Source organism: Oryctolagus cuniculus, chromosome 1, assembly GCF_051225735.1.
Source record: "Oryctolagus cuniculus isolate XC-2025 breed Fujian yellow rabbit chromosome 1, ASM5122573v1, whole genome shotgun sequence".
NCBI classification, from domain to species: Eukaryota; Metazoa; Chordata; class Mammalia; order Lagomorpha; family Leporidae; genus Oryctolagus; species Oryctolagus cuniculus.
In genome coordinates, this window is record NC_142867.1 from 46311054 (window position 1) to 47421995 (window position 1110942).

Consider the following 1110942-nt stretch of genomic DNA (forward strand, 5'->3'; position numbering starts at 1 on the left):
CGCGGCTCAATAGGCTAATCCTCCACCTAGCGCCGCCAGCACACCGGGTTCTAGTCCCGGTTGGGGCACCAGATTCTGTCCCGGTTGCCCCTCTTCCAGGCCAGCTCTCTGCTGTGGCCAGGGAGTGCAGTGGAGGATGGCCCAAGTGCTTGGTCCCTGCACCCCATGGGAGACCAGGATAAGTACCTGGCTCCTGCCTTCGGATAGGTGAAGTGCGCCGGCCGCAGCATGCCAGCTGTGGCGGCCATTGGAGGGTGAACCAACGGCAAAGGAAGACCTTTCTCTCTGTCTCTCTCTCTCACTATCTACTCTGCCTGTTAAAAAAAAAAAAATGTATCTTAGTGGAGAATGGGATTGGGAATGGGAGAGGGAGGAAGAGGGGGTGTATGAGTGTGGGTAGAAGGGTGGGTGTGTGGGGAGAATCACTATATTCCTAAAGTTGTACTTATGAAATGCGTGAAGTTGTATTCCTTAAATAAAAGGTTTCTTTGGGAAAAACATGATTGTGTTGCTTTAACTGGAAGTATATTACCAACAACTGGTCTCACGTATGACAATACAATTAAATGATTAACAGCAATAAACCTGAGGGAAAAGATAATGTTCGACATGCTTTCTTTCTTATTTAGTTTCATCTAGGTGTTTATTGGTGTGTTTCTCACTCTGATGAGTAAGAGAACTATGATATATTACTGTCATCTTTTTAGCATCTTTAGAAATAGGCAGTACAGCTATCGATTGAGAAAGTGAGTCTTCCAGTCTCCTTTTAAAAGCCAACAATCTATCCTTAAATATAAGAAAAAATTTATTTTTTGGTTGAATCCTGAAGTGTACAACAGTCTCAAGGAATTTTTATAGTAGTGTTAAATGAAACAGCAGGGTGTACTCATTGTGTTTCTGCATAGACTCAAAGAAAACTTCGGAATTTTAAAATAACCACATCTTGGATCAGGGGCTTATGGATGTTATAGCAGGTGTAACAGACGAGAACATGGGAGAGCACTGCAGAATACTGAGAAAAACTGAGTTCACGTCTAAAAATGCACATGGAGCTAAAACTACTGCCTAGAAAATTATAGGAAAGAGAGCACACTACACACATCCCATTAGCCCTTGTCAGCAAGAGATAACCTCACACACCCAGCCTCTGGAAATGCCACTGTACAACTGTAGGTGGGTATTTGGGGGCCCCAGCATTCCCAATCTTTCCTCTCTGTTTCCTGATAGCCACTACCCTCTGTCTCCCAGTCTCCTGGAGATGTCTAAGCCTCATCCTTGGACTTCTCACCTGCTGCAGTTCCCTTTTTTTTTATTTTTTTATTTTTGACAGGCAGAGTGGACAGTGAGAGAGAGAGAGACAGAGAGAAAGGTCTTCCTTTGCCGTTGGTTCACCCTCCAATGGCCACTGTGGCCAGTGCATCGCGCTGATCCGAAGCCAGGAGCCAGGTGCTTTTCCTGGTCTCCCATGGGTTGCAGGGCCCAAGCACTTGGGCCGTCCTCTACTGTACTCCCGGGCCATAGCAGAGAGCTGGCCTGGAAGAGGGGCAACTGGGACAGAATCCGGTGCCCTGACCAGGACTAGAACCCGGTGTGCCAGCGCCGCAAGGCGGAGGATTAGCCTGTTGAGCCATGGTGCCGGCCTGCAGTTCCCTTAATGTTGGTGTCCCTCAGGGTTCTATCCCTGGTCCTCACCTCTTCTGTCTCTCTGAGCTACCTAGAAGATCTTCCCTTCTCCTCCCTGGTTTCAGTTAACATCTGTATGACCATGAACCCTAATCTGCCACGCAAAGGCCTCTCTTCTTGTCTCCAGACCCAGATCATCAACAGTCTGAACATCTGCTCTTGTGAAGTCCCCAAAACTTGCTAAATTCCAGTTGCCTAGGACCAAGTGCCATGTCCTCTAGTTGCAACAACCCATTCAAATAAAGCAAAAATGACTTGCCCTGAACTTCATGAACACCTTTGTCTCTCTCGCTACAAACTTGGAGACCAGAGTGCCATTCCTGACCTGCTCATCAAATGCTCATTAAAAAAAAAAAATCGATTTGGGGCTGATGTTGTGCAATAGCTGGTATAGCCACCACCTGCAGTGTCAGCATCCCATACGAGTGCTGGTTCGAGTCCTGGCTGCTCCACTTCCAACCCAGCTCTCTGCTATGGCCTGGGAAAGCAGCACCCATGTGGGAGAACCAGAAGAAGCTCCTGGCTCCTGGCTTTGGATCAGCACAGCTCCAGCCATTGTGGACACCTGGGGAATGAATCAATGGATGGAAGAGATCTCTCTCTCTCTCTCTCTCTCTCTCCCTCTGCCTCTCTGTAACTGCCTTTCAAATAAACAGATAAATTAAAAAAAAAAGGATTGCAAGGGCCAGTGCTGTGGCATAGTGGGTAAAGCCGCCACCTGCAGTGCCAGCATCCCATATGGGCGCCAGTTTGAATCATAGCTGCTCCACTTCCCATCTAGTTCTCTGTTATGACCTGGGAAAATAGTGGAAGATGACCCAGGTGCTTGGGCCCCTGCACCCACGTGGGAGACCCAGAGAAGCTCCTGGTTTGGGATTGGCACAGCTCTGGCCATTGCGGTCATCTGGGGAATGAATTAGCAGATTAAAGACCTCTCTCTCTCTCCTTCTCTGCCTCTCTGTAACTTTGACTTTCAAATAAATATAGAAATATTTTTTAAAAAAGATTTATTTATTTATTGTGGAAAGGCAAAATTAATCTGATTAATCATTAATGAACTATTGGATATAATAATAACCAAATCAATATCCATAAGTTATATATAGAAATAGTTTTCTCGCCAAAGACCCACAAAAGTCTGCAACTTTATACTCTCCAAAAAGAAAGATATGTCTTTAATTTAAAGCTGGTGGTTTTACTTAAAAAGAAAAAAAAATTACCTTCTTTTTTTTATTTTTTGACAGGCAGAGTGGACAGTAAGAGAGAGAGAGAGAGAGAGAGAGAGAGAAAAGTCTTCCTTTGCCATTGGTTCACCCTCCAATGGCCGCCGTGCTGAGGCCGGCGCACTGCGCTGATCCGATGGCAGGAGCCAGGTACTTATCCTGGTCTCCCATGGGGTGCAGGGCCCAAGGACTTGGGCCATCCTCCACTGCACTCCCTGGCCACAGCAGAGAGCTGGCCTGGAAGAGGGGCAACCGGGACAGAATTCGGCGCCCCGACCGGGACTAGAACCTGGTGTGCCAGTGCTGCTAGGTGGAGGATTAGCCTAGTGAGCCGCGGCGCCGGCCAAAACTTACCTTCTGATGCCAATGCAAACACAGCAACATGGATCCTCTCCAGGTCCCGGAAGAGAAGAAAGGGTATTAGGTAAAAACTAAGGCAATCATATCAAGTGTTGATGCCAGCCAATAAAAGTATTAAGATTGGGTCATTAATTGTGGCAAACACACCACAGTAATAGCAGATGTTAATGTGAGGGGAGTTGGGGGATGTGTAGGCCATGCTCTCTCACATCTTTGCAGCTCTTCTGGAAACCTGAAATCATTTTCAAATTAAAAGTTTATTTTAAATTCCCACATGTGTTTGCATAGGTGTTGCTAAGAGAAAACATGACTGTTTGCTTTACTGTTTACGTGGCAAAAAATAGTCTTAAAATAAGGTGCTTATTGAAAAGAAAAGTGAAGTTTCAATTCATCCTTCAATACTCCATAGCAACAAAAGTATACCCCGCCCCCAGTCCAGCCCAGCCCAGCTTGGTTCTATTATTTAACCAGTCCCTGCCCCCGCCCCCACCACACAGCACCCATACCACCCGGGTAAACCCTGCTGGAATTCCTTTTGGCACAAACGTCTTGTTTTAGGACTATGTTTAGATTACGATTAAAAGAGGATTATTTACACCACACAGTCAGCCCCGTGTGAAAGGCCACACCGCCCCCTACATTTTACTAAACTTTTCTGTCAATACCACCCAGCAGTCATTAACAAATACACCCCAGCAGTCATTAACAAATTAAGCAGAGCAGGTCACCAGGCAAGAGAGCTGAATTGTGATGGCTCTGAGCAAAAAGTGGCATTTCAACTCTTGCTGCACGGAACCCGGCCTGAGTTTGGAGATGTGAGTAGGGCTAGGATCTGTATCCCACCACAGCTCTCCTCTTAAAGCTGAGGTTACAGGATGAATAAGAATCAACAGTTACTACCAACAAGACCTTAGGCAGACTAGCTTATGGAGGCCCATTTTACTTATTAGAATTTAAGAAAGCAGGTCCCCCCACATCTGGGAGAGCTCACTTCTCATCTTCTCATTCATGCATTATCTTTCCTTTAATTTATATCTCACGTTCGTTCCGAGTTTTAAAGTTTTACTGTCTGTGTTCCGGTTTTTCTTCTTTCCCCACAGTTTCATGAGCTAATCAGAGCAGGTCTTGTTCCCGTTCCCATGCACTTTACAGCTCAGAAAGGCTGCCTGATTTCCCAGGGTGGCACAGCCTGTCAGCTGTGAAGACGGGACTAGAACCACGGGTTCTCAGCACTGAGTCAGGCTGTTCTGTTTAACACGAATTTATTGAGTGCCTTCTCTGTGTCTGGATGTCTCATTGCTCCTGTGGATAGTGTGTTACCCACAACAAACAGGGACATGGGTGGGCATCACAGCATAGCAGGTTAAGTCACCCCTCAGGCTACCTACATCCCACATAGGAGTGCTGGTTCAAGTCCTGGCCACTCCACTTCTGATCCAGTTTCCTGATAATGCAACTCAGGAGCAGTGGATGATGGCTTAAGTACTTGAGCTCCTGCCACCCACGTGGGAGGTCCAGGAGGAATTCCCAGATGCTGGCTTCAACCTGGACCAGCCCTGGCTTTTGTGGCCATTTGGGGAGTGAACCTGTGGGTGGAAGACCTAGCTCTCTTTCTGTGTGTCACTCTGCCTCTCAAATCTATCAATCAATAAATAAAATGGGTCCTTGCTCTCAGGGTACAATCCCATGGGAGAAGAAGGGAATGATCAAGTAAATGAACAGACACATACATAATTTCAAATTGTGAGACCACTGTAAGGGTAATAGGGCACAGAGGTCTCTTTAGGGGGGTGACATTTTAGCAGACAGGGAAGGTGGCACTGGGACTTGTATTGTGCAGAGTGTGTCCCCACTGCTTGTTACAGTCCACAAAGGGAACAAGGTAGAATTTGTGAACAGGGAACTAGAAACTCTGTGTGGTTAAAGAGAGGGAGAGCCTGGGCCACAGTGGGGGCCAAGATTGCATCTCTCAGAGCTTTGTAAGGTTGTGGGCTACGTAGGGTCTAAAGATCCCTACTCCAGGATCTTGCCTCTGACTCTCAGAAGCATTCTAAGTATAGGCAGAAATACAACATGAAAGTGGTAAGGTTTATTTAAAAGGTGAGGAAATCACACACATACACTATACACACACACACACAGGCATTGCTCAGGAACAGAGTGGGCTAGGAAGGGACAGATTGAGGGGAGAGCGAGATGCTTCAGTACCCTTCTTCCTTGGAGTCCAAAGTAAGAGAGAACCCCTCTCAGCTTGAAACTTCTCTCAGTTGAAAAGTGGAGTGGTTACATGGTACCGCCCCAGGTCCCAGCTGAGGGGAGGTATATCCTGGGGAAGGAGTCCTTTGCCTGACGGGTGAGTGGATAGGATTGCCTATGCCAAGAGAAGTATGGCTTCCAGCTCCTGGCCCTAAGACAGCTACCTGTCTTACCCCATATCAGTAAGATCACAAAGGACTTAAATTTCATTCTGAGTAGAATAGGAGAGTATTGAAGGGTTTCAAGCATGGGTTGACGGGACTTGATGTGTGTTTTTGAAGACTTACCCTGAACACTATGTGAAGGTTGAATTGAAGAATGAAGAATCAGTCGTCTCGGCAGGTAAGAGTGGAAGCAGAACGCACAGATGGCACCAGATAGAAACCGTGGCAGCTTGGATTAGGGGTGTGATGGCAAAAGTGAAGAGAGGTTGAGACTCTCCAAGTAGAAGAACAGAGACTGCCAGAATGAATTAAACACGGGAGATGGTCGAGATGGAGGAACATGTTGTTCAGTATAAAAAGCCACCTGCAGACTTCTACATGCATGTATTGATGGAAAGGAAAAGCACACTTGTGAACAAAGATCCTATAGGCTACATAGTCTAAGGTAGTGAGGCAAATTCTAGGTGCAGGTGAGGGAAAGTTGCAGGCAGCAAGAGTGTTACAATGTATGCACATTTCTCTCCTGTGTAGGAGGACAAGGTTGGGATGGCTCCAAGATCACCAGTGTCTCAGGCAGTCTCAATCTTCCTCCGCTTTCCTCAATGCACAGCTTTCTCCCACTCTGTGGTTCCAGTCGGCTGCTCTGGCATTACAAATGAACAAGTGCCAGTGTAGTTAGATATCTAGCGGGTTCTGATGAGCACTGGCTATGTACACTGGTGTGTGTGTGTGTGTGTGTGTGTGTGTGTGTGTGTGTTTGAGGACCACAGATAAAGGTCTGGGGTACTCCCATCCGCTACACCCCGTGCCATGGCTGACAGTCTGTGTACTGAGACAAGGCAGCCACACAGACGAGTCATCAGACAGGAAGACAGGACAAGGCTACAGCAGCACAGAATTTGGAGCTTAAGGAAAAGATGTGGGCTGGAGTGACCTGGGTGGGGAAGCTCTCTGAGACACAGACCTGAGGACAGACTCCAGGAAAAGCACTGAAGGGAAGCAAGGAGCAAGAAGGTACTTGAGGGACATGGAGAGAAAGAAAAAGTGGATCTTGGTAAAGACAGTTGGAGGAGGAGCCAGCCTTGGGATCTAGCAGGTGCAGCGGCTGCCTACGTTGCTGGCATCCCATATGGGCACTGGTTAAGCCCTGGCTTCTCCACTTCCAATCCAGCTCCCCGCTAATGGTTTCAGAAAGCAATGGAGGATGGCCCCACTGTTTGGGTCTCTGCCATCCACATGGGAGACCTGGATGAAACTCCCGGCCCCCGGCTTTGGTCTGGCCCAGCCCCGGCCGTTGTGGCCATCTGAGGAGTGAACTAGTATATGGAGATCCCTTTCTCTCCCTCTTTCTCTGCAACTCTGACTTTCAAATAAGTAAATAAATCTTTAAAAAAGCAGAGGCAAGATGGGCTCAAGGCTGTAGACTCCAGTCTGGAGGTGAGGGCTGAGATCTCTGGCTCAGGGCCAAGTTACAGGGAGACACAGTAACATCATTTAGGTAAAGCATCGTGTGTGCATACGGGGTATTAGTCTACAAGTAGTATGTTTACTTCCTAAGTTATTCCTCATAACTTCCCTATGAGATGGGCTCTAGCTAACATATTCACATCACACTTACACATGTGAGGGTTAGAGGAGATGACACATGTGCCTGGCTAACCCAGGCTGAGTATGACCAGTACCATGTGTGATGCGCTCCTGTGAGGGAGACATCAGGCTGCACCACTTAGGGTTTCCCCAAATATACAGAATGTCCGCTTCCACACCGAAGGACAAGGAGCCAGCTTGAAGAGGCTCCCACTGGCTAAATCTGAAATGATTGTGCATCAGGAGTAATGGGGGACAGGTTTGTGGCGTAGTGGGTTAAGCCTCTGCCTGTGATGCCTGGCACCCATAAGGGTGCTGTTTCAAGTCCCAGATCTCCACTTTTGCTTCAGCTCCCAGCTAATGCTCCTGGAAGGCAGCCAAAGATGGCCGCTAACACCCACGTGAGAAACCCGGAAGAAGTTCCTGGCTCTTGGCTTCAGTCTAGCCCAGCCCTGACCGTTGTGGTCATGTGGGGAATGAACCAGCAGGAGGAAAATCATGTTTTTCCCTCCTCTATAACTCTGCCTTTCAAATCAAATCAATCTTTTTTTAAAAGGCGTCATGGTGATGATGAATCATACACACACACACACACACACACACACACGGATCATACAGACAATCTCCACCTTTATGCACAGTGCAAGAGAATTTCTGTTCCCTCAGACAGTGTATTTGCTCTCACCTAATTATCCACAAAGTGGTATCAGAATTGCTACGTCAGTATCAGCACCACCCATTAGTCAGCTTCTCATTACTGCAGCTAACTCCCTGCGGCCAGCTGCTTATGAAGGAGAAGCTTGTTAAGCTCCCAGCTTTGGGGGTGTGAAGTTCAATCGGCCGGTGCTGTGGCTCACTAGGCTAATCCTCCGCCTAGCGGCGCCGGCACACCGGGTTCTAGTCCCGGTTGGGGCGCCGGGTTCTGTCCCGGTTGCCCCTCTTCCAGGCCAGCTCTCTGCTGTGGCCAGGGAGTGCAGTGGAGGATGGCCCAGGTGCTTGGGCCTTGCACCCCATGGGAGACCAGGAAAAGCACCTGGCTCCTGGCTCCTGCCATCGGATCAGCGCGGTGCGCCAGCCGCAGCGCGCTGGCCGCGGCGGCCATTGGAGGGTGAACCAACAGCAAAAGAAGACCTTTCTCTCTGTCTCTCTCTCTCACTGTCCACTCTGCCTGTCAAAAAAAAAAAAAAAAAGTTCAATCCCAAGTGCAAGCTCTGACTCCATAGAGAGCAGAATGCACGCAGAGGGAGGATCCTCCAGTCAGCCAGGAAACAGGGAGTGAGTGGGCCCCGACTCAGGCCCTTACAACAACCCATTTGCGAGAACTCAGGTGGTCCCTTGGCAACTTCTTTCCCAAGGCATGCCTCCCTTGACCTCTCACCAAGTCCCTCTTCCTGAAGGTTCTGCCAACAGTGCCACCCTGGGGACCATGCCTTTGACACCTGGCCCCTTGGGGGGGGGCACCTAACCCGATACACAATCATCAACACACCCACAAAGCAAAGTGCATGATACATGCAATAAATACATAAGATTGGATTATCGAGTTGCTATAGCAAGGTGTTTCCCTTGGTGTTACTTCTAAGCCATCTTTCATTCATGCTGATAGGACTCTATGTCAAGAACACCCTCCAGAGTTTACCTCTGAGCTGCCTGGAACCCGGCTTCCTCCCAGCTCGCCTCATCGACACTCCCTTTTCTGCCAGAGGCCAAGTCCTTTCAATGACTCAGCATCCTTCCATTTTTCTCTTTATTCTCTGTCCTTATTGCATTTATGATAGGATCCAGGTTCTGCTTGAGGCACCAGCACTGTACGGTGGAATTAGCCAGGCCTCCTGCTCACAGTCTGCGTGGATGAGACACGGGGACCCAGGCCACAGCAGAAGGGGATGGGGGAGCTCGGGATTGCTGAGAAATTCGGAGGATCTCCCCAGCCCTGGTGGGAATAAGGGGACACTACCTAGCGGGGTCTCATGCTACAGGATGAAGAAATGCTTGCCTGAGGTTTTCCTCTGTGGAGCGAGGGCAGTACTGTCGCAGGCTCACTGTGAGGGTTGGAGGAGGGGGCGCATGTGAGCTGGCTAACCCAGGCTGAGTATTACCAGTACTGGGTGCGATGCGCTCCTGTAAGGGAGACCTCGGGCTGCACACTTGGGGTTTCCCCAAATACATAGAATTTCCGCATCCATGGATGCTCAATTTTGCCTCTGTAGCAACACTTCTTTCCTTCTGGTGACAACTCTTCAATTTCCCTTTGCAATCAGCCAGCTTTCCCCTCGCATGGTCTCTGCGACCTGGGTGTGGCTGATTACCTACCACCCCACCCCGGCACCTAGCTCAATGAATGGGCACAAGACTCAGGTGTGTAAATCAAAACCGGGGTCCCCCACATATCCTGCAGGACCTGGTGAGGATGAAAATTAGAGACTCCTGCTGCAAAGAAATGATCATGAATTTCCACTGGAGAAGCAGAGCATGAAACAGGCTGCCCCTCACCCCAGACCCAAAACCTCGGCATCTCTCAGACTGGAGGAGAAGGCAGGCTGCCAACTGGGCGGCTTTGTGAGCAGAGCCAAGAAACCCAGAGGCAGCCACTGTAGCCAAAGACATCAGCCGAGCTGCTCCACCATCGTGGCACAAGGGCAGGCCCAGGGCTGTCATCAGGACACAGAGCAGACCCATTGAGGCAGCTGAGGGCATTCTCACGGGGCACGGCCTTTGACACCTTAGCATCCCAAGGCCAGAGATGGCAATGAAGCCCTAAATGTCATGTGGCAAACCCAGGCATCCCAGCGACGGCCCCACCACAATAACGGCACTGGTTTGCATCAGGCAAGTGGCCAGAAATAAGTTCCGATCGGGCACTGTTTGGGTACCTTTTTATAAACGGGATAACCGATGATCACAACTACTGCCTATCGGGAGCTGACACCGTGCCACGTGCTGTTCCCAGGGCCTCACGCATCTTCATGCATCCAGCCCTCGTGGTGCCTCTGTGAGACAGGCCCAATTATTGTCATCTTCATTTTAAAGACAGGGAGGCTGAGGGGCTGAAGTGTTCAATGCCACGGATCTAAGTGAGTGGTAGAGCTGGGGGTTAAACCCCAGGCAGGCTGGCTCTGGGGCGCAGGGCCTCAGCCAGCCCCCCAGACTGCTGCAACCCCCTGGTTGTGTGCTCTGTGGGGGCCACAGGAGACGGACAGAAGTTGCCTCTGGGATCCCACGCACCATGCGATCAGCGGATGGGTGGTGTCTTCCTTCTGTGGTGGAGCTGCCAGGCACGTGCCCGATGGCGAGACAGGCACTCAGCGCAGCTGACCCTGTGTCTCGTCTCCCCAACTGCAAGTCCGGAGGGGCAGTGGGCTCCCGCTTGGCACACGTCAGAGGCTCAGCACTACCAGCAAGGACCCCCATGGGAGCTGCTTCTCTCCACAGGATGACAACATGAGGTCCAGGGTCACTTTCAGATGTGACAATGTTCAGAGGCAGACGTCGGGACCTCTGTTAAGAGAGAAGAAACTTTCTAGAAGTGTCCCCAGAGACTCTCCCTTGAGTCACCCCAGAGGCCCGCTCACCACTCAACCCCTAGGAAACGGACTGTGTGGCTCAGGGAACCATCAGCGCCACCCTGGGTCTGGGGGCAGGGCTGTCCTTCTTGAGTCGCTTGACCCGTGGGGGAGGGACAGATACCTGCACGATCCTGCGGCTCAGTTAGGAAGGAAGAGCGGACAGGGGATGTGGACTAGGACGTCCACAGCACCGACTGCAGGAGATATGTTCATGCCCATTTCCTAGATGAGTGAGTTGAGGCTCAGAGAGAGGAAGGCTGCTTGGCCAGGGTCACAGAGTGCAAACAGCAGAGTCCTGACTTCACTGTGCAGCCTGTGCACCTACCTGCTTCCCCAGCTGCCTGGGAAAGCAAGCTGGGTTCCAGATTTTTTTTTAACCTTAATTTCTATTTCTTTATGCTCATTTTATCTGAGAGACAGATGAAGAGGCCCGCCATCCACTGGTTCACTCCCGAAATGACCTCAAAAGTCGGTGCTGGGGCAGACTGAAGCCAGGAGCCTGGAACTCCATTCAGGTCTTCCCATGTGGGTGGCAGGAGCCCAGATACTTCAGGCATCACCACTGTCTCCCAGGATGCCTATGACCAGGAAGCTGGGTCAGAAGTGTGGAGTAACCAGGACTTGAACCAGGCACTCTGATATGCGATGTGGACATCTCAAAAGGAGATCTAACTGCTGTACCCAACACCTGTCCCAGGAAGCTAACTTCTTGATCTGGCTGCGCCATGGGCTCAGGGGGCTCTGGGACAATTCCCTCCCCTGCTCAGAGCCTCACTTGCAGGGCCAAGGAGTTAGCAGAGAGGTCATGAAGTGCGCACTCAGGTGGCAGCTACTGGTGGAGGTGTGGTGCATGTAGGAGCAAGGCTCCAGGCTTTGGAGTCTCCCAGGCCCTGGGTTCCAATCCTCTGTCCCTGGAGTGAGTCCTTGCCCCAGGCCATCTGCCTGTTACTCTGTAGAAGAGGACAGTATCAGCCTCACATGTGTGTTACGCCGTCATGGGAACCCAAGAAAGCAAATCACTTGGTCTCAGAAGACACCTGATACTTGAATACTCGAACTCCTTTTCCTACTCCCTTTATAGGGAATGCAGCTGCATCCTTAAAGCAAGGGGTAGAGGGGAAAATACCGTGCCTTCTCGCACGAGGAGCATGTCTTAGTTTGTTTTTAATCCAGTCTACTGGGGAGAGGGGGGGAGACAGAGAGAGAGAGAGACAGAGACAGAGAGAGAGAGGAATGTACTGTCTCACGGTTGCTGCCTGATGAAGGATTGGCATTGCTTGGCCTTTGCTGCCCCCTGGTGGCCAATGGGAAGTAGAAAGGGCCGCCCCGATTGCAGCCTGGGATTCCTGGGCTCTTCAGCATTGATTCAGCAATGAGAAGGGAAGGCTAAGCATGATTTTCATTTTTTAAAAAATTTGTGGGCCAGCGCTGTGGTATAGCAGGTAAAGACACCACCTGCAGTGCCAGCATCCTGTATAGGCACCTGTTCAAGTCCCGGCTTCTGTACTTCTGATCCAGCTCTCTGCTATGGCCTGGGAAAGCAGTAGAAGATGGCCCAAGTCCTTGAGCCCCTGCACCGGCGTGGGAGACCTGGAGGAAGCTCTGGCTGTGGATCAGCTCAGCTCCTCCTGTTGCTGCCAACTGGGGAGTGAACCAGTGGATGGAAGACCTCCCTCCCTCTCTCTCTCTCTCTCTCTACCTCTCCTTTCTGTGTGTAACTCTTTCAAATAAATAAATAAATCTTAATTTTTTTTTTAATTATTTGGTGGCAGGGAGCGGAGAGTACTCCCATCTGACCTGTTGATGCCTGCACGCGAGGCTGCCCGCTGAGGCACCACACTGCTCTCTGAAGCTTGCCTGGCACCCTGCTTAGCTTTTCTCAGCGAGCGTCTCACACTGCTGGCAACTTTACTTTTCTGGGCGCTCCTCTGCAGCTCCGCTCACAGCTTCACTACACATTGCTCCAGGCAGGGGGCCCAACCCAGTGGCACAAGTTGCCCGACCTCCCCAGACTTCCTTGGAAATCCCAGTGGACAGTGTCTTGATGCCATAACATTGGCATTCGGCACACCTGCAAAAGTAGCATTACATGGCTGGCACGGAGATCTGCATCCAGCAGGGGCCATGGTCAGCCCCACTTGGGTCAGGACTGCAGTGGCCTCGGAGAACTTGGCCAGCAAACCAGGACCCAGAGCTGGAGTCCGGGCCTCTGGGATCAGGATGGCGAGGGCAGCCCCACAAACCTCTGAAATGCCTCTGGGGTCTTTCCTCTCCCTGGAGCTAATTTCTGAGCGAGCAGTTTCCCCACCTCACATTCCTGTCCTCACCAACCTTTCCCTCTGTCTTCCCCGGGCCAGGCTGCACATCTGCCAGCCCCATTTGGCTCCTCGTTCTCACCGTAGAGCTTGCTAAAGGCAGCAATGCCTCCCGCGCGGCAGCCTGAACACTTGGCTGCCCAGAAATCTCCCCAACACACCTGTCCTTCGCCTTTAAGCTCTGCCTCCCACAACGTGTCAGGAAACAGACACAAAAGATGCCTTTAGCGTGGCCTTTAGCCAAGGTTCCAGTACAACCCTGTTTTACTTTGGGATCTTCGTCAACATGGCCTGCACTACCCCCATTTCTTCTGCCATTCATGCCTTCGTAATTGTTCTCTGCCTCTATATCCCAGATCGCTCAGGTCTGCTTCTCCAAGTGCCCCCGCTCCTTTCCAGTAAAGATAACTCCCAAGGCCCCTCCACATCTTCAGCCGTGGTTAAGCATGACAACCCAGCTTCGGGTAGCAACATCCTGAGTTAGATTTGCGTTACTTCAACTAAAATTCCTGAGCGAAGCTACTCACGCACCATTGATGAAGGAAGGGGTGTGTTTGTGCTCACAGTTGGGAGGTTCACGTCCAAAGCTGAGAGTCCCCGTTAGTGGGGTGCCTGCCGGAGCTGGCGATGGCAGACAGTGTGCGGAAGAATCACGTGGCCAGCCAGCAGCAGAGCCACAGAGCGCGCACTCTTCATTTATTCTCTGTCTCCTCTTTGCTTATAAATTATAATTCCATGATGGAGCACACATCCAGGTCACCTAATCCAACCCCATCACTTCCCAAGGCCCACTTTCAAATGCCATAACCCGATCAAACCAACACCCTAATCCAGCATCCATTTTAACATTAATCCATTAACATAAAACCCCGGGGTTTAATGTCTGCATGAGCTTGAAGAATCAACTCCTGTTCAAACAATAGCACCCCCTTTTGGCTCTGTAAGTCCACAATGGGAAAACAGGTGAGAGAAGGAAATAAAGGATGCTCAAATTGGAAAGGAGTAAGTCAAATCGCCACTGCGGATGCTAAGGTCTCATATCGAGAAAACCCCAAAGACTCCACAAAGTTATTGGAATTAATAAATGAATTCAGCGAAGTCGCGGGATTCAAAGTCAATGTGCAAAAATCAGTAGAATTTTTTGTTTAAGATTTATTTATTTGATGGGGCCAGCGCTGTGGTGTAGTGGGTAAGACCACCACCTGCAGTGCTGGCATCCCATATGGGCACTGGTTCTAGTCTCGGCAGCTCCACTTCTTTTTTTTTTTTTTTTATTTAATGAGCATAAATTTCCAAAGTACAGCTTATGGACGACAATAGCCTCCTCGCCCCCCCACCCCGTGTCTTCCCTCCCATCCACAACGCTCCCCTCTCCCACTCCCTCTCCCCTTCCCCTTCACATCACGATTAATTTTCAATTATCTTTATATACAGAAGATCAATTTAGCATATGTTAAGTAAAGATTACCACATTTTGCTCCCACACAGAAACATAAAGTGTAAAATACTATTTGAGTACTAGTTATAGCATTGATTAAACACCTAAGAGTAATTGTGTATTAATTACAGAGCTCAACCAATAGTTTTAAGTAGAATATAAAATGCATCTTTTGTATTGTTGTGGCTTCCCCCCGACCTCCCTCCCTCCCGTGGCCCTCCCCTCACCCACTTCCTCTCCCATCCCGCCCTTCATCACGTTTCATTTTCGGTTACCTTCATATACCGAAGATCAATTTAGTATATACTAAGCAGGGATTTCAACAGGTTGCACTCACACAACCGAACCCGGTATAGGGTGTTACTAGTAGTGTTGTTTTTGAGTTTCATAGATAAACATATTAAGGACAGAGATCCTGCGTGGGGAGCATGAACCCAGTGACTCCCGTTGTTGATTTAACAATTGGCACTCTTATTTATGACGTCAGCAATCACCCGAGACTCTTGCTATGAGCTGTCTAGGCTATGGAAGCCCCTTGAGTTCACCAACTCTGAATTTGTTTAGTCAAGGCCATATCACAGTGGAGGTTCCTTCCTCCCTTCAGAGAAAGGCGCCTCTCTCCTTGATGGCCTGATCCTTCTGTTGGGGTGTTGTTCACCAGGATCCTTCATTTAGATTGTTTTTTGCCACCGTGTCATGGCTTTCCATGCCTGAGAGACTCTCATGGACCTTTTAGTCAGATCCGAATGTCCCAAGGGTTGATTCTGAGGCAGGAGTGCTGTTTTGGGCATTTGCCATTCTATGAGTCTGCTGTGTGACCTGCTTTCCCCGCAGGATCATTCTCAACCCTTTTGATTCTATCTTTCATTATTTGCTTACACTGGTCTTATTTGTGTACTCTCTTCGACACTTACCCTATCTTTTGGATCAGTTGTGTATTTATATTTGTCTCTTTACCAAGTGTGCTGGCATTGGTACCTGCCTCCTTGGTAAGATTGAGTTGAAATCCCCCGGCACATTTCCAGTTCCACCATTGGAGGTAGGTCTGAGTGAGTATGTGCCGTCCTATATATCTCCTCCCTCTCTTCTTCCCACTCCCATGTTCCACAGAGATCAATTTCCTATTAATTTTTAAACGCTTAAGAATGGTTGTGCATTGATTACAGAGTTCAACCAGTGGTCTTGTGTAGAGCATACCAAGCAACAACAACAACAAAAATACTAAAGGAACAAAATAGTAAGTTTTTCCTCAACAGTCTAGACAAGGGCTGCTCATGTCATTGTCTCTCATAGTGTCCATTTCACTTCAATGGGTATCATTTTAGGTGCTCGTTTAGTTGCCATCAATCAGGGAGAACATGTGATATTTATCCCTTTTGGACTGGCTTATTTCACTCAGCATGATGTTTTCCAGCTTCCTCCATTTTGTTGTGAATGCCCGGATTTCGTTGTTTTTTACTGCTGTATAGTGTTCCATAGAGTACATATCCCATAGTTTCTTTATCCAGTCATCCGTTGATGGACATTTAGGTTGATTCCATGTCTTAGCTATTGTGAATTGGGCAGCTCCACTTCCAATCCAGCTCTCTGCTATGGCCTGGGATAGCAGTAGAAGATGGCCTAAGTCCTTGGGCCCCTGCACCCACGTTGGGAAACCCCGGAAGAAGCTCCTGGTTTTGGATCGGCGCAATTCCAGCCATTGTGGCCATCGGGAGAGTGAGCCAGCAGATGGAAGACCTCTCTCTCTCTGCCTCTCCTATCTGTGTGTAACTCTTTCAAATAAATAAATAAATCTTAAAAATAAAGATTTACTTATTTGAAAGGTAGAGTCACAGACGGAGGCAGAGAGAGACAGACAGAGAGCTTCTTCCAGGTCTTCCATGTGGGTGTAGGGGCCCAAGGACTTGGCCCATCTTCCACTGCTTTCCCAGGCCACAGCAGAGAGCTGGATCAGAAGTGGAGCAGCTTGGACACACACTGGTGCCCTGTGGGGAGCAACTCGGACTAGACTAAGTTACTGGAATTAAGACTTATTCTATGCATCTGCTCTCCCACAATATGGCGCTGAGAAGGGAGAAACAGCTTCTACACAGCTGTCTCCAGTTCAACCAATAAACTGTAGGACCTGTTCCTGATTGGAGGAGAGCAGCGTACTCGGCGTGTGGGTAGCAGAGTTGGGATTGGTGGAGAGGACTATAAAGGAGGAGAGAGACAACATGCACCAGGAACATCTAAGGGGAACATCTATCTGAAGGAACACCTGTGCAGCCCCCGAGAGAGCCGGCCGGGGGTGTGCTGCTCCCCCGCGGAAGTGGGGAAGGTGGCAGGGGGAACCGCCCTTCCACGGAGGTGGAAGGGACGGTAGCCAACCCGGGAAGAACCAGCAGCAAACCCGGGGAGGGCCGAGCAGACAAAAGAACAGCGCAGGGTCCTGTGTCGTTCCTCCGCGAAGACGGGGAGCGACATAATGGTGCCGTGACTCGGATATGAAGCCTAGGCAGGGTTTAGTGTCGTTCCGCCACGAAGAGGGGGAGCGACAGTGCCCGTGTGGAATGCCAGCACTGCAGGCAGTGACTTAACCCGCTACGCCACAGCGCCAGCCCAATCAGTAGCGTATTATACACCAATAGTGATAAGAAAAAGAATCAGGGCCTGCACTGTGGCACAGCAGGTTAACACCCTGGCCTGAAGCACCGGCATCCCCTATGGATGCCGGTTCTAGTCCCGGCTGTTCCTCTTCCGATCCAGTTCTCTGATATGGGCTGGGATAGCAGTGGAAGATGGCCCAAGTCCTTGGGCCCCTGCACCCATGTGGGAGACCTGGAAGAAGCTCCTGGCTCCTGGCTTTGGATTGGCACAGCTCTGGCCATTGTGGCCAGTTGGGGAGTGAACCAGTGGATGAAAGACCTCTCTCTATCTCTCCTCTTTCTGTAACTCTTTCAAATAAATACAATATATCTTTAAAAAAATAAAAGAAAGGTATTGTTCCCTGGCCCACACCAAATTTTGAAGAAGTGCCTAGGCTGTGTGGAATGGAGAGAATTAAAAAAAGGAAAGAATCAAGAAACCAATGCCATTTCTAATGGCTGCCAAAAACATCTTGGAATAAACCTGAGCAAAGAGCGAAATCTTTCTAAAATGAAAACTGTATGACATTGATGATGGAAATTGAAGAAACACACACACCCATACACACACACATAAAATGAAATGACATTGCATGGTCATGGATTGAAAGAATCAATATTGTTAAAATATGCATAGTACCCACAGCAATTTATTGATTCCATGCAATCTTTACAAAAATTTCAAAGGCATTTTTTGTGGAACTAGGAAAAATACTACTAAAATGTGCACGGAACCACAAAAGACCCCAAATAGCCAAAGCAATCTTGAGTGAAAAGAACAAATCAGGAGGCATTGCACTACCTGAAAATATGTGACAAAGCTACAGTAATTAAAACAGCATAGTATTGGCAAACTAGACACATAGATCAATGGGGCAGAATAGAGGTTCCAGGAGTAAATTCACTTCTACAGCTAAGTGATGTCCACAAAGGTGCTGAGATGACATTTTGAAAAGAGAAAAGTCTTTTCTTTTTTTGACAGGCAGAGTTAGACAGTGAGAGTGAGAGTGAAAGTGAGTGAGAGAGAGTGAGAGTGAGAGTGAGAGTGAGAGTGAGAGTGAGAGAGGTGTCTTCCTTCCATTGGTTCACCCCCTAAATGGCCGCTACGGCAGGTGCGCTGCGCTGATCCGAAGCCAGGAGCCAAGTGTTTCCTCCTGGTCTCCCATGCGGGTGCAGGGCCCAAGCACTTGGGCCATCCTCTACTGCCTTCCCAGGCCACAGCAGAGAGCTGGGCTGGAAGAGGAGCAACTGGGACGGAATCCAGTGCCCCAACCAGGACTAGAACCCCGTGTGCCGGCGCCACAGGTGGAGCATTAGCCAAGTGAGCTGCGGCACCAGCCAGAGAAAAGTCTTTTCAATAAATCGTGCTTGGGGAATGGCCAGCATTGTGGCACAGCAGGTTAAGCTGCTCCTACAGCACCAGCTTCCTATATGACCGCCAGTTTGAGTCCTGGCTGTTCCACTTCTGATCCAGCTCCCTGCTAATGCACCCAGGAAAGCAGTGGAAGACGGCCAAAGTATCTGGGCCCCTGCTACCCATGTGGGAGACCTAGATGGATTTCCTGGTTCCTGGCTTCAGCCTTGCGCAGCCCTAATCATGCAGTCATTTGGGGAATGAATCAGCGAATGGAAGGTCTCTCTCTCTCTCTCTCTCTCTCTCTATATATATATATATATATATATACACACACACACACACACACGTGTGTGTGTGTGTGTAAATGGTACTGGGAAAACTTACAATCCACACGCAGGTGAATGAAACAATCCCCCTTCTCTCACCGTGCACAAAAATCAACTTAAAATGGAACGAGACCTAGAAGGAAGCGGAAGGGACATGCTGCTGGACCTTGGAACAGGCAAGGGTATTTTGGATCAGACCCAATAAGCACAGAAAGTAAAAGCGAAAATAGACAAACGGGAGTTCATCAAAGTAAAGAGCTTCTTTGCAGCAAAGAAATCAATCGACAGAGTAAAAAGACAATCTACAGAGTGGGAGAAAATGTTTCCAAGTTATATGTCTAACAAGGGGTTAATAACCAGACTATATGAGCACTCAAACCACTCAGTAATAAAACAAACAAAACCCTCCAAATCATCCAACTTTACAAAGGCAAGTAGATCCCCATGGACACTTCTCAAAGGAAGACACGCTCACGGCCAACCGGTACATGAAAACATGGTGCCCTCACTAATCCCTGGGAAATGCAAATAGTCAAAACCACAGGGAGACAGCTCCTCACTCTAGGCTGGCTATTAGCAAAAGGCGAAAGGTTACAAGTGCTGTGAGGGTGTGGTCGGAGGGAAGCCCCCATACACACTGCTGATGGGAATGTAAATTAGTGCAGCATTGTGGAAAACAGTATGGAGGTCTTAAAAAAAAATCCTGGGGCCGGTGCCGTGGCTCACTTGGCTAATCCTCCGCCTGCGGCACCAGAATCCCATATGGGCACCGAGTTCTAGTCCCGGCTGCTCTTCTTCCAGTCCAGCTCTCTGCTGTGGCCCGGGAGTGCAGTGGAGGATGGCCCAAGTGCTTGGGCCCTGCACCCGCATGGGAGACCAGGAGGAAGCATCTGGCTCCTGATTTCGGATCAGCGTAGCTCCGGCCATAGCGGCCATTTAGGGGGTGAACCAACGGAAGGAAGACCTTTCTCTCTGTCTCTCTCTCACTGTCTGTAACTCTACCTGTCAAATAAATAAATAATAATAATAATAAATCCTAAAGATAGAACTGCCATGTGGCCTAGTGATCCCACCACTGGGTACATATCCAAGGGAAATTCACCCGTTGAAGGGACATCTGCACTCCCTCGTTAAGTATAGCACTATTTACAACAGCCAAGAAAAGGAAACAACCTAAATGTCCATCAACTGGCATAAAGAAAACGTGGGTGCTGGTGCTGTGGTGTAGCAGGTAAAGCTGCTGCCTGCAGTGCCGCCATCCCATATTGGTGCCGGTTCAAGTCCCAGCTGCTCCACTTCCCATCCAGCTCTGGCCTGGGAAAGCGGTAGAAGATAGACCAAGTCCTTGAGCCCCCTGTACCTGCGTGGGAGACCTGGAGGAGGCTCCTGGCTTCAGCCCGGCCCAGCTCTGGCCATTGTGGCCATTTGGGGAGTAAACCAGCAGATGAAAGGTTCTCTCTCTCTCTCTCTCTGCCTTGTGAATAAATAAATCTTTAAAAAATTTTGAAAAAGAGAATATGGCACAAATGCACAACAGAATACTATTTGGCCCTAAAACGGGTGCAATCCTCCAGCCTCAGAATCAACCCTTGGGACATTTGGATCTGGCTAAAAGGCCCATGAGAGTCTCACAGGCATGGAAAGGCAAGACACTGTGGCAAAAACAACCTAAATGAAAGATCTTGGTGAACAAGACACCAGCAGAAAGAATGGGCCATCAAAGAAGGTGGCATGTTTCTCTGAAGGGAGGAAGGAACCTCCACTGTGATATGGCCTTGACTAAACAAGTTCAGAGTTGGTGAACTCAAGGGGCTTCCATAGCCTCAACAGCTCATGGCAAGAGCCTCGGGTGATTACTGACGTCATAAATAAGAGTGCCAATTGTTAAATCTACAGCGGGAGTCACTGTGCACCTGCTCCCCTCATGGGATCTCTGTCCTTAATGTGTTTTACTACGAGAGTTAACGATAACACTACTAGTTGAACAGTACTCTATATCTTCTGTGGTTGTGTGGGTGCAGTCTGTTGAAACCTTTGCTTAGTATATACTAAGTTGATCTTCTGCATATAAAGATAATTGAAAATGAAACTCGATGAAGAGTGGGATGAGAGGGGGAGTGGGAGATGGGAGGGCTGTGGGAGGGAGGTAGGTTTGTGGGGGGGAGCCACAATAATGCAAAAGTTGTACTTTGTAAATTCACATTTATTAAATAAAAAAAAAGAAAATTAAAAATAAATAAATAAAACGGGTGCAGTCAGCAGCAGTGTGAGTGGAAGTGGCCCAGGCAGGGTTAGCCTGGTGAGGGCTCCCTCTCTGCTTCACAGATGGTGCCCCTGGTTCTGTCCTCACATCGTGGAAAAGGCTAGCTAACTAACACAAATCCCACTCATGAGGGCGGAATCCCATAACCTACTCTCTTCTCAAGGTCCCTAGCTCCTAATAGTGCCATGTTAAGGATTAGGCTTCAGGTATGAATTTACATATAGGCCCCAGCACTCCCCAGGCTAAGAAAAGGGACATTTGCCAGCACCCACAGCCCCTTAAACTACCCCCACCAACTGCTGCCCCTCCCTCCCACTTTCCTTTGAGTTCTGTGACCTAAGCACTCGCCATTCCTAAAGGCAACTGTGAACTTCACATGCAGTGAGCCCCATGTTTAGCAAACTTTGGTGTCTGACTGCTTTCATTCACCTTCAACCCAACGTTCGAACAGCCCACATCAGGGCTGGACCCCGGTGCAGTGGGTTAAGTCCCTGAGATGCTGCCTGCCATGAGGAAGCCCTGGTTGGAGTCACAGCTGCTCTCCTTCTGACCCAGCTCCCTGCTAGTGTGCCTGGGAAGGCAGCAAATGATGGCTCAAGTGCCTGGGCTCCCACCCCCCTAGATGGGAGACTGGGATAAAATTCTTGGCTGCTGGCTTCAGCCTGGCTCAGCCTTGGCTGTAGAGGCTATTTGAGGAATGAGCCAGAGGGTGAACAATCGATCTCTCTCTCTCCATCCTCCTCTTCCCCATCGCTCTGCCTTCCAAATAAATCAGTCCCTAAAAACTTCATCCACGTTACCCGTATCACACTTTCAGTTCTCCTTCCCTGCAGGAGATGTGTGGGTTGTTTCCGGTTTCCATTGCTAAGAATAGTGCTGTTGGGAACACTTGAGTCTGCTTCCTGGTGCAGATAGCCCAGTAGACTCCTTTCTGGGAGAATTCTTCTAGGGGGTCTTGGCAGAGGCTTCACAGAGGCTGGTGAGAGCCAGGGCTGTCAACAGACCACAGCTCACTCCTGCCAGCGCCTCCCTCCACACGGAGACACTCTTCCCTTGCGTCTTCACATGTCTTCTTACACACTTGTCATACTGAAATAAGGGCCCACCCTATTCTAGTATGACCTCATCTCTTTTTTTCAAGGATTATTTTATTATTTGAAATGCAGGGTGACAGAGTGAGAGAGAGATATCTTCCATCCACTGCTTTACTCCCCAAATGGCCAGAATGGTAGGGGCTGGGTCAAGCCAAAGCCAGGAGCCAGGAGCTCCGTCTAAATCTAACACATGCATGGCAAGCACTTGGGCCATCTTCTGCTGCCTCCCCAAGCACATTAGCAGGGAGTTGGATTAGAAGTAGAGCGGCCGGGATTTGAACCAGTGCTCAGATGAGATGCCCCACAACCTCATCCTAATTAATTATAACTGCAACCTTCCTATTTCTGAATGAAGTCACATTCTGAGCTACTGGCATTTAGGACTTCAAAGTATCTTTTTGTAAGACACCATTCCACCCAAAATAACGACTAAGATATACGGTCATCAAGAGGGATTGCCTTAGCAGATCCGAGAAAGGCTGTGGGACGTTAGTTGGTGCAGCAGCGTCGGAGCACATGTGAGGGTGATGACGGCCTGAGTATTTTAACCTCTATTCCAGGCCCTGTGCCCACGGAGAGAAGAATTCAAAGTGCAGGCCCCCATATATATAGACACACACATAAGTGCGGACTGCCCACACGGAGACACTCACCACGAGAGGGCTGGGGGGTTCCCCACGAACACGAGAAAGAGTGGTCTCTGCAAGCATGGGCTGTGGAGAAGACCTCCCCCCTTCTCAGCCTCTTTGGTGCAGTAGGGGGTGGTACCCTTAATGGGATAAACAAATGGGGGTGGAGTCTTAGCAGGCATCCTGGGAAGGGGGGGTTGAGCCAGCCCACAATTAAACACATAAAGGTTTGCATTGCAGAATTCCAGCCCACCTGACTGGAGTGAGGAAGGGGCGGTATCTCTCTCGGGCGTGCCTCAGGTGCCTCATCTGCCTATCACTGCCCCAATTCATGAGATAAAAATGTGCCAAGGAAGGGCACAAGGTTTCCAGCTTCCTCCTGGGTAACTGGGGCTCCATATCCCAATGGAAGCCTGTGGGGTGCGCCTCACAGTGTCCCTCAGAAGGAAGGGGAAGCTGGGCTCAGGCTGGCCCTGGGGGCAACCCGTCCCCAGCCCCTGCCGGCTGCTCTGATCCTGGGCTGGGCAAGCTTCCGCAGCACTGCAGAGCAGAAGAGAACGAGCAGGTGCCTGAGGAGGGGCGGTGTCTGCCGGCGTGCCAGCTGTTGTCCGCGGTGGCTTCAGGTGGAATCTGGCTGAAGGGGCACGGATTGGGGGATCAACAGAGTCTGCTACAGCCCATCCCTGCCCTCACTCAGTTGTTTCGTTCCCCGTGGAGAGTTCACTCTGTAACTGGGCCTTCAAGGTCACAATCACTTAGAAAAGGTTCAGACTGCGAGAACTGGTGAAACAGGCTGCCGCCTCCACGCTACAGCTGAGCCCAAGGCTGGAAGCAATACTCATCGCTGCTTTCAAATCCTCGATTCTAAATATTCCCCCTCCTCAGCCAGCACGTCCACAGGGTTAGCCTGCCTGCTCAGAGGGGTGGCTCAGCCCTAGATTCCTGAAGCGCACCTTACCCTTGTTGGGTTGTGGAAGCCACAAATAACCATGAACTTAACACCTAGCGTGGACGTGCCAAGGCTTCGAGTGCTCCAAGTTCCAGGCATGCTCCCAGCACCGTGTGCACGTTAACGCTGCCCACAGGCAGAGTAGCCCCTTTCCTAGCCTGATGGGCCTCCAGGGCCAGCAGTTCCAAGCGATCAGGTAGCAGCTGCAGTTTTAAGTTCGCTGGTGGCAAAGCTTTCCCTCCTCCCGCCTCTCCTTCTCTGCCACACACACCCCAGGGACAAGCACCTCTTGCAGAGCCTGGGGCTGTAGGGAAGAGAAGCAAGGAAGTGCCCAGGTGTGCTGGCGAGGGGCCACTCCCACTCCTCAGTATTCCAGCTGTGGGGCACTGAGCAATCAATGGCCTGTTTCTGGGGAGCAGTGGTCCCACGCAGAAGATCTGTCCCAACCCAGTGCTTCAGCTGAGCCGCCAAGCGGATAATTCAACCTCCAGCTTTATAGAAGGAACCGGTAGATCCCATTATCCTGAGTCCTTTGTCAACTTCCCTTTGGTCTTCAGAATTCCATGGAGTAACGCAAGTACATTGGGTTTACCTGAAGACTATGCATTCTATTCACTTGACCTATTTGTCAATTCTTGCACTATCTCAATTCATGACTTAATAAAGATTCGTGCTTCTTGTTCTCCTTTATTGGCTATGCCCCACCCTTTCTATTCTATCAATTTTAGAATCATTCTTTCAATTCCATAGATGCTAAGTTGGGATTTTGAGTGGGACTGCAACAAATCTGGAGTCCATCCTGGAGGAACTGACTTTGTCACATCATTAAGTCTTTCCATGTATGTTCGTCCCCACCATTTATTTGTGTTTTAATTTCTTTCAACAATGTTTTAGATTTCTACTGAGTTCCTGCGGATCTTACGCTGATTTGATTCCTAGGTATTTGATAATTTTGTGCTTAAATTGGTATTCTACATTTTTGAAAAGGTTTGGCTATACATTTGAGAGGATTTTAAAAAACTCATGGAAAATGGAATTAAGAGTATGAGTTCATTTTGTTGCAAAATTTATTTTTTCACAATACATGGAAAATATGTATTATGAAAAAATGCATGGATTCCAATATCTTGTACCAAAATAATCTCTCATTAACTTTTAAAAAATGTTTCATCTATTTGAAAGAGAGAGCCTTGGAATTCAGGACACTGAGTTGCCAAATAATTGTCCTGCCTACTCTTTACTTTATGGACAGGCATTGAAAACCACCCATGCTACATGAACTTGGGTTCCGTCTCCCCCTGGTTAGGTCACTGTTACACATTACAATGAGCTGCAGTTTCCAGTCCAGTGCAGCAGGGGCAGCTGTGTGGGACGAATCTCACTGTGACCCCGCTAAGATGGGATGTCAGCTCCCATTGCCTTTCTCTGCTGTGGATGTCAGCTGCCATGAGGAAGGGGCGCCCTCCGATCAGGGGGTGCCCTGGCAAGCCAGGGTTTGGATCTGGAAGATGGAGCTGCAACTCCAACTTCTCACCTTCCTTGACGTCTTTCTCTGAGCTGTTTTTTTGTTCCCCCTTGTACAGTGAGAGTAAGAACACATCCCAAGAGCATCGTGCAGGTTATACTGTAGCACGTGGAGACGGACTTGGCCATAATTAGGTATTCAGAACATTACAACAGAATCTTTCTCATGCTAAGCGGTATTGGGCATGGAGGTTGCTTGCTCCTCAAAGTGTGGCTGGGGACCAGGGCACGGCATGGCCTAGGAGCTGCTCAGAAAGACGCTCACTCTCCAGGGCCAGCTGGGCCTCCGGAATCAGCGTCTGCTTTTCCAAAGTTTGGGAAGACTGGAATTGTGCTTGCAGAGGAGATGTGTTTCCTGCATCTGGAGCAGAGCGACCTCCCAGGGCTTTAGCACAGAGGAGGCCAACCACCAATCTGAATAAATAAGCATCGATTTTATTGAATCATGAATAATTTAAGATGGGTACAATCATCAGCTTTATTCTCTAGGACGTGGAGCCTGATCTCCAGCGGATCATTGGCAAATCCAAAAACCCTCATGACAAATGAAAATTAAATAGGGAGGGAGGGAGGCGGGGAATAAGGAAGGAAACAAGACCGTACACAAAATACTGGATTCCTAGTTTTCTCTTTAAAAATGGCTAGAAAAAATTCATCAAAATGCAGCACTTTAATTATTTACAATTTCTATGTTACAATGAAAAAATGTACATCTTATAGAACATATTTCATAAACTGCTCCACTGGGAACAACCAGGTCAAAACAGCAAACCTTCCACTCAGTATCCACAAAGTTGGATTATTTTTCCTTTTGAAGTAGATTCGCCACAGATTGAAATACACAGAATTCTGAAGTGTAAGCATCAAACAATACAATGTCCCCAAGGTACAACGAAAGTCGAGACAGGTCACGTTCCTTGTCCCACTCCCACCCCGCCCCCCCCACCTCCCCACCTTAATAAAAAGGCATTCCCATTTCAGTTATGGCCCATAGAAGTCTTGGCAGTTTGGGAAGAAAACTTTTGGCTTCCATTGGTAGCTCAACATAAATGTTGCATAGAATTTCAGACATTTCTAAATACGCCTCACTGCAGAACAAGGCAAAATGGAAGCATTTCAGACAGAGCCCTAAAGGAGTTCAAAGCCACTTTGTCAAAGGTGAGTGACAAACTGAACTAAAAAGATGACCCACGTGAGACATGTGCACGTTAGACAACCCTGCTTCCCGAGACTTTAGGAAGGACACTGAGTTGTGAATCGTACAAGGGCTACTTGGAATCGCTGTTCACCAACCAGGCAGCACCGGGTCCGCGGGTCTCGCTTCCGAGCTGGACCTGGTGAGAGGGATGAATGGAGGAGACGGGAGCAGAGAAAGAGAAGGCGTGGGAAGAAAACAACTTCAGACAACACTGGCAGGTGTCAAATCACACTGTGACAGGGACAACTGCCCACGGGGAGGAGGGGATTCTTCTTCCCTCCCAATTCACAGTACAAGAGCATAAGGTCATAGCTGGGAGACACGGGGTCAGAGACCCGCCACCCTTGGGTTTACCAGAAGGCTCAGGGTTTGTGCTCCCCTCTTCCACTCCCGTCACAGGCTAAACATAGGGTTTACATGTTTTGTTAAAAAATCAAACGAGAACAAGACCCGTTCACACCCAGAGCCGCAGGGAGCTGGGCGGAGTCTGAGCGTAGGGTGGGGTCTGTGTTGAAAGGCTTTCTCTCCACCCACTGGTGGTCGCGCTCTCCAGTGGGATGTGAAGAGTTTCAGGTCAAGGTCGTACAGTAGGAAAAGATGCCAAGAGACAAATCTTCAGGACCAGAAGCACGGACATGGAATAAAAACCCTGATCAGTGACGGAGACGCCCTCGTGGGAGCTGAGAGAGATTCTTTGCAAAACAGAAACAACTCACAGATCTACCACAGTGAGGATGAAGCCACGGCACGCGGGGTCTCCATTAGGCGGGGACAGCGATGATGTCATGGAGACCTGCGTGGGGCACACCACCGGCCAGCCAGGCTCTCAGCTGGAGACTGCTATGAACAGAAACATGGATCCTTATTTGTTGTTTTTTTTTTTTTCTTTTTTTCCCACAGTCATGCAGCCATACAAATGAGTCTTTTGGATGAGAAAAGTCACAGCAATTTGAGTTCTCCTAATGAATGGATGACTTTTTTTTTTTTTTTTTTTTTTAGCCCTGTTTGCTTTGATGGGGAAAACAAAACCAAACCAAAAAACCCCACGCAGGCACGACAACACTGACGTAAATGAACATGGTTAGTACAAAACCAGTAAGGCATCGCTTTGGGGAGGTCAGCACCGAAGACGTCGGGCAAGGCTCGTCTGGACTGGACGGAGGTGGGGGCTGGGGCGGAGGGGGCTGGGGCGGAGCTCCCTGGCTGAGCTGCCTCGGGTGGAGGGTCCCGCTGGGTCTGAGGAAAAGTGCAAGGTTTTTGCGAGGCAACCTCACCACCCCACCGGGAGCAGCTGGGGCTGGGACGCCTGAGGTGTCTACACGTATTCTGGGCCCTCGAGGCCCAGTAACGGGGGCGAGTGTGTGGAACCGTGAGGCTGGACAACTAAAAACCAAAACGGAGCAGGACCAAACCAAAACTCAACTCCTGTGGCTTCTACTTTCACCAAAGGATCGATTCTGACCAAGAGAGGAAGGAGAGAAGAAAAAAAAAAAGTCTGTAAAATCAACGAGTCAGAAACGGAGAGACTCAACCTCACTGTAAAGGGGTGATCGGTTCTCCGAAGTAGAACAGTTCTCACTATACACAGTGTTAGCAAAAACAAAACCTGATTCATCGCGACATGATAGGGAAACACACATGCGGGTCTGCGTGGGCGGCAGCACCTGCCGCCCACATTCTCACTCCTCCACTCACTCTCACGGGGTAATCGGAGGCTCAGGGGCCTGCAAAGGGCTGAACTGGAACAGGCAAAATACCTCTCGAGCAAGGAGAGCACCATTTAAAAAAAAGTGAAAAATAAAAACAAAACAAAACAAAGAACAAAAAGCACGATTTCTCTTCTCCTAAGGGTTTCCTGCATCGCAGCTCTGTAGTACACTGAGCGAGACCAAAGCAAGCGCCCGGGTTAGCACCAGATCTCTCTGAGGCCGGCTGGGTGCAGCGCCGGCAGCGAGACCCCAGGGTCTGAAGTGAGAGGAGCCGTGCCGCCTCCATTTCCAACTTTGCCCCAGCCTCTCCCATCTCTGGGCAGCTCACGGCAGGGTGCGGTTCGATTTCAGAGCTTCGGGCGGGTTCTTTCCAGCTCAGCGGGGACGGCCCCTTCCCGAGTAGCATCCCCCGTGTCTTAGGGCGCTCACAGCAACAAGGCAAAAATAATAACTGGAGGAGAACAGAAAGTAGTGCAGTCCTCGCTGTGGAAGCAAGCGGGCCCCAGGCGGCCGGCCCGCCCGGGACGCCTGCACGCGAGCGAGGCAGGAGGACGAGGGGTCCAGGGATCCTGCAGCTCCGAGGCTGCGGCTGGGGGGCTGGCTCAGGAAGTCATCTTCAGGATAACGTGGGGGATGCAGGTGGGGCAGGGCGAGGAGGAGAGGAGAGGAGACGGCAGGCTCCAGAGCCGAGCCCGTCACAGAGTGGACTCGAGGGACGAGTCCAGGATGTCGTCCTGATGGCTGTTGCTGTTGGAGTCGCTGTCGTAGCTCTGGGGGCTGGAGTAGTTGGCGGCCTCCTGCAGCCTCATCAGCATGTTCATCTGGGGGAAGAGCGGGGTAGCATGAGTGACCTTTGGCCCAATCACCCCCCACCCTGGCCTCCTGGGCGCTCACGCCACCTCCGGCACACTCACCCTGGGAGGCAGAGGGCAAGGGCACGGACACTGCGCCAAGCCGCCAGGGTTCAAAATCTCAGCTCCAACACTTAGCAGCTGCATGACTTTGGGCAAGCTGCTTAACCTCTTTGGACCTGTCCCGTTATGTTATGGTATGGATTGAGTCAAGACATCTAGAGCACTAAAAACTGAATCCAAAGACCTCTGAAATCGACTTTCTATCCTACCCAGGTGTGTGTACCCTGGGTAAAGACGCTGGTCCAGTGTCCCTGCACCTGTTACACGGGCATCAGTGTCACTGACAATGTCCCTGGTGAGCAGCCAGCCTCCCTGGGCACCTGGCTGTGGCCAGAAGTCAGTATGGAGGCAACCGGGTGCTCCAGCTCCTGGCAAAGCCTCCACAGGGAGGTCAGGTGGAGAAGCTGTCAGGGCTACAGAGAAGCCCGAAGGAGACTCAGCGATCTATTGGCACACGACTCCCGGATCTGAGCCACCAGTTCCTCACCTGCAGAATGGGAGAATGGGTGAAGTGGGGACGAAATGACACAGCACGTAGTAAACCCCCAGAAGCCTGGCTGGCCATCTGCTGGCGGAGCATCTAACTTGAAGGCATTAGAGACAGGGTTCTTCACTCTTCTCTGCTCATTTGTTTTGGCCTGGAAACTTAAAACTGCTTTTATTTTCTTTGTAACTATAAATTGTGTGCATCTGGCATTTCACATAGCAGGAAAGTTAGAACGTGGGATGACAAATTCTGCTGCCCTCGGGATGCTTTGTGGAGTCTGCCCAGGTGAGGCCGCAGTGGCCGGGTCTGCTGAAGTCCAACCCCACGACCACGCGCAGGTAAGTCGTGGCTTCGTTTTTCACTTAGCGAACAGTCCTGGCACACCGTGGAGGTGGTCCCCGAACCGAGGCAGGCTCCAGCCTCAGGGATTTCGCAGAAATACCAAACATGCGGCTGGGAAAGTGGGCGGAAACTGGACTGATACAGCTGCCTTTGGGGGGCCTGGGTTGCGAGGAGAGATCTGTGAACCCCAGCTCTTCCCTAAGCACCGTGGGAACTGAGTCAGTGAAGGAAATGTTCCCGGCTTGTGAAGGCTGTCCTGGTGGGCTAGCCGCTCTTTCCTCCAGTTATCCTGAACTCTATTCTCTGTAAATTAAGACCCCCCCCCCCATAGCCTGCCCATTACCAAAAATATCCCCAGAACCTTGGCCATGAGCAAGATTAACATTAGAAATGGCTTGTCGGCCAGCGCCGCGGCTCACTAGGCTAATCCTCCACCTGTGGTGCTGGCACCCCGGGTTCTAGTCCTGGTCTGGGTGCTGGATTCTGTCCCGATTGCTCCTCTTCCAGGCCAGCTCTCTGCTGTGGCCCGGGAGGGCAGTGGAGGATGGCCCAAGTGCTTGGGCCCTGCACCCCATGGAAGACCAGGAGGAAGCACCTGGCTCCTGGCTTAGGATTGGCGCAGTGCCCCGGCCACAGCAGCCATTTGGGGGGTGAACCAACAGAAGGAAGACCTTTCTCTCTGTCTCTCTCTCTCACTGTCTAACTCTGCCTCTCAAAAAAAGAAAGAAATGCCTCTGGAAAACCATGGTTGTAAACGCTGCAAACTGTTTTGCATGTAGCAGCACAAATAATGAATCCTGTTAGAACAGGGATGAGGAACATCCAGCCCGTGGGCTGTATGAGCCCTACAAAATAATTTGGGCAGGCCCTGTAGGCGGGATTTGAAATTCAATAAATTGGGGCTGGTGCTGTGGCATAGTGGATAAAGCTGTTGCCTGCAATGCTGGCACCCCTTATGGGCGCCAGTTCAAGTCCCGGCTGCTTCACTTCTGACCTAGCTCTCTGTTATGGCCTGGGAAAGCAGCAGAAGATAGCCCAAGTCCTTGGGTCCCTGCACCCACGTGGGAGACCTAGTAGAAGCTCCTGGCTTCTGGCTTCGGATCAGCACAGCTCCAGCCATTGCAGCCAGTTAGGGAGAGAACCAGTGGAGAGAAGACCTCTTTCTCTCTGCCTCTCCTCGTCTTGCTGTGTAACTCTGACTTTCAAATAAATAAGTCTAAAAAAAAGGCATATGAATTTTCACAGAGCAGAATTTGGAAATTTTAAAAAAATTCAATAAATCTACAGCAGGCTCATTTTTAAGTTGGTAATTTTGTACGGCCCCACAAATGACGCTATAAATATTGATGGTCCTTGGGAGAGAAGAGGAGAAAAGGCCCCCCCGCCCCGGTTTAGAGCATTGTTCCTGTTTAAATCTTCAGCAGGCCACACAGGCACCCACCAATCACCACAAAGGCAGAAACCTATTTTTTTTTTTTTTTTTTTTTTTTTTTTTTTTGACAGGCAGAGTGGACAGTGAGAGAGAGAGACAGAGAGAAAGGTCTTCCTTTGCCGTTGGTTCACCCTCCAATGGCCGCCGCTGCAGCCAGCGCACCGCGCTGATCCTGGCAGGAGCCAGGAGCCAGGTGCTTTTCCTGGTCTCCCATGGGGTGCAGGGCCCAAGCACCTGGGCCATCCTCCACTGCACTCCCTGGCCATAGCAGAGAGCTGGCCTGGAAGAGGGGCAACCGGGACAGAATCCGGCGCCCCAACCGGGACTAGAACCCGGTGTGCCGGCGCCGCAAGGTGGAGGATTAGCCTATTGAGCCACGGCGCCGGCTAAACCTATTATATTTTTATCAGGCAAATCAATGAGTCACTGGGAAGTTGTCTTTCACTCCCACTACATCTCTTACAAACATTTTCTTTCATTAGGTAATGCAAGTAACATTCCCTGTTGTGTTTTTCTTTATGCTACGGCTGCCAAGGAAGCTCGGGGCTAAATTTCAGGCATGAAAACAGTCACCGAATGCTGGGAGGTTTGGGTATATCTGCTTCCTCCTTCTTCGACAGGGCTTTTGCTTGGGTAGGAATTCAGCAGGATGACCATGCTGCTGATCAGAAGTGCTGTCAGTGGGGCCGGCATTGTGGTGCAGCAGGTTAGCCCCCGCCTGCGATGCTGGCATCCCCTGAGCGCCGGTTCAAGTCCTGGCTGTTCCACTTCTGATCCAGCTCCCTGCTCATGCACCTGGGAAGGCAGCGGCAGATGGTCCCAGGACTTTGGCTCCTGCATGAAGCTCCTGGCTCCTGGCTACAGCCTAGCCCAGCCTGGCTGTTGCAGCCATTTTGGGGAGTGAACCAGTAGATGGAAGGTCTTGATTTCTTGCTCTTTGTAACTCTGCCTTTCAAATAAAATGAATAAATTAAAAAAAAAAAAAAAGAAAAGGAGAAATGCCGTCATCACTGGCCCAAGTGTTCCTGAGAGGGCCTTTGCTGCTTTACCAATGGCAGAGAAAGATGCACGAGCAGCATCCAAGACTCCGCTCACTTCGCTGGCCGTGGGCCCTGGATTCAGGCCCCTGGGCCTCCGTGAGTTCCTCCTGCCCCCGAGCCTCTTCCTGCCTCTCTCCTGGGCTTCTGGACCTCGGTGACCTCTTCCTCCGCTCAGTTAGCAGTGCACGATATCAAAGGAACAGAACAGCACATGATACAGGATGCAGCCCAAATCAGAAGGCAAACGTGGTGAACAACGGGTACGGGAGCATTTTGGGGTGGGCAGAAGCAAGTTCCTCACTTCTTACCTTACGCCTTTAACTCAGATGAGTTAAAGGCTTTCAGCTACAGCTATGGAAGAACATGTTGGTGGATGGGGAGCTAATCTTGGGGAGGGCCCAGCCTTCCAAAGCAGACTTCGAGTTTCCAGAACACCCAGCGTCAGCCCGGGATCCAGGAAGTGCCCCGTGAACGCGGAGCTGAGGACTCACCAGCGGGTCTCCTTCGGCGTCGCTGGGGGGCACTTGTTTGCTTGCTGAGCCCTCCCGAGGCATGGAGTAGCCATCGAAGCCGACGTCCTCAGGCCGGAGCTGCAGCAGGGGAGGCCACTCGTGCTGCTGCGGGCTGGCAGCCCACGGGTACGTGTCCATCACCCACTTGGCGGGATCCTCCCAGGGAGTGCGCCTTCCATACAGCTGCGATCAGACAAAAGAAAAGGCACCGTGTGGAAATGAACAGAGCCCTCTCTTATGGCCCGATGCTGCAGCTTCCTGGAGCGGCCCCCACACCCAGCGCCATGCCTGCGCTTCCAGAACTCCTTCTAAGGAAGCCATCCTAGAGGCACGCAGCTCAAGCTGCTATGCACCTGTGGTTACAAGCTCAGGCTTTGGACTAAGGCCTACCTGGGCTCTCACCTGAGCCCTGCCACCCACTCACCTCTGAGCCTTGGTGGTCCAATTTGAAACACTGGCCCGGAGGGGGGAAAAACAACCAGCCAATTGGAGACATTTGCCAATTTCCATGGTGTAAACACTCCCACTGTAGCAGATTCCAAACTATAAATGTGCTGCCGCTGAATGAGGAGTTGGGAAAAGAGGCCAACTATTGGCTTCCAGTACCAGCTTCAGGGCCCCACGGGGTGCACCCACTGGAACAAACAGTGGGCTGGGCAGCAACACTGCTGGCAGAGGGCCCCAGCAGCCCTGCACAGGGCTCTCAGAGCCCCTTCGTGGGATCACTGGTCCCTTTCACACAGCAGATGGCTAAGGGAGGCTGCGTGTGGGCAGTGGAAGCACTTCTCCCCAGTGATGGACTTGACACTTGGCCATAACGACTAACTTGCTTTTGAAATATTAAGCTACATTGTCACTTCTAAAAATTTCATTCACTTTGATTTATGTGAAAGGCAAAGTGGGGAGGGGAGAGAGAAAGAGAGAGAGGAGAGAATATCTTCCATCTTTCCATCTGCTGGTTCACTCCCTTAAACGCTTGCAACAGCCAGGGCAGGGCCAGGCCAAAGTCAGGAGCCTGGAACTCCAGTTGGGTCCCCCATGTGGGTGGCAGCAACCCATGCACTCGAGCCATCATCTGCTGCCTCCCAGGGTGCATATCGGCTAGGACTTGAACACAGGCACTCCAACATGGAATGCAGGTATCCTAACTGCTGTACTCAAACGCCTGCCTCCACTATCACTGAGTTTTATAAGACCAACACCGTGCGGGACGGCGCTGTGGCACTGAGGCATCGGCATACCACATGGGCGCTGATTCTTGTCCCGGCTGCTCCACTTGCGATCCAGCTCTCTGCTATGGTCTGGGAAAGCAGTGGGAGGTAGCGCAAATGCTTGGGGCCCTGCACCTGCGTGGGAGATCTGGAAGAAGCTCCTGGCTTCAGATTGGCCCAGCTCCAGCTGTTGCAGCCATTTGGGGAACAAACCACTGGATGGAAGACCTCTCTCTCTGTAACTGTCTCAAATAAATAAACTAATCTTTAAAAAAAAAAAAAAAAAAAAAAAGAAGACCAACACCACAGCTCCAAGGCTCCAAGCTCCTGCTCTGGAGCCTAAGTAGCTAGTGAAAAAACGATTTTAGTGGGTTTAGTGGCAAATCCAAGAAATCACGTATGTTCTTTAAAGAACAAACCCAGGGCGGACCACTTCCCAAGGTGAAGCTGTGTGTTGGGTGGTGAGCTGTGGCCTTTGTAGCTTCCCTCTTGTCACAGCTGGCACGTCTTACAGCTCCCGGTGCAGCAGGCTCTGTGAGAAGCACCTGGCAGCCATCTCCAAGGGCAAGGGCTATTCCGCACATGTCGCCCATGCAGAGCCAGGCCCAGGGCAGGAAATCAAATCTGGGCAGCTCTGGGCGGACACAGAGGCCAGGCTGCATCCTCTGTGGCTTGGAGGAGCAGCCCCTCTGCGGGGCCCTCAGGGCACAGACTGATGCCTCCAGGAAGCACCGCCGTGGCAGCAGGGCTCCAGGAGGAAACAGGTGGACCATAGCCTGCCTGTCCACCATCTGTCAGTCTGTCTGCCCCTCTGCCCTCCCAGGAATCCTGCAGCTGAGTCAGGGGAGAGAGCAAGGTGCTGACAGCTGCACAGAGCTGGGCTGTGAGCCAATGAAGCTGCGTCTTTGGGAGAGCTGGTTGAAGGAGCTGGGGCCACCCTGTCCCACCCCTTATTCCCTATGTGAGGAAATCAAGGTGGAAAGACAGAGCCAGCAGTGAAAGGTACAAGAGCTGAGCTGGATGGAACAGAGACTCCCGCTTCCTCCTCTCCAGCCCTCCTGATCAACTCCACTTTGAACCACTCTGACTCTCCACAAGAGCCATGAGACCTCAGCCAGCCCTCGGCACCTCTGCTGAGCTCGCTGCCCCCTCTGTCGCGATCACCCGAGCCACTGAGGCACCCTTAGGTGTGCTTTGTCAGGGAAGCCACCCATGCCGCCCCCGTCCCAGACAGGTCCACCGCTCTGCCCAAGTGGCTGCCTCTGCCCCTACCCAGGACACCCAGGCTCCTGTAACCTCCCTCCTTTCCCAGACAGCTGCCAACCCCACCCCCATCTAGTGCCCTGGCCCGTGCCCCTTAGCTAAGCTTTCCATAACCTGGGCTATCTGCCCTGCGCATCCCGCCAGGCATTCTACAGACTGAGCCAAAAGGGAGCATGGGCAGGGGCTCGAGCGAGCTGCAGGCAAACGCAGACGCAGCTGCTCCAGATGACAGACACCCCCACCCATTTCAGGAGCCTCTCCCTGCAAGGGCTTTCCTTCTGCAACTGGTTGTCTCTCCCAAGCCAGACTGCACACGTGTGAGGCCGAACCCGGCCCGTCTCCAACAGCTCCTGCTTCCGTGTCCACGCCCTCGCCTGGATGAGGCGGCGTGCAGGGACGCTGAGCCACCAGGGCCGGGACCCTAGCAGCGCATCAGGTCCTCAGAGAGCGCCTGGCCCGGCAGTTTGCTGACGCCTGCCCCTTATTTCTGACCCCCCATGCCCGCCGCGTGGTGGGAGGACTCTTTGGGTTTCCCAGAAGGCAGCCTGAAACCACACTCTTCCAGCCCCAGCTGTTCAGTGTGCAGATGGGGCAATCTGACCAACGGGTCCATGCCCACACCTCCACGGCTCCCGTTCCCTGCAGCCCCCAGGCCTGCCCTGCTCACGGAGCTCTTCTGAGCGACTCTGTAGACTTCCAACACTTGGGCAAGCATTCCTGATGACAACTGCAGGGGAGAACAGGCCCGGGGACTGAGTCATAAGATAAATGCACATGAGACGCACGCTAACATCATCCGCAAGAACAGAATGTCTTTTTACAAGCCTCCCTTCTGGCCACTGGGCACGTTCAGGTCCAGGTGATGAATGGCTAGGCAAGCACCATGGCAAGCAAAGGAGACAGCACAGAGCTCCTTGGCCGCACTGCAGATCCCCGAGGGCAGGAGCAGAGACAGGCAGGCAGGCAGGCAGGCAAGCACACAGCACATTCACTTTCTCAGGGCAGGGGAGGAGCCTGGCATCCCTAGGGTCAGGAAGAAAGGACAACACGGAGCCAAGACACTGGAAGCCAAAATCCGGGTCTCAGGACTGGAGCCCCGCACACACGGAACCATCAACGCACACAGTCAGAAAGCACCTCCAAGCAGTACATACACTCATTCATTCATTCTCTGACTCATCCCACCAGGAAGACTCTGAAACCCAAACTGCAAAGCTACCTGATATCCACTAGGGGGCGATACCACATTGCCTCCAGGCAAGGATGTGCTGCTGGCACACAGGGGGCTGCCTGGAGGCTGAGGGTGAGGCCTGGTTCCAGCTGGGTCTCCCTCTGTCCCCATTTTGGTTCTACCACCATAAGCAGCTCCCCTTTCTGGTTCCCTGGCAGAACCACTCTAGGGACTCCATGAAAGGCTTGCTCGCTCTGAACTGTGGGATGCTCACCCCACAGCCACCTGCCTGAGGCAGGTGAGGAGCAAGTGAGCTGGTACAGTCCTGAGCACAGGGCAGGGCTCGTCACAGGGTGTGCAGAAATGGACTTCAAAGATAACGTTTATGTTGGTAGGAAAACAATTTGAAATCTATATATAATTTTTTTTGAATTTATTTGACAGGTAGAGTTATAGATAGTGAGAGAGAGACAGAGAGAAAGGTCTTCCTTCCATTGGTTCACCCCCCTCCAAATGGCCGCTAAGGCCAGAACCACGCCAATCCGCAGCCAGGAGCCAGGTGCTTCCTCCTGGTCTCCCACATGGGTGCAGGGCCCAAGGACCTGGGCCATCCTCCACTGCACTCCCAGGCCACAGCAGAGAGCTGGACTGGAAGAGGGGCAACCGGGACTAGAACCGGTGCCCATATGGGATGCTGGCGCCGCAGGCAGAGGATTAACCAAGTGAGCCACGGCACCGGCCACATAATTTTTTCGTAATACACACTTTCTGGGTGGAGTTACAGGGCCCTCTGGCAAGGCCTGGGCTACAGTGCTGACTCAATTGCCCCCTGCTCTATAAGATGCTCTATAAGATGCTCACTTGGGCCTAGTGCTGTGGCACAGTGGGCTAAACCTCTGCCTGCAGTGCCAGCATCCTATACGGGTGCCAGTTTGTGTCCCGGCTGTTCTACTTCTGATCTAGTTCTTTGCTCCTGGCTCCTCGCCTGGGGAAGCAGTGGAAGATGACTGAAGTTCTTGGGCCTCTGAACCCATGTGGGAGACCCAGAAGAAGCTCCTGGCTCCTGGCTCCTGGCTTCAGATTGGTACAGCTCCAGCCATTGTAGCTACTTGGGGAGTCAAACAGCGGATGGAAGACCTCTCTGTCTGTAACTCTGCCTCTCAAGTAAATAAGTAAAAGATGTTTACTGGGCTGCAGGAGCTATCCGTCAGGCCCCTGGACAGTGCCCGCCAAGCAGCAGACCCTCAGTAAACATCACCAGCTTTCCTTCTGCCACAAGATCGCAGCGAGAAAGGGCGGCTGGCTGCTGAGCCCCACAGTGGGGAGGGCTAACTCTGGCCACTGCCCTTTGCTGTGTCCGCACTCTTGAAAGATCGTCCTGCACGCCTCCTCACAACACAGGCAGCAAAGATTTCCCCGCCTCACGCGGGACTTGAGTCTCATTAAGACTGCAGCGCCCTCCGTCCCTGCCCAGCGGGCTGCTCCACAGCCCTGCCCACGTCCTTTCAACCTGTAGCCTCACTTGCTCTTGGTGGGAAGAGAGACCCAACCGATGCTCCTCTCTGGTAAATTCCATCAGCACCTCTCTCCTGGACGGGAAGGGAGCTGCTTGCAAGTTTACTGCAAGGGAGCAGGGCCTTGGCACTGCCAACCTCGGGTGAGCAACAAGAGCCTACAGGTGGGCAGCTCCAGGCTGGAGTCAGGGCAGCTCTTCCCTCCCAGTTAGGGCTGCCGTGGGCAGGAGAGGCCTTTAGTCAGCAGAGCTCATGCCTTCTCCCAAGGGACTCTAAGGCCAGTCCCCTTCTCCCACCAGAGAGGTGTAGAACAGAGGAAGCTAGGATAAGACAGACACAAGGTAGCCACAGGGGCCAAGGATGCCCCCTTGCACCTGCTCCAACCTCTGCTCCTCCTGAGCAGCTCACGTCTCACCAGGGTGTGGGGCAGATTGCCGGGGGCCACCAAGTGAGGGCAGAGGGCAGAGGATTTCAAATGAGGCATGGCAAGAAACCAGGAGCTAAGGTGTGCTCCCATTGGTCTAGGAATACAGGAATGGCTGCGTGGCTGCTGGGGTTTGTGGTACTAAAAACGCAGCTGACTAAATTATGGTTCATTTCCCTGGGCCAGTGACGTCATCTACCCAGGGAGATTCCGCCACAAAGATCTGAAGTCGTTCACACCCTCTGTGAATGTGGCATTTGACAAGAGCTTTGCTAACCCACGATTTGGTGCTGCCTTCTTTCTTCACTCGGCTCTCACAAGACATTCACCTACCACCCTGGCTTGAACATGCCCAGTTCCTTGACACACACAAAAGGCACACTACCTTCCTCTTCAAGGTCTTCTAAGGACAGTCTCTGAAGACCACCGCCATTGCTACAAGTTATGGATACCAGGCAGCTGAAGTCTTGCCAGGCTCAGCCAGATGTCCCGGAATGACAAGCAGCATGGTCACACACACGTGTGCAACAGTAACACTGCTCCTGAGGCCTCCAAGGTCCACAAATCAACAGCATCTGGGTCTCCCGCTCCCCAGTACTGAACAAACAAAGCACCCTGGGCAACTGTGCAGAAATGGTTCTGGGATCATTCAGCACCGTGCGCTGCCTGCTAATTGCTCTGTGTGCCTGTCGCAGGCACGTGGAACTTCTTAGGCTGTCTCCAGGCTCAACAGTAAAACTGTCCCAAGCTCCAGGTTAATACTAAGATGCTGTGGCATAGCAGGTAAAGCCGCCACCTGCAGTACTGGCTCCCACATGGGCATCGGTTCAAGTCCCGGCTGCTCCACTTCTGATCCAGCTCTCTGCTATGGCCTGGGAAAGCAGCAGAAGATGGCCCCAAGCCCTTGGGCCCCTGCACCCATGTGGGAGAGCAAGAAGAAGCTCCTGGCTCCTGGCTTTGGATCAGCACAGCTCCAGCTGTTGCAGCCATCTGGGGAGTGAACCAGCAGATGGAAGACCTCTCTCTCTGCCTTTGCCTCTCTGTAACTCTGCCTATCAAATAAATAAACCAATCTTTCAAAAAAAAAAAAAAATACTAAGATGTTAGTGAAACTCTGTGCTGAGTGAGAAGTGAAGAATCTGTGCATTCTAGCTTCTGTAGGGCAGGAGGAGCTTGTAGCTTTATGGCCCGAGTCACCTGTAGGGGTCCCGATGCGAGGGAACGAGGGCTACAAGGTGTGAAGGTTCAATACCGAGAGTGCCACCTGGAATGCATGGGTTCAAATTCCACATCCCTCAAGTTTCACTTTTCAGACCTTGGACAAGTCACTTAATTCTCTTTGAGTCATTGAAAAACAGAGACAAGAGGCAGGCATGAAGCCTACGAATGTGGATGCTGGTTACGATGCCCATGACCCATACTGGAGGGCTTGGGTTCAGTTCCTGGCACCGGCTCCTGTCTTCAGCTTGCTGCTAATGCAGACTCTGAGAGGAGGCAAAGTCACTGGGTTCCAGCCGAGCGGGGGACCTAAATGGAGCTCTTGGCTCCTGCCTTTGGACTGCCCCAGTCCCAGCCATTGCGGGCAACTGGGGAATGAATCAACAGCTGGAAGCAAGCTAGTGAGAGTTCGTAAGCTTAGGGCCAGCACCGTGGCACGCCGGTTAAGCTGCCAACTGGGACTCTCACATGTCATACTGAGCTGCCAATTCAACTCCTGGCTGCTCTGCTTCCAATCCATATTCTTGCTAATTAACGCTGGGTGGCAGCAGATGATGGCTCAATGTACGTGGGTCCCTGCCACCCATGTGGGAGGCCTGGATGGAGTTCCCGGCTTTTGCCTGTCCCAGCCCTGGTTGTTGCGGGCATTTGGGGAGTGAACCAGTGGATGGAAGAGCTCTCTCTATGTCTCTCTATCTCTCCCTCCCTCTCTGTCACTCTGCCTTTCAGATAAAAAAATAAACAAATCTTTTTTTTAAATAAAAGCTTATAAAAGAAAAATAGAGAACAAAAAAAATATTTCTGTCCAAGTCCCAGGACTACTGCAGGTTTTGAACCCAAGAGCAGATATGAAATGCCACACACACACACACACACACACACACACACACAGTTCCACCTCTGGTGCTTGTATACTGAGCACCGCACAGCCAGGATCTCATTTAATCCTGGCACCCTTGGGGGCAGAATCCCAGTATCACCCCTGCTACCAATGAGGGCACTAGGGCACACAGAGACAAAATGACTTGCCTGGGGCTACACAGCTAACAGTGGCCAAGCCCAGCTTTGCAACTGAGCACTCCTGCGCTGCACCAGGGACTGACGGCCTCACCAGGGAGACGCTGTTGCCCACTCGGCACAGAAGGGACCCTCGGCTTTGCAGAGACCAGCAAGGCTGTGTGGCTCACCTGGAGTCCCTCTCGCACGGCTTCCAGGAGGTAGGGGATGATGGAGTAGTTCCACAGGTCGGTGAACCACACCCGTGAGCCGTCCACGTCGATGGGGCACGACAGGAAGAGCCTGGGCCCTGGGGAGCACAGTGGGGACACATGAGAGTGGAGATGGGGGCCTTTCGGGGGGGGACCTCCGAACAGCCCAAACAGCCCCTCTTGGGACGGACGCCAGCAGCTGGCTGCTGGATGTGCAGGGAGATAGCCCAATTCCCTATTCCCTCTGGGTCCCTCTGTCCCTGGGGACATCAGCCCCAAGCCAGGAAACATGGCACACACGTGATGCTCCCAGGAATTTGGGCCTTTAAGAATGGAAGGTCTGAAGGAGCAGCCAAGGTTAAGCCCCTGGGGTACCACCCCCTCTGATATCCTGGGCGCCTTCCACAACAACTCTAAACACTCGAGAGACAGTGTGAAGTGAAAAGAAAGGAAAATGCTACGGGACTCCAGGAGGGAAGTGCACACAGCACACCAATGGGCACGGACAGAGAAAGCAAGTATGTCGGCCAGGTAGGGCGCCGGACGATCTTCGGAGTCCCTCACCTTGAGAAATGCTGTTACAGCCACCATTAGAGCCAAACCCGCCCCAAACCCTTGGGCAGGAGCTGTGCCCTGGGCGGGCAGTTCCTGCATCAGCCCAGGGCTGGGTGCTTCCCGCCCGTGCTGGTCACTGTGGCCGGCACCCTCTCGGTCTGTGGTTGTCCCTCTGCCCCCTGCTGTGACCCCGAGGACGGGTCCAGCATCGTACAAGCTGTGGTCCTGGCCAGGGCGCAGGGGAAGCCAGGGCTCTGGGAGCGTGCCCTTGGCCCCGCCTGCCGCGTCGCCCACCTACCGATGGTGACGTCGGAGGAGCTGTGAGCCTCCAGGAAGCGGTTGAGGTGATGCCAGACCTTGGGGATCCAGTCGATGATCCTGACCAGCTCCACGTTGCGCACCCGCCCGCTGATCTCCGTCTCCATGAGCTTCCTCCTCAGAAACCGGCCCAGGAAACCTTTCACGGGCTCCGTGTGGTTGGCACAGAGCACCCACCTGGGGGAAGTCAGATGCTTTTCAGGATGGCGACAGTGAGCAAACAATGGTGCACTGCAGGACCCAATGCAGAAAGGGCCTGTGCTCACGGTAAGATGCCAACCACCGACATGGAGCTCCCTGTATACCAGACACCGGGACACAGCCCCTGTGTCTCAACTCTCAAGGCCTCGCCGCAACCCCATGACCACCACCTCCATTCTACAGCTGGAGATGCTGTAGGCTGAGTGAGGATCAAACAGCTGATGGCCGAGCTAAGACTTGAACCAGTGCAGCTCCGGACTCTGAGCCCTACCTACTGAGGCAGACTCCTCTGGGGCTCCGTGTCAGGCTCTGGAGCTGTAACAATAGCTAAGACCAGTCTCCAGCCCCCAGAGACAGTCTGGGGGAGGCCACACACGACAGACCCTAAGGGAATCTGGGAAGGCTCCCTGGAGGAGGCGCTCTCTGGGCTGAGACCAGGGGGTGATGGAGCAGCACCAGGAAGCAGGGCAGGTGTGGAAGTTGGGTGGGGGTGGGGAGCATGCTGCAGTCTCTACAGAGACTTGGGGAACTGTGGGATGTCTGATGCAGCTGCCAGAGGTTCCAGGGTAGAACCCAAGTGTGGACGTGACCTACCAGCCCCAGCAGCCCAGCTTTCACGCTGGAGGTAACGGGGAGCTACTGCGGGACTTGTAAGCACGAGGGCTCTAGGCTCAGATCTGCCACAGATTCTAGAGTGTTCTCTCCGGACAGCCTGCAGGGGTACAGCATTGGAAGATGACTGCAACCATGCACTGGGTGATGACGCGGCAGTGACGGGGTGGGGGTGTGAGGGGGACTCGAAGGACATTTAGGAGAAATCAGCCAGCACTGGAGCAGCCTGGCGAGAGGGGGCCTGCAGGAGTTGACAATTCTAGGATAATGACAATACAGACCCCTTTAAACAGACCTCCCTCCAAGATGCCTGCAAAGTGGCTGGAGCAAGGAGCCGGGGGGCGGCCCAGCAGACGGCTCTTCACCCTCATCCAAGGCCCCGCATGAGAGAGGCGGAGCTAGCTGAGGCTCGGGCCAGGGCAAAGGGCATCTGCCAACGCCAAGGCCGGTGTGACACAACCTTGCAGGAGAGAGTGGAATGTGAGAGTCCTCGGGGTGGTGCCAGTGCTGGGACAGTGGGGCGGGAAAGAGAAGCCACAGGATTCATAGCAGCCGGACCTCAAAGGCCCACAGCCCCGCGACATGGGATGTTCACCAGGGAGATCTGTCGCTGCTCATGCTGACTCGGGACAGAGACACTCTGTCGGTAACGCACAGGGACAGCATGATGTCCGCAGCTCTCCTGTCCAGAGCCGCCTCCCTGACGCTGCCACAGCAGGACTTAGAGTCCAGCCTGGCTGGCTGTGTGACCTCACACAAGACACCGAATTCCCCAGCCTCAGTTTCCCCATCTGTAAGAATGACACATTTAGCTAACTGAGGCCAGAGTGAGAATAAACGGGTTAGGCTGGGCGAAGCTCTTCACACGAGGCCTGGGATGCAGTGTACACTCCCAAGAGGCTTTTCCACGCCTCCTTTCCTGCTTGCTTTCTTGGCGAGTCTATCGTCTAACAGGACGAGGGAAGAGACACCTTACCTGAAGTTATGATGAAGCTGTAGGTTGGGGGTAGAAGAGGTAGCCTGGTTCATTGTGCCAATGATGTAAGGGCTGCGGGGGAAAGCGGGAGAAGAAAGCTGTGGCTCACAGGCAGGTGCACAGGCAGCGGCCTCCGCCTCCCGCCGACGTCTCACCACCGCCGGCACGCAAGGCTGCCCGTCAGAGCATGGGGCTTCCCCAGGGCCCGCGAGGGGCCCGCGAGGCCTCGGCTTGGCCATTACCATTTGTGGTACTTGCAGTTGAGCAGCCCGTTGAAGATCTCGCCCAGAGAGCCGACGTGATGCAGGTTGTCCAGGATGATGACGAGCGGCATGTCCACGGCGTTGTTCTCGCTGTTGCACTGATCGGCCAGGTTGGACAGGTACTGGCGCAGCTCCTACAGGGGCCAGGCAGGCCAGGGAGGGCAGGTTGGCGAAGGCGAGAGGCTGGAAGGGGCCTGCACGAGGGCGCGCTGTGGACATGTTCTGAGTGCTCGCGTGGCAGGGAGGGCATGGGCTTGGTGGGCAGGGCGTGTGACAAGGCCACGGGAAGAGCAAGGCCTGGGTCCTGCCCTCTGCCATTTACCCAATAACTGATGCATACGCATCATTTCCAAAGCATTTCTTTATTTTCATTTTACTGGAAAAGGAGAGGGAGATGGTGGGAGAGACTGGGTTGATGGGAGAGAGGCATCAGATCTGCTGGTTCATTCCTCAAAGGCCCGCAACATAGCTAGGGGCTGGGCCCAGCTGAAGCCAAGAGTCAGGAACTCAGTCTAGGTCTCCCATATCTGAACTATCACTGCTGCCTCCCAGGGTGCACACTGGCAGGACGTGAGATGGGTAGCGGAGGTGGGACTTGAACCTGGCAACTCTGCTATGGGTTGGGGGTGGTCCAAGTAGATTGTTCACCACTGTCCCAAACACCCAGCCCCACAGGTAGGATTTTAACCCTTGCCCTCCTAGTTCTATAGAAATGCCACTCTTCTTGACATTTCTTAGTATGCCCACCTCACAGCAGGCTCCTGCAGGCAGGTGTCTCATGCATGCCTGTGCCCTCACAGCCCCTGCCTGACAGCCGTGCACACAGAAGCCCTCCCGCAAATCAGTGCAACAGAGCACAAAGACACAGGTGGGAGATGTGGCCTCCTGCACAGAGGGCCTGGGAATGGGTGGGCGCTGGTCAGCCCAGCATGCCTAGGGGGAGAGATGCATGGAAGAAAAGGAAGCGGACAGGCCGGTGTTGTGGCGCAGGGGGTTAGGCCGCCACCTTCAATGCCGTCGTCCCTACTACGGGTGTCAGTTTGAGTCTGGTTTAGGTCCCTGCACCTATATGGGAGATGCGGATGAAGCTCCTGGCTCCTAGCTCTTGGCCTGGGAGTGAAACAATGATGGAAGATCTCTGTCTCTCCTTCTCCCTCTCTGTAACTCTGCCTTTCAAATAAAAAAAATTGAAAAAAAAAAAAATGGAGAGGAATACAGGTGCAATGGGGGAAGAGGCAGAACAGTGAGTGAAGGACCAGCCAAGGAAGACAGAATGAGCGTGGCAGGGCTCTGAGGCCCTTACACACGTACTGAAGCTCAATAGCCCCAAGAGGCGCTCCATTTTATAGATGGAAAAGCTGAGGCACATCAAAGTCAGGAGATTGGCCTGAGACCACACCAGGATGGGTTCAGACTGGGGTCCCTGCTCCAGTGTGTCCCCCACACCAGCCTGTCCTGGACTGTGCCCAGGCTGGCCAACAGGTAACATTTCCTCTACCTCGCTCAAGCATCCTCCCACCACCAGGCCTCTGTTTTAATCCAAAATGTGGCTTACCAGCACTAGGGTAAGTCCAACTTTTTGGCTTAATAATTCTTTCAGAACCTTTTTTTTTCTTTTTAAAGATTTATTTATTTATCTGAAAGGCAGAGCAAGAGAGACACATGTCTGCTCTCCACTGGTTCACTCCCTAAACGGCCTCCATAGCCAGATCTTGGCTAGGCTGAAGCTAGGAGCCCAGGGCTCCATCTGGGTCTCCCACATGGGTGGCAGGGGCCCAAGCACTTAAGCCACCATCTGCTGCTTTGCAGGTGCGCGAGCAGGGAGCTGGATGGGAAGAAGCAGAGCGGCCAGGACTCAAATCTGTGCACTCTGATATGGGATGCAGGTGTTCCAAGTGGCAGCTTCATCCACTGAGCCACAACACCAGCCCTTTCGATCCCTCTCACTGTGGGGTCTTGCACTGACCAGGTGTCTTGTATCCTGGAGCTTGCCTTCCCCGTACTCCAGCCTGTGGCATATGGCTGGTGCGCTATGATTGGTAAGCAGATGCCTTGCCAAGGGGCATGTGTGGGGGCCTGGCCTCTGTCCTAGGAGAGAGGGTGCCTTCCTGAACTCACACAGGGCTCTCCCTACAGCCACTCTCTTGTCCTGCTCCTATATCGAGATCACGGAGGAGCTTGTCCCACATAACCGGCGGACACAGCTGATCCACGAGGAAGGTTTCAGAGCAGACCAGGCGCTCTGGAAGGCAGAGGAGCCATTTCCCATTCCCCTTTGATTCTCCTGGCCCTTTGCCCAGGGCTGGGGGAGTAAATGATCCATCAACTTTCACTGCACGGACGGCTGAACAGGTCTGAGAAAGCACCTCGCCTGGGGCTGGGTCTAACCTCATTCTAATGAGTTTCCATCATGCACTGTGGAGGGCAATGCAACCTATTTTCTGGCCATTGGGTTCTACCGTCAAAGACACATCAAATGTGAGTGCCAGCTCCACCACTGAGTACCACTTGAGCAACCTTGGGCACAGGGCCCATCTGCTGTAAGCTTCTGCTTCCTCCTCTGCAAAATGGGGGTAGTGAAACTTCCTCCCTTGAAGATACTGCTGGGAGGAAGTCAGTTTGCTGGTCACAAGCAAACCAGTGGGAGCTGCTGTTATGGTGGCTATTATTCTTAACTTTGCTATTGGTGTTCCACACGGGGTTTATTCTGGAAAAACAGTGACTCCGAGGAGGCACAGGAAAAACTCTCGGGAAAGTGAAACGGATGCATCTGGAGTGATCTGAAAGAACTGCAGGTCCCGAGCAGCCCCAGGAGCTAGAAGGACTTAACACAGACCGAACTGCCTGCCGGGAGGAGGGGAGCCTGCACCTCCTTTCGGCTCGGCCCAGCCTGACCTCCTTCTCCTGGCTTCCTGTAGCCACCAAGGCCGAGCTGAAAGGAAATGCTGCTCTCCTCCCATCAGGAAGGGGACCGGCCCAACTCGCAGCGGGCTCGGCATGGCCTCCTCACCTTGCTGGACTTGTGGTCCACGTTAAAGGTGGCGATGACCCCATCCGTCAGCTCCCGGCCCTCGCGCAGCACCATGTACTCGGACAGTCGGTTGGCCAGGTAGGTTTTCCCGGTGCCGCTGGGGCCGGAGAGGATGATCCGCCGGTGCTCCGTCAGCAGGGACACGTAGCGCTGCAGGATGGGCTTGGGGATCAAGGACTCGAACACCAGCGAGTCCAGGCTGTTCTCTGCCAGGCCTGCGTTAGAGGGACAGACAGGAAGTGTCTGAGGTCGGGTAGGAAGGGGAGCCCTCTGAGCTCACCTAGATGGGAATGTCAAGTCTTGAGGCTATCCCTTCTCTTGAGATAGCCTGAGACCCCTTTCCACCCAGGTACACGGGAGGCAGAGGAAACTGTCGCCTTCCTGCTCACTAGCACCACATGCAAGTCCTGGCCGACTCTCCCAGGTTCTGGGTCGCCTTTAACAGCTGCGCCCCAGTCTTTGTCCTCTGCAGCAGTCATGAGGCTCTGGGCCCCACTTGTCTGTCTGGGTTTATTATACCTACGGCGTGTGCCCAAAGCAAACCCGTGCCTGCCACTGCCTCTTCCCCTTGCTGCCCCCTCTCTGCCAGGGGACACTGCGACCCCCATGGAGATGGACCACGAAGGCGGCACCACTTTCATCTTTGAGATGAGAAAAACATGCAAGGCGAGGCTTGCAGCTGAGAGCACAGGCGGACCCAGGCTGAAGTGCTGCACGCCGAGGCCTTGGTCCTCAGCACATCAAGTGGAAACTTATCGCTCCCTTTCCCTGCCTGGGACGACTTCTTTAATTGGGGTGTTTGGCTTTTAAAGAGCTGCTTTCCTGAGACTTTGTCCAAGGGAAGATTCAGCCAAAGTTGGCTGTCCAGAACCTAAAGTAATTCCATTTAAAAACTCCTTTCCAGAAAACTAGTGTATGCAAAAAAAAAAAAAAAAAAAAAGCAAAATAGCATCTTCCTTCCACACAATTATTCACCGCAAGTAGATTCACCCTAATGCACTTACACACTTGCTTCTAATCCTACCCCCCAGCATGAGCCCTAAATGCAGTGACTGTTCCAGAATGACCACCATGAATGTCCCCAGATGCCTTATCTGCTGGGGACAGGCCCGCATTTTTCCTGGCACAGAGCTCACACAGCTCACACTGGATCAAACCTTGATGCAAAGTATAGAACCAGGGTTCCGACGCTTAATCACGATGACGTTAACCAACACTGTGGGAACTGCGCACTTTAGAAGGCTTTTCCCTGTTTAGCTATTGTTCGGTCTTGTGCTATGAAACTCCCAGGGAATAGCTAGCTGGAGGATGAACTCGCCTTCAGAATGTGGAATGTCACACCCTGTCCTGGAGCCAGCAGTGAATCGCTGGGGTTTGTAGTGTCCTGGTGGTGGGGCGGGGGGGATAAGTAGCACCTCAAGATACAGAAGAGATGGGCATCACTGAAAAATAACCCCCAGCTGATGCCTTTGGATGCTAAAACACGAGGATGTGCTGGCAGCAGTGGTGGATGGGGCTCTGCAGAGGCGACATCTCCACCGGAGGCAGGGGGTCCCGTCACCGTTCCTACAGAGCTCTGCTCTGCTCTCAGCACCAGGTCACCCCGCTTACCCTCGGTGCTAGTGCTGCGCACCTGTCACACGCGCAGGTGAACGAGGCACACGTGGCAGCCTGGAGGAAATGCAATTTGAGCCCAAGACACACACACTCTCTCTCTCTCTCTCCTTCAACAGCTCTTGTAGGGGGACAGCTGGCACTCCTTCCCTGCTTCTCCTTGTAGTGTAACTCTTCTGTCCTTTGGGGAGCTCATTCCAGGTAGATCACGTGGAACTGTCCCAGCCCCTTCGTCCACTCACAGGTGTGGCCTTGGTCAAAGCCTCTCTGGGCTGCCTCCGAGATTCAGTGATGGGCATCTGACTCACGGTGGGCCACAGCCAGCCCTGGGATTTTCTGTGACACTTTTCCAGAAAGACCTCTTCCTTCAGATTCCTAAGCTAGAAAGATGATGGAAGGCTCCCAAGGCCTATTTCATCCGCTATGCAGGGAGTTCAGAAAATGAGCAAAGCAGCCACGGGCGAAGCTGGGGGAGGCCAGGTCCCGAGGACACAGCTTGAACGTCCCGGTCTGGCTGCACCTGAAGTGTGTTCCCGGAGTGCTCTGCTACCTGAGCCTATCTATCCATGTTTCTTCTCTTCAGCTACACCTACTTTTGAGTGGGGATTTCTGCCACCTGGAGCCCAAGGGCACAGCTGTGTGAGGCCCCAGGGAAAAGGTAATGCTTGGCACCCACACAGCAAGACCTTGACGCTTGCTGACGGGGAATGCTGGGTGCTTCTGGAAAAACCTACCAACCAGGAGACAGAACTTGCATCAACCAACTCCAAACCTGCACTGTTACAAGACAGGATCAGTGCCTTTCAGGGAATTAAGACACTGGGCAACACCAAGGATGACCCTAGGACAGCATTTATCAAAGTCTCTTTCGCAGGTGGTGCATGAAAGACAGGAAGTGAAGGGGTTTGTGGTCAGATAAATTTGGGAGATGGGAGCGAGCAGCCTTAACCAGCAGAAGTGACCTCTAATGCACCAGTGCACCTGTGCTCCCCTGGCCCCTACACCCCGCATGGGGTAGGATGCAGTTTCCCGGACTTATTTGGCCACAGAGGAACCTGTGGGCCTGGATTCCATGAGCTCTCTGGGCAGTGAGGCAGTGGAAGCTCCTGCAGCACTCCGCGTGGGCAAGAGCTTCGGCAGCTGCACCGCGGTGCTCCGACGGCTGCTTGTAGCCTACAGCAAATCGTGGTTTCCCCATCTGTAGAATGGGACCACGTCCAAGGCTTGCTGGCAAGAGGCATTCATCAGTATGGGGAGAGCACTGTTTCCACAGGGTAATTAAGATTCTATCGCCCTGGAGTCATGAGGCTAATGGGATCTTTTGTTAAATAATTTCAGCAATGAACGACGATTTATTTCTGGCCGCGGCTGAAAAAGCTCCAGACTGTTTAACTCGCTTAGGTAAGAGAAACTGGTGGGAAGAAAATCAAAACAACCACCCACATATGTACGCCAAAGCAAAGCTGAGCTCACGATCCTCTGCCCGGTCCCAGTCCCAGCACGGCCATCCTGACAGCTGCGCCCTCCGCAGGCGGGCCCAGGTACCTTTGACAGTGACGGAGATGGTGGTGTTCTCGCCAACCAGATAGCCACAGGGGAGCAGCTCTGGCGTTTCCGAAGTGTTGCTGCGCTTGACTTCGCCAATGCTATAGCCCAGGACACTGTCTGAATTCAGCCCTAGCTGACTCACCGGGTCCACGTGAATGATGTACTCCTAGGGGGGAAAAATCAAATGAAGAACCCATTGAAGAAGAGGTTTAAATCGGCACATGACTCAGGTTTTCATTGGGTGATTCGCAAACAACTGCTCTTTGTTCTCTGACGTGTGACAATCCAGGTGTGAATGGCGTCTACGGGATCAAATCCCAGGAGTGCAGGCCTCTTAAAATACAGATTTATTTGGCTCGGGATTGGAAGGAAGGAAAACCCCCAAGGAACTCCTAACAGGATTCCAAGAATTTAGACTGTTTTTCCTAAGTTCCTAAGCTGGGCTGAAGCCTCAAAGACATCGAGACCTTGGAACGGAGCTGGAAAATTCACGAAAAAAGCCTTCCCGTACTGAGGAGGACACGGAGCCGCTCCAAATGAGCAGCTCGAGGGCTTCAGACAGAGAACTGTGTGTGGAATTCAGGAAGTGCTGTCTTTCAGGTAAGGGACCCAAGGCTGCAGGGCAGTGAACTTGAACCCAAGGTGCATGGGCTGTGTGGACTGGAGGAGTCGCCCAGTAACAGGCCTGTGTGTTCTCGGCTCCTCTGCTACTGTGATGTCCTAGAAGCTCTTTCCAGCCCATGACGCTGCCCATCGGAAATGCGTCCATCGCTCTTTCTGCCTGAGTAGCAGAATCAGCCCTAAGCCGCCTAGTTCTTATCTCTTTCCTTCTACTCTTCTGCACCGGCTGCCGAGATGGGCAACAATACTGTCAGAGAACGGAATTTCCTCTGCGTAGAGCCACCTGCCTCTGGATGCTTCCAGGGACAGTAGGGGACCAGTTAAGTCAGGTTTTAAACTCAGACCAGGAGCTGGTTCAAGTCCCAGCTGCTCCACTTTCCATCCATCTCCCTGCTAACCACCTGGGAAAGCAGCAGAAGACGGCCCAAGTCCTTGGGCCCCTGCACCCATGTGGGAAACCCAGAAGAAGCTCCTGGCTCCATTTGGAGAGTGAATCAGCGGATAGGAGACCTCTCTGTCTCTAAAAATTTTTAAACAATTTAACAAGGTCAGATCAAAAACTAGACCAGTGCAACGTCAGCCTCAGTTCCCTCCCATTTAAATGGGACAATAAAGGGCTTAGCATGGCCTCTGGCACAACAAACAAAAAAATACCCAAGGGTGACCACCACTACTCAGGATAGGACTAATAATGAACACTTAAGCTGCTGGTTGACTTTAGGACAACAGAAAAGCTGTACTGAGAGTCCTTCAAATGAGGTTGTGTTCTGTGGTTCACCTTGGTATTCATCAGTCATTTCCCTGGCAGACACTCAATCCAACGGTGTGATTAGAAAAAGAGCTGTGCCAACGCCCTTGACACTGGCCATGGATCAGATGCTACCCTCACCTGTAGCCTAAGTCAGACTCTAAGGCACAGGATGCTGGCACAGCACAGCAGATCCCCAAGGGAACGGCAGAAAGCTGACGGCTTAGCGCCAGCCACAGATCACTTACCCCCAAGCACACTGAACAGGACCCAGTGGTAAGGTAAAAAGCGAATGTGGACATTAGCAGTTCACTGTGAGAGGATCAAAGAACTGCTCAAATGACTCTTGGCTAGCTGGCCAACCACTGCCAAGGGCAGACAGAGTGAGTCTGTACTTACCATCCTCCTTCTGTTCCCTTGAGGGCCAGGGGCCAAGTCCCAGCCACAGAAGGATGGTGAGACGGGGGCAGGCCCAAGAGACAACCTGGTTCAGGATTCTCACTTCCTGTTCCCGCCTAAGCCCAGCCCCCCTACCCCCAGCAGGTGTGCCGCCACCACGGTCTTCTTGAGGACTTACTTTGAACAGGCGTCTAACCACCCCATCGAGCACATCCCACTTCGTCTTGCCACTGACTCCAATGCAGCCAATAAGAAAGAGGTGTGGTCTGGAGTCCTATGGGTAAGGAAATGTTTGCAGGTGAAAACGAGACGCCCAGCTGAGGACCTAGACTGCCTTAGAACTCCACCAGTGGTGTCAGAGGGGAGCGGAAGTCCTACTACGTCAGTACCAGGCACAGCTCAGCCTGAAATCTCTCCCTGCTCTCCGGCTATGACAGCAGTTCACGGGTCAGGAAGACAGACAGGCTCGCCTTCTGCTAAGTGTGACCTGCACCACTGCGTGGCTCTCACGCCCTTGGTCTGGAATATTCTCCGCCCCTGCGTCTGTCATCGCTCCCTTTTCAAAAATTGCTTATGAACTCACCTCCTCCAGGAAGCCTTCAGCAATTAACCCAACCAGGCACACAGCTTACACTGCTTCACGGGCTCTGAACACAGCTTACATAACGTATATTCTGCACTTGCTTATATTTCAGTTTTCATTCTTCTTGTCTTATTCTTATATCAAGTTCATCTCTGCTAGATCTTAAAAACTTCAGGACAGAGGGAATTTCTATTTTTTTTCTTCTTTTTTTTTAAAAAAAGTGTATTGCTTTTATTCTAAGTAAACATTAAAACATGTTCAATTCAGTGCAACTCCAGGAAGATGCTACACGAGAATATCTTTTTCTAATTCTCTGGTCTCTCTGCCCACAGGGCTCCACATAGTGGGGCTAACTGATCTCACTGATGAAAACTGACAGAACATTCCATCCTGTTGGGTTTTTAAATATCTGACGTGCTCAGAAGAATAAGGAGTTAGGAGGGGAGAGGGTGAGTGGAGGGGGCAGAGGCAAAAGGCAGTTAAGGAAAATCAGCAGAGCAAAGAGCACCAGTCTTCAGTGGGGTGACCTGACCCACTGCCGGCCTTGTGGCCTCCAGTTAAGTGATGCCTGGATCTGGGGTTTCTTAGTGGTGAAATGCAGGTGATAACCCCTGGTCAGCCAGCCTCATTTGGATGCTGCAGGGATCCAGAATGACAGGTTTTTTGACAGTGACCTGTGAACTTTTGTAGAACGTTCAAACTGAGGACCATTGGAATGAACCGGGTTCCCAAGTATTACCTGCACTTACTGCAACAATGAGTTTCCCCGCTCACAGACTGTTGCTCTACCAGCTAATTCTGAAAATGGAGTTATTTGTTGTGTCATCCTAGGCTGGGCTTGCCCCTTGCAGTGAGGCTAGCGCATCAGCCACAGAGTGGAACCTCCGAGACAGACAAGTCTGGCTGCACTGCTTTGCTTTGGTGGGTGCTGCGGGTACACCCAGCTAGTCTGCTAGCTAGGAATGCTAAGAAATTAACACACAAAAAACCCCACAGTTCTTGATGTGCCGACTCATGAGACCATCCTTATTTGAGAGACGGTCACTCAGAGCGTGACTGGCAATGCCTAGACCCTCCCAAGTAATCTCTGGTGGTCGTGCAGACTCTGGAAGTCTCTAGATTCTGCAAGAGAATGGAAACTGACTTCAGACATGCAGAGTCCCCAGCCCCAGTGAGTCAGGACACCCCATCAGCTCCACTCGCAGCCACCTGTGTGTCCCCTGGACTTGGGTGCCTGTCTTTCAGCGTGCATTGGCTGCCTCGGACGAGATCAGACTGGTGCTCTTGTTTAATTCAGCCAGCTTCCGTCTGTGCCTTTTAAGCCAAATGTGCTTAGCTGCCTCTGCGGGACTTTGGGAATCTATTAAGTTCAGAAAAGCCATTTCTGATGGATGTTAGCATTTAGTTAATTGCGGGAAAGTGCAATGGGGGACCACAGTTAGTCCTCTTTAGTAGACTTGCAAACACGAGAGAGGAAAGTACTGCTCACTCCCTTCGATTGCGTCAAAACGCCACCGGCATTACAGTTACAGTAGTTCCCCCTTATCTGCAGTCACCTGTGGGCAACCATAGCCCAAAAATAGTACAAGGAAAATTCCAGGAAAAATAATTCATAAGTTTTAAATAACTTGTTGTTATAACATATTTTTATGATTGTTCTGTTCTACTCTTAGTTACTGTTGTTAATCTCTTAATAGACCTAATGTGTAAATTAAGCTTTATCATAGGGATGCATGTATAGCAGAAAACGTAGTCTACTGCAGGGTTTGGCTCTGTCCACGGTTTTAGGCATCTACTTGGGGGGAGGGTCTGTGGATAAAGGGGGACTACTGTAATTAGGAAAAGTATTAGTAGCATTCCCGAATCATCCGAGGTTCCGAGGTGATGCAGTTCCAGGAGAAATCACTAAGCTAGGTGGATCTCCCTGGGTCAGGGACAGGCAGAGCAGGAAAGGGATCCAACTAACCTCCTTCCACTTCATTGCCTCCTGAAAGCTGACAACTATCTTAACATGCCTGCCTCCTTCCTTCCGAGCCGAGCATTCACCAGTGTCATCCAGCAACACGTCTGCGAATGGAAAACATCAACAGCCTTAGGCACACGGGGACAGCAAAGCCGGCCTGCCGACACCCCCGCTGCTTGTCGCACAGCAGCGGGCCAAACCAGGTGTCGCGGTGCAAGGGAAGTAGGGTAGGGTGGGTGGAAGGGCAGAATGGAAAATGCAACCACAGAAACCAACGGTGGACCAACCAAGGAACCAGCTGGCTGACGATGCACTTTGCTGGATGGAAGTGCGAAGGAGAGACTCAACCAAAATGATAGCAACAGCAGCGCCATGGATAAAAAATAAAAGCGTCAGCCTCGGTATGCTTATAAAGAAAACCTGGACCGTGTTCACTGATGACTGCGCCTGCCTGGAATCCAGGAAGGCAGGAAGACCATAGACCAAGCCATCGGCCCGAATGGGACCTGCTACCATGGGCTTTGTATGCAGCATACAGCTCGCAGGTCAGCCTCTTAAAATGGATCAAACAGAACTCAGCATGGTGAGCAAGGGGATCTGAGCTCAGGGCTTGGAGAATCTGGGCCGCTGGAGCAAAGCATGAGAGCAGTCTAACGGCTGGGCTCATGCTGGCAGCAGACACACACCCAGACACACACACGCCCCAAGTGCACACACGCCTGTGCCTCTCCGTTGGCTCTGCTGACCTGCATTATCTTGGGGCTCTCGCTTGGAGACCAGAGTGCCAGCTGCAAGGGCAGACCTGCCCCCCAAAAGCCCTGTGAGCCACTCACCCAGGCTGGTTGACTCAGTGAGGTTCAGGCTGTGTTGGGAGAGGCCCATGGACTGCCTCGGGGAGGCAGAGATGGACACCTGGGAGGGGGCCCGGCTGCAGCCACTGCCTTGAGACTCGGACTTCAGCCGGTCATTCTCAGCCTTCAGCTTCTCTATTTCACTCTGCAAAGAGTAAGGGGAGACATTCACTTACTAGGTTGGATGGAATGAGGAACGAACCCTTTCTGTAGACAGGATCCACATATTCCCAGCCAAGGCAAGAAACCCCGTCAGCGCGATACAGCAGCCTCTGCTGTGTGCACTGGCAGGCCTGGCTGCAGAGGCTCCATTCTCCCAGAGACTCGGCCTTTGCAAAGAAGCCGCAAACATGTCCAAGGCTCTGCTGAGTGAGCAGGTCTTAATCTCAGAGGTGTGCAGCACTCTGAGTTGGCAGGTTTCGGTACTCTAAGACCTCTCCGAGCCTTTAAGGGGCTGCTTCGTGTGTGAAGCTGTGCACGTCCTCGTGTGCAGGGCTTCCCCAATGCATGTGAGCAAGGAGCTCTCCTCTCACAGAGCCTCTCCGGGAAGGGCTGCTTCAGGGGTACTGCTTTGGGAAACAACTCTCTCCCGAGAGCTCCCCAGGAGTCTGACATTCTCCCATCATGGATGAAGAACTGACTATGTGCAAAGCACTGGTGCTGTGTCCACAGAACGGGGTGCAAAGCGCTGCACGGAAGACCCAAACATCTTCACTCCATGGAAGACGGGGCTTGGGAGGGCTGTAACAAGGAATCTATAGGAATACTCAGGGGAGGGCAGTGACTCTGGCAGCGGCAGGACCTGTTGAGGCTGTGCAGAGGAAAAGGCACCGGCTGCACCTGGAGAGGAGGGCCCAACTCAGATGTGCAGAAGGATCTTGCCATTGTGGGAAAGAATAAGACAGAGGACGTGCAGGACACGCAATGGGAGTCTGTGTGGCAAGTGGGCAGAGTCTGGAAAGTATAGCTGGGAAAGGTGGTGTGGACCAACAGTATAAAGGACCGTGGGAGACCTTCAAGGCCAGGTGAAGGGCATGGTTACGCTTATCTTTTCAAGAGATTGGGAAAGCAGGGGGCAGCCAGCAGCCTCCGGGCTTGGTGCTCAGCAGCTTCTTGGAAGCCATTCCCAGTAAGCCTTGGGCTTAGCCCATCCGCCTGGGCTCTCACCTGCATCCTGTTCATGGCCTCCCGGAGCTGGTCAAGCTGGTGGGCGGAGCTGAGGGCTTCTAGGCGGATGTCTGTCAGCTTCATCTCCTTGTCTCTCAGCTCATTCCGGAGCTGCATGACTGTCTCGGCCTCACTGTCCATGCACTCTGAAATTCTAGGGCGAGAGGAACGTCACTGACAATAGCGCCTCCGAGTTCATCTCCTTTCAGTCTCCCACGGTCTATTTGTCATCAGGTCTGGTCAGCAGTTATTAATCAAAGTCAGGGTCCTGGTGTCTCAAAGCACCTGAAATTCAGAGTTCACTACTTCTCTGTGTTCTTTCTCTGCAGAGCTCTGGCAATCAAAATGGTTTTTGGTGCAGAGTAATAACTTTTGACATCACCTGCCCTCCACCAAGTGCACACAGCTGGCTGCTCCAATGACACCACAACACCCTTGAGAAGCAAGGTCTATAGAAACTCCAGGTGAAACAGCTGGCCGAAAGGGGGAAGAAACCTAAAGAAAGGAGTTTGCCTATTTCTGACGACACTCTAAACACTGCTTCAACGTGTCCAGGGAGATCAGCCTTCGTGAGTCCCCATGCCCCATACTTGCTGCTACACCCACGGCAAGAAGAGGACCAGCTGCGGGGAGTCAGACACGTCGGGGCACCGTGGGACAGGGAAGCCAGAGTTTGATCTGGAAGCCGCAACAGCTCAGCCAGCACGGCCTTCCCTCCCCTTCTGCACATCAGAGCAAGATGGATGAAGGGCCCCAATGGGTCCATCTTGCCTAAGAAAAGGCTACTACTAGGATCCAGGGCTCCTTACTTGATGGGGTTTGCCCTTCAAACGCCTGGGAGGTCAGCACACGTGGAAGATCATAACCACATGATGGAGGGCAATGTTAAGAGAACAAAGTTGTCTTTTCAAAAAAAAAAAAAAAAAGGGCCGGCGCTGTGGCATAGCAGGTAAAGCCACCTCCTGCAGTGCCAGCAACCCTAATGGACACCGGTTCAAGTCCTGGCTGCTCCATGTATGATCTAGCTCTGTGCTGTGGTCTGGGATAGCAGTAGAAGATGGGCCAAGTCCTTGGGCACCTGCACCCATGTGGGAGACCTTGAAGAAGCTCCTGACTCCTGGCTTTGGATCGGCACAGTATTGGCTGTTGCAGCCACCTAGGGAATGAACCAGTGGATAGAAGACCCACTTTCTCTCTCTCTCTCTCTCTCTCTCTCTCTGCTTCTGTCTCTGCCTCTCTGTAACTCTGCCTTTCAAATAAAGAAATCTTTTTTGAAAAAAAAATTGTCCTGTGAATCTCAAAAATCATAGGATCTGGGGTACTTGGGTGAACCAGGAGAGAAAGTTTTGACATTTCTTGGAATGTAGACACAAACAACAACCCCAAACAAACCAAAAAAAGAAGAAAAAAAAAAACAGATTCAAGTTCATAAACTCACAAAGCTGAAACTGATTATGTCTGAAAGTCATGATGAGCACACGATCTGGCAGAAATGTCACACGAGCCTGCTCGCCTAGACCCAAGTGCTGGATCTGGGGCCAAAAACAACCTGACCCATGAGACTGGTTGGGGGTGAGGAAATTTTAACTGCCAAAGGAAATCCATTTACAAAATTGTTCAACAAGATGTACCTTTATTTCAAGGGCAGTAAGAAGTAGAAGAAAGCTTTAACTCTTCAGTAGTCAAATCTTCCTTGACCTGTGCCTGCACAGCCTGGATTCCAGATATAAAGAGTAAAACCGCCTCCCATTTTTATAAAGCTGTCAGCAAACAAGGAAGTTTCCATGGTTCAAAATCCAAGGAATTCTTGAACATATCCTAGTTATGCCCTGTCATACCTAGGAGAAAACGGGAGCCAACAGACTGGGGACTAAAAGGCCCAGAGAGACAAAATGCCTTTAGAATTCAGATCTTCCTGTCCCTGGCTCTTTGTGCTCTGAATAGCCTGTGGCTTGGGAGGTTTAATTATAAGCTGTGCTTTTTTTTTTTTTCTTTTTGGTCTGGGAGGCTTGCAGGAGGAGCCTGCAAAAAGCGGTTCTTTCTTGAGAGGACGCTGTTTTCCTGGTTTAAATCGAGTGTAAAGTCCCAACAAAACTCCATGGGACGCTCCTGAGTTGGCCACCACGGGCCCTCCTGGTGCCGACAATGGAGGCTGCAGTTCACTGCAGAGAACATGCCATTCTGGCTCGTGCCGTGTCCTGACAGTGTGCCCAGCCCTGCATGGTAAGGCATGGACTCAGGTCCCATCTGCGCGGTCTATACCTCTTCTCCAGGATGCTGTCAGCAAGAGACAACATGTCACTCAGCGGACTACACATTCTACCTTGCAGAGCTCGGCCCAACAACAAGTTTCCGAAGGGGCCACACCTGAGTGGTCTGGTGCCCATCCCTGCCCAACTCGTGTTGAAATGTTACTCCTACAGTCATCTGTGAACGATGCTCAATGAGGAAGTTGGGGGGGGGGGTCCCATCCCTGCAACAATGGCTGCAAAGAGAGACCCAAATAAGCATGCCTGCTCTCTCGCCATGCGGTTCCCTCCACCAGGCTGTAACCCAGCAGGAAGGCCTCGGCAGGTGCTGTACAGGTACCAGCACCAAGCTCAGAACCATAAGCTAAACCCGAATTCTTTAACACGACCCAGTTTGTGGTATTTAAGTATAGCAACAGAAAACAGCCCAAGACAAAAAGGCAGCAAACAAAAATAAAGCAAGTATAGAGTAGAGCTCCTCCAGGGTTCCTCTGAAATCAGCCAGCTCTCAGAATCCCAAGAGCAAGACCACAGGGAGGGATGTCCTGCCACACAGAAGGTGTTGAAAACAAGTTATTCTGTAGCAACCTCTGCCAAGTTTTTTCCCTCTGTGGAACCCAAGACACAGCCTTCTCCCTTGGTGCCTTCCCCGGCTGCACTAATGCTATGCCACTGACCAATAATTTCACTGCACTTGACCGGTTACCCCGTGCTGCTGGCCCTCCAGCACTGGCAGTATTCTGTGCATCATTCTAGCGTCTGATCAGACTGACGAGCAGCGAGTGCTCACACAATACACAAACAACTGGGCTAGGCATGTGAAGCAGCTGATTCCATTTACTTCCTTCTAGAATTATCTGCATTTCTAAAATAGGGAGTCTGAGGCACACAGAATAAGATGCCCAGGGTCACACTATGTAAGTATGTCAGAGGCAGCATTACACCTGGTAGGTCCATTTAATTACAGAACCCAGGGTGTAGTGGGTAAAGTGGTGTAGTGGGTAAAGCTGCCACCTGCAGCTTTAGCATCCCATATTGGTGCCAGTTCAAGTCCCAGCTGCTCCATTTCCAATCCAGCTCCCTGCTAATGCATCTGGGAAAGCAGCGGAAGATGGTCTAAGTCCTTGGGCCTGTGCACTCATGTGGGAGATCCTGACGAAGCTCCTGGCTTTGGACCAGCCCAGCTCTGGCTGTTGAAGCCATTTGGGGAGTGAACCAGAGAATAGTTCTCCTCTTTCTCTCTGTCTCTCCCCACCCCCTCTCTGTAACTCTGCCCTACAAGTAAATAAATAAATCTTTAAAACAACAACAAAAAAAAACCCAAGCTCCTGAACTATCCCCAGCAGTACTTAAGACATGCTTGTTCACTTCATGGACCACTCACTGAAGCAACCATACGCACATTTTTTTCCCTGCTCAGCCTCTAAACTCGTGATTTCAGCATATTCTAGCCACTTTGTCCAGAGGCAGGGCTGAAGGCATACCTAATTTTAAATGCCTTGAGTGTGGGAAACATTGCCTTCCCACAGCTACCATTCCTTTCGCCCACGGGGTCGGAATTTTCTAAGCACAACTCTTCTGCCTTTGGTTTCACCTTTGAACTCTCTCTCACATCTAGACTTGCACATTCTTACAAACCTTTCAAGGTTGGAAATCAGCATGTGCTCCCAGCCCACCCTTTGGAAAACCAGACCCAAAACAAACATCTCCAGTGTCCATGGTTGCTGTGGAATCTAAGAAGGAGGCCAGGGAGCCAAGAGCCTGCCCCGCCCAATCCCCATGGGGAAAGTGGTCTGGAAGGAGCCGCCTCGCTCGGGCTTCTGTGCGGCCAAGTGCATCCTCACCGCTCTCCTCGTCCCACTCGGCCGCCAGCACCACTTGGCCCAATTCCTGCTCCTCCCTCTCGGTACTGAGTTTCCCCCCACCTCACTGGCTGCACAACTCTCCCTCATGAACTTCAACATCAGAGCGTCCCAAGGCTCAGCCCTTGATATTCTCCGTTCTTCTTCATCTCCACTCCCTGGAAACTTCCTCCAGTTTTCCAGCTTGCAATACCACCTACGAGCTCATAGCTCCCAAATCTATACCTCCAGGGATTCCAGGTTGGCCAGCACCTCCACCAGGGTGCCTGCTGAGCATTTTAAACTTATTGTGGCCCAACCAGAGAGCCTGGTCCCGACCCCTCCCCAACCTGTCTCTCCCACTCATGCCTGGTGCTCAAATCTAGGAATATCCAAGGATGCTTCTTCTTTTGTTCTCCTACTCCACAGCTGGTCCATCACCACTTTTCTTCCAAACCTGAGTCCATCTAGACTCCTCACTAACCATCAATCACTCATTCATGCCACCAAATATGTGAGTGTCTGCAAAACCAATAGAGTGACTACCTCCACGGAGCTTATCGTGTAGAGCTGGGGTAGGTGTGGGGACACAGAACAAAGAACCAAGGGAAATCTACATGTCAGGTGGTAATATGTAAAACAGTGAACAATAAAAGCTGAGGAAAGGGGATGACAGGCATGCTGGCTGGTGGCGGAGGACTTCCTGATGCCAGGGGCATAGGCCAGGCCTGGCTGATCAGGTCACACTGAGCACAGACCAGAAGGGAGTGAATGGCTGGAGGAAGGGCAAGCAGGCAGAGGGCACAGCAAGGACAAGGACAAAGGCCTTGAAGTGGGGAGTGTGACCGGAGTATTCAAAGCAGTTGTCAGTGCCCAGAGAGGTGGAAGCCAGGGCAGTGCTGGCAGCCTTATGGGATTTTTGCTCCTCATCCACAGACAACGAATTCAGACGATCTCAACCCTCCTGTGTCTGCCCACTGTACCTGCAATCGGATGCAACTTCAGGTTGACGTCCCAGCTGTATGAGCGCAGTATGGCCTGGCTGTCTCAGTGCCTCTTTCCTACCACTCCATCCCTCGAGCACCCCTCCCTACCCCCAGCTCCTCAGCCTGTTTCCTCATTCTGTCCCCTGTGCTACAGACTTCTCGGGTCGGGCAGGACACCCTGCTCACTGTGAGGCTGACCCATGTTCACCCATTTCTTTGGACTTTTTCCTTTGTCATTGGGACGGCCCCGAGACCTGGGTAGTGGGAAGAGGAAGGCTGTACCCCTTACAGACCGTGTCCATAAAGCCCTCCCCTGGGATCCTCCCATTGCTCCCTTCTGCCCCTGCTGGCTGGATGCAGAGCCCCGAGCCAGGACTTGGGCAACAGATGGCAGGAGCCTTGGGCCTACCTCGCCCATAGGGCAGGCGGTGAACTGACTAGGAATGTCTGCCTGGGGCTTGCAGTGAGCCTGAAATAAACCATCTGAGTGTATTGTAGCAGCTAGAGCTACTGATCAGAACTAGCCCAGTGCTTCCTCCTGTTCCAAAGACCTCAGCTGAAAAGCTGCCTCCTCCAAAAGGCCTTCCCTGACAGCCCATCGAAAGCTTGCCAGGAGTATGGCAGTTAGGTTGTCACTCAGAACGCCTACAAACCCACATCAAAGCGCCAAGTTCAAGTCCTGGCTGCTCCGCTTCTCACGCAGCTTCCTGCTAATGCACACCCCAGGAGGCAGCAGATGTTGGCTCAATGTCTGGGTCCCTGCTACATGGGAGACCCAGAGAGTGGACTCCTGGCTTTGGCCTGGCCCAGCTCTGGCTGTTGTAGCCATGCGGGGAGTGAAGCAGCAAGTGGAAGATCTTTCTGTCTCTCTGTCTTCCAAATAAAATGAAAATAAATAAAAATGTAGGAAAAAAAAAACACTTAAAACAAAGCTGCTGTCAAGGTACTCTGCATCCAAGCACTATTGTAAGTCACAGCATTAGCCCTTGGTGCTGATTTTTCTGGTTTATTCAGGATTCATCTGCTATACAGGATCTGTCAGAGTAGGAGTTTGTCTGGTGCACTGCTTTAGCAGAGCTGAGCACAGTGGCACACAGTGGAGGATCAGGGGTGGAATGAAGGGTCTGAGCCATGGCCCCAGGAGCCCCTGTATCCCAGGGATGGTGGTCTGGTTACACCTAGAAGAGGGCTCTGCTCCCAGAAGCTGCTGCATACAAAGTTCCCACCAGTAAACACAGAACAGGATAAGTTCCTCCATCCTCTAGCCAGGATGCTGTGGGGTGAGGACAAAGTGAGGCCGTGTGCTGTTTATGTCTCTGGCAGCTTGCAGGTCACATGGGAAACACTCTTGCAACCTGTCACTCAGTCTTGTCACTCCAGGAAACACAGTGGTGGGGGCCAGTGCTGTGGTGCAGCCGCCTAAAGCTACCGCCTGTGACACTAGCATATGGGAGCCAGATAGAGTTCCCTGCTAATGTGCCTGGGAAAGCAGTGGAAGATGGCCCCAGTGCTTGGGCCCCTGCACCCACATGGGCGACCTGGAAGAAGCTCCTGGCCCCTGGCTTCAGCTTGGCCCAGCCTGGCCCAGCCCTGATTGCTGCAGAGCCACCTGGAGAGTGAACCAGTGGGTGGAAAATCTATACACATAAAATTCTGCCTTTCAAATAAATAAATCTTAATAATAGTAATAGTAACAATAATAATAAAAAGAAACACAGGGTGTTGAGCAGGTGCTGCGGGGATGGGTTGAAGTCCAGATCTTGAGCGATCCTCTTGCCCCCTCTGCTCAGATTTTTGCCCTCACCCATGATGGAAGTGCACACCCCTGCAGTGACCCTCTCACCAGGGTGGTCCCCAAGAGAAGAGAAGAGGAGCTGATAATCTAACGATGCACAATGGAGACCCTGGTAGGGCCACGGTCCACTAGTGGGAGGCGTCGCTTAAACTCCACGTCTCCCTTCCGGTTCATGTCTTCACACAGGTGAACAGGCCTCTGTATTCCCTGCTCGTGCCTCGAGAGCCTGGGCCTTGGACTGTCTTCCTGTCTCTCCATGGTGGAACAAACAGCCTGGGCTCCGTGGGAACCACGGGGGTCAGTGGTACCTTGTAGCCAAGGGGAACAGGACCTAAATAACTGAACCCCCAAGCAGCCGAGCCCCCGAGGAAAGGCGCACACACTGCTCTATAAAACATGAAATCCTTGGATGAAAACAACTGCTACTTGATTGTCCCACTGTCTTCAACTTCCATTTTCTGAGCTCTGACCTCAGAGAAAGAGCCGACACCAAATTCTGACCAAAGAAGAAAAGGCTCAACTAAGTCTTCTCACCTAAATGGACCAGAATTTCGGCAAAAATTCGCCAAGACTAATAACATCATCTCCCCCTCAGAGCAAAAATGTTTCTGGTTCTTTCACGTCCACAGACTTTGCTCAGTCCTTAGGCAAGGGTAAGCAGACAACAACCTCAATCCAAGATGGCATACAGAGAAATGGAAATAAAGCCAGGTTAAGGGGTTTGCTGAGGCCAGCCAGCTGACTATGGACACTGACACCATCAGAACTCAAACCCAAGTTGCCTTTCTCTTTCAGTGTCGCCAGCCCTAAAACATTGAAAGAACACGCATAGTTCTGTCAAGCAAAACATGAAAGGTTGCAAGGTGCAGATGCACCATCAATCACAGGACTTGCAGCCATGCCAATGCGAGAGGGCTCCTAGGGGACAAAGACGGCCCCCGAGCAGGCAGACTCACAGGGAGTTGGAGTGGGAGTTCCGCAGCAGCGGGGTGGAGCCCGTGGTGCCGTTGTGCGGCAGCTTCGGCGAGGAAGGCAGTGATGAGTCCGTCATCTCCTCTATGTCTGAATGCGAGGATGCCGACTTGGGGGACTTCTTCTTCCCGAAAGCTTGCTTGAAGGAGCTGCGTAACTGAATACAAGAGATCATCAGCCTGGCAGGGGCTGCCACCGGCGCTCAGACTTGGCTCAGCAGAGACATGCACACGAGAGAGCAGTTAATTCTCCCACATCTCCCCCGCCAAAGGACAAGGTTCCCCAGAGCTCTCTCGCATCAGTGCATTAAGGGAAGAGGAGTTATATGGTGTTGACAGCTCGGGAGACTGGACCTGTGGGTGACATTCCATGCCTACGCTTGGTTCAAGACTAATGCCAACTGCAAGACAGAGCCTGGCTCAGCAGATGGGTGTCGGGGAGATGAGGTTACACAGCAACGAAGCAGGATGCTCAGACACGGTGACGGATGCGCATGGGGTTAGTCATATCAATGGATGGGTTAGCTTGGTATCTGATATTAAAGTGGGTCTTGCTTACCTCATTGACCTGCCAGAGAAAACGCAAGCAAAAACAGGGAGGGGGGAGGAAAAAAGACAATTTTTAACAGAGAAAGCCAGTGACAGGGAAAGCTTCGGAGTTTTCAGACACAACACGGCTAATAATAAACACCACACACGGAGGAGGTTTCCAGTAGGAACACGAGTCTTTGAAATTACTGGGGGTATCTTCTTCCATGATGGAAGGAAAGGAGTAACGGGAGGGGGGCTTACAATCTGTGTCCTGCTGGCTTCTCCCTGTCAGGTGACATGGATGCTCCCACCCCCTTCCATGATGCTCACTCTCTTTTGCTTCCTACCAGTCATCTCTCTACGCCTTAGGTTTCTGGAGGCGGGGACACATGTCTTCTTTCCTTAGCAGGGCAAGGTCCCACACGGTTGGAGAGCTCTCAGAAACATGTACCTAGGAGTTCCTGCAGTCCTTCTACACGAGAAGGTAATCCAACAGGTAGGGAACTAGCTACTTATTACTCCAAAAATGGAGAGTTACTTTTAAGGGACTTATTAACCGGGTTGGGCCAAGGACTGGTATGTCACAATTTCCCCAAAGCATAAACAGACCTGAAAATTTGAACAATTAAATGCAATGTCTTCTTCTATGAAACCTATGATCAACATGTATTTTTCTAAGCCAAAATAATAATGAGAATGAGAATGGAAATAATTCATCTTGAAATTACTTTAAAAAGTAACTGCCTTAGCCCATGTCATGGTGCAGTGGGTGAAGCTACCATCTTGGATGCTTGCATCCCACACTGCAGTGCTGGTTCAAGTCCTGGCTGCTCTGCTTTGGATCCAGCTCCTTGCTAATGTGCTTAGGAAGGCAGTGGAATATGGCCAAATACTTGGGCCCCTACCACTCACATGGGAGACTTGGAGAGAGTTCCAGGCTCCTGGCATTGGCCTGGCCCAGCCCTGGCCATTTTTGCCCTTTGGGAAGGGAACAAAAAGATGGAAGATATCTCTCCCTCTCTCTCTCTCCCTTCCTCCCTCCCTCCCACTCTCTCTTTCTCTCTCTCTTTCCTTCTGTCACTGTGCCTTTCAAATACATAAATAAATCTTTGAAAAATAAGTGCCCTTTTTAAAAGTCTTTCTTGCTTCTGAAAATATATTCTAGGGGTCCCCTTAGCCACTGAGAAAATTCATAAAATGGGCCATTCTGAAAACAGGAGATTTTCCTCCATAACACGTCCAGCTCACAGCAAGTCTAGATCCCATTTCTCTCCCGTGTTCCACTTCCGACCATATTTCTAGAGAGCTGTCAGAGAAACAGGAGGGTGTGACATACAAGCCAACAGCCTCGATTCTTGCCTCTGTATCTGGTAAAACATCAGGTGGAAGGCGCAATTACAAAGATTAGGCAGAATTAAGCTTTGGGATTAGCTGAGGATGGCAGTTACCCATCTTTCCCGATTTCACTGACAACCAAGAGTTATCTTAAAGCAAGGTAAACAAGCTTTTCTTTTTCTTGAAGCAAACGGACAATTACTATTTTTATAGACAATAATTCTCATCACTTTGATAATCAAATCAGATCATATTTGTCATCTGCATATCAGAGATGGCAGCATGAGTTAATCCTATCTGTTTAGTCAGAGCAAATGAGTCGACTCAAAGCTATTAGAAATGTAAAGAACAAAAATAATTAGAATGATGGGAGGGTCACACTCTACTGGCCTCTCAGCGTGCCCCCAGTGCAAGACACATCAATAACCAAAACACCAAGTTCCCAACTCCTCCATCACTAGACCTCGCCACCCATCCAAGATGACACAAGATGAGCGACAGGTGAGGGACGAATGAGGACACTGGTGCTGCTATGAGAACACGATGTTGGCGCTGACAGATGGGACCCTGTGAGCACGGAGCACCTTCAGATCAACACGGGGGATCCCTGCACTGAAGCCAGAGCGCAGTGATGTCACACAGAGCTCTGCGGCCACAACAGCAGAGGGACCAAGTGGGCAGGAGAGTGGGAAAAGCCATTCAGGAAACCACTGTCCGGAAATGCAAGCAGCTCTTTGGGACTATGGACACGTGGAGAAATGCTACAACAGATACGGATCCCCATTTTGAGGTAGAATTCTCAGTTTAGAGCTGCTCAGTAATTCTTAATATCGACAGTATGAAACGGTCAGTTTTCCAAGAGAAGGTTGGTTTGATACGGTCCCACACAATTACAAAAATAAACAGATAAAGATTACGGTTAACAGTGAGGTCACTAATTTGTGATTTGTGCTAAAAAAATACTCTCAAACTAAGAAGTCACTTAATTGGTGACACTGCTCTAGTATCTGGAACTTTGTGGCCAACATCTAATGAGGAAGAAATGATACATGTATGGAATGGGGGATGAGTCCTTCACATAAAGTCTCATGCAAGAGAAAAACTATCAGGTGGAGGTGATTTTTCAAACCTTAGTGTTTTGCTGAGCACAACAATGATTTCCATGGAAACCTATGCACAAACTGCTCCTGGGGTCTACTCCCAAGGCTCTGTGTGCCGAAGTTAAGAGCTAACACACTTGGTTCTGTGACTGCATAGTGGTCCCTGGGATAGTCTTTGGCTACACACTCACCCAGTTCTTTCTCTTCTTTTTCTTGGAGTCACTCTCTATGTTGCTGCCCACGCTGGAGTGGCTGGTGGCGCTGTTGATGCTGGAGACGCTGTCGGAGGAGTGCTGCCTGCGAATGCGGAGGTCTGAAGCCTGGGAGGCGCCGTTTCCTGGAGACCAAGGCGGGGTAAGTCAGTAGCTGCTTGCTTGGGCCCAATCCTCTCTCCTAAGCCACAGCCCTCACAGCATAGAGATATCAGGTATTTTGCACTGAGACATCACCTGGGTTCCCCCTCCTGGATTTAAGGTCCTTGAGTAGGTACCCTTTAGTCCATTAAATGAGGTCTATCTCTTCCGCACTTGACAAATGAGAAGTCAAGGGAGGCACTGGGAGAACTTCTCCCATGCCAGCTCTGGTAAGCTGCAGATAGGCACAAAGGGTTTCCGAATGGCAGCCACAGCCACTGCTGTCGCCAGCCTCCAGCCTCCTCCTCTCTGTGCTCTCTCTGCTCCTGCAACACGTGGTCTTTTTCAGCCCCTTGTTGTGTGCCATGCCCGCCTTCTCTCAGGGCCCTCGCCAATGCTATGCCCTCTACCTGGAATTCTCTTCTCTTTTCACTCAGGCCAGCTCTTGCTAAGCCATGCCACCCATCATCACTTCTTCCAAAACAATGAAGATACTACACATAACAGTGCTATCTGAAATAAAGTTTGCCCACAGGTTTCCGCTGGATCCACAGTCCAGCCTGGAAGAGCACTGGTTTTAGAGCCAGACAGATTCAAGGCCTCGATCTGTTTCTGCTCCTTATACTCTCTGCCCATAGGAAGTGACTCAGTCTCTGAAACTGCTCTCATCAGTGCAATGAGGAAGACATCAGTGTCACAGGTGCAGAAATAAAATGAAATACATAAAACACTTTTACGTAGTCTTGAGAACCCAATAAGTGATCCACAAATGCTAGATATCAGTATTTTTTGCAGGAGGTCACTCACCTTCATGCCCACTTTTTAATTTTAGTCCCAATTCTGATACACAAAGATGAAGCAAATTACCCAGAAAAGTTTTTCTGGACAATAAGAGACAGCCCTTTTCAGCTGATTTCTTGCTGGCGTGTAAGCATCAAAGCGTTAGCGAAGTCAAGGGCTGTAAAACTCTCTGCCAACAGAAGTTTATTCCTTGCATTTGGGAGATACATCCAGAGAAGAGGATGAGCTGCAAGAGCCATCTTTATCAGGGCCAGCAGCAAACACAAGTTGCCTTCCAGGACCAGTCCTACTGACCCGGAAGTAGATCACACAGGGGTCCAGCCAGGGAGGTTGCATCAGTGCCGTCAGGGGAGGGCCCCAGGGCAGGCAGGCTGTTTGTCTAAGGGCTGCGTCTCTTACTTTACCTTTGCAGTTGAGCTCTGGTGTGTTAATTACTCCATTAATGGCAGCCTGGGCAGCTGCGTTCTGTTTCTTCAGCAGCTCGATAGTTTTCCTTAACTCATTCAGTTCTGAATCCTGGAGCACAGAGAGAGGCATGGATCACCTTCAAATCATGGCACACGAGTTCAACTGAAGTACGAGTTAGGTTCAACAGAGGGGGGCAGTGAATGAGATCAGGAAAACCTGCCTTCGGCATAAATTAACATAGAAGAAGAGTAAGACTATATGCGTAAAAGATCTGTCATTCATTTGACCGAAGTCACACTTTTCCCTAACAGACCTATTATTGACAATTAAGTTCTGGCAGGTTCAAGGACTAGACCAAACTCTGTATGATGATCTAAAGGAAAGACAGGAATATTTTTAGGTTTCTTGCTTATGTCCAAGCAGGGAGAAAACAGCCTTCCTCCTGCCTTACCTTCTGCTCGGCTGTCATGGTCAAACTCTGGAGCCTGATTGTCATGTTCCCCAGACTCTGTTCAAAAGCTGCCACCAGGTGGGCCTGGAGGAGGAAGACACCGCTCAGTTATGCTACGGTGCACGGCAAGAGTGCCGGAAGGCGCTGCGGCCTACAGGCAGGGCCCCTCATCAGGGCCACTTGATCTGGCCCGTCTACCCCTTCAGCTACTTCTTAAATCCTACTTCCCACTACTCTCTGGAATCAAGTTACTCTAATCCCCAACTCACTCAGACGCCCTGTGTTCCTTCCCACCCCAGGGCCCTGTGCATCCCTCTCCTGCAGTCTGGAAGGCTCTCCCCACCCTGCCTGACTCATGTTCACATGTCTGTCTCAAGAGCTCTCAGCTCATGCCTTCATCACACCTCCAGCCCAGGCTGGTTCCCTCCCATTCCATCTCACAGGCACAGCCTCCCTCTGATGCACACTCCGTGCTATCACAGTCAACAGTGAGTGCAGGTTTATGTCTGCTCTGCTCCACTGCAGGGTGCTCTTTTGCTCACCAAGTGCCAAGCTCACAGCAGAGGCTCATAATAACCATGTTTGTAGAACGAGGGAACAAAATAGCTGGCTTACTTGGCTTGTTATGATCCTGCCTAATAAAAAGCCACTGAAAGGCCCATCTGCTACCTCCTTGGAGAAACCTTTCCCAGTGCCCCAGGGACTCAATTTCCCCATAGGCTCTCATGCACATCTATATACTTCTGTTGGATGTGAGGTCAGATGCACCACTACTTTACCTATTATTAGGACATTTTTTAAAAATGTGGTAATTGTAATTAAAGTATGCATTCCAGTTTCAGAGATGCTAAAACATGAAAAAAAAAAAAACCCTATGTATCTTAGAATTGAGAAATGTATAATTTTCCTGCCTGCCCCTTCTCTATAACTATCTTCAAGGGCAACAGACAGCTTTGTGTCCCCATCCTAAGCCTTCTGCCTGGGACACAGAGGAGCAGGTGAAGTGTTGACTGACTGAACAAGGATCTTGGTAATGACAGAACCAGAGTAAAGAATGGATTTTTTTTTTTATTTATTTGAAGGGCAGAGAGAGAAAGAGAGAGGGAGAGAGAGAGATATCTTTCATCCAGTGTTTCACTCCCTAAATGGCCACAATGGCTGGGGTTGGGCCTGAACAAAACCAGGAGCTTCTTCTGGGTCTCCCACATGGGTACAGGGGCCTAGGCACTTGAGCCATGCTGTTTGTTCCCAGGTGCGTTTGCAGGGAGCTGGGTTGGAAGTGGAGTTGCCAAGACTCGAACTTGCACCATATGGGATGCCGACACTGCAGGCTAAAGCTCAACATTCTTCACCACAGTGCCAGCCCTTAGAATGGATGCTTTTTCTTTCTTTCTTTCTTTCTTTCTTTATTTTTTATTATTTTTTTGACAGGCAGGAGTGGACAGTGAGAGAGAGAAACAGAGAGAAAGGTCTTCCTTTTGCCTTTGGTTCACCCTCCAATGGCCGCCACGGCCGGCGCGCTGCAACCAGTGCACCACGCCGATACAATGGCAGGAGCCAGGTACTTATCAGGTCTCCCATGGGGTGCAGGGCCCAAGTCCTTGGGCCATCCTCCACTGCATTCCCTGGCCACAGCAGAGGGCCGGCCTGGAAGAGGGGCAACCGGGACAGGATCCGGTGCCCCGACCGGGACTAGAACCCGGTGTGCCGGCGCCACAAGGCGGAGGATTAGCCTAGTGAGCCGCGGCGCCAGCAGAATGGATGCTTTTTCAAACAGTCATGCTAAAGAATTCCTAGCCATTGATGAAGAACCCATGAGCATGCCAGGCCCTTCTAACGTCCAAAATCCACCTGCATCAATGGAACAAGAGCCTGTCCTTTAGTTAGAGATATTGGGCAGATGAGATGGGGGTCACTACGTCTACTTTGCTCACCCCTGCCTCTTCACTGCTGGTCCAAAGCAGCCAGATGTGTGCTGGATGAGCAAATATAAGGACCAAAGAGAAGAGCAGTTAGATGGAAGAGGCAGTGTGGCATAGGAGAAGCAAACAGAATGTAGTTAGAGGTATTCAGGGCTCATTCTAGTTCCTTCTGACTGCTCTTAACACTGAGCGAGTCATCTAATTTTAGGAGAACAGCACCTATCTTCCTCCCAGGGTTACTCTGAACACTAAATGAGATAAGACAGGTGAAAATGGTCTATAAACTTGTGAGGAATTGTAGAACACAAGGATGAACGGACACTGTGGTGAAAGAAAGGTTTGGGGATGAGAATGTGACAAAAAATATGAGATGAATATATGAGGGTTTTCCAAAAAGTTTATGGGAAACAGAATTAAAAGTAAACTTATTTTGGTGCAAAAAATTTTGAAAACCATGCAAATGAGTCTTCAAAAAGTTCCTGGAAAATGTGTATTATGAAAAAACTATACATGTATTTCAAAAAATCTTATACAAAAATCAACTTTATTCATTTATCCAGCTCTCTGCTATGGCCTTGGAAAGCAATAGAAGATGGTCCAAGTGTTTGGGCCCCTGCATCTGCATGGGAGACCAGGAGGAAGCTCCTGGCTCTGAATCGGTGTAGCTCTGGCCATTGTGGCCAACTGGGGAGTGAACCAGCAGATGAAAGACCTCTCTCTCTCTCTCTCTCTCTGCCTCTCCTTCTCCCTCTGTATAACTCTGACTTTCAAATAAATAAATCTTAAAAAAAAATATATATATATATATATATGCTTTAGTCTGTCCTGGTGAATGCAGCAAAGCCAAAGCCAATCAATGCAAGGCGGTTTCATGGTAGGTGAAGACAACGGAGCAACACACAGCCGTGCGGACAGATGCCTGCCATCCTCACCCTGCACAGCAATCACCAGGCTGCACTGACAGCATTCTGTCTCCACTTACTCCCATGCTGTGTCTGACTGCCACTCATGCTTCCCATTGTGGGCGCTCAGATTTTCTACGCAATTAGAAACCCAAGCTCAAACCTGACCCCGCGGAGACTGCTAGTGAGAAAGTGGTTCTGCAGGCTCACGGAGAAACGCATTTGCTCTGAGGTACCAGAGGATCCCATTTTGCTGGCACAACCAGGAACATATGGGCTGCACGGGCTGCGCTGAGCCGGGTTCAGAGCCACAGAACAGCCTTCGCACCAAGCACCATTCTCCCGTTCCCAAGGAAAACAAACACAAGTGGTAGGAAAACACCGGAGAAGGCAACTCGGAGGAGTTTGTGCTAGAAAAACAAACACAGCTCGGTCTGTGACAAAGACGGCAGACAATAAAGCAGGCTAGCACCGCTGGTTGTGTGCGGTAAGACTCAATATTGACTTAAACAGTACTGGATTCACTGGCATTTAAAGAGAGGGCAAAACACACTTTTGGACTAAGTTCTGGGACACGGGGCAGAGTTCAAATGGCCAGCACGAGGTCACTGGAGCAAGGAACCCGAGGGCACTGATGAGCAAATTAATGACTACGTGCTAATCAGTGAAGGGCAGCAAGGGACTCTGGGAGTCTAAACCAGGAGAGAACCTCAGAATATCTTGGGGGTGGGGGTGTTGCTGTCCAGCCTCACCTGTGGGAATTATCCCAGGAGACCCTGTTTCACTGGGAATCAATTTGGTTTTGGATCCAGAGGCACACACCTGGTTATCCAGTGATGCATCTGCCCTTACAGTGCCTTTGTCGATTTGTCTGAATAGAATCTAAGCTTTGGAATTCGGTTCTCCCATCTATATCTGATGCTGTTTTGAGAACATCACAGGCGGTTGAGAGGAAAATAAAGGACTACACAATGCGCAGCCGGCTAGTATGTTAGAGCTTCAGGAAAAAATTAGATTTGTTGAAATGGAAGAGGGATTAAGAGAACGAGTGAGAACGAGAGCAGCTATCAATTGTTGAGGTCAGGCACCGTGTGCAGTGCTTCATGCGCAGACTTCAGGAGAGACGGTTTTTTTGAATGGACTTGGGTGGGAATCGCCAGGGTTCAAATGCCAGGTCAATGATTACTTTGCCGTGTTGACTCAGTGCCCCGGTCAAAGGGGACACTCTTTTGAAGCTGCCTTCCAAGTCAATAGTGCGCTACAGCGTCACACAGGGTCACACAGGCCGGTTCCTGCCAGGCTTCAACACGGCCATCTGCGGTCTCGGGCTGGGTGGTGAATTCCTGAGCAGGGCACCCTGCCTGAGAGGCACCCTGGCACCTTCCATACTCTCCGAGATCTCAGGTTCCGTTGTGGCAAAGCCGCAGGATGGCAGATCCCCTGCCTCTCCTCCGCCTCCCTAACCCAACATCCACACCCCAGGCAGGACACTTTCTAAAGAGCAAAGTGGATCATCTCACTACTTGCTTATTAGAACTCACTGATGGGGCTCTCCTAACTTCAATAGAGCGCTCGGACCCTGCCTGACGGTTCAGACACAGCGACCTGACCCCGGCCGTTCCTCGAAGCTTTCTGCCTCCCCACCTGCCTCTGCTCTCCATCTCCCTCTCTCTCTCACTCTCACCCAAGCCATGGATTCTAACCATACCAAGCTACCTAGAGTTCCAAATGCACCAAGATCCTTCCCCCTTGGCCTTGGCCTAGACTATTCTCTTTGGTCACAATGCTGTCCTCCCTATGCATCTTCTCCTATACCACATCCATCAAATGCCACCTCCTCCAGGGAGTCCCTTGTGGGACCTCCTTGCTATCCCCACAGAGACTGATTTTGGTGTTCCTCTTGTGTACCCACAGCCTCCTCCCTTCATCTGCAGCAGTTACCGTGTCACGACAATGCGGTTTGTTTCGCGTCTCCGATGGTGCAGAGACTGAACACAAGGATGACAGTGGCTGTGCTTGCTTTGCTATTGAAGCCGCAGTGCCTGGGGCGTGGCTGGCACTCAGACAGTTGTTGAACTGAACGCTGGCTGGCAGTGCCTCCCAAACATGCCATTGTGCACATTATAATTACAAAGCAGATTGCTATTTACCACAAAGCCCTACGGTTTTTTTTTGTTTTTTTGTTTTTTTTTTTTTGCTCCCTTTCTTTTCTTTCTTCTTTCTTTTCCCTTAAGGGCAAACTTTGCAGGAAGAGGAGGAGAAATGAACAGCTTTTTTTTTTTTTTCCGGGGGGCGGGGGGGAGAGATCCCACCTGTTGGTTCCCTCCCCGTGTGCCTGCAATGGCTCCCTGGTTGGGAATAAAGCTGAGAATTCAATCCAGGTCTCCTACATGGGCAGCAGGGACCCAACTACTTGAGCCACTGTCTGCCACCTCTCAGGATCTGCATCAGCAGGAAGTTGCATTCAGGAGCTAGAGCCGGGAATGGAACCCGGGCACTCCAATGTGAGACGTGGGCATGCCAACCACAGTCTTAACCTCTAAGTCAAATACCCACTCTGCAATCAATATCTTAATGAACACTTAACATATTGCAAGTGTTTCCTGCTACTGCACCCTGGGAGCAGCAGGTGATGGTTCAAGTGCTTGGGTACCTGCAGCTCACATGGGAGACGAGGATGGAGCTCTGGACTCCAGGCTGAAGTCCTGGGTATAGAGGTGTGAGTATTTGGGGAGTGAACCAGCATATGCAAGACCTCTCCTTCAATCTCTCACTCTTTCAAGTGATGAAAATAAATATTAAAAATATACACACTGGAAGCCGTGATCACCAGACAACAGTGGAAGGTAAGCTCATCACCCCCATGGCACAGAGCACAGCGGGCTTGCAGGTTACAATCACAGGCAGAGTGGCGGCTGACATCCACAGCCAGGGGGCTGCAGCCTGTGTCCTCATTATCACACTGTGCTGCTTCTCGGGTGCTCGGAGCCCAGCAGGCGGGGGTGGCTGCGCTTAGCCCCGGCAGCTGCCGCCCCGCGTCTGTACTCACATTTGCCGTCAGCTGCGTCGTCAATGCTGACACCTTCTCTTGGGAGGCATCCAGCTCCCGCCGAAGTTTGCGAATCTGAAGATGACCAGGGAGAGCGTTACTCACTTCAGGAGTCTATTCCCAGCTGGAGCTTGGCAAAAACAACCGATAGCAGCAAGAGAGAAAATACCACCAGCAAATCATTGCTTACCTCCGACTGGCACTTTTCTTCCGGCTGTAAAGATAACAAAGAGGAAATCAGAGTGGTGGAGGAGCAACGCACAGCACAGGCCGGCCTGTGAGGAGGGCCTTACTTGGACACACGGAGCAGTCTGCAAGCTGCGTTTGTTCCTGGTATATTGCTTTAATTAAGCTGACCCATCAGTCACACACAAATGGCTTATCATTTTAAGGGATGAGAAAAACATTCCAAGTGTTCTGTTGTAAGGAGCCCCCGCCCCCATGTGGAGATGGAAGCTGGGCAGGTGCACAGGAGAGGGGCGTGAGCCAGACCCAGCAAAGATAATCACAGAACACCTAGTTGCATCTGAAACGCTTTTTAGTCTAAGTACATCCCAAGCCATACTGGGGACATACTTCTATGAGGAAATTGTTGCTAAGCTGAGTTTCAAATGTCGTTGGTTGTTCTGGGTTTACTTGGCTTTGTCATGCAAGGGGCAAGGAAGACTGCTCCTAGGGTCACTCTGCCCCATGTGCTCTTCCCCGTCCTGTCCCAGGACACTACAGCAGGAGCAGTGGCAGGGCAGAAAGGGGAAGCGGCTGGGAGCTCCTGGTCAGCCAGCCCAGGAATTCCAGAGGCTGTGAGCCTAACTGTGGCCTTCATCTTCCTGCTGTCCTACCTGGAATCCCCCACAATTCCCTGTGTGACCCTGGTGAGTGAGGGTGAACCCTGAGGCCTCTCTGACTGGCAGGGTCTTCCTTGCTGGCTCTGAGGCTCCGGGGACACAGGCACCGGGCAGTGAGAAATTCTAAAACGCTCTCTTCTCCAACAGGGGGAACCCACACAGGCTGGAGGAACCTGCTACAGGAGGAGCCTTGCTTTCCTTCTCCTCTGGTTCCCACAGGGGCCTACAGAGCACACATCCCTGGGGCAACCGCTGTGGTGCAGTGGGCTAAGCCACTGCCTGTGACACCAGCACTCCATATGCAAGTACCAGCCTGAGTCCCAGATGCTTTGCTTCCAATCCAGCTGTGTGTGTGTGTGTGTGTGTGTGTGTGTCCCTCTCTCTGTCTTTCAAATAAATAAATAGATAACCGGAAGGAGGAGGAGGAGAACATGACAGCAACAGCAACATATCCCTTCCCTCCAACTGCCACTCCAACTTCACATGGTGACGGGGTGACAGGGGAGCCGGGGGAGTGAGTGAGAACCCTGTTCCGTTCTTGGGTCCTTGCTGAGCATATCCTAATCTAACCTTACCTGCAATAAATCATTATTTTAAAAAGTCAGCATCTGGCTCTGGTGTTTCTTCCTATCAGTTCAAAAGATATGGCTCATTAGATGCCAGAGACCCCACATCCATCAGCGAGGTGGGGGGCTGCTTCTTGTCTGACCTTCCTTATCCTGGGTCCCCTACAGCCCTCTATCCAGGGCACACATTTTTAAGTACATGGGCCAAATCCGTTTAATCCTTGCAGTAACTCTGTAAAGTAGGTTTGTATTCTTTGAGATTCAGAGAGAGTACCTTGCCTAAAGTCACACGGCTGGACAACTTCTCTATCCAAGTAATGGTTTCTGGAGGAAGAAGTATGTACCTCGGGGCTAACTCTGTCTTCCCATCCCCCTTTGTCTGTCTATCCATCCGTCTGTCCCCAGTATCACCACCTCTCAAATGTTTATTGATTTCCTACTATGGACCAGGCACTGTTTGAAGAACTTAGGATACAGCTGTGAGCGAGACCAAGTCCCAGGTGTGGCCGACATTCTGGAGATAACTAAGATTTACTGAACACTTACCACGTGCCAGAGACTTCCTGAGCACTTTGCAATCGTTATTTCAGTTAATCTTTAGCCAGCCCTTGGAGCAAGTACTGATACCACTGACTTCTGGTTTACGTGTGAGGAAACTGAGGCACATAGAGGGTAAGTAATTGGCCATGGTCACAGCTGGCAGGTGGCAGGGTTGGGACTAAGTCTAAAGTGGTCCTGTTCTTCTTCTATAGCTCCATCTCACGGAGACTAGCCGGAACTCAGGGCCCAACTTCTGGGTCTGATGCAAAGGATTAAGGTAATGGTGAGAAGTCAACAGCTCTCTAACAACTGGAAGGCTCATGGAGGACTGTCAGCTCAATTATCCATTCAGGACCATCCCTACCTTTAAATACCTTTATCAATAGGCCCTAGGGACCAGTGCTGTGGCATAGTGGGTAAAGCCGCAGCCTGCAGTGCCAGCATCCCATATGGGTGCCGGTTGGAGTCCCAGCTACTCCACTTCCAATCTCTCTGCTGTGGCCTGGGAAAGCAGTAGAAGACGGCCCAAGTCCGTGGGCCCCTGCACGCATGTGGGACACCCAGAAGAAGATCCTTGTTCCTGGCTTCTGATTGGCCCAGCTCTAGCCATTTTGGCCATTTGGGGAGTGAACCAGCGGATGGAGGACCTCCCCCTCCCTCCCTCTTTCTCTGCCTTTCAAATAAATAAATAAATCTTTAAAAAAAAAGATAGGCCCTAACAGTCCTCCCCCTACCCTGTCCACTGTCCATCACTACACCCACCTCTCCCTGGGGTTGGGCCCCACGCTCAACAGCAGCCTGGAGAAATCATGTCTTCCCGTCTTGGCCCTGGCTGCCATTGCTCTTCAGTGAATCTGGGAGCCCCGTGTGAAGCTGCAGGCCTCCAGCCACTCAGCACTTCCCCTGGGAACCCAACCACTATACCCCATCAACCAAGAAAGCTAGTCTGACACAGATGTGTCCTTTTAGATTTTTCTCTGCTCAACACCGTGTTGCCTTTGCTTCAGTTTGGGACTAAGATTGCAGGCAAATTTCAGGTAGAACGAGCATTCTGGAATACTCAAGAATTAGAGATTTCCAGGGAAGAACCACTGGCTATCTATTCAGTGCCTTTAACATCCTCTGCTATCATGGAGGCTCTCTGAAGTGAATCTGGGCAACCTAAGAGACTTCCAAGATTTTGTTTTAGAAAACAAACAAGACCTCATTCACCTCACCACTCACAAACATACCTAAGTACTGGTTTCAGAATTTTATCATCACCCAGAAGCTAATAACAGAGTAAGTGCTCACACACCACAGCTGGGTGGTGGCAAGATTCTAGCAGACTTGACACACTACAGACTGGCTCTTGCACGAAAACATTCACATGTGAGGCTACTTTTCTTTAAAGTCTGTAAAAGCAACCTCTATTACAGAGAATATTACAGAGAACGGCCAGCAAGGATCATCTTTGGTACCCAGATCTCAAGAGTTTCATTCAAGAACAAAGAACCTAGTGTATCTACTGGCTGACAGGTAGAAGGCCAACACCATGCTTTCTTGGACTAGCCAACCCCTCTGGCAAGGTTACTCTACAGAAAACCTTGCAAAGGAGAATCAGGGCTTGGTGACGCAATTTCAGACACAACGACTGGCTGCGAAAAAAGGAACTGTGGAGTTGCATGCGTGAGATGCGTAGCTGCATAAGCGAGAGTTTCCAGGCCCTTCACATCAGACCAGTTCAGCAATCACAGAAACCTGTTTGCTCCCTCTAGTCCTAGAAAGAACACCTAGGCCCTGGTCTCTTCAACTTGACTGTGCCAGGGCCTCCTACTCTCTGCTCTATGCACAGAGCCCAGAAACCCAGCATTATCAAACTCTGAATTATCGAAACATTTGTTTCCACAGAATGAAGGGCTAAGGAATTTCCAATTCACAACCACACAGTGGCTTTTCTTCCTGTAGGAACTGCCAGATTATTATTATTATTTGGAGGGAAAACAGTGCAGTGCTATAAAAAGTAAGTACTATTGAACAAATCCAGCAGTACTAAAAATCCAAACGTATTTGATTACATTTGGCTTGGGCTCAATTAACTTCTCATCCATAATAGCTGGCACTTATGAGTGCTTACTTTGAGTTGTGCATGCTGTAGTCATTGCTTTACATGCACGTTCCGATTTCTTTCAAACCCTATGCTTTCAATATTATGTGCTAGGCTCTTCTAGGAACTAGATACACAGAAAAGCCTTTGTGCTCAAGGAATTCATACTTCAGTGATACATCATCTTTATAATGTTGCATCTTCATTACAACTCTGTAAGGTAGGAATGAGAGAAACTGAGGCTGACAGAGGATTAAGAAATTGCTCAAAGCCTTGGTTTTCCAAGGCTGCCAGCAGGTGGCCAGGGCTTCCCACACATAGCATAGTGTCCCTTTAACAAGGCTGTCAGTTCCTGATTGATTGGTTGGCACTTTATAATGAATAGCTGTTTGTGAATTTCAAATCTAGTCTCAACTTATTGATCATCACGTAATGGAAATGCTCTCTCTACAAGAAATGCTTATATTTAACTCTTGACACTTTTGATAAAGGACCCCAGCTCTCATGATCATACCCACACAGCATCGATTTATACTCACCGTAGAATAAATGGATGATGTGCTGGAAACCAAGGAGAGCGAGGATCCGTGAACTATTAAAAAAAAAAAAGAGAGAAAAAAAAAAAAAAACAAGAGAAAAGGTGAATTGTTCAGGTGCCTACTGTGCAACCAAAGAAAGGGGCAGCGGTGGGCAGTGGAGGAGCCGGGGGTAAGAAGTCAGCTGGACACCACAGTAATCAAAATGCCTTCATCTCACCTGGACCCAACTTTCTTGGCTTGGTTATAGCTCAGTCGCAAATAACAAATAATTCCCTAAGAAAGTCACCTTTTGCTAGGAAAGTCGCGTTTTTCTCTCCCTTATAAATTTTTTGTTTTGACTGTCAATATAATATAAAATTACTGGATAAGTCTTCAAATAGAGTGACATGTTAAAAAGCACAATCACTGTCCTAACCTGCAGTGACCTACAAGTTCACCACCCAAGGATCAGTCCGAGTGACCATTCCAACATCTGCCGCTTTTTTCTAACGTATTCCTCCAGGGTAGAGGTGGTGTTATATGTATGTTTCACACCCTGTGAACATCTGTCACTTGGATACGCAAAAAGATGAGCTGATTGCTTTGAACCTAAGTAGCCGTTGGCCATTTACTTCACTCTAGATGACCATGCAGCAGAATATCTGTTCAGAAAACATACCCTGGGGCCAGCATTGTGGTGTAGCAGGTTAAGCTGCTTCCTGGGACAACGGCAGCCCACATGAGTGCCTGTTGCTCCATTTAATATCCAGTTCTCGGCCGGCGCCGTGGCTCACTAGGCTAATCCTCCGCCTTGCGGCGCCGGCACACCGGGTTCTAGTCCCGGTCAGGGCACCGGATTCTGTCCCAGTTATCCCTCTTCCAGGCCAGCACTCTGCTGTGGCCAGGGAGTGCAGTGGAGGATGGCCCGAGTACTTGGGCCCTGCACCTCATGAGAGACCAGGATAAGTACCTGGCTTCTGCCATCGGATCAGCGCGGTGCGCCGGCCGCAGCGCGCCAGCCGCGGCGGCCATTGGAGGGTGAACCAACAGCAAAAGGAAGACCTTTCTCTCTGTCTCTCTCTCTCACTGTCCACTCTGCCTGTCAAAAAAAAAAAAAAAATCCAGTTCCCTGCTAATGCACCTGGGAAAGCAGTCGAAGATGGCCCAAGTGCTCTAGGCCCACCCACGTGGGAGACCAGGATGGAATTGCTGGGGAGTCAACTAGTGGATGGAAGCTCTCTCAAGATCGATCGATCAATCTCTCTCTCTGACTCTTCGTCTGACTTAAAATAAATAAATCTTTAAAAAAAAAAAAGGGGGGGAAGGAAAATGTACCCACAGAAACATACAGATTCTTCATCTGATCTCTAGCTTTTCTACAAAGTAAGAACCAACGGCCATCTGCCCTCTATTTCAAGCTGGTATCTTCTGATGTGGGACCACTGTTGTGTATACCCTTAGCACCCCTTCCTGGCCAGCGAGTGCCGACATCTTGTTATCTGTTCTAATTTCTAGGCAGTTTTTTCTAGGACTGGGTATTTGGCTGCCTTCTCCTTTTGGGAACCAGGTTTTGCGCTTTTCGGCAACCACGTGACACCCTGTTGAAAGAAAGAAACATTCCTGCGCTAAGACTCTAGAGGCCTTTCAGCTGGGAAGATTTCCTGATGTGAGTGCAAGGCCTCTACTCCCACACAGTGTTGGAACCCGCGGCCTGAAAGCGGGAGGCTGCAGAATAACCTCCCACGTGTCCTCAGTGGCATTCGCCTACCACCCAAGAAGTGAAATCAGCTTGGATTAGCAGTGGGCAGAAGCTACCTGCTAGCCAGGCACCACCCCATTGTCTTCCCACCTGCCCGCCCCGTCTTCCTTCATGTGCTCCTGATACACTGAGACCTGCACCTTTCTCCCAAGCATGCTCTAGGAGGTCCACCTGCAGTCTCTGCCCACATGGTTCTTTCTGCCTCGGACACGTTTACCCAGACACCACCTGCCCAAATCCGGCTCGGCACAAACGATGACGTTCCCACGGAGCCTTCCCTCATTTCCCTGACTACCACCTGCATGGGCCTCCTCCTCCTCCTCCCTCTCAGGGCTTCCTGCTTCCTTTAAGAGCCTCCCCACAAAGCTTCAGGACAGCTATTACAGCCTTCCTCTATTAGTTGCTGTCCACTGCTTTGAGGCTGTCCCCACTCAGTCACTCACATCCATTCTCGTTAGTAATGGCCTGAGTTCTAGTTCTCTTCTTCCTTTCACCCATGACCAATCTGACTCATGCTCCATGAAGCATCATTTTAAGGGGCTAGTGTTGTGCTGTAGCGGGTTAAGCCACCTGCAATGCTGGCATCCCATATTGGAGCTCCGGTTCAAGTTATGGCTGCTCAGCTTCCAATCCAGCCTCCTGCTAATGCACCTGGGAAGGCAGCGGGTGATGGTCCAAGTACTTAGGCCCCTGCCACCCACATGAGAGACCTGGCTGGAATTCCTGGCTCCTGGTATTGGCCTGGCTCAGACCTGGCTGTTGTGGCCATTTGGGGAGTAAATTAGCCAGATCTCCCTCTGTTTCCCTCCCCACTTCCCCTGTCACTCTACCTTTCAAATAAATAAATGAATAAATCTTTGAAAAACTTAGTGTAAGGTGCTGCTGGCCAATAATGACTTTCAGTGCCACTATGTCCACAATAGCAGCCTCACAGTCCAAAAAAACAAGCTGCTTTAGCGTCATGCTACAGGCAGTAGTGGGGAGATTATGTTGGAGGCCAAGTTGGGTGAAGAGATGTGGGTCATGTGTCAATCACACTTACACGTGGTTGCCGGGGGCTGGCTCCAGGAGGCCTGCACAGGGCTGCTGGCAAAAGGAGGATTTTTCCTGTTTCATTGCTACATCTCATACATATAAACTTCCTGACACAGCTTCAGTTATAACTCAGTGCAACCGTGGGACACAGGCAGAGAACAGCGCATCTGGCAGGCTTAAGGTAGAGGCAATTAATTTTCTCTGTAATTACTCCCCTCCTTTCATAAATAGCATAGAGCAAGGCTGTGGTCCAAAGAAAGAGATGACTTGATCTCCAGCATCAACCCCAAACTGCATGTGGCTCTCCTTCAAGTGACCTGAGCCAAGTCAGAGCCTGGGTTCTGCGGTGTGGATACTTCCAGACAACAAAATGCTCATGACAGTTGAACAGCTACAGCATATCATGCCATGTTCCTCCTTATATCTGTACCTCCAAAACCTTACAGCCACAAGAAACCAGAGGATATCCAAGTAGCTCGGCCACCTTCGCCATGGAGGAATCTGAAACCCAGAGAGGTTCAATGACCGGCTTACGGCCATACAATAGGATCTGCTGACCATACGTCTTGAGACCCTTGCGTGATCATGTTTATGGTTATTTTATTTTATTTACTTCTATTTTAAAAAGTCCGTTGGTGTCTTTTAGCATGATTTGCTAATTCCTCCCACCCCCTCACCCCTGCCCCCAGGTAATCATCACATAAGCATAAACTGGGACTGATGTTTGAGAAGAAAAATGCTTTAGGTAGGGGTGAAACTACGAGACAGAATGAAGCAACCAAGTGCTTCTGATGTTATATCAGGACATCCCCTAGAGACAGACAGACACATAGACACACAGACACACACACACCACGTATGGCTTCATATTAACTAACACATCTTTCAATTGTGCTACTGCTTGGAGTGATCATGATCATAGAAAATTTGCACATAACAGTACCAGACTCGGCAGGAGTTTCTACTCCAGGTTAACAATGAGTAACTGGCCGGCGCCGCGGCTCACTAGGCTAATCCTCCGCCTAGCGGCGCCGGCACACCGGGTTCTAGTCCCGGTTGGGGCGCCGGATTCTGTCCCGGTTGCCCCTCTTCCAGGCCAGCTCTCTGCTGTGGCCAGGGAGTGCAGTGGAGGATGGCCCAGGTGCTTGGGCCCTGCACCCCATGGGAGACCAGGAAAAGCACCTGGCTCCTGGCTCCTGCCATCGGCTCAGCGCGGTGCGCCGGCTGCAGCGCGCCGGCCGCAGCGGCCATTGGAGGGTGAACCAACGGCAAAGGAAGACCTTTCTCTCTGTCTCTCTCTCTCACTGTCCACTCTGCCTGTCAAAAAATAAAAAAAAAAAAAAAAAAAAAAAAAAAAATGAGTAACTGAGCATGGTTAAATGAGGGGTGGGTGCTCAGGGCAGTGTTAGGACACTGGTTGGGATGCCCACATCACATAGTAGAATGCCCAGGTTTGTGTCCTGCCTCAAGCCCCAACTTTGGCTTTCTGCTCATGTATACCCTGGGAGGCCCATGAGGATTCAAGTCCTAGGGCCCATGTGAGAGCCTTGCATTGAGTTCCTGGCTCCTAGGCATTTGGGGAGTGAACCAATAGATGGCATGGGATATCTCTTTCTTAAATAAATAAACAAACATTTTTTAAAAAAAAGGGTGGTTAAGTGATATGACCAAGCACACACAGCCAGGCAGGAGCAGAGAGAGTGTGAATCTCAGTGCGCTCTAGTTCCTGTAGCACAGCAGAATGCTATGGAAGGAGCTACAGAGGAGGTGATGCTGTTATTATTGCCAGCAGACCACCCTGCATCTCAACCAGACAAGGAAGCACAGCAAATGAGGGACCCGAGCTTGCCCCAGACAGCCCAAAGAAACAATCCAGCTGAGACAAAGCAGGACCGACAGAAGGCTGGGAAGCCAGAGCTGAGAACCCAGTTCTGGCTGCATGAAGGCTTTGACTCACTTCTCCCTCATTTTTGCCATTAAGCAAAATGGGGACGATAATGGCCCTTGGAAAGAAGGACGTGCTATAACATGACAGTTATACCGACAGCTACCACTGAGTGAGCACTTACAAGAAGGCCCTTTCAAAGCCATTTGCTACACGCTTTCCAGGATTCATCTGAGCTAATCTTCACATCAATCCTCTGAGGCAGGTGCAATCACTTCCCACATTTTAGTGAACAGGAAGCAGGCTGAGCAGGGTCAAGTCCCTCACCCAAAGTCACGTTGCCAACAGGGGAGGGGCTGGGATTTGACTCATGACTGTAACTCTGGTGCCAGAAACACAAGGGAGAAGCAATACAAGGTTTCCTGTTCTGCCCTGTGAATCCACATAAGCTGACAGGTGGGGGGATTGTCGAGGGGTGTTTTTCCTGAGTTGCAGACTGCACTAGCTCTTAGTCACGATTGGTTAAGTTACAGGGTAGTTTTCCTCCAAAGATATCCAGTTTCAAAATGCCTCAAGCATCTCCCTAAATGTGTGCTATTAAAGTTGACTTTAAGACAGCATAATGCATCTGATGCAAATTAATTTACCTGAAATAGCTCTGAATCTGTGCATCTGGGCTATGCCTCTACCTAATCTACATATTGATGATACCTGCTTCCCTCAAAATGGAAAGTGCTAATTAAATTGCACAAAAACCTCACACAAATCCTTGGGCTAATTTTTCCCAAATTTCTATCCTGCTTTATGGCCTACAATACACCTGACTATTTGGTTCTGTTTGGTCTAAATGTGAGATAATGCAACAATGGGAGTTTATAAACTCCACAGAAAACAAAATAAAGTCTTCATGCAAAGGAATTAGAAATATCAATCACACAAACCTTGTTTTTCTGATGGGATAGCATTAGAAGAAATAGAAGCAATCTGATGCCAAGTTCCCCAGCAGACAAAAATGCTACGTGTTCAGTGTGTTGACTGTGGCCCCTGTCCCTTCCCCCAAAGCCTCTGTGCTTCAGCTCCTTGTCACCGTGAGTCATTAGGTGGACAGAAGTCTAGACACCGCTTGTGGGCAAGCACTTTTTATCAATGTCATCGTGACAACCCAGATTGTCCACAGTTGGGCTTCCTGACAGCTTGATGCCAGACAGCATGAATAACAGCTCTCCGACGAAGGCACTGTAAAAGCCCCGGACCTCTGGGAGACGGTGTGTGCTTGTCTGGACAAGCTGCCGTCCTGAATGTGGCTCGCTCAGGGGTGCACATGACAGAGCAGACGAACACAGCGCAGGACATACTCTGAGTGCGAGTGATCACCAGGACATACTCTGTGAGTGATCACCAGGGAGCCTGAACCTCCTCTGCCACTTTCAGCTCAATACTTCCTCCACTGTCACTGCCTGGCGCGGTTAAACCATTGACTTCTTGCTTTTAAATCTAGCAAAACGTGCCCAAGAACGCAGGTTCTTCTCCGGCTTAGTCCCCTGTCCCAGCAGGTTCCATATATGGATTTACAGACATGCATCTGTTCCCTGGATCTCACTGAATGCAAAGAATCCATAAATCAGGGGGAGAGTATTAAGTAGTCAAGAATGGGGCAACTGCTCTGTAACTAAATTCTTTCAAACCTCTGTGAAAAACAACACTAGGCCAAAGCAGATGCATCTGTCTTAGACTTCTCTCCTTTAGGACTGGCGATTTCCTAAACAATCCTGAGTTCCTTTGTTCTTTCTAACCAACCAGGAGGGTACTGGGCCTGTTTCTCTCACTTCATACAGGAACTGGGAGCAGAGGAAAGTACCTATGATTTGCCTCCTGCCCCAACATTGTTTTATCACTGGTGGAAAAGGCATAGACAGATGGCCCGCATCCTGGGCTTCACTTGCCCCCAGAGTGCCCAGCCTCTGGCTGGGGACTTTGAACTGCCAGTGCCGAAGCTGTGTCTACAGGCTATGACGTCTGACAACACTACTGCATTAACATTTGCCTGGCAGGTTTTTCTCAGTTCTCACACTTTCAGGAGCTAACTACGACTATCATTCCTATTTAATCAGTGAAAAACAAGCAGAAGTCCAGAGAGGTGAAGCAACTTGTCCAAGATGACACGCCTAAGAAGTGGGGGGGGGGCGGGGGGGGGGGCGGTGGGCACTGTGGTGTAGTGGGCTAAGCCACTACTTGGGATACCTGCATCCCATATTGAGGTTCTGGGATCAACTCTCACCCCCAGCTTCCAATCTAGCTTCCTGTGGATGTGCCTTGCAGGTAGCAGATGATGGCTCAAGTACTTGTACCTCTGTTACCTACATGGGAGATCCAGATGGAATTCTGGGCTCTTGGCTCTGGCCTGGCTCAGCCTTGGTTGTTGTGGGCATTTGGGGGAGGGGCCCAGCAGATGGGAACTCTCTTTCAGTATTTCACACAAGTAAATAAAAATGATCAGCAAATAAACGTCAACCATTAAAGAAGTAGTGGGACTGGGCCCAAGTTCTGCTAATCTGGCCCATAATCTTGATCACTGGTCATTGAGAGTTGCCTCTAACACAAGGGAAGCAAAAATGACTCATGAAGATGCAGAGTGGCCACAGAAATTGTCCCCCACAATTCTGATGAAAATGAATGAAACAGAACCCAACCCAAAGTAATTGGCTAGCAATCAATGAAGGAAAAGTGCATCACTGAACGCAATAAACTTAAACTGGTGCTTGAGGGGTTGGCATTGTGGCACAGCAGGATAAGCTGCTGCTTTGGGCACCCGCATCACATAGTGGAGGGCTAGTTCCATTCAGCTTCCTGCCGATGCATCCTGGGAGGCGGCAGATGATCAAGTGCTTGGGCCCCCGCCATCCACATGGAAGACCTGGACAGAGTTTTGGGCTTCTGCCTTCTGGCTTTGGCCTGGCCCAGCCCTAGTTGCTGCTGGCATTTGGGGAGTGAACCAGTAAATGAAAGCTCTCTCTTTTCTCTGTGTGCCTTTCAAGTAGAAGAAAATAAATGATGAACATTCAAAAATGAAAAAAACAAATAGAACAAGTTTTAAAAAAAATAGCAGTGCTTGAGAAAACCAGTTTTGGAACAGAGCAGCAAGGCAGGGTTTCCCAGGCCTGCAAGCAATGAGGGTAAGTGTGGCAGCACAGGGAGATGAACCCCCTGTGACACACCCTGCCAAGATGGGGTGCTGCTGGCTGAGCCTGAACTCACAAGTACGTGCCAAGAAGCTGTGGCCTATGTCCAGGAGAGAGAAGCCTGGGGTGCAGCTCAGTCAGTGCTGAGGGTCATCATTGTTTTATCAGCAGCTCTTTCCTACAGTCCTGCTAGGTTAGTTAAGGGTCAGACCTTACTAATCCAAGTTCCTTCTCCCTAACCCCTGGAGGAGGCGGGGAAGCTGGAAGCACTATCAGGTAGATCCTCTGGTCAGCCAAGTGGACGGAGCATGGAAGACCACTCAGCAGGCAGGCTCACCTGGGAGCTGGTGAGTCTTCTTACCTTCTTCAAACCCATCTCGGAATGAGCCTGAACGGCTCATGGTTCTGCTCTTCTCGTCCAAGGACATGGAGCTGTTTCGGAAGCGGCTGTCGGTGTATGGGTCGTACTGCCCGTCAGCATTGGAGAGGCTGTGTGTCCTCAGCATGGTTGGGTTGGACAAGCTCATCTGGGTGACAGTGGTGGGGCTTGCTGGAATGACAGCCACGGAAGCAGAAGGTTAGAAATTCATAAACGTGCTCTCATCTCAAATGGGGACAGAGAGATTGCTTATTGTCAGTCGTACGTGTCCCCGCCAGCTTCTCTCGCTTGTCTATTTCCGCAAAGGTAGTCACATCAGCATTTGAGTTATACACTTAGCGTGAAAAACGAGGGAGGAAAGGCGGGTCAGTTCCAAAGCCAGGCTCTGGGCCTCCGCTTTCCAAGTTGGCGCGTTCAGGCAAGCCAGTGTCCCCCTTCCAGGCATGAGCTAATTACTCCCTGGGCTCATCTGGAACAAGTCTCTCGAAAGCCAAAAGCCCAAAATAGTCCAACGAGGCTTTTGATCAGATGGGAAGCATTTGTGCATGACAAGAATCTCCTGCCTCAAAGAGTTACGGCTGCAAAAGAACAATATGAACCCAGGTCTCCCTGCCTCGGCTGGCAGTGTCTCACAAAGGTGTACCAAGAGCTTCAGTGCAAAGGGGGTTTCCTATCAAAAATCCTGCTTCTTTGTAATACAATATAACATTTGCATTTACCCATTTAATTGACCAAAAAGGGAAGGTCAAACCTTTCCCAGTTGCAAGCCACACGTATCCTTAATGGCTGAGTTCATTATTTACAATATTAGCGAAGGGCCGCCTCCCTAAAGAGCCAAATAAGACTGGAAAAGATCTTCCCCATCCATTAGTCCTCCCAGGCTCAGCCCCCATCCTGCCACCTTCGTGTAATCTCTGCCAATCATTCCAGCCAGCACGCATCTTTCCTTCTTCTAACTGCATGCAATACTTGCTATATTCCATTTTTATGTCATTTTATATGAAGCTTGGATTGTTGTCTTTTACCCTATTTTATGAACTGGTGTGGGTGTGTTTCTCTCTCTGAAAAAGAATCCACTGACATGCCTGAAGAGACTGTCCCTCATTCTTCTCCTTTCCCCACTGTGCTGGTCAAAGCACTAGCCAGGGGCAAGCAGTCCCAAGAATATTTATTCAATCAAAACTGAACTTTTATTTCCAACTTAATAAAGCAATGAGGATGACCAAACATGGAAAATGCTGCAAAACCCACTTCTCAAGAGCGGACGGTTTGCTCTTTGCTGGAACTTTCCCTACATCAACCACGTAAAGAGAATGATTGATCGGCACATCACAAAGGTTGCTACTCTTTCTCCCGCTATCCATCTCGTAATCAAATGAGATTGTTGCAAGCTGATGAGGTTGGAGAAGGATGTGATCACATGTGTGTGAATAACTACGGATTGACCTTCAACACAAGATCACCTCTGTCTCACGGAGCTGTTCGGCGCAGCTGATGACTAGAGGGTACTCACCGAGCTGGGAAAAGTTGAATCTCGTTCCGGAGGGAGAAGTCACACTGGAGCCGGAGGAGAAAGGGGAATTGGCAGCAGTGTCCTGGAGGCCTCCAGCAGAGTGGGACCGTAACCATTCTTTTGCGTCTTCTTGTGTGCGAAGCTGGGAGGCGGGAGTATACCTGGACAGACAGAAATCAAGCCGGAATCAGCTATGAACAACATACTGAAATGAGTCCTGTGGAGCTGATGATACACATATAGAAAGAAAAATAGACGTCCAAAGATGATTTAAAAAAATAAAAACCACATCCATACACACCCCCAAACTCAGGAAGCGTCTCAAACCTTTCCTGTGACTTGGCTGTGTTTGGGGAAAATTACAATCCCTTTCAGTGTGGAGGGAATGCGTAAAGGGAGAAAGACTGCTAAATGCTCCAGAGAACCGTCACTGGGCGTAACTGTAACATGTTCGTTCATGACAGTGTCATGTCAAAGCCCCATCTCGACAGCACTGCAGCAACACAAAGAGCTGCTGTTGGAGCTCCGAGGCCGTGTTCACTAGGCTAACCCGTGGCCTCTGCATTCTGGAATGCCAGGAAGGGGCCGTGAGTCACTGAGTGTCAGAAAGCAAACACGCAGAGGGAAGTCCAAGGACATGGAGACTTAGAGCGGTTGCTGCTATCCGCAAGGCTTCAATAAAGCAGCCTGCACTCACTGGGCTTCCCGGGAGAGGGTCTTCGGAAGTCACGTGGTCTGTCTCCCCATTTATTCTAAAACATATCTCAAAGTGATTTATTTATTGCACAGCTACAATGTACCCGGAGCCCTTAGGAGCATTCTCTCTCTCTCTCTCTCTCGGAAGCCTCAGACTCACTCAGCAACACAGAGAAGGTCCCCATTTCACATTCAGGGAAGGTCCAGAGCCTGCCCTGGGTCACAGAGCTGAGATTTCCCTTCGGGATTGTCTGATTCCCAAGTCCGTGCCCTTTTCGTGAAGCCATTGGGCTGCATATGGAGTGTCTGAAATGCCTAGGTGGCCAGGATACCCTTTACTTGGGTATTTCAGAGGCTACTGGGTACTGAGTGGACAGACACTTTTGTCAGTGTGTGGCTACTGAATTCGGGTGTGCATGGATGGAGAGGGCTGGACAGGGGGCGTCTGAGTGAGAAGCAGCACAGATCAGCAAAATCAACCCTGGCAATCAGTGGGGTGAGAGAGCTCGCAGCCAGAGCGCCCTCCCATATAAGAGGCAGCATAGAAAGGTCTCTCACTGTGTGCTTGTACTGTACTTTGTGTTCCTGCAACTTTCCAGGACACGGTGGGGGCCTGAAAAGAGCCCCTCACACATCCTTATCCTGAATTTTTAAAAACCAGCTTTAAAAAAAGCCAGAGTGACAGAACTTTGATAAGCGAGATCTGCCACAGAAATAGACCCAGGATTTCAAAATGCTAACATCTGGCGGCAAACTCAAGCCCCAGGTCTGACTTACTCGAGGCCATGTCATTGTTTAAAAATCCAGCTTAGGGGATCAGCTCTGTGGCACTGTGGGTTGACGCCCTGGCCTGAAGTGCCGGCATCCCATACGGGCACTGGTTCAAGACTCGGCTGCTCCACTTCTGATCTAGCTCTCTGCTATGGCCTGGGAAAGCAATAGAAGAGGGCCCAAGTCCTTGGGTCCCTGTACCCCTGTGGAAGACCCAGAAGAAGCTCCTGGCTTTGGATCAGCGCAGCTCCAGCCATAGTGGTCAACTGGGGAGTGAACCTTGGATGGAAGACCTCTCTCTCTCTCTCTGCCTCTCCTGTGTAACTCTGACTTTCAAATAAATAAATAAATCTTTAAAAAAAAAAAAAATCCAGCGTGGGTGCTGACACGCCACCCTCGTAAGCACGAAGATGCTCTTAAGTACAAAAGGCCTTGCCAGCTCCCTGGATGTCTGCCGGGAGACGTCAACACTTTCCTTCTTGGATTCCTCGAGGTGGCTTTACTCAGAGCTCCCGCTGAACAGGAGCACTGATACCTACCTCACATTCCCACCCGGACTGCCCTTCACCTGATGAGCCACAGACACACAGGACAGCAATGAGACATTTCATTCCAAGTTCCATCTTCTGGGAAAGCACTTCACGCTGAGTGCACGGGGAAGCCGATGCTACAGAGCAGGGGTTGGGACAGCAGATGTGACAGCGGCAACCATGAGAAGGCAATCACGGGGAGGTGTTAGCAAATGGAAGTTCCTCTGGCCGCCCAAGTGACGTGGGTGGTGAGAGCAATGGTGACTTGTAGCATCTGCTTTTACCAGGATGAGTGCTGAAAACGAGCCTAAGCCATGACTTGCACGTGTGGGAGGTCACTGCTTCCTGGCAGTCTTTCCATGGTCAGCCAAAAGCAGCTGCACCTGTATCTTGGTGGGCATGGAGAGCCGACCCAATTTTCGATGAGGTTATTTAGACAGGTGCAAAGTACCTGTCCTCAGCAATTGTTTACAGACAAGAAAGATAAATATTTTCAATTTGGAGGAAATACTTCTCTCCTCGTTTGCTCTGGTCCTAGCTGACAAGGTAGCGTGCGTAAGTCATGGCCTTTCTCTTGGAAGACAGCCGTGTGGACAGGATGGCCGTGGTGAGGAGCTCAGTGATAAAACCCAGCGGCCCCAGAAGCAGCAAGGGGCTGCTCCTTGGGCTTGCCCAGGGATGGTTTTCACGAGATGGTTTTACCACGCTTAGCCTGAATAAGCACAGCCCCTGCTCAAGCAAACAAGCCAACAAATGGAGATGAGAACAAGAAGGTGCCAGGGAGCCATCATCCACAGGGTCCCACTGCAGTGACCAAAGCAGGGGCCCCAGCCCAGCCTGCACCCCCAACCAGCCACGACAGAGCCACACAGCCAAGCTCCGAAGCCAGAACAGACGCACGGAGGAAGCACAGATACCTGAGTCCTTTCTTAGGCAAAGTGTTCCTATCAAGGTGCGGGTCACTGTAGGAAAGTTAAAACAAAAATGAGAACTTGAGAGAAGCACAAGGGAGGCGAGGGGGAGAGGGCTGGAGCCTGGGGGGAGAGACTCACATGGTCGGGGAGAGTTCCCTTATCCAGCGAGGCATGCAAACAGCCACAGCCACAGCGAACAAGACACCCAGTCCTCAGCCCCAGCTGGCGCCGGGGCGGACGTTACCCCAAGCCCAAGCGGGAGCCCCAGCTTTCCAGGGACCCACAGGGCTCCTCCACCTCCGGCCCTTTCCCTAAATGCCACGGGCGGTGACTTCAAGTGGGAGAGAGGACTCGTTGGAGAGTTGAGAGGCCAGCAGTCTGCATATTTGGAATTCATCTGGAACGAAGTAAATTCCAGGTCCCTCTCGATTCCTGCAGCCTTCCCTGGGCGTTGCTGGGAGCTGAGCCCCAGGCCTGAGTCAGGCGTGTCACAACTTGCTGACTGATAAAGTCAAGGCATTTGGATTTCCAAAGAACAAGGGTTTAAAGGCTTGCTTTGCGAGTCTCACAAAAACAAGGTTTTTGCTGTTGATGGGGTGAGGAGGGTTTTTGTCTTTTTTTTTCCCTAGCATGAAACAACATCTGCTTGCTGTGTTTGGCCAAGCCGTCCCGCCCCCGCGAACTTAAGGTCAAGACCCCTCCCTGAGGCCCACCCACAGCTGGAGGCCAACACAGGCTGCTTCCTTCGTCAGGTCTCCCCCACTGCACACACTCTCTCTCATGATCATTAGAGGAACTGGGCACACAGAACACAACAGCCTGCAAGGCACACCGAGCCCACAGCAGCCAGGCCCTTGGAGAGGGACAAGAGCCAGCTGCACGGGGAGTGGGGCGGGGAGGCAGAGGTGAGGCCGGCTGAGAGCAGGTGGTGGATCAGTGCCGGGCTGTGGTGGGAAAAAGGAAGGAGAGGCAGGAAGCTGCAGGGCAGGGGGGTACGGACAGGAACATGCCACAGGGGGCCACAGGAGATGCCAGGGAGAGCTCCGGCCGCCCAAGGTCAAGTGCAGGGTTTGAGGCCCAAAGGGGCCGGCGCAGGCCCACCTCTCCTTGGGCTTTAGTGGGCAACGGAGCAGACATTCACTGGCATGTCGGGGTGCACAGACCACACTAGAGCCACAAACACAAGCAGAAGCCTCGGGCCAATAGCCTTGCAGAAAATCATCGGGCTCCACGAAGCGGGGGGGCCGAGGAGGCCTGGGGCTTGGTGGGTGCGCGGCCTACGGTGTCATTACCTGTCCTGTTTCCTGGGCAAGGTACTTCTGCAGAACTTAGGGCTAGCAGCAGGGGAAGAGAGAGGGCTAGAAGTCCAGGCAGGTAGAAAACAAGAGAGGGAACATTAGACTGGAAGCAAGGAAAGGCGTGGTTACATACAGTGATTCGAACATTCTTCTCATTCCCAGGGCTGACCCTGGCTTTCTTCCCTGTGTGCACACGCTCACTACTGCGGTGAAATCCGGAGCTCGGGGGATAATTTTAGGTTCTCGATTTCCCACCACGATGGCCAGCAGGCTTTTCAGGAAGGGGTGTGTCATGATAACCACGGACTCTACCAAGCATGCAATGACGTGGACACGCTCTGTGGTGGCCGGGGGCCACCAATTGGGCTCATACAAGCCAAGAGGAGGGGGAGAGAAGCAGTTGACAAACAGACGGAGCAGTGGAAGGATTTCAAAGGCCGAGGGCCACTTCAAACTGTGGCATAGACCCGCCCCGAAGGGACTCTGGGCAGCTGTAACCACCGAGGATAACCACAGAGGAAAAGACAGAGAACAGGAAGCAGAGCTTAATTCCATCCCAAACTGGCTTCCCCGTGAAAGACAGCAGTCATCGCAATGAGAGCAATGTCCCTGGCGGAGGTTAATTAGCCCTGGCGCTTGCAACCGGAACCTTTTTACGTCTGGGAGGGGGGCTTTCCCAGAGGGGGTGAGGGGTGGGTTCGGCACAACACCGACCTTTCTGACAGCGTGGTCTTCACACTGTTGGTTCTGACAAAGGGAGTCAAGGAGTCGTCCTTGGAGGAGCTGAGCAGGCCCGTGGAGGAGTTGTGGCTCAGGCCCCCTCCGCTGCCGAGGGAGATGTCAATGGACTCACAGCTGGTGTGGAGGCTGCTGACGGACTGGAAGCCCAGGCCGTCCTTGCTGACGGCCGAGGAGCTGCTGGCGCTGGTGCCCCACGTGAGGCTGTTGGAGGGGCCCGAGTGGGCGGAGCTGGGGCTGGAGGCTAGAGGAGACTGGTTGAGGTCCATGTTCTTGCTGTACAGAGGGCTGCTGCCGCCGCTGCTCAGGACGCCGCTGCCCGAGGGCGAGTCCAGGGAGCCGTGCTGGGTCATGGTGGCGTGAGGGTTCGAGATGACCACCGAGTTTTTCAGGTTTTCAGCCGTGGCGATGGGCCCTTGCTTGGTAGGCTTCCCACCGAAGAGTCTGTGGAGAGACAAAGGGCTGTGCGGGTCGGTCTCCCAGTGCAGAGGGGCGCCGAGAAGGGTGGAGGGTCCCCGGGCAGGGAGACAGGCATTGGCACCGGGGTGGCTAGCGGCCCTCCACGGGGACAGGGCAGCCGGAAAGCGGCCCCAATACGGCTGTGTTGCTAGGCGCCTTCTTCAAGTTCTAGACTGTGGCTGAGCCTTGGGCTCTATCCAGGCCAAAGGTGATGGGGGCTGATCATCTACAGGCCTGTATGCTCTAGCCCAAGATCTTATTCCCCCCCATCTTTTTTTTTTTTCCAAATGGCTATACAGAAAAGTGTCCTGGCCTGGGAAGACAGAGGGAAAAAGAGCTGTCTTCATGGTCTTCACCATCACAGAGCAGGACGCACCCCGGCCACGACAGACAGCTTAACTCCAAAGGATCTGGTGTCTGATCCCACAGTGTCAAGATCAAGGGTCTAGAGCTCACCCCCAGGGAGAAGCCCACCCAGCCAGGTGCGGCGATCAGAGTCGGACGGCTTGTACAGCCAGTGACAAAGCAATCTGGCTGGGCTCCCAAGACGGTAGACTGGACGCTGGGAGTGAACGGTGTCTCGATGACAGACACACAGACATGCCACCTAGTGTCACTTTGCCTGTGCTATCACACTGACCCTGAGACCACCTCTTCCACTGGCAGAGCCCCCTGGGGGAATGGTGAGACCCTCTGAAAGCCAGACCCAAGGGCTCGACTCCACCCACTAAACCCACGTGGGATAAGCAACTCCGGAAAGGGACAAAATTAGTGCGTATCAAGGCGGGCAGGGTGCCTTTCACCCAGCTGCTTTCCATGGTGTGGATCCCATCTCGGTCCTTTCCAAACAGCCCTACACACCTCAGTTATTGTAAAGACAAACACATCCTCTAACCACCCATCAATCCTCTCTGGTGGAGAAGAGAAACGTTTTTCTCCTGGTGACACAATGACAAAACTTGGCTGCAGAATGCTTACACACTCCCACTGACAGGGACCTCACGACTTCAAAGGGCAGTTCGCTCAATGCCGAGCTCTTCTGGTTGTTAGGAAACCAAAGTGGGACCCACGCTGCTCCTCACACCTGCTGTGTGTAACCACACAGAAGTCATCCCACCTTGTGTCAGTCCCCCACACCATTTGAAGGGAGTTGTCTATCGCCCTTCACCTAAGAGCTCTCTTTTCCACACCAGCGCACATGAAGAGGACTGAGAACATCTCAATGATTTCAGGGAAAATGTCATGCACCAGGAATGGACTGAAAGGTGCTCAATGCAGAACGGAAGGAGCCGCCTGCATTTTCAAGTGTCCTATTACATTAGCCCGAGGGTCTCATAAAATGCCTTTGTAGTTACTAAAAAGAAGTCCATAATACCAAAAGTGCATATTACCTATAATACTTAGGGCAAGAAGCACAGAAAATTTTAATTTACAAGGCAATCTGTTAGAACAACAAAGAGAAGCCCAACAGGACCTTCCCCCTGCAGAATAATCATTACTGAAATTCTAATGCTCAAGTCTAGACAAAGAACAGTGAACGAACGGCTTCCTCACACCCTGCCCATGGAGCGCCGCTTCTGAAGTCTCTTAAAGCAATCATGTGCATCCCCAGAATGTGCCCGTGCGTGTGACGCTTGCTGTTGTCACAGCGGAGTGTTCTATCCCGGAGTCTTACTCTTTTTTCTGGTAGGGAGTCTCCTGGGCAGACGGGACGAGCTCTAACCTAACTAGACGCGGTTTGAGGCTGCCCCAGTGGGGATTACAATGACACGCAATCAAAAGTCAAAAGTTGTGTTATCTCCAAAAGACACTGTTTAAAACAAAACAAAACCCAGCAAATAATATTTGCACACTCAAAACTTCTACCCGGTGTAGCAATGGGAGAAAATGAGATCCTAACTTGCAGTTACACATGCAGTATCAATAATGTGAGGACAATGAACTATTTTAGAAAAATTCTGGCATAGGTCTGTGCCACAGTATGGAAACTCAGTCACAGAATTACAAAGACACGAGAAAAAGTTATCTGTTTCCTGTGAGCTACTCAGCCAGGTCTAAGGTGCATCAGACCTTGTTTTGGATGGTAGCCAACTTCTACTGAATGCTTACTTACTGTGGCCAGACAGGGCTACAAAGATGAACTTCTATGAGACCCCGAGAAAAGCATCATTCCCATTTTACAGATGAGGAAACAGCCAAATTGTTAAAAGCATCTACGTGATAGGTAAAACGGACTCGGGATTTGAACCCGACATGACTGATTCCAGAAGCTTCTGCTTCTTAATCCCAACATGGGAAAATAATCTGTCAATTGAAAACCTGCTGGCAGGGCCTGATCAGACAGCCTCACGCAAGGACTGCAGTGGGGAAAGACAGAGGCTGCTTTAACTAAGAAACAGGAAACCTATTAATCCATGCTGTCAGCCCACCCACTCCGGTTCTGCTCAGCACCACGGACCCACTTACCTGCGGAGCGTGGGAGAGGCCACATCTGGGTATTTGGCCCCTGGCTGCAGAGTGGCCTGAGCTGAGCCGGACACGGGCTGGGCTGCTGGGTTCACTTTCACCGAGTTACAGGAGGCGACGCTCTCGTTGTCTGACGAGATGCCTTTCTCCTTGTCCGTCTGGTTGACGAGGCCGGGCAGAGAGCTGCCGAGGGCCGTCTTGGAGGGCTCCCTCAGCCTGGGCACGGGCAGGCCTGCCGACTTGCTGCTGATGTTGGAATCGATGCTGCTGGTACTAGATCGGTTCCCGGCCCCGTTGCGGCTGTTGGATTTACTGGGCCTGGGCAGGCTCCGGTACTGCAGGTTTGTCCGGGAGCTGAGGGACAGATACCCATCGTCCTGATTCGGGGCTCCATCCATGCTCGCCTTCCGGCCAGCAGATCGACCCACCAGCGCGGAAGACTTGGGGATTTTGCCCAGCGTGGCTGACCTGCTGGTGACAGTGGCCCCGCTGGCTGTGATCACGGCCAGCCCAGCGGCCGAGCCGCTCTGCTTCTTGAACCCAAAGCTGTTGGCGTTGGCGGTGGGCGTCCTGGAGCTGCTGGCAAGGGGCTTTTTGGATTCATCGCCGCTGCTGCGACCGGCGTCTGATGGGGAGCGCTTCACCTGCGAGGCTTTGGGCGAGAGTCTTCCTTTCTCAGACACCTTTGCGTCGTCCGTTTTCCCTACAAGGGAAGTCACCGAGGTCAGCCTGCAAACCAAGACCCCGCCTCCTCCAGCCTTCTGGGTAAGATGCTCCCCCCTTCTTTTGAAGACCTCACTTTCCCCTCCAGGAACGCGGTGCCTTTGCAAGGCAGAGGGAAGAGCTTTTAATAAAGATAATCTCATCTACTGCTGTCACGGTGAGCCTTTCGGGAGATGTCACTGATTTTATGCATTTGCAGAGCAGTCGAAATTTTCCAGGATAAGGCAAAGCCTGCAAGGTGGGGAGGACCCTGCCTTTTCCAGACCCTTCATGCACTGTCCATTAAAAGGCCACTTCTAGGGGGGACGCCTGCCTCGTGTGAACCCATTCCCCTCGATCGTGGGCACCGTGAGCTCAACACATCAACAGCTTATAAAGTAACACCATTGAATAGCTTGCGCCAAGTGCACTAGTTCCTAGCTAGCATAGACTTCAGCCAATTCAATATGCAGGGGTAGCTGAACTCTCTCTTAAGAGTGCGAGAGGCTCACACATGTCTGTACTTCCACTTAGGAAAAGGGAGGGAGGTGAAGCTGGATGCAAGTCCATGGTCGGCAGGGTACAGACCCTAGGAAGACACCTACGGCATCAAGCCCCTGCTAGGATGACCATGGCTCTGGGCGGCAGGTTGACAACTGCAGGTGCGAGGCGGCGCTGGCCTGTCACTCACCTGTGCCTGGGGTCTTCAGCGTGCCCGCTGGGGCAGCCGGCTTCGTCCTCGGCATGGTGATGCCCACCTGTGCGCTCATGCCCCTCCGCCACGAGCCCGTCTGCGAGATGACGGGATTCTTCTTGCCCGACGTGCTCTTGTCAGACTCGTCAGACACGTCGGAAGGATTGCGCCTCCACTTGGAAGCTGGCTCCATCTTTATGCCGCTGTCTGACCCTCCGTCTGATTTCTTGACGTCATCACCTGACCACAGCGAGTTCCTCTCCACCTGGGAGTGCTTCTCTGCATCCGTCTGCAAAGAAAGACGCCCGGAGTTAGTCCTGCCCAAACCCCAGCCTAAGAAGCCCCTCTTGCCGCAGGCACACAAGTCAATGCCCCAGAGCAGTTAAGGGGTAAAGAAAGACAACCACGTCAAAAATGTTGGGGCTCTCGTGCTCTGATTATCTTACTGGATAGCCTGGGCTTTTCTTGGCATGAAAAGTGAAGAAACATAAGTGTCGTCTTAGAAGGGAGTGAGGGAGGAGCAGAAAGGGTCCCAGGGAGAAAGAGGAGGCGCGGCAGGGCCGGTGGGGACGTGTGGGAGCGAGCCACCCATCCTCTGTCACTTGCAGCCAAGCCTCCTCCAACTCCAGCGGCCGATCTCCGACCCGCATCCAGCCTCCGCGCCTGTTTCTCTTTGTTCTGCCGTCTTCCTATCACTCTGCTGGCAGCACGGTCCTTGGATCCAGCTCAGCGCCACAGTCTAACACACCAAGGGAGCGAGGGAGCGAGGGGGGCCGCTAGTTCCACGTGAATCGGGAGAAGCGCGAGCTGGGAGGGAACGGGTCCTCCAGCCGCACTTCCCCTCCCCAGTACTAAAAGCCAGCGGAGCCTGCTCCCACCCCAGCCGGCTTCATTGATATGCCACTGCTTGGCTGTGATTCTGTTCAGACACGGACCTAATAAGCCAGCTTTCTTTAGAAGAGCCCTGACCCGCTAGCCACTGAACCCGGGAGGGGGCAGAAGTGTGACGTTAATGACAGGCTGCACTAAAAGGTGTAGAGAGCACTGGAGGCCTCCCCGGGGTCTGTGGTCGGTCCCTGCGTGCCAGAAGGGACAACAACAACACAGCCAGCAGGGAGGGAGGTCAGGGTGCTTACCCTGGGACACAAGTCCTGCAGCTACCAGGCCTGGCTGCCATGAGCAGACAACACCAGCAAGGAGGGGATTAAAATGAACACCTGGCTTGTCACCCAAGTAGCACAAGAGCCTGCGCCCACGAGATGCAGCGGCTGCACAGAGGCAGGCAGCCCGAGGGTAACGCCTTTCTCTGTCTTCCCAACCCTTCCTCCCTGGTGGATTCCACTCATCCATCGCAGCCACCTCCAGGTGCCCTCGTTTGGTCACTACTGGAGCACTCGTGCATCCCAGCCAGGGACACGAGGAGGACAAGACCAGGCTCCCTGATCACGGAGCTCCTTGTTCAGCTGTGGCCGGAGGAACCAGCGAGGGGAGTGCCCATGTGTCCGGACACAGAGCAGCAGCAGAATCAAGGCCCGTGAGCAAGTGAGTCAGCCATGAGCACAGCCGCTCAGGCTACAGGGCACTGAAGCGCTTGTCCTCATCTCTCAGGGAGGGTAAGGAAGACGGTCTCCTAAATCACACAGATGAGCAGCAACTGAAGCTACCCGCCCCCACCCTGTGCTTCCTTCCTCCGAACACCTGCAGTGTGGTCATTCAACCAGACCTCACTCAAGGCCCATGTTGGCCAGGCACCATGGAAGCCCTGGGGGACCTGTGGATAAGACAGATTCCCACCCCTCTTGGAGTTTACGATCCTGGGAAAAAGGCAGGGGTACATACACAAACACAAGTCAGTGTGCAACTGTGGGTGATGAATGTTATTATAAGGCAAGGGACAAGGAGTTTGAGAGAAATACAGACACAGACCTAACTTAGGTGGCTGGGGCAGGGATGGTGCTCAGGCAAGGCCCTTTGGATGAAGTGCTATAAAGACTGAGAACAAACTTATTAAGAGAAGAGTTTAAGGAACAACATGCCAGGCAGAGGAGCTCATGTGCAAAGGCCCTGAGGCAGGAGACAGCTTGGCATTGGAATCATTTACTCAACAAGTATTTAGTGGGTGTCCCCATGTGCCAGGCAAGCTCATTCACACTGGGGAAAACACAGGAGCAAGTACGAATCAGTGACCTTGTGGCACTTACGTACAAATGCATTCTAACATCTTCCTGGCCTTTTGGCTGAGATCAAGTGCACTAATATATTCTAATATGGCCCAAAGGGTACTGAAAAGTCAGTGCATCGGGGCCAGCGCCGTGGCGCAAGTAGGTTAATCCTCCAGCTGCAGCGCCAGCATCCCATCTGGGTGCCAGTTCTAGTCCTGGCTGCTCCACTTCCAATCCAGCTCTCTGCTATGGCCTGGGAAAGCAGTAGAAGATGGCCCAAGTCCTTGGGCCCCTGTACCCACATGGGAGACCTGGAGGAGGCTCCTGGCTCTGGCTTCAGATCGGCGAAGCTCCGGCCATTGTGGCCATCTGGGGAGTGAGCCAATGGAAGGAAGACCTTTCTCTCTGTCTCTCCCTCTCACTGTCTGTAACTCTAACTCTCAAGTAAAATAAATAAAATCTTAAAAAAAAAAAGTCAGTGCATGCCACATCCTAGGTTACTGTATGCTTGATTCTTTACAGTCCCCCCCGCCGACCCCCCGACACACACAAAAGCTGCACCAGTGCTGCTGGTGGTGGCAGCAGGAAGGACTAAAGTCTACTGGGCTCTTGCTATGCGCTAGGCACTAAGCCTCCCATGAGGCCTGTATTCTAATCCTCATGAAAACCAATGAGGAAGTCACGGTTAACATTCTCAACTATTGCAGGCAAAACCTGAGGCACAGAGTGGAAAAGGAGGCTGCCCAGGCTCACACAGCAAGGAAGCAGAGATGTGGGGACTCAGGGAGCGAAATCGTAGAGTCCACACTCGAACCACTACACCACCCACCTTGTCTCCCTTGATGGATACGCTCAAGGGTAGGAGACATTTCTACATATCCAGCAGTGCCTAAGACAACACCCACACCCACGAGATTCTCTTCTCAGACTGGCTGGCTGCTGCTCTCCAACCCTCCCCCTAGCTCCTGCCCAGTCTCGGAGAGGGAACCCTAGCATTCTGATTCTGTGGATGGCAGAGACAGTGCTCAAGTCCCAGGTCTGAGACCATGGCCTGACTCTCTTCCCCCTGGGACAAACGATTAACCAATCAGTCCAGGGCGCTATCTTCTCTGCTGGGCGTGTGTCCTGGGCCACCTGCCGGCTCGGAGTTCACATTCCCTGAGCAAAACCCTTGGAGCCCTGTGCCAGGTCGCGTGGTGACGCCCCTCGGGATTAAAAACCAGAGAACCCTAGCCTCTCCGGCAGGAGGGCCAGCGGGACATCCACATGGGGCGTTCCAAGGGCTCGACCCTCCTCCACCTCGGCCTCTCCATGCCTAGGCCAGCTGCTCCCCTCTCGACAGCCCCTCTGCTCTGAAGGATGTTCTCACTGCACCTGCCTGGACCTGGACAGGAAGGCGGAGAAATAAGCCGCACGTAAGGGCGCTCCGAGGGGAGGCGAGGAGTGGGAGACCTGCCTGACGCGGAAGAAGGCGACTCTGCACTGGGACAGGCAGGAGCTCAGAGCCTGGGCACTTCCACTTGTGTGCTGTGGGTGGCCCTGGATAAAGGTTCTTCACCTCCCTGAGAGTGTTACCTCGCAAATAAAACAGGAATGCTAACAACTGTCTCTCAGTGAGTGGCTGAGGATTCATTGAGTGGGCTACACGTGGAGAGACTCGGTCCAGAGCAGCCGCACTCATTACCAGCTGTCCCCCTTGGAGCGTCCCCAGCACTCTGATGTCCCTCTCGACTGCTGAGCCCACTTCTGCCCTGCCAGAGGGTGAACAGGGACTGCCCTTTCCTGCTACTGCATCACACACTTCTAGAAATCAGTGAGAGCTCCCCTTCGTGTCCATGTCTCCTGCAGATCTACAGTAGAACTGGGAGAAGTTTGCACCCGGGAAATAACAGAAGTAATTAACTGGCATCAATATCATCTCCTGCTGCTTCCCTGGACGGGCCCTGAGCCCTGCACTGCCTGTGTTCTTAGCTTGCCTTAGCCTCTGAGGCTCTGTTATTATTCACATCAGGAAAATGCAGGTTGAAAGAGGAAGACTAACTGCCCAACGCCAGCAGCAGCACCTCCTGGCGGCTCGGCAGAAGGGACCCCCTCCTTGTCCCTGGGCAAACTGCTCCCCGCAATCACACTACAATCCTAGACCTGAGGGACCTAGGCTCACTTGAGACCATGTTTTCCTTGAGTAGCAAATACTGAACAGACATGCAATTGTCATTTTTCCCTCGCGTGTGTCCATGTGTGCATGCCTGTGTTTAAACATCGCAGGCACACTGCAAACGAGAGACACGCTTCTTTGCACTTCAGCATCTTGAGTGGTGCCTTCCACAGAACCTAGGGGGACCACGGAAAGGTCAAGGACACAGATGACGTGGGGGACGGATGTGTGTTTGTTAGAGCCCTCTGCCGACAGCACACTGGCCCCAGGATAAAACACTGAGAAATACAAGATGAATTGCTTTGAAACTACAGAATCCAGGACAAAAGTAGTCAACTTGTAGTGACTGGCATGCTGGGGGGGAGGGGGCGAGGGGAGGCAGACAGGCAGGTGATCCGGAGGACAGGGGAGGGCAGAGGGAGGGAGGAGGTGGCCCCAGGGCAGACGTCGAGGCTGGGCGCTGTGAGTGGCACGTTCAGAGCAAGTGCCGCATGGCTCTCTCGCGATAACAATCCCCCTCACCCCGCCGCAAGGGCCTGGGTGCCATCATTAATGGATGAGGAGGCACAGAGACCCAAGAGGCTGATTAGCTGATCCAGCCACAGCAGAGTGAGGAGCTCCACTCAAGGCCAGCTGCCTCCTCCAACATCTACACCTGCCCCCGATGCCACCATCTGGAGCTGCCCCTCAGAATTCACCAGCTCCCCTGGAGCAGGTCGGTGCAGAGGCTGCGGGGCCTCGAGCTTGGGGACTCCCTGCCCAGCGCATGGGGGGACAGTGAGTGCAGAGGGCGGGTGCTGGGCAGCCAGCCACGTGTGCCCTGTCCAGGGTGCACTCAGTGCTCTCCATGCCCCTGAGGCAGCAGTGTCCCTCCTGGGCAAAGGGACCCTCCATCGCCAGCCAGAGCTCCTCCATCAACATCGTCCCCTCCTCTCTGAACTGGCAACTGTGCTGCTCCAGACAGTAACTCCTCTGTTTCGTACATGGAACACCCACGCGGGCCACCTGTCCTCAACTCACTTTCCTGACGGATGCACTGGACTGCTTCTTCCTGCCCCCACCCCCTGTGCCCACGTCTTGCGTGGCACAGGGGGAACCCGCCTGTGACAAGCATCTGAGCTACAGCACAGGAGGAGCGGCTCATGGGAAGGGGGCAACACACACCTCCCAGCAACCTGATGCTGCTCAGAGAGGAGTAACGGCCCTTAGCATTCCTTGGCCAGGGTGATACAGAGAAGAGGGCAGAGGCTACGAATTACACGGACTTAAATATTTTGAGATGGTCCCTGGATAGGAACAAAGGAACCGTCACCAAAAGTCCATTTAAAGAAACCACTGCATTAGGAACCTTGGTGACTACTGGTACAAGGGTGCATTTATCTTACTCAAAGACCTTTTTTGAATATTTTAAACTCAAGCAGTTATTTAGGAGAAAACTATCCAAGAACAGTGAACTCTCTCCATCCTTTGACATAACTTCTCGAGTAGAACATGCACTTGTGCAGTATCCTAGAACCTCTTCTGATGAGGACAGCCAAGGGATGCTTAGAGAAAGGGCACCTCGGCATCAACCAAATTCAACTTATAAGACAGGAAATCATTTGTAAATTGCAGTCAACTCCAGCTTTTGTGGAGAAGACAAAAGACAAGGTGCTGTTGTTTTAACCAGGCTAACCCGCACCTTTTAGGTAAGCCTACTCCTCCTACGCTCTGGGAAAACAAGGGAAACCTCCCCGATTCACTGCAGCACCTCTAACAGGCTCTCTCTGCAGCACCTCTAACAGGCTGTTGCCTGAATACCCTTGCTTCCCCACCTTTGGGTCTAAGAACTGTCTAGAAGCTTGGTCATTGTCCTTTCCCTGGATATAGAATGAAGGACTGTTGATACGGTGGCATTTGGCAGACGGTTGGGGCAGGGACATAGGCTAGTGTGGTCATTTTTAACTTGTGCCTAATCAGTGATTAAACCAAGGCCAATCTGGGGCAGTGTGGCTTAGGTTTTCTTTTTATTATTATTATTTTTATTAATTTATTTTATTTATTTGAGAGACACAGGGAGACAGACACAGAAAGCAATCTTCCATCAACTGGTTCTCTCTCCAAATGCCTACAAAAGCTGAGGCTGAGCCAGGCAGAAGCCAAGAGCCAGGAATTCAATCCAGGTGTCTCCCATGGGTGGCAAGGACCTAGGTACTTTGACGTGAGATGGCATGTTAACCACTATACCGAACATCCTTCTTGTTGAGTTAAATATTAACATACGTGGAGCTGGCGCTGTGGCACAGCGGGTGAAGTCGCCACCTGCAGTGCCAGCATCCCATGGTTCGAGTCCTGGATGCTCCACTTCTGATCCAGCTCTCTGCTATGGCCTGAGAAAGCAGTAGAAGATGGCCCAAGTCCTTGGGTCCCTGCACCTGAGTGGGAGACCTGGTTAACTCCTGACTGCTGGCTTCAGATCGGCCCAGCTCTGGCCGTTGCAGCCATTTGAGGAGTGAACCAGTGGATGGAAGACCTCTCTCTCTCTCTGTCTCTGCCTTTCTGTAACTCTTTTAAATAAATAAATAAATCTTTAAAAAAAATTTAACATACGTTACCTACAACTCAGATCAGAATAAAACATTGACAGCACATCCCAAAATCTTTGTGCCCCCTCCCAGTCACTTGGGTAAATTTTTCCTAAACCACCAGTACAACGTATCCTCACTGCTGAATGTAAATAGAAATTCAGCTAAAATGAGAATCCAAGAAGTAACAGACAATTCCAGGGGTAGCACCTGATACATTTAAGCGGCAGTCAACACGTACATTCCTGTGGGACAGCATTACTCTCACACTCTGACACATGCATTCTTTAGCCCCATCCTCAAAGAAGAGATATCTTTGCCAGCAGGGAGATTTCCAGAACAGCTCCTATCTGTACAGGGTGGAAACCAGCTGAGAAAGAAAGAGGAGACATAAGGAAGAAAAGAAGAGGGGGCAGTGTTGGTTCCGCCCTTTCCAGCGTCCCTTGGGGAGACTGTTGGGATCAGACTCAAGACAGGGGCTATCACTGGTGGGAGGGACCAGTCTTGGCTGACCAGTCCTTACAATTCGGGAGAAGCCATGAGCACCACACCTCACTAGTAAAACAGGCTTATAGGAATCACCCCTGCTGACCATGAAGGCACACTGAGGGCAAACCCAGGAACTCTGAGATGACAGGTGGGTGTCTCAAGTGCTATCTTTTTTTTTTTTTTTTTTTTTTTTTTTAGATGTATTTATTTAGTTGAAAGGCAGAGTGGTAGAGAGGCAAAGGCAGAGGCAGAGAGAGAGGTCTTCCATCTTCTGGTTGACTCCCCAAATGGTCACAATGGCCGGAGCTGCACTACTCTGAAGCTGGGAGCCAAGAGCTTCATCTGGATCTCCCACATCGGGGGCAGAGGCCCAAGCACTGGCCCATCTTCTACTGCTTTCCCAGGCCATCGCAGAGAGCTGGATCAGAAGTGGAGCAGCCAGGACTCAAACTGGCGCTCACTTGGGATGCCGGCACCGCAGGTGGGAGCTTTACCTGCTGCGCCACAGTGCCGGCCCCTCAAGTGGTATCTTAATCACTGCATTTTAAAGAGAGCAGCTGGGGCATATGGGACCATGAGTGATCTGTCTAAAGGGGATGGACATCTGCTAATTGTTGTCGGGCACAGCAATATGTTCTTATTTTCCAAGAGAAACTAGAAACACATTTTCATGTGAAATAAGACAGTTTTTCAAATTCAACTTGGGATCTGGTTTAGAAGAAGAGTAACACAGTGGGCTACATAATTCACATTGGCAGGGGGCAGGACCCACAGATGGACAGTTCCCAGCCTCAGGGCAGGACATGCTGGGTTTCTGTCTGAGATTATCAGTCTCTGTTCTGTGCAATCAGCATACACCCCTGGACAGTAGTGGCTCACTGCCAAGGGGACACACTTTCCAGGCTAAAAACCACATTCTTAGTACTCTTCTGTTTGCTTTTTAAATGACATATGGGAGCCAGCATTGTGGTGTAGTGGGTAAAACCACCGCCTGTGACACCAGCATCCCATATGGTGCTGGTTTGAGTCTCAGCTGCTCCACTTCCGGTCCAGCTCCCTGCTAATGCTCCTGGGAAAGCAGTGGGGGATGGCCCATCTGTCTTGGGCCCCTGCCATCCATGTGGGAGAACCCGAAGGTGCTCCTGGCTCTGGGCTTCAGATTGGCCCAGCTCTTGCTGTTGCAGCTATGTGGGAAGTGAACCAGTGGATGGAATCTCTCTCTCTGTGTAACTCTGCCTTTCAAATAAATAAACAAGTCTTTAAATGAGATATGAATTAGAGGTCCTGGGAAAAGATGTCACCTGCCACGGCCACAAGAGCGAGGCTCCCTATGCTGACTTCCTTTCCTTGCAGGTGGAGGCCAGAGTCAACGAGATGAGAGCACGGGCAGCCACAGGTTGAGCCTCATCTCCTCTCCCTGGGATTCTGCCCACTCCAAACAGTCCTCTCACCCTACAAGGCCAGCGCCCCCTGCTGGTGGAGGCCCCGTGTATCTTACCTGCACGTCCAGGTTTCTGCGAGAGGAGGCGGGCGTGTTGGCGTAGGAGCTGATGGAGGAGCTGGTGTTGATGTCATCGGTGCTGAGGTTGTCTATGGTGTCACTGATGCCGCTGCTCACGGAGCTGCTGTCATCCCAGCTGCCAAGACAAACACATCCTGAGTGTCAGCTCCTCAGCTCGCACTGACCACATGCACCATCCCAGAAGGACCCAGATGACAGCATAAAGCCCTAGACAACGCTTTTTGCCTCTTCAGTGGTTCATCTCCAAGAGCGACATCCATCTGTGCTGTCTTGAATGACTGCTACACACCTTCCCCCATAGTGCGGATGCTTCCACGGAGAAGGGTGGCTGCACACACCACACCCTATGCCAACTTCAGCTTCACCTGGGGAACTTTATAAAACCCAGTTGCTCCTCCCCAGGCCTAGTAGCAGGAGTTAGGGGACTGGAGTGGAAAGGGTACAGGCAAGGATTCAACATCAGCCCCTCCCTAGGGGTCGGAGTGGGCAGAAGAGCTGCTGGTTGAGTTCTCTGACTCGGGAGAAAGAGAACTCTGACTCCACGTGTAAAACCAAGCTTCACTGCCCTGCCCTCACACCAACTGAGCCCTTCCCCCTGCTGCTCAAACCAACTCTCCTAGCAACCCCCCTCCTTTCCAGCTCCTGAACTCCCAACACACCACTGCATTTAACTCAGCACCTGGTCCTATCACCTGTACAAGGACACTTCACAAAGTCTGTGGAAAATACTATTAAGAGAGACAGGGACAGTGGGCATTGTGGCGCAACAGGTTAATCAGTTGTGGCTTGGGACACCCACGTCCCATATCAGTGCCTGTTCAAGTCCTGGCTACTCTGCTGCTGATTCGGCTTCCTCTAATGTGCCTGGGAGGCAGTGGATCATGGACCAGGTACTTGGGTTCTTGCCACCCACAGAGGAGATCAGGCTTCAGCCTGTTCCAGCTTCAGCTGTCGTGGGCATTTGGGGAATCCACTTGCGAATGAAAGATCTGTCTTCCAAATAAATAAAATAATTAAATCTTTAAAAGGTTTATTTTGATGAAAAAGTTTGAAATCTACAAATAGCTTTTTTTTTCCCAGAACAAACATTTTCTGCACACATCTTGAAGAGCCTTCATACTTGCAAAATATATCCAGATGGGCACAGTCTGCTGTCCCACAGCTCAGGGTGTTGTCCTCTCTGGCTGGGTTACTGCAAATAGAGTAGAGCTCTCTGCATTCCACTCTGCTTCTGAACAATCCGTTCTCCCCACGGCAGCTGGAATGATCTTTCTGCAATGTGAATCATGTTCTCTCCTTCCACTGCTACAGACCCTCAGGTAACTTCTCAGCTACAAAAACCAGACTCCCTTCACTGGTCCCTGCTACCCTCTGATCTGGCCTCCTTCTCTGGTCCTGTCTTCTACCTGCCTCTCCATTATGGGCTGGGGCTTGGGTCCCATGGGCTTCTGTTCCTTCCAGGCCAAGACTGTTCCCATCTTCACGGCTTTGCATTGGATGTCCCTGTCCCTCGATACTTGTCCTGCTTCCTTGTCTTTTAGACCTCAGAAAGGCCACCCCTCATCACTACCCACCAACATGCATTACGCTCTATTACACCATGTGGTTGAAGGGTGACATGTACACACTTGCTGAATGAAACTCACAGGACTAAACAGTCTATAAAGTAAGCTTCTAAACATCACTGTGACAAGTGCAATGCAATCAATGCCACCATTTTTCTATTGCACAGGTGGAAAAATGGAAGCTAAGAAAGGTGAGATGCCTGGCACAAGGCCAGACAGCTCCTGAGAAGTGGAGTGGATGCAGATCCAGCCATTCTGACTCCAGGGTCATCATCTCTCTTTACTGTGATGCTACAGAGTTTTCCATTTTGTCGGTGTTCGGGACATATCAGATAGGACAAGGGCCACTTGCCCAGGAGAAAGTCAAGGCTGGGGAGGTGGCAGGCCCAGGTTCAATGTCACATAGCCAGGAGCAGCAGATCTGACACCAGAGCCCTGACTTAATCACATTACTCCACCAGCCTGCCTTCCACCCTGTGTCTTGCTGAAAGCCCTACAAAAAGACAGCGTGAAGCCTGAGAAACGCTGGGAGCCGAGATTTCAAAAGCCACGATAACTCCCCCTTCCCTGCACACACAAATAGCCCCAAAGAGGCTCCAGTGGTTGCAGCAGCTTGTAAGACACCTGTTGTACATGCTGAGCTCTGCTGATCAGGCAGGAAGACAAAGGGTTACCGAAAACCTGTTCTCATCACCTCTCCCTTCAGCACTCCCTTGTACCTTCCACAAGCCCACATGCAGATGTGAAGGCCGTCTCCAAATCCTTCAGCACCCTCAAACCATCCCCTACACTGATTCCTACACAGACCCACACATCTGCATTCACTTTTAGACACCTTTACAGCTTTCCAGTTATTCTCTGGGTGGAGGTCTGTCCAACCTTCCAAATATATGCAAGGGTCTGCCTATGGTCACAACTCAATGCTCACCATGGATCAGGCATGGGGCCACACACCATACACTTATTATTATGTATGTCTCCAACCCTCCTATCATACCTCGAAGTAGGCAATATCCTGTCCATCGGACCAACGGATCAAAAATAAGTTCCCCCACCCACGTGGTTCGGTCAGTTTTGGAACTGGCTGCACAATTTCAGAACACAGGCTGTTTTCTACTTCATACTAAGCTGCCTGTCAAAACCAGAGGCCGTTCCCTGAGCAACCATGCCACGTGCCAACTATTCAACAGTCATACGTTCTTTCACACTCACTCCCATGGGTGGCTGCTATCTGTGTTTCACAGTGTAGACGCTGGGCGATGCTTCTACAATGCCAGGCCTGTTGTGTGGGCCACGGCCCCTCCGTCTGAGACGCTGAGTGTGCTTACTAAACACTTCCATGTGTGGAGGACAGGGCAGCTTTCTGACACAAACTAGCCACCAGGAGTGCATCCTGAGCCCAGGTCCCCTGCCCTACCTATTCCCCGACAGGTCACAACGTCTGCGCCTCAGTTTCACCAAGGCCGTGAACCACACCTGGGGCTCTGCTGGAGAAGGCATAGATCATGGATGAAAAGGACTCAGATTTGCCGTCATGATCACAAGGAAATCCCAGGGCTCTTTTATTGCATGTACCCTTTGGGGTTAGCATTGCAGCCTATGAGAAATTTCTTATATTGTGATGAAGAAGAAAAGGATGGTGGGAGAGTAGCATGGCTGGTGGGGAGCAAGAAGGTGAGTGAATGACAGATGCCCATGAATCCAAGACCCAGATTTTGTGCTTTGAAATTGTACCCATTCTTTGCCTGTGGCCTTTCAGCACCAAGCTGAAAGGGGCACGTGGCCAGTCCACTGAGACATCAAATCACTTAGTTCCAACTTGTCCTCTTCCCAAAATCCAGGGTAAAGATGATCATGAGCTGCCAATCAGGGAGCCCCAAGATGGGTCCTAAGGAAAAGTAGCTCCCCATGATGCTCTGTGCTAACAGCGCTGGCAGACCAGGCCGTGTGGGATAAGCTGCCTCTCCTGGCCTCCGCTAGAAATCCACAGTGCACATCAGCACCTTAGCAATGCTGTAGCCCAGGAATGACCTCCTTAACTTTGCCTAAAATCACACTCCCCACACTCACATGACGACCCAGGAGATGCAGCAAAGAATGAAACACGCATGAAAAATGCAAGGGAAGCCTAAAGCTGGGAGTGACTACTCCATTCTCATCCAAGAAGGAAGCTCACCCAGAGGATGGAAGAGCCCTTGGGACATGGCTCCAGTTCCTGGACTCAGGCATTCCTTGATGCCAGCAGCAGCTGGGGGACACCCAGCCGGGAGAAGTAATACTTTCCCTTCTCTTTGCTCCCGTTTTGTTGTTTGGTGCACTGGTGCCCACCAAGGGGGAAGTGCCATTTGTCTGTAAAATGACTCCAGACACGCAGCTGCAGGTCAGACGGGAACTACGTGGGAAGCAGGCAGAACGCACTGGAGCAGCAAGGACATTAGGTGAAGCCCATCGAGTGGTAAAGGAAATGAGGTACAACCTGGGATGCGGTACAAAAGTCCATAGACCTGAGCCAGGTCATAAATGTCGAAAGAGGTTCCAATAGCTGATTAAGGTGGAAACTTGAAAGAAACCAGGAAAATTTATGTTTACTGTGGTGAAATGAAATTCCAGAGGAGGGGCTCAGGACCCCAGGGGCGCAGCAGAAGGAGCCTGCAGTGCAGTCATCGACTCTGGACCCATCATTAGGGAACACGCTTGGATGATCTCTGGGTGCTGATCTTGGATCTGACTCAGAAAAACTGCGCCTAGCCGAAATGATATGCCTGCTACCTTCAGTTGAGAGTAGCTAATTTTAAAATGTGAGAAAGGTTGAAAAAGGTGAGGGGCCGGTGCTGTGGCACAACAGGTTAACGCCCTGGCCTGAAGCGCCAGCATCTCTCATGGGCATCGGTTCGAGACCTGGCTGCTCCACTTCCCATCCAGCTCTCAGGTATAGCCTGGGAAAGCAGTAGAAGATGGCCCAAGTCCTTGGGCCCCTGCACCCGCATGGGAGACCCGGAAGAAGTTCCTGGCTTTGGATCAGTGCAGCTCCAGCTGTTGCAGCCAACTGGGGTGTGAAACATCGATGGAAGACCTCTCTCTGTCTCTTTTCTCTCTCTCTCTCTCTCTCTCTCTCTCTCTCTCTCTGTGTGTGTGTGTGTGTGTGTAACTCTTTCAAATAAATAAATCTTTAAAAAAAAAGATGAGCAATAATGAAGTGAATCATGACATAAATATTTGAGATTAAAGCTATGTGATACTATGGAGTAACACTCAAGTGAAAGAAAAAATGAAATCCTGTCCTTTGCAACAAAATAGATACAACTGGAAAGCATTATACTTACTGCAATAAGCCAGTACCAAAAAGACAAATACTATATGTTTTCCCTGATTTGGGGTAACTAATAGAATACCTAAAATGTAACATATTGGAGTGAAATGAACATTTTGAAATTCAATGATTGTTTACAGCCCTTGTTGCTACTGTTGAGGAACAGTGGTTTTTTCTTCATACTACTTGTTGAACTCTTAGTATTTGGTTAACCTTATGAGTACTCAGTGAACTGAAAATAACTCTTTGTAAAAATTAAGAGTAGGAATAGGAGAGGGAGGAGGAAGACGGTTTGGAGTGTGGGTGGGAAGTGTCACTGTGTGTTCCTAAATCTGTAGATATGAAACACATGAAACTTGTATAACTTAAATAACATTTTTTTTGATAGGCAGAGTGGACAGTGAGAGAGAGAGACAGAGAGAAAGGTCTTCCTTCCGTTGGTTCACCCCCCAAATGGCCACTACAGCCGGAGCTATGCCGATCCGAAGCCAGGAGCCAGGTGCTTCCTCCTGGTCTCCCATGCAGGTGCAGGGCCCAAGCACTTGGGCTATCCTCCACTGCCTTCCCGGGCCACAGCAGAGAGCTGGACTGGAAGAGGAGCAACCAGGACAGAATCCAATGCCCCAACCGGGACTAGAACCCAGGATGCCAGTGTCACAGGCGGAGGATTAGCCAAGTGAGCCGCGGCACTGGCCTGTTATTTCTTAATAAAAGTAAAAAATCTTAAGAAAAAAAAAAGCTGTGTGATAATTGGGTTAATCTCTGTGTATTTATAACTGAAACACACACTTGCGGGTGATGTCTGACAGTGGCTTGTCTGTTTGGGATGCTCTCATCCAGTATGGGAGCGCCTGGTTAGTCATGGCTACCCCACTTTTGACAGAGTTTCCTGCTGATGCACACTCTGGGGGACAGCAGATGATGGCCCAAGTACCTGAGTCCCTGCTGGAGACCCTGATGATGCAATTGCTGGTGTTGGCTTTGACCTGACCCAACCCTGATAGCTGCAGGGGAGTGAAACAGTGGATGGAAGATCTCTCTGTGCCTCTCTGCCTTTCAAATGAAAATAAACAGCTTTTTGAACAAGAACACATAGCACATCTAAGAATATCAGCAGTCTGGTGATTTCAATTTTAAATGAGTAGAGATTTTTGACTTGAAAGTATTAAGATGAAAGACTTAAAAACTGGCTGAAGATTGGATTGAGAATTGAAATGTTTAAGATCACTGATGACTTGTGTAATGTGTTAATAATGGTTAATTTGGTTTGTAAGTGTTCTTAGATGATGGGGAAAGCTCTTGCAGGTTCAGTTGCTAAGCCAGGCCCAGCGTGTGAACAGTTTGTGGAGCCCAGGTACGTTACATCTGTGAGGGCAGCACAGCGCTCCAAGTTTCTAAAGAGCACAGACTGTTCAGTAGCTCAGTCTGCTAAGCCTGCATTAAGAAACTACTGGTCAATAACAAGTGGAAATGATCTTAACTTACCCAAAACTTTTTCATTTCTAGGTGAGATTTATAAGAATCTAGGCTAAAAAATTAAAACTTCAGGGGCTGGCATTGTAGCACGGTGGGTTAAGCCTCTACCTACGATACTGGGATCTGATACAAGCACTGGTTCTAGTCCTGGCTGCTCCACTTCCAATCCAGCTCCCTGCCAATGGCCTGGGAAAGCAGCAGAACATGGTCCAAGTGCCTGGGCCCCTGACACCCATGTGGGAGACACAGGCGGGAGCTCCTGGTTCCTGGCTTCGGCTTGGCTCAGCCCTGGTCTTTGGGGAGTGAACCAATCCATGGAAGATCTATCTCTCTCTCTCTCTCTGTGTCTTTCTCTTTCCCTCTGTAAATGTGCCTTTCAAATAAATAAATGAACAAAAACAAAAACTTCGGGGGCCGGTGTTGTGACATGGGTTAAACCACCACCTGCCACACTGGTGTCTCATATGTGCTCCAGTTTGAGTTCCAGCTTTTCTACTTCCAATCCAGTCCCTTGTGAATGCACCTGAGAAAGCAGCAGATGATGATCCAGGTCTCTGGGCCCATGCACCCAGATGGGAGATCAGAATGCATTTCCAGGATCCTGACTTCGGCCTGGCCCAGCCCCGGTCAATGTGGCCATTTGGGAAGTGAACCAGTGGATAGATAATCCTTCTCTCACTCTCCTATCTCTGCAACTCTCTGTAACTTTCAAATAAGTACATGTTTAAAAAAAATAACATCAAAACTTTAATAAATCAAATATTAAAACATAACTAACATTAAGCAGTTATTTTTGGACACAAAAAGGCACTCCCCAGACATGACCAAATATTCAAGCAGATCTCACTTTCTGAAGGAATGAGTGATATCTATACGACTGATCTGAAGAGTAAGTAAACCCAAGACAGCACCCACGCTCTTCACCTGGTTTCTCTACTCCAGTGTACCTTCCCCCTGCATTGCAGACTGCTCCACAATTGCAAGAAAAACATTCGCAGAGACAGCTTGTGTTGGACTGCCTTGGAGAACCGGCACAACCACCCAGCAGGATCTCGACCTGGAAACTAAAAGGGGTGTGTGACTCACAGCTTCCCCGGCTTCCCCGGCCGCGACTTTTTAACTTTTTCTTTTAAATTCATGAGCATGTCAGGTGTGCCTGACAAAGTGTTAGGATGAGACCTCTAGAGAAATGGCAAGCAGAGGCTGGGTTTCGGCTGAGCGCTTAAACCTCCAACCAGAGGCCCCTGTCCTGAACCAGAGTGCCGGGCTGAGTCCCTGACACTCCACTTCTAATCCAGCTTCCTGCCAATGCCCATCCTGGGAGGCAGTAGAAGATGGCTCAAGTACTTGAATCCCTGCCATCCATGTGGGAGACTGAGATAGAGCTGTGGACTCCTGGGTTTGGCCTGGCCCAGCCCCGCTGTTGCAGGTATTTGGAGAATGAACCAAAGGATGAAACATCCCTCTCTGTCTTTCCACCTCTCAAATAAAATGAAAAACAAACCAGGAGAAGCTTCCACTGACCCATCAGAACGGTCAACACCAAAGCTACATTTCCTAACCAGATAACAACATGCCCTGTATTCTCCGTTCAGTGAAACGTCCTACCCTGGTCAAGTCAGAAGGCATCACGAGGTGGGAGGGATCAGATCTGAAAGTGCCCACGGGTCGGTGGAAGGAACTCCCACAAAACCTTTTCTATTTTTCTTCAAGACTCATAGACCCAACATTACTGGATGCTGGGCCAGGGGCCTTGATTTCATCTCATCTGGTCTGTCAGGGCCCTTCTAGCATGAAGCATTGTGGGGACCCAGTGAGGACCTGGAACTGTCCCAGCCAGGGACAGCACATCCAGCGGATGTGACAGACAAGGACCCAGCTCAGGCATAAATGGAAATGTAAAACAGGGAGGGGCCACAGCACCATGTGGCGACTGTACTGGCTCCAGACATCACTGCTACAGCCTCTAATAGCTCCTGCAGCCACCAGCCAAGTCACAACACAGGGAAACAGTGTGGTGTGTTCCAAAGCCCAGCCCCCCAGTGGCTCCCTGCTAGGGTGTTCTCTCCTTCAGGATCTGGAGAGCTGGGACCTGGCCCTGTGAGAGTTCAGACAAGTCACTTCCTCTCCAGGCCCCAGGGTCCTCCCCTGGATCATGAGGGTATGGGGCTCAGCCACTCCAAGGGTCCTCTCTTTTTTTCTTTAAGATTTATTTTATTTATCTGAAAGAGAGAGTTACAGAAAGAGAGAGAGTGAGGTCTCTTTGGAGCTGATTTGATCTGATCTGAAGCCAGGAGCTTCCTCTGGGTCTCCCACGTGGGTGCAGGGGCCCAAGGACTTGGGCCATTTTCTGCTGCTTTCCCAGGCCATAGCAGGGAACTGGATCAGAAGTAGAGCAGCCAGGACTCAAACTGGTGCCCATATGGGATGTGGTACTGCAGGTCAGGGCTTTAACCTGCTGGCCCCTCCAAGGGTCCATTCTAAGACCAGTGATGTCTAAGGTCAGAGCGAGGTTGGTACAAAGGCAAACAGGCAAGTTGAAGGTCCCCACGGAAGCATCTCCTACCACCCAGGGAAGGCTGCCAGCAGGAAGCGCCATCTCCCCTCTGGGCCGCTGCTTTGCTGATTTCATCACTCAATCCCACACGGAATTTTTTAAATATTTTAGGCAGGTACCAATATGTCCTATGTATGAGACAATGAGCTGGCCCTGAGTAGCAAGGACCCGTTTGGATAGAGGTGTGCCCTCCCATCTGACACAATCCCAAAGTGAGCTGTTTGATGCACTGGATACCATGGGCATGGCCCTGCCATTTGAGCCTGTAGACCCTGGTACAGACGCATTGCAGACCAACTCGTGACAGAGCCTGCATCAGATCACGCTATGTCTCCACCAACAAATAGGATGCAATCTTGCCTGTTACAGTGTTACCACCTGTGCCAGGCTCTGTTCTAGGCACATAACATCTATTACTCCACTCCCGTGTCCCCCAGGATGAAACAGAGGCTTAGGATCCAGAGCTCATCAGAAAAGACAGTACATGGAGTCGCATGTTACAGTATACGCAGACCAGCTGGGAAATCTGTCTGTTAACTAGGATAAGAACCAAACAGCCCTCATCCACAGTCTGCGAGCGTATCACGAAGAGACCCCGTCTTGGTTAACATTCACCGTGTCGACCAGAACCCAGGCTTTCCAAGCCACAACTGGCGCCCTGCTCTCTCTTGGAGACACACAGATGTGGAGGGGAAAGGGTCTACATAATCACCAGAAAATCCATTCAAAACTGGAAGGGCCCATAAAACCAGGAGATCCAGTTTCAGAGTCTCGAAAGAGCTGCTGACATCACTACACCAGGAATTCAAATGCCACTCGGAGGGCTTAAAGCCCCATTTTAACGGCCCAAATCTCAGCTATCTGCTACGAACAACGCAGGTGAAAGAATCATAAATTATCCCAGCTTCCCACACTTCCTGTTTTGCCCCTCTGTTGTGGGGAGCGAGCATTCCACAGAACTGAGCGGTAACCCTGACTACACCCGGACCCCTGAGAAAACTCATCTAGCGTGGCCACATTCTTAATTTTGAGCTCTTCTGGGGGTGGGGGGTGGAAATCTAAAAGGAGCAGGGCCCTGACATGGTCCTGAATTAATGCGATGCTACATTTACAACTGCATCACTCGCGGAGCAAAACAGCAAAGCAGAACGCAAGGCTCAAGGGTTGATTAAACAGATTTTTCCACTAGGATTTACATGCCCTGGCTCCCAGCTAAAGACCCGGAGAAGAGGAGTTATTGAAGGATCCAGAGGGAGGCTCATTACACTTTTCAAATGGACTCCCAGTGAGATAATGTTGTTTATTCAAGGGAAAGACATGGTAAATGATGTTGTAAAAAAATTAGATTGCGGACATGTATTCCTTCTTCTCTGCTCACTCATAAAACCCCAGCCAGGGAGGGTAGATAAAGCACTGTAACTGACGCTAAAAAGCAGTCTTTGCAAAGCAAGGATCCTAATCCCCGCCCCCAAACTCCAGTAAGGAGGCCCTTACTGTCCTCAGGAACAGACTGACTGGCCTCATTTTCTTTTCTGCTTCTCTCCAGGTCTCTAAACTCCCAGCACAGCCACCACCAGCAGTGCCAGGTCTTACCTGCTAGATTTTCCAGTTCTGCTCCAGAATCCCAGAATCCCAGCAGGCCCAGGTCCCCGTGCCCCTGCCAGACAGCTGCATTCAGTTGCAAAAAGCCCAGACTGGTGGAACTTGTTTTCTGGCTATTGTTCAAGGCAATTGTTCCCCTGAAACCCCAGGGCCTGGCGGAATGAGATCCTTTGGTGTGGATGAGTGAGCAAGCCTGACCGTAGGCTTAGCAATAACCCCTGGGGAAGGGAAAGGGTTTGGCTCCCTTCATTTCCCACCAAACAGGTATGTTAACTATTTCCCCGCCAGGAGGTTTTTCTCCTCTGAGCACCCCTGGGGCCCATTAAGGAAATCTGTCTTCAAAGACTGCAGCAGCACCCCTGCAGAGACCCACCTTCCCCAGTCTATCAGGGCAGGATAATAAAGTAATAGTCAACTTCAGCTGTGGCTTAATGTGGTTCCAGAACACTTTCACTACATGCATTATTTCATTTAATCCTGGCGGCTCCAGGGGAAAAATAGGAACTTGTATTAGCGACTTACTCTTGTGTTACCCAACATATCCTCGCCCAGGTCCCACGTGACGCGATACTAATACTATACTCATTTTAGAAATGAGGCAATTGAGGCTTGCAGAATATAGGATCAAGGGTCATGTAAGTAGGACATGCTGATGCTGGGATTTTAAACGTAGACCCAAAGTGTGCAATCACCTTGTTATGGATTCACTCTACCCACATTAAGGAACATTTATCACGTGGACTTCAAAGTTTTCCACACTCCAAAATCTAGTTACTTGAATTAAAAATCTAAGCAAGCTACCTCTCTTGGATTCTACCTCTGGGACCAGCCTACATGCTTTGCAGTTCTGGTACAAAATGGCTCAGAACCTGAGCTTGAATTAATGCAAGGGTAGATTTTAGAGACTAACGCCAGCAAAACCTAGGCTCACTGAGCCGTGGGCACCCACTGAGCCCAGGAGGTTCTGCACGGAGGCAGCACAGGCTCTGCAGAAAAAAAAAAACGAAGAGCTGTGTGTGAATCCTCACGCTGCCTGTCCACCTCACTGCCAGGAGGCCAGGACTGCCCTGTGCAGGACAGCGCTAAGAACACCCAGTTCCCATGGGTCAGACTGCGTGTGTGTAGCTTTCAGGGCATACTGGAGAGCACCAGATCCTGTCGAGGGCAGTCCAGGGTGCAGGGGACCTGCAAGGACAGCAGGAAGGAGATGCAGGCCCACATTATGAGTTAGATGATGATGTCCAGTGCAAGAATTTGCTTCCTGCTGCCGTACACGGTCAGTGTCCCAGGGAGAAGCAGCTTCTTACAGACGGTACCAGGTGCAAAGTCAGTCCCTTTAGGGTGGAGAGAGGGAACCGTGAAGCCCAGAAAGAAGGCTCCGCTGGGATTTGGCAGTGATCTGAATGCTCCGGGCTTGAGTTTCGCCCCCCCAGCACCTCTGTCCCACTTTGGTAACTCACTCCTTGGACAAGTAGGTGGTCCCCTGAGTAAGCCTGAAATTCCTGCCCCTGCCTGGCTTCAGGGGTTTGATCGGGTTAGGAACGCCAGAGCTTTGGTGTGGATGCCTTAGACCCTCATTGTTACAAGAGGCACCAGCCTGTCTGCTGACCTCAGCTACACAAAGCGCTCTCTCCTCCAAGGCTCCTCCAGAGAGGGCTGCTCAGGCTTGGGCCACTGCCGGCTGCCTTTTGGCAGGGATCTGAACAAATCCATCCAGGTTTCCCCTGAGCATGGACAGAACTCAGCCTACTGGAGTTGAATGAAAACACGAAAACAACGGCAAACACTCACACAAGGTGAAAAAGGTTGCATAATGGGTTCCAGGCACAATTATATTAATGTGCCCTCTCATAGATGTGGAAACTGAGGTTTGCAGAAGTTAGCTGGCCTGCCCAAGGTGCCAGAGCTAATAAATGGAGCTGGATTTGAACCCAGACCTGCCTGATTCCAAAATCCAAGTTCTTAGCCACACTGACTCAATGCAAAAAACAGAGGTGAGAATGCTTTTAAATATACAAGGTTCATGGAAGAACTGAGAACTTCCACCTGCTATCTGAGAACATGTACACAAGGCATTTTAAAAAAAACATCTCTAAGCAGTGAAAGGGAAGGGGGTGGTGGGACAAAAAGGGATGTGGAGTCTGCAGATCCCATAACCTCCCCTGATCCCACGTGCTTAGTTGCCACTACATCTAAGAGAGTTGGGAGTCTGAATTCACAAAACAGATCCAAAATTGCCCAGGACAGCAAAGGAGGCGGCTGTCCTCCCCACTCAAAGCTGGCCTCATTCTGCAGTTTGTCAGAACCTTGCTCTTAAGTACCTGCATCTTCCGGGTGAAAAGGGAAGGGAAGGGAATTCAGGTCAAGATACCACCACGGAAAATCAACCCTGCAACCCCAGTGTGGTTCAGCCCCGGCTAATTAGGCATCCCCAGCACACTCGTGGCAGCTAGAGCCAGGTGCTGGAGTCAACATTAACACACGGGGTACACATCTTCTCCCTCCAGGACTCCCAAAATTCAGCTTCTTGGGAGGCAGCCCAAGGCCAGCTCCAAGGCTTTCAGAATTCCCAGATGGGGCTCCCACTTGGGATCACCCTACCTCCGCCACCCACCACCCCCAACCCCCACCTTGGGGAACAAAGCACAACTCCAGCCAGATGTGTGCAGGGTCCAGGAGCTTCAGCAAGGTCCAGGGACTCCCAACTAGGTCCTGCTGCCCAAACAGGGCTGCCTCGTGACACACAGCCGTCTGCCTCCCAGAAACAAGCAGGGTCTGGGAAGCCCTCACAGGCTGTGCCTAACAGGTCCTCCATCCAGCAGCAGCCACATGTAAAAATGTACAGATAAAACCATGCCAAGCTGCCGCCACCCTTCCCCCCACCAAGGAAGGCAGACTAGCGGAGCAGCCCTGGGCACCATCCTATCTTTGCCTCCTAGTAGCTGTGTGACTTTCACCAAGTTACTTCACTTCTCTTAGGTCCCATGGCCTCATCTCAGAATTGTGGGTCATCATCCTGGCTTTGCAACAGAAATCAAATGAGACCATGTCTGCCAGGTGCCTGGAACACAGTAGGTGGTAAGGAACATTTTCTGACTTAGACAGAAAAGTACCCCTCTGGGCAGCTGCAAAGCCCTTCCTGCCATCTCTCCTGGAGCCCAGTTTCCAGAAGAAAACCCAGCCAGTAATTTGCAGTATTAGTAAACACAACCGCAAGTTCACCAGGCTCCTTCAGATTCCAAACAAAACCTGCAAGTCACTGTAACCAGGGCCCTTGGTACCCTGCTAGCCTGGGGCCGCACTGCCTCTCTCAATTTCACCTCTGCCCTCTAGGCTGAACAGTCTCTCCACACCCCCCACCACCAAAAAAAAAAAAAAAACCTGGAAGACGGACTAAGACATCTGGGTGATCAACACCCAGTTATTCAGGCTCAATAGACTAATTTGATAAAAGAATTATTGACATTGCTCAAATATCTAGGCAGAGCAAGGACATTTTGGGAAATGTCCTAGCTTCCTCTAAAACCATCAAGGTTAGAATGCAAAGGGGGTAGGGAAGGGTGGGAGGAGAGATGGTGCTAGATTACCCGAACCCCCACCGCGCGATGCTACACCTCTGGCTGCTCTGCCCGGCTTTTCAATACCAGCCAAGAAGGACAAGGCAGTGCGCGCGCTGCACCCTGCCCCTGGCCCCCAGACATTTTAGGAGATCGTCCCTACCTTGTAAGGTTCCTAGGCCAGAGCATTTCCCTACATTGCGGTCCTTGGAGAACAGCGGACAAAGAAGCTGAATGAATCTCACAGGATGGCAGCTCCCTCAGCCAGCCGAGCTGGCCCACGCTGGCCCAGGGAATCCCGGCACCCAGCAACTTAGCTACTGGAGGACTAGTGAGCAGGGATCACCCTTCCCCAGCCCAGGAGAGAAATCCGATCCCCCAACAAAATTAACCTCTAAAGTGCTGAAGGAGGGAGAGGTCAGGCCTGAGTGCTAGTATCAAGTCAGCTGTGAAAAGTTTCAGCAAAGCAAAAGCTAACACCAAACGCGGAAACGATTACCGTAAAACACCGAAAGGAAGGGCCCTCCCGCGATCCCTGGGGAATGTGTATTACAAGGTCAGGCTGAACAAACTCTAATAGTGAAAAGATGTTTCAAATCCCCATGGACTTTGTCGAAAACATTGAAGAACATCTTTTCAGTCCTGAGTGCTACTTTTGATGACACAAAAATCATGGCCCGTAACATTTCTGAGCTCATCCCTTCCACACCTGAATGCAAAAGCATTTGATTAACCTGAGGAGAGACCTGAACCCGACAGGGAACCCACACCTGTTTGAACACTTCCCAATGACACACGTCATTTCCAGTGCTGTCGATTTTGATACCGTGCCAACCAATTATCTGCAGCGGTTAATTCCTTATGCTTCTCCTTTTCAAAGAAAAACCACCTCATTCTGTGCATGGCTACGTTAAGCATTATGGTACCGAGGCTGGGAGAGGAGGTGGGGAGAGAGAAAGCCCCCGTTCTGGGACGGGAAGGGGTTGCACGGAGTAATCCCTATTAAAACCTGTAATCAAGGAGTTCAGAAGCAGCAGTGCAAACAGATGCAGTGAACAAAGTACAACTGTACTACCAGGGAGAAGTCAAAAGCAAAATTCTGTGATCGCCACAAAGTTTTGTTTCCAAAAGAAGGATTAAGATGCTCTCCCAAACCCCTTCTCCCTCTCCAAAACCCCTACCTGTTGGCTCCTGGCAGCTTTCAAAGATTTTCCCTGAGAAAGTCTCACCCCGCCTGGGCTGCCCCTCCAGTGGGATGGCAGGTGTGTGTGCTGGGGGGCGGGGGGGGGGGTGTAGTTAGTAAAGGAAGCAATAACCAGCTGTGTGGTCAGCGTTTGCTCAGCAAACAGAAGCTCTTCAGAGGGGAATGAAGAGTCCATTCTTCGCCGGGCCCCAGAGGGAGGGATGAAAGTTTGGCTCAAAGAGGAAAGGAGGTCTGGGAGTGTGTCCCAGGTGAAGGAAAAAGCAAACGTGTCTGGGAGCAGAGATGGTAATCTCCAAGGAGTACCAAATGAAGTTAATCATCCCCCAGGGCCGCCTCCACTTGAAAACCTGCTGTGAGCACACGCAGTGAGGGGTGGGAGGCGGAAGGCAGGGCTCAGGGAGGGGTGGAGTCCAGATTTATTAAGACAAAAAAGTTCTCTCCTGACCTTCCACCCTGTTCCTGGAATGAGTTCATCTTTACAACCCAACTTGAGAACCTGGCTGACCTCTGGGTTGGTTTGGGAATGGGATGGGGATTTGTGTATAGGGAGACACAGGTGCACAACTACACACAGGCATATAAACACATACTAAAAATTTTCCACTGTTTTCCTACAGTTGTTCCTTGCTTTAAGGGACCACGATAGGTAAAAATGCTGATTAACCATCACCATAAACTAAAGGATGTCTCTTAGTTGCATATCACTCATTCAACTTAGTTGAATGTCACTCATTCAACTAAGGGATACTTACAGAGCACCTGGTATGTGCTTTCCGTGCCAAGGGTGTGGCAGTTAGCAAAACAGACAAAAACTCCTTACTCAATGAAACTTACCTTTTGGTAGTAGGACTGTAACATAATGAGACAAAATGTTCATTTAATGGTATGTCAACAATAAATGCTAAAGAGAAAAAAATGATGTAAAGAAGATAGGATTTGTCAAGGTAGGCATCTGAATTTTGACACAGGGAGCTAGGGGAAGCCTGCTGAGGTGATGGATTATTATTATAAACCTGAAAAAGGTGTGGGAGCTGGAGAGGTGAGCATCTGGGAGCCTTCCCAGGGAGAACAGAGGGTCAACGCAAAGGCTCTGAGAGAGGATTCCACTCCCATATTCACTCCGTGAATGAATGGACTGAGCGGAGATGAACTGGGAACCACAAGGAGCCCCCAGGAGGAGGTCAGAGGTCAGGCAGAGGGTTATGGGGCACAGGGAGGGAGCACAGTGGCCCAGGAGAGCAGTGGAGTCACTGTGGCCATCTTGGCTTTTGCTATGAGTGACCGAGGATAAGCTGGAGGGTCAGTAAATGCCATCTCCCCTTTTTATATAAGCTCCTGTCAAGTGCCTACCTCAGGAAACAGCCCATTTGGAGTACGCACACTTTTACAAGGGGGATACAGGGCACGAGACAGGGACTCAGTCTTCTTTCTGTGGCTACAAGTAGCAATCACACAGCTAATAGGAAAGCTCTGAGTCCTTGTAGCTACAGGTTCAGATCTACACAGAGAATTTCCGTGTGGTGGCAGAGAATGATCAGTGTGGCCAGGGAGAAAGAAGGCCGCAGGTCAGCCAGCTGTACAACAGCAAGTGCCCTTTGCCTCTTGTCAAAGAGCCACGCTTCCCCTGTCCTTTCCGATCCTGGCTTCCACACAGGCCAAATTCCAAAGACCATGTGTAACTCAGACCATTCTCCTCCAAAGGATCAATGCTGTCAGTGGTGGTAAGGTTCCCCGGATAACTCACAGTGCCAGGTTTTTAAACCGAAAAGTGGTTAATAAACTCTATTCAGGTATCAGGAAGTAGAAACACATGTCCTGGGAACACAGAAAAGAATTAGAATGGAAAACTGTCGAAATGAATGTCAAAAAAAAGTCTTCACTTGTGCTCAGTGGGCACTTTACTAAGACAACGCCAGTGAAGGGGCTGGGCTCCTCCTCTGCTCCTTCTCTGGCTTCACCAGCGGCACCAGCTGGGTGGCATCCACACAGCACCCATCTCATCCAACAAAACGAAATCCCTGACCCATGCTGCCCTGCTGTCCTCCCCGCATCCCACCCAGGCTCACATCCATTATCACTTTCACTCCCCAGGCAGCCTTCTGTCTCCTCTCCTCCACAGAGCTCACTGTTCTCCCCAGGAACAGCCTGCTTCTTTCCTGCCAAAGCCAAGGGCCAGCTCTCCAACCCTGCACCACCTGCAAGCCCAGCAGCAGGTGGCGGCACCCAGGGCTCCTGGCTCCTTCCCTCTCAGGTTTCTGTGCCATCATTGGCACCTGGTTTCCTCCTCACTCTCAGTGCTCACCCTGCTTCTCTCCTGCCCTGACACTTCTGGTTTTGGTTTGGCTCAGCCCTGGCCACTGTGGCTATTTAGGGAGTGAACCAGCAGATAGAAGACTTTTCTCTCTCTCTGCCTCTCCCTCTCCCTCTCTGTAACTCTGCCTTCCAAATAAATAAATAAGTCTTTAAAAAAAAGAAAGAAAAAATATATAAAGAACATTTTACACACGTGTTCAGGGGACCCACTGATCTCCAAGGCTGCTGTTTCTGGGTTTCCCGGAACCAACTTTATACAAGGTCTGGTTCCACTTTGATATGATGACTCTTTATTACCTTACTGGGAGTCAGTCTTATCCCTCATTGTGATCACTGTCTTCTGGCTTGCTCGTAACAGAGCAAAGAGAGAAAGCAATGAGGGAGGCAAGCTCTCCTAGATGAATGGACAAGAATGGGAAGGTAATGGGTTGAATGGAGCTCTGCACCCGCGAGGCACATCAACTTGCCTGGAGTGGAATTTTACTGCTTGTGATTTGTAGTAGACAGCAGAAGGGGAAAAATACTCCAAGGATGTTCAGCAAAGTCTTCAAAGCACTAGAGGTTTTGTGATTCTTCAACAAAAACTGTACAGACACAGGCTGCTTTGAGATAGAAAATGAGCAATATTCTACAAATAGTCGCCAAGTGTCGGACCTGCCCTGGGCACCAGACTGGACACGGAGGATAGAAGGGCAAGACAATCAAGTGGCCTGGCTGTGCTGTAGCTATTGACACGGAGGAGACAGACATGCAAAGGCTGTGATGGACATCAGGTGCAACTGAGGAAGGAAATAAACAGGGAGTTGTCAAAGATTCACAGGAAGCACTGACTAAATAGCACAGCCAGCAAAGGCCATTCCCGGGGAGATGTGAGAGACGAGAGGGTGCCAGCCGCCATGAGAAGGAGGGGAGCCAGGTGTTCCAGGCAGAGGAGGCAGGGGGAGGCAAGAGCTAGTGCGCTGGATCGGTTGACAGGTGGCAGCAGCCTACTCAGCTGCTGGAGGGAGGTCAAAGGAAGACAAAGTCTACCAAGGGTGGAGGACGGCTGAGCCACGCACCAGCGGAATCACTGGGTCAGGCCCCGCCAAGGCAACTGCGGGGAGCACTCCAGATGCCAGAAGTCACAGCAGGCTAATTCTTAAAAGTTTAAATCTGATCATTTGTCCAGCCTGTGGGTGATGTTATAAAATCCATATGGTCCTTGGCTGAAAAGGGGGTCCTGGGTGGGAGCCTGGTGTGGAAAACCCTCAAATCCAGTAAGAGCCACCAAGCCTAATAAGGTATCAGTGAGCATCCTTGGAGGTGACAGTGAGATGCCGCATATCTCCTGCCTTCTTTTCTCCATTTCCTTTGTTCTTTTTAGGGGAATTAGAATCCACAAGAGAAGCAAGGCCTCCCTTTCTGTTAAGGTTCTTAAGCTTGGTCCTGGGCCACCTTACTTTTTCCATTTACACCAGCAGTGGACCCTGCCCTGGTTTTCCAGCAGGTTAGTGAAACTGTCCTCCAATTTTACTATATAAAAACAGTATGAGGGGTCTGCAATGAGGCACAGCAGGTAAAGCTGCCGCCGGCAGTGCCAGCATCCCATATGGGCGCCAGTTCGAGTCCTGGATGCTCCACTTCCGATCTAGCTCTCTGCTGTGGCCTGGGAGAGCAGTAGAAGATGGCCCAAGTCCTTGGGTCCCTGTACCCACGTGGGAGACATGGAAGAAACTCCTGGCTCCTGGCTTCAGATCAGTGCAGCTCTGGCAGTTGTGGCTAACAGCGGAGTGAACCAGCGGATGGAAGACCTCTCTCTCTTTCTGCTTCTCCTTCTCTGCGTAACTCTTTCAAATAAATAAATATTAAAAAACAAAAAAAAAAAATCAGCATGAGTGGCATGTCAGTTTCAAACACCTTAGCTTGTGGAGCTGCAGTTGGTGTTAGCTCTAGTTAGTTAATTTCTGAGATGGTCTGGAGCCCACATCACCTTTCCCAGGCTCAATGGGAAACCCGAGACTTGTTAACAAAACCTTGGACAGAGAAGACTGAAGAACATGCTAACATGGGCGCCGGCATCTTCAGCTGAAAAACCGTAAATCCAGACTTCCCCCTCCCAGTCCAGTGTCTGACATGACTGTCCTGACAGGCTGCCAACTGGCCTTATCAACTCCCAAATGGCCTTTCCAACAAAGGACATGTGAGTCCAAGCAACATCATTCTCAATCATAACAATAATTAAGATTTATAGGATTTACTGCCTACAAATCTCATCTCATTTAATTCTCAGAACTGTTCTAACATGCACTGTTACTCCTGTGTTCTAGGAACTGAAAATCTGGGGCTGAGAGAATGCAAATGATTGGCCCACGGTCCTACAGCAGACAAGCCAGATCCTGTTTGGTTTCCATGACAGCACACTACTCAGGATAGTGATGGCCTCTGGGTCACCATGGCAACAGATGACACTGAGACACTCAGTGGGCGAGGAGGACCTTTAACAAGTTATCCCCAAGACATCAAGCTGCTCCTCACAGTTCTGGCCTTGATCCAACGTGAATCCTCCCTTTTACCAAATCCCAGTCTACAATGGCTCCTCCTCTATTCCCAGGGACTGGTGAAATATCAACTGAGTATTGACTTGTATGTGCCAGGCACTGTGCTGGGGCAACAGTGGTAGCCAAACGAGAAAATGCCCACCTCTGTTCTCACGGAGCTTATTGTCCGGTAGGATATGCGGGTATCAGACCATGACAGGTGCCATCAAAGAAAGGGATCCTGAGCTGCAATCCGGAGCAAGAGAATCATCCAAACAGTCAGACACACCTGTGCTCAGGCTGCCGGACGATGCTCGAAGTTGACAATTTTGGTGAACACTTAAAAACTTCTCCCTACGGGTAGCTTTCCTAAGTAAGAGAATCTAGATTATCCCATAAAACTCCATCCCAAACAGCCCTGGCCAACAACAAGGGCTGCAACAATCCCCGTGTGGTAGGGTACGAGGAGTAGCTAAGTTCAGCAGGTATTTCAGGCAAACAGTTTGAAGCTAGGGCTTCTTACATACTGGGTCATGACAATAAACCTTGTTATTTACAGGACAACATTAAGAGACATAAAGAGGCCTAAATCTATGTGGCAAATTGGTCCTTTAGAATGCAAAAAAAATAATTAAAGGAGACTTACAAGAAAGTCAGAGGTTATAAGGATCTTTAAGTTTTTAAAAAGTTAGGAGAAGGAAGGAAGGAGGGTTAGAGGTGGAAGGGGAGACAGAGAAAGAGATCAATCTTATCCAGTGGTTCATCCTCCCAGTACCCAGAAACTCAACTGTGCTATCCCATATGGGCAGCAGTGACCTGATCACTTGAACCATTATGTGCTGCCTCTCAGGGTACACATTTGCAAGAAGCTGGAATTGGGAGCGGAGGCAGAACTTGAACCTAGTTAACTCTGATATGGCATGTGGCCATCCCAATGGTACCTTAACTGCTACGCCAAACTCTCACCCAGGATCTGGGTTCAGAATGGTGTTGTGGGTGCAGAGGGAGGATTCTGAGAGTTCGGGTATTTATTTTTGCAGCTGGACAATCACTCCATTAAGATGAATGGGTAAGAGATAAAATATTTCAAAGCTACTCTTTGGTCTTCGCTAATGTAGGTTCAGTTCCAAGGGCATCCTCGAGTGTGTCCTTGGCAAGAGAAGACAATGGGGGAGGGGTGGCAGGTGGGCTGGGGGTGAGGAAGGGACGTACAGCCAGGGAGAAGGAGACTGGAGAGGCAGCATGCAGGTGTGCATCACTGGCAGCTGCGGGCAGACTGGGAACTCTGCTCTTACTTCACTTCCTGCACCTGAAGCAGAGAGGTGCCCTACAGGGCAGAGCAGAGAAGACCAAAACGGGAGCTGGGGACCGAGCTCTGATTCTGTGTCTGCCATCATCACACCCACCCTGTCCTAATCACCTCCTCACTGTGGCTCCAAGGTCACCCGGCTGCTCCTGAATCCAGTGCCCCCTCAGAGGTCCTCTAAGACCCCTCCAAGCAGGAGTGTGGGGAGCAACTCGGACTAGACTAAGTTACTGGAATTAAGACTTATTCTATGCATCTGCTCTCCCACAATATGGCGCTGGGAGAGGAGCAAACAGCTTCTACACAGCTGCCTCCAGTTCAACCAATAAGCTGCAGGACCTGCTCCTGATTGGAGGAGAGCAGAGTACTCGGCGTGTGGGCAGCCGAGTTAGTATTGGCGGAGGAGGACTATAAAGGAGGAGAGAGACGGCATGCACCAGGAACATCTAAGGGGAACACCTGTGCAGCTCCCGAGAGAGCCGGCCGGCGGTATGCCACTCCCCTGCGGAAGTGGGGAAAGTGGCAGGGGGAACCGCCCTTCCACGGAGGTGGAAGGGACGGTAGCCAACCCGGGAAGAACCAGCAGCAAACCCGGGGAGGGCTGAGCAGACAAAAGAACAGCGCAGGGTCCTGTGTCGTTCCTCCACGAAGAGGGGGAGCGACATAATGGTGCCGTGACTCGGATATGAAGCCTAGGCAGGGCTTAGTGTCGTTCCTCCACGAAGAGGGGGAGCGACACAGGAGTGCTTTGATTTTTAAGTCGACACGCTTGGATCTCCTGCTGAAACCTCCAAAGTAAGCTCAGGTGCCTTGTAGTGTACTCACCGTCTACCTGCGCCCTGCTGGGGACACTCCTGGAGCTTTCTAGGTGCAGGTACTGTAAATACCTCACCCTAGCCCCCTTCCTATAACTCTATGAGGTCATTTCTCTTGTAAGAAAACCCGTTCTAGGGGCTGGCACTGTGGCATAGCTAGTGAAGCTGCTGTCTGCGGTGCCAGCGTCCCACATGGGCACCGGTTTGGGTCCCAGCTGCTCCATTTCTGATCCAGCTCCCTGCTATGGCCTGGGAAAGCAGTGGAAGATGGCCCAAGTCCTTAGGCCCCTGTATCCACATGGGAGAGCTGCAGGAGGCTCCTGGCTTTGGATAGGCCCAGCCCTAGACGTTGTGCCATTTGGGGAGTGAACTAGCGGATGGAAGACACCTCCTTCCCTCTCTGTAACTCTGCCTTTCAAATAAATATTTTTTTTTTAAAGAAGACCTGTTCTCTACCTTAGTGCTGGCTGTTTCACAGTTTCCCTTCTCAGTTTATAAGGTCTATAAAATAGTTTGCAAAAACTTCCATAGTCTCTAAACCACAATCTCATCTAAGTCAAAAGGGGAAAAAAAAAAACCCTCTGGCAAAAAGCCCAACTCATTCCAGGTATTTGTCTAGCCCGGAAGCTGACTGCAGAGTTACAGACTGGTTAAGAATTAACCCCTTCTGTTTGACCCTTCTTCTCCAAGAGAAGGACTTCTGAATGGGGCAAGAGAGGTGAACCAGGGTGACTGGCAGCGAGCGCTCGCAAACTCCAACCAAGTGTGTGCCTGGGCCCAAACTCGCAACACCCAGTGAGCCGATTTTATTATCCCTGACTTACAGTTGCCCTTCACCCGCCGCAGCTGCTCTTAGGTCCCCCAGCTCATAAGCTCTAAAGCCCAAACCAGCACACAGGTCTGCCTTATTCATAAACAGAACCGGAAAGCTCCCACTCCCTGAGTTCTTGCCCCGGCACCACCAGTCGGATTGAATTCTCTGACATTCCCCATGCAGCAGGAATGAGGATCCCCACTTGATAGAAGGAAACTGGGAGAGAAGTAGGTTCAGTCCCTTGTGCAGGGCCACACTGCTCGTCAGACCTGAGCTTTCTGATTTCAACACTCATGCTTGAAACCACTCTTCATCACCTGTGAGGCTTTGCCTTGAGCATGGGACTGGGCATGTTGGGGGTGCCTTTCTTGACCTCACTGATGGAGTACTAGAGTATGTTGACAGCAACCCTAAGCCAGGGCCCCCTTCCCCTCCGTTTTTCTCTTCTACTCTAAACAAGTGGGTGAACCCATGGGTAGGTAACAATAGGGTGGTTTCCAGTTCTGCATGTTCATTTAAGAGAAAAAGAAAAAAAAAAAAAAAACACCAAAACTCTCAATAGATTCGGAGCACAGTGGACACTGCTGTTAAACTCACAGGTCCCACTCGGGCAGCTGGACCTGCACAGCGGCTCCGTTCTCCAGCCACCTGTCTCCCGGGAACAATGGGTTCTGGACACAAGAAGTGTGTGAATCGTTCGGGGCAGCCCTGTCACCACTGGCTGGAACACACTCGTCACTGTGTTCCCCTAACAAGACAGCTTCTGCACACACAAGTGTCAGAATTGTAAGGAGAACACAGAAGGCGGGCGTCAGGGGCAGCCCACAGTACTGAGCACCCATTTTGCTGTAAGAACGGTCTTTGCATTGTCATCTCTAAGAACAAAAGGAGCTGAGCACCCTCAACACCCATAATAGGGAAAGTGTTGATCAAGTTCAAGTTCAGCTCCTCCAGAGAACGGAAGACCGTGTGATTACTAAAAATGATGTTGATGAGACCTGATAGAAAAAGAGGCTCAGGATACACTGTCAGACTGTAAACTTGGATTGCAAGACACTTTCCATTCTTAAGAGGCTGTAGAGTGTAGTAGTTAAAATTAAGGACCATGGAGCCATATTCTCTAGGTTCAAATCCTCTCTCTGCCCCTTTGAGCTGTCTGGCTTGGGTTCCTATAGCTTGAGTAACATGTGTCTCCATTTCATCATCTGTACAGTGGGTTCTTCCTGCTAGAGATGTTGCAAAAACCAAAAAACCAACACATGTAAAGAGGACAGAACATTACATGGCTCATAGTAAGTGCTTGGTTAAGGTCTGGTCTTTTTAAAAATCAAATGTATACGTGCTGGGGCCATCATTATGGTAGTACCATGGGTTAAGCAGTTGCCTGGAATAGTGGCATCACATGTGAGCACTGGCTTCAGTCCCAGCTGCTCTACTTCCTATCCAGCTCCATGCTAATGTGCCTTGGAAAGCAGAAGAAGGTAGGCCAAGTATTGGGCCCACGCCACCCAGGTGGGAGATGCGAATGGAGTTCCTGGCTTCAGCCTGACCCAGCTTTGGCCACTGTAGCCCTTTAGGGAGTGAACCAGCAGATGGAAGATCTCTTGCTCTCTCTCTCTCCCTCTCTGCCTTTCAAACAAATAAAATAAATTTTTAAAAAAATTTTGGAAAGCACAGAAGTATTAGCAGCTACACATAATATTATGCCCTTTTTCTATTACTCCTACTATTTGCTCATCTGTATTTTTCCATCTTTCCTAATACAATGTGTGTTGTTTATAATAGGTAAGAAAATAGTAATTTTTTAAAAATCCTAAACTTTGATCACAAGCAGAAACCTCACCCAAACTGTTTTTGTTATTGTTGTTTTTTTGGTGGTGGTGGTGGTGGTGGTGGTTGTTAAGAGTTGTAGGTCAGAGAGGGTAGTTAGGAAACCTGGAATCTGGAGAAAGTGCAGGGTGTTCCTGGTGCTTTCTAGTTCAGTAGCGTACAGCAACAAAGAATCTGCACCCCAGCACAGAGGCAAAGGCAGAGCTGGGGAGAGGAAGAGAGCAGAGAGATGGGAAAGCCCGATTTCATTCGGAGCAATCCACTTAGTTTAAAATGTCAGGAAGTTTAGCGGATTAAGGGTATTACAGTCGCTATTCATAAAGGTGTTTTGTTAGAACTTCCAAATAGCAATCTGGTGAAATAAGCCTTGCACCGCCTTAAATGAAAGCCTGTTACAGTACTTAAGATTTCCTAGAGTAGGAAAAAGACCCCCAGGTATTAATTTACCTAAAGAGCAGCTGCCTGGAAGATACTGTAATGTATCCTATGCAACCGATGCTATAAAACAGGCTACCAGTTGCAGAACTGGGAGGTTCAAGCTCAGATCGCCCGCCCGGTGCAAGAAGTGCAATTAGCAGTAATGAGAGGCCTGTCTGCATTCTGATAAGAGCCACAGCTGCACGCATATTACAGGCTGGGGTCCCTTTTCTACCAAATCCAAGGACATTTAAAGCTGCTGGAATCCAGGAGACAGAAGGCATGTTTCCATTTCAAAATTCACAAATTAAAATAACAAGGGGCTGCCACACTTATCTCACAAAGGCATGTGAGATGGGAAGGCTGTGGCCCAGTCCAGGCAGAAAAGGAAGAGACCCACTGGCTCCTTCCAGAGCCCTGATTTGCACGGCTCATGCTGCGCTGTTTAAGCCACTGGATCTAAGTGTTCAGTCTTGATCCATGGATGCTGACAGTCCTGTAAATGAGGCTGTAAATCAAAAGTCTGCAAAAACAAATTCCATTTTCCTTCACTGCTTCTTGTGGGCTCCCCAGGAGGTGTCACAAGAGAAAAGACGTCTCTGGCACTAGTGGAAGTGAGAAGTCTTCCAGCACGGAAAAGGGATGGGGTCTGTGGAGAAGCCACAAGCAGAGCTGCAGGGGCGGAGCTGGTCTACCTGTCTGAGCGCTCTCCTCGTTAGGCTCAGGGCACGAGGATACAACAGTGAATGAGCCAGGTCCCTGCCCTCCAGATGCTTAGAGTACACAGGAGGTCACAGATGTCGGGCAGTCATCAGACAACGTGTCTGGGCTCCGATGAACTCAGCTGCTATGGAAACAACTCAGAGGGATGCGTCGTCCAGTCTTTAGTGGACAGTGGTCGGGGAAGGCATCTTGGAGGAGGTGATAGTAAATGTGAGCCCTGAAGGGATGAGGAAAGGATGGACTGGACACCTCTACAAAGGCTAGGAAGCAAGAGAAAAGATGGTTTGCAAGGAATTGCAAGTAATTCAGTGTGGCCAGGGAGAGGGGAGAGGTATAAGAGAGTAAGGGGAGCCCCATCTCGTAGCAACGCCTCGTAACTAAGACTGGACTTTATCTCAGGGGAGCAGGGCGTATGGGAATTCACCTTCCCGGAAGAGCTATGGGCAGCAGGGATATAGACAGACTAAAGGGAAATCACTCCAGTTCTGTTACCCAATCCCGAAACCTCACTCTCTTCCTTGCATTTCCTTGTATACGGGCTGGTGATCTAGTAAGCTGAGGTCACTGTAGATGTCCATATCAGAACAGAAACTGTGGGGGCACTGGGTTCAATTCCCTGGGTGAGCTCAGGGAAAGGGGGTGGGGCGCAGGTCACACAGTAGAGCAGCAGATCCAAGGTTGGACCTCAGACCTCTACCTCGCCAGACATGTCTCTGCTTTTCTCTCCAGCTCTCCCCGTTACAGACTGGGAATCCCAAGGTCACAGAGGTCTCACAGACATGTGTGCAGCCACGTGGGTATGGGAAGCGTCACTTGCCAGTGAATACTCCTGGCACAGAAAAGATGGCTCAGTGGTGGGATGGGTGTGACAGGAAGTGCAGGCAGGCAGTGTGATTTTATCAACCAATCAACCAACAGCAGCAACACACAGCCTTTGAGAAAAAGGATCGATTCTATTTAAGCAAAATATTGCAAGGTGATGAAAAGCTCCCCACGTTATCTTATGCAGAACATTTATCAGATGCCAGCAAAATCAAGCATGCGCAGGCACACACAGCATTCTGCGCAAACGGGTTATCTAGTCAAATAACCAGGGGGAAGAAAGAGATCTGAGCAACTTCAATTTTCAACTGCCATGAGGATCAAAGGCAGCAGCAGCAGGGAAAGAAACGCACAGGTCTAAATTTAGTCCTCTCTCATACTGGGCAGCTCCCAAGTCTGTTGGCTGCTGCCCGGACTCAGCCGTGGTGGGAACGACTTTCCTTCGAGCCTCCATCTTCGCCGCAGCAGAGGCATAAGGGTCAAGCTGAAGATGCTGATGGCAAGCATGCTGGTGTCCCTGAAAACTCTGACAGCCATCATGGGAGTGGTGGGGTGGAGGGAGTGGGGTGGGGGGGAGCTCTCGGAATGACTTTGAATCTCAAGAAGCAGCTGAAGAGAGCAGAGATACAGGTGAGGGCAGACATTCATACACAGACACACACACCTGACTAAGCTTAAAGCACATAGAGAGTTTGGAAGCACTTGAGTTCCGCTCCCTTGTTTCCACAAAACAGGGCTCTCATAGTGACCACTCACTCTCACGTGTGCACAAGGGGTAAAAGTATAATGTTCTTCTTGTATGTTAGGGAAATAAATATCTTTAAAAATATTTATTATTTATTTGAAGGATAGAGTTACAGAGGCAGAGAAAGAGACAGAAAAGAGAGTTCTTCCATCCTTTGGTTCACTTCCCAAATGGTTGGATGGAAGCTGAGAGCCAGGTGCTTCTTCTGGGTCTCCCATGTGGGTACAGGGGCCCAGGGACTTGGGCCATCTTCTACTGCTTTCCCAGTTGCACTAGCAAGAGAGCCGGATTAGAAGAGGAGCAGCCTGGACTCGAACCAGTACCCAGATGGGATGCCAGCACTGCAGCTTGCAGTTTACCCTGGAAATATTTTTTACAAACCCCAACCAGCACTGTAAAGCAAAGGACCGAGCTGGGCTATGCTCCAGGGTCTCATCTTGGAAGCCACTGCATCAGAAGCCCCAGCTACATGGCAGCTGTGCCTGCAGCACCCACCACCCTGTACCGCCACTGCCACTGCCACTGCCACTGCTGATCAATGGGCTCACACACCAGGCTCCACGCCAGTTCATAATGAGCCTGACTTACCTTTCAAAGGGGGAGAGATTTCTTCGAGGGCTGGCTTTCATCCTCTAGCCAACCTGTCAAACCTATCTGCTCCTGGTGACCTGGCTGTGTGGCACTCCAAGACATTCTGCCGGCTAAATTTAGACATGGGGAGCTCTTTCTAACTTGTCACTTCACTCCACAGCAAAGACAGCTGCTGCTTCAGTGACAAAATCCTGCCGGCCCCACCCACGTGGGGAGATGGGGCCGGCCCTGGAGGGGCTGCAAAGGCTGCTCACCCTGGCCCTGTACCTGGAGGAAAAACTCCATCCACGCACCCCGAGCACACGGGCAGAGGCCACACAGCCAAAGCTTCTGGGGAAAGCAGTGCCACCCTTTCCCTTAACAACCCGTCTTTTGTTTCACAAAGCTCACACCTCCCAAGTCCCTACGAATGCTTTCTGGTAGAGAAGAAGAAAATAATCTTAGGAGACCAAGGGTCCAGTCTCGGCTCCACATGCAACGAGGTACCAATTACTCAGCCACTCTGTATCTTGGTCCCTCATCCTTAAAATGAGAATCTCATGAGTCAGAAGGATTCAATGACAAAATTGAGGGACTGTCCATGGTTCACAGTTGGTGCTACATAAATGCTACTACTGCTTTCAATCCTGCCTCTGCCACTACCTCTACTACTATCACTGGTGCTGTTACTATAACTACCACTGCCACCATGACAGCTATACTACCACAGCTGCTGCTGCTATTATCATTGTAACCAATGCTAGTACTTACACTGTTGCTGCTGTTACTGCCGCCATCACTAGCCCTGCTACTACCATTACTATCACTGTTGCTCCTGTTACTATTGCTTTACTGTCACTACTGCTACTGTTGCTATTACTCTCATTGCCACTGCCACTACTATCACCATTGCTGCTGTTACATCTAATGGTGTTACTACTACTATTGCTATTACTATTGCTACTTCTACTATCATTGCTGCTGATACTGCTGTTACTATCACAATTGCTGATGTCACTACTGCTGTTACTACTAATGGTATTGTTATCGCTGTTGCTGTTATTACTACTGCTACTATTGCTACCATTGCTGCCACTACGGATCCTACCTCTGGCACTGGCACTGATGTTACCAATACTACCATTACTAGCACTGCTACTGCATGAGTTCACCAGGACGAAAGGGATGGGACACAGGAAGTATTAGGCCCACCGCCTGGCATGCTGAAAGCTCAGATGTCGCTTGCCGTCCCTGTGCTTTTCTTACTGACAGTCTCTCATTCCACACAGGACTTATTTCCTCTTATTCTGCTCTTAAAGAATGATCAAAACTAAGCAGAACCACTTGGAACTGAAGTGGTTCACAGCAGTTACTGAATGAGCTTCTCTCGCAGGACAGGCACTTGCCAGGTCGTGGCTTCTACGGCGTTTAGACAGAGAGGGTCTCGACTGTCAGAGAGCTCACAGTCTGGAGAGGATGAACCAGGAGGCACTTCCGTCCCCACTCCGCCATGGAGTCGGAACTTCCTTCCAAGTAACAGCTCTCAGGAATGGGGCTTGCCACCAAGAAGGACCTCTCAGATCTGCATCAGTGTCCCCTAAGTCACCTGGTAAGCAAGCAGCTGAGCTGGGAGTGGAGTTGAGCCCTATTCTAGAACTCTCTTTTAAACCACTACCTTATACATCTTCACGCTCAAGGTCCTGCATCAAAAGCAATAGCATTAGGAAAAAAGAAAAGAAGGGCAGATGAGAAGCCCTAACTCCTCAGAGCGCATCTGCGGGTGTCTGGAACAAACGCCAGGGTCAGTGGAGTCCCTCATGGGGGCATGATGCTTGCAACTTGAAAAGCAACCCAGTGGGTTCAGACACTCTCTTCTTTCAGCACTGGCAGGCAGCAAGTGGTGTCTGTGAGAAGGGCAAGCCTGGCCTCTCCTGGAAGGAGATGCTGGAAGCATTAACTGTCACCTGATGAGAACATCGAAACTACCCCGCAGCAGATCCCATTTCTTCGAGTTCCATCAGCACCGGGTGGTCACTTCCTCAGGGCCAGCAGGGAGACCGTGAGCTGCTCTTCCTAGGGCGGGGTGAGTTCCACAGCTGTATCTGACTTACAGGAAGGGGCACTAGAGAGATCAGGGCTGTGCATGCCCATTCTGCAGAAGGGACACCCAAGTACAACACAGCCGTGGAATACACAAGGAACGTGGATTCTGAAGCTCCGAAGGTAGGCTCACCCTTCAGTGTCACAATTCTAACTGATGTGGTGAACACACAGAAGAAACAAAGGAAGCTGTTATGGGGCTGGTGCTGTGGTACACTGGGTAAAGCCGCCACCTTCAGTGCCAGCATCCCATATGAGCACCAGTTCGAGACCCAGATGCTTCACTTATAATCCAGCTCTCTGCTATGGCCTGGGAAAACTGTAGAAGATGACCCAAGCGCTTGGGATTCTGCACTGGCATGAGAAACCTGGAAGAAGCTTTGGGCTCCTGGCTTTGGACAGCCACAACTCTGTCTATGACAGCCATTTGGGGAGTGAACCAGCGGATGGAAGACCTCTCTCTTTCTGCCTCTGTCTTTTTGTAACTCCACCTTTCAAATAAAGAAATCTTAAAAAAAAAAAAAAAAAAAAAAAAAGATGAAACTGTTAGAGGTGACACAGAGAGGAGCGCAGGGCCAGTGTAGTAACTGCTGCTGGGAATCCCAGGTGACTTGTGGATGGGGTGGAGGGGTCCCCACTTCTGGAGCTTAAGGAGCCCTGCTGTTTGAGAACCAATTTTGGAAGCAAGGTTGGTGGCTACCAGAGACCTACATGCTCTCGAGTGCCAAACCAGAAGCTAGCAAACCCTAACACACGGAACATAATGGCTTTGCTTCTTACGGAAGAATGGGAGTAGTGGCTCCTAACCCTTCATGGCTGGCAACACAGAAGGCTTTGTCTTCCCACGGCTCTGGTCTGGCTCTTCCCAAAGGCGAGGAAGCGTGTCCAGCTACCTCCCTCCTGGAGAGGCCACTGGCGCGGCAGTGGTGAATTGTTTTACTTACTGGACTCCGGCAGAACTATTCTAGAGATGGAGGGAAGTGTGCATGCAGAGAACCCCAGAGCGGCAACCTCCTGTACCCGGCACTTTGAGTCACTGGACCCTGGAAACTGCTCTGGGCAGAGTGCAATCACTGGAGACAACAGACAACACCTGCATTGGAGGGTCCGAGGACCGGAGTTCTAGTCCTTTCTCTAGTATTTGCTTGCTGTGTGACTCTAGAAAAAAGACACACCCTTTCTGAGTCAGCTGCATCATTTAACTTGAGGCTGGAGGTGAGTACCTAGATGGATAGGTAGATAAGATGGCCCAACAATACAGCCCTCATTTGAGTCCTGCCTCAATTACCAGCTCTGTTTCCCAACCTGTAGCATCTAACTCCCCAGGCTGTATTGTAAATTAATCTGTGGCACATTTAGAGCACCCAGCAGTGGTGGGGGCAGGGGAGGGGGACACTACTTGCTAGTTTTCACTCTAGGTGATCTCAGAACCAGCTCTCCCTCCCTCCCTGGCTCCCCACTGGGGTTGCAGTAGAAGCCTGGGTCAGCTTTCCTGGCTGCCAGTACAGGGCTTGTTGCTTAGGACACAAAGCATTTGTCCAGCCTTGCTTCCTCCCAGTTGGTGGGATGGCCGCTGCCCCCTCTGGTTTACAGCCCACTTACTGAGGCACCCAGTCCCCCAGCTGTTTGCGTAGTGTTTAATCATTAGGAGGTAGCTGGGCCCCGGGGCCATTTGCCTCAGTCTCTCTGCGCCTGTTTTCCAAAGGCTTCTCTCCAAGGACACAGGGCTGACCTCTGACACTGCAGGTTGGGGGAGGGAGGGGGCAGTGGGTGGTTATTCCCAAGGGCACAGTGGGATGTAGCTTCTGGAGTGGAGGCTTTAAGGATCAGAGTGGTGGATCTGTGAGCCTGGAAAACAGGCTGTCAGCCTTCAAAGATGAGATTTCCTTTCCCAGGCTCTTCCTTCTCCGTCCCTCCCCCACCCTCCATCGTCCTCCCACCACGCCTGGATGGCTCCTTCCCTGTACCTCCTGTGATTCCCATTTGTTTTCCAAGGTCCAGCTTGAAACCGAACTCCTATATGTAAAATCAGGACCCAGTCTCTTGTTTGTCTCCCTTAGCCCAAGGTGTCCTTGCTGGTACTTTATCAAAAGGAATTCACTGACTTGAGGGAGTGATCCAGCTGGCCCTACAAGGTTCTAATCACCGGGCTCAAGGAGTTATTTGCTTCTCCAATAGAAGAGAACCTTGATGGCCAGTGTTGTCCTGGGGTGGTTTATGTAGGGGGATTCCAGGTCCAGGCAGAATGTAACTGCCACCTGCACATGACCCCTCCCCCTACCAACTGGAGCCCACCCAGCCATCATAAATTCCCTAAAGAACACAGCATCACTGACCAATCAAAGGAAGGTCATGAGCACCACTGACCAACCAGCAACTTGAACACAGCTGGACCTCTCAGCTCCCATTGCAATCTACAAGACCCTTCAGCCCTAAGCCCTAGGAAAGCCTAGGAATTAAGTAATAGCTGCCAAGCTCCCTGCTCTGCACTTTGCAATAAACACCTGCTGTCTTCCAACACCCCAGTGTCAGCGATTGGCTTTCTGTGTATCGGGTGAGCGGACCCAGCTTGGGGGTTCTACAGCAACACCTCCAACTGGTTTGGGCTGCTGGCCCTAGCTGAAGGCCCATCTCTTCCAGAAACCCTTCTGTCTACCTCATGGCACAGTGCTCCTGGACCTGCTCTCTGAATGGGCAACCTTTGGTATACCCCTACTTGCTGTCCCTCCCCTCGTTGGCTCACTACCTGATCCATGAGATAGGAGGAGAACCTTGGTGTCTTTGGAGAAGGCTCCACCACAGACCCATGTGCCCACAGTGCTGGCCCAACACAGCACCTCATACAGGGTCTCCAGGGAGTACTACATATGTATGTGTTGGGGTCATGGACTGAATGGTTGTATACCCCTCATCCCAACTGTCTACTGACATCCAACCGCCATGATGATGGTGTTGCAGGTGGGGCTTGTGGGAGCTCATTAGGTCACAAGAGCAGAGCCCTTATGATTGGGATGAATGTCCTTAGGAAAGAGACCCAGGAGACCTCATTGAACTCCTGCCATGCGAGGTTATGAGAAGCCAGTCGTCTCCACCTGGAGGAAGCCCCTCACCAGAACCAACCATGCTGGCACCCTGGTCTCCGATTCCACCCCCAGAGTCATGAGAAGGAAGGGTCTGCTGTTTATAACCCACTCGGATCCATGGTCCTGTGTGATGGTCACTCAAACTAAGGCAGCTTGGACTGTCACACCACAAAATCACCTTAGCCACGCTTGCACCTGATCCTTATCGGAGACCTAGTGTGTGCCACCCAGTATGTTAAGGATTGAGCCAGGGCTCAGAGTGAGAAAAACAACGTTCATACTGATCTCATACGGCTGCAGAGACAGGACTGCTCTGGCTACAACAGGAGCTCTGTTCAGTAAGTGCTGACAGAGCACCTACTAAGTGCCAGACCCTGCGTTAGGGGGTCCTGGAAGCTCAATGAAAAGTAAGATAATTCCTGACTTCATGTCTAGCATAGGGGAAACAGACACTGTCAAGACTTGTTTAGATGTTAAAACAAAGGGTTGGTTGGGGCCAGCGCCATGGTGCACTTGGTAAACCTTTGCCTTGCGGCGCCGCCATCCCATGTGGGCTCCGGTTCTACTCCTGGTTGCTCCTCTTCCAGTCCAGCTCTCTGCTGTGGCCCGGGAGTGCAGTGGAGGATGGCCCAAGTGCTTGGGCCCTGCACCCGCATGGGAGACCCGCAGGAAGCTTCTGGCTTCGATCGACGCAGTTCCAGCCATTGCGACCATTTGGGGAGTGAACCAACGGAAGGAAGACCTTTCTCTCTGTCTCTCTCTCTCACTGTCTGTAACTCTACCTGTCAAATAAATAAATTAAAAAAAAAAATTTTTTTTAAAAGGGTTAGACAGGGTCCTTTGGGTGGTCCTCAGGGGCTGAAAAAGGGGGATTTGACATGAATGCAAGGAGAGGGCAGGTCCTCTCGGCAAGGAAGCTCAGGATGGTGTTCAGATAGAGAGAAGGCCATGGGCAAAGGCACGAACACTGACAGCACCACGGACTGTGCTGGATGCTGCCGGGCGGTCGGGAAATGCGAAGTGAGGCTGATGGGGCAGCAGGGGCTGAGGTTGGGGTGGGGGGGCGGGCAGGGGCATTACTGCAGGGGTCTGCACTTCCTCCCGTCTGTGATGAGGAACCACAAAGGGTTTCAAGCGGGCCAGTGACGCTGTGGTCAGCTCCGCCCTTGAGCAGGATCCCTGCGGCTGTGCGGGGTGTGTGTGTGTGACACATTGAGGAACTGGGCTGGCGCAGCAGGATGGTACCACGGAGCAGAGTGCACGCCAGGAACCCCAGGCCGCTGCAGGGTGAGGCGGGAGAGAGGCACTGCTCCTCCACCCTCAGGCCTGGGTCATTAGCATGACAAGTGCCGCTAGTACACAAAGGCCTCCCGTGCAGACGTCCTGCAGGGGACAGTCAAGGTCCCAGGACCTGCCAGAGCTCCCCCAGCTGGCTGGCTCAGCTCAGTAGCCCGCTCTTCCACATCATTAAGAGCCTGGCCTTCGGGCGGCTTCCTTGGGGCCTTTGTTTGGAATGAGCAGCAAGGACATTTAATTGTCCCAGCTGGAGGCCCTGCTTCAGTCTCCCCACGGCCATCCCAGGGCCGCTTCATCCCCCAGCTAGTGCTTTGAAACATAATCAGTGTGTGTTCCAAGGCCCTCCTCAAATTATGGTTCTGATCTGCACTTCCAAAAGCGGAGCTGGAATTATAGCTTGGTTGGCTCCCGGAGTTCAAATTCACAAGGTCATAAACCCTTTCATGTTCGGTTTCAAGACCTCTGCTGGGGATTTTAACACGTTTGCACCTCTGATGTTGTTACAAGGTAGTAAGTCTGCTGGTTCCAAAGAGTGGGGCCCCCTGCCAGGACACAGTGTGTTGACTATTTTTGCTTTTGCCAGTTACCCCCTGAGGCCTCAGGCCTTAAATATCTTCTGCTTTCCTTAAAGCCAGTGTTGTGGTGTAGCAGGTTAAGCCACCACTTGTAACACAGGCATCCCCTATCAGAATGCTGGTTCAAGTCCTGGCTGCTCTGCTTCCAATCCAGCTCCCTGCTAATGCACCTGGCAAACAGTGGCCCAGGTGCTTGGGCCCCTGTCACTTATGTGGGAGACTGGAATGAAGTTCCTGGCTCCTGGCTTCAGCGTGGCCATTGCAGCCCTTTGGGGACTGAAACAGTACATGGAAGAACTCTCTCTCCCTCACTCTCTCTCATGGTGTCACTCTGCCTTTCAAATAAATAAATAGATCTTTTAAAAAGTATATGTTCTGCTTTTGGTCCCACCAGAGTTCCCAAAGGACAGAGCAGCAGGGAGACAGGACCTGAGTGAGATTTCCCAGAGCTGAATTGCAAAAAGAAGGGTACATGGTGGCATGGGGGTAACACAGGCCAGGGCCACAGCACTGGACCTGGGGCTGAAAGGACTCCCACTTATATTCTCGCCTCCTGTTGTAGGCATCTTAGCCTTTCTGTACCTCACTGTCCTCACCTGTGAAAACAGCATCCTAACCCACTATTAAATAAAGACTGCTGCTATGCACTGAGGGCACACACCAGGCCCAAGCACTGTGCCGTCCTCCTGTCAGCACAGCCTTATTTAATCTTCAGAGCAGCCCAGCGAATGGCGGAGATGGGGATACTGGGGCTCAGGATGGCTAACCAACTTCTATCACAGAGCTGGCACATGGCAACACTGCAGTCTGAACTTGTCAGGAGGTCACAGGTCAGAGGTATTTTTCCAGAAGTGGTACTGGGCTGGGTCAACCCTCAGTCTCCCACAGTAGAAACTCCTGGACACACACACACACATTTTTGGAAGGCAGGCTGGGGCCACAGATAGTTTGTTGCAAGGATTGGAAGCCACGGTTTACCCCAAGCTGAGGCACTAGGGTTGATTAGCACCAGCCATGATTGTGCTGTGCTTTGGACGTGGGTCCAAAGACCCGTGGGTTAAGGGCTTGGGTGGTGCTGTGGGAAGTGGTAGAAATTACTACAGGAGATGGAGCCTGGTGGGAGGTCCTTGGATCACGGGGGCATGCCCTCACAGGACGGCTGTCAGTCTTCCTCCTCCTGTCTTGTCACGTGGTCTTCTGCACACTCTCTGCCATCCATCGTGGAGCCTTCACCAGAGCCTGCGTGGTGTCATCTGACATGCAGCCTCCAGGGCAGTGAGCTAAGAGAACCGCTCGTCCCTTCCTAGGTAGCCGCTCCTGGTGCCTTGTAGCAGCAGTTGGCCTCTGGCTACTGCTCGGTTCTCATGGGTCTCAGCCCTCTGCTGCCTTGTTGGGGGGCTGTGCTGTTTCATTGTTGCCTGCATCACATTGTCAGCCCTGCAGCCCGGTGCCTAGCAGTCATTCATTCACTCCTGACCTATGTGATGAGCAGCCCCTGAGCCGGGCGCTGTGCAAGGAGTGGAAATTCCCCACAAACACAACTGGCCTGGTCTCTGTCTTCCTCAGACTTCCTGTCTCATGGCGGAGGTATTACAGAAAATAAACGAAATTGACACAGATAGTCCAACTGGATGTGAGATAGTTTCTAAAAAGAAATTAACCACTGGCATCTTCTTTAGGTAGAGCGGTCAGAAGAGCCTCCGAAAGGTGAGGTTTGATGGATCTGAGTCAGCCCTGGAAACAGAAAATGCTGGAAGCACATTCCAGGCGGAGGGAATAGCATGTGCAAAGGTTCTGCAGGGAGAGCAGGCATGAGTTCAGGAGAGGAAAGCAGGATGAGGTGATACCAAAGAGGAGGGCAGGGGCTAGCACACGCGCTGACTCGGAGGCCACGGTAAGGAGTCTGGATTTTATTCTGCATGCATTGGCGAGTCACTGAAGTCAACCCTGGGGCAGGAGGCAGGGTGCACCTCAAGTGGACGCTAAGAAGTTACAACGGCTGCAGGGCGGAGAATGCGCCGTGTGAGGGTCGCAGTGGGACAAGAGGAGACATTGAGCGATTACTTGGAGGAGGGACGCAGAGACCTGCCAGGGGAACGCGGAGAACAGGTTGCTATTCTGCTCGCTCCCTCCCTGTCTAGAGAGGGAGACCACACCCAGGAGCCTACAGTTCCAGAGGCACGCTACGTGCAAAGCCCAGGTCATGGGGAGACCCTGGCTGGATGAGAGACCCCAAAACCTCCTGCCTGGAGTGAGGATAGGAAGGGGGAAGGCGGAACCAGAGCCAGTTCTGGAGCGGGAGGCAGAGTTCCTCAAGTAAAGGAAGCACTTAGGTTGCTCCTGATTGCTCTGAGACAGGGGGAGCTGGATGCATGGACTACTCAGCATGGCCCACTCTCCCGTTTAGAGATGGGTGGTGTGGAGGCTCGGACACTACACTGGCTTTATTTTTTATTTTTTGGACAGGCAGAGTGGACAGTGAGAGAGAGAGACAGAGAGAAAGGTCTTCCTTTTGCCATTGGTTCACCCTCCAATGGCCACTGCGGCCGGCGCACTGTGCTGATCCGAAGCCAGGAGCCAGGTGCTTCTCCTGGTCTCCCATGGGGTGCAGGGCCCAAACACTTGGGCCATCCTCCACTGTACTCCCTGGCCACAGCAGAGAGCTGGCCTGGAAGAGGGGCAACTGGGACAGAATCCGGCACCCCGACCGGGACTAGAACCCAGTGTGCCGGCGCCGCAGGCAGAGGATAAGCCTAGTGAGCCGCGGCGCTGGCCTACACTGGCTTTAGACACAGGCAGACCTGGGCTGGTATTCAAGCCCTGCCCTCGCTGCCTATATAACCCTGAGCAAGTCGCTTGGGCACACTGACCTGGACCTCCTCGTCCGTGAAATGGGGGTAAGTCCTGTCTTGTTGGGGACTCCGGGAGGTTAAAGCTAAATGAAGCTCTTAGACGAATACCTGGAGCATGGTGGGTGTGGCTTCCAGCTTGCCAACAGTCCTCTGGGGAGGGCAAGCAGTCTAAGGAATCTGCTCAGAGCACCCAGAGCCTGCCTGAGCTGCTACCATGTGGACAATGGAGAGATGGGCCCCTTCTCTCCACGGGGGCTCTTCCAGGGCACCCTCAGCTCCCCACTCAGCGCTCAGCCTACTTCCTTTAGAATGGGGAGCACACTGGCTTTCTAGTCACCCCTGCACCCCATGAAAGGAGACCCAACAGACTCCTGACTGCTGCACGTCATCACTGGGGCTCAGCTCCTCTACCTACAAGCTGTGCCCAGACAAGTCCACCAGGCAGCCAGGGAGACTTTTGTGAAGCCTTATTCGGTGGCCAGGAGAACTGTAGAACACGAATCCCTCTCCCTAAATCTCAGGGGAAGGGGAAGGGAGGGTGACAACAGAAATCCTCAGGGTGGAGCTCTGAGCCGCTGAGCTGTGCAACCACCTCATTTCCCTGCACCCCTGTGTGATCTCCACAGTCTCGCAACATCCTTCAACATGTCACACTCTCTCTTCAGATCTCGTTTCAGGCAATCGTACAGTACTGAGCACCACGATTAATGAGGGAGATAAATCAGAGCGCCCGGCCGACAAGGGAAAACAAGGGGTCGCAGCTGGAGCGCACAAAGCCAGCCTCCTCGTCCTGCAGGACTGAGACACAAAGAAGCCACAGGAGTCCACGGCAGACGCCACTCCTGGGAAACAATGACCCTCACGGTCAACTGGAGCGATCGTGACAATGGCAACTCTGAAGTCTTTCCTGGAGGTTCTGGCAATAAAACAGCTAAACGTTCTCGGGAGAAAAACACATCCCCAGCTCCTGGCAACCCCGAGATCCTCTTAAGTAAAGGATGGAGCTCTGTGTGCAGCAGAACCGGCCTGAGCTGACCTCTCAGGCTAACATATTCCTCGAGTCTCCCCACAATACCCGGGGGAGGGGCCAGGGCATCCGGATGTGGGGACACCTGGGAGTGCCGTGGTGCACGCTGGACCCTAAGCAGATGCTCGCCAGGTACTCACGCAGCTCCAGATGAGGCTCAGTTTTTGGAGGGAGGGCAGTTGAGCCTGAGAACAAAGATGGAGGCAAATACGATGACTGACAGCCACAGTTTTATGGAAAGGAGACCCACATTCAAACCCTCACTTTGCTCCTGGTAGCATTGTGGCCTTGGTGAAGGAACGTCACCTTCCCAAGCCTCAGGTTCCTTATACATTAAACTTATTGTTTCCTTGTTTGACTTTCTCTAAAAAATTTTTAAAGATTCATTTATTGATTTTAAAGTCAGAATTGGGGATTCGGGGGTGGAGAGAGAGAGGGAGGAGGAGGAGGAGGAGAGAGAGAGAGAGATTGATCTTCCACTGCTGGTTTACTCCCCAGATGGCTGCAATAGCCAGTGCCCCGCCAGGTCAAAGCCAGGAGACAGGAGCTTCTTCAAGGTCTCCCTCGTGGGTGGGAGGGGCCAAAACACTTGGGTCATCTGCTGCTTTTCCCAAGCCTTTAGCAGGGAGCTAGACCAGAAGTGGAGCAGCCAGACATGAACTGGCACCAATATGGTATGCTGGTGTCTCACGGGGTGGCTTTACCCACTATGCCACAATGCCAGCCCTTCCTTGTATAACTTTCAAAGTGCTGTTTCGTCCTCTTGGACTATGGTACACCATGCACAGTCTATCCACTGCATGAAAAATCAGTGCAGGGAAATCCCTCCAACCCCCCAAACTGCTTGTTCTTGAGGTAGACCACCTGCTCTGCACTGCACAGGCTGCACCCGCTGTTGGTGCTGATTTAGGGAACAGTGTCCCTCCAAGTCTAATTAAAGCTCAAGTCAAAACACCCACCAAAATAAACACAAGTCACTGCTTATCAGTGACTTGGAATGTCACTATCGTGATGAAAACAAGACTACAATTCCATGAGCTTCATTTCTTAATATAATTTTGGTGACGGTCCAATGGGAACAAATCCATTGCAATGTATGATAGAGTTTCTCCAAAGTTCCAGCAGGTCTAAGGCCCACCACCCTCTCCTCCAGGCACTTCCTTCCCTGGGGGAAGATCTTACTCTGGTCCTACAGCCCCAGGCTCTCCTCTGCACCTGCCATCAGCAACCATGGCCACCCAGCTCTCTCAAACTCCTCTAAACGCAGGGTGACCTGGAGCAGGCTTAGCTGCAAAGCATTGTAAGGATGGACATCCCTCTGTAAGAGGTCAGCGGAGTGCAGGAGAGGAGGCCACTCAGCAAGGCAGCTGCACACGAGAAGCCCACTCCTGAATGTGATGCTGTCATGTGCTCCACGTGTTATTGTGGCTATCAGGGAAGAGGGATGTGTGGAGCCCCTGCCCTACCTGGATGAGCTATGCCTGTGAGTCACTCGGTTAACCCTGCCCTTCAAGTGAGAAACAAGAGCAGAGACTCACAGGAGTTTGGGGAGCTTGGGAGCCTTTACTCTCAGCCAGTTTGACCACGCAGTTGAAGGAATGGGGGTGCAGAGAGGGGAAAGCATCATGCTCAAGATACTCACATGAGGCAGAGCCAGGCCCAGGCCCAGTCTCTGGTTCCTAATGCAGCTTCAATCCCTTACGGCAAGGAATGCACTCATCGCCATGCAGGTAATGCATGTTTCCATCAGTCACTGGGAGCTCGTGCTTCCCGGGCCCACGAGGAGGGAGGGCACCTTGCTCCCTGCAAGGGCTTCCTTGTGCACCAGACATATCTCAATCAGCTCTTAGCATTCCCATAACAAATCATGGTGGGGCTGCCCTTTAATAGTGATGGAGGACGTCAGAGGAAATCCCAAGCGGATGAAGAGCTAAGTGGGCTGATCTGACGCTTGGATAGTTGCTAAAGGATCTTCCAAATCCCCACTGACAGGGAAGCATTCTCTGGCATTTTACTAGGGTCTCAGCAAGTTCCCCATGCAGGACCACAGTCGGCCCCTGGGGTGCTTCCTGTGCCCCCTCCCCGCCCCCCACAGCCCAGGGTAGAAGTCTACAGCACTTGCTCCATCATCACCTTTCTACTGCTTATGTAGGTTCCTCTCTTCCCCTATTTGACTGTAAGCCTCTTTTACAACAAATTATTTATTGGGGCTGCCACTGTGGCTTAGCAGGTAAAGCTGCCAGCATCCCAATATGGGTGCTGGTTCGAGATCTGGCTGCTCCACTTCTGATCCAGCTCCCTGCTATGGCCTGCGAAAGCAGTAGAAGACAGCCCAAGTCCTTGAGCCCCTGCACCTGTGTCGGAGATACAGAAAAAAGCTCCTGGCTCCTGGCATCGGATCAGCCTAGCTCCAGCCAGTGTGGCCATTTGGGGAGTGAACCAGTGGATGGAAGACCTCTCTCTCTCTCTGTCTCTGCCTCTCTGTAACTCCACCTTTTTCTTTCAAATAAATAAATAAATATTTACACGCTGGCTGCACCAAATGCTTGCTAGACTCTAAGCTTCCTGAGTGCAGTCCTATTCATCTTCAGGTCCCCAGGGCCTGGTATATAGTAGGTGCTCAGTTAATATTAAATCATCGGCAGCATTTTCTATAAGCTGTCACATATCAAAATGTAGTCCAAATACTTGGTTGAAATAAAACTGACCCACAGCATTGGGTAAAATTGCCTAACCCATTCAGTTGTCATGTTCTTCATTTACCTGCTCTCTCTCCCCTACACAGGAGTCCCCAGGGGCCATGTGATCAGAGTGAATGGGTGGCAGCATGCTGGCATCTGATAGGCATACAGTAAAAGGTGATGACTTGCATCATGCACAGTTGGGGTTAGCATGAAGCTCAGGCTGTCATTTGTACACAAAACGGTGACAGTCATTAGGAAGGCCACCGCATTGTCTTCCCCTTGCAGGCACATGGCAGACCTGCACTTCCTGTCACCTTTGAACTTCAGTGTAGCCATGTGACTTCCTTTGTCCAGTGACAGAGCAGAAGTTACATGGGCTGTTTCCAGGCAGAAGATTTAAGAGATAGTGTGTGGTTCCCTACTTTCTCTTTTTCCTGGTCATAGGGATTACCAGTGCTCTAAATGATGGTCCCTCTGTCCCCCTAGGTCTCAGAGACAGAATGACGGACAACACAGTCTCCACTGGCCTACAATGGAGGCAGAGTGGAGGGTGAGTGTGTTCAGTCACTTGTCTGGCAGCATAACCTGTCCTGTTTTGATTGAAACAAAGACTTTCCCAGGTGCATGCATTCAAACACACTGTGTTGTTTTCTGTTATAGGGCACAGGTGCAGTCAGACTGGGACTTGGGGTTGGGACCTATGCTTTGGGTTATGGGAGAGTAAGCACAGAGAAAGGTGGCCTCTCATGCTTGCTTTCACATTGCTGGACATCGGTTCATCCATACTTGGAACAACCATGAAGCCTATAAATCACCTTGCAACAACTGCTGAGGGGCAGCACTTTGGGGTGTGATAATGCCCCTCCCCCCCCAGGCAAGCCACGTTTCTGCTGTCCTGCCACCAAGTCAAGAGGCTGAGATTCTGAGTCACAGATTCTGAGATTCCTGGGGGGATCCTGTCCACCATGCCTTTTTTTTTTTTTTTCCATTTTAAAATAGCGCATGCCCAAGAAACAATGGCAGGCAGACTAGCCTTCCTCTGCTCTTTCCAAGCCCCTGGGAGAATTCCTCTGTGGTTGACAGTGCAGATGGTTTGCTTCCTGTCAGCACCACCCCCTGTCCGGCACAGGTGGCCCCTGCCTACCCATCCCACAGAGGCAGCTCTCGCTTGCCAAGGAAGCCAGTGGCACCAGCGGAAAAGCAGTCCCTGGGAAAGGCCCATGAGTAATTATTACCCTGTTACCATGGAGACAGATTTGCCTCCAAGGGCCCTTTTCTGAGCCCAGGGTTGAAAGTGACTTTCACTCTCTTCTAGTCCGTAGCTATACACCGGCTGGGGGGGGAGGGGAAAGGGAAGTGGGGAGCAGAGGAGGCGATAAGGCCACCTGAGGCTGGTGCTGTGCTGGAGGCATCTTCTCATCCCAGAAGAAAGGACATAGTTCTCCCCCCCCCCCCCCGCCCCGTGACCCTGGATTGCCTAGGTCACTGAAGGGAGGCATCAGCGCTGCCCGGGGACCTTGAGACTGTGGGCTCCTCTCGCTACTCACAGAGCACACTGCAGGAGGTCAGAATTCACCAACAGGTGAACCTACAAGCAGGCAGAAGAGCTAACCCATCCAGCTTTATGTACAAGAAGACTTGTCCCTCTGGGCCTGACGTCACTGCCAGGAAAAGAGGGTGGCACGCTCCACCCCCCACCGGCCCTGAAGCGTCCATGTGTAAGAAGTCTGGGATGGGGTGTTGCTCCTGAAGAACTGAATTTATGGAGCTGGCGTTGTAGCACAGCGGGTAAAGCTGCCAACTGTAACACCAGCATCCCAAACGGGCACCAGTTAGAGTCCAGGCTGCTCCACTTCCAATCCAGCTCCCTGCTGATGTGCCTGGGAAAGCAGTGGAAGCTGGCCCCAGTGCTTGGGCCCCTGCACCCATGTGGGAGACCTGGATGGAATTCCGGGCTCCTGGCTTCAGCCTGGCCCAGCCCTGGACATTGTGACCATTTGGAGAGTGAACCAGCAGATGGAAGATTTTCTCTCTCTCTGCCTTTTCAAAAAACAAAAGAACTGAATTTACTCTTCCAGCCATTTGGGCATGCTTGTGTTTTTAGTGACTGGGGGCTCATTTAACGAGAGGACATCAAGACTAGGGCTTCAGTTCAGAACTGGCAGACTCCAGAGGACAGCTCCCTTAAAGAGGCAGTAAGTAAGCTGGTTAGAGTACACAGCGGGTCACACAGGCCTTGGCTTGACCCGCAGCTTGGACTCCTGTTGGGGGTGTGAGTCAGGCAAGGTTACGGCCCCTCATGAGTACCACTGCTTCAAGTCCAGGACACCAGGGCCCTAGCTCCCCTTAAAGGGTCAAGTGTCAACGGGATGATGCTTACAAGGTGCGTGGCATACAGCAGTCCATCAGGTAATGGATCCTAGTATTGTTTAGTTTCTGATAAAAGCTGACAGTGGTTTTCTATTGCTGCCATATACATTACCATGAACTTTGTGCTTAAAAACAGCAAAAATGCATTATCATCATAAGTTCTGAGCGTTTTAGGTCTGACATGAGTTACACAAACAAAAAGGTGTAGTTACTGGCAGGGCGCCCTCATTTCTGGAGGCTTGGGGGGCAGGACTGCTGCCCCTTAGCCTTTCCCCACTGTGTCCTCTGGCAGTAGACTCCTTACTCTAACTTCAAAGCCAGCAATGGCAGGTTGCATCCTTCTCATGCTACAACACTTGGACCTCCTCTTCTGTCTCTCTCCTCTGCTCCTAAGAAGGTTGTCACAGGGACAGTGCTGTGGCATAGCAGGTTAAGCCGCCACCTGCAATGCCAGCATCCCATATCAGCGCAAGTTTGAGTCCCAGCTGCTCCACTTCCAATTCAGCTCCCTGCTTATGGCCTGAGAAAGCAGAAGATGGCCCCAAGTCCGTGGACCACTGTATGCATGTAGGAGACCCCGATGAAGCTCCTGGCTCCAGCACCAGCTGTTGTAGTCATTTGGAGAGTGAACCAGTAGATAGAAGATTCATTCTCTCTCTCTTTATCTCTTTCTCTTTCTCTCACTCACTCCCTCATCCTGCCTTTCAAATAAATAAATAAATCTTTTAAAGAAAGAGAATGTTGTCAGTTCCTTGGATCCAGCTGCAGAATGCAAGGCAATCTTCCTCTTTGATGCCAGCTGATAAGCAGCCTTAATTCACTCTTGCCATGCAGCATTACATAGCCACATATTCTGGATCTAAGAGGATGTGGAGGTCTCTTGCCCTATTTGTTCCTTCTCTTCTGTAGATCCCAGCGGGAACTATGCCTAAGGAATAACTGGCTTGGGGACCTACCCCTGAACAAGGGCTTGCTGCCAATTGCACCTGCCGGCTGGGGCCCTCTCGCCTGGATGTAACTCTTCCCTCCAGGTTGGGCCTGAACCCATGAATTCATTGTTTGGTGCCAGAAAGGCTGCTTTGTTCCACACGAATCACAAAACCAAGTGATGCCTGGGCTCTTGGAGCACTTATGACAATCTGGGCGAGGAAGGACCGTTTGGCTTGGCAGGCTGCTCGAATACCAGGCTGCATAGCTACATCCTCATGCCATGGGGCTTACCCGAGAGCAGCCTCTCAATTTAGGGCAAAACTGGGATGGCCGGAGGGCCAGGGCCCCAGACACAGTCTGAGATGTCTGTACAGCAACAGAAAGAGCCATTCCCACATCTCAAACATTCATAATTTGGAAAATAATGAACTGCTTATAACAAGAAGGAAAACAAAACAGGGCTCTCCTCTCTCCTTGGTTTCCTGGCAGTGTTGAAGGGACATTTTCAGTCTCAGGCTGATTTTTTTTTTTTAAACCATAGGGCATTTGTGTTTTTTGTCCTTGGAAAGTTTAAAGTAATGTGGCGTTATTGCCCAAATGAAAGCCACTGGCATTCAGTAAGTGCTCTGCTGGTTGAGGAGAGAGCTAACCCAAGGTCATCCTCTGCAGGGCCCTTCTTCTTCTTCTTTTTTTTTTTTTTTTTTTTTTTGACAGGCAGAGTGGACAGTGAGAGAGAGAGACAGAGAGAAAGGTCTTCCTTTGCCGTTGGTTCACCCTCCAATGGCTGCCGCAGCCGGCGCGCTGCGGCCGGCGCACCGCGCTGATCCGATGGCAGGAGCCAGGAGCCAGGTGCTTTTCCTGGTCTCCCATGGGGTGCAGGGCCCAAGCACCTGGGCCATCCTCCACTGCACTCCCTGGCCACAGCAGAGAGCTGGCCTGGAAGAGGGGCAACCGGGACAGAATCCGGCGCCCCGACCGGGACTAGAACCCGGTGTGCCGGCGCCGCTAGGCGGAGGATTAGCCTAGTGAGCCGCGGCGCTGGCCTGCAGGGGCCTTCTGCCTGCTGGCGCTCTCCGTGGCATTTACGTGGCCCTGGGATGCTGCAGTACAGCCCCAGCCTGAGGGGGGCTCAGGAGCACGGTGAAGCTCTGGGGTGACCAAGAAAGCTACAGTAAGGGGAGACTTTCCGTGAGCTGAACCCAGAGCTTCCGGAGCACTTAACTCCCTGGAGTTCAAGCACTCTGGATGGGTTCTGAGGGGACAGCTGGCAGAGGTGCAAAAACCATTTGACTTTCTGACAGGCTGACCTATTCGTCCACTTTCTGCTGCTATTAACTGAGTGTCACAGACTGGGGAACTTTATAAAGGGAGAGGTGTATTTTGGCTGGCACTCCTGGGGGAGGGGGTGGAGCAAGGTCAATGGCCTGCAGCTGGTGATAGGCTTCCTACTGGCAGAGTTCCATGGTGATGTAAGGAACTACACGGCAAGGAACAGCATGTACGTCTGTGTGTCTCTTCTGAGTTCCTCTCATCTTTTTTTTTTTTTTTTAAAAGATTTACTGATTTGAAAGAGTTACAGAGAGAGAGAGAGAGAGAGAGAGAGAGAGAGAGAGAGATTCCATCCACTGGTTCACTCCCCAATTGGCTGTAACAAACAGCCGGAGCTGAGCCAATTCAAAGCCAGGAGCTTCTTCTGGGTCTCCCACGTGGGTGCAGGGGCCCAAGGGCCTGGGCCATCTTCTACTGCTTTCCCAGGCACATTAGCAGGGAGTTGGATTGGAAGTGGAGCAGCCGGGACTCGAACCAGCATTCATATGGAATGTCGGTGCTGCAGGCTGGGACTTCAACCTGCTGTGCCACAGCTCTGGCCCTCCTTCCTTTGTCCTAAAAAGCAACCAGGATTCAACCATGAGGTTACACCCTGATGACCTTCCTTAATCCTAACTACCTTCCAACTCTAACCTCTAAATACCAGAGTGAAATTAGGTTTGTACACTCTTAATATACTTCACAGTGGGGACTGAATTTCATTCAGCACATGAAGCTTCGGGGATACACTCCAAACACATCCAGACCCTAGCGGCCGGGCCTCCAGGCCTTAGTCAGAGCCCTCCGTGCCAAAGCTCCCGTGGCTGTTATCTGGGGCCTACAACGTGCGTTAAGCCACCTCCGTCTGTCCCTTTTGATCCTCCCTTCTCAGCTGTCTGGCTCTGGCTTGCTGGACGGAGCCCCTGATGATTATCAGGAGAAACCTGGAGCCCAGGGGTGGCGACCCCGAGGCGTGACAGGAGATCAAGAGCAGACTGGGCGTTCTGAATTCACTATCTTCATTCACTGCTTCCCCAGAGCCGGCTGGTGACATGCAAGGCCCACAAAGTGACATGGCCTCTATCTCCCAGGCTCTGAAGGTACGCATTCCTATCAGTCACTTTTCATAACCCGAAGATACTCCAGCCATTTCCTGCTGCAAACGGCCAAGCTCTGCTGCGCAGGTCAACATCCTTTACTGGCAACAGCTGTTCGCCAGCGCAGCACGGAGGTGGTTAATAATCTGCTGCTTCTCACCACCAGCAGCCACGCGCATGCTTGTCTGCCCTTCGCCGAGGCCTGCCCTCTCAGCAGAACCTCTCCTATTTCCTCTGTAGGACCCATGCTCTATTGCCTACGTGTGAAGCCACAAGGACTGGGCTGTCTGCTTGTACAGAATTTCCAGGAAATATCTTAGCTCTAGAACCTTTGTTTTTGAGGTTCAAAGGGAGGAGTTCTGGCCACCTGTCTGATTGTTTAAAGAAGGTGTTCCCAATTGCAGAGCTGAGGATACTACTCAAACTGCAGCCACTTGCCTCCCCACCATCTGTGACCGTCTTCCTTTATATTTCACGTTAAATCGTCTCAAGCCAATACGCTCCTCACCGCAGGCAGTATCTGTGAAATCACAGCTTGGATATGTTCATTGCAAATTTGTAAAAATATCACAATTAAATGTAATTTAATGTAAATGTTGAGGTGATCTCCTGCACTACTAACGCCAGCCTCCCACTGTGGAAAACACTCATTTAGAATATAGTTTTTTGTAGGCAATTTACAGGAAGAGCTGTATAAAAACAAATCTGCTGCTTCCACTCAGCCAAAGATAAAGCATCACTGTGGTCTGTTCACAATAACTAGTGCTAGAACAGCACAAAACACCTCTTGCCTACATCTCAGAACTTACACAAACTAGGAAGAATGGGGCTGGCATCTGGCCCGAGGTTAAGCCACCAGCTGAGACACCCACTTTTAAGATATCCCCTATTGCAGTACCTGGGTTTGAGGAATGGCTCTGACTCCTAATTCCAGCTCTCTGCTAATGAAGACCTGAGAAGGCAGCGCTGATGGCTCAAGTAAACAGGTTCCTTGCACCCACTTGGGAGATCTTGGTTTGTGTTCCTGGCTCCCAGCGTTAGCTTGGCCCATTGCTGGCCACTGTGAGCACTGGGAAGTGAACCAGCAGAGGATGGCTTGCTCACTTGCTCGCTCTCTCAAATAAATACAAATAAATCTCACAACTACTGATTTAAAATAGATGAAGGAATTTATAATCACTATTGAATTCTATTTCTACAAAAGCCACCTGAGTCCTTTCTTTAATATTTGGTTATCCATTCGGTCTTAAATAAAATAAAAGATCACGCCTGAGCACTCGAGTGTGGGCTGGAATGGAAGACACAGTTGGCTACTTGGTGGAACCATTCATACCGAAGCAAAATAACAAACACCATCCATGTTTTCACTTCCACCCCCAAATCCTCCATCTCCAGATGCGGACAGAAGCTCAGCTGTGGTCTATAATAATGCCATTAACCCTGCAATGAAGCATTACATTAAATTGCTGAGCACAGATTCTGCTGCTGCTGCAAAGGGGAGCACACCTTGTAAGGGCAGCATTTGTGCTAATAGATTCACCAACCTGCTGCATGTTTACAGGAGACCATGCATGAGCAAAATAACTGGCAAATTGTGGACTCTCCCAAGAGGGTGCTGCAACAACTGCTTATTTTTCCCCCGATAATATTTACTATAAAGATTTTAGTGACAGAGAGTTTATGCCTTAGAAAGAGCAGTTTTTAAAAATTTTTTTTTTTAAAAAAAGAGAGTAGTGATTGGTGCCAGAATTGTGGCACAGTGAGTTAAGCTGCTGCTTGCAAAGCTGAAATCCCATGCTGGAGCACTGGTTCGAGTCCTGGCTGCTCTGCTTCTGATCCAGCTCCTTGCATATGTGCCTGGGAAAGCATCAGAAAGTACTTGGACCCCTGTCACCCACATAGGAGAGCTGGACAGAATTCCTGGTTCCTGGCTTCAGCCTGGCCCATCCTGGCTATTGTGGCCCTCTCGGGAGTGAACCAATGGATGGAAGATCTCTCTCCCCTCTTTCTGTCACTCTGCTTTCCAAATAAAAATTTTTTTAAAAAAGAAAAGAACAGTTGTCAAACTCTTATTAATTATAGAAAGGAAGCAGACTTGAGCTGGGGCTCCAGCGGGAAGCCTGTTGTCATCCCCGATATAAATCACCACCCTGGGCCATGGAGGGCTCTAAGGAGGGCACAGCCAAGTCAGCAGCAGGGACTGGGCCAGGTCCCAAGCTCCTGACAATGAACTCAGTGCTCTCGGATGCCTCTCAGAGAACAGGAAGCGTCCTCTTTAGCAAATGCCATTTCTGGGCATGATGTTAGTGCCTCTCCTGTGTGCTGCCACGTTCCTCTGAAGCCAGAGAACCAGAGACAGCACTGAGCTCTTGGTAAGAAGCCTGGCCTGTGAGATGCACAGTGGGAAGCCCGTACTTCTGCCGCTACTTGGCTTTCTGACACATGAGGGTTAGCACCCAAAAAAGCACACAGTCATTGCAAACCACTCGCAGTCGAATGCCATGTTCTGTCTCATCAACCCAGATGTGGAAAGAGGTCAAGTACGCCAGAAAAATCCTTGAACAGCCAGATCATCAAAGGGCATTGGGAAGCTGTACTGAGATCCAGAAAGACAGCACATTAGAGCTGGAAGGGACCTTGGCAATGGCACAGTCCACATCCCTTCGTCAGCGGCTTGCTCAAGGTCACAGAACCGGTCCATGTCAGAGTAAGGACGAGAGAAACTTGGAAACCAAACTGCCCTCTCTCTTTCCTGTTGCGTTGCCTGAAGTTCTGTTCTCTAGTGGCGGTGGTGGCAAGAAGCCTGATCAACCCCTTCACAATGACAACTACTCAGCAGGTGGTGTGCAACCACATCCACAAGCCTTGCCTCCTCGTGCTGGGCCACAGGAGACGTTAGGGAGACGTCCTCGTTCCCCAGGCGCCCAGGCCGGGAGCACTGCCTCAGTGCACAGCCCTCCCATGCCTCACGGCTGCAATCCCTGGAAAGCAGCCTCACGCGAGAGGAAGACAGGTCCCTAGAGCTGCAGGGATGCAATAGCAACAGTCAAAACAACCGCAACCACCAGCTGAGCCTGAGCTCCTCGTGTGCACTCTACACAGAAGCAAGACTCGAGACCCCTCAGCGGCCCTCGCCTACCTCCTGGGCCGGCTCCTGACCTCAGGCACCGCCACAGGGGCTCCCTACCTCTCCCTGGGTTGAAGCATCCCCCCATGCGCTTTCCCACGACTCTCGTTTCCCAGGCCACCCCGGCGTCATCCCTGCATCCCCCCAACCCCACGTGGAGCCAGCTTACCTGTCTGCATCTCCAAGGCCCAGGGAGGTGTTTCGTTGCAGTGTCTCCCGCACCACAGCCATCCCATCAGGCAGCCGGTTCAGGCGCCGTGTGTACAGGCCGAGCCCACCATCGGTCATGTACCTTTCAAAGGAGAAGAGGATGATGCAGGTGAATGGCCAAAAGCAAGTTGCACACAGGCTCACCTTTCACAAGCTCCTGCGCTACTGGGGAGGAGCCGAGGATTCCCTGAGGTCCTGCCCCTGATCAGAGCCCAAGGATAACTCAGCCACTGATTCGGCTCAGAGGATCACCGGCTTGCTAGCAAGCAAGCAAAAGACTTAATTAATCCCAACGCACAGGAATCTATCAAGCAGAAGGAAACCAGTGAATACAATGATCTGTCAGATGGACTCCTGACATTCTTTAATGTCAGCAATTAGACAAGCAGGTGTTTTACCTAAGGAATGTAAGTGGAACTGACAAGTTGTTAGCAAATCAGGCAAGAATGTTACAGAGCTGAGCAGAGGAGAAAGCAGGCAAGCTTTGAAGAGAGGAGGAAAAAAAGGATAGGAGATAGTAGAACCGCTTTCACCATCAAGGGCGAGTCCCTTTTCTGGGCCCGAGGTTTTTCATCTGAGACATATGGGACTATCACAAGGGTGACATGAGAACTCGTGAGACAAGGACGGCAGAAGTGCGCTGCAATTTGAAGAAGTCTATACACTTGGGTGATACTACTATGGCTGTCTTGATGGTAAAGGATCCACAATGGTGGATTCCATCTTGGAAACCGATGTCTTAAGGGGGTTGTTACAAAATTCTGTGAACACCACTGATGCTAATTTACTCTCTTCCAGATCTTCTGGTGAGGCTACAAAACTATCTTCTGATGAAATGAGCGCTGTTCAGGAAAGGCAAGACTCCTAGAACCTTCCGTTGAGCTGGCTGACACTGTACTAACAAGACAAGTTCTTAAGAGCTTCGGTACCTACAGGATGCAGTGCAGGTGTGCAGTAGATGCACCTTGCATTTCCCTTAGCTCCTTCACAAGACCCAGGAAAGGAGCCTTGTTGTGTCTTGACCCTCATGTTCTGAGAACAGAAGGTGTGAAGAAACTTGGGCAGAGCCACAAACCAAATTGGGATCCCTTTAATCCTTGTATGCACCCCAGCAGATCACCTGCAAGGTATCTGATGATGCAAATATTTCATCATTTCAGTCATTGTGTGTAATAAGAAGCCCAATGAGTCAATTTTCTCAACACAGAATCAGCTGAGTGAAGTCATGGAGATTTTATTGCACACACATGAGGCAGACCCTGAGGGTTCCTGGTCCTTGAATTTCTTCCATTTCCAGATATTCTTAAAAGAACAGAATTCTACAATACTGTGGAGGTTGTCCAGAACCAGTAGGTCCAAGCAAGGGGCAGGGGAGAGTTTTCAGGTGAGAAGCACAGCTTCTGGGAATGGAACAAAGGAACATTCCCTGAGGGCCGCCTCCCGGGGACCACGTGTCAACTCCTCACTTCCGGTGACTCCCCCAGGCTCCCTTCACCACATTAGTGACCAGCAGCAGAGCCCATGTGAAAGCAATGGAAAAGTTGCCGCAGCAGGGCAAGTCCGTGGTTGTGCTGAAGTTTTCGCTCAACTCAATCAGTTTACAAATAACCACTCTGTGAATATACTGAAAGCCACTGAATCAGGTGCTTTGCTTTTTTAAAAAAATTATTTATTTATTTGAAAAGCAGAGTGGCAGAGAGAGAGAGAGAGAGAGAGAGAGAGGGAATGATCTTCTCACTGGTTTCTAATCAAATGTGCGGCAACAGCCAGGGCTGGCCCAGGTTGAAGCCAGGAGTTAAGAACTTCCTCCAGGTCACCTGCGTGGGTTCCAGGGACCCAAGCATTTGAGCCATCATCTGCTGCCTTTCTAGATGCATCAGCAGAGAGCTAGATCAGAAGCAGAGATCCAGGACTCAAACGGGCACTCTGATATGGAATGCAGGTGTGCTAAGGTGCACAATGCCCACCCCAAGAGGCATATAACTTTAAAATGGCTAATTTTACATGTGAATTATATTGCAATAAAATATAGCCCATGATTAAAGCTAGAGTTGAATGGTTATTTGTACAATTGCTTTTTAATATTTATTCCCTATCCTAGACAGTAAGCTCCTTGAAGGCAAAGATGATTCTTATTATCCCATGGCCTAGCACATGCTCAGTGCTCATTAAATACGACCTCGGGAGCAGGGGTTGTGGTGTAGTAGTTAAACCTCCGCCTGCCTGCGATGCCGCATTCCAAATGGGCATGGATTTGAGGCCCAGCTGCCCCCCTCTGATCCAGGTCCCTGCTAATATGCCTGGGAAAGCAGTGGAAGATGGCCCAAGTAGTTGGGCCCCTGCACCCACGTAAGAGACTCAGATGAAGCTCCGGGCTCTTGGCTTCAGCCTGGCCCACTCCGGGGCCATTGTGGCCATTTGGGAAGTGAACCAGCAGATAGAAGATCTCTGTCTCTCCTCCTCTTTCTGTAACTCCGCCTTCAAAATAAATTCAAAAAATCTTTAAAAAATACTATTTTTGTTGAATGAATGAACACATGAATGAATGAAGCCTTAATACACATCTATAAGGTGAGGTTTAGCAACAAATGTTTTGCAAAGACACTGCTCAGAGCTTTTCTTTCTCCTTAAATGTTGGAAAACTTGATACCTAGGACATATGAGAAAGCAAATTAGCCCATTTATCTTCCAGTGGAACCATCCATTTACCTACTCCCACACCCAACAGATGTACAGACTCATGGTACACCAGTGAACCACACACATCCATCCGACAAACAACACAAGGGGAAAAAACCCCACCCATTAAAATGCAGTAACTGTCAGAAGCCGAACGTTCTAGAAGATCAAATGTCCTTTCAAGGAGAATCTGGTGGAAGCACTTCCACATACAGTCTCTCGCACCATTAAGCAAGGCAGTTACTTTTGATTTCAGCAAAGTCTTTTCTGCCAGTTAGATAAACAACTTTTTTAACTGGAGGAGATGTTGTCAAAGGACAAACAAACTAATTTTAGCACTCATTTCCCTGCTGGATTTTTATTGCTGGTGAAACAATATACACGGCTGGCAATTACACACCGCCAGAGATGTTGACAAGGCCACACACACACACACACACACACCCGGCTTTCTGCTAGGGCTGGAAAAAAGAGCCAGGTGAACAATGAAGAAATGGGGTGTGGCGGCAAGCTGCAGCCCAAGCCCAGTAATCACCCAAGTGCGAGATGCTGTTACAAAAAAAAAAAAAAATCAACCTGTGTGTGTATGTGGTAGGAGGAGCCTGGAGACTTGGGACTGAATTTAAAAACTTGGTTTGTCAACTGTTTCTGGGAGTTTTGACTTGGTTTAGGCAAAGGGGAGGGAAAAGTAAGGATAAATCAGGATTCTTTTCCTTCTCGTAGGTACTAAGAGCAGAAAGCCAGGGAGCTGAATGTAACTAGTCTGATGATAATGACTGCAAGTCTAATTCATTCATTGGGTGTGGGTGGGGGAGGGGAGGGTGGGGCAGCATGGGTAGGAAAATGGGAAATGTGACACTTTTCCCTCATACTTGTAAAAAGGAATTCAATCATTTTTAATTGAATCATCTTTAAAACAGATTCTGTTGAATCAGACACAACAGTGGAGACAGAATTGTCATTAGAACCAGCTTCACACTCAAGAATCTAATTTCAGTCACTTATAAATTCTTTTTTTAAAAAAATTTGTTTATCTTATTTGAGAGAAAGCAGAGAGAGGAAGGGAGAAGTGGAAAGAGAGAAGGAAAGAGAGGGAGAGGGAGGGAGAGTGAGAGAAAGAGAGGAAGGGGGGGGGGGGAGAGAAATTCCACTAGCTAGTTCACTCTCCAAATGCCCTAACCTAAGCTGGGCTCTGGGGAACGAAGTCTCCCATGTGGATGGCAGGGACCCAACTGCTTGAACCACCACACTGCCTTCCAGAACACCGAGTTAGCAGGAAGCTGGAGTTGGGAGTGGACCCCAGACTTGAGCCCATGCACACTGATATAGGATATAAAGGATATAAGTGGTATCTTAGCTGCTACACAAAACATCTGCCTTGTCCTTATCTCTAAAATACTCTATGTGGGGAGCAACTGGGAGCAACTCGGACTAGACTAAGTTACTGGAATTAAGACTTATTCTATGCATCTGCTTTCCCACAATATGGCGCTGAGAAGGGAAACAGCTTCTACACAGCTGCCTCCAGTTCAACCAATAAACTGTGGGACCTGCTCCTGATTGGAGGAGAGCAGCGTACTCGGCGTGTGGGTAGCAGAGTTGGGATTGGTGGAAGAGGACTACAAAGGAGGAGAGAGACGGCATGCACCAGGAACATCTAAGGGGGAACATCTATCTGAAGGAACACCTGTGCAGCCCCCAAGAGAGCCGGCTGGCGGTGTGCCGCTCCCCCGCGGAAGTGGGGAATGTGGCAGGGGGGACCCAGGGTCGGTAGCCAACCCGGGAAGAACCAGCAGCAAACCCGGGGAGGGCCGAGCAGACAAAAGAACAGCGCAGGGTCCTGTGTCGTTCCCCCACGAAGACGGGGAGCGACACTTTAAATTAGTATTTTTTAAGTAGATCCACTTTTTATTTATTTATTTCTTTTAAAGGCAGAGAGAAACAAAGGGAAAGAGACCTCACATCCACTGGCTCACTCCAAATGCCTACAACAGCTGGGCTCAGCCAGGCTGAAGCCAGGAGCCTGGATCTCAGTCCAGCTCTCCCACATGGGTGGCAGGGATCCAAGCACTTGAGCCATCACCCGCTGTTTCCCAGAGTGCACATTAGCAGGAAGCTGGAGCCAGAAGCAGAGCTGGGATTCAGACCCAGGCATCCTTTCATGGGGTTTGGGTGTCCTAAACAGCATCCTAACTGCTGCACTAAATGCCTGTCTCATCTCTAACTCACTAAAACCAGTTATGGGGCTGGCGCTGTGGCGTAGAGGGTAAGGCCTCTGTACAGTGCCGGCATCTCATATGGGCACTGATTCGAGTTCCAGCTGTTCCACTTCCGATCCAGCTCTCTGCTATGGCCTGGGAAAGCAGTAGAAGACAGCCCAAGTCCTTGGGCCCCTGCACCCACATGGGAAGACCCAGAAGAAGCTCCTGACTTCAGATCAGCCAAAGCTGATCTGAAAACTGGCCATTTTGGCCATTTAGGGAGTGAACCAGTAGATAGAAAACCTCTCTCTCTGCCTCTGCCTCTCTGTAACTCTGCCTTTCAAATAAATAAATAAATCTTTTTTAAAAAATAAAACCAGTTACAACAATCTGATTTAAAAAATCTCTGCATACATCTTTAAATAACTATCAACGAAAGTATATTTTTGGGGGTGACGCAAATTTGCATAGGAGTTGGCTACTGAATGGATTAATGAAGACTGCCTTGACCAAGTTAATCCCTTAAGAAAGCATAATTTGCAGATGATGCAATCACTGGTGTGCTCATCTGAGACACGGCCTTGGGCCAGCAGTGTTAATGAGCCTGGTGCTTGGGGAGGCCAGGAGAAGGCCTTGTTCCGTCTCTTGGAGTTTTGCAGCGAGGCTCACCCTGGGTGGAGATGAAATGACTTGCCTGAGGTCACAGGCACAGAACCAGCTGAGCCAGGGCTGTGTCTCAGAGCACCAGCGCCACACTTGCCTTCTCCATGGGGAAAGAAATAATTAGGGTTGGAGCCTAATGAGGTGCTGGTAACATCCTGATGTTTGCTGAGTGGGTGCCTGCCTAAGCAGCCACGCTACTGAACAATTCCCACATTATCCTCCCAAGCTGGAGGGCGACAGGTTGGGAGCTGTCTGCTTCCACCTTCCAGAGCCGCCCCAGAGACCCCTGGCTGTAGAGAGCAGGAGCCTTTGCTGAAGGGACAAGGTGTCTGTCTGAACCTGGGACTGCCTGACGTGGCCCACGAGCAGCAGAGTTAGGAAGATGGCTCTAGTGTTAGAGACAGGGCTCAAATACTCCCTGTGTGCCTTGCTTGCTGAGAAACCTACCACACAGTGTTACTAAGAACTAATGGTACATGCTCGCTGGGTGCTGTGCTAAGTGCCTCACAGAAATCACAGCATTGCGTCTTCAAAAGCATCTTATCAAGTATACTATCATCTCTACAGTTCAGGCGAGGAAAAGCAAACTGTGGTCAGGATCACAGGAGAGGTAGGTGGGTTCCCATCCCAAATTTGTCTCCTTTTGGTGTCATTTCTTTAAGCTTCAGTTTCCTTATCTGCAAGACAGGTGAAACCACAGATCGGGGCCAGCGCTGTGGCGTAGTGGGTAAAGCTACCACCTGCGGCACTGGCATCGCATATGGGGTCTGGTTCATGTCCCGGCTGCTCCACTTCTGATCCAGCTCCCTGCTGATGGCCTGGGAAAGCAGTAGAAGATGTTTCCAGTGCTTGGGCCCCTGCACCCATGTGGGAGACTTGGAGGAGTCTCCTGGCTTTGGATTGGCCCAGCTCTGGCCGTTGCGGCCATTTGGGGAGTGAAGCAGCAGACAGAAGATCTTCCTCACTTTTTCTCTCCCTCTCCCTGTAGCTCTGCCTCTCAAATTAATTAATTAATTAAAAAAGAAGCCACAAATTAACCTCTTAGGGTTGTGGTACATGGGCTGAGACGCGCATGTATGGAAAGCCTGGCACATCAGGAATACTTCATATTTACTAACTGCGGTGCCTGTCATCAGTGATTGTCCACATCATAGAACAGTGACTCTGCATGACCTCCTCCCCCTTTCAATGCCACAGGTACTGTGTACCAGGCGGGGTGCCCAGCTGGGGCCCCAGTGAAGTTCAAAGTCCACAGGGATTAAGACATGCAAACAACTCAGCTACTACATGAAGAGCGGCATAAGATGATGGGGCAGGGGTCACGGAGGAGTACCGCGTGAACTGGTCCTGAAAGGCGCCGAGGAATCTGTCAGCCACAGGAGCACCCATCTGGGCACACGGGAATCAGGAACAAAGGCAGAGAGAAATGCATGAGAAGGGTCTGCTAGGAGAAGGGTGAGCAGATCACTGTTGCTCTTTCATGGAGAACAAAGCCAGGCACTGGGCACCACAAGGTCTGGGGCACAGTGACAAAGAGCTGGGTTTCCAGGTGGGTTGGAAACCCAAGCCTAAAAGTCAGGAGAGACAGGAAGGCAGGATGCCAATGAGGAGTAACCGGTTCTGGCTTCTGCTTCAAAGACAACACTGGCTTTGGAATAGCTCCATCATTCCGCACTCCATTTTTGGCAAGCATTTTTTCATCGATATTTCCTTCTACAGGTTTTTCAGAATACACCACTTCTAATCCTGTGTGAGTCATGCCAGACCTTTGGAGAATGACCAGACTTGCCGGGTAGGCCTCGCCATCCCTCCAGCCAAGAGACTGAGAAGACAACACGCCTATTACAAGGAACAGTCTCAACAAAATACAGGTGAATGACACTGGTTATGAAAAAGCTTTGGAATCCAATAGGACCTGTTGGAACAAATACATGAGATTTCGAGTCCAAGCTTTAGTAAACAGATCTTGTCCCCTGGTCGAAACGTCATGATGGAAAGATGTGGAGCCAGGTGAAACTGACTTTGTGAGTCACCTTTGGAGGGAGGTGGCTTTGGACTCTCACAGTTCACAGTTCAACGTGGCCAGCCTAAGGAACACATGCTGACGGCCACAGATCTTTGAAGAAATCCCCTCTGTTCAAGAACTGGGGGAGAGGCAGAGGGATGGGAAGAGAAAGGAAAATGACCCAAGCTGCTCTAGTCAAGTGCACAAAGCAACAACAAATCTTCAGGTGCAAGAAATGAAAGTATAAGAGGGGAAAAAAGAAAATCTAACCAATCCCAGCTGATTCCCTTTCTTCAAAGGCATGTCAGCCTGTCTAATATTTTTTGGACACACATTCGGTTCACAGGCGAACACAGCACAGAAAAATGGAGCAAGATTATATATACAAAATATCCCTTGCCAACATCAATATAAACGTAGGAACATGGACATCAGCACATGCTATGTTGCACGAGGTTGAGAAGAATGATGTGGGCTGATAAAAAGCTCTTGCTCTCAAAATTTTCACCAGCATCCAAACCCCTGAACAACACAGTCTTTCACAGGGCTCCTCTACTCAGTGACAATACGGGCGGCGTGACATTTATTCTCTGAGTTTATTAGGATGTAAATGGAGTTGCTGGACAAACCTGTAAAAAGATCCCTTTGGTTTAGGGCCCCTTAGAAGTCAGATGAATAAATTCACTCTGGGTCAAAGAAGGACAAACCGACCAGCTAGTGTGACAAAGCCGCCTAAATCCTTTAGAAGAAAGCCGACCTTTACGAAAGAAAAGGAGCTGCTACATTTAACTTATGGGAAGAAGAGAGAGCATCTGAAATGCAAAAATATGACTGGAAAAAACTGGGTTCATTTTCAGGGCTAATGGTAAAACAGCAGCACTAAAATTCAGGCAAATAATTAAAACTCTGCTAAGGAAAGATCTGTAACCCACTTTGTCCTCAGAATTTTAGGTGTGACTGCTGAGCAAAAGTAATGTATTGCACTTATCAAACTCCCTCACCCCACATGACCAGCATGGAGACATTATCACAGTGATCCTGATATTCTACTCATAGTAAATTCTCCTAGATTTAAAAATCAAATAAATAATGGTAAGTTCCCAAGAAAGAGCATGGTGTTGCAAGTTCTTAAATACAGATCCTACCAGGCAGACACATGATGAAATGAATGCAACAGAAACCTTGGGAAAGAAAAGCCTGAGATTCGAATATCTTTCCCAGTGGGGTCTCCCTGGAATAACAGGACGTGGACTACACATAATCCATGCTGGACTGCAGGGACAATCCAGAGACATGGGCTGGGGTGCAGGGAGGATAAGCGAGGCATCAGTGTGCCCTAAGGGCAACTCTAACACAGATTCCCACTTGCTTGGTTTTCAGGCCTTTGGGAGAAGCCTTGCCACACTGTTGGCTGGGACTGAGGACCCTGTGGGTATACAGCACCCAGCCCCTTCCCTACCTTGCTGCTTGGCGTGGAGCTCCAACACCATTCGGCACCGTTTCCCACCCTCCTCAAGGACGTCCGACGTCAGCAAGCTCCTATCATCTTCCCCTTTTTAGCAGGCCATGGAGGTTCAATTCTCATCTCTACCAAAATCTTGCCTGGAGCAGCCTCCGGTGGCCACACTGCAAGCCGCCTCAGCTCAGAGCACCGGACACGACCACGGACAGCACCACTGAGAGGTTTCCTCAGTGGCCATCAGCGTGTTCCCCAGCTTGGCTGCATTTCTCCTCCATCTCGCTGAGTCCTGGCTGCAGACAGAGCCAGGTGACCGGGAGAACCCAGCTCAGTCTCCAGTTATAGTGCAGCAGGAAGTCAGGGCTGCTGCGGAGTGAACAGCTCAGGAGACTGGGAGTCGACTGTGGCCGGCCCCTGTCCCCAGAGCACGCCTCTCTGAGGAGCAAGCTAAAGATGTTGCTAAGAGAATCAGATAAGGGCTCGGCTCCATCAGGCTATGGGGACAGAAGCCGCAGTGAGAAAACGCAGGCCTGAGTTCAGGAGGAGTCAGAGGGCCCCACAGGCTCCCTTGCAGCGCACTGGGGGAAGCTGGTGCTGCAGACTTCAGCCATTCCTACTTCCTGGAGCGAGGTGCTCAAGGGTGGCGTGGGAGAGAACAGAAGGCGCTGTTCTCTGGTCGGGGGTCACTGTGACGAGACCAACATATGCCTCACCAAAGACCAGCTGCTCCCACCTCCCCTGGTGCCTGCTTAGAGAGACCTGGACTATCCCCCAGCTCCCGATCCAATTCTGCCTTTCAACAGGCTCCCTGCTGACTCTGATGCACACTGGAGACTGGGAAGCCCAGGACTGAGGCAGTGGCGTCTGTAGGTGGGGACACTTAACGCTTACTTATTATGTCCTCTTGGATGCCACTGTTCTATAATATATGCAATATTGCAAGAACATGACACATTTCTATTTATGTAAGACAGATACAATCAAAAGGTTTAGAGATCACAGTCTAAAGCAGACATTTCTATATTTTCTAAAGTCATAGGAGCTGTGAAAGCTATGGTCTCCAGCTCATACATGTGCAAAATTAGCATCCAGTTTGAGTCGGTTCCCAGCTTCCAAAGACTCCACATCAGCAATGTCTCCACCAAGGCAGAGCCAAAGTGGGTCCTGGATGAGGGGGGCCCTTAGCCTATTCTGCAGTGGCTTCCACACTGCAAGACCCATTTGTTTGCTATGAGCAGATCCAGCAGCAAGCAACACAGGGCATTGCTCTGATTTCAATGCCACTCCCACTTTTAGGACACAAACTCAGTCTCTCTACTGTGTGGGTCCTACTCTCACTAAGCTCCTAGCAGAGGAGTGATGGACCAAGTGGGAAAATTTCCAAGGTGTGTGTGTTGTGCAAGATGCTAAATTTAACAGAATTCCAGCTCACACTGATTTCCAGAGCATATTGGTTTAGCTTCCCTAAGGATCTTTACACAAAGGAGCTATAGAAGCACCATTTTAAAAATTTATTTTCATTTACCAGAGAGAGAGAAAGAAAGAGATATCTTGAGATCTCACCTCTGCCTACAACAGCCAGGGCTAGGCCAGGCCAGAGTCATCCATCTGGATTTCCCACAGGGGTGGTAGCACCCAAGCACTTGGGCCATCCTCCACTGCCCTGTCAGGCACATTAGCATGGGGCTGGACTGGAGGCAGGGCTGCTAGGATGCAAACCCATTACCATGCTACAGGACACACACATCACAAGTGGTAGCTTAACCTGCCGTGCCACAATGCCAGCATGTTGCTAAGCACTTTAAGTTAAAAAACAGTGTCATATAAATTTTTTTTTATTTTTTTAAAGATTTATTTTATTAAGCCGGCGCCGTGGCTCAATAGGCTAATCCTCCACCTTGCGGCGCCGGCACACCGGGTTCTAGTCCCGGTTGGGGCGCCGGATTCTGTCCCGGTTGCCCCTCTTCCAGGCCAGCTCTCTGCTATGGCCAGGGAGTGCAGTGGAGGATGGCCCAGGTGCTTGGGCCCTGCACCCCATGGGAGACCAGGAAAAGCACCTGGATCCTGGCTCCTGCCATCGGATCAGCGCGGTGCGCCGGCTGCAGCGGCGGCCATTGGAGGGTGAACCAACAGCAAAAGGAAGACCTTTCTCTCTCTGTCTCTCTCTCTCACTGTCCACTCTGCCTGTCAAAAAAAAAAAAAAAAAAGATTTATTTTATTTATTTGAAAGAGAGTTAGAGAGGTAGAGATAGAGAGAGAGGTCTCCCATCTTCTGGTTCCTCCCCAGAAGGCCAAAACAGCTGGAACTGCACCAATCAGAAGCCAGGAGCCTCTTCCAGGTCTCCCACGTGGGTGCAGGGACCCAAGGACTTGGGCCATCTTCTACTGCTTTCCCAGGCCATAGCAGAGAGCTGGGTTGGAAGAGGAGCAGCTGGGACTAGAACTGGAGCCCATATGGGATGCCAGCACTTCAGGCCAGGGCTTTAACCCACTGCACCACAGCGCCATCCCCCCAAAAAAGTGCCATGTAAGTTACATAAACACACAGAGAGCCCAGGAATATAATACCACTGTATTCCTCACCCTTATTTAAATAAATAGACACCTAAGACTTTCATCACAATTCTCAACTAAGCTGCTTCAGGATGGGAGCTGGCAGGGCATGCTTCCAAAGAAAGGCTTCTTGCTTTGGAAAATTGACAGTCCCCATGTCCAGAATTTTGGCCTTGCCAGGATTCTCTTTTTTGTGGTCCAACCATCAGTGTGGGCTGGCAGGAGATATTTCCAGCACCAGTAGGAAGCTTTGTGTCAACCTTCTGAAAGAAGAAACACAACCCAATAATACCCAGCAGACAGCTCTCCACACAAAGCCGATGTAAGCACTTTCTGGGAAGGAAGCGGACGGTGACGGGAGGTGGTCTGATATCCCCGAATGTGCAAACCTCAGAAGTCACCTGAGTTCTCTGGGGAACCAGAGAAACTTGCAGATGTATTCCAAGGTCTTGGCTTCTGGATGCAGGCAGTCTTCGGGGGGCGCAAACCCCACCATTTCAAAAAACAACTTTGTTTTTTAGAGCATTTTGAGGTTTGAAGAAAAACTGTACAGAAAGCAGAGTTCTCTTATACTCCCTAAAGTCTGCCTTATTATTAACAAGTTGCATTGGCATGATCTACTGTTACAACAGGGGACCCAATAGCGATACATTCATATTTACTAAATGTCACAGTTTATGTAAGGTTATTCCTTCTGTGTTGCACAGCTCTAAGGGTTTCTACAAATGCAGGACTTCATGTACTCACTTTATATAATCACAGAATATAATAACCTCACTGCTCTAAAAATGCCCTACAGGAGCCATCTAAAAATGCCCTCTCCCTCTCCTTCTCTATAAGTCTGCCTTTCAAGTTAATCAAATAAATCTATGGGTTGGTGTTGTGGTATGGCCAGTAGTGCTGTCACCTGCAATGCTAGCATCCCATATGGGCTCCTGTTTGTGTCCCAGCTGCTCCACTTCTCTTTTTTTTAGAAACACAGAGAGAGAGACAGAGAGAAAGGTCTTCCTTCCATTGGTTCACTCCCCAAATGGCCACCACAGCCGAAGCTATGCCAATCCAAAGCCAGGAGCCGGGTGCATCCTCCTGGTCTCCCGTGTGAGCACAGGGGCCCAAGCACTTGGGCCATCCTCCACTGCCCTCCCGGGCCACAGCAGAGAGCTGGACTGGAAGAGGAGCCACCAGGACTAGAACCTGGCGCCCATATGGGATGCTGGTGCCACAGGCGGAGGATTACCAAGTGAGCCACGGCGCCGGCCCTGCCATTTCTGATTCAGCTCCTTGCTCAGGGCCTGGGAAAAGCAGCAAAAGATGGCCCAAGTGTTTGTGTCCCTGCCACCCATGTAAGAGACCAGGATGAAGCTCCTGATGTCAGCATGGGCCAGTACTGACCATTGTGGCTATCTGGGGGGTGGACCAGCAGATGGAAGATTCTCTTACTCTCCACCTGTCTCTCTCTCTAACTCTGCCTTTCAAATGATTGAATAAATCTTAAAAAAAAAAAAAAAAGAAACCCTAAAATACTAATAACAATGCCCTATGTTCTGACTATCCCCTAGCCCTTCATTGTTAACAGACAAGTAAGTAATTATCTTATGTGGGTGGTGAACCTGAGTTAATTTGGCCTCAGTTTCCCTAGGAACAAGTCACCCTCAGGTGATGATGGAGCAACAGCATTTGAAATTTGAAATCTTCCCAGTAACTGGTGTTGGCCTGCTCTGTCGGTGAGTAACCTCTGTGTCCACAGAGCCCCAGTGGGAGCTGATCCCTGATGTGCCCCCTGTGGCACATTAGGGCATGAGAAGAGCCGATGGAACTCCTGGTCTTGACTTAGAAGCCTCGGGGCTCAGCAGTGCGCACGTGTGGACAGCCAGTGGCTGGCGAGCAGCCTGACTCAGCGGCATCAGGCGTGGTATGAGCAGAGCGCTGTGGACAGCACACGGGTGCCAGGCAGGAGACCCCCACACTGGCAAAGCCTTCAGGACGTCAAACACTCCTTCCTCCCAAGCACCGGCAGCCCACGGAGCTGCGCTTGCCAACCCTGTCCTTCCTGTGGTTTCTCACACAGCTCCCCGAGCCCCCAGGTGACACAAGTTCACTTTCCACACTAAGTCAGCAGAACTGACGCTGGCTTTGAGGACCGAGTGTTCCTGGTAAAAGATGACGAGGCCCCCTGGGGGTGGGAATCAGACATATGGTGCCTCTGTCTCTTCTGGCTTCATGCCCACCCCCACGCCCTGGGTAATAACCCCCGAACTGCGGAGAAACCAGGCACTCTGGTTCTTGCAAGTTTCACCTTGTCTGATTGAAGGAGACGGCAAGGTGTCCCAAGAACAGATGGAGTCAGTGGGTGACTAAGTCGTAACTGAGGCATCAGACCTGGGGAGCGTCACCCCACCTCAGGGTGCTGCAGGCTGCACTAGAGCCAGGAGTGGGTCTTGGCCCCAGAGGAGGCCCAGCGTCTTAAGGAAGTGACCTTTACTCCACAAACGTGTATGCAGTTACTGTGGTGAGGCTGGGGATGCAAGGACCAGATTCAGACCTTGACCTTGAAGGGGTTAGTGTTTACTTGGGACAGAGAGATGTGCAGAAGTCTGCTAGGAGTTCAGGAAGAAAAGACTCCTTGGAGAGAGGAAGGCTGAAGTGCCTGGTGAAGGCATTTGTCAGGCAGCCCTGGCCTGGGGCAAGGAATCAAGGAGCTCACAGACACGCAAATACAAAGGTAAAGTGAATTCAGTGTGTGTTTGTAGATAGTAAATGTCTACCAGGTGGCATTTTCAAAGACAGTGATTAGTCTGGGCACTCATTCTAAGTGGGATTCAACAACTATGCCAACAACAGGAGGACATATTCACAGGTATCTAAACCCCTGGCCACCCAGGGTATAGGAGTAAGCCAAAATTGAGTAGCTCAATGCTGAAATGACCTGGCACTAACTCCAGCCAGAACAGTAGACACAACAGCTGACCACACAGGACCCCTGACCGAGTTCTCTCTTCCTCCTGTTTCTGTGCATAGGGTCACCTCCGGAACAGCATGCAGGGCACTGGGACGGAGCTGGTAACGTCGCTGCCCATGCTGCTGGCATCACATACGGGTGCCGGTTCTCGTCCTCGGCTGCTCCACTTCCAATCCAGCTCCCTGCTAATGTGCCTAGAAAAAGTAGCGGAAGACGGCCCAAGTGTTTGGGCCCCTGCCACCCATGTGGGAAACCCAGATGAAGCTCCTGGCTTTGGCCTGGCCCAACCCTGGCTGTTGAGGCCATCTGTGGAATGAACCAGTAGATGGAAGATCTCTCTCTGTGTCTCGCTCGCTCTCTGTAACTCTGACTTTCAAATAAATAAATAAAAACAAACAAGAGGAAAAAGTACACAGGCAGTGAGGAGCCCCAGCTCTCTGGGGGAATGGGTTCATCTCTGGGGTTGGGCAGAGTTTGAAGAATCACATTCAATATCATATATTTATCAGTTTACTTTTTAAAAGATACTTATTTTTATCTATTGGAAAGGCATAGAAGCAGAGAGAGAGGAAGACACAGAGAAAGGAAGAGATCTTGCATTTACTGAATCACTCCCCCAAAATCCTGGGCTGAAGCTGGGAGCCAGGAACTCACTCACTCTAGGTGCCCCACACAGGTGTCAGGGACCTAAGCACTTGAGCCGTCTCCTGCTGCCTCCGAGGGTGCACATTAACAAGGAGGCAGAACTGGGACTCAAACCCGGCACTGTGGTGTGGGCTGTGGGTGACCCAAGTGGTGTCTTAACTGCTAGGCCGACCGCCCACTCCTCAAACACTACAACTAGGCCATGTTACCTAAGGGTCCAAGGAGACGGCCAGCAGGATGCGGGCCTTCCAGGCAGTTGAAGCCAGTTTGTGGGAAGTGCCACTAGGTCCCATTCAAGGGAGAGCATGGCTGCAGCAGAGACCACTGTGCTGGAAATTATGCTAGACCCACGCTCTGTGTGCCCCAGAACCTGAGCTGAAGGTGGCTTCACTGCCCCCAAACTAAATTCTTCATTGTTCATGATAATGGACAATGACAGCATGACGGTGCTGTGAGTGAACCTGTAAAAGGGGCGGGATGCAGAACAAACCACGCTGAAGAGAACATCTGTCCCCACAGTAGGGCGGCCGCAGGGATTCTGCAGGGAGAAGTCAATGTGTGAGCATCCAGGCTGCAGACAATGTACAGTGGGGGCAGGGCGGTGTGACCTGGGAGGGGCGGGACAACCTGGCAGAGAGGGCAGGGGGCCAGGGAACTGAAACACAGGCCAGTGACCTCCAGGGGAAGGCTCAAGCTAAGCTGGACGCCCACGGGCTACTCAGGTTACAGTCTACGAAGGCACCCGGGGCTGAGCCCTAACAGCTGTGTGATGCTGCACAGACAGGAGAATGGGGACCCCGACTTCATTCAAACGCTCATGCTTCTTACCAGGGCGGTAGACAGATAGGCTGAACTCATAACACAAACAGGGCAGGGGGCAAAGCCAAACTCCCAGACTCTGCAGTTTCAGGGAGCAAATTCACCATTCTAACATTTCACACTTCCAATTCCCGCATGTCCGGTCTATGATCTAGAGAGTGGCATCCATAAGGTCTCAGCTGGTGTGTACACGGGAAGTTTACAGGGGCTCCTCAGATCAGAACCCGGGGCAGGAAGGAAGGGGTACGACACTTGTGTTTATTATCACAGGCCTGGGTCAGACAACGTTCAGAGGAATCTACTTGGGTGGCCCCACTCTCACTCCCAGCCTAAGTGTGATCCGGGAACACCTGGCTTTCCAGAGACCCCTTTCATGTGAACACAACACCTGACTCTGCTCCGCCTGTAACTGGCCCACAGATTCCTATGGGGACCTGGACGCCCTGGATCTCACCAGTGGGAGACCCTTGAACATCATTGCTCTGTGCTCTCACCTCATGCAGGAATCCGGGAACACAGGTTTCCAGATTCTGCTTGAATACCCTAGGAAGAGGGAGTCCCAGGGCTTGCGTCCTTGCAAATCAGCCCAGCTCAGTTTGGACAGGTGCACTTCTCACCATGCTTTTTCTAATGTGGACTAGTGGTCACCTTGGTGTTTAGGACAGGAAAAGTGCAAGGCTAACTTCCACTGACAGTCCGGGTTTGGCCCTCTGCAACTTACTCCTATGTATTTTCCATGCCAAACACATTTAATTTCCACAAACACTTCTATCATGTTTTGGGTTTTGAACCCTGCATTTTCCTTAACATCCTTCCCTAAACAAACCTCTGCCTGATTCCAAATACTTAAAACCTGGCACTGAGAAAACATTCCTTGGATAAAAAAACCTAGAGAAAGTCTTTGGGTCTCACAGCCTAGAGACCCAGCAGGTAGCAACACCAAAGCAGAAGAGGCTTGGATCTCAACTGCTAGGCCCCCAAGCTTCCCAAAGTGAGCTGCACTCTTGAGCAGCACTGTGACCCTGGGCAGGTGACTGCGGTCAACCTCAGTTTCCACATCTGTAAGATGGGACCAACAACACGCTATAGGCCTCCCAGGATATCTGTAACCTTTCAGTGAGACAATATCTGGCAAGTGCCTGCCGCATATAAGGGGCTCGATAAACATGAGCTGCATTATCAGTAGCGGCAGCAGCTACTGCAGCTGCTATACACCAGCCACGCTCCTTCTCCCCGTCTTCATTCCACACACATCACCAAGCACACACAGAAGGTCTGGCAGAGGAAGCTGGAAATGCAGGAGTAGAAAGACCCAATCCCTCTGTTTCAGGATGTCCTGGCCTTGGGGACAGTTACACAAACAGAGCAGCCAAAAGGAAACGAGAGGAGCCATCTGGGAGATGCCGCCAGGTTCTTCGGAAGCAGAGGAGGCCTGATGACCGCCAAGGACGCTTCCAGTGCGGGGTGGACCTGTGAAGGCCGGGGCAGGTGGGTGGGCACTGAGCGGGGCACAGACAGAGCAGCCCCACACCAAGACCCAGAAGTATGAGAGTATGATGTCGACATCACAGGGAAGGTCTGAGGTCCAGGGTGGCAGGGCCAGAGTGGTGAGGCGGGGTGGCGGGCACGTGAGCAGTATGGGGATCAAGGAGATGGCAATAAATGAAGCCAGGCAAGTTGGTCATTGATGCAAAAGATGGGGGCCGCTGGGTATACTGGGGACTCACAGAGGGTAAGAAAGACAAGGTGTGTGTCTGCTTGGAGCTTATACTCCAACGTGGGGACCAGGGAGGGAAGGTGCTGCATGTTGTGCTGGCTGGCACAGTGGGGTGCAGGCAGTGGGCTGTGCTTTCCCAAGAGGACAACAGCAACACCTCCCATCCCACCTGCTGTCTCAAGGTGGCCTGGCCATCCTCCCCCAGAGAGGTGGGGCTTATGGTCCCTCCTCCTGCCAGTGGAGGGCTTGTGACTGCCCTGACCAATACAGGAAGATGGAAGTGACACTCTGACCTCCCTGGCTGCATCAAAAAGGCGATGCAGCTTCTGCCTTGCTCACTGTAACTGCCCTGGAGCCCTGAGGAGGCAGCCGGCTGCATGGAGAGGCCACTGCGGCTCTGACCTTCAGGTCATCCCAGCCCACGCTGCAGCCATGAATGAGTGAGCTTTGGAATGACACCTTCTAGCCCTGGAATCCTCCCAGCACAGGCTCGAGGCGGCGCGGGCCAGAGACAAGCCATCTCCACTTGTACCTTGTCTCAATTCCAGTGCCCTGGCTCCATGGACAGAATCAAACAGTGCTCCGAGCCGCTTTGGGTGGCATTAGTTGTTGCACAGCACTGTAACTAGAACAAGGTTGCCCAGCAGGCAAGGGGGAAGTGCTGGATACTCTCGCCATGTGCAGGGTGGCTTTGCTGGAGGGGCATGGGGATGAGGAGCAAGGAGGCCAACACAGGGATGGAGAGTCCTCCTGCAGGTGGGAAACAGAGCAGCGAGGCCATCAAACTCCGTGCCCAATGTCCTAGGACAAGGGAATGGCAGAGTCTGGGCAGTGGAAACACAGGAAGAATCAGGCTCTAGGAGGAGAGGATGGTGGGGAGAAGCGGAGCTAGATTTTACACAAGCACGTGCAGCCTCAGAGTGAGCCGCAAGGGAGTAGCTGAGCTCTTGTCCAAGACAGGTTGCCTGCGGCTGAGTCCTGACTCCCAAATACACTGACTCGGGGAGCCGAAGCACACGACAAGGAGCCCCCCACGGCCCCGTGTCCTCAGGAGAATGGGAAGAAGAGCACGAGAAAAGATAACGCACAGAAACACTGCTCACAGTGGCTGGCTGCCATTTAGAAGTGCTCAGTCAACTCTAAGCTGCCAATATTGATATTTTTATGATCACTAACATTAACTATTGGACATACACACAGAGGCTGGGCAGGTTCTTTGTACCCAGAGGGTCTGTCTGCAGGGCACTGGACAAAAGCCATTCTCAAGGTACCTCCCTGACATCTGCAGAGTCCCCAGCGCTGATGAAACAGCTCCAGCAGCCAGCAAAGGAGCGAGAAAACCCAGCCCTTAGCTGTCCGCACTCTCTGCCTCCCTCCCTTCCCAACTCCATGGCTGAGCAGTCGTAATTAAGAGTCAGGCAAAAGTCACTCGACTCTTACAGCTCCAGCTGACAGTGCATGGTTCTGGGGTCTCCAGGTGGTGCTGGGCTGGTCACTGGAGCTTTTGTTTGGGTTCACAGCAGGAGGGGGGCAAAGGGAATAGAGTTTCCCCAGAGAAACTCAGATGTCACATCCACAGAGGCTGGAAACCACAGGTGACTGCAGTGCCCACCATTGTGAGCTCTCACAACAGGAGGAGTGGCAGTAAATCACGCTGCACACTTGGCCCTGGATCTGAACTTTCCTGCCTCTGACCACCGCATCGCTTTTCACTTCCAACACACACACCGCCAGATCTGCCCCTGTTCGCTCTCACCACGAGCACCCGGGGAATGTTGACACAAGTGTTTCTAATGCTACCATCAAGACCTGTGACATTTAATGGAAATTATATGAGTAATGATGCTTTTGAGGCAAAGACAAATGTCTGCCTTTGCCCCAGTCCAGCTCCCCAGTCCTTGCACAAGTATATTCCAAGTAGTAGGTTTTTTTTTTTTTTGATAGTTATTTATTTATTTGAAAGCAGAGCAACAGAGAGAGAAAGAAAATCAGAGAGGGGGAGAGAGGGAGAGAGACAGAGACAGAGATCTTTCACCCTCTGCTTCACTCCCCAAATGGCCTCAAGAGCCGAGGCTGGGTCAGCCCAAAGCCAAAAGCCTGGAATTCCATCTAGGTCTCCCATGTTGGTGGAAAGGGCCCAGGCACCTGGGCCATCACGTACTGTTTTCCCAGGTGTATTAGCAGGGAGCTGGTTTGGAAGTAAAGCAGCCAGGACTCAAACTGGTGCTGATATCAGAGACCAGCATTGCAGGTGGTGGCTTAACCGGCTACACCCCAAGACCAGCCCCGTCCAGGAGTTCAGTTGCTATGCAATGGCTCTTACCCTTCTGAACACCACCTTCCCACTCTCTTTAGGGTTGACCAAGGCTTCCAATATCCAGAAGGTTCCCACTCTTCCTTCTCGATCTCTACATATTCAGAGAACGAGGTCCAGCATCAGGGAGAGCCATACGGCAGAGTGCTGGCGAGCACAGGTTTTGAATTCAGCCTCACTGAGCCTTTGGTTTTAGTGGTGAATACCTGTGTTACCTGACCATGGTAACTTAACATGTCTGAGCTTTGGTCTCCTTGGCTGTGAAAGAGACAAAACACCAGCCTCTATCTCAAAGCACTGACAGCCAGAGTGAGACGAGGTGCACGAAGAGCTCAGTCCAGGGCCTTGCATGCAGCCAAGACTCCCAAGCAGCGCAGCTGTTACAGACCACGGTGCCGCCTGCTAGCAGAGCTGTCACTCAGCTCCTCTGCAGCTTCTCCCTTCTCTGCAGCGCCAGCGCCACCTTTGCTCTGCCCCACGTTCCTAACAATCTGAGTTGACTCTACCCTCAAGGATGTGAGAGTTCTCATTTCAGAACCACTGTCGGGGAGATGACAAACACAAACACTGGGTACTGAGACGCTGGCTCCAGCGAGGCAGTGGGGTTCAGACTCCAAATCCCACTTTTTCCAAGTCCAGCCCTCTCCTGAGTCGCAGGATCTCCTAGCCCTTTTGGGTCTCAAAATCACCCTCTCTCCAGAGGTTTCCATGCTGATGCATCTGTCTCACTCTGCAGTGAACTCAGGACAAAGAGGAAAGGTCAAAAACCTCCACTTCTCAGGGAGATTTCTTAACAGGTCCTTGGGAACCAGGGAAGGGATGCAACGATCCTCCCAACGTATGCATGATTTGTGGTCACATCCCAGGCAGGAAGCATCAGCTCTGAGCCCACACAGATGGCTATCCAAGCTGGGGTGCTGCTTGCTTGCATTCTGGGATACAGGCACTCATTCCTGTGGTTCATACTGCAAGTCTCCTTGCAGACTGGAGGTGGCTAACTGTGTGTGTTGACTTGGTGAGGTCAGGATACTTGATATTTAATCAAACACTAGTCTGCATGCTACTATGAAGGTATCTCTTTTTTTTATAAATTTGGGGAAGGCTTTTTATGAAAGGGAGAGTTACAGAGAGGGAGAGACAGTCACACACACACACACACACACACACACACACACAGATCTTCTATCCACTTGTTCAATTCCCAAATGGCCACAATGGAACCTGGAACTCCATCTGGGTCTTCCATATATGGATGCAAGGGCCCAAGCACTTAGACTATCTTCTGCTGCTTTCCCAGGTGTATTAGCTGGGAGCTGGATCAGAAGTGGAGCAGTCAGGACTCCAACCAGCGCCCCTACGGGATGATGGTGCTGCAGACAGCTGCTTTACCCAGTGCACCACAACTCTGTCCCCTGAAGGTATCTCTTAGATGAGATTAGCAAGAAATCCATATATTTTGAGTAAAGCAGATTATTCCTCACAATGAGGAGGGTCTCACCAGTCCACTGGAGGCTTTAAGAGGGCAAGATGGCTGTCCCCTGAGGTTGAGAAAATTCTGCCCTCAGACAGCCTTTAGTCCTGAGCAACAACATCAACTTTCCCCAGGGTCTCCAGCCTCTTAGCTTGCCCTGCAAATTCTGAACTTGCTACTCTCCACAAGAACATGACCAAGTCCTTAAAATCAATCTCTGTCTCTGCGCACACACATGCACACACACATGCTCCTGTCGGTTCTGTTTCTCTAAAGATCCTCAACTAATACATGACCAACGCTTACTCAGCCAGGAGCTGTTTGGTCATCGTGGTCAAGAATAAGAAACAGCATGAAAACATCTTAGTAAGTGTCCTAGGCAGGAGAAATGCAAAGAGGTGCAGTAACTGCAGAGGCTAAAGCAGCCACCCTTCCACACACCAAACACTTAGCTATGCTGCTTCCTTTATTCACCATCAAACATCTAAGAGGTAGCTTACAACCCAACCTGTGGAAGACAGAGGTTTAGAAAGCCAAGTTGTTTCTTCAAGTTACTGGCAAGGAAGGAATGCAAAGTCAGGGCTACAGTTTCTTCCATCGTACCCACCCACGTCTCCAGAACAGCATGGTGGGAGGTTCCCAAGGTCCCAACGAAACTTCAGTCTCTTATCTTGATCTGTGTCCAGGCACACAGGGCCTTCTTTCTGAGTCTTTCAACAAGGGCTTACTGTCGCAGGGCCAAGACTCCCAACCTCATCCAAATGTTTCTTTTCCTATTAACCTCAATTCGAACTTGGTATTCTCCAACCTTGCTGTCATAAATCTGTTGAGCCACTCTCTTAATGCTGGCCCTTGGAAAATAACTGCAAAGGGTGTTTTCAACCTGTGTGACCTACATGCTTAAAATAAAAATAAGGGGGCCAGCATTGTGGTGTAATGGGTTAAGCTGCTGCCTGCAATGCCGGTATCTCATATGGGTGCCGGTTTGAGTCCCAGCTGCTCCACTTCCTATCCAACTCCCTGCTAATGTGCCTGGAAAAGCAGCAGATGACCCAAGTCCTTGGGTTGCTGCACCCATATGGGAGACCTGGAAAAAGCTCCAGGCTTCTGGCTTCAGATTGGCTCAACTCCGACCATTGTAGACATTTGGGGAGTGAATCAGTGGAACTCTCTCTCTGCCTCTGCTGCCACTCTTTAACTCTGCCTTTCAAAAAAAAAGGACTGGGCTCTCCAGATGAGAGCTAAGTCAAAGTTTCACAGCAAATCTGAGGAGCTCAGGGAGTATCAGGGACACCTCAGTTTTCTCTCTTCAAGGAATGCTTGCAAAGCAAAATGAGTAGAGAAAGAAGGTGCCTGCAGATTAGTGCTCTCTGGCAGAGACGGTGACCCAGAGGGTGGCAAGAGAATGTCCAACTGCAGCAATGGAACACATCACCCTGAAATTCCAGCAAGCAGCCAAGAAATGATCAAATGGGAGGCCATCTTTTATTTCTCTTCCATGAGCCTGAAACAACTAGGCAAAATTACCTCTTAAGGTCTTCTTTTTTCTTTATTAAGAAAAGGACCATATCGCATAAAGCCAGAGTGCAGGTGTTTGAAAGACCCTCACACAGAGAAGAGCTGCACTCACTCAGCATTCCTGCCCCCTCACAGCCATTCAGTGCTACAGGGGTAGGATCATTATTCCTGCCATGTGTAAGTCCCCAGGGGTAACTGTGAGTTCAGGGGTCCCAGTTTTATCTTGCTGAGGACCCTGGAAGAAAGCAGCTGGTACTAAATGAAAGGAGTCTCCAATGGCCTCACCCTGAGGTTACATCCCTGGCTGCCTCCTTGGTCTGTCACGCTCCAGGGCAAAGCCGGGGTGGCCTGGGACTCCGGAGTCACTTGTTACAGACTTGCCAACTTGAATCAACCAGAATGCAGTCTCTCCAGAGTGGATTCATGGACCCTCATGGGTGTTCCCTGGCTTAAACACGTGTAGCCCATCTGAGAAATGCTCCAATGATGACGTGGTTTTGTTGATGTCCCTTACCATTGAGTAGTCCCGTGAAGGTCAGGGAGTCTTTCCTGACAGGACAGCAGACGGCCCAGACAGCAGGAAGGAGAAGGAAGGAGAGCCTTGCTAAGGGTGATGAGCCACATCCGGGTTCTCTAACCCAGCACCGTGGCTGCGGGCTGCAGGACTGTGTTCACACCTCCCATGTGGTAAGTCACCTCCCAGTGACTCCCATGAGAAGTCTGGCTAGCTTCTTACTAACTGGAGTTTGGGAATAAGTCATGGTGGAAGAGAATGAGGTGCACAGTATTAGATACTTGCATCCCACATTGGGCACTGAGCGAGGTATTATACACATCATATCTCGTTGAGTCCTGGCAATTATCATTGCTATGAGGATAAACTGGAAGGATCTGCAATGGCCTCTGCACTATTTTCACGTCTACCTTAGAGCCTACTATGGTTTGAAAGTGTCCAGTAAAAACTCCTGTGCTCCTGGGGGCCGGAGCCATGGCTCACTTGGTTAATCCTCCACCTGCAGCGCCAGCATCCCTTATGGGCACTGGGTTCTAGTCCCGGTTGCTCCTCTTCCAGTCCAGCTCTCTGCTGTGGCCCGGGAGGACAGTGGAGGATAGCCCAAGTCCTTGAGCCCTGCACCTGCATGGGAGACCAGGAGGAGGCACCTGGCTCCTGGCTTCGGATCAGCACAGCGCCAGCCATGGCAGCCATTTGGGGAGTGAACCAATGAAAGGAAGACCTTTCTCTCTGTCTCTCTTTCTCACTGTCTGTAACTCTACCTGTCAAAAACAAAACAAAACGAAACAAAACAAAATAAATTCTCCTGTGCTCCTGTGTTGAAAATGTATATTATATTGGGGCCGGCGCTGTGGCTCACTTGGTTAATCCTCTGCCTGCAGCGCCAGCATCCCTTATGGGCGCCGGGTTCTAGTCCCGGTTGCTCCTCTTCCAGTCCAGCTCTCTGCTGTGGCCCGGGAAGGCAGTGGAGGATGGACCAAGTCCTTGGGCCCTGCACCTGCATGGGAGACCAGGAGAAGCACCTGGCTCCTGGCTTCGGATCGGAGCAGCTCCGGCCGCAGCGACCATTTGAGGGGTGAACCAACAGAAGGAAGACCTTTCTCTCTCTCTCTCTCTCTCTCTCTCTCTCTCTCTCTCTCTCTGTCTATAACTCTACCTGTCAAATAAAAAAAAATTAAAAAAAAAAGAAAATGTATATTATAACACAAACAGTGGTCAGGTAGGGACGAATGCATGGTGATGAGATCACGAGGTCTCTGTCCTCATGGACGGATCAATGTTGTTACTGCGAGTCTGTTGTAAGTACAGATTCAGTTCTCTCTTGCATTCTCTTGTCCTTCCACCTTACCTGGTGTGGTTGGCTGAGACCTCCCAGCCTGCAGGACCCTAAGCCGAGTATACTTCTGAATATCAAGTATCTTGTCTCAGGTTCTCTGATGCAGCAGAACAAAACGCACTGCTGCAGAGCTGCACGTCTCGCCTCCAAACGCTAACAAATTTCACCACCTGCCTTGTGTTAGAATCAACTGCTAGCCGACGCCACGGCTCACTAGGCTAATCCTCCGCCTTGTGGCGCCGGCACACCAGGTTCTAGTCCCGGTCGGGGCGCCGGATTCTGTCCCGGTTGCTCCTCTTCCAGGCCAGCTCTCTGCTGTGGCCCGGGAGTGCAGTGGAGGATGGCCCAAGTGCTTGGGTCCTGCACCCCATGGGAGACCAGGAGAAGTACCTGGCTCCTGCCATCAGATCAGCGCGGTGTGCTGGCCGTGGCGGCCATTGGAGGGTGAACCAACGGCAAAAAGGAAGACCTTTCTCTCTGTCTCTCTCTCTCACTGTCCACTCTGCCTGTCAAAAAAAAAAGAATCAACTGCTGACACAGGGTGGTCTCCCCCAGTGAGCCCTGAGCTTCTCCAGTGCAAGAACTGCAAGGCTGGGGGACTGAGGCTTTCCTGAAGCCCCCAGATGTATATCTCTTAGGCTGCCACTTCCTCTGCTTAGGCGTTAAGCCAGGCCTCGCCTCAGGGTGGCCTGAGATGATGTGGGAACACTGGGTCGTACTCAGCAAGAGCAAAAGCTGGAAAGGGACGGAGGGTGCTGAGGACAAAAGTCAATTATTTCCCAACCAGTGCCATGTGCTGCAGCCTGGCGGCTGGCCTTATTTCCTCCTTCAGGCTGAGCTTAATGTAAAATGTTTCCTTAACCTCACCTCGTGCCTGTTCCCCTGCCTTGCTCTTACCCAGAGCTATGCCCTTGCTCTTGGGGCTCTGTAACCCTATCTTCTTGAATCTCCAATCCATCCTAGACACCATTCTCACCAGAACATGCCCCACGCCCTTATGTCCTCGCCCTGCTGCTCTTGGTCTGCCCAGCACCGTGTTTATCCTTCCAGGTGCAGCTCACCCGGCCTGAAGATACTGCATCTGCTGCTGGTGAGGAGTGGGTTTGTTCCAGCGGTGAACATCTGCTCAGTGGTTGGTGCATACACACACATGGTTTCACAGAAACCCCACAACCACTCTGTGAAATTAAATAGCTGAGAGTCGGGGAACCAGCCTCAGAATTCAGGTCTGACTCCATTCTTTCCATTGCTGGTCCCAACAGAATGCACTGCTTCCTCACGGGCCCCCTGAGCTCACCCCTTACACAGACCTACACAGAGCCCTGTTCCAAGACCTTCCCTCCACAACACCGAAATCTTGGCCACCTGCTGCACCTTGTTCATGTCCCTTGGCCTCCGTGTCTGTAGCACAGTGTTGAGCATACAGCAAACTCAATAAACACTTTCTCAGTGGGGTTTCACTGCCTTTAGCCTGGAGCCTCCCCAGAAGGTAGGTCAAAGAAAGCACTTCCAGTTTCCCATCTAGGGAAAGCCTGTGCTTTGGAAAGTTATGGGCCATGGGGGCCATTGGGATATCACTCAGAGAGGGAGGGCGGGCAGGCGAGAGCCCTTCAGGGGTCTCTCAGCTCCCTTTTCCCAAAGCACCCACTTTTGCTCCCTTCTCCTCTTCCTTCTATACAGCTGTGAGGCTACAGGAAAAGACTCAAACTTCAAAGCAAGCTGGGAAATCCCCACAAGCCCAGTTTTAAAGCTAGACACCCTCATTTTTCTCCCTTCCTCATAAATCACTAAGCCACCATTTGCTATCGGACTTGAGTGGCAGTCTAGGCTGCCCAAGTCAAAGTTGTATCCCACTTAATTTCTCCGTGTGGGCTGTTCTCCAGTAAATCTTTTTCTTTTAATCCTGGTTTCTGCCTAGTAAATCTATCCAATACTAGATAGGGCTGGCTTGGGGATGACGGAGGATTTCTCATCTCCCAGTGGTTTGGTAGCTCAATTGTTCTTTCTCTTCTGACAATATTATCTATCCAGTTACCTTTCCCACACTCAGTAAATCAAGTGGGTCCACCGTGGATGGGAGAAGAGATGGACAGTTGATGGTTACCCGGCCCCTGGCCACCAAGGACAACTGACATTGGTAGCTAGAGCCATCAATCAGCCACACCACCCATGTCAGATGACATCACCCCACACAGGAAAAGCTGTGACGAGTTCTGCAACATTTGGGGCAATTAATCCTGCCTCTGCCTGACTCTGTACTTGCTAATTCTGCCCAGAGAGCTGCCTAGGAAAACAGGGGTCATTGTACTTACCTGGGATATTCAACACCAAGAAAAACATCAGACAGGGAAACGCACTTATAGTTTCTGTGAATTCATTTCCTATCAAGACCCAACAGCAAGGAGGGGGTGGGGGAGAGAGACGGGGAGAGAGAGAGAGAAGCAGAGAGGAATGAAAAGACCCCTGGGTTGGACTCAGCCCCATCAGAAATCCACTGGGCTACTCAAGGCCAACAAGCTTCATCTCAGAGCCTTGCTGCATTTTTTTTTAATGTCTGTGTGTATTAAGAGGAGGGCTGTGCATTGGGTAAGTGACTTGCGGTGACATAATAAGAAATATGTCTCTGGTCTCTGATGCTGGCTCCTAGCACAGTGCTCCTAAATCCTGAGACTCTCCCAAGTGACAAGGCTTAGAGGAGCGCCTTTGATATCTGTAACAAGTTCCCTTCCATCCTATTTGAGTTTCTGCTACCGACCTCTTAGGATGGAGGCTGCTTCCCAGAGGAAACAACTGGGTGATCAGAAGGTCAGAACTCCCCTGGGCTGGAGACGGACTTGATCCCAGTGCTCCACAAAGCTCTGAACCATGGGGTCCTGAGAGCTTTCGGGCTGGTGAGCAAACGCAGACGCCGGCAGGGTGGTATGTCCAGGGAGGGCACAGCAGCTCTGTGCCACGCCCCATGCCTGGCCCTAAGTACTTCTTCACCTGACTGTCTGTATTCTTTATAAAATGTCCTATAATTTTACAAACCAGTGCTAGTAAGCCAAGTGATTTCCTAAGTTTGGTGAGCCACTATTGAAGCAGAGGAGGGGGTCAGGGGAACCCCCATTGTGTGGCTGATTTGGACAGAAGTGTGGATAACCTGGGGACGCACTCCTTGCAACTGGCATCCGAAGCATGCAGAGAGCTGCAATCCTAAACTACACCAAATCCTCATCCTACACTAAACGCCAGGTAGACAGTGTCAGAACTGAATTGCACTGCAAGACGGCAGGTGCACAGGCTAGTGTGGCGGACAAACCCACACACGCTCAGTGCCAGGGGTGCTGCGGATAGAGAAACAGTTTCTATTCACTTGCCAAGGGCTCAAGGATGGGTCTGTCCACAGAGCTGAGTCCTCCCCTAATTATACCAAGACCAACCCAGTGGCCTGTTGACCACGTGAACTTCCCAAGTGTTCCAGGAGCCCTGTGAGCTCAGACCTCTACAGCAGGATCAGCCCGGAGAAACAAGAACCTACGCTTTCCTCTAGACGTCAGCCACACCCTGTTGCAGTCTGCCAGGAATCAGAGCCTCTCAGCACAGCGTCTCCTAAATTAATTCATCTTGGCTCCAGGGTGCCAGTTTGCCAGGAACAATAGCTTGTCAAGGTCACCCAAGGTCTTGTCTGGAAAAAGAAGGGGAAAGATACACAGATAAGAAATCGCCTCTTTGGGGGCTGGCGCTGTGGTGTAGCGGGTAAAAAAAGCGGCCACCTGCAGTGACAGCATCCCATATGGGTGCCAGTTCTAGTCCCAGCTGCTCCACTTCCAATCCAGCTCTTTGCATTGCCTGGGAAAACAGTAGAAGACACCCAAGTCCATGGGCCCCTGCTCCCATGTAGGAGACCTGGAAGAAACTCCTGGCTCCTGGCTTCGGGTGGGTGAAGCTCCGGCTGTCGCAGTCATCTGGGGAGTGAACCAGCAGATGAAAAACCTCTCTCTGCCTCTCCTTCTCTCTGTGCAACTCTGACTTTTAAAATAAATCTTTAAAAAAAGGAAAAGAAATCGCCCTTCATGCCATCAGTGCACCCTTCTGACTTGGGAGCTGCCTGCTATGTTTTCCGCCGACTTGGTGACTCCACACACATTTGTCCCACAGAAGAAAGAGAGAGGAACAGAAGCTCCTCTGCCTCCCATTGCTGGCCCACGACAAAGGGCCCCCAGCAGGCTGAGCTGTCCTCTTTTCCAGGACTGCCAATGCCAAGCCCACGGGGACAGAAGCAGCTCCCAGCCCTTGTCATCAGAGTACAAGACACAGACAGGGGGAGGGGAGAGCATGTGGCCAGGGCCTTGAGCTAAGGGGCACTTCAGTGTTAGCCACATGTTCACTTAGAGGAGTGTGGATGGTCTTGACACAGTTAAGGTCAGGTTTGGCATTCATTCAACAAGTATTTACTAATGACTTACTACGGATCAGTGCTATGGCAGCCAACGAAGATATAGAATTCAAGACAGATTTGACTGTAACCTTTAGAGCTTGCAACAGGCATAAGTTGTGTCCCTTCCTCAGTGCACACACACACACACACACACACAATTCCAACGTGGTGCTGCCAGTGCTATGAGGGATACATGAAGCATCAAGGAAAGACAGAGAAACCCCATCAGCTCTGCATGCATGGGCACAGAGAGGACTCCAGGCAGAGGGAAAGGCCCAGGCGTCAGACACACAAATGAGGCCCTCCCAGCACACTGAATTGTGTGCACATTTGTGGACCGAGGGACCCTGGCCACCAAAAGGCCACCACTGAAGGCCACACCGCTCAGGACCTACTTTCTCTCCCACCCTCGACTGCCACGTCTGCTAGCAGCTTCCACAACGCTGAACTCCACCCCGTGCTGGGAGTCCCAAAGCAACAGGTGCTTCTTGCAGCTGAAGACAGTGGGGGCCACGGCCTCACATCCTGAGCCGGTAACGAGCCACACTCTGTAGGCGAAGCTGGTTTTCTCCGAGTGTTCTGGAAAGACAACCACTGAGATCCACAGCTCATGATGGCAAGTTATATATAAAGCCCAAGGTCCAGCCATGGTGGGCATCACGACCTCACCATGCACAGGATATCAGATGCCTACTGTGTCCTACTCTCAAGGTTTAGAAAAATGATGAGCACTGCCCACCTTTGATGAGGTTCAACTTGGCGGAGACAAGTTACACACATACCTCCCAACCCCCCAGACACACACACACACACACACACACACACAGGGGAACATTTTAGAGCTTCCCAGTTTCTTTGCCAAGTTCTACCTCTAGTTTTTTCTTTCTTCTGCTTTAGAATTTTTATTTATCTAGAGAGAGACAAACACAGATGGCAGAAAGAGAGTTGCCATCCACCAGAGGGCATCCCACTAAATGCCCTCATCCGTAAAGGCTGTGCCAGACTCAAGCTAAGAGTCAGGAACTCAGTCTAAGTCTCCCATGTGGGTGGCAGGGACCCAACTACTTGAGCCATCACTGCTGCCTCCCAGGGTTGGCATGAACAGGAAGCAGGAGCCAGGAACTACACCCAGGTACTCCCGTGTGGGACACAGGTACCTTCATCGCTAGACTAATTTGCAAAGGTTAAGAACCTGTTCCAGTTCTTGGCAGAGCCAGGATTAAATCCAAAGTCTGTTTGCTTCTTATGACCATGCTCTCTCCTCACCATCATCGGGCCCATCTCCAACACTCTACACACAAAGCGAAGGTTTTCACAACAGCTTAGGCGAGCACCAAGGCACCGGAAACACAAACCACAGAGCTAACTGAGCAGGCGCGTCCCAGAGGAGGGGTCTTTGCAGGCTCTGGAGAGGAAAGGATTTCCCAGGAGAAGCCATGTGTCCCAAGGCTGAGGGCTCGGCCAGAGCAGGAACCAGGCTTCGGGGGAGGGTGGGCAGGCGGCTAGAACAGCCCAGGGCGTGCGAGGGGGCTATGGCCGGAGCTAAGTCAGGGAAGACACATGAAGCCATTAGGAGCTTTGTGCACTCAAGAGAACGTTCAGGCCTGTTCCCACAGGCAGCAACTTCCAATGTTGAATTGAAATGGTAATTTTTTTCTCATGGAGGGATGTATACTTTGCAAGATTACAGAACTCAGTGCCGCCTTTGAAATGAAAATTAAAAAAAAAAAAAACCTTTCCAACATATGGATGCTGAGTCTGCCCCTTTCATTTTATCACATACCACACGGCCTTCGAGTTCTAAAGTACCAGCAGAGGAGTGACTTCACGGAGCAAGAGTTAGGAAGAGACATCTTCGGGGGTCAGCTTAATTTCTTTTCCACTATAGCCAATGCCCAGCATGTTAATCTAATACAAGGAAGCGATGAGGTCAGATGACAGTGTGTGAAGTGCTTAGGTCTGCCTGGCATTCACCAAGTACAATGTAAGGATCTGATACATGGGCACGTCCACAGGTGTGTACACACACACACACACACACACGTGTGTGTGCGCACGTGCAAAGACAAAAGGCCTTTGCTAAACATCGCAGCAATAAGGTGACTTCAGTCCCACCTCATGGAGAATCCAAGGATCCACAGAGGTGCCTATGCGTACACCCAGAAAGACAACGAACCCAAGATACCCAAAACTAGCTGTAGTACTGGCCGAGGCGCGGTGCCATCTCAGAAACCAGGTCACAGGTCTTCAGAGACCGGGAATCTGCTCTCATATCAGAAACAAGTTTTACGGCCAAATCGACTTCCAAATAAACTTGCTGTAAACTTTTACGAGAAGGTTCCTCAAAGAGCCTCGCCGGTGATGGACACATTATTCATACATCAAGGCTATGTTTCCACTCAGCCAAACAAACATCTGGAGGAAAACTTGCACACTTTCACTGCTTCCCAGTGTGTGCACGGTTGAGGTCGAGTAGATCCTGGCTAAAATTTCATGTCTTTATATTTGCCATTAATCAACCTAATTGGAAACTCACACTGATTACAGTGCTTTAAGGCTTAGGGAAGTTACGCAACCTGCATTGTGTCCTAAGACAGGGCAGGGTGTAAGCCCAGGTCTGTCTGAGACATCGTCTCCTTCCTTCCATCACATCCACTCAACAGTGACTTTGCGACTGGTGTTGAGGCACAGCGGTTGCCACCTGCAAAGCCAGCATCCCATATCGGAGTGCCAGTTTGAGTCCTGGCTGCCCCCTGCTAATATGCCTGCAAGGGTAGCAGCCCAAGTACTTTGGTCTGTCTCACCCACGTGGGCGACCTGGAGGGCTCTCTTGTCTCTCCCTCTCTAATGCTCTGTCTTTTAAAGTAAACAATCTTTTAAAAAATGATGTAGCCGGCAGATCCTGAAGAATGAATGACCAGTCTTTCAATACTTCCCGCCCTGTCATGTTTACATGAAGAAGAAACAAGGAGAAAAAATACTGACAGACTTGCCCTGGACTCACACACGCAGGCAGACTGGTAATTGGGCTTCAGAGCGGAAACTGACGAGCACTTTGAGAAAGGAGGCCATGCTTACCAAGTCCTCCAGAGTGTTACAGCCAGAAGACTGCTAAGCGTCAATAGGGCTACCTCTCCTCATTCTGACAGTACATTTCTACATTAAAAGAATCGGGAGAAGGGAAAAACCAGACCCAAATTCTCCAGTTTCAGTAACTGGGTGGCTTGCTTACATTTCTGCATTTTATCTACACTTGTTCTCAATGCTATCTCACACATTAAAAATGTAAGCTCTACTAAGCAGGCACTCAGATGTAAACACTGAGGCTTTTTCACAGGGATAAAGGCTCTGGTTTGGGTAAAGCAACCAGGAGTTTCTCACTGACATACCAGGCTTTAGTTGCGAGTGTTTCAATGTCTCCACCTTGTGGAAACGGTCAACCCTACATCAAAATAAGATGTTTCAAAAAGTTCATGGAAAAGGGGAGTAAAAGTTAACTTGTGGGGATAAAGCCTCCACATGCAACACTGGTTCCAGTCCTGGCTGTCCTACTTCCAATCCAGCTCCCTAGTAATGTGCCTGGACCCCTGCTACTCACATGTGAGACCCAGTTGGAGCTCTACACTTCTGGATTTGGCGTGGTGAGCTCGGGCCATTGCGGCCATTTGGGAAGTGAACCAGGGGATGGAAGTTCTGTCTCTCGTTCCCTCACTGTAACTCTGCCCTCCAAACAATTAGATAAACACTTAAAAGAACACTTGTTTATTTTGGTACAAAATTTTGAAATATGTTTATACTTTTTTTTTCATAATATTCAGTTTCTTTTCTTTCTTTTTTTTTTTTTTTTGACAGGCAGAGTGGACAGAGAGAGAGAGAAAGAGAGAGAGAGAGAGAAAGGTCTTCCTTTACCGTTGGTTCACCCTCCAATGGCTGCTGCGGCCAGCGCACTGCGCTGATCCGAAGCCGGAAGCCAGGTGCTTCTCCTGATCTCCCAAGCGGGTGCAGGGCCCAAGCATTTGGGCCATCCTCCACTGCACTCCCGGGCCACAGCAGAGAGCTGGACTGGAAGAGGAGCAACTGGGACTAGAACCTGGTGTGCCGGCACCGCAAGGCGGAGGATTAGCCTATTGAGCCGTGGTGCCGGCAATATTCAGTTTCAACTAAAGTTTTGAAGCCTCTTCATGAGCACGGTTTCAATTGTTTGTGTGTGCCAAAATAAGGAGGAACCTCTTATTTAGGCTTCAAAGGTTGGTCCAACAATAAAATAAAGTCTTTATTAAGGACACAGAAAGCTCAAAATAACCAGGCTTTTTCAAAGTATACAAAATGGGAATTTGTAATGGTAAATTTGAGGGTCATACTGGATACCAAGTCTTCTAAACAATTATAAAAAGATTAAATTATGTGCAACTCAGTTTTAGTAAAAGTTATAAGTTGTCTTGACTCACATGTATGGAAATCTAGAAACAGAAAAAAAGGGGCCAGCATTGTGGCAGAGCAGTTAAGCTGCTGCCTGTGACGCCAGCATCCCATATGATCACTGGTTCGAGTCCAGGCTGCTCCACTTCTGATCCAGCTCCCTGCTAATGTGCCTAGGAAAGCAACAGATGATGGCCCAATTGTCACCCTTCTGGAAGATCCAGATTGGAGTTCCAGGCTCCAGGTTTCAGCTTGGACCAGCCCTGGCCCATGAAGTCATTTGGGGAATGAACTAGTGGATGGATGATATCTCTCTCTCTGTCACTGTGTCTTTCAAATAAGTAAAATAAATTCTATTGTAAAAAGAAAGAATTCCAATAAAAAAAAGTAAAAGAAATAGGCACAAAATCAAAGCAGCTCTATGGCTAAACCTTTAATTAAATAAAAGATTTCCAGTTAAATAGGTAGAACTAAGCAAAATTCAACTAATTTTGAAATAAGCTCTAGTAGTTGTGCTGTTTCCACGCAGCAGTAAAATGTGGGGCAAGATGGGACAGTATAGTGGTTTAGGACAACGGGCTTTGGCAACACCAGCCGTGGGCTCTGCCCTGAGCTACAGGGCTGTGCACGCGTTATGTAACATTCCCGGGCTTCAGGTTCCTCATCCACGCAACGGAGATTTCGATAACAACAAACTCAAAGGGTGCCATGAGGACACAACAGTATGTGTAAAGCACCCATCACAGCGCTTGGCACCTGGCAGAAGTCAGCGCTGTCAACTTATGGAGGCCGACACTGGCAGAGTGGGTAAAGCCGCAGCCCGTGATGCTGGCATCCCATACTGCGGTAATGGTTCAAGTCCTGGCCGTCTGCTTCTGAACTAGCTTCCTGCTAATGCACCTGGGAAGGCAGTAGAGGATGACCCAGATTCTTAAGCCCCTGTCACCCATGTGGGAGACCCATACGTAGTTCCAGGTTCCTGACTTTGGCCTGGCCTAGTCCTTGTTGCTATGGCCATTTATGGAGTGAACTAGAGGATGGAAGATCTGTCTTTCTCTGTCTCCTCCCACACCTTCCTTCCTCCTCTATGCTTTTCAAATAAGAAAAAAAAATTTTTTTTAAATGATGAAGGGGTTGGCATTGTGGCATAGTGGGTTAAGCTGCTGCCTGCAATGCTGGCACCCATATGAATACCGGTTTGAGTCTTGGTTATTCTACTTCTGATCCAGCTCCCTGCTAATACACCTGGGAAAGCGGCAGACAATGGCCCAAGTGCTTGGGCACCTGCAGTCCTTGCATCCATGTGGGACACCTGGTTGGAGTTCCAGGCTCCTGGCTTTGGCCTGGCCCAGGCCTTGCTGTTGTGGCCATCTGGGGAGTGAACCAGCAGAGTGAACCTCTTCCTCTCTTTCCCTCTCCCTTTTTTCCTTCTCTCTCTCTCTCTCTCTCTCTCTCTGTGCCTTTCAAATAAACAGATAAATAAATCTTTAAAAAATATTGAAAACACTGACTCCCCCTTGGGGTCTTGTTGACTATTGTTGTGGAAATGAATGCCTTGATTCCTTTATTTTATTTTATTTTATTTTTTTTTGTAAAGTAGTAAGGTTTTATTGGGGATAGGGTATCCATCAGAATGGAAGAGACAGAAAAGAGTGCCTGGTCACTTGGACTAGGGGAGAGCGAAGTTACATGGTTGAATAGAGAGAATACACCTGGGCAGGTCAGGCACGCGGCTCGGCAGAGAGCAGAGAGCTGAGCAGAGGCCCTGATTCTTGTTCTTGGTTATTCTTATCTGTAATGTTCACTGCTAGAACGTGAGAGATGGAAAAGGCCTCAGGGAGCTTCTGGGCAATGAACAGATGAAGGTGTTTCCAGCAGGGAAAGAGAGATCTTAAACCTCACCTTTACACAGAATCTCAATGTGGAACTACAAGTTGGAAGCCAGGCCTCCTGCTATGCACCATCTGGGATTTTCCATCTTAAAGGATCCCCAGGCATCACTGCCCTGAACTTCATTTACAGGAAAAGCTGAAAAAGGAGGCGGTAGGCTTGTTCACTCACCAATCCCATGTGCATTAACCCAGCAATGCTTACAAGTGCCTGTGATGGCCATTGTCAGAGGTGGACAAGCAAGACCACGCTTCCTGGTGCATATTGTTGCAAGCAGGTGGCGCTGCAGAGATCAACACACATCAACTGCAATAGTTGTGGCTGAGAGATCAGCTGCAGCGTCACCACTAACACAGGTGATGGAGGTGATGAGGGGACGAGCAGGACTCACAAGGCCTGCACACTGCAAGGTGGAAGAGGTGCTGGTGGGTAGCAAGAAGACCTGGGAACTAGAACCCAGGCCCAGAAGGAGAGGACAGGAGCCGTGAGGCTGCCGAGTGCGCCACGGACAAGACTGAACGACAAAAGGGACAGCAGCAGTGGGAGAGAGGGGATGGGGAGAACGATGTGGTCTAAAACGCAGGGAAGGGGCAGAGCCTTCCGGCCCAGGTAGGCTGCACCAAGAGGTCAGGAGTCCATGCTCACGGCCAGGTTTTCAGGTTTCTTTCCCAGTCTCACTCACGAGTTAGGGGCTGAGGCTGGACGATCTACGTCCTGGCCTCAGCCCAGCGGTATTCCCCTCCACGCCACACAGCAGAAACAGATGCGACTGATCCGATCCCTTCTGGGGAACTTAAACCAAGCCTGTGCAGGAAAATCCAGCTGCGCCCTGCTCTGCAGAGAGAGAGAAGCCCCGGGTACTCACCCGCTCGTAATGTCATCAGTCCGGATGTTCTTGCTCAGAACATCCCCGTCGCTCATATAGCCGGGGGCGTCCACGCTGATGCCTTCCAGGTCCATGTCCTCCCCCGCCTTGTCGGACACGTCCACGTGGCAGATGCTGCTGCCCCTGGACGCCAGCTGCCTTCTCAGTGGCGCAGAGTACGCGCAGCGGCCTGACTCGGTGTTGATGAACCGGCTGGCGTTGGCCCGAGGTGGGTACCCACTGCCCATCGAGGGGGCGTCTCCTGCTTGGAGCCGAGGGCTGGACTGGCCAAGTCTCCAGGACAGAGGAGTGGGCCTCCCCGTCAAGCTGAGGATGCTACGGCCGCTTATCTCCGTGGTCACGTTGGTGTCAAATGTGGTTTCCAATGTGCTAAAAACACAAAGCCAGCCTCGGTTAGGCCCGCACGTGCCTGGCATCCTATGCATACTGTATGTTCTGTAGGGTTTTAGAATCCTGAAAAATTTCTCATATGTGAAATAGGATAAGACAACAGGGATTGATTTCCTTTGCCAGGCATGAAAAAAGGAAGCTGCACATATAGGAAGCATTTCAAAACCCACAATGGAGACCTTTTCCCTTTAAAATATGGCACAAAGCCGGCACCGCGGCTCAACAGGCTAATCCTCCGCCTAGCGGCACCAGCACACCGGGTTCTAGTCCCTGTCGGGGCGCTGGATTCTGTCCCAGTTGCCCCTCTTCCAGGCCAGCTCTCTGCTGTGGCCAGGGAGTGCAGTGGAGGATGGCCCAAGTGCTTGGGCCCTGCACCCCATGGGAGACCAGGAGGAAGCACCTGGCTCCTGCCTTCGGATCAGCGCGGTGCGCCGGCCGCAGCGCGCCAGCCGCGGCGGCCATTGGAGGGTGAACCAACGGCAAAGGAAGACCTTTTTCTCTGTCTCTCTCTCTGTCTCTCACTGTCCACTCTGCCTGTCAAAAATAAATAAATAAATAAAATAAAATAAAATATGGCAGAAGACACTCACTACCAATTACTTTCAGTACATGATCTTGACCGTTGGAAATTGCTTTCCAACCCAGGAAATGCTGAAGTATGGTCGATACATTCTGGGATACTGCATAACAGCTCCTTCCTCATGTGCAGGACACATGTGCCCACCTCGGAATTCCTAACACCGCACTGGATACCCGCAGCTCCCTCCTGACTAAGCAGGTATGGAGCGTTCTGATTCTCTCAGGACCCTTAAAGTCCATTTGCCCTAGACCTTTTGCTTCTTCCATATTTGCCCAAAAATAGTAAAAAGAGGAGTAAATGCCCGGGCCTGAGTTCCCTAATAACTGGAGTTACATGGGTGGGAATCTTGCAGGAAGAGCAGCTCCCCCCAGGTGCTGGCGAGATGCTCAGGCAGCCGAGCACTGCCACAGCCCTGTAGGCGCCTGTGCCCCTCAGAACTGCACTAGGATTTCCTGACCGAGCAATGACAGTGAGTCTGTCCTGCAGAGGAAACCACGGAAGCTTCCCCTCCCGCCATATTACTATCAGAGCTCAAGCCAAGCCATCCGTCAAACGGTGGTACTATGCTAAGTCAGTTTCGGTGATTACTGTGGAAGGAGGCGTGTTCTATTCCTAATCACAGGAAGCTTCCCAATTCCCTCTCCTCTGGAAGAGCCAGTCTAGGGCTAACAGTTGTTCTTCTTTCCCTCTGATCTTGGAAGCGATCTTGCTTTGTGCATAGAGGACTCGGTTCTGGGCCCTGGTCCTACTGGATACAACACCCATAGCGGTTAACTCCAGTCAGCCACCTTTGTTAACAATGGGCAGCCTTGTGGTCTCCTTGCCTTGCTCATTTATCAAAGAAACGAACTGGAGATGCAAAGGAGACTGCTTGGGAGTGAAGCGGGGGTACCAGGCCTTGACTTTGATTTTCAAAGCCAAACAAACTGTAAACCTTCATTCTCCCAAGATCAGGAAGGATATCCCAGGGTTGCTTCCTCCTAAACTTCTCGCTCAACCTTGACAAACGTTTCCAAAGTAATCCTAGACTTCATCCAACTAAATCATAGTTTAAACACGATCCTAAGATTTTACAAGTATTTCCTTATGTGTTACATGCACATGCATGACTAATAATGTTACACAGTGTGGCACGGCGAGGAATTCAAGTTATTCAATTTATCAAGCAGGTCAAATGCAGTTCGCTTGCTCATTTCTTATTTTTCAAAACATTTTTAAAAAGTATTTGAGAGGCAGAGAGACAGAGACAGAGAGAAGGCTCTCTTCTGTTTGCTGGTTCACTCCCCAGATGTCTGCTACAACCTCGACTGGGTCAGGCTGAAGCTGGGAGCGAGGAACACCACCCAGGTCTCCCGGGTCGGTGGCAGAGACCAATCACTTAGGACATCTCCTGCTGCTTTCCAGGGCCTGCATTGTGGGGAGCAATCCGGACTGGACTAAGTTACTGAAATTAAGACTTATTCTATGCATCTGCTCTCCCACAACATGGCGTTGGGAGAGAAGTAAACAGCTTCTGCACAGCTGCCTCCAGTTCAACTAATAAACTGTAGGACTTGCTCCTGATTGGAGGAGAGCAGCGTACTCGGCGTGTGGGCAGCCGAGTTGGGATTGGCGGAGGAGGACTATAAAGGAGGAGAGAGACGGCATGCACCGGGAACATCTAAGGGGAACATCTGAAGGAACACCTGTGCAGCCCCCCAGAGAGCCGGCCGGCGGTGTGCCGCTCCCCTGCGGAAGTGGGGAATGTGGCCAGGGGGAACTGCCCTTCCACGGAGGTGGAAGGGATAGTAGCCAACCCGGGAAGAACCAGCAGCAAACCCGGGGAGGGCCGAGCAGACGAAAGAACAGCGCAGGGTCCTGTGTTGCTCCTCCACGAAGAGGGGGAGCGACACTGCATTATCAGAAAGCCGGAATCAGATGCCCAAGTCTGGAATTATATCCAAGTACTGCAATGTGAGACATCAGTGTCTTAACTACGAGTCTGCGTGTTTGCCCCCATCTGCTCGTTGCAACAGCAAAATATAGTTTGGGATAATGCAAGTACAGTTTAAATAGACCTGGTCGGGGCCGGCACTGTGGCACAGCAGGTTAACGCCCTGGCCTGAAGTGCTGGCATCCCATGGGGGCGCTGGTTCGAGACCCGGCTGCTCTACTTCCGATCCAGCTCTCTGCTATGGCCTGGGAAAGCAGTGGAAGATGGCCCAAGTCCTTGAGCCCTACATCCGCGTGGGAGATCTGGAAGAAGCTCCTGCCTCCTGGCTTCAGATCAGCGTAGCTCTGGCTGTTGAGGACCAATGGGGAGTGAACCATCTGATGGACGCTCGCTCACTCTCTCTCTCCTCTCTCTGTGTAACTCTGACTTTCAAATAAATAAATAAATCTTTAAAAATAAATAAATAAATAGAACTGGTCTATAATATCCTCCGTTGAATGCATTTAGCAATCTGCTGCTTTTGGGAGGAATCTGTCTATACTAATTTTTGTTCTCTGTACTTTTCTTCTCCCTGTTGTGTGGCATTCATTATGAATTTCAGCACTTTTGGGGAGCAAGGTTATCTATTTATCCCACTATTAACCAAATCAGTGGAGATCATGCGAGCACCCAGCTAGTCCAGTCACGGAATCCGTGCGGCAGGTACCTGTGTGTAACCTGAGTTCCCCGTAAACTGGACATGGTCTCCTCCAAATTCTGCCGCAGGTCAGCGATGTTCTTCACTGTCCGCAGCCGCCGAGCCTCGGGGTCTTCCCCTGGAGAGAGGAGGGTTAAGCCTCGATTAATCCTTGGACAGATCACAAGCTTCGTCAGAGTAGCAATCGTGCATTTGGAACCACGTTCCTGTTCAGTGCCTGGCTCACTGTGCATGCTGAAAACCGATATGAGAATAAAAGGATGCACGGGTGCCCAGAGGAAAGCGTTCAATCCAAGGAGGCGCTCCCTCCAGGGCCCTTCCAAAACAGGTGAGGTCTAGCCCATGGGAGAAGCAAAGCGCCCAGCGGGAGATGCAAACATATTTTCACACTGTCTTCAAAAAGAGACGCACAAGCTAGGTCCAATCGCTTCCCAGGAATCACCTCTTGCCCATGCAACTGTGAGAGGCACTCTGCTTTTTCACCTATAGGTGACACATAGGCAGCTGTGTAGAGGCCCCAGAGCTTGCAGTGGCTAAGAGCTTTGTACTTGTCCATCACGGATATTTCTACAGAAAGCGGTTTGCCTTCTTCCCTGTTGGCTGTATTATGGCATCATAAATTCTAGCTCCTCCACCTCCTGGCTGTGTGACTGTGGGCAAGGTGCTGGTCTTTTCTATCCCCGATTCCACATTCCTAAAACAGGTGTAGCAATAGCATTGCCCTTAAAGCACAGTTGTGGGGGACAGAATGGGCTAAAGCCTGGAGACCCCTTCTTAGCACGGTGCCCACCACAGGCCACTGAACCCAAGCCAGGGACCAAGGGCGTGGCTTCCGGGGTTGGGGGGCCTTGTCTTTCTTCTCGGCCAAGATTTTTCCATAGACACCTGGCCATGCACAGTTGGAACTGATGCTAACATGGCAACGAGAAACACACCACACCCCCAGCGGAGCCCACGTGGCTCTCAAGGCGGTCTTGCTCAAGCTCTCTGGCTGTTCTGTTTCATTTGGCCTTACGAGGGCAATAGGAGAGCAGCAGCCATAATAGCAATTACAGGAATCGAACACCCCCCACCCCCACCCAGAGTAATTTCAGGGAAGGCCGAGACGGAAGGAACCACACGCAAGGGTCTTTATTTAGAAGCCTGTGACTGTTTTCAAGTTTTGAGCAACACTTTTAAAGAAATCCGCACATAGACTACACATGGACCGACAATAAGTGTGACTTAGGTTAGGTACTAAGGAGAACTTCCAACGGCTGACATTAAAAGCACAACGGGCATCTAAGAAATGTCATGGAATTAAACTGCTCTTCTGAGATAGCCAACAGCTTCCCTAGGTTGTTCTGTATTTGGTGGTGCTGAGAGCCTGGGGGATGGATTAAATGACAGCTATGCGATTTTATGGGGGAAATTTACTGTGGCCCACTCTGTAATCTTGAAACTACAACTGTTTTCAATTTTCTTCCCCTTTGCAGTGCAGGGAAATTTGAAAGGCATTCTCCTCTTATCTGAAAAAGTGCTTAAACTTGCATTTCCCACCCAAGTCTTTAAATTACAGATATATACATAGGAAAGCAGTGATGAATGTCTATTCGACCTTCCCCTAATGGCCTGGGAGGAATGCAATTGCATCTACCTCCTGGGCCATCAATCAAACATCTTTTGCTGTCCCATTTTATCTAAGATGCCTAAAATGTACTGATCCCTCGGACAGCTGTAGGCCCTCGAGTACACATTTATGAGGAAATGAGGTCTAGACCCAGATTCTCAATTGACTTCCATCAATTAATGTAATCACACACAAAACGTATAAGTAGATGTATTTACCCATGTCTCTACCAATGACAGATTTGCCTGTTCCAACTCTCCCCTGGAAATTCAGAGATCTCTCAGATGGGGTAGTGTACAGTCTTTACTTTTGGTAACTCCCAGACAAATCTATAGGTACCTTTGAGAGAGTTACTGCCCATCAGGTGTTTGTTCCAGGCTGGGCTCACGGACTTTTTTTGTTTTTCTTATTTTTTGACAGGCAGAGTAGACAGTAAGAGAGAGACAGAGAGAAAGGTCTTCCTTTTACCATTGGTTCACCCTCCAATGGCCACTGCGGCCGGCACACTGCGCTGATCTGAAGCCAGGAGCCAGGTGCTTCTCCTGGTCTCCTATGGGGTACAGGGCCCGAGCACTTGGGCCATCCTCCACTGCACTCCCGGGCCACAGCAGAGAGCTGGGCTGGAAGAGGAGCAACCGGGACAGAATCCGGCGCCCTGACCGGGACTAGAACCCGGGGTGCTGGCGCCGCAGGTGGAGGATTAGCCTATTGAGCCACGGCGCAGCCTGGGTTCAAGGACTTTAAACATCCACAGATAAAGATTTGAATCCCAGCATTCCAATTTACTGGCCACTTGACCTTGGACAAGTCACTTACCCTCTCTCAGTCTCATTTGTAAAACAGGGCTAACAATCCTCCCCGGAAGAGTCCATGTGAGACCCGGATGAGGTGGCACAGAGGATGTACCCAGTACAAAATCAACAGGAGGTGTCCTGTTTTCCCTGTAAATGTCAGTGCCCTGCTGCCCTCTTTGGCACCCCATGGGGAAGTGTCTGCCCCCTCTCAGAACCACCCTACAACACACAAGGGCACATCCCCAGGCTGGTGCTGAACTCCACCTGCCACCTTTAGGCACCCACACTCTGAGGTGCCCACCTGGTCTCCTTGCACAATGGCCCAAATGTCAGACCTACCCATCAACTCATAGTCAGAACCAAGTCAGAACATAGCCAAGCACCTGTGGAGACAGCAAGGCCCTTCTGCTTGCAGGAGACATGTGAAACATCACGGAAGCTAGGCCATAGCCACCTGCAGCAGTCTTAGCTTGTCAAGAGCAGCTGTCAGCTCCGGACACTGGCTGTGAGTAGGAGACACCGTGTTCTGAGCAAACCTGACACAGTCTGCAGGATGCTGAGGTGTGTTACAAAAGGAACAGTGGGAGGAACCCGGGGCTTTTATTTGGAAGAAGGCTGAAGGCACGTGCTCCTACATGGACAAGAATGGGAGCTGTCCACAGGCAGTAAGAGGTCAAGTTGTATTCAGTGACTGGAAATACGAGAATAAAGAACTGTGTTATCTGTGGAAGCCAACAATGATAACACACGGACAGGCTGCCTGATGTAGAATCAACCTTCCAGTTTTAAGAAATATTCAAGCACAGACTAAAGACGACACATCCACAGGCTGCAGAAGGGCTGCATGGACTGAATGATAAACATGTGTGCGTGTGTGGTTTCTAATACCGCTATAATCTGGGAGGTAGTTCTCAACTGTGATGCCACGTGCACGGCAATGCATCACAGGAAAATCCACGTGTGTGCACAAGCACAAATCTAAGCAGTCGGTGAGACACTCACCATTCACCGGCATTTCATGGGTCCTTCAGGACATAAGTCAAGTTCAACCTCCTGACACTATTCTTTAAAAAAATAAATTCCCCATACAGTCACACATGTGAGTCCTCCTGCATGGACAGAGTCACCCTGGCTAAGGAATGTCCGTCAGCAACGAGCACCATGGAGCACCACTGAGGGCAAGATCAGGCCCCCGGGCCACACTGGTCTGTGGCCTGAACCAACCAGCAGCATCTCCAGCTGCAGTCCTGGGGCCCAGCAGTCATGGGAAGAGAAAGAGAACTTAGTGGCAGATCGCAGGCTGCAATCTGTCAGCGATGAAATGTAATTAATATCCAGGGTGTCCTCTGACAGTTTTGCTTTTCAAGTGTGGATTGTACCGAGACGCACTGTCTGCCGTGAATGCGCACTCCTCCACAGGACACACATCTCATCCGCGCTGCGCTCTTTGATGTGTGCACAGGAGAACACGATCCGGGGTGTATGTGGAGACCCGAGCAGTCATCTGAACCCCACACCCTTCTCCTCCTTTCTGGCCCCTTTCCTGTGCTATCTGTGGACTCAGCTATACAAGGCCCGCAGAGGAGGAGATACAAAATCAATTCCAAATGTGCGGCCCTGAACCATTCTTCTAAATGGATCACTTACGACTGGCTTGAAAAATCTCTGTGCCATCACGATGCCTAGCCAGCAAGGGAACCAGAAGGAAACCGTTAAATCACCCAGACCCTCTGAAATGAATACTCAGAGAACAGCGAGATAGGTAAGATTCAATGACACAGGCTGCAGACCAATTCCACAGCTGCAATGGTGCCCTTGCAATGGTGTGGGCATGGATCGTCAGTCTAATCAATGGATTTTAAACATGGACTCAATTTTTTTTTTTTTTTTTGACAGGCAGAGTGGACAGTGAGAGAGAGAGACAGAGAGAGAAAGGTCTTCCTTTGCCGTTGGTTCACCCTCCAATGGCCGCTGCTGCAGCCGGCGCACCGCGCTGATCCTGGCAGGAGCCAGGAGCCAGGTGCTTTTTCCTGGTCTCCCATGGGGTGCAGGGCCCAAGCACCTGGGCCATCCTCCACTGCACTCCCTGGCCATAGCAGAGAGCTGGCCTGGAAGAGGGGCAACCGGGACAGAATCCGGCGCCCCAACCGGGACTAGAACCCGGTGTGCCGGCGCCGCAAGGTGGAGGATTAGCCTATTGAGCCACGGCGCCGGCTCTGGACTCAATTTTTAAACCAGTTCTGGAAGTGATAAGATGGAAGAGTGACACAGCCTCTGCAAAAATGGGGTCCACTACTCTCTTCCCTGATTAAAGCTGCCGGAGCTCAGGGCAGAGAGTCTGGGATGGGCAAGACAGAGAGAGAAGGCAGCAGCCTGGGGCACACAGTGGCAGAAACTCTGACTCAGGTGTAACTTTTCTTCTTGAAAATACAAAACCTGACAGTAGACAGTATAACATCAATAGGTTGTTTTTTTGTAAAGATTTATTTTATTTATTTGAAAGACAGTTACAGATAAAGGTAGAGCCAGAGAACGAGAGAGAGAGAGAGAGAGACAGAGACAGAGACAGACAGAGACAGAGAGGTCTTCCCTCTGCTGGTTCACTCCCCAAATGACCACAACAGCCAGAGCTGGGCTGATCTGAACCCAGGAGCCAGGAGCTTCTTCTGGGTCTCCCACACAGGTGCAGGGGCCCAAGGACTTGGGCCATTTTTCTACTGCTTTCGCAGACCACAGCAGAGAGCTGGATCAGAAGAGGAGCAGCCAGGACTCAAATCGGTGCCCATATGGGATACCAATGCTGCAGGCCAGGGTGTTAACCTGCTGCACCACAGCACCGGCCCCTTAAGAGGTATTAACATGTGGAATTAACCACATGACAACTGCAAATTTTTTCTCTTTATATGCACGGTATCCATGTAATCATCATCGTTTAGGTGCTATTTAAATAAAATTTAGGTTTTTTTGGGGGGGACAAAAGAAGCAATGTTATAATCTTTCCAACTAGCAGAGGATTCTAAGAACACATTTTTCATCAGTGCTTCCATAGAGGAAAGAGCAAAAAAAAAAAAAAATCCAATATTCTTAAGTTCCAAATCTTGACGAAAAGGAACTTGATAAGAAAAATAAACAAGGAGATTCAAAGTGAAGGGTCCTGAAATAAATGAGGTTCAATGTATTTTTTTTTTTTTTTGACAGGCAGAGTTAGACAGTGAGAGAGAGAGAGAGACAGAGAGAAAGGTCTTCCTATTCCATTGGTTCAGCTGCGGCCAGCACACTATGGCCGGCGCACCGTGCTGATCTGAAGCCAGGAGCCAGGTGCTTCTCCTGGTCTCCCGTGCAGGTGGTGCAGGGCTCAAGCACTTGGGCAATCCTCCACTGCACTCCCGGGGCACAGCAGAGAACTGGCCTGGAAGAGGGACAACCGGGACAGAATCCGGCGCCCCGACCGGGACTAGTTGAGATGCCTGATGGGTTTGCGTCCAACTTCTGGCTCCCGTTGCCAGCTTCCTGCCAATGCAGACAACAGCAGGCAGCACTGATGGCTCAAGTCAATGGGTCCCTCCACCCACCTGGGACTCCTGGGCTGAGATCCCAGCTCCCAGCTTTGGCCCAAGACAGGGACTGTTGCAGGGATCGGGGAGTGAACCAGTCGATGGGGCTCTTTCTCTTTCTGTCTCTAGCTCACTCTGTCCCTCTGCCCCTCATCCACACCAACAAGTGCATTTTTCAAAAAGGTAACGAAGAAAATCAGCTTGTTTCGCTCAGCACTCAATGCAACAAGCGGGGATGGTGCTTATTCAGCAAGGGGTTGCATAGGAGGCCCGGAACCCCTGGGGCTCTGTACTCACCCGTGAGCTCTTCCAGGGCAGGCTGTCCACTCTTGGTGTAGTGGCTGGGCTCCAGGCTCACACCCGCTGAGCTGGACTCGGCAGTCACATTCCCTTCGGTGTCCGTCTGGGACCTTCACACACAAACCAAGGCAGACACATCGGTCACCAGGGGCAACGGGCACACTTGGACCACTGGGGTCTGACCACAGCACCCATCACCACCTCCTTCAGCCAGAAGCTTCAGGACAGAGCAGACCCGCCGACTGGCGCTCAGCAAGGCATCAGCCACAGGCGGAGCAACTCCGGAGAACAGAGAACCACCCAAGCGGGAGAGACGGAATATTCATCGCCCAAATGGAGGCCCTGTGACCCCTCAGTGGGGAACACGTCTCTGAACGCCCACTCGGTGAGCAAGGTCTAGCCAGACATGTGCAGGACGGTACAGGATGGCTGGATGACTCCACCTGTGCCAAAGAGCAACTTCTAAGCAACCAGCAAAGCCAGCCAGTCAAGCAGAAAGATAACTCCGCTGACAGCTTCCAGGCGCCCCTCCCCCACCCCCGCACCCTCCTGACGTGGCTCTCTCTGAAAAGGTGACGGTGAAACCGGCTGGGAGCGGGTGCCAAGCAGGTGTGCTTGCCTCCAGGTCTCTGATTCAGAGCTCAGATCTTTTGACATGAAAGGTCTCACGGATCATCACTCTTCTTCTGACATTGGACTTCCCCAACCCTTCTCCAGCCCTTATTTGTCAAGCAAATTGAGGCAACAGCTTCACGCAATATTTTTTTGCCACAGTTACCTTTGCTCTCTCAGGCATGGCATGCAAATGCATAATTACACTCAGACGCACAGCTCTGTGTGCAACATTAACTCATTAATTAGCATCCCGAGCTCATTCAACCAGATTTCACTACCTATGAAATCAGTGTCTGCCAAGAACGGGGCTAAGGGGGTAGACACTGATAAACCTCAAACCATGCACCTACTGGTCCGTCCTTTGTCCTCCCACAGAGGCTATCTGTTCCCAGTGCCTGCAACGTCTGCCTTCGATTTCCCAGTCCCAGGGTTACTCTCCAGCCCAAGGCCCACGTCCAGACCTCTCAGTCGCTCTGCCTCAGCCCCCTAAGTGCTTTGAAACAGCTCTGCCCTCTCTCCTCTGAAGGGTGCAAAGGGCAGCCAGGTGTAGGAACCAGCCCACAGATGTATTCCTATTGGTCACCAGGGGCAACAGGCACAGTTACTGAGCCACAGACCCTTGGCCTGCTTAGCATTTCCGCATTTTTGAATTAGTTCAGTATTTAAAAATTGGGAGATTGCTCAAGGAATATCTGGATTTCTGCCTTCTCCCAGGAAAAACAAACCATCCTGGAAAGTTGAGTGCTTGTCCCTGAAAGGTGCCACCTGCTGGTGCAAGGGGGTGCTGCACCCTCTAGAGCAGCCGTTAAGACACTTAACTCTCGGGTCCAAGCAGGCTTCTGAATCCAGGCTCTCCATTCCAGACTCTTCTTAAGTCCGGTCTGCTGTCACCCCCGATGTTGGTAATACTGCTGTGATAACATCACCCTGTGATTAAAGGCCACCAAACGTCTCCATCCACAGAACAAGGCGCAAACTCTCTCCTGTGGCAGGTGATGTCTTGGACTCTGGGATTCTTCCTGCCTTGATTTCCCGCCCGTCTCCTGCCATGCCTCACCCACAAGTAGCTTCTCTCCACTCCCAGATCACACCTCCACCTGAAGGCCCTTCTCTGTGTTCTTCCTCGGTTTGCTCGCCATCTGCTTCACGCCACAGGTGTGGCATCCGGGCTGGAAGCCTTCCCTGTCTCTGTCACCTCCACCTCTCAGAGCTGAGTTTCTACGGCAGCTCCAGATGCTCTGGTTGCCTATTTATCACCATGTGATCTAACTCACCCCAACCAGATCCCGGGCTGGCTGAGGTTAGTTCAGATTCACACATGGGGCAGGTAGGCACTCAAGTAGGGTGTGTGCATGGGGTAAATAAATAAGAGATGCTGCAAAGAATGTTAGACGTGGAGTCTGCATGTTCAGCTTCAGCTCGAGGGTCCGTGGCTCAGTAGCTGTACAAATCAAAGTCAGTTCACCTCTGTGAACCTCAGTGTTGTCATCTGTTCAATGGGAGTGCTGATTGCTGATTCTAACTCTAAAGACACTAGAAAAATCAAACGTGATGCGGCACAGAACACCTAGCACGCTGTGAAGTAACAGAGGTGCCAGCTGTTACTTCTGAACAGATCAACAGAATTCATTTCAGATGGTTTTTTAAAATGACCTCTCTCCCTCTTCTCCTTTGGTAGCATCTTTAGCACTGACAAATTCAAGATGGAACATTCCAAGTTACAGACAGGGAGCCATGAACTTGAGAGAGACAATTTCAGAGCAGGAAGGGAACATGAGCCTTTTTTTTAAGCTTCTAATGGAATTCAGTCTCTCTGCTTTACGGATGAAGACAATGAGGCTCAGCGAGACAAAGCCATTTAGAGATTTTTTTTTTTTAAACAGGCACAGTTAGACAGTGAGAGAGATAGAGAGAGACAGAGAGAAAGGTCTTCCTTTTTCCATTGGTTCACCCCCCAAGTGGCCGCTACGGCTGGTGCGTTGCGGCTGGTGCCCTGCACTGATCCGAAGCCAAGAGCCAGGTGCTTCCTCCTGGTCTCCCATGCGGGTGCAGGACCCAAGGACCTGTGCCATCCTCCACTGCACTCCTGGGCCACAGCAGAGAGCTGGACTGGAAGAGGAGCAACCGGGACAGAATCCGGCGCCCTGACCGGAACTAGAACCCGGGGTGCCGGCGCGCCGGCGCCGCAGGTGAAGGATTAGCCTAGTGAGCTGCGGCACTGGCCACTATTTAGAGATTTAAGACACTATGGGTGGGGCCGATGTTGTGGTGGAGCAGATAAAGCCATCACTTGTGATGCCAGCATCCCCTGTGTCTGTTTCCCCGCTGCCCCACTTCCGAACCATCTTCCTGCTAATGGCCTGGGAAAAGCAATGGAACGTGGCCCAATTACTTGGGAGAACTGGATGAAGCTCCTGGCTCTTGGCTTCAATTTTGCCCAGTTCTGGCCATTGTGGCCATCTGGGGAGTATACTAGCAGATGGAAGATAGATCTCTCTTTCTTTCTCTCTGTCTCTCCCTCTCTCTCCATAACTCTGACTTTCCAATAAATCTTTTTTTTTTCCCTTAAGAAGATAATATGGTGGCCAAGAGCCCAGTTCCTGCAAGACTCAGGCTGAGCTAGGAGATGCTGTGGCTGACAGCTCTGTGACACACAGCAAGTTGGTGAATGACTCTGCGCTTCAGTTTGCTCATTTGCAGAGTGGGGATCTAAAGCGTATCTAGCTCATGGAGCTATGCGATGCATGAAATGAGCTAAGACATGGAGGGCCCTTAGCACACACAAGGTGCACACTCCATAGCTGGTCCTGTGGTCAGTGCCCAGGACCACACAGGGCGTTGTGGGCTGACCAAGGCCCAGGCACGCCGGCTGTCCACCAGGTACTTTCCTTCCAGCCTCTCTTCCCCGGCTCACCCACCGAGGGAGGCCCCTCCGAGACATCACCCAGCATGAGCACAGACATGAACACGGAGCCTGACACATCCACATCGGGGATGGTTTCTCCCGACTCTTACTTGTCACAGATTTGCCCTTTATCATTTTCAGCTTTTCCTCTCATGGAAAAATCTTGAAATGAAAAAAAGGAGCATGAATGTTTTATAAACTTTCAAATGATTAGAGCTGAGAGAGAGAGAGAGAAAGGGGGGGGGGAGGAACAGGATGGCTGGTGATCAAAGACTGGCCTATATTTTAATTTGGAAAATGCAAATCAAGACTCAGTAAAGAGCAACTTGAATGTGTAATGCCTCCAGAGCACGAATGCTTTAGGCACTGTAAGAGTTTCATGGAGAGCAACTGTAAAAGCCACGCGTGTAGGAGCACTGGGTCATTCGCTGTGCCATGGCGCTCTTCTCACCACGGTTAGCTGAGCTGGTGACTTGGTTTCATAAAATGATGACCGTGTCCCAGTTAAACATGCGGATGTGACCCTCCCTAAAGCGGAGGGCAAGCAGGAGGAAAGGAAGGAGGGACTGGCTGGGGACTGCTGGCTTCGTTCTGAAAGTGCTCATGCCTTTCTCACCAGCCACTGGCAGGAAATGCCAGAGCCCCCTGGAGCACGTCTCAGGCAAGCAGAGGGGGAAGCCACACATATGCAGGAAGCTGAAAGGATGGGCGGGAGTCCAGGTACCTGAACAGGTAAAGATATGTGAGCATGCGTGCATCGCACGCTATAAGTGAATGCAGACGTGCATCCACACTTCCCTGTGACTGTGGGTGCATGTCCACACATGTAGCTGTGTCACTGTGTGCACAACTGCGCATGAGTGTGCACTTAGGGTAAGGGCTGTAAAATGAATATCTTGCATACAGCATTCAGTCCTCAGTGCCCTGGTGCTGTGTACAAGTATCAGTCCTTCACCTGGGCAGCGTGGAACGTGCACACACAATAAGATCTCCCAGAGTGCTGTGAGCCAGAGCTCTGGGCCAGAGCAGTGCTGGGGAGCCCCCATCTGCCTGGAGGGGGCTCATCCACAGGCACCTGCAGCCAAGGTGCCTCATTCTGCGGAGGGGTGTGGTGCAGGCTGAGCAAGCGGTGACCCTCACAGCCCAGGGCCACCAGGTCCCCAGCAGTCCTCAGGGTGTGCTAGGGGAGACTCGGGGGTAGAGGACACAAGAGGGCACAAGGCTCATCTCCTAGTTACAGCACAAGGGCTCCTTGCTCTGGAACTGGCCCCTCCCTTCCCACATTCATCCTCCTTGCCCTCCTGGGGGGCTTGGCAGCAGGGACTGTAGGAACCCGGAGGCTCAGGGCAAACACTACCTTGGAGCAAGGGGGATTCTGTGCTTCCCTTCAAGTACATCTAGGATGCACTCTGGGTGACACCTGCCTGGGGAGCTCCTACCGGTCCTGGGGTCAGGTCACCATCTACTCCCCTCTCCTCGGTGCTCACTGGCCCTCCACCAGCCATGGCCCGGGCACTGACCCCTTGAGCACACCGTGTGTGCAAGTGGTGCCTCAGCCCCGTGCTTGCAAGGTCCCACAGGGCAGTCCACATGCGTGTCCCCCTGGCCCCCAGAGCCAGCAGACGGGCGGCCTCTCCTACCTGTACAGGAAAGGCGCGACTGTGGCAGTGTTGGGGTGGCTGTATTGCTGCTGGGGCTGAGGTAGCTGAACACTGACAGTATTGCTTCCCGTGGTCTGGGTGGTCCCGACGGACCCGCTGACAGTCTGGCTGCTGATGCTGTGGTTCAGCGGGGTCCCTCCCGGGCCTTTGCCCTCCGAGGAGGCCAGGCTGGAGGAGGAGCTGGAGTGTCTGCCGTCCAGCTGGGGCTTGGGCGGCGGGAGCCCCGAGTTCGGCTTCCCGCTGCGGCTGCGCTCCCCTTCCTTGGACGGCGCAGGGGCACTTGGGGACTTGCCGGGTGTGCTCTTCATCCCCGGTTTTGGTATCCCACTGTGGGAAGAGGCCGTGGCCTCCTTCTTGGCACTGCTGAGCTTGCCCCCTTTGGGGATAAAGCTGGCGATCTTGGAGGACTTTTTCGGCATCTCGGTCACGACCGCACCGCTGGGCTCCTCCCTGGGCTCCTCCCGGAAGTCCGGCCTCTCGGTCACAGACGCCCTCTTGGTGAGGTCCCTGCCTTTCTCCTTCTCCTTCTCCTTCTCCCGCTGCTGCTTCTCTTTCTCTTTCTCATTGCCTTTCGGGGAACTCTTCTTGTTGGTCAGCGCCCGGCTGAAAGTCCTCTGGGCGATGCCCTTGAGAGCAATCTTGGGGCTGCTGGACGCGGGGCCCGCGGCCGAGAGCGCGCGGCCAGCAGCCTCCAGCTCTGCGCTCTCTTCAAAGCTGGGCAGGATCTCCAGGCGCTCACAGCTCGTGTCCCGGGAGCCCGGGCCCTCGCCTGCCTTGGAAGCCCCTTTACTGTTGAAAAGCTTTAGCTTTTCCAGCATGGATTTCTGATTGTTGGGGGCTGGCTTCACGGCCTCGGGCGTGGGCCTGGGGACCTCGGGCCCGGACGGCTTGACCGAGAGCATGGACGATGTGGCGCTGTGCTTCACGCTGAGGGACTTGCTGCGCCACGGCTTGGAGGCCACACCGGGCTGGGGGATGGCAGAGGAGGTACAGCTAGCGGGGCTGGGGCTGCCGCTGCTCTCCAAGGAAGCGGGTACATTTTCGCTCATCCCGGGCTGGGAAGAGATGGAGCTTGCCAATGGCTCTGCAGAGAGAGAAGAGAAGGAGACCTGAATCCCATCGGCTGACCTACATTGAAGATTGGGGTCTGGGCCACGGACACTTAGCCCATCACTCCCAACTCACACGTCCGTATCTGCCTTGTGGGTTACCTGTGGCCAAATTGTAAATCCCAGCTCAACTCCCTCCTTCCCTGTATCACATAGCATTCACACCTCTCCTAGACACAATTTGGTGCTATGCACTGTGCACAGGCACGCGTACCTTAAATCCGAATTAACATGCAAATCCACAGAAAAGCAAACCGACAAAAACGTACAGCCCTATGGCGGTGGAAGAAATGCATAGGAAATACTTTCCTTTCTGAATTACTCAACCCACAGCTGCACTTCCCAGTTACATGAAAGAATCAAGAATCTTCCAACGGGGCTGGGTGTTGTGGCGCAGTGGGTTAAGCCACAGCATGTGATGCCGGCATCCCACATGAACACCAGCTTGAGTCCCGGTTGCTCCGCTTCCGACCCAGCTCCCTGCTAATGTGCCTGGGAAAGCGGCAGCAGATGGCTTCAACGCTTAGGCCCTTGCCACCTATGTGGGAGATCCGGATGGAGTTCCAAGCTCCTGGCTTTGGCCTGGACCAGCCCCAGCCGCTGTGGTCATCTGGGGAATGAACCAGCAGATGGAAGATCTCTCTGTCTCTCCCCCTCTCTGTGTCACTCTGCCTTTCAAATACATAAATAAATCCTAAACAAACAAGGATTATCCAACTTTTAAGGAAATAATATAGCAGAAACATTCAAATAAAACAGATCCCTAAAAAGCAGACAAGGAGAAACCAAGTACAATCTCTAGAGAATATTCCATAGAAGTTACAAAGTCCTACCAAAGCATGGGAGTTTTCATTAGTACAAACTTGATTCGGGCAGCACTTTTTATAAAAAGAAAGGCTTTCCCTTTTCTTCTAAGAATACATGGTGTGCACACGACTTCCCCGCAGGCGAGAAAACACGCGAGTTACTGCAAAGACAAGGCTTCCCCCTGGCGCTCAGGGGGTGTTTTCCTGGTCAGGCTCTTTTCTCAGAAAAGCCTTGAGATATTTCCAAACCGGAGCCAGGAAGATTCCGGGCAGGGCGGGCACCAGATCGGGGTTCTGCTGGCACCGAGGTGCCCCAGTATCCCAGAAACGAAGCCTGCAGCACCGGGCTCCCAACACAGCTGCTGGAGAGGGTGTCAGGGAAAGGGGCTGCAGCTGAGCCCGGTGCCCACGTCCACCCACGCCCATGCGCTGTGAGTGCAGCACACGGGTTGCACCCCTCTGGCCCCCTGAAAGCACATCTGCAAAGTCGCAGGGACCGACTTACCGAGCAGCAGCCACTTTCTCCCTCGGTGATTCCCTAGGAACAAGCCTGCAGCCGGAGACGCTGCCCTTCCGATTGTCACAAGTGTTTTCGGTTAAACTGCTCATGTTTCTAATTAACTTTTGTCATCCACAACTACTCCAGTGCCCAGAAGCCTGGCGGGATTAACGGCTGCTGCTTCTCCTTTTTTTTTTTTTTTTTTTCTCCTTTTCCCCTAATACCTATGTTCCGCTGCCTTCCAGCAACAGAGTAAACTGTATATAGAGCGGCTTTTTATGATTTAAAAGTCAACGGCCGCTGCGGCCGAGTGAAGGCAGCCCCTGTGTGGGGCGCGAGCACCGAGCCGCCAGCTCCGTGTGGAGGAGCTGCCTCCTCTCTCCACGGCTGCTCGGGAAGCCTCAGCTCCAGGGTGATCCAAAGCAGACCTCCCAATGTTTTAAGACTCATACATCTTCCTGCCTTCCTGGGGATTGGGTTTGGAGATCCTCCCTGACAAAACGCACGGGGAGTTGCTGGAGTTTTTCCTGGGGAAGACTCACAGACTGACTTGCAAACAGGCTCACAGAAGCCATGCACGCTGCTGGCCGGCTGAGGGTCTCCAAGGCTTGACGCTGCCCACCCGAGGGTGAAGAGGGGCTCACTGTCCCTGTTTCAGCAGAGAGGAAGCTGAGACTCAGGGGGCGCTAATGTGGGACCCCACGTCACATGGCTGGAAGTGGACCCAGGTGGGATTTGAACCCAGGTCTCTGCCAGAGAGCGCTTTGGGACTACATCACAACTGATGAAGAGTCCGTATGCACAATAGTCCCTTAAACTATCAGGGCACTTTTCAGGCATTGCCTTTTTGAAAAAAGATTGATTTGATATGACAGGCAGAGTGACAGAAAAAGAGAAAGAAACACTTCCTATCAGCTAGCTCATTCCCTAAATGGCTACAATAGCCAAGGCTGGGCCTGGCTGAAGCCAGGAGCCTGGAGCTCCATCTGGGTCTCCCAGATGGGTGGCAAGGACCCAAGCCCAAGCACTTAGACCATCTTCTGCTGCCCTCCCAGTAGCATTAGCAGGGAGCTGGATTGGAAGTGGAGCAGCTGGGATTTGAAACGGCACTCCAAAATGGGATGCTGGGTTGCAGGTAGCAGCTTAACTCCAGGCACTGCCTTTTGCTACTAGCACAAGCATGACCTCTGTGGTGGTCACAAGCCAGCCCTGCCAATGGGAAGGAAGCAGAACCCATAACAGGGGGTGGCTCTCTGGCTGAAACACCAGTGACCAAGTGCCATCTCTAAGGATAACTGCCGTTCCCCTTACCTGGGCTCAGAGCTGGGACAGAAGTCAAGCACTCGCCCACTCAACACATTCAACATAGTCATCCATCCATATACTCAGTCATCCAGCACCTAATGTATGCCAGACACTGTTCTAGGTACCTGGGGCCCATTGGTGACAAAAAGAAATGCAGTCCTCTATTTTCAAGGGTTTTCCATCCCAGCAAGGAGGTACTGGAGGGAGTTCATTTCATAGATAAATTACTTGTTGGGAAATAAAGCTAAGGAAAAGTTAAGGGGACCTGGGAGCAGGTTGCAACATGGTCCTTGCAGGAATTGTAAGCTCACACCCAGAGGGACACCCTTGCTTCCCCAAAGAAGTCTGAGCATCGCCACCAAGTGTACGTGAATCAGTGTGACATCGCGTTTAAAACTCCTCTGAGGTTTTCAGAAACAGTTTTGGCAACATATGCCCCCACCTACCATTGCTGTGCATTTGAAACCCTCAGAACCACAGCTAGAAATGAAGCAACAACCAACTGGCTAACAACCAACCCAGTGAAAAAGACACCTGGCTTGTCTTGAGTGAAAGAGCCAGAGTCGCTGAAAAGTATGTCTCCTTCAGCGAAAGGTGACAGGTGCAGGGGAAAGGCTTATACAAACGTGGGTACAGCAGCTCCTCAGTCACTCCTAGGGCTGTGCCAGAATGGCTTCTGACTTTCAAATTCTGATTCAAAGACCTGCTCCTCTTTGCACCACCCCCTATCCTAGGGCCATCGGTGATTTGCACCACACACACGTTCCTCTGCTCTGGGCTTTGTCCATATCTTCATTATAAAAGCCTTTGGGAGGGCCACTGATTTTACACCATACTCCAAAATCAAAGAAATGAATAAGTGGGGCAGTGTTGTGGCATAGTGGGTGGGGCCGCAGCCTGCAGTGCGGGCATCTCATGTGGGCACTGGTTCAAGTCCTGGCTGCTCCACTTCCGATCCGGATCTCTTCTATGGCCTGGGAAGGCAGTAGAGGAAGGCCAGGTCCTTGGGCCCCTGCACCCACGTGGGAGACCCAGAGGAAGCTCCTGGCTCCTGGATTCGGATCAGCACAGCTCCGGCCATTGCGGCCAATTGGGGAGTAAACCAGTGGATGGAAGACCTCTCTCTCTCTGTAACTCTTTCAAATAAATAAGTTTTTTTTTTTGTTTTGTTTTGTTTTTTTTTTTAGAATAAAGATTTGAACAAGCACAGAACTTGCCCTCCAAAAATCCACTGCACAGGGGTGCAGCCAACCTCGAAACAAAAGAACAATGGAAAGAGCTCCATGGGGCTATAAAAGGTATTATGAGAACCAGAAGTGGGTGCTAATTCTCCTTGCAGTCTGGGAAGCCTTCCTGGAGGAGGTGATTCCTGAGCTATCAAATGGTGTTTTCTCTACATTGCTTTGTTATTCCATTTGTCCACAATCTCCTCCAGGGCACCCTTGTGTCCCCAAGCCTGCCACAGCACAGACATATTCAGCGTATGTCTTCTGAGTGGCTGGTTGGTAGTGTTGACAGTTCCAATCACACTGAAGGGAACAAGCTTTGTGCTAAGTCATCAACCTGGCATTGAGCCTGGGCTGCGCTCCTGCAAATCGAGGGGACAACTGAAGGCAGCTCATTAGAGGCAGGACACGCAGCACCTGGAGGCAGTTCAGGACTCGGTGTCTAGAGCAGAAGCCTTCCGAGGAAGGCGACAGGCAGCAGGGCTTCTGAGGACCACATCACCAATTTTGTGCTCCTGTCTCAGCCAGAGATCCCCTAACCAGTGAAGAGGGCTCAGGTTGTGCATGGCCTTGGGTCGGGGAACTTGACACATTTCGGTCATTCCCCGGCTATGGTGCCAACGATCTCAGATCCTGGCTGAGTGGCTGTTCGGGATCTGCTCTGTCTCTGGAAAGAAGCCACTTCCAATACTGGAGTCCTGTGGGCTCCAGGTGAGGTTCTCGTTACCAGGCTTCTAAGGCAGTGAGATAAATGCAGGAGAGCGGGGTGGGTAGGCCAGGGCCAAAGCTTTGTCACCAACAAAGGGTATGAAGCTGCATCTTTGACTTCAGTCACCCCACCTATTTCTCTGGAGTCCTTTCTGCTCTGTTTCTTCTTCTTCTTCTTCTTCTTCTTCTTTTTTTTTTTTTTTTTTTTTTTTTTTGACAGGCACAGTTAGACAGTGAGAGAGCGAGCCAGAGAGAAAGGTCTTCCTTCCATTGGTTCACCCCCCAAATGGCTGCTATGGCGTGCTGCGCTGATCCGAAGCCAGGAGCCAGGTGCTTCCTCCTGGTCTCCCATGCAGGTGCAGGACCCAAGCACTTGGGCCATCCTCCACTGCTCTCCTGGGCCACAGCAGAGAGCTGGACTGGAAGAGGAGCAACCGGGACAGAATCCGGCGCCCCAACCAGGACTAGAACCCGGGGTGCTGGCGCCACAGGCAGAGGATTAGCCTAGTGAGCCGTGGCGCTGGCCTCTGCTCTGTTTCTGTCCAGATCTCAGTGAGGCTCTGAGATGCCCTGGGAGGCTGGACCACGGCCACTACGTCCCCACAAGCACAGCCCTCACTAGCTCCATCATTCTGTGCTGTAACATACAGGGTGGTTCCCTCTCTTCAACTCTTGCCCTGCACAGCTCTCACAGGTAAGGTTCACTAACAGGTGGAGGAACTGTCTTGGTCCAGGCACAATCAGGCTTGAAGCAGTGTTGCCTGTGAGGTCAGACATGCAAGGTGAAAACGGACCTGGGGAAGGCAGGCAGGCACATTCTTCAAAATGAAGAGCACCTCCCTCCCTAATAAACAACAGCCCTCACTTCTTTCCTCGTGGATGCGAACCTCTGGGGGGGCAAAGGGCCCTAAGAGGCAGAAAGAAAAGCGTAAAAGAGTGATCTGACATCTGTATTCCCCGAACAATGCAGTGTGGGCCATGGAAACACGTGAGCCATTTTGGGTGCCACACGGGTGAGTATTTTTGTGTTTGAAAAGGTATACATTTACTTTATTGCATATTAGAAAGACAACTAGCCCATATGTAAATTAACAGATGCATGGACAGTAAATAGGGATTAAAATTTGACCTGATTTAAGGAAAATATAAAACAAATGAATGGCTCACAGACTTGGCAAAAATCACACAGGCTTGCTACTGGGGAAATACTGTTACATTATGCCAAGACTTTCTCTTTTATAGTAAATGTATTTTTCTGTCAAATATAATTGACCTAATAGAAATCTAACCACACAGCCCAAACAGGAAACTAGGATCAGAACACATCCAAAAATGGCCACTTTTATTTTTATTTTTCCTAAAAAATTTTTACTTGAAAGACAGAGTGACAGAGAGAGAGACGTAAAGAGTTCTCATTGCCTGTGCACTCCCAGTTGGCTACAATGGCCAGGACTGGGCCAGGCCAAAGCCAGAAGACTGGAACTCCAACTGAGCCTCCCAGGTGGGTGACAGGAGCCCAAGGACTTGGGCTATCGTGTGTTACCTTCCCAAGAACATCAGTAGGAAGCTGGATCACAAGCAGAGCATCCAGGACTCAAGCTGGCAATCTGACATGGGATGCCGGCATTGCCACTGGTAGCTTAACCCGCTGCGCCACAATTCTGGCCTCTGAAATGGTTACTCTTTAGCTTTATGTATTTATCTGCATTTGTTTATCATGTGCTATTTTGCTGAGAATGGACAGATTTAGTGACATGACTGGGCCTTGCTGAGCCAAAGAGAATTTAAAAATTACATCTCTAACAACTTGTCCACCACTCAAGATAGTAAGAACAATATATTGTATGAAAAATCCGAAAACATTCACTTAGATCCATGTGTGAAACTAAAAATATCAAGGCATACTATCATGTAGGATAAGGTCTGATTTATTCCACCCTGGTCTGTTCTAACAAATGCTAACCACATTGCCCATTAACATATTTTTCTATCCACTGGTGGGTCTTTCTTGGCTGTCTGAACACCTCAGTTCTAAGAAGACGAGCTTATGAAGTTCACCCACCACCAACTGACAAGCCACCACAAGAAGGAAAAGTCTCATTTGAAATACTGCAGACAGGATGCCTTTGAAGAACAGAGAAGACTTTTTTTTTTTTTTTTTTTTTTGAGTTTAGAGAGAGCGTTAATCCTCCAGTGCGGAGGGAAGACGTTTGGTTTTCCTGGCAACCAGCCTTAACCTTCCCTGACAGGACCCCAAAGCTTTCTAAATGAAAATACTGTCTACAGCAGATAAATAAGCATTTCTTCCTCTCTGCCTGTGCACGGGCGGGCACCGGCCCCAGGTCTGTCTCGTCCCCAGCTGCTGTGAGGGGAGGGAGACGTTGGTGGTCTCCTCCTGATGCCAACAGGCATGGAGGGAGAGCGTCCCAGGCCACCTGATCCCAGCTCCTGCTGCTGCTGCCACTGTGATTCTGGTCCTGCCCTGGGGAGGTTTCTGCCTCAGTCCTCTCCAAAAGCCTAGAGGGAAGAGGCCTGGTCATTGGGCCTGGGAAAATGTTTGCAATTTCCTACAATTTGTCAAGGTGTCAATCTTGAGCATTCAAATTTGTCAGGATAATTGAAACCAGTTTTTTCTTCCTTTCCTTTTTTTTTTTTTTTTTTCCTGGCAAAGTGTATGTTTTCAGAGTGGCCCAGGTCAGTTTCTTTACAACGCCGTTAGCCACTACTCTACAGAGAACATGAACTTCAGTTGGTCTACGTAATGGCTCTGCCAGTGGAGCCTTCTCAGCACCGCTGTGTCAATGTCTAATGTTAAGGCTTAATCATAGTCTGACTTTCACAACTCCTTCCTGGAGAGGATTTCTGGAGCTCTAGACAGAAGGAAAAGGAAAGTGGCAGAACATGGAGCCAGAGGGAGCCTGGCTTTGGACTCACATGCTCCAAGGATCTTAGGGTGTCTATCATGCCACAGGCTCCTAGGACATCCAGGCTAGAATAAAGATAATGACCGATATATAACCAAACGCGGCTTCAAATATGCTCTGTGAATCCAGACCCTATCAGAATCCCAATGGAATTTTCTTTGGTAGAAACAGAGCAATCCATCCAAAATTCAGATGAAATCCCGAGGGCCTGGAATAGTCAAAACCATCTTGAAAAAGAACAAAGCTGGAGTTGTCACACTTTCTAGTTTCAAAGCTTACTACAAAGCTGAAGTATTCAAAACAATGTGGTACTGGCCTAAAGAGAGACATATAGACCGATGGCTGGAGTCCAGAGACAAACATTTGTTCATGTGGCCACATGGTTTTCAACAAGAGTCCCACAACTATTCAGTGGGAAAAGGATGGTCTTTTTGACAAATGGGGGTGGGAAAATTGGATATTCAGATACAACACAACAAAAAAAGATAAAAAGAAGTAGGGCAGCAACCTTACATTGTTTATAAAAATTAAGTCAAAGTGAATCAGAGACCTCAATGTCTGACAATGGATCAAACACCTAAACATAAGAGGCAGAACTATAAAAGTCTCAGGGGAAGGTCTCATGATATTGGATTTGGCACTCAGTTTTTAGATGACACCAAAATCACAGGCAACAAAAGGAAAAAAAATAGACAAATTGGACTTTACCAAGATTAAAAACTTCTGAGCATCAAAGCACCCTGACAATCACCACAGTGAAAAGGTGATAGTTACAAATCACATGTCTTACAAGGGATTGATATCCGGAATGTATAAAGAATTCTTACAATCAACACCAAAAAATGGCTGGATTTTCAAATGGGCAAAGGACTTGAACAAGCATTTCTCAAAAGAAGATACACAAATGGCCAATAGGAATATGAAAGACATTCAGCATCACTCATCATTAGGGAATGCGAATCAGAACACAGCAGATACCACGTCACACTCACGGGGACAGCTATCACTTAAAAAATAGTGTCCCTGGCACATGCCGGCCTGTGCTGTGGTTCGCAGCTGCACTCAGCTAACTCACAAGAATGGCTGAGGCACTATTAGGTACCTAGAAGTGGTTGTTGGGGGAGAAAAAAAAAAAAAAACAGTAAATAAACAAAAGTGATTGCTCGAACCATACCACACCCCTCTGTATGGCTCAAAATTAAAATCAGGTATGCCGGACTTGTACCTGCTTGGCTAATCATGTCAGTTGTTCTCTCTAGAGCTAAGTGAACTCATATGACTGGAAGTCCTGAAGATGTTTTTAATGTCTTCTATTTATGGTGGGAATTTTGTTAGAATAGGTTGCTTAAAATGTACAAATACTCCAGCGTCTTATGATGATGTGCCAAAAAATAAAATAAAATAAAACACAGTACCCTAACAGCCTGAAGCCTTCTCTGTCCTGTAGGAGCCATGAACTTCACAGTTTGCCACCGACTTTTTCCCCGAGGGAAAATGGCGAGGCCCTCGAGAGCTGGCGAAATGACAGGCATGTTTCCCTTGAATATATAACAAGTTAAATCTTTGTCTTTGGTAGCTTGTTTTGGCTAAAACCAAGTGAAACCAGAGGTAAGGAGGGCATTAGTTTCTCTGCTGGTGACTAAAAAACAGTCTAAGAAGACAACACAGTGTCATTTTCCAAAGCAGTTTTCACTAGAATTTCTCCCAAGAATGTTACCAGGTGTGCTTTCAAGTCCTACAGAGTGTTGTACAGAACTTGTTAAGCTACAAAGGGGAGCTCACTGGCAATGTGCCTTATGCTTCACTTCTTGATGACACTTCCAAAAAGAACAAATTCTTTTTTTTTTTTTTTTTTGACAGGCAGAGTGGACAGTGAGAGAGAGAGAGAGAGACAGAGAGAAAGGTCTTCCTTTGCCGTTGGTTCACCCTCCAATGGCCGCCGCGGCCGGCGCACTGCGGCCAGTGCACCGTGCTGATCTGATGGCAGGAGCCAGGTACTTATCCTGGTCTCCCATGGGGTGCAGGGCCCAAGCACTTGGGCCATCCTCCACTGCACTCCCTGGCCACAGCAGAGAGCTGGCCTGGAAGAGGGGCAACCGGGACAGAATCCGGCGCCTCGACCGGGTGTGCTGGTGCCGCAAGGCGGAGGATTAGCCTAGTGAGCCACGGTGCCGGCAAAGAACAAATTCTTAGAATCCATCTCTCCTTTCCCTGCACTGTGTCTTCAGTAAAAGATGTCCTACACACATCTTAAAAATCCTCCTCCTCATCTGGGTAGGGAGACAAACTGCTAGCATTTGAATAAAGCGGTCTTTAAAAATAAAAGGTATTTCCATTCTTTATCTTTCATTTCCTAAAGCTGTACCACCCTCAGAACACATCCTCCCTCTCTCTTGAACTTATTTGTTCAAAATCCCTAGGAGAAAACCTTTGCTTTAATTGGTGAAGCCATTTCTCTATCTTGTACCATATATGGTTGTAAGAAAGGACAAAACTGGCTGGGGGAAACATCCTTGCTTTTTTTTAAGGGTGTAGGAAATGTCACAGAGATCAGAAACAATTCACGTGGGGCAAATCCCACTTTTCAGGAGGCCAGGGTCTACAACCAACAGCTTTCTGGCAGAGTGACACAGTTCTACTAGTGTACATATACCCCACTAAGGCAGAGCTAGTGAGGGTTTCTGCAAACCTCCTCCTCTCGGATGCCAATCCAACCTTCCTGCTTTCTCTAGAGGCAAAAGACGGGCATCCCCAAATAGAGATGTCCAAACCAGAGTTAAACCAGAATGCTTTGCACTGTACAACAGAGACGCACTAACAAAAAGGAGGGGCTCCACAGTATGCTGGTTTGGGAGATAGGGCTGAATAGTAAACAAACGGCTTTCTGGTCGACAGGACTTGTCAAGGCCTCGGAGAGTTTAACTGCAAGCCTCAAACTGGTAATAGGAAGGCTTGATCCTGAAGGTGATTTGCCACAAAGCCATCTTTCTGGGACAGCTTAAGAAAGAAGCCCACCATGGGACGCGTTTTGATAAACACTGACTTTGTGAAGAGGGCAGAAAAACAGCCCAAGTCAGAAAAGACAGCTGCCCGCCAGGTCACAGCCACTAACCAGGGGAGCAAGGGGAAGGAGGAAGACACAGCTCAGTCTCCCCCATGGAGTGATACTCTTCTCAAGTGACGCCTCCATCCCTGATACCCACTTGGAACCAGTACAAACCCTTATGGTGTTAAGTGCTCACTTTATGTAGAAAGGATTAGTTCATTGCTCTGCCCTAAAGCTCCAAGGCTAAATGAAAACAGACAGCAGGGGCTAAGACCAGGCAGCAGCATGCCTAAAAGGATGTCTACCAACAGTGAGGACCATGGGACACAGCCCCCATGAAAACTGATGGGATCTGGGGCTATGTTGACCTGGGAAAGACATTCAGAACAAGGGACCGGAGGATCCTTGCCCCACTCAGACCATACCACAGTCAGAAGAGTGAGATCTTAACATTCCGGGCCCAGGAGGTCCCTTAGAGATCAGAGACTTTAAGTCATTCTTTTCCCTCCCATGAGAACAGAGCCTGGGCGGGTAAGGACGCTTTCAAGGTCTTGCATTCAGTAAGTGACAAGGCTGTTAGTGAACTTGGGACTCTGGAGTTGATGCAAAGCAGCTTCCCTGGCTCCACCCCAGACTCTGAGGATGGACCCGGAATCTGGAGTCTTCACCAGCTCCCCAGGTGACTGCGTACACACTCAAGTTCAAACAGCAGGTGCTAGAGACATGAATTCTTAGAACGCCGTGCTGAGAAACTGTAGTTAGCTCAGATACAGAACAGAATGACGAGGGCTCTAAGTCGCTGTGAATGAGAAGTGGCCACAGTGACTGAGACACCCAGCTAAGGGAACAGTCACTCGGGAGAAGGCAAAAGAACTGTTATTAGCAAGGTGGCTTCTCTTTTTTTCCTTTTTCTATCCAGTGACCCTGGATGAAAAATAAATGTGAAGTAATGACTGTGAGAGCCAGGCCGGGACTCCAGAGGAATCTGAACCAGAGGAAGCAGCAGTGGGGCGAGGGCGGAGGGAGGCAGCCAGGGCTCCGCAGAGGGCCGAGAGTGGAGGATGCTTCCAGCAACTGTGGAAAGGGAAGTCCCGCCAACCTCTCCCGCTCGCTCTCTGCTCCACTTCTACCAGAGCAGCTCCTGTTACATCTCGGATTTTTATTTGGCAACAAGTTTCCATGGCAAAAAAAAAAAAAAAAAAAAGGATAACCATATTATTAACATGTATATACTAAGAAGAGTAACAGCCAACATTTCCATAGCATCTCTCCGTGCCAAGCACTTTTATAGTAGTGACTTTTTCAACCTGCAGGATAGGTCCAGTGAGTATACAGTAATCACCGGATGTCACCATGGAGGGCAAGGCATGGGGGCTGGTATGCCAGAGATCAGACACATTCAAGCCAGGCAACTCTATTTCAAAGGCCACACACCTAAGCTGTACTTCTGGTCTACCGCGACTTGAGAAAAGACTACAGTGCACTCTTGGCGTTCATGCTCTTCTCTCGACACAAGAGCAGAGCGTTCATCGAGTCTTCGGTCCACAGCTTTTAGAGACACTGATGTTTGAGGAGCTTACCTCCTTCCCCGAGGAAAAAGAATTTTTTTCCTTCCAGGAGGTTCTTCTTTAAAAAAAAAAAAAATTAATGGGAATATCCAACAGCTTAGCCAGCATTCAAATATGGTTTTTGTTCTTCAAGATTTAGGATGCGGGCAAAAATGTAATCTTTCTGCTGTTATTTTTTCTGTCAATCAAAACCAGAAGCCAACCAAAGAACTAGCTCATTGTGTTTCTCTAGGGGAATCCATGCAGAAACTGAGAGCTGAATTGGACTATTCTTCACTATCTGCGATTGTGTTAAGCCAAATGTGCAGGAACAGAGGGAAGAAAGCAGTCATTTATCCTGATTCTGCCAAGTATGCAGACACTCAGGATCGGATAGATCAAATGATTTCAGGGCTCCACGCATGTTACTGATCCTCACGGTCCTACCAGACTTCTTCAGAGCCTGTCTTCCTGATGGAAAAACAGAATTCTTCTGGGGAAAAAAAAAAAAAAAAAAAAGGAAACTCACCGAGGTAGAAAATGCCCCTAGAGGCTGCACACCAGCTTCACTCGCCCAAGTCAGGAAGCAATTTCCCCCAGGTGCCTGTTTTATTTTATGCAACAGGCCTGGCTGTGACAAGCGGGTGGTAGACTGTCTTTATAAATGGAGCGCTCACTTGGATGAAGCCTAGGGACTGTCACTTAGGCTAAGACATCTTTAAAAAATCAGGTCATAACGATCAGGTCGAAAGAATTCCAAGGAAATCATCTTATTGGGCTCCATGCTACTCAGGTCACTCTGAGAATTATGCAAATTATAAAATTTTATAGGTGGATTCAAGTCCAATTTAATATTCTGGTAATCTATTTTTTTAAAAAAAAGATTTATTTATTTGAAAGGCAGAGAGGGAGAGACAGAAAGAGAGAGAGACAGAGAGATAGAGGTACATCTTCCATCTGCTGGTTCACTCTTCAAATGGCCAGAACAGTCAGGGTTGGTCCCGGCTGAAGCCAGGAGCCAGCAATTCCATGCAGGTTTCCCATGTGGGCAACATCTTCTACTTGGGCCATCTTATGCTGCTTTTCTGTGTCTGTTACTAGTGAGCTGGCACGGAAGTGGAGCGGCCAGGACTTGAACAGGTGCTCTGATAGGGGGGCAGTCTACACAAGTGGCAGCTTAACCCAATGCACCACAGCCCTGGCCCCTATCTTCATAATCTTGAGCTAGTTACTTAGTGTAGTTAAGCTTCGGTTTATTCATAAACAAAACATTAATACCATTTATCGAGTACCAACCATGTGCCAGGTGCTGTGTTTTAAGTAATTTCACAAATTCCTTTAATTAATGATTTCATTAATTCACACAAGTATCTTTTTTTTTAAAGATTTATTTATTTATTTGAAAGTCAGAGTTACACAGAAAGAAGGAGAGGCAGAGAAAGAGAGAGAGGGGTCTTCTCTCCATTAGTTCACTCCCCCAGTTGGCTGCAACAGCCGGAGCTGCACCGATCCAAAGCCAGGAGCCAGGAGCTTCTTCCGGGTCTCCGATGCGGGTGCAGGGTCCAAGGACTTGGGCCTTCTTCTACTGCTTTCCCAGGCCATAGGAGAGAGCTGGATCTGAAGTGGAGCAGCCAAGAGTCGAACCAGTGCCCATATGGGATGCCAGCACTGCAGGCAGCAGCTTTACTGGCTACACCACAGTGCCAGCCAGCCCCAACACACAGGTATCTTAGGAAATAGACTGATCATAGGTTGGGTCTATTAGCAGTTTGCCCAAGGTAAGCAGTAAATTAGCAAATGACACAGTAAGAGTTTGAGCACGGAAGCCCAGGCTCTTTTCAACCACTAAATGGAGATGGTGACCAAACTTTCTTCCTTCCCTTTGAGAACCAACAGGGCAATGACATCACAGCGAGCTACAAACTGAAAAACACTCTCCCTTCAGATGAATTCTAATGTGTCCCATTAACTGGGTTTTCCTAAAGTGAAGCCTAGAGGTACAGAACTGCAGTGGCACTGCCGTCTTTCAGAAGTGCTCCAAAAGCCCTTGCCGACCCAATTCTACGTAGGAAGAGAAAATTGCCCTTCTGGCGCCAGTGTGCATTCAAAAGTATCCAGGTTTTATAAGCAGTTCCCATGGCCCCACCTAGGATAACTGTAGGTCTCTGGCAAGTTCCTCCTTGTTGCTGCTCTGAGCCAGGGCCCTGTGCAAGACAAGCTTTGGCCTCTGTGCCTCCTCCACCTCAGCAGGCTCACGGGCGGCAGCCCAGGAACACAGAGCGCTCAGTGTCTGCAGCGGTGACTCAGTCACTCCTGGCCACACCTGTGCTGCTTCTGTAAGACTCAGGGGGCTCTTCCCAGGAACCACGGTGAGCACGGAGACAAGGAACTTCTCACTCGCTGGCAGGCGTAGTGGATCTAATGTGGAAAGCAGGCTTGCTCACAAACTGGCTTGGAGGTTGCAATTCAAACTTACACACAGGCCCACGCATATTCAGTGTCGTTCCAGTGGACCTTTGTCATTCTGAATAATGATTTCTGCATGTGTGGAGCCCAGGGATATGGTTGGGATTCAACATTACCTGTCCGTGTTTCTCCTTGGAAACCTAAAACAACCACAACATCATATGTTTGTTCCTCCATCACTCTGCTCCATCCCATCCCTCTAGCTTTTTTTTTTTTTTTTTTTTTTTGACACTTCTTTTGTTCCAGATACTTTCCCAGGTGCTCAGGATACAGCAATGGATACCTGGTCTATGCCTTTAAAGGATTCCACACCTTGTGTATGGGACAAATCACAGCACAAAGGAACAACATGGTGTGAGGCTGTTGTGATAGGGAACGGGAAAGGTCAGTGGAGCTGTGGATCACCACAAGGGCTACCTGAGCGTGGGAGCAAGTGGGAGCCAGGAAGTAGCTCACACTGGTTCTGGGTCTTAACTGCCCTCACATGGAACTTTTAGAGCTGAATTCTTTACAAAGCAGTAAAAGAAAACAAAGTATCCGGGCACCCATGCCAAGTGATTAAAATCAAACTCAGGAGGACAAAATATATAATTCTGCACTTGATCAGGGTAAAAATCTGGTCAGCCAAATGCATTCATAGGACTAATCGCAAGCAGGATTCCAGGGTCATATTCATTCCACTCAAGCAGAAGGGAAAACGGGATACATTACTCCATTACTCAATTACTCAATTACTCAATTACTCAGACTCTTGTTCCCTGCTCAGCCAGCCTGCAGATCCTCTCTCCATTCAGTTGCATGTGCGCTGCATTTATTTCCAGAATGAAGAATCTTTACAAGTCACCTCCCAGTCCCAGCTGGAACAAAGCAGGCACGCAGACCTGACTCGTCCATTCTGTCCCAATTTTGGCGGGCAAACCAAACACAAAGCTGATGGCTTCAAATACTGTTAAACTGACTTCTGACCCAGCGACTTCCAGTTGTCAATCCAGACACCGCAACATTGAAACAAATGGCTAAACTTCCTCTAACAAGTGTCACATTTTGTGTTAAAAATGTGAGGGCCAGAGACCCCAAATGCAATTTTATCCTCCCAATTTCTGACTTCAAGGAAGACATGAAAGCAGGAAAAGACACAGGTAGTGGCCCCACACTGGCTAGAACAGGTTTTCTTTCCAGAAAGGGCACCATCCAGTCTGTTTTACAGAGCCGTGAATTCAGAGCCAGGGAGGGAGAGTCCCTGGCCTGGTACCACACAGCTGGAGAATGGGAAGGTGGGACTCGAGTCTGCAGCTGTCCAGAGGGCAGCTACAGCTTACTGCTCCAGCCTCATTCTCCTGCCTGAAAGCTAACAGAACCATGGAAGCAAAGCTATGCAGTCAGGGCGGGTGTGCGATGGAAAGGGGTTGCAGAAGATTTTTGTGAAGCCACCATGTTAGGGTAAGGGGATCAACAACACTTCAGTTAGGTGGGAAAGTTATCTCGGTAGGAAAACCCATGACAAGCTACGTGTGCCAGGAGCTGAGGCCCTTGGGAACATCACCTGTCTTGCTGAGGATGCGAGAAAGAACTGCTGGGGGCCGTGAGGGGTTTAGCATTTCCCTCCCCGTTATACTACCCTCTCCCCAATACACTGTCACGAAACTGGCTGGAGAATATGCAATGCTTGCTATCAGTGGCTGTCTCTTGGAAATCAGTGTGGAAGTCTGCTTCCGCGCTCAGGGTGCTGGGGTGGAACAGAGATGATGTTCACGGAAGCTGGGAAGAGCATGGGAACGTGCAGGAAGGCTGAGGTGGGTCCAGACTTCCAATCAGAGCTCTGGAGGGCAGGCAGGAACCCACAAGTACCCAGGCTGGTGAGGGCCAGTCTGGGTCACCTGCCTCTGCATCTCTTCTTCCTGGTCTGGGTTGTTCTCCCTCACCTCTTACAGCACCTATGCCTCCCTAACCCATGTCTCCCTGTGAGGATCAGGGCCCAGCGCATCCCTTCTCATCTCCCCATCCTCTGCCCTCATAGCACTCAGCCCTCTGGACTTCCTACCATTCCTGGCACAGATACAGCTCTCCCCACTAGAACAGAGGTCAGTCAGCTGGGACCTGAAGGCCAAATCCAGTCCAATGCCTGTCTGTAAATAAAGGTTTATTGGAACACAGTTATCAATGCTCATTCACTTACATATTGGCTACAGCTGCTTTCTCACTATGGTGGAGGCAGTGAGCAGCTGCAACAGAGTGTGTATGGCCCTGTAAGCCCAAGATATTGATTGGCCATTGAAAGGCCAAGTTTGCTAACCCTTACTCTAGAAAAATAATTCCTTGAGGCCAGGAGCCCTGGTCCATTTTTTTTTTTTTTTAATCTTCAATACCTGACATAGAATAAAGGTTGTTTAGAGAGATGTCACTACATCAGCCTACCACAGTGCAAACACACTCATTGGAAATGCTTTAGGGCCAGCGCTGTGGTGCAGCAGGTTAACACCCTGGCCTGAAGCGCCGGCATCCCATATGCACGCCAGTTCAAGACCCGGCCACTCCACTTGTGATCCAGCTCTCTGCTTTGGCCTGGGATAGCAGTAGAAGATGGCCCAAGTCCTTGGGCCCATGCACCTGTGTGGGAAACCTGGGGGAAGCTCCTGGCTCCTGGCTTTAGATCAGCTCCACCGTTGTGGCCAATTGGGGAATAAACCACTGGATGGAAGACCTCTCTCTCTCTCTCTGCTTCTCCTCTCTCTGTGTAACTCTAACTTTCAAATAAATAAATAATTTTTTTTTTTTAAAGAAATGCCTTAAACAACTGACAAGAGCTGTTCTAGTTAGCTGTATTTTCTATTTAAGCAGGCTAAGAGCAACAACATACACTGGTAGGTTTTAACGCACACTGATTTAGCATGTTATTTCATTACTCTTTCTTAGTAAACTTGGGTCTCACTAACAATTCTAGGTGATGTTTTAGGCTGCACTGCTGATCTTTAGTGCCTGAAATACAAAAATCACAGACACAGCCTTGGATGTTATTTAGAAATAATGAAATTTGTCCCCTGGTTAAATACTGGAACTTATTGTTGCTTTGGTACCTACACTGAAATACTACCTTCCTTCCCTATCATTTGCTGTTTATGATTTTAATCCTTAATAACAGCTCAATAACTTAAGCATATATTATATAAATGGCACTATGCTAAGTATTTTACTTATACTGCCTAATTTACTCTTCAGAAAAACCCTATGAAATGGACACTGCTACACTCCTGAAGTAGCTTGTCCAGTATCAGAAAACAGGTACATGTCTGACTTACTGTCCTGAACTCCCTAGGTCACTCCCTTATCCACTCCACCACCAAACAGTAAATGTTTATTAAAGTCTTTAGGAGACACTTCAGGGTTAGAGTCTTTGTTTATCAAGCTCTGGAATAGTTATGGAGAGAAAAGGGAATGTGACTTAGTTCTTGACCTCAAGGTGCTCACCTGCTCAGGAAAGACAGACAACTACAGAGTATCTGAGGACGACCAGGAAATAAACACGGGGCAATGTGGCACTCAGAGAAGGGATCTCATACTTAGTCCTTGGAGGAAAGGATTCCTGGAAACCAAACCTAACCTGAAACGTATCAAAGGATGAGTGGGGAATTGGTGGGAGAAGAACGAGGACAGAGAAGGCATTTGCAAGGCACAGCAGCACGGAGAAAGGCTGGGTAGGGGGGCGCGTAGAGCCCTTACACAAAACAGCTATTAGATACGCAGAAGCTTCAAATGAGAAGAGAGAACAGCCAGGAACGCGGCCAACACGCAGGAGTCCACGGAGGCCAGGGCGATGAGTCTCCGCCGGCCAACGAGAGAGGAAAAATGGTGATCAAGAATCCCAAGTTCCATGTTGGGGAGTTCTCCTGAATGTAATTCCCACCCCCCAACATTGTCTTCTATCCCTTTATGAACAATGGGCAGCTTCTCACAAGAGGCTTGCCTCCTCGGTGCCCTACTGGGAAGTAAGTCCCTGGTAGACTCCACGGTCCACTGAGCTCCTGGAAACCACGGTGGCTACCATGAAGTCTGCACTCGGTAAACATTCACTGAACAAATGCACTGGGTTAGTGCGATGAGGCCGTGCTCTCATTTTGGGGTAAAATGAATCTGTACCTGAAGGCAGTCAGCAACCAAGCCTTGGAGAAGGGGGTATGTTATGAAATATGAAATAATATGATGTTAACACTTGGCACCAGAGCTCCTTATAGAAGCATCTTTGGTTTAGGAAATATCTTCAGGCCACTCAAAGCATGGAAGATGCAGCTATAGGAGAATGGCCCAGAAGGAGATAAGGAAACAGAGAGATTACTCTGTGTAAGAAGGAAAGGGAGAAGGTAGCGGGATGGTTAAACAACACAGCAGGCGCCTAGAAGCTTAAAACCAAAACAGAGATGGCCATAGAGGATTCCAAATGGCAAGGGAGGTGAAGGGATTTTTAACAATGCGAACATCCATTACTAAAATCCAAGCTGTTTGTACTACAATAGTGAAACTGCTCCAAGGCCCTAAACTTTCAGAAATAGTTCGCAATGCTCAAAGCCTGTGTCAGTCTTTTGAGTAGAGAATGAGCTGGGGCAGAGCCAGGAGGTAAGAAGAGCGGGATATGGTGCAGAGGCTACAGAGACCAACTCAAGGATTTCAGCAACACAGAGTAACCATCAGTAATGTAACTCGTCCTCATCCCAGTGAAACGCAGTAAGCCACACAAAAGGCTTCCAGAAAGATCAAGAAGAACACTAGATCTTCTCCCACATGTGCACTGCAGGATCAACTTCACTTGACTCTCAAAGAATCAGGGCAGTGGTGCACTGGCCAACGTCCAACAACCGACTCTGAAGGGGAGATAAAAGTTCTGATTTATCGTGCTTGCTCATTTCTGCAGTGTTAATACTCCTACCACAGCACGTTGGAAGCTGCCAGCATGACAGACACAGGCTTGCAAAACTCCTGAAAATTTAAAAACCAGTTCTCATGAGCTGGTACAAGCTGGCTCCAGTATATCTCTGGCACAAGGAGCCCACAGTTCACGTTTAGGTTAAAAGCAGTTTCCATGGATTAAGTCGTGGCTTTGCCAAAGGAAAGGTTTTATGCACAGTTACAAGCAGCTTTTGGAGACGGCACTACTTCCAGGAGGGTGAGCAAGGCACAGCGAAAAGCAAAGCACAGAAATGGCCACCACCCATCAGGTGACCACTGGTAAGCACAGGACACAGAGGCCAAGGGGAACTCTGAGGGCAGCTGTGTGATGGTGGAGATGGCCCCTTAGAGCGTGGTGGCATCCCGAGGTGGCTCTTGGAATTGGTCACAGGCCTGGAACCAGAGCTGGGGCTGCCTCCCTCTCCTCTGTGTCTCCCAGCCTCATCCTCCAGAGAGGCGCAGTGCAAACTCGGCTTGTGACCGGGCAGCTTGGGCTACCGGTTCACAGTTTACCAGCTTCCAAGCTGTAGCATTTCTGACCATCTCTGTATGAAGGGATAGGGCTCTGCTGGGGACTGAGAGCTTCAGAAAGCCAGCCAGAAACCCAGCTGACCGGGTAAGACCCAGTTGGGGCGGCTGGCAGCACAGCACTGGGCAGACCGACTTCTAGCAAAGAACGTCCGAGGGTGTGGGTGGAGGCCGTGGGCTGTTGGGAGATTCCTGCTCGGGAAGGGATCCCCCCACTCCCATGTTCATCAGCAGGAAATAGGAGGGGCAGGCAGGGGAGGTCCTTTTATGTTCTTAATAAAGCTCCAAACACAAAAATACAAAATGTACCGAGCCATGCCTCCCTTTCACGAAAATAAGATCAAATTAGGCATCCTAAATGTTTTTCAAATGATTTCTGCCCTGGTTATGTTACACAAAACAGGGCAGAGTGATTCAAACCTGCTGTCAACACACAGAAAAGGGAATAAAAATGCCAGCTATTCCGCAGCTGTCCGGCCGGAATCCTGGAGGAGCGGCTTTTGCGAAAACGCTGATGCACAGAAACAAGCCGAGCTCGCCGAGGAGGAGCTCAAGCAAACAAACCCGAAGGGGCTCAGCGCAGGAGGGGAGTGTTAAAATAGCAGCTGGCAATGCAAGGGTGCCTTGAAGCACTCCGATTCCATTCCACGTCCTATCCCTGCTTCAGTACAGCTATGCACTCTGAGTGTCCATTTAATCTAGCTTCTCTCGGAGCTGCCAGTCCCTGGAAAACCAACTCACTGGGTCAGCACATGGTAGGAGGGCACGTTCCTTGGAGGCGCTGGCTGGGTACAGGGAGAAGGAGGATCTTAGTCCGCTGGACATTGACACCAGGGTGAGAAGAAACACTGCCCACAAGGGACAGGGTTCCCAGTAGAGCTCACAGCCAGACTTCATAATGGCCACTTGTGATGGACTCCGAGGGACATCTTCAGTCATTGAATGCCTGTCTGTCTAGCCTTGCCAGGGTACAGGGACATTAACACTGGCAGTAACAAGTCTCAAAGGCATGGGTCAGAGGAGTCAGGCATTCTAAAATATTACATTTAGACACATTTTCCATTGTATTTAAACATTGTAGTGGGGGCTGGTGTAGTAGCTCAGCGGGTTAAGCTGCCATTTGCAACACCGGCAGCCCACATTGAGTCCCGACTGCTGTTTCCAATCCAGCTCCCTCCTAATGCACCTGGGAAAGCAGCAGACGGTGGCACAGGTGCTTGTGCCCCATCCCCCATGGGGAAGACCAAGATGGAGCTCCAGGCTCCTGGCTTCAGCCTGGCTCGGCCGCTGTCATTGTGGCCATTTGGGGAGTGAACCAGCAGATGGAAGATCTCTGTCTCTCTGTCTCTCTATCTGCCTTTCAAATACGTAGATGGATAAGCCTTTCTTTAAAAAAAAAAAAAAAAGGTTAGTAACCAGCAGCACAGACGTTAAAGTCCAAATGTGTTTACGTGGAATGTAAACATTTGCTCAATGCTGAGGGTGTTGGAAAGCAGAGTGACCTTTCTCAAGATACAGAAACACACAAGGATCACTTTCTTGCACTTACTCTGTAAGAGGTAAAAACGTCCTAGAGTCCAGACATAAATTCCATTTCCTTTCTATTTCAAAAACATTAGCCTCAGTTCATCTTGCATTTGACAATTCACTAATCTTTATTTAATGGGACAACGATGAAGAACTATACCAAAAATAGACATTTTACTTAACAATGAACGTAAGCCCCAAAAGAAGCTACTCAGTCAAGATCTAACCTGGAAATTCAATGAACAAGTCCCTGCACCCCATCATTTCGTCCAATTCGGGTGGCCACAGAAGCAGCAGCAGAAGTTACCACCTGCACAATTTGCTAACTGACATTGAAACTTACTGGGGTTCAGCTGGCCCAGGACTTTACCTCCACAGAGCTCTGTCAGGTTCCTTGCATCCACAAATAAACCTGGAACAAGGCGTGCTGTCCCTTTTGTGGTAAGGCTACCAAGTCAGCAGAGCTCCATGGGCAGAAATTTGTGAGTTGGGTATTTCTGCCTCTGTTGGAGCTCTGCCCCTTGAGCTCTGAAAATCTCACAGCTCTCAAAACTGATTTCTGTCCTAGGTGGCCCATGAGGACACACTAGGTCACTCACTGTCCAAGGCTGATTTGGAACTGGTCCAGAGTTCTCACAATGAGTTGAGAGTAAAACATTAATTATTTATAAAACCTGGGTCCAGATCCCATTTCAGCCACTGGTGTCTCAGTTTTTTCAACAAGGATTTATTGTGCTTAACAGGCAATCTGCCTGTCCCATAGAACATAGCATTTGGCACCAATTTGCTGGGTAGAACTCACAGCCAGTTCATCTGCTTCATACAGACAGGCAAGGGCGTGTGCGTCTCTCTCTCTCTCTCTCTCTCACACACACACACACACACACACACACACACACACACACTGCACTTTCACTTCCTTGACCATCCTGTGTCCCCTCTCACCGCTTAGTTTTTGAACAGGAGGTCCACTCTGTCTAGCAAAGTCTTTCCTTCTTCTCCATAGTTCATTCACCTTTCAGTTTAGACCTCATTTCTTCCAGAAGCCTCCCTGATTCTTCCAATACTGGATGAGAGGCTTCTACCAGAGCACCCTAGACCCTTATCATAGTTGGTTACAAGTGTGTGTGCTCCCATTAGATGGTCCTGTCCCCTCTGCCGAACATAGTGTCTGCCACACATGGGGAGTTCCAGGGCCATCTAGCCTAGGAAGTAGATCAGAGTTCACTTCTGGCTCACAAATATTTGCTAGGTCCTGTCATTGCCCTGAAGGAAATCAAGATCAAAAATTAAATGTGTTAGCAAAGTGTTGAAACTGAGAAAACAAATGAGATGCAGAGTAAGCATTATCTTGCATAAGAAGACTATGGGGTGGGAGAGAGACAACTGTCAGTCACAAAAATTAATTACAATTATCAAGACTGTTTTACATCTAGCTGTTTTTTTTCTTAACAAGTTGATCTATCAGAAAACAAGCTCCCAAAGCCCCTCCAATCTAGGACCCTATAAAGCTGCAGGAAGTGTGCACTGTTCCTCTAAGCCCCGATTCTGCATGAACGCCACTCCTTTCCCCCCAGTCTCTAAGCTACCACGTTCTTCTCTGAAAGTCTAAAGCTCTGATTGCCTGGACAACTCATCTGGCACTCATCTGTTCACGGCTGCATCTCCAGCAACTTGCATCAAACCTAACACAGAAGAGGGGCTCAATGATCAGTGAAATGAGTCAAAAGTAGCTTTAATGATAGTATGATGGGTAACAGCAAAATAGAAGCACTGGAATCAGGCACACATTCTTATTCAAATCTCATCTGGCCCTTGACAGCAGTATGATGTAGACAAGTTACTTAACTCCTCCAAGACTTAGTTTCCTTATCTGTAAAGTGGAGATGATACCACTCACACTTCCTGCTGTGATGTGAGGGAGTGAACAAAACTATGTATACAAAGAACCTGAAGCATCTCAGGGCTTAAGTGTAAGAACAACTCAGTAACTGGACAAGGAGCAGTTGTGATTCTCATTATCCTTCATATGTTGCAATGACCACTTCTGTTCACAGCTCATCATTCAACGTGAAGTTATTTATAAGGCAGGCTTTATAATGACAATTAACTGTTAGTTCCTCCATGTCACTAAGGTACAACTCTTTAAGGTACAACTCTTTGGCAGGCCTTTGTTTTCAAAAAGACCATCGGAGAAATGGGAGAAGAAAAAAGATCAGCTTTCCCGAGAGATTCCACAGAGACCTGACCACAGACAAGGCAATCTCAGGAGGTATTTTACAGCTAGAATTTCCTCCTTCCCTCAATCTCTTCTCACCCTCAAGCCTGAATCTTTGCTCACCAAGGATACAGAAAGCTGTGCATTGAATCAATTGACGACTCAAAGTTACAATCTGTTTGTATCTGGATCAAAGGCTAAAAGATAAATGTCTCAGCTATTAAAATTCCCAAGCCAGCACAACAGCTCTGTAAGCTGTGGGTCCACAGGGGAAGAAAGTTTATCTGCCTCGATATTCTGTTTGTTGCCTGTGGAGCTCCTGGAATGGGTTAGTGTCTGGACCCAGGCTCCCAGAAGGGGAGGGGCATTTCCTATCTTGGGGACTATCCCAGCTGAACTAAAGTTAAAACAGATCCAGCGAAAGGAGAACCAGAAACTCTCTTCTTCTCCAAAGTCAGGATAAAAGCAATGCCCTCTTTCTATCAAGGAGAAACTGAGGACCAGGGGGAGGGAGGCACTTTAATAATACTGCTGAGTAAGAGGAGAGCTGAGGTCAAAACGGCTCCAGGCCGGCACCACGGCTCAATAGGCTAATCCTCCGCCTGCAGCGCAGACACACCGGGTTCTAGTCCCAGTTGGGGCACGGGTCCTGTCCTGGTTGCCCCTCTTCCAGTCCAGCTCTCTGCTGTGGCCCAGGAGTGCAGTGGAGGATGGCCCAGGTCCTTGGGCCCTGCACCTGCATGGGAGACCAGGAGGAAGCACCTGGCTCCTGGCTTCGGATCAGCACAGCACGCTGGCTGCAGCGGCCATTGGAGGGTGAACCAACGGTAAAGGAAGACCTTTCTCTCTCTCTCTCTCTCTCTCTCTCTCTCTCTCTCTCTCTCTCTCCACTCTGCCTGTCCAAAAAAAATAAATAAATAAAACACACGGCTCCAGTAGTTATATGCTGCAGGATGAGGTTTCGGGCAATGAGGGGCCACAGCCACAGCCACAGTGGTCTTGTAGGTTATGCAGGCTCAATGTCCCTGACCCCAAAGTTTGAAATCCACAACATTCTGAAATCTGAAATTTTTTCATGCTCACGAGGCTCTCAAAAAGTTTTGGATTTTGGAACATTTTGGGTTTTCAGGTTGTGGTGTTCAACTAGTGAAGTCTATGCAAATACTTCAAAACCCAAAAAACTCCCAAATCGGAGACATTTTGGGATACTCAATCTGTAATAAAGCTGAAAAATTCTTGTCACTCAGGGATCCTGCAGCTGCTGACCTGCCAGAGTGCAGGGCATCACCCATATATGTGTGAGGATGTGGGGGTCAACAAACCTACTGCCTGCCAGTCACACATCAGGACAGCACGTGCAGTTAGGCACGTTGCGTAATTCTTGGTAATGATGATAAACAAGTATTGGAGCACTTCCAAAACTTGATGGGGAAAATGGATGTGTAATGATGACTGCACTGGAGATCAGCTTAGGGAGCCATTTTTAAGCCACTTTATTGAGATACCATAAAACTCACTCATTTAAAGTGTATGATTGAATCATTGTTAATATATTCACGAGACTGTGCAAATATCACTCACCACAATCTAACTGTGGAACATATTCATCAAACCAAAAAGAAATGTTTAGCCATCAGCAGTCATTCTGCATTCCGACGCCAAGCCTAACAACCAGCGATCAACTTCCTGCCTCCTCAGATTTGCCTACCTTGGACATTTCATGCAAGTGGAATCATGCACTATTTGGTCCTTCATGACTTGAAAGTTATTTGCATTTCTTCTTTAATTCATTTACTTGAGACACACAGTGCGTCCATCAGCTGGTTCAATCCCCAGATGCTGGCAATAGCTTGAGTTTGAAGCCAGGAACTGGGAACTCAATCCAAGTCTCCCATGAGTGGCAGGAACTCAACTACTTGAGCCATCAGAGCTGTCTCCTTTGCATTAGCAGGAAGCTAGAATCAGGAGCCAGGGCCAGCAACAGAACTCAAACAGTCTCATGTGCAATGAAGGCATCCTAACTGGTATCTGAACAGTCAGGTCAAACATCCACCCAATCATTTTTCTAAAGACAAATTTTAGCTGTAGACTTTCTGGCTACTCACTGAACTATTACCCAGAGCTGCATTGTCAAACACTGGAGACATGGCCATTTAATTAAAATTTTGCACATAAAAAATTTGGATCTTCATTCACCCTAACACAGTACAAGTGCTTCATAGCCACACGTGGCTAGCGGCCATCATACTGGACAGCATACAGGGCACTGCCTTCATTGCAAACCATTCTGTTGGACAGTACTGATCCAGAGCATATGGAACATTAATTTATTGATTGAATACAGACCAGATCTCTGTGAGACATCTGCTCCTGGTGCTGGGAAGGTACCCGCGGCAGATGGAGAGTAAGAATGAGCACACGTCCAGGGGACAAGGAAGGAAGGAAGGAGTGGGTGGCAAGCCAAGAATAGCCAAGCCCCTCCTCCCAGCCCCACCTCAGTGTTACTGCCAGTGCCCAGAGAGCTCCCCCATCCCCGCCCCAGACCTCAAAAGCTCTCTGTTTAGTTAAGCTCATCCAAAGGGCAGATACGCCAAAGCCTTTGGAAAGACTTCAAGGGATCCAGCCTCTACCTTCGCCGTTTGATGATTTCTGAAGTGTCTCACGCCAGAAGGTGATCAGAAGGGCTCCTTAATGAGACTGAGCAGTTCTGGTCAGTTTCTGGCCAGAAGCAACCACTTCAGTTGCCAAGATATGACCACTAATACTGACCAACGCCCCAAGGCCAGAGCCATGGCACCGCGGCAGGCTCAGGCAGAACCGAGTTCAGACAACATCCTGCCCCTTTTCTTGAGCTGTTCCCTAGCTTCGCTACAACATCTTCCATCTGTGCCAAGACGCGAGTTCCTGGGAACAGGGAAGCAGGTTGTTTAAACTGTGGGTCTGGTTGCATTAAGATGATCAGAGAGCCTGGACCGAAGGAGGAAGACAACCAAAAGGAAACAAAAAAAATCACATTCAGACGAAGATCTTTTACTAATCAAAGAAGTCTTTGTTCTAAAACACTGTGGAAAAATCATCAATTATGACTTTTTAAAAGCTGTCTTAAAGAAGCATAATTAAATTGGTCTAATTTCCTTTTTTAAAAAAACTCTGCCAAAGTGGAAGATGGCCCAAGTACTTGGGCCCCTGCCACCCACATGAAAGACCAGGATAGAGTTCCAGGCTCCTGGCCCAGCTCCGCCTGTTGTGGCCACTTGGGAGTGAACCAGCTGATGGAAGATCTTTCTCTCTATCGCTCCGTCTTTCTCTGTAACTCTGCCTTTCAAATGAATGAAACAAACCTTTTCATAAAAAAATTTTTTTAAAAAACTGCTGAAAGATCTTCTTTCTTCTATAAAAAACAAGATGACAACCTAATAAATGTCTCTCCCAATGTTTGCTTGTCTCGATCAATACTTCTCTCTCAATCCCTGCTCCACCAATGAGTGGCAGTGAAGAGGATTTCAAGAATCAATAGGGTACATTTCTGAGATTCCAGGAGCAAAACTGGCCTGAATGTTTACAGAGCTGTGACAAATGTTCATTCACTAGAAATACCCTTTCTGTGAAGGCCACCCCTTCCTTCCCAGGCCCCTGATTTTTTTCTTCTTCTTCTTTTTTTTTTTTTTTTTTTTTTTTGACAGGCAGAGTGGACAGTGAGAGAGAGAGAGACAGAGAGAAAGGTCTTCCTTTGCCGTTGGTTCACCCTCCAATGGCCACCGTGGCCGGCGCGCTGCGGCCGGCACACCACGCTGATCCGATGGCAGGAGCTAGGTACTTCTCCTGGTCTCCCATGGGGTGCAGGGTCCAAGTACTTGGGCCATCCTCCACTGTACTCCCTGGCCACAGCAGAGAGCTGGCCTGGAAGAGGGGCAACCGGGACAGAATCCGGCGCCCTGACCGGGACTAGAACCCGGTGTGCCAGCGCCGCAAGGAGGAGGATTAGCCTAATGAGCCGCGGCAACAGCCGCCCTGATTTTCAAAATCATCCATCACCATGGTTTATCCGAGAGACAAGACAGAACAAGAGGTGGTTACCCGGGAGCTGCAGACTTTGGATCCAAGGCCACCGACCGGAGTGCAGAATGGGCCCTCCGCGGTTCTCGGTCCAGCGGCTGCAGCTCTTCTGTTCCTTGCAGTCATCGGCAACTTCTGGACACTTATGAATTCACTGATTCAACAATTTGGGATATTTCCATCTGCTTTCTGTCAGGTACTTTTTGTAACAATCTCATGTTGGTGCTATTCTCATTTCCTTTTCAGAGCTAAGGAATTTGAACTTGAGAAGTGTTAAGACCCATCAAAGTCATGTGACTAACAGCATATCTCAGTTCACCTCTTATGAGATCTTCTTCTCATGCAACTACAATGAAAACAGACTATTATGTTGACCAGTGACATCAACCCAGCAGTAGCTATTGACTCTGTTTCACTCATGTATTGTAGCCGAGTGACTAAAAATAGCCCCGGGTCTCCATCTCGCTCTGGATCATGTATTTATTTGCAGTGTGACTGCTGCTCTATTCTCAATATGAAGAATCACTCATGTGGTTCACTTTCTGCAACCCAATGAAGGAGAGAACGGACATCCTCTTTTAAAGCATAGACCTCAAAGGGCCTTGTACACTTCAGACCTCTGTCTTGGGACTTACGCACCACCATAACAACAGCCTAGACTAGGCGTAAGGTAATGGGGAACCATGCACAAAGAACTGGGCTGTCTCAGCTGGGGCTACTGCAGACCAGCCAGTGTCCAGTCAAGCTCCCAGATGACCTCAGATGCAGGACAAAGTCCAGCCAAGCCCACTGAAGCCTGCTGCACCTCAGCAGGACTGTCCTGTGGATCTCAGGGGCTGGGCAGTAGGGGTGAATCAGAACCTGCTGCGTCCAACTGGTCAAGGCCAGAGGACCCAGATGACAAGGTCAGTCCCCCCAGGGGTCAGTGCTAGGAATTTCCTATTGCCTAGGCAGTGCCAGGGTTGAAGGCGCGCTGGCAGAAGGAGACACAATTTCTGTCGGGAGCTTTGAGCCTGAAATGGCTCAGAGCTTGGCGAAAGTAGCAAAAGCCTGGAGTCAGGTGGTGAGGATCAGAATCCCATGTGAAAGTCATTCTCCCTCACAAGGACTCCCTGTTTTGACTCTGAGCCAGAAGAATTTAAGAGGCACAAGGATCTTGGCACCCTAAGTAGGTTTCTTACTGAAGGCCAGTCTCATTCACACAGAACCATGGGACAGACTGAATCTCCAGCATGGAAGTCTTTAAAAACATGGCCCACTTTCTTCTCCATAAGGTCTAGATGACTCCCGTCCTGTGGGCTCTAGCCCTGGCTTTTTTAAATGAATGTTGCCCCCTACAGCACGTCAGTGGAATAGATTTTTTAAAAATAATTCTGCAGGGACAGCTGCCTGAGGACATTTGTATCTGGCTCTGGTTGAGGGCAGGGAAATGAATCCAAGTGTTAAATGGCTGAAACCACCCATGGATAACTTTGGCTAAACAACCATGATTTTTTCTCAGTAGTATCCTGGTCCTGTGGCTGTGTTATGGTTTGAATGATAGTTTGGGTGTCCCCCAAACTCCTGCTCCTCAGGGTCTTAGGTTAGTGGATTGAAGATGGGAGCTTAATTGATTTATGGGATCTGAAGGTGGGGCTTTGCAGTTATGAGACTGGATTAGGTTAGTGGACACAGCCCCTGTGATCCAGTCATTGTGCTATAAAGAGGCACGACGTGGACGTGGAAGGTGAACAGGCTTCCTCTGTTTCTCTGCTCAACACAGGGACCTCGCTCTGCACAAGGCTCCTGGGACTGCCTGCCCAGTCCTGTACTCTGAACCACCTTCCTTCACTTGTAGCTTCTCTCAGGAACTGGACTGAGAGCAATGAGAAGCTGTCTAACAACACAGGCTGCTCTGATGGCATTGGAGCATGAACCTGGCAAGCTCAAGACCATATATCTGAAGTTAATAAAGAAGGGAGGGTGTTACTTATCCCCTGCTATACAGAGGGGTTTGGAACTATCTGCCTCTTAAAAACGGTGCCAAGTCTAGCATTGTCATCTTTTTAAGACCGATTTTAAAAATATAATTTATTTTTATTTTTTTGAAAGAGAGAGAGAGAGAATCCACCAGCCAGCTGTCCACTGAATGACAGGGTGGATAACCCTTAGCTCAGGCCTGCTGTCAGTTCTTCACGGCTCATGAGAAGGCATTTCTACCAGGCTACATGAACTTTCCTCCCAAGCTGGGAGGAAAAATGCAGGGAGACCCTGCTGGAAGAAAACATTCCTTCTGCAAGTCAGTACCTTCCCTGATAGATTGTCAGACCAGGAAACCAAGAGCCACTGGGAGAGGTCACATACAACTTGGACAGCAGGGGGCAGCAGAGACTGACGGTCCTGGGCTGTTCTGCAGCCAAAGGATGTTTAACCACCTCACTGTGCTTTCCCCAAGGTGCCATCACAGGGCACGGATTCCTTACTCCAATGCCCATTTCAGAGAAGTGCTGTGGTTGTCCCACTACAGCTAAGAGGAAGGACTCCAGCCAGAGGTGGAGGGGCCTTTGCTGTTGTTGTTGGCAGGGACATAGCCAGGCCCTGAACTCCATCAGCAGTTAAAAAATCTGTGCATTGTCTGGGCTGCAGTTGTGGCACAGTGGCTTAGGCAACCACCTGCATCTCATATGGACGCCATTTAAACCCCCGGCTGCACCTGGGGAAAAGCAGCAGAAGATGGCTTAGGCTCCTGCACCCACGTGGGAGACCTGGCTGAAGGTCCTGGCTCCTCCTGGCTTTGGCCTGGACCAGCCCTGGCCGTTGAGGCTATTTGGAGGAGTAAATCAGTGGATGGAAGAGCTCTCTCTCTCTGTAACCCTACCCTTCAAATAAATAAAAAAAGAAATTTAAAAATCTGTACATTGTCCACAACATTGGGAATCAGCTTAGCCGCAGCTAAGGAACCACCACAGGAACTCCTGGGACAGCATGGATGTGAACTGCATGCTCTGTGCCGTGGCATAAGCCGCCGTGCAGCCTGACCACTCATCCACCAGTCACGACACCTGCTAGAAGGCGTGTCCCTCAGTGCTGACTGCCATGTGGATACACTGTGACCACTATCTCGGAGACAAACATCTGTGTGACCTCCTGTGCGCCGCCAGCATCCAGAGGCTGGTCCCTGTCACACGGGCTGTCTGCTGGTGGCCTGATAAAATGTGCAGAGTGGCAGGACCCATGACGGCAAGCTGCAGCATTCTATCCATTAGGTCATTTAGGCCTGAGGATGCTGGGTCCTCGGCACAGAGAGGCAGCTAGGGGCGTGTTCACAGAGACCCCTGCCCAGTGGGTCCCAGCTCCAGAAGCTGGCCCCTGACCATTCAAGGCTCTTCCCTTATCGGACCAGCCCTGCACTCTTGCAGGGTATTACAGGCCATGCACACTTAGGGAAAAATTGATTTCATTGATCGCAAAGTGTACTGATTTTCTCACGCAATTGAAAACTGACAAATACCTAGCTTGGGGAATAAAAATATTTTAAGAAGAACATTGCTATTAATAACTAAAGTAAGCCCTGATGGCAGATGACACCTGCATAAATATGCCAACAAGAGCACCCAGCGATGAAAATACCTTCCCCTGCCAACGATCCTTGAAATTAAATTGAATTCACGTAAGTGTGACGCTGTCCACCTAACAGATGGAAGGGAGATTTTTCACCAACAGATCATCAATTTGTCATTTTCTATTCCTGACATGAAGCTAATCAAACAGATATTTCATCTTCCTAAATGATTTATTTCCTCTCCCTTTGTGTCTGATCATTCTCCCTGCTACAAAAAGTCAGGTTGATTGCATTTTCAAGAAAGGATAGATAGCAGAAAATCCCAACAACTCACACGTTGGTTTTGAAACACATTCCTATTTAGAGAAAAGCAAAATGGCTATAGCCTTCTAATTAATTTTTCTCTGTGCAAATGGATGGCTTTAGCATTCAAGGTTATTATTTTTACACATTAAAGCAATTTTTGCATCCACCGCTCTGAAGGTTCTTCGGAATTACATAGATCAAGCAGATGGCCCCCAAGGCGATGAGAGAGACTACACCAGATGTGGATGCTTCCTTCTTGGTGTTTGCTGTTGATTTAAGGCTGGAGATGAAGGACAAAAGCAAGAGTGGGGTAAGGGAGCAAGGCCCGTCACCTGGGCTCCTTCCCAGGAGGCTGTAATAGTGCTCGCCGTCTCTGACCAGGAGAGTGCTCTCCCAACACAGAGAGAATGAGCCAAAAGATGGTTCTGCACCTCAGGGCAACGGCGGGCCGACATCCCCCGTGGGCCACCCCTACCTCCTGTCTCCTCTGCTTCCAGATCTGCACCTCCTTTTTCCATCTCCAGCCTCAGTATGAGGGAAATTCAAAGAGTATGTGCAAAGATGGAATGAAAATATAGTGTATTTTGGTGCAAAAATTTTTGAAATCTCTGCAAATGTGGGGTTTTCAATGACTTCACGGGACATGTAATTTAAGAAAATGCAACTAAAAAAAAGGAAATGCTAAGCACAAATTTCCAAACAATCTTTTAATTTTGTTTTCCATGAACTTCTTGAAGGATTTTCATGGTTAGCCTTAGCTAATTCTGCCCCCTATTTTCTGTTAGCTCAGTTGAAACAAAATAGCAAGGAAATTTTAAGAAAATAATAAGAACTTCACTAAGGATTAGTAAAGCAGTGGTACAAAATCAAGAGAAGACATAAAAATCAATGCAGAGGGCCTCGTGTTGTGGTACAGGTTAGGCAGCTGTTTGCCGACACAGGCATTCCATATCTGGTTTGAGTCCCAGCTGCTCCGATTCTGATCCAGCTGCCTGCTAGTATGCCTGGGAAGGTAGCAGAAGATGGTCCATGTATTTGGGCCCCTGCCACTGAAATGGGAGACATGGATGGTGTACCTGGCTCCTGGCTTTGGCATGGCCCAGTTCTGGCCGTTGAGGCCATTTGGGGAGTGGACCAGTGAATGAATGAAGATCTTTTGTCTCTTCTTCCCTCCGTCACTCTGCCTTGCAAATAAACAAATAAATCCTAAAAAAATAATCCATGCAAGTAAGTCAGTCTACCCACTATAAGTTGGTGACTGATAGTAAAGGTGAACACGTGCATGACAAAATGTGCTGCACGTTTAAATGGTTCCCACCGACTGCACTCTTGCTGTAGGTCACGTCTCAGTCTGGAGGTGGCTATGTCATCTGCATGTTCCCTAACAACATACTACAGAGTAGTTGCTAGGGACTGAAGGGCTATTAGAAGGCAGTGCTCCCTTTCAAAGAGAACCAAGAAATCCTGCTAGGACAAGGGTTCTCAAATGGTAGTGCCCTAAGAATTACATGGCATGAAACACAGACTGCTGGCCCCTAACTCTGAAATCTGAATTAAAAAGACTAGGTTTGTACACCCTGGGGGTTTTAGTTCCTAGCAATGACCCCAAGGGGTGGTGGTTTAGCAGTTTCAGGAAGAATACATTAGAAACAACAGCCTAGAGTCTTGACTTTACCAGGGTTCCTTCACCATATCATGGGACTTGAGCTGTGAGCCTTAGACTATTGACAATCACCCGTGGGCACTTTGCATATAATGACAGAACAAGGCTTTATTTTGGAAAAAATTGCCATGTGTTTGGGGACTTCTCATCTATTCCATGAGACATTGTTAATAAGAGATTTTTAAGAACAAAAGGAATTTATGGTATGAAATGCAACCTATATGCTAACCATACAAATGAAACCCGTCCTTAGCGTTGGAGCTGTAACCACCACTGGCTCACTCGTGGAAGGATACCATTCTCAGGCAACAAACCAACTGAGTACACACTATTTCCAGTGTTCAGAGCTTAGCAATGTGCTCACACCTGGCAAATGACACCCATGGTGCCAATAACCCCTAGCTACAAGGAAGCATCTAAAAGTCAAACCCTTCATAGACATGTCTGCAGCCCATGGAGAGGTAAAGAAGACAGATCATTTGGGTTGGGTTATTCCAAAAACTAGAAAGAATGTGTTATAATTTTCTCCTGTCATTAAGACTAGAATAGCCTGTTGCCATGTCACAGATAAATAAACTGAAACTCTGAGTGGTGAGGTGTCTTACTGCTGGCAAAGGTTCAGCAAAATCTTTTCTTCTTCTGCAGTAGAATTTGACCTTGGGCTAACCTTCTAACTCTGTTGGTAAAGACAGAAAGTCATCTAGATCACCAACCAACATCACTCATGGTAAAAATGACCTTTGAGGGTGAAACCACCTCTGCATGGGAAGAATTGTAAGTGAAGTCTAAATGTGGCTTCAGGACCCAATCATTGTGGGCTTCTGTGAGTGCTGTTATCACCAGCTGGGCCATAGAAGTTATGCGGACAGAGCTGTTAGATGAGATATGGACTCCTGTGAGCTAAGTGGCTTTTAAGCTAGAGTGACTCATGCACCTGCCCGATTCAAATCCTGTTCCCTCCACCTGAGACGTTACCTGCTGGGGAGGAGGACAGCAGCTAGATGGCTGTAAAGACCACTCCCAGGGAAGACAAACACCAGCCCCTGCCAGCAAACTGTGATCTCTGTCCACATCCTTCTGAGTAGAACGGTACCGAGTAGGGTCCGTGATGATCTTTGGAGAGTGACCCTAGCGAGATACTCAGGTGACCACTGTCTCTGCTCAAAGTCCTACTTCTGGGAGGCAGCAGAGCCAGCATTCAGACCACTCAGACAACTGAGCAGTCGCCCTCAAGGGACTCACTTTCTCTTTAATTGCAAATAACTCTCCTGAGCTAACTGCTCTCTGGCCCAGGGACTGGAGCAGCTTCCTCACTTGTTGGCCATTTTTCTCTCCAGTACTCTGTGAAGTCCCCATATTTGGCAGCTTCCAAGCCACCCTGGCCTCCTGGTGTCAACATGTGGTCTAATGTTAACTGAATTCCACTTCCAGAGAATCCTTTAAATTCCACCAAGTCAACCTATTGTGTATCAATATGCCTCTTCCCTAAACCTTCTAACAACCAGGGGCTCTGGCCAGAAGGTCACGGCAACTTCACAGTTGATTCCCAAGCACAGATGATTGTATGTCACTGAGAACCACTGGCCCCTAACCTCTGCCCCACACGCCCTCTGCAGGCCTGCCAGAACACAAGTTTAACAAAGCTGTGATCGCAGACGTGGGCTCTCAGATTAACACGTGGACCAGAAGAGCGGGCTGACCCATTCCTTGTCCACCTTCCCTTCCTTCTCTAAGCGAAACTCTGGGGATAGAAATCAACGCCAACAGTCGCTCCTCTTGGAAGTCCTCTCTGCACCTTCCTACGACCAAGTTTCCACTCACAACTGTGGTCACTTCTCTATCACTGGGCATGGGAGCCCCTGGGAAGCAGAGTGTGTGTCATCACCTGCCTTGTCCCTACACTGGCCATCTGCTGGGCAGTTAGCAGGTGCTCTATAAAGGATGACAAAGTGAACAAATGAAACAGACCTCATGAAACAGAGCCCCCTAAATTCTTTCCTGCATGACATGGGATGCTAAATTAATTCCCTCTAGTCACACTGTACTATTACATCAGAATCCTAGTTAATGCCAGGACACAGACGTCTCCATGGCTACATCTTCCAGTCCCTAACTCAGATAAATAACCTGCTCCACCAACCACAACGTGACCATGCTTATATAGATTCCAAACCCACGGTCCCAGGGCTACTCACACGTGACCCAGTGCTGCCCCCAGCCATGCCTGGCTCTTCTCCTGCACCCAGGACACAAAGGACTGAACAAACAGCCAGGGAGGAACACGGAGAAGGAGAGCCAGAGGAGGGGGCCCACCAGGAAGCACAGGTGACACTCGTGCGAGACAAGCCCAACAGCAATGCCAGGGGAAGAACCCAGCCACACTTCCCAGAGGCTCAGTGATGGACGACTTTAGATTCACTCAGAGAGGGAAACTGAGGCTGGAGAAGTGAAGTATCTCGTGAGCACAGAGCTTTCTTTCAAGCCCAGGGGATCTGTGGACTCTGCTGACGCCATGGTCCTCACAGTGAGTGCCAGGGACCAAAGCCAGCTTCATCAAACGGTTTCTTAAAATAACTCTTGTTTTTGGTCCCACAGAGTGACAAAGCAGTATCAAGTGTGTAGAGAAACTAGCCCTCTCATACACTGTTCATGGCAATAAAATAGGTATAATTCTTGGAGAATATAACTTGAAAGTCTTAAGATAACTAAACTCTGTGTTTACTTTAATGCTGAGATTCTACTGATATGGTTGATTACAACTGTATACAATGTGAAAAGACAAACAAGGATGTTAATCTCAATACTATTTTTGTAATACCAAAAAATTAAAAGTCATGTCAATGGCGGTGATTAAGGAAAACCCATACAACAGAATACTGTGCAACTATTATGAAGAGAGAATGACCTATTAGTATGTGTATGTGTGTGTTTGTGTGTGTGTGTGTGTATATATATGTGCTGTCTATGACTGGTGATTTATATTTATTTACAATTTCATTCATTAGTCCATTCATTTATTAGGCAGGAGAGCCAGAAAGAGAATTCGCATCTACTTCCCAAGCAGCTGAAGCCAGAAGCTGAAGCCTGGAACTCCCATGTGGGTAGCAGGAACCCCATCACCTGAGCCATCACTGCTGCTCCTAGGGTCTACAATAGCAGGAAGTTGGACTCCGGAGCCAATCAGTGGGTATCAAAACCCAGGTACTCCAATATGGGACTCAGGCATCCTAACAGGCAACTTAACAGCAAGGTGAAACACTGACCCCTATTCATAATGTTCATAAAAGTCTTATCAATATGCAGGTGTGTTTGTATACATACAGAGCTCCTGAGGAATTAAACAAGTAATTTCTTACAAGACACTTTATCACAGTGTCTGGCAAGTAGCAAAACAACAGGGAAATTTTATATATCAAAGTGTGATAGTATACACATAAAAATAATATAAGCTAAGCAGTTAACAGCAGCTGTTTCTAGGATTAAATAGGGTTCTTTATCTTCTCAGAAATTTGGGTTAACATTTTACATGATTTTTTTTAAAATATAATAAAGCCATGGAGGCTTTCTATAAATGAAGAAAACTGCATTATTCAGGAGACAGCACCTTCCATATGCATTGAAGCCAGTCTAGGAATGCCAAATGTTTCAAATTCATATGATAATTTACAAATGTACTAGATTCCTGGCAGTGTTAACCTACTCAGAAGATGCAAGCCAGAGGGTGGAAGGAAGGGAAAACAGTGTCACAAATGTTTAGGATGACAGCTATGTCCTTGCTCTGAAAACCCAAGATTCTGGTCTGGGGCCCTAGGGCCACTCCTAATCAACAGAGCAAGTGAGCAACCCGCGGGCCTCCCAGCTGTCCCTGCGCACGGACTTCTCACAGCCAAAACCTGCTCTGCTCCCCCATCACCCAGGTCAGCCAAGGATGCCACAGGCAGCTAGCAGGGGCTCCTGCAGGCTGGCACGACTCCCTCCAGACCTCACAGGCCGATCGGAAGTCAGTCTCTGGGGAAACGGTACAGGAACACTTTTTGATTTCTAGATACACTTGGTCACCGTGTTACAGAACAAGCAAGGAATTCGGTGTGAGCCTCGGGGTTTCTTCCCCTGGGGTGGAAGTATTATCTCTCCCTTGTCTCCAGCTTCGCATCTCAACTGACTATTCTACATAACCAGAACCAAATTCAGTGAGGATGACAAGAGGCAGCATGGTTTTTAAGAGAAATCTTTGATTTCCCCAGAAAGTATAAAGTGCTTTATGGGTTTTAAAAAGTTGCCCCATTCTTGATCTTTCTTACTATTTTTTTAATATTGAGACTAAGTGTTGTAATAGCTTCGTCAATTACGAAGAGAATAATAAATGCTCATTTAACTTCTCGACGTGGTGGGATCATTCCTAGGACTGGAATTCCTGGGTCCATGGATCACACATTAATGTCGATGAGTCACATGTGACAACATGCATGAACTTCAAGGACCTTTCCCTAAGTGAACTAATGCAGTCACCAAAAGACAAATACTATAGGATTTCTCTTCCAGGAGCTCTCTAGAGCAGCTAAACTCATAGAATCAGAAGGTGGAATAGTGGTTGTGAGGGGCTGCTTGGGGGTTAAGGAGTGGAGAGTGATCGTTTAATGGGTACAGTGTTTCTGTCTGGCAAGATGGAAAAGTTCTCAGCATTGGTTGCCTTAGCAACGCGAGCAGAGTTAACATTACTAAGCTGCACACTAGAAGCCGGTGAAGACGGTTAATGTACTTTGTACTTTACCACAGTTCTTCAAAAGCCTACAGATGGGCTCGCCTGAGAGTGGAACGCCAGGCCAGAACCCAGTCAGGGCCTGACGCACTCAGCCCAAAGCTGCACTGACAACCAGGTCATGCTAAGGACCCGCCTCTTCTGCAAACAGCTCCCACCTCAAACACCCTCCAACCCCAGTGAACTGCAGTTTATCAGTTCACAAGTGGATCCCTACCCATGAAGGAGCTTCCCAAGGCAAGGGATGAGACCCTCTGTACCCAAGACACCTGCGGGGTCTGATGCATGGCCGGGCAGGTGAGTCATTTCCAGTTGCTCTCCACACACTGTATTTTGCATATACACTGGTTACCCCAGGAGCTGCAAATAAGAGGTCAAGTTCAAGACAGAAGGTAGAGGACCCGGAATAATGGAGGAGGAAACACTGCAGTCTCCAGCCCTCTACCACAGGCCTGCCAGGCACCTGTTCCATAACTCCTGCAGAGAAGCAGAGAAGGGTAGCAAGTGCACTCTCCCCCACACCAGGACCACAGCCAGCATTCTTATTGTTGTAAATTCACATGGGCGACCTCACTTGCTTCTCCTATCACACTTCCTAGGGGACAGGACAGAAGCAATCCTGGCGTTGAATATGGGTATGAATTCTAGTGCTTAATTACCAGTGAGAGCAAATGACTTCATCTCACTTAGCCTCACTTTCTCTCTCTGAAAACTGGGTTCACAGTCTCTACCTCACAGAATGTTTGCAAAGATCAGGTCAGATAATCCAAACAAGGTCTCTGGCAAGCAATATGTACTTAGTAAGAGAGAATGATTTGCACTTCTCTCTTCAGATAGTGAAGTCTTTTCCTGGAGCAGTGCCTCTTAGAATTCCCAATTACAGTGCTTTAAGTGGACCGTGGAGTGCGCACCTGGCTTAACACTTCAGATACTGGCTAAGACCCACACATCCCACACAGGAGTACCTAGGTCCAGTCCTGGCTCTGACTCCTGACTCCAGCTTTCTGCTAAGGTGGCAGTCACAGCTCAAGTACTTGGGTCTCTGCCATCCACATAGGGATTCCAGACAGAGCTTATAGCTCCCTGCTTTGGCTTGGCCCAGCTCCAGTCATGGCAAGCATTGGGGAGTGAACCAATGAATGGGAGCCTTCATGCTTCTTCACCTACTCACCTCTTATTCTCTTTGCCTCTCAAATAAACAAGAACTTTTAAGAAGACTTACTGCTCTTTGGCTCCCTGGCACACACAGGGGGATCCCTGCTGACTGTAGGGACAGACTAGTGGCTGTCCCAGCACTGGTTCGCAGCATTTGCCTGGGCTGCCCCACTGGCCCTGCGACTCTGGAATGCAGTATTCTCCCACGCCTATCTTCTCTTGCCTTTCACCTTCATTTTCTCAGTGTTTGGACTTTGGTCTCACATTCATCCTTTAGACATTTTTATGACAGCATTTTCCCAAATGGCCAAAGACTAAGAATGAACAGGCGCACCAAAGGACAGGAACTGCACAGGGCTGGCTTAGCACCTTCCCCCTGTCTCACCTCAGGTATGGACTGGCACATCCTTAGCCAGTCCTCAACATGCAAGGCTTCAGGTATCCATTTCCAATGTCCAAAGAAAGCACAGTATTGATCTTGGCTCCGAAACCAAAGCACTTGAATTCAAAGTCATGTCCTCTCATTATCTCTGGGATGCCCTCATCAATGACTTAACCTTTTTGGATTTAGTTTCATCCTTTGTAAAACAAGGCACACAGCAGGAACTCAAAAATTTTAACTTTTATGCATTGATGTAAGCAATAAAAATCTATCTATATAGATAGATATAGATAAATCTACACACACATACATAAATGCAGTGTGAAAGCACTAGAAAGACATGTGTAGGAGGTTCTATATTGGTATTTTTGAAGAAGCACATAAGAGAACTTTTATTTGAGAGTATATATATGTGTGTGTGTGTCTATATATACATAGATACCATTTTACAAGCACATGTTATTTTTTGTAATCTGAGCACACTTTTAAAAAGAATACGCTTGGGTATGGTAAAGAAAAGGGAAGAAGGGAATAGGAAAAAAAGAAAGAGCGGGAAGCAAAAATGGCTTGCATTAGGCAGAAACCAAAGGCTGGATCACAAACTCCTGCCCGGTTGAGGCGTCTTGTTGGGGCTTTAGTACTCGTCGTGGAATTCCCAGTGTCTTGGTGGGAATCCTTCTGCCAACCAACAGCTCTGCATAAGTTTCCTTCATGTGCTTACTGTTTAGGGGAGAAGCAATGTTTACCCAGTGATCCAGTGATTCTGGGTTGCAGGAGTGGGTGGACAGGTGCTGGGCTCCTTCGCGGCAGGAGGCTCCCCCATTCACTTTGGGAGGATTGGCTCCCCTGGGCCTCAGGGAAATGGAGGGACAGCTACAGGAATCCTCTGCACTACCAGGCAGGAGATGCTTCCAATAGACTGAAAACACCCTCCAAAGAAGGCTCGCCTACTCTGCCTGGCTGGGATGGAGGACGGCCCTGCCTCAGTTTCTCAAGAGACACAGGCCGAAGCAAGTCAGGGTGTTTTACTGCCTTCTGTGTAGGACCCTCCCACAGGGCTAGTCACCTTTTTCCCCATCCACAAAGCTCAGTACTATGAAGAGTGAAAAAATCACATCCTTTTAAGGCAAGACTCACATCATCACAACCCCAAAAGCAACGTTGTCCACTCCTTATATGTAACCAAGATCTCCACTTAGCCAACCCACATTCCTGATGTTTCAAAGGGTTGAAAATCTCTTTGGTCCTAGCTCCCCTCACATAATTTCTGATGAGCAAACAGCTTATCAGGTCACAAAATGCACTCTCCAGGAAGCTTGCATTTCTGGAAAGCCACCTACTACATGGAACATATTTCACAAAGATTTATTTTCAAAGGCCAAATGCTGCATTGCTTCTATCTGTAGTAGCCAGGTGTCTTAGGAGCTTCCATCCAAACACATAGTTATTCTTGCTGGAAACTATACAGACAGCACTATTTCCCCAGCTTTATTAAGGCCAAGTATGCCCTTGTCACCCATTCTCACCACTCTATTTGCAACCCTCCCCCCCAATCAAACTCACCCAAAGGAAATAGATCGATGAAGGTTGCCTCCACAGGGGACCCTTAAGAAGAGACTCACCTTTGTCGTGGCTGCTTGGTGGTGGTGGCGGGGGTGGGGAGGTGACTGGCTTGGACTTGTCATAGTTGTTAAAGCTCTGGCTGCGTCGGTTGTTAGCAGTGGCTGATCCTCCGCGTGTTTTGGCCTCACTGCCTGCAGCGGACACTCTCGCGGTAGGACCTGGAAGTCTAAAATGCAAATGCAACAGGGTAATGCATTGAGTCTGAGGAAAACAGCAGTGTCTCAGAAGGAAGGAATTGCAACCATGCAGGATATAAAAGAAACCATAGCAGACCCTGGGTCTGTGGAGTTTTGCCAGTTAAGGGAGCTGGGGGAACTACTACAACCAACCAGGCTAGTAATGACCCCAGCAAAATCCTACAGCAAATGTGAACTGCTTTCCTCTGAGCAAAGAAGTTCTGAAGAGAAAATGCACGGTTATGTCTGCTGATTACAAATACAAAGCTTATCTTTCTTCTTCCTCCAGGACGAGCATTCTTGCTTTGCAATTAGGGCTAAACCATGTCACCACTCATTCTACCAGGTCTGAAACATAAAAGGCCTCAGAAGGCCCTCACCTGCTTTCCCTCATGTGCATCTCTTCTGGTAGGTACAGTGTTTGCCACAATCCAGGGATGTCAGGATCAAAAAAAGGACTCAAGTTTGTAACGGTAAGAAAGTGCATTGCTACCACGCAGAAGCCAACACATCTGCAATGAAAACTTAAGGTCTAGTTGGAAACACTTGTCCAGACATATATTTCCCTTCAACACCTGACAACTTGTCTCTCTAGGCACTTCTCTGAGGCTGAAGCCAGCTTTTCTGCACAGTAGATGGATAAAATCATACATTCTTTCTGTAAAACCAGCAACAATCTGTTAGCCTAAGACACACACACACACACACACACACACACACATTTTCCCTTTAAATAAAACACCTCATTTTGGGTGGTTTGAGAAATCGAGCCACCAGACTTCTTTGTAATATGTCTAAAGACATCACAGCCCACTCCCCAAAGAGTTAAGCCTAAGACTTCTCCAAATCTGAATTTTGGTCCAGGGACTTACTAAGCAGGCTGTTTCCAATAATCAAAGTTGAAAGATGAAGAAATGATGAAACATTTCATTATATTTTTCAGCTAAAACCCACTTAGCTGTGTTTAAAAGCCACTGGAATCTCAGCCGACTAGCATTAGATCTGGTGATAAGTCTGAATTTTCAACCCATAAAGCTTTCAGCTTTCCCTTTCCATGCAACTCTGTAAGCACCAAAGAAGTCTTTGGTCTGGAAGCGTTTTAGATGGAAGCAGGCAATCACTTTCAACTTTTTCTTGTTGGCTGAGCAAGAAAGATGGTTGGAGAGTAAACAAAGAACATAAGCTGGTGTTAGAGGACTATAAAATTTATACAGTTAAAAAGCTGGCCCAGTTCCTTGACTGGGAGCTCTGAGAGATGGAGGGGGTTAGCTCTTCCCCCAACAAGTGGCAGTGAAACTTCAAGGCAGAGCTTCCTGCTGCACGGGGAGGGTCTGCCGCTCTGTTAATTTACCCTGCCTTATTTGGGGAAGATATTCACCCCACAGAGACAGGCACAGAACGGGGTGCAACCAATCGGCAGGGCCAGCGTCTATGCTTCGGGGCCAGAGGTAGCCAGCACAAGTGATCAAAGATAGCTAGCGAGGGGAGCCTGGTACCCCTCTGTTCTGCTTCCAGTGCAAACCATGTCCTCCAAGCCCTTCAGGTCAGGGATATGTGAGTTCTCACTTTCAACAGCAGAGTTTCTGCGGGGGCTGACAGGGGGCTCCTTGGGGCTGGACTTATTTAACACAACCAGAGCCTGCAGGAGTCTTTATGCCCACAGATAGGTCTGGAAAAGGATTACAGGCTTGCTCCAAGATGATGTCACAGCAATGGTATTAGTGGTGCAGGGTAAGGCAGGTCATAGCACTCGACTTCAGTGGGGAGGCTGCAAAGAGCTGGGAAGCACAAAGCAGTGAGGAAGGGAAAGGTGCTTTCTTTTCAAAGTTGAGAAGCCCCCAGTGTGCTGACCCAGCACTGGACCACATGGGATTTCTGGACAGCCCAGGGATGGGACAAGCACCACTTTAAATCAGGTAGGCAGTCTGGTCCCCAGTGAGGCAGCATGGTATGACAAATAGAGTATGGGCTTTTTCATACAGTAAACGTTGGGCAAGTGTGAGATTCACGTCCCACACTGAAGAGTGAGAATAATCATAACCTATACGATAGAATAGCTGTAAACTTGAAATCAGACTTAACATATGGCTTGTAAGTACTCAGTGTTAGATTTCCCTTCTCATCCTCTCTTTGGAGCACAGGCTCATAAGGAAATCAGACATTGTTCTAAAGGAAACACACTACAGTATACAAACAATCAGATAAATAAAAAAATAAAATAGATGGGTCTACATCTAACTATCAGGAAAAAGCTAGACAGAAATCAACATGGAAGACTCTGAAACCAACATTTTCAAAGAGGCAAGACAGGCTTTGGAAAGCAGAATTTGCCATCTCCCTAAGAACATTCCAGAAGAGAAACTACTGCATCCAATACTTGGGGCATCTCTGCATTAGTGGGGGCCGCATTCTCTAGAGTGAAATATTCCTGGTTTTGGTTAAGCTGATAAGACAGCTCTGGGTTTCCCAGGTATGTATCTGATCAGGTTCAGGTGCTTCTTTGATAGGATTGTACATCCTTCAAATGGTTTCTGGATATACAAGTTTTGTGCCAAGTTTTTCTTCTTTGAAAGGTATAGTAACAGAGAGTGAGAGAGCTCCCATCTGCTGGTTCACTGCCCAAATGCTTGCAACTCCCTGGGACTCAAGTTGGGAAGTGGGAACGCAATCTAGGTCCCCCATGGGGATGGCAGGAACCCAATTACTTGAGTCAACACTGTTGCCTTCCAGGGTCTGCATTAGCAGGAAACTGGCGTTGTAAGCCAGAGCTGGTACTCAAACCCAGGCACTGTGATGGGGACATGGGCATCTTTACAGGCTCTTGGGTACCTGCCCTGTGCCAAGTTCTCTGGGACATGGACAAGAAGTTCCTGAGAGGCTGGAACAGGGCTGACATGTCCAGTGGAGGATGCTTGGCACATGAGCATCCAACTGTACCACAAAGCTCATGCTGGCTCATGTCACTCTCCACCACCATCACCACTGCACCCTGGTCAGGACAGCCCTTTGGATTTGAGCAAATTGGAAAATCAGGTGGAAATTAAGTAATTTCAAGTTTCAGAGAGAAACTACGGTGAGTGACTCTTTAAACTCAGTTTCTGCTGTGAATGGGCTCAGACTGCTACTAGCTGCAAAGCTGGCCTCTCCATCTGCCTGAAAGCGTCAGCACAACCACCTCACCTATAAAAGCCTCACATACAACGAATGCATGGTGAGTGCGAAGCAAGAACTCATCCTCTAGGAAAACAAAATGCTGCTTGGGATGCTGAGTCAATTCACAAATGAAAGCATTCAGACGGAATTCTAAGTACAGGATTCCAAAGGCAGGGTTTCAGAGGCAGAGGCGACCACAAGAATCTAAGATTCCCAAGCCATCATGGGAGGCCACGGGCTTTTCCACAAACAGAAGTTGGGGTCAAGCTGGAACACTTAATCTTACTGAGATCTTATGGGGCTGGCTGACCTCGGCCGATATCGATGCTACTTTCATTGATAAAATACTTTCAGTTCAGAAGTAATTCAGAAAAGGAAAGTGATGATCTGGAGAGTCAGTGGGATGGTCTGCAAAGGGCCAGATAAGAGACCTTAGAGCAGGAACCAGCATAGTGAATGGCAACCGAGCAGAGAACTAGGAGATGCAAGTCCCGGGCAAAGGGAAAGCTTGTGAAAACTACAGAGGAAAAACAGGGCTGGCGTGTGCTAGGACTCGGGGGACCAAGCGAGCAGGAGGAAGTGAGACCGCAGAAGCAGGAAGAGTCAGAGCAAGACCTTGTAGGTCACATTTTGAAGACGCTGTCCTACCCTCCAGGGAAGAAGCATTAATTAAGGAGGCTGAGGGCAGAACATCTTCTAGTTTAGCAGTGACACAGACGCTGGGCCTCTGGCTAACATTTTGAAGTTCATTAATGTTAACATCCTCATGTACCATGGGAACTTCCATCAACTCCTAGCCAGGAAGCATCTGCTGCCTGCAGCCCTAGAATCCCAACTGCTGCAGAACTGGTCTTGCTCCTGCAGAACAGCTGTGGGTACCACAACAGATGCTGCCCACTGTGCCTGCCTTGCTGGAGAACAAGGGTGAGAGGGGGAGTGCGACAGGCTGTGTCACATACAGCACCAGGAGCTTCCAACAGCTCCTTGCCAAGATCCACGTCCACACACAGTTAGAGCATGACAGAGGGCACAGAGGGGTTCTCTGAAACACATATGTGTTGCTTTAAAAAAAAAAAAAGTTTAAGCAAAGTGGTATAAGAGAGGCAGGAGAAAAATTCTGCTGCTACCCGGCCACGGTCAACTTCTCCAATATGTGCGGAGGCGAGCCGGCAGGGCAGTAAAACTGTCATTCCTGCTGCGTCACCAGTGCATCCTCACTCCACGCACTGTACGTGCTAGTGGGGAGAAAAGCAGTGCTTCCCCCCAAAACCACTTCAAAGGCTGGGAGTAGAGGGTGACCCCTCCCGGGAAGGATGGTAGCTTGTGTGCACATGCTGGGGTGGGGGTGGGGGGTCGTAACTGGAGCTGCATTTTGCCAGACAAGATGATTAAATGCTAAATCTCTAACTCCCATGGCATCTGCTTTTCAGGAGCTAGGCAGAGAAGCCTGAACTCCAAGCCCGCCGATTCCATCCCACAAGAGGGTTACATTGAGACCCACTCTATGTGACCTGCTAGAAGTGGCCTGGTTGCCTTACCTGGCCCAGATCAACCTCAATCACCACAGTGGCTCTATTGCTTATTTCTAGTGCAGTGATTATACGCCAGGTACTAAGGCATTAACAATTTTATTAATCCTTACACTCATGACAAAATGCATTTTACCAGGAAGGAAATGCAGGCACGTAGGGATGAAATAGTTTGCCCAGGTAGCAGAGTAAGTGGTGAAGATGGGCTTCCAATCAGGTGTGACTGCATCTCTCAGCCATACACAGAATAAGACCAACACCTGGGTCTCACTAGGGGCTGCTTCCTGCTGTGCTCAGTATCGCTGGTGTCCATCAAGGTGAGGAGCTCTGGCAGGTGTTGAATCATCATTTTGTTTCCCAGCAAGAAACTTATTTCCAAAGTATGGGGTGGGGGGCTGCTCAATCTGAGGGGGTGAGGCTGTTTATTTTGGTCATCAAATTTACTGCTACAGTCTATAGTGCTTAATTAACTAAAATTCTTATCAAAAACATGCTCAAGGGTGCAGACAGGAAGTAGGATATAGGTAAGGCAAAAAGAAGTATTAGGCAAATAATGAAACACCACGCATTTATTGGCCTCAATAGAGAGAAAATGCACACAAAAGTAACTCTAGTCAGGGATGCAACCCTACAGGCAGCCTATGCCCTGGCTTCAAGCCTGGAAGCCCTGGAAGCCCAGCACAGGGCATGGACATACCCCGTCTTCTCCCTCTTCCTCTCTTCCCACTGCCTCCCAACCCCTGCCTTCTTCCATCATCTGGGACTGATAACGCATCTTGCACGGGACGGGCATGTGCTTCCCATTAGATATTTTCCCAGCTAGCTCCCGTTTCCTTTATCCTCCAGGACACAGCACATCGTGGGAACAGATGCAAGATTTCAGGTTTCCTGCGAGCTCAGCTTCCCTTTCCCTTACATGTACCGGGCCTTGGCATGAACTGGAACGCAGCAGTTTGCTAGAGCACTGGGCGGCAGCTCTGTTTTTCAAAGAAAACAGTCCCACTTTGGCTTGGCTACCAGAGGCACTGAGGAACGCAGGTCTCTCTGTCCCACTGCATCGAGGCTAACATGCCAACCTGTTCTCCAAAGGAGCACACGGCCAGGCGGCTCCTCCCTCGACAGCCAGGCAGATCCTGAGCTGGCCTCTGAGAAAAGTCAACTCTGGCTAGAAAAGATACCTAGAGCCCGGCCCAGTGGGCAGAAAGCAGGTGTTCAGTATGTATTGGAGACCTGAATGAAATGAGAAATGACACGTAGGTTGCTTCAAGTGAGATTTCAATGAAAAAGTACCTTATTAGTCATAATGAGGAGATTTTTTTCACCCAGCAGCAATTTCTATTAGTATGCTTCAAGGGCAATGCGAGAGGAAAAGCTGAAAGTAATGTTTGAAACATGAGATTGAAAAAACCCACATTAATACCAGATCTCCAGGAAGAGGAAGATAGCGTAGCACCACGGTTAAAGCAAGGGTTCTGGGGTTAGATCACCTCGGTTCAAATCCTCGTTCCCCCCCGCCCCTTTCTATGTGACCCTGGGTTTTAGTTTACTCATCTGAAAAATGGGAGACAATTGCAAGACCCCTCTCATGGAGACTGATGTGAGGTTTAAATAAGATAATGCAATTGGTGCATTCAATAAAGGTTAGTTGTTGACACCTTTAGAGTAGCAGCAGATACAACAATGGCTTTTCTCATCCCTAGAGTGCAGCATATAAGTCAAACTGAATTAAGAGACCAACTTAGTGTACAAGGCTATTTTTGTTCTGAGGATCTGGGGCAGTCTCTCCATGGTGTGCAAGAGGATATAGCTACATAGATGAGACAAATATGGGAACTTCAGAAAGTTCATGGAAAACAGAATTAAAAGATACACTTAATTTTGATATGAAAATTTTTAATTTGTGCATAATTTTGTGCATTCTCATGAATCTTTGGACCCTTTGTACTTGTCAATTTCAATATTTTTTCACTTTTTTTTTTTAATAAAAACTCACTTATTTACTTGAAAGGCAGAGTTACAGAGAGGGAGAGACAGAAAGAGAAAGAGCTTCCATCCACTGGTTTACTCCCCCAAAATGGCCACAACAGCCACGGCTGGGCCAGGCAAAAGCCAGGAGTCTGGAACTCCATCTAGGTCTCCCATATGAATGGAAGGGCCAAACACCTGGGACATCCTCTACTGCTTTTCCAGATGCATTAGCAGGAAGCTAGATGGGAGATGAAGCAGCCAAGACTTGAACCAATTCCCATATGGGACATTGGGGTTACAGGCAGCGGCTTAACCCACTATGCCACAATGGAGGCCCCCCCAACATATCTTTTAATTCCATTTTGCACAAACTTCTTGACATACCCTCATAGCTGCCTTGCTGTTTGGTCTCTTCTGACCAATTTGGATTCATGCTTCAGGTCTTTATAACTCAAGAGAAAAATCAATCCCATATTAGTAATTTTAACAACAAGAACAACTGCAAAAACACAACGCACATAAATGAGATGCAGGTGAGGTGGGATTAGAGCCAGGAGGAAGCAGGGAGCAAAGTCATCACAAAATCACCCCCAAGAACTACCTCGAAACTCACCTCTCCCTAAATCTGAATGGATTCTGATAAAGCAATCACAGTCAAAAATCAATTTAATGAGAAGTATCATGTGCACCTCAAAGTCATTTACAATCCCCCCACCCACCCACACACACACATTCTTTCAACAATCTCAGGGTCCCTTTCAAAACTCACTGCCAATCGGTCATTAGCCAGAGCATGTAAGATTTTCTGGAACTGCAAACATGACAGGGGAAACTCAGCCAGAGCAGAGGGAAGAGCGGAGCAACGGGTTGGGTTTCAACCATGCTTTGCGGGACACAGAGAAAGTCTAACCTAGAGATCTTTTTCTGACCCAGAGTGAAGCGGATGATTTTGCTTTGAGATGAGTCCTTGGGTGACGCACTGTGTGACAAGAAAGAAAAAAGTGGAAGAGATGAGTGAGGAGAGAGAAGAAACATTAGGCACACAGGTAAATAACAAGAGGCTGATAACGACCAGAATGCCCCTAGGGTTTCTGCCTCTGAGCAATTTTTCCCACAATATGCAGTTTTCTTTCTAGATCTGACTCAGCAGATACTATACTTCCAATAAGAAGAATCAAGATCAAGATCATCTAAGAACTTCTCTGTGTGTTTTCCTCCAATATGAAATTTCTTTGCTGCTTCCAGTCGGCTGTCACAGTAACACCTGACAGCGAGGGGTCTTAGATAAGCAAACTCGATCCCTTTCTTCAATGTGGAAATGCTCCATTCACAAGCTTGTTCTACTGGGTGCCTTTCAGACGAGCATCCCGCACATCCCATAAAGCCGACCCAAAGAAGGGCACCGATGTTTGCAAGTTTTGCTGGTTTAGGGAATTTTGCTTTTAATACGCAGAAATGACCATTTCAAGCTAAATTCTTTTTTTTTTTTTTACAGGCCATAAATTTGTACATATGAAGAATCTTGGTTGGGCCTAATAAATTCAAATGTTAAACATACAAAAAATATTTCCTCTCTTGCAGCCATATATCCTATATTATGTTCACTAAAGAATCTGAGGTGAGAAAAACAAGGTTGGTTTCACTAGCTTTCAGAAGTGAAGAGAATGGAATGTAGGGATGAAATAAACCAATTATCTGGGTTCTTCATGCAATGAATGGATAGTGAGCATATGCATGTCTAGTAAACACAGATGGGGAGGGGAGCGAGTCTTGGAGCCTATGCTCTGGGCCCCTAAACTGGAGAACAGCGTCACGGGGTGAAATGTGGCCACCAGGTAAACTGTGGGAAGAAATGAAGGGGTAAGTGGAGTCTCCCTACGGCTGTCACGGGGGAGTCGTTCTGATCCCTTCATGCCACTGTTTCAGATGTCCTCTGCCACCTCCTACAGCTCCTCTATTGCAAACTTCGGGAGAGTTACCATGTTTTCATGTTGGCTACCCAAGGAGGTACTGAACCTAGGCATGTTGGTTTCTGGCAGAGTACCCGCAAGGCCAAAACAAACCAGCTATTTGGGGCTTGCACCACATTAATGGTCAATGGTCCAAACCATCACCCTTGGGAGTTTAGTTATCAAAGATAGAATTAAGGGCTGAGCATATAAGAGAACTGAGCCCATGAAATAATTTTATTATTCTTAAATGTATAGTCAGAGTGTTAGCATGAGCTATCACATCCCTAAACCTTGAAACATGGTTCTCCTTTGGAAGTAAAATCACAAAGGACCAGTACACATGGGTAAAACCAGCCATCTGCAGAGGTAATGCAAGCTGGGCAAGATAAATGGTGATGAGGACACACAACAACTCTGATCCCAGGCCATGTCACCATTCTGCAGAATCCGGGGCCACGATGGAAGGAACTACTCTGCAGCTGGCACAGGAGAACGGACAATCATGCCATGGCTGTGACTCTTCTTCAGGTAAAACATTCAGGAATACTAAAATGTTTTTCTTCCTAGGAGATGGGTACTCTGACTGGAACATCTGGTTCTTTTAAGAAAACAAATGCTTATCATGAAAATGATTACCTCAGGCTACCATAGCCTGGTGACATAAGCCAGTGTTTCTCAATGCACATACCTTGGGACAGTCTGCAGAGAGGGACGCTTTGTGAAACACAATGAACACTGGCCAAGGTTGAGAACACTCCTTTCTCTGTCCCCATCTGAAGATCCACTCTCCAAGGCTTCCTCATCTGGGTAACAGCCACCACTTACCTAACTGCTCAGCCAGAAGCCAAGGCTTTTCCCCTCACCCCAGAGTGTACCTGTTTACAGATCCCTTGGCTCAGCCTCCCAACTGTCTTGACTGGGCTATCTGCATACTGCTGGCACCACCCGGCCCCGAGACACTGCCACTGCGAGAATTGCAGAAGCCTCTTTACTGAGGACGTTCCTTCCCTTCTTGCTCCTGCACAAGCTTCTTCTCCCCAGAGGAGGTGACTTTTTTGAGACTATACATCAGGTCAAGTGCTTCTCCTGCTGAAGGCCCATGGCTTTCCGCCATCTTTAGGAGGCAGTCCAACCTCTTCACCCCGTCTAATCGGCACTCTGGGGCCGGGCCTCAGTTCCACAGCAGTGCACAGCTCCAGGGGCCACCAGTCATACCCGCAGCAGCCCTCTGCTTCCAGGCTCCCTTACACCTCCCCACCCCTCCCCTCGCACCCACGCAGCTGTAGCCACACTAGCTCCTCCCACTCACCGAGCTCACTCTGACCTTAGGCCCTCTGCCCATCTACTTCACAACAGACTTTTCCTGTCACCCATCTCTTTTCATTGTGGGGCCCTCTCCTCAGAGAGACCTTCCTATCAGCCCAACCTTAAGGAGTGGCCCAGTCCCCCTGCCTCCCATCATCTTACTCACGCTCACCAGTGTCTGCACTTTTTCTTCCCTGTTTATTGCTAATTTGTTTGCTTCTTGCCGTAGCATGAAGAGAGCAGGAACCTTGGCTATCTCATTCCTCCTTAATGCTCAAGGGCCTAGAATATGTGTGCTGCATATTCACACTAAATAAATGAATGCACACTGGCAGGTTCAAGGATCTCTAGAGACCCGCAATCACAGTTATAATAACTAAGCCCAGATTACCTCGCAGTGTGTCCTCCACAGAAGCCCTCCCCTGCAGCAGAACCCAATGCGACATCTTAGGGCACGTGCACTCTGCAGAACGCAACCCGGGAAATGATGTCCCAGTCATTCAATCAACCAGGCCCAGCAGGGAAGCCCTGACCAGGGAATGACTCCCACACAGGCATCCTGCAGGGAAGGGCACAGTGACTCTCTGCTTAGCTGTTGCATTGCCGGGCCCTCTCTACTAGTCCAGGCATCTCTCTTCATCCACAAATCTCCAAAATGTGAACTGACAACAATTAGATAATTAACCAGGGGGTCTGGTTTACGTGACACCCATTCCTGCCGGTTTTAACTCCATCACCACTGGGAAATCACATTTCTTGTGGGGAAAGGAGCTGAAACTACCTCTAAGGCATCTGGTGTGTCTGAACAGCTTTCTGCTTTGCCCAACTACACTAGGCGACATAAGGTACCAGGGTGTGCAAGAAACTTGATTCTTAGTGCTGGTGCTCGGGGAGCCAGGAAAGAAGTGGCCATGACTGTTTAGCTCATAGTAGATGAAATCAAGCCATTCGTGTGATCAGTGATATTTAGGTGTTTTAAAGAGCGATCACTCAAAAAACATTATCATCAGCTTTTCTGTGGAATTTTACTATGAGTGATAAACTTCCTCATCCCTAATCTTCTCCTTGTTTCTGTCATTAAATGATAATGTTTTGAGCAAAGTTGCTTAGGAATGCAAATTCAGCTATCCCCACCCTAGCATTGCCTTGGCACTCAGCTTATACATCTGTTTATGGTGAGTCCAACTATTAAGCATCAGTTCCTCCTGGGAACACCAATAAAACCCAAAGGTCCTACTCCTGCACGGTGGGCTCTCTGTGACTCAGTTCAACATGGCAGCTCCCACTGTCTGAGTCCTACAAACTCCAGTCACATTCCAAGTGACAGCCCCCATCGGGGGACACTGCCCCTTCTCAGAGAAAGCGCTGCCCCCTCTGCCTCAATTGCCAGCTTTCTTAGGCACTTCTGGCATTTCTCTCCCAGCAAAGCAGAGACACCTCCTGGAATAAAACTACCACCTCTGCTAAGTAAAATGACTCACACGTGTAACCAAACATGGGCTTGCAGGCGTTCAGCACACAAAACGGGTTTGGTTTGGAGTCTATTTTAGGAGCGTGTGTGGATTGGGTCAGAGTTATGGTGGAAGCAGCTAACTGGCTTTGGCTGCTGGTGATTCTAACCTACAGAAGAAATCCATGCCTTGGCCAGGCACAGGAGGCGGCCTCGACTGTCTATTTCTAGGTCATGCAAATTTCCCACTGACCACTGGTAGCACTTGGCATTGAAGAAGCTTAAATGGAAAACACACACAATACGGGCTAGAAACTGGTGGAAGACGTTGCCAGAAAAACAGAATTGCCATTCAGAGAGGAGTCCCTACCTGGATTGCATTTCGGCTTGTGCTTTTGACTGCTGATGTGGCGCTGGCTGGTGAGGCTGGCACGGGGCTAGGGGAGTGGCTGGCACCTGTTGCTGAGGGGCGCCAGCCTGGCACTGGGAGGGAGCCCCGGTCGCCTGGGACACGGCAGGTGGCAGAGGCGAGGAGAGGTGTTGCTTCTGGGGTTGCTGCTGCTGTTGCTTGTAGCGGGAGAGGCTGAAGAAGAGGCCTAGAATGGCCTTGAGGTTTCCATTCCTGATTTCTGCAAGACAGGAAAGAGATCCCGGTGAGACAGGGAGCCTGTCTTCTTCCCATACGTTCAACGGGCTGCCACAGCCCTCGCAGGAGTTTAATTCCTGTAGGATATGAGACTTCCTGAAACACTTACAGAAGATCACAATTAAACCAGGCTGAAACCACAAAGAAATTAGCTTATTCTCCCCACTGGGATTACAGTGGCTACATCAGGCAAGTTGCAACTGGATGTCTGGCAAGGGCACGGAGGAAATTCTCAGAAAGGACAGCACCGAGATAGCAAGCAGCCCTGAGCAAGACTGCGCTTGTTCCATGGGCAAAGCCACCAGTCTGGGGACAGGGAAGCCATCCAGCGCTTGGGGAGGCTCCCCAGCTGCTCTGCCAAGTTCATGTTCAAGATGCACTGAGGGAGCCAAGTAGCTGATGTCCCACTTGCAAACCCCCTGCCCTGCTTGCTGTAGCCAGTTGTCCCCTTTCGTCTGCAGAAGAAATAACCCTAATTTGGGCTGGCTGTAGGGCTAGGCTATAAGGATTTGCTGCTACATAAAGGACTCATACAAAATATTTATTTTATCTTAAAAGGAACCAGAACAGAGTAGGAATAAGAATTCTTTCTATTCGGACAATTTCTCAGATGTTGAAGTGCATTTGCCTCGAGGCATGCACGGAGAGCTGCGGAGAGGAATAAAATATTTATTCACAGGCAGAGACCATGGTTCACAAGAGGATTCTCCTTGGACAAGCCCTCCTCTTATGCAGGCAACATCAGACGCCGATGGCAAGAGTCTAGACTGAGTCGGAGGGTGAAGGATGAGGGACACCCAGTACAAGGGGCAGAGGACGAGGAAGAAGCCTGAGGGACAGACACACTCGGGCCACTCTGCTTTGCTGCCACCTGGGCTGGATTTCCTTTTCTGAACTGGCAGGGGGGAACAGAGGGACACAGGGCCCAAGGGAGCTTGCAAGGCCTCATGAAGAGGGCTAGGGGAGGGAAGCTTGGGCCAGAGGGCAGCGCACATGTCAAGGTTAGCCCGGAATAGACTGTGGGCCTAGGAACAAGCATTTCTCCCAGGGACCTGCTGATGGGCACAAGTCCTTTGAGAAACGAGCCCCACTGCATGCAGAGGAGGAGGGGGAAGGAACCTCGCAGCTCCGTGGCCCAGGTGTGATCTGCTGATGCGGTCAGATCCAGTGACTTCCCAATGGTCTGAACACATGGACAAAGCAAACTTCCAGAAGCCTGCCTTCATGCTTTACCACAGGAGCCAGCAGCTTCTGATCATGGAACAAGACTGACAAGAGCACAGAGCTTGGAAAACCCAAGCCATGAATCTGAATCTGTACCTGAACACTCACCAGCTGTGCAACCCCGAGCACGTTCCCTTCACCTCTCTGGGCCTTAGGGAAATGGCAACCACGGCACTGCGTGCTCCATCACCCAAGGCTGTTGTGCAGATGAAATGAGAGCGCAAGGGTGAAAGCACACTATAAAGCTCACCCCTCACTGGTCTTGCCCTTGATACGAAGACCAGAGCCGCAGGACCCTCAGTAAGATGCCCAGACAGTTCTATCTTCAAAAGCATGGCTTTTCCTACACTGACCGTATCATTCCCTGGGGAAGCAACACCACTTTGGAGAGTTCTGACTCTCAATTAAGAGGGAGCTCTTCATTATGCCAGGATGACAGGTGTAAGCCAGGACAGAGCTCTTGCTTAGGCATCACCCGATGCAAGGCAGGCAGGTGGCAGAGAAAGCCCCAGAGAGGTGGGCACTGCCCCACCCACGTCTCTTAGGGTGGTTCAGCTTTGCTCCTTCTCCACCCTAAGGACACCAGAGGAGAAGCACACGCCTGCGGCATGCTCCACTTCCATTTCTAAATGTGTCGCTCCCCCTCTTTGCGGAGGAACGACACAGGACCCTGCGCTGTTCTTTTGTCTGCTCGGCCCTTCCCGGGTTTGCTGCTGGTTCTTCCTGGGTTGGCTACCGACCCTTCCACCTCCGTGGAAGGGTGGTTCCCCCTGCCACTTTCCCCACTTCCGCAGGGGAGCGGCACACCGCTGGCCGGCTCTCTCGGGGGCTGCTCAGGTGTTCCTTCAGATAGATGTTCCTGGTGCATGTTGTCTCTCTCCTCCTTTATAGTCCTCTTCCACCAATCCCAACTCTGCTACCCACATGCAGAGTACGCTGCTCTCCTCCAATCAGGAGCAGCTCCTGCAGCTTGTCAAGTTGGTGAGAGGCAGCTGGGTAGAAGCTGTTTACTCCTCTCCCAGCGCATATTGTGGGAGAGCAGATGCATAGAATAAGTCTTAATTCCAGTAACTTAGTCTAGTCTGAGTTGCTCCCCACATAAATGTTCTTACCACTACACGCAAATCAGAGTACAAGGCTCAGATGGGAAGACGGAGGTGTGTGAGATGAACCCCCACCCGTGGGAATCCTGGACAGTGACGAGAGTGAGGGACAGAGTGGAAATGAGCTGACCAAGTGCTGACATGTAGGAGAGCCTCTAGGAAGGAGCTCGGCTACTGAATTCCCTGGGAGAGAGAATCGAGCGCTAGGCAGGGGAAGAGACGAAATCCACCCAAGATTCCTTCTTGGTGTCTCTCACAGTGAGCAGGGGATGCCACATGGTTTATAACAAGAGCTGTGGCCTCCTGGTAGGTATCAGGTGAAGCTTTGTACACGCATGATCTCATTGACTCCTTACAACGTGAGAATATCACTGTCCCTCTGGGAAAACAGAAGGGCCAAAGGGTTTTATAGCTCTCCAAGGTAATCATGCTGGGGCTGGGATGTGAATGGAGGTTTTTCCCAGCTCGAAGTCCAGTTCGTTGACACTGTGTCACTTGGCTTACTTGTGTACCCATCATGGGTGGGGGATTTAAAAGCAAACCAGATACTATTTTTTTTCCTTAAGCTGGCTTGAGGGCATATACTCTATTCTTCTGGTGTGTCAAACATTCCATAATACTTCTATTTTAAAAACCACACAAGAAAAACAGAGCAAGGGAGAACTAACAATTCAGCACATCCCAGGGCTCCTAGGTTGCCCAATGCAAAAAACGCAGGCACACCCACACTGGCACCCTCTGCAGCCTACCAGCCCACCCCTACTGCACAAAACAGAGACAGCCTTGTCATGGTCTCCACCCCTGGGGTTAAGTCACTTACTGTTCATAACTGTTTAATGTTTCCTAAAACTTTTACTATTTGTCAAAGAGTATAATGTTCCACTGGTAAACACTTTTTTAAAATTTTACTTATTTTCAGTTTATTTGAAAGTCTGAGAGGCAGAGACAGACACAGAGGGATCTTCCAACCAATGGTTCACATCCCAAATGCTCACAACGGCCAGGGCTGGGCCAGGCCAAAGCCTGGAGCCCAGAACTCAATCTGTGCCTCCCATGTGGGTGGTAGGAATCCAACTCCTTGAGCCATTGCCTGCTGCCTCCCGGGATGTACATTAGCAGGAAGCTGGAACTGGCAGTGGACCTGGGACTGAAACTATGACACAGGATGCTGATGTCCCAACTACCTGCTCCCAAGTAAAAACTTTTTCTTAGCAGGCAGCATTTCGATTGTAAAGATGACTGATTTGAAGCCAGAAAAACCTGCCTGGGACTGAATCTCTTTAGTCCATCATTGATGGACTTGGAGAGTTTGCGAGATTCAATCCCTCATCCTTTAGAACAGGCGTGCCTCCTCCTGCACCTTTCCCATTTGCTTGTTTAAGATTAAGTGAGAGAACGATTGCAAAGCCCCGGATCCTCCCACCTGCAGCCTTCTCAGAACCCAATCCCGGGTTCTTCACACAGAGCAAGTCTAAGGAGTGGCTTATCCCCTGCTGGCCACAGTCCCTGGCGTCCTGAAGGACCTCGATCGTGAAATATCTCAATTGGTAAACATTCAATGATGATCTTCTTTCTGGTTTTAAAAAAAGCTTTATTGAGATATTATATAATTTGTACCCTTAAGCTTTAGTGGACAATTTCATGAGCTTTAGTAAGTTTAGCAAATCCTGGTTTTATAATATTTCCATCATTCCAGATTCCTCATTCGCAACTGCAATCAATTCCCAAACCCACTCCCAGGCAACCACGAATCCGCTTTCTGTTCCAACAGATTTGCCTTTCCAGAACATTTCATACAAATGAGATCTTGCACTAGGTACTCTTTTATAACTGCTTCTTCCACTTAACATAATGCCTTATCGGTTTGTTTGTATTGCTGGCTGGTATATCATTATATGGCTACCACATTTGATTGATCCATTCACCAGCTGATGGACATTTGGACCGTTTCATTTTCTTTTCGAATCACAAAAATGCAGGAGTGGTGAATGCTCAGAAAGCCACATAGTGAATGCCATGTGTGGTCTATAACAGAGAGGATCCAAAATAGCAAGGTCTGCTAAGCCAGCTCCACAGGAAGCCGAAAACAGACTCCAGGAGCCCACAAGAATGTTTTCCTCATGACATTTCCCAAGGCTTTGGAAGAGGAGCAGCGTTTTCTATCTGCTCAACTAACCTCACCTGACTGACGTCCAGAGAAGGACATCAATGCTGACCTAGAGAGAACAGGCCTGGCCATGGTGACTCTAGCTGGTGGCTCCCCCAGCCCTGGGACCCTGTCCTCCTTTCCTTCCTCTTCCTGTGGCCAGGTCCATGCAAACTGAACAACAAGCTGCAGAGGCCATATTCCAATTCCACTAGAATGCAGGATTGCCATGATCTTGGGTTCTATGGGTTCTGACCGTTGACAGTCCCATCTGCATAGATACTGTAGGTAGTGCCGAGCTCCATGGGCAAGATAAACAGAGAAGTTACTTTCTTTCAACAGTTTTTAAAAGTTGATTTCTCTTTATTTGAAAGGAAGAGTGACAGAGAGTGAAAGCATGAGAGATAAATATCTTCCATCATGCTTTGTTCACTCCCCAAATGCCCACAACAGCTGGGGCTAAGCCAGGAACTTTGAACCCCATCTCTCTTGCACTTGGGTGGCAGAGACTCAAATACTTGAGTCATCACCTGCTCCCAGAGCACACATGAGCAGGAAGCTGGGTCAGAAGCAAAGGCGGGACTCCCTCCTAGGCCCACTGATGCAGGGTGTGGGTGTCCCAAGCAGTGGCTTAATCCACTGCACACAATGGTTGCCTGTCCTTCAACACTTTAAAAGAGAATTCAGGCCTGGTTGACAGGAGCACAGCCATGGGAGCAATCTGACATGAAGAACTGTGTACATCCAAAGGAGCACTAGCATACACCACAGAGCCCCAGGACTCCTATTTAATTCCCTTAAGCCATGGTGGGGTAAGGCCTGCCCATCTGATGGGGGACTGCGGATTCTACAGCACTGTTCCTGCACACGGGCTGGGGACAAAATCAACATTCACTGCCTCACTTTCCAGTCCTCTCTTGCTGCCCCTGCATCACGCCTGCCAATGGCTCCACCCACAGAGGAAGCAGGATGGGAGGGTGGGAGCAGAGCCCCTTCTGCTGAGGGCCTGCAACAGCCCCACTCCACGTAAGAGGCAATGGAAACGTTCTACTTGCTGCTGTCACCGTAAGGTGCAGGACCTCCTGCTTTCTGGCCCAGGACCTAAGTCTCCGGTCATCAGGGCAGCAAACCCAGGACTGAGAATATCAAGCTTGCAACTAATTTCACTTCAAAAGTGCACACTCTCTCCTTCCAGGAGTCATCTGGAAGGCTCTCAACTCCTCCACTCTGCAAGGCTGATAAAGAGCTAGACCTTTGCCCCATCCTGTTGCCTACGCCCCGCCCCCTGTGTCACTTCCCTTCAGCTTCTTCTCTGATGATGGCATACTCTGCCTGTAAAACCTTGAGAACCACCACATCTCTGCAAGGCTCCCCAGGCTGCCCCAGGAAGAGCGCTTCTGTCTGATCTTCACAGGGTCCCGAACATGAATCACGAGCACAGTTCTCTTAATAACTGCATGACCGACATGATGATCTGTGTCCCCCAGTATCGAGCAGTGAGCACAGATCCCCCAGCACTTGTCTGCTGAATGCAGCAGAATGTACCTTCCCTGAGACCTCTGCTTCTCCATTACAGGGGGATGGGCCCAGAGGCAGGTAGCACAAATGAGAAAAAGCCCATCCTTCCTCCCGGGTGCAGGTTTCGGGATGGTTGTGACAGGTGGAGTGTGGGTTGCACAAGAGCTGGGGGGGGGGGTGCATCTCCAACATCACCCCCCAGGCAGCAGGAGACCCAAGCCCACAGGATTCTGGCAAGACTCCAAGAGCAAACAGAAGGGTTCAAAGTTCAGGAGCCCTGAAGGGGCAGGGAGGCCTCGTCTGGGGAAGTGCCCAAACCAGCAACATCGCCACAAGGTTGCCCGGGGCCTGCCGTCTCTGCCCCAGCACCTGCCGTCTGCGCCCTAGAACAAAGGCTCTCAAGCAGGCAGGTGGGGCAGGCCTGAGCAGCTGAAACGCATCAAGGACAGGTGCACACACCCTCCTGGCTCCAAAGCCAGCCAGAGTCACTGGGGAGGGGTGGAGAGGTATCTCTGGGGCTTTCCAACTGCCAGGGTTTATTTTTTTTTTTCATTGGAGGAGGAGCCTCGGGGCACTCAATCATCTTCAAAAGGAACACAAAAAGCATTAAAAGTACATTATTTTCAAAACATTATGACGCTTTTCCAGTAGTTCTGCAGGTGGCTAGAGACAGGAAGTAGGGAGAAGTAAACAATGCCAGGCCTGTGAACAGCTTAGCCACTGCCCACCTGTGGGCCTCCCTTCTCCCATGCACACCTTAATCTCTTCGGGCCTTGGTGTGTCCTCATCTGTATTACAGGGATAATACACTGACTTCGGGATTTAAATAAGATACAAATGTGCACAGCTCTTAGCTTGGTGCCTGACACAGAGAGTTTTCAACAAATGGCTTTTGTTCCAATAATGTAATGGGAAGTGAGATATTCCCTGTATTCTGAAATTATTGATAAGGCCTCAACTTGAGGATAAAAGTACCCTGGTATTAGGAGGTGACAGAATTCAGGGCCAGTCACTTTCCCGAAGCAGTGCAATGGTTCATAATCATCAGCCTTACTCCCAAACACCATCGTCACTGCTCCCAGAAACATCCGGCAAGAAGATCTAGATGGCAGAAAGTGGTTGATGATCATGGGGAGGTTTCTCTTTCCCCCACCAAGGAACACAAAGGGGGGTCTTTGTTCTCCTTGAAGTTAAAGGAGTGCCTAGAGAGTCACTGAAAGTGGGGGTGCTGGCTGGCGCCACGGCTCAATAGCCTAATCCTATATATATATGTATATATATACATGTATCTTTATATCCTGCGGTGCCGACACACTGGGTTCTAGTCTCGGTTGGGGCACCAGATTCTGTCCCGGTTGCCCCTCTTCCAGGCCAGCTCTCTGCTGTGGCCCAGGAGTGCAGTGGAGGATGGCCCAGCATGGGAGACCAGGAAAAGCACCTGGCTCCTGCCTTCGGATCAGCGCGATGCGCCGGCCGCAGTACACTGGCCGCGGCAGCCATTGGAGGGTGAACCAACAGCAAAAGGAAGACCTTTCTCTCTGTCTCTCTCTGTCCACTCTGTCAAAAAAAAAAAAAAAAAGAGAGAGAGAGAAAGAAAGAAAGTGGTGGTGCTGGCAAGAAGGGGGCCTGGCATTCCAGCCCCACACTGCTTCGCACTGACTCGGCTGACCTGCCTTTAGGCCACATGCTGGAGGGAGGACAGCAGCTGGCTGTGTGATGGGGGGCTACTGCCATGGGACAGGAAGTCCATCCCACCCACTGCAGTGGGAAACAGAGCCCAGACGTTCCTGCTGGATCCATGGCAGATTCTGGAGGAACCATGAGACCGAGCTCAAAGAGCCCACCAGATCTCACAAGAGACTCCAGTGCCCAGAGCAGCCCAGGAGTGGGCCTTGGCCAGCAGGGCATGCTCAGTGGACGACTGGGACAGGGGTAGTTATGGCCAGCCATGAGGGGCTGGTGACTTCACCTTCTCTATGGTGCCCCAGTCCTGGAGGCTCAGGCACAGGAAACAGGGAAGGGAAAGAGGAAGGCCAGGAAGTCCAGCCACCACACCCTTCACTTTTCTCTAGCCACTCCCACCGGGAAGCTGGGGAGGGGGGAGTGCTCTGAGTACAATTTGAAGTTTAAAGACGAACAAGATCAGAGCAGGTGTTGTGGCACAGGGGTTAAGCCATTGTTTGTGATCCAAGTATCCCTTATCAGAGTGCTGGCTCAAGTCCTAACTCCTCTGCTTCCTACTCAGCTTCCTGCTAATGAGCTTGAGAAGGCAGTAGATTATGGTTGAAGTCCTTGGGTCCCTGCTACCCACATGGGACAGCCAGACATAGTTCCTGGTTGCAGGCATTTTGGGGAAGTGAACAAGCATATAGAAGATGCCTCTGGCTTTCCCTGTCACTCTGCCTTTCTTTTCTTTTTTTTTATTTAGTAAATATAAATTTCCAAAGTACAGTTTATGGATTACAATGGCTTCCTCCCCCCCATAATTTCCCTCCCACTCACACCCCTCCCATCTCCCGCTCCCTCTCCCATTCCATTCACATCAAGATTCATTTTCAATTATCTTTATATACAGAAGATCAATTTAGTATATATTAAGTAAAGATTTCATCAGTTTGCACCCACACAGAAACATAAAGTGTAAAATACTGTTTCAGTACTAGTTATAGCATTACTTCACATTGGACAACACACTAACGACAGATCCCACATGAGAAGTAAGTACACAGTGACTCCTGTTGTTGACTTAACAATTTGACACTCTTGTTTATGGCGTCAGTAATCTCCCTAGGCTCTAGTCATGAGTTGCCAAGGCTATGGAAGCCTTTTGAGTTCGCCGACTTCGATCTTATTCCAACAGGGTCATAGTCAAAGTGGAAGTTCTCTCCTCCTTTCAGAGAAAGGTACCTCCTTCTTTGATGGCCCCGTTCTTTCCACTGGGATCTCACTCGCAGAGATCTTTCATTTAGGTCTTCCCCCCCCCCCCCAGTGTCTTGGCTTTCCATGCCTAAAATACTCTCATGGGCTCTTCAGCCAGATCCGAATGCCTTAAGGGCTGATTCTGAGGCCGGAGTGCTATTTAGGACATCTGCCATTCTATGAGTCTTCTGTGTAACCCACTTCCCATGATGGATCACTCTCTCCCTTTTTGATTCTATCAGTTAGTATTAGCAGACACTAGTCTAGTTTGTGTGATCCCCTTGACTCTTAGACCTATCAGTACGATCAATTGTGAACTGAAATTGATCACTTGGACTAGTGAGATGGCATTGGTACATGCCAACTTGATGAGATTGTATTGGAATCCCCTGGTACGTTTCTAACTCCACCATTTGGGGCAAGTCCGATTGAGCGTGTCCCAAATTGTACATCTCCTCCCTCTCTTATTCTCTTATTCCCACTCTTATATTTAACAGGGATCACTTTCAGTTAAAATTTAAACACCTAAGAATAATTGTGTGTTAATTACAGAGTTCAACCAATAGTACTAGAACAAAAAAAAATACTAAAATGGATAAAGTATTACATTGTACACTCTGCCTTTCAAATCAATAAATCCTTTTTAAAAGTCTATAAGAAAATGAACAAGGCTGAGTCACAGGCATGGATATTGTCGCTCCCCCTCTTCGTGGAGGAACGACACAGGACTCTGCGCTGTTCTTTCGTCTGCTCGGCCCTCCCTGGGTTTGCTGCTGGTTCTTCCCGGGTTGGCTGCCGTCCCTTCCACCTCCGTGGAAGGGCGGTTCCCCCTGGCCACTTTCCCCACTTCCGCAGGGGAGCGGCACACCGCCGGCCGGCTCTCTCGGGGGCTGCACAGGTGTTCCCCTTAGATGTTCCCCGTGCATGCCGTCTCTCTCCTCCTTTATAGTCCTCTTCCACCAATCCCAACTCTGCTACCCACACGCCAAGTACGCTGCTCTCCTCCAATCAGGAGCAGGTCCCACAGTTTATTGGTTGAACTGGAGGCAGCTGTGTAGAAGCTGTTTTCTTCTCTCCCAGCGCCATATTGTGGGAGGGCAGATGCATAGAATGAGTCTTAATTCCAGTAACTTAGTCTAGTCTGAGTTGCTCCCCACAGATATAGAGCTAATAACTGAACACTGAAGTGGGACTCGCCCCGCACGGAAGACGGGGTTTCACGCCACAGTGGAGGCAGCCCCTGAAATGCTGTAAAACCACTGCACAGTCACCTCTCAAGGAGCTCACGCCCCAGCACACCTGTCCCACAGGTGACAAGGGTCATCCCCACATGGAGAAGGGGCCGGGAGCCGAGTGTCTCTCCTCACAAGGTGTGCCTCTGTGGACCACGCATCATCTTCTCCACGTTCCAGGTGGCACAGAGTTCCATCTGATTCCTCTCACTCTACACAGCAGGCCCAGATGTTAGCCATCTGCTGTCATGAGCTCTGAAATCCCACAGACCTGGACTCCAATCCTGCAACCACCCCTGTCTAGGCAGGTGTCCCATGGTTGTCACTTATAACCTCTTTAGGCAAAGCTTCTCCCTTGTAAATGGAAGCTGTTAGAAATTCCAGCTTCAGGGGCCAGTGCTGTGGCTTAGTAGGCTAAGACTCTGCCTGGGGCACCAGCATCCCACATGGGCACTGGTTCCTGTTCCAGCTGCTCCTCTTCTGATCCAGCACCCTGCTTATGGCCTGGGAAAGCAGCAGAAGATGGCCCAAGTGCTTGGGCCCCTGCACCCATGTAGGAGACCCAGAAGAAGCTCCTGGCTCTGGATGGGCTCAGCTCCAGCCCTTGCAGCCATTTGGAGAGTGAACCAGTGGATGGAACATCTCTCTCTTTATCTCTCCCTCTTTTTGTCTCTAACTCTACCTCTCAAATAAATAAATAAAATCTTAAAAAACAATTCCAGCTTCAGTTGTGAGAACTGGAACTGATACAGATAGAATCCTTAAAAGCAGAGTTGGTGCTTACTCACAACAAACACTTACTGCATAGATTCTGAATGCTTTGGGTACCGAGAGGGCAGGACAGATGGAAGGACAAGTGAGGCAGAAGGCAGGACAGAGAAGCTGAGTGAGCAGGGGACAGAGCAGACTTGCAGTCTGTGTCACCTAGAAGTCTCGCTGCTGACTAGACTGTGTCAAAGCCCTTGCTGCTGGGGACAGGAGACTGGGGGTGGAGCGCATGCTTGCTCTCGGGTCCAATCACCCCCAGGAACTGGGAGGACCGTGCCCTGCCACCTACCGACAGCACAAGAACCCTCAAGCAGGACAAAACCACGTGTTCCCCTGAAGACCACCACCAACTCCAACAGCGTGTATTCCCTGAGCTCATTCCCACTCACGGGGCCCACACTCCAGAGCTGGGATCAGGGCTGACCACAACACACGCGCATCTGAGACTGCAGCAGTGCAGCCAGGCCTAGCACGCGCACTGGAGTTCCTGATTTGAGCATTCCAACAATTCCACTCAGGACACAGCACATTCAGGAGGGCCACACAGTGGCCATTTATACCACCCAGCCCCACTATCAGAAGAGACACCAGCTCAGACACACGGCCAGGAAAACCAGGGGTTCACCATGTAGCACAGTGAAGGCAAGGACCTGGCCCCCAAGGAGACCTCCTGTTTGCAAACTTACCTGCCCCCTTTGGTTGCTTCCTTCTTCACGGCTCCTCCTGACTTGACCTTGACCACTGAGGTCCAGGGTGACGTGCAGCTTTTCCTAAGGAACCTTGCTAGGGCACGATGGTACTATCTGAAGCCCAAACTGCTTTACCTGCTCTGGGAAAACCGGAGGCAGGTGCAGCCTAATGAGTTTGGGAGGCTGCCGGGGCCTATGGCAGCTGCTCATATTGACAAACAGGAGAGAGCGCGCAAGTTCCCAGGTTGAGCCGTTGCCTGACGAGGCTGGGCCTGCAGACCAGCCATCTCCGGACCAACACTCAATGGCAAAGCACAAGTAAACGCTAATGTGCTAAGCAGCCTCCAAGTCTAAGTTCATTAAAAACTACTCCAGCTGTAAAAATGAAGCATTGTATTACTAAATGCACCTGCTTTTCATTTGTTCTTTCTCGCCTTCTTCATTTTTTCATTAAAGCAAAGAAAAGTGCTGCTGCTTCTAATAAAAGTGAGAGACAAGGATTCAACATTTCTCCCTTGGAGCCGTACAGTTAGATACATTCCACGGCTTGGTGCGCTCTTTTCCACAGGTGAGGCCTGGCTGGACAATGAACTCCAGCAGCTGACAGGTAAATCAAATCAGCCTTGTTTCTGCAAGCCCTCCTCACACAGGGCCAGCTCCCGCTTGGCCACCCCGCCTGGTGTCTTGCCCATGTGGCTGGTAGGGCTGGATCTGCATTCTCACAGAGATTCTTGGGGTTGTCCTAAAGTTAGCATCCTCAAGTCTAGACAAGCACTGAGCTGCCTGAAGGGAAACAAAACCAGAAGAGCCCAGCAGTGCCCCCGGACTCCTCTGTGTTCAGGCCATCAACAGTCAGCAGGTGAGCCTTTCCAGTGACGAGAGGGCCGCTCCAGGCCGAGCATGTGACTCACCTTCTGCAGACAGCCCCTGGATGTTGATCCCCTTCGCTGCCAGGAAATTCAAGCAGGCATCTATGTTTTCAATCTAGAGGGGGAAAGAAAAACACAAGATGCACTTAATGAGCCTCCCGCCATCTCCACGGCCACCTCTTACCAGGAACAAAGGGCAACAGAATGTTGTGAAAATGGCCAATGGATGGATGCATGCAGGTTAGGTGTCCTCTTTGTCTGTACTTGCACGGGAAAAGGTTACCTAATATCTCGCCCGCACGGTGCCAAAAGTCAAGGCCTTGCATTGCTCACAGCTGCCAAAAAAAACCACGGTGGAACTGGTACTCTCATCTTGATCGCTGTCTGCAGCACAATCTTGAGAACTTGAACGGAGCCAACAAGTTGGAGGAGGGGATGAGGCTGGTGGACCCACCCATCTACCAACAGCTGGGAGAAATCTCCAGCTACCAACAAGGCAGGTGGTCAAATGCAGAAACAGTGAATGGGATTTTCAGCAGGAATCTGGGTAGTGTTTCCTCCCCAAATTCCCAGCATGGCAGGCCCCGCACATGGCCAGAGAGGGCTGTGGCATCCTGGACCCCTCTGTCCTTTGTGCTGTCCCTGATGAGAAGGGCCCCACCAGCCAGAGTCTGGGAGGCCTCTCACGCTTGCTAGGGCTGATGCTGCTGGCCAGGACAAGCTAAGGTCCAGCCTGCATAAAAGAATAATTAGGTCAGCTGGCACCGCAGCTCACTTGGCTAATCCTCCGCCTGCACCGCTGGCACCCCGGGTTCTACTCCCGGTTGGGGTGCCGAATTCTGTCCCAGTCACTCCTCTTCCAGTCCAGCTCTCTGCTGTAGCCTAGGAAGGCAGTAGAGGATGGCCCAAGTGCTTGGGCCCTGCACCCACATGGGAGACCAGAAGGAAGCACCTGGCTCCTGGCTTTGGATCGGCTCAGTGCGCCGGCTGTAGCGGCCATTTGGGGGGTGAACCAACAGAAGGAAGACCTTTCTCTCTTTCTCTCTCTCTCACTATCTAACTCTGCCTGTCAAAAAAAAAAAGAACAATTAGGTCATTTCCCAAAGGTCTGATTTGAAGTTGTCGAGGCTCATTACTTTTTGGTTTAAAGGAAAATGCTCTGGCCTGATCAATGTCTCTGGTGACTACAAATGAAAGACATCACTTTGGACTTGGCACAGGGATCTCTGAATTTTATATAATTTACATCTCACAGCAGGAACCCCATTCTTCTCCCCAACAAACCTACCTCACATTACTTCCCGGGCCCCATCATCATTCGTCCTCATGAACTCAAACCAGGAGTAACCACAGGGTTCCTGTTGAACTAGCAGACAGCTGTCTTTCACAGTGCACATGGGGCCACCCCCAAGCAGTTCTGGATGTCCCCTCACAGTCAGAGGGTGGGAAGCACCCACATTTTAAGAGCGCTAATCTGAGCAGAGCCTGACTCCAAGAAGTCTTCCTGAAGCTCATCCCCACTTTCCCACTGAGACCTAGCATTCTGCTTCTCTGTTCTCTTCACGTCTTCCAACGGTGTTCAGCTATGGGGCACAGGAGTAAAACTGCACCCATCTTCCAGGAATCCACTCAGCTTGAAGTTACCCCTTGCCTTTGGGACGGGTCCTCATCCAGACATTTTCTCATCTCTAATTTGCAGTTCCCTGCAAATTAAGTAAATGCCGATTCTCCAAGTGATGCCTACCACCACACAATCAGTCCTCACAGAGACGGAAGAAAAGTGAGATTGCTTTTAATCTCTCCTTTGCTTCAGACCAGCCTCAGGATAACAGGACCATGAGGTAACATCACCCTGGAGATAAGGGAGAAGTGGAGAAAAAAGAAGAGAATGTCTGGGAACACCTTATGGGTGTATTCTGGAGCAATCTGCCTGCATTTGTAAGTAATACAAAACTGTATCTCTGCCAGCGCCATGATTCACTTGGTTATCTTCCACCTGAGGTGCCAGCACCCTGGGTTCTAGTTCTGGTTGCCCCTCTTCCAGTCCAGCTCTCTGATGTGGCCTGTGAAGGCAGTGGAGGATGGCCCAGGTCTTTGGGCCCTGCACCCGCATGGGAGACCAGGAGGAAGCACCTGGATCCTGGCTTTGGATCGGCGCAGAGCACCAGCCGTAGCGGCCATTTCGGGGGTGAACCAACAGAAGGAAGACCTTTCTCTCTGTCTCTCTCTCTCATTGTCTAACTCTGCAGGTCAAAAAATAAATAAATAAATAAACAAAACTGTATCTCTAAATGCTCTTCTACCCTACTAGGAACCCTGCTTTTGATAGAAAATGTTACCTCTCAATCCTTATTTCTACTGTTGCCCATAGTGGTAATGTACAAAATCACTCAAAAGGAGTTTTTTCATCCATAAAAAGGCACTGACATTTAATTCATAATAAAATGCCCATGCCACTCCCTCTCTCTTCCTATGATCCTATTCTTTCTCTCTCTTTAAAATATTCATTATTTTATTTATTTGAGAGGCAGAGTTACAGAGAGAGGGAGAGAGACCCTCCATCCATTGCTTCACTCCCCAAATGGTTAGGTGGTTAGGTCTTCTTTTTTTTTTCCCCAGAGTGTCTTGGCTTTCCATGCCTGAAATACTCTCATGGGCTCTTCAGCCAGATCCGAATGCCTTAAGGGCTGATTCTGAGGCCAGAGTGCTATTTAGGACATCTGCCATTCTATGAGTCTACTGTGTATCCCGCTTCCCATATTGGATCGTTCTCTCCCTTTTTGATTCTATCATTTAGTATTAGCAGACACTAGTCTTGTTTGTGTGATCCCTTTGACTCTTAGACCTATCAATGATCAATTGTGAACTGAAATTGATCACTTGGAATAAATAAATCTTTAAATTTATACATATATATATATATAAAATCTTGCACATGGTTGATGAGATGTACTGGCAATTACTTCACCACGGATAATGAGAAAAAGTTGACCATTCCCCCAAATCTCTACTAACACATAATTAAAAATGCTACACTGGGGACATAGCAGTTAAAATGCCTTCATTCTCCTTTAGAGTGTCTGGGTTGAAGTACCAGTTCTACTCCACACTCCAGCTTCCTGTTAACGCAGGCCCTGGGAGGCAGTAGGTCATGGCTCAAATAATTAGGTTCCTACCACCCACGTGGGAGAGCTGAATGGAGTCCCCAGCTCCCAGCTTCAGCCTGGCCTAAGCCCAGACACTGAAGGCCTCTGCGGAATGAACCAGCAGAAGGCGAACTCTTTCTTTACCTGACTCTCTACCTCTCAAATAAATACAATAAATTTTTCAAAAGATATGTTGACATTTATCCTGGAAAGTGTCACGCACGTAGGGTGATGAGGGCAGCAGCAGTGTGCCCCCCTGAAAAAGAACAAAGAAAACAGACCCCAGCACGTTCTGGAACAGCACTGCTCCACTAAAAACATGGTTGCTGCAGAGTTTTCCTGCCAGGGAGCACAGAATACATTTACTTGTCATATTTATGGAGCCTCCAATGCATACAGCATCATTTAAAGCACATGGCAACGTCTTCCTGCATGACTAACCTTCATACATTTCAATTCAGCCATCTGCTGGGCTGTCTTTTACCACTGAATTCTATTAAAAGGGTAGAGAATTATAAATGGATTACCTGGGATACTTCTTCCTCCTTTGATGATTTTTTTTTTAAGTCTTATCATTCTTTTCTAGAAATTCATAATTTAGATCAGCAGTTCTCCATCGGACGGGGAGGAGGTTGGAGGAGGGGGAACAACCTGGCAATGTCAGCAACACTCTGGGCTGTCACCATGGTGCAGGGTGGGGGACAGGTGCTGCTGGCATCTCATGGATTGAAACCAGAGATAATGCTAAATACCCTGCAACACACGGGAAAGCGCCCGCAAGAAAGAATCATCCAATCTAGAGTGTCGATGGCCCGAGCTGAGAAACCCTAAGTCCTCTGTTAACACAATCGTGTGGACACCTGCTGTGTGCTAGGCTCTGGACTTGATTCTTTGGATGTTGTTGGTTTCCGCAACTATTACACGATGGACAGAGTGAGGTAAGGGAGGTGGGAACATCTGACCAAGTAAGGTTTTTACTGGCAGCGCTGGGGCTGGGCCCCAGGCGTGCTCCTCCTTGTCACAGGAGCCTGTGTTCACGGCACCTTCCTCCTTAGGGACCACAGAGACACTGGGCACAGGTACCCTGATGCCCGTCTGCTTGCAGAACTAAAGCAATCAACAGGGAAGCACGAGGAGGTTCCTTCACCAGGTGAACCAGGAGGTGCAGAGGCACCAAGACCCTCTTCTTCTACAAGGAGGTGCAGTACAGCCACATCCAGATGGCCGCACTGCCCTCCCAGGAAACGCTCACGCTGAAACTAAGAACCTGGTCATCATTTATAAGATCATTTACAAGCCCACAGACTGCCTCCGATACCTCCGCTCTCCTGTGAACTCTCCGTTCACGGAAGGAGCTCAGAGAACATTCCTCACGTCTCAAATCTCCTCTTTAATAATGTTCCATTAAGGTTAAAAATCACTCCTGACAAGGCAGCTGAGACCCACACTCTTTTCATCTGCACCCCGGGAAGAGAGTGAGGCTGGGAAGCAGAGAAGGGGTCAGATGTGGATTCCAACCTCCTGCCTCATTTGGAAGGAGATCAGAAGCAGAGACTGGTGCTTTGATCCAGGCCCTCATGTGATGAAAATCCACCTTCAGGTTCTCCTCCGAATCTAACACAGACAGGTACACGAGGCATCTTCCAACGCTGCTGACACTGCGAACTGTCGCCGAGACACGGGCCTGTCCCAGCAGCAGCACCCAGCACTTGTGACAGCACCAGGATGTCCTGGCGCCGACCACAGGGAGGCTCGTGGCTCATGTGTGATCCAGACACGCAGCGTGAGAGGAGGATCCAGTTAAAGTCGGGAGGCAGAGCCCAGCAAAGTATGTAAATATGATCAAAGTTGTTCATTAGCACATAGCAGCCAATATAAACTACTTTCCAAAATTAGCCAGAAAAAAAAAAATCTGTAGGAAGGCTGACATTCCAGTGGTGCTGAAGGAGGGAGGGGATTGGGTGAGAAGTTTATTACGGTTGCTACCATAGATAGGGGCCCAACAGCTGGAATTTGCAGCATTAGCTGGGCAGGAGGTGGGAAACCCCAAAGTGGGATCCCCATGTGCCTTGGGGGTCCCTGGGAGCAGAACAGTGCTACACAAGGAAGGGGAACAGAGAAAAGGGGCAGACCAAGGCCAGCATGCTCTTGTTTGAGCCAAATGTGGCCTCTCCCGCATGCAGCCCATGAATTTTTAAACAGAGAGGGGCTACAGGCAAGCCTTTCTCCCAGTCATGGCAGAGACCTCCAATTCAGGGTTGGAGAGATTCTGAATGGTGTCTGAACTTGAGGCTTGCAAGGCAACTTCCACAGCTATGCCTATGTTAGCGCTTTGGTCTTGGATACGCAAAGGACACCCCCACCCAGGGCTGCCTGAGAGCAAGGAGAATCAAAACAAATGCCCAACAACTGGAAGGAGAATCGGGGACAGGAAGCAAACGGAGAAGTTGGCATTTCAGTCATGGTTAAAGCGGCACTGGGCCTCAGGATAATGTAAAATATGCAAACCTCGGAAGGACTGCTGTCTATCTCCCTGGTAGCTTAGAGACTGATCAAATACCATCTGTTGTGGCAGTTGTCATGGCAGCATTTTTCTCTGAATGCCAGTGTAGCCCAGCGCACAGTACAGGAAAATGATGAATGCGAACGAAGACCATCTCTATGGCAGCTATCACAGCCCAGGGTTATGGTGCCCTGGGTATACCGAGTAAATAAATGGGTGCCAGTTTACATGCGTCCAGAGGTTCTCACCAGACCCTTGGAGACCCCCATCCTGGGAGGAGGGGCAAACTGCTGTTGCATTAAAGTCAGGCATGGTCACAGTCATTTTTTTTACAATTGTGAAATGTCTGCAGCTTAGGCAATGGGAGACCCAGATTCCAGATGAGGCTAAGTGAGGTCTTTCAAGTTCTGGTGACTTTATAAGTGTAGCATAGCCAGGGATTGGCATTGCGGTGCAGCAGGTTCAGATACTGCCTGTAACACCTGCTTCCCATATGGGAGATGGTTCATGTCCCGGCTGTTCCATTTCTGACCCAGTTCCCTGCTGGGAAACCAGCGTAAGATGGTCCAAGTACCTGGTCCCTGCACTAACATGGGAGACCAAGAAGAAGCTCCTAGCTCCTGGCTTCAGCCTGGCCCAGCCCAGGTCATTGCACTCATCTGGGGAGTGAACCAGCAGATAGAGGCTCACTCTCTGTCTCTCCTTCTCTCTTTCTAACTCTGCCTTTCAAGTAAATAAATAAATCTTAGAAAAAGAAGAAGCGTAGCATAGCTTCTTTGTGAAACTTATACATCTGCCCCACTTCCTTCCAGAAGTGCGTGTGATCTCCTTGCCTGATACTGCTTCTGGCCATCAAAAATCATCCTCATCAACCATTTAGTTATCTCTACCTTCACCCACACCTCCTGAGCACCTAAAAGGTGTCAGCCAATGTACTGGTGCTTGGAACACAAAAGTGAAAGAAACCTTCCAGAAACTACAAGTCTATGGTACATGAACAGACATTAAACAAGTAAAGCACAAATCAGTACATGACAAGTTGTCATGGTTCCTATAAAAAAAGACAGTGCTAGAAAATATATCTTGGAAGGTCTGATCTAGTCTTGGGCAGACAGGGAGAGAGAAGGGGTGGGATCAAGCAAGAATGTGTTAAGGAAGAGACAAAGAGGGTGCACACACAGGGCTGTTTGTCTATTTTGTTCTAGCATCAAAGACCCAGAATAGGGTACAGCACATAGCACATACTGGAAAACATTTCATTGACTGAAAAAATAAAGGGAAAGGAGTTAGCCAGCACCAAGAGTGGGAGAAAAAGAAGGTACCAAGCCAAGGGAACCTGAAGTGGAGGGCCTCGATGCGGGAGAACATAGCAACTCTGGGAACCCAAAGAAAGCCAGAATGGCTGCAGCACAGCGGGCGAGGGAGAAGAGTACTGACAGCTCACATGAGAGGGGCAGAGTGCTGGCCACAGAGCCAGGCAGGAAGCTCACATACAGGAGATTACAACAGGAAGATGAGAAGGGAGGAGTCTCTCCAGTTCTTGGGGAAGCCTGGTCAGTACTATACCCACCCCATTACCATGGCAACAGCAGCCAGCCTGCCAGATGGAGGAGGGGCTACTATCCTGTGTTAGGGTTGGCTCCAGCAGTGGCCTTGAGGGAGGCTCCAGCCAACGTCTTGGTTGAACTCAGAGAAGGCTGAGTAGGAGGGTGGATGGGAAGGACAACAGCTGTGATCACACGTACGAGGAAGGTCAGCTCCATATCTGATACCCACTTCTCCACCACTTTCAAACAAAATAGAGGAAATGCAAAAGAAACTTGACCACAGAACAAAACCAAGAAGCAAAATGCACCACGGTGAACCGTCCTGGCTGTCATCTCACCAGCGTTGTCATTCCTCAGGGCCATGACCTGATGTGGGATTTGTTATTTTTTTTTTTGTCCACCTGCATCAGTGTTGGGTCTTAGCATCATCACATGGCTCCTGGGCAACAGTGTGGCCCTGGAGAGGCAAAACCCCACAGGGTACAGCTTTCAGGGCCCTCCCATGACATCTTGATTTTAGAAGGGGACCCCAGAAATGAGGCAAATGTCCAGGGGTGCTTCAAATTCTCCTGGGTAGAGAAGTACTTGGGAACATCCGGGACCTCCCTCTGGAGGCCACGGGGGCTGCTGCTTGCTTGGCAGGTGCATAAAGTCAACTTTGTCCAGTAGTACCAGAGGCTCTGTGCCCCTTGTCCCAGCTTTGGTGAAAATGGAAACCTGAAGAACACGGGAGTCAGGGACTAGATGTTCCTTCTGAGTGGTACCAATGTGAGTCTGTTTTTCTTCCTGCTTTGTTGCCTTGCTCAGCTCAACCTTGCCAAATTAAAGGAGGATCTATCACACCGCTTGTAATATTTATGCCTTCAGCTTTCCAAGATGTTGTCAGAAATTCCTTTTTTAAAGAACTTCATAGGAGTCTCTCTGCTGTTACTACAAATGGGCAAATCCATATGGATACAAATAATTCCTTCTAGAGAAGAAAGAAGTGAAAAACAAGAATCTCAAGTTCCCCCAGTAACTATCATTTTCTGCTTTCTCCAACTTCCGAGAACATTTCATTTCCCTATCCTTGTCTGACTTTTCAATTTCTCCCTTAAAACAAAAGAGAGAAACTTGGGAGGGGAGTTGTAGTTAAAGTTCTATAAGAACACCTTGCACTGAGCTCTGTTCCCTCGTAGGTGTGGCAGCCATGTTGAGAGGATAACCTCCCACGCTGACTGCTGACCAGTGTTGTGGGAAAGGCCTGGCAGCTCCATTTGCATGCATTCAGTGGGTACACCATTGTGAGGAACCCTTCTGCTACAGTCTCCAAGTAACACTCTCTATTTCCTAAAGGCATCATTCCAACTGCAAGTTAGGAGCTAGCCACGAACGCAAAAGAAGAGTGTGATATTTTGAAGATGTCACACAGCCTATGGGTTCAGAAGAATTTGGATTCACATCTTGATTCCATCTTTACTCAATCAGACCTTCAGCAAGTTACATCAATTGCCCGATCTGTAAAATGGGTACCCTAACACCTACTACCCAGGGTGATGACTGTCATTAGACAAGAGGATGTATGTGCATCATTTAATAAGTGTAAAACAAACAGTAGTTTTTGCTACTATGTTGTAATTCAGGATGTCAAGGGTCACGGCATTCCCAAGCTAGGTCTGGGGCTGGCCCCCAGCAAAACAGATTTGGACAAGGTTACCTGCCTTCCATTCCCTCCTCCCAGGCTTTCCCTCAAGGCACCAGGAATCTGAACCATCTCCGTCACATCAGGTCACACCTGCTCTTCGGAAACCCCTCTTTTGAAAGATGCTGATAAACTAACTCACACCAAGGCAGCAGGGACTGAGTGGCTTCTCCCTGCTACCTCTTGCCCATAATTACTAGGGGGCAACATTTACTGAAAGAATATGAATTTGAACTTTTCCACACCTGGTCCTAGCCCCCTTAAAGACCACGCAGGAGACCCTGGAAAAATTATTAACTGCTTCAAGCCTTGGACTTGTCCTGCAACACAGGACTGCTGATACCGATCTCATAGCATTGCAAGAGGCTTAGTTGGGGAGCTACATGTCAGTGTTCTGGAACTTTCCGCAGTCAGAATTTTTAAAAGATCCATATAAGTCCATAAAGGCAGAATTCCAGAGAGCAGTGGCATTTCCTGAAAGTAAAAGATCACTTTGGAGTTCTGAGACTTACTGAATCACGTGACAGGAGTCAAGTCTTTGTACAAATAGGTGCTTTGTCCCTAGAATTCATTTCCACTCTATCAGAATCATTGCTGTCTATCTAAAAAGCATTCTGGTCAAAGTCTCCTCTTTTTATCATGGTACGTGCTAAACCTAAAGCTTTAAATGGTTTTGATTAAGAAGAATCAAAGAGCCCACTACGGAAAAAGGTATGGAAGTTCTTCAAAACATTAATAAACCTGGAACCACCTGTGACCCAGCAATCCCACTACTGGGCATAGATCCACAGGAAATGAAGTCAGTATCTCTGACAGATACCTGTGCCATGTTTATTGTAGCATTCTTCAAAATAGGCAATCATAGAAACACACCTAAGTGTCTACCAACAGATGAATGGATAAAGAAAACTTGGCACAATATTATTGAGCCACAGAAAGAAAGGAATCCCTACCATTTGAACGAACCCAGGGTACACGATCCTAAGTGAAATAAGCCAGGCAAAGAAAGACAAATAATGCATGATCTTACCAAAATGTGGAATCAAAATAAGATGAATTCATGGAAGAGTGTAACAATGGTTGCCACAGGCTGAGGGGTGAGGACCATGGAGAGATGTTGGTCCAAGGGTTCCAACTTTCGGGTACAAGATGAACAAGTTCTAGGAAGGTATGTCATAGCATAGGTGCTGAGGAATGGGCTCATTAATGCAACTGTGGTCAGCATTACACAATGTATACTTACACCTCAACTATTAAAAAAAGAAACTTCAAAAAAAATTTTTGTAGAAAATTTTTGGGTTTGTTCACGTAGAAAAAGGCAAAGGTAGGCTCACATTTTAACAAGAAAACCCCAACTTTTGGTCCCTTTTGAACCAATGAGGATGAGTGGGACTGTGGACACATGGAAAATTCCAGACAGGAACCAACTGGAACCCAGCAACTCCATTCATTCCCTGAAAAATACCGATCAGGCACCTGCTCTCTTGCTGGCACAGAAAACACGGTGGCAGACAAGGCAGTGTAGCGTGGTCCTTTCCTCAAGGAACAGCCAGCCGGGTAGGGCTGCCTGTAAGTAAACCATTACTCCACTAAACATACAAATGCAAGTGTGCTAACAACAGCCATCAGCTCCCCCACTCAAAGTTGACACTGATTCACTACACTCCCGGTGTAACCCTTGCCACATGTATACGGCCAAACCTGACCATCACCACAAAGTCTTCAAGAGGCAGTAGAACCACATAACATTAATTAAGACAGAGCTATGGTGTGCATACTGTCCCTGTAGTAGCAGAAATTCTCAGTTTGGGAAGGGTTATTAGAAGTTATAACTGCACCCATAAAACAAGCACACGCAAGGAATGACAGTAACATAGTAACTGGTAGAGGAAGGCCAAGATCTAGACTTACTCTCTAGATCGGTGACCAGTTCCCTTACATGAACCTGTACAACTCAGCTTTGTGGCTCAGCCAATTTGCCAATATCTGTGGCTCATGCTACAGATGGGTTGCTCGTGAACAGTCAATCCACAGATTTCAACTGTGCAATTCCAAGGATAGCATGCACATAGCGCAAACTTTGGCCTGACAGCAGCCCCAAGCAGGAAGCAAAGCCAGTGGACACGTCTGAATGCTTTAAATCTTTTTCTTTTTTAAAAGATTTATTTATTTGAAAGTCAGAGTTACACAGAGAGGAGAGGCAGAGAGAGAGAGAGAGAGAGAGAGAGAGAGAGAGAGAAAGAGGTCTTCCATCCACTGGTTCACTCCCTTAGTTGGCCACAACGGCCAGAGCTAAGCCAATCCAAAGCCAGAAGCCAGGAGCTTCTTCCAGGTCTCCCACATGGGTGCAGGGACCCAAGGACTTGGGCCATCTTCTACTGCTTTCTCAGGCCACAGCAGAGAGCGGGATCAGAAGTGAAGCAGCCAGGTCACAAACTGTCACCCATATGGGAGTCAGTACTGCAGGCGGCAGCTTTACCCGCTATGCCACAGCACTGGCCCCAATAAAGACTTTAATTCTCAATCCTGAATTGTGCAAGTCTTTGCTTACTCACTCTGTTAATGGCTGGCATAAAGGTTGTTCTGTTACTCTCTACTTGTGTGTATCACTTTATATTGTTAGTGTCTGGAAAATGTACTTCAAAAATTATCACAGATTCCACTCCCACTAACAAATTCTGCTAACAATTAGTGGGTGACTGTTATATGCCAGGCACAATAGTAGCAAGTTTCACACACATTACTTCCCATCTATTTTACTTCAAAAGTTGTTTGCAAGGGGCAGGCATTTAGCCTAGCAGCTAAGACACCCATGTCCCAGGCTGGAGTGCCCGGGTTCAATACTTGGCTCTGACTCCTGACTCTAGCTTCCTGCTAATGTGTACCCTGGTAGCAACAGTGATGGCTCAAGTAATAGAGTCCCTGCCACCCACACATGGGAGAGCTGGATTGACTGCCCAGCTCCTGGCTTTGCCCCAGTCCGGTACTGATAGCACGCAGGCAGTAAAACAAGACTGGGAAGACTCTCCCACTCTCTCTGTGTTTCTCTCAGCCTCTCAAATAAACTCATGAATTTAACAGTTTTTTTAAACTTTTAAAAAGCTCTTTGCAGGCATGGCCAAAGTGTTGTGCTCAAATTATAGATGACTGGCAATCTGTTAATATGTATCTTATTGGCCAAGAGTTTCAAATCCTCAAATCTGTAATCAAGGCAAAGAGCTACGTGCCAAACATTCAGGAATTAGGAGATTAAAAAAAATAAAGAATAACGGCATTAGCGAAAATAATTCTCAACTTTGCTTACTGCCAAAACCAAGAGTGTAAGTCGTGGTCCAAGGCCACTGGAAGAGAACAAAGCAGACCAGGAAGGTCTCTATAGCAGGTAAGCCTTGAGCTGGCCAAGGCTGCACAAAACCCAATGCACCAGTGAAGAAACAGTGGCAATTTTTAACTTGTCGTATAAAGCTAATCTCTGTTGCTATTTATGTTCTTGTCAAATATTTTGTTGACCTAGATAAAACTGCCATTTTTTGTAGGCCAAAAAAAAAGGTTAAATATTGGCCATTCTACATGGTCCTATCAATGCATCAGGAAGGCACTGACCCCCACCCACCCCCCACCCTTCTACCTCAAGGGTTAAAATTAAACTGCTGGGTTGGACCATAAAAACAGAGCACTTTACAGCCACTCAGGATGGAATCCCTGTGAGCTCCTCTCATTGGTGATTCACTAGACGAGCTATGCAATGCATGGAAAGGAAAAGACAAAGTCGGAAGAAAGACCCTGCCCCAAAGCCAAGCCCTGAAGACCCCCATGACCTAGTTCTGGTTTCTGCTGTGCAATTCCCTAAGAGAAACAGGATGAGCCGTGGGGAAGGCTTTAAGGCACACTGGCTTATCTCACAACCTGGCATCCAAGGAAAGCACCCAGTGCCTGCAGGGACACCCAGGACAGTGCCTTTCTTTTTGCCTTCAAAGTCCTTCCAGGGAGCGCATGCGCAGGATGAGATTTTGCTTAGGTTCTGTCAGTCCACCCAGCTCTCTGTAATGCTACCACATCCACAGCAAGGTGGGAAGCCCTCTTACCCGTGAAAGCGATTCCGCAGGTCAGCTCACAGGGTTGTCATTACTGGAGTGGTCTTCATTCAGTGGAGTTTTACAAAGAGGAGGTTTTATCAGCAGACATGGAAATAAATTATTTCAAATGACCAGAGGTGCAGTCTGGGGACCTGTGGACAGCTCAGTGTTTCTTGGCCATCTTTGAGCAAAGTACTGAATTTTCCCAAGACTCTGTTTTCCATTCAGTAAAATGGGTTATTTATTATTTCTTGAAAGCCTTCTAAGAAACTAATATTTGAGGCTGGCGTAATGGTGTAGTGACTTAAAATGCTGGCATCTCTTATGGGCAATTTCCATTCAGGTCCCTGCTAATGGCCTGGGAAAATCGGCAGAAGACAGCCCAAGTGTTTGGACCACCGAGGTGGGAAACCTGGACAAAGCTCTTGGCTCCTGGCTTCGGCCTGACCCAGCACTGGCTGTTGGGGAGTGAACCAGTAGATGGAAAATCTCCCTCCCTCTCTGGCTCTCTCTGTGACTCTGACTTTCAAAATAAATAAATAAATCTTTAAAAGAAAAAAACTAACATTTACACTGCTATGAAACAGGAAGCACCGGGTTGAATGATTTCAGTTCATTTTCATCACTAGATGAGGTAGCAGCTGTTGTTGCCACTTTCCAGATGGGGAAGTGGAGGCACGGAGTGTTAAGTGCTTTTCCACATCAATCATTCCAAGGAAGAGTTAGAACTTGAACACAATGCAAAGTGCTCTGTAAGTTGTGTGGCCCTGCACAAACATGGGGTAACATCAACGAAGCAACAGGGGTTTCAGCAAAGCAGAGAGGTGGACAAATAACCGCTCTGTCATCGCCCCTGCCCTCTGCCTCCAACAATGTGACAGGAAACTGACAATCACTGCACTCAAACCAAACCAATCTTTCCATCAAAAGGACAAACAATCCGGAAGAAGGAAGGACTTGTTTTTATCTGAATCACTATCAACATTTATTACTTACACACCAAAATGCTCCCCAAACAGGGATCTTTCAAACTATCATATTCCGGTGTTTAGTTAGGATTCTTAGTGTCCTAACACTACTAAGAATATAAGAGCTTGGGAGTCAAAGTATGTGAGGGAGTAGGCAGGTAACAGACAAGTGAAAAAGGCTGGATATAAGATAATAGAAAGCGGCCTGTGCTGTATAGTGGGTAAACTGGCATCCCATATGGGGGCCAGTTCGAGTCCCAGCTGGTCCACTTCTAATCAGCCTCCCTATTAGCGCACCTAGGAAAGCAGTGGAAGATGGCCTCAGTACCCCTGCACCCACATGGGAGACAAGGATGAAGCTCCTGGCTCCTAGTTCCTAGCTTCAGCCTGGCCCAGCCCTGGCTGTTGCAGCTGTCTGGGGAGTGAACCAGCAGATGGAAGAGCTCTCTCTCTCTCTCCCCCTCTGTAACTCCTTCAAATAAATAAATCTTAAAAAAAGAAAAAGACAATAGAGAATGGTGGGCACTGCAGCAAACACAGTTCACAGCTACCTAATGGGGATAGCTACTCCTCAGTTCAGCCAACTTTAGCCTGCAGAGTCAGTCCCACTGTTAGACCTAAGAAAAGGTGAAAGACAATTTTTGTGAAATACACTGATTTTCATCTACCTGTCGGCATCTGTTCTGTTTTTGTTTGCAAAGGTCTTTTGGGATCTGAACTTGGCCTGCTGGCCAGTATTCTCTACCCTCTGCTCAAGTGTGACCCTGGCATTCAACACCTGATGGGTGCCCAACATGCAGGTGTCACAAGGTAACCTCAACTGTGCCTCAGTTGTGCAAGCTGAAACAAAACAAAACCTTTGCTGCTAGGCTGAACTGTCAGCACTCCTTGAAGCAATACGCAGGAAGGTGGATCCCAGCAGGAGGCCCGGATGGCCTTTATACAAACCCTCAGCCACAAGGCTATAAATCAGCATCCAATTTCTCTTTCCATTAGGAATATCTACAGCTCTGTGCAGCCCTCCAGCACCTTCGTCACCCTCCCACTGGCTGAGTTCTTCCACCTTCTTTAGTACCACATGGCTACTTAGAGCGACTCAGTCCCAGCACAGGTGTGATGGGAATGTCTTCATCAAGTAGTCTCTGATTATGCAGCAGGTGCCAGGTAGAGTGGGCAGGTGGACAGAAGCAACCTCTGTCCTCAAAGCTAATGTCTAGTGGGGATACAGGTGGTTAAGCACAAAATACTAAAGGATTATCACCCTGACGTTTCAACGGATGAAGCCAAGAGTCTCAGATTAAATGAGCTGGGAAGGGTGGAGAAGACACTTGCAAACCCCCAATGGACCGTGGTCATGTACACGCTTCACAGTTTAGAACACACAATAATTCTCAGACAGAATACCTGAAGCATCCTAACCTTCCAAGAAAGCAAAAATTTTGTTAGCGGCAAGCATTTGGCTGAGCAGTTGCAGTACCCATGTTCCATATCAGGGTGCCTGAGTTTGATTCCTGGTACTGGCTCCTGATTCCAGCTTCCAGCCAATGCAGACCCTGGGAGACAGCAAGTGATGGCTCAAGTGGGAGACACAGATTGAGTTCCATCCCTACCTACATGAGAGGCTACGATTACCAGCGTCACTTCTATACCTCCGTGTCATAACCTTTCTGCTTCTTCAGTTGATTTCCTTAGATGTAGAATAGCATGACAATTAATAGAACAGATGCCGGAGTTGGGCTTCCAGTGTGCAAACTCCACCTTGCCATTTATAAGCTATATGGCCTTGGACCAGTTACTCCACTGCTCTGTGTCTGGATTTTCTCATCTGTAAAATGGGAATGATAATTTTCCTCTGTTCTCACTGGGTTTGATGAGGATAAAATAGTACAGGTAAAAATAACTCAAATAGTATACATCCAGTAGGTATTAGGCGTATACTCTAAGTGTGTGCTCTATATTCTATCAAAACACTGACTGAGAATCAGGGACAAAGGCCCTCCAGGGTGAGGAGGAAAGGGATGAGGCTCCCAATCATGACTCACAGCTGGCCCCTGGGCAGAGCATAGGGCGTCGTGTTTACATTCTCTACTCATTTGAACAGAATTAACAAAACATCTCCCTCATTGCGCTGGGATGGTTGGAGAAATGAGCTAAAGCATGCAAAGCACCAACAACAGCACCTTGTCATCATTTTTAGTATCAATGTTAATAATGTCTGGTGTTGCAGCTTCCCTAAAGACTCGAAAGAGCTCAATAAACTAAAAACAGACCACACTTCCTGAGAATTCTTTTTTGAGTCCTCTGAATAAAGCAAGGGGAAAAAGAATGAAGAGAAGGGAAGATATTTCTAGAATAGTGCTAAGAATCCATTTCTCAAAGTTCATGAAGAATTTCCAAGTTCACTGCCAGTGCGCAGACCACAGCTCAGCTGTGGGTGATGAGATTAAGAGGAATGGCACGGTACAGTCCTCCAGCCACACCAGCTCATTCAGGCCAGCTCCCCCCAGTGCATCTACCAAGTGCTTCAGAAGGGCTGTGGAGGGGGCGAGTGTGGTGGTGAGGGCAGGCGCAGTCAACGCATGGGACAGCTGATTGCAGACCTGACCAGAGTGCCTGGAATCCAGTTCCACCTCCACTCCCCACCCAGCTTCCAGGGAGGCAGCTGACAATGCATTCCTGCCACCTACATGGGAGACCTGGATGGAGTTCCCGGCTCCTGGCCCTGTCCTGGCTGTTCTTGACATCTGGGGCATGAACTAGAGGACAGAAGATATGTGTGTGTGTGTGTGCGTGCACACACAAAAGTGCGTGTCTCTTTCTCTGTCACTGTTTTTCAAATGAATCAATAAATAAAACTTATTTTTTTTTAATAGATGATTTTTTTTAAGTGATGATGAAATCAGATCAGACCTATTGTCATGTTTAATCCCAGTGAGAGTCAAGTTGGGAGTAATAAAACTTATTTTTAAAAGGGCCACAAAGGGGTTGGCACTGTGGCGGAGCAAGTAAAGCCGCCACCTGCAGTGCCAGCTCCCATATGGGTGCCAGTTCGAGTCCTGGCTGCTCCACTTCTGATCCAGCTCTCTGTCATGGCCTGGGAAAGCAATAGAAGATGGCCCAGGTCCTTGGGCCCAGGTCCTTGCACCCATGTGGGAGACCTGGTAGAAGCTCCTGACTCCTGGCTTTGGATCGGCGCAGCTCTGGCCATTGTGGCCAACTGGGTAGTGAACCAACAGATGGAAGACCTCTCTCTCTCTTTGCCTCTCCTCTGTGTAACTCTGACTTTCAAACAAATAAATAAATCTTGTTTAAAAAAAAGGTGATAAAAATAAGAATTAAAAGATGAATTTATTCTGGTACAAAAAAATTCTGGAATCTCTGCACAGCTTTTTAATGATATGCATTTTCTATAAAATTTTTGAAGACTCCCTCGATGCACGGTTTTCAAAATTTTTTGCACCAAACTTATCCTTTTTAAAAAAAAATTGTGAAAGAGAGCAAGAGAACTGCCATTTGCTTGTGGCTAGAGCTGGAGCCAGGTCTCCCACAAGGCTGGGAGAAACTCATTTATTTGAGCCATCATCACCACCTTCATATTTTGCACTGGCTGGAAGTTGAGTCAGGAGCTGGAACCAGGAATTAAACACAGGCTCTCAACATGGGACATGGGCATTTTAACCACGAAATTAAACACCCACTCAAAAACCTTATCTTTTAATTCCATGTCCATGAACTTTTTGAAGTCCCCGTGTACCCACCCCACATCTACTAAACACCTACTATATGCCAGTGATCTAAATGACAGGTGCTCGCAACACTCAGGTGACAACAAGGTTATCTCCTTCCTGAAGACAAGTAAACAGAGACAACCACGAGGATGTGTTACACTAAAGCAAAGGACAGCACACTTGGGGACACAAAATCAGGGGCACTTAATTATGCCAACTCCTCGAGCAAAAAATAAGCCTGAATGTTAGAGGTCGCACTGAGCAGGAAGGGTAAGCAGAAGGCCACTGCTGGCAGACTGGACAGCACGCTTCACGGTACAATGGTATGAGTGTCCACAAGCCTCCTGCTGCACCAGGGGCTGTCCACTATGACTGGGGTGCACAGTCCGAGTGGCTGCAGGGCAGGAGGGTGGGAACTACATCTTGAAAGGTTTTCTATTCTGTGCTCCAGAGCATGGAGTGGAAAAGGAGCTGGTGAGCAGTAAACCAGGGCTGTCGCTGAACAGGAGGAAGACATGGAGGTTGCTGCCCTCTTTGAAAGAGAATGATAGGGGCTGGCACTGTGGCACAGTAGGTAAAGCCACTGCCTATCGTGCCGGCATCTCATAAAGGTGACAGTTCGAGTCCTGGCTGCTCCACTTCCAATCCAGCTCTCTGCTATGGCCTGGGAAACCAGCACAGGATGGCCCATGTCCTTAGGCCGCTGCACCCCTGTGGGAGACCCGGAAGAAGCTCTTGGCTCCTGGCTTCAGATCGGCACAGCTCCGGCTGTTGTGGCCATGTGGGAAGTGAACCAATGGATGGAAGGCTTCTCTCTGCCTCTCTTTCTCTCTCTGCCTCTCTGTAATTCTGCCTTTCAAATAAATAAATAAGAAAAAAAGAGAGAAAGAGAGAGAGAAAGAGAGAAAGAAAAAGAGAGAGAGAAAAAGAAAAAGAGAGAAAAAGAGAGAGAAAGAGAGAAAGAGAGAGAGAAAGAAAGAGAGAAAGAGAGGAAGGAAGGAAGGAAGGAAGGAAGAAAGGAAGGAAGGAAGGAAGGAAGGAAGGAAGGAAGGAAGGAAGGAAGGAAGGAAGGAAGGAAGGAAGACAGCCAAAACAAACATTATGATAGGGGGTGGGCTGACCTGGGTGGGAAGCATCGGGGGGCTTCCTGCTGCTCTCGGCCACTTTGCTTTAAAGTCTAAGTGGCCCGTGACTTTCTCTTCACTCCTTCTAGGTGCTGTTACACGGATGTGCTCTTAGGGCTAGGTAAAAATAGGCCCATGGCTCAGGGAAGAGGCAAGTCAGCTGCCCAAGGATTCAGACCCCACCCAGGCGTGTGGTCGGCTCTCTGGCAGCTGCAGGGAGGGCTCCGGGTCACGGGGCCTGGAAACCTGATGCCGTCACAGACGGCCTTCTCCTGGCCCGGGAGGCTCTGTGGAGAATGTGGCCGGAGGAACCTGGCGCCACCGCTCCTGGATCCAGGCCATGTACACGGGCCGCCTTCACTGGGGCCACCTGCCCTTGTTGCAGCTCCTGAGCCCCAATCACCAGGTCAACTCAGGCCCTTTGCAGAAATAGTCCCTCCCCCACTGGCTACCTCTCAGCTAAACCTCACTGCTCCAGCAGTACCCACAGATGCAAAATAAGGAAAAGGATTGGCAAGGGGAGGGAGGGGGCCATTTTTATTATACTCCTTCTTGGACACAGTGGCAAGCACGATTGCCTCTGAAACTAGAATTTGGGGGTTGAGCCTCAACTCTGCTTCCTCCTAGGTGAATAATCTGGGGCCAAAAATCACCTTTTAAATCCTCTGCTCCAGTGCACAAAATATAGACAGCGAATGCATCTACAGCACAGGGCTATTTGAAGAGGAACTGTCCTTGTTAGCTAGGCTCTTAGCACAGCCTGGAACATGGCGAGCGCTCAGTGAACACAGTCCTCACCCAGAAACCCCGCCCCGGAGCTTGGAGGTGCTGTTCATTTCCCTGTTTCCTAGGAGATGAAATGAAGCTAGGCCTAGTGCATCATCCAGGGCCACAGTGCCAGGATGGGATGGAGCCAAGACTCACTGACCACACTGCTCTGTGACATCAGATGGTGGGGGACGGGAGCCTTTAAGCTCAATACTCTCATTCAGAGAGAGGTAGGTACACAAATACATTCAAGTCCCCTTATCCCAAAGACGGGGCTGGCCATGTCCCACACGTGTCTGTTGCTTTAAAACTGTACAAGTACCTTGAAAAATCATCATCAAATGAGCCAACGTCTGTCTGCCCATTGTTACCATGCACCCAAAAGTGGTAAGCACTTCACACAGATTATCTCACGGAAGCCCTCAACAATCCCCATGAGGCACGGGCGGGCACATCCTCGCTACCCACACTGGTCCCAGAGAGCCTCGGGGACACGCCTTGGGTCACAGGCGGGCGGCCTCGCAGCCTCCAATCCACCTACGTCTCATCCCAGAGAAGCGCCAGAGAAAGGAGCACTACAGCCAGAGCAGAGATGGGGTCGGGGTCAGCACTGCGATCTTCGTTCCCATGCACCATCACGCTGCGTCTCCCCGGGAGCTGGCCCTGTGCTGGGCCGCCCACTCCTCGTTACAGCAGCAACTCAGCTCTTAGCACTTCCACGCATGGGTTCCACGTCTGATTTTACTTGTGGGGGGAGGCCTTGGGGCACACCAGGTTAAGCCATCATTTGCAAAGCCGGCATCCCATATAAGAGTGACAGCTGAGTCCTGGTTGTACTGCTTCCTATCCAGCTTCTTGCTAATGCCACTCGGAGGGTGGCAAAGGATGCCCCAAGTGCTTGGGCCCCTGCCACCCACGTGGGGGGACCCGGATGGAGTTCCAGGTTCCTGGCTTCAGTCTAGCCCAGACCTGGCCATTGTAGTCATTTGGGGAGTGAATCAGTCAGTAGATGGAAGATTGTGTGTGTTTGTGTGTGTGCGCGTGCGTGCACAAGCACACGTGTGCACCTGTATGTGTATGTATCCTTCTCTCACTGCTGCTCTGTCCTTCAAATAAATAAATCTTTAAAAAAAAATGAGAAGAGATTTTATTTGGGGAAAAGGGAAGGGTTCTGCTGATGCAATAGGAGTCTGAAAGTAACTGCCCTCCTGTTCCCTGTGTGCAGCCTCCTGCTGTCCTGGGAGCGTGGGCACTGCTGCTTTCCCTTGGGCCCCTGAGGGGACAGGATGAGGGGCAGAGCTGGGCCCTGAGCAGCAGAGGCACTGAACATGGGAGTGGGGTGAGTGGCGGCGGGGAGGGCGGGGACACAGGAGTCAGACTCTGGGGTCCATGATCCACTCAGGGTGTGCAAAATCCTTGGGTTTGTGCAATTTGGAGAGGAGAAAGCTGGTATCTTTTTCCCGGATTTTCAAAGGGTTCCACATCACCCCAACACAAAGCAGTCAGATGAATCATCATTATCTTTGTAGGATGTTGCCATTTATGGAGCCCTGGTCTCACACCAGGAGGACAGGGACAATAAGAGCACCTGCCTGGGAGGATGGCCCGAGAGGAGACCGGTAAGGCACTTAGAGCACCACCTGGCACAGGGCAAACACTCCACGGCTGTAGTTTTATTTGATCATCTTAATTACCACTGCCAAACACTACGGTCTTCACTACCTCATTGGCCCTATGCCTGGGAAGGCAGCGGAAGACAGACAGCCCAAGTGCTTGGACTTGGACATCCATGTGGGAGACCAGGATGGAGTTCCTGACTCCTGCCTTCAGCCTCACCCAGACCCGATTGTTGTGGGCATGTGGGGAGTAAATCAGAGGATGGAAAGTGTGTCTGTCTGTCTATCTCTGTTGCCCTGCCTTTTAAATAAATCAATCTTCACCTTCTTAGTCCTCATGCATACATAGTGTATGAGCTATGCATTATCAATCCCACTTTATAGTACAGGGTATCCCAGGTTTCAGAGTGTCAATTAGCTCAGATCTGCAGAAGAGCAGGGAAGGGACCCAGACCTGACCAGGCTGGTTGTGGATCTAGACAAGAGGTGCTAAGGGAAGAAGGCAGAGAGAAGTCCCCTGGGAGCCCAGGAAGATGCCTGGGGGAGAGCAGGCCTAGGGCTTTTTGCTGAAAGGGCAAGCAGGTCTCCACAACTTTGCGCCTCCCTGAGTCAACAACAGAAAGCCAAGGCTCTTAAAATAACAATGATTAAAGAAGAAATCCACCCCCTGCCACTGGCTATTCCCAGGCTCCAAAGTGAGCCAATGCCTTGGAGGAGGAGGAGGAGGAGGAGGAGGCTGTCTTAGCACAGTGAGTTCAGGCAGCCAGGCAGCAGCTCCCCCAACACATGCTGGCCAAGCTCCAAGCAGTGCTTCCCTTCCAAACGCACAGAGAACTCTGCTGAGTGCACCACTTGAAAGCCAGAAAGATGCCCCTGGGTTGCCATGGCAATGTGAAACAGACAAAACATTTTGAACCAGCTCTGACGCACACATGAACTTATTTAAGGGCCAAGTGCACGCAGGCGGTGGGGGAGAGGGGACGGGGCGGGGCGTGTTTCTAGAGCTCCATCTCCAAGGATTTGGCCCCCAAAGCATCTAGGTCAGACTGAGATGAGGCAAAGCACTTGCTAAAAGCAAACCAAGGAAGGGGCGCTGCAGCCCAGCCTCTCTGACTTTTAGTGACAGTCACTGGAGGTCTCATCTTAGGAGAGCTGAAGGCTACAGGTGCTGGCAGACAGGCAGCAGGGCCTGAGTGCTGGGGACAGCACTCCACGACCTGGCAGCCTGCTTTCTCATGTGAGAGGTCAGGAGCAGAACACAGCCTGCAACAGAGCTGTGTGTGCAGAGGGCAAATGGGCTCGTGAGTATGACGGAGCCTGTGAACCGCAAGGCACGGTGCAGGTGCTTGTCCCCAGTGACATGACACACATTAACATCTCCTTGATCCTATGGTTGAGCTTCCACCTCCAGGAGCTGATGGCCTTGGGGTTCACCACGCAGAAAATGTGGCTCTGGGGTCTGCTGCGGGTTGCGCCCCAGATGCAGCAATCTGGGGGACAGCGAAGAATGCAGAGGCTTGTTCCACATCTGAAAAGGCCTCGTGCCTGTGACGTCTGTTGTGCCCCAGGCTCTTCCATGCCCACCACTCACCCTGGCACAAGAAGGCAGAGCTGAGAGGCCATGGGCGCCTCACCAGACACCACTCGTGGGAGTTTGTTGATCGACAACCCAATGCTCGCAAAACCTTCCTGTGCAGGATCCCTAATATCCTCTCCAGAAATAGGTCTTAAGCCTGCTGTCCCTGCTTCCAATCCTCTTCCACACCTCATTCGCGGAAGTTACCCTGGAACCTCCCTTTGCCTCGGGGGAGAAATGGGCTTCCCATTGGTGCCTTCAACAGACCGTCAGTGGCAGCAGCTGCAGTGCTGTATTGTTCTCACCACTCTCAGGCCTCTGGCTCTCGCCCACTCATTCTGAGTTCCCGGAGGGCAGAGCTCACAGCTGGTTCACCTGCGTCCTCACCTGGCCTGGCTCAGTGCCTGGCAGCAGTCGGGACCATGTGACTGACAGGCTGACAGTCTGCTATGCCACGCCCATCACGTCCACACACCACCACCCTTGCAGTTCCCTAGCCTCTGTTTCTCAAGGGTCTGCTGTCACTTCCCTGTCTTCCAGGAAGAGAGCAGGACTTGGAGTAGAACCTGGGTGCAGGGGTTAAGGGCAAAGAAGGGAGTTCCTGGACAGGCTGGTGGGCCAGGACTGAAGAGTGGAGGAAGAGCTGCCCTCTTCAGTGTCTGCTCCTTCAACAAAACACAGGAGCCTGTCACGGGTTAGCTGATGACACACATTGGCCTCTTGAAAACTGAACTACTACCCATTCCATGCCTACTCTGTGGTTAAAGGCCCTTGAAGATGTGCTGGGCAGTGACCACATTAAGTCCAGGCTGGCTGGGTTACTCTCCCCATAGGATGCACCCCCAAGTTCTTGTCTCATTGTGCGCCATCTTCCTTCAGTCAAACTGGGGCTCTCCATACACTTCCCTCAACAACAACAAATGTTTATCATTGGCCACCCTAAACAAAGCTGAATCAGGAGGTGAGTCACCCAGGAACTGGGGTCCATGCACTATGCTATTTCCAAATTACCCGTCCCGTGAGTAGAAGTGCTTTCTCGCCATATATGTGGGTGTGTACGGACACACGGGTATCCTAGGAGCCAGAACAATGCCCAGGTCTGTCTGTAAGAACTGCCCATGTGACCTGGCAAGCTCTGTGTGTGGATGTGTCACCAGCGGGGAAGGGACAAAGGCTCTGTTGTCCTATCACCATCTCTCTCATTTCCCGCCGAGTGCAGGGACTGTGGCGGAGATGCTCCCGTTCCCCTGGCTCACATCCTGTCTGCTAGGTTCACAAGACTGTGTCTGCTGCCCCACCCCTGAGCTGGAACTCATTATCACAGACAATCGTAAGATTTCTACCCTGTGGTCTAAAAAAACCTCAATCCATCAAAGGAAAAAAAAAAAAAAACACTTAGCAAAGCTGGAAGAGTTATGGAAAACCACAAAATTGCATTGGTGCAACAACAGTATTGATAAATTATGGCCGACACCATGGCTCACTTGGCTAATCCTCCACCTGTGGCGCCAGCACCCCGGGTTCTAGTCCCGGTCGGGGCACCGGGTACTAGTCCCAGTTGCTCCTCTTCCAGTCCAACTCTCTGCTGTGGCCTGGGAGGGCAGTGGAGGATGGCCCAAGTGCTTGGGCCCCTGCACCCGCATGGGAGACCAGGAGGAAGCACCCAGCTCCTGGCTTCGGATCAGCGCAGCGCCGGCCGTGGTGGCCATTAGGGGAATGAACCAATGGAAGGAAGACCTTTCTCTCTGTCTCTCTCTCACTGTCTATAACTCTCTCTGTGTGTGTCTCTCTCACTGTCTAACTCTGCCTGGAAAAAAAATTTAAAAAAAACCAAAAAGATAAATTACACATTTGCGTATAGAATTAAGTTTGCACAGAAGCCTGTGAGGTGATACTGTTTCATGAGCTTGAAAGTGGACTTTAACAACAAGCAAAACCTCCAATCAAAGGTGCAGAAAATACCAATGAGCCAGATAACATTAAGGTCTACGACTTCTAGGTTCCAGTTCTACCTCTGCGTTCTGTTGGGCTGGCACAAACACATTGAAATCTGTCCTGGAGGGAAGCAGTGCATCGCTTTCATGTGAAGATATGTCTGCATGTATAAAATGCTTGCACTAAAATTAAGTCTTCAATCGTCCATATTTTCTCAATTATTAATACACCAGACAGCTGCAGTAGCTCTAGCAAAAATAGCAGCCACACTTTTCCAAAAGTCAAGGCAGCCATGAGATGTCTGCCTGGGGACTTTCCTGAGTAGGAACAGGACAGTCTCTGGGTGGGACAAAAAGAACGCGAGCCTCCAGGGGAGCAACAAAGCAGAGAAACTGGTTTCAGTACGGAAACTGGAAAATGACACCCCCCCCCAACACACACACACACATGCACACACGCACACACGAACACCAGCCTCTCTGAAATAGAATCGTTTCTGTGCATGAAAAAAGTGGACTAAAAAGCCTGCCTTTCTGCCCAACTTAGGAGGATAACAAACAATTCAGAACATTAAACAGTAACCCAAGGAATGCCAATCACTTTGGCGTATTCTGAAATGCAACCTATCAAATTGTGCTGACCTACATGGGGTGGGGCAAGGTTAAACAAATCGTGCCTTTTTTAGACTCCTGGAACTAAATAAATGCCTAGCCAAAAAAAAAAAAAAAAAAAACTGTAAGTTACCAACTTTACATTTTAAACAGATTTTTGCATCCCCTTATGAGGGTCAGATCATACATATTCTTCATGTAAATATTCATACCTGAGAAGCGTTTTTGCAGCGCAAAACTAAGTAATCAGAGATTTGCAATTCAATGTTTTCTGACCTCAACAATGATCTTGAATCTTAACTCAAAATTACGCAGCAGGACATGAAATGAGAACAGAACAGATTTTGAAGGATAAGCTTTTGGGGTTTGCTAAGGCTGCTGAGCCAGTTCTCAAATGCTCTGCCGCCATCAAGGATGGGTGGAGAATGGTTCGGAGTGAACGTACCCTCCATATTGCCTGCCACAGTTCTGACTTCGCATCTCTCTCACCGTTACATCCTGATGAGTAAGGTACCAGTGCCTCATCTGCCCTACAAGTGCACGTCCTACACATGTGCACGTTTCCCACAGGGCTGCATATACAGTGCCTAAGACCAAGGACGGTACTTCATTTTGGCTGTCTCACAAGACGTGAAAATCAGCCATTTTTCAATAAATGCCAACACATGTCAGAGAAGCACAGCACGGCTACTTGGAAAAGGCTGTTCGTTTATTAATAAAATCTCCCTGGGGGAAAGCGTCTGGTGTGGAATGTTTCGGGATGGGCAATGTTATTCAGAGGCAGAGCTTGCTAACACAACACAAACAGCACCCAGGTACCACTTACCATTTGCGATCTGTTCTTCGGACAGCCATTGATGTCTTCAATCTTTTCATTTGCTGAGGAAGGAAACACAAGTCAGAGACTTAAATAAGCACCAGAGAGACACTTTCCATAGTGATGTTCTGGACACTCGAGGCTGAGCGAGTCCTAAGGCCCGGGCTGGGGTTTGTCCAATCAACGCAGGCATGTGAAATACTGAGACGCATCTAGCAAGCTTCAGGACTTACTCATCAAGCCGCCAGCCCCCAGGGACAGCTGGGGCAAGGTCGTCATCATTCAAACCACAGACAACTGCATGGGCGACAGTTCTGGAGTGATGGGGCACGGACTGGGAAAGAGAGTGAGCCGTGAGTGTGCTCTGAGCGCTTCGAATGGCAAGGACCCCCAAATCCTCCCTACAAAAGATGCAATTGCTCAGAGCACACCAGCCCAGCCCCAGCTCAGCTCCTAGGGACAAGGCCATGAAGGAAAGCATCTCATCTCATCCTTAGCCAGATGGCCTAGCACTGCTTTTGTTGGTCCTGGTTCTATTCCCCAAGTGGTGGCAGGCCAATGTGGGAAATGAGCAAGTGAGACTCCATGCAGCAAGTCTACGGCCACACATACGCTTGAGGCCATGAAAGAACCCAGCTACTTGGAGAAGTGATAGAGAAAGGTTGTGCTGAATTCACTAGAAATCAAGAGCTACTAAGAAGGAGCCACGGCCCAGCTGCTCGAGGTGAGCATGACTCGTCCTAAGCATGGATGAAAGCACACAGCCTGGAATAATCTACGAAGGAGTTGAGAGTGCAGCAGCACAAGGCAGTAAGCATTGTCGCCGGAGCACTGGCTGTGGGGGCAAAGTGTGTCAGTTTGAATCTCAGCTCCAAGGACCCTCAGCTGTGTGATCTTAGCTGGGTCCCTCCACCTCTCTGAGCCAGCTTTCTCATCCATAAAATGGAGCTAATACTACCCACTTCATAAGAGGAGAAGTAAGAATGATACACAGGATACCAACAAAAAGCCTGGCACAATGCCTAGCACACAGTAGACACTCCTTAGAATTAACATGGACCCATTAGTATAGACTCTTACCATTTACGTAAAATAAGTACAATAAAAGTTTTATCTTTGTTGTCTCTGAGTTAAGGACAGAAACTCAAGTCTCCATAGCAAAGAACTAGGAATTTACCTCCTCCGCCCCAGTCCCCTGGCCCCACATAAGCCTGGCCCCCAGAGATGGATGTGGCATGCTCAGGGCCTCTGTTCCCCCAGCATCCTGCATCTGCCTCTATTACGTGAGTCATCATCTAATATACAATCATCCTTTCCTTGTGTCCCTCAACTATACCGTGATGGCCTGGTAGACACACGGTATATTGTTCACATTTGCATCCTTAGATCTCAGTAACTGCTTGCAAAACCGAACTTTTTTTAAAAAAAGATTTATTGATTTGAAAGGCAGAGTGACAGAGAAAGAGAAGGAGAGAAGAAGCAGGTAGGGGGAGACAGAGGGAGAGAGAACATTCCACCCACCGTTTGTTCCCCCGATGTCTGCAAAGGCCAAGGCTAGGTGAAGCCAAAGGCAGGAGCCAGGAGCTCCATCCTGGTCTCCCACATGGCAGGCAGGAACCTAAGCACCTGGGCCATCATCTGCTACCTTCTCAGGCACATCAGCAGGAAACTGATCAGAAGCAAAACAGGGGCCGGCAACGTGGTACAGTGGTTAAAACCACCGCCTGCAGTGCTGGCATCCCATATGGGCCAGTTCAAGTCCCAGTTGCTCCACTTCCAATCCAGCTCTCTGCTGTGGCCTGGGAAAGCAGTAGAAGATGACTCAAGTCCTTGGGCCCCTGCATCCATGTGGGAGACCCAGAAGAAGCTCCTGGCTTTGGATTGGTACAGCTCCAGCTGTTGCAGCCATCTGGGGGAGTGAACCAGCAGACAGAAGATCTCTCTCTCTCTCTCTCTGTCTCTCTCTCTCTGCCTCTGCCTCTCTGTAACTCTGCCTTTCAAATAAATAAATAAATATTTTTTAAAAAGCAGCAAAACAGCCAGGACTTGAACACGAGATGAAGTTTCTCAAGCAGCAGCCTACTGTGCCACAAAACTGAATTTTTAAAAATTTCACATCAGATTTCAACAAAACAATGCCTAACACTTCCATAAAAATGCATTAAAAACTGTCTGAAAAGGGTAACAGAATCAAAGTGTCCCAAGTCTCCAAAATCATAGAGCACTTGAACCTAAATATAGCTCAGCATGATCACCAATGGGGCTTATTGTTTTTAGCTTAAGAGAGAGGTGACAAACAAGAAAGCAAGTGAGGGGCAGGAGACTAAAAATCTAATCACCATGAGACAGCCTGGATAGTCTACGTGCAGCCTAATCTATAACTTCCTTAGGACTCAGCAAAAGTGATTGATGTTGAAGTTCATGACCCATCTGAGGAAATTCCAACCTCTGCAGACTCTGTCTAGCTGTCTTAACTCTGCATGACCTAGGGACACTAGGATAAGAATCTTAGAAAGCTTTGCTCCCAAAGCAGGTGCCATGAAAGGCACGTCTAAGATACCCAATAAATGGGCTGACTCCTGGATATCTGCTCCTCATTTCAGCTAAATATACAGTTAGGCAGAACATGCTACCAGCATATACTACAACCCCAGAGCTTAGCACAGGAGCCTCTCAAATAGTGGTTGATCAGAACTACGGGGTATTGTGAACACTTCAATGAATCAAGGTTTTACTGCCTGTTCGCGGAGACAGCTGTCCTTTCATCTGTAAATACAGACATTCATACTAAAGGCGGGAGTGGGGGAGGATGCTAGACAAACAGCAGCGCTTCATACATAGAAATCGTGGCAGGCAAACACCATGACCTTGGATTATAATACTCATCACTGGTAAAAACAAATATATGGCTTTTGAGAGTCAAGGCCAATCAAGGTATTTTCCAATTGGATATTCATGATGGTCAAAGTCATAAATCATTAGCTTCTGATCAATACCCAGTTCAGCATTAGGTCATTAGTACTCATTACAGTGAAGGATGGTAACTATAACCCTAAGAAGTCACTCGGGATATTTTAAAGATTCTCTGTATACCATCTGTATCAATGAAACCAAAAGCCCTGGTCTAGCAGCTCCTCTAATTCTTGTTCACGATCTGTCACCTAAACCCAGAGAGGAGCTTTGAATTCAAATATCACAGCTCCTTTGGGCCTAATGCTGCTATTTGACAGCAATCAAAATAAACCTATGGGGTGGAGTCTATGTGTGAGCACTCAAAAGAGTACTTGGCAAGAGATCAATTTAAACAACTAATCCAAACTCCAAATAGGTGCTTAATAAAAATGCAAAACCAGTCTTTGGCCTTCAAGTCCCCAGTTTCATTCCATCTAGATACTGTTAGATTCCCAAGAATTTCTATGGCTGTCATAAATAGTTAAGGCACCCCTAGCAGCTCTGATTCTGTTGGAAAGAAGGAATAGTATGGTCTTCAGAATCACACTGATTGATTCATTCATTCATTCAGGGTAGGGGGGGTCCTTGGACGGAGCCCAAAAGCTGATAATCAAAACTGCAAAGGCATCTGTCCCTAAAGTCCTCATCTGAGATTTGAACTGGCACTAATTGACTTAGCCTAGCATGTGCAAAACATTCTTGCCCTAGCAGTGCAATGACATGCACACAAGGTGATGAGCACCAACGTATTCATTAATTAAGTGACTTTTCAAAAGACCTCCCCAGAAGGAATCAGGGAATTTTAACATCCTGGGCATCTATGCCCTTGCCAGCCCTGGCCATTGGCTGCCCTGCCAAATGGGAGGAGGGGGAGAGAAACTGGTCACCCAGAAAGACAAATGACTTACCCAAGGTCACACAACAGCAGGCCATGCATAGACAGAAGGCGGATTCCTACATGTTGTCTGAATTTCCTGTGCTTAAAGGATGCCCAAATGGTGACAGAAAATAAGCTGTTTCCAAGGCTAACTCTTTCCCCTTCTCTCTTCAGTCCCTCTTCTCTCCAATCCTCTTGTTCATCCTGTTTCCATCCCTCTCTTCTCTGTCCTCCTCCAACTCTCCCACTCTCTCCAACCCTGCTGGAATGCTTCCTGAGTGACAGTGCTGTGAGCAGAGGGAGGGAGGCCTCTCTCTCTCTCTCTCTGTTTATCCTGGCCTTGTAAACCTTTCTAATAACTCATGGAGATGGCATGGTGATGGGCTGGCAGGCAACTGCCGAGTTTGGGCAACTCACAATGCAAGAAGATAATCACACTAATAAGAGGCTGCACCAGGCACTCAGGCCTTACCCGCTGAAGGAAGGGCACACAAAGGCAGAAGGCAAAGATGGGAGTGCTGATGTGATGTGTGGATGTGTGGGAGAAGCAGAGGATGCACAAAGCTTCAAAGTCACACACCTAAGGTCCCTTCCCAGCGGGCCTTTGTCCTTAGCTAAAGCACAGCATGCCGCCCATTCGCCAGTCTGGCCACAGTCCCCTCCCCCAAGGAATGCCTCCCCTGACTGCTTCACCTTGCAAAAATACCGCTTTGGTTTGAGATCTTGGCCTATATGTGAATTCCTCAAGGAAGCTTTTCTTGATGCTTTCCACAGCCCCTGGTCCTTCACCCTTCTGCACTGTGCTCCTCCCAGGCCAGAAAGGGACGATCAGACTGACAGCCGGTTTTGATGGGACTTCATCCACTTTTTATTTTGAAATAACTTCAAACTTCCAGAAATCACAGGAACCCTCCAGGGGATGCCCATCTAACTTCGACCATTCTCATCATCTTGCTTTTCTGTCCTGAAACTTCAGAGCAAGGTACGCAGACTCTACCCTTTGACCATCACACTTACTGAGTGCTTCTAAAGGACAAGGGTGTTGTCTTCCATGGTACAATCAGCACAATTCAGAAAATTGAACATTGATCCAATTCCAATATTCCAATTTTGTGGATTAATACAAAAATGTCATCCTAAGCATTTCACTGCACTGCATAGGATGCAGTCCGGGATCCCACACTGCATTCACATCTCTTTAGTCTTCTTTATTTGCAGCTGTCTCAAAAACTGACATTTTGGGGACAGAATATTTTTTTCTCTGCTTTTTTTCTAGAATGTGCTACAATTTGTGTTTGTCTGAGACTCCCCATGATTAGTTTCAGGCTTTTTTCACCCCAGATTGGAACACGTCAGTGGTGCTCTGTTCTCCCCCAGAGTGGCACCTCAGGATGAACATGCTATCTGTCCGTCTCTCGCCAGAGACGTGATTTTGATTACCTGGTGTCAGGATGCAGACTGGAGACCTCCTTTAAGGGTTGCTACACCTCCCCTTGGAACTGGAAAGCAACGGTGGAGAGAAATGCAAACATCCCACCTCTGCTCAAGCTTCTTCCTCTGAATTTCAGCCTCCACTGAAGATTTCTGCCTTAATCCTCATCATGATGGATGGTTGCAACTCCCTCTATATTCACCATCATCTGTGTTCTCCTGTGTAGCTAGCCCCGTCTTCTCTACTGAAGCATCTATTTCTTGCTAATCAACTTCTTGCCAGGATGAATTGCAGATTTCCATTTTCTTCAGGGGTTGCAATCCAGATCACCCTCAGTTTATTTCGGTGCTCTTACTGTTCTAGATTACATTGCTCTTTGGAGTCCTGGAGGGCAGAACTGGTACTTATGGGGATTCTGACTCAATGGAAGAGCAGCTGTTAGGTCTAGATGCTTGTACCTTCCCCAAATTCATGAAGGACTCCTAACTTCAGTATGATGGCATTTGGTGGTGGGGCTTGTCAAAGGTGACCAAATACAGAAGGAAGCCTTTGTGAATGAGATTGGCCCTTTAGAGATCACTTGTCCCTTCTGCCAGGGGAGGGCACAGTGAGAAAACAGCCACTGGGGCTGGTGCCTTGGTGTCACGGGTAAAGCTTCCCTACCCACGACACCAACATCCCATATGGGCGCTGGTTCACGTCCCTGCTGCTCCACTTCTGATTCAGGTCCCTGATATGGCCTGGGAAAAGCAGCGGAAGATGGACCAAGTACTTGGGTCCCTGCACCAAGTGGGTAACCCAGAAGCAGCTCCTGGCTTCTGCCTGGCCCAGCCCCAGCCATTGCAGCCATTTGGGTAGTGAACCAGTGGATGGAAAATCTCTCTGTCTCTCTCTCTCTCTCTCTCTCTCTCTCTCTGTGTAACTCTGACTTTCAAATAAATAATTCTTTTAAAAAAAGAAAAGAGCTCTCTATGAACAAGGAAACAGATCCTCACTAGACAGTCAGTCTGCTGGCACCTTGATCTTGGACTTCCCAGCCTCTTGAACTATAAGAGATCAATTTCAATTGTTTATAAGCCACTTACTCTATGCTGTTTCACTACAGCATAACAGATGCAGACAGAGCTTTGAAGAATTCCAACTCTCCATCATTAGGATGAGATCTGGGGAGCTGTCCACCACAGGAAGTCATTAATAAAGGCCGCTCACTGCTTCTGATGGAAGTTCATGCACCAGGTTAAGGCTTTTAAAGGTCCTTTCTAATCCTGAAAATTGTGGGTTCCAGAAAGGGGAAAGCATAGAGGGTGCTGAAAACTGAGGACCCAGGTCCCTTCTTGGACACAACAGGGTGGAGATTCACTCATCCCTACTCCTCCTAACATCACTGCATGCCAGGCACCCTGCCAAATGCCATGAACTCAGAAAGGAAAACAACTTGGACCAGGTCTAGAGAAGACCCAGGCTTAAGATGGCAGCCAGCACAACGATGGCAGAGGGTCCCCCCAGCTCTGCCCAGGGGTCTAAGAGAGGAAAGTATGAGTAGGCGCTCACCAGTGTCTTTCTTTGGAAAGCCCAAGTGCTACCACTAGAATTCCATCCAGCACAGATGGACAGGGCAGTTATTCAGGGAAATTTGTGTGGACATACAGGCAGATATACAGACATGCAAACAAACTGATAAGAATTCTACTACTATAATTTTAATGATTCGTGACTACTTTAAAATTGACTTTCTATGAGTGAAGTTGAACATATGTTTATTTGATTATTGTGTATAGCCCTGGCCTGTTTTCCTATTAGACTATGATATTTTTACTTTTTATTTGTTTAACTCTATACAGCCAATTAGCCTTTTAGGATAATGTGAGTTAAAAATATGTTATCTCAAATGAAAAATTAAGATACAGACATACATATATCTGTAAATACATACATACGAGTATGTGTATATTCAATGCTTGAACATATCCAACACATATACAAGTATGTCTCCTTACATCTTCTTTTCAAGGGTCTATGTATGGGGGAAGGCAGGGATTTCTGAAGTAAACAATAGTCAAATAATCAATAGTTCAGCACCCCAGTCAGAAAATGCTGCCCCTCCTCCCTCACCAGCAGAGTTACATTTGCAGGATGTGCGAAGGTTAGGGGCTCTGAACTGGCTGAAAGAAGTCACCTAGGAGACTTTTGGTCTCTGTTCTGCACATCTAGAGCAGAGACTGAGAGTCCTGGCATGCCACAGACAGGGGTCACATGCTGATGTCTGGTCTCACTCCCGGGGTGCTGGTCTGCGGGATTCTCTCCTCGGTGCTGAGGGGAAGCCACTTGGTGGCCCACGGTGTGCCCTGCATTGCTGGAAGTAACTTGAGCCTGTTTGGGTCCTGTGTGGGGAGGCTGACCTCAGTCACGGAGATGCAGGGAAGCATCTTCCTGGGCAGGGATGCTAAGTGTGCTGGCTGACACTTGGAGCGCTGTGGTTAGTAAACTCACAACACACATGCTACCAGGCATATTCTGAGCCCAGGGCAGACATGACTAATCCACCATGGCATACTCTGATATTGACAGCAAGATCCCATCACCTTTCTGTGTGTGCCTCACCAGGCAGTTTCTATTAAATGCTATCCAGGAACACATCGTAGTCTGAGAACATATGTCATGACTGACACTTACCACTTTAATCTGCCTTAAGGTCAGACAAAACTACTATTGTTGCCCCATTTTAAAGGTGGGAAAACAGAGGCAATAGAGGTGAAGTGATTCTCAGGTCCCAAAATAGGGAGGAATGGAACTGGGATGAGATCAAGTTCTCACACTATGATCCATTTACTACTTTCTCTCTTGTTGTCTGTGCTGAAGGCTAGCAAGTTTCCCATCAGAAACACCCTGTACAGGGGCTGGCTCTGTGATGTGGTGTGTTAATCTGCTGTGTGCGGTGCCAGCATCCCATATGGGTGCCAGTTTGAGTCCCAGCTGCTCATTTCTGATTTAGCTCCCTGCTGATGTACCTGGGAAAGCAGTGGAAGATAACCACAGTGCTTGGGCCCCTGCACCCACATACAGGACCCAGAAGAAGCTTCTGGCTTCGACCTGACCCAGCCCTGGCTGTTGCAGCCATTTGGGGAGTGAACCAGCAGGTGGAAGATCTCTCTCTTCTCTTCTCTTTCTATAACTTTGACTTTCAAATAGACAAAATAAAAAAAGAAATACTCTGTATTGTCCCAAGACACAATTGATGTAGGCCACACACCCAATTTGACCCTGGGCCTCAAAACCCATGTACAAGTTGCATTTTCCAAGGAAACTGTCAAGAAAAGGTGAACTCCTCTTCCAAGGCTGGAGACTTGCACATTCATCTTTTTATTCCCATCAAGGGCACAATGCTGGCATACAGTTGGTGCTCAATAAATGGTCACTGAACTCGTGGGGAGGCAGAGTCATGCAGTAGGCCCAGCATCTCTGGATGGAGAAGTGAAATAAAGACACAAAGCAAAGAACTGAAGGCTTGGATGGAGCTTTCCCCAGGTCAGGCGTCTACAGACTTCATCTGCGGTACTGGCCTACCGAGCCTGACTGGCCTCCAACCTCTGCATCTGTGAGACAGAGGGACCATCACCTACTTCAGAAGGATGCTGAAGAAATCAAGGGACGAAAAACTCTAAAGAGTTTCAGTGTAGCTGTTTTGGCAGAGGTTAAGATAGCACTTGGGATACCTGTATCCCATATCAGAGCACGTGGGATCGAGTACTGCCTCTGCTTCCAATCCAGCTTCCTGCTAATGCACCTAGGAAGAAAGAGGTGATGGCTCCAGTACTTGGGTTCCTGCAGCCTGCATGGAAGACACAAGTTGAGTTCTGGGTGCCTGGTTGTTGCAGGCACTGAGGGAGAAAACTAATTGATGGAAAATCTCTCTGACTTCAAATAAAATTAAAATAAATAAAAAATGTAAAGAGCTTGGTACAAGGGATGACAATGACTGGGTAGGGCTAGAAGAGGAGAGTAGCAAACAGACTTCCAGGTGACTGCAGTGACGTCTACACCCCGGCATTCATGCCCATGGCCTGCTTCTAACCCACAGACTGTGGCCAAGGTGGCCACCTTGCTGGCAGACTTCCTCTAGGAGTATTCTCCCCTGCTGGGTGGCCACATTGAGAGAAGCACATGGCAAGGACCTGAAACAGCTTCAAGGAGGTGAGGGTGGTCTCCAGCTGACAGCCAGAGAGACACCAGCATCCACTGTTCCGTAATCGCAAGGAACAGATTCTGCCAACACCCGAGTGTAAAAGCAAATTTCTCGCCAGCCACGTCCTTAAATGAGAATGCAGCCCCGATTGGCACCTTGAGGGCAGAGCACCCTAGTACTTAGTCTTGGCTAGGCAATTGCCTAGACTCCCAGTGCACAGATATTGTGAGATGACAGACAGATGGTCTATAACTTACAATGGTGCAACTTTTTTATTTACTTAATAATGAGTTTATTGGGGAATTAAATACTTTTTTAAAAGATATTATTTATGTATTTGAAAGGCAGAGTGTCAGAGTGAGAGAGGGAGATATACAAAGAGAGATAGAGAGAAATATGCCATCTGCTGGCTCCCTCCCCAAATGGCTACAACAGCTGAGGCTGGGCCAGGCTGAAGCCAGGAGTCTGGACAGCCATCCAGGTATCCCAAGTGGGTGGCAGGGGCCCAGGTTCTTGGGCCATCATTGGCTGCCTTCCCCATCTGCATTAGCAGGGAGCTGGACTGGAAGCGGAGCAGCTGAGACTCGAATTGGCACTTTGGTACGGGATGCTGGTGCTGTGCAAAAGGTGGCTTAACCCACTGCATCACAAGGCTGGCTGCAAATGCATTTTTGACTCATGATATTTTTGGCTTAAAATAGTTAACCAGGATGTAACCTCATCATATACTGAAGAGCATGTGTATGTTGTTTTAAGCGGCTATGTCTGAAAATCCGTTATACGACCACAGAAAGCTGACGCAGCGAAGGGAGGGAGAAGGAGAGAAAGAGAAGAGGACTGATGGCGCCAGTGGCAAGAAATCTTTCTGAGTGGCTGTGGTGGCCCAAACGCTTCAGCCCAGGCCCACCTGCCTGCCCCTTCAGGTATGCTGCCCACGCTGTGAGCAGAGCTGCGGCCACAAAAGGCTGCCTCTCACTCCCAAGGACAGGCAGCTTGTCCACAGTAACACAGGCCTCCCCCTGCGCCTGCCCACTTGGCGTGAGCTGGCTGCCAAGGCTGCCAGCGACAACAATCAGCCTAATGCCGTCTAATTGACCTCCCGCCTCCTCCTCAGTTGGCTGGGAGCTCTCAGGCACCACCAGTGGGGCTGTTGCCCTCAGGCTCCAGGCAAAGCCCCAGCCAGCCTCCACCCGCCTGCCTCCACCGGAGCAACCCTCCCCACGCCGAACTCCACCGCTCCGGGTCCCTTCCCCTGGACTTCCAACCAGAACCAACCGACCCTCTCCAGAGGTTTAGCCTTTGATTTCTCAGACCCAGTTAGAGCGGGCAGGACTGAAACAGCTCTACGTTGCTTTCTAAAATATGTTTTGAAATAGATCCAGAGTAAAACCCAGAAAAAGTCCCATCGAGGGTGAGGAAGACAGGAGGAGGCAAAAAGGGGGCAGGGTGTCCCTCCTCAAACCAGTAGCACTTCCCTCTTGGGTGGGCACTCGTTTCTGCTAGGATGATAGAGATTGCTCTGTGCATGATCTCAATGGGAGAAGCAAGCTGGACCCCACACAAACCGCGGCAAAAGACGGAGTCCACTTGTCAACACAGGAGACAAAGCGCTGCCTTGCTCTCGGCGATTTCAGCATTCCACTGCCCTGGCCCCACTGTATCGTAACCCGCCCTCTGGCAAGAGCCCACTCTTACCTACAACCTGGATGATCTGGGCCAGGAGGACGCCATCCGTCACATCTTGCTGGAGATCCTTGATGAGACGCTTGTGGCCGGATTTGGCCAGATAATGATTGGCCCAGTCCGTGTAGATCTGCAAACAAGCAAACAGGCAACTTCAGGAACCGAGTCGGAGCGCATCTCAGCGTAGGAGGCAGCTGCTGCGGCGGCCGGGGCTTCGGTGCAGCAGCCACTGTGGTGCAGGAGAGCTTGGGGGCCAGCCGGCACCATTCAAATGCAGGGCACTGTGCCGATCCTGCATTCAGCTCACCATCGCCTGGCTTTCTGCTATTGAGAGTGCCGCCGTCCCGGCCCAGGGAAAAGCTAAAGAAAGCTTCAAAACACTCAGAAGCCTGAATGGGACAGGGGACACGGAACTAAACAGTCTGCTCCGGACGGCTCCAAACACATGCAAAGCTCCCCCCGCCCCTTCTCAACTTTTTCTCTTTATTGAGAAGACGTATGGGGAGGTTACCACCCGACAGGCGTGTTTTAATGGGCCATTTCAGGATAAGCAAGCCTACTGAGTTAACTCGGTTCTCAGGAGCCCGAGCCCCTTGTAAAGATGCCAAGTATGAAAATGTAGAGCCCCGGCCCCCCCCCCCACCATGACTCTTGTGCCGGTGGAGTTATTCACAGCCTCACCAGCATCTCAAATGTAATAGGTTTAATTTCAAAGCCAGGCATCACTGACACCATTGGGATGCTCTGTGAACAAGACCCAGGCAATTCTGGCATCATTCAATGACAACATGGGGATGTGTAGCACCCCACACGGCAAAGGCTGGGTGCCCCAGGGAAGGAGAAGAGGAGAGCCCCTCAGGGACCTCCTCCTCGGTCACAGAACCCCCAGAGCAAAAGTCTTCCCTTACAAAACAGGCAACAAGTGCCCGGAAACAACTCTCCCCAGCTGCCCGAGCCCAGAACAAACAAAACCAAGCAAAACACCTGCCCATGGACGTGGAGGGCTAAGTTCCAAGTGTGAATTTGTGAGTTGCCAGGAGGCTGTGTTTGTCAACACGTGGGCACTTGTGTGTCAGTGCCTCTTTTCTCTAGCGATATCAACAAATGACTGCTCAAAAAGGGAACTGTCCCCTCAACCGTTAGAGGCAAGAGGTTCATGTGTGAATCCACGCGAGGACGCCACCAAGCTGATGGAGGAAGCCACCCTACCTCCCGGAATACACGTGGCGTACACGGCAACAGACGCCCTCTCCTTCGTGTCCATGCTCAGCGTAAGCTCACACCATGAGGGGTGCCTGGAATGGGACAAGAGCAGCAAAGCCAGGGCCCCCACAGCAGCCCAGTTATGCTACTCCAAGTCCCAAGAAGACACAGGAAGAGCTGCACAGCACAGCTAATCAAGAGGTGGGAGGGACAGCTCCGTCCACTCCCTCGAGGTCTCTGTCTTCCACTACAGACACTCAAAGGCAAACCACCCACACTAGTGTTCTAGTTCACACCTCAGCTCCAAGTACCCAATTCTTCAACCCACTCCCAAGTAGTCAAAGACCAAATCTCTAGGAAAGCAAGAGCCCGTTCAATTTTCTAAGTGCAGAGAAAGCGCAGGAAGTGGAATGTCATCTTGACAATTCCCGTGGCTAACCCGAAATGTAAACGATCTTTAAATTGTGGAGAGACAGAGGAGGAGAAAGGAGAAGAAGCACTAAAAGGAATAGAGGCAAAGCTGGATTCAAATCCAGTTCTGCAGGCCCCACAAGGTAGGGGTTTGGGTCTGGTTCATTCAAAGTCATTTTCCAAAGTATCTACAACAGCAAAAGGCATATTAGAACTTCTCAATATACATCAGCGGCCGGCGCCCCGGCTCACTAGGCTAATCCTCCGCCTGCGGCATCGGCACCCCAGGTTCTAGTCCCGGTTGGGGCATTGGAGTCTATCCCAGTTGCTCCTCTTCCAGTCCAGCTCTCTGCTGTGGCCTGGGAAGGCAGTGGAGGATGGCCCAAGTGCTTGGGCCCTGCACCCACATGGGAGACCAGGAGGAAGCACCTGGCTCCTGGCTTCGGATTGGCGCTGTGTGCCGGCCGCAGCACACCGGCCGTAGCGGCCATTTGAGGGGTGAACCAACGGAAAAAGGAAGACCTTTCTCTCTGTCTCTCTCTTTCTCACTAACTCTGCCTGTCAAAAAATTTTTTTAAAAATATACATCAGTGGACAAATGGATAGATGACCTCAGGTGAGCTACTTACCCCTCCGAGGTGAAGGTTTTTGCAGTGAGGGCAGGCACAGCAGGATAGGTCACAGCTTGGAACACCTGTGTCCCTTACTGGGATGCCTGGTTCAAGACCTGGCTACCTTCCAATCCAGCTTCCTGCCACAGCAGCTGGGAGGCAGCAGGTGATGGCCCAAGTACTTGGATTCCAGCTGCCCTCATGGGAGACTGGGATGGAGTTTGTGGCTCCTGGCCCTGGGGCCCTGGCTGCTGTGGGCATTTGGGGAGTGAACCAGCGGATGCTTGATCTCTCTCCTCCCCTCCTGTCACTCTGGCTTTCAAATAAATCAATCTTTTTTTTAAAGCAAATAAACATTTTTAAAAATTTTAAATTGTGAATGTGCACAATCCAGCAGAAACCCAGGTTAAGCAAACTTGGAGCCATGATGAGGCCATGCAGGTAGCAGGTGCACCAGGGAGAACCTTCTAAGGCTCAGTGGTCAGACATGGCTGTGCCCAAGAAGGGCGCCTCTCTACTCCAAAGCAAAAACTCTTCTCTGCACATTAAACTACCTACTCACCACTGCCTAAGTCATCTTCTCTGAGCTCAGCTTTAACCTAACCGCCTGCCCGGAGCATCAGATACTTCCCCCTTCCCAGTGGATCGAAGGCGGAGCTTTCGCGCCTTGCCTACAGGCAGTCTGATCATCCGTGCACTCTTTGCAGAACAGATCCAATCTCTGCAGGGAGGCAGCATGAGTGCAAGCTAGGAACAGTCTTTGGAATCTGACCAAATCAAGTTGGCCCTTGGCAAGTTCATTTTTATTAATCTTTCTGTTCCTCGGTGTTATCCTCTATAAAAATGGGGATTATACCAAAAAGATTATAAGGCAGGGGCTGGCAAAGTTCCACTGACCACCTGTTTCAATAAACAAATTCCACTGGGATGCAGCCATATCCGCTCTCTCTCTGGCTGCTTTCACGCCACCAGATCAAAGTTCAGCAGTTGTGACAGAGACCTCTGGCCCACAAAACCTCAAATATTTACAATCCAGCACTTCACAGAAAAAGTCTGCCAATGTGCATTATAAAGACTAAATGAGGGGCCGGTGCCGCGGCTCACTAGGCTAATCCTCCGCCTAGCGGCGCCGGCACACCGGGTTCTAGTCCCGGTCGGGGCGCCGGATTCTGTCCCGGTTGCCCCTCTTCCAGGCCAGCCCTCTGCTGTGGCTAGGGAGTGCAGTGGAGGATGGCCCAGGTGCTTGGGCCCTGCACCCCATGGGAGACCAGGAAAAGCACCTGGCTCCTGGCTCCTGCCATCGGATCAGCGCGGTGCGCCGGCCGCAGCGCGCCGGCCGTGGCGGCCATTGGAGGGTGAACCAACGGCAAAGGAAGACCTTTCTCTCTGTCTCTCTCTCTCACTGTCCACTCTGCCTGTCAAAAATAAAAAAAAAATAAAAAAAAAAAAAAAAAAGACTAAATGAGGGGCCGGTGCCGCGGCTCACTAGGCTAATCCTCCACCTAGCGGTGCTGGCACACAGGGTTCTAGTCCCGGTCAGGGAGCCGGATTCTGTCCCGGTTGCCCCTCTTCCAGGCCAGCTCTCTGCTGTGGCCCGGGAGTGCAGTGGAGGATGGCCCAAGTGATTGGGCCCTGCACCCCAAGGGAGACCAGGAGAAGCACCTGGCTCCTGCCTTCGGGTCAGTGCGGTGCGCCAGCCGCGGTGGCCATTGGAGGGTGAACCAACGGCAAAGGAAGACCTTTCTCTCGGTCTCTCTCTCACTGTCCACTCTGCCTGTCAAAAAAAACCAAAAAACAAAACAAAACAACAAAAGACTAAATGAGAGGGGCCAGTATTGTGGTGCAGCGGGTTAAGCTGCCACTTGTAACACTGGCATACCGTATTGGAGTCCCGGTTACTACAGGCTTCTGATCCAGCTCCCTGCTGACATGCCTGGGAAGGCAGCAGAGGATTTCCCAAGTGCTCAGGCCCCTGCCACCCACGTGGGAGCCCAGGATGGAGTTCCAGGCTCCTGGCATCGGCTGGCCTAGCCCTGACTGTTGTGGCCATTTGAGGAGTGAACAAGTAGATGGAAGATCGATCTCTCTCTCTCTCTCTCTCTCTCTCTGTTTCTCCCTCTGTCTCTGATTCTCTGCCTCTCAAAAAAATAAATCTTAAAAAAAAAAAAACAACTAAATGAGGTAATATGCCTACACTTCCCCAGTGAGCAGCAGTAATGACAACCGTGCTCAGGAAAACTGGTCACACCTCGCACTTCTGAACTCACACCACTTCCTCTGCCTGAGTGCCCTACCCGGAGCCGCCCTGCCTGGCCCAGTTCCAGTGTACATCCCTCCACATGGTCCCTCTTGGTGTCCTAATCAGAATAGTAGCTGCACACAATGCAGGGGCACAAGCAAAACCCACATGGGGGCACCACCTTCTTACTCCCACCAGCAGGTTTTGGCGGCGAGCATGTGGTGCTCACCTCTGCCCGCCTGGCAGTGCCTCAGAGGGGAGCTGGGCCCCGGCGGGAGGCTGGTGATTGCTGGGTTAAGCTGAAGAGAGACAAGCAAGGGCGGATCTGGGGGGACTGACTGCACTTGAGACTTCCTTAAGGGGGCTCTCAGCAGATCCTCAGACCAGAATCTCTTTATTGATTGAAGGGAGGAGGGAGGAGGGAGCAGGGAAAATAAATCACTACATAGCTCAAGCTCGTTAATCAAGACCCGTTAACAAGGATCATTAATTATCTGGGGCTTCCCTGCCCCTCCCTCTCCCCAGCTCTGAACTTGTGGAAGAAGTGAAATCACAACCAAACACCAAGATTTATTATCTTCAGGACCAGTTTTCACTGGCCACATGAAGCATGGACACAAGTTCAAGTGCATGCTATGAAAACCATTCTTCTCACAGCGACCTTCACCATTGTCAGACTCCACCAGGCTCAGCAACTGCGTGTAAGTGGGGTCATGTGTCTGAAAGATTTTTTTTTTTTTTTTTTTATTTATTTATTTATTTATTTATTTTTTGGACAGGTAGAGTGGACAGTGAGAGAGAGAGACAGAGAGAAAGGTCTTCCTTTTTGCTGTTGGTTCACCCTCCAATGGCTGCCACAGCCAGTGCACTGCAGCCAGTGTACCGCGCTGATCCAAAGGCAGGAGCCAGGTGTTTATCCTGGTCTCCCATGGGGTGCAGGGCCCAAGCACTTGGGCCATCCTCCACTGCACTCCCGGGCCATAGCAGAGAGCTGACCTGGAAGGGGGCAACCAGGACAGAATCCAGTGCCCCAACCGGGACTAGAACCCGTTGTGCCAGCACCACAGGTGGAGGATTAGCCTATTGAGCCACGGTGCCGGCCTTAATTTATTTTTCATTTTTAAAATTTTTTTTTTGGACAGGCAGAGTTAGACAGTGAGGGAGAGAGACAGAGAGAAAGGTCTTCCTTCTGTTGGTTCACCCCCCAAATGGCTGCTACAGCCGGCGGGATGCGCCGATCCGAAGCCAGAAGCCAGGTGCTTCCTCCTGGTCTCCCATGCAGGTGCAGGGCCCAAGGACCTGGGCCATCCTCCACTGCCTTCCCGGGCCACAGCAGAGAGCTGGACTGGAAGAGGAGCAACCAGGACAGAATCCGGCGCCCCAACCGGGACTAGAACCCCGGGTGCCGGCGCTGCAGGCGGAGGATTAGCTTAGTGAGCCGTGGTGCCGGCCTGTCTGAAAGATTTTAAGCAAGGGCTAAAGCACATAGGATTTCCTTGTCCACGCCTCGGTCTCCACGGGCTCTCACTCCCCCAGATTATAGAGACTGGAGGCCCCTGGTTGCTTTTTCCCAGGGGGCTCACCAGTCTTTGGGCACTGTGGGTCCCAGGCCAGTACCTGGGTACTTTCTGCACAAACTGGCAAGACAAAGAAGCGACCCCACATCATGACATCACTCCCAGGAGAAAGCTGTAGGAACATCTCTCCCCCGTGCCTGAGATGGAGTCCGCTGATGCAGGCATCTTCCCTGCTCCAACCACTGCTTTAGGCTCAGGGCACCGCTCATCCCACCCCTTCCAACTGGGGCCTCTGTGTTCCGGAATCGCTCTGAGAGCAAGAAGGGGGCTGCTGTCAAAGACTTGAAAAGATAAAAGGGGGAAGGAAGGAAGGCAGAGACAGCTGAACAGCGAATGCATTTCCATTCGCTTTATTGCCCCTGACAGAATTTCAAGGAGTGTGTCATTTGTTTGCTTAAAACTCCACATCATTCTATATGAAACAGGCTGAAAGCCAAAAGGGACACTTTTGACAGATCAGGTGAAGTAAAGAGCCTGATTATTAGCTGTAATAACAGAAATGGATAATAACTGCACTGTGTTAAACCAACAGGGATCATCACGCTTGGACTACAATTAGCCCTCCCGTGGAAGGGGAGGGGAGGAGCACTCTCAGTAAGGAACCCAAGAAGAATTCCCAAAAACACTGCACCTGAAGTGCCTGGGGCAAGTGCACTGGAAAGCCCAGGCTGGTCAGCGAGGCAGTCTGAGCAATCCGGAAGGCAGACGGACGACGGCATCAGGAGGGCAGCTCCAGGAGCAAGAGAGCAAAATGCATCCCCCGGAAGGCAGCGCCAGCGTGGAAAGGAAAGATTCACCCAAACCCGGCAGTTAGTGCCCAAGGCTTCTGCTGCCGACTGACTGCAGAGGGAACGCCGCCTCGGGCCTCCCTCTAGACGCGGTCACATCATCGGGATGCTATCGTGTCCATGACCGGGCAGCATGTAGTTCAACTGTGGGGTTCCGATCGCTCTGAACTACACGGCGATACTGCAACCCCAGAAGAGAGAACGTTCACCCTGTCCTTGGGTGCCACAGAGAACGTCACTGCTGATTCGATGGCTCGCATTTTAAGATCAAAATGCACTATTTGTTGTCAAGGGTAAAGCTGGAGACGCATTTTGGTTCTGCCACCCCAGCTGCCAGCAAGCAGCATGGCGCCCACCCCGAGGGATCCGCACGTGTCCACGCGACCATCTAACCGCACGGGGCGAGGACGGGAGATGGACATCAGCTGGTGGCCTTTTCCCTACCTGGCCTCTCTCCTCCATCTGAACATTTGTCCCTCCTGTCCCCTGTTTTGGTATTGACAAACAGCGGATGAAATGGTATCCCCAGTCTTATACATTGGAGGAAGAGGTAGAACACAGAGAAGCAAATCTTTTGTTCAAAGTCACACAGCACAATTGGGGCTGAGCCTGAATCCTGGCTTCTCAGGAGAGGAATTCGGTTCTGCTCAGTGGCCTCTGAGCACCCACGTGCCCACGCTGGAGGCCAGTGGCCCTCATTCCATCCCTGTCTTTGACAGCTTCTGCATTACTTCGCATCTGTGGTCCTCTAACAACCCCAGTTACCAAATAGGCAGGTGCCCGCGGTCCCTCTCTCAGGCACTGGCGTGAACATGGGGTCGAGCTCTGGCTCTGCCCTCCCAGCTGGGTGACTCCTGGAGAGCCATGGCCGCTCTGATGGTCAGGGCCCCTTGCTTATGCAGCAGTGACACACAGCTATTTCGCGCAATGAGATCAGGCACGCAAGTGGTTAACACAGCATCTGGCACACAGTAAGTACCCAGCAGCTGTCACTAATATTCCAATTAATAAACCATTGGCAACCTACGGTTTGGGGAAGCAAGCCCTCCTAGACTGCCCGGAGTACACATTTCTGAGAGCCCCACACTTCCAACTATTCCACTAGGAAGCCTTTCCAACTGGATGATAACAAGCCCTGATTCTAATTAACACAATTTTGCTTTCTCTTGATGGCCCATGGACATCACTATAAACACAGCGTTGGGATATATGCGAGGATGCCCCCAGGGCCTGCTGAGTCCTTGAAACTTCCTTCAAAGACCCCAGACTCTTTATGAATTGTGTATAAAGTGAGAGCAAGTCCTGGTCAAGCAAGAACCTCCATAGGACTTTGCCCGCCAGGAAAATCAAGCACAAGGACTTTGTGGCGCCCACTGAGGTATCCCAGGGGTCAGCTGGCCTCTGGCCCAAGAGGGTGTGGTTGCAGGAGCAGAGAGAGGTGACTGGGTTCTGTGCCCCCAGCACAGGCACCTGAGCACATGAGAGAGTGTACTCCCAGCCCTTGCTCTTGACAAAGGCCCTGTGTGACACAGCTAACGTGACCCACAGGAAGGTAGCGGCCAGGGACGAACAGGCAGATCCTGGGTACCTCCCTTTTCATCTGCAGTAACGCGCCTGCACAACCACCACAGATACACCCTAACCCCGCCACCCACACGCATGCATGCACTTGTCTGAGAGGGGGACACCCACGTCCATCCACAGAGCAACTGGATAGAGAACGGCGGAGCTGATCGCTAACCTGGACTTCCATCTTTCTCCACATCCTGGCACCATCCTTACTCCTACTTTACCTCTGAACAGCGAGTTAAGATAAGCTGCTCTGAGCTGCAGCGTGCCCTGGTGCACCAAGCAAACACTGCCTGCGCATGTACCTGTGCTAGGCGCAGCTCTTGCTACAGTGTTGTGTCGGAGAGTAACTGCCATTTGCCTAATGTCCACGGTGAACCGATTAAGAGAATATCTTCCAGGATCAGACCCTTTCATTTCAAACATGCCACAACCACTTCCTGGCAGAGTGATCCTGCGCCTTAAACCACCTGAGCCTCAGTTTCCTCATCTGTGAAGTGGGTCAATTACCTATTCAGGTCACTGTGCAACTGAAACGAGATACGTTAACAATGCCCGTCACCAAGCTGGGGCTCCATGCACAGTGTGTGCACTCTGCAAACGATGGATCCCTTTCCTTCCCAGGTCACAGGCATTATTCTCCCATTTGACAGATTACAAACCTGAGGCCCTAAGAGGTAAAGTGACTTTCCCAATGTTACCTAACAAGCATGCAGGGTATGAAGGCAGTGATCAGGGCTCCTCATGATGCCGCACGGCCCCACCTGAGAGGCCCACACAGGAAACAGCAGCCCTGTGGCCGTGTGGGAAAGCAGCGAGAGGAAGGCTTATTGCTCAAGAGCCGTCACAGCATCACAGTGCCTCCTGCCTCCCGAACAGAGCTGCTCGCTTGTCACTCAGGACTAGGGGACCCGGGGGGGGGGGGACACTTTCCCATGTCACCAAGGCTCAAAGCAAACACAATTTCGCAAGCACGTCCGTAGAGTGCCGATAGAGCATGAGCCGCAGGGCTCCGTGCGAACGCGGAAACGCTCGGGGTAAAGTCCCCCAGTTCTGGCCCGGGACCCTGCGCGGTAACGAATGCCAGGGCCGTGCCTGGGAATGTCCCACAGCCACACAATGGTGCCATTGTCTGTCGGGAACACCAGCAGGCTGCAGGTGGCTGTGCCTTTAGGAAAATAAGCCAGGCAGGTGAATGAGCTGGGAGGGCCTGGCGGTATCTCCAGGATGAGGTTCAGGCACCCACTTCCTCCACACCGCGGGTTACCCTGCATCTTCCTCTCTCGCAGGGTTTTCCTAGACAGGCAGTGCTCCTGCACCACATGTCCCAGGAGACAAAGAGCTCTCCCACTCATTCCCTCACCTGATCTCTCCCGCCTGTGTGTTGCAGGGGGCTGTACTTCAGTCGAAGGCCTACTGTGTGCTCTCATCCACAATCTCTCCCTGCCCTGGAGTGGCAGCTCTGGGAGGGCAGGAATTCCCCTCTATTTACCTCACTGAATGGTTCTAATCCCCTAGAAGAGCACTTGGCACACAGTAAGTGCTCACTAAATAGTTGTTACATTAAACACAGGCTCATCCCCATTTTACATACTGGGAAACAGAGGCTCTAAAAGGTTAAGAGCCGAGAAGAAGGTGAACTTGCATTTGACTTAGGCAGTCTGGCCCTGTAACTACCACCTCCCTGCAGCAGGTGACTCCAGGTTTCCCCAGGGCCTCCCTAGAAAACCAAATAAGGACAATTAAAGAAGACAACTAACATTCTCCCTGCCCGCTTGGGTCCTTTTCCCACTCTCTCCAGCCTCTGAATCCAGACCTACATACCTCTCCACCACAGTGCCTGCCGGCTCCACGCCAGCCAGTGCTGGGGCTCCGCGTGGAACTTCCCGAGTTCTCTCTACTCTGTGCTCACTGGTTACTGAGCAGACTTCACATTCTCTGTCCTCGGCTCCTTTGGAAGCCAATGTCCACCAGTGCCACCTGGCAGGACAGCCCCACGCATGGGGCTGCCGAGTACCAGGGCCTTGACCACGCCAGGATTAGCTCCGTCCGGTCCTGCACACCTCTCCTGCAGACTGGGGGGGACGGATGCCTCTCCTCCCCCACACCCAGGTAGCAGCCCGGATGCTTCAGCTTAGCTTTCTTAGCACAGGCTTCCCTGGACGCTGAGACCCTGGCGTCCTGGGTGTGCTCAGACAGGTTGCTTGACATCTCTGAGTCTCAGATTGTTGAGTGGGAAGATAGAGATTACAGCTAAAGGATTCTACATCTGTTTTGACAGGGATTACTCAAGGCTTTGTGGCCTTGGCTGACTTCCATTCTCTGAGCCTCACCTTCTGTATCTGAAAAGTGGGCTAATTAATCACGATGAGGACTAAATGTTTAAATGCTTAGCCCAATGCCTGGCATGTAGGTGGCACCTTGAAATATTCATTTCCTTTTGCACTCAACCCCCAAGTCCCCTCACATCCTCCACAGCTCCCTGGTGCTTTACCCTCAGCCCCTGCTGGCAGGTTTTCCACTTTGGGTGCCCTCTCTTATCCCCACCATTTATCAGAATGCTCCCCTTTCCCAGACACCCATCCTGACTGCAGCCTCTCTCCCTTCTCCGAAATTCACAAATCAGAGTGCCCCAGCTCCCCAGCCTCAGGGCCTTTGCACATGCTCTCCTTGCTTCCTGTGCTGCCTTCTCTACTCCATCCCCCAGCAAAAGCCCACACAATGCTGCAAAACCCAGGCCAAGTGGCAACCCTGGAAAGCCACTCCCAACACAGAACAATCTGTTCCCCCTTATTTCCAAAAGCACTTTGCACAGGCCTTTGTCCAGGCTAGGGCACTACAGCTAACTATTCACATCTCTCCATTCAGAGTTTCTCCAGAGTAGAAAAACAAGTTTTACATATCCTGGCAACACCAGCACCACACCTGACTCACTACAGGGGCTCCATAAACAAAATGCTGGACTTCCAGGGGAGTGAGGAGGTGGGGAGGGGTGGACAGAAGGAAGGGAAGTGGATGGGGCCAGGGACAGATGGAGAAAGGGATAAAGACCAGGGTCAACACACCGGTGAGAACTCAGATGGATGGACCCATGGCTGAATGGGTAGGGAAAACACAAATGATGAACACCTGGAGGAATCAGTGAATGAGAGGATGAACGAGTGTGCTCCCCTTCACTGCCTACACCGCAAAGTCCACAAAATCCTTCCCAGGTCCTTCAGACCGGTCGCTGCAGCAGGCACAGAAGACCGTGGCTAAGTAACGCTGTGAGTAGTGTGCTAGGAGGACCTGGCCCAGGTGCTACTGAAAAAAAACCAGACACTGCTGGAGCAGCCCGCCCGAGCACGCTGGCCCTGGCTTAAGAGACGTCACTTCACTTGCAAAAAATGTCAGGGAATTTGGGCCCTTACTAATTATCACCACTCTATTACACTTCCCTTATGTAAACTTACATTCAAATGATATTTTTAAAGGCAGCCCTACATACTCAAAACTCCTTCGGGCCTCATTATTTTAGGCGATTTAACAATTGTTCGCTCTCGGGAGGTTACATACATGCACGCCATCTGTAGGAGGGAAACCCTGCCAGCTCCGAGACCAGAAGAGGCACCCGAGAGGTGGGCATCGGCTTGGAAGGAGGGGTGACACCACGGAGAGCGGCAGGCGCTCCTCCTCCGGCGTCTTCCAGGGAAGGCCGGAAGGCCGTGGTGCAGTACTGCTGCTGAGCACACACAGGTGAGCCGGAGAAAGCTGCTTACTATTTTCCCTCCCCAGCACCTCTTCCAAGGAGATTTGTTTTGTAAAATGATGAGTATGAGTATGCAAATCTTGCAGAGCTGGAGACTGAGCTAGGATGCTTTGCATGAGAAAAAGGGAATTCAAGAGAAGAGGCAGGGTCTGGACTGGAAGAGAGGGAAGCAGCAGAAAGGCTGCTTGGGTGGGAGGGCAGAGGCAGGGGACCAGATGGAGGGGCGCTTAGCGAAGTCACCTTCCAGTCTAACCCTCCCCTTGGAAATCGGCAGTAAAACCGATACTCTTGATACTCTTGCTGGGGCTTTCTAGGGCACTTGGAATCCTCCGGAAGCTTGGGAGGCGCCAAGTTCTGCGTCCCAGTGGGTGAAGGGACAGGAGAGTCGGAGCAGGATTTAGTTCCAGGCCAAGTGGGTGGATGGTGAGCTCACCGTATCCCTTTCCAGCACCTCGCAGGCAGCTTGTCACGGGGCACCTGCTCGGCGAGTGCTGGCACAGAGCCCCTCCGCGCTGCCTCACTCTCCTTTTGCACAAGTCTCTGGATCCCCTCTCCACCACGGAGGCGCCCTGGCTGGCCCTGGACCCGACCGTATCTCTCAGGCCAACCCGAGTGATCCAAACTCACCTGGGCCAGGTTCCATTCCATCAGGGTTGGCAAGGCCGCGGGAGGCAGGCAGCTGGGATGGGGAAAGTGAGCGCTGCTCCCTTGTGACATTTACACCTCCCATGGAGTCCTCCAGGGTCTAAGGCCAGGAGGTGGATGTGAGGAAATGCAATCACCCAGGCTAGCCTGGGAGACACGGCTGCTTTGTTTGTAAATTGTAAACGAGTTAGGGCCATTCAGATCACCGCAGGCGAGTGGCTATATAAGGTGTGCATTGCTTATTACAATTCCTACCCCCTTCGGCACACTGAGTACATTCCTGGTGATTCTCTGAAGGCGTCTTTGACCCCAGAAACCTGAGCAGCCAGCCTATGGTGGTTGAAGGATTTCCCCTGGAGCAGAGGGGTCAGGTTTCTTGAAAGATTTTTTTTTTTAAACTTTTATTTAATGCATATAAACTTCTAAAGTACGACTTATGGATTACAATGGCTTCCCCCCCCATACCGTCCCTCCCACCCACCACCCTCCCCTTTCCCACTCCCTCTCCCCTTCCATTCACATCAAGATTCATTTTCGATTATCTTAATATACAGAAGATCAGCTTAGTATACATCAAGTATGGATTTCAACAGTTTGCTCCCACACAGAAACACAAAGTGAAAAATAATAGATGATTTTTTTTAAATGATGATGAAATCAGAGCAGACCTATTGTCATGTTTAATCCCAGTGAGAGTCAAGTTGGGAATTGATAATTTCTTTTTTTTTTTTTTTTTTTTTTTTACAGAGGATCAGTTTAGTATGCATTAAGTAAGGATTTCAACAGTTTGCACCCCCATAGAAACACAAAGTGAAATATATTGTTTGAGTACTCGTTATAGCATTAAATCTCAATGTACAGCACACTAAGGATAGAGATCCCACATGAGGAGCAAGTGCACAGTGACTCCTGTTGTTGACCTTACCAATTGACACTCCTGTCCATGGCATCAGTAATCTCCCTATGCTCCAGTCATGAGTTTCCAAGGCTATGGAAGCCCTCTGAGTTCTCCGATTCTTATCTTGTTTAGACAAGGCCATAGTCAAAGTGGAGGTTCTCTCCTCCCTTCAGAGAAAGGTACCTCCCTCTTTGATGACCCATTCCTTCCACTGGGATCTCACTCGCAGAGATCTTTTGCCAGAGTGTCTTGGAAAGATTATTCAACAGCCTGAGTTATCTGGGAGAAGCAGATCCCCAGAGGACCTCAAGGAGAGTCCCCTTTTCGGGGTGAGGGGCAGAGATGGGGCATACAGCAAAAGCAAGGCAGTGCAGTCAGTCCTCTGTTCTGTTTTCACCCAAAGAGTGAGGTGGGGAGTAGCTTAGGGCCCCCAGGAAATGTATGCTTACGTATAAATATACATATGAATAAAAATGGACTTTTTAATATAAGGGATGTACCAACCAAAAATAAGAAACCACAAGCACTGACCGTGGAATGAGTGATTGGAAAATGTCTAACCCCCTCGCCCCACAAGCACACGCTTTGATGAACAGATATTCCTTGTTGAAAGTCTATAAACCCGAGGCCGGCACTGTGGCGTAGCAGGTAAAGCCACAGCCTGCAGTGTCATATGGGCTCCGGTTTGAGTCATAGTTCCAGTCCCCACTGCTCTACTTCCAATCCAGCTCTCTGCTATGGCCTGGGAAAGCAGTAGAAGATGGTCCATGACCTTGGGCCTATGCACCTGTGTGGAAGACCCAGAAGAAGCTCTTGCCTCCTGGCTTCACATAGGTGCAGCTCTGGCTATTGCGGCCAATTGGAGAGTGAATCAACGGATGGAAGACCTCTCTCCCTCTCTCCCTCTCTCTCTCTCCCTCTCCCTGTGTGTAACTCTTTCAAATAAATAAATAAATCTTAAGAAAAAAAAAAGAAATTTATAAACCAGGGCTGGTGTTGTCTTCAACAATGCCAACAGCCCATGTGAGCACCGGTTTGATTCCTGGCTGCTCCACTTCTGATCCAGGCCCTTGCTAACACACCTGGGAAAGCAGTGGAAGATGGCCCAAGTGCTTGGACACCTGCATCAAAGTGGCAGATGCAGAAGCAGCTCTTGGTTTCGGCCTGGCCCAGCCCTGGCCACTGGGGCCATTTGGGGTAATTAACTTGCAGGTGCAGGATCTTTCTCTCTTTCTCCCTCCCTCCCTCCCTCTGTAACTCTCACTTTCACATAAATAAGTAAATAATCTTTTTCAAAAATTATTCTATCAACCATAAACTTCCTGGATGTTATCTTAGTGACAAAGAGGAAATGTCACTCGGCCGTTACATATAAAATGTGAAGCCAGATCTGAGATGAAATTCTGCCATCACTTCTCAATGTATCCCAGTCCCAGCAAGTCCCTCAAACACTCCCATCGCAGTTTTTCATCGTGAAATGGGAACAGTAATGGCGGGTGGCGCACCAGTTAACCTGGAGGAGGCGGACCATGGGCAGCCCCTGTGAGCACAGGTGTCTGTATTCCCAAAGGGTAAGGGCGCTCATGAAGGCAGGCTCAGGAAGATCAGACATTCTCCTAAGTGGTCAGCGCGCTCTGTCCCATTGGGCAGAGAGGCCCTGGACCTGCCAAGGACGCTGATGTGCCATTTGTGGGAAAGTAGTGCGTTAAAGGCTTGAAGGGAAAAACAAAACAAAACAAAACAAAACAAAACAAAACAAAACAAAACCTGGCCAGCAGGCAGGCAATTCCCAGCAGTGGCCAGCAGGTCCCTGCCCTAGGAACGCACTCCCTGCTCCTCCCCCTTTTGGGAGCCTCTTTCCTTTCTCAGCCACTCCATGGCCCAGACTCGGTCACAGTGGGAGTGACCTCAGTGGCCCAAGTCCTTCTCCAGCCAGAGGTCAGCGCTCCGGGGCATGGCAGAATTGCTGTGTTTTCATGTTAGGCTTGGATAGGCAGCCGACCAGAAACCAAGCTCACACCCAGGAAAGAAGGGGCGTCTCCCTTACCCACGGACAACCTGGCCCAGAGCACAAAAGAACAACTGGCACAACGGGACGTTTTTATTGTCCACAGTCCTGGAAGCAAGCCCCGCTTAAATCAAGAAGAATAAAGTCCCAAGAACAGCAGCGTGGCTGTTTCTCCAAGACACACTGCCATCGGAACCTCCCCACCATCCTGGGAAGCGTGCACAGCCGGCTTTCTCCCTGGGTCACAGCGGAGGCTCGTGACCTTGGAGGGACAGAGCAGGCCATCCAGGCTGCGGTCATGGGGCAGTGACAACACTCAGGCCAGGTCACACACACGGCCAGAGTGCGGACCGAGTTCTAGGATGACAACCAGAGGGAATCCTCTGTTCCTAAAAAGGGAGCTCCGTGTCTACGCAGCCAGGTTCAACAGGGGATGGAAATCCCCATGCACATGCAAGATGAGCTCATCAAAGTTCAGAAAGACACACAGGGATTCCTCCTACCAAAAGTCGGCTTTGAACCCACATCCTGCTTCACCGGGGCGGTGAGCCTAGACCCCCAGACTTAGCAGACACCCACCCAAAGACAGCCCCATTCATCGTGGGCAAAAGAAACCCAGGTCCTGTACCCCAGCAGTCTCCCACCTTTAATGAGCCAACAAGAGACTATCAAAGATTCAGAGGACTCAGGAGGACAGCTCACGTGCAAAATGGCCTCAAAACTGTGTCAAAAAGTAGCTTCGTACAGGGATCCCCCCCCCCCCATCATTCATAGCACATCACTCATATCCTTGCTTATAAAGGGCCACACGGAGTACCTGCTCACTAAAGCAAATGCTGTGGAAGCTTAAACACTTCACCATCAATCATGCCAAGGTCCGTTATGCACGGTAATCATTAAGCAAAAAAGAGAAGCACACAGTTCCCAGGAAAATAAGCCCCTGACACATCATCCTAGAATTCGAATGCTGGGTTGGATATTGGGGGCGGGGGGCGGGCAAGGAGAGTGGGGGTACACTCTGGAAGGGGAAGGATGAACGGCATCATTTTTGCGCAAGGAAGCAACTGAGGAGGAGCCCCCCCTGTCGTAAAGCTGTGCCCCTCCCAGCCCACTCAGCCCACACCCATGACATCCTGACTGCCACCCGCCCGGGAGCTACATCAGTTACCTGAAGGTTAAGGAAGCATGAGGGAAGAGAGGCGCCTTTGCCTTTTAGCTCTGTGAACACAAGCTCCCAAACAGATTCTCCACAGCAAAGGAAAAGCCAGCGAGGCAGCTGTCTTCCGGCTTGAAAGATCCCATCGAGGCTGCCCTGGCCAGGGAGGGACAGGGAAGGGACGCCCTTCCTGTGCCACTCCAGGGTCTCACTAGACAGCAAATCACTTCCAGGGGCACCCAAGTTAGTCCTTGGTGACTGCAGAGCTCCCTGACAACTCTTCCTTCCAAGGCTTAACAAAAACCCATCTTTCTCCCAATTTGCACCTGCTGGGGCTCAATGGTTTAAAAAAACAGACTGAAACCAGCTGCACCTGTTGCTAACCGTGACCCCACCACACCCCTATCTGGCTTTTGGTTTATGCAATTGTGTTTTCTCAGGCCACCACCAAGTCTCAGACAAATCCCTCTCTACCTGCTCTAAAAATACACCACCCAGCCCTAAAGTTGGGAGGACAGATGAAGATATAAACAAAAGCCAAGGAAGAGGCGGCAGCGACATCAGCAAAATGTTCCGCAGAGGAAACACCCACCCGGAGGGCTCATAGTCCCACCCAGCATGGGAAAGAAAGGAGAATCACCTCTCACCACAAGCCCCAGTCAAAGAGACTTCTTGGTCTCCCCCAGAGACCCTGCCAGCGTCCCTTGTGGTCGCTTACCACTTTATAATGCTCGCAGGAATCCCGACTCTGACCCCGGGTGGGGACCCATAGGTTGATGCTTATGGGCATGGCTTGAGCCAGGGCAGCACGGTCCTCGGCAGTCAACAGCCTGGGCCCTCTCCGGGGGTGTCTGATTCAAAGCAGTGCGGAGGCGTGAGAAGCCTCGAAGGTTAATTTTAGCTGAAGTCATGTACCCGCTGCGGTCAGATTTTCTTACACAGGCCACCTCCTGAATAGCTGCAGCTTAGGTTACCCCAACCCACGGAGTGGACGCGGGGGCGGGGGCAGGGGCACGGGCGCTCTGGCCCCTGCTCTGAGTCCAGACTGCTGAAATTCTTCCATCTCTATCTCCCCTGCCAAATCCCCTCACCCTCCGAAATAATCTGGCTCTATGCTTACATTTGCATGACACACTTGGGGAAATAAATCAATCACAGTTTCTTCGGCAGCCCCAGGCAAACAAACCTGCCCCCCCACCCCCACTACGCTCTCGGCCCATTCTGGCACAGGCCGGGCAAGGATGCGCTATGCTGTGCACACTTCGCCCAGGCGGCGGCTGCTAAAGCCACACAAGAACTTTTGGTTCTGCAGGGCGGTTTGACAACCTTCCTTGGCACTTGAGTGGCAAGGTGCAGCCACTTGTCCCGAATTTGGCCTGACCCTCACTCTAAGTGGCTGCCCCCACTGCTCTCAAAGGCCCGGAGTCTGTGTGTTTCACCCACAGGTCTCACCCCTGGCAAGGAAGCCGGAAGCCATCACTCCGTGTTGCACAGGTTTGGAAAAGGCGACCCAGGCATTGGCAGGGCACCAGGTTCCAGGTTTCAAGCAGGGGACAGGGTCGACATCAGGAGGAAGAAAGGTCACAGAAGCAGCAGTCTCGTTCTGGCCTCTCCCCCGGCCAACCTCAGAGCCAGGGGGCCCATCAGCTTGGCTGCAAACCACGCCAGTTTGATGAGAGTTCCCTGCTGGACCCAATTCTCGGCTGGTCACGAGACTGCCTTTTTTCAAAGTGGACAGGATAACAGAAAGGCTATGAAAAATCTGAACAAATGCAGATTATCCAGGGTCAATCCTATGTCTGTGCTGGTGCAAACAAAATGCTGGTGTGCTGTGCCTAAAATAAACAGCAAGCCCAAGTCCAGGCAGGACTCCAAGTAGGATGCTATGCAGTCTTTGCTCCACCTGAGGTGTACCTGTTACACTCCCTCGACAACCCATACCTCTCCCATGTAAAACTCATTGCATGTGAAATTATTTCATTCATGAGGGTATTTATTGAGCATGCGTTCTACCACAAGCACTTTCCAAGCTTGAATAACTCAACAGTGAATAAATGATCTCTTGAGACTTTGGTCTATTGAGGGTAAGGGGTAGGAGAAAGAGACCAAACGGCAATAAACAAATATGCGAACCAAAACCAGAACCTAGTAAATGCTGTCACACTATGGCAAAGAGAGTGAATGGCGAGAAGTAGACACTGAGGGAGAAAAATCAAGAATGGCCTCTCTAGGAGGCAACATTTGATCCCAATGGGTTAAGAGGAGACCCAACGGATAAGAAGGGGACAGCCAGGCAAAGACTCAGGGCGGTGAGGGGTCCCACTGAGACCAGCAGCGCCAGCATCACCTGCCAACTTGTTAGAAATGCAGATTCTCAGGCCCTACCCCAGACCTGCACTCAGAAACCCCAGGGGTAGAGCCCAGCAGTCCGGGTTTGAACGAGTCCTCCACATGTGGCCCCTGCACACTACAGTTCAGGATCCTCTAAGCTACCAGAGGAGTGCTCGAGGTGGAAGATTCCAGTCTAGAAACAACAGGTGTCTATTTTGCTCAGTAGGAGAATCCCCAGCCATTATCTCAAGGCCTGCTCCACAGTTGGAATTCAATAAATCTTTTTTTGACTGCTTGACAAGCTTTAAGTACCAGCCCCTTTACAGCCCAGATAAAAAATTCACAAAAAGATTTCTCTTTTCATCACAAAAGGATTGTCCTTACAAAACTGCAACAAGAGCACCCAAAAGGAAGAGGAGGCAGCGTCTGAGAATTCCAGGTGGCCAGTGGAAAACTTTCCACGGGGACAGAAACTGCCAGCCACTGAGATCAACTCTCCCGAGCTAATGAAACTTGGCATCACAAAGTTGGCAATTAGATTTCCTGGAAAAGGCTAAATGCGGTAGCCTTCTGCTTCCTGATTCTGAAGCTCAGTAAGAAAGGCATTAGTGTGTGGCAGCTGGGATAATCATTTAATTGATCTTTTCCACCCACAGAAGCCTCCCTGCCCTGCTCCAGCCCACTGACTTGTAAATCAATGTCACCTTCATTGTGAGCATGAAAAGGCAGGGAAAAAAAATTCTCCCTTCCCAAACCAAATTGTAGCCAATTTCCTAATGGGGCCTGGGTGAGACTCTAAAATGGGTGCTCCCATTTCTCCCCTTCTGACTCCTGCCGGGCCACCCACACAGCTCCTTCCAGGCCAGTGGGCACTCCGGTGACAGGCACAGCGGGACAAGGATTCAAGGCCCCAAACTGGACAACATGTTGAAAACAACTAGAAAGGCCTTTGGCAGGTAGGAAGGGTTCGGTAAGTCATACACATTATTCTCCTCCTGCTCATGAGTGCTGTGTGTAATTCTACCCATTCAATCAACAGATACCCATTAATTAAGCACCCACCATGTGCCTTAATGGGGCCAGAAAGATGAGCAAAACTGACCTGGAGCTTATCATCTTGAGGGAGTGACAAACAGAAATCAAAGAAAGATACCGAGTAAGACATTATTAAAAGATGTCCAAGGGCACTGGTGACAAACGCTTCAAAGGTGAAATACATGACATCATGAGAGCCTGTGCTGCGAGAATTCCACCTGCCCAGAGCTTACTGAAATACAGATGCCCAGGTCCCAGGTAGGTACAGGGCCCAGACATGTGTGTTCCATAAACTTCAGAGGGGTTTCCTACTGTTGGACTGAAGGCTACAAACAGAACAGGAAAGCTAGAATGATCAAAATGGTAACAGATCAGAATCAGAGACTACAGAAACTAAAACTAATTTTCCTTTATAAACCAAACCGTCATATACTTTACAACTGACTTATCAGTATAAACTAATGTTTAACTTACTCTAAATATAATATTTATATATGTATATATGCAAAGGTTAGTATACACATAGATACTTCACATTGTAAAAAAAATATTTATTTGAAAGGCAGAGTTACACAGAGAGGGAGACACAGAGACAAAGAGAGAGAGAGAGAAAGATCTTCCATCAGCTAGTTCACCCCCAGATGGCCACAATGGCCAGGGCTGGGCCAGGCTGAAGCCAGGAGCCTGGAATTCCATCCGTGTCTCCCACATGGGTACAGGAGCCCAAGGACCTGGGCCATCCTCTGCTGCTTTCCCAGGCATATTAGCAGGGAGTTGTATTGGAAATGGAGCATCCAGAACTCGAACCAGTGTCCATATTGGTTGCTAGCGCTACAGGCAGCGGCCTGACCCTCTGTGTCACAATGCCGGCCCCTACACACATATATTTCTTTGTTCTCCAAGCTGAAGGGTCTAAAAGCAATGATACCCAGGTAGTAACAAGCACCTCTAGCACCCAGATCGTGGTTTCTAACACTATTCTCCAACCAATAAAGGACTCAGGGCTCCTTGGAGAAATAGCCGATTCTTAGGCCGGCGCCGTGGCTCAATAGGCTAATCCTCCACCTTGCGGCGCCGGCACACCGGGTTTTAGTCCCGGTCGGGGCGCCGGATTCTGTCCCAGTTGCCCCTCTTCCAGGCCAGCTCTCTGCTATGGCCAGGGAGTGCAGTGGAGGATGGCCCAGGTGCTAGGGCCCTGCACCCCATGGGAGACCAGGAAAAGCACCTGGATCCTGGCTCCTGCCATTGGATCAGTGCGGTGCGCCGGCTGCAGCGGCGGCCATTGGAGGGTGAACCAACGGCAAAGGAAGACCTTTCTCTCTCTGTCTCTCTCTCACTGTTGTGGGGAGCAAACCGGACTGGACTGTTACTGGAATTAAGACTTATTCTATGCATCTGCTCTCCCACAATATAGCGCTGGGAGAGAAGTAAACAGCTTCCGCACAGCTGCCTCCAGTTCAACCAATTAACTGTAGGACTTGCTCCTGATTGGAGAGCAGCGTACTCGGCGTGTGGGCAGCCGAGTTGGGATTGGCGGAGGAGGACTATAAAGGAGGAGAGAGACGGCATGCACGGGGAACATCTATGGGGAACATCTAAGGGAACCCGTGCAGCCCCCGAGAGAACCGGCCGGCGGTGTGCCGCTCCCCTGCGGAAGTGGGGAATGCGGCCAGGGGGAACTGCCCTTCCACGGAGGTGGAAGGGATAATAGCCAACCCGGGAAGAACCAGCAGCAAACCCGGGGTGGGCCGAGCAGACGAAAGAACAGCGCAGGGTTCAGTGTCGTTCCTCCACGAAGACGGGGAGCGACATAATGGTGCCGTGACTCGGATAGGAAACTTAGGACGGATAGCAAACCTAGGAGGGAAGAACTGGGAAAATATCGGAGAGAGAAACTAGCAAAGAGCCTAGGGAAATTATCGGAGAGAGAGACTAGCAAACAGCCTAGGGAAAAGCCGGACGAAAAGGGTGCCGGAAGAAGCTGTTGAAAGCCTAGGCATAGACTCGGATATGGACTACGGGGGGAAGCTGGGAGAAATCTTTAAGGTCGAAAGCGAAAGTGAAAGCTAGAACAAACAGACTCGGACGCGGACTGTGGGGAGAGGCCAGGAGAAATGAGGGAGGAATATCGTTGGAGGAAAGTTTGGGGAAACATACCGGGTAGAGAAAAATGTTAGGGAAATTGAAGCCGCGGGGGGCAGGCCGAGGCGGATACGAAAGCCACTTTGGGATTCTCAAGTTAGCCCGGGAATAGGGGGCGAAAAGTTGAAACTAGAAGCTGAAACGTGAGCCTGGTTGGGATCCGTCTGATTAGCCCGGGGAGCAAAGGACGGGAAGCCAAACCGTGGGGCGGAGACGTACGCTGGGTTGAATTTGCCAGGCTAGCCCGGGGAACTTGGATTGAATGCTAGTGGTGGAGGCGCAAGCTACGCTGTGTTACTCGCGGAAGCCGCCGCGTGCAGAGAGAGCACGGGGCGTGAATAGATAGGGAACGGGGCTGGCGTAGGCCGTGGTTCAGACGCGAAAGGGTTAAGCGTGGAGACCGCGGAGCGCGCGAAGCCGAGCCGCGCAAAGCCGAAGCCGAGCCGCGCAAAGCCGGGAAGCTGCGCAGATGAGAGAGGCGCGCGGGCTGAAGCGGCGAGGTGCCGGGAAGCTGCGGGGATAAGAGAAACAGAAGTTTGGAAGTGAAGTAAAAGAGAAATGGGAATGCTGGAAGATAGAAGTGAAATGGGAGAGGTAGGAATGCCCGGAGATAGAGAAATAGAGAAAAATAAGGCCTCCCCTCAACATGCCAATTAGAAGGCTTGGATTCGGTCTGCCCGATTAGTGAGGCGATGAGCACCTGGGCGGCTAGCCGCAGGTCACCGAAGACAGGCACGAATTAACATCAGTAAAGCTTCCCCACAATGCAACAATTAGGAGGCTTGGATTCGGTCTGCCTGATTTAAGGCGGTAAGCGCCAGCAAAGCTCGACCAGAGTATGAGCTGCAGGTCACCGAAGATAGGCACGAACCAACACTAATAAGTCTCCCCCACAATAAGGCAATGAGAAGGCTTGGATTCGGTTTGCCTGATAGGTCTTGTAAGTCCCCTGCAGGCAGAGCAGAGCATGCGCTGCAGGGCACCGAACACAGGCACACATCAGCGCCTAAAAACCTCCTCACAATGGCGAAGAGAGGACCCGGATTCGGTTTTCCTGATTGATAGGACTTGTAAGAGCCTGTGGCAACTCTAGCAAGTAGAGCAGAGTGTGTGCCGCAGGACACCGAAGACAGGCGCGTATCAACGCCAAAAAATAAAAAGAAAGGGGGATCTGTGGGGAGCAAACCGGACTGGACTGTTACTGGAATTAAGACTTATTCTATGCATCTGCTCTCCCACAATATGGCGCTGGGAGAGAAGTAAACAGCTTCCGCACAGCTGCCTCCAGTTCAACCAATTAACTGTAGGACTTGCTCCTGATTGGAGAGCAGCGTACTCGGCGTGTGGGCAGCCGAGTTGGGATTGGCGGAGGAGGACTATAAAGGAGGAGAGAGACGGCATGCACGGGGAACATCTATGGGGAACATCTAAGGGAACCCGTGCAGCCCCCGAGAGAACCGGCCGGCGGTGTGCCGCTCCCCTGCGGAAGTGGGGAATGCGGCCAGGGGGAACTGCCCTTCCACGGAGGTGGAAGGGATAATAGCCAACCCGGGAAGAACCAGCAGCAAACCCGGGGTGGGCCGAGCAGACGAAAGAACAGCGCAGGGTTCAGTGTCGTTCCTCCACGAAGACGGGGAGCGACAACTGTCCACTCTGCCTGTCAAAAATAAAAAAAAAATTAAAAAAAAAATAGCCGATTCTTGCACTGGTGCAGGAAATAATCAAGATAACTTGAAGCACATTATAGTGTCACAAAATAAGGATGGATCCCCACACCAAAACACAAAGGAACATAGGAGCCAACTGAGAGAGCTCCCAGCGGCCAAAGCTGGCCAGCCTCAAAACAATTGGCACAACAAAACAAAGTAGTATGGGATGGTAACTCGGAAATTGAAACACACAGCCCTGGATTCATTCTAAGGCTAAAAAAAAAAAAAAAAAAAAAAAAGCACCGTGGTGTAGTGGTGAAGGTGCCACTGGGACACCTACATCCCACACTGAAGTGCCTGTGCATGCTCCTGGCTCTCCTCCAGAATCCAGCTTCCTGCTAATGCGCATCCTTGGAAGCAGCAGGCCATGGCTCAAGCAGCTGGGCCCCTGCCGCCAACATGAGACTGGCATTGAGTTTCCGGTTCCTGGCTTCTCCTGGCCCAGGCCTGGTTGGTCTGGACATTTGGGGAGTGACCTAGAGAACAGAACATCTCTCTGTCTGTCTACCTGCCTCTCTCCCTGTTTCTGCCTTTCAAACAAACATAAAAGGCATAATTGAATAAATAAATGAGGAAAAGAGAAAACACTCCCATGCAAAAATAACACCAGATAACTTCGGTGGATATTCTGCTCTCAAGGGTCAGTGTGGGCTGCACAAACAGTATAGCAAGGAAAGGAGTGAGGGAGGAACTTCCCAGTGGAGAATCCTGACAAACACTGCCTTAGCCAGGACATCAGAACCAACACAAGCATTAGCAAGTCCTGCTGAGAGACACTAGGTGATGCCAACAGCAATTCCTCTCCAACACTCACAGCCCCAGTCTAACCACAAGAAAAGCATCACACCAATCACAACTGGGGAGCAAGGGGGGGGGGTCAATACAGTCTACAAAATGCCTGAGTAGCACACACCTCCAAATTGTCCAGGGCATCCCAAACAAGCCAAGCCTGAGAAACTGCCAGAGCCCAGAGAAGCCTAAGGAGACCGACCACTACTTCTAAGGGTACCCTGGATGGGGTCCTGGGACAGTGAGAGGACATTAGATAAAAACTATGGGTATCTGAACACAGGCTTGGGCTCTGGCTGCGGCTGTTTCAAGGACGGTCCCTTAGCTAGGGTATGTGTGCTAAGTTGTTAGCAGTGGGATGGGGTCTGTGGCAACTTTCCACACCACCTTCATGACTTCTCTGTGAAGATAAACCCATGCTTAAATGCAAAGCATATCTATAAAAGGACAAGTACAAAGCTCCCCAGTTGACAGTGCTGTGCAACAAAGGTTGACAACCCAATTCTTCATCCCGCCGGGGATAACAAGTGTATATAGCTGTCTCACCGGCTGAATGCTAACCTCACGTTTAAGACCACAGAAGTTCGGAAATTTTCACATGGGGGTGTATCCACACACACACTCACAGACAACATACATGGGAATACGTATATAAAGTTTATACCCTAGTTAGTTTGTACAAGAAACTCTTCCTGCACAGTGGATTTCCTAGAATGCTCATTAGTAACTATTAAGGATAAAAGGATTTAACAAACAAGAAGCCATTCAAACCTCCAGAATTTGCTTTGATCCATTCAAAAGGACCATGAAAGAACGGTTTGTGCCCAAAGAACAAGTGTTGGGAATCTCCCAGCTAACAATCCTGAGCCCTCACTCAAAAGATCCCATTTGTTCATTTGTTCTTACAGATTCTGCATTTGGTTCTTCCTCACCGTTGAAAAGAAGGAGCAAAACGCCTGAGGGTCCCTCAAGTTGACCAGGTGAAAACACGATGTGACACATTATAATTAGTCTTATCAATCAGAAAACACCTGATCCTAAGAACTTCAGTAGTCTTGGAAATGTCTCCAAAATGAATTACATACTCAGAGGCCCAGATATGAGGATCTTTAGGAGAAAAAAAGAATCCTACTTAGGACAGGAACTACAAGCCAGTTTTTACCAGCAATAGGTGGCAGCATTTCCGTTCTCTGGGCCACATTCCTCATAATCACACTATTAATAGACAATTAGAAGATGATTGTTTTTAAAGATCCCACCATATCTCTTGTTTCCATTAAAGGATAAACTCTGTCTACAAATCACTTTTGCCAGAGATAACAAAATCACATCTTTTTACATGTACAAAGAAAAAAATAATAAAGTGACAAATTAATTTCCCCAAATGTAATAAAGCTAACTTAATCATTCTCGTGCTGGCCATCTGCTTCGTAGATGCAAATATAACTGCATTTTCTGCTGCCTGATAACTTGCTTAATTCACTTAGCTCTTGTGACCCCTGCTTTTGTGCTCCGTTCTCAATGAGACTTTCCTTTGGTGGCTTCTAGACAAGAGCTGACTGCACCGGAGTAGTGTGTCCCCAAGGACTGTCCCCCCTCCATCTGGCTGTCCCCAGATGAATGCATTTGTAAGGATGGCTAGAGTTTTAGCTGAACTGAATCGGACAATGGGTACCACTGAACACTTCCTGTGTGTCAGGCCCTGAGTCCTCAATATGCATCTGTCACATTAAATCCCCTCAATCCTACAGTTAGTTTTTATGCCTGATCCCACTTCACTCATCAAGGCGCTGGGGTTCACAGAGGTGAAAACACTTGTGTAAGGAGTCATAGCCAGGTGCCAACACCAAGATCCTTTAACTTGACAAGCCATCAGCCAGTACAAAGTTAACTCAGCATGACAGAGGGGCTGCTTCTAAACCTTGGCTTAAGCAGAGACATCAATAACACGGATGTAGGTTATCGAAGTGAGTGTGTGGCAAATGAACAAAATGCAGCATTTCAAAGGGATATATCAGACAGATGGCCGGTTGGGATGCGTTTCTAAGCTATCACATGGGGGGCATAGAAAGTGAAAGTGTGCAGTGGACTTCTTTGAGTTTAGCACTGGAGAACACTGCGCTGTGACACATCCTCTTCCTCTCAAACCTAGGGGCAGTTGGCAGGGTCACTGGGGAGCTCACAATGAACACGTCTGTAGTTAGGGACCCTGCAGTCTGGGGTCTGACTCCTCCTCTGAAAGTAGAGAGAGAGGAGGGTATGGCTGATGGCTTTGCTGGTGGCACCGGGAAACACTTACTGGTTGGCATTGGCCTGCAGCCCCTATCATTGGGGCAGGGATCTGAGTGTCTCCTTGGAGACAGCACACACGGGGGTACATCCTGGGACTCACGAAGGGGTTTCAAAGCACGCACAAAACAAAGACCCAGCTTTCAGGAAAGCAGGAACAAGAAGGTACCATCCAAGTGAGTAGCTCCCAGCAGGTGTAGGAGGAAGGCTGACCGTTTCCCCTTTCCCTCCATAGGGTCCTGTGCCGAATTCCACTTCGGAGCTTTGATTCCTATGTAGGAAGGACAGTCTAGTTTCTTATTTGAGACTGTCTTTTGCAAATTACAGTGGTCAATTCTGCAGGCTACCAGGACTTTCATCCTCCGGCAGGAAACCTTTAAGGAGCTCTGTGCACTATGCACACATTGCACTTGCTCAACATTCTGGTGGTGCAAGTAGTCCCAGTTCCAGCTACGACCTACAGTCTTGCATCAGAGGCCCCGGGGCAGCCTACAAAACACACAGGTGTCTGGGCCCACCTTTAGAAGCGTATAAGCCAGTAGGTCTGAATGAGCCAGCCATCTGCATTTCCTTGCATTCAAAGTTCTCCAGAGGAGTCTGATGCCCAGCCAGGGTTAGCTGGCAGGTCACCTGGAGAGCTACCAGAAGTTATCTCTGAAGGGAGGAGAGAGGAATGCTTCACTGGTACTCAAGTTACTTCTTAATATTCAGAAAAATCTCTATTAAAAAGCAACCGTAGCAGCAGCCTCGAAGCGTGACCCACAAGGAAGAATCTCCAGCATTGCCTTCTCCTGTCTATCAGAGTATCAGCATATGGTAACAGCACGCAAAAACAATACCAGAATACTAAAATAAGTTCTCCATTTTAAAGAGAGCTGAGATTCAGAGATGTGACCTGGACTAAGGTCCAGCAGTTTACAAGAAGCAAGGCCGATATTCGACCAAGAGCTTCAGCTTTCAAAGCCCAGGTGCTCAATCATCATAGCTTCTTCCTTCTAGGAATTGCCATGAATGTGAGAGATCAAGGGGTTCAGCCTCCAGGGCCCCAGGCCCAATCATGCTCCAAACTGTAAGTCGAAGAAGTACAGGTACTTGAGATGAAACGGGTCTGATGACAGGAGAGGTGAGCGGTGCAGCACCATTTCCTACCCAGAACTTCAATGTCAAGGCCACTACGAAACAGTTATCACTTATAGGGCAACATCCCTTTGATGGAGAAACTAAAGTCAGGAAAGGAATATTTCCCAATGATAAGTTCACTGGAGAATTCAGTCATTTATAAAACCCGTTAGGTTAGAAAGCCAAAAGGAATCTTGTCTGGCATTTTAGGGGCCTTGCTTATTTTCATACAAGGGTATGGGAAAGAAATTCTATAAACACAGAACACAGTAGCTACTAAAGCAAATTCAGCATGAATGAGCTTTTAAAAACTGCACGTTCAATCCACTACATAACTCCAAGTGGCCGAACTATCAGGGGAAAGTCAATAAATAAAACCCTCTGTGGGGACATTCCAGGTTCAGAAATGAGACACGCACGGTTTCATGGAAATTATCTAGGCTTTGAGACCGGGCAAAAGTCAGGCTGAATTCTGGCTCTTTCACTTACAAAACTGAGCTGGTGACTCTGGCAAGCAGCTTCACCTTTTGACCCTCAGTGTTGCCTGCTGTGAAATGCAGATGTGAAGGCCCTGGTTTCGAGTGACCAGGCCTGGGAGGGCCAGTAGCCAGAACACAAGAGTTCCTCAAGATTTCGTGGCTCATCTCCTTGAAGAACCTTGATGAACACGGTTGGCCATTTCAGATAAATGGAAAGAAACAGCCTGATAAAGAAAGGCAGCTCACAGCTCATGAAATTTTCATGTCAGTGACAGTTCAGGTTTGGCCCCAGTCAATAGGACCCAGAAATAGCTGTCACCTAATGGCCATGTCCTCTTGAAAATGGGTTACTCGTCTGAGACCATCTCCCAGAGGACAGCTGCAAATACCATCAATACTGGCACCAAGCAACAGCCTTATTTATAGCCAAGGGACAGATTCCAAAGATAGAAGAGGCCAGAGAGGCGGAACGCCATCTCCAAACTCCCGTACTCCTAGGGGAACAAAGGTTGAGTGGGGCTGCTGCAGACTAGGTTTTACAGGAATGCCCGAGAGAGCAGAAAAACAAGAAAAGTGAGAAAATTTGAAAAGGAGAGGATTGAAAAGAAAAAAGCCATGAGGGGAGAAAATGTGGGTGGAACTACGAATGCCCAGCCTTGCTGAAGCAGCCACCACCTGCCACTGAGGCTGCCCCAGCTTTTCAGCTAACATCTACTCTTCCAAACAGGGAGACCTTTCATAGCATGGATACTGGCTCCAGTGAGGCCCCCCAAAGTATTCCCCAGACCACACCTCCCAAGCAAGCATTCCCAGCACCTACAGAGCCAAGTCCCAATTCCTGGACTTTCAAAAGACTGCTAATTGAGCAGGTGCCTCTGGTTTCTCACTTTTCTCCCTCCCATCCCCCAACCCCCAAACTCAGCCCAACACAACTATTGGTGATTCCTCATAGAGAACCACTTCTTCGCAGCCTCTGGGCCTTTACTCCTATAGTGGGAATGCACCTTCTTTGCAAACTGGGACCCTGTGGATTTCTCAGCAGACAGCACTGGGTTCAGATGCCACTCTTCCCCCCAAAACTGTTCCTTGGCCCTCTCATCCAGTTACTTAAGTGTCTTATCTCTTGTTTCACCTGTTAAGATCTTTGGGGCCAGTATTTATTATCATTATCTCCCCATTCTCTTATAAGCTTAGTGTCAACTCAAGTGCCAATAATTATCTATTAGATGGATGGATGGTCAATGAGAATGAAGGATGGCTGCATTTGATGAACTACAAAGAAAGCAATCACAGAACACATGATTCACTTTGTCATTTGTCATCCAACACAGCCAGGAAATACAATGTCCTGGTTATCACAATATTCTGAGTAACAGGGTCTTCCTTTCTAATACCATCTAGATTCAGCCACTGATAAACGACCTCAAGATGGAATAAAATCTACCTTGCATTTCAAATGGATGAAAGAAGACAATCCTTTGCTGAGGATTCACCAAGCACTTCCATATTACAAGATTCAGGACTCAGAACTTCAACGGCTGCTACACTATGGTCTGTGCAAGGGATAGCTCACAGAGATTAAAAGAATCCTAAGGGCTGGGGCTGGCAAAGCCACCACCTGGGATACTGGCATCCCATATGGATGCTAGATCGAGTCCCGGCTGCTCCACTTCTGATCCAGCTCTCTGCTAGTGCACCTGGGAAAGCAGCAGCAGATGGCCCAAGTGCTTGGGCCCCTGCCTCCCATGTGGGAGACTTGGATCCAGCTCCTGGATTTTGTCTGGCCAAGACAAGGCTGTTATGGCCATTTTGGGAGTGAACCAGTGGATGGATGGAAGATTCTCTCTCTCTCTCTGTCCTCCCCCCCCCACCTCTCTCTGTAACTGCCTTTCAAATAAATAAATCTTAAAAAAAAAAAAAAAAACAACAACAACAACAACAGAACCCAAGGGGGTAGAATTGCAGCACAGCAGGTTACACTGCTGCTTGTAAGGCCAGAATCTCATATCAAAATGCCAATTTGAGTCCTGGCTGCTCTGCTTCCAATCCAGCTCCCTGCTGATGCACCTGGGAATGCAGCAGAAGCCTGCCTAAGCGTTTGAGCCCCTGCCACCCTTATGGGAAATCTGGATGGAGTTCCTGGCTTTGACCTGGCCCAGACCTAGCTGTTGTGGTTATTTGGGGAGATTAAAAAAAATCCCACTCTATCTCCCCCTCTCTCTGTCACCCTGCCTTTCAAATAAATAAATCTTTTCTTTTTTCAAAAAGAATCCCAGCCAACTAGACATGTTTGGTAAAGCCATAACTGAAAATTATTTTGCATATTCCCTTCTTCAACTGAGTCTTATGAAACCAGTGTGAACACTGCACTTTCAGCCAGATGACCCTACAACTCAACAGAGATGAGAGAAACAACCAGGCCTAACTCTGTGCTGTCCAGCTCTTCCCACTCTGACCCAAGGAGCAGACTGGAATTCACAAAGTCGGCTGTAAATCTCATTCAGCAAACTGGCCACGGCTCACATTATACCATCCCGTTCTGCTGGTCTCACCCTCAATCTTCCCCGCCTCCCTCCATTCAAGCGCTCCTTTTCCCTTGCCAGATGTTTCTGGACAAGGCCAATGTGTGTTGACCATTTCCCAATTGTACAGATGGGGCGAGGCAGGGGAAACACACGTCAAGCGGGTCAGGTTGCTATTATTTTTAACTTGGCTCTTTCCGGCATTCAGGTGGAAGAACCAGTTCTGCTGTACACAGAGTTTTTCCACTTTAAAAGTAGGGAGGCGAGTGGGGGCCTTCCTTGGCCTGCATGTTATCCTAGCCACTGGGGGAACTCCCAGGTATTCACCCGACAGTTACCTGGGCCAGAGCACTCTGCTCTATCTCAACTTATGTACCAGGTACACCTCAATGTAGCCTCACAACAGCCCAGCAGGTGGGGATTACTACCCCTTATCACAGAGGAGGACACTGACATTCCGGAGAAGTAGGTGAATTTGCTGAAGCCATACACAGGATTTGAACCCACACCAGTCCTCAACACGTAGCTCTGCTCCTACCATTTCAGCAAATAACTTGAAAGGACAATGCTCTCTTGGTCTCTGCTTTTGTTCCAAACTGTGCAGCTACGGGAGCCCCTGCAGTGTAATGGGGTGCTCTCTGCCTCAGAGCACCACTATGGGGCATGAAGACTTAGTGCTCCACTGTGGGGAGCTAAGACTTGCCTGGGAAGCAGCCCCTAACCTGCCTGCCATCTTAAGGCAGGGCAGGGCTGACACACTCTCAGCCATCAGGGGCTCCATCTGAGTGAAGCAGATGTGCTGTTGATTCCGTTGTATAGATTTGATAGATGGCACTAGCACAATATGCCCACCTGGGAAGATGTGGGTGCCAATAGCAAACAGAAGGGAGTGCACTGCAGAAACATTAACCTTGGCAGTCTCCTGCCATGGTAAACCACTGGTTGAGCCTTAATGAAATCTTGCACAAGAGCAGAAACCTCTGTATCACTGGTAAAAATAAACCCCAGCCTGGAACACACAACTGTCTTTGCACAAGGCATGAGAAACCCGGGAAGGTATAGGAAAGAGCTCTTTTTCTGGGATCAAAATGGCTGTTTAGTAGAACTAGGGAAGAAGCAGCTGCTCGCCTGTTTTCTGGTTAGGGTCAATGGCTACTTTGGAAAACGTGTATTCTAAATGTGTGCACCTGAGGTTTTTCCTAGAAGGCTGATTCATGTGAAGGGCAAAGGTCCTGCATGTGCCCACTCAAAAACCAGTCTTGTGGATGAATAAATACTGATGTGATATTCTTAACCTACACCACCACAATGAGGCCTGATTGGTTTACTAAGTATCTGGAATTAGTCATTTACCCAAGCCAAAATTAAAAGCATGAACATGGTCTTATTTAAACCATGCATCAGCAAGAGGCAGTTACAGAACACAACAGGTTGGAGGAAATCCCCACGAGCACTGCACAGGTGTGAAACTTTTCCAGAAAAATGAATAGCACAGGGTCAGATGGATCAGATGGGTGCAAAAGGCCTCCAAGGCCTCCAGCCCAATCCATTCCTCTCTGGTGCAGGGATCCACTGTAGGAGCCCCATACCAAGTCCCCCCAAACTCCCAGGGATGGAGGCCTTCCTACCCACTAAGGTAGGTAGGAGCCCCTTCACATGACTCTTAGGAAGTTCTTCTTTCCACTGAATTAAGTTTCGGTCCTAGTCTGGTGCAGGGAACCCCAGAGATTGGCCCTTCTAGCCCTTCAGAGGCAGAAGGTGGCATAGTGTCTCTCCCATGGGTCTTTGTATCATGAAAGTATTTCAAATTTCTATAAAGACCATTCATAGAGCAAGGCTTTGGTCCTCCAGGCCCTGGCTTTTGTCCTCCGAATGATGATGGGTAAAAATGACAATGACAAGGATTAAAATGAAAGTAATGACCTTATCTCTTACCAATGAAGTGCACACCATGTGGCACACAACACATGTTTACATGCACTTCTTTTTAAGACTGATTTATTTGAAAGACAGAGTTAGAGAGAGAGGGAGAGACAGAGAGAGAGACAGACAGACATCTCCCACTCACTGGTTCACTTCCCAAATGGCCACTCTTGCCAGGGCTGGACCAGACCAAAGCCAGGATCCAGGAGCTTCATCCAGGTCTCCCATGTGGGTACAGGGGCCAAAGCACTTGAGCCACCTTCTGCTGCTTTCCCAGGCACATTAGCAAGGAGCGGGATTGGAAGTGGAACAGCTAAGACTCAAAGCGGCATCCACATAGAATTTGGGTGTCACAGGTGGCGGCTTAACCTACTACACCACAATGCCAGCCCCTACACACACTTCTAAAGCAATCCCACAACTACCCTGGAAGTGCAATCCTGTTACTGTTTTCATCTGCATTTTCAAGACAAAGTGGCTGAACGTCAGAGCTAGCAGGTGATGGTGTTGGGACCTGCAGGCAGTCTCAGTCCAGAGGCCACCCCTCTCTGTCGCCATGCCTACAGAGAACGGGCATATTCCAGGTCAGCCACATCCACCTACAGCAGTCCCCAATGTAACCAGCCTGGCTCATGGCACACAGTGCTACCAAGGCCCATACGCCTGACCCCAAACTTCCATTGGTGGAGCCCCAAACTGCCTTCCTCTTCTGAGAAGACCAAGATCCAGAACAGCCAAGGCAGTACTCTGCCCGGGAGAGGTAAGCCTCACAGAGAACAGAACAAGGCCCATGGAGGCCGTGAGGATGAGCTCTTGACCATTTAGCCATGCAGAGGAAATGTGGAGTCTAGAGCAGGCGCTGCGGAGGGAGAGGTGCCTGAGGCCCATCCCCTGGCAGAAGCGGGCTGGCAAAGGAAGCTGCCTTCTGGGGGCCCACTGGGTGCAGAGAGGAGAGCGGCCAATCTGGGGCCATAGCCAGAGGGGCAGGCCGCACTCTTATCGGTTGATTTTGCGTCCACCACTTGCCACTCTCCACACGGCATGGCCCCTCTGTTGCCAAACTGGTTGGACTAAGTCACAGACAGTAAAACCGACCTGTCTGGCTGCTGTGCCCCGGATCAAAGCTGACTCATTTCAAAGGCCAACTGTCAGCAACCTGGGAGACTGCAATCAGACAAGGAAAAATAAACCGTAAGGTCACTTCAGGGGTTAACAAACGAACCTCCCTGAATAAATAATGTTGCCTTTTGTGCTTCTGAAATCCTCCGTTCTAAGAACCCCAGCAGCAATCTAAGGAGACAGTAATTAAAGAATCCACCTGAGTCCTGGGGGAAGGCCCTCCTTGTGGTCGGCCTCTCACTTGGCCCAGGATCGGGTGAGCTTAAATAAATCACCCCAGGCTAGAGACCAGCCTGGGATGCCAGGTGCTGGGAGAACCCAGCTTTGCTTCCTCACACCCTCCAACGAAAGCACAAAGGGTTTCCAAAAGATACAAAGACACTCAGACAGCTCAACACACACACACACACACACACACACACACGTGCACATCCATCTTGCTTTCTTTTCCCTCTCTCTGTACAAAGACTCGCCAAGCCACCAAGCTAGACTCATACCAAGCTCATGTCTCAAGGTAGTTGAGTCCAACGTCAGTCCAGGGCCTGCATTTCCATAGTAAAACCATTTTGCCAAGACAACTATTTTCTGAGCAGGTCCCAGGGTGACCACTTAGAAACAGGAAGAAGAATTCATTCCCATTTGATATGTTGGAAAGAATCAAAGTTCTTGCTTCTCTAACTTCTGTGAAGCCTATGGATATGGCCAGGAGGGGGCAGGCTTGCCCGGACTCCTGGAAGCCACCCAGGGTCCTGCCTTGTGAGGCTGTGGGCTGTGCCCCAAGAGCTGGACAGTCCAGAGGACCCCAGAAAACCCAGGCTCCTCAGAAGCGGGCCCAGTCCCCCCGCCCCATACAGAGCTGCCAGCAAGGACAGCACATTGCATTCTGCAGGGAGAGCTTCAGTGTTGTGCCACAGGGGCAATGGACACGAGTCACGGAGGGGTGGGTGTGTGTGAGGCGGGAGCGGTGTGGACCCATCCCTAATGTCTCACCTGTATCAAAACAGCAGGTCCTTCCAGAAGACAGGGCTCGCTTGAGTTCGAGGAAGCTGCCAAGAGACAATCTCTTCCCCGACTCTGAGGCTCTGGGCTGGGCAGTTAAGACAATTTCTCCCTGGGATTACTCTTGTGCAAAGGGGTGTGTGCCAGCCCCTCCTGACTGCTGAATGTCACTGGAGGCCACACAAAGTACAGTCCGCCAGGGCTCTGGCGTCCCCTCCGGTGCATGTGGAATGAAGCAAGAGGAGACAAAGGAAGGGGCCCGAGAAGCCCCTGCACGCCTGTTCTCACTGCTGTCACTGCTTCCAGGACTCAGTCCTCTTCACCGCGGAAAAACAAGCCAGAGCTGGACTGTCCTGCCCGAGGCAGGCCGCAGTCTCCCTGAGGCTCAGGGTGATGCCTCAGCCACCCCCCGGTCCTGACACCAGCCTGCAGCCATGTATAGCAGTCTTGGGAGACCCCTGATGTATCACGTAGGGCATAGATTCCAATTCACGCTGTCTGCCCACACAAAGACCCACGGGGTAGTTCCTTCTGTTGACCTGGGCTTGTTGCTAATTAGCAGAGCTCTGGCCACAAGGACACAACCTACTGAGCGTCTGTAGCGATAATTTAGTGAAGGTCTAAAACCCGGAGTGTCCTCTTCACTCTTCCTTGTTGTCTAAATCCTACAGAAACATTCAGGGCTAGAAGTCCCCCACCTGTGAGCCTGGGATTGCTGAGGGCATCAATGATACACCGGGGCCTCTGAGACGTCACATGGCATGAGGATGCTTGCTACCCATCAACAGGAAAAGGAGGCTGACTGGCACAGTGGCCAGGGCCTTCAATGACTTTGAGAGTTGTTTTGTGTAACTCCCCTGTTAAAGCTTTCTATTTTGAAAAATTTTTATTTGAGAGATGAGAGGGAGGGGGGGAGGGGAGGGGGAAGAAAGGAGGAGGAGGAGAGGAAGGGGGGAAGAGGGGGAGAGGGGGAGAGGAGGGGAGAGAGGGAGAGGAGGAGAGGAAGTGGGGAAGAGGGGGAGAATGCTCCCATTTGCTATTTTACTCCCAAAATGCCCGCAACCACCAGGGCTCAGCTTGGCTGAAGCCTAGAACCAGAAACAATCCAGGTGTCCCACGCACACGGGTGCAGGAGAAGCAGACCCCCGAGTCATCCCTTCCACCTGCACGCGGTCCTCACTAGCAGAAAGCCAGATTCAGGAGCCAAAGGTGGGCCTCACGCCCAGGCCCCCTGGTGTGGAACTTGGGCATCCCAACAGCCGTCTTAACCACCAGGCCAAACACCTCAAACTTCCAACATTGTCCCATTACCTTCGACATGAAGCCCCCGTGGCCGGCCCAGCCTCTGCCCACCTCCCTGTCCTAACCCCCTCCTGCTCTCCCTCTGAGTGAGAGAAGGGAAGTGTGTGGAGGAGCTCAGAGAACACTGGCCAGCCCAGTCCCAGCATTGGAAAGCTACGGATTTAGGGATTTTTGCTTCTACAATCCATAGATCAATAGGACAGAGTCAAGCGTACTAGGAAAACTGCCGGCTTTGAAGTCAGTAAAACCTAGATTTAAAAATCCCCTCCGCCAGCCACTTGGTAACCCCAGGCAAGTTAACTGATGTATCCGAGCCTCAGTCTTTGTGAAGTACAGATCCTAGGAAGGGACCTATCAGATAACCTTGTAAGGCACTCCGCATATCACAGGGTTAGTTCTGGACCCCAAAACCCCAGCTGGGGCTTCCAACGCAGAGTTACAGTAAAGCAGTGTTTCACCCGCAGTCAGCAACAAGCAGGAGGAGCGCTCTGACAGCCTCCCTCCCAACAACCCTGCTCCTGCACCGACCGCCGCCTCCCCACATCTTTTTAAAGCCATTTTCCCCCAGCAGAAGAGACTGGCAGTGATGATTTCAAACCAGATTTATGCAAACCCATAACTAGCATATTAAAATTCCGAATGTCATCTGGGGAAGATGGGCCAGATGCTTGGAGAATTGCAAAAGCCTCTAGCTCCCTGTGCTGACAGAGAAGCTGGAGCAGCCAAGGAACTCACGTTCGAACCTTCCTCTCGCTGGAGAAGGAAGCACACTGCTGTCTCTTACAGGGCAGACGCTGATTGGCCTGAGTCGACGGGGACTCGGCCTCTGCTGGATGAGCCTTCAGCTGGTGCTCCGGGTGGGCTTTTAAACCCTAGGAAGCGACTGTGGTCTGGGTTGATGCTCTGGGCCCTCTGGGTGGGTCTGAATGTGTTTCCGTGCTGAGACCTTTGCCAGAGACCAGAGGGAGGGGATCCCACTAGGACCAGGACCAGAGAAAAGCCCTAGGGGCTAACTCCTTAGGACCAGGTGCACACTCACTGACTTCAGCTGGTCACAACCACCTCCCACTGAGCCAGAAAAGCTGAAAAGGGAAAGGTGTATCCAGCACTCCTCCTACGCCGCAGGCCCACACTGAGTCCTTCTGACAGCCTGATGAAGGCCATGGTTATTCCCACACAGGGGAGGAGACTAGCACTCAGAGAAGCAGCTGCCCCCACAGTGGCAGAATAGGTATTTGGAGCAGGTATTTCTGAATCCGCAAATCCACCCATTGTCCTAGAATTAGCTCCTTTCAACCAGAGCAGCCACTTTTCTTTGTCTGTCTCCACAGGGGCTGGCCCACTCCCACCTGCTACCATCACCAGAGTGGCTTGGGTAGGAAGAGAAATCAGATCACTCACATCATTGTCAAGGCATTAAAAATAGTACGGGAGAGAGAGAGTGAAAATGAATGGTGCTTGAAAGATGACCCTTGGCCATAGTCTACAATTGAAACTATTCGTGAACTGAGGAAAAATGCTATTGAGAAGGGACTTCACTGGTGGAAATGAAAGCTTGAAACCACTGAGATTTAGGCATTATTAGGGAAAGAGTTCATGCTCTTGGAAAAGCCAACAAAGAAGGGGAGAATGGCAAAAATCTCAACTACTGCTCTAGCTTCCTGGCTGCTCTCTGCCTCTGGCCTTTGGACGCATCACAGCCACATTCTCTGGCCAGGCCTAGCTGGACACCTTCATCACCACGCCACTGATCACAAATCCCCGTGCCCTCTCTCAACACTCAAGATCAAGTCCACAATCCCTTACCCTGGCATTCAGGCTCATCGTCACCTGGCCTCATCCTCACCTTGACCCTCTCTTCCCATCACAGATAGGCAGTGGGGCTTAGCAAGTGGACACACTGGCTTCAGGGTCAGCCTGACCTGGGTTAGCATCATGGTTCAACAGTGTGACCTTGGGTAGGTAGCCTACGCTCTCTGGGGCTGAAGTGGGGAAAAATATCCCAGCAAAAATAAGAAGCTCCTGTGTATACTACATTCTCAGGACAATGCATGGCATCTAGAAAGCACTGAGTAAAAAGGAATCGGGGATCGCAAGCCCTGGTGCCAGCAGACAGGTCGCTAGCATTGCACTGCTCCGTCTCTGATTTTCCCTGACGGAGAATCTCCCTGCCACAGATCCAGTGCTGTTCTCTCCTTCCTGTGACCTCACAGGAATGTACTGCTTATTGCCACTTACTCTGGTTCCTTGTCTGTCTAATCCCTCGGTGGTCACATTGTTTATAGACACTCAACACCCATTTCAGACCTCTCCTGTGTTATCCTCACCTCCTCCCACCCCCACACTGCACAGCCTGGAAGGCTAATGCATTTCCCAGACTCACCTGCAGTGGGGGTTCTGGGTGTGACTTAGGTTCTGCTAGTGAGCTGCACCATACGGGGTCTGGAAGGCAGGAGTGAGGAAGAGGAGGCTGGCAAGAAAACTCCCAAGAGATGAGAGTGTTTGTGGGAGCCAGACTCCAAGTTTCACCAGCTTCACAGGAGTAAGGGGGATGAGGTGGGGGCAGAGGGTAGCATAACAGCACCTCTGCTGGATTTCACCTAGGTTGATTTGGCTTCAAAACCAAGAATCCAACTGCACCTGCCTAACTTCTATTCTTCCACCAAGTCTGCCCCATTCCCTGCTTGAGCTGTCTAGAATGGTTCCTAATTCCCAGACTGACGTCTGCTAATTAATTCCTCAATTCGCTCTTCGGCTCCACGAGCCCAGTAACTATGTGCCGCATTATCTACATGCAGTTTAGTTTAGCACTTTAGCCCTGCTCTCACGAGCTGTTCTCAACACGAGTCCATAAGAGATACCAACAAATATTCATCCTTGGGGCCAGTGCAACCTGAGTGGGACCTTCTCACTACTGCCTATAGTACAGACAGAGGCCCAATGATGCCCTCGGCCAAGGAAACCTCAAAGCACCTTCCAAACCTTATGCTGGGGAAAGAAAAAACCATCAACATTCGCCCCACGGCTACTGGAAAGACAGAGTGGATATGTCACCAAGAGAAATTCCCATTCCCCCTTGCATTTAACACAGGTGTCAAGCTCTCAAAGTTTCTGACCACTCTGCGAGCATCAGTAGTTACTTCTCCTTCCCCCAGTCTGTCCTCCTTCCTCTCAGGCTAATAAGAGTTAGAATGACTTTAAAATCCATGTCTCAGCAAGTGTGGTAAATGTACAATAGCTGGTACACTTTATACAGGTAAACATCGCATTTTAAAAACAGTGCATATACATTTATAATTATCTAATTTGCCCCATAATGGGGCATTTTCTTTTGCATTTACAGTTGAAATAAATAGTTTCCTCTCTAAATAAATGTACTCAAATCATGTAGTCAGGTTGAAAAAAACTAGTATATAAATAAGCAGTACATGTGGTCGATGAATACGCCAAAGATTACAGATAGGCTGTAGGAAGAACTAAGCTTGGGTGACATTGGGTTACATCAATTCTCACAAATATATTAACTAGGGAATTTCAAATATCGAATCTCAGTTTATCAGGGCACTGTGAGATGACTCTGAGAATGTTCACAGCTCATTTTAAAGAACTGCCTGCTTCTCTGGCTCTGGAGAATAATTTGGTCTCACAGGAAAACTGCTGGGTGGAGTCAGGAGTTTCAATAGGCTGGCAGAGATGGTGGCGGGTTATCAATTCCTTCGCCTCCACTCCTGGGCCCAGAGAGGGAGGTCAGTAAACACACCTGCTCCACAGGAAGCCAAGTAGGAGAGAAAGATATAGCTACACTTTTAAATTAAATCATCAGATTTAATGAGTGTCTTTACTGAAATCGCTTTCTCTACATGAAGTCTTCCATATGCATAACCCTAGAGGCTGGGAGGCTGGCAATAAATTATTCAAATAAACGGATGTTAACTGGAGCTGTGAGTAACCCCAGAATTCAAGTTCACCATTAGATGAGGGAAGAAAGGAGGTTGGCAATTTCCCTCCACCCATCCCATAAACATGCTGCTGGCACTTAGGGCCCCTGCCCCTACAAACCCATCATCAAAGGGCATAAGAGGAGTGTGTTAAGTTGCTGCCAGCCACAACGGCAGCCCATATTGGAGCCCCAGTGTGAGCTCTGGTTGCTCCACTTCTGGTCCAGCCCCCTGCCAAGGCACCTGAGAAAGCAGCAGCAGATGGCTGCTTGGGATTCTGCCACCCACATGGGAGACCCAAATGGAGTTCCGGGGTCCTGGCTTCAGGCTGGCCCAAGATCTTACTGTTAGGGCCATTTGAGGAGTGAACCAGCAGATGGGAAACCTCTCCCTGTCTCTTCCTCTCTCTCTCTCTCTCTCTCTCCTCTCTCTCTGTTGCTCTACCTTTCAAATAAATACATAAATATTTAAAAAGACAGAGAGAGAAAATATTAGGAACAAAACCAAGGAAAAAACTCTCAGGCATTAGGTCAGGCTGAAGCCGTACCGTGGCCCTACTATGGTCATTTTCAGCAGAGATGTCACAAAGTATGTCCTAGAATATGTTTGGTAAGGGAAGAAGTTTTCTGAGGACTGTCAATAGCCTACTGGCTCAGGATGGTTTTTCAATGGCAGGCTCACACCTGCTTTGTCAGGCAAATACACTGTGTTTTTCTATAGCTGTGGGGACCTAAGAGCATGGAAGACTATCCACTAGCAAGGATCTGAGAGAGGATGTGAGGAAGGCACCAGCACGCCATGTAAGTCACAGAACAGCTCGCTTGGCATGGATCCTAGCAGCTGGTAGAGCATGAAGCCAAATGCCCTGCGGGTCTGTTATGGCCATGTTTAGCAGAGATGTCACGAAGTATTTCCTAGAACACGCTTGGTAAGGGACAAAGTCTCCTGGGGAAATACTTGCCATGTTCAAGGCAGAGGGAGGAGGGAGCCTCCTGTGCGCCAAGAACACAGACCTCCCCTTTCACAGGCCTCTGTTCAAGTACTTTGTCATTCTTGCATGTAGCAAATACCTCCGAGGCCTTACGATGAACCAGATACTGAAGGAGGTATCAGAAATTCAGTAGGGAACCACGCAAGCGTGGCCCTCAAGTCCGGGATCTTAGGCACAAGCTGGATGAGATACATGCTGGACGAGTGAGTACACTGATGAACAAGGCAGTTTCGGTGTGTGACGTGCCACTAGGGAAGGAAACAGTGTGTGCTTCTGTGAGGCACTGGCCCGTGAGGTGCTGTGTTGGGCAGTCAAGGACAGCGCTTGGAGAACAGAAGGAGAAGGAAGCATCAAGTGAGAGCCAGGGAAGAAGGTTCTGGACAAGGGGCATGGCCAAGACAAAAGCCCCACGGTGGGAAGGAGCCTTAACTTTGGGAGAATAGAAAGGAGTCCCAGGGACCAGCAGGTGATGCAGGGGCCACATGACGCAGGGCATTCCAGGCCTGCACAAGTGGGGTTGGATTCCATTCTGCATGCAAGGGGCAGCCAAAGAAAGGTGTAAACAGTGAGCAACACAATCTACGTTGTCAATGGGTCAGTGTGGTCACCTGTAGGAAGAACGCACTGAGGAGTGCGGTCAGGAATCCAGGCCACTGAAAGAGTCCAGGTGCAGGAGGCTGTGGCCGGGGCCTGGTGGTGGAGGCGGATGGAAGGGAAGAAAAGCAATGGTAAAAGAGTATCAGCACAGGGCAAGCCTCCACACTGTCTCAAAGCTTCCTGCGGGATGACCTCCTTTAACTAAACTGATCACATGCCACAGACACGGGTAGCAAAAGACATCCTCAAATGTAACAACAATCCACGGTCATGATCCCGTGTGGGCACTGAGCCGCTGCATCTCCGTCCTTCCTGAAGAGAAATGATGGGCAGGAGTCTGAAGCACAGCAATGAAAACACTGCTCAGGACGCCCACGTCCCATCACAGAGCGCCGAGGTTCAAGCACTGGCTCGGCTTCTGAGACAGCCTCCTGCTAACACACACTCTGGGAGGCAGCAGGCGATGGCCCAAGTGCTTGGGTCTCTGCTTCCCATATGGGCTACCTGGATGGAGTCTCTGGCTTTTGGCTTTGGCCTGACCCAATCCCACCTTTGCAGCCATTTGGGGAGTGTTTGGAAGATCTAACTGTCTCTGTGTCCTACCTTTCACATAAATTAAAAAAAAAAAATGATTCTGTTTGGAGCTTTCTAGATCCTCTCTTCCAGTTCTTCATAACAAAAAGTAATAAAGAAATGGAAATGCTAATTACCCTGATTAGATCAGCACACCCTGCATACATGTGTTGAAGTATCACAATGTACCCCATCAGTATGTGCAATTATTATGTGCTATTCAAAAAGAAAAGAGGAAATCAATCTTAGCCTGTCTAAAAGAAGGAAAATGACTCAATCAAAACTGAGCTGTCAGGTGCTCCCTGTCTTCCACTGCCTCCCCCACGCCTCCCAACCTGAGCCTATTCTTGCTCTGCAGTTTTCAAAACTCAGCACCCAACACCTCCCCAGAAGGTACTGTAACTTCTAAGGGAGAATGTGCTCTGGCACTATGCTTCAGTAAACCCAGAAGGCAAGCTGAGATAAGAGTATTAAGGGGGCCTATTAATGAAACTGGAAGTCTCAAATAAAGCAGAAGATGTGTCCCAAGGGGAGACATAAACCAGAACCTTCATCCCAGCAGGGGCTGAGTGAGTTCTACAATTGCTGGCAAGTTCTCAGAGAGGCCTCTGCTTCCCAGCGTGCTCAACGTGGTGCAGCAGAGCGGCGGTGTGGGGAGGAGCAGAGGTTTCCCTCTACGGCTCTGGAAGCCCGATGTCCAGGCCACACAGCGAGACCATGGGTTCCTGTGTACCCCTGCAGCAGGTCAGGGGTCAGCCTTGGCACTAGGAGCCCAGGGGGAGGGCGCCTTCCCTTTCCCTCCACTGCTTAAAACCAAGGACCCCTGGAACTTAGGTGGTGACAGGGATGCAGAGGGACCCATGATAGGAAGGAGTGTCACTGGCAGAGGACTCTCAAAGCCTGTGACACAGACCTAAGCATCCGGGTGCTGGGAAAACAGGCAGAACGGGAGGTTTGCCCTTCTGTCTCTGAATTTAGTTCTATCCCATGACCACTAAGGTCTGTAACTCTCCATGGATGGGCAGAACCATCTCCCCGGGTGCAGGGTGGTCCTCACCTGTAGGGATACTGGTGCAGAGGGGAATGTTTGCAGTATATCTCCTGAGGCAAGGTGCTCCATCAGCCCACCTTTGCTCACTTATGCTGACCACACAGCCCCATGGAAAGTCCTCTCTCGTGGGGAGGAATGACCAGCTCCACACTGAGGGGTGTCCAGGAGGCCCAGAGTCATGTAACCAGAGCAGAGCAAACCGAAAGTTGAGTGAATCAAGCCCAGGCCCCTGGCTTTTTCTGCACCTGCAGCCACCCTCGCCTCCTTCCAGGAGCCCTCTGGGGAGACCAAGGGCCAATTTCCAGACAGTTCCCACCTGGGCTCCCACCCAAGCGCTCAGCAGGCCCCCAGCTCTTACCTGGCGTAAGAAAGGTGAGCGGTATCAGATGTTCCGCTTTGAGAATGCTTTTGCGGGAGAGGCGAGGAGAACCCTACGGCACCCCCAACCTGCCAGAGTGTGTATTCACCATCGGCAACAGACCAGACTCTCTCATCTGCAGATCAAGAGGCTCCTCTGAACAGCTCTCAGGCTTCCTCCTACCAGGCCAGCGGGTACTGCGGGCAAGCTCCGCACCTGGGCCAGGAAAGGAACTTGGCAAGCTTGAGGGGGGGCGGGGCGGCCAGGGAGGAGGAGGCGTTCCAGGACGGAGTGCCACTGCCTTGCCCTCCTGTCATCTGGCAGCTGGTGAGGGAGGTGGTAATGGTTAACCAGGGGCCGGCACCGCGGCTCACTAGGCTGATCCTCCGCCTGCGGTGCCGGCACCGCGGGTTCTAGTCCTGGTTGGGGCGCGGATTCTGTACCAGTTGCTCCTCTTCCAGGCCAGCTCTCTGCTGTGGCCAGGGAGTGCAGTGGAGGATGGCCCAATTGCTTGGGCCTTGCACCCGCATGGGAGACCAGGAGAAGCACCTGGTTCCTGGCTTTGGATTGGCGCAGCCCACCGGCCACAACACACCAGCCATAGCAGCCACTTGGGAGGTGAACCAATGGAAAAAGGAAGACCTTTCTCTCTGTCTCTCTCACTGACTAACTGTGCCTGTCAAAAAAAAAAAAAAAAAAAGGGTTAACCAGGGAAGGTGTTCCCTCCTCTTGGGGAGTCCCCCCGCGGGAGTGATATCCACTCTGGGAAGGACCTGTCTGTAGGACCTGTCTACAACCTGGCACCGTACCTAGCAGTGAGTAGTGAAGAGTCTAGATTCTTCTAGGCAGACTGAGCTAGATCGAAGTTGTGGCTTTCGCTGTCACTAACCATGGAACCCTGGATACGCTATCTTCCGAGACTTGGTTTCTTTATGTAACCAACAACGGGGACAATAATAGCACTTACGTCACCAGGCTGCTGCCGCACAGATAGATGAGATAACGAGCGCAAAGGTGCAGAACAGTGTGTACCACCTGGCAAGGGCCCAGTTAGCATGAGCAGGTGAGAGTACAAGCAGCGAGCGTCCTTTTAGTGAGGAAGCCACTGGAGCTGCAGCTCCTCCCTGCAGGTGGCAGCAGCTCCAGCCCTAACAGCCCTCCTTTTCATGAACAGAGGGAGAAAGGGACAACTGTTGGGCATCGGCTTGTGGTGTCACCTCACAGACACAACATTCTCATGCCTCTCCCAAGGCAGCAAAGATGCAACGGTTCACTCCCCAGGCAGGTGCCTCCCGCTTCTGTCCCTTAATCTATTCCACATTCCCTGCTGAGCCAGGATTGCTACAAAGGCCCAATCTGAGGCTCAGAGACGTCAGATCCTCTGCCCACTGTCACACAGCCAGTGAGCAAGAGCTGGCATCCATACGACAATGAGAGCACCTTTGAGCCGGTTCTTGTGCTGTGACACGTTCTGTTCTGAGCCTTTGGCGTATACTAACTCCTGAAATTCTCTGCACACCCCAATTGGTGGGAGGGAAGGGACAACAAATAGCCTCACTTCACAGGTGCAAAATACAGAGGCCCAGACAGGTTCAGCAAGGTGACCCAGTGAACCACTGGGCAGGGACAGAACCCGGCATGTTGGCTACAGAGGACATGCTCTAACCATTGCCCTAACTACCTCTCAGTTTGAATAGCCTGTGCTGTGCTCACTGTACCACCCTCTCTCCAAGAATGAAAACTCAAGGGTGCTGAGGACACACTTCTAGGAAGAGACTACAGTGTCGGGATAAAAAATGTACTGGCTAGACGTCAGAGACTTTGGGCTGTGACCTTAAGCCAATCACTTTCTCCCTCTGGATGTCAGTTGGCCCAAGTATAAAAGAATTGGTTTGGACCAGAACACTGCCTCGAAAACTTGCTGCTCTGACAGCATATGGTTTTGTGCCGTGAGCCTTCCTCCTTGCTGAGGAAGGCTGCTGACAGGCCCTTCTCCATGCAGCCAGAGCCCGTCTAATGGAAGGAGACAGCCTGCGGCCAAGTGCATGAGGGCCGCCCACAAGTGAGCATCTGAGACTGGGAGATCCCGGGCAATCTACCAGGCCCTTGTTGTTCCCCCTTGGCAAAGACAGGGAAATAACTTGCTTTGAGGTCATAAAAACGGTCATAAAGCATTTTCCCAGATTCAAAAGTCCCGGTTTACAAAACGCTCTTGAACTCAGCCATGACAAGGGTAATCAGAGAAGAAGTCGGGACTTTGCAGGATTCCCAGAAAGCAGTCTGAGAATGTAAAGAATCTTCATTACTTCTCCATGCTTCTTACAGCCGAGAGTCTGGCCCAGCAAGGGGAGAAAAGCCCCAGTATTGACTCAAAGCAGCTCAAAACGGTACCACGCTGGTCAGCACGGCTGTATGCTAGATGTTCTCCAAGTCTCCATCTCTCCCACCGGACAGAAAGTCTCCGAGGATATGAGAGATTTGTCTCCGTCTAATCAAGGCCTGTTGACCAACTACGCATCTCCAAGATGAGACCTGAGTAAGTAGCCTTCTACACCAGCCTACCTCTCTTCTGTATTTAAGTGCCTCAATCCAATTCATACCAACAAATGTTTATTAAGTACCTCTGATGCGCTGGGCAGTGTGATATTTGCATATGCAGATGCACAATAAGCTCAATCATCATAATGGCTGGAAATAAAACAAAAATAAAATCTTTGACATGGGGGCTGTAAGGAGAGGGTCAAAGCTTCCCGCCATGGTTCTACTATGGCTTGCCCCCCAAGTCATGTGTTTTAGTCCTCAAAGCCTTATGTTAATGGTACTACAAAGCTGGAGACTTAATCCAGTTATGGTGTTTGGAGGAAGGACCTTTGGGAAGTGATTAGACTGCACTGGGTTGATACAGGGGAGCCCCATGATTGGATCTTGCTGGCTTTATTAGGACAGAAACACACACACACTCTCCCTGTCTCTGGCTATGTAATCCTCTGTGCTACCTCAGGACCCTGCCAGTAAGAACACTATCACCGGAGGCTGGACCAATGGGGGTCTACCCACTCTTGGCCAGTGAACCTCCAGAAGCATGAGCCAAAATAAACCACTTTTCTTTATAAAGTCAGCTTGCCTCAGGAGTCTCAGTATAGTAGCAGAAAGCTGATGAATACACTTCCCTTCTCAAAGCTGTGAGAAGGTCAAAGCTTTCAGATTTTAACTACTTGCGTAAAATCTGTTGATTTTCATCCTCTGGAATATTATTATGTACGCACGGGCAATTCGTCCATTCAACAGTTATTTCTTGGGCATTGACTCTCTAGTAGGCAGTGTGCTAACAATCCTGAGATGTTCACAGAAGAAAACTGACATGTCAGTGACTTGACTGGAAGGCTAATTGCAGATGTCTGCGGTCACCAATTGTAGACCAGAGCAAAAGCATCTGTCTACCTCATTTGTTCTGTCAACACTGACTGAGCACCTACCTCACGCTCGCCAGTGGGGACGCACTTAGAAGTCACCAAGCAGGGTTCTGTCCTCATGGAGAGCAGCAATCTGAGAAGCAGCCAGCTATCAACCAAGATGGGTGTGATGAACAGACAAGGGCCTGAGGTTGTGCCGGGCACACCTATGAGACACAGAGGATGGGGAAGGTCTCCACAAAGGAGCTCCAAGTAGGGGAAGTTGTAAGGCGTGAGAAAGAGTGGGTCCTGGAAACACTGGCGAGATGGCCATTCCAGGGCAAGGAAACACCACGGGCCAGCTCCTCTAAGTAGGGAAAGGGCACAGTGAGGCCAAGGAATGGGAGGAAGAATGTGCCATGGGGGCCTGGTGACAGCCTGGAGGTGAGAGAGCAGAGGGAACAGAGAAGATCCTGCTGGGTCTTCTGATCTATGGTAAAGAGTTTGGATCTTATATTTTGTGCAAGCGTTATTAAAGCAGGAATGCAACTTGGTGGCCTTTCTACTTTGACAGCACTCCAGTGCTGTATGGAGAGTGGCAGGGAAGCTGGCAATAATGAAACTATGGAGACCAGTTAGGAAACCACTGCAGTTCTCTGAGTGAAAGATGAAGATGCTCTCATCTACAAGATCATTAGTTGGATGTTTGATCTACTGGGGAGGTTCAAATGGAAGCACCTGTTATTACAATGGAGGATTATAAACCAGGAGAAATGCAGAATAGTTCAAATGGAAGCCTCAATGGGCAGCACCTGTGATTAGAATGCAGGCATGTAGAAATGTAGAGAAGTCAAGAACAGGCCTCAGGTTCTGCTAGCACAGCTGGTAAATTCAGAGACCATTTACTACAATGGTTCTCAATCAGCAGCACTTTGCCCTCTAAGGTATATCTGGAGATTTCTAGAGACATATTTGATTAGCAAAACTGGGGGTTGCCACTAAGCACTCTACAGTGGGTGGAGGCCACGGATGCCCGCAACAGCCTGCAATGCACAGGGCAGCCCTACACAGTAAATGATCTGGCCCTAAATATGAATAGTATAGAACTTGAGAAACTCTTGCCAAAGTGGGAAAAGTGAGGGTGGTGCCCCTTTGAGGGGTTACTTAGCACTATACCTGGGACATGTTAAATAGGAAATATTCAAGTTAAATTGTCCTTGGAACCATACTGCTTAGAATAGAGCAAATAAAAAGCAGGTCTGGCATCATGATTCTTCTGAAGAGAAGACAATGAGTGTCTCTCTCTCTCTCTCTCTCTCACACACACACACACACACACTCTCACATACACACACACACACACAAACACACACCAGGAAAAACTAGCAATTCCTGCTAGATAAGTTGTGAAAGAAATTTAATGAAAGCAAGACAATGTCTTTGTCCTTGTCCTTCACCCTATATGTAACTTTTCCTTTCTCCAGTTCTGTCTCTTCTTCCAGCCCAGCTCCAAGTGCTAGATTTGTGAGATTGCCTAAAGACACCCATCTTCGCTGGGTCAGAATTCAGAGGATCGGACTTTTCCAGTACCTCATTAGGCATCACACTACATATCTCTAAGATTTCTGACATCCCTTTGAAGAAAGGATTCTACCAATCTGCCAGACAGAGACACTGAGCTCAGACAAGTAACTTGCCCAAGGTCACAAGGATTTGGGCCAAGTTCTTTTTGCTTTCAGAAGCAAAGCATTACACGGGCAGCCTCCCTTTGATCCCCAGCAGCGCTTCCTGAACAGCCTTTGGATGATTTCTGCGTCTTGCCTTAGAATGCAGTCCTCTGGCTCACTGCTCTCCGGTGCACATGAGTGGCTGGCTCAGAGTCTCGCCCCGTAATTTGTAGAAATGTGTTCCCTTTGGGCGTGTCTGACCTCGTCAGGTAGTCTACTGAGAACTCAATGGCAGGAGACCATGCTGGGGGGGACAGAACTTCTTCCCTCTCCCTGTGTCTCAAGTTCACACTTGGATTCCCAGGAGAAGGACGCTCCATTAGTATTTCTGGCCTCCTTCTCCACACAGGAGAAACGATGTCTAATGCAACCTGGCCCAGACCAGCACAGTCAGCCGTGTGTTCCTGGGAATCTGCACTCATGGGTCAACCAATATTGCTGAACAATCACAGAAGTAATTTTTAATGACATAAGTAAGTAAAGCTGCAAATTAATGACATAAGTAATTGAACATGTAAAGACTTCTTCTTGTCATTATTCCCTAAACAACATAGTACAACTATTTACATAGCATTTACACTGTATTTGGTATTGTAAGTACTCTAGACGTGACAAAGCAAAAGGAAGGATGTACCTCGGTTATTTGCAAATACTACACTGCGTTATAAAAGGGACATGAGCCTCTTCAGATTTGGGTATTGGAGTGAGAGACAGAGTCCTGGAACCAACCACTCCTGGAAGATTCCAAGGGATGATTATACTCTCACCGGCCCCAGCTCCCTGGTACGTGGAGCAACTGTGTTTAAAGGAAAGCATCAGATGCTGCCCAGTCCTTTTAAATCCCACGACAGTCTCTCTGGCCCTCTCTCTGTTTAGCATATCCGTCTGGGAGTCTGGCAGTCAGACTTGTGAGACCCATCCAAGGGCCAACTCAAGGCAGAGAAGGTACACAGCCACCCCTCGCCCCAGGCCCCAGTCATGCTCCTCACCGCTCACAGATGTCCCAGGTTTGGGACATTACAAGGTATGCGTCCAGGTTAATAAAAGCCACTGATCTTAGTCCTTGGGATTGGAGGAAGGAGAAGGGCACAGTCTTCACTTACACTGGTTTTCATCATCCTTTGCATAGTTTAGGTCAAGTTCAACAAAATTTGAAAATGATATATATAAATAACCTTAACCTACTGCCAAAGCCAATCCATTATGTCCTGTTTCCCTCTTTCTCCTCCTGGAGCTCTGTCCTGACTTTCTGAGATCTCTCGGTGCTATGATTAGGGTCTACATTTCCCAGGCTACGGGTCTTGAGAATCCTCTAATTTTAATTTGTTTGAAAGGCAGATGGGGGTGGGGGAGAGACAAAAAGCAAGAGAGAGACAGGTATCTTCCTTCTGCTGGTTTCCTCCCCAAATACCTGCAACAGGTGAGGCAGAGCCAGGATGAAGACAGGAGCCCAGAACTCAATCTAGGTCTCCCATGTGGGTAGCAGGGACCTGATCCCTTGAGCCATCATCTGCTGTCTCCCAGGCTGCACATTAGCAGAAAGCTGGAATCAGGAACAGAGCCAGGACTCAACCCCAGGCACTCCAATTGTCCGAAGTGACATCTTAACCACTGCACCGAGCATTTATCTCTTGAGAATCCTTAAATTCCCCTTCATCCTGACTCACTACTGACCATCAGGTGGCAACCCTTTTCCATTCTGCCTCCACAACAGCACCCCTACCTAAAGAACACCTTTCCTATGTTGCTACCTTAGCTTTCGACTTACTCTATCTCAAGAAGCCCACCAAAGCACAAACACTGGGACATCTCCATCACCCCTGTCAGCAGAAGGGACTGATAAAACGCTCAAAACCTGGAACATCCATGAACATCATCGTGCCAGCTGATAGTTTACGCCACAGAAATCCACAAGGAACAGGCAGTATGGCTACAGCTTACTTACTTCCAAGAGGGATGTTAAGTATCAGAATTAAAGGTCCTCATCAGAATCCACAGCCCTTGGTTCCCAAAGCACAGCAGGACCTCGCATATAATAAAAAGTGAGTCAACTCTGTTTCCATTAAGCTGGGCCCCAGAAGCCATCCTCTTCCAGCCACTGCCAGTCTAGGACATACAGGGAAGCCTGAGGTAGAGCTGGATCTTACGATGAAACCTGAATTCTGATATAAAGGCCTGAGGAGCTGCTCCAGGGCTCCATCCAGGCCCCCTTCTCCCATGAAGGTGGGCGTGTGAGGAAGGAGGGCAGGCAGACAAGCACAGTGCACCTCTATGCTCCTTGCTTTCCCAAGGAGCCACCCAGGAACCACCCTATCAGAAAATTCCTGGAATAACTGCCAGGATCCAAGACATCCAAACAGCTACAGAGCCCCTCAAATACCCAACTGTTATTGAATTCAGAGTGGACCTCTGCTGGGCAGAAACCAAACTGCAGCCACGACCAAGAGATTTTGGACCTAAAACAAACCCAGGCATCCCAGCAAGCCTCTGCTTAGATTCACACCAATCATTTCATTCCCTTCACAATAAGTGACCCTGTGTCTTAGCTGATCCAACAACTCTGCATTCCATTGAAAAACTGCAATGATGACTTTGTAGTTACTCCAGTATCTAAACACACAGTGCCAGGTGCAAAGTGGATTGAGCCTCAGTGGCTGCCCACCCAAGGGCTTAAGCTTTACCAGCTGCCTGCAGAGAGTCCAGGAGAGCTAGAAGCAAGGTGGGGACATGGGAAAGGGGATTCCTTATCCATAACTGCTTCTGCTACTGTGGAAACATAACCAACAGAGCACAGCGATTGCAACTGCACCATATATGGCTTTGAAGCTCTAACTGTCCCCTTGGAGAAGTCCACTGAAATCACACACCAACCTCTTCATTCTTAAATCATACAACTCTTCTGGGAAATAAGTGAAAGGGACAACACAGAAAACTCTGCATTGCTAACACTGTTTTGTTTTCCTTTTCTGAACCAATGTGCTACCCCAGAAGGAGCAGGAACAGTCGTTTTTCCCTCCTTACCTGGTGTAAGGTGGGTGTGCAGTCATCCTTCACTGGGAGATAGCATCTGGAGAAGGAGAAAGGGCAGGGAGCACATAGCAGGAATTCAGGAAACTTAATGCAAAACAAACCAAATTGTTCTGCATTAGAAATCTATGTATTCAAACAAGGGCCCTCTCCAATGAAAATGCATTTCAACTTGGAATAGTACCTAACAAGAGAGGCAGTGAGAAAGCTTGTAGGACTGAAAACTACCATGTCTCCAGCACACATTCCTCCGCAGAGAGCAGCCAGACATTACTTTGTGGAGAGAGCATTTACTACTGCAGCCAGTGCTTAAAAATAAAGTCAACCGACGCAATAAACTCACTTCATTTAATTTCAAAACATGAACTCATTGCTATCTCAGGAAATATCACCTTACTCTTTAGATTAAATGTTATCCCACGTCTAGGAGGCATTCAACAGTGAGAAAGTAATATACTTTACTTGGCTTCTCCAGGCTCAAGTTTCACCAAAACAAGCTTCGAACAAAGATTAGCCAAGCCCTGGGTAATGGGATATGGCAGGGTTACGTCATCTGCGGCCCATTTCCAAAGATACATGGCTTTTCCAGGTGAAATTCTAAGTGCCCTCTCTTCTCACTCTTTATAATCTGTGTTACACCACTTTGCTGGATGGGCAATGGCAGGTGCACTGAACCAGGGTCCAGGCACGAGGCCTTGAGCAAGTCATTTCAGCTCTCCGGGTCCCTCTTTCCTCCATCATGACATGAATTGTTGGGGGACCTCTCGTCATGGGCCTCTTCCTGAACTAACATCCCAGGGGCTCAGTCCTGGATTCTGCTGTCTAACTATTCCTGTGGCTGCCCCAGCACAGTCCCCTACCTCATCTTCCAGTCCAGCATTCAAACCCTGTTTTAAGATTTCTGAGAATGGATGGAAGTTCACTGCTCAGCAACCCCTTCCCAGGCACCAGTAAGGAAGAGAAAAAGAAACAAGTCTTCCTTCTTGATGTGATGATGATGATGGCAGCAAATGATGACTTATAAGGTGTTGGGTCCTGTACTGAGTGTTTTACTTGTTCACTTAATTCTCATAAACCTCTACTAGGTATGCAAAAACAGATAAGGAAACAAATGGGCAAAGAGTCTGAAGAGGGCAGGACTCGGGATTTGAATCTAGGTCTGACACCATACTATTTCTTACACTTGGAGTATTACCACCAGTGCGCCTCGCTTTGCCCAAGACTGGCCTGATTCATAACTATCCCATTGCAATTATTAATCAGACCTCTTTCCCTCTCAAAAGTGTCCTGACTTGCATAATAAATTATACAGCCACCTACTTGCAATGCCTCTCTGGGGAATGATTATGGGAACTATTATGACACAAGAACCATGTCACTTTCACAGGGAAGCCCTCCTTAACCACGCGAGATTACAGAGTCCTCTCACCCCCTTGCTCTGCTGCATTTTTCTCCACAACTTTCATCACCATAAAAAGATTATATACATACATATATAAAGCATATATATATATATATATATATATATATGTTTTGCTATTTACTCTGCTAAAATGTCACAGCCTCTCCACTTCCCTGGATGCTACTCATAACATCAGAGCCAGCACACACCTGCAGCATCTGAGTCAAAAAGAACATGGGTGAGAGTTTAGCTCTGTGGTTAAGATGCCCGCATCCCAGATCAGAGCGCCTGGCTCCACTCCTAACTCCAGCTTTCTGCTAAAGTGAGGCCTTCAGAAGGAGAAGGCAGTTGGGTCCCTACTACCTAAGTGGGAAACCTGAACTGAGCTCCTGGCTCCTGGCTTTGGCTTGGCCTAACCCCACTGTTGCACCCATTGGGAGAATATCAGTAGATGGAAGGGCGCGCTCTCTCTCTGCATTTCAAATAAATGAAGTTATTTTTTAAATTAAAAACAAATAGAACAACCCTTGGGAATAGCCCCTGGGACATCCAGTCAAGCTCTTCTGCATGTCCTGGAGTGTCTGAAGAGACTCTGTATAAAAACCCAGTCACCTGCTTTCTGGGTGGCTGGCATGATGTGACAGAAGCCAGAAACACAACAAAACAAAACCGTGCTCCTTTTTTTCAATTCGTTTTTGCCAGCTCCACACAAAAACAAGTGCACATGGAATGCAAGCTCTCTGTTGCCAGAGGGACCAATTACAGATCTCCAGATCTCTATTAACATAAAAATAAAGGAAAATGTGTTACCTCAAAATGTCATCCAAAGGACATCACTTACTAGTTTCAGGATTTTTCTTCCTTCCTCTCTGATATCCATTCTTTATTTTCCCAGTTATTAACCAGTCAACCCCTTCTTTTGAGGCAATGGTTCCCATTCTGAGCAGTGTGTCAAGGCTAAGGGGGCTCACTGCTCATGACAGAAATAAACGCACATGGAAACGTTCCTGTGCATTGTAGCCTGGTTTCTCCAGGGAAGGATGGAATTTCTTGCCCCTTGAGATTTTGAGAACAGAAAGTGGCTATGATTTCAGTACCCATGAGATGGTAAAATATATGCCAGTTACAATTAGTGGAAAGCAGGAGAAAGTCTTAGAAGTTTCTGAGACAGCTGAGGTTTGCTTTGTGATGCAGTGTATGCACCATATCCCACACTAGAGTGCCAGTTCAAGTCCCAGCTACTCCACTCTGATCCAGCTTCCTGCTACTACATCCTGGGAGGCTGCATAAGATGGCTTAAGTTTTTGGGCTGCTGCTACCCACATGCAAGGCCCAAATTAAGTTGTGGGTTCCTGGCTTCAACCTGGCCTAGCCCTGGTTATTCTGGGTATTTGGGGAGCAAACCAGGAGAAGGAAGATCAACCAATCTTCCTCTAACACTTCACCTTTCAAGGACGTCAACATAAATAAATAAACATTGACAAAAAGAAGCTCCTGAGAGCAGAAATTACTGATCATGTTTAGCAGAAGGGGACAGCACCTCCAAGCAGGCATCAGTGGGCTTCATTCAGAAAGAAACCGGGAGTTGCTAAGATGCGCATCAGCCTGTGTACGTACAGGGAAAGACAAGCTGAGATGCACTGATGGCTGTGTGCAACAGCTTGATGGCAGTCCTCACTTCACAAGGTGTCCATATGTCACATCACCACTCTGTACACTTTCAATATATGTCATTTGTATTTGGCAAGGACAGCTTAATAAAGCAGGGGGGGGGGTGTTAAAGGAACATCAGGATTTCGAGGCACAGTTTGCAGGGGCCACAGCACCTTGCCTTGGGGAGGGGGCAACAGAACCGCAGAATGGCAGCCAGGGCCCTTTAACCCACTGACCTCCTTTAATCTGCTTGTTAGCCAGGCTTCGGGCAGGCCCAGGGGGTCTTTGACCAGCGCCTCTCTGAGTACAGGTCAAAGGTCAGAGGCACATTCCCACATCATCATTATTCTCAATTATTCTCCAGTCACGGCCACTTTCTCCTTCATTCTGAGGAAGGCCCCTCATACCACGTTAAGTGTTTTCCAGGACATCGAAAGGTGATGACCCACCCCACCCCCATCTTGGGCTCCTCCTGGCTCCCAACATCTCCCAGAGCCAAGAGGATCTTGGGGTGGCCCCTCCTGGAGAGGAACAGCTGGGGGAATACAGCCCTGCCCCGGAACATGAGCCCATGCGGACAGCCCTGGCTCAACCCGCCTGCTCCTCTCCAGGAGGCAACAGGAGAGAGGAATTCAAAGCACAGTCTTTGCCTTCAGACAAAGCAGGGCTTCCAGAGTTTCTCCCCCCAGAATCTGAGGCGACACTTAACTCCCCAAGCCTTCGCTTCCTCATCTGATTAATGAGAAATGATAAGATGCCGGGACTTCAAAAGGTCCATGGGAAACTAGGATTGAAAGTTTAGTGCAAAACAAATTTGAAATCCACGCACAGTTTGTTCATAACGTGCATTTTTTCCGTGAACTTTTTGAGGACTCCCTCATATGCCCGGATTTCAAAATTTTTTTGCATCATTTTATTTTGTATGAAGTTTTTAAGGGGCTCTCCTGGTTTCTGGTTCACAGGATTATAGTGCAGATGAAACAGAACAATGCATGTAACAGTCAATATATGTTCACTATCCGTACGATTATTCAGTAGGTTTTTTTTTTTAACAGATGGCCATTGTGCAAAGTCTGAAATATATGGAAAAAATACAGACAAAAAAAATTCCTGGTGATCTTCCCCCAGAGCTGTTAGCATTTGGGAGACTTTCTCTTGAGTCTTTTCTGGGCACACAGACACATGAGTAACACCCGCACCACCCTGTAATCATTAAGTAACCAGTCACTGTCCATCAACCAACTTCTGGACTCTCGGCTCAAAGCCTGATGTCCCTAACTTGCAGTCATTCTGTAAGGTGCTGTGGTCTCAACGTGCAGATGAGAAGAACAAGGCTGAAAGAGGCTCCGTAACAGCCCCACATAGCACGGACCCTGCATGGCTCCCGAGCGCAGCTCCAGCTGCCGGTCTCTGACAGGATGCCCAGGCTCTGTGCACTGGCACGGGCTGCCAGGGTGGCTTTTCAGTGCCTTTTCTCTCCCCATTCTCAGCTCTACCTGTTCTCAGAGAATACCAGCTGCTCCAGCAGTGGTCTCTTTGTTTCTCCTTGCCTTGCCTAAGCCCAGAGAGTCAAAAAAAGAAACTGGGGGCCGATAAGGATGTCAGAACACCCACGTCCTGCTCTGTGGCTGTGCCCTAAGCTTATTCCCTCCCAGCAGGTGCACCAGGCCCGAGCAGTGACCTCCTGTCACCTTCTTTCATCAAAACCCCGTGACCCTGTCGGATGGGATTTGAACAGAAGTAGGCTCTACCAGCTCCTGCCTTCTGTCCTGGGTGGGCAGGTGCATTTCTGACCTTCCCCTGCAGAGATAACACATAAAGATCCAAGTTCTGCCTCTAATTACTCTTGGCCTTATTCTTTTTTTTCTTATCCAATTAGCTTTAAAAAAGAACATGAAGCAAAAACCCTTACTACCATTATTCAACCACAACAGTGAACGTTCCAGCTGTGGGTTAACTGATTTCATGTTTATTGAACTGCATCAGTGATAAAAGTTCAGGCTCCCACCTCTGGCCCCAGGCTCCATTCTGGGGCAGCTATTCACAAACAATTGGCTTCCAAGATGTTCCCAAGGAGCTCCTTCCTGCTAAGGGCCACTAATGATTCAAAGGTAAGACAGGCTGCCCCTCCCTCACCCACCCCATCAGAACAAAACATTCACCCAATAGCACAAGGCACACTGGGGGAGGCATTGTGTCTCCTTAAGAATAGTATAGTAATAAAAAAAATAGTAATAATGGTTGCCCCCATTTAACAGACACCATGTCTTAGATTCTGTGCTAGGTCTTGCTCCTTTATTATCTCATTTTATCTTTCCACAACCTGGAGAAAGAAAGTTGTAAAACTATCCCTTCCGGAAGAGGGAAATTGATTCAGAGGTTAGTAGGTGGCAAGGCTGGAACTCAAATCAAGCATCATCTACAAGCAAACACGGCTTCTCCACCGAGGCTGTGAAAGCAGAGTAAGCATACAACAAATAACAAGGAAGTCAATCAATCAATAAATGAATGGACAAAAAGCTAAAGATGTGTCAACTACATGTGTGTATGTGTGTGTGTGTGCGTGCGCACATGCGCATGTGTGCATGTATCCATGGCAGAAAAGTGGAGACCCATCCCTGAGGATACATGAGGCTGTCTTAATGTTGAGCCTCATTCATGCCTTTTCCCGCCCAGCTCTGGGGGCGCTGGGTGCACAGGACAGTAACTCTGGCATCCCCCAGTGCTTCCAGGTTGTCCCGCCTCTCGAGCACCTGATGGGGAGGGGGTAATTTGGTGGACCACAATTACCTTGGGTGGTCCTCACGGTTCTTTTGAAAGGGGAGAGGTCTAAAAACCCAGACAGACCCAATAAAGGTTGACCTTTGACCAGCACTCCACAGGCTGAAGGGGCAGCAATACTGCAGCAGCCAGGACACTGCAGACCTTCCTAGAGTCACCTGCCATCAAGCTCCAGGAGCCATCGCCTAGGATATCCCACAGCTTCCTGCCTGGCAAGTAATTCCTCATCCTCTTTGTTTCTTGAAAGCATTTAGGCCTGGCAACCTGACACTGTCCAATCCGGAGCGTGACCCAATCTTCCTGCACCGCCTATCAGAGTGGCATCTCAGGTGGAGCTTGGATCGGAGAGAAACTGTGAAACTCCAGGCTCTCCCACAACCGTCTGGTTGGAGAAAGATTCCAGGAAAGGATTAGGGGCTGGAATCATGACATAGTGTGGCAAAGGTGCATACCGTCTGCTAACGTTACAGCACATTAAACGAAGTTGTAAAAGAGTGGCTTAAAGTTAGACATGCCAAACATAACACACAAAGTATGAAAAGCAAGGTGCCATTTTTCCAACAAATAAGTTCATTATGTGAAGAACCGGTTCAGGCTGATTTAGCTCCTGCCTATCTAATACAGCTGCTGTGAGGTGTGCTTTTTTTTTCTTTTTCTTTCTTTTTTTTTTTTTTTTTTGGTAGCATCTTTAAAGAGCTCATCCCCAAGAAGCATGAATTCCAGTTTATTAACATTATCGATTCGTTATTATGTGTGCCAGGCAACCTACAAATAGTATTTCTTATCCTGGCACCAGCTCTATCTAGGAGGTGGGAACTTGCCTAATTCTACTAAGAGGAAACCGACATCCGGGAAGGTTAACTGACTTGGTCTCAGTGCAGACTGCCTTAAAGGGGAACAACTGAAACCACCCCCCACCCACCCACCCAAATCACAAAGCAAAACCCAGAGAGAGCCAGAGCGGAGCGGGAGCCTTCTGATCACATTTCCTCCTTGAGATGGGGAAAACCACGCAGGCTTACTGCAGCAGCTCGGAAAACTCTCACCAGCTCCACCGGGAGCGATGGGCGGTTATTTTTGAAAACAGAGGAGGAGTAAAAGTACCTGCAGCCTGGATGGTTCTTGGAAGCCTGAGAGAGAAGCAAGCCATTGAGAGAGGACAGAGACGGGGACCCAGGGCACTTCCAAGAGGGGCTCCTGTTCCACCCCCTCCCCAAAAGAAGCCAAATGGCAAAACAGATCAACACTGGCATGCAACCCGAAGTCTCCAAACACAAAGCCGGGGCCGGGGCGAGGCAGACCACGCTGACCCTGGACGCGCTGTGAGACAATCCCGGCGCGCGCAACCCAGGGGATTCTGAGCGGATGGGCCACCCCACTCCAATAACACACACACACACACACACACACACACACACACACGGCCTGAAATCCATCTTCAAAACAATAAGGGAAATACCAAGTACGAGATGGCTCTCAGGGACTTTCCACCCCGGGAGACAGTTCCTGGAGCGGATGGGGAGAGGCGGGGTTTACAAAGTCGAGCAGCGCTCAGGGAGCGAGGTTTGCAATCCACCTTACCAGCTTCATGGTGGTGTTATTCTGTTCCCAGCGCCAAAGCATCACGCTCATCTTACTTCAGGGCGAGGAGGGCAGGGGGAGAAGGAAAAGCACCGGGGGGGGGGGGGGGCGGGAACAAAAAAAAAAAAAAAAAAAAGAGCGAAGCACCTGCCCGCGGGCGGAGCTGGTCGGGACGTCCCGTCCCGGGTGGTGCTCTCGGCCGCGGCCCCCGCAGCTGCGAGCATCCCCGGAGCCCGCTGCCGCCCAGCGCCCGCTCTTGGGCCAAGGCTGCGCGCGGGACCCCCGACCCAGGAGCCCGGTGCCCGCGCTACGCGGCTCTCGTGCCTCGCTCGCGCGCTCCCCGCCGGCCTCCCCGCCTCCGCCAAGTCAAACAACTCCCCCTGCGTCCCAGCGCCCGCTCCTCGCAGCGCGGAGGCCGCTGGGGCCGCGGCGGCTGCGGGGCGGGGTGGGGGGTCCGAGGCCGGCGGCTTCCCGTTCCCCTTGCTGGCCCGCGGGCCGCCCCGCGTGGCCCCCAGCGTTTCAATGGGGCCGTTCGCCACCGCTGCGGGTGGGAGGGAGCGGGAGCTAGGGTCGGAGGCGGGGGAGGTACTTAACTCTTTCGGGGGAGGGCTCGGGAGGCGGGAGCGCTTTTGGCAAAGGGCGGGGGTACGCTGGGGAGGAGGGGGCTGCGGCGGCGCAGGCTGTGGCCCGGGTCTTCGCGGGTCCTTACGGGTCCTGGGACCAGCCCGCGCCTGCCCCCACGCGTGCTCAGCTCCATCCACATTTTCTTTTCTGCTCCGTACTCAACCAAGTTGTCCGACAGGGGCCACTCCCGGGCCGCTGCCCCCGGAGCTGGGGAAACTGTGGCTGCAGGATGGGTGCCCCGACCCACCCAACTCACGCGCGCGCGCACACACACACACACACACCCTGTGCCTCAGCCAGCAACTTTTAGTTCCTGCCGCGTGAAGAATGGGCTTGGGTGTTTTCTCACACACCTGGCCCCTGCCTGCTGCTGAGAGGATGTCCGTGGCGCTGGCGAGAGGAGGAGGGGGCAGGCGACTGCAGGGCAAGCAGCCTTGTGGCCTTTGTTTCCGCCTCTGCCTCCTCCACCTGCTGCAGGCTCTCTGGTGCCTTCCTCGGAGACTTTGGGGAACTGGGCACCTCCCCACCTTCCTACCCATCCCTTGGCCTGGATCCAGCATCCTCTCATCTGACAGTTTAAATTCCAGTGTCCTGAAGAAGGCTCAGGAATCCTGCAGCTCCCCAGGGGTGGGCGGCACTGGCCCCCTGACCCAGGGGGCTGTGTAGGATTCGGGCAACAGTCACTTGTTAGCCTGGAATGGAGGTCCCGCCTCTCCCCCCTCGGATAGACAGCTGTAATGAGAGCTCACGGAAGGGCCTTGTTCCATATTCACTTCAGTAACCAACAGTGCTCAAAATAAGGCAAGGTGATAAAATGGGTCCTCCTCTTGGAAAAAAAAAGTATTGAAAAAGTCAATCAAAATATTGCCACACTACCTAAACTTCTCAGGATTGTATTTCCCCTGATAGTTAACAAATCTCATTTTTCAATGGGCCATAACCCAATCCCACCCCCACCCCTCACCCACCTTGCACTCTTGCCTTATCCCCATCATCTCCAGTCCTTCCCACCTTGGGAACTCTGCTCCTGACAGTCCCTGTCCCTGGAACACCATTCCCCCCAGACCTGCCTATGACCTCACTTCTAATGTCCCCCTCCCCGGAGGGACGTGTCCCCATACTCTTCTATCCCATTCCTATTGACTCTCCTTCATTGTGTGCTCTCAGTGTTAGCTGCTTGCATTCTTGTTTCTGCTCTGTCTTGTCCACAAAGATCACAAATTCCTACAAGCTTGTCTGTTTCTCCTCTACCATGTCCCCAAGTGCCCGGGACAGTATGTGGTCTTGTGGCTGGCCCAACAAACCTTTCCCAGACGATGGTCTACGCAGCTTCCTCTATAGCAAGGACTGAGCTGGACCCCGGAAGCACAGCCCACTCCCTGCCTGAGGCCCTGATGGGCTGAGTAACCTGGGATAGGCCCTTCTATGCACATCTCCACACATACCCCTGAGAGTGAAGCAAAGGCACCAATAATTGCTGCTTCCAGGGAAAGAGCACGTCCTAAGGGAACTACCATAAAGGGGCGAGCATGTGCCAATTGAAAAACCATATTTCATATTCAAATATATATTTGGAAAACACATCCTAAAATAACCTTTTTTCCCAAAAATAAAGTTTGACAAAATCTTATTGGCCAAGAGAGCAAAACACAGACACTCTACTGCAGCTTTTTAAAGACAGGGTCTTTGCAGCTGGGTGGGAGGATGTAGAGTCCAAAAATGTTCTGGTTGTGTAAAAATGCTGCAAGACTGGGCATTCGTGCATTTTCTGGGGAAACATGTGTAGGTTCGCTATACTTTCTAGGGGAGCCACACATGGAAAAACCACACATATTCATGACTGAACAAACACTTAGTTTCCAATCAAAATCTTTGCTGGCCCAAGATGGAAAATACCAGTCATGATGTGGAACAGGGAGGTGAGGGGAGATACAGCTTTAATGAAAGGGAATAGGCCTGTGACCTTGCCCTTCAGACGTCACACACTTCAGACCATCGGTGTGTGAGCTGGGTTGGCAAGCACTCCTTGAGCATCTACTATGATGCCTGTAACTGGCTCTATTGAATCAGGGAGGGTTCCCTCTCCGGTACATGGTCTCATTGGCAGATGGATACAACATACATACAACAAGTACTGCATAAAAAGAGCACCATGAAGTGTGCAGCTGGGCCACACAGGAAAAAAAAAATCCATGGCCAAGACTGAGGAGCCGAGAAGGGCTTCGCAGAAGTGACACTTGCCTGCACCTGGAAGGATGCAGTCAGGTTTGACAAGAGATGAGAACAACACAGAGCAGCACGCGCAGGGTGTTAAGGTATTGAGGAAGGACAAAGGTTCCACTGAGTCGGAATGCAGGCGGCAAGTGGCAGAAGATGGGGCTCTTTGGTGGGTAAGGCAAACTAGGTGACTGAGAGGAGATTCTCCTTTGGTTTTTAGCACCCAAGGAAGTGATTGGTCCAAGTTCCCAGTTTAAGAAATCTTAGCTAGTAACAGCAGGAAGATGGTTTTGAAAGGGTGGAGGCTGGAAGATGGGAAACCAGTTAGATGTTGAAGTCCTGCAAGATAGAGAATGAGGATCAGAACAAGGAGACATATATGGAAAAGCTGACTGACATCTCAAGAGTCTACCCATGCCATGCAGGGGGTGGGGGTAGGGGATCCATAAAGTCAAGGCTGTGCGTTTGCTCAAACAGGTGTCAGGACCCAGCTAATTTGCAGACACAACTGACTGTTTAAAACCTTCCATGCCTGGGAGAGCTACTCATTGTCTCTCCCAACACCTCCCTCTTCCTTCCCCCCAGCCCTGTAATCCTCCACTAGGGCTGGGTGGGGGGTGTGAATTAGGGGAAAGAGAGTTGCCTGTGATGATTACATGGGACCAAGCCAAGGGGAACACTTGTGAAGTTCTCTGGAGTGTGGCTCCTCCCAGTTGTCAGCCTCTTTTTCCTGCTCATGGGCTCCCCTACCCCCACCCCCTGCACCTGAGAACCCAGTGCTGCCCTTGATAGGCAGGGACACCTCCCACCCCTAGCTCAGCCCACCCCCTGAGTGTGACCTCTCTGGAATCCTCCTGGTAGCCACAAGGGGGACCCCAGGGTCCCGGGATTGTAGAGGCCCTCGTGGGGCTGACCTCCCAGAGGCTGAATCTGCCTTTCACGGACTGCCCTTTGCTCCAGACCTTTGCATCCCCAGGATCCGAGATAGCTGTCCCTTGTCGCTCAGCACCCACTTATTCCCACGTCTGTCTTCCCTCCCCTTCCCTTCCCTGAGTTGTCAGCACCTGCCCTGCTGTGGAAGGCACATGCTAACCATCTCCTGGAGGACAGTGGGAGAGTCGAGTGTCCATGCTGCTTCCCCAGGCAGAATGGAGAGGAATGGGACCAGAAGGCAGGGTTTGGGACCTGGCGCCCCAAAAGGTGCCACCAGCGTTTCCTGGGCAAGAGCTGCTCCGCCATGGAAAGTTCCTTCTCACTCCTCAGTTCTGCACGCCCAGCCCCTGTCTGATAAACTAATTTGTGTCCAGCTGTTAATGGCTTAATGTGTTTCCCAGAGAATGTATTTCAGTTTAGCAGGGGTCTTCCACTCTTTCAGCCAAAATGATGACTAATAGGGAAAAGTTCAGACATGACGGGGGCCAGCCGGGGGGATGCTGGGCTCTCTAGACTGCTCTGAACACACGATGTGGGCTGATAGGTCTCCACCCACGTGTGCGGCTCGCTGAGGGGGGACGTCAGCTTTTACAGGCCCTAGAAGGACAAAGGAACAATGAAATGCAAGGTGACCCCAGGGGGAACAGGCTGGGGAATAAGCTAAAGATTTTGACATAGGGAGTTCTTTCCTCCCAGATAATTGGGCTTGAATAGTAAAATATGAGCATACTTCAAAACGTCTGGAGGGAAATGGAACTAAATATCAGTTTACTTTGGTGCAAAAAAAAAAAAATGTGAAATCCAGGCATGCAAAGGGTGTTCAAAAAGGTCATGGAAAAATGCATATTAGGAAAGAACTATGCATAGATTTCAAAAATTTTTTCCACGGAAACATACTTATCTTTCCATTCTCTTTCTCCGTGAACTTCTGGAGTCCCCTTATACCACAGAAGACTTTCACATCACCTATCAAACGACACTCCCAGCCGTGTTTGTGGCAGCTTTTTTTTTTTTATTATTTTTTGACAGGCAAAGTGGACAGTGAGAGAGAGAGACAGAGAGAAAGGTCTTCCTTTGCTGTTGGTTCACCCTCCAATGGCCGCCGCGGCCGGCGCGCTGCGGCCGGCGCACCGCGCTGATCCGATGGCAGGAGCCAGGTACTTATCCTGGTCTCCCAAGGGGTGCAGGGCCCAAGCCTTTGGGCCATCCTCCACTGCACTACCGGGCCACAGCGGAGAGCTGGCCTGGAAGAGGGGCAACCAGGACAGAATCCGGCGCCCTGACCGGGACTAGAACCCGGTATGCCGGCGCCACTAGGTGGAGGATTAGCCTAGTGAGCCGCGGCACCAGCCAGCTGCTTATTAAGTATGGCACAGGGTACCTTTCACCTACTCATCACAGCAGTGCTAAGAAGGCTCATTTTTCCCAGTTGGCAGATAAAGGCCAAGAGATGGGAAGCGATTGGTCCTGTCTGACCGACTTGGAAGCCACCAAGGGGCAATCACACTGGGGCCTGCCTGCCTGCCTCCCCTTCTCTGCAGAGTGTGTGTGGCTCTCCTACTACACACAGGAAACAAAATCTCAGAGAGGCCATCCTTAGGATAATGAAGACAACTTGTGTGCAGACTTGCTGCAAGGAGCTAAAAGATTTCAAGTCTCCTTCCCATGCTGGGTGGGCCCAGAGATCTCAGAAATAAAGAAGGATGTCTAACAATTAAACGACTCCTGGAAGTCCACAGCTGGTAGGCTTTCAGGACTGCAGAGCCAACACTAAGAGAAGCACTAATCCTTCCCGGAGCAAAAAAGGACTGGTGTCTGTGAGCCCAGCGATAGGGAGGGCCTGAGCACAGGACATCCCAGCTCCTCTCTGCCAGCCTTGCAAGGTCAGTCCAGGAAAGTGGAGTCCGGAGGAGGTCGCAGGCCAGTGGAGGATTTTAAGTAAGATGTATGGCTTTCAGGGGGACAGACACAACAGCACAGCGACAAGCCCACAGATGAACGAATACACCCCTGGAAAGGGCCAGGCTGGCTTAACAAAGGAGCTTGCTCTCTGCTTCCTTCTCTCTTGAGATACAGGACCATATGAAGCATCTCCCCAGGGCACACACTAATGCACAGCCTGTAGTATGCTCCCTCAGTGGTTTAAATTGTTGCTCCCTGGCTCCCCTCCCAATCCTGACACTTCCTTCCTTCTGGTGGTGGGGGTGAGGTGGAGGCAGAGGATTTCTGGGTGGAATGGCGTCTCCCACCACCCCTCCCAGCGTCCCTGCGGGCTGCTTACTCTCCTGGTCTGGGTCCTGCATGGTCATTGGGTCTATGCTTTGCTCAGCTGTTCCTTCAGCCTGGAATGCTTGTCCTTCCATTCTCTGCCAAATAATACCATGTTGAGCACCTCCCAAACCTTGTTTCCGATCAGAACTATTCACACAACCCTCTGCGCCCCCAGTGCTTTGTTTCTATCTTCCCAATGGCCTCCTCTTGTACTTGAACGTAGAGGTTTTTGTTGTTATGGATATGAACACTGATGTCACTGCTGTTACCTCTGGAGAGCAAAAGTTGCTTAGGAACAAGTCTCCACCTTAACCACGTTTGTACACAGAAGTGTACTTGATTTACCTCTGACCCCCCTCTGAAGAGGCTACAATTTGCCAGTTCTCTGTTCGTCATCCTCCAAGGCATTGCACTTTCAGCTCTGACCCAGGGCAGGGTAAGGGGACCTGCGCACAGTTTTACAAGTGCCTTAAAGATTTATTTTACCATAATTAAACACAATTAATAAATTCATAATATCAGGGCTAAAGGGGGTTTAAAGGTCACACACTTCCATTCCTAACTATCTGGAAGAATCTGGGTCACCTGAGTAGAGCTTTTCACTATATGATGCAAAATGTATCGAAAATAAACTCAATTGAGTTGGGAGGCAACAAGTGCTGGGGATGATGGCATGCTGGGCAGATCCTCAAGAAGAAACTGGAAATCCAGAATGTTCTCACTGGGCTAACGTTTTACTTGTTCACTGGGAACCTAGATACTTGGCATCAAAATGTTATTCGAGGTGCTGTGGTGCAGGGGGTTAAGCAACCACTAGCAAATGCGGGCACCCCCCATCAGAGCACCAGTTCAAGTCCTGGCTGCTCTGCTTCCGATCCAACTCCCTGCTAATGCACCTGGGCGAGCAGCAGAATATGGCGTAAGTCTGTGGCGTCCCTGTCACCCACATAGAGTTTCTGGCTCCTAGCTTGGGGGAGTGAACCAGTGGATGGAAGATCTCTCTCTCTCTCTCTGTTACTCTGCCTTTCAAATAAATAAAATAAACCCTTTTAAAAATCTTACTTGAAGGAGATCTTTGGAGCATGAGGATTACGTCTTATTTTTCTCAATGGTCCTTAGTGCCAAACAAAGAAGTGGGGTTCAGAGCCAAAGCAAATTTCAGGATGAATGATTGAATAGTTGAAGATGAATCAGAAAACTCCAGGTAAATTGTTTTTGACTTAAAGCAAACAAACTGGTACCAAACAATCCAGGACATCTCCAAAGAGCACTCTGAGGGTTACCAGGTGCCCCTGGTATTTATTTGCTCTATTCAACATCTCGGGCCTGGGGGGCAGCTCCTCCAGCCCTCTCCTTCCACCATCTCAAGGAGGCAGATAAGGGTTGAAACTGCGCAATCTTTGGGTGACCTCTGACCCCCCTCCTTTGAAGGGGCTACAATTTGCCAGTTCTCTGTTCTTCATCCTCCAAGGCATTGCACCTCCAGCTCTGACCCAGGGCAGGGTAAGGGGACCTGCGCACAGTTTTACAAGTGCCTTAAAGATTTATTTTAGGCTTCCCTAGCCCACTCAGGCATGTTGGAGGTTCATGTAAGGTCAAACAGCATAAAGGAAAAAACTCTTAACAGAAAACCCTGCCGCGGAACCATGGGCACAGAAATATGGGTCACTACTGTTGAAGTTCACCCGTTTCTGACTTCCATCCTGTGTTCCGGTTTTGTATCTGAAAGATTCAGAGAGACGTCTGGCCGGGAGTTGCCCTCCGAGTCTCCTGGGCTGTACTGATTTGCTGGGTTTCATTTTGTTTTGCTTTCAGCGGCTGTGGTCTGTGAGGGAGCGGGTTGCTGTGGTTTTGTTTATTTTGTGTTCCCTGTGGGATCTGATCTTTCACTCTTGGCCAGTTCTGGCCACTGGGGATTCAGGTTAGCAATTTAAGAGGTAGCCTCCTTCCCGAGGGCCTGTGGTCTAGGCTTCCTGGGAACTGTGGAGGCGCGGAACTCCCTACCTTTTTCGGTAGGGAATGCGGTCGCTTTTTGCCAACAATTACGCGACTGAGCAATTAAAGGAACACAGGCATCTTCAGAGTGGATTAAGCAGTTAGGATGTGATAGAGGCCTGGGAAACCAGGCAGTAGGTCAACCTAATCCCCCCAGGACATGGCTGTACACACAGGTGCGTACATACACACGCGCACGCACACGCATGCACGCTTATGCAGCAGTGCACACAATCTACCTTCAGTGCCTCCTCCTGCACCCAGCCCAAGTCAGGTGCCTTGAGTGAACCACTGGGATGAGAGTGGGTGCTGGCACTGTGGATCTGGGCCTCAGGACATGCGAGAGAGCAAACGGAGGCAAAGAGATGTCTGAGATGCACCAGCCAGGCCAGTGTGTATACCCCATCGCTTTCTATTTGAAAGTCAACAGAGGACAACCCAGAAAAATCCCAGAATGAAGGTGCCATTGTTCAGCAAAGGACAACTCCGAGTGCTAAAGTCTCGCTTTTGGCATCTGTGCAAGTCCATTTAATGACGTTGGTCCTAGCAACTGTGGGGTGTGTGTGTGTGTGTGTGTGTGTGCTGGGTGTGGCCATTCTGCACACTCCTCAGCTCTCAGAGCAGCACTAGCAGAGGGGTTCTCCAGAGCCGGCCCCGTGCCTTCCTCCAGCCTGCTCCCTGCTCCTGCTTCCAGCAGATGTGACCATCAAGAGCTCCTCCTGGCCTGGTTTTACGTTGCTCAAAACAATTTCACCTCAGTCACCCTGGCGATTCTGAGAAACACTCTGGGAACTAAGCTGATGACCAACATGATCCCATTTTCCCAACCAGGCCACTGAACCACAGAGGGGTTAAGGGACCTCTCCAAAGCTGCACAGGAGGAGGATGCTTGGCACGCCAGCTAAGACGCCACATCCCATCTGGGCGCTCCTCTGCCTCCAGGCAGCTTCCTGCTCACGGGCACGCTGGGAGGCTAGTGCAGGTTACAGCTCAGGTACTGGGGTCCCTGTCACTCGGGTGGGAGACCTGGAGTAAGTTCCAGGCTCCTGGATTTGGCTTGGTCCAGCCCTGGATGTTGCAGGCATTTGGGGGAGTGAAACCGTAGATGGAGGATCTCTCTCTCTTTCTCTGTCTTTCAAATAAAACAAAAACAAAAATAAACGTTATACAGCTGCTAGGCTTTATATCTACTGGCTCCTATGCAAATCCACTCTCCCCAGGTTCTCAAGATGAGTGGACTTCACACAATATTATAATTATTTTTTGGGACCAGCACTGCAGCATAATGGGTTAAGCTGCTGCCTACAATGCCAGCATCCCATACAGGTGTCTGTTTAAGTCCTGGCTGCTCCACTTTTGATACAGCTCTCTGCTAATGCACCTGGGAAAGCAGCGGAAGATGGCCCAGGCCCCTGAGCTCACATGGGAGACTCAGAAGAAGCTCCTGAATCGGCTTCGGATCGGCCCAGCCCCAGCCATTGCAGCCATTTGGGGAGTGAACCAGTGGATGGAAGATTCTCTCTCTCTCCCTCCCTCTCTCTCTCTCTCTGTCTCTCTCTCTCTCTCTATCTCTGTCTCTCCCTGTCTCTGTAACTATATCTTTCAAATAAACAAAATGAATCTTTAAAAAACTTATCTTTAAAAAATATTATTTGCAAAAGCCAAGCAGTAAAGACAACTAACACTTCCATAAATCTTCTATGTGCCAGGCACCATTCTGAGATGTCTGGATGCAATACCTTCTAGAATCATCTCAGTGCCCTTACAACAAGCACAAAATGTGAAAAAATTGTTTGAGATCGTACAGCTGGTAACTGACACAGCTTGAATCGAAACCCTGCTTGGCTACAGAATTTACATTCTTAACCTGTGTTGCTGCATATGTGTCTGTGTGGCAACCTCATGGCCAGAACCTGAGATCAACAATGTAAATGGACTCAACTAGGCTTTTTTTCTGTTTAAACTTGTATTTATTTGTTCCAGAGGCAGAGAGACAGGGAGTTCCCAAGCACCTAGTTCACTCTCCAAAAGCCTGGGGGCTGTGAACTTCATCTAGATCTCTGGGCACCAAATGCCTGCCCCAAACAGTTAGACAAGTGATTGGTATTTAATGTGGAGTTTTCTAATTTTTGTTTAATGTTTCAATGATTGTAGGATTCCATTGAATGCACCAAATTCTTTCTCGGACTATACAATTGTAGATAGTGCTTTAAGTAATCTTGCAACCTGGGGCAGGTCACGAATCTCACGGCCTCTCAGCCTCCTTTTCTGTATAATGGGCATGATTAAACTTACCTCTTAGGGTTGTTTTGGAAATCAGGTGAGAACCTCCAAGGGAACTCACTTGGAAAACAAAAAATCTCTAAAAGCAGTTTCCCAGAGCTAACTGATAAGAAACAAAGTTCAGGAGGTGGAATAAGCTCACACGTGCGTCCTAACTGCACAACCCAGGGGAGGCTTGAACACACCAGTGAGCCTTCTGGAGTTCCCAGAAGGAAGGGACTGGAAAGCGAGGACCTCCCCAGTGGATCCACTCTGCAGCTCCTTGGGCAGGGCATTTCTCTGGGAAGCACTCTAAGGAGCCCACTTCAGGATGGTCTCCCACCAGGGAGCATCTGGTTTGTATTTTCCCAGCAAGTTCCTCACCTTGCAGCAGCCTTTGGAAGGCACCTGACGTCCACACAAGTGTTTCCCTCTGGGTTTTGAGATTACGGCTAGAGGCTTCAGCTTGCACTGCAACCACTGCAGCTACCTGTCCACGAGCTACAGGGCGTGTGCAGAAAGAAAGAGGCCTTGGGGCTTTCATGACCTCGTGTAGTTTGCCTTCCCCTGGTGCAGGCTCTCCCAGTCACCCAGAAAGTCAGTCTCTCAGAACGTGCAGCCGGCCCCGGATGCAAAGCCAGGGTGTGAAGTATGGCGCCCCTGATGATGAGCCCCCCCACCTCTCCAGGAAGGAGCAAAAGGAGCAAATGGGCAGGGAAAAACAGTAGGATTCGGGGCACAACTGTGGCCAGATCTGTGTCTTTCTCCATTCAGACACCACTATCGTATGGAGGTAGGCCTAGGGTATTCACAATCCCCACCAGTTTATTCTGATTACAGAAATCGCCAGCATTTATTGAGTATTTATATAAATGGCTCAGACACTAGCTAAGCCATTTAAATGAATCACCATCTTCAAGGCACAGCGGGTTAAGTCCTCCTGTGACACTGGCATCCCATACAGGTGCCAGTTCAAGTCCTGGCTGCTCTGCTATTGATCCAGCTCCCTGCTAATGTGCCTGGGAAAGCAGCAGAAGATGGCCCAAGTACTTGACCCCTGCCACCCATGTGGGAGCCCCAGATGGGGTTCCAGGCTCCTGGCTTTGGCCTGGCCTAACCTCAGCTGTTTTGGCCACTGGGGAGTGAACTAGCTGATGGAAGACCTCTTTGTTTCTCTCTCTCTCTCTCTGTCACTCTGACTTTCAAATAAATAAAAATAAGTATTTAAAAATAAATTAATCCGGTGCTGCGGCTCACTAGGCTAATCCTCCACCTGCGGCACCAGCACCCCGGGTTCTTGTCCCGGTTGCTCCTCTTCCAGTCCAGCTCTCTGCTGTGGCCCGGGAAGGCAGTGGAGGATGGTCCAAGTGCTTGGGCTCTACACCCGCATGGGAGACCAGGAGGAAGTACCCGGCTCCTGGCTTCGGATTGGCGCAGTGCGCCTGCCACAGTGCACCTGCCATAGCAGCCATTTGGGGGGTGAACCAATGGAAGGAAGACCTTTCTCTCTGTCTTTCTCTCTCTCTCACTAACTTTGCCTGTCAAAAAAAATTAATCACCATCTTCCATCCTCAAAATAAACCTTTGAAAGTGGCACCACAGGCATTTTTTTTAGTACAAGTGAAAGAATCACAGAAGAGCTAAGCAAACTGCCAGTTGTCACACAGCTCAGAAATGGCGTAGCTGGAATTCCAGCGGAGATTTGCCTGACCCGATAGAGGTTATTGGCCTTTGGGCACATCTCCTGAGATTGTTCCCTGAAATTCTTTCCTCCACCCCACAGAGATCACAGAACAGACCTGCCCTAGGACAGCCCTTGGGACGTGGGCATTTGAAGACAGCGCTCTCGCTCCCTGGATCTTGTCTTGTCCAGGACAAGCCCACATTTCTCTCAACAGGTCTGTCACCATCCCAGCCCATACGTGAACAGGCGTTCTATGGAAGGGATGCCGCTTTCTGTCGGCTGAACTTGCACACCCCACTTGCCGGAGTACGATCAGGTGAACGGAGCAAACAGCCCTGTGTTTGCAGCCATGCCCCCGGGGAAGAGGGTGCTCGGCCCCTTCCCACAGCAGGTACTGGGGAGGGCGTGCTGACTGCTTTCTCATCTCCTCCTCCCCATGAGAACACGGGAAACGGCGCCTTCCCTTCCGAGATTGCCTCCCCGCCTCTGCTTTCTCAAGGAAATGCTTTTCCAAGACCCACTCCATCCTGGAAGGGAAGGTTCCAGCCCCGCGCGGCTGCTCGCTGCCACCTGCAGGAGCCCCCATGCCCTGGCATCTCTCTCTGTTCCCCAGCATGGTGGAGACTCACTGGCCCAGCTGGAACCCTCAGCTCTTAGAGTTGGTAGGGATGGAGCCCGCCAGCAAGGGAGAGATAGAGATGGGTGTGTCTTCACTGCACAGACTCCAGGTTATCTACCCCGGGGAAGCCAGCAGGTGCTGGACTGGGAGCCCAGAGATCCATGCTGCCGGCCCTTGAGGTCCAGGTGCATCCTCCAGATACAAATTGCTCGAATGCAGGTTCTGGTCCTGCCTGGTCATCTGTGTGACCCAGGGCAAGTCACAAACTTCTTTGTGCCCTACTCTCCCATCTGCACACCAGATTGTAATGGTGCCTGGTTCTCAAGATCGCCCTGGGGACCACACGAGTACAGGCCTGAATGCAAGGCAGAGGGCCTGGCACAGGACCGGTGTTCATGGGTGCGTCTTGCCCCCATTGCTAGCACTGCTTTATACAACTCGATTAGGGATCGAGTTCACAAATGGAGAGAGCATTTTAAACTCAGAGAGGACTTTCGTTATTCTTTCCTTTGACCCTATAGTTCAGTGGGGTGAGAACATCAAGACTCACGGCTGCAGTTGTGTAGGTAGAAACACCAAAGCCCAGAGAGGTCAAGGGATGGGTCCAAAGTCACACAGTGGATGCACTATTAGATCTCAGACCACCTGACCTCCCACCTTGGGGATCCTGAGGCACGGTTATGCTGACGCTCGGCATGGACTATCATCAGATTCCCATGTTATCTATTTGACTTACTGACTAAAATCAACAGCTCGGGCTGGCGCCATGGCTCACTTGGCTAATCCTCCACCTGCGGTGCCGGCACCCCAGGTTCTAGTCCCGGTTGCTCCTCTTCCAGTCCAGCTCTCTGCTGTGGCCCGGGAAGGCAGTGGAGGATGGCCCAAGTGCTTGGGTCCCTGCACCCGCATGGGATACCAGGAGGAAGCACCCGGCTCCTGGCTTCAGATCGGCGCAGTGCTGGCCGTAGTGGTCATTAGCGGAGTGAACCAATGGAAGGAAGACCTTTCTCTCTGTCTCTCTCTCACTGTCTAACTCTACCTGTCAAATAAAAAAAATCAAGAGCTCGACTCATGATCCTGGACATAAGATTTGCAGGCTGGGACGGTCCACAGGCTCCCTCCCTCCATTTCCCGTGGGGTGTCCCAGGATGAGATTGCTTGTCTTTCCATTCCCTGGCGTGGCTCGTGCAGGGGTCCACAGCTGGTCCAATCCCTGCCTGGGGTGTGTCAGTTTATAGATGGACTCACTCCCCAGCCCATCATGCCCTGGGACATCAGGTACAGCTATGGCTCATCGGGTGATTCCAAGCTGGGACTTGAGTGGCGCCAAGTGTTCCAGGGGTCTTCCACAGGCCTACCCTCCACAGCCCTACCCTCCACAGCCCTCTAAGCTCCAGGAGGGGGCCCAGGCTCTCTTTTGCAATGACCCAAGCCTCCTGAGGGTTCTAGAAGACAGCAAGGCAGGATGGGAGTGGGAGGTGGGAGGAGAGGGTATCTGGCTGTTCCAGACACACCCTCCTAGTTTGCTACCCCAGAGGGCCTCTGAAAGGAGATTTGCGGGGATTCCTGCCTGGAGCTGGGAGACACCCTGTTCTATGAAGTGGCCTTAGAGTGCCTACTTTCCCACCATCACCCATCTGGGCCTGATAAATACCAGTCCTGCGCCTGTACTGACCTGCTTGCAGGCTGCCTGTGAGCCCCTGGGAAGCACAGTTGTTTATCTCGGGCCTCCTTTGGCCCCAGGAGCTGTTTCTCTGCCTCCTCAAGAGACGTCAGCCTGGGCTCCTCTCACCCCTTATCATCCAAGGATGTTCCAATGACATCAGCTTCCCGAGAGCTGGACAGTTCCCTTCACTTCAAAGCCTGCCTTTCTTTGCCCCCTCCCCCCATCCTCACTCCCATGTTCACTCTTGGATTCACCCTTTGAACCCCAACAGTGCACAAAACTGGGCTCTCCCAGGCCACAGGCCCCCCGAGCATGGTGTGGTGCCTTCGTCCCACAGAGCAGCAGACAGAGCCAATGGGGCTGAGGATTTTAAAAGAGGGTCTCTGGTTACAAATGAGAAACTCTGAAGGGGAAGAAAACTGTCTGGCTACATGACAGAATCACTCTTAAATGTATTATGGGGGGCTGGCACCATGGCATAGTGGGTAAAGCCTCACCTGCACTGCCGGCATCCCATATGGGCGCCGGTTCAAGTCCTGGTTGCTCCACTTCCCATCCAGCTCTCTACTATGGCCTGGGAAAGCTGTAGAAGATGGCTCAAGCCCTTGGGCCCCTGCAACCACATGGTAAACCTGGAAGAAGCTCCAGGCTCCTGGTTTCAGATCTGCACAGCTCCAGCCATTGCAGCCATCTGAGGAGTAAACCAGCAGATAGAAGAACTCTCTCTCTCTCTCTCTCTGTAACTCTGCCTTTCAAATAAATAAATAAACCTTTAAAAAATTTATTACGGGATCCAGCAATACATTCTTATTAAATTTTTCTTTTGAATGGCCACTAAGTACCAGGTTCTTTTTTTTTTTTAGAGACTTATTTATTTGAAAGACAGAGTGAGAGAGAGGGGAGAGGAGACAGGGGAAAGAGAGATATGTTTCATCAGCTGGTTCATCTCCCAGATGCCTGCAAAAGCCAAGGCTGAGCCAGGCCAAAGTCAGGAGCCAGGAACTCTATCCTGGTCTCTCACATGGGTGGCAGAGGCCAAGCACTTGGGCCATCTTCTGCTGCCTTCCCAGGTACATTAGCAGGGAGTTGGACCAGAAACAGAATAGCCAGGACTTGACCCGGATGCCTGCCTCCCAAGCCGCAGCTTAACCTGCTATGTAATAATGGGGACCCCAGTTCCAGGTTCTTATTCTGAGCGCAAGGGAAGGAGAATGAAGACTAAGACAGACAAAGCCAGCTGCTGCCTTCAAGGAGCTGACATCCCAGGGCAGTCTGAGTGACAAACACGCGCCAGGCAGAGAAGTACTCAGTGCTCCCGTGGGGTAAGGCTCAGGTGTGCCTGCAGAGGAGCGGGGAGAGCCAAGGAACGGGCTGCACATGGAGGTTTTGCCCCTATGCAGACTCGAAAAGTGAACTGCATGGAAGACCTGATCAAAGAGCTCTGGGCAGAGGGCACAGGGCTGAGCAGAGTGTGGCTGCTATGTTCAAGGTCACCAAGCCACTGGGGCTGCAGTAGAGGGAGCAAGGCAGAAGGTGAGAGGACGAGGCTGGAGAGAGGAAGGAGCCAGCTCGCACAGGGCAGGGGGTGGCCAAGGCAGCCTGGGTGCCAGAGTCAACCCAGACAACCATGTCATATGGGGTTCTGTGACAGCAGGAGGCAAGAACAGCTCCACTGGACTGGAGCTGAGGGCAATGGGACGGACTCCTCTGTGCCCCAACAGACCGAAATTATTGACTGTATCTGGCCTTACACAGAAAACATTTCTTATTCTCTACTGTTGAGATGTGAAGAACGGCATGGCACCGGGACTGCATTTCCAGTGTTATGGAAAGTTACTGGAGCATTCTGAGCAAGCAGTACAACCTCATGTACACATGTCCGCACGTACTCGGGCTATACTACGGAGGGCTGACAGCTGGGCCTGGGGAGGCTGCCAGTGGGGTGACAGGGAGCTGGGATAATGTCCCAGGAGAGGGTGGGGGCTTTGTAGAGGGTGGTGGCATTGGGTGTGCTGAAGTCAAATGCATCTGGGGACATGGGCAGAGTGGTCACACTGAATGGGTGTGAGACAGTAGAGGAGTGAAGGACGACCCTTAGGATCTGAGCTTGAACAACGGGGTGAATGCTGGTGCCACTTACTGACCTACAGAGGACCAAGGGGGCAGAGCCTGCAACACGGGCTTGAGGAGTCAGAAGCTCTGCTTTGGCTGTGATCCGTCTGAGATGAGGATTAGACGTTTATCTGCCCATTCACGCAAAGGGTACACTTCTAAAATATAAGGAATGATGGCGTTGGGGCCGGCGCTGTGGCATAGTAGGTAAAGCCACCGCCTGCAGTGCCAGCATCCCATATGGACACCGGTTTGAGTCCAGGCTGCTCCACTTCCTATCCAGCCTTTGCTACAGCCTGGGAAAGCAGCGGAATATAGCCCAAGTGCTTGAGCCCCTGCACCTGTGCGGGAGACCCTGAAGAAGCTCCTGGCTTCAGCCTGGCCCAGCCCTGGACGCTGCAGTCATTTGGGAAGTGAACTAGCAGTTGGAAGACTCTCTCTTCCCCCCTGCCCTGCCTCTCCCTCTTGTTCTTTGTGGCTCTTTCAAATGAATTAAACGGAAAAAAGAAACAAAGATTGATGATGTCATTGACGCTAATTTGAAAAAAGAGTGCATTGAGAACTTACTGTTGTATACGCAGTATTCAATATTTATTCTCACAACAGTCTATAAGGCAAAACTTCCCATTTGTCTCTCCCATTTTCCTGATTAGAAAGTCGAGGCTTAGAAAGGTTGAGCAGTTTCCCCAAAGTTACGTATGGAGTTTCACAGTGAAGCTGGGAGACAAAGCCGGGAGTCCAGACAGCACAGCGATTCCTACCCAGGAGTAGGCCTTTCTTTTCTTGCTGCTTCCTTTGGGGCATTATTGTTTGAGGATGTAATGGACAAATTGAGTTCTCCCAGGTTCCTGGAACTGTTTCTACATACCAGAGACAATAAGATACTGTTGTTTCTCATCTCAGAATTTAGTAAAGTTGAATAAACATGCTTCCATTATAACACTTTCCTTTATACTTTTGAAATTATGAAAGTAATCTATCCTTGTCAAAATTTTAAATATGTAAAAATAGAGAAAATTCATAATATTTCCAATCCTCAGGTATGAATATGGCTGAACACTGTGGGACTGTTTGAAGGCTACACTTGGCTGCTGTGTGGATAGCAACTGTTTGCTTCCCGTGTTCAGAGCTGTGGGCTCAGAAAGTAAAGAAGACCCCCCCAAAAGAACCAGCACCCTATATGGCAGAGGGGCCAGGTGATAACAAAAGGGGCTGACATTTATCAAAATAGCATACAGCTTTGTGTTGAGAATTGCGCCAAGTGCTTCAACTTCATGAGCTTATTTAATTCATGCACCCATTCTACAGTTGAGGAAACTGAGGCTTTCACTATTCCCAAGCAACAGAACTGAGATTTTAACCTAAGTGTATTGGACCTGAGAGCAGATGTCCTTGAACTAGGCATATTCCATGCTTTGAGAAAAATTGTAGCCCACTTAGAAGGCAAGGAAGGGGCCGGCGCTGCGGCTCACTAGGCTAATCCTCCGCCTAGTGGCGCCAGCACACCGGGTTCTAGTCCCGGTCGGGGCGCCGGATTCTGTCCCGGTTGCCCCTCTTCCAGGCCAGCCCTCTGCTGTGGCCAGGGAGTGCAGTGGAGGATAGCCCAGGTGCTTGGGCCCTGCACCCCATGGGAGACCAGGATAAGCACCTGGCTCCTGGCTCCTGCCATCGGATCAGCGCGATGCGCCGGCCACAGCGCACCAGCCGCGGCGGCCATTGGAGGGTGAACCAACGGCAAAGGAAGACCTTTCTCTCTGTCTCTCTCTCTCACTGTCCACTCTGCCTGTCAAAAAAAAAAAAAAAAAAAAAAGAAGGCAAGGAAGAGCTTAACAAGTATTTCTTGTACACTCAAATCAAAGTTAAGGAGTCTGATCATTCAGAACAAAATTAAGAAGGGACAGAGCAAACTGGTGCCATGCAGGAATGACTGACACATTCATCCATTCATTCATTCAACTTACATTTATTGACACCTGCCATGTGCCTGAGATACACACACTGGGGACCAGCAGTGAATGAGACAAATTAAAATCCTAACCTCATGGTACTGACATTTGCATGGGTGGATCACCACGCATGGCTGAGTCTGGCTCCTCCCCCAACCCTGCCCCAGCCCTGGAGGTCCGCCCCATTGCACTGTGTTGCACGCACTCATCTCATGACAATCCTCTTGTTCTCAACTGTGAAGGATTTCAGGAATCGGAAGGCTCATTACAGCACTTCTATTATACTCTTTAGACCTCACATAGTCTCTGATCAGCTTATTTCTGCTCAAATGCCAATCAGAGCCACGAAGTGGGGTTTCTAACCTGAAGTGGCAGCCTGGCGGGGGTCCCCGTGGATGAGAGCATTTTGTACACACAGACATTTTTTGGTGGTTGGATGGCAGTGGTGGGGAGCCCTTTCTCCAGTGGAGTGTGTAACCTCTGAAAAGGTAGAAACCCCCGGCTCTCATCTTTTTCCAGCTCGGCGCGATTTCCCATCATGTGTGCCTGTTGACTCCTCCTGTGCTAACAGTCTCACACAGAGCTGAGACTGAGCGGCATTCGGGCTCTGCTTTCAGAAACTCTGTGAGTGCAGCCTAGGTATTTTTCCAGGCACAGCATAAAACGGAACTTAATTCATTCACATCGACTCAAGGGGAATGTTCCAGGCCCTCAGCTGCTGAGAAAGGAAAGATCCCCTCACTAGGCTTCACACAACCCTCTTTCCCTTGGTTCTTATTTGAGTCTCACCCCTGGCCCCGACTCCACACCGTGGCGCTACACCATCTCCCTGAGTACACACACTCTTAGCCCGCTTTGAGCCAAAGATAATAAGACTGTTCTGATAGTTGAAGCAAGAACAGGCTTCCTAAGCAGGTTGTTCATCTGCCAGAATTCCTGCTTGTGGTGCTTATTCTTCGATTCCAATATCAATCACCATCTCTACAAGGCAGAGCAATGGAACAGAAAGTACAGACAGTCTCCTGGTATTGCATTTTGTTGAAAGCTGGTAGCCCACGCCGGTGGAACGTTTGCGGAGCAAGGTGTTTGTGAACACTCGTACCTTCATCGCTTCAATAAACACACAGCAAGTATCTGCCGTGCTCATCCACTTTCTTTCTTTCTTTCCTTTTTTTTTTTTTTTTTTTTTTTTTGACAGGCAGAGTGGACAGTGAGAGAGAGAGACAGAGAGAAAGGTCTTCCTTTGCCATTGGTTCACCCTCCAATGGCCGCCGCGGCTGGTGCGCTGCGGCCGGTGCACCGCGCTGATCCGATGGCAGGAGCCAGGAGCCAGGTGCTTTTCCTGGTCTCCCATGGGGTGCAGGGCCCAAGCACCTGGGCCATCCTCCACTGCACTCCCTGGCCACAGCAGAGAGCTGGCCTGGAAGAGGGGCAACCGGGACAGAATCCGGCGCCCCGACCGGGACTAGAACGCAGTGTGCCGGCGCCGCAAGGCGGAGGATTAGCCTAGTGAGCCGCTCATCCACTTTCTAACCACTGAGGACAAAGGACTGGATGAGACAGACGTGGGTCCTGTGCTGCTATGGCTCATGCAGGAAAGAGATGGCACGAGCAAAGACAAGTGGGGTAAAAGCTATGAAAAAACCACGAAGCACCATCTGGAACATGTCACCAAAAGACCTTATGCAGTTTCTTCTTGTTGAGCAACAAGGAAGATGTCCCTGCTGACTGATAGAACAGCTCTGTGGGGACCCAAGAAGAACTTGTTTAGGCCAAAGTGCATGGAGAACAGATAGGGAGCCCTCAAGGACTGTGCAAAGGCCCTGTGGCCCAAACTAGTCCATCATGTTGGAGGAACTGGAACAAAGTCTGTGTATGCAAAGTAGTAAAAGTGAAGCCACAGATGTCCAGAAACCAGGCTGGAGAAGACACTGGGACTCTGCAGAGAGAGAGCTTTGTAGGCATTTGGGGAATTAGGAGCAAGCTTCAGAGAGACGTGTGTTTCATGATCAGATGTGAGGTTTTTAAATGATCTCTCTGCCCACAGCATGGAGAATGGACTGGAGATGGACCCAGGCTGTACCGAGGAAACCAGTTCAGCGGTGTCTTTGGGAGCCTTGGGGAGAGACGCAGGAAGACACGGATTCACCTAGAAGAAAACAGGGAGCCTGACCCAACAGAATGCGCAGGTGAGTGAGGAAGAGGCTAGGGTTAGTCCTAAGCAAGCATTTCTCGTGGTCCTAAAAGCAGTCCTCATCCCCCCAACCCACCCCTCCCCTGGCAGACAGCTGTTTGCAGGATCACTTCAGTGGTGGTCACAAGAGGCCAGGTTTGAAGCTAATGTCTGGATCAGGCCCTCCTGGTCAAGACAAAGTTGGCTCTTTGGTTTTAATGCTGCCTCCTCAGAGTGGTCTTCCTTGAGCCCCTCGTCTGCATTGCTCCCCACAAGCCCAAAGCACATTACTCCATCTTCTTCATAGCACTTGCTACTCGCCGACATAAATGTATTTATGCATCTGTTTCATTGTGTTTTGTCCAGTATGGCCCACAAGAGTGTCAGCCCCGTACAACATAAAGCCTGCCATTCTTGGGTCACAGAGCCAGACACATAGCGGGTGCTCAGTGAGTTAAATGAATGAATGACTCCAGAAAGACCAGCGGCTGCCAGACCGCCCTCTCCTTGAAGAGCTTGGATGTCCATGTTAGCCTCAACTCCAGGCCTCAGTACGGGCTGGACAGCCCTTGTGGCCGAATTCCCCACCAGTCCCCTCTGGCCTCCATCTCGACACTGGGCTCAGGGCAGTCAGGGTTTTCTGGGAATCAGCACCGCCATGGGGGTGTCCTTTTCTGTACTCCCCCAAAAAGAAGAACCATAGCACTGGCATTTTTCCAAACTCCACACCTGGGGGCACAAAGTGAAGGTGATGGGATCCCAGGACAGAATTCCCGCCTCGTGCCCACGCCTGCAAGAGCTCATGAGCAAATATTGCTTGCGCTGCTGATTCATTGCTGCCCCCCCCCCCCAAGTTCTCCCTACAGATCTCAGGGCCAAAGTCAACTACACGTGTAATTCATAACTGGTTCTTTTTAACCCAGGATATTGGACAGGATTTGGTTCACTCAGCTAAATTCCTACTTGGAAAACACACAAGATTCTTCTCTTTCACACTTTTAAATTTGGTTTTGAAAAGAGGCTGTGCAGATAGGGATTGCATTCCGCAGAGGGGAAAGAAACAAGGTGTGCTGGGATCCAGCAGGGTCCTGGAGAGCCCACGGGTTGGGTCTCCAGGTCTCGCAGTGTTGAGTCAGTGGCTGCTCTGAGTGTGTCTTCTGGTTCCCTTCAAGGTGCCCGCCATCTCCCCGAAGCCGGGAGGAAAATGACTCATCACGGACATCCTCATCCAGTCATGATTTCAGCTGAAACCAAGATATGGTACTGGTGGGATAAGGTGAGCTGTCGGCTTACAGACCCAGTGCATTGTCCCAGAGCTGGTTGGGACAGGGGCAAAGAAGGGCTGGACTGGGCCAAACATTTCTTTCTTCACACTGGCAGATCGCTGAGGCTGCTCTTGGACTGCTCACTTCATCAGGATGATTCAGCTCCTGGAAATCGTCATTGGGGAAATAGAAGTGAACGCTTACATCACAGGGTCTATTTGGGAATTCATAAAAATCCACTCTGAGAGTTGTTACGGAGGGCTGAGCACATGAGAGCCACAGAGCCATCCCTGACACTGCCACGTGCACTACACCACTGCATCCCAGCGCAGGTGTGAGAGCACGGTGGTCTATTGCAGGGTCACCGTTCACTCCGTGACGGGCACTGGAGGCGGGTGTTACTGTCTGCGCACGGGGTCTTCAAAACATCTACCGAAGATGTGAATTGTGAAAAAGAACCATGCCTGGATTTCAACATTTTTTTTTTTGCCCCAAAATAAACCTTTAATCCCCTTCTCCATGAGCTTTTTGATTTCACGAATAAAGAGACCAAGGAATCAGAGACATTAAACGGTTTGCTCAGGATCTCAGAGGCACTAAGTTCCAGACGTGGAGCCCACCCGTGGCTGCTCCATGCTGTTGCCTGCCTGTCTCCAGCCAAAGACTCTACTTACCACAGGCAGGAAAAGAGAGTGGGTTTGGTGCTTGTCTGTTTCCCGAAAGTTTCCTCAACTACTTCTCACCATACTAAGTCAAAACAACACCTGAGCCTGAGAAGCTCCTCCAAGTGAGAGGGCTGAACAAGGTTATCACTTGAGCATCTCGCAGGCGCAAAGCCCTGGGATCCTATCCTGATTGATCGCACAAAAGCCCCTTCTTCCTCTTTTCAGGTTTGCAGAACATCCCGCAGCAATTTGGAGCCCATGGCAGGGTTTCTGTCAAATCCTCAGAGAGGGTAATTATCTCAGATCAGCAGCCGCCTGCGGAGGAGGGGAGAGTGGGTTGGGGCAGCTGCTCTGCTCCCCTGGTGAGCCATGGCTTCCTCTTTGGCAGCCTGCTGGGTCCTGCCTCCCAGCCTGAGCCCAGCGCAACTGCTCAGCCCACCACTGCCACAGAGGCTGCTCCTTGGGCCCAAACCCACTCTTCCCTCCTTCTAGCTCCTCTGCCCCCTCCCCAGTCCCCAGGGACCTCTGCTGTCCCCAGTGGAGAAAGAGCTTCCTCACTCATTTTCCCCAGCTGCTTCTTTTTTGACCATTCATGTCTCAGCCCAAGCAACCCCTCTTCCGAGAGGCCAGCCACTTGGTCACTTTGTTTCCAGCAGCCTTAACATTATTTGAAATTCTTTTGCTTCTGTATTTCATTGTCTGTTTCCCTCACATTAAATATTAAGTGATAGGAAGGCAGAACCCCTCCTGTCTGGTCCATTCTTGCCCAGGTGCCTCGACTGGAGTAGCAGGTGCTCTAGAACTGATGTGAACAAAATCCTTTATGCCCCCCACTTCCTTATCTGCAAAGTGGAAGCGATAATATTTCCATTGTGACATTTTTTTTAACTGAAAAAAATGTGCTTGTGAAAGACCAGGTTCCAATACGTGGAAGTTTATTGTTATTATTATTGCATTGAAAGAGGTACTGTAGACTGGGGTGGGAGGGGGGCACTACCGCAAGCTTTGTCTGTACGTGACCTTCACTCTGAACTGGGCGTTTGACCTTCAGCACACAGCTTAGCTTCTCTAAGGCACAGTTTGCTCATCTGTGACACAGAGATAATAATAGCACGGACTCCTGGAGCTATGTGCAGATTAAATAAGCCAATCCACAAGAAGGATTCAGAACGATTCTAGCACATTCTATGCCTTCAATCAATGTAAGCTCTTGGTGTGGGCCAGATATAGGACTTCACATTTTCCATTACACCTCCCAGCCGTGCTATTCAGCCTCCAAAGCACTTTGACACAAATCCTCTTAGTTCTTGCTTCTGAACCTTTATGAGGGACAGGAATTACCCACTCTATTTTATAGTTGCTAAAACCAGCAATGTTCAGAGAGGTCAAGCTACAAACCCAAGATCCCACAGCTAGCCAGAGGCAGAAGGGCACGAGCCTTTGATTCAGGAATTCAAATTCTTCTCATCACTACCCTATGCTTGCGGCCTTGCCCTGGCTACAGATCCAGAATCTGAAGCCATTGCATGGGCCAGCATGGCAGCTCCAGTCTTCCTGCTAAAAAGAAATGGAACTTCTAGGCCAACTGGGTCTGTCCCCAGTCCGCTCCCTGTGAGCCCAGTCGAGGGTTTGGCAAAGCCACAAAGGCAGATGGAGTCTGTGGCTTTCACCATGAGAGCCCATGGTGCTCACACGCTTTGAACTTCCCAACAACATCAAAACTGCCCCACACTTGCCATGGGTGGGTCAGAGCAGGGCGCTGGCGTGGTGCCCGAGGGCTTTCTCTACCGTCTCAGCTGGGGTGGGGCGCGCCCACGGCAGCAGGGTCCTCCCAGCGGATCAGCCTGGCCCAGCGGCCCCTCCCTGGGCCGGCCCCTGCCTCCCTGCAGCCTTGCGCCCCCTGTGGAATGGTTTCCAGGGTGGCCTGCCCGGGCCTTGGCAGTGCCTCCCGTGCCAGCGACAGTTCGGAGAGGCACTCTGTGCTGGAAGTCAGGAATCCAAGGGGGACTGGATGCAAATGAAGTGAGGGGGGAAAACAAACTGTGCTCACCCCAAAGGAACTGGCGCCCCATCAGTCTTTTCAACTCCCAGCGGGAGCAGATTTGTTGTGACTCATGCGTCAGACTTGAAATAGTTTCACGCGGCATACAGATTAGCCCAAGGCACAGCAGAGGCCAGTGCAGAGCTCCCAAGAGGAAGACAAGGCTGCCACTCTCAGAAAACACTCATGGGCTGTTGGAGGCCCGCCCTCTTCCACTCCTCCCTGGAGCAACAGGGCACCCGGCGGGTGGTGTGGCGAGAAGGAAGTGGTACGGGGCGCGGCAGGGGGAGGGGAGATTTGGCCATCCTCTTCCTCAGAACCCTTCATCACAGCCCCTGCCCACCACCTGCCCTTCCTAGCAGTACCTGCAAGGCTCCCCACAAACTGGCCCTGTACTGGGCTGGGTAACCTCTTCCCAAAAATCCATGTCCTAGCCCCTCAGCATGCGACCTAATTAGGAAAGAGAGTCTGCAGATGTCAGTAGTTAGATGAGTTCGCCCTGGTTTGGAGTTGGCCGTAAACCCCATGACTGGTGTCTTTATATCCAGGCCCCGTGGAAGGGAAGACAAAAAGACCGGGGTGATGCATCTACCAGCCGAGTGATGCCAAGAACGGCTGACAACCCGCTGGAGCTGGGAGAGGCATGGGGCAGGCTCTCCCCCAGAGCCCCCTGAAGGAAGGCCCCCTGCCTGCACCTAGATTTTGGGCTCCCAGCCCGCAGGGCTGAGAAAGAAATGTCTGTTGTAAGCCACCCAGTTCCTTGCTCATTGTTGTGGCAATCCTAGGAAATGGATCCAGGGCCCAACCTGCAGGTTAGCCTTTCTCCCATCAGCCACCCTCCTCACACTATGTATGGGAGGAAGCTGTTGCATATTAAAATATATATATAATGACAGAGTTCAGGTCTCATTTACACCATGTCGGCTGCTCTGTGACTTAGGGCAAACCAATTCACTTCTCTTATTTCTAGTTGTCTGATCTGTAAAATGAGGACAGTAGTAGGAATGATGTGGGGTTGGACTATGAACATAGGCAGGTAACAAGAGGGAGACCCTATCAGCTACCAGACTCTCCTTGAGGAAGGCATTGCATTTGTTCAGAAAATGCAAATAAACCTCTGGCAGGAGGATGTGTTCCAAGCAGTGAAATAAATCAACAGCCAGGCCGTGTTAATGGACAGGATGGATGTGCAGTGTGTGAGCTGGGCTGACCATGGCAAGAGCTGGCTAGTCCGGGTAAGGAATGTAAAGTCCATGGGAAGAATCCAAGACAGAAGAAGGGCCAGCCAGGAAGAGAGTGGCAGAAGGAAGGAGCAACACTCCTCACACCAATGTTGGGTCAATCGGGAGAGTCTGGGAAGAAAACAGAAACCTCTAGCTGTGGTATTTGCAGTTTTCTGTGACAAAGCACACAAGATCAGCTCATTCCTCTACTGCTACAAATTATCAAGTCAAATCTAACTTGGGTACCAATGTTTTTATAATCATGGAGTCTTTTGATTGGAACTTGGAGAGGTACTGAGTTTGGAGGCTGGGTTGTCACAGGAGTAAAACCAGAAAAGCCCATGTAGATCCATGAGCTGTAGAACCAGGAGGGGACATCTGGTCTACCTGCACATGCAAGCAGCCAGCACACCACAGGTGCTGCAGAGGCATCAGAACAGATGCTGACCTCCACCCCTGCCCTCGCCTTCCTGATCACACCTTGCTCCCACCTAAGCTTTGGGTGACTTCCCCTTCCTCCACCACTTCTTCAGCTAGGTGAACCCTACCCCTGCTTTAAGAATCAGCTTCCTTCCACAGGAAGCCTCACCCCACCTACCCAACCAGAAAGGCACACTCCTCCCTCCTCCTGCCTCTCACATGGTCCCATGTGATGTAACAGGTACCATATTCCCTTTGGAGTGAATCAGTAGAAAGCAAAGCAAAAAGGCATGCAGAGGCAGACAAAGGAAGATGAGCTCAGAACAAAGAGGAGGACCCAGGAGGGGGTGGGGAAAGGGGAGACATCAAGAGCAGGGGTCACGGAAAAGCTCAAATGGCCAACTTTGTCCACGGTCATTTGTAGCTGCGGCTGGGCCAGAGGGACAGAGGGGAAAGGCGATATCTTCAGTGGGCCCCTTTGCGATGCTGAAATTCAAGCTTTTCCCTGATTCCTGAGGGCCATTCCAAAGCCCCGTGACAACAACTGCTTCGTTGGCGGGTGTGGTTTCCTGGAGGCCCTCTCCAACCACGTGGGCACCAATTACCAAAACCTCCACCCTGTCTCTGAACAAATCAACATGCCCACCAGGGCCTGAAATGGGCACACAGCGCCAAGCTGGAGCAAGTAAGATGCTGTGATCCACAGAGGGTTCTGGAAGGAGCTCTCCAGGAGCCTGGAAGTGGGGAATGACCCCCTGTGCCCTTCTGATGGGGATGACAGGAGAAAACAAGGTAGAGATTCCACCTTCACCTCTCCTACCTTTAGCACCTGTCTGGGCTACTGGGAGCCCAAGATACAGGAACTCAGACACGTTTAGCTGTTCTCAGGGAAATCCTTGCACAGGTAGAGACAAACGAGGGCAAGACACTGCAATGCGGGTGGCAAGGGAGTGTGATGGCCCAGAGGAGAGAGCCTAACCCCAAGGAGGGGTTACGTAAGAAAATGTATGACTTGGAGGGAGAAAAGATTCTATGATAGTCAGGGAAGGAAGCTTGAGGGGCTGGGGTTGTGGCATAATGGGTTGTGCCACTACCTGCAGCGCCAGCATCCCATAAGGACACTGGTTTGAGTCCTGGCTGCTTCACTTCCAAGCCTGCTTTCTGCTAATGCACCTGGGAAAGCAGTGGAAGATAGCTCGAGTGTTTCAGATGCCACCATCCGCATGGGAGACCCAAATGAAGCTCCTGGCTCCTGGCTTTGGCCTGGCCCAACTGCTGCTCTTGCAACCATTTGGGGAATGAACCAGCAGATGGAAGATATCTCCTCCCACCCCCATGTGTGCATGCATGTGTGTGTGTGTGTGTGTGTGTGTTGCCCTCTCTCTGTAATCCTGCCTTTTAAATAAAATCAATGAATCTTTAAATATCAAACAACAACAAGTTTGATGCGGAGGGAATAGAATATTCAAAGGCCCCAGGCTAAACTCATGGCCATGACACAGGCACCATTCAGAAGGTACACATGGAGGCCTCAATGAGGCGGGACGTGTCTCAGTCAGCTCTGAGAGCTGTCACACAATACCATCAACTGAGTGACTTAGATAACGGACATTTATCTCACAGTTCCAGAGGCCGGACGTCTGAGGTCAGGTCCGGTTTCTGGTGATAGTGCTGCTCCTGGGTCATAGACAGATGTCTTCCTACTGTATCCTCACATGCTGGAGAGATTCATTTAGTTACTTAAAGACAGAGAGAGAGAGAGAGAGAGAGAGAGAGAGACATCATCCCTCTGCTAGTTCACTCCCCAATGACTGCAATGGCCAGAGCTGGGCCAGGCTAAAGCCAGGAATGTAGAACTCCATCTGGGTCTCCAACATAGGTGCAAGGCCCCAAGGACTGGGGCCATCTTCTTTTGCTTTCTCGGGCACATTAGCAGGGAACTGAACCGGAAGTGGATCAGCCAGAATGAAAGCTGGCGCCCATATGGAATGCCAGCATCACAGGCAGTGGCTTAACCCTCTGTGCCACAACCCAGCCCCTGTCACCACTTATAACCTAGTTTCTTGCTAGTGCTACCCTGGGAGGCAGCAGGTGATGGCTCAAGCACTTGTGCCCTGCCACCCAGGTGGCAGACCAGGATGGAGTCCCTGGCTCCTGGCTTTGGCCTGGCCCAGCCTGGGCTGTGATGGGCATTTGGAGAGTGAACCGGCAGACAGGAGATGTCTATCACTTTGCCTTTCAAGTAGATGAATATAAATAGACATTAGAATCAACAAAATACAGGTCACAAAAAATATAGATGCTAACCATTAGGAAAAAAGACTAAAAGGAAACTTATCAAAACACAGTTTCTAAGTTATGATTTTCCAACTTCACCATAGCGCAAGAGCGAGAAGCAATTGGTAAAACCTGGGCTAGCAGTGTGCCACGTGCTACCCTCTCATGACGGAGGATATGGGCAGCAAGTCACATCAGGGCAGGCCACTTTCCATTGCTAAGCTATGGTGCTTGCCAGGTTAGGTGTATCAGATGCACGGTATTGCCAACTCTGGACAAGTTGAGCAGTACGTCACACCATCGGAGTTCAAGAGGCATCGGTATTCACAATTGTTACTGCGGGGTGCCATCACATCTGGCTTTTAATTATCTTTCTCCCCTGTCCATATGGTCGAAATGGTCCACATGTAAGATTTTTGAAAGGAGCAAGATCTCTGTATATGTGGGGTGTGTGTGGTGGTGGTGAGTACGATTGTATGAGCATGTGTAGGTTGGTATGTGTGTGGTGTGTACAGGGTGAGTGGGGGTGAAAGTGTGGTTTGTGTAAATGAGTGGTGTACATGATTATCAGTGCATATGTGTTTATGTGTGGTATGTGTGTGGCATGTCTGTGTGTGAGGTGTGTGTGTGGTATATGAGTATGGGGTGTGGTGCACATGATTGTAAGTATATATGTGTATGTGTGGTATGTGTGTGGCATGTAAGTATGAGTGTGGTGTGTATGTATGTGGGGTGTGGGGAGTATGATTGTGAGTATATATGTGTGGGCATGGGATATGTGTTGTGTTTGGGTATATGGAGTGTGTGTGGTATGTATATGTGTGGTATGTGGTGTGTGCTTATGATAACATAGGAAAGATCAGTGTGGGCCTACAGGTGAGATTGAGTGCGCAGGTATCCCACCCACATTCCTCTTCCACTTCCTCTTCCAGCTTCCACTCGCTGGCTGTTGCCTGAGCTTCTCCAGAGGTCACAATCAATCAACACGGACCATCCTTTTAAATACTCAGTTTGAGAGACACGGGCACATTCACCTTCCAAGATGGGAATGTAATTAGTCCTTGGGGTCAAAGGTTCCTTTTTAAAATGTTTGATCAATTCTTTGTCAGCAAATCAGCATGGACAGATGTGACTGGTGGCCTGCTTTTAGAGGGATGGTGAGAAGCAGCTCCAAGGTAAAGAGAAGAGGGCTAAACTCTGGGGAACCCCTGAGGTCACAGTGCCAAGGAGCGAGCCCTTTCCTTCACAGGGGAACATCTGAGCCAGGGGTTGACTACGCAGGTCAAGTTCGAGAAAGGCGGCCCATGGAGTAGCAGGTTCATTCGGGGACCCATCTGATCCCTCGCTGGTCTGCTCTCTGAAGCGATAGCATATGGGCCCAGCTTTCATGGGGCCCACATTATACTGGGAGAGAAACAAGCAAATACAAGGGGACAGCCAAAAGTTCGTGGAAAACGGGGCTAAAAGATAAGCTTATTTTGGGGCCCAAAAATATTTGAACTCCTGGCAGAATTTTGTCACAATTTGCATTTTCCATGAATTTTCTGAAGACCCTTCAGACATGCTGTGAAGGCCGGCAGCGATAAGTGCCATAAAACCAATGAAGGGACATGAGTGGGGAATGCTAGGAAGCCAGCTGTTTTAGATGGATTGGGCAAGGGAGGGCACAGATGAGAGGTAAGGGAGCGAGCTCTGTGGTTAAAAAGCATTTAAGGCAACAACAGTAAAGCTTCGGATTGGGAGCATGCTTGGAAAACTGAAAAGACAGCAAGGAAGCTATGTCTCTGGATTGGAGTGACCTCTGGGAGAATTCCTGGGACAGCCCTTCCTGGCCAGCCAGCTGTCTGATACAGGTCGCCTTCCCCCGTGTCAGGTATCAGCAGCCCAAGGAAGCTGCTCTCTCCTCCTGCCAGCTGCAGTCCAAGAGAGAATGAGGCATGGAAAACCTAGCCTTGTTGACTCTTTGGGATGCAGGGCTGGTTAACAGCTCAGGCTTTGAAGTCAGACACGCTGGGTAAATGCCCCAGCTCTGTCAATTCCCTGCTGGGTGCCCTTGGGAAAGCTGCCTGGCTCATATGCAAGCCCAGTTCTATGCAGATAAATTGTTTCTTTGGGCAAGGTGATGGTGGTGGTGGTGGTGGGCAGGGGGGATGGGACGAGGGAGATGGAGAAAGACCTGATTGGCAGCATTCGCCAATTTCCATGTTGTAAATCCTCCCACAAGAGCCAAGTTCAGCCTGCATCGCCATATCACTAACATGGAACTGGGATAGAGTTGTACATAACTGGCTCTTGTGACCCAATACCTGCCCAGCCTCAGTTTCTTCATCTGCAAAATGGATTTCACCCCCTAGAGTCCTTGGTGAGAATGTGATGTGATACAAATAAAAAGCACTTTCCTTGTAGGTGAGTGCACGGTTAATGCTCCATACAGGAGAGCTGCAATGCTTGATAAGGGTGCTGCATTCTAGCCTGATATGTGTGTGCAGAGCTGAGTTCTCGCAGGGCTCAGAGGAGGGCTAGGGCTCTCTCTGCCCCCCTGTGGGAGTTCTGGGCTAATAGCTTTTCCTGCCTGGGCTTCAGCTTCCCTACCTGAACCAAGGGAGAGATCTTGGATTTAGAAGTTCCTTCCCTACTGGCCCTTGGGGCCAGTTCTGCCAGCAGCACCAGTAGAATGGCTGAGGACCCCCAGGGCAGCATGGGGGTAGCATGGAGTCCGCCACATCTCAACACACACTGAAAGCTGTGCGGTCTGGGACGGCAAGCCCGTAGGAGTTCGTTCCTGGCAAAGGCTGAGGAATTCTCTCTGATAGGTCAAGCACAAGGGGAGAGAAACGCTGGGGAGAGAAATGAGCCATATAAAGGGGTGAGGGCAGAAGTTTGCATAAGTGAGAAGGTGCAGGAATTGATGGTCTTGACATTGCACAGGGGAAGGCTTGGCCTCCCAGCCTTGCCTGGGAAGAGCAGAGGGATCAGGGACAGAAACTCCTGCTGATGCTCTGGGTGAGAGGAGCACTCCAGGAGCACACGGCCGGAGAAGTGATGAAGACCCCATAGGGAGACCTGGGAGGCAGAAAGACAAGGAGCTTCGGAGTAAACAAGTAAGGCCCAACTGTGTGCAATCGAAAACTCAGTCTTGCAAAGCTGAATTCTTGGTGCTCCCAATGTCCTCATTAGCATCACTTTGAAGTCCAGCAGACTATAATTTTCAAGAGTGGAGAACAAAGCTTCAGTTAGCCCTTGGCTCCCGTGGCCTGTCAGCAGGAACAGCGGCTCTGGCATGGCTCCCCCCAAGCCACAGACATGAGGCAGGCCTCCCCGCAGACGACAACCAGCCCCGAAAGATTTTGTGGACTCTGCACTTTTTTCTCATCGAAGTCCCCAGGGCGAGCCTGAAGTCCTTCTCTGGGAGACACAAGAATATTGAGTCTGAATGTTGTGATGCCCTAGTTTGCTTGTCTGAGCTATTATGGTTTGGAACTCGACTTTCCTCCCAAACAAGTAGTGTTCTCAAGCAGCCTGAGGATCCACAGCTCTCGGGAGTCAAGACAAGGAGTTAACTTTACCGAGTTTCCATCACGGCAATCCCCGTCCTAACATTTTTGGGTCAGATATTGTTCCAATAAGGAGCTTAATTCAGAAGCTCCTGACATGCAGGGAGACGAACAAGGAAGTTCAAGATCACGTTTCGTCTGCACTTGAGCTCAGCTCTGACAGGTGAGCTTAATTACTGGCTGCCTCCATCTCCTAATCACACAGCTTAGGATGGACAGATAAAGTCATCATCAGAAGCCACAACATCTCAGTGCCCCAGGGAGCTCTGTGGCAGCAGCCAGGGACCGAAGGGCCAGAGACCCATGGAGGCAGATGGGGGCAGACACACCCTGCCCACCTGTCATACCTGGTTTCCCCACCTCGGCGGTGCAGTGGGTTCCTGCATCATGCAGTGAGGAACTGTAAAGACTGTACTCTGTGGTTGCATCTATAAACAGTGTCAACCTTGGAGCCGATTAAGGAATAGACCCAGACAGGGATCCGCCTGTCACACGCTCAGCGTGATGCTGCCTCTGAAGATGAGAGGTGGTTGGAAATTCTACGAGCATCTTTCAGTGGGTGCTTAAACCATCCGGCGGTAAAACTTCAAAGAGTAGGGCAGATCTGTGAGTGGCCTAGAAACGGCACCGGCTAAGGCTTCGAGCAGGGCTGTTGCCAGTTACTGGCTCTGTGGCTTGGTCCAGCTCTGCCCCATCATCTTTGTCTGTCAGCGTCATTCTCCTCCAAGCCCATGCCTCCTTGCTCTACACCTCCCGAGGGAGCTGGTGCCCAGACTCCCCACCCCCAGCCCCACGGGCGGATAACGCCACCAGCCTCTGAGTGCGGCCCCTGAACTCCACAACGGAGCATGTTGCACACGCTTACCACTTAAGATTCACCATATCTCGTACTCCTTCATTCGACAGCTATGAATGCCAGAGCAGGCCTGGCCTTTTTCTCTGGTAGGGGTGTTGCACCCAATTCATAGATGAAGCAAAAAGGGTGAAAGAGTGGGAGGCAACAGAGGGAGGATTCAAAGCTTTCTGGGGCTCTGAGATCCTCAGCTGTCTGGGGACATTTCTTTGTCTTTCTCCCAGACTCCTTGAAGGTAGGATCCAGGTGGCTTATGCCTCAATAAAATATACACTCAATAAGTAAAACTGGCATAACTGGGGCCGGCACTGTGGCGTCGTGGGTAAAGCCGCTGCCTGCAGTGCCAGCATCCCATATGGGTACTGGTTCGAGTTCTGGCTGCTCCACTCCAATCCAGCCCACTGCTAATGGTCTGGAAAAGCATCAGAAGATGGCCCCAGTGCTTGGGCCCCTGCATTCACATGGGAGACCCAGATGGAGTTCCTGACTCCTGGCTTAAGTCTGGCCCAACCCAGATGGCTGTGGCCATTTGGAGAATGAACCAGCAGATGGAAGACTTCTCTTTGTGTGTCTCTCCCTCTCTCTGTCTGTAACTCTGCCTCTCAAATAAACAAATAAATCTTAAAAAAAAAAAAAAAAAAAAAAAACACAAACCTGCCATGTGTACTTTGCAGCCCTTGCTACTTAATCTGTAAACTGTGGATAAACAGGCTGGCCTCATGGTTCCCAGGGCTGATGTGAGAGCGCAGGGCACATGTGCGCATCTGTAAGGGAAGACATGGGGGAAGCAAACATGACAGGGAGGCGATTTGCTCTGAAGGAAATCTAATCCTCTGGCTTTTCCACTCCACAGGCCAGCACGGCCTGCAGCCCCAGAGCAGCCTCATCTCACATCAGAGCCTGGCCCGCAAGGCCTGGAGACGTCTTGGTGCATGACAGGGGATCCCACAAATGCCACACTCAACTGCCCACGTGCTCGAGTTTCCTGGGCAGCTCACCATCTCCCCACAGCCCGGGGCCCAGGGTCCTGGGGGCAGTGGGCTGGCAGTCAGGTCAAGACCTGCAGCACTTCCAGGTCTCTACCTGGGCATGGATGTCTTGGGTTCCAGACAGGAGCTTGATACTGGCTACTTCCTGGAAAGGAAATAACAGCCAAGGGGAAGCATTAAGTAAACAATCTAGTCCAGCTTGATTTTTAGTTGTGAAAAACCAAAACAACTTGAAACCAGAGCAAGACCACTGCCTGGAGACAGGGAGGAGCAGAGGAGGCCAGAAATGGGCCGAACACTGGAGGGCCTCCCCTCGGGGCAGCCTGGGCACTGCATGGGCTGGGCCTCCCCTGGGGACAGCCTGGGCACTGCATGGGCTGGGCCTCCCCTGGGGACAGCCTGGGCACTGCATGGGCTGGGCCTCCCCTGGGGACAGCCTGGGCACTGCATGGGCTGGGTGTCCAGGCTCCTCACTTGTTCCAGGTCCCGTCCACTCTTGGTTGCCTGATGAGCCTGCCTGCCTTCCTCAGCCCCGTCTCACTGTCATCCAGTGTGGGAAGGGCCCAGTCCATGCAGGCGGTGGATGACGGATGTGAGTTCTGTCCATGTACAATCTCAGCTTCCCTGAGCCTCAGAGTGCACATCTATATCCCAGGCAGAATCAATCCCACCCCAGAATATTATTGGGAGGGAAAGCAATATGGGAGGGAAAGCAATATGAGTGGTGAGAAAGTAACTGGGACATAGTAAGTGTTCAATAAAAGAGAGAAAGTGCTATTCATCAGGATGGGGTTTTCTTTTCTTTTTCTTTTCTTTTCTTTTCTTTTTTTTTTAAAAAAGAAGAGAGAAACAGGATGAGAGCTTAGCTTTTTAGCACTGAGCCTTGAGGCCCCTCACCAGCAGGAGCACTGCTTTGGGTGGGGACCTGGAGGTGGCTAAGAGTGATCAGCACTGTGTCACTATAGGGCAGCAGGGGCTAAGGGAGAGCAGGATCCCTAAACCACACAAGGAAGGGACACACGACAGAGGGACTAGAAGAGTTAGAATGTAGAAACCAATTCATAAGTAAGTGGAACAAAGCCATTTCTAATTTTGCTATCGGCATCTACTTATCAAATCCTTCTTTTTCTGTCTTAACTCTCCCTCCAAGCCTTTCCCACATTCTCCAAGAAGGCAAGAATAATAAGCACACTCCATAAATAATAAGCACAAGAGAGAGAATTACTGCTGAGCCATCTAATTCCGAATTTCTAACCATGCTCTACTTACATTGAAGTAAGATTCCAGGCATGTGTGACAATCAATTTTACTCTAGTTAAAAAACAATGCAAGGCAACAACAACAACAAAACAAGCACACACAAACCGTAGTCATTACTTGCAGGAGAAATTCAGGAACCACGCGCAATTGGCTTCCATATGTCATAGAAATCTGTTGTGTTCCACTTGTGTGCCTGTCAGGATGTGGCACTGTCACCACATTGTCTTCTATAAAGGCACGCAGAGGAGGGTGTGCAGAGAACAAAGACGCATCCCAGAATCAGCTGAACCCAGTGCAGCCCTGGGCGCACAGAGACCAGGAAAGGGTGCCGAGGCCACGTGTGACCCTGCAATTCCATTTCTCACTAAGTGTCTTTCTTGGACGAACCGTTTCCCTTTTTTCTGCCCCAGTGTCTCCATTTCCTAATCTGTAAAATGGGCACAATGCTTTAAGAAAATCGGGTTGGTGAAAACACTTAGGAAACTGCAGGAGTCGGTAGCTGTTTGTCACTGTTGCCAGCTCTGAACATGGCCAGTGCTTTTTGGGATGGCCAGTGATCCCCAATACGGCCTCATTGCCATGCCTTTCTAGGGTCCAAACCCAGGGGGAGGGAGCATGGCAGCAAGGTGGGGAGGCAGGGATGTGGAGGACTAAACCGGGGTCCGATTCCAGGGCCAGCTTACTCATTAGCCACAGCAGGCACCCTGGTTGGGACCCATGATGCTCCTGGGGTTCATGGAAATCTTTTCATTTTTTTTAAACAGAAGAATAAGCTAAATGCAACCCAGTCTGGCTGATAGCTGTCTTATCCCAATACGCCATACACATCTTTCATATACTACTTCTTTAATGAAGGAAGGGGTGCTGGTCGTGTCCATGAAAATCATAACACGAGTCTTTTGCTTTCATAATATGCATTTTCCCATGAATACTTCGAAGATCCTTTGCATGCATGGGTTCAAAGGTTTTTTGCACCAAAATAAACATCTTTTTTTTTTTTAAGTTTATTTATTTATTTGACAGGTAGAGTTACAGACAATGAGAGAGACAGAAAGAGAGAAAGGTCTTCCTTCCTCTGGTTCACTCCCCAAATGGCCACAATGAAGCCAGGAGCCAGGTGCTTCTTCCTGGTCTCCCATGTGGGTGCAGGGGCCCAAGCACTTGGGCCATCCTCCACTGCCCTCCTGGGCCACAGCAGAGAGCTGGACTGGAAGAGGAGCAACTGGGACTAGAACCCAGTGCCCATATGGGATGGCAGCACCACAGTTGGAGGATTAACCCAGTGCACCATGGCGCCGGCCCATAAACATTTCTTTTTTTTTTTTTTTGACAGGCAGAGTGGACAGTGAGAGAGAGCGGCAGAGAGAAAGGTCTTCCTTTTTGCCGTTGGTTCACCCTCCAATGGCCGCCTTGGCCGGCGCGCTGCGGCCGGCGCACCGCGCTGATCCGATGGCAGGAGCCAGGAGCCAGGTGCTTTTCCTGGTCTCCCACGGGGTGCAGTGCCCAAGCACCTGGGCCATCCTCCACTGCACTCCCTGGCCATAGCAGAGGGCTGGCCTGGAACAGGGGCAACCGGGACAGAATCCAGCACCCCAACCGGGACTAGAACCTGGTGTGCCGGCACCGCTAGGCGGAGGGTTAGCCTAGTGAGCCGCGGCGCCAGCCCAACATTTCTTTTTCTTTAAAAAACAGTCATAATGCCACCCTGGCCAGGTCTGTGCTCCTTGCTAATGAATGCAAACGGGCTTCCCTGGCCACTCTTCCAGAGCTCAGATCTGTGTCGTGCCCCCCCCCCCCACTTCCCGTGCGCGCACGGATGATTGTTCCCACTAGATATCCACTAGATATCACAGCCTTCTGCAGACAATGCTGGGTCAATGAATGGGAATTGTAGACTCCCAGGCCGGAGGAGAGCGGAGATTCCTGCGGGAGGTGGGGTCGCCAGGGTTGGTTGCACGGGGGCCTCTGGAATCCTGTCCCACCTGCCTACTGGGCTCATCTTCCCAGTGGAGACCACGTAGCCAGGCACAAGGCTTCCAGAGACCATTTGGCAGAATTTAGCAAAATTTAAAAAGCACACACTTTGCCCCAACCATTCAGGGATCCACTCATCTTACAACCCTTCGTGTGCAGCTGGGCAAGGATACAGGTATGAGCACGTTGTTCACACAAGCAAAAACCAGAGCAACGCACTGTGTCCACCAGGACGGCAACTGAACATGGAATGTGCACAGCCAAGAGCCATACAGCAGACGGCAAGGCAGCCGTCACGGGGAGCGCCCTAGGCCTCTAGGCCAGGAGGTGCCTACTAGATGGTGAAGGGTGAGCAAAGACCTCTGTCGGATGGTGAGATGGTGAAATTTCAACTCAGCGGGAAAAGATGGATGCATTTGAACACACTTGGTATGGTGCAAAAATTTCTAGAAGGATGCAGAAAGACTTGGTCACAGAGATGACTGTGGGGGCAGTGGGAATGTGGCTGATTAGGGAAAACAACGGATGCGTTCTATGCATGTTACACTCATGTTGTAAATCAGTTTTTAACATTCTAGCCACTTTAAAAAATATTGTAAATTTTAAAATTTAGTTGAAAGGCAGAAAGAGAAACAGAGAGACAGTATCTTCCATCTGCCAGTTCACTCCCCTAATGCCGGCCACAGCCAGGATTGGGCCAGGGGACTCCATCTGGGTCTATTCCATGGGTGGCAGGGACCCAAGTACCTGAACCACCAATGGTTGCTTCCCAGGATGTGCACTGGTGAGAAGCCAGATCAGACGTGGAGGCTCTGGGACTTGAAACAGACACTCTGATACAGGCTGTGGGCATCCCTAGCAGCGCGACTTCATTGCTGCACGAAACACCTGCTTCGTACACCTTTAAAAAAAAAAAAACCCACCCATGCCCTTGCACATTACCTTCTGAAGTAACAGTCCTGATCAAAACTGGAGGCAAGAGAATGAACCACGGCCTCAGGGAGAGCCATGCCCCTCCGCCCGCAGCCCTGGCCACCACCTCCCACGGGAGTGGTGCTGGGATCAGACTTCCTGTAAGGAAGTACCGCGCCCAGGGCCATGGGAGAAGTGAGAGCCAGCAGCTGGCACTGGGGCGCATCTCACCGGGTCTCTGGCAAAGTGTGCCACTCGCATCCTCCCCTGTGCCCGATGGGCCTGGGACCCACCCCTTGGATCAGCCGTCACTCCAGACCTCTTTCTGGCAAGACTTTCCCTGTTAACACTGGATGAAGACAAGCCCTGGAGGCAGAAGTCGACTTTAAGGTCACATCACCACCTCGCTGAGTGACTGCCCTTCCCTGGGCCCCTGCTTCTTCACTTGCAACACGAGAGCAATCCCACCACCCTTCCTGGGCCACTCCAGCGCCTTATCTGGCACACTCCAGGAGCACACACTAGCTGCTCAGTAAAACCAACCGCATCCGAAGACAGTGGAGACGGAGGGGACATTACCTCACTACCTCCTTGCACCTGTGAGATGGGCTCAGCACCAGGGTCTGAGGAGGGGGATTGCCCAGCCTCACCCCAACCCTCCCCTGCTGCTGGGCCAAGCAGAGTCTCCAGGCTCTCTGGGAAAGAAGCCACTGGGAGGACTGCCTGATGCTACACACTGGGCCCATTGTCCATCAGTGGGGGAGAGTAGCTAAGGCTTCACGTTCAGGTCCGGAGACCAACCCATTCCTGGGGCTGGAGAGGCCGCTCTGGCTGATTCCTGCCTTTCTGTGGGCCTCACCTTGGAGCAGCGCCTCCTGTCCCTTAGTCATACCCAGAGTTGTGTCCTCTGGAGAAACCCACAGAGCAGCTCCTTATCCCCAGAAGTGACAATTGCCGGCACTAGGCATTCCCTACTGGAAGCTACCTTTGGGTGAAAAGGTAGCAGGTGAGGGTCAGAAGGGAGAAAGCACCAAGGACTCACAGCAGGAGGTGAGGACCCAGTGCCTCACCCACCCTGAGGCTATCATGGGCCAGCAGAGAGGGATGTCCCCAGACCCATTCCTGCCCTGTCTCCTTGCTGGACCGTGGTGACGGGTGGTCCCTGCCAACAAGCTGGGTTGTAGATGCTACACCAGATCCCTGACTCTCAAGGTCAAAAGCACTGCCTCACTTTGCTGCTGCACCCACGGCAACCACCTCCTCTCACCCCTGCAGAGCCCAAGAGCCTCACATCTGTGTGAGCAGATGCAGAAGATTTCCATCACATTCTAGAAGAAAAGCAGGCTCACAGAAGTTCAGCCATTTGTCCGACATCCCAAACAGGGGATGAGAATTCAGACCAAGGCACATGAGTCCTCCCACAGTGCCCTGTCTCCTAAACCTCCCTGGTCTCTCGTTTGCTCTGTGTACTGCCAGGAGGTTGCAATGTACCTGGGATACTGCACAAGTCTCCATGCATGTATTCCCACAAAACGCCACTAGGTGGCGAAAGCAGCCACAGCTTCCAGGACAGCCGTCAAAGTGGGCAGGAATGGGGTCCTTGGTTCCTGGCTACCAGATTCAGCGCTTCCGAACTGCAGCTTCTAATCCATGAGCAAATTGTCCTGGGAAAGGGCAGGGCAGCCTCTTGATTCCCTGTCTTTAGGAGGCACCAGGACCAAAGGCTCCCACTCTCTAGACTGGCATCTGGGGCTGATGCCAGGCCAGGCCTTGGTGGAGGGCCCACCCACACAGGCACCAGCAGAGCAAGGAGGCCTGAACTTCTGGCCACCAGGAACCACCTGGAGCACCTCACATGGTGGTGGTGGTGGTGGGGTATTAGGTAGGCCAGGTGCCCTCATAGCAAACCTCACCCTTGCCAATCCAGACCTCAGCGATGACCATGTGGGAACACAAGTCCATGCTCACCACAGCCATTCAGTGGGCACAGACCTGTGCCAAGTGCCTAACGCTCACATCCTTTGATTCTCTCAACAAGTCAGTGAGGGATGCTGTTGTCATCACCCCATTTCAGACAAGGAAACTGAGCCTGCAGCTGGGGAGGGAGCCAGCGGGATGGAGGGTTGATCTACAATGTGATGCCCAAACTCACGCTCTTCTGCAAACGTTTGCCTGGGTTGGCATTTGAAGGGCCTGGAACTGGTAAGCGAGAGAGGATAGAGCAGTCAGAGGGTGCTCAGTCCTCCAGGAGGGGGCCTGTAGTGCCAGGAAAGGCACATCCCCATCTGTGAAGATGGCGCCACTGCAAGGACTAAACCGCTCTCCCTGGCTGCAATCTCACACCCTTCCCACCACGAAGTCACCCCGCCTGCTGGCTGCCACTGGGTGCAGCACAGAGGAGCAGTCGGGGGCCTGGGCTCTGGGGCCAAGCCGCCTGAGTCTCTGGCTGGGTGACCTAGCATGCCATGTGTCCACCTCTTTGGCACAAACGCTGAGGCCCACCACACATTAGTAGCACTTGCCAAGGGTTAGTTCTCTCTGCATGCCGTGCCCTGTCCTGAGATTCTCGCTGGTAGTCATCACCCCCACACCCCTATTGCTTCATACAGTTTTGTTCATAGCAGGTGCACCCAAATTGGGCACAGTGAACACTCTGCAGCAAGCTTGAATGGCTTCCCTCCAGGGGGCGCCACCTTGGTGCTTTCCTTGCTTTCAATGTCCTCTTCAGCTGCCCTCTGAGATTCAAGTTCATGGATGCTGAATTCCAAGCCCAAAACAAGTGCCAGGGTCCTCTTATTAGCTCTTCATTCCCACTTGGCTGCATCTGGAGCAGCCAGCCCCTCCCCCGCCCCCTTCAGAAGGCATTTTTCCTCCCTTGGGACACTGTCAGTCCCCTCTTGCTCAATCACTTCTGCTCAAGCAAAAGAAGTGTTTAGCTCAGGCTTATGAACTAACTGTAGGGGTCTACCAGCCGGCCAAGTGGGAGACTATTGAGAGTGGTAGGGAGTGTGGCAAGCAGAGTGCACTGTCTAAAGTCATTTAAAAAAACATTTAGAACACTCTGCTGGACCAACAGGTGCCTTTGTAATGCACACCTGATCCAGCTTGGAGGCCAGCAGCTTGCAACCTTGACCGGAAAACCTTGCCACGAGCACTCAGTATGGAGGGACGCATGGTCCATGGCATGGCTTTTGAAGAAGTAAGCCGGGGGCGGGACCTGAGTTTAGCCTCTGCTCTGCTGCTTCCAGGCTGTGCGACCTTGGGCGCCTTCTTCTCTCCTGATGCATTTTCACACCATTAAAACAGGACTAAAAAGAGACCCTGTCTTTTGTGGTGGCATGACGATGGAGAGTGGGACGGGGCTCCCAGGATGATCCGGGCTATGTAAATGTTCAATAAATGATTTGAGATTCTGCCGGCCAGAGAGGGAAAATTTGAAGGGAGGAGGGAAACGGTTGGATGTGTTTCTCATTACATTGTTTCTTTGGATACTAGCTTTGAGTCTTTGCCAGTGGCTGTCTCTTCTCCCAGTGGGCACTAATATGGGACCCAGGGGACAGAGCCTCATTTACCAGGCTCTGAGGGTGGTGCTGGGCTCCTGGGACACTCTTGTGTGTGATTGCGGGCAGCTGGGAAGCAGCAGGCAAGCATCAGAGCAGCAGAAGCCTTGCTTTAGCCTTTGCTGGGGTGAGAACACCTTCAAAGAGCCATCGCAGAAGCCCAAGCCCTGCCCTCTGTGTGGCGCCCTCTACAGGACACATCCCTCCTCACAGTGGCCAGGGACGGTCCTCCTTAGCCACGCTCTGCGCAGACCTGTGCAGTCTGGTGTCAGGACGCCAGGTTTAAGGGTCCGTGCTGGCTGCTCCCCTCCACAAAGCTCCCTCACACGTTCCCCACTGGGAAAAGCCACCATCACCCACCTCTGGCCTCCACATTTTCCCCAGAACCCAGCAGATGGAGTGGTCTTTCATCTCCTGGATGTGCCTCTCCCACATCTGTCACCCACAGTTAAGATCTGCATCTATAAAACTAGAACGCCAGGCCCGGGGCCAGGCTGGCAGGCTGCAGACGGGGCCAGTAGCTTGTGTCTGGAGATCCTTGCCCTGCCTGGCCTGCACCCCACGGCGTGGAGCACAACCTCCCTGGCACGGATGCGGCAGAGGGACCCAGTCTGGGGGCATCTCAGAGGGGCAGATGGGCCTGCCGGACCCAAGCTCTGCAGAAGCCCGAGGTGGCTCTTCTCACCAGCCCTGGTGGCAAGGAGGTTGCTTCAATCCACGAAGTTTCCAGAGAACTGAAGATTCTTGTTCCAGGCACCCAAACTTTTATTTTAGCCATTTTATCTGTCAGGTTCTATATTATGCATTCACACCTTTCTCCAAAACAAGTGGATGTGAAACAGAAATTCACACTGCTCATTGCCAAAGGACTGCTAAGATGGTGCATTTGTGGGTCCCCACCCACCGCTGTCAGAGTGTCAGGAATTTCCCCATCAGCTGTGTCTCGGGCTGCCACAGCACCTGCTGATAACTCAGCCCCCCTCCTCAGTGGTTCTGGACGTGCTGAGATCTGAGAAATCAGACCCTAACTAGCAATGGCCGCCACTCACGGCCATGACACCCACACACGGGACTTCCGGCTGAGTGTTCTCCATGCTGTAGTCCATGGGACCCTCCCCAGCACCCTGGGAGGTAGGACCCCTTGGCTCCATTTCTCGGATGAGGAAACAGGTCAGAGTAAGTGCCTTGCGTGGGAAGGAGCATGGATGGTTCTTGACTGTCATGTCTGTGATGGTGACCACCAGGTTGTCCAAACCTCTGCCACGTTACCCTGCCGTGACGCTGTCAGCTGCAGGTGCAGGCCTCTGTCCTCCCCTCTCTTTCTCTTCCCTCCCTCCTGAAATGCTGTGATCCGGCCTGATCTCCTCCCCAGGCTGGAAGAGCCCCAGAAAGCACGGGTGCCGACCCACGAAAGTAAGCTCTGCCCCTGTGGCCCTCTCCCTCCCCCACACCACCGTAGACCGCACACTGCACCTGGGCTACAGAAGCTATTTAATAAACGTAAGGCACACGCCCCTCTCCCCTTGTATGTCCTCGTTTCCATGCTGACTCTCATCCTTCAGACTAGGCTGCGGGTGGAGGACCCTGCTTGAAGTTTTCTGCGTCCGCCTCCAGCTGCAAGGGCTGCCCCTAGCTCTTACCCCAAACCGCGAGGGTCCCTGTCCTCAGTTCTCCTGTGAGGGCGCCCTCGGGACTTCTAGCCACCCCTGGCATAAGCCCAGAGGAGCTCCAGAAACACTCCAGTGGTGCTGTCTTGGGCTGCATGGCGAGGCCGCGATTGCAGGGAGCCAAGAAGAGCGCCCCTCCCGCATGGCACGCCGGCGCTTTTCACAGGACTGCGGGAGGCTGGTCTGTGCAAACCCCGCTGCACCCTGATGTCTGGCAGGGAGTGTGTGGGTAGCTAAGGGCCCCTCTGAAAACAGCTGCCAGGTGCCTTACCTACCCTGGGGACAGCTCTGCCTGTGCTCTCCCTAACAATGCCTGAAATAAACACCAAGGGGAGCTGCACCCAGCATCTGGAAGAGCAAAGCTCAGGGAGGGGGGTGGACGTCACAAGGGTTGGACTTCAGCGGGGGAAGAGCTGGGTTTGAATCCCGGCTCTACTTTTTCATAGGTGGGTAACCCTGACTTTGTTCTTTCCCTCCCCCTGTGGAGTGACATGAGCTCTGCAGGGCAAGAGTTTTGTGGTAGTTTTTTTTTTTTTTAAAGCCCCCAGATCTCTCCAAATAACTTGTATTTTGAGTTCTGACTCCAGATGGCTGGGGAAGGCAGGCTGGCAAAGCCATCATAAGTGTAGACAGCTGGCCCAAATCCCAGTCCTGCCACCAACTAGCTCTCTGATCCTTAGTAAGTCAATTACAGGGAGTCACCCTCAGTCATCCCTCCTGCAAAGTGGATATAATAGCAGACATTCCCTTATAAACTCATGAGGAGGCTGACACGAGAAATCTTCAGCCACCGAAATGCTAGCCGCGCCGTGGACAACCCACGAGGGATGATTGTTCAACTTGAAACTGGCACCCGCAGTCAGTCAGTATGCTTGCTTAGCACATCCCCAGCACAGACACCAGGAGCAACGGGAGTCCCAGGACTACAGAATGGCACACCTCAGAGGAACTAGAGCGTTTCCCTGGGTGGGTAATGCCCCAGCAGCTTCTTACGAAGGCCCAATAGGTCAAGGTCTATTAAACACACAAGTGGTGGCCTTGCTCATCTCTTCCTTCCGCTTCACAGAAACTCCAGGAGTTCGGACAAAGAGCTTCTCTCAACCCATGCCCTGTGCCCAGCCCGCCAGTCCTGGAACCCAACAAAAGGTGACCTAGGAGGCAGACTGACAGTAAGTCAAACAGCTCTAGTTGTCGCTAAAGGAAGCTATTTCAAATCCTAGCAGCAGTGGAAACTGCATGTGTTAACATAATGTCCACATCACCAACTACTTCCAGCTTTTGCTTTTATTTTAGTTTTAAAATCATGTCTCAGGATCAAAAGCTACGCCCGGTCTCTGTCTGGTGCTAGATGAAGCAGAGAGGCTGAGGTACACGGTCCCTGCTGCATCCTGTGAGTGGATGACACATTTCGGACATCACCGCACCCCAGGGGCCCCTCTGTCCCTGGAGCTTCCTTGAGCCAAAGGCCCCATTTCTGAAGGCCGATGCTGGCAGCCTGACAGGTGCTGGCAGGTTGGGTGGACGCTGGCCCCGTGCTGGGCAGGTGGCAGCACACGGTGCCCAGGTGGGCAGCCCTTGGCACTCAAGCTCCCTCCTCCCCTGGTTCGTCAGCTGCCATTTGTTCTTCCCATGCTTGCCTGCAGGTTATTTTTACCATGCGGGGAAAAAAAAGTGATGCTATTTCTCACATTTTACCCTGAAACTGTGACACAAGCTCCCTTTAAAAGCACCCAGCAGATGGCTCGTTCCTTGTGCTCACAGAAGCAGCAAACCTCCTGGGCTGCCAGCAGCCTATTCAGTATGCATCCCGCGGGAGGAATGGCATCAGACGCCTTTGTGCAGAGAAGCACAGAGGCTAGGAGTTCGAGTCCTGGCTCAGACTTGGTGACGTCCTTCTCAGCAAGTGAGTTAGCTGTGGTTTTCTTCATTTCCTCCCATGTAAGAGGGGGGTCATCAGGAGGCTTCCAGCATGGCCCTGCTGTGAGGATTAAGTCAATCAGTCCAGTGCCTGGCACAGAAAAGGTGCTCCGTAAGTATTAGCTGGAACCATTGTTACCTGCGATGCAGAAGCATTGAGGGGTGGAAAGGAATTCTACCAGGCTCTCTCTCGGATGCCAGGGGAAGACGGATGCCTTGGAGGCATGTAGAACCCAGTACCAGCCATGGAGCTGGCTGCAAGAATAAACAGAGTCCAGGCTAAGCTCAATGCCATCTTGCAACGAGCAACACAGAACTTCCAGGTCCCAACACCCATGGAGAAGCTCAGGGCTTCTGTAGTGGTTCTGAGCAGGGCTGGGGCAACAATTGCAGCTTATGTTTAGTGAGCACCCGCTATGTGCCAGGTCCTAGACTAAGCGTATTACGGACCTATTCTGCTTTACTCCTATCGACACCACCAGGAAGACGCGCCTCGATGATCCCCATTTTACAGACAAGAAAATTAAGGATCAGGGGATGGAATGGCTGGGTCCCAGGTCACACAGCAAATCGGAGCCTATGATCCTGTTCTGGTTCATGCTCCTAACAGCTACGGGGTGAGACTGGAGGGAGGCCGGAGGCTGCTCTCTGTACTGCCACGCTTCCAGCCTGAGAGGTCTCCTGGGCTTGTCACAGCTGGCAGAGACAGCATGTGGTTCATGACTGTTGGAGACCTGGGTCCAACACTCTGAGTTACAGCAACTGATGGTAGGAAGCACAGGAGGAGACCCAAGACCCCTCATCATATTTTTTTGTAGGGAGGATGTGGGAACCTCTCCTGTCACTGCCCCACCTCTTTGCATTACTCACTCGCCCTAGTCTGAAAGGCTCTTGGAAAACGCTACGTGTGCAAGCTGGAAGGAGGGAGTCCCTACCCCAGTGCTGGCCGTGAATGCTCACGCATGAATTAGCTTACATCAGATGGCGTGTGACCAGGGAAAGGGCCCGGGGGGCTACACTGCAGGACTGCAGCATGCATGCCTCTCAAGATTGATCAGCCCAGTGTCCCCTTCCCTCGGGCCATCGTCCCCACACTTCAGCTCATGAGCTCACTCGCACTGAGGTCTGGGGCTTGCACTGCTTTATCATATTCTTCCTTGAAAACACCGCATTTCCATTGTGTCAGCAGCATGTAATTGCAAGCTTGCCTTCGCCAGTCGGGTCATAACCTCACCAATCACTACGTCCAGGAAATTGGCTCCCATTAAAGGGCAATGGGCTCCCTTGCCTGCCTCCTCTTCTCAGCAGGCTCCCCACGTCTGCCTGCCCCTGTCCTGCCTTCGCTGGCTCTTGGCTTGCCACTTCCTCTCCAGTGTCCACGTCCACCTCTATGTCAGGCCCTTGCTGCCTCTCTGTGACTCTTTCCTCCTCTGTACAATGGGACTCATAATAGTTCCTGCCCGATAAGACCATTGCCATCATTACACTAGCTCATGCATGCAAAATTCCTGGACTGGTACCTAGGGCACGGTGAGCACTTGGCTGTCACTCCCATTGTCACCATGACTATCGCAACTGCTGCCCTCATCTTCCCATCAGCGTCATCAGGGGCAGGAGCAGGATCACCCACAGTACCCGGGCAGGCCTCCCAACTCCATCCTTTCCAGCCTCTAAGGATTTCTTACATGTTCTTTCCAACCTGTTCTCTCTTGTGGAACTGGATGGTAGCTCCCTGCTTGCTGGGATTGAAGCTAAACCTCCCTCCTTGGCCTCCAGGGCCCTTCCTTTCCAGCCCCAAACCTATCTTGCACCATCACTTTCTTCCAGGTGCTTGGTGAAAAGAGGTCTCCTGCCTTGCCAGCCTTCCCTGCAGAGCCCCATGCTCATTCCTGCCTCAGGACCTTTGCATCTCAAAGCCTCGACCCCTGCAAGGAAGTGAGGAGATCAGAAACCAGCTCCTACTCAGTGTCCCCCAGAAGCCTCAGTCCTGTGTTTGAAGACTGGCGCTAACAGCGCCAAGGTGGCTCAATGCCCACATGACCCAGAGGGAGCATCTCACAGCCTCGGCTGGAACCTGAAGGCCAGCGTATGCCTCCTCCGGTTTGGTCTCCTCCATAGCACACAGACCAGGCACATGGGTGACAATGACACATGGGCTCAGGACCCAAACAGACATGAGCCCAAAAACTGGAGCTGCCACGTGACCGAGGTCAAGCCTCTCCCCCCATCTACCCAGCCTCTCTCATTTAACTCACCTGAAAAATGGATTTGAGGCCTAACCCCCGAGGGCGATCGAGAGGACTGACCTTGGTGTTATGAAGGAAGCACCAGTACAATCCTGAGGGCTCAGCAAGGGCTTGGTTAAGGCCGATCCCTTTGCTGGCCTCCAACCATCAGCACCTGCTGATTGCTATTCTATAGGAAAGCAGAACACCGCTAACAGCAATGTAACCCACCTGCTCCCACAGGAGGGAAAGTGGTTGGCTAAAGTCTCCTTTCTCCAGTGAGAGGCCCGCTCCTATCCTCTCCCCCAGAAATGCTCTCTCCTTTCAAAGCTGCTTTGTGTTCAGGACAATAAAACTCCCATCCATACCAACAGCTCAAAGGCGTGGGCATCAGCTAACAAAAGGCTTGGGAAGGTAATGAAAATCTCAGACTTCAAACTCAGTGAAGGAAGAATGGGTGGTGTAAGGCTCATAAATCCTCAGAGGTCAACAGGATGCTCTTTGTCCCTGACCCCAAGGAGGCTGGGCAGGATGGACTTGGATAAACAGGCAGGCTAAGGTCTGCAGGAGGCACGCTGGGGTCTGGACCAGATGACCACTGGGCAAGGAGGGCCTGAGTCCCGCTGGTCCTCACAGACATGTGCAGCCGGAAGCTAGAAGCAGAGTCCTGGGAAGGCTAGGTGACCGCAGGCCTCCCAAGCACCCAGGGATGCACAGTCACTCCTTCTGCCTGGGCCTCTTTGGGCTGCACACCCAACCTCTCTGAACCTCATTCTTCACTGATAGTTATCACCTCACAAGGGGGTTATGGTACTCAAACAAGACCCTCTTCAAAGTTCCTCACCTCTTGGGCATTTGCTGTGAGCCAGACTCCACATGGTTTGTGTGAATAATGTCTTTGCAGGGCCCAGTGCTGTGGCATAGCAGGTAAGGCCGCTGTCCGCAGTGCCAGCATCCCATATGGATGCTGGTCAAGACCCGGCTGCTCCACTTCCAATCCAGCTCTCTGATATGGCCTGGGAAAGCAGCAGAGGATGGTCCAACTCCTTGGGCCCCTGCGCCCACGTGGGAGACCCGGAAGAAGCTCCTGGCTCCTGGCTTCAGATCAGTGCACTCCGGCCGTTGAAGCCATATGGGGAGTGAACCAGTAGATGGAAGACCTCTCTCTCTCTCTGCCTCTCTGTAACTCAGCCCTCCAAATACATAAATAAATCTTTTTTTTTAAAGTCTCTCTTTAAAAAAAAGATAGTATATGAAATGTGTCCTTTTTTAAAAAATAGTGTCTTCATCCTCTCAGCAGTACCTATGAACCTATGAGGTTCCATCTTACAGAGCAGGACACTAAGGTTCAGAGAAGTTTAGTACTTGCCCAAGGTCACAGAGCAGAGATGGATCTGGACCCCAGGCCTGTTTAAATTCCCTCTTCAGCATTATCCTTTGCCAACAATAAAACAGTACACAAATATCCGGGGTCACTGCTTTTCACCTGAGACAGGAGGAGGAGAATGCTATAAAAGACTGCCCGTGGAGGGGGCATCGTGGTGAAGGGGGCTGAGCTGCCCCTTGCAATGCTGACATATCATATAAGAGTGCTGCTTGAGGGCCAGCACCATGGCTCACTAGGCTAATCCTCCACCTTGCGGCGCCGGCACACACCAGGTTCTAGTCCCGGTCGGGGCGCCGGATTCTGTCCCGGTTGCTCCTCTTCCAGGCCAGCTCTCTGCTGTGGCCAGGGAGTGCAGTGGAGGATGGCCCAAGTGCTTGGGCCCTGCACCCCATGGGAGACCAGGATAAGCACCTGGCTCCTGCCATCGGATCAGCATGGTACGCTGGCCGCAGTGTGGCGGCCATTGGAGGGTGAACCAACGGCAAAGGAAGACCTTTCTCTCTGTCTCTCTCTCTCACTGTCCACTCTGCCTGTAAAAAAAAAAAAAAAAAAAAAAAAAAAAGAGTGCTGGTTGAATGTTGGCTGCTCTGCTTCCAATCCAGCTCCCTGCTAATGTACCTGGGAAAGCAGCACAAGACGGCCCAAGTGCTTGGGCCCCTGCCGCCCACATGGGTGACCCAGGTGGAGTTCTGGGCTCTTGGCTTCAGCTTGGCCCAGCCCTGGCTGTTTCAGCCATTTGTGGGGTGAACAGGTGGATGGAAGATCTCTCTCTCCCTCTTTTGCTATGCCTTTCAAACAAATAAATATAACCCCTCACCCCCCCCCCCAAAAAAAAAAAAAAAACAACCCCAGACAGTAATGGCCATTAATATCACTACAGGCAGAGAACTGGGGTCCCAGCATTCCTGGCCCCTCTGTGTCTCCCCTATACTCCCCGACCCTAGAGAGAGAAACATACACGCTTGTTCCATGCAGGGCTCTGCGACTGGCCATTCATGTTCATGTTTGCCATTGTACTTGGGATCTCATGTGGACCCCTGCAGGCAAGGAACACTGTCCCCACTTGATAGATGAGGATAACCAAGGCACGGAGAGACAGATTGATTTGTCCAAAGCTACGTTGCTAGTCATTATCTCGGTGACATGGCCCAGGATTTCCACCTGGGTTCCCTGTCCTCAAGCCCCCTTTTTCTGGTTCTACATAGGTGCACGAGATGCCTTCCTGGGACTCCCCTAAGAGACTGCCCCACTGCTACAGGGACCATGGCTTGCTGAACGGGCTTGCTGTCCCGTGCAACAGCATGTCTCCCTGAGCACCGTCCTTGGAGGATGGGGATCCCATCTGTCTCCCCCACCACTCAGTCCCCAGGGTGCAACCATGAGATCAGCAGGTGCTCAGCATACATCACCAGCTGAAACCACACCTCCAAGCTGCCCCGCCCGCCGGGGAAGCTGAGGGGAAAGAGGCGTGGTGTGGACCACGTGTGGCCCCTACTGAGGGTGGCACATGGCATTTCACATGTGGGAAGCCACAGGAATAAACAGGAGCCCATGAGGCCCCCCCCCCTTCTGTCCATCCCCTGTCTCGGTGACACACAGGAACCCAGCTAAGTCCCAAGGATCCCACTGGGGCATCCTTTGTGGATCCCTCAGGTAGGGTTGTCAGATTTGGCAAATAGAGCAGGCCCAGGTAAGTCTGAACCTCAGATCAATAACAAATACTTTGCAATTTCAGTGTGTTCTGTTAGTGACACCTCAAGAGCATGCCCCCCTACCCCCCGCTGTGTGGGTTTGGGCTTTGTCATATATCAATATTCCCTACATACTTAAACATAATTTTTAAAAAAATCACTTGAAATTCCAATTTACCTACATGCCTGGCGGTATCGTGAGCTATGGGACACGAGGTGTGATTCCTCCAAACAGGCTGAGAGATGCCCATGAGGACCAACAGAGACCCGGAAAGGGACAAGTGTGGCCCCCAGCACCTGCACACAGGCCTGGCCCAGGGAGAGGCTGAGAGCTGCCGTGGCCCAGGGAAGTGGGTTCAGGCAGCCTTCCTGGCCCCGGGGAGGAATGCAGAGCCCTCCCCAGCTGCTCTCCGTTAAGCAGAGCTGGCATTTCGCAGCGCGTCAGAGGCGCTGGCTCCCTGCCCTGGAAGTCAGCGTCTGGCCTCTGAGCCAGCACTGCCTGCCCAGCCCCAGCCCTCTCACCTCGGCAGACCAAGGGCCCCAACAGGCCCATTGTCGTCCCGTGCCGTGGCCTCAATGTGGCCATTGACAAGCCCGGCGACAAGCCCCCCCCCACGGAAGGCACTTCCTCCTCCCTGTCGAGGTGCCCTTGGCCGAAGCCTTCGCCTGTGTGGGTGGGGGGTCTGGCTGTGGCGAAAGCAGCCGGCAGCCAGAGCACAGCGCTGAAGGCGGGATTGTTGACAGAGGGCACAGATGTGGCCCGCGAGTCACGGGACCCCGGGGTGCTCGGCCCACGCCATGCAGCTGGCGGCCCAGGGGCCTGCACCTGAGGATGGGAGAGCCAGTCCCGGTCACATGCGCACTGTGGAACTGTGGGTGACTCAGTGCCGCCAGACACACGTGCACTTGAGCCCAACCACTGTCACGGCCTCGCTGCACCCAGTTAGGCAAACGGCTCCATCGCTCTGGCCTCTCTTCCTTCATCTGGGAGATCCATCATGCTAGTTGCCTCTCTGAAGACAGAGGCTGAACCAGATGGATCATGTGAGGCTGGTACACAGAAGGCGTTTAATAAATGTCCCCGTCTCCTCTTCCCCTTTCACTGAAGACTCCCAGAATCTTGTTCTCCCACAGGAGCAGATTGCAAAGGCTGCTGCTCCAGGGATGTCTCGGTCTAGGCTGCCCATGGGGCCACCAGGTCCCCCGCAGGGCAGCAGCTCCAGTCCAGACCCCTCTCAGTTCAAATGCAGAACTCCCCCCATCTGCAGCGCCCTTTTGGAAGCCTGCCCTGGGGCTCTGAGTGTCTCAGCCAGTTCTCTTGGGCACAGGTTTGCTCCTCCGCCCTGATTTCTGAATCAGCAAAGAGAGAGACAGATGCTCAGCTCCACGGGGATGTCAGGCAACATAACAGCAGCCAGTATGGGCCTGAACATAGGACAAAGAAAAACACGTGGGGCTCACTCTCCTTCACTGGGGACCCCTGCAGAATCCTTCTCGGTGGCTGAGACCCTATGTGATCCCCACCCTGCCCCCGCCAAGCTGGCACACACAGCCCCTGAAGCAGGGACAAGAGCTAGGGCTTCCTGGCCACCAAACCCTCCACTGTCTACTCACCAACCAAATCCAGAACACACTGCCCTCTTTTGCCTGATCATGCTTCCTTCCAAACCTCAGCTCCTCGTGCTTCCTCAAGGACCCCATGCCTGCCTGCCCCAACTCACTCAATTCTCTTCCCTCAGTCCCGCAACTGGACCTTCTACTCTGGACCAGGCCTTGTCAGTGGAGGGGCTGCAGACCACCTTCTGCTCATTCGCCTGGACACACCTGTCAAGAATATGAATGCTGGGGCTGGTGTTATCACGCAGCAGGTAAAGCCACCACCTGTGACACCAGCATCTCCTACAGGCACTGGTCATATCCCGGCTGCTTCACTTCTGACCCAGCTCCCTGCTAATGGCCAAGGGAAATCAGCCAAAGATGGTTCAGCCCCTGCCACCCATGAGGAAGACCCGGATGAAGCTCCACACTCCTGGCTTTGGCCTGGTCCAGAGCTGGCCACTGTGGCCATCTGGGGAGTGAACCAGCAGATGGACAATATCTGTTTCCCTCTCTCTCTCTCTCTCTCTCTGTGTGTGTCTCCCACTCTCTCTCTGCAACTCTGCCTTTCAGAATAAATAAAAAAAATTTTAAAAAGCCTATGAATGCTTGGTGCTCACCCCAAATCCGCAAAATCAGTCTGTGGTCAAGGATTTTGCAAATGTCACAGGCCCCCCAGTAACACTGAGCGTGCTGGAGTGCCAGCAGCTCTGTCGTGGAGGAGGAGGCGAACCGCTGGCCCCACAGGACCATTTTCTGCATGCTTCCCTGCCTGCTAATAACCAGCTGAAAGAATGAATTAATCGGTTTCCTTATTGCCAAATTACATGACTATAATTGAGCACTGCCATCTCATTTCTCAATTGTGTTCCATCTCGGACCCTTTTTTTTTTAAGTTTCCATCCATATATTACAGGTGAGCACCACACACACACACACACACACACACACGAGATCTACTTTTATGCAGCACATGTCACATGCCAGGCATTTGTTACCTGCTTCCTGCTCTCAACCTCACTGGATGCATGGAGCTGCCTGGGGAGGGGGCCGCCACCCAGCTGCAGAGCCACTGAGGTGCAGGGGCAGTGTGAGCCACTCCTCGGAGGTTCCACTGCTTTAAGTGGGCAGAGCTGGAATTGAACCCTGGTCTGCATGGCCTCTTCTACTTGCTCTTTCCCGCTTGGTTACCTGACTCATCTGAGGACAGCTGGTCTCCTGGTCAAGAGCTTTCACCCCAGAGTGTGCATCAAGATCTCCTGCAGAGCCCTAACAGAGACAGAGAGACAGATGCTGGGGCCCCGCTCTGGACCCAACTCTGTCCGGGCGACATCTGGGCAGGTGCAGTTTTGACAGCTCCACACGCTGCTGGTGAAGAACTGCTGGACATGGCCCAGGGTCAGGAAGCTGGTTAAGGTAGGCTCTAGAAAGAGAACCCAAGGCCCTTGACTCCAAGAGCAGTGCCCTTTCAGTCACACGTGCTGTGGTGCTGCCAGTCATCATATTTTGCACCCCTCAAGGAGCATCAGGACACACACACACACTCACGGACACCCGCGCATGCTCACAGGTGCACGCTTCCATTCACAAACACCCTCTTGGTGTCAAGTTCATGCTCTTTCAGTGCCCCTGTCCCCACTCAGAGCCAGGTCTGGATGAGAAAGTGGTTGGAGTGGTCCCCTTCTTCTAATAGGTAGATGGGGTTCAACAAGACAAAGATAGAGGGGCTGAGGGAGGGAACAAAAAGCACTCCCAATTTCTTCCACTACCTTGCTGCCATCAGCAGACTCTGGAGTGAGTTTGCTCTACCATCATCAAGTCCTCCACATGGGAGGACATGGGTGTGCACAAGGACAGGCAGAGTCCACGCACTGCTGATGCTGTGAGCAACTTTTACATATCCCTGACTTACAAAGACCAAGGCAACTGGACTCTGGCAGCAGCATGAGACAATAACTTCACCAAGCAGCCTGGTTCCAGAGCTTTGCTCTAATCAATAGGCTTCCCCCAAGTCGATACACAGCCGCAGCACAATTCAAAGAAACACTTATCAGGCATACAGATTACATTTGCACAGCACCTGCATGGTGAAAGGGCTTTTTTCTGCGTGTTAGATGTGGGGAGAGAGCCGGAGAGCTCCTCCCCTTGGTATCCTTGGATGCGTCCTATCTCCTTAACACCTACATGCTGGGTGTGATTTTGGGGACTCGAGGCAAATTGGAAAACAGCAAAGGACTATGGGAGTTGGGCTCTGTTCAAACCATGGGACTCGCTAGAGAGGAATTCATAGACATCTGTGAGAAGGGCTGGGATCGAACTGCCTCCAGCTCCTGAAAGCCGCACACTGGAGCTGCCTAGCACACTTTGCAGAGTGGGGAGCTGCAGGTCACCAATGCTGGGCTCCCAGGTTAAAAGTCCAGGTCTCTCTTACTTCTGTGGCCACCAGGTACATGAAAGCCTCTGGTCATGGTGGCAAAACACGAGCCTCAAAGTCCAGGGCACAGGTGACTAAACAGAACAGACAGAAATACACAAAAAGGAGTACCCTGGATTCTGGAAGTCTCTTTTAGGAGAGCTTCTTCCAAGGCTACCCTGCCCATCCTCCTTCATGCCCCCAGTCACAGAGTGGGGGAGTGGTGATTTGAGGGTCAGGCCTGTGCCATCAGACAGAGGTGGTGATACTGCTTTGTGGGAGGAGGTTTCTCTTGGTACATCTTTTGAGGGGTCAAGGACATAAATGCTCCTCTGCTTCTTAAACTTTCATTTGCATAAATATCTTCTGGGGTTCTAATAAACTATAAATTCTAATTCAGAAGACCTGGGATGAGGCTGGAGATATGGCACTTCTTCTTTTGTTTTTTGTTTTTTTTTTTTTTTAACGGATGTATTTATTTATTGAAAGTCAGAGTTAGAGAGAGAGAGAGAGAGAGAGAGAGAGAGAGAGAGCGAGAGCTTCCATCTGCTGATTCATTCCCCAGATGGCTGCAATGGCCAGGGCTGGACCAGAAGGAAGCCAGGAGCCAGGAACTTCATCCAGGTCTCCCACATGGGTTGCAGGTGTGGGGAGCAACTCAGACTAGACTGTTACTCGAATTAAGACTTATTCTATGCATCTGCTCTCCCACAATATGGCGCTGGGAGAGGAGGAAACAGCTTCTACACAGCTGCCTCCAGTTCAACCAATAAACAGCAGGGCCTGCTCCTGATTGGAGGAGAGCAGCGTACTCGGCGTGTGGGTAGCAGAGTTGGGATTGGCGGAAGAGGACTATAAAGGAGGAGAGAGACAACATGCACCAGGAACATCTAAGAGGAACATCTATCTGAAGGAACACCTGAGCAGCCCCCGAGAGAGCCGGCCGGCGGTGTGCCGCTCCCCCGCGGAAGTGGGGAAAGTGGCCAGGGGGAACCGCCCTTCCACGGAGGTGGAAGGACGGTAGCCAACCCGGGAAGAACCAGCAGCAAACCCGGGGAGGGCCGAGCAGACAAAAGAACAGCGCAGGGTCCTGTGTCGTTCCTCCACGAAGAGGGGGAGCGACATAATGGTGCCGTGACTCGGATACGAAGCCTAGGCAGGGTTTAGTGTCGTTCCTCCATGAAGAGGGGGAGTGACAGGCAGGGACCAAGTGTCTGGGCCATCTGCTGTTGCTTTTCCCAGGCCATTAGCAGGGAGCTGGATTGGAAATGGAGCAGCCAGGACACAAACCAGCACCCTTATGGGATTTCAGCATTGCAGGTGGCAGCTTTACCCACTATGCCACAACACCAGTTCGATACTGTACTTCTAACAGGCTCTCACTGCTGGTCCTCAGATCATACATTTTTTAAGCATAGACACAAAAAGTGGGTAGAAAAAAAAAAAGAGAGAAAGAGAAGCTGAAGACAAAGTGGAACCTATGCTTACTGCAAGCCTGATTCTCACTTCCACATTGTGTTGTGGGCATCTCAGAGCCAGCCCTAAACTGAGACAAAGGAAGCATCTGCTCATGGCTAAGAATCCCACAAGCTGGGCAAAGACAGGCCCTTTCTCTGCCAGCCTGACTCACCCACTCCTTTGTGTACCAGCGTCTAGTAATGCAGCAGAACCACCCAAAGGGCAACATTCTAAACCATTAGCAAGGGAAGCGAGGAGAGTGCTCAGTGCTCAGCAGATCTGCAGAAACAGTGCAAGTTAAGAAACTTGGACTGGCAGCCAGACCTGGATGCCAGCTCCAGCTGTGCCTGAACCCGTGCCACGCGTGCCTGTCATTCATCCAATGAGCAAGCACTTACTATGCACCAGGCTCTGCTCCAGAAGCCAGGGCTGCAGCTGTGACCCAGGCAGGCAAAGCCTTGCTCGCAAGGAGCTGACAGTCTGGTGGAAGCAGACCTAGGATAAACACACACGCAGTATGTCAGGAGAAAACTGCTCTGGCCCTGGAGAAAAATAAAGTGAGGTGAGGAGATATAAGGGATACACGGGCCTAGCTATTTTATACGGGGTGGGGTGATCAGAAATAGTATCGCTGAAAAGGTGACACCTGAGTGGACATCGAAGGTGAGGGCGCGAGCGCCGTCAATATCTAGGAAGATATTTTAAGCAGGAAGAACAGCAGGAGCAAAAGCCCCGGGACGTAGCTTCCGGCGAGGTAAGAGCACAGGGTGTCTGGGCGGTGGCTCTCAGGCCCCAGGGTCTGCAGGTCAGGGGCAGGGATTTGGAAGCCTGTTCTGTGTGAACAGGGGCAGAACAGAACGTCCAGGCCACCGTCACAGCCCCTTCCCTATTTTAACAGCCTTAGGTACCGCTCTTTCCAACTCTGCCTCGAGGAGAAAATTACCAGTTGTTTTTAAAGAAACAAAAATAATCTGTCCTGTTAAGGGAGTGATATTTTAAAACCTCTGAACGGATTTTTCCTTCCCTGGCCTTTTTATTGATATATCTCCTCTCCTTCCAGTTCTAAAATAAGCACTCTGTCTGCCCTTATGCTAATCCAAAGGCAACAGACTGCCGAGTGCCCTGGGCCTGGGGAGAGCCAGGCAGAGGTCGCCTGGAAGCCACTAGACAGGGAGAATGCGCTGAGGCTGCCCGGCCAGCCTGGCCTTGCCCGTGGCCTTCTGCCTCTGAGTTCAGGTGCCGAGACACTCGTTAAAAACAGCCATGGAATGTGGCAAGTGGTGGTATTTGCCAATGACAAATTTCTAACCAAGTTCCAGTTCTTTGGAATGGAAAACCAGCGGCTTCCTGTTACAAAATGTACCAACAGTTCATGCCTAATACTTGGGTGTGGCCAAGTCCTATACTTCAAATCCAAATTCGGCTACAAATATAACACAGCTGGCATATTTTTAGCCAGGTAAACATTTCTAGGGACTAGGCCAAGTTCCTACCGCTTTCTGCCCTGCAGCCCAGGGAAGGGATGACTCCAAAGAGGAGAAACAGGCATCAGAGAGCAAAATTACCGAGTGCTCCAGCAGTCAAGACTCCTGGGGACCATCTTCACTTTCGGTGATCTTCCTGGGATGAGCCAATTTTCCTTCCCCGCTGGGGAGACAGCATGTTTTAAGGAACAAAGCCCCAGGTAACTTGAGAAGGCAAGTCTTCACTGGGTATTACTGCTTCTCACTTGCTAGGAGACCGTACGTAAGTTCTTCCCAGCCCCCACCCCCAAGAAGAGCACCTGGCACATAGTACGTGCTCAGTTAGTAACAGTGATCTTGGGGCTGGCACAGTAATGTAGCAGGTAAAGCCACTGCCTGCAGCCCCAGCACCCCGTATGGACATCAGTTCAATTCCTGGCTGTTCCACTTCCAATCTGGCTCCTTGTTAACACACTTGGGAAAGCAATGGAAGACGGACCAAGTGCTTGGGCCTCCATACCCACGTGGGAGACCCAGAAAAAGCTTCTGGATCCTGGCTTTGAATTGGCCTAGCTCAGGCCATTGTGGCCATTTGGAGAGTGAACCAGCAAATGGAAGATGTCTCTCTCTCTCCATCTCACCCTTTCTCTCTCTCTGTAACTCTGTCTTTCAAATAATTAAAAATTTTTTTTCTTAAAAAAAAAAAAAAAGCAGTGATCTGATTGGTTGACCCACACCAGGTATTGTTATACATACTCACTGCTTTAACTTACACAGCGCAGTGAAATGCTACACTTTTCCTGGGGAAACTGAGGCCAAGCAGGGTTGACTGGTGCTAGCTGTAGTTCAACAAGTATTTAGTGAGTGCCTACCACATACCAGGCCCCAGTAGTTCTGAGGAAATTAAACACTAGGTAAATAAATGGGATGCTAGGATCATGGCTCAGGTCTCTCTGACTTCCAGCATGGGGCATGTGCAAGGCAGGGTAGAAAGAATTGAGGGTGCCGGCGCCGTGGCTCTCTAGGCTAATGCTCCGCCTTGAGGCACCGGCACACTGGGTTCTAGTCCCAGTTGGGGCACTGGATTCTGTCCTGGTTGCCCCTCTTCCAGGCCAGCTCTCTGCTGTGGCCAGGGAGTGCAGTGGAGGATGGCTCAAGTGCTTGGGCCCTGCACCCCATGGGAGACCAGGATAAGCACCTGGCTCCTGCCATTGGATCAGCGCGGTGCGCTGGCCGCAGCACGCCGGCCGCAGCGGCCATTGGAGGGTGAACCAATGGCAAAGGAAGACCTTTCTCTCTCTCTCTCTCTCACTGTCCACTCTGCCTGTCAAAAAAAAAAAAGAAAAAGAATTGAGGGTGGAAATCAGAGAGTTGCTCCATGCAGTCGACATACCCACCTCCTCTGGGCCTCCTACGTGAAATGGATTGAATGCCACCAGTCCTACCAAGTGGGTCAGGCTTAAAGGAGATGATGTATGCAGAGCATCTGGCTCATGGGAGGTGTTTGATGGTGCTTCTTGCCACAATTACACCACCCACCAGGTGGTCCTGGTTTTCGGATTCTGAACCACATGCACAATCTTTCTAACTACTGGGTAGAAGGAGGAGAAACCAATTCTTTACACCAGGAGCCCTTCAGAAGAAAACGTGTGATCACTGGACCAAGTAGGAAGAACACTGACCAGGGGTCACGAGGCCCCGGGTCTGGTTTGTGCTCTGCCCTCCTGGAGGGAGGGGCCCAGAGGAAAGCCACGCCCCTCAGTGGGGCATGGTCTCCCTGGCTGTTAGAAGAAGCTGCAGGAACAGATGGCCCCAAAGATAGCTCAGAGAGCCCCAGTCTCGAGTTCTTACAGGCATGGACCGCTAAGCTGACAAGCAGAGTGAGCCTGGTTATTCTAAATCCGGCTTTGTCACCTAAACGCTATTTTTTCCTCCAGGGCCCTGCCTTCCCCCCCGCTCCAGACCAGAGTTCACACACCGGAAGATCTGATGGCTCTGTGAAATTCGCAGCCCACACGTTTTGACGCAGACATGCGTCACTCCCAGGTCTGAAAGGAATCAAAGCGTGAAATGGGGACTGTCTGTAGCACAAAGCGGCGCAGTGTGGGGCAGGGGACAGGAATGAGCTCCCCCCAGCTGGAAGGCACCTGCACCCCACCAGGCCCAGCCAGCAGCCCAGGGCTGACCTGGGGGGCGGCAGCCGCAGCGGCATTAAAGGGAGCCCGGGCCCAGATTGCAGCAGGATGTGTGCAAAACCAGATGGGGCTCCTGGTCCTGTAACCGCAGGGCCTCGGGCCATGGGCTGGGACAGGCACAGGAGGCCCTGGCCAGAGGAAAAGAGCAGAGAGGGCCAAGGCCAGGAAAACAGGGAGCAGATCCAAGGAGAAGAGCGCCTGGAGGCTTGAGTGTGCAAAGCAGCACCTCGGTCTGGGATGCAGGCTTCTTCCAACCACCAGCAAAGAACGCACAGCGGTTAGGAGCGCAGACTGGGGATCAGAGACACACAAGCCCACACTTGCTGTGTAGCCAGACAGGCCTCAGGCCCTCTCAGGCTGGTCTTCTCACTGACTCCATTTTCTCTCCTGCCCCTCAGACAGGATCAATATCAGCTCAGAAAGTGTGAGGATTAAACAGGATTATGGATAAATGGTCGCTGAAATCCTTACTGCTGGAAGCTTTATCCCCTTCTAGGTTTTTCTAAACCTTCCCCTTTCCCTAACCAACTCACACCCTTCAGGTTCTCCTTCCATGGTGGGGAAATTTGCCAAAGCTTACCAAAACCCACGGTGCTCCCCCCTCAGTCTCCTGCACCCCCATCATCACATCCTCTTCCACTGGGCACAGCCACACCGTGGGGATGTCACAAACAGCCTCATGTGAAGGAATCTGCCTCCACACTCCACTCAGCCCGACAGGGCAACTGTCCCTGAGATGTGGTGTTGGGGAGCTTTGATAATGGCCTTGGCCAGCGTGCAGGTCACCCAAGGTCACGTGACCCTCTCCCTTCATACCCTAAGTGGGAATTTTGCACAATCCACATGGTGTAGCTGCAGCTTGATTTTTAAAAAAATATTTGTTTATTTATTTGAAAGAGTTACAGAGAGAGGGAGAGAGAGAGAGAGTTTTTCTATCCACTGGTTCACTCCCCAGATGGCTACAATAGCCAAGGCCGGGCTAGGCTGAAACCAGGAGCCAGGTCTCTGGTCTCCTTTGTGGGTAGAAGGGCCCAAGCACTTAGGCCATTCTCTGCTGCATTTCCCAGGCCATTAGCAGAGAGCTGGATTGGAAGAGGAGCAGCCAGCACTTGAACTGGCATCCATAGGAGATGCTGGCATCACAGGTGGTGGTTTTACCACAACACTGGGCACTCTGCAGCTTTATGAGCATAGATCGGGCACAGTATCCACTCACTGACTCTTGTCTTCTACTTCTTTCTTTTATCATCCCCCCACCCTGCTTTTCCTCGGCAGAGACTAGCTAAGAAACTACCACACAGTAACTCTGTACCAGCAGGAATCAACAGAGATACCTCCCTGATTGCATGAGAGTCATTGTCTAGTTACATAAACTGAGAGGCCACAGAGCAGGCTACAGGAGCCACGCGGGAGTCACTGTGGTCAGCTCGCAGTGCTGGCTGAAAGCTGCCTGGAGGTGGTACCACAGAGCCTGGATTTGAATGAGTAAAAGGTAGGCAGACGTAGCCAGGCAGCAGAGGCAGAGGTAACAGGCAGAGCTGGAGAGGGGAGGCAGAGAGAGGCACCTTCGTGTGTATTCCGTTCCTCCTCAACGCCCAGCCTGGTAGTACCCAACCTTGGGTTTGGGCCTTTTTTAATCTCTTCATTAAAAAAAAAATTCTTCTACATTTGTGATCTTGGAAACATCTTAGATTATTATTAGAGATTACTGAACAAAACTGGATCTTTTGATTTCTACAAAATGCCTGCAACCCTCTCATGAAAGAATAAGATATTAAGCCAAAGTGGTCACACTATACTGGGAAGGAGGTAAGGAGTTCAATCCTAAACCTGGGGAGCTGAACTTGGCCATGCTGTTGGGAGTTCTCTCTCTTTCTCTCTCTCTCTCTCTCTCTCTCTCTCTCTCTCTCTCACACACACACACACACACACACACACACCTGCACGCACCTATTTCATTTATGTTCTCATCGTTACGCCCCAGATACCGAGTGTTTAGGAACGTAAACTATTCAGCTAGGGCTTTCTTTTGTTTACCAACATCTCACCTTGGAAAATTTTCAATCTGTAGAAAAGCTGAAAGAATTGCACATATCTTCACCGAGATTCACCAGTTAACATTTTCTGATGTCTGCTTTCCCCTTTTGCAGACATACTTATTTTTCCAAACCATTTGCTATCAGACACCTCACCACCAAATATTCCAGCATATATCCCCCAAGAAAAAGAACATTTCCTCTCACAACCCCAATTCCTTTAACACTGACAGAACAATACAATTTAAAATGTGATCTACGTTCAAATATCTCCAACAGTCTCCAGAATAACTGTGATGCATTTATGGCTTTGCTCACTCAGGATCCAACCAAGAATCTCCCATTTGCTTTGATTTGATTTCGGTCTCTTTTCTTTTTTCTTTTTTTTTACAGGCAGAGTTAGACAGTGAGAGAGAGAGAAACAGAGAGAAAGGTCTTCCTTTTTACATTGGTTTACCCCTCAAGTGGCTGATACGCCGATCCAAAGTCAGGAGCCAGTGCTTCCTCCTGGTCTCCCATGCGGGTACAGGTCCCAAGCACTTGGGCCATCCTCCACTGTACTCCCAGGCCACAGCAGAGAGCTGGACTGGAAGAGGAGCAACTGGGACAGAATCCGGTGCCCCAACCGGGACTAGAACCCGGAGTGCCGGCGCCGCAGGTGAATGATTAGCCTAGTGAGCCGCAGCACCGGTCCAGTCTCTTTTCTACAAGAACCCATCACATGCCTTCTACATTTGTTGTCTTTCATAAATTGATAGCGTTACAGGTTCTAGGACTATGGTTTTAGAGACTGACTCCCAACATGCCCTTCCCTGTTGGCTTCCTCCTGCCAACAAGTGCTTTAGAATCGAATTCCCCATTTTCCCTTCCTGTTTCTATAATCAGCCCTGCAAGTTACTCTAAGTAATAACACTCAGTGGGCCTGGCAGCCTCAGAGGGCTGGGATTTTACACTTCCTAGAAGAATTTCAGTAATATTATTAAGCAACCGGTATTTATTTAGTATCGACGTAATATTTTCAGTATTTCCAAACTCTGGGGTTGGGAGGAGGAGTCACACAGAATATTTATTTCCCAAGCCAAAATAAAGCTTAAAGTAATGAACTTTGATTCAGTATTTTTTTTTTTTTTTGACAGGCAGAGTGGACAGTGAGAGAGAGAGAGACAGAGAGAAAGGTCTTCCTTTATCGTTGGTTCACCCCCCATGGCTATGGCAGCGGGTGCGCTGCGGTTCACGCACCGCGCTGATCCGAAGCAGGAGCCAGGTGCTTCTCCTGGTCTCCCATGTGGGTGCAGGGCCCAAGCACTTGGGCCATCCTCCACTGCACTCCCGGGCCACAGCAGAGAGCTGGGCTGGAAGAGGAGCAACTGGGACAGAATCCCGCGCCCCGACTGGGACTAGAACCCGGAGTACCGGAGCTGCAGATGGAGGATTAGCCTAGTGAGCCGCGGCGCCGGCCTTTGATTCAGTATTAACAATGCCTTTTTGAGTATTTTTTTAAAAGATTTATTTATTTATTTGAAAGGCAGAGTTACAGAGAGGCAGAGGCAGAGAGAGAGATCTTCCATCTGCTGGTTCACTTCCCAAATGGCCATAACAGCCACAGTTGAACTGATCCGAAGCCATGAGCCAGGAGCTTCTTCTAGGTCTCCCACATGAGTGCAGGGACCCAAACACCTAGGCCATCTTCTACTGCTTTCGCAGGCCATAGCAGAGAGCTGGATCAGAAGTGAGGCAGCCAGGACACAAACTGGTGCCCATATGGGATGCTGGCACCACTGGAGGAGGCTTTACCCACTATGCCCTGATGCCAGCTCTTGTGAGAATTTTTTTTAAAGTTTTCTCTTTATTTTTACCTACTTGAAAGGCATAGAGAGAGAGGCAGATGGATAGACAGATTGATTGATTGATTGATTTGCCATCCAATTGTTCACTCCTCAAATGCCCACAACAGGCAGGGCTGGGCCAGGCAGAAACCAGGAGCCTAGAACTCCACCATGTCTCCTATGTTGGTGACAGGGAACCAAGCACTGGAGCCATCATCTGCTGCTCTCAGGGTGCATTAGCAGGGAGCTGGAGCAGAAGCGGAGCAGCCAGGGCTCGAACCAGCCCCTCTGATATGGTATGTGGGCATCACAAGAATCAGCTTCACCCATTGCGCCACAACGCCCACCCCTGTTGTAAGGATTAAGTGAGATGGCAAACATCTGGCCCTATGCATCAGGCTGGGACTGATGCTGTGCTCAGTCGGAGGCAATGACTAACACTATCATTATTTATATTGTGCCACGCTTCCATGAGTAACTGATTTTGTTCAAAGGCCCCAAAAGAACCTTGGGAAGTAGGCTAATATTATCCTGACCGAGCCCCCCCATTTCTGCTGTATCTTCTCTCCCATCAAGATGGGACCAGGCGAGGATTAGAAAGATCCAAAATTCTCTAAAAGTATTAAGTTTTCACTTGGAAGGAGAGACAAAGTATTCCAAGGCTCTGGGCCTATTGTTTGCAAAATACAAGAGCAGCTCTGTTTTCCTTGGGAAAGGGGGCACTGAATCATGAGTCATTCTTTAGGTTCTGTGTGGGCGACTTGAGGTTCCTGTGAAAACTTTTGAGTCATTCACCATTGCCTCGTGTAGACTGAAGCAAAAAGCCTGAGCGAGTTGTGTTCCCAAAGTCACATGGTCCATTCTTCCGAAGACATTCTAGGAACACACTGTCCATCTCCTTGAACAATGTGGCCACAAGACAGAGTAGCCATTGAAACTGGCCCCATGGCTTTTAGTAAAACACCACTGGGCAGCTGGCCAGGCCTTGGGGCACCTTAATGGTCAAACTGATCACAAGGCCCAGCTCCCACTGCAAACATGCCAGATGTGAGGGAAAAGGGCTTTCCTTTTGCCCTCAGAACAAACAAGGAGCCAGTTAGAAGCCCAGTGCATGAGACTGCTCCATTCTTGGTCCTGTCTGGAGCAGTGCCATCAGACTGGCCAGCTGCATAGAACCACCTGTGCAGAGTCAGCTCACGCTGGGTACAGCAAGGAGGCTTCTCACAGGTCTGAATGTGTAGCATACACTCCAGTTTGGTTGGTGTTAAGAGACCGCGTGTCAGGGACCAAAATGTGGAGGCTTCAACAAACAACTTTGAGTATGATTTCTTGGGTGACATGGTTCTTCATTTGCTCTGGCTCCCCACACATCTAACCGGAGCCCTGCTAGGTTCTCTGCTTTCCTTAGGCAAGCCATCTACTCTTCCATGGACTCAGCCCTGCACATGAGAGGCATGGAGATCGGGTGGAAAAACATGGGCTTGGAACAAAGCTCATGGTTTCCAAATTTGGCTATGATCTGGGGTAATAAAAATAGGTACTGCCACATACTCCTTGCTTAGTATGTGATGGGAAACTGCTCAACAACCTACCTGTAATATCTACCTAATCCTCAAATTAGGCATCAGCATTTCTGCTTTACAAATGAAGACACAGAGTTTAGAGATGCTCAGTAATTTGCCTGTGTTACTCAACTTTTCATGACTATAGCTAAGACACTTGAGACAAACTACTTAGGAAGGAAGAAGGTTTATTTCGGCTCACAGTTTTGAAAGGTTGCAACCCAAGATCAGCTGGCTCCACTGATCTGGAATCTGGTGACAGTGGTGGCTGGCTGGCAAAGTACTTCAGGAGGGAGGGTGACATGGCCAGGCAGGACACAGACATGTCCATGTGCCTTCTTTTTATAAAGCCACCATGATTCCAACTTGGGGGATCCACCACAGCAACATAATCCTGTCTGAACACTTCCTAGAGGCCCAACTTCCGATGCCACAGATGGATCATCTCCACCTTTAATCCGCTGGCTACCAGCATTGATTCATTAATCGTTAACATAAGACTTTGAGGACCAAGCCCCTAACACATGGACCTTTGGGCGATATCCAAACATATACTCAAACCATAGTATTGTCCAAAGCCTGAAGCCAAACCCAGGTCTGTCTCCCAATGAAGCCTCATCTACCGTATGCAAAGGACTCCAAATGATCAGGTGCCTCATCCTCAGCTTGCTTACACAGAACACCCGGGCCCTGTTACACTTCACCCAGGCTCTTGAGTCCCCAATTAAACAATGTGCAGATAAAGAGCACCGCAGACTACCTGGCACCCAGCAGCTGCTCCATAAACACTCCCTTCCCTGCTGCCGAAGCTGATTCTAAGAAATAAGAATGCCTGACCTTAAGCCAAAAGCACGCTGGGTGGTTTGGCTTTTCTAGACTGGCTGCAGCAGCTTCCCTAAGGCCTAATTAAAACACCTCTATCAAGGCTCCATCCCTCATGTCTTAGAAGTAAATAGAATGGGACACACAGATCTGGAGCTTCAAATCCTGGTCCCAGAGGAAGACAGTGTGAGAAGTGGGAAGTAAACCTAACCATTATGAAAGCTGGAATTGGGGCCATAACTCCTCCAGTCTCGCCTTTGATGTGTGTGTATGCTCACACACGTTCAATACTTTAAGCTGTTCCATGTGTATATATTTGTGTATGCGCATGGATATATGTGTATACACACGTATCCAGAAGTAGACGTATTTATATACAGATATATACACACATAATGATACCCTAAATAAGCCACCAGTACGACCCTTCAAGTGTCTTTAGAAAATTAACCCATGGAATAAGCAACAATATGTGAACTATAAACATCCTCACATGTTGGCAGATAACCACGCTACACATTCCCCTCTAAGAACTGAGAAAGAGAAGAAAGGGAATAACACAATAGCAGAAAAATGCACTAATCAAATCCATAATCAACTTTGATGATGCGGCAAGGATTCTAATCAAAACACAATGGGGCAAAGTTGCAACAGGTTGAAAGCGAGGAGCTGTGCTCTCCTCCCAGGGGGCCTCTCCAGCACTTTCTAAACATCTAAAACACCCACAGAGCATTTCAATCACATCTAATTACTTTTGTAAAGAACTGAGTGTCAAGTTGAACACCAGCTCCTAAGAACAGGAAATATCAAAGTATTATTGGGCTGATGTCTCTCCCCAACCCGACACTGCAGCTGCTCCTTAGAAGTAGGCTAAGCTCTCCCCATACCTCTCAGGAGTGCTGCTTCTCTGCAGGTTGGCAGAGAGGGTTTCTGCACTAACCCAGAGCATGTCTCTAAAACAATTCTTTGCACATGGTCATAATTGATATGCCTGTTAACGGAGCAGAAGCTGTCCATGTCCATTCTTGGGGAAAGGCTCTGCTGTCTCATTACCAGGAAGGGAAATCAGGGGAGGTGGGCTGCTACTCGCGCAGTTTCTTCTGGCTGGGAGACGCTCTAGGCGAGGGGCTCAGATGGCTGAGCTGACAGTGAGGCTGCACCCCACAGCAGTTTGCTGGCTGAGCTCTTGGCATGTGTGACGGAGCTGCACAGCAGGCATGGGGGCGACTGGCATGTCACTGGCTGGAGAGTTACCGAATAGTAAGACACACTATGAGAGCTGCCTCTTTCCCCTGTAACTATCACGTGGAATATTCAGACTCGCAGTCTAAGAATCACCAGCATTCCCCAATGGCACATGATGAAGCAGGTCCCTAATGGGCACCATTTCTCCAGCCTTCTGTAACCATCCTGCACATTTAGAATGACCACCCACCTGGGGAGTCAGCAGGCAAGTCCAATCCTCACTTCCCTCTCTTCATCACCTTTCTGAAAGGATGATTCCAGATCGGGGGCAATTATTTGTTGCATGAGTGCCAGCGACTCTTGCTCTAGGCCACTGCACGGCCCTGCTTGCTGCCCTCCCCATCAAGCCACACCTGTCCACCTTTGCAGCCCAGCACTGCCGGACCCTGCACTGCTGCCTCTCTGCACCTCTCCAGCCACTGTAGCCCCTGCGTATCTTGGTTTGCCAGCCCCAGGCACACCTCTTATTCCTCCCTGGAATATATATATATATATATATATATATATATATATATATATCAGCTATGCCTCCCTCAGCTGTGCTATGAAGGCCCTAAGGTCTAGGGCCATAGACAGATGGTGATGGAGATGGGGAGATGGTAGCCTTGAAGTCAGACTGACCTGAGCACCATGCTGGGGGACATGGAGCAAGTTACTGTATCGTGGTGGGCAGCACTGGTCTTTTAACTCAGGGCCTGCAAGCTATCAGGCAGTCTCTGTGGTTATCACTGTATAGAATCACAGTCAAGGGCATGGAGTCCAAAGCCAGACTGTCCAATTCCTTTTTTTTTTTTTTTTTGCAATTGCATTATTTATGTATTTGAAAGGCAGAGTAACAGAGAGAGGGGGAGATGGAGTGAAAGATCTCCCATCTACTGGTTTACTCACAAATGCCTGCAATAGCCCAGGAACTAGGAACTCCATCCCTGGCTCCCATGTAGGTGGCAGGGACCCAAGCACTTGAGCCATCACTGACTGCCTCCCAGGTACATCAGCAGGAAGCCGGATTAGAAGCAGAAGCAGGACTCAAAGCCAGACACACTGATATAGGATGAAGGCGTCCAGAGCAGTGGCTTAATCTGCTGCACCACAGCGCCTGCTCCAGGTTGTCCAATTTCTCATCCTACCTCTGCTACTCACAAGGTAGCTAAAATGGCATTCGTCTCAATCTCCTCACGTGTGAAATAGGGATGACCAGACTTAGTGGAATAATATAAGAATAAAATGATTGGGGGCCACCAGGGTAAGCTGACACCTGCGATGCCAGCATCCCCTGTGAGCACAGGTCCCAGCTGCTCCACCTCTGATCCAGCTCCCTGCTAATGTGTTTGAGAAAGCCAGTGGAGCCTGGCCCCTCTACACACAAGGGAGCTCTTGCCTTTGGCTTGACTCAGCTCCAGCTGCTGCTGTGGCTGTTTGGGGAGTGAACCAGCAGATGGAAGATCTCTCTCTGTAACTCTGCCTTTCAAATAAATAAATCTTTTTTAAACAAAGGAGAATGAAATGAGTTATTTTATATAAACTACTTAGAACAATTCCTGGCATGCAGGAAGTGCTATGTAGGGACACAGCTATGTTTTTGTTATTCTCCCGTTGGTACTGTCACAGAAAATGAGGTGTCTTATCTTCTCTAAGTGCTCCTGTGAGGTCATGTGCAAACGGTCACACCCTTCCCTCATCTTTCCACTGCCTGGTACTGTACTGGGCATGTGACAGACACTCCATCAATCCTTGTAAACAGATTGTGACCTTCCCTAAGACGTGAGAGAGTAAGCCATGTCTTTTCTTATTTAGACACTACTAAATCTACGTTCAACATGCCCTATTTCTTGAGTCACCAACATAAACAGCAGATTGTATTAAGTGTTTCTTATTTGCCAGACACCGCACTAAACACTTCACATGTTTCTTCTCTTAATGCTCACAATGCTTGTAGCTGTCTATGCCCATTTTACAGATAGGAACACTGAGTCCTAGAGCACCTAATGGGCCAGGTCACCCAGATAATACACAGATACAGGACACCATCAATACCCTTCTGGCATCAAAACCTGTGCAATCAGCCACTGCACAGCTCAGCCTCCTGCAAAAGTTCCCCTGAAGAGAAAGGATGACAGAGGCCTCTAGACATCATTTGTCATTCAATTAATCATTTCCTGATTATTTTCAAATGATTAGTGTTTGGACCAGTCAAGCCTACTCCTCAAACCATAATTAAGACTTTTCTGGGGGAATGGATGGATGCCATGTCAGTCGGAGTGTGGGAGAATCCCCACCCTAAAAGGCAAAACCCTCTTTTGCCAAAGTCACCTTGATATGAGGGGGGATGGTGAGACAAGGCTCTGCCACCCATCACAGAAAACAGCCCCCAGGAGCCCGGATGCTAACAGCAGGGCAAACTGGTGAAAACCTGGTGAGCCCCCTGGAGAGGGGGGGTCCCCTTCACAGCCCACCCAGGCCATCCTCACAGTCAGTGCCCAGGCCCCCATGGAGGGTAGCCCAGGTGCTGGGGCCCGAGTGGCAAAGCCCAAGGGAGAAAGCATCCTCTTGAGGGGACAGGGCCAGGCCAGTGCCAGGGGAAGCTGGGGAGCACGTTTCCAGGGCAAAGGGTCCTGAGTTGCCTTCGCAGAGCCTGCTCGCTGGGGGTTCTCCGCCGCCCTTCGTTCAATGGGCAGAAAGCAGAGCGGCGCCCGGACAGGAACGCTGCCCGCATCTCACTCTGCCTCTCACCCTCGGGCCTCCTCCCCAGGCCCAAGGGTGTGTGTGGCACATCCCAAGTCCCCGCGCGGCCTCCCACGCGCTGCCCACTCCCGCCCATAAGCCTGTGTCCACGTTGGCAGGGGAATCTGTGCAGGAGTGCACCCTGGACTCATCCCGCGACTGACCGCACTCGCAAACCCTACAAGAGACAGGGCCCTGGGAGCACCGGAGGGAAACTCTGTCTTCCTCCCACACACCATCACTCAAGGCTGTCAGCTTCCAAAAATGTTTAGCAAGTGCGGCAGCAAGGGGCACGCTTATCAGCCTGCTGTGGGAGCTTAATCTGCTGTGAGGGCCTTCTCCAGCCCGGAGTTCCAAAAGTCTGCTTGCAATTAGCTCCCAGCTCCAGTTCCTCCATCCGAAAGGCTAGGAATGTGTTGAGCTCTAGCCTCTGATCAGAGAGAGCTCCAGGAGAAGGTGGAGACGGTGTCAGGAGAGACGCGCTTGCCAAAAAGGTCAGCTGGTCTGTTACCACTTCCCCAACACCCGCCCCCAAACCGCCGCCCGCTCTGGCTTTCCCGCCTCTCCTGACCGGGACAGTCACATCCGTCAGGTCAGCCTGTCCCCAAAAGTCCCTGCTGACTGACTGCCAAGGGAAAAAAAAAAAAAAAAAAAGCTTGCCCCTACTCCCTCCTACCAGATTGTGGGGGCGGGGCGGGGGGTACGCAGCGGGGAGGGCTGGAGGCCAAGAGAACCTGATTGGCCCCAGCTGATTTCCTTAAAAGAGGCTGCACTACCCGCGCGCGCGCGCGTCACCGGGCCCAGCTGGGTGATGCGGCTCTGTCTGGAAAGGTAGCCGTCACCACTTCTCATCAAGCCGTCTCCCACCGCCCCCCGCACTCACCAGGTCTACCCACGCCGGGATGGCCTCCCAGAAGGGAGGGGCTTAGCTTCGCGCCGCCATTCCGAGGCCGCCGCCGCCCCCGCCCCCAGCGCAACCGCCAGCCCTGGTGCGCTCGGGCTGCAGCCAGCAGCACCTTGCCCGGAATCCCGTCACCGCCCCTAAGGACAGGCCATGTTGAAGGCTGAGGATAGCAGGTTCACTGCACCCAGCTACCCTTCCCTGGATCTTGCAGCAAGGCCAGGGGGCGTCGAACCCGGTGGGGCTGCGGATCATTCCCTGGCAGCGACAGAACCTCTAGGGAACCGATAGACAGACACACAGCTGTCGCCGCATAGCCTGCCTGCTTAAAACCAAGCCCTCCACATGCAGGACCTGACAATTTCCAGGGCTGCACACGTTTTATGAGAACACCCTGGCCGTGTCCCCAGCCCTGGATGCCGCAGGCGCGCCGGCATCTCCGCAGAGCTCCTTAGGCCAACCTTGGGCGCCCGCGCCACACCCACCGGCCGGTCCACTCCCCTCTCGCGTGCTCCCCCCCCCAACCTGCGGATCGCAACCCAACGGGTCCCCTCCCCACGCACATGGTATCCCCTTCCCCCATCCGGGCCGTGCCAACTCCCCTCTCCCCCGCCCTGCCCCTCTCACCTGGGTATCGAACCCGTTTTCCACCGAGCCGCTCTTCCGCAGCGGGGGGCCCTGTCCCGCCGGCTCCTGCAGCCCCTGCGGTTTCAGGGAGGTCTGGCCAGGATAGGCCGTCTTGCTCACCTCCACCTTGCTTCCCAACTTGAGGTAGCAGGGCTGGGGGCCAGCGCGGGCCGGGGGCACGTGCAGGATGGGCGCGGCGCTGTGCACGGGTTTGGGCAGTCCCGACTTCATTTTGGAGGCGACCAGGATGGCCGGCATCTTCTCCCGGGGCTTCGGTTTGACCAGCACGTCCCTGGCAGCGGCGGCGGAGGCGACCGCTAAAGGCAGCGCGGGCAGCAGAGCAGGCGCCGGGCCTCGGCCCGCGAGGCGCCCACCACCAGCGGCGGAAAAAAAAAAAAAAGAAAGAAAAAAAGAAATCCCCGGGCTGGGGAGATGAGAACAGCCGGGCGAGCGCTCCTTCGCGGTGCCCGAATGGGGTGCGGGAGTGGTCGGTGCGCTGGGCGGGCCCCCACCTGGCCGGGTGCTGCGGCCGGGTCTCAGCCCTCCTCCGGGGCCGCCTGTTCAAGAGCTCCGGGCGCTCGGGGGCTGCTGCCTCTTGCAATTTTCCTCCTGGGAAACCGAGGCTTGGATGTCCATATTAACTTGTCATTGCATCTCCGAAGTCAGGAGCCCCCTTTGGAAGAGACAGCAGCGGCGGGCACGCACGCGTCCCGCTCCGGAGGCTGCGGGTGTGAGCGCGTGAGGGAAGCAGAGAGTCGCGGAGGAAGGCGAGAGGGAGGGCGCACCGAGCCCAAGACGTCTCCGCCGAGAGGCAGCTGCGGCCCTACTCGCGAACACCGCAGTGTCCCCCCTCCACGCTCGCGACGCGGCAGGGGCGCGGCGAGAGCCCCGGAAAGGTCTCTCTCGGCGTGACAGTCAGTCACCGCTGCCCACGAGCCTCTCGGACAGCAAGCACCTTCGCGCCCGCGGCGCTGCACATGCTCCGTGCGCTAATAGCGCAGCAAGGCCGTTGCGGCGGGCGCGGGCACCGGGACGCGGGCCGGCGGGCTGGGCAGGGCTGCGCTCGCGAGCGGTCGCCGCGGCTGCCCGGGAAGGCTGCGGCTGGCTGCGGGGCTCCGCGCAGGGGAGGACAGGCTGCGGCCGGCGCGGCTGCGGCGCGCGCTGACAGCCCGGGCCGCCCCGACGCGCCCATTGGTCCGCGGCGCGCCAATCGGCGGCCACGGCTCTCCCTGCAAAGGGGGCGTGGCCTCAACTCCGTGGCCGCCGCGGAAACTCTGGGCCGCTCTTGGCTGCGAGTACAAAGCCGGCTGGTGGCCGTTCTGCGGCACCTCGCGGGCCGCGCGCTGCCCGGCGGGCCGACGCCCCCGCGTCCCTCCCGAATTCTGCTTTTGAAAAATGCCCTTTCGGACGCAGACGCGCGCCTCGGAACCACCCCCCACCCCACCCCACCCCCGGCTCGGTGCAGGGGAAGTTCGTTTCCTTTTTCAAACGGCTCTGGTCACCTTAACGGTTTGAGCCTTCCGGAGGCACGGCCGCAGCCACGCTGACCCTGACTGGCAGGGGCAGGGCCGTTCGTGTATCCCGCGTGAAGCGCTCAGCCATTTCTCCCCCGCCTGCTCCTCCTGGCGGGCCGGGGGCCTCTCAGCGGCTTCCCCTTGCAGCTTTCAAAGGCTGCACGTTGCACTTAACTATTTGAAGTGTTTATAGGCGAATGCAACACGCCGGGAAGCTTCCCGCCCAGAGCCGGCTCCTCCTCGCCACCCGCCGCCTGCTCTGTAATTAGGGTGGCCCGGGAGAGACTGCTGACCCCAGGAGCCCCTCCCTGACGGCGCCACGGACGCACTGGCCCCACAGGTTCCTCGACTGAAACTCGCCGCAGGGGCCCTGTTGGTCGCCTTCTGGGTTCCTAGCTTACTCAAAGCCCATGTGCCTTGGAAGGCACTAGGGACGAAGCAGGCAGGCCAGAGCCCTGCAGGTTCAGGGACAGGAGCCACCGCCCCGGTAACTGCCTGGGTTTGAATTGGTCGCATTCTTCGACCTTACCTGGTGTTCACAGGTAGAAGGCTACCTGGCGGTTTGAGTGCATTAATCAAATGGCACTGTTTGGATTAAAGGAAACGGCATACGACAGTGATTTAGTGCCCTCCCTGGAAATGTTGAGGACTGATGAAAGTTGCATCTCTATTATTATATGACGGCTGCTCCCCTCTCTCTGCCCCTAACCACTCATATTCTCCATAAGCTGTTTGTCTCTCTGTAACTTTATGCCTACCATAGCTTGATTTATGGTGCTGACAGCATTGATTTGGAACAATCTAGATGCAACAGACTGAATTTTGTGGACCCATTCCCATCCACAAGTTAAATCCCTAATCCTCCATGTGAAAGTGCTTGGCAGTGGGCTTTGGGAGAGAATAAGATCATGAGAGCGGAGCCCTGGTGACGGGACTGGTGTCCTTAGGAAAGATGAGAGGCAGACGTGATGTCTCTGAGGATGCAGCTGGGAGGAAGCAGGAGGAGGGCCCTCACCAAGAACCTCAGCATGCTGGCATCCTGACCTCAGACTTCTGGCCTCCAGACCTACAAGAAATAAGCACCTACTGTTTGCACCACTCAGGTTATGGCATCAGTAGCTCAAGCTGGCGATGGGAGCAGACCAATGGAAAGTTTGTTTAACAACCTCTGCAGCATTAAGAAGTGACTAGGGGCCTTCCTATCACAGGCAGCCCTCCCTCCTATCTTACCTTCCACCTATCCTATGTAGCAACTTCTCACTCTAGTTGGCTGAAACATACACACCCGGTAAATAAGCCTGTTGCAATTATCTTTCCTCTCTGAAATTAAGTCCCACGTGGGCCCTGCCACTTAACACTCTGCCCTTGGCCATCTGATGCCACCGCCCGTACTGTCGCCTTGCTTTATTTAACTTGTTTTTTTTTTTTTTTCAATGTGTTTATTTTCTTCGTAGGGAACAATCCTCCTTAAGTTAGGAATTGTGTTTTCACTTTCATTAGATTGACTCAGTACTGAGCATAATGCTGTGTTAAACAGCAGGCTACTCAAATTGTTATTGAATGAATACATGATGTTAGCAGCAATTTTCCGGGAGGAGAGATTGCCTTTTAGATTGAGGACCAGAGTGACACAAAAATGATATGCTGTGTTAAGTCTTGAAACCCTCTTGCTCGAAATGATGGTTCTGAAAACCGTACAATGGCTTGTGGACAGACGTGTGATCTTCGAGTTCTAAAGATGATGGAAATATTCCCACATCTCTGATGCACTGGTTCTCCGAGTGTGGTCCCTGGTACAGGAGCAGCAGCATCCACTAGAAAGCTGTTTCTCAAAGCGTATTGGATGTAAAGCTCCAGAGGTGGGGCCCAGCCATCTGTGTTTTCACCCTGGGATTTGGATGCATGGTGATGGTCGAGAACTTCTAGCGAATAGACCATGTGTTCAGTGCATTTCCAGGGTTGATTTAACCGAAATGCACATAAGAAGCACAGACGATCTTGTTAAAATGCAGATTCCCTAGTTCTGGAATGGAGCGGAGATTCTGCTTCCGGAATCAGCTCCCAGGTGATGCTAGTGGCCTGTATGTCGGATGGTGAGGAGGAAGGTGAGCCCACAGGCAGCACAAGGGCTCCGCCTCGAAGCGGTGCGTAGTTACGTGACTTTCTGTTGTGCTGTGCAGGAAAGGATCCTGAGGGTGCATTGATCTAAAAGCAGCCTGATCCATTGATAATGTCAGTCACGGGTACAGAAATGAAGAGTGTCACGCATACTGTGTATCTGCCAACTTTGATTTCCTGTTTCAGTCAAACTGGCCGCCAAGATCACTCTCTTTTTATTCATTTGCTTGTTCCTGAGACCCTCAAATAGATACAAATATTGAAATCAGTGTATTCTTTTATTAAAAGTGCTTCTTGGGGCAGGGCTTGGTGCAGCAGTTAAGACGCTGCTTGGGGCACCCCTCCCCCTATCTGAGTGCCCAGGTCTGAATCTCAGCTCCGCTCCTAATTCCAGCTTCCTGCTGATGTGTACCCTAGGAAGCAACAAGCGATGGCTCCAGTACTTGGTTACAGGCTACCTCATAGGAGACCCAGATTGAATGCCCAGTTCCCAGCTTTGGACTAGACAAGTCTCAGCAGTTGCAGGCAGGCATTTGGGGCATGTGTATGTCTCTTTACCTTTCAAGAAAACAAAATAAATGAATAAAAATTCAAACAAAGACAAAAATAAAAACACATTTGGCAAGCCTTGGTAGCTGTATCAGTGAAGAGCGTCTTCTCTGGGGAGAATAAACTGTCTAGGTTTTCAAAAAACCTTTTCTTTCTTTTTAATTACGTGGGCTGCAGATAAGGATGACCACCAATTTAAAACCCAACGTTGACAACTCCAGTTTCTTTTTCTCCTGACTCTAAGGTTTCAGAATGACCCAGATATCTCTGACAGGCTGACCTGAAGTGTATCCTCAAAGCTCCCAGGGTCACTGACCCATCCTGAGTCTGGACAGTTCCCGGCTTGCGGGAGCTATCCCAGATCAGAAGGCACCAGCTGCACCCCTGTCTGATCCTCAGCCTAGGCCCCTCGTGATTAGCTGAGCATGAATTGAGCTTCAGAGCTGACCTGCAAGTGACCAGCCCTGTCAACCCATCCTTCTTCTGAATGAGAGACCCCTGTCTGCCTGACCTCCCAAGAAGACACTGCTGTGAAGAGCCTGGATATCCAAGCCCCTGTTGTCACAAAGCAGGCAGGGATCTGGGAGAAAATTCAATAGCCTCTTGGAGATCATCAGTTATAAATGACAAAGAGAAATGCTACAAGGCTGGGGAGTAATATAAAAAGCAAAATATTCATGAGTTTATTGGGGAGGCAAAAAATTACACTAGATTATTTTTAAAATGTGCTTTTTCTTAATGTTCTACAACACAGGTTGGCCAATCAAGACACCTGTCTCAGAGACAGCACAAATGCCCATCCTTTAGTCCTGGCTGAGTGGAGTCCTGCCCATCTTATACTGCAGAGAAGCTGAGAGAAGCACCTGAGGACATCTCTTTAGACAGCATGCTCCTCCACTCACCCTACCCCAAATTACTTCCAATCACAAACTTACTTGCAGATGCGTCTGTGTGCAAATCAGTGGGCACAGTGGTCATGTTTGTTTGTTGAGAGTTGCATACTGAGTCATTGCCTGCCCATGCCCCACAGCTACTGGAGTGGGAAAAGTGTGTATGATTATGTGTGTGTGTGTTTATAGGCACACGAGGCAAGGATCCTAAGTGTCAAACAAATCCATAGCAAAGTATTGATTAATCAACGACTCTCATTTATTCAATGAATACACTGCTGAGAGCCATCCACGTGCCAGGCTCTGGCTATGATGACAGGGACAACATAAGTTCCTGCTCCCTGCTCTCAAAGCACAAAGGATACAGCTGCTCTTCCTCCACCCAAGGAGCACCCTTTCGCACTACCAAAACACTGAGAACTCACTCTGCAGTAGAGGAAGCAAATAAATGAGTGAAGCAGTGATCCCCTCTTTGCCGTGGTTTTCCTGTTTGTGGTTTCAGTACCCACAGTTAACTGTGTACTGAAAATCTTCTTTGCTTTGACTGTTTTGAGAGAGACCACATTCACATCCATTTTTGGCAGTAGATTGTTATTCTTGTTCTATTTTATTATTGTTGTCAGTTTCTTGTGCCTAATTTATAAATTGAATAGGTATGTATGTACAGGAACAAAAATAGTATACAAGGGAATACAAGAGTTAGACATCTGCTGGGAGACTTGGAGGGTATTCCCTGCAGACAAGGGAGGACTACTATGGTATAACAAATACTGCAACAGAGGCAGTGCAAAATATGCAGTGATACACCAGGCACAGAGGAGGGTCAGCCATTCATGGAGTTGTCCAGTTTGTTGATTAACTTTCTGGCTCGCAAAACACTGAAGAGTGATAGAGAGAAATCTGCTGTTTGCACCCTTAGTGTTGAAAGTCTAAGAGATATGAGTTCCCTTTTTATGAGTCTAGGAAACATTCTTTTGTTTACATCTTGTTTTATTCCACAAAGGATTTGAGGACAGCCTATATTCAATAAAATCAATAGCTAAACAAATAAGAATAAATGTAAAACAGAAAACATTATTTTTATGTCTATTATTTTCATATACTTGAAAGGCACAGAGAGACAAGAGAGATTGAAAGATCTTTCATCCACTGGTGAAGTCCTCAAATGCCTGCAACAGCCAGGGCTGGGCCAAGCCAAAGCCAGAAGCCAGGAACTCCACCCAGGTGTCCCACATGCATGGCAGGAGCCCAAGCCCTTGAGCCATTACCTGCTGCCTCCAGGAAGCCTCAGTAGGAAGCTGCATCAGAAGCAGAGCTGCATCTGGTACAGCCATGGAAGCCAGGTGTCCCAAGCAGCAGCTTACCCTGCTGTACCACAGTGCCTGCCTCTCATGTTCTTATTTAAAATTAGACTATGACTACCTTTGCCTCCTGCAGCTGGGAGAAGGCTGTGCAAATACTCATAAATCAGATCAGTGGGGAAATAAATCACGTATCACTTCCTTCCATATTCATTTCAAATCCTGCCAGTTCTGGGCTGGATTCAAGAGAGTGTCTGAGCATGTGGATGGCCAAAGGCCAGCCCAGAGCTCAGGGGTCAAGCTATATTGTAGTCTATCAGTGAGAAAAAATTCCCTTTCATGCGGGAAGATTAGTTTGACGTGCTCCCAAAAATGGAGCAGCCGGAACGATGTGAAGAGACTCCTGAAGAGGATAGAAGAAGCAAAGCAAACTAGCAAAACCCTTTCATTTCCCCCCAAATAGCAATAAGCCTGCTGTGTTACTGAACACTTTGAGGAAGTAGAGCTTTGAACATTCTTAAAGGGACCAGAAGTAGATTGGCGGTGAGTGTTTGGCACAGTGGTTAAGAGGCTGCTTGGGATGCTTGTGTTCCAAGTCAGAGTGCCTGGGTTCAGGGCTGGCTGTGCTTCTGATCTAGCTTCCCGATCATGCACACTCGGGAGGCAGCAGGTGAAAGCCCAAGTGCTGAGGTGGGAGACCCAGATGGAGCTCTGGGATCCTAGCTTCAGCCTGGTCCAGCCCTGGGTGTTGTGGGCATTTGGGGAGTAGTGCATCTTCTTACTGAGACATCCAGCGGATGGAAGTTCTCTCCCTTTCTCTCTCTCTCTCTCTCTCTCTCTCTCTCTCTCTTGTTTGCCTTTCAAATACATGAACTTTTTTTTTTAAAGTTAAGTTTTGAATCTGGGTTTGTTTTGAAACAGAAGTAAGAGAATAAGGAAGAAAAGTATGAGTGAGATAATGAGTTTAATGGGAGAAGAAATTCAAAGCCAGGGATGCCCATGAGAATGACAACTGTCCCTCTCCCCACTGTCCTTGTCCCCTCAGCGATTTGCAGAATCCTAGACAGGGAGTTGGATTTCTCCTTTGACATTGGATAGGATTATTTCCAAATTTAATTAAGAATGCCTTCAAATAGGTGTGAGGACCAGGGAAAATTTAAATAAAAGATGATTATCAAGACTGTAAGTGTGGGGGCAGGCATTGTGGCACAGCAGATTAAAGCGAGCATTTTATACATGTTACCTGTGATTCACACAACAGACCCATGAGGTTACTGTCATTTTCATTTTACAGAAGACAAAGCTGAGACCTAGAGAGGGTTCTGTACCTTACAGCAGAACCCACCGCTAATGAAGTGGAAAAGCAGGATTTGAACCCTGGAGCCTGGATTCTGGACTCCACACAGTGCACTACCACAGGAATAGGCATCTTGATCCTGACAGCAGAAATGAGCACTCCCTGTTCCCTGCTGGCCTTCACTGGGAGGCAGACAACAGGTCCCAGTAGCCCTCCAACAGGAAGCCTACGACTCATCTAGGGTGCCTGTTGAAGCCCAGATTTCTGTACCCCACCCAACAGATCTGGAATTCTGAAACTGGGAGTCTGTAGTTTAGACAAGCCTGCTGGTGACCCAATCAGCTGTCCGTAACCTTTGCTTTGCAGCCTAGGCTGTCCATTCGAGTCACCTGGGGAGGGAAAAGGTAGAGCCTTGTCCAGGTCCCCCCAACTCCCACAAAATCAGATTCAGCCAGGGGCCCAGCTAAAGCTCCCCAAGTACAAGCAAGCAGAAAAGCACTGCTTTAACACTTTACGGTGCGGGGCTATTGAAGCAATAATTTGGGTAACTTAAATCCATGCTAACAGCCAATCTGCAAAATCCTAGGTCTTTCTAAGGCCCACTTTCTAAGTGAGATTCTCTTTTTTAATAGTGTAGCTGCACGTGCAGCCCAAATGCAGCCAGGTAATTGTCCACATGCTGCACATGGCATCAGGCAGTCTGACCGTTACTGGGTGCGGGGCCTCCAGGCACTGAGCCGCGATACTCCCCACGCTCCCTCGCCGCATTTCCTCTTTTGGTTACTGCTGTCATCCTGGAAGCCTTCATGCCTACCCTCTGACTCTGCCCCAGGCACGGAGCCTGCTGAGCATCCATGGGGAGAGGCGCTCCTGGCTGATGCCTGACACCCACCCCCCTCCCCGGGAGAGGAGAGGCAGGCGGTGCCAGTGCCCCGGCTCAGGACTCTCGGAGAAGGACTGGGAATAGGGTTAACTCTTGAAGGTCTGTGCTAATGAAAGGGTGTGCTGGTGTGAAAAGTGCCTGCCATGGATAACTTTAGAAATTTAGAACTTCAATATGCAATTGTGTGGGGTTTTTTTTATTTAAAATCTTGGAGGTATTTATCTTATTACTTATATATATCCATTGGTCTATTGTTAAAATCAGTTTGCTAGTATGTTTATGTATGTTACATATTACATGTTTAAATAGTATGCTTATAAACAGAAGAAAAAGAATCACATGGAGTTGTTAACAGTGGTTATACTTATTTTTAGTTTATATTTTTATTTGAAAGTCAGATTAAGAAAAATAGAAAGTGACCTTCTACCTGCTGTTTCACTCTCCAGATTCCCAAAACAGCCAGGGCAGCAAATAATTCCATCCAGGTCTCCTGTATGGGTGATCAGGGACCCAAGTACATGAGCCATCATCTGCTCCTCCCAGAGTGTGTATTTGCAGGAAGCTGAATTGGAAGTGGATATGGGACTTGAACTGAGGCACTCTGATATGGGATGTGGGCATCCCAAGTGGTGCCTCAATCCACTGAGCCAAAACTCCCAACTCAACAATGGCTACTTATGAATGCAAATTAGGGGACTCTCAATTTTCATCTTTATACCATTCTTTTAAAGGATTGGTATTATGGGTGATTTTAGCTTCCTTTTATACCATTCTTTTTGAAGGGTTGGAATTATGGGTAATTTCAACTTAGTTTGCCATGGGTTTTTCTGTATTTTTCCAAAGAAATATATTTATTTGTTTTAATCTTCCAGTTCTCCAAGGAACATCTATTAAGCCCTGTGCAAATGTTGATGATGACAGAAGCACAGAAAGCTTGCTTACAGCCTGTTCTCTGCCTTTTCATGCTGGAGAAGTGAGTCCCTCCTCCACACACACAAAGAAAAACAGCATTAACTGTCAAAGATTAAAATCCAGTTTTCATGAAAGGCAAGTTATCTATAAAGCAAAGTCACTGCCAAGTGCAGTTGTCTTCTTCCAAGATAACTAGACACCCTGGCCCAGTCTCTTCTTCCAGGGAAGTGGCTCCTAACAGAATCATTCTCAAGTGCTAAGACCTCTCTTGAGTAGAGGGGTTGGAGGTGAGCTGTTGGTTTCAGGACAGTCCCCTTCCTGCAGAGGGAGGACAGAATGCAAAGTGCAGAAGGAAATTCTAGTTAACACTACCCTTCGGCTGGTCTAGGAGCTGTCAACAAAACAGACACCCATGAGGATCTTTTGTGTCCTGAGATCACTTAGAGCTATATGAAGATTTGAGATCCCAAACAGCTGTGTTGACTGCCGCTCTCTCTTGAAACCCAAGGCAAATCAAACCTCAGAGTTCGATGGGCGAAGAACAAAATCAACCGAGATTGTCTTTTAGTTTTTGGCTGGGAAGATAGAGTTTTACAAACAGTAAGGCGAGACGTTGTTAAATCTTCTTCCAGAGAATTGCCTGGCAACCTTCTTGAAGCCCCACATTGCACCAGGATCTTGGACAGTCACAGATAAATGTTATCAGCACTCTCTCTTTGAGGCAGTCTGGAAGTGCCTCCAGTATGAAGTTAGGCTCCTTAGGCTGGGGTGAAGGCAAGCAAGCATCCTCACCCGGCTTCCACACAGACCGCCTTTTCAGGGACTACTGAACGAGCTCCCATTCAGGATCACTTGCCTGTTGGGGTTTTATCCTTCCTGACACGGGACCCCAGGGCACCGTGAAGGGCTGGGTCTGGGGACGCAGAGTCCACTTTGGAAAAGCCGCTGGCTGGCCAGGCTGACTTCCTGTTGAGTTTTCAAAGACAGGCTTTGAGAATCCTCTCCCATGACCATGTCAGCTCTTTCTTTGCCTTTGATCCTTTATGCTTGACTTTCTGTCCTGGCTGGGTCCCCACAGCCCCATTTTCTTCTGCTTTCCCTACAGCAGGATCTGGCAGAGCCTCCTGATCGCTCCTCTGTGCTTCCTGAGCGCAGTGCAAGCTGGAGTCAGGCAGATCTGGGTGTGAATCCTGACTGCACCTCCTACTAACAGTGCAAGGATCTCTTGCTCTGCTCCTCAGCTTTCTCAGCAGTAAAATGGGAATGATGATAATTATGTCAGTCGTGATAATTTGAAATAATGAAGTCAGAGGGCTATGTGTGAGACTCAAACCTTGTAGGTGCTATACTCATTCATTCGTTCAAATAATATTTTAGTGTTCCCCGATGAAAAGCAATGAACTAATCACTGGGAATACAATGTTGGCAAGAACCAGTGTTCTTTTCTTATAGAATCTGAGAAATGGACAGTAATTGCAAAATTACATTGGTGCCTGAATAACTAGTAAATGAGGCAGATACTATGTTAACAGTTAAGGAACCTAGACCCCTTTAGGCTGTCAAGGCAGCCAGGCATCTCTGGAAAAGTCATGTCTGGGGCAAGATCTGAAAGGTAAAGATGGTGACCAGGCAAAATGGGGCTTTCGTTCCTGCCTACAATGCACAAAGTGTGGAGGTTTGCAAACAGCCGGGTCCCCAGCTTCACACTGTCCTCCCTCTGAGTCCTGGGGAACAGACAATGTCAGGGTTTCAGTTGTTCTTCCCGTAGTGGCTTAGAGAGGTGGAAGGAGTCCTGTAGGTGTGCACAGATACCGAACTGCTAGTGTATAATGTTGGCCTAGCCACTTAACCACTCAGCCTCAGTTTCTCACCATTGTTGTTAATGAGCCTCACCTCCAGGGATGTGGTAGGAAGATTAAATGAGAGTCAGTAAGGGGGGAGGGTATGGCGGCTGGAAGCAGGTGCACTGGAGTTGGGCTGCAGAAGTGACCATATGGGTTTGAGCCCTGCCACCTGCTAGTCATGTGACCTTGCACAAGCAACTTAACCTCTCTGTGCTCTGGGGTTCCCATCCATGACATGAGGTTTGTAAAAGTCCCTCCCTCACCGGGTTGCTGGAAGGATGAAATGAATTCACACACACAAAGCACTAAATCAGTGACCAGCACATGGCTAGTGGGACCACTATAAGTATCACATATCCTGGCATCAGGTAAGTTTTCTGGCCATGGTGCCTTTTCCACCTGACCCAGCCTCACCGCACGACCTCCTGGCATGGACATGTCTGAGTGTGTGGGAACTTCCATTGCTAAGATCTGGACCAAACACTCAGAAGCTGAGGTCATGAGCCCAGTGCAGATCCCAGCCTTTTTGGGAGGAACTCATGGGTCCTGTCTGCCATCATGCAGAAGGGCCCTACCTGTATCCTCGAACTGAGCTGTCCATGATGGACCAGGCAGGAAAAAGAAGGTAGAGAGAAGGTGAGGAAAACTCTCTTTCAAGACTTCTGCAGGCCAGGAGGGGGGCAGAAAAGGTGCAACCTCTCTCACTGAAGCTCCAGACCACATCTGCTCACTCCTTACCTGTCTCCTGCCCAATCTGGTTTACAATTAGTTGCACAGTCAAGGCTAGAGTTGCAAGGTAAAGCCTATGGGTATGTCTGTTTCTCCCAAGACATCCATTCAAGGTGCTGCACCTACTCTCTGCTAGGGTGTCAATACAGGTATTCCTCCCACCACCACCAATGGCTGACTTTAGCCCAAATAATCATAGTGCCCAAGGCTATTATGTGAGAAATAGGCTTTGCTGTTAGCAACTGCCTCTTCAAGCTGATATCTTTATGATCCTTCCAACTCCACAATTGAATCCAACTTGCCAGGACCAGCCTGGGTGTCCTGGTATCCCAGGAGCTGGTGGCAAGGTATGGGGCAAGAACAAAAGTGCTACGGGCCAGAGTCTTCATCTCATTTAAATTTCTTCATACAATGCCTGGAAGCAATATTTTCTCCTGTTTCACAGATAGAGAAACTGAGGCACATAGCCCTCGCTGAAGGTCACACAACCAGGAAGCAGAACTGGGGTCCAAATCCTCCCTTGCCTGGTTCTAAATTCCATGCTTCCTCCATTTGCCATCACCAAGCAGGCCCTGAATCTCTGAACGTGCTTCTCATTTGCTAAAGATCTGTCAAATCATTGCCTCTCATCGGCACGGCCACTGATTCCCTGTGGGTCCCAGAAAGGGTGCCCTGGGCGGCTCTCTCCTTCCTTCAACAGGTGGCAGAAGACCTGGGGAGGAAGAGGTTGCTTCTGCCTTCACAGGACAGAGGTCTAAGCCATAAAGTATTGGAGTTCAGGTCTGGGAAAGCTCAGACTTCAGAAAATCTGCAGTGTGCTCTCCCCCCTCCTCCTTTTCCTCACCCCTACACACACATGCACACACACACACATTCACACACAAACTCACACACACACACACACACTCACACACACTGTCCTCGTGCAGCTTGCATCTGGTGGAAAGGCGTGCCAACTGAGGTGTTGAAATCCGTGGAGAGTCATGATTTGGCACCTGTGGAGTACTTTTCAGCACTTAGGAATGACAGCTTACTCATCCCCACGGCCCTTCCAGAAAGGTTGTGTTCGTGCCATCCCGGAGGGAAGAAATCCGAGGAAAGGCTCTGAGTGGTCAGGGCCAAGCTGGAGTTGAACTTCTCACCCCTGCTCCGTGGGGGGAGCCACAAGGCCTCTCGTAGTTTCCTCCTGCTGTTTGAATTCCGGATGACCTTGGGAAAGCCACTGACCCTCTGCAGGCCTCCTCGTCTGCAAAATAAGGAGGTTGTTCAGTGGCTCTCGAGGACTTGGCGAATCCACGGGGCACCTTGGGATACGGCAATGGCAGCTGGCGGGGCCCGATGACAGCTACCACTGATGGAAGGTCTTGGGCACACTTACTTGGTGCCTTATGATTAAAATTCGCACTTTTTAAAACAAACCTGCAAGGTCAGAATGTCCACCTCATTATAGAGATGAGAAAACTAAGCTTCACAGAGGTCACGGGATTTGCCCCAAACACAGAGTGATACTGCTGAACCCGGAGCCCACTCCCACGTGTACCGATGACACCCACTGCTTCCCAGGAGGCAGTCTGTCACCTGGGTCATGTCTGGAGCAGGGCCATGGCTTTCCCGTGCTTCTGCGACTGCCCCATTGGTGCTTAGCCCGGGGCTCTGTGATAAGCGGGTAGTGAAGGTGCTGGGGGGCTTGATGAGCAGCTTGGGCACAGGTGCTGGGTGGGCCAGGCAGCTTCCCAGGGAGGGAAGGCACAGAGCCAGCTGCTCTGGGGCTGACCCTGCAGTCACTGATAATGCGTCGAAGCAGGAGTGCAGTGGGGAAAAGGCGCAGGAGGCCCTTCCCACATTCCTCCCCACTCAGCACGGAGCTGCTGTCAGAGCCCATTGCCGTCACGGCACGTCTGCACCTTCCGCGTGCTCTTCCAAAGATGCTGACCTACTTTCTGTCGGGCGGCAGTGTGTCCCAGCAAACGCTTTCCCACTTGAGAGGCTACAGGTGGGTGCTGCGCCCATGATCTGCTGGATAAAACCCAGCCTTCAGGCCTGAGTCCCCAAGGCCCTTGCTGCCCTGCCCTTCCTTGCCTACCTCTCCAACTTCCTGTCCCTGGTTTTTCTTTGGTCACTTGCTGCCACCATTTGCAGATACACTACAGTCTCTCACACCTCCAGGCGGGACAGGTAGCACAGTTCTGAGGTTAACCCAGCTCTCAGAAGACGGACCTCCTGGGATCCTATTGTATTTCTACAGTGCTGTGTAATCTTGGTCAAGCAACTCAATGTCTTCATCATTTCCTCATCTTTGAAATGGGTGCAATAGCAGTATCTATGTTGTAGGAAACTTGTGACAGTTAAAGAAAAAATAGTATGTTTTCAGAGCACATTCCAGATGATTCTGCCATGCAGGCAGGTGTGGGGAGCAACTGGGAGCAACCCGGACTAGACTAAGTTACTGGAATTAAGACTTATTCTATGTATCTGCTCTCCCACAATATGGCGCTGGGAGAGGAGTAAAAACAGCTTCTACACAGCTGCCTCCAGTTCAACCAATAAACTGTAGGACCTACTCCTGATTGGAGGAGAGCAGCGTACTCGGCGTGTGGGTAGCAGAGTTGGGATTGGTGGAAGAGGACTATAAAGGAGGAGAGAGACAACATGCACCAGGAACATCTAAGAGGAACATCTATTCGAAGGAACACCTGAGCAGCCCCCGAGAGAGCTGGCCGGAGGTGTGCCGCTCCCCCGCGGAAGTGGGGAATGTGGCAGGGGGAACCGCCAACCCGGGAAGAACCAGCAGCAAACCCGGGGAGGGCCGAGCAGACAAAAGAACAGCGCAGGGTCCTGTGTCGTTCCTCCACGAAGACGGGGAGCGACATAATGGTGCCGTGACTCAGATATGAAGCCTAGGCAGGGTTTAGTGTTGTTCCTTCACGAAGAGGGGGAGCGACAGGCAGGGTTTGGAATGCCTGAGTCAAACCATAATCTCCAAGAGGGCGGAGCAGTTGTCTTATGTGTCTTCAAGTTCTTGGTACTTATCTGGCATACAAAGTTAGCATCCTGGGAATAGTTTTTGAAGGAATGAATGAGTCTATGTATTTGGAAGATTTAAATGTAAACAACCCTGCCCTCAAAACCAGACACCCAGCCACTATCGAGAACTAGTTTCCACCTAAATCGGCAACCCACGATCCTGGTCATCAAGAGGTGCCTTGGCTGAGAACTCCAGAAGAGAAGCTGAGTTGAACTGGGCCAGGAATGAACAAGTGGACATTTAATACCCATCCCCAGACAAGCTAGGAGCAACAGACGAACTGGGACTCGTGCAACAGAGAAGAGAAGGAGCCTTCCACCAGAGACAGAGTTTTGGGTAACTCACTATTTAGATGTTTACTCTGCATTTCTATTTTTTTTTTTTTTGGTCAGGCTTTTGTCCAAGTCTCACGGCCCATGCCAGGTTTAGACTTGAAATGAACAAATGCATTTCCTGAGTCCTCACACCTAATTCCAAATGGAAATGCTAGGAAGTGTTTCTGACCAGCTATACTGCTGGGACAAAAATTATTCTTAGCACAATAGTGTGGGTGGCAAGCCAGGTTTTCTTCCTTCCTATGTGATTGATGTTCAATTAGGCTGCTGAAAACTAGGACAGCGTTTCTATGTGTGGAGGAAAGGTTGGAGGGGGCACGATATAGCATCTCAGTGTCAGGTAACATTTTGCTTTTCCTTCTTGTGCTATGCTGTCTTGAAGGGCTTCATCCAAGGAACTGTTTGCATATGGAGTATAATGGAATTCAATGAAGAGGGCCACAGTGCTAGCTTTGCATTAGTCAAGATCAATGGGGAAGCAAGAAAGAAAAAAACCAGGCCATTCAGTGTTCTTTAGTAGCACTCAGGTGGTAACCCAGAAGAGTCAAAACTCTCACAATACATGGCAACAGAGGGCATATTTCTCCAGCTTGCACTATGCATTCAATCAAAACCAGGGCACCCAGGCTGCATTAAAATGTATGCAGAGGCCCAAAGGAAGCAAAGCTAGGAAAGTCAACATTTAGAGAAAAGGCTGGAAGCAAACATATTCCAAAGGACCACTCTGTGTTAGGTGCACTGTGGACAGCATGTCACCTTTGCGGAGTAGAGCATGGCCATTCCTTGTTTACAGATGACAAAACTGAGATGACAGGGAAGTTAGGTAATCACCTCCATAAGCAAGTGGCTGAACTGGGCTGTAAACGCAGAAGATGGATTCCTAAGTCTGCATCCTTTCCCACTGTGTCATGTCTTGGGCCAGAGAGCGCTGACTCAGGTCCTCAGGGAAGGCCACCTGGGGTTGCCAAATAAGGGGAGGTAATTGATTACACCTGGCTGGGGGAGTGAGTGAGGAGGCAGAGCTGGAGGGGATGGCCTCACCAGGTGTTCTGATGCCAGTGTGTTCCCTGGCTTGGGAAAGTAGGAGTGTGCCCCATTCAAGCCAAACAGCAACCGCTGTCCGGGCCATGGCATTGGCTGGCGCATTGCCGCTGGCTGCTGCTATAAAGGGCAGCAGGTCACACCTGGGAATACAGGCTCCAGAAACAGTGAGAGCTAGGCCCAGGAGCAGCCCCCTTTCTAAATCAGAGAGGTACAAGGGAGAGCTAAAATGACAAAGGACCCCCACTAGAGCTAAATAGATATAGGCAAGCTATGGCTGTTGGTTACTGAAGTAGCCCACTCTCCAAATCTATCTCCATGGGCCCAGGCGGCTCTCAAACAACATTCTATGGAAAGAAGGATCCAGATGCCACCAGCTTGACCCAGTGACGAAGGTACATTGAGGGTATGACATAGTGGCCGATTCAAGATAAAAGAACGCTGGCTGTACCTGTTTGGGATCGGAGATGAGTTACTCTTACCCTGAATCTCTGTTGCTTCATGTGTAAGATGGTGAAAAAAACTAACACTTAACTCCTCTGGACCCCAGAGTCCCGTGGGTCCCTCTTGTGTGTGCTCTGCCCTTAGCGGTCACCACCTGTGCTGGGCTGCCTTCGCTGGAGCCCTCTCACCCATGCAGGCAGAGTCCCCTGTGCTGGAGCTGCAGGCATATAGACAGCCCCGCTCACTCTTCTTGAGTTGGGATGAACTCTGAGGTGTCATTTAAGCTCCAGAACTCTCCCTCCCACCCCCAACCCCACCCCATCGGGCTGAGGCTGGGACCTTGCCTAAAAAATCACACCCTGGCTTGCCTTCTTCTTGGTCCCCATCCTACTTTCCCTTTTTGCTTTGTCCTGGGAGCAACTCTAAGAAATCTCAGATTCTCTTAGAGGTTGCTTCTGAGCAAGCCAACCTAAGATGCCACCTGGTTGGGTCATTGTAAAGATTAAGCGATTTCCTCCATGTAAAATGCCCAGCTCAACACCTGGCTAAGCAGTGACCTATAAATGGTCACTGTGCATGTTTAGATGGAACCTGATGAAGTTGCCAGTAATGGCTACTTTTGACTCAAAAGTGGCAATTCCATCTGGAATAACCTAACGTGCTTGTATGGCCCAGGCTCATGACAGTCTCCCACCAGCCATGGTGAAGACGAGACATGGCCTGGTCCATGGACCCCAGCCCAGTGTCCCTTCTCTCTGATCTATCCTTCCTAGAGCAGGGCTGGCCACAACTGTTCCCTTGGTCACTGGTGCTTGGGCTTGACCAGGCTGGGGCTGGGATGGATGCACTTGTTATTCCACCAGAAAACCACGTGAATCTGGGCTCCACCTGGCACAGGAGACAGGGCGGGGAAGCCATCTGTGTTTGTCATAAATAGGAAAAACGTTTTCAACTGTCCCAAGAGCAGTGTTTGGTACACATATTTTTTGTTTTATTTTCCTCAAAAGATGACTTTGGTGGCCTCTTCCCACCAGCTGTTGTGAGCCTACTCTTTGAAGGGCTGTGGTGTATGTCTGGGACATTTCGGCTTCCAAGGCTACACAAATGACTACCGGCTTCGTGTTTGCATGGCAGGCTCCCGGCTGACAGGGACAGAAAACGAGCATGGAAAATGGCTGTTTGTGTTTCCTCTGGCTGTCCCCCTCCAACCTCATGATAGTGCGGAAAGTTCATGTTACAAACAGTCCATCCCCTATCTCAGCCAAAACACAGCGTCCCCTCCCCTCCGTCACGAGAGGACCCTGTGTTGGGTGAGACTCTGTGCAGGGGTATGGCTTCCAATAGAGAAGCCAAGGCCCAGACTGGTGAGCAGTGAAAGAGAGAAAACCAAGGGTACCGAATGACCTGCTCAGATGACAAGGCCCAGTCCTCGCTGACTTGGGAGCTACAGAGCATGGAGAGAGGGTCTTGACCAGGTGCCCTGTGGAGCTTGGGTAGGCAGCAAAACCTGCCCAGTGAGGGCGGAGCCTTGGCTGTGCTGTGACCTCAGCTTTTACCCCATCGTGCAGAACTTTTACCATCTGGTAGAATTCATATGCTCTTTGCTCATTTATCGTCCATTCCTGTTCCTCCCCTCCCCTCAACACACACTTGGATGTATGCTCTATAAGAGTAAGGATTTTTTTTCCTGCTGCATTCCCAAAGCCCAGAACACAGGACAGGTGCTCGATATATATTTATTGATGGAAGGAATGAAATATAATTGCCTATATGGTCAATATTCAAAAGTGCAGAGGCAACTAATGACACTGAGGCATGATATAAGATTGGATTTTGCTCAATGTACTATACATTCAGCTAAGGCAGGAAACACTCAATCCAAGCGTAGAAGGGATTTGTGACAATAAGAAATGAAACAAGGAATGGTTTTGCTTTCCCAGAAAATACCATTCATGAGAACATGCCTATAGATGTGGCTGTTTTGTCTATAGACCACAGCCTTTTTAGATGTTTCTGGATATTCATATGTTTAGCATTAGGTAGCATCAAGCCATGAGTATTCTCAGACAAAAGCAAGCAAGAGAAACATTTGCTTGAGGAGCCAAATGGCCCAGCTTCTCAGACCTGGGTTTCCAGGGGGTACAGACAGATAGAAGTGCCCGTGAGTTCCACGCTAGTCACAAAACAGGGAGGCCACTGGTGGGCTCCATTCTGGTTCAGACAAGACCCAGTACCCCCACAGTGAGGCCCTCTGCCCATATGGGGATTTCTCCCGGAAAGTCTGTGTGATCTGCACGAGCTGTCATAGGGATCCCATTGATGTCTCTTTGGCAGGAAGAGAGCCGCCCCCAAAACACACAGAGGGCCCACAGATGTCACACTGGCGCCCTGCCAGGGAGTCCCAGGCTGAGTCTCTTGTGGTCATGACCAGCCCATGAAAAACCCTGCAAGCCACCAGGCCAGACAGTGGCAGGACCTGAGCCATGTGAAAAACATTCTCAGCCTCGTTCTAATTGAGGGCAGAACACAGGGACCTTGGAGCTTTTAGTTGTATGCAGGGTCTTCAAAAAGTTCATGGAAAATGTGTATTATCAAAAAATAAAAACATGCATGTTAAAAAAAAATCATTGCACCATAATAAAATTATCTTTTAGTTCCATTTCCACAAACTTTTAGAATATCCTAATTTATTCCAACATCATAGTGTCAGCCAGAGAGGAGTCTTGGGCTGGGATAGATCCAGTGTTAGCGAAATGCATGATGGAGGGTGGGTTTTAAAATTCCTCGTCTTTGTCCCTCTCTAAGAGTATCGTGTTCCCAGGAGTGGGGGTGCTGTTTCTGTGGTCTGGGGCTATTGCAGGCTTCAGCCATGGCACAGGAGCAGGAGGGGACTAGGTAGGTGTGCTAAGGTGGGTGAGGTGAGAGGCAGAACCAAGGAGGTTGTCCTGTCTGGCCGGGATCCACACAGATTGGCTAGAACTCCACTCTAGCCACCAGTAGCAGTCGAGGACTTGAAATGCAGCAAATCTGAACCAAGACAAACTCGGTGAACTACACACGGAACTGCAAAGATTTCATATGGGAAAAAAATGGTAAGACGTCTCTTTAATCATTTTTATATTGATTTTATGTTAAATGGGAATCTTTTGACTCTAGCAAGTGAAAACATTGCTAAATGAATGTGATCTGTTTCTTTTTATCATTTTGCCAACTAGAACATTTACAGTTACATACACAGCCTGTGCTCTGTTTCTGTAGGTGTGCTCCTCAGAGTGGCAGCATCCCTGGTAACGTCTCAGGCTGCGCCCCAGCCCCACTGAACCAGAGTCTGCATGCTTAACAAAATTCCCAGATGATTCTGGGACAGTACTGGCCGTCATCACTCCCCAGGATGCCTGCTTCACTGCGAGCCGCCAGGCCAGCTTTGAGGACGATGGCTGAACACAACCTGAGCAGAGATGAGCTCTGGTCTGTGCAAGGTTACAGCAGGTGTCCTAGTTGGGAAGTTGAGGATTTGAGTTCTATTTCTGGCTCTGTCTTGACATTGCTGTGTGACCTTGGTCAAGTCACAGCCCCTTTATGGGGCTGGTTTTCCACCTTGCAAATGAAAAACCTGGAGTAGAAGACATTCAGAATTCCTATAGATTTCCCTCGGACCAGCTGGTGTGACTGGAACCAATTCCTTTTGCCATGGCTCCCAGACAAATCCCAGGCAGGCGTTTGTTTTGTTTATACCCATTCAGAGTGGTCGCACACAGCGGAGAACAAATACAGACATCCCCTTTGTCCCTGCCTCCCTTTGGTTGTGTGACCCTCACGTTAGTCAATGAACATTTTGGTTACAGCGTATTGAGCACTCACTGTGCCCAAGGACGGGCTCTACATGTGTTACAAGGACTGCGCACGTTAACACACTGACCCTGAAAGCTAGGGCTCACTGTGACTATTCTAATTAAGCAACAGAGAGGTTAATTAAGTTGCCAAAGACCATAGAGTTAATAAGGGATCAACCTCAAGGCTCCCTAGACGTCGTGATGGGTGAGGAGCGTGGCCTGGAGGGACAGCCTGAGTCTGCGCAGTGGCAAACACAGGGGTGAAGAAAGGGAAATCCTAGGATAGATGTAAGTGCATCACGTTAGCACACAGGGCCAAACTCTAGGTTCCGTCGGCAGTGTTTGGTTCTCGTGTGATATTCAGTATCACGATCTGGCCACAATGCCAATCTCTCTTTCAACTCAGCACCCACATGATGAAAGTCTCATGGGAAACACATGTGCTACCGTCCCTCCAATACCTGCACACACACACACACACACACACACACACTGTGGCAAGGCTGATGCCCACAGATGGGGCAGGCTGATGAGCTGGATTTGTCGCTCAGTAAAATCATCTGAAAAGTGGTAATCCTAAAATAAGCCCTTTCTTTTTTGAGAACGCTCTCCTCTCTCATGAATAAAATTTTCTGTAAAAAAAAAAAAAAAAAAAAAAAAAAACCTGCTTATACAGTAATCACAGTGTTACCACCCAAGCCAGAAATCAAAGGCAATTTTAGTCCACTGATTGTGAAAACAGCCTGGGGAGGATTTGTCTTGCCTGTCTGAGCACCCATCCTCTCCCCAGCCCCACCAGCCAGGCTGTGTGCAATTTGGGGGCCAACTCTCAGCCCCTAGGGAGGCTCACCGCCTTTGTCCAGGGTCTGATTTCCACGCCCCAACCTTGCGCTCACTCCTCTTCCCAAGCTCTTGCTCCCATTCCTGGGTCTCAGCTCCCTTGTCTCATCCGCTGCTGACATCTTTACACTTAGCCCTTGGAACTGGTGAACTAGTTTGATCTTGGTATCCCAGCCTTCCTTGCTGGCCATGATTTGCATCGAACATACAGACAGACTGTCCACCTGCAGCTGCATCAGGAATTGGCTGAGCCTGGTTCAACTTGGCCTCCATGACTCTGTCTTGGCATTGCCACACAACTTGTCATCCAGAGAACATCTGCTTTGATCAGGGGGCCCAAGAATGGGGCCCTGAGCATGGTCACATCAAAATCCTCCCTCCTTATAGATGCCCAAGGTCTCTGGGAGCTGCCTGTAGCGATGTGCATGGCTGCGCCTCTGTGAATTAACTTCCAGCCAGGAGTATGCTCACAGACCCTCTTCCTAAAGTGTGATGAAAAAGATCTGGTTTCTAAATAGGTACTATGACCATAAGACTTTCTTTAACCCAAACTGAGCTCTTTGAGCAGGAGGAGGGGAAGCTAAGAGGTCTTGTGGGGTTTCCCAGGCTAACTGAGAGCCAACGATGCTCTCAGTGCTGATGCCTGGTAGGACCCAGGTGCTGGCACTGTGTCACACCTGCTCATTCCTCCTGTGTCCAGTATCACCCTGGATCATCCACAGAAGCAGCCCGGAGAGCACAGGAGAGGCGCATACCCCTGGGTGACAGGAAGCACTGTGCACAGTGCAAAGGGGTCGCCTGAGACCTCCTGACAGCACAACTTTCCTTTGAAATCCCTCTCTCTTATTTTTTAAGATTTACTTATTTATTTGAAGGGCAGTGGGGAGGGGAGGGACAGAGAGAGAGAGAGAGAGAGAGAGAATCTTCCATCCAATGGTTCATTCCCCAAATGGCTGTAATGGCTGGGGTTGCATCAGACCAAAGCCAGGAGCCAGGAGCTTCCTCCAGGTCTCCCACATGGATGGCAGAGGCCCAGAGACTTGGACCATCTTCCACGATCTTCCCAGGTGCATTAGCAGGGAGCTGGATGGGAAGTGGAGCAGCTGGGAAATGAACTGGTGTCCATATGGGATGCCAGCATGCAGGCGGTGGCTTAACCCTCTATGCCACAGCGCCACACACAGTGGGGAACAGACACAGACATGCCCATTGGCCCTGCCTCCCTTCGGTTGTGTGAACTTCACTTTAGTAAACAAACATTTTGGTTACAGTATACCGTATACTTACTATGCCCAAGGATGGTCTCTACATACATTACAACGACTACCTCATGTTAACACACTGACCTAAAAGCTAGGGCTCACTGTGACTATTTTCATTAAACAAAAAGGGGCCAGTGCTGTGATGTAGCAGGTAAAAAATGCCCCCTGCAGTGCCAGCATCCCACATGGGCGCCAGTTTGAAACCCGGCTGCTCCACTTCCCATTCAGCTCTCTGCTATGGCCTGGGAAAGCAGTAGAGGATGGCCCAAGTCCTTGGGCCCCTGCACCTGCGTGGGAGACCTGGAAGAGACTCCTGGCTTCATATCAGCACAGCTAGCCATTGCAGCCAGTTGGGGGGTGAACCAGCGGATGGAAGACCTCTCTCTCTTTCTCATCTCTCATCTCTCCTTCTCTCTCTGTGTAACTCTTTCAAATGAATAAATAAATCTTTAAAAAAAATTTAGCACAGAGGGGTTGATTAAGATGTCAAAGATCCTAGAGTTACTCCTTCGAAATCTTAAAAGAGCATCCGACTTCTGTTGTTCTGCTTCATCATCCTCCTTGTCCCACTTTAATTTTTTCAATGAATTACCTATTTTTTTCCTTAATCAACTGATGCTGAGAAAGACGCTTGCTGCAGGCTCACCCTGTGAATTTGTGTGCCTCCTCATACCACAGTGTGGTCTGAAAATCCTGACATTATGGCAGCTTCTCACCAGTGTCTGCTGGAACAGGTGAGTTTATACGGATCCAGGTCTAGCTCAGGGTCTGGGCTTGTCCAAGCATTTGACTTTCCCTCTATTGAGTTTTTCTTCCTTTATGTAACAAAACAAGCCAATAAGCCCCCACTCAGATGGGCTTATTTTCATGCATTTCAAGGCTCCTCATGTGGAGATTACTTTAAAAAAAATATTTATTTATTTGGAAGGCAGAGTAACAGAGAGAGGGGAAGAGACAGAGAGATTGTCCATCTGCTGGTTCACTCTCCAAATGGCCAAAGGGCTGGGCTAGACGAAGCCAACAGCTCAGGACTCCATCTAGGGTCTCCCACATGGGTGCAGGGGCCCAAGCGCTCGGGTCATCTGCTGCTGCCTTCCCAGGCCATCAGCAGGGAGCTGGGTTAGAAGTGGAGCAGTGGGGACTCCAACTGGCGCTCTGATAGGAATGAAAACATTTCAGGCAGTGGCTTCACCCACTGCAGCACAATGCTGGCCCCACACAGATTCCCAAGGCTGACACCGGGCCACTTCTGGGGGGAACTCTCCCCAGAAGCGGGGTGTCTGTTCATGTGGATCCCATTCCCCTCGTTGATCCCATTCTAGGACCTCTCTAGAAACTGGAAGGCTTTAGCAGGCACACTGCGGGGCTGAGCTCTGTACAACCTGCCCTGGAGGAAGGACAGGAGGCAGGGCTGGGGCACCGAGGAGGCTCTCCCTGAATTTCCTAGACTCTGCTAAGCATGAGTGAGGCCTGACCCAACCAGATGGAGGAGGCACTCTCCTGGGTCCTCATCTTCTGTGATCGGTGGTCTCCCAGGGCTTCCTGCAGCCTGGCAAAGCCCTCCAGCACCCACTCAGCACCCCCCCCCACACACAATGACAGTCTGGTCCAAGAACAGGTTTCTGTGCCCCCACCCTGCTCCCGCCCCCAGCCTGCAGCCATTTGCCTTGTCTGAGGGTTTAGCACACGGCTGTCTTGAATTCCTCCCCTCCTCCACCTCCCTCCTGCAGATTTAGAATTTCCCTGGAGATGAAAAGATAATTTGAAAATTAACTCCTCATTGCAGCCCTTCTCCATAGCTCCAGGGAATAGTCTGAGATCAAACCCCCAGAGGCTCTGGGAGATAATGGTGAGGAGGGGCTCACGGGGCCTCTGGGTTGCCTGCAGAGCTGTGTCTTGACCTGGCTGGGGGGACCAGGGATGTGTTGGCTTTGAGATAATCCCACGTATCAGGCGTGCCCTTTTCTGACTGTGTGTAATACTTCAATGAAATGCTAAATTGGAAAAACAAACACAGGACCCGAGAAGAAAGGCGGAAGCCTGGAGACGTGCTCCCTGGATGAGAAATATTTCTGGCTCTTGTCTCCATTAATTGTTCATGCAGCAGGGAGCTGCTGTGTGGTTACTGGGGCTGCCAGAGCTTCAGAGACGCTGGGCTGGAGGCCTGCCCCGTGTCCCTGCCTCTGCGGAGAAGGCTGTGTGGACAGCAGGTTAGTCTGGGTGGTCTCACACTCCTAGAACAACAGTCAGGTGGTCCCTGGAGGGAAGGTGAATGGGGGAAGGAGGTCAGTGTTGGCAGCATGACAGACCAACCCATGTCCAGTCCCTGGCTCTGCCTGTTTTTAGCCATGTGACCTTGGGAAAGTTACATAAACCTGCTAATCTTCAGTTTCCCCGTCTGTAAAATGGGACTAATAATAGTGCCTGCCCCATACGGTTGCTGTGGGAATTACTTGTGCTGCATAGAAAGGGGTCTGGCCCAGGGCTGAGCGAAACCTAAGTACTCATTAAAGACTCAAAGTTACGATCAAGTACAACCCTTTTCCTTTACGTGAAGAAACTAAGATGCAGAGAAGGGAGAATTCTGGGATCACAGAGTTAGACTGTGACAGGTCTTGTGGTGCCTCCGAATGATGGTGTTCTCCACGGTGACATGGCGGGACTGGCCGTCATGCTGACAAGGCGAATCCTCAGGGTGAGGATTGCTGGGAGAGTGACCACTAGGACCTGTGAGCCTTCCCCGAGGCCAAACCCCAAGAAGCTGAGGAGGAAAGCAAGACTCTGACTCCATCAACACGGCGCACCTGCTGGGGGCCAGGAGCTGGGGCCACACATCTGAGAGTTGTCACAGGGTGATTACGATAGGAGGTTATTCAGAGGTCAGCAAGGGAACCACATCACAGGGGACTGAAGCTGTCCGGGGAGTCAAGCAGGTGACCTGGACACAGCAGCACTGACACTGATGCTGAGGCTGGAGAGTTCACCACCACCGAGGGAGGAGGGCGAAGAAGAGGCTGTGTGAAGGCCCTGGGGCATGGCAGGGCCCGGACCTGGGGTCTGGGGAATAGGAGGAGGCTGGTTTCACTGGAGCACAGGCAGCCAGGAGGAGCCATGTGGGACAAGGGGAGTGGTGAGCACACAGGACCCGCTGAGCCATGCTGGTAATGCCGGACATAATCCTACAGGACCCGAGGAGCCTCCCTCGGCCTTTAAGTTGAGAAGTAACCAAAGAGGCTTTAGCTGTTAGAAAATCCCAGAGCCTGGGAGGGCTCCTTGCGACCTCACACACCTCCCGGGGCCAGAGCCGCCCTGGCTCTTACATCTTTGTTTGACGGATAGGGAGACAGGACCAGAGAGGGCGAGGGACTTTACCAACGTCTCTCAGCAACTTAGAGGCAGAGCCTGGCCTGGTTGCCAGGCAGAATCCCTGTGGCATTTGCCTCACCCCTGTCTTGTGTGGCTGTCTCACCAGCTTGTAAGAGCCGCTCAAGTGCTAGGCTCTCCATGGGCACGTCCATGTCTTGTGCCAGTAGGCACTAAATGCATCTTTGTGGAATGAAGACATGTAAGTGCATGGCTATTTATAGGAAGCCTGAATCTGCAGCCCCTTCCCTCTGTTCTTCCCTCCTCTTCCTTAACATGATCCTCTGGCCTGCAGGGCCCCGCTGCCTGGCCGGCCATACCTGCAGAGTGTTTGAGCTGAGGCTGGGAGGAGCTGCGGCCACAGAGTGATGCCAGGAGGAACTGTGAGAAAGCCTGATACCCCATCCCTACGCTGGGGTCAGGAAACCCCATCGGTTCCCTGCAACTGCTCCCCACGGAGGGATGACGTCATAGGCCCTTTGAAACGAGAGGAAGACTCCTGCTAGGCTGGAGATGAAGGTGATTTAAAGGCACCCGGTGGAGTTTCTGAAGTGAGAGGGCAGGAAGAGCCACCCAAACCCTCCAAGCAGTGAGGTCTGCTGGGCCTTCTGGGAGGAGGAGTTGCCAGAGCTGCTGGCAGAAGAACCCAGGGAGAGCATCATGGCCAGGACCATTCTGGGGGTCAGCACCAGGGTCAGCACGTGAGTCTTGCTCCCATTCCACCCCAAGCTTGCGTCAGCCACAGGGAGAATCTTTGGCGCTTCTTGAGAGCAGGATTTCTGGTCCTAGCTTTGCCTGGTTCACTGTGACCTGGGGGACGAAGAACTTAGACTGGAAATGAATGCTCAAACACCTGCACTGTGTCAGGAACCATGCTGGGGGACCGTGGGTTTTCATGGCCCCACCTTTGTCGGGGTGCCTTGCGGGAGCTCCTTGGGCAATAGGGGTGAGCCATCCCCGGACCCAGGATGGGGCACTCTGACCTTGAAGGGCATGAGTGTTCTCGCAGTCGCTCATGCCGGAAGAGCCTCAGGACTGGATGTGGGGACTGTGTTCCATCCCCTGGCATCTGGGGGAGTTGGGCTGGGCCTGCAGCATGGAGGTTCCCTGAGGAGTTGGGGCAGGGTAAGGGATGGCTGTGTGGAAGCTGCCACTGTTTACTGTGGTGGTTGCAGTGGCAGGTCAAGAAGAAACAAGTTGGTGACAGGCAGCTTTTAGACAGTACTTGGGCATTCCAGACTCAAGGGGGTGTGTCTGAGGACCCCCTCTCCCCTGCCCTTCTGCAAGGTGCAAACAACCAACCTGACTGTTGGATTGAGGCAAGCACTTCTTGTTCACCAACCAGGGGGCTCAGACACAGCTAGTGGTGGTGACAGCGTTGCCAGCAGAGCAGTGACACACACCAGGCACTGATTTGTGAGTCAGTACCCTGTGGAGCCCCTCAGAAATGACAGGGGGACCTTGTGACAGGGGCTAATGTCCAGTAAATCTCCTAGGTCATAATGGTTCGCATGGAAAGGAAGTATAACCTTGGCCTTCTGTATCCACAGCTCCCCCATCTGCAGATGCAACCAACATGGCTGGAAAATGGAAAAACATTTACATCTGTACTGTGCAACTATTTCCATAGCATTTCCATTGGGTAGGTATTACAAGTCGCCTAGAGACATGCACAGTACATGGGAGGATGTGCATGTGGTCTATGCAAATCCTGTACCATTGGATGTCAGGGATGTGAGCAACCACAGATTTAGTGCCCCTGGGAGTTCCTGCAACCAATTCACCATGGACACTGAAGGACAACTCTATCATTTTGTAACTTTTCAAGTTTATTTATTTATTTGAAAGGCAGAGAGGAGGGAGAGAGGGAGAAAGAAAGAGAGAGAGAGAGAGAGAGAGAGAGAGAGAGAGATTGATCTTCCATCTGCTTGTTCACTCCTTAAGTGTCTGTAACAGCTGGGATTGGCCTGGGTAAAAGCCAGAGCCATGGCTCACTTGGCTAATCCTCTGCCTGCGGCACTGGCACCCCAGGTTCTAGTCCCTGTTGCTCCTCTTCCAGTCCAGCTCTCTGCTGTGGCCAGGGAAGACAGTGGAGGATGGCCCAAGTGCCTGGGCCTCTGCACCCACATGGGAGACCAGGAGGAAGCACCTGGCTCCTGGCTTAGGATCAGCACAGTGCCAGCTGCAGCGTGCTGGCTGTAGCGGCCATTTAGGGGGTGAACCAATGGAAAAGGAAGACCTTTCTCTCTCTCTCTCACTGTCTAACTCTGCCTGTCAAAAAAAAATTAAAAAAAAAAAAAAAAGCTAAGAACTGGAGCTCCATCTGGGTTTCTCACCTGCGGGCAGGGACCTAAGTACTCAAGCCATCGCCTGCTGCCTCCCAGAGTGTACATTTGCAGGAAGCTGGAGAAGGAAGAGGTGAGACTCAAACCCAAGGCATCCCGGTATGGCAGGTGGGCAGCCCAAGTGCTGGCCTAACCTGCTGCACCACCATGTCTGCCACACGGGGGACGACTTTAATTCTATCTTCGAGTTCAGGGATACATGGATCATATATCACTTCTCTTTTCTATCACAATATCCTTCAAGGTGAATAGAGCTAATTATTATGCCCACTTCACAGGTGAAGAAACTTATGTCCAGAGAGGTTATGTCAGTGACTTCCAGTTTTAGGATCTCAGAGATGAGTGAGCTAAAACAAACAAACAAACAAACAAAAAAACTGGGAGGGAGCCGGTGTTGTGGCATAGTGGAATAAGTCTCCACTTGTGATGCCAGCATCCTGTATGGGTGCCGATTCATGTCCTGGCTGCTCCTCTTCTGATTCAGCTCTCTGCTCTGACCTGGGAAAGCAGTAGAAGATGGCCCAAGTCCCTGGGCCCCTGCACCTGCGTGAGAGATCCAGAAGAGGCTCCTGGCTCCTGATTGGCCCAGCTTTGGCCATTGTGGCCATTTGAGGAGTGGGTCAGTGGATGGAAGACTTTTCTTTCTTTCTCCCTCTCTCTGTAACTCTACCTCTCAAATAAATAAATGAATAATTTTTTTTTAAAAAAATTGGGAGAGTATACACGGGTTACTAACTTTAGTTTTCCTAAGTCAAGAAATTTTAAAATTTGTAAGTATATATATCTACATTCACCATCACTGTTTGGTAAAAGAAAAGATATTTTAGTGTCAAAAATGTAGCAGACATTAACCAGATTAAAGGCCAAACTATTAAACTTTATAAAGTGATATTGTTGTGGCCCAGTGGAAAGTCCTATACTTCTTACTTCCTGGGTGATTGGTCAGATGGTCTTTCAGTAGTGCTGACTCTTGGAGCAGAGGTTGGGGCCTCAGGTGCTGAATGACCTGTCCATGGCCATGATCACTCAGCCAGCAAGAGGCCCTGACTCCAAGCCCTGCCTTCTGGATGTCCCGCATGTGTCTGTTCCACCGAGGCCAAGGCACCGGGGGCCCCCAGAGCCATCCATGTGCTGTTATCCAGGGCCCTCCAGGTAAGCATCCAGGCCTTGTCCAACTGGGCTTGGTGATTGGCGGAAGGAGCTACTGGTGACACCAGCACAGAGGACCGGGGGGAGCTCAGTGCCATGCGTCTTTCTGTGCACCAAAATACAGCCCGAAGAACTGAGTGCTTGCTAGGACACAAGCAGCTGAAGAGGAAGGTGACCCCGCACAGCCTTGGAGCACCGTGCATCACCCACTCCGCCTTCCCAGGCCGCTGCTGTGGGACTTGGGGCTCCCCCCGCTGTCCTGCTTGCCTGAAGCACAGACCTCTTCACTCTCCCCAATGTACAGGCTCACACGAGTCCCAGAACAAGCCACTCATGGCTCCCCACGCTCAGAGAACCACACAGTACTCACCCTTTGAGGAATGCTCCCATTTTAAATACATAGGAAGCAAAGCAGCTCCTAGAACCCTGCTCTTCTCAACTCCAGCCCGAGCTGACAGTCTACAGATCCAGAGAACTTCGAGTCTAGTCCCTCCCGTCCTAGCTTGGGAGCCTCTTCACTTCTCTAAACCTCAGTCTTTTCATCTAAAAAATGGGCCAAACAAATCTGAGCCTGCTCGCAATCTCACAGGGACTAAGGAAGCTACGTCTATGTGGCACCTGGCACTGTGCTGGGCACGTTGCTTGTACCAGGCTCCGTATAGATTTCCTTCCTCGAGCAGTTTGCTTCCTCTCTAAGGCCCAGTGCCGTCTCTTTCCGGGGAGGGGGTATGGTTGGATGATACACGACAATGCACGTACATAAAAAGTTTAGCCCAGTACTTAGCACCCAGAAGCAACCACGATTAGCCTATTCTCATTATCAGCCTCTTCTTTCTATCTTCCCTTCTTCCCTGTAAAGACGGCCCCTCCTCCAGCTGGATAAGCGAATAGTGCCCTGGGTAGGGCATGCCATGGGGTGAGTATGTGGGCGAGGGGCTGGCAGGGACAGTGAGCCCATTGCTCTGGCCTGCGGCTGGGAGGTGGTCAGCAGCCTCAGAGCCCTGCAGCGTGAAGTCCACTCCATGGCCTGCCTGCCCCACCCTGAGCAACTTGATCAGGGTCACATTGGGAACACAAGCTGTCTCAACAACATGGACACCCATCTCTGCCCTTCTACATGGCTTCCTGGATTCTTGTTCTGGAGCACTGGTGAGGAGCTCTGGCCACTTAGACACGTGCCATGCAAAGGCCCCCTCACCCTGACTTCAGACGCTGGCCAGGTGATCTCAGAGCTGCAGGCCAGTGGCATGCAGCAGGGACAAGGGGGCTTTCCTACGGGGGGAATGTGTCACTGGATCCTTGGCTGCCTGTTTGGGAGGATTTAGGCCGACCCATGGGCCATGAATACCAAGCAAGCAAACTAATACGCTTCCCAAAGACACACTCAACCTGATGCCAACTCCACCATTTCACAGAGTGCTGCAACTGCTCCAGAGTTGGAGACAGCCCTGGATTCAAAAGGGGGCTCTGCGGCTCTCCCACTAACTGACTATGGGTGTTTGCTCGTCATTCAAAACCTCAACTTCCCGATGCATGGACTAAGTTGTCACTGTGGTGGAAACTAGACTGGAAATTGATGAAGGCTCATTGTCTATTTGACAATGACCCAGTCAGGGCAAAGCACATGAAGAAGGAGAGCCAGGCAGGGGACAGCGTCTCCTGATGCAAATCCTGGCTCAGTCTCTCATGAGTCAATTGGTTAACGTCTCCCTGCCTCAATTTCTCTCCCTGTAATCAGGGGTAGTGACAAAACCACTTCAAAGGGCTTTACGCTGTGTCATCATTTAGTGAAAAGTGCTTGGAACAACAGCGCCTACTAAGTGCTCACTGCATGTTGGCTATTAATAACAGCATCAAGTGATTTATCAGAAGTTCAGTGTCGCTCCCCCTCTTCGTGGAGGAACGACACTAAACCCTGCCTAGGCTTCATATCCGAGTCACGGCACCATTATGTCGCTCCCCGTCTTCGTGGAGGAGCAACACAGGACCCTGCGCTGTTCTTTCGTCTGCTCGGCCCTCCCCGGGTTTGCTGCTGGTTCTTCCCGGCTTGGCTACTGTCCTTCCACCTCCGTGGAAGGGCGGTTCCCCCTGGCCGCTTTCCCCACTTCCGCAGGGGAGCGGCACACCGCCGGCCGGCTCTCTCAGGGGCTGCACAGGCGTTCCCCTTAGATGTTCCCCTTAGATGTTCCTGGTGCATGCCGTCTCTCTCCTCCTTTATAGTCCTCCTCCGCCAATCCCAACTCGGCTGCCCACACGCCGAGTACGCTGCTCTCCAATCAGGAGCAAGTCCTACAGTTTATTGGTTGAACTGGAGGCAGCTGTGCGGAGGCTGTTTACTTCTCTCCCAGCGCCATATTGTGGGAGAGCAGATGCATAGAATAAGTCTTAATTCCAGTAACTCAGTCCAGTCCGGGCTGCTCCCCACAGTTCAGATCAGTTCCTTCAGTGCGGCCTCTGGGAGACCCGGTATCGCTCTGCCTTTCGCAAATGACAGATGGACAGAGGGCGCGAGACCTGAACCCTTTGCCTGCATGAGCTCATTCCTGAGCAGAGGAGCTGCGTTTTGTAAGAATCACCATTACTGGAACACGCTGGCCCTCTGCCAGTCACACTGTAGACTTTACCACTGATCCTCACAGCCACCCTCTGAAACAGGCGTTATATCCCCATTTCCCAGAGAAGGGAATGGAGGGTCAGAGAAGTGAAGTGGCCTGCCCAAAGGAGAACTGCAGGTAGGAGGGGGCGAGATGCTAACACTGGGAGCCGGTGTTGTGGTGCAAAGAAGGTAAGCCACCAACTCAACACCGGCATTTCATATCGGAGCGCCTGCGCCGGTCTCAGCTGCTCTGCTTTTAACCCAGCTCCATGCTAATGCGCCTGGGAAAGCGGAGGAAGGTGGCCCATGTCCTTGGGTCCTCGCCACCCATGTGGGAGACCTGGATGGAGTTCCAGGCGCCTGGCTTTGGCCTGGTCCAGCTCCAGCTGTTGTGGCCATTTGGGGAGTGAACCAGAGGATGGAAAGTCCCTGTCCCTCCCTCTCTCTCTCTCTCTCTCTCTGATGGTCTACATTTCAAATAAACAAAATAAGTCTGTAAAAATAAATAAGATTCTAACATGGGGTCTGGCTGGCTGTCCAGCCAAAGCCGCCTCACTTCCCTAAGTGGAGTAGGGGTCTGTGTTACTCTGTGTGTGAGTACAGGGAGTGTCCCTGAGACTCATTCAAGCTCCACTGGCCAGGCTTGGGCAGTGGATACCAAAAATAAAGCTGGAGGTTTGGGGGGGGGGGTAAAAAAAACCCCTAAAAACAATAAACAGTGATTCAGACTGAGTCGGCAGTCACCAGTTACGGGAAACGGGGCACAGCGACAGCCTTAGTCACGGAGGAATGGCCGAGGCCCTGACTCACGGGCAGCAGTGGGTCACGCAGCTCAGGACAGAAGCCAGCTCTGCTCTCGCTGCCAAGAAGGCCAGGGAAAGCTCGGCTGTGTGTGTGTGTGTGTGTGGGGGGGTAGATAGGGGAGGAAAGGGAGGCTGAACCACAGCCAGTGCCAGCGCCTGGGAGGGAGGAGTCTGAATAACCGTGGCTGCCAAGTGTGACGGCCCCGCCCCCTTTCTGAGCTCCCCTCTTTCCCAAGCTGACTTCGCTCTGTTCTCACTCAAACAGCACCCCTCCTCCCAGCCCAGCCCAAGGGGATGACCCGCTCTGCCCAGATGCCCAGGGATGTCTGTGCCCCTTAGAGCTCCCTCCCCACCCAACCCTTGCCCAGACTGGGTGGCTCTCCTCCGGGGGTCTTCCTTTGTACCTTCAACTCTAAATCCAGGATTTAGGGAGCACACGCTATGCGTGAAGCCCCATGGGGGAGGCTGGAACTGCACAGAAGGATGGGACTCAGCCCCTGTCTTCAAGGACGCCCACAGCCCACAGCCCACAGTCTGTTCCTATGGGAAATCAGGACACAGGCAAGGACAGGAAGTGCACAGGGGTGTGGGGGGCTAAGGGGCCCGAAGCACTCTGGGAACCCTGGGAGGCTCCCTGGAGAAGGTGGTGTTTGAGCTGAATCTCAAAGAGTAATTAGTCAAGGGGTAGTAGGGGTGGATTGGGGAAGAATAGAATAGTTTCTCAGGCCTGTGGTGTGGCACAGCAGGTTACGCTACCACTTGCATTGCCAGCATCCTATAAGGGTGTTGGCTGCTCCACTTCCCATCTAGTTCCCTACTAATGCACCAGGGACAATCGCAGAAGATGGTCCATTTGCTTGGACCGCTATACCCACATGGGAGACCTGAATGAGGTTCCTGGCTTCTGGCTGGCCCAGCCTGGCCATTACAGCCATCTGGGGAATGAACCAGTGAATGGATGATCTTACTCTCTCTGTCTCTGTCTCTGTCTCTCTATCTTTCTCTGTCTCTCTCTCTATATATAACCCTACCTTTCAAATAAATAAAATAAATCTTAAAAAAGAGCAATTTCTTTACTTAACTCTCAAAAACTTAGGTAATACAAGTTTGTTGTATAGACAAATGGAGAAAAATGAATTAAAAACAGAAAGGCAAAATAAGATCTCCAAAATCTTATTAAAGGTAATTCCTTCCAGCCCTTTCTCTAGTTCTATATATATACATGTGCATTAAAACTAAACCAAAACATGTTCATCTGTTTTGCAACCTACTTTTTTATCTGTCAATGTTTTGTGGGTTCTTTCCATGTCAATAACTATCAGTTGACTTGATATAGGGGTCCCGTCTAACCTGGCCCGAGAGAGGCTTAGTTTGGCTCGGGAAGGCAGCTGGGAAGTTCTGAACGCGCACATCAGGCACTGTGGAATGTGCCCCTCAGTCCATCATAGGCCCCACCCCTCCCTGTTGTCTCACACTGAGGACATCTGCCTCCCTGATGGCATCACCTACCTGACCTGTCCAGGCCTCAGTGTTTTGAGTCCCTGGGAATCAACATTTGAATGGCTACATGGTCTCCCAGAATCTGACCCACCTGGGTTGACCAGGCTTCTTACGCATCAAACTCTTAGGCACGGGGTCTAGTCTTGGCTGCTGCCTTCTCTCTGCATCTGTGGGTTCCTCAGATGTGGGATCTTCCTCTGATGTTCCTCTCCCTCCCCTTCTGCCACAGAGCCTGGCACAGTGCTCTCATGAGCTATGCGCAACAGTGGGGCCCTAAACAGCCAATGGACGTTGAAGAGGGACGTTGAAGTCAGGGTCAGGCCTTTACTCCTCCTAATGCAACTTCATCCGGGTCCTGTGGTGAGACCGAGGGCGTGGGCTCTGGAGCAAGCCTGCCTGGATGCAGATCCCAGTTCCAGCTCTTGGGGGGCTGGTGAGTTACTTGGGCTTCCCAGGCTTTGATTTCCTCTGTGCACACTGGGAACATGAACAGTTCTCACGTTTCCGGGGTGTAGTCAAAGGCCTTATCGCCACATAAATGGCTGCTTTTCTTCTGTCTGTCTTGTGCTCTCTGCAGGTGTGAGCTGTGGCTCTCAACTCCCGCTGAGGGAGGTCCCCCAAGCCACCTCCTCTCCCTCCTGTTCCTGGGGGAGAGTCTCTCCCTGCAGAGAGGGGTCTCCGCCTGGTCCCAACCTGACCATGGGGATGCAGGCTCTTCTCTTCGGGAGAGAAGGCTACTGCAAGTGTGATTATTGCTTTCTAGGCCTTGGGGAAAAACCACAGTGGGTTAAACCAGGGCTCAGCCAATCTTTCTATAAAGGGCCCAACAGGAAATCTTTCTGGCTTTGTCCATCAGAAGGTCTCTGTTGCCATCACTCAGTTCTGCCCTTGTAGCCTGAAGGCAGCCGCAAGCAATCTGTCAGTGGTCACAGCTATGTTCCGATAAAACTTTATTTACAAAAACCTACCAGCTAAGTTTGGCCCAGGAGCCATAGCTGGCTGGCTCCTGGGTGGCCGGACCACAGACACTTGCAGTCAGGGCCTGTGGCCTTCTGCTCCGCTGTGAGAGCGAGAACCTTCTTTCCTGCCTGCAGCTTCTGTTTTGCATTAATCAACTGAGGAGACTGACAGGTAATATTTGAGAGCCGTTCCATCTCGATCCTTCCAGGCCTGGTAGGTTGTGCGACCTTGGGCAAGGCCTGCTCCTCTCTCGGCCTGTCTCCTTCTTAGTAAAATGAAGAGGGTACATGGGTTACTGAGCCCTGATCACTTGCCTGGGAAGAGCTCTTGGGCTGGGAAGGCCCCTGAGTTGGCCACAAGGCCATCCCACTAGACAGCCTGACAGCATCTTTGTGGCCAGCAGCCTTTATTCTGCCCATCAGAAGCAATGCCCTGACCACACACACACACACACACACACACACATACACCCAGAGTCACAGGGCACTCTTGTGGCCTTTATGTTCTAGGAAATGTCTTAAAGATCTGAAGAGAGGCAGGAGTCAGGAAGCTCTCCAGGCCTAACCAGATGCTGCTTTTATCCTCATAAAAGGGGGGGCCAGCTGCTCTGGCCTCACCCACACCGAGGCAGCCCTTAGAAGATGAATCAAGTGGCCAGTGGGAACGACGGCAGCCTTGTGGCTGACCACCGATGGGCAGGACTGGGCCAGCCTCAGCGACGCCACCATCAGCCTGGGCAACTCCACTGGGCAGATGCCTCCACCCCACAGAGCACAGGACGTCCACGCCTTCCCCGGGGTATTGGAATAACAAAGGCTGTGTCCCAGCACCATTGTACAGTGGGGGGAAGGCCGGAAGCCAAGCTGCAGGAAACTGGTTGCTATGGTTTCCTTGAGCGTAATGCCACAGAAATTGCATTCTAAAAAAAAATATTTTAAAGGCCTCTGTTGTTTCTCTCTGGGAGAGGTAAGGAGAGATATATTTACTTCACTATTTACGATAAGCAAGGCATTGAGCTGGCTTCTAAATCCTCACAGCAAGCCACAAGCTTTGGTCCTGTGAGCACCATTTTGCAAATGAGTGTAGAAACAGAGGGGCTGAGACAGCTGCACACACACACACAGCTGGCAGGGGAAAGAGCCAGTTTTGAACACAAGGCTGTCACAGTCTCCTTTGCGAATACATGCACACACACACACACACACACACACACTGAGAGCCAGGAGATCTGCAACCCAGAATATTCGCCATAGGAGGCCAGGTTCCAGAAAAGGGAGTGAGACAGAAGAGCCAGGGGACAGGGAAGGAGCAAAAGGGAAGTTCAGACTGTCGAGCAATGAGGACTCAGCTGGCTTCTGCTGGACTAGACAAGGCTCTCAGTGCAGGGAAGAGGAATACAGGATTTAGAATCAAAGGGCCTGGGGTTCTACTTCCTCCACGCAAAGCCTCAGTTTCCACATCTGTAAAATGGGCGTGACAATCATATCTGTCTCATAGGGTTGTTATACAGATGAAGTGAAATAACACATCAATTAAACAGTACAGAGTCAGCCTTCAATATATGCTAGCATCCTTGCTATTGTTACCATCAATTACATGATTATGAAAACTCAATTATGAATTAAGAATTGCTGGGCAAATATCAGTTAATTTAAGGGAGACTTGGGCTTTTGGGGGGCTGATGGAGGGAGCAGAGAGAAACCCTCCAGGGCCCCAGGAATGGCTGCACAGGGAGGATACCCCACAACCTACACGGCTGCCCGTGGAGGCCCTGTTTACTCGGGGATGGGAGGATTGTCTATGGTTTCCCCGCATGTGCTATGTGCTGTTCCAGGAGGCATGTGATACACTTTCTGCTCTCCAGGAGCTCACGGACCATGAAGGAGATAAAGGCGCACAGAGACTCAAGGACAGTCATGCCACATGCAGCAAGGTGAGTGCCATATAGGAGCCTATACCTGTGTGTGTGTGTGTGTGTGTGTGTGATGTGGGGCAGGGAGGGCTTCTCACAGAAGGCAGCACTGAAATCAAACCTCAAAAAACAAAACTATTTTAGCAAATGAGAAGTGGGGAGGGCAGACTGGGGAGAAGGACCAAGGCCAAGTCCACAGGGCATTTCTGAGACGTGTGATGAGAGTTTCCGGTGCATAACCAGGGTGGAGAGTCGGGGAGAGCTGGAGGGGTGGGTGGATGGGTGGCAGGAGTGGCGGGTTGGAAGTGAGGGCTGGCGCCAAGTTGAATAGAGCCCTTTAACACCAGGATGAGACTCTGGAGGTGTCCTGGGTGGAGGCCGGAGGAGGAAGCTGCTGTGCGTGGTGGAGCATGTGACCAGGGTGTCTCCCGGGGCCTCATGGGGCTGAGTGAGAGGAGCTATGGTATTCACTAGGCTCTACCCCTCTGTGAGCCACCCCATGGAGCTCTCTGCACGGGATTCTCAGATTCTCGGCTTTAACCCTCACCCTCCACAAAGTGGTACAACAATCCCCCACGTTGCAGGTCAGGGAACTGAGGCCCAGACCTGAGCCCAGGCGGGCTGGTCTGGCCCCTTGCTGTAACTTCTGTGTCCTACTACTGTCAAGAGAGCCCAGGAAGGAGTTGTGATGTCTGAAGGAGGCTGAGGCTGTGGGTGGAGGCTGAGGTCTCCAGGCTGGGAAGTGAGGAAATGCCCAGGAAAACCTGCTCTCTGGGAGACCTCACTCCCTGCTGTCACCACGTGTTCACCGAGAGATACCTCTCTGGGCCTGTCCTGCTGCCTGAAGCCTGGTCCAGGAAAACACTCGAGAGCAAACTGCCTACTACAGACCTGGGAGAAGGAGGCAATGACATTCACCCTCTCTCTGGGAAACTTCACCATTGGACTTGGGTGCTTATAACCTTCCACCGAGAACATTGCTGTCTAGGAGCCGTGGCCATTCCTGCCTGTTGAGAGCCCACAGGGGCTTGTGTGCCTTCTGATGGCTCATGCTCACTGCCCTCTTGGGCGTAAAGCAGCTGGAGTGGGAATGAGAGTGGTGATGGGGCACAGGGGTCCGCAGGCCAAGTGCAGCAGGTGCACAGGCCGCTCAGGTGCTCATGACCCAGGGGTAAAGCGGTGGGCTGGGGCCAGCAGGAGAGGGCAGGGGCATAGCTCCTTCCACATCTCCAGGCTGGGGCACTTGGCTGCACTTCCCAGGCCTCACGACGACCCAAGCTGCTTTCCAAGTGCCCCTGAGTTGCTGTTCCTTAATAATCTCCATGGCTATAAAAGGCTGGTTCGGCTCGGAGGAGGCGCCTGGCCCCAGGAAGTATCACACTGAAGTGTCAGAAGAACACAGCCCAGAGAAGGGGCAGAGGACAGGGCAGGGTGGGACCTTCAAGCCAGCCTGGGGAGGTTGGCTCTGGGCAGCCTGGCCCACCCTGGCCTGATAGGACCCCAGGGTCCCGACCCTGAGCCCCGCTGGCCGATGTTCACGGCCATGCCCAGGGTTAACACACTGTGGAAGGAAGGTAGCAGGCCCCAGGAAGAGCAGGATGTAGGCCAAGGGTTGGGGTGCAGGTCTGTGTAAATACACCCAGAAGACAATGCACGAACAGTCTCTCCTCCTCCATTTCAAACCATGCCTGAGATGTAAAGTGGGCTATTGTGTCCCTCCGTAGTAGCTCCCACTCGTCCCGAGGGAGCGCATTGTTATAGGGGCAGTGCCCCAGAAACCCATTCTCAGAGCAGCTGGGTGCCCAGGGTGGGGAGAGGAGAGGGCTGGAATCCTGCTTCTCTGGGTTTGAACTTCAGCTTGGGAACTCACGCGCTGACTGAAGGAAATAACTTCTCTGCTCTTCCTTGGTTTCCTCATCCGCCAAACGAGGGTAATAACAGGATCTACTTCTCAGGATTCGTGGAAGAACTAAATCTCTGTGTAAGGCCCCCAGCCCAGAGCCTACCACATAGTAGGCACTCAGTGAACGCACCCATAAGCTGCAGAGCAACCTCTCCCGCCTTCTGGTTCTGCAGGCGGAGATGAGAGGCTTTCTCATCCCGGACTTGCCCTGTGGAAACTTCTCGCAGACGCTGGTGTGCAGCCCGAGCTCACTGTAAGTCCTTCCCTCTTTTCTTTCTGTCCCTTGCCCAGACTGCTCAGAGGGTCAGAGCCAAACTTGACGCTTATCCCAGCTCTTGGGCCACGGCTGTCTTTGACGTTCTGTTAGATCAACCGTGTTGTATGCGTGTAATTTGTTGCAACCTGTCTCAAATTCCTTTTGGAGAAAGGCCAGGGGCAAACAAACCATACTCACAAACCTATGGTCTCTGCCACAAAACTCTTTTCCTCTCGAAGGCCTAAATCCCCTGGCTTGCAAGGTACCCTGAGCTGCCAGCTGGGAGCTGTGTGGTCCCCTGGCCCCTGCTCCCCACTGTTCCTGAGACACAGGGCACTGTGCCTGCCACGGACGCTTTCCGAGCCTGAGCCAGTTGCTGAGTGAGATTCCAGCTCTTGGATTCTCTCAGGCGCCTTCCCCATGCCCTCCCTCTGCCACTGGGTTGGTGCCAACCGCCCTCAGCGTGCCCCTCCTGCCTCCCTCCCCTGGGCCAAGCACATGGGGAAGAAGTCTCAGTGGGCATCATTTGCAGGTCACCTGCCAGGGGCGGCTTCACTATTGCACACTCCCTTAAGAGGCAGGGCCTGTCATTATGCTCGCTTTATGGGTGGAAAATTAACACTAGGAAGTGGAATAACTTGCCCAACCAAGGTGAAGTTGGTGGCAGTGCTGGGAATAGAACCCAGGTGGACTCACTTGGACCAGCACTGATACCAGCTAGCCTTGGCCTCACTGCGACAGCTCTTCTGCTACTTCAGGCTCTGTGACTATCTAGAACAAAAGCCCTGCAGAGGAATTTAAACAAGCACACAGATCCAAAATATTTTTTGAGCATTGAACCAGAACTTGGCATTGGGCTGGGGACAGTGGCCAAGGCTGTTCGATGCCCAGTACTTTTATTGAGCACCTACTGTGTGCCAGGCAGCATGCTAAGCACCTTCTATTTGAAGCTCCCTGGACACATGGTGCTGGTTTCACCCCTCCATGCCCTTGCTTGCTGTTCCCTCTACCTGGATCTTGTTCGTCCTCTTTTTCATCTCACTCCTAGGAGTTCAGATTAAACTCAACAACTGCCCTAGGAAACCTGAATTCCCACAGTGCTTGGAGCATCCACGGCTGCTCAAAGGGCCTATTTTTGAAGGCCTTTTAGACAGAGCAGTCTCTTTGGACACAGATCATGCTTTATATAGGCTTGCACTTCCCGCAGGTGGAATAGCACCAAGCACATGGCAGTTTGTACATGTTTGTTTTACCTAAAGCAGGAGTGGGCAAACACCAGCCCATGGGTCACATCCAGTCTTTGGCCTGTTATTGTATAGCACCTGAGTTAAGAATGATTTTTGCATTTCCAAAGGGTTGTAAATAAATAAAACAAAAGCAAAAACAACTCGCAGGCATAGCACATGGTCCTGTAAAGCCTGGGATATTTACTATCTGGCCTTTTATGGAAAAAAATACATCAACTCCTGCTGTGGCATCCTGCTGAAACTAAGCCTGGGGTGGGAGGGGCAGTGGAGCCAGGGGCACATGTGAGGGCTGGGCTGATCCAGGGGGCTTCTCTCCCTGCTGGGGAAGGGCAGGCACCCCCAGGAACAGGAGCAGAGCAATGGATGCCCACAGGCAGCTGGGACAGAGGACAGCTGGAGAGAGACTTCGTGAAGGGAGCTGAATGTAAAGGGTGAGTCAGGGGCCCACCCCAGCCTGTGGCACGGCGGGCTGAATGCAGCTTGCAATAATCCTATATCGATAGCTGCTTTGAGTCCCTGCTCTTCTGCTTCCAATCCAGTGCTCTGCAAATGCTCTGGATAATGGCCCAAGTACTCAGGCCCCTGCCAATCAAGTGTGGAGACCCGGATGGAGTTCTAGGCTGTTGGCTTTGGCCTGGCTTAGGCCCAGCTGTGGCAGCCATTTGGGGAGTCAACCAGCAGATGAAAATATTTCTCTCTCTCCCTTACTCTGCCTTTCATATAAAGTAAATCTTTAAAAAAAAGGTGAGCATGGTTTCCAAAGTCATCATAAATAAGAGCTATTTCCCGCTGAAGAAATGAACCTAAAACCTGAATGAAATAGAAGGCTCTGTATAAAGAAGACTGTACCTGAGCAATTGGAGGAGCAATTATGGAGGGTTTGGAGAGGGCACGTCAAAAACCTTATGGAAATCGGAATGAAAAGATAAGATTATTTTGGTATAAAAATGCTAAAATCTATGGATACAAAGGGTCTTCAGAAAGACTGAGGGGCCGGCACTGTGGTGTATCGGGTAAAGTCTCCACCTGCAGTGCCTGTATCCCATATGGGACGCGCTGGTTTGAGTCCCGGCTGCTCTACTTCCGATCCAGCTCTCTGCTATGGCCTGGGAAAGCAGTAGAAGATGGCCCAAGTCCTTGGGCCCCTGCACCCACATGGGAGACCCAGAGGAAGCTCCTGGCTCCTGGCTTCGGATCAGTGCAGCTCCAGCCGTTGTGGCCAATTGGGGAGTAAACCAACAGATGGAAGACCTCTCTCTCTCTATCTCTCTCTCTACCTCTCCTTCTCTCTCTGTGTAACTCTTTCAAATAAATAAATCAACCTTAAAAAAAAAAAGGTTGAACAAAACATGAACAGTGAACAAGTATGTGAGCACCTGCTTAGGGAGGTGACACATAACGAGTTTCTCAAGTGCAAACATTGGTGGAGGCAAGAACAAGAGCAAACAGTCTCCTGCTAGGCCAATCGCAGGCACTAGATCAGAGACAGGTGGCCAACAGCCCCAGAGGGTCGTCACCACCAGCACAGGCTCCTATGGAACTGCAACGCATCTCTCCACCCGTGCTCCAGTCCCTGTCCCAGCTTGGTGCCACGTTGATGCTTCCTGGAGTCCCCAGATCCTTGGCACAGCAGGGACTTTGAAAGGGGAAACCCCCGAGGGCTGCTCTGGGGTGGGGAAGCGCCATAGCCGCACTGGCATTCCAAATTCCACTGTAGCTGGAAAGTGTTTAGGCCAGGCTGCTGGGGTAGACAGGCTGTCATTACTTCTCCACGGCTGTTAGCTCTTTATTAATAATTTCCTGTGGGCTCAGAGGTGCCCACAAAGCCACAGCCTCACCTCACTGGCTGCTCCTGCCTCCTCCGTGGCCCAGGCTTAGCTTCAAAGGCTGGCCCTTTCTTTGGGTGCGGAAGAACCAGGCAATTAGCACCCACCTCCTCCCTCCTCTGCCCAGCCAGTCAGAGTCGCTTGGTCAGCAGCCTCTCCTACGGGCCTGGCCTCTGAGAACTTCAGACACTCAGCAAAAGGCTGTGAGCCATGCCCAGAGAGGGCCTGCAGTGTGGCTGGCAGCTGCTGCTCTGCGTGTGACAAAAGAGAGCACACTGTCCCCTCCTGAGCTCTGTAGAGGCCTCAGCTGACCAGTTTCTGCTGAGTTCACACTGCCTGTCAACTCAGTGGAGGAGACTCTGGGGTTACAGCAGCAACGGGGAGAGGCCTGTTTCCCTTTTTGGCCACTCTGGGGGAATCCAACAAGGCTGCGACCATCCAGTGAGTTCAGGGTGAGGGGAAGAGGCAGCAAACCAGACTCCGGGGAGTTGAGCTAGTCTTGCTCAAGTTGCCAAGGCCTAGGCAGAAATCTGACCGATCTGTGGGAGATCAGACTGGAGGTGAGTGAGGAGAGGGGACGAGGAGGCAGGACACAGTGTAGGTGCCCTGGGGAGCTGAGGTCAGCAGGCTGGATCAGAGGTTGCAAGGTGAGTGATGAGGAGGCAGCAGAATCCATGGGCTGCTGGGGGCGGGAGCTAGGCCACAGGGGACTCTGTGGCCCGCTCAAAGCGTGAGGACTTTTCCCTGAGTGCATTGCTGGCTGGATACAAGGGAGCAGTGCCAAGGATTGTACCTGGATGCTTAAGTACAATTTCATGTCTGACCCATGGGGCATCACCCAGCACAAGGGAGGAAGGAGTCCCATCACACCCAGGCAGATCCCACCCATGAGCACCTTCCTTGAAACAGCATGGAGTGGCTTGGACTTCATAGAGAACCAGCTAGGGAAGGACCCACCAACCAAGCTCAAGCCACTCTGCCAGGCGCTGGTGGCTCAGAGCTCCTGCTCATGAGGACTGGGGTCTCACTGGTGGGGGAAAGCGAGGAGCTGTCAGGGGCTCGGCACTATGGCCTGGCCCTCAGCAGGTGATCTGTACAGCTAATACAGCCACAGCACACCAGGCACAAGATGCTGCTTTATGCCATTAGCTCATTTGCTCATCCCCAGTCTCCAGGAGACAGGTGCTATTATCGTCCACATTTATACTGATGCCACAATTAAGACACAGAGACTGCAAGCAATTTGCTCAAGGCTGTACAGCTGGCATGTGGTGGAGCCACTCTTCATGAATGAGTGAGGAAAAGAAGAAAGGAATGAGCAAGGTCATCTGGGACTTCGTAATAGGAAAGTGTTCAATGAGGTGAAACGGAGGTGATGAGAGCGAGGGAGTGAGAGTGAATGGGGAATAAACAGTGGCGCTCAGCTTGCAGAGGTGACCGTTGAGACAGAAAGACCCAGAGCAGCTCCTGGCACTGAGGAATAACGCCATACACCTCAAGGTACTAGCTGCACCTTTTCTTGGCAGCCGGTGCACCTGCTACAGCTAGCCAGCTCTCTAATTGCAATGCATGGTATTCACTTGTCCATCCACCCATCCATCTTCTTCCCTTTCATTTTACTGCAATCCCAAGAGCATGGACAAGAGACGAGAATCCAAGCTCCCCTGCTTGTCTCCCACAGGCCTACTGTGTAGAGAGAGGGAAACACCCAACAAGAATGACACCTGTTCTGCCGAGACAGCAGTCTGTGTCATTCGCTAGGGAAGGGAGCCAGCACTCTCCCCCTGACATAGCGAGAAGATGAGTGAATGGGAAAGAACCTGACCTTGGAGAAGCCACGGCTTGGGCATAGACGAAGTGGCTCAGCGTCCCTCTCTCCAGCTCAGCCCCAAAGCAAGGATGAGTCAATGGCATGAATGAGAAGGGACAGGAAGAGGGGGCTCCGCCCTGGATTGAGATGGTGCGAGGTCACCATCAAGTTACAAACAGACTTCAAATTGCCAGACTACAGGACCCACGCTGACTTTTTAAGGCAAGGGATGGGAACCTCGTTTCATAAGTGAAATGCAGGTTTTCTTCCTTCCTTCCTTCCTTCCTTCCTTCCTTCCTTCCTTCCTTCCTTCCTTCCTTCCTTCCTTCCTTCCTTTCTTTCTTTCTTTCTTTTTTTAACAGGTAGAGTGGACTGTGAGAGAGAGAGCCAGAGCAAAAGGTCTTCCTTTGCCGTTGGTTCACCCTCCAATGGCCGCCGCAGCCAGTGCGCTGCGGCCGGCGCACTGCGCTGATCCGATGGCAGGAGCCAGGTGCTTCTCCTGGTCTCCCATGGGGTGCAGGGCCCAAGCACTTGGGCCATCCTCCACTGCACCCCCGGGCCACAGCAGAGAGCTGGACTGGAAGAGGGGCAACCAGGACAGGATCCGGTGCCCCGACCGGGACTAGAACCCGGTGTGCTGGCACCGCAAGGCGGAGGATTAGCCTAGTGAGCCGTAGCGCCGGCAGATCTTATTTCTTTATGATGAGACAAAACCTGTTCTTTTTTGTATATTCCAGAACATTCCCCATCCTGCTCGGGCTGCCCACATCCCTTCTGCTTTGCCAGCATCATCCTCCTGCCCTGCCTGGGAGGCCGGGGGAGGGGCGTGCTGGCCCTAAGGGCCTGTGATGGGGGAACTCGGGAGGCCTGGGCTAAGATAGACTCTCCATGGCTTAGAAGGGAGCTCAAACACCTGGAGACGCATGACTGTGGATTTTAAGGCCCTTTCATGGCATTTGAGAAATACCAACAAAGGACTTGTGCTTTGTTGAAATCCCTTTTGTTTCTGGACTGTGTTCTTTTAACCGTGACACGGTTCCGGGTCACAGGCTGTGTGCTTTTAGCCGATTGCACTGGGAAGAAATCTATAAGGCACACACTGGTGCTTGCCCAGTGAGCTCACGGGCTCCTCAGAGACTAGGCATTGACCTGCCTCATCCCTCACTCACACAATCACTCATTCATTCATTCATTCATTCAACAGACTCTTCATGAGCAGCTTTATGTTCTAGGATCTCTGCTGGGCACAGGTCATTCCAGATGGTTCCTCCTCCAGCACCCACTCCCCCACCTGCCAGCTAGTGCCAGCCCCGGGCCCCACTGTCCTTATCTTCACTCTTCGTCCCCACTGCCTGGTGCCCCCACAGCACACCCACAGGCATTGGCTGTCCAGACTGGTGTTTCCAGGCCTAAAGAAGTTGCCCACAGTCAGATAACGCTTTGCTATTGCTTGGTCCTGCGTCTGTCTTCCCTGCCTGCCTCTAAACATCAGTCAAGGACAGATCACAGTGAGATTTCAGTCCCTGGAGGCTAACCCAGGGGTTAGCATGGTGCGGGCACCAGTGGATAATGGCTGAATTTCTGAAAACCTGTTTGGTCTCACTCTATCAATCAGCAAACACACCCAGGCACATCCTCTGTGCAAGGCACTGGCTCTGAGGACCCAGCAGGGGACAAAGTGCACACTGTCATTGTGCCCACAGAGCTAGCAGGTGTTTCTTTCCCCAACAATGGGACAGAGGGGGTGGAGTGTAGGTAGGGGTGTGGAGGAGCGGAAGTGGCATTGAAATCAAGTGGAATCAGCTAGAATCAGCTCTTTCTTATTTATCTTTTTAAAGATTTTTATTTGTTTATTTATTTGAAAGGTAGAGTTATAGACAGTGAGAGGGAGAGACATAGAGAAAGGCCTTCTTCCTCTTGGTTCACTCCCCAGATGGCCACCATGGCCAGAGATGCGCCGATCCGAAGCCAGGAGCCAGGTGTTTCTTCCCAGTCTCCATGTGAGTGCATAGGCCCAAGCACTGGCCATCTTCTACTGCTCTCCTGGGCCATAGCAGAGAGCTGGATTGGAAGAGGAGCAGCCGGGACTAGAACCGGCACCCATGTGGGATACCGGTGGAGGACTAACCTACTGTGCCATGGCGCTGGCCCCAAAATCAGCTCTTTTTGACACTAGCTGCTTGTAAAAATAACCTGGACAGCAGCACAAAAATGCTGGTGCCAGGGCCTCACCCAAGAAATTCTGATTCAGCGGGTCTGGGGTGAGCTTGAGCAGCAGCCTCTTTCTTTTTTTTTTTTTTTTTTTATTTTTTTATTTATTTTTTTTTTTATTTTTTGACAGGCAGAGTGGACAGTGAGAGAGAGAGACAGAGAGAAAGGTCTTCCTTTGCCGTTGGTTCACCCTCCAATGGCCGCCGCGGCCGGCGTGCTGCGGCCGTTGCACCGCGCTGATCCGATGGCAGGAGCCAGGAGCCAGGTGCTTTTCCTGGTCTCCCATGGGGTGCAGGGCCCAAGCACCTGGGCCATCCTCCACTGCACTCCCGGGCCACAGCAGAGAGCTGGCCTGGAAGAGGGGCAACCGGGACAGAATCTGGCGCCCCAACCGGGACTAGAACCCGGTGTGCCGGCGCCGCTAGGCGGAGGATTAGCCTAGTGAGCCGCGGCGCCGGCCTGCAGCAGCCTCTTTCATAGCTCCTCAATGCTTCTCCTGTGAGAGGCCAGGTGGGGTCTCACCAAGCTGGATAAAGGCGGTGGTGGAAAGAGGGTGGGGTGAGCTAGAGGAGCTTTCCAGGGTGCATATGTCAAGGTCCTGAGCATTGTCTGGGCACTGAAAGGATAGGGCAGTGCAGAGAAAGACAGGGAGGGAGGGCACCATCTCAGCCATGGATGTGGGTGCCCACTGAGCTGGCACCATGACGTCGCGAGCTCTGGGGCTACAGGGAGAAAGCAAACATTCAGGGCTCAGGTCACCCACACGTGAGGCCATCACCCCAGACGCCCCTCGATGACAGCCATCCTGAGTGGCAGTTATTCTCTGCTGCACGTGGGCTTCTGAAAGAGAAGCTGGGAAGAACGCCCAGGCAGGTGGGTGCGGAGATGGCACCGGGGTGGACTGGTGTCTGCAAAGGCTCAATGTGGTGTTTCTATGTCAACCCAGACCCTGCTGACTGTGCATGGCTTCTGCCCTGGGCCAACTGAATCAGAATCCTGGCTGCTGGGGATTTGGTGAATCTGAGCTGAAATGCTGGGAGCCTGCGGATAGAGCACTTGACTGTGAAATCAAAGAGAACCAGATTCAGGTTCTGCCTTGGTTATTTGAACTGGCACATTTGTTTAACCTCTCGTAATCTCAACCTCTGCTGATCAGCAGAAGTGGATTTTATAATATCTCGCTTGTGGGCACGTAGGGGGCTTGCCACTGACAACGTGAAGGACGTAACGGTCTGGGATGGCAGGTTGTTGTTGATGGTGGTGGGCTCAAGATGGTAAGAATAATGCTGAGATTTCCTTCTTTGAAATTATGCTGTGATTCACAGCCCTAGGGTGAAATAATCTCCAATTTCATTTGCAAATGAACATTAGTACCATATTCACTTCTTATATTTGGTTGATTAAAAATGCTCTTTATGGGGCTGGCATTGTGGCATAGCTGGTCAAGCCACCACCTGTGATACTGGCATCCCATATGGGAGCACTGGTTTGAGTCCGTTAGCTTCCTATCCAGCTCCCTGCTAGTGCACCTGGGAAACAGCAGAAGATGGACCAAGTACTTGGGTCCCTGCCACCATGTGAGAGACCCAGATGGAGGTCCAGGCTCCTGCTTTGACTTGCTCCTGCCCTGGCCATTGTAGCCAATTGGGAGGTGAACCCATGGATGTAAGATCTCTCTGTCTCTCTGTCATTGTGCCTTTCAAATAAAATAAACCTTTAAAAATTTTTTTTAAATGTTATTCATGAGAATATTGACAAGAACATTCTGCCAAATGTTTCTTTCTTTCTTTCTTTTTTTTTTTTTTTTTTTTTTTTTTTTTCCGACAGGCAGAGTGGACAGTGAGAGAGAGAGCCAGAGAGAAAGGTCTTCCTTTTGCCGTTGGTTCACCCTCCAATGGCCGCCATGGCCGGTGCACCGTGCTGATCCGATGGCAGGAGCCAGGTACTTCTCCTGGTCTCCCATGGGGTACAGGGCCCAAGCACTTGGGCCATCCTCCACTGCACTCCCTGGCCACAGTAGAGAGTTGGCCTGGAAGAGGGGCAACCGGGACTAGAACCCGGTGTGCTGGCGCCGCAAGGCGAAGGATTAGCCTAGTGAGCCACGGCGCTGGCCTCAAATGTTTCTTTTTTAAATGGATGCAACCCCGCTATTGTGTTCCTCAGGAGTAGATGGTGACAAGTTTGAGACACACTTCTGCTCATACATAAATCTAATAAAGCCAAAATCAGGGGTGATGGTACTATGCCTGACTGAACGTCCATGATCTCTCAGGGCTTTTACATACGTTAACGCTCACAATGACGCTTCCAGATCAATACTGACGGAACAAGGACAGGAGCCACCAGGCTGAGCTTCCCACAGGGAGGAGTCATGGGGAGGAAGGGGGCTCGGGAGCCGCCAGGAAGCTCAGTGGGGGTGTCAGGCCACCTCCCTGCAACCATGCCTCAGTGCCCCGGAGCAGCATCTGCCCTAGAGACCTGCAAGGAGCTGGGAAACAGAGAAAGAGGACCTTGGCCGGCCAGGGGCAGCCTGGCGACCCGCCGCGGCCCCAGGAGTGGATGCAGGCGTGCGTCCGTGTCCTCTGAGGGGAACGGGAGTTTTCGCTCTTGACTTGGCTCCGGGCTTCACAATGGCTTCCCTTTGCCCAGCCCTGCAGCTCAGCCCTAGGCCTGCAGCCACCCCTCCCTCCCCACCCTCACAGGAAATGTGACAGAGATGATAAGTCCCTCCGCCTTCCAGTCTCACAATTCCTAGGTCTGAATTCCAGTTCTTCCACTTACTCATTAGCTCTGTAACTTGGGCAACCTCCTTGACTTCTCTAAACTCTGGGTTTTTCTTTGTGGAGCAGAGAGTTAACTGTGTCTCACACAACCGCCCTGAGGATGCAATGTGAGAATGGATATAAATATGTCTGGCAGGCAGAATACAGTAGGTGCTCAATAAGTGCTCATCCATTCCCTCTCATCGTAGAAGCAGGTGGGACTCAACCTTCTCCTCCATGGCAAGGGTTTGCTGGCATCTCGAAGCCTCCAATATGTAGCTAATGGGTCAAACTGAGGTACACTGAGGCCCAGGAGTCAGGCGGTTTCTGACTTTTCGGCTTCTTGTGGGATTTGGAGCTCTATCAGCTACCCCTTTTTAAGGCTTGCTGGAAGCTCTAAGGATGGAAAACTCCACTCCTGTGCTGGTAGGCCCATGTTACCCTGTTACCACAATATTGGCTTGAAGGGTGCTTGTCCTATAAATGGCTGCAAATTAGGCTCAGCTTCATGACTTCCCCATTAGTGTGATACGGACCCATCATAGCCAGGGTGGGACAGGAGCCCAGACTGCTAAAGCTCAGGGACAACACCAGGGGAACACAGGCCATCCTAAGAAACTGGCCAGTCTGGTTTATCTTGAGTCTGGGGCCCCCAGGGTTTGTCTCCATGCCTAGCTGTGGGACCTGCATCCATGTAACAAAAAAGTCAACTTTCTTCTCTTACTCATAAGAGCCTTCAATCAAAAGATACTTGGCTGGCAAAGAGGGAGGCCCAGGAAAGGAATTATTCCAGTCTGAGGTCTCCTCCAATGACTGAGATAGGCTTTTGCCTTCCCCTTCATGGGTGGTTTGGTTCACTATCTGTGAAGTCAGGAGACCCCGTGCAAGCAAAGAGAGAAGGTATTGTTTGACAAATCGGGCCAGATCAATTGGCAGTGGCTCTCTGGTGCCCTGTGCTATGGATTCCAGAGCTGCGTCTGGGCTGGGCAGGAAGGAGTGCTGTCATTAATTAGTGATGTCTGCCATGGGTAGGGAGTGGCAGCCGCATGCCACACGGTTGTCATCCCTGCCCTGGAGCAGAAAGCATGTGTATTAGAAGGTGAGTCCACACGCCTAACATCAAGGTATACGGGTGTAGTTATAGTTGAGGTCCTTTGTTCTACTGAGAACTTTGATGGAAGCTGAGATGGCAGTGGTGGTTGGGAGCAGAGGGCTGAGGAGACCTTGAATTGTTCTGAAGAATGTTCTAGAAGGAAGGAGATGAGGCTAAGAAAGCAGAGTGGGAAGAAGAGAGAGCATGCTCCTGGGATGGAGTGAGGCTGGGGTGCCAAATGGTCATGCAGCAGACATGAAACATCCAACGCTGTGCCGGGTGACTTGGGGACCAGGAGCAGTGGGATTACAGGTTCAGGAGTCCTTAACATTGTCACTTCCCAGCTTGGAAACCTTGGGTCAGTTTCTGACCCTCTCTAAGCCTTGGTATATTTGTAAATTAGACCTAACCACAGGGCCTAATTCGTAGGGTGGTGGATCTAATCAAAGTAGATAATGAGCATAAAATGCTAGCATAATTCCTGCCATGGCAAAACAGTCTCTAAACACAAGCTCTTGTGATTTTTATTTGACACACCATATCTAATAGTCGGTATGAAATTACACGCATTTCTAAAATACATATCCCCTCTTTGTCTCTCCAGCGAATCTTTTAGTCCACCGTACACACACACACATTGCCTTCTGCCAGAGAGATTGCATTTCCGATTGAGTAAATGTCACCCAGAACACAGACGGCACTGGCAGTGTGGGAAAAGGGCCAAAAACGGCAGGGGAAGAGTGTGGGATGTTAGGGGGCTGGGCAGACAGCTTACCCTTACCACCAGCCGCCAACCAGGAGAGGCCTGAACCCGAGGAGGGCTGTGGAGCACCCCACGGCCTGCAATGTGGCATTGAAGCTGCTTGTCTGTGGTTCACTGAGTCAGGAGGCCCTGGGAGGGCATCTGGATCAGCCAGGGCAGGAGGAACATGGCAGAGAGAGAGAGAGAGAGAGCGAGCGAGCGAGCGCACAGTAGGCTGGGGAAGGTGGTCAGAAGGTACACCGTCCACCTGTCACTGGGGCTGGGACTGAGTGGCTCAGGGATGAGTGAGACAGGCAGGTGCTGCTGTAGAAGCCAGGTCCTACTGCAGGAATCCCTGAGCCACTGGGAGGAAGCAGCAGAAGGGGAGAAAGGCTCCAGGGCAGGTCTCTCTGGTGCCCTCGGGGTTCCAGGCCTCCAGGGCTGTGCACCTGTCACTCCAGCTGCCTGGCAGGAACCAGAGGCAGAGAGGCCACTGGGACTCTGAAAGGCCAGAAGGCAGGTAGAAGGTGCAAAGTCATCCTCTCCCTAAGGAGGCAGGGATCCAGCCTGCCATGCAATGTGCCTTTCTACCCAGAGTTCTCGCAGGTGTTCCCGCTGCTTGGCTCACCAAGCCATCCTTGCCGCTGTCCCACCCCGCTGGTGGGCAGTGAGGTCACCTTGGGGAGGCAGCTGCTTTCCTCTGAGATCCCGAGTGACTCTGACCATCGCACGCAGTCCTGGGTCAACTGCCAATCACAATATTGTCTTTAAGCACTTGGGACAACACCTTTTGATGTTTGATAGCAGGCAAGCTAGAAATTTAGCATTCATTAGATAATTTTCCCCCCTATTATCTTTGAAACAAACAGGTTTAAAAACACATGCAGAAGATGATCTTTGTCTTCAGGATTTTTTTTAAAGATTTATTTGTAAGTCAGAGCTACAGAGAGAGGGGGAGATAGAGAAAGAGAGACCGTCCATCTGCCAGTTCACTCCCCAGGTGGCTCCAACTCCTGGATCTCCCACTAGGGAGGAGGGGCCCAACACTTGGGCCATCTTCTGCTGCTTTTCCAAGGCCATTGGCAGGGAGTTGGGTTGGAACTGGAGCAGACAGGACTAGAACGGGTGCTCACATAGGATGTAGGTGTTACAGGCAATGACTTTACTCATTACCCCACAACTCCAGCCCCATAAATTAAAAAAAAAAGGTTTCAAAGGTGGTATAAATTATAAACTAGGCCAGTGGTAGCAGATATATGGATATTCCCATTCCTGCATTCATGCCAGACATTGCTAGTCAAACACAGAATGCTTTTCATCTACATTCCAGGCATCCAGTACAATTAATTGGGGTTCAGCATGTGACTTGTTCTGGGCCTGGTACTGTGGTGTAGGTTAAGCCTCTGCCTGCAACACTGGCATTCATATGGGAGCCAGTTTAAGTCCCAGCTGCTTCACTTCAGATCAGCTCCCTGCTAATGTGTCTGGGATAGCAGTGGAAGATAGCCCAGGTGCTTGGGCACCTGTCCCCATGTGGGAGACTTGGAATAAGCTCCTGGCTTCATCTTGGCTCAACCATGGCCATTGTAGCCATTTGGGGAGTAAACCAGCAGATGGAAGACCTCTCTCTCCCTCTCTCTCTCTGTAACTCTGTCTTATCAAATAAATAAATAAATCTTTAAGTGTGACTTGTTCCTTGATCATCCCTCCCTTCAGAGTTGGGAGACCTGACTTCTGCTGTTAATTCATTGAATGCCTGAGTCTCCTTATTCCTTACATGAGACAAATACCACACATTCCACTTAACCACGGATTCCGTTTGAGTTGGATGAATACAATGAAATCAACAATGAAATCCACTGAGCAGTAAGTGTCAGACTTTTTCACACCTGTTCTCTTACTTAATATTACAATAATTGTCTCTACTGGGCATAACACCCTCACGTCTTCACACACGAAGGCCTTCGAGGCACAGCACATATAAAGAACTCGTCCCAGAGCACATGGATAATAAAGGGGGAAAGGACAGGATTACAATCTGGTTCTGGTCTGGCCTCAAACTCCTGTTGTTACCCTTACTGCTTAGTTCCAGTCTCTGACAAGTCGAGACACTGTACAAACAGAAGATGTCCATGTCTCCTCATATTAGGTGCTTTGACTTTGAGTCTTCCCATCAAGAGATGCATACTGTTGTGGTGCACATCACAAATGGCACCACAGCAATTGCTGAAAAACAGAAGCAACCCAAGTGGTACCAACCCCAGGTCCTTTGCCTCCCTCATAATGGAAACTGACAAGAGGCTGATGTGCAGCCCAGATAAGGTTTACTGGGGGCTTATATTCAAACATAAGGGAGATTGCACATCTGGGAGAAGTGCTGCTGCTTGGGTCAGTGTGTGTGTGGCGGGGGGGTGGGGAGCTAGGCAGAGGATTTTCTCTGGGGAGGTGCACTGGTTCCCTCTTGGCACATGACACGGTAATCTGCACCAGGCCTGGAATTCTGGCTGCCTGCCTCGGGCACCTGACGTTTGGGTTTGCGGTTGACTCAGTTTCCTCTGCAGAGGCTGTTGCTGCTGTTTCGCTCACAACAGGCTCAGAATGGAGGTACAGCTCACTACCCCACCCCAGGAAAATCACACATCACATTGCAATGGGCTGCTCTGGCATGCATGCAGGTTTGGGAAGCTCCTAGTGGGGCACTGGTGGGTTTTTTCACTGTTAGGGTCTGGATGCTCACTTCATGTCAGCAGGGCCTTGATTTCATGAGTCCCGGTTTATCCTGTCTCACAAGCGCCCATTGCTGAATGCATGGGAGGCAGGGTGTGTCATGTCAGCACAATAGGACATCTTTCAGTCTTTAAAAGGAGGGCCATTCTGAGCCATCTCACAACATGGACGAGTCTTGAAGATACTGCACTAGGCGCAATAAGTCAGATGACAAAGGACGAACCCTGTGTTATTCTACCTACGTGAGGTGCCTAGAGTAGACACATTTATGGAGACACAAGCCCTAGTGGTAGTTATGGGGGTGGGGGGACTGGGCACCAGGGTGGGAGTGATGGTTTATGGGTAGAGAGTTTCAGTTTAGGTTGATGCAAAAGTTTCGGAGATGGATGGCCGTGATGGCCGAATGACCACACGAATAAAATTAATACCACTGAACTGCATGGTGAAACTGAATGGTGAAAATAGTAAATTTCATGTTATGTGTATTTGACCACAATTGAAAAAAAAAAAAAAGGAGTGACACTGCACACAGTTCCATTTGGCCTCAACTTTTTGAGCATTTCTACAGAGAAACACTCTACTTCTTCTTCCTACTACTATAATAAGAAGGGCGATTCTCCATTCTCTATTAGGGACATCTTATCTCCATGCCTATATCAGAATCTTAGAGTAACGGATACAGGGGGCTTAAAATTATATTCAAGACTACAATGTTGTATTTAGAGTTCCCTATGATTTTGTAACACTCCTTGTCCAAATTCTCTAGGCTGGCAGGAAGGATTGAAGAAGACTGAGACAAGAATCTCAAGCTAGAGCTGGCTGGGTCATCTGACTTCTCTTGGGATCTGCTGTCTCCTTCCCAGCCCCCAACAGACCTCCAGTTCGTGCTGACATCACCAAGAACTACTATCTGCTACTGCCCACTTGCTTTCTCTGGAATCCACCTCTTGTTGCCACCTGGGGGTCAAGTTCAGGAGCCCGTGAATCAGTATGTCCAAGCCAGGAAGTGGTGAGTGATAGCAGTGACTCATTCCAAGCCACACCAGAAAAGAGACCAGAAAACACAGGTGATGGAGGCCGCACCCGCCAGGGAAGGCAGCCCTGCTGGGGCGGCTGCTGGGACCCAGTGGCTTGGTGAGGTCAGCACAAACTAGCGTGTTCCCTCCGCTGCAGCCGTGGTGTTTGTCTGGCCTTCCCTGTGCTGCCTAACCTGAGATTTTCTGGGGCACTGAACCTGTGTTTACTTTGGGCAGCTTTGCCTGCCAGATTCACGCTGCGGAAGGGAAGGCAAACATGGTGAGAGAAGGATGCCTGGGGGACGGCTCTCAGGAACATTTTCTCTCCAAACAACACTTGTTTGCCTTGACAGGCTCAGTCTCTTAATGGTAGGCAGAGAAATGATCACCAGACCAATATTCATAAATAATAATAATAATAGATCTTTGTGTAGGATTCACTATGTCCAAGTATTTTTAAAAAACTGCTTATTTATTTTGAAAGTCAGAGTTACAGAGAGTGCGGGGAAAGAAAGAGAGAGAGAGAGAGAGAGAGAGAGAGAGAGAGAAACTTCCATCCTCTGGTTCACTCCCCAGATGGTCACAGTGGCTAGTGCTCTGAAACCAGGAGACAGGAGCCAGGAGCCTCATCTGGGTCTCCCACATGGGTGGCAGAGGCCCAAACACTTGGGTCATCTTCCGCTGCTTTTCCCAGGCCATAGCAGGGAGCTGGATCAGAAGCGGAGCAGCTGGGACGTGAATGGGAATGCTGGTGTCAGCTTTACCCACTATACCACAGTGCCAGCCCCTGTGTGCAGGGGTTCTACTAAGCATGACACACAGGTCCACTCACTGAAACCTCACAACAGCCCATCTTTTGCTCAGGAAGGGGTTTAAGATTGGGACGTCCAAATTCAAAGGTCTAGAGCAACTTGTTTTCCAACTCCACCTCCACCCAGGCAGCATGGATCTGGTGGCTAAAAGTTTGGCAGAGATTGGCCAGCATTTCAGCTCCTCTGTCTTCCAGCCACGTGACCTTGAACAAATGACATAGTTTCCTAAGGCTCACTTTCTTCATCTATGAAATATATAATATATAAATATATAAAATATAATAATCACATCTATGTTGATGTGATTGAATGAGTTTCTAGGTGCACAGTTCTCACCATAGAATGGTGGTTAGAAGACTAAACTCTGGAGTCAGATAGTCTGGGTTCAAATCCTGGCCGTGCCACTTATTAGCTTGTGAAAAATGAGTTCATTACAGAATACTACCTAGCACAGAGTAAAATCTGTTGCTGGGATTAGATGACTGGAGTACATGTGCAAGTTCTTAGCATAGTATCAGGCGCACAGTAAGTGCCTGAACAACAGTAGCTTTTATTATTAATGATAACTGATTTAGAAGCTATGTTTCCTCACCCAAGTCCCCACCTCTGCCCTAGATTTAATACCTGGGTTATCTATCACCCCCAAGCATTTGTCCCCGATCTGATGAAGTCTCCGGAAACTTGCTCCCCTCTGTCGCCCTGGCCTCCTGTTCCTGGTGAAGGTGCCTTGCTCGGACCTGTTGCTTGTGTCATCCTCTCAGGACACTGAGCCCTCCTTCGTGCCCCCTGTGGGGGCTCCGCAGCCCCAGGGCAGTGGAGAGTCCTTGCTTGGGAGGGGAAGGATGGGCTTGGTCTTTGTGTATCTGGTCTGGCCGCCTGCTGTCACTCACTGATGTGTCCCCGGCCCACAGGATACAGGGAAGGAGGGCCTTGAGGGCACCTGAGGGAGGGGACGGCATTAGGACGGGGCGGGGGGAACGTGGGCAGCTTGTCCCTAATAATCAGACGTGGAACCCATCAGAAGATCAGGCCACACATATAGCGCAGTCAAAGATCATAGGCACTGAAAATGGGCTTAGTTTAAATCGTCAAAAAGATACCTACCCTTTCTGTGCCAGAATTGTTTTTACATTAGATGCATAAATCGTACCTGTTCAATTGTGTTTGAGAAGCAGCAACAAGCAAACCACATGCATGTACCTGCCACAAAAGGCACGTTCAGGAAGGAGCAGCCTCTGCGACTCTCGATACTGGAGGGCAGGGGAGCCCTGGCCTGACTCCTCTCCCTTCTCTCTTCAGACTCCTGAAGAGTTCCCGTGGGTTTTAATACTCTTATGGGTACCCCAGTTGAGACCACTCCCTTTAACTTTGAATCTGCCATGCCTACTTCCTAAAAATGACATTTGAAGATTTACTTGAAAGGTGGAGTGACAAGGTGAAGGGGAGTGGGAGGGAGGCAGAGAGAGAGAGAGAGAGAGAGAGAGAGAAATATTTTCCACCTGCTGGTTCACTTCCCAAATGGCCACAGTGGCTGGGGCTGGGCCAGGAGGAAGCCAGGAGCCTGAACTTCTCCTGGGTCTCCCACATGGATGATGGGCCCAAGTACTTGGACCATTGTCTATTGCCTTATCAGTTCATTAGCAAATACTGTCCACTCTACCAGCAAGATCTGTCCTGAATCTGAATGCCTCTCAGCTCCTCTGAGTTACCACCTTAGTCCCTGTGGTCTCCCCTTCCTGCACAGAGTCCCCAGACAGCACCACAGTGGAGCAGCAGGCCTGGGCTGGATGCGTATTTCTAACACAATCCCTGTGACATGGATGTGCCAGGTCCCTGGGCTCAGCCTCTAACAAGACTCTCTGCCTCCACTCTCACCCTTTATTCACCCCCAGCCCCCAGCGAGACCAAACTGAAATGTCAACCAGACCAGATCACTCCCCTAACGTGAAACCTCAATGTCTCCCCTTCAGATTTCAGAGTGAAAGCCAAGGTTTTAACCTGGCCTTCAAGCCCCAGCACAGCCTGCCTCACTCCTCCCCAGTCTCATGTCTGTACATCTCCCCCTCGTCCATGGCACTTTGTCACAGGCCTCTTTTCTGGCCCTCAAACACACTGAGCTGCCTCCAACCTCAGGGCCTTGGCATCTCTGGCCCCTCTACTGAGCTGCAGAGTCCAGGAAAGCATGAAGCTACAAAGAAACAAGTTGAGGCAGAGTCCCTGATGATGAGGGGGGATTGACCCCAGCCTGCCTCCTGCAGCCATTCTCCCCAGAAACTGTGCATCCCCTACCAGATGCCAGATTCCTTGCAAGTCAAGAGATTAGTGGACAACCTGCCTTCTTCACCCAGGGCGCTCCAGGCTTCCGCTTTGCTCTCCGTAGTCAGCCCTGAAGCTCAGGCCTGTCTGGTCATGCTGGCGAGGGGCTGGGGAGGGCAGTGGCTCTGTCCAGGAGCTTGGGTGTCAGCCTGCACAGTCTCAAATCCCAGCTCTGCCAGCAAGTCAGATAGTGCTACTGTGGGAGAGTTACGGGAGCTCTCTCAGCCTTGGGTTCCTTGTCTGTAAAATGGGTGCTTTCCTCCTTCATCGGATAGCAAACACGTCTGTATATATGAAGAGCCTAATGTGGTTCCTGGGACACAGTAAGCACCCAATAATGGCAGCTATTACTTCACACCCCACCATCTCTGGTGTCTCCCAGCAACAGCCAGGAGTTGGATGGGGTGAAAACAGCATGAGATGCCATTGCAAGGCACATCCTGCTTCGGAGCCCAGCTCTGCCTGTCTTTGATTAAATTGTGTTGTCTCAGTTTTCTCGTCTGTAAAATGGGGCTGACAGTAGCAACCTCCTAGAGGGTGATCCGTGAGCTCATAGCTACACAATTCATGGCATTCAGTAGACTCGATCCATGCTGGTCCCCTGCCTCTTGTCCTTTCTCCCGCTCTGAGGGTGCCCCTGTGTTCACAGTGCTTCCCCGCCTTCTCTGTCATGCTGAATAAATGAATACATTAGGTTGGTGCAAACAGAAACTTTCAGGATCCAGGCTGGTACATTTCCCAGGTTTCACCGCCATCCATCATGAAACATTAACAAGAGCACTTAAAGAAACACAGCCACATCAGATAAGCCGAAGCCCCTCGTTTGCCTCGTGGTTCTTATGCCAACTTGTCACATGCTGTTAAGGCTGAGGGCAGGAGAGGCTGAGCTGATGGAGGAGCCCAAGACAGGACAGTGATGGAGGAACTGAATTGTGCATAGCTAGGGTTTGCTGCCTTTCCTGGGGCCTTGCAAATCAAAACCGATGCCTGTAGTGTCAGAAACAGTGGGAAAAAACCCAACACCCAGCAACAGGGAACCAGGGAAGGAAATCAGAATTCATGCAAACCGTGAACTGCTTTGCATCCGTTAAAGAGAAAGAAGCATATTTATAATTTATATACGCTGTCATGGGCAGCTGCCAAGTGAAAAGGCAATGTGGAGAACGCTGTATAGGGGAGGATCCCATTTATGCTTAAAAAAAAAAAAAAGGCCAGCAAGCTCTGGGGTCACATAGCGGTACCTGTGTGCATAAAAGCATCACTGTACCCCAAGCTGCTAACCGTGGGGCCCTCGAGCGGGGCAGAAGTGGGCTCAGGGCAGTGTGCAGATCACGGCCACACCTGTTCTTTATACCACGTACACTTCTATGCGAGTGACTGTTTTACACGCAGGTTACTTTAGAAGCTAAGAGAAGGAGGAAGGGAGGGAGGAAGGAAGAAACAGAAGGAGGGAGGAAGTAAAGAAGAGATAACCAGTAGTTCTCTGTCCGCAAACTTAGGGAAATCAAGGCTGCCGGGGTCTGCAGGAAGCCCCGACTCCTCCATGCATATCACGGCTTATTCAGAGAAACGTCCACACAGATGCTCTCACTGCGGCTGCTTGGCCTGCAGGGGGCTGGGCCCACCGCCCTCGCCAGAACCCATCCCGCAGCTCAACGACGTCTCAGGCCAGGGCGGCCCTGGCAGGACGCTGGTCCCAAGGATGCTGGTGATGAGCCAACATCCCTCCAAGCACCCCCTCTCAGAGCTCCCAACCCTGAGAAGGACTGAAGGAAGGTGTCCATTAGGCGGAGCTGGAGAGACCCACCCACGCAACCTCCATTTGGTCAGTTACTGTCTGGGACTCATCTTTTGCATAGGGATTATTATCTGATGTGGCCACTCCTTGCTCCAGAATGTGCTGTGGCCCACCATCACCTGCAGAATGCACAGGGACTGCCTTGCTCTGGCACGTAAGCCTCTCAAAGATCTGACCTAAGTGCTTGCCCTCCTAGGTGGCAAGAAGCGGCAGCACTCCCGGTTACGCTGTTCCTCCCACAGATAGTAGGATTTGGACTTGGCAATGAGGGCTAAGGTGGATGACAGGCTGGCCATCTCAGCTTCCGGTTTCCACCCAGAACCCCCACAGGCTCTGACGTGAAGCAGGATGGGTACTAATCCAAACTATAAAGAAATTGCCCATGCATTGGGCTTTTATCTTTTGTGACATGGTGCTAGGGACTTCTCATATATCAACATACCAACGGCTCACAGTGACGTTTCAAAGTGGGTAGCATGTGCTCTCTGCACAGACGAGGGAACAGAGGCCCAGCAAGCACACAGGGAGAGAGGGCAACCCTGCCTCCCAGAGGCGTGTTCTGGGCCACTCTCCTCTACAGGAGCCCAGCCACGTGGGCATCTCTGCAGCCAGGGTGGCCTTCTGTGGTGCAGGACGTTCCAATGATCTTGGCCTGTGGACAGGACGCAGAGTGTAGCCCACTGTGCACCAGGTCTGGAGTTTCCATCCCTCTGTTCTGCAGGGAAGGTCCTTCAGGCCCTACCTCCTCCCCAGCGGGGCCTGGCAGGCTGGAAATCGCTCGAGCTAGGCTCTTACTTAATCTCTGCTCTTACAGGACCCTTGAGAAAAGACATGGTCCTCAGAGACAGGCTGTGCAGACGCCTTCCAGGGAAGGGCTCTTCCGCATGTCAAGAGGGTCTGTAGTGTAGACCTAATGGATTTCTACAGCCAGCTTGGTGAGGCGGTCTTCCCTCCCAAGAACTGCCTCGAGTTAGCCTAGACGATGGGATGCAGGTTCTGCCCTGGCTACCCGAACTCCGGGACTGTAAGCACACAGCTTACAGGCTAGCATTACTGGGAAATCATTTACACAGAAGAAATACACCCATTTGAAGTATTCAGCCCAATGAGTTTTTACAAATGTGATACTTCTGTAACTGCCATCACAACCCAGAGGTAGGCACTTCCATTAGCCTAACTGTTCCACTTGGTGATTCCAGTTGCTAAAGATTGACAGCCTTTTCTAGGATTTCGTACAGAGGGGACCATTCCGTGTGAGGCTTGTCTCACTTGGCCTCAATGTTTTTGAGATTCATTCATGTTGGTGTGTGTGTGTGTGTGTGTGTGTATGTCAGTGGTTCATTCTTGTTGCTTGCTCCATTGTAGGCAGACCCCACAACTGGCGAACCCATTGGCTTGTTTCCACATGGGGCTGTTATGAATAAAGCTGCTAGGATCCTCTTGTGTGGCTCTGTGTTTTCCACCTAAGCATGGAGATACTGGGTTGTTTGGTGGGGACGTGAGCCTACTAGGGCGGCCCTAGAGAAATACCACAATGGAGAGGCTTCAAACACAGACATTTATGGTCTAAGGTTCTGCAGGTTGGGAGTCCCAAGTCAAGATGCTACAGGGCCGTGCTGTGCTGAGGCCTCCAGCAGAGGCTGCCTCCCTGCCTCCTCTGGCTTCCAGCAGCCCAGTCCCAGCCTGTGGCTGTGGCCGCATCCCTCTGCTGTCTGCCTCTGTCCTTGCGTGGTCCTCTGCCCTCTGTGTGTGTGCCTGCACGTGGTGCATTCCCCTCCATGGGTGCCCGGCTCCAAGTTTCCCTCTTATAAGGACAGCACTCATATTGGACGGGGGCCTAATCCAATGACCTCATCTTAACTTGATTACATCTGCAAAGACCCTATTTCCAAATAAGTCCACATTCGCAGGTAGCGGAGACGAGGACTTCAATATCACTTTTTTTGGGGGGGTGGGGGATACGATTCAACCCATAACATAGAGTAAACATACACTTAACTTTCTAAGAACTGCCAGCTACTTTCTAAAGTGCTAGCATCGTTTTACATCTCACCAGCAATTTAACAAAGCTGCAGTTGTTTCAAATCCTTGACAACACTTGGTATTTCTCCCACTTTTGTGTTTTACCAATCTAAAGAGTTTGTCCAGGGATCTCACTACAGTTTTATTTGGCATTTTCATGATTATCAGGGATACTGAGGGTCTTTTCATGTGCTTATTGCCATTCATAGATCTCCTGTGTCTGGTCAAATTTATTTTCTAAAGCTTATTGATTTATTTGAAAGGCAGAGTGCGGGAGGTGGGGGGAGGAAGGGAGGGAGGGAGGGACAGACAGAGAGATCTTCCATCCACCGCTGGTTCACTCGCCAAACGGACCACAATGGCTGGGGCCAGTCGAGGCTGAAGCCAGGAGCCAGGATCTCCATTTGGATGTCCCACATGGATGGCAGGGCCCCAAGTACCTGGGTTATCTCATGTTGCTTTCCCAGGCACATTAGCAGAGAGCTGGATCGGAAGTAGAGTGGCCAGGACTCGAACCAGCATTCTGAAATGGAAGGCTGGTATCACCAGTGGTGGCTTAGCCTGCTGGACAATGATGTTGGCCACTGTTCAAATATTTGATCCAATGTTTAATTGCATTGGTGGTCTTATCATTAAGCTGTAAGTGTTCACTGTAGACTGAATGTTTGCATCCCTGCAAATTCGTGTGTTGGAACCTAATCCCCAGTGTGATGGCAGCTGGAGGCAGGGACTTTGGGAGGTGATTAGGTCATGAGGGCAGTGCTCTCACAAATGGGATTAGTGGCCTTATAAAGAGGCCCCAGAGAGACGCCTTGTGCTTTCCATCATGTGGGAACACAGTGAGAAGACAGGAAGCAGGCCCTCACCAACACCAGGTTGCTGTCCCTTGGTCCCGGACCTCCTAACCTCCGGAATTGGGAAAAAACAAATGTTTGTTGTTTGTAAGCCACTCTATTTATGCCATGCTGTTACAGCAGCCTGAATGGACCAAGACAATTGCCTTAGAATACATCCTTCCAGGGCCATTTTAAAAACAGGAATAATCATTTTGTTTCTAAAAACCCCCACAGCTATTTAGTTCTATGTCAGATTAAACAGTGGAAGGGTGGCAATGTTAGCCCACTGAGCAGATGCAGCTATCACACCGCACTACATCCTCTTGAACATAGCAACCTTAAGCTGGAGAGTTCAGTGACAAGAGCACTCCTCATGGCACAGTTTATGCCAGAGAGAAGCTGGAATTAATCACAATGCCCCAAAGTAAGAATCGTAAGTCCACGTGCTAGAACACTAACTACACAGTCACCAAAACAGGCGCCATGCAAATGAACACAGGAAGATGTTTACAACTGAGCAGAAAAGCCAGCTACAAGACGTGAAGCATGGTAGTATCCCTCAGAAACGTTCATAATTGGTGCTGCAGTGGTGACGCAGCAGGTTAAGCTGCCGCCTGCAGTGCCAGCATCCCATTTGGGCGCTGGTTCGAGTCCCGGCTGCTCCGCTTCCAATCCAGCTCCCTGCTAATGCACCTGGGAAAGCAGTAAAAGATGACCCAAATGCTTGGGCTCCTGCATACATGTGGGAAACCCAGAGGGAACTCCAGGCTCCTAGCTTCAGGGTTGGCCCAGCTATGGGCATTGTGGCTATTTGGAGGAGTAAACCAGTGGATGGAAGATCTCTCTCCCTATGTCTCTCCCTCTCTCTCTGTAACTCTGTCTTTCAAATCAATAAATAAATCCTAAAAATAATGCTCATAACCAGCATAGAAATATATCAGGTAGGAACTACACCAAAATGTGAATAGAAATTGTTTCTAGGTGGTGGACATTTGGGTAATTTTTATTTTTATTTTATTTTATTTTATTTTTTTGGTGTACTTGTATTGCCTGATTTCTTTACACTTGGCTAATAGCAAGTGTACAAGAGCTGTCATGTTAAGGCCAGGGCAAGCAGTTGGAAACCCCTCTGTTATCCTGAAGGCCACACAGCCTATGACCACCCAGGGCCCGCCATCACTAGACCACAGCTCTGTCAGCAGCAGTGGTGGGATTGCTGCCTGTACCTAGCCGGCACCAGGACTGGGATACTCGGGAATGACCCAGGGCCCCTTGCTCCGCACTACTGGGCTCTTCCTGGAAGCCAGCAGTGTGCAGGCCGTGGTCTCACAGCCAGCTCTCCGGGAAACCAAAACCAGCCCAGACTTGGGGTGCTTGCCGATTTTGGTGGTGTGAACACCTCCACCATGGCTGATCTCAGGCTAACAGTGCGATATCACTGCACGGGGCTTGGATAAGAGGTGAGCAGAGCAACCCGTTATACAGCATCTTATACGGTTTTTCCACCACAGGGAACAGTAGATCTAAATAACTTCAAGAGCATCGAGAGTAATAAAGTAATTAAGAAGCAATGAGTTTTGAGTATTTATTATCTTCATTTTTAATATAAGGCATTTACTTGTCAGGTTAGGGAATTTAAGTTTTAATAACAACTGTCTTCAACAAGTAGCTCACAAGATCCCTGAGAAATTAGCAGGCGGCTCTTGTACACAGTCCCCGTGCCTTGTAGGCCCCTTGGCCTTGCAGGGTCCTGGCCCACACCTGCACAGGGAAGCCTCAGTGTGGTGATGGTTCTGTAATGAGACTAATCCTATCTAACTCACAGTCACGGGGGTTTTAATAGAGAAGCCCTAGCGCCATGTCTGGCACATGATAGGTGCTCAACTACCTAATTTCCAAACCTCTGTGAAGTAGCCACAGTCGGGGAAAAGGGAGTCTCCAGCCCCGTGCCCGAGTCCCACCTTTGGTCACAGAGCAGGGTGGGTCAGAAGGACAGGTGCGCCACAGAGCAAGTCCTAGCCCTGCTACATTCAAGCTGTGTGATTTCGTGCGAATTACTTAACCTCTCTCTGTCTCACGTTCTATGTCTGTAAACTGGGAAAACTAATAAGACCTATCTTGTTAAGATGAAAGATGTTATAGTGAAAGCACCCAGCAAAGAGTGCCTGGAACATGGCTGCTATTTGAACATTGTTATGTGACTCGCTCTCGTGGTAGCTGTCCCTGGCCAGCACCCTCACCATAAAAGATATTCCAACCTAATCCTGGCCTGGGAGGCTCCCCAGGCCCTGCACCCTAACTTTTCTGAGCACCACCCCCATCCTCTGATCTGCATCGTTTTGGTGCACCTGACACGTAGCACCACAGGGCCTGAGCTCAGGCTTGGTTATAAGTCCGCAGCCTTTCTGGCTGTGTGTGGCTGCCCACTGCCTGTCTGACAGAAGACACAAAGCAGGAGGAAGGCAGCTTGCTGGGCCTCCTTTGCCCTACTTCAAACAGGCCTGATGTGCTGATAAGAATATGCGTCTTAAAAGAGACAGTGCTTCCAGCGCATGCCACCATTTTTCTCTGTGGGCTTCACATGCAGCCCCGCCAGGTCAGGGACGAGAGACAATTGGAACGCAAACCACGTCGGTATAAAGTGACACTCAGAGATGCTGGCTGTGCGATTCCTGGCATTTGCTAGGAGCCCATTAGCATTTCTGCTGATGGGGCTGAAGCCCCCAGCCCTGGCCTCTCACTCAACCCCATTTGCAAAGCCAGGGGATAATCTGCAAGGTGGGCACAGGTCCAGAGAAAAACTCAGCGTCAGGCGCTGTCATCAGGCCAGTGTGGTCTCACTGTGCTGGCAGCCAATTTACCCCAAATGACATCTCGGTGGGCGGCAGGCTTTTGGCCCAGGGGTTAGGATGCTGTTTGGGATGCCTGCATCCCGTATCAGAGGGCATGAGTTTGAGGCCCAGCTCTGCTTTTGATTCCAGCTTCCTCCTTAAGTGTACCCCAGGAGGTAGCAGGTGATGGCTTAGGTAGTTGGATTCCCTGACATTCATTGGGAGACCTTGAGTGAGTTTCCAGCTCTTGGCTTTGGACTGGCCCAATCCTTACTGTTCCAGGCGTTTGGGAAATGAACCAGCAGATGGAAGATCTCTGTCTGTCTCTGTCTCTCTCTGCCTTTTAAATAAAAACATGACACTTAGAGGGAATAAATGACATTGTGGTGCATATTGGAGCTCCTCCTGTTCTCTGCTCCAGCCACAATGCAGGTTTAGAGTTAGACTTGTTCGTTACCATCTGGGTGACTTTGGATGTGTCACACACACCCTCTCTGGGCTTCAGTTGTCTCAGCTATAAAATACTGGTTACCTCTTCACCCAATCAGAGCTATGGTGGTGATTGAACGAGACACGCTTTTGAATCATATAGCAAGCACCAGGCTCATAAGAAATACATTTTAGCTCCTGTTCATTCTCATCGCTCTCCAGCCTGCTGTGTAGTTGGTTGCCAGGCTAGGGATGGTGAATATCTGGCATCTCTACCGCCCCAAACCCCTACCAGGGCCGTGGCACATTATGAATCTATCTGTACTGTGGTAGGCAGGATTACACCCTCCCCACTCCATTCCTACCAAAGAGGTCCACACCCTAATCCCTAATATGCTATCCGAATGGTACCTGCCATGGTAAAAGGGGCTTTGGAGATGAAATTACTTTAAGGGTTTTGAACAGATCATCCTGGGTGCTCCGAACGGACCCAGTTACTCATGAGGGTCCTTACAGGTGGAAGACAGAGGCAGGAGAGCTGGCCTGCACTGGCCTCTTCGAAGCCAAGAAGAGGAGCAGGCTCTAGAATCTGACAAGGACAAGGACACAGGGTCACAGGGTCTCCTCTAGAGTCCCCAGAAGAAACGCAGAACTCCTGCACTTGACTTGAGCCCCGTGAGCCCTCGGTTGCACTTCTGGCCTCCAGAATTGTAAGAGAGTACATGTGTACTGTTGTAAGCCAACCGATTTTTGACATTTGTTACAACAGTCACTGGAAATCCATAAGTGGAGACTTCAGCACATTTGTGGAAAAATGGAACTAAAAGATCAGTTCATTTTCATGCCAAAAAATGTCAAAATCCATCCATATGCAGGGTCTCCAAAAGTTTATGGAAATGTATAGCAAAAGCACACTTGGATTTCAATTTTTTTGCACCCAAAACTTATCTTTAAATTCCATTTTCCAGGAACTTTCTGAAGGACTCTCATACTACCTTCCTTCCCGGTGGGAATATATTTGGCCTGAGAATTCTTTTATTTTTTTTAAAGATTTATTTTTTTATTTGAAAGGCAGAGTTACAGAGAGGGGGAGGGAGAGGGAGAGGGAGAGAGAGAGAGTAAGAGAGTGAGTCTTCCATTGCTGGTTTACTCTCCAAATGACTGCAACAGTTAGAGCTGTGCCAGTGTGAAACCAGGAGCCATGAGCTTTCTCTGGGTCTCCCACATGGGTGCAGTAGCCTAAGGACTTGGGCCATCTTCCACTGCTTTCCCAGGCCATAGCTGAGAGCTGGATTGGAAGTGGAGCAGCAGGTACTTAAACCGTTGCCCACATGGGATGCCAGCACTACTGGCAGCGGCTCTACCCACTATGCCACAGCACCGGCCCCAAAATTCTTTTCAACACCGTGCTCCAGGCAGCTGCCCCCAATTCAATAGAGCAAGACACCAGATGCATCTTCCAGGCAGAGCCCCACCTGGACCACGGATAATGCCACAAACCAGTCCATGCTGCTGTGTTCTGATTCCTCTGCCCGGGGTTAGTGACCCTTCTGTCTTGATTTAGGACATTCTTCAAGTTCCACCTATGCCATCTATTTTCTGATTCTCTTGTAGCCCAATAAGCTGAGGTCCATCCCATGGCCATCTTCCAGTCTCTGCCTGTGAGCTCGATCTCGTCACAACCTCAGAAAGCCCATTATGTCTTTCCTAGGGCTTTTGTCTCCAAGTCCCCACAGGGCCCGGCTTCCACGGCGGCCCTGTGACCCACAGCTGGGGCCTCCTCAGAGCCGAGGACCCACGTGAATGCTGGATCAGAAGCAATGTTACACCACAACCTGCCTGCCAGCTCCCACTTCCTGCAGCTCCAGCAGAAAGGCCTTTGCCACTGGAGTTCTCAGTAGATGCATCTCTACTGGCCTGGGGCCACTCCAGGAACTAGCGCTTCTTGCTTCCAAGGAAACAAAGGGCCCTGAAGACAGACATTCTTCTCCTACTTGTGTGTGCAGAGGAACTACAGATAAGGACAAGCCTCCCAGGGGGCAGGCACCAAAGGGGAGAAAAAAATGACTTAGAGTTCCAAATGTCCGATATCAAACCCCTTCTCCCCAGCATCTCTTTCTGGAGTGCACCTTATGCAGATGGAACCACACGTGCGCCCTCCTGCTGTGTACGTCACACCTTTTCCCTCCAGGACAACCCAACCCACAGAAAGATTGTGGGTACACACACTACACCAGCATGCCAGTCCATTGGCACATAGGTGCATGTGCACACACACAGGCTGCCACATATGAGTGTATGTGTGCACACTCACCACCCCAGCACACTAATCCATGGTCACACATGCGCATGCACACACACACAAGCTGCCACATATGTATGTGCGCACACACACCACCCCAGCACACCAATCTATTGGCACATATGTGCATGTGCACACACAGACACACACACCCACACCACCCCAGCACGCCAATCCATTGGCACATATGTGCATACACACACACAGGCTGCCATGTATATGTGCACACACACACACACACCACCCCAGCACACCAATCCATTGGCACATATGTGCATGTGCACACACACAGGCTGCCATATACACATGTATGCGTGCACACACACCACCCCAGCACACCAATCCACTGGCACATATGTGCATGTGCACACACACAGGCTGCCATGTATATGTGTATGTGTGCACACACACCACCCCAGCACACCAATCCACTGGCACATATGTGCATATGCACACACACATAGTAATCCCTGCAAGGAGTGAGCACAGGTCGATGGATAACACACAAGCATACAGAAGTGCCTACTTACCAACCTGAGACACTTAGGCACTTAATCACATGGAGACGGCTGACCACTTGTTAGTGGGATGCATGGGCTATTTGGGATGCATGTGCCCAAATAGAGCACAGGGACCTACAGGCACTGAGGTTTCCATCCTGCGGCATATATACACTTGTGGGTGGGATCAAGCCCTCCACACCGTGCTGCATCCCCCACCTCACATGCTCCGTAGTCCTATACCAGATGGACAGTCACGCAGAAGGCATGCTGACACACAATCTCCGAGTATCTCAGTGAAAACAAGCAAAAGCCAAGGAAATAGAAGCAAAGGCCTTTGATGCTTTTGTTTCTCCAGAAAGCACCGCCACCTGATGCAAGGCCTGGCTGCCGCAGGCTGCCCACTCTCTCTCGGCAGGCAGCCACGGTGAGTGCAGGGTTGGTGCGTGCTGACAGCATGGTAATCATTTCCCAGGGGCCTCGTGTGCCCACGTTAACGTACACTCGTGCGCACACACCCCTGACTGTTTGCAGCTGCCTTGGCTTTTTAAATCTCTCACATAATACACTTTCAGTCCAGCCCCCCTCCTGCTCAGCTGGGCTCAACTATTTCGGGAATTGGCACAGACGCTGAGAGCAAAGATATTATTTCGAGATGCTCCACAGAGATCAAAGCTGCTTGATCAAAGCTGTTGACTCGTGCACAGTGCCTTAGCGCATCCAGAGAGTCCAGGTGGAGAGGCAGAAGTCAAAGTGGACAGCTTAGCAGACAGAGAGAATCCCGCGGTGGTATTCCAAGACTGACCAGGCTCGAGCAGACAGCATCAGGGAGGAACTCCTGAGGTCATCTGAGTGCCTGGCTGGTCTCCCCCCATGTCCAGGCAGAAGTCTGCACCACGCAGCCACAGAAACATAACAATTTCTTTACCTAGAAGCCTTCCAGGAGGGAAGATTTCCTAACATTTTGTTGAGTGATTTTCACACCTAAGAAATGGCTTTGTCTCCTGGTGCAGGCCTGATGGGGTGTTCCAGAACTTAATTGGAAGGAGGCCCCGGGAAGGACCGGCCAGGAGTTGAAGGGTAGGATCATCATGGATACAGCCCCACTCGGGGAATGTGGAGGCACAGGGATCTCCAGCAGGGCGCCCTTGGGGAAGAGTCTTCACCTACAGTTTTTAACTGAGCAAGCTGCTTCATCCCCCAACAGTCATAAAGCAGTCATTCGTTAATTCTGTCTGTATTTCTTTAGTATTACACGCCGAGCACTGTTCTAGGCACTGGGAATGCAGCGTGAATGAACCAAAATCCCCACCCCCAGGGAGCTCATATTTCTGATGGAAATGGGAAGGATGAGAGAGACGGATTGTAAATGAATGCACACTGCAAATAGCTGCAAATGCTAGGAAGGCAGTGACCCAAGAGGAGTGAGAGTCAGAAGGCGGAGGCTGCGGGCAGGGAAGGCTGCAGACAGGGTGGGCGCAGCCATCTCTCTGAGGGGTGAGGCTTGAGCCAAGGCCTGAAGAGTGGGAAGGAGCTGGCTGAGGGACCGACAGGAGGAACAGGCTCATGGGAACAGCAAGTGCAGAGGCCAGGGTGGCGAGAGCAGGCTGCGTTGGGAGGAGGCCAGTTTGCCTGCAGTGTGGTGAGCACAGGGAGCAGGACAGGAGGCGAGGCTGGCCAACCCACCCAGGCCAGATCCAGTGTTCTGGGAGATCATAGTGAGGAGTGCATCCTATTCCAATGGTTTTCAGTGACTGGGTTAAAGAGGGCAAGAGTAACTGCAGAGAAACCATCTTGGAGTCTCCTGCAGGGCTACAGGCAATGGATGGTGGACCCCAGGACCCTGGGCGGTGGCAGCAGAGGTGGAAAGCAATGGATGGATGTCAGATGCATTCTGTAGGTAGAAATACCTGCTTTGCTGATGGATTGAATGCACAGGAAAGGGAATTGGAGAACACTGCCATCAGTCAGCATCACAGTCAAAATGCTTGGAGTCAAAAATTCCAGGGCTGGAAGAGAGGCCTTTGAACTAATACTTAATCCAGGGTTTCAGCTTACCCTCTGCCCCCAGCAGGTGGGCACCGGCCCCTGTTGCCAGGAGAGGGTGAGCTAGCCAGCCTCTGGGGGCTGCCCAGAGTGTGGGGGCGGCGTGCACAGCCATGGTCCCAGCGCGCTCTCCTTTGAGTGGTGCTGAAATCTGCTTTTCCAGAACGTCCATCCTGAATGTTCCTCCCCAGAGGCGGCCAGGAGGCGAAGGCAAGCCTCCCTCTCTCGGTGGGGACTTGGGAGACCTGCTAACAGACCCCAGGCTGTGGGGAGCAACTCGGACTATACTGTTACTGGAATTAAGACTTATTCTATGCATCTGCTCTCCCACAATATGGCGCTGGGAGAGAAGAAAGAGGCTTCTACACAGCTGCCTCCAGTTCAGCCAATAAACTGCAGGACCTGCTCCTGATTGGAGGAGAGCAGCGTACTCGGTGTGTGGGTAGCAGAGTTGGGATTGGCAGAGGAGGACTATAAAGGAGGAGAGAGACGGCATGCATCAGGAACATCTAAGGGGAACATCTGAGGGAACACCTGTGCAGCCCCCGAGAAAGCCGGCCGGCGGTGTGCCGCTCCCCTGCGGAAGTGGGGAATGTGGCCAGGGGGAACTGCCCTTCCATGGAGGTGGAAGGGATAGTAGCCAACCCGGGAAGAACCAGCAGCAAACCCAGGGAGGGCCGAGCAGACGAAAGAACAGCGCAGGGTCCTGTGTTGCTCCTCCACGAAGACGGGGAGCGACACCAGGCCATCACCATTTTTTCCAGGGTCAACATCCCTGGTGCCTACAGTTGCTGGGGGGCTGTCTCTGACCTCACATCAGTGCCCCATGACCCTTCACAAATGGGGACCTGTGTGGGCCTTGGACTTCAACACACACAGGCTGGGAGAATCCCCAGAGTCAGAAAGCAGCTGTCTCCTCTCCTGAGCTCAGCACGTGCATCCCTTAGCTCCGAGCCCAGCCACGTGGCCCAGCAAACTGCCCTGTTAGCCTTACCCTCTGCTTCCCCAAACTACCTTTTGTCCTAAAATATTCTCTCAGGTCTAGGAGATGGGTAACACCATACAAAGCTGTCTTTCCAAAGTTGGCCCTGAAATGATGGCTCCATAAGACACTGCATGGGAAACAGGGCATGTAGGTAAGTTAATCTGGACAGTGCTATATGCTATTGCATATGGTATCATATATTGCATATACTTATCTATGTACATATATATATATGCAACTTATATATGTATATATAGTCAGTCCTCAATATCGGCAGATTTAAACAGTCATGGATCAAAAATATTTGAAAGAAAAATTGCAACTGGGTTGAACAAGTAGATTTTTTTGTTTACTCATATTCCCTAGACAACATAACAGCTATTTTTTTTGGACAGGCAGAGTGGACAGTGAGAGAGAGAGAGACAGAGAGAAAGGTCTTCCTTTGCCGTTGGTTCACCCTCCAATGGCCACCACAGCCGGCATGCTGCAGCCCGCGCACCGCGCTGATCCGAAGGCAGGAGCCAGGTGCTTATCCTGGTCTCCCGTGTGGGTGCAGGGCCCAAGGACTTGGGCCATCCTCCACTGCACTCCCGGGCCACAGCAGAGAGCTGGCCTGGAAGAGGGGCAACTGGGACAGAATCTGGTGCCCCGACCGGGACTAGAACCTCATGTGCCGGCACCGCAAGGTGGAGGATTAGCCTATTGAGCCGCAGCGCCGGCCAACATGACAGCTATTTACACAGAATGATGCTGTATTGGATATCTTAAGTAATCTAGATATGATTTTTAAATTTAGCTTTTTATTAAATTTTTGGTTAATGTGTATTAATTGTACCTTTTTAAAAAGACCTATTTATTTATTTGTTTGGAAGACAGAGTTATAAAGAGAGAGGTGGAAAGAGAGAGTGAGCTTCTGTCTGCTGGTTCACTTTGCAAATGGCTACAACAGCTGGGGCTGGGCCAGGCTGAAGCCAGGAGCCAGGAGCTCCATCCTGGTCTCCTACATTCACAGCAGGGACCCAACTACTTGGGCCATTTTCTGCAGCTTTCCCAGGCACAGAGGGAGCTGGATTGGAAGTGGAGAAACCAGGATTCAAACCAGTGCTCACATGAGATGCCAGTGTCACAGGCAGCAGCTTACCCTGTTGTGCTACAATGCAGGCTCCTATTTGCATCTTTCTGTAGGAGACCGTGCAATATTTCAACACATGTATGCAGCATAAACCGGTCAGATTAGGTGCTTAGCATTTCCATTTCCTTCTCTTGATGTTTGGAGCCCACTAGCTCCTCCCTTCCAGTCCTTTATATAGCAAATAATAGATTATTGTGAACCAAAGTTGTCCTACTGTGGGGAACATTGCAACCTATTATTTCTATCTGACTGTGTCTTGATATCCATTATCCCTCTCTCCCTTTCCTCCACCCCTCCCAATGTCTAGTAAGCACTATTCTAAGTTCAGATCGACTTTTAAAAATTTCACATGAGAGAGAACATGTGCTATTTGTCTTTCTGTGTCTGGATTATTTCTCTTAGCATAATGATCTCCAGTTCCATCCATTCTGTTTCAAATGTTGGGATTTTATTCTGTATGATGGTTGAATAACATTCCATTTGTGCAAATGCCACACTTTCTTCTTTAAGTGTTTACTTTATATCCATTTTTCTTTATCTGCTCATTGATTAATGAACACCTAGGTTGGGTCTGTATCTTGGCTATTGGGAGTCGTGTGGCAATGAACTTGAGAGTGCAGGCATTGCTTTGATACACTGATTTATTTCCTATACTCACACACTCAGGAGTGGGATAGCTGGTTCACACTGTTGATCTGCTCTTGGTCTTCTGAGGACCTTCCATGCTCTTCTCCATCATGCCTATACTAATCTGCATTCTCACCAATAGTGTGCCAGGGTTCCCTTTTCTCCACAGGCTGCCCAGCATTTGTTAATTTTTGTCTTTTGAATAATAGCCACTGTAACTGGAGTGAGGTGGTACCTCATTGTCCTTTTGATCTACATCTCCCTGGTGACTAGTAAGATGGAGCATTTCGTCCTATATTTTTTGGCCATTTGTGTTTCTTTGTGTTGTGCCTGTTCAGATCCTCAATTTCATACTCTATCGCATATTTTTGTGGTTGTTGAGGTTTTTTTTTTAGTTCCTTATATATCCTGGATAGTCATCCTTGTCATTTGAATAGTTTGCAAATATTTTCTTTAGTTCTGTTGGTTGTCTCTTCACAGGAGGATGTGCATAGGTTGTATGCAAACACGATGCCGTTTTCTATAAGGGATATGAGCCTCTACAGTCGGGGGCAGCCGTGGAGGTCCCTGGAACAGTCTCCCATGAACGTGAAGGGACGACTGTGTGTATAAAACAGTAGACTCTGCTAGGATCTTCCCAGGGAGTTCCACAGTGCACGTGAGCAGGCTGTGAGAAGTCTGGTAGGAACGAAATCCATCAACCAGATTGATTGCCCGGTACATTGCTGAGACGTATTGACCCCAGCAAGCTTTCTTCCAGGAACACCGATTATCAATAGCTCTGCTTTGAACATGCTGTCTCAGAGTTCCAGTTATGGAATGGAATTTGTCATCGGGATAACTTAAGTCTCCAGTCCCACTTCTCCCAGACCATAAAGTACAAATGGCTGGTTTTAATTCAATGATCTACTCAGTGGTTCCCTTCTTTCTTTATTGGTACTTACAGAGCTGGCTTCACTTATGTGCACAAATTGATTTTAGTAAGTGGGCAGGAGACCGAGTTTGTCACCTTCCCACCTTCCCTTCTACCTTGCCAAATTCACATGAGCCACCCTTTGGCTGTCAACCCAGCCCCGGAGGGAGTGGAGTGTTTGCACTCTGTTGTCTGTTCCTGGTGGGATTTCCAACAGTTAGGCTCTTCCTCCATGTTCTGTCTACTTCCCACTCCATCTCCCTGGTCACACCCACGGACAGCCAGTGGGAGAGTCACCAGCTCCAAGCGGGCAGGTGGAGAAGGCTGGTGGTGGGAGAACAGAGCACCTGTGAGCTGGCCCAGCCCTCACTCTGCAGTGGGCCACCTTGAGACGCCTGGGAAATCACTTTCCTCTGAGCCCCCATTTCCCCTCGTGTGGAAGGCAGTAGGTGGCCACTGAAAACCCGCTCAGCAGTGAGTTTGATTTTGCTCCTTCTGTGTCAGCAGCCCGTGTAGTCGGTTTTCAAGAGAATCAGCCTAAAAATACAGCCACGGCAAGTGTTCTCCCCGCCCTGCCACACAGCTTTATTAAAAACTGGAAAACCTCTTGAAATAAAAATATCATTTACTGCAAAATATATCCAGGAATATTTTGTGATCCTACATAGGGTGCCAGGTCTCCAAGACAATTGTTAGAAGGTTAAAAATAATAATGATTGGGACCAGCCTGGAGGCATAGCAGGTTAAGCCACCACTTGAGACACCAGCATTCCGTCTCAGAGCACTGGTTCCATTCCCAGCTGCTCCACTTCCGATCTAGCTTCCTGCTAATGTACCTGGAAATGCACCAGAAGATGGCCTGGGTGCCTGGGCTCCTGCCACTCATGTGGGACCCCAGGATGGAGTTCCAGGTCCTAGCTTCAATCTGGCCAAGCCCTGACTATTGAAATCTTTTTGGGGAGTGAACCAGTGGCTACTCCCTCTCCTCTCTCTCTCTCCTTCTGCCTCTGTCTCTTCCTCTCTCTCTGATGCTCTGCCTTTAAAATAAATAAATATAAAATAGTCATGGAAGGGTCTCAGGGAACTTGACGTGGGGCCTTGCAAGCTGTGCCCTCATCTGGGGCTGCTCACAAATTCTAAAAATAACCAAGCCCTCTTCCAAGCAGATAATCTGCTTTATCTTCCACATCAAACAGCAAACCTGAAGCTGTGCCAGGGGTCCTCAAGCTTAAGTCACATTGTCTGAACCAACTTTCTAAGCACAGTGAGCCATCCTCATCCTCACCTCCCAGGAGTCTAGTCTTAGATGCCAGCCAAGAGCCAGCCTTGTGAGCAGGAGTTTCTAAGAATATCAGTCTCCAGCCTGCTATGTTACCTCTTATCTGCACAGGAGCTGGCACCCTCTGTACTCCCAGATAAGGAAGTAAAACTTCAGGAGATGCATCCAACCACTGGTGTCTATTTGGGCTCCTAACTAATTTTACTAGATTTTAGTTTCTTCATGGGTGAGAAATAGGGATGAGAATAGAAACTGTCTTATGCCTTCCTTGCAATGATAAAATGATGAATGTATATATGTCCCTGTAAATAAACCATTCAGAACAGTATCAGGTACATGCTAAGGACTGGCTGTTGATAAGATAATATTTGTGCCATTGATTTAAATCATATGGCTAGCAATTGGCAAATTGAAGCTTCAAACTTTGGTCTGCTTTACGCCATCACATTATTGCTTCTAGAATGCTCTGTTTCCCCAAGTACAGGGCTTGCTGTTTTGGTTCATGTGGTGGGCAGTCTGTCTATGAAGGTCCCTGGTTTTTACATATTATTGCTGACTCTGTGAGTGAAACTGATTTCCTTTCAGCCCCAGGACCAAACTTCCTGGGGAAGGGAAAGATCAACCAACCTTTGCCAAGTGCTCACCCGAGATCAGGCATGTGGGCCCAGGGGTGATGTCACATAGAAATCTAGTAGCTTGTGCCAGTGCTGAGGCATAGTAGATGAAGCCTCTGCCTGTGTTGTCATTACATATAGGTACCAGCTTGAGTCCTGGCTGCTTCTCTTCTGATCCAGCTCTCTGCTTACGGCCTGGGAAAGCAGTAGAAGATGGCCCAAGTGCTTTGGCCCCTGCACCTATGTGGGAGACCCAGATGAAGCCCCTGGCTTCGTTCTGGCCCAGCTCTGGTTGATGCAGCCATTTGGAGAGTGAACCGGAAGAAGGAAGACTTATTTACTTTCTCTCTCTCTCTCTGCCTTTGAAATAAATAAATCTTTTTTTTTTTTAAAAAATAGAAATCTAGTAGCACCTGCTGAAACCATAGAGATTTATGAGAGAGTCCTAGAAAAGGGGGGTTCAAGGCAGAAAATCCTATTCCATGCCCATTATCAATGGGGAAACAACATATGCCCTCCAGGGTTATCCTGAGCGTTTAGTAGGAGAGCATATGTAGAGTGCTTGGTGCACAGTGCTCAATGATAGCGATGATTATTTAGTCTGAAGTCCGTATGGAAATGAAAGCAACTCATGGCTTATACCAAGAAGGCACCTAGAAAGTAAGAGAACAAAATGCCCAACCACTAATCTCAAACCACCTTGTGTGTGTCAGTACTGTCAGGATGAGCTGGGAGAGAGAAACATGTTTGGGGTTCATGGACACAGAGGTGAAGTGGGGCTGGAGAGAGAGGCGTGCAGAGAGTGAAGGTGGAGGCATACAGAGAGCAGGTAGGAATACAGAGAGCAGAGAGGCCAGGCCAGGCAAAGTTCTCAGGATCCCTTGTGGCCAGGAGGCCAGGTTCTGACTCAATGTACCAGGTGACTGGCACAGGTCACAGCCAGGGGCAAACACTCCTTAGCTCCTCCAGGAAGGAGTTGCAAGGTTGTCTGCTGGGTTGGAGCCAGGCCCAGATCCCAAGTTGTGACCAGCTTATGTTCTACAGATGGGAGATAGTCAGGCTCCGAAGGACCATGGCAAACTGATTTTTTTTTTTTTTTTGGATGAGGAAGAAAAGAAGGCCCAGAGGTACTTTTACTGGCTGCTTCCTAAACGGTTTACCTTGGAAGTGCTGGGACCAAATCCGACCAACTTGGATACTTTCAACTCCCAGCACTGGAGCTTCCTTCTTTTAACAAGAAACTCATCATCACATTTCAGAAATCTGGGTCTATACCACATGGACGCTGGATCAGTGAGGTCTTGCATGTCAACTTGACAGGTATGAGTGAGCCTAAAGTCCCAGCGTCCTCTGGAGTAAGTGAAAGAAGATCTAAGGATCGCAGTGAGCTAAGAGCTCGCTTAAGCAAAAGGATGCCTTGGTGGACTCGAATCCCTTTTCCCCGGCAGTAGGAAGCAAGTCAACAGCCTACTGGATGCAAGCCCCATGGGCCACAGAGCCCCTTTCTGAGTTACAGATGTGTCCTTCTAGAAGGAAGTGCACATAGTGAGCCACAGACCCCGGACCCCCTTTTAGGCAAAGGCAATCCCTCTCTTCCCACTGATGCCCAGGGCTAAGCCCTTGCTTCTCTAGGGGGAGATAAAGGCATAGAGAAACAGACATGGAGGACACAGAATAGAAAGACACAGATAGGAACAATGCAAATGTCTGATTTCTCCAAAAACGACCGAACACACACCAACCAAATCTATTGCTCTGCCCTGGTGAGACTCAGACCCGTGGAAATAGAACTCACAGATAAGCTTCTCTGTATTGATGGTCATGTCATGGGCATGGGCTTCAATCAGCCGTTGAACTTGACACGAACCCAAAATCCATTTGAGGCTTTGCTGCAATGCAAGCTCTAATCGACAACTGAGACTGCCTCTTAGGAGAAATCGCAGCCCCCTCCTCTCCCTCCTGGTAGCTGCTGCGCATAAGGTAAGAGGTCCTGGGTTAGTAGAACACTAATTCCTCTGACTCCAGTCTCTATGGTCTCTAGAGTAATCCATGTAGCAAGCAAATCTGATTATGTCACTGGTCTGTATGAGCATTTCTGATGACTGTTTGCTTCTTCCAGGATAAAATCCACACTCCATAGCTTGGTTTACATTGTCTGTATGCCCCAAGCTTGCCTACTGACGCAATCACATCGTCTATCACTCCTGACATTTAAATTCTCCTCCAATTTTCCCCGACTCCTACGAATTCTTCAGCTAGGTTAATAGAGACATTGCTAGGTACAAACTAAGAGACATTTCCACTTCCTCCTGGGGATATGGCTTGAAACGATTGATATCGAGGCCCTCAATAGTGGCAGAGACACAAGAGACAGCCATCTGGAGCCACCCCAATAGGATCACCAGTGCTGGAATATGGCACAAACAGGAAGCACATTTGATTATATGGAATCACTGGAACTTGGGGGACATTTGTTACACAGTTGAATTTTCCAACAAATACACACAGGCACGCTCTGGTAGCCCATAGGCCTTCTGCATGTACTTTCTCTCCTTACAATATCTATCCCTTTATTTTTTGCCTAGATAATTCCTAAGTTACCCTTGGATGTTTTGGTTTCACCTATCCTGGGAATCCTGCCTGTGCTACCCAGGCTGAGTTAGCAGCCTCATTTCTGAAGCACCCCAGAATTCCCTGCTTTTCTTCTGCCAATGCACCTAACCCAGGGAACTTTAACTGTGTCTTCCCTCACCCATCTCCTCCGGTTTCCAGGCTCTGGAGTGGGACTGTGTCCTGCTCATTTCTGTATTCCGGAACATGGAGCCGTTCCCAGAGTAGAAGGTCAGTAAATGTTTTCTGAATGAGTAACCAAATGGACAGATAAATGGACTGAGTGAACAGACAGCTGTGTGAATGAGCTGTCCCTTGATAAAAACGCATACACTTACACAAGGCCACCTCTCTCACAGGTGTGTGCTGAGGACAGCGTGGACAGCTAGAAGCCCGGCCCCAGCATAGGAAAACCATACAGCAAACCCGCTGCATGGTAGCAGTGCAGGAGCCAGGGCTCTGGGTTCTCCGAGTGTTGTGGACACAGGAACCCCGGCTTGATGGGAAAGAAGAAAGGGATACGCTTTGACTAAGGATCTACAATGCGTCGGCCGGCCTAAGCGTAATATGTCAGTCAGGCTCGCCTTGCGGCAACCCTGTTAAGTTCGCTGTGAGTAGCCGCATTTGGCAGACAAGGAAGCAGCTCAGAGACATGAAGTAACTTGCTCCGGGCCACACAGCTGGTAAGTGTCAGAGCTTGGAGTCCAAACTGGGCCTGTCAGTCCTGCGAGCAGGGACTCCTCCTCCAGACGCATTTCAGTTCGCGAAGGCCGCAGCCAGACCAGCCCCATTCCTCCATGACACCCAGTGCCTGGACCCTGCGCCGATGGGAGTCCCACTCATCAGGCCTGGCCTGAGCCCAGCGCTCAGAATCCTCACGCTGGCAGCAGTCCGGGGACTGCAGGGGAGAACAAGGGAACAGGCTGCTTTTCCCCGGGCAGGCCTGAGGACAAGGCTGCCCGAGACTCTGCAGAAACAAACACTGGGAGGTTGGGTGAGGTTCCCCTGACTTCTCAGAGGAGGGAGCCGGGCTGGAGCCAGCACATTTCCCAACCCCCAGGCAACCGCTGACCAGGCCTCCTGGGCTCTGTCTCCACGGGCAGCTGCAAACAGCACAGCTCCTGGCGGCCAAGCGCCCTTCGGCCCTCCTGGCAGGTAAGGGCCCAGGATCTGAGTGCCAGGGACCACCCCCTCTGTCTGGGGAGACAGAGCCAGGAGCTCGGCCAGGAGCCCCAGGACCCGGTCAAGACTTTGCTTGCCTCAACAACCTGGCAGCCGAGCAGAGGCCCCTGCGGGACTGGCGGGAGATCAGGCAGGCAAAAGTCCTTTTGGGATGTGGCTAAGAGGAGAGGTAGTAGGGAGAGACCGGGAAGAGTCGGGGGCCTAGAATGAGCCATCTCAGGGAGGCTCTTATCTTCGGAAAGGCCTCTGCCAGGCACCACAATAAAGAGACGGAGCGTCTGTCACCAAGGAGCTGAGTCTGGCACGGGACGTAAGGCAGCACCCTTCACGGACAAGTGACAGACTCTCTGGGCCTCAGTCTCCCTGTCTGTGAAATGGGACTCACTGTGCACCCGAGATGAGTTTGGATGAGAAGCATGTGGGTAAAAGCGGAGAGCAAAGTACCCTGCTCCTAAAATGGGCCTGCTGAGTGCTGGGTGGAGCTCGACTCTCTCAGTCTAATGGAGCATGCAGCAGTCAAGCCCCTGCACATACAGTCTTAGATTGTACACAGCGGTTTCTAAACCAGGGCTGAGCACTCAGTAGGAGAGCGTCATGGGGGACATCTTGATGGGATGGGACCAGCGGCCATCAGTAATAGTTTGAGGGTGGATGTCTCTCCTTACTGGGCTTGCTCCAGGAAATCCACCTCTCTGAACTGACCAAGTTGAAACCACAGTACAAGTGAGAAGACATTGGCTCGTGTCGTAAGCTCAAGTCTGGGTGGGCCACAGTTGATAACAAAAGAAGTCCCTTGACTCATCAAGGCAAGTCTTCAAATAGCTCCTACCAAGACAGCACTTGTGGTTCGCAGAGCTCGGCCAGGAGCACTATTTCATTTGGGAACCCAATAAACGTGTGTTGAAGGATAGAGCCTCACCATAGCCTCGTGCTATGGGTCCTGATCTAACTGATAAGGGCACCAAGGGATGAATTAAATTGCTGGATGATAAATTCTGCTTAATGCCAAATCCAATGTTCTTTGCCCCGCACCGAACCTTCCCTGTAACCAGATGATAATGGAGAGATAGCCAAGAAATCCAAGCAACAGAGCTGTCCTCGGTGCCCTGGTCTTGGAGGTGGGTCTTTGAAGCAAGATACGAAGGCTGTTTCCCACAGTCCCACCCCGCTGCCTGTGGCATGTTCCCTGGCGAGAAGGGGGCAGTTGGCACAGCTGGAATGCAAACAAACAATGGGTCTGGTGAGAGATTGGCTTGGGTCTCCTTTGCTGATGGAGGGTGTGCAAAGTATGGAAAAAAATTACACAACCCTGTCATCTCCCGGGAAGAGAATGGCTAATTAGATGTCTCACAGCACACAGGCTCCTTCCTAATCACTGAACAATCTTCACCCTCGGATTGCAAACCCCAGCCACGAGCCAGGCACTGTGCCCAGCGAGGCAGCAGCTCCTGGGACTCCGGCGGTTACTGGGGCCACTGCTCAGAGGGCATTTTCCAGGTGCCAGGCTCTGTGCTGGGGGTTTGTGTCCGTCAGCTCCCCACCCGACAGTGATGGTGCAATGAGCTGTTTGCTAGATGAGAAAGGAGAGATGAGGGGAGGTTATCTGAGCATGCTCCTTGGGGGAAGGTGAAAGGTGGTTGATGACTCTAGAAACAAAAAGAAAGCTCACCCTAAGTCCGTACAGAGAGAGTGCTTTTTGCTTTCTGTCTTTCCTGGGCATTTTGTGGGATGAAATAAATGCTATATCCTGGGTTGGCAAAGCTGAACCTGCCCTCAGAACACAGACCAATGTTTTGCCAACCTTTTACCCTCTGTTTTTTTCTAGCAATGGGACCCTTTGTTTAAGTGCGATCTTGTGTAGAAGCCTGGTAGATAAGACAAAAATGGGGAAGACACCCAGACAGAAGTGGGGCCTTGCATAGCAGCCTCTGCTTGCTCCCCTCTTGCCTTGCCCTCACCACCATCACATCTCCCCAGAGCCCAGGTGTTCCTTGGAATCCAGTTTGAAAATAATTTTTCTTTTTGAACTCCTCCGTCTTGCATGAGGGAGAACAGATTTGGAGAAGCTAACTGACCTGTCCTGTGGTAGAGGACAGACTCAGAAATCTGAGTCCCTGATGCCCAGGTTGAGTATCAGCAGCTGGGCGAGGCAGCCTTGTCTGCTCTAAACCACTACTGAGATAGAGATATTGACACAGAGGGGTGAAGACAACAATGTGGAATTTATTAAGCATTCTTCGTGCCAGGTTGTGTGGATGTAGTGGGGACCAGAGTTGGGGTGGCATGGATCTCATTCCTCAGGAGTTCACAGTAGACTTGGACTTACCAATGGAGGCCCCAGGGCTGCCCCATCACCCAGAGGGCAGACAGAGTTGCAGCAGAGGTACCTGTGACAGTTTATGAGGATTACAAGAGTGGGAGAGAGAGGTTCTGGACTGATGGGACAAGGGTTTAGGGAAGGGGTAGGAGGAAGTGGATAGGAGTCTTCCAGGAAGAGGGGCTGTGAGAGCAGACACCAAGAGGCAGCAAAATGCAGGTATGACTTGGTGAATGCACTGGGCCTTTACTTCTCAGACCTGTTCAGGTCCTTCCTTGTCCCTGTTCCCAACAGGCTTGTCCTCCCCACCCGACCCCCACGCCCATCTAGAACGCCTTGGAGAGCTCAGCCTCTTGGGTTCCAGCAACTGTCTTGAAGATAGGAGAGGGCAATGGGGGAGAGCAGGAAACAGGAAATGAATTCCCCTAGGCTGCATGCACGAGTGTAGCTCCACTGGGGAGCTACCGGTGACATGGAAAACTGTGAAACCGCGCTTGCAGGTTGGGAAGGGGGCACGTTCCACCTCCAGAGAGTCTTCTCACACAGCTGCTGTGGTATCGTTAGTATCACTCTCAGAAAAGGCCTCAATGAGCCTTCCTGGTTCCTGATCTGGAATAAGGAGGAGAAATAAGAGAAACCTAGATTGCTTGGCCTCAAGTGATGTTTGGGTCTTGGTGGATGAGGGGTTAATGGGTGGACTTCGTGGCAGGGGCTCAGAGACAGTGGGAAAGAGGGGTGGACAGAGAGATGACATGCCAAGGGTTGCACTTTACAGAGACAAGGAATCAAGGAATGGCCACTACATTTCTAAGAATACGCAGTTGTTTCCAGCCCTTTCCTATGTCTTGAGCAAAAGCCAAACAGCTTCAAGAACCTTGTGTCAATGGCCACTTTGGAATGAAGAGGGGCATGGGAGAGAGGGTTCTAGTTGCAGGTGCTTAGAGCAAAGCCAGGGAGATGCAGCAGGTAAGCCCCATGGGGGTAGGGATGGGGAGAAGATGCTTCTTGGAGGAGCTCAAGGCTAGCAGGCAAGGAGACTTTGGGTACATGGGTCTTTCTATGATTATGTGTGTGTGCATGCTTGTAGTATACATATGTATGTGTGCACTCATGGGTGTCACCACTTGAGCCACTGGGGAGCTACATGTGAACATGAATTGATGACTGAATTTCCTGTGTATCTGTGGGTGCACGGATCTGGGCCCAGACTTCAGGAGCTGTGGGCTACACGTGTGTACAAATGAATTCAGACAACAGCTTGGCATGCGAGTGTGGGGGAGAGCAGCGTACTTGGACATGTGTGCACAGAAGTGCCAGAGGCCCCCTACCGGTGTGTCTTCCTGGCTACAGGGCCTCTGGGCAGTGGGAAGGGGGCGTGGCTGTCCCCCCACCCCACCCTCGACCATGCTCGCCCCAGAGCCCAGCTCCTCTCCCAGAACATTGGCACTCTCCATTCCTGGGAAGGAACAGCATGTCCGCTGGCGCCTCTCCTGCCTGATGAGTCCAACTCCCCTGCCGCCGGGCTGCGAGGCACTTCCTGACCAGGACAGGGCCAATCCCAGTGGGCAGAGTGGGAGGGGGACACACGGGCTCCCAAAGTGCTCGGCCCTCGAGGATGAAAGCAGCCGTCTCACCAGGTGCCAGTCCAGCCCGGTGCAGAGCGCTCAGCACAGCTGCTGCTCCCTGCACCTGCCCCCACCCATACTGCTGCCTTACCCTAGTCCCTCTCTGGCACCCAAGGAAACTGCAGGTCCAGTTGAGCAGCTTGTCGGAGACGGCACAGGCAGTGGGTGGAAGGGGTGGGCTGGGTCCAGACTCCCCCTGCAGAGCCCATGCTCTCACCCTGTAGGCAGGGTCTGCCCCTTCAGAGGAGACGGGGGGCCCAGGATGGGACATACTCTCTGGCTTCCTTCGGCTCTGGGCAGGCCCTGGGCCTGGCAGGGGTGGGGGAGGGGCTACCACTGCAACAAGGGACTTAGGGGACAGTGACCAACTTTCCTACTTTGGAAAAATGCCTCGCTTAAAGGCACAGTGCACATTGACCTCTGAACAAACAGCTCCATCTGTGGGACTGCCGAGGTCAGAATTGCAGATGGCCGGTGATCATCTAATTTCACCGGTGGAGAACCTCACATCCATGGCCTGCGTGGTCCCAAAGTCCGCTGACTGCTTGGCCCAGTCCGAAAGGTATGTGGATCCCTGATCTCCGGCTGAACCTACATACCTCAGCCCGTCTCACCTTCTTCCCACACCCTGTTAGCACCTGAGGGCCTACTGTGTGCCAGGCCTTCTGCTAAACCCTTTCTCATTTAACCCCCATAATCATTATGATGAGGTTGGGATTATTCACATTTTACAATTAAGGAAACGAGGACCAGAGGCTATAAAGCACTTTCTCGGGGACACACAGCTGTCAACGTTGGCATCAGAATGTGAAGCCTCTCTTCTCAATAACTAACTGGTCACTGCTGAGTCCCATGAGAGTCCTGGGAGGTAGAGTGCATGGAACCCAGGACCAGAGACAGGGCACAGAGATGGTAGGTCATTTGCCTGACAGCACATACAAAGGGGCAGAGGCGGGATACGAACTCAGGTCCCTGGACCTGTCAATGAGCTTACTGGATGAACACCTGAGGTTGCATTATAAGTGTGTGTGCAGGGTGCATGTGCTTGTGGAGGGGTGGTTCTTCCTGCTCTTATCCTCAACCCCTCAGCTCCAGCCCAAGTCGGTCTCTTCCCTGCTGTCCCAGAGAAACCATGCTCTTCTTAGTCCTCATGTCTCTGTGCCTCTCTGACCCTCGAATCTCCCCTTGTCAGGTTTCCTGTGGTCCTCAGAGAATATCTGTGTACCTCCTCCCAGAGCCCCTAGTGCCCCCAACCCGACCCTGGAGTTTTCAGGGGGTTTCTCTTTGGCCCCATCTGCAGGTCCAATCTAGGGCTCCCCAAGACCACAGTGTAGCACAGGGCTGGGCCTATGCAAGAGATCAGCCCACACTTGTTCTTCTGATGATGAGGATGAGCCTTGAGGCAACAGGAACCTATGTATTCTTTCACCCATGAAGCCTTTCTTCCTTCCATCCATCCATCCTCCCATCCATCTATCCATTCATTTATCCATCCATGTATCCACAAACATGTATTCAGCACCTGTTATGTTTGTTTCAAGGCACTATTCTTTTTGTTTATGTTAAAGAATAAATGACACAAAAATACCTTTCCTTACAGGGCTTATAATCTAGGGAAGACAGAAAGACAATAAGCAATAAATAACTAAAGAATACTCAACAGAATGATGACTAACAAAAATTTAAAAAAAAGAGGGGCTTGGCACTGTGGCACAGTAGGCTGAGCCTCTGCCTACAGTGCCAGCATTCCATTTGGGTGCTGGTTTGTGTTCCGGCTGCTTCTCTTCTGATCCAGCTCTCTGCTTATGGCCTGGAAAAGCAGTGGAAAATGGCCCAAGTGCTTGGGCCCCTGCACCTGCATGGAAGACCTGGAAGAGGCTCCTGCCTCCTGGCTTCGGATCGGCACAGCTCTGACCATTGCAGCCTCCTGGGGAGTGAACCAGCGGATGCAAGACCTTTCTCTCTGTCTCTCCTCCTCTCTGTCTGCCTCTCAAATAAATATTTTAAAAGATCATAATAAGGGAAGGGAAACACAAGAGCCCATTTGAAAGGTGGCTGAAGGAGAATGACAGTCCTATGTGTATCTGTTGGAACAAGGCTTTGGGTGGAACAAAGGTCAAGAACAAGGGCCAGAGGTGGGTGTGTGCCAAGATAGCCGGAGTGCAGTGACCAGTGTAGGAGTCATAGGACAGAAAGTCAGATTGCACAGGGCCTTGACAAGCACCATCAGGACTGGCACTTGGAATGTGAGGGTGGGCATGGGAGGTGGTGGGGAGTTCCTCCCTCCCAGACCTTTGGGTGGCTTTTCTTCTCCTCTAGTTCTCAACCACCAGTGGTTCACCCCAGAGAGCTGGTTACTGGGTTACTGTCTCATGAACCTATTGAGGAGGCAGGGCATGCTTTCTTTGCAAGTCCACCCACCCTACTCCCGCTGCCCCCATCCTCCCCAAACACCCCCCAACACCCAGTGAAATAGGATATGAGATTGAAACTCAAGTTAGAGCAAAGCTGAAAAAAGCCATTTGCAAAGTTGAGCCTTCCCCCAGGCCCTGCTGCCCCAACTAGGTCCCCCAAATAACCAGCTTTTTTTTTTTTCTAGAAATCCATGGCTTTGCCCTGCTGGCCCAGTCAGAAGGCTGTGTTATCCAGAGAGAATCAGAGGGAAAAGGGGAAATCAGTGACAGAAACCCACCAGCTGCTTCCTTCATATAGGTTTTATCAGATAGACCCTCAAATGAACATGCGGCATTATGCCATTAGGCCCATTCTGTAGATGAGGAGACTGAGGCTCGGAAGTAACCACGCCTGTCTCCATCCTATATGAAAAGTACATGGGACAGCCACAGTTTAACCTTAGATCTGCCTGATGCCAAAGCCTCACGCTCTTCCCACTCTCTATTCAAATCCCTCAGCCTCAATTTAGCATAGAAACCTGTTCCTTGGCGGAGCACTGGAAGGAAACAAGAAATCAAAAAATAAGGACCCCACCTTGATAGGGCTGGGGTTGCCCGAGAGCCTTCTCAGCCTGTCTGCCCGAGGAGCCATCCCGGGTCCAGGGCTGCCAGGCAGGGGCATCCTGCACCTTGGACCCAGGGCGTGCAGGGACAGCACTGCCCTCCCCTTCTTCCAGGTCACTTGGAGCAGCCCTGGGGTCCAGCTCACTGCTGGGTGCTCCAAAGGGCGTCTCCAGCTGCCTGCCCGCCTGCCTTCCAGACTAAACATTCCCTCGCCAGCTCTCCCGCCAGGGCAAAGTGGCCTGGGAGAGGCCCCACAACAGAAGTGAAGGATGGTTTACGCGTGTCTGTGGACACCCTTGGGAGAGACGTGCCCAGGCGTACAAACACACAGGGAAGAGCAAGCTCATGGACACCGCTGGGAGAGGCAGATCAGCACGTAATACTATACACACACACACACATACACACAGGCAGACATCTCTGAACACTGATAAGGAGAGGTGGGCCCACGTTAAAACACAAACACAGAAATACCCAGACACCACGTGCCCCGGGTTTCTGGACCGCGACACAGATGGGAAGGCCCAAACGTGGACCCATGGGCCCCCGCTCTACATGGCTGTGTTTTGGAGGAAAACAGAGGGCTGGGGCACCTGCCAATGTTTTTACTGTGTGCTCCTTGTAAACAGCTTGTGCAGCCTGGAGAAATGGCCCTGAGCTGTGTGGGCTGCTAGATAAAGGAGGGATGATGAAACAAACAGCCCAGAGCGTGCAGTGTGGAGGAGGCAGCACTCTGCCCACCGGGTCAGGGGTGGGCGCTGGGGGCAGGGCGGGAGCCCCCAGCAGTGGGAGCAGAGGCAGCTGCAGCTCCCGGCCAATGGGCTCCCGGCTTGTTTCCTGAAATACAACACAAGCATACCCCAGGTGGTTGCTTAGCTAAGATCCAATGAAGAGAGGATTTGAAGCCCAGTGCTTTTCTGATGAAGCTCACAACAGCCTGGGTAATCAGGGGACGTGAGTCATTCCATTACCACCTTCCCTGCTGCCCCTTTTGAGACTTGAGTCATTACAGCTCAGAAATGATTTATGTAATATCACGTTTGCATTTATATATATATGTAGATCTCTGTGCATTTGAATACGACTTGCATCTGTAGTTAAGAATCATAAGAGCAGTAGCCGATCGTTATTGAACATTCTTCATTCAGTGCTAAACATTGCCTAAGCATTTTACAGAGAGTAAATTACTTTCACACTAGGAGGTGTTCTATGCAAGAATTATTAAATCCATTTTACAGAGGAGGAAATAGAAACTCAGAGGGGGAAGTAAGTTTCCTCAAGTCAAACAATTAGTAAATGGTGGAGTTTGATTTAAAAAAAAATTTTTTTTTGACAGGCAGAGTGGACAGTGAGAGAGAGAGCCAGAGAGAAAGGTCTTCCTTTGCCGTTGGTTCGCCCTCCAATGGCCGCCGCGGCGATGTGCTGCGACTGGCGCACCGCGCTGATCCAATGACAGGAGCCAGGTGCTCATCCTGGTCTCCCATGGGGTGCAGGGCCCAAGTACTTGGGCCATCCTCCACTGCACTCCCGGGCCACAGCAGAGAGCTGGCCTGGAAGAGGAGCAACCGGGACAGAATCCGGCGCCCGACCGGGACTAGAACCCGGTGTGCCAGCGCTGCAAGGCGGAGGATTAGCCTAGTGAGCCGCGGCGCCGGCCAAAAAAAAATTTTTTTTTATTACTTATTTGAAAGGCAGTGAGACAGAGAGATCTTCTAACCATTGGTTCACTCTCTCACTCTTTTGTCTGGAACAGACAAAAACCAGAAGCCAGAATTCAATCTGAGTCTCCCACATGTGTGACAGGGACCCAAGTACTTGAGCCACCACCTGCTGCCTCCATGGTAGTGTTAACAAGTAGCTGGGACCTGGGGCCGGCGCTGCTGCATAGCTGGTAAAGCCACTGCTTGCAGTGCCAGCATCCCTTATCGGTGCCATTTCAAGTCCCAGTTGCTCCACTTCCCATCCAGCTCTCTGCTATGGCCTGGGAAAGCAGAAGATGGCCCAAGTACTTGCGCCCCTGCACCCACGTGGGAGACCTGGAACAATCTCCTGACTCCTGGCTTTGGATGGACGCAGCTCTGACCATTGCAGCCAATTGGGGAGTGAACCAGCAGATGGAGGACCTCTCTCTCTCTTTTTCTGCCTCTCCTCTCTGTGTGTAACTCTGACTTTCAAATAAATAAAATCTTTAAAATAAAAAGAAGCTGGGGCCAGGAGAGGAGCCAGGACACAAACCGAGGCACTCCTATATAGGATGTGGATGTCCCAATGCCAGACACCGGCCCTGGAGTTTGCATATGAATACAAGTCCCTGTAAGTGCTGAAGAACTGTACCAACTGTATAAATATGTATGAAATTGGCACATGGTTAACACATATATTTATCCTTATATGTGACTTCTTCCTTTTTTGGTTGAGGGGAGTCGATGTGTGTTGCTGAGCTCAGACTCCCAGACCTGGAGCACAGAGCACCCACTGTGAGTTTTTTGCAGCTTTGGGGCATGCAGCCAGCTGTTGCCTCCATCAAGATTTATCCTTTGGACATAATTTTGTCCATGAAGGAATGGTGCTAGTAGCAGCACCAAAGTCACAAAGAAGAGGGGCATGCTGAATGTTAAAAATGACAGCTGACAGCGGCCAGCGAGGGCTTCAGGGGGACAGGTCCTGGCACCAGAGGGCACCCGGGAATGAGAGGAGGCCCTGATCAGAACCCTCCCTGTGGCTGGGCGTGACGGGCCACTGCATGGAAAGTTCTGCGGAGTTCCCCACGGCGGCTCAGAGGGGAACAGGAAAGCCCAACCTACGAGCACACACCCCACTCAGCACCACCCACGTCATCTGGCCTGCATCCAGACACACACCCAGGAAGCCAGCAGGATGTGTGCTGGAGAGAGAGCAGGAGCCAGAGTGAACCCTCAGTGTAAACCATGGGCTTGGGGTGATGATGATGTGTCATTGTCACAAATGTACCCTTCTGCGGCAGGGTGTGGAGCGTGGGGGAGGTTGTGCACGTGCAAGAAACAGCAGACGTAAGGGAACTCTGCATTTTCTGCTCCATTTTGCTGTGAACTTAAACATTCTGAAAAATAAAATTTATTAATTGAAGAGAGAGGGAGCATGTGGGGGCCCGTGTTGTGATGCAGCCAGTTAAGCTGTCACTGGGCCACCGGCATCCTATACTGGAGCACTGATTTGAGTCCTAGCTGCTCTGTTTCTCATCCAGCTCCTTGATAATGCATCTGGGAAAGCAGCAGAGGATGGCCCAAGTGTCTGGGCCCCTGCCATCCAGATGGGAGACTCAGATGGAATTCGGGGCTCCTGGCTTCCACCTAGCCCAAGCCTGGCCATTGTGACCATTATGAGACGTGAAAAAAGCAGATGGAAGAGCTCTGTCTCTCTCTCAGCCCCTTTGCCTTTCAAATTAATTAGTTAATTAATTTTTCTAAGAGAGAGAGAGACGTCTGGAATCAGGAGAGAGGCACTGGCCAGCACTAGGTCTGAGGTTTCAGCTGTGTTCGGGGCAGCCCAGGGGCCATGAGCCACTGTCTGTGAGCCGCTAGGGGCTGGGGCTGGAGCCAGAGACCCCTGCTGCACCCCCAACCCCACACACCAGAGCTGCCCTGATTTTACTGCCTGATCAGCTGCGGTTCTGCATAAGCCTCGATTGAAGAAGGCTGCTGTGCCTCAGGGCCTTCTGCTTGGAGGTCCAGCAGTGGGTGGGAGAACAACCCTGCTTGGTGCACAGCTCCCTGGCAAGCCCTTCCACAGAGGCGCCCCTGAAGGCAGGAGCTCACCGTTAGGTCCTAATTCCAGGATGGGCATGCAGAAACTGCTCAGTAATGGGCCTGTTGTGGTGGCGCAGTGAACGCAGCTGCTACCTACAACTCCAGCATCCCGTATTGGAGTGCCATGGTGAGTCTCCAGCTCCTCGCTAACGTGCTTGGGAAAGCAGCACAGAAGATGGCCCAAGTACCTGGGGCCCTGCCTCCCATGTGGGAGACCTGGCTTCAGCCTGGCCCAGCCCCAGCCATTGTGGCCATCTGGGGAGTGAACCAGTGGATGGAAGATCTCTCTCTCTCTCTCTTTCACTCTGCCTTTCAAATAAACAAATGGGCCAGGCATTGTGACATGCACTCACATGCATTAACTCATTTAGTCCTCATTATAAGCCTTTGAAGGAAGGGATGTTATTATTGATTAAACTGAAGGTCACATGGCTGGTAAGTGGCAGCTTTCCACTGGGGCAGCTCGGCTCTTATTCACATGAGAAGTTGTTTCAGACTCAGGGAAACCTGGGCTAGGAGGATTCTACTGACCCCTCTGAGTACCAGGGAGGGTAACTGGTGAGAAGAGGCCAGTTTCACATCCCAAGAACAGCTCAGATCTCTTCCCATATCACCAAGACATTGTTTCTACAGTGCAGGAGGGCATGAGGTAGCCAGCAAACAACAGGATCCTCCCAGCCTGGTAAGCCAAAGGCAGTTGCTCCCTGGAGACCTGTTCACCGATGGCCTGTGAGATGCAGAGGTGGGGGCAGGGAAAGTGAACACGAAGGCATCTTCAGAGTAATAAGAAGCCGCACGATTGAAACACATGTTTTTCCCTAAAGCTTCCCATCCCATTCACACTGGGACACTGGCAACTCCCACCCAGTTGTGAAACTTTGCCATCTGGGTCCCTGTGAACTTGGAATTGTCTGGCCTGAGCCTAGAGGAAGATAAGGAGATGCTAAGTGTCCAGGTTATCACCACTCCATCCATTCGTTCATCCTTCCACCTACCCACCTACCCACCCATCCACCCATCCACCCCATCCATTCATCCACCCGTACACCCACCCATCTACCCCACCATCCATTCGCCATCCACCCACTGACCCACCCATCCATCCTTCTGTCAATCTACCCATCTACTCCATCCATCCACCTACCCACCCATCCGCCCACCCATCTACTCTCTCCCTTTCTCCATCCATTGCTCCATCAGCTGGGAATACAAACAAGAGCTCACAATTTGCTGCTCTTAAACCGATTGACCTCTGGGCTTTCCCACAAGACTGACTGACAGGTGAGAATCGGATAAGGACAGGCTGTGACAAAGCTCTCCAAATCTTGAAGTGCTCTACCTATGAGAAGCTGTTACATTGCATTATAAAGCAATAAGAGATTTCTGAGACTTTAAAGGGAGTTTATGTTACCGAAAGATCAGAGCCACCGTTGTGGCTCACAACTTTGGAGCAAGGATGAGCCCATGGTATCCATTGCCTTCTCCCTTTCTTTATTTTTCTCCAAGTCTGACTTCCTCATCTATATATAGGCTACTGCCTCATATTAACAAATGTTAAGCCTCTCAAATCCTTTTTGGAATAAACTTGAAGCATACAGGAAAAGTTATCAGACTGAACTCATGCAGATGGAAGAAGGCAGGGATTTGGCTTAGGGACTGAGCTGAGACCCCGCACTGAGAGCTTAGCATTCCCTATCAACTTTTACCCACATCCCTGGGGACACAATTGCTATCTGCCTGAGGCAGGAAGACAGCCCTTCAAGAAGTGGCTCTCAGTGCTGGCTTTGGCCATCTGATGGAGCCCCCCCCCCCCCCGACTCAGTGTCCTCCTCACAAAATAGGGATTCTACTTGTTCCTGGTCTGCAGTGCTCGTGGGAGGATGCGATGATCTCTACAGGCTATCGGTGCTCAGGAAGCACTGGCTGGCATTGCTGGTGGATTTCGGTTACTGGTGCCTTACATGGAGTTGAAGCCTTTGCACTAGAGCCCACGTGGGCTGGCCGAGCAGCTCCTGCCTCCTTGCTTTCAGGCCACGAGGGTAGGTGGGAGTAGAATCTGAGAACACAAAGTCTCACACGGCCAAGAAGCAATCATTCAGTAGTCATAGACATTGAAAGGCAACAGCACCCCTGGTACAGCCTGGGTGACGCCTGCAGAGGTTAGACGGTCTGCCGAGTCCTTATGCGTGCATGGAAGGGAAGACCTGGTCCCTGCCCTCAAGGTGCTTGAGGGGACCCGCAACTCCAGCACCAGGATGAGTGCGCTGGTTCGGCTCCTTCTCCTCTATGCTGTCTTTCACCCAAAGCACCATCCTTCCCTCTGCCCTCCTGCTGCAGGTCTTCCTTAGCTCGCATTTCCACAGCCTTGACTCAGCCCTCGTGCATCCCTGTGCCTCCTCTGTCTCACACTGCTGCCTCCCACTGCACGTTATCCTTAGCTGTGTTTCCACACATTGGCCCTTGATGGACTTTGCTTTCTCATGTTCTCCCTCCTCTGCTTTCTTTCTTTCATTTTTTTTTGCCAATAATCATAGTTTATATTTATTATAAGATTTCCAGGTAAAACATCACTTACTATAATTTACAGATGAGAAAAACTGAAGCTCAGAATGATTAACACAGTTACTAAGTAGTAGAACGAATGTATTAATCACTGTAAATCCTGTTCCCTTTCTTCAGCCCTATGTGCCTTCAGATTCCCAATCTTCCAGGAGTTTCCAGGGATTATCATGTGTGACATTATTATATGCTCTGAGAGGCTAGGGGGAAATGCTGGATCCTAATAAATCTATAATTTGCACACAATTTAACCTTGGCTGTTAATGTAACACTAACGCCATTCGTAAGCCGAATTGAGGGGTTTAAAGATGACACTTCAACTCTCAACTGCAACTTTTGTTTCCATTTTTATATTTGGAATTGATTAACTGTCTTTTTCATAGTAAGATAAACGGCTAAACTATGCCTGCCTCTTATCTTTAATAAATAGATCTCATGGTGTTATCCGCTTTAAAAGGGTCCTATGATGGTGTGGCAGGCAGTGTAATGGCTCCCTGGAGATGTCTGTGCCTCAATCTTGGGGACCCATGAAAAGGTTACTTTGCATGCCAAAAGCCATTTTGCAGAGAAGGTTAAATTACAGATCTTAAGATAAATACGGAGATGATCCTGGATTGTTCAGGTGGGTCCAATGTATTCTTGAGGCCCCTCAAAGATGGAGGCAGTGGATGAGAGAGCTATGTGGCAGCGAAGCATAGATCATACCGCTGTAATTGATGAATGGATCGATTGACAGATCTCTGGCCAGGGTCCATGCAGCATGGAAAGTGAGGTGTCTGGAGAAACTGGAAAAGACAAAGAAATAGATTCTCCTTCGATGCCTCCGAAAGGAGTGCAATTTCCATTGTGCTGAGCCGGTTAGTGGATATTTGGTGCAGTAGCAAGAGGAAGCTGGTATGGCTGGCTTCAGAAGAAAGGAAAGGAAGCCGTGTTCCTTCGAGAAGAGTCTATGTTTCCTAGAGTGTGTGCAGCTGGGGTTTGCAGAAGTGTGTGCATGCGTGTGCACATGTGTGGGAGGAGCCTTGTCCATACAGTCTGTGGAAGACTTCGCGCCCCACCCACACCCCAGATTACAGGTGGCCCAGGACAAAATCAATGGACACTCCCATCCCAAGTGACCCTTCATGTGCAGATGAGCTCTCATGCTGAAGTGGACTTGGCCTGGGGCCCCTTCCTCTGAGAGGCACCATCGTGTCCGTGCACTAACAGGAGCGCAAGGCAGCTGGCTTTGCACGGCTTGAGCCTTCTTTGCACAGTGACACACCTGCCGGGCTTCGGCCGGCATCCTGGGCTCTGGGAGGGAGGCCACCTCGGTGAACGAGATGGGAAGATCCCAAGAGAGAAGCGATGGTGCAATGTATCTTATCACACACAAACACCTGAAAACCAATCGCGGGTCTGCTCGAAGGACGCCTTATCTTTCATTTGCTACACGGGGCTCTGGAAAGTCCCCACACAGCCCATTCGCTCTGCTGGAAAGCAGTAGAATGAGATGATGCAGAGGGAAGTGTGGGGTCTGAGCTGACTTTGAGAACGGCCTCCTGCCCGCTGAGTGACAGGGCTTCTCACTGTTCTTTTCCTCATCTGTGAAATGGGAGAACAAGGCGGTCCTGGGCGTACAACAAGACCACGCACAGCACAGGCCCCGGATCACAATGGGCGTCAGTAGCAGATGGTATCTCGGGGTTGCAGCCAGCTTCCTGGGCTAGCATTAACAATGAAGAAGAAAGAAGCAAGGCTAGGATGCTGTGCTCAGTTATCTTGTGTGAAGAATCTCTGCCGAAAGGTTTTCAGAAGGCATGACGTATTTTTTTCCCTCGGTTCCCCGTATGTGTGACGCTTCCCTTCCAAGCTAGGGTTAGGAAACCTATGATCTGAGTTCCTCCCTGGAGTCCTTCTCAATGGACCTGTTTTCCTTCCTCGCCCTCATCTGCATCCTCAGCCCAGCCCCACCCATTCATTAGAGGCCCCCGGGCTGATGTGTGAAAGAGATGAGCTGTGAGTGCAGAGATCTGCTAGCTAGACGTACCTGCTTCCTCCTCCCTTCAGGGCAAGGAGGACCAACCAGCTGATGGGGCAGGAAGCCCGAGGTATGGGGTCAAGTGCAGTGAGCGCTGTCTGAACAGAACTGGCCATCTTCCGGCTGCAACCTCAGGTGGCAGCTGCCCCAGCCCCACCTAGAAAGGCAGTGTGTCTGTGCTCACCAGGTGGGGTGGCCTTCCACAGAGCTCACGGTGGCCAAGAGGCCAGAACTGGTCCCCAAGCCTAGCTGAGCAGGGACGGCACAGCCATGAAACAATCATCCTGGCTTCCTTCTGGGTGGCGAGAGGTCTCAGTTCCCACGGCAGACAAGGGGGAGACCTGGGAAAGAAGTCAGGATGGGGGTCACAGCCACCACCCCTTTGGGGGCCTATCTGAGTAGGAGCTGAGGGACATTTGGGCAGTGTTGGGAGCCATCTCCATTGTGCCTCACCGGCTCCCAGGGGTGCAAACCACGAGGGTTTCACCGCATGGTTGGAACACGGGACACAGCACAGGTGTGGGCAGACCCCTCTCTTCCCTGGCTGAGGGCAGGGCACCGGGTGTGATGGGAGTGTGCCAGCTGCAACAGCAAGTCTCACACTCAAATGCACGTGCTATGAACCCCTCAAAGTCTTCTCAAAATATACGTGCTGAGACAATGGATCTGGAGGGGGCCCGGGGGCCTGCATGTCTAACAAGATCTCAGGTAAGGCCATGCTGCCTTCTCCCCTTTGGCAGTGCCTGCAACCTGATAGGCATAAAAATAAGGAGTAAGACCGAGGCAAGACCAGGGTCGGCCAGGAGGCTTTTCTCTCAGCGTGCACCGAGTGTAGGTGCCCTGTCCCCTGGTGGAGGCAGTGGCAGGGCTCTCACTTCCCCACGGCCTTTGGGGTTCCATCTGTGTGCACCTCCAAAAAACAAATGAGGTCAGGGCAGGGCTTGGAGATGTGGGTTAGACTGATAGTAAGTGCCTGCTTAGGGCAGCCTAGGTGCACAGCCGCAGGGCTGGGTCTGAGGAAGGTTAGGGGAAGCAGCTGGGAGTGGCAGGTGCAGGCAGGCTGATGAGAGAGGTGCTGCTAGCACCAGAGAGGAGCACTGGACACTGAGCCTGGGCTCCGGTCATCATCAGCTCTGACATGGGGGACAAGCTGGCCTCTTGGAGCCTCGGGTCTTCATCTACGGGTGAGCAGGGTCGTGTTTATTCCTCAGGATTAGGGTGAGAGGTAAATAAAGGCCCGGACCAAAAATAAATAAATAAATAACTAAAAAGGCCGGCGTCACGGCTCACTAGGCTAATCCTCCGCCTGCGGCGCCAGCACCCCGGGTTCTAGTCCCGGTTGGGGCGCCAGATTCTGTCCCGGTTGCTTCTCTTCCAGTCCAGCTCTCTGCTATGGCCCAGGAAGGCAGTGGAGGATGGCTCAAGTGCTTGGGCCCTGCACCCCATGGGAAACCAGGAGAAAGCACCTGGCTCCTGGCTTCAGATCTGCACAGCACGCTGGCTGTGGCGACCATTTGGGGAGTGAACCAATGGAAGGAAGACCTTTCTCTCTGTCTCTCTCTCTCACTGTCTAGGCCTGGACATAAAGCCTCCAGCAAATCATCTGGCACCCAAGAGTATCCAATGTCCCGTACATTTTGAAATTAAAAAATAAATAAATAAATAAGTAGGCTCAGCCCGTGCAGTCTTGATAGGCAAACCAAGGAGCTTGGCTTGTGGTGCCAAGAGGCCGCTCATAAACCATTCCTATCTCTGCAGCACAGCGGGCCCACCCCCTCGAGAGCTCTGTCAGAGTGATTCTGAGTGTTTACTAGAAAACACACTGAGAGAATGCGAGCCTTCAGAACCAGTGCTGGGTGCAGCCTTCTCACTAATTCTGATAAACTGTATGATTGCACAGGCCCCCTGGGCTTCCTGGGGGAAGCCACCAGCTCGCCCCTCCTATGGTCTGTCAGATGAGAGCAGGCTGTGTGCAGCTGCACATTCATTAATAGGGCAACCCCGAGCAGAAGCACAGCTCACACCCAATCCCACTCTGGCCTTGGATCCCCAAACCTTCCAAATCTGAACTGCGATGAAGAAAAGAAATTACTCCCTCAGCAGACTCTTTCTAGAAGCCTTTAGAAAGAGGCCGCTTTCCGGGCCAAGCAGTGCTGTGCTGGAGGCAGGGCCGCTGCCCGTCCAGGGAGGTTCTGCACTCTCTTCCTCCCCACACTCTCTCACCTGGCATGCTCCCTCGGACAGGCCCTCTACGCTAGGCACAGCTTAGGCCACAGTTCATGACTTTTTCTTATCATAAAATAAAATTTAGAAATGGTATGAGATCCAGACACTTAAACATTTCCATCAAATCATTTCTTTCTTCTTTGTGTATTTTTGTAAAGTAAATAAAAACAAAACCTGTTTTTCACCAACAGGCAGGAGGGCATGGAACTATAGCAGAGAGGAGTGCCCCATTCCTCGGGAGAGGATCTCAGACGGGGCCGGCCGGGCCGATGGCGTGCTTGCCCAAAGGCTGAGACCTTGGTGAGTGGCAGGGGCTGGGGGCGGCTGGCTGGAGACACATCAGCCCTTCCTGCTAGTAAGTTTTATTCCCAGATGTCACTCTCCCTGTCCCCTCCCTGGGATTGCTCAGAACTTGAGTGACAGTCCCGTGTGGTTAGTCAGAGGTGTGAGCCTGGACATGGGCCCGCTGGGCTCAATCCCAGCTCTTCCACAAAGTAACTCGGGTAAGTTGATGAACTGCTCAGAGCCTGTGTCTCCACCTGTGAGACAGGCGGTGGGGGAGCCCAGTGCCCAGAACGTGGGCTGTTTGTGAGTTTCGGAGGTGTTAAGAGCACTGCTGGGCATAGAGCAACGTGCAGCTTCTTCATACGTCCCCAATCACTGGTGCCCGATACAGCCTCAAACCATTGATCCATCCGCCCCCGGCCCAGCCTTCCTCAGTACCTGCCTCTGTGAAAGAGAACATCTCCTTCCAGTTGCTCAGGCCCCAAAACTTGGGGTCATATTTTAAAAATTCATTTATTTGAGGGGGTGGCATTGGGGTGCAGTGGGTTAAGCCACTGCTTACAACACCAGCATCCCATATCAGAGTGCTGGTTTGAGTTCCAGCTGCCCTGCTTCTGATCCAGCTCCCTGCTAATGCACCTAGGAAGGTTGCAGAAGATGGTCCAAATGCTCGCACCCCTGCCACCCATGTGGGAGACCAGGATGGAGTTCGTGGCTCCCTGGCTGCAGCCTGACCCAACCCCGACAGTTGCAACCATCTGGTAAATGATCCGGCACATGGGAGAACTCTCTCTCCCTTTCTATAGCTTTGCCTTTCAAATAAATATTGTAAAGATTTGTTTATTTTGGGGGAGAGGTGAGAGAGCAAGCTCTCCCATTTGCTGGTTCATTCCACAAATGCCCACAACAGCTGGGACTGAGCCTAGGGCTAGAACCAGCAGCCTGGACCACAACCCGTTTCTCCCACGTGGGTGACAGGAGCCCAGTGTTGAGCCATTACTGCTGCCTCTCAGGGTCTGCCTTAGCAGGAAGCTAGAGAAAGGATCTGGAGTTGAGGATCAAAGCCAGGCACTCTGGTGTAGGATGTGGGCATCTTAACCCACATCTCAACTGCTACACCCAACGCCTGGGCCTGGAGTCACTTTTGAATCCTCTTTCTCACTCTCCACATGCAATTCACTAACAAATCTCATCAACCTGAAATGCATTCCACGTGGGGCCACATCCATCCTCTATTACACCCCTGGTTCCCACTGTCCTCTTCCATCCTGACCACGGCCCCCTATTCTCCCTCCACCCCTGCTCTGGCCCCCGTCCCCTCTGCACACGGCCTCTGAAGCAGTCCTTTCCAAACCCTGAAGCCAGATGTGTCCTGCTGTGCAGGACCCCTGCCCCACCTCACTGAGGGCGAGAGCTGACATGGCGCTGGAACTGGAGAGTGCTATGTGATCCGGCCCTGCTGCCTCCCTGGAGCTATCGTCCGCCTCTTTACGCTCTCTCCCCAGACATACTCTGGAAGGCAACGTCTGCATTTATCAATGGATAAATAGAGGAACAAAGGGATGAGTGGCACTCAGCTCTGCCTGCAAGGAAGTTAAGGTCAGAGGAGGGAGCCCAGGGCCTGCACACACGCACATGCTGTGTGCACACATGCACGCCTGCACACACACACACACCCACATGCACCCACGGGAGCAACATGGAGGAGCAGCAGGAAGAGGGCAGCTGTGAGTCCCTTGGGGGTGAGGTCAGCAGGGCTGCTGGGGATGCAAAGGGACAGAGAAACCGTAGCAGGGGTGGGGTGGGGGATGAAAGGGGGAGCAGGGAGGAGGTCAGAGGAGGGCTTGTGGCGGCTCGGCGCCGACGGGGATAGGGCCTGCCTGGAGCAGAAGTTCCAAGGCTGGTGCGTGGGTGGGGCCGACCCCCGGCCCCCTGGTAACTCATCCGCTCAGCCAGTGGCCACTCCGGTGCGGTGCCCAGGGCCAGCTCTCAATCAGAGACGACAGATCACGGAAATCCAGGACCAGAGTGAAGGTCCTGAGATAAGAAGACTTGCCCTGCCCTTGCAAGGCCCAGGTGCTAGCACAGAACCAGAAGTTCTGTGAGAGTGCTTTCTTACAGATTCCCGCGACACAGGAGGAGACACGCGGCTGTTGCTGCCCGGCTGCCACCCTCCGCAGCTGTGACTGAGCAGCGGCTTCTTCAGTAACAATGGCTAGTGCTTATGAGTACCTGATGGGTGCCAGCTACTGCCACCAGCACTTCTATATGGATGGCAAGCAACCCTATAAAGTCGGCGCTGGTGTTAGCCCCATTTCGCAGATGTGGAAGTTGTGGCTTAAAGAGGCTAAGTAACTCGCCCAAGTCTCACCCTGCTCAGGGCAGAGGGAGACGTGAAGCCACTTATTCTGGCTCCAGGGTCCATGCTCTCAGTCTCAATGCCATTCTGCTGGTGATGACACTAAAGGTTTGGGGAAAATCAATGAGATCAATAAACATGGAACTGGTTAGAGGTTCTGCTGAACATTGACCATTGTTGCTATTTGATGTTACAGCAGTCGCCTTCTTGAGTGGGTGCTGTTGACACCTCCATGGGTGCCCTGGGTCTTGTCGGGCAGTTGCCCCCAGTGCTGTGTCCCCCTTCCCAGGAGCCTCCTGTCTCTGGGAGATGACTGTGCACCCAGCAGAGCAGGTCCAAAGTGCTGGGTGCTTTCTCGTGGGAGCAAACCTCTCCCCACAGGGCATGGCAGTAGGGGGTAAACACCCCAGCTTCCTTGCACCTCCCAAGCTCCCTCTGGGATGGAGCTACACCCATCCATGAACACATCTTTGGCTTCCTCCTGGCTGCGTTTCATGCCATGTTCCCTCCCAGGGCTTCCTGGAACTGCTTCCCATGCAACTTCTCTCATGGAAATGCAGGGTTTGTGTTGGAGGCCCTAGCTCAGACAGGGCTGCTATTCTGTTTGGAGAGGACGGAGAGGAAGAGGTATACTCTCTGGGGCTTGAGGCTTGTTTTGGACAGATCCTGCCAGGGGAAGAGCTGGAGAGAGGCAGAGCACACACCAGCCCTCAAACCGAAGGGCAAAATTCCCAGGAACTGAAAAAAATGGCCCAAGTCGTTCTCACTGCTGTCTCTCAATCAGGCCAGCCCCTTGGTACACACGCCACCTGACACTTCAAAGACAGGCTGGCAAAGGATTCTGGCAGGAGCCCTGCTACCTCTGGAGTGGATGGTGGGGCAGGCCTTCCACCTCCAGGAAGTGAGCCCAGTAGGAGCACAAATGAGCCCCTCTCGTCTAAGCCCACCGAGGCTCCGTCTTACAAGGCAGTTTGCTTTCCCTGCGCTCGCCTCCCATGCTCGTCTCCTCCAAGGCCACGCTTGTTTGCTCACTTACTTAATCCCCAGCGCTCTGCACCTTCCCCGGGCCCCTTTGTGTCTGGGCTGCGGTGCAGCGTCTCTGCCTTCTGGACACAATTTTCCAAATGAACTTCCAAACACTGAAGAGCCCAGATGATTAACAATAAGACAACATCGTGGTTTGGCCCGACAGATGAAAGGAACAGGAGGGAAGGGAGAACACACGAGAAGGAATGAATTTCATCAGCTTTCTCCAGCCAAGCGGTTTGCGATTTCATTGGAAAGGATTTGCAGAGGGAAGGAGACTAAGGAGCAAGGCAGGGGGTGGCTCGGCAGTGTGGTTTCTTCTCAAAACAAGCTGGCCACGAGGGCATAAAGACAGGCCATGCAAACTAGACTGAGAGCTGGCCCATGGGATGGCCAAGAGGGCTTTGTCACCTCCACGAGGGTGGCCTGAGTCGCAGCCACTGGCCCAGACCCAAAGCTTTTCCTGCCATTCCATTCATCTTAGAAGCTGTGGAAATGCCGAGAGGAGAGAGGGCAACTGGCTGGAGCCGCCCCCCCGGGATCCAAGTGGGGAGAAGCGGTCAATGTGAGACTTACAAAAGAAAAAACAAGACTCCCAACAAAAGCTGGCCAGGAGAGAACGTGTTCCCCAGAGCCAAGGAGAGAAAAACCAGGGGCAGGTGCTGTTGCACTGTGGGGTATCTCGCTTCCTGGGGGAAGCAGGTTGCTAACCTGGCGCCCAAGAGCTGGACTATGGGGCCAGACTGGCAGCGGATTCCCCGAGCTCTGCCACACGCAGGCTGGATGACTTGGGCAAATGACGTCATCTCTCTGTGTGCCTCATTTTGCTCACTGGCAACCTGGGACTGACCATAACCGCTGCACTTCACCTTACAGAGTTGTCTGCGAGAGCTATACGCGAGTCGACACTTGGGAATCCACTGTAGTCACCACCCGATGTGTTAGTACTCGTCGCTACACGACCTCAGCAGTGAAAACTCACCGGCAACACACCCGTCTCGCCAGTGCAAGAGGAGGAAAGGGAAAAAGGCAAAGCAGGATGAAAGCGGGGCAGATGCAGGGGCCCCCTGAAGCCAGGAGATTGTCACCCTTGGACAGTGCCACGCGACTCACCTGCGCACAGCTCCCTCGGAGCGCGGACGGCTCACAGGTGCAGTGTAAAGCCGGAGGGCTCCCTGGCATCTCCCAAGTCCTCCCAGCCCCAGCAGGACTGCAGACCAGAAGCAAGGCCGGGGCCGGGGCTATGCCTTGGCTAAGGGGAGGGCACACCCTGTCCCTACCCCCGAAAGCAGCTCTTCCATCTGGCTGGCCGGTCACTGCCTGCTTCTGCCCTGGCGGTGGCTGGGAACAGGCCTCCAGGACACAGAGGTGCATGTCACAGGCGTGGTTCATACGTGGAGGCCAGTAGCCCTGTGGCATGTCTGTGTGGCGGGCGGCATGTCCCCGACTCTCCTACTCTTGAGAACCAGACCCTGTCTTTGCCACCCCCCCCTCCCCCGAAGAGAGAGGCCCAGGCTTCTCTCTGTGAGAGGGACTTCCTGGATGACAGACAGCCGAGGCCACTCCTCCACTCGTCTCAGGCAGATGCCCGCAGCCCCGAGACCCGGAGCTGCCTGCAGGGAGTCCCCACGCGCCCCAGAACTTCTGCAGGAAATGCCTGCTCTCTCAGACTTGTGCAGCCTGGGATGAAGTAGGAATTAAATCAGAGACAAAGGGCCACTATCAGTAATTATTTCTGAAGTAACAAGCAACTAATTGGGACTTCCTGTTATTAAAAACCTATACAGTACTGCAGGCAGTAATTACGCGGCAGCTAATGAGAATTCCGGCACCAGCTGCCACACGGCTGGTGCCCTCGTCCTGGGCGGAGGGGTCCGGAGCTGGAGGAGAGAAAGGGCTTCTCCCAGCCTTCCCAGAGACAGGGGCCAGAGCGGAGGTTTCTGCTGGGAGAGCCAGTGGGACAGGGCTCCAGGGCAAGACCAGGCACAAGTGGGAGATGCCTCAGAGCCCAAGGGGGGGTCCCCAGATTGGCTGCTGTGCCCTGCAGAGTGGTGATGACATCACACTTGCAAGAATGGCTGCAGGATGCGGGTGAAAAGAGCTGAATCGACCATTTTATAAATAGATTTATCGAGCGCTTCGTAGGTGTCAGGAGCTCTGGGAGATGCGGTTATGCACGTCGTTTGATCTGCACTGCCTAACAGTCTTTTTTTTTTTTTTTTTTTTTTTTTGACAGGCAGAGTGGACAGTGAGAGAGAGAGACAGAGAGAAAGGTCTTCCTTTGCCGCTGGTTCACCCTCCAATGGCCGCCGCTGCAGCCGGCGCACCGCGCTGATCCTGGCAGGAGCCAGGAGCCAGGTGCTTTTCCTGGTCTCCCATGGGGTGCAGGGCCCAAGCACCTGGGCCATCCTCCACTGCACTCCCTGGCCATAGCAGAGAGCTGGCCTGGAAGAGGGGCAACCGGGACAGAATCCGGCGCCCCAACCGGGACTAGAACCCGGTGTGCCGGCGCCGCAAGGTGGAGGATTAGCCTATTGAGCCACGGCGCCGGCTACTGCCTAACAGTCTTAAAGGAGGTGCCACGAGCACCTGTTTTACAGATCAGGGAAGCCTGGCTCCGGGAGGCAGAGTCACTGGTGGGAACTGTGCTGGCCACCCAGGAGCAAGATGCCAGACTTGAAATACAGAAGGGAGGGAAGAGCTGGGGTCACGCCTCCGCAGGTGACAAAGGCAAAAGGCAAGTGCAGGCGGCCGTGGGGCCAGGTGGGCTGTGGCCACTTTCAAGCTGCCAGGGGAGCTTGCCGAGGTAGCTCTGCATTCTGCGCCTCGGCGTTTGCGTCCATGGAATGGGGATATTCACACCTGCCTGGTGGTTTCCCAGTACTGAGCACGCCCCCTGCGGCATGTAAAACATTCAGCTCTAGGCTTGGTGCATGGTAAGAGGTCTTCCAAGGCAGGCACATGTTCTCCATGTTGTTCGGATGCTCTTGGAGAGAGCACTGAGGCTCTGCTGAACCTCACTGAGCCGGGCAGAGTTTCCGCCATAAGGAAAGCTGTGAAAGTCTCAGCAAACAGTGTCTGTCGGCCTGGATCCCTGGAGAAGGGGCAAACAAACCCGGCGGCTGGCTCCACGCTGGGGCTGCTGCCCTGGTGTCCAGAGCGGTGGGAGGCTGGCCCAGCTCCCAGACAGCCTGTCTCGGGCCTGAGCACAGAGCCGTTGCCTCACCAGCTTGTAATGAGCTGCGTCTCCATCCTGATTAGGGGAACAATCCTCCACAGAGAGACTCAGGGGGAGGAAGTGACAGCATCGCGGGGACAGGGCATAACCTCGCCTCCCAAGGAGGGCTGGCTGCTGGGGCCGGAGACGGTGCCCATCCCCAGGGAGGCGGCTGAGCAAATCCCACTGGGGCAAATCTGGGTCACAGTGGGAAACACTCTGGGGCCGGCCCAGGCCTCCGTCTGCAAGCCCAGGAGGCAGCTGCTCGCTTTCCTGGGTACTGGCCCTGCAATGCCATCACCGGCATCCAAACCATCCTCAAAGGCACAGCTTATAGCACCGCATTTCCAAAACTGTGGATTGCTGCCCTTCACTGGGTTACGAATACAGTTTAGTGGGTGAGTAATAGTATTTTTTAAATAACAGGATTTTTTTCAAAGAATTTTAGAGTGCAACATACACGGTAAGGATGCACATTGTTTTGTGAGAGTTTCATTTCCTTAATGTGTACATATCTGGGAGCTGGGTTATGTTGGAAAATGTATCTTTTACTGACTAGTATGGAAGAGGCATTCTTGAAAGCCACTGGTTATGAACACAGGCTCTGAAATCAGACTGACTGTAGAACCTTGCCCCAGGTTTTTTTTTTTTTTTTTTTTTTTTGACAGGCAGAGTTAGACAGTGAGAGACAGAGAGAAAGGTCTTCCTTCTGTTGGTTCACCCCCTAAATGGCTGCAACGGCTGGCACGCTGCGCCAACCTGAAGCCAGGAGCCAGGTACTTATCCTGGTCTCCCATGCAGGTACAGGGCCCAAGCACTTGGGCCATCCTCTACTGCACTCCCTGGCCACAGCAGAGAGCTGGCCTGGAAGAGGGGCAACCGGGACAAAACCGGCACCCCAACCGGGACTAGAACCTGGGGTGCTGGCGCCGCAGGCGGAGGATTAGCCTAGTGAGCCGCGGCGCCGGCCCCCTTACTCCAGTTGTGAGACTTCTCCAAGGCTTGGTTTACTCATCTATAAAATGGGGATGATAGTGCAGCCGGTTTCTGAGAGTTCTTGCACGAAGCAAATGAGTGAAGACTACAGGGTGCTTACAACAGCATGGCAGGGCCTCGTGCTGTGGTGTAGCAGGCCAAGCTTCAACCTGTGGTACTGGCATCCATATAGGTGCTGGTTCAAGTCCTGGCTGCTCCTCTTCCAATTCAGCTCTCTGCTATGGAAAGCAGTAGAAGATGGCCCAAGTACTTGGGCCCCTGCACCCACGTAGGGGACCCATAAGAAGTTCCTGGCTCCTGGCTTCGGATTGGCCCAGCTCCGGCCATTGCAGCCATTTGGGGAATGGACTAGAGGATGGAAGACATTTTTCTCTGTCTCTCCCTCTCTGTAACTTTACCTCTCAAATAAATAAAATCTTAAAAAAAAAAAAAAAAAAAACATGGCAGATCCTGCCCCCAGGGCTCCCTGGTCCACCCCCTGCAGACAGTTCAGTTCTCCCCCACAAACCAACACCTTCCTGAGTCTCTCCTGAGGCTGCTGTCTGGCCACAGAAAGAATATGCTCAGGTGCCAGACAGTCCAGAGGTGCCCTGGCACAAATGCCATGGAAGCGACCCTCCGGTCAACCAGGCTGGGAGACTGTGGATGGACAGCACAGCCTCCTTGCTCCTCAGTGTGGATCCCAGTGTGTTCCCTGCAGTTTCTTAGAAGGTGCTTAGGGAACTAGCCCCAGCTGCCCAAGAAGCAACTCCTTCCTCACCTCTCCCTGCATGTCTCATGCTACTCCGTGGAGACCCTCCCCCGAAACCTCATGAACCTAAAGCCTAGTCTTGGCCTCTGATCTTTCTTATTTTGGTTGAGCTTAAGGCCAATGATTCTGGTGCAATAACTATGCATAGGGTTTATCCTGAGATGGGGTCCATGCAAGTGCTTCATATGTGTCTACTCGTATAATCCTCACTCCAAGTCATGAGCTTGGAACTGTACCTGTCCCCATTCTCCAGATAAAGAGATGGAGGCTTAGCAAAGATAAGCAGCTTGATTGAGGCTATGCAGCTCAAAAGGGAGGAACTCCAACCTGAATCCATGTGTACCATCAAACCTCTGCATCCCACTTAATCTACACCATCTACACCACCTCCTTCCCAGTCAGTCACAGTGGTCACTGCTGTTTTACAGATGCGGAGAGACAGACATTACTGGGAGGCAAAGCACCCAATTCTGACGCTCTTCACTGCCATGCTGGGTCCAGGGCCTGGCATTCCGACCATGGCCCCGGGCATCCTGGGACAACAGGCTGCCTCCCAATATCCTAGAACAGGAGGGCACATGGGAGATGCCCCTTCCCTTCAACAGACATAGGGCAGCTGCTCCTCCTGTCTGTGCCACACAGGAGAAAGTGACACTTTTAGCAGGCTTCCAGATTGATAGGAGTCAGTTTTAATGCTTGCACCTCACTTTGCCACCTGTTAAATGGGCTGGTGACCTGGAATCAAATCCCTCTGATCACTGTTGGCCTTAACTTTCCTCTCCCCATCCTTATCCATGTCCTCCAGAGTACCCTGAGTTATAAGTGCTTCCGACCTGAGCTCCATCCACATAAAGTGCACTGGCATTTTCCCCTGAACGCCCGCTGTGTGCCATGCTCAAAGCTAACTCTTCAGTGCCTCAATCTCCTCATCTATTGAGATAATCATAGTATCCTGTTTATGGACGGTGCAGAATCAGACGAGCCAGCGGTGCACGGCACCCCATAGGAGACAAAGGACTCCTATCTAGCATCTATAAATCACGTTCAAAACTCCATGTTAAAAAAAATACAAATAAACAACCCAGTCAGAAGACGGGCAAACGACACAGAGATACATTTTTCGTGTGGAGACAGCAAATAAGCATAAAGGCAGGTTCAACATCACCGGCTATTAGACACATGCAAAGCAAGACCACAGTGAGATGTCTTTACTTTTTATTTTATTTTATTATTATTTTTTTTTGACAGGGAGAGTGGACAGTGAGAGAGAGAGAGACAGAGAGAAAGGTCTTCCTTTGCAGTTGGTTCACCCTCCAATGGCCACCGCGGCTGGCGCACCGCGCTGATCCGATGGCAGGAGCCAGGTACTTCTCCTGGTCTCCCATGGGGTGCAGGGCCCAAGCACTTGGGCCATCCTCCACTGCACTCCCTGGCCACAGCAGAGAGCTGGCCTGGAAGAGGGGCAACCGGAACAGAATCCGGCGCCCCGACTGGGACTAGAACCCAGTGTGCCGGCGCCGCAAGGCGGAGGATTAGCCTAGTGAGCCGCGGCGCCAGCTGGAGATGTCTTTACCACTAGGACGGTTGAAGCACAAAACAGTGACAACACCAAACGCTGGTGACAACAGGAAGAAACTGAAGGACTCGCATTGTGGCTGCGAGTGTGAAAGGTACAACCATGCAGAGACAGCTTGACTCCATGTTAAAGGGGGGAACGCACACGTACTGTGTAACCAACAGTGACACTTCTGAGCGGTTACCCGCAGACAGGAAGACCTAAACCCCATGAAAACCTGTACACCAGCATTCAGAGCAGCTTTATAGGTAATGGGCCCAACCCAGACACCACTCAGATGTCGTTCACGGTTAAACCACCTCATCGTGGTGCTGTGTCCACGGAACAGGACTCGACAGTAACAGAGGAGTGAATTATTCATAGACAACTTGAATAGGTCTGAAGGAAGTGACACTGATTGGAAAAAACCAACCTTAAAAGATCACTTCCTGTGTCTCCCATGGGGGTGGCATGGACCCAATTACACCACCGCCTCTCTCTCTCTCTTTTTTTTTTTTTTAAAGATTGATTTATTCATTTGAAAGGCAGAGTTACCGAGAGGCAGGGGAGACAGAGAGAAAGGTTTTCCATCTGCTGGTTCACTCCCCAGATGGCTGCAAAAGCCGGAGCTGGACCGATCCAAAGCCAGGAGCCAGGAGCTTCTTCTGGGTCTCTAATGCGGATGCAGGGAGCTAGGAATTGGGCCGCCCTCCACTGCTTTCCCAGGCACATTAGCAGGGAGTAGATCAGAAACGGAGCAGCTGGAACTCGAACTGGCACCCATATGGGATTCTGGCACTGCAGGAGGTAGCCTTACCCACTACACCACAGCACTGGCCCCTGAATAAGTCAATCTTAAAAAATTTTTAAATGATTGAGACAGAAATGCTAACCACCCTGATTTGATCATGAGACACTGCATACTTGTATTGAAGTATCACAGTATACCCCACAAACATGTACAATTAAAACTTTTATAAAAGATTTATTTATTTATTTATTTATTTGAAGGTAATGAGAGAGAGAGAGAATCTTCTACCTATTGGTTCACTCCCCAAGTGTTCACAGTGGCCAGGGCTGGTCCAGGAGCCCACAGTTTCATCCTGGTCTCCCACATGGGTGGCAGGGTCCCAAGCACTAGAATCATCTTCCACTGGTTTCCCAGGTGCACTAGGACAGAGCTGGATTGGAAGCAGAGCAGCCTGGGCCTGAGCCAGTGCTCCAGTATGGCCATCGCAAGCTGTGGCTGAACCCGCTGCACCACAATACTGGCCCCCGATTAAAACTTTCTTAAAAGTTTGAGGGTGAGAAAAGTTATAGATAATCTAAACCCAAGTGTTTTGTCACACGTACTATGTAAGTTCTAGGACAGGGAAGGGAGGGCTAAAAATTCCAACTGAGGCAATCAGGGAAAGCTCCCTAGAGGAGGTGGCATTTAGGATTGATTTGTAGACTGAATAGGTGCTCAGGATGTAAAGGAGGAGGCAGTGGTGCAGGAGAGGACGATCCAGGCAGAGAGAAGCTGCTGAGCAGGGGTGGGAGGGCCTGCTGGAGTGGCTGTGAGCGAGCAGAGGCTGGCCAGAGCCGGGAAGAGCAGGGGGAGGTTGATGAAGGCAGGCTGCGAGCCATGGGATGGGGCTGGGCCGTACTACGGTCTGAAGGGGTTCCGGAGAGTCCATGTGCCGGAGGCTCTCTCCCAAGTGCACCAGAGCTGGTGCGTGGGGTCTGGTAAAGGAGCCTTGGTCACAAGGCCTTTGCCCCGGTGAAGGGGACCAAGGTCATGACCACAGGAGCGGGTTAATCACCCAGAGAATGGATTTGCCATGAAAGCAAGGTAGGCCCTCCCATGCTCTCTCACACTTGCCCTCTCCTGCCTTTCCGCCTTCTGCCATGGGATGGCGCAGCACACCAGCCCTCACTGCTTGCTAGCACCATGCCCTTGGGCTTCCCAGATTCCGGAACAGTGAGCTGAGTGATGCCAGGGACTCAGTTAGAGCAGCAGCAAACAGACTAAAGCAGGCTCACTCTCCTGGCTTTGGCTCACTGCAGCTCCAGAATTCTGTCTTAGAGGCTGAATGGTTGATGTCTCTAAGTGCACATGCAATCATGACAGTGTAGAGAGCAACAGCCAGCTTTCCATCGAAAACAAGCAGGGCAGAGCTCAGTGTTGTATCACATGTACTGTCATGTACTGTCACATGTACTGTGGGCCTAGAAGCAACAAGAGCTTCCATCTGAGGACCCTTAGACAAAGTTTCTCAGGGGCCCTGAAGGCCCAAACCCTAGCATATTCTGAAAGCAAGCTCCTATCTTATGGGAGTCCTAGAGTCCCACAGTAATTATCCTGACCTTTTTTGGATTTTTTTTAAAGATTTTATTCATTTATTTGGGAAGTAGAGTGATAGGCAGAGAGAAGGATCTACCACCTTCCATCTCCCCAGATGGCTGCAACGGCTGGAGCTAGGGTGATTTGAAACCAGGAGTCAGGAGCTTCTTCTGGGTCTCCCATAGGGGTGCAGGTGCAGGGGCCCAAGGACTTGGGCCATCTTACGCTGCTTCCTCAGGCCATAGCAGACAGCTGGATCAGAAGAGGAGCATCTAGGACATGAACTGGTGCCCAAAGAGAATGCTGATGCTGCAGGCTGAGGCTTAGTCTACTACGCCACAGCACTGGCCCCTGGAATTTTATCTTTTAGCAGTTAAGTCCTGAACCCTATCGTACATGTTCCTATGGCTCTTGCTTCCCAGACAATAACCATTGTGTGGTCAGCGTTTGCACCTGTTTGGATCATTGCTGGACCCAGCTTGCAGTTGGCCACATAGAGGTGTTCACATTCCATTCCGTTTGACTGGCTCAATATTGTGGTATGGAGTACCTGCTGAACTCAGACCCTGTGCAAGGAGTGGGATCTGAGAGAACAAGACACAGCTCCAACTAGAGAAGAAGAATCAACCAAGGGTGATGATGGTGCCCCATCTTCTAGAGATAAAGGAATGAAAAGATTCAGTAAGAAGGGACATCATGGGGCATGGCCCCCAGTCATGTTTAACGAGCTTCCATTGCAATAGCTGTATTGCAGTAGTTCAGTGAGACCTGGATGACACTGATGAGCAGTGGAATGCATCCAAATATGTAAAATTCTGGGGCCTAGTGTCATGGCACAGGGTAAAGCCACTGCCTGTAATATTGGCATCCCAGATGGGCATTGGTTTGTGTCCTGGCTGCTCCACTTCCAATCCAGCTCCCTGCTAATGGCCTGGGAAAGCAGAAAGATGCCCCACATGGTTGGGCTCTTGTACCCACTGGAAGAAGCTCCTGGCTCCTGGCTTCAGCCTGGCTTCTGCCCTGACTGTTGCAGTCATCTGGGGAGTGAACCAAAGGGTGAACGATTGATCTCTCTCCCTCTCTCCCTCTCCCTCCCTCCTTCCCTCTCTCCCTCCCTCCCTCTCTCTCTCTCCCCCTTTCCCCTCCTCTCTGCAGCTCTTTCAAATAAATACATAAATCTAAAAAAAAATTAAAAGATTTGGAAAGTGCCAAAACTAAAAACGTACTGATGTAAGGAAAGCTGAGGTGGTGTTTGGCTCTCTGTGGGGTCTCCAGAGCTCGGAGAACGTCCTCACGGGCCCATGTCCACTCTGACTTTCCTTCACCAGAGCATCCTCCAGGCCCCGGACTCAGCTGATGCTTCTGGGACATGGACTTGGAGCTGAAAAGCCAGCTTTCCAGATGGGGATTCAAGCGCAGAAGCAAGACTGGATTACAAGGGGGCATCTGAGAGGAACCTCCGAGCTCCTCTGGATCGCGACTGCTTTCCCCGCAGGTTTCCTGAAGCCCGCTGGTTCTGCAGAGACTCTCACAGGGGACCAGGAGGCAGCATGGGGAAGGGCGCCGACCAGGGTCCGGGCTCTGCGTCTTCCATCTGCGTCAACCCCAAGAGGCCAGTGTAATATGTTTACACATCCAAGTCTGAATGTTGGAGAAAGGCTCCACGGTTTGAGGTTTAGAACCCACTATGGTAGTCCGACGTCATCATTACGCAGTACTGCTTTTGAGAATAGCCGATTTTGATGGTTTCCCATGTCCCAGACTGTGTTACTAGTGCTTTGTGTGCTTTATCTCATCTGATCCTTGCAGCAACTCTGTAAGGCAGATACTGCTGTCAGACCCATTTGATGGAGTGAAACACTAAGGCACATAGAAGGCAAACGATAGATCGCGGCTCTGACCGCATACATCAGGCTCCTGAGCCTGCGTCATTTACCACCGGACAGTGCTGAGGGAACTGTGGCGCAGGAACAGAGAGGGACTCACCGCAGACCCCGCAGTGGGCTCAGGGGCAGAGCCCAGACTGGAATCCAGAGTCCTCACGTCTCCTCTGGGTGTTTCTTCCTCCTGACAGCTTTTTCTCCTCCCTTTCCCATCCTTCCTAGAACCGACATCTTTAAATAGACCGTGCCTTGGTTACCAAGCATCTGTGGTCCCATGCTGAGAGCAGCTGAGAGACGGAGCTGGGCCGGCCGATCTGCTGTAGGGACCCCCATCCTGAATGAGGCCGGGGCTGTCTCTTGGCCTGGAGCCTCACGCCCACTTGCTGCCCTGGACGAAATCAAGGCCCTTCACCACCTGCTGTCTGTCTGTGCAGCCTCCCTTGAACATCCTCACAATTGCAGATATGTGATTGCCCTGTGCCTTTGCCCCTGCTGTACTTGCTGCTGGGGACACCCCTCCCGCCTGCTGCTTCTCCTCAGATCCCCTCTCTCCAGTCCTCTGAGCTGGAACCAGCCACACCTTCCCCAGCACGCTCCACACCACAGCTTGGCTCCCTCCGTCCTGTAACTACGGATCGGCTTCCTCTCCTTGATTGAAATGTGCAGGCGCTCTCATTTACACTTTGCTAAAATCAGCACAGTTCTCACAGGCGCCACTTCTGCTTCATTTGGGAGTGTTTCTTGCCTCCCGAAACTCTGTTACTGAAGTAGGAAAGTGTCCTGAAATCAATGTCACGGTAGCACACGGGTAATACAGGACTGCTGTGTCTCCCTCTGGGACCCTGAGCTCGCCGGGGCTGGGATCCACGGCCCACAGGTCTCCAGACCCCTAGCGGCAGCACGGAGGAGGTGCCAGGCAGTGAGCAGTCAGGATGTTCGCAGGCTGGCCGACGCCCTCTGTCCCCAGATCTGAGTGAGAGGCATCCTGAGGCCCAGGAGTGCCTCCCTACCCATCACCCATTAACTTATGCATGAGCCTTGAGACACATTTCTCGGAGAGAAAAGCAGATACGAACAACAGGCTCCTCCTCCCCCCTCTAGCCTGCCACAAATGAGGCCGACCGAGCCCTGCAGGAAGCAACTCAGCATCAGGTTCCAAATCACAGACGCTGCCTCCACCAGCCCCTGGCCCTGAGCTCTCCTAAATTCTCTGCACTTTCTGGCATATATGCTCCCATACTCTGACTATTCATTCAGGCTCCAACCACCTCTGTAGGGCCACCAGCCTACATCTCCAATGGCAATTGCCTACTAGTTGTCCTTTCTGGGCCTTAGCTCCCAATGCTAGGAGCCTTTAAAGGAGTCCATGAGAATACATATGATGATAAAAACGATGCACCAAAATAGACATGATTAATTTCACTTTCCACGAACTTTTTGAAGTACCCTTGTACAATGCATGAAGAGCTTAGACTTGATAAGATCTAGCGAGTGTCATGGGACTTTGCTTGTCTGTTCTCTCCTCCTTGCACACAGCAGACATTACCAATCAATCACAGCATGCTTTTCTTCAAAATTCAGCTCCAGGTGGCCACTGGCAACTGGGCTGGCTCACAAGCTGGGTCACATTTCCAGGTCACTTTGCCTGTATGTCCTCTGAGGGGACTTCTGCTCAGCATTCTCATAGACCTTTGGACCTAACAGCCTGACAGCCTTGCCCCCAATTATGCTGGGTAGTCCCGCATTTACATAATTCTAAAATTGCTCTTAAATAAAAGAATTTTGCAAATGAGATAAATAAGCGAAAGTTTCTGGACCGGGGGTGGGGGGTGGGGTAGCAAACACTTGGCCAGCCACTGGATTCTGGACCCAACAGGTATACCCTTGAAGTGGCCTCAACCAGTTGGCCGTCTGGCCTTTCTATCAAGTGTCCAAAGTTAGGGAGCAAGGGAATAGAACCGGCAGGAGATTCGTTGCTTGATAAACATTTCCTGAGTACCCACTGCATTCTCGGCACTGCTCTAAGGGCACACAACGTTAGTGATGGCCCTCATCGCCAAGCAGGCCATAGACTGAGTGGCACCCTAGCTGCGGGCTACGTTGAATCCTCCACAGCCTCAATGTTGATACGTTTCCCTTTCTGTAGCAAATTGCCCTTCCAAAATCCATGCTCTTTCTTCTTTGTGTTTTACTTAAATGACACATAATTGAGTGAGCCTTGATTCCTGCATCACTGGGTGGAAGACAGCCACCCACTAACCAGAAATAGCCTTAGGCCATTGTGTGAATGAGAACGGGATGCTATTTATACATGTGAGGATCTTTTTCTTACAGAGGCTTATATAATCCTAACCAGCACACTTTCTCTCTGCAGTCAGCCTCCTTGCGACACTGGCCCAGCCATACCTTGGTAGCTCCCTTGCTTTCCTTCAACAGGATTCTTTGATTTGGGTACCCAAAGGAAATTTGCATCAGTCAGAAATCAGCCCTTCCTCACTGTCAGATGCCTTCAACTCAGGCTGTATGAGTTTTTTTTTTTTATTATGTGAGGGACTAAAAAGCCCTGATAAAACAACTCTCAAAATCTGAATGCAAATGTCGTGCTTCCCTGAAAAATTCCCAGGCCCTGCATTCCTTTCCCAGGAAATCGACCTGGATGTAGGACAATCTCTTAAGCAGCCAGAAGCAGCCTTGTCTGGGTTTCGGTACCAAGTGGTTTTTGGTCTCAGAGGGCGCAGGCAGAGTAACCACCACCTGGCAAAGAGAAATTAGCAAGCGACGGAGGCCCAGCTCCCCATTGGGTCAGCAGCATGAGTCAGAGTGCCATGGAAATAAATAAATCCCATTCATAAATTTCCCAGTTTAAGAGCTTGCAAAGTCATAAAGTCTGCACAGAGCCAGAAGACCTGCAATTGTCCAATTAGAGGTTTTATCCAGGAAAATGCACATTTTCAAAGACACTGTTTGGTCCCCATGCCAGGAGTGTAGCTGGGCTGGCTTGGTATGCTGGGCCTCTGGGCTTTATAGTACTTTCCACCTCAGTGAGACAGCGCAGAGGCCTGCTCAGAGCTCTGTCCCCAAGGTGGGATCTACGAGGGGCCCGGTGATAGCCAAAGCCAACCGTTACCATGGCAACTCGAGAAAGGTTGGAATCTACCTAACACAGATCCCTTGGAAGGAGAAGAACTCACTTTTACTGAATGCCTACTATTGACTAGTGCTGAGTTCCAGGTCCTGTTTTGAATACGCAACACGTATTATGGTATTTAATCCCTGTCACTGCCCTGTAAAGAAGGACCTATTTCCTAGCCACCCTCCAGATGAGGAAAGTGAGGCTTGGAGAGGAAACCCAGCCATGCTCAGGGCCCGTGGCTCGATGAGTACCAGCACCAACATCTGAACTCAGGTCTCACGCTTCTGAAATACATCACCCTCGCCACACCACTGCCCCCTGTGCTCCAAGGGCCCTCACCCCTTCTCTGTCCAGCTACATGAGCTGCCCTGGGAAGGACACACAGATGAAGACTAGGCAAGGGTGTGCCATTGCCAGTGAGGACCAATGAAGAAGAGCCAGGTCAGAGAGAGAACTCCCAGTGTTGCCAGCCATGGTGCCGAGTGTTTTACTTAAATTAGCAAGAGGAATGCTGAGAACAGTCCTGCAAAATAAGCTTCATTTTTCCCACTTGAAGCCTGAGACTGCTGTAACTCAGAGAGGTACGAACTGTCCCAAGGCCACACGGCTAGGAATTGGGGGCAAGTGCCCAAATAGAGTCCCTGTTGAGAAGCACACTGGCCACCGAGCTCCCTCACCTGCACGTGTGCTGTATGGCTGCTGTGCTGGGGAGGGATTTCTCTCTTGTCACATCCACCTGCACCTGCACACAGTCTGTGCACTTCCCTGAGAGCCCTGCATGTTGAAACTTCTGCATGCATATTTCCTTTTAGGCCTCTTGCTAGCTGAGTAACCTTGCATCCATGACCCTCCCAGGGAGACCATGGTTTCAAGTCTCATGGAACTCAGCATCTAGACCAGAGGCTGGCAAACTGTTCCTACACAGAGCCAGGGAGTAATATATTAGCCTCTGGGGGGCTTCTGGTCTCTGTGTGGCAAATACTCAACTCTGACATTGCAATGCAAACACAGCCACAGATCACATGTAGAGCAAAGCACATGGCCAGATTCGACCTGTTGGCCTGGGTATGTAGACCCCTGAACTAGATGGACAGGATAACCCACAGATCAGGATTAAATTCCCATTGTGTAAGTGTTGCAAAGAGGGATTCACCCTGGCCTCCATGGAGGCAGTAACTTGGACAAGATGACTGCATGGGCCAGGCATTCAGGCCTCCTCCTCTCTCCTTGGGGCTCCCATGTGGCCTCCCAGTCATCTGGGATTCTCCCCAGAAAGTGGATGGCTTCTCTAGAGACTTAACATAGCAGGCACTCAGCTGCCCAGGGTCATTGCAATGCCTTGGCTTAACCTCTGACCGTGGCAAGAAGTGTCCACTAGAGGCAGTGTTGTGGCACAGTGGGTTAGGCTGCTGCCTACAATGCCAAATCCTATAGTGGAGCTCCCAGTTGCTCAGCTTCTGATCCAGCTCCCTGCTAACGAGCCTCCAAAGGCAGCAGAGGATGACCCAACTACTTGGCCCCCTGCCAACCATGTGGGAGACCCACGTGGAGTTCTGGGCTGGTCCAGCCCTGATCATTGCGGTCATTTGGAGAGTGAGCCAATGGAGGGACGATCTCTATCATTCTGCCTTTCAAATAAACTTTTAAAAATCTTTAAAAAAACCCAAAAAACAAAAAACAAAGAGGTGTCCACTAGCAATTCACTGGTTCATTTCTCTCCAGCAGAGCCTGGCTCTTGGCGCTCCTTCCGACAAGCCACCATAGCAGCTGCAGCAGCGTGTACAGTGTTAATGTATGAAAATCCAGCTTGTGAAGGCAGAGCCGGAGGAGGCAGAGGCACGCCGCTCCGGAGATGGCGTGAGCTGCTATTTGCTTCTCTTGCAGCCGCAAAAGGAAATGCTGGCGAGGTCTTCGGAGGAGGGGTGGTTGGTGGGGAGGGGACGCCGTTGGGTTTAATAGCAGGAATACAAGTCATCTGTCCTAGTGTAAAATAGATGTGTGTTTAGACACGGAAAAACGCTCTGGATCCTTTCTTTCCTCCCCTTGCAGGCATGAAAAGCCTTGAGCAAAAACAAAATGCTGCTGATTTGGAGTCTATTTTGGGCTCCTGGTGCTGATTGTCTGCTTCCAAGGCGTGTGCATGTACTGCTCTCAGAACGGCTTTAGGGAATTGAAATTGGAGTGAATGAGCACCTTGCTGCCGCAGCCGCTGCCATCGGGGCAGAAAGCAGTCCCTAGCGGCACGGCCTGGCCTGTGGCTGCTCAGTTCTACCCTCCTCCAGATAGCCATCCACCTCCCACCCCTGCCTGTACGGTGCTTGCTGGCACCGCAGCATGGCTGCCTACCCTGTGCCAGGAAGCTATTTACCAAAGGAAAGGACTCTGATAAAGGGGACAGAAATAGCCGGCACGGATGGAAAACATTTTGTGGAGAGATCTGTTGACGAGAGGGGAAATGGAGCTGTGAAACAGATAGGAGGTGAAGGACACAGAGGGAGAAGTGGGAAGCTGGGGACCGTCTAGCAGGCCCAGGGGTAGCCAGCACACCGCCCGGAGGCCAGCATGGCCCACAGGGACGGCCCAGCCCACAGGCCGAATCTCTCTTCTCTGTCAGCATCCGTGAACTTGTGACATTTCACCTGCCCCAGAACAGTGAAGGAGGCAGGTCGGCAAGCGCCGTGCCGTAGGATGGTACTGAAAAGCAGGCCGTGAGGAGGCAGAGGCCAGGCAAGAGCTTGGCCTTTGGAATGGAAGGCTGCCACCATCTGGCCCTGCCACTTACTGACAGTGGCCTTGGCCAAGTCTCTCGGGGTACCAGCCCCGGTGTGGAACTCAAGGACAGTGTAGATCCATGTCATGGGACTGCAGTGGCTGCACGTGCACACCTTTCACCTAGTGGGCTCATTCAGGTCCTTCAGTCTCGTGGAGACACGGACTGAAGGGGCCTGTGTGTGCCAGGCCCTGTCCCGGGCACCCAGGGAGAGCTCCATGAGGAAGACAAAGCTCTGTCCAAGTGATTAGTGTGATTGCTTAGCAAATAGCAGAGGAGGGGGTGCCATCCTTAGCAATGCAACCAACACTGTCATCTACAAACGGCCAACTCCAAGGACCCCGGAACACCCACCATGGGCCACAGAGGCATTTGTTCTATCCATTCCGCCTGCCTACTGTGTGTTAGATACTGGAGAGGAGATGACAGGAAAGGCTTGGTCTGCCCTTGGCAAGCACACATCCCAGTGGGGAAGACAGGCAGGGTAGCAGACACATGATAAAGGACCAAAGCAGAGGCAGGTTTCACAGGGGCTCATGAACTTGCCCTTGTGAGCAGATCTTTGAGATTCCCAGTCACGAAGGGTGTACGAGTGTTTACAACAAGCCAAATATATGCCCGTTAATCATGCTCCTGCATTTGCATAAATTAATAGACGACAATTATATGTGTGCATTGCAGCAATTGCTAAATACTCTCCCAAAATAACTGGCTGTGCACCACAATGTTAACAGTGATCACTGCTGGGTGGTGGAACTATGAGTGATTTGTATTTTCCCCAAAACTTTCTACAATCGGTATGCATTCTTTTTGCAATAAGAAAACAAAACACGAGTGAGAAGAGAGCTGTCCCCAAATACCCTGCTGTGGGACGTCTGTGCACTGGCCTTGAATTCTGCTGGGAGCCTCGCTGTGGCTCCAAGGCCGTGGGGAGTCATCCAAAGTCAGCAGCGTCAAAGGAGGAGGTTCTGCATCAGAATGTGGCAAGGCTGCCCAGGCTCTGGCCCGTGGGTCTGCTCCCTTGCTTACATCCTTACTCTGTGGGCTGTATTACCAAGGTGTACTAACTTGGGGGGGGGAGGGTTTGGATGGAGGGTATTCAGCCCCCAAATGACAGTTTGCAAAGGGCGCTGACCTGGACCTGGACTTGACAGCCTGCCCTGCCACGCATGAGCTGGGAGACCTGGGCCGGCCACCTCACTCCTCTGAGCTTCTATTTCCATATTCTATGGGATTGAAAGGATAAGCAGGGCCTTTGTACCGAGCCCCCTGGATGGAAGGCCGCAGGCTCTGGTCAGTGCTCTGTGCAGGAGGGAGCCCAGGCAGCTTCGGGAGGGTTGATAAGGTACGGCTTCCTCCTCACGGGCCTGGCAGGACCTGGCACCTTCCAAGTGCCTGCCAGGGGCCAGCCTCATCCTGCATTCTTCCACCTGCCCAGCAGGGGGAGCTCGACCATAGGACCACCTTGGGCTATTTTTTTTCTCCCCACCTAACTAGACATAAGCTCCATGGTAGCAGGGACCTTGTTTTACTTGCAGCTGTTTTAAAAGATACTCAACATCAATACTCAAAAAAGAACAGGGAGGAAGGAAGGGGTGGGGGGGAGATAAGGGTGTTTCTAATACAATGGCTGCCCAGCCCAATGGCCCTGGGAAGACCACTCCTTAACCACAGAACCTGCCACGGTAAGCCACGCTCATGGCGGCGGCTTGCCCGGCTCTGCTCCTTGCTCCCCCAGGGAAGGTGTGGTGGGAGCCCTGCCACAGCCCTCGGCTCTCGGCAGGCCCTTCAGACGGCCGGCAGCGGTTAATTAGCCCGCCACCCTGGAGTGCTGAAAGCGGCTTGGAGCGCCTGGCTGCGCGCATGCCAGGGGCCGCCCACACGCCCGGGCAGGTGAGGAGCGATGGGCCCCCGGGCCCCGTGGAGCAGCCGGCTCCGAAACCACCCAGGGAGGCCGCCCCAGCAGGGGAGGAGACGGCGCGCCGGTGACCCCGCAAGCTGCTGACCGAGTCTCGGCCCTGCTTTCTCAACCGTAAGGCGGCTGTGAAGATGAAACGAAATGACACATGTCAAACGCTGCCAAGGCAGGCAGGCGCGGAGATCAGAACCAGGGGAACGCTAAAATCAGAGCCCACCGACGAAGCCGCCTTCCCAGGCAGGCGCATGTGCAGCGCATGTCCACCTCCCACCCCCACCCCCACCCCCACCGCCGTGTGCCTGCCCCGCGGCGTCCTGGGCCCTGGAGGGAAGGGAAGGAACGCCGGGATCCATAGACCCAGGACCTTCCCAAGAGGGAGGGTGGTATGTCCAGAGACGCGCCGAGAAGGCACAGTAGAGCTGGGGGGCGTGCTGGGAGCTGGCAGTTTGGATGGGCAGGGGGTGCAGCTTGGGCACCCTGGAGAGGTGACTTCTGGAAAAAGCCGGGCAGGAAGTGGTGCCAGTGACACCCAGGCCAGGAAACAGCAAGTTCATGCCCCAAAGCCAGGGCAGAGTCCTCACTAGATTTCAAAGACAAGAGAAGTTCCCAAACAAGGCAAAGAGACAATTAGATTTTGTCGAAATGCAATCTGTGGCCAGTTTTCCAAAAGGCTTGGGGCTGCTCCCTGCTGGGTTGGTGGCTTGCTACTTCTGGCAAGAGTCAACAAATCATCATAGTTTCCTCCAGGTAATTAGGCTAATTAATACCAGCAATAAGAGTTACAGTCATCGGCCTTTAGTAAGACCTCATCATGTCCCAGGCACAATTCTGGAAGCTTTTATGCACGCAGTGACTGTTCCCATTTTACAGATTGGAAAATAGAGGTGGAGCGAGATTAAACCTCTTGACCAAAACCATGCAGCCCATAAGAGGAAGAGCCGGGATCTGAGCTCAGACAGCCTGGCTCCAGTGTCGATGCACTGACCACCATGCTAACTTCCTCCCAGTGTGGACGTGACAGTGAGTATTAGCAAGAAGGGACTGCCTTGGGCTCCCCAAGCTTCCTCTGCTGTCCTAGCAGGAACACTTCTGAGCTGCCTATTTGATCCTTTGACAGGAAATCTTAAAGCAGAACTAGGTTGCAGAAGGCCCAGCAAAGGGATGGCTCCGAATTCTGATCTCAGTTGCAGAGGAGAGCAACTGAGCAAGGAAGGTGGTGCCGTGGCCCTCCTGACTGCCAAATAAGTATGGGGGGGGGAGGGTTGGAAGGTTCTGGATTCTCCCCCAGTCCATGACTTGAGACAGAGCTCTGGAGGCTGACCGAAGTCGTAAAGTGCAAGTTAGGACTTTTCACTTGACACCCAGCTCACCTGGGCAAGCTGGCCACACTGCTGGGCGGTGAGCGGAGAAGGCCCCTGTTGCTAAGTGCATGGCGTGGACTAAAGGAGCCCCCCTCCGGTCTGCATGCCCAGGTGTCTGCTGGTGTCCTCACCATGGCCTCGCCCAGGCCTGAGGGGCGGATCCTGCTACCCACCAGCCCGCCCGCCCACAGCGAGCACCTAAGGCGGGGAGTGCCTGCCTGCAGGGTCGGGAATGCCACGCCTGCAGCTGTCTGCCCCGTCTGCTCTTTCTGTCTCTGCACTTCCTGCTTTGTAACTTGCTAGCGTATCTTGCCATTCAGCTTTGGGAAGGGCTGATTTCCAGTGGGAAGGGGAGGCAACATCAGAGGTGTTGATCAAGGCACCCTTTGCTAGTGGCCTTCCCTGTGCTATGGGATTTAAAAGAACAATTGAGGTAAATCCCACATGACCTAACATCCATCATTTTACAGTGGACAATCCGGTGACATTCAGTCCGTTCACAGTGCTGTACGACCATCACTTCTCTCTCATTCTGAAACACCGTCGTCACCCAGAGAGGCAGCCAGCCGCAGTAAGATCTCACTTTCCATCCATCCTCTGGCTGCTGCGCATCTAGCTCCTGCCCCTGGGGCCTGGTCTGTTCTGGACAAAGGCGTCACGCACCAGGCCATCTTCTGAGTCTGGCTCTGTCCCTTAGCGTGATGTTTTCAAGGGACCTCCACGTTGGAGCTTTTACCCAGACTTCACCTGTTTGCCTGGCTGCATACTACTCCGTGACACGGACATAGTGCATCTCGTCTGTCCGCATTTGGGCTACTCCCAGCGTTTGGCTGGTTCAATGGTGCTGCGATGAACATTCATGTTCACCCTTCTTTTAAAGAAACTCTTGTTTTCAGTTCTTTTTGGGCACATTCCTAGGAGTGAAATTGCTGCATAATGTGATGAAATCCTGGTTTGACTCCTTGAGTCAGCATCACACTGGTCTCTGGGGTGGCCGTGCCATTGCACACTCTCACCGGCCATGCAGGAAGGCGCTGCTTTCTCTACCTCCTGTCCCACACTGGTTATTCTTTCAAAACATGGTACACATCCTAGCCTAGTGTGTGTGGCTTTGATTTGCTCTCATAGTAGCTTTGATTTGCTTGCCCCTGATGACTAAATGGTGTTAAGAATCTTTTCATGAGCTTTTGGCTATCAGCACATCTCCTTGGAGAAATGTCTACCCAAGTCCTTTGCTCATTTTTTAATTTATTTAGTTTAACTGAGTTATTGTGTTACTGAGCTCTTTACATATTTTGTTGGAGTTCTTTACATACTCTGGATACCAGATCCTTCTACAATATTTGCTTTGTAATTTTTCTCCCATTCTGTAGGCTGTCCTTCAATGCCAAAAGGTTTACATTTGGTGAAGTCCAGTTGAGCTGTATTTCCTTTTGTTGCTTGTGCTTCTTGTGTCATGGCTGACAATCCATCACCAAGTCCAAGGACAAGATTTACCTCCGGGTTTTCTCCCGAGCGCCTTGTGCTCCTCCTAGCACCCTCTGGGGTGACACACCACCACAGGCCCCATCTTCGAGAAGAAGAAATCGAGGTTCAAGACACTGATGTCACCTGCCTGAGGACACCCTGCCAGGGTGGACAAGGGGCAGGGTTTGAACCGGGGACTTCAACCCTGGAGCCCAAGATGCAGATCTGGCCTTCTTCTGCCCCATATCCCCTCATCTTTCACCATAGAGCTATTCCACAAACCCAACGCTGGCCCCAGACTTAGAAGGGAAGGTTGAAGGGATGCAGATTTCCACCTGATACCTGCAAGGAGTAGGCGTACTTCTGCTGCCCGGAGGGAGGCCCAGGTGAGAGGAGCTCGGAGGCTGCACCAAGGGGAAGTCTGGATACCTCAAAGCTGAGCCTCTCCCACACATGGTGGCTGTGCCTCTGCACACCCCTGCCTTGTAAAGCAGCAATTCCGCAACAGTGGGGCAACCTCTGTGCACCTGTGCGCTTCGGACCTGCCCACCTGAGAGGGGCTGCAGCAGTTCTGTCTCCCCAAGAAGCAGCACAGTGTAACCAGTTCCTGGCAGCCCGGCTCATTCTCCGGACACTGGGGTGAGAGGCAGCCCTGAGCATCCTGCTGTAAACTTAGCCTGATTCCTTGCACTCAAGTTGGCAACGAACATTCATTACTGAACATTGATTTTCTGTGCTGTGGGGACCACAGAAATCGTCTTTTCAAGAAGATCTTGGGCCAGTGGAAAGGCGGGGGGCAACCAGCTGCGACAGGATGAGGCAGAAGGGACTAAAGGACAGAGATGGATACAAGAAATCAGATCTGAGAATGTCCTTCTAGTCACTAAAAGTAAGGCTTTTCCCATGTGCTGGGCACCCCTTTGGATCATGAACAGACAGACAGGCTCCTTATCCTTAAGCAGTTTACTCTCTAGTGGGGAGGAGAGATAATACACAGAATCAGCATGGGGTGGAGTCCGGGGGAGGCAGCCTTTGGCAGGACCCACAAAAAATGAGTAAGATGTTAATATGCAGAGCGGGAGGAGACCACTGTAAGTGAAATGCATGAACAAGGGCATGGAGGGGAGACAGTTCCTTGGCAACAAGCAGGCATGTTTGCTTATTGATTTATTACTTACATATTGTTCTCTGGTGATAACCACTTCATCCTTGGAAATCTCAAAACATGAAACAATGCAGCAAGCATTCAGCTTAGTGGTTAAGATGCCGGCATCCCATACCGAAGGTACCTGGGTTTGCAGCCTGGTGCCAGCTCTTGGCTCCAGTGTCCTGCTGATGCAGACCCTGGCAGGCAGTGGTGATGGCTCAAGTACTTGGGCCCCTTTCACCCATGTGGGAGACCTGGCCCAGCTCCAGCCATTGCAGGTAACTGAGGTATAAACTGGCAGATGGGTCCTCTCTCTCTCTCTCTCTCTCTCTCTCTCTCTCCCTTTCCACCTCTCAAATAAATTAAAATTTACAATTGTAAAAAAGTATGCAACAAGAAGCAAAGCATGCACAATTGCCTCCAGGGAAGCTGTTAATGCCATTACCATGCAGAGGCTGGAACCCTGGGACATCTCTGAACCCCTGGGCCCAGGCACCCAGGCTCAGCTCCTGGAGAGCAGGCGCTCGCTGAGCCAGAGCCTTGCTTTCTCCTCCAGGGCTGCCTGTCAAACAGAAGGTCCTCGGGGGACCCAAGGGCTGGGTCTGAAATGGAACTTGATGACTCTGGCTCAACTCCACATCCCCTAATCAGATCCACTTAGATTGGAATGAAAGAGGGCCCTCACCTTGGCATCTCCAGGGCGTGGCTGGGCCAGGGACGGGGGTGGGGGTGAGAAGTGGGGGGAGTTCAAGGAGGCAGCGTCTTTTCTCTTTGTCCATTGGGGTGGCTCAGGAAAGGGAGCGAGGCCTACTGAGAGAGGTTTTCAGGAGAAGGAAGTGAGAGCAAGCATGTGAAGTGGCTCAGGTTGTGACTGTAAGACAGCCTGTTGAGCTCTGGGCTCCTGAGTACCCTAACCCAGGAGCCACGTGTACACGTGTACCCTAACCCGTGGCCACGGTACAGATCCATGGCAGGATTTACCACCACCACTAAGAACGGGGCTCTGGCCACACCTGCAGCCCCTCCAGCTCTGCTTGCTCCAGAAGCTGGTTCGAGTCCTTCCCCTCCCCCCGTCCCCCATGCCCTGTCTGGCCCATGTCCAGCACTTTCTTACTGGGTCCTGGAATGACACTCTCGGGGGCATCCTTGGCTTAGCCCAGGGTGCTCTGAGCCCACAGAGAAGCTGTGGTGGCCTCCTGGGCTCCAGAGATGTGATGCCTAAAGGAAGAACTGTGGCTGTGACAGGTGCCAAAGCCCAGAGGAGGACGTGCCAGGCCCAGGGAACCACACGAGTGGGCAGGCACAGGTGCTACTCTCTCCCTTGCTCGCTCACGCTTTCACCATTCAGTGTTTACTGAGCACATATTCCGAGCCAGGAACTGCAGAGACACTGGAATCGTTGCTGTGGAGTGGCACCTTGCCTCTGAGAATGCAGTAGCAGCAGCAGCAGCAGCGGGGAGACAGGGAGACGGGATAGGCATGACAGTGCAGCCTTGGGGGGGGGGTGTGCAGGGGAGGAGGGTTGGTGACGGGAGAAGGGGCGGTGGGATCTGAGGGGTTCCTGAGGATCTTGCTGGTTTGTTGTGAAAGAGAGGGTGCCACGGGAAAAGGGTTGCCACAGCAGGGGCCGCCTGTGCAAAGGTCCGGTGACTAGGAGGGCTGCGGGGACTTGCAGGGACTCACAGAGGCAGCACGGCCCGCCCGAGACGCCTGCCCGTGGAGGCTGCAGCTGACAGCAGGCTAGGCTCCCAGTGGGTCTCAGAGCGACAGAGTAGAGGCTGAGCCCAGGGACCAGGGGGCAGAGACCCTGGCCCCACGGCCTGCTCAGCCATGCCCTCTCTGAGCAGTGCCGATAGAGAGAGAGAGAGAAGGGGGCAGGTGTGAGAACACCGTAGAACTGAATCTGCAAGGAGACTTTGAAGAACTGAAGAGTAGTCCACAGCCACACGTGGCAAGCCCCCTCGTGGCTCCGTGGTGGGTGGGTCTTCCTAGGGATCCTCACCTAGGACCTGTGCTGTACTCCCCTGGCTCCCCACTCTGCATGCTGCCTGGACCACTTGCTGGCTTTTCTTCCTCTGGCTGCAAGGAGCCCACAGTCAAAAGTGACGAGAACCAGCCGCGCCCGGTCATCCTGTCCTAGGCAACGGCTGGAGGTTCAAAAGAGGAGAAGAAGAAGTATCTACGGAGCTGTCAGCAGAGAAACGCTGCACCATGATGGAGACAGAAATATTTACTTTGCAGGGATAAATATTACAGAAACAACCTTCCATCGTCCGTCTCTGCTCTGCGGGAGAGTTCTCTCACCAGGAAAATGTTCGAACTGCTTGCAAGAGCCACAGCAACCGAACACGTAGATACCTTGGTTCATCAAACAAACAAATGCGCCTCTGTCACATCTGGGAATTTCTGTCTCCCAGGCAACCATGAAAATGTGTGGCCGGCACAGTGGCATTGCGGGTAAAGCTGCCTCTTGCAATGCCAGCATCCCGTATGGCATCCAACGCTGGTTCCAGTCCTGGCTGCTCCACTGTCCATCCAGCTCATGCTCCTGGGAAAGCAGCAGCAAATAATCCAAGCATTTGGGCCCCTGAACCCATGTGGGAGACCTGGATGAAGCTCCCGATTCCTGGCTTCTGCCTGGCCCAGCCCTGGCTGTTGTGGCCATCTAGGGAGTGAACAATTGGATGGAAGATCTCTCTCTCTCTCACTGTGTGTCTCCCTCTCTCTCTCTCACATACATACATACATACATATTTTTTAAAAAGGGAGGAAGACAATGCATGGACTTGAACTTGACCTACTTGGATTTGCCTTTTGGATCCTTCAAGGCCACCATCCTTTTCCATGAACGCTTGCCCAGGACTCAGTTCCCCGGATCCCAGGCAGAGCTTCCACAAGCGTCTTAGCAATATGGCTGTAAGAACGGGTGTGGCCAGGAGGAAGTGTTGGGTAGCTCATAAAAGTGGATTTTTTGTTGTTTTAAGATTAATTAATTAATTATATTGAAAGGCAGAATCAGAGAGAGAGAGAATGAATCTTCCATTCACTGGTTCACTCCCCAAATGGTTACAACCTGCTGGGTTGGGCCAGGCTGAAGCCAGGAGCCAGGAACTCTATCTGGCTCTCCCACATGGGTGACAGGGGCCCAAGCACTCAGGCCATCATCTGCTGCTTTTCCAGGTGCACTAGCAAGGACTTGAACCAGCAGGATGCCAGCATCACAGACGGCAGCTTAACCTACCACACCACAACGCCGGCCCCCAAAGTGGGTTTTCTTTCTCCTGTTCTTCTCTTCCACGAGAACTTCCTGTATAACAATCACTTCTGAGACACTTGACATGACAAGCAGTACCAAGGCGAGGCACTTGTCACGAGCTGCGGGCCTGCCTGCCTCTCAGGCATGGGGGTGGCAGGGAGAACTATAGTAACTCAGCCAAGTGGTGCTCAGAGAAGCCCTCGCATTTACCGGGAACCTTGAGGCTGGAGGTGGAATTCAGCCATGGTCTCCTTCAGACGTGGAGAACTCTCTGCAGACCAGCATCCCTGCCCTGCCTCTAACAACCGTAAATTAGGACGGCTGCCTCGGTTAGCTCTGAGATGGGTGTGCGGGACCTGGAGCCCCACAGGTGCACCTGGCCCTCCTCCAGCAGAGGTCACCTGTGAACAGGAACCAGCCCGTGTTCCCTGAGCGGAAGTACCAGGCCAGCAGCTCCTTTCTCCTAGCTGCTGTTGGACACCTGGTCACACCTGGCCATACCTGGTGCCTTGTCAGTTGACGCTGGGGAGGGGACATGACTGACCATCTCCACAGTGTTGTGGACAGCATGCATCACCTTTGGAAAGCCCTTGCACACAAACATGGGTAAGGGGTGTATTCCAAACAAGGGGTGGACTGAGGCAATCATTTTACTGGCATTCATGGAGGTGGGAAGAAAGTAGGCAGGCCGTCAGCTTATCAGTGTGGGGAAATAACACGATGTGAGCCCATTCTCACTTGCTATAACAGATGTAGGCAGGGGCATGAGCCCCCCGGTGATGAGGGCAGCCCTTCCCCATCAGGCTCTGACTCCTGGGCTCTGAGGAGCAGAGTCTGGCAAGGAATTAGGGCTTTTGAAACTGGTCACTACAAACTAACCCGACACTGGGGACACCATCAAACCACCAATGCAGCCCCCGCCAACAGGCTGTCAGACAGAGGGAAGGAGAAGCTGTTCACGGTGAAGCTGATGGGAATCTTAATACCCCAGAAGATGAGGGAAATGGGAGGATGGCGTTTCTAAGGCCCCTGTGGGGTGTGGAGTAGATGCAGAAGCATGGGCTTCACTGGCAGACCCTGGGGTCAGAGAACCACTCGCAAGCCCACCCATGCACGAAGCTCCAACTGTATGGCACCTGTCATCGTCGTCTGTGTTGTCATGGCTCTGAGCAAGTGACCTGACCTCCCTGAGTTTTTGTAAAATCCTCATGCAGTCCCATTGTGAGGTACAGGATGGTGTATAGTAGGGACTCAGGTAATGGGGGTTGGCATTCTCATTGCTTGACCAGCAGGGGACAAGAGAAAGGGGTTGACACTTGGCTCAGGATGAAATAGCAGCTCTGTCCCCTCTGGTGCCACTGCCCCCTGCCCCTGCATCCCCCACTCACTGGTGCAGGGGATTTGCTGAGGTGGGTGAATGCCGGATCCAGAGCTGCTCCTCCAAGTAGAAGAACACCAGGCCAGAAGTCTCCCCAGAAAGGCACTCCCGCCAGGGCTGGAATGGGGGGTGGTGGTGGTGGGAATAAAGCTAATCAGTAACGAGGTGCACTCCGGGGAGAGACCCAGCCTCAGCCTGCTCTCGTTCTCACTTTTTGGTCAACTAGAGGAAAATCAGCACCCAGTCCTGGAACATCTCCAGATACTCGCAGCTGCAGTGGAGGAAGGCTCCACTGTAATAAGCACTGATCGCAGCCTCAACTCATTCCCCCGAGAGCCCCACTCTCCCCGTCACAGCAAGAGGCACTCTGAAATGTGTGTTCATGCCTCCCCCTACTGGCGGCTATTGTCACTGCACTGTCCAAGACCCTGGCTGCAGCAAGGATGTACCAGGCACCACACACCCTCATCTCCCCTGGGAGCCTTGGGGAGTAGGGGTGCGGAACAGGCTCTGATAGCACTGGTCCCAATTTGCCTCCACGTGGACAGCAGAAAACAGAAAACATCTCTAGTAGATGACATGATAGTGGCAGCTAAAATTTGATACTTGCTTGATTTATTAACTTTGCTTTATTTGCTTAATATTTAATTGCAAGGCACCAAGGCCTGAGTCAAGCATTTGGGCTGCTCACCCCCCATCACTGGATCAAGATGCCATGGGGGGTGGTTGCCACCCTTGTTCTCCCTGTGTTCCAGAAGCAGAACCCAAGCACAGGTGTACGGCAGTTCTTTATGTAAGCCTGTCTCCAGGGCCTGTGCCCCACTGTCATGGGGGCTCTCCAACTTCAGAGGGCATGCACAGCACCTGGATGCATGTTACAATGCAGATTCCAGGGCCATGCAGAGGCTGGATTGCGTGAGATTTGGCTAAAGCCCGGGAATCTGCATGCTAACAAGCACACCGATGAATTCTGACAATTAGTCACTGGATTCTGTCTGAAGACAGACTATAGGACAACAGGCTGCATCTCCATCCCAAGACTCAAAAATCAACTGAGGTGGTCATTTAAATTTACAGTTATTACAGGCAGGCAGGGAATTGACTCCGCTCTGCAAAGTTCCCTCCGTGTCAAAGGCTGATCCCACTTTCCTCTAAGGTTTATGCACAAAACCTACCCAGACCATGGTGGAGTGCTGGCCGCAGTGTACTGGCACCAGCTCCATGCTCCACCAGGAAAAGTGGCAAGCAAGGGAGGTGGAGGCTTGGGGAGATGACGGAGAGCGGCAGAGGCCCTGCCCTGTCAGATGGGCTTGGGACTTTCACTTCTTCTTCCTGGTCTCGGTTTAATCCATCAAAGCAATGAGAACTTAGCATTTCTTTGGGCTTCCTGAGAGCTCTCACAGCTATCAAAGTCAGCTGCCCCGGGTCTATTTCTGCTGATGGACCCAGATGTTAAATTAATTAAGGCTTTGCTGTTCATGCTCTTAATACCTTGTCTAAGTAGGTGAGCAACTCAGCAGCATCTACGCCAAGCTTGTTTTAGGACACAACAAGGGATGAGATGGATGGACAGGGGCTAGGTGGAGGGACAGGATCTCTGACACTCCACAGTCACCACCAACGCATAGGCTTGGCTCCAAGTGAAAATCTGACTACGAAGCAGCCCCATCTGGCTGGCAGATCAGACACGGGCAGCCTGGCTTCTACCCCAGACCCTTTGCTGAGGTGCTGCGTGAGTCTCTGCCTCCTGGAGGCCTCTGCTGCTCTTTTCCAAGGAGACACCAGGCTTCGCTTTCCATGGTGGCTGCCTTCTTGGACTCTGAGATACATTAGGTCACCTGCTCTAGGCAGGCCAAGTGGCAGGCCCAATCCCCGGCCAAAAGTCTTGGAATTCTACCCTGTTTCTGATTTAGTGCTCAGGCACCACCCAAGTTCCAGGGCCATAAAAACTTGAAAAGCAAAAAAGTTGAGCAAGGGTCACTGAGTGAAGTGAAAACCCAATGCGTGTCCCAGAGAGGGTGGTTATGGGAGAGGCCTTGTCTTGCCCTTAGGGAACCTGGGCCCCCCAGAGCTATCCCAAGAGCTTGTTGGGGAGACCCCAGGGGCTGCTCTGGTTTTCAACAAGGCTTTGCACTCTCCAGGGGGTCTTGGCCTCCCAGCATTGGGGGTCGGGCACAATTCCTTGGGGGGCTGTCCTGATGCCCCACAAAGGGTGTTTGAGGAGACAAGACACAGCACACTCGGCCCAGGCAGAGCTCCCAAAGTGTTGGCCACTGCTGTGGCTCTTGTTAGTTTTACCAGTCTCCCTAGGGCTTGGCTCGTGTCGCCCCTCTGTGTTGGAGGCTGGGCATCCAGGGTCTCTCTGGGCTACTGAGTTCTTTTGAAGTCACCTTGGAGTGACTAGAGAGTCCAGCACCCCTTCCCCGGAGAGCCAAACACCAGGGAGCTATCCTAGGAGGCTGTGGACCTGCCACAAAGGCTTAACCCAGCCTTGACCCCAGAGTCTTTCTAGATGTGCAATGAAGGAAATTCTCAGGATTCAGGCTCTCAATCCATCTGTCCAGAAATGTTCACCCCCAACCCTGCTTCCAGATCGCCTCGCCCTGTGCCACGAGATCCCCCTCGACCGCCTGACAGAGGTGAGGAGAGAGGTGGTGTTCCAGGTGTTCAGGAGAGGGGTAAGGACATTGCTGTCTGAGCGGAGGGAAAGCTGCTAAAACTCAGGTGCTTCTTAACCCGCAGAGACTCCCAGTTGGAAAGAGGGCAATACAGACACACCGGTGGTAAGGGAGGCGAAATCAAGGAGTGAGCCACTTGGAAGTAGCTGCAGTGCGAGTCCATATCAAGCATGCGATCCGGAAATGCTAGAGTAGGAGTTGATAACGATCCAGAATCAATTTACGCATAAGTTGTCTTCTTATAAAGCGCTTTCTGGAAATGCTATGCGGTAGATACAGAAAGCTCTTCTATGCACAGATAGGCTTGTATGCCAATCATTTTGATAACCTATGTTCTCTTTCGCTTCCAACCTTGATACCAGTAGTTTATTAGGAATCTGCAGTGTGTATGTGTTTGGATGGCTTCCAGGATACTTCAGTTCTTTTCGATTTCACCCACAGAAGAATCCCTGATAGGTTTCAAGTATTCTCAAGTGTTTTGGAAGACTGAATCAATGAGACGAATCCCAGCACCAAGAACTGACATGCAAAGTAACTTGTAGGATAGGAATGTAAAGGAAAATAGCATATTTTGGCTACAGCATAATAATTAAGGCAGATCATTAGTTTTTTGGTTTCCAAAATTTGAGTTGCCATAAAAGGTATTTGGATGATTTTGATGTGCTGTTTTAATTTGCAGTAGTAAATAAATGTGTCTATGGAGAAACTTCTTTAAATGGATCTACTTGAATTAAAAGAACATTGGATAAGGATATCTGTAAAATGGGTATAATCGTAGCACCATCACGGAAACAGTTGGAAGACTAAACAAACACAGCATAGAGGCAGGAGGCAATCTCCCCGGGAGGTTCGATGTTTGCGTCTTGGATGGCGTGGCGCCCAGGCCCGTGTGGGGCCAGCAGCGTCGGGAAGTCTGCAGCAGAGACCTCAGCCCCACGTCTCTGGGAGCACCGTGTGTCCTCTCCAGGGTGGCGGCTGGGCCTGGTGCAGAAGGCCCCTGGTTGACCAGCGCTTGATGCCAGATCTCACTAAGCAACGTCCACAGGCTGTGGGGTCTTGGCCAAATCACTTAACCTCTCTGAGCCTCTAGGCAGTTAGAAAGGGTGCAGGACAGAAAAATTCAATGTCCAAGAAGCAGAAATCTTAAGAAGGGCATTAGACAGCCACAGGCGATGGAATTTAGGGTTCATGGCAACTTAACTTAGGTCTCAGAAACTCCCCCAAATCTATCTAAATTAAACAGAATGACGGAGATGATTAAATGTAGCATGTGTGTGCCCAGTAGGTGCTCATACAACACTGACTGCCACTGGGAGGGAGAAATTCACTCAAGGTGGTGTCATTGCTGATGAGAGCAAAGGTCCGCCTCCGGGGGTGGCTTTTGCTGGGAGCATGGGGTTTCCAGATTTCATCTGTGTTATGCCAAGGTTGACGCCAGCACATACATGGCCCAAACAATTTCCTGCTTTCCTCCACATCGCAGATGGACCCTGCCCCGCCCCTGCTCCCTGGTTTCGCACCTGACTCCCCACTGCCATCACCAAAGGAGGCTCAGCCAGTGCAGGAGGAAATAGATCCAGACACGTGGCTTCCCTGAGCGCTCGCGCTGCAGATCACGTGAACAGAAGGAGTCGTCACTTTGATGAAAGTCAACAATGAAGGGAACCCCCCCCCCCACACACACACACACACTTTCTCTTCTCTTCTCTTAGGAGTGCCTGCCGTTCTGATCGTAGAGACCTGGGCTGCAAATCAGAATCAAAAAGGTGCATGAGGTTTTCCAGCCCAGAACTGGCCAAGTGGATTCAACAGAGCATGCGTCTCAATGGAATAAAAGGGTCTGTGCTCCGAGAAATTGGGACAACACTGTACATACATCCTCTCCATCCTTTTTAATTCACCCTGCAACTGGGGATTTCAAAAGCTCCACAGAGTCCCGCATCCAGAAAGCTGTTCAGTTTTGTTTAACCTAGAATTTCTCAAGGTCATTAACTTGGGAACCCTCCTCCTGATGCACTGTGCCCTTCACCCTGCCCCCATAAGATGTATTCGCGTGAGTATTTCTTCCACCTGCTCCACCAGACTCAATTCCAGCGTGGCCCTGACTCCTGAGAGTCTCCGCATGTGTGTCCAGGACCCACGGCCATGCAGCCAATCACTCTTGGTAGTACTAGACCAGCATCTGGACAGTACTTAGAGTTCTCTGCTAACTCCCACACTTCCCCATTGGCTGCTTTACTGAATACAACGACCGCTGTTGACATAGCTGCAGGTGCACCTCGGGCCAGGGCCTTTGCAGGTGTTATGTCGGTGGACCTCACAGCCCACCTCTGACATGCAGGCTTCTCTGGTTCTTTATAAAGATGAAGAGAGCCTGATTAAAGTGCTCATGCTCACACAGCCGGCAAGGGGCAGAGGCAAGATGCGAACCCAGAAAGTCTGACTTGGAAGCCCGCGGTGTGAGCCACGCCCAGCCCCGGGATGGCTGCAGAGCCCATAGCCTGGCAATCTCAGGGTTTCTTGCTAGATTGCTCAGGAAGCACAGCCTTGCTCTTTTGTTTTCAAGTAAGGCAATAACCAAAGGAGGCCCAAACGGCAAGAAAATAGCAGCTTTATTACCAGCGACTCTGAACGCAGCCGTGAGAAACAGCTTCCACAGAAAAGCTAATTAGGAAGTCATAACTTGGAAAAGCCCCAAATGCAATTCTGATGAGGATCAAACTTAATAACAGCACAGCTTCTGGTTCCTGCAGCAGGAGCAGAGCAGGCCCGCGAGGGGCATGGCTGAGGAGCAGCCGGCGGGGCCATGGGCGGGGCCCCAGGGCTGCCTGCCCAGCTGCCCTCCGAGGGGCAGAGGCGCACAGGGCGCAGTGAGCTCACTGAGAATGAGGGTAAACCAGACACAGCAGAGGAGAGAGTATGAAAGCCAGGCTGTTCCACAGCAGGGGACATGCAGGGTCCTGTCGCTCAGCTGTGTGATTCTGGTTAGCAGTAACCTACTGCCTATTTCAAAAGAGCTAGAAGAGAGGATTTGGGGGCTGGTGCTGGGGCGTACTGGGGTAAGCCATAGCCTGCAGCAGCTGCATTCCACTTGGGCACCAATTCACATCCTGGCTGCTCCACTTCTGATCCAGCTCTCTGCTATGGCCTGGATAGCAGTAGAAGATGGCCCAAGTCCTTGGGCCCCTGCACCCACACGGGAAACCTGGAAGAAGGTCCTGGCTCCTGGCTTCACCCTGGTCCCAGCCCAGGTGGTTGCAGCCATTTGGGGAGTGAACCAGCAGACAGAAGATCTTTATCCCCGATCCTTCTCTATAGCTCAGCTTCTCAAATAAATAATTCACTTTTTAAAAAGAGAGGATTGTGAATGTTCGCATCACAAAGAAATGACCAGCTCATTATCCTGATTTGATCATTATACATTGCATATATGCATCAAAATATCCTATGGGACCCCATGAAGATGGACAATTATTACATGTCAATTAAAAGTCATAATAATAAAAAAAGATGGGCTGTGGGGAAGGGAGAGGGCTGGGACGTTCTAAAGATAGCAGCTTCTGGTCTCCAAGCTCCAGGTCACAAGATTGGGTTGCGTGTCCATACTGAATAGGTGGGGCTGCCTGTGACTATCAGAGCCCAACGGCAGCGGCTTTGGTGTGTGGGTAGAACACCATGGCCCTGTCCGCCGCCCTCAGCACCCTACATTCCATGCCAGAGACAAGGCAGGGCAACATGGATCCAGACTCCACCAGCAGGAGGCAAATTCTGAATGAAGGAGGTTCAAGTTAAAATTTCAAAATAATTCCTGCTCCTATAACGTTTGATAGATCATCAGGTGCTTTCTTGGATACTTTTTTTTTTTTTTAAGATTTATTGATTGATTTGAAAGACAGTTACAGAGAAAGATGGAGATACAGAAAGAGAGAAAGAGAATCTTCCATCTGCTGGTTCACTCCCCACCTGGCTGCAATGACTGGGCTGGGCTGGGCTGAAGCCAGGAGCTTCTTCCAGGTCTCCCACAAGGGTGCAGGGTGCAGCTGCTGCTTTCCCAGGCCATTAGCAGGGAGCAGGATCAGAAGTGGAGCAGCCGGGCCTCGAACCGGTGCCCATATGGGATGCCGGCATCACAGGCAGCCACTTCACCCACTACATCACAGCGCCGGCCCCGGACACTTGCTTCCTTAGTCTGCACAATACTTCCATGCAGTGGTCGTCTTTATTCTACCTGACATCACATGAGGAAAACAAGACCCAGAGAGGTTGAACGACTTGGCTGGGGCCGTGGTTACGACGTCTCTTATCTTAGGACGCTCACATCCCATGTCTGAGTGCCTGGATTCCAGTCCCAGCTCTACACCTTCCTGCTCATGTGCACGCTGGGAGGCAGTGGTGACTGCTTAGGTGGTTGGGTCCTTGGCCACCCATGGGAGACACGAATTGTGTTCCTGACTTGTGGCTTCGGTATGGTGCAGTCGCAGGCACAGCAGGGTTTTTTTTGGGGGGGGGGGCAGAATCTCTGTCTCTCTTGCCTTCTCTTGAAACAAAGACAAGGCAAAGTACATACAGTTGAATTTTAAAAGTCCTGGGTTTCAGTTCCAGCCCTATCCTCACCAGCTGTGCAGCCCTTCGGCTGCCCTTTGTGGGAGACTTCCTCATGGCAGGCACCACGCTAAGCACCTCTGGTGTCTGGCTTGTGAGATGATCGCTAGCAACCCCTCCCACCTGGTTGGTGCCTGTCACTGTTCCCATCACCGGGGGAGCTGGCTGCTCTTCTCCTTGAATCGGGGCTGGCTTTGCAACTTGCTTTGCTTTCTAGAACGTGGCAGAAGTTAATGCATGCAGCTCCCAAGCCAGGCTTTCCAAGGCTGGTTAACCTCTCTGCTCACTGCTTTTAGGAGTCCCAAAAAGCCACTCAGTAAGAACCTCCTGACTGTTCTGGAGAAAGAGGCCCAGCTGGCTTCTAGCTGATGGGCTATGCATTTAAGGATGAGCCTTCAGCCAACCCGGGAGACAGCGGCCACACCACCCAGCCCAGCCCCAACTGCAGAACATGCAGCCTCTAATTGTTGTTCAGGGGTGATTTGTTTTCAATCAGTAGATGGCCTAAAGAATGCTTAATTTGTATTCATTCACATGGTCCTCATATCAATTTCATGGAGGAACTGGGGCACAAAGAGTTTTAAATACATTATACACCCAGTAAACAGAAAAGCTGGTTTAACACACACACGGGCGAATCCAAGTCCACGTTTATAAACACCGTGTTAAGCGGCACCTCTACAGAGACTGCCCCTTCCCACTGTGGTCCCAGAGGCCCACGATCCCCTTCTTCCCCAGAGGAGGCTCCCCTGGGGGCTCATAGGAAGTGAGCCAGACCTAAAGCCCCTCTGTAATCCTAGCTCGATGCTGCCCCCAAGTGGCCATCAACTGTCCGAGCCTTCTCCCAGTAGAGAGCCCGTCCCCAAGGTTCTGGAATGCAATTCAGGATCCTATCCCTTCAGCACGCTTGGTGACCCCATCTCACGCTTCCCAAGGGACTAGCAGCTCCAATCCTGTTCTGCCGGGGCTCCACGTTGGCCAGGGCTTGGCATACGCACTCACTGCTCAGAGGAAAGTGTCCTGCCTGAAGTTGAGGTGCTCTACACCCCCATGGGAGAGCCGATAGAGCAACTGGGGAGACACAGTGACCCTATCTGGGCAACCACAGGTCCCAGGTTTCTCATCTGGAGCCCAGAATGCCATCAACGCCCATGAACCACACAGAAAACATCTAATCAACGGCAGCCACATTTCAGCAATGGAAACACATGGGTTTAGACGTTAACACACAGTGGCTAAAGAAAGTCAAGCTCACAAAGCATTCGGCTCACTTCTTGTGAGCCACAGATAGTGACGCTCAAGGGAGCCCAACAGCTAAGGGTCTAGAGTCCCTGAAAGACAGATGCAGGCTCAGAGTCTGGCTCCATCAGGCTAAATCATATGCTGTGTGAGCTGGGACGAGTCTCTCAGCCCTGCTTGGCTTCAGTGTCTTCATGTGAGAAATGCAGATCCCAGTAGCATCCCTTGCATGTATCTAATGTGCGTATTACACGAAACAAAGCCAGACAGTTCTTAGTGCCGTATCACCAAGTGATCAAATAGTTTGGAGTCATATTTTCTGTGTTCAGCAGCTTATGTAATTTTAAAGTTCCATGATTATTTTACACCATAAAAGTAATGTGTGTCTATTATATGAAATTTGGAAATCAAAAAAGAATAAAGAAAGGAGGGGGAGAGGGAGGGAAGGAGAGGGAAAGGGAGAGAGAGGGGGAAAGAGAGTGGGAGGGGAGAGGGGGTGAGGGGGAGAGGGAGGAAAGGGAGGGGGAGGGGGAGTGGGAGAGAGGGGGAAGGGAGAGGGAGAAGGAGGAGGAGAGGGAGAGAGTGAGCGAGCGAGCGAGCACGTGAGAGAGTGAGCACGCAATCATTACAGAGGGGATTTAAAACTCAGTGTTCATGACCCCCTGGAGGACCTGCAAGAAGGTGCATGAACTTGGATGGGAAAATGATATGCTTATTTCAGGATCTAACAAGGATGCAGCATTTCTGTTTATTATGAGTATCGGCATCAAAGCAAAGCCCTATAATGACACAGGTAACTTTGTTGCTGATAGAAATCTCATGCCACCTTTTAGTTGCTGCAGGTCTTGTGAGATAATATTTGCATCTCTGCTGTCTGCATAGGTAGTTATTTGACTGTCTCATAGATGTTTTTATGTATGCTGGGAGAGGGAGAGGGAGAGGGGCACTGCTACATTACAAAACAGTTTTAATACTTTGCTACCTATCTTTCAATCTCATTGGGGGTCTGGATGGACATTCTATATTCCGCACATTTCAAAGCTTGTTAAGAAGGGGCCTGTGGGCTTGTCATGCAGTCACAGAGGGGTCTGTCCACAAAAAGGAAGAGCCACCCCTAATACGGTCCCTCCAGCCAAGCCCAGGAGCAGTTCAGTTTTCTTGTCGGTCATTAACTGTTTACTTATCTCATGTGGGTGCCATCAGCTTGGATAATATAATTTTATGGCCTGAGTTGCTGCTATTTCGAACACAACATACGTTTTAATGGTGGCATGATAGCCCTTGCTGCCGGCACACCATAACTCACCGTTCCCCTGTGGTTTGCTGTTGTGCGTGGCTTGATAAATGACGTTGGGAAGGACTGCTTTCCCCACAGAGGATCTCCCATGTTCCAGGGTGCTTCCTTAGGCAGTGCTCCCAGGAGAGGCAGGGTGACCACTATCAAGGCTCCGGCACCCTTCCCTGGCTCCTGGGAAGCCACTAGATGCACAGTGCACCAAGAAGGATGCATAAGAGAAGGCTTTGGATAGGGGAAGAGAGGGAGGCTGAGAAAGTCAATGGGAGGGCAGCATCTCCATGGACAGGTGTAGAGGCTGTGCCCTGCTCAAGGTGCTAGGCGTAGGCTCAGTTTAAGGCATTCTAGCCGGGGCCAGGGCTGGGCAGCCCAGAGGAAGGCATCCCCCTGGGAAGGCTGGGCCCCCATTGCCTGGTGGGGGCCCCTCCACACCCGCACAGAGGGCTGCAAAGGAGGGGCCACTTCTTCAACCCGGAGTCTGGATCTCTAAGGATCTTGGAAGGCAAAGGTGTGGGTTCCTGAGCAACTTCTACTTGCAGCTGGAAACAAGTGGACAGTGACCTTCAGTGAGGCCTCCCACGTCAAATGTGTCCAGGGTCAAGGTCACGGCAGCTTGCTGCTCCTCAGGAGACGGCTGTGGGAACGGATGCTGTGCTGCACTGCCCAGACCCCTCAGGACAGCAGCACGCATCCCCCCGCCAACTGTAAGCAGCTGCTGGCCCATGGCTGGCATCCCCTCCCCCAGGAAGCACCCTGCCTTGCCCGAGGGGATGGCCCCTGCCGTGGCCTGGCTCTCTCCTCCCAGTGGAGACAACCGTGCAGCTCCACTCCCCCAGCTCCATTGCTGCCTTGTGGCCCAGACTTACCTCTGCCTGCCTCTGTGCCTCAGGGCCCCTCCCTCACCCATCCTGGAGGTCACTGCCAGAATGCACCCGACTCCTTCTCCCAGATCTTTGCCGCAGAGTCCATTTCTCAGGGAACCCAACTGAAGACAGTTGAATATATTTATATCCCCCAAACCGAGAAAGGGAATAGATCATTATAACATGCATGGGTGGATGAGATTTTTTTTTAACTCTGAAGTAGAGAACTAGTTTTTTAAAAAATCCTTGCTGGTTAAACCAACAAGAACAAAACACTCATCCAGTCAGAACCCTTACCTCTCCCTGCATTTATACGTGGGGAGAGAACCCCAGAGGACAAGCGCCTTGCTCATAGTCACCCTGCCCACGAACACCAGAGCTGGGGTTCAGAGCCAGTCCGAAAATCCAGGGCTGTCGGTGCGTCCACCCCACAAGGCTGCCTCCTGCTGGCTTTGGGTTGAAGGTGACCCGGTTCTCTAGACCAAAGTGTCGGCCTGCGCCGCGGCTCACTAGGCTAATCCTCCGCCTTGTGGCGCTGGCACACCGGGTTCTAGTCCCGGGTGGGGCGCCGGGCGCCGGATTCTGTCCTGGTTGCCCCTCTTCCAGGCCAGCTCTCTGCTGTGGCCAGGGAGTGCAGTGGAGCATGGCCCAAGTGCTTGGGCCCTGCACTTCATGGGAGACCAGGATAAGTACCTGGCTCCTGCCATTGGATCAGTGTGGTGCGCCGGCCGCGGTGGCCATTGGAGGGTGAACCAATGGCAAAGGAAGACCTGTCTCTTTGTCTCTCTCTCTCTCACTGTCCACTCTGCCTGTCAAAAAAGAAAAGAAAGAAAAAAAGAAAAAAAAAAGTGTATTCCATCCGTGGGAGACTCAGGGCCAGGGAGCCCGGCGCCTCCCCCAGGGCTCAGGCCTTTCCTCTGCCATCACACCGACACACAGGGAGAAGGGCATGCCAGCGTGGGCCTTGCATCGGACAGTGTTGGCTCTGCTTCTCACTAGCTGTGTGGCATTTGGAGAATGCATTTTCCTCTCTGAGCCAGCCACATTTTTCTCATTTGGAATTTTCAAACCTAATTCTCAGAGTTGCTGTCTGGATTAAATGAAAGCCGACATATTTGAGACATTATTTGAGACAGTATTTGAGACACTACTAAGAAGGTAATAACCCAGCATTGCTTCCCTCTGGCCACCCTTACCTCTCATTGCTTCCTGGGCTTAAAGCATAGAGCTTCCAAAAATAGAGGGAGTGAGCGTGTGAGCAAGAGAGAGTGTGCTGTCGCTGCTATGCAGCAGGAAATACTCCATTCCCTTCTCTGATTAGCAGGGGAACAGAATTCCCCACTCCCCCAACCAGCCACCCACCCCCTGCCGTTCTACTGGGTGCAAGGTCCTTGAACCTACCAGCTGCAGGTGCATGGGAGTCGGCACTGCCCACCCCGCGGCTCAGCCCAGATGCGCCAGCAGAGGGCAGCACCATTCTGAAAAAAGCCGCACGGGGATTACAGCCTGCTGTGGGCCCCTCATTCTCATGACTCGCAGGCTGGCTCCCGCAGAGAGGCTGAGCCTGCCTCAAATCGCCTGGGCCTTGTCCCCTGGAGCCCTGGCAGCTGTGCTGTGTCTCCCAGAAAGGGAACAGCCAGACCTGTGTCCCGAAGCAGCCAAGGGGCTGGATTCAATTTGAACGCCAAAGCGTGTCTGAATGTGCTGTTCTGTTAAATGAGTCCATTTGTTAGGGACAAAACCTCCCAAGGTGGAGACTCAAACCAGACGGAAGCCTCCAGCAGCCCAAGTGCACCGTGTCCTGGGCATCTGACGATCTGCTTTGCAGATGCCTCCCATCCTGAGGATGAAAGAATGGAGGAGGGGAGAGAAGCAGACAGTGTGCGTGTGTGTGTGCTCAGATGAAGGTGCTGAGCCCTGGGTGATGGCCCTGGGAGGGAGGATGGGCTGAAGCAGGGGCATCACCTCCACACCTCCCTTCTCCACCCACAGGGAACTGAGACAACCCTAGCGCAGGCTCTGCACTGCCCCCTGGCAGCAGCTTCTGCTGGAGACAGTGAAATTAACAAGTGATGATCCCAAAGCTGGGGTTTCCGCGGGGCTGTTGACCTCGGATCTCAGGCTTTCCGGAAAGAGGCCGTGATTTGTGAGACCAGCTGGGGTGGGGCCGGGCATCAGAGGGGGCTGCCCCTCTCGAGTCCTGAGTGGGGCTCTCTGGAGGGCTAGGGGTGGCCTTCCTCCTGCAGGGACATTACCCTGCAAAGACATGACCATGAACATGGGCTGGTGCAGGGCAGCCCAAGCCCATCTTTCTACTTAGAGGATACAGTAGCCAAGAAAAGGGACTCCTGGGGCCGGTGTCCTGGCTCAGCAGGTTAAGCTGCTGCTTGCCTCGCCAGCATCCCATATGGGCATTGGTTCCAGTCTTGGCTGCTCTGCTTCTGGTCCAGCTCCCTACTAACGCACCTGGGAAAGCATCCGAGGATGGCCCAAGGGCTTGCGCCCCTGCACCGATATAGGAGACCCAGAAATAGCTCCTGGCTCTTGGCTTCAGATCGGCACAGCTCCAGCCATTGCAGCCATTTGGTGAGTAAACCAGCAGATGAAAGACCTCTCTCTCTCTGTCTCTCCCTCGCTGTTGCTCCATCTCTCAAATAAATAAATAAATTTTTCAAAAGTATATGAACAAAAGAAAAAGGGATTTCATGCTCTGGTCTAGAGCGGGCTGGTCTCAGTGCCCGCCCACCCCCACTCCCTCTGCAATGTCAATGCTACAGCAGCCAGCACATTCCTGGGAGGGTAGAGCGGCTGCCCAGGAGACAGCCCTGCAGAGAGGGCTGCTGGAGGCGGACCCCCCCACCCTTACCCCCCGCCACCCCCACCAGGGCCAGCCTGCAAATGCAGCTTCCTCAGAAGACAGCACAGAAATACTCGTGCTTTTCACTTTCTCTCCAAAACGCCCATAACTCCTGGGAGGCTGAATAAGGCACTGCTGTGCCCTTCGCTCCACAAGGCATTTCCACTGAATGTGGTTCTGTGGCCTTGTGGCAAACGGGGCTCCTGCATGTGTTCCTTGATCTGGGGCAGGGAAGGGGGGAGTGGGTCAGGCTCGAAGGATTCAGCTCAGTGTGGGTGGCAGGTGGGGCAGAGGCCGGAGCGGGCAGGTGCTGTGCTGGGTGGCCTCCCAGCCGAGCACTTCCCGGTTCCCTGGGCATCCGGTGCAGACTCAGAAGAGCTGCAGAGGGAGGAGGCTGCACACTCCATGACTGTAAACTGTGAATTCCCCACAGACGCTCTGCACGCCGCCCCTCTGGTAGCTCCATCTGTTCATGGATTCCCAGTTCCCCAGCCCCAGGCATAGCACCGAGCCAGGGGACAGGGGAGCAGGCTCTCTCCCTGTCCCTCCCCTCCCTCCTTGTCACCAGCACCCTGGGGGCCCCGCCCTCCTCCCCCACGGATGGGTCTCCTGCTTTCCCTGGGGACCCAGGCCACTTCAAGCTCAGCCCCGGGCGTCCCTGGGGAGAGCTCAACCCTCATCAATAATTCACCAGCTCCCTCCCTTCCTCCTCAGACAAAGGGAAGGGAGTATACAGGCCTTGGGTACCCAGGGCTGAAGAGGCAGGGGGCGAAGGGGAGGGAGGAGAGTGGAGAGAGGGGGCTCCCAGGGGGAGAGAGCCAAGAGGCAAGGAGGGGTGCAAAGAGGCAGGTGAGCACCGCGTGGGGCACCTGCCATGCACCTGTGATGCACCCGGCTCTGACCGAACCCCACTGCTTCCGCTGGGGGAAACAGGAGGAAGCGGGCGGCGGCGGCTGGGTTTCACAGACTCGGTCTTCACAGTTTCTTATTCTGCTCTGACAAGACATCTGCTTCAGCTCCCGCGCTGAAGCGCGCCGTGTAACCTCCGCCAGCGCTGCCAAGTCCAGGGTTCTGCAGCGGCGCCACGGCACGAAGCTGACAACCCAAGCACCTGCAGCCCAGGGGCCAGGAGGGAGGCCATGGCAGAGGGGTCCCAGGTGGGGTCCTGCAGGGGGCTGCCATGTGGGGGCTACAGCTCAGCCCGGGAGGGCTGTCCTGTGACCAATAGGAGGCTCAGCCAGGCCTGAAGACCCCACCCCCTCACCCCGCTCTGGGCTCCCTGTGCTGGTCTGGGACCTTGCAGCAGGGGCTACAGGAGAGACCACATCCAAGAGATAGGATGCAGGGCTCTGTGCCTGGCAGTACTCACAGTCTGGTTTGCATATAGATGGGACTCACAATTACAAATCAGCCGATAACCTCTACTTGCTCTTGAATAAATCCCATGAAAGGCGATGAGAAAGAGAGCGAGGTCAAAGCCAGAGAGAAGCAGTAGGGCAAGGAGGGGAGAGAAAGTCCCAGCCATTCTAGAGCAAATATTTATCCAATGTGTGCACACAGGGCAGGGAGCGGAGGTGGACGGTCCCTTAACTTCAGGCAGCTGACAGCAAAGTGAGCTCAAACCTCTGCCCCGGAATTCAGTGTATCTGTCTTCCCTATGGTAAGACAAGTTCTGTGGGTCTCAGTTTCCACCTCTGCAGAATGGGAATTGTTAATCTCACATTCGTGGGGTGTTGGAGGAGTTCCCGAGGTTTTAGATAGACGGGGCTGTGCATGGCGCCTGCACACAGTATATGCTTAATACATGCATATCTCCTTTCCCTTCTCACCCCTTATTAGAAGGCAGGGGCCTGGAGGGAACCCAGAGGTAATCAGGGAGGGGATTCTCAACCTGGAGTCTCTTTCTGTGGCCAGCTGAGCAAAGGGGCATCATGGTTGGTTTCTCCCTCTCCTGGTTCACATACTGTGCTTGTCACCAAGTGCCCTTCCTTGTTCCTGGACAACATCGCAAGCAGGTCTCAGTTTCTCTGGCCACCTTGGGGTATTAGAGCAATCTCATTGTCTGGTAATAAAAAGTCTAGTGCAATGTAAATCAACACTAGGCTTTTCCACCCAGCCCTGTGAGTGGCCCTGCCCACCCCACCTCCCCCAAGGCCCAGGTATGAGCCCAGTGCTTCCGGTCTGCAGACCAGCAGCGCAGAGGAGGTAGGCACTGCGGCTTTGCTTTCCTAGGCTCCCTCCTGCTCCTCTCTCAGCGGCCCCTCCTGAGCTGCAGGCTGGGGAGGAGGGTGGGCAGACTCTCACGGCACTTACGGTGCTGTTGGGCTTGGCGGGGCAGAGGAGTTGACCCTCATCGGGGATTTTGGGTTCTTGGGCAATGCCCACTGGGACCTCCATGCTGTGTGCTGTGGGGAGCAATCCGGACTAGGCTGAGTTACTGGAATTGGGACTTATTCTATGCATCTGCTCTCCCACAATATGGCGCTGGGAGAGAAGTAAACAGCTTCTACACAGGTGCCTCCAGTTCAACCAATAAACTGTAGGACTTGCTCCTGATTGGAGGAGAGCAGCGTACTCGGCGTGTGGGCAGCCGAGTTAGGATTGGCAGAGGAGAACTATAAAGGAGGAGAGAGACGGCATGCACCAGGAACATCTAAGGGGAACACCTAAGGGGAACACCTGTGCAGCCCCCGAAGAGAGCCGGCCGGCGGTGTGCCGCTCCCCTGCGGAAGTGGGGAATGTGGCCAGGGGGAACTGCCCTTCCACGGAGGTGGAAGGGATAGTAGCCAACCCGGGAAGAACCAGCAGCAAACCCGGGGAGGGCCGAGCAGACAGAAAGAACAGCGCAGGGTCCTGTGTCGTTCCTCCACGAAGAGGGGGAGCGACAGTGTGCCCCCCTCGCTGTGGGGCAGCCTCTCACTCCTCATCTGGGCTGCCCCCAGCACAGCGGTCATGCAGAGTCCAGTTCCTGGGGTCCCCTCAGCTGGCAGTAGCTCCCCATCAAGATGGCCTCACCCGGCTCCCACCCACCATCCACTTTGCCACGCTGTTGGCCAGAGAGCTGCTCCCTCTCCTGCTGCCTGCCCACCTTGCTCTGAAGCCAGGGACATCACTGTCCACTCTGTTCACCAGGTAACACCCCCTCAACACTCCTGGGAACCCTTGTCCTTCCATCCCATGGACAGCGAAGCAGTGGGCGGAGCCTGGAATAAGAGCCACACCTTCATGAGGGCAGCCCCCATCTCTCTGGGTGGCTCCGGAAGGGTCTCCCAGTTCTCCCATATCTGGGCTTCCTGCATTCCCCTGGAGGTAGGAGCCCCAGGGTGCTCACCCCACCAGCCAGTCCAAGGAGGACGGACCGCCCAGCCTGTGTCTTCAGAATGTGTGGATGCTTGGCTTCAGTGTTGGACCCTAGCCTCAATGCCAAGACAAAGAGAAGTGGCCGTAATGTCCCAATGCATTTGCAGAGAGAGGCCCGTTCTTGGTCGGAAGGCTGAGACAGTCACCTGCTTAGGGGCCCAGATGCCCAGAGAGACCTCTCTCCCCAGGAAGACACATGGTTTCACCTTTCTGTGCTGTAACCCTGGCCCAGGCCCCAGAAAGGAGAGAGTGGCAGAAGCCTTTGCTTAATCCCAAATATTAGCTTATCTTTGAGGAGCTTGTGTTTAAACACTCCCCCTAAGAAAGTGTTCTGAGTGTACTGCTATAGGTAGATGGCAGGATTTTGGTAGAGGCACTCTCTTTGGTTATGGAGGGAAACCATGACCTTGGACCACATGGTTCGTAAGTGCCCACTCTTCCACTAACCTTGTATGACCTTGGCCAAATGATTGATGTCTCTGCCTTGTTTCTGAATCTGCAAACTGGAGACTAGAACAGGCCCTGCCCCCCAGGGCATATGAGACCACACGCCTTAGAAGGCAGCCTGGCCCCCAGGAAGGGCTGCGGCAGTGTTTGCCACTGTAACGTGCAGGGAAGTCACCAGACTCCCTCCCGCTCAGGGCCCCTCTGATTCTCACATCTCTGCTGTTTCAAGATTTTGCTTTCATTGTTATGCCCTTTCCTTAAGTTTCTTTCTTTTATGTTCGCCTGTGAACTGCTCTTTGGAGAGCCTCCCTACTGACAGCCGTGAAAATGTGAAGCAACGGATGTCAGGTCTAAACCTACCTTACTAACTGAGATATTAGGAAGGAGAGGTGACAGCCACAGAGCCAGGCCCCCGAGTCTGGATTCAGCCCTCGTCCTCACCGGCGAGGTGATTTGCAGGGGGTCCTTTAGCCTGCTGGAGGCTGGGCTCCCCAACCTGTGAATTAGAGATGGTGCTCCTGTCCACTACACCTGTTCCCGTCCTCGGAGCATTTCTCATGGACCCACCAAGTTGCAGACTCTGAAACTTTTACTATCCAGGCTAAAGGGCCTTGTTTTAATTAGCATGGAATGAGAGGCCAGAAACAGCTCAAAAAGCCAGCCCTTTCCTTGTAGTGAGAGTGAGTTCTGGGGCCTTTGATTTATACCATGATTACCATGGTCATTATTACTATGTCTATGAAATTCCAAGTCCAGCAGGTTAGGAGAATGAGCAGGGTGGGGCTCGCTCTCCTTCTCCCCTGGACTCTCAGATCCTCCTCTTTTCTTAGTAAGGGGCCCCAGGCGAGCCAATGTTGAAAGACAAACTCAGGAGGCCAGGACAAGAGGTAGAGAAGACCCCGACTGCAGCTGGAAGCCAGCACCTGCCTCCCCGTGCCTGATTGCCCGGCGTGCCCATTATCGATGGGCTTCAGGCACCTACTGCTAGGGCGGTGCTTGAAAAAGCAATGGTGAAGGGAGGAAAAAAAATTGAAAATAATCAGCTTCAGTGAACAGATCCAGAGTTTTCAATTAGCAGAAAGGAGATACTCTGGCGTCAGCAGTTTTGTGTTCCATGGCGAAGTCCTGCTTTGATTTGGCATGACATGTGAGACTGGGCAAGAAGAGTTCAATGCTTCCAGCATCTTCGCAGCTCGCGGTCTGCTGGACCTGCCTCTGGCCCTCTGTTAGGCGCTGCAGGTGCTTCGCAGCCCAGCTACCTCGAGTTAACTATCCCTCTCCATCGCCTGCAGAGCTGACCTCCTGACAGCGGGATGTTCACGCACAGTGCACACCCACAGACATCCAGCAATGCCCACACGCCGGACTGGCGAGGCCGCTGTTGCGCACACAGGTGTACAGGGATCCCCCTGCTGGGAGCAGCACCTTGGAGTCTGTGCCTCCCACTCAGAGTGGAGGTGAAACAACTACATCTGTGTCTCCAGCATCCACGAGTCAACTCTGACGTCAACTCCACCTGCCATGCCCCAGGCCCTGAGGTAGGACTGAATCGGGAGTTGTCTTGTTGGAAGGATCCTGGAGGTCCCTCCTTTTCCATCAGTGGGGGAGGGATTCTGCCCCTGGGGGTGGGGAGTGATGTGTGTTAGGGATGTAGCCTCCCATCACAGGGAGTGAGAAATGAAGGAAAAATAGGAGAATGGAAAGCTAAACAAGTGGAAATACTTACATCTGCTTTTAGGAAAATGAGAGAGGCACCTTTTTTACACTCCTCCAGGCAATTCAAATAATAGAAAACACTCCCCAATACCTACTATGAAGAACACAGGCATTTGGACAACAGAGAGTGGTTGCCATGGTAACTGGCCCCTCCTACACACAGCCCCCCCCCCCCCCCCCATTCTCCGGGAAGCCACCCCACCCTGCAGGTGGCTGTGGAGAGAGAGACTCTGAGAGAGGCAGCAACAGCCACGCGCACTGCCCGGCTGCCAGGCAGCTTTCCCACTGCACTCCGCCGGCTCAGCCTGGCCCACTGGCCCACACCTGGGCCCCCAGCCTGGCCCACTACAGGGCCTCTGTTTGGCCACACAGCCGCACCCCTACGGGTCAGTCTGGCCCTCAGCAGAGCCTCAGTTACCAAACAACCAGGCAGGAAAGCGGAGGGAGTGTGCTGGCTGGGGCTCTGGCCTCCCCTGTCATCTGCTCTTCAGAAACCCATTGGGGTTTCTTACAGACCCCAAACCAAGGCCAAATGGGGAGATTTCTTTTCAAGCAAACTTCTATTTGTTTTCCATGCCTGCTTGAGCACAGATTGGGGTAGGGTGGAGAATTGTTTTCCTTGGTTTTAAAGCTGAGCTCCATGGAGTTTTAGGGTTCCTTGGAAGGACCCCATGGAAACTTCTCTCAGCGGGGAGAGGGGCTCCCTTCCCCCAAGCCACTTGGCACAGCTCTGCTCTCATTTGCATTACAGATTTATTGCCTATAACTGCATAAAAAAGTTTTTGAAGCCAAATACCTGAAGAGTTTTTTTTTTGCTTTAAAAGGCGGAAAACTGGGGCCAGGTTAAGCCACGGCCTGCAGCGCCAGCATCCCATAGGAGTGCTTGTTCATGTCCCGGCCACTCCACTTCCAATCTAGCTCCCTGATAATGTGCCTGGGAAAGCAGCTGAGGATGGTCCAAGTACTTGGGCCCCTGCACCCTTGTGGAGACCTGGAAGAAGCTCCTGGCTCCTGCCTTTTGCCTGGCCCAGCCCCACTCATTGTGGCCATTTGGAGAGTGAACCAGCGGATGGAAGACTCTCTCTCACTCTCTCTCTCTCTCTCTGTCTCTCCTTCTCTCTCTCTGTAACTGTGCCTTTCAGATAAATAAATTAAAAAAATAAAATCAGAGGTGGAAACATCTCCCCAGTGTTGAGTTTCCTCCATGTTTATCTCCCAGATGGTTAGGACCCACAGGGAAACAAAGGGAGCTCCTGCTTCCCTTACTCGGCCTGTTCATCGCTTGCTCAGTTGTCTGCTGAGACGCAACTCCCAGCTGCCCTGCGCCAGCCCCTGAGAGACTGAGGTTTCCAGGCAAGACCCCTACTCCAGAGGCAACACTGCCACCTCCTGGCTGAGGGCCAGATGGCCCACAGGCAGGGCTCTGTCCTTGGAGGCCACTTCCAGGGCGGATGTCCGTCTCTAAGGAAGAGGCTCCCAAGGGAAAGGGGCAGAGCACAAGTGCGGTGAATCCCGCGGCGCCTGGCGGGACCCGAACCGAGCTCCCTGGGAGGCGGGGTGGAGACACACAAGTGCCCACCCATGAAGCCTGAGGGCAGCTGGATAGCAGCTCAGCTCTCCCGGGAGCTCCCTACCCTGGCACGGAGGGCCATGGCGTGGAGCAGGCACCCAGGAACCAAACAGGTGTGGATGAGAACCACAAGCCCCGAGCAGCTTTGGAGGAAGGAAAGGGTCTATGGCAACCGTGGAACTCCCAGGCTACCGTGCTGCCCTCTAACTGACAGCAGGGTGGACCGGTAGAGAGTGACACACTGGCTCCAGCCTAACCTGCGCTAGGTGCTCTGTGTGCACGGACCCAAGCTGTCCCTGCAACACCTCAGCAAGGCCACCCATTCCTGTCTGCATCCCTCTGCTTCAAGTTACTCAATGGGGAAATGAGGCTGAGAGTTTGGAAGGTTCGCCTATGGCCTTGCAGCTTGCACGTGGTAAAGCCGGGCTCCTCGCTACCACTGCCTGGCACCAATGCCTGCATCCATCGCACTGCACCCCAATTTCCCCCCAGCTTCCCACGCGTTCTGCTTATTAGCTCTAGGAGGGTAGGCTGGCTGGGTAAGCAGTCAGGAGGGCAGGACCTGGCATGAGGCTGTGCAGGAAACCCCATTTCTTCCCCAGAGCGAATTCTCTCTCCAGTTTCCAAGCCACCTGCATAGACACGTGCCCCGGGTGGATCATGATCCTCAGTTACGTCGTCACCCCAGAAGTCTGTGTCTGGCTCATAGCACAGACCCCATTCTGCTTGTATTGAAGCGATGCACGGGAGAAAAGTCAGCATTAGACGATCAGGGACCAAAGCCCACCTTCCTCTGTGGCCTCTCCGATTGCTTGGTTGAAACGGCAGCCAGCTCTGCCCACACTGTTGCTACCTTGAGTAACTAGTCATGCTTTCATCCAATCATTTAGTCAGCAAACATTTATTGAGCACCAGCTGTATGTCAGGCACAGTATTAAGCACCACCCACCTACAAGATGCTCGACAGAAATAATTAGAATGAACAAAATGTGAATCACATTGCCGTGGTGAATACATTCACAAGCTTTGGCTGGGAAAGGCAAAATAAATGGTTTACATTTAAACAAGATTTTCACAGGGCTACAAAGTGCAGCCATGTCCATTAGGGTGTTTGACAGATTGTCTTCCTATCCAAACATACCATCCCTGAAGTTCCTGGAATTGAATTGAATTGAAAATACAAAAGGAGGCCGGTGCCGCGGCTCACTAGGCTAATCCTCCGCCTTGCGGCACCGGCACATCGGGTTCTAGTCCCGGTCAGGGCACCGGATTCTGTCCCGGTTGCCCCTCTTCCAGGCCAGCTCTCTGCTGTGGCCAGGGAGTGCAGTGGAGGATGGCCCAGGTGCTTGGGCCCTGCACCCCACGGGAGACCAGGATAAGTACCTGGCTCCTGCCATTGGACCAGCGCGGTGCGCCGCGGCGGCCATTGGAAGGTGAACCAATGGCAAAGGAAGACCTTTCTCTCTGTCTCTCTCTCACTGTCCACTCTGCCTGTCAAAAAAAAAATAATAAGAAAGAAAGAAAGAAAGAAAGAAAGAAAAAAAAGAAAATACAAAAGGAAGAGGAGGTGACAGGCCATTTGGTACAGGTGAGAGGCCTGTCTCAGAGTTAGCCAAAGGTGGAAAAGAGAGGGCCAGGAACAGAATCAGAAGTAACACTTGGATACCTTCTGTAACCCCGAATGTAACCCCGAATGGCCCCAACTAGGAGGGCAGTCATTTTCACCCCTTTTATAGTCAAAGGAACCAGGCTCAGGGAGGCTAACTTGTAGGAAGTCACACAGCCCCGAATGGCAGAACACCTGACCCCAACGTCCATGGTTTTTGACCCCTAGGGCAGACTAAAACTTTCTCAAAAGAGGAAGACAGGAGGAGGGACTGCATGAACAGGATCAGCTCAGAGTCAACACAAGGGAAACATGGTAGATGGAGGAGCGAGTGCCCAAGGAAACAAGTGTGATGAAGCCGATTGGCCGACAGGGGATTCTGGCTACACAGCCGGTGGCACACCTCGTCCATGGCTCAAGCCAGGGCTCCTGGAACCTCACAGGCACATTTAGAAAGGCTTCCAGGAGGACGCCCAAACTTCCAAGAGAGAAAGAGGGATGACCAGGCTACACAGTCATTTTATGTCTACCGTGCAGACAAGGAAACCCGCCTCCTGGGAGGCTGGCCACCTGGCTCTCCGTCGCATCAGTGGGAAATGGCGGAGCAGGGATGTGAACCCACGTGTTTCTGACCTTGAAGTTCATTGTTTTCCATGCCCTTATTCCAAAAGTGACCAAGAAGGATGGATGAAGGAACTCCTAGGATCCCTGAATGTGGAAGAGACCTACACTTTCTCTCATCAGGTCCTCACAGCAGGTGGTTAGAGCCATGCTCGACCAGCCACATGGAAAGCCTATTGCAGGGAGGTGGGCTTCAACCTAAATGAAGGGGCTTTCCCTGTCCTTGGTGGCTCAGGTGGCAACCTTGGGGTCTGATTCAGGCAGACCTCCTGGCTCAGCCACGCTCTGAAGTCCAAACCTTGGACAAATGAAATTTCCGTCTCTTCACTGATAGAGTAGCAGTTCTTAACAATATCTATTTATTTGGAAAGTAGAGACAGAGCAAGAAAGAGAGAGAGAGAGAGAGAGAGAGAGAGAGATCTAATGATCTTCCATCTGGTGGTTCACTCCCCAAATGCCCACAACAGCCAGCACTGGGCTAAGCCAAAGCCATGAGCCAGGAATTCAGTCTGGGTCTCCCATGTGTGTAGCAGGTGCCCAAGTACTTGAGCCATCACCTGCTACCTTCAGGGGTGCACATAAGCAGGAAACTATCGGGAGCTGAGGCAGGAGTGGACTCAGACACCCTGAAATGTGGTGAGGCCATCCTGAGTGGCAGCTTAACCCACTGTACCACAGCACCCACCTGGTTCTGTGGCTTTTGACAGTGAGCACATCAGTTCAAAAAGACTTCGACTGGGTTTTTTGAGTCCTTCTCGCTAAAATGGGCATATTAAGAACATCTTCTTAGCTTGTTAATAATGAAATGAGATAGTGTATATGGAGCACTTTAGCACAGAGTCTGGCTCCTAGGAAACGCTCAATAAATATCAGCTCACCTTGAACAAGGCGACAGAGCCAAGCTGCCTGTGGGGCCATGAAAACACTCCTGAACATTCTGTGACTTGTTCTACTCCTTCTGCAAAATGCGGTCATAATCGTACGCATCTACTTTAGAAATGTCACCATGAAGATTCAGAAAGACGTGCATGTTAAATGCCCAGCACGGGGTCTGGCAGATGGTGAGTGGCCCTTTCAGGACACTTGTTCTTAGCTCCATATGAGGCCAAACTTGTTGAGAGTTGGCCAACAGCAGATAGACCTGCGCGGGGAGGAGTGAGATTCCCCATCTGTGGCACTGCTCAGCCAGAGGGCAAAGTGCATCTGTTGAGGGTGGGCGGGTAGGATTTCCGCATGAGGTCGATGCGATGGTCGGCCCTGCTGACCTTGCAGACCCGGGCTGTCTTCCCATGCTGTGACTCTCAGTCTACATGAATAGGGAAGACAGTGACCCATCAGTGCAACAAACCAGGAGCGCAGCAACCCCTTCCTAGCTTAGTTTTCAAGATCTAAGCCCCTTCTGAGCCAAAGGCAATTACAGACAGATCCATCGTAAGGCACAAGCATATTTCAATTGAAAAATGGCATCTTCCTGGCCATTGCCATATGGAGCCAGGACACCAGGTGGCCCAGGGCTGAGACCAATCACAGGGTCCAATTGGAACTAAATAAAATGACCCCCTGGAGGAAATGGCTCCAGTGAGGCCCACAAATCCCCCTGACGTGTCATGTTGGCATGTCCGACGTCAGCCCGGGCCTCACACTCTGCCGGATGCCTGAGGCCCTGTCTGTTCCCTCTGGTGGGACAAAGAGATGAGGGGCCTCAGCTGTGAGTGCCTCCGTTGTGTGTGGGAGGAAGCCACAGCCTCGGTAGAGGATCTTGGCCTCAGCTTCCTGCTCAAGAGAGCCCCCAGGACAGCCAGCTTCTCATGGGGATTCTGCTGTCAGCTGCCAGTCCCCAGAGATGGCCACGTGACACGGTACCTTCATCTGCATAATACCCCCTGCCTGGGAGTTTCAGCTCCTTCCTGCCACTATGGACTCAATCAACACAGCCCATCTCCCTCTCTCTCCTTCCTCGTCTTCTGGGATGGCTGGTCTTTGCCCCTGCCATGGGGAAGCAGGCTATGTTTTTGGTATAAAAGATGACAGGGGAGCAGGTGTTTAGCCTAACAGTTAAGACTCCTGCATCCTGTATCAAAGTCCTAGCGTTCAATTCCCAGCTCTGGCTCCAGACACCAGCTTCCCACCAGTGTGGACTCTGGGAGGCAGCAGTGATGGCCCAAGTACTTGGGTTCTTGCCACTCATATGGGAGACCCCGGTTATGTCCCTGGCTCCCAGCTTCAGCCGTGGGCCAGCCCTGGCCATTGTGGACATTTGGGGGTGTGATCCAGCAAATGGGAGCCTCTGATGTCTCTGTTTCTTTTTTTAAAGCTGGTCTAGTTGATGCTGGGAGATGACGCTGTGTGCTGCTGCCAGGGCCCTGTACGAGAACTTGGTTCTGATTGCCTTGTCAGCTACCCTCAACTCAAAGCAGCGGCAGAGCCTGCCTCCACTGCTGACTCCAGGAGCCATCGCATTCCTGACCTGCCCCAGCCAGCTCCCACCACGCCATTACAACATAGGTTAGTATTTAAGAGTGTTCAAGCAAAGTTAAAAGAGACATACACTTGGGAAATACTGAATTAATGAAAGTTAACAGGCTTCTTTTATGCAGAATTTGCCAGAATTTCTAATAAAATTCATTGAGAATTTCTTTCTTTCTTTCTTTTTTTTTTTTTTTAGTTTATTCTCCTCTCCCTTCCTCTCTCCCTCCCACCCTCTTGCATTGAGAAGCCCCAATCGGGGTTGAATCTGGGTTTGGCTACATGTCAGGTGTGCAATTTCCTTTAGGTTCTGTTTTTCCTTATCTAATGTGAAGGATTAGAGTTACCTTCAGAGTTCTTAGGGGAATTTGCAGCTAAACGCACACATAGATATAAAATGGTTAGTACTTAGGTAATAACGCACGCACAGTAAGTGACAGCAATGGTTGTTGTTGTTGTTGATACTATTATGATCTCATTGTGAAGAATGCAATGGAGAAGACTCCCTTGGGCTTGTCTTTAGAAGGAGTGAGGAGGGCAGAGGAGGGCAGCTTGGAAGAGCAGCCCAGTGTCTGGGTGGGATGCTGGGAGAAGCCCTGGGTCAGGTGGCTGTCACGGAAGGAAGGTGGGTGGTTGCAGCCACTGCAGCCGAGGTAGGCAGGAAGAGTCCAGGGCTCTGCGATCCAACAAAGAAAAAGGCTTTGAGGGCTCAACTCAGCCCTGCGTGGATAGGACTGGGAATAGCCAATCGTGTTTACCCCCTCAGTGGCTGGGAACAATTGTCCCTCTCAGCCGGCCTATTGTCTCCAGCAAGGCAAGCACGTAACTCCCATTGGCACTGATGGGATTATGCGCTCCTATCAGGAGAGACACAGAGCCCAGGCTTGCGCGAGAGATGGGGGAGCCGCGGGTCCCCCTCGGCGACCTATCTCAGCGCCGCACTGACTTGATTATCAGCTAACACAGTGAGGCCTCTTTCAAGAGAACTATTCAACCCTGAGCATTTGTAGCCTGGCTGCTCCTTGATAACTTTTCAGGGAGGACACTGATTGCATCGCAACGGGGAAGCAATGAAAAGGCTTCCAAATGCCCATGACATTCGATCTTGAATCAAAATGGCAGCTGATAATGGCTTTCCAAATGGCCGTGTTGCCCTGGTGGCCCACACTCACTAGGCTCCCATCCCCCAGAAAAGAATGTTGAAAAACATTTGGACTCCTCTGAGTGTTGTTCAACATAATTATCCAGAAGTTGCCATTGTGTGCGTATGTATGCTTCCTTTCTGTTAACAGGAAGTAGAAAATAGTGCAGATTGCACCAAATAAATTAAGATTAGGATTAAGCACAATTAGAACAAACATTTCATGACATGATTTGAAAATACCAAGTTTGAACTACCTTAATTGAACAAAACATCTGAAATTAGAAAGAATCACCTATAAATTTTATCTGTGAACTTTACCCAATACAGCTGGAAAAAATGGTAGTCCCAGCATCTTCAGAGAATCCACTTTCTCTGTTCTGCATGCTTCCCAACCAGAGGCCAGAGACCCTATTTCTAGGGCCAAGCCTGGCCTATAACAGGAATACGCATAATTCCATTAAAGAATACTACCTGGCCCCATGTGTTTAAGCTACTCACCAGTGCCATGGTGTAGTAGGTTAAGCCTCCATCTGCAGTGCTGGCATCCCATATGGACACCAGTTCTAGTCCTCACTGCTCCACTTCCCATCCAGCTCTCTGCTATGGCCTGGGAAAGTAGTAGAAGATGCCCCAAGTCCTTGGGCTCCTGCCCCCATGTGGGAGACCCAGAAGAAGCTCCTGGCTCCTGGCTTCGGATCAGCACAATTCTGGCCATTGTGGCCATGTGGGGAGTTAACCAGTAGATAGAAAACTTTTTTTCTCTCTCTCTCTGCCTCTCTGTAACTCTGCCTTTCAAATAAACAAATAAATCTTTAAAAAAAAGGGTGGAAATTTGGGAGACTTGGATTTGACATTGTTTATTCGGTAGAATGCTTTGGGTTCCTCAGTTATGAAGTGGGGGTGATAACGGATCTCCCTCAAAAGGTTGCTGTGAGGTTGGCTTGGAACACTGCCTGGCACAGATGGGGAAGTTTGCTCACGCTGGCTGCTGCTATCGCTACCACCACCACCACCCCAGCTGTGTTGTCCTTCTTGTTATGAGATTGCTGAGAATTCAACAAAACACCACATATGGCCGCGCCTACCTCCAGTAGTATGATCTTGTAGTTCCACTTGCTTTCCTCTGCACGTGAAATGAGAAGCTCTTCTCGATCCCCGGGACCCTCTTTATAATCTCTTTTCCATGATGGCTCCCACGATTTGAATGATTCTGTCTCCTAAACCAGTTGAATTTTTGAAAGTAATTAACTAATGTCTCCATTTTTTTTTAATTAACCATAACCAATTTATGATTGCCAAGCCAAACTCATACCCTCCTGTAAATGACCACAGTTACCATGCTGGCTCATTATAATTCTTGCCACAAGAAAAGATGTTTGTGCCCTAAGGTCATGTCCCTACAGTCTGGTGATGATGGAATGAAAGACGCTAGTTGGGCTTTGAAGCTGAAAATGTCTCCCAGTCCTCATTATTTTCCCACAAATCCAAACATATACACCTAGTAACAGAGGCTAATCTTAGATCTTAGCTTCTAGAACTCCAGGTCATAGCCCAGGATAGGGACCACGTCAGGATTCTGCCCACTAATCGGTATGTGACCAGAGACAAGTCATTTGACTTTTCCTCACCAGTTGAATAGGAAGAATGTGAACCCAGGAAGGCACATTGTTGGGGTCTTAAGCCTGAGACTGTCCCCTGACCAGCAGGGGGCAGAACAAGCACTCCCCAACAAGGCGAACGGGAGAGGTAAGGTCGACGGGTCAAGCACACCACAGCAAGAACCCGTGAGTTCTGTCGAAGCAGGAACCGCTTTATTGAGGAAGCGTACAGGCTTATAAAGCTTATGAAGGACATGCTCAGTAGAGGAGCCAATCAGAGAAAAGGTCACGTAGGCACGGGTGGACCAGGCAACTTAAGCGAGGTATAGGGATCACGTACTGTCCACCTATCCGGAACTAAATCGGACCTATCCCTGCAGGTGGCCGCAGACACGCCCCCAGTCATCCGCCAGGTGCCATGTTGTTAGGGACTATTTTAGGCAATGCCCAACAGCACACGAGGGTTAGAAGTAGGTGCTGAACAGATGTCCCATCTCCAGGTCATTTCTCAGGCTTTGTTGGGTACTGACACATCCTGGGGCCTTGTCAGACTCTGATTCACATGCGGTGGGGCCTGGGATTCTGTATTTTTGTTGTTAAAAGTTTTATTTATTTATTTGAAAGTCAGAGTTACAGAGAGGGAGGGAGGGAGGGAGGGAGGGAGATCTTCCATCTACTCATTCACTTCCCAGATGGCTATAACAGCCAGGGCTGGGCCAGAGCGAAGCCAGGAGCCAGGAACTTCTTCCAGGTTGTCCATGTGGGTGCAGGGCCATCCTCCGCTGCTTTCCCAGGTGCATTAGCAGGGAGCTGGATCATAAGTGGAGCAACCAGGACTCCAACTGAAGTCCGTTAAGGGAATGGGATGCCAGATCTGCAGACAGCATCATAACCCACAAAGCTGCAGCGCCAGTCTCGGGACTCTGCATTTTTAGCATGCACCCAAGTGAGCCACTGCTTCTGGTCCTTGAGCCACACTCTGAGAAGCAAGGATTTAATCCATGCTTCAGATGGGGCTTGGAGAAAAAGGGGCACTGGGTTCAAGTCAGGAGAGCTGAGTTCTGATCCAGCCCGCGTGGTGCAGTCTAAAGAGAGAAGTCTTTGACTTGAAGGTCAGTAAGGCCTCTTTCTAGCAGGGAAGCTTTTGGGAACTTGATTAATTTTGTTTTTCTCTTTTCAAGAGGCTGGCGTCAAAACTGCCTACCCTTCATTAGAGGGCCTGAAAGATGAACAGGGACTGTGTACACCACCTGCCTCACCTAGGTCTCTGCACGTAACAGGCGCCAAATAAATGTTAGTTCCCTACTGATTGCTCCTACCCTTCAACCACAGGGCTCTGTGACCCTAATCAAGTTGCTCAGCCTTTCTGAGACTGGGTTGAAGCCCATGAGCCAACCCTTCAGTTCTGTGTCTGCTTTGCTTGTCCCGGTGCATCTGGGGCCACCGCCTCAGGCTATCTGCCCACTCCAGAGACCTCATCAACATGTCATGCCCAAGAAGTCTTCATGCACTTAATGTCAGTGGGCCCCAATGTTGTGGACTTGCCTGGGGCTTGGCTAGCCAATGGAATATGTTCCCCAAGTTTGGGGGGATTAACTGAGAATCCTAATTCTGACACCTCCAAATCAGGCCTGGACGTCAACAGGGAATGGAGTTGGGCTTAGGAAAGACGAGAGACCCTGTGATCAAAGGAGGCAGATGAAACTGCTGCCGTTAATTTATTAATAAGGGATAAATAGAATGCTAATTAAGGCAGAGCTTGCAAGATGGTAAATTCCCAAAGTAAAACTTTAAGGAATGCTCAAATGATTACCATTTTAATTAAAAGTGTATCACCCGACACAAACGGCAAGCCACCCGTCCCTCCACGCAGACTGCCTGAAAGGTAGAGCTAGCTGTGGTTTCCAGGGGTGCAGAGCTGTGAGCCGGTGCATGAGCCCAGGGCAAGTGGAGCTGCCTTTCTCCCCTGGCCCTCCCCTGGGTTGCTGCTATTAGCTGTCAGTGTTGGGCTCCTCATCCACTCGTGCACCCTTTCTCTGAGGGACAAGGTACATCCGCACAGCTGGCAACAGAGGTTTTTGTCCACACAGCCGGCGACTGAGGCTTTCCCAGTGGACGCTGCAAACACTAGGGAGCGAGTCTTTGTCCTCTGCCTCACTTTCCACTCCAGCAGCTTCCTGTTCCCCCCATTCCTGTCTCATCTGCTGTCCCCAGGGCCCTGCCAAGCCACCCTCTGCAGCACTGCCTGAGCACTCTTGCTGAAACGCAAATCCATGACATCCCTCACTTGCTTGGAACATCTCCACCGTCTCCCTGCTACCCACACCAACAAGAACAGCAATGATGAGTGGAATGCTCACTATGTTCCAGCATTGGCAAAGCATCCATTTTGCACCCATGTGAACCCTACAAGGTGCATATTAACCCCATTTCCAAAGTGAGGCAACTGAGGTTAAGAGATATAAAACTGCTAGACCCATCATGCAGTGCAGGAGGCATAGTGTGAGGATTTGAATCAAGGGTCTAAAATGAGCTTCAAGGGTCTAAAATGAGCTTCAAGGGTCTAAAATGAGCTTCAAAGCTCATGGCTGAAGTCAGTCCTTAACCTTTAGTGAGCACTGCTGCCATGGCTCCTTTTGTTGGATGACAAGGTCTAAGTTTCCTGCTTTGGGATGTAAGGGCTAAGGATTTGCCTTGTCTACTCCACTGTAAGCATCTGCAGCTGTTTAAGACTTCCCACCTGTACCCCTGAGGCTCCAAATTTGTGCCAACGCTCCTTCCCTGCCCACCAGGAATCACCCGTGACCCCCACATCTTCAGGCCTCTGCACATGCTGTGTGCACCTCCTTTTCTTGACCCGTCGCCTTGGAGATCCTGTTTCATCTGTTGGGTATGTCTGCCTGCTTCCTTCTCTGTCATCTGCACTTCTCTGCCCTACTCCTTCACTGCTGTCCCTCCAAGATGCACCAAGCTCCCAGGACACAGGGACTGTGCTACTCACATCGGCATCCCCAGCCCCCTGCACAGGACCTGGCGCAGAGTAGGTGCTTAATACAAGTTCACCAGAGTCATCTGACCAGTGTTTAGTCATACCCTGAAATCTACACTGTGGATGCAGCATGGGACAGAACAGGCCAGATTTTTACCCGTAGGGAACAGGGAGTCTGCTGAGGGAGACGAGTAATGCCATAAACAAGCCAATAAATTAACAAGATGACGTCAGAGGGTGGCCAACGCTCTGAAGGCACTCAAGCTGAGACATGCAATAAGGCATAACTGGAAAGAAAAGAAAAGAGGGCCCCTAAAAGAGCGCCATGTGAATGGAGACTTGAGAGATAAGGAGACACATGTCCTGAGGGGGTAACACAACTCGTGTGTTTGGAGAAGCAGGTGCCTGGAGAGTAGAGCAGTGAGAAAGAGGAGCAGCCTACGTCTGGAGAAGGTTCAGTATGAGATTCCAAGGGGACAATTATTGAAAGAACAGGGAGGACCTGGTACCCGTGGGCTCCAGCTCTCACCAAGCCCTGCAGATGCCCAGTGAGGAGGGCTGCCAGGACTGCCCAGCCTGGTGCCCTGAATGCATGGAAGTGGTCAGCTGGTGACCTTCCTGGGAAGGTGAGGGGTGTGTTTACACCAATGACTGTCACCCCCCTCCCGGGGGGGGAGGGGGTGGATACAATTTTTCCCCTTAGTGAGAATTTGGCAACATCTGGAGATACTTTTAGGTTGTGTCAATTGGAGGGAGTGGCGTTGCTACTGGCATCCAGTGGGGAGAGGCCTGGGATATGGCTGCGAAGTGCAGGGGCGGCCCCATGGCAAAGATTTGCCTGGCCCCCAAATCAGCATTGCTGAGGTTAAGAAACCCTGGGTGACACCATGGTGCTGTTTGAAATGCTGATGGCACCTGCCTCCAGACAGCTCCATGTTAGGACCTAGGACAGCAAGCAGTTTTTCCCCAAAGTCAGACCCATGATTCCCCTTTTACCTCCTGCTCAGGAAACCTTCTCACAACAACAGAGAAGACCAGGAATCACACACTACGCCTTTCTTGACCTAGGGAACCCCACCCAGCACCACTCTGTGTGGACACTGGCTCTTGGTTTGCAAATAACAAGGTCAAAAAGAGCACACCGAGCTCAGAGTCCACAGAACCAGAATCACCTCTGCACCCCAACACCAGCTGGCTCCTTCTCTGTTGGGCTCTCTGGGATGTTTCCTTCCCATGACATCCAGGGACCCCTGAGACCAATTACATTCCTTGCTAATGTGGGGCAACCCCCTGAAGCTGCCTTGTGTTATGAGAAGCGGTGGCCCCCTAAACTTAGCTCAACAAACGTCAACCCCAAGGAGGCAGGGGCTTGGTGCAGGCCAGAGCCATTGCCTTTAAAGATCGTGGTTTGCATCCCAGCTATGCGTTATGGTGAGTTGCTTCTTATTGACCTCAGTTGCCTCATCTGTGAAATGGGAAAAATAAAATGTCATATTGCTTTTATGACTAATGATCATATGAGTCAGTAGATACTCAAAGCACTGCAGCTGGTGTTATTGTTATCCTAATGCCTGAGCTGGAAGAGGAATCAGAGATGAGTCTGTCTTACCTTTCCATCTCACATTAGGGGACTCTAGGAAGTTTGTGGGAGATGGAATTCAAAGATAAGGTTGTTGGCTTCCACCGAGGCTGCCACCTGCTCCACACTGCCCGCCTCGCTCCCTATGCGTCCTGAGGAGAGTGGCCATGCTCCTCCAGAATTCCCACACAAGGATGTCGACTACCATGATGGGCTACTGATCCGATTGCAGTGGAAATTCAACAGGAAGAAGAGAGACACTGCAGAGCAGAGTGGAAAGAATGGACGCATAGCAGCGAGCGGGGACACCACACCCCATTCCTGTGGCCAGGGGCTGCAGGAGGTGCCAGCTGCAGAGAGTTGTGTGAGCACAGATGGGCGGCCCGTGCCACCGGGGATACTGCATGAGGGATTTGTGCAGACCACACTTTGAGTCCAGCCTGCAGCCCCAGTTGGGGGCGTGGTGGGTCAGCGTACCCGCTTAATCCAGTGAAGGAAAAGCACATTTCTTTTTCCCTATCCCCCAGCAACCAGTGGGGAGGAGGCACTATCTTGACACCATTAGAGGCTGTGGTGGCTCTCACATGCATGACCAGGGGATTTTACCAGGGGGAAACAAATCTGCCTTTCCCACTGACTTTGAGTCTGGCAGTGAGGGTTGACAGAGGGCTGAGTACTTAGGAATATGACGTGTCCCCATCCTCTCAACTTCCTACAGGCTCCAGGCTCAAACAGCCAACGTGGGGCACCCACTGCCAACTGGCTCTGGAAAAGATTCTGCTCTCCTTGTGGATAACACAGGCTTGTAGGGGTGGGGGAGAGGGGTTCCTCTGAATATTAGAAATAAAGAATTCAATATGTCAAATAAAAAATGCAGTAGAAAGCCTTAACAACAGACTTGGTAAGGCAGAAGAAAGACTACCTGAGCTAGAAGACAAATCTTTGGAAATAGACCAAAAAAAGAGGAAATTAGAAAAATTAAAATCAGTGTTCCAGATTTACAGGATGCTATCAAACAACCTCACACACAGGGCTTAGGAGCTGCTGAAGATGTGGAAACAGAGAACAGATTAGAAGGCCTATTCAGTGAAATAGTAACAGGTAATTTCCCTAATTTGGAGCAAGAAAGGGAATTCAAGTACAGGAATCACATACACCTTCTAATAGACATGACCCAAAAAGATTTTCACCACGACACATTGTAGTCAAACTTCCAGCAGTAGAACATAAAGATTCTAAAATTTGCATGAGGGAAACACCAGATTACCTTCAGATGGTCTCCAATTAGATTCACTTTTGATTTCTCATCAGAAGCCCTACAGGCTAGGAGAGACTGGAGAGACATAGTCCAAGTCTTAAAGAAATAAACTGACAACCCAGAATACTGTACTCTGCAAAGGTCTCACTTATGAATGAAGGTGAAAAAAAGATCTTCCACAACAGATACTGAAAGAATTTTGCACCACTAATCTAGCTTTACAAGTGATGCTTTAGGATGTGCTACACATAGAAACACAGAAAGACAGTCTTCACTATGAAAGAATGTGAAGGCAGAAAGTCCCAGTAAAAGTACAAAAGAAACCCAAAGCAAACAATAGAAATAATTATGAAAAAATGGCAGAACAAAGTCATTACTTATCAATAGTAACTTTGAATATAAGTGGCCTAAGTTCTCCAATTAAAAGATACAGACTGGCTGAAAAAACAAGGCTCACCTATTTGCTGCCTACAGGAAACACCTCACCAACAAAGATACCCTCAGATTGAAAGTGTAAGGATGGAAAAAGATATTCCATGCTAATGGAAAGCAAAAACAAGCATGTGTAGCCATTCTAATAGATAAAATAGACTTTAACACAAAATCTATTAAAAGAGACAAAGAAGTGCATTATGTAATATTTAAGGGAATCAATTCAACAGGAAGACATGACTATAATAAATGCATATGTACCCAATACCAGGTCACATGGTTATTTAAAACAAATGTTAATGAATCTAAAGAGAGATATAGACTCCAATACATTAGTAATGGGGTATGGGTGTCGGTTCACTTCCTGGCTGATCCAGCTCTCTGTTATGGCCTGGGAGAGCAGTGGAAGATGATACAAGTGCTTGGGCCCCTGCACCCACATGGGAAATTTTGAGGAGGCTCCAGACTCCTGGCTTCAGATGGACCCAGCTCTGGCTGTTGTGGCCATTCAAGCAGTGAACCAGTGGATGGAAGATCTCCCCCCACCCCACCGCCTCTCTCTCTCTCTTTCTCTGCCTCTCTGTAACTCTGCCTTTCAAATAAATAAATAAATAAATCTTAAAAAAAATAGCAATGGGGGATTCAACATCCCACTTTCATTATATACAGATCAACTAACCAGACAAAAAATCAACAGAGAAACAACAGAGCTCATCTACACCACAGATCAAATGGATCCAACTGATATCCACAGAACATTTCATCCCACAGAATACCATCTTTCCATCAGTGCGTGGATCTTTCTCTAGGACAGACCATATGCCAGGCCATAAAGCAAGTCTCAAAAATTCAAAAAAATTGAAATCATACCATGTATCTTTTCTGATCACAGTGGAATGAAGCTGAGAATTAACAACCTAAAAATCTCAGGAAAATATCAAACACATGGAGACTGAACAACATGCTCCTGAATGAACAATGGGTCATAGAGAAATCAAAAGGGAAATAAAAAATCCTAGAAATGAATGAAGACAATACAACACATAAAAACTCATGAGATACAGCAAGAGCCATGTTAAGAGGGAAGTTTATAGCAATTAGTGCATACACCAAGAAACTGGAAAGACATCAAATAAATGAGCTATATATGTATCTCAAGAACCGAGAAAAACAAACTCAAAATTAGTAGGAATGAAGACATAATTATAATTAGAGAATAAACAAACTTAAAAACAAACAGAAAATACACAAGATCAGTGAAACGGAGAGCTTGTTCTTTGAAAAAATAAACGAAATTGATACACCATTGGCCATCTAACCAAAGAAAGAAGAAAAAGACTCAAATCAATAAATCAGAGATGAAAAACAACAGGCAGAAATAAAAAGAATCATCAGGAATTACTATAAACAGCGGTATATCAACAAATTGGAAAATCTAGAAGAAATTGATAGATTCCTGGACACATACAACCTACCAAAATTGAGGCAGGAAGACACTGAAAGCCCAAGTAGACCAATAACCAAGACAGAGATTGAATCAGTAACAAAGACTCTTGCCCAAAATAAAAGCCTAACACCAAATGGGCTCTCTGCTGAATTCTACCAAACATTTAAAGAAGAACTAGCTCCTATTCTTGTCAAGTGATTCAAAGCAATTGATAAGGAGGGATTCTTCCCAAATTTGTTCTTTGAGGCCACCATAACCTCAATTACAAACCAGAAAAAGATACAACAAAGAAGGAGAACTATACACCAATATCACTAATGAATACAGAAGCAAAAATCCTCAACAAATACTAGCTAGTTGAATCCAGCACATCAGAAAGATCACTCACCCAGACCAAGTGGGATTTATCCCTGGCATGCAGGGTTGGTTCAGCATTCACAAATCAACAAATGAGATACAACACAGTAACAAATTAAACAATAAAAATCACATGGTTATTTCAATAGATGCAGAGAAAGTATTTGAAAAAATACAACATCCTTTCATGATAAAAACCTTAAGCAAATTGGTTAAAGAAGGAACATTCCTTAACACAATCAAGGCAATATACAACAAAATCACAGCCAGCATCATATTGAAGAGGAAAAGTTGGAAGCTTTTCCACTAAGATCCAGAATGAAAAAAGGATGCCCACTTACACCACAGCTATTTAATACAGTCCTGGAAGTTTTAGCCAGAGCCATTAAGCAAGATATCAAAGGGATATAAATTGGATAGAAGGAATTCATATTATCCTTGTTTGCAGATGACATGATTCTATATATAGGGGATCCAAAAGATTTCTCTAAGAGAATACTGGAACTCATAAAAGTCTGATAAAGTTGCAGGATATAAATTAACACACAAAAATCATTGGCCTTTGTATACACAGATAATGCCATGGCTGAGAAAAACCTGTAAGATCAGTTCCAAGGTATAAATACCTTAGAATAAATTAAACCAAGGAGGTGAAAGAGCTCTATAATGAAACTTTAAAAAAAATTTAAGAAATAGAATAAGACACAAAAAATGAAAAAAACCTTTCATGTTCCTCAATTGTAAAAATTAATCCTATCAAAATGTCCATACTACCAAAAGCAATTTACAGATTCAAAGCAATCCCAATTAAAATATCAAGGACAGTGCTGTGGTGTAGTGGGGTAAGCCTCTGTCTGTGGTGCCAGCATCCCATTTAGGTGCCAGTTTGAGTCTCAGCAGCTTCTCTTCTGATCCAGCTCTCTGTTATGGCCTAGAAAAGCAGCAGAAAATGCCCCAAGTGCTTGGGCCCCTGGACCCTGGTGGGAGACCTGGAAGAAGCTCCTGGCTCCTGGCTTCAGATCAGTGCAGCTCCAACAACTGCATCTATTTGAGGATTGAAGCAGTGGATGGAAGACCTTTCTCTCTGTCTTTCCTTCTCTCTGTCTATAACTCTACCTCTCAAATAAATAAAATCTAAAAAACACCAAGGACATTCTTGTCATCTAGAAAAAACAATGCTAAAATTTACATGGAAACACAAGAAACCCTGAAAAACAACAAAGACAAAGCTGATGGCATCACAATACCCAATTTCAAAACACTAAAGGACAGTCATAATCAAAGCAGCATGGTACTGGCATAAAAATAGACTTGTAGATGAATGGAACAGAGCAGAATCCTCAAAAACCAATCCATGCACCTACAACCAACTAATCTTTGACAAAGGAGCTAAAACCAATCCCTGGAGCAAGGAAAGTCTCTTCAACAGATGGTGCTGGGAAAACTGGATCTCCACACGCAGAGGTACGAAGCAAGACCCCTACCTTACACCTTCTACAAACAACTCAAAAAAATAGATCTAAATCTATAATATGATACCATCAAATTACTAGAGTAGAACATTGGAGGAAAGACATTGGCATTGTCTAGGAATTCTTGGAAAAGACCCCAGAAGCATAGGCAATCAAAGCAAGAAGAGAAATATGGAACTACATCAAGCTAAGATGCTTCTGAACTGCAAAGGAAACAAAGTGAAGAGGCAACCAACAGAATGGGAGAAAGCATTTGCAGCTATTCAACTGATACAGGATTAGTATCCAGAATCTATAAAGGGCTCAAGAAACTCAACAACAAACAATCCAGTTAAGAAATGGACAAAAAACTTGAACAGACATTTTCAAAAGATGAAATTCAAATGGCCAACAGACACATGAGAAAATGCTCAGGATCTCTAGCCACCAGGAAAATGCAAATCAAATCCACAATGAGGTTTCACCTCACCCTAGTTAGAATGGCTCTCATACAGAAATCAATAAACAATAAATGCTGGCAAGGATACTGGGAAAAAGGTTCCCTAATTTGCTCTTGGTGGGAATGTAAACTAGTATAGCCATTGTGGAAGACAGTATGGAGATTCCTAAGGAAGCTGAAAATAGATAATACCATATGATCCAGCCATCTCACTCCAGGGAATTTATCCAAAGGAAATGAAATCAGCAAATGAAAGAGTTATCTGTACCTCCATGTTTACTACAGCTCAATTCACAACAGCTAAGATATTGAGTCAACCCAGGTGTCCATCAAACAATGACTGGATAAAGAAAATATGGCATATATACACTATGGAATACTACTCAGCCATAAAAAAGGAATGAAATTCTGTCTTTCACAATGAAATGTATGCAATTAGAAACAATTATACTTAATGAAATGAGCCACTCCCAAAAAGACAAGTACCATATGTTTCCCAATCTGTGCTAATTGAGTACAAAAATATAATGTATATTAGCAAAATTGACATTTTGGGAATTGATTATTTTTTACAGCTCCTGTCTCTATTGTGGAATACTTTGTTTTCTTACTTTTTGTTGAATTCTTTACTCAGTGGACAGTTAATCTTATGATTATAAAATAAACTGAAAATACGTCATTGTAAAAATTAAAAGAATAAGAAAGGAAGGAGGAGGGAGTTTAGAGTGGGAAGTATAATAAAAATAAATTGGTAGCAAAAAAGGATGAGATTGTTTTGGTGCTTGGAAAAAAATTTGAAAACCACACATATAAGGAGTTGTCAAAGAGTTCATGGAAAAATGCGTATGATGAAAAAATATGCCTGAGTTTCCAATATTTTCTACACCAAAGTAAACTTATTTGTGAATTTAACTTTTCCAGTACCTCTTTGAAGTGCCTTTAGAGGTAAAGAAACGCAGGCTCCAAGAAAGAAAAGATGGACTTATTTTCCTGGTTTTGAGGTGGGGGGTGAGAGACGACATTACAGTCACCTGTTAGTGATGAGAAAAGCGAGGCCAAGTGTGAACCCAGGCAAGGCTGAAGTTTGGCCTTTGTGGACAGGGCCATGCAGCTGGTGCTGGGTGACGGCACAGGGTGCAATGCTGGCGGGCTGCCCCTGGGCTCTGCGGCCTCAGACTGAAGCCCCACAAGGCTGCACCACAAAGCCAACTGCTGTCAAGGAGGCTTGGTGTTTGGCTGGAACTTGGCCGTGAGTGTTCCTGCTTGGAAAATGTGCAGTCCCAGTGCTCAGTCCTTGCACTTCTGTTCTTTTGCCTCTTTCTCCTCTACCATTTCCTTGGTGAGTTCATCAACTTTCTCAGCCTTTAATGCCATCCATATAAACTTACATATCCCATTGATTCTAAAACACACATGTTCCCACATTTTAATATCTCTGTGGCTGGGATGTGTCCTAGTTTAACTCATGATGCTTTTTCTTAGTGGTAAGTAAGATGATGGTGTTCTTACAGTCAGTAGCATTTTAGAATTCTAGACTCATAAACCACAAGATGTTTTCCAAGTCTCTCATCAGATGGGCGAGAGTCCTCTGCTGTGATGCCAACCAGACAGGGCTCCTGGACTCGTGCAGGTGCTTAAACCCCAGGGCCACAAGGCAGTGGTACAAGGAGGGTGGGCACTGAACTGACGGTGGGTGTAGGAGGTGGGCCTGGTGGGCGGTGTGTGACTACGGAAGGTAGTTCTCAAAAGAGGGTGGGTTAGGAAAGCCTGGGTTGGGTCCGGCTGTTCCCAACGTGTGAGATCTATGACATCCTCTCATCTGTCTTTAGATCTTAGAGAAATGTCCTCTTCCCCAGGCTCCTGATTCACAGTCTAGGGTGCTCCTTTCTGATTCTGGAATCCTGCATCTCCCCCATGGGGCTTAGGATGCTGGGTAGCCAGGTCACAAGGAGAGAACCATGCACACACAACACACAGTCCTGGGAATCAGCCTGCATTTGTTTCTCCTAACCAATGGCAGGGCATGGGAATGGGGGAGTGCTCCGGGAGCTTTATGAAAGCTAGCCACGCTCCCGCTCTGTGGTTTGGCGGTGAGATGAATGATTCATCATTGTTTTGTATCAGGGAAGCACAGCACACGCTCAGTGCCTCCCCCTGCCCGCAACTGCACTTTTCTAATCTGACAGGAGGCCAGGAAGCGGACAGGACGTAAAACAAATGACAGTGGCAGGAAAGCAGGGCGTTTCGAGGGAGAGCTTCTGCACAAACCCATTGGAAATTAGCTTCTGCAAGCCCCGCCTCTGCCTTCCCCGTCCCTGGCCATTCGGAAGGACAGTAGCAGCAGAGTCGTTTGCAGTCTGGGGAGGCTGCTGAGGGAGGCACAAACAGGACCACATCCGGTTGTCTCACTGTTTTCTGAAGTGGCAGGTCACTCTGTTTCCCTTAGGTGTCATCTGACTTTGAAGACCGGAAGTCCCCTCAGTGCACCCCCAAGCCAGAGCTGGCAGGAGTATAGAGACAGTGGCATTTCAGGGTGCCCACAGAACGGCTGTAAAATAATGGTAAAATAATGGCCCCCAACTCTTTGGAGTTCACAGACCAATACAGTTTTTTAAGAAATGTTGCTTGCCAAGGACGTGCACTGAAGAACAAGGAAATAAAAAACACCATCATCTCCTAACACCATCATCTCTCGAAAGAAGGCCATTTTAGCACCCACACATCCACACACACCAAGCAGGAGAGACCCTTGATGAGAGAATTTCAGTCAGCAGCAGCCTGCCAGCGGCAAGCACACAGACTTTGGTGTGGAGTGCCTAGCAGGGTCTTTCCTTTTCCGATGCATTTGGGGACTTGTGGCACCTCCGCTGTGGCCTCCCTCCTCAAACAGGGCTAAAGCTACTGAATTCACCATAAAGTGAAGATGTAGGTGCTGATGGACACACGGCACCTTCTGCTTTCCTGACGTCTGTGCTGAACGCACATACACAGGTTGTCTCGCTGGTGCAGGACATGAGGCCTGGTGCCGGGGGTGCAGCCTGCTCCCTGACCTCAAGTGTGTGGGGACTTGATGAAGGGGATATGAAAACTTCACCTCCTCCGGGAGGGCCTCTGAGATCACCCCCATTTAAAGGGGAAGTTGGGACACAAACTCCCATCCCCAGTAATTCTGTAACATGTCACCTTTTCCCCTTTCCTTGGAGTTCCTTGTGGAAATGACCAGAGCCTCTGGCACAGTCACCTCCCCCAGGGAAACAGTGCTCAGCTGGGGAGTTCCAAGAGGATCCTGCCTAGGTGTTGTGGCTTCTGAATGACACGGTATCACTTACAGAAACAAAATGTGCTTGCGGCTACTTATCTCCTGCTTTAGGGCTGTGGCGGTTGCAGGAAGGTTACAGGAGACTCAGAGTGGGAAACTCACCAGGTCTCCATCTCTTGTTTCCCCTCGGGAAGCTGTCTGCCCAGCAAAGCACACACGAGGGCCCTGGTCACATGGGCACCTCTGGGGATGATGGGGGAAGTCACTCATGGTCAGGACCAGAGCCCAGCATCAGCACTCCAGCCACCCCAGCCAGGCGGTAGGGATGTGGGGCACTGCCTCTGTGTCGGGCACAGGGCCTTAGTTTCTTGGGAGGTAAAGCAGTTTGAGACCTAGATGGAGACATCTTGATTGGTGTCTCAGGAAACAGTCAAGACAGAGCTGGGATGTGGGTTTTCAGGGTGGGGGGGGGGAAGTGGGGTGCTCCCACATCAAGCCTAGGAGACGTGGTATCGAGGGCTGGAGAGCTGAGGCACCTGCCCTACAGCCCTACAGATGCAGGCTCACTGGACTGGTGCTTGAGAAAGTCAGGGGGCACAGGAGTGGGGCTACTGGCAGAGAGAGAGAGAGAGAGAGAGAGAGAGAGAGAGAGAGAAGATCAAAGAGACTGAGAAATTGAGAGAGATGGGGCTGTGCATGGAGAAAACCACCCTTTCCCTCCCCACAAGCAGCCAAGGGGGCAGGAACCCCAGCACCTGGGCCTTCACAGGGATGCTGGCCCACGGGGGCGAGCTGCAACAAAGAGGAGTGCCTGTGCTCTCACTCCCAGGTACAAGGTGATGTCTTCCAGATGTTGGCTCTCCAGGGAAGTGATGGACCACAGCAGACAATCAGAAGTGAACTCAGGGCTGCCCAGCCAGGGGTGACCTCAGGATCCAGTGCCACTGGCCAAGTCAGGGCAAATGCGGGAGAGAGGTTGCAGCAGCCCTGGGGGCCCGAGGAGGCGTGAGAGGCGCCCGGCTGTGCAGACACAGCAGTCTGCTGAGAACTCTCCTTCCTCCCTTCCCCTGCCTTCCTGCCCAACCCAGCAGCTTGCAGGCAGTAACCGAATAGTGAAAGGGAGGAGGCAGGTCATCCCCTATGTCCCCGTCAGGGCTGGTCTTGGAAGGAGAAGGGGAGAAGATGTCTCTCCAAATCAAAGGCAAAGTTGGAGTTCACACATGGGGCTGGAGCTCTGGACAGAAATGGGACTTGCAACGTCGAGGGATGCAAGGTACTATCTGAATGAGCAAAACGTTACAGGACCTCCTTGAGGTTTTAACTGGGGGCAAGAGAGAAACTTCCCTGTGATATTAAAATAAAGCTGTCGGCCGGGCGCCGCGGCTCACTAGGCTAATCCTCCACCTGCGGTGCTGGCACCTGGGTTCTAGTCCTGCTTGGGGCGCTGGATTCTGTCCTGGTTGCCCCTCTTCCAGGCCAGCTCTCTGCTGTGGCCCGGGAGTGCAGTGGAGGATGGCCCAAGTGCTTGGGCCCTGCACCCCATGGGAGACCAGGAGGAAGCACCTGGCTCCTGGCTTCAGATCAGCACAGTGGACCGGCCGTGGCAGCCATCTGGGGGGTGAACCAATGGAAGGAAGACCTTTTTCTCTCTCTCTCTCACTGTCTAACTCTGCTTGTCAAAAAAAAAAAAAAAAAAAATGAAGCTGTGGTCTGTACTTCCCAAGAGCTGTGCTTGATGAAAGTCTACAGAGGGGCAGGCGTTTGCCTGGTGGTTAAGATGCCTACCTCTGACCTCGGAGGGACTGGGTTCGATTCTCGGCTCTGACTCCTGACTCCAGCACCCTGCTAATGCAGACCTGGAAGGCGCGGTGATGGCTCAAGTAGTTGGCTCCTTGCCATCCATGTGGGAGACCTTGACTGAGTTCCTGACTCCTGACTTTGGCCTCAGATGAGGGCCATGGTGGACATTTGGGGAGTGAACCAGTAGGTGAAGGGGTGTGTGTGTGTGTATGTGTGTGTGTGTGCGTGCACGTGCATATGTATCTTTGTTTATCTCTTTCAGCTTGTCAATAAATAAATAATTAAAATTAAAAGCCATACAAAAACATGAAGTACACAATGAACCAGGGGCCAGGAGGAACCACTCCGGTGAGCTGACAAAAGCAGCAGAAACCATGCCAGTGGCCAGGGCAGCTGTGGCAGGTGTCCTGGTGGCTGTGGCCGTGTTGTCAGTGGGCGGCATGAGCATAGCAATGGCAGAGGGGGACAAGGCTCTGGGGCGCAGCTGTGGGTGGTCCTGGCTGGGTCCTGCTGATCCCCAGCCTCCCCCATGTCTGTCTGTTCCTCAGCTTTAGCCTCCTTTTCCATACCTCAGCAGGAGGGCTCCCTTGTAACCAGGAACCCAGACTGATACTCCTGTCTTTCTTGGTTCTTTAAATCAGTTGACAAAGCCAGGCTCAAGAATTCCCTGGCATCCTGGGCAGATGCCCAGAAAGCATCCTTGCTAGTGTGCAGTTGGAGGCTCCAGATGTCACCTTTACCCATGAGGGAACACTCGGCCAGGTAATTCTTACCTGGATCCCATCTTTGGGCCTTGTGGACTTGGAGGCCGTGTTGCATGGTGATTATGAATGCAGGCTCTGAAAGCAGAGCATCTGACATCATCCCCTAGCTTTGCGACACTCTGGCCAAGGGACCTTGGAGAAACGACTTTTCCTAGTCTGTAAAATGGGTCCAATAATACTCCTAAATAATATTAGGATTAGAAGGGACTGCCACTTTTGAAGCACAATACATCTTTTTGGTACACACTAACACTCAATGTTAGCTAGTAACAGTAGAAGTGATAGGGCAAGAACACCAATAGCAACAGTAAAAATGGATGTGGACATTGAAACTCATCCCTGAAATCTCATGTGAAAGAGAAAGAACCTTCTGGCTTGTTTAAAACAGTAGCTTCAGGGTTTCTTTGTTATACAAAGTGACAACGTTTTATTCCACGTCCTAATAGAACATTCTGAATTTGAAAATCACACCAAAAGCTACACTTATAGTAAGGTTAGAATTAAGTGCAAAACATAGACCCGTGCAAACTGAAGGGAAGATCATTGTGATGATGTGACAGGGTCACAGGACAAGTGTTTTCCCCTTGGAAATTCCCTGTTTCTCTATTTGGATAAAAGCTGTTCTGCAGGAGGGACAGTGGAGAAGAGCCCTGAGACGGGGCACGTTCTGACTGGGAGGAGGTATGCTGGAACTCTCCCAGTTATTCTGGCCCTGTGATAATCCTTACAAAGTCAGAAAGACAGGTCACCCCTGTGACAATACAGGAACAGAGCCATGCCGTGAACACTCTTAGCTTAGAGAGGATGAACCCTTCCCCTGGGCAAGGGTTCTCGGTGCCTACCTTTGCATCCCCTCACAGGGCAGTGGCGGGGGTGCTATCAGCAGAGGTGGGGCTTCTTGGTGGGACACTGACATCTGGACCTTGTCTCCAAGATGCTCAGCCCAGGGCATCCCCTGTGTCTCCTCTGGCCACCAGCTGCCCAAAAGCCAGGAGCCTCGTTTGTCTGGCCCCAGATTCCTTTCCAGTGGCAATCCCTTCTCCAGGGGGTCATTAGATAAGTAGCTGGGATCACTTCTCAGTGAGGGAGGAAGGGGAAACCTCCCACAATGGTGTGAGGGTGGGAGTCATCTCCAGGAGATGCAGGGTAGGAAGGTACAGGGTGGGGCGGCCTCTTAAGCAGTGGGGTGTGTGGGTCTCCCGCCACTGCGTCAGGACGATGCCTCCCGCAGTCCCCTATCCAAGGGAGGTGCCTACATCACAGAGGTGGCTGGGCCTTTGCCCAGTCTCCAGGACACACAGTTAAAGGTGGCCATGTCACGTCCCACACTGCCTAGCTCAGTTGGCAGACACGTCTGAACCGCAAATGCTGACAGATGTGCAGCCAGGCGTTCATTCTTCCAGTCGCTATTCTATCTGCTCAACCGACACTAGTTTTCTGGGGGACGCCAAACACCAGGGCTGCAGCATGGTCCCTGTCCTCGAGGGACCATGGCTTAGCACAGGGGACAGGCTGGTGGACAAATAACCTAGTGTTGCAGGTGTTGGGAGAGAAGTCAGTCTGGAGGCTGTGGGGTCACAGAGGAGGACTATCTAACAAGCTTGGGGGTATTTGGAAGACTTCTTGGAGGAGGAGAAAAGACTTGAGCTAAACCCAAAAGGCAGAGCAGAAGTTCCCCGGGGAAAGAAGTGGAGGAGTGGATTAAAAGACGAGGGACTAAGAGAGAACACCAACATGTGGGAAGCACAGGGAGTGGCTCTGGCAAAGTGTGGGGTGTGAGATGGGGAGGGGAAGGGTGAAGGCACAGGGCTCCATGGAGCGAGGGTGCTGGAGAAGGAGGCAGGTGCAGAGGGCGAGTTGCCCCGAGGAGCACATCCTTGCAAATCCTGATGACGTTCTTGCAAGCACAAGGGGCAGCATTAGGTCAAAGTGGGCCCTGCCCTCAAGGAGCATGAAAGAAGGGTCACAGGTGGCAGCACAGAGTGGTTCTGAAGAGGACACGCGACTGGTCGGAGTTAGTGAGAGAGGGCCCCGTGCCAGAGCAAGCCAGAGCGGGGCCTCCAGCGTCAGGCAGAACCTGGACAGGGGAGCACTCTCCCCAGGCAGATGCTTCACAGGGGCTGACTCATCCAATCAACGAGGACGTGCTGTCACCCTATTTTCCAGGATGGAAAACAGGTTCAGGGAACTTACATAGTTTGAGAGCTGGGAAGTGGGCCAGCAGGGTCACAGAGCCCCAGGGTGCCCAACTCCAGGGCCTTTGTCCTGCTCTCGACATCCACTTGCCCCTGCTTTCCTGGCCGAGGGAACAGGAAGCGTCGGGAGACCTGTGGAAGGCAACAGGAGGACCAGGAGGCAGAAGGAGGCAGAGCCAGAGAATGAGGCGGAGAAGGGGGCATGGAGTGACAGTCAACAAACCCACCCAGGCTTCAGCTTGGCCATCTAACAGCCATGACCAAGCAGCTCACTTTCTGCTTTGGTTTTCTCACTAAAAAAATGGGAGCCAATGCTTACTTCCTTGGAGGTTATTAGAATTCAATGAGATAATTCGGGTTCAGTGATTAGGACATTGTGAGTCCTCCAACATGGATGCTAGGATTGTTTCCATCACAGTCATCCTCATTCCCAAGGTTAAGTTTAAGATCCGAGAGGTAGGCTGGGCCGGGCAAGTGCAGGGAGGATGTTGAGTGCCTGGGAGAAGTGCGATCTTGACCTTGGCAATGCTGGAAATTTGCAATGGAAGTTTCTCAGCAGGGACAGGAAGTCACAGCTTGGACAGTGTTTGCTCTTCTTTTACGGAGCAACACAGTGACTTCCTTCTGCAGAAGTTTTATGATTTTTCTCTAGGGCAGGAAACTGTGCCGCAGTGGAGAGAGGCATTGTCAGTGCCTGTTGAAGCTGGCCATCAGGTGCTTGAACAGTGACTGTCTGAAGGTGGGGTGCAGCCCCCAGGAGGCTGAGAAGGGCCCCTGGGCTCCTGCAGGGAAAGGGGAGGCTGTGGACCCTTGAACTGATCAGCAAGAGAAGATACTGGAGTTGCTGCTTCCGGCCCCTTCCCGCTGACTCTGTGAGCCCCTTGGACGTGTGAGGCAGCATCCTCTCATCCATTTATCACCAAATCAGAAGCCTCCAGAGACCGTATTCCGGTAACCATAGAAACAGGCGCTCTCTGGACCACTCCTCTCTATTAAACAAGAGGAGCCAGTGGGTCCTCATCTCCAGCAATGGGCATAGTGGAAGCTGAGGTGGGGAGGCGTGGCTGAGGGGTCTGCTCTGGCCATGTTTGCAACCTGCCCTGCACCCTCTTGCTAGCCCACAAAATGGTGCTGGCTGTTAGCTCAGCTCTGGGGCTGCTCAGCTACCTCTGAGGAGAGAGGAGAGAGGTCTGGCAGCCTCCGTGCACCAGCACGTCCTTGAACTTGCTTGCTCTCTCGTGACCTCTCTGTGAAGGGGGCTTATGCTCACATACAGACTGGGAGGGACAGCCCGAAGGGGACAAATGACCATCCAAATGATGCAGCCAGGATGCCACTGAGCTGGGTGCAAACTGCGGTCAGCGCAAATGCTAAAACCCCAGCCTGAGCCTCTGCTGCACAGGGCCTCTCAGCCAGAGGGAGGAAGGCTGCAGCTGACCCCTGGCCCAGAGCCGTGGAGAGGGAGAGCCCCGAGTTTGCATATCTGCCTGGGCGCCCTTGGGCAGTAGACTAATCCTCGCTGTTTTCTCATCTGGAAAATGGATCTCATAGGCTCCCTGGAGGGTGGCTGTAAAACTGAGAGAAATCTTAGCCCCCGGCCCTCTGCAAAGTGCTACCAACGGCAGCTAGGACTGGCACTTACCATGCAGAGCTGCACACAGGAATAGCAGCTCCTTAAAAACTGCCGCTAACGTAGCCGGCAAGTCAAGAGTGCAGCGGTGAGCTGAGCATCTCTGCCTCCCTCCCTGAGACTGGCCCTTGCAAGCCACACTTGACTGCTAAGCACCGAGGTCCCTTAGCTCATTTCATCCTCCCTCCAAAGCACCGAGGCCAGCGTCACTCTGCGCATTCCAGGTGAGGAGGCAGAGACCCAGACACTAACCGCCCTGCTGCGGGTCAGCCAGCTCCTGCTCCTCAGAGAGCTGCAGAGCCTCCTGCTGCTCCTGCCCACGGCTGCCCAGGAACTGGGGACTGGCCCTCGGGCCCTCGGCTCCCGAAGGAAGTCTCGTCTCCCCCCTCGGCCCTCACATCATCTTCTCAGAGAGTGTGCCCAGGGGCAGCCAGTGCTGACTTAGTCACTCTTCTGAGCCCAGTGGTAACCGCCGGCCATGCAAGGGCAGTGCCCCGAGCTGAGGACTTCATTAGGACACAGAGTGGCAAGGTTCAGCTTGGGGTCTGCAGGCACCTGGGCCTGTCACCTCTTCCTGCCTCATCTCCAAATGGCTGCAGGCCCCACGCCCAGGCTTGTGGAGTCCACACAAACCAGGCAGGCAAGCACATGGGCCTCTTGTAGAGATTCCAAGGCTGGCCTTCCATTCCCCCGCCATCAAACACCACCACAGCTCACAATGAGGGCCAGGGGAGTTGTAAAAGCCCCATTTGCCACAATTAGCAGATGAGTAATGAAACAGCAGTGGCAGCCAGCAGCAGCCTCTGCTCTCCTGGGACCTACACCTCTGCCTCCTGTGAGTGCCAGCATGCGCGGAAAAGAGCAGAGCACCTGGTACCCAGAGGCACCTGGAGACCCCGCCCGACATGGGGCGTCTTCCTGAAATCCAGGCTGTCTGTGATGTGACTGGGGAGTTCCTGTCTTCTGCCAGAGGCCTGAGCTTAGAGTCTCAAGGGATAAGATGGAGTAGGGGAGGGGGCTTATAGGGTGAGGGAGGAAGAGGAAGGAGGAAAGGGGAATGGCCTCTGCACAGACCCTGGGGCAGGAAAGAGCTGTCACTGAATGGAGGTAGGCAGTGTGGCTGGAACACAGGGCAAGGAGGGCTGGATAGGTGAGGCAGAGACAAGCAGGCTGTGGGGAGGATTTTTCCGGGGGAGATCAGCCTGGCATCCCACAGCTTCTTCCCTTCTGCACTGGCAAGTCCTTTGCTTCTTTCCTAGATTACAGCAGCGTTTTCTAACCCATCTGTGGACGGCCATACTTGTCTGAAAATGACCAGGATCGGCTCCCAGGCTGCAGTTGGGTAAAATGCCCATGCGTCTGCTTTAGCAGGTACATCCCACCAAATAGGGCTAGGAGCAATCACATCCTTCTGGGGGATTCTGGTGTCAGGGATGCAGCCACCCTGCCAGGATCCTCTCTGTCTCCTTTTGTCCAGCAAAGAAGGGACATTAGGGCCCTTGGGCCCAAAGAGGGGGGTTAAAGACCGTCTCAGAGACAAAGCACTATTGCCTCAAATGCGTCTGTCCTGCTCAGTTAATCAAATCTGCTTTATGTAGCACAAAATAAACACAACCCTAATTAGCAGCCCATGCCACAGCTGAGTTATCCACCTCGTTTCTCAGATTCCGGCCGCAGCAACCCCCCCACCCCACCCCCCAGAAGGCTCAGCTTGTCCCTGAGAGGCCTGCCTGGTATTCGTGGAATGCTCTCTCCTCTGGTGTTCACACGGTTTTGCCTCATTTCCTGCAAGGAGCAACTGGCTGAAGGCTAGTCTTGCCCAGGTCTGGTCCACACCCAGCCGGGTCTGATTAAGTGAGCAGGGAGGAGTAGCTCAGAGCAGCAGCGCAGGAGGGGGCCATCAGGGAGAGCCTTCCTGATGCAGAACTGGAAAAGCCATTTTTGCATTCCTCACTCTTCCAGCAACTCTGCCGGAGTGCTCACTCTGCATGGCGGTGGTGGTGGTGGGGGGTCGTTGGCGGGTTTCCAAGAGCTACCTTGCAGGGCTCCCAACCAGGCATCTTCCAGCTCTGTGCTCTTGGGCACACGACTTATCTGCTTTGCTCCTCAGCTGCTTCATTCATAAGCTGGTGACGGTAGGACTCACCCGGGACAATTAAACAAGGCACCCGGCACACAACAAGCATCCTATGAGATCTGAGCTCCATGAAGGCAGAGACAAGCTCTGTCTCGTTGGCCCTTTTACCCCAGCACCTACATGGAAGACAGGTGTTCCATACAGATTGAGGGAATGAGTTAATGAAGGTGGCCACTCTTATCCCTGTCGTAGTCTGGGTTGCTACAACACAGAGCCTCATAAACAGCAGAGAGTTACTTCTCACAGTTCTGGAACCTATGAATCCCAGACAGGGTGCCAGCATGATTGGGTTCTGGTGAGGGGCCTCTCCTGGGTGCACACAGCCATCTTCTCATTGTGTCCCTTTTATAACAGTACGAATTCCATTCATGAGCACTCCACTCTCATAATGCAAACCATCTTCCCAGGGCCCCGCCTCCCAGCACTGCCCCTAACACTGGGAGTTAAGAATTCAACACATGAATTTGGGGGTTGGGACACAAGCATTGCACCCACTCATGGTTGCAATATGCAGTTCTTGAGCTTTGTGCCATGAACACAGAGGTGAACATTTCAGACTGGATTCTGCGTTCATCACGTTTGCCGTTGATCAGAAGGGAGGACTGTGGCACAGCTAACACAGGTTTGTTGAACGCTAAAGGAAGTGAACTTATCACATGGCTGTTTACTGACAGCTGCAAGGGAAAAGCCCCGCAAGGGGCAGGGGACTCTGTTGTCACCGAGGACATCTGCAGACATGGCCACGGCTGTCAGCAGTCCATGCACAGAGGTATCGTGGGAGTGTGGGGTGCACAGTGACCTCAGAAAGATGGCAGCATGGCTGTTGCTGGGCACCAGGGTAGGGCAGAGGGACCCAATTTCAGCAGGGAGAGGGGATGGGGCAGGAGAGCTTCCGGAACTGAGGGTTGGATAGCAGAGTTGAAGTCAGCTGCGCCAAGGTGATAGTGGAGGGGAGAGTGGGTAAAGTGGGGAATCAGAAGAGAGAAAGCAGGCACAGTGGCTGCCAGTGAGCCCCATGAGAGCAGGTGTGTGCTGGGGGAGGAGAGAGGGAGGAGCAGGAGACAGCGCTGGTGGACAAGGCAAGGGGCACAGCCCCGCAGGTCCAGGAAGCCAGCAGTGGGGTGACTGCCCTCCAGGGCTTCAAGCTACCACCACACCCCAATCTTATGGGCAGCAGCACCTCCGGGGCCAGTGTCCATGCCTGTGTCCTTCCACAGACTGCCCCGAGTCCCCAAGCACTGCCTGTCCCCTCTCAGAGCCCTCACTGCCCTTCCTGTTGACAGTTCATCTGTTCTCCCAGCCAGACCTTGGTTCTGTAAGTTGTGCAAAGACAAGGGCTGTTTCCCCTCTGCTCCGTGTGAGTTCTCAACATTTAGCTTGAGTCTGCAATGTCAGAGACAAACAGAAAGCAGGCTGAATGAATGAAAGGCTGAGTGACTACATGAACAAGGTGTTTGCTAGATTCATCCACGAGGCGGTCACCTAGGAAAGTTTAATATCCACGCCTCTCTCCATTCCCCATGAAGAGGGAAGCCCAGACCTGAAGGAGGAAGCTGACAGCCCACCCTGCCGGTGCCTCTCCTGTGACCCTCCCCAGCCCCGCACTGCTGTCCAAGAGGCACTGTCCCCTGTCCCAACTCCACTCCCTCACTTCCCACAAGGCTTGGTTCTATCCCTCCCACTACGCACGTGGCATAGGCTGGAGGTGACTTGACACACAGCTCCGTCTTCCCCACACTATGCCTCTGCTGAGGGAGACAGAGCCCACACAGAAGTCGCACGGAGCCAGAGACCCTCCCATTTGCTAGATGTCTGCAAGTTTTTACAAGATACGGCCCTAAAGCTATCACATAACCAGCATGAGAAACCAAGAGCGTGGCCCATGGGGACCACAGGAGGCCGGTCGGTGGGGATCTCCGGCACTGCTTCATCACCTGTCCACATCCAGTGTCTGCTGCAACTCCCCCACCTCCTGGAAAGTTCATTTTTTTTTAACTTTGCAGACAAGCTTGCCTAGCATGGTATCTTTCTTCTTTGTTCACTGATCTTAGCATTTACCCACCAAGCTCCACAGTTACTATGCATCACCTCTTGGTATCTCTGGGGGATTGGTTCCAGGACATTCCTGTTGAAACTAAAGCCCCTTCTGTACTACAGCACAGTATTTCTAAGTCACCTGCACACATCTTCCAAACACTTTAAATCATTTCCTGTTTACTTATAATACCTAACACAATGTAAATTCTATACAAATTGTCATACTGGACTGTTTAGGGAAGGATAAGAAGTCTACATATATGTTGTATAGACTTGGTTTTTTTTTTTTAATTTTTTTGATCTGGGATTGGCTGAATCCATGAATGTGCAACCTGTGGATACAGATGGCTGGCTGTACTTGGGTGTGTTTAGGTGGTGACTGTGGTCTGATACTCAACCTCTTGGAGCCTTGGAGAAGATGAATTAGCAGGGAGCTGAATTGGTAGTAGAGCAGCGAGGATTTGAAGTGGCACTCATGTGGGATGCTGGCATTGCAGGCAGTGGATTAACTCACTCTGCTACAGTGCTTGTCCTTGCTTGCATTTTCTAAAAAAAAAGTTTTAGGGGCCGGTGCTGTGCTGTAACTGGTAAAGCCACCACCTGCAGTGCCGGCATGGGTGCTGGTTCTAGTCCAGGCTGCTCCTCTTCTGATCCAGCTCTCTACTATGGCCTGGGAAAGCAGGAGAAGATGGCCCAAGTCCTTGGGCCCCTGTACGCACATGAAAGACCTGGAAGAAGCTCCTGGCTCTTGGCTTCGGATTGGCGCATCTCCAGCCATTGCGGCCAATTGGAGAATGAATCAGCGGATAGAAGATTTCTCTCTCTCCGCCCCCCCCCCTTCTCTCTATGTGTAACTCTTTAAAATAAACAAATATTTAAAAAAATCTTTTTAAATGAGTTGTCTTCATTATTAAGAAAAATCGTATCAAAAAGGTAAAAGATGGAAAAGTGACAGAGGGACAGACAATGCATGTTTGGGGACAAGGAGGCTGGGCTGCCGCTCCCTCTCAGGCGTCCCTGGAGCTCCCATTGGACAGATGAGGAAAGCAACACCTGGAGATATGCAGGGTAGCAGAGCACCAGCGCCTGCTTTCATTTTCTCCTGTGTGCCAGACGCTGTGCCGTGCACTTTACAAACATGACAGTGCTCACTCTCTGAGGGTCACGATCGCCCCTCCCTCGTCCCACCCCACGGTACAGATGAGGAGACTGAAACATACAGAAGTCACTGCACTCACCCAGAATCACCTGCCTGTCATACCCCAAGCTGGTACTCAAACCCAGAGGCCGCGCATCTAGCCTCTATCGTTTCCTTTCTGGACGATGTCTGCAGTTTGGCCGGGGAAGGACACCCTAGCCTTCCGACCTCCCAGCCAGCTTGCCCCACTTTAAAACAGAGGCTGCATGAGCACAGTTAAATGGCTCGGGGGCACCATGCCTCCTCCTCAGGGCTGCTGCTCAGTCCTGAGCACAGCCTGGGCCTGCCTGGGCTGCAACCACCTGCTGTGCCACTCTCCCAGGCCTTAGGGGTGACTGTCAGACAAATACCCCACTCCTACCAAATATCAGTGAGGCGGCCTCTCTGAGATGCAGAGAAAGTGGATTGTGGTCCAATCGGCAGCCTCCAGGCCATGTGGGATGGAGCCATGGCTGAGGGCCTCCCTGCAGACTGAAGGGGAGAATTGGGCTGGGGAGCAACAAGCATTTTCACCCAAAATGCCTGTAAAAACAATGCCAGACATGCAGCAATGCCAATGAGCTGATGAGTGGGGGTGGGTGTTGTGGCGCAGTGGATTAGGGCACTATTTGGTCTGCCTGTATCCCACATAGGAGTGCCTAGGACTGAGTCCAGCCTCTGCTTTTGATCCAGTTCCCTGCAGATGTGCCTAGGAGGCAACAGATGATGACCCAAGTACTTGGGTCCCAGACACCCATGTGGGAGGCCCAGATGGACTTAGGGGCTCCTGGCTTCAGCCTGACCCAACCCTGGCTGTTGTGTACATTTGGGGAGTCAACCAGTGGATATGAGGTCCCTCTCTTCCTCTCTCTGTTACTCTGCTTTTCAAATAAATAAATCTTTTTAAAAAGAGCTGTTGAGAGACACAATGAGTGAATATCTTCTAGGTGAACACAATTGTTCTTCTCACACTAAGGACAGCAGTCCCACCCCAAGCTTGAAAATAAGGAAATGAAGATTTTTCCTGTTGTAGGCACCATGCAAGACACACACAGGGCAGGCTGGACCCAACTCATGCAACAGCACGACAAGGATGCAGAACAGTGGGCCTGGATGCTAACTTTGGTGCAGATCTTAGCATTTAAAAATATAGCTCAGGCTGCAATGGTAAGGTAGGGTAGAGATTGGTATATCAGCTTCCTCGGGCTATGCCAGCCTCTCAACATATCTTTTGGAGGTTGCCATCCAATCCATATCAGTTGGCCAGCAAAAGAACCAAAAGAACAAACAAAGGACCCCACAGACATTTCTTATCTCCCAGTTCTGAAGGCCAGAAGGCCAATGATGGTGTCAGTAGGGCCACGCTCCCTCTGAGACTGACTGCAAGCCTGCCTCCTGCTCCCAGATGCAGGGGTAGCCATCCATCACTGGTATTCCTTGGCTTGCAGCTGCACCACTCTAATCCCTGCCTCCTCGTCACATGACATTGTCCTCCCTGTGTCCCTCTCTCTCTTCACTGAAGTATACTAACATATGGGATTAAGGGCTATTCCAATATGACCTCATCCTAACCAATTACATCTATAATAACTTTATTCCCAGATAAGGTGTTTGGACTTCAGCATATCTTTATTTTTATTTATTTGGAATGGAGAGGGAGGGAGGAAGGGGGAGAGAGATTGTGTGAGAGAGGTGGAAAGAGAGAGAGAGATGTTACTCATCTACTGCCACTCACTGTTTCACTCCGCAAGTGCCCACTACCACCAAGGCTTGACTAGGTTGAGGTTAGGAGTTAGGAGCCCCATTCAGGTCTCCCGTGTTCCATGCAGGGACCCAAATACTTGAGCCATCACCTGCTGCCTTCCAGGATGTACATTAAGAGACACAGGCTCCCAAGTGGTGCCCAAACTGCTATGCCAAACGCCAGCCCCTCAACACATTTTTGGAGGATGCAGTGCAACTCATAACAGCTGGCCAGCAAAAGAAATGACAATAACAGGGTCATTAGAAAGACAAAGAGGTAAACAGTGTTCCAAGCATCACCAGGCACCAGCCTATGGGCTGCATAGGGACAGGGACCATTCCTGTTCTCGGCACTGGAGCCCCAGGAACCAGCACCAGCAGCCCACCCTCACCATGGAGACACGTGAGGCTCCATGATGGGAGCAGGGTGGCTATGCCAGGGTGACCCCACTCTGGTACCCGACAGAACAGCCAGCAGGCCTTCTCTAGGTGGCACCAGCCGCCACTGCACCGCATGGCTCTCCACACTAACAGCTCCGGCGACAACTGGGTCACTCCGCATTTTACTGGCTTGTCTATAACCGTGAGTCTCAACAGTTTCCGGTTGAGAACAGCACCACTTTGAACATAAGAACTGGGGATGACATTTGGAAAGGAGATTTTTAACATCACGAAACAAGTCAGAGATCAGAACACCATGGGCACTGGTGCCGCAGCACCAAGTCTCACTCTGTCTGTAAAAGTGCCCGCTTACCACTCTTGTCATGCACACCAAGTCCACAGAAGCACCTGCAGAAATCACACAGTTCCAGCTGCCTCTCTCCACTGCCCCCTCCCCACCCTTGCCTGGGTCACTGTGTGGGTAGGATTCCTTCTTCCCCTTTCTGTGCTCTTCTCCATATCTCCAAAGCAAAGTTCTCACGTTGTTTCCCGTCGATGGAAGGGATTCAGTCTTTGGCTCCAGGACAGCAGGCTCTATGCCCTCTTTGCAACATCACCCAAAAGAGTGCCACAGCACATGTCATCAGCTATTGCAGGCAAGAATTTCACTTCAGCCTGATCCAAGTTTGGTGGCACGGCTGCAGGGGACGTCAGCAGCAGGTGCAAGGCTGCGCCATCATTCCCAACCCTGACCAGAAGGACACCAAGGTACTTCCACACATTTATTTTTCTGCCATAGGCTGAACAGAAAAGTGGTTTCCACCTAACGCTGAATTATCCGGCAATCCACATGAGCTGTTTTGCCCCATTCTAAGTATTGAGTTCACCCTTTCAACCTAAAATAAAATGTGAATGCAGAACAGCTGCGTGGTGATGTTAGCCTTCTTCTCTGGTTCCAAGCCACTTGGGCGGCTGGTGGTTGGCACCTTCGCAGCACTGCCCATTACTTCCTCTCCTGCTCAGTATCTCTTCCTGTAGCACCAGCGCCAGCCTCTGCCTGTAACCAAGCCCCAGCCTCTGGGCTCAAGGAAGGAAGCTGCCAACGACAGGTTCGATGTCCACCTAATGCAAGAAGAGGCCGTTTTCCCCAGAGAGAAATAGAGAGGAACCTGCAAACTGCTCAGTGCTGACCATACACCCGGCTCACTCCCACCCCTTGGAAAGGGCACCTCGGGGTCCCAGCAGAACTTCCCATGCACACAGCTCTCCGGGGAGCATGGTGGTTTCTTGATAGGAAGGGAAGCAGAGAGTTTGTCTGTTTCTTTTGGAATCTGTCCAGGCGACGCACTGTCAAAGACTGGGCCAGGGTACAGAAGGCATTAGGCAGGGACCCGAGAGGGCAATGTGCAGGATCCTGGCCATGCACCCCACAACGTATTGTTCCTGGCTCCGTCCCTTCCCATTTGGCAAGCGGGCTTTGGACTGGACTTTGTTTTTCAGTCTGGCCTTGATGTGCTCAGCGCCCTGAGGCAGAAGGGAAAGCTGGTGGCTGTGCCAGATGGCAGGGCCCAAGGCTGGGGAGGGGCAGCACAGCCCTGTAGGGCCCCTGCAGTGGCGAGGCCCCGCCGAGTCACCAGCAGGGAGGCAACCCAGGCCTGGGAGCCATGCTGGCCCTTCCCCCAAGCACCGCCTCCCAGAAGGGTGATGGAGGCTGGCAGAGAGTCGGCCGTTACCGCCTGGTGAGAAGCAAACAGCGTCTGCTCTCAGAGGCTCTCTGCAGGGGAAGGTCTGTGCGATGGCTCCTGCTTCCAAGCCTGGCACACCGTGCCATGCAGTGCTGCGCCTCGTGTGCTGGCCCTCCCTGCTGCGTGTCCCCAAGTGCCTTCCTCCCTGAAAAAGAAGAACAGTCGTAGCCTCAATGATGCACAGCTCCCACACTGTTCACCTGGTTAAGGCGTGCAGTTCAAAGGCTTCTAGCAGATTTATAGAACTCTGAAATCACCAACATACACAATCAACTTTAGAATACTTTCACCAGCATCTCCATCCCCTACCCCCAAACCCATACCCAAGAGCTGTCACTCACTTTCCCCACCACGCTCCCTTCCTTAACCTTAGGCAACAGCTAATCTACTATCTGTCTCTGAGCATCCCAGGGTTTGCCTGCCAGGCACCATGGTGTAGGGGGGCCCACCAGTGCTGTGGGATGAACAGACAAGTCTAAAACCTCCACCTGCTCCCCAGCACGGGTCTCCTGGCTCTTCTCTCTGATGAGAAACTGGATGGGCCAAATCTCCTGATCTGGAGTCAGGAGCAAGCTTGGCCACTGCTGGCTGGGCCACCCATCAAGTCACTTAAGCTTGCTGGGCCTGGTCCTTAGCTGTAAACCAAATCAGACCCAGCTCGGGGCCTAGAGGAAGGATCCAAGGGGCATGTGAACCCACCATGTATACCACAAAGCCCTGTGCAAACAGAGCATAATTCCAGGCTGTTTGAGTGTGTTAATGAGAGTGAAGGGCTCCTCTTCCCCTGTTGACACCTCAAAGTCCTCCCCTTCCTTGCCTCTCTTCCTCTGAGTCCTTCGATCCATGCACCTGGCTGCCAGGGACAACTCATGAGACGCTGCCAGGAGAAGCAAGAACGGAAGAGCTGCCCACTTCCTAGGGTCCCTTAGTGGCAAAGCAAAATGATCAGCCCTGGCCTGGGTGAGCTGCCACCCCACGAATGCCGGCACTGCCGCAGAAGCAGAGTTGGCCAATGATCAAGAGCATGGACACTGGGCAAGGACTGTCCCGGATTGAGGGCCTTCTTGAGTCCCTGTTTTCCACGTCAAAGGTGCATCTGGTAGCTCGCCAACCTGCAAAATAGCCTCTGGGTTTCCAGACCCATCTAACAGTGTGCTTGAGCTACCAGGAGTAGAAGAGCTGAAGTCATTTGACTGTCCTTCCTGGAGAACACAAATGCCCAGAGGAAGAAAGACCCCAGCAATGAGAAGAGACCTCCAGACCCACTCTGGTGAGACCAGCAAAAATGCCCAGCTCAGAACATTTCTTTCCAGCTGGATGTTTTCAGTAGGTTTAAAGCAATTCCAGCAAATGTCAGAGCCTCAGCTGCCCAGTACATGCATATATAATTCCATTTTTTGTGAGAGTTCTGAGGCTGTACTGGGGGGAAGCATGGATGAAATTCATGGAACCAGTGAAGAGAAGGGGGGACAATCGGCAATCTTGGGCTCACGACCGTGGCTGCTGATTGCATTATCATTTATTGCAGCTCCTGTTCTCACCTGGGAGAAGTATCTTGTGATCCTGGGTTGAATAAATATACCAATCATCAGGGCTTGGAACACAAGCCAGATTCAGTCGAATCTTAAATGCGTTTGCATCTAATCCCTTCTAATCCTTTCTCTGGAATGCTGCAAAAGCCGAGCAAGCCTTCCCAGGGTGCCCAGGATGTGCACGCCCCTGCCCAAACTCTGTGATGTGATTATCCGAGGGCAGGTGCCTCCTTGGAGAGCTTGGAGCCCTAGCACTCATGCTAATGACAGAGTTCCTGCCCAAGACGATGCTGTGCACATGCGTGCACACGTGCACACACAAATGAACACCAGGGGACGGACCTCCGCGGCAAGTCCACTCGGGAGAGACTTATCTCATCCGCCAGCCCCACCCTCACGGACCAGAAGAGGACTCCATGCATGGCCCAGAGCAGGGCACTGATATGCCTTCATGCTTCATCCTTTCCCTCTTTGGTTTCCTCCTTTGTCAAATGCAAATAGTTTCCCCATATACTGCAGGGTTTCTGAGGACCCAAAGGCAGACACAGACCCAGAAATGGGATAGACCCTCCATAATTTCATGCCCCTGCCATGTAACTGTTTTGTTCTCTTTCTCCTGAACACTTAGTAGGACCACAGGCAACCTACCAAATATGCAGGAAGCTGGTGAAATCCAAAAGGCTGACTTCGCAAGGTGCGAGTTTTCCTCCGGGTATAGACAGTGGGACTTGGGAGGCTGTATTCCTTTGTCCATTTATTCAATAAATTAAGAGTCAGCCATTGTTATAGGCATTTGGGGATTCAGTGGTGAATAAAACATTTATTGAGAGAGCTAGATCTTAAATCATGCTGCTCATAATCACTTAATTAAAATTCTGATGAGTGATACAAAAGGCAGACAGGTGGCTGTAGGAGTGTACAACGGGGGACTTAACAGCCTGGGTGCAGGCTGGTCAGGGAAAGCCTCCCTGAAGAGCTAATATTGACATTCAGATATGAGGGGTAATTGGGAATTAGCCAACAGGAATGGGGCTGGGAGTGAGGGCCCAGGGAGAGAGAGATGTGTGCAAAGGCCCTGGGGAGGGGAGGCACCTGCCAGATCTGGGGACCAGATAGAATTGGCAAGAAATCTGAGGGGCCAGGGTTTCACTTGTGCGGGTTTTCTGCTTTTGTTGTGTGTGGGGGGGGGCAGGGAGGACAAACAAAAGCAAAAACCAACAAATCAAAAGGCCCCAGAGTCCTGGGAAAGAAGGGCCTCTGGTCTCAGCAGTCCATGAGTCAGCCAGGGCTCAGACCAGGGTGGGAGCGGCTGCAACTGTAGAGGACTCAGGGCCACAGCCTTCAGAAGAGACCCCGGAATCCGCGAGGCTGAGCAAGACCGGTCCCTGGGGCAGTCCTCACCCCTGCCAGCTGTGCTTATTAAAGACAACTCCCTCCCCCATGGCAGCCGACCCTGTCTTTGCTAGAAAAGGAAATAAAGCTCCTTATCTCATCAACGGCTAATCAATCTCCCAGAGGCAGCTTTTAATGCAGGCGACTGCTTGCTTCCCAGAGCTCATTCTGGCTTTCTGGGATTACCCACCGTCCTCCCAGGGCCACCAAGCTTGAAACTTGACATTGCCACTTCCTAGCTGTGTGACCTTAGGCAACTCTCTTACCCTCTCTGCATCCTCACCTACAAGATGAGCAGAACAATTTATTTATCATGGGGTTATTATAAAGATTAATTGAGATGATCCCCGAAGCACAAGGACACACAGGTAGACAGCCTCAATAAACGCAAGTTTGGTGACAACGAAGACTTCCCGAATGTCGTTAGTCTCATAGGAAAAATGTAAGACCCACCTCTGGTGCTCCAGAAACAGAGCTAAGCGTTTCATATACTTTATCGTGAATGCTCTCGCAAGTTCAGTGTTACAATTCCCATTTTCTACAAGAGGCAACAGGCTCAGAGGAATTAAGCGGCATTGCTATGTAATGATGGAATGAGAATTCAAACTCAGGCTTCGAAAATGGACCACCTTCCACATTTCTCCACCCAATTAGCTACTTTTCATCAAAATCCTATACAATCCTGTTAATCATAGCGAATGAGGAGGAGGCCCGTGTACACTGCCTGATCACTGATGTTCAGGTTTTTAATATCATCCCTAGTCCCAGGAGCACTCCCCAGGGGACCCTCATTACCATACAATTCTTGGGGGAAAATGAAACAACAGCTGGCCCTGCCAATCACCATGGCAACACTCCTGTAACTACCAGCATCACGTCGACGGCAAACATTTCTGTATACATATGTGTTCTATATTTGTACTTAACTGCAATATTATACACTGACTTGTGGGTGACACCACCCAGGGCTCAAAAATCCCTGCCTCTCCCCAGATGATTCCAAGACCCCGCCGAGCCCACAGGTGGGGAGAGAGGTTGCTACCGGGAGAACAGAGCATTGCTGAGATCCGTCTCATGTGTTTTCACCATGGGGCCGCGTGTGCAGTCACACAGCGCCCCCAGTCCGGGAGGCCTCATCCACATTTGGTTTACGACTATGCCGGTGCCATCTTGAAGTTCATAACGATGTTTGAACCAGGAGCTCTGCACATCCCTTTTGCTGTGAGCCCCACACCTCCTGCAGCCAGGGAAGAAGGAGCAGATGCCTGTGTGTGCTTCCTCCTTGGCGGGTATTTTCTTCCTTCTCCCTCCCAGATCTGCCCAGGCCCGAGCACTCTATCCACGGAGCTCCATATCAGCACCCAGGTTCTTTCCCCGTGGAATGGGACTCTGCAGATGTCACCCTACAAACCATGGTTGCTCTGTGTTTCCAGTCCTACCACGTGCCAAGCACCACACCCAACTGAGGTGGACCTGACTGTGATCTGAGAGATGGACTGGCATGATTGACTCCATTTCGCAGTTGAGAACACTGAGGCTTAGAGAGATTCACTGAGTTGCCCAAGGTCACACAACGCCTCAGCCACAAAGCTGATGAGTCTTCCTAAAGTCCTTGAAGCCACCTGCCCCCAGAACCCTGTCACTCACTCTGCCCAGGCTGCTGCTACGTTTGACATGGGCCTAGGCAGGTCTACCACTTGGAACAGCCGAGCTAGAAGTCCCTTGCTAGTCACATGCTCAGATTTCCTCGCTTCTCTTACTTCTTCCAGATTTGAGGAAATTCTCTCCTGCATGGTGTGGAAACTGGCTTCCCAACAGGCTAACAATGGCACTAGGGTGACCCTGAAGTGCCAGAGTTAGCTTCCCACTGGGTAACTCCAACCAAAGGAAAATACAAATGAGAGGAGGCTGGGCTCCTAGCTTCCTTCTCTTGCCTCTCTCCATGGACTACTGCATGACAGGGTCCCCCGAGCTCATCCAGCACAGTCCCATGGGCCATGCTCAGAGCTCTTGTGCAGTGACCCACTGGACGTCTCCACGGTTGATGAGTGACAGCCAGCAAGGAGACACACCGCTTAGCAGTGTCTCACGTCCTTCTTTGCCTTCCTTCCCTGTGTCTTGCCTTCATTGCCACAGCTTTGCACCCCCAAGTGAAACGACTGACTGGGTTTTGGGCCCAGACTCTGGTCCTAGAGAAGAACGCTGGCCTCCCTCTCAGCCCAGGGTACAGCTGGACCTCCTACAGGCTGGATGTGACGACTGGCCTCCTGCTTGGCAGGCAGAAGTGATTTCCGGATCTTTGGTGCCCCATAGCTGCCAGAGCAGCCCCCATCTGAGAGACACGGGGGTCATTACAGCCTGCTGCCCAGCCTGTCCCCCTCCTCTTCCTTTCCCCATTCCACAGGTGCGGTCCTAGCCCAACAGGGACCCCACCCCAAGCCATGCTTAACTGGTCCCCTGGGGATTCATCATACAAGTTGGCCCAAGGAATGCCTCCCTTCCTTGGGATTTTTTAAATTTGAGCCTAAAGGATTCTGCTTCTTTTGACATGATCTGGCCCAAACCCACATCCCTAGAGTCTACAGTACAAAGAAAGAAACCTGGGGAGTGGTCAGCGGCCACGCTTTCTGCCCTGTGGACTAAGCTGATCTGTGGCATGGGAGAAGAATTCTACCCCCAGGCAGAGAGAACGAGGCAGGAAGGACAGAGAGAGCCCACGACGACCCCGAATGCCCTCTGGGCCCTGAGCTCTGCAGTGCCACCTCCCCAGGGCTGAGTTGCCGTGTGCTCACCCAGCGTCCTCCCACAGAAGGTCCCCTGTTGCCCGATCCTGTTCCAAAAACGTCCCAGTGAGCACACTGGGAGCTGGAAGGAAGGAGTGAGAGAGGACTGAGCTTGGAGTCTCAAAGACCTGGGTTGCATTTCGAACTCTCTCACTGTCTAGGTGGAGACTATGAGGAGGAACTTCAAACCCTCCAGGCCTGTTTCCTCCTTGGGAAATCAGAGGAAGAATACCATAGCTCAAGGTGAGCGTGAGCATCTAAGGAGACCACATGCTAACATGATAGCACAGGACGAACACACAGTAGTGGTCCAAAAATGCAGACCCCCATTCCCTGTGTTACCTGTCAGGGAGAAGGAGCGTGTGTAGGAGCGGTGTTTGCTTCAGCCCCGTCCCCATCTGGCTGGGCCACACAGCACCGTGAGTCACCCCAACCTATCCTTATTCCCGGCACCTTGGATCTGAAAAAACAACCTAGAGGCTTTCCCCCCAAATCAAAGCTTTGTAAAGTCTCACCCCGGAAGCCGACCCCATGGGTCACCACAGCTTCCCCAGACAGCTTCCAAAACCTCTGAGGAGTGGCCATTTAGCATGGGCTGGGGCGTTGTGTGGCAGGAAACTCACTTCCTCACAAATGCAGCACTTTCCGCTTTGCTAACTCTGGCATGACTAAGGGACATTGTCCTCCTGCTGCCTGTGCCAGGCTGGGGGTATCTGACAGACCGGGGCTGCCAGGTTTCTCTTACAGTGTGATCAAAGCCTTGAAAGCTCTCACAGGTCACCACCATGAGCCCGGAAGAGAAAGGCCCCGGCTGGATCACATGGTGGGCTTAGTTTTGTAAGAAACTCCAAACCGGCTTCCAAAGTGGCTGGAGCAGTTTGCATTCTCACACATGACAAATGAGACCTCCTGTGGTTCCTGTCCTCGCCAGCATTCGGTGTCGCCAGCATTCTGGATTTCAGCCATTCCAATAGGTGTGCCATGGTATCTCATTGCCATTTTTACTTGCATTTCCCCGATGATATATGTTGTGGAGCATCTTGTCATATGTGTACTTGCCATCTGCTTATCTTCTTTGGTAAGTGGTCTGTTAAGGTCTTTGACTTATTTTTAAATCAAGTTGTCTGTTCTCTTATTAAAAGGTTTTAAGAGTTCTTTGTCCACTTTGGCCAATAGTTCTTTATCACCTTGTCTTTTGCAATCTTCTATGTGTCTTATCATGTCTTCCATATCTATGGTTTACCTTTTTATTCTTTTGTCAGTGTCTTTCAAATTTTAATTTACAGGGTCGGCGCTGTGGCATAACAGGTAAAGCTGCTGTCTGCAGTGCCAGTGTCCCACAGGGGCGCCGATTCGAGTCCCAGCTGCTCCACTTCCAGTCCGGCTCTCTGCTATGGCCTGGGAAAGCAGAAGAAGATGGCCCAAGTCCTTGGGCCCCTGCACTCACGCAGAGGACCTGTAAAGAAACTCCTGGCTTCTGGCTTCGGATCAGCCCAGCTCTGGCCGTTGTAGCCATTTGGGGAGTGAACCAGCAGATGGAAGACCTTTCTCTGTGTCTCTCCCTCTCTCTGTAACTCTACCTCTCAAATAAATGATTAAAAATTTTAAGACAATTTAATTTATAGCAATCACACTCAAAGGAACTGAAAAGTTATGCTAACACCAACACCTGCATGTGGATTTTACAGTAACTCAGAAGCAATCATTGCATTCTTCCACAGGTGGCTGGACAAATCAGCTGTGGCACGCCAAGCCAATGGGATATTACTCAACTCTGAAAGGAAATGAACTACCAGGCCAAGAAGAGACATGGAGGAAGCTTACATGCATGTTACAAAGTGAGAGAAGCCAGCCTGAAAAGGCTACACACTGCATGATCTCGACCATGCGACAGCCAGGAAAAACCAATCCACAGGGACAGTAAAAACTATCATGGATTGCCAAGTGTTGTAAGGGAAGGAGAGGTGAACAGGCGCGACAGAGAGGAATTTTAGGGCAGTGAAAATGCCCTGCGTGATGTCACTACACATTTGGCCAAACCTGCAGAATGAGCTACAGTAACATGGGCTTCAGGTGGTAGCAATGTAGCGCTGTGGGCTCATTGATTATAACAAATGTACTGCTCTAGGGTGTGTGCTGCTGAGAGGGAGGCAGTGCGTGTGTGAAGGGATCTCTGCACTTCCAGTTTTCCTATGAACCTGGAACTGCTCTTTGAAGATCATTTTTTAAAACAAGACAAAATTCACTTTAACAAGCACAATGTTTATGCAGTGCTTTGTGTCCACACATCATGATCATAAGATCAGGCTCATTTCAGAGATGAAAGATGGAAAATTCTTTGACATTCTTCCAACCCAGAGGTGAAGTCTGTCTCCCATCCCCTTGAACTTGGGTGGGCTCTGTGCCTACTTTGACCGATAGAATACAGCAGAAGGGACACTGTGCCAGTTTCCACAGCCTGGTCTTTGAAGCTGGCAGTGTTTGTTCCCTGTTTTTGAAACACTATCTTTGGGCGCATTGAACTTCAGATCCTGATGCCAGCAGGCTAATGCAGCCAGATAGTGTCCCCAGTGACAGTTGCAGCTGAGCCTGGCTTTCAGGCCATCCCTCCAGTCAGAACCATTTGTACGTGAGTGCAATCATCTTGTCCCCTCCAGACTAGCTCATCACCCACTGAATGCCAGGAGTGACCCCAGTCCATGCCATGTGAAGTAGAAGAACTGCTCAGCTGCAGGAGATAATGGAAACAATCATCGTCACATCCAAGAGGAGAGGAGATGCAGGCAGAGCCAGGTAAATGCGCTGCCTGGGCAGCTAGCTGGGCACCACGTGGAGCTGGAACCCACACCTCTCCCTGGTCCATTTTCCAGCTTTGTCTTTACGACACTAGGAAGATCTACAGCCACTTGCAGCAAAGGGCACCATGAATTTTAATTGTTACTAAAGTAACATCGTCTGGCACTTCCATTGCCCAGTGTCAGCAGAGTTCTTTGGTTCTATTCTAAGAGCTGTATGTCCATCTTCCTATTTAATCCTCACAACAGCCCTATGGGTTAAGTACTATTCTAATATCTAACTTACAAGTAGGAAAACTAAGGCACAGAATGATGAAGTGATTTTTAAAAGGTCAGGTATCCAGAGGAGCAGAGAGGGATTTGAACCGAGACATTTCGGCTCCTGAGACTTCGTGCTTAACCACAGAAGCACAGGGAATAGCCCAGGTCTTCACTCAGAGATAATCTGAACTCAGGGCCACATGTGGCTTTGACCACCACACATCTGTAACTCCTAAAAGATCTCCAGAGGCCTCCAGGAGACTTGAGGCCCACCCATTGTTCACTTACACACAGAGCAATGTTCAAAAGGACACAAATGCTTTATATCCAGTGGGGTGAAGGGAAGCATCTTTTTGTCTGCCAGCAACTCTAACGGAGAAGCCGGGCCACCCAACGAATGCCACAATTAATTTCCCAGTGCGTGATATTGCCTGTGGGGAGAGGAGGCGCCGGCTCATTTCTTATTCATGAAGTCACACTGTCTAGCTTCATTTGCATGAAGTAATTTCTGCTGCTGCGACTCCTCTATAAAATAAATCCATTTCTCTTACAGGATCTGGTCTCTCCACACCGAGAGAGATGAGTAAGCAATATAGGCTGTAGGAACACACTCTTCGGACCTTTTAAATGTGTCTGTAGCTAACAATAAGTGATTTGTAGAGGAAATGCCTCGGTCTCAGAATCCCCGAATGTATCTATCTATGCCTCAAGATCTGTTCTGGGGAGTGGGCTTAACATGGCTTTCTGCTTGGCCAAACGGTGGGACTTTACAAGTAGAGAAGTTGCAGAAGCTGGCACCATGGTTCAAAAAGGCAAAGGAAAAAGGGAGGCAAGGGGGCAGGTCCACAGCTTGCAGGGGTTTTTGGAGATGGTGATGACCCTTGCACAACTGTGTCCTGCAGAGGTGCCCACGTCCTCGTTGCTGGAGTCTGTGAGCACGCACATATGAAATATGCAAAAGGGACATCCATCCCCAGTGGGACTGGGGAGAAGGCTCTTGAGTAGAGAGAATCCTGAATTGGCTGGGTGAGCTCTATATTGTGAATCCTTCTAAGTAAAGCAGCCCTTCTGACTACAATAGGAGAGGGATATGGCCACAGGTGAACGCTCAGAGAGGCGACATCGCTGGCTTTGCAGACAGGAAGGGAATTGTCTTACTCCCTTCGGGCTGCTAAAACGAAATAGCTTAGACTGGGTAATTTGTAAGAAATAGAGATTTATTGCTCACAGTTCCGGAGGCAGGCGCGTCCAAGGCTTAGCAGGTTGAGTGTCTGGTGAGGGCTTGTTCTCTGCTTCAAACACAGCTGCAAGTTTTAAAGTGTAGTGTAGAGGGAAGACTTTTATACCATTAATGTTATTATGCCAGGGGACTAGACTCTGTACCAGAGAGAGATCCCAGCAGGGCAGGGATAGCTGGAGCTTTCCAGTTCAGAATGCTTACAAATCATGTAGGCACAGGACAGCGCTGCTGTGTAGAGGGCTAAGGCTCTGCCTGCAGTGCCACCATCCCATATGGGCACCGGTTGAGTCCCTGCTGCTCCTCTTCTAATCCAGCTCTCTGCTTATGGCCTGGGAAAGCAGTGGACCATGGCTAAGATGCCTGAGCCCCTGTACCTGCATGGGAGATCTGGAAGCTGCTCTTGGCTCCTGGCTTCAGAACAGCTCTGCTCTGGTCATTGTGGCCATTTGGGGAGTGAACCAGCAGATGGAAGACCTTTCTCTCTGTAGCTCTACCTCTCAAATAAATAAATAATCTTCAAAAAAATCACATATGCACTTAATGCCAGCTTCCCTCTGACCAAATGCATTTTCCCAGAGATGCAGAGATGATAAAAAGATCAAAGCTTCATCACTTTTCCAGGTCATTTGCAAAGCTCCACCCACAGAGTAATTAGGGATGCCACAATAACGCTATGTAACAAACTCACGTATATGTTTCACTACATGTCCCTTATCCTCCCTGGCACTGACCTGACCATCTTCTCATGGCCACGAAACAGGAGCAAAAGCAAGGGTCTTTTTCAGCCTCAGTTATAGCTCCTAAAATACCATTGGCCACAACATGTCACTTGGCCAGAATTGGAACCAAAGGTGCCTTAGTGAAAGGAACTGCTCAGTGATACGGTAAAGGGCATAGTGTGTGTGTGTGTGTGTGTGTGTGTGTGAATAGAACCGGGGCCGTAGACATAGCTCATCTACTATAGAGAAGTGTAAAAGCAAACTGGGTCATCTGTATTTGAAATTTATTAAGTACCTGCCAAAGGCCAGGAGCTCACCTAGGGGACGTGGGGATAAACACAGCCTGCCTCGTGCCTGGCACTTACAATCTAACAATCTCTGCAATGAGTGCTCAGAGACAAGAGCACACTCACCGGGGATGCAGCCGTGAACATGACACTGCTTCGTTTACGCCACATAATAACCTCAAAAGGAGGGCACTGGGCTCATCCCTGTTTAATAGACAGGGAAACTAAAGCTCATCAAAATTAAGCCTTCTACATAGCCACATTCCGAAAACTGAGGCACACCTACCTCATTCTAGAATTCTAGAATCATTCCACTACACTCTGGAAAGCATCCATTCTTTGAAGCAACAGGCCTTCACGGCCGACATGTGTGTCATGCACCACATCTTCTTAGAAGTGGCTTGTGACACTTTGCGTTCCCAGCGTTTGTTGGACATTTCCAGCGGCAGACAGGATCCCTGCCTACTCCACCTTCACCCTGGCCACGGTGTCATCCTGGTTGAGAGTTACTAACTAGCTCCTTAAACAACAGTGACAACAGCAACCCTCCAGGAGAAACAATTCGTCATCATTACCGTAACCTCTGGTTCCCTTCCATCTGAAGTTCCCGGCCTTTTATTTATAGCACCTTCAAAGGGGTTCCACGTCATTAACTGCTCACTGTTTAGGCCAATTAGATGGGGTTAGCACGCCTGGATAAATCACCCCATCCGGGTGGCAGAATCAGCCGTGCCTGCCCAGGGTGCTGAAGCAATCTCACAACAAGAGGTGCGAAGTGTAGGTTGGCCGGGCTGCGGGGGCTCACGTGAAATGTACAGGTTATGGACAGATGTAGACTGTGGATTTATTTCAATGAAACAGATTTAAACACGATAAGAGGTTCAACGAATGGTTTAACCATAGTATCTTGCTACTAAGTGAGGGAAAACCTCTGAGGAAAAGCTACTTTAATAACAGAGCTGTCAACCTAATTAAACCTGGCTGAGCAGAGCTTTGTACATCTGATTATGATGTGACATCTAACAGCATTTGCCGAACCAGGATTCGAGCTCCTGCGGGGGAAGAACTTAGTTTCCTGTCTCTGGAGCACAGCAGACAATAGCAGCTCAATAAATAGATGAGTGGGCAAGTGGGTGGGTGAGTGGACAGACGGATGGACAGGCAGAGAGAAATGAAGGAATGTAATAGGATAAATATGCAAGCGGACAGGGAGAAGTAAATGTTCACTGAACAAAAGAATGCATTTGTGATTATTTTAATACTTACATAAAGTTCCAGCAGATTCCTGCAGGTGCATAGAAACCAGAAAAAAGCATTTATGGAGAACCCTCTGTCTGTCAACACTTGAGAGATGATGGTACTTCAAATGGTTTACAAAAAATGAAATTAAAGGTCATACTATTTTGGTGCCAAACATTTTTAAATTCATGCATATGAGGAGTTTTCATATAGTTAATGGAAAATGCACACGAAAAATTATGTGTAGATTTAGATTTTTCTATCCAAATAAACTTACCTTTTAATTCCATTAAATTTAAATTCCATTAAAAATGCACATGTATTTATGGGTGTGTGTGTGTGAGAGAGAGAAAGAGAACTTTTATCCACTGGTTTACTCCTTAAATACCCAGACCTGAAACCTAGGGTGGTGGTAGGAGCCAGGAGCTCAATTCAGGTCTCCCACTTGAGCATCAGGATGTCAACTACTTGAGTTATCCGCCCCATCTCCCAGGGTCTGATCAGCACGAAGCTGGACTCAAAACCTGCAGCCAGCATCAAACCCAAGTAGTCCAACATGAGATGCAGGTATCCTAACCTGTGGCTTGACCTCTATACCAGACACCTGCCTCTCCACCAACTTTTTGAGGCACCTTCATAATGTGTCCTCTCATTTAGTTCTAAGCGCACCTCTCAGTGGTTAGCTTGATGATGCTCCGTCTACAAAAAGAGAAACTGAGGCTTTGCCAGGTCACTTAGGGAACTGGGCCACAGAACCAAGGTTCAAACCCAACTTCCCAAGGCCTGTGCCCTGGCATTCTTACTGTCTGACTGTCTGGTGTGATAGATAAGGAAACAGGCAGAGAGAAATAGAATGACAGCAGTATCAGGGCCCCACATGGAATAAGGACAGGACCACTGCAGGATGTGCTGTTCTCATCTCTGGGGAGCCACATGGTGAATGGGGGTGGCGCAGTGAGACTGGCACCACCAGGCCACAGACATGGTGCTCAGAGGCTGCATTCGGGACCCCAGCACCTGGGTTTGAATCCTGGCTCTATCGCCTCCCAAATGTATATCCTTATGCAAGCCAAGTGCCTCAGCTTCCAATTCCATTAAATTAAGACAATGATAAAATGCCCTCAGGACTATTGTGGCCACTCAGCAAGCTCTGACAGTGTGAGGCTCAGGATATGCAACAGTGAACGCCAGCCATCTCTCTTCTCAGAGTCTGCTGCTCCCCGCTCCAAACCCAGCAGCCTCAGAACTACTACGGTGCTCAAGTAGCCGGTGTCCCATGGAAGCCATTCTGCAGGCAAGGTTCCACGTGCTTGGGAGCACAGCACGGATCTAATCGGGACATTCTGGACGGGAATTGCATTTCCCCTCCGTGGCTTTCAGGTCACAAGCTCAGGTGGCAGGCTCACCTCTTGTTAGCAGGATTCACTCACTCCCACCCCATGATTAAAGACTCCTGGAAAGTCGGAGCTGTGCAGACCCTGGGGCCCAGGGCTGCAGCGTTTGTCTAACGGTTAGGAACCACTGTACTCGTCGTGTTCTGCTGCCTTCAAACTCTGTGGTTGGGGCAAAGTCCCGAGCGAAGGGTGGGGAAGGCAAACCCATTACTGATGCCTATTACATCCCCAGGCCATGTCGCATTTCACACTCATCCATACTTACCAGGTGCTGGGCGCAGTGCTGAGCACTTTACAAAACTTCACTCATTCGGGGAATGTGTGTGTAGCCCAATGGCCGAGACCTCAATTCCACATCAGAATGCCTGGCTTTGATCCTCAGCTCCAGCTCCCGACCTCAATTTCCTGCCAGTGCAGACCTTGGGAAGCAGCAGTGATGGCTCCTGCCACCCATGTAGGAGACCTGGGTTGAGTTCACTGCTCCTGGCTCTGGTTCTAGCCAGGCTCCCTGGGCATTGGTAAAGTAACCTACAAATGGGATCTCTCTCAGTCAGTCTCCTTCCCTCCCTCCCTCCCTCCCTTTCTCTCTCTCTCTCTCCCTGTTTCTCAAAATAAAAAAAATTAACTCATGCAATTCTCCTAGCAGTCCTGTGAGGCAGGGACTGCTATTATTGCCATTTTATAAAAACAGAGAGGCACAGAGAGGTGAAGAACCCTTGTCTTCTGTGTGTTGGAGTGGAAACCCACTGGGCTGGGCACTGTCAGGCTTTCATCCTTAGAGCAATGGGGGAGGGGCCATTATTACTCTACAGATTAGGGATTGAGGGCGGAGAAAGATCGAGTAACCACAAACAAGTTCAAGTCCAAGATCAGTTCCAAGCATACCTGGTGAATCCTTCTCTCATGCATGTATTTAGGCTTTAGGTATAGCTTTGCCTATAATAACCCTGGCAAAGAGTAAGTGAATGAAAGGACAGAGGACAGAATAATTGAATGAAGCTTGTTCATGTCTGGGTACTTCCTATGTTCTGCAATCTACAGGTGTCATGCCATTTAATGAATGAGTTGTACGTCTCCAGCCAGCGTCACCTCCTCCAGGAAGTTTCCCTTTGCCAGGATTAATCGAAGGCCCCCTCTGTACTCAGAACTGGGTTTGCTTCCCTCTCTTAGAACAGGAAATTCACACACTGCTGAGGTCTGCACACAGCCCGCCACTCCCATGCCAATCTGTGCATCTGGATGGCAAGGGCCAGACCTGCTACACTGCTGGCCGCTCAGTTCCTAACAGAGTCTGGTGCTCGTTTGCTATATTGAATGAAAGAAGTGGTCAGTTTGAGATAAGGACAGAACAAACACAGAAACAAAAACTGCTTTCAGGGCCGGCGCTGTGGCATAGCAGGTAAAGCCACTGGCTGCAGTGCCGGCATCCCATATGGGTGCCAGATCGAGTCCCAGCTGCTCTGCTTCCCATCCAGCTCTCTGCTATGGCCTGGGAAAAGCAGTAGAAGATGGCCCAAGTCCTTGGGCCCCTGCACCCATGTGGGGGACCCCGAAGAAGCTCCTGGCTTCTGGCTTCGGATCAGCTCAGCTCTGGCTGTTGCGGCCATTTGGGGAGTGAACCAGCGGATGGAAGACCTCTCTCTCTCTCTCTCTCTGCCTCTGTCTGTCTCTCTGTGACTCTGCCTTTCAAATAAGTAAACCAACCTTAAAAAAAAAAAAAACCTGCTTTCCCTGGGGGCAGCCCCACTATCACAGGCTGAGCTGACAGCTGAATTCATGCTGCCCCAAGTGGCTGACAAGCGTCCCCTCCCAACTGTCCAGCTCACAACCCTCTGGACCCCCACGCCCTGCAGCCTGCCTCCTCACCACAAGCACCAGGTGGCTCCTGACCTGCTCCCAGGATTCTCTGTAGGGACAGAGGAAAGCATGGGATCAGTTGTCATGGTCAAGAGCTCCCAGCACCACGGTAACCCAGGGGCCTGGCTGGGGTCTGCAAGAGGCAGATCCAGGGTGGGGAGAGGATTGTAAAGAGGGTGGTGGGACTCCAGAGACCAGTCACATGGGCTCTTGTGCCCTGCCCAGCAACCCTCCTCCCACTGGCCAGGCTGCCTGGGGCACACGCTCAGATTTCTAGGTTACCTGGTGGTTTTAACCCACATGCACAACATCACCTACAAAACACCTTGCAGAGTTCAGGAAGCTGGGGGTGGGGTCCTAGTGTCCTGGTGATAACCAAGGTCCACAGAGAAGCTGATGCACGTGTGGCCTGGGTTGAGCACCCCTGTGTATGCAGCACACACTTCACAGGCAGACACACCTAGCTTCAGACCTGGACCAACTACGGGAGACCTGTGCAGCCTTAACTGCGAATCTTAGCTTCTTCATTGGTAGAAAGGGCAGGACTTCATCAGGAGGTGTGACCATTAAATGACATTGACATTGCCTAGTGGACAGCATGTACTTATTAAGTGCATAGCAAGTACCAGTAAACAGTAGCTCAAAAAAGAAAGGCTTGGGGCTTAGGAAGAACATGATTGTATGGGCCAGAATATTGTCACCCAGGAGCCAAGAGTTTAGAGAGCCCAGGGGGTCCTGTCTTAGTCCCTGGACAATGAGACGCATAGCAGGAAGCCCCTGGCTGTGAGTGCTCCCACACACGGTGGCCTAACATGCCCCTTGCTGTCCTCCTGCCACCTCCCTTGGGGCCTTGTCTTCTGTTCCAAGGAGGGCCGTCCCTTCTCCAGGTGTCACAGCTGCTCAGCTGCTGGGGGCCTGCGTCCCAGGGGCCACTGCTCTGCCGGGCTCCCGCTGGTCTGCAGTGTCATCAGTGCCCCAGCTGCAGACCCAGCCGGCCGGAGGGGAGATCAAACAACTCCCCACTAAGAGGATTTGCAAAATGCACTGCACACTACCCAAGCGTATGCAGCTACTGGTCTGATGCTTTCCCTTTTTTTTTTTTTTAAAGGGACAAAATAATTTTCCTTTCTCACAGAGAACGGAGTGGTGAACTCTACTCTCTCGCACGCAGGTGTTCACTGAGTCTATGTGCTTTTCTCCAGGTCTGACGAGTTGCTGGAAGGCAGTGCTTAGGAGGGAACCACAGAAGTGCAGCAATTGTGTCTGGCCGCTCTCCAAGGAGACCGCGATCTCTCCAACCCTGGCGCCCTGTGCACCACCCCAAAGCCCCCAGCCAGCCAGAGTGAGCTGGGGGCTTCCTGTTCACAAGCTCTGGACAGAACCAGCCTCTCCAAGGACCGCAATAGCAAGTCATGTTTAATTATACATTATAACAATATCTCCTGCTCATGGACACACTGTTAGAGAGGCTTCAAGAAGAAAGCCCAGGCCCTGACATCCGTCTCTCGGAGATAAGCACCATGGGCAAGTTCCCTCCTTTTTCAACAGATACAGACACGGGTCGGGGGTCACACTGTTTCAAACAGCGTGCTCTACGCCTTTTTAAACCGCCACTAAGATATCTTTGGCCGCCTTCATTGTGATGGTAGCATTGGTTGTGGTGGTGCAGACGCCTTCCATTGTGGGGTGGAGTTCCGTTGGGGAGTGGGGAGGAGGGGGAGGATGCGGAGGGGGGAAGGAAAGCCAGCTTCCCCCATGATTCCTGAGCTCCGCACTGTGCCTGGCATTCCCTAGCTTTATTTTGTTTTGTCCTCAGGACATGGACAAGCCCTGCTGTTATGATCAGCCCACTTTATAGACTACGACTCCAAGAGTGTATTAGAAGTCACCCCAGCAACAGAGCGGGCAAGGAGCCGAGGTGAGACTCGGACCCTGGGCTAACTCCACACCCCCAACTCCTGAATGCTCAACTGCTCTTCTCTATGGACCTGTGACCTTTAACCTCTCCTCGGTGGGTGGACATTTTTGCATTCATTTGTTTTGCAGTAATAATAGAAATTATCTTGAATATTTCATTCACATGACAGGTTTGCAACATTTTGGAAAGGAGACTTTTTCTACCTGTACCCACTAGAATCAGCTTTTGCCAAACAGAGAAAGTCAAGATATGGCTTAAATGAGACATAATTTTGTTTTTATACAAATAGTTCTAAAGCTCTACAGAGCTTCTACGGTACCACATGGAGTGTTCTGGGACTTAAATCTCTTCCAGTTTACCCTCTGCCTTCCCTAGGTATGGATTTTCACCCTCCTGGTCCAAAATGGCTGCTAGAACTACAGCCATCACATTCAAATTCCAGGCAGCCAGATTGAGGAAGTGACAACGAATGACATGTTCCCTCTCTCTAACACACTGACTGATATACAACTTAGTAAACTAGGAACATGTCTACATTTTGTGAGAAGGGAAGCTCAGAAGTGTAGTGTTTAACAGGATGGGAAGAGGCACCTGGCTAAATACTGGAGTTCTGAGGCCATGAGAATAAATAGAAAATGTAGAATTCCGCATATCCGCCTCCTTCCCCATGCCCAACAGTGTTTAAGACACCAGCTTCAGGTCTCAGGGTCTGGAGGACTTGCAGGTGGGGCTTCAGCGAAGGTGTGGATCTTTGGTGAAGTGGTACTGGGACCTTGGATCTTCACAGTGCCAGGGACCATCCCTTGGGAGAGATAGTCTCATCACCTCTGCTGTTGGGGGCGAGGAGACTGCTGGACTCTGCCTGCTTTGCCCAGGGAGAACAAGACCCTTGGACAGCAGAAAGCATTTTTTGTTAGAATTCATTTTAGGGACCACTACTGAGCACTAACTAGCTGCTAAGTCCCTTCTGTGCACATCTAATTTCATTATTATAGCAATGCTAGGATTTCCACTTCAGAGGGGAAGCAACTGAGCACGTGTGAAACAGCTCCCAGCTGGGAAGGAACATAACTGGGAAGAGAACCCAAGGTCTCCGATGCCAGCGTCCCTGCTCTAACCCTGACCTTGTGTTTGTGACATGTGTTGAAAGCAGGATCCCCAGTGGTCTGCCTAACCTGCTCTCAATGGGCATACCCTTTGTCCCCAGCCACTCCCGCCCAGTAATGCCTGCACGTTGGATCAGCAAGAGGGGTGACAAAGTCTCAAATGCCTGGAAATGCTGTTGTGAGTTGTTACACCTCTGCTTTTATAGGAGCCTTTTTTTTTTTTTTGTCATTTTGTATCTTTTCAACCAATGGATACAAAAAAAGCAAATTTACTAAGGTACAGGATGTTAGGGATCCCTGAAACTTTGAACTTGCAATTCACCAAAATCATTGTACTAACTAGTGCGTTTTACACCTGGAGAAACTGGGGCAGGCAGAGGGGCAGTGCCGTGTCAGAGGTCACTCAGTGACACCGCAAGCTGCCCCTCTTGCTTCGGGATCTCCCAGGGGGCTGCAGCCAAGGTCATGTTTACAAGCTCACTCGTGGGATTGATGGCAACAAACCAGTTCCTTACAGCTTGTTGGACTCCGGGCCTTAGTGCCTCACTGGCTGCTGGTGAGAGGCTGCCCCCAGTTCCTGCCCTGAAGACCTGGCTAATGTGGCAGCTTGCTTCACCAACGTAAGCAAGTCTGGAAGGCCACAGAGAAAGAGGCCAGCAACACAGACTGAGACACTGTATTGCATTTTATGGGAGGGACACTGTATTGCTTTGCCATATTCCACCTGTCAGAAGCAAGTCACTGGGGAGGGGCTTGCCTAAGAGGTGGGGAGGAGGCAGGGACTATGAGATAGTGTTTGTTTCGGTGGCACATATGCTAAAACAGGAATTATTGAGAACATGTCACAAGCTGCTGACTGCACAACACCAACTCCTTTTCCTGTTTTGTGAAACTGCTTATTTTTATTTAAAAAGATTATTTATTTATTTGAAAGGTAGAGTTACGGAGAGAGAAGAGACACAGAGAGATGTTCCATCCTCTGGTTTACTCCCTAAATGACTGCAACAGCCAGGGCTAGGTCAGGCTGGAGTCAGGAGCCTGAAACTCCATCTGCACCCACATGGGTGCAGGGGCCCAGGCACTAGCTCCATCTTCCGTTGCTTTCCCAGGCACATTAGCAAGGACCTGGATTGGAAGTGGAGCAGCTGGGACTCAAATCGGTGCCCAGATGGGATGCCAGCGCTGTTGGTCACAGCTTAACCCACTGCACCGCAACACCAGCCTGAAGCTGTTTCTTGACCTTGGGAGCAAAGTGTGACATTGGAAAGCCTTTCAGCACTCAACCCCCAGCACCACTTCCACACAAGTGACACGTCCATTTGAGCCAGACTCAACGCCTTGTAGGGGCTGATAAAGAGTCCCAGAGAGCAGTCACTTGTCCAGGCCAAGTGCCTGAGCCCTCTTCCTTGGTCCCTGTGCCCAGAGCCACCCTGGGTCCGCTCCAGTCCTGCTCATACTCTCAAGTCCAGAAGAGAACACCCAGTTGGCCACAACCTTCCTGGGCCTCTGGTGGGACCCCCAGTTACTCTCTGAAGCTGCTCAAAGCACCCTAGAAAGTACCCAGTGGGTTCTGGATGGTTCTAGATTTGAGGAGCTACAAATATTGCTGTGCTTACTCACTACCTCGGAGGAACCCGGAGGGGCTGATGGCTGCATGAGTCTTGTAGGATGAAATAGGAGGAGGATGCCTGAGGCAGAAGGCCAAGGCCTGGAGGGTGCAGAAGCTGATGGTGGAGGTGTTAGCAGGTGGCTCCCGAGGCACGGAATCTCAGGGTGAGGGGTATAATTGGATGCATCGGAACCTGCCCCGCTCCTTGGCAGGCAGTCTCAGCTCCACCCACAGCTGCTCCAACTCCATCCACATCTCTCTGGTTGGCCTTGCACCCTAGAGGTTACGCTGGGCAAACTTCAGAGGAGGGATGCTTTGCACCTGTTGGGCAAGGCTGCTGCAGGGAGACACTTTGCTGTACCCCAGTCCTGCAGGACTGCAAAGCTCTCGCTACACTTGGCGTGGGCTGCAGAGATAAGGCCAAGCTCTCCCTGTTGGTGTCAGTTGCAGGCACGTGGTGAAGAGCCCTTGCATTCACTTCTGCCCAGCCTCCTTTCTCCAGCCCTGCAGTCTGCCTTGCCATGGCCTAACATTGGCACAACTGGGAACCAGGCTCTGTTTGTGCCAGATCATCTTTTTGTCACACATCTCAGCCCTGGCCACTCTGAGTGCTGAAATTAGGATCCGTGCCCTGGCCTGCCCATACCATTTCTCGCCTCTTTCTTTTCTTTATACAAAGTCCTTAAAAGACACTTCCTTATCAAGACTTGTTCTACTCGTGTGCCGTTCCTTCGAGAATCTGTTTCCATGGAAAGCCAATTCAGTGTAACAGGTGGGACTGAGTTTGCTGAATTCACATATTAAATGTCTGGAGATTGTATCTCCCCAAAGGAGTGGCTGCACTTGTAGAATTAACAGGGCCAGAGGAGAAAGTCAGGGTGGATGGGTCTTTCACGTCTCTCAAACCAAGCCCCCTGTGCTGGTAACTTCTGGTGGTCTGGCCCTAGGCTAGAAGAGACGCTTCCTTTTCTCCTTTCTCTCTCCTCTCACTTGAACTTGAACCCCAGCAAGATAAGTCAGAGGGTTCCAGGGATGAAAAGTCAGGATCGGCAGGAGCCTCGACTACCACCTGGCCTCAACCCCCCCCTCCACAAGCCCATGAAAACCTTCTGCAGGTGGGGAGATGTTGCCTTCACTGATGCTACCTAAGGCCACACAGCAAGTTTATAGCAAAGCTAACAGCCAGGGCTCTGGACCCCTGGGCCTTGGCTTTGTCCTTTGCACCAGGCTAGTTTCCAGAGGGGGTCAGTAGAGTTTCTTGTGGTTAGTTCCAGGTCAGGGCCGGCCAAGGTGTAGAACTGAACAACAGAGGCACAGCCTGAGCCTCTAGAGCGCGGTGGCAGACTGGAGCTCCCCAAGAGGCAGGGACTCGTCCTGGCCTTGCGGCTCACGTGTCTTGCACATACCCTACACGCAAGTCCTCCCCTGGCCCTGCCTGGATGGGAGCTGGCTGGGGCAGGAGGCACTGCAGGACAGCACGCAGATAAATGCCGGACCCCATGCCTGCTGCCTTCACACCTGCTGGTCCACTGTCAGCACTTCCTCTGCCTGATTCTGGAGGGCTGCTTGTCAGAAGGGAGGGGTTGGGTCAAGGTAGACAAAGCCCAGTGCTCTCTCCCTCTGGGAAAGAAAGAAGGCCAGATCTGGAACATTCCACAACAAGGGTCCAGGCCTGCAACCAGAGAGCAATCAGTCCAAGGTACAGAACAGACTCTAGAGTCCAGTGAAGGCCTCCAAGGTCAAGAGAAAAGCGTCCCTTCCCCCGGGCATGGGAGTGCCTGTTTACAGACCTGCTCTTCTGGGGAGTGCTTTCCAGGGCACCATTCGATTGTGTAGGCAGAGATGCTTTCTAACAGCCACAGCTGTGCAATAACAGAACCAGTTCCCTTGGGTGTAGTGACCGCCCTGTCATCAGAGGTGCATGAGAAACAGTTGGACAGTCTCTGAGGACGCTGCAGAGGTAACTGATGCTGAACTGCCGTTCAAACTCTTGGGGCAGGAAGCAGCACGATGCAAAAGAAAGGGCCAGGCTTGAATTAATATACTCCATTCCCTGGAGGTCTGAGAAGGCCCAGAGATGATGGACACTCTCTCTCCATTGGGGTGTGGTGTGTGTGTGTGTGTGAGAGAGAGAGAGAGACAGACAGACAGACACTAGGTACAAATCTAAGAAATCTAAGGCCTGGCAGGGTGTGGAGGAGACAGACCAGTGCAGCAAGACTCAAGAAGCTTCGAAGAGGTGGTGCTTGAGTTAGCAAGAAGGTGCTTGATGCCCACTCCACAGTGGTCTGTCACCACCCAGAGCTGGGACGCAGCGGATAAGACCTGTTGGCTAACTTTTCCAGCTTTAGAATCAAGAGACTTTGCTCTGCACTGCGGCTCTGCTGCTTCCCGTGGCCAATGACAAGCTCTGAGTGCCTCCTCCACCGTCCTGAACAAGTGTGCTCACAGGGCTTCCCCAGCCATACAGGCTGTTAGGAAGATCTTACCGAATCAGACAGCAGACTCAAGGATACAGCACCACACATGGCCAGCTTGGCTCAATAAATGGAAGCTGGTGGTCATCTTAGGACAGGGGTGTGAGGCCAGGCAATGGTGTATGAGATGGGACGTGGAAATATTAGCTGCTGCTGGTCCAAGCCCCCCCAGGAATGGCCCCCACAGACACGCACCCATAGACACACCTGTGTGTGGAATCTCCATAACTCCCCAGCACACTGGGCCTTAGGTAAAGGCTAAAGTTGGTCCCCTTTTTCTTCAAGAGAGGACTGACTTACTTCCTATTTAAAGAGCTCTCAGCTGTGCTGGGTGTTGCTCAGGTGACCCTGACGTGGATTCCCCACCCTGTCCCTGCCCACCTGGCTAAGTCAGGCTGGCTTCTTAGCCTCTCTGGACCTCGGTCCACCTGTTCCCACAGCCCTGCCTTACAAAGAGCCCTGGGGAGGGCAGCATTGTGTGGTCAGAGTGATCCGCTAACTCACAAAGGCCCAGCCTTTCCCAGCCATCAGCATCTGTCTGCCACCTTCACTTAGAGGGAGTTTATACATATCCTCAAGCACTGTTTTGGCCCTGGTCTGACTCATGGAATGTTGTCTTCTTCTAGTTCAGCGCCAGCAGTAGTGTAGGGGCCGTGGAGAACCCCAGGATGGTGCAGGACCATCGAGAGCTCAAGTACAGGCATTGGGTTCTGCAGCACATCCTCACTCCTAGGGGCTCAACACAAGGGCAACAGAGGGCTCATGGGAGAAATTCATCTTGGAGTTGGTCCTGGAGTCCTCTTCCTGGGGGCTGTGAGATGGGCTTCAAGGTCACTATGTATAAAATAGGAATAAAAATGGTACTTGCTCTCATGGATTGTTGTGGAAATACAATATGATTAAACCACACTAAATGTAAAGTTATTGATGGAGTTCTTATGCATAACACACTTTCAGCACATGAGTAATGCCTTATATACTCATTTATCCTTCTCCATGAAAAGCATTGACAAGTTCCTGCCTGATCTAGAGATCACTTGCCTAGAATTCTGTCTTTGACAGGGACACTAAGAGACAGGCTGTGGACAACAGCTACTTGTAATTAATTATTTACCATGTGCTGGGCATTCCACTGGATGCTTTATTTCTTCTAAAACCTCCTGGATGTGGCTGCTACTATCCACCATTTTAAAGATGGAAAAACGAGGTTTAGATGGGTTAAGTAATTTACCTGAAGTCATTCAATGAATAAGACTTGAACCCAAGTCTCTCTGTGTCCTAAATCTCAACTCTCAACCACTGCTCAGGTATGCAGTGAGGAATAGTTACAAGACAAACGTGAGGCCTAAGGTCTTTTATAGATAGGCCATAGATGTCTACACCTGGGGTCTCGCTGAGTGACGTGGCTTGTGGATCAGCAATAGCTCTCCCAAGAATCGGCTCCTTCCCAAAGAGACCTTGGGCTGATCTTCAGTTCAGTGGCCGAGACCTAGAGCCAAGAACCCATCTGGCTCTGGACTCTTCTACCTGGCGGAAGCCATCTCTGTCCCTATGCTCAAGTACAAGTGCCCAAAGTGAGATTCCCTGGAGCCCCTTGGAAAGTACTTGGTATAACACTGTTGGAGGCACTGGCGAATTAAGGCAGTAGTGGACCACAAATTGACCTTAGCCCTAAGGTCTGTACCCCACAAACTCCCCAGCAGTCACCTATTCAGGGGCAGGTGCCACACCTCACCATGACTGAGCTCCCACAAAGGCCATCTGCTGCCCCTGTGCCAGTGTCCCTCTATCCCCCATGTCCAGCCTCTGTGTGCAAAAGGCATGGGCAGTGAGTGAGCAGCCCAAGAGAGAATCCAGCCAGGAAAAGCGTGAGCAGAAAAAGAAAGACGGACAGACAAAGCCCCCAGCAGCAGCACCTGCTCTGGGAGGCCCGAGTCTCACCTCTAATCTGGGCTTCTGCAGTCAATGGGGGAGAAATGCCACAATTTACATGACAAGGGCCGGAGGAGAGAATTATGGCAAATCAATTCTGCATGAAGAGATAAAGCCGAGTATTTAATGTATGCTGTGAAAGGTAGAAATCCAATTCTCATAATGTCAGATGATGCTGATTAAAACTGACTTTCATGATGATTTTGCCTTCTCTTGGACTTGGAGAACAAATAGAGCCCACAAAGGCAGGGTTGTTGAACACTATTGTAAACAGGCAACTGAATAAAGGGAAGGGCTGTGGCTACCGTCACCCATGAGCCCCTCGGTAGAGGCAGCGATGGGGGGCTGCAGCCCTCCCGGTTGCTGAAGCTGCCCAGGGCAAACAGGGTAGAACACGACTTTGGAAGTCCCCTGGAATACAAACCATGTCTCCATCAGCTATACCCAACCTGTAAGTCCTGCTTCAGTCCCTTTTCCTCTCTTGGCAAGTGAGTAGGGTAGAGCCCTGGCAGCATCCCTCAAAGCTTGCCTCCAGAAAAAGTGGGTGTGTGTGTGGGGGGGGTCCTCTGGTCAAATACTCACAGGCTAGGCCTGCTGCACACCCCACCCTTCTCTCGGAGCCTCACAATGCAAATCAGCAGCTCAAAGTCCCTGAGAAGTCAGGCAGCAAAGGAGCATGTTTGGTTTTGTTCAGCCCTGGGCTTCCTTGGACCACGATCAGCAGAGCTTTTGTTTTTTACCGTCCATGGCCAGACGGTAAACATTTCAAGCTCGCAACTTTGCAACTCTACTGCGAACTGTGAAACCAGCCACAGGCACTACCTAAATGAAAAGCTATAACTGTGTGCCAACCACGTTGTGGATAAAGAGGCAGCTGGCTGGCTATAGTTAGCCAATTTTTGCCCTAGACCATGAACCATAGCAGAGCCAGCCTTCCTTTCTGGGCAAAATCTACAAACAAGCCAAAGAACAGAGCAGGCAGGAGCTGAGGTCCCAATCCCAGTTCTACCATCGAAAGAGTCTGATGTTTTGGGTAGATGACTTAGGCTGTTACAGTTCTCAGCAGGTCAGGACTCGCTGTCCGGAGTGAGAAGGCTCAGTATGACGGTTTATTAAAGGGATATCCATGCAGCTCTTGGCCCAGCTTCTGGCACATAGCGGTCAGTAGCTGTTCATGGTTCATGATGACAGCTGGGTTATTAGTAATACTATTATCTAGCAGCGGAGTACTCTTTAATACACTCAGAAGAGGCATTCTCCAGAAAGGCCCCGTCTGTGCTTGCATTCTGGTAGGAAGTGAGGGAGATAAGGCCATCCACTACTGACACGCCTCCAGAGAGCACGCTGGTGGCAAAGCCCCCCTCGTGGAATTTCCAGACTCATCATTAATTTCCCATCAGAGTGCATCCTCCCTGACCTTGCTGTCAGAGAAGTTTCTTTAGCTTCCATTCGGCTGGGTTAATTACACCTGACATAGTGACCAGGACACCAAATGAACTGCAGCTCAGCTCACAGCCACCCTCCAGCGGGCTGGGGCAAGCCTGCTGAAAACCTGCACCCCACCCAGCTCTGTGGGCTCAGCCCAGATTGCCAACAGCACTGGAGGTTCCGGAAGCTGAGAGCCATGGGAAAATGTGCACCTGTCTTGTGTAATGAAAAGTCATTCCTCTGCTGGCCAGCAAAGCCTGCTTTTTAATTATCTCATTATGGGAGGGAAGCCTTGCTTCTAAAGTTGGCGTTGTGTTTGCATCCAAATTTCTGACCTGACAAGTAGAGGGGACTCGCTGCGAGAGATGCCTGGCGATGTTTCTGGAACCCATGTGGAGCAGCGTGTAGGTGTGCGTGTGTGCATGTGGCCGTGCGCGTATAGGCACAGCATCGGGACTAGAGTGAAAGGCAAGATCAAACCCTTTGTCTTGGTCGGTCAAGGCTTAGATTGGGCACTGTGTCCTTGTTGGTTTTATCTTTGTAACTCCCGTGCCTGACACATACTAGCTGCTTCAGAAATTCCCATCAACTGATGCACACATACGATGAATTGATCCTTTCATGAAAAGCACCTCCCTCCCTTTTTCTTCTGCATCAGTCTGCAAAGTCCTTGCTGTTTCTCTCTTCAGTGAACTGCCTGCTCTGCCCATGGCTTTGACGTTGTCTGCTGCCAGCCCCCTCCCTGCCCGTGCCCATCTCCTCACATTCAAAGCCCTGCCTCAGCAGTTCTCGCAGGCACCCGGCTGTGGCTCTGCCTGTCCAGTGACCCTGGACGACCAGGGCTCCCCCTTGCTCCCCCTTGCTCTGCTGATTGGAGCTTTGCTTACACACTTCCCTCTGCCCTTCCCTCCCGCTGCCCCTATTGGCTCCCACCTCCACCATGCCTGCAGAAGGAGGTCTCGCTCCCAAGCCCCACCCTCTCTCCTGGGCACCTGCACACTATTTACCATTGACCCTGAACATTTTCCATGGGATAAAACTTTTAAAAAATGGCTTATCACTCTTAGAAGGGATCTTTGAGTGTTTTGAGGGCTCTGAGACATCTTTCTGGGAAAGAGTCATACTTATGGTGGAAAATGCCTGATTAGTTACAATAGTAACAAATTAGCTTTTGTCTTGAATGGTGTTTGCACTTGGCAAAGCACTGTGGCATGGGATCCAGGGCTATGCTGAAGGCCCAGCCATGGGGTAGAATCCAAGGCCTACATTTTAAATTCTGGCTCCTCTCTACTTGGCTGAGAAACATGGGCGAGACCCTCACCCCCTCCGAGCTTCTCTTTCCTCATTTGTGAAATGCAGCTGCTCATTACCCTGACCTGCCCTAGCTCAGGGGGAGACCACGAGCAAGAAATGGGGCAATGGATGTAAAAGCAAGCCCTGGTAGACTTCAAGCCCCACAACAACAGAAATGTCCTAGGGCCTGCTCCAAGCCAGGCTCCATGCTGGGGACCCTCGTGAAGGCTGGACGATTCCTGCAAGGGTCTCCACTCCACAGATAAGGACGCTGAGACTCAGCAAGCCACAAAGATCACCCAAACCCTGTTCCATTGGCCCAAACAGACTGCAACATTCCACTCTGCCAAGTGTGGGCATTTTATTATTTCTATGACTGTAAGGTAGGCGCTCACATCTCAGGGGGCAGCAAGCCCACTCAATAAATCCTTCTCGATGAACTCTTTGAATGCAGAAGACATAATAAATAATGCAAACCAAATCGATGGCACTCCCTGCCCTCTAGGAGTTTCCAGCGTACTGCAGGCAGCAAACGCTGCAGGAGACAGAGAACAGCAGAGCCATGCGTACGACAGGGTTCACAGGGTTTGCGATTTTTTTCTTGGCAATATGCTCATCAGTGCCCACCTGCCAGCCTTGATGGAGGGCTGCTGAGTACCTGGTCGCCTAAGAGAGGGTTTCAGTGTCCTTATCTGAGAGGACCATTTTGCTTGACCCATGCCTGGCCACACTTACCTCCTGGTGACCTGGCACACAGCGGGCAAAGGAGCCCCTGGAAATGCAATGTTGCAGAGATATGGAAACTCCCCTCCATCAAGCCTCCCCGACACCCTAGCGGGGTTTGGGAATTGCCCAAGTAGGCGGTGACAGATGTGGCTTGTTGCTGGCAAGCAAGGTGCCCTGACCCAGAGCTGAGGGCAGGGAGGGCTATCCTGGGCACTGGATGCAGACATGTCCTTCCTGTCCCCAAATCTAGGCCAGGGTGCTCTGGTCCCTGAGAAGTTACATGAAAATGGTCTTCCTAGTAACGTCATCTAGGAAACAGACACATGTCAGTTTGGGGTGGACTTGGACTTGATTCTGTCTGACAGTGCTACCCAGTGTACTGGATGATGGGATCCTGCCCATGTCCTGCAGAGCTAATGTTACCTGGAATAAGGGCTGGGGGAAATGACCTTTCTTTTTACATATGAGGACCCTGGGACCCAAAGTAGTGAGAAGAGAGGATGGCTGCTTAGGATCAGTTGAGGGAGAACTGAGGCCAGTCTCCAGGGCTCCAGGTTATAGCAGGAGCACCATGGCTAGCAACAGAAATACCTATAGGGGCAGAAGAGGTGGCTGTTGGGAAAAAAAGCTCTGGATAGTCTAGCTTGCATTGCCTTACACTTATTTTGCTGTGGGTTTGGAGAAATGGGCTTTATGTTTTGTTTTTGTCTTGGAGAGGCAGAGGGAAAGAGAGGTGGAGGGGATAGGAGGAGGAAGAGAGGGAGAGAGAGAGGGAAGGGAAAAGGGAGGGGGAGAGGGGGGGTGGGGGGGGAGAGAGAGAGAGAGAGAGGGAGAGAGAGAGCGCGAGCGTGCACAAATGAGAATCTCTCCCATCTGCCAGTTTACTGGTAGGATATCAGCAATGGCTGTGCCCATGGCCAAGGCCAGGAGCCAGGATCTCAATCCAGGTTTCTCACATGGATGGCAGGAACCCAATCACGTGAGCCATCACCTGCTACCTTCCAAGGCACACATCAGCAGGAAGCGGGAATCAGGAGGGGAGCCAGGACTCAAACCCAGGCCACCCCACACAGGAAGCAGGTGCCTTCCCAGGCATCTTAACTGCTAGGCCCAATATCTGCCCCTGAAAAACGCTTTTTGAACACAAGATAAACAGCAGTAACAAGAGTGATGCGATCTTAGTAGCTACTGACAATCTCAGGGAGCAGAAGGGAGTGCTGGAGACTGTGGCCAGCATGAGTGGACTGGGGGAGGGGCAGGGCGCTTGCCTCTTGCTGGGCCCTTGTGCAGGCAGGTGCGATGTTTGGCTCCTTTGGTTTCTCAAGAAAAGCGAAACAGATGTTAGCAGCACAGCTCCTGCAGAGCAGCTCTGTTCAGGCTGGATGCAGTCTGCATCCCCATTTTCTCTCCACCAGCCGCTCCTCTCCAGCAGGGGCACCCTCTGCCTGTGGTGGGCAGAACCAGCCAGGTGTGCCGGAACAGAGGTTCCCTGCCCGGCTTGCTTTGCTCCCAGGGAATCCCCACGGAGAGATATTGGGACAACAGGGTTCAGCAAACAGCAGTCTGCAGCATCAATATTGCCGGCTTTGAGTTAATGTGATAGGGCGGCCTGTAATCCAAGCAAAATGGACCATTGTCCTGTGATTGCTTCTTCGCTGGACAAAAGCCTGCAAACACTTGGTTTGCCATTTTTTTAACCTCTGTCTTTATGGGCCTTGTTAATTGAATGCAGTCAGCCAGCCGCTGTGCCTTCAGAAGCAGCGATATTTGCATTTCAGGATTTCAAAGCCCTTCTCCTCTGCTGGGCTGCGCTGCAAAGACAGGCTTTGTCCTTGTCCTTGCAAGGAGGAAGGAGAGGTGAGAAAGACTACCCTAACCCTCTGACATCACACAAAACGCTCCCACCCCCAGCTCCACACGCTGCTGCTCGCCACATCCCAGAAACCGGGACTCAATCCTGGAACACCTTGGGGTGGGAGGAGGGGTGGTCCGGAAGGCTCCTGTCCCACTCCCTCAAGTGCAGCAGGGGCGGAGGAGCAGAGACCTCCCCTCGCCTGTGGCTGCTGACTCAGGAGTCAGCCAAAGGTCATCTGTGCTGCAGGCCAGGCAGGCTGAGCCCGGGGATTGCACATTTGAGCGGCGTGGCCGTCACCACTAGGGAGCCTTCCTTGTGGGCCGGGCACGAGGCCAGCAGCTTCGTCAGGCTTCCTGCATTTCAGCTGTGAGGTTTATGTTGGCCATTTCACAGGTGGGAAAACTGAGGCTCAGTGATTTGGCCAAGACCTCCAGAAAATGAAAATAAAGGACTCTGGAAAGCCATGGTGCCTTTTTGTTTTCAGTCTGTCCCCATGACATAGACAACTTTGACTTTCAGTCCTGTGAGTGAGAATAGATTTCTATTTAAAAAAAATTATTTGTTTTTGAATTGCGGGGCCGGGGAGGTCTCCCATCCACTGCTTCACTTTCCAAATGCCCACACCAGCCAGGACTGAGCCAGACCAAAGTCAGGAAGCAGGAACTCCACGCAAGTCTCCCAAGTGGGTAGCAAGGAGCCAGCTACATGAGCCACCGCTTGCTGCTTCCCAGGGTGTGCAGTTTCCAGGGTGTGCCTTAAAGGGATGGGCTGTGCTGCCGAACCACTGCAGGCTTTTGCAGGCAAGGAGTGCTAACCTCAGTGCTGTTTTGATCCATTTTATTCGGGGTTCCTCTGGAAAAAGTAAGTATTGACTAATCCACCAGGCTGTGGAATATGTATTTTTAAATAAGTTCAATAGGTACACTGGCCTGCAGCCTCTCCCCTCCATGCCTATACCTATTTATCCCCCCCCCCACCCCCGCCAAGCATGTACACATGTCTGTTTCACGGATGTGACTTGCCCTGAGCCGTCCGTCTGCACCCTTCAAATCCTGCATCCGTTTCTGACTGCTCAGGGGACTTCTAGCAGCAATTTAGGACACTGTGACAAGTATGGAACGAAACAGGCAGGAAAGGGACCCAGTAACATCCCCTGGCTCCTGTCTGTCTTCAGTTGGTTCTGACCTTGAAAAACCCAGTTGGAAGATCAGCAGTCAAGGCAGAGCTCTGAAAGCCGGGCTCCAACCCCAGCCTGACTGTCACCTCAGGAACCTGGGGAACTTTCGCGGGGGTCCTCTGTGCTCTCATTTGGAAAATGGGGCGCCCTGGCCTGCAGCTCTCCATCCAGGCCTGGGAAAGAAAGCTCCCGTGGGCACAGCTGTCCCGTGAGGCACACAGCTCAGCAGCTGGGGATCCCACGTGGGCAGGCGGGCAGCACGGGCTCGGCGGCCTCTGCTCAGTAAATGATGGTTTGGGGGCAGCACTTCATCTTCCCGGTAGGGACCACAGTTTATTAACAGCGCTGCCCGCATCAGCCTGGAAGCCAGGGCCCTGGGAAGGCAGCATCTGTGCAGGGCGGCGGCACCATTCCCTGAGGACCTGCTATGGGCCAGGGCTGACAAACACCTCCCTGTTTAATCTCCCTGACAACCCGCAGGACCCAAGCAGGACTGCCAATGAGGACACTGGGGCCAAGGCGACGAGCGCATTTCCAGGCTGGGGTTTCAAACCAGCCTCCATTCAGTCCAGACTCAGCGACCAGTGCATTATTGCTCATCATCATATTAATGCCTTGTATGTCACGTCCAGTACAGAGACTATTCTGAGTACTCTACATACATAAAATATTAAAGTCTTAGGACACCTCCATAAAGCAAATATTCTAACTTTCTCTTTTACAGACGAAGACATTGAGGCACAGAGTGGTTAAATAATTAAGCAAGGCCACACAGCAAGTCAGAGTTGGATCTGGGATCTCAACCAATGCTCTGGCTCTGGTTCCCACATGTTCATCCACTATATTGCAAGGCTTCTCTGTCCCACGTTCCTGTCCACACACTCAGCTGGTTCTAAAAGTAGTGGAGCTGACGTGCATTGCAGAGAACATGACAAAATCTCCCCATTCTACAGACAGACAAACTGAGACCCAGAAAGGCTCAGAGTTTTGTCCAATGACGCATAGATGGGATTTGGAAATCCAACCACAAAGTCAAGATCTAGAAAGTGGGAAGAAATTAAAAAATGCAGTTTAAAAGCAAAACACTCTTCACTCCTTGACCACAGTTTCTTATCTCAACACAGTAGGAGTTCTTGGGAATCTGGGAGCCTAACTGTGGTATTCAGCGAAGGCCCAGGCAGGAGAGGGGAGCTGAGAGCAACATCTGGGGAGAGAGGGGTGCAGTGAGGCCGACAGTGGCTCTGGTGGCCAGACAGATGCCAGGGCGACCCCAACCCGGCACCATGGGACCCCAGTTCTGCCAGATTCATTTCTGGTTCCCTCCCCTCCCCAGACTTCCCCCTGCCTGTTGCACTTGTGCTAGTTGAAAATAGAAGCAAAGGCCTGTAGAGGATGTAGATGGGGAGGGTCAAGTCCTGAGAGGCAGGAGGACACTGTGGTTACAAGGACAGAGCCCGGCTCAGCTCCATCCCTTACCCTCTGGGCGGCCACGGACAGCTGCTTAACCTCGCTGGTGACATCAGGTGGGTCACCGTGGCCCCCTTCACCAGTGAGGACCACATCCACAGACAGACCTACAGGAAATGGCACCTGCCCAGCCAAGAAGGAGGCACTCAAGACATGGTCGCTGCTGCCACTTTTTATTAGTGTGGCTGTGCCCTAGCCACGGGCCACGGGCCACGGGCCAGTCACCCTCTGAGGGCATGCTAATCATTTTCTCATCTCAGCACCTGCTGGGGGGACGTTACTGTCTCCAGCTTACAGATGAGGAAGTGGAGACGCAGAGAGGCTAGGTGATCTCTACAGGGACACAACTCCTCCGTGGCACCCGAGGCTGACACGGAGTCCTCTTCTCTCCCTTAGCATGAGATTTAGAAGGGTGCTGATGACGCGAGGGTGCAGCCAGCACTAGAGGCCACTTATGGAAAGGTGCAGGAGGCACATGCCAGGGAGTCTGGAGAATACCCAGTGACCCTGCCCTGAAAGAAGAGAACGGAGTGGGGCAGATTTGCTCTGTTTGCCCTCACCATGCCCTGTCTCCTTGCCGTGCTCTGACCTGGGGCTTGCAGGGCTGACTCTCAAAATGGCTCTCCTCAGGCTCCCTTGGCCCCCAGGTCCATGGGAAGCACTGCGAGCCAAGGGAGAGAGGAGAGGTGGAGGGTTCCTGCCCAGCCCCCTCCCTGCCAGGCCCGTCTCAGTCTCCTCCCAGAGGCCAAGGCGCTATGGGGCAGCCCCACCCATGTACTCTTTCTTTTTTTTTTTTTTTTTTGACAGGCAGAGTAGACAGAGAGAGAGAGAGAGAGAGAGAGAGAAGTCTTCCTTTTTTCCGTTGGTTCACCCTCCAATGACCGCCGCAGCCGGCGCGCTGCGGCTGGCGCATCGCGCTGATCCGGAGCCAGGAGCCAGGTGCCTCTCCTGGTCTCCCATGCGGGTGCAGGGCCCAGGCACTTGGGCCATCCTCCACTGCACTCCCTGGCCACAGCAGAGAGCTGGACAGGAAGAGGAGTGACTGGGACTAGAACCCGGTGTGCCGGCGCCAAAGGCAGAGGATTAGCCTAGTGAGCCGTGGCGCTGGACCCCATGTACTCTCACAGTATAAATGGCATATTCAAAGTATGAATTCTTTTTAAAAGATTATTTGAAAGATAGAGTGAGAGTGAGAGTGAGAGAGAGAGAGAGGGAGGGAGAGAGAGAGAGAAAGAGAGATCTTCCAGCTGTTGGTTCACTCCTCAAATGTTCACGACAGCAGGCCTGGACCGGGCCAAAGCTAAAAGCCAGGAAGCCCATCCTGGCCTCCCACGTGAGTGGCAGGGGCTTTGTCCAGTACTTGGGCCATCTTCCACTGCCTTCCTAGTGCCTCAGCAGGGAGCCAGATGAGAAGTAGAGCAGCTCCTCCAACAGGGAACACCAGCGTTGTGAGCGGTGACCAGCCCCTACAGATGGTACTTCTGAAGAAAATGCGATTTACCATGGGAAACTATGCACTGTACAATGTTCACTCAAAAAATCAAGCTACAAAGTCATACCTAACTATGATCCCAATTTGGATTACAGGTACAGATATAGATATATAGATACAGAAAGAATCATAACAAGGAAAGTACGGAGCGAGATGCTCAGATCTCTAGGCTAGGACACACACACACATACACATGCTTCTCTATAGAAGGACTCATAGTGGAGTTCTTTTCTCTTTGTATTTCTTCAGCTTCTAAGTTTTCTGTAGCAATTATTGGTAATGCTTTTAAGCTTTTAAAATTTATTTTCTTTATTTGAAAGACAGAGGGGAGAAGAAGGAGAGGTTGGGAGAGGGGGAGGGCGTGGGGAGGGAGAGAGAGAGAGAGAGAGAGCAAGAGAGAGAGAGCTTCCATCTGTTGGTTTACTTCCCAAGTGCCCACAACAGCTGGGGCCAGACCACGCTGAAGCCAGGAGCTGGGAACTTAAACAGGGTTTCCATGTGCATGGTAGGGGTTCAACCTCTTGAGCTGTCGCCTGCTGCTTCCCAGGATATGTGTGAGCAGGAAGCTTGAAGCAGCAGTCAAATCAGGACTCCAACCCAGGCACTCTGATATAGGATTCGGGCATCATCCCAAGCAGGTGGTTTTAGCTACCATGTCAAACACCTAGCCCTACAACTGAACACTTGTATACCTGAAGTGAAGCAGGGGGCAGGTATCTCAGCCCAATAAGATGTCCTTGGCACCTCCTTTGCTCCTCTCTGCACGTGTCCATGACTGGCCTCAACTCGCAGACCCCTCCGGGCTCCACCGATGGCTCATTCAGAGCCTTAGAGTGTGGCTCATTCTTCAGCTCCATGGGAGCTGTAGAATGAGTGGGCACCCGTGCATTCACAAATCAGAGTGGTCAGAATGAATGGACAGTGTCCCGGTGCATCTCTCTACCACACAAGCAATTCATCGTCTGGGACTGCTTCCAAGAAAGGCTCAACTGCTTTGAGCAGCAGCTGGCTCTGGCACCTGCACACCTCCCACCTTGTTTCCACTTTCAGAGACAAAAGCAAAGTGAAGCTACAGGCAAGTCTGGTCACCCCAAACTGGAAACAACCCCTCCCAAGCCTGTCATTGCCAGCCACGTCTCAGGGACAGGCACGATTCGGGCATTTGTCGCAAGAAATAAAGGATTGTGGACAGGTGCAAATGGATTTTCTACAGCAAGGTCAGAGGAGGGGAAATCCCCACCATACAAAGAAAATGAAATCTCTAAACCGTTATGTTGGCCCATCACCCAGTGCAGGCGGTGCGGAGTTTTATAAATGCTGCCTGTCTTCCCATCTGGCATGTGGCTATAAAATTTAAATAAAATACCAAAGACACACAGCAGCACCACCGCCGCCATCATCATCTTCATCATCATCACTCTCTCTTGGAATGAGAAAGTCAACTAAATGAACTCTCTGCTGTGAGACGAATTTTAATGAAACTCACATTTCCATATCTTTCTAGATCCTTACATCTTTCCAGAAAGCATCACACGACATAGGGGCCAGCTGGCTTGCCCACCCAGTCTTCACCTGCTGAACTCCTCTCTACCAAGTCTCTTCTAGGGCCAAAGACTGCTTTGAATTCTAAGGCGCTACAAAGAGTAGAGGAAGCAGACAGCTGTGTTTGAATTACGGCTCCACCACTAGTTAGGTAAACCTCGGTTTCCCCAACTGTAAAATGGAGATTAAAAACATTTACATTCTGGGGTAGGTGTTTGTGGGGCAGCTTATTAAGCTGCCACTTGGGATGCCCCCATTCATATCAGAGTCACTTATTCGAGTACCAGCTGATCTGCGTCCTATCCAACTACTTGTTATCTCACCTGGGAAGCAATGGATGACGGCTTAAATGCTCGGGTTCCTGCCACTCATGTGGGAGACCCAGATGAAGTTCCTGGCTCTTGGCTTCAGTGTAGGCTAGCTCTGGCTGTTGAGGGCATTTAGGAAGTGAGCCAGCGGATGGCAGATATTTCTCTCGCCTTTTCCTCTGACACTCTGCTTTCCAAATGAATAAATACTTTGAAAAACACCTACACTCCAGGATGGTTTTGCGGGTAAAGTGGGAGAATCCCTGTCAGCATGAACTGTTCCAGCTGGCAGCAGATCCTCAGATAAACACGTCTTCAGCTTCATCACCTTCCATTCTTAGGTTCAGCTCTGCACTGGGTTTGGTCACTTTCCCAAAAGCCCTAACTAGGGAACTTTCTTTCAAGTTCCTTGTTCTACAACTTTCTAAAACCCAAAAACTCAGACTCTCTCTTATAATGAATCTAAAACTATAGAGGGATTTTGATATGTTATCCCTCTTAGTATTTTTTTTTGTTTGTTCTACTTAATACTTTTGGTTGAATACTGTAATCAATACACAATTCTTCTTAAGTGCTGAAACTTAACTGAAAAGTGATCACTGTTAAATATAAGAGTGGGAATAAGAGAGGGAAGAGATGTGCAGTTCGGGACATGCTCAAGCTGACTTACCTCAAACGGTAGAGTTAGAAACATACCAGGGGATTCCAATTCAATCCCATCAAGGTGGCATGTACCAATGCCATCTCACTAGTACCAGTGATCAATTTCTGTTCACAATTGATCATAATGATAGGACTAAGAGTCAAAGGGATCACATAAACAAGAATAGTGTCTGCAAATACTAGCTGATAGAATCAAAAAGGGAGAGAATGATCCAACATGGGAAGTGAGATACACAGCAGACCCATAGAATGGCAGATGTCCTAAACAGCACTCTGGCCTCAGAATCAGCCCTTAGGCATGCGGATCTGGCTGAAAAGCCCATGAGACTATTTCAGGCATGGAAAGCCAAGACACTCTGGAAAAAAAAAAAAAAAAACTAAATGAAAGATCCCCGCGAGTGAGATCCCAGTGGAAAGAAGGGGTCATCAAAGAAGGAGGTACCTTTCTCTGAAGGGAGGAGAGAACTTCCACTTTGACCATGGCCTTGTCTATAAATATGATCAGAGTCAGTGAACTCAGGGGGCTTCCATAGCCTTGGCAGCTCATGACAAGAGCCTAGGTTGATTACTGATGCCATAAACAAGAGTGTCAATTTGTTGAGTCAACAACAGGAGTCACTGTGCACTTACTCCTCATGTAGGATCTTTGTCCTTAGTGTGCTGTACATTGAGATTTAATGCTCTAACTAGTACTCAAACAGTATTTTTCACTTTATGTTTCTGTGTGGGAGCAAACTGTTGAAATCTTTACTTAATGTATGCTAAACTGATCTTCTGTATATAGTATATAAAGAGAAACGAAAAAAATCTAATAGCAATTAAAATAACTAAAGTTGGATGCATAATGGCTATGTAATACAAAGAATTCAGAAAGTTTTTGATTTCACTCTGCCTGTAGGTACACTCATATCTGGAAACAGAATGGCTGAAAGCCCATGGCTGTCACTGCACGGTAGTCCTCCCTTCCTGCAGGGGGCGTTCTTTTCTTTGGGCAACTGACAGCACTCTAACCTTCTCACCTATGGCTGACACAATGGCAGGGGAAAATAGGATCTCAGTGTCCTCTTACCCCAAGGCAAGTGGAAAATATCATTCTATGGTTTCCTGGGTTTTCTGGTAAAACAGTTTCATGCTGAGTTATCCTGTCTTCAGTATTCCAGAGCAATCCAGATCAATAGGACTATTCTGTAAGAGCCCCATCAGGACAGCACTATCCCAAGCTGCTCTAGGAGAGTAGCTCTAAAACAAGCTGCAAACTAATATTATTATGTGAGTTTAATTCCATGAAAATTAGTTCCATTTTGTGGGTTGGCTGAGAAAGTCATCATCCAATTAAATATTCCCTGCAGAGTGCATTCTGAGATGGGGAACCCAAGGGAAGGGATGCAGCCCATTTCCAAGGGTGGGCCTGCCAGCTGTGCCTCCCTTTTTGCACCCAACAGTTTTGCTTCAGATCACAGCAGCAAATCTGGATGAGGCTCGTTCTCAACACCCCAATCATCCGGGTACAGACAGAACTGGTTAAACCCTGCCATGAGCCAAATCTCCCAGGTGACAGCTGTCTACACAAGGAACACTCATGATGGAAGGAAATTTAGATAGGAGGATTCCTACTTCTCCATTCTCCCTACGAGAAAACGGAGGCCCAAAGAGGGGGAAAGGACCTGCCCAAGGTTGCCAGGGAATGAGACGAGTGTCAAGGCCAGGCCCTTTCTCGGAGGGATGCCCTGGGTTGGCTTCACTCTGTTCTACCCAGTGAGATAGTTCCCTATTTCCATTTTGACTGCATGCACCCTCTGCTCCAAAGCTCATTAACAAGAAAGTTCTGCAGTGAAAATTCAAAGCCCATCACCCCCAGGAGCGTACCCTGAAATCTTTCTCCAGGGTCCCCAACCTCTCACAATAGCAACAGAGCTCAGCTCAGGGAAAAGGATATTCTTTCAAAGCAGGGATGGTATCTTTTTTTTTTTAACCAAACAATCCCATTAGAGTGTAGCCTGCAGTCAGCACGAGACGGAGCTGGTGCCCTGGGCTGCTGTGGCCCCGCACTAAGCAGGTTGCGTGCTGGGTCCTGAGGGTTGCGGATTACTACCCTATGAAATCAGAAATGCCTCTATTATCCCCTCCATCTTTTCATTGGATTCAGGATATTCACACCGAGGAGAAACATGTCTTGCCTGATGGCTTCTTTTCTCCAGGTTAATGCACATTAGTTCAGCTTCCTCTTTGGGTGCAGCGCGACAGGGACACTCACCTGCCTGCTCCCTGGGCACAGTGACAGCCCCCTGACTTCAGCATGGCCAGGAACGCACCAGGTCTGACCTTGCCTCATTGCTGCAGCCTCGGCTCTCTGCAGAACCCCGTCCTCACAGCTCCCCAAAGGCTCCTGGACCCCACTGGCCTCCCCTCCTGCACTCCTCCCTGATCACCACTCTGATGGTGATAATGCCTATCTGTCCTTCCAGACTCAGCTCTTTCTAGAAGCTTCCCACCCCTGGCCCTGGCCCTGTCCAGGGAATAAGACCCTCTAGAAGCTCTCAAGGACCTGCTTTCTCCTCCTGTGGTTTTTACACCAAAGTAAATGTTCTTTCGCTGAAGCAAGGGCATGTTTCCGAGTCTCACTCACTAAAGCGAAGCAGGGCTTCTGCTCCCCCCATCTGCTGGGTAGTGCTGCCTGAATTGCTGTGTAGAGAGAGCTGCTGAAGTACTTAGTGAGCTCTGTGTACAGTGATCCCAAGGTCAATGAACCAGAGCTGCCACGGGCGTGGAATTCGAGTGTGAAGCCAGGTGTGCCCGTTTAGCCACAGCTTGTGAGCTGCCCAAAGGCCTCTTTGTAGCTCTGACGGGCCTGCACTTAATGCATGAAACATAGCACGTGATCCGTAAATATCCGTGTGGATGGATGATGAGCACAGCATTGACTGCTGACTGAGAGCCCATTGGGACCTAGCAGCATGCTAGCTACGTGTGTAAGGTATGGTACTTCATACTCAAAACCTTCCTGTGACATCATGGGTATCTTGACACCTATGTAGAAGAGGACGAACCAAGGCCTGGACAAAGTAAGGTAAATGGATCAGGACCACATAGAATGGAACCCAGGTTTGAACCTGCTCTGCCTAATTCTACAGCTACTGTTCTTTCTTTCCCTTTTAAAATATTTATGTATTTATTTTATTTTAAAGATTTATTTTATTCACTTGAAAGTCAGAGTTACAGAGAGGCAGAGAGGGAGAGAGAGAGAGCTGCAACAGCTGGAACTGTGCTGATCTGAAGCCGATCCAGGAGCCAGGAGCCTCCTCTGGGTCTCCCACGTGGGTACAGGAGCCCAGGGGCTTGGGCCATCCTCTGCTGCTTTCCCAGGCTATAGCAGAGAGCTGGATCAGAAGCAGAGCAGCTGGAACTCAAACTGGCACCCATATGGAATGCCGGCACTGCAGGCAGTGGCTCCACCTTCTATACCATGGCGCCGGCCCCTTATTTATTTATTTTGAAAGGGAGATGAAGAGAGAGAGAGAGAGAGAGAGAGAGAGAGAGAGAGAGAGAGAAGGAGACAGAGAGGTTCTGCTGGTTCACTTCCCAAATGGCCACAACAGCCAGTGCTAGTCCAAGCCAAGGCCAACCACAGCCTGGAACTCCATCTCATTTCTCCCACATGGGTAGCAGGGGTCCAGGTGCTTGGGCCATCTTCTGCTGCCTTCCCAGGCACATGCGCAGGGAGCTGGCCTGTTGGGGAATGCCAGTGTTGCAGGTGGCAGCTGAGTTCCCTCTGCCACAATGACAATCCCCGCTATTGATCTTTCAACTCAGCTACACTGGAAGCAAAGAAGCCTCATTCAAGTTCAGCGTCCCAGCCTAGGCAGTACCAATTTGGGCTTCTGTTAAGGGGCATCTGGAAACAGCTGACTCGAGAATATTCCCAGAGAATGGGGCTTTCCCTTGGCTTTCGGGTCTCCATGAGACCAAAGCATGCACTTGTTCTGATTCCACTTAGGACTGACGTTTGCAGGAGTCTGTAGAGAGAGAACAAAGGAGCAGCAGACAAAGTGAGGTGGGGTGGGCTCTCGACGACTGGTGGAGGCCAAGGATGCTCCTCAGGCCTGTTCCACTCCCAAGTGGTGTGAGCCTCAAATCACTCCCCCATTTCAGTTTGTAGGTTCTCATCTAAACGATAAGGGAGTTGGGTTTGTCAGTTCCCATGTTTCTTCTGTCTCAGGCAGTCAACGTGTGATGACAGAGAAAATACAAAACAGACACAAAATATTCAGAAAGCACTTGTCACCAGATCCACTCGTTAAAGTAACCATGGCATAGTGTACAGTTTGGAGGTTAGAGTACATACTGGGTCTGAGTCTTAGCTCCTGGTTCTAGCAACTACAGATCCTGCGTGAGTTTCTTTCTCAGAATCTCTGCTTCCTGGCTTATGAGGTGGAAATAATTAGTCTAGTGCTTAGGCCGATGGTTTTCCAATATGGTTTGTGACTAGCAGGATTAGCATTACTTGGGAGCTTGTTAGACATGCAGACTTTTAGGTCGTGCCCAGACTCACTGGATCCAAAACTCTAGGCTTATGCTAGCACTCTGTGGTTCAACAGGCCCTCCAGGGGATTCTGATGCGTGCTTAAGTGTGAGAACCACTACAATAGGCCAGTGGCTTTCACAGTTATTTTTCATAACCTAATACACACACACACACACACACATACACACGTACTCCTAACTGAGACGAGATACAGGCTTTATAAACATTCTCTTTCTTCTTGATATTTGCCATTTCATTGCATTTTGCCCTATTTCATCTTTTAAATACTGGTTCCAACCCATGAGATTGCTTTCATGACCCATTAATGGCCTGCAAACTACGGGTTGGAAAGGAACACTGATTTAAGCAATCCTGTCCCAGTTGGCCTGCTCAGAAACAACATTTGTAAGAAAAAAAAAAATCCTCGCATACCACCAGATGCACCGCAGGTTCTCAATGAATGGTAGCAATCATCATCACCTGTATTATTAAAAATAATGCAGTGGATATAAATTTATTAGGTATTACAAGTGAAATGAAACTCATGTGCCTGAAACCACATAAAACGCACAGGTCCCAAACCGCTTCTTTCACATGTGTTTATGCATAAGCTCAAGTTCATTTTTTCCTGGGAAATCACTCTGAAAGTTATAATTATTCTGATTCTTGGCAATAAAATAATCATAGCGCAGGAAAATCCCGGTGGAGGAGTGTTGGCCACGGACCAGCGAGAGGGGAGGCGGGGTCGGAGAGGACGATGCCGTGGGGACCCAGAAGGGGGTCTCCGTTGGTGCACTGAGCGCGGGTGGGTAAATTTCAATTTTCCTGTGGCATTTACTCAGCGTCGTAGCTGCCAACAAAACAGATCTCCGCAAAGGGGACCAGATGGCCGCAAAGGAGCCAAATGGGAGGGTGCTGGTTACAAATTACAAGTGCGGCACCTGAACTCTTGCAGACAGAAGCCGTTACAGTGCGAATGATCCCCTCCTGGCAAATCAGCCTTGAATTTAATTCTAAGGACCTGGAAGGATGAATCCCATCAGAAGGCCACTGCAAATCTCAGCTCCTTGCAAGGCATGTGGGAGGGCAGGATGGCGCCCGGAGGCCCTCTCCTCCAGGCTGCCACCCGGTAGGCTCCTTGTATGGTAAGCTCACCCTGGACCCCTCCTTCCCCAGGAAATGGTTTAAGTGCTGACCGTTTGGGGGTCACCCACTACCTGCCAGGCAGACAATGTGCTGAGTCCTTTATCTGTTAGTCAAAAGGAAGTTGGAAATGAAATTTTCTGATGAGGGAAGAGGCTGAGAGGTTAAACCAGTCTCCCAACATCACAGAGCTGGGACATAGGGAATTTAACTGGATTTAACTCAGGTCTCTAAAGCCCAACTTCTTTTTTTAGATTATTTATTTATTTATTTATTTGACAGGTAGAGTTATAGACAGTGAGAGAGAGAGACAGAGAGAAAGGTCTTCCTTCCATTGGTTCACTCTCCAAATGGCCGCAACGGCCGGCGCGCTGCGTCAATCCAAAGCCGGGAGCCAGGTACATCTTCCTGGTCTCCCATGCGGGTGCAGGGGCCCAAGGACTTGGGCCATCCTCCACTACCTTCCCGGGCCACAGCAGAGAGCTGGACTGGAAGAGGAGCAACGGGGACTAGAACCCGGAGCCGATACAGGATGGCAGCGCCGCAGGCAGAGGATTAACCAAGTGAGCCAAGGCGCCAGCCCCATAAAGCCCAGCTTCTGAGTCAGCCTCTCTCCTGAGGCACTCCAGCTGAATCGGACTCCTGGCTCACAGGCAGAGGAAGGAAGTAGTATTTGCTGAGTGCTGACTACGTGCAAAACATCTTGCTGTGAGCTTTACGAAACTGTCTAAACCTCAGTCCTCCTTTCAGACAGGGATTATTATCCCACTTACCACAGATGAAAAAGCTGAGGTTAAGAAACAAGAGGGGCCTGTGCCATGCTGCAGCAGGCCAAGCTGCTGCTTGTGATGCGGGCATCCCACACTGGGGTGCCAGCGTGAGCCCCAGCCGCTCTGCTTCCGTGTCCTCTCCCTGCTGGGTGTCTCAAAGCTGTGGGGGACGGCCTGACCACTCGAGCCAGTGGGAGACCCAGACGGAGTTCCAGGCTCTTGGCTTTGGTGGCCCAGACCTTGATGTTGTGCTCATCTGGGGAGGGAGTGAACCAGTGCATGGAATCAATCAATCAATATCTCTCTCTCTCTCCCTCCCTCACTCTTCACCTGCTCTCCCTCCCTCCCTCTCTGTTACTCTTCCTCTCAAATAAATGAATGCATAAATCTTTTAGCAAATAAATAAAACAATTTTGAAAAGAAAGGTATAGCATCTTGTCCAGGTCACTCCGTTCAAAATGGTAGAGCTACTCAGTTTAAAGTGGTGGAGCCAGGATCTGAACCCTGATCTATGGGTCTATACCTCTATGCTGTGCTGACCAGCATCTTGGAAGGACTTCTCCTATTCCCTTCCGATGCATCCTACTGATGGCCACAGCATTAATTATCCCGAGACACAACTCCGGGTATAGCACTCTCTTGCTCAGAAACATTCTGTGACTCCCAAGTGCCTAGAAAATATAACCTACATCTCTCCACCTGGCTTTAGGCTCGGTCTGATTTCCACCAGCCTTTCCAAGGATTAAACCCAATACTGCTCGTCAAGCACCAGTGGGCACCGCCACCGCCCCTGGCTCAGACGTCATCTACACCACAGCCAAGGCACTGGTTCTACTTTGTAGGTGGATATCACCACTCCTGTGGCTGAACCTCTTCGATGGCTCTACAAAGACATCTGCTGTATTTGCTGCCACCCCTGGGCACAGAGGTCACTGTCCTCAACTTGGTCGACCGCAGGGTGAGTCTTTCACCAGGCCTGGCAGAACACAGTGTCACATCCCCCAGGCCATGGTGATGGGGTCAGGTATGAGAGAGTCACCCAGATCAAGCCAATCCACTCCACTCAGAACTAATCCTGGCCTGGGACACTTGGAAGACCAAGGAGCCCTTTATGCTGGTCTGCTGTTGTGGGTTAAAGAAATGGGTCAAGAATGGGCTCAGGAGCCAGACTTCTAGGGTTGAAATCCTGACCCCACACGGCTCATTAGCTCTTGGACTTGGATATCTGCCTCTCTCTGTGCCTTGGTTTCCTGGTCTATCAACGGTGGTTATGGTAGACTCTACCTAGAAGGGTTATTATAGGACTAAATAAGTTAACAAGGAGGGCATTCAGAACATGACCTGAAACATAGAAGGTGCAGTCCAGGTCTTAGCTATTCCCAGTGTCGGCCTGTAGGAGACAGGGAGCCATGGACTGTTCTTGGCTTAGTTCACAGGGCATATGTAGAGCAAGGCTTTGTTGTACTCCACGTGAAAGTATGGCTTTGACACAGCAGGGCATGGCTGACTTCTGTGCACAGAGGACCCTCCACCTAATGCCTCCTCTCCACTGGACCTTGTGGGAAGGCGCTCTGGGGACAGCTGCGGCTGGGACCTCAGCACCACTTGCAGTATGGCTGTCACAGGGCTGACCTCTAGTCCAGGAGCTCCCAGAGCTAAGGGCTCCAGCCCAAAGGCCACCACAGTGCCCCTGCAGCCCGGGGAGGCTGCTGCCTCCCAGCTGCTCTCACCTGGCTGGGCTCACAGGCTCATGGTGCCAAGCCTGCTGCCCCTGGGGATGAGGGGCCAGGCAGGGGTCACAGAGCCAGAAACGAGAGAGGGAGTGGCAAGTGGGCCTGACACTTCTCTGCCTCCTTCCCTTCCTCAATGCCTTGTGCACCTGCTGACTGTGCCCTCCCCGCCCCATTCCCGTGTCTCATTCTCATCTCTCATTACGTCTTGGAGGTACCACGTGAGTTGGAAGCTGGTCTATAAGCTCCTTCAGCACAGGGCATCATGTACATCACTGGCTTCTACTCTGTGCAGTCCAGTCGTGCCCTTCATCCCAGCATTCCATCTGCTTCTCTCCATGTGGCCAGCAACTCCCGCAGGGATGAATGCCCTTCCTGTCCCCTCCCACCCACCCCCTGCAAGTCACCCTCCCTGGCAGCCCAAGTGACCTTTTAAACATGCAAATCAGAGGGTGTCACTTCCTGCTTAACTCTTCCCCCAACAGCTTCCCATCCTGGTTAAAATTAAACACAACCTCCTAATCAGGGCCAGTAAGGCCCTCTGCAACCCAGCTCCGCCCCCTGCCTCCAGCACTGCCTCCAGTGGCCCTGGCTCTCTGTCTCACAGGTGGCTCTCACCTTGGAACACCTGCCCTTGCTGTTCCCTGTGCCTGACATGCAGATCCTTAGGGTCTCCTGTAGTTGGCTGCATCTTGCTCTGCGGGCACCTTCCGAGAGATGCGGTTTTGGCTCACCTAACTTGCATGCACCTGCGCCGCGGTCCATCCATCCCTGCATTTGCTCTCCTCACAGCAGGCATCACTACTCCCTAAAGGGCCGATGTTGCTGTTTTCTTCCTCTCAGTTTTCCTTCTTGTCTCTTTCCTCAGTAGAATATACACCATGAAGGTAGAGACCCTGCCCGCCTTTCTTGCCCTCAATCCCAGAGTCTTGAACATGGGCCAGGATGTGGTAGAAACTGATTCAGTATTTTGGAATAAATGCAGGGTCTGAGCAGTGGCAGGATCTCTCCCCTGCCTTGGTCACATTTTACAACAGCGACGCGCAAGGGTCTGGCAGAGAACAGAACAGGACAGGACAGTACAGGACAGGACAGCTGCCGAGCAGGTGAGCCCCCTGCAGGCAAGGCCTAGCCCTGGGGAGGGAGAATTGGGTTGCTCTGGGAGACTTCACCTCAGGCAGGGGCACAGAGCAAGAGCACTGGTGTCACACCCACCCGGGTTCTTGCTTCTGTCTAAGAAGCTGAGCAGGTTATTTATTTACTCCCCAAGCCAAGGTTATTCCATCTGGGAAATGGGCACAGTAATAGTTACCTTCCAGGGCTGCTCTACACAATAGGCGTCCCTTGCTTGTGGTTATGATTTCACACAGGCATTTGAGGAGAAATGAAAGGGCACTCCTAGTGCCCTCACAGCAGCTGGCCCACAGCTGGCACTCTCGAGACAGCGGCTAGGACTTGAGGATGGCACCGGGGATAGCCCAGGTGTCCACACACACACACACACACGCCTTTCCTCTCCTCTCCCCATCAATAACAGCAGACCTTCTGGCCATGATCTTCACAGCTGGGTCCCCACCTGGCTGGCAAGCACTGTTGGGTGCAATCCCGTTGCCTGGACGACACCACCTCATGTCCAAGGTGCACAAACCCCAAACAGCAGGAACAGGGCCGGCCTGGCCAGGCACAGCCTCCTTCCCACCCTGCTCTGCAGGACCGGCCTCACCATGAATATGCACACTCAGACCTCATCCACTGCCTGCCTGCAAGGGAGGACGCCCCGCCTTCCATAGTCAAATACCATGGCAACCAGGCAGGCCAAAGTAGCCATTGCCCTTTGATGCACTGTAGCTGGCTCCAGGATAAGAACGCAGAGCCCTGGGCAGAGGCCCGGCTCAGCAGCGCAGACTTCACCCTGGCCCCCTGGCCCCCCGCGACGGCCCCTCTCCAGCAGTACAGAGGGGCGATGTGCAGTCCCAGCCACCAGGAGCGTGGCTGCCGGTGTGAGCGGGTGCACTTCCCAGCTCGGGGGTTCTCAGACAACCTACCTCCTGCCGGGGTCCACCTTCTGTAAAATGCAGTAATACCAGTGCCCCCTCACAGAGGGGCTGTGATGACATCCATTATGAATCCAGCAATGATTCATGGACGTGCGGGGTTTAACGCCTGTGCTTGCCTCGTGGGGGTCTCAGCAGAGTAGGAGCTGCACCGACAGTTAGGCGTGATGGATTCAATTTCTTGTATGGCAAATGCTCTGAATAAAAGGTACAGGGTGCAAAGAGGGCACGTGATGGTCCAGAATGATCCTCCTGTCAGGGAGGATTTACCTCCGGCTGGGATAGGACAAACGCATCCCAGCTGTGTTTCTACCTTGCCTCACCGCTCCCCTCTCCCCACCCCACTTCTCTGCATCACAGCCACAATTACTTTGTTTGTTTGTTTTGAGAGGCAGAGTTAGACAGTGAGAGAGACAGACAGAGAGAAAGGTCTTCCTTTTGCCATTGGTTCACCTCCCAGTGGCCACTGTGGCCGGCGCTGAGCCGATCCGAAGCCAGGAACCAGGTGCTTCCTCCTGGTCTCCCATGCAGGTGCAGGGCCCAGGCATTTGGGCCACCCTCCACTGCCTTCCCGGGCCACAGCAGAGAGCTGGCCTGGAAGAGGGGCAACTGGGACAGAATCCGGCGCCCCGACTGGGACTAGAACCTGGAGTGCCGGCGCTGCAGGCAGAGGATTAGCCTAGTGAGCCACGGTGCCGGCCCACAATTACTTTTTATTCTTTTTTAAGTAGGTCATTTATTTTTGTAAATTCTCATGTATTTATTCGTGTTTGTTTGAAAGACAGGGGTCTTTCAGCCGTGGGTCACCACCACAAATGCCCACAACTGAGGCTGGGCTAGACGAAGCCAGGAGCCCAGAACTCAATCCAGGTCTCCCATGTGCGAGGTAGGAGTTATGGAACCATTACCTTTGGCTCCCCCGGTTCACATGAGCAGGAGGCCAGAACTAAAAGCAGAGCCAGGATTCGAACCCAGGGACTCTGAAGTAGAATGCGGGTGTCCTAACAGACATCGTGCCAAGCATCTGCCCCCACAAATGCTTTTTAAGTAAAAATCAGATCCCATCCCTTGAGTGCCCAAAATTCTTTAAGGGCCTTGTAATCGCACTCAAGTCCAAAGTTGCCATGGCAGCTTACCTGGCCCTGCCTGCTGCCTGGCTCTTCCTGGGCAGCTCTGCTCCTTGTTCAAGGGCTCAAGCCCAGTGGTTCTCAGGCTCCAGTGGCATCAGATTCACCGGGAGGGGTGCTGGTGGCACCCTCAGAGCCAGTGGCTTGGTAATTCCAGGAGGGGCCTGAGAATGCATTTCTACCCCGTGCTCTTGTCCTCAGACAACTTTTGAGTCCAGCTGCTGGAACCACAGAACCTTCTCTTGGTTCCCTGAAGACATCAATGTGGGGCCCACATCAGGACCTTTGCACATGCTATTTGTTCTCTGTCGCAAGCGTTTCTCTACCTCCCAACTTGCCCCCCTCCCACGTGTGCCCCTGCACACCCTGTCAAATTAATTGCCCTCTCCTCGGAAATTCTACCCTCAGCTGCTTTCTGTCTGTGATCACCGGCCCCGGCCTGCTCCCCCTACGGCCCCAGCCCACTCTGCTGCAGCTCCATGACTGGCCCGAATGCCATGTGCTTTGTCCTCATACAGGAGCCGCAGTGAGCCCACGTCCTCACTAGCACCGAGGCAGCTGTCTGCTGCTGGCTTTGACCCTGGCGCTCCGAGGCCAGGCAGCTCCAGCCCCCAGCTGCAGACTCTGCTCCTCTTCCTGCTTCCTGGCTGCCCCGCTCTGTGGAGCTGCAGCCTGAGCCTAGGTTTTAGCTCCCCCGGTGCTCAGAGCAGGGGCGGTGCCTCCCGGGTGCAGTGTTCACTCTGAGCTGCAGAATCAGAGACCCGCGCTGCGGATCTCTGGGGAAGGAGCTATGAACCCGGCGGTGACAGAGGATGGTGTCCAAAACTGCCCAAGGAGGCTGCTCAGAGGCAGAAACGGGCAATTAATACGGACAAATCCTCCTAATGGCCTCCCCGGCATAAAGGAGTTCGATTAAGGCACAATGGTGATGGGGAGGCGGACTGATGGCTCCGGATGGGCCCTCTCCTCCCCTTTCTAAAGGGCTGACTCTGGCCTTGAGCGGGAGACAAAACCTAGAGGAGTCATTTAAGAGGATAAAGGGTTTATCAGTGAAGGGTTTAGACTCTGGGCTGGAAGGAGTTCAGGAGGGGAGCACTGCGGGGGCCCCGGGGCTGGTGCCAAGGCCAGGCCACACGGCTGGGCAGGGGCAGCAGAAGCTCTGAAGCACTCGGTGCCTGGGGTGGGAGTGGGGGGACCTTGGCGAGCTCCTTGCCTGGGCCCAGGCTTTTCCTCCCTCTATCTGCAATCACTAAAGGTTTTCTTTTGAAGACTTGTGATGGGCCAGGCACAGCGCTGAGCCCTGGGGATCTAGAGGAAGCAAAATAGACAAGGGGTGTGCTGTCCAAATTTAGAGGGACATTCACAGCCGTGAACAGGTGAATACGGGCAGGGTAACGTAGCAGCTACCAGCCAAGTTCCTGGTGTCAGAACCCCTGAGTCCCAGCCCCAGCTCTGGCACGCATCAGCCATGCGACTTTGGCTTCCTGTGATACTGATCAAATTATTTCTCTGTGTTTCAATATCTGTGAGATGGGGCTACAGCCAAGGGCTGTTCTGAGTTGAGCTATTCCATGTGAAAAGCTTTTGCCTCTGGTAAGCACTGTTGAAATGTCTGCTATCTGATTGTTATGGGAGTCAACACAGGAGTGGAGAGAGGAACATTTCTCAGATGCTGCGCTGGCGGGCGCTGTGTGGCTGAGGACAGAATCGTCCTAGGGGAGTGCTCTAAGCAACAGTGATGGAGCCCCATCTTTGGAAGATAGACAGGGCATGGTGCTTTCCCTGCCTCCTTCATCCATGGTCCCCTCCATGCCTCACTCATCTCCAGGTCTCAGCCCTGTGCGCACTGACACATGGTAGGCATGCAGCAACTGTTCAGAGCCAACACACTCTTTTTTTTTTTTTTTTTTTGGACAGGCAGAGTTAGACAGTGAGAGAGAGAAACAGAGAACAGAGAGAAAGGTCTTCCTTCCATTGGTTCATTCCCCAAATGGCCGCCACTGCCGGTGTGCTGTGCCTATCCGAAGCCAGGAGCCAGGTGCCTCCTCCTGGTCTCCCATGCGGGTGCAGGCGCCCAAGCACCTGAGCCATCCTCCACTGCCTTCTCAGGCCACAGCAGAGAGCTGGACTGGAAGAGGTGCAACTGGGACAGAATCTGGCTCCCCAACTGGGACTAGAACCCGGGGTGCCAGCGCCACAGGTGGAGGATTAGCCTAGTGAGCCACAGCACCAGCCCCAACATGCATCTTAAAAAGGACTTCCTTAAATGTGCCTTCTTTGGACTGATTTTTGGAGGACAATCAATGTAAGTGAAAAGAGTAGGAAGGAAATGAAGAGAGATGAAGCCTTAGGTTCACAAACACACACTTTTTTTTTTTTTTTTTTTTTGCCACCCAAAAGATCTGGACAGACAGGTGTTGCCTAGTCACAGGGTGACGCTCACCATGCAGTGAGGACGAGACAGCCGAGTCCGTGGTTACGAGGAGACTTTATGGTGAAGACATTTCCCTGTCAATTCCTTCAATGGTCCCTTGCATTGGGAGAAGACCCCACCCTTGGTCTAGTCTACAAGGCCTTGCGGACCTGTCTTTGCCCACCTTAGTAGCTGCTACAGCTCTCTGTCTCTAGACTCCAGGCTCTTCCACTTGCTAAGCTCCTTCCTGCCTCAGGGCCTTTGCACAAGCCGTTGCCTCCTATAGAACTCTGCCTTTTTCCCTTCCTTCTTTCTTTCCTCCCTCCCTCCCTCTCTCCCCTCCTCTCCCTCTTTCTTCCCCCCCTCCCCTTCCTCCTTCCTCCTTCCTGGAAACTCTAGTCTATTTCTGGTCTCAGCTGAAGTACCCTCCTTGCAGACCTGCCTTCCAGATCTGCAGACTAGGTGTTAATTGTGAACTGCTCACTCAGCAGCCTACACGTCTCCCTTGCTACACCCAGAGCACCTCTAATAAATTCGTTATTGACAAAAGTTTACAGATCGTTTTCACCACCTCCCGTTGGTGAGATCCACTCTGATTGCTCCAGAGCTGACAGTAACAAGGCACAGAGCTAACAGCAAGTGCTCAATTGATATCTGCTGGCAAGAGAGAAAGGATGTGGGGAAGGAGAGAGGATGGGCGCTCTCTGGGGAGAGGTCCATTACAGGAAGACACGCTTCCCTTCTGTGGGGTCGCAGGCACTGGGCTGTGTGGGAGACTAAAAGTAAGTGTCTAGGGCCAGTGCTGTGACGTAGCAGGTTGAGCCCCCGCCTGCAAGGCCAGCATCCCTCACGGGTGCCCGCTCGAGACCCGCTGTTCCACTTCCCACCCAGCTCCCTCCCTGCTAATGCGCCTGGGAAGGCAGCAGAAGATGGCCCAAGTGCTGGGGTCCCTGCTCCCACCTGGGGAACCCAGATGAGGTTCTAGGCTTCTGCTTCAGCCTGGCCCAGGCCTGGCTGCTGTGGCCATTTGGGGAGTGGACCAGCAGACTGAAGGTCCCTCTCTCTCTAACTTCGCCTTTCAAATAATTAAATAAATCTTAAAAAAAAAAATAAAACGTAAGTGTTTAGAAATATACATGAGGCTCAAAAGGGGAGAATCGGGTTGGGTGGGTGGGGAGTAGAGAAAGGAGGAGGTGGGGACCACACAGAGTTCCAGAACAAGAGGGAGAGGGAGGCGGGCAGTCCCTTTGTGCCCTGCACTTCTCCCGTGCTCTGTGCTCCAGGGCAGAGTTCACTGGAGAAGCCCCTACACCTACCCCGAAGCCTGCAGGTTGCTGTGTCGTAGGTGTAACGCTGTCCCTCATCCAGGAACTGTTACAGACCTCGGCCCCCCAACCCCAGCAGGCCCAATCACCCACCAGTTGGCACCAGAAAGCCCAGGTGGCTGAGACCAGGCAACTTCAGAAACACCAAGCGTAGGCCTGTCACAGGCAGGGCCCTGCTCTTCAGAGAGCCCATGCCACTTGGGGAAGACGGCCCACAGCCCCATCCCTGCCTGACCAAACTTTCCATGGTGAACGCTGATGCTGCATCAGTTACGCAGGAAAATCTGGTTAATTTCAAAACTCGGAAGGGCAGGCATTCATTGCAAAGTCTAAACGAGACTACGCACGTGCTGCTTCTGATATTTTGATTAATGGGGCATTGTTGCCAGCTGGGAATCAGCAAAGGTTCTGCGGTGTGTGGCTGCTTTGAATAAACCATTACTGGATTAGGAGAGGGGTGCTTGCTGATTGTACTGCAGGATGTAACGGATGGCTTCAGGGCTTGGCACAGCGTCTCTGTCCATTCTCTTGCTACCAGGTGGTTTTCCTCCAGCGCTACAAGACTCAGGGAGGCTGCTGCTTAAACACTGATGGGGGGTGGGCAGGGACGCGAGAGGGAAAAGCATAGGTGGCACGGCGGCTCTGAAGGCTGCTGATCGCTAGCGACCTGCCGCCATCCAGGCATCCGATCATCCTACGCTGTGCGGGGCAATCAGGTGCTGGAGACTCCCTATGTGCTCAGAAGGGGACTTTCAAAATCCGTAGACACCACACCACTGCTCACCCTGCGGCTCCCGGATGGTGGAATATGCACCTCCCAGGGCTCTGTCTGGGCTACCACTGTCAGCCCAGAAAGTCCTCGTATTCCTTGCCAAACACTTAGGCCGTGCATTGTTTTTAATGAGAGCCCACTCTGGAATTGAAAATGAGACCCTGTTTGGATCAGCATCTCATCGTGTCATGCCTTTCCCTGGGAAGTTAAGCAAAGAGCCCGCTGTCCAGTGCTCAGGGGTCTTCACAGTTCTCGCTGCAGTGCAACGAGACCACACACGGTCAGGATGCAGCGTGGGGTGCAAGAGTTTGCAGAAGGAAGGAGGGATCCCTGGCGCCCACGAGTTAGCATAGCTATTGGTTTGGGACACGGCAGGCAGTGTCATGGCCAGCACTGTCCTCAACACCGTACAGCCTGGCAGGGGGGACACACGTGGTATCAACCGTTAAGAGTAAGGGTCTGGGGCCACTGTAGTGGCATAGCAGGTGAAGCCACTGTCTGCAGCACTGGCATCCCATCTGGGTGCTCCACTTCCGATCCAGCTCCCAGCTAGAGCACCTAGGAAAGCAGCAGAAGATGGCCTGTGTGTCTGGGTCCCTGCCACTCACAAGGGAGACCGGGAAGAAGCTCCTGACTCTTGGCTTCAGCCTGTCCCAGCCCTGGTCATGGCGGCCATTTGGGGAATGAACCAGCAGATGAAAGACCTGTCTGTCTCTCCTCCTCTCTGTAACTCTGCCTTTCAAATTAATAAATAAATCTTAAAAAAAAAAAATAGTGTCCGACAAAGGCTCTTTATCCTGTGTTCCTCTTCTCTCCGACCCCCACCTCTTCCCGCATATGCTCCCCTCCAGTCTTCCTTTGCCCCCTCCCCCGTCAGGCCTGCGGGGGGATGATGCGGGGGTGGCAGCCCCTGCCCGGCAGGTGGAGGAGCCTCAGCCTGGAGGGCTTGCCCTGTACCCACAGCCTCCGGGTGGGGCTGCCACCTAGCATTCTGCCTTCTCAGTTGCCGAGTTTCAAGCCCAGCCCCCACGGTCCTGGGACGCTTCCGCTGGGGAGAGTCTCCCTCAGCACAGAGGCCATCTGGGGGCAAGGTCCACAGGAGCGTATCCAACCCAAAAGCCGGGGCGGGGGGAATCAAAGATAATTGCTCAATCTTAGACTTGCTCAAGGCTAAGTGAATTTAATAATCCATAGATCATGTATTACAAATTGCATTTCACAGTTTGGAAAAATAATCTCACACTGTGTACAATCCTGGGTGGCTTATTTTACAAATAAATAACCGCACTCGAAACAGCTCTATTTCCTTAGCAGTCACTCTGAGAGCAGAGCATCGACTCTCTGCCTCCCCGCTCTCGCCTTCCTTCCCAGTCCCGAAGAGGCTGTGTTCATGAATCTCATCATTACATGGAGAAGAAAAAAAAACCAATGGCATTTATTGAGTGCTTACTGTATGCTAAACCATAGGCATCATGCTCTGTATATGTTGTTGCATTTAATGTTCAGCATGTGAAGGAATATTATCCATTTTATAGACAAAGAAGCTGAGGATCAGGGAGGTCAGTTAACTTACTCAGAGTCACATAAGTACTACTTATAGTCCAGACCCCAATGAATCAAAGCGTTCAGCTAAGCTGTAAAGTTCTCATTGAGAACCGTGTACCAGGATCCTAGTATAAAACGGACTTGGGATAGGCAAAGGAGCCAAACACTCCAGGGTGTCTTTGATCTGGGGCCTTTGCTCTCTGGATGTCATCAATTCTAAGGATATTGCATATATTACAATCCATGCAATGAGTCATCCAGGCCTGCTGGGGGTGCAGAGCTAGCACCCAGGGCATGCTGACAGCCTTTAACCATTTCACCACTATGCTGGACGACAGCTCACACAGGGTGCCATGGTATTTGGTCAGGGTAGACACAGGCAGATGGGATGGTCTGAATTCCTGTGCACTGCTCATGGGGATGGAGGTGGGGGGGTGGTCCCCTGTGCCTTGTCTCTCTCATCTCACTGCAAGAACACAAAAGAAGAATCCATTCATGGAACATCAAAGATAAGGAAGACAGGGGCTGCTGTTGTGGCATAGCTGGTAAAGCTGTTGCCTGCACGTTGGCATCCCATTTGGGTGCCAGTTCAAGTCCCCGCTGCTCCACTTCCATTCCAGCTCCTTGCTAACGGTCTGGGAAAAGCAGCAGAAGATGGCTCAAGTGTTTGGGACCCCCATCACACATGTGGATGACCTGGATGAAACTCTTGGCTCCTGGCTTTTACCAGACAGCTGTCTGGGGAGTAAACCAGTCTCTCTGTCTCTGTCTCTGTCTCTTTCTCTCCCCCCAACCCCATGGCTGCACGCTTCAAATAAATAAATCTTAAAAAAAAAAAAAAGAAGACAAGACAGAAGTGGCATTCAACTTGAGATGTTTTTACAAATCAAACCAATCCTAACTCAGTCCAGCCAGTGTTCTTCTGTGACTTATTCTCTTAGTAAAAGAGACAGACATGGCCCTTGTCCATGAAGCAAGCTCACATTCTAAGTCAAGGGGGCTTAATATTTATGCTACCTACTCCACAGTGTTGTGAGAATCGATGATAATAATAGCACCAAATAAATAATAACAATGGCAGCAAATAAATAAGTACTGAACGCTGGACCCTGAGTGTCATCTCATCTTCCCCCCAAACCTCTATGCCCGTGTCACAAATGAGAGAGCCGAGGTGTCTCAGAGCTGGGGTTTCAACCTACTCTATCAGACTGCAGAGCCGTGCTCTGAGCCCCCGCCCCACAAACCTGTTCAAGTGAGGGTGGGCGGGGGCGCTCCAGACACCATGAGGCAAGGTGCAAACATGGGGCAGGATGTGGGGCCACTGCAGGGTGGTCTGCCGGAGGCTGTTAGCTAAGGCCTGGAAAGAATCAGCCAGTTCAGTATCAGAAGCCGAGTAAGCCAGTGCTGTTCCCGGTTCATTGTGTCTGGCAAGGGCCTAGGGCCAGGCTTAGAAGAGCCACAGCCCTCTTGCACCACACAGCCTCTTGGCAACAGCAGGACTCACCATGAGAAGTGAGAGGGGCAGAGCCACCTCGGCCCTGGGGAGGAGAGGCCCAGGACTCCATTCAGGCCCAACCGGCAGCCCCATCTCCTCACTCGCTCATGCTGCGCTCCCTGCCTTACTATCCATTCCCTCTCCTTGGAGACCAACTGAGTCCCAGGTGTCTGGAGGCTGCTGATGGCACCTGAGAGGCCCGGCTCACCCTGGCTGTCTCTCTGCCAGGCCCAGGCTATCTCAACATCTATCTGCTCCACTTAGTTGTCCACACAGGCCCAGGCCTGGGAGTCAGGGCACCCCCAGTCTGCAGACAGGACGAATATATTCAAAGGGACACTGGTGCTTATCATGACCTGGTTCTCTCTCCCTCCCACACTCTGGCTCCCGCATGCGCAGTTGGTCAGGAGAGCTGCTTGCATTCATGATGACCCGAGCAGCCAGGCAGGCACCCTGTGAGATGCAGTCCTTGCTCTTGTTATCAGATCCCCTAAAGCAATCACCAGCCCCTGCTATCACCTGGCGGGCTGGAAGCAGCTCATTAAAAAAGCAGAAAGCTCGCCTCCATGTTACAAAACTCTATTTCCTGGAGAGCTTCCCTCTAAAGCAGATAAACAGGGAGTTGTGTCAACTTTCATTTAAACCCAAAGGACTCCTGGCCCTGTTCTGTGTGTTGGCTGGGCCTTGTTTATACCACACACCAGGAGAACCAGATGTGACATTAGCATTTACATTGCTCCTCTCCCATCCTTAGAAATATGGGGGAAACTCTGGTGGTGGGAAGCTAGGCAGGGGTGGTCCCAGACCCCCCTCCGCCCCCGGCCATCCTGTGTTTCAAACCAGGCAGCCTGAACCCACTTCTGTCATCCTAAGTTGGGAAAGAGGGTAGCTGGATGTTAAGCTAGATAACCAAGACTTATTTTCCTGACATTGCTTTCCACAATCTACAGATGAGGTGTTCTACTGAGTAAATTAAGATCTGGAAGAATTCTTGAAAATACACCAGGAGGGGGCCGGCGCTGTGGCATAGTGAGCTAAGCCTCCTCCTGTGGTGCCAGCATCCCATATGGGCACCAGTTTGTGTCCCGGCTGCTCCTCTTCCGATCCAGCTCTCTGCTATGGCCTGGGAAAGCAAAGATAACCCCAGTTTCTGGGCCCCTGCACCTGCGGGGGAGACCTGGAAGAAGCTACTGGCTTCAGATGGGCGCAGCTCCAGCCATTGCAGCCACCTGGGGAGTGAACCAGTGGATGGAAGACCTCTCTCTCTACCTCCTTCTGTAACTCTCTCAGATAGATAAATAGATAGATAGATAGATATAAAATCTTTTTTAAAGAAATCCACTGCATGGTGAAGTGGAGTGACTTGGGGTTTTGTGCCACTGTTGACACACACACCCAAGAACTTGAATATGCCACAGAGATTTGGAGCAAGTGACTAATTTCCCTTTGGCCTCAGTATTCCTCGGCTACACAGTAGGGATAATAGCTTCCCTTGTGAGTTGTTGGAACAATTGTATGATGGAGTTGCTCTATCTCAAGAATCTAGTGTGATACCAAGGGCTTCCCTCTATCTCATGGCCCTCTAGTACAAAGAAAAGCACAGAGGTCCAGAGACAATGAAAAGAATTCCCAAAGCCACAGAGCTGCTTAGAGGTGAAGGGCGAGCACCTCTACCCACTGACACTCCCTGCCTTTTCCCAGCTGCATCGTGAAATTCTGCTGACTTAGCCCCGGCGAAGGGAATCCAGCTCCACTATCTACTGTGTGACCACGGGCAAGTCCCTTCAAGCACCTTGGGTCGGCATCCTATGAAATGGGAGCCATGGCAACGCACATGTGAGTTAAACATGGTGAGGTTAAACAACTTAGCGTGCCTGGTGCAGCCCAGGTCAGGGGTGCTGTCTCGAGCCCTCCCCATTCCTCACTGTGCCCAGTGTGGTGCTGTGCTCTGTTTACAGTAGATGCTTCTGGGCCACCTTCCAAACGGATGTAGCCCGGCTCCATCTGATTACGATCCTGAATCAGCAGGAACACGTCTCGTGGCTCTCTGCACTGCTCCATCGCCTTTCTTAGCTTGTGCACCACAGGCCATGGTCCACAGGTTCACTCAGCGCCCAGCTCTCTGCTGACAAATCCCAACGACGAGGATGCCGATGGTGGAGGTGACAGAGGTGACTGTGGACACGGTGGTTGTGTAGTTCACTTCCACTGAACTCTTACCCTGGGCCAGACACAGTGCTGGTGTTTATGCAGATTTCCATTTGCCATCCTCATCACACCCACGTGACCCATTTTATAGTTGCAGTCACTTAGCGCAAGTGCCCCAGAGCCCATAAGCGATGGAGTAGAATTCACAGCCAGGCGTCCTAACTCACGCAGGCTGAACCACCAGAAAAGCCTTCAAAGGGCTCCCAGAGAAGCTCTTACTCCGAATCATTAATAATAGCAAATTAAAGCAACAACAACAATGTGATTGTGAAGGCGATGCTCACTGCTCTAACGGATAAAACTCAGACTCCTGGCGGCTTGGCACAAAACGGATCCATTTTTTGTTCAGTAGGCTTGACAGGGAGAGTGCAGGGCGGACCCAGGCAGCAGGGGCCTCTGCGCTAGAGCCACTCTGGATCCAGCTGCAGCACAGGGCTGCACCCCAGAAGGAAAGTTATGGGGACTGGCCCGGAAGAGGCATTGCGGCCCTTCTCCTCCCGTACCTGTGGCCAGGCCGTGGCTTTTCCTAGACACAAGGAGGGTAGGGAATGACGCCCCTGGGGTGTGCAGGTGGGGCAGGGCTTCTGAGTAATAACTTCACTGCGGGAGGGGTGCATGAATCTGTGGTGGATGGCCAGTCACTTCTGCCACAAACAATAATTCAAGTAACAATCATGAAAGTAATAAAAGAAGCTATGCCTTACTGAGCAGTCACTATCCACACACTAGTATTTACATTATAACTACTTTTCATGACTCTAAAATGGACATTTTTACACCTATGTTTACATTGTCACTTTCATTTTCTTAAAATTTGGAAGACAGAGACACAGAAAGAGAGGGGCAGAAACATAGAAGGAGCTAAAGTGTCCATCTGCTAATCTACTCCCCAAATGCCTGCAGCAGCCAAGAGCAAGACCAGGCTCATGCCAGGAGCCTGGAACTCAATCCAGGTCTCCCATCTGGGTGGCAGGGACCCAAGAACTTGGGCCATCTCAGCTGCCTCCCATGGAGTGCATTAGCAGGAAGCTGAATCAGAAGCAGAGAAGTTGGGACTTGAACCCAGGCACTCTGATACAGGGTGCACCTGTCGCAAGTGCTAACATAACTGCTGTGCCAAATGCCTGTACCACATGGTGCCTATATTAGAGAGGAGGAAATTGATACTTTAAGAGGTATGTAGCATTTGCACAAGCTCACAGCTAGTAAGTGACAGACCCACATCCCAAGACAGTAGAGCTAAGGCAGGCTGTAAAGTATGGGAAGAGCAAGGCCAGGGCAACGACAGTGAAAAGATGAAGCGGAGGGAAGGAAAGGAGCAGCGAGAGGCCTTCCTTGGCCGGCCTCTGACCACACGCGGCTCAGAGCTGCAGCAGGTCACTGGGCGGGAGTGTTTGCTCAGCATGTGGGACTTCCTGCAAGAAGATGACAAGGACAAACTATCGGTCTACAGCAAGGTGAAAAACAGGAATATTCTTGCCCATTAATTTCCTACAAAAGTCTTTTCTTCTGCATGGGTCCAAAACTCTATGGAGAGCTGATTCTTCACTTCTACATTCTGTCACTCAGCCCCTTGGTAGTCACTAGGAAGCCCAGAGACTGCCTCGTGCAGAGTGGTGCTGTTTCCAAGTCTTGAAGGAGGGGAGCGACTCAACAAGGCTGAGTCCCACCATGTAAGGCACGCAGGTCACGCCTATATGAGGGCTTCAGCTCAGAGAGCCTCGCGAGGGCTGCGTCAGGACTCGGAGGTGGCAGCACCTTTAAGGAGGAGGTGGTTTGAGCAATGTGATGGCCCAAGGTTCCTGTCTCGGGCCCAAAGCTCCCGCTCTCCCACTGCATTAGCCGGGCTCCCTCTTACGCTATATCTAAACATGGGCATCTCTGACAGTTTGATGGGCATGAGTGCATCTCAAATCTCACTTCAAAAGGATCACCTGTCTTCCCACAATGGAAGGGGAAGCAGAGATCAAACCGCCAAGAATGTGGACCCATTCCCTCCTGCAGTCTCTCTGGCTGGCTGAGCGAAACAAGCCCCTGAAGTGGGTGGCTGGGAGGAAGGGGATGATGCTTTCTATACAGCCCATTACTGTCTCCGTTTTAAAGGCTGGGACTGTAGGGCCAGGGTCACAAAAGGAGAACCAGTCAGGGTCAGGGTGAACCCCAGCCTTGGGGCTTTTTGGTGATGTAGGCTTCTGCAGACCACCCTGCCCTGCCCCCAACACACACACCCGATTCTGGTCTGGAAAAGCCCTCAGTGCCTGAGCGCATATGAGAAATGCACCTCCTTTGTAGCCATCCATCCGCACCAGAGCCGTGCCTTGGTGGAACGCCCTCCTCTGCAGCGAGTCTGATGATCCAAACCCACACGTCATTCTCCTTGTCTATCAGCTGGCCTCATGCCAGGGGGTCAGCAGCTTGCCTGAGCCGCCCACAGAACCCACACAGGAGCCAGGGGACCTGCCTGAAAGGCTGGAGCAAGGAACAGGAAGGGAGGCCCGGCCCCCCATGCCTGTGCCCTTTCCTGAGCCCATTAGCATTCCTGAGAGGGACTCTGGGGAGAAGGGGATGCCGCTGTCTCCCTCCCCCGTGCCCTTGCCCTCCACAATGGACCCTGTCTCTGCCACGGAGGATGGCTGCAAAGGGGGAAACTGCAGGTCCCAGTCCGTGCTGTTCCCTAGCAGCCCCTTGCCAAGCCATTAGGAGGAGGATGGCGACGATGGGGCCTCAGGGCAAGCACAATTAGGCCAGCACATCGCTATCTCTGCAAATGGCATGAGCGATGGGATTTAACAGCTCATTATTAATGGGAAAATGAGATAAGGACTGGGTTTGATGTCCAAAGGGGAGCTCCCAGACCAAACTGAATTTGTGCTAATGCTTGCTTCCAAACCAGTGGCTGACAGGAGGGTGGATTCTACTCCTGCCCAACTTAGCACTGGCCCCTCCGCTGCAACCAAGGTAGAAAATGATCTGCTGCTGCGACCCCACCCTCTCCTGGACGGTAACACCTGCAGATCTGTTGCTTCACGAAATGGGATACAAAGTAGTAACAAGTCACAGCCGTCTCCCCGGTGCCTGCCTCAGGGCAGCGGCATTGGGTCATTTCAGAAAGGCAGCGGAAGTCGTGTGGATGACTTCTGCCCTCTCTTAACCAGATGGCACTGTTGTGCGCCTCCCACTGTCTGTACACGGGGCACGGGCTGTCTGGCGGGGTGTGTGCGTCCAGTGTCCTCTGTAGCTCCTCTCCAATTTTATCTCCTCACAGCGGCCAGTGCAATCTGATCGTGTGCTTCCCCTTTTAAAATCTTTCAATGTACCCCAGTACTCTTATGCCAATGACCAAGATCTCTGATGTGACTGGGGGACCTTGCATGAGGAACCACCAACCCGCTCTCCCAGCCAATCGCCACCGTCCAGCCACACTGGCCAGTAGAGCCCATGAACACCCTGTGTCCTCCCTGTCCTGGGGCCTTTGCATTTACTCTTCTCTCTGCCCAAACCACCTCCTTCTGACCCTCCAGAATCTAGTTGGAATATCAGTTTCTCATGGAAGCTTTCCTGGGCCCTTCTATGTGCTCTTACGTCAACTTGCATCTCTTCTTTTATTGCTTGTCACCATTTTTAATCATAGTACATAGTTAATCATGTGGTTAGCTATTTACTGCCTGTCTTCTATATCACTCTGTGAGCTCCAAGACCACAAGGTCTAACTGCACACTTTGTGGACTGGTTTCCAGAAGATTCTGTGAATTCTGCTTTGTGATGGACCAGAGGTGTTTCACAATGTGTATGCAGTATAGATGAAAGAAAATAGCTTGAATATGTGTTGGGTGGAGAAGGTTATACCAATTCTCCATTCATTCACCCAGCCAGTCCCCCTGTGTTCACTGAATGCCCTCATGCTGCTGGCAGGCATGTGGGCTGGGTACTCAGGGTTCAGCCGTTAACAAGGCAGGCATGGCTCCCTCTCTGGGGTCTGCACCTGCCTGTTGCCACCCCCATGCCCCATGCTTGACTGCACTGGCTGTGTGGGGTTCCAGGTCTATTACCTGCTTCTTGTGCAAACTCAATGCCTAACATAGCCAATATCCCAAACACTCCTGGTGTCAAATAAATGTCCGGTGAAAGAATTAAGGACTGGGCTGGCGCCGCGGCTTACTTGGCTAATCCTCCGCCTGCAGCGCCGGTACCCCAGGTTCTAGTCCTAGTTGGGGCGCCGGGTTCTGTCCCGGTTGCTCCTCTTCCAGTCCAGCTCTCTGCTGTGGCCCAGGAAGGCAATGGAGGATAGCCCAAGTGCTTGGGCCCTGCACCCGCATGAGAGACCAGAAAGAAGCACCTGGCTCCTGGCTTATGATCGGCGTGGCGCACTGACCATGGCGGCCAATTGGGGGGTGAACCAATGGAAGGAAGATCTTTCTCTCTGCCTCTCTCTCACTAACTCTGCCTGTCAAAAAAAAAAAAAAAAAAAAAGAATTAAGGACTGGAGCTATCCAAGCCTCCCATTCGACAAGGGGTAGGGAACGTCCGGCCTGCAGGCCATATAAGGCACATGAAATCCCTTGGTCTGGTCCTGCCAAGGCAACCACAATAAATCTATAGCAGGCTGCTTTTCACATTGATAATTTTGTATGGCCCACAAATGATGTTTAAATATCCACATGTCCTCAGCGAGAAAAAGTTCTCCACTCCTGCACTAGACAACAAGCCAGAGCATGACCCAGCCCTTCCTCCCTTCTTCCCCCCTCCAACACTTCCCCCCATCCCACTCTGTTCCAACCACACTGGCCTCACCTTGGACAGCACTAGGAGCTCTGGGGCACAGGCTGTGTCCCACAGAGAAAGTCAGCAGGATCTTCCCTGTCCTGACCATCACCCTTACCAGTCCCCAAACACAGACTAGACTGGGATTCTTTTTTTTTTTTTGGCAAGGCAGAATTAGAGAGAGAAAGGTCTTCCATCTACCAGTTCACTCCCTAAACAGTTGCAATGGTCAGAGCTGAGCCAGGCTGAAACAGAGTCAGGAACTTCTTCCATGTCTCCCATGTGGGTGCAGAGGCCCAAACACTTGGGCCACCTTCCAGTGCTTTCCCAGCCCATTAGCACAGAGCTGGATCAGAAGTGGTGCAGCCAGGACTCGAATTGGTGCCCATATAGGATACTGGCACTGCAGGCAGAGGCTTAACTTACTATGCATGGCACCAGCCTCATGGACTGGGATTCTTGCTCTGGCTTCCCACAGCTCCCTGAACTCCCACTGCTAATTGTCTTCTCTACCAAGTAGTAGCTTCAAACATCGGCAACCACATAGATATAGATCACATCTCTCTACATACCAGCCCCTGGCTTGACACACAATAGGCTTCAAATGGGTATTTTATTTATATTTATTTAATACATTGTTCTTTTTTTAGCTTATTTCATTTACTTGGAAGGCAGCGTTACAGAGAGTGAGGGAGAGACAGAGAGGGAAGAGAGATACATAGAAAGAGGAAGGAGGGAGGGAGGAGAGAGAGAGAGGGAGATTTATCTTCCATCAGCTGCTGCACTCCCAAAATGTCTGCAGTGGCTGGTGGGTTGGGCCAGGCCAAAGCCAGGAGCCAGAAACTCCATCTGGATCTCCCACATGGGTAGTGAGATCCCAGGGACTTGGGTCTTCTTCTGCTGCTTTCCCAGGTGCATTAGCAAGGAGCTGGATCAGAAGTAGAACAGCTGGGACTCAAATGGCTGTACCATAACACTGGCCCCCTTGAATGGCTATTTTTCACATGAGTGATTTAACAGGCATTTGACTGGTGATTATATGTAAAGAAAAAAATTGCTTTCATTATTTGGCTTTCAATTATGTAATTTCAAATACATGAATATTTTGCTAAAGGTCTGAGCAAAAGGGAAATTGCTTTTTTAAAAAAATCATATTTGGAATTAATTTTTCTAACCAATTTGCATGTTATTCTCAATATCCTACATCGTCTTTGACCATACCTGCAGCCCCGGGTAATGAGGACTGATGTTCAGAATGAAAGGAAGATTAGATCATGCTCAGCACACGTAAGAAAAATGGATTCTGACATTTTTTAAGGATTTTTAACAAGGGTTGGGACAAAAGGGAATTTGTAATTAACCCTCAGTTACCTAGGAAATTGCATCCATCACTGCATTCATTCACAAAAATATATTTCTTGATCATGCGGTACATGAATGATTAAGGGACAAATAGGTGTATGTCCACCTGGAGAGGACAGGAAATAACCACGGCACGATGCTGGATTCACACAGGCCATCCCTTCCAAACCTCACCTCCGAGAGGTCAATATTACCATTGCCATGGTACAGTGATATAACAACAAATACATATTTAGTCTTTGTTCTCAGTTTCTGGCACAAAGCTTCTAAAACCCTTAGGATTTCCTGGTTATGAAGGGTGAGAGGAGTAGCTTTTGTCACTCGTAAGTCCCCTGGAATTATGCCTAGACTTGTGCTGATGAGGTCACTTTTAGCGGGCCCATAGTTCGCTTCTGGTATGGGCATTGTTTTCCAGATAACCCAATGATGTGATTAGAAGGTTGGGACTTTTGGGGCTGGCACTGTGGCATAAGTGGTTTAAGCCTCTGCCTTGGGCACCAGCATGCCATACAGGTGCCGGTTGGAGTCCTGGCTGCTCCTCTTCCAATCCAGCTCTCTGGATATGGCCTGGGAAAGCAGTAGAAAATGGTCCAAGTGCTGGGAACCCTGCACCCATTTGGGAGACCTGGAAGAAGCTCCTGGATTCTGGCTTCACACTGGCCCAGTACTGGCTGTTGCAGCCATTTAGGTAGTAAACCAGTGGATGGAAGCTCTCTCTCTCTCCCTATCTCTCTCCCTCTCTCCCACTCCCTTTCTGTGCCTATAACTCTACCTCTCCAATAAATAAATAAAAATATTTTTTAAAAAAAATGAAAGTTGGGACTTCTACCCCCAACGCCACCTCCAGGGAGGGTGTTGTCTAGAGGATGAGTTAACCAAGTTAATCGCTGTATTAGTCAGCTTTTGGTAACTAAAATACCTGAGACAAGCTTCTTAGATAAAAAGGTTTTGTATTTTTTTTCTCAGCTTACAGTTTTGAAGCCTCACTGTCTAAGATCAGGTGGCCCCAGCAGTTCAAGCACATGGTGAGGCCAGAGAATGGCGAACCAGGAAGCAGAGAGAGAAGGTAGACTGAACTTGACTCATATAACCATTCCTTCCACTAGAACTGTCTTCTGAGGGCAAGCCCCCAACGATCTACTAAGCCCATGTCACATTACAATAATTGGATTGCCTCTACCCTTAATCCACCAACCATTAGCATAAATCTACCAACCACTAACCACTAACATAGGACTTTGGGAACCAAGCCTCCAATACATGGGCCTTTAGGGGACACCCAAACCATTATCCAAACCCTAACAAGAATAATAGCCAGTGATTTAGTCAAAAATGCCTCCATAAAAATGCCTACACTGTGGGGTTTGGAGAGCCTCGGGCGGGTGGGCACATGTGCATGCCGGGAGGGTGGCAGGCTGTGGTGCTGTGGGAGTCGGACTCCTTCTTTCATCTGACTAATGATCTCTACCCTTTACAATAAGCCAGTAAATGCAAGCAAAAGGCTTCCTTGGAATCTTCGAGCTATTCTGCAAATCACTGAACCCATGGAAGTGATCCTGAGAACTTCCAATTTATAGCCAGTGGGTCAGTGTCACCAACCTTGGGTAGTTAGTGACAGAATTGAGTCATTAGACACCCAGCTGGTGTCTGGGGAATACGAGAACTGATTACTGTTATGGCAAAACCCACACATTTGGTCTCAGAAGTGTTGTGAGCCAAACCAGACCACAGAAGCTGGGAAAGCAAGACTTGGAGACAAAGAATAATTTTCCCAGGATTGCACAGCTGAGAAGGGCTAGAGACAGCATATGAGTTCCAGTCAGCATGTATCCAAACCTGTGCCTCTCCTGACCCCCTGATTTCCTACCAATGATGGCTAATCGGTGAGGGGAGAATGGCCAGGAAACTCGACCATGGTAACACACCATGGAGAGTGTGAACAGGCAGAAAACCAAGGCACCACTTGCTGTGTCTGATACGTTACTGAACCTTTGGAAGTCTCAGTTTCTTCTCTGTAGGCTGGGATGACAACAGCACCTGCCAAGATTGGCGAGATGATTCTTCTGGAGTGCTTTGTCTACGCTAAACCACAAAGATGGGACCACAGAGAAAGAGTCTTCCAACCCTGAGAATTGAATGATGACTGAGTAGGATAAGGCATGGGTAGGGCTGAACCAGAAGTCAAGTCAAGCCTAAGTCAAATGTAGGCTCTCTTTACATTATTGATGAGAAGGCTGCTTGGAGCCTTGCACCAATGCAGGCTCTGCACTTTATGAATTCAGTTCAGAAACACTAACTCACCAATACTTATGTTGGCACAAAGAGTGATATTATGTGGGAAAACACACATATTAATGACTCAAAAAGTGGTTCTAAAACCCCATCTCTAATTGGAGATGTTTTTGGAATATTTCTTCCATTTATTTTGCCTATGTCTTTTTTATACATGCACAAGAGTGATATGCTCAAAACCCATATCTAATTAAGTATTAAAGAACTCTTGATAAGTAGAAAAATTCTGAGTGATAAGAATGCATTGCCATAGTTTAATTGGCAGTAGTTTTTTTTTCCCTGAGAGGTACATAATATCATAGTGAATTTTACAACCAATGGCATTTGAGATTTGATGAAATGCAGTAGCTTATTTACAAACAGGCATTGGGTATGTGATCCATTTGTGGGTTTTAACAGCCAAAAGCAGGAATTCACTGTCAAGTATAATGGATCACCATCTCCACTAGTTCTCAGAGTTAATTTTGCTGGAAAACATGATGTGGAGGAGAAAAAGGGAGCAGGAAGGGCAGGGCAAAGAGAAAAAGGAGGTAGAACATGCGGTGGTACTGAAGCGAATTGTGTATAATTTGTCTATTAATAATTACTATAATTTGTATAAAGTTAATAATACAGATAGGAACAAATATATAAAGAATGATGTCAAGACACTGTGCAATCTTCAGCAAGCAAGCAAAGATTCTACTGCATTTACTATATATGTGTGGGAAGATGGATTGCATGGATGTTGAGTTGCTGACAAATTACCAAGAATTGAAACAGAATACTTTGCTGGCTAACCTTAAGTAACCAGAGAGTTATGAATGTTGGACAGTCTGGTTGAATGAGAGATGGTGACTGACAGACCACAGCATGCATTGGCTATCCATTCAACACTTGTCTCCGTCTGCTACCTGCCAATGGATATCACTATATATAGGGAAAAAATGAGGACAGTGAAAGAAGTGGAGACAGATTTTGAAATCATGGAATCTTTCCAGCTTTGCAAAACGTGACTTTGAAAAGTCCCCCAGAAGCCTTTTGCTCCTTTGCTGTGACACTTTTGACTATAAAGTCTAAGAGACTCAGATAGCTATGGATGTCTCCACCCATAAGGTTGATAGACATCTTTTTTTTTTTTTTTTTAATATCTGAAGGCTCACAGATAACAAAGCCAAGATGGTGACTCCCACCTTCCAGTCTAGAGTAAGTTGGTGTTGTAAGATGAGCAAATGCTCGTGGACCTGGTAAAACAGCACTTATCCACTAAAGGAGCTGAACAAAGAATGACCATTACTGAGCACACAGCACACGGTAAGTTCACGTGCAGTCTGGAAGGTGACTGCTCTCTCAGGTTCTGGTTTCTGTGCTTCTGATGGGAACTCAGCTCCTTTCCTCTTCCCAAGATAGCACTGCAAGACTCCTCACCTACCTTCCTTCTCTCAAAGTTCTGAATCCTGCTTTTTCTAATTATCAATAATACAACATTGGCCATTCTGACACACACAGGGGCCGACTTCAAGAATGGAATTAACCAAAAGAGTATATGAGTGAAATTGATATTCTGAGATTTGATTAGGGCCCTTTTTTTGAATTTTCATTATTTTTATATTTAATAAGGTCAGCTAACTTTAACAGTTAACTTTGGGTCAATCTATTTAAACAATACAATCAACTCACAAATACTAAAAGGTTTCAAAATCAAAATGGCTATTACTTTCCCCAAAGCCAAAACAGAGTAAAGCACAAGTCTTTGGCTCTCCTTTAAAGAAAACAGCAGGTTACCAATCTTAACCAGACCTTTGTTTGCCTACCAGTAGGGCAAATACCACATTTGTGCATCACTGAGTAATAACACCATTAGAAAAGGCAACTTCATAGAAGTTATTGGCTAAGCGAATTCATCTGAATGCTCTGTTTTGAGGCAGCAAACTGTCACTGTTGCAGATTGGGGAGGACAGTGGGTAAGTCAAGGGGAAATTGCAGAATGGAAAAAGAGACAGGAAAACAGAGAAGACAATTCACAGAAAACATACACTCTGACCTAGGAACAGTGGTTTTTTTACTTACTACTTGTTGAAATCTTTATTTTGTGGAGGGTTAAACTTGTGACTATAAAAAAAAAAGTTGCTCTCTGTAAAAAACAAGTTGCAAGTATGTCATAGTAAAAATTAAAAGAAAAATAAGGGGGCTGGTGCTGTGGTATAGTGGGTAAAGCCGCTGCCTGCAACATCACTATCCTGTATGGGTGCTGGTTTGTGTCTCAGCTGCTCCACTTCCAATCCTGCGCAATGCTAATGCACCTGGGAAGGCAGCAGAAGATGGTCCAAGTACTTGAGCCCCTGAACTCAAGTAGGAGTAACAAATCAAGTTCCTGGCTCTTGGCTTCAGCCTGGCCTAGCCTTGGCCATTTTGGCCATTTGAGGAGTGAACCAGCAGATAGAAGACCTCTCTCTCTCTCTCTCTCTCTCTCTCTCTCTCTCTCTCTCTCCTTCCCTCCCTCCCTCCCTCTCTCTCTCTCTCTCTCTCTCCCTCTCTTCCTCTCTTTGCCTCTGCCTCTTCCTCTCTATAACTCTTTCAGATAAATATTTATTTTTTTATTTTATTTTTTTTATTTTTATTTTTTTGACAGGCAGAGTGGACAGTGAGAGAGAGAGACAGAGAGAAAGGTCTTCCTTTGCCGTTGGTTCACCCTCCAATGGCCGCCGCGGCCGGGGCGCTGCGGCCGGTGCACCGCGCTGATCCGATGGCAGGAGCCAGGAGCCAGGTGCTTTTCCTGGTCTCCCATGGGGTGCAGGGCCCGAGCACTTGGGCCATCCTCCACTGCACTCCCTGGCCACAGCAGAGAGCTGGCCTGGAAGAGGGGCAACCGGGACAGAATCCGGCACCCCAACCGGGACTAGAACCCCGTGTGCCGGCGCCGCTAGGCAGAGGATTAGCCTAGTGAGCCGCGGCGCCGGCCCAGATAAATATTTTTTAAAAAGAAAAATATAAGAAAAGAAGGGGGAGGGTTGAAGAGAGGGATGGAAGGAGGGTAGGGTGGAAAGTATCATTATGCTCTTAAATCTGAACTTGTTCCTCTTTGTAAATGAAAAAATAAGAATGGAATTGAAAAGTTCAATTTGAAGCAACAACCTTTTGAAATCTGGGTATAGTATTTTCATAATGTGAATTCTCAATGAACTATTTGAAGACTTCGTTTTAAGTCTACGCTGGGAAATGCCTCATTTTTCCATCATCAAATTGCACAGAAATGACTGCCGATGCCACTTTCCCACTTCAGGGTTCAAGATGCCTTAATTTCTCTAATGTACACCTCATTAGCAGCACCAAGCTTCTACCATGTGTAATGCCTGATGCCTGGCTCCAGGAGCACAGAGCAGTTTGTAGCGTCTACCTCTTGAGACCCATGGAAAGTCCTACCCTTCATTCCTTATGGCAGAGGCTGCAATTTTCACCAATAGCCTTGTTCTCCTCTCTTCCAGTCCCTTCTGTCCAAGAGAGGCCACGTGATTCAGCTGCCCAACCCATGTTGCACAACATGATCAACATTACTCCAAGCCTGGCTCCAAACCTCCTGTAATCATGCTCTCTCTTCCTTTTCCAATCGGCCAGCCTCCGAAGATCCAGTAAAGGACTCTGGGGGTCCTAGGGGATGGATTTGATGAGAGAGTCCCAGGATGGAAGAAGCCTGGGTCCTTGAATGCTTTTATATGGCTCAGAATCCCTTCCCCCCTACACACACACTGATTCATTTTAAGCTACAGCATCAGCAAGAAATACACCTTTCTCCCATTAAAACACTGAGACTTTAAGGTTTATCTGTTACTTACTGACAAATATATTTCTGTTTTTGACACGTTTTTAAAGTGCAGATTTTATTTGTGCATATGATACTTTTAACACCGCAGTTGGACGGGAGACCTTTAGAAAAGCAACGATCTGTGTTGGAGTCAGGAGGAAATGCAATTTGCCAAAGGTAATCATCATTGCAAGGAGTTAATATAAAGCCCCGTTAGATTCGGGGGCCTGACCGGGTGGTCCCTGTGGAGCTCACATCTTTCAACAAGCAAGCCTGTTGCCAGCTCCCTAGATGCTCGGTCCTCCCTACTTCCTTTCAGTTGAGCAGATGGGGGTTTGGATAGAAATTGTGCAGGCATTTGCTGCTCTGAAAGCAGATTTGGTTTTGCCCGCCTCTAAATTCAGTTTTAAAAAGTGGCAGCCCACAAGTTCCACATTCTCCCTCCAGGCAGGCCAGCAGCACCAGACCTCCGACTCCTGTTACAAAGCACAGGAACAGAGCCCCGGAGCTCAGGCTGGTGGGGCCCTGGGCTTTACCTTGGTGGTTCCCCATCACATGCAGCCACCCCCTCTACAGCAGTCTGGCTGAAGTGCCTGCTCTGTGCTCACTAGCCTTCTTTGATGGGGAGCTCACCACCTAATAAGCAACACATCCTGGTGTCCAAGAGCATTGCCAATTAAAAGCTGAAACTAACCTCCAAAAATATCCTCTGCTACCCCAATATCTTCCCTTTAGGGGGCGTCCCCCCAAATCGTTATCCTATCTCTATCCATTGGCACTTCAGGCTTTTGAAGAACTCTTGTCTTACCCTTACCTCTGCCACAGTCCTCTCTTCTCAGTAACATGTAATTCCCAGGACCCTTTCTCAGAATCCACTCTGGCAATGTCCTGTGCGAACTGAAGTGGCAGGAGCTACTGGTCCCCAGGCAGAGCGACATGGAGAGCAATGGGGCTGCCATGCAGCGGCTGCAGGCCACCATGCATTTCAGCACTTGGGGAATTTGCCTGGGAGTCACCCACAGCCCTCGTTAGCTCCTGTAAGCTTTACTGGAAAGAGTCCAGTGATGATAAGGATTACAAGAACCTGGGCAGGGCAGGTCATCTGGTGTGATTTCACTGGACCGTGCTTTGAGAGCTGTAGCGTTCTGCAGGACCCAGTGCAGTTCCAGCTGCAGGGACCCCTTAGCTGCCTCCCAGGAGCCCCAGCTCTACCCTGTCTTGATTCTGCTGCCCTTGCCAGCACCCACCAACAGGGGGCCTGGCCCTCATTCCTCACATCTTGGTGGTGGCTGTCCCCAGCACCTCCCAGCTGTCCGTGAGGCCTCCTGCTTTCTGCCTGCCTCCACATGGGTCAGTCGTGGTCTCTTCCTAAGATTTGTTCTAGGACTCAGATGTCAAACTTCTGTGTGGAGAGAACGTGGGATCTTCACTTCATCGCTGTCAACCCCATCATGCAGTGCTCCGGCAGCAGGCCACCCTAGCAGCTCAGACTAACCTACAGATGAGCTCTGATGCATCAGCACTGGCCGCAATATGGGCCCTGGGACAGCAGAGTGGCGATTTCTACAGGGCAAACTCTGGGTTTCCAGAAGATGGGTGCAGCCTGGCCTGTCTTACAGCACAGCCAGGCTTATCAAGTCTTTTGACAACCACATCATATAGTAAGCTACTTGGTTTTGGAAAAATCCCAAAGTTGTGCTTTTACGAGTAGCTGCAAAGCCACCACTCCCCACCCTGCCCCGGATGTGCAAATCCTGAGCTATTACACTTCATGTTGGTTGACCCTGCTGGAGGTTTTAGCCCTGCAAGCTCCAGTTCACTCTTAATCTAAATTCTATCTTCTGACATTAGGCTTTTCAAAAAGTTATATTCTCTGCTCTGGAGGTGTGCACTTAGCCTAGTAGTTAGATGCCCATGTCCCACCCTGGAGCATCTTGGTTCAATTCCCAGCTACTGCAGACCCTGGGAGGCAGTGGTGATGCGCCAAGGAGTTGAACTCCTGCCTCCCGCATGGGAAACCTTGGTTGTAGTCACAGCTCCCAGCTTCTGCTCTGGCCCAGTCCCAGCAGTTGCGGGCATTTGAAAAGTGAACCAGCAGATAGGGGGCATCTCCCTCCCTTTCTAGATCTCTCTGCTTGTTAAGTGAAAGTAAAACAAAATCCCTGCTTTGGTAAACCCCAAGGCCTCCTGGGGGTCCCAGCAGAACCATCAGGAGAGGAAGCAGATCAGGAAGGTTGGAGTCAGCATACAACTCTCATCCTTCTCAGGCCAGAAAAACTGCTTAACACAACAGAATTCCAGGTAACAGTTTCTCAGAGCAATGGTTTCTGAGAAAAATGCACATACAACTCAGAAACGGTGGAGCCAGCCCTGGCCTGGCTTCTGGGCTCAGTGGTTGGCCTCATTTTCAGTGCATCAGGTGCTTGGATGGTCCCCGGGGGCCGCGTCCTAGGGCACGCTGAGATGGGCACACTCCATCTCCCTGTCGCCGCTCCAGCAGCCATTAGACGTGGCAAAGAGCTGCAAAAATGACTGCTGACCTCCTTGCTCCGGGAGGCAACAGCCCGCTGTGCCACTTTCCACCTCGGCCTTTAACCAGCACCGATCCAGCAAGGCTCGAAGGGATGGGCTGTTATCCCTGGCACCGCAGGACCAGAGCTGAGGGCTAGTGGGGGAAAACCAGTTGCCCGTGGCTTCCAGGCAGGAGATGAGACACCCCTCCACCTGCGTGCCTGCCTTGCTTTTAATAAGACTGAGATGATGCTGTAAAGGTTTAACAAAAGGCCACAAAGTAGGAATTTTCCTGTCCTGTCTGAATCTTGGCTCTGGCCTCCAGCTAACAGTAACAAGCGGCAAGCAGCCCGTGTTGTAGAGGGGCCGCTTGGCTCATTCCAGCAGCACTGCCTCCAGGAAGCCATGCAGGTCCTGAGACCCCTGGCCCTGTGCAAGCCTGAGTCAAAGGAGGCAGCTGGGTCAGGGCTCTCCCAAGAGCTTACAGAGCAATGGCATGAAAGAGAGGAAGCAGGGCACACTGCTCCCATTCCCCATCCGCCAACTGCGGGGGGGGGGGGGGGGGAGCACATGGGGATTGGAGACTGGCTTCCCGCCCCTGAGCTGGATGCCTGCTGAGCTCCAGAAACTTGCGGAAAATAACCCTCAGGCGTTAATGGAGCAGAATGAAGTGAGAAAGTTCTTGGAGGGAACTGTCATGTATCAAATGCCGTGATGGCTTGGGGGAGGGAACGGGGTTGGCTCATGGTTGGGCTGGGTGCAGTGTACTCAGCCAGGGGAATGCTGGTGAGGTTCACTGGGCTGGAGTTGTCTCAAAAGGACCCCAGCTGAGAAAAGCAGTAAGGAGAGGGAACTGCAGGAGGGGAGCAGTCAGCTGGGGAGGGGTGCATTCCTGAGAGGCACAGGCCCCCGGGCCCGGCCCCCGTGCATCTCAGAGAACACATTAGAGAGGTTCCCTGGGAAACTGCCTTGACCAAGGCATGTGGGTAGCCAGGGAGGAGCCTCTGCCTCTCCCTCCCTCCCCTCAGTCCAGGAGCCAGAACAAGGGGTAAGGAGGGCAGGCGGGTAGGAGGTGGAACAGGAGAGGGGGAGGACAGAGGAGCCCGCAGCTCACTAGTGGGAGGGGTAAAGTTCAAGTTGAAGGGGAAATGAAAGTTTCCATTTAGGTGTACTGGACTCTCTAGTAACAATAGGAGGTTGCGGCTTCTCTTTTTCAGGAGCCGAGAGGGGCTGGAAAGGATAGTGTCTCCAGGTGACAGGGCAGTGGGTCTGGAGGCTGGCGGGAAAAGGCAGTGAGCATTTGGATGGAACCCTGATGACTTCAAACTGCTCAGAGAATGGGTCGCAGCTTCAGAACGCCATCTTTTGAAACCCCGGATTCCTTGTCTGTTACACACACAGCACAATGCCCACCTCCTGGAGGAGTTCAGGGGATGAAAGTGAAAATGTTACGTGCACTGGTGAAGTATCTGACAGCTGAGTGTGCCCAGTCAGCGATGGTCTGTCTTCTACTCCTGTGCCCTCTCACTGAGCAGGGTCCCCCCTGTGACCCCTGGGCCAACAGCCAGCCAGGACAGTGTGGTGAGCCGGAGTCCAGCTGCCTGAAGTCTCCCAGACGGTTAACGGTAATGTCAAAACTGAGACCCAAATCCCCGGACCCCCAGGCCAGCCTGCTTTCTGCCAAGTCTGTGGCTACTCCCATGTCAGCTCAGTGAAGATTTGTTGACTGGTTGACTAAAACATCATCAGAGGCCTTTAGACATATGCCTGGCCTCTTTGACAGTCCCAGGAATTGCCAAATAAATGAATGCATTGGCACAATTTTCCATTTACCCAGCCAACTTGACCAAGAGACCATCCCTGTGCTGGGAAGTAGGAGTGGAGCTGGACAGGGGTGTGTAAACCACCACCTCTGTGCCCACTGAGCTCCAACTCAGCCAAGAGCAGCCAGAAGGCTGTGAGGGCATCTGGGGAGGTTCCAGAAGGGCTTTCCAGAGGGTTAACGAGCTCGTGCCATGGTGGACAAAGAGGGAGGCCCCTCGGGATCCTCCCCTTTGCCTCACTCCTTTTGGGGTAATCAGTGGTGAGTTCCCTGGCCCTGTGTTCAGGCTCGCAGGAAGTCCTCCTACCCTCACTTGTGCCCCCAGGTACTTTGCCGTACTCAGCACAGGTCTTAGACAAGAGCTTTCTAGGTACAAGTGAAGCAAGAACCGTGTGGAAAGGAGGTTGCCCAGGATTCATTAGTGCATCTCTGCTCACATTTCCAGCATCACAGGCCTGCCGATCACAGTCCTCTACCTGGCCCGATTCTCTGAATGTTCACAATCAGAAGACGACTGGCGGGCATAGAGGAAGGAAGACTGCCAAGGCACAGGACTTACCTGCAGTGGGCGAAGTGCAAAGGGCTTAAGGGTTGCTTTCTGTTCAAGGCACAAGACTTCACGCTGAAGTAGCCCCACTGACCCGCGATCTCAAAGCACTTCGAAAGAAGAACAGGGACTGCATTATTTAAACTCAGGCAATCCAGATCTGAATTCGGTAGCCATAGAAGTAAGAGAAAAGCCAGTAAAATGCAGCCAAGGCAGGTATGGAGGATGAACAACACAAGGAGAGGATTCCTGGCCATAGCTAATTAGAGCAGCCCCCATTTGCAGCCAGCAAAACTGCCAGTGGCTCTCCACGCTCAGCACCAAGGTTGCCCACCAGGCTACCCCTTCCAAGCCACAGGCACTGGTAGAGACAGGGCCACAGCTTCTGAACAAATTGGGAGTGTGTGTGTGTGTGTGTGCACGCGCGCACATGTATGCGTGTGTGTTGAATTTCTTGCCAGGATTAAAAATTAATTATGATGTCTGGGTTTTCTTAAAAATTGGAAGATCCTAAAGACTTAAACATAAAAAAGAGAAACTATTATAGCAGCAGAAGAAAAATCACTGGAGAATTCTCTTTATTTTTCTTATCTAGACACTAGGATCCAGAAATATAAATGAAATGACTGATAAATTTGTTACATAAATGTCAAAAATACCACAAAGTCAAAAATTCAAACAGAAAATGGGTAAAATTACAACTCCTATTAGAAAGGGATAATCTGTCTACTGCACAAAGAGTTTGAGAAATCAACAAATAAATGCTCATAATCTAAGAGGAAACAATCAAATAATACGAGCTGATACATTATAACAATGAAATACCGGTGGGTTTTAAGCACAGAAAAGATGCTCGGCTTCCCTCACAATTGAGAAAGTAAAAAGTTTAGGTGTTTGGCAGTTGAGATACTCGCATCCCTTATTAGAGTATTTGCTCCAGCTCTGGCTCCTGGCTCCAGCTTCCTGCAAGTACACACCCTCCCTGGAAGCAGCGGTGATGACTGAGCTGCTACCACCCACATGGGAGACCTGGACTGAGTTCCAAACTCTTGGCTCTGCCCTAGCCCAGCTCTGCCCCTTACAAGCATCTGGGGATTCAGTGAGCAAATGGAAGCCCTCTCCCCCTCTCTCTCTGCCTATCAAGTAAATAAAAAATAATAGCGATTAGAAATTAAATTTCACTTAGATGTCATTTTTCATGTGTTGGGATGGCAAACATCCAAAACTTTGACAATTTACTGCGGGAGACTGCAACTTCTCCCGGGGGACATTAAAAACAAACAAACAAACAAACAAACAGTTCTTTGTGCCTCAGACCAGAAACCCTCAGACTTTTATCACACATTACAAAAACCAGGTGCCTTTGGGAGGTTCATGCCTGGATTCTGAAGACAGCAAAAAGAACTTTGCCTGGTTCCTATCTGGCATTTAACTTGACCATGATGCTTGCCTATGATCAGGCAAAGGTTCCAGTTAAAAATAAGAGTCACTTCCTTAGTAATCCTACTTGCATATTCTCTTGGATCCTTTCCTCTCCTCTCCTCTCCTCTCCTCTCCTCTCCTCTCCTCTCCTCTCCTCTCCTCTCCTCTCCTCTCCTCTCCTTTCCTTTCGACAGGCAGAGTTAGAGAGAGAGAGAGAGAGAAAGGTCTTCCTTCCGTTGGTTCACCCCCCAAATGGCCACTACGGCCAGCGTGCTGTGGCCGGTGCGCCACGCTGATCTGAAGCCAGGAGCCAGGTGCTTCCTCCTGGTCTCCCATGCGGGTGCAGGGCCCAAGCACTTGGGCCATCCTCCACTGCCTTCCCAGGCCACAGCAGAGAGCTGGACTGGAAGAGGAGCAACCAGGACAGAATCTGGCGCCCTGACCGGGACTAGAACCTGGAGTGCCGGCGCCACAGGCAGAGGATTAGCCTAGTGAGCCGCAGCGCCGGCCCTCTTGGATTCTTTATTAAAAGAGGAAGGACAAGCTGGACATCTGGTGCAGTGACTGACATCTTGTGGGACACCTGTATCCCATATCCAAGTGCCTGGGTTTGAGTTCTAGCTTCACTTCGGATTCCAGCTTTCTAGTCATGCACACCCTGGGAGGCAACAGGAGGCAACTCAAGTCCTTGGGTCCCTGCCACCCGCATGGGAGACCCAGACTGAGTTCCTGGCTCCTGGTTTCAGACTGGCCCTCTCCCCATATCTCTGTCTGCCTCTGAAGTAAATTTTTAAAAACTTTAACTGTTTAGCCAGCGCTGTGGCTCAATAGGCTAATCCTCTACCTTGCGGCGCCGGCACACCGGGTTCTAGTCCCGGTTGGGGCGCCGGATTCTGTCCCGGTTGCCCCTCTTCCAGGCCAGCTCTCTGCTGTGGCCTGGGAGTGCAGTGGAGGATGGCCCAGGTGCTTGGGCCCTGCACCCCATGGGAGACCAGGAAAAGCACCTGGCTCCTGGCTCCTGCCATCGGATCAGCGCGGTGCGCCGGCCGCAGCGCGCCGGCCGCGGCGGCCATTGGAGGGTGAACCAACGGCAAAAGGAAGACCTTTCTCTCTGTCTCTCTCTCTCACTGTCCACTCTGCCTGTCAAAAATTTAAAAAAAAAAAACTTTAACTGTTTAAAAAAATGGGGGGAGGTGGCACCATGGTGTAGTGAGTAAGCCGTGCCACCATCCCATAAGGGTGATGGTTCAAGTCCTGGCTGCTCCTCTTCCAATCCAGCTCTCTGCTATGGCCTTGGGAAAGCAGTGGAGGATGATCCAAGTCCTTGGGCCCCTGCACCCACATGAGAGACCTGGAAGAAGCTCCTGGTTCCTGGCTTCAGATAGGCCCAGCTCTGGCCATTGTGGTCATTGGAGACTGAACCAGCAGATGGAAGATTGATCTTTCTATCTCTCTCTCTCTCCCCCCTCCCCTTTCTCTCTCTCTCTGCCTCTCCTTCTCTATAACTCTGACCTTCAAATAAATAAATAAATCTTTAAAAAAAACAGAGTGGGGGCATAGAGATAGAGATTGGGGTGGTAGGGAGAGAGAGAGAGAAAACAGTGGAAGGAGGAGAAAGGCTGGCACACTGCATCCTACAGTGCACCAGGAGCCTAGAAGAGCTCTATGTGTGTTATTTCATGGATTGCCCACCACAAGCACACTGCCACCCTCTTTTCCCAGGGGAGGAAACAGACTCAGAACCACCACATGACTCTTTTGACTGACGTGTGCAGGGAGGAGCTGCACAAAGGAGTCATAGCTTGGGTCCCCTTGGAGGAGCAGCTTATTTTGATGCAGGTCTTGTTAGTTGAGTAAGTCAAAGGAAATCTGGAAGCCAAGGGCACTCCAGTCAGCTGCTGAGAAGTCTCAGCCACATTGTAGCAGGGCTTTATGGCAGGGATTTAATTTGTCTCCCTCTTTGATCACCTTCTCCAGTGAGAGAGGTGCCAAGATCATCCTTAAATGGCTGCTTTGTATGAAGCAATTAGCGGTGGTCAACTCATCTAATGTCATTGCTCGCTCTGATTTGGGGAGGAAGCACAGCCAATCCTCTGTTCTGCATGAATTACCAGGTTCTTGGACAGCCTAGTGGGGGTGGGGGTCAGATAGGACCTCAAGAGGGACACGAGTTTCCTAATAGAACAGTCAGAGAAGGAGTCAATGAATTAGAAACCAAAAGAGATAATTCTGTCCACTCTAAGCCCACACAGAGGGCTCACTGGTCACAGCCTATTTGATTTCTCTCTCCCCACACCCTGAATCATATTCCTTCCTTGGCAACGTTGCTGTGAGAGACTCTGATTCCTGCTGACTGGTCACTACTTGTTAGTGGAACCACTTGTGGATCGATATTGTTGTCCTTGGCGAGGAAACACCTTTGTCCATCAGAGATAATAGCAGAAAGGCCAATGTTGTTTTCTGTAACCATGGAGCATCCCTGATTTATTACTGCATAGAGTCCTTCATGGAATATCAGGTTGTGATGGCAAAAATTCCCAGAGAACAGCGCTGGGGAAGAAAGTCGCCAAGTGACCCGGGAAGCTGAGCTCCCTCAGACTGCCAACAGTGTTTACTCAGCCCAGAACCCTCCCGTGTGACCCTGCTGAGCCCTGCTCTGGGGAGAAACAACTTTTTACACCTAGAGCTGTGATGCCATCTGGATTCATGGGGTGCAATGACTGCTGATTAAAACCCCTGAGAAAGGGGAGACCTGGCAGGAAGCTGTCAGATTTTGCAGAAAACCACATTCCCAGAGTCTTCTCCCAAACCAAACTTGTGTTTCCTTTCACCATTACTCAGAATCAGTGAGCTAGTGTTGTCAAAACAGAGCATTTTCCCGAAATAGCATTCCAGTTCATCAAACCTCACCAAATTAGGACCCTCACCAACTCAAAAAGCTATCCAGTTCTCTCTGCCCTTCTGTCATTGAAACAAAAAAGCAAAAGATAAGAAAACAATCTCATCTAGGGCATTGAATGGTAACTTGTAGCAGGTATTTTGGGCTTGACATCAGCCATAAAGAGTTTTTATTTTGTGCCTTTAAGATCCTTTAAATTCTCAGTCATCAAAAGGGACTTCATGTTCTACACTCTATCTACCAGAGTGTGAAAAGGAGCTCAGAACTAGGAAGAGTTGACAGCAAAAGGGGTTTCTGGATAACTCTCCATCCTACAGAACCATCTTTGAACCCAAGTTCAGCACTTAATTTAAGTTTCACTGTGCTTTCTCATTGCTGGAAGGGTGATTCTTGGCCATTCTGTGACATAATGGAGCAAGTTCACATACAATACACAGAAGACAAAGCACAGGAGATCCAATTCTAGTCAAGACTGTAACCGACTGGCCACGTGTTCCTCTAATGCTCTGGGTCTCAGTCTCCTGCCCATAAGAGAGTCAGCTGAATTGGCACAGGCAGTCCTGGAATGGGAGGAGAGCGGCCAGCACGGCACAGCGCACCTTTGTAGCTGGAAGAAGGAAAGGGCATTCATAAAGAACAGAGCATGATACAAGCTTGCCACACTTGGGAAGGCAGCTAAGCATGTTTCTGTTCTTAGATTTGGTGACCCTATGTACTCTTTTGGGTTGGATTGGTTGTTCCGTTCTCCAGGACTGGCATTTCCTTAGCTCCGTAGTTTCTATTCATCCTAAAAAGGTCCAGCTCAAAAGTCATCTCCTTAATATCCCTTCTTTGAATAATCTCTTCATTGAATGATCCCAGCAGCAATTTGCACCTCTACGCTGAGATGTGTCACTTTGCCTCCTCTAAGAGATTTCATCCCAGCCCGTAGTCGCCTAGGCACAGGTTGCATCCCGTATCTCTGTACCTGACAATGCCTAGTGGAATGCCGCTGGCATAGGAGTTGCTTAGGTTACTGTAGAAAGACTGGCTGAATGAGTAGATGGAATCCCACACTATCTGGACAGAGCAAAAATTACTCCAGTTTAACTAAGATCAATATTTTTATTTTGAAATTCTTGCTTGGATGGTCTTAGAAAAACACTGGACTAACTCTGTTCCAAATTCTATGGCTTTCTCAGTAATGGATCCCATGCTAGGCCACTTCTGAGAATACAACAGAAACTTTAATTGCTGACAATCAAATCTTTGACGAGTGTCACACATAGTGCTCTTCTCACAGCCTCCAAATAAAGCCCCCACAACATTTCAACCCAGGCCTGCCAGAAAAATGTAATTCTTCTCTTACAGCCCTACCTCCCAGGAACTAGGAAATGATACGTAGAGAACCCATAATCTTTATTCAACACAAATAAAGGGGGAAAACAATACCCACGGCTCCTTAAAGCTCTGCATTAGCCACACTGCAGAATGTATCTCATTGATATTAATGTGCTTACAGCTTATTACACAAAAATTAATTAAAAATTGAATAAGGCAGAGCTCAAAATTCCGCATGTCTAATTTCCCTGCCAAAGCAGCTCAGACAAAGAATAGCTAAAATTCTAAGAGCATTAGTTTATCACAACATAGCACACAACGCCATTTCAGATCACTCTCTTTTAAAAGGAAATGGGGACTCTTCACAAATCTGGCAACCTGCTGTCCTCAAGAGGGTAGCTAGGTCCACGTGGACTTGATGCTATTCTTCTACAATCCTCAGCTCAAGCCTGGGTCCCTAGAGAATCACCTAGTTATTTCTGAGTTGCAAATGGACCATCCCTGGTAACATGGCTAACCCCCTGACTTCAGCTATCTCTGGACTCTCAGGGATGACTCAGGAGGAAGAAGCCCTGTGATTAGACCAGGCTCACTCCCACCTATCTGGGTCCAGTCATTTGTGCTCCTTGGAGTAGCCAGGTGGGATAGAAAATGAGGACACTGGGACTTAGAGAGATTTGGTGAGCAACTTGCCGTCCGCAAGTCATAGACACCTGATGTGATCCCAGCTTGCAAAGACTGTGTCACCAGCTCAATGAAGGTATACTGTGCCTGGCTCAGACTGGATGCTCAAAAACTTCTATCCCCACTCAAGACAAAACCAGAGTTTTGGTCCAGCAGCTCAGCAGTTTCATACCTGCAAGCCCCTTGCCAGTCAAGTCTGGCAGACAGCAATCCCTTAAGGGAGGAGCCATGTTTCACTCATCCCTGTGCTTCTGGGGCCTCACACAGTGCCTACAATACAATCCATGGCTGGCTCCAGAAGAAATGAATGAAAGAATGGAAGAGAAGAGCCACTGGCTGTTGGGAGCTCTGGGCACTTTGCACAGAACTCATTTAATCTACACAACAACCCACAAGGTAGATACTATAGATGCCATAGGAAATTGCCTATATTCCACCCTACATAAATACAACTGAGTGAAATGTGTCAGGCACTGAGGTAAAAATTATAGATTTAGGTTGGGATGTAAATCCAATAGACAGCGTGATTTAAGTATTTTGATCTTCTGGAATAGGTGGAATTATGGCTAGGCTAAGAACAGTTAAGTAACTTGCCCAAATTTTTGACCCTTTTAGACTTTAAAACAATGACCATTTCAATGAGATACATTCTGCAGTGTGGCTAATGCAGAGCTTTAAGGAGCCGTGGGTATTGTTTTCCCCCTTTATTTGTGTTGAATAAAGATTATGGGTTCTCTACGTATCATTTCCTAGTTCCTGGGAGGTAGGGCTATAAGAGAAGAATTACATTATTGTTAACAGAGGAAGCAGGACTCAAATTCAGTCCCGCCTGCCTCAAGAATCTGGTGAGCGACACTACCTCCTAAATAACGAATCAATGAATGGCAGGGAGAGGGCAGAGAAGAAGGACCAGGCAGAGGGAAAGAACAGGAATGAGCAGGGGAGATGCTGGCAGATGCAGCGGCTATCTGATGCCGATAAAGCGAGCCCTTTGTGATTCAATCTACACAGTTGCTGCTGTACAGACGTGGTTGGTCTCCAAATCAGGCAGCTCCAGGCCAGTGTGGAAGACTTCAAAGAGGAGGTCTTGCTCCCTTATGCTTAACCCAGAAAGGCCATATGGAGGTTTCCTGTTAGGATGGGAACAAGGCTAAGTAGCACCCACTGAAGCCAGAACCCTGAATGTGCTGCCGTGCTCTGCTGGGCTTGGCAACATGCGGACATTCTTCCTGTTCCATCAGGTTCTAATTGCTCTCAGGGCGGTGGGAGCCCCCCCCCCACTTCTGACTGGTAGCCCACCTTGCTGGTCAGACCCAGCCTACTTTTCCTTTAAAATCACTGGTGCTTTCACCATCATAAGCCAAATGAGCTCAGCATAGATCAGGGCAAATAACACTCCTGCCAGGGGTTGCTCTCCTGACTGTGTCACAGCAACAAGGATATGCAGAAGTAGGATGAGGAGGGCTGGCTCTCAGAGAACACAGCATGGGCTGGGAATCGAGGGCCCAGGGCTCCAGGCCTGGCTCTGCCTCCTTGTGTGAGCTTATGCAAGTCTCTTCTCTCTAGGGAAGGTCATGGGCTAATGCTGGGCTTGAGCCTCTCTCACAAGCCTTAGAACAACTTTTTGATGCAGATATAGCATTTCTCATTACAGAAAAGGAAACTGGAGCTCAGAGAGATTAAGTAACTTGTACAAAGTCAACCAACAACAAAAATGGGGAGTCAGAATGTGACCCCAGGTTTGTCTGGCTTTGAAGCCCATGTTCTCACCACTGCCCTGTGAGGAGCTCTGTCCTCATTCAGAATAAGAAATGATGGTCTTAACCTCCCGTGCTAGGGCAAATCTCTCCCTTAAGGTACTTAGAGGAATCTTTGGATTATTGTGCTCTTCCTTTCCCCGTCTCTGACCTGTTTTCACCTTCATATTCTCATGTCAGATAAGTAAAACTTAATGTTGATCTTTAAATCCACTCATTTGAAACATGTGAACAGTATCCTAAGCAATCATTTATAGGAAAGCAAAGGTTGAATGTATTGCTTCCCTAACAGGTAACAGAATACACTGATGATAATAAATGATAAGCTGTTCATCCGAGTGACACCTGAAAGCATTCCACCAGAGGCATGGGAGCCCTGTCTGGGGAGGAGCTCTGTGGGTCTCTGCTCTCCCCATCCCCCCGCCCACGGACCTGCCTGTGCCTTCAACCTGTGTCATCTCCTGACCATTCAAGATGGATGCGGATGTGGGGCTGTGATAGAGGCAGCTGAGTGATGGGAAGCAGGTGGATGAAGGAGGCAGAAGTTGAGCTCTGAGAACCCCAAAAACATGGCTTGTAGCTGGGAGGCAGCCAGAGAGGGCTACAGTGCCTGGGGTAGGAGACTCATGAGCATGAAGAAGTAGAGAGTAGGGAGGAGGCAGGATCCACTGGGCAGTGAGCATGTCCACTGACAGCCAGCATCAAACCCAAGCCCTGGCTCCCCACCCTGTGAGGCTACTGAGAAGAGCTGGGGCAGCACCGTTCTCAGGGATGTAATCAGGGTGTGACAGTGGGATGAATTCAAGAAGGGGTTAGGGAGAAGCACTGGCCCCAGTAATCACACACTGTGAAGATCACCTTTGAGATTTTGTTTTGTTTTCCTTGTTAGTTTAGTTTTTAATCGAAGCATAACATAATGAAGCAAAAGGTACAAATCACAAGTGTAAAGTGCAATGAATTTTTAACACTGAAGGGCTATGAGGTATCTGCTTTATCCTGGAAGCCCTCTTGGGTTCCCTTCCAGTCACTCTCTTGTACCACGAGAGAATACTACCCTGATCCCCAAAAACAGGGATTGGTTTCTCCTGTTTTGAACTTTATAGAAATGGAATCACACATACATATATAACCTGTGTCTGGCTTCTTTTGCTCAGCATTAGGCTTGCAAGATTCACTGTTTTGTTGCATGGAGTTCTAGCTCACTCATTTGCACTGGTGTGACTTAGTCCACTGAATAAAGATGCTACGATGTATTCATTCCATTCTTCATGGATATTGGGCTATTCAGTTTAGAGCATATATAAATACCACTATGAACATTCTAGCATATAACTTTTGCCTTCACTTCCCTTGGATATATGCTTAGGAGTAGAATTGTTCAAGCACAGTATATATGTATATGTTCAAGTAGTTCAAGTGTGTTCAGATTCAGTGGATACTTATAGTTTGCCAAGATAGTTGTATCAGTTCCCACTCTGACCACCAGTTGTGTACAAGTTTTAAGTGCTCCACATCCATGCCTAGAATTGGCATTCTTGCATGTCTAATTTCAGTCCTTCTAGTATGTGTATGAATCATTCATATTTTGGTTTTGCCCACACTGCACAGAAGCCCATTAGTTAATGTCATTTCTAAAGGCAGCAACATGGGAGAGGCAACATGGTGTCATAGACATTGCCTGGACTCTGGCTCTGGGTGTTGGCCCTCCAGCTACTGACTTCAGACATTAGGAAAGAGTCGCCACTAGTCAGGGCCTTGCTCACTCATATGACCCTCACAACAAGCTGACAAAGGCAGGCAAGGGCAGAACTGTTCTCACGAGCTTATATAACTTTCCAAGTAGCTGAGACAGAACTCATGTGTCTCCTGATTCCAGTCCTGTATCCTTTCACTGAGCTTACACTCATTCCCAATTCATTTATGTCCATTTCTAAAAGGAAGCTATTGAACTCCACAATCTCCAATGTTTCTTCCAGTTTAAATATGGTGGATTTACTTGTTTCTAAATGCATGGTGGCTTATTCACTAAGTGCATGAGCAAATGGAAGATCCTTCATAATCTTGCCTAAGAGGAAACTTAGCCAAGCTCATCTGATAACTCACAAATGCCGAAAGAAGCAGAATTTTTGTGAATACTCAGCTATTGGAGGTTGCAGGGACTCAGCAAGAGTAGCAGAGCCTCAAGGATATCAGTTTGTGACAAAATTTACTTTCCAGACATATTTTAACATCCAGAGTTTCCTGCAACTAAGGAATTTCCACCCATCCTTTCATCTACACATCCAAACAATGAACCACCTATTTAATTTTGCAATCCTTTGTTGAACTCCACCTGTTCCCAAAGTAGTTTCTGGGCTTGCAAAAATGAATCATAAAAAATGCTTGCTATCAAGAAACTCCCAGTATAGGTAAAATGTCTCACCCTCCACACACCTCTTTATACTCTCAACGGAAGTAGGTCTTATCCCCATATCATTCTCAAATTATCCATTGCTAAGTATGGGACAATGTATTGCTGAGATATATGGAATGAACAAATGAATGAGCAATTCATTCTACAAAGATTTATTGAAGTGAATGAGGAACATGCCTTTCTATTATCAGCCCATTTCTTTTCACTAGTCTGAGAACCAAGTCTTGGGCCTTATCAGCTACAGTCCTTCCTTATGCCAGCCAGAGTGCAGAGGAGCAGTCACAGCTGCACCAAACTCTTTCCTCAACAGTCCTGATGTGTGAACACAGCCAGAGATCAAGTTTCACCCACACACCCAGGAGAATCTCATTCATGAGACTCCTCCGCGTCAGATGCATTTCCTGGCTTTCTCATTAGCTCATGGTGCTTTTCTGCAGATTGCTCTTAACAAGGCTCCTTGCCTCCATGGAGTAAAGCAGCCACATGCTTCCTAAAAAAGAAAATAATTGTCAAACCCAGCATTTTAACAAGAGAAGGTGGGCAGCCCTGTACGCAGGGGCCTTGAAAAAGGGGAAGGCACGCAAATTCCAGCACAGTGTCAGCTTCCCAGTGCCACTAACCCCCAATCATCAGGCCTCAGTTCTCACAGTTCTGTCATCAGAGATGCATTCGGGTCCACAAACATCCCCTGAGCTCCCATTATGTTGTTATCTTTGGATCCTCCTTCTCTCTTACCTTCCAAATACCATTAATTGCCAAGTCATGAAAACCTTGTATCTCTGAAATCTACCCCCTGCTATCACTCCATGCTGCCTCCATCTGACACGAGCCTACCTTCCTCCTACCTGGACTCCTGCAACAGCAACCCAACCAGTCTCCCTGCCTCCGCTCTGGCCACTCAGCCACATAGCAAATGCAAATCTGATCACAGTATCCCCTCTGCCACAAGCCCTCTGGTGGCTTTGAATGACTCCTAGAAAAATACTCCAGGCTCTACCAATGGTCTGCAAGGCCCTCCAAGATTGGCTACTGCCCTCCTTTCCAGCCCCATCTCAATCCATTCTCCCCTGAGTTTCTTCTGCTCCAGAACCACAGCTCTCAGTATCCTCTATATGCCTCAACTCTCTACCATCAGACCTTTATTTACACTGCTGCCTCTATCTTGACCACATTCTAATTACTCCTAGTCCCTTTAAGTACTTCTACCCATCCTCGAATAAGTTTCGGCTAGGACAACACTCTTCCAGTGAACCCTCACTTGAGGCCAAAGTAAAGAGCAATCCTCGCAGTACTTGCACATTCCCTTCTGGAGATGCTAATCTCATGGATAATTCTTCTTTCAGTCTGTAGCCCCCTTCCTAGACTGCAGGCTCCCTGAGAGCAGGCACCAGGTGCATCCTATCCACACCAGTCTCCAGCCCCTATGATACAGCCTGCCAGAGAGGAGCCTCTCTCAAACACTGCTGAATTGAGGGGTTAATTGATAGGTTAATTGCTTGATTGCAAGCACTGAGCTTAGTGCCAGAAAGTCAGAAGGTCTTAGGAAGACACCTGGTGGTCTACAGCCACAGCTCGGTGAGCCTGGGGAGATGATTCTGCCTCCGTGGAACCTTCACTGACTCATCTTGGCAGTCATGATAGCAATACCTGCCCTCCTGCCCCATGGATGCGGTGCCCAAAACTGAGAGACTAGTTGTGAAGATGCTGCACTAAGTGCTGGTGAACCAAGGACAGACCCAGAGCAAGGCTATGCCGACAAGTAAGCCCTATTTCTGGTCCTCTCCCCGGGACTTTCTGTGCATCTCAGGGTCAATTTGAGATTGAGCTAAAGGCCTCCCGCATATAACACAAGCTACCCAGGAAGGAGGAGGAAAGCTGAAAAAAATTTACAGGAGACAGAAGAAAGATATCCAAGCCACGAAAAATAAAGAGGTAACTCCTGGCCCTGTCTCTGAGGTCTTTTTTTTTTTTGTCTTATTTATTTATTTATTTATTTATTGACAGGCAGGGTGGACAGTGAGAGAGAGAGACAGAGAGAAAGGTCTTCCTTTGCCATTGGTTCACCCTCCAATGGCCGCTGCAGCCGGCGCACCGCGGCCGGTGCACCGCGCTGATCCGAAGACAGGAGCCAGGTGCTTCTCCTGGTCTCCCGTGGGGTGCAGGGCCCAAGCACTTGGGCCATCCTCCACTGAACTCCCTGGCCACAGCAGAGAGCTGGCCTGGAAGAGGGGCAACCGGGACAGAATCCGGTGCCCCGACCGGGGCTAGAACCCAGTGTGCTGGCGCCGCAAGGCGGAGGATTAGCCTGATGAGCCGCAGCGCCGGCCAGAAAACATTATCTTTAAATTCTGTTTTCCATAAGCTTTTTCAAGTACCCTCACACTAAAGGGACAGAGCAAATAGGGAAGGCAAGAGACAGAAAATCCTTGCTCACTGTATGCAGTGTGATGTGGAGTTTGGGATACATACAGGGCAGCACAGAATCCATGGGATCAAAGAAACCTGGGCAGGAAAGCAAAGGGCCTTCCACCAAGGAGTGTGGTGGGTGATGACAAGCATCTCCCATGTCTTCAGGAAGTGGAAGCCACGATTCTAGTTATTTCAAACTTATTTAATTACTTTTACATTTTAATTCTGATGACTGATCCTTGGGTATAGAAATGCTCCCAAACTGGGCCATGTACTCCCCCAGCCTTTTTGGGGTTCCATGTAGTCTGACAGCCCCAGTTCAGGGCTGTAGGGACAAAGTGCTCAGCCAGGTAGGAAAGGCTTCTCTCTAGAGTAGACATCTAGGACAGAAAGAGTGGACATCAGCCAGGTAACCACGGCAACCAGTGCTTACAAAGAATCTGTATTTCCAAAGAGCAATTTGGTGCAAAAGACCAGAAACCTTTTTTTAAGATTTATTTTCATTTATTTGAAAGACAGAGTTTACAGAGAGAGGTAGAGACAGAGAGAGAGGTCTTCCATCCGCTGGTTTACTCCCCAGACGGCCGCAATGGCTAGAGATGTGCCGAACCAAAGCCAGGAGCTTCTTCCGAGTCTCCCACGTGGGTGCAGGGGTCCAAGGACTTGGGCAATCTTCCACTGCTTTCCCAGGCCACAGCAAAGAGCTGGATTGGAAGAGGAGCAGCTGGGACTAGAACCAGCACCCTTATGAGATGCCAGCGCTTTAGGCCAGGGCTTTAACCTGTTGTGCCACAGCGCTGGCCCCCAGCAACTTTCAATGAGAGAGTGAGCCAACATTCTGAATGTTGTAGGAAGAAGCAAGGAGTAAAGCCGGGTTCTCTATGGACAGGTGGCATCATCCCAGTGAGGTAGGGAACGTTTACAATCAATAACCGGACATTTCTGGTACTGACACCAAGGATTAAACTGAGCTTGCCAATGCTGAGGCAATTGCTCCTGCCCTTGGTCATGCTGCCTGTTACAAATACTAACTCTTGTCTACAAATCTGGCCCTTCCTGCCCTGTCTGAGGCATTTGGAAAATCAGATGGTTCTACCGGTGCTCGTCTCTATTGGCCAAAGCAGCATCATTTAAATTCTCATTTACTGGGAGCTGGACCAAGTTTAAAAGCGAGCTGAGAGCCAAATACTAACATATTATTCTCACTCTACAGATGAGGAGACTGCGGCTCAGCTGGTATGTGGGGAGCCGGACTGAACCCAAAAAAGCACAGGACCAAAGCCTGTTCTCTCACTCACGAAGCTCTACTGAGCATCCCCGGTTCTTTTCATGTACTGTCCCTCTGATGCTGCTACATCCTATAGTGCCATTCCTAAGTAAGGGGGCTTCTTCATTTAAGTTCTCACTCCTTGGCCAAGTCCCTCGCATCCACTAGGTGCTCAGGAAACATGTGCTCAACGACTCTGTGTCAAGGAGCCTGTGAGGTCTGGTCTCACGATGCGGGCTGTGCTACGCAGGGCAGAACCCCAAACAGCCTCTGCTCCACATCCCAGCCCCTGTCTATCTCTCCCTCTAAAACTATGGGTCTTCAGGAGCTTGATGAAGAGTGCATATCCTGAGAAAGCTACGCATCAAATTCAAAAGAAGAATTGGCGCAAAAATGAACATCTCGTTTCATTCCACTTTTTCCATGAACTTTTTCAAGTGTCCTTGTGTACCTTCATTATTTATGTCTGAATGTGCTTTTCTGTTTAGCAAAAGGAAAGAAGGAAAAGACGCCATCTGGGAGTCATCAGAGCACTAGCACAGGGGAGTGGCCAGGAACACAAATGCTTGAGCCAAACGCCCTGGACTCCAATCCCAGCTCAGCCAGGCAGTGCCTATGTGGCCTGGGATAAGTCCGCCTGCCTGTGCCTCGGTTTCCAGGTTTGTAGGAGGGGGATAACATCTGCTTAGGAGAGTCGGTGTGGATATGAAATGAGCTGCATCTTGCAAGTGCTTGGCAGAGTGCCTGGCACACAGAACACTATTTTGAGTGTGCATCAGGTGTGTAATCAGGCAGGGTTTCAGGGATGGAGAACATACGTCCAGCAGGCCACACAAGTCCACAGAATTATTTGGTCTGGCCCTACCAAGGCAACCATGGGTAGGGCTCGAACTTCAATAACTCTACAGCAGGCTAATTTTTAAGTTGATGATTTCGTGTATCCTGCAAACAAAGTTAAAAATATCCAAATGGCCCTTGGCAGAACAAAGCTTCCCCACGCCTAGGAGATGGAAACCAGCATATCTCCTGGGGCTCCCCAGGGAGAGGAAGGAGGGCGTGGGGTACAAGAGTTGTCTGGAACAACAAGGCTGCCCCAGCCTGCTCCATAGCCCTCAGAATGGCACCTCTGTTCTGTGTGCTCCCCAGAGCCAGGCGGAAGTGGATCGGGTGGGCAAGCAGCTCCACCGAGAACACAGCGGTGGGGGTGCTAGGACATCCCGGGGCCTCCCCCTAAGGGCTCCAGGAGAGCCAGGGCTGCTACTGCACCCTGCTGAATCCTGTGCTCCAGACCCAATCCAAAAGACCCAGTTATTTCTCTCCAATTCTGGGCGGCATAGGCAGCCCAAACTTTGAAGTCAACCAGACTCTTTTTTTTGTTTGTTTGTTTGTTTGTTTGTTTTTTTGACAGGCAGAGTGGACAGTGAGAGAGAGAGACAGAGAGAAAGGTCTTCCTTTGCCGTTGGTTCACCCTCCAATGGCCGCCGCTGCAGCCGGCGCACCGCGCTGATCCGATGGCAGGAGCCAGGATCCAGGTGCTTTTCCTGGTCTCCCATGGGGTGCAGGGCCCAAGCACCTGGGCCATCCTCCACTGCACTCCCTGGCCATAGCAGAGAGCTGGCCTGGAAGAGGGGCAACCGGGACAGAATCCGGCGCCCCAACCGGGACTAGAACCCGGTGTGCCGGCGCCGCAAGGTGGAGGATTAGCCTATTGAGCCACGGCGCCGGCCAATCAACCAGACTCTTGTTCAAATCCCAGCTCTGCGACAGATTCCTTGTGAGGCTGCGAGTCACCACTGTCTGTGAGTCTCAGCCTCTTCATCTGTAGAATGGGGGCAGGGGTTTGGGGGAGAACTAAACTGAGTAACACAGGTAAATCCTGGGGGCTTAGAGCCAGGAGCCCCCTAGGAGGGTGAACAACTATGGAGGAAGGGAGGGCTGGCCACACAGGTCAGAGCCACGCAGCTCATGGCCTCTGTCATCTGGGTGTTAGGGGATGAGCCCCTGCCTGGCACCATTTCTTCTTCTTCCAAGCCTTTTGTGGCCCTCCAGGGAGTCTAAGCGACAGGAGGAGCTGGGGACTTCGACTGCACTCACCACCCAAGAACCAAGTGGAGAGACTGGAGACAATGAGCCCACAGATCAGGAAAGGACACACCACAATTAGTTCCTGTGCTTCACCAAATCCAGAAGTCACATTCGGTTAAAAAAAAAAGTGATGGAGGACAGGATTCTTTGGGTTCTTTCTTTCTTACTTTCTCCTTTTCAAATGTACCAGCACTGTTCAGCTTTCTGCGTTTGCAGAAGGAACCCACTATCTCCCCAGCTTCCTCAGGGCCCAGATGACAGGCGTGACATGGGGCAGGCCAGTGGTTTGCTCACCCAAGGAAGCTGATGTCCCCAAAGGGAAAGCTAAGGCATGTGATTTACATGGGCTTGAGATACTCATTAAAGGTTTAATTGAAGTCACTTTGCCACTGATCCTCAAACAGCCCCTATTCCCCACCCCCCCATTTAATTAATGGAATAACCTTTAGCTTTTCAACTCATAAAGAAAGCCAAGTATGACAGAGGTAGTTTGGGGGGGGTGGTGTTTGGCACAGTGACTAAGATGTTGCTCGGGACAATTGTATCCCATATCGGAGTGTCTGGTTCAACTCCTGGCTCTGCTTCGGATTCCAACTTCCTGCTAATGTGCACCCTGGGAGGTCCCCTGTGGGGCACCCAAACTGAGTTTCAGGATTCTGGCTTCTGCCTGGCCCTGCCTTGGCTGCTGGGGGAATTTGGAGAGTGAACCAGCGTATGAAAGATCTCTCTCTTTTGACTAAGAGTCAAAGGGAGCACATAAACAAGTCTAGCTAATACTAACCGATAGAATAAATAAAGGGGAGAGTGATCCAACATGGGAAGCAAGATACTCAGCAGACTCATAGAATGGCGGATGTCCTAAACAGCACTCTGGCCTCAGAATCAGCCCTAAAGGCATTCCGATCTGGCTGAAAAACCCATGAGAGTATTTCAGGCATGGAAAGCCAAGACACTCTGGCAAAAAAAAACAAACCAAACAAACAACTAAATGAAAGATCTCTGTGAGTGAGATCCCAGTGGAAAGAACAGGTCTTCAAAGAAGGAGGTACCTTTCTCTGAAGGGAGGAGAGAACCTCCACTTTGACCATGACCTTGTCTAAACAAGATAAGAGTCGGAGAACTCAAGGGGCTTCCATAGCCTTGGAAACTCATGACTGGTGCATAGGGAGATTACTGATGCCATAAACAGGAGTGTCAATTTGTAAAGTCAACAACAGGAGTCACTGTGCACTTACTCCTCATGTAGGATCTCTGTCCTTAATGTGCTGTACATTGAGACTTAATGCTATAACGAGTACTCAAACAGTATATTTCACTTTGTGTTTCTATGGGGGTGCAAACTGTTGAAATCTTTACTTAATGTATACTAAACTGATCTGTAAAAAAAAAAAAAAAAGAAAGAAAAAAGAAGAAATTATCAATTCCCAACTTGACTCTCACTGGGATTAAACATGACAATAGGTCTGATCTGATTTCATCATCATTTAAAAAAATCATCTATTATTTTTCACTTTATGTTTCTGTGTGGGAGCAAACTGTTGAAATCTTTACTTAATGTATGCTAAACTGATCTTCTGTATATAAAGAGAATCAAAAACGAATCCTCATGTGAATGGAAGGGGAGAGGGAGTGGGAAAGGGGAGGGTTGCGGGTGGGAGGGACGTTATGGGGGGGAAGCCATTGTAATCCATAAGCCGTACTTTGGAAATTTATATTCATTAAATAAAAGTTAAAAAAAAATCTCTCTCTTTCAAATATGTATGTGTGTGTGTGTGTGTGTGTGTGTGTTTGTGAGTGTGAGTGACTATAAATGTTTATTCACTTCCCTGTCCTGATTCTAGCAGGTAGCTAAAAACCCCAGCAGGAATCAAGAGTCCTGAGGGTGCCTGTCTTTAGTTTGGACTGTTAGCACCCTCAGAAAAAAACAGGCTGTAAACTTTCATTCAGTCTGGCCAAGGTTCAAACCCAGACTGTCGTTCACTGGCTGTGATCTTAGGTAAGATACTTACTTAGACATCTTACTTAGGTAAGACACTTTAAATCTGTTTCCTCACCTGTAAGATGGGGATGATTATTGAATTGACCGTTCACAAGGCTGCAGTGAGGTTCGAATGGGTGTGAAACATTTGCTGTCCACTTAGCATGATCCCTGGCACACGTAGGTGACCAACAAAGGTTTGCAGCTGGCTCTTCTGGAGGTCGCAGGAAGGAGGGTGATGAGTCTTGGGTAGCAGGCTCTGAACTGCCAAGGGGCTTCCCAGATACCTGGGCCCTGGCCACCCACGTGGGAGACAAGGAGGGAGTTCCAGGCTCCAGGCTTCGGCCTGGGCCAGCCCCAGACATTATGACCATTTGGGAAATAGAAGATTTCTCTCTGTCCTGCCCTCTGTGACTCTGCCTGTCAAATAAATAAATAAATCTTAAAAGGGGCAGGAGACTCCCCAAGCAATGGTGAATTGTAATTTGCTTTAACAGAGACACAAAACCATTGTTGGGAAGCCCCAAAAGTCTCCAGCAAAAAATTATTTGGAGTGACTGCACACAATTACCCATATATAATCGAGGCTGAGAATATTTTAGCTGCTTGCCAGGGTCACAGTTGGTCGACTGTCCCCCTCCCAACCTCCCTACTTCCTGCCTTTTCCCTGCGCACTTGCAACATGAAATATAAATAATTAATGCTATCCAATTATCCAAACCAAAAATAAATAAAGCTTCAAGGATGCCTTGGATTTCCACACAAATCCACTGTCTGGAAGAGATGCGTGCCACGTCCAAGTGTGTATTCCGCAAAAGCCATTTGTGATGGGGCTGCTCGGTGGGTACCAGGGTTAGTTAATGCTCGCTTCATTAGGATGACATCAGGGCAGATGGGAGCTGCCGGCACCGGGCTGTTTTCATAGGGAAATGTGCCTGAAGTCCCAGGTCAGCACAGTGATAAATGGGCTTGCCGACCATTTGCTGGGAGCACACATCTTGGGGGACTCCTGAGGTCAGGAAACGTCTGCTGTTAAGCTACACAATTTTCTCTACTTATCAGTCCCAACCACATCACAGACACATATTTGAACAATGAAACAAAGGACAACAGGCATTATCACGCCCCAGCCGGAGAACGGAGCGGCGCTAAGCCAGACAGTGCTGATTGGACAAAGCCAGGGATGCACGGAGCGCTGGGTGTAGAAGAGAAGGCAGGCTGGCAATTGCTTTTTTAAGGACAAGCAGAGGGGTGGGGGGTGGGAGTGGAGAAAGGAAGGGGACACAGGGGACCAGGGGCCGGCGGGGCATTCTCTACAGAGCATGCGTTCCCGTGGCCTCCGTGGCTGACTCGGCCCTCTCCCCAGTAGCCACAGGGATCTCTCCACACACAAACCTCACATCCAGGTGGGAGAGTCAAGCTGCGGCTCACGCTTACAAACCCTTCTGAGTTCTAGGACCTGCTTCCCTCACAAGCCCTCCAGCCTGCGTGTCACTCCGGCTACCCCGCGGCATGCTCACGCCTCTCCCCATTCGCAACACTCTCTACTCCTTCCACACGGCTAACTACTGGCCATTCCTTTATGTACCCACTGAGACTGGCTTCCTCCAGGAAGTCTTTCCGGATCAACACTCAACAGGGATTTGAAGCTACCTCTCGGCCCCCTCGCGGCACAGCCCAGTTCAGCTGTATTGCTGACACCAGGTCACCTGTCTCCAGACTGCAACTGGAGGCAGGATCTGCCTTCTTGCAGTGTCTCCGGCATCCCACACCATGGAGGAGCTGCTCACAGCTGTTTATGAACTGAATGAATAAGTATGCAGTGGAGGAGGGGCAGCACTGCAGAGCAGGCCACACACATCCTGTGAAGTAGGGTCAGCACCTCCCTCTCCTCTATCGAATGAGCCTCCAGCTGGCAATGGGCGATGGAGATTAAATAAGTTGATGAAGTTAAAAGCAATACAGGATGCCAGGAGAGAGTCTGGAAGTTACTTCAAAGTCAGGCAGTGAAGGTGATTATGGAAGTTGGTGTGTGCAGCACAAGAGAAATGAAAGAAGGTTCTGGACAATCAGGAGCAGATCAGAGAGGAGGTGACTCTAATAAGTTTCCTAAAATGACTAGGACTGGGTGCTGCTGTTTCTATGGGTAGCTCTTGCAGGTCAGGAACAAAGCAGAGCCTATGGTCCATGGGGCAAGGAGGCCCAGGTCCCCCACAGGGTGATGGTGACTGCAGATTCCAGGAGAGCAATGTGCAGGTTAATTGGAGAAGGAAGGTGGGATGAGGGCAAGGAGGCAGAGACCGCCAGCAACAGGAGCCCATCTCAAGGGAATGCACCATCCCAGAGGGCCAGCCAGAGACGTGTCAGGAGGATGTGAGCAGGCCAGGCTGGGGAAGAGAGCTGTGCCTCGGTTCTGTCTCCCTCGTCACTTCAGAAAATCCACCTGCTGCCTCTGTCTTCTTTTGCCTCTTCCAGAAAACACTGCTTTCCAAGGTTGGCTTGGCACATTGCCAGTCTCCAGGATGCTTCCTCCCTCCTACCACTGACCCTCCCTGCATCCTATTAGACAGGATCCTCACTTAGCAGATGAGTCAGCCGTCAGCTCACCTAGCGAGTAGATCCAAACCAAAGACGAGCCCAAAGTGTATGCTCCCTCAAGTCCAGGGGGCTCCCAGGGGGACCCAAACTTCCTCCCATCCATGAACTGTAAGGCCAATACAAAAGCCAAGTCAGCTTGGCTGATCCCAGAAGTTGGCAAGCTATGTGCCACCTCTCCTACCTAACCAGGAACTTAGCAACTCTTTCCTGGTATTTGTTTCTTTGTATCCAGCATCCAATTGCTCATTCTTCCCTACTCCTGAAGCCACACTTCTCCTGCCCTGTCTCAATGAGCTTGCCTTGTGACCTAATAAGTGATCCATGGCAGGGTACTTACGAGTGATGGCCCTCTCACATGGCAGTCCTCCTAAGTGACACCTGGGCACTTTACAGAGACCCAGTGCCTTCACCTGAAGGTCTTAATAAATAAAAAAGCAAAGACAATGGCGATAGTCACTGTCACCCAACGTGCCTACTCTGTGCTGAACACTTGCGAATCAAGTCCTGCCAATCCCACTTCACAGAGGAGACGTGGGAAGACTGTGTAACTCACCCAGTGCCACAGCTAGCAGGTGGTGGGTAGAGCTTCCAACCTGCGCCTGGCTCGCCAGCATGACTATCTCCCTGCGCTGAATTCTTCCAATAGAATAGGGTTTTCAAAGGACCATGTGGGGATGCCAGGAAGCCGGCATGGTTTTCTGGCAGGATGCAGAGAAGGATTCCCAGGACAAATCAACCTTTTGATGGCCTCCACATCACGCCTTTGTGTATGGATAAATGCTGCTCTGAATGCAAAAGGGGCTCGGTGAAGAAAAGAAGTAACAATGACAAAAAGGAAGGGATCATTTGTCATGGAGGGGGAGACGAGAGACCCAGGTGGGAAAGGAGAAGGGGAGGGAGTCCATCCAATGTCAGGATTTGGGTGAGAAACCATCAATATCCCGGCAGCCACCTCCTGAACATCTGCTTCCCTGTTTGTCCCAGGGGGACCTGGTGGAGTAAAACCTACAGCCCTCAGCACACACGCCCCTGAGCGCTGCTGTCCTTATCCACGAGTAGTCAGAGCCACGAGGCCCCTGGGCTTTCCAGAGCAGATAATATCAGCGCCTGTCTCCCTGGAAGAAAGCAGGAAGTGCTTGTGATGGACAAGTCGGCCGCCCCGCCTCTGTCCTGGGCCCCCGCTCCTCACCTGCCATCTCGTGTCTCGAGGTAGAAAGGGAGAAGGGCAGGCAACTCAGGTGCTCGCCAATGGGCTTTTGAAGACCAGACACACAGCACTTCCAAATGAACACTTTCCAAAAAAGCAAGAGGAAAAAAAAGCCATGTTTCCCTGCATTCTGGCATTCCCTGTTGAATAGGAGTGTGAGTTTAAAATTTAATCATGAATTCATTGGAAGGAAATAAATCAGGGAGTCAATGTTTAAAGTGCAAAATTGCTGAACTCTTGGGTTGTGCTCACTTGATTTAGCCTCAAATTAAGAGTTAGTGTTTTCCAAGAGCAGAGTCGGAGATGCATCTAAAATTTTCTTAAATGACAGATGCCATTAGTTTTTTTTTTTTTTTTTAAGAAATAATCTGATTTGCAACGCAGTCTATGATAGAAAAAATACCTCACTCTTCCGAAACAAAGCTTGGAGCTGCAGCTATCATGTCTGTGGAAGCATCTCCAGGAAGCTGAAGGTTGATTTCTCACTATCCGGCCTCGCAGGCTTAGGCAAATGAATGCTGGTCTCTACAACAGCAGGCAATGCTTACCACGAGTGAGGCACTGGTAAGGCCTGGGGGAAACCAGGGGTGGGTGTCATGCCGCCGGCCAAGTTCAGGCCTCCCCCACCCCGACTTCCCCTGGGTGACACAGGGGCTCTTCACTTGACTCTCATCTCCACCAATGAACTTCAACCTGGAACTACTGTGGTGGAACACTAGGTGACCACATCACTCGGGATTCTAACCCTTCCATGACCTCCGGGCACTCACAGGAAGAAAGCCCCACCCCAAGCAGGGCCCTGGACAAGTGGGTCTCCCCATCTCTCTGTCTCCCCTCCCGCTCTGCACATGGGCTCTCCACCTCATCTTCACAGCCCCACTGTGGCCTCATGTCCCTCCCTCTTCCTTCACTCACCTCTCAAACTGGCCCCTTCGCTGTTTCTCACCCAGGCTCCACCTGCTCTTACCCCATGACCTTGGCATGTGACTGTTTCTGCACAGTGAGAAGCGGTGTTCCCGTAGAAAGCCAGACCCAGATCGGGCCTCTTTCAGCTCCGCACAGATGGCAATGCCCAGGGAGGCACTCCCTGAGCACCCATCCACCCTAACAGCCCCTCCACTAACCACATGCATGACTCCTTACTTTATTTTTCCCCACAGTACTCATAGTCACCAGGCCCACGAGAGCTGCCTGGTTGTCAGTTGTCTCCCATGCCTTAGGAGAGAAGCTTCCGACACCAAGGGCCTGGTTCGTGTCGTTCTTGGTTCTACTCTCAGTGCACAGGGCAGTGCTCATCAAGTGTACAGAGCAAATGGAGTGAAGGCTGGCACACCGTTCTGTTTACCATTCCCACATACAGTGAGCTGCTGCCTGCCTTCCGGCCTCTGAGCACACTGTTGCCTTCGCTGGCTCCCAGCTAGCTTTTCTTTAATGCCTCCTTCTCTGGGGAACCCTGTGTGCTTCCCCTCTCTCCCCATGACCTCGCACCCAGGCCTAGTGAGGGTGCCAGTTCTATATCCCTTGCCACCTTTTCCTGCACCCAAGTGTAACTACTGGTGTGCTTTGCTATCTCCCCTGGACATTCTGATCTCTACTTGGGTGGGCGAGAGTATTTTCCTGTGCATCTTAAGCACCTAGTAAGGGCTTGCCACAGAGTACACACTCCGTAATGTTTGCTGAGTGAGCAAATAAATGATCATTATAGCTGACATCTATTGAGCCCTTACTGTTTGCTGTCACTGTTTTGAGCACTTTGCATAGATTAACTCGTCATCCTTTTAACACTCCTTGCAGGCAGGTGTTAATACAACCTCATATTTCAGATGTAGAAGCAGAAGCCCAAAGAGGTTAGATAAGTCACCACACACTCCCACGATGTAAGCAGCTGAGCTGAGTTTGTACCCAGTTCTGGAGTCCAGGCCCTTTGCCCCCAGCCACTAATGCCTTAGGAAGGAGTGAATGAGGGATGAAGGTTGGGCCTGCGACAATACCCATTCCTCTCCTTTCCCTCTCCTCTGTGCACCTTCTGTTATTCATACCCCCTCCCACTCTGCATGAGCACTCACACATTCAATTAATCTCACTGAGGACCTACCATGTACCATGCACCGTGCTGTAGCATAGGCATCGCTATACTGAGTGACCCTGGAGCCAGCCACACACTGCTCAACCACGCGAGCACGCGCAGGCAAATTATAGCCAGGGCCATTCACTGACACATTCATTCCCTTACCCAATAAATGCCTGTTGATTGCTTGCTTACTTGGTGCCAGGTATTAGGGATAAAGCAGGATCTACTTATACAGAAAGAAAGTAAATAAGCAAATACAACATCAAGATAATTTCAAAGTTATAAATATTCCATTTTAAGTGTAATGAAGAGAAAAAAAGATAAAACCTAACAGACTATGAAACAAATATTCAAACAGCTGTGAAAGCATACCTAATGGGACCTTGCTCTAGCCCACAAGGAGAGGAACTAATACTTATAAACTGTTTACAATGTTTCAAAGCAGGAGCTGTGTATGTTTCAGCTCATTTATTATTCATAGCAACACTATGTAGTAGATGCTATTGTTATCTTCATTTTATACACGAGGAAATTTAGGCACAGAAGGATCAGTAACTTGCTCAAGGTCAAACCACTGTAAGTAGCAAAAGTAGATCTAAACCAGTGCTGTCTCTCTCTCATTGCCCAACACATTGTCAAGTTAGCACCTGCACTTAAACTATGTAGAGAAGTAGAACGGGGACGTGACCTTGGGGGTGAGGGCAGCACCGCTTCAAACTTCGGTATTCTTAAATGACTCCTGGACCAGACCAGAGCCCGGCAGTCTTATGTAGAGTGGAGGAGCTTTGGAAATTACACAAACCATTTCGTGTGCAGGTAAATGGGACCATGTTTCTCAAGTGTGGTTCCCATGCCAACTGCTAGGTGTTTACATTTTCAGAGTGATCCGTGGCTCTCCAAAAGCACCATAAATCAATCCTTCTAGAACTTAGTGTTCCATAAAATATACCGAAAAATGTGTCTTGCATACTTTTGAGTGTGCCATGTTCACACTCAGAAAAGCAGGTGTATAGAGCATGCCTGCTGAGGGTGAATTCCGAGTGGATCTGAAATGGTCTGCCCTGCGTCTCTTTGATTTGTGGTCACTCTTCCTCGAGCTACATCGTTCTGTATGTTGAAGATCCAGACACAGCCCTCCCTGGCCCTAATGTCGTTAAGGCCAAATAAAGCTGAGTTGCACAGTTGTGATTTCATAAATGTGCCCAGTAAATCTGACAGTGAAACATTTTATTAGGCGGGAAGTGCCATACATAAGTTATTTATTTGCCCATCTAAACATGAATAAAACAACGTCACTCTGCAAGGGTACAGTTTGAGTCCACGGCTGTTGACTCATGGCTGCTGCGTGGACAGTAGGATTTGGTTTGCTCTTTATGTTTTACATTAATATGCCCAAGAAAAATAAAATATGGCATTCAATTCTTGGGTCTTAAGTCACTTAACATTATAAGCATCTTTCAATAATGCATTAACATATAAAATATATTCTTAAAGGCAAACAGAAAGAATTAATATTTAATGGGCAACAACCCACAAATGTCTGTAGAAGCATTCTTAGCATTGATTGTTTCCTAAATCCATTAGGCTCTATTTTGGTCTCCAGTGCCTAGAGACAGTCTGCTCTGTGGCAGGAGGTGTTGGAAGCTCAATAATTTAGAGGTGGCCAAGGCTTTGGTGACCTTCAGCTTTTGCCACCGGGTGCTCTTGTGAGAAGGCATGGCTCTTGGCACAGCCCCTGCCAGCGCTGAGATCCCATTCCAGCTGGTTGGATGGGATTCTCTGCTGGGATCAGATCTGAATTCATCATGCTCGTACGGTATAGCTAACCCACCAAAAGGTCAGGCTGGAGTCACTGGCCATCAAAGGGGATGGCGAGGACTGTGATAGCTGTGACTGTCATGTACACAATGGATAATGCATCTCCTAAGTAACCCTCACGGGCACCACACACAGCATAAGCTGGAAGATGTCAGTGAAGTGTCTGGAGGAAGGAGTGCCTTTTTCTAATTCTAATTCTTACAAACCACTGCCTAGGCTATGACAGCCTCATCCTCAATGACCTGCCCATTAGGAGTCATTGTTCCCATTCTACCCGTGTAGAAATGGACTTAGGCAGGTAAGTGGTTTGGCTCCTGCTATGTGGTTGGCCAGAGTGATGCTGAGATGCAGACCCGGTCCACCTAAGATTAACTCCTGTCTTGTTTCCCTTACGTGACACTGGATGACATATGAGCCAGTTGGCAAGAGAGACCACGCTGACTCCGGGAGACCGAAGGGAAATACCAGCCGGAACAGATGGGAAAGCCAGGGCATGGCTTCCCTCTCGCCCAGATGGAACCCCCACGGCCAGCAACAGCCATCTCCAGAGGCTCCAGGAGACGCAACCTACTCCCTTGATGGAGACCTCTGACCTCATCTCCCTCAGTGCTCCTCCTGTCTCATGGCCATGGACTCTGCAAATCTCTTACTGCCCTGAATCCCAGCTCTCCAGCTTTGTCCCTGCTGTAGCAAGGACTCAGTCTTTTCCCTGCCTATCTCTCTGAGACACACTTCCCTACCTGCCCCCTGGGCCCTACCACCTCCTGAAAGGTGTGCGTCTTCCCAAATGCACCCCATCTTTTCTGTGGTCTGCTGTCCCTTCTTACATTCAAGCCCTAGCCAGGGTTGGACCCCTTCTCATCTCCCTCCACCTCCAGGCTGACCATCACAGCTCTAACTGCGCTCATCCTCGGTGGAGATTAAGTCTCTGCAATGACCTCTTCCCCGCTCTCTCACTTCTGTCACGTCGCAGCCCACGCACATCCTGTAGAAAGCAGGTCAGATCTGGTCTTTTCCCTCCTCAAAACCCTCCAATGGCTCTCTGTGTCACTCAGTGTCAACACCAAAATCCTCGGGGTCACCCACAAAGCCCCAGGCACTTATCCTGTCCCCTGCTCTTAATCCCCTCCAGCCACATCTGGCTCCTTGTCATCCCACAAAATCTCCAAACACCTTCTCCTTGCAGGGCCTGTTGTATTTCCTGTTCCCTTCTCTCCCAGGCATCTAATGCCCTCCCCCACCCCCCCGCTTCCTCCCCCCACCCAGAAGTCTCTGCTGTGATGCATCCCCAGGGGTGGGGCCCTCCCTGCCCAGCCAGCCTGTACAATGCACCAGCACCACCCCGTTGCCGTGTCTCTATTCTCTGCGTCCAACCTCATTTTTATTCACTGCACCCATCACCGTCTGACATGCACTAGGTTTTGCTCCTTTTATTTTTCTCTTATTTTGAGTTCTGACAGCCTCGCTCGGTGTAGGCCCAGGGTAGGTGGACAGGGGCACAGTGTTTGTTTTCCTCTGATTATCCACTCCCCTGAGTAGAGTGCCAGCTCCATCGGCACACAACTTCCCACCTGTTCAGCTCCCCAGTGCCTAGACACCCAACCCCAGCATGTGGTGTTCTACTGAACGAATGCATACATGAATGAATGGCAGAGGGGGACATGCTCAAAGGCCAGGGAGCTAGCCGTCCAGAGCAAAGTAGCTCTGAGAGCTTTAGAAATGCCGCAAGGCCCACGCTCTGGGCCCTGTCCACCTGTGCCTTCTGCCAGTGATGACCTTGACACCTTCCCTGGAGGTTGTTCTTGAGCAGCTGGGCACTGACCCTGAGCAATCTCCAGCCTTGTCAAGGAGCTGTCCTGGGGAGCTAGGTTTGCAAAGCAGTGAAATGTTGCAGGGTTGGATTTTTTGGGTGCTTAATGCTCTATGAGAGACAGCCCTAGAGGCTGGCAGATTTCGTCAGTGGCAAATGGGAGCTGAAATCACCTCTTTTCCCCCATTGCTCTCCCATTCTCCCTCATGGGAAGCCCAACGTACCAGTCCAACAATGAGCAAGCCAGACTGCAGGACCCACCTCCATGTGGGTGCTGAGCTCTGGGCTAGTGCGGGGATGGATGGGAAGGGCCATAGAGAAAGGACAGGAGGGCTGGAGCAGAGGTGTGAGAGGCAGTGGGCTCTGGGATGCCTCTCCACTCTCCTTCATGCTGACCTCACCTGGACTCCCAGTTGCCACTGGACTCAGCCCAGACACACCCTGTGGATAGCAGGCAGGACACCTGCTCATCCCGGCCTCCAGTGCATGCGTCCCACATGTGCACGCCTGAATCTGTCATTTGGGAACATTAGCCAGCTACTGAGAACCCCTCACCAGATGCTCTCGTATGGAAAGACAGTTGGCATTCAAGAGTGTTGGCAGTGCAGACTACATGAGCTCCTCCAGGTCCTGACTACCTGGCCTGGGGGCTTCTGTCAGTGCTGGGAGAGGCAGTACCATAAGTGTGGCAAAAGGCAAAGAAACCCAGGCAGGTCTGGTTCCAGTCTCTGCTCTGCCATTGGCTCTGGGCATTTCAACCTTTCAAAGTCTCCTCACCTGGAACTAATGAAAGCACGTATAATTTAGAATGAGGGTTAATTCACATAAGCGGCACACTCAGGGCATTCTGGGAGCTCCGACCACACTGGATGCCTGGTGGCCGTAAGGGTGGGAGCCTTGCCTTGTTCCTCTGTGTCCCCTGTTCACCTGTGCTGCACTCGCACAGAGCAAGCCCAACAGTGAGGACTTGCTGAGCTGCATGGAATCACGCATGGGCTGAGGGGTAAATCCGGCCGCAGGACTCACAGGAGAGAAAGAAGCCACCTGCATTACTTCCCAGGAGACTACCATCCTGGTAGCGTGTGTCATAACAAACAGAGAGCTGCTCACTTTCTGGAATCCCACTTCTGAAGGTGGCAAGCAATGCAGTGCAGGGAGAGGCAGTTTGGAATTTTTTTTTCCTTGCAAAATTCATCACAGACACTCAGCGGAACACACAGGGGAAAACAGAACTGTGTTTGGACTTCAAATTTATCTTCTTAATATCCACTTCCCCATGCCCTGGAACGGGGCCAGTGAGTCTCAAAGAACACATTTCACAAGCGACCTTGAAAGTGTGATTCAACATCTCTTTTTGCAGTAATAAGATCTTTTAACCAAAAGTGACCATTTTATGAGGCTGATACATTACAATAGAGCCAATAGGCAAACTGAAGTTCGTGGTTATTAAAGCCCTGGGAAAAATCAATGGCCACTGAAGCCAGCATCCAGCTGCGACTTAAGCAACAGTGACCTGGAGTTCAGGACTGGCGCCTGCCAGCGGCTGGGGCTGAATCCAAAAGTGCTGTTCTCCCACCAGCTCTAAGCAGGGCTACGAGCGAGGGCGGGGCCTGGCAGCTCAGTTGCGGGAGTTTCATGGGGTTGAGGCTGGCCATGCGCCTCTTATTCCCAAACTGTTGTGTCAGAATTAAAGAGCCAGGCATGAACTGAGAGCCAGAAAGGAAACTGAGTTTCAGTGGGCTGGGGAAGGAGCCCCAGGAAGTGGGTGAACACCGGGAGGGAGCAGCTGTTTGGGGACAGGAGAGCAGGGGGTGCTGGATGGGATGACAGGCTACAGTGTAAGCAGGGCTGGCACCACACTTCTCTGTGGTGGCACAGGCATGGTGTGGGGCAAGGCCAGGTATATTTAAAGAGCCAGAGACAGAAGAGGAAGCCAATATTACCACCTCCCAGGGCTGCTTCTCCAAACAGCAGCCCTGTAGACATCTCGGAGCTTCAAGGGTGCCAGAGACACTCATGGGCACCTAGTGCACAACTCCGTGGACCCCAGCCAGAGTCAGGGACAGCATGGTGCTGACAGAGAGGGTGCAGTCCACTGCCACGTGGTCTTTGCTGTTGCTGTCCCTATCCCGTGCCACAGAGGCACTCCTTTCCTTCCTTCCTCAGCCCCATCCTAGCTGGAGTATCAGAGCTGTAGAGGCCCATGTTAACCATGTACAGCCCTGACTTCCCATTTTACAGGTGGGAAAACTGATGCCCAGAGTAGAAATATACCAGACCTAGTCATATGGTGAGAGAACAGCTAGGCTCAGGCTAGAACCCAAGTATCTTGATACATAGTCCACGGATCTTTCCTCTGTGATACATAATTTAGAGGTAATTTTGATTCAATTTTGATTCAGTACTTGCTTCCTGTGACAAATTCAAATTTAATATATGCAAAAATAAGAATGCAATATACAAAAGACACTCCCTCCCTCCATTCACTCATAAACATACACACCAGAGATAAGCATTATAATACATTGTTATGTGAGGAAGACAGGAACAAGGGCAGTGCTTCCAACACACACACATGCACGCACGCATGCACGCACATGCGTGCACACAGAAAGAGAGAAAGAGAAAGAGAGGATTCCCCAGTCCTCTGTACCACAGCCTTGCCGAGGGCTACCCAGTCTTGGCTCGCATGCCTCTGGGACTGCGAGATCATTATCTCTGGAAGCATCTGTCTACTTTCAGATAGCTCCAGTGGTCGTGGAGATCCTCCTTTAACTAGATGGAAATGTGGCTACCCATAGCCCTAGTTTACTCCTTTGGACTACTTCAAGCACGTCCGTATCCTCCGATTATGGGGGCCTTCAGGCACTCTAGGACTGCTGGACCCCTCCCCTCACCCCGAGTCTTCTTGCCTGGCCAACCGTCACCAGCTCTACCGCAGTCTTGCAAGAACATGGCTGGGTTCACTGTCACTCAGCACCTTCATCAGGGACCCACGCCACAGAGAACAGCAGCAGAGAGACACATTCATTGCCTCCATACCCCTCAGAGCTCCCCCATGGAAAGAGGATGCGACGTCCAGTGAATACACATGAGCCCCACTTTGAGAGAATTCACCCTATCCAAGTCCAAATGTAACAGCCCATTCATGAGCAGAGACCATCTGCTTTGTAACGTGTATTTTTGAGTTCTTTTGGAAAGTAAGGATTCTGCAGTAACAGAGTGCCACTGACTTCTACCTAAGCACCAACTCACACAACACTCACTGCCACACAAGGGCCGCCCATTAACCTAGCACCAGCCAAATTCTCCTCATCCATGGGCTCCTAAGGCGTGGGCTGGCCAAGAGCAGAGTCAGACAACTGACGTTCAGTGGAGACGCCCCCATCAGAGGAGGTGCTAGGGAAGGAACAGGGCCAATGACATCCTGGCCACAACTGAGCTGTGGGCAAGATCAGACTGACACTGCCAGAACAAGCCAAATAGCATGATGCCTTTTCAGAGAAAATGCATGCAACATAATACATGTGCACATGTTAATAACATATGACATGCCAATCTAAGACAGAGGTATCACCTGTCCTGCTTGGCCACTGCTTGGGTGTGAATCCTGCTTCCAGGAGTCCTTGCTGTGCCATCTTGGATGACAGTATAGACAGTGGTTCCATTTAGTTCCCAGTGTACAAAAAAGTGCTCAAATGTAGCTGGTAGTAGTAGCAGGTGCAAATAAGTAGGTGCTACTGATCCAAAGACATCCTGTACCCACTGGACCCTGTGTGCTGCCGAGATTGCTATCATGATAACCATTATCATTTATTAGGGCCATGACAGGTAGGGTTTTGGTCACTTGACAATGCATTACCCCAGCTTACACTCACAGAACCCCAGAGGCTGGCATGATTACCCATTGTATGGATGAAGAAATTTCCAATTCTTGCCTTGGGCTAACTCAAAACTCTGCCAGGTTATGACTTGTGGCAAACCGCAAGGCAGGAACAGGGTAGGAAATGAGACTCCGTTCTGTAACAAGAGTGCTCGGGGGCGGGGAGGAGGGAGGGGAAGAAAGAGGAACAGGGACTCTAAGGGCAGCAGAGGGCCAGCAGCTAGGATGGAGGCTGAAATAAACGACAGAGCCATTCATGTCTTTTCACAGAAAATGCACGCACCATAAAACATGTGCACATGTTAATAACACACGACATGCCAATCTAAGACAGAGATAGCACCGAGACTGAATCCTGGCTGCTTGGCCACTGCTTGGGTGTGAATCCTGCTTCCAGGAGTCCTTGCTGTGCCGTCTTGGATGACAGTATAGACAGTGGCTAAGGTTGACATCTGGATACCTGCAGTGGGCTCAGTGACTCTGCCCCGAGCACAGGGATAGGGAAGCCTGCCAATCACATGTTCAGCAAGTCCCAGGCTCCCCTTCACATTCTTACACAATGGTGCCTCGTTGGCCAGGACCTGAACAGACACGCCTGGCTTTGATCAAAGGTCGGGAGAGAGAGCAGCACTGCAGGACAGTGCCCTTGACCCTTCCCCATAGACCCAACTCCACCTGGACTGAGTTCATCAGAAGCAAGAGACTTCTGCACGCCAAGTGCCCTGCACAGAGGAAACCTTCGATAAACGCACGCTGACCGGATGGACTGAGATACAAGGGGAAGTGCTGTCCATGGTAGCAGATGTGTAGGCCTGTCCACAGGGCTTCCTCTCCCCTGATGAACGTCTGCACGCCAATGGGCAGGTGTGCGTCCATGCACAACAACACACACCCACATCTGTCCACAGCAACACAGTCCCCCTCTTCATCTCTGCTCCTGAAGCACAGCACCAGAAGCTTTCAAGACACTGTGTGACGCTGCAGAGGCAATAGCTGCCCACACCTGGAAAGTCATTGAAACTGGCCTGCGTGCCATGTCACGGACTGAGAAAGGCCTGCCTTGGGCAAGTGGACCCAGGAGCTCCGTGGTTCCCTGTATTTTGGACTTTACAGGGTCACAGACTGTTCCATCCACACACACGGCAAGCTGCATCCGGCCCGTGCTTGATTGTTCTTGGATAAAGATGGCCTTCCTGAGTGCAGTCTACAGCCCTGGCTGGTGCGGTCCCCGCTGCCTCTCCTACTTTCCTGCTTGAAGACTCACTGTTGGCAACACTGAGCCTCTTCCAGATCCTCCTGCCACCACCACCCCCCCCCCCCCAGACACCTGGCTTTTGTCCACGCTGTTCCCCTGCCTGCTAACTGCTAATGCAGATTGTATCTCGGGGAAGCCTTATGTTACCTTCCCTCCGCGGCCGATTCTCCCACTTTCCCCTCCAGCAGCACAGGCCTGTGAGGCCCTGTGACTAGTCTCACCAGTCTCTAAGTTCTCAGAGAAACGAGAGCTGTGACTACTCAAGCTTCCTATTACACCTCTGGAGTTGAGTGCAGGGCCTGGAATGCAGTGCGTGCCCAGAGAATATTTGCTAAAGGAGTAAAAGAACGAATAACCCCTGGCCCTGGAAACAGTCACTCCAAACAGCATTCATTTGAGAGTTGTGTTTTTATTATTATTTTAACTGTACTCATTTATGGGGTACAGGATGACAATCTAATTCATGCATTCAATGTACAATGATCAAATCCAGGGAATTAGCATTTTCATCTCCTTAGACACTTTGTAAATATTTTTAATTAACACAAAACAACAATAAACTATCATGTAGCTTATGAATAACTAAAGGAGAGGAGTTCAGACTCCAAACACAAAGCAACAATAAGGAGATGGAAACATTAATTATCTCAATTTTTAAAAAATATTTTTATTCATTTATTTGAGAGGCAAAGATACAGGCAGAGAGAGGGAGAGACAGAGAGAAAGGTCTTCCACCCACTGGTTCACTCCCCAATTGTTTTTTTACAATGGCCAGAGCTGAGCTGATCTGAAGCCAGGAGCTAGGAGCCTCTTCCAGGTCTCTCACACGGGTGCAGGGGCCCGAGGACGTGGACCATTTCTCACTGCTTTTCCAGGCCACAGCACAGAGCTGGATCAGAAGAAGAGCAGCCAGAATATGAACCAGCACCCGTATAGGATGCCGGCACCTCAGGCAGAGGCTTAGCCTACAAGCCACAGTGTGGGTCCCAAGTATCTCAATTTGATTAGGACACATTGTATATGTGTATTGGAATATCACAACCATGTACGATTATTGTGTGTGGTTATCTGTTTAAAATAAAATAAAGGTTTTCCCCCCTTATACAAGTAGTATCTATACCTGAAAGAGAACCTGAAAGGAAGTGGAAACTATCATCTTTCCCAGTATGAAAAGTGATCCCCAAACAGCAAAATCAGGGGGCAGGCACCACGGCACAAAGCAGGTGGTGCTGTCTGTGAGGTGGCCAGCAGGAGTGGGACCTCAAGGTGTGTGCAGAGACCTCATGTGTCTCTCCCCACCCCAGGAGGCAGGTCTTTCATGCTGTCACCTCTCAGACACCCTGGGTTCACAACTCAGAGCCAGAGAAGCTCCTGACACAACAGACTACGCGAATTCACGCTTTCCAAGTGAGATTTGACTCTTCAGAAAAAAAAAATACTTCAAGCTGAAAATTCTGTTTTGAAAGCAATCCAGCTCTCTGTTAATGCACCTGGAAAAGCAGTACAAGATGGCCCAAGTCCTTGGGCCCCTGCACCCATGTGGGAGACTCAGAGGAAGCTCCTGGCTTCACACTGGCCCAGCTGCTGCCACTGTGGCCATCTGGGAAGTGAAGCAGCACATCAAAGATATTCTCTCTCAGCCTTTCGGATAAATAAATCAATCTTTAAATAAAAGTAATAATCTGGATCAAAAAGGCTCTGAATTCAGTACATTTCAAATTGAAAGTGAGCAAATGACTACTGAGAAAGAAAAAAAAAAACAGGCTCAGAGGAGACAGAAAAAGGAAAATAGTCCAAATTAAAAAGCCTTGAGGTGTAACTCAGCTACAGTATCGTCTTCCTCAGGTTTTTGTCTACAGAAGGTACTTTTCATTTCAAGGAAGAAGAATAAATTTTAACTTGACAGCTAACATGATTCCCCTTGCGAAATTAAAACCCATTTTACCGGGGTTGTTTGGATTTTTTCACTGTATTTTATTGACACATATAATTTCATGCTACAGATATAGCTCATATTTTATAAGCCTGTAAACAGACAAAGGAATCCACACCTTCCCCTCTAAATCAATGGAGCGTAGCATGTGGAATGGATGGAAGTATTTTAAAACCACGGATCAGCCCAATTTAGTTAACAGCCCAAGTGGGGGCAGAAGTTGCCAGCGCAGGCCAGTGGGTCCTAGAGGCCTCCCAACAGTGGTTCTTGAGCACAGCAAGGGAGGATGACACACACAGGCCTAACCAGCAGCTTGATCCAAGGCCTTCCGGACAATGGCTAAGGAGAGCGAAGTGGACTGTATGAGGACCTCATTCCCAGTGCAGCGTGTGCAGGATAAGGAGCAACAGCCCCATGTCCTTTTTCAGAGAGAAAGAGGGATGGACGTGCTGGAGGAGGGATGCCACTCAGCTGCAGAGGGTAACTCATCTCCTTCACTGGTCCTCCCTCTCCTTGTGACTAACGGCTTTGCATGTTTCTCTCCGGAACAACAAGCTGTCAACCCGAGGGAGGCAGTGCACCTCGCGGGCCTCCAAGGGGGCCACTGGGGAGAGCACAAGCAGGAGTTCCAATCCTTGCCCTGGAACTCACGAGGACTCCAGCAAATCGTGTCAGCCCAGGGAACACTGTTTCCTCTCACTGCAAGCTAGAAACAGAACCAGTTTCAGAAGGCTGTCCTTCTATGCACTGGGTCAGGTGTGGTGGCTGCCAGATCACATCTGACCCCTGCAAAAGCCTGATGAGGTAGGGACTGGGTCATGGTCTCAAGCACAGCTCCAAAGCACATACCAGTCCTCCTATCAAAAGGTGAGGCCTAATCCCCACCCCCTCCACTATTTGTATGAGACAGCCTCCCAGGCTAATTTTTTAAAGACTTATTTATGTATTTTAAAAGTCAGAGTTGATGGCCGGCACCGCAGCTTAATAGGCTAATCCTCCGCCTTGCAGCGCCGGCACACCGGGTTCTAGTCCCGGTCGGGGTGCCGGATTCTGTCCCAGTTGCCCCTCTTCCAGGCCAGCTCTCTGCTGTGGCCAGGGAGTACAGTAGAGGATGGCCCAAGTGCTTGGGCACTGCACCCGCATGGAAAACCAGGAGAAGCACCTGGCTCCTGGCTTCGGATCGGCATGGTGTGCCGGCCGCAGTGGCCATTGGTGGGTGAACCAACGGCAAAGGAAGACCTTTCTCTCTGTCTCTCTCTTTGTCTACTCTGCCTGTCAAAAAAAAAAAAAAAAAAAACAGAGTTGAGAGATTGATTGATTGATTGATTCTCCATTGGCTGATTCACTCCCTAGATAGCTGCAATAGCTAGCACTAGGCTGGGCTGAAGACAGGAGCTAGTTGTTCCATCTGGGTCTCCCATGTGGGTAACAGGGGTCCAATAAATGGGCCACCTTCTGCTGCTTTGCCCAGGACATCAGCAGGGAATCAGATTGGAAGTGGAGCAGCCGGGACTTGAACCAGCGCCCATATGGGCTGCCGGCATCATAGGCGGCAGCTTTACCCACTATGCCACAGCACCAGCCTACCCCAAGGCTAGCTTCTAATGAAAGGTGGCTCACAAAAGGCAATACAAGCTCTGTCTGTGAGCCTTTGCCCTCCCGAACAAGATGTGCCCACTTGCGTTCAGCCATCATGTTGTAAGGCAGCCTAGGCCATGGGGAGAGGCCACAGATAGCCCAGCTAGATCTCTAGCTGACCACTGCTGGTAGCTAATGACCACTACCAACTGACAGAGACAGGAGTGGGTGAGTGAACCCACAGATGAGCCCAGCCTCAAGTTGCCCAAGATACTGCATGGAGCAAAGAAAACCATCCGTGCTGAGCCCTGCCCAAGTCAAAGATTTGTGAGCATAGGAAACGCTGTCCTTGCTTTAGGTCATTGTGTTGGAGTGGTTTGTCATACAGCATTAGATGTCTGGAAGAAACTGCTATTGCATTCACTTTACAGGAGAGAAAATTGAGGCTTGGAAGATGGGGCCAACTGCCTCACACAGCTTGCAAGTGGCATAGTCAGGATTTGAACCCAGCTGGCAGAGCTTCTGCCCTGAATCACTATTCCCCAGGCGGATTCTCCAACACCAGAGCAAAGGTTCACAGAGTCTGAGTCATCCTGAGCCCAAACTCTTCATTCTGGACTTGCTGGCCAACAGTCTAATGTATTCATGTTTTAAGCACAGCTCCACATTTGGTATTTATTGTTTAACTCCATTTCGGTATCTTTTCTTTCAGGAAGAGTATAAAATGAACACATATCTGGTTAATCTCCTAAGGTTTGAGTTGCTGGGAGGTAGGGACGGAGATGCAGTGACGGGATTGATATTAGCATACTCCATGTGTTTATTATTCATTCTAGATGCACTGGAGAATAAACTGGGAGAGAAAAGTCACAATGCGCTGAGATTCAACATCAGAGTTTGTTACAAGGCACCACAGAAAACCTCCTCCTCTACCAGCTCCTGCTCCTCCCCCCACTGCCCTACACTTTACTGCTAGGCATTCAAATACCTATTACTTTTGTACCGCAATGCATTAGCAATACCCAAATTCAAGATCATGTCTCACTCTTCCTACTTCTCATAGGCAGACATTAACAGTGAATGTCTTGCTCACTGTGGCAGTCTCCTCAAATGCAACAGTTTGCTCTTAATTACTAAGAAGGTTGAAAACACCTGGTCTCCTTTGCCATTCTGGTCATCAAAACTCATTGAATGGTGATGAAGTGATATACAAGACTGATTTTTCTGGCAAAGGTACATGGACAGCACAGGTAGAAAGCAAGTGGAGGGCATAGAGAACAGGTGAAATGGTAGCTGGGATTGGCCAGAGTTGAAATCCTAGGAAAGATCTGACCAGGTGCTAAGGATGTGGCAAGGGGTTGAGGTTCGATCAGAAGAGTGGAGCTGAGAGGAGGCGGCGTAGTGAATGAGCACTAGAGAATGGAGGCCCTGGGACCCAGTGACTCCCATGAGATGCTGGACCCCTGCTGACTTGGTCTGGGATGTCTATGGACCAATTAGCCAAGCTATACCTCAGCTTCTCCAGTCTTAAGTGGAGGGTGATACTGCAGCAGCCACTATACCTCAGTAACAGGGGCCCCTAGGAAGGGACAATGTTGTCACTCACTGCCCACGATCAGTTGAGACAGTGCATTTAAGAACTTTGTGTCATGTCTGGCATGGAGTCATTTCATAGTCAACAGTGACTTTCCTCACACTCCAAGCCTACCCTATCTCAGGGCCTCCTGAACATTGTGCTTGCCTCCCCAGGCCTTCCAGCTCCTTCTCAGCAGGCGGAACCTGCCTCCTCTCCACGCCCTTAGAGAAGCTTTCTCTGATCACTTCCCAGCCACCCCCAACACCCCTTGCGCTACCTCACTTTGCTCACCACAGGCAAACCATATGACTTACTCATTAGTCCTTGATTATGATGCAACCCATCAACCCAATCTCGCCACTCCCTGACCACGTGGTTCATTCTTCCATTCCCAACTCCAGCTGAATTTTGATGATTTCTTTTTTTCTTCTAGCTCACTGCTGCTGTCCAGAGGCTGAGACTATCTTGTTCACCCTGAACTTCTCTGAGTCCCCAGGACTAACACATGGTAGGAGCTCGATGAATATTTGCAGAAGGATGGGATTCATATTGATTATTCTTCTGCAGGCAGGGAAGCAGGTTGAGGAATCTGTGGCAGATCTCAGAGCTGTGCATGGAGGATGAAAAATGGAAGCAAGGGCATGATGAGTTCTTTCTGAGGGAGATTCAAGAGCTAGAAATTGTGGGCCCAGGACTGTCCACCATGAAAAGTCACAGAGAAGCAGCAGGGGCAGCAGTCGAAGAGGCCAGAGCAGAATCAAGCCTCAGGCTACTGGCACCCACACAGCTCATCTCCAAATAAAGTGATATCCATGAGGTGTCTCAGAGGGTTATCATTTAATCAGGCTCCATATATAAACTATCCCACAAATTTATGATCCTATACAAACAATCACTTCCTGGAATGTTTGCACAAATGCTGCCGATTATGAAATTCTGGCCAAAGGACAAAGCTATCACATGGCCAGGGTCACAGAGCAACCCAGGCCATGGAATAGAAGCAGAAAGATTATGCCTCCGACCCCAGGCTGCAGTTTGCCTGATGTGACTGGCTCACAGTTGAGAGATGATATATGAACCCAGTCAGTCCCTCACTGCTGAGAGCTTAGTCCTTTGTGCAGAGCAGGAGGATTCTGGGGGAAGTTCAAGAGGTCTGGGCCAATCTGTCCATGCCACAGGGGCACAAATGAGACATCTGGGAGTATCAAGCTTTGAAAAGAGTAATGCATTCAAGATTCACAGTATTGCAAACACTGTTGAAGCACCTACTGTGTGTCATGCATTGCATTGGCCTGCTTAGGTAGAGCATGCCATTTAACCCTTGCAACAGCCCTGTGAGATGGCTGTTGTTGATCTTCATGGCTCAGAGGAGGGTCCCGAGAGGGAAAAGGATCTCAGCATCACTAGCCTGATGGGTAGGACAGTCAGATTCAAATCCAGGCACGCTGAGTCCAAATTCTGTGCCCTTTATGATATGTTACACAGCCTGTAGACACAAGATGCACTGGCACATCACAATGAGCTTCAACTTAGCTCATGCAGGTGAGTGGCGAATGTCTTCATTTACCCAACAACTTCTACCTCCCAGGGGCCCAGAGTCTTGCCTAGTGCACTGCAGCCATTTATCAGATGTTGGCTGCATTGACTGATGGTGGATTGACTGCTACCAGACAGGAAGGGCAGCTGGCCAGTCACTGCTCACCCCCTACTTGCTCACAGATGAGCAAGCTTATGAGACTCTCTTTCATCTGTGGAGACTTCAGGGAAATTAATGTGACTACGGGAAGAATGGTAGCCTGGATCAAAAGGCATAGCCTGAGAAAGTAGGCAACAGACCCAAATGTCATGTCAAAAATGAGCCCGGCTCATAGCAAACTGTCGGGGTCAGAGTAGGAGAGCGTAAAGTCTAGAGTAGAAAGAACCTGGCTTCAAATTCCGGCTTTTCAGCAAGATCATGACCTCGGCTAGGCACTCAACTTCCTGAACGGTAATATCCTCACCTGCCGATGGGCTTGCTGGAAGGATTACAGATCATGTACATAAAGTCTGTGGCACATGGCACGTGTTCAATACACTATGGCTCTTGTTAATTTCAGGGGTGATCCCTACTCCAGAATACTGAGAGTCTCAGATGTTATTTTGCCCAACCCATTCAGACATCTGATGTTTATTTCATAGCAGGTTACTAGGAAAGCAGTGTTCAGTGGTCGAACAGCAATTCTCCAAATCTACCACTGCCACCCACTTCCCCTCAAAGACCTTCTCAGACACAAAACCCCACCTATCTGCAAGTCGATCTTTCTGTGACAATTGCATCACAGGAAGTTTCGAAAAACAGATTCTCAGATGCAAAATGTGTTACATGGGTGTTTTTAATACCCAACAATTAAAATCTTCAGAATGACAGACAGAATCAGCAGGCAGAACCCAGCTGCAAAGAAGCCAAACTCAACGCAAACAACGTTAAAACCACTTTTGCTGGGAGCTGGGGAAAAGTCAGCCTCTTGGAAGGATTCTCAGACGAGCCATAGGCTTGCAAGGAGAGTCACAGATGGTCATTCTCTTGAGACACTAGGAAGTCTTACAAAGTATTCTCAAACAAAGACTTAATAGTGTGACACTGTGTCTGACACACCTCATCTCCCTGGCCTTCCATCCCCAAGTCCAACATTTCCAACTTGAAGTTTTCAAGGTAGCATCTTCTAGTAAGTGAATTTGTCTTCTATGATTGTCATTGGAGGTGCAGTCAAATCGCCTGAAGAGCTTGTTCAATTTATTTATTAATTATTTTTACTTTTATTTCAAAGGCAGAGACAGAGCTTTTCCATCCACTGGCCCATTCCCCAGATACTCACAATAGCCAGTGCTGGACCTGGCTGAAGCCAGCAGCCCAGAATTCCAGGTCTCCCACAGGGGTGGCAGGGACTCCACCACTTGAGCCATCATTCGCTTCCCAGGGTATGCTTTAGCAGAAAGTTGGAACTGGGAGTGGAGCCAGGAATTGAACCTGGGCACTCCAGTGTGGGATGCAGGAATCCCAAATAGCATCCTAACTCCTACATACCCTGGAGGGGCTTGTTAATGAGCAGTTTCTGGTTCTGAAAGACTGGGCAAGGGCCTAGAATTCTGCATTTTTCACACGCTCCCAGGAGATGCCATGTGGTCTGCACACCCAGAGTGGAAAGGCACAAAGGAAACAAGTCGGTGCCTAACGCCTAAGGTTCACTGGAGGGAACCAAATGCTTGCAGGTTTTTTTCCCCTGCAATGAGATTTTTACTATAAATGGAACTCTTAAATTAGACTTGAAAATTAAAGAACTCTGTTTCAAACTGTGGCAAAGATGAAGACTTGTAGAGAATAAAGAACTTTGTAACTGTCACCTGAGCCAGAGTGAGACATCTTCACAGGCACTGGGAGGGCCCCTGCCCTCTGCTTACGTCACAGGCACTCGGCATCAAGCCCCCTGAAGCTTTACCCAACAGACCCTGTCCCGGCTTCCTGGGCTCCAGAACTCCCTTCAGCCCGGCAGCCTCACTCAGCACCAGCCAACTTGCCAGTCCTTCTGTCTTTTTGCTTTTGAAAGAAAATGTTTTTCTGTTCTACTTGGCTGGCCAAACAGGGAAGGGAAGGAAAATGTCCCCAGGAGGGAAAGATGTTCGCAGCTCAGCAACTTCTCTTCCATGAACTTCCTCCCAGGCCAGGCTCCAGCAGTCTGAGCTTCCGGGCCACTTCCTAACTACCCAAGCTTCTCTGGCCCCCATGCATGCCCTTCTCCTTGAAATGCATCTCTATCCTCACCACCTCCCCTGCTCTGCACAGCGTGGTGCTCCTACCTAGCCCAGACTCTCAATCCGGGAAGTCCATGGATTCCCTCTGTCCCAGCCAGAGGCTTCCCTGCAGCCATTAAGGCCCACCACATCTGGCTGACTTGGTTCACAAATGCTTAAGACCACCAAACAGGATGAAGACGACCTGACATCAGAAATGTGAGCTGAGGAGCCGGTGCAGGGCACAGCAGGGGAAGCCACTGCCTGCATTGCCGGTACCTCAAGTCGGAGCACTGGGTTGAGTCCCAGCTGCTCTGCTTGTGATCCAGCCCCCTGTGAACAATGCACCTGGGAGAGCAGTAGCAGAAGACCCCAGTACTTCAGCCACTGAACTCCCAGATGGAGTTCTTGGCTCCTGGCTTTGGCCTGGTGAAACCCCAGCTGTTGTGACCATTGAGGGGATGAATCAGCACATAGAAAATCTCTCTCCCTCTCTCTGTCTCTCTGTCTATAATTTGCCCTTCACTCACTGCCTTTTCAAGTCATGGAGATAAGAGTTTGCGACTTATTTCAAAACCTAACTTTAGTTTTGCAAACTCGCATTTTCTCCCCATCAAACCAAGGTCAACATTGTTGATAAATTTCCAGATGTTACACAATGGCTTAATGAAAACTGCTGAAGCAGTCTCGGATGCAAGTTAGTCTTAAAGCTGTGCCGTTCCCAACTTGAACTTGATAAAATGGGCTCCCCACTGTCGCACGTTGTGTCTAGAATTTGTGAAAGCACATCCTGCGTCTCCACTGACATTCAGATTCAACAGGCACTCGGGGAGCACCTGTCATATCCCAGGATTTCTTTTTTTCACATGATCCATTGAAATCAACTGTATGAGATAATTCCATTCTTTCCACCCAGGAGAAAACAGGCTCAGAAGATGACCGCTTGGCCAAAACCACATAGTTAAGACATTGCAGTGGCCCCTGATTTCAAACCAGACTCTCCTCATTATAAGATGGCATCAGCTTCTCCCATCAGAGCTGCTGCTTCTATGTCACCCCACAGTGCCTGATTCAATGAAGACACAAAGCATGTCTGTTAATTGGATTTGCTTTGCCTTGTATTCATGCTTTTAGGCAACTGAACAAAGCCTTGCTCACTACAATTTATTGCATTAATTTAAGATAATTGTTTTTTTAATACCAAGGGGTCAAAATACAACTATATTTAAAAAGAGATTGAGAAAAAAAGTTTGGGTAGACAGAACAAGGTCATTATTAACACCATGCACATTCATTTATCCACTTATTTTCAAAGAACTTAAATATGGAAGAAAAGGCAAGAGGTTAAAAATAATTTTTTTATTGTTCCTCATGAAGTCAAGGCTAAGGGAGACAAAAAGGACAAGCAAACACAGGTGCCTCAAAACTCATATTTTCGGCCGGTGCTGTGGCTCAATAGGCTAATCCTCCACCTAGCAGCACCGGCACACCGGGTTCTAGTCCCAGTTGGGGTGCCAGATTCTGTCCCAGTTGCCTCTCTTCCAGGCCAGCTCTCTGCTGTGGCCAGGGAGTGCAGTGGAGGATGGCCCAAGTGCTTGGGCCCTGCACCCCATGGGAGACCAGGAGAAGCACCTGGCTCCTGCCTTCGGATCAGTGTGGTGCGCCGTAGCGGCCATTGGGGGGTGAACCAACAGCAAAGGAAGACCTTTGTCTCTCTCTCTCTCTCACTGTCTATTCTGCCTGTAAAAAAAAAAAAAAAAAGATAATAGATATGTTTAAGAAATGAAAAAATATAGGAAATAACACCAGGTATGCAATGGCTGACTTAACAAGGCTTTATTTTGTAAGCTTTCTATATGTTCCTGGAAAGCATTAACTTGATTTTTACCCATCCTGAATTCTGGCTGAAGCCAGAAGCAAGGAACTAAATTCAGGTCTCTCATGTGGATGGCAGAGGCACAGCCACCTAAGCTATCAACTGCTGCTTCCCAAGGTGTGCATTAACAGGAAGCTAGAATAGAGAGTGGAGATGGAACTTGAACCCACACACCCCAAAATGGGACATAGGCATTGCAAGCAGTGGCCTAACTACTAGGCCAATCACCTGCCCCGAGTAATTTTTTAATTCTATGAACTATTTTATTGGCTAAATAAAATATTTTTGAACAAAATTTTACATGAACATGAATTTGATTTCACAATTGCACTGCACCAAGAACCTGGTTCCTTCCACATCCTGACCAACTTCAGGAATTGTCAGAGTTTAATGAAAAAATTCTAAGGAGTGGGAAATGTTATTACATTTTGGTTTTAAATTGCATCTTCCCTGGTTACTAGCAATGTGGAATTCCCCTCTGTGTATTTATTGGCCATTCTTACATCTTTTGTGAAGTGCCTATTCAAGCCTTTTGCCCATTTTTAATTGAGTCAGTTATTTATTGAGAATTTGCAGGAAATGTTTATATATTCTGGATGTGAATATTTTGTCAGATGTATCTATTTTGAGTATTTTTCTTCCAGTTGCTGTTTCAACTCACTCTTGTAGAAGTATATTTTTGACAGACAGATTCACACATACTCATTAGAGTCCCAGCTTGGGGATAACAAAGCCCATGGTGAGAGTATCAATCCAGGGGCCAGTACTGTGGCATAGCAGGTAAAGCTGCCACCTGCAGTGCTGGCATCCCATATGGGTGCCAGTTTGAGTCCTGGCTGCTCCACTTCTGATCCAGCTCTCTGCTATGGCCTGGGAAAGCAGTGGAAGATGGCCCAAGTCCTTGGGCCCTTGCACCCACGTAGGAGACCTGGAAGAAGCTCCTGGCTCCTGGCTTCAGATTGGTGCAGCTCCAGGCATTGCAGCAAATTGGGGAGTGAACCAGCAGATGGAAGACTTCTCTCTCTATCTCTGTCTCTCTGCCTCTCCTCCCTCTGTGCAACTCTTTCAAATAAATAAATAAATAAATCTTTAAAAAAAAAAAAAGAGTATCAATCCAGAGAAGGCAGCTCCATCAAACATTCCATACCAGATGCTTTGGTAGATTAAGACTGAGAATAAAGGCTCATTTTGTGGTCTTCAGTCTGTCCAGGGGGTCTGTTATACCCAGGGTACATGGAGGGCATCATGGGACTCACGATCCCATTAAGAGCAGGATTCACACTAAGAGCAGATCTTTTGTGGGGGAGCCGAGGAGGTGAGTGACACATGTGCAGAGTCCATGCGAAAAGATATCCATGACAGCAAATGTCCAGCAATGAAACTGCCAATGACAGTATGCAGCCTATGCTAGATAGTTCCACAGATACTTGTGTCAATTCACATTTGTCTCTGTCCCTCACACTGTCCAAGTCAACATTCGCACAATGATAAATGTAGTAAAGTATGGTCAATGTCATAATTAAAGTGAGCAAGGGGAAAATATGAGTCTTTGTAACTTTAACTCATTCTGTTTACTAATGTAAATGCCCATGTTTCATAGAAAATTTAGTAATACAGATCAGCAGAGAAGAGAGGAGAAATCTCATAAACTCTATATCTTAGTAATATTTTAACATTTTAAGGTATACCCTTTTAGTCTTTTTGTTCTGCATATATAGCTATATCTACATATGTACATAATGTTTATATTTAATTCATAAAATAGGCTCTTGGGATAATACTGTTTTTGCAATCTTATCTATGTCTGTGCAATGAATATTTGTCATGTCAGTGCAGGTCTTCTATTACATAATGCTAAATGGCTGGATGGCTCTCAATTGAATAGACACACTAGGGTTTATTTAGCCAATTTCTGATTGCTGAAAATTTAGGTTGTTTCCAATTTTTCCCTTACATGCAACACTAGGAGACACATTTTTAATAGCTAAATCTTTCAGCACCCAAGATGATTTCCTTCGAATAAATTTCTGGAAGTGGAACTGCTGGCTTAACAGGAATGTGAGCGTTTGGGGCTTTGACACATCTTGCACAACTGCTGTCTCACTGAAAGGAAAAACCTTTAGCATTCATTGGGTCAGAATGCAGCTGGCGCTGTTCCGGGACCTTTAACTGCCTTCCCTCTCACTCCTTGCAGTGACCCGGCGCGGATGGTATTACCACGGGTTCACAGAGGAGGCCTCTAGAGTTGAGGTGCATGATTACTAAGTGGTAACCTGGGAGCAGAGCCCAGTCGTGCTGTTTTAAAAGGGGCTAAGCTATCAGGACCAGGGGTGGGAGGCAGCAGACTGCTATACTATTTCAATGCCTCAATAGTCACACAAGAAATAATGTCTTGCTTATATCATAGTCTAGGGCTGTGGGTTGGGGTGGGAGCTTTGCTCTAGGTAGTCATCCAGGTACTCAGGTTCCTTTCACCCATGAGCCTCCTCTAAGTCCTCAAGGATCACCAGTAGGATTTTGCAGCATGGTTTTGCATGGTCAAAGGGTAGAGATGGGCCTGGAAGTGGCACACATCCCTTCTGCTCATTTCCTATTAGCTAGTAGTCATTGACACAGCCATCCCCCGCTGCACAGGAAGTAGGGTAGGCAGTGGGCCTGTGAGCCCAGGAAGGGGAGAACACAGACATTAGTGCATTGTAGCAGTGTCCATCACAGGGTGGGGGACACATGGGTCTTCTTCCTAACCCTCAGTTAACTAGGACAATCCATGAACCCTTTATCCTGAGCAGACTGCTTGCAGTCACCCATCCTGTGCTCAGTCCCAGCCCCAGCCTCCCAACTATGTGCTTCTGGATGTCACAGCAGTGATTGTAGCTAACAGTGGGCACTCTCTGCACATGCAGCAGTACAGTCAAAGTCTAAACACTCAAACTTTGGAGCCAGACTGCCTGGGTTCAAATTCTGGCTCTGTTGCTTATGAGTGGTGTGCCTCAAATGTCCTCATCTGTAAAATGGGGCTAGTACTTGACCCTCTACCTTCAGTGGTTGTGAGGACTGAATGGGTTGTACCCGTGAAAGCACTCAGAACAACGGCTGGCACAGAGCAAAGCTTCTCTGAGGGTTGGTATGCCATACATCGGGCCAAGCGCCAGGAAGTTATTAGGCTGCTTCAGCCCACAGTTTCCTCCTCTGCAAAGTGGGAGGGAGGCTGACTTCCCACAGGGCTGGCGTTGCAATGACACCAAGTCATCTATGGACAGCACAGCCCGGCGCCCTGCTGGGGTGAGCTGCGCCGCGAATGGCAGAGGCTGCTGGGCTCCACCACGTGTCCAATTCATCAAGGTTTGCCGGACGGCATAATTGCCTCACCCTGCGCTGCTGTCGAAGGTCACTGGCAACAATTCCGTGCTCTCATTCAGCACGGGCTGCGGGAAAAGGCCGACTTCTATGCTCACCTCCTGTCCCTTTGTGCACAGGGAACACACAAGCCTGCTCGGAGGACACTGTGCCCTTCCCCCCTCAGGCTCCATTCAGTGCAGATTAAAAAGGAACTGCCTTTCCCAGCTGCCTCTCTAAAATATTCAAACTGCAGACGGATTCCAGTGCACGACGCAGTGCCCTGCAAGCCCAGGGGACTTCTCTTTCCAGCAGCATGCCCACCTGGCAGTCGGGCAGCAGTGGCCCCCGCAAGCAGCCTGGGACCAGTCCCAGCAGGCTGGCATAGGGCACACCACCTGTGGCTGCCTGGATTCTACCAGGCAGGTAGACTACAAGCCTCATCAGTCCTGATGGCATCTCTGGTTCGCTTGTATCTGGTGTCACCCTGTTCCTCTCCCTATCCCAGCTCCCGAGATGCCACCATCTCCATTCTATGTCCCCTCTCACCTCTAGCCCACTTTTCCCTGGGCAGAGCTTGGGGGGTACTGAGATGTCCCACTCACTTTCCAGGTGTGGACCTGGAAAGTGCCAAGGTCTCCCCATCTCACATAAACTGTTTTCCATGCTAGTGGGAATGACACAGGCCCTGAGGTGTGGAAAGTTCACCAACACCTGTGCTATACCAGCTACACATTCATTCATCCATTCACTTAAATATTGACATAAATAAATCTTTCAAGTAAACGTGTACAGAATGTCTATGTGCTGCCACCGTGCCAGGTGCCAGGAACAGTCCAGTAAATCGTGTTCCTGCTTTCACCAAGCTTCCAGTCCAGTGTGGGAGAGGAGGAGAAAGACAAGGTGGGTGATGAAGGGACTGAGTGACCACAGTGACCACAGGGGTAAGCCCCAAGGAGAGAAGATCCCCTCTGTTGCGGGAGGGGCAGTCAGCAGAGGGAGGAGAGTCAGCACAGGTTTCCCAGATGATGTGATGCCTCCCCTAAACTTAAGGTACGAGCAGAATCAGACAGGCAAAGGTAGGGAGGCCAGGGCGGGCTTCTAGGCAGCGGACAGAGCACAGGCACGGGCAGCAACAGGGCACCATGGCAACCTACTCCAAATGACTCAGTGGAGAGGGGGCAAAGGTGGGGCTGCCTAGAGGTACAGGGGTGTAGGTCGTGGCTACAGGGTACCCAACTCAGCCTGCTTTGTTTCCCCAATTTCAGCACTAAGAGTCCCACATCCCAGGAACCAACCCCCAAAACCTGCCCAAAGTAGGAGGTTGGACACCCTACCTGAGTTACTCTTGGTTGTTCCTTAGCATGAACTTGGACAAGGAACTTAGCAAGGAACTTGGACATTTTGAAAACCTGTGGAAGACCATCAGCACACAAATGATGTGATGAGATTTTGCTTCTGTAATCTATGCAGACTAGCTCACCCTCTGCCTTTGCTATCAGGACAGTGGGTTCACCTTCCTCTATGAGCAGCCCCTGGCATTTCACATCATGAGATAGATTACACTTCAGAGTGCACTGGCCACTAGTGCTTTGCCATGAACTTGAAGATCCTGCCACATCCTGTTGGCCTGCCGTCACAGAGGATGTCACAGGGAATTCCCGCAGATGGGGTTCCTTCCCTCCTGCACACACACTACTCCGAAGCCACTCTACTTTCTGAGCAGCTCATTAGATCACAGAACGTGGAGATTCCAGAGATGAGCCAAAGTGGCACAATTGCCAGTTAGTGCCTTCAAGACTTTGAGAGTCACGGGGATGAGCAATCTCATGCAAGGAGACAGCAGGAGCCCTGGGAAATCCAATATGGAGAGGATCCCACAGCAAGGAGCCTGACGGATGTCAGCACCCTGTGTTGTGTTCAAATCTCATTAAGGCCAACTAGACTCTGCCAGAGTACAGAGCAGACGTGTTCCATTATTTATTCATCTTATTTGTTTGCAGGAAAAGATGCTCCTTGCACGGTGAACTGCAAGGAACACAGCAACAACAGAGGGGTCAGGGGAATTAGACAAAAAGAGTGGTGCAGCCTGCCTGGGAGACCTGGAGGAGGCTCCTGGCTCCAGCCATCAGATTGGTGCAGCTCCGGCCATTGCAACCATCTGGGGAGTGAACCAATGGATGGAAGACCAAACTCTCTCTCTCTCTCTCTACCTCTCTCTTTAACTCTGCCTTTCAAATAAATGAATAAATCTATTAAAAAAAGAGTGGTGCAGGAGCCTTGGAGGTAAAAGGCATCTACAACTGTAGTGATAGTAATGATCTAACTTTCTCCTATGTCCACAATGGCAAACACTTTGAGCTGTCCCAGATATTAATGGAAGCTGGCTTGCCACAAAATTGGTTGGAGCTCATTGAGTTCTTGGGACTGCTGGGGGTGGAGAGGCTTCCCGGGAAGGCTCCGTGGGCAGCTGTGAAAATTACCACGTGGCTAGACACCGTGTGCAGATTGCAAAACAAAAAGAGGGAAGATGAAGGTGGATCTCGAAGGAATGCCAGGCAAAGCAGGTGGACTGCAGTGAGTTGGAGAAAAAAGGTCCCAGGAGCAAGCCCGGGGCTCTGTCAGCTCCCCGGGGGCATAGCAGGCTCAGAAAGATGCTGGTGGATGAAGTCAGTCCAGCGGAGGCGGAGGCAGCCAACCTCGGCAGGTGTCAGGGAGCGAAGGAGGTCACCACCCTCTCTTGCAGTCCTGTCTCTGCCCCTTCCCCCACCGCAGCCCCTGGGGACTCTGCTTCCGAACATGACTCGGCAGAGGGGAGAAGACACATTTGCCAGTGCATGGAGAATGGGGGAGGGGTGTGTACCTCCTCTAACCATCACTTGGAATCCCTACCCCTCACTGTCCTTGCCTCAGCACCTCCCTTCCAACTTCTGGCTGCCCTTCAGTTAACAGACCTTGTTCCCACTGCAAATTCCAAACTCCAGACCCCTGCCTTATCGACTCCCTCAGCGGCTCCTCACCCAGTCATCAGGAGCCTGTGTCCCGCCCCCTACCCCGATCCACAGAGCCTGTCTGCTCCTGAGCCAGCCACACTGTAGGATGCTCTCACCCACAGCTACTGGGTCTATGGAGCTGACCTCACTGGCCCCCACAGTCCTTCCTCCTCCACCAATGCTCAGCGTGGGCAGCAGCGCAACCAGGAAACATCCGGGGAAGTGATCCAAGAGAGCTTGACTCAGTGAGGGGGGGTGGGGAAGCCAGGGCTTAAACCCAGGCCCAGGGAGAAAGTGGACACTGAGTTTCCCCGCATGCTGGGAAGATGACTGGGAGGATACACTGAAGCCCACACCCTGCAGAAGCTCAGATCCAGTCCTGGCCAGCGACCTGCCTTGTGGATGTGGCATCTCAGATGCCAGAGCGCCCTGAGTAGTGCCCCAGACCTGCGTGTGGAACACCTGTTCTCTCGAAGCAGCCCATTTACAAATTAGAGCCTCTCCACCCCACCCCCACCCCCACCCAGCCCTCCATCTGCACTGCCAAAGCCCCGCCGGTGCAGGACACTTTTATCACGACCAGACCTATGGTTGCAAAGAACACGGCGCAGCTCTTCGTGAACGGCACATGCCGGTTCTGCATGTGGCTTCTATCAGCGATTCGGTGCGCGCCGCTGCCACCACCGCCCTGCATCTGCCAGGCAGCTGATAAGGTGCCTGACAAGCAGCAGCGTGGGAGGATGCAGCAGAGGCCCCACCGATCCAAGGGCACGCTGCCAAGAAATAGGCTCGGGCTAAGGGGACAAAGAAGACCAAAACAATACCCGCAAGGCGGGGACAATTGGACACAAGAAGGAGGCAGGCACCCTCTAAAAGCCCTGCCCTGGGTTTTCTGTTGGCCTCAAAGAGTGCATTACAACTTGGAAGCCAAAGATAAATGACATGTGCAGGGGGGTGGGGCTGTGACAGCCGAAGTGCAGGAGAGAGATGTGTTTGCAGCACGCATCACTTCACTGCACATGGAGCTTGTCTCTGGGCAGGCACCACGAAGCCCTTCCCTCTCTCCCCAGAGAGGGGCTGTTTGTTCAGAACCCCGACAGCTCCACGCCTTGTCAAGTGCTGTCTCCCTCTGATCTTCCACCTGCCGCCTCCCAGCCTCACCTTCTGAATCCCTTCCAAAGGCTATTCTGCAAAGGAACCTTTACACACTATTACTCCTGGAGTCCAGCTGACCCGGACTCCCATCTCCTGCAGTTTATTAGCAACAAAAATGTCTCTTCTGATGTCCCAAAGAGAAGAAATGAAATAGAAATCCTGGAAGTCTTGGGGGAATGGCAGAAGCATGACCTGGTCAGAAAGATACATGGCTTGCCTTTGCCAGGATGTGTTTTAAACTCATAGGGCCTTTACAGTCTTGGCTATAAAATGGGCATGAGAGTGTTTTATTTTGAATATTCAAGTCATCTTTTGGAAACCTCTTGCAACTTAAAGAGCTATGATCATACCAAGGCCACAATCCCCAGTCATTCATTCACACCTGTAGCAGGCTAGGCACGGCACTACATGTGAGGAGCATATAGATAAAGGGTTGTGGTCTTTCCTTCAAGGATCCCGTGGCCAAGTAAACAGACATGACAGCATCCAAACACAGTGGGTAGGACACACATGTCCCAGCCCAGGGCTCTGTGGGAGCCAAGAAGGGTCCCTATGTTTGCCTGAGAACAGGAAGAGCAGAGCAGGTTATGGGGGAGGCAGGTGCACAGATGGAGCAGGTGGATAAAAGCCCAGCAGGTGGGAGGAAGAGCCGCTGTGGAGGCTGGAGGCTACCGGAAGGCATGGGGCAGCTCCCTTAGGAGAGTGCAATATGCACTTTGAAACTTCCTAAAGACACAACCCTTCCACACCATGGAGTAGTAAACAAGGTTTGGAAAAATGACCATTTTCTTAGACTCAGGTCATCCTTCTGCTTTCTGTCTGGGATCCGCTCCTTGGGCAATGCATCCACGGCCGTCTCTGGCTCACCTCACCACTCAGTGTTTCCTTGCTCAGAATGCCCTTCCTTTGGAGCTGCCTCTTTCCCACCATCTTGACAGCTGAGCTCAACCAAGAGCAACATAAGGGGTGACCCAAGAAGTGGTGCATAGGCAACTGGACAACTCGGGGGAGTAAACGCTTGGTGCCTGCTGTCCTCATTAAGACCCTGCTCCAGGGTCATGTTCTCCTGGAAGCTTTCCCTGACCACTGCCTCAGGCCAAGTGTCCTTCCTTTGGTTTCTCAGATACCCAGGGCTAATATTTGAGCACTTGTCACACTTTGATTGCCCATTACTCTCTTCCCTGCCAAGTTGGGGGTTCCAGACAGTGTCTGTCATGGAACAGAGGTCCTCAATGAGTAGTTCTAGATAGATGGATGAAAGATGAAATGACCAAAAAAATTATTTCTTTGATAACAGTGTGACATTCTAGAAATAACTTGAAACAGAATGAAAGAAGTTGGGGTCAGGACCGGATCCACTACTCCCGAGCCATGTCATGGCAGGTGCATCCGAGCCCTCTCTGAGTCTCAGTCTTCTGTGGGGTAGGGGTCTCTACCCCTATATGACCTAAATCCAGGTTGTCCTGAGATTTCAATGTGATCATCCTTGTGAAGGTGCTTTGGAAACTACCAAATGTTATGCACCTATTCTCTGTATTTACCTATTAGGATGTTTCATTGGCAAGTAAAACAGGAGGAGTACTTTAACATACCTTCAACAGCAAGGGATCATAAAACTAGAAATGCACAAATAAGAACAATTTTGAGCAAGAAAGAACTAATGAAATAGAAAACACATTTTTCCCACAAACAATCTTTATAAACTTAATCCTCTTCCCCTATGACATGTGTGACTTTACATTGCCAAGCTCTTAGCTGTCACATCCCATCTGAAAGAGAACTGAGGAGGGCTGCTAACTTTAAGAAAAAAAAGTCCATGGCTAAATTGTGGTCATCTGTTTAAGCAACTGTTTGAATCTATCGATATCTAATCCTTTTGCCTCATATTTTGTGAAATTCCCTTCAACCCCCTACCAAGATATTGCTGGTGATATTTGTGTTTTTAATAAAAATGTATCCTGAGAGGGAAGGGTAATAAAATGATTGTAATCAATCCCCTCCACACACCCTCACCACCAGCAGGTAAATATAAACAGACAAAGGAATGCTCAGTGATAATAACACAAGATTCTTGTGCTGAGAGTTTACAGGGAGCATTTAGCACTTCACTAGGTACAGCGACAGGACCTGAACACCTGCACAGAAGAAAGAGTTCAAATAAATTCCATCTGTCCACACCGCAGCACCCAGTAGTTTTCCCACTGAGACTATAAACTGCACCCTGGAGCAGTACCAGCTGATGGATCTCTCTAATATCTAATGTAATAGCGAGGAGAGGCTGGGAGAACAGTACATTCAGGCTGATGGAGGTAAGAGCTGAGCTTGTGGGGGGAAGAGATGGATTTGTAAATTCAGGCACTAGCAGAAAGACAAACACCAAAGCATTTTGCTGGACTGGAAGAAAAGGCAGCCCCACGCACTGACCTGCTGTCTCACTGAGCCTGGCATCTCCTCTCCTGCCCCCTGCCCAGCCCTCCTCTGGGATGAAACTGGACACCCCTGATTTTGAGCAAGTGCATTGGGGGAGCTGTGATCCTGCACAGGTCTTCCCCCAGAACTCACGGAACAAAGAGTTTTCACCTGGATTTGTAGAACTGGGACTTTTCAAGTTTAAGGAATCATAAAGAAAACAAGTGACTGAAACAAACCAAGAATTTGGACAGAGACTAGCTACAGGTAGCCAGGCCCAGGCTGGCTTCTGGAAGCAGCATAGAAGTATAAGAATCCATCATTGTCCAGGAGGAGTTTCCAATGTGTTTGGAGAGTCCTGGTTCAGACTCCGAGGCTGGGCAAGAGGGTGGAGGCACCTTGCTCTCTGAAGCACCCTCCAATCAGAAGGGACAGAATCAAGGTCGGTATCCTGTGCCTGGAAGACAGAACCGGAAGAGGTGGGGCAAGTTCTCTATAAAGGGAGATGGGGACAGCTAAACTAAAAGGGAGGGGTTAGACAGCCAGGAGGCCCAAATACTTGGGGAACAAAGTTGGGGAGGGGGATTTTGCATACCCTCGGAGTCTAGATTTGGTACTTTCCTGGCTTCATGCTATCTCCAGATGAGCCTTTTTAATCAAAACAACAGAGGAGTTAGAAAAACAAAGAAGTTGGTGCAGCTCACCAGCTCCTGGTGGGTGCTCTTGTTGTTTCTCTCTAGTCTGCAGACTAAGCAATGGATATGTCAAATACCCTTGAAGAATCGCAAGGTAATTGTCCAAAACAACTGGCTTCCACCAAAACACACAAGTGACTGGGATCTCCTAACTATGGGTCACCAGAGCATGCACCATGGCGCCTTCTGACCGTGCAGGTAGCTTTCCCTAATCACACACCAGGTACTGAACCAATCATCCGTCAGTGGGAACAGCGGTGGAGAGGCATGGGGCAGTGGTGGTTATGGAGGTTATTTTACTAATTCTTCAAGAAAAATTCTCATTGGATGCATTGGATACTTAGATTCCTAAATAAACAGTCATCTATTAGGGATGACAAAGAGGTCTGGGTGCCAAGTTAACATACACATAGTAAATAACAAGAGACCAAGATGATGTGTGAAGTCAGGAAAACACTGGTTTGGGTGACAACAAAACCAGATTGTTGATACATATGATAAATTGTAATCATAATACAGTATCATAATTGCTATAAAATACACAAGACTTTTGCTATCTGAACAACTAAGAAAGATCTACCATTATTATAAGCTAAAAATCATTACCAAAATAATTCAATGCCTTGCTTTCACATAGGTGACCTTGACTAAAATTCTTACATCCTTTCTGAAGTGAAAAAGGTCAGCGACTTGGGGAATATTCTGTTTCTCAGCCTCCATTGTCTCTTCTGTAGAATTGGTGGAAATGATACCTATTTCTCATACTATCCTTTCATTCAACGTATAATAAACATTCTTTGGTTTCTGGCCATATGTAGCTATGTTCTAGGTCCTGGAGCTACAGCAGTGACGATGACGGTGCTTTTGTCCTTGTAGATTTCACAGCTCAGGAGAAAGACTATAAACTAATATGTAAATAAGCATACAACATCCTCTCAGGTAGGAAAAGTACTACGACAAAAAGGTAGCCAGAGAGTGAGAGGTAGGGTTCTGTAGGAGGGGCCAGCTTAGAGGATGTGATCAGGGGAGGGGACCTGCATGAAGTGAGGCAGCCATCAGGTATTGGGGAAACTTTTCTAGGCATAAAGACCAGCAGGTGCAAAGGCCCTGACATGGGAATAGTTGGTAGGTTCAAGTAACAGAGGAAGGAGAACAGATTGGAGTGGCCAACAGAGATCAGACCTTAGAGTATGCTTTAGACTTCCAGTGGGGGTGCATGGGTTTGGAGCACAGGTGAACAGTGGGATCTGGAGTCATAAACTTGTCAGTTATCAGCATAGAGGTGAAAGGGAAGCCAAGAGGATGGATAGGATCATCTGCAAACTCACAGGGAAGAGCAAAAAGAACTAAGGATGGGGTCCTGAGTGTTTAACCTTCAGAGCAGGAGATGATAAAGAAGAAACCACGCAATGTGGGGGAAAGCCAGAGAGAGGCTCTGTTTTGTGAAGATGACATGGGGTGGTGTCCGTAAAGATCTTTGCACAGGGTCCAGCAAAGAGGCTACTTTCACAACTGTTATTTGCCTCCCCTTGGATTCAGAGAGAATGAATTCGTGCAGGATTTAAAATAGGACTGGAGAAGGAAGTCACGACCCCCAGTTGGATAAAAGGTGCAGTCAGGCTGGTTAAGGCTAAAGTGAACTTTCCCTAGCGACTCCAATCCCAAATAGCCAAATACTCTGCAATGGCTAGAACTCTCTGTGGATGGAGCAGGAGGTCTTGGTCTCTCCACAGTCTCGTGGAGGCTGGGCAGGATTTTGGAGCAGGGTTCAGAGTGCTGTTTGGAAACAGTGTTTTCTATGTACTTTCCTCCAAAAAGGAGGAACTCTGTGTTTGAGCCCCACCTCTCCCTTGTGCAGGTACCACCCCCTGACATCTGGAGGGAACACAGCCAGCCTGCTTCATGGTCCCTCTGCCCCAGCCAGAAACGAGGACTTGCTGACAGCCACTTAATATCCACGCTCCATCTGAAGAAAACACAAACTCAGCTGTCATGTAACTTCCCACAAATGCGGCCCAAGGGGATGGAGCAACAGAGAAAGTTCCCAGGCCTTGAAGGATAAAGGGACTCGATGCGAAGAAGCAGCTGCATGCAATTTCTCTGTCTCATGGGACCCTGGGGCATGGGCAGGTGTGTACCCGATGTCATAAATGAGGACACTGGGCCCAGAGGGAGAGGGGACTCTCCCGAGAGCAAGTGATGTCTTCAATATGAGTAAGCAAAACTTATATCCAGATTTCTTTCCTTTTGTAGGATTCATTTATTTATTTTATTTGAAAGAATGACAGAGAGATCTTCCATCTACTGGTTCACTCCTCAAATGACCGCAACAGCCGGGGCTCAGCTGGCATGAAGCCAGGAGCTCCACCCAGGTCTCCCATGTAGGTGGCCACCCTCCACTGCTTTCCTAGGTGCTTTAGCAGGAAGCTGGATGACATGCAGAGCATCCAGGACTCCAACTGGCACGCTGACGTAGCGTGCTGGTGTCACAAGTGGTGACTTAATCCACTGCAGCACAATACCAGTACCTAAGACCAGGGCTCTTGATTCTTCCCCTACAGGCTCAGTGGGAAAGTTCACTAAGATATAGATACCAGGGAAGTCAGCTTTTGGACCTGGACGAGTTCCACTTGACCTGTGACTCACCAACAACATCAGTGACTCAACGTCCCCAGCCCTCAGTTACCCTGCCTTGTGGTGAGTGCCTACCCACCTTCTTTGAGGACTGTCATTAAAAATCAGAGACTGTGAAGTGCACAGGACAGTCCTGGCACAGAGGGAGCACTCAACAGATCTGAGCCAATTTCAGCAGCAATAACAATATTGCCCACGATTTGTAAATCGCTTCCCTTTTTGGATGGCAGGCATCTTCGCCTACAAACCGAGGGAGAGTTAAAGTAGGATCATCTGGGAGGTGGGAGAGCCCGGTCACTCAGAATGCAGAATCTGGCATCAGACCCTCAGGATTCCAGCGCTGGCTCGAAACGCCATCGCCCCAGCAGAAAGCGGAGGTGATAAACAGGACCTACCTGGCAGGTTTTCAGCAGGCCAAATGAAATCATGTATTTATGTCTGGCCCTTAGTAAACACTTGACAAACCTTGGCTATTGCCCTTGTTGCCACTTTTCTGTAATTTCCTTTCCAATGACGGCAAGGATTATAGAGGCCATCTCACAATGTGACATTGAGCAAGTCCCTTACCCCCTGGGACCCTCGGTTTCTGTACATGGATGCTTGCATGAGATGCTCTTAAAGGAACCTCTGCCTCTGATGGTCTCTGTAGGAGGTAACAGGCAGCTCAGGAGCAAATGGCCAAGAAAATGCCCTAAGGAGCCATAGAATCCTCCCAAAACTCAGAGGTGGAGAGCCCGGCTGGCTGCTGTTACGCAAGCTTGGAAGCCATGTCTCCTGGCTCCTGTCCCCTTAACATTAGCTGTCAGCAAAGCTGGCCCTCAAAGCATCTGCAGATGATGAATCTGTGCATGGTGGGGGCCAGCAAGCGCAGGCATCATGCTCCCTGAGTAGTGACAAAACTCCAGGCTCGCTCAGTCCTGTCCTGAGCAAGCATGTTCCCAGGCCACTTCAGGACACAAAGAAAGTACCAGAGGAAAGAGACAGAGACGGCTACTCTCCTTCTCCTGGAATTCCTTCCTGAAGAAAATATTCTACTCCCCATCACCATTATTCGCCACGTGGTCCAAAATAGTTAGCAGAACTGGTTGAGGAGTGGGCAAACGTGTCACAGGGGGCCTGCATTGCTTGGAGTCACCCACTATTAGATGCCACACTCTCACCTGCATGACAGCTGCCTGTGGGTGATTAGACTCGGGCCCTGCTGCAGAATAGGAGAAAAACTTGCTGAGCCAAGTGTTCCTGCCAGTGCAGCCTCCTCCCTCCCGCATCTCCCACGACCAGCGCGATGGAAAGGCTTGTCCAGCAAGAAGACTGAACCATTTGCTCATTAGGCATTCTTTCACCTATTTGGGGCCAAATTGGTATTTGATGCAACAGGGAAGTGTGTCAAGGATGTTATTAATCGGGCTCAGCAAAGGAAAAGGTCACGGGGTGACGGGCACAATTACGGGATGCGGGCAATGGGCCAATGACAGCGTGGGTCAAGAAGGAGGTGAAATCAATGGCTATGAAATTACAAAGGGTTAGGATAGATGGAGGCAACTGAAAGGTTGATCCTCCACCCAAACCAGAGCCACACGAGGCTTCTATCTGTGAGCATCTTCAACTGTTTATTATTAACAGCAAAACTTCTTGGGTCCAAAGCATCCAGTATAGAGAAGAGAACTCAAAAGCCTGCAACCGGCTGGCGCCGCAGCTCACTTGGCTAATCCTCCGCCTGCGGCGCTGGCACCTCAGGTTCTAGTCCCAGTTGGGGCGCAGGATTCTGTCCCGGTTGCTCCTCTTCCAGTCCAGCTCTCTGCTGTGGCCCAGGAAGGTAGAGGAGGATGGCCCAAGTGCTTGCGCCCTGCACCCGCATGGGAGACCAGGAGGAAGCACCTGGCTCCTGGCTTCGGATGGGCACAGCACGCCAGCCGTAGCAGCCATTTGTGGGGGTAAACCAATGGAAAGGAAGACCTTTCTGTCTGTCATTCTGTCTAACTCTGCCTATCAAAAAAAAAAAAAAAAAAAAAAAAAAAAACGCCTGCAACCAAAGCCTCTGTGCTGACAGCCACTGGATCCTGACTGGATCCTGAAGAATCCACTGGAAATGATATCAGATGGGTGCAAGCTCCCGCAAGGAAAGAGATGTCAAGGTGCCCAGCAAAGGAACCTGGACTTGTTTTCTTTCTGTTTCCTCTGGCGGCTGCTCGATATTCTCAAGAGTCGCAGGAGGACCTGGGTTTTCTGGGGACTTTTCTAGACAGAGGGTGCTTGGGGGAGGAGATGGCCCCCGAACTGCTTTAACTGGGCATTGATTCTTTGGAATCAATGTGCATTTAATTCTACAATAAAGTGGTAGTGAGCCATCTAGAAGATCTCCCTGGGGCACACAGCTCAAAGAACATCTTAAAGGAAGTCACAAAACTTTGCAAAGGATATTGTGCCAGAAATAAACCACGTAGCTTTAAAATTCTCATTCCCCATGAAGGTCTGGCTAAGGATTTCTTTGTAAAAGGAATCACATTAAGTGATAGCTAAAGAAAGAACAATCCATCTCGTTTACCCAACACAGGGTAGACCAAGCAGAAATGAAGTTGTGGTCATTTTATAAAGGGCTTTAGATTATTAATCTGAAGCCTCAATGAAAGCTTTCATTAAACTGCACCCTAGGAATTGATTTGCAATGGGTGGTTCCAACGTGCTATACAAAGTTGCTGCAGAAAATTAGTCATCCTAGACTCCCTAAAGAATACAGACATGACATCCGGGCATCTGTTAAGTTTGCTCAAAAACATATGCGAGCCTTTTTTTTTAAGAACCGTAATTACATCCTGCCGAAACCTCCAAGGACCCTGCTAACTGCCTTTGTATTACAACATCCATTTCCCACTTAGGAGGCTGCGCTCTGCTGTTTAGCTACATGTTACGATCTGCTAGCCCCTCCAGCCACCCTCTCAGCTACAGTCTGCAAATAGTCAAGGCCTTCCATGCTCAAAGACCAGACTTGGAGGAAGAAAGAGCGGTAATGAGGTATGCGTTTGCATCCTTTGTTAAACTATAATCAGGAATTTGGAACTGAGAGAGACTTCAGCATTAAGGAAGGCAAAGTCTCTCCTTTTCAAAGGGTGCCACGGAAGAGGGAAGTAGCTTGTCCAATGTCACACAGCTAAAACCTGAATCAGTATACAGTGCAGTGATGAAAAACTTAGGCTATGGGGTCAGACAGACAAGCAATCCATGCTCTGTCACTTTCTTTGTTGTGGGACTTTGAGCAATGCACTCAGCGTCCCTGAGACCCAGGGCCTTCATGAATAAAATGTAAACTCTGTCAGTGCCTGGAATATAACGAGCAACCAGTGAACACTGGCTGTTACTAGCCTTTGCGTTTTCATAAACATGACCTCACTGAGTGGCCATGACAACCTTACAAGGGAGAAAGGGCTGGGCTGGCCTGGTCACACAAGCAAGACGACAGAGGCTCACACAGCTGAAATGACTCTTCCAAGATCACATACTCCCCAGGCCCAGTTTCTTGGAAGCCAGATGAAGTAGACAGGATGGAATAGGGACCCCTTCAGCATCCCACCAGCTCCCTTCAGTTTGCCTGGAGACAAACGAGGAAGCCAGGACAAAGATTGCACGTTTACTTGTAGTCGTGAGCGAAATCAGAGTGGCTGCCCGTCTAAGGACTTCAGGTTCCGCAGGGTCTCTAGGTCCTGCTGGCTGTCCCCTGCCCTGGGGAAAGGAAGGGCACACTTGCAGCCGTGAACCTGCTACCGGACGCTGGGGGCACATGTGCGGGGGTAGGGGAAAGCATATTGCTCAGGATCCTGCTGCATATTTTAAAGCTGACATCAGAATACTTGCCAATGCACCATCAGCCTGCCCTCCTGACCCCCAAATCTGCCCTTTGGGAAAACCTAATTGCCAGCTCTGAGTGACACCAGAGCCACATGAGTGATAAAGTCATAGACAGTCACTTGGTGATTATGTGCACTGATGGAAGGAAGAACGCACTGAATGAATGAATGTGTGAATGAATGAATGTACATTGGTGCTATTTGTTCTAAGCTCTGAAGTGCCATACAGTGACGTCTTCATTAATGCATCTTTGGGATCTCAGCCCAGTAAGCATGTCAGCCAAGGACACAGCCACGATAGAGCCACACAGGGCCATCCCTCAATATAGAACCTAAGTGTCAGACTTCTCTGGGCCCAGCTTAGGGATGGACACACACAGCTCAGGCCATGGGGAGAGGGGCTGCACTCTGGACCCTCAGGATGGAGCCTATTCAAGTGGGAGACAGAAAAGACAGAGCAGGCAGGAATGGGGTCTGCCATCCACCCTGTGTGACAGAGCCAGGGGGAGCCCTCCAGAAAACAAGCACCATGAGCACCTTATACCCTGGGTATTTGCACATCCAAGTATTCAAACAGTTCTTGGAGAACCTACAATGTGCCAGACATGAGACCACAAATACAAACACGAGTAAGCCTTGGCCTGAATCCTTGGAAAGTTCGTTATCAAGTAGGAGCAACAGCTGTCCTCAATACCATGTGACAAGTGCTGTCACATCCTGGTCAGCTCAAAAGGCCCTGGGAGCACAGAGCGGGTGCCCACCTCAGTGGCGGTGGGTGGGTGGGTAGGGAAGGTTCCATGGGAGAGGTGTCTCCCAAGGTCATTAGCATCAGTGGAAGGTCGTTCTTGCCAGAGAGTCCGTGCTATCAAAGGCTCAGAGGCTGTGAGGGCATGCTGAGGGGCCAGGGAGTTACAGGTGGTGCACTGTGGCCTGGCCCTGGTTCCACCCCGCCGGGTGCGACGATTCAGGGCTGAATTCTAAGACCCAAATACCAAAAGGAATCCACCAGTTGAAAGAAACCAGCTCTGGAAGTCCCCAGACACAAAGTAAGGAGCCAGCATGGCACTTGGGTAAAAGTGTCTCCCAGCTGCTGGGCCACAGCCATGAGGCACGGGCTATTTGGAGTGGTGGGGGTGACAAGGCAACAACACGGAGCTTCCCTATGTCCAGCTCTCACTGAGCTCATCTTTAATGTTTAAAAAAAAAAAAACCCTTGAAAAATGTATTCTTCCCCATTTTACAAATGACAAAAGCTGAGGCTCCCAGAGACATAATTTGCGTATGGTTCCTTTGTAGTCACTGGACCCATGATTTTATCTGGGTTTGTTTGACTCCAGACCCAGCCCTTCCCAGAACAATCTTCTGCCTCTCATCCACCTCTGGCAGCTCTTGTAGACCCATCGCAGGGTCCCAAAGCATTTCTTCTACTCGGCCATGCCCAGTCTTGTCCAGCCAGAGGCTCCTGGTGCCCCTGCTCTTGGGGAGCTGCAGAAAGATGGCCTGGCTGGAAGGACCGAGCAGGAAGGAGGAGCAGCAGCCTGGCTCCCCTGTGGGTAGGGGGAGACCATCTACAGCCCTCAGCCGGCCACTGAGCTCCTGACCTGGGAGGGCCCTGCAGAGGGCACGGGCACTGGGCACAGCTGCTGCCTCTTAGGAGCCAGGCGCTGCCCTGACGTCACGCCTGCTGGTAACCCGACCCTGATGACTGCTCCTTCCTCGGCCCAGCTGGGCCCATCATTCCGACTCAGGGGAGAGGTCACCCCCCAAGGGGAAGGGGCCAGGTGGAGCTCTTTCTAGTGGCAGCTGAAATGACAGATAATTTTGATCATCGACATCTCCCATAAGACTTCGCTGTTCTCAGCGCTGTGCCAAATTTCCCCTCTCTGGCTGCTTCTAGAATCAGGCCTGATTTCACTTCCTACCGAAAGAGCAAAGGTGACTCCTCCTTGGGATTAGCTCATTCTGAGAGGCGTTAGTTGGCCAAGAGCAGGACTCTGAAAAGCACACAGCTCTGTGTGGATGCTTGTTCCTCTGGGGGGGATAAACACTCAGGCATAAACCCTTTATTTAATCACTGACACATGCACGCTATAAAATGGGTGTGAATATCATCCACACACTGCATTTATTTAAATGCAATTCTGAAAAAGCAGACCGAAGGGAAAGCATGACATTGGAAACCTCTTTTTAAAAAATAAATAAATAAACTTATTTGAAAAGCAGAGTGACAGAAACAGGGCGAGAGACAGAGGTCTTCTATCTTCTCCTTCACTCCCCACATGGCCACCACAGCCAGGGCTAGGCCAAGCTGAAGCCAGGAGCCAGGAACTCCATTTGGGTCTCCCACATGGCTGGCAGGGGCCCAAAAGCTGGGGCCATCCTCCACTGCTTCCCAGACCATGGAGCCAGACTGGAAGCAGAGTAGGACTCAAATGGCTCTGACATGAGATGCAGGCATTGCAGGCAGCAGCTTAACCTGCCGTGCCACAACACTGGACTCTGGAAACTTATTTAAATCCACTAATTATGGAGTGTGGCTGTGACTTCAGCACTGTCATCAGTACAGGAGACTAGAGGACAAATCCAAGGCTCATCTTCTGTCCTCTAGCATCCTACAGTCTAACGGGAACCCACCCACTGCAATTGCCACCATCACTATGAATATTTACTGCCCACTGGGTACTCACTGAGGACTTGTTTTAATCTCATTTGATCTTCTAATAAGCCCAGGATATGACAACTGCTGTGCTGCCCCATCTAACCAAAAAGGAAGCGCAGACATGCAGAGGGGAGGTGACTTCCTGATGGTCATTGAACCAGGATTTTCATCATTTGAACTCCACAGTGCATATTCCTAACTTACCGGTGATTCAAGGCACTAACATATTGAGTAGGAAAAAAGAGCAAGAGAGAGTAGAAAAGAGCCAGAGAAGAAAAAATCAGAGAGAGGGGATAAGGAAGTTTCAAAGCGGTGGGAATATGAATGGATGCTGCAGAGTGCCTACGGATGGCTTGGTGCAGACAACAGGAGAGCAGGAGGAAGGCGGATGATGCTGTCTCTGCTCCCACTAGCAGAAAGCCAGCCGTGTCCCAGATGGCTCAGATACAAGCCGTTACTGCATATGGGACCATGTTTGGCTCATTCTTTGCAAAATAGGGAGTGCTGTGAACCCCTTGCCTTAAAAAAAAACTCAAGTGCCCTTAATGCTAACATTTTCCCCAGCAATCTCCCTATCGAAGGTAGCACAACAAAAGTAAAAATATTGTTGTATGGGTAAACTCACTAGCTTTGTATTGTGAACCAATTCATGAAAAGTAACAAGTGTTTCTGCAAAGTTCTCTACAGAACTCCATAATATCTTCTGTAACGCACACCACCCTTCCATGCAATCAGAAACAGCCCTTAATACTAAGACTTGCAAAACAAGAGGCTTGTGGATGAATGTGACTGTTACCATGGTATCTGTCTCCTCCAGGTCACTGTGTACACCTTGTAGCCTGTGTTCCAGGACATGTTGACCACCTCCTGTGGACAGGGTCTTCCAGGCTCTGGGCAGACATGGCAGGAGTCTCCAATGTGCCATGACAGATGACAGGAGCTGAAGACCCCGTCACACATGACCAGAATCAAAGTAGGAAGACAGAGATGGACAGGGTGACACAGGCTGCTTCCTGAACACCAGCCAGGGCTGGCTGACCCAGGGGATGAGGTCTGCCTGAGAAATGAGAGGGTGGGCAGCCATCTGTTGAAAGGGGTAGGATAGCAAAAAAGAGATGGCTTCCGTGAGTTTGCACTATAGTAAGAAATATAGATTGGGTCTCTGTCCCTGGTACCCGATACAGAGATTCTAAAACTCTTGGAATTTTCTTTTGATATTCAAAACAAGTTCCTTCCAACTATACCTGAGTGTAAACAAATGCGAGAGCCATAGGTGGGCTCCCAGTGGCTTCAGGATGGGGGCTGGTTGCCACGGGAACCAATCATGGGACTTTTGGTCCTACCTCCCAACCTCTGGGGAAGGGAGAAAGTCTGGAGACTGAGCTCATGACCACTAGCCTGGGATTTGATCAGCCACGCCTTTGTAATGGGACGCTTTATAAGGCATAAGCCCAGCCCGGGCTCAGAGAGCTTCCAGAGTGGGGAATGCTTTGAGGTGCTGGGAAGGTGGTGCCCAGAGAGGGGATAGAAGCAGCTCCTTCCCACATCCCTCTCCCTGGGCAGCTCTTCTAATGAACTGTCTTCCTGAGTTCCCTGAGCCATTATGGAAAGCTACTGAATCCAAAGGAGAGGCCGTAGAAACCCATGCGTTACAGCCAGTAAGTCAGAAGTCTGGCAGGCCAGACTTGTGACCAGTGTCTGAAATGGAGACAATCTTACGGGATTTGGCACTAACTCCAGGGAGATGATGTCAGAATTGAACTGGATTGAAAGACATACAGAGTCAGAGAACTGATGAGTGTGGGGAAATAGAACGCCACATGTTTGGTGTCAGAAGTGTTCTGTGTGGGGACCAGCGCTGTGGCGGAGCAGGTTAAGCCACCATCTGCAACACTGGCATCCCATATGGGCACTGGTTCAAGTCCCTGTTGCTCCACTTCTGATCTAGCTCCCTGCTAATGCACCTGGAAAGGCAGCAAAAGATGGCCCAAATCCTTGGGCTTCTGTACCCACATGGGAGACCCAAATGAAGCTCCTGGCTCCTGGCTTTGGCCTGGCCTAGCCTTGGCCATTGAGGTCTCTTGGGGAGTGAACCAGCAGATGGAAGATTTCTCATTCTGTCTCTCCCTCTCTCCCTGTAATTCCAACTTTCAAGTAAATAGATGGATAAATATATAAATAAAGTATTCTGTGGGTAGAAGATGATTGTGGTCATAGAGCTTCAAACATACCTGGGTTTGATCCCTATTTCTTCAGGTGTTAGCTTGGGGACCTTGGGAAAATTATTCCACTTTACTTCTCATTTGTAATATGAGAACAACCCATACTATCTAATTGTTGCAAACATTATAGAACAGTGTCTGGTATGCAGATTATGCCCAAATGTTAATTAACTGTCCAATGATTGGGGGACTGCCTGAATGGATGGCTAAATAAGTGAGTTAATAATTACATCATACTTAATGCTTGTTTTGTTTTCCTCTTTGTTGTCCCAACAGAGCCCTTCCAGTGACTGGTGGCCACAGGAGAAGGGAGCCCCTGCCTTCATTATTTGCATCTTCAAGCCTTCAAGCCCCGCCCCCCCACACACCCTGTTCTCAATCCCCAGGGCAAGTTGGCTCTCTGGGCCCGGCATAATGGCCTCAGAATCACGGAAGGTGTCCAGGGATAAAGGCACTCAGAGCAGGGGACTTCACCCTACCTTCCAAGTGGAAGGATGCACCCTGAGAGCGCCAAATAACACAAACCAGGAAAGCTGAGACCAAGGAGCAAGGAATCTCCTGGCAGTGCAGAAGGAAACTGAGGGCTGGCACTCCAGGAGGCAGCAGTCTGGGGCTAGAACTCAAGTCCACTCTAAAGTGTGGCTGTTTTTCTCAGCTTCTACAGACAAGGAATCAACCCACTGGTCAAACCTCAGAAACAAAACGTCATCTGTCATGGCTCAGAACAAGCTCAGAGATGGATGAGAGCCCACTTTTGATCAGCACGAACACAATATACCAGATACCATGCTGAGTACTTTATAGACAGAATCTCATTCCATATAACTCTTTGAGATACAAACTATTAGCATCCCTATTCCATAGGTGAGGCAGTAGGGCTCAGAAAGGTTAGGAAACTTCCCTAAGATTGTTCTAACGGCTGCAGCTGTTTCCACCTCGTGATTGAGTCTCCTCCTGTTGTCCATTGCTTCCCTGTTCTGTTCTACTCAGCAGTGTGTGGAATCTATGTCGACACTTGTTTAATTATTCATTTAGTGACCTGCTGTGCCTTTGGACAGTGAGCTTTGTGAGGATGCGGACAACCCAGTGAGGAAGACACACATTCAACAGAGGACTCCGTCCTGCCTCGATCACCCACCACAGAGAGCGCCTCCTGCTGGCCAGCCTTCTTTCCTCCCCGTTCCCGTCAAATTCCACCCAGTGGATTAGCGATGCCAACCACTGTCCACTCCCAACTCCTTTTTTTTTTCTTGACAGGAAGAGTGGACAGAGAGAGAGAGAGAGAGAGAGAGAAAGGTCTTCCTTTACCGTTGGTTCACCCCCCAATGGCCACTGCGGCCAGCACGCCGCAGCCGGCGCACCGCGCTGATCCAAAGCCAGGAGCCAGGTGTTTTCCTGGTCTCCCATGCAGGTGCAGGGCCCAAGCACTTGGGCCATCCTCCACTGCACTCCCGGGCCACAGCAGAGAGCTGAACTAGAAGAGGAGCAACCGGGACAGAATCCGGCGCCCCGACTGGGACTAGAACTTGGTGTGCCGGCGCCACAGGCGGAGAATTAGCCTAGTGAGCTATGGTGCTGGCCGCAACTCCTTCTAAGTAATGTACCCTCAAAGCCTAAATTCTGTACCATGTGACCCTGTGCCCACCTTAGGCTTAACTGATCGACGCAGTGTCAGATTCTGGCTGTATAAACAATTAAACTCACATATATACCTATCTACTTACCTATCTATATAAACTATAATATATACCCATCTACTTATCTATGTATGTGTGTGCATATACATAAATTTCTGTGTGTATACATATACAACATACATTTATATAATTCTGACACTCATTAAACCAGCAAGAAAGGCTTTGTTCAAGACAATTGTAATAGAAGTATTGCAATAGACGAGAGATACAGGTTCAACCCCAAATACAGCAAAGACAGCTAGGAATTTACAGTCAATAAGCATAGTAATGGAGGGGTCAATGGATACAAAATTACTAGGAGACATCAAGGGTAGGGACATTCTTACTAACAGACCTAATGAGTTCTCACTCAAGGCAGGTCAGGAACTTGCATAGCAAAGCCAGGGTGAGGAACTTGAACCCATATGAAGGGGAGAGGATGCTCTCCAAATTAACTTAGCAGGATTCTTGCTTAGACTGGGCTGGGCAGGCCAAAGACAGGCTGAGGGTCAAGGTCATGGAAAAGATAGCCAGTTGAACAGGTGGCTGAGAGAAGCCCATCTAAGGTTTGGTCAAGGTGAGTCTTTGTGGACAAAGACAAGAATGAGGTGGGCCAGTCAGATTATCTGATGACTCCGAACTAGGAAGCACAGAGGGAAGTTCCCAGAGGACAGTAACTTGAAAAAGAAAGGTGGTTATGGGCGGGATTAACAAGGCTCAGCCTTGAAGTTAAGAGGGAAGAGAAAAAGTCATGAATAGCAGTGAAGGGAGGGTACTGGGAAGAGGAGGAGGGAACTGATTCGCTAAGAGAAGCTGATAAATTACCTGATAGTGCAAGGGGCACAGATAGCCTGCACCTCACGCTGCCTTTTGTCCTGCCCTCACGGAAGCCAAGCTGGCACTCAAAGGCCCAACTTTAATCAAAGCTCTTTTTCTTACGCGCCATTGCATTTTCCTGGGAAAGCATAGCGCCATGTACCTTCTGTTCCGGGCAAGCCCGGGTGTTTCTAAACCTACGCTGCATCACTTGTCTCCATCTCAGAACATCCATGGGCTTGACCATGATACTGCCTCCCTGCTCAGAAGCAGCCTTCTCATTATTGGCTCTCACAATTTGTCCCTTTGTGTGGCAACATGTAAAGGCGCCGCTTGCACTGATGTATTCAGCACACCCCCTTTTGGGCACATCTGAGCCACACAGTTCTCGCCTCTTATCTCACCTCGAAATGATCAGCCCACACAGACATCAAGGAAGTGACCCTCCAGCTCACCTGCCACCATGGTCCCACAGAGACTCAAAGGGAAAAGGCTTCTCTCCGCCAGGGGTGGGGGAAATTGCAGATTCACTGGGATAAGGCTGGGTCTTCCTAGCTAAGAACCCTGCACACACAAAGACCCACAAATGCAGGACATTCGCAAAATCAAAGACAATTAAAACCTTCTCCTTTCAGGGATGCTCCTGCTCCCTGGCACCAGGAGTCCGGCTCAGAGAGGCGAAGTCAAGCCCTAACTCTCTTTGCACTCTGGCATCCAACATGCTGTCAGGCATTCATTCAACAAATGTTGACTGATCTCCACTATGTGCTAAGCACTGCCATCTGTGTGTGCTGAATACAGCAACAAACATGGACCTAGTGACAAAGAGAGACTTCAGGCAGTCCATTAAATGCAGTTTCACATGTGGGTTGCACCGGGCATAAGAGCTACAGCTCTTTGTGTTAGATTTTCTCATGTTATTAATAATTTTTGCTTATTGTATTTTGAAATTACAATATTTGAATTTAAACATAGAATCATATACTCACTGGAAATCTCTCTTCTACATCCCACCCTTTATTGGGGGAGGGGGCATGACACAGAGAGGAGAGCTAGAGGAACCTCACTCCCCAGCCTAAGAAATAAATGGAAAGCTGAATTCTGAACACAAAGGCACCGCATTCCTAGGTGTCCAGATTGGAACCTGCACGATGGCATCACAAGAGATGCAGGACCTGGGATCCCACGGGTCGTGACCAAGGCTCAGACTCCTGTCCCTGCAGGAGTTGAGGGGGCCTGCCTGCTGGGCACTGGCGAGGCTCTGAGTCTTCACTGGCTCAGCTCAGCCAAGAGACAGACACACAGAGCATGCACACCCAGACATATTTCTCAACCTCCCTCTCCAACATACACAGCCACACAGCTCTGGGCCATTCCTCAACGACCCAGTTCCCATGTCAGGAGCCACCCTGACCCGGCTTCATCAGCCACCTGCCTCAGTCCCGATCCTTGCCTTTGTCCTGCACCCCCAGTATGAACTTGGAATGTAGCTGCACGGCTTCATTGTGGCTCCTTCTCTTTCGGAGAGGCTGCACTGTAAAAACATCCACTCCCGCCCTGCCATCCTCATCTCCTCCCATTTCTCTTCCCCACCCCCACATCCCTAATTATCCCAAAGAGAAGGAAGATTAAAAATTAATGCCCTGAGGATAGGAGTCAGAAATGTCATTATTTTGATTCAAACCTCAGGCATGGAAGAATCTGATCTAAGATTTAGGAGCAAAGAAACCTGGGACAGAGTTTGGAAAACCCTGGTTAATTGGAACTCACCTCTAGGTAACCAGATTTTTGTTTCTGGTGCTGGGGTTTTAGGGCATGCCACAAAGCGTAACACCTGAAGCATAAAATATATTCCAGGGAAAATGCAACTAGCAAAGCCTGTCTCAGATTCACACAAGAGGTTTACCTTAATCCCTATATGTCAGAGTCCTGTGTGTTATGATTTAACATGGGGAATGACGAGGTCAAGGTAGTTCCTACAAGACTGCTACACAGCAGGAGATTCGGTTGTTTTCATGGACTGGATTTCTACAGCAGGAAAGCAGACTTTTAGGAATTTGCACAGTGACAAAAGTTTAAACCAGAGGGAATTTGCTGGGCCCTTCAGTTTACCAGAAATGCAAGTAAAAGATGGAGCAGCAGCCTCCCATCCACCCAGCCCCATGTTACTCCCCAAATATGCCTCTTAGAGGGATTTTGCCAAATAAAAAAAGGGAAACAGGTGATAAGAATTCTAATAGATATCAATCCATACTTAATCATGTGCTAAGCACTGTGTTAAATACATCAAGTGCATTACTGCTCGTAATGCTCACCAAGGATTTTATTAATAGCATCCAAAGTCCCACCGTGAAGACACAGAGGTGAGAAAGGTTAAATAAATTACTGAGCATGACAAGGGCCCAACGTTGTGTGGTTTACAAACACCAAACAACCTGGGTGACATCACTGCTCTTCCCTCCGCTTTAAAACCATGCGTTAGAGACTTCAGGAAAGGAATGACTGGTGAGATAGTTCTGATCTACAGGAAAAAGTCTGAAGAGACAAGGTCAGCGAAAGCACTTTGACAAGCATGGCAATCCGGGCTGCCCACGGAAGGTGGCCACAGGCGAGCTGGCCTTCCTTCTACCTCAGTGTGCTTCACCCCTCGTGAAGTCCTTAGGGAGTTTACAGCTCAGGTTGTTGTAGGCAAACTATCTTTTTAAAAATATTTGTTTGTTTGAAAGTCAGCATTACAGAGACAGAGGGAGAGAGAGATCTCCACCCATTGGTTCACTCCCCAAGTGGTGAAATGGCTAGGGCTGAGCCAGGCTGAAGACAGAAGCCAGGAGCTGTTTCCAGGTCTCCCATATTGGTGCAGGACTTAGGCACTTGGGCCATCTTCCACTGCTTTCCCAGACACATTAGCAGGGAGCTGGATCAAAAGTGGAACAGCTGGGACTCAAACTGGTGGCCATATAGGATGCCAACATCACAGGTAGCAGCTGTACTCACTATGCCACAGCACCAGCCCGAGGCAAACTATCTTAAGCAACTGACTTACTCTCATCATGAATCTGCCTATGAGTTCTGCTCTAACAGAACACGACAGGCTAGGGGCCTTAAACAACAGAAAAATCTTAGTTCCCATTTCCGGAGGCTGAAGTCTAAGACCGAAGTCCTGGCAGAACAGCCTTCTCCTCATGTCCTCACATGGCATTTCCTCTGAGCCCTGTACCCCTGGCGGGTCTTCCTCTTCCAATAAAGACATCAGTCATACTGGAAAGGGGCCCCACCTTTACGACCCCATAGAACCTCGATTCCTGCCTTAAAGGTCTTATCTCTAAATGTAGTCACATTGGGAGTTAGAGTTTCAATACATGAATTTTGGAGACACAAGTCAGTCTGTAACAGCCAGCATCTATCCAAGCTGCAGCCCCACACAAATACCCTATCCACCCTGCTGGGAGCTATTTATTCAGCTTTCCCTCCAGTGTGCTTCCCACTGGGACCGCTACAAGTACCTCCTCTTCCAGAGAAGACTTCCTGACCTCTCCGAGCCAGAAAGACACTGCCACTGCTGAGTGAACTTACTCCTCCACTGGAAGTGCCCAGAACTTGGGAACAGCTGCTAAGCCATCATTGCAACCTCAATGCCTTTTGCTGAGGCTGGCTGGCACACAATCAGTGTTCAATACATAAATGTGGACTGGATGGATGGATGGGTGAGCAAAGACAAATATTGTTCTGTGTCACATTCTGCCCGCTGTAATGAAGGCAGGAAGTGAGCCTGAGCCCTTTGCCAGCCTCTCCCCACAGCTTGTACCTGAACAGGGGCTCAGAGCTGCCTGAATTGAGTTGCATCTGGCTGTACTCTCTTTGCATCCCTCTTCAACGACCTGTGAAATGTGCTGTGGTGTATGCTCAGTGTCCATCCTGTGAGCGCTTGGCTAACATCCCCTCCATGCATGCCAGCAAGACAGGTGAGCCGTCCAGGCAGGGACCTGTCAGCAGGCAGATCAAGCTGTTACTGCTGTGAGCTCAGCTCCGCAGGGGCAGCAGCTGCACACTGGTCTGGCCCAAGCAGCAGGCATTCTGGTTCATGTGGAACGAGTTCAGAGAGCTAGGGCTGGAGCTGCACCCTCACCTGACACGTGAGCATCCATCCAACCAGACTCCCTAAGCATACCTTCAACCCCCACAGCTCAGATCACCGGGCACAGGAAAGCCCCTCTCAAGCAAGTCAGCCTCGCCACTGGCCTGTGACCGGCCTTGGGGAGGGGACTGGCATACAGCCCTGATGTGCTGAATGATGTGGACATAGCTCTTGGGATCACAGACATCTGTAAGGTGTCATACAGGTCAATCCTATGACAGTGTGTGTGTGTGTGTGTGCACGCGCATGTATTATGTGCACGGCTGCAGAAAAATTGAGCAAACTGATTTTAAAAGGGAAATTTAGTTTTAAAAACAGAGTGATATAATCCTACTAGAAAGGTGAAATTAGAGAGAGGTCCTAGAAAAGTCCCTTAATCACAGCTTTTGCACCTCTCAAATGGGTTAACAATGCCTAGCTCAATGGCTTAGGAGGGATCTAAATGAGCTAACATGAGAAATGCCTAGGACCTCACTGACACACAGCAGTCACTCAATACACATCAGCATCTCTATCCTTGGCCTATTCGTGTGATTTTTAAAGCCATCCCGAACATCTTGAGAAGTTCACTAAATCCAGCTCCCTTTACTTGGGAAAATTACTTCAGATGTTGCTGAGTCTTATTTTCTTTCTGTGTCTAACAGTTTTCCTGCTTGCACTGATATAGACCCCGTATAGAGGTGCTTCTACCGTGTGAGGCATTAGAAGGTGTCATTGCTTCAAGTCACTCCATTCAGAGTCACCAGTCTCCTCCAATCACTGATGCACTGAAGCTGGGCTACAGCTGAGTTTTATCCCCTCCATCATCTGGGTCTAGTCCCAAACACAACTCCTCTTGCTTCTTCCTTCAAATCATCACTCTGACATGCCTTCCCCTAGTCCACTCCCCAGACCCAGCCTAGTCTTCCTTCATCAATGGCTTCTAGCACTGAAGAGAGCTCCTATGTATCTCCTAGGAGGATTGCTTCATGACCATGACCACAGGGAAGGAGGAATCTCAAAGCAACAAGGAATGTTCAGCAATATTGATTGGGGCTTCTATGAGCCAGGGCATGAAAAGGAGAGGAGAGACAAGAGCAGGTTCCTCCCTCGAGGAGACAGCAATCTGGGTTCAGTGGTGCTATGTGGAAGATGTCTGGGACGTAAGGAGAATGCAGTGAACTGCTACCCATGCTGCACTTTAGCCAGGCATGCAAACATGAGGAGGAGCCCCTCTGCTTGGAGGATGGACCAGGGGTCTGGGCATGAGAGGCACTCCGAGGCACAGGGTACATAACTAATACTCAGGGAGTAGGGGAAGGGCTGTTTAAGGGACAGCAACTAGCAGTTAGCAAGAAGACAGGATGAGAGAGAGGGAGACTATGGCAGTCCCAGCGATCAATCCTGGGACAGTTGGAACATTGGTTTGGATCAGCCCAGAGTGGCGTTGTCAAGAAGGGATGGGAACTTCAGCAGGTGAGCCTAGTAGGAGGTCTGTAAGTTACTGGGAGGGTTGTTACAAAAGCCTGAGCCACTCACTCACTCTGCTTCCTGGCTGGCCACTTGAGCATTTCAATGTATAAGTTCCACCACTGCCATCTACATCCACTGACCCCCACCAGACCCCAAACCAGTGGGGCCACCCAATCCTCGATTCCCAAAACTGTGAGCTAGCTAAGCTCTTTCTCCTTACAAAGTTAGGTGCCTCAAGTATTTCATTGCATTAGCAAAATTCTGATCCATAGACACACTTTTTGAGTATTTACCAAGTGCCTGGGCCAGCACCAGGCATCACGTAAGCTAAGTATAAACATCATGCGGGAAGCAGCTCAAGGAGGTTGTAGACATTTCCAGGCTTGAAGCTGAGGCCAACAGGACTCTGGTGAGATTCTAGCTTGTATTCATTACACCCTAGAAGTTGGGCACAATGGAAAGAGCCACGGCTGGGGGAGAATGGCTTCTTCTGAGGACACAGTCAGAAACTAGTCTGTGGGATGCCTACAGCCAGTCTCTGGGACGAGTAACCCAGCCAAGAGTGGAGGATAGAGTGAAGAAGGAGAAAGGAAACAAGAGAGCCAGCCCAGAGGCTGTACCACGCTCCAGGCAAGAATTCCTGGGCCTGAAACCAGGGTGGCAGCAGGGATACGAGAAGGAGACAGGTGCACATTGTTGGCATGCGAGCAGGTGGGACTGATGCCGGGCTGAACAGGCAGTAATCATAGAAAGTGGAGGGAGAAGGTCAAAGGACTCTGAGTTGCAGCCACAAGGGAGAGGGAAGTTGGGGGTACCATGAATAACGGCACAGAGGAGAGGCTGATGGCACAAGTATGATAACATATTCCTCTCTGAAGGGCAGCACTTGGCAACCCTGAGCAGCTCAGCCAACCACGGAAATTTTAATTACACTAAGCCCAAATTCAGCCTCTCCAGAGTCATTAAAAAAAAAACAAAACCCTGACTCCAGGAAGGAAGCTTGCATGCTGAGAAGCTGACAGCCAGGAGAATATTCTAACTAAGCCGTCTCTGTCACCACCACGTCATCAAGCATCTTTTAAAAAGCCTGAGCAATTCTTAGTTAGCGGTGTTCATCCTCTGTGAGAAAGCTCTCTCTGTGAAGGACAAACTTCTAAGGAGAAGTAGAGAAAAATCAATCAGAGAGTCATTCCCTAGACTAATCAATAGGTATCAGGGAGATTCTACTTCTCCCGTCTGTGCTAGTTCAGTGGGTTCTTAGGGCCCTGAACAGGACTTAACTCACGGAATTTTGTCTCCATAGCAATTCACAGCCCCCTGCCTCTCTGGTTTTTCCCCGACTTCAGCACAGAATTTGGATTTGACAGGTGCTGGATGCACTGAGGGAGCTGCCGTCCACACGTGGCACCAGGCATCAGTGGGGTAGGGCTGAGCTCTGAGCGGCACCCAGCCCCACGTGCCAGTCTGCTCTCAGGGAGTCTCCACCAGAAGATGCTTCCTGGGGAGACGCCCCCTCGCCCTCAGCTAGCACCCAGTCTGTCGGGGGGCAAGAGAGTGTCTCTATATTGACATGTGTGGCAGCTGCACAGGTGGACAGGAGGTAGAAGAGACGCATTGGGAAGCCTGCCCTTTACTGGATCTAAGGCACACCTCCCTTAGAAAGGGAATGACAATCTAACTCTAAATAGGAATTGTCCCCATCCCTAACCCATGACATCACTCTGTCCTATTTTGAGCTTGGGCTATTGTCTGCAAATAGATGATGTAATTATTTGTTCAGAAAGGCACTATCCAACATGGTAGCCACTAACCACATGTAGCTCACTAAGTTGAATTGAGTGAAAACTAAACAGATTTAAAGTTCAGTCCCACAGTCACAGAAGTCACATTTCTCTGGGGCCAGGCAGGGCTGATTTGTACGTGGTACAAATATCACATTTCTGTCACTGGACAGTGCTAACGTAAAATCGAAGCTTCCAGAAGGAAGAGTCTGGTCTGTCTGGTTTATATTCAGCTCCTGGAAAAGTTCCTGGCACACAGAAGTACTGCATAAATACTTGGAGAATAGATGGATAGTGGAATTTTATAACATCACAAAACAAAATCACAAGCCAGAAGCAAAAACATGAAAACATTCTCAATGTGCACATATAATGGATTACTTAAATCAACTGTGGCACTTCTCTAGTGGGACTCGGTCAGTAAAAGGCAGGAAGTAGGAATGTGTAAATGACTCAGGCAGATAGATACCCATGCTGTGTCAAGTGCAGATGTGAAATTCCTAAAAATATGTGCGGTGCGATCCTGTTTTATTAAAAAAACACAAACCAGAAGAGGTCAACAATGAAATATACACAATGGTTAATATCAGTCACTACTCAAGAGGATTAGAGGAAAGAGGAATTTTGTTCTGTATTCTTCCTTAATGGTTTCATTTGTAATGCACTGTGTTACCTACCTACCGGAGCATAAAAAAAAAAAAAACTTAAAATTATACATAGTCCTTTAAGAGCAAAAGGAAAAGAAATCACACATCACAATCTGTCCCAAGGACACACAGATAACTCCCCAAATATTTACTGAATGCCGCATCCCTTTCTAGCCTTACAGCATTTAATCTTAACACTATCCCTGCACTTAAATGTTGTTGTCCTCTGTTGACCATGGAGACTCTGCAGACCAGAGAACTTAGGCAGCTTTCCCAGGGTTGCACAGCCAGCACACAATACCATTGGCGTTTGAACCCAGCTTTCTGGTTCTACAACTCATGGGCTCTTTGCCACAGAAAACATGCATGGATACCGTGCAGAGAACCAGATCCCAGACAAGCCATGAACTAGCCACTCCAGTCACATGAAATCCCAAATAAGTGCCATGGCACAACCAGACGCATGAGGAGTGGCTTTTGTTACTCAGGACAGTAGGAAACAGCAAGGTTGAAGCCAGCCAACCCTTTGCCTTGTCTCTCAACTTAGCCCACAACTGTCTGTCCCCAGATATCACACACACACACACACACACACACAGAGCAATGGCACAAGGATCTGGCGCCAGTGAGCACTCGGTTGCTGTTGGTGGAGGCTTCCCAGCTCTCTGGCAGATGCCTTGATTGCGCCTTTGTTGGATTTTCAGCAAATCCCCCATTGAAGAGTTTTCAGCTCACTGGAGCTGTCTGAGCCAAATGCTATAGAATCGCCTTTCAGTGGCAAGGACAAGGCATTCCAGACTGCACGCTGGGAGGCTTGTTTCCCTTCACACTTGACACAAGCAGGCTGTGTGTTTACCCACACACACACACATGCACACACCAACAAAGCTGCTGCAGCGGCAGTATTTCTCAAAGCTCAGAAGCTGGGCTTCAGCAGTGTGTCCCTCGATCACGCCTATCAGGAAAAACAATGTAATTCCTTCTAAGCAAAGTTTCAACCAATGGCTGGAAAATTCGGGAGAAAATGAAATGTAATACTCTATTAAGCCTTATTTTGCCAGCACAAGTGAGAGCTCACCCAAGCATGGCGAGTCATTAAAATGGATCTTACATATATCATTATAAATTTAATAATCACCATGACAGCTAGAGTTCAAGTTAAAATGAATGTCAGCTGAGCATGACCAATTGATGTTACCCCAGCTGCCACAGAGCCTCACTTGGGGTTAGATTCTACTTCCAGAGGCTCCGTAGTACATGTGGACCCAACCCAGCCAGAGCCAAGAACAGATGGGAAATACAGACAGCTACACCTAGCCGAGGAGAAGCCGTCATAATTGCACATTATCTCAGTGTACCAGCCCAATTAAAATTTTCCACAGTGTCAGAGGCCCCAAATGTTCTTCCACTAAGTGTCTGGATACCAAACTTGGCTGATACTTGGTCAAAAGCCGTCAGTCCTGGGTTATGTTCAGAGTGACTGTCAATTTTCCTCCACTCTCCCAGAAAGTGGCCCTAGAAATTGGAATGGGCAGGTTGAGTGGGTTACACATTTAATAAATCAAACACCACAAACCAAACCCACTCATCCAAGTTTTGTGAGCTAGTGGGCATTATTTCTGAATTTTAGTGAGTGCAGTTTCAGGAGTGGATTTTTTTTTTTTTTTTTAGGAATGGAATCAGCATATTTTTGGAAAATATAGGGTTTTTTTCCATTTATTTTTGTCCTTTGAAAGTCAGAGTAAAACCAATCCACACACAGCATCTGAAATTACAGGGAAGAGATTTGAGGCCTGTTTCCCCATCTGCAGGTGTTTCACACCGGGAAGAGACAATCTTTGAGACACACGAGAAAAGGGCATATCTACACCACATGGAGAGAATGCCACAAGTTTTTCTACCATGCATAACATTTCAAAGGAAATGGAAGGAAGTATTTTCAGCTTAACCCAAACTCTGGCTCTGTGTGAGCTGTATTTAACTCCTGCTATTCCCTGATCCTAGCAATGCCCTGGGAGAGAGGAGAGACAGCTACAAGTGCCTTCCTAGACAATCAGCTACTCCTCGCTACTCCCCAGCATGTCTGGCTTTTAAAGACAAGTTGAACTTTAACTGGAAGACACAGGTCCTGGGTGGCTGCGGTTTTCAGACCCATGAGAGCAAATGACCTACACTCCACAGGCCACTTTAAATGACTGTGACATTCTCACAGATGGGGCCAAAGAGTGCAATGAGATATGTTTTTGATCCACAAACACAAGAGCCAGCAGACCACACAGAGAATGACCCAAAGCAAACCACCGCTGTCAAGAGCAACATTTCCAAACAGTGAGGAGAGCGATCGCATCCCAAAGACGCTTCAGTACCCAGAAGCTCACATGTGCCTGGGAGTATCTCAACCCCTTTTTCTGTTAACTTTCTTAGCTCAAGTTTACAAAACCTTTGCCTTTCTGGCTCCCAGGATTAAATGATTTGCTCCTTGACTGCCAACATGTCAAGGTAGAAATCAGGACATGCAAATCACAAACCATGACATTGCCGCCATCACCAGAAAAATGCAAACAAACATAATCCAGGAAGAGCAGAATTCAGATGGCCCCATGTGACTGCACACTGACCCACACTTAGCAATTCACACTTAGCCTCGCGCGCCCAAGGGACAAACCAACTTCTGCCACTTACCCTCTTCTGATCTTCCAGTCCATGGGTAACTGGCTTTCTCTTCTGCTGTTGGCTGGACTCACACACAGATTCCATTTCCCAGGAATAAAACTCCCCTTTCTCCTTCAGCGATGCTTCCAAATCCACAGAGGAACAAAATCACCCAGGCAAAAACGATACATGCACCCTGCCAGCCACAGCTCCCGCCAGCCACGAGAGTCAGCGCTGCCTCTTCAAAGGTCTTCCCGTCTTGGTAGAATCCACCGGGGGACGCCACTCACCACCGCTGCCTTGGCAATGAGGGCAGCTGCTGCCGGCATCCTGAGAGCTGGGACTTAGGGCTTCGCTTTAGGTCCAGGACTTGCTTTGTGTGAGCCCAAAGGACAGATTTGGGCCGAGACGAGTCCATATCCTGGGGCACGTGCCACATTACTGCCCCAGAAATCCTGTCCCTCACTGTCTCCTTGGCACGGATAATTTATATGTCAATAACAATGTAAATGGGCATTTAATCCACTGAGCTGATAGCATCCACATCCCTCTCTGGCAGCCTCTGGCTCCCATAAATCACCGCAAACGCTGCACGGAGCTGCGCGCCTCACAGTCCCCGCACACGTTCACTGCAGCCGTGGCTCCCCTCCAGGCTGTCATCCTCCGCCTTCGGGGAGCGAGACCCACACCTGAGAAGAGAACAATCAGTAGTCAGATTTGCAAGCTGTTGGGAGAAGGGCAGCTTCCAGCTGTCTTGCCCACTGTCGGCCACCACACAATAAGGCCCTAACGAAGCAGCATTCGGCGATCATCCCCTGAGCACATCCCTGGACAAGCAGTATCGAGGGTTCCCCCCACCCCCGACTTCTGTTCATGACATAGCTCACCGGGGCTGGAGATGAGTTACCTTTCAGAGCTACGTGGGGTGCATCACCACCACCACCACCATCATCATCACTATCATCATCATCACCATCATCATCATAGAAAAAACAAGGCACCAGGGGATGAGCCAGGGAAGCAATGATCTGTGAAGCAAAAAGCACCAGCATCCTCCCCCAGTTACAGCTGCCGGAGGCCGTGGATGGCAGGTGAAATGCCAGGGCCCACCGGGATGGTGAAAAAGAGCACTCCAGATCATCCGAGGGCTGCGGAGCAGCTGGCCTACAGGAACGCATTCTGCCAGGGAACCTGCAGGCAGAACAGCACCCAGTCACCTCTTGGCTGACGTCACAGAGGCTTGGAGGCACAGGGAGGGGGGAGGAAGGAGCCTTCTGCACCAAGGATGGCGTTCACGATGGGTGCACCCTTCCATGAGTGGGCCAAGAGAATCCCATGAAGATGCACCAATAAATAAGGGTAGATGCCCCATCCCACACACCAGCACTACCAGGAAAGAAAAAAAGGGAGGCAGGGGAACCCCCTTATTAAAAGGTACCACTTTCTTGCCAGCATTGCTAATCAAGCAGTAGCCATTCTCCAATTCAAGCCGCGCCAGCCTCCAGGAGAGCTGCAGCCAGATCCAGCCGCAGCGGGCACTAGACAGAAGCCCACAGGCCCTTCCTTGCAGCTGTCTGGGCTGGTGGCTACTTTGGAGCGAGGCTGAAGCCACTCCCCATCCCTGTCACAAAAGGCTTTTTGTGCAGCTCAGTGCCAAAGCAGGGGAAAAGGCAGACAGGAGATGCAGCCACAGGGGGCTTGTGTGGAAGAAGAGGGGGACCAGTGGATGGTGGACGCATGGGAGAGGAGCTGCAGAAGGACTGTGACTTCACAGGTGAGTCCTTCATGCTAAACACTGGGCCACGGCAGATTTCTGCAAGGGACTTGTCGAGCCACCAACGTTCTGAACGTGGTAAGAATCCATGAGGGGTTGAACGTGCAGAACAGAGGCATCTAGTACACCCACGGGGACTGACGTTAGAGGCGCCATGACTGAAGCCCTCTGCTTGCTCCGGACATAGCTGAACTTCCAGAGAGAGCGGTAGCACCTGCTGGCTGCTCACTGCCACCATCTCCACACCCTTCCAAGGGGTCCTTGGCATCGGTGAAACCTCAGCCCCATTCTTCCTAGCTCCAGATGACAATGCAAGTCAAGTCTGGCAAACTGGCCCCAAGCATTGCCTTTACCTGATTTCAACTGAGACCTCACACTAAGGACTAAGGACTGAATTTCAACTCTGAAACATGCTCATTGCGGGATTTTAAGCAAGATAACTTACCTTTCAGAGCTACGTGGGGTGCACCACCACCACCACCATCATCATCATAGAAAAAAACAAGGCACCCGGGGATGAGCCAGGGAAGCAATGAACTGTGAAGCAAAAGTACCCCCCAGGCTCAGTTTGCTGGTCTTTCAAGTGGGGCTATTGGCAGCCCATAAGAATGGAAAGATCAAGATCACCCCCTGACCTGGGAGAGGTGACCAAGAGCTTACTGCTAATGTGCATTGAACGTTTGCTGTGTCAGGCACAGTCTACTCCTTTACATATTCACTCATTCAGCAAATCTCTGTTGAGGGATTGCTATGTGCCAGTCATTTCCTTCTGAAGGGGGATTTACAGCCGTGCATTAGCAGTGAGACAACTGAAGATAACAGAAGCCAGGTTACTTGCCTCAAGTCACATAGCTAGGAAGTTGTGAGTCTGAAATTTGAACCCAGGTCTGACTTCAAACTTCTTTCTCATTTGTCTGCTAGGCTGGAAAAATCACTGTTAATTGACTTCCCGAGAGCAGCCTGAATTCAGAGTCCACACTTTGGAGAGCGGCTCACTCTCCTCATGAATAATCATAAAAGAGGAAAAGGCAGATGCCCAGAGGGCTCTCCGCCTTGCAAAGCCCTCTCCAGAGAGGCTGCTTCCTTGGCAGCCCGGCGCTCTCCCTGTCTGAGAGCAGCTCTGCGCTCTGCACCGGGCCCCTGTGCAGGAGCTCTCTCCCGGGTGAGACCCTGTCACATCCCATCACACCAGCCGGTGCACACGCCCCGGGTGCACATGGGGACAGACGTTTCTCGTGGCAGAAATGCCTCCCCACCAGCGGGAAGTGGAAAGATGTTCAACACCTCCTGTGAGCCTTTTGTGCTTGCTTTCAGGAGTCCGTCTCCACCAGGGCTGGACCACTGCCGTCCTATGCTGGAGCCAGGGTGCAGAGGGGTCACCAAGGATGCTGGTGTCAGCTGGCTGCCATAGCTGATCTGTTTCCCCACAGGGGAGGGGCACTTCATGAGCAAGTCTCAATGTCAAAGCTCTGGTATCTTACTGCCAGGGAAACCTCGGAAAGTTCAAATCCACATGAACGAAACAGAGCTGAAAGGCAGGACCAAGAGCACAGCTAACTGGATTCCGCTTGCTGGATTGATCCCTCAGTGCAGTGATATATCAGCAGTTTCTCATCTCCGTGCTGTGAGTCAGCCAGGAGCAGCTGCAAGCACAAGGTGGGGGGGAGGCATGGCCATGTTGCACCCTAAGATTGGCTCGGGGGTGCCTGGTGGGCAAGCCCAAACTTTGCCTTGGAATTCAGAAGACAAGCCCAGCTGTTCTAAAGACATTCTGAGCACATTGCCAAAGCTTCCTCCTGCCTGCTCCACACACACGCTCCCAGAGGTTTCATCTCCAACTCCTTCCAGGCAATCCCCAGGAAAACAACAAACAAAACCTACAGACTGGCTTGGACATGTGGGCAGGAAAGGGTCTAGCATCCCCAGAGAGCGGAGGAGCTTGCTCAAGTCCCTTCCTGCACAGTTCCATTCCCTTCCAGATGCCCAGTTGGGATTCCAACTGGGTGGCAAAAACATCCTTCTTAAAGTCTCCAACATTTTCCAAACCAGGCCGGGCTACTTCCTCCTCAATCCTCTCCCTCTCTCAGCTGCTCCCACCTCCTCCCACTCCCTTTTCCTGGGAGCTGCAAGGAGTGGGGAAACTGGTTTTAAATTTGGATTTAAGGTTGGTGGGTGAGAAACAGCACATCATCGCTGTATGGAGTAAAGCTTCTGCAACAAGGGTGCACCGGTCTTTCCACTGGTCTAATTAACACTCATCACCAACCCGACATCTTTAATTAGGTTTCTGTGCCAACAGGGGAAACGGAGTAGCTTCTTGGAAAGCGAGCCTTTCGTTAATCAATCAATCAATAAGTTACAGAAGATACACGAAGTGGAACGATGAGGGCATGGTGGTTTCTGGGCCGGGTTTTTAATTTGGGGGCCTTCTTGCTCCAAATGGGCGCCTGCGAGTGAGCCACTTCTTCCAAGTGGCTGGGGAGAGCTAACCCATCCGCCAACCCCAGAGCACACGGCGAGCGCACTACCAGCGAGCGAGCTCAGCCTGCTCCCGCCTCTTCCCCGAAGAAAAGAAAGGATCGCACACAAAAATAAGTCACTGGGCCCCAGCTGGGCAGCACGGGCTGTCACTGCTGCTGCGACTGCTGCCGCTGCCGCCGCCGCCGCCGGAGTCCCTTTGCCGGCAAGAAAGGAGTGGGCTCTGCGGAGCGCACACCCCGGAGGCACCGGCCAGCGCTCGGGCGCCCCCTCCCAGCCGGCAGCCCTCGCCCAGCCACCGGCGGCTACCGGGAGCGTGGGAGAGCGAGAGTCCAGGGAATCCAGGGCCGGCCTACTTGCCCCAGGCTGGGATACACCCCCAGCACGCGCGCGCGCACACACACACACACACGGACACACACACACACACGGACACGGTGAAGACACACACAGACTGGCACCGGAAGCACAGGCACTCGCAGACACAGGCACACAGAGACTTAGAGACCCCCCAACCCCCCGCCCATGTCCAGACACCCCAGGAAGCTCAGATAACAGAGGAGGAAGCGCAGACAGGTACTAGACCTACAGTCGGAGGCAGACGGGGCCAGACAGCACACACACACACACACACACACACACGCTCATAAATTCACTGTAAGACAGGCACACAGAGAGGAAGGCACACACGCCCCGAAACACTCAGACATGCCGGCAAGAGATCTGCGAGCAGCGGCATTCAGACACCGGCATCCTGAGGGGGCGAGCCAGACACCCGCGCCAACGGCGAACCAAGGGGACCCAGGCGCGGGGAAACACCCAGAAACACAATCACGCAGAGACACGCAGACACTCGACACACACGGACTCGCGCAGGCTCAGGCACGTACACACCAAGGGACACACACCCACTGGGGACGGGTGCGTGGACAGCATAGCCGGCGGCTCGGGAAAGTGCGCCCTGGCGCTCGCAAAGGAGCCGCGAGCAGCGCGCGGCGCGCCCCAGCCCCGCATCTGCTGGGAAGAGTTTCCCAGCGCATCTTTGAACAAGGGCCCGCCGGCCGGTCCAACGGTTGCTGAGCTGCGGCCAGCCGGCTTCGGCGGCCAACAGCCCTCCGCCCAGCTCCCAGAGCAGAGGTGGAACCTCCGGGCCAGTCAACGCTTAGCCAGCGCTCTCTCGGCCGCAACCCCCGCCCTGCCCCGGCCCCTGGAGCCCAGCACAGAGCATCCCCAAGTCCTCTGCTCCAGGCCCATCCAGTTGCTGCGGCAAACTTTCCCCACCCGAGCAGAGCAGCCCGCGCCAACCCGCCCCAAGGAGGGGACGCGGGCGGGCTCCTACCTGTGCCCACGCCTGCTTCGCGGAGCCGCGGTCTCCAGCCGGTCTCGCCGGGTACTCCAGCCCGCGCTCCTCAGCCGGGGCCGCTGCCTCTGCAGCCGCTCCTTGCCCTCCCGTTACCTGGGAAACCGCCTCCTCCTCCCTCCCGCCAGCCAACCCAAGCGGTTCACATGGCGCCTCACAGCCAATGGGCAGCCTTGCCATCCCGGTCCCCTTCCAGGGTTCCAAGCCTTTCCCAGGCTAGGGGGCTGCGCGCAAGGGTGAGGCAGAAGCCTCTCCGCACCGCCTGCTGTTCAAAGGCGGGGCCCGTGGCGAGTGAGAGTGGCCGGTCAGCACCCTTCTGCGGGACAGACGCCGCTGAAGCTTCACCAAAGACCCAAAGACCGCACCGCTGAAAAACCTTAGTTGAAAGACGTCTCTGGGCACCCGGTCCAGCTTCCTGCTAAGCTCGTGGATGGTCAGGACAGAGCCCCATTGGGAGCTGTCCAGTCAGTTAGAACACCTCTCCTGCAGGAGCGCTGGCGGTCGCCCAATGGTAAGCGCCTTTCCTGGGGGTAGACTGGGTTCTTTCCAACACGGAATGGAAACCCACATCCACCGCAAGAATCAATTCTGTTCTCTGGGACGCTTAGAACAAGGTTCTCTCAGCCGCCAAACTTCCAGGGCTTCGGAAACTGGAAGGCAGCACATCCCACGCCCCGGATGACCCATTCTGCAGAGCTTATCATCTTCTTGTTTTCTTCCCGGGGCCCTCGTGTCTCTTTCATGGAGCAGTTTGGTCATCAGTGTCCATATGGGAGGAGCACAGGACTAATGGCAAATAAGACTTGGGCTGGTGAAAACTGACATTCTCTCATCTGCTGAGTCGTGCTCTGGACCCAAGACATGGAGTGAAAGGGAAGACCAGACATGTCTGGAGAAACACTGAAGTGGATCTCTCTCCCTCTCCCTGTCATATGCCTCTATTATCCAGTCAAAACTTGATGCATCACACAGTGTGCCCAGGTGGTCCTCCCAGGAGGGTATCCTGGCCTTTCCAAAGCCTACAAACTCTGCCAGTCTTTCCAGGGCCCAAGGCAGATCTCCCATACCACCGCCTGGCAAGGACCGCGTGAAGCCAGCATTCTCAGGGGCATCGCATTAGAACAGGAGCTCGGGACATTAGGTGGCTAATCCTGCTGCCGGATCTTTGGCTGGGAGGTGGAAGGAGACCAAGGCAGGGGTTAGGCAGGGGGGATGCTCTTATCTGCCATCAGAGCAGGAAGGATTGATAAGGACCAGAAAGGATGCAGCCAGAGCTCTGCTAGCCCCAACCACTACTCCCTGGGCCAGGTGGCAGGAAGAAGGGGTGCCCCCCACTTCTCATTAAGAGCAGAGGGTCAGCCAGCGCCGTGGCTCAATAGGTTAATCCTCCGCCTTGCGGCGCCAGCACACCGGATTCTAGTCCCGGCCGGGGCGCCGGATTCTGTCCCGGTTGTCCCTCTTCCAGGCCAGCTCTCTGCTGTGGCCCGGGAGTGCAGTGGAGGATGGCCCAAGTGCTTGGGCCCTGCACCCCATGGGAGACCAGGATAAGCACCTGGCTCCTGCCTTCGGATCAGCGCAGTGCGCCGGCCGCGGCAGCCATTGGAGGGTGAACCAACGGCAAAAGGAAGACCTTTCTCTCTGTCTCTCTCTCACTGTCCACTCTGCCTATCCAAAAAAAAAAAAAAAAAAAGAGCAGAGGGTCCAGCAACGATGTGGGGTTGGCAGAGGCTAGAGAACTGCAGTTAAAGTGTAAACTTAAGCTCACGCAAATACATCCTTATAGGTTACCTTCCCACGTCTTGCTCCAGAGGAGCCCATAGGGTCTGATGAAATGAAACCCTTGCCCTTTCTTAGCCAATCCCTGCAAGTCTCTCTGAGGTCGTTCAAGGAAGAAGACCACTAAGGAGATGTCAGGGGAGTTGCATCATGTACCCAGTCATACAGAGTGTGGTATAGTCAGAATACAGATCTGCATCAGCCAGCCAGAGCTAGAATCCTCTCTCCATCACTTGTCATCTGTAGGATCCTCACTCTGACCCTGGATCTCCTCATGTATAAAGCAGGGATGCTAAAATTCCTCTTCACAGAAATCTGCTGAGGATCAGACAGGACCCTGGATGACCACATGCTTCATAAACAACAACATACCATACAGAGAAGGACTTCCACCGAGTTGTCCCCTATGATATATCAACATTTTGTGTTCACTGAGCTAGACTGTGGTCCCCAGTGTTTGGTGAAACACCAGCCTAGATGTTACTGTGAGTGTATTGTAAAGACATAATGAACATTTAAATCAATACACTTTGATTAAAGCAGATTACCCTCCATAAAGGGCATGCAGGCTTCATGCAATTAGTAGAAGGCCTTCAGAGGAGAGCGAGGTCCTTGGGGGAGTAGGATTTCTATGCTTGTGTACATCCTATTGGTTCTATTGCTCTGGGGAGCACTGAATAACACAGCTCCTTCCTGGAATGATACGGATTTGTCAGGAAAATCCAGAGAGTGGACACACCAGATCCCTGGGTTTGCAGCCTGATCAGCAGTCTGCAAATTATCAGTATATATATATATATATGTACGTTTACCCAAGTCTGGTCCAGGTGATGGCAGGCTTATTTTCCCAATGGTTTCAATCTGCCACTCTAGGCAAAAACCTGTCACCTATTGGAGGTGGGCATCTTTGAGATCGCTTATCTAAATTAGCTACTTTTCTCTTCTGCCCCTCTGCCTCCTGCCCCAGTCTCTTCCTGAATACCAGGATCCAGGAGGACAGTCTGTTCGATAGAGATTCTGATCTTTCCCCCTCTCTCTCTCCTTTCTCCACCCTCTCACACATCCATTGTGATCTCCAATGAGAATTTCAGCAGCAAAGGCCTTAATATTTACTGCCAATTGCAAGATCACTTTTGCTTCAATTAAGGATGCCCACAGTTTAAAAAAAAAATCTCATGCATAGGTGAGTGTTTGGCAAGGCAGAGTGGGCCACTGCTTGAGACACCTGCATCCCATATTGGAATGCCCATTTGAATCTTGGCTGCTCTGCTTCTGATCTAGCTTCCTGCTAATGCACCTGAGAAGGTACAGATGGTAAACAAGGTGCTTGGGTCCCTGCCACGCACATGGAAGACCAGAACAGAATTCCTGGCTCCTGGTTTCATTCTTACCCAGTCCCGGCCATTGCTGCCATTTGGGGAGTAAATCAGCAGATGGAAGATCTCACTCTCTTTTCCTCTTTCTCTTTAAAATACATAAACCTTTTAAAAAAAATAAAAAGCATGTGCAATCACCTACTTAGGATCCTAACTGCAAACCTGACCCTATTACCCCGAGGTAAGACTTATTTCAATTCAGACATTGAAAAGAGAGGAAGCAGAATATATCCAGGCCTCCAAGTAACTAGAAACACAAGCCTCTCTTCACAATTCCTGGAATGAAATTCCCCCTCTCTGATCCCCTTCTGTGTTTACTCAACCTTTTTCCTGGCCTAATACACCTGCTAGCCCAAGTGTCTACATCAGGGTCTCCTAGTGTGGACACCCAATACAATTTTCCAGCAGCCTCCAGAGCTGAGTTTAAATTCTCACGTAAGAATGTAATGGTCACTGACCTTTGGGTCAGATCAGAGGTCAGCCTGCAGCAGCAGCAGCAGTAGGAAAGGACCTTGGAGGGTTAGACAACCTCAGACATTTGCTGTGTGCAGTGAAAGGGCAGGTAGCGCATTTGTTCCTGTTTGTTTCTGACACCTAAACTGAGCCCCTCCTATCTCACTTTTCTCGTTCAAAACAAACTTTTCACAAAGCCCTTCTTCAAATACCTTCAGGCAATACATGAAGGAAGTGTGTGTAAAGCACTTTAGAAAATTGAAGTCTGTCCCTTTTTCCTATGAATTAAAGAAAATCTTTTCTGACCTCAGGAAGACTTGAGGAAGAAAGTCCCAAATCTGAGGTCTCCTTTGAGCACCCAGGTATGGTGGATAAAGCTCAGATACTGTCTTACATGAGCGGGACCCCAGAGAGCTGACCTCTTAAGCAAAACATCATTCTCTTGTGTCTTTAGCCATCTCTGGATTGGACACAGAGCCAGCTGGCCAGCAGAACAGGAAAGTAAATGAAAACTACCCTTCACGTCCTGTCTTGCATTGGTGAAGTTCATGATTTTGGGGACGCAAATCTAAATGCTTTTTCCTAAAGTCTCTGGCAGAGTTAGCTGGTTCCCTTCCCTGAAGCCCCACGGCACTTGTATTTTGTTCCCATCTCTTACACAGCATTCGTCGTACCATACCCCAATCACCTATTCACAGATTTATCCCTCTCACTACTCTTTCATTCACTGATCATTCACCAAATCCTGCTACAACTTATATTCATTCAACATTCTCCGAGCAGTAAAGAGGTAGAGACGGCCCCTGTTCTCATGGCAACAACAGAAGATGATGCAAAATAAACATTTACTCCCAATAATGTGAGCGAATTGTTAGAGCTCTGACGAGAATGAAATGAGGATTGTCTGATCGAGAATAAGCAAGTGAGATCTGCCTGTGGGTAGGTGCAGGTGACTTCTTTGAGAAGAGGAAATTTAGACTGAAATGTGGACGTTGAGATGGAAACACCCGTGAAAGGATCAAGGAGAAGAACATTCCAGAAACAACTGCTAGAGCAGAAGCTTGAGGGGGATGACAGAAGTGGCAGGATCGCAGGCTGGGCTCACGTGTGGAGCTAAGGGCTGGTGCATGCAATTGCAGCGCAGTGACTGAGGGGGACCAGGACGGGATGGACTCAGAGCCAGATCACAGGGAGCCTTTGGGTCCACTGAAAGGGACTTGGGTTTTATTCCAAGTGCTACTGGAAGACACGGGAGTGCATTGTGTTTGGAAGTGATCTGATGTAATAGGTCGCTCTGGCTGCTTCATGGAGAATTGACAAGAATGGAAGCAGGGGGTCCACGTAAGAGATGATTACAGAGTCCCCTCCGGAGTCCCCAGAGATGACAGCAGCAGGATGGAGTGAGGAACACATTGCAGTCAGAATCAACAAGGTTCCTTGAAGAACTGGGAGCCGAATCATGTAAAATCATGTAAAATTCTGGATTTTTTTAACTGCAGTTACTAGAAACACTCCCTCAATGCAAGAATCATCTATTTCTCTTTTCTGCACTTGAAAAAGAGCCAAGCACATGAAGTGTTCATTGAATATTTGAAAGGCTAAATGGATGGATGGATGGATGGATGGACGGACAGACGAACAAATAGATGGGATGAATCCTTCAGAAACACTTTGTTCACTTAACCCAGGGAAAGCGAGTTCACGGGGCTCTCAGGAACAGAGGAGTGTCTATACCTGGCGTAATACCAACTCGTCTCCCCTAACATCCTTCCTCTCCTCTTTGACTTCACTCACTTTGTCTCTTGCAACATGTAGGACTAACCTCGCTCTCGACTCCCTCAGCCTGTTTTTACCCTCCTCACAGGCCACTTAAGTTTATGGTGTAGTCTATCCACATAATTATGCCTTCTTGCTCTATTCATCATTTATTTGAACCTTATATTGAGTGCCTACCTGTGCCAAGAGCTTTCATGATGAGAACTCATGAAGAATCAGGACAAGTCTTGAGAAGTCAAAATAAATGGTTCAAAGGTTTACAGTGAAGGCTGCAGCCTCTCCGGCCCTCCTCAGAGCCCGGTGCATGCTTTGGTTCGCTCGCACCTTCAACAGGCCTGGTTATTTCGTTTCCAAGCCCACAACAACCCAGAGGAAAGCGTTGACTGCTACCAGATGGCAAACTGACAACTGTAAGAACTCAATCAACAATCTGGCATCAAGCAAGGAGACCAATAAACCTACAAAAAAAAAAAAAAAAAGGGGGCAAAACAAAAGGAGTGAGCAATCTGGGCCTGGGCCTTTGGTTTTGTTTCTCATAGGTTTATTGGAAAATAAGACCAGGAAAGGAAAATAAGAGCTGATTCCTGCACTGAGGGAGCGTTCCTTAGTGAATGGACAACCAACAGCACACCTCTCATCCATTCATTAAACTACTTGGATCCACCACCATGCTGGCTCTGAATCCCACAAAAGTCTTGTGAAACAGGGAAGATTTTAGTACCCTATAAAGCTTTGCATATCAATTGGCTGAGTGGATTTTAATGGACAAGCCCAAGGATACTAAAATATTTCCATTGGGACAGGCACTGTGGCATAGTGAGTAAAGCCACTGCCTGCAGGGCCAGCATCCCATATGGGCATCAGTTTGAGACCTGGCTGCTCCACTTCTGATCCAGCTCTCTGCTATGGCCTGGGAAAGCAATGGAAGATGGCCCAAGCCTTTGGGCCCCTGCACCAACATGGGAGACCTGGAGGAAGCTCCAGGCTCCTGGCTTCAGATCAGTGCAGCTCCGGACATTGCAGCCAATTGGGGAGTGAGCCAGCCGATGTAAGACACCTCCCTCCCTCCTTCCCTCCCTCCCTCCCTCCCTCTCTCTCTCTCTCTCTCTCTGCCTCTCCTTTCTGTAACTCTGACTTTCAAGTAAAATAAATCTTTTTTAAAAATGACTTAAATTCTCTATAGCCAGTATAGCCAATATTTTATCCTGATAGAACTATTACAGTTCTTAAGCAAATCTAAGGTATGCCAGTTTCTCTAAGCAGGTGACTTCATTTAAGGCCCACAATAACCCTGTGATGTAGGTGCTATGCCCACCCTCATTTTGCAAAGGAGAGGGGCTCAACAGGGAGGAGTACCTGGTCTTTGGTCACAAAACTACTAAGAGGCATATCTTTTACAACCAAATCAAAGGCCAAAGGAGCGACTAGAGTTATAATTTTTAATTCCTTTTAATGCTTGTCATGGATCTGGAGACATAGTAAGTGTTCAGAGTAGAGGCTCGGAGCTTATTCACCCAGCAATCCGTCCCAGGAATTCTGCCGGCCCTTGGGACATTTTGGAGAGTCAGCCAGACAGAACCTGTCCTCGGGGTGATACAGCATGAAGAATGGATGGATCTGTTCCACGGCTTTGGGCGAGAAAAATCAATGTGTTGTGATCCCATTAAATCACAATTATAGATCTTTGGGAAGCAGCTGAAATTGCCCCCTTGGAAAGCAGGCATGCACATAACGAAGCTAAAGGTTTGACTGTGAAAAGGAACCATAGCCCTACCTGTCCCAACGCTCAGGCAGCCTGCAGTCCTCCTTTGGGTAGCCACCTTTCTGCGCCTGGATTAAAGGGAGACTTAGTGGACCGCCGGATCCTGCCACGCAGTGCTGCTGGAGAGTGCGGGGGAGGGCAGAGATAGATGTGGGTAACACTCTGCTCTCCTTTCCCTCCTACCTCCGGCAGGATCGCCTCAAACATTTCTTTTATCATCTTCACCCAGCACCAACACAGTGGAGTAGCTAGAGTAATTTTAAAGAGCCTGCTTACCCAGATGATAATGGGTTGAGACAATGCAGCATTGTCTGAATCAGACAGTAGCTGGGAGGGAGTGCAGTCAGCTGCCAGGGGGTACACCAGGGGGTGGACTGGCTCTGGTTTCCTATCCTTCAGTGGCTAGCACTTCTGCAAGGAAGGAAGGGAAGCTATGCAAACCAGCCTGCTGAGAATACCCACGGCAGCATCAGCGCATCCTCAAACAGGGAGAAAGGCTCAGGAGGGAACAAGATCCAACCCCCAAGTTCACTTCAGTAGGCTCTTTCCACTTTCAAGCTCCCATCATGATGCAGACACAGAGTGTGTGGTTCCAGAGCCATCCAGTCCCCCAACTTCTCTGTTCTCTTCCCAAAGTGCATTCTGGATCTGTCCTCTCATCTCCATCTCTGTTCTCAGCCACCAGTGCCTCCTGCCTGTTGACTTCAGCTGCTTTCTAACTGATCTCTCTTCCTCCTCTCTTACCCCTGCCAATCTGACATCAGCAATGCAGACAGAGCAGTCTTTTTTTTTTGACAGGCAGAGTTAGACAGGGGAGAGAGAGAGACAGAGAGAAAGGTCTTCCTTTGCCATTGGTTCAGCCCCCAAATGGCCACTACAGACAGTGCGCTGCACCGATCCAAAGCCAGGAAGCCAGGAGCCAGGTGCTTCTCCTGGTCTCCCATGCGGGTGCAGGGCCCAAGCACTTGGGCCATCCTCCACTGCACTCCTGGGCTACACAAGAGAGCTGGACTGGAAGAGGAGGCAACCGGGACAGAATCCAGCACCCTGACCGGGACTAGAACCCCGTGTGCCTGTGCTGCAGGCAGAGGATTAGCCTAGTGAGCTGGCCCAGAGCAACCTTCTGAAAACAGTCTCCCAATACCCTCCAGGACTTTCTGTTGCCTTTAGAAGAGGCAACAGAAAGAAGATGGGAAGATGGGGAGAGGGGGAGAGGGGGTGAGGGGGAGAGGGAAAAGGGGAGAGGGGTAGGGGGAGAGGGGGAGAGGAGGAGAGAGGGAGAGGGGGAGGGGGGAGAGGGGAGAGGGGGAGAGGGAGAGAGGTAGAGAAAGAGGAGGGTAGAGGGGGAGGGAGAGGGAGGGAGAGGGAGAGAGGGAGAGAGGGAGAGAGGGAGAGAGGGGGAGAGAGGGGGAGAGAGGGGGAGAGAGGGAGAAGGGGAATGAGGGAGGAGGGGAGAGGTAGAGAAAGAGGGGGGTAGAGGGGGAGAGGGGAGAGGGGGAGTTGGTGTTCTTATGAAACAGTGATTACGAGGCCAGAGGGAAGGTGGTCTCGTGAGCTAAGGGGATCCTGGGAGAGCAAGGAGAGGCAGAAGAGGTTCCGGGCGCCTCATACAGGAAGTCCATGTCCGGTGGTGCGGAGGCTAAAGGTGAGGACCAGCCAGGGGCAGAGTTTCTCCCCAAAGACAGCAGGGAGCCCAGCGAGATTTCAGGCAGGAAGAGGGTGCCGGCCAGATGAGCTGTGTGGAAAGACGTCTCTGGTGAGCAGTGTGAAGAACGGGTTAGCACAGGGAACCCTGCACACAGAGGTGCTTGCCACAACACAAGCAAGCGAGATTGGGGACACAGACTACAGACTCAGGCTCTGGGAGGAATATCCACGCATGTTCCCAGGAGAGTGTGGGGGCGCCTGGACCCCCTTCTTCCAAATCTTGAGAAACCCCATGGTCTAAAGAGAACAGGTGTGTCCTCCTGCCGGCTAAGTCAAAGTCTCGTGTCGCTCTTTTGGAATGGGGCTTACGTCTTGGACGTGTGATCATGTGGACATTCTGCTTTGCTACATTCTTCAAAGGGAAGGCTCTTTGCTTTCACGCTGAGGCCCGCCCACTCCAGCTTCCTGTGTGTGGATCATGAGCTTCCCTGGGGAGACAGGTGTGGGGACCTTGACCTGGTTCCTTTGCACAGCACATTGGGAATACTGGCATTTCTTGTTTCCCCACGGAAAGGGGACCCATTCAATATTTTCCTTGCTGTTGTTTTGGTCCTGCAGCATCAGATGAAAGTGGCCTGAAGACCAGTGTCAATTCTTTTCATCACACCGAGTGTCCCGTGATCCCATAACTACTTATGCCAAGTCGGCTGAGCAGGGACAGCCTGCTCCCATGTGGATTCTCTTGGATGGGTTCCTGGCTGCCTCCTAACTAGTGCTCACTGCAGATGCACGTGTGTGCATGCACACACGCCCACACACACACACACACACAGCCCTGCACCTACCAAGTCCAGAGCCCATCCTGCACACAAGGCCTTCTTCAAGGCATCTTTGAAGTCTGGTGACGCCACCCACAGAGGCCATAGTCTCCTCCCTGGGGTTCACTGATGGAAGCCTGCATATTCCAAACCCTCAAAGCAAAGGAAAACCTTTTCTTTCTGGGTCAGTAGGTTAGCTCTGTGCGAAAAGACCAAAGATGTAACTTTCCTGGAGAAACTTCAATGCTAGGGCTGTGGCCATGAATCTCATTGCCTTTCTTCATCTGCAGACATCTCCCAGGGATCTGGGGGGCTTGGCTCCCTGTGACGTGTAAGTGGGTTCCTGTGAAAAGTCTTTAGCATCAAGGAATCTCGGAGCAAGACTCTATTTCTTCTTAGTTTTGGTCCTGAGAGTAGCATTTAAATATTTAGGTCTAATTCTAGCAGGATTACTAAGCATTTAGGCATAGAGAGTGGGGTGAGTTTATGATTTTTAAATGTAGAGACCATTATTTCTGCCATCAAATTGAAAAAAAAAAAACTTTCAAAGTGCTAATTGACACTAGTGGTGAGAGCATAAGGAATCAAGTTCAACAAGTATTAATTAAGAACTTACTCTGTGGGGCATTGCTCGAGGCAAGAATCACTGTGGTATAGGAAATAAACATACTTCACAGAATATACATTCCAAGGTAATTCACTGTGCTAGAAAGATCTATGCCTCCTAGGTGGGAGAATGCATCAAAACCACAAACATGTGGAAAATGGGTCTGTGTGCCCTTTGACCTGGGCAATCTTGCATCCTTACCTGTACAAGACAATAAAGCTGTGTGAAAGAGAAAGAATTTAGAAAGCAAAGTGCAGCTCATAACATTAAGGGGCCAGTTCAATGCATTAGGGTTTACTTTGATAACTTAATAACTGCTGCTGTTAGAATAATGTAGAAGAACATTACTGATTTGGGAAGTGGTGATACATTGCTACAAGCAAAAAGTAGGTTACAAAGCAGTAGGGAGAGTATGACTGCACTTGCATAAAAATGTGTATGGATGGAAAACAGTCTGAGAGGCCGTCACTTAGCTTAGCAATAGTCCCGGAGCACCTGCTGTGTCTCCACCCAGGTTCACAGAAGTGAGTGATATAAACCAAGTCCTTCCCCTCCTGGAACTTAGAGGAGTTATCCTCTGTGAGTGCTGGAATTAGGGGTCATTTGTATTTTTTCCCCTCACTGGTTTTTCTGTGTTTTCCACGTCTTCTAAAATAATAAAAATTTCTCCAAACCTAATTTTAAAAATAAACTCTGGTGATATTGTTTGTCTTATTTGGGGGTGGAATAGGAGCCCTGGGAACTGAAGCCCCCCTCTTCCCTCCTGCCTCCCTCTGAGCAGGCAGCAGGCGGCCACCAGAGGGCGGAGACTGTGTGAGCTAGGGGCGGGGCTGCAGAGGAAAGACTGCCTCTCCAGACCGGACTCCAACAGGAAGTAGGGAGAACAAGCTCATAGTAAGAGCCCAGGAAGACAGGGCCCAGTGTGTCTCCATGAGAAGTGCAGCAGAGCGTCACCCAAAGCTCCTCTCCATGCTGCCCTCAAGATGTGTGGGGGTCAGCCAGCAGGGCACAAAGGCACAGCACCAGGACCAGGTGAGAATCTTCTGCCACCTGCTGGAACCCATCCACCGTCTACTCCTCAGCACAATTCTGAAAGTCATCCTAGGGTCCTCTTGGGGCACGTCTAGGTCAGTTAAGGTGCTTCTAACATGTCTTGTACAAATATAGCCAAATACAATTTTGAGATGTTAGCCAAAGTTTTACTTTTTCCCTCCCAATTCCTTACAGACTTGGATATGAAGTGCAAGCCTTCAGTACTGGTGGGCACTCTGAGAAGGAGGCCCCATGCCCCCGTGCACACCAGCCTCCAAGACCAATCCTGGGTTGGGGGAACTTGAGAGAGTGGGAGATCCCTGGCTGGCTTGCTCAGGGAGGCTCAGGGAGCTGGTGCCCACAGGCCCCACCCCTGGGGGCGTTGACCCAGTGCGGGGTGGGGGGCACCGACCACCGACGGAGCCAGTCTGTGGTGGCTCCTTGAGCTCTTGGAATTCCTCAGAGTGTATGAAAGATCCAAACTTTGCTATGCCCTCCAAGAGGGGTACGTGAGGGCTAACTGGGGATCCAGTGGAGCAGACAGGTGTCAGGGAGATGGCAAGGACATGAAGAGGAGGGTGAACAATGATCGGGGGCCACACTGGCCCCAGGAGCTCTCGGGGGAGAGCATGGGCGTGCATGGATGTGCGTGGACGTGCATGGATGCCAGCCACAGGAACAGGCAGGACCTGGCTCTTCCCCAGCAGATGCCAGCAGAGGCCAGGTGACATCCGCGCTGGCCATTTTCTTCTTTGTTCTCTGTACTTTGTTCTCTGATCCAGTCACTGCCCATGGCCTAACTCTGCCCTCTACACTAGGAACTACCACATTTCCCAGGCTTCTTGGCCATCCAGCATCCGGGTAGAGCAGGGAGAAGCTAGGGTCTGTCTCCATGCCTACTCTGCCAGTCTGGAGTGAAGCTCCTGCTAACCAGCCCCTCCCTGTGGAGTCCCATAGCCCTAGCCAGGCAGCCCTCTCCACGATTCTACTCAGGAGTCCTGGCTCTTGGCCTCCGTGATGGCCATACACCTGTGTCTGTCCCTTCAGCCCTCATGTTCACAGTGGCTGTCTCTGTAGCTGATCCCTGCCCCCCATTTGGTTCTCAGGAATCCCATTTCCTGATTACAGCTGAATTCTGTTTTCCTAAATGAGCCTCCCTCACACCTGCCTAAAGTTTCAATGCCATGTGAGGTCCCTGGTAAGGGATCACAACCTCAGCGGGCAGGAGGGAGGCAGAGGATGCAATGGGCCTGCAGAAAAAGCCCAGGAAACCACAGGGTGATTAGGTCTCCGTGGAACGCCTCAACCTAAGCAGGATTCTTTGTGCCATCGAGAGTAAAGGGAATTCAAAGGGAACGAAAGTTAAAGAAAAAAGTAATGGATCATCTTTGCACACCAGAGTATGTAGCTTATGAAATTCCTGCCCACAAAGTGAGTTATAAACATTAAGTGAGCATATGCCATTACTTTAAGTAAAATTTATATGTGGACAAAGACACAGAAAGGAATATGGAAAATGAATTCCTTATGATGGGATGGGAAGACAATGTGACGTTTAAAAAAATTACTCTTTCAAAATTACATTCTCATATCAAATAACTCATAAGGGTCACCCAGGAGCCTCAATGAAGTAGACACTTCCTCCATGCCAGTGTCAGTGTCTATGCAAGGATTCTTCTCCGGAGCAGCCCCAAATGAGCAGGGACATCGGAACTGCATGGAAAAGTTCACAGAACTCAAGGCGTAAAGCTAAAAATACAGGTGAGCAGCAGAGAATGGTGGAGGTGCTGAGATGCGCACGTGGGAAACAAGTGTCAGCGCCTTCCTGAGGCCACACCGTGATGAAACTAGGTCAGAGAGAAGGCTTTGGTTACACAAGACTGACAACGCTACAAAGCCAAGGCACACCGGGAGGGGACAGTGGCCTGCCGAGCTGGGGGTCACCTCCCTGCTGGGGTTAGGGTGCTTGGCCCTGCTTTAGAACAAACTGGTCCTTGGTATCCCATGGAAGACATAATCCTAGGAGAGAGGGCCTGGCCTGAACCCATGTCCTGATACCTAGGCCGATGGGTGGAGGTGGGGGTCTCTACATGCAACTTCCACCATGAAATATTTAAGAAGTAATAGGGACCAACAGGAGACCCTGGACTTGGCAGCTGACAGACCTTGTTTTGATTCCTGTTAATCACATACTAGATATGTGACCCAAAGCAGCCCTTAACACCTGGGAGCCTCAGTGTCCCTGTCTGTATAATGGGGATGATAATAGGACCTGCCCTGCAGGATTTGTGGGAGCTGTCAATGAGTTAAGGCTAGTGGAGTGTTCAGCATGTAGGTGCTCAGTGTTCACTGTTGCCATTTTATGGAATCAGCTCTCTGTTTTCAAATAAACTAAAGCTGCCCAACGCAAGAGATGTGGAGCCCCAGACCCTGTTCTAGTCCCAGAGAAATTCAACCGTGTGGTGGTGTTCAGTACCGGTTGCAGGGGTAGCAGAAGAGCCGTGGAGAGCCAGATGCCCAGGCTGGCACGGGGATAACGTGAGTCTCTGAGAGTCTCCTTGGAGGTCCTCCCCTATCTCCCAGACATCCCTTTCTTCAGAAGTTGGGACAAACAGGAGGCAGAGGTCGCTTAGAGCTTCCCTTAAAGCAGAGACGGCGCATCCTTACCCAGCCCCCTCAGCTCAGACCTGCAGCTGGGCGTCCCTCCCAGTCCAGCTGCCCCGGGGCCCCACACCCTGGCCACCACCCTGGGCCTCGGCAGATGGGATCTGCAGGTTCAGTGGGTGTGTGTTAGGCCACACAGCCAGTTGCAGGCCAGTAAATTACAGACCCAAGCCTGATGCAGGCCCAGACCTGGAGGAACAGCACTACTGAAAAGTCTGATGAGAACTTTTAGAGTCTTCCCTGGAAAAATGAGCACACGCAGATACAGGGCACGTTCTGGGATTTCAGGGCATTTGTGAGGCTGCATTGACCTTGTAGGGTCTACAATTTGGTGCATGACAGTCTTTTAAATCCCCGAATAGGACATCTCAAGTGACATCAGCTTAGGGTATGTGATCACATAAAGACAAACTAACAGAACGCATTCCTCATGGAGCCGCTCCCCTGGCCGGGGATCTCTCGTGACCCTTACAGACTTCAGGAACTCGTGGGACAGCAGTCCCCACTCACAATCCAACACGCCAGCACTCCCTCACACCCCGGCCTTCCTTCCGCAAATTCACTATCCCGTGCGACATCCCCAAGGCACACCCCAGCTGTCCCCTCAACCAGCTGGGCAGTCAAGGCAAGCCACACTGCAAAGCTGTCAAGGCAGAGGCAAGAGGTTACATAATTCCAATTAGCAGGAGCCCCAGCGCCTCCCAGCAGCTCCCCCCACCCCATCATCTCTCCCCTCCGAGGGAATGACCACAATTGCCTCCGACATCCTGGAAACAAAAGCCGACAGAATAAACACCGTGCTCCCCGGCAGACCTCAGGATTAAAATGTAATCTCAAAATAAAGTCTAATAACTTTTCCTCTTTTGAACACACTTGGAATAAAATTAGCATATAAATCAAAGCTTAATTAGGACATGGTAACAAAGAGCCGCACCGGCTGGCATTAAGGGTTTCAGGCCCCAATATGATACATCAAATAAACACCGTAATGAGAGAACAAAACCCAGGCAGTCTCCCAGTAATCAATCACTCAGCCAGGTTCAAGCATTCAACTTGAGGGTCACCTCTGTTTTCCATCTCGTGCATCTCGCCTTCCAGCCAGTCTCTCCCTAGGGACTCCACACACCGTCTAGACCTCGTCACTGCCACATCTCTCCAGCGCTTGGCTCTCGAAGTGAAGTGTGGGCATGGAGCGGGGCAGTGGAGGGGAGGGAGAATGGCTTGAAAGTTGCTCAGAACAGCAGCCTGTGGGCTTCCACAATGCCAGATTTGACTTGTACTAGGCTCATTAGTCCAATCCAAATACCTACTGGGACAGAAAGCCAGAAATCCCTTTAAAAATGTCTCTTTTACTTTCACTATGCTCCAGCTGCACCGGCTTCCTTGTTCTTCCACACAGGCGCACACACATCAAGCAGTTGCCAGCCTCAGGGCCTTAGCACAGGCTGTTCCAGTTCCCTGTTCCTCCCTCACTTCATTTGGATATTTCTACTAAAAACAAAACAAAACAAAAAGCCTTTATCAGAGAGGTTTTCCTCATCTCCCTTAGCTAAAATATTACCTCCTGTCACTTTTTAAGTCCCTTAGCTAGAGTGTGTGATGGATTCTTAAATAGCACCCTGCTACGTGTGTTGGTTCTGAACCAATAGTGGAATAGTAAAAAGACAAGGCGGATGAGAGAACAAACCATCCTCTTATGGTTCATACCTGTGGGCAAGCAGGTGTCTGGCTGCCAACATGCAGCCCAGCCAGTAGGGGTTGCCTAAGAGGCAAGGCTGGAGGGGCAGGGCTGGTGGGAGCTTGAAGCGGGTGGGCTCACTCCCCGCAGAACAGAAGGGAGGAAGAGCAGAGCCTTGCATTCCTTACCCCCAGATCAGAACAGTAAAGTGGCCTCTCTTGCCTGGAGGACTGTTCCATGAGGGCAGGTGCTCCCGCCACCTGGGAGGGACCGGAGGAAGGGAAGTGCTACTCCTATCCTCTCACCAGTGCTGAGTATGGGCTGTGGGCCAGACACGGTGCTGGGCTCTCCATTGGATCATCTAGACTGTAATTTAAAAAGAAATCAAGGGCACATTCCAAAATCACAACTGGATGTCCTAGTGCCCAAACTAGACAGCTTGTCAGAGTTTCATCAGTGGCTTCCAGTTCACAGGATTAGAAATATTTTTTAAGAAACTAGCATAGAATCAATCATTTTCCATTGCTCCACATGTGAACTTTGCTAATAGAATGTAGGGTAATGAAATGAATGTCTACAGACCTATAATTCATTCTGCATAACATTTACACACTTCGCTCTGCTGAAGTCTTGTTAAATGGCTTCCGTCAGCACAGCGCAGCCTAAAGAGGAGGTGGAGAGCCTTCTAGCAAAAGGTCCTCAGACAGCATTTTCGAGAGCGGTCTGCATTGCCTCTTTTTTCTACGGAATGAGACACGTGGTATCGTCTGGCAGACAGCTCTGGAGCTTTGACGTCTCGGTTTGCACTCAGGTTGAAAGCAAGCTCCTTCACTGTCCACGAGGTCCTGCATGACCCGGCTCTCCTTCTGGTCTGATACTGCTGCTCTTGCCTCACTCACTTCTCCATACCAACCCTCTCTGTGTCAAACAAGGAAGCCAAGTTCATCCCCGCCCCGCCCCCCAGAAGCTTTTGTAGGGCAGGCCCACTGCTGACAATCCTGCCCTATCCTATTCTCCCCGTCTGGCTCCGATTCCTCCTTCATGTCACTACCCAAGCGGGCTTTAGCCGATCGCGGGAAGGTTCGCCACCTTTAGCGCTGCCACTCTCTGGAATTATCTCATGCTTCAGGTTGACTTGGCCTCTTTCAGTGTCTCTCCACACTGCAGTCAAAGTGCCATGCCGGGCCATGTCTTCTCACCAGCTGAGCGTGCAGCCTTCGGAGTTAGGTGCCTAAGATGCTAAGCCTGCGTCCCTGAGTCACTGCCTGGAGGAGCTTCCAGATGACCATGAGCAATGATCCTGGTCTTCATGTGGATTCGGGGTTTTCTTTATTACACCAGCAAGCCAATCCTCAACTAACCCAATACCTCTTGACCATTTTTTTGGTAAGGTTGTGAGTGCTAATCGATTGGTATTCTGGATAGGAATCCTTTCTCTTAGAAAAAATGTAAATATTTCCTCTGGGTCTTTTACTGTTTAACTTTCTTTATGGTGCTTTGTGTCTTACAGACTTTCAAAGCTTTTATCTGGTCAAATCTGTCAGCCTTTTATGACATAATATGGACTTTATAGATTTCCTCTACACCAATATTATTAAAAACACACTCCAAAATGTCATAATTATTCTTTAATTTTCTAGCTACAATTAATTTTCCTATTCTTTTTTATAGATATTGTTGTTATAAACTTGTCCCCGGGGTGGCCTAACTAACACTAATATTCAGGGAGGTTATCATGGCACTGCAGAATTCCTTGTAGCCAGCACGTTAAGTAACAATTCAACCAGTGTTTTCATCCTTATACTCACTTTTGTGTCTTTTTGCCTCCAATATTTGCACCTCTCATTTCTTGAAGATTTATCTATTTATTAAAGAGAGAGTGATGGGGTACAGGATGGGGGGAAGGGAAAGAGAGAAAGGGAGAGCGGAGAGAGAAGCAGGGAGAGTGATTGATTGACTGATTGATTCCCATCTGGTGGTTCACTCCCAAATGACTATGACAGTTGGATCTGGGCCAGGGTGAAGCCAGGATCTAAGGATTCCATCCGGGTCTCCCATGTGGATGGCAGGAACTCAAATACTTGAACCATCATCTCCTGTTCCCCAGGTGCATAAGCAGGGAGCTGGATTGGAAGTGGGGGAGTAGCCGTAACTTGAAGCAGCACTCTGATGTGGTTGGGATGTCAGCATCCCAAGCAGTGGCTTAACCCACTACACCCCAACTCCCACCCTACCTCTCCTTTCTGGATCTCCTCTCATGACTCTGGCTGGAACCCCAGTCCAGCTTGACTAATCTCAGGGATCACAGCCATCCTTGTACTGTCCTTGTCTTTACCAGGGAGGCTTCTATTGTACCATTAAACGAGGCGTTTGCTACTCGCTTCTTATACTCTGCATGCTTCAAAGCTTTCTTTCCCTTCAGAACTTACTAAAAGTTTTAATTAGGGGGGCTGGCACTGTGGCATGGAGGGTGAAGCTACCACCTGCAGTGCCAGCATCCCCTATGGGTGCCAGTTCAAATCTTGGTTGCTCTGCTTCCAATCCAGCTCTCTGCTATGGCCTGGGAACGCAGCAGCAGATAGTCCAAATCCTTGGGCCCCTGAATCCATGTGAGGGACCAGGAGGAGGCTCCTGGCTTTGGATCAGCCCAGCTCTGGCCATTTCAGCCATCAAGAGAGTGGACCAGCAGATGGAAGAGCTCTCTCTCTCTTTCTCTGCATCTGCCTCTCTGTAATTCTGCCTTTCCAGTAAATAAATAAATTTTTAAAAATGTACAGAGGAATATGCTTAAGTGATTTTTAAAAAGTTTTAACTAGGAAAAGATGTTGAATTTTGTAAAATGGATTTCATCCCTCATAGAGAAAGTCATATGGTGTTTCTCCTTTAGCCTACTAATAAAATGAAGTTATTAACAGATTGCCTAATGTTGAACTATATTTTATCCTGGAACAAAAGCATACTTCATCATAACATGCCGTACTTTTAATACTTCTCTGGATTTGATTTGCTAACATTTTCCATAGAATTTTTTGCAACTGCATTTCTAATCATACATAGCTGTGTGAGGCCAGGGTGGGAAAACCTGCTGTGGAAAGTGGTGGACCCTCATGAAGTCAGTGGCTCATTGAAAAGACATGAGGCAGAAAGCAGCAGGATTTGTAGGCACACTGAGGCCAGGGGTTGAGCCCTCTGCCAAGCCAATCTGCTCACTCACGTAAGAGGCGTTACCCCATCCTGCTGACCCCCTGGGAACTGGACAACAAACCTGGAACACGTGACAGAATCAAAGTTGGATGGATGAATTCAATTTTGAGTATGCCAAAGCGCCCTCAATCATCTCAGTAAAAGATTTACAGAGGCTGAAGAATCAAAAGAAGAAACTCAGATTGTGCCACGTATCTGGATAGAACCCTTCTGGCTTAGTCTATGCTGTAGCTCTTGGGGCAGGGAGAGGGTGGCTGTGGGAAAGGGAGAAAGGTGGGGAGGGCAGAGGGAGGTAGAGAGAACCTCTACTCTCCAGCAAAACCGAACCTGCCATTTTCAAAATTTAGATGTAAACTGGAGAGATCTAAGCCACACTTTGCAGTTCAGCTTGGACCAGAGGCCCCGTCTTACGCCAAGCCCCTCTGCAGGAATTCCTCAGGTTATGCCCTCATTCTTGTCCTGCCCCTTCTGAGCATGTGCTCAACTGGGTCAGGGGCGTGTGCTCAACTGGGTCAGGAAGGGTCAGGAGCCAGACACCTCTGAGCACAGCAGAAGCGCGGGGGAACCCGAGGCGCCTTCCTCCACGGCAGCCCCTCTGCTCCCCACAGACCACAGCCAGATGCTTTGCTGGCTTCAAGGTCCCCGCAGGGTTCACGCCAATTTTCCTCCCTCTTAACTGAGAGTCTTCTGCTGTCTCATTTTTTCAGTTGGCTGAGGCACTTCCTTAAGGAGTTAACATTTTACAGAATTATACAGGTAGCACACTTGTCGAATCTGGGTCTTGAATCTTTCTTTCACCTTCAAATGGCTATAGAATTTCAGAGTCTCTGTGCCTTCTCCCTACAAACTCCCTAAATATTCCTCCTCCTCCTCCTCCTTCTAGCTTTTAGTGTTGCAGATAAGAAATCCAATGTCAGTGTGACCCTCTCTCCTTTGTAGTTATTTTCCCTTTTTAAAGATTCTAGACTTTTCTCTTGTTAGAATGCCAAAATTTTAGATGTGTAGAGATTTTGCCTGGATAAAACTGAGCTTTGTTAAATCTAAATTCACATTTTGTTTTTCATTTCCTTGGCTTTGCTTCTTCTTCCTGCCCTCTTTTCACTAAGTCATATTCTTATTTTGTGGCTCTTAAGCCTACCAGCTCCATTTTCTATGTTCTTTTTTAATTTATCCTCATAATTTCTATTAAATGGTCTTTCTGCTCTCAGTTCTGGGAAACGCATGCACCTGCCTTCTAATTCGCTAGTCCTATATTCAGCTATTTGTTACTGCCTCTGTGCACTTCGTTTGTTTTGTTCTTAGAATTCTTTACTGTTGCCTCCTTGCCTCTATTTTATGCCAGTCTTCTCTTGTTTTACTGATTCAGTGTCTTTTAAAATACAGCTTGACTACCTGCCTTGGAGCTGCTGTTTCACAGAGTTCCGATGTAATTTGTAATTTCTGAATGAAGACATATGCTGGTGGCAGCCATAGGTTTCATCAGCTACCATAGACGCCACTACTCGGGTTCCTCTACAGAGCCAGGTGGCTTGAGCTGGAAGGTGTGGCTTTGCAGGGGGCCTCTCCAGGGGTCCACGGGCTGAGGGTGGAGAGTGGACACGTGGCCTCCCTCAGGCCCATAGGTGGCATCAGCCATCCAACTGTGGACTTCACCCCTCACCCAGCCCGGGGGCCGAAGGCTACAGTCAGATTGTCCATGTCAGATTGGCGCGCCCCCCACCCCAGTTCCTTTCATTTCTCTCTCTGCACAATGACCCCTTGCTCCCTGCCTGCCATCCCCTGATGCTCACAGTGAATCTCATAGCTACTCCCACATCTGCCCTTGGTGAGCAGGGCCAGTCAACCCTGGGCAACCCATTCTACATCGGGTGACTCCTGGCCTTGGGGAGGGAGCAGGGCCATCCCAGGGAGGTACACAGCCTTCAGGCCTACACAGCTGGGTGTACCCCACCCTAGACTATGAGCCTTCAGGTTGCAGAGACAGAGTCTTAAGCCTCTTCTATTTTTAGCGCCTAACACTCTGCAGACATATTCTCCTGCTTGGTGGGTGACAATTAAACAAAAGGCGCACACTTTAGGCCTCCAGGCTTTTCTCCCACATGTGACGGTGTCTCCCACTCTGCTGTCACTCCCGCCCATGCCCAGGCTCATCATCTGCGGTGCAGAGGTCAAGGCTCAGCTCAAAAAGCAACTCGAGGCACGTTTCTCTGCCTGTGCCTGTGCCTCCAGACTTCTCCACCACTCTGTAACTTCGCAGTAGGCTCCAAACAAACTTGTAAACCGGTAAGTGCACAAATAAATGAATCCCCCTCTCCTCTGTGAGCCCAAGGCTGGGATCTCCCCCCCATGCAGGTTCACATCACCGCTGACCCTGCCTCAGCTCGGCACCTGGTGCAGCACAAACCCTGTGGAACTGAACAGACTGCTACCCAGGATATTATTATCCACAACATAGGGTATGTCTGTACTATTTGCATGCTCCAGGACAGGGATGGGGAAACTTTATTCTGCCAAGGGCCATTCGGAATTTTATATTTCACAGGCCGTATGAAGCTGTCAACTCAACAATGAGCCTGCTATGGATTTGCTGCAGTTTGAGTTCAACCTGTAGTTGCCTTAGCAGAGCCAGACAAAATAATTTCCCAGGCCTTATACAGCCCATATGCTGGGCACGCCCCACCCGCTCCACGGAGGTCAAAAATTCCAAATGGTGGCGTCCCAGGCGGCATAACGTCCCTCGGAGTCAGGGAGGAGAGTGGAAGGAAACTCTTTAGTGAGCACAACCCTGAACGTGTCGGGCACTGGACTAGACGATGTGTACCTCACCGTGCTATGAAACACATACCGACATTAATCTTACTTTCACACACGTAACTCAGACCAAGAGACGGTATGACTGGCTTTACACTATGGAGCTAGCAAGAGGCAGAGCTGGGGATTGAACTCAGGCAGTCCGGTTCTGGAAACGGGGCTCCTAACCACTACAGCGTATGTGCCTCCTTTTCGTGTCCATGTTCACCTTGACAGGTCCTATGCCCTCATTGTACAGTCAGGGGCTGAAGCTCACACAACACACATGATTTTCCTCTCTTCAAGTCAACATTTGCAGGGGACTAAGCACGGTGGCACAGGCTGCAAAGCCAGATCTGCCTTCTAAACCCACATGGTCTCTGTCACACACCGCCTCCCTCCCCCGCATCCCTGAGGTGAGCATGGGGAGAGCAGCTTGCTGAGCGTTACCCTACAGCACCCACATGCACCCACGAGATCGTGCTAGGGAAGCGGCAGGTGCCAGGAACACTCCTGTTCTTGGGCGTCCTGAGCCGATCAGAGCCCTGGGCAGGCAAACTTTGAGACGCACCAGTGAGTGGATGGCTTAGCCTTTAGTTACTAAGGTCTGGATGTGACTTGAGACCTTTCTACTCAGCCCCTCTTGATTCTTTCCATAATCCCATAGGACATCTATTATCCCTATTTCACAGATAAAACGGGGGCTGGAAAAAATACAGCTACTAAACTAACAACAAAAAATATAGCTACTGCCCCAAATCACTCAGCAATGAGTGGCAGAACTGGTTTTCTTTTTAAATATTTATTTATTTGAGTGGCAGAGTGATGCTTCCCAGATGCTGGTTCACTCCCCCAAAAGCCTGCAATGACCACAGCTGAGCTGGGCTGAAGCCAGGAGCTGGGAACTCAAGCCGGGTCACTCACTTGGGTGGCAGAGGCCCAATTGCTTGAGCCATCATCTGCTGCCTCCACAAGTCTGCATTAGCAGGATGCTGGAGTCCAAAGCAGAGCTGGGACTCACCCCCAGGGACTCTGGTGCAGGACACGGTCCTCTCACCCTGCAGCCAAATGCCTGCCCACAGAACTGAATTTTGGTCCCAGGTGTGTCTGATGCCAAAGTCCAATATCATGACCTGGGAGTTTGGCCCCAAGTTTGCTCTTAAGACATTTTCCTACACATCTGGTTCACAGCTGCCAAGTTGTAAAAAAGAAAAAAAAATGATGGGAAGAATGGGGAAAGAAAGGCAGAGCTGGCTCGGAGAGGAATCAGAAGGGCAGCCCAGGCAAGAAGTAGGCAGCGGGGTGGGGACCAGCACTGGCCAGAGCACCATTACATGTGCCTAAGAGAAGCACAAGGGAGAGGCTGCCTCAGAGAACTATGTTCTGGAAAGTCCTGAATTCACTATGGAGTCTGGTCTTGGCATAGGCGAGGACTCAGGGGCACTGGCCACACATCCCACCTTTGTGCTCCACAGAGCAGGGACCCGCCCAGGTCTCAGCCTCAAGGTCAGAAACCAGCAGATGTCCAGGCTCACAGACACAGCCAAATGTACAGCCAGTCGCCGAGCCCCCGACAGAAGGCTGGCTGCTAGGACAACAGCAGCGGCACTGCTACAGAGGGCCCCTGCGGGCTGGGATTTGGCTCCACCTCTCAGACCTCACACACTCAGTCCAGCAGTGCCCCGCCTCGAGCCAACTCTGTGCTCCTGGGACTGAGAGATGGAGTTCGGCTGCTCACCAAGGCAGCCCACCTACCAGGAAGCTGCCAGTTCACACTCACAACACCCAGCTGAAAGCATTCCTTTGGCTATTGTCCTGCAGGCAGGCAGCTCCTCCCCCACCCTCCCGAGGTGTGAAGCCCCTCTTAGACCAGCCCACAGGGCTGGATGGAGCAGCTTGGACGTGCCCAGGGTTGTGCTGCTAACAGTTATCTCCACTGGAGCTTAAGACAGAGTCCTGCCCTCAAGGAGTCTGCGAAACCTCTGCAAGGGTAAAAACCCCTCCTCCACGCTAAAAAGTCCCCGCCTGATCAGCGCCCAGCTCACACAGCAGTACTCACTGTGTTACTTATCATCAATGTGATAGTGCAGAGACGACCACCAGGACTGGGTGACCCAGTGTGTCTCTATAGAAGTGACTATCAGACCAGCTCTGCTGGTATCAGCACTGCAAAGTGAGTGAAGCTTGCTGAGCGCCCTGGTCAACCAGAAATAGGAACCTGGTAAACTCCAAGACACTCAAATGCTTTCACTTAAAAAATAAAAATATCGGAAAGCCCTCATCTGCTTTTCTAAATGAAAGGAAATTCCAGGCCAAGGCAGCGAGAGGGCAGCCAGGTGCTGGAAAGCAAACGCCTGCATGGCACCCCTGTCACCCACCTCCATGGACCAGTGCACGCACAGGCGCCCGGGGGAACAACCTACGCCAGGCAGCGGAGGCCACAGAGGACTACAGAGGCTTCTGCTGGTGCTCGCTCAGCAGCTCAGCCTGGGGAGTTCCCTTAAGGGGGCTGAAAAGTACAGGGCCAGACCCAGGAGTGCTGGGGGCTGCCATGCCTAGAGGCTTGCGGTTCTAGCAGCTCTGTGTGACCCTGGCCGAGTCACTGCCTCTCTGGGCTTCAGTTTCTTCCTCTGTAAAACAGAGAATCAGAGGATACCAGTGATTCTTTAAACTTTCTAGCATTATGATCCTCTCTGATAAAAGGTAGATGTTAGCTCCGAGGATGGGGGGCACATACATGGTTGGCATAGAAGGTTAAGGCTGGTTCTGGCACCGCCCGCCCTCCCACAAAGGACCCTAGTTCAGGACTTAGGACCAAGAGATCCCTTCAGGACTATTTCAGGTCTCAACAAGATCAGAGAAGGTTCTGTTTGCTGGTTCTGGTTGATGCCGGCCTGAAGCAGGGTGCAGACTCAAGCCTAGGAAGCCATGGAGGCAACAACCAAAGAATGATGCACCCCAACTTCCCACAGCTCCAAGCCCTGGGTCACCAAGCACTCAGGACCAAGCAGGCCTAATCTGCAACCCACGGCAGACACGGGGGAGCCCACTGGCCAGGGAAGGAGCAGGATTTCTTTGTTGTTGTTCTGCAGTGACGCCATGGCCCTGGATTCCTGGGGTCCTGCTGCACCCGCTGCAGAAGCTGAATATATGGCTCTCATCGGGCTCAACAGCAAATGTGGGCCCCATGCCCCCCCCCCCCCCCGCCCAGTACACAGGATGCTTTGTGGTTCTCTGGGCAGCTCATGGGTTCATATGCTTCCCCATATGTCCTGCCCAGGAGACATCTGTCGCTAACTCCAGTCCAAGCTGCCCGTTGGCTGTCAGGCTTGGAACAGAAGTTCAGGACCCACTGACACTGTTAATTAGGTTAGCCATTTCCTGCTCGAGAGCTTGGGTCTGAGTGGAAAGGTGCCTCTTCTTCAAGGGAAGAGTTACAAGAGAGAGACTCCACGTGGGAGGTGGGAGGAGGTCTCCAGCCCATGGCTCTCACTCCTGGCAGGCTGGCTCTTACAGCCCCCTCAGGCTGCTTGCCACTTGTCTGGGTGCGGCTGAAGCCCCCAATGCATCTAATGTGCAGCCATGGCTGACAGCCACTGCCTCTGAGAAGCCAAACATTGACTAATCCAGCAGCACACCTCTTGGAAAGCCGAAGGGGTCCCGATGCAGAGGCATCTGTGGGGCATGGCACAAGCTATGTGCAGCACCCAGGAAAATGCACAATTCCAACGGGAGGTGGGGGGGGGGGGTCCAGGAGGCTATTGCAACTTGAGTCCTGGAGGCAGCAAATGGCTACAAGCAAACACAGCCAGGGTAGGGGCTGGGGGTGGGGGAAGGGCACTCCAGGAGGAGGGGGCCACTAGAGCAAAGACCCAGAGGCTGTGGAGCCTACTGGGGAGTGGCATCCCTGTACTCTTGGGGGCACGTCTCGCCAAAGGGACTCTCAAACGCCTTTTACATTGAACCTGAGCCCCAGGTTTCCTGCCTCCTTTGAGGTGATTGAAAGCATTTCTGACTCCAGCGCTTAATTCTTTGATCTTGTAAAGGACGGTTTCGGAAGCGGAACTGGAAGGGAAGGCGAATTGGATGATAGGTTGCTGAGGAAATTTAAAGGACTTTTCACAGCAACGTTTTCATTTGCTTCCCAGGAAAGGTGTCCTTGGGAGGGGGGACAAGAGCAATGCAAATGATTTCTACAAAAGAGGTGAGGGATGAAGGTTCTGCCCAAGCCACAGAGCTGGGTGGCAACCCATCACCACTCCAGCTCCCCCAAGCACCCCGCCCTGCAGCCACTGGCTCACCCAGAAGGCTGCAGAGAGGAGCCACAGGGCTATGGCCAGGCCAGAGAGGGCAGTGACAGAAATCCTCGCAGACCACTACACACGTCCATTCGTTAGACCGGGAAGCAAGAAACCGAACACCAAGCAGAGCCTGGCCCTGCTGTAGCTTGATAGATGGGAAAGCACATTAAACTGGATAAGCCTGTAGTGGCCCAAACCACAGGAGCAGTGAACGCATGCTTAGATGTCCAGAGACTCTTATCTGGCCATCTTAAAGGATGCCTTTGAAAGCCGTTTATTGACATGGAAGAATTCTCCCTCTGTGATGTTAAGTAAAATCTTAGCTGAGTTCATGGCATGGAGACGGAATTAATTCACTCCTTCAGTAAATGTGCCAGGCTCTGATTGGGTATTGTGGAATGAGCAGTGAACAAAGCATGGGAGTCTCTCCTCTTTCTGAGCTTCCATTCTAGAGGGAGAGACAAACAATAAACACAGAAGTAAGAAATGGAGCCGGACAGTCTTAAGACAGGCCGGGCAGTAATAAATGCAGCCAAGGACACTAGGAGGAATTTGTTTCTCCTCTATGTTTTACTATATTTGCTTTTAAAAATATTTAGTCTCAGAAAAAAATATTTTTAGAAAAAAAGCAATGCTCAAAAAGTGATTGAATCGAGAAATGCTGTTGGCCTGCAGCTTGGACATAAGCTGGGGTCCAGGCGTGTGGCTCTGTTGGTTGACGGATATGCTACTGCCAAGAGAGGGACATTGAGAAAAGAGGTTAGGGACCCAGCCCACAGTGACGCAAGGCACAAGGCAGTCACAGAGGCAGCAGCCCAATTCCTAGAACCAGGCTCAGGTTCAGGAATTTGGCATTAGCAGGGTTCTTAGAATTAAGGTAATACTGATAGTCCATGCACCCAGGTCCACCCTACAGGTTTCAAATGTGCCTGAGGGCATTTCCCTAAGTGAGGCTAGGCTTGGTGCCCAAGTCCATGATGGCGCTAAGCCCTCGGAGGGAAGGGGGAGTCCAATGTGAGTTTCCAAAATTTAGCTCTGCCCCTCTTTAGGTAAGTGATCTTCAGCAAAGCAGTTACTCACTCTGGGACTCTGTTACTCCTGTGCACACTGGGGAGTCACCCGTCTCCAGCATTCTCCAGGGGCCCGGCACCTGGCAGGTGCTGGGTGGATGAAAGTTCTGTTCTCTTCCTTATTCCTTCTCCCTCTGCCCATTCTTGGAGCAGCCTGGCATCCCACCAAGGCGTTTCTCCACCTCAACTCCAGTTAAAGTCCTCCTCCTTCTGGCCCTTCTTGCTGAGGTCTTGGACCATACTGCTTGTGTAGACAAGAGTCTCAAGACTGCAAGTCCACAAGGATTTTACTTTTTGGGGTAGAAGTTGGAAGTTTTGGGGCTGCCCAAGCTGGACCAGTTCTCCCCTGCTCTTTGCTGCCCCCTGTTGGTTCAGGGCCTGAAGAACCAATTGCCCATTTTGTATATTCACATTTTCTGTAGAAATCATGACAGGTAACTCTAGGCAGTTAAAAAGAAACAGAAAACTCTGGAGATTTGGAGACATGCATGCTAAAGCTAGTCCTGCCCTGCCACGTTTGGCTGCTTTGGGATGCTAATGGCTCTGAGGCTTTGACAAAAAGGGCAAACCAGATTTTGCCTTGACCTACCCTGGGAGGGGGGGAGGTGGAGGGGAACCCCATGCTTAACCAGAAGAAATAAACTGGAACAAGTTCTGCAAGAACCTCTCAGGAGTGTTGTCCCTTCGCCTACTCTGAGGCCTATTCCAGGTATTATCAACCAGTCACTTCATTTCTGCTGAGTGCAGACCCAGCCGCAGAACCCTTCCCAACACAGCTGCACTCAGAGCAGGCATTCCCGGTCATCGATCAGAGTTGGCTTATCAGATAAGACCTGTTTTACCTCTTGATGCTCAACAGTTGAGCCTGTAGCCAAGGAGAAGATGTGAATTTAAGCTTCCTGCCCTGTGGCGGCACCCAAACAGCTTTCTCCACATTCCCTGAGCACCTTCTAATTGCAATAGGGCACCCACAGGATCCTGTTCTTGAAATATATTCACTGTTTTATTTAGCAAATTTCCTAAAGTGTCATCAAGTTGGGACTTAGACACAGGGCGTGCTGGTATTTTCTAGGGAGAGCAAAGAAGATCGCTGTTATGTAGGAAGATTGCCCAGATGGGTGGCCTGGGCACGGCAAATCAGCAGGCATTTGGAGCAGGGTGGGCTCCAGGAGCTCAGAACACTGGCTCTTTAACCAGCCAATGGTATAGCATTTTACTCTTTTAACAGCCAGTGATACCTTGCCAGTGTGCGAAGCTGGCTCCCGGGCTTGGCTAAGCTCGCAGGTGGTATCAGTTGATGTATTTCCCCTCCACCCAGTATTTCTTTGATGACTGAACTGGACTGCGAGGCACCTGATGCTTCCTGGTTGGGCGATGACAGCACAAGGGAGAACTGTCAAACCAAATCCTCGAGTTTAAGGTTTCGAAAGCTTTCCAGGCTCATGATTTTCAAGACCTGGGCTTTGAGCATCAGATGCCTGGGTCCTACAAGAGGCAGAGCATAAAGCTGATGCTGTGAATGAGAGATCTGGAAAAATAAACAAAACTGTGCCTCGCCTGAATCACCCCTTATCACAGCCAGGACTGACCAAGCATTCCAATGCTGCTGTCAGAGGCTGAGGGACAGTAGAAATCTGAGGTGCAGGGCGACCCCTGGGGAGAGGGCCTGAGCCCTGTGCCCCTCCCACCCAGGGTCCAGGCCAGGTCTCAGGACAGGCTACGTCGGGCACTTGAGAGAAGACACAACAAAACCCAGGCAAGTGACAAGTCTGGCTGAATTTGCACCTCCCAGAACCCAGCAGAGAAAGAAACAGTGAGCAGAAATGGTTGCAAAAATCTAAGTTCCCGTCTGGTTTTTTTTTTTTTTTTTTTTTTTTTTTTTTTTTTTTGACAGGCAGAGTGGATAGTGAGAGAGAGACAGAGAGAAAGGCCTTCCTTTTGCCATTGGTTCACCCTCCAATGGCTGCTGTGGCCGGCGCACCGCGCTGATCCGAAGCCAGGAGCCAGGTACTTATCCTGGTCTCCCATAGGGTGCAGGGCCCAAGCACTTGGGCCATCCTCCACTGCACTCCCGGGCCACAGCAGAGAGCTGGCCTGGAAGAGGGGCAACCGGGACAGAATCCGGCGCCCCGACCAGGACTAGAACCCGGTGTGCCGGCTCTGCTAGGTGGAGGATGAGCCTACTGAGCCGCGGCGCCGGCCCTGTCTATTCTGTAACAGAGAAATAGAAACCTGATCTCAGTCAACTCAGTGAGGTTTTATTCAGTTTGAGGTCTTTCTTCTTTTCTTCTGGGGTATTTGTTCTGTTTTACTCCACCCAAGAGAACCGAGGCATGGAGGAAGCGGGGGTCGGGGTCTGTACCTGATCACCACCATTCCATTGTTATTGGCTGAGATGACCTGGCCTGTCTGATCTCTGGCCATCTGTTCACACTGATGAATGCTCCAGCCACCTTGGCCCAAGTCTTATATCCTGGTGTGCAACACTGCATTCTATACTTTCCATGCTTTCTGTGGTGTGTCAGGGCCCTGAGAGGCTTCTACTTAGTGCCCACTGATCTTAATTCATGTGCAGAGTAACCCTGCACAGCTTACACAAGTTATAGAACCTCTCCGTGACTCAATTTCCTCATCTGTAAAATGAAGACAACAATAGTACTTATCCCATAGGGTTGCTGTGTGCATTAAGTGACTTAGTGCATGTCAAGTGTCTAGAACATTACGGAGTGTCAGTTCATAGGATTATTTGCACTGCTAATAAACAGGTGAGTGTTAGAAAGGCTCTGTATAAACACCCAATATTAATAGTTATCCAAGGCAGGTCCGGCACTGTGGCACAGCGGGTTAAAGCCATGGCCTGAAGCGTCAGCATCTCATACGGGTGCCAGTTCTAGTCCCGGCTGCTCTTCTTCTGATGCAGCTCTCTGCTATGGCCTGGGATGGCAGTAGAAGATGGCCCAAGTGCTTGGGTCCCTGCACCCGCATGGAAAACCCAGAAGAAACTCCTGGCTCCTGACTTCAGATCAGCACAGCTCCAGCCATTGCAGCCATCTGGGGAATGAACCATCAGATGGAAGGCCTGTCTATTTCTCCCCCTCTCTGTAACTCTCTCAAATAAAATAAATCTTTTAAAAAAATAGTTATCCAAGGCATTCTCCTGTGACTTCCTCAGTGGGAGATAAAGAGTGAGGGTACAGTCAGGGCTTTCAGAATAGTACATAACACCAGAAAGCACTGATAACCCAAATCTGACCCAAAAGAACAGTCCTGGAGGCTGTCTCTGTGCAAGGCAGGACCCCTTCAGCTGCAGGAGGGCCAGAAGAAGCCTTGGTGTAGACAGGCAAGTGGCCAAGGCAATGAGTGAAACAATAGAACTAGAAATCTCCAGGGGCCTGGGACACTGGCTCTTTAACCAGCACTCTCATAGCACTTTGTTCTTACTAGCCAGGAATGCCTTTCCAGTGTGAGCTGGCCGGCTGCTGGGCCTGGCCAAGCCCACAGGAGGGTCCTGTGCATGAAACCATCATTGTCAAGAGGCTGGGCCCACCCAGGTAAGAGGAAGAGGAGCTGCTGGCTATATGGGGTGTTTGCTGGGCTCCGCCTTGGCTGAGCGTTCAGCCAAAGTCAAGGTAAAGAGGACATAGGTTTGAGTCCAAGTGTACCAGATATCCATCCTGACCAAGTAACTTTGAAACCAACTTACATGCCCCGCTATGTGCAGAATTGGCATCCAATCTGAATAAGCTTTGGAAGTGGGGCTCTAGGCCCATCCTCAATCAACAGGCCTTAGCCCACCTCCACAGCCCTTGGACTCTGTCATCCTCAAACCGTCCCCTTGGCCTGATGCCCTAAAGTGCTTCCCTGGCCAACGACTACCTTCTGCACTTTGGTTTCCAGTTGTAATTTTCCCTTGGATCACATCTGTTTCTGCAGAAATGGGCCAACTCAAAGACAGCACATAAACATCCCCTCCTGGGCCAGTTATTATTGACGGTGGTGCCTTCCGGAATTCAGTGCCTGGAAGCTGGCCCACATTGGGGGAGGGGGGTCATTTTGCACAGGACCAGAGAATAGAAGAAGCAATGAGTGTGGGGTATGTTTGTCATGTTCCGGGCCCATCAGCCCAAGTACAGATTCTTCAGCCCCTGTAGAAGAGAACTGGACACATACTTAATCAAGAAGGGAGGAAGGAATAGAGACAGGCTCTGAGAGGTCCAACGAATGGCCAAAAGTGGCTTCACCAAGGTCTGGTGGCCATCGCTGGGGCTTCCTTGGCGACTATTAACCATTTGCCAGGCAGTGTCCTAGGGCTGCCTGTCCAGCCCCACCGGTTCCTAAAGCCGAGGTGAGTAACAGTCCTATGTGGCCTGGCACAGCTTCACTCTGAGTGCAGGGCTTCCATCCCACACCCTAGAACACTCTTCAGTCTTGGGCAAACTGGTACTGTTGACACCACGCTAACAGGAGAAGGGTATGGGCTCACCCTACCCTGAGCTCAGGACCGATCCTCCAGCTCCATCACCAGGAGCACACAGCCCTCAAGAGCCTGACTCTGAGCAAGCCAGTGGCTCTTGGATGAAACGTGTGACCAAGAGCCCAGGGACTTCCGATTCCCCTGGTGCTGCCTTGTGGGTGAAGACGCAGAATGGGGGCTGCAGAGAGAGCTCCATCTGGAGCCAGGGCTCTTAGTGGCTCTTAGCTTCCCCAGGAAATGACTCCCACGAGACTGCATCCACAACGGCACATCTGCTAGCGACTGACTCATCACGGAGGAAGCCCAGATAAGAGGCAAGATGCTCGGCCTCCCAGGGAGGGAAGCGACACTCCCAGCCACAGGAAGACCCTTGCCGTCAGACCCGGGCATCCAACCCCTTCCTTTCTCCAGCTCTGCAGATCTGTAAGGGCACCACTGCCCGCCTACAGTCCCAGACAACCGCTCTCACCCAGCAAGATACCTGCATCTAAGAAGAACACTCTTGGTGCCCTGAAGACACCCATCGTCAGCACCCAAGAAAGAAGAAAATATTCCTTCCTGCTTCTCTGAAGATTTACTTTCCAAGCAAGAAATAAAGGGCAGGAGGGAGATGAAAGCAAGGAACAGAGTAAAATCGTTTGCATTGTTCAAACAGCCAAAATGAACTATCCAAGGGCAAGGAAGAAATTGCAAATGATATGCAGCTCTCTGGTTTGTGTCCTTTCCACCTGCAACTGCTGTAAGGAGAATCTCCACTTGCACTCAGCGATGACGCTCCTGGTGCCATCTGTCAACCTGGGAGCTTAATTGTTGGTAATAGTATTTTCCTGTTATTCAGGCACCACGCAAACAGCATAAACACGGTTTAACCACCCTTGCCAGGAATCACAAACTTGTGTCGTGCACACTGAACACTAAGGCTGATTAGCACAAAATTCAATTTTCGTTAATATCAGCCCAAGACAAGTAGAGCATGAAATTAACCTGATGTGTTAATATTGTGCTTCACAGCTCTTACTGTATCGTGTGGACGCTGTCACTGGAGACAGGTGCTGCTCTGCATGGGGAGGGACGTTAGCAATCAGCACGGATTGAGCTGGCCCAGGAGGTGGTGCTCCCCACAGCTGTCAGTGTCCGAGATGGCACGGTAGTAATTGGATATAACGGTGGGAATTAAGGACTAGTACTCTTTGAGGTATTTTACAATATGAGGGGTCTGGAATTTTAAATCTTGTGAAAACTTCTAGATACTACAAGGGCATTTCAAGAAGTTGGTGGAAAATGGAATTAAAAAGAGAAATTTATTTTGGTGCCCAAAAATTGGAACTCTACACATACGAAGAGTCTTCAAAATAGGAAATAGATATTATGAAAAAACTCTGTATGAATTTCAATTTTTTTTGCACTGCATTAAATTTATCTTTTAATTCTTTTTCACAAACTTCCTGAAGTACCCTCTAGCCCATTGCTTGTTTTCGCACAGCCCTCTAGCTGACAATAGTTTTTACATCTTTAAGCGGTTGAAAAAAAAAAAAAAAGAATACTTCATGATATAAAAATTACATTAAATGTGAAGGTCAGCATTCATAAAGTTTTATTGGAACCCAGCCATGCCCCACCATTTTGGTATTGTTTATGCTGCTTTTAGGGCCGTGCAGGAAACTCCAATAGTTGCAACAGGGACCTTATGAACTCGAAAGTCCTAAATAGTTACTATCTGGCTCATTATTAGAAATGCTTGCAAGCTCTGATCTAACATGCCTGTAGCTTTCAAATGCACTCTTGGGAGAAGGGACTAGAGCATCAAGAGAGAGAACTGGGTCTCCAAGCTTTCGCCAAAGCAGCTGCCCTCATACCAGATATGCACCATGTGCTTGTGTTTGCAAAAAGGAATTACAGTGGAAGAAAGTCCGGCGTATGTGTAACAGGTGAAATTGTGTTCCTTTCAGAGAGCCACACTGTGGTTCATGAATGGTGGGCTGCGAGGTGGCTCCTGGAGACCCGAGGTGAGTGCAGGATGCAGCTGGAGCAAAGACACTGTGTGCGTGCATCCACCAGGGGCATCAGGGTCAGGGCACACATGCAGTGAAATGTCTAATAATCTTCAGGAAGCACATTCCAGAAATGTTCCCATGTGTATGGTCTTCCCTTCCCTGTCTTACAAACACTTACTCATTTTAAAAAAAAATGTGTATATATTAGTAATCAAGTAAACCGTTTGTGGTAGATCAATTTCTGTATCAAACCCCTGGAACCTAAGAATGTTAACTTTCTTCAGGAGCAGGTCCTTGCAGATGTGAGTCAGTCAAAGATCTGGTGAGGAGGAGATAGTCCTAGGCTATCTCAGTGGCCCTTAAATGTCACCCCCCATATCCTTCTAAGTATAGCCTCTGAAGCCTACTTAGAAGTGACACAGAGCAGGGGCACTTAGAGGAGAAAGTGATGTGACAGCAGCGGCAGAGACTGGACTGATGTGGCCACAAGCCCAGGAACACGAGCACAACCATCAGAAGCTGGAAGAGACAAGAAATGGATTCTCCTCCATTTCAGATATCTGCCTTCCAGAACCCTGCAACAATACATTTCTACTGTGCTAAATCACCAAGTTTATGTTCACTTGTTACAGCATCCTCTAAGAACTAATGCACAGTTACTAAAGAATTTTATCATACAGAATCCCAGAATCTAGATGCAATTATTTTCGTTGCTTTATACCAAAATCCACGAATCTCTCAAAGCCCATTCAAGGATTTCCTCTTGTGTATTATGATATGGCAAGAACATGAGGTAATTTGTTTAACATGTCTGACAGGACACAGACATCAATAAATGGGAATGCCTTTCTCTCTTATCTCTAACAGAATCAACTGCTCCTAACTCAGAGGTCCCATGGCACTTCATACGTATTTTAAATAGCAGTTGCCTTTGTCAACCATCCCTCTGTGGTTTTGATGCAATCACCCCTATTGGTAGGCTATGAACTTCTTGGGAGCAATGGGAATACATCATTCTTCTTTTTCTTTAACTCCCACACAGTAAAGCTCCCAAGTCTAAAGTATGTATCAAAGAATGCTGGCATGTGGGTGGCTACCATCCAAATCAAGAGGTAAAACATTTCCAACAAGCTGTACGGTTCTTCCATGCCCCTCCCAGCCTATACTCCCTGTACACAGAGTAGCTGCTACTAGACTGACTCAACATAATTGGTTTTGTCTGTCCTTGCATATCATGTAAATGAAATCATATATGCATATGGCCTCTCCCAAACAATATTCACATCTTTGAGATTTGTCCACGCTGTTGTGTATAGCAATGAGATCTCCACTATTGTATGAAAAGGCCCAACTTACATATCCATTTTATTATGGGTGGACTTCGGTTGTTTCCAGTTTGGAACTGTTAATAACTTATGCTGCCAGGAAGAGTCTCATTTCTCCCCATGGAAGAAAGCTTTCATTTCTATTGGATATATATGAGTAGGACTTCTGGATCACAAGGCAGTGTACAGCTAGCTTTAGTAGACACTGCTGAATAATTAACTGTGTAGCTTAACTATCTTGTGCAAATTTTCATTTGTTCTAGAAATACATAAAATTTAGAGCAATGCACCAAATTTTTTTAACTTCCTTTTTTAACTTCAGTCATTCTAGCAACTAAGTTATGTGACTATGTGACTCCATTTTTATTCCTGGCCACGGTGACCAGATTCAACCAGGTGAACTATAGGCCAGGTACCAACGAATAATATCTTCATGAAAGGAGAGTTGAATCTATTTCTCTTGCGCACGCTCTTGCTCTCTCAGAAATTAAAGCAACAAAAAAAGCATAAAACAACTCTTAACAGTAGCAAATAAAGAAAAGCTGTAGTGTTTGTGATGATTCAATGCATGTCAAAGATATGAGAAACTGTGCAGAAGAGGAAGCTGTAACAGTGCAATGACGTAGACTTGAGGGGAAGGAAGCCGGCTGAGATCAGGACCTTGAGGGTAGCTATAAACCAGAGCAAAGATCCCCAGGCCATGTTCTGAGGTTTCTAGAGAGGGCTTGAAGCCAAAACTCCCTTCTCCCAGCTCCCAGCTCCATTGGGCTCTGGGAACTGGGCCCATTCTTGAACCACTATGATATTCCATATCCCTTTATGTCCATCAATACCTTTGCCCATCCTCACTTCAGTTAAAATAGCTTGAGTGAGCTTCTGTTCCACGCAAACAAAGAAGTTCAACCGCCATGCCGTGTCACTGGTGTGCTAGCAAATGCTTTACAACCAATTGCCTAAGAATCCAAAGCCCTGATGTGAAGTGTTTGCCAAGATCTGTGGTGTAAATACTCCTGCCACAGCCAATTTAAAACTACCAAGGTAACATGACTAAACACAAAAGAAGGGGAATAACATGCTATTTATTGTGGCCATACGGATGCAATAAATGTAAATAACTTCAAGAGCATAGATAGCAGGTGCTCTGATTTGAATATTTGTACCCCAGAACTCAGAGTTAGGACCTCAAAGTCTTACATTAATGGTACTAAGAGGGTGAAACTTTAACCAAATTATGGAGTTGGGAGGCGGGGCTTTGGAGGGTGATTGATGTATTAGGTTTTCGGAGTGGAGCCTGGTGATTACTTCCAGGTGGCTTTATGAGAGAGAGGTGGACCTGTACTCTCCCTGTCTCCTGTGCCATCTTAGCACTCCACCAGCAAGAACACCCTCCAATAGCACCAAATGATCCTGGATGTGAACTTCCAAGCTGTGAGCTAAATAACCCTGTTTTTCTTTATTAAGTTAGTTACCTCAATTATTTCGTTGTAACAATGAAAAGCTAATACAGTTGTAAAATCATTAACTGAGTACACTCAACTGGAATATAACTATTATCCTTTTAAAATAAAATTCATTTAGCTGTAAGTTTCCATAATTTATTTTTATAATGGCAGTGATTAATGATGGGCTTGCAAAATTCCTCAAATTGAACAATCAGCTCTTGTGAGCTGACACAGCCATGGATGTAGATGTTCACTAAATGACTGAACCATTTCCTGACACTGCATTATATTAGGTGCTCAGCCGCCTGGCTCCTAAGCCAATGGTGTATCTAAGTACAGATACTTAGATACACAGAGTAGGACTCAGTTTTCCACAGTAGATTTCTATTGGTTTCATGGAAATAGACATCTCATGGCTGTATTTGCCCAGACAAAAGGGTTGCAGGGTTTGGGTTTAAGAGTTTGCCTGGGTTTGTTTTATTCTGTCTAACAGCAGAACACAAGCAAGTATCTAGCAAGTTAAGTGGTAGCAGAACTTCCGACTCAGTCAAGTGGTCCTTGTATTAAAAGCCTATAAATATCCGAACCCTTCCCTGTGCCTAGAACTCTGGCCAGGCACCGTGATCACACGATGCAGTAAGAATTGAGGTTTTTACTCTTAAAGGGCTTTCTTTTAAAAAATAATTTTACTGGGGCCAGCGCTGTGGAATAGCAGGTAAAGCCGCCGCCTGTAGTGCCGGCATCCCATATGGGCACCGGGTTCTAGTCCCAGCTGCTCCACTTCTGATCCAGCTCTCTGCTGTGGCCTGGGAAGGCAGTGGAAGATGGCCCAAGTCCTTGGCCCCTGCACCTGTGTGGGAGACCAGGAAGAAGCTCCTGGCTCCTGGCTTCAGATCAGCGCAGCTCCAGCCCGTTGCAGCCATTTGGGGAGTGAACAAGCAGATGGAAGACCTCTCTCTCTCTCTGCCTCTCCTTCTCTCTGTAACTCTGACTTTCAAAGAAATAAATAAATCTTTAAAAAATTTACTTATTTATTTTTGAAAGGGAGAGAGAGGGAAGAAGGGATAGAGAGAAGGGAAGGAGGGTGAATCAAGAAACAGAGAGAGAGATGTTATAGTCTCTGATTTACTCCCCAAATTCCTGTAATAACCAGGGCTGGGCCAGGCCAAAGGCAGGAGTCAAGAACTTAATCTGGTAATTGAAAATGAATCTTGATGTGAATGGAAAGGTAGAGGGAGTAGGAGAGGGGAGGGTTGCAGGTGAAGGGAAGTTATGGGGGGGAGGAGCTATTATAATACATAAGCTGTACTTTGGAAATTTATATTCATTAAATAAAAGTTAAAAAAAATACAAGATGGAAAAAATAAAATGTGTTGGACACATTTGGGTTATAAACCAGCAAAAAAAAAAAATCTTAATCTGGGTCTCCCATACAGGTGGCAGGAACCCAAGCGCTTGACCTATCACAAGCTGCCTTCCAGAGTATATATCAGCAAAAAGCTAAAATTGGGAGAGGAGTCAGGACTTGAACTGATGCATTCTGATTTGGGATGCAAGCATCCTAAGCAGCCTCTTATCCACAGCACCAAATGCCTGCCCCATTAAAACATTCTAAGCAATAATGATACTGCTAATCATGGCTGACATTTATTAAATGCTTACTGTATAAGTGCCTCTTTTCTAAATGTTTTGTGCAGATATACCCAGTTAAGCCTATCAACCAGCCTCTGTGGCACTGTATTGTTTTCCGAATTTTACAGATAAGGAAAAGGAGGCATGGGAAGGTTCAATACCAGCCCAAGGTTAATTATATGAGTCCAGTACCCAACCCACAACAGCAGGGTGCTAAGCACTGGGTGACCCATTTTAGGAGAGTCAGGTACAAACACTGTTGAACAAGGAAATGAAGATGACAGTGATAAGTTGCGTGTGAGCCCACTTTAAGTTCTAACCATTTGGACTTGGAAGACGGGCAGAATTTGGAGAGAGTAAGAGGAAAGGGTGGTAGATTAGGGGAGGGAGGGGATTGCACGAGGGAGGTGTCGCTCCCCCTCTTCGTGGAGGAACGACACAGGACCCTACGCTGTTCTTTTGTCTGCTCGGCCCTCCCCGGGTTTGCTGCTGGTTCTTCCCGGGTTGGCTACCGACCCTTCCACCTCCGTGGAAGGGCGGTTCCCCCTAGCCACATTCCCCACTTCCGCGGGGGAGCGGCACACCACCGGCCGGCTCTCTCGGGGGCTGCACAGGTGTTCCCTCAGATGTTCCCCTCAGATGTTCCCGGTGCATGTTGTCTCTCTCCTCCTTTATAGTCCTCTTCTGCCAATCCCAACTCGGCTGCCCACACGCCGAGTACGCTGCTCTCCTCCAATCAGGAGCAGGATCAGCTCCTGGAGGTCATCACTCAAGTTGGCAAGAGGCAGCTGCGTAGAAGCTGTTTTCTCCTCTCCCAGCGCCATATTGTGGGAGAGCAGATGCATAGAATAAGTCTTAATTCCAGTAACTTAGTCTAGTCCGAGTTGCTCCCAGTTGCTCCCCACAGGAGGCCCCGGGCAGTGAAGTGGCAGTGATGCACGCTGCACAGCAGGGGAAGCTGGAAGACTCAAGAGCTGTGGATCAGAGGTTGAAGACCTTGCTGGGGGATGGGTCCATGCATTCTCTTGACTGTAGTGATGATACTACAAATCTATGCACATATCAAGACTTATCAGATTATACACTGTAAGTATGCACAGCATATCACATATCAATTATACTTCATATGTGTTTTTTTATTTTTAAAAGATTTATTTATTTGAAAGTCAAAGTTACAGAGAGAAAGGGGGAGGCAGAGAGAGAGAGAGAGAGAGAGAATGAATGAATCTTCTATCTGCTGGTTCACTCACTCCCTAAGTGGCCTCAGTGACCAAAGCTGAACAAGGTCAAAGCCAGGAGCCAGGCATTCTATCTGGGTCTCCCAAGTAGGTAGCAGGGGCACAAGAACTTGGGCCATCTTCCACTCTTCCTGCTCTTCTCAGGTCAGGAGCAGCTGGGACACAAACCGGCACCCATATGGGATGCCAGCCTCACAGGCAGTGGCTCCACACACTACGCCACAATGCTGGCCCCAGTAATGCTGCTTTTAAAACTGAAAAAATGAAGATAGCTTATTGTCTGATTCCATACATATACATTCAGGAAAAAGCAAAATAGGGACAATAAAACAGATGGAACCATTGGCTGGGGCTGGGTGCTGTGGAATGGGATGAAGGAGTTGGTGGGTGGAGAGTGACAGTGATGCCATAGCCACTGAGACATCTGTTAATGCCAGCATCCCAGAGTGCTTAGGTTTGACACCTGCCTCCGGTCTCCTGCTAACGCAGACCCTGGGAGGCGGCAGTGATGGCTCCAGTGATTAGGCACCTGCTACCCATGGGGGAAGATCTGGGTTGTGTTCCAGTTGGCCCCAGCCATCATGGGCATTCGGGAAGTGAACCAGTGGATAGCTACTCCGTTTCCTCCCAAATTAAATAATAAAAAGAGAGAAGAAATGCTCCATATCTTATGTTTGGTATCTCTGTTGCAGAATGCACAATTGCATTCTCTGGTAAACATCCATAAAACTATATACCTAGCAAGGGCAAGGAAAACATATATTGATTAATCTGACTCTTTGTAAAGGAAAAAGATTACACAAACACACACATCTGCATTTCTTTGTTATCAGAGGCCAGTAAACAAATCTTTCTCCTCCTGATATGGCTGGAATGCTGGAAAATCCAGACCAAGCTTGGCTGGAGCGGTGGCGACTTTCGGTCTTTTCATATTTAATACGCCCTTTGGACCAGTAGCCAACTCCAGGAGGAAGGGAGGGGAAAAGGATTGCTGGGCTCTGATTGACAAACGAGGAGACTGGGAAGTCTTGGAAGGGGCGGAGTCAGGCTCAATGCGGGACAGGGCTTCCCTGGGCACTGCTGCCCCACTCCCAGCTCCTCAGGGTCCTTCCTGCTTAGCAGGGGGTGCTCCTGTGCAGCCAGAGAGAAGAGATCTGAATTAAGAGTTGCACCCCATCCTGGAGGAGGCTCCTCAGAGCCCGCCCTCTGCCTCAGTGAGCACACTGAGAGGTCACATGGGCAGCATCTGGGTGCACCCCCAGGGCTTATCAAGAGAGACCCTTCACCTCCCAAGGCCAGAACCCCAGTCCAATAATGAGGAAAACCTCAGACAGACACATGCTGAGGGACAGTCTATAGGATGGTCACTCCTCCAAATGGTCAAGGTGTCAACAACACGGGAAGACAGAGAAATTGCAGTGGACTAGAGGAAACCAAAGGGACCCCAGTGACCAGGTGAAGTGCTGAGTCTTGGATGAGATCCTGGAGCAGAAAAAAAGGCCTTTGTAGGGAGACCAGTGAAATCGGCATAAAGAGTGGAGTTTAGTTAATAACAGTAACGTGCCAACGCTTGTTCCTGGACTTCAGTGACATAACACGTTGACCAGGGGAGACTGGGAGAAAGCTACATGAGAACTCTCTGTTCCACCTTTGTGACTTTTCTAATGAACTCAAATTATTCCAAAATAAAAGCTGACTTTGAAAAGTCTTGGTGGAAGCACTGGACACTGGTCCTTCCTGTTGAATCTTCTCCCGAGAAGCAAAGGGGACACTTTAGTTTTAGCCAGGATAGTTTATTTTCAAGCCAAGGACAAGAACGTCTCTGCTTTGCCTCACAAAACCCCACACAGGGCAGCTCAATGACAACAGCTGTCCAACTCCTGCCCCCACCAGAGCCCCTCTGCCTTCTCCCCCATCAGGCGCTTGGAACTCCATAAAGGCCTCCTGGTCATGTATGGATCGGGCCAGCTGAAGGTCAGAGGGCAGCGGTGGCCTGGGCAGCTGCTCTCTGAAGCCTGGCTGGTCACATCTGCCTTGGGTAGGAGCACCACTGGGGGCCAGGCTGGAGGAGAGGTATCCTGCCCTAAGGCCAGGGGATCTTCCAGGGCTCCTGTGAATGGAATGGAATGGAATGGAATGGAATGGAATGGAATGGAATGGAATGGAATGGGTGAGTGACTGTGTGTGTGTGTGTGTAAGAGAAAGAGAACACACACACACAGACAGGAAGACAGAGAGACAGATGGAGCTGAGCACTGAGTGAGGAGGTGATGGTGAGTGACCTAAAACAGCCTCCTGGAAATAAGCTCTCGTTAAGGAAGCAGCAAAGTGGTGCTGACCACACTGTTGTGCAGGTCTTTTTACTATCAGGAAACAGAGGAAGGGAGGGAGCTGTCCTTCAGATCCAGGACTAACAGCCTTCCTGCTTCTCTCCTGCTCCCCCACCCTGGCCCCAGCCTGCTCTCCATGGCCAGTTCTCCACCCCAGCCTCAAAACCCCCTGCAAGCAAACCTTGTTCCACTGACTGCAGCAGCTGCCAAGCTCCCCTTGGATCTCTTCCAGACGTTACTCTCTCATCATCCTTCTCCTCTGGCTTCTTTTGCCCCCTTGATTTTAAATTTGAGAGGCAGAAAGAGCCAGACATGGAATGATCTGTCTGTTGGTTCACTCCCCAAATGCATACAATGGCCAGGGTTGAGCTGGGTCAAAACAGGGAGCCCAGAACTCAATCCAGGTCTCCCAAGTAGGTGGAAGGACTCAAGTACTTAAACTGTCACCTGCTACCACCCAGGGTGCATATGAATGAGTGTGCTGGATGCAAAGCCAAGCAAAGTGTCTGGACTCAAGCCCAGGCACCCCCATATGGGATGTGGGTGTCCCACATAGCATCCCTACTGCCGTATCAAACATCTTCTCCATGCTCTGTCCTAAAGGGTTTATTCTGCTTCTTGAATGTGGTCACTCATGCATGGAGGCCTTCGCCCACAAGGCATGCCTGCAGAGCACCTCCAAGGTCAAGGCCTGCTCCTTCAGCTGCTATGGTCCTGAGTCTGCATGGGGCAGCAGTGATGACCAAACTCCCACGTTTTGCTCAGAGTCACACTGACATCTGCTCATGAGAGGAAGGTCTCTTCCATGGGCTCATTCAGGGAAACTGAACATTGGATGGGGGTATCAAAGGTGATTTTCTTGGCCAGCGCCACGGCTCAATAGGCTAATCCTCCACCTAGTGGTGCCAGCACACCGGGTTCTAGTCCCGGTTGGGGCGCTGGATTCTGTCCCAGTTGCCTCTCTTCCAGGCCAGCTCTCTGCTGTGGCCCGGGAGTGCAGTGGAGGATGGCCCAAGTGCTTGGGCCCTGCACCCCATGGGAGACCAGGATAAGCACCTGGCTCCTGCCTTCGGATAAGCACGGTGCACTGGCCGCGGTGCGCCGGCCGCAGTGCACCGGCCACAGCGGCCATTGGAGGGTAAACCAACCAACGGCAAAGGAAGACCTTTCTCTCTCTCTCTCTCTCTCTCTCACTGTCTACTCTGCCTGTCAAAAAAAAAGTGATTTTCTCAGGAAACAGAAACCACACCAGTCATTTTGGCAGAGGAAATAGTTGTTAAATAGGCATCGGAGAACCGAGGAGACAAAGGAATTGTGAGACTTTATGGAGAAGCCTGCAGGAAGTCGTTCACTCAGCTCTCACTGCTGGCTGGAGGAACAGGGCGAAGAGCCTGGGGCTACAAGGACCCCAAGGCATGAAGGAACCCCCTCCAACCCAAAGACCCAAAGATGGAGCCCAGGCCCTGGAGGAAGGTCAGGAGGCCAAACCTGGGAGATCCACAGGGGGACAATGAGACTGGTTGTGAGCATTTGGGGATGAAATGAAAACCAGACACAGCTGTTTTGAAATCAACAGCCAACTGCCAAGATAGAGGTGCACATTTAGGACGATGCTGGCAGCAACTGGAGACCAACAGGAAGCAGCAACCCCCGCCCCATTCCAGGTAGCACCCCCTACTGGTAGAGTCTGGTATGACTCTAGTTGGCACAACAGAAATGGGTTTGCAGAATCCCAGGCCTGGGACCATGCAAAACAGAAAAGAGTAGGTGTCAGTTTAAGACATAGCTGCTTAAGAACCAGCAAGAAGCCATTGGAAACAGAGAAGGAAGAAGAGGATTAAACTGCTCAAATGACTGCTCCATAGATAAGCTGCTATGTGAGTGTGTGTTTGTGTGTATAAACATATCCCATTTTAATGATCACCCCCAATTTCTGATGATAAGGTCTAATATTGATTAAGATGCTCCCTGGTACCAGAAAAACATTAAATTTTTCATGTTGGTGATTTAATTCGCCCTTACGAACTACCAAGGGAATCTTAATTTTTCCAGTGTGAAAACTGTGACCGATGGGTGAAGCTGCTTACAGCACTCAGAAAACAGCGGCTCCAAGACCAGAGCCCTGAGGCTCACACGTGCTCTCGGGGTCTTCTCTTGCCTGCGGAGCTCCACTGCTGCAAAGCCCTCCATCTGCTCCTCTCCCTCCCACCAACCTTGCCAGACCCTCCTCCAGCAAGAGCACTAACAGGGTCCTCATTCTCATCAAATGCGTGAAAGCATGAACCACGATAAAGCACACAACCTCCAAAGAAAAGCAGAGAAGGGTACCCATATACTGACATATAGTATACTATGCAGCCTGCAAAACGAAGACGGAGAAATCCATGTATTAACACAGAAAGATAACAGCGGCTGCTAATGATAGGTTCCCATGTGCTGTGTATCGTGTAACAGGGGTTGTATGTGAACTTCCTTAATCCTCAGAAGCACTTGATGTAGTAGATGCTATCATTATCATTCCCATTTTACAGATGAGAAAACCAAGGTGTGAGAAAGGGTACAGAATTGCCCAAGCTCATACAGGTATCAGTTGACAGGGTCAGGACTTGAACCAAGACAATCAGGTTTCAGGGTACATGATGTTAACTCCCACATTATTCCAACTCCAGCAGAATGCAAAAATTTATAAAATAAACAGGACTGTGTCCTGATAAAACGCGTGAGTGAATGTGTATGTTTTATTTTAATTCATAGTGAAATCTCTGGAAGGATTTATAATAAAATATTAACAATGATCTCAGACATGATTTTATTTTTTTATTTTGTTTAAGTAGCTATGTGGTTTTTCCACAATGAATGTGTTCTTTGTAGTAAAATTTTAAAGATTTTCTTTCAAGAAGTGTCATCTCAGGGGAAATAATCTGACAGTTTAAAAAGCTTCTTAATATTTTGGGCAAAATGAAAGAGGAAACTTGTGTCTCCAATCGACACACACGATAGGAAAAAGATTCAAAAGCATCCACTTCATCGTGGCTCGATATTAACACAGGGCCTGACAATCATTCCCACACCTGTGTGAGCCCAAAAGCGAAGTCCCGGCGTTGTTTTCAGCGTGTTCCCTTCTCCACGGCGCTAGACGGACGCTCTGCAATGTTTTTTAACCTGAGCACGATTATTCTGCTTCGAAACGCATTCCTCAAAGACCCTGACCAAGATGTCTTGGTCCCTGTGAACACTCGGCATCTGCACACTGGGTAGCATTGTTTAGCTGCGATATTATCCTTTGCATCAGGAGTATTCTCCAATCTCCCCAAGCCAAGTGTTGCCTTGGAAACATCATGATTCTTATAGAGATCTAAGCAAAGGGAAATAATAAAAATATTAAAATCTTACACTTAAAGTCTATCTTTCAGGCCACCAAGGTGCCGTGCTAAAGCTTCCCTCTAGATAAAAAGACAGACCGGCAGAATGGCTCGCGCCGTGTCCTCTTGATCATTAGCAGCTAGAGAGAACACATTGATCTCTGTTCTCTGGAAAATTCTGGTCAAAACACGTTTCCACCTGAATTTAGCCGATCGCCACGGCCAACGTTTTCATGAACAGAAAGATTTAGTCCCATAGCTAAAGACACTGGCATGCACAAGGCCTCTGTGAGATGTAGCCAGAAGCATCTCTCCATAAAGGAGTCAGCACCCACAGAAGAAAGTTGATGTCATCCACAGACTCCTGCGGCGGACAAACCTTTCCTGTGAAAGATCAGATGTGAGATATTCTCTGCTCTGCAGGCCACGTGGTCTTTGTCACAACTACTGGACTCTGCCACTGTAAGGAGAAAGCAGCGACATCACACCAAGGGGGGTGAGCATGGCTATGGTCAATAAAACTTTATTCACAGAAACAGATCCGTGGGCCAGACTCAACCTTGAGGCTGTAGTTTGCAGCTCCCTGCTGAGCAGAGGCAGTGCGTCCTCTGGGTGTGTCTTCAATACTCCAGGGTTACACTGCAGCAAACTTCAAAGTCCTCAAGTTGTGATCATCAGCTTATTTAATCAAGGTGTTGCATCCTTCAAGCAAGGAAACAGGAAAGCAAATGAAGTCCCTAGAGTTTACATTTGCGAGGAAAGGACATAGTAATCATAGTAATCAAACAGAGAGAGATGTGAAGATGATAACTATCAATAGATGATTTGGCAGGGAGGCAAGGCAGCTCCACTGTTGTACTCAGGAAGGTACGCTGGGACTCCCAGGGGAGTGGAGAGAAGGAGTTGCAGATGCAAAGATCTGGCTGTCAGAGATGAGAACCCACATGCCAAGAGCCTGGGGCAAGGACAGGCTGAGTGGACTGGAGGAACACAAACACCTGGCTGGCTGGCATCAAACAACATAGTAATCAGGGAGATAAGGCTCTGAGAAGAGGCGGTCAAGGGCACTGCAGGTAGGACTTCACCTTGACCTCACCTTGCCGCTATCAGCCGTCCTGGCTCTCACTGCAGCTTCATGTTCATAGTCTCTGGGCCTGCACCTGCCAAGTGTGTCTAGACTTGGAGGGCTTCCAAAGATGCTTAAGGTTGAGCAGGGGCCGTTCTCAAGTAAACACATTTATTTTTACCAGAACCAAAAGCAGACAGACTTAAGCAAAATAAATTAATGCAGTGGTAGGATTTTAAGCATCTGATCAAGTGTCTTCTTAGCCTGCTGTTCTTAAAATCCATGTTTGGACCAAAAATAAGGTAGCAACTGGCCGAGTGATTCAGGGCCAGGTTCACAAATGAGAAAAAAAGCAAGAACTATTTAACTCCTTTAGCTTGCATGTCTTCTGTCAAGGACAATGATCTTCAAACAAGAAAGCAAAAAATATGCATATTTAAGACAACAATGATGTACCAGTTTTAAAAAGAAACTAGTAAGATAACCTTAGCTACTTTAAATGAGAACAGTGGGCCGGGGCATCATCAGTATGAGTGAATGGATGAATCTCCAGACTGAAGGACTCACTGTGGGCCCAGCACAGTAAAAGACAAAAATTCCCCACCAGTGCTTTTCACAGTGAAATTCCAAACAAGAAAACCTGTAAGGTCCAGAGAAAAAAACCTACTACTTGCAAAATACCAGGATCAGGCTGACAAAGGACTTCACAAAACAACACATCCAAGAACGGTGCTTCTTAAAAGATCTACATAAGGCAAAGAACTTTATTTTGTTCTCTGTCACTGACTGCTGCCACACACAGTACAAAATAAAAAGTAAAATAAATCAAAAAATATTTTTAAATACATACCAGTTAAACTCTCTCCCCTAATTTTGTTGCAAGCTTCAGTAGATGCAAAGTGACTCCAACGAATATAAAAATTGCAAGATAATCACTCTGTTTCTGTAATCATCACAGATAGATGACAAATAGCTTGCAGACTGGCACTGAGCCACAACCACACTTTGAGTAGCAATGTAGTAGAAGAAATGGCTGCAGGAATGTCTCCAAGTTTCAATGTCTCTACTTAGGATTCTATACTCAAACTACCAGTCAGGTGTAGGAAGAGCAGAGTGGTGGAATGTTCATCCTTGCAAAAATGAAGACAATGTCTCTCTGAATCCCCTCTTGAAAAGCTCCAAGCATTGCTTGAGTACAAGGAAGGAGCAAATCAAGAATGCCCAAGGCAAGTCCCCGGCAAGGGGGACTAACCAATGGTGCGCTCCAGCCTCGCCAGCTCTACAATCTGGACTCCTGGTGAGAGTGCAGCTTCCCCTGCAGAGCCCTTGTAGCAAGGATCTCCGGCAGCTCTCCCAGCTAAACCCCACCACTGTTCGCCTGAAACAGGACCCAGGTTACGTGCACTGCAGAGAGACGCAGCCTCTGCCAGGAAAGGCAGGTGCCAGAAAGGGGCGAGCCTTGATTCACCCGCATCTCCGCTGCGCCCGCTTATCTTCCTGAGTCCACTCAACGGATCTAATGAGCTCTGAAGCCCTCCCACAGCAATCCCCGTTTCAGTCTCAGGATTGTTTTCCGTTTGAGATTGTTGGAAGGGCAAGGGTAGAAAGTGCCGGTGGGGTTTCCTGGCTTGGGGTCAGCTCTCTCCTAACGCCTGCTGAAGCTTAGCTCTCACCGTTTCCTTTCTACTCTGGCTGTCCTGGAGAACACAAAATCTAAAATATTTGTATTCCGTTTGCATTAACACCATATTTTCTGCAATTATCCCTGCTGCTAAAATCATTTTGTTGTGTGCTTTTTGATTGAGAAGCGGGGTTGGGGGACCAAGTTAATTCCTTGGCAACAAAAATCTAATTAATCAGAAACCAGTTCTCAGTCATGCAGAGCCTTTCCAGCCCACGGAAACAGCAACCAAGAAGGGGTAGGGACACAGCCCGACAGTTCAAAGACAAAATCAGGTGCTTCCTAAGATAGCGGTTTTGATGAATACACAAGGAGGAGGCAGGACAGCACAGGGCTACGAGGGTCTTGGGAGCCAGGCTGGGCCAGCTTTGACTCCCACCTCTGCCATTCCCTGGCTGCACGGCCTTGGGAAGTTGCTCGGCCCCTCTGGCTCAGTTTCAGTAAAATGGGAGTAATGCCATCCTCTCTCAGGGTCGAGTGGCAAGACGAACTAAGAGGAACTGAAGCATCTGTGGTGTCTCTGCAGCGCTTGTCCTACTGAAATGCGGACAACCTCTGAGCATCACTAAGCCCTGCCACTATTACATAAATTCCAACATCTGGGAAACAGTTTTAAGTTTTTTCAAAATCTGGGTCTTTAAAAAATGTAACCATCTACATATATGAAATGCATGAAACTTGTATAACTTCAATTTTAAATAAATTAAAAATATATTAAATAATAGCTTCAAAGAAGAAATCGCTTTGGGGAATTGTTACAATTTTCAATGTAACAATGTTATCATTCTCTGTGTCAACAAATTCAATATATGAACAAAAAAATGTAACTATTTACTTGTTTTTTCTAATTTATTTGACAGACAGAGATCTCCCATTTGCTGGTGCATTCCCCAAATGCCCAAAACAGCCAGAGCTGGCCAGGTCAAAGGCAGAGCCAAAAAGTCAATCCAAGTTCCTCATTTGGGAGTCAAGGACTCAAGTACTTAGCTAACCTTGCAGGGGACACGTCAGCAGGAAGCTGGAATCAAAAGCAGCAGTGGGACCTGGACCAAGGGACTCCGATACAGGATGTAGGCATTCCAAGAAGAATCTATTTTTTTTAAGATTTATTTATTTGAAAGGCAGAATTACAGAGACAGAAACAGACGGAGAGATCTTCCATCCACTTGTTCATTCCCCAAATGGTAGCAACTGCTAGGACTACGCCAGGCTGAAGCCAGAAGCCTGAAATACCATCTGTGTCTCCCACGTGGAGGGCAGGGGCCCAAGCACTTGAGCTATCCTCCACTGCCCTCCCAGGCACATAAGCAGGAAGCTGGATTGGAAGTAGAGCAGCCAGAACTTGAACCAGCACCCACATGGGAGGTCAGCCTTGCAGGCAGTGGCCCAACCTACTGCCACAATGCTGACCCTTCCAAGAAGAATCTTAACCATTGTGCCAAAACTCTTACATCAAAAGCTGTTTTTTTAAAAAAATGTGGAGCTATATACATCTCCATACCCTAAAGGTACATTCTTTAGGGCTATTTATCATGTGTCATGCTGTTGCTTCTAACTGTAAAAAAATAGCAATCTAAATGCCCTAAAATAGTTATTGATAAAACACATCATGAAATGAATAATCACTTTTCAAATCACTGCCAAAATGAAATGTCTGTTGATAAAATATGTTCTTCATGGTTAACTGGAGGGAGGCATAGGAAGCCTGTTACCAGCTTATAAAATATAAACCATATTTATTTTGTCAAAATATTTTGTATCTCTCTCTCTATATATATATATATATATACACACACAAAATATTTTGTATCTCTACACACACACACACGGACACACACACACACACATGCATACACACACAGAGGAAATTTTCTGGAACTATGACCAAGATTTTTTTTTTGGAGGTTTGTTTTGTTTTGCTTTTGAGTGTTTGTTTTCTTCTTTTGACCATCTGTATTTTTAAATGTCTTTATAATGAGCATACTCTTCATAATTTAAACATTTTATAATTTCACTTCTTTTTTTTTTTTTAAAGAAAGTCCTAGATTTCCTAACTTGGCTCAGCCTCATTGCTCTCCGGATGTGACCCTGGAAAGACTCACGGCCAAGGCCGGAGTTTCGGAAGCACAGAAGCAGCCTGGCAATCCGGGTCCCGGTTCTCAGCCTGGCTCCCTGCCCCCACCGATGATTTCCACCCCAGCTGCCAGTGCTGCACCTCCCCGGTGAGCAGGCGGTAGCCCCTGTGAAAGACAATGCCAAGCCAGCCCTTACTGCAGGCATGGGCTTTGTCTGCTGGATTTTGTCTTCTCTGGGGTGGTGAAGCCGGTGAAATGCTGCTGGCCTGTCCTTCTGCTTCCTGTGACTCCTTTGGGAAGTTGTCAACTCCCTGCACGCTCCATGGCAGGACTGGGCTCCAACTGGCTGCTCCTGGTCCCCCCAGCCTTCCGCGGCCACCTACCCACCCAAACCCATTGCTTCTCTCCAGCGCTCTCAGCCGGTATCCTCCGCTCAGCTCAGGAACCTGTCTCTCTTCCTGCCCCCGCAACCACACACTCATTCCCTCATGTGATATGGACCCCTTACAGCTGCTATTGGAGCTCAGGTTTAATGATGGGCATGTCACCAGCCAGCCGCCCCTGCCTTTAGTCTCAAACAGCAAAATGGTGACCCGTGGGCTGCGTCAGCTGCAAATGTACTTTGTTTGGCCCTTGCACTGGTGTTTGAAAATTTCAGTTGGTTACCAACAAATTCATCAAGAGTTAGCATTTGGAGGAAAGCTTTGAATCCTAGCTTCTCTTGGGGGAATAAAAAACTCTGGCTTGCCCTCGTTAGGGCAACATACTACTGTTGCTGAAGGGTCCATACGCTTAGAAAAGCGCAGGACTCCGTGTGCCCCATCGTCTCCACCAGGCCTGCTTCCCCCATCTATTGTATCTGTCTGGTCTCTGAAATATGGACTTTCAATCTTTGCCTTCAAAAAGGCGCAAGCCCATGAGGAGGACTTCCTTGGATTAAGCGGGAGCCTGCAGTACCCTCCGGCACCTGCAGGGGGCAGCCTTCTTCTCTAGAGGTGCTGGAATCCGGCCCTGTGGTCAGCAAGGAGCACTACGCGGCGGATGAGGGGAGCTGCCCCTCTCGCGCACACCCACCCACCTAACTGCCCTAACTCTGCCAGGCCCAGAGGTCGATGGGGACAACGTAGCACGAGGACACTTTATCTGGCTGCTTTTCTCCTTCCTCTAATTCATTTGCAGGTGGAAGCTCTGGTTCAAACAGTAGCCAGAGAGTCAGGTACAGCCCCTACAGTTGGCAAGGCCCCTCCTAGCCAGGATCTCCTTGAACGCTCACCGCAGCCCTCCGTGGGGAGGAAGATGATGTCGTCTCCAACACTTCACAGACGATGCAAAGTGCAGGTCTTCCACGGAGGGCTGCTGAGGATCCGTGCCAGGCTATTCCCAGCAAGAGAGGCTGCCAGGTCAGAGTTCCTTCTGCAGCAACTCCCAGCAGCCCCCAACAAGGAGAAGATGAGCTGTAACATTTCACAGAACTGGGGCTCAGTCTGGGGCGTGCTGGCTACAAGCAAGAGCAGAATTGCATTATGTTAAAAGGAAGGGGAGAAGGGGCTAGTGCTGTGGCACAGCAGGTACAGCTGCCACCTGCAGTGCTGGCATCCTATATGGGCACCAGTTTAAGTCCTGGCTGCTCTACTTCCAATCCAGCTCTCTACTATGGCCTGGGAAAGCAGTAGAAGATGGCCCAAGTCCTGGGCCCCTGCAAGCGCATGGGAGACCTGGAAGAAGCTCCTGGTTCCTGGCTTCAGATTGGCCCAGCTCCAGCCTTTTGGTCACTTGAGGAGTAAACCAGAAGATGAAAGACCTCTCTATCTCTGCCTCTCTGTAACTCTGCCTCTCAAAAAATAAATCTTTAACAAATAAAAATAAAAATAAAAAAGAAGGAAAGGAAGGGAGGGAGAAGACCAAAAGCAGACATATAGGCATAGGCTGTTATGTAGGACTTCCATACATTCTAAAATCTTTTATTTACTGGAAAGGCAGAGAGATGGACAGATAGACACACACACGGGGGGGGGGGGGAGGGAGGGAGGGAGGGAGGGAGGGAGGGAGGGAGAGAGGGGAACAGGAAGGTGAGGGGAGAGGGGGAGAGGGGGAGAGGGGAAGGGGAGAGAGAGATCTTCTATCCACACATTCACTCCCCAAATAAGCACAACAACCCAGGGCTGAGTCAGGACAAAGCTAGGAGCCCCAAACTCAATCTGGGTCTCTCACGTGGATGGTGGCAACCCAAGCACTTGGGCCATCACCTGCTGCCTCCTAGGGTGCACAGTCATCAGAAGTGGAGGCAGGAATTGAACCCAGGCATCCCAATATGGGACACAGGCAATTCCAAACACTATCTTAACCGTCTCGTGCGATGCCTGGCCAACGCCTATTCTTCCTATATGACTAGAGCGAGCCTCAGGACCTGCTGTTTCAGATCCCCGACACCTCAGGCTCCGAACATGGCTGGCTGAAGCAGAGCGCCACGTGGTCCCGAGAGAAGGCTGCGAGGTTTGGAGACACACCCTGGAGACTCTCTTTCCCAACAGATTCCTGTGAGGCAGGACGCACAAGTTCCTATAGGAAGGGCATCCTGCTGGATCACTTGATGCGAGACCCAAACCTTGAAGACAGACTACCTCTACACAAGACAGAGCATCTTGGCTCTAGTGGTCAAAGAGAAAGCAGAAAATCAGCAAAAGAATAAGACCTTCCAACCAGCGCGCCATGAGTAGTCTGCTTATTCACTGACTCAGCAAATGCTGTGGGTATCCCGGGGGCTAAGTCTGTGAGTTACAAAGGAGATGGCTGAAATGTCAGCCCCAGGAGATCACCATCTACTCATGTGGTCCCCACCTTCCTCCATGTGGCACATTCTATTTGCCAAAGGTAGGCAGCCACAGTAATATTTCCAGTCATAGGTCTTCTTCCCAAACACCCTTTCTCGAGAGGTTGAGTGTGCTTCCCCTCGCCTGGCTTCTAGATGGGCTTTTGTGACTGTCTTGACAAATAGAACGTGGCAAAGCTGTTGCTACCTATTGTCAGATGGTAGGTCAGAAAAGACCATCCAACTTCCTCCTGGTTCTTTTGTTCTGGGGACACCCATGACCCAGGAAGGGTGAGCAAGCCCAGACTAGTCCACACAGATGGAGGTCTTGGAGAGGCCTTTGTGGAGAGGAACTGGGCCCCTTACCCCTGTCTCAAGCCAGCCTCAGTCACCAGACGTGGGGGCAACCCAGCAGCCTTCAGATGAGGGTGGTCCCAGGCATCAAATCCTCCAGCTACAGCTCTCAATATCATGGGGTGGATACAGGTCTCCCAGGCTGTACCAGAGCTGAACTTATGACCCTCAGAATCTGTGAGCCCAACACATGGTTGTCTCACACCCCGAAATTTCTAGGTAATTGGTGACTCAGTTATAGTAACTGGAGTACCTTTGTCTTACAAACAGAGCTCGGAGCTTTCGAGCTAGAGAGATATGTTTTTAACTCCCCAGCCCTGCCATTTCCCTGTTGTGGGGTCCTGGCAAAGTTACTTCATCTGTGTGAGCTGCTCTCTTCCTCTCCATAAGATGTGAATAGCGGCCACCTTACGTGGTTACTTTGCAGAATAAATGCTCTATGTATGTAAAGCATGCAGCCCCATGCTATGGATACAAAGAGAAACTCCTGGGGGTAGTCCGGTCAGGGCATCATCCATATGGACTGGAGTAGTCAGACAAGCTTCCTCGGAACAGGTGGGGTAAGCCTGGCTTTGGACAGCCTGGACAGGAGGAGAGGAGGTGCAAGGCTTCCAGGTGGAGACCGAGGGCCATCTCCATACCATGGCCCAGGTCCAGGTGGGCCTGCCCAGCTCCCTGTCTCACAGCTCTGCAGTGCCCAGTCCAGGGGCTACTTGACAGCCATCCGGAGTTTCTGCTCTACTCTGGGAGATGTTCTGACCCAGGCCAGAGCAGTTTAGCTGCCTCATTGACCCAGTTTTCTCTCATTTTTTATCCAATCACCCTAGAGGCCAGCTGATCAAGACACCTGCGGAGATTCCAGAAAAATTCCTGGCAACTGTCTGGGAATTCTCCCTACGCCTCTGACCTTCCACCTGCTCCTGACGTGAGATGTGCCCACGTCCATCCCTGCACCTGCTCTTTACATTTGTGCAAGGATCCTGGCTTCCCCAGCCTAAATTTCAATGCTCTGAGAACTCTGGCTTCTTCTCACCATCTAGAATATTCTGCACTCTCCCCACCCCCACAAGCTCAACATCCATCTAACCAGATTGCTGATAAGTAGCCATCATTCACTGACAATGCATACCAGTCACATCCTCACATTATACAAACTTCAGAAGTCCTCAGAGGTTGGTGTAACGGGTCATGCCACTCAGAAGAATTAAATCATTAGCCCAGGGACACCAACTAGCCAGTAAAGGCTCTGGGACCCCTAAAATCAGCAAACCCTTAACCCTGACCTCAAGTTAGCTAACTTGGCCTACTTAGCAAACGTGCACACACTCTGCAAGCCTGCAGTTGCACCTGGTGGTTCCCCATGGCTTCCCTCCCTCTCTGGCCAGGAGCCCTTCCCCGAGATCCCTTGGCAGCTATGTGGACAGAGTTCTGTTTTTCCAATGCTGCCTGCTTGTCTCAGCTTCCTGCTCAGCAACCAGGAAGCCCTATCCCCAAGGCCAGGCTGCCCGGCATGCTGCAGGTGTTTGAAACAGATCAGCTATAGGTGCTGGGGAGAAGATGGGCTAGGATGGGGCAACCCACAGCATCCAGAGAAGGCAGAGGCAGTTCTTGCTTGAGATAGCACTCAGGACCCCAACAGTGAAACTCTGGGTGAGGAACTCCAAGAATCATGGGGTGGTTTTGTTTTTTTTTTTTTTTTAGGGGGTGGTCATTGAAGATTTTAAGTACTCCTGCCATTCCTGATAGTCCTTCCTATTTACTGCTGTGGTCATCAAAGCAATTGTCAAGCCTGGTTGGAAGTGAGGCCCAACTATCAAGAATCTGAGTCAACCAAAATAACAGTGCAGGTTTTCAACGAGTATTTGAACGGATGGATGAACACACAAACTAACTGTAGGTTACCTGTAGGACAGATGCTGAATCTGCTTTGCCCCTCACCACACCCTCAATGCTCAGGACTGTCCCCTGGGACAAACCCCATTGAGGATAGGGAACCATGGGCAGGGTGAGCTGATGAGAACTCGGGCCTCCAGAGCTGCAGACAGACGGGGCAGTGGAAAAAAACCCGGGAAGAAAAGCTTGGAAGACTCGATGGCAAATTTGGTACTGAAGGTGGAACAAAGCGAGAGGGTCCAGGCCTTCCCTGAGGCTGTGGTCTGGAGTTGGAGGGGGCTGGGCCAGCTGTAGGGGAGGAGAGAGGATGATGGCTGCAGGGGGCATGGACCCACTGTGGCTGGATATTCTGAATATTCGTCAGGGACAAGAAGGGAGGCAGAAAGGCGGGAAAGCAGGCACGCGGAGCTCGCGGGACCGGAAGGACTGTCGAGGAACACAGGGACCGGAAGGGCCATCGCGGGACACCGTCTAGCAGGCAGCTGGCTAGACAGACCTCATCCGCCAGGGAGTCCTCCACAGAGGTGACCACTAAGGCTGCTGTAGGAGAGATGGGAAGAGGGAAGTCACTGGGGCAGGGGGCAGTGCCAAGGAGGTGGGCGTGTACAGCCGGCAGATGAACGAACTCCACTGGCACGACTTTCAGCTGAAAGATGCTAGGCTGTGCCATGCGAGGGAGGGATCTGGCACAGCACTCTGGCTGCAGTCAGGCAACCCAGGGTGCAGAAGTTCCAACTAAGGCTACAGGGACACCAAGACTATAGGAGCAAGCCGGGAGATGGTGGAGAGACGCCAGGGGCAGTGGAAGACGGTGTGCAAGGCAGCCAAGCCACAGAGGCAAAGCAGCAGCACAGAGATTTCTTCTGGGGAAGAAAGCAGAGTGAGTTAAAACCCCGCGACAAATATTTTTATATCCAAAGACGGGACAGAGTGAGCAGGAAGACGCGAGTTCTGCCATCCATGCAGGCCTGCACCCCAAGGCCGCATGCCCTGGGAAGGGACATGCAGAGCACTCTGGGGCTTCACTGGGGGCCTTCAGACCCAAGAACCCTCAGGGTCTGTTATACCCCAAGACCCCAATTCACCATCCCCCACCACTCTTCCGTGCATAAGTCACCCTTCATTAATGCTCAGCACGACCTCATCACCAGCTGGTATTTCACTTCTTCATCTGTTAGTTAATATCCACCCCTCCCCCACTGCCATAATAATACCACTATAGAACACTATTCATATTACATCAGGCTTGTGTCCCCCATATTCCTATGTGGAAGCCCTGCCCCTCAGTGGGCTGGTATTAGGAGGTAGGGCCTTTAATGTGGTCATAAGCATGGAGCTTCATGGTAGGAATGGTGTCCAGAAAGCGAGAGACCGACCAGGGTTCTCTGTTTGCCCTGAAGGTCAACATACAACGAGAAAGCCAGGAAGAGCTCCCTTGCCACATTCCAGGTCTGCCAGCACCTTGATATTGGACTTGCCAGCCTCCAGATCCATGAGAGAGAAATGTTGCAAGACCATCTACCCCCTGTGAGTTCTGAAGGGAGTGAGCCAGCAATTGCTTACTCTGTTCAAAACATTTGCTATCCCACAGTTTCTGTTGAGTCTCAGGAATCCAGGAGCAGCCAGTTGGGTCCTTTGGCTTTGAATCTCACATTTTGCAATCAAGAATTTGGCTGCAATTTCAGTCCCCCAAGGCCCAACCAGGAAGATCTGCTTCCCAGCTCACCGCTGTGGTTGTTGGATGTGGGTCACCCTCAGCTCCTTGCTGTATGGGTCTCTCCATCTAGCAGTTCACAACACCTGGCACTTGCTTCATCAGGGCACGCGAGAGGCGAGAGACATGGCAGTCAGTCCTTTGTGCCCTAATCAGAAGTGACATCCCATCACTGTTGCTTAGAAGGGAGTCCCTAGGACTAGCTGCTATTCAGGAGCAGAGAATTACCGAAGGCTGTAACCACCGGGAGTCGTGGTCCTCAGTGAGCCGTGTCAGGAGCCACCTGCCACACGTCTACACCCTCCATCCTCACAAGCAGGCTCCCCGACAGCAAGAACCTTGTCTGTCTCATGTCCGACACACAGTAAATGTCCAGGGATAAACAAACTGGAGTAGCCACATGTTCCTGACGTGGTACCCTAAAATACAGGCTTGACTTTTGAAAAAATTATTTTAACTGACAAGATAATTATATATGTAGATATTTATGGAATACAATATTGCAGTGTTTTGATGAAATGTATAAATCAGTCTAATTCCTGTTTCCCTCACCTCTCATTCTTATTATTTTGGAGGGAGTACAGATATTGGAAATTTTTCCTAGCAGTTCTGGAGTCCACATGACGACATGATTGGTGAATGACTGACTGAAATGTCAGTTGGCTTACCTCTGATGTAGTTCCTAAATCACTAGATAAGTTCAGTAGACCGAGCGAGTGGCATCTGAGTCTCATGAAAAATAAGAATTTGGGGGCTTAATAACCCGTAAGTCCTGCTTTCCAACCTTGTATATAGGGGGCCCCTTTGAAGATGCTTAAGGAACTTAGGAATCCCTGGGAAGACAGATGCAAGAGGGGCTGGCTGTGCCCAGAGGAAGCCGTGGGAGGCAGGCCTTCCCCTCCCGCCAGGTTGTGGCAGGGGCTCTGGGGGCTTTAAGTTTTACATTTGCATAATTGTTTCCTCTTGACTGGCTCCCCTCCCTGCTAAGACGGATGTCCTAGAAATGCATTTCCCAGTGACAAGTATATTGTCCACGAAGATCAGATCTGTGCACCTCGGCCTAATGATTGGCAGGCCTATTAAAACACAAAGAGGACCCGAAATGAGCAATTTTGGGGACCTGGAGAGGGGGCTGGTAAGAACATGTCCTCCCCCATCCCCACACCCACCATGGCTGTTAATTGCAAAAGGGAGCCTCGGTAAATTATATGGAAAACCGATAAACAACTCGAGCTGTGTTTATTAAAGAAATAGCAAATGGCACAATGCCAGCACTGCTGTAATCAGTGTATTTATTTCACCCAAGAAAAAGCCTGTCTGGGCTTCCTTAAAGCCTGATAAACTCATTATGCTAAGTTTCAGCCACGGAACTGAGGTTTTATATATGTTAATTCATTTTAATATAAATAATTATTCTTTTTGGGTGAGAGAACCATGTCTCTATAATTTAATAATTGGGAAGGTTATTAACGTGTGATTAATAGGAGTCATAAGCTAATACTGAGAGTTTAAAATGATTTTTTCACTCTGAATAAGTATAATAAAGAAGGTTGGTGGGGAAAGCAAAGGGGAAGAGTCTCCCTCCCCCTTGGCTGCTCAGGGTTGGGGGTGTGGCAGGTGCAGTGGGCGAGATGATCTTTCCTCTCTGCCTGAGATCTGTTTCTGATACCACTTGTGCTGCTCCCTGAAGCTTTGAAAGGTGCCTGTGTGTGTCTGTGTGTAAGGGATAAGGAAGACCAGAACTAAGAGATAGACCCACACACACACACAAACTTGAGTGACAGGTGCCTCTAGGCCTGAGGCTCCCCTGTGCTCAGCCTGCCCCCGTGTTGATCAATGAAGGTTCCACCAATCCACAAACAAATGAGAAAAATGCAACCATTAAAGTGACTTTTCCAGAGCCAAAATGTACTCAATTTTCCAGAATTCTGTGTTCCTCCTTCACACAACTGGAAAGTTAAAAAGCTTCTTTTGTGAAATGACAATGGGAATATCTTCCCCCACCTCCTTACTTGGAAAAATTAAAGACTAGAAACTTTGGACCAGTTCCTCTCAATATTTTCTTAGCACTTTTTGTTCAGAAATACATCAGTGAGTAGAAGCCCAGCATTTGAGGACTCTCGCGTCCGACCAGAGCCATTCAGCCTCAAGGGTGGTCTCACCTTGAACCAGATTCCCAAATCTGATTTATTTTTCTGGGCTATTTCCTTGTTTGTTAAATGGGGAAGCTGATGAACCTATATGTTAATCCAACAATTCAAATATGCTAAGTGAGCAGCTACTTTGTGATAAAGCAACTGATGCATTTTGAAGTCACCTGTTGGGTAGGGAGCATCACCCCTATAAATTGGGAAGTTTGCTGCATCCAGCCAGGTGACAACCACAGTGTCTGGGCCTTCCAAGGGGTCAGGGAGTATTTGTTGGCTAAATGAATGGACACGTGGTACCTCGTTGCTATGAGACAATGGGCGTCAAGGTTCTTTACGTAGTTCAATATTGTTGGTGATGGTGGTGTTATTCCTGCCAGGAAATGGAGCTGCCAGGCCCAGCTGGGAAGCCCTAAACTATCAACAACCTACAAGAGGCCATGTGATCTACTAACCCTCCTTCCCCCACCATTATCACTCCTGGGCAGATATGCTGGCAACCCAAAGAGGATACCCCCACCTCCAGAACCATGCTCCAGCCTCTGTGTCCAGATCTCAGCCATTCTCAGGCCTGACCTTTCCCAGCCCCGCCCACCTGCTGGCTAGAATGAGCTGTGCTGGCCTAGGCTGTAGATCCACAGGTTCACAGCCAGCCACTGTGTGCCTTCCTTACTGCCAGCCCAGCTACAACCTGCTTTTTGGACAGAGGCTGCGGGGCTGGAGTTCCTCTTGCCAAATGCATCTCCTCTCTCCTAAAGGTGCAGTGAACCCAAAAACGTACAAGCCCTGTTGTCCCTGGGCACTCGTGTGCCAGGCTCAGATCACCATTCCTGTAAATATGGCACGCCTAGAAGCCGCAGAGCCAAAAGGTTCATAATCAACTCTCTCAGATAAATTTAGCTTGTTTCTAATGTACCTAACAAATGACCGTCATTGTACTCCAGGCAGCAGGAACAGCAAGTACAAAGGCCCCAAGACCCTAGCACACAAGAATGCTTTAGACATGGCAAAATGATGGGGTCAGTGCAGTGGCGTAGTGGGTAAAGCTGCCACCTGCAGCACTGGCATCCCATGTGAGTCCTGGCTGTTCCACTTCCAATCCATATCCCTGCTAATGTGCCTGGGAAAACAGCAGAAGTGCAAGATGGCCCACGCACTTGGACTCCTGCATCCACATGGGAGACAGGGAAGAAGCTCCCGGCTCTCCTGGTTTCCTATTGGCCCAGCTCTGGCTGTTGCAGTCATCTGAGATGTGAACTAGCAGAACGAAGATCTCCCTCTCCCTCTCTAACTATACCTTCAAAAAAAAAAAAAAGAAAGAAAGAAAGAAAGAAAGAAAGAAATGGCAAAACAAACAAAAATGAAGTGAACCCTGCAGAGTGGCAGGAGAGAAGATGCTGGGCGGCCAGTCCACCAGGCACCGTGTGAACCAGCACCATGACATTGGCGTTATTCTGATCATTTAGTGAGCCAACACATTTCTGGATAAACTGAAAGCCAGGGAGGCTTGCTTGGCCAACAACACAGCCGTGAAGAGGTAGCCTGTCTTCAAGGACAGTCTCCTTCCAGTGCTTGCTTCCTCCTGCACTCTGCAGCCCCAAGGACACCCTTGGCCAAGGTCTCGTCTCTCGCTTGCCAACAGACCCATCGGCAAACAACCCCGGAAGGCTCACAGCTGGCACGTGCTGAGCTCCGGGCAGTGACCGGGGCTGGTTTCCCCACGCACACAATCAGAAGGCAGCCAGCTTGCTCAGGAGCACAGCAGACAGGGGATCGGAGGAGCTGGGTTTAGTCCACCGGTGCCATGTAGTAGCTGTGTGACCTTGCACACATTATTTAACCCTTCTGGGTGGCCTTTGTCTTTAAAGGGCAACAGTAGGAACTGCTCTGCTCCTCTCACAGGGTGGTGGGACTCCAGGGAGGTACCTACAGTTCCAGGCCAACCGTAGGGGCTGTACCCTTGTCAGGGGCTCAGTAACTACAATCACTGCACCCTGGATCTGCCTGTAGGATCTCGCCCTTGCGGCTGGGGGCCTCTGTAACCACCACCCCTCCTGACTGCTCTGACTTCTGCCTTTTTCTTGCCTGACATCACTGTTCACAGCGCCCTGGGAAACAGAGAGCTTCCAGATCTCCCAGTCACATGGAACATGCAAGACACGTGTGCAGGGCATGGCTCTGTCTGACACGCCAGCGCTGTGCTGATACCTTCTGCAGACCCCCGCCTCAACAGCCTCCCTACAGACAGACACACTCAGCACGATAGGAAGGCCCTTGCTCACACACTTAGCTGATGGATGCACAGAACAGCCCAACATCCCACAGCTCATCGTAGTGGCGCGGGAAATCCAACCAGGCAACCCGACTTCAGAGTTTAACTGTTATCACTTACTGCGCCTCTTAATCATTGTCTTTGAGCCAGTTCACTTGTTTTTACATCCAAGCTTTATTTTTTTCCTAAAACTTCCTATCATTAGCGTCCATTGAAAGTCTTATGACTTGCCATCAGAAGGGAAATATTAAAATGCGTGACAATGACATTAAAAGCTAACATCCTGCCATGTGACTCCTCAGCTCATCCCTCAGCCCACTGGGGGATACTCGGGGACAGCTGGGAGGGAAGCACTAATGGCCTCCCTGTCACTTCCAGGCACCTGCAGGTCTCCCAGGAAGAAGCTTGGGGATAGGCAGCCTTTCCGCCTCTCTGACCCTCTTCTGGGAGTGCCATGGCACACCATTCAATCACGCACTGAGGGCTTCCAGGGAACTGGGCTGTGACCAACCTGGGGCATCAGCGACTCCTGGGCCTGCTCTCCCAGGGCTGAGGCACCCACCCAGGGGCCAATCATGCCAGTCTGCGGCTCCCTCTGTGCTCTGTCCGTGCAGGAGATAGCCTGCTGCAGGTATGTCCACCCCTGATAGGGAGGTGTCCTACCACAGCCATCCTGATCACAGCGTGGCAGCTGTGCCACTTGTCTGCCACTCAGATTCCTGCCCCTGGTACAGTTCCTTGCTGTAAAACCCAAGAGTTATCTCACATGGATGGTAGAGAACAAGAGGGTGGACACAGGACAAAACATCCCCTCCAATAAAGAGCTTTTACTTGGTACCAGTTCATGGCTGGTAGCTGTAGTTGTGCAGGGGACGGCAGGCTGGATGCGGGAGGTACCCAGCTGGCTATGGCTCAGGGGATGTAGCTGAGAATGCCAGAGAAATTAACCTGAAACTCACCCCCCCCAAAAAAAAAAACACCTCGTCCCTACAATGGGACAGTGTCCCAGGCCTGCCCAGCTCAAAGGGTCATGTTCAGGACTTAACGTACAGTGACCGTGAACCTGCCATGGAGGCACCAAAGCTCCATGTGGCAGTGGGAGTTTGAGAAGACGATGCATTCCCCAACATCACCTGGTCCCACTGGTGTCAGGGCAATGGTAGTTGGCTTCAGGTCCTCTCTCTGGCATCGAGGGAGTGCTCTGCCCATTCTTGTGACTCTAATAATGTCATAAGACAACCAGGCCCAGGAGGCCAGGATGCCATTGAAATGAATTTCAGCTTCAGCAAGATTGAAAATATTTTCAAAGTCCCTCATTTGTTCTGGAGTAAAATCCAGCTTTGATTCCCACCATAACCAGAGGACCCAGTGAAATGTGCCCGGGAGGCAGGGGATCGCTGTTGGAAATTCCCAAGGAAGACAGATACTTGGTTCAGGCTATGTTCCAAGCAGGAGGGTTGCTTGCCCTTGCTTGGGTTTAGAGCCTGTTACACTTGGGCCACTGGCCTGTGCAAATAGGTTTGGTTAAGCAAAAGATAGTCATTGTAATGTGCTTTTTCCATATGTTTGCAAGTCAAATGCATTTGACAAATGACATTCCGGTTGGCTGTTAACTGCTAACAGAATGAGCTAGAAGAACAGCGTACAGACACACACAGGGAACATTCACACATTCATTCAACAAGCATTTATTAAATTCCTACTGTGCTAGGTTCTCTTCCCAAAGCTGAGTACAGGAAGATAATTAAGACTTGGCCTCCAATCTCAAGAAACTCATTGCTAGGCAAGAAACAAGCCTATGGAGAAACACAGATATCTTACAATATAGGGTGTTAAGAGTTACAGTCAAGGCTTAACCAAGGGGCAGAGCAAGAGACAAGTATCCAAGCAGCAATAGATGCTGGCGGCTTCATTGAGGAGGTGGCCATGTTCTGCCCTCAAAAGACAAATAGATCACCAGCCAACTGACACTGTATTCTGATTCTCACCTACTACTGGATGTATTTATGTCTGTGCCTGTGTGTGTGCACACACAGAGAAGCCTTTAGCTTCATCTTGTTCACTGATGGAAAAGACATGAGAAGAAGAGAGCTGCCCAAGTAGCTGCGGACACAAAGACCGGACTTGTCTGCCTTCAAAGTGCAGAACAGCTCCCAAGGATGCACTGAGGGAAGCTTCAGAAAAAAAGTGCCTGGGAGGAGCGGAGAGGAGGGAAGAAGAAAGCCTGTGCTGGTTCTATTCACAGGGCAGGCAGAAGAGTTTCCAGCACAAAAAGCAATGCCAGTGCAGAGACCACGTCTGAAAGGCAGCTTCTCCGGGAGGAGCGAGTGGGGGGTGACGTTCAGAAAAGGCACAGCATCAAGGATCCGCATCCAGGTGACTGTGTGCGCTTCGCTGGCCACAAAGCGGCATCTACTAGGTCAGTTAGGCACCCTAACTCACCCCACGCCCCCTTCAATGGTCACGGTTCCTAGAGCCTGGCAGGGACTGAGCCAGCCCTCATTTTATTCCCGAGGCAATGGGGCTGTGGGAGGAAGAACACGGTTGGGGTCAGTTCTTCCTCTCACCAGCTACGCTCTCTCCAACAAGTCGCCTCAGCCTCAAAGCTGCGGGAGTGAGGATTGAACAGATTCAAGACCCCAGGGCAAGGGGTAGGCCTCACCCTATATTTATAACACGTGATGATCCTGAGGTTATACGAGCTGAAGTGATGGAAGCCCAAGAAATCAGCCAGTGGGAGCAGAATCAGAACTCCTGACCCCTCACTCAGTTCTTTCTGCTAAACCACACCTACCTTCTACGCAAAGAGCCTTGATTATTTCATGGTGCAAATCAGCCTCCCCAGCAGGTGTAGCAGGCACCCGGGTGATGTACTCTTCATGCCCGCACTATGCCTAGTACTGAGTAACAGCACTCAACATGCACAAAGCTGTTACAGCGTGCCGTCTTTGGTTCTTGGTGATGTTCATGGTCTAACTCCCTTCATCCGCACACCAACTCGATCATGGTCATCGCGGTAGAGGAGGAGTCTGAGGCACAGGTTCAGAACGCTGTCCAGGAAGTTGGTAGTATTTGTTCCCTAACCAGGGAAGGCTGATTCCAGAGCACTGCTCTGGGGTGAGCATTTAGCCTGCTGGTGAAGTTGCCCACACATTCCTGGCTCCCTCTCCGGACACCAGCTTCCTGCCGATGCAGATCCGAGGAGTGGTGAAGATGGCTCAAGTCACTGGGTTCCTGCTGTCTACGTGGGACATCCGGATTGTGCTCTGGCCCCAGCCTAGCCCCAGGTGTTGTAGACATTTGAGGTACGAACCAGCAGGTGAGAGTTCTGTCTCTGCCTCTCCAATAAATAAAGGATGTTTTTAAAGTGCTGCTCTGATTACTTAGAGACAAAGCTGGCTGTGGGACCCAGGGTGACAGTGACCTGCCTGGCTGTGGGGGAAGCCTGGCACAGTGCTTGTCCATGCTAGGGATTCAACCAGGTGTGGGTTTCTTGAAGAAAACTCCTGTGCTACATCCCGTGATCCCCAAGGCCCTTCAGGCTTTCTTCCTCTCACAAAAGGACTCAAAGAATGAAGTGTGATGGACTGGCACCAAGGAGCCTGGGCGTTAACAAAGAGAAACATTCAACCTCTCCGGGAGTCAGAGTAGACACGTTAGAACTAGATCTTCTTTCCACCTATCGAATCAGGAAACAGTTTTTTTAATGCTAATATTTGGCCCGGGCCGCGGCTCACTAGGGCTCACTAGGCTAATCCTCCACCTTGCGGCGCCGGCACCCTGAGTTCTAGTCCCAGTTGGAGCACTGGATTCTGTCCCGGTTGCCCCTCTTCCAGTCCAGCTCTCTGTGGTGGCCCGGGAAGGCAGTGGAGGATGGCCCAAGTGCTTGGGCCCTGCACCCACATGGGAGCCCAGGAGAAACACCTGGCTCCTGGCTTCGGATCAGCAATGCGCCGGGATCGTAGTGGCCACTTGGGGGATGAGCCAACAGAAAAAAGGAGACCTTTCTGTCTCTAACTTTGCCTTGTCAAAAAAAAAAAAAAATGCTAATATTCAATGCTGGCAGATGTGGAACAAAACTGTTAGCATTCCACCCTACTAGAGCAGTGGGCACTAAGCGTGCTTCTCTGGAAGACACATTCTTGTTCTTCACCATAGCTGTGCTCTGGAAAGTCACCATGAACTTGGAATTAGCAACTACCGAACATTGCTCCCAGGGGAAACACAGGGTTAGGTTCTGTCTGGGAAGGCTCAGGTCACAAGAACTGCTGTCAGCTGATCAATGCATCCTCAGGTGTGCGGTTCTGCTTAAAGGCCCCTCATTTTAGACCCTGCATGTTGTTGACTCATTCACGTTGAGCCCATGGCCAGCAGCACGGTAACTCAGGCCTGGACACAGCTTATCAAATGCACGAACCTCCTCCATGAGATGGCGCAGCTTTATTGCACTGAGAAATGTTAGCCCTGCAGCACGAGGCTTGGGGGACAACTTCAACCGCAAAATCACCTAGGTAATGTGCAAAAGCGCAAAAAAAATAAAACCCAGTACCATGTAGATGGCGGAAAGAACACTTGTCTATACCACAACCACACCGTCCTGCCTGCTCTCAGCAGGCAACAAGCCTAACAGGTGGTTTGCATCCTTTCCACTCTGCACACGACCAAGAATGGCTGCACTCGCACAGCAAGTCTGGATTTCCAGGTTCCAAATGAACTTCAGCAAGGAGGTGGATCTGCAAATTCAGAATCCATGAGAGATGAGAATTGACCGTAAACAGTAAGAACCTAAAAGGCTCACTTGCCTTGAAAGGCTCAGGTGACGCCGGCGCCGCGGCTCACTAGGCTAATCCTCCGCCTTGTGGCGCCGGCACACCGGGTTCTAGTTCCGGTCGGGGCACTGGATTCTGTCCCGGTTGCCCCTTTTCCAGGCCAGCTCTCTGCTGTGGCCAGGGAGTGCAGTGGAGGATGGCCCAAGTGCTTGGGCCCTGCACCCCATGGGAGACCAGGAAAAGCACCTGGCTCCTGGCTCCTGCCATCGGATCAGCGCGGTGCGCCAGCCGCAACGCGCCGGCCGCGGCGGCCATTGGAGGGTGAACCAACGGCAAAGGAAGACCTTTCTCTCTGTCTCTCTCTCTCACTGTCCACTCTGCCTGTCAAAAAAAAAAAATAAATAAATAAATAAATAAAAAAGAAAGGCTTAGGTGACAAATAGACACACACCTCTTGAACACCCTGAATATCCAGCTGAACACATCCTGCTGTGCCCCTGAGCAGGGCTTGCCTGGAAGAACCTCTGTGTTAGGGGAAGTGCCCACACATGGAGCTGGGGATGTGCAGGCTGCCTTGCCCTCACAGACTCCAACTCAATGCACAAAGCTCCCAGCAAAGCCGAGCACTCCTCGAAGGTGTGCTGAGCCCACAGTGCTGGGGATGGGCAGAAGGACAAATCCCCTTCTCCTGCTTCTCTCTCCCATCTCTGATTCAATTCTATCACAATGATCTTGTTGTGCCCTTGAACTCACCAGGCATGGCACCATCCTACCTCAGGGCCTTTGCACTTGTTGTCTGCTCTACCCAGAATACTCTAGACATTTGATTGACTCCCTTCCTTACCTCTTTCTTGTTTACTCAGCGAGACCTTCTATGTCCACTCCCACTCACCTCTTCTCCCCTTCCCTGTGGTCTCCCTGGCAATTATCACAAGCTAATGTTTGTACATCACTTGTTTTGCTTGTTCACTTATTATTACCTCCCCAATACCTCAGCTGGGGGAGGGGTTATCTTTTTTGTCGTATCTTCCATTTCTAGAAGAAGGCCTAGCACATAGTAAGCACTCAAACACTATTCCTTAATTCAATGAATGATGGGTAGGTACCAGCAATAATAGTGGTTGAGTTAGCATTTTTGCACCAGCCCCTGTGTTGGGCACTTAATGGAAATCCCCAAGTTCTAACAGGTGCGCACTGTATGCTCATGTTATAGGCACAGGGGGATGACACAACCTAATTAAGGGTAGCCAGCGAGTGCGAGATGGAGCTGGAACAAAATCCCCGCTTTTCCCCACTGTCAAGCCACCACACCAATTCTTCCCAAACTCGCCATGGAAAGGAGCAGTGGGTTGTTCTGTCTTCCTTGCAGTCCACGGCAGACTCCTAACAGGAACGGAAAACCGAAATGGGAAGAGAAAGAATCCCAATATGCAGCTTGTGCTCGGGCGTCCTGCCAGAAGCGAGGACCCAAAGGCTTCCGGGGCCTGTGCTACCCTCCCGCAGGCAGCGAGCCGCCGCGCTGAGTTTCCATGGCGGCTGGGGCCGGGGCTCCGGGAGATAAAGTCGTGATGCGCTTTACTTGCAGAGAACTTGAAAATGCCACCGAGCCACCTGCCTTCAGCTGACCCCTTACAGATGTGGCGGCGGGTTTGCTTATCCTCAGCTTTCAGGTTAAGAAAAATTACCTGCTCATCCTCTGCCTGGAGCGCCTTGCGCCTTAGCAGTGTGCCCTCCCACCCCTCCACCCAGACGGGGCTGCCGCCCCTGGAGCGCCCCAACCTAGTCTGTCCACCGCGGCACGGAGCTCGGCCACTAGCCACCTTTTTTTAATGTGTTTATTTACAATGTCACTTTCCTCCTTCTTTATGACACAAACTCCAAGAATGCCCAAACCCCAGCTCATCTGTCTCTCCCTGAGACCCAGCACAGTTAGGCCCTGCAAGGATTTGTTGAATGAATGCTGATGAAAGCGCTTACCTAAGGTCAAAAGCAGGCAAGCGCCGAGCCGGAAATCAAGTCCAGTCTTTTCGTCCCGCGCCTGACGTGTAAAAGGCGCTTTCTTGGAGTTCGGCGCCCGTGGAGCCAGGCACTGGGCTCCTGGCGCTGAGTGAGCGAGAGAAGACCCCCGCCCTGCAGGGGCTCAGGGAGCGCAAGCCCAGACCCCGAGGTCGTCCTCCCCGCCCCTCTGACCCCTCCTGTTGCTTTCAGCTGAACATTTCTACCCTCACAGCCTCACTGACAGCTGTGCTATCAGCTAAGCAGGGACTGTTACACCTGTTTGTAGGACTGACGGGTAAAGTGCAATTACATCTAAATTGCAAAATAAGCCAGGAATAATCCTTTGCTATAAGAATGTCCCATGTAATACTCAGGATGTACTTACACTAAGAAACAAATGCACCGTTTACCTGAACTTCAATCTTACTGGGTGCCTTTTTTGCCCCTAATTCTGGCAACCTTACCTCTTTCATGAATGGGAAAACTGGAGCAGAATCAGAACAGAACTTGCCCAGAGGTACTCCATCAGCAGGAGGGACCGAACGAGGTCCATGGGCCCATCCTGTCCGTCAGCCCGTGACCTAAGTAAGTCAGGACACCTGACACGCACTGCCCTCTTTACTCCTTGCTTAAACACACAGCGCCTCCGAGCCGAAGCCGGTGCCAGCTCCATTCGTGTCCGCTAAGGATCACCTCCCTGCCGAAATGACTCCTTGGTCTCCAGCAAGGCAGTAATTCCCATGACTAGATTTAATCCTTTTCAGTGTTTTTTTTTTTTTTTCTGATTGTACAAATACATATTTATGAGGCCAGCTTTGTGGCATAGTGGGTAAAGCCACTGCCTGTGACACCAGCATCCCATGTGGGCACTAGTTCGAGCCCTGACTGCTCCACTTCCAATCTAGCTCCCAGCTAAAGGCCTGGGGAAAAATTGGAAGATGGACCAAGGGTTTGGGCCCCTGTCACCCACGTGGGAGATCAGGATGAAGCTCCTGGCTCCCGGCTTTAACCTGGCCCAGACCCGGCCATTGCAACCATCGGGGAAATGAACCAGCAGATAGAAGATCGCTCTCTCGCTCTCCTTCTCCTTCTCTCTCTCCCTCTCTCTTTCTTTCTCTCTCTGCCTGTCCCCCTCTCTTTCTGTGACTCTGACTTTCAAATAAATAAGCAACTCTTTAAGGCAACAACAAAAGAAATATGTATTTACAACATATCCACACAGTGGAATACTACCATCAATGAAAAGGAACAGATTCCACTATACATACAATAGAACACATGGTACTTTTGAAATATATTTATGTACGTAAGTTTAAAGAAATACTGAGGACCAAGAGTCTAGACACAGAAGTGTACCTTCTGTATGATTCTGCACGTGTCAAGTTCAAACATCGTCAAAACAAACCTCTGGTGATAGAAGCCAAAATAGGGCTTCCTGAGAGGTGGGGGCCATTGGGAAGGGACACATGGGAGCTTTCTGGAGCTTAATGTTCTGTGTCTTGACCTGGGTGTGGTTGTACCTATATATAAATATATAAAAATGTACCAACCTGTTCACTTAAGACTGTGTACTTTTCCCTTTTTAGGATATGCTTCAATGCAAAATGAAAAGCAAGCAAACAATGTAATATGTGTTCACTGTAAAAGTGCCCCGGAGAGACAAGTCTAAAGCCATAAGGAGCTGTGTGTGCTCACCACTGGGAGATACCACGAGCAGTGTTGTCCGAGTCGCCTTCCAGAGCTTTTCCCTACAGCACTGGCTTTCACAAGTACTTGCTAAGTAAGGGACCCAGGACCGGATGGCAGTCACTGGAGGTGCTGACTTATTTAGGAGTCTGAATTTCCAGCGCGTGTCTTTCACTTACCCAGGAAGCCCTGACACAACCAGATTTAATTTGAACATTTTTAGAGAAGCCTGCAACAATTAACAGCAAATAAATGGAATTAAAGTCAAATTGACTACAGCCTTTCAATGATATGTCTTAGAATTTGATTTTGAGCGCAGTAATGAATATTAAATGAAAGCATGGCTTGGAAGGGCTCTTAGCACCTCATGGGACTCTGAGTGCCACCTACTGGTCACAGCCTGCCATGACGCCCCCATCCTGTGAACGCGGGACCTCCCTACCTCAATGCCCCCACTACGATGCCTCTTTTTCTCCCCGACAAGAACTTTCCAGACATCTTTGCTTCCCCATTGCATTGCACAGCTCAATACCACAGAAGTAGCTGAATCGATATCTGCTGAAAGAATGAAAAGATGGTTGGATGGACTTTTTTTAAATTTTATTTTATTTTATTTTTTTGAAGATTTATTTATTTGAAAGAGTTACACAGAGGAGAAGGAGAGGCTGGTTCACTCCCCAATTGGTTGCAATGGCCGGAGCTGTGCTGATCTGAACCCAAGATCCAGGAGCTTCCTCCGGGTCTCCCATGTGGGTGCAGGGGCCCAAGGTCTTGGGGCATCTTCCACTGCTTTCCCAGGCCATAGCAGAGAGCTGGATCAGAAGTGGAGCAGCTGGGACTAGAATGGGTGCCCATATGGGATGCCAGCACTGCAGGTGATAGCTTTACTGGCTCCACCACAGCGCCAGCCCCTGGATATTCTTTTTTAAAAGATGTATTTATTTTTTTGAAAGGCAGAATTAGAGAGAGGGAGAGGCAGAAAGAGAGAGAGAGAGTCTTCCATCTGCTGGTTCACTCCCCAGATGGCCACAATGGCCAGAGCTGTGCTGATCTGAAGTCAGGAGTGAGGAGTTTCTTCCAGGTCTCCCATGCGGGTACAGGGGCCCAAGAATTTGAGCCATCTTCTACTGCTTTCCCATGCCATAGCAGACAGTTGGATCGAAAGTGGAGCAGCCAGGACTCGAACTGGTGCCCGTATGTGATACTGGCACTGCAGGCAGTGGCTTTACCCGCTACACCACAGAGCCAGCCAAGGATGGACATCCTGGCGCCTCATTGTGAAATAAAGGAATATCCCTGCACTACCCACCTCGCTGACTTTTTTGGAAGAATGGTTAAGATCACCAGCAGTGGAGATCCTATGATGTGAGGGACTATGACAACCCAGTACCAGCAGGAGTAGGAGACAAATGGTGGCCAGGGTAAGCAGTGAGGCCCCAGAGACAGGAAACTTAAATGTAGAATGTCTTGATCCAGGGACTTAACAGGCACCTGGGAAATGTGCTTTTCCTTCTACAGTCCTGGCTCACAAGTCCTATCCCTAGCATCGGAGGAGTCAGGAACGGAGGTTTGACTTGTCCTGGGCTCACTCGGAGATGAAGCAGTGTTCTGTGCTGAACTGTTGTCAGTTTGGGAACAGACCAGGGTCTCTCTGTTTGCGGATGAGAGCTGACCCGTGCACGCCCCCTCCCCCAAGTTAGGGAGCGCGCTTTCCGCACCATCGCTGTCAGGCTGGCTCATGGCAAGGTGCCCATCTGAGCGTGTCCACTGCTGACAGCATTTGACAAGCATCACGCCGGCCCCGCTTTTAGATGCCGCCAGCAGGGGCTCTGGGCTGCATAAAGGCAGCATGGTGTGGTGGAGCCAGTAGGGACAAGCGGTCAGAAGGCTGGGCTCTGCCACTCACAGCCTAGGTGACCTTGAGCAAGCCTACTTGCCCTAACCAGTGTATACATCAATTTTGCCCATGGAAACACTGTATAAACTAAAGCCCTGGACCCAGGGTGAGGCATAGCTATTAACAGAACCCCAAGTGAACATCATTGCCCCTGTGTTGGTTGTGGTCTTACTGCATTGGAGCTTATGGCTCCTAAGACCTAGCCCTACTGGCTTTTCCTATTTGAACTATACTTCTTCAAGCTTCACCCAGTTTTTCTTTGGGTAATTGATTTTTAAAACCAAATATAGGAGGCTGGTGCTGTGGCGTAGCAGGTAAGGCCACAGCCTGCAGTGCCAGCATCCCACATGGGTGCAAGTTTGAGTCCTGGATGCTCCACTTCCGATCCAGCTCTCTGCTGTGGTCTGGGAGGGCAGTGGAAGATGGCCCAAGTCCTTGGGCCCCTGCACCTGCATGGGAGACCTGGAATAAGCTCCTGGTTCCTGGCTTCAGAACGGCGCAGCCCTAGCTGTTGAGGCCTTCTGGGGAGTGAACCAACAGATGGAGGACCTCTCTATCTCTGCCTCTGCCTCTCTGTAACTCTGCCTTTCAAATAGATACATAAATCTTAAAAAAAAAAAAAAAAAACCTAAATGTAGTCTTTGTGCTGTATTGGCATTAAATACATGTAATTCTATTGCTTTGTTCTATCTATATCAGCTATTAAATTTTTTAAAGATTTATGTATGTTATTTGAAATGCAGTGAGAGAGAGAGAGAGAGAGAGAGAGAGAGAGAGAGAGAGAGCTTCAATCTACTAGTTCACTCCCCAGATGGCTGCAATGGCCACAGCTGGGCCAGGCTGAAGCCAGGATCCTGGAACCCCATCCAGGTCTCCCATGTGGGTGGCTGGGGCCCACATGGCTGCTATCAGCCCAGAGGGCAGGGCATACCATTGCCACCAGTGGCACTGGGGAGCTGTCCCACTTCAAGGGCTGTGACGGAGGCCAGTGCAGTCTCTGTTTCTTTCTGAGAACGCCCTGGACTGTGTTTTCTGACCCCAGTGATTCTTCGTGCAGCCACATTTGTGACCAGGTCTTTCTTCCTGGACACAAGAAAAGGTGGAGTTCCTCTGCCCGCCACCCAGAGAAACTGCAGGTGGCAATAGCTGGCCTGTTCTTCTCTTTCTGACCTCATCACCCTTGCCACGCCTCCTTGCTGGTGCTGGTGCTCACTGAGCACATACTGGTAGTGGCCAGGTACTATGCTGGGCTCCATTCTTAGAAGCTGAGTTCAGGGGCTGGTGCTGTGGCATAGTAGGCTAAGCCTCCACCTGCAGTGCTGGCATCCCATATGGACACCAGGTTGTGTCTTGGCTACTCCTTTTCTGATCCAGCTCCTTGATAATGTGCCTGGAAAAACAGTGGAGGATGGCCCCCTGTACCCACCGGGGAGACCTGGGAGAAGCTCCTGGCTCCTGGTTTCAGATCAGTCCAGATCTGGCCACTGCAGCCATTTGGAGAGTGAACCAGCAGATGGAAGACTTCTCTTTCTGTCTCTTCCTCTCTGTAACTCTGCCTCTCAGATAAATAAATAATATCTTGAAAAAATGGAATTCAAAATCTCCTGACTGGGGCACAGTGTCTTCTCCACCTTGGCAAATCCTCTTCCCTGACCCTTGTATCTGCATCTCCTCACCCGGGCTTGGTCCTGGGCGCTCCAAGGCAGTGTGGACAGGTGCCGAGTGAGGGCCGGTGAGGAGTCGAGGAGGTCTCTTGCCCGTGGCCTCTCTGCAGGAGACCACATGGTGAGACCTAGTCTGGAGTCCCAGCTCCGAAACCAACTATGTGACTTCGGAGGTGCCCTTCTAAACTTCATTGTATAACAAATGAGATAACACATGAGGTAGGCTAGAAGATCTTTGAGCTCCTTTCTGGCTCCAATATTCTCATTCTCTCTAGGGTAGTCCCCAGTTCCTGGATGAAGCTCCTGCTCTGTTCTAATCTAGTTTTATAATGATAGCCCCCCCCACACACACACACACAATGTACAAAACATGGCAGAAGGAAGGGAAGAGAGTTTAGCCAGCTTTCCGTCTACTGAAACATTTGTGGGCAATAAGCAGCGGGAAGCTGAAAAACCATCGCTCAGGGTTATAATTTCAGACTATCCTATGATTTTTTTTTCCTTGCCCAGCACCTGATTTCTTTTAGGCTCAGACTGATCTGGTCCAGACAAAAGCTCCCTGCTCATTGTCAGGACTGGCTCAAATTATTCATGGAATATCTACGCTGGGATGGTTTGGGTGATATGCATTGCAGATGTGTTATCCTTTCTGGTCTTTGCGAGCTGTTCGGGTAGGCTCCCTTGTCTCCATCCCTTCACCGGTGAACAAGGCAGATACTTCTTCCCTTTTACCTGGCTCCGGGGCCTTTGGTTCTCATGCAGCACACAAGCAACAACAAACCAAGCAGACATGAAAAAAAAAAAAAAAAAAGATGCCATCTGATGATTCAACTCAAAAGGAATTCTGCAATTAGCAAAGGACGTGGATCATACAACATGCCAGTCTAATTGCAGTGCATGCAGATGTTTGCTAAATTAGATAAATATGGGCTTGCTGTCACTCTGGTACACAGATTGAGTTGTAAAGTTACAGAAAATATAGAAGTTAATTATAAGACAGGAGTGATAAACACGGGGTATATGCACAAGGCCGATTAGTGCTATTAACCAAGTACTCATCTCCTACCCGAGGAGAAATGTTACAGGATTCCCAGGCCCAGGGTCCAACTCCTGCAGAATGAACTCACTGCATTTCACAGGACATGAGAACGGTGCACGTGTCCTCTGGGGGACCCTGACACTCTGACTCGTTATATTGGCTCACCCATTTGCTCAAAGCACAGTGCTAGTTGGCTTCATGCACTGGCCTGGTGAAGAGAGGTGCGACCCCACCCATTCTTAGACCCTCCCTAACCTACACTGAGTGATACATCTGTAGCTCTATGAGAGTGCACCTGTTAGCCTGCCAGAACTTCCATGCAGAGGTAAAAAGAGTACAGGAAGTTAACTGTGGGAGCCCAGGCACTACAGGCAGACTGCTTGGATTTAAATCCTGGATCATCACTAGCACTTTGACAAGTCAGTTCAGCTTGCTGCGTCCTGGTTTCCTCACCTCTCTCATAAAGACACAATGTTTCCTATCTCTTAGAGTTGTCGCAAATATGAAAGGCATTATAACTTTTTTTTAGAATGAGACAGAGAGAAAGACAGAAAAAGGAGAGTGGAAGTCTCCCATCTGCTGGCTCATTCCCCAAACGCCCACAGTGGTTTGGGCTTGGGCAAGAGCCAGGGACTCAATCCAGGTCTCTCATGTGGGCGGAAGGAGCGCAGTTACTTGAAGGGTCACTGCTGCCTCCTAGGGTGGACATCAGCAGGAAGCTGGAGCCAGGTGGGAGAGCCGGGATTGAAGCGATCCATGTGCATCTTAGCTGTTAGGACAAATGCCCTCTTGGAACTACTCTGAGTAGCACAAAGAACACTGTCTGACACTCAGTAAGTGAAGCGTTTCTTTGTCTTTGATTTTCCCTGTTCATTAGTTCACTCACTCAGTAAAATAAGATCCCACTAAGTGTAAGACTATGGTAATGACAACAGTGGGAGATGCGCTCACACACACACACATACACACACACGTTCCATTCTCACACTGGAACATAGGAAGGCAATGTTGGTACCCAAAGAATGGCAGTGAAGTAATACGTGAGACATAGGAGGGAACTTCAAAAAAGCTTGTGGAAAATGGAAGAGAGAAGTATTTTGATACAAAACTTGAAATCCATGCACAGCTTTTTCATAATATGCATTTCCATGAACTTTGCAAACTTATGCATGGATTTTCAACTTTTTTTACCAGAATAAACTTGTCTTTTAACTTGTTGAAGCAGCCCAGGACTACTGAAGTGTTACAGGCATGCTCCCGGGTGGCTTATTGCTGCAAGGCAACCAGAGAAAGTTTCACTGGAGGCTGTGATGAAACTGTTTTTGGAGAGGAGGTTGGATGAGATGGTTTACAATATTTTAGGCAGAGGATAACTCATGCGCAAAGACAATGAAGTCAGAAAATCCAAGGCGACATCAGGTTATCGCAGGAGGTGATGGGCAAGACTGGAAAGAAGTTGTGCAGTCTGCCTGGGGGGAGGAAGCTGTGTTGGCGTCAAGCCCTGCGTTGTGGCTTTATCCTCTGAGCCACAGAGTCACTGGGAGGCTCTAACTGAAACATGTTAGGCCAACCAGTGTTAAAGGAAGATGGATCTGGCAGCGTGCACAGACAGGATGGTGATAAAGGGAGCTGAAAGCTACTGCCCTGGTCCAAACGTGTGATAGCAAGGCTAGGACGGGACAGAAAGGTAGGGAGGCAAGGAACACTGGGACAACTTGGCCAGACACAGTGACTGAGCAGATACATGGAGCAGGAATAGAGCGGAGGAGGAGATTCTGGCAAAGTGTTGAACTTGGGTAGCAAGCCTGGGGAAGGAGGCAGGCCAGTCAGCCAGGATTCTGTTCCTAGGCACCCAGCACATTTTCCAGACGAGGGTGTCAGTTGTGGGAGGCAGCACAGGGCAGGAGTTCTGAATGTGGACTTGCGAGTTGCACAGCCGGGGTCCCCGGCTAGCAGTGTTATCCTAAACAGGTTTTCGCTTTCCAAGGCTTCCATTTGCCTCTTTGTAAAGTGAGGATAAGAACATCACACGTAGGGACAAGTGTCTGGCACAGGGGTTAAGTTGCCATCTGGGACACTTGCATGCCGTGTCAGAGTGGCTCCTCCACTTCTGACCCAGCTTCCTGCTATGTGTGTCCTCAGAGGCAGCAGACTTTGACCCAAGCATCTGGGTCCTTGCCACCGTGTGGGAGACCTGGAGGGAGTTCCAGGCTCTGAGCTTCAGCCTGGTCCCTCTCTACCTGTTGCAGGCATTTCAGGAATAAACCAACCAGTAGATGGAAATTGTGTGTGTGTATGTCTGTCCTTCTTTCTCTGCCTGCCTTTCAAATAAAATTTACAAATTACTTAATTAAAATTTTTTAAAGGTTTATTTGAAATGTAGAGTGACAGAGAGACAGGGGGAGAGAGAGAGAGAGAGCGAGAGAGAGAGAGAGCGCGCGCTTCGAGCACTTCAATCTGCTGGTTTACTCCCCAAATGGTCTCAATAGCCAGAGCTGGGCCAATCTGAAGCTAGGAGCCAGGAGCTTCTTCTGGGTCTCCCACGTGGGTGCAGGGGCCCAAGCACTTGGGCCATCTTCTACTGCTATCCCAGGCATATTAGTAGGGAGCTGGATTGGAAGTGGAACAGCCAGGATTTGAAGCGGAGCCTCACTTAATTAAAAATTTTAAAAACACATCATACTAATCAGGGATATTACAAAGATTAAATGATATAGTGTGAGGTTAATATAAAGACATCTTTGCAGTTCCTTCCATATAGGGAGCTCTTGGGAAATCCTGAAAAAAATAAAATAAAATAAAATTAGGGGCCAGCACTGTGGCAGAGTGGGTAAGGCCACAGCCTGTGATGTCAGCATTCCATGTGGGCACTGGTTCAAGTCCTGACTGCTCTGTTTCCAATCCAGCTCCTTGCTAATGTGTCTGTGAAAGCGGCAGAAGACAGCCCAAGTACTTGGATCCCCGCACCCATGTGGGAGACCCAGAAGAAGCTCCTGGATTGGAGTAAGCCAGCAGATGGAAATCAATCTCCCTCTCTCTTCCCCTCCCTCTCTCTCCATCCCTCTTTTTGTCTCTCCATCTCTGCCTCTGTAACTGCCTTTCAAATAATAAATAAAACTTTTTTAAAATTAAAATTAAAGCCAAAACAATAAAAATAAAAATACTTTGTATTAAAATTCTCCTGAATATTTTTTTTCATGTTTTGATGATTCAGAAGCTCTTCCTGCATTTTTTTTTTAATTTTACTTATTTATTTATTTACGAGGCAAAGAAGCCAAAAGCCAGGAACTCCATCCAGATCTCCCACTTGGGTGACAAGGGCCCAAGTACTTGGGACATCCTCTGCTGCCTCCCCCAGCACATCAGCAGGAAGCTGGATGCGAGGCACAGCAGCCAGGACTCGAACCAGCGTTCCCATACGGAATGCCAGCGGTGCAAGTGGCAGCTTAGCTGGCTGTGCCACAATGCCAGCCCTCTCCCTGGATCTTGCAGAAGCACCAGCATACTGTGCTGGAGATACACAAAAGTGCTGGCTGCTCACACTGATCGCCCATAGGTCGGTCAGGGGAAAGATAAAACAGCTCACTGTATTGATTTGGAGTCAGACAGAGGGAGAGCAGTGAGCAAGAATCCCAAATCCTTCTTGCTGATGGACTCAAAGGGGAAAGCCGGGTAAATTTCTTGCAATTTTCACTAAGCATGCCATCATTTTTCTTCTCCCACCTCCCCAGCAGTGCTATCTTTCACATGCCTCTCCGAATTTCCTGTAACAAAGGTTTCAGAGACCATCCCAGGGGCTGCTGGCCAGCCAGCTGGTGTGTGGATTTCAAAGGCCTATTGACACAGCTGCATGTTGCCATGGGGCTGGGCCGGGCGGAGGCCAGGTGCCAGGGGGCAGTTCTGTCTGCAAGGCTTCAACCACACCTTAAGAACAGCAGAGCCCACCCCACAGGCAACATTAAACCCTTCCAGACCTCGGAGTACTGTTATTCAGTCAACAAAAATTCAACATACAAAAATCAAACTGCTTCTACCAAATGGGCCCCTGGAGTTTGGACAGTATAGACCTGAATCTTGGCCTGATCTACTTTCTGTCACTGCAGAGCTCTGCTCACAGTGTCGCAATGCAGGCAAGATTTCCCTTTAGCTGAACTGCTGGCTACTTTTCCAAAGTACCCTGTACCTTCCATGATAATCCTGTAAGGGTCCAGAGAGACAGAAAGACAGCAAGCTGTGGAGTAGGGGATTGATCCTGGTCTATCAGGCTTCAAGACCTGGGCTTGTTCTGGTTTCCAAGGGGAGCCCAGTGTCAGCACAGCACCATGCTACATTAGGAGACTTGGGTCATCAAGTCCCAGGGGAAACAGTGTGGCTCAGAGGAGCTGGGTGACTTATCTAAGATCACACAGCAAATGACTGCTCCTAGCAAGAGCCTTGATCCTATTATCAAGACTGTCTCCTTATCATCAAACAGCAATTTTTTTTTATTTGACAGATAGAGTTAGACAGTAAGAGAGAGACAGAGAGAAAGGTCTTCCTTCTGTTGGTTCACCCCCCAAATGGCCTCCACCGCCAGCACTGCACCGATCTAAAACCAGGAGCCAGGTGCTTCCTCCTGGTCTCCCATGCGGGTGCAGGACCCAAGCACTTGGGCCATCCTCCACTGCCCTCCCTGGACACAGCAGAGAGCTGGGCTGGAAGAGGAGCAACTGGGACTAGAACCTGGCGCCCATATGGGATGCCGGCACTGCAAGCAGAGGAATAACCAAGTGAGCCACGGCGCCGGCCCAGAATTAACATTCTCAAATGATATCCCCACATATGTTGCCATGGCTGGTCCCACACCATCAGTGGACTCTTTGTGCCACAGATATGGACAGCTCCTGCTACAGAGTGGGGAAACCGAGGCTCAGAGAGGTCGCAGCTTACCCAAAGTTACAGAGCTGCCAATTGCCAGAGTCAGGACTAGAGCTGCAGTCTTTGAAACTTCAGCCAGTTGGCAAGTATTCACCAAACGCAAACCTATGCACAGGCCTGCACTTAGAGCAATTAAGATGTGTGCACTGGGAGCAGAGAGCAACAGAGGCAGTCGTTAAATAGGGCTAATAAACAAGACAAGAAACCTTAAATTAGGATGCATTTATTACTCCTGGTAAGAAATAAGAACATATTATCTTAAAGCATTTTTTTTTATTTTGTCTTCAGCATGTCTTTCTCAAGCATTTCTGTACCTTAAGTCCTCAAGAAAATAAAGATAAAGCAGGTCAGTGGTTGGAAGGCTTCTAAAGACGCTGGACATTCCTGAACAACTGGGCACTGAACACATCGGCCCCTGCAGTAGGGGTGGGGGACACAGATTTTGTGTGTCAGAAGGAACAGTCACCTGGCTACAAAGACTTAGATACAATCTGGCTGCTGGGATTCTCCCCGGAGTGGCTGCAACAAGCTCAAGTAAAACCAAGAACAAAGGGTAAGCATTTGGCCTGCTGGCGAAGACACCGATTGGGTGCCTGCATCTCGTATCAGAGTGCCTGGGTTTGAGCCCTGGCCTCTGCTCGCCCTCATCCTGGGAGGCAGTAGATGATGGCTCTAGCAGTCGGGTCCCTGCCATCCACATGGGAGACCTGGATTGAGTTCCAGGCCTCCTGCTTTGGCCTGGCCTGGCCCAGCCCCATCCGTTGTGGGCACCTGGGGGAGTGATCCAGAAGATGGGAGTTATCTCTGTCTGCCTTTCAAATAAATATGTTTAAAACCGTGTGCATTTGTATTGGTTTGGATACTATGTATTGTAACAATATATTGTACTATGTATTGTAACTATGTATTATAATATATAACAGTATCTGTTATTTATTTATTTGGAAGTCAGAGTTATAGAGAGGCAGAGGTACAGAGAGAAAGAGAGGTCTTCCATCCTCTGGTTCAATCACCAAATGGCCACAACAGCCAGAGCTGGGCTGATCCAAAACCAGGAGCCAGGACCTTTTTCCGGGTCTCCCACATGACTGCAGAAGCCCAAGGCCTTGGGCCATCTTTTACTGTTTTCCCAGGCTGTAGCAGCTGGATCCAGAAGTGGAGCAGCTGGGACTCCAAACAGCACCCACAGGGGTATCGACACTGCAGGCAGTGGCTTTACCCACTTTACCACTGTGCCATAATAGCTATCCCAATAATAGCTATTATTGTCTATTCACCTTGAGGTAGGCATTGTTCACCCACTGTCTCACCGAATCCTCATGAAAACCCTTCAAGGTATATGTTTTTTTTTTTTTTTTAATAGGCAGAGTTAGATAGTGAGAGAGAGAGACAGAAAGAAAGGTCTTCCTTGCGTTGGTTCACCCCCCAAAATGGCCACTAAGGCCAGCGTGCTGCGCTGATCTTGAAGTCAGGAGCCAGGTGCTTCCTCCTGGTCTCCCACATGGGTACAGGGCCCAAGCACTTGGGCATCTTCCACTGCCCTCCCGGGCCACAGCAGAGAGCTGGACTGGAAGAGGAGCAACCGGGACAGAATCCAGTGCCCCGACCAGGACTAGAACCCAGGGTGCCGGTGCCACAGGTAGAGAATTAGCCTAGTGAGCTGTGGCACCGGCCAAGGTATGTTTTAATTAGCATTTTAGTGAGGAGTGGGAGGAGGAGAGGTTCAGAGAAGTTAAGTAATTTATTTGAGGCTGCATTTCCAACCCAGCTCCCTGCTAATATGCCTGGGAAAGCAGTGGAAGATGGTCCAAGTGCCTGGGCCCTTGCATCTGTGTGGGAGACCCGGAAGAAGCTCCTGTCTCCAGGCTTTGGATAGGCCCAGCTCTGGCCATTGCAGCCATTTGTGGAATAAACCAGCAGATAGAAGACCTCTCTCTCTCTCTCTCTGTAACTCTGCCTTTCAAATAAATAAATCCTTAAAAACTAAATAAAAAATAGAAAAGCACTGAGCTAAAGTTAAAAAAAAATCTGCCACTTTAAAAGGGATGACAGTTTTAAGCTCATTTTTCTACCATCATAAAGCACTGGGTATACATCAGGCATTGAACTTGGCACTGATGACAAAAAAAGATTCAAAGCCAAGGTTTCTTCTGCTGTTGGTGGAATAACGTTCTAAACTAAAACCTTACTCAACCAGCCAACAGTTATCAAGCCCCTGATCTGGGCCAGCCACTTGATGAGCCACTGGAGAAACTGAGTGATGAGGAAGTCCCTCCCCCCTGCCCTCCAGGAGCTCACAGCAGTGTAGAAGGGAGGTGTCTGTAACAGAGGTGCAGGCACGGGGTTACGGTCAGGAACAGGATGTGATGCACCTGCCCGGAGGGGATCCACAGAGTCACCTCTCACACCCGGGCTGTAAGCAAAGAGCAGTAAGCAGTGATCAGGGAGATTCTAGGATTCCTGCATTACTTTCATGTAATAAATTCCTGCCCCTTCTGGCATGAACTTGTCTATACATTTCTTTAATGTCCTGAAACCCGGGCAACTGAGTTCTTAGCAACTCATCGACAAGCACTAGATTACATGACCCTTAGCTGTGTGACAATTTTAAGATACTATGTGCAGTAATTAGGACAAAACTAATCAGACTCCCCAAGGCACTTAAAAAAAAAAAAAAAACAGAAGCGGTTATTGCTCAATAAATGGTAGCAACTGTTGCTGGTGGTGCGTTTAGCGTGCAAATACCCCTCCAAGGTTCATCAGGATGTGCACAAGCTCAGGAGGAGTTTCCAGAGATTTTACACACACACTGAAACAAGCTCTGACCAAGGCTAGCACCACAGCATCAGCACAAGCCAGCTCCAGGCTCTCCGACTTTCAGGGTCCCGTCCTTGTACCCATCCTCTGCAAATCCTGCCCAGAATGGACCCAACACAGTTCCTTTGCAGACAGAGTAACCAACTTGTTAGAACCAGGGAGGGCTCAGATCTGGTTGTGCACAGCTGCAATCCAAGGCAGGACAGGGAGATTTGTGCGAGTTAAAGCTTTTGACAGCTGCTTTGTGGCTGTGATGACACATGCTGTACAAAGAGCACACGCCTGAATTGCCCCACTGGCGATTCAGAAAACAGAGCTGCTGATACAAGCACCTGGAGGCAGGGGCAGTGATAGAAAAGATCCAGGGGCCAGCATTGCGACATAGCAGGTAAAGCCACAGCCTGCATCCCATCTGGACACCAGTTCAAGTCCCCGCTGCTCCATTATGGATCCAGTTCCATACAAATGCTCCTGGGAAAGCAGCAGAAGATGGCCCAAATCCTTGGGGGAAGCTCCTGGCTCCAGCCTGGCCCAGCCCTACCTGTTGCAGCTATCTGGGAAGTGAACCAGTGGATGGAGATCTCTCTGTGTCTCTACCTATCTCTAACTCTTTCAAATAAATAAACCTTAAAAGAAAAAGCCAAAGACTCATTAGCTGTAGCAGCTCCTCTATCAACCCCTCAGCCTACGTTGCCCATCGGGGAAAGTCTCGTCTGCTCGGTTCACACCCAGTGTGGGACGCTTTGGCGATGATGGAATGGGAGATGATTCAGTAATCCCGAATATCACCTTTGAAATGAGGTACCTCAGATAACGCCCATCTTTCCCGCTTACCTTTGATATCCTTTTCATAATACCTTATTTAGTGCTGGCTGCGTTACACAATGTATCAACCCTCTGAGTTGTGCAACCTATGAGGGTGGCAGCAGACAGTGGAAAAACTGGTCTAACTTCAGTGAGACACAGATTACACAACATGGTGAACGAAAAACAGAAGCAGATGCACACACAGTCCCTTGGATTATATAACTAATAACTGGCCAACACATTGGATGGGGAAATGGGCTCTCTCCTCTCCCTTTCTTCTTGGCTGTGCACGAGACCTGTAAGTTTCCAATAAATCTCTTTCCTCTACACTGCATTGGGCATTTCAAACTGATACATCACACAGTTTTGAGAAATGTTTCAGCTTGATTTCTCTTTTTGTTACCTTTGCATGAGGGCGGCTAAGACTTCAGAACCATATCATTTTCCTCTCAATAGAATCCCTCTTCATCACATTCAGTGAGTTTGATGATCATTTCAGTCTTCAAAAAGACATGGCAATTGTCACTAAGCTAGAATTACATATCCCACTTTTTCTACTTTTTTTTTTTTTATGTTGGTGGAATGTTAAAGAATTTAAGCACTGACCATTATGCCTTCATGGCAATTTTCATGGGAATGGTATACATGAGCTGGAAGCAGGTAGAAGTGGATTATAAATTTGTCTCTAAGCTAACTTAGCCATCATGTATACCTGTGTGTGCCTCAGTCTTCTTCTCTGTAAAGTGGACACCCTATCCAGCGAAGCAAGTGAGGTCTGGTACCAAGCACAATGGAAAGCCCAGAGGATGGCAACAGACTTAGCCTTGTCCCTTGCCATAAAAGGTCGAGTTTGTTACTTTACAATGCTGTGCTCTGCTTTCTAAGTCCTAACCCTTGTTCTAACAACTGTGTTGAGTAGGAAATGAGAGGCCATCTTTGAAGTGTCCCCATGAAGTGTCCCGAGCGGTGGCTGCTCCCTGCATCACTTAGACACCTGTGGCATGAATGGTCTGAAATGCGTTAGTTGCTTCCTCTGAACGTACAGATTGGCTGTTTCTCAAGAGTCCCTTTAGAGGGAACTTGTGGGGGAGGGGGCAGTGTTGTGGCACAGCCCCTCCTGTGGGTTGGCATCCCCTAAGAGAGTACCCCAAGCTGCTCCACTTCCAATCCAGCTCCCTGCTACTACACCTGGGAAAGCAGTGGAAGATGGCCCAAGTGCTTGAGCCCCTGCTACCCACGTGGGAGACCAGGATGGAGTTGAGGGGTCCTAGCTTCAGCCTAACCCAGTGGCCATGTGAGGGAGTAAACTAATTATAGATCTCTGTCTCTCCTCTCTGTCACTCTGCCTTTCAAATTCATTTTAAAGAATTAAATCTTTTACAGGAATCCTGGTCAGCTGGACTCCTGGGGTGTGAAAGTTTAGGCTGGAGTACGGGGCTGAATCAGAGCATGCCTATGAGTGCTGATGGCTACAGCAAACACCACCTGCCCAAGGCCTGAACACTTGCCTGGGACTCAGCTAGCCATGCGGGGAGGACAGGGATGGGACAGTGCTGACAGGTGTAGGCACTGTCCCCGCGCATGCTCAGACCCGTTCGGCTGCTCGCCCTTGAGGTCCCCGGCGTTGGGTTTGGTGCCTATAGGGTTGCTGACTTTGGCCTCGGGATTACAAGCATCCCAGCCCAGACGGCGTCCTGGAAACATAGGACTGTGCTGTGCTGCCAAGCCAGCAACCGGACAGGGAGAGCGTGGCCCGGGCCGTGCTGGAGCTTCGAGAGCCAAGATAAAAAGGAGGAAGAACCCATGCGAAAGCGTTATAGGTGGACGCCCTATTACGGGCGTCCAAGCAAGCGAACCAGCGAGCCCAGCACCGGCCCTCAGGAAAGGGGAAACATTGTAAAACGGAAAATAGCGGAGCCTGGGGAGGCTGGGGCAAACCATTCCAGTAGCGGCCAGGCAGGGCTGCCGGGCTCGGGCCTCGGTTTCCCCATCTGTAAATGTGTCCCCTCACCGGAGCGGTTACTCCGCAACTGGGCAGCAGCCCAGCCCGAAGCTGCCCACGCCGCGAGGCCGGGAAAATAAGAGGGAAAGGCGAGGGAAGACAATAGGGGCGAGGAAGGTAGGAGCAGGTGGGAGGGAGTCCAGGAGAAAGGGCCAGGCAAGGCTCGGCGGGTTTTCAGCTCCACTCCTCCTCCTCCTCCCACACCTGGGCTCTCACGGCTGCGCTCCAGCCCTGCGCCCGTCGCGCTTGGTCACCAGTGGCCAAGCTTCTCCCGCCTCACACCCATTGCGGGAAGCCGGGTGGGGACAGCCGCTGGGCAGCATAAAAATGCTCTCCAAGGATGGAACGGGAGGAATCCTGCTGGGGGTCCCCAGGGCAGGTGAGCGGATCTGGGACTGGGCAGGCAGCGAGATGGCCCCAAGCCGGGAGTCGCCGGGCGCCCGCGTCCCAGCCCGCGAGCCCTGGGCGGGCCAGATATCATTCCCCTACTTCGAGCCAGGGGAAGGGGCGTAAGCAAAAACGAAAAAAAAAAAGGAAAAAAGTTGCAGAACTTTCCCCCAACTCTGCCGCGGAGGCGGGCCCAGAGGGCGGCGCCCGCCCCTGATTCGTCCGTAGCCGGGGCCGGGAGGCTCGGATTGGTGCGCAAGGTCCGGGGCCGGGAAGAGCGGGCGTGGGGGAGGGGAGCGGCCTTCCCCGCCCGCGGGATCGGCTCGCGCCGGGAGCGGGTTAATTTCAAATCGGGGGCTTGACTGCTCCAGGACGGCCACGCTCCCTCCGCCCGCCCGTCGGCCAGCCAGACCCTGGCCCCGGCGCCAACCCCCCGGCACCCACCTCGGCACGGCGGAAAGACGGACCGATCGCCCCACACGCGGGCTCCCGGACTCGGGCGGGGAAGGGGTGCGGAGGATCCCCCCGCTCGGCCCCCGCCGGCTCCGACCGTGAGGCGGACTGACAGGTCAGCGGGACGCAGAGGGGCGCGTCGCCCTGCCGGCCGCGCACCGGGAGCGGGCTCGGGCGGGCGGCGGCGGCGGCGGCGGCCGTTTCCCGCCTCCCGCCCCGCCGGGGGCCGTGGAGGGAGGAGCCGGGCTCCCGCGCAGAGGGGCGGGGGCGAGCGAGGGGGAGGGGCGGGGATGCCGTGGTTCCGGGCGCGGGTTTGCCCGCGCTCAAGCCCCGCGCAGCTAAGGGGCGGCGCCGGCCACGGTCCGGCTTTCCGCGCCAAATTTTTAAATCGAAGGCGGAAGGTCCGGCCCCGCCCCTGGTGCCGCCAACCAATCGCGGGGCCGCGACGGGCTCTCTGATTGGTCGGGACCCGTTTCCCTGGAAACCGCGAGGATGCTGTCCGGGAACTGTCGGGCGGGCGGCGGGCCGACGGGGCCTGGGGGGAGGGGCGAGTGACCGGGAGGAGGGCTAGAGCGCGGGGCGCGCAGAAGGTGGCCGCGGCCGCTGCACCTGGGTGCCTGGCGGGAAGCAGGCAGTCTGCGGTGGTGGAGTCCAGATCGTAGCGTTCGCCGGCCACCCGAAGAGCGAGTGCCTTATCGCTTCGCGTCTTTAAGGAGGTCTTTATATATATATATATTTAAAAAAAAAGTCTTAATCATGAGGCACTGTTTAAATGGCCAGCAGCGCGCTTAGAGCTTAGGGACTGAATTTGGGAGCTTTGCATCTAGCAGCTTGCTGCAAGCCTTCACTGCTGAGCCTGTACACGTGTGTCTCAGGGGAGAGATCCAGGCAGCCAGATGCAGCCTTGTGTGCAGCTACCTGGGCCCAGCCCAGATCCCTGAACAGGTGGGTGCCTGCTGCCGTCGCGTCGGTGGGGTCCCAGAGGAGCTGCGGCCCCCTCTGCAGGTCGCGCGGGCGGCTGCATGCCTCGTGACAGCCCATCGGCGTGCCGCACGAATTTGCTCGTTTTTGTCGGGAAGTTTTCTGCTGCTCCGGGCTGCGTCGAGGGGGATGAAATGCGCATCTCGTTGGTCTTGTTTCGTTAGGCTGGGTCCCCGCGGTCTCTCCGGCCCTCGGAGGAATGTTCCAAGAAGGTCTCCTGGTTCTTATTTTCCTCTCACTTTTCCTATCCCTTCTTGTCCTTTAAGGATCTTACAATTTTTGATAGAATCGACTGGCCTGCTTGAACAGTTGGGAATTTCGGGAGGATCTCCAGATTTTTCGTTTTCAAAGAAACTCTAAATGCATGAGAAATTTACAGCATGGAGAACGAAAAGGTACTTTTTGTCTTCAGTCGTCATTGCTCCAGTGTTCAATGTGATGCAGTCCGTTTAACTGCACAGTTTTTCGTTATCCAGCATTTTATTCGTGTCACATCTCTTTCTGGCTAGCCTCTGGAAAAGCCCAGAAGGAAAGAAACTTCATGTTGGAAGGGGAGTAGGTTAGCAGGGAGTTAAAGTTATCTTTCTAGCTTTTAATGATTTTGTGCGGGACATCACAGAGGCGTGAACAGAAATAAGAGGTAATTTTAAGAATAATAAAAATTTCATAGTTACATCGTGATGTTTCTAAGAGTTCTTGAGCAGTTGGAAGTCAGAAAGGGCATTGGCCATGATGTGAGATTGGTTTTCTTTTAAAGATAGTTTTCTCTCAAATTGTCAACTTGTTTAACTGTTGGGACCTCAAAACACTGTTTATGATATAAAGGTTTTGCAAAATTATAGAAGAATTCAGTGAGGGTGTCTTAGGTTGGTGTCCAACATCTGATTTTTTTTTAAGTGAAATTAGTTGCAGATTTCCTGAAAATGTTAGATGTTAGTCAAACATGAGAAGTACTATTTCTCCTGATAGTCTGAGACACAGGACAGCAGCCTGTAGAACAAAACCCACTGGGGGTCAGAACACCTGCCGGCAAGGACCCCCACTCCCACCCCCTTGGTTCCACCAGTCTGGCTTCCCTACCTGAAGAGCAAAGACCCAGGTCCCAGTCCTATGTGACATCACTCAGCCTGGGTGTCCTCCGCCACACAAGAGGAACATAGGATTCATTAAAAATACCAGCGGTGTCTTGGACCTGGAAAACGGTCCCAGCAATCCACGTTCCTGTTCTGAGGCATCAGCAGAACTCTGGTCCTTCACTCATGCTGCCAGCATTTTCTTTAGAGCAGACCTAGGTGGGAGGAGCGTGTGAGTGCCCTGGTCTCCAGTAGCCGTACTTATGAACTGCTGGTATTTCATCCTCTTCTGCCTCAGGGGCACTCCCCGGGCTACCAGGAGCCGGCATTGAGACTGGGGAGCCAGTGTTACTTTTCTGTGCCCCACTTTCTCCATGCGTACAGTGAGAGGTTGGGTATTCAAGGATCCGACTCTAATAGTGAGAGGTCAGGCTTCCAGGCACTCTGGATCTTCCTGGTACGCCTGATCATATGCTCACCCTCGCCTTTATCTCCTTGACCCCCTGACTCTCCCACGTGAGTGGTGTTTTATTGAGCACCCACTGCATACACCCACCAGGCAAGCTGGATAATGGTTTCTGCCCTGGAGGCCACTGCTTATTATAGTGCGGTGAGCAAAAGTCCCTTCTAGGAGTTCAGGATCACTTACATCTGGCCACTTAGGGGAAGATGAACGAAGGCTTCATGGGAGCACTGTACCTTCTCTAAATCTCAGCTTATTTCAAAAATAAAGTCAAAAGTTATCATTTTTAATTCAAGTTCTTAAAAAAAATTCTGGCAACATAAGATGGAAATATTTAGGTCCATTTAGGTCTGGCATAATTAAAAATGGGAAATACGATGATGTGAATGAGCAGTGTCAAGTGGTTTTGGAATATGCTCATTAACTTCATCATCTGTACATTTTTTTCCTTCTCCATAGTCCATTCATTGTAGTAATTTCCAGAGTCAAGAGCTGTCTGCTAAACCCTGCTTCACAACTGATTTAATTATTTGCTTTGTTTTTTTTTTTTTTTTAAAAACACCAGGAAAATCTCTTTTTTGAGCCACATAAAAGGGGATTGATGAAAACACCTCTGAAAGAATCCACTGCAGCAAATATAGTGCTGGCTGAGCTCCAGCCCGACTTCGCTGGCTCTTTAACCACACCCACCAAACCCAAGGAAGTGTCCCAAGGGGAGCCCTGGACACCAACGGCCAACCTGAAGATGCTTATCAGTGCCGTGAGCCCTGAGATCCGCAGCAGAGATCAGAAAAGGGGGTTATTCGACAACAGAAGTGGATTACCTGAGGTCAAAGACTGTTTACACGTAGGTTTTCCCAGGACTGGGAGACGGGTGGGAGATAGGGGTGGGGGGCTGGACGGAAAGGCTGGGGCTTCTATGGATACCAGCAATTGAAGGCGTCACCACCCATAGCTGATAGTATCCATTCTGCAGGCCACAGAAGGGCTCAGACCCCACCAAATACAGCAGGAGCAGGGAGCATTCGGAACCATCCAGTTATTTCTCATCTCAAACTTCTCTGTCTCTGGCTTCCCCTACCTGTCCCCTCCCCCCCCACCTAAACCATGCAGCTGTTGAAGGCCAGCGTACATGTGAGCCGTGTTAGTCACCGAGTACAGATGCCCCACATAAATCTGTCATGTTTTGTGGCTGAGTAAGACATTGTTTACCTTGTCTTTCGCAGGAACACTTATCCGGAGATGAATATGAGAAATCCCAACCAAGTCGAAAAGAGAAAAGTTTAGGACTTTTGTGTCATAAGTTCCTAGCGCGCTACCCTAACTATCCCAACCCTGCTGTGAATAATGACATCTGTCTGGATGAAGTGGCGGAAGAACTTAGTAAGTATGCAGAGAGGGCACTGGAATGGGTGGACTTAACTCCTTCAGACTCGGGCTCCTCCAGCTGGGGGTTGTAAGTGATACAAGTAAGTGGGGTGGGGGGGATGAAGCCCCCTTCATTTGAAAATAAAGGCCACTGTTTCTAATGTGGATCTTAGAAGCCAGAAAAGCCAGGGATTGGGGGTGGGGGATGGGAGAGTGCTTCTGACTATAGATTGTTTCCAAAGCTTAAAGGAAGGCAACATTGTTTTACAGCTTGTTTCACAAGCAAGCTGCAGAGCCAAAGGCAGGGGATGAACCTGCTCTCCAAAGTTACAAATTAGTAATAAGAAAGAGTGAGGCAACATGTATTGAGAGCCTAATATATACCAAACAGCTTTAGGAAACATTCACCCTGAACTTGTGAGGTGGGTATTCTTATCTGCACTTTCAAAAGGAAGAAACAGAGGCTTGGACCAGCTAGGTAGTTGGTCACCCTAGGGAACAGAGCCAGAAAATAGCAAACTCGAGTTTTTACTACCCAAATTCCATACGTCCTAACCCATTCCTCGTATAACCTCTGTAACACACACACACACACACACACACACACCTGCCTATAAAAATCACATGATATGTACAAAGTACTAATATTTCAGAGACATGCAAAAGCCATGTAGTTTCATAAAAACCCTCCTATATGTTCATGTCTGTGTGTCTAATTTTACTTACTTTTTAGCTACCGTTAATATATTAGTAATTCTGTAACCTCCATGAGTCTATTTAAATTGGGCTTTCAATACTCCGCAGTGTCAGAATTCTTTGCTCGAGACATTTCCTTTCATTGCCGACTCACAGCTAGCTGTTTGATGAACTCAGCCTTCCCAGATCTTAGGAAGGATGCATCCAGAGCAGCGCTTGTCTGTGGGCCTCCGTCCCGGGCTGCTCCTTCCCCCCGAGGGCCTCCGAGCTCTCTGCCCTGCTTCCTTCACATCTCTGCTCAGACACAGCACACTGAGGCCCCACCTGACCACTGAACTGAAAATTGCCTGGCACCCCTCCGGCACTCCTGATCCTTCTACCCATTCCACTTTCTTTTTTCCACAGTGCACACTGCGTTCTAACAGAATGCTCATCGCGTGCTTATTAGTCCCTTTGCTCAGTGTCTGTCACTGGAAGGGGAGTGCCATAAGAGTTTTGTTCACAACGTATCCTAATCTACAACATTGCTTGGACATAATAGGTGACCAAGAGAAACTAGCTGAAAGATAGGGTACATCCTACCTGGTGATGTAGAGTCTTAAGTCCGTGCGAAGAGTAGATGAGTTTAGATAGCACATTCTTAGAAATTCTTAGAAGGCAAATTCTTAGAAGGGTAAGCTGTATTTCAAAATATATTAGCCGCTCAGCTTATCTCTTCTGTTTTAGGTTAAGGTAATTTTAGGGGCTGGTGTTATGACTCAACAGATGAGGTCACGGCCTGCAATGCTAGCATCCCATATGGGCAGTGGTTCACATTCTTGCTGCTCTGCTTAAAATCCAGCTCCCTGCTAATAGGCTGGAAAACAGCAGAAGAAGGCCCAAGGGCTTGGGTCCCTGCACCCATGTGAGAGACCCCGATGGAGTTCCAAGCTCCTGGCTTTGGCCTGGCCCAGCCCTAGCCATTGAGGCCCTCTAGGGAATGAATCAGTGGATGGAAGGAAGATCTCTCTCTCTACCTCTCCCTCTCTTTCTGTGACTCTACCTTTCAAAATCAGATTTTTGTAATGTGTTTGGATTGAAGAAATTTTTCTTCCATAGTTGATTAGTCAGTGGGTTCGGGGTCATATAACAGGACTTGCTAAAAGCGCATCCACTTCAGAAACTGAATCTGAATTCAATTGCACATTCTTTGTAGATGTTGAGCGACGACGAATTTACGATATTGTGAACGTTCTAGAGAGTTTACACATGGTGAGCCGTCTTGCCAAAAACAGGTACACTTGGCACGGGAGACACAACCTCAACAAGACGCTCGGGACCCTGAAGACCGTCGGGGAGGAGAATAAGTACGCCGAGCAGATTATGATGATCAAAAAGAAAGAATACGAACAAGAGTTTGACTTCATTAAGAGTTACAGTATCGAGGATCACATCATCAAATCAAACACGGGCCAAAACGGACACCCAGACATGTGTTTTGTTGAACTCCCTGGAGTGGAATTTCGGGCAGGTGAGCGATGGTAATAGTGAAAGCCCTTCTCAAGGTCTAAAGCAAAGTCCCTTGGAGAACACTGCTCTCAAGCTACTGAGGCCTTTATGGTGAAGCGCTGCAGTTGGCAGCCGTGTGATCAGGTGGTGATATTTTTAGCCTTGTTACTTTAGAAGTCACTTGGCCCTTCATGAATTTTAATTCTCTAATCCTCATCCTTCTCCAAAGCCTCTGTCAACAGCCGCAAAGACAAGTCTTTACGAGTGATGAGCCAGAAATTTGTGATGCTGTTTTTGGTGTCAACGCCCCAGATAGTGAGCCTGGAAATTGCTGCCAAGATTTTAATTGGGGAGGACCACGTCGAAGACCTGGATAAAAGCAAGTTCAAAAGTAAGTGTCGCGACGGCCGCAAGTCGGAGCCCTATTAGTAAGATCTCGGTTGAGACTGATTTCCGAGTGTACTGCGCTCACAGGCACATCTCTGGTTTTGCTTTATTGTCTTCTGTTTGAAGCCATGGCAGTCCTGCTCTCATGAACATCAGGATTCAAAGATAGGTCCAGCTGTTCTCATCTGTCTGACCCTTTGATCTATGCCACAGCGTGGTCCCCATTTTAGAATCTAGTGTCTGATTTCTAAATGCTGAGAAGTAAGCTGTGAAGTGGGGCTGGACCCCAGGTCTCTGCTCGCTCTCCTGACGCTGACACAGGAGACGATGCGTGACTCAGACAGTTGTCCCCTGAAGTGACCTGTGGCACAGTTCTTGCGCCACTTTGAAGGGACGGGACAGTTCTGGCCAGGCTCTCTGCAGACTGAGTTCCTAAGCCAGGGTTCCACCCTCACGGCTGTGCCAGATGTTGGTGGGCTTGCCATGAGGAGAAGGAGCAGAGAGAAGGTGTGGGAAGGGGTGCCCCGCTGGTGGGGAGAGGTCTCTGCTGCGGGTGAGCCTGGCGGGTGAGGAACAGGCACCCCGAGCAGCCAGAGAGGCCGTGGGCAATGCTTGCGGCACTCTCACACAGACGTCTTCCCATCCTGGGAAGCCCCAGGGAGGTACATTCGCACATCCTCAGGTTGCCAGTGTGTCCCTGAAGTGGGAGTTCCGTAGAGAGCCGAGGCAGCAGTGTGCTCAGTTGGCCTGGGAGATCGCAGTTCCAGGAACCAAGCCCTGATCCCACGGCCGGGCTGCCTGCTTTCCTCTGCGTCACCCTACCTAGCTCTCCCTGTATCACTGGGTAGTCACAGCCCCGGAAACTATGCCAGGAATGAGTCACACATGGGTCATTTGTGGAATCCCCTGGGATTTTAGAACCACCCAGCCTGGCTTCTCAGAGGGGGGACTCAGGTTGTAATTGTTTATTGTTGACGTGGAAGTAAACACAGACCTGTGTAACAGGGCACAGGAGAGTTGTAGAATCAACATGTTCTAAAAGGCCAATAGAAAAACTTGCACATTTTGTGAGGTACGGGGTTTTCCATGCTTATGGTGTTAACTAAATCTTGTTGTGAAGTGTAGAGAGCAAACAAGCCAGGCGGTTGTCACTGATACTTTATTGCTGTGTGTGAGATTCGTGCAGGTTGTCATTAAAAGATAGCCAGGAAAGCGGCCTTTTATCAAAATCTGTCACGTGGGTCCCCATAGCATCATCTCATCAAGGCATTTTTCCTTTTTCAGTATGTTTTCTTGTCGTTTCGTGAGTCTTCTAAATATTTAAAACCTTTCTTGTTACTGTAATTAAAGCAGTATCAGTCGCATAACTTAAAAGGAGTTCCATTTCTCCAACACTGATGGTTAGGATAGCTGTTAGAATATACATGAAGTCCTTATGGAGCAAAATCCTTTGATCTTTGATGATTCCATTGAATCAAGTCAAATCAAATATGCTTTTTTTTTTTCCAGCAAAAATTAGGAGGTTATATGATATAGCGAATGTTCTGAGTAGCCTGGATCTTATCAAGAAAGTTCACGTTACAGAGGAAAGAGGCCGAAAACCAGCATTTAAATGGACAGGCCCGGAAATCAGTCCAAATGCCAATGGTATGTGTTTTCTTCCTTTGCTTCACTATTTTGAACTGAGGTCCATCAGGAGATATTCTCCCTCCCCCTTCCTAGCCACACCCCCACGCAGAAGCTACGTACAAACATGGCTGAAAAGACAAACATGAGTGCCAGTGTAGAGAGTGAGCTGCGGGCCCTGTCAGCAACCCCAGACCGTAAGCACTCCCCAGGCTGTGTGCAGGAGGTACAGTCTGGACTGGGAAGGACCTGAAACACTGTCAGTGATTGTTGCTGTTATTCTCATGGTGCTGGGTGATCACTCGAGGAATCCGTGCTGGTATGGACGCAGGGATTTCTCGTCCTCCTCTTGACTCTGCGATCCTGGCATTTCACATCCCATCAAGGGCCCCTGCCCAGAATCAGCGGCAAATGGCAAGAACGTGGGTCCAGGCCCAGCTCTGCCGCCTACCGGCTGTGCAGCCCGGGCTTCTTCTCTGAAGCTGGATTTCTTCACGTGTGAAATGGGGAGGACAGGGGCACCTGTGCAGGGTGACTGTGGTTTTGCATACAATGTCAGAGAGAGAGAGCCAGTGGTGCCAAAGTTTGGAGTAGAGGCTCTGGGCCCTACTGACCAGGCCCATATGCACTGGCTGGGAGACCCTGAGTGGCTTGGTTGGTGTCAGGGTCACAGCTGTCCTCTTGGACACGGTGATGCTTTCCCTGAGAAGTCCCCACCTCCTATGGCTGTGGGGAGGACCTCCATATCTCATCAGATCCCAGACTCCACTGATGGTGAGATGCACAGCTTCTGTATCACTCAGAAAGGAAAACTGCAAAAATACACTGTAAAACGGCATGGCACGGCCGAAGATTTAATCAGCCCACTGTGTCCATGGATTCAAATATATCCAAGAGTAGAAAATATGGGTTTCTTTTGTTTGCTTAAGATTTATTTATTTTACTTGAAAGGTAGGGTTTACAGAGAGAGGGAGAGAAAGCTTCCATCTACTGGTTCACTCCCCAAATGGCCACAAAGACCAAGCTGAAGCCAGGAGTCAGCTTCTTCTGTATCTCCCATGAAGGTGCAGGGGCCCAAACACTTAGGCCATCCTCCACTGCTTTCCCAGGCCATAAGCAGAGAGCTGGATCAGAGGTGGAGCAACCAGGACTCGAACCAGTGCCCACATGGGATGCTGGCAGCAGCTTTAACCCACTGAGCCACAGTGCCAAGAAAATCTGTTTTTAAAAATTGGTGTCTCTACTGAACACATACAGCTGTTTTTTTTTTTCCCTTGTTGTTATTCCCTAAACAAATCGGTTTATCATTTGCATTGTATTTACATAACATTTACATTGCATTAGTTATTATAAGTAAACCAGACATGATTTCAAGTGTATGGCAGGATGTGCATACTTGATATGCACATACTGTGCTATTTTACCTAAGGGACCTGAGCACCCTCAGATTTTGGTGCCCACAGGGGTCCTGGAAGCAGTCCCCTGTGGACACCAAGGGATGGCTGTGCAGCGCAGTTCCAGACGTGCTAAAATGTGAAGTAGAAGTCATTTAATGGCTCAATAAGGTTATGGATGTTAAACTCTTACAGCGGCGCCTGCCACATAGTCGGTGCTCTGTCACTGTCACCACTCTGTCCCTCAAACTGTTTTAGAACCGCATGTCCACTTCAGATCTCTGGAGGCTGCTGAACGCCCCCCGCCCCCCATGTCATGGACCTTTCTCTGTTTCAGACCCCAGCCCCCTCGTTCCTTTCACCCCCTCGGACTGGGAGGTGAGGCGGTCTGCCAAAGAGAGCTGTGCCAAAAACCTCTTCTCCACACGCGGGAAGGCCAGCTTCACCCGCCACCCGTCTCTCATCAAGCTGGTGAAGAGTATAGAAAGTGACCGGAGGAAGATAAATTCTGCTCCCAGTAGCCCTGTGAAGACCAACAAAGGTGCGTCGTCAGTCCCCTCGGGGCTCATCTCGTGGCCGTCAGCTTCCGTGTCCCCGGTGACACTTGTTAGAGAACTGCTTTCATGTCCAGACTCCCAGAGCCCTTTGCAGCCTGACTTTGGTCTGGACTGCAGGATAGAAAGCAAACGGGCGGGGTTGTGCGGCTTCCCGGGAGGTGCGCGTTTTCTGTCCCTGTGCCTTTAGGGAGGTCCCAGCCACACGCACACTTGACTCTCCAGCGTTGACCAACTGCCCCTTCCCTTTCTGTGTCATCAGCTGAGAGCTCTCAGAACTCCACGCCCTTCCCAAACAAGATGGCTCAGCTCGCGGCTATTTGCAAAATGCAGCTGGAAGAGCATTCAAGGTAGGCTGGCGGTGCTCTGGAGCAAGTGGGGGAATCATTTGGCATTGGGCTACTAGGATGACTTGATGAGAGACTAGGCTCGCCTTGGAAACTGGAGGGATAATCTTTTCTGTATCTCCTATTCGATCATAACAAACTATCTGCCAGTTTCTGAAAAGTGTGGCTTCAATCTGAGACGTAAAAGAGGTAGACATTCCAGAGAAAATTTCCACTGTGTCATGTTTTAAATCTTCTCTTCTAGCGAACCCAGAAAGAAAGTGAAAGCCCAACTGGCAAGGTCAGGGCACTGCAAACCAGTGGCTCCTCCGGACCCCCCTGCGAATGCTGAGCTAGAGCTGACGGCACCATCCCTGATCCAGCCCCTGGGGGTGGTGCCCCTGATCCCCAGCCCGCTGTCCTCAGCCTTGCCCGTCATCCTACCTCAGGCCCCTGCGGGCCCATCCTATGCCATCTACTTGCAGCCTGCCCAAGCCCAGGCCGTGACGCCACCCCAAGGCCTGAGCCCAACACTCTGCCCCACCCATTCTTCTAAAACTACTGGATCAAAAGACTCCACAGATGCCACGGCCGAGAAGGCAGCCGGCGATGCCCCCAAGGCCAGTGGCTCCTCCACGCCTGGAAGCCTGCTGCCAGCCCCAGAGAGGCAAGGGGCAAAGAACCGAAACAGGGAGCCAGCTGGAGAAAGAGGCCCCAAGAGGGCGGGCGTGCCCGAGGACAGTGGTGCCAAAAAGAAATTTAAAGAGGACCTGAAAGGACTTGAAAATGTCTCCGCAGTAAGTACAGCCTTACATTGTGCGAAGCTTCAGGAATTCCCTTGCTGACTAGAGGAGATGTTGGTCAGAAGACCAAGGAGATATTCCTTAGCATCCTAGAATCCAAACAAGGCCCCAGACAGCTAATCCCCTGGCTGGGATGACGGCGGGGCCGTTTTTCCATGGTAGGAGGGGATGACTAGCTGTTTTCCAAAGCTCCGTGGGTGGCAGTCATGAAGTCTGGGTCTCCCTCACACACTGGAATGTGAACACCTGTCACGCAAGTCCTAGATAATTTCCCAGCAGACAGAACCCGAATGAATGGATGCAGGCGTGGGCTCCTGTAGCTCCTGCTCTCTGAGTCGTCCCCTCATGGCTTGCTTGATGTCACTGAACTGGCCTCTGTTGCGTAGAAGATGCATGGTTTCCCTATCTTTAATTTCAACCTAGAATTTAAACATAATTTCTCCTCTGTGTAAATAGCAGAATGGAAGTGCTGCTGGCAAACTGTAGATACACTGGATGCACTGGTTTCTAAAGAGGTTGCCTTTCTGGATCATTTTGTTGTTGTTCGTAGAGGGAGATCAGTCAGAAAGAATTACTATTTATTTGATGTGTACCCACAAACCAGACCTCGTAGGCATCACGTTCTTTTAGAGACAGCATCTCATTTTCTTCTCTTAGGACCATTATATATGAAAGACTTTATCATCCCATAAATATCACTAAACAAGGAAGCAGAAGTTAATCTCTCTTTTGCCCCACTGTTACTTTACTTCTAAACCTCTTGCTCTCCATCTATAAAGAATACATTGCACTAGAGTTTCCTGATGAACTACTGGGTAGAAAACTCAGCTCTGATCACAGCTAACCCAATACTCAGTGCCTTTGGCGGCGGTTGCTTTTGACCACTTGCCCCATGGCTGTGTTGCCGTTTTTGCAGGGTTAAGTGAATCTGTTACAGGATGTGCTACAGAAAGGAGTTTGTGATCCTTTTAAGACACCCTGTAAGCTGAAGGGTATGATCATCTGTTACTGTTGTTATTAAAGGAGCCTTAGAGTATCTCAAATCTTCCCTGAGGATGGCCTCATGGTAACCATCTATTATCTTACACAGTGTCACTTTGCATTTAATGTACGTGCTAGGGGGAACTCACAAGGCTTTGGCCTGATCCCATTTTCTGGGAGGTCTATAATCTCCTTGGGCCAATGGGTATGGTTGAGTACTGATCCCCTGTTGCTCACTTAGTTATTCAGGATTAAGTTTTTTTCTGTGGATAGATTTTCCAAGTCCCTCTGCCTCTTTCCTTCATCTCTACGGCTGCATTTTGACCATTTCCTTTTAGCATGTACTGAGCAAAACAAAGAAAATGAGAGACTCCTGTATTAATACATTCCACAAATGTTTACTGACAGTCTGTTCCCAAGGTAGGGAGAAGACAGGCTGCAGGGGAACACAGGCTGTCAGGGAGCGGGTAATAAGAGCCGTAGTGGAAACAAAACACAACAACGTGATAGGAAGAGCAGCAAGGAGGCTGTCCTAGGCTAGAAGAGATGACATTCCAGGGGAAGTATGGTAAATTCACTCCTTTTGCTAATTTAAGAGTTCAGATTTTTTTAAACAAGAATTTGACTTTGTAATGAAAGGAGTTTATTGCAAATTGGGAAATCATTTTTATTAGAGTACTGTGGGCTTTGCTGAAGTCTCAAAAGAGGTAAACCAGCAGTCAGGATAATGGGTTCCCCAGGAGGGTGTCTAAAGACAGGAGAGAGCAACTACCTGGAAATCACCTAAATCTACCCCTTAGAGATTCTCTGTTCCTGCCACTATCAAAGCACCGCCAGTACTGAGCACCTACAGAACAAAATTAAGAGCTTGTGGTACAGTTTTAGCCTTGTGGGTTCTGAATTCGCTGGTTCCCCAAGAAAAGACCTATTAACAGCTATATCAAAGTGGGGACTGTTGTTTTGACAATGGAAAAAAGAAAGACGGGAAGGAAGATAAAAGGCAGACCACTGGTTTATAAGAGCTGCTTTTAGCTTCTGCCAGCCCTGCTCGTGGTAAGGCTAAAGCAGACTTTTCAGGCAGCTCAGCCACGCATGCAGAAGCTTCCTGTCTGATAAAGGACAGTGATGTCATAGGCGTGGTGGGAGGTACAGGCTACCCGGCACTCTGGCCTTCTCTGCGTGGAATGTAATGTCATTGCCTAGAGCTCCTGCCCAACAACACGTGCATCTTTAATGTGGATTCATCACTTCTCTTTTTCCTCTGTGATTCTTGAACTGTGGTAAACTTCGTTTGCATAGCGTAAGACTGCTTGGTATCGTTACAGCAAAGAGTGTTAGAAAAAGTACCAGGAGAGAACTGCAATTGTCCAGAACAGAGGTCAGCAAACTTTGTGTAAAAGGCTAGACAACAAATATTTTTGGCTTTGTGGGCTGTGTGTTCTCTGCTGCACCTGTAGCAGGAAAGCAGCTGTCTAATACATAAAGGAATGGCCGTGACCATGTTCCAGCAACACCTTATTTCCAAAACCAGGCACAAGGTTGGAGTTGGCTCATGGACCATTGTTTAGCCTCTGCCTTCTCTAAATCAACATTGGCTTGAAATGTTTTCTTTGAATACTAATCCTCCTTAACGGGCCACAAAAACGGAGTTATCAGATAGTCCGAGAAGCGCCGCACCCTGTTTGCCTCACTTGGACATTTACAATTCTTGTCACTGAAGTCTCTTGAAAAGCCTCTCACAAAGGCACCACTTGCCTCTGTTGAATTCAGCATTTCCCAAACCATGTGATCATGGATCAAGTAATTGCCTGTTTGTGTTCCCTGGGACTGTGATCCCTCAGAATATTACCTTGGGTAAAACCATGCTACATAATTCAACAACAGTCAGCCAGTAACACAGCAGTGCCATATCCGGTGTTCAACTGCAGGAGACTTGCTTCTAAGAGTTAGCGCCACATCACCATTGACAACAAGTCTGAGAGTAGGAGTCAGGGTGTTGGTGTGAAGGTGTTGTGCTGGGTGAATCCTAACCCTAAGCAGGCTCAGTGCCAGCTTTGGAGCATTTGCTGAGACCACAGGTGGCATTCAACAAGCGGGCCATGTGTAGTATTCAGGGTAAGCAATGGAATGGGTGGCAGAAGATTGTCCTCTAGGGGCTGGATGGCTGGCCTGCCAGTAGCCCATACCGTCGGAAGTTTCTGTCTGGTGAGACACCAGTCATGGAATATTTAGTCCTGGAAGAGGCACATGGCCGTTTTTCTTCCTGTCGTATTTGTGTGTAAAATAAACCCTTCCTCCTTGTTTTCTAGACCTTGTTCCCATCAGGATACCTTATCCCTCTCACCCAGTGCTCATCCCTGGGGGCAGAGTCCATTTTGTCTAGTAAAGAAAACTCAGGTACACTTTCCCCAAACCATAGGATCTACAGCTCCCCCATTGCAGGTGAGTATATGCAAAACACTATTCAAATATGGGCTAGTCTCAAGTTCACTTAAGCCTTGCCGCTGTCTCGCAAATATGCCTGGGCTTTTAAGATATCTTCCCCCCTTTTCTTTCCAGGTGTTATTCCAGTGACATCATCTGAACTCACTGCTGTTAATTTTCCCTCTTTTCATGTAACACCTTTGAAGCTAATGGTCTCACCAACATCCGTGGCAGCCGTACCTGTCGGGACCAGCCCGGCTCTCGCTTCGAGCCACCCCCTTCCTGTCCAGAACCCCAGCTCAGCCATTGTAAACTTCACCCTGCAGCACCTGGGACTCATCTCCCCCAGTGTGCAGGTGTCTGCGAGCCCTGGGCCTGGAACCATGCCTGTGTCTCCAAGAATAGAGGCTGTTAGTGTCATACCAGAAAATGCAGGTGCTCAGCCAGGAAGGGCCAGCAGTTATGACTCCCCAGCCCCAGGCCAGAACCACCTGAATGGACAATCAGTTGCTGTGATGGGGACACAACAGGTGAGAGTATTTCCATCGAATTTAATTTTTCCTTGAATTAGTGCATTTCAGTATCTTCATCATGGGAAAACTCAACTTGTGTTTTCCTGCTTTGGGGAGGGAGAAGATGGGAGGGTGAGGGGATCAAAGGCTTATCTTCCTTGGAGAACCCAGGAAGGATACCCAGTGTGTCTACAATATTGGGTTATCATGAGATTTTTGTCCCCCCTTCACAAAAATACTTGAGAATGTACGACTCTCCGTCTGATCTCGGGATTTGCCAGTTTCCCAACATGGTAACACATGCATCCCGTGCCATCTGGCAAGTCTGCTCGGACATTTGTTTCTGTGTGGGTTTGACTTCTTTTTCTCATTCCTCTTTTTCCAATCAGCCTGTTCCTGTGACACCCAAAGGGTCACACTTAGTGACCGAAAATTTCTTTCGTACCCCGGGTGGACCAACAAAGCTGACTGGCTCCTCCTGCATGGATTTGGATGGTGCTAATAAAACTTCCTTAGGAACTCTTTTTATCCCACAGCGAAAACTGGAAGTTTCCACGGAGGATGTCCACTAATTGACAGATGTTGGCCTAGGTTAATTTTCTGAAGAGTTATTTAATAGAGAAGATGTACACAGACTGATTGGGAGAGCATATACTCTGAGAATGCTGTAGATTTCCCACCTATTTACAATTATATACATCTATATGCATATAGTATATGTATATATATGTATATTAAATACACACAAACACATATATATATATTTGTATAAAGCTAAGTTCAGCCTTCAGTCCTACAAAATGTTAAACTAAGGTATATTAACTTTTAGGGAGAAAAGATTCTTTTTTTTTTTTTTTTTTTTTTTTGAGCTGTGCCTATACTATTATGCAAAGTTACTGTATTAAAGTTTACTTCCCTTTGAGTAAATGTGTTTGATAGCCTAACACAGCCTTCTCTTAAATGTTTTGCACAAAGAAAACTCTGTGTGATGTATAATGTTGTATTTTTAAACAGGACAGCTGTAGTTATATTTTTTGTAATTTCTTTTAATTTGTTGTGGCAGTATGTCTTTTTGTAAAATTCACAACAATCCTCAATCAAGTCTATGGAAAAATTATTTATAAAATGTATTTTTAATCATAAATTGTTCAAATTAAAACTTTTCTAAAATGTACTTCACATTTTCATTGGCCAGTTAGGGCCCTGTGGGGGAGAAAACTAGAATATATCTCATCTCATTAGGCCGTTCTGGGGAGGAGAAACACGTCCTGGGCTTCCTTAGCTGTGCAAAGTCTGCACAATGTTTCTAGTCCTTCTAGTCCTTCTGGCCCTCCATATTGCATAGTTTGTTTTTTGTTTTTGTTTTTGTTTTTTTAAGATTTATTTATTTATTTGAAAGTCAGAGTTACACAGAGAGGAGAGACAGAGAGGTCTTCCATCCACTGGCTCACTCCTCAAATGGCCACATTTGCGCCGATCCAAAGCCAGGACCAGGAGCTACTTCGAGGTCTCCCATGCAGGTGCAGAGGCCCAAGGACTTGGGCCACCTTCAGATGATCAGAAGAGGAGCAGCCAGGACTCAAACTGGCATCCATGGGGGATGCCAGCACTGCAGGCGGTGGCTTTAAACCTCTGCACCACAGCGTCAGCCCCAGCACAACTTTTTTTTAGAAGTTAGAGATGCCTTGCTTGTCCAAGACACCCAGCTAACTTCCATATTCGTTGCACTACATCCTGGGAGATTAGAATAAAAGCCAGGAGCTGGGGTGTTCCCTATTCTGGCCGGGCATGGCCACCTCCCTTCCAGGCTGCTGGGCGCCACTGAGAAGAGTCTGCAGCCAACCCTCTTAGACACATTCTGGATGGTCCCTCTCCAGGGATGGGAAAACAGCAGTGAGGAATCAGGGTCTTTGTTGTTGTTGTTGTTTGTTTGTTTGTTTAAGATTTATTTTATTTATTTGAAATGCAGCTGTAGAGAGAGGGAGAGATGGGAGAGATCTTCTCTCTACCGGTTTACTCCCCAAAGGGCCAGAGTTGGGCCAGTCTGAAGCCAGGAGCCAATAGCTTCTTCCTGGTGTCCTATGTGGATGCAGGGGCCTAAGCACTTGGATCATCTGTGTTCCCAGGAGCATTAGTAGGGAGCCGGATTGGAAGTGGAACAGCAGGGACTCAAACCAGCATTCAAATGGGATGGCGGCACTGCAGGCAGCAGCTCTACCTGCTACACCACAATGCCGGTCCCAGGAATCTGATTTTCTTTACACTCAGGGAACTACCGTACTGCACTCCTATGAGCTCCAAGAAGAAGAATGAAATGCAAAGTCCTGAGTGTCCATCTCCTTTTAGCCCCACCCCCAACTATGGGATGAACTGCCCTTTGAGAATAGACAAGTGCTTTTCCTGGTCATGGTCCTAATCTATTTTCTCTCTGTTAACTGTCAGGTACCATGCCAGACATCGTAAATGCATTACCTCCACAGGCTGAGACCAAGTCACTGAGGCTCACACAGGTTAAAGCATTAAGTGCACAGTCAGAGCTACTGCATGTAAAGCATTCAACCCATGTCTTCTGGCCTCCTTGCTTATCAATTGAAATAGTAATTGTGCATATTTGTGGGAGGCAGTGTGATAATTTTGTGCATGAATTCAACATGCATTGAGAAAATCAGCATAGTTAACATTTCTGTCTCCTTAACCATTTCTGAGAAACCTCATACCCTCCCCCCTTCTAGTTCTTTATAAAGCCACACTGTAACATTCCTACTATCAAACTATTTTTGTACTCATCATCTGACCTCCCTCTCCCCAGGCCCACTTCCTTTCCTGGCCACTGCCCTACCCTCTGCTTCCGTGGAATCTACAGTTCCAGCTTCTGCATGAGAGTGAGAGCATTTGATCTTTGTCCTTCTGTACCTGATTTATTCCACTTAACATAATGCTCTCCAGTTCCATCCATGGTTCTGCAAATAAAGAATTTCACTCTTTTTTACAACTGCATAATGTGCCTGTTGGACATCCATCCATGATCCATGTGCCTCCAGATGCACGCCTAGCAGCTCTAGTAGGACCAAGCACGTTTTCCCAGGATAAGCTGAACATTGACAGGGTCGCCCCTTCCAAATATGTGTTTTGTCTGCACAACCAAACATGGCTGAGGTCAGGTTTTCACACTGAGCCAGTGGACCTCCTTCCTCCACCCCACGGAGAGCCAATGTGAGCAGTTTCCTCCAAAGAACCTCTGCCTTGATTTTCATCCTACTTCGGCGAGCATGCGATTTGCCTCTGGTACAAGAAAAGGCCCCTGCCCTTAAGGTGCTTACAACAGCGTGAGGAAAGACAGTGTTTATACACGAATAAAGCATCTCATGCAATGAGGAGAAAGTAAGTTGCCAAATACAGACACACTCGGCGCTGCTTCAGCCACACACCCAGAGCCCTGAAAGAGGGACCAACACAGAAAGCAAACCCGAACTCAGGACGCTGGGCTCCTATATCCCACCTGTCTGTGGCTGAGCTAGAGAGATCGGAGGCCAGGGTTTTATTCTATACCCTCATCCCTTGTCCACATGCATATGTACCTCCTAGGGGACTCACAGAAAGAGATGAAGTGCATCAGATTTTGAGGCAGGGGCTGGCGCTGTTGGCGCAGTGGGCTAAGCCTCCACGTGCAACGCTGGAATCCCATATGGGTGCTGGTTCTAGTCCCAGCTGCTCCACTTCCAATCCAGCTTTCTGGGAAAGCAGTGGAAGATGGCCCAAGTCCTTGGGCCCCTGCATCTGTGTGGGAGACCCGGAAGAATCTCCTGGCTCCAGGCTTCAGATTGGCGCAGCTCCAGCCGTTGCAACCATTTGGGGAGTGAACCAGAGGATGGAAGACCTCTCTGTCTCTCCTTCTTTCTTAACTCTACCTCTCAAATAAATAAATTATTTTTTAAAGCGTTTAAAGAAATCTAAAGACAATGTAATAGACATAAAAAGAGGGAGATTTTAAGGCCACTCTGGAAATTCCCCCATCCAATTCTGCCGAATTGTCCGATGATCACTACCTCCTGGTGTTGAGGCCCTTGAGTGGGGTGAGACCTGTGACTTGCTTCTAATCAGTGGGACACAATAGAAGTGACAGGGGGTATGAGGCTGTGTGGCTAAGTGGTTACACAAGATTGTGGTGCCCACTCTACTTGAGTCTCACCCTTGCCAGCTCAGAGGAATCAAAGCAGTCATGTAAGGGGACCCAACTCAGCAAGGGACTGTAGGAAGCCTCCCAGAGCTGAAGGCAGCCTGCAGCCAACAACCAAGAAGGGACTGAAATGAACTGAATTCTGCCAACAACCTGACTGAGCTTGGAGCAGATCCTTTCCTATTCAAGTCTCAATGACACTGCAGCCCCAGCTGCCACCTTGACTGCAGCCTTATGAGATCCTAAGCACGGGATCCACTTATGCCCAGGCCCGGACAGCTGGCCCACAGGAAGGACATTGTTTTAAGAAGTCAAGTTTACAGTCAATAGACAACTAGTGCAGCCTCATAACCCACTGGTGTACACAAATGTCTTTTTCCAGTTTGCCCTGTTGCTGTGCATTAGTTTTATAGCCATCCATAGAAGGAAACATCCCTGGGATGTGGTGACACAAAGGCTTTTACGGAAAAGCTCTCTCTATTTTTAAAGCCAGTAGCAACCTTATAGATGCAAGTAGCACCGTAGTGGACAGATTTATCTGGCCAGTGTGCAGTTCCTTTTCCAAAACCGCCTTCGTACTTCCTCTTAAGATACTACATTTCCCACATCGGATGGAACAGAGCGAATTGTAGCCGTGAGCTTGACCCACGTTCAGCAAGAGCAAGAGTGGGCTCGGCATCTGACCTTCGCCAGCCTCCGGGGGATCTGAAGTTCCATCTCATCCCAGCAGCGGTGTTCTCACCGTTCTGTTCCTGCCCGCCGGCCTCTGGGAAGGCCATGGCACCCGCCCCTGTTCAAACTTGAGGTTCAGTCGCTTCCGAATCTGTGGACATTTGCTATCCTCCCAACAGATTTTCTTTTACTTCATGTTGCCAATCATTTCTGTGACTGGTAACTAAAGGGATCTTACCAGATCCTGGAGAGAAACCCAGAGCTCAGTCCTCCCAGTTCTCAGACCAGTGAGTCCCCTGTTTCCTGGTCTTGGCAGAATTCAACCAAAGACTGAATTGAAAAGGCTGACAGAAACGCCCATCTCACCAGAAAATGCAGATAACTCACCTGTGCTCCGGGGAATGCAGAGCCACTGCAAACATCTGAAAGGGAAATCACTGAAATACAGAGTTAGAAGAAACCCAAGAAACCAGACCAATAGAATTTGATGAAAAAATATATATATTTTTTTAAAACAAGCTTTCTCATCCCTGTCCTTTCCAAGTGATTTGTGCTCCTGTAGATAAAGGATAAAGAGATTTTCAGAACTTAAAGCAGATAAGCTGACTGAGCAATCCTATTAATTATATAATAGCGTGGATTGACTGCAGATCCGTCACAGTATTTATTACCAACTGGTAGCTTTCCAATCTTGGGGTCCTAAAATAAGAGATAAGCTCAAAGGAAAAGTGTCATTATTCTAGACTGAGGGAAAACTATGAAGCTCTTAATCAGCTTTTATAGAAGAGGTTTTACATCTCAGCATCCCAGCTATGTAAACTCAGGTCAGTGACTTGTTCAATTGGATCAGCAGTTAAATGAGGAATTGTCATGATTGGTAACACTTTTTTTTTTTTTTTAAAAAAAGATCTATTATTTATTTGAAAGGCAGAGTTAGAGACAGAAAGAGAAGGAGAGACAGAGACAAAGATCTTCCATCCACTGGTTCACTCTTCAAATGGCCACAATGACCAGGGTTTAGCCAGGATGAAGCCAGGAGCCCAGAGCTTCTTCCATGTCTCCCATGTAAGTGGTAGGGCCCAAGAACTTGGGCCATCTTCTGTTGCTTTTGCCAGGCCATTAACAGGAAGCTGGATGGGAAGTGGAGCAGCCGGGACTCCAACTGGTGCCCATATGGGATGCTGGCACCACAAGTAGCAGCTTTACCTGCCAAGTCATGGTGCTGCCCTTGTCAACATTCTGAGAGAAAATATGTGGGGGATATTTTATCTGTTTTCTTCAACAGTCAAGCAATCAACTACATTTTTTGAAAGCCTGTATATATTGAATTCTACTTTTAAAGTATCTATTTCAGTTTTGCCATATGCTTAGCATTGCATTTTGCAAAACAATGCTTATGACCCTACTTTAATAAAATATCTTCTGTGTGTTTGAATATTCTAGAAATTTACCCTGAATGAAAACATTTTATTTCAGATACAATGGATTAAAATAATTTTTTAGAATGATAATGTAGCTCCCTGGCTTCTCAACAGCATTTTGAATATAATTTGACCTTTTCATCATGTTTCTTCATGAGCACTATTGTCTGTTAAATTCAAATTTGATAAGCATTATTTAAGCCACCTGTGATCCAGTGATGCCTTCAGGGGCTCTTATAGGGTAAGTCTAGATTCTCCTAAGAATTAATGCAATGTAACACTTTCAAATTTTATATTTATGATTCTTCGTCTCCAACTTCAATAACACTTCTTCTTGAGTTAATCCTCTAACTCTCATGATAAACCTCTCTTTTTTGACTCAGGAAAACCAAAAGATTCTGGAAGAACTCATGTCCCCAGACTAACTTTCATACACAATTCCAAGCCGATAGGTTTCCATCTAAGTTCTTAAGGAAGATTCCATTCCTCTCCTCTCATGCCAAATGTTTCCTTTCCCAATAAATGGTCTTTCTCACTGTCTACACAAACCAAAACTTGCTGGTACTGGGCATCTGGAACCATGATGAAATTCCAGGAATGCTAAGTATAAGCCATGTAACTATAGTCATTGCCAAAATCAAGCACTTGAGCAAAAAGAGCATTTCTATAAAGAGGTATTCTGAGGAGCAGAACACGTCCTAGATGTCCTAGAGGAAAGAATGGGACTCGGGAGACAAAAGGAATACTTTTTACTGAGCATCTACTATTATACATAGTTCAAAACAACACGGTGAGGCAGTTACTATCGGCCCCCCTTTGAGGATTCTAACTCTGAAAAGCTTAAGGAGCGAGTCCCAACCACACAGTACGTGTGCACGATCAGCACATACATGCATATGTGCTTGGTGACAACGCCCATGCTGGTTCCCCCACACCGCACTCCAGAGTTCAGTCAGCCAAGAGCTGGCACCGTATTCAGGTTTTAGTGAAACAGGCTCATTCAGAATCATTTGTGACAAATGAGATTGCTGCAGTACCAGCCATCCTGAGCTCAGCGTTTGCGGTGATTTTTTTGTGTGTGTGTGCATCAGGTTGCATAGGCCAAAACAGCATTACACACACACACACACACACACACACACACTCTTTGTGTTATGTTTGTGATTTTAAGTTGGTCAAAGGAACAGTTTGCACAAGATGTTATGTGGGGGAGAAACGAAACAGCCCCCATCGCTCTCTGGAAGCCATCCCAATTTGAGCAGTAACGGGTTCTGCCTTGCATTCGCTCTCCTCCACTTCCTGTCTACTCCTCTTCCTGTTGGCAGGTCCTGATGATGAGCAGTGGCTCAGGCCTATCACCAAAATTTCCACGTGGACCCACAGAGGCGATGCACAGGCTCTCTTTGCTTGTGGACACACTGGGCATCTCCGATTGACTGGTTCGTGATACCTCCCGTCCACCAACCCATCCTTTCAAACCTTCATTTCTGAGACTCCTCCCGCAGTTATGCAAGGTTTGATTCCCACAAGAAATCCCTTACTCCATCATTCATGGCACCTCTGCTTCCCTGATTAAACCCTGACTAGCGCCAGCACCGCACAGCTCACTAGGCTAATCCTCCGCCTTGCGGCGCCGGCACACCGGGCTCTAGTCCCGGTCGGGGCTCCGGATTCTGTCCCGGTTGCCCCTCTTCCAGGCCAGCTCTCTGCTGGAGTGCAGTGGAGGATGGCCCAAGTCCTTGGGTCCTGCACCCCATGGGAGACCAGGAGAAGCACCTGGCTCCTGCCATCGGATCAGCGCAGTGTGCCGGCCACAGCGCGCCAGCCGCGGCGGCCATTGGAGGGTGAACCAGTGGCAAAGGAAGACCTTTCTCTCTCTCTCTCTCTCTCACTGTCCACTCTGCCTGTCAAAAACAAAACAAAAACAAACAAACAAACAAAAGCAAACAAACAAAAAAAAAAACAACCCTGACTATATAATAGTATGTGGCACTTTTGAGAGGAAATAGGGACAAACATTCCAGAGATAGCTAGGGGCCATCCAATTCCCAGAGCCCAGAGAATGGAACATGCCAGGAAGCTGGCATTTTGCAAACTGGGTGATGATTCTAATTGCCAGTATTTTCACAGCTGCAAATCTGGGAGCTGAAGCAGTCTTACATCAAAGTGGCTTTTACAAATGCATTGCATGGAGCTCAGCCACCACACACTGCAGTTCCTCGACCCGGCATGGTTATGAAGCCAAGAGATTCTGCATCCAAGATCTCATTTGACTCAGCTCAGTGAGGTAGAAAATACCTGGCCTAGGAGCTGAGTCTGTCCTCCAGTCCAGACCCAGCTCCCTCCATAAAGCACTTAACCCATCAGAGCTGGCGTCTGCCCCTGTTGTTAGAGAAGTGATTTTAAGGAGATGAAATCTGAAGTCGCTCAAAAATACATTTTTATGAAAAGCAATGGCAAACACACTACTGATTCCTGGCACGTAAGCAGAAGCTGCCCTCAACCAAAGGAATTTTGTCAAATATGTGAGGAAACGGCTGATCTTTGGGAGGAAAGGAAGCTCTTAATGAAATCCCTAATCCTCAGATTGGAACACACATGATATTCCTCTTGGCTAAACACCACATAAGAGGTTTAGGATGGACTATCGCCGTTATTGCAAGAAGCTGTTACTACCATCAAACTAATCCTACAGTCTGGGAGTCCATTTATTCTCCTGTTTGTTTTAGTATCTTGATTTTGCTTAACTGTTCTATATTTCTGGTCCTTTGGGAATTTTTTTTTTTTTTTTTTAATTTTGAGATGGCCTATGTGATCAGCTGAAAATGTGAGGGAAGTGAACAGGCTAATACTTTAAGAAGAGGCTTTGTGAATGAGATATTCTTTTCTTTAAACATTTACTTATTATTTATTTGAAAGACAGAGTTATGGTGCAGAGGGGAGGCGGGGGCGGGGGGAGAGAGAGAGAGATCCTCCATCTGCTGGTGCACTCCCCCAGAGGCCACAATGGCTAGGGGCCTGTGCCATGTGGATGCCAGGAGCCCAGAGTTTCTTCCAGGTCTCCCACATGGGTGCAGGGGCCCATGCATTTGGGCCATCTTCCATTGTTTTCCCAGGAGCATTAGCAGGGAGCTGAATTGAAAGTGGAGCAGCTGGGTCTCAGACTGGCACCAACATGGGATACCAGCATTGCAGGCGATGGCTTTACCAGCTAAGCCACAGTGCCAGCCCTGTGAATGAGATATTCTGAATAATATAAGTCTTAGGATCTCAGGGTTGAAAAGGACATTGGAGACCATCTCATCTAAGGTCCACAAACTTCCAACTTCAACTCTAACTTTGGACCAAACCAGTGACAAACTGGCTGCATCAGAAACACCAAAGCATATTCCACAGAGTTGGGGCCTAGGTTGAATCTGTATTTTTAAACGAAATCTAGGTAATTCCAATTTGCTGATAGGTTTGAAGGATAATAACCCGGGATAATCTTCATCCAGTATTTAAGGTTTCATGATAGAATTTTTAGTGCTGAAGACAGAATTAGTGTATTGAAGGCTATGTCTTCCACTGATGACAATAACATCCCCGGACAGAACACAAGAACAACCACCTGACAGAAGACCACCTGATATATCAGTGATCTACCCAGGTCTGCCTCTCTCTCTCTGCTTTGATATTGGAACTACGACCCTAGAAGGCAAGATGCAACTCAACTTGTGGTATGAACTTGACCAGGTTGACTGCCTACTAAAATAGGCAAATAAAGTTAACACTCTCCAGAAATTTTTATTGGGACCCAGTCTTTAACATAATATTTGAGACTCAAAAATACAACCAGAAATTACTTGACTTACAAAAAATAAAGATATGTGGGGAAGGGAATCTGCTCAATTCTCAGAGGAAGAGACAATCAACAAATGCCAAACTCAAGGGAACCCCGGTGTTAAAATTACAAGAGAATTTAAAGTGACTACTGTAGTCGTAGGGAAAAGGCAATGCTCTTGAAATGAATGGAAATATAGAATTAGAAACTACTAAAAAGAACAAAATGGAAGCCTTAGAACTTCAAAATACAGTATCTGAAATAAAAATAAATTCATTAAAGGGGTTCACTAGCACAACCAAAATTAACATTCTCCAGAGATTCTAGTAAGTTTAAGAGTCAATAGAATAGATAGTCAATTGAATAGATAATAAAAAACAAGGCCGGCGCCGTGGCTCAATAGGCTAATCCTCCACCTTGCGGCGCCGGCACACCGGGTTCTAGTCCCGGTCGGGGCGCCGGATTCTGTCCCGGTTGCCCCTCTTCCAGGCCAGCTCTCTGCTATGGCCAGGGAGTGCAGTGGAGGATGGCCCAGGTGCTTGGGCCCTGCACCCCATGGGAGACCAGGATAAGTACCTGGCTCCTGGCTCCTGCCATCGGATCAGCGCGGTGCGCCGGCTGCAGCGGCGGCCATTGGAGGGTGAACCAACGGCAAAAGGAAGACCTTTCTCTCTCTGTCTCTCTCTCTCACTGTCCACTCTGCCTGTCAAAAAAAAAAAAAAAAAAAAAACAGCAGAAATAGAGCCATGTAACTATGGTCAACTGGAGTTTTTTTAAACAAAAGTGCAAAGACACTTTATTGGAGAAAGACTTTTTCAGGAATTAGTGCTGTAAGAGTTGTACACACACACACACACGATGAACCTCAACCTATACCTCATACCTTATATAAAAATCAACTCAACATGGATAAGATACCTAAATATAAAATAAAAGCCTATCAAACATTTAGGAAGAAAGATAGGAAAAGTCTTTTTACTTTGGGTTAAACAAAAATATCTTAGATACAACTCCAAAAGCATGATCCATGAAAGAAAAAAATTGTTAATCTGGATGTCATTAAAATGAAAATTTGTTCTCCTAAAAGGCACTGTTTTAAAAATGAAAAAGACCGAGGCCGGCGCCGTGGCTCAATAGGCTAATCCTCCACCTTGCGGCGCCGGCACACCGGGTTCTAGTCCCGGTCGGGGCGCCGGATTCTGTCCCGGTTGCCCCTCTTCCAGGCCAGCTCTCTGCTATGGCCAGGGAGTGCAGTGGAGGATGGCCCAGGTGCTTGGGCCCTGCACCCCATGGGAGACCAGGAAAAGCACCTGGCTCCTGGCTCCTGCCATCGGATCAGCGCGGTGCGCCGGCTGCAGCGGCGGCCATTGGAGGGTGAACCAACGGCAAAGGAAGACCTTTCTCTCTCTGTCTCTCTCTCTCACTGTCCACTCTGCCTGTCAAAAATTAAAAAAAAAAAAAAAGAAAAAAGAAAAAGACCGGTTACAGACTGGACAAAAGTATTTGCAAATCACTTATCAGACAAAGGACTTGCATCTAATACGTCTCTCTAGGTTGCTCCCAGACCCTACTTGAAGGTAACCTGTGGTGAGGAAATCACTCTTCCCAGAGCCAACCATCCTGCTGAGAATTTCTCAATCACTGTTCCAGGCATGGGTTCTAGGTTGCCAAGATACTAATCATCTCGATCCTCAGGCAGGCAGAAGCCATTGCACTACTCTTTATCATAGTGAGCTGCAAAAATTACCTCATACTCTGCCATTGCTATACAAGGAAAAAAAGGTGCACCACCTTATTAGGCCACTTAAATGTTTTCTGTTTTATTATCTACATTTTTAATGTATTTATTTTTATTTACTTGGAAGACAGAAAGAAACAGAAACAGAGACAGTCCAAGAAAGGGATCCCCCACCTTGATGGTTTATCCCACAAATGCCCACAACAGCTAGTGCTGGGACAGGCTAAAGCCAAGAGCCTGGAACTCACTCTAGGTCGTCTACATGGGTGGCAGACCTAAGTACATGACATCAGCTTCTGTCTTCCACAGTGTGCATTAGCAGGATGCTGGAATCAGAAGCAGGGCCAGGACTCAAACCCAGGTACTCCAATATGGAATGCAGGTGTTCCAGGCAGTATCTTACCTGCTGTGCCAAATGCCACCCCTGAAATATTTCCTTTTACACAAAGACACTGTTACCCTACCTACAATGTCTACTCTCATTGGTCATAGTGTTTTCTTTTATAAAGACAATTTTATTCCCACCTTGGATTTATAACAGTTCATCAGATACTTAAAGATTTGCTACACACTTTCATATTCCCATCATTAACGATTCTTCTTGGAATGAACATGTGTGATCATTTCTCAGATGGTAAGTATTTAAGATTATAACTCCCCAGAACATGATCTTTATTTTCAGCATTTCTTCCAAATCACCTTAGTAGAACATGGCATTTAATTTTCTATTAGCACAGAAATTACAAGGAAAGAAATTTTATTGAGACTGATATCATGATTTCTCCTTCACACATCCAGCAAAATACTCATAATGCAATCTCTCTTTGAAGACTGAAAATATCACAGGGCATTATGGTCATCAAGTGTTGTGACCCATCTGTACTTGCTCTATAGCCACCAGGAATTCTTGGAGCACTTTCAAATTCTAGCATTTGGGAACAACTTGCTAGAAGAAACCCACAACACAAAACATCACAGAAGAAGTCACCAATGACTCAACCCTGGCATCATATCTCCATGTCTATAAAAAGATGGACATCTATAAGAATTTCTACAGTTGTTACACCATATCCTTGGCTGCATCCCAGCTAACTGTCATCCTGTGACTAGAGCTACGTGTTGCCCTGGCCACTTTTTCTCAGAGACCAAGCCTTGTAATCTTTCAGAACCAGGAGACTTTTCTCAGGTCTAGTTCATCTCAGGAAATGGTTCTTCATTCATAGGGCATTACACCATCTACTAAATTCACATTCCAGCTGGCAGACATCGCCATAACATCGCCATAACAGTGTGGGTAACCAGCCGGTAAAAGAAATACATTTTATCTCCTGTGGAATTTTGGAGTGTAACTTGAAATCCCTTTGTCTATGACATCAGATATAACACAAGTAGATTTAAGAAATAGTTGAAGTCTACCACACCCAAGACATATCTTCAATGAATATTTGAAATATGCATTCCAAGTTTAAACTTTAATTTGATGAGTTGTTTTTTTTTTTTTTACCTTCAGTTCTTACTAATTTCTAAGACAAGGAGCTGCAACTAAAACAAAGCCTGTTTCTATAGGCTAGAAAGAAACTTATGAATAAGTGAGATTTCTGCTAAAGCAATTGAGAAGCAGAATTTTGCTTGGCTAGGTCTATTAAAAATGGGAATAACAGCTTTGCAGAGTTCTGCAAAAGAAACTGCCAATGTCCTGCTAAAGAGATTAAGAGAATGAGAAGACAAGCCACAGACTATGATACACCACACATCTAATAAAAGACTGCTATCCAAAAAGAGACAAAGAACTCAAAACTCAACAATAAGAAAATGAACTGTATTAAAAAATAGGCAGAAGACATGAACAGACACTTGACCAAATGTGTACAGTCAGCAAATAAGCATATAAAAACATTCTCAGTGTCATCTGTCACTAGGAAATCATAAATTAAAATAATGAGACACCACTGTGTGCCTATTAAAATAGCCAAAGTCCAAAACACTGCCAACACCCAATGCTGGTGAGCATATGGAGCACCACTTACTGCTGATGGGATTATAAAATGGCACAGGCACTTAGGGAGGCAGTGTGGCAAACCTTTACAAAACTAAATACTGTAGGCTCTTACCATAGAATACAGCAGTCCAGTTCCTTGATATTTACCCAAATCAATTAGGTCCACACAAAATTTTACATCCATATAAAAATCTGCACAGAAATATTGTAGCAGATTCATTTGTCACTGCCAAAACTTGGAAGCAACCAAGATTTCTTCAGCAGTTGAATGGATAAATAAACTATGACCCTCACAGACAATGGGATATTATCCAGCACTCAGAGAAATGGAAAGACCTGGAGGAAGTGCACATTACTAAGTGAAAGAAGCCAATTTGAAAAGGCAACACGATTCCAACTATATGACATTCTGAAAAAAGGCAAAACCAAGGACACACTACACAGACCAACAGTTACCAAGGGTTGGGGAGAGACAGAGATGAACAGAGAGCATATAAAGGATTTTAGGACAATGGAAGTTTTCTGTGTGATACTATAACAGCAGATACATGTCATTATACATTTGCCTAAAACCTCAGAATTTAAGGCACAAAGAGGGAACCTGGTATAAACTATGAACTACAGGTGTTAATGCTGTGTCAGTGTAGGTTCACTGACTATAAGAAGTATCCCACTCCGGGGCCGGTGCCGTGGAGCAGTAGGTTAACCCTCCGCCTGCAGTGTCCGCATCTTATATGGGCGTTGGTTCTAGTCCCATCTGCTCCTCTTCCAATACAGTTCTCTGCTGTGGCCTGGGAAAGCAGAGGAAAATGGCCCAAGTGCTTGGATCCCTGCACCCACATGGGAGATCCATAAGAAAATCCTGGCTCCTAACTCTACCTCTCAAATAAATAAATAAAATCTTTAAAAAAAAAAAAAAGTATCCCACTCTGGTGGGGGACATTCTACACAGGAAAGATAAATATGGGACACTCTGTGCCTTCAACTCAGTTTTGTTGTGAACCTGTTATGAAAAATAAAGCCCATTTTAAAGAAATAGGAATAATTGAGATTAAAACTATTGTTGGGTGAATTTTCTTTTTTCTTTTTAAGATTGATTTTTTTTTTTAATTTGAGAGGCAGAGTTACAGACAGAGAGAGAGAGAGAGGGAGAGGAAGAGATAGAGAGAGAGGTCATCCATCTGCTGGTTTACTCCCTAAATGGCCACAATGGCTGGAAATGGGCTGATCCGAAGCCAGGAGGCAGGAGCTTCTTCTAGATCTCCCATGCAGGTGCAAGGGCCCAAGAGCATGGGCCATCTTCCACTGCTTTCCCAAGACATAAGCAGAGAGCTGGATCAGAAGAGGAGCAGCTGGGACTCCAACTGGTGCCCACATGGGATACTGGTACTGCAGGAGGAGGCGTAACCTACTTTGCCACTGCACTGGCCCTATGGGGAGTGCTGTTGCTTAGGCAAAGGCTATTTGTCACAGGTCCCATTCGAGTCAGCAACATAACTGCACACAGTGCCTTGAAGCTTTCAGGTCTCTCTGTACCTGTGTCATCTTGTAAAATGCCTTCCCCGAAGACTGACTTTTAACATCGAAGCATCCCCTTCCTCTTCAAACCATCTTTAGGTGTGACCTGACCACTTTATTCTCCCCCACATCATTATGAACTCAATAGGTCAATGAATCTTTCTGAGGTCTTTTTCTTCTGATGTTGGGCCTTCCAACTTTAAAAGAGTCCGCATGCTTTAGCAGTAAGGAGGTTCTTGGTTGCTGGTTTATTTTTACTTTTACTTTTGCCTCCTCCCAGCCTCATATCGAGAACTCTCACCTCTTCCACAATGTACATCGTGCCCTTTCCAACACCCAGACTTGCACCCTTACCAATACCTTTGTGCTTAGTAGAACAAGATGTTTTTCTGACAATACGGAATGTTCACTCTCATTGCTAAAGGGCCATCACATCAAAAGGAAAATTAAGACTCAATTTTCCTAACTGGAAAACAAGAATCATCAAAGTACAGATCATCCTCAAAGAATGTTCTTAGATGTCATTTTGTCCAGCATGAATATTCTGTGGATAATAAATCAGAAAGAAGAAGTGACTTTCAAAGGGCACACAGGTAGTTAAGAGCAAAGCTGAGACTGGGAGCCCATAGCTGTCCATTCCAATCCAGTGTTACTTCACTATTGTTGGTCCAGCATGGACTTTTTGGTAAAGCTAAGTAAAAGGCTTCCGACTATTATGAAATATGCATCCAAGCCTTATTTTAGCATTTTAGATAGTTTTATACTTAGTAAATAATTTTCTTACAGAATTTGTGCTTTATCTCTTGCAACTTATTTCAGATATGGTAGGGATTTAGCTCTCTCAAGATCTCCCAAAATTGCTTAGTTCTAAGAATAAATTCAACCAAAGAACTTCAAATACCTGCTAAGATCAACACGGAAGACCAGAAGATGAGCAAGATACTCTCTCTTCTGCAAAGGAGTTCATCATCCCATGAGTCAAAACAACATGTAAACAACCAGCCAAAGATTCCTGTGGTAAGAAGTATAATAATAGTGTTTTGGAGGCGAGTGGCACACCCTACCTGGAAAGGGGTGGGTGTGGAGGCCGTCACTGAACAGGCAGCATTTCAGCTGCTTCTTGAAGGATGAGGAAGATTCCACTGAGGGTAAGGAGGTGGAGGACATTCCAGGCAGAGGGCAGAGCATGAGCCAAGCAGAGAGGCATGAAAGTGCTGGCTATTTTTGGAGAACAGTGATTAGACTGGGGAGGCGAGAAGAGAGTATAAAGGAAAGCAGGGGAGTGGGAGAAGAAGTTGGAAAGTGAATTTGGAGCAGGATGAAGAACACTGGATGCCAGGTCAACTTTTTAAACTCAATCTCACGGTAATGGGGCACCACCAGAGGTCTTACAGCTAAAGGAGCCATCAGGAGTTTCCCACGAGAACCTGAGTCCTGTGTGGCTGAGACAAAAGGAAGGGAAACTGAAGGTGGGGGAGGGGCTTCTGAAACCAGGGTGATAAGCGGAGCAGGGATGACAAGAAAGGCTGAATTCAACAGACAATTTAAGGGTCTGGTGTTGACACAGTCATAAAGACTACTCAACCTGTGAAAATACGCCCTAAGCCAGCCCCACTGATCCTCTTCCAAATCCCTGTGAGTTGATTTGCATTTGTCGATTTGCTGTCCCTGTGATACCCACTTCAGGGACTTGTGCTGCACTGGGCTTCTCCAAGAGGCTTTATAACGTCTGAACAGCAAATGTAGGAACAGCCTCTACTGAACCTGAGGGACCATTTATGGAAAGCCCTGCTAATCTCTCAGTGCAAGATGAAGCTGAGTTGGTACTTTGGCTGTGCTGGGCTCAGAGCTACAGTATCCTCTCTCCCATTTACATAACGCCAACTAGATCAGTTACAATTTCCATCAGAGCGTTGGCTGTGGAGCAGAGAGTCCTGACTTCACCAGTTACTAGCTGTGTGACCTAACCTCCCGACCTGGGTTCTTCACCTGTAAAAAGGGGACACCTGATCATTCTGGCTGAGAAAGACAGAAACAGAGCCATAAGGGACAGAGAGACAGAGAAGAGAGAGCTGGCATCCTAGAGAAGATCAAACAGGCTACAGTGCTTTGAAGATGAAAAACACTTTGGAAGGAGAATAGTTATCACAACTGTCCATGGAGAGCCATGAAAAGAAGGAGACCAAATCTTTTAAAATCTGAATGATTTCAATAAATTAGCTATTTTTCATCAAGTCTCACTTCTTTGCAGTAAAGATGCAATGAAAAAAAGAAAAGTTTGCAATGAAGAATATTGTGCTTATTTCCTGGGGAGAAAGAACTATCTTGATGCATTTAGGTATTGCTTTGCACATTTTCGTGCCTTTCACAGATAGGACACGTGGCCAGAAGCAACCTTTGAATGAAAGGTTAGAGTTAATTATCTTTTTGAAATAAGAACTAGTGACAAATGTCAGACTACTGGTGCATAGAAACAGTGAAAGGCCCTATTTACTCCAAGAATGTGGCTGACATTGAATATATTATGGTCCAATTATGTTTCTTTTCAAAATGGTTTGGATGAGCAGATGGAAGCTGAGATTCCCAAGCCTGCAAGTGCTTCCATAAAATATTCTTTCTCTGTGAAGCATGGCTTAGAGCAGTTCTAGCCAAAGCAGGGGGAGGGGAGTGGCAAACTAGGGAATACGTGAAATAATATTAGAGAATGAGAAAAAGAATTAGAATTTTATTATGTGTATTTTCATCTTTTTAAAAAAGATTTATTTATTTATTTGGAAGGCAGAGCTACAGAGAGGCAGAGGCAGAGAGAAAGAGAGGGGGGGCGGTCTTCCATCTGTTGGTTTACTCCCCAAATGGCCACAACAGCCAGAGCTGCACCAATACGAAGCCAGAAGCCAGGAGCTTTTTCCAGGTCTCCCACATGGGTGCAGGGGCCCAAGGACTTGGGCCATCTTTTACTGCTTTCCCAGGCCACAGCAGAGAGCTAGATGGGAAGTGGAGCATCCGGGACTCGAACCAGTGCCCATAAGGGATGCCAGCACTGCAGGCAGTGACTTTACCCGCTACGCCATAGCGTCAGCCCCTTTCATCTTTTTAGTTCATACTTTTGAATGTTTACTAATATATATTACTAGAGTACTATATTTATAATTCACAATAAATGTATATACATATATAAATGTACATGTGTATGTGTTAAAAATGTGTACTAACGGGATCATGATCAATACTTTTGAGATTCAGTGTTGTACAAAGGTTTTGGCATTAGAACTGGATTTGAATGTGCCTGTCAGCCTTGTGAGCCGTGTCTCCCAATGAGTTACCAGTTTTTAGCTATTCTAGGAGAACAAAGAGGAGGAAGCAGCACACCCTGGTCCTAGCATTGCCACTGACTCACTGTTGACTTACCTGAGCAGCCGTGGAGGATTTACCTCACTCTCATGAGCTGCATTTGCCTCTTCCCTGAGTTATATGGGACGTGGGTGGGGGAAGAAATAATAACTTCTTGACAAAGTTATTGTGAGCATTAAAGAAACACTTCAAAATCTAGATCCCTTTTCTTTCAGATTTTGGGTATAGAGGTGGCGTTTTAAGACATGTGTTTTGAGACCACCCTCATGTTCTGCCTCAATCTCTTCATGCAGTTTCCTTCACGACCTTTGTTTCTGAATTGCTACTCATCTTTGGTTATCAGGGAGGAACAACAACAAGGCAGGAGCAGCAGGTTCCAATCCTAGCTTTACCATTTACACACCACAGAGTGGGTGTTCCACCAGCATTGCGCAAACACTTCTCTAGGTATCCAACACATGCAAACACTATATACTCCCCATAGCATCCCAGAAAAGGATTTGGGGACTTCCTGGTTCTTCATCTCTAGCACTCTAGAGCAGTGTTGTCCAACAGAACTTTCGGTGACGACAGAAACCTTCCTATGCATGTTGCTGTTAAGCGCTCCACTGTGACTACTGCGACTGTGGGAGTGAATTTAAATGCTATCTTCTTGTAAGTAACTTCAGTGTAAATGGCAACGGGTGGCTACTGGCTGCTGTGTTGGATGGCACAACTCAAGAAACTGCCTGATGGACCACAGAGCTCCAAGAAAAGAGTGAAAAGAAAATTAGCCAGAAACCACACTGAAGAGCAGAGCAGGCGAGCCCATTAAGTGAGAAACCGAGAGGCTTCCGAGAAAAAGCCGAACAAGGCAGATCAGTAGCGAAAGAAGGCCTGAGCACATGCAGCAGAGCACGACTAGGAGGCAGAAATGTCTGTCAATCAATCCCGAAGTCACTGGACAACTGGAGTGGCAGGGACTGCGGCCAATCACCAGGCTGATGAGTAAGAAAATGACCCGGATCCAGGAACCTCCTTCACTTTCCAGGCTTAGGGGGCAGAAAGGTTGAGAAACTCCTCAGAAAACTAGGGAGACTCACACGCAGAAGACAAGCCACACGGCACTTCCCCAACATGGGCTCCATCCCTGCCCCACAATCACCACCAGAAAGCGCCTTCAATCCAAAAAGGTGCCCACCAAGAGGTAAACAGGAATTCTTAACCAAGAATCCCAAATACATTTGAAAAGCCAAGGTCATAAAGTAGAAACATCAAAGCCAATAAACAAAGGAACTAATGTCTAAGAAAATAGAATTAATAGAGCAAAGAGAAGATTTCCTCAAATTAGTGTAACTAGTATACTCAGAGAGATTCAAGATGATGTAACATGCATGGAGGAAGGAGAGATGACAGAAAAATTAGGCATCTTAAATATAAATGGAACTGTTAAAAATCAGTAGAGGAGATGAGTAGCATGATGTACTTGGATGAAATGCAAATTAGTTCTGTGTAAGATTCAGCTAAGGAATTACCCTTGCAGAAACAGAAAAGGGCAAAGACATTCCAACCTCTAATTGGAGTTCCAGCAGAGGGAAATGGAGCTAGATTCATGAAAAAAAAAAAAAAAAAAGATAATTTTCCAACAGTGAAAAGATAGGAAATTTTCAGGTTGATATGACCCACTGAATTCCAAGAAAAATGAAATTTAAAATACCCAAGTTGAGGAAATAATCATAAAATTTAAGAGAAGATTCTAAAAGTTTCCAAAGGAAACAAACCAGGTTGTTAATTAAGGAATGTAAGCAAGATTGGCATCGGAACCGTCATCTACAGTATAACAGAAACATTTCCTCAAAGTTCTGGCCAAAAATTATTGGACTCTAGATTCCTAAATGTAATCAAATTAACATTCAGGTGGATGATACATTTAACACTGTTAAAAGCTGAACTGTATCCCTCCAAAATTCATATGTTGAAGTCCTAACTGGCCCCCATCTCAGAATCTGACTACATTTGGAGATAAGGCCTTTCAAGGAGTAATTAAGGTATAACGAGGGCATATGGGTAGGCCCTAATCTAAAATGAACAGTGTCTTTATGGAAGAAGAGGAGATTAGGACACAGACGCACAAGGGAAGACCATTTGAGACAAGGGAGAAGACAGCCGTCTACAAGCCAAGGAGAGGGGCCTCAGAAGAAACCAAACTTGCCAGACATCATGATCTTGGACTGACAGCCTCCAAATTATGAAAAATAAGATTTCAGTTGTTTGACCAGTTTGTGACACTTGTTACAGCAGCTCTAGCAAACTAATACAGAGGCATTTTTAACTATGTGAGAAATTAGTAAATTTAGAACACTCTCAATTCATTAAAAATGCATCTCATCATACACATAAACATATAGAATAAAAAAAGACACCAAAAGTATATGGGAAATAGTAGTTGAATAAAGGAAGCAGTGAAATTTATAATAACATCTAAATAATTGCTAAGGCATAATGAACACAACTAATTATACTATGAAATTAAAATCCCAGATGATCTACACATCTTGCTGTGGGGAGGGGCATGAAGGTGAAGTCAGGGAGTGGGAAGAAGGCAAGGTGGTGAGGGTGCAAGGATGCTACTCATTTTAGGCAATGAAGCTTCTCTTCTCTGTTCTGGATGGGGATGATCCATTTCAGATTATCTGGTAGAAAGAAGTATTGTGATGGAAAAAAAAAAAAAACACAAAGTTTGGAAGGTCACTTTCTTAGACAACTTCCAAAGTCCTTTCTAGTTTTAACTTTCCAGGGTACTCATCATGGCCTCATTTCTATAATAAGCAAGCTGCCTCGTGAAAACATAGACGAAGGATGTGGCATATGAGGCTGTGCCATGGCGATCTTTGTGAAATTACCACACCTCTCCTGACAGTGAAACAGCCCAACATTCAACCTTGTAAGTGAAGGGTTAATGTGACTGACTGGCTCTCATGCACTTCCTGGTTGGGCGCTACCTATACCTACCCTGAACACCCAGATCAACACTTGGAAAATTCCTTTTTTTCTTTTTTTTGATAGGCAGAGTGGACAGTGAGAGAGAGACAGAGAGAAAGGTCTTCCTTTTGCGGTTGGTTCACCCTCCAATGGCCGCCACAGCTGCGGCCAGTGCACCGCGCTGATCCGAAGGCAGGAGCCAGGTGCTTCTCCTGGTCTCCCATGGGGTGCAGGGCCCAAGCACTTGGGCCATCCTCCACTGCACTCCCTGGCCACAGCAGAGAGCTGGCCTGGAAGAGGGGCAACCGGGACAGAATCCGGTGCCCTGACTGGGACTAGAACCCCATGTACCGGCGCCACAGGCAGAGGATTAGCCTATTGAGCCACGGTGCCGGCCTGGAAAATTCCTGAACCTGAGGAACGGATGACCAGAACTCCAGTCTGGACCTTGCCATTGTCTGGCTTGGGCAAGTTAGGTGCCTCAGTTTCCTCAACCATAACAGCCACGATTTCTCTTTAGATCCCTGAACATCTTGCCAGCTATTCAATTCTATAATTCACAGGTGTCTCTGATGGCTGACCAAAGCCAAAGTGTGCACATTCCAGGCAAAGGGAAATTAGACCTGCGAGGAAAAGGTGAGTCTACAGGGACGTGCTCAGACTTGTCATAAATGGGAGGCTAGGACGACAGCTATGATGCACTGGGTGTCAAGTTCTCAAATAGGAAAAGATGATGTACAAAGTAACTCAAAACTTTGGAGAGAAAACCTTTCTTCCCAGGCTCGGTGGAGTGATGGGCCCCTAATGACTGGCTGACCTTTTGTTCCCCTATCTCCTTGGAAGAGATTATCTCAGTGCCGTTTCAGACCCCCATCACTCTTATTTTTAGCTCTGCGTCCTCTTCACGAGTGTAGCGACCTGCGTCTCAGCGTTCCAGGGCTCCCAGATATGGCTCATGATTCATTTGCAGGTACTTCACGTTGATTTCCAGGGAGACCCAAGGGACAGAGGCCTGGGGAAAACGAGTTGAGATGCAAAACCCTTTGATCCCATCCCAACCACTTGATCAGAAATTACATGCTCCACAGATGGATCCCTTGGCGTCACAGGCAATTGGCCATGAAAATAGAACCCAAGCAATATTGTTCACCAACAGCCTCCCAGCTGGCGTGGGGGGAACAAAACTCAGGGCTGTGGTCACAAGCTATTTTCAGCTTCTGATAGCAGTTGTGTTACTCATGTCTCATTCACCCTCTCCCCTCGGCCTCCCTCCTGCCCTTCCCTCTCCAGGCCAAGGCTGGTGACAGCCTCCATGTATTTAAAGAGGACAAGAGCCCCCTGGATTCAGTTGAGCCGACAGAGGCCACACAGGCAGGTAAGTGGAGAGGGGCAGGCTTTTGGACTGCAGGGTGTGCTGGCTGGGTGGTGGGTTAGAACTACAAAGGGTCCCAGAGAGTGAGGATGGATTTCCCATCCCAAATACTACCATCCGCTTGGGTAGTGTGTAAGGAGGCTCAAGTTATACTTGGTTTCTGGTGTGGATCTGGTGGTTTTTAATTTTTTTCTAAAAGGATGATTCATATTTGGGGACTCAATAGAACCTGACAAAGAAATGAATGATGGACTTTTTTGGTCTAAACTTACTTTTGTGGTGGAATGTTTCCTACTGTCTTAGTCGGGGTGGCTGGAAGGTAGAAGAAAATACTAGAAAAGTTTGCTGGGACAATAGTTGACAAACCTGCCTTCCACTGCTGGGATTACCATGTACTTGGTAAAGAACTGATTTGGGAAAGTGCCTGTCGCTCAGGGTCTTGGTCTCCTCTGCAAAGATCAATCAAAATGTTGTGACATTTTCCTAAACTGGAAAGCGCTGTATGGTCACACAGCAGTTGTAATAGATGCACTATTATAAAGACAGCTTTCCGCAAATTAGGAAGAACTGCAAGATTCAGAAGATGTGGGAGAATGACAGGGACTTTGGAGTTGTTGGTTTAAAGTAGATTTTATACCCCAAAGATGCTCAGCAACAGACCTGCTTTTAATCATTTAGAATTAATCAAAACTGGACTCAAAAGTGGCAGGGCTACCTTGAAAGTCCATTAGAAGCTCTATTTAAGGAGAGGCCCATTCCCAGCTGTGGTGGGAGTTGATACCCGGTATTTCCTCTAGGTTTCAGATATTTCTTAAATATCCCAGAGATTATCAAGTGTACGTGTGACTGAGGATGAGAAGTGGTTTTAAGTAATGCTCCGAGTGGAAATGCTCCCAAGAGATCAAAGCTGTGGGCTCTAATTTCTGCTCTGTCTCCGAGCCAGGGTGGTGCCAGGGTGGTGACTCTTCCAAGAGGGAGAGGTTGGGTGACCAGGCCAAGGGAACTCTGCTATCCAGTTCAATGCACAGTAATGAGCATGCAGTAGCCACCACCTGTGTTGGATCTGGGGCGAGAAAGGGATCGCACTCTTCAGGGAAGGGAGGGTACGAACAGCAAGAAGGACAAGGAAAAGGGGGTGGCCTGTGTCCTCAGCTGACTGTGGGAATTGAGTCTCAACTGTGAGTACCTACAACTCATCACAATGTATGCAAAACAGCTATTTCACCCCCAAAATATCAGGGGTTCTTCTGGCGTGGCTTTGGTTCTATTCGAACAACTCAGCTATTTGTGGTTGATGGCGATGAGTTCCAGCTGTTGGGTGGGTGGGATGCAGTGCCAGGAAGACAGGTGTCCTACAACTCAGATACACAAGCCATGCAACAGAGGCAGGGGGAGCAGGGGAGAAGGGAGAGACAGGCCGGGGGCGGGGGGGGGGGGGGGGATGAGCAGCAGCATTCAACAGGCGAGTAGCCAAGACGCTCTTGAAGGAAGTGAGTATAGAATCTTGTTGAATACAAATCCAGAAATCCTGGGAACCCTGAGAAGAAACCAAGGAGCAGCAGGTACAGAGTGAGTTCTGATCCAAGTTCTGAGCTGGACATAACTTCTCTGAGTATGGGGTTTGTGAGAACTGAGAGAGATAAGGGATAGGAATGGACCTGGAAAGTTTAATAGAACTGTCCAAATATGCAAGACCTTTGAGAAAAGGCATAGGGCCACACCCAGGGGCTCATGGAAGGATTTCTTGCTAAGTGCAGGGTGATGATACAAGTCCAGAGGTCAAAGTAGGTAGCGAGCTGGCCAGGAGTTAGAAGATTAATTTGTTTTACAAGAGGTAGTACACAGGAGTAGGAATCTAATACCCAGGAAATACTACTCCTCAGGCAGGAGGACTTCCAGTTACCAGCCTGGAGCTCAGATGTCTGGAAATACTGCATGGAGGGATGGACTTCAGGGTCAAAAGAAATGTGATACCTGAAGACGCAAAAAGCTGCGATTACTCATCCCAGAGAAGGGAAGCACAAAGGCAGACAGCAATTGTCTGGATGGCTGCAAGCAACACCAGCTCTGTCCTCCGCTTCACTGAGCTTCTTGTCCTGGGCAAGCGTTGATTACGACTCACTGGTCACTTCCTGCTCTGGGCCAGTGCAAAACAAGTATTAGCACAAAGGTCCTACAAAAAAATCAGTCTTCAGAGGAAGAAACTGAAGTTACAGACAATGTAGTAATGACCAGGGTCACAAGGCTAGAAGGTTGGCAGAGCCAAGAGGTAAACCGGGGTACAATGTGATCTTTAATATTAAAGCGTGGAGCTCAAAATAGAATGAAGAGTGAGTTTCTGAAGGTACGGGCTGGCTACACTTTAGAGATATTTCAGAAAAAGCATTATACGACCGCACTTTACAGCCTCACTTTAATAGGTGTGTCTATCGTATCTGAATTTTAAAGCAGTGAGAGCCAACCCTTGGGCTTATTTCCATGCTGGGAGCAAGCATGCTGTGCCTCCCGAAAGGGCCTCTGGCTGAGACTTTCATTTTTATACTTGGGTTCGAAGCTTAGGAGGAAGCAATTGACCTTGACCAGGAGTTGAAGGTCATGATCTCTTGCTGGGCCTCACCTAGCCCCTTGCAGGCTACTTCCCTCCAGTGCCCAGATCCTCAGTGGAAAAAGCCCAACCAGAGACCCCAGAGAGATCAGTAGCTGTCTTGAGGCCACGGTTTAGAGCCTTGCCTCACTTGCAGTCAATGGCACCAGGCAGCCTAATCCAACCCAGCTCCCTCCTTGACCTGATCACTGGGGTGCTGGACATTCTCTTGGAAGGCTGAAAAAACAGAGCTGGTTCACGGTTTAAGCCAACGGGCCAGGAATAAGGAGCCAGGAGAGACTGGCTTGTTTTAAGAAACATGTTTGAAAACTGGAGAAAAAATAACAGTAACAATGAAAGCAACCCAAATTATAAATACCTGCTGTGCATTAATTTTGATATATTATATCTTAGCTAGTATTATTATTTCCCTCTGGTTGAAAATAGCCTTTCAGACTAGCCTTCTCATCCTGTCCCTACATGCACGTGGATACCAGGCTCAGGCAATTTGAACAACTTGCCCGAAGTCCAGCAGTTAGTTTTTGAAGCCTGGCTTGGTTTTTCCCAAAGCTCATGCTTTTCCACTGTGCTATGCCATCTTTCTTACCCAAATTAAGAGAAAACCAGGGAAGGTGCAGTGCTTAAGAGGGGATGCTATCGGGCAGCACTTCTCTCTGTGAGGACCCATCCCTCCATTCAGGTCCTTAAACTTGTCTCAGGGCTTGAAGAGCCCTTGAACTGGCTTCAAGGTGTCTCAGCCACTTGGGCATCCACTCTGAACTGGGCTGAAAACCACTGATGAGCGAGAACTCAGCTCCATAGGAGCCCTTTCCAAGTCTGAACAGCGCTGACTCTTAGTCCTTTATTTTACTGAATCACATTCAATCTGTTATTCCTGCTCTGGAATACTATCCCATGGAGAGACCATGGATCTGTCGGATCTCAATTCCTATCAATGAGCAGTTTGGTTAATAGAGGTCCTGAATCTCATCCCTTCCCCTGCATGTTGTAAGCAGGAGCATGGATATGGAATCAGCTTCTTGGGGGTTTGAGTTGCAGCTCTGCCACTTAGTAGTGATCTTGAACAAGCTACTTTGGGGCTCTCTGTAAGGTTTTCTCATCTGCAAAAAATGGAATAACAAAATCTGCTCTGTGGGGCTGTTGTAGAAGAGATGATATACTAGCATCCAAAGCAATTGATGAATAATAAGCCATAAATAGCAGTTAACATTCATATAAGAATGTGACTTTGGCAACAGAGCAACTTAAGTGCCGATCTTCCCACATGACACATACCAGCAAGTGATCTTGGGCAAGGAATGTAATGACAAGTTTCCACTTCTCCATCTGAAACGTCTGTGTTATAAGAGTGCCTGCCTTGAAGGGTTGCTGTGGGGCCAGTGCCGTGGCTCACTTACTTGGTTAATCCTCCGCCTGCAGCACCAGCATCCCATATGGGCATCGGGTTCTAGCCCCGGTTGCTTCTCTTCCAGTCCAGCTCTCTGCTGTGGCCCGGGAGTGCAGTAGAGGATGGCCCAAGTGCTTGGGCCCTGCACCCTCATGGGAGACCAGGAGGCTGCACCTGGCTCCTGGCTTCAGATCAGCGTAGCTCTGGCCGTAGTGGCCATTTGGAGGGTGAACCAACAGAAGGAAGACCTTTCTCTCTCTCTCTCTCACTGTCTAACTCTGTCAAATACATAAAAAAATAATATAATGAAGGGTTGCTGTGAAGATGAAATGAGATGTGCCCCGGTGCCTGGCCCAAGGGCTGGGCTCCAGGCATGTCAGCTTCAACAACACGATTATGTTAGTACTGACTAGGATCATCCCTGAGATCCCATGTATGTGTTCCTATGGCCACAAAGCCCTCCCTCAGTGGCTGTTGACAACCGAATTCACTGTGTGGTGTCAGCATCTAGTAGGATGACTGAGTGAAAACATTGTGGTATTGGTGCTTGAGGTCTTAGCTCAACGTTTTGGCTTAAGACTCCCCCCTCCCCTGCCAGGTTCTTTCATTTTATGTATCCTATCCCCTTCTGCCCTGAGAAGAAGCAAAAGAAGGAGGAGGAGGAGGAAGAAATCAGGATGGGAGGAGAAAGAGAAGGAAGGAAGGTAGAAAGAGAAAAAGCAAAGACTATGCTGCCCAAAATACACGTTTTGGTTACTCTTTTTTTATTTTTTATTTATTTATTTTTGACAGGCAGAGTGGACAGTGAGAGAGAGAGACAGAGAGAAAGGTCTTCCTTTGCCATTGGTTCACCCTCCAATGGCCGCCACGGCCGGCGCACCGCGCCTATCTGAAGGCAGGATCCAGGTGCTTCTCCTGGTCTCCCATGGGGTACAGGGCCCAAGCACTTGGGCCATCCTCCACTGCACTCCCTGGCCACAGCAGGGTGCTGGCCTGGAAGAGGGGCAACTGGGACAGAATCCGGTGCCCCGACCGGGACTAGAACCCGGTGTGCCAGCGCCGCAAGGCGGAGGATTAGCCTAGTGAGCCGCGGTGCCGGCAGTTGGTTATCCTTTTAAACATTCAGATTGATGCAGGAAAGCTTAGAATTGAAGCAGAACTAATGAACGTTTACATTTTACAAGACAGTACTCTTCAGTTCACAAAGAGATTTGATGGTACTTGAACTGGTATGATTCCCTACCAACAGTGAGACAGGCAGGACTACTGCCCTCATTTTAGGGAGGATACTGAAGTTCAGAGAGGTTGAACAGTTTGCTCAGATCACACAGCATTGAAGGCAAGAAGATACCTCCTGTATCTGACCCAGCACTTTTCACATCCACTATAGCATATTCCCAGTATAAAATCTTCCATAGCATTACTCCTCAAGAGTTCTACAAAAAAAAAACAGTGCTCTCTCTCTCTCTCTCTCTCTCTCTGGAGTCTGGGTGACCCAAGTCTCGATTTCAACCTCTCCCAACTGACAGAGCAGGGCCCCACATTATAGTTCATCCTCAAAAATTCCAACCTGTCGCCCACTTCAGTCCTGTCCCGTGAACTGTCAGTGACACACAGGCACCGCAGGGCCCAGCCCAGAGAGTAGTGCCATGTGATGTGATGGAGATGGTGACCCAGGTGATAAACAGGGCTGAGTGATGGCGAAGCCTATATTTGGAGTCCCACCTTCCATGGCCCTTGCCAGTACCAGGCAACACTGATAAACAAATGGCCCATCTCTTGGTATCTTGCCAGGCTAAACTCACATTCCCAGCCCGGCTAGAGGAGTGTTGAGACACAGGAATTCCAGAGTAATCCAGGAGGCTGAAAAGGTTATGTATGGAAGCCAGGACCTAATGTGCTTTCAATCATAGCGACTTAATTAGCATAGCAGTGCTGTTTGAACAACCCAAAATCAAGTGGGTAACAGCATTTTGTTTTTGAATAGCTTCACAGGACTGCCTTAAATTCCATCATATTTCCATGACTTTCACAGTGGTCCTAGGAGATACTACTGTCAGCATTTAGTTCTTATTCAAGTTCAAGGTCATACAGTTAAGATTAGAATCCAAGTCTTTGGATCCAAGGTACATTAAGACACCCTCTGCCTTTTGGCCTAGTGAGCATTGGAAGAAGAGATGTCTTCTGTGTTTAGCCTCCATAGTTACATCCCTATCTTTAGAAATAGCACTGAGCACCTGTTAATAGAATACTTAAGGATTTCTATTTTGAGTTTTCCGTCTTGATATATGTATGTCAGATATTTATGATCACTTAAAAACAACATGAGCTAAGATACATTAGCTTGTGCAGAAGGTACTACTTGTAATCTTAGCTGCATTTTAAAAGCATTTTGTCTAGGCATTGCTGAAGAAAAATATATACCTACCCTAAGAGGTATCTGTCTCCTATTAACCTACAGAACATGACAATGAAATCTCCACTGAAGATTTCAAATGAGAAATTTGACCTAAGGTTGTTTTCATTGAAAGTTTGCATGTCACTAATTTCACAATTGTCACTGTCACATTCTTGGATGAAATAGATGACATTTCTCCTGTATTTCATGGTTATATTGAAACTCAGGATCAAAATGAATGTGGGCAAAATTATGTGAGGCTGCTCTTTTCTAGAAAAGCTATTATCTTTCATGAGAGAGGAGGGACCTTCGAAAAGAAGTCAGCTAAGAGAATAGCGTTGGGTGTTTACTTTTTATGTTATTCCTTGGCTGTAAATGGGGCAGCCAGCCAATCTAAACATCGCTTTGAACTCTAACATTCTGTAGCTTAAATGGACTCCACAGTAAACAACGTGGGCTCTTTGGGAGAGAGATTAAGGCTTCTATGCCTTTTTGTTCTTTTCTGTGCTTGAAATGTCTTTATTCCTTTTCTCTACCTGGTGAACTCCTAGTCACTCTTCAAAACCCAATTTGAACATGATCTCTTCTGTGACTCCAGTTTAAATGTGGGTAATCACCCTCTCTCATTTGAGTTTCCTTGGTACTTCTTTCAAGACTGCTCTGTGGTACCAAGTATTCTGGTCCCTGCTTTACTATAATGGGGGCTTCTCAATGACAAGGGACTCAACCTACTCATTTTTGCACCCCCCCCTACACTTGATTCCTGACACGTGATCAGTAGGGAGTGAACGCATGGTAAATGATTGAACAACCAAACGAATGACTGGGCTCATTCCCGCACCTTTACCTTAAAAATCCGTGACATTTTCCACTCTACTAAACACCTTGAACTGTAGAAATCAACACAGTAAATATTTCCTTTAAAAATTGTCTTCTAACCTTTTACTGAATAAATAGAAGAGCTAGCTTCTGTGAGAGGAGAGTAGGATGTTCCTGGCTAACCGTACAGACCTCAGTCTTTCCAGGCTAGAAAAGCTCTCTGTGGGTATATTTAGGCAGGAACATCTCCATCAGTCCGAGTGTCAGGTTCAGTGGTCTGTTTGCTATTTACTTTCTGTTCCTTAGCAAAAACTGTCTTTGTGACGAGACTGGGTTACTCCCAGAGCAGTTGGCCTAACAGGGCTTAGAGTTAATCGCCAACTATTATAAGAAGGTGACTGGCTTCCCAGAAGGGAAGGAGAAGGTCAGAGGCAGCCAGTGGGAATGGCCTGATAGTGCTTGGTGTCACTGACAACACGACACACCAAGCTTCTCAGAAACCCAGGGATCCCAGTGAGAAACTCCGTCCCCCCGGGCGGCTGGCATGATCTCAGAAATTTCATCAAATAGTGACGGTTTCCCTCAGTTTTGCTCTGAGGAAACTGAAGATTTGGACTTACACCTAAACACACACACACAGAAAGCAAATGGTTGTTTTACATCCCCTTCTTTGGTGACTATCTCAGAACCATAATCCTTGGCAGGGCAGGGCCGGGGGCGGGGGGGAGTGATAGCCCTGGGTTGTGGCTCTCTAAGCGCCTTGCTGTAGAATGTGCTCTAAGGGCACAGAGGGGCACATCGAGCTATCACCTGGCTCCTGCCCAGCAGCGTGAACTCTGTCAAGTCCCTCCCTGCACGCCATGCCATTTGGTCTTCTAAACAACATTGCAAAGCAGCAAGGAGTAGCACAAATGTTTTTATTGGATACATGGGAAAACAGATGTCAAGAGAAGCTGTGTAGTTCATCCTGATACATACAGCAAGTTGAAGGTAATTCTGAAAGTGGACAGCAGGCCCTTAGGCTAGACCTAGTACAGTAACAACACGTTCTCTATTGCCTGGGCAGAGATGTTCTTAAACAGACATGCATGGGCATGAGGCATAGATCTGAATAGATTTTATATATTACCTACTTTTTATCTGCAAGGTATACTAAGATCTTGTTATTCAAAGAGGAATACACTAAGAGGAGCATCATTATCGTTGAAAGTCTGTCAGAAATGCAGAATCTCCTGCTTCTTCCAGTTCTCCCAAATCTTACCAAGGTCCAGTGTGATTCCAGAAGCATTAAGCTAGATAAGATAACGTCACTTTCACAGGTGACTCCCACGTCTGATGGGATAAATTTTTAAACCTCAGATGGAAGAATAATGATACTTAATATTTATAATTTTATATACACAAAATTAGCCCACCCATTCCTTCCAAGAGCTGTGTTGGACACACTGGAGCCATGCTATTGAAATTTCACAGATGAGGAAACTGGGTCCCAAAGTACTAAGTGACAACCCAAAGTCATCTGAGTATCGGAGCTTACTCAGCAGCTTGCTCATGATAACTGTTGAATGAATGAATGAGTGAACCACCAAACGAGGCTGGGTCCCAGGCTGGGTCCTGGGCTTCAGTCACTCCACTGCTAGGGATTCATTCATTCCTGGAGTCACCTAAATTTAGGGTATTTGCTTTCCATCCTGTTAGACTTGACCTTGTTCAAAGAGTCTTCAAGATGCCAAACTGGGGCGGAGGAGCGAAATGTGGAGCCTGCGAGAAGACGGTCTACCACGCGGAGGAAATCCAGTGCAATGGAAGGAGCTTCCACAAGACCTGCTTCCACTGCAGTGAGTTGGGGAAGCTCCGTGGGTGGGGATGCGGGCTCAGCATAGAGGCAAGTGTGAAGTTCACGTTTAACCTCAGATGCCATGGGCCAGCAGTTCTCAGGCTCTGGTCCCAGCCGAAGCAATGCCTGGAGACTCAGTGGTTGTAAAACCTTGGAGCCCCACCTAAAGGAGTGATGCTCTCCTAAGCATCCTTTCTCCACCGTTTACCCAGCTCCAAGGCCCCTCCCCTGCGGCTCAACATCAGGACAAGCTGCTCTGTCACCGCTGTCTGTGCTGAAAACCTTGACCCAGTGGCGACACTGACAAAGTGTGACTTGGCTAAGAGGAGACGCCAGCACTTATCTGGAGCCAGAAAGGATTTGGCTCCTGGTGTTGCCCTCACTGGCCAGCTGTCCCTGAAGCCAGCTGTAACTGATCTTTCCTAAGAGAGAGCCATGGCAGGCAGCAGCAAGATGGGACAATTCTGTGAGAGTCGGAAAGGGTTGTGCTCTGGGCCTGGGTACCAGTGACCTCAACGAAGGGGATCTTTACCAGCACTGTCCGACACAGACTCACAAATGCCAAAACTGGGGGTAATGTTGAGACAAGTCATTTCTCATCTCTAAGCCCTGGCTCTGTGCATTTGCAGCAGAGCCAGGACGAGAACTTGCCTGTTCAGATTCCCAGGCCTGCACTCTCTGACACAACAGCAGCATTCTATAGGGTTTCCTAGCAGCTAGTCCTGTTGGGAGGAAAATTGGCCATGGCTTTGAAAGAGCAACTTCTCTACTTCCTTCTAGCATGTCTGGCTTAGGGGCCAGCTCTGCTGGAGATTTGCATGCCTCCTCCCTTTCCAATCTCCCAACCCCACCTACCCCTTCCCCATGCTGCACCCCTGTGGCTACAAGGCATCCACACAAAGTGGTTTCAAGCAGAATGTCAAGGTCTGAATTCCATCTGTTAGGCAGAGAGACACTCCATCCGTACACTGCCAGAAATAGTAACGTCTTACCAGCTGCAGGAGTTTTCATTATCCCTTACCTCCCACAGCAAACATAATTATTAGAGAACAAGGCAGGGGGAAGGGAACTGCTCTGAGTGATGGGGTTGGTGGACTTGCTAATGCTTTGGATTTTAATTATGGTTAATTATTTTTAAGTCATCTTATACCTCAGATTCATCATTATTATTGCAATTAACAGAATTAATTGCTCAAGAGAGTTCTTCCCACAACTCTCTGGCTTTTGTCCAAATATGGCCAGTGTGCTTTAGAGAGAGCTACAGTGAGGAACAGAGGAATGAGCACAAATTGGAGTGAAAAAGGAGCAGGGTTTGCATTCGGGTTCTGTCATGTCCTCACCATGCATCTCATTTCACCATGGTGAGACGCAATTTCCCCATCCAGAAAGTGGGCATCATCCTACCTGCTGCACAGGTGTTACAAGGAGGAAGCCAGGCTCTGGGTCTGGAAGCCCAAACTTCTAGTGTCCAGTCCCCCTTTGATTAACTTTGGTGTCTGAGTGAACAGGAAATGGTAAGGAAGCTTTTCATGGTAGGGGCTGTCTTGTCTTTCCCAGTTACTAGGAAGAGGGCCTGTTCAGTGCAGCCATGGCCTGAGGGATTTGAGCACTTGGCATAGTCTTGGTATTTGATTAGAGCTCATGGGTGACATGGAAGGTAGCAGTGTAAGCTTCAGTAGTGGTGGACAAGGCCCTGGAGAAGAGCACGTTTTCTTTTCTTTGCCTTTTTTTTTTTAAGATTTATTTATTTATTTGAAAGGCAGAGTTACAGAGAGGCAAAGGCAGAGACAGAGAGAGAGAGAGAGGTCTTCCATCTGCTGGTTCACTCCACAGATGGCTGATATGGCTGGAGCTGGGCTGGCCCGAAGTCAGGAGCCAGGAGATTCCTCCAGGTCTCCCACACGGGTGCAGAGGCCCAAGGATTTGCGCCATCTTCCACTGCCTTCCCAGGTCATAGCAGAGAGCTGGATTGGAAGTGGAGCAGCCAGGACTAGAACTGGCGCCCATATGGGATGCCAGCACTACAAGTAGTGGCCCCAACCATGTGTTTATTCTTTTTTTTTTTTAGATTTATTTATTTGCAAATCAGAGTTACACAGAGAGAGAAGGAGAGGCAGAGAGAGAGAGAGAGATCGAGAGAGAGAGATCTTCCATCCACTAGTTCACTCCCCAGATGGCTGCTATGGCGGGGGAGCTGGGCCAATCTGAAGCCCGGAGCCAGAAGATTCCTCTGGGTTGCCCACACAGATGTAGGGGCCCAAGGATTTAGGCCATCTTCCACTGCTTTCCCAGGCCACAGCAGAGAGCTGGATTGGAAGTAGAGCAGCCGGGACATAAACCGGTGCCCATATAGATGCTGGCACGCAGGTGGCAGCTTTACCTGCTAAGCCACAGCACCATAGAGCATGTTTTCTAAATTATCATTGCATGACTTCACCTGCCAGAAGGCATCCCTGAACTTGCTGGAAACAGGGTTTGGAGAGGCAGGATCTACCTCAGCTCGCCTCCTGTCCAGGGCTCCCCTGACTTCTAGGTAAATCTCTATAATTAGTCTCTATACTTAACCTCTACATCAGCTCTGTCCAAAAGAAAAATAATGCAAGCCACATATGCAAATTTAAGTTTCTGGTGACCATAGTTTTAAGGGCGTAAAAGGAACAGGTGATATTAATTTTGAAACATTTAATTTAAACTAATATATCCAAAATCTCATTATCTCAAGGTGTAATCAATGTATGAGTTATTAATGGAATATTTCACACTCCTTTGGTGTCTGCATTGGTTGAAATCAGGGGAGCAATTTGCTCTTACAGTACTCATGGCACCAGTGGCTTCAGTATTGGCTAGGAGTTAAAGGATCAGGGCCAAGTATAGATCTGCAAATCATTGCGTATCCCTGGGCATACGTCACTGATCTTCACTGGAGCACGCATTCATTTGTTTGTTCATGTACTCATTCATCCACTCAAAAACTGTTGACAGGGGATTAACTCTGGCCTGAGCCCTGTGTATGCTCCAGGGAGATTAACATTGACTGACCCTGTCCTGGAGGGACTCAAGGTGTAGACCATTAGCAAGCACCTGAGTGGTTCTTCTTGGGGGTGGTAACGGACATCAACGAGAAGTCAGACACACACAGACCTCCTGGGCTCCCATATAATGCATCCTCCCTGTCCAAGTCATTCTTCATTTTTTTTTTTAATTTTTTGACAGGCAGAGTGGACAGTGAGAGAGAGAGACAGAGAGAAAGGTCTTCCTTTGCCGTTGGTTCACCCTCCAATGGCCGCCGCGGCCGGCGCACTGCGGCCGGCGCACCGCGCTGATCCGATGGCAGGAGCCAGGAGCCAGGTGCTTTTCCTGGTCTCCCATGGGGTACAGGGCCCAAGCACCTGGGCCATCCTCCACTGCACTCCCTGGCCACAGCAGAGAGCTGGCCTGGAAGAGGGGCAACCGGGACAGAATCCGCCGCCCCAACCGGGACTAGAACCTGGTGTGCCGGCGCCGCTAGGCGGAGGATTAGCCTAGTGAGCCGCGGTGCCGGCCCCAAGTCATTCTTCATAAAAGAGATTTGCCTTGCATTCAAAGCTTTCTTAAGTTTCTCATGCCACAGGGCATGCACGCAATTACTTTAATTTTTTTTTTACAGAGCCATTTTTCACACACCATATTGACAGAATAGTTGAAAAAATTCACACACATACACACACACACACACACATCTCCTCAGCCCCACAACCATCAACCCCTGGCCAGTCCTACCTTACATACAACTTTATCTTCTTCTATTTTAGCATTTTAACATATTTCCTCGTTATTTTAACAACAAAGTGCCATTTATGGAAGGCATATTTTTTTTTCTTTTTTTTTTCTTTTTTTTTTCTTTTTTTTTTTTTGACAGGCAGAGTGGACAGTGAGAGAGAGAGAGAGAGAGAAAGGTCTTCCTTTGCCGTTGGTTCACCCTCCAATGGCCGCCGCGGCTGGCGCGCTGCGGCCGGCGCACCGCGCTGATCCGATGGCAGGAGCCAGGTGCTTTTCCTGGTCTCCCATGGGGTGCAGGGCCCAAGCACCTGGGCCATCCTCCACTGCACTGTGGCCTGGAAGAGGGGCAACCGGGACAGAATCCAGCGCCCCGACCGGGACTAGAACCCGGTGTGCCGGCGCCGCTAGGCGGAGGATTAGCCTAGTGAGCCGCGGCGCCGGCCTTTTTTTTTTTTTTTTTTTTTTGTTTGGACAGGCAGAGTGGACAGTGAGAGAGAGACAGAGAGAGAAAGGTCTTCCTTTGCCGTTGGTTCACCCTCCAATGGCCGCCGCTGCAGCCGGCGCACCGCGCTGATCCGATGGCAGGAGCCAGGAGCCAGGTGCTTTTCCTGGTCTCCCATGGGGTGCAGGGCCCAAGCACCTGGGCCATCCTCCACTGCACTCCCTGGCCATAGCAGAGAGCTGGCCTGGAAGAGGGGCAACCGGGACAGAATCCAGCGCCCCGACCGGGACTAGAACCCGGTGTGCCGGCGCCGCAAGGTGGAGGATTAGCCTATTGAGCCACGGCGCCGGCCCCATTTATGGAAGGCATATTAACCCCAACAACCTCATTCAATGCTGGAGAGAGGTAACTTGGTGGGACTGTTGTTAAAAAAGAAGAGACAAGGGACAGACACTGTGGTATAGTGGGGTAAGCCGCCTCCTATAGAACCGGCATCCCATATGAGCACAGGTTCGTGTCCCAGCTGCTCCTCTTTCAATCCAGCTCTCTGCTTAATAGTCTAAGAAAACAGTAGAAGGTGGCCCAAGTGTTTGGGCTGCTGCACCCACGTGGGAGACCGGGAAGAAGCTCCTGGCTTTGGATTGGCTCAGCTCAGGCTGTAGCAGCCATATGGGGAGTGAACCAGCAGACGGAAGACCTTTCTCTTGGTCTCTTCTTCTATCCGTAACTCTACCTCTCAAATAAATAAATAAAATCTTTTTAAAAAGAGAGACAAATAAATTAAATGCATATGTATTATTCTTCCTGAGGGGACATAACCTCACCAGCACTATCACCAGAAATCTTCAAGAATCACTATTGTAAAGCAAAACAGCAGGTGGTTAAGTTGTGGAAATCCTGTATGTTTTTTAAAGCTGCCCTAACATCTTATGATAACAGTTAACTTCTTGTCGAGATACAACTGTCATGGGACAGCCTCCTGCTCAGGTAGAAAACAGGCTGCTTCACCAAAGGTGCAGACAGAAGTGACGGTGAGCTGCTCAGGGAGTCAGGGTCAGCTGATGAGGAGGATGCAGATGCGGGAGACGGGGTGAAAGAACTGGATACAGTTGCTCCCTGAGTTTGTGTTAGGTGGCAAAAAAGTACTATTTCTAACACATTATTGATTTATATTATTAAATACCATAAGATCGAACACTTCCATCCATATCTTTAAAGGTTTCTTTTGGTCACGTTTGCATAAAAGAAATCTACCAATCTTCTCTTTGGAGGATTGAATGTTGATTGCTTGTATTTGGGGGTGCTTTATGTTAGATAACGTACAATGGTCAGGGAGCTTGGGCCCACAGAAGTCTAAGGGGTCTATGAACCAGGCCTGCCCCCTTCACCAACTCCCCTTCCAAAACTGGACCCAAATCAGCTTCCCGGGCTCTTGTCTCTGTGGTTATCAGTGCTCTACAAAGACGGTGATGAGCACAGAAACTTCTCAGCCCCGATTCCTTCACTGTTAAGACAAAGTCAGGCCCTCTCTTGCCTAGCTCCTCACCCTGCCTGCCTCACCTCCCTGATGTCACTGGGGGTAAGATACTCAGGAACGTCATTCTCAGCGGCTCTGAAGGCGGTTTCATGGTTTCAGTGCTCACAAACCCCTTTTCTGCATGATGCCATGGAACACTGATTTCCCTCTCTGTGTCCCAATCTCGCCTTCTGTGAACTCAGGACTGCCTTGGAGTCTAGGACTCAAGACAGATGCACAGTCAGGAACCAAAGTTGTGCTCCTGACCCAGAGGATCCATGCTTTAGTCTCCGCCCTGAGCAGTGAGGGCACAGGAAGGGGAGAGTGATCTCAGCCTCATGCCCTTAACCTTTCTTCTCCTTGACAGTGGCCTGCAGGAAGGCTCTGGACAGCACGACAGTGGCCGCTCACGAGTCGGAGATATACTGTAAGGTGTGCTATGGGCGCAGGTACGGGCCCAAGGGGATCGGGTATGGACAAGGAGCTGGCTGCCTCAGCACGGACACAGGCGAGCACCTTGGTCTCCAGTTCCAACAGTGAGTTACTGCCTGCTTCCTCCCTCCCTGTTAGAGTCGCCAATTATCTGGACAGTTCATTTTGTTCCCATGGCAACGTTTTCTGGAAGTGGGAGAATGTACTATTGTTGACTTGGCAACAATAGGAATCCTCTGATGACCAAGTTCTAACAATGTGCTACCTCTCCAAAGACTCTTTAAATTATCTGCTTTTCTAAAGGCCAATTACTTTTACACCAGGGCCCTTGGTTTGCATGTCAAGAGAAAACCTGGAATATACAGATGTTCCATTGTCTGACCTTTGCAAAACTGCACGGAGTCTCTTTTCTTCCCCTTTGAGAGTTTCTATGTAAATCACATAAAGATGGCAGGGAGGCGATGGCCATTCTCTGTGTGCTTGTCATGAAAAGATTTCTTCCCTTGGGTTGTACAAGGACTAATGTCTGCCTTGCAGAGGGAGTGGGTCTGCAGGGATGGGTTGGGCCTCAGAAGGAAACAACCAACTATGGCCATTCGATGGGTCTCCCTGGCTGCCTGTTGCCAGGGTTCCCTCAGCACTATCCCAGGGAAGCTGCGACATCACACTGGTCACCTCCATCTGCTCCCCAGGGCCCACGTTCTTGATGGTCACATTGACCTTCAGCCTGGAACTGAGGACAGATGGTCTGACGGCATGGACTGCGGCTGCTGTCCAGCTAGCCCTTTTCCCGGTGCAGCTTTGAGGTGGGACTAGCCGGAAAGGCCGAGCCTGGCTGAGGCAGTGTGCCCTGGAGGGCCTTCCCCAGGAGCACTGACTATCCCGGAGTCATCCCGTCCTGTCAGAAGACAGTAACCCCAGCAGAGCCTGGAAATGTGGAAGAATGTGCCCTCAGTAAGCTTCAGGAGAGAATTCGTCCTTGCTAATTTCTCTCATTACTCAACCCCTGCTGGAGGCTCTGCATAAAGGGAGGATAATGCCAACTGCAGTCTCTGCCTGGCATCATCTAAGCTCACTTTTTAGGGCCTCCTTGTGATACAGTGCAAAGAAAAACAGGAGTATGGAGACCTTGGGTTTCAGCCTGGCTCTACCGATTGTGAGCTACCTGGTCTAGGGCCGGTACCCTGCCCCTCTTCGCTTTCCTCCAGCTAGCCCTGCCTACCTTCTAGGGTGGGTAGAAAGGCACAGAAGACATGAGGTACAAGAAAACAAAATATACAAGTAGAATTATAGATTGTATACACACACATAAAAACCCAAGGCTGTTTTCGTGCCTCCATTTTGGACATTGCTGTCATGGAGACAGATGACCTTTGGATGCAGGACAACAGATTGAATTGTGATAAGAATTACATCAGCTCACTGGACTATGGTTTGTCAGAAGCTGATTAGCATTACCGGTCAAGATCTTGTCTTGCCCTGTCATGTGCACAACTCACTTCAGAAAGCAAACTGATGGGCGTGAAGATAGATCAGAACAACCTAAATAAACAAGTCCAACAGTGGCAGCACAGCAGTAATGATAATGCCGCAAGAGGACATGCTTGGAACACATGCTCAGTGCGTGGCAGCGGGAAGCCAAGATTTCAACATGTTACAGCTCACGTTTATTGGCCCTCAGTATACACAGGGCAGACCCTGTTCTCTCTGCTATGCACGTGGCACTCACTTCCTGCTCTCAACAGCTCCGTGAGAAAGACAGTTTCTTACAGAAAGCTGCACTTTGCAGATGGGCCGTCTGAAGAACAGAGAAGTGAAGGAGTTCACTCAAGTTTGTACTGTTTGCCCACTGTGCTCTACGTTTCATTCATTTGTCTATTTCTACCAGGTCCCCCAAGCCGGCTCGCTCAGCCACCACCAGCAACCCTTCCAAGTTCACTGCGAAGTTCGGGGAGTCCGAGAAATGCCCTCGATGTGGCAAGTCAGTGTATGCCGCTGAGAAAGTGATGGGAGGGGGCAAGGTGAGGTCCTGGGGATGAGCCACGTGGGGTTTGCTCTTGTTCACCACTGCCAGTTGGGAGGAATGAGAGAATAAAGAGGGAATTGTGGGTAGGTGGGAGTAGACCCTTCTTTGGGCTCAGTTCCCAGAACCACTTTAGAAACCACACACCCTCAGAGCCTACTTTCCTGGGTTAGAACTTGGTGCAGGTCAATGCAACCAGTGTGAACCTACTAGTGGGAGGCACCCAGCTCAAACCTCTGGAGACACAGAGAGACATATGCTCCCTGCCCTTTAGTACCTGCAATCCTTCCATAAAAGTCCCAGCCCTGGGACTCTGTCACTGCCCTGTAACTCAACCTGCTGCTGCCATCACTACTGCCGACGTGGCAACCGCCTCACGGCAGCCAGAAGCGTCTCGTGTACAAATGTCATCTCTCTCAGGAAAGCCGTCAAATGAGTGAGGATGTAATACACACCTGCTCTATAAGCGCTGGTTCCAGGCTCAAAGCCGGACTGCTCGCTAAAGGAATTGGACATGGAGAAAGAGAAAAATCCTGATTATTCTAAGTGGGGAGAAGGAGGGTCTGATTTCAAATACAAGGGCACAGTCTGCACCCAACACTAGCGACTTGCAGGCGCGTGAGCCCCTCCAGGCTGTGCCCGGTGCACACGCAGATGTGACAACACGATTCATGCAATTCGTTATAGTCAGAACCAAACAGTTAAAGCAAGGCTGCACTACCTAGATAACTGTCTTGTTTCCTTACTTTTTTTCTTCTTTAACTTTATATTCAATATAAACCTTACTCGCTGACCCACATTCAAATCCTTCTCTGCTACGCTGTGGCTTGCATCTTTTCAGCCAAGGGAAGCCCATTCCTGTTTAGTCTATTTTGAAGGAAAGCTTGTGCAAGTCACCACACCAGGTATATTTTCAGAGTTTTGAGGATTGCTGGCCAAGGTGAGGCACAGGAAAAATTATTCTGGGGGCCCATTAGGTAAGGGGTAGTTTAAGACAGTAGCAACTTTGTATGCTGCTGGCCTGGGGCCTACACATGGGAATAGAGGGTGCTACCCACCTACTACCGTGCAACCTTCCTGTGCTCTCAGCCCTGGCACAAGACCTGCTTCCGCTGCGCCATCTGTGGGAAGAGTCTGGAGTCCACGAACGTCACTGACAAAGATGGGGAACTGTACTGCAAAGGTGAGCGGTCCCAGAGACTTTCTTGAGATATGTTTTCCCAAGACAGGCCCTGGGAGGGGAAGTCTGTACATAAAGGCCCACCTGGGAGTGTGGCTGCTGGGAGCATGGGCTGCTCAGCCGGGTTGGGAACTCAGGATGGATAGCAAAGCCACCCAAGAGAAAGAAATGCCCCACCTGGCCCAGTTCTGGTCCTCGCCATTGGAGCATCTGGCTGGAACTGGATGCCTGAAGTGTGCTAAGTGGTTTGGGGTCGTGGGGTGCCCTGGGGTGGGGGGAGAGCAGAGGAAGAGGAAGCAATGGGGCCTGGACAAACAGCATCACAGTCCCTTCTGAAAACTCAAACACCTCTGTCCACCTGAGTGCCAGACAGTGCCAGATAACTCTTCCTGGGGGAGGAAGAACTCAGTCTGGCCTCTCTAGACTTTATCAAGACATACCTATGTCTTCCCTCCCTCTCCGCCCTGTCCTTCTCCTACCATTTCTATCGCTGATGTTGCACATCACTTAGTGATCACGTGCACAGAGCTGGTTTTCTTCTTGGTCCTCATGACTGTGCCCCTAGCTGCCTCCCTACTCCCGGGGTCCTGTGCAGACTTAATGAGGCTTAGCTCCTTCCTGACACTGTAAAAGACTTGGGATGCTCTAGGGTAGGGGTGGTGTATTGCCTGCCCCAGAGCCTGTGCTATTCTGTGCTCAGTGGCTCATCATCACTTAATGATGGTGTCACAAGAATCTCCAAATGCACACAGAAGGAGCGTGGGGGAGCAAAGGAAAGGAGGGTAGGGAAGAGGCAATGATCAGGCAAACCTTCTCCCACAGTGAGGCAGGATGGGAACTAACCCACTCTGTGGCAAGCAGTTGCCTTCTACCAGGAGAAGGGTAGAGCGGCCTCCACATTCAGGAGGCCATGAAACCCTAACAAGTTGCTGCAGCCAGCAGGAAGACAACATGTAAACAAACAACTGCATTTCAAAGTGAAAAAAAAAAAAAACAACTATAATAGAGGAACATTCCCAATGCAGTGGCCTACAAAGAAGCATGCAATCAGCTTGGGGGGTGGGGGAGGCTTCTTAGAAGACATCATTCCTCTGGGGCTTGAGGAGTACATGCAGGTTTGGGAAGGGACAAGTCAGGCACAGGAAGCAGTGATTCAAAAGACATGTAAGCTGAGACATCACAGGTCCCGCCAGGAACAGCAAGCATGTGGTTGTGTAGTGAGGGAGCAGCGGGTAGCAGGGGCTGGGGCTGGGGCTGGGGCTGGGGCTGGAGCTGCCCACCCCCCCCACCCCCCACCCCCGGCACGCTGGGCAAGCAGTCGGGAGCCGGATTACGCCATCTGTCTGTGAGTGCAGTAAACAGCAAGGAAGTGTAAACAATGTTGATTAGCAGAACTGACAGCAGGATGGGTCAATTGATTTCAAAGTCAACGTGTGCATAGATTTGTCAGGAGGATGCCTCCAGACACAAGGGCTCCAAGTGATGGTGCTCACTCCTGTTCTCTCTCCCCTCATCTGCTTCTCGTTCACAGTTTGCTACGCCAAAAACTTTGGCCCCACAGGCATTGGGTTTGGAGGCCTCACACAGCAAGTGGAAAAGAAGGAGTGAAAGGGTGCCCCCCTTTCTCTTGGTGCCAGCCTGACGCATTTGCCAAGTAACCCTGCACCGAGGGGAGCCTTTCCCCACACAGCCTCTTCTTTGTAGCAGGACAGGGGTTCTCTTCAGAAGCCATCATGGCCTTGACCCTTTCCAAGAAAAGTACTTCAAATTCAATCTGCAACAAGTGATTTATTATTTACAATACTTGGGGTGGGAAAAGCAATAAAATGGTTTAATGGTACCTTATATGTCTCTGGATCTTTTTTTTTTTCTGATAGAGGGAAATTTTCATAAAACATAGAGTTATTTTTAAAAAAACAAACTAGTTGTAGAAAATGTAATGAAGTTGGATGTCAACCAGGAAGGAAGGGAGAAGGAAGGAACAACTGGCAAAGGAGGAGAGTCTTCTGAAACCTGTCAGCTGAGCCCATTTCTGCTGAGAGGAGGAAACAGAGAACACGAGAGCAAATTGTAAAAGGAAAATAAAAACTAAGAAGATTGCTAGAGGGGGAGGGATGGTGGGAGAACAGTGAGAGGGAGGGTATGTGGGAAGTATCACTATGCTTCTAAATTGGTATATATGAAATTTGTTCACCTTATATAAATAAAAAAGTAAAATAAAATAAAAGATATAAGAGGGCCCAGGGCACATTGAGATGGATCTCCACCTGCAGCGCTGGCATCCCATATGGGCACTGGTTTGTATCCCATCTGCTCCTCTTCCGATCCAGCTTCCTGCTAATGTCCTGCAAAAGCAGTAGAAGACGGCCCAAGTGTTTGGGCCCCTGCACCAACGTGGGAGACCCGAAAGAAGCTCCTGGTTCCTGGCTTCACATTGGCCCAGCTCCGGCTATTGTGGCCATTTGTGGAGTGAACCAGCAGATGGAAGACCTTCCTCTCTCTGTAACTCTACCTCTCAAATAAATAAATAAAATCTTAAAAAAAAGAGATAAGTGACAAAAAATACTAATGAGCTAAAGAGTCAATCCTTCTGTCCTACCTTTGGCTTTGCAATATCAACCCATTTTGTGAAAATGCAGAAATGAAAAGTATTGCAATTGTTTCTGTATCATATACAACAGGAGGATGACATTCTTTTATTACAGAACAATTCCCTGGAGTTCAGAAATGTTCTCAAAGCTCTTCCTACGCCAGTTTGCCACCTTCACAAATGAAACACAGCCAATTAGAAATGCCGCGCTCTGCCGCGTCAGGAAATCCTAAGTGGCTGTGCCACTTTCATCTTCCTGGGCCTCGGCTTTGATCAGCTGCAGCATTTCCCCACCACCAGCCGATTCTGAATTATTTGCAGTTAAATAAAAGGTAAAGAAAATCGATCAATAAAAACTAGGAAACACAACTCAATCATGGGTTTTTCTATGCCGATGCCCTGCCCCACAAACGGATTTCTTTAGAATGAGCAGGAATGCCTTTGTGCTGTCTTTGACAAGGCCCTGCATGGACTTGAAAAGCAGTACACTACTGTGTCCCTACGCTGGGGTCCTCCAGGCCTCCTGAGGGCTAAGACACACATGGAACCTGACTGTGGGTCAACACCACTTTTTCTTCCTCCGCTGAGTGGCCGCAATTAAGACCTACCACCCAGCTTCTCAGGATACAACATCTAAAACTTCGGTTAGCCTTGGCTTTGCCTTCCGCCTCACCCTGCCCGGCCTGTGTCTCATGCATCCATGATTCCGATTCCCAGCTGTCTCTAGATTACTCTCCTCATTGCCATGCTCTGTCCATGGATGGGTTAGCTGGGGCTGCCATAATAAAGTGCCACAGATGGGCAGCCTTGAGCAATAGGAGTTCACTGTCGCCTAACTCTGGAAGCCAGAAATCAGGGAGCAAGGTGTTGGCAGAGTGTTTTCTTCTGTGGCTTGTAGATGGACTTTTTCTCCTTGTGTCTCCGTTTATCTGTGTACTAATCTCTTCTTATAAAGACGACAGTCATATTGGATTATGGACCACCTGAATGACCTCATTTTGACTCAATCTTCTCTTTAAAAAGCCTGTCTCCAAATAAGTCATATCCGGAGACACTGAGAGTTAGGAGATCAACATAGGAATTTTGAAGAGACACAATTCAGCCCATAGCAGTGTATCATACAAGGACTTTCTCTCTCTTTCTTTCTTTCTTTCTTTCTTTCTTTCTTTCTTTCTTTCTTTCTTTCTTTCTTTCTCTCTCTCTCTCTCTCTTTCTTTCTCTCTCTTTTTCCCTTCCTTCCTTCCTTCCTTCCTTCCTTCCTTCCTTCCTTCCTTCCTTCCTTCCTTCCTTCCTTCCTTTCTTTCTTTTTCTTTTTTTTAAGGGAAGGGGTTTATTGGTGGGGAAACCTATCAGAACAGAGGGAAGGGGTGAAAAAGGAAAAGAGGGAGAAGGAGAGGGTATGGGAGAGATCAAGAGAGAGAGAGAGAGAGAGAGACACGTGTTAGGAACAGGTTCTGTTAAACCTTTGCTGGGGGGTGGGCAGGGAAGTTTAGGATGGGGGGTGGAGCTGACACTGGTGGTTGGGCCATGGGGTCACCTGGGGGCTAGAGCCTAGGATGGTGTCTGGGGCATAGATCACACCATAGATAAGACTTCGCCATTTTACTATGATTCCCCCCTTTGTTTTTTATAAAGCAGGAGTTGTATGGGATTGCATTAGCCCCAAAAGCCCAGGGTAGGTAGAGGGACGATGATCTGTCTTTAGAGCTACTTCCTGCTGATATAAGGTGACGAGGTACTCTCTGCTGGCAGGGGGTGATGTCTCAAGCCACTGTCTCTGGGTAGGGCACCAAGAAGGACTTTTACAAATGGGCCTGGCCTTATCCTTTAAATTAGTGTTCAAATGCCAGCTAGACGCAAAGACTTGAAGCTTTTCAGATATGCCTATTACCCTCATCCCATCACGGTTTTTAACACTATTCCTTGTTCTGGGAATTCCTGGAAGATGGCAGCCTCTCCATCTTCACTTCATAACCCAACTCCTTAGCTTGGTGAACTTATATTAATCAAGTCACAGGTCTCTGCAAAGTTTTTCCTCTACTACCTGGGCAGAATTAATCCACTTCTGAGTGCCCATAGCTGACATATAATTAACAAAGCACTTGTCTCATTGCATCAGAATTTTGAATCCCCATTTGCCTCCTTGTTAAAATGAGGCATGCCTGCATTCACAGCGCCCAACAAATAACAGGCTCTTAATAAACATCTGTTGACTGAAGTGAAAGAATGTGCAAACCAGACTAAATGCAAATTTGCCTAGAATTTAAATGAAGAGGTTATTATACAATTAAGTGAAGGAGCCTAGAAAGGATAAAACAAAATGAAGGAAGAATGCATTGTGGCTCAGTAACATGGGTGTTTCTCCCTGCTTCCTGGGCACACTGTTGACTGGGACACACAACTGAGTTTGGCCAGTGGAGTCTTGGCCTCCATGGCATCTCAGGAAGGTTTCCATTCACTCTCACCAAATTTCTGGATGCAGAAGGTTCAGCAAAGGACTAGTGGACCCACTGGCTGGGGAGAACTTTGGGATCCTGTGTGGAAAGACATCTGCTACTAGCTAAAGGGACTGTGCTATGAGGAACAAATAAGTTCTGTGTTAAGCAACTGAGATTGGAGGAGGGGGGAGGACATTCATTATCACATCATCTTCCTTGACTAATAAACACCTAAAGTATCTTGCAACCAAGTAACACCGTATCTCACTGCTTTGATGACCATCCTAAGTCCTAGAGGGCATCATCAAGATTTTGTACAGTATGTGTGAAAGTAATTCAAATTTATTATCTCCAATTTGATTATACAAATATCTGGGGAAAGATAGCATAATAGTCACATTTCCTGGTTTCAACAAACATAATAGGGTTTGCATTGGCTTGAAAACAAACCTTACTATGATGACCCAAGCTATTGCCTCCTCTCCTTTCCTTCCAGAGATAACTAAGGCTAGTATCTACCTTTCAGCATCTGTCTTTCCAGTCTCCTCCTTGCCCCTACTCTCTGCCCCCACTACCACTAGTAACTGAAACTATGAGGTAAGAACCTCTTGACCACAAACTGGTCTTTCCTCAGTCTTGCTTCTCAGCATTCCCTTGGCTCCCAACAACACACTGCGTCCGCGCTGGCATTCTTCTTCCCCATGGATGCTGTGACACTGCACTGCTCTCTTGACCATCCTCCTACACCAAGTACCTCCAACTCCCATCTGCCTTGTCCAGCGCCCTAATTCTATACTCTCATTTTCCTCTCTCACGGTTTTTTGTTTACTTGATTACATTTGTTGCTATCTTTGGCTTCTTTTTACAGTTGGACTTTCCCATTGGAAGAGTGCCATTCTGTCCTGTGACAATCTCATCCATCTATGCAGGTGATTCCCATCAATGGCCTGGCCTTTTCCCAAATGTCTTCCACACTAGAAGAGTCATATTTGTCTCCTCCTCCTCTTCTCTCACAATCAGTGGCACTGGGTTTTCTCTGTGCCACTGCCACTATCCCAGTTCCAATGCTCATTATTTCTTGCCTAGACCACCATTAAGAGTTTATCACAGCCGGTGCCGTGGCTCACTTGGCTAATCCTCTGCCTGTGGTGCTGGTACACCAGGTTCTAGTCCCGGTTGGGGTGCCAGATTCTGTCCCGGTTGCTCCTCTTCCAGTCCAGCTCTCTCCTGTGGCCCGGGAGTGCAGTGGAGGTTGGCCCAAGTGCTTGAGCCCCTGCACCCACATGGGAGACCAGGCTTCAGATCGGCACAGCGCAGGTCATAGCGGCCATTAGGGGAGTGAACCAACGTAAGGAAGACCTTTCTCTCTGTCTCTCTCTCTCCCCAGCTGGAGTTCCTGGGTCCTGGCTCTTGCAGGCATTTGGGGAGTGAATCATCAAACAGAAGCGCACGCTCTCTCTGCCTTCTACATAAATAAAAATAAAAATAAAGAGTTTATCGCCAACATTCTGTATCTACTGGGCCCAGCCAAGAAAACAGAAACCACAATCTTTTTCTTTTTAAACAGAAAATGTAATAGAGGGAATTGGCTAGAGCAGTGCCAGTATCTTTGAAACGGTGAACAGGGGACACACACTGTTTATCACAGCGATAGCAGCTGCAAAGAAGCACTCCCCTCTCCTGGGGCAGGGAAGCAGAGAAGAGATGAGGTGGTCATAATTCAGATGCTTAGCGGTAAAGTCCGTCTCCCACGGCAGGAATCGGGCTCTCAGGGTAGGAACTCTGCTTGGTTATTGCTGGTGCTTCTAAGGGGTATGATGAAGCAGGTTTGGGGAATGCAGAAGAAAGGTTAGACACCGACTCCCATTCTCCCTGCAGGGCCAATGCCAGGGCAACACTGAGAGGAACAGCCAGCAAGAAGAACAGAATAAGTTATCTTCGTCCCTCTCCTTCCAGACTATCGGCAGAATTTAACAGGAGGTCAAAATGGCAGGAGACTGTAGCTTGCAGAATCCTAGCCCAAGAACACAGGACACAGAGTATTTAAGGTGGATGTGGTGTGCTTATTTACCACTTCCCCCCCATAATCTATTTTCCCTTAGACTTCTAAATGAATAGTGAACATGTTTTGAACACTTATTGTGTCAAAGTATGGTTGGAAGCTTTCACATATTTAACACATTTAATCTTCGTAACATTTGGAGAGTATTATTATCCACCTAATATAAGTGAGGAAATCCAGGCACACATGAGGATGTTGAATCATTTTCCCAAAGTGATGACAGTAGTTTGTAATCGGTAGATCCAGGCCTCAGATCAAGGGTGTGTTCCTAGAATCTGGTCTCTGCCACCACAACCCATCGAACACTGATTCACAAACATCTTTTTTATTTCTTTTTAGCAACAAACAAATAAGCCCTGGACATCCTTCCCAAACCACATGATTCTGATGTAAATGGTCAGTTGACCGCAGTTCGAGAATACTTACTTGGCAGGGGTTGGTTTAAAGAGACAGATTATAGCTTCAAAAGTCCGCAGTCCCCCAGCTGAGAACCAGAATAGAGAAACAACTCTGACCACATCATGTCCTGCTTAAAGACCCTTCCATTAACTGCCCACTTAACAGACGATGCTGAATAGTTGCTAAACTCATTCTATGTTAGTATCACCGTGTTGGAACATACACATTTGGGATACATTAGAGAATGAAACAAAAGATACCTCAACGAGTTTATATTCTAATGAGGTGCATGAAAAAATGGTATAGACATAATATACTACAATCATGTAGTATGTTAGAAAGTGGTGTGTGTTACAGAAGAAAATATAGAGCAGCGTACAAGACGAGTGCAAGAAAAGGGTATTATGATTTCTTAAATGTCATCAGAGTGGGATTCACAGGGAAAGTGACATTTGAAACAAGGCTTGGAGGAAAGTCACTTACTGTGTGACTATCTGTGGAGGGCAGTTTTGGCCGGGGAGCCGATCGGGAGAGGCCTGAGGCAGCCACATGCCTGCCACTTGTGGGATTGGCAGTAAGGGGGGGAGGGCGGTCGGATCCTGTAGGGCATGTGCCCTTCTGCCGGTGAGATGAGCAGCTGCTGGGGGCTTCCAAGCAGACAACCGATGTGATTCAATTTGTCTTTACAGGGGTCACTCAGGCAAGGGGACAAGTGAGAGGGTGGCAGCCGCAATCCAGACAAGAGGTGGTGATAACTTAGAACTACAGTGATAATGGTGGTCAGAAGAACTCAATTCTGGATATACTTTTAAGGTAGAGCCAACAGGACTTGCCAAAGAAATCTGTGGTATTATGAGAAAGAAAAGAGTTGTCTAAAAGTTTACTGTGGAGGTCCCAAGATGGCGGTATAGCAACAGGACGATGTAAGTCATGCAGGGTAAAAGTGATGGTTAAAAAGGAGAGAAGACACACGCTGGAGATAGAGCCATGGGGAATTCATGGAGGGGAGCCCAAGAGAGCAACAGAGACGGGGCAGGTCCATGCTGAAAGAGCAAATAAGAAAGGGAAGTGGCAGAGGATTGGACTGGGGAGGTCGGCGCCAGCCCCCAGCGGACCAGGTGAGACAGACAATCGCTGGTCCATGGAGCTGCAAATACCAATGGGAGGGAGATCTTGGCAAACTGCTTTTGAAGTTCCATGCAGGAAAAAAGACAAAATATAGGGCAACAAATAGAGAGGTGGGGCACTCCCCTGCCCACCTCCCTCTCCCCTATTCCCCTTTAGGACCTGCAGCAGTAGGGAGAAGCCATTTTGCTTGTTTACATTTTCGGATGTAAGCAGGAGACTGTTGCCCTTACCTCCCATGCAGGAGCCCAACAATAGCAGGGGCCACCTCACCACACCCAACACCCAGGAACGAGGACCACAGCATTTCAGAAGAATTTCTTCCCCACCACACAAGCTGTATAACAGGAGAGGTCCTGAATAGCAAGAGCTTGAGCCCACCCTATCCACCATTGAGAAGCGAGCCGGACTCCAGTAGGCAGGATTCTGTGCACCCACTTGCAACACGTGGACCCATAGCAGCTCATAACAGAGGGAAACCTCACCACAAGAAAACCTCCATAGATTAGAGGTGCAGTTCATTAAGCAGAGCAATATAACACAGAATACACCAGAGACCAAGACCAGGGTGCCCCACAACTGTGAGGAAAAGGGTGGATCACACCAATAGAAGTGAACAACCTCCTCCAACCAAAAAACCAGAGGAAAGCTACAGAGCCCCACAGGAACCTGACACTGGAGAACTGCTCCACCCTAGAATACTGGCCAGAGCACCAGGGACATCCAGCACAGCCTCTTGGCACTCACTGAAACTACAGACATCCCACTAAGTCACAAAGACACAAATCAAAGAGAAGAGCAACCAGACAAAGGAGAAAAAATACTCAAATGCCAAAAAAAAAAAAAAAAAAAGGAAAATCCCTAAATAAGATTAAGGAAGACATTATAAGCCCCTCAAGAGAACACTACAACACTTCAATAATAGAAGATGAAGATGAAGAGATCGAGGATATGCCAAAAACGGAATTTAGAAAATTGTCAGATTACTCAGAAACAATCAGAAGCAAATTCATGATTTAAATGAAAAGTTATCTTAAGAAACTGAGATATTAAAGAGAAGTCATAATGATATACTAGAAATGAAGAATCCAATAGACCAAATAAAAAATGCAGTGGAAAGCCTTAAAAACAGAATAGGTGAGAGAGAAGAAAGAATATCAGAACTAGAAGACAAATTTCTCAAAATATTATAGTCAGACTGAAAAAAAAAAGAAATTAGAAAAATAAAAAACACTGTCGGAGATCTGCAGATACTATCAAATGACCCAACATATGGATCTTAGGAGTTCTGGAAGGTGTGGAAAGAGAGAAAAGATTAGAAGCCCTTCTTAATGAAATAATAACAGAGAACTTCCCCAATCTGGAGAAAGAAATATCCAAGTACAGGAAATACACAGAACTCCCAATAAACCTGGCCAGAAAAGATCATCACCACGACACATTGTAGTAAAACTTTCCACATTAAAACATTTAAAAAAATCTTGAAATGTGCATGAATGAAATGCCAAATCACATTCAAAGGAGCCCCAGGTAGACTCACTGCAGACTTCTCATCAAAAACCCTACAGGCAAGAAGAGAATAGTGAAATGCATTCCAAATCCTAAGAGAAAAAAACTGTCAACCCAGAATACTGTACCCTGCAAAGCTCTCATTTATGAATGAAGAAGAAATAAAAATCTTCCACAACAAACAGAAATTGAAAGAACTTGTAACTACCTGCCCAGCCCTACAAAAGATGCTCAAAGATGTGCTACACACAGAAACATGGAGACAGAAACATCACTATAAAAGAAGATGAATGCAGAAAATGACCCAGTAAAAGTACAAAGGAAACTCAAAGTAAAAAAATTAGGACTACTGGGGCTGGCACTGTGGTTCACTTTGCTAATCCTCCGCTTGCGGCGCCAGCATCCCATATAGGCACTGGGTTCTAGTCCCGGTTGCTCCTCTTCCAGTCCCGCTCTCTGCTGTGGCCTGGGAGGGCAGTGGAGGATGACCCAAGTGCTTGGGCCCCTGCACCTGCATGGGAGACCAGGAAGAAGCACCTGGATCCTGGCTTTGGATCTGGGAAAATTGGATTTCCACGTGCAGAATCATGAAGCAAGACCCCTACCTTTCACCTTACACAAACATTCACTCAACATGGATTAAAGACTTAAATCTACGACCTGACACCATCAAATTATTAGAGAGCATTGGAAAAACCCTGCAAGATATAGGTACTGGCAATGACTTCTTGGAAAACACCCCAGAAGCACAGGCAGTCAAAGCCAAAATTAACATTTGGGATTGCATCAAATTGAGAAGTTTCTGTACTGCAAAAGAAACAGTCAGGAAAGTGAAGAGGCAACCGACAGAATGGGAAAATATATTTGCAAACTATGCAACTGATAAAGGGTTGATAACCAGAATCTACAAAGAAATCAAGAAACTCCACAACATCACAACAAACAACCTACTTAAGAGATGGGCCAAGGACCTCAATAGACAATTTTCAAAAGAGGAAATCCAAATGGCCAACAGACACATGAAAAAATATTCAAGATCACTAGCAATCAGGGAAATGCAAATCAAAACCACAATGAGGTTTCACCTCACCCCAGTTAGAATGGCTCACATTCAGAAATCTACCAACAATAGATGCTGGCGAGGATGTGGGGAAAAAGGGACACTAACCCACTGTTGGTGGGAATGCAAACTGGTTAAGCCACTATGGAAGCCAGTCAGGAGATTCCTCAGAAACCTGAATATAACCCTACCATTCAACCCAGCCATACCACTCCTTGGAATTTACCCAAAGGAAATGAAATTGGCAAACAAACAAGTTGTCTGCATATTAATGTTTATTGCAGCTCAATTCACAATAGCTAAGACCTGGAACCAACCCAAATGCCCATCAACAGTGGACTGGATAAAGAAATTATGGGACATGTACTCTATCGAATACTATACAGCAGTCAAAAACAATGAAACCCGGTCATTTGCAACAAGATGGAGGAATTTGGAAAACATCATGCTGAGTGAATTAAATCAGTCCCAAAGGGACAAATATCATATGTTCTCCCTGATTGGTGACAACTGAGCACCAAAGGGGAAACTTGTTGAAGTGAAATGGACACTATGAGAAACAGTGACTTGATCAGCTCTTGTCCTGACGGTTGATGTACAATGTAATACTTTATCCATTTTAGTATTTTTTTTTGTTCTAGTACCATTGGTTGAACTCTGTAATTAACACACAATTATTCTTAGGTGTTTAAATTTTAACTGAAAAGTGATCCTTGTTAGGAATTTGGAAAACATTATGCTGAGTGTAATAAGCCAATTCCAAAGGGACAAATACCACTTGTTCTCCCTGATAGGTGACAACTAACTGAGCACCAAAAAGGAAACCTGTTACAGTGAAATGAACACTATGAGAAACGGTGACTTGATCAGCCCTCACCCTGACTGTTGATGAGCAACTTAATATGTTATCCCTCTTAGTATTTTTTTTGTTTGTTCTACTTAACACTTTTGGTTGAATACTGTAATCAATACACAATTCTTCTTAAGTGCTGAAACTTAACTGAAAAGTGATCGCAGTTAAATATAAGAGTGGGAATAAGAGAGGGAAGAGATGTGCAATTCGGGACATGCTCAAGCTGACTTACCTCAAACGGTAGAGTTAGAAACATATCAGGGGATTCCAATTCAATCCCATCAAGGTGGCATGTACCAATGCCATCTCACTAGTCCCAGTGATCAATTTCTGTTCACAATTGATCATGATAGGACTAAGAACCAAAGGGATCACATAAACAAGAATAGTGTCTGCAAATACTAGCTGATAGAATAAAAAAGGGAGAGAATGATCCAACATGGGAAGTGAGATACACAGCAGACCCATAGAATGGCAGATGTCCTAAACAGAACTCTGGCCTCAGAATCAGCCCTTAAGGCATGCGGATCCGGCTGAAAAGCCCATGAGAGTATTTCAGGCATGGAAAGCCAAGACACTCTGGGGGGGAAAAAAAAAAAAACCCTAAATGAAATATCTCTGTGAGTGAGATCCCAGTGGAAAGAACGGGTCATCAAAGAAGGAAAAGAAGGAGGTACCTTTCTCTGAAGGGAGGAGAGAACTTCCACTTTGACCATGGCCTTGTCTAAATATGATCAGAGTCAATGAACTCAGGGGGCTTCCATAGCCTTGGCAGCTCATGACAAGAGCCTAGGGTGATTACTGAGGCCATAAACAAGAGTGTCAATTTGTTAACAACAGGAGTCACTGTGCACTTACTCCTCATGTAGGATCTCTGTCCTTAGTGTGCTGTACATTGAGATTTAATGCTATAACTAGTATTCAAACAGTATTTTTCACTTTATGTTTCTGTGTGGGAGCAAACTGTTGAAATCTTTACTTAATGTATGCTAAACTGATCTTCTGTATATAAAGAGAATCGAAAATGAATCTTGATGTGAATGGAAGGGGAGAGGGAGTGGGAAAGGGGAGGGTTGCAGGTGGGAGGGACGTTATAGGGGGGAAGCCATTTAATCCATAAGCTGTACTTTGGAAATTTATATTCATTAAATAAAAGTTAAAAAAAAAAGAAATCTGAATATAGACTTAACATGTGACCCAGCCATCCCACTCCTGGGAAATGAAATCAGCGTATGAAAGAACTATCTGTACCACCATGTTTATTGCAGCTCAGTTCACAATAGCAAAGACATGGAATCAACCCAAATGCCTGTCAACTGACGACTGGATAAAGAAATTATGGGATATGTACGCAACAGAATACTAGACAGCAGTAAAAAACAAAACAAAAAACTAAGTCCAGTCATTTGCATCAAAATGGAAGAAACTGGAAATCATACTTAGTGAAATCAGTCAGTCTCAAAGGGACAAATTCTGTATGTTACCCCTAACTGGTAATAACTAATAGAGCACCTAAGGGACACTAATTCCATTTTGAGCCTTTTAACACAAATTGTAACAGAATCACACGGCTGGATGGTAATAATCTTACTCTGGATAACGGATAACATCGACAACAGTGCACCAATGTGCAAAGATAGTTTGGTTCCAGAACTTTAGCCTCCACAATTGACATCTGGAAGCTAAGATAATACAACATTGAGGACCAAAAGATACTAGAGCTTTCATACTGCCACTGGAGACACATCTGTGACTCCACTCTTTGCAAGTTTTCATTCTGAAAAGACATTGTCTGCCTGAGGCTATGCTGGAGTGCAGAGTCCTTTCATTGCTGATTATTTGATGGTGATCCACATGCATCTATGTGTGACCTTGAAGAGGTTCATCTTCGAGGACTGTTGTATAATTTCCTCTACTAACACTGTTTGGTTTGTCACTTACACTCTACTTGAGTAATTTCCTTTTACCTATTTTTCCCTATATGTTCATGTATCCCCTTTTACAGATTTTTGTTTGTTTTGCTTCTGTGAGTGTTGCAATAAACTGATTAATTTAGGAACAAAAAAATAAAGGAACAAATTGAGTTGTCTAGAGAAGATCCTAATTTATAGCCTGAATGAACGAAAGGATGGATTATCCACCAAGTGACTGGGAAAAGATTAAGGATAGAAAACAGGGCTGTTTTCTTATCTATATATATTTTCTCATTTTCATTTTTTATCTATTTTTTAAAAATTTTATTTCTCTGGGGCTACGTGCAAGGATGAGGTGAAGATCAGAAACTCGGTTTCAACAGGGGATTATTAAATTTAAGATTTTATAGACATTTAAGTGGCTATGTTTGTATACCATATGAGTTTAGAAGGAAGAAGTCTGGATTGAAGTTAAAAATCTGGGGTGTTTTGGCATGGAGGTGGTATGTGCCTTCATGGGACTGGCTGAGATCACAGTAAGAGGAAGTGGGTTTAGTCAGAGAGGAACAAGATAATCAAGAGGTGGGCCCTGGGTCCCTCCAATCTCAAAGTAAGGCCTGGGAAAACAATGGGGAAGGTCTCAGACTCTCAGGAGGAATCAGAGGAGGAGGAAATTAGAGTACTGACTCCTAGAGGTCAAGTGAAGAAAGTGCGTAAAGGAAGAGGCAGTGGGCAACTGTCAGCTGCTGCTGGGAGGAGCTCACAGCTGAATTTAGCACCGTGGAGGACAATGGTTTGCTTGACAAGGGGAAGGCCTACGGAGGAAAGCCCACGTGCAATAGAGTTACAAGGATGGAAGAGAGGACATGGAGGTACCAACTACAGTCTTCTTTCACTAACAGGGAAGCAAATAACTCCTTATTGTTCATTTTAGTCTTACAGATATTAAGTTTAACAGCCCCAGTCATCTGCCCCACCCACCTCTTCTATTTATTAACCAAGCTACCCACTCCATACATCCTAGGGACCCAGCCTATCATGGTTCTCCACACACGTTAGGCGTTCTCACTGCTTTTAATCACAGCATTCCCTACATAGAATGTTTTTCACTTTCAATTCTTTATTCCCAAACTAAGCATCATTGAAAGACCCTTTTAATGCCCTGTCCATAAACACTCCTTGATCACACCATAGAGGTTCTCTTCAACTTCTAAACTCTAATTGCATTTTAGCTGTACCCTTCCTAATGGCATTTTACATTTTCTATCGCATCTTACAGCTTCTTCTTTCAGCTTGCCATCTAGATGGCAAGCTGCCTGATGAGTAAACCCAATCAGACGACACACTGCCTGCAAGATGTAACATGGTACTCAGTAAATACTTCTGGAATAATATAAAAATTAGTGAGATACCCCTTCCATCCTCTGTGTATCAATTAGAAGTGATGGAGTATTTTGGTTTGGAATATCTGAGGTGGGGAATTTGAATTTTAAACAAGTAGATCCCTCCCTGCTCCTGTGATTCTGAAGCAAATTGTCTATGGATTATAACAGGGTTGTGAGAAAGAGAGAAAGGATGTAGCTGGAAAAAGTCCTCCTGTCCCCTAATTGAGAATCTGTCTTCAGACACAATTGTGATCGCATCATGTGTTGTTTAAAAATCTTCTAATTCACTCAACAAATGAATTCAATCCTTTATTTACTTTAATACTATATGTTGGGCAATACTCTAGCTGATTGAGACTCTAGAATGGTAACTCCACTGATTATCTGTGACCTTGGAGAAGATACACACTTCTTTGTAAAGACTGATTTATTATATTTGAAAGGCAAAGCTACAGAAAGAGGGAGGGAGGGAGAGAAAGAGACCTTCTATCCAACTGGGTTCACTACCCAGCTGGCCACAATGGCCAGAGGTGGGCCAGGCTGAAACCAGGAACTTGGAACTCTATCTGAGCCTCTCATGTGGGTGGCTGGAGCCCAAGCACTCAGGCCATCTTCCGTTGCTTTCCTGGGCACATTATCAGGGAGCACAATCAGAAGTGGCACAGCTGAGACTTGAACCAGTGCTCATATGGGATGCTGATATCATAGGCAGTGACTTAACCCACTGCACCACAAAGCCAGCCCCTGGATACAAACTTCTTTAAGCTTTAAGTTTCCATATCTGTAAAGACTGTAGGCAAAAGGAGAATGGATCCCCAGGAAGTGAAAGGTCAGTGTGTTTAGAATACAAAATGTGGTTCAGAAGGCATTTGGCCCTTAGATCATGGTGAGAATTTCAGCTTTTACCCCAAGAACAATGGAAACCCAAGAAAGGATTTTCAGTAGGAAGATGCCATGCCAAAAGTAGAATTTGTCCTCCAGGACAAGAGAAATTAGTAATTACTATCACATTAGTCTAAGATCTTGGAGGATATTACATAAAAATAGTAACTAATCTTCAGGACGTCCCATGTTCCATTTTCTAAGTAGCCGAGAAGGACATTAAATCTTGCTTATTGGTGTTATTAGTTTCTTTATATCCTATTGACATCTTAAGATTCTAGAGATGTGTAAGTGTCAGGAACTGAGACTCAACTACAAAAAAAAATTTATTACATGTGAAAGTCAAACAGGTGCATCTATTTAAATATTCTTTACATATTTATAGATAAAGACAAATAACTTACCAAAAGTTACAAGTTTAAAGAATAGTACCATTTTGAAACAGCCAATATAGTACATGAAAATACTTCATTTTATCCACATTAGAGAATATTATCTCCAAAAAAAAGGTAAATTGTATTTTCTTGTGAAAAATATAAAAATCTTTCAGAGATGTCTGCCAAGACTGTTTGGGAACAGTTCATCTTTCTAAATCAAGTTTAATGCCTTTATTTTTTTCCCCCAAATGGCTTTAAAAACCACCTGTGCTTCCCTCTGGGTTTGGGGGAACTCTAAATCTTCACTTTCAGTGCATTAGCATAAACAAAAACAGATCAAAGTGACGGTTTCGGGTTGCTTTTCCTCAGACTGAGCGAAGAACTTTCTCTTTGGCTGGGTGAAAGACCATCGTGTACTGTGACGTCCAATCTACTGCGCAAGGCTTCACCAGGCCAAAGCAGCCACAGTGAAAGAAATCTGCCAGGTTCTGTGCGAATCCAAGGCTGCCAAGAAAGAAGAGAACAGGTGTTACTCGCAGCTCCTGATGAACACTCGTTCAAACCAAGAACATTCGCTGAGGCTCTGTCCTCTGCAGTGTCCTCTGAAGTGCCTGCAGGAATCCACAGCTGAAATCAATCAGAGTGTTCCGGGCTTATCAGACCTCAAAACTGAAGCCTTGTTCCATGTTTGGACCTGACTCCTTATTCTGAGGGCCTTGGCTTCTGCCCAGCAACTGAACTGGGCTCTCTTCACCACTTCATTCTGGGTCCTCCCACTCACTGGAATGGTCACTGCCATCAACTAGTTTCTTCCTCTTGATTCTCACTGCCAAAGTTGGGGCTCTGACTGGCTGAGAGGGCACATAGCAGGGCTGGCATTGTGGAGCAATGGGCTATGCTGCTGGTCTGCCATGCCAGCATCCCTTACTGGGGTACTGATTCGAGTCCAGATGTTCTGCTTCCAATCCATTTCCATTTTAATGCACCTGGGAAGGCAGCAGAAGACAGTCCAAGTGCTTGGGCCCTTGTCACCCATGTGTTCCCACATCCCCTGGATGGAGTTCCTGGCCCCTGGGTTCAGCCTGGTCTAGCCTTGCTGTTGCAGCCATCTGGGGAGCGAATCAGCAGTTGACAGATCCCTCTCTATATATATCTCCCTGTCTCTAACTCTGCCTTTCAAATAAAATAAATAAATCTTTAATTTTAAATAAAGGCCACATAGGCCAGACCGTTGTAATGTTCCCTTCACCCCACCCCACCCCCCACTTCTAAATAGTTCTCTAAACGAATGTTCCTGCCTCAATTCCTTCCATTCTTCTTATATACTGGACAGTCTAGTTCTAAAAAAAAAAAAAACTGACACATTCACAGCTTCTCACTTCCCAATCAAAGCCCTTTGTCTGCCCAGCAGCTCAAAACCAAATTTATCTTTGCACTCAAGGCCCTGCACAATAAGCCCCTCAGGTTTTAGTGTCACAAACTCATTTTTACAAACCACGTGGCCCCAGCCACTCTGGAGCTATTTTCCCATGATCATACCTGTGGGTGCCTGGAACCCACACTGCGCCACCCTCAGCTCAGGTAACCCCCTTAAGCTTTCCAGTCCTACCAGTTCTTGAGGCCCAGTCGATGCTTGCATTCCCACTGGAGCCTTCCCCACTGCAACTGCCTTCTGCCTCGTCTGTTCTCCCTCAACCTCCTGGCGTGCTGTTCTCTACTCCTGTTTCTAGGAGCGCTTATTTCTGTGCTTATGCCCTTTTACCAGATCCCCTCGATGAATGAAAACACGGCTGTGCAGAAGGACAACTGCGCTGCTGTCTGCATGACTACGCTCTGCATGAGCACGACTGTGCTGTCAGCGAAGGAGCAGCCCTCCTCAGGAATCAGCTAGCAGGAGGGCTGGCCACGGGAGCTGACAGGGAGGCAGTGGGGAGACATGCTGGGAACTGCAAGGCCCGGCTGGAGCAGGTTACGAGTAACAGCAACGTAAGAGGACAGAGCAGTCCCACGTTTGGCCTGCGCAGGGTTCTGGAAGCTAGATGCTATGCGGCTCCGAGGCTCTGCCTCTGTTTCCTCGAGCTCACACTGCCACTGCTCAGCACACACACGCCTTCCCTTGGCTCTGTCCCTCCACTTAAGGCTCCTCCTCCGGGCGCTGGGCGTGCCCTTCCTCCTGTCTTCACTGTTGCCCAGCCACACCTCACAAGGCTCAGCTACCAATCCCACCTCTGTCACGGGCTTCCATACTTCAGTGCAGTAATACTTATTCCTCTGGTTAAACCCTGAGCATGGGACCTTATTTTCACTTTCAGTCTGAAATAATCATCAGAAGCTTTACACCACTCCCCGACGCTCTAGTCATCTCTGCCCAATGAAGTCAACTTTTCTCCACTCTGAACACACACTGCAGTCACAGCTCAGCCTCTGACTTCCTTGTCTACCAGCCTAACAGTTTCATCTGGTACCAAGAGAAGGCTTTAAAATAGACTGCTCGTGAGATAGGCAGTGAGTGCTCAAATCCCTCGAGGGCCCCGGGTCACCTCTGCGGCACTCCCAGCCTCCGGGACCCTGAGAGAGGTGGCAGGGAGATAAGCTTCAAAGCCTGATCGTTCAGAACACAAGGTGACGGCCTTCCTCCAAACACTCACTGTCAACTCAGGACAGGTTTTACACAACCAATTCTCTGGGTGGAACTTATCACAAACCTGAAAAAACTAGCTTCTCCTTGCCACAGGTGGGCACATTAAACAGAGAGCTGAGAGAAGTGCTGGTGACAGAAAGCCAGGCTGGAAATCCTGGCAAAGCACACAACCTAACGCTTCCTCCCGAGAGCCCTGTGGCTGACTTTCTCAGCCACATGCTCAGTTATCTCACGTTGACTCCAAGCCAGTAACACAAAACCTTGTGACCATGTGGTTTGAGTGGAGAGATTCGCTATGTTGGCAAAACTTCACAGTCACTTACTATTCGTGCTAAATCCAACAGACTGAAGCCCAAATTCTTACCACCTTGGAGCTCATGATCTTATAACCCACCCCTGTCACTGAGGCTTAAGGGAAGAAGGGTTCCATTCCAACAGAGCCCAACAGAACCCAACAAAACACGGTGGCCATTGGCAGCGGGATTAGGTCAGGAAACCTAGTGGCTTCCACTGTGCTTAGTGGCTAGAATAGAGCTCCTTACTTGTATGGCGTCTTCCTGAGGGACAAGGGCTGTTTCATATGCCTGCTTTGCTTTAGCAGGCTGATTCTCTCATGGGAAGTCAGGCCCAGGAAAGCAATCTGAAAAGGAAGATAGGAAAGTACATGAAAAATACCACATCGTGGCTAGTCACCCTCAGCAGTATCATCACAAAACACTGGCACACTCTCAGCACTTCCCAGAGATGGTATCCCTAGTCTTCTAACCAAGGGTCATGGTGAGGGTTAAGAGTCAGCAGCTTTAAAATATACAGGGCACTTTAGAAAGTTCATGGAGAAATGGAATTAAAACCTAAGTTTATCTTGGTGTAAAACATTTTGAAATTCATGCATAATTTTAAAATAATAAGTGTTTCCATGAACTTTTTGAAAACCACTCATATTAATCTATAAACAGGATTTTTTTTTCCTTTCCTATTATTTGATTTTTATTATCATCCAGGAAAGTGCTGTGCATTGACTCAGAGTTGTGAAATAACTGCTTTATTCAAGCTACAGGCTTATGGCCACATTTAGATTAATAACAAACTCTAGATGAATAAAAGAATCTAGTCAGAATCAGTACAATTATCTCAACTTGTGAGTTCTTAGTATCTCTTTGAAAATGACCAAAGGAAAAAAGTTAACAACCTAGAGTGCAGACCATGTACATCCATAAATATGGGGAAAGAGTAAGATTGAGGGTGACATTAAAACTCCCAATCATTAAAATCCTCATCAAGTTCCGCTTCCATTAAACAGAGCTCATCTTACCATCTACATCATATTGTTTTAAGGATTTGAGATAACACATTTAACTATTTAGTGAAGAGGTAACTGATTTCAAGCCACGCAGCTGTGTCAGCTGTGGCTGACACCTTGGTTAGTGTGGGAATAGCACCCACGGTCATCACTGGCGGTCTACAGTCTCAGTGGGACTTGCTACAGTTAAAACCATATATAACCAGAGCATCCAGGATTTGAGAGCTTTCAAAAAGGTGGATGTTTTTGTTCATTAAGAAAACAATTGTGGGACCAGTGCTGTGGTGTAGCAGGTAAAGCCGCCACCTGCAGTGTTGGCAACCCATCAGGAACCAGTCTGAGTCCAAGCTACTCCACTTCCAATCCAGCTCCCTGCTTTGGCCTGGGAAAGCAGCAGAAGATGGCCCAAGTCCTTGGGACCCTGCACCCATGTGGGAGGCCCAGAAGGGGCTCCAGGCTCCTGGCTTTGGATCCACCCAGCTCTGGCCGTTGCAGCAACTAGCGGATGAAAGACCTCTCTCTCTCTCTCTCTCTCTGCCTCTCTGTAACTCTGCCTTTCAAATAAATAAATAAATCTTAAAAAAGAAAGAAAGAAGACAATTGCTCTGAGTTCTTGTTTTTGAATACTGTGTGAAACAGTCCATTTTTATGCCTTTGAAAGTACAGACACATATATATCAACCTTTCTTTTCACACTTTAAAGATATTATAGTCTCCTATACTTTTTACTTGTTCCGAAAGTGTAGAAAAGAGAGAGAATTAGAACTGATGCTTGAAATCTTAGGTTCTCCCTCTAACTGCACCTCTTACTGGGTCTATGACCATCAACTAAGCACTTGACATCTATTAGTTTTAGCTTCTCCTCATAAACAGATAAAATGTTGTGGCACTGTCTACACCTTACATGCTTGTGAGGAAATAGATGGGGAAGCGCTTTGGAAAATGTAAACCATATATAATTATGTATTAGGTATAATAAATGATAGTGATTAATGTCAATTAGTCACTGATGCTAATATCCATTCTCACTGCCCGAGTCTGTTGATGTCACAGGGGTGAGATTGAGATGAACGTTCAGAAAGCTCAGTTCAGTCAGTATTACTAATTAAATGCCCTTTCTTAGCATTTTTTTCTTTTATTTTCCTTCTTATTATTCTGAAAGTAACTGGATCAGACTGATCACTGCTGCCTATTCTTTTTTTTTTAAAGTAATATATGCTTTTATTTTTCTTTTTCAAAGATTTATTTTATTTATTTGAAAGACAGAGTTACAGAGAGAGGTAGAAACAGAGAGAGAGGTCTTCCATCCACTGGTTCACTCCCCAAATGCTGCAACGGCTGGAGCTGTGCCGATCCAAAGCCAGGAGCCAGGAGCTTCTTCCGGGTCTCCCATGCGGGTGCAGGGCCCAAGGAGTTGGGCCACCTTCCACTGCTATCCCAGGCCATAGCAGAGAGCTGGATCGGAAGAGGAGCAGCTGGGACTAGAACCAGCGCACATATGGGATGCCGGCGCTTCAGGCCAGGGCTTTAACCTGCTGTGCCAGAGCGCCAGCCCCCTGCTGCCTATTCTAAGTGGGCAGGCCACAGCAACAATGAGAATTAGGTTAGGCCATAGGGGAAGGAAGGAGGTGGGGAAGGGACAGAAGCTTCACAGACCGCTGAAGGTGACTGTCGTCCTGGGGGTTCAACTTTCTAATGGCCATGACCTTCTCTGAAAATGCAATTACCATGTCCACTGGTTAGTGATATATCTTTCACTTCTTCCCACTCCTAAACCAAGGGAAAATAATCATCTTATATTTGCATGATGCTGTACACTTCACAGCATACTTTCACACACTCTATAATTTAATTGTATGACGGGAAAAGCCCTTGAATGAGACTGTCAGAAGACCCAAGTTTCCAGTTCTGATTCTGCCACTCACTGGGTGAACTTGAACAATTCTTCTCCCTAGACCTCCATCTGTAAAACAGAGGTCCTGTTAGATAACTCTTTGGTCCAGCTCCAACAATTTATTAATCTAACTGCTGAACCACGCTGTGACAGTACACCAACAAGGAAACTCAAATTCAGGGGTGGTCAAATTACATGCCTCTACCTGTAGCAAAAGTGAAAGAGGCAGAACTAGAATTGAAGTCATTTTTTTTTTCTTCAATTTGTATCTTTCTACCTCACTACAGCTAAATGGAAGTTTCACTTAAAGGCATTATAAGAAGAGATATAAATACCTGAAAGAGCTGATTTATTAATAAAAATGTTGACCATGAGAAATGGAAAGTTGCTAGCAGGAAGATATACACAACCCAAGGAGAACAGGCCACAATCTGACTGAGGTAGGTCCATAGTCCATCTTCTCTGAATGTTGTGGCACAATGATTTGACCAATCTGTGAATTAAAAAGAGAGGAACCTATTATTAAAATGGCAATAAATTAGTGACCATTTTCCAAATAGATCCAATCACTGCAGTTCTATCTGGGGAGAACAGAAGGTGAGACGTGATGGCACAGATCAGCCTTCAGCTGAGGAAATTTATTCAGCATATACTACCTCAACTACCAAAGACAAAGATATGGTACCTTGATATTGACAACAACTATGATAATACCCTATCAGCAACTGACAGTGAAGGAATAAAAGAGAAAAATGTTATAAAACCATCATTAAAATCAGTATCTTCAGCATAAAATGCCCTAGCCAAAATTGTTCAAGGACTTGACAACTGTGAGTGAGTATATTTAATAAAATATTTTTCCTAGAAAATTCTCTATAGTGTCCATGTTATAACAAGTTAGGGTTCTATTACAGGACTGAATATGTTATTTAAAGGCTCAAATGAACAGGTCATTGCTGTGCTCATAAAATATCCTGTAAGTACCAAGATACCATCAGAATACAACCTAACATAGCACGCAGGGCTGGGCATGGGTGCTTCTGTACTGGCACCAAAACTAATCCCGTAGAGGAAAAAAGGCCAGGTGAAGGGACTCTACATAAAGATATGCCCAAGAGGCCGGCGCCGCGGCTCACTAGGCTAATCCTCCGCCTAGCGGCGCCGGCACACCGGGTTCTAGTCCCGGTTGGGGGCGCCGGATTCTGTCCCGGTTGCCCCTCTTCCAGGCCAGCCCTCTGCTGTGGCCAGGGAGTGCAGTGGAGGATGGCCCAGGTGCTTGGGCCCTGCACCCCATGGGAGACCAGGAAAAGCACCTGGCTCCTGGCTCCTGCCATCGGATCAGTGCGGTGCGCCGGTCGCAGCGCACCGGCCGCGGCGGCCATTGGAGGGTGAACCAACGGCAAAGGAAGACCTTTCTCTCTCTCTCTCTCTCTCACTGTCCACTCTGCCTGTCAAAAAAAAAAAAAAAAAAAAAAAAAGATATGCCCAAGATAAGCACACAGAGCAAGATTCAGACAGTCGTGGCTCAATTTCTCCTTCAGGAACTTTTTTTTTTGACAGGCAGAGTGGACAGTGAGAAAGAGACAGAGAGAAAGGTCTTCCTTTGCCATTGGTTCACCCTCCAATGGCCGCCGCGGCCGGCACGCCGCACTGATCTGAAGCCAGGAGCCAGGTGCTTATCCTGGTCTCCCATGGGGTGCAGGGCCCAAGCACTTGGACCATCCTCCACTGCACTCCCGGGCCATAGCAGAGGGCTGGCCTGGAAGAGGGGCAACCGGGACAGAATCCGGTGCCCCGACCAGGACTAGAATCCGGTGTGCTGGCGCCACAGGCGGAGGATTAGCCTATTGAGCCACAGCGCCGGCCTCCTTCAGGAACTTTTACGAGCCAAATAAAAGAGAGGTCTTCACTCCTGCCTCATTATATTGACCCTCTAACCCATGCATCCCAGAGCAGAAGGAGGGAGAAACACAAGTAGGAAGCAATAGAAACAAGGGACCAGACCTTCAAGTTATGTAAATCCAACGACTTTTGCAGGTACCATGACTGTGCAGAAAGGGTGAAGTATACTTGAAATGAGAATCCTGTAGATTTGCACCATGAAGTTTCATAAAGGCTTCTGAGAGTTTGAGAAGCAGTTTTAGACATTCCCCTCAGAAGCACAGAAGAGCTCCAGGACATGAGGAAAATGAGTTGATGACTTTACTATCAGCTGTCTGTCCCTTTTAGTACTAAAAATCTACTCTTTTTCTTTTCTGAGTCTCATTTGATTTCCAACCATTTTTCATGAATATATGCCAGAGGCACTCTAAGAACAATCATCTCAGAGTAACAATCCAGGGAACAAGTTAAGGGAAATTATATTTTCTTTAGAGCCTCCCATTAGGACAGCAAAGAAAGATGCATCCTATGCACCTGATATATTTATATATATTTATATATACATATATGTGTATATATAAAATTTCCCATAGCAGGTGGAGAAAATAGCAGTTGAGCAGGAAACAATATCTACTTTCTTTTAGCTTATGGGTTTCCCCTACTTTCTTTTGGGAATTTTTTCAATAACACAGCATGACCTTCCACTCAAGTACTGACTTTAGATTTAATATCACAGATATGGCTAAAAGTGGTCATGCACATTGTCTTGTACACAATATAACACTCTGATCTGGGCTAACATATTCTTATCAGGTAGTCAATGGCTAATGAAAGGGAATTCATATTGTCCCAAATCAATTGTTTTCATCTTTAGATAGCTCTGATGGTTACAAAGTTCTTCCTTTTACTGACCTAAAATATTTCTCCCTATAACTAATAGGACACTGACCCTGAGTCATGCCTGTGGCAGGAATGGAGGCTGTACAGAGAGGCAGAAGTAGCTGCTACTGGGCCACATGAAGAGGCGGGGTACACAGCAGTAATAACAGCACTAATGGTAAATAAAGGAGACAGAATAATAGTGAGCCCTCATTAGAGAAAGGGGGCACAACCTCATGTTTCCTGTTGGTGAAAAAAGGACAAATGATACCATGCCCTCATTCAGTATAAAGAATTACTTCTATTGTTAGAATATAAATGGAAGAAAAGTAACAAAATATGCTCAACTAGTCTACACAGATGTAAGTCAATGCAAGGTCTCTAAGAAACAAAACACAATGAGAAAACTGGTCCAGAGCCAGAGGAAAAAGACAAAGAGAATGGAAGAACCAATGTGTGTCATAAAGAAAAAATTACCTTGGAAAGACTAAATGTGATGGAAAACCGCTTTTGTCCTTATCAATACAGTCTTATGCTGGACACAGACAGCAAACAAAGGTGACTATTTTTAGTGAGCAGTGAGAAGACTGGAGACAAGAGTGGTGGAAAATCTGGCTCCTTTCCCCTAGGACCAATTCCAAGAAAAAAGTTGGCCCATGGGCCAACTCTGACAGGTTTTCCAAGAATATGTGTTATTGTTAGGCCTTAAAAAGGCAGCTCTCTCAACAGAAAGAAGCACCGTCAAAAAAATCTTTTATTTCTTATACCACAAGACATACTCATGGAATTTGAAAATTCCAATGCTCAGAGTTACTGGTGGCCTCTGACGAGAACTGAGCTCAGGGATCATAATCTTGTATTAGACTGATTTGTTCTGATAACAGATTTAGCTAAAAAAGCAGTCCCCAGTTCTCAGACATACCCAAGGGGTCAGGTGGGAAAAGGTCTGGCAAGGTAACTGAGGCCTCACCGTGCCCAAGGCAGTTCAAGAAACCCATTCTACACAGGAGCTAATAAACGATCTTTAAATATGAAACCCAAAATAAAACAAAACTGTTTATAGGAAGGGAAACTGAGAGGTTGGAGGACAAGCAAAGAAAGAAAATATTTTCCAACAACTAAAGAGAGAGAGGCAGCGAGCAAGCAAGCGAGCAGGCATATGCTCCCCCATGCACTTGTTCTCTCTCCACATGCAATGGTCAAGGGCTAGGCCTGGCTGAAATCAGGAGTCCAGGAACTCAATCTAGCTCTCCCACAGGGGTGGCAGGGATCCAAGTACTGGAGACATTACCTGCTGCCTCCCACGGTGCACATTAGCAGGTAGCTGGAGTCAGGAGCTAGAACTGGGTATTGAGCCCAGTTCTGATGTGGGGTGCAGGTGTCTCAAGTGGTAGCTCAACCACTAGACTAAATATACTATCCTTAAACAAAATTTAAGCTAAGGAAAGTCGGGATCAGGGGGAGAGAAAGAGACAGAGACAGATAGACAAACATTGGTGGGGCTGTTTAAAGAAAAAAAAAGTAGGAAAAAAGACTTTTCTAAGCAGGTTAGAAGTGACTTAGAGCCAAAGCCATCCACATAAATAAACAACAAGCAGTTATAGTCCATATAAAGAAAGAAATTACAAATACTATAAGCTTTTCCAATTAGGGAACTTTCTTCAAGGTCTGAAAAGTATAATCACACAATTCTTTTTTTTTTTTTCTTTTATTTAACAGGTAGAGCTATAGACAGTGAGAATGAGAGTGAGAGTGAGAGAGAGAGAGAGAGAGAGACGCACAAAGGTCTTCCTTCCGTTGGCTCACTCCCCAAATGGCTGCTATGGCCGGCACTGCGCTGATCCGAAGCCAGGAGCCAGGTGCTTCCTCCTGATCTCCCATATGGGTGCAGGGGCCCAAGCACCTGGGCCATCTTCCACTGCCCTCCCGGGCCACAGCAGAAAGCTGGCCTGGAAGAGGAGCAACTGGGACTAGAACCCGGCACCCATATGGGATGCCGGCGCCACAATTCTTAATAGCTAAACAAAATTCTTCATATTTCAGTTTAAACCCTCATTCTCAGACCATCACCTTGGAACAGCCGTCTGTCATTTCTAGTATGAGACGGCCCAGATGAGTTTTTTTTTTTTTTTTAAAAAGATTTATTTATTTATCTGAAAGGCAGAGTTACAGAGAAGCAGAAGCAGAGAGAGAGAGAGAGGCAGGTGTTCTGTCCGCTGGTTCACTCCCCAAGTAGCCACAACGGCAGGAGCTGCACTGATCCAAAGCCAGGAGCAAGGAGCTTCCTCCATGTCTCTCACGGTGGGTGCAGGGGCCCAAACACTTGGGCTATTTTCTACTGCTTTCCCAGGCCATAACAGACAGTGGTATCGGAAGTGGAGTAGCTAGGACTCAAACTGGCGCCCATATGGGACAACGGCACTCCAGGCGGCAGCTTTACCCACTACACCACAACGCCAGCCCCCCAGACAATCTAAACAGCTACTGAAAGTGACTTCTTTTCCCAAAACTAATTTCCAGCCTTTCAGTTGTTGCAGTTTAACCATCAGCTCTGGTTCTACCTGATAGTAAATCAAATTGCGAGTGCTTTCAGGGCTTTGATCCTTAATTTCCTGTGACCACTGTATCCGCAACCTCTCTACCACCCACTCCCCTTTTCCCTACTTATCATCTACTTTGTTCTTGAGCAGTTGACTTTTCCTCCTCGCCGGGAGACTCTGCACTTGCCTGAAGTGAATTTGTTTTGAACTGCTTCTCAGATTTCTCAAGGTTCTCTTCCCAAGAGCTGAGAACTAACCTCCTGGAGCGTTTCCTGCAGCTTCCTGAGGCTAGGGGCGCCTTAAAGGCAGCTACTTCATTTTCATTAGGGGTTCGGTTTATAGTCACCCAGCCAGAATGGGATAGATAGGTAGAGGGGTGTGGGTACATGAGTTTATAGTAATAAAATGTATACTTACAGATGAAAGATCCATATATGATCCAGTCACATACCATGGAAAGGAAAAACAAGAAGAATATGTAATAGTGATGGTTGCCAAAACCTAAAAAAAAAAAAAAGAGAGAGAAAAAAGACTTTGTTTTCTCATGATGGTTTTCCACATAAGACCTTCCACATAAGACCACCATGCTATCAAAAGCCTTCACCAAAGTAAACCAGAAATGAGGTTGTTGCTTTGCTTTTAAAGGCCATGATACCCAAACCAAACAGTTCCATATGTCAGGCAATTGCCCATGTTAACTGAAGTAATACTGATTCATTACTTACCCAAACGCAGGCATTTTTTTTGTAATAGGCCAAATTTAACTAAGCAAACATAGCTCTAGATTGCCATACTCTGTTGGAGGGAAGCAGCAGGCAAGATTCTAGGCAAATTATACCATGCTTCCTTCTTACCTCCATGTAACACATTTATATAAGTACAACCTCTGAACATCACTTTCTGAGGAAGGGACAGAAAAACAAACCCACGTAGCAGGAAATACACACATGGCACAAGACTGGACATAACAAAGAAGGGCGACTGGCAGCCTGGAGAAGGCACGCAGAAGCAAAGGAAGGATGAAAGCGCCAGGGGACCAAGTCGCTCTGGTGCACCTGTTGCCCCCTTGAAGCAAGATGGGAGTGTTTCCACTAAAGACACGAATGCTCCTTGGGACTGATCTTGGTGCCTCCTTCTCTGGGGTCAGTAAAGCCCCGCAGAAGAAGCCACAGCCACTGGAGCCAGGAGACCTGAGTTTGCCGGTCACTAGTCATGTCACTCTAGGTTAACTGGCCTAATTTCTCTGACCCACCATTCTCACTTGTAGCATGGAGATAAAACCTCTTGTATTTCACAGGATGATGCAAGTAAAAACACTGTGTTAAATACAGTGCGATAAAAATGGAAAGGCTTACTGCTATCATTTTCCTACTGCCAATCAGTGCTTTCTGGCACAATGTCAATCACGTAACTTTTATGCTGGGATGGAGTCCATAAATCTTAGGTCTCCCAGAATCATCAAGTCACCTATTCTCTAGGAACAGGAGAGAATATCAAAATGCACCAAGGAAACCTGAGTGGGTGGAGGCAGCCTGCAGGTCACCGTGATTACAAAAGCATATCCTCTCGTGAAGACCCGTAACCGCAGGCCCTCAAAAAAGACCCCCGGCTCTACTGTGATGGCCAGGAGGAAACCCAGTGCTGCACATCAGGAAAAGGAATATTCCTGCTGTAAAGGCAATCCCTCCATTTCTGACATCTCTGGTTCTAGTTCCTGTGTGAGCCTTGAGGGAGGCAAGTGGGAAGAGCATGTCATTTGGAGTGGAAGACATACTACTAAAGCAACCTCAAGCAAATAATTTTACCTCCTATACTGTTTCAGCACTAAAATGGAGATAATACCAACCTCACAGATGTGTTCTGATGATCAAATTAGATACCGGATGTGAAAGTGTTTTAAAAACTCTAAAGTACTGTATAAGTGATAACTGTCCCTGTCAACTTCAACAACCAGTTTTCCAAAAGTCTTACACTAGAGACCGTCTCAGAGAAGGAAGAGCTGTAAACGGAGCCCTTGGATGACCTTCCACTTTCTCTGAGTTGCACACATAGCTAAACACGCTTACCTTCCCTGTCATAATTGAAAAGTCTCTCACCTATGCATCGGCCAGTCCACAGGCAGTGTTGATCGTATCGAGCCACACAGGAGTTGCACACATGGCAGTGGAGTGACCTTAATGGCTTCCTTATCTAAATGGGCAATTAAGAGAAGCCTATGTAAAAACCAGTGTCTCAAATTACATGCAAAATTTTAATCCTAGGTCATAATGACATTGGCGCAAACAACCCTAAATAGACCATCAATTCACCTAGAAGCTCTAGAATGCCTTATTAATATTTATTTCCAGATGTCTACTCTGATTAGATCATTAAAGGAGATCTGAATTCCAGAGCAGAGCCACAATGGCTAAGGGGAAATGAGGCAGGATGGTTAAGAAGAATGAGTGAAAGAAAGAGGAACCTGAGTTGTATTTATGGCTCTGCCAGTCATCTAGGGGAATTCCCTTCCTCCCTCTAAGGCTTTAATTTCTCAACTGCAAAACAAGTGGTTTCACTGAGTGGTTTCCTGGGTCACTACGAGTCTCTGACTTGAAGTCAGTTCTAACTGCTTCAAGACAGAGCAAAGCAAACAGAGAACACTGTCGGTAACACACAAAGATATTTAACCATAAGCAACTTCAGAAGATTATAAATAGTATTGTCCCATATATTCAAGGCAGAAAATATTGCTCCAACAGTAATGCAAAATTAGAACTGAGTAAAAACAAAATTGTATGAATACACATCATGAAGGTTTGACACATGCTTACACAAACCATATCACCAAGAATTTGGCTTTACCACGGGAGAATATATAGAAAAGACTCACAAGGCAGGATGTACAAAACGTTCTGAAGTCCAGACAGCCAGTTTCTGCAAGGGTGATGATATTCTGAAAGACATCAAGCTTGACTTTATTATTGTATTTTATTAGAGATTATATTATGCATGGCTATTTCTCACAGCTCTTGTTCCAAACTCAAGTAACTAAGAAAGCAATTTGGAATATCTGCCACTGAGTCATTCTGTACCAGAAATAATGTGACTCTGCGAGGCTGCATTTCAACCAATAACCAACAAATTAAACTGCATAAAAATCACTGGTGCCCCACCCCCATGAATGGCAAACACCTACCAGATATAATCTGCTAGAGAAAAATAAATACACACATATACACACCCAATAAAGGGAAATTAAAACCACCAGTATACATCAGAACCGAGGGCCACAAGCACCAGTGCCTGAGTCTTTTGGGAACACTGTCTTTGGGCAACAAAGACGACGATGACTGCCCCACCATCCACCACACACACACACACACACACACACTTCTGAAATTCATGAGCACTGGATTACGTGCCATATCATCTGGCAGATTCACATTTGAGAAAGAAAAGGGGCATCTCAATGAACAGGGAGGAAAATACCCCCTGGCTCTGGCTAGTTATACTCCAAGGGAGAAAACTTAAGCTAAGTGACCATTATATAAAAATGACCTTTTTTTTAAGACTGTACACTATAGGTGATCATGTCCATTAACAGAAATCACATTTTTTACACACACACACACACCAAAAAAGTCTAACAGTGGAGAGCTACCATTCTGCTGATTTAATCACTCCATGCTTGTGCCGTGCCCATTAGGTGCCAGGCATTGACAAAACCATTGTAGCTGTGACTTTCTGAATCTACATGCTCTCGTATTTTTAAATAGTGATATCAGTAACACTACAGAGAAAACTCACCACTTTCCTTTCTTCTTCAGAAGTCTTAGTGAAACCTGGATCAGTTGCCCAAGTCTTGTAGAAGAAGTAGAGAAAGGCTAAAATGCTGAAAATGAAAGTGAAATAGAAAGGAGAGCCTGCTAAATGTTAAAGCCCAGTTAAGGAATATATTTAGCTTCATTAAGAGGAGCATAATTATGATACAAACAGAATTTGTCACTGGTGCCTCAGAATCCCTGTATCCTCACTTCCCTAATAAACACACATCTCCACCCACAAAGCCAGCCCTATCCTATGCTGTAATCCTACAGGAATTGGCTCCTAGTTGGCTAATAATTAATACTTCCTCATTAGTTGAAACTCACATTAAATATTGATAGGAATAATTGCAATTTATGAGGAACATCCTGAAGACTGGAATGCAATCAAGATCCAAATAAATGTATCCCTTCTGGTATAATGGCTGCCTCCCCTGTGTACCTCTAGAAAAATATTCTCTGGTTATTCCTAACATCATTCAAAACAACAAACTCTTTGATACAAAGATTCCAACTAAAAATATTTCCTTATCTACCAGATAGATGCTTATTAAAATTTCCTACTGCAAATTTTAGTAACTAATCCTTGTAATTGTACTAGGATGAGTTAATTCAGAAACAAAAGAAACTACTCTCCCTGAAAAATGATTACACACCACATCCTATTTGGGAAGGGCAGACATTATGGACAGATTAAAATAAAAAGTGTTTTCAGGACAAACACCACTTGCTTTAAAATGTTTTCCAAGTTTTTAATGCTTTCAACTCTTTATATAAGAGTAAATTTGTTTGCCAGAGAAGGGAAAGTGAATGTGCAGTCGTATGTCAATGAAGTAGTAGCCACCAATCGTCCTTGCCCAGTTTACATCATTACTGACAGAGGATTCACCCTCCAAGGTGATGCCAAGAGATCCTTGCTAAGCTTTGGAGTGGAAACGGTGGCCAGAAAACAGGCTCTCAACCATGGCTACTGAAACGTGCCCATGGACCTGCAGCAATGGCTTCCCCTGGGAGCCTGTCAGAAAAGCAGAACTCCAGGCTCCACCCCAGGTCTACAGAACAAGACTGTATTTTAACAAGATCCCTAGTGACTTCACATGCACGTTAATGTTTGAAAAGTGGCGCTTTAATCCACAAAGACCAGCACAGCCACATCCGGTCCAGACAGGTAGGAACAAATCCTGCTGTTTGGCTTATCAGCAAGAGGACCAAACTTTAAGAATGATAGGGTCCAAAGAACCGTGAAATCGAGCTTTAACAAATGAAGCTTACTTAGAACAGATTAAGATGAACACCATTAAAGGGGGCATAGGGCAAGAACTCTTGTTCTTGCATCCTGCTTTTGCTACAGTTCTGATCACCACACATCTTCTCAAAAATGCATTCAGCTGAATCAAAAATGGCCCTGAATACTGAGCTGACAATTTTGGGTTCCTATTCTGAGTAACTTATAGAATATCTCAAGAGAATCACTGGATTCTCATCTGTCCAAGGAAAATGAGCAGCATTCTATTCCCTCACATGCTTTGCTTAGGTGGTTCACTGAACTCAAATGCTCTCTACTTCCTCTCATTTACTTCTAAAACCACACTTTGGGGCCGGCGTCGTGGCTCAATAGGCTAATCCTCCACCTTGCAGCACCGGCACACTGAGTTCTAGTCCTGGTCGGGGCGCCGGATTCTGTCCCGGTTGCCCCTCTTCCAGGCCAGCTCTCTGCTCTGGCCAGGGAGTGCAGTGGAGGATGGCCCAAGTCCTTGGGCCCTGCACCCGCATGGGAGATCAGGAGAAGCACCTGGCTCCTGGCTTCGGATCAGCGCGATGCGCCGGCCGCAGCACCCCGGCCGCGGCGGCCATTGGAGGGTGAACCAATGGCAAAAAGGAATCCTTTCTCTCTGTCTCTCTCACTGTCCACTCTGCCTGTCAAAAACAATAACAACAACAACAAACCTCACTTTGGGATGTCCAGGTCCCAACTGCCTATAAGACTTAACCTATCCTCTCCTTCCTCTTGTAAACATGTCTTTTCTGTCTCCCTAGAGAAAATAATTCTCACTTCCCAGAACCCAAGAATGTTTTTCTATGGCAGCTTGACCTTAGATTACTGCTATTTATAGACCCCCTGTAGGCTGGTGAGCCTTCTGCAGTTAGAGTCTCTAAATACAGAGCTAAAATCTTCCATTCTATAACTTCAATCAGTTGGTTTCCATTCACAGATCTTTGTGATTCACACTACAGCTCTCCTTAGAGCTCACTTGCATTAGCTTATTCCCTTATTCAATCAAAAAATTTGATAGAGTGTCTCTCTATACAGTGCATTGGCCTCCAAATGGTAGACTTCCAAACACTTCAGATCAGGAGGAAGTAATCACACTGGTCCTTACATTAGAGTTTTCTGGTCCTGTTCCTGTTAAAGGTCTTGTTTGTCATTATGTCTTTTAAAAGCAAAGAATTCAAAACAGAGCAAATACACTTCAGGTGTATACTGATCAGTGCAGAGGACAGTGAAGCTGCTGCTGTCCTCTGCCTGGACACTCAGATGCTCACAATACTATTTACAAGCATGTTGGCTTCCTTGACAACTGCATCTGTAGCCAATCAAAGTTCCTGGTTCGTTTTCACTTGAATGAAGTTATGTGACTTTGCATCATAACACGCACCTGTACAGCTGATTCTCTGAAACCAGGTACAGGACATTAAGTATATTTATTCCTCTTAAACTTAATTCACAAACATCACAAACATAACATGCACCACTTCTTTTCTTACTGTGAAATATTAGGTATTACTTATAGAATGCCAATTACGCAGGTGGGCCGTCACTTTACAGACATCAGAGTCATCCCTGAAGTCACCCTAGTTGGTAATGTTGTCCCAAATAATGGAAAAAACTGAGATTCAGTGAAATTAAATAATTTGCCCAATGGTACATAACTAGTAAGTAAAAGCTAACTCTAAATCATTCCATCTGATCCCAAAGATCACACTCGAAACAGTGCTCCAGTCCCTTTTCCTGTAACAGATTAGTGGCTATGGGAGCAAAAGCCCCCACTGAACGCAGACCTGGTGACCTGGGACAAAGCCCAGGTGTGAATGGGTGTGAATGGGTCTCTGGAGTGCAGCAGCTCAGTGCATCTGCAGAGCAGTCCCAGCAGAACTGAACGTTCAGCTGGAAGGATGGATCTGATGGTGAAGTATGCCACCTACTGACTGACCCACACGCTCTCTCCAGGAACAGCTTCACTCGGGGTCTAGATCCACTGGCTTTGTGTTGTCCCAGCGGGTGAAATATTTCACAGGGACAGTTTCAACATCTGAAGATTCTGCTTAGTTCTGGAAATCAGCTCTTCTGATGGAAAAGCATCTTCACAAATAACAAGCAGTTTCTAGTTAAGCTCAACTGAATATTAACATCTGCCACTGAGGTTTTTCACACAACAGTGAAGTTATATTTTTGTTAATTTTGATTCTGCAAACTTGAAATAATTCAATATAAAAACCTTGGCTCTGGCTCCTGACCTCCTTCCTGCTAAGGCACAACCTGGCAGGTGGCAGTGATGGGTCAAGTAATCAGGTTCCTGCCGCCTACATGGGACATCTGGACTGAGTTCCTGGCTCCCACCTTCAGTCTCCAGTCTGGAGCCATTGCAGGCAGTTGAGGAGCAAACCAGCAAATGGGAGCTCTTACCATCTGTTTTTCTTTGTCTATTTATCTTTCTCCCTCGTCTCTGCCTCTCAAATAAATAAATAAATGTTCAAGTTCATCAGAAAACATAATTTTAACAACTATTTTTACTCCTCTGCCACATGGGTTAATACACAAAGAACACCAGCTAGCCGTTCTCAGCATCAAGAATTTATGACCTTTGGGTCTTCTGCAAGTGGTTTTGGTATAAACTGGGCTGTTACCTGATGCACTTGTGGTTACTTACAAGTTAACGTATTTTTATACCTAATAATATCCAAGCCTTCTAAGTTGTACTACAACTAAGCTGTAGTAATAAGGCCAGTGCTTAAAAATCTGTCACCAGTCAGCAGCTCTGAGACAAAAGCTAGAGGAAGAAGACTCTTTGGGGCTGGCGCCATGGCTTACTTGGCTAATCCTCCGCCTGCGGCGCTGGCATCCCATATGGGCGCCGGGTTCTAGTCCCGGTTGCCGCTCTTCCAGTCCAGCTCTCTGCTGTGGCCTGGGAAGGCAGTGGAGGATGGCCCAGGTGATCGGGCACCTGCACCCACGTGGGAGACCAGGAGGAAGCACCTGGCTCCTGGCTTCAGATTGGCACAGCACCAGCCGTGGCGGCCATTTGGGGGATGAACCCATGAAAGGAAGACCTTTCTCTCTCTCTCTCTCTCACTAACTCTACCTGTCAAATAAGTAAGTAAAAAAAAAAAAAAAAGGACTCTTTGGAAAGCAGTCAAATGATCTCCACAGCATGATATGCCATTCATTTAAAAGAAACTGAAAAATACTAGAGGTATTAGAGATAGTACTCATGAAAGGAGCATTAAAGCAAAAACATACCGCAGTGGAAGCAGATGTATGCACTCTGAGAACTCACAGTCTATCTCAGTTCATACTTATTCTTATGCGAACAAAATTCCTGAGTTCAGTTTATGAACTCTCAAAAACCTTGTGTTCTTTATTTTCAGAAATGTCATCAACAGACTGAGAAGTAATAGAGGAGTTAAAGGAATATGTTTAAGGGTGCATTTCTATCTACCACATTTCTTTTTCCCTATTCTGTAAGCAAAGCAGGGCTACAACGGCTTTCCAGGGTCCCTGGAAGCGGGGAAGGGCATCCGGAAAGAGGTGGGAAGATTGAAAATGCCTCCCACCTAAGTTGAGTTACAAACAGACACAACCCAGGAAGTATCCACTCTCTCCACCCTCTCCACTTCCATTTACCTGGACTTGGCTGACTCAAATAGGACAATATGTTCCTGAACTCAACTTGATCCTTAAGTGACAAACCTACTCCTCAGATGAGTTTTGCTTTTCAATCATAGGCTTCGGTACATTAGGTCATATAAGATCAGTGATAGCGACCAGAATTGAAAAAAAAAAAAAAAAGACAGGAAACAAAACATGGTAAACATTAGGAGTATTATTTTTTAAAACTTTTGTTTCACATACATTTTGGGTGGCAAAGTAAATTTCTTTTTACTGTGGACTGATAATCACTGCCATTTCATTATTACTGAGGAAATCACCTTCTCCCTAAAGTATCTCCTATACCGGCCATCTTAGTGCCCAGAAGATGTATCAATCGACTGTAACTGCTGACCAAATGAAAAGGATCATTTGACCTTGAAGAAATCTCAAAGCAATCCAACAAATTACTATTGGCCCAAGTAAGACAACAATCCATTCTCCTGTTTCCCTCCTATGGGTAATACACTGGACACCTACAGTTGCCATAGTTCGCCCAGATTATTTCCAAAATCAAGCAATTTTCAACATTAAACATCTTCTACTAAAATCATTAAATGAATGCAAATGTCAGTCACAATGGCCAGGGCTGAGCTGAAACCAGGAGCCAGAAGTTTCTTCCAGGTCTCTCACCTGGGTGCAGGGGCCCAAGCACTTTGGCCATCCTCTGCTGCTTTCTCAGGTACATTAGGTCTTTTCCAATATTTAAATCCCAATAACAGCACTGCCATTTTTTAAAGGTAAAATGAAATATGAATCTAAATTTAAGCTTAAAGGATATCAGGAAAGAGTAAGATGAACCAAGTCATAAATATCCAAAAAATGGAACTTAGGAGAAAGACTGTTGGTAAGTATACAAGGTTCTTATATCCAACCAAAAACCTAAAAGAAAAAAAAAGATATTAGTAAAATAACATCTCAGAATGACTTATATTTTTTAGTTCTAAACTCTGCTAAATAATGATGATAATAACAACAGCAATAGCTTTCACTTACTGAATGTTTCATATACATCACTTTCAATGTGGCAACAGAGTTATGCACCATTATCCTGTTTTACGTGAGAACACTGAAGTACAATGACTCTAAAGAAGTAGACATTCTAGTCTAACTTTCACGTTATGTCATTCATGAAAACATTGTTTTTTAATATTTATTTGAAAGGCAGAGTTACAGAGAGAGAGAGAGAGAAAAAGAGATTTTCCATCCACTGGTTCACTCCCCAAATGGTCACAAAGGCCAGGGCTGTGCTGGGTTGAAACCAGGAGCCAGAAGCTTCTTCCAGGTCTCTCACCTGGGTGCAAGGGCCCAAGCACTTGGGCCATCCTCTGCTGCTTTCTCAGGTACATTTAGCAGGGATCTGGATAGGAACTGGAGCAGCAGGGAATTGAACCGGCAGTGATACAGGATGCCAGCACTGTACATGGTGATTTAATCTGCTATGCCACAACGCTGGCCCCCACAATAAATTATTTTCAATGAACTTTTGTATTTCTATTGAGACACATATTTGTTTTTTTGGCATATATTTCTAAATACTCTAAAATGCAAAAATGTAAAAACTTGGAGATTTACCCTCACATTTAACCAGCTTTCTTCCAGAGGTTAGCAATAAATTTGAAACACACAGACAAACACAACCTGAAGGACCTTCAACCGGCCTGCAACTAGTCAGAGAAGCAGACACTATAGGAGAAAGATACATACAGGCTGAAAACAACACTATTCCCACAACACTAACAATCCTGCTTGGGTAATAAGCAACTTGAAGCCCATATATGACTTAGTCAAAATGTTTAATACTTGTAGTTTCAAAACAAACAAAATCTGTCGCACACATCGAATACTCAATATTGTCACAGTATATATGAATATATCAAGTTTACCTGGATATATTTTAAAATTTACACCAGGAACAAACAGTGGTTGATTATGGGTGGGAAGGGTTTTTAAAAAGGTATCAGGATCATAACCATAATTAGGATAAAATCATATTTAGAAGAGCCAGTGACTCCAAACTTCAGGCACCCAACATGCTGCTAGAATAGGACAAATGGAGTTGCTGTAAACTCCAGGCTATGGCAAAAAAAAAAAAAAAAAAAGCATCTAACCCATCTAATGAGGTAGTGCAGAGAAACAACTAATCTGTAAGAGCCTGTTAGTACTACCTGTCTGCTGACAGGTATCCCGCCACAGCCTGGCTCAGTAAGGGAGTGCACCTGGAGCCTAACAGGAACAGAATTTTGCAGCTGTGTACCTCCAGGACACTGGGAGGAGGAGAGAAATAAAAGCAGTATAGACAACGCTGCCATTTGTCTTTGACTAATATTTGAATTATTCAAATGACTAACATTTGAATACATATGCCAAGCATAGTATTTGAAGCCCTCAACTCACTATCATCAAAAACAAAAGTTGTCATATGATTTTTCTCACAATATAGGTTTCAACTAAAACAAAAAACACAAAATACCAATTTTTCCTATATTAGGTGGGGGTATTGCATTCCCTTGCTTCTTCCCAAGGGGGAGAAAAATGAGGTGATGTGGTCTAAAATTTATTTAGAGACTGAGTCAATCCAATTATGGAAGATTAATGTACATCTCTAAATTACAAATTTTCTGTGTTAAGTATTTTTGTTTTGAAGTTTTACTTTACATTTAAATTCTAATTCATTATTGTCAATTATCCTGCTCTTGGCTGACCAAGCAATAGGATTCCTCTAATACTGTTTTCTCTTAATGACAAAAGCAGCGCCTGTTTATTGCTTTAGATGCTGGCAAGCAAAAGGGGGATCCGGGAATACCCATAATCACAGTCTACAGATAACAACACTTCATTTCCCTTTAAACCCTTTACTATGGGTCAGCATCATTACATTTTTCTTAGACTTGGGGAATGAAAATGTGTAATAGCAGAGACAAATTTCCTGCTTTTATGGCCTTATATTGCAGAAGAGAAATTCAGTGCTATGAATAAAATAAGACAGGGCAACACAGCAGAATCGGTCATGAACAGCCTCCCTAAGGAGGTGACATTTGAACTGGCCTGAATGACATCTTACAGCTATGCAGAGATAAGGTATCCGAGCACTTCAGACAACAGCCAAGGCGGCCCCAGGTAGGAATGAGTCTGGCTCCATGTGTTCCAGGGAGAGAACGACTGGAGGGCAGCGAGGGGGAAGAAGTGAGTTCAGCCAGGAGGGAATGAAACACATCATACATCATAGGCAAGAAGGCTGGATTTCACTCTGACAAAAGGGGGAAAATTTCTAGAGGCTTTTACAGAGGGAGATAAGACAGAAAATGATCTGCCTCTTAAAAAGACCACTGCGATTGCCAAGTGGGAAATGAACCCCATGGGGATAAGAGAAAAAAGGGGCAACCAGTTAGGAGGCTAGGTCTGAGTTGCCAGTTGTGGAGATGGAGAGCAGCAGAGCAGCTGCAGGCAGAGCAGGACGCCTGGGCAATGGGCTGGATGTGGGAACTGAGAGGGGAAGAAGCATGCATGATCCCGGTCTCACATGCACAGGAGGAGCCCGATGCCACCTTACTGAGGCAGCAAGAGGGACAGAAGAGACTGGGATGTGATACTCTGTGTGTCAGCCATTGTTCTAAGTGTTTACATGTACTAGCACAAGGCAAGCAGTATCACAATAATTATCCTCATTTTATACAACAACAAACTGAGGCAGAAAAGTAAAGCAACTGCTCGAAGTCAGAATGCTACGTGGTTAAAGCTTGACTCGAATCCAGGGACTTGACTCTGAACCATTAACTATATTTAAACACATATAAGTATTTCCCTGAAAAATGGAATCATACCACACTATTTTACAACTTACCACAATTTAATTAGGTTGTTTTAACTGAAAATCACAGAGAGCAAAAATAACTAGGCTTTTAAATTTTATTTAGAAAATGAAAAAAAAAATTTCTGAAAAACAGGCAAAAATACAGCAAGATATAAAATGGTTACAAAAATCTCCCTACTATTCATCAAAACAGTTCAAAAAGTGGCAGGGTATTTATTTTCCAACAATCGCCAATTCAGTCAAATTACAGGGTTGAACACTTTGCTTTCAGCCAAATCATAGGCTACTAGCACCCCCAAGGACACTGTTCTATGTTAAATAATATTTATAGCTCAATAAAAATCTGTGATTCCAGCTAATCAACAACAGAAATAAACAATTAAATTGGACATGCAATAAGCCTACTTGCAGAGACTAATATACACACCTCGGAAACAAAGATGTCAGAAAAAATAATGTCACTAGAAGACATCCTTTCAAAAGCCAAGAGTCTGAATTGTGGTCCAATATGTATCCAACAGCCCACATGGTAATCACAGACAGCAGCAGCAGCAGGAACAGCTATCAGGAGATTCAGAATTTTAGAACTTTAAGGGTGTCACTTTCTAAGTATCTAATGACAATTAGTTCAATACAAGAATTACTTCCTAAGTATACAATAATAATTAAAATTGCAGAATTAACAGATTTTTTTCCTTCAAAGTTGCCAACTGATAAACCTCAAGTTTAAGAAGACACATCCTGCAACCACCTTTTAGAAGCCCTACTTTTTATGAAAGGTTGCTAAAACATGCTGTGTTTTGCTTTGCTTCCCTCTAGGAAATAGTGGTCTTTTAGAAAAGTGCTAATGATAGCTGAAATTTAAAGAAAACAATTCCTCTCCAATAGCATTTTAAATCAGAAAGCAAGATAAAGGCACCACATCAAAATCAATACACCCAAGACTCATATACCCAGGAACTCCACCCTGGGCAGTGGGTGGTGTCATCCCCAAATAAAAGGTGGAAGGAACAAATCTGCAGAGATGTGCTTACTCTGCAGAGTGTAGAACTATAAATACCTGCGGATACCTAGAAGAAATCCAGAAGGGAGTCAACTCAGGTCTCTTTCCAGAAGACTTGAGATTTATGAGCATATAAGCAGTAAAGCTATGGGCGCACAATGTCCCAAAGACTGTGTGTAGATAGAAAGGGACAGAATCTTGCCTAACACAAACATTTAAGGTTGAGGGGAAAAGATTAATCTAAATCCCCAGAGGTAACCAGGAAAGCCTGATCAGAATGAGAACCTTAACAAAGAGGTTTCTGAGAAGCCAGGGAAGAGAGCTTCAAGAATTGAGTAGTCTGTGTCAAACGTCACATGAAGGTCAAAGAGTGAAATATCGAGGCTGGCATCATGGCACAGCAGGTAAAGCCACTGCCTGTGATGCTGGCATCCCATATGGGCACTGGTTTGAGTCCCAGCTGCTCCAGTTCCAATTCAGCTCCCTGCCAATGGCCTGGGAAAAACAGAAGAAGATGGCCCAAGTGTTTGGGCCACTGCATCTACATGGGAGACCTGTATGAAGCTCCTTGCTCCTGGCTTTGGCTTAGCCCAGCCCTGGCTGTTGTGATCATCTGGGGAGTGAACTAACTGATGGAAGACCTCTATCTGTCTCTCTCCCTAACTGTGACTTTCAAATAAATAAACAAATCTTTTTTAAAAAGAGTGAAATATGTCCCCAGTATACTACAGACTCAGGTTTATTTTGGAAAAGTTAAAATACTGCCTGCCTAGACTACTGCTTACAATGTAGGTGACTGCACATTTCTGCAATATAGTCCTTAATTAAAAGATCTGACATATTGAAAGCGAGCTGGGCTTGTGCAAAAGCAGAGGAAAAACATATTTTGTCCAATATTCTCCCATTTTTACTTCTCAAAGTCAAATCAGGGGATGGACAATTTCAAATGATATCAAATCCTTAAAATGCGTCCAATTCAGGTTGCTTGATGACATAAAATGAGCAAGCTTAGGTTTCAAAAAGTAAATTTAGATCCTGCATAATCTCAGATTAGAAAGAATTAAATATGAATATCAAAAGTCTAAATCCTAGGTCTGACACTAATACATGAAACTCATAATACATTCAACAAATAGGTGAGGGCAATCTGCATGCAATGCATTGTTCCAGATACTTGGGCCATATCTACAAATTAAAGGCCTCCTCTCATAAAGCTTAAATTCTAGTTGGAGAAGACAGACTAATAAATGTATGAAGAGAATTTTATAGTACCTAAAAATCTGGATCACATGTAGTTTTGCAGGCCAGCATGGGGACTTGGCTTTTAGACCAGGAGAGGTGGGGAAACACAAAAGCAAGGAGTTCTAGTGATGGGTGACTGGATCTGACTTACACTTTTAAAAGATCCATCTGTTGGGCCAACAATGGAGTAAGATAGGGTCGGATTCTGGAGTGATACTGAAGGCAGAATAGCCAAGGTGCCTTTCCAATGAACTGGGTATGTGGTATGATACAGAAAAGGCAAAGATGTGTGGAAAGAGAGACTTGTCACCTACTGGGATGCAGAGGCTTAGATGGGGGGGGGGGGGTAGAGAAGCAGATCAGTGGTTCAACTTTTGATGTCACATTAGAGACACTTCTAGACACTGAGCTCGATGGATCCAAAGAGAGAAATAGGGGAGATGTCAACATATAAATGACATTTTGGCAATAGATAGAAAAAAGGTTCAGGGAGAAAATCCTAGGATCTGCTACCAACTGGAGGTTGGGGCAGGAGGAGTAGAGAAGCTGGCAGCTTCTGGAAGAATCTAAGCTATTCACATTTCAATTCATTCAGTAAATAAATGTGAGAATGCATCCTCATATTCAAAGTCACATGCAGGTTTAGAGCTCATCTCGCTGAGGATCAACATCAAAGTCAATGAAAGTATCAAATTTTCAGCTCTGGGTTGTAGGACACATGAGAAAGGAAAGATTTAATGTACAGAGAGAATACAACATAAAGTCAACTCGCTAGTTTCCCTTGATGTCCTAAGAAACAGAAACATATTAACCAAAACCATTCTTATATTCCAAAGATTAGGCTCCCAATGAAAAGTACCTCGCATTTCTGTAGCCACCGCCAGAGTCTGAACTTTTGGTTGGCTCTCATCTTGGCTTCTGTTCTCAGCATGTGAATAATGAGACGATTTTTGTTTTGTAGAGCCACATCAAGAGGTGTTTCTCCCTTAATATGAAAGAAAGCATTCAATTACATTATATATATATAAATATATATATATGCTAACCATGTTTTTTTTTTTTTTAACTCACCAGGATCACAGACTCAACACATTTCTTCCAAGAGTATCTAGCTATTAGTGTTTATATCTATTTTGTGGTAATCGAAGACAAATTCATAGCCTATCTTTATGTTAACTTATCATTCTTCTAAGTAAAGATAAACTAAAGGAGGTAAATACCTGATCATACCTTAACGTTTCGGATATCCAGGCTAGAACCAGCCTCCAAAAGTTTATGAACTGCATTCACATTTCCTGCTGCAACTGCCCAATGAAGTGGAGTGTTTTGGTGGATTTTGTCAACCACACTGAGTGAAGGATTAAATTTTAAAAGAAATCCAGTGGGTTCTGGCCTGTCTCAAAGCAATAAAATACCAAGGGGTGTTATCAGACATGATGATTTGAAGAGTAAATGCAAATAATAAAGCTTTTAAGGTAACGCATCAATTAACCGATTAGTAAGTGTTCTGAACAACTGGGGGGGGGGGACTTCTTTATACAGAATTCTAATCTAGTTATTCACAGGAGAAATTTTGGGGAAAAAAGACATCTATAAAATGATAGTCTATTGGCCGGCGCCGCGGCTCACTAGGCTAATCCTCCGCCTTGAGGCGCCGGCACACCGGGTTCTAGTCCCAGTTGGGGCGCCGGATTCTGTCCCAGTTGCCCCTCTTCCAGGCCAGCTCTCTGCTGTGGCCAGGAGTGCAGTGGAGGATGGCCCAAGTGCTTGGGCCCTGCACCCCATGGGAGACCAGGAGAAGCACCTGGCTCCTGCCATCGGATCAGCGCTGGCCGCAGCACACCGGCCGCGGCGGCCATTGGAGGGTGAACCAATGATAAAGGAAGACCTTTCTCTCTGTCTCTCTCTGTCCACTCTGCCTGTCAAAAAAAAAAAAAAAAAAAAAAAGATAGTCTATTATACAGGTAATATAATTTTTTAAAGATTTGTTTATTTGAAAGGCACAGTTACAGAGAGAGAGGAGAGGCAGAGAGAGAGAGGGAGAGGTCTTCCATGGCTGGTTCACTCCCTAATTGACCGCAATGGCCGGAGCTGCGCAGATCCAAAGCCAGGAGCCTGGAGCTTCTTCCGGATCTCCCACATGGGTGCAGGGGTCCAAGGACTTGGGCCATCTTCTACTGCTTTCCCAGGCCATAGCAGAGAGCTAGATGGGAAGTGGAGCAGCTGGGTCTTGAACCGGCGCCCATACGGGATGCCGGCACTGCAGGCGGTGGTTTTACCTGCTAAGCCATAGCACTGGCCCCAGATAACATAATTTTAACATCAATACAGTGGAATAACTGTTTTGTGTTTTAGACTTCATGTTATTTTTCTACTGGTTAACATATGTTTTTAAAAATTTATTTATTTTTTGTTTGAAAGGCAGAGAGAGAGAGAGGGAGGGAGAGAGAGGGAGAGAGAAAAGGAGAGGGAAGGGGGGGGAGGAAGGGAGGGAGAGACCTTCCATATGCTGGTTCACCCCCCAAATGGCCACAACAGCCAGAGCTGAGCCAATCTGAAGCTAGGAATTAGGATCCAGGAGCTTCTTCTGGGTCTCCCACATGGTTGCAAGGGCCCAGGCACTTGGGTCATCTTCTATTGCTTTCCCAGGCCATAGCAGAGAGCGGGATCAGAAATGGGGCAGCCAAGGCTTGAATGGGCACCCATATGAGATGCTGGCATTGCAGGCAGTGGCTTCACCAGCTACGCAACAGCGCTGGCCCCTGTATTTTTTTTTTTTTTTTTTTTGACAGGCAGAGTGGACAGTGAGAGAGAGAGACAGAGAGAAAGGTCTTCCTTTGCCGTTGGTTCACCCTCCAATGGCCGCCGCGGCCGGCACACCGCGCTGATCCGATGGCAGGAACCAGGAGCTTCTCCTGGTCTCCCATGGGGTGCAGGGCCCAAGTACTTGGGCCATCTTCCACTGCACTCCTGGCCAAAGCAGAGAGCTGGCCTGGAAGAGGAGCAACCAGGACAGAATCTGGCACCCGGACCAGGACTAGAACCTGGTGTGCCGGCGCCGCAGGCAGAGGATTAGCCTAGTGAGCCACGGCACTGGCCCCATATTTTTTTTTTAATTATGGATTTAAGTTTGGCCAGTATTAAATGTTATTTATTTAATTAAAGAGGAAATGCATAATGTTATTTTTGAGGAGTTAAACCAAGAGATAACTTGACATACTCTCTCTACTCATTTATTAAACAGGTATAAATATTATCCTAAAATATTTAGAAAATTATGAACTAGAAGAAGAAAATACTTTACTTTATCGCCAATACATTCTCTTCCTTCATGACTACAAGAGATTATTTAATAAAATAGTATTCTATTTTAATTATTCTATCAAGATCTTTAGATAATATATCATTCCTTAGAGTTAACAAGGAAGATAAAATGCTTTTTGACAAAATTCTGCCCCAGCCCCACTACTCCATGAACAAAAGGAAAACAGCATTAGAACTCAGTTATTAGAAGAAAGAAGTACAAATAGAATCAGAAATTCAGTATAACAGACAAACTGTAGCGCTTGCTCATATTTGCATAAAATACCAGCAATTGGACCACACTTGTAGTTCTAAGAAACATACGTAGGAAACTTTAAATATGTAAATGTAAATGCCTGATGAAAACACACAAACACTCTCTTCATAGAGCAGTTACAGTCAATATTGTCAGAGCAGCCAATAATGATGCCAGGGAATCTTGAAATTACCGTTTTCCTAAAACAGATTTATTACTCAGATTGTAAATTATGAGAACATTTAAATTTATAGCCATTTCTAAAATGCAAAAGAGGAAATATAAGTTATGTTACTATAAATAAGTTTGTTAAGGAACTGCTATCTGTTCTTTAAGGGGACTCTTCTTCTTACCAGTAGTTTTCATATTACCGTGTATTTCAATAGTACCTTTTTAACTACAGCTATAAGACTGTATCACAATCACAAGGCAAAAAATCTTACTGTCTTGAGAACATACTATCATCTCTCATAGACTGAGATACTTAAAATCATATACACAGAAAATAAACTGATGGAATCAAGAATCAGATTGAGGCAATTCTATTAGACTCACCCAATTACTTTTTGAGCTGATAACATAAGAGGTGTCTGCCCATTTACATCTGTCATATTCACGCTCTATTCAAACAGAAGAATTGATTAGCATAACCATAAACACAGTCAAAATTCTCTTTCTTCTCCTGGTAGAAATACATTCAGTGCTATCAGTGTGTCTACCAGAAGAGTTCAAGTATCATGTGAATAAAAGAATGTTGTGTTTCAATTCCTTAGGGTAAAAACCCATGGATTTCTATAAGGTATTTTAAAAGGGGAAATCTGAGTACATGATGTAAAACATTATATGATGTGAATGGAAGCCACCTGGGGGAAAAGTAAACTTGCTAACAACATCAAATATAAGAGATGTAGAGAGCTTGGAAGTCATCCAGCTAGACCTTAACTGACAGGTTAATTCCCACTATCTTTTCTTACACAAAGTCATCCTGTTCTACTCAACACTTTCTGTAACAGTAAACACTCCCTACCTTCTGATGCCAATTGAGATTTTGGATTTATAATATTAAGTTTCAAATAGTAGAATATGAATAGTTCTTTTCTATTTTCTGAATTAGAGGAAAAAGGAAATCCTAATTCCATGAGAGTATTTTCCTTTTAATAAAATAGGTCTAGGTTTTTGATACACAGTTAAGTCTCCAATCAAGCCAAAGAAAAAGAATTTCAGTTACCAATGATTCTTAGGAGCTCTGGAAAAACAGAACTTGGAAAGGAGCCCAAAGAGAAGCAGAAATGATTCCTCCTCATATACCATTCCAAAATAAAACCCAGGAGGTTATAATTATTCTACTTCAATTGGCAAAGTCTGAGAGAAAGTACTTATTTAATGGGAGCACTACCCTTGCAACAGCATTTGTGCAAACATGTTTCCACTATGGTTACAGGAAAGACTGCTAACATACCAACTACTCTGTTACCAGGAAGCCCATGCCAGGCAAGTATAGCTGACAGTGAAACTCCCACTGCCAATAACCTATAATTTAACCTATGCCTCTTAAGGCAAGTCAATTTTCCTGAAATTACTTTAGAGAACAATAAGAAACACACATTCAAATTGGATCCCATTTGGGCTCAAATAATGAAAGCAAATGATGGGTTAATCTGGTGATCTGACTACCATTCCTACATTCAATCAGAAGAAAAATATAGGCTTTGAAGGCATGTTTTTGAAAAACTGCAAATTACTAGGCTCCTAAGAAAAACAAGTTTCAGAAACATCTATTATATGTTACTGAGCTAAATGACCTGTCTTTTATCTCCAGTGAAGCTGGAAAAGCAGTAGTCAAGAGCTACACATTTACTAAGGCTAATTTTTAATATCTGGGTACCCATTAACTTCCACTTTAAAAACAAGGACAGACTATCACTAATAATCTTCCCAGTCTCTCAGGTTGTAATAGCTGGAGTGTAAGACACAATTCAAAGCATACCTGTCCCTTTGAGATGAGATATGCTATAATAGGCATGTGTTGAAATAAAACTGCCAGGTGAATACTGCTGAATCCCTCTCCATCAATGAGAGCTGGGTCTGCACCATGCTGAATTAATAATATGACCATAGGTAAATGCCCTTGTCTGTAAATAGAAGACAAAAAAGTATGCTATATTCTGCGCCATCCAGAAAAAGAAAAAAAAATGCAGGGAGAAATTGATACTCCTAAGACACGAAGAATTTTGATTAGATATCAAGGAAATTTTCTAGCAGCAGGATTTTTGAAGCACCAGAGGTTGTCTAGATATTTGACTTAGAGCCTCCAAACTTCGAACTACAAGGATAGTCCTCGAGGGCAAGTGACGGATCTGATGACCTCCAAATCTACCTCAACCACATTGCTACCACGTGCAAATAATTTTATATGGCTAAGGCTAATAATCAAAATTTTAAAAACTCTTAGACTTCACTGTTGCTATTTCAAAAAAAAAAAATCATGAGCCAGATGTGTGGAAGTATAAAACTTACAGAGAATGAATAATATCATTAAGAACCATATATGCTTATACCTGAATACAGCAGGCACTGTCCTTCAGTAGTTTAAAGGGTAAGTTACCCCTAGATTCTGAAAAACTCCTGGTTATAATGAAAAGACTGAACTTCTTGCTTTACATGAACAATTATGCATTTAATTTAGGTCATGTCAACTCTACTAACCAGAGAATGGAGCTAAAATAAAAGGAAAAGCTGTTTAGTATCCAGATTTATTAATTTCAGCTTCTGAAGGCCAATACACATCAGAGAAGAGAGGACAGTGATCCAACAATATAAATGTTCTAATAAGTTGACCAACTCAAAATTTCTTATTAATCTTGCACTAACCTCCAACCAGTGGACCCATAAGGCCCCAAAGGATATAGAGATACACTTTACATTTACTTGAAGAAGGAATAAAATTTGAAATAAAATTGAAACTATGTAAGTTTTCAAATGGGCATATATCATTCACTGAACTACTGCTTTTATTTCATGTAACCAAATCCAAGACATATATTCTAATTATAAAAAGTAAACTATAAAACACACATTTAAGTCTGATAATCATAACGGTGCTCTAAATTAAACACCAAAAACATCCTTTCTTAAACTCTTTAAAACTACATAAATAAAGGGGGACAAAAAGAAAAGAAAGCCCTTCAAGCTGTTTGTAACTGCCATTTCCAACAGAGCACTCACCTCAAGTGTCTAATTAATTTTAATATTTAAAGAAACCTACCGGATGGCCCAGTGCAGAGGAGTTGAATTTAAATCTCCACCCAATTGATCTACAACAGCACCTCTTGAAATATAAAATCTGTTAAAAACAGATACAAATGAAAATAAGGTTTGAAACTTCATATTGAGAAAGAAAATACATTTTTCCTACTAATATATAAATGTTTTGGAAAAAAGAAGTATAACTCTAATATAGACGTTTGAAAGACTTACACAGCAGTGTCAAACAAACCTCTATGGTATATTCTTAGCATGCCGATGTAATTAGCATTCCATCACAGCTCACATGCCACATATATGATGCTATTCTCTATATATCCTAACTACCTCAGCAATCCTAAAATAGTTTATAGTATCACATATTCTATTTAACTTGGAAGGGGACAGGTGAAATCAGGAAACTTACAGTGGTTGAAAATTAGAGGCCCGCGCCGCGGCTCACTAGGCTAATCCTCTGCCTGCGGCGCCGGCACACTGGGTTCTAGTCCCGGTCGGGGCGCCGGATTCTGTCCCAGTTGCCCCTTTTCCAGGCCAGCTCTCTGCTGTGGCCAGGGAGTGCAGTGGAGGATGGCCCAAGTACTTGGGCCCTGCACCCCATGGGAGACCAGGAGAAGCACCTGGCTCCTGCCATCAGATCTGCGCGGTATGCCGGCCGCAGCGCGCCAGCCACGGCGGCCACTGGAGGGTGAACCAACAGCAAAGGAAGACCTTTCTCTCTGTCTCTCTCTCTCTCACTGTCCACTCTGCCTGTCAAAAAAAATTAAAAAAAAAAAAATTAGAAGTACCACTTGAGAATGAATTCTAAAAGTAATAAAATATTCATTTAAAATCCTTTCAGCAAAGATAGATTTTTTTAATGATTTGCTGTCTATTCTTGGGACACAGATGTTATGCACTGTATAAGGTGAACCTGTATGTTAATAAGATAGATTTTCTTCTATGGTTTATAGAAGGTAACCTCTTTACTTTAAAGTTCTTCTTCATATGTTATCTAAACAATCTGCCAGTTTATTTCCACATAAAAGGAGTTTGCCTGGGTGTATATCTGTCAGAATATCTCAAACTTTAGTCAATTTTAATTTTTTAAACTTTAAGGATTTAAAATATATAATACTATAATATAAATTACTCATATACAAATATGCATATATATTTTACTTGCTAAGATATAAAACAACAACAAAAAAACAATGGATAGGCAATAGTGCTTTATGAAGGGAAATCACTTTATACGATCCATATATGCCCACTTAAAACTGTTCCATGTTTAGTTTTTTTAGAAAAAGGTTAAATTCCCTACCTACCTATTCCTCCTAGCATCACTAAGTAAGACATCTTAAAGTTTCCTCTAAACTAGACACAAGATTCTACTATCCAGAGAAAATCCGTCATATGTTTTCTTTCAAAAAATTGTCACTTTTACTTCCTAAACTTTATCTTGGGTTTTATCTCTAGTTTTCCTTTTAGGACCAGTGAGGGTCCTGCCTTAATGTTCTCTAAGGTCCTTTTCAACTCTAGTTATTGTACATAGCAGAAAGTTTCAGGGATTAATTAACAACAGACTGCAGATGGTTCAATTCTCATACATGCACTTAAAGAAAAAGAAAAATGAAGGAGTGGTCCAGAATTAGAAACACACAATTAGCACCTGTACATCCCATCTTACCTTACAAGATCCAGCCTGTTGTTAATAGCAGCCCAATGAAGAAGTGACACATTTTCTTTGTCCGGTTGTCGGACATCATATCCTGCATCCACTAACTCTTTACATCGTTCAAAAATTCCGTATCTCAAATAAGAAAAAAGGGGACAAAATTGATATTATTAAAATACTTTCAAATATCAAAATTTCTTCCTTTTACCATGTCCCTTCTTTATTCAAACTTTCCTTCTGCCAACACAGAGAAACAAGAGTTATCCCTCAGGGTCCACGGGGTAATGGCCCCCTGAAGAAACTCAAATTCATGGATGTTCAAGTCCCTTATATAAAATGGCATGGTATTTGCATATAACCTACACACGTCTTCCCATATACTTTGGGACTGAACCTGCAGGTGGGAACCTGAAAACAGACAGGCACGAGCAGAACATAGTGCAAAGCGAAACAACAAAAGCAAACTCAGTTTACTGACTGATCAAATTAATCCATTTGGAGATGAACTTGATTTTCTTAAATACACTTTCACACTCACATATGCCATCTCCTTCAGTTTCACTTGATCTTCTAGCATATCTCAGGAACACAGGGTACCAATTCCTGCCAGCAGTCTTATCTTTGAATCAAACCAAGCCCACACAATAACCTCATGATAAGGGAGAAAAACTAAAAGCAAATGTAGAACAGGAAATACTCAAGAACCAAAAACATGGGCATCCTATAGGTGCAGCACAGGGAAGAATGATGTCTTTCCTGCAGGAGACGGAGTATGATGCATAAGCTATGTGTTTACACTGAAGGCTGACAAAAGGAAAGCAAAGCTTTTCAAGCACAGGGGACAGCACACAGAGAAACAAGAGACATGGAACTGCATGGGTATTCAGAAAAATATAAACAGTTTAGCACTGTTAATGCACAAAGCCTAAGACTGGGATTGGCAAGAGATGTGACTAGAAGAAGTAGTCGAAGAACATACAGACCTTCTAGTGTATCCTACTAAGTTCAGACTTTATCTGTAGTTCAATGGGAAACCAATAGAGGGTCTTAAAGAGGAAAGCACTAAGACTTTGAGTTTTCAGAGAGATCACATCAGTGGCAGTACGGAAACTGCTCAGAACAGGGGAAGGACAGAGACCAAGAGACCAGTTTAGAGGCGACTGCAATAAACACAGGTAAAAGACAACGAGAACCTAACAAGGGGACAGGCGATAGGAACAGAAAAGGAAGGATGGAATTGAGAGATTTCTGTGACTGTCAGGAATGAGAAATACCTATTCATGATGCTATAACAAATTTTTAAGCCACTTATTAGCAATATTTCTAACAGAAACTTGAATGCTCAGTAGGCCACTGGGTTGTTTTGAAACTTACTTAAAAGGACCTCAAAGTTTCCACAGGCCCTCAAAGGTCAAAAATCAATATCCACTTAAAGTAGTGGTTACCAGGGCCTCTGGAATCCATATTAATACTTGAATAGTTTTCAATATGCTTTGAAATTGACATACATAACATATAATAAAGTGTTAAAGCCCAATAGGCTAATGAATTACCAAACATCTTTGCTTTTGACAAAATCACATCAAGTTAGTACGGTGACATCAGTTCTTTTCATGCTGATTTACTAGAGCATGATCTACATTTGATGGGCAACTTAATAGGCAGATTTTATTTGACTACTAAGAAAAAAAACAATATAGTCTAATAGACAAAATATTTTAAAATATGTTCAATGGCAAGAAATGGAGGATATGTTAATCATTAATGAGATCCAAAAGGGTGAAAACGTTGGAAATAATTGTGATACCTACAATTTGAAAATCTTAAGGAAAACTTCAAAAATGGGACTTCCATTTTCAGTGCAAGCAAAACAACCCACTGTATGTTTCAAGTGGTCAGAAAATGTATTTCTACCTTATGGCATTTCTTCCAGTGCTCCCTGGACATAGGAAAAAATTCAATAAATAAATAATTGTTAAAAATATCTATAAACATGTGAGTTCCATCTACATATTCAGGTTATAGCACATTTTAAGTTCAAACTCAGAGACTTGTTTTTGTCTCATTTTAAATCACCCGTTCATTCAACAAACATTTACTGGGCATGCTTTTACAAGACAGGAACTGTGCAAAACTCTGGAGCAACAAACAGGAAGAAGATATGCTTGTACAAAAAAAGCTTCCCCTTGCAATGTAACTGGGGAGCCTGGTCCATAAGCACTAAGCACTCTGATGCTGTAGGACAAACACCCTAAGTGTCAGTACTAACGAATTCCCAGTATGAAGTGAGGAAGGTAAACAAGTGGAGTGCCGTGAATTATACATGTATTATCCTAACTCAGCAAAACGTAAGGACAGAACAAAGTTTGAAAGACTTACTGAGTGGCTTTTACAATGTCACAGTTACTGGAGTCCTCTATAAGAGGAATAATCTCTCTCGCCTTGGCAAGTTCTTTGTCTCCGTGTGCGCAGACGCCGTGTCGACCAAACCCTGGAGGGTGGGGGCTGTGGCTGTGATTCTTGCACTGAAGAGTAAGAGTGATTTGAGAAAGCATACATGAAAATCAATGTCAGTTAAGGATGGGGGATGCTCAAAGTTTCTCAGCTTCCTAGAAGCATAAATATATCATAAACTTAACATGTATGACATTATATTTCTTTAAAAAAAAGACTTTAAAGTGTGACCTTGATTATGGTGATACTTCTGGCCATTCATTTACATAATAACCAATATAATCTCATAAATTATACAGATTCCTAAGCAGGAGTGGATTCAACTTTAGTAAAATATATTATTTTTTCCAAAGAAATGACATTTTTAAAGAGAACCTCCTCAAATTAATCCTTGCTAAGCCCATTAAGGCATTTGGATCTGGCTGAAAAGCCCATGAGAGCATTTCAGGAATGGATGATCCACATGAAGGATCTCTGAGATCCCAGTGGAAAGAAGGGGCCATCAAAGAAGGAGGTACTTCTCTCTGAACGGAGGAGAGAAGTTCCACTTTGCTTATGGCTAAATAGTGATGAAGTTTGTAGACTCTAAAGGCTTCCATAGCCTTGGCAGCTCATGTCAAGAGCCTCGGGTGATCACTGACGTCATAAGAATGTCAACTGTGTTTTTTTTTTTTTAAAGATTTATTTATTTTACACAGAGGGGAGAGGCAGAGAGAGAGAGAGGTCCTCCATGGGGCCAGCACTGTGGTGCAGTGGGTTAACGCCCTAACTTGAAGCGCTGGCATTCCATATGGGTACCAGTTCTAGTCCCAGCTGCTCCACTTCCCATCCAGCTCTCTGCTATGGCCTATGGCCTGGGACAGCAGAAGAGGATGGCCCAAGTCCTTGGGCCCCTGCACCCATGTGGGAGACCTGGAAGAAGCTCCTGGCTCCTGGCTTTGGATCGGCGCAGCTCTGGCCATTGTGGCCAACTGTCTCTACCTCTCTCTCTGACTGTCTTTCAGAAATAAATAAAATAAATCTTAAAAAAAAAAAAGAGAGAGAGAGAGAGGGGTCCTCCATCCGATGATTCACTCCCCAGTTGGCTATAACAACCGGAGCTGTGCTGATCTAAAGCCAGGAGCCAAGAGCCTCCTCTGGGCCTCACACACGGGTTCAGGGGCCAAAGGCCTTGGGCCATCCTCTACTGTCTTCCCAGGCCACAGCAGAGAGCTGGATGGGAAGAGGAGCAGCCGGGTCTTGAACTGGTGCCCACATGAGATGCAGGCACTGCAGGCGGCAGCCCCACCTGCCATGACACAGCGCTGGCCCCAGAATGTTAATTGTTAAATCAACAACAGTAAATCAACAACAGGAGGGGCTGGTGCAACAGGTTAATCCTCCACCTGAAGCAACGGCATCCCATATGGGTGCCAGTTCTAGTCCTAGTTGCCCCCTTCCAATCCAGCTCTCTGCTATGGCCTGGAGAAGCAGTAGAAGATGGCCCAACTCCTTGGGCCCCTGCACCAGTGTGGGAGACCCAGAAGAAACTCCTGGCTCCTGGCTTTGGATGGGTGCAGCTCTGGCCGTTGTATCCATTTGGGGAGTGAACCAATGGAAGGAAGACCTCTCTCTCTGTCTCTCCCTCTCACTGTAACTCTACCTCTCAAATAAATAAATAAAATCTTAAAAAAAAAAAAAAATCAACAACAGGAGGCAGTGTGCATTTACTCCCCATGTAGGACCTCTGTCCTTAATGAGTTGTACCATGAGAATTAACTGTAAAACTTGTTTTCAAACAGTACTTTATACTTTGTGTGGGGGGTGAGGGGGCAAATTGTAGAAATCTTTACTTAGTATAGAGTTGGTCTTCTGCAAATAAAGTTAATTAAAAATGAATCTTAATGAAGAATGGGATAGGAGAGGGAGTAGGAGTTGGGACAGGAGTAGGGGTGGGAGGGAGGGTATGGGGGGGGTGGAGAACTACTATATTCCTAAAGCTGTACCTATGGAATTTGTATTCATTAAATAAAAGCTTTCTTTAAAAAAAAAAAAAAAACTTGCTAAGCAAACTTAACAGATATTTATCCTCAATTTTAAAAGATGATTTAAAAACTTGCATCTTCAAAACAGGTTCCTTGGGAAACTATCAATTATTGCAATGACCTTACCTTAAAAAGTTTTTAGGGGCCAGTGCTGTGGCACAGTAGGTTAATACTCCGCCTGTGGCGCCGGCATCCCATATGGGTGCTGGTTTGAGACCCGGCTGCTCCTCTTCCAATCCCGCTCTCTGCTGTGGCCTGGGAAAGCAGAAGAGGGCCCAAGTCCTTGGGCCCCTGCACTCGCGTGGAAGACCGGGAAGCTCCAGGCTCCTGGCTTTGGATCAGCACAGCTCGGGCCGTTGTAGCCATTTGGGGAGTGAACCAATGGAAGGAAGACCTTTCTCTCTGTCTCTTCCTCTGTCTGTAACTCTACCTCTCAAATAAATAAATAAATACAATCTCTTTTTTTGAAGATTTATTTATTCATTTGAAAGTCAGAGTTACTCAGAGAGAGAAGGAGAGGCAGAGAGAGAGGTCTTCCATCCACTGGTTCACTCCCTAGTTGGTCTCAACAGCCGGAGCTGCGCCAATCTGAAGCTAGGAGCCAGGAGCCTGGAGCCTCTCCCGGGACCCCAACATGGGCGCAGGGGTAGAAGGACCTGGGCCATCTTCCACTGCTTTCCCAGGCCACAGCAGAGAGCTGGATGGGAAGTGAAGCAGCCGGGTCTCAAACCGGCACCCATATTATGGGAAGCCGACGCCTCAGGCCAGGGCGTTAACCCAACTGTGCCACAGTGCTGGCCCCTAAATAAATAAAATCTTAAAAAAAAAAGTTTTTAGAATTCCCATTCTGAAAAGAGAACAAGGTACTTTAAAAAATCCATGAAAAACTGAATGAAAAGGTAAGTTTAGTCCAAAAACTTTTGCACTCCATGCATATGATGAGTCTTTAAAAAGTTCATGGAAAATGCATGCTATGAAAAAACTATTCATGGATTTCAACATTTTAAAAAACACTTTTTTTTTTTTTTTTTTGAAAATCAGTGAGAGGGAGGGAGAGAGGGAAAGAGAGAGAATCTTCCATCTGCTGGTTCACTCCATGAACGGTTACAACAGCTGGAGCTGGGCCAGGCTGAAACCGGGACCCAGGAACTCTATCCTGGTCTCCCACAGGGGTGGCAGGGACCTAAGTACTTAGGCCATCATCTGCTGCCTTCACAGGCATATTAGCAGGAATACGAGATCAGAAGTGTGGCAGTCAGGATTCGGTCTGACCTTCTGATACAAGATGCAGGCATCCCAAGTAGGGGCTTAATCCACTACCCCACAATGCCAGCCCTCAATAATTTTTTTGTACTAAAATAAACATGTTTAATTATTTTTCCATTAACTTCTTCAAGTATCTTCATATATAAAATACATGTATATACGTTTGCATAATGTAAATAATGAATATGAAATGAACTCCTATGTCACCCATGTGACACTGACAGGACCCAGAAGACTGTTTCCAATGCATGCTATGGTCTATCATATTCCCACACTACAAAAATGGTTTCCTGATCTTAGCAATAACTTTTATTTTTTGCTTTTCTTTAGTTTTATTCCTTATGTATACACTAAAAAGTACAGATTTTTTTTTTTTTTATTTTTTGACAGGCAGAGTGGACAGTGAGAGAGAGAGACAGAGAGAAAGGTCTTCCTTTGCCGTTGGTTCACCCTCCAATGGCCGCCAAGGCCGGCGCGCTGCGGCCGGCGCACCGCGCTGATCCGATGGCAGGAGCCAGGAGCCAGGTGCTTTTCCTGGTCTCCCATGGGGTGCAGGGCCCAAGCACCTGGGCCATCCTCCACTGCACTCCCTGGCCACAGCAGAGAGCTGGCCTGGAAGAGGGGCAACCGGGACAGAATCCGGCGCCCCGACCGGGACTAGAACCCGGGGTGCCGGCGCCGCTAGGCGGAGGATTAGCCTAGAGAGCCGCGGCGCCGGCCCAAGTACAGATGTTTTTATACTTTTAATATTTATATAAATGGAGTCATACTACATGTATTCTTTATAATTTGTTTTCCTTAACATTAGACTTCACTCATATTGTAAAAAGCTACAACTGGCTCATTTTCATTGATGTAAAATGTTTGAATATATTGATGTACTACAATTAATGTATCTATTTTATTGTGATTGGATATTTGGATTTTCCCCAGTTTTTGACTATTACAATAATATTGCTATGTGCATTTTTATATGTCACTCTGGGTATATAAATATATATGTAAACAATTATTAAAGATTTATTTTTTATTTTTATTTATTTATTTACTTTTGACAGGCAGAGTGGACAGTGAGAGAGAGAAACAGAGAGAAAGGTCTTCCTTTACTGTTGGTTCACCCTCCAATGGTCGCTGTGGCTGGTGCGCTGTGGCCGGTGCACCGCGCTGATCCGAAGCCGGGAGCCAGGTGCTTTTCCTGGTCTCCCATGGGGTGCAGGGCCCAAGCACTTGGGCCATCCTCCACTGCACTCCCTGGCCACAGCAGAGAGCTGGACTGGAAGAGGAGCAATCGGGACAGAATCCGGCGCCCCGACCAGGACTAGAACCCGGTGTGCTGGCGCCGCAAGGCGGAGGATTAGCCTATTGAGCCGTGGCGCCGGCCAAAGATTTATTTATTTATTTGAAAGGCAGAGAGAGAGAGAGAGAGAGAGAGAGAGAGATCTTCCATCTGTTAGTTTCCCCCCTAAATGGACACAACAGCCAGGGCTGAGACAGGCCAAAGCCAGGAACCTGGAACTCCATCCAGGTCTCCCACAAGGGTGGCAGGGGCCCAAGTACCTGAGCCATCTCATGCTGCTTTCCCAGGTGCATCAGCAGAGAGCTGAATGGGAGGCAGAACAACTAGGATTTGAACTGGCACCCATATGGGATGCTGGTCTTCTTGACGGCCGCTTCACTCACGGCACCATAATGCTGGCCCTATATAATTTTCACAGCCATATATCCAGAACTGGAATTCTTGCTTAATATTTCTTCAAAACGGTTCTGGGAATTAAATTCCCACAGCAGAGATGAAAATTTTAGCTGCTCTAATTTTCACCAATACCTAGCATCACTAAAATTTGTAATTTTTATCAATTTGATGGTTCTGTAAACATCCCCATGGAGTTCCAGCTTGTATTTCCTTAATTTATTAATCAAGTTATATATGTTTCTATTTTGATCAGCCATTTGGATTTCTTCTTTCATAAAGAACATGTTTAGCAATTTCTCCATTTGTATTTTCCCGCATTTCTGTCATTTCTTTCTCAGATGGCAGTTATTATATATAATGGATACTAGCCCTGTGTCACATATATGCTGATCATAAAACTTAGTAGGGCCTTCTACTTTTGTGTAGGATGGATTGAATTTAATCTCTTGCCATTAAAGAAAACTAGACAAAAATATATGAAATGGGGCCAGCGCTGTGGCCTAGTGGGTAAAAGCTGCCGCCTGCAGTGCCAGCATTCCATATGGGTGCCGGTTCCAGTCCGGGCTGCTCCACTTCTGATCCAGCTCTCTGCTATGGCCTGGGACAGCAGTAGAAGATGGCCCAAGTCCTTGGGCCCCTGCACCCACGTGGGAGACCTGGAAGAAGCTCCTAGCTTCAGATCGGCACAGCTCCAGCTGTTTTGGCCAACTGGGGAGTGAATCAGAGGATGGAAGACCTCTCCCTCTCTCTCTCTCTCTCTCTGCATCTCCTTCCTGTAACTCTTTTAAATAAATAAATCTTTTAAAAAATATATATGAAATGATCTGTTTTCAGACTCTGGGCAATAGGAAACATAGGACTATGATCTCCAATGAAAGAGAGAAAACAAACCACGTGAACCCAATATTCCAGTAATTTCAGAATTACAAGCACTGAGAGTAAAATATTTTGTTTCAGAGCCAAGAATCATCATTAAACGAGGACACAGAAATCAGGGGCTAAGGAGGCTGGAAGCTGGGAGTGGATCTCAAGAGAAGTAAGCTAAGCAGAAAAAAACGGCTTCAAAAATCTACACAGTGGACCCTTTAGTCTTTGCTTCATAGGCCAGGCATACACACAACAAAACTCCACAAGACAAAGCACAACACCAGGAATTTATTATTTGAACACATAACAGGACGATGTCTAAACTCTGGCCAGCCAGAGGGGAGGGCCTGATGATCTGAAGTTACACAACGGAGACATCAGAGGGCCACACCTTAGCAGTAGCATTGAGCTACAAATGAAGTAAAGGCTACATGAGAACTATTCTAGAAAAGCTGCCTGTCAAAACAATACCCAATACTCCTTAAAGAAAGGAAACAAACACCTAATAACTCAGCAAAATGCATTTACAATGTCAACCATTCAATCAAAACTCACTAAACATGCAAAAAAGTAAATAAGGCCCATAATAGAAAAAAAAAAACCAGATCTTGAAATGATAAAGAATTAGCAAGAGCAAAATTAAAAACTACTATAAATATGTACAAGTATTTAAAGGAAAACATGAACAAAACGAGCAGAGAAACTGAACATATCCACACAGCAAAATTTATAGCATGAGAGTAACAGATTAGAGAGCATAGAAAACATCACTGAAAATGAAGGCAGAGAAATAAGGAGAATTCAAAAACAAAGCACACAGAGAAAAAGACTGAATGCATATAATCAGAGTCCCAGAAGAGGAGGGAGAAGGTTTTCTTAACTTTCTAAGAAATAATAGCCAAAAATATCCAAATTTGGTAAAAATTATACTCAAAATTATTAGAAGCTAAATAAACACCAAACAAAACAAATCCCAATCCTAAACCAAGTCATGTCATAATCAAATCACTAAAAACCAATGGTAAAGAATCTTATGAAATTTTTCTGAACTTCTAGTTTTTGTAAAGCATCTGAAAGTATTTTTAGATCAGCAAAATGCTCAACTAATCATTTAGAAACTGGGTAGTTATTATTAACATTAACTTACTCTTAAGCTGACAGAGTTTTGAAAAAAACGAAACTGGGCTGTCTATGGGTTCCCAAAAATCAAGTTTTTAACCTTAACATCCAAGGAAGTAACACAGACTTAACAAAAAAATATTGTGAGCATGTATGCAAGAGAGAAAGAGAGACAGTGTGCCAGAGAGAGAAATTTAAAAGCATCCTATAAAAAAAAAAAGATATTTATATTCAAAGAAACAAAGAGTGAACTCAGAATTTCATCAGAAACAATATAAGCCAGAAGACAATGGCACGACAGTAACTAATTGGGGGGACACCAAACAGGTAAACCTGGGAAGACGAGCAAAAATATTCTTCATGGAGGTAAAATAAGCATATCTTGGGAAGACATTTGGCACAACTGCTAAGTCAGCAGCGCATCCTGTAGCAGAGTGCCTGGTTCAAGTCGTGACTACCCTGATTCTGATCTGGCTTCCTACTCTTGTATACTTATGGCAGCAGCAGATGATGGCTCAAATACTTGAGTTTCTGCCACTTACATGAAAGATCCAGATGGAATTCCAAGCTGGTAGCTTTGGGCTAACCCAGCCCTGGCTGTTGTGGTTATTTGGGGAGTAAACCATCAGATAGAAGGCCTTTCAAATAAAATGAAAATAAATAAATCTTAAAAGAAAAAAAAACACCTCACACACAAAAGCTGAGATAATTATCAGCAGACCTATACCACAAGAAATGATAAAGGAAGTTCTTCAGGCTAATGGAAGGTAAGAGAAATGGAAATTTGGATCAAGACAAAGGTATGGGGATCCCAGAACCATTTGTGTGTCAATATATATGTACATATAACACTCTCCTCATTTTTAAAATTTCTCCATGACTGTAGAGAAATGAAGAACATTGTAAGAGATGCTGTAACAGCATTTGAATATGATTAAGTAAAAGGTGTATAAGCATCTTCTAAAACAAAGAGGGATAAGTATTAAGTCAATTGTAAAGATAAAATATTTTTAAAAATATTTGATTAATATGTAAGAGCAAGAAATGTTTAAAAAGCAATGTAGAACTAAAAGATATAGTAACACCTAATCGTCATCATAATTATGTTAAATGCAAATGTTTTTTTAAATACCAAATGAAGCCAGAGATTGTTAGACTAGATAAAAAAGACAAACTATATGCTGTCTGCAAGAAACCCACGGCAGCTATAAAAACATGCAGCTTAAAAGTAAAAGAATGGAGAAAAGGCATGCCATACAAAAATGCCAAGTGTAAGGAATGCAGTGGCTAATTAACAGAAGACAAAGTAGACATCAGCACAAGAAATACTTCCAGGAATAAACAAGGGCAGTTCACAATATCAGAAATGCAGATGCATTAAGAAGATATAAAATGTTAAACATATACATACTCAAAAGGAGCTTTTAAATTCATGAAGCAAAAACAGATGGAATGGAGAAGAAACATAGAAAGACCCAAATACAGTTGGAGATTTCAATCTCTTTCAGTAATTGGTAGAGCAGGTGAAGAGAAAGCCATGTAGGATAGAAAAAAGGTGAGGAATCATAAAGAGGATAGAGAAGACTAACTGGGGCACCATCCACCAACTTGGCCAGTAGTCAATCTGCTAGATGGTGGTATCTCATAGCTGTAATTTGTGTATCCCCAGTGGTTAATGAAGTTGAGCACCTTTTCATATGCTTATTTACCATCTGTGTACATTATTTTGTGAACTAAGATTTCTGCCCACTTCTTAATTGTACTGTTTGTTGCTATTAAGTTTTGAGAGTTCTTTATATTACATATTCTAGATATAAGTCCTTTGTCAGATTTGTGATTTGCAATATTTTCTTTTGGTCTGTATCTGTCTATTTCTTTTCTTCTTTTCTTTTTTTAAGATTTATTTTATTGGCTGGCGCCGCGGCTCACTAGGCTAATCCTCCGCCTAGCAGCGCCGGCACACTGGGTTCTAGTCCCGGTCGGGGCACCGGATTCTGTCCCAGTTGCCCCTTTTCCAGGCCAGCTCTCAACTCTGGCCAGGGAGTGCAGTGGAGGATGGCCCAAGTGCTTGGGCCCTGCACCCCATGGGAGACCAGGAGAAGCACCTGGCTCCTGCCATCGGATCAGCGCGGTGCGCTGGCCGCAGCGCACCGGCCACGGCGGCCATTGGAGGGTGAACCAATGGTAAAGGAAGACCTTTCTCTCTGTCTCTCTTTCACTGTCCACTCTGCCTGTCAAAAAAAAAAAAAAAAAAAAAGATTTTATTTATTTGAAAGAATTACAGAGAAAGGTAAGTCAGAAAGGGTCTTCCATCCACTGGTTCACTCCCCAATTGGCTGCAACAGCCAGAGCTGCACTGATCCGAAGCCAAGAGCCAGGAGCTTCCTCTGGGTCTCCAACGTGGGTACAGGGGCCCAAGGACTTGGGCCACCATCCTCCACTGCTGTCCTAGGCCATAGCAGAGAGCTGGATCGGAAGAGGAGCAGCAGGGTCTAGAACTGGCACCCATATGGGATGCCGGCACTTTAGGCCAGGGCTTTTACCCACCGCACCACAGTGCTGGCCCCTCTTTCTATTTCTTAAGTCTCTTGGGGCTAGAGCTGTGGTACAGCCAGTTAAGTGGCAACCTGCAGTGCTGGCATGCCACATAGGTACCAGTTCAAGTCCTAGCTGCTTCACTTCCCATCTAGCTTCCTGTTAAAACACCTGAGAAAGCAACAGGAATATGGCCTGAGTATCTGGGCACCTGCCACCCATGTAGGAGATCTGGAAGAAGTTCCTGGCTCCTGGCTTCTGCCTGGCCCAGCCTTCATCCTTGTGGCAATTTGGCGAATGAAGCAGATAGCAGATCTCTCTCTCTCCTTCTCTCTTTGTAACTCTGCTTTTCACATAAATAAATAAATAAATAAGTCTTTACAAAATGGTCTCTTTCAGAGAGAAGTTTTAAATTTTGATGAAGTCCAACTTTTCAATTTCCTCTTTTACAACTACGCTTTTGGTTTCACTTCTAATAATTACTCTACTGGATCACAATTCCTCTGCTTAAAGAACAAAGTGTCCCTTCAGGGTTTAAGATGCCTGCTCTGCCAGGAGACCCCTCCTCTGCTCCTTGGGGCTGCACTAGATGGCTTCTCAAGGAGCTCTCCTCTGTCTATAATGATGCTCACTTCCAGGATTCAAGTCCATGGCACACTGGCTACTTGTCTGGTGGTTTCTGAATTCTGGTCTTCTAGAATCTACCTGCAATTTTGCATTCGGTCCAGGTTCCACAGCTGCATAACCAGGAGACGTGTGTGTTTATTTCACCTTACCCAGAACCAGAATCATAAATGCTCTTTTGAAAATAACTTCCTATTTATCTGGTAAATACTCATACACACAGCTGAAAATAAAAAATGTAGAGAGTAGGTTAAAATACAAATGGAAATATTACTTTAGGATTCTTTTCACGATATCACAAAAATTATAACCATATCTAAATAAAGACAAAAATTTGAAGAGCTGAACTATACTTAGCATTTCTAGAATGTCAACAAGTAACAGATGTAAAAAGAAAAGCACAACAAAGATTGAGAAATCAATCTGCCTTTTTTAATCAAAACTTAATTTTTAATAGAATTCTAAAATTATAAAATGATATATAAATATCTTTTTTTGTTTTTTTTATTTGACAGGTAGGGTTATAGACAGTAAGAGAGAGAAAGGTCTTCTTTCCGTTGGTTCACCCGCCAAATGGCCGCCACGGCTGGAGCTTCGTCAATCCGAGGTCAGGAGCCAGGTGCTTCCTCCCAGTCTCCCATGTGGGTACAGGAGCCCAAGCACTTGGGCCATCCTCCACTGCCCTCCCAGGCCACAGCAGAGAGCTGGACTGGAAGAGGAACAACCGGGACTAGAACCCAGTGCCCATATGGGGTGCTGGCGCCGCAGGCGGAGGATTAGCCAAGTGAGCCACAGCACCAGCCCCTATATATAGCAGTCTTAAACATCTAGCAATCCAGAAGTGAATAAAAAGGTCAACAATCTGAATTCATTCTCCAACATTGTACCACCAGAGATAACCATTTTTATCAGGTTGGTATATCCTTCCTCATCATGTACATGAGCATATAATTTAACATATTTATTATACTGTATAACACAGCTATAGCTTTTTAATCATCTTAACAAGTACTGGTATCAAAGTATTCTTCAACTTGCTTTTCTCACCTAACAATATATCACACACAGACCTGCATGTCAGTAGTAGTGCAATATTATTACATTATACAAATCTAACATAACTTAACCACCCTCCTTATTGTTAGAGACGACAGCTAATTTTAGCCTTTCAATGCTATGAACCATTCCACAGTCTACTTGTATAGAACTAATTCCCCGAAGTAGGACAATTAAGTTAAAACATATATGTACTTGGGCCAGCGCTGTGGTTAAGCCTCCGCCTGAGGCACTGGCATCTCACACAGACACTGGTTCGTGTCCTGGCTGCTCCTCTTCCAATCCAGCTCTCTACTATGGCCTGGGAAAGCAGTAGAAAATGGCCCAAGTGCTTGGGCCCCTGCACCCATGTGAGAGAACCAGAAGAATCTCCTGGCTTTTGGCTTCAGATCAGCCTAGCTCCGGCCATTGTAGCCATTTGGGGAGTGAACCAGTGGATGGAAGACCTTTTTCTCTGTCTCTCTCTCTGTAACTCTACCTCTCAAATAAATAAATTAATTTTAAAAATATGTACTATAAGGGCCAGCTTTGTAGTGCAGTAGGTTAAACTACTGACTACAATCCCAGTATCCCATATGAGTGCACATGAGCTGCTCCACTTCCTGTCCAGCTCCATGCTAATGCACCTAGGAAAGCCTCGGAAGATGGTCTGAGTACTTGGGCTCCTGCCACCCATGTGGGAGATCCAGATGGAGTTTCAGGCTCCTGGCTTTGGCCTGCCCAGCTCTGGCCATTGTGGCCATTTAAGGAGTGAACCAGCAGATGAAAGATCTGCCTCTCCCTCTCTCTAACTCTGCCTTTCAAATAGATGAATAAATCTTTTAAAAAATATTTATATTTTATAAACACAAATAAGATGCCACATTTTTATCCCAATTCATATTCCTATTACATGGCATATAAGTGGTTTTTTTTCCTAAAAATTTTCCCAAACTGGATAATACCAATCTTTTTTCAATCTTGCTAAACTGCTGGTTAAACAACAGCATGTTGTTCTCCACTTGCACACCTCTGGTTGCTAAAGAGTCTGAATGTTTTGCTTTGTTGTTATGTATATTGGCTCTCCATATTTTCTCTCCTTTGTAAACTGCCTTTTCACTGCCTGGTCATTTATCCAGTGGACTGCGTATATCAATTTTTATTTGGACATTAGGGAAATTAACCCTTTGCATACAGATTTGTCAACAGAGAAAACTGACTCATTCAACAGACACAAATATGCTGCCTTTTTTAAACAAAAAAAGTTTTTTATTTGAGGAGAGGCAGGCAAACACAGAGAGAGATCTCCCACATACTGGTTTGCTCTTCCAACACCTGCAACAGCCAGGGCCAAAACCAGGGTGAAGTCAAGAGCTGAGAATGCAATCCAGGTGTCCTGCATGGGTGGCAGGGATCCAGTTACTTGAGCTAGCACTGCTGCCTCTCAGGGTCTGCACTGGCAGGAAGCTGGATTTGGAACCAGAACTGAACCCAGGGACCCGGATGTAGGACACAGGCACCTTAACCTACTAGGCTCCTTGCCTGCTTCCTTTTGCTTCTTATAGTGCCTTGAGCATTGAGGACATCAAACTCATTTTTCATCTGAAAAGCAGAGGAGGATCACATGTTTCACCATGAAGAACATCAACAATAAAGAGCATTTATGTATTTAGCAATTAATTCCTGGGTATTCACAATGCACAAGGCATCATGCTAAGGGTAAAGAAGACACGGTGTCTATCCTCCAGGAGCTCAAGTCTAACAGGGGGAATAAGTTAAAGATTTATAAAGTGATGAGAAGGCAATAATACCTGATTAAATGGCAAAAATAAATAAGAGACAAGAGAACAGGAGATACCTTTTGTTCACGTCAGTACTTTTGACCTTAATCCAGATAAACGTAAAACCTAAAAATGACAATATGAATTCAAAGCCCGTGTTTGAAATCAATAGTCTCCAAAGTACGGCAAATGCCCTCAAGGCCACCACATATGCAGTGACCCAGTAGGTACTGGAAGAAAAATGTAAAAACTTTATTATCATGACTTTTGTCGGTAAAAAGATAGGAAAAATAACAGAATTCACAAATTCAAGTTTTTAAAACTATGGGCAGTCTCACTGATTTGTTTGTCAAGCAGGCCACTCCTTATACTGTTTACAAGGTTACCTGGGGACAGAGTGAAAGCTGCAGGACCAGTGGGACTGACAGTGGGACCTGGAGCGCACTTCAGCTTACACCAGGTTATGTAATTTTCAAATTTGCTTATCTAATTTTAACTAAATTACTGCTCCCAAAATGACTAAGTGGTTTAAACTTCTTTCTACAAAACAAACCAACCAACCACCAATTAAGGTAATACGAAAGAGGCACAAGTAAACAAGAAAATGGCAGAGCTGACACTTCCGTTTGTAGCAGGAGTGCTCATCAGTCACAGGAGGCATAGACAATCTAATCCACCTGAAACGTCAGCCCCCTCCACTAGAAAAACTCAAAATTACCAAAAAGGCTCATTTGAAGCAGATTTATACTATCTATTCAAAGCTTGCCATGAGTATATAGTGAGCTATTCATTGATGAATGAAATATAGAAACACACTGTCAAATCTTACAACAACATGACTCATGACAGTATGAATTTAGAAACTGCTCTGTACCACGCTCAGAAGGGAGTGGGAATCTTTATTTTCTGGGAGACTGAAGGAGAGTAGGGGAAAACAGGATGAGAGCATGCACTCTGTTGAAGAGGGAGGGAAGAAGACACTGCATCCCTGCATCTGCAGGGCTCTCCCAGCCTAATCTCTTCTGACACGGGTGTCAACTAAACAAAGATTCCCGGTATTTTCCTGTGGTCTATATGATGATGGCTCACCATCTACCCTATTTTGGGCTCGTTTCCACATTTTTTAAATCAAAAAGACATATAAAGTTCTTCCCAACTCCCATGCAGAATGATCCTAAGAGGAGCTGTTAAAATAGTCATAACTGGAGGCCGGTGCTGTGGCGTAGCAGGTAAAACTACCACCTGCAGTGCCAGCATCCCATATGGGTACCAGTTCCAATCCTGGCTGCTTCACTTCCAGTCCAGCTCTCTGCTATGGTCTGGGAAAGCACTCGAAGATAGCCCAAGTCTTTGGGCCCCTGCACCTGAGTGGGAGACCTGGAAGAAGTTCCTGGCTCCTGGCTTCGGATCAGCACAGCTCCAGCCATTGTGGTCAACTGGGGAATGAACCAGCAGATGGAAGATTCCGCCCCCCCCCCCCCCCGGCCCGTAACTCTGATTTTCAAATAAATAAATATTTAAAGGCAGTTCATGACAAGAGCCTCGGGTGATTACTAATGTCATAAATAAGAGTGTCAATTGTTAAACCAACAATAGGAGTCATTGTACACTCGCTCCCATGTAGGATCTCTGTCCTTAATGTGTTGTACTATGGGAATTAACGTAAAACTAGTACCCAAACAGTACCTTATACTTTGTGTATCTGTGGGGATGCAAACTGTTGAAATCTTTACTCAGTATATACTAAGTTGATCTTCTGTATATAAAGAGAATTGAAAATGAATCTTGATGAAGAATGGGATGGGACAGGGAGTGGGAGATGAGATGGTTGCGGGTGGGAGGGAGGTTATGGGGGGAAAAGCTGCTATAATCCAAAAGTTGTACTTTCGAAATTTATATTTAGTAAATAAAAGTTTTTAAAAAAGAAAAAAAAAATAGTCACATCTGACTTCCGCACTAATAAGGACTGCTTTGCATGAACACACACCCTGTATGCACAGGGAAGTTTAACCACTACGGGGCTACCTGCAACGCTGACCTAGCAGAACAGACTAAGCAGATTCTCGTGATGCCAGCAAACTCACAAATCATTCATTCAGGGAAAGGTAAGAGCACCTACTATGTAGCAGGCATGGTACTGGGTAATCAGAAATGAAAGGTAAGACATGATTTCTGTTGCAATTCATTCATGCATCAGATATTTACTGAATGCCCACTATGTGCCCGGTCCTGTTTTAGACACAAGAAAAAGGCAATGAACACAAGAGACAAGAATCCTGGTTTGCAAGGAACTTATATTCTAGTTAGCAAGATACTCCCTTCACACCCTCAGAACACAGTAACAGAAACTACTCCTAGGACTGAAGAGCAGGTGGGCTCCACGGACAGCAAACGATCAATCAAGATTATTACCACGACTGGACCACCTGAGTAGCAAAAAGGTCCTACATTAGGAGTCCAGAGATCTGGGCTCTCCTGCTACTTTAGCCCCTGCTGTGGATGTTTGGAAAGTAAGTTAATACTTCTGAGTCTCAATTTCAGGAATCTCTTTGTCCTTCTGAAAATGTTATCAAAACTAGGAATTCTGTACTCAGACAAATACACAACTGCACCTATAAGCTGACCTTTGCATATAATCTTAAGATGTCCACTGGTGTCCTGAAGCTCATGCTATGCACCAGTTTAAGAGTTTCTGAGCCACATAATTCAGAGTCTTCAGTTCCCAAGATTTTTTGGATTCTATTTTATCTTCTCTGTCTACCTACGATCCCAGTCCAAAACTTCCTCAGATGTTAGGATAATGTTTGTTGTGCCGCTTTGATAAAGATACACGGGTCAAAAGAAGAAAAGAGAGAGTGGGGAGGAGCAGAGATGGGAGAGGGAGAGAGAAGGGAATATCAAGAAAGACATATGGCTAGCAAAATACCCTCCTAGAGGGAGTGGAGCAGAACAAGATTATTATGAAAATTATATGAGACAAATGAATACACCTGTGGTGATTTTTACACTACAGCTCCAAATTGTTAGACACTCTCCATGAAGAGGTGGGAGTCTACGTTCCTCCTTCTTGACTGGGCTCTGTGACTGCTTCACTCATGAAGTGATGCCGTGCTACAGGCCTTAAAAGTCAGCAGCTTCCTCTTCTTGTCTCTAGAGACAACTGTTCTTAGAATTCAGCTACCAGGCTGTGCAGATGTCACACGTAAATGTCCCTGCTCAAAGTCACTGTCAACAGCCAGGCCCATGAGTGAAGACACCCCTCAGTGACAACCCATGCTGGTGCGCCATTCCCAGGACAGGACCCTTCCCAGCCGAGGTTCTGGATGTGGTGGGGCCTTGGCCTGACCAGACTCTGGAACATGGAGGCCATGAGCACGACAGCAGCTGTTTTACACCCTGGTTTCTGGGACAGTTCATCATAACACAATCCATCTCTGGATCATCTTCCAGCTCTAAATGATCATGTGTCATTTGTTACATGGAAATAGCATGGGTAACATTACCTTTTTAAATAGTACGTAAGTACTATTGAAGTTACAATGGGCATCAGCTGAAGAGAAAAACCAAGATTTAGAAAATCATACTGGAACTCTGATGAGGAACCGTATTTTGCCAGATTATGAAACAATGAGAAAGAGTGAAAAAGCTGACACATGGCCATTGTAGTTTATCATGACATTAACACAAGCAGCAGAGTTCAGTTTCCAAGTTCCTTCTTAGACAAGTATTTTCATCAATGCTAGGACCTGTTCTAGACATGCAGCACACAGCAGTGAACCTAAGAGGTCAACAGGACCAACAGGTGTGTTACATGGTATTAAATGCTGAGGTGCAACATAAAACAAGGAAGGGATTTTTACTGGTAGTAGTGATGAAGGGAATACAGGGGCACAGAATGCCACACTGAAGTGGTATTTGTGTCCAGATCTCAGACGTGGAGAAATCAGCCACATAGGTACACAACAAAAGAGCATTTGAGCCACAGCAAATAGCAAGTTTAAGCCCCCAAAGCCAATGGGGCTGGGGCTGATGGATCAAGTAAGAAAGTACTCAAAAAAGGTGAGGTCGGTCAGAAAGAAACTGATGGGAAGACCAGCTGTATAGGCATTCTGGCAAAAATCCATCAATGATGAACTTGGAATCAAAAACCAAATTCAACAACAGCAGGGAATGCTTTTTTCTTGTTTTATCCACTAATTTATTGCCAGTAGCTAGAAGGATACCTTAACACCTAGGAGACATTCAAAACTCATTTTTCAGGGCTGGCCTGTGGCACAGCAAGTAAAGCCACTGCCTGCAAAGTCAGCTTCTCATATGGGCACTAGCTTGTATCCCGGCTGTTCCACTTCTGCTCCAGCTTCCTGCTAACAGTCCAAGCAGGAGAAGATGGCCCAACTGCTTGCACTGCTACCACCCTTGTGGGAGACCTGGATAAAGCCCCTCGCTTGTGGCTTTGGCCTGACTCAGCCCTGGCCATTGCAGCCATCTGAGGAGTGAACCAGCAGACAGAAGTTCTCCTTCTCTATCTGTAACTCTGATTTTCAAATGTTAAGACCCACTATTAAGCCAAAAAAAAAAAAAAAAAAAACCACTTCATTTGTTAAATGAACAAAGGAAGTCCTGGCTCTACCACTTAGTGGCTATTTGACTTGTAGCAAGTGAGTCCAATTTTTTAAGCTTCAATTCTTTCTCTTAACTCGAATACCACATGGTCCATGATTTAAGATCATCAGACATGATTTTTTGACTTTACAATGGTGCGAAAGTGACAACATTCAGTAGAAACTTTATTTTAAATTTAATCTTTCCCAGAGGAGTGATACCAGCATTCTCTTGCGATGCTGGGCAGTGGCAGCAAGCCACAGCTCTCAGAAATCGATGGCCCTGTTGCTATAGCATCCCCACCATTCAGCAACTAATTTTAATTCAATGCTCCAAACATTCTTTAGCCCCAGTGTGCTTTCCGCGGTGTATATATACTGGGGACCCACACCACCATTCTGTTTTCTATTCTCAGTATACAAAAAATTATTGAAAATCAATAGTTTATTATAAAATCAGCTTTGTGTTAGATGACTTAGCTCAAATGCAGGAAAATTTGGAACACATGTAAGGTAGGCTAGACTAAATTATGTTTGGTAGGTTAGGTGTATTAAGTGCATTTTCCACTTCAAATATTTTCAACTTACAACAAGTTATTTGAGCATAACCCATGGGAAGTTGAGGAGCAACCATACACAAAGCCCTCCACATCCCTGGATTCCAAATCTACCGATTAAGCCAACTGTGAATTGAATATATATTAAAAAAAAAAAAATGTCAAGCTGATGCAGACATGTAGACATGTACTGCTGTGTAGTTAGGCCTACAATTGTTAGGCCTGAACACGTACAGACTCTTTGTCATTACTCCCTAAATAGTAGAATTTAACAAGTATTTATATACTTTTAGGTGTTGTAAGTAATCTAGATGTGATTTACATATATGGGAGGATATGCACTGGTTATATACAAATACTATGCCGTTTTATGTAAGTAGAGTAAACATCTGTGGATTGTGGTATCCGCAGGGGTCCTAGAATCAACCCCTACTGCTCGGAGAGCAAGGGACTACTGTACCAATCTCTCTCCACTTCACAGGATCATAGTGAAAATCAACAGAGGGGCTGCATTTTGCCCCCTGTGAAGCACAGCATATAGCTAAGATCTTCACATGATAGAAAAAACAGTGGCTGCTGTGCTCTCTCTACCTTGCCCTACTCACAGCCACCTCTGAGTCATTCTCTCCCTCCACGTGTAGGGACTGGGGCACGCCTGTCTTCCCTTCAGCTGACGGAGTACACGTGGGGCGCTTGAAGGATTTTGTCAATGCATGCCCGTAATTAGGACATGATAGCCACTTCTACTAAGTTTCTTTGAGGCTCTGAGAAAAACAGCAAGACACGGTTTCTATGTGAAGATTCTACACGCTTTTGTAAAGTCCTACTTGCACACCATTTTTTCTTGACTCAAAATGCACCAACACCCAGTAAGAACACCTTTATGCTTCCCCCACACAACCTGTCACTTAAACCTCCACGGGAAAAGGGGGAGCAAGAGACACATTCTCGGGACTGAAAGACCTTCTTCAGGGTCCACGTACTTCAATCATTTCATGCTCGAAAATCAGTGACTCCACTCATTCAAGTCGGAGACACCCTCAGTTTTTGTTTTGTTGTTGTTTGTTTTTTAATCTATAAGTAGAGAGATACCTTAAGGATGCACTGACTCTGGAGTAAAACAACACACGTAAAAGTATCCGGCATACGCAAAGTGCTCAATCTGCTAATTCTTCATGTATTCAACAAATATTCCGTGACCTTCTGTACTCTAGGCACTGGGAAAAGTGCGTACGGAAAATGGACAAAACTCCTCTCTCGGTGCCAACACTCCCTGCCCGTCGCCCGCTCCTGTCCTCACACCTGGCTGTTAATTCCTCCTCCACAGAACGGAGTCCTCCGGGATTCTGCAGATGGCTATCACGTACCTCCCCTCCCAGCAGCCCGAACAGACGGCCTTAATTCTTTTCAGGAGCAAGCAAGGATGCGGGAACAAGAGTTACAACAGGGTGTGCGAGGCGACCGCGGGTGCTCAGACGCCAGACCAAGGTCAAGGCGCGCTGGCTCAACTCAGATGTGTCACCTGACACGTCCCCTAGGCACAGCGAACCCCCCAACCAGGCCCCACAGCGGCTCGCGCCGGGCACCGGCCCCAGGGCCCAGGGGGCGCCCTGACCTGCGGCTGGAGGCCAGAGGGGCCGGCGCGGGCCCTCAGACGACAGTCTTCGGCTTTCCAGCATCTCTCTCAGAGTTTCCAAGCTCCTATCTCCCCGGACCAGGCCCCCGCTGCCCTCGGAGGCCCCTCAGCTGCTTCCACTCCACACTGTCTCTCTCCCCACAGCCCCAGCCCCACTCACCTGCGAGCTCAGCCCCGAGCCCTCCATCTCCCCAGGGACCCGTGGCAGCGGCAGCGACTCGGCGAAGTGGCAGCCGTCGCCCGCCTGCCAGCCCGCCTTGGGCCGCCTCTACTCTCACTTCCTGCTCGCGCCCCCGCCTCCGCCGCCGCGGTCCCAGCTTACACTCTGTGCCGTCAATCGGTCTCAGAGAGCCAATCCGCGAGCACCTTCGGCTGGAGGCGGAACTTTTCCTCCGCCTGGGAGGCCAGTAGGGAAGCGCCAGCCTGAGACCCCGCCCCTGGCCCGCCCCCGCGGTACGCTCGGGCTCCCACAGCCTCCGCGCAAGACTGCGCATCTCGCCGTGGTGGAGTGATCCTGCTACTACAGGCTCTGGCTGTTAGGACAACAGCAGCAACATTCTACCGAGAGCAAATTTGGACTGGGCGGGCCGGCGCCGCGGCTCACTAGGCTAATCCTCCGCCTTGTGGCGCCGGCACACCGGGTTGGGGCGCCGGATTCTGTCCCAGTTGCCTCTCTTCCAGGCCAGCTCTCTGCTGTGGCCAGGGAGTGCTTGGGCCCTGCACCCCATGGAAGACCAGGAGAAGCACCTGGCTCCTGCCATCGGATCAGCGCGGTGCGCCGGCCGCAGTGCACCGGCCACGGCAGCCACTGGAGGGTGAACCAACGGCAAAGGAAGACCTTTCTCTCTGTCTCTCTCTCACTGTCCACTCTGCCTGTCAAAAAAAATTTTTTTTTGGACTGGGCAACTGAGTAGCTGGCCGACCTTGCGAAAATGTTTACAGTGTTCTCATTTGTGAAAGAAGAAAAATGAGAGAATTATCAGGAGGATTAAATAAGAAAAAGTTTAAAGTACCGAACCAATGGTACTATGGGCTTATGGAAAGGAGCCCATACGTGTTAGCTGTTAAAATATTTGCCAGTGTCTACTTGTGTGATCTTGAAAACTGAAAATATTATGATGCCCTTGTCCCATACTAGTAATGTTAACCATAAAATACCTGGAAAATCCAACGAAATGCTGAGTTTTCTCAAGAAGACTGTTACTATGATACAATAAATTAAAAGTATATTATTATTATTACATTTTAGTGCTCCTGACTACTGGGCACAACAGCCCTTGGTTGTCCAGAAAGCCCAAGCCCTTTGAGGACGGGAACCATGTTATGGCCATCTCTGAACTCCCGGTGCCTGCCACAGCACTGGGATATGGAAAATGCTCAGCCCAATTGTGTTGGAGTGCATGGGTGGATGTACAGGTGTGTCATCAACTTCTATCATGCAGGGACAAACTGTCAAATAGCAGTGCAAGTAGCTTCTTTTGAGGACCAGCGGAAAGAGCAGTTAATTCAGAGAGACTAGAATGAGGCGCTGGGCAAGGCTTCACAGAGGAAGAAATGTTTGGGTGTGGTCATTTTGCTTGGCTAGTCAGAGCTCTGTTTATTGATCAACTACTGTGCATTGGCACCTGTGCCAGTGTTTTGCAAACATTATGTCTAATCCACAAGATGAGTGTTGTTTCCCCCATTTCCCAAAAGAAGAAACAGGTTCAGACTGATTCCTCAAATCCCAAGTCACTCAGCTAGTAAATGGCAGAGAGAGAATTCACACCCAGGTCTCTTACGGAGGCTCAAAAGCTGCTGTTTCAATGCTTCAGTAATGATAGGCTAGTACATTGGAAGGCCTTGAAGCAAATAAATCCTAACACCCCACTCCTTAGCCAGGCTCCTGGTTCCCCTCTGTTCATTTGTTTTCTGCCTCCAATGAGCTACTTCAGGTCCATGTCTATAGGCTATGTGAAAGCAAACCCAGGGCTGACTCTAAGTGCCGCCATTAGTTCTCATCTTGGAAAACCCTGTGGCTTTTAGACATACTCCGGTTGAACAGCATACTTGTGAAAGCATGCTTCTGGCTTCTGAGACTGACAACCTGGCCCGAATCTCAGGTCCAGTACTTAGTAGCTGTGTGTCTTGGGCAAGTTGTGAAATCTCTTTGTGCTTCCTCATTGCTTCCTCATCTGTAAACACGGGACCCAGCAGTACTTGCTTTACAGTGCTGTTGAGGGAATGAAATCAGCTAATGTATACAAAATACTTTGAGGAAGACCTGCTAGTACTAAGCACTATGTATGGGCTCTCTAGTTATCTGTCATCATCCTCAGGAGTGGGTGTGGGAGAGGATTGAATGGCCCAGCTGGATGCTATCTTGAAAGGGCCAATGGCCTGTGTGGTGGCGCAGTAGGTTAATCCTCCACCAGCAGTGCAAGAATCCCATATGGGCACCAGTTCTAGTCCTGGCTGCTCCTCTTCCGATCCAGCTCTCTGCTATGGCCTGGGAAAGCAGTAGAAGATGGCCCAAGTCCTTGGGCCCCTGCACCCACATGGGAGACCCGGAAGAAGCTCCTGGCTCCTGGTTTTGGACTGGTGCAGCTCTGGACAATGAGGCCATTTGGGGAGTGAACCAGCGGATGGAAGACCCCTCTCACTGTCTCTCTCTCTCTCTCACTGTCTGTAACTCTACCTCTCAAATAAGTAAATAAAAATCTTAAAAAAAAATAAAGAAAGAAAAGAAAGGGGCAAAGCCAGAGATTCAGCCTGAATTGGAGTCCCAGGTTTCCCATCACTTTCTCTGTGTGTTAGCTTCTTAGGCTTGCCATAACAAAATACTACAGACTGGGTGCCTTAAACAATAGAAATTTATTGTATTGCACTTTCGGTGGCTAGAAGTCCAAAATCAAGGCATTAGTGGGGTTGAGTTCATTGGAGGCCTGTCTCCTTGGATTACCAACGGTCATCTTCACCCTATATCCTCACATGGTCTCTCTTTCTGAGTCTGCATCTTAATTTCCTCTGCTTGTAAGCACACCAGTTAAGTTGGATTGGAGCACCCTCCCCCCATGACCGCATTTGAACTCTGTAACCTCTTCGAAGACCGTATCTCCAAATACAGTCACATTCTGAGATACTGAGGGTTAAAACGTCAATATATGGATTTCACAGGGACAAAATTCATCCCATAGCACTGTGTGACCATGGGCAAATGACTTCATATCTCTCTGTGACAATTTCCTTATTTGTAGAATAGGCACGAGGGTGGAGGCTGGGAGTGCCAATCTCTGTGGCCCCTCTTGGCCTTGATTGTTTAATTTGTTCCAGCTGAAACCAAGTTGTACCTTTCCAATGTCCCTGAGCATTTTCTGATTTCTTTGGGTGGATGCTGTTTCCTCATTCTCCTGATATATGTTGAATCCTTGAGCAAGACAGAGAGATCTGTTCCCTGGCTGACTGGGGCTTGCTGTCTGGCAGCAAGAGGCAGACTGTAATCAAATGGATCCACAAAGCCGTCCTTCTCACAGTCAGCCTGACCCCCTCTTCCCTTTCCACCGCTGTGGGCTCTTGGTGCGTATTGATCTTTGCGTTTCCATCATGCTTCACACAAGGTCTGGCACAAGGGAAAGTCTGAGAGGAAGTGTTGAAACAAATGAACAAATGAACCATGGAAAAATGGATCATAGGATGACAGCAACAGTGGCTTGACTTCATCAATCACTCCAACAATGTTTAATAATTCTTAAATTGAAAAAATCCTTCTTCAGTTTTGCTAATCCTGACTGTCACAATGTGGGTGGTAACTGACTTCGTGCCAACTGAACTTTGGATCCTGGCTTTGTTTCTTCCACACCTCTGGAAAGTACAGGGCTGCTTCTTTGAACCGGGGACTTATGGATGTAATCATTTCCATGGTAGTATGGAAATGACCCTTTGAAATGTCAGAAACGCCACACATATCCTCAGAGGGCTTCTCACAAACACCAGCTCCAAGGCAGAGGGGCAGAGAGAGGTTGAGCACTTGCATTCTTTGGGCAATAAATGCTTGCTGAGTTCCTGCTATGTTGGAGGTACAGGCTGTAGCATATGAGTAAAGTGGTAGACAATGCAGCCTTTACTCTTCTAGGGTTCAGCGTGAGGGAGATACATAGATAAAAAGAAACAGAGGGACCCAGCACTGCGGCGCAGCGGGTTAAAGCCCCAGCTTTGAGCACTTGCATCCCATATAGGTGCTAGCTCGAGTCCCAGCTGCTTCACTTCCCATCCCACTCCCTGCTTATGTGCCTGGGAGAACAGCGGAGAATGGTCTAAGTTGTTAGGTCCTTGCACCCAGGTGGGAGACCTGGAAGAAGCTCCTGACTCCTGGCTTTGGATCAGCTCAGCTCCAGACATTGCAGCCATTTGGGGAGTGAACCAATGGATAGAACTCTCTTGTTCTCTCTCTCTCTCTCTTTCTACCTCTGGAACTCTTTCAAATAAATAAAATAAATCTTACAAAATATTTTAAAGAAAGAAATAGAGATGATGATAGGCGCTAAAAGTGAAAAGGGCCAAGATTATAACACAGGGACTCACTTTAACCTGCGGGAGACGGTTGGGGTAGAGAATCCTCTTCTGAAAGTCATGAAAGTGCTGAAAATGACTTTCTTAATTTCCTGTATTTATAAATGGGGAAACTGAGTCTCAGGGAGGAAAACTGATTTGTCCCATGTAGTAGTGAAAGCAGGACTGGGGCATCTGTTCTCACCAGCCCTTGGGTAACCTCAGCTTTCTAACAATCACCAAATTCATAGCTTCTCTGGACTCGGGGCTGGGCAATGGGGCAGGGATTGCTTAGCAGTCTTACTTTGAACTCTTGCTTTCTACCCATTGAAAAGCCACACCCAAGAAAAGTTAAAAGCCCTTCCTTTTGCATGCAAATCACCAAGATCCATTATAAGATCAAAAACCACAGTTCACATGAACTGGGTTAGGAACACATGGTATACATTGTGTATTTTCTTTGCCAGATTAATTGAATTTGTGTGTGTGTGTGTGTGTGTGTTAGAGAGAGAGAGAGGAAGATAATATCAGGGAGTGTTCCTGCTATTTTTGGCTTGTTACTATTTTAAGCCTTAATTCTATGGAAAATTTTTCTGGATATGTGACCAGTTGTGATGCCAACACTTAGGATTGGACAATAAGTTTGCTTTGATACAGAGCAGTGGCAAGACTGCCTTCCTTACTTCTTATCCAAATGTCATACTTGAATGTTTATTGGCTTATGTAGCCATCTCTGCCAGTGTCTGTGTTCCTAGAAGATACTTAAACATCACCGCCGCAGGAAGGGCCTCCTGGACTCCTAGAACAGGATAGGACGCCATGTTAAGGGCCCCAGTAGTACCCTGTGGTCCTCCTATCACCGCATTACTGCTTTATTGCATTCACATTTAGAACATCTGTCTTCTCATGCAATGCCAGTCTGTGAGCGCAGCACCTGGACCTCTCTCAGACACACTGGCATCCCCCATGCACAGCACAGTACCTGGCCCATGGGAGCTTCTCCATATATAGTTGTTGAAGAGGTGACAATCATGTCATGCACTTTCACTTGTATCCCTGGCACCTTGCATGGTTCCTAACACAGGCTAAGTGCTCAAAAATGTTGATCTGTGACCAAGAATCCTGTCCCTGGTTCTACATGATTTGCAAAATGCTTCTGCTTATATTGAGTTTCCTAACAGCTCTGTGAAATGGAGCGAAGATGAACCTTTCACTGTGCATACTGTGGCGCAGGGAGCTTAAGCAAGTGCCAGAGAGCATAATGTTAGGCAATGTCAAAGAGCTGAGGCCAAGAGCATCCAATAACAAGGGCAGTGCTGTCTCCTTGCTGTGACCCTGTCAACACAGTCGCTGGCAAGAAAGAAGTTCAGATCCCAGGAAGTTCATTCAGCTTTAGGGCCTTTAAAACTTCATACAGGTACTTTTTCCAAGATATTTTCCAAGTAATACCTAATTGGGGGAATTGAGGTGGGCCACAGATTTTAGAAAGCAACTGCATTGCAAGAGACCATACAATTTGAGCCTCCACATGTTCATCCTTAATATGGAAATAGTAACAGTGTCATTTTATAGAGGATTAAACTTAAGGATTAAAGGAAGCAATGTATATAACATGCATACAGTGAGTGCTCTATAAGTGTCAACTGTTACGTGTTACAAAGGCAACTGAGAAAATCTTCTGGAAAACTTTGCCTTCACATTGATCATGAACCCAGCTATGGGATATTTATGACTTTGCAAGAAGTAAAATGACCTGGGTTCCACAGGATGGTTGTCCCAGTTTTAACAGGTACCATATAGTTAAGAGTGGTTGTTCACCTCTCTCCACCACCACCTTGTCTGACACACGAAAATCTTTGTGTGGAAGAGAAAAGCTGCATTCCATCAGCTCTGCACCACCAGACGATAAGGTACTGGTTAAACCTCTGGTTAGCTCAAGCTCCGGTTACAGCAGTAGAGTGGTGTCTGAGCTGATTGGCCAAGCTGGCTGGCTGTGGTAAAAGCTACTCAGGAATATAGAAGGTGGTGCCATCTGAGGCTGAATTGGTTAACTGTCATCTCATTTCTAAATATAATTATTGCACATTGTGCTTTGGATAAATAGTGAAACATGACAAGACCTGGGATCTTCCCTAAGTGGCTAAGTCCCTGATGAGTCTGACTTCCGGGGATGTAGTTTGTAAGTAAGGTCATCAGTGGGATGGCAGGAGAGGCAGAATGCTGAATAAAATGATAGTGAACTTCTGCCACCTCTTGAAACTGCTGTGGCTCCTTGTTGCTTACTGAAAACTCTGGACTCCATTAGAGGGCAGGAACCAAGGCAGCTACCTCTCCCTCACTGTCTCTGTGTCTCTGGACATCTGTTCTATTCTCCAGAGTGGTGTCCTAGGCTCGCTCAGGGTTCCTACTTCCCTGCCTACTACTTCTGCTTGCACGTGATGTTGACAATAGCCATCTCCTACCACATGCTTGTTACAGTCTTTGTGCCTCTTAATTCATATTTTTAAAGGAGAGCCACTTACTCAGTGGCTTGGGAGGCCCTCAGTCGCTTGTTTACCTTGATCACTCAGCTGTGATGGAGTAGTCTGCTTTTGCTGCAATCCCCAAGGGCTTTATCGAGGTCTGTAGGTGGAGATGGGTCACCTAGACACGGGCCTGCACTGCCTGGCTTCCCACCGAATAGAGATTAATTTGCCCTTTTAAGCAAACTAGCACATTCAGGGGGACTATGCTAGTTTCCTAAGGCTCTACAACAAAACACCAAAACAGGTGGCTTCAAACAACAGGAATTTACTTCCCCACAGTTCTGGAGCCTAAAAGTCCCAGATGAAGCTGCCAGCCAGGCTGTGCTCTCTCTGCAGCCTCTAGGGGAGGACCCTTGCTGGCCTTTTTCCAGCCAGCAGCTGCTGCCATCCTCAACATGCCTTGGCTTGCAGTCATTCTGGTCTCTATCTCTTCCATGGCATTCTTCCTGTACACCGTTCATGTGCCCAAATTTTCCTTGTCCAGCAAGGACAACAAACACCGCATTAGAGGCCCACATATCTAGTACGAACTCAATTTGCTGATTTCTGCAAAAATCGTATTTCCAAATAAAAGTCCCAGCCACAGGTGCCAGGGGTTAGGACTTGCACTTATCTTGTGGGGAGACACAATGCAACCCAAGCAGCAGAAGGTAAGGGCTGTAAGAATTCTGCTCATTGTGATGATGCATCTAGTGGCAAGGAGAAAAGAGCAGTTCCAAAGTGGGAGGAGAGAGCTATACGCTCACAGTCATTCTGGAACTAGAGGGAGAGGACAGGGTGGGATAATGAGGGACTTTGCACAGCCAGGAGAACGTGAAGGAAGCTGCTAGACTAGAGAAGTAGAAAACGAAAGTGTCAGGGAGTGGGAGAACACAGGCTTGACTTATTTCCAGGTTTGGTCGAAGAGCCCCTGGTGGAGTCTCAGGAATGCAGAGCAAACTCCCCTTGGCTCCTAGGGCAGTGCCTGGTAAGTAACAGGGAGTCAGGGAGAGGAAGGAAGAGGATTGGATTGGGTGTCCCCTCTCGTGAAAGCCTCCTGTGATTCCCGGGCTGTGTTGTCCTGTCTACCCCATGGCGTTCTTGCTGTAGCATGGCACGTGTCTTGCTGTAGCAGGGCTCTCTGTTCCCTCACCTGCCTCTGCCTCTAGTCTGTGATTGAGTGAAGCGACCTTTCTGTTCATTGCAATGTCCCCAGAGCCTTCACACGGTAAACACTCAATAAATGCTTGTTGTGGGAAGGATTTTCAAGAACTCATCCTAAGATCACAGTTGGGGAGAAAGAGCTGTCAGTTGGAGATTAACCCAGGGCCCAGTGGCTCCTAATTCCAGTGAGTCACATGACTCACTTTCAGATTCCACACATGTCCTACTCCCCTTAGGGGTGCCTCAGGAACAGCATAGCTCACTTGTCCCCTGTGTTGTGGGCCTTGGGAGGGAGTGTGGAGGGAGCCCATGACACAGGTACCCGCGCCAGCCAGTTCAGGAGTGCAAGTGCCTCCAGGCTGCGGAGGCCTCACATAACCTCACGAGGAACAGCTCTCGGGCCTGGCCTGTCCCCAGGGTGGGGCAGACCAGAAAGAAGAATCCAGACACTGTGTTGCTGGGTGACCTGAATACAAGGCACCAGAGGCCAGGCCTCCAGCTGTGATGGGAGCGCAGCCACGCCACAGGCCCACAGAGGACCCGAGGCAAGAGCCTGCCTTTCCCTGGCATGGCTTCTGGGAGCCAAAGCAATGGAGGTATGTGGGACAGTGAAAGGCTTGCTAGGCCAGGAGTCAGGGCTTTATAAGGCTCACTGCTGGCTGCGTAGCCTGTGGCAAGACGGAGGACTCCCCTAGGTCTTAGTTTCCTCATCTGAAATATGGGGCTTTGGACACAGCACACCTGAGTAGAGGTTTGGGAGACGGGCACAGAAGCACCCCAGTGGCATTCCTCCTATGTCACAGATGAAGAAGGGAGTCCTCAGTTGCAAAGCCACGTTGGTTGGATCCCAGTCCCAGACATCTTTGTGGTCCCACATAGGAGACTGTCAGCCTGCTAAACAGGCCGACTCCTGTCTCAGGAATGGAGGAGTGGCTCCTCATTCCTACCTCAGTGCAGAACTGGGGATGATGGACCAAGAGTGGTCAGAGGGAGACGGTAGGAGCCACCTCCGGGAAGCCTCCCAGGGCCCAGGAACCCTGCCCTCTTATCAGACCTCACTTCCTGCCCCATCCGGGTCCTTTCCTTCAGTCTGAAGCACAATATTAAAATCAACAAGGATATTTTCAACCATGCGTAGTCATGTTAAATGGATAAAAATGCAATTATTTTTAAAAAGATAAACATGAAACTAAAAACTCTGGAAAAATCTGAGGCAGTTTAAAAGACTTAAAGATGCATAAAAGTTTGCCTAACATCCCTGTGACATGCCCTTATTATCATTGCATGACTTTTTAAACTAATGTGTCATTATGATTTACTTTTTGCTCAATTTATCATCTAGTGTTAACCCCGAATCTTGGATCAGACTTGCAAGGATTCTAACTTCAATGAATGGTGTGGGCAGAAAGTAAGAAGTCATATGGCTGGCACCATGGCTCACTAGGCTAATCCTCTGCCTGCAGCTCTGGCACTCCGGGTTCTAGTCCCTGTTGGGGCACTGGATTCTGTCCTGGTTGCTCCTCTTCAAATCCAGCTCTCTGCTGTGGCCCAGGAAGGCAGTGGAGAAAGTAAGAAGTCATTTCATCGTCATAGGATCTGTACAAGTTCTACTCAGTCTGTTGCCTGAGTCAGGGTTCTCCTACTTTCCCACAACCCATAAAAGCTGCTGACACTATCTCCCCACAGCATTGGGATACTCACTGCCCTCTGTCCTCTCATTATGTTAAGCAGAACTCTACTTCACTACAAATTTATAGTTAGTCCTATTTCTGGCTACTGAGGTCACAGACATTCCTGTGCCTGCTACATGGCAGCCTGTTAGAAACTTGAAGGAATGATGACACCCTTAAATGCTGTCCTTCCAACCATTCCTCAACTGGCATGGAGACAAAGTGGGGAAAATCTTGCAGCTGGGGCTGGTGTGGCCTGGCCAGGGGGAAGACGGAGAGGGGGCTTGGAACCAAAAAGAGAAGGGGGCCGAAGAGGATTCTATAAAATGGGGATGAGAACGTTGACCTCACAGTGGCCAGCATTATGAGGAACCAGTTATATAGTGTGTGTGAATGAGCTTTGTGGAAACAGCGATCCTCTGTGCTCCCAGAACAGGTGATGCATCACCATATTGCATTATAGCCATTTTTCCAATGTGCCTGCTTCCCCCTGAAGACTGCAAGTACACTGTGATGGGAAAAGTGTTGTTTTTGTCAGCCCAACTCCTGTCTTCCATTGAGAAGTCCCTGTTTCTCATCTCTAGTGGTTCAGGTGGCACTATCATTATCAATGTCAATAGCAGATCCCTGTGTGAGCCATGGAACTGAGGCTATGAGCCAGTCCTGACCCAACAGGTGCTCTATCCCTTTGTCCACAGGGAGGGGCATGTGGTCAAGCAGGTCTAGTTACATTCCTTCAGTGTAATTTATGGATGTTAGGAAGTTTCTTTATTTTGAATTATGAGTCTAAAAATACAAGCTTGGGGCCACGGTTTATTTGTTTAACAAGTATTTGTTGAGGGTCTAAATATCAGTCAAGGTTGGTAGGGTATATTCATACGAACATACACCTCTCTAGATGTTTTAAACAAAAGGACTTCAGCATGGGAAAGTGGTAACACAGTGTTAGAAGGGATAAAAGAGCAAAATATGGACTTGGAGTTGACCTAGAGCTTAGTAACTGCTGGAAGACGCTGCCATCATGAGGCTGGGGGAACAAGAGTGGAGGCAGTTTTACTGGGTCCAGAACTAGGGAGGAGGGTAGGCTGGGGCTGGTACTTTGAGCCACCGAGGTTTTCCAAATGTGACTGATTGTAAGACTGTGGTGGAGCTGGAGAGCTGCTTAGGTTCTGAAGAAGTAGCTCCATCTACGGGTGCTGGAAGTGCCAAAAATAAATAAATGAAAAGCCTCGTTTGCTTCCATGCAGGCAGGAAGGATGCTTTCAGAAGCATGAATCAGGAAATAAGGCTCTTCTCTCATCCGGTCCTCCAAATTCTCACCAATACTTTATTGGCTGAATCTAGCTTCTAGCACACTGACTTGACTTGTCCTACAGGTTTTGGATTTGCTAGCCCCAACAATTGCATAAGCCATTATTTAACATCTATCTATCTAACTAGCTAGCTATCATCTATCTATCTATCTATCTATCCATCCATCCATCCTATTGTGTCTCTGGAGAACCCTGACTAATACAGGGAAGAAGAATTAGAGCAAGGATGTGATTTCAGACAGAGTCTGGCCATGGGGAGTTCTGGGGTGTAAGGTGGGATGTAAGAATGTGCCCTGATATGAGGCGAAGCAGTTGAACTTTGCACATCTGCATCAGTCAGTTTGCAAAGCAATTCTCCAGAGGTGGTTTTGAGTGTGAGTTACACACATATTCTAAATGTCAGGAACTTCCATTTTTTTTATTCTAATTTTTGGGGCCATGGCCTTTTAATTCCAGATGGTCACAGATACTCCTGGGAAGAATAATAAGAATAAAGCATGATTCCTTTCTCATCCACTGAGAAATCATAAGATGTTTCTTTAACGAGAAAACTGGCTATGGGTCTTGAGGGATATGGGCTTGGTTTAAGAACTTAGGAGGTTGATTTTAGGTTTCAGGTTGGCTAATTTACCATGGGAGCTTAAAAAAAAAAGAGTGCTTGGCTTCTTTGAAATTTACCTACTGGATGTACCGTGACTAGCTCTACTCCAACCCAGTTCTCCCATTTACACCCCCACATCCCTGCCCTTCAGAACTCCGGGTAAATGCCGCGTCCTCTGCAAACTTCCCTATTCTCTCAGGAAGTTCCCTGTTCTCCCTTAGGGACATCATTATGATGTTATTGCATTATCCCATAATGAATTATTTGTTTTGTAGGTGACCAACCATCCCAATTTTCCTGGGACTGAAGGGTCCATGGGATGCTAGACTTGCAGTGCTAAAACCAAGGTGAGTTGGTCACCCTACTTTTCCTTATCCCCACTGACAGCGAGTCCTTGATGATACGGGACCTCATCCTACTCAACCTAATTGTTTGTCCTCACACGGTTTTTTCACAAGCCTGTTTTTTAAAACAATGGTGAAAGTTAAGAAGTAACACTTTCTTTTCTGCACTCAAGTTAAGAGCTCATTAAGGTAGACACACTCAAAAGTGAGACCCATAAAGATAGAAATGCCAGCTTTATGAGTGATGAAAACTGGTAATCGAGCAGGGGCCTAGGTCTTCCAGCCAATGAACTTCTAATACTTTACTCTTTAATTTAAATTTATTTTTTAAAAGATTTATTTATTTATTTATTTGAAAGGCAGAATTACAGAGAGGCAGAGAGAGAGAGAGAGAGAGAGAGAGAGAGATCTCCCATCCGCTGGTTCACTTCCCAGAGGACCACAACAGCTGGAGCTGGGCTGATCTGAAGCCAGGAGCCAGGAGCTTCTTCTAGGTCTCCCACATGGGTGCAGGGGCCCAAGGACTTGGGCCATCTTCTACTGCTTTCCCAGGCCACAGCAGAGAGCTGGATCAGAAGTGGAGCAGCCGGGACTCAAACCAGCACCCATATGAGATGCTGGCACTGCAGGTGGCAGCTTTACTGGCTACACCACAGTGCCAGCCCCTACTTTACTCTCTAATTAGAAACTTTTCCAATCACAATTTTCAGTGACCTTGAACCATTGCAAGCATGTAAGTGTCTGAGCACAAGAAATGGATCAAAAGGAATGCTGCTCATAGGCAGGCAGATTCCAAACAGAAGACTCAGTGGCTGAGCAGGGTGTGCAGCCTTGTCCCTCAAGCTCTTTTATTAGACAAGTCTCTCACCTTTTCTTTGAGATGAGAGGAGGAAGTGGTGAGGGGAAAGCAGAGAGTAGAGAGAAGTGTTAGCTAAACCCCTCTCCTAAAGAACATACAAACTGGGCCGTTGTTGTGGCTCATCGGGTTAAAGCCCCAGCCTGCAGCACTGCCATCCCATCTGGGCGCCAGATCAAGTCTCGGCTGCCCCACTGCCAATCCAGCTCCCTGCTGATATGCCTGGAAAAGCAGTAGAGGATGGCCCCAAGTCCCTGGGCCCCTGCACCCACTTGGGAAACCTAGAAGATCCTGGCTCCTGACTTTGGATAGGCTCAGCTCTTATGGTTGTGGCCATTTGGGGAGTGAGCCAGTAGATGGAAGATTGATTGATTGATCAGTCGATCGATCTATCTATTTATTTATCTCTACCTCTTTTTGTAACTCTGCCTTTCAAATTAACAAAATAAATCTTTTTAAAAAAAGAACACATGGATCCATGAGGAAGAAAGAATTGGTTGAGTGAATAAATGAATGAATCAATCAATATTGCTGATGCTGCTTGTTTTTCTGTTTACTATTTGATCATTTGTTGAGAAGTCTGGAACTGCTCCAGGGTAGACTGTTCACTATAACCATCAACACTGTGCTGACAAGTGCTCTGAGGACAATGGACAACCGCCTCACCATAGTGATCACTTGCTGAGATACTCCCAGCTGCTGTCTGACTGCTTGAGAACCTTACTAAGCAGTGGCTCAGAGCCTTCCTGACAAGGACTTCCTCAGCCATGCTTCCCCAGGACTTACCAGAGTGATCGTCATTTTCAGGACTCTTCAGCTACTGAAGTAGATCATTCCATCTCAGAAACAGAGTACCCACCCACTTGCTGGATAAAAGCTGCATTTGCTTAGGATGGAAGAGTTTGATCTTATTGTTATGGTGATGAAGGTGTGTGAAGCTAGAGCTCAGGTGAGGTTCCTTTAAGACAACAGTGATTTGAGATTATGTTAGGTCAGAGAGGACCTACTGAAGTGCTGTTCATTTGTCAATGTTCTAGTGCCCCCAACCTACCTTAAACCTTGTTTCCTAAGGGTAATCAGTAAGGCATACTCTACATGGCACTAACCTTTGAAACAGCCAAGTGTGCAGTGGCTGGGTTCTCAGTCCCACTCAATGCACGCCTGTTACAGACTAACTTGATTAAACAAGAGCACCTAGCAGGCAGTGTGCTACATGGGGGAGACAGAGGCCTGGGAGTAAGGCTTCTGCCACGCACTGATGAACTCTAGACCACTGACCTTAGGGATCCTCATCTGTGAAACAAGGTGAGGAGCGGTGTGGTAAAGCTCTCCTGAAACTTCTTCCAGCCAAAGAGAGCACCAAGAACCACTGGCCATCAAGGACCTGTAGCCTGGTGGAAACCTTTGCGGAAGCTCTTTTGGCAATGGCTTTTCTGCTAGCTCCGTGCCTTCTGTGTCTCCTTGCGGGAGGTGTTTTCTCCTGAGTATGGCGTGTGTGGAATATTAAAAAAAAAAATGGTGCATTCACTCACAGTTTAATATTTGCATTGTGATTATCTATGACAGCTATGTTCTGAATCCTCAGATATTAACATTCTAAGCCTCTCCAAGTCATATTTCATATAGCCTCTCCAACACACATCCATCCACGACTAAGATTTCATTATTAAGACTTTCATTTCTCATAATGGATTTTCCTTTCTAACTCAGGCTCCACAGGTAACGAGCTGAGATTACATGATTTATTGTTAGCAGTTTGCTGGCCTTGGACTATTTGACGTGTGTGCTAATTTTATGGCACATTGAACTTCTGCTTCCTTACCAGAGGAGAAAAAAATTACAGCTGAAACACCTCCAAAACAAAAATAAAAAATAACCTCTTGCAAGTTATGGAGGCAAAGCCTTCCTCTTAGAATGAAAGGTTTGTGTTTGTTCAAAAGACTGTTATCCTATCCATGGGATATTGAAAATGGACTAAAGGAAACAGCAGATTATGTACAGGTAGAAAATGGAGCAAACTGATTAAATTTTAATTAGTATCCAGTAGGGTAAATATCTTTGTGTAATAAATATCTGAATACAGTCTTACTAAGCATTAGATTCTGTTTAAAGCATATTTACTTATAAGAGGTCTTTCCTATTGGCAATGGAATGGAAATACATATGTGTTGTGTGTGTGTGTGTGTGTGTGTGCACATGTGTGCTACAGAGTTCAGAAAGATTGGGAAGAGAAGGGAAATAATACTTAGTGGGTATATCAATTTCATGTAACTGTCATAACAAATTACCACAGAGTTGTTTCCTTAAAACCACAGAAATTCCTTCTGTCACAGTTCCAGGGGCCAAAAGTCTGAAATCAGTATCCCTGGGCCAAGGTCAAGGTATCAGCAAGGCTGCATGCCTTCCAAAGCTGCTTGGGGGGTGTCGCTCCCCCTCTTCGCAGAGGAACGACACAGGACCCTGCACTGTTCTTTTGTCTGCTCGGCCCTTCCCGGGTTTGCTGCTGGTCCTTCCCGGGTTGGCTGCTGTCCCTTCCACCTCCGTGGAAGGGTGGTTCCCCCTGCCACTTTCCCCACTTCCGCGGGGGAGCGGCACACCGCCGGCCAGCTCTCTTGGGGGCTGCTCAGATGTTCCTCAGGTGTTCCTGGTGCATGTTGTCTCTCTCCTCCTTTATAGACCTCTTCCACCAATCCCAACTCTGCTACCCACACGCCGAGTACGCTGCTCTCCTCCAATCAGGAGCAGGATCAGCTCCTGCAGGTTACTGGTCGAACTGGAGGCAGCTGTGTAGAAGCTGTTTACTCCTCTCCCAGCGCCATATTGTGGGAGAGCAGATGCATAGAATAAGTCTTAATTCCAGTAACTTAGTCTTCCGAGTTGCTCCCCACAGCGGGGAATCCATTCCTCATCTCTCCCAATCTAGGGATGGCTGTCCTTGGCTTGTGGAAACGCCTCCAAGCCTCTGTCTACTTCACCTTCTGCCTGGGCAGAATCCCTCTGTCTTTCCTAAGTGTATATGCGATTGCATTAGGGCTCCCTTGCGCAATTCAGGAACCCCCCCCCCAACCTCAACATCCCTAATTTAGTCAAGTGTGCAAAAACCCATTCACTTTCTTTTGCCATATAAGGTACTTTAATGCTCACAGATTCCAAGATCAAGACATAGATAATTTTTGGTGGACCGTTTCTCAGTCTACTCCTTGGAGCATTTACTTTGCACTATTTTCTGACCTGTATCTAAAAACCTGTGCTACTCTCATAAGCCTTCTATGGGGAACATGCTGGAAGAAAGGGCTCTGGGTGGGAATCACCAAAGTTGAGTTCCTGAACTCACCAGTATGTGGGCCACCGCCCTCATTTTCATGACCAGGGAGACCTCACTAGTTGAACAAAACACTGACTTTTGCTTAACCCCTGGACTTGAGCTTAGAATCCTCAAAACAGTGCTCCAGGAAGTCAATATGAATTAAAACCTCTTTGATTTCCCTCTTCTGATTTCTCAATTTCCTCAACTGTAAAATGGGAATACTCCAGTATATCTACCTCTTAAAGACATCACGGGTGAGAAACCATTTATAAACACTAAATCAGGAGACTAAAAAACATGTTATATCTTCAACAAGAACCATGGGAGGTTGTGGAAGATCCCTGCAGAGGAAAGTGGAGGGTCCTTAGTGCAAGGAGACTGTGAAGTCAGATGCAGGGGGAGTTTGGGTCCTAGATGGTCATTCCTCCCTTTATTCATCTAATAAGATAGCACAAGCAAACACAGGCTAAGCATTCAATAAGGATAGCTTTAAAATGACATCACTAATCATGCAAACTCTACACAAGTGTCATGCCTCGCTGTCCAGCCTTCTGGTATATTTTGATCTAATGTCAGGGTTATATTCTTGCCAAGCATCCAGGCATCCTCAACCCTGTTCAAATTATATCAGTCCTCAAGAACTAATGACAGGACATCCCTCTAGGAAGTCTTCCCTGATGTGATGAGAAGTGCTCCTCCCTAACTCTAAACTCCAGTGTCACTTCACATTTGCATTTCAAGGTTCCCTTAGGATAGCAACAGGGACAACTCCTTCCCTGTCACTACATATTTCATGGATTCTTGTCAAAAGGACTTTATTTGAGTACTGTAACCCCCTGCCAAGACTGCTAAAAGTCTCCTCTTTCTTTTCCTTCCTGCCTTTGGAATCAGAAAGACATCCCTCCATGTTGCAGTGACCTAAAATTACTCCAGCTGGGTTGCTTTCACTGGGATCTTGTTCTAGGCTTGGCTCTGCTATGGACCAGCTACGTGGTCTTGACATGCTCTTAGACTCAGATCCTTCTTCTATAAAATGAAAAGCAGCTACAACACTTGGCCTCCCTGCCTCTCAGGGTTATAGGCAATGGCTGAAAACAGTGACTGTTGCACACAGACTAGTTCAAACCCCAGCTCATTCACCATTAATCTGTATGACCTTGAGGAGGTTGCTCAACCTCACTGACTTAGTTTTTTCACCCGTAAAACAGGAATGCTAATACCTACCCTCTAGGACTTTTACTAGGGGTAACACATGTATAATGCCTAGCACAGAGCCTCATGTCAAAGTTGTTATTTTAAAGGAACTGATTTAGTTGAAAGAGATGGCGTTGTCAAACAGGAGGCCTACATAGCTAAGCAGGAGACATGTGGCTGAGACCAGACAGGGAACCCAGGAGTGGGCATGTGTGGAAGTTTAGACACTTGACCTAGGAATGGAGGGAGAGGTGTCTTACAGTTTGAAGTTCTAGATCAGATTGTGTTAGAGTAACCATAATGGTAACATATATGATGGAATTATTCTGGATATTTGCATACAGCCTTTCACTTAACTTCTCAGCAACACTATTGGTCAGGTATTATCTCCCTTTTACAGGTGAAGCAAAAGATGTTCAGAGAGACCAGATGACTTGGCCAAGTTCACATAAAGATCAGGGCTTTAAATCCAGGTATGTCTGTTGTTATAACCCTTGCTCTTGACTACAGGGTACAAAACCATGGGTAAGGTTTATAGTGGCCTGCTGGGCACAGCTAGAGAAAGCCTGGAAGAAACAGCAGAGATCACTTCCTCAATTTCTGGTTGTTGAGTGACAGCATTCACTTTCAAGTGACAGGGTTAGAGAACATAAAGGATGGATGAGACTGGGGGTTATTGGCTTATTGGAGGCCATCACAGAACAGGTGTCCAACACTCGGATTTTTTCTGCCCCTGGCAGAATAACAACAGTGCAACCAGTACCGTGTTGGGGCCAAGTCACATTCTACCATCAGGCAGAGAATAGACATCATGGTGTCCCATAGGATAGTCCCATGGTGTGCTTGTTAGAAGCATGACCCCTTAGGTATTTAGTGAGGCAGTTAAGATGCCACTTGCCACATTCACATCACGTATCAGAGTGCCTGAGTTCAAGTCCAAATTCATTTCTGATTCCAGCTCTCTGCTGATGCACACCCTAGAAGGCCACAGATGATGGCTCAAGTAGTTGGGTCCCTGCCCACCATGTGGGAGACCCAGACTGAGTTCCTGGCTCCTGGCTATTTGGGTAGTGAACCAACAAATGAAAGATCTCTCTCTGTCTCTCTCTTTTTTTATTTGACAGATAGAGTTAGACAGTGAGAGAGACAGAGAGAAAGGTCTTCCCTCCGTTGGTTCACCCCCCAAATGGCCACTATGGCTGGCACTGCACTGATCTGAAGCCAGGATCCAGGTACTTCTTCCTGGTCTCCCATGCGGGTGCAGGGCCCAAGCACTTGGGCCATTCTCCACTGCCTTCCTGGGCCACAGCAGAGAGTTGGACTGGAAGAGGAGCAACTGGGACTAGAACCTGGTGCCTATAATATGGGATGCTGGCACCGCAGGTGGAGGATTAACCAAGTGAGCCACAGCGCCGGCCCCCTCTCTCTTTTGTCCCCTATATTTTGAATAAAATAAAAATGAATGAACTAAAAATGATACCATGGCTATTTTTGAGCAAGAGATGAAATACAAAGTGAAGTTATTCCATTCTATCTGGAATTAGCAAGCAGAATCTCGTTGAGAATAAAAACATCCAGATGTCTCATATTATAAGTTAAAAGCCAGCCACTCTCCACTCCTACAATCGAAAAGAATTAGGCAAACAGAACCTGAAGCATCTCCTATCATGCCACCACTACCTCCAAATGTGGGCAAGACAAGAAGAGGCCTGGCATTGAAGACAGGGCTGGCTTTTGGAGAGAACATTACTTGAAAAGAGATGTCATGACCTTTGCTCACTTCCTGGTGAGGAGGTAGACAGGAGTCCTCACTGTTTCCCCTCTCTGCAGCAGTGGTAGAGAGCCCCCATGTATTGGTTGAGAATACATTTGGATGCAAGTTACCAAAAATATGGCTCCAAGTACCTGGAGCTGGTGACTAGTGTGTTGGTTTGTAGCGGTGTGAAGTTTCAACCAAGCCATCAGGAACCCAGACTCTTTCTTTTTGTTCCACAGTCTCATGTGTTGGTTTTCATTTTTTAGCTTGTCATTTAATGATGTCAAAAAAATAAGGGGAAAGGGTAAGCCTTGGTGACATGGCATCTTATCTCTGCTCCCTGCATACACTTTATGTTTTATTGGCCAGACTGGGTCACTTTCCTGTTCTTGGACCAATGATTGACCAAGAGGGATGGAGGTACTATGATTGGCTTTGAGAAATCAAGACTCATCCCTTAGAGTGGGGGCAAGGACCTACCCTTAGGAAGAAAGGGAGGCGGAAGGGCTGTTTGGCAGGCAATGGAGAATATATATGCCCTACTTCAAAAGACTCAACAGAAACATTTTTTTTTTTTTGTCAACAAAAAGGAAAGAATGACATACCATTCACTGGCTGAGCACTTGCCAGGATCCTGTCTTGTTTACCTGCCCCGTTGTTATCAGATTTGGAAAAGATACTGGGGAGAGCTAGAGAGAGCCAGGCAGAAAGGGCACAGGTCACTTCCTCAATTTCTGGTTGTTGAGTGACAGCATTCACTTTCAAGGGACTTAGGGTTAGAGACCAAAAAGGATAGATGAGACTGGGGGTTATTGGCTTATTGGGGACCATCACTGATGTAGCCAAGAACCAGTTAGCATTCAGAGACTGCAGTTTGAATTGAGAGTGTATGGTCAAAAAGTTACAGTTTGTGGAAGACAATGCAATTTTTAGTTTCCACCTTTGGACTAACTTCTCTGTGTCCTACAGTCCTACTTTCACATAGTTTACTTCATTGTCTTTCCAACATGGTTGTAACCACCGTCTTGTCCACATAGCGCCTTGCATACTAGTGAGTTATTTTCTCCCTCTTTCCTCCATACTTCACCTCAGTCGCCAGTGTTTCTGGACTCAGTCTGATAGCAGTCCAGAGGATGGGCTGTGTGGCTGCCAAGCACAAAGCAGAGACCCCAACTGTGGTGCACGTGTGGACTTGTTCCTAGAAGCTGGATGGAACCCAGGTTATAAGCACAGAAGGCCCAAGTTAGCTCCGTTCTCACACAAAGGCAGCAATTCCCTAGTAGGAGCAAGGCTGGAACATGTCTAGTTGTAGTGCGAGGCAGACTGAGATAAATGTTCCAACAGAGGATAACATTCTCTTGTAGATAAAGCAGTGGAGGCCAGAAAGGTTAGCTGACTCACCTGAAGGTCATACAACCTGTGAGCGTCAGAGCCACTTCTCGAGTCTAGGTCTGCTGAGGTCCCATCCTCGGTTCCTTCCACCACGTAAGAGCAGTGAGACAGCAGGAAAGGAAGAAGCATTCTCCCAGCCCTCTTTCTCCTCCACCAGCATTTGCTGTCTCTGATGGATTTACCTTTGATTTACCTGATGGATTTGCTGTGTGGCACAGTTCGGTACCACTGTTTGCCCTCTCTGAGGGAACCTCAATTTACCCTTAAAATCTTTTCCTCCTAAGACATCGATGAGGAGAGGAGTATCTGTGGGGTGAAAAGGAAAATTTAGGGGTTACATTACTGGAGGTATTTAAAGTGGTATACATTTTCTGATGAGTTGTTAGCAATGTATATGAAAAAATCTTAATAATATACATATCTGTCGCTCCCCCTCTTCGTGGAGGAACGACACAGGACCCTGCGCTGTTCTTTCGTCTGCTCGGCCCTCCCCGGGTTTGCTGCTGGTTCTTCCCGGGTTGGCTACTATCCCTTCCACCTCCGTGGAAGGGCAGTTCCCCCTGGCCGCATTCCCCACTTCCGCAGGGGAGCGGCACCCCGCCGGCCAGTTCTCTCGGGGGCTGCACGGGTTCCCTTAGATGTTCCCCATAGATGTTCCCGGTGCATGCCGTCTCTCTCCTCCTTTATAGTCCTCCTCCGCCAATCCCAACTCGGCTGAGTACGCTGCTCTCCAATCAGGAGCAAGTCCTACAGTTAATTGGTTGAACTGGAGGCAGCTGTGCGGAAGCTGTTTACTTCTCTCCCAGCGCCATATTGTGGGAGAGCAGATGCATAGAATGAGTCCTAATTCGAGCAACTTAGTCTAGTCCGGATTGCTCCCCACAGATCCCCCTTTCTTTTTATTTTTTGGCGTTGATACGCGCCTGTCTTCGGTGTCCCGCAGCACACACTCTGCTGTACTTGCTAGAGTTGCCACAGGCTCTTACAAGTCCTATCAATCAGGAAAACCGAATCCGGGTCCTCTCTTCGCCATTGTGAGGAGGTTTTTAGGCGCTGATGCATGCCTGTGTTCGGTGCCCTGCAGCGCATGCTCTGCTCTGCCCGCAGGGGCTTACAAAACCTATCAGGCAAACCGAATCCAAGCCTTCTCATTGCCTTATTGTGGGGGAGACTTATTAGTGTTGGTTCGTGCCTATCTTCGGTGACCTGCAGCTCATACTCTGGTCGAGCTTTGCTGGCGCTTACCGCCTTAAATCAGGCAGACCGAATCCAAGCCTCCTAATTGTTGCATTGTGGGGAAGCTTTACTGATGTTAATTCGTGCCTGTCTTCGGTGACCTGCGGCTAGCCGCCCAGGTGCTCATCGCCTCACTAATTGGGCAGACCGAATCCAAGCCTTCTAATTGGCATGTTGAGGGGAGGCCTTATTTTTCTCTATTTCTCTATCTCCGGGCATTCCTATTTCTCCCATTTTACTTCTATCTTCCAGCATTCCTATTTCTCTCACTTTGCTTCTAAAACTTCTGTTTCTCTTATCCCCGCAGCTTCCCGGCACCTCGCCACTTCAGCCCGCGCCTCATCTGCGCGGCTTCCCGGCTTTGCGCGGTCCGCGGTCTCCACGCTTAACCCTTTCGCGTCTGAACCACGGCCTACGCCAGCGTTCCCTATCTATTCACGCCCCGTGCTCTCTCTGCACGCGGCGGCTTCCGCGAGTAACACAGCGTAGCTTGCGTCTCCGCCACTAGGATTCAATCTAAGTTCCCCGGGCTAGCCTGGCGAATTCAACCCAGCGTACGTCTCCGCCCCACGGTTTGGCTTCCCGTCCTTTGCTCCCCGGGCTAATCAGACGGATCCCAACCTGGCTTGCGTCTCAGCTTCTGGTTTTAACTTTTCGCCCCCTATTCCCGGGCTAACTTGAGAATCCCAAAGTGGCTTTCGTTTCCGCCTTGGCCTGCCCCCCGCGGCTTCAATTTCCCTAACATTTTTCTCTACCCGGTATGTTTCCCCAAGCTTTCCTCCAACGATATTCCTCCCTCATTTCTCCTGGCCTCTCCCCACAGTCCGCGTCCGAGTCTGTTTGTTCTAGCTTTCACTTTCGCTTTCGACCTTAGAGATTTCTCCCAGCTTCCCCCCGTAGTCCGAATCCGAGTCTATGCCTAGGCTTTCAATAGCTTCTTCCGGCTCCTTTTTCGTCCGGCTTTTCCCTAGGCTGTTTGCTAGTCTCTCTCTCCGATAATTTCCCTAGGCTGTTTGCTAGTTTCTCTCTCCGATATTTTCCCAGTTCTTCCCGTTTCTTCCCTCCTAAGTTTCATATCCGTCCTAGGTTTCCTATCCGAGTCACGGCACCATTATGTCGCTCCCCCTCTTCGTGGAGGAACGACACAGGACCCTGCGCTGTTCTTTCGTCTGCTCGGCCCTCCCCGGGTTTGCTGCTGGTTCTTCCCGGGTTGGCTACTATCCCTTCCACCTCCGTGGAAGGGCAGTTCCCCCTGGCCGCATTCCCCACTTCCGCAGGGGAGCGGCACCCCGCCGGCCAGTTCTCTCGGGGGCTGCACGGGTTCCCTTAGATGTTCCCCATAGATGTTCCCGGTGCATGCCGTCTCTCTCCTCCTTTATAGTCCTCCTCCGCCAATCCCAACTCGGCTGAGTACGCTGCTCTCCAATCAGGAGCAAGTCCTACAGTTAATTGGTTGAACTGGAGGCAGCTGTGCGGAAGCTGTTTACTTCTCTCCCAGCGCCATATTGTGGGAGAGCAGATGCATAGAATGAGTCCTAATTCGAGCAACTTAGTCTAGTCCGGATTGCTCCCCACAATATCCTTTAGTGTACCAATTATGCTGCTAAAAACTTATCCTGAGGAAATTAGTAAGCATATAAAAATACAGACAATTACAAAAAATACAATAATATCTAACAAGTGTATGTAAGGAACTAGGTAAAGACAGTATGTTCATGCAATGGAATATTATATAATCCTTCAAAGCGATAAGGCCAGGTCTTTATTTATTATATAAATAAATACCATGATAAACAAAAAGTGGGCTGTATTTACAGAGCAATCCTATCTTTTGTAAATAAGTTATATCTGGATGTGTGTGTTTGTATACAATGTAAACTCTCCTAACTGACTTCCAGCCATGCTGTTGACTCACTAGGTGAGTCAACCCTCCCCCTTCTGGGAAGCCTCAGGGGTTGAGGCCTGGGCCTGCTGAGGGTTCCGGATGCAGGGCTGTGTAACTTTGGAGCCACCCACTTCTGTTCCCATCAGACAGTCTGTGTACTTAGCAGGAGTTTTCTTTATGCCAGTTTCCTTGTTTTTAAAATTTCATAAGCACTATATAAATTGAGAAAAAGACTGAAAAACAAAAATAATTATGAAAACCAAGTCAAATAATTTGAAGAATTCAACAGCTATTATATTATGAGAAGGTTAGGTGGGTATAAAAAATGAAGGAATCAAAAATTCTAGATTCTCCTCTCAGAATGTTTCACAAATAATTTTAAGTTCTCTTTCTTCTTCAAAGAAGCCAAAATGCAAAGTAGGAACCAAAATATTATGATGTCTTCTTAAGAAAGACAAAGGTGTATTACCAGAGAAATTGCAGGGTTCTTGTCTTCGCGCAAGAAAGAATTCAGGCGTGAGACAGAGAGTAGTGGGAGGTAAAATAGCAAGGTTTATTAGGGAAGGGACATCATCCGTAAGGATGGATGGGCACCTCTCCAGACAGGACCCGAGAGGTAGTGCACAGTGGCTCGGACTGGGGGGTCGGGGAGAGTGAGGTTACATGGTTGAGTGGAGAGATTATACCTGGCCAGACCAGGTGGGCGGCTCAGCAGAGAGGCAGAGGGCTGAGCACACAGTCCAGTTGAGGCAGGGGGTTTTTAAGGAGATGGGTCTTGCTTCCCCACCTCTGCTCCTCTTGGAACAAAGGGCTTTTTGGATGTAAATAGAAAAACTTCTATCTGAGTTTTCCCCGAAGGTATCAGACAGGAGGAAGCCTAGCTGGCGCCATACTGAGTTTAGAGGAAGGGTGAGCAAGACCCCTGGAGAATGGGGATCCCGAGCAGGGTGTTTGAAGTGCAGATACTGGACTGCACCTGGGAGATTGTGGAAGATTTGTCAGGCAGAAGGGGTGGGGACCTCCACCTGGCAGGTTATCAGGTAGAAGGGGGCAGGGAAGGATGCGAATACCGCCGGGCTGCCCCTGAAACATTGTCAGGATGACTTTGAGATGCAGATACATATGCTGGACATAGATGTCTTCTCTTTAGGCCTTTATGTCACACACACATAAGCTCATAACTGACTTCCTACCTAACAGGTGAACCCTTTGGCAGATTAACAGTCACATAAAAAACTACATTAAAACACTGATGTATTTTAAGTTAGAATAAAGGACTTAAAAATTAGACTTTTATTATAATCATTTCTTATTTCAACTAAACTTTTTGCTTGCCCCATTAAATACTGGTCTCCAGGCCGGCGCCGCGGCTCAATAGCTAATCCTCCGCCTTGCGGCGCCGGCACACCGGGTTCTAGTTCCGGTTGGGGCGCCGGATTCTGTCCCGGTTGCCCCTCTTCCAGGCCAGCTCTCTGCTGTGGCCAGGGAGTGCAGTGGAGGATGGCCCAAGTGCTTGGGCCCTGCACCCCATGGGAGACCAGGATAAGTACCTGCTCCTGCCATCAGATCTGCGCGGTGTGCCAGCCGCAGCACGCCAGCCGCGGCGGGCATTGGAGGGTGAACCAACGGCAAAAGGAAGACCTTTCTCTCTGTCTCTCTCTCTCACTGTCCACTCTGCCTGTCAAAAAAAAATACTTGTCTCCATACAATCAGATATTATATAGGTGTAGAAAAAAGGAAAGATATATCTAGAAGGACAGAGGGATATTACAGTGTACTTTTGTATATTAAAAATAGAAAAATAAGAAGGTTTGTTATTTTAATAACCAGAAAACACCACAAAACCATCACAATTTTGAGAAAGGAAAAGGGAAAGAGAAATACAACATTTAGGATTAAGAGAACAATGTGAGCCGGCGCTGTGGCTCACTAGGCTAATCCTCCACCTTGCGGTGCTGGCACACCAGGTTCTAGTCCCGGTCAGGGCACTGGATTCTCTGCCCCTCTTCCAGGCCAGCTCTCGGCTGTGGCCCGGGAGTGCAGTGGAGGATGGCCCAAGTGCTTGGGCCCTGCACCCCATGGGAGACCAGGATAAGTACCTGGCTCCTGCCATCGGATCAGCGCAGTGCGCCGGCCGCGGCGGCCATTGGAGGGTAAACCAACGGCAAAGGAAGAAGACCTGTCTCTCTGTCTCTCACTGTCCACTCTGCCTATCAAAAAAAAAAAAAAAAAAAAGAGAGAGAGAACAATGTGCTAGTGCTTCTGGGGCTTCCAGAAGACCTGTGCCTGCCCTGATGGCTTGCACTGTTTGAGTGATTTCATTATACAACCACATCCTGATACTGACAAAGGGTTTGGCTCCTTGATCCTGCCCCATCCCTGAGGGTCAGGTGACGTCAGCATGCAGACATCTCAACACAGTTAATTACCATGGGGAAGAGAATATGGACATTCCCAGGTGACAACACAAGCTGAGGTGACATGCATCAGCCAGATCACAATCAGAACAAAGAGGGGGAGGGGACAGGTCTGGAGACATCAGGTTGTTATCATTTTGTGAAGGTTGGAACAAGGTGGCAGAGATCTTCATTTTTAATAAACATGATTCTCTTTCTACAGAAAATTTAATATAGTTGTCCCCTCTTGATTTAATTATAAAACTATTGGTTGAAAATCAAATTTCAACTGTAATAAATAATTCTAAAATTCTAGCCAAATTGTTGGAAGTCTTGCATAAAAACCCAAATGGAAAAATATCAGTTCTTCCTTCAACCCTTTCCGTGATACTTTTGTTTCAGTGCCAGAGAGATTGGAACAACCTGACAGGAACAACGAAACAATAAAAAGCAAAAACCTTGACAGAGTCAAAATCTTATCCTTGGAAATAAGATCACTAGTTGTTTGAAGACATTCTGCAGAAACAGAGTTAGCAGCAGCTCAAAGATGAAAGTGGGCTGTTGGCTAGGGGCCACGTGATAGTTAAAAAAGTCTAAAGGTAGCAGGGGCCACAACTCGGGATCGATCTTCATCACTTCCCAGGTGCAACCTTGGTCAGCTCACTTTCTAAGCTAAACTGTAAATATCATAAAGGCAGGCACCATTTGTTCATGTCTGTATTTCCAGGTACAGTGCTCAGTAGACACAGACAATTAGTAGATGAATAAGTGACCCAGCTGAAGGCACTTAGCACAAGCTAGATGTTCAATATGTGTCAGGTTCCTGTGCCTCCCCACTCTCAGTCCACTTTTTAAGAAAAGTAACTTACTTGGCAGGAAACAGCCAGCACTCCCACCCTCTGGATCACTCCTCCCCACTGCACCCCACCCCAGATGCCTGCAAAGGACAAACCAGGAAGTGGGAGCCTGGAACTTAATGCGGGTCTCCCACACAGGTGTAAGGGATCTAATTACTTGAGCCATCGCTGCTACCTCCCAGGGTGTGCATTAGCGGGAAGCTGGAGTAGGAGGGGAGCTGAGTAAGGAACTGAGGCACACAGATGTAGTGTGGGTGTAAGAAGAGGTCTAAACCTGTGTGTTGAACGTCTACTCCCAGTATAGAGAAACCTCGCGTATTCATCACCCAGTTACCCACAGTGGTGGCATCTTGTATGTGTATAGGGCATCACCCACTGATTGACAGAGTAAAATCTCACTCGTCTCTCAATGTGCCCATTTGTTTGGTATGTCTTTACATATGCAAGGATGTGTAGATTGCTGTAACTACCACCACAACAGAACCCTCAGTCATCGTGAAGCAGCTCCCTAGTGCTGCCCTTATAAAGTCACCCCTTCTCCCCCCCACCCCACCCCGGCAATCACTTACATCTTCTCTCTGTCAATAATTTTTCATTCCCAGAAATTAATTTTATAAGTGGATTCGCTTTTTTGTTTAAAGATTTATTTATTTGAAAAGCAGAGTTACAGAGAGGCAGAGGCAGAGAGAGACAGAGAGAGAGAGAGAGAGAAAGAGAGAGAGAGGTCTTCCATCTGCTGGTTCACTCCCCAGATGGCCGCAACGGCTGGAGCTGTGCCAATCCAAAGCCAGGAGCCAGGAGATTCCTCCAGGTCTCCCACATGGGTGCAGGGGCCCAAGGACTTGGGCCATCCGCCACTGCTTTCCCAGGCCATAGCAGAGATCTGGATCAGAAGTGGAGCAGCCGGGACTTGAACCAGTGCCCACATGGAATACTGGCACTGCAGAAGGCAGCTTTACCTGCTATGCCACAGCACAGACCCCAGTAGGTTCATTTTGTATCTATCTAACTTTTTTTTTCATTTTTAGGGTCTCTCTAAATTATTTTGTGCATCAATAATTAATTTCTTTTTATTGCTGGATAGTACTCCATGGTAGGGATGTTAGGAAACTGGCGCAGTTTTAGCCAGGTGTCCGCATGGCCCAGCTACCTGAGCCAGGCTCCACCCCCATCCTAATGGGATTCGCTGCTCCTGCTTCCCTGCCCGCCCTCGGGTAAAGTTTTAAAAGGGCCTATTCCTGAACAGGAGCTCTCTTGGATCTCCTCTCCTGCCCTCTTGGTTCCTCTCTCTAGCCTCCTCCTCTGGTCTCTTGGTTCTTCTCTCTTGGCTCGCTCTCTCTTGGCTCCTCTCATCTCTCTTCTCTCTCTTCTCTCCTTGCTAGCTCCTCTCCTCTCTGTTTCTCTCTTATACTCTCTTTCTCTCTCTTTCCCTTTGCCGCCCCTTCACTCCGGTCTGTTGGGTGTTCCCCAATAAGCCCTTTCCCTTACTCCGGTGTTTGGTGTGTCTTGTGATGGCTAAAATTAATATATAACAAGGGATGTATCTCAATTTGTTTAACTTTCATCCACAGAAGGACTCTCAGGTTCTGTTCAGTTTGGGCTGTTACAGACAAAACAGCTACGACGATGTGTCTACAAGATTTTGTGTAAACATAAGTTTTCATTTCTCTGACTTCAGTGCCTAGCATTGTGCTTGATGGCTCACATGGTAAATATATCTTTTACTTTTAAAGAAATTGACAGGTAATTCTCCAAAGTGAATGTCCCACTTTACATGCCCACAAAGAACATTTGCAAGACCCAGTTTCTCTGTGTCCCTGCCAGCATTTACTTCATCAGGATTTTTATTTTGGCATTCTAATAGGTGTGTAGGGGCTGGTGCTCTGACATAAAGCTGCCGCCTGCAGTGCTGGCATCCCATATGGGCGCTGGTTCAGGTCCTGGCTGCTCTACTTCCGATCTAGCTCTCTGCTGTGGCCTGGGAGAGCAGTAGAGATGGCCCAAGTCCTTGGGCCCCTGCACCTGCATGGGAGACCTGGAAGAGGCTCCTGGCTTGTGGTTTCATATGGGCACAGCTCCAGCTGTTGCAACCATCTGGGGAGTGAACCAGCGGATGGAGGACCTCTCTCTCTCTTCCTCGCTCTCTCTCTCTCTGCCTCTGCCTCTCTGTAACTCTGCCTTTCAAATAAATAAATAAATCTTTTTAAAAATATAGGTGTATAATGATATCTCTGTAATTTGCATTTCCCTAATAATTAGTTAATGCTGAACATTTTTTTCATCTTCTGCCATTTTTAGAGACATATGCAATTTTTTGGTTCACTTTCAAGTGGAAATTTTGCTGAGTTTTTAGTGTTTTTTTTTTTATTTGGAAAGCAAGTCCTTTTTCAGATATGTAATTTGCACATATTGTCTCTCAACTGATTCTTTTCACTTAATCATCTTAAGTGTGTTTTTCACAGAATACAAGTTTCTAATTATAATGAAGTAGAATTCATTTTATTTCCTTTTTGGATTGTCCTTTTGGTACCATGCTTAAAAGCTCTTCTCTCTCTCTCTCTCTCTCTCTCTCTCTTTTGACAGGCAGAATGGACCATGAGAGAGAGAGACAGAGAGAAAGGTCTTCCTTTACCATTGGTTCATCCCCCAATGGCCGCTGTGGCCGGTGCGCCGGCGCACCGCCCTGATCCAAAGCCAGGAGCCAGGAGCTTCTCCTGGTCTCCCATGTGGGTACAGGGGCCCAAGCACTTGGGCCATCCTCCACTGCCTTCCCGGGCCACAGCAGAGAGCTGGACTGGAAGAGGAGCAACCGGGACAGAATCCGGCGCCCCAACCGGGACTAGAACCCGGAGTGCTGGCACCGCAGGTGGAGGATTAGCCTATTGAGCTGCAGCGCCAGCCAAAAGCTCATCTCTTAACTTTGGATTGCAAACATCTTCTCTTTTGTTCTCTTCCATGAGAGTCGTAGCTTTACACTTTACATTGAAATCTCTGATCTATTTTTAGTTCATATACAAGGTGTGACAGGCAGGTCATCCTTCTTTTTATTGGTTACTAATTTTCTGTCCATTTGATCCTGCCAATTAGACAAGAACACAAGGTTCTGCAAGAGTTGCAGAAGGAAGAACATACACAGGGAGGCAGGATGTCTACAGAGCCCCCTGCATAAAATTAATTACCCGCCCATGTGTATCTAGAATGAGCTTGATGCTATAGAAACAAAACAGACCAGTGAGTCTTTCTTCTGTTGTCATGTTATGCAACCAAATACTGTCCATACTGGATCCTGAGGAAATTCTTGCCGCCCCTTGCATCACACACTGGAGCGACATTCTGTTTGAAGTGGAAAGTGAACACTGGAAATCCCTATGATACATGATAACTTATCATTAAGGGTAGGAAAAGGTGTGGCTTACAGAATCATGGTCCCAGAGGTAGAAGGGGTCCAAAGCAGACATCTCTCTCACAGCCTCTTTGCAAAGCACAATCTTCCATTCGACAGATATGTGTTGAGTAGGTTCTACTTGTCAGGAACGAGGCAATGAAGATGAAAGGCGAAAACAGCCCTGGTCCCTGCCCTCTAGCAGGGGAGGGGTGCTGGAGTTCAGATAATTATATGGACATGCACAACACTGTGTGCCAGAAGCTAGAGATAGGATGCTGGAGGGATACCTGCTAGGGACGCCTCACCCAGACTTGGGGAATCCAGGGGTGCGTCCTGAAAGGTTTGACACTGAGTCTGAGACCTAACAGAGCAGAAAGCTGGGCAGAGTGGAGTAGGTGGGCTGGGGCAGTGTAAGGAAACAAGAATCTCCCAGCTGAGGGAAAGGAAGCAGGGCATGAAGAAGGCTAGAGGTGAGCATGAGTGTGGTAGGGAGTGGAATCTAAAGTAGCCAGCATTGCTGGTGGGTAAGGTGCTAAGAGAAAATATAAGAGATGAGGCTGGTTGGGTTATGACATGAAGGACTTTGAATGCTACACCAAGGAATTCATCTATTTCGTGGGGATACCATGTATGGATCCATTTCCAGACCCTAAGTAGAAATACAAGAGGTCCAGAGGCCAGCACTGCGGTACAGTGGGTTAAGCTGCCCTCTGCAGTGCCAATGTCCCATATGGACACCGGTTTGAGTCCCAGCTGCTCTGCTTCTGATGCAGTTCTCTGCTACTGCACTTGGGAAATCAGCAGAAGATGGCCCAAGTCCTTGAGCCCCTGCCACCCAGGAGTCATCCAGAAATTCCTGTCTACTGGCTTCAGCCTGGCCCAGCCTTGCCAGTTGTGGACATCTGGGGAGTGAACCAATGAATAGAAGATCTCTCTCTCTCTCTCTCTCTCTCTCTCTCTCTCTCTCCACCCCCCCTCATGCCTCTGCCTCTCTCTGCTTTTTGCTTTCCCTCTCTGTAGCTCTGCCTTTCAAATAAATACATAAATTATTTAAACAAAAAAGAAACATAAGAGGGCCAGATTTGTAGTTTGTAAATCTCTCTCTGGAACATTGAGGCACATTGGTGGGAATGTGGGCAGCAGACTTGGGCCTGTGTTAGGAGACTGTAGCCTGAGATGATGGATGAGGAATGGAGAACAGATGGTGCGTTTACCCTGGAGTGGAATCTGAGTCCTAAGAAGGAACAGGAGGTCTTAAAGATCATTGTGATGGGAGCAGGGAGAGTGATGCAGAGAACCAGAAAGATCGAGGGGCTGTGCTGAAGGAACAGTTGGGCTTAGAACCTTTGCTTGGACATTTCTAAGGAGGATGAGTCAGTGCAGTCCTTCCTCCATCTGCACCCTTTCCATATTTGATAGTCCTACTTGATCAGGATGTCACTTCACTGCTGTAGTCCAGCTGTGGCCCTGGGGGACCACACAGAACCATTCTGCCTCTGCTGGGCCATCACAGCCCGTTGACAATCTTAAAGAGATGGATCACATTCTCAAGCTTTCTTCTCCCCAAGTTACTCACCCCAATTCCTACAGCCACTTTCCATTCGGCATGGTTTTCTGACTCTCACCTTTGATGTACTCATGTGCTGCCCAACCTCTGGTCCACCAGAGACTAGTAGTATAACTTATAGAGCCTGGACTACTCTCCCTACCCACACACTTATGTCCTTCTCAGGGGAGCTGTCTCCCTTCTCTGGACATTTGAACCCACCAGCAAGCCCTGGTGAGATCTGTGTTTACCCTGGGCATTGGGGTCAGGGCTGGGCGCAGAGCGTCAGATGGGGAAACAGGTTTGACAAGGTCCTCACTGACTCACCCTGTAACAGCACATAAGCTAGGTCCAGCCTCACAGGAAATGGATTTCCTGTCTTTTCTCCTCCTGTGAGAATCAAGGCACCAGCAGCTATGCACTGATTGTTTCTGGGTGTGTGGCTTGGGGTCAGTGTGGTAGTGCAGAGGTGGGGCACTTCAAGAAGTGAACTGGGCTGTCTTCCAGAAGTCAACAGTCCATTTGGAGAGAGGTTATAGAAGGGGTGGGCCTAGGAGGCCCTTTATAGAGGAAATGGGACCACAGCTGGGCTTTAATAGACACAGACAATATTAGCTGGTGAGAAAGATGGAAAAGCAAATGTACAGAAGTCTGAGTGTCCAGTGTGGACCTAGGAAAAGAAAAGAAGACACTGGGTCAGAGCCTGGACTCTACATAGGTGAGCACTGAGAGAAAATGTTGCAAAGATAGATTAGGACGCCAGCTAGAGTCTACACCCTCATGGAGGCCAGAAGCTGCAAGAGTGCGTGAACCAAAAAAAGAGATGGTTCAAGTGGTGGGTGGATTGGCTTCAGAATCTGGTGAAGCTGGCATCCTGCACTTGGCTGTCCCTAGAAAAACAGAGCTCCATTATGTACAAGGGAGATAAAACCCTTCTCAAGACATGGTCCAGGGAACCCGAATAGGCACCTCGCTGATGTAGCTTTAGCTCACTTTCAGGTGAGCCTTACACAACCCTTGCTGGGATGATGCAGACTGGGAGAGAAGGAACTGTTCACATGAGTGATCTCGGAAGTACTTTGAGTAGTACTAACAGAAGTTGGAGTCTGGGAGCAGACTTAAAACATGAGTTTTAGATCTCTTATTCACAAATTATTAAGAATTTCAAGATGGCAGTATTAAGCTAAGTACAGGGTCCTTTTAATGTCCTCTGCTTGCAAGTAGCAGGCTCATGATGCTGGCCCTGTCTGGGGTTAAAAATGATGAGGGCAGGTTCTCATCCACATACACACAGTGGGTTGGCAGGAGGCTCCCCAAATCAGGAGGCTAACAGCCATTTCCATCTCTGCCGTGGGCAGGCGGAAGCCCAGCACACACAGTCAGTTTATAGCTGTTGACTTCATGAAGAAAACAATAAGTGAGGGGCAGGAAATCTGTGTTTCAATCCTGGATTTGCTTCAAAATTGACGTGAGTCACTTAACTTTGGGGCCTTAGTTTTCTGGCTAACATTACATGTTCAGTATTATTTCTCCTCTTCTGCACGAGGAAGACCCAGTTCTAGGATCTGCACTGCTTGGCCTCTTGCTGGGGTATCTGGAGGAAGACACAGTTTCCAGTGATGAATCTTTAATTGCTGGAAGAACTCAGTGAAATGCACTTGTTTCTCAGAGCAAACTCCAGGTACTTTTTATATCTTTAGCTGTTCTTTGAAGAGACTTTGGGTCTAGCAGCTATTTTTCCAACTCTCTACAGGCCACAGGCAACTGATTCTCTGTGCCTCAATGAACCCTTCCATTAAATGTGAGAATGGGTCTAGGATTTCCTTAAGGACTTTTTCATTTCTCATTTCTGCTCTTCTTTGATTCTGTGACATAACTGTGCTCTCCCTTAACAGCACATGGAGTTGGGGTGAGCTTACCCTTCTCTAATAAGGATAAGCTCCTTGGGGTGGAGCATGGTGAGTGATACACTTCTGTATCTCCAGTTCCTTGCACAGTGCTTCATGCCAGATCAAGAATTGAATGTGCAGGCCTCTCAGTTGTGGACAAAGTCTCTGAGGGGAGACACTTAAATAAGCCAAGGAAGTGAAATCAAAAAAGTAATTAAAGGCAAACTCTAAGGAGAAGAATTATAAGATTTTAGGTTATAAAGAGAAAATGATTTCATAATTAGGAGGTCTTTGGTGACTTCTGAGAGAAGTCAGGCTGCCAAACATTAAAGAATAAGTGTATCATAAAGGGGAATAGAAAATAGACATAAGTGAGTCAATATTTGGTTGAACCAAAGAGAAAGATAATGTCACTAGGCAGGTGGCAAAAATCAAGAAGAATCATTGTTTATTGGGTTTGTTTGCTATGAGAGAAGACCCAAAATATTTGTTAACTGAGAGAAAGGAGTGAGCAAGGGAAAGGCTGAAGACTTTGTAGAGAAAGAGAGGGTATAATTGATGGATTTATGTCCTGGAGCAGTCCAGAGAACAAGGAGAGCAGGAGCACAGTTCTTTCCCACCTTCCCCGCCCCTCCAGTCTCTGCCACCTGCAAATCTGACAAGTGCATCACTGGGTGCTGGAGGAAATGCAAGCATCAGAAGGGATCCTGGAAAGATGAACTTTGTGGTCCCCTCCCACCAGTTGTGGCCTTCATGCCTGTTCATCCTTACTGTGCCGTGTGGTCCTCAAGCAGATGATGGCAATGAAGAACATTATGGAAATACAGTCTTGTGCCTGCAGCATGCTCTAGCCTACCCTCAGAGAGGAAATGAGCCCTTTGACACATGTTCCACCTGTTTTGGAATGCAGTCCAAAGGGAGAGAGTTGCATAGAAGAGAAAACATCAGATTGGAAACCAGGAATTTATATTGTCTCTTCTTGAAATTTTTTAGCATGCTCTTGGGTACATCTCTTTTTTCAAGTTGCAGTTTTCCTTGAAAAAGCAGGGGTTGGAAGTAGGTGATGGTTTATTTCTATATACCCTGAATCTTGATTGCTACAGAGTCCTCTTGAAAGAGTTTGCACTCATTTCTGTTTTCTTGGTTCACTGTTGGTTTAACGTGGCTGCCAAGTAAAGGAGCACAACAGGTATCATAAGGGTAGAGCCAACAATCCTTGTTGGTAATCCTTACATCACTGGAGAGCTCACAGTATTGGCATTAGCTCCAACAGGAAAACCTGCATGCTTCTCCTTGGGCTTCTAGACACTCCTGCTTGGGCTGTTGCATCAGCATGACTGACTCATGTTGGCAAAGGAAGGCTCATGTATGTACTGATGACACTGATGCAACTTGGTACTGCGTGGGGGACTGAGTTTCTGAATGAGTTCCAAGGTCTCAGTTCATCACTTGTTTTTTTCCTCATCAACCCATTTCCACATATGGTTAAAGGAAGGCATGTGCATCTTTGTCATTAAGTAAATCATGACAAATTAGCCATTCATTGACTCATCCAAAATGTGCATTGAACAACTTCACTGTATATTAAATACATGTGTATTGGATGGAAGAGTGTGTGGATGGATGGGTGGATGGGTGGGTAGGTGGGTAGATATATGGATGGATGGATGAAAGAGTACAAAGATGGATGGATGGATGAATGGGTGGGTAGGTAGATGGGTGAGTATATGGATGGGTGGATGGATGGGTGGGTGGATGGGTGGATGGATGGATGAGCATTAGGAGGGAACTTGACAATGAAATAGGAGGTCCAGAGTATGGTCCACAATATTCCTCATCAGTTAGGAATATGAACAAGGATTTTTTTTCCAGTTACAAGTGGCAGATGCTGAAATCAAAATGGTTCCTGAGGGAATAAAACAAGAAATCTACTGAGCACTGTATCTGACACGTTATCAACCTTATGCCCAATTGGACAGTTAATTTCCAAAATATGTCTCATGAAACTCCTTCTCAGAAGCTCAGTAGTAGAAGGATTCTGGCACCAGATAAATGTGGTACTCTTTGTATCCACCCTTGTCTCTGGCCTAAAAAAGAAGAGTTTGCAAAAACTATCTTGCGGCTCTTTATCATGTTAACTTCGTCCTTAGCCTTGGTCCATCCAGGGGCGAGGGTCACCACTCGTAGCGCAGGCCTTACATTCTTCTAGCTTTGCAACTGCAGAGCAAACAGTGTTTGTCCCCCAGGGATTCTAGAAGAGTCCTCAGGAAGATTGTCACTGGCCTGGCCTGGGTCACGCGCCCATCCATGAATAAGTCCTCTGGCCAAGAGGGTACAGTGCTCTAATTGGCTGGATCTGTCATGCCCCACCCCCTCCTACTGCCAAAGTCCAGAGGTGATGTTAGATGCAATGAAGCCCTTGCACTGAGAGTGGGGACAGGGTGCCATTGCCAGAGGAGAGAGGAGTGGATACTGGGCAGGCAAATCTCAGAAGCCCTCTTGCTGGATGACTGCACAGCAGTCCCTGTGCACTTGGAGCCTCTCAGTTCCCTCACCTGCCCATCCTCACTGTGCAGTCTTCCTCACGAAAGGCCCTGGATGAAGCAGGGGACTGTCCTTTTCATTTGTCCACTATTCAGCACCTACTATGGGTTTCCTCCCTCTTGAAGCCTTTCCCGATAGTTGGCCTCCGTCCTTCTCCCACTTCTGGCCTGTGAAGCTTCACCTCTCCTGCCATCTAACTTGACAGTCAATTTATCTGTTTTTTTGTTTGTTTGTTTGTTTTTTTGTTTTTGTTTTTGTTTTTGTTTTGGCAGGCAGAGTGGACAGTGAGAGAGACAGAGAGAAAGGTCTTCCTTTGCCATTGGTTCACCCTCCAATGGCCGCCACGTCTGGCGCACCGCGCTGATCCGAAAGCAGGAGCCAGATGGTTTTCCTGGTCTCCCATGGGGTGCAGGGCCCAAGGACTTGGGCCATCCTCCACTGCACTCCTGGGCCATAGCAGAGAGCTGGCCTGGAAGAGGGGCAACCGGGACAGAATCCGGTGCCCCAACTGGGACTAGAACCTGGTGTGCCGGCGCCACAAGGCAGAGGATTAGCCTATTGAGCCGCGGCGCCGGCTAATCAATTTATCTGGAGCAGAAAAAGTGCCCACACCTTCACCAGGTCCAACAAGAAATACTAGGATGAGCAAGACCCTCTCTCCCCACACAGGAGACACCCAGCTGAGTCAGAGACAAAGATCCTCCCTGCATGGTTCTCTAATTGCTCTCTGCCCGAGTCTAGTCTCCCAGACAGACCTCCAGGCTGCTCACGGGCAAGGCTGTGCCTCATCGTCTCGCCCTCTCGTGTCAGCCAGATCTCTCCAGGCCCTTTCAGCTTGGAAGCACCACTGTGGGGAACGAGAGTCCTTGGAGCCCGAAGCCATAGATCCCACCCTTCTCGCTAAAGATCCCAACAACCAGGACCGCCTTCCTCTTTGCTCTCTCCAGCACCAGCCTTGCTTCCCACATTGCCCCACCCCGGGTGGCCCTCCGTTACCCCCTCTTTGGCACCCATCTCCAGCTAGGCCATGACTTCTAGCTCTGGCTCCTACAGTCACTGCAGCTGGGTGGCCCTGGGCTGTGGTAATGATATCCAGGCTGAGGAAGGACAGGATCATCCTCTGTCTGGTTTCAGGGCGTCTTGCAGGGCCACAAGCAGAGTGGCTGCTTCCTCATCTGGTGCTTTTGTTGACAAAGGTGTCGGGAGCCTCCACAATTCTGTTCCCTGTAAAAGTGCTGAGGCACAATGGGGAATGGGCAAGCAGCGCTCTGTCCTCCTGGAGCTCCCAGACCAGGAGGAAAGACTGCTGGCCCCGCCCAAAGCCATAGCGGGTAAAGCTTTCTGGGCTCTATAGTGGTCCCCTCTGTCCCTTCCTTGGAACAAAGGTGATAGGAACTTGGTATCAGTACCCCAGGTGTCTTGGAGGGGAAACAGGAAGGAAGGGAAAGGGTGGCCGCAGACTCACTGGGCCTCCACCCACCTTCAGGGCAGCCGCAGGTCCCATGCTGGGGCATTCTTGCCTTAGGGTCAGCTATTCCCTTCAGCTGGCCAATCAGGACTCTCCTGGGAGGCTCCTGTGGCTCCCGCTGCTTCCACTCCTGCAATGTGCCCGAATCTGCAGACGGGGCCCTCTGAGACTTTCGCCTCCCCTGCGTCCTTCACATCACCTATCCCGGGTCGATGCTGGAGACCAGCTCGCTGGCTAGCTGATGAATAAGCTTGAAGCGAGAGGAAGCCAGTGGATTAACTGAGCCAAACCGGATGCCCTTCTCCTGGGCTCTTATAGACCGTCTGATCCCTCTGCACTCCCTCGGTAGGTGAGTGTTTCCCTGATGTATTGCTGTTCTTCTCTCCTTTGAACTCAACACTGAGGTTACTCCCAGGATCTCAGCCCCTTGCTCTCCCCCCCACCCCTTCTTTCTGACATTAAAATCAATCTCTGCCTTTCATATTCACTCAGGGAGGGGGTGGGGCACAGCTAATGAATGTTTGAGAAGTCCTTTGAGATCTTGGATGAAAGGCACCTTATAAAATACAATTAAAAATAATAGGGGTAATTACTAGCTGGGCTGGTCCTGGTAGGATAATTAGAGAGCTTTCCTCTGGCAGATTCTGAATTCACGCAGACGCGCAGGGGTACAGAAGGCAAAACTGATTTGCGATTTCAGGGGTCGCTCTTGGGCTTCCTGTGTTCCAGGATCACGCACTGGAGTCTTCTGAGACCTGCCACACATCGCAGCTGAGCAGGGCTGGAAAGGATCTGTGGGATGATCTGTCCGTTCTCCTTGGAACACAGATGGAGCCACTAAGGCTCAGACAGGTGATGTGGCCGTCTCAAGGTTGGCCCGTAAGTAGGGTGAGCCACAGCTCTGGAGGCCCAACTCCTGGACGCCCCAGTTGGGGAGCTCCCATCTCTTCTCTTAATCACTAGTGCATGCTGTTCAATCTCAGTGTATCGGTGACCTTCCATTGCACAGTGGAGAAGTGGTGTAACAGTCACACACAGCAGAGTTCAAATCCCGGCTCTGACGTACATGTAGCTGACAGACAAGCCTGAGTTTCCGCATGCATTGTGAGAAGCCACTGAGTAACGTATGTGGAAGCAGCCAGCATGAAGCACGTGTTCATTCGACGCTGCTTGAATGAATGCAGTCTTGACAGCTCTACTGTTTGACCTAGAGTCCTAGCTTTAGCCAGCTGTGCTCAGTCTGTGTGCACTTATTGAGCACCTAGTATGTGCTGAGCACTGTCCCAAGCCCTTTAGTGCTTTATCTTATTTAATCATCGCCACATCCCCCCAAGGCTGGCTATTTGGAACAGAGGTTCAGGTTGGTTGGGCAGCTTGCCCAAGGCTACACAACTGAAGAGGAGACCAAACTTGAATTTGTGCTCTCAGTCACCATGAACACTGTCTCCCATTGGGAAGAGAGTCAGGTGCATTACCATAACCACCATGGGGCCCCACGAGGAGTCTCTGCTGTGACCCAGGAAGGAGTGATGGAAGGGGGCAGGGAAGAGCTGTATCCCAAGATGATCACTGAAGCTTTAGCGCCTCCATGGTTATAAAACTTAAACCTTTCTCCTCCTACAAGGGGGGCTTTGGAAAGTTCATGGAAAATGTAATTATAAATGAGTTTATTTTGAATTATCCCAAAAATAATTCAAATCCATGCATAACTCCAAAAAGTCCATGAAACGTGCAATATTATGAAAAAACTATGCATGAATTTCAAAAAATTTTTCACGAAAACAAACTTACCTTGTAATTCCATTTTCCATGAACCTTTTGAAGCCCCCTAGAGAAGATTTCATTATTCCGAGGGGCTGCTCTGGTGACAGAGGTAAGGGATTTTCCCTGAGAAGGGCTGGTACTTGCACCTGGATCTGGAATCAGGAGCTCTGGCTTCTGGGTCTGTGTCTGGTCCTTAGAAACCATTGCCTTTGCATAAGCCTCTTGATCTCACCGTGGCCATTCTAGGGGCTCCCATTCCTCATCTGAATAAGAGGATGCCGCTCCAACCTTACCTCTCAGTCGGGGGCTTTGGAGGTTCCAATGGCAGTGAACACAGACATGCGTGGTCAGTTGCAACCAACTGCATAAATGGTCACTGTTCATAGTCACAAAATGATGTTCAGAATGAAAATGGATGGCTTTGGAAACCCCCTGGTGGATGCTGGGAAGCATATTGGTGGCTGTTGGACTCGACACACCTGTGAAGCTGGGGACAAACTACATTGCTTGTCTTCAAAGGACCAGTTCAGAGCGTTCCTAGCCCTGAGCTCAGATCATAGTTCCGAGTGTTCCTAGCTCTGAGCTCAGATCATTCGGCTGGAAAGGGGCGTTTTAGGGTACCAGCTCTTTGAAACTCGATTGTATGTTCTTTATCCTAAGGGGTTCTTCTATATGTTTCAGGTTTCAGCTTTTTGTCCAAGCCAAGACCAAAGAAAGGAACCTGCTGTGTCACATTCCCTACTCCTGTGGGTGTGGAAGAAGCCAGGCCTCTGTGGAAAGTTACAGGGTGCATTGGCAAAGGAGGGAAGAAGCTGACCCCAGAGCTGTCAATCACTCGCAATGCAGTGATCAAATACCCCCGCGGAACTGAGATAGCCTAGAATGCGTGCTTCGGAGCTGTCCCCCTCTGGGCGCGTGACCGGGCGTCCTGTCCACTGAGGTCCCAGGCTGACCATGAGAACGACATGTGTCTAAGACGCTCAGAGCCAAAGGTGACTCAGCAGGCACCTTCCGCCAGCCACCCCGGCAGGGATTCCCAGAGACTGTAGGTGGCATCCACAGGGAGGGACTCGCTCCCTCACACCGGCAGACACTGCTAGAAGTCCTCTCCTGTCTCCAGCCAGCCTCTGTCTCCATGTAATTCTCAGCCACTGAACAAAGGCAGAGGGTCACACAAGTGCCTCTCCAGCACCACCGACAACACGCCAACCCTCACACACCCCTTCCCAGGCTAATTCCCCTCTGTTGGAGGGGTGGACTGGCACAGCGACCTATGCGTAGCTTTAGGCATCAGAATGGCTCAAATTCAAATGCAGCTCAATAACTCGTTTGCTGTTTGACTTCGGGAAATTGACTCAACCTCTGAACTTTAGCATAAACAAATAATAATCATTAGTACCTTTCTGTATTGTTGTGAGGATTTACCATACAGAAAGTATTTGCCCACAGTAGGCATTCAATAAACATTAGTCTTTTTTTTTTTTTTTTTTTTTTTTTGACAGGTAGAGTTAGAAAGATCTTCCTTCCATTGGTTCACCCCCAAAATGACTGTTATGGCCGGCGCGCTGTGCTGATCCGAAGCCAGGAGCCAGGTGCTTCCTCCTGCTCTCCCATGGGGTGCAGGGCCCAAGGACCTGGGCCATCCTCCACTGCCTTCTGGGCCACAGCAGAGAGCTGGACTGGAAGAGGAGCAATCAGGACAGAATCCGGCACCCCAACCGGGACTAGAACCCGGGGTGCCGGTGCCACAGGCAGAGGATTAGCCTAATGAGCCGTGGCGCTGGCCTGTAAACATTAGTCTTAATATGCCGAGGTTTATCCATTGTGGACATATTTATCGTGTGCTTACTTTCGGCCAAATACTTTACTGGATGCTGCATATGGGACAGCGCAGTAGAGGAGTGGAAAGAGTAGGCTTTGGTGTCATGAAGTCTGGGATTCCGACCTAAACTCTACCATTTGCCACCTCTGTGACCTCAGGCAACTGAATGGCTCTCCCTGAGTCTCCCTTGTCTTAGCTCAGCACAGGGATGTGGTGGGGAGTAGTTGGGGGGATGCCCAGAAAACTGAGCCCAGTGTCCCACTCGGCATGACTGCTCCAGCAGTGGTCACCACACTGAGGAATGCCAATGCCAAGTGACAATGAGGTGATTTCAAAGTCAAGAGCAAGCAGGACAAAGGCACATTTTGTTAGGGTCATTCAAGGTCATCTGGATTCGTATTGTGGTTCTTCTCCCTGGAGTCCAGACTGCTTCCTCTGCCCACTAACCTCGCCGGGATACAAAGTGCTGGCCTTTTAGTTTTGCTGTGTTGGGACGCTCACGGCAATCATCCGTGTGCAGACGAAGGCTGTACCAGCTAGACAGGCTCCTACCTGGCCGAAGAAGGGTCTCTGGCCCTTAGGAAGCCTCTTTAATCACAAGAAGGTGTGCATGGCTGCTAGCCGATGGTTTCCGGCATGAGGGCCCTCCGCTGGCTGCTGGAAGCCTGCGGAGAAGGTCTGGCTCCCACTGGGAGTCGAAAGGACCAGGGGTGGCGTTCAGGGGTGGCTACAGCTGCTGTCCAGTGCAGGGAGACTCAGGCAGCAGGTCAGTCATACAGATTGGAACAACAAAGGAGAAGGAAGTGGATGGTCGAAGGAGCCTTGGAAGGCACAAGGGCACCCAGGCTGCCGGGCCCTGCAAGTTCAAGGCTAGGACTGCACTGGGACCTCTGAGCCTCCTTCCCAGGAAGTGCCTGGGACCGAGTGTGCAAGTGTTGGGGGGAGGGTCTCTGCATGACTGAGAGAGGCAGCAGTGATGAGGATGTCACAACACTTCCCACTCCTCATCTCAGTCACTGGGAGAAGGACCCAGGGAGAAGCAGGTGGCAGGGCACGGAGCAGCTTCATTTTGCCCCTGTCCTGGAATGCCCAAGCACTGTGCCACCCTACCTCTGCCCCACATCCTAAGGAAAAGCGGTGCCACTCAACCTGGGCAAGGCACCTGGAGGTCTTGTAGAAACAGAGTCTGATCAAGCGTATCTGGGTGGCACCTGAGTTCCCTTGCTTCTCATGAGCTCCCCGGTCCTGCTGAGGCCGCCTTGTAACTCTTTGCCTGTGAGACATAAAACCAGGAGAAGAAAATCTTTAAACACATGCTTCCCAATGAAAGGAGGGGACTTCCAGGAGGAGGAATCTAAGTCCAGAAAAGAAGTCAAACCCAGGGTAATGCCTGTGAAGAAATTGGCACCCACTCTGGTGGCTTCTGCACTGCCCTGGGCATGGAACCCCTTACATCTAGAACTGTGCATGGCTGAGCCCCAAAGTGACTCTAATTTAACGTGATATCGAAATGATTGATTGAACTTAAAGTAGACCTTGGGAAAAAAAAAAACAATAAAGTGATCCCTAGTCTGTTATCAGTATGTCCTGGTGCCAGACAGAAGCCAGACAAATCCTCCTTGCAGCAACGCAGCCCTGAACAGATGGTGTAGAATAATACCAGAAGCTCACAGTCACACACACAACACACACAGGGAAACAGAGCACCATGAGTGAGCGGCAGAAAACCAGAGAACCAGGCCCACAAAGACGTCAGATGTTGGGATAAATATATGATTAATAAGATGATCATGTTCAAAGAAATAAAAGCATGAACGAAAAACTGGTAAAGAGCAAAAGACTATAAAAATGACCAAGTGGATTTAAAAAATAGTTCAAGTGCCTGCTAACAATGAATGAGTTCCCCAAGCTTCCTATATTAAAACTAACACACTTTCTATTAGAAAAACATATTTTTTAAAGATTTATTTTATTTGGAAGGCAGTGTTACAGGGATGGGGATGGGGAGAGAGAGAGAGAGAGCAAGAGCGAGCAATTTTCTATCTGTCGGCTCATTCTCCAAACAGCCACAATAGCTGTGCTGGGCCAGGCCAAATCCAGGAGTCTGGAACTCCAACTAGGTGTGGCACCTGCGTGGCAGAGGCCCAGGCACTCAGGCCGTCTTTCACTGCTTTCCCCAGGTGCATTGGCAGAGAGAGGGATTGGAAGTGGAGCAGTGGGGACTTCAACAAGTGCTCCCATGAGATACAAGCATCACAGACGGTGGCTTATCTTTCTGGGCCACAGTACTGGTCCCGTAGAAAAACAGATCTTAAAAGCCTACCCTGCCCTTGGCCATCAACCACAAGCTGCCCATGCCTGCATTGTGCTGGCAGCAGACAACAATCGTCACAAGTATTTTTCCTGAACCACTCCTGTGCCTGACCCATCTCTCTTTTGTTTTGTTTTGTTTTGTTTTTGACAGGCAGAGTGGACAGTGAGAGAGAGAGAGACAGAGAGAAAGGTCTTCCTTTGCCGTTGGTTCACCCTCCAATGGCCGCCGCGGCCGGCACGCTGCGGCCGGTGCACTGCGCTGATCCGAAGGCAAGAGCCAGGTGCTTCTCCTGGTCTCCCATGGGGTGCAGGGCCCAAGGACTTGGGCCATCCTCCACTGCAATTCTGGGCCATAGCAGAGAGCTGGCCTGGAAGAGGGGCAACTGGGACAGAATCTGGCGCCCCAACTGGGACTAGAACCTGGTGTGCCGGCACCACTAGGCAGAGGATTAGCCTATTGAGCCGCGGCGCCAGTCTTCCATCTCTTCTTGTGCTACTTCCCCTAGCACTGGGATTCCATGGCTCCTTCCGCCACCTGCCAGCACCAAGTTCTGGCCCTCGTCCTTTATAGGTGACTCATGTAGACCCTCCTCGGGTCCTCTCTTAGTGCCACATTCCATGAGGGCCCCTTCAGCGAGTCTTGATCACAACTGTGGAGCAGCAGTCATGGTCACACCCCAGCCTACCTCTGCTGTGTCCATGCCTGCTTGGAGACGCCTTTCACACCCAGTGGGGATCAGTCATCCTCACGAGCAGAGGAGGCAGTTTCATGGAGCTGCTGTCCCCTAGCTAGAACTGGACAGAGCCAGGACCCACAGCCCAGTCTTCTGATGTGGCCCAGTACACTTCCCACTATCATACAGCTGCCTCTGATGAGCTCGATGACAAAAACCAGTCAGCATTTTCTGTTCTCTCATTGTTAAACCCTCCAGTCTTCATCAACATGAACTGAAACCTTTTCAGTCTTAGCCTGAAGGTTGAGAAATCTTGGGGTCATTGCCAGATGCGATCTTATGATCCAGGGAATGTTCATGTGCGTCCCATGGGGCTGAAGATCACTGGCTGCAGTCAGCCGAGACGTCAGTACAGGTGTTTTCCAGCATACGCAAAGCCAAGGCGGAAGACGGGGTGGAAACACATAGGGTCCCACGAGACCTCTCTCTTGTCTCGGGAATATCTTGATGTTCTGCAGGAAACTGTTTTTTAGCTGTCAGCAAAAAAACATTTTATAAATCACAAAACGTGACAGTATATGTACCCAGTTAGGTCAGTCCTGAAATCTGAATCAGATTTTGCAAAGGAAATTTAGCCGCATTCCCTTATGGGGAGATCTAGCATTGCAGGGCCCGCCCCAACCACCCCTGGTCTTAGAGTGGCAAGGCAGGTGGAGAAAAACCCAAGCAAATAAAGGAACCAGATCCTTTCAGATGACCAAAGTAAAGGACCCCCAATAGGGTAGTGTCAGAGAGTGGGTGGGTGGAGGGGGCTCTGGTCAGGGCGTGCCTCGTGTGTTCAGCAATGGCTAGCAGGGAAAGGAAATGGCCCAGCTGAGTCCCCAGAGACAAGAAGTTAGCAGCCCAAGTAAAGAGCAGGGGCAGTGCAGGCAGTGCCAAGGCTCAGAAGCCAGAGTGAGCTGGAGGGAGTGGGTGGGGGAGGGTGGGTTCTGTGTCAGAGAAACCAGTGTAGCAGGTGCACAGGCAAAGAAAAGTATTCCAGTTGGTGAAGGCAGAGGTAGGCACTCTGGGAGCGCCGACCACATCCAGGCGGGAAAGCAGGGTGTGTTTCACACCTTTTGTAACTTCACCGCTGCACCCACCCTCCATGTCTGGTCCTTGAGCAAATCCAGGCAGCTCTGACTCAGACCACGCCCTGTCCTGGCTCCACAGCCACTCCCAGCCAGGCACTGTCCTCTGTGCGTAGGCATGGGCTTTCTTAGGGGTCTCCTTGCCTCTTTCAAGACATCCTCTCAGTGGAAAAGCAATCTGCTTAATGCAATTCAGAGAGCACCTCACCCTTGCTTAGACTTCTCCAGCGGCTTTGCACTCAGAATAAACCCAACTCTTAGCCCTTACCTCTACCTCTGCCTCCCTCGATAAGTCTTGTTCTTTTTCGCATTGCAGAGCTCAGCCTAAACTTCTCAGAGAATCCTTCCCGGCCACTCCATCTAACAGGGCTGCCATGTGACTCTCCACCAATCTGTAATATTGATTTCCTTCATGGCCTCGATCATAGTGTGCAATCGCTCCATTTGTTTGCTGCTTTCTTGATTTTGGTCTTTTTTAAATTTGCTTTTGATATCCATGAGAGCAAAAACTATACTTTCTTTTTTCATTTTGATTTGTGTTTATTTGAAAGTGGAGGAGGAGGAATCTTTTATCCACTTGTTCAGTACCCAAATGCCCACAACAGCTGGGCTGGGCCAGGCCAAAGCCAGGAGCCATAACTCAATCTGGGTCTCCCATGTGGATGGCAGGGACCCAACCAGTTGAGCCTTCACCCGCAGGAACCCAGGCCCTGTGATACAGGATGTGGGTGCCTCGAGGGACGTCCTAGCCATTAGGCCAAATGTCCATCCCTGCAACTCTTTCCTTTCAGGTGGATTCTCTGCCTGGTGTTTGCATATTTGTGAAGTGAATGGATTTGCTCCAGGGGGTGGGAGCGCACGTGGATTCTAGGAGTGACCTGGCTCTACCGTCCCCTCCAATGCTGTTTTGAGCCCAGAACCTCTTTCTAAATGCAATCCTGTGCAAACCAAGGACTCGGAGACCCAGCAGTCAGGAGCCCTGCCCTCCCAGCTCCGGGTCCACATCAGCACTGCTGAGAGCAGTGGCTGGCACAGGGTAAGTGCTACCCAACGGATTGATGTTGTTGCCATAGTGATGGTAGGTGCACTGCTGGGTGCTGAGAGCAGGGGCCCCGGAATGCCTGCCTCTGAGTCCATTAAGTGGAGCCCGTTTTGCCATGGGTGGGAGTGACTTCAGTCCTCAGGCCCCTGGGGACCGGAACCACTGCTTATGAAGGCACAGAGCGTTCCCCTGCCACCCAGCGGAGAAGACACGCTTGCTGGCTCCTTTTCGGAGAGCAGGCAGTCCAGGCCGCGAGGAGTTTCAGGAGTTGCCTGAGTCAGGAGTGGCTGACCCAGGACTACCCAGGAGGCTGCAGAGACAGGAGCAGGCAAGGCGGGTCTGTGTTTTAGCTGAGAATGACATTCAAGGGGAAGAGAGACACGGCAGAGAGATGCCATTAGGCCCCTCTGCCTGTCTGAAAACGCTCCAGCACACCACTAATCAGGGCTCCTAGCGCACTGGGCACTGCTTCCCTGGTGCTGGTGAGGTGGGTGGGGAGAGGGGAAAGAGCCCCGGACCAAGAGCTGTGAGCTGGCTTCAGGCGCCCATTCCAGCACGCAAAGCAAGGCTGCTGGGAGACAGATGCTGAGTAAGTATTTGCTGGACAAATGGACGAGGGGACCAGTGGGTGAATCACACAGTCGGAGCCTGCTCTCAGGAAGCTGCCAGCCCGCAGGAGCAGAGAAGACAACCACGGTCCACAGCCTGGGGCAGCAGGTGCCGGGCTTGGGCTGCAGGAGCTCAGCCAAAGGCAGCCCAGCTGGGCCCAGAGGGTTAAGAGGATCCCAGGAGGTGGAGAAGAGGGACCGACAGGGGGCAGGGCTGGGAGGCTGCGCCACAGAGCGCTTGGTGGGGGCCGGTGAAGGTGGGGGAGCTGGTTTGACCCAGAGGCCCCTCCAGACTCCTCCACGCAGCCAGGAGGCCAGGGAGGGGAGAGGGCAGGGGGGAGATCAGTTCCCAGCTTCCTGAGCTGTAGGAGGAAGTTAACCCCAGGTACCTGTCTGGACCTTCGCCCTCCTCTGGGGCTACCCAACCTCTGCCACCCAGCCCAGCACACACCCTGGCCGATGCCTGGCAGCCGGGCCCCGCCCTGGCCAATCACTGGGAGAGGGAGAGGTGGGGAAAACCAGACCGGCAGGCCTCACCAGGTGGCAGCCAGGCCTGGGAAAAGAGGGTGACTTGGAGGTCACCGGGGCTCCCCGAAATCTAGAATGGGGAGGAGCTGCTGTCTGCTGCCTCCTCAAGGCAGCGCCTTTTGCCTTTTGCTCCCCAACACCGGTCCCCGTGAGGGTGGAGGCAGCTATCCCAGCTGCAACCCTGCTCCCTGTCTTCACAGGGCGGTGCCCTCTGCGGCCGCCTTCCCGCCTTCGCAGGGGCAGAGAAGGAAGCTGGGGCTTCGCTCAGCGGCACGCCGCAGGCGGCAGAGCCGCAGCCCCCTCCCTCCGAGTGCAGGTGCAGCCACTGCTCAGCCCCAGGACCCAGGTGAGCCGGCGTGTGCTGAGCGGCTTCAAAGCCAGCAGGTCCCGGGGGCTGGGTTTCGGAAGCCTCGTGACAGCCCAGGAAAGAAATGGGGAATGAAGGTGTTGACGAGGGCAAGGACTTTTTCAGGGACGTCATCACAGGGCCCCCAGCTGGCCCGGCAAGGGTCGCAGGATCCTGACCGTGGGTGTTGACTACCACCTAGTGGCCGTTTGTGGTATTGTCACATTTTCTTTTTTTTAACACTCGTAATCACAAAGAAAGCATTTTATTTATTTATTTATTTATTTATTTTTTGCATTTAATTTTTTTATTATTTCAATATACCGTTTAAAAAATAGCAAATGCATTCATGGTTCAAGCAAAAAATAATATTGTTTGGTTTGTGTGCAGATATACTTACAAACATATTCACATACTTACACAGGCTCATATAATTCATATAAAAAAGAAAACTGTTGTCACTCAGTAATTATTAAAGTCCTACCCATGAATGTCTAATTTTCCCAAATTTTTAAACTTTTATTTAGTATATATAAATTTCCAAAATACAGTTTATGGATTACAATGGCTTTCCCCCCAAAAAAACTTCCCTCCCACTCGCAACCCTCCCATCTCCCGCACCCTCTCCCATTCCATTCACATCAAGATTCATTTTCAATTATCTTTATATGAAAGAAGATCGATTTAGTATATATAAGTAAAGATTTCAACAGTTTGCACCCACACAGAAACACAAAGTGTAAAATACTGTTTCAGTACTAGTTATAGCATTACTTCACATTGGACAACACATTAAGGACAGAGATCCCACATGAGGAGTAAGTACACAGTGACTCCTGTTGTTGACTTAACAATTTGACACTCTTGTTTATGGTGTCAGTAATCTCCCTAGGCTCTAGTCATGAGTTGCCAAGGCTATTTGAGTTCGCCGACTTCGATCTTATTCAGACAAAGTCATAGTCAAAGTGGAAGTTCTCTCCTCCCTTCAGAGAAAGGTACCTCCTTCTTTGATGGCCCCATTCTTTCTACTGGGATCTTGGGATCTCACTCGCACAGATCTTTCATTTAGGTTTTTTTTTTTTTTTTTTTTTTTTTTTTTTTTTGGCCGGAGTGTCTTGGCTTTCCATGCCTGAAATACTCTCATGGGCTCTTCAGCCAGATCCGAATGCCTTAAAGGCTGATTCTGAGGCCAGAGTGCTGTTTAGGACATCTGCCCTTCTATGAGTCTGCTGTGTATCTCACTTCCCATGTTGGATCGTTCTCTCCCTTTTTGATTCCATCAGTTAATATTAGCAGACACTAGTCTTGTTTGTGTGATCCCTTTGACTCTTAGACCTATCAGTGTGATCAATTGTGCACTGAAATCGATCACTTGGACTAGTGAGATGGCATTGGTACATGCCACCTTGATGGGATTGTATTGGATCTCCCAGCACATTTCTAACTCCACCATTTGGGGCAAGTCCGATTGAGCATGTCTCAAACTGTACTGTCACATTTTCTCTCAACACAAGACAAAATGCTAAAAGCCTGTTCATTGCTTCTGCTTCAGCATCCCTGAGAGCCTTCTCCTCTGGTTACCTAATAGTAGCCGCGTATCAGTGAAGCAAGCTTTCAGGCCAGGCTCCCCACTTGACTTTAGCTTAGCAATGGAATTTGAAAACCACTAACAGTTAGTGTTTGAGACTCTATGAGAGACTTTGTATCGAGTGCTTATTTAGGTATTTTTCTGTGTTATTCAAGAATGTTTTTCTTCCTTTACACAGGTCATATGTATTTATACATATTTATGTACTTATTTCTCAGGACAATTTTATATTATAAATTATCTGTTTTAAAATTGTGGTTTTTAGGCCGGCGCTGTGGCTCACTAGGCTAATCCTCCGCCTTGCGGCGCCGGCACACCGGGTTCTAGTCCCGGTCGGGGCGCCGGTTCTGTCCCGGTTGTCCCTCTTCCAGGCCAGCTCTCTGCTGTGGCCAGGGAGTACAGTGGAGGATGGCCCAAGTACTTGGGCCCTGCACCCCATGGGAGACCAGGAGAAGCACCTGGCTCCTGCCATCGGATCAGCGCGGTGCGCCGGCTGCAGTGCGCCGGCCGCGGCGGCCACTGGAGGGTGAACCAACGGCAAAGGAAGACCTTTCTCTCTGTCTCTCTCTCACTGTCCACTCTGCCTGTCAAAAAAATTGTGGTTTTTAAAAAGATTCATTTTATTTATTTGAAAGACAGAGTTACAGAGAGAGGTAGAGACAAGAGAGAGAAGTCTTCCATCCACTGGTTCACTTCCCAGATGACCGCAATGGCTATGCCAATCTGAAGCCAGGAGCCAGGAGCTTCTTCTGGGTCTCCCACGTGGGTGCAGGGGCCCAAGGACTTGGGCCATCTTCTACTGCTTTCCCAGGCCATAGCAGAGAGCTGGATCGGAAGAGGAGCAGCCGGGACTAGAACTGGTGCCCATATGGGATGCCGGCATTTCAGGCCAGGGCTTTAACTCACTGCGCCACAGCGCTGGCCCCTAAAATTGTGTTTTTAATATTTTCCTACTAATATGGGAAATACAGTTAACATTGCATAATAATGAAACAACTTGTGTATTGCTCTCATAACCATATAATGTTAATATAGCTACATTAACTCTGTTATGGTTAGTATTTGCCTGGTTAATTTTTTTGGTTCTTTTAATCTTTTTGTCTTTTACTTTTAATCTTTTTGTGTCTTTCTAATTTAAATTAACATCACATAAAAAGCATTCGTTATATTTTTAGACCCAATCTGTGGATTCCAGTCTTTTTTTGTACAAACTACCCTTTTATTTTAATTTTTGCGCTTTGTCTTTTAAGTAATGAACTTAGTACACTTCATTTTATCAAAATTTTTTCTATATGTGGCTGATTTTAACAATTTTATTTCTTATTTTCATTTGTAGTGTTTTCAATGTATTTTTCTCTGTTTCTTCTTTTTTCTAGGAGAGGAGCTGGAAATAATATTTCTATCTTCTGCTAAATGCTGTAACTTTTGCACACTGGGTTGGTCTTCCCCTTCTCACCCACACAATGCTGATTTCATCTCCATTTGTTTTGCATTATTACGGACAGGTGGCGCATTCTCTCTGCCTCGAGTTTCCATTTCTTCACAGGTTTGCTTCCTACGCCACGGAAGTCACCCTGTGAAAGCACGTGGTTCTCACTGCTGAGGAGCGCGTCGGTTGGACGGGATTGCGGGGACTTCCTGATCAGCCTCTCCTCACACAGCCTCCTGCCCACCCTGCGGACGTGGGCCAAGCGTTTCTTTTCTTTTTTTTTTTTTTTTAAGATTTATTTATTTATTTGGAAGTCAGAGTTACACACAGAGAGAAGGAGAAGCAAAGAGAGAGAGAGAGAGAGAGAGAGAGAGAGAGACAGAGACAGAGAGAGAGAGAGATAGAGAGAGGTGTTCCATCTACTGGTTCACTCCCCCTCAGATGGCCACAACGGCCAGAGCTGTGCCAATCGGAAGCCAGGAGCCACATGGGTGCAAGGGCCCAAGGACTTGGGTCATCCTCCACTGCTTTCACAGGGCATAGTAGAGAGCTGGATCTGAAGTGGAGCAGCCAGGACTTGAACCGGTGCCTATATGGGATGCTGGCACCACAGGTGGCAGCCCGACCCACTGCGCCACAGCACTGGCCCCAGACCATGGCTTTTTCTTTTTATAGAAAGCTTTTATTTAATAAATATAAATTTCATAGCTACAACTTTTGGATTATGTTAGTTCTTCCTGCTATACCCACACTCCCACCACCAAGCCATCCCACCTCCTACTCTCTCTCCCATCCCATTCTTCATTAAGATTCATTCTGTAAAAAAAAAAAAAAGGAAATTATCAATTCCCAACTTGACTCTCCCTGGGATTAAACATGACAATAGGTCTGCTCTGATTTCATCATCATTTAAAAAAAAATCATCTATTATTTTTCACTTTATGTTTCTGTGTGGGAGCAAACTGTTGAAATCCATACTTAATGTATACTAAGCTGATCTTCTGTATATTAAGATAATCGAAAATGAATCTTGATGTGAATGGAAGGGGAGAGGGAGTGGGAAAGGGGAGGGTTGGGGGTGGGAAGGACGGTATGGGGGGGGAAGCCATTGTAATCCATAAGTCGTACTTTGGAAATTTATATTCATTAAATAAAAGTTTAAAAAAAGATTCATTTTTAATTATCTTTATATACAGAAGATCAACTCTATACTAAGTAAAGATTTCACCACTTTGCACCCACATAGACATACAAAGTATAAAGTACTGTTTGAAGACTAGTTTTACTGTTCTCATAGTACAGAGATCTTACATGGGGAGTAAGTGCACAGTGACTCCTGTTGTTGATTTAACAAACGGACCATAACTTTGAACCCCAAAGCATATTATTTCCCTCAAGCCCTGAAATGGTGGATCAGTAACACTGCTTTGGACATCAATGTTTCCCTTTGGAAAATTGCTAGCAATCCCAGCCCCAAGCACACAAAAGGAATTCTAGCCTTGTAAGCTTTATATGTTCCTTTATTCTGGTGAATATTCCAATGGTTCTATTATAGAGCTCCAGAAACCTGGGTCTGATGCCCGGGTGGTGGGAGAAAGTAGGAGGCTGGACTTGAACCTGGTTTCCCACCCCCTTAGCTTAGGAAGTTAGTTTTTTAAAGGAGCAGACTTGCATCATAACAGGGGCAGGAACTGCAAGCTAAGAGTAGGCTGGGGTCTGTGAAAGGGCGCATCAAAAGCAAAGGGCTCCATTTCCATTCCCACTGGATGGCCAAAGAGGAAACAGGAGACTGGCAAGAGTCATAACCGATGAAAAGATCATAAAGTACTCAGCTTCTGAAAGGGAGACTTATCCTCATTGGCAGAGACTGGATTCGATCAGCTGCGTAGACCGAAGCACGAGAAGCTACGTCAGTGGGTTACAGTCAATTCTTCAGACTACGGGCAAATATGCAAATCAAGTTTATATATTAGACTTGTATGAAGGGGCAATGGTTAAGCCACCTGCTGGGTGCCTGGGTTCCAGGCTCTGCTCAGGTCTTTCTTCCAGCTTCCTGCTATTGCTCCTCCTGGGAGGCAGCAGGTGATTGCTTAGCTTGTTTGGTCCCTGCCGCCCCCCTGGGGAATCAAGGTGTAGTTTCCACCCCCTGGCTGTAGCCCTCTGACCATTGCAGGCATTTGGAGAGTGACCCAGCAGGTGAAAGATCTCTGTTCTTCCATTCAAATAAAACTCTTAAAAAATCACTAATGTGCTGGCACCTCGTTCCTTTAGCAATGTGACTCAAAGTTGTACTGACTCTTTGCTTTACGGTGTTGGAGTGCTAATTTTCCCTCCACCCCTGTTAACTCTCCCTCTCAATGTCAGTTCATTATCCTTTAAACAATTCATTACATTTTAATAAGGAAGAAAGTTACAACACAGCAGCTTTTTGGGTGATGCCAACGTTGTGCAATCGTCACTGTTGCCCACATGCAGGACACACTCAGCCCCCAATAAGGACCTGTGCTCCTTTTCAGCTGCTCTCTATCCCCATCCCACCAGACCCTGAGAAACTCCTACCTGCTGGCTCCACAGATCCTCTTATTCTGGGCAGTTTATAGAAGTGAAATCATGAAGTCCTAACTAAGTGGCTTATATCTGGATGCTTCTACTTGCTGTGTTGCCAACATTTGTCCACACTGTAGCAGTACTTCAATCCTTTTTAGGGCTGAAGAATGTCGCATTGAATGGGTAGACCACGTTGTGTATCTCCACATTCATTCATTGATGGACGCTTGGATTGTTGAGCATTTTGGCCAATGTAATTGATGCTACCATGAATATTCACAAGATGTTATGTGAATGTGTGTTGTGTTTTTGTTTCTCTTGGGTGTACACTTAGTGAAATCCCTAGGTCATGTGGTAACTCCGTATTTAACATTTTGAGGAACGGTCCAACTATTTTCCAGAGTAGCTGCTCTATGTTACATTGCCACCAGCAGTGGTTGTTTGCTGTTTCTTCACATCCTTGTGAATGCTTGCTATTGTCAGTGTTTCTCATATAGGCTTCCTAACGAGCGTGCAGTGCTATCTCATTGTGTGTTTCATTTGTGTGCCTCTGCTGTTTAATGATGCTGAGCAGCTTTCCACGTGCATATGAAACGTTTTCTTTTGTCTTTGAAGAAATGCCTATTCAAATCCTTTGTCCCTTTTTAATTGGGTTATGTGTCTTTCACATCAGATACTTGTCAGACACACACTTTTCAAATATTTTCTCCCTTTCTGTGGGTTGTTTTTAATTCACTTTACATTGCTCTTTGAGGCACCAAAGTTTTTAATGTTGATAAATTCCAATTTACTTTCCTTGACAACTTGTGCTTTTGATATCATACCTAGGAGACCATTGCCTAACCTGAGATCACAAGGATTTACACCTGTGTTTCTGTCAAAGTGTTTAACAGATTTGGTCTTATGTTTAGGTCTGAGGTCCACATTGAGTGAATTTTTGTATATATGTGAGATAGGTACCCAATGTCATTTTTTTTCTATGTAACTATTCAGTTGTCCCAACAGTATTTTTTTTTTTTGAAAAGACAATTCTTTGTCCCAGTGAATTGCCTTAGAATCTTTGTCAAACATTAGTTGGGGGGCCAGCACTGTGGCATAGTGGGTAAATCCACTGCCTGCAGTGCTGGCATTCCATATGGGTGCGGGTTCAAGTCCTGGCTGTTCCACTTCCAATCCAGCTCTCTGCTATAGCCTGGGAAAGCAGTAGAAGATGGCCCAAGTCGTTGGGCCCCTGTACTCTCGTGGGAGACCCAGAAGCAGCTCTTGGCCCCCGGCTTCGGATCTGCACATCTCCAGCCGTTGTGGCCAACTAGGGAATGAACCAGCAGATGGAAGACCTCTCTCTCTCTCTGCCTCTCCTTCTTTCTCTATGTAGCTCTGAATTTAAAATAAATAAATAAATATTTTAAAAAATAAATAAAATAGAGTTTTAAATAAATAAACAAACAAAAAACATCAATTGATACTTGATGACTCTATTTGTGGACTCTCAATTCTATTTCATTGATTTATAGATCCTCCTTATGCCAGTACCATGCATGCTTGCTTACTATATCTTGTGTAAGTTTCTATATCAGAAAGTTGAAATGAAGGCTGTTTGGGATTTTCTGGGTTCCTTGCAACTTTAGGTGACATTTAAAATCAACTTGTTCATTTTTGAAATTTGTGCAACTACAAATTTTACAGGACTTGTAAAATTAGCAGGTCAGTTTGGGAGATATTATTACCTTAATAATATTGTGTCTATTCCATTCCATGGGGTGTCTTTTCATTCAGTTCTTTTTATAATTATTTCAATGGTATTTCACAGTTTTTAATATACAAGTCTTATATATATATTTTAAATTTATTCTCAAGTTTTTATTATAGTTCATGTTATTTTAATGGGATCATTTTATTAATTTCATTTTTGTAGACTTCTCTGTTAATGTACAGAGATAAAACTGATTTTTGTACATTGTTTTTCTATATAATGTGTCTTGTGATTTTCTTTATAAACTCAAATAGCCCTTTTTTGGGGGAGGTGAATTCATTAGGGTTTTCTATATGCAAAATCACATCTTACGTAAATAGAGATTACTTTCCTTCCTCCATTCCTGCTATTTTCAAAAGGGAAACCCTGAAGAATGCACTTTAGACAAAAAAATATGAATTGTGAAGTTGGAAGATGAGCAAGGACATTGGAGTTCTATGTATAAATCTGAGCAAAGACTATGTAAAACAATAATAAGAGTTGAATTTGTTGGGGAAAAACAGGTGCTCATAGTCTCAGGGCACAGTATGTTGAGTGGAAGTTACCAGGGGTTAAATCTTCCTAAGGATCTGGTGTTGGTGAGGAGGGCTGACTTCTAGGGATAATTGGTGACCCTCCCCTGGACCAAAGCACCTCTATCTGAGAGGTGAGCGCTCCCCTCCATCAACACACTCTTTGTGTGAGCTCCTCCACTTCCTCCAGAATGTAAAGGGACATGAGCTTGTGTGTTGTTCACAACACACTGTGTCTGCATTACCTGCAGTAGTACTGAGAATATCACAGGCACACAGTAAGTAGTGTGCAATGAATGAATAAGTAAATTAGGAGATTATATTTCTGTCATTGTTTTAGATGCTCCGGAGTTAAGTGTCTTATAACTCTACTTGGCTGCAGTACAGACATGTGAGAGGAAACATAGGTGATAAGGCTGATGATATGGGCTGGCTCTAGATGATCTGAAAATAATCTGGTTAGCAAATGTGATCTAGAGGGAGAAACCAGATAGAGAACATGTTTGGTGTGCTAAGTGCGCCATCTTTCATAAGAGAATTCCATATATTCAGTTATTAATGTTGATAAGTCAAATATGGAAGTATAGTTTCATTATGCAAAGCTGTTATATTAGCTTCTAAGTGAATGAATAATGGGAATTGCACACATGGGTTGCTATTGAGAAATGAAATTGGAGAAATTTTACATTTTATTTTAAACACTTCAGTTTCATTAAACACAATTAATTTGCATACATTACTCTTGTGATTAAAGTCTAAAAGATGGGTGAGCCAGGAAATACAGGTCCTTGAAGGTCAAGCAGAAGAGGCCAGAGACTGCTCTTTAGCTGTGAAAGCTCATATTGGTGGCTGTATTTTCTGCACAGGCTCACAGTATGCAACAAAATTGACCAGGATCCTCAGAGGGAGAGGCATCAGATGGAACAGGAGGATGAGAGGCTAAGATAAGTGGTTGGAATAAGGGCAAATGCTGAGAAATATCTCGTGAGGTTTCTTGTCTCACACTCATTTTCCAGCGTTCCTGAACAGGAAACCACATGGCTGTTCAACATCTTGATAAGTCTCACTCACTCACCAGGGTTCCCTCCAGCTCCTGCAGGCACGTCCCCATCCAGAGGGTAGAGGAGCATCCTCTGCTGTTTGCCAATCCCAGGAGAGCTCTTCTTCACTCTATACCTCCAGCAGGAAGAATGGTGCTAAGGTAAGAGTTCGCCCAGGGATCATCTTCCATCAAAGGCAGTTTTGGCTGTCCTCTCTTATTCCATATCATGAGGAATTCCTCTTGGGGTGGGCCCATAAGGGAGAGTCAGGACCTTTGGATACTGATAGCATAGATGGTTAGAGACTCTAATGGGGTCAATGAGATTCTCACTGTCTTCCTATGCCATTGCTCTCTCTTCAACCATTCAAATCTGCAACTTTTGAGAGAAATAATTTCTTTAAAAACATTTATTTATTTGAAAGGCTAAGTAAGTGGGATAGGGAGAGAGAGAGATATTGTTCTTCCATCCACTGCTTCACTGTCTAAGTTGCCACAACAGCTAGTTCTGGGTAAAGCCAGGAGCCAGGAACTCCATCATGTTCTCCCACATGGACGGTAGGGGCCCAGATACCTGGGTAATCTTTTTTTTTTTTTTTTTTACAGGCAGAGTGGACAGTGAGAGAGAGAGAGACAGAGAGAAAAGTCTTCCTTTTGCTGTTGGCTCACCCTCCAGTGGCCGCTGCGGCTGGCGTGCTGTGGCCAGCGCATCGCGCTGATCTGAAGCCAGGAGCCAGGAGCTTCTCCTGGTCTCCCATGCGGGTGCAGGGTCCAAGCACTTGGGCCATCCTCCACTGCACTCCTGGGCCATAGCAGAGAGCTGGCCTGGAAGAGGGGCAACCGGGACAGAATCCGGCGACCCAACCAGGACTAGAACCCCGTGTGCCAGCGCTGCAGGTGGAGGATTAGCCTATTGAGCCGCGGCACTGGCCCTGGGTCATCTTTTTTTTTTTTTTTTTTTTGACAGGCAGAGTGGACAGTGAGAGAGAGAGAGACAGAGAGAAAGGGGTCTTCCTTTTGCCGTTGGTTCACCCTCCAATGGCCACCACAGCTGGCGCATCGCGCTGATCCGAAGCCAGGAGCCAGGTACTTCTCCTGGTCTCCCATGCGGGTGCAGGGCCCAAGGACTTGGGCCATCCTCCACTGCACTCCCTATTGCTTTCCCAGGCACAGTAGTAACAGGAAGTTGGATCAGAGTCAGAATAGTGAGTATTCCAACAGGCACTTCTAAATGGAATGCTAGTGTCACAGGCTGTGGCTTCTTCTGCAACGAAGTGCCCACTCCCAGATACTTAAAGAACAAAATAGAGCTTGATAGTGTGCTGTCATAGTCCCTGAAAGTAAATTGTTTTTGACCTCTGGTTTCCCATATTTTCTTGATATTCAAAAGTTTTCATTTTCATTGTATTCCTTATATCTCTAATTGTCATAGAGGAAAAATGCAGGACATACTCTAAAGGGGCCATTGAAAAGAAAATCAACAGTGATTTTGTTTTCAAAATCATGGGCTGGGTAAGGGGATCCTACAAATAGTGAAGAATCCATTCCCAAAGGCAAAGAATGGTGAAGAACTCTTCCTACTTTTAGACATGAAGAGGAGGGGAAGAAGTTACAAGATGGTGGCTCTCCTGTTGCTATCAGAGAGGGCCACCAGAAAGGGACCATCACCTTGGGTAGAGTGACACTGCCACTGCTGATTCACAGTCATACAAAGACAGCCAGGAAGCTAAAACAAACAAATAACCAAACAACTTGCTCCTCCCCATCCTTCAATCTGCTGTTGGCGTGTCCCTTTCACTGCAGCAACCTGGAGACTGAGTGACAGGAATGTCATTAATGAGCCCGAGAGATGTCTCCTCCATAGATGCAAATGGGGTTAGAGAAGGGTGGACATAAGATCCTGATGGAAGTGGAGAAAATTTGCATCTTCCCACAGCCTCCACACAGTTTTTCTTTCCTAAAGCTTTATCTCAGCACAATTGGATCCATTTCTCATTCTATCTCTTCCAACATTGTTTGTTTGTACCTCCTTATCTTGCAATTTCTTGTGCAAATGGTCTTGCTGTCACCATAAATATTTTGAGAATATCATGCAGTTGAAACAAAAAGGGTGGGAGTACAAAGGTATGAACAGCTTTGTAAGTTTATGATTGTAACTGCTCCAAAAATAATCATTGTATAACAATGACTTTAATAAGAAAGTTTATTGGACCTTCAGGGGTGAATCCAAGATTCAAACACTGGGGCTCCTTCTTGTGTGTTCCTCCCACATCTAGAGAGAAGACCCCTCAGTCTCATGCTCCCACATGGCTCCCCGTCACAGCATCATTTCAGCCTATGGAGAAAAGGAGAGGGGAGGGGATTCGATGCTCCTTCTATTAATCCCACAACCCAGAAGTGGCCAACCTCGTGTCTGCTCTCCTCCCATTGTCTAGCACCTGGTCAAGTGGTGTCATCTAGCATTAAGGGAGATAACCAGGACATTTCTCTGATCTAACACTCTCAGAATCACACGTGACAGAGAGGATAACTGGAACTGGGGGAATCTAGCAGCATCTACTCCCCCTGATCATCTCTTGCTGAGATTCTGTGCCTCCATGAAGATGTGTCTTGGGAGTGTTAGAGTCGACCGCCCGAAAAACGTCACCAAGAGACACGTCTCTTATGCAAACAGCAAGGGGAAGCTTTATTGATTATCCAGCATGCTGGGGCTGTCTGATCATACAAGAGCAGAGCAGCCCCGAATAACCAAAGGTTAGGGTTTATAAAGGCAAAAACTGCAAAACCGGGAAGGGGGGAATACACGGTTGCTATGCATGGTTGCTATACACAGTTGCTAAGATCAAAGAGAGTACATAAAATCAAAAGAGAATATATGGTTACTGGGGTCAACATAACCTAAAACCTAAGTGAAATTAATATTCATCATAATCTTGACAATACCAGTTACAATCTCACAATTAGGACTTGACATTAATGTAAGACACAGACAAATCACATCGTCACTATGAACCCAGGTAACCCAGGGGCAACTTTTTGTGCTTGTAAGCTTGAGCAATCATGCTAGGGGTTTTTTGTGCTCTGCCAAAAAACTTTATATAGTGTACTGCTATTGTTTGACTATTTGAAACCATAGTTTCAGACCAGAGTCTCACGGGGCGGGGTGGGGATGGGGGTTGGAGTCTCAAGTGCTCCAAAATGGAGTCCCTACTGTCAGGGGGCTACTTCAGGAGCACCTCACAAATAAGGAATGATGTGTGTGGAACAGAGGTAAACCTGGGGCAGGAATCCAGGAGCTCAGGGCTAAGTCTGCTCCTGCCCTTGGGATCTCAGGCTAATCTTTTGTGCTCCTTATCTGCAGATTCTTCTCTTGAAAAAGAACATTCCAATGGAAGCTTTCTTAGGGACATGCACTGGAGGTTGGGAATCCAATAATGGGAAAAAGCAACAACCACCACCAGGCAGGTTAAGCATCATAGATGCTTGAGTTTACTGAGGAACATAAAATATAGGCTAGCAAACTTAAAAACATAGTTCAGGGTCATGACAAAAAATGTCCAGGAGCTCCACCTCCCATCATGTCTACCAGACTGCAGAAGCCAAGAGCACCCATGATGGATGTATTCAGGCCTCAATGCCAACTCTGCACCCCCACTGGGGGACACATCCTCTCTCCACTTGGAGAGCTGTGCCCGGTGTGAGTCTTCCCCCGTGTGTAATGGTCCACAGATGACTTTTCTGTGGCATGAAGGAGCTCTTGCCTCTGGTTGCTTGCTGCCCATTGCTTCTGTTCCCATATCTTCTCCCTAGTTAACCCCATACTTTTCCTTAGTATTTCTGAATTTTGCTTAATCAAAGCTTTAAAAATCACAATTTTATTTTTAACTTTCACTCTGCTAATTACATTAAGTTCAGCATATTTTCATGTGTTCATTGGCTATTTGTGTATTTTTGAGTTGTCTGTTTAAGTTTTTATTATTCCTTTTATATTTCTTATTTGTATGAGCTTTAAACTTTTCTTTATTCTTTTGAAAAGGGGAGAGAGAGAGGGAGAGAGAGAGAGAGAGAGAGAGAGGAGAGCAAGCACTTCCCTCTTCTAGTTCATTCCCCAAATGCTTGCTACAGCTGGGGGAAGTGTCAGGATTGGGTCCAGGAGCTGGGAATGCAATCTAGGTCTCTCACATGAGTTGTGGAAACCTAGTTACATGAGCCATCACCACTGCCTCTCAGTGTCTGACTTGGCTGGAAATTGGAGTCAGGAGTAAATCCTAGGTGCTCCAGTGCAGGATAGAGGGATTTCAATTGCTAGGCTAAGTGCCTACCCCCTTGCATGAGTTGTTATAGATGGTGAATATAAACTCTTTATTAGCTTTGTGCATTATAAATATCCGATTGATACTTTGCATATTCAGTTCTTAATGTACAACTTCATTGCATTTTTAAGTTTCCAGTAATGTTAACACATTAAGTGCAGTGGGTTCCCAAATACCCTCTCTTCCTACCCCAATCCCTACACAATTTCTTCTATTGTTAGCCTTTTGCATTAATGTGATTTGTTAAAATTAGTGAACTAGTATAATACATTTTAATAAACTGACCTCCATAGTTAACATTATGATTTGCCCTTGTATTGTGCAGTTCAATGGATTTTCACAAATGAGAATGGCACACATCTACCATTGCAGTTACATACAGAATATTCTCAGTGAGCCCAAAATACCTACCTATTCTCACTGCTGGCAGTCACTGATGATTTTGCGATCTCTGATTGCTTGTACCAGTATTTTATTTCTTTGGGATCATACAGTAGACACATTTTTCAGAATACCTTCTTAGCAAGTTGCACTTAGTGTTCTTCTAACTTATATTCATAACTTGGTATTTCATTTGTTCTTGTTAATGAATACAACTGAGTTTTTGAATGTTTCACAGTTTATCCATTCATCTAATGAAAAGAATTGTGTCTGCTTCCAAGTTTTGGCAATTGTTACTAAAATTGCTTACAAACACATATGTGCAGGTTTTATGTGGCCATAGTTTTTAATTCATTGGCTAAATACTTAGGTGCAGGGTTGTTGGTTTTTATGATGAGCCTATATTTGGTATTATAAGAAGATTTCAGACTGTTTTCTTAAGTGTGGATCATTTTGTATTGCAATCAATAATGTGGGGAAGTTCCTATTACTTCACGCACTCACAGGAAATTAGAATTGTCAGTGTTTTGGATGTTAGCCATTCTATTTGGTGTGTGGTAGTGTCTCATCTTTTTACTTGCAATTCTGTATCAACATATCACAACGAGCATTATTTTTCCAGGCTTATTTATCTTCTGAGCAGTTTCCTGGATGAGGAATCTTTTGAACCCTTTTGTCCATTTGGTAACTGGGTTGACTGCTATCTTCTTGTTAAGTTTTAAGTAATGTTTTTGATTTGGATCCCAGCCCTTTTCAGTTACAAATAGTTTACCCCAGTCCATGGCTTGTCTTTCAATTCCCTTAAGCATGTTTTTGTAGTTTAGTTTTGGTGAAGTTCTAACTCCCAGGAATATTAGGGGTGGGAAATGTTTTCTTATGTGTAACAGCATCATGAAGTTGGAATATGGACTTTTTATTAGTTGGTTTGCATGTGAAAGACATGATTATGGGAGTAGTTTATGATATCTAGTAATTAGCTAGGCCTGGAAGATGTGATTTCTTCCGGATCAGAAAAGTCCCAAGATGTCAATGCATCATAGAACATAGAAAATTTAAAATTTCTCACCATCACAATCATTGGTAAGAAACTAGATGCTATCCCCACTAATGTCTTTGTTTAGTATTAGTGTGAGGGTACTTTTAGAAAATGAGAAGTGTTTGCCCTGTTTCTGTTTTCTGGAAAAGGTTGTAGAGAATGATATTTTTTCTTTTCTTCAATAGTTGGCAGAGTTCACCAGTGAAATCATGTAGGCCTATGGTTTCTGTTTCGGAAGGTTGTTAATTAATGAGTCAATTTCTTTTATGTATATAAATCTCCATCAAAAAGTTCACCACTGCCACCGTGGTGCAGTGGGTTAATCCTCTGCCTGCAGTGCCGGCATCCCATATGGGTGCTGGTTCTAGTCTTGGCTGCTCCTCTTCTGGTCCAGCTCTCAGCTGTGGCCTGGGAAAGCAGTGGGGGATGGACCAAGTCCTTGGGCCCCTGCATTAGTGTGGGAGACCAGGAGGAAGCTCCTGCCTCCTGGTTTCGTATTGGTGCAGCTCCAGCTGTTGTGGCCATTTGGAGAGTGATCCAACGGAGGGAAGACCTCTCTCTCTGTCTCTTCCTCTCATTGTCTGTAACCCTACCTCTCAAATAAATAAATAAAATCTTTTAAAAAAAACTTCATAGAAAATGTTAAAGTTGTTTTTGATTCAAAAATTTCTGAAATCCATTCAAATTTTTTCCTAATAACACATTTTCCTATGAACATTTAGAAGACCCCTCACGTAGATCCATTCAGATGATCTGTTTCTCCTTGTGTGAGTTTTCACAGATATATCTTTCAAGAACTGATCCATTTCACTATTTCACCAAATTTGTGGACATAAAGTTTTTCATAGTATTCCTTTATTGGCATTCAATGTCCGTAGGATCTTCTGGCATGTAGTGTGCGTTTCTTTTTTCTAATTTTTAAAGTTTACTTATTGAGGAGAGAGAGGGAATGAGAGAAATCTTCCAACGACTGGTTCAATATCCAAATGCCTATAATGCCTGGGACTGCTCCAGGCTGAAGCCAGGAGCCCATAATTCCACGTGGGTTTCCCGCATGAGTGGCAGGTACCCTAAGTGCTTGATCTGTCCTCCACAACCTTCCCAGGCACTTTAGGAGGGAGCTGTATCAGAGGCAGATCAGCTGGGACTTAATTCAGTGCTGGCCCTAGATATGCATATATTTTAACATTGGAATGATCAGACAAGGAATAATGATAATACAATACTTAACACAATTGCAGACTTAAAAGCAAAGTGACTAAAAAGAACAATTGACAAGACGATCCATTATCAAGAGAATAAAATAACCAAGCAAACAAAAAATCAAATGGAGTTTTGATTTTAATAGTAAAAATAATGAGCAAAAAATTCAATGAATGTAATATACAGGATACTAGACACAGTGGAAAACAGAGTAATAAGTTGGTAGATAAAGCTAAAGAATTCACCCTGAAAGAATCCTAGGAGTCAGTGAAATGGAAAATAAGAGAAGGTAAAAGTTATGGAAGATCAAAAAATAAGGTTTAACGTGTTGAATTGTACTTCCAGAAAGAGATAATCAACAATATTTTGTGTGTTTCTCTGACAACAAGAACCAAGAAGTATGAGGAACTTACCATGTGCTCCTGTCCTAAACCATGTACATGAATTTTATCAGTAATTTCCACAAGCTATAAAACATGTAGTAATGTTATCTTCCTTTTATGGGTAAGGACACCAAACATAGCAGAGGTCTAGCATTTGTCTAAAGTCACATGGAGATGCCAGTACCCTGGCTTTTTTTCTGAACCACTGTGCAGTATCTGAAGAGATCAGACCAGAACATTGTCCAGATGTATGAAATGATGATAATTCTGAAGTCTAGAAAGCCCCACAACTCCCCAATATGCTATGAATATAGGCTTCCTAGCCACTTTTTGGTGACAATATATCACAGAAGAAAGAATGCTCTTAAAGGAAAAAAGGCAGATTGTTGTAAGTGAATAACATCTTTGACTGATGTCCAGTCTGACTGTTATGAGATATTGGATCTCCAGCAGACTGGAAGAAAGTCACTATAATCTTACACTTTCATGCCTAGAAAAGAATCTTAGGACAAGGAGGTGAGACAATGACATGTTTATGGAAGAAAAATAGGAGCACTTCACAGAATCTCAGAGAAGGACGTTCTGAAGAATGTGTTTCAGCCATGTAAATATGAGACATGAGCTGTAAAGTGGTAAGATGAGAAGCTCATCAATATTATATGTATACATTTGAACAATGATTATTTAAAGGAATAGTCAGCATTTAATTTATTAGGGGAAAACAAGTCCTCATAAGATTCCAGGGCACAGAAGGTTGAGAGGAAGTTCTCAGGGATGAAAGTTTCATAAGAGACTTGCTCTGTGGAATGGGAGGACTGGTTTCTGGGAACAGTTGTGTGATCATCCATTGCACCACAGCACTAGGAAAGGCTGTCTCAGAACTCCCCTCTATCCACATGCACTCCCTGTAGGAGCTTGCTCAGTTACCCCCAGAGGGTAAAGGAGCATGAGCTGCTATGTTGTTCATCTCATGTCTTCAATGCCTTCAACAATGCTGGGCATATTATGGGCAGTGAGTAATTAGTGTTTAATGAGTAAATAAATAAATGGGAGATCATATTTCTATGATCACCTTACATGCTTCATAGTTCAGTTACTTGTAACTCAACTTGGCTTGCAGCCTAGACACAAGAAGGGAAACAGGAGATATTGCTGACAATAGGGGTTGGCTGTAGATATCTGAAAGTTATCTAATTAACAAATATGATAGAGAGGAAAAATGTGACAGATAATGTGTGTCATATGTCAAGTCCCTTATCTTTTATTTCAATATATTCAGTTGTTAATATTCATAAGTCAAAAATGGAAGGGTAGGGGGCTGGCATTGTGGTGTTAGTGGATAAAGCCCCTGCCTGTGACACCTGCTTTCCAGATAGGCACTGGTGCATGTCCTGGCTGCTCCACTTCTGATGCAGCTCCCTGCTAATGGCCTGGAAAAAGCAGAGAAAGAGAAAGATGGTCCAAGTGCTTGGGACCCTGCTACCCTTGTGGGAGACCAGGAAGAAGTTCCTGACTTCTGGTTTTGACCTAGCCCAGTACCAGCAAATGGAAGAGCTTCCTTTCAATGACTCTCCCTCCATTTTTGTAACTTTGACTTTCAAATAAATAAATAAATAAATCTCTTTTTTTTAGAAAAGGAAGGGTAGTTTTGATACACAAAGCTATAATATTACCTTTTAAAATAATTAATCACGGGGCCGGCGCCGCGGCTCACTAGGCTAATCCTCCGCCTAGAGGCGCCGGCACACCGGGTTATAGTCCCGGTCGGTGCGCCAGATTCTGTCCCGGTTGCCCCTCTTCCAGGCCAGCTCTCTGCTGTGGCCAGGGAGTGCAGTGGAGGATGGCCCAGGTGCTTGGGCCCTGCACCCCATGGGAGACCAGGAAAAGCACCTGGCTCCTGGCTCCTACCATCGGATCAGCACGGTGCGCCGGCCGCAGCGCGCTGGCCGCGGTGGCCATTGGAGGGTGAGCCAACGGCAAAGGAAGACCTTTCTCTCTGTCTCTCTCTCTCACTGTCCACTCTGCCTGTCAAAAAATAAAATAATTAATCACGGGAACTGTACATATTGGTTGCTATTGAGAAATGAGAGCACTGCTTAGGATGATTGCATCCCATGTTGGAGTCCCTGGGCTCCATCCTGTCTCTGTTGCTAATTCCAGCTTTATATCAATGTGTATCATTAGAGGTAGCAAGTGATGGTTCATGATTGGATCTCCACTACCCATAAGGGAGATTTGGGTTGAGTTCTGGGCTCCTGGCTTCAGATTGGCCCTGTCTTGACTGTAGCAGGCATTCGGGAATGAAGCAGCAGATGGAAGTTCTCTCCCTGTTGGTCTGTCTCAGTCTTCTCTTGGTCACTCTACTCTGCAAATAAAGTAAATTTTTTAACAGAGGATAAGGATTTTGATATGGACTTGTGGGTTCAAATCTTGACTCTACCACTGGTTTGCTTGAGACTTGGAGAACTTCAACCCATCTCTTTCTGCTCCTGTCTCCTTATCTGTAAAAGGAGACTGAAGAGGCTTAAAAATGGCAATGGTAGAGAAGGACTCAGTTGTCTGCTATTGTCCTCCCTGTTGTGAGTGAATCCTCTCTCACAGGCTGGCAAAGGATCATCTCTCATATGTATGTGTATTTTCTGGTGACTAATCTCACTTAAATGTGTTTCTCTGACATTTCACTCAAAGACTACCCTTAGGCTCCTCATTTGAGTTGAGTACTTGAGTATGTACTGTGTTCTCTTCATGGAGCTGGGCAATGGGGACCCAGCAATGGATGGGAGAAAAGTACTCCCTGCCTCATAAAAGCATTCCCTCACTTACTGTGCTCTTTGGAGACCAAGAAGTCAGGCCATCCCCACAGGTGTCCCAGCAATGGGTCATATTCCCTTTATGAACCCAAAGCATGATCTCCTCATTCCCTGGTGAATGGAACCCTTTCAGTCACTGCCAAGGCCATGGTTATGCCTGGGGTTTTCAATGTTCTGTCTTTGTGAGGGCACCCCTGTCCCAGGACATAAAGAAAGCTTGACCTCAGTTCCACAAAGTCGGCCCAAACTTTTTTCCTTCTTCCTCTAGGAAAGTGACATGGTCTAGGACTGTGAATATGGGGTTTGGATACATAGAATATTCCCATATCTGTAGAGGACCTCTATGGGAGTAGGGTGAGTGCAGGCTTTAGAGTCCCTGAGAGCTTCCTTTGCATTCAGATTCCTGTCCTCTCCCAATCTCTGCAAATCTCTGTTACCCTCTGCCTCTTACAGGATAGTAACGTCAGGGCAGTCCCAAGACTCATAGAGCAACTGTAGACACTCAACTGCTTCTGTGTCCACAGGGGCACCACTGGCCTATTTCTGGGCAAGGATGCAACTGTCTCAGCCTGGGAGCCCAAACTCACTACAAAGAAAGGAAGTAATGAATCTCCAAGTTATGGTCCAGAGATCCTGATCCTGGATTTGCTCATCCTCACAATTTCCCTGGTTGGACTGGCAGGAAACTCAGCTGTGTTTGGTTCCTGGGGTTCCTCATGCACAGAAATGCCTTCTGGTCTATATCCTCAACCTGGCTGGGGCCAACATCCTCTTCCTCTGCTGCCATGTGATGTGGCCCCTGGTGAATGTAACCAACTTCTTGCATCTTTTCTCTCGCTCTGATATCACCTACAATTTAAAAGATATGGTAGTATTTTCCTACATTGCGAGCCTGGGCATCCTCAGTGCCATTAGTACTGAGTGCTGCCTGTCTGTTCTGTGGCCCATTTGGTACTGCTGCCACCGTTCCAGACACCTGTCAGCTTTGGGTCCAGGCTCTGGAGTTAGGTGTCCTAGGAGGGTAGTGTTGTTTCCTCTGTTTAGCCCTGGTGACAATAACTGGTGTTAGTTATTTGACTTGTTCACTGCAGTGTGGCTGATATATTTCTTTGTGATTTTCTCTGAGTGCAGCCTAGCTCTGCTGCTAGATATCTGCAGCTCATGCAGGTTGCTGTTGGCCAGACTGTATGTGACCATCATGCTCACAGTGCTGGTCTTCCTCCTCTGTGGCCTGCCCTATGGCATTAATTGGTTCCTCTTAATTTGGATTAAGAGTTTTTCATTTAATTCCTCAAGCCATTTTCACTTGGTTACTGTTGTCCTGTCCTGTGTTAACAGTTGTGCCAACCCTGTCATTTATGTCCTCAATTGGCTCCTTTAGGCAGCGGCAGCAGGGACAAATCCTCAAGAAGGTTCTCCAGAGGGCTCTGCAGGACACTTCCGAGGTGCGTGAAAGTAGAGGCAGCCTTCCCCAGGGAACCCTGGAGGTGTCGGGGAGCAGCCTGTTGTAGAGATGGAGACCCCCTTTGCACTCATGCAGATGTGGCTTTCAGCCCTGCACCTATCAGTTTGGGAAATATTCTTGATGCCTGTTCATCATCACACTCTGATCTCCAAATTGTTGAGATAATGATTTCCTCATGAGGATTAAGTGAGACAGTACCAGTTAAACACACAGATGTGGTGTTCCTGGAACTGTTCTCCTCAGGGCTTCCCCCACCCCCATGGGAGCCTTGTGAACTCCTTCCCACTTTCGAGGAATCTCACTTGCAGCAGAAGCCATGAAGCAATGCTTGAATGATCTGAAATTTTTTTGGTCTTTGCACCTGGCAGGAATCAAAGGAATGTTCCATTTTTGACAAGCATCTTTTGTCAGAGTACTGTAATTTCTGTTTGTATAAAGTTAGGAAGACTAAATTTCAAAACATCCACCAAAGAGAGCTCTTATTAATTTTTACAGGCCTTCAAATATCCGCCTAGTTTAATAAATATTGGGTAAATAACTTCACTAATGAATTCATAACAGGGTACTTCAACACCCTACTTTCATCAATGGACAGGTCAACTAGATAGAAAATCAATAAACAACAGAGCTAATTGACACTATGGACCAAATGGACCTAAAGGATATCTACAGAACTTTTCATTCCACAGTTACAGAATACACATTCATCACATCAGTGCACTGAACTTTCTCTGGGAGGCTATATGCTAGGCTATAAGACAAGTCTCAGCAAATTCAAAAAAATCAAAGTCATACCAAACATCTTCTCTGACCACAATGGAATGAAGCTGGAAATAAACAACTCAAGAATCTCTAGATCATATGCAAACACATAGAGATTTATGATGGGTATATATAACTTCACTAATGACTCTTTTTTTTTTTAACTTTTTTTTAACTTTTATTTAATGAATATAAATTTCCAAAGTACGACTTATGGATTACAATGGATTTCCCCCCATACCGTCCCTCCCACCCACAACCCTCCCCTTTCCCACTCCCTCTCCCCTTCCATTCACATCAAGATTCATTTTCGATTATCTTAATATACAGAAGATCAGCTTAGTATACATTAAGTAAGGATTTCAAAAGTTTGCTCCCACACAGAAACATAAAGTGAAAAATAATAGATGATTTTTTTTAAATGATGATGAAATCAGATCAGACCTATTGTCATGTTTAATCCCAGTGAGAGTCAAGTTGGGAGTTGATAATTTCTTTTTTTTTTTACAGAGGATCAGTTTAGTATACATTAAGTAAAGATTACAACAGTTTGCACCCCCATAGAAACACAAAGTGAAATATATTGTTTGAGTACTCGTTATAGCATTAAATCTCAATGCACAGCACATTAAAGACAGAGATCCTACATGAGGAGTAAGTGCACAGTGACTCCTGTTGTTGACTTTACCAATTGACACTCCTGTCTATGGCATCAGTAATCTCCCTATGCTCCAGTCATGAGTTTCCAAGGCTATGGAAGCCCTCTGAGTTCTCTGATTCTTATCTTGTTTAGACAAGGTCATAGTCAAAGTGGAGGTTCTCTCCTCCCTTCAGAGAAAGGTACCTCCTTCTTTGAAGACCTGTTCTTTCCACTGGGATCTCACTCACAGAGATCTTTTGCCAGAGTGTCTTGGCTTTCCATGCCTGAAATACTCTCATGGGCTTTTCAGCCAGATCCAAATGCCTTTAGGGCTGATTCTGAGGCCAGAGTGCTATTTAGGACATCTGCCATTCTATGAGTCTGCTGAGTATCTCACTTCCCATGTTGGATCACTCTCCCCTTTATTTATTCTATCGGTTAGTGTTAGCAGGTACTAGACTTGTTTATGTGCTCCCTTTGACTCTTAGTCCTTTCATTATGATCAATTGTGAACTGAAATTGATCACTTGGACTAGTGAGATGGCATTGGTACATGCCACCTTGATGGGATTGAATTGGAATCCCCTGGTATGTTTCTAACTCTACCATTTGGGGCAAGTCAGCTTGAGCATGTCCCAAATTATACATCTCTTCCCTCTCTTATTCCCACTCTTATGTTTAACAGGGATCACATTTCAGTTAATTTTCAACACTTAAGAATAACTGTGTATTAATTACAGAATTAAACCAGTCATATTAAGTAGAACAGACAAAAAAACTACTAAGAGGGATAATGTATTAAGTTGTTCATTAACAGTCAGGGCTATGCTGATCAAGTCACCGTTTCCCATAGTGTCCATTTCACTTCAACAGGTTTCCTTTTTGGTGTTCAGTCAGTTGTCACCGATCAGGGAGAACATATGGTATTTGTCCCTTTGGGACTGGCTTATTTCACTGAGCATGATGTGTTCCAGATTCCTCCATTTTGTTGCAAATGACTGGATTTCGCTGTTTCTTACTGCAGTATAGTATTCTAAAGAGTACATATCCCATAATTTCTTTATCCAGTCTACCGTTGATGGGCATTTGGGTTGGTTCCAGGTCTTAGCTATTGTGAATTGAGCTGCAATAAACATTAGGGTGCAGACCGCTTTTTTGTTTGCCAATTTAAATTCCTTTGGGTAAATTCCAAGGAGTGGGATGGCTGGGTCGAACGGTAGGGTTATCTTCAGGTTTCTGAGGAATCTCCAGACTGACTTCCATAGTGGCTTGACCAGTTTGCATTCCCACCAACAGTGGGTTAGTGTCCCTTTTGCCCCACATCCTCGCCAGCATCTGTTGTTGGTAGATTTCTGCATGTGAGCCATTCTAACCGGGGTGAGGTGAAACCTCATTGTGGTTTTGATTTGCATTTCCCTGATTGCTAATGACCTTGAACATTTTTTCATGTGCCTGTTGGCCATTTGGATTTCCTCTTTTGAAAAATGTCTATTGAGGTCCTTGGCCCATCTCTTAAGTGGGTTGTTGGTTTTGTTTTTGTGGAGTTTCTTGATCTCTTTGTAGATTCTGGTTATTAACCCTTTATCTGTTGCATAGTTTGCAAATATTTTTTCCCATTCTGTCGGTTGTCTCTTCACTCTCCTGACTGTTTCTTTTGCAGTACAGAAACTTCTCAATTTGATGCAATCCCAATAGTTGATTTTGGCTTTGACTGCCTGTGCCTCCAGGGTCTTTTCCAGAAACTCTTTGCCTGTGCCAATATCTTGAAGGGTTTCTCCAATGTTCTCTAGTAACTTGATGGTGTCAGGTCGTAGATTTAGGTCTTTAATCCATGTTGAGTGGATTTTTGTGTAAGGTGTAAGGTAGGGGTCTTGCTTCATGCTTCTGCATGTGGAGATTCAGTTTTTCCCACACCATTTATTGAATAGACTGTCCTTGCTCCAGGAATTAGTTTTAGATCCTTGATCAAATATAAGTTGGCTGTAGATGTTTGGGTTGATTTCTGGCGTTTCAATTCTGTTCCATTGGTCTATCCATCTGTTTCTGTACCAGTACCATGCTGTTTTGATTACAACTGCCCTGTAGTATGTCCTGAAATCTGGTATTGTGATGCCTCCAGCTTTGTTTGTACAAGATTGCTTTAGCTATTCGAGGTCTCTTGTGCCTCCATATAAATTTCAGCACCATTTTTTCCAGATCTGAGAAGAAGGTCTTCGGTATCTTGATTGGTATTGCATTGAATTTATAAATTGCTTTTGGGAGAATGGACATTTTGATGATATTGATTCTTCCAATCCATGAGCATGGAAGATTTTTCCATTTCTTGCTATCCTCTTCTATTTCTTTCTTTAGGATTTTGTAATTTTCATCGTAGAGATCTTTAACATCCTTGGTTAAGTCTATTCCAAGGTATTTGATTGTTTTTGTAGCTATTGTGAATGGGATTGATCTTAGCAGTTCTTTCTCAGTCATGGCATTGTCTGTGTATACAAAGGCTGTTGATTTTTGTGCATTGATTTTATACCCTGCTACTTTGTCAAACTCTTCTATGAGTTCCAATAGTCTCTTAGTAGAGTTCTTTGGGTCCCCTAAATAAAGAATCATGTCATCTGCAAAGAGGGATAGTTTGAGTTCTTCCTTCCCAATTTGTATCCCTTTAATTTCTTTTTCTTGCCTAATAGCTCTGGCTAGAACCTCCAGAACTATATTGAATAGCAGTGGTGAGAGTGGACATCCCTGTCTGGTACCAGATCTCAGTGGAAATGCTTCCAACTTTTCCCCATTCAATAGGATGCTGGCCATGGGTTTTTCATAGATTGCTTTGATTGTATTGAGGAATGTTCCTTCCAAACCCAGTTTGCTTAGAGTTTTCATCATGAACGGGTGTTGTATTTTATCAAATGCTTTCTCGGCATCTATTGAGATAATCATATGGTTTTTCTTCTGCAGTCTGTTAATGTGGTGTATCACATTGATTGTTTTGCAGACATTGAACCATCCCTGCCTACCAGGGATAAATCTCACTTGGTCTGGGTGGATGATCTTTCTGATGTGTTGTTGCATCCTATTGGCCAGAATTTTATTGAGGATTTTTGTATCTATGTTCATCAGGGATATTGGTCTGTAATTCTCTTTCAGTGCTGCATCTTTTTCCGGCTTAGGAATTAAGGTGATGCTGGCTTCATAGAAAGAATTTGGGAGGACTCCCTCTTCTTCGATTGTTCTGAATAGTTTGAGAAGAATTGGAGTTAGTTCTTCTTTAAATGTCTGGTAGAATTCAGCAGTGAATCCATCTGGTCCTGGGCTTTTCTTTGTTGGGAGGGCCTTTATTACTGTTTCAATTTCTGTCTCAGTTATGGGTCTGTTTAGGTTTTCGATGTCTTCTTGGTTCAATTTAGGTAGGTTGCATGTGTCCAGGAATCTATCCATTTCTGATAGGTTTCCCTGTTTGCTGGCATACAAGTCCTTGTAGTAATTTCTGATGATTCTTTTTATTTCTGTGGTGTCTGTTGTTACGTTTCCTTTTTCATCTCTGATTTTATTGATTTGGGTCTTTTCTCTTCTTTTTTAAGTTAGTTGGGCCAATGGGGTGTCAATTTTGTTTATTTTTTCAAAAACCAGCTCCTCGTTTGGCTGATTTTTTGTAATGTTTTTCTTGATTCAATCCTGTTGATTTCTTCTCTGATTTTAATTATTTCTCTTCTTCTACTAGATTTGGGTCTGGTTTGCTGTAGGTTTTCTAGATCCTTGAGGTGAATTGAAAGCTCATCTATTTGGTGTCTTTCCAATTTCTTGATGTAGGCACCTATTGATATAAACTTTCCTCTTACCATGCTTTTGCTGCGTCCCATAAGTTTTGGTATGTTGTGCTGTTATCCTCATTTACTTCCAGAAAGTTTTTGATTTCTCTTTTGATTTCTTCTATGACCCATTGTTCATTCAGGAGCATGTTGTTCAATCTCCATGTGTTTGCATATGCTCTAGGAATTCCTGAGTTGCTAATTTCCAACTTCATTCCTTTATGGTCTGAGAAGCTGCATGGTATGATTCTCATTCTTTTGAATTTACCAAGACTTGCTTTATGGCCTAGTATGTGGTCAATGCTAGAGAAGGTTCCATGTACTGCTGAGAAGAATGTAAAATCTTTAGCTGTAGGATTGAAAGTTCTGTAGATATCTGTTAGATCCATTTGGGCTATAGTGTCGTTTAAATATACTGTATCCTTGTTGATCTTCTGTCCTATTGATCTGTCTATTTCTGAGAGTGGAGTATTGAAGACCCCCAGTACTATTGTATTGGGGTCTAAGTCTCCCTTTAAGTCCATTAACAAATCTTTTAGATAAACCGGTGCCCTGTAGTTAGGTGGATATACATTGATAATTGTTATATCTTCCTGTTGAATTGATCCCTTAATCATTATGTAGTGTCCCTCTTTGTCTCTCATAACAGTTTTTGCGGTAAAGTTTATGTTGTCTGATATTAAGATGGCTACGCCCGCTCTTTTTTCATTTCTGTTGGCATGGTATATCTTTTTCCAGCCTTTCACTTTCAGACTGTATGGATCTTTGTTGGAAAGATGTGTTTCTTGTAAGCAGCAAATAGATGGGTTTTGTTCCTTAACCCAATCAGCCAATTGGTGTCTTTTAACTGGACAGTTCAGGCCATTCACGTTCAATGTGACTAATGATAAGTGGTAACTTTGCCCTGCCATTTGCCAAAGATAAGTTCTTTTTTTTTTTTTTAATTTTTGACAGGCAGAGTGGATAGTGAGAGAGAGAGACAGAGAGAAAGGTCTTCCTTTTGCCGTTGGTTCACCCTCCAATGGCCGCCGTGGCCAGCGCGCTGCGGCCGGCGCACCACGTTGATCCGATGGCAGGAGCCAGGATCCAGGTGCTTTTCCTGGTCTCCCATGGGGTGCAGGGCCCAAGCACCTGGGCCATCCTCCACTGCACTCCCTGGCCACAGCAGAGGGCTGGCCTGGAAGAGGGGCAACCGGGACAGAATCCGGCGCCCTGACCGGGACTAGAACCCGGTGTGCCGGCGCCGCTAGGCGGAGGATTAGCCTAGTGAGCCGCGGCGCCGGCCTTGCCAAAGATAAGTTCTAATATATGCTTTGAATTCCCTGTGATCTTTTGCTGTGAGGTTTCCTTCCTTGGTTTCCTTCCTTTACCTTCTTTCATATTGATGACCGTGTTTCTGTGTTTCTGTGTGTAACACATCTTTAAGCATCTTTTGCAGGGCTGGACGAGTGGCAACAAATTCTTTCAATTTCTGTTTGCTATGAAAAGTCTTTATTTCACCTTCATTCACAAATGATAGCTTTGCAGGATATAATATTCTGGGCTGGCAGTTTTTCTCTCTTAGTACCTGGGCTATATCTCGCCATTCCCTCCTAGCTTGTAGAGTTTCTGATGAGAAGTCAGCTGTGAGTCTGATTGGAGATCCTCTGAGAGTAACCTGATGTTTCTCTCTTGCACATTTTAGGATCTTTTCTTTATGTTTCACTGTGGAGAGTTTAATTACAACGTGTCGTGGTGAGGATCTCTTTTGGTCGTGTTTATTGGGGGTTCTGTGAGCTTCTAGTACTAGGATTTCTCTGTCCTTCTTCAAACCTGGGAAATTTTCTGCTAATATCTCACTAAAAAGGCCTTCTAATCCTCTCTCCCTCTCCATGCCTTCAGGAACTCCTAGAACCCGAATGTTGGGTTTTTTAATAGTATCCTGTAGATTCCCGACAATATGTTTTAGATTTCTAATTTCCTCTTCTTTTCTTTGGTCTGACTGTATCCTTTCCTGTTCTCTGTCTTCTAAGTCCAATATTCTCTCTTCTGCTTCACCAATTCTGTTTGTAAGGCTCTCTATTGTGTTTTTCATTTGATCTATCGAATTCTTCACTTCAGTCACTATCACAGTTTCCTGTTGTACTAGTGGTTTCGTTTCATTTTGATTCCTCCTTAATATTTCATTTTCACGAGAGAGATTTTCTATCTTGTCCATTAAGGATTTGTGTAGTTCCAGAATTTGTTTTTGAGAACTTCTTAATGTTCTTATCAATTTTTTGAGATCTGCTTCTTGCATTTCTTCTATGTCATCATCTTCATAATCTTGAATTGGGGTGTCTTTTTCATTTGAGGGCGTCATGGTGACTTCCTTGTTTTTATTACCTCGGTTTTTGCGTTTGTTATTTGGCATATTGGAGATATTTGGTTTCTTCACTGTGGTGCTTTTTCTTGTTATACTATGACTCTAGATTAACTGGACTGTCTGTTTTTGATGGAGCCTTAGGGCTTGAGATGGGTGTGGCCTGAGAGCTCTGTTTGGTGTGCCAAAGGTGACACTCCCAGGTTAGGCGTGGTAAACCTCTCTCTCTCTCTCTCTCTCTCTCTTTCTTTTTCTTTGATTCAAAAGGGAATTAATTCTGCACAGCTGAACGAAGTTGGAGGTAGTTAGCAGGCAAATGATATACCCACAGGAGCCAGAGATCGGAAGCTCTTTCCCAAGGACCACACAGGGAATCTGTTCGGCCCTCAGAGTGGGCTCAAATTCTCCTTCAGTCTCCCACTGGGTTGCCAAAGTTACGGGATTGTAGCGCCTCTGGAGAGTACTCACGTGAATTCCGTGAGTTCTCTCCCCCACCGTCTCTTTTTTCACAGTCTCAGTTCAGTAGCACCACAAATTTACTAGGTCCTAATCTCCTGTTAATTCGCCCCGCCCAGAGTCAGGTTTTTCTGCTAGGCTCAGGGCCGGTGCAGACCTGAGGTCGCTCTGCTTATGACGTATGTCCAAGATGGCGCCTGCTCTTTGTCTTGCTTGCCCTTGAGAGGTGAGCAGAGAGAGAGAAACCCGTGTCCGTACCAGTCACCTTTTTTTTTTTTCTCTCTCTCTCTCTCTTCCAGTTAGCCTGTTGAACTCCCCCCCCCCCGGGGGTCGTTCCCTCTAGTCTCCTCTCTCCGCTTGCCTGCCGGTGTCTCGGGCTATTGAGGTTCGGCTCACCTCGCGTTCCAGCGCTGGTGTGTTGAGTCTGCCGCTGGTGTCCCGAACTGTGGGCTCCCACGCTCTCCACGCAGGTCCGCTGTGAATCACACGTTCCGGAAGATTCTCTTCTGCTGTTTCCTCCCCTACTCTTCCTTGAACCTGCAGTATCTCCACTTTTATTAAACTAACTCTCCCCGGACTATCAATGTGCTCCCTTCCTATTCCGCCATCTTGACTCCTCCCTCTTTTTTTTTTAACTTTTATTTAATGAATATAAATTTCCAAAGTACAGCTTATGGATTACAATGGCTTCCCCCCCCCCATAACGTCTCTCCCACCTGCAATCCTCCCCTTTCCCACTCCCTCTCCCCTTCCATTCACATCAAGATTCATTTTCGATTCTCTTTATATATACAAGATCAGTTTAGCATACATTAAGTAAAGATTTCAACAGTTTGCTCCCACACAGAAACATAAAGTGAAAAATAATAGATGATTTTTTAAATGATGATGAAATCAGATCAGACCTATTGTCATGTTTAATCCCAGTGAGAGTCAAGTTGGGAATTGATAATTTCTTTTTTTTTTTTTTTACAGAGGATCAGTTTAGTATACATTAAGTAAAGATTTCAACAGTTTGCACCCCCATAGAAACACAAAGTGAAATATATTGTTTGAGTACTCGTTATAGCATTAAATCTCAATGCACAGCACATTGAGGACAGAGATCCTACATGAGGAGTAAGTGCACAGTGACTCCTGTTGTTGACTTTACAAATTGACACTCCTGTTTATGGCATCAGTAATCTCCCTATGCTCCAGTCATGAGTTTCCAAGGCTATGGAAGCCTTTTGAGTTCTCCGACTCTTATCTTGTTTAGACAAGGTCATAGTCAAAGTGGAGGTTCTCTCCTCCCTTCAGAGAATGAACTAATGACTCTTAAGTCAAACCCATCATAAATCTCTATGTGTTTGCATATGATCTAGAGATTCTTGAGTTGTTTATTTCCAGCTTCATTCCATTGTGGTCAGAGAAGATGTTTGGTATGACTTTGATTTTTTTGAATTTGCTGAGACTTGTCTTATAGCCTAGCATATAGCCTCCCAGAGAAAGTTCAGTGCACTGATGTGATGAATGTGTATTCTGTAACTGTGGAATGAAAAGTTCTGTAGATATCCTTTAGGTCCATTTGGTCCATAGTGTCAATTAGCTCTGTTGTTTATTGATTTTCTATCTAGTTGACCTGTCCATTGATGAAAGTAGGGTGTTGAAGTACCCTGTTACTATTGTATTGGAGTCCTCATCTTTAGATCCATTAACATTTCTTTGAAATAGCCAGGCACCTTGTAATTGGGAACATATACATTTATTATAGTCACATCTTCCTATTAAATTGATCACTTAATCATTACATACTGCCTTTCTTCATCTCTTTTAACAGTTTTTTTTGTTAAAGTCTATTTTGTCTTATATTAGGATGGCTATACCGGCCCATTTTTACTTTCCATTGGCACAGAATAACTTTTCCCATCTTTTCACTTTCAGTCTGTATATATCTTTGCTACTGGGTTGTGTTTCTTATAGGCAGCAAATAGATGGGTATTGTTTTTGAATCCTTTTAGCCAGTCTGTATCTTTTAATTGGATAGTTGAGGCCATTTACATTCAAGGTGACTATTGATAAAAAATGACTTGGCCCTGTCATTTTTCTGTAAATATTTCTATTGTCTACCTTGGGCTTCTTTTGTACTTTTACTGGAGGATTTTTTTGCCTTAACATTCTTTTATAATGATGACTATCTTTCTGTGTGCAGCACATCCTTAAGCATCTTTTGTATGGCTGGATGAGTGTGACAAATTCTTTCAATTTCTGTTTGTTATGGGAGGTCTTTATTTCACCATCATTCATAAATGAGAGCTTTGTAGGGTACAGTATTCTTAGTTGACAGTTTTTCTCTCTTAAGGCTTGGACTATGAGAAAATCAGCTGTGAGTCTAATTGGATATCCTCTTAAAGTAATCTGGCATTTCTCTTGTGCACATTTTAGAATCTTTTCCTTATGTTTTACTGTGGAGAGTTTGATCATAGTGTGTCATGGTGAAGATCTATTCTGATCATTGTGAGTTCTATGTGCTTCCTCTACTTTGACATCCCTCACTTTCTCCAAAATGGGGAAGTTTTCTGTAATTACTTCACTAAATAAGCCTTTTAGTCCATTCTCTCTTTACACACCTTCAGGAACTCCTAAGACCTGTATGTTGGGTTGTTTGATAGTATCCCATAGATCTCCAACACTGTTTTTATTTATTTATTTATTTATTTTTTGACAGGCAGAGTGGACAGTGAAAGAGAGACAGAGAGAAAGGTCTTCCTTTTGCCATTGGTTCACCCTCCAATGGCCACCGCAGCCAGCGTGCTGTGGCCAGTGTACCGCGCTGATCTGAACCAAGAGCCACGTGCATCTCCTGGTCTCCCATGGGGTGCAGGGCCCATGCACTTGGGCCATCCTCCACTGCACTCCCGGGCCACAGCAGAGAGCTGGCCTGGAAGAGGGGCAACCGGGACAGAATCCGGCGCCCCGACTGGGACTAGAACCTGGTGTGCTGGCGCCGCAAGGCGGAGGATTAGCCTAGTGAGCCGCAGCACTGGCATACTGTTTTTATTTTTAAATGTTCTCCTTCTCCTTCTCCTTCTCCTGCTTCTTCTTCTTTTTCTTCTTTTGGTCTGACTGAAAGATTTCCAAAGTTTTGTTGTCTAGCTCAGTTATTCTTTCTCCTGCCTCATCACATCTGTTATTAAGGCTATCCACTGTATTTTTATTAGATCTATTGATTTCTTCATGTCTAATATTTTGATTTCTCTTTAAAATCTCAATTTCATTGGAAAACCTTTCTTTCATGCCATATATGGTTTTCTTTAGTTAGTGGATTTGCTTCTGATTGCTTTTGTGTGATTCTATGATTAATCACTTGAATTTTGTTTCTGGCTTTTCATCCATCTCTTCATCTTCACATTCTAATGTTGAAATGTTCTGTTCTTTTAAGGGGGGAGGTGGTCATGGTCTTTCTTGTTCTTATTTATTGAATTTCTGTATTTATTTTTAGGCATATTTGGAATTACTTTTTGATTTTTTTCCTATTACCGCTTTTATCTTTGAGCTATGCATCTGTGGCTTAGTGGAATGTCTGCACTTCCAGTGAATACCAAGATGCATGGGGTGGATATGGCCAGAGAGCTCTGCTCAGTGCCCCAGGGTGGGGTGAGTATCTAGGGTGACACTAAAGTTGGGTGTGGTAGATCTATTTTTGTTAACAGAAGTAGGGGGAATGGTCGCCCCCTCACCTCCTCTTCTCCATGCTGAGCAATGCCTGGTTGTTAGCCCACAGGCTTTCAACACTCACGTGAACTGCACAAATGATATGCACACTCCTCACTGTGAGGCTGGTTCCTGCTGAAATGACCCTCTCCCAGACAACCAAGGAGCTCTGAACATGTGGAGCTGTACTCAGTGATTTCTCAGAGCCCCAGCTATGCCCTGCAACCTCTTATGCAGCTACCAATTGCCCAAATTTCAGCACACGAGGCTCCCACAGTCACTTTGTGCAGAGGTACTGCTCTGCCTTGCCAGCCAGACCAGTCAACAGAGAGGCAGATGTTCCCCGTGCCAGCTCTGGCTTGAGCCCCAGAGCCTGTGGTATGTTGAGACACCTCATAGACATAAATGGGTGCCTTGCCACCTGTCGATCTTCCCAGCCAGGCTGAAAGTCAGTGGGGTCTGCAGATTTTTCCCTTTGCTAGAATCTCTCAATTACACAAGTATATAAGAGCCACTGGCCAAATGTTGCCCTCTCCCCACCACTGTCACCAGTACTGCTGAGAAGATGGTGTCCTGTCTAAGCCAGTTGCTGTGCGTGCACACAAAGGCTTCCACAACTGTCACCCAAACCCAAAACGGCATCTGCCCTTTCACAGCTGGGCAGCAGGTGCTGTTGTAGGGAAGATGGGGTGATAAAATGTACCTCTTTTACTTCCACTGGGCCCACAGTTAACCCCTAGCCCCTAGGGTTCCAGTTAGGACTCATACCACACTCTCCCTCCGGCTATACACAATGAGTTGCTGCAGTCTGTTCTCACCTCCATCTCTAAGCTACTGCCAGCTCCAGCTCTCAACTGCTGCTATGTGATGTGTCTGGGTTCCTGTCGCTTGTCTGCACCTTCTACACAGGTCCATGGCATTCTTCTTTCTTTTGTAGAATTTCCATTGTGGTTTTCTAATTCTCCCGTGGGAAACAGTGCACTTCTTACACTCTTTTTAAAAACTATTTATCCCCAGCCTAGCACAGTATGTTGTTCCCTCTTCTGCCATCTTGGAACCCAAAATTTCACAATTTTGATATTACATCTGTGATTAGACTTAAGCATTACTTGTTGGTTTTTATATTCCTCTGTATTCCCCCCTTCTCTGTGTCTAATTAATACTACATTTGACAACGGGGCCGCAAAGCTGGTTAAGGACAAAGAATGGGACAGAGACCTGTGGTTTCAAACATAGACTCTACCATTTGTTTGCTGAAGCCCTGAAGAACATCACTCAGCCTCCTTAGTTGTAAAATGAGAATAATAATAATAATACTTATGTCATGGGCTCTGAGGATCATTAAAGATGGCTATGTCTGACAAGGACCCTGTCAGTTGGTGTTATTCCATTTGATGTGAGTGAATCCTCCATCCCTAGGTAGAATTCATATGAGTGTCTGTCATTTTACCCGTGCTTTGCAAAATATAGTAATAGGTCTTTTTTCTGTTTCCCTCACTACACTACAGAATTCTTTTAACAAATAGTTTAATGAATAAAGTATACTCAAGCAAAAAGTACCTGGGGCGACCACAGGTTGATTTATAAATTACACCTCATAGAAAATCACTGATTAAGTTATTTCATGTATTTCCCTGCCTCACCTCCAGTATTCAGCCCTATTTGCCCTCTCTCTTTCCTATTCTCTCTCTTTTTTCACTCTGAGCATTCCTCTGCTTTCCCAGGCTTATTTTTTATTACACAGTGTAGAAAATTTATTTCACCCCTGAATTGTTTCCTAAACCTATGGGCTCATACTCTTTTTTTCTTTTACTTTTATTTAGTAAATATAAATTTCCATAGTACAGCTTATGGATTACAATGGCTCCCCCCCCATAACTTCCCTCCCACTCGCACCCCTCCCATCTCCCACTCCCTCTCCCATTCCATTCACATCAAGATTCATTTTCAATTATCTTTATATACAGAAGATAAATTTAGTATATATTAAGTAAAGATTTCAACATTGCACCCACACAGAAACACAAAGTGTAAAATACTGCTTCAGTACTAGTTATAGCATTAACTCACATTGTGCAACACATTAAGGACAGAGATCCTACATGAGGAGTAAGTGCACAGTGACTCCTGTTGTTGACTTAACAAATTGACACTCTTGTTTATGGCATCAGTAATCTCCCTAGGCTCAACCTTGATGGGGTTGAATTGGAATCCCCTAGTATGTTTCTAACTCTACCATTTGGGTCAAGTCCAATTGGGACTCATACTCTTTTAGGAGCTCAGTAAAGTCATTTACTGGATTTCTGTGGCTTGGAGTCTTGGCAGTAGCCACCATTAGCATTCATTGTGTGATAAGGAATTCTTTTCCTTACACCCATGTGCCTCCTGGGAAGTCATGAAGAAAAACATTTTCTTCATTGCTATACATGCTTATTTTCTGGTGACTGCCTTCATTTAAAAGTTTCATGTGACATTTAGCATAAATGCTACACATAGGCTCATCATCCACTCATTTGTTGGTTACAAATGGGCACTGTGGATACAGTAAAGGACAGGAAAAACCACTCCCTGTCCACATAAAGGGGACCCACTGAGCCCTTCTAAGATCAATAGTCTGGCCATCCCCATAGCTGACCTAGCAAGAACTCACATTTCCTTCATGACACTAAGTCATGGTCTCCTGGTGACTGGAATCCTCTGTTACTGAAGAGGCTATGATCATAGAGGGTGGTTTCCAAATTTCTGTCCCTGTGAGGAAATCTCTGGCCCATGACACAAGGAAAACTGGGTTCATAGCCCTGTCTCTGTCCAAAGAGTTGTCTCAGGCATTTTTCCTTCTTCCTAGAAGTATGAACAGGGGACCATAGAATATTCCTATATCAGTAGAGTCTCTGTGTTGGAGGAGACCCAGGTTTCAGAGTCAACAATAACAGGGTTTGAATCCAGTTTCCATGACTTCCACATTTTGGTAAATTATTTAACCTCTGCAACTCTCTGTTTCCCTCCCCTGTGGCTCAGGAACTGTAATTCCCACATAACTGGGTGGTGTTGAGATCAAAGTCATGCAGCAGGATCTCGAATCTTGTTTGTGTTTCCAGGGACTCCACTGATTGGTTTCTGAGCACGAATTCAAGCGTCCCAACCTGGGAAACTGAAATGACAACACTGAATGGAAGCAATGAGACCACTGCCCCAACACCTGACAAGCAGCTGCCCATCTTGAGAGGGCTGACCTTCGTCATCGCTCTACTTGGGCTGGCAGGAAATGCAGCCGTGCTCTGGCTCCTGGGGTTCCGCATACGCAAAAACGCCTTCTCCATATACATCCTCAACGTGGCTGGGGCCGACTTCCTCTTCCTCTGCTGCCGCGTTGTAGTTTGCCTCTTTGACCACTTCAATTTGTTCAACACCTCTGTCTCTGGCTTCTTCCCGGTGTGGAACTTTTTCTACCTTGTAGGCCTGAGTATCCTCAGCGCCATTAGCACCGATCGCTGTCTGTCGGTCCTATGGCCAGTCTGGTACCGCTGCCGCCGCCCGAGACACCTGTCATCTGTCCTGTGCGCCCTGCTCTGGGCCCTGTCCCTGGTGCTGAGCGTCCTGGAAGGGAAGCATTGTGGTTTCCTGTTCGGCTATTGGGAAAAGGCTAGATGTCGAAATTCTGACTTCTTCACTGCAGCGTGGCTGGTGTTTTTATTTTTGATTCTCTCGGGGTCGAGCCTGGCCCTGCTGCTCAGGATCCTCTGTAGCTCACGGAAGCTGCCACTGACCAGGCTGTATGTCACCGTCCTGCTCACGGTGCTGATCTTCCTGCTCTGCGGCCTGCCCTATGGCATCAAGTGGTACCTCTTATTCTGGATTGACAGTTTTAACCTCCCTGCCCACTTCCATCCCGTTATGGTCCTCCTGTCCTGTGTTAACAGCTCTGCCAATCCCATCATTTACTTCTTCGTGGGCTCCTGTAGGCGGTGGCGGCAGGGACAGACCCTCAAGCAGGTTCTCCAGAGGGCTCTGCAGGACACTCCTGGGGCGGGTGAAAGCCGAGGCAGCCTTTCCCAGGGAACCCTGGAGATGTAGGGGTGCAGCCTGGGGTAGAGATGGAGGCTCCCTCTGCACTTACCCAGATGTGGCTTATCAGATGTGGCCAGCTCTGCCCCTATCAGTTCTGGAAATTTTCTTAACTTCTGTCATCTTCAGACCCTGGTCTTCAAACGGTTAAGATAATAATCCTCGTGAAGATTAAGCGAGATGGTGCCTGTGACCCAGACACAGATGCAGTTGTCTCTGGAACTGTCCTCCTCACGGGCTTCACCCCATCCCTCCAGAATCAAGGACTTTTCTCACTTTTGAACCATTTCACCTTTTGCAGGAGGCTCCAAGCATTGCAGGACAGATCCGAATTTCATTGGCTATTGACCTGGCACTAACTAATGGAATATTCCATTATTGACAGGAATATTTTGTCTCTGTTTACAGTTTCTGTCCAAATAAAATGAAGGGGGGGTGGCACTGTGGCTCATTCTGTTAATTCTCTGCCGCCTGCAGTGCCAGCATCCCATATGGTCATTGGTTCTAGTCCCAGCTGCTCCTCTCCAAGGCAGCTCTCTGCTATGTCCTAGGAAAGCAGTAGAAGCTGGCAGGAGTCCTTGGACCCTTGCACCAGTGTAGGAGACCTGGAAGAAGCTCCTGGCTCCTGGTTTCCGATAGGCCCAACTCCAGCCATTGCAGCCATTTGGGTAGTGGACCAGAGGTTGGAAGACATTTTTTCTCTTTCTCTCCCTCTCACTGTCTCTAACTCTGCCTCTCAAATAGATAAATAAAATCTTTAAAATGAAGAGGATCACATTTCAATCCATCCCCCAATGAATACATTTCTTCCTGAATTTCAGCAGGCCTTAAAATATTCCCTGAATTTAATAATACATATTTATTGATTAAATGACATGATTGTTGAACATAAACTGATGAGTCTTTAAGTCAAGGCTTTGAATAACATACATTGATCAAAGATGGATCACTATCTTTAAGTTATGGTGTTCATGACTTTCACAAGCATGAAGTTTTATAATCAGGAAAAGAAATACCACGCATATTAAGATTGGAGGTAGCCTGTCTTCTGATGGTTTCCTGTCACCTGCCCTCCATCAGAATCCACCTGCTGCCCTCCCCATCCTTTCCCTATGCCTTTGCCCTGTTTGTCTGTCTCTGGGGGCTCTGTCATCCATCGTGGAGGTTTCTAGCGGGTCTTTTTCTAATGGATCCTGAGAGCAGGATCTATATCAGATTTATCTTTTATTTCAAATAATTCACAGCATGTATCATATTAATTTAATTAGACACAAATGCTTTTAAGTTACATATTCTAAACAAGTGTGTTGATTTTAAATCCTGCATTTCTAATACTTTTTATTACTTTTAATTGAGGCATAATTATGAGAGCACAATATGGACAGATTGCAAGTGTATAGTTGATGAGCTAGGCAAACGAATACACCATGTGACTTAAACTCCAATCTCAACATAAAACATTTTCCATTTTTGATAGCTGTCTCTTACCGCTCCTAATATTTCCTGCTGTTTCCAGAGACAAGCATGGTTATAGTTTCTATCACCATAGTTAATTTCATCTGACCATTTAGGCCCTATATTTAGAGTCACATAATATGTACCTTATCATCTCTATCATCTTTCACTGAGTATCATATTTTGTGGATTTATCTATTCCATTTCATTGCATGAATGAGTATTTATAAAGCCTAGTATCATTAAATTGTATATATGTACCACACTAACCAACCCACACTGATAGATAATGTATCTTATTTAATTCCAGTTGTTATAAATAAAGCTGCTGTGAACATTTGCATTCTAGTCACTGTGTGGACATATATTTTATTCTCTTGACGGAAAAATCTAGAGAATATAGAGTCAAACTGTGAGGCTGTATTATGATGTTTATTCATCTCTGAAGTATGTCAGTCCCTCAAAACAACTATCCTATGTTTTTTCTGATATGTAGCAGTTAATATAGAATACAAAACATGTATAGGAACTAAACTGATATCTTGTAATTTGATTGTTGCTCTTAGTCTTTGTTTATACTTCCTGGAATTATGGTCTTTATACTTGTTGAATATTCTGGTTACTGGTACATCAAGCCTGTGATTATAGAGTGGATTGAAATTTTGCAAAACTTTAAAGAAAATAAAGAAAGGCAGGAAGGAGGGGATAATGGAGGGAGAGAGGGGGAGAGGGCCTTAAGGTTATGCTATTAGAACTATACCAATGATATCAGTTCCTTTTTATATTAATACTTTTTTTAAAAGATCATGTAAAAAAGAAATTGCCCAAGTATATTCCAATGTGATAGTGTTATATCACATTCCCACCACCAATACATGCTCCCAAAAAACATGGTAATGTTAGTCTTGGAATTTTAAGCATTTTAATGAGCATTAAGTAGATACCATTGTGTTTTATTGTTTACTTCCATAATGACATAATCTTGAGCATTATTTTCATGTGTTTATTGGCTATTCATGTATTTTTGGGAGTGGCTATTTAAGATTTTATTAGTCTTTTTGCATTATTCACTTACATAAGCTTTTGTTTATTAATTTTTTTGAGAGGGAAGCGTTTACTCTGGTTTACTCCCTAAATGCCTTTGAAAGCTGGATATTTGTCTAGGGCTGAAATTAGGAGCTGGGAATGCAATCTGGGTCTGTTACATGAGTGGCAGAAACTCAATTACTTGAGCCATTACCACTGCCTCCTAGTGTCTGCAATGGTAGGAGACTAGAGTCAGAAGCCACAGCCAGGAATTGATTCTAGGCACTCCAGTGAAAGAGTTGGGGGCCCTACCTGCTAACCTAAACACCCACTTGCTTTGCATTACTTTTCATGTATGTTAAATGTAAGTCCTTTAGTGTTTATGTGCATTATGGTTGCTAGCTTACCACTTTGGTTATTATTATTATTATTTCTTGATGCACATTTAGGTTTACAAAAATGTAGCACTCTCCCAATCCCAAATCTTATACAGCTTCTCCTATTATTAACCTTTTGCATTAGTATGCTTTACTAATTGAAATTAATGAATTAGTACTATGCATTTCATAAACCAAAATCCATAGTTAAAATTATGGTGCATTCTAGTGTTTTACAGTTAAACAGCTTTTCATAAATTAGAATGGCCTGTATATACCATCTCAGTAACATACAGAATATTTTTAATGGCCTAAAATATCTTGAACTCCATCCATTGTACCTAACCCATCCCAGGCTCAAATAAATAAATCTTTTTTTTAAGTATATGCCAAAATCCTAGCTTCTGTTTTTTTCCTTCTTATAGAGAAATATGCAGTACCTTAACATTGCTTATGGTTACCTGACTGTTTAAAAGAGCCCCATAAATTCTTCCTCCTACATGGTATTACTTAGTACCAAATCTTTCCACAGTGGTTGAAGTCTTGCTTCAGTTTCTACTAGTGGTAGGGGGAAGGGTGGAGCTAGCTGCTTGGCCGTGGAAGCTCCAGATACTCAGTCTGTACATATGGATCATAAGGCAGGAGGCCCAGAGCACTGCACAACAATGAATGTCAGGTAATTAGGTAATTGGAACTGGGATCTATTTCCCTCTTCTTCTCCCAAGCAAGAGGCTATGCTACCTTGGACTATGGCAGGAATGATGTGGAAAATCTTTCCTTCTTGCTTTATTAAATGCCACTTTACTAATTTTATTTTTTTATTTTTTGAGAGAGATCAAATTCATGTAACTTTTATTACTGAACATATTATTGTTCAGTTTCTTGTCAGTTATTTTTTTCTTCCTTTTTTTATTTAGTAAATATAAATTTCCAAAGTACAGATAATGGATTACAATGGCTCCCTCCCCCCCATAATTTCCCTCCCACTCCTACCCCTCTGATCTCCTGCTCCCTCTCCCATTCCATTCACATCAAGATTCATTTTCTTTTTTTTCTTTTTTTCTTTTATTATTTTTTTCTTTTGACAGGCAGAGTGGACAGTGAGAGAGACAGAGAGAAAGCTCTTCCTTTTGCCGTTGGTTCACCCTCCAATGGCTGCTGCAGCCGGCACACTACGGCCGGTGCACCACGCTGATCCGATGGCAGGAGCCAGGTGCTTCTCCTGGTCTCCCATGGGGTGCAGAGCCCAACACTTGGGCCATCCTCCACTGCACTCCATGGCCACAGCAGAGAGCTGGCCTGCAAGAAGGGGAAATGGGACAGAATCCAGCACCCTGACTGGGACTAGAACCCGGTGTGCCGGCACCGCAAGGCAGAGGATTAGCCTAGTGAGCCGCAGCGCCGGCCAAGATTCATTTTCAATTATCTTTATATAGAGAGGATTGAATTAGTATATATTAAGTAAAGATTTCATCAGTTTGCACCCACACAGAACATAAAGTGAAAAATACTGTTTCAGTACTAGTTATAGCCTTAAATCACATTGGACAACACATTAAGGACAGATCCCACATGAGAAGTAAGTACACAGTGATTCCTGTTGTTGACTTAACAATTTGACACTCTTGTTTATGGCATCAGTAATCACCCTAGGCTCTAGTCATGAGTTGCCAAGGCTATGGAAGCCCTTTGAGTTCACTTACTTAGATCTTATTCTGACAGGGTCATAGTCAAAGTGGAAGTTCTCTCCTCCCTTCAGAGAAAGGTACCTCCTTCTTTGATGGCCACGTTCTTTCCGCTGGATCTCACTCGCAGAGATCTTTCATTTAGGTCTTCTTTTTTTTTTCCAGAGTGTCTTGGCTTTCCATGCCTAAAAAACTCTCATGGGCTCTTCAGCTGGATCTGCATGCCTTAAGGGCTGATTCTGAGGCCAGAGTGCTATTTAGGACATCTGTCATTCTATGAGACTGCTGTGTATCCCTCTTCCCATGATGGATCATTCTCTCCCTTTTTGATTCTATCAGTTAGTATTAGCAGACACTAGTCTTGTTTGTGTGATCCCTTTGACTCTTAGACCTATCAGTGTGATCAACTGTGAACTGAAATTGATCACTTGGACTAGTGAGATGGCATTGGTACATGCCACCTTGATGATATTGTATTAGAATCCCCTGGCACGTTTCTAACTCCACCATTTGGGACAAGTCCAGTTGAGCATGTCCCAAATTGTACATCTCCTCCCTCTCTAATTCCCACTGTTATAATTAACTTGGATCACTTTTCAGTTAAATTTAAACACCTGAGAATAATTGTGTGTTAATTACAGAGTTCAACCAATAGTACTAGAACAAAACAAAAAATACTAAAATGGATAAAGTATTACATTATACATCAATAGTCAGCAAGAGATGATCAAGTCACTGTTTCTCATAGTGTCCATTTCACTTCAACAGGTTTCCCCTTTGGTGCTCAGTTAGTTGTTGCCGATCAGGGAGAACATATGATATTTGTCCCTGTGGGACTGATTTAATTCACTCAGCATGATATTTTCCAGATTCCTCCATTTTGTTGCAAATGACCGGATTTCATTGTTTTTGACTGCTGTATAGTATTCTATAGAGTACATGTCCCATAATTTCCTTATTCAGTCTACTGTTGATGTGCATTTGGGTTGGTTCCAGGTCTTAGCTATTGTGAATTGAGCTGCAATAAACATTAAGGTGCAGACCACATTTTTGTTTGCCAATTTCATTTCCTTTGTGTAAATTCCAAGGAGTGGGATGGCTGGGTTGTATGGTAGGGTTATATTCAGGTTTCTGAGGAATCTCCAGACTGACTTCCATAGTAGCTTAACCAGTTTGCATTCCCACCAACAGTGGGTTAGTGTCCCTTTTCCCCCACATCCTCTCCAGCATCTGTTGTTGGTTGATTTCTGAATGTGAGCCATTCTCACTGGGATGAGGTGAAACCTCATTGTGGTTTTGATTTGCATTTCCCTGATAGCTAGTGATCTTGAACATTTTTTCATGTGTCTGTTGGCCATTTGGAGTTCCTCTTTTGAAAAATGTCTATTGAGGTCCTTGGCCCATCTCTTAAGTGGGTTTTTTTTAACTTTTATTTAATGAATATAAATTTCCAAAGTACAGAATAATATGGATTACAATGGCTTCCCCCCATAACGTCCCTCCCACCCACAACCCTCCACTTATCTACTCCCTCTCCCCTTCCATTCACATCAAGATTCATTGTTGATTCTCTTTATATACAGAAGATCAGTTTAGCATACATTAAGTAAAGATTTCAACAGTTTGCTCCCACACAGAAACATAAAGTGAAAAATACTGTTTGAGTACTCGTTATAGCATTAAATCTCAATGTACAGCACACTAAGGACAAAGATCCTACATGAGGAGTAAGTGCACAGTGACTCCTATTGTTGACTTAACAAATTGACACTCTTGTTTATGGCATCAGTATTCACCCTAGGCTCTTGTCATGAGCTGCCAAGGCTATAGAAGCCCCCTGAGTTCACTGACTCTGATCATATTTAGACAAGGCCATGGTCAAAGTGGAAGTTCTCTCCTCCCTTCAGAGGAAGGTACCTCCTTCTTTGATGACCCATTCTTTCCACTGGGATCTCACTCGCAGAGATCTTTCATTTAGGTTTTTTTTCCCCCAGAGTGTCTTGGCTTTCCATGCCTGAAATACTCTCATGGGCATTTCAGCCAGATCTGCATGCCTTAAGGGCTGATTCTGAGGCCAGAGTGCTGTTAGGACATCTGCCATTCTATGAGACTGCTGTGTATCTCACTTCCCATGTTGGATCATTCTCTCCCTTTTTTATTCTATCAGCTAGTATTTGCAGACACTATTCTTGTTTGTGTGATCCCTTTGGTTCTTAGTCCTATCATTACGATCAATTGTGAACAGAAATTGATCACTGGGACTAGTGAGATGGCATTGGTACATGCCACCTCGATGGTATTGAATTCGAATCCCCTGGTATGTTTCTAACTCTACCGTTTGAGGTAAGTCAGCTTGAGCATGTTCCGAATTGCACATCTCTTCCCTCTCTTATTCCCACTCTTATATTTAACAGCGATCACTTTTCAGTTAAGTTTCAGCACTTAAGAAGAATTGTGTATTACAGTATTCAACCCAAAGTATTAAGTGGAACAAACAAAAAAAATACTAAAAGGGATAACATATTAAACTGCTCATCAACAGTCAGGGTGAGGGCTGATCAAGTCACCGTTTCTCATAGTGTTCATTTCACTTTAACAGGTTTCCTTTTTGGTGCTCAGTTAGTTGTCACTTATCAAGGAGAACAAGTGGTATTTGTCCCTTTGGGATTGGCTTATTTCACTCAACATAATGTTTTCCAAATTCCTAACAGGGATCACTTTTCAGTTAAAATTTAAACACCTAAGAACAATTGTGTGTTAATTACAGAGTTCAACCAATGGTACTAGAACGGCGGTTGATGTACAATGTAATACTTTATCCATTTTAGTATTTTGTTTTTGTTCTAGTACCATGGGTTGTTTGTTTTGATGTTGTGGAGTTCCTTGATCTCTTTGTAGATTCTTGTTATCAACCCTTTATCTGTTGCGTAGTTTGCAAATATTTTTTCCCATTCTGTCGGTTGCCTCTTCACTCTCCTGACTGTTTCCTTTGCAGTACAGAAACTTCTCAATTTGATGCAATCCCAAATGTTAATTTTGGCTTTTACTGCCTGCGCCTCCACCGTCTTTTCTAGGAAGTCTTTGCCGGTACCTATATCTTGCACGGTTTCTCCAATTCTCTCTAATAATTTGATGGTGTCAGGTCGTGAGTGAATTTTTGTGTAAGGTGAAAGGTAGGGATCTTGTTTCATGATTCTGTATGTGGAAATCCAGTTTCCCAGCACCATTTATTGAATAGACTGTCCTTACTCCAGGGATTGGTTTTAGTCCTTGATCAAATATAAGTTGGCTGTAGATGTTTGGGTTGATTTCTGGTGTTTCTATTCTGTTCCATTGGTCTATCCATCTGTTTCTGTACCAGTACCATGCTATTTTGATTACAACTGCCCTGTAGTATGTCCTAAAATCTGGTATTGTGATGCCTTCGGCTTTATTTTTGTTGTTCTCCGTTGTCTCCATATGAATTTCAGCATCATTTTTTCCAGATCTGTGAAGAAGGTCTTCGGTATTTTGATTGGTATTGAATTGATCTGTAAATTGCTTTTGGGAGAATGGACATTTTGATGATATTGATTCTTCCAATCCATGAGCATGGAAGAATTCTCCATTTTTTGGCATCCTCTTCTATTTCTTTCTTTAAGGTTTTGTAATTCTCATCGTAAGGATCTTTAACGTCCTTGGTTAAGTTTATTCCAAGGTATTTGATTGTTTTTGTAGCTATTGTGAATGGGATTGATCTTAGAAATTCTTCCTCAGCCGTGGCACTGCCTGTGTATAGAAAGGCTGTTGATTTTTGTGCATTGATTTTATATCCTGCTACTTTGACAAACTCTTCTATGAGTTCCAGTAGTCTCTTAGTAGAGTTCTTTGGATCCCCCAAATAAAGAATCATATCACCTGCAAAGAGGGATATTTGAGTTCTTCCTTCTCAATTTGTATCCCTTTAATTTCTTTTTCTTGCCTAATAGCTCTGGCTAAAACTTCGAGAACTATATTGAATAGAACTATATTGAATAGCAGTGGTGAGAGTGGGCATCACAATGTGGCTGAGATGTGAGTAGTCTCGCTGGGAGATGCCACAAGCTCGAGCAGCCTTGGCAACCTGGTGTGAGACATTGCAGGGGAATCTGAGCTTACATTGAGGACTGCACAGATCCTTTGTGATCCATGGGACAGAGCAGACAAATATTATACACACTGGGGCTAGTGCTCAGGCACTGATTGCCATCAAGGAGAAGAGCTCAGCTGAGTGGAATTACTTCCCTTCTGAATAAAAGAAAGAGAGAGAGAGAGATTGATTTACCACACCAAACCTGGGTGTTTCACCTTTGGCACACCCTTAACCCTGAAGAACTGAACAGAGCTCTCTGGACACATCCATAACAAGCCTCTAGAGATTCACCAAAAGCAGACAATCCACTTAATCTAGAGTCATAGTATAACGAGAAAAGCTGCCACAGTGAAAAAAAAAGAAGAAACCAAAGAATATCTCCACAATGCCAAACAACAAACACAAAAACCAAGGAAACAAGAACAAGGAAAATATCATAATACTCTCAAATAAACATGATTCTCCAATGCAAGATTATGAAGATGACGAGATAGAAAAAATGCAAGATACGGACTTCAAAAATTTATGATAAGAAAATTTAGAAGTTATCAAAAACAAATTCCTGAAATACAGAAATCCATATTGGACAGGACAAAAAATCTCTCTCCTGAAAATGAAATATTAAGGAGAAATCAAAATGAAATGAGGAATTTAGTAGAAAATGAAATTGTGATACTGAAGAGAAACCAAAATGAAATGAAGAACTCAATAGATCAAATGACAAACACATTAGAGAGCCTTAAAAACAGAATGGGTGAAGCAGAAGAGAGAATATCAGACTTAGAAGACAGAGCACAGGAAAGTATACAGTCAAACCAAAGAAAAGAAGAGGAAATTAGAAATCTAAAAAATATTGTTGGGAATCTACAGGATACTATTTAAAAAAAAAAACAAAATTCGGGTTCTAGGAGTTCCTGAAGGCATCGAGAGAGAGAAAAGATTAGAATGCCTTTTTAGTGAGATACTAGCAGAAAACTTCCCAGGTTTGGAGAAGGACAGAGAAATCCTAGTACAGGAAGCTCATAGAAACCCCAGTAAACATGACCAGAAGAGATCCTCACCACGACACATTGCAATAAAACTCACCACAGTGAAACAGAAAGAAAAGATTCTACAGTGTGTAAGAGAGAAACGTCAGATTACTCTCAGAGGATCTCCAATTAGACTCACAGCAGACTTCTCATCAGAAACCACACAGGCTAGGAGGGAATGGTGAGATATAGCCCAAGTACTAAGAGAGAAAAGCTGCCATCCCAGAATATTATATCCTGCAAAGCTCTCATTTGTGAATGAAGGTGAAATAAAGACCTTTCATAGCATACAGAAATTGAAAGAATTTGTCACCACTCGTTCAGCCCTGAAAAAGAAGCTTAAAGATGTGTTACACACAGAAACACGGCCATCAGTATGAAAGAAGGTAAAGGAAGAAAACCTCCCAGTAAAAGATCACAGAAAGTGCAAAGCATATAGTAGAAAATATCTTGGGAAAATGGCAGGGCAAAGTCACTACTTATCAATAGTCACATTGAACATTAATGGCCTCAACTCTCCAGTTAAAAGACACAGACTAGTTGAATGGATTAAAAATCAAAACCCATCCATTTGCTGCTTACAAGAAACACATCTTTCCAACAAAGATGCATGCAGACTGAAAGTGAAAGGCTGGAAAAAGATATACCATGCCAACAGAAATGAAAAAAGAGTGGGCGTAGCCATATTAATATCAGACAAAATAAACTTTACCACAAAAACTGTTAAGAGAGAAAAGAGGGGCATTCTGTAATGATTAAGGGTTCAATTCAACAGGAAGATGAAACTATCATAAATGTATATGCACCTAATTACAGGGCACCGGGTTGTTTAAAAGATATGTTAAGGCACATAAAAGGGAGACTTTAATGCAATACAATACAATAGTATTGGGGGACTTCAATACTCCACTTTCAGCAATATACAGATCAACCAGACAGAAGGTCAACAAGGAAACAGCTGATATAATTGACACTATAGTCCAAATGAATCTAACAGATATCTACAGAACTTTTTATCCTACACTTGAAGAATACACATTCTTCTCAGCACTACTTGGAACCTACTCCAGGATTGACACATACTAGGCCATAAAGCAAGTCTCAGCAAATTCAAAAGAATCGAAATCTTACAATGCATCTTCTCAGAGCACAGTGGAATGAAGCTGAAAATTAGCAGTTCAGGTATTGCTAGAGCATATGCAAACAGACGGAGACTGAACAACATGCTTCTGAATGAACAATGGGTCATAGAAGAAATCAAAAGAGAAATCAAAAACTTTCTGGAAGTCAATGAGAATAACAACACAACATATCCAAACTTATGTGATACAGCAAAAGCAGTTTTGAGAGGAAAGTTTACAGGAATATGTGCCTACATCAAGAAATTGGAAAGGTACCAAATAAATGAGCCTTCATTGCATCTCAAGGATCTAGAAAAACCGCAGCAAACCAGACCCAAAACTAGTAGGAGAGGAGAAATAATTAAAATCAGAGAAGAAATCAACAGGATTGAATCCAAAACAACATTAAAAAGATCAGCCAAAGAGTTGTTTTTTTGAAAACATAAATAAAATTGACACATCATTGTACCAACTGCCTAAAAAAAGAAGAGGAAAGACCCAAATAAATAAAATGAGAGGTGAAAAAGAAAACGTAACAACAGACACCACAGAAATAAAAGGCGTCATCAGAAATTACTACAAGGACTTGTATGCCACAAACAGGGAAATCTATCAGAAATGGATAGATTCCTGGACACATGCAACCTACCTAAATTGAACCAGGAAGACATCGAAAACCTAAATAGACCCATAACTGAGACAGAAATTGAAACAAAAGGCCCTCCCAACAAAGAAAAGCCCAGGACCAGATGGATTCACTGCTGAATTCTACCAGACATTTAAAGAAGAACTAACTCCAATTCTTCTCAAACTATTCAGAACAATCGAAGAAGAGGGAGTCCTCCCAAATTCTTTCTATGAAGCCAGCATAACCTCAATCCCTAAGCCAGAAAAAGATGTAGCATTGAAAGAAAATTACAGACCAATATCCCTGATGAACATAGATGCAAAAATCCTCAATAAAATTCTGGCCAATAGGATGCAACAACACATCAGAAAGATCATCCACCCAGACCAAGTGAGATTTATCCCTGGTAGGCAGGGATGGTTCAATGTCTGCAAAACAATCAATGTGATACACCACATTAGCAAACTGCAGAAGAAAAACCATATGATTATCTCAATAGATGCAGAGAAAGCATTCAATAAAATTCAACACCCTTTCATGATGAAAACTCTAAGCAAACTGGGTATGGAAGGAACATTCCTCAATACAATCAAAGCAATTTATGAAAAACCCATGGCCAACATCCTATTGAATGGGGAAAAGTTGGAAGCATTTCCACTGAGATCTGGTACCAGACAGGGATGCCCACTCTCACCACTGCTATTCAATACAGTTCTGGAAGTTTTAGCCAGAGCTATTAGGCAAGAAAAAGAAATTAAAGGGATAAAAATTGGAAAGATGAAGTCAAACTATCCCTCTTTGAGAAGATATGATTCTTTATTTGGGGGATCCAAAGAACTCTACTAAGAGACTACTGGAACTCATAGAAGAGTTTGTCAAAGTAGCAGGATATAAAATCAATGCACAAAAATCAACAGCCTTCGTATAAACAGGCAGTGCCACAGCTGAGAAAGAACTTCTAAGATCAATCCCATTCACAAAAGACACAAAAGCCATCTTGTACAATTAAAAACAAACCCAGAGGCATCACAATACCAGATTTCAGGATATACTACAGAGCAGTTGTAATCAAACAGCACGATACTGGTACAGAAACAGATGGATAGACCAATGGAACAGAATAGAAACACCAGAAATCAACCCAAACATCTACAGCCAACTTATATTTTATCAAGGATCTAAAACTAATTCCTGGAGCAAGGACAGTCTATTCAATAAATGGTGTGGGAAAAACTGAATCTCCACATGCAGAAGCATGAAGCAAGACCCCTACCTTACACCTAACACAAAAATCCACTCAAGCTGTATTAAAGATCAAAATCTTTCTTTTTGACTGCTGTATTGTATTCTATAGAGTACATGTCCCATAATTTCTTTATCCAGTCTACTGTTGATGTGCATTTGGGTTGGTTCCAGGTCTTAGCTATTGTGAATTGAGCTGCAATAAACATTAAGGTGTAGACCACTTTTTTGTTTGCCAATTTCATTTTTGGGTAAATTCCAAGGAGTGGGATAGCTGGGTTGTATGGTAGGGTTATATTCAGGTTTCTGAGGAATCTCCAGACTGACATCCATAGTGGCTTAACCAGTTTGCATTCCCACCAACAGTGGGTTAGTGTCCCTTTTTCCCACATCCTCGCCAGCATCTGTTGTTGGTAGATTTCTGAATGTGAGCCATTCTCACCGGGGTGAGGTGAAACCTCATTGTGGTTTGGATTTGCATTTCCCTGATAGCTAGTGACCTTGAACATTTTTTCATGTGTCTGTTGTCCATTTGGAGTTCCTCTTTTGAAAAATGTCTATTGAGGTCCTTGGCCCATCTCTTAAGTGGGTTGTTACTTTTGTTTCCGTGGAGTTTCTTGATCTTTTTGTAGATTCTGATTTTCAACCCTTTATCTGTTGCATAGTTTGCAAATATTTTTTCCCACTCTGTCAGTTGCCTCTTCACTTTCCTGACTGTTTCTTTTGCAGTACAGAAACTTCTCAATTTGATGCAATCCCAAATGTTAATTTTGTATTTGACTGCCTTCGCAACAAATTGGGGGATTCTGGAACACATCATACTGAGTAATTAAGGCAGTCCCAAAGGGACAAATATCATATGTTCTCCCTGATCAGTGAGAACCCACTGAGCACCAAAAAGGAAACCCATTGAAGTGAAATGGACACTATGATAAGCGGTGAGTTGATCAGCCCTTGTCCTGACTGTTGATGTACAATGTAATACTTTATCCATTTTAGTTTTTTTTTGTTCTACTTAATACTATTGGTTGAACTCTGTAATTAACACACAATTATTCTCAGGTGTTCAAATTTAACTGAAAAGTGATCCCTGTTAAATATAAGAGTGGGAATAAGAGAAGGAGGAGATGTATAGTTTGGGACATGCTCAAGCTGACTTGCCCCAAATGGTGGAGTTAGAAATGTGCCAGGGGATTCCAATGCAATCCCATCAAGGTGGCATGTACCAATGCCATCTCAGTAGTCCAAGTGATCAATTTCTGTACACAATTGATTTTAATGATAGGACTAAGAGTAAAAGGGATCACACAAACAAGACTAGTGTCTGCTAATACTAACTGATAGAAACAAAAAGGGAGAGAATGATCCAACAAGGGAAGTGGGATACACAGCACACTCATAGAACAGCAGATGTCCTAAACAGCACTCTGGCCTCAGAATCAGCCCTTAAGGCATTTGGATCTGGCTGAAGAGCCCAGGAGAGTATTTTAGGCATGGAAAGTCAAGACACTTTGGCAAAAAAAGAGGACCTAAATGAAAGATCTCTGTGAATGAGCTTCAAGTAGAAAGAACGGGCCATCAAAGAAGGAGGTACCTTTCTCTGAAGGGAGGAGAGAACTTCCACTTTGACTATGACCTTGACTAACTAAGATCGAAGTCAGTGAACTCAAAAGGCTTCCATAGCCTTGGCAACTCATGCCTAGAGCCAGGGGGATTACTGATGCCATAAACAAGAGTGTCAAATTGTTAAGTCAACAACAGGAGTCACTGTGTACTTACTCCTCATGTGGGATCTTTGTCCTTAGTGTGTTGTCCAATGTGAATTAATGCTATAACTAGTACTGAAATAGTATTTTTCACTTTATGTTCTGTGTGGGTGCAAACTGTTGAAATCTTTATTTAAAATATACTAAATTGTTCTGTATATAAAGAGAATTGAAAATGAATCTTGATGTAAATGGAATGGGAGAGGGTTTTGGGAGGTTTGCGGGTGGGAGGGAAGTTATGGTGGGGAAAAATTCATTGTAATCCATAAACTGTACTTTGGGAATTTATATTTACTAAATAAAAGTTTAAAAAAGAAGAATAAGCTTAACCCTGGATGTCAAAGATATGTACGGAGAAATTTTCTTAATGTAAATTTTAAAATCCAAACTTTTATATTTTATCTGTGATTAGACCTTAGCATTACTTGTTGGGTTTTCTCTCCATGTGTAATAATGCTATACCTTGGCAGGGTGCCTGAAAAGCTGGTTAAGGAGAAGGACTCATACAAAGACCTGTGGATTCAAAGCCAGGCTCTAACACTTGTTTGCCCAATACCTGGATCACATCACTCAAGCTCTTTGTGCTTCTGCCTCTGTACTTGTAAAATGAGAGTAAAAACTGTACTTACTTCATGGGCTCTGAGATGCATTAAGAGTGGTTATGCCTGACAAGGAGTCCATCAGCTGCTGTTACTCCATCAGCTGTGAATGAATCCTCCTTCCCCAAGCAGAAACCACATGAGTATCTGTTATTTCACCCATGCTTTGCAAAATGAACAAATGAGTCCGTTTTCTATTTCCACCAATCCTTACAGAATCCTCTTCACAAAAACTGCAATAAGCAAAGCACATTTGACCAAAAATTACCTGGAGTAGACAACAAGTGGATTTATAATGTATGTCTCACAGAAAATTCACTCAAGAAGGCCCTTTCTCTGTTTCCTTGACTCGTCTCCCTCATCTCTAACAGTTTCCTCTCCTCCCCTCCCCTTCCCTCCCTTACCCTCCCCTATCCCCCCTCTCTTCACGTCTCCTATTTCCTACCCTTCCTTCCCTTTCTCTTCCCTTACCTTCTCTGTCTCACTCTGTGTGCTGTGGTGTATGTATGCGAGTGTGTATGTGTGTTGTGTGACTGTTCCTCTCTATTCTTCCAAGCTTCCCATTTACTACTCAGTGTGCAGGAAATTGAATTCACCCCTGAATCCTTTCCCTAACCTATGGGTGCACACTCTTCTAAGTGCTCAAAAGCCATATCCTGTCCCTGCCTGAGTCAAAGACATGACTGCAACTCCATTAGCTTTCTGTGAGGGCTGTGGAATTTTTGAGAGCAGGAAAGAGCTGGGTTTCATCCAGGGTCCAGGCCAGTCCATCTTTTGGCTAATTATTTACTTTCTGCAATACTTTCTCTGTCTCCAGTGGCACAAGGACAGTAATTCCAACACCGAAGGGTAGTTTTTAGAATCAAAGTCAGACAGCAGGTTCTCAAATCTTTTTTGTGTTTCCAGGGACACCCCCACCCCTGGTGGGTTTCCGAGCACGAATTCAAGCAGCCCAGACTGGGAGACCGAAACGACAGCACTGGACAGAAGCAATGGGACCACGACTCCAAAGCCTGACAAACTGCTTCTGGTCTCTAGCTGGCTGATGCTCTCCATTGCCCTCGCTGGGCTGGCTGGAAACGCGGCTGTGCTCTGGCTCCTGGGCTTCCGCATGCGCAGAAACGCCTTCTCCGTTTACGTCCTCAACCTGGCAGCAGCGGACTTCTTCTTCCTCTGCGTCAGCGTTGTGCTTTCTCACTTCAGTTTGTTCTCCACCTCAGTCCCTCATTTCTTAACCTCTGTGTGGAATTTTTTCTACCTTACCGGTCTGAGCATAATCAGCGCCATTAGCACCGAGCGCTGCTTGTCCGTCCTGTGGCCTATTTGGTACCGCTGCCACCGGCCCAGACGCCTGTCAGCTGCCATATGTGCCCTGCTCTGGGCCCTGTCCCTGGTGTTGAGCTTCCTGGAAGGGTACAGTTGTGGTTTCCTGTTTAGCGATTGGGAACCTTCTACATGTCGGTCATTTGAATTTCTCGCTGCAGCGTGGCTGATATTATTATTTTTGATCCTCTCTGTGTCCAGCCTGGCCCTGCTGTTCAGGATCCTCTGTGGCTCACAGAGGTTTCCCCTGAACAGGCTGTATGTGACTGTCCTGCTCACAGCTCTGGTCTTTCTCCTATTTGGCATGCCCGATGGCATCCATTGGTATCTCTTATTCTGGATTGCTGGATTTTATAATAATTCCCATGCCTATTTTAACCAGGTTACACAGGTCCTGTCCTGTGTTAACAGTTCTGCCAACCCTATCATTTACTTCTTCGTGGGCTCCTTTAGACAGCGGCGGAGGGGACAGACGCTGAAGCAGGTTCTCCAGAGAGCTCTGCAGGACGCTCCTGAGATGGGTGAAAGTGGAAGCGGGCTTCCCCAGGGAACCCCAGAGATGTCGGGGAGCAGCCTGCTGTAGCGATGGAGACCCCCCTCTGCACTCACGCAGATACGGCTTCCAGAGCCAGTCCTGCTCCTATCACATCAGGAAATTTTCTGTCCTCCTCCAGGCCTTCACCCATCCTAGTGCGAGCTTTGTAATCTCCAGAATCCAGGACTTTCCCCACTTTTGAGGACCCTATCTTTAGTACAAGACTTTAAGCAAGTGCAGGAAAATTTTGAATTCCTTTGGCTATTGTACCTGACAGGAATTCAGGAACTCTAAGAATTTTCTATTTTGACAAGTATCTTTTGTTTCTGTCCCATAATTTCTCTCTAAATAAAATTAAGACTATTCCATTTCAATCCATCCCCAAAAGAGAGGTCTTCCTTAATTCTGTCAGTCCTTAAAATATCCCCCTTACTTTAATTAAATATTTATTGAATAAATGACTTGGTTGACAAGTATAAGCTGATGGATTTTTTTCCGGTGACTTTTTTGCTTTTTGCTTTGAACATCAGCATTAAGTGGGTTACTGTACACATCCAAAGGCCCAGCATCTCGGGGTGGGTTGGGTGGGGGGATCACTGAGCAGCACGCCTTGTACCAGAGTCTCACAAGAATGAGATATACAGTGCTACGCTGAGTGGTTAAAAGTACACAAAAAGTAGTTTTAACAATCTATAAATTTTTATACTTAAAACCATGATTGAGTTGAAATCTAAAAAGTACATTTCAATTTCTTAAAAATAATATTGGTTCAGTTACCTCAGGGTGGCGGGGGTCAGTACACAGTCGCCGGGAAGCAGATGCCACTTCACTGCCATTCTCAGGCTGGGGGCCCCTCCCTGGAGTCCTCCCCACCTTGAGAGCACCTGTCCTACCCACCTACCACCTCCCCGACCAAAAGCCTCCTCTGCACCTGATTTTTAAGTCAAGCTAGTGGGAAACATCCATTGATTGAACATAGATCATCAATTTTTGGTTTATTGCATTCACGACTTTCAGCTTTTGCAAGCATGAAGTTTTATAACTGCAAAAGTGAACACCATGCATTTTTAAAGTTGGAGGTAGCCTGTCTTCAGGTGGTTTCCTCTCACTTGCCCTCCAACAGTCCCACCTTCTTCCCTCCCCAACCTTTCCCTATGCCTTTGCCCTGTTTCTCCCTCTCTGGGAGCTCTGTCACTCCTCCTGCAGGTTTCCAATGGGCCTTCTTAGTGTTTTATGTTCCCTGAGAGCAGGATCTGTCCAGATTTACCTTTTATTTCAAATAATAACAATGTTTATCATATTAATTTACTATATGCAAATGTTTAAGCTACATGATCTATATACATATATTGATTTAAAACCTGCATATTTAATAGTTTTTAATTGAGGCATAATTAAGAGAGAGTGAAATGGGAAGGTTGCAAATGTACAGTTGAGGAGGTTGTTGAATTTGGCAAATGAATGCGTCCATGTGAGTCAAAAAACGACCTCAACATACAGCATTTTCCATTTCAGTTAGTCTCTTCTGCCTCTCCTAGTATTTCCTACTGTCCCCAGAGTCAATCAAGGCTACTGTTTCATTATCAAGACTAATTTAGTGTGACCTTTGAGAGCATACATTTAGAATTTAGATAAATGTACCTTTGTCTTCTCACTCATCTTTCACTGAGAGTAATATTTAGTAGGTTTATCCATGCCATTGCATTGCATCACTGAGCATTTACAAAGCCAGGTATTGTTATATTGTATAAATGTACCACCCTAACCATTTCATATTGATAAATATGTGTCTTCTTTAATTTCTTGATATTATAAATAAAACTGTAAACATTTGCATTCAAGTCTTTGTGTGGATGTGTCTTATCATTTTGAATGAAAAATCTAGAATGAAATTGCAGAAACACAGGAAGATGTGGGGCTAACTCTATAAGAAATTGCCCAAGTATATTCCATCTTAGTGGTATTTTAGTACATTCTCACCCTACAACACATGAGAGTTCCAGTTGCCTCACAGGCTCCCAGCAAACGTAGTAATGCCAGCCTTTGAGTTCTAACCATTCTAATGAGTGTGGACTAGTATACCATTATGTTTAATGTGTACTTCCCTAATGACATGATTTTGAGCACATGTTCTTGTGCATATTGGCTATTCATGTATTTTTGAAGTGCCACAATAGAGAGCTGGACTGGAAGAGGAGCAACTGGGACTAGAACCCAGCACCCACATGGGATGCTGGCGCTGCAGGCAGAGGATTAGCCAAGTGAGCCATGGCGCCGGCCCTGGATGTGAGTACTTTATTTGGGATATCTTAGTATCTCATTTTTTTGCATGCATTTCTCTATCAATATATCACAATGAGCATTATTTTCCCTAACTTATTAACTTTCTGAGCAGCTTCCTGGATGAGGTGTCTTCAAAGATCCTTTGTCCATTGTGTATTTGGATTGATTGTTTTCTTATTGTAGAGTTTCAAGCGCTATTTTAAAATGTGGAAAAAATCCTTTTCAGTTATCTGTTTTACAAATATTTTACCCTGGTTCATGGCTTATCTTTTAGTTCTGTTAAGAAAATTTTTAAAAATTTCATTTTAACAAACTTCTCTGGGTCCTGTTGGCACTTGTGGCAATTTGGTGTGGAGAATATTGACTTAAGTGCGAGACCTCCAAAAAGCTGGATTGTGTACTTTTGATTGGTTGGTTTGCATGTGAAATACATGCTCATGGGATTTATTTGCTAAAAATTAGCTAGGTCTAGGAAAGGAAACGTCTCCCAGCTCAGCAAGATCCCACAATGTCAAAGGAATACAGAACATGGAAAATTAAAAAGCAAAAACATGCCTAACAGGAACTTTGATCACAATCATTGATGGAAACTAGATGCTCTTCCCACTAATATCTTTGTCTGGTGTTGGTTTTAGGGCACTGCTGACCTGAAAGAATAGGATAGGTAGTGTTTTCCCTGTGTCTACTTTCTGGAAAAGGTTACATAAAAGTATCATTCCTTCTTTCAGAACTTGGCAGAATTCACCAGTGAACTCATGTTGCCACAGGGCTCTCAGTTTTGGAAGGCTTTTAATTGTTTAAAAAATTCTTTAATAAGTATAAAGATCTCTCACAAAGATCTTGGAAAATTGTCATTAAAATATAAATTTATTTTGATGCAAAAATTTTAGAAATCCATTTATAGTTTTTCATAACAACACTTTTTCCCATGAACTTTTTAAAAAGATTTATTCAGAGAAATGACATTATAGAGACAGAGAGATAGAGAGAGGGAGAGAGATTTTCCATCTGCTGATTCACTCCCCAAATGGTGACAGCCAGAGTTGGGCCAGAGTGAAGTCAGGAGAATAGAACTCCCAAGTGGGTGCAGAACTCCCAGCACTTGGGCCACCTTCCATTGCTTTCCCAGTGTACACAGGGGATGCTGGCCTTGCAGGTGATGGCCTAATCTTCTGCACCACAACAATGGCCCCTCCCATGAGCTTTTTGAACATGTCTTTTATAAGACCACTGCAGGAGAGATCTAACGTAGGTGAAAAGGGGAAAGATATGCTGATTTTGACCACAAGAAGACACCAGAAGAACAGAGGAGGAACTGTGTTCCCAGGGGACAGTTAGACGGACGTCTGTAGAGTCTACAGAAAGAAAAGGGACTCATGTTGCAGTGGAGATGATATAACTACACAACAACTAGTGGGACATCACCAGTGAATCCTGAGGTGGGCGGCTAGTGGGGACACCACCAACTCTGCATGAGGTGAGAGGAACATGCAGCAGCCCTCATGCCACCATCGATATTGTCTGAGGGAGAACCTCATGGTCCCCACTGATTTTGAGTCTGGCTGAGTTCTGGTAGGGGACAGCCTTGTTTTTCTCCCCTCCTGAAACTAAGGAATCCAGCATCCATGCAAGACAAAGCCTCATCTTAATAATGCAAGTGGTGCTGCTGCAGCCTTTGCACCACTGGTGGATTTTGTCAGAGGGATAAATCTGCAGTCCCCACTGACTCTGAGTCTGAACTGGAGTGTTGGTGAGTGGCAGGGTGCCCACTTTGATCCATGAAGTTAGCATACATTTCTCCCCTGCTTCCACCAAGGCACAGGACTCAGATTGCCAAGGCAGAGAGCACTGACCTCTGTTGGGCAGGCAGTTGGCTTTGGGAGCAGGGTGGCCCATTTTGAGGATGGGGAAGCTCATATGGCAGAGAGTGGATGCCATACTCCCTGTGACTTGAGCCCTGAGACTGTGCAGTGGGGTGTGGGGTGTTGCTGGGTCTTTGGATACTCATTTGGTTCAGCTCCAGAGGCTCAGAGTTCCCTGAGTACTGGGGAGGGTCATCACAAAGGGCTCCATACTCACACTGAGAAATCAAATATCTTCTATGTATACCATGAGCCCAAGTGGGTGGGGTGCGCAGGCCTCGTGGGCTCACCCTGGGCTTTTGGTTCATGTTGGCAGAGAGGGGCTGGAACTTTGAATAAACCAGCCAGTGTGATCCTAACCTCTCCCTTGCTGATGATGGAGGAGATCTACCATGACCAACTTGGGTGTCGCTCTGGACTCCTGCCCCACCCTTGAGCACTGACTGGAAATCCCTGGCCCCATGCAGCATACACTTCTGGGTATCCGCAGAAGGAACAGACATTTCACTGAGCCCTCGAGGCACATTTCAAAGAACAAAGCCCTTAGAGGAGAAAACTAACAAATGGTTCCATAGATGCCTAAAAAATATAAAAATACTAGACACATGAACAATGAAGACAATATGACTCCCCAAAAGGAGCACAATACCACCTCAATATTAGAAAGCAAAGATGAAGAGACTGATGAAATGCTTTAAAAGGAATTCAAACGAATGATTATAAGATTACTTAAAAACAGAGAAGCAAATACATGAGTTAAAGAAATCCATATGTAACACAGATGAGAAATTCTGCCTAGCAGATAGAGATATTGAAGAGAAATCAAACCAAAATATTAGGAAGAATTCAATATGTTAAATTAAAACTACAATGAAACCATTAACAACACACTTGGTGAAGCAGAAGAATAAATATCCAAGCTAGAAGGAAAATCTTTGGGAATAGCTCAATCAGACAAAAAAAAAAAAAAAAAAAAAAAAAAAAAAAACAGAAAATAGTGTCAAGATTTATGGGGTATCATCAACTGGACAAATATGTGTGTCTTAGGAATTCCTGAAGGTATGGAAAGATAGAATGGATTATAGTGAAATAATGAAAATGTCCCTAATTAGGGGAAAGTTATGGACATTTAAG

At 49.2% G+C, this 1110942-nt stretch overlaps 6 protein-coding genes, 5 long non-coding RNA genes and 1 pseudogene across 48 annotated transcripts; 7 read left to right on the top strand and 5 right to left on the bottom strand.

Moving 5' to 3' along the window:
* Positions 1–10133: 10133 nt before the first annotated feature.
* Positions 10134–24230, bottom strand: LOC149128374 (uncharacterized). Its single transcript, XR_016212727.1, has 2 exons — positions 22913–24230; positions 10134–10771 (listed from the first exon to the last, which is right to left on the bottom strand). It is a non-coding gene; the product is annotated as an uncharacterized LOC149128374 (long non-coding RNA).
* Positions 24231–25776: 1546 nt separating this feature from the next.
* Positions 25777–789671, bottom strand: NAV2 (neuron navigator 2). Of its 27 annotated transcripts, none has more exons than XM_051824899.3 (40): positions 789577–789671; positions 784016–784674; positions 314135–314252; positions 303005–303057; positions 276942–277014; positions 264156–264414; positions 259989–260057; positions 252252–252418; positions 209900–211004; positions 204737–204849; positions 198492–198600; positions 194862–195251; positions 158374–158496; positions 107590–107728; positions 98719–99010; positions 97326–98028; positions 94377–94844; positions 93657–93722; positions 92368–92412; positions 89454–89614; positions 87923–88111; positions 79725–79777; positions 75339–75362; positions 75149–75223; positions 69276–69359; positions 68821–68932; positions 67454–67599; positions 64282–64454; positions 56455–56608; positions 55270–55432; positions 54440–54540; positions 52069–52164; positions 50120–50288; positions 46940–47175; positions 43909–44063; positions 43667–43738; positions 41858–42054; positions 40984–41102; positions 32975–33178; positions 25777–29089 (listed from the first exon to the last, which is right to left on the bottom strand). In XM_051824899.3, exons 2-40 carry the CDS (start codon positions 784088–784090, stop codon positions 28964–28966), a joined length of 7176 nt encoding a protein of 2391 aa, XP_051680859.2. In that variant the 5' UTR covers positions 784091–784674; positions 789577–789671; the 3' UTR covers positions 25777–28963. The 27 variants fall into 27 exon arrangements, with proteins under 27 accessions (XP_051680859.2, XP_089166828.1, XP_008266922.3 ...); XM_089310702.1 differs by lacking the exons at positions 784016–784674; positions 789577–789671 and adding an exon at positions 445052–446194 and having other exon boundaries at positions 97326–97679; positions 97794–98028; XM_008268700.5 differs by lacking the exons at positions 784016–784674; positions 789577–789671 and adding an exon at positions 445052–446194.
* On the top strand, positions 158971–159284 carry LOC149128375 (uncharacterized). Its single transcript, XR_016218377.1, has 2 exons — positions 158971–159109; positions 159213–159284. It is a non-coding gene; the product is annotated as an uncharacterized LOC149128375 (long non-coding RNA).
* On the bottom strand, positions 410163–421752 carry LOC149128376 (uncharacterized). 2 transcript variants are annotated; one of them, XR_016218373.1, is made up of 3 exons: positions 421139–421752; positions 419023–419138; positions 410163–418944 (listed from the first exon to the last, which is right to left on the bottom strand). It is a non-coding gene; the product is annotated as an uncharacterized LOC149128376 (long non-coding RNA). The 2 variants fall into 2 exon arrangements; XR_016218372.1 differs by lacking the exon at positions 419023–419138 and having other exon boundaries at positions 410163–418974.
* On the top strand, positions 589366–599087 carry LOC149128377 (uncharacterized). 3 transcript variants are annotated; one of them, XR_016218275.1, is made up of 3 exons: positions 589366–589438; positions 592333–592578; positions 593581–593901. It is a non-coding gene; the product is annotated as an uncharacterized LOC149128377 (long non-coding RNA). The 3 variants fall into 3 exon arrangements; XR_016218282.1 differs by lacking the exons at positions 589366–589438; positions 593581–593901 and adding exons at positions 589840–590365; positions 598868–599087; XR_016218273.1 differs by lacking the exon at positions 589366–589438 and adding an exon at positions 589840–590365.
* LOC149128378 (uncharacterized) lies at positions 715913–716743 on the bottom strand. Its single transcript, XR_016218380.1, has 2 exons — positions 716615–716743; positions 715913–716259 (listed from the first exon to the last, which is right to left on the bottom strand). It is a non-coding gene; the product is annotated as an uncharacterized LOC149128378 (long non-coding RNA).
* Positions 789672–874196: 84525 nt separating the features above from the next.
* On the top strand, positions 874197–891045 carry E2F8 (E2F transcription factor 8). 4 transcript variants are annotated; one of them, XM_089310807.1, is made up of 13 exons: positions 874197–874334; positions 876043–876171; positions 877878–878159; positions 878539–878695; positions 880572–880886; positions 881094–881255; positions 882761–882898; positions 884609–884812; positions 885088–885175; positions 885417–885948; positions 889245–889377; positions 889495–889889; positions 890261–891045. In XM_089310807.1, exons 2-13 carry the CDS (start codon positions 876157–876159, stop codon positions 890441–890443), a joined length of 2604 nt encoding a protein of 867 aa, XP_089166933.1. In that variant the 5' UTR covers positions 874197–874334; positions 876043–876156; the 3' UTR covers positions 890444–891045. The 4 variants fall into 4 exon arrangements, with proteins under 4 accessions (XP_089166933.1, XP_051707831.1, XP_002708987.1 ...); XM_051851871.3 differs by lacking the exon at positions 874197–874334 and adding an exon at positions 874662–874910; XM_002708941.6 differs by lacking the exon at positions 874197–874334 and adding an exon at positions 875323–875740.
* A 21831-nt stretch (positions 891046–912876) lies between these two features.
* Positions 912877–933141, top strand: CSRP3 (cysteine and glycine rich protein 3). Of its 2 annotated transcripts, none has more exons than XM_002708936.5 (6): positions 912877–912906; positions 921811–921950; positions 928034–928202; positions 929987–930119; positions 931211–931304; positions 932833–933141. In XM_002708936.5, exons 2-6 carry the CDS (start codon positions 921839–921841, stop codon positions 932907–932909), a joined length of 585 nt encoding a protein of 194 aa, XP_002708982.1. In that variant the 5' UTR covers positions 912877–912906; positions 921811–921838; the 3' UTR covers positions 932910–933141. The 2 variants fall into 2 exon arrangements, with proteins under 2 accessions (XP_002708982.1, XP_069928634.1); XM_070072533.1 differs by lacking the exon at positions 912877–912906 and adding an exon at positions 913287–914081.
* Positions 933142–947830: 14689 nt separating this feature from the next.
* On the bottom strand, positions 947831–1004815 carry ZDHHC13 (zDHHC palmitoyltransferase 13). 5 transcript variants are annotated; one of them, XM_089310829.1, is made up of 17 exons: positions 1004648–1004815; positions 984675–984820; positions 982308–982430; positions 980643–980720; positions 979365–979509; positions 977933–977997; positions 975049–975211; positions 974678–974803; positions 972001–972134; positions 968539–968641; positions 962816–962938; positions 961899–961961; positions 961126–961219; positions 959447–959530; positions 954065–954222; positions 951078–951175; positions 947831–948398 (listed from the first exon to the last, which is right to left on the bottom strand). In XM_089310829.1, the coding sequence occupies exons 1-17, from the start codon at positions 1004672–1004674 to the stop codon at positions 948260–948262; spliced, it is 1869 nt and encodes a 622-aa protein (XP_089166955.1). In that variant the 5' UTR covers positions 1004675–1004815; the 3' UTR covers positions 947831–948259. The 5 variants fall into 5 exon arrangements, with proteins under 5 accessions (XP_089166955.1, XP_051707823.1, XP_089166959.1 ...); XM_051851863.3 differs by lacking the exon at positions 968539–968641 and having other exon boundaries at positions 962816–962900; XM_089310833.1 differs by lacking the exon at positions 984675–984820 and having other exon boundaries at positions 1004648–1004805.
* A 66791-nt stretch (positions 1004816–1071606) lies between these two features.
* Positions 1071607–1073053, top strand: LOC100339130 (mas-related G protein-coupled receptor member X2-like; annotated as a pseudogene).
* Positions 1073054–1073182: 129 nt separating this feature from the next.
* MGRG4 (mas-related G protein-coupled receptor member X2) lies at positions 1073183–1088773 on the top strand. Its single transcript, XM_002709197.5, has 2 exons — positions 1073183–1073193; positions 1087798–1088773. Exons 1-2 carry the CDS (start codon positions 1073183–1073185, stop codon positions 1088771–1088773), a joined length of 987 nt encoding a protein of 328 aa, XP_002709243.4.
* A 3514-nt stretch (positions 1088774–1092287) lies between these two features.
* On the top strand, positions 1092288–1105711 carry LOC100338631 (mas-related G protein-coupled receptor member X2). The gene is made up of 2 exons (XM_051828003.3): positions 1092288–1092298; positions 1104712–1105711. Exons 1-2 carry the CDS (start codon positions 1092288–1092290, stop codon positions 1105709–1105711), a joined length of 1011 nt encoding a protein of 336 aa, XP_051683963.3.
* Positions 1105712–1110942: the final 5231 nt, after the last annotated feature.

What these genes read in the sequence shown, in the direction of transcription:
- NAV2 (XM_008268700.5), bottom strand. Translation starts at nt 445,309, where the DNA reads ATGCCGGCCATCCTGGTCGCCTCCAAAATGAAGTCGGGACTGCCCAAA. An exon ending in GCAGAAACCTGGACGTGCAG is followed by an intron (nt 99,011 to 107,589) that starts GTAAGATACACG and finishes CTTTCTTTGCAG; the next exon opens with ACGGATGCAGAGAAGCACTC. An exon ending in CATCATCCATTTATTCTACG is followed by an intron (nt 75,363 to 79,724) that starts GTGAGTATAAAT and finishes TTATCTTTACAG; the next exon opens with CCGGAAGAAAAGTGCCAGTC.
- ZDHHC13 (XM_089310829.1), bottom strand. Translation starts at nt 1,004,674, where the DNA reads ATGGAGGGCTCGGGGCTGAGCTCGCAG. An exon ending in ATCTCATCTCAAAGGGACAG is followed by an intron (nt 977,998 to 979,364) that starts GTATGCTTTGAA and finishes CTGTTTGAATAG; the next exon opens with AGCGTGAATATGACAGATGT. An exon ending in GGTGGCTACAGAAATGCGAG is followed by an intron (nt 972,135 to 974,677) that starts GTACTTTTCATT and finishes ATCTCCTGATAG; the next exon opens with CTGTTCCTGCTGCTGCTGCT.
- CSRP3 (XM_070072533.1), top strand. Translation starts at nt 913,924, where the DNA reads ATGCACAGTAATGAGCATGCAGTAGCCACCACCTGTGTTGGATCTGGG. An exon ending in CTTGGTCTCCAGTTCCAACA is followed by an intron (nt 928,203 to 929,986) that starts GTGAGTTACTGC and finishes TATTTCTACCAG; the next exon opens with GTCCCCCAAGCCGGCTCGCT. An exon ending in TGGGGAACTGTACTGCAAAG is followed by an intron (nt 931,305 to 932,832) that starts GTGAGCGGTCCC and finishes TCTCGTTCACAG; the next exon opens with TTTGCTACGCCAAAAACTTT.
- E2F8 (XM_089310807.1), top strand. An exon ending in AGGTCAAAGACTGTTTACAC is followed by an intron (nt 878,160 to 878,538) that starts GTAGGTTTTCCC and finishes TGTCTTTCGCAG; the next exon opens with GAACACTTATCCGGAGATGA. An exon ending in AATCAGTCCAAATGCCAATG is followed by an intron (nt 882,899 to 884,608) that starts GTATGTGTTTTC and finishes TCTCTGTTTCAG; the next exon opens with ACCCCAGCCCCCTCGTTCCT.